The sequence below is a fragment of the Pochonia chlamydosporia genome, chromosome 1 (genome assembly GCF_001653235.2).
Source record: "Pochonia chlamydosporia 170 chromosome 1, whole genome shotgun sequence".
Taxonomy (NCBI): Eukaryota; Fungi; Ascomycota; class Sordariomycetes; order Hypocreales; family Clavicipitaceae; genus Pochonia; species Pochonia chlamydosporia.
Window position 1 is genome coordinate 1,398,403 of NC_035790.1, and position 1,024,869 is coordinate 2,423,271.

General features: G+C 50.5%; 349 protein-coding genes and 6 non-coding genes across 355 annotated transcripts in view; 179 read left to right on the forward strand and 176 right to left on the reverse strand.

The window, feature by feature from the left end:
• The window catches only part of VFPPC_00331 (aldo/keto reductase), a gene marked incomplete at both ends in the record, with an annotated part of 1,123 nt that extends 618 nt beyond the window's left edge, over window positions 1–505 (forward strand). The window contains 2 exons of the mRNA XM_018280371.1: window positions 1–78; window positions 140–505. The exon at window positions 1–78 is cut by the window's left edge and continues 494 nt beyond it. Of these exons, the coding sequence (XP_018148405.1) occupies window positions 1–78; window positions 140–505 (444 nt within the window). The remainder of the gene's footprint in view (window positions 79–139) is intronic.
• Window positions 506–1,263: 758 nt separating this feature from the next.
• VFPPC_00332 (dynein intermediate chain) lies at window positions 1,264–3,403 on the reverse strand (the record flags this gene model as incomplete). The annotated part of the gene is made up of 2 exons (XM_018280372.1): window positions 1,264–3,216; window positions 3,284–3,403. 2 exons carry the CDS (start codon window positions 3,401–3,403, stop codon window positions 1,264–1,266), a joined length of 2,073 nt encoding a protein of 690 aa, XP_018148406.1.
• Window positions 3,404–5,337: 1,934 nt separating this feature from the next.
• Window positions 5,338–8,080, forward strand: VFPPC_00333 (oligosaccharyl transferase stt3 subunit; the record flags this gene model as incomplete). Its single annotated transcript, XM_018280373.1, has 5 exons — window positions 5,338–5,674; window positions 5,782–5,805; window positions 5,865–6,539; window positions 6,603–7,752; window positions 7,810–8,080. 5 exons carry the CDS (start codon window positions 5,338–5,340, stop codon window positions 8,078–8,080), a joined length of 2,457 nt encoding a protein of 818 aa, XP_018148408.1.
• A 492-nt stretch (window positions 8,081–8,572) lies between these two features.
• VFPPC_12753 (ankyrin repeat-containing domain-containing protein) lies at window positions 8,573–11,551 on the forward strand (the record flags this gene model as incomplete). Its single annotated transcript, XM_018290530.2, has 3 exons — window positions 8,573–9,940; window positions 9,994–11,404; window positions 11,451–11,551. 3 exons carry the CDS (start codon window positions 8,573–8,575, stop codon window positions 11,549–11,551), a joined length of 2,880 nt encoding a protein of 959 aa, XP_018148409.2.
• Window positions 11,552–12,425: 874 nt separating this feature from the next.
• On the reverse strand, window positions 12,426–16,192 carry VFPPC_00334 (CAMK/RAD53 protein kinase; the record flags this gene model as incomplete). Its single annotated transcript, XM_018280374.1, has 2 exons — window positions 12,426–14,990; window positions 15,047–16,192. 2 exons carry the CDS (start codon window positions 16,190–16,192, stop codon window positions 12,426–12,428), a joined length of 3,711 nt encoding a protein of 1,236 aa, XP_018148410.1.
• Window positions 16,193–18,103: 1,911 nt separating this feature from the next.
• On the reverse strand, window positions 18,104–22,910 carry VFPPC_00335 (PH domain-containing protein; the record flags this gene model as incomplete). Its single annotated transcript, XM_018280375.1, has 5 exons — window positions 18,104–19,843; window positions 19,931–20,935; window positions 21,001–21,158; window positions 21,290–21,700; window positions 22,895–22,910. 5 exons carry the CDS (start codon window positions 22,908–22,910, stop codon window positions 18,104–18,106), a joined length of 3,330 nt encoding a protein of 1,109 aa, XP_018148411.1.
• Window positions 22,911–23,224: 314 nt separating this feature from the next.
• Window positions 23,225–23,596, forward strand: VFPPC_17410 (hypothetical protein; the record flags this gene model as incomplete). The annotated part of the gene is made up of 1 exon (XM_022429121.1): window positions 23,225–23,596. One exon carries the CDS (start codon window positions 23,225–23,227, stop codon window positions 23,594–23,596), a length of 372 nt encoding a protein of 123 aa, XP_022285862.1.
• An 8,544-nt stretch (window positions 23,597–32,140) lies between these two features.
• Window positions 32,141–33,440, forward strand: VFPPC_00337 (rRNA-processing protein UTP23; the record flags this gene model as incomplete). The annotated part of the gene is made up of 3 exons (XM_018280376.1): window positions 32,141–32,571; window positions 32,628–33,307; window positions 33,388–33,440. 3 exons carry the CDS (start codon window positions 32,141–32,143, stop codon window positions 33,438–33,440), a joined length of 1,164 nt encoding a protein of 387 aa, XP_018148412.1.
• Window positions 33,441–33,889: 449 nt separating this feature from the next.
• VFPPC_00338 (rRNA-processing protein UTP23) lies at window positions 33,890–34,921 on the forward strand (the record flags this gene model as incomplete). Its single annotated transcript, XM_018280377.1, has 3 exons — window positions 33,890–33,977; window positions 34,037–34,126; window positions 34,188–34,921. The coding sequence occupies 3 exons, from the start codon at window positions 33,890–33,892 to the stop codon at window positions 34,919–34,921; spliced, it is 912 nt and encodes a 303-aa protein (XP_018148413.1).
• Window positions 34,922–36,355: 1,434 nt separating this feature from the next.
• VFPPC_00339 (hypothetical protein) lies at window positions 36,356–39,967 on the forward strand (the record flags this gene model as incomplete). The annotated part of the gene is made up of 2 exons (XM_018280378.1): window positions 36,356–38,566; window positions 38,624–39,967. 2 exons carry the CDS (start codon window positions 36,356–36,358, stop codon window positions 39,965–39,967), a joined length of 3,555 nt encoding a protein of 1,184 aa, XP_018148414.1.
• Window positions 39,968–42,212: 2,245 nt separating this feature from the next.
• Window positions 42,213–43,681, forward strand: VFPPC_00340 (hypothetical protein; the record flags this gene model as incomplete). Its single annotated transcript, XM_018280379.1, has 3 exons — window positions 42,213–42,621; window positions 42,765–43,439; window positions 43,491–43,681. The coding sequence occupies 3 exons, from the start codon at window positions 42,213–42,215 to the stop codon at window positions 43,679–43,681; spliced, it is 1,275 nt and encodes a 424-aa protein (XP_018148415.1).
• Window positions 43,682–44,181: 500 nt separating this feature from the next.
• VFPPC_12754 (hypothetical protein) lies at window positions 44,182–44,938 on the reverse strand (the record flags this gene model as incomplete). Its single annotated transcript, XM_018290531.1, has 4 exons — window positions 44,182–44,333; window positions 44,407–44,690; window positions 44,743–44,788; window positions 44,845–44,938. 4 exons carry the CDS (start codon window positions 44,936–44,938, stop codon window positions 44,182–44,184), a joined length of 576 nt encoding a protein of 191 aa, XP_018148416.1.
• A 673-nt stretch (window positions 44,939–45,611) lies between these two features.
• Window positions 45,612–46,655, forward strand: VFPPC_00341 (beta subunit of citrate lyase; the record flags this gene model as incomplete). Its single annotated transcript, XM_018280380.1, has 2 exons — window positions 45,612–45,663; window positions 45,739–46,655. 2 exons carry the CDS (start codon window positions 45,612–45,614, stop codon window positions 46,653–46,655), a joined length of 969 nt encoding a protein of 322 aa, XP_018148417.1.
• A 99-nt stretch (window positions 46,656–46,754) lies between these two features.
• Window positions 46,755–49,051, reverse strand: VFPPC_00342 (hypothetical protein; the record flags this gene model as incomplete). Its single annotated transcript, XM_018280381.1, has 3 exons — window positions 46,755–48,247; window positions 48,319–48,379; window positions 48,434–49,051. 3 exons carry the CDS (start codon window positions 49,049–49,051, stop codon window positions 46,755–46,757), a joined length of 2,172 nt encoding a protein of 723 aa, XP_018148418.1.
• Window positions 49,052–49,212: 161 nt separating this feature from the next.
• On the forward strand, window positions 49,213–49,545 carry VFPPC_17409 (hypothetical protein; the record flags this gene model as incomplete). Its single annotated transcript, XM_018292857.2, has 1 exon — window positions 49,213–49,545. One exon carries the CDS (start codon window positions 49,213–49,215, stop codon window positions 49,543–49,545), a length of 333 nt encoding a protein of 110 aa, XP_018148419.2.
• A 3,611-nt stretch (window positions 49,546–53,156) lies between these two features.
• On the forward strand, window positions 53,157–54,117 carry VFPPC_15105 (O-methyltransferase, family 3; the record flags this gene model as incomplete). Its single annotated transcript, XM_018292858.1, has 5 exons — window positions 53,157–53,176; window positions 53,281–53,353; window positions 53,507–53,613; window positions 53,702–53,943; window positions 54,005–54,117. The coding sequence occupies 5 exons, from the start codon at window positions 53,157–53,159 to the stop codon at window positions 54,115–54,117; spliced, it is 555 nt and encodes a 184-aa protein (XP_018148420.1).
• Window positions 54,118–54,871: 754 nt separating this feature from the next.
• VFPPC_12755 (ChaC-like protein) lies at window positions 54,872–55,420 on the reverse strand (the record flags this gene model as incomplete). Its single annotated transcript, XM_018290532.1, has 1 exon — window positions 54,872–55,420. The coding sequence occupies one exon, from the start codon at window positions 55,418–55,420 to the stop codon at window positions 54,872–54,874; it is 549 nt and encodes a 182-aa protein (XP_018148421.1).
• A 1,182-nt stretch (window positions 55,421–56,602) lies between these two features.
• VFPPC_15106 (hypothetical protein) lies at window positions 56,603–56,866 on the reverse strand (the record flags this gene model as incomplete). Its single annotated transcript, XM_018292859.1, has 1 exon — window positions 56,603–56,866. One exon carries the CDS (start codon window positions 56,864–56,866, stop codon window positions 56,603–56,605), a length of 264 nt encoding a protein of 87 aa, XP_018148422.1.
• A 24-nt stretch (window positions 56,867–56,890) lies between these two features.
• VFPPC_00345 (EF-hand protein) lies at window positions 56,891–58,048 on the forward strand (the record flags this gene model as incomplete). Its single annotated transcript, XM_018280382.1, has 4 exons — window positions 56,891–56,931; window positions 57,068–57,086; window positions 57,158–57,458; window positions 57,585–58,048. 4 exons carry the CDS (start codon window positions 56,891–56,893, stop codon window positions 58,046–58,048), a joined length of 825 nt encoding a protein of 274 aa, XP_018148423.1.
• Window positions 58,049–58,368: 320 nt separating this feature from the next.
• VFPPC_12756 (beta-lactamase superfamily domain-containing protein) lies at window positions 58,369–59,748 on the reverse strand (the record flags this gene model as incomplete). The annotated part of the gene is made up of 1 exon (XM_018290533.1): window positions 58,369–59,748. One exon carries the CDS (start codon window positions 59,746–59,748, stop codon window positions 58,369–58,371), a length of 1,380 nt encoding a protein of 459 aa, XP_018148424.1.
• Window positions 59,749–60,318: 570 nt separating this feature from the next.
• On the forward strand, window positions 60,319–60,528 carry VFPPC_15107 (hypothetical protein; the record flags this gene model as incomplete). The annotated part of the gene is made up of 1 exon (XM_018292860.2): window positions 60,319–60,528. One exon carries the CDS (start codon window positions 60,319–60,321, stop codon window positions 60,526–60,528), a length of 210 nt encoding a protein of 69 aa, XP_018148425.2.
• A 4,928-nt stretch (window positions 60,529–65,456) lies between these two features.
• VFPPC_00347 (transcription factor) lies at window positions 65,457–67,215 on the forward strand (the record flags this gene model as incomplete). Its single annotated transcript, XM_018280384.1, has 4 exons — window positions 65,457–65,570; window positions 65,777–66,178; window positions 66,271–66,723; window positions 66,787–67,215. 4 exons carry the CDS (start codon window positions 65,457–65,459, stop codon window positions 67,213–67,215), a joined length of 1,398 nt encoding a protein of 465 aa, XP_018148427.1.
• Window positions 67,216–67,980: 765 nt separating this feature from the next.
• VFPPC_12757 (mRNA splicing factor RNA helicase) lies at window positions 67,981–68,975 on the reverse strand (the record flags this gene model as incomplete). The annotated part of the gene is made up of 3 exons (XM_018290534.1): window positions 67,981–68,261; window positions 68,334–68,608; window positions 68,659–68,975. The coding sequence occupies 3 exons, from the start codon at window positions 68,973–68,975 to the stop codon at window positions 67,981–67,983; spliced, it is 873 nt and encodes a 290-aa protein (XP_018148428.1).
• Window positions 68,976–70,441: 1,466 nt separating this feature from the next.
• On the reverse strand, window positions 70,442–73,369 carry VFPPC_00348 (pre-mRNA splicing factor ATP-dependent RNA helicase prp16; the record flags this gene model as incomplete). Its single annotated transcript, XM_018280385.1, has 1 exon — window positions 70,442–73,369. The coding sequence occupies one exon, from the start codon at window positions 73,367–73,369 to the stop codon at window positions 70,442–70,444; it is 2,928 nt and encodes a 975-aa protein (XP_018148430.1).
• Window positions 73,370–73,629: 260 nt separating this feature from the next.
• VFPPC_00349 (rRNA processing protein Pwp1) lies at window positions 73,630–75,304 on the forward strand (the record flags this gene model as incomplete). Its single annotated transcript, XM_018280386.1, has 2 exons — window positions 73,630–73,871; window positions 73,927–75,304. The coding sequence occupies 2 exons, from the start codon at window positions 73,630–73,632 to the stop codon at window positions 75,302–75,304; spliced, it is 1,620 nt and encodes a 539-aa protein (XP_018148431.1).
• Window positions 75,305–79,874: 4,570 nt separating this feature from the next.
• On the forward strand, window positions 79,875–80,729 carry VFPPC_12758 (hypothetical protein; the record flags this gene model as incomplete). The annotated part of the gene is made up of 1 exon (XM_018290535.1): window positions 79,875–80,729. One exon carries the CDS (start codon window positions 79,875–79,877, stop codon window positions 80,727–80,729), a length of 855 nt encoding a protein of 284 aa, XP_018148432.1.
• Window positions 80,730–82,323: 1,594 nt separating this feature from the next.
• VFPPC_17249 lies at window positions 82,324–82,396 on the reverse strand. Its single transcript has one exon. It is a non-coding gene; the product is annotated as a tRNA-Arg (tRNA).
• A 1,556-nt stretch (window positions 82,397–83,952) lies between these two features.
• VFPPC_00351 (terpene synthase family, metal binding domain-containing protein) lies at window positions 83,953–84,948 on the forward strand (the record flags this gene model as incomplete). Its single annotated transcript, XM_018280388.1, has 1 exon — window positions 83,953–84,948. The coding sequence occupies one exon, from the start codon at window positions 83,953–83,955 to the stop codon at window positions 84,946–84,948; it is 996 nt and encodes a 331-aa protein (XP_018148434.1).
• Window positions 84,949–86,803: 1,855 nt separating this feature from the next.
• VFPPC_00352 (cystathionine beta-lyase) lies at window positions 86,804–88,154 on the reverse strand (the record flags this gene model as incomplete). Its single annotated transcript, XM_018280389.1, has 2 exons — window positions 86,804–87,826; window positions 87,945–88,154. The coding sequence occupies 2 exons, from the start codon at window positions 88,152–88,154 to the stop codon at window positions 86,804–86,806; spliced, it is 1,233 nt and encodes a 410-aa protein (XP_018148435.1).
• An 811-nt stretch (window positions 88,155–88,965) lies between these two features.
• On the reverse strand, window positions 88,966–89,989 carry VFPPC_12759 (hypothetical protein; the record flags this gene model as incomplete). The annotated part of the gene is made up of 4 exons (XM_022428847.1): window positions 88,966–89,307; window positions 89,388–89,528; window positions 89,604–89,632; window positions 89,803–89,989. 4 exons carry the CDS (start codon window positions 89,987–89,989, stop codon window positions 88,966–88,968), a joined length of 699 nt encoding a protein of 232 aa, XP_022284662.1.
• A 1,776-nt stretch (window positions 89,990–91,765) lies between these two features.
• VFPPC_00353 (peptidoglycan binding protein) lies at window positions 91,766–93,740 on the reverse strand (the record flags this gene model as incomplete). The annotated part of the gene is made up of 2 exons (XM_018280390.1): window positions 91,766–92,715; window positions 92,780–93,740. 2 exons carry the CDS (start codon window positions 93,738–93,740, stop codon window positions 91,766–91,768), a joined length of 1,911 nt encoding a protein of 636 aa, XP_018148437.1.
• A 1,774-nt stretch (window positions 93,741–95,514) lies between these two features.
• VFPPC_17408 (hypothetical protein) lies at window positions 95,515–95,901 on the forward strand (the record flags this gene model as incomplete). The annotated part of the gene is made up of 1 exon (XM_022429120.1): window positions 95,515–95,901. The coding sequence occupies one exon, from the start codon at window positions 95,515–95,517 to the stop codon at window positions 95,899–95,901; it is 387 nt and encodes a 128-aa protein (XP_022285863.1).
• A 2,301-nt stretch (window positions 95,902–98,202) lies between these two features.
• On the forward strand, window positions 98,203–99,181 carry VFPPC_00356 (2-heptaprenyl-1,4-naphthoquinone methyltransferase; the record flags this gene model as incomplete). The annotated part of the gene is made up of 4 exons (XM_018280393.1): window positions 98,203–98,553; window positions 98,605–98,615; window positions 98,661–98,746; window positions 98,796–99,181. 4 exons carry the CDS (start codon window positions 98,203–98,205, stop codon window positions 99,179–99,181), a joined length of 834 nt encoding a protein of 277 aa, XP_018148440.1.
• A 112-nt stretch (window positions 99,182–99,293) lies between these two features.
• VFPPC_12760 (U6 snRNA-associated protein LSm6) lies at window positions 99,294–99,697 on the reverse strand (the record flags this gene model as incomplete). Its single annotated transcript, XM_018290537.1, has 3 exons — window positions 99,294–99,319; window positions 99,374–99,487; window positions 99,577–99,697. The coding sequence occupies 3 exons, from the start codon at window positions 99,695–99,697 to the stop codon at window positions 99,294–99,296; spliced, it is 261 nt and encodes an 86-aa protein (XP_018148441.1).
• A 538-nt stretch (window positions 99,698–100,235) lies between these two features.
• VFPPC_12761 (ubiquitin supergroup) lies at window positions 100,236–101,729 on the forward strand (the record flags this gene model as incomplete). The annotated part of the gene is made up of 1 exon (XM_018290538.1): window positions 100,236–101,729. The coding sequence occupies one exon, from the start codon at window positions 100,236–100,238 to the stop codon at window positions 101,727–101,729; it is 1,494 nt and encodes a 497-aa protein (XP_018148442.1).
• A 142-nt stretch (window positions 101,730–101,871) lies between these two features.
• On the reverse strand, window positions 101,872–102,720 carry VFPPC_12762 (nucleoside-diphosphate-sugar epimerase; the record flags this gene model as incomplete). Its single annotated transcript, XM_018290539.1, has 3 exons — window positions 101,872–102,156; window positions 102,242–102,452; window positions 102,503–102,720. The coding sequence occupies 3 exons, from the start codon at window positions 102,718–102,720 to the stop codon at window positions 101,872–101,874; spliced, it is 714 nt and encodes a 237-aa protein (XP_018148443.1).
• A 495-nt stretch (window positions 102,721–103,215) lies between these two features.
• Window positions 103,216–106,836, reverse strand: VFPPC_00357 (oligopeptide transporter protein; the record flags this gene model as incomplete). Its single annotated transcript, XM_022428168.1, has 6 exons — window positions 103,216–105,630; window positions 105,701–106,005; window positions 106,063–106,203; window positions 106,273–106,450; window positions 106,530–106,741; window positions 106,794–106,836. The coding sequence occupies 6 exons, from the start codon at window positions 106,834–106,836 to the stop codon at window positions 103,216–103,218; spliced, it is 3,294 nt and encodes a 1,097-aa protein (XP_022284663.1).
• A 1,936-nt stretch (window positions 106,837–108,772) lies between these two features.
• VFPPC_00359 (NAD-dependent histone deacetylase SIR2) lies at window positions 108,773–110,572 on the reverse strand (the record flags this gene model as incomplete). The annotated part of the gene is made up of 1 exon (XM_018280395.1): window positions 108,773–110,572. The coding sequence occupies one exon, from the start codon at window positions 110,570–110,572 to the stop codon at window positions 108,773–108,775; it is 1,800 nt and encodes a 599-aa protein (XP_018148446.1).
• Window positions 110,573–112,900: 2,328 nt separating this feature from the next.
• VFPPC_15110 (rhomboid family protein) lies at window positions 112,901–114,517 on the reverse strand (the record flags this gene model as incomplete). The annotated part of the gene is made up of 1 exon (XM_018292863.1): window positions 112,901–114,517. One exon carries the CDS (start codon window positions 114,515–114,517, stop codon window positions 112,901–112,903), a length of 1,617 nt encoding a protein of 538 aa, XP_018148447.1.
• A 493-nt stretch (window positions 114,518–115,010) lies between these two features.
• VFPPC_15111 (secondary alcohol dehydrogenase protein) lies at window positions 115,011–115,646 on the forward strand (the record flags this gene model as incomplete). Its single annotated transcript, XM_018292864.1, has 1 exon — window positions 115,011–115,646. One exon carries the CDS (start codon window positions 115,011–115,013, stop codon window positions 115,644–115,646), a length of 636 nt encoding a protein of 211 aa, XP_018148448.1.
• Window positions 115,647–116,211: 565 nt separating this feature from the next.
• Window positions 116,212–117,441, reverse strand: VFPPC_12763 (signal peptide-containing protein; the record flags this gene model as incomplete). The annotated part of the gene is made up of 1 exon (XM_018290540.1): window positions 116,212–117,441. One exon carries the CDS (start codon window positions 117,439–117,441, stop codon window positions 116,212–116,214), a length of 1,230 nt encoding a protein of 409 aa, XP_018148449.1.
• A 4,438-nt stretch (window positions 117,442–121,879) lies between these two features.
• On the reverse strand, window positions 121,880–123,127 carry VFPPC_15112 (hypothetical protein; the record flags this gene model as incomplete). The annotated part of the gene is made up of 1 exon (XM_018292865.1): window positions 121,880–123,127. The coding sequence occupies one exon, from the start codon at window positions 123,125–123,127 to the stop codon at window positions 121,880–121,882; it is 1,248 nt and encodes a 415-aa protein (XP_018148450.1).
• A 2,141-nt stretch (window positions 123,128–125,268) lies between these two features.
• Window positions 125,269–125,751, reverse strand: VFPPC_15113 (hypothetical protein; the record flags this gene model as incomplete). Its single annotated transcript, XM_018292866.1, has 2 exons — window positions 125,269–125,566; window positions 125,666–125,751. 2 exons carry the CDS (start codon window positions 125,749–125,751, stop codon window positions 125,269–125,271), a joined length of 384 nt encoding a protein of 127 aa, XP_018148451.1.
• A 918-nt stretch (window positions 125,752–126,669) lies between these two features.
• VFPPC_00365 (hypothetical protein) lies at window positions 126,670–128,215 on the forward strand (the record flags this gene model as incomplete). Its single annotated transcript, XM_018280396.1, has 3 exons — window positions 126,670–126,994; window positions 127,045–127,391; window positions 127,439–128,215. The coding sequence occupies 3 exons, from the start codon at window positions 126,670–126,672 to the stop codon at window positions 128,213–128,215; spliced, it is 1,449 nt and encodes a 482-aa protein (XP_018148453.1).
• A 1,231-nt stretch (window positions 128,216–129,446) lies between these two features.
• Window positions 129,447–130,309, reverse strand: VFPPC_12764 (hypothetical protein; the record flags this gene model as incomplete). The annotated part of the gene is made up of 3 exons (XM_018290541.1): window positions 129,447–129,614; window positions 129,790–130,203; window positions 130,268–130,309. The coding sequence occupies 3 exons, from the start codon at window positions 130,307–130,309 to the stop codon at window positions 129,447–129,449; spliced, it is 624 nt and encodes a 207-aa protein (XP_018148454.1).
• Window positions 130,310–132,412: 2,103 nt separating this feature from the next.
• VFPPC_00366 (inosine-uridine preferring nucleoside hydrolase) lies at window positions 132,413–133,982 on the forward strand (the record flags this gene model as incomplete). The annotated part of the gene is made up of 4 exons (XM_018280397.1): window positions 132,413–132,449; window positions 132,514–132,616; window positions 132,677–132,846; window positions 132,994–133,982. The coding sequence occupies 4 exons, from the start codon at window positions 132,413–132,415 to the stop codon at window positions 133,980–133,982; spliced, it is 1,299 nt and encodes a 432-aa protein (XP_018148455.1).
• Window positions 133,983–136,292: 2,310 nt separating this feature from the next.
• VFPPC_00367 (cyclin-K) lies at window positions 136,293–137,661 on the reverse strand (the record flags this gene model as incomplete). Its single annotated transcript, XM_018280398.1, has 2 exons — window positions 136,293–137,099; window positions 137,194–137,661. 2 exons carry the CDS (start codon window positions 137,659–137,661, stop codon window positions 136,293–136,295), a joined length of 1,275 nt encoding a protein of 424 aa, XP_018148456.1.
• Window positions 137,662–138,465: 804 nt separating this feature from the next.
• VFPPC_12765 (hypothetical protein) lies at window positions 138,466–140,124 on the forward strand (the record flags this gene model as incomplete). Its single annotated transcript, XM_018290542.1, has 1 exon — window positions 138,466–140,124. The coding sequence occupies one exon, from the start codon at window positions 138,466–138,468 to the stop codon at window positions 140,122–140,124; it is 1,659 nt and encodes a 552-aa protein (XP_018148457.1).
• Window positions 140,125–140,253: 129 nt separating this feature from the next.
• VFPPC_12766 (pre-mRNA splicing factor) lies at window positions 140,254–141,810 on the reverse strand (the record flags this gene model as incomplete). The annotated part of the gene is made up of 1 exon (XM_018290543.1): window positions 140,254–141,810. One exon carries the CDS (start codon window positions 141,808–141,810, stop codon window positions 140,254–140,256), a length of 1,557 nt encoding a protein of 518 aa, XP_018148458.1.
• A 2,027-nt stretch (window positions 141,811–143,837) lies between these two features.
• On the forward strand, window positions 143,838–145,379 carry VFPPC_00368 (serine/threonine-protein kinase psk1; the record flags this gene model as incomplete). Its single annotated transcript, XM_018280399.1, has 1 exon — window positions 143,838–145,379. One exon carries the CDS (start codon window positions 143,838–143,840, stop codon window positions 145,377–145,379), a length of 1,542 nt encoding a protein of 513 aa, XP_018148459.1.
• A 2,987-nt stretch (window positions 145,380–148,366) lies between these two features.
• VFPPC_00369 (hypothetical protein) lies at window positions 148,367–149,693 on the forward strand (the record flags this gene model as incomplete). The annotated part of the gene is made up of 3 exons (XM_018280400.1): window positions 148,367–148,412; window positions 148,504–149,279; window positions 149,340–149,693. The coding sequence occupies 3 exons, from the start codon at window positions 148,367–148,369 to the stop codon at window positions 149,691–149,693; spliced, it is 1,176 nt and encodes a 391-aa protein (XP_018148460.1).
• A 795-nt stretch (window positions 149,694–150,488) lies between these two features.
• On the forward strand, window positions 150,489–151,304 carry VFPPC_15115 (ATP synthase H chain; the record flags this gene model as incomplete). The annotated part of the gene is made up of 3 exons (XM_018292868.1): window positions 150,489–150,515; window positions 150,620–150,713; window positions 151,033–151,304. The coding sequence occupies 3 exons, from the start codon at window positions 150,489–150,491 to the stop codon at window positions 151,302–151,304; spliced, it is 393 nt and encodes a 130-aa protein (XP_018148461.1).
• A 1,383-nt stretch (window positions 151,305–152,687) lies between these two features.
• VFPPC_00371 (cAMP-dependent protein kinase) lies at window positions 152,688–155,500 on the reverse strand (the record flags this gene model as incomplete). The annotated part of the gene is made up of 2 exons (XM_018280401.1): window positions 152,688–154,140; window positions 154,242–155,500. The coding sequence occupies 2 exons, from the start codon at window positions 155,498–155,500 to the stop codon at window positions 152,688–152,690; spliced, it is 2,712 nt and encodes a 903-aa protein (XP_018148462.1).
• A 171-nt stretch (window positions 155,501–155,671) lies between these two features.
• On the forward strand, window positions 155,672–156,028 carry VFPPC_17407 (hypothetical protein; the record flags this gene model as incomplete). Its single annotated transcript, XM_022429119.1, has 1 exon — window positions 155,672–156,028. One exon carries the CDS (start codon window positions 155,672–155,674, stop codon window positions 156,026–156,028), a length of 357 nt encoding a protein of 118 aa, XP_022285864.1.
• A 1,328-nt stretch (window positions 156,029–157,356) lies between these two features.
• VFPPC_17406 (hypothetical protein) lies at window positions 157,357–157,707 on the forward strand (the record flags this gene model as incomplete). The annotated part of the gene is made up of 1 exon (XM_022429118.1): window positions 157,357–157,707. One exon carries the CDS (start codon window positions 157,357–157,359, stop codon window positions 157,705–157,707), a length of 351 nt encoding a protein of 116 aa, XP_022285865.1.
• Window positions 157,708–160,410: 2,703 nt separating this feature from the next.
• VFPPC_15116 (hypothetical protein) lies at window positions 160,411–160,728 on the reverse strand (the record flags this gene model as incomplete). Its single annotated transcript, XM_018292869.1, has 1 exon — window positions 160,411–160,728. The coding sequence occupies one exon, from the start codon at window positions 160,726–160,728 to the stop codon at window positions 160,411–160,413; it is 318 nt and encodes a 105-aa protein (XP_018148463.1).
• Window positions 160,729–161,776: 1,048 nt separating this feature from the next.
• VFPPC_17236 lies at window positions 161,777–161,876 on the forward strand. Its single transcript has one exon. It is a non-coding gene; the product is annotated as a tRNA-Arg (tRNA).
• An 18-nt stretch (window positions 161,877–161,894) lies between these two features.
• VFPPC_17237 lies at window positions 161,895–161,993 on the forward strand. The gene has a single exon. It is a non-coding gene; the product is annotated as a tRNA-Arg (tRNA).
• Window positions 161,994–162,715: 722 nt separating this feature from the next.
• Window positions 162,716–162,812, reverse strand: VFPPC_17248. The gene has a single exon. It is a non-coding gene; the product is annotated as a tRNA-Arg (tRNA).
• A 648-nt stretch (window positions 162,813–163,460) lies between these two features.
• VFPPC_15117 (hypothetical protein) lies at window positions 163,461–163,819 on the reverse strand (the record flags this gene model as incomplete). The annotated part of the gene is made up of 2 exons (XM_018292870.1): window positions 163,461–163,588; window positions 163,684–163,819. 2 exons carry the CDS (start codon window positions 163,817–163,819, stop codon window positions 163,461–163,463), a joined length of 264 nt encoding a protein of 87 aa, XP_018148464.1.
• An 852-nt stretch (window positions 163,820–164,671) lies between these two features.
• On the forward strand, window positions 164,672–165,643 carry VFPPC_00373 (SUZ domain-containing protein; the record flags this gene model as incomplete). Its single annotated transcript, XM_018280402.1, has 2 exons — window positions 164,672–164,856; window positions 164,944–165,643. 2 exons carry the CDS (start codon window positions 164,672–164,674, stop codon window positions 165,641–165,643), a joined length of 885 nt encoding a protein of 294 aa, XP_018148465.1.
• Window positions 165,644–165,731: 88 nt separating this feature from the next.
• On the reverse strand, window positions 165,732–167,489 carry VFPPC_00374 (cytosolic Fe-S cluster assembly factor NAR1; the record flags this gene model as incomplete). The annotated part of the gene is made up of 1 exon (XM_018280403.1): window positions 165,732–167,489. One exon carries the CDS (start codon window positions 167,487–167,489, stop codon window positions 165,732–165,734), a length of 1,758 nt encoding a protein of 585 aa, XP_018148466.1.
• Window positions 167,490–168,182: 693 nt separating this feature from the next.
• Window positions 168,183–169,351, reverse strand: VFPPC_12767 (C2H2 finger domain-containing protein (Gli3); the record flags this gene model as incomplete). Its single annotated transcript, XM_018290544.1, has 2 exons — window positions 168,183–168,763; window positions 168,838–169,351. The coding sequence occupies 2 exons, from the start codon at window positions 169,349–169,351 to the stop codon at window positions 168,183–168,185; spliced, it is 1,095 nt and encodes a 364-aa protein (XP_018148467.1).
• Window positions 169,352–171,032: 1,681 nt separating this feature from the next.
• Window positions 171,033–172,757, forward strand: VFPPC_12768 (proline rich protein 5MeD; the record flags this gene model as incomplete). The annotated part of the gene is made up of 1 exon (XM_018290545.1): window positions 171,033–172,757. One exon carries the CDS (start codon window positions 171,033–171,035, stop codon window positions 172,755–172,757), a length of 1,725 nt encoding a protein of 574 aa, XP_018148468.1.
• A 328-nt stretch (window positions 172,758–173,085) lies between these two features.
• Window positions 173,086–174,442, reverse strand: VFPPC_12769 (phospho-2-dehydro-3-deoxyheptonate aldolase; the record flags this gene model as incomplete). The annotated part of the gene is made up of 4 exons (XM_018290546.1): window positions 173,086–173,246; window positions 173,311–174,213; window positions 174,304–174,361; window positions 174,437–174,442. 4 exons carry the CDS (start codon window positions 174,440–174,442, stop codon window positions 173,086–173,088), a joined length of 1,128 nt encoding a protein of 375 aa, XP_018148469.1.
• Window positions 174,443–175,735: 1,293 nt separating this feature from the next.
• VFPPC_00375 (C6 zinc finger domain-containing protein) lies at window positions 175,736–178,734 on the reverse strand (the record flags this gene model as incomplete). Its single annotated transcript, XM_018280404.1, has 9 exons — window positions 175,736–175,822; window positions 175,945–176,876; window positions 176,934–177,038; window positions 177,094–177,121; window positions 177,181–177,186; window positions 177,261–177,288; window positions 177,359–178,420; window positions 178,558–178,611; window positions 178,673–178,734. 9 exons carry the CDS (start codon window positions 178,732–178,734, stop codon window positions 175,736–175,738), a joined length of 2,364 nt encoding a protein of 787 aa, XP_018148470.1.
• Window positions 178,735–179,283: 549 nt separating this feature from the next.
• VFPPC_00376 (peptidyl-prolyl cis-trans isomerase cypE) lies at window positions 179,284–181,290 on the reverse strand (the record flags this gene model as incomplete). The annotated part of the gene is made up of 3 exons (XM_018280405.1): window positions 179,284–179,421; window positions 179,491–181,151; window positions 181,209–181,290. 3 exons carry the CDS (start codon window positions 181,288–181,290, stop codon window positions 179,284–179,286), a joined length of 1,881 nt encoding a protein of 626 aa, XP_018148471.1.
• A 722-nt stretch (window positions 181,291–182,012) lies between these two features.
• VFPPC_00377 (FAR-17a/AIG1-like protein) lies at window positions 182,013–182,784 on the forward strand (the record flags this gene model as incomplete). Its single annotated transcript, XM_022428169.1, has 2 exons — window positions 182,013–182,542; window positions 182,610–182,784. The coding sequence occupies 2 exons, from the start codon at window positions 182,013–182,015 to the stop codon at window positions 182,782–182,784; spliced, it is 705 nt and encodes a 234-aa protein (XP_022284664.1).
• A 224-nt stretch (window positions 182,785–183,008) lies between these two features.
• On the reverse strand, window positions 183,009–184,333 carry VFPPC_00378 (FMN dependent dehydrogenase; the record flags this gene model as incomplete). Its single annotated transcript, XM_018280407.1, has 2 exons — window positions 183,009–183,946; window positions 184,036–184,333. The coding sequence occupies 2 exons, from the start codon at window positions 184,331–184,333 to the stop codon at window positions 183,009–183,011; spliced, it is 1,236 nt and encodes a 411-aa protein (XP_018148473.1).
• Window positions 184,334–185,139: 806 nt separating this feature from the next.
• VFPPC_15118 (DNA replication complex GINS protein sld5) lies at window positions 185,140–185,910 on the forward strand (the record flags this gene model as incomplete). Its single annotated transcript, XM_018292871.1, has 3 exons — window positions 185,140–185,264; window positions 185,322–185,502; window positions 185,551–185,910. The coding sequence occupies 3 exons, from the start codon at window positions 185,140–185,142 to the stop codon at window positions 185,908–185,910; spliced, it is 666 nt and encodes a 221-aa protein (XP_018148474.1).
• A 318-nt stretch (window positions 185,911–186,228) lies between these two features.
• On the reverse strand, window positions 186,229–187,977 carry VFPPC_15119 (U3 small nucleolar RNA-associated protein; the record flags this gene model as incomplete). Its single annotated transcript, XM_018292872.1, has 1 exon — window positions 186,229–187,977. One exon carries the CDS (start codon window positions 187,975–187,977, stop codon window positions 186,229–186,231), a length of 1,749 nt encoding a protein of 582 aa, XP_018148475.1.
• Window positions 187,978–188,394: 417 nt separating this feature from the next.
• VFPPC_00379 (IdgA domain-containing protein) lies at window positions 188,395–190,981 on the reverse strand (the record flags this gene model as incomplete). The annotated part of the gene is made up of 4 exons (XM_018280408.1): window positions 188,395–189,373; window positions 189,432–189,710; window positions 189,765–190,441; window positions 190,502–190,981. The coding sequence occupies 4 exons, from the start codon at window positions 190,979–190,981 to the stop codon at window positions 188,395–188,397; spliced, it is 2,415 nt and encodes an 804-aa protein (XP_018148476.1).
• Window positions 190,982–192,362: 1,381 nt separating this feature from the next.
• VFPPC_00380 (oxidoreductase,short chain dehydrogenase) lies at window positions 192,363–193,556 on the forward strand (the record flags this gene model as incomplete). The annotated part of the gene is made up of 2 exons (XM_018280409.1): window positions 192,363–192,756; window positions 192,817–193,556. The coding sequence occupies 2 exons, from the start codon at window positions 192,363–192,365 to the stop codon at window positions 193,554–193,556; spliced, it is 1,134 nt and encodes a 377-aa protein (XP_018148477.1).
• A 2,805-nt stretch (window positions 193,557–196,361) lies between these two features.
• On the forward strand, window positions 196,362–198,571 carry VFPPC_00381 (FAD binding domain-containing protein; the record flags this gene model as incomplete). Its single annotated transcript, XM_018280410.1, has 4 exons — window positions 196,362–196,654; window positions 196,747–197,123; window positions 197,188–198,228; window positions 198,279–198,571. 4 exons carry the CDS (start codon window positions 196,362–196,364, stop codon window positions 198,569–198,571), a joined length of 2,004 nt encoding a protein of 667 aa, XP_018148478.1.
• A 267-nt stretch (window positions 198,572–198,838) lies between these two features.
• On the reverse strand, window positions 198,839–200,443 carry VFPPC_12770 (F-box domain-containing protein; the record flags this gene model as incomplete). The annotated part of the gene is made up of 1 exon (XM_018290547.1): window positions 198,839–200,443. The coding sequence occupies one exon, from the start codon at window positions 200,441–200,443 to the stop codon at window positions 198,839–198,841; it is 1,605 nt and encodes a 534-aa protein (XP_018148479.1).
• A 1,201-nt stretch (window positions 200,444–201,644) lies between these two features.
• Window positions 201,645–203,446, reverse strand: VFPPC_00383 (methylmalonate-semialdehyde dehydrogenase, mitochondrial precursor; the record flags this gene model as incomplete). Its single annotated transcript, XM_018280411.1, has 2 exons — window positions 201,645–202,699; window positions 202,774–203,446. 2 exons carry the CDS (start codon window positions 203,444–203,446, stop codon window positions 201,645–201,647), a joined length of 1,728 nt encoding a protein of 575 aa, XP_018148480.1.
• A 163-nt stretch (window positions 203,447–203,609) lies between these two features.
• Window positions 203,610–204,167, forward strand: VFPPC_15120 (hypothetical protein; the record flags this gene model as incomplete). The annotated part of the gene is made up of 1 exon (XM_018292873.1): window positions 203,610–204,167. The coding sequence occupies one exon, from the start codon at window positions 203,610–203,612 to the stop codon at window positions 204,165–204,167; it is 558 nt and encodes a 185-aa protein (XP_018148481.1).
• Window positions 204,168–205,053: 886 nt separating this feature from the next.
• VFPPC_00384 (calnexin precursor) lies at window positions 205,054–207,021 on the reverse strand (the record flags this gene model as incomplete). The annotated part of the gene is made up of 3 exons (XM_018280412.1): window positions 205,054–205,557; window positions 205,621–206,697; window positions 206,905–207,021. 3 exons carry the CDS (start codon window positions 207,019–207,021, stop codon window positions 205,054–205,056), a joined length of 1,698 nt encoding a protein of 565 aa, XP_018148482.1.
• A 13,197-nt stretch (window positions 207,022–220,218) lies between these two features.
• Window positions 220,219–220,941, reverse strand: VFPPC_00386 (hypothetical protein; the record flags this gene model as incomplete). The annotated part of the gene is made up of 2 exons (XM_018280413.1): window positions 220,219–220,632; window positions 220,786–220,941. The coding sequence occupies 2 exons, from the start codon at window positions 220,939–220,941 to the stop codon at window positions 220,219–220,221; spliced, it is 570 nt and encodes a 189-aa protein (XP_018148483.1).
• Window positions 220,942–224,105: 3,164 nt separating this feature from the next.
• On the forward strand, window positions 224,106–224,997 carry VFPPC_12771 (methylthioribulose-1-phosphate dehydratase; the record flags this gene model as incomplete). Its single annotated transcript, XM_018290548.1, has 3 exons — window positions 224,106–224,272; window positions 224,332–224,847; window positions 224,904–224,997. The coding sequence occupies 3 exons, from the start codon at window positions 224,106–224,108 to the stop codon at window positions 224,995–224,997; spliced, it is 777 nt and encodes a 258-aa protein (XP_018148485.1).
• Window positions 224,998–225,178: 181 nt separating this feature from the next.
• VFPPC_00389 (Sec20 domain-containing protein) lies at window positions 225,179–226,421 on the reverse strand (the record flags this gene model as incomplete). The annotated part of the gene is made up of 2 exons (XM_018280415.1): window positions 225,179–226,073; window positions 226,126–226,421. 2 exons carry the CDS (start codon window positions 226,419–226,421, stop codon window positions 225,179–225,181), a joined length of 1,191 nt encoding a protein of 396 aa, XP_018148486.1.
• A 1,300-nt stretch (window positions 226,422–227,721) lies between these two features.
• Window positions 227,722–228,070, forward strand: VFPPC_15121 (mitochondrial ribosomal protein L44; the record flags this gene model as incomplete). Its single annotated transcript, XM_018292874.1, has 2 exons — window positions 227,722–227,902; window positions 227,958–228,070. 2 exons carry the CDS (start codon window positions 227,722–227,724, stop codon window positions 228,068–228,070), a joined length of 294 nt encoding a protein of 97 aa, XP_018148487.1.
• Window positions 228,071–228,302: 232 nt separating this feature from the next.
• Window positions 228,303–229,570, reverse strand: VFPPC_00390 (inorganic pyrophosphatase; the record flags this gene model as incomplete). Its single annotated transcript, XM_018280416.1, has 5 exons — window positions 228,303–228,441; window positions 228,498–228,608; window positions 228,667–229,010; window positions 229,069–229,188; window positions 229,358–229,570. The coding sequence occupies 5 exons, from the start codon at window positions 229,568–229,570 to the stop codon at window positions 228,303–228,305; spliced, it is 927 nt and encodes a 308-aa protein (XP_018148488.1).
• Window positions 229,571–229,796: 226 nt separating this feature from the next.
• Window positions 229,797–230,129, forward strand: VFPPC_15122 (hypothetical protein; the record flags this gene model as incomplete). The annotated part of the gene is made up of 1 exon (XM_018292875.1): window positions 229,797–230,129. The coding sequence occupies one exon, from the start codon at window positions 229,797–229,799 to the stop codon at window positions 230,127–230,129; it is 333 nt and encodes a 110-aa protein (XP_018148489.1).
• Window positions 230,130–231,372: 1,243 nt separating this feature from the next.
• On the reverse strand, window positions 231,373–232,416 carry VFPPC_00392 (sphingolipid long chain base-responsive protein PIL1; the record flags this gene model as incomplete). The annotated part of the gene is made up of 3 exons (XM_018280417.1): window positions 231,373–231,717; window positions 231,791–231,940; window positions 232,051–232,416. 3 exons carry the CDS (start codon window positions 232,414–232,416, stop codon window positions 231,373–231,375), a joined length of 861 nt encoding a protein of 286 aa, XP_018148490.1.
• A 1,644-nt stretch (window positions 232,417–234,060) lies between these two features.
• On the reverse strand, window positions 234,061–234,426 carry VFPPC_17405 (hypothetical protein; the record flags this gene model as incomplete). The annotated part of the gene is made up of 1 exon (XM_022429117.1): window positions 234,061–234,426. One exon carries the CDS (start codon window positions 234,424–234,426, stop codon window positions 234,061–234,063), a length of 366 nt encoding a protein of 121 aa, XP_022285866.1.
• A 600-nt stretch (window positions 234,427–235,026) lies between these two features.
• Window positions 235,027–236,607, reverse strand: VFPPC_00393 (oligosaccharyltransferase alpha subunit; the record flags this gene model as incomplete). The annotated part of the gene is made up of 3 exons (XM_018280418.1): window positions 235,027–235,303; window positions 235,360–236,205; window positions 236,279–236,607. The coding sequence occupies 3 exons, from the start codon at window positions 236,605–236,607 to the stop codon at window positions 235,027–235,029; spliced, it is 1,452 nt and encodes a 483-aa protein (XP_018148491.1).
• A 2,220-nt stretch (window positions 236,608–238,827) lies between these two features.
• Window positions 238,828–240,511, forward strand: VFPPC_15123 (hexokinase; the record flags this gene model as incomplete). Its single annotated transcript, XM_018292876.1, has 5 exons — window positions 238,828–238,972; window positions 239,032–239,057; window positions 239,107–239,517; window positions 239,573–240,027; window positions 240,088–240,511. The coding sequence occupies 5 exons, from the start codon at window positions 238,828–238,830 to the stop codon at window positions 240,509–240,511; spliced, it is 1,461 nt and encodes a 486-aa protein (XP_018148493.1).
• Window positions 240,512–240,739: 228 nt separating this feature from the next.
• VFPPC_00395 (arginine n-methyltransferase) lies at window positions 240,740–242,121 on the reverse strand (the record flags this gene model as incomplete). The annotated part of the gene is made up of 2 exons (XM_018280420.1): window positions 240,740–240,774; window positions 240,834–242,121. The coding sequence occupies 2 exons, from the start codon at window positions 242,119–242,121 to the stop codon at window positions 240,740–240,742; spliced, it is 1,323 nt and encodes a 440-aa protein (XP_018148494.1).
• Window positions 242,122–242,950: 829 nt separating this feature from the next.
• Window positions 242,951–245,459, forward strand: VFPPC_12772 (vacuolar transporter chaperone 4; the record flags this gene model as incomplete). Its single annotated transcript, XM_022428848.1, has 4 exons — window positions 242,951–243,475; window positions 243,529–244,943; window positions 244,984–245,122; window positions 245,178–245,459. 4 exons carry the CDS (start codon window positions 242,951–242,953, stop codon window positions 245,457–245,459), a joined length of 2,361 nt encoding a protein of 786 aa, XP_022284665.1.
• Window positions 245,460–245,754: 295 nt separating this feature from the next.
• VFPPC_00396 (DNA replication licensing factor mcm4) lies at window positions 245,755–248,939 on the reverse strand (the record flags this gene model as incomplete). Its single annotated transcript, XM_018280421.1, has 3 exons — window positions 245,755–247,613; window positions 247,667–248,533; window positions 248,606–248,939. 3 exons carry the CDS (start codon window positions 248,937–248,939, stop codon window positions 245,755–245,757), a joined length of 3,060 nt encoding a protein of 1,019 aa, XP_018148496.1.
• An 807-nt stretch (window positions 248,940–249,746) lies between these two features.
• Window positions 249,747–250,459, forward strand: VFPPC_15124 (coatomer zeta subunit; the record flags this gene model as incomplete). The annotated part of the gene is made up of 3 exons (XM_018292877.1): window positions 249,747–249,858; window positions 249,929–250,166; window positions 250,219–250,459. The coding sequence occupies 3 exons, from the start codon at window positions 249,747–249,749 to the stop codon at window positions 250,457–250,459; spliced, it is 591 nt and encodes a 196-aa protein (XP_018148497.1).
• A 292-nt stretch (window positions 250,460–250,751) lies between these two features.
• VFPPC_00398 (translation factor, SUA5 type) lies at window positions 250,752–252,068 on the reverse strand (the record flags this gene model as incomplete). The annotated part of the gene is made up of 1 exon (XM_018280422.1): window positions 250,752–252,068. One exon carries the CDS (start codon window positions 252,066–252,068, stop codon window positions 250,752–250,754), a length of 1,317 nt encoding a protein of 438 aa, XP_018148498.1.
• Window positions 252,069–252,649: 581 nt separating this feature from the next.
• VFPPC_15125 (calcium-transporting ATPase 1) lies at window positions 252,650–257,091 on the reverse strand (the record flags this gene model as incomplete). The annotated part of the gene is made up of 4 exons (XM_018292878.2): window positions 252,650–253,824; window positions 253,891–255,594; window positions 255,641–256,120; window positions 256,251–257,091. 4 exons carry the CDS (start codon window positions 257,089–257,091, stop codon window positions 252,650–252,652), a joined length of 4,200 nt encoding a protein of 1,399 aa, XP_018148499.2.
• A 3,232-nt stretch (window positions 257,092–260,323) lies between these two features.
• Window positions 260,324–262,243, forward strand: VFPPC_00400 (MCD1/ SCC1/Rad21 protein; the record flags this gene model as incomplete). The annotated part of the gene is made up of 2 exons (XM_018280423.1): window positions 260,324–260,587; window positions 260,660–262,243. The coding sequence occupies 2 exons, from the start codon at window positions 260,324–260,326 to the stop codon at window positions 262,241–262,243; spliced, it is 1,848 nt and encodes a 615-aa protein (XP_018148500.1).
• Window positions 262,244–263,013: 770 nt separating this feature from the next.
• On the forward strand, window positions 263,014–263,427 carry VFPPC_00401 (Tubulin binding cofactor A; the record flags this gene model as incomplete). The annotated part of the gene is made up of 2 exons (XM_018280424.1): window positions 263,014–263,193; window positions 263,260–263,427. The coding sequence occupies 2 exons, from the start codon at window positions 263,014–263,016 to the stop codon at window positions 263,425–263,427; spliced, it is 348 nt and encodes a 115-aa protein (XP_018148501.1).
• A 186-nt stretch (window positions 263,428–263,613) lies between these two features.
• Window positions 263,614–264,672, reverse strand: VFPPC_00402 (Tho complex subunit 7/Mft1p; the record flags this gene model as incomplete). Its single annotated transcript, XM_018280425.1, has 1 exon — window positions 263,614–264,672. One exon carries the CDS (start codon window positions 264,670–264,672, stop codon window positions 263,614–263,616), a length of 1,059 nt encoding a protein of 352 aa, XP_018148502.1.
• A 423-nt stretch (window positions 264,673–265,095) lies between these two features.
• Window positions 265,096–266,685, forward strand: VFPPC_00403 (zinc finger domain-containing protein; the record flags this gene model as incomplete). Its single annotated transcript, XM_022428170.1, has 6 exons — window positions 265,096–265,144; window positions 265,206–265,280; window positions 265,332–265,772; window positions 265,841–265,943; window positions 265,989–266,044; window positions 266,150–266,685. 6 exons carry the CDS (start codon window positions 265,096–265,098, stop codon window positions 266,683–266,685), a joined length of 1,260 nt encoding a protein of 419 aa, XP_022284666.1.
• A 1,380-nt stretch (window positions 266,686–268,065) lies between these two features.
• VFPPC_00404 (tetratricopeptide-like helical) lies at window positions 268,066–269,834 on the forward strand (the record flags this gene model as incomplete). Its single annotated transcript, XM_018280427.1, has 6 exons — window positions 268,066–268,736; window positions 268,826–269,039; window positions 269,112–269,145; window positions 269,209–269,267; window positions 269,646–269,710; window positions 269,792–269,834. The coding sequence occupies 6 exons, from the start codon at window positions 268,066–268,068 to the stop codon at window positions 269,832–269,834; spliced, it is 1,086 nt and encodes a 361-aa protein (XP_018148504.1).
• A 1,744-nt stretch (window positions 269,835–271,578) lies between these two features.
• Window positions 271,579–273,514, reverse strand: VFPPC_00405 (basic-leucine zipper domain-containing/DNA binding domain-containing protein; the record flags this gene model as incomplete). Its single annotated transcript, XM_018280428.1, has 2 exons — window positions 271,579–272,662; window positions 272,730–273,514. 2 exons carry the CDS (start codon window positions 273,512–273,514, stop codon window positions 271,579–271,581), a joined length of 1,869 nt encoding a protein of 622 aa, XP_018148505.1.
• A 6,744-nt stretch (window positions 273,515–280,258) lies between these two features.
• On the reverse strand, window positions 280,259–282,089 carry VFPPC_00408 (maintenance of ploidy protein mob2; the record flags this gene model as incomplete). Its single annotated transcript, XM_018280431.1, has 4 exons — window positions 280,259–280,805; window positions 280,865–280,976; window positions 281,036–281,394; window positions 282,067–282,089. 4 exons carry the CDS (start codon window positions 282,087–282,089, stop codon window positions 280,259–280,261), a joined length of 1,041 nt encoding a protein of 346 aa, XP_018148508.1.
• A 2,908-nt stretch (window positions 282,090–284,997) lies between these two features.
• VFPPC_15126 (hypothetical protein) lies at window positions 284,998–285,435 on the reverse strand (the record flags this gene model as incomplete). The annotated part of the gene is made up of 2 exons (XM_018292879.1): window positions 284,998–285,192; window positions 285,253–285,435. 2 exons carry the CDS (start codon window positions 285,433–285,435, stop codon window positions 284,998–285,000), a joined length of 378 nt encoding a protein of 125 aa, XP_018148510.1.
• Window positions 285,436–286,637: 1,202 nt separating this feature from the next.
• VFPPC_00410 (Leo1-like protein) lies at window positions 286,638–287,940 on the forward strand (the record flags this gene model as incomplete). Its single annotated transcript, XM_018280433.1, has 2 exons — window positions 286,638–286,895; window positions 286,960–287,940. 2 exons carry the CDS (start codon window positions 286,638–286,640, stop codon window positions 287,938–287,940), a joined length of 1,239 nt encoding a protein of 412 aa, XP_018148511.1.
• An 844-nt stretch (window positions 287,941–288,784) lies between these two features.
• Window positions 288,785–290,594, forward strand: VFPPC_00411 (patatin-like serine hydrolase; the record flags this gene model as incomplete). Its single annotated transcript, XM_018280434.1, has 3 exons — window positions 288,785–288,942; window positions 289,018–289,837; window positions 289,923–290,594. 3 exons carry the CDS (start codon window positions 288,785–288,787, stop codon window positions 290,592–290,594), a joined length of 1,650 nt encoding a protein of 549 aa, XP_018148512.1.
• A 1,137-nt stretch (window positions 290,595–291,731) lies between these two features.
• VFPPC_15127 (hypothetical protein) lies at window positions 291,732–292,037 on the reverse strand (the record flags this gene model as incomplete). Its single annotated transcript, XM_018292880.2, has 1 exon — window positions 291,732–292,037. The coding sequence occupies one exon, from the start codon at window positions 292,035–292,037 to the stop codon at window positions 291,732–291,734; it is 306 nt and encodes a 101-aa protein (XP_018148513.2).
• Window positions 292,038–293,695: 1,658 nt separating this feature from the next.
• On the forward strand, window positions 293,696–296,630 carry VFPPC_12773 (fungal specific transcription factor; the record flags this gene model as incomplete). Its single annotated transcript, XM_022428849.1, has 4 exons — window positions 293,696–293,797; window positions 294,108–294,344; window positions 294,478–295,142; window positions 295,205–296,630. 4 exons carry the CDS (start codon window positions 293,696–293,698, stop codon window positions 296,628–296,630), a joined length of 2,430 nt encoding a protein of 809 aa, XP_022284667.1.
• Window positions 296,631–297,874: 1,244 nt separating this feature from the next.
• VFPPC_15128 (hypothetical protein) lies at window positions 297,875–298,081 on the forward strand (the record flags this gene model as incomplete). The annotated part of the gene is made up of 1 exon (XM_018292881.1): window positions 297,875–298,081. The coding sequence occupies one exon, from the start codon at window positions 297,875–297,877 to the stop codon at window positions 298,079–298,081; it is 207 nt and encodes a 68-aa protein (XP_018148515.1).
• A 2,803-nt stretch (window positions 298,082–300,884) lies between these two features.
• On the forward strand, window positions 300,885–301,475 carry VFPPC_12774 (hypothetical protein; the record flags this gene model as incomplete). Its single annotated transcript, XM_018290551.1, has 1 exon — window positions 300,885–301,475. One exon carries the CDS (start codon window positions 300,885–300,887, stop codon window positions 301,473–301,475), a length of 591 nt encoding a protein of 196 aa, XP_018148516.1.
• Window positions 301,476–302,774: 1,299 nt separating this feature from the next.
• VFPPC_15129 (extracellular matrix protein precursor) lies at window positions 302,775–303,546 on the reverse strand (the record flags this gene model as incomplete). The annotated part of the gene is made up of 3 exons (XM_018292882.1): window positions 302,775–302,899; window positions 302,984–303,286; window positions 303,351–303,546. The coding sequence occupies 3 exons, from the start codon at window positions 303,544–303,546 to the stop codon at window positions 302,775–302,777; spliced, it is 624 nt and encodes a 207-aa protein (XP_018148517.1).
• A 23-nt stretch (window positions 303,547–303,569) lies between these two features.
• Window positions 303,570–304,238, forward strand: VFPPC_15130 (hypothetical protein; the record flags this gene model as incomplete). Its single annotated transcript, XM_018292883.1, has 1 exon — window positions 303,570–304,238. The coding sequence occupies one exon, from the start codon at window positions 303,570–303,572 to the stop codon at window positions 304,236–304,238; it is 669 nt and encodes a 222-aa protein (XP_018148518.1).
• Window positions 304,239–307,046: 2,808 nt separating this feature from the next.
• On the reverse strand, window positions 307,047–309,336 carry VFPPC_00414 (UTP--glucose-1-phosphate uridylyltransferase; the record flags this gene model as incomplete). Its single annotated transcript, XM_018280435.1, has 4 exons — window positions 307,047–308,337; window positions 308,407–308,483; window positions 308,562–308,657; window positions 309,223–309,336. 4 exons carry the CDS (start codon window positions 309,334–309,336, stop codon window positions 307,047–307,049), a joined length of 1,578 nt encoding a protein of 525 aa, XP_018148519.1.
• Window positions 309,337–309,950: 614 nt separating this feature from the next.
• VFPPC_17404 (hypothetical protein) lies at window positions 309,951–310,205 on the reverse strand (the record flags this gene model as incomplete). The annotated part of the gene is made up of 1 exon (XM_022429116.1): window positions 309,951–310,205. The coding sequence occupies one exon, from the start codon at window positions 310,203–310,205 to the stop codon at window positions 309,951–309,953; it is 255 nt and encodes an 84-aa protein (XP_022285867.1).
• Window positions 310,206–312,793: 2,588 nt separating this feature from the next.
• Window positions 312,794–313,531, forward strand: VFPPC_00415 (hypothetical protein; the record flags this gene model as incomplete). The annotated part of the gene is made up of 2 exons (XM_018280436.1): window positions 312,794–313,321; window positions 313,388–313,531. 2 exons carry the CDS (start codon window positions 312,794–312,796, stop codon window positions 313,529–313,531), a joined length of 672 nt encoding a protein of 223 aa, XP_018148520.1.
• Window positions 313,532–313,812: 281 nt separating this feature from the next.
• VFPPC_12775 (dihydropteroate synthase) lies at window positions 313,813–314,752 on the reverse strand (the record flags this gene model as incomplete). The annotated part of the gene is made up of 2 exons (XM_018290552.1): window positions 313,813–314,037; window positions 314,090–314,752. 2 exons carry the CDS (start codon window positions 314,750–314,752, stop codon window positions 313,813–313,815), a joined length of 888 nt encoding a protein of 295 aa, XP_018148521.1.
• A 2,072-nt stretch (window positions 314,753–316,824) lies between these two features.
• On the reverse strand, window positions 316,825–317,364 carry VFPPC_17403 (hypothetical protein; the record flags this gene model as incomplete). Its single annotated transcript, XM_022429115.1, has 1 exon — window positions 316,825–317,364. The coding sequence occupies one exon, from the start codon at window positions 317,362–317,364 to the stop codon at window positions 316,825–316,827; it is 540 nt and encodes a 179-aa protein (XP_022285868.1).
• A 1,475-nt stretch (window positions 317,365–318,839) lies between these two features.
• On the reverse strand, window positions 318,840–319,745 carry VFPPC_00416 (oxidoreductase; the record flags this gene model as incomplete). The annotated part of the gene is made up of 1 exon (XM_018280437.1): window positions 318,840–319,745. One exon carries the CDS (start codon window positions 319,743–319,745, stop codon window positions 318,840–318,842), a length of 906 nt encoding a protein of 301 aa, XP_018148522.1.
• A 6,156-nt stretch (window positions 319,746–325,901) lies between these two features.
• VFPPC_17402 (hypothetical protein) lies at window positions 325,902–326,330 on the reverse strand (the record flags this gene model as incomplete). Its single annotated transcript, XM_022429114.1, has 1 exon — window positions 325,902–326,330. The coding sequence occupies one exon, from the start codon at window positions 326,328–326,330 to the stop codon at window positions 325,902–325,904; it is 429 nt and encodes a 142-aa protein (XP_022285869.1).
• A 1,680-nt stretch (window positions 326,331–328,010) lies between these two features.
• VFPPC_00419 (G-protein coupled receptor) lies at window positions 328,011–329,757 on the forward strand (the record flags this gene model as incomplete). The annotated part of the gene is made up of 4 exons (XM_022428171.1): window positions 328,011–328,086; window positions 328,142–328,383; window positions 328,451–329,221; window positions 329,350–329,757. 4 exons carry the CDS (start codon window positions 328,011–328,013, stop codon window positions 329,755–329,757), a joined length of 1,497 nt encoding a protein of 498 aa, XP_022284668.1.
• Window positions 329,758–331,329: 1,572 nt separating this feature from the next.
• On the forward strand, window positions 331,330–332,835 carry VFPPC_00420 (glycoside hydrolase family 5 protein; the record flags this gene model as incomplete). Its single annotated transcript, XM_018280441.1, has 1 exon — window positions 331,330–332,835. The coding sequence occupies one exon, from the start codon at window positions 331,330–331,332 to the stop codon at window positions 332,833–332,835; it is 1,506 nt and encodes a 501-aa protein (XP_018148527.1).
• Window positions 332,836–333,519: 684 nt separating this feature from the next.
• Window positions 333,520–333,759, reverse strand: VFPPC_15132 (hypothetical protein; the record flags this gene model as incomplete). Its single annotated transcript, XM_018292885.1, has 1 exon — window positions 333,520–333,759. The coding sequence occupies one exon, from the start codon at window positions 333,757–333,759 to the stop codon at window positions 333,520–333,522; it is 240 nt and encodes a 79-aa protein (XP_018148528.1).
• Window positions 333,760–334,329: 570 nt separating this feature from the next.
• Window positions 334,330–337,017, forward strand: VFPPC_00421 (pyridine nucleotide-disulfide oxidoreductase family protein; the record flags this gene model as incomplete). The annotated part of the gene is made up of 4 exons (XM_018280442.1): window positions 334,330–334,410; window positions 334,485–334,694; window positions 334,762–335,540; window positions 335,598–337,017. 4 exons carry the CDS (start codon window positions 334,330–334,332, stop codon window positions 337,015–337,017), a joined length of 2,490 nt encoding a protein of 829 aa, XP_018148529.1.
• Window positions 337,018–340,450: 3,433 nt separating this feature from the next.
• Window positions 340,451–342,143, forward strand: VFPPC_00422 (ammonium transporter MEP3; the record flags this gene model as incomplete). Its single annotated transcript, XM_018280443.1, has 3 exons — window positions 340,451–340,520; window positions 340,596–341,519; window positions 341,584–342,143. The coding sequence occupies 3 exons, from the start codon at window positions 340,451–340,453 to the stop codon at window positions 342,141–342,143; spliced, it is 1,554 nt and encodes a 517-aa protein (XP_018148531.1).
• A 1,190-nt stretch (window positions 342,144–343,333) lies between these two features.
• VFPPC_00423 (3-phytase A) lies at window positions 343,334–345,479 on the reverse strand (the record flags this gene model as incomplete). Its single annotated transcript, XM_018280444.1, has 6 exons — window positions 343,334–343,897; window positions 343,957–344,162; window positions 344,222–344,367; window positions 344,427–344,488; window positions 344,544–344,611; window positions 344,675–345,479. 6 exons carry the CDS (start codon window positions 345,477–345,479, stop codon window positions 343,334–343,336), a joined length of 1,851 nt encoding a protein of 616 aa, XP_018148532.1.
• Window positions 345,480–347,550: 2,071 nt separating this feature from the next.
• VFPPC_12776 (TfdA family oxidoreductase) lies at window positions 347,551–348,970 on the reverse strand (the record flags this gene model as incomplete). The annotated part of the gene is made up of 5 exons (XM_018290553.1): window positions 347,551–347,995; window positions 348,078–348,247; window positions 348,310–348,377; window positions 348,439–348,669; window positions 348,739–348,970. The coding sequence occupies 5 exons, from the start codon at window positions 348,968–348,970 to the stop codon at window positions 347,551–347,553; spliced, it is 1,146 nt and encodes a 381-aa protein (XP_018148533.1).
• Window positions 348,971–350,019: 1,049 nt separating this feature from the next.
• On the forward strand, window positions 350,020–350,373 carry VFPPC_17401 (hypothetical protein; the record flags this gene model as incomplete). Its single annotated transcript, XM_022429113.1, has 1 exon — window positions 350,020–350,373. One exon carries the CDS (start codon window positions 350,020–350,022, stop codon window positions 350,371–350,373), a length of 354 nt encoding a protein of 117 aa, XP_022285870.1.
• A 948-nt stretch (window positions 350,374–351,321) lies between these two features.
• Window positions 351,322–353,938, reverse strand: VFPPC_00424 (Zn(2)-C6 fungal-type DNA-binding domain-containing protein; the record flags this gene model as incomplete). Its single annotated transcript, XM_018280445.1, has 6 exons — window positions 351,322–351,440; window positions 351,516–351,671; window positions 351,774–351,816; window positions 351,963–352,832; window positions 352,938–353,605; window positions 353,728–353,938. 6 exons carry the CDS (start codon window positions 353,936–353,938, stop codon window positions 351,322–351,324), a joined length of 2,067 nt encoding a protein of 688 aa, XP_018148534.1.
• A 6,426-nt stretch (window positions 353,939–360,364) lies between these two features.
• On the forward strand, window positions 360,365–362,095 carry VFPPC_00426 (tyrosine-protein kinase, active site protein; the record flags this gene model as incomplete). Its single annotated transcript, XM_018280446.1, has 1 exon — window positions 360,365–362,095. The coding sequence occupies one exon, from the start codon at window positions 360,365–360,367 to the stop codon at window positions 362,093–362,095; it is 1,731 nt and encodes a 576-aa protein (XP_018148536.1).
• A 385-nt stretch (window positions 362,096–362,480) lies between these two features.
• Window positions 362,481–363,890, reverse strand: VFPPC_15135 (SWIM zinc finger family protein; the record flags this gene model as incomplete). The annotated part of the gene is made up of 1 exon (XM_018292888.1): window positions 362,481–363,890. The coding sequence occupies one exon, from the start codon at window positions 363,888–363,890 to the stop codon at window positions 362,481–362,483; it is 1,410 nt and encodes a 469-aa protein (XP_018148537.1).
• Window positions 363,891–363,937: 47 nt separating this feature from the next.
• VFPPC_15136 (hypothetical protein) lies at window positions 363,938–364,252 on the forward strand (the record flags this gene model as incomplete). Its single annotated transcript, XM_018292889.1, has 1 exon — window positions 363,938–364,252. One exon carries the CDS (start codon window positions 363,938–363,940, stop codon window positions 364,250–364,252), a length of 315 nt encoding a protein of 104 aa, XP_018148538.1.
• Window positions 364,253–367,858: 3,606 nt separating this feature from the next.
• Window positions 367,859–368,801, reverse strand: VFPPC_12777 (pre-mRNA branch site protein p14; the record flags this gene model as incomplete). Its single annotated transcript, XM_018290554.1, has 6 exons — window positions 367,859–368,016; window positions 368,083–368,172; window positions 368,269–368,396; window positions 368,479–368,535; window positions 368,599–368,622; window positions 368,761–368,801. The coding sequence occupies 6 exons, from the start codon at window positions 368,799–368,801 to the stop codon at window positions 367,859–367,861; spliced, it is 498 nt and encodes a 165-aa protein (XP_018148539.1).
• Window positions 368,802–369,463: 662 nt separating this feature from the next.
• On the reverse strand, window positions 369,464–369,622 carry VFPPC_15137 (hypothetical protein; the record flags this gene model as incomplete). The annotated part of the gene is made up of 1 exon (XM_018292890.1): window positions 369,464–369,622. The coding sequence occupies one exon, from the start codon at window positions 369,620–369,622 to the stop codon at window positions 369,464–369,466; it is 159 nt and encodes a 52-aa protein (XP_018148540.1).
• Window positions 369,623–370,252: 630 nt separating this feature from the next.
• VFPPC_00427 (methyl-CpG-binding domain-containing protein 4) lies at window positions 370,253–371,785 on the forward strand (the record flags this gene model as incomplete). The annotated part of the gene is made up of 1 exon (XM_018280447.1): window positions 370,253–371,785. One exon carries the CDS (start codon window positions 370,253–370,255, stop codon window positions 371,783–371,785), a length of 1,533 nt encoding a protein of 510 aa, XP_018148541.1.
• A 392-nt stretch (window positions 371,786–372,177) lies between these two features.
• Window positions 372,178–372,582, forward strand: VFPPC_00428 (hypothetical protein; the record flags this gene model as incomplete). Its single annotated transcript, XM_018280448.2, has 1 exon — window positions 372,178–372,582. One exon carries the CDS (start codon window positions 372,178–372,180, stop codon window positions 372,580–372,582), a length of 405 nt encoding a protein of 134 aa, XP_018148542.2.
• Window positions 372,583–374,250: 1,668 nt separating this feature from the next.
• Window positions 374,251–375,463, forward strand: VFPPC_12778 (COPII-coated vesicle protein SurF4/Erv29; the record flags this gene model as incomplete). The annotated part of the gene is made up of 4 exons (XM_018290555.1): window positions 374,251–374,408; window positions 374,525–374,637; window positions 374,740–375,233; window positions 375,326–375,463. The coding sequence occupies 4 exons, from the start codon at window positions 374,251–374,253 to the stop codon at window positions 375,461–375,463; spliced, it is 903 nt and encodes a 300-aa protein (XP_018148543.1).
• Window positions 375,464–376,589: 1,126 nt separating this feature from the next.
• On the forward strand, window positions 376,590–378,428 carry VFPPC_00429 (prion-inhibition and propagation domain-containing protein; the record flags this gene model as incomplete). The annotated part of the gene is made up of 3 exons (XM_018280449.1): window positions 376,590–377,106; window positions 377,162–377,200; window positions 377,266–378,428. The coding sequence occupies 3 exons, from the start codon at window positions 376,590–376,592 to the stop codon at window positions 378,426–378,428; spliced, it is 1,719 nt and encodes a 572-aa protein (XP_018148544.1).
• A 307-nt stretch (window positions 378,429–378,735) lies between these two features.
• Window positions 378,736–379,974, reverse strand: VFPPC_00430 (mannosyl transferase; the record flags this gene model as incomplete). The annotated part of the gene is made up of 1 exon (XM_018280450.1): window positions 378,736–379,974. One exon carries the CDS (start codon window positions 379,972–379,974, stop codon window positions 378,736–378,738), a length of 1,239 nt encoding a protein of 412 aa, XP_018148545.1.
• Window positions 379,975–381,464: 1,490 nt separating this feature from the next.
• VFPPC_12779 (hypothetical protein) lies at window positions 381,465–382,740 on the forward strand (the record flags this gene model as incomplete). Its single annotated transcript, XM_018290556.1, has 5 exons — window positions 381,465–381,635; window positions 381,719–381,823; window positions 381,881–382,102; window positions 382,168–382,310; window positions 382,380–382,740. 5 exons carry the CDS (start codon window positions 381,465–381,467, stop codon window positions 382,738–382,740), a joined length of 1,002 nt encoding a protein of 333 aa, XP_018148546.1.
• A 1,018-nt stretch (window positions 382,741–383,758) lies between these two features.
• On the forward strand, window positions 383,759–385,658 carry VFPPC_12780 (GABA permease; the record flags this gene model as incomplete). The annotated part of the gene is made up of 5 exons (XM_018290557.1): window positions 383,759–383,899; window positions 384,000–384,645; window positions 384,722–384,741; window positions 384,807–385,142; window positions 385,191–385,658. 5 exons carry the CDS (start codon window positions 383,759–383,761, stop codon window positions 385,656–385,658), a joined length of 1,611 nt encoding a protein of 536 aa, XP_018148547.1.
• A 1,058-nt stretch (window positions 385,659–386,716) lies between these two features.
• VFPPC_00431 (protein-tyrosine phosphatase) lies at window positions 386,717–388,852 on the reverse strand (the record flags this gene model as incomplete). The annotated part of the gene is made up of 3 exons (XM_018280451.1): window positions 386,717–388,242; window positions 388,320–388,631; window positions 388,795–388,852. The coding sequence occupies 3 exons, from the start codon at window positions 388,850–388,852 to the stop codon at window positions 386,717–386,719; spliced, it is 1,896 nt and encodes a 631-aa protein (XP_018148548.1).
• A 938-nt stretch (window positions 388,853–389,790) lies between these two features.
• VFPPC_00432 (hypothetical protein) lies at window positions 389,791–390,171 on the forward strand (the record flags this gene model as incomplete). The annotated part of the gene is made up of 1 exon (XM_018280452.1): window positions 389,791–390,171. One exon carries the CDS (start codon window positions 389,791–389,793, stop codon window positions 390,169–390,171), a length of 381 nt encoding a protein of 126 aa, XP_018148549.1.
• A 927-nt stretch (window positions 390,172–391,098) lies between these two features.
• Window positions 391,099–393,279, reverse strand: VFPPC_15138 (phosphorus acquisition-controlling protein; the record flags this gene model as incomplete). Its single annotated transcript, XM_018292891.1, has 2 exons — window positions 391,099–392,568; window positions 392,701–393,279. The coding sequence occupies 2 exons, from the start codon at window positions 393,277–393,279 to the stop codon at window positions 391,099–391,101; spliced, it is 2,049 nt and encodes a 682-aa protein (XP_018148550.1).
• A 6,538-nt stretch (window positions 393,280–399,817) lies between these two features.
• VFPPC_15139 (pre-mRNA splicing factor CLF1) lies at window positions 399,818–402,019 on the reverse strand (the record flags this gene model as incomplete). The annotated part of the gene is made up of 1 exon (XM_018292892.1): window positions 399,818–402,019. One exon carries the CDS (start codon window positions 402,017–402,019, stop codon window positions 399,818–399,820), a length of 2,202 nt encoding a protein of 733 aa, XP_018148551.1.
• Window positions 402,020–406,732: 4,713 nt separating this feature from the next.
• Window positions 406,733–406,909, forward strand: VFPPC_17400 (hypothetical protein; the record flags this gene model as incomplete). Its single annotated transcript, XM_022429112.1, has 1 exon — window positions 406,733–406,909. The coding sequence occupies one exon, from the start codon at window positions 406,733–406,735 to the stop codon at window positions 406,907–406,909; it is 177 nt and encodes a 58-aa protein (XP_022285871.1).
• A 1,735-nt stretch (window positions 406,910–408,644) lies between these two features.
• Window positions 408,645–410,896, reverse strand: VFPPC_00437 (mRNA export factor mex67; the record flags this gene model as incomplete). Its single annotated transcript, XM_018280455.1, has 3 exons — window positions 408,645–408,686; window positions 408,743–410,197; window positions 410,384–410,896. The coding sequence occupies 3 exons, from the start codon at window positions 410,894–410,896 to the stop codon at window positions 408,645–408,647; spliced, it is 2,010 nt and encodes a 669-aa protein (XP_018148554.1).
• A 1,081-nt stretch (window positions 410,897–411,977) lies between these two features.
• Window positions 411,978–415,208, forward strand: VFPPC_00438 (ATP-dependent DNA helicase MPH1; the record flags this gene model as incomplete). Its single annotated transcript, XM_018280456.1, has 1 exon — window positions 411,978–415,208. One exon carries the CDS (start codon window positions 411,978–411,980, stop codon window positions 415,206–415,208), a length of 3,231 nt encoding a protein of 1,076 aa, XP_018148555.1.
• Window positions 415,209–416,245: 1,037 nt separating this feature from the next.
• Window positions 416,246–417,023, forward strand: VFPPC_15140 (hypothetical protein; the record flags this gene model as incomplete). The annotated part of the gene is made up of 2 exons (XM_018292893.1): window positions 416,246–416,317; window positions 416,499–417,023. 2 exons carry the CDS (start codon window positions 416,246–416,248, stop codon window positions 417,021–417,023), a joined length of 597 nt encoding a protein of 198 aa, XP_018148556.1.
• A 337-nt stretch (window positions 417,024–417,360) lies between these two features.
• VFPPC_00441 (ankyrin repeat protein) lies at window positions 417,361–423,258 on the reverse strand (the record flags this gene model as incomplete). The annotated part of the gene is made up of 6 exons (XM_018280457.1): window positions 417,361–418,595; window positions 418,661–418,908; window positions 418,986–419,759; window positions 419,814–420,928; window positions 420,994–422,517; window positions 422,581–423,258. 6 exons carry the CDS (start codon window positions 423,256–423,258, stop codon window positions 417,361–417,363), a joined length of 5,574 nt encoding a protein of 1,857 aa, XP_018148557.1.
• A 59-nt stretch (window positions 423,259–423,317) lies between these two features.
• Window positions 423,318–423,911, forward strand: VFPPC_15141 (hypothetical protein; the record flags this gene model as incomplete). Its single annotated transcript, XM_018292894.1, has 2 exons — window positions 423,318–423,490; window positions 423,626–423,911. The coding sequence occupies 2 exons, from the start codon at window positions 423,318–423,320 to the stop codon at window positions 423,909–423,911; spliced, it is 459 nt and encodes a 152-aa protein (XP_018148558.1).
• A 1,341-nt stretch (window positions 423,912–425,252) lies between these two features.
• VFPPC_15142 (hypothetical protein) lies at window positions 425,253–426,152 on the reverse strand (the record flags this gene model as incomplete). The annotated part of the gene is made up of 2 exons (XM_018292895.1): window positions 425,253–425,887; window positions 425,963–426,152. The coding sequence occupies 2 exons, from the start codon at window positions 426,150–426,152 to the stop codon at window positions 425,253–425,255; spliced, it is 825 nt and encodes a 274-aa protein (XP_018148559.1).
• A 1,827-nt stretch (window positions 426,153–427,979) lies between these two features.
• VFPPC_00444 (RecQ family ATP-dependent DNA helicase) lies at window positions 427,980–432,602 on the forward strand (the record flags this gene model as incomplete). Its single annotated transcript, XM_018280458.1, has 1 exon — window positions 427,980–432,602. One exon carries the CDS (start codon window positions 427,980–427,982, stop codon window positions 432,600–432,602), a length of 4,623 nt encoding a protein of 1,540 aa, XP_018148560.1.
• A 1,068-nt stretch (window positions 432,603–433,670) lies between these two features.
• VFPPC_17399 (Karyogamy protein, KAR9) lies at window positions 433,671–435,188 on the reverse strand (the record flags this gene model as incomplete). Its single annotated transcript, XM_022429111.1, has 1 exon — window positions 433,671–435,188. The coding sequence occupies one exon, from the start codon at window positions 435,186–435,188 to the stop codon at window positions 433,671–433,673; it is 1,518 nt and encodes a 505-aa protein (XP_022285872.1).
• Window positions 435,189–435,304: 116 nt separating this feature from the next.
• On the reverse strand, window positions 435,305–436,897 carry VFPPC_17398 (Karyogamy protein, KAR9; the record flags this gene model as incomplete). Its single annotated transcript, XM_018280459.2, has 1 exon — window positions 435,305–436,897. The coding sequence occupies one exon, from the start codon at window positions 436,895–436,897 to the stop codon at window positions 435,305–435,307; it is 1,593 nt and encodes a 530-aa protein (XP_018148561.2).
• A 965-nt stretch (window positions 436,898–437,862) lies between these two features.
• On the reverse strand, window positions 437,863–438,260 carry VFPPC_15143 (hypothetical protein; the record flags this gene model as incomplete). Its single annotated transcript, XM_018292896.1, has 2 exons — window positions 437,863–438,153; window positions 438,246–438,260. 2 exons carry the CDS (start codon window positions 438,258–438,260, stop codon window positions 437,863–437,865), a joined length of 306 nt encoding a protein of 101 aa, XP_018148562.1.
• Window positions 438,261–440,237: 1,977 nt separating this feature from the next.
• On the forward strand, window positions 440,238–440,420 carry VFPPC_15144 (hypothetical protein; the record flags this gene model as incomplete). Its single annotated transcript, XM_018292897.1, has 1 exon — window positions 440,238–440,420. One exon carries the CDS (start codon window positions 440,238–440,240, stop codon window positions 440,418–440,420), a length of 183 nt encoding a protein of 60 aa, XP_018148563.1.
• Window positions 440,421–442,236: 1,816 nt separating this feature from the next.
• On the forward strand, window positions 442,237–443,832 carry VFPPC_12781 (hypothetical protein; the record flags this gene model as incomplete). Its single annotated transcript, XM_018290558.1, has 1 exon — window positions 442,237–443,832. One exon carries the CDS (start codon window positions 442,237–442,239, stop codon window positions 443,830–443,832), a length of 1,596 nt encoding a protein of 531 aa, XP_018148564.1.
• A 772-nt stretch (window positions 443,833–444,604) lies between these two features.
• Window positions 444,605–445,578, reverse strand: VFPPC_17397 (Methyltransferase type 11; the record flags this gene model as incomplete). Its single annotated transcript, XM_022429110.1, has 4 exons — window positions 444,605–444,777; window positions 444,879–445,310; window positions 445,360–445,467; window positions 445,515–445,578. 4 exons carry the CDS (start codon window positions 445,576–445,578, stop codon window positions 444,605–444,607), a joined length of 777 nt encoding a protein of 258 aa, XP_022285873.1.
• A 468-nt stretch (window positions 445,579–446,046) lies between these two features.
• VFPPC_00446 (HSP20-like chaperone) lies at window positions 446,047–447,144 on the reverse strand (the record flags this gene model as incomplete). Its single annotated transcript, XM_018280460.1, has 1 exon — window positions 446,047–447,144. The coding sequence occupies one exon, from the start codon at window positions 447,142–447,144 to the stop codon at window positions 446,047–446,049; it is 1,098 nt and encodes a 365-aa protein (XP_018148566.1).
• A 1,360-nt stretch (window positions 447,145–448,504) lies between these two features.
• Window positions 448,505–448,780, reverse strand: VFPPC_15146 (hypothetical protein; the record flags this gene model as incomplete). Its single annotated transcript, XM_018292899.1, has 1 exon — window positions 448,505–448,780. The coding sequence occupies one exon, from the start codon at window positions 448,778–448,780 to the stop codon at window positions 448,505–448,507; it is 276 nt and encodes a 91-aa protein (XP_018148568.1).
• Window positions 448,781–449,921: 1,141 nt separating this feature from the next.
• On the reverse strand, window positions 449,922–450,296 carry VFPPC_17396 (hypothetical protein; the record flags this gene model as incomplete). Its single annotated transcript, XM_022429109.1, has 1 exon — window positions 449,922–450,296. The coding sequence occupies one exon, from the start codon at window positions 450,294–450,296 to the stop codon at window positions 449,922–449,924; it is 375 nt and encodes a 124-aa protein (XP_022285874.1).
• Window positions 450,297–451,142: 846 nt separating this feature from the next.
• Window positions 451,143–452,337, reverse strand: VFPPC_00447 (lipase 2; the record flags this gene model as incomplete). The annotated part of the gene is made up of 3 exons (XM_018280461.1): window positions 451,143–451,426; window positions 451,499–451,766; window positions 451,828–452,337. The coding sequence occupies 3 exons, from the start codon at window positions 452,335–452,337 to the stop codon at window positions 451,143–451,145; spliced, it is 1,062 nt and encodes a 353-aa protein (XP_018148569.1).
• A 1,821-nt stretch (window positions 452,338–454,158) lies between these two features.
• VFPPC_00448 (HIT/MYND zinc finger-like protein) lies at window positions 454,159–456,669 on the forward strand (the record flags this gene model as incomplete). Its single annotated transcript, XM_018280462.2, has 2 exons — window positions 454,159–455,003; window positions 455,061–456,669. 2 exons carry the CDS (start codon window positions 454,159–454,161, stop codon window positions 456,667–456,669), a joined length of 2,454 nt encoding a protein of 817 aa, XP_018148570.2.
• A 560-nt stretch (window positions 456,670–457,229) lies between these two features.
• VFPPC_15147 (cytochrome C oxidase copper chaperone (COX17) domain-containing protein) lies at window positions 457,230–457,563 on the forward strand (the record flags this gene model as incomplete). The annotated part of the gene is made up of 3 exons (XM_018292900.1): window positions 457,230–457,254; window positions 457,316–457,371; window positions 457,423–457,563. 3 exons carry the CDS (start codon window positions 457,230–457,232, stop codon window positions 457,561–457,563), a joined length of 222 nt encoding a protein of 73 aa, XP_018148571.1.
• Window positions 457,564–457,806: 243 nt separating this feature from the next.
• VFPPC_15148 (T-complex protein 1 subunit delta) lies at window positions 457,807–460,469 on the reverse strand (the record flags this gene model as incomplete). Its single annotated transcript, XM_018292901.1, has 6 exons — window positions 457,807–458,020; window positions 458,069–458,181; window positions 458,745–459,542; window positions 459,602–460,257; window positions 460,311–460,362; window positions 460,419–460,469. The coding sequence occupies 6 exons, from the start codon at window positions 460,467–460,469 to the stop codon at window positions 457,807–457,809; spliced, it is 1,884 nt and encodes a 627-aa protein (XP_018148572.1).
• A 534-nt stretch (window positions 460,470–461,003) lies between these two features.
• VFPPC_00449 (26S protease regulatory subunit 7) lies at window positions 461,004–462,501 on the forward strand (the record flags this gene model as incomplete). The annotated part of the gene is made up of 4 exons (XM_018280463.1): window positions 461,004–461,006; window positions 461,064–461,155; window positions 461,215–461,329; window positions 461,389–462,501. The coding sequence occupies 4 exons, from the start codon at window positions 461,004–461,006 to the stop codon at window positions 462,499–462,501; spliced, it is 1,323 nt and encodes a 440-aa protein (XP_018148573.1).
• Window positions 462,502–463,085: 584 nt separating this feature from the next.
• VFPPC_00450 (hypothetical protein) lies at window positions 463,086–463,838 on the reverse strand (the record flags this gene model as incomplete). The annotated part of the gene is made up of 1 exon (XM_018280464.1): window positions 463,086–463,838. One exon carries the CDS (start codon window positions 463,836–463,838, stop codon window positions 463,086–463,088), a length of 753 nt encoding a protein of 250 aa, XP_018148574.1.
• Window positions 463,839–464,683: 845 nt separating this feature from the next.
• VFPPC_00451 (cytochrome c1) lies at window positions 464,684–466,040 on the reverse strand (the record flags this gene model as incomplete). Its single annotated transcript, XM_022428172.1, has 4 exons — window positions 464,684–465,356; window positions 465,439–465,501; window positions 465,644–465,801; window positions 465,966–466,040. The coding sequence occupies 4 exons, from the start codon at window positions 466,038–466,040 to the stop codon at window positions 464,684–464,686; spliced, it is 969 nt and encodes a 322-aa protein (XP_022284669.1).
• Window positions 466,041–466,618: 578 nt separating this feature from the next.
• VFPPC_00452 (ran GTPase activating protein 1) lies at window positions 466,619–467,970 on the forward strand (the record flags this gene model as incomplete). Its single annotated transcript, XM_018280466.1, has 2 exons — window positions 466,619–466,810; window positions 466,897–467,970. 2 exons carry the CDS (start codon window positions 466,619–466,621, stop codon window positions 467,968–467,970), a joined length of 1,266 nt encoding a protein of 421 aa, XP_018148576.1.
• Window positions 467,971–468,715: 745 nt separating this feature from the next.
• VFPPC_00453 (hypothetical protein) lies at window positions 468,716–469,558 on the reverse strand (the record flags this gene model as incomplete). The annotated part of the gene is made up of 1 exon (XM_018280467.1): window positions 468,716–469,558. The coding sequence occupies one exon, from the start codon at window positions 469,556–469,558 to the stop codon at window positions 468,716–468,718; it is 843 nt and encodes a 280-aa protein (XP_018148577.1).
• A 207-nt stretch (window positions 469,559–469,765) lies between these two features.
• VFPPC_15149 (hypothetical protein) lies at window positions 469,766–470,314 on the forward strand (the record flags this gene model as incomplete). Its single annotated transcript, XM_018292902.2, has 2 exons — window positions 469,766–469,902; window positions 469,975–470,314. 2 exons carry the CDS (start codon window positions 469,766–469,768, stop codon window positions 470,312–470,314), a joined length of 477 nt encoding a protein of 158 aa, XP_018148578.2.
• Window positions 470,315–471,950: 1,636 nt separating this feature from the next.
• VFPPC_00454 (proteasome subunit alpha 3) lies at window positions 471,951–473,003 on the forward strand (the record flags this gene model as incomplete). Its single annotated transcript, XM_018280468.1, has 3 exons — window positions 471,951–471,953; window positions 472,034–472,258; window positions 472,353–473,003. 3 exons carry the CDS (start codon window positions 471,951–471,953, stop codon window positions 473,001–473,003), a joined length of 879 nt encoding a protein of 292 aa, XP_018148579.1.
• Window positions 473,004–473,297: 294 nt separating this feature from the next.
• Window positions 473,298–476,445, reverse strand: VFPPC_00455 (DNA polymerase V; the record flags this gene model as incomplete). The annotated part of the gene is made up of 2 exons (XM_018280469.1): window positions 473,298–475,369; window positions 475,422–476,445. 2 exons carry the CDS (start codon window positions 476,443–476,445, stop codon window positions 473,298–473,300), a joined length of 3,096 nt encoding a protein of 1,031 aa, XP_018148580.1.
• Window positions 476,446–483,144: 6,699 nt separating this feature from the next.
• Window positions 483,145–485,022, forward strand: VFPPC_00458 (M-phase inducer phosphatase; the record flags this gene model as incomplete). Its single annotated transcript, XM_018280471.1, has 4 exons — window positions 483,145–483,401; window positions 483,474–483,541; window positions 483,599–483,821; window positions 483,888–485,022. 4 exons carry the CDS (start codon window positions 483,145–483,147, stop codon window positions 485,020–485,022), a joined length of 1,683 nt encoding a protein of 560 aa, XP_018148582.1.
• Window positions 485,023–486,354: 1,332 nt separating this feature from the next.
• VFPPC_00459 (CWFJ domain-containing protein) lies at window positions 486,355–488,050 on the reverse strand (the record flags this gene model as incomplete). The annotated part of the gene is made up of 2 exons (XM_018280472.1): window positions 486,355–487,969; window positions 488,034–488,050. The coding sequence occupies 2 exons, from the start codon at window positions 488,048–488,050 to the stop codon at window positions 486,355–486,357; spliced, it is 1,632 nt and encodes a 543-aa protein (XP_018148583.1).
• Window positions 488,051–488,386: 336 nt separating this feature from the next.
• On the forward strand, window positions 488,387–496,341 carry VFPPC_00460 (U3 small nucleolar RNA-associated protein 20; the record flags this gene model as incomplete). The annotated part of the gene is made up of 2 exons (XM_022428173.1): window positions 488,387–489,768; window positions 489,819–496,341. 2 exons carry the CDS (start codon window positions 488,387–488,389, stop codon window positions 496,339–496,341), a joined length of 7,905 nt encoding a protein of 2,634 aa, XP_022284670.1.
• Window positions 496,342–496,604: 263 nt separating this feature from the next.
• VFPPC_12783 (Zinc finger, DNL-type) lies at window positions 496,605–497,141 on the reverse strand (the record flags this gene model as incomplete). Its single annotated transcript, XM_018290560.1, has 1 exon — window positions 496,605–497,141. The coding sequence occupies one exon, from the start codon at window positions 497,139–497,141 to the stop codon at window positions 496,605–496,607; it is 537 nt and encodes a 178-aa protein (XP_018148585.1).
• Window positions 497,142–497,763: 622 nt separating this feature from the next.
• On the forward strand, window positions 497,764–498,467 carry VFPPC_15150 (SCP-like extracellular; the record flags this gene model as incomplete). The annotated part of the gene is made up of 3 exons (XM_022428955.1): window positions 497,764–498,151; window positions 498,211–498,319; window positions 498,386–498,467. The coding sequence occupies 3 exons, from the start codon at window positions 497,764–497,766 to the stop codon at window positions 498,465–498,467; spliced, it is 579 nt and encodes a 192-aa protein (XP_022284671.1).
• An 857-nt stretch (window positions 498,468–499,324) lies between these two features.
• VFPPC_00461 (aryl-alcohol dehydrogenase) lies at window positions 499,325–500,473 on the forward strand (the record flags this gene model as incomplete). Its single annotated transcript, XM_018280474.1, has 1 exon — window positions 499,325–500,473. The coding sequence occupies one exon, from the start codon at window positions 499,325–499,327 to the stop codon at window positions 500,471–500,473; it is 1,149 nt and encodes a 382-aa protein (XP_018148587.1).
• Window positions 500,474–502,538: 2,065 nt separating this feature from the next.
• On the forward strand, window positions 502,539–503,313 carry VFPPC_17395 (hypothetical protein; the record flags this gene model as incomplete). Its single annotated transcript, XM_022429108.1, has 3 exons — window positions 502,539–502,645; window positions 502,725–502,883; window positions 503,103–503,313. 3 exons carry the CDS (start codon window positions 502,539–502,541, stop codon window positions 503,311–503,313), a joined length of 477 nt encoding a protein of 158 aa, XP_022285875.1.
• Window positions 503,314–504,192: 879 nt separating this feature from the next.
• Window positions 504,193–505,374, reverse strand: VFPPC_00464 (hypothetical protein; the record flags this gene model as incomplete). Its single annotated transcript, XM_018280476.1, has 1 exon — window positions 504,193–505,374. One exon carries the CDS (start codon window positions 505,372–505,374, stop codon window positions 504,193–504,195), a length of 1,182 nt encoding a protein of 393 aa, XP_018148590.1.
• A 776-nt stretch (window positions 505,375–506,150) lies between these two features.
• VFPPC_00465 (kinetochore sim4 complex subunit FTA2 domain-containing protein) lies at window positions 506,151–507,474 on the reverse strand (the record flags this gene model as incomplete). The annotated part of the gene is made up of 2 exons (XM_018280477.1): window positions 506,151–507,212; window positions 507,289–507,474. The coding sequence occupies 2 exons, from the start codon at window positions 507,472–507,474 to the stop codon at window positions 506,151–506,153; spliced, it is 1,248 nt and encodes a 415-aa protein (XP_018148591.1).
• A 746-nt stretch (window positions 507,475–508,220) lies between these two features.
• Window positions 508,221–510,058, forward strand: VFPPC_00466 (RSC complex subunit Sfh1; the record flags this gene model as incomplete). The annotated part of the gene is made up of 2 exons (XM_018280478.1): window positions 508,221–509,885; window positions 509,963–510,058. 2 exons carry the CDS (start codon window positions 508,221–508,223, stop codon window positions 510,056–510,058), a joined length of 1,761 nt encoding a protein of 586 aa, XP_018148592.1.
• Window positions 510,059–511,682: 1,624 nt separating this feature from the next.
• Window positions 511,683–513,384, forward strand: VFPPC_12784 (exoglucanase 1 precursor; the record flags this gene model as incomplete). Its single annotated transcript, XM_018290561.1, has 3 exons — window positions 511,683–512,288; window positions 512,384–512,950; window positions 513,028–513,384. The coding sequence occupies 3 exons, from the start codon at window positions 511,683–511,685 to the stop codon at window positions 513,382–513,384; spliced, it is 1,530 nt and encodes a 509-aa protein (XP_018148593.1).
• A 532-nt stretch (window positions 513,385–513,916) lies between these two features.
• Window positions 513,917–516,229, reverse strand: VFPPC_00467 (Zn(II)2Cys6 cluster transcripitional activator; the record flags this gene model as incomplete). The annotated part of the gene is made up of 5 exons (XM_018280479.1): window positions 513,917–515,522; window positions 515,592–515,825; window positions 515,887–515,987; window positions 516,060–516,079; window positions 516,160–516,229. The coding sequence occupies 5 exons, from the start codon at window positions 516,227–516,229 to the stop codon at window positions 513,917–513,919; spliced, it is 2,031 nt and encodes a 676-aa protein (XP_018148594.1).
• A 2,026-nt stretch (window positions 516,230–518,255) lies between these two features.
• On the forward strand, window positions 518,256–518,642 carry VFPPC_15152 (hypothetical protein; the record flags this gene model as incomplete). The annotated part of the gene is made up of 1 exon (XM_018292905.1): window positions 518,256–518,642. The coding sequence occupies one exon, from the start codon at window positions 518,256–518,258 to the stop codon at window positions 518,640–518,642; it is 387 nt and encodes a 128-aa protein (XP_018148595.1).
• Window positions 518,643–520,438: 1,796 nt separating this feature from the next.
• Window positions 520,439–523,357, forward strand: VFPPC_00468 (fungal specific transcription factor domain-containing protein; the record flags this gene model as incomplete). Its single annotated transcript, XM_018280480.1, has 4 exons — window positions 520,439–520,612; window positions 520,694–521,207; window positions 521,277–522,018; window positions 522,076–523,357. 4 exons carry the CDS (start codon window positions 520,439–520,441, stop codon window positions 523,355–523,357), a joined length of 2,712 nt encoding a protein of 903 aa, XP_018148596.1.
• Window positions 523,358–523,805: 448 nt separating this feature from the next.
• Window positions 523,806–526,018, reverse strand: VFPPC_00469 (histidine kinase group protein; the record flags this gene model as incomplete). The annotated part of the gene is made up of 2 exons (XM_018280481.1): window positions 523,806–525,693; window positions 525,813–526,018. 2 exons carry the CDS (start codon window positions 526,016–526,018, stop codon window positions 523,806–523,808), a joined length of 2,094 nt encoding a protein of 697 aa, XP_018148597.1.
• A 1,084-nt stretch (window positions 526,019–527,102) lies between these two features.
• On the reverse strand, window positions 527,103–528,106 carry VFPPC_12785 (cytosolic Cu/Zn superoxide dismutase; the record flags this gene model as incomplete). The annotated part of the gene is made up of 2 exons (XM_018290562.1): window positions 527,103–527,767; window positions 527,851–528,106. 2 exons carry the CDS (start codon window positions 528,104–528,106, stop codon window positions 527,103–527,105), a joined length of 921 nt encoding a protein of 306 aa, XP_018148598.1.
• A 1,963-nt stretch (window positions 528,107–530,069) lies between these two features.
• On the forward strand, window positions 530,070–530,496 carry VFPPC_12786 (hypothetical protein; the record flags this gene model as incomplete). Its single annotated transcript, XM_018290563.1, has 3 exons — window positions 530,070–530,107; window positions 530,200–530,356; window positions 530,422–530,496. The coding sequence occupies 3 exons, from the start codon at window positions 530,070–530,072 to the stop codon at window positions 530,494–530,496; spliced, it is 270 nt and encodes an 89-aa protein (XP_018148599.1).
• Window positions 530,497–530,916: 420 nt separating this feature from the next.
• Window positions 530,917–532,677, forward strand: VFPPC_00470 (HET-domain-containing protein; the record flags this gene model as incomplete). The annotated part of the gene is made up of 1 exon (XM_018280482.1): window positions 530,917–532,677. One exon carries the CDS (start codon window positions 530,917–530,919, stop codon window positions 532,675–532,677), a length of 1,761 nt encoding a protein of 586 aa, XP_018148600.1.
• Window positions 532,678–532,753: 76 nt separating this feature from the next.
• Window positions 532,754–533,383, reverse strand: VFPPC_12787 (ATP-dependent RNA helicase DHX8; the record flags this gene model as incomplete). The annotated part of the gene is made up of 1 exon (XM_018290564.1): window positions 532,754–533,383. One exon carries the CDS (start codon window positions 533,381–533,383, stop codon window positions 532,754–532,756), a length of 630 nt encoding a protein of 209 aa, XP_018148601.1.
• Window positions 533,384–534,176: 793 nt separating this feature from the next.
• VFPPC_15153 (hypothetical protein) lies at window positions 534,177–534,371 on the forward strand (the record flags this gene model as incomplete). Its single annotated transcript, XM_018292906.1, has 1 exon — window positions 534,177–534,371. One exon carries the CDS (start codon window positions 534,177–534,179, stop codon window positions 534,369–534,371), a length of 195 nt encoding a protein of 64 aa, XP_018148602.1.
• A 1,041-nt stretch (window positions 534,372–535,412) lies between these two features.
• Window positions 535,413–538,112, forward strand: VFPPC_00471 (guanine nucleotide exchange factor Vps9; the record flags this gene model as incomplete). Its single annotated transcript, XM_022428174.1, has 5 exons — window positions 535,413–536,901; window positions 536,963–537,040; window positions 537,108–537,280; window positions 537,351–538,000; window positions 538,070–538,112. 5 exons carry the CDS (start codon window positions 535,413–535,415, stop codon window positions 538,110–538,112), a joined length of 2,433 nt encoding a protein of 810 aa, XP_022284672.1.
• Window positions 538,113–538,927: 815 nt separating this feature from the next.
• On the forward strand, window positions 538,928–539,086 carry VFPPC_15154 (hypothetical protein; the record flags this gene model as incomplete). The annotated part of the gene is made up of 1 exon (XM_018292907.1): window positions 538,928–539,086. One exon carries the CDS (start codon window positions 538,928–538,930, stop codon window positions 539,084–539,086), a length of 159 nt encoding a protein of 52 aa, XP_018148604.1.
• Window positions 539,087–539,298: 212 nt separating this feature from the next.
• On the reverse strand, window positions 539,299–541,638 carry VFPPC_00472 (hypothetical protein; the record flags this gene model as incomplete). Its single annotated transcript, XM_018280484.1, has 2 exons — window positions 539,299–539,675; window positions 539,742–541,638. The coding sequence occupies 2 exons, from the start codon at window positions 541,636–541,638 to the stop codon at window positions 539,299–539,301; spliced, it is 2,274 nt and encodes a 757-aa protein (XP_018148605.1).
• A 1,285-nt stretch (window positions 541,639–542,923) lies between these two features.
• On the forward strand, window positions 542,924–543,505 carry VFPPC_00473 (hypothetical protein; the record flags this gene model as incomplete). Its single annotated transcript, XM_018280485.1, has 1 exon — window positions 542,924–543,505. One exon carries the CDS (start codon window positions 542,924–542,926, stop codon window positions 543,503–543,505), a length of 582 nt encoding a protein of 193 aa, XP_018148606.1.
• A 2,929-nt stretch (window positions 543,506–546,434) lies between these two features.
• Window positions 546,435–549,941, reverse strand: VFPPC_00474 (C2H2 finger domain-containing protein; the record flags this gene model as incomplete). Its single annotated transcript, XM_018280486.1, has 1 exon — window positions 546,435–549,941. The coding sequence occupies one exon, from the start codon at window positions 549,939–549,941 to the stop codon at window positions 546,435–546,437; it is 3,507 nt and encodes a 1,168-aa protein (XP_018148607.1).
• Window positions 549,942–553,259: 3,318 nt separating this feature from the next.
• VFPPC_00475 (hypothetical protein) lies at window positions 553,260–553,829 on the forward strand (the record flags this gene model as incomplete). Its single annotated transcript, XM_022428175.1, has 3 exons — window positions 553,260–553,277; window positions 553,342–553,403; window positions 553,496–553,829. The coding sequence occupies 3 exons, from the start codon at window positions 553,260–553,262 to the stop codon at window positions 553,827–553,829; spliced, it is 414 nt and encodes a 137-aa protein (XP_022284673.1).
• An 820-nt stretch (window positions 553,830–554,649) lies between these two features.
• Window positions 554,650–556,006, reverse strand: VFPPC_12788 (fungal Zn binuclear cluster domain-containing protein; the record flags this gene model as incomplete). The annotated part of the gene is made up of 4 exons (XM_018290565.1): window positions 554,650–555,275; window positions 555,341–555,643; window positions 555,706–555,910; window positions 555,971–556,006. 4 exons carry the CDS (start codon window positions 556,004–556,006, stop codon window positions 554,650–554,652), a joined length of 1,170 nt encoding a protein of 389 aa, XP_018148609.1.
• Window positions 556,007–557,950: 1,944 nt separating this feature from the next.
• VFPPC_17394 (hypothetical protein) lies at window positions 557,951–558,440 on the reverse strand (the record flags this gene model as incomplete). The annotated part of the gene is made up of 3 exons (XM_022429107.1): window positions 557,951–558,255; window positions 558,310–558,365; window positions 558,406–558,440. 3 exons carry the CDS (start codon window positions 558,438–558,440, stop codon window positions 557,951–557,953), a joined length of 396 nt encoding a protein of 131 aa, XP_022285876.1.
• Window positions 558,441–565,508: 7,068 nt separating this feature from the next.
• VFPPC_00478 (carboxylesterase-mitochondrial 37S ribosomal protein YmS2) lies at window positions 565,509–566,877 on the forward strand (the record flags this gene model as incomplete). The annotated part of the gene is made up of 3 exons (XM_018280489.1): window positions 565,509–565,729; window positions 565,804–566,624; window positions 566,711–566,877. The coding sequence occupies 3 exons, from the start codon at window positions 565,509–565,511 to the stop codon at window positions 566,875–566,877; spliced, it is 1,209 nt and encodes a 402-aa protein (XP_018148611.1).
• Window positions 566,878–568,786: 1,909 nt separating this feature from the next.
• On the forward strand, window positions 568,787–569,400 carry VFPPC_15155 (CFEM domain-containing protein; the record flags this gene model as incomplete). Its single annotated transcript, XM_018292908.1, has 2 exons — window positions 568,787–568,873; window positions 568,960–569,400. 2 exons carry the CDS (start codon window positions 568,787–568,789, stop codon window positions 569,398–569,400), a joined length of 528 nt encoding a protein of 175 aa, XP_018148612.1.
• Window positions 569,401–570,170: 770 nt separating this feature from the next.
• On the forward strand, window positions 570,171–571,109 carry VFPPC_00481 (Ribulose-phosphate 3-epimerase; the record flags this gene model as incomplete). Its single annotated transcript, XM_018280490.1, has 4 exons — window positions 570,171–570,286; window positions 570,344–570,470; window positions 570,543–570,788; window positions 570,843–571,109. The coding sequence occupies 4 exons, from the start codon at window positions 570,171–570,173 to the stop codon at window positions 571,107–571,109; spliced, it is 756 nt and encodes a 251-aa protein (XP_018148613.1).
• Window positions 571,110–572,216: 1,107 nt separating this feature from the next.
• Window positions 572,217–574,244, forward strand: VFPPC_00482 (oxidoreductase; the record flags this gene model as incomplete). The annotated part of the gene is made up of 2 exons (XM_018280491.1): window positions 572,217–572,277; window positions 572,356–574,244. The coding sequence occupies 2 exons, from the start codon at window positions 572,217–572,219 to the stop codon at window positions 574,242–574,244; spliced, it is 1,950 nt and encodes a 649-aa protein (XP_018148614.1).
• Window positions 574,245–574,578: 334 nt separating this feature from the next.
• Window positions 574,579–575,766, reverse strand: VFPPC_12789 (hypothetical protein; the record flags this gene model as incomplete). The annotated part of the gene is made up of 1 exon (XM_018290566.1): window positions 574,579–575,766. The coding sequence occupies one exon, from the start codon at window positions 575,764–575,766 to the stop codon at window positions 574,579–574,581; it is 1,188 nt and encodes a 395-aa protein (XP_018148615.1).
• Window positions 575,767–576,883: 1,117 nt separating this feature from the next.
• Window positions 576,884–577,192, forward strand: VFPPC_17393 (hypothetical protein; the record flags this gene model as incomplete). Its single annotated transcript, XM_022429106.1, has 1 exon — window positions 576,884–577,192. The coding sequence occupies one exon, from the start codon at window positions 576,884–576,886 to the stop codon at window positions 577,190–577,192; it is 309 nt and encodes a 102-aa protein (XP_022285877.1).
• A 1,326-nt stretch (window positions 577,193–578,518) lies between these two features.
• VFPPC_00483 (RNAPII degradation factor Def1) lies at window positions 578,519–581,586 on the forward strand (the record flags this gene model as incomplete). Its single annotated transcript, XM_018280492.1, has 3 exons — window positions 578,519–578,819; window positions 579,067–580,206; window positions 580,271–581,586. 3 exons carry the CDS (start codon window positions 578,519–578,521, stop codon window positions 581,584–581,586), a joined length of 2,757 nt encoding a protein of 918 aa, XP_018148616.1.
• A 1,635-nt stretch (window positions 581,587–583,221) lies between these two features.
• VFPPC_00484 (drug resistance protein) lies at window positions 583,222–584,997 on the forward strand (the record flags this gene model as incomplete). Its single annotated transcript, XM_018280493.1, has 4 exons — window positions 583,222–583,329; window positions 583,386–583,649; window positions 583,700–583,790; window positions 583,838–584,997. 4 exons carry the CDS (start codon window positions 583,222–583,224, stop codon window positions 584,995–584,997), a joined length of 1,623 nt encoding a protein of 540 aa, XP_018148617.1.
• Window positions 584,998–585,221: 224 nt separating this feature from the next.
• Window positions 585,222–589,689, reverse strand: VFPPC_12790 (phospholipid-translocating P-type ATPase, flippase; the record flags this gene model as incomplete). The annotated part of the gene is made up of 3 exons (XM_018290567.1): window positions 585,222–585,675; window positions 585,730–589,157; window positions 589,285–589,689. The coding sequence occupies 3 exons, from the start codon at window positions 589,687–589,689 to the stop codon at window positions 585,222–585,224; spliced, it is 4,287 nt and encodes a 1,428-aa protein (XP_018148618.1).
• Window positions 589,690–591,556: 1,867 nt separating this feature from the next.
• Window positions 591,557–592,600, reverse strand: VFPPC_12791 (transcription initiation protein; the record flags this gene model as incomplete). The annotated part of the gene is made up of 1 exon (XM_018290568.1): window positions 591,557–592,600. One exon carries the CDS (start codon window positions 592,598–592,600, stop codon window positions 591,557–591,559), a length of 1,044 nt encoding a protein of 347 aa, XP_018148619.1.
• Window positions 592,601–593,845: 1,245 nt separating this feature from the next.
• Window positions 593,846–595,155, forward strand: VFPPC_00485 (anthranilate phosphoribosyltransferase; the record flags this gene model as incomplete). Its single annotated transcript, XM_022428176.1, has 2 exons — window positions 593,846–594,181; window positions 594,247–595,155. 2 exons carry the CDS (start codon window positions 593,846–593,848, stop codon window positions 595,153–595,155), a joined length of 1,245 nt encoding a protein of 414 aa, XP_022284674.1.
• Window positions 595,156–595,356: 201 nt separating this feature from the next.
• On the reverse strand, window positions 595,357–596,178 carry VFPPC_12792 (hypothetical protein; the record flags this gene model as incomplete). The annotated part of the gene is made up of 1 exon (XM_018290569.1): window positions 595,357–596,178. The coding sequence occupies one exon, from the start codon at window positions 596,176–596,178 to the stop codon at window positions 595,357–595,359; it is 822 nt and encodes a 273-aa protein (XP_018148621.1).
• Window positions 596,179–597,494: 1,316 nt separating this feature from the next.
• On the forward strand, window positions 597,495–599,115 carry VFPPC_00486 (CAIB/BAIF family enzyme; the record flags this gene model as incomplete). Its single annotated transcript, XM_018280495.1, has 5 exons — window positions 597,495–597,647; window positions 597,748–597,779; window positions 597,848–597,974; window positions 598,047–598,551; window positions 598,610–599,115. The coding sequence occupies 5 exons, from the start codon at window positions 597,495–597,497 to the stop codon at window positions 599,113–599,115; spliced, it is 1,323 nt and encodes a 440-aa protein (XP_018148622.1).
• Window positions 599,116–601,104: 1,989 nt separating this feature from the next.
• On the reverse strand, window positions 601,105–602,013 carry VFPPC_15156 (hypothetical protein; the record flags this gene model as incomplete). The annotated part of the gene is made up of 1 exon (XM_018292909.1): window positions 601,105–602,013. The coding sequence occupies one exon, from the start codon at window positions 602,011–602,013 to the stop codon at window positions 601,105–601,107; it is 909 nt and encodes a 302-aa protein (XP_018148623.1).
• A 3,960-nt stretch (window positions 602,014–605,973) lies between these two features.
• On the reverse strand, window positions 605,974–607,876 carry VFPPC_00488 (asparagine synthetase domain-containing protein 1; the record flags this gene model as incomplete). The annotated part of the gene is made up of 4 exons (XM_018280496.1): window positions 605,974–606,045; window positions 606,165–606,713; window positions 606,776–607,180; window positions 607,253–607,876. The coding sequence occupies 4 exons, from the start codon at window positions 607,874–607,876 to the stop codon at window positions 605,974–605,976; spliced, it is 1,650 nt and encodes a 549-aa protein (XP_018148624.1).
• A 999-nt stretch (window positions 607,877–608,875) lies between these two features.
• On the forward strand, window positions 608,876–609,680 carry VFPPC_00489 (carbohydrate esterase family 3 protein; the record flags this gene model as incomplete). The annotated part of the gene is made up of 2 exons (XM_018280497.1): window positions 608,876–608,939; window positions 608,995–609,680. The coding sequence occupies 2 exons, from the start codon at window positions 608,876–608,878 to the stop codon at window positions 609,678–609,680; spliced, it is 750 nt and encodes a 249-aa protein (XP_018148625.1).
• Window positions 609,681–610,035: 355 nt separating this feature from the next.
• On the forward strand, window positions 610,036–610,107 carry VFPPC_17238. The gene has a single exon. It is a non-coding gene; the product is annotated as a tRNA-Glu (tRNA).
• A 137-nt stretch (window positions 610,108–610,244) lies between these two features.
• On the forward strand, window positions 610,245–610,316 carry VFPPC_17239. The gene has a single exon. It is a non-coding gene; the product is annotated as a tRNA-Glu (tRNA).
• A 1,030-nt stretch (window positions 610,317–611,346) lies between these two features.
• Window positions 611,347–613,695, reverse strand: VFPPC_00490 (zinc finger transcription factor ace1; the record flags this gene model as incomplete). Its single annotated transcript, XM_018280498.1, has 3 exons — window positions 611,347–612,589; window positions 612,641–612,867; window positions 612,931–613,695. 3 exons carry the CDS (start codon window positions 613,693–613,695, stop codon window positions 611,347–611,349), a joined length of 2,235 nt encoding a protein of 744 aa, XP_018148626.1.
• A 3,949-nt stretch (window positions 613,696–617,644) lies between these two features.
• Window positions 617,645–619,297, forward strand: VFPPC_00491 (methyltransferase; the record flags this gene model as incomplete). Its single annotated transcript, XM_018280499.1, has 3 exons — window positions 617,645–618,492; window positions 618,977–619,007; window positions 619,064–619,297. 3 exons carry the CDS (start codon window positions 617,645–617,647, stop codon window positions 619,295–619,297), a joined length of 1,113 nt encoding a protein of 370 aa, XP_018148627.1.
• A 418-nt stretch (window positions 619,298–619,715) lies between these two features.
• Window positions 619,716–621,075, reverse strand: VFPPC_12793 (polysaccharide export protein; the record flags this gene model as incomplete). Its single annotated transcript, XM_018290570.1, has 3 exons — window positions 619,716–620,128; window positions 620,197–620,425; window positions 620,482–621,075. 3 exons carry the CDS (start codon window positions 621,073–621,075, stop codon window positions 619,716–619,718), a joined length of 1,236 nt encoding a protein of 411 aa, XP_018148628.1.
• An 862-nt stretch (window positions 621,076–621,937) lies between these two features.
• On the reverse strand, window positions 621,938–624,374 carry VFPPC_12794 (dolichyl-phosphate-mannose--protein mannosyltransferase 4; the record flags this gene model as incomplete). The annotated part of the gene is made up of 3 exons (XM_018290571.1): window positions 621,938–622,341; window positions 622,406–624,041; window positions 624,117–624,374. 3 exons carry the CDS (start codon window positions 624,372–624,374, stop codon window positions 621,938–621,940), a joined length of 2,298 nt encoding a protein of 765 aa, XP_018148629.1.
• Window positions 624,375–626,413: 2,039 nt separating this feature from the next.
• VFPPC_00492 (endoribonuclease l-PSP domain-containing protein) lies at window positions 626,414–627,008 on the forward strand (the record flags this gene model as incomplete). The annotated part of the gene is made up of 4 exons (XM_018280500.1): window positions 626,414–626,456; window positions 626,543–626,556; window positions 626,631–626,834; window positions 626,892–627,008. The coding sequence occupies 4 exons, from the start codon at window positions 626,414–626,416 to the stop codon at window positions 627,006–627,008; spliced, it is 378 nt and encodes a 125-aa protein (XP_018148631.1).
• A 254-nt stretch (window positions 627,009–627,262) lies between these two features.
• VFPPC_00493 (ARP2/3 actin-organizing complex subunit Sop2) lies at window positions 627,263–628,478 on the reverse strand (the record flags this gene model as incomplete). The annotated part of the gene is made up of 3 exons (XM_018280501.1): window positions 627,263–627,303; window positions 627,373–628,197; window positions 628,256–628,478. The coding sequence occupies 3 exons, from the start codon at window positions 628,476–628,478 to the stop codon at window positions 627,263–627,265; spliced, it is 1,089 nt and encodes a 362-aa protein (XP_018148632.1).
• Window positions 628,479–628,848: 370 nt separating this feature from the next.
• Window positions 628,849–629,553, forward strand: VFPPC_00494 (nucleotide-binding, alpha-beta plait; the record flags this gene model as incomplete). The annotated part of the gene is made up of 3 exons (XM_018280502.1): window positions 628,849–628,931; window positions 628,981–629,197; window positions 629,260–629,553. 3 exons carry the CDS (start codon window positions 628,849–628,851, stop codon window positions 629,551–629,553), a joined length of 594 nt encoding a protein of 197 aa, XP_018148633.1.
• Window positions 629,554–629,628: 75 nt separating this feature from the next.
• Window positions 629,629–630,293, reverse strand: VFPPC_12795 (autophagy-related protein 10; the record flags this gene model as incomplete). The annotated part of the gene is made up of 3 exons (XM_018290572.1): window positions 629,629–629,793; window positions 629,853–630,071; window positions 630,126–630,293. The coding sequence occupies 3 exons, from the start codon at window positions 630,291–630,293 to the stop codon at window positions 629,629–629,631; spliced, it is 552 nt and encodes a 183-aa protein (XP_018148634.1).
• An 826-nt stretch (window positions 630,294–631,119) lies between these two features.
• Window positions 631,120–633,358, forward strand: VFPPC_00495 (mannosyl-oligosaccharide 1,2-alpha-mannosidase; the record flags this gene model as incomplete). Its single annotated transcript, XM_022428177.1, has 3 exons — window positions 631,120–631,675; window positions 631,752–633,091; window positions 633,164–633,358. 3 exons carry the CDS (start codon window positions 631,120–631,122, stop codon window positions 633,356–633,358), a joined length of 2,091 nt encoding a protein of 696 aa, XP_022284675.1.
• Window positions 633,359–634,116: 758 nt separating this feature from the next.
• Window positions 634,117–634,533, forward strand: VFPPC_00496 (hypothetical protein; the record flags this gene model as incomplete). The annotated part of the gene is made up of 2 exons (XM_018280504.2): window positions 634,117–634,329; window positions 634,372–634,533. 2 exons carry the CDS (start codon window positions 634,117–634,119, stop codon window positions 634,531–634,533), a joined length of 375 nt encoding a protein of 124 aa, XP_018148636.2.
• Window positions 634,534–635,781: 1,248 nt separating this feature from the next.
• Window positions 635,782–637,889, forward strand: VFPPC_00498 (general amino-acid permease GAP1; the record flags this gene model as incomplete). The annotated part of the gene is made up of 4 exons (XM_018280505.1): window positions 635,782–636,124; window positions 636,252–636,459; window positions 636,532–636,741; window positions 636,827–637,889. The coding sequence occupies 4 exons, from the start codon at window positions 635,782–635,784 to the stop codon at window positions 637,887–637,889; spliced, it is 1,824 nt and encodes a 607-aa protein (XP_018148637.1).
• Window positions 637,890–638,737: 848 nt separating this feature from the next.
• On the reverse strand, window positions 638,738–640,472 carry VFPPC_00499 (NTF2-like protein; the record flags this gene model as incomplete). Its single annotated transcript, XM_018280506.1, has 2 exons — window positions 638,738–640,066; window positions 640,170–640,472. The coding sequence occupies 2 exons, from the start codon at window positions 640,470–640,472 to the stop codon at window positions 638,738–638,740; spliced, it is 1,632 nt and encodes a 543-aa protein (XP_018148638.1).
• A 3,263-nt stretch (window positions 640,473–643,735) lies between these two features.
• On the forward strand, window positions 643,736–648,350 carry VFPPC_00500 (vacuolar protein sorting/targeting protein 10; the record flags this gene model as incomplete). Its single annotated transcript, XM_018280507.1, has 2 exons — window positions 643,736–647,604; window positions 647,708–648,350. The coding sequence occupies 2 exons, from the start codon at window positions 643,736–643,738 to the stop codon at window positions 648,348–648,350; spliced, it is 4,512 nt and encodes a 1,503-aa protein (XP_018148639.1).
• Window positions 648,351–650,297: 1,947 nt separating this feature from the next.
• VFPPC_00501 (proteinrelated to Gim complex component GIM4) lies at window positions 650,298–654,242 on the reverse strand (the record flags this gene model as incomplete). The annotated part of the gene is made up of 2 exons (XM_018280508.1): window positions 650,298–651,746; window positions 653,496–654,242. The coding sequence occupies 2 exons, from the start codon at window positions 654,240–654,242 to the stop codon at window positions 650,298–650,300; spliced, it is 2,196 nt and encodes a 731-aa protein (XP_018148640.1).
• Window positions 654,243–658,398: 4,156 nt separating this feature from the next.
• VFPPC_00504 (fungal zn(2)-Cys(6) binuclear cluster domain-containing protein) lies at window positions 658,399–660,949 on the reverse strand (the record flags this gene model as incomplete). Its single annotated transcript, XM_018280511.1, has 3 exons — window positions 658,399–659,210; window positions 659,281–659,711; window positions 659,778–660,949. 3 exons carry the CDS (start codon window positions 660,947–660,949, stop codon window positions 658,399–658,401), a joined length of 2,415 nt encoding a protein of 804 aa, XP_018148643.1.
• A 568-nt stretch (window positions 660,950–661,517) lies between these two features.
• On the reverse strand, window positions 661,518–663,537 carry VFPPC_12796 (glycolate oxidase, subunit GlcD; the record flags this gene model as incomplete). Its single annotated transcript, XM_018290573.1, has 7 exons — window positions 661,518–661,554; window positions 661,601–661,674; window positions 661,739–661,768; window positions 661,827–662,008; window positions 662,059–662,288; window positions 662,360–663,186; window positions 663,244–663,537. 7 exons carry the CDS (start codon window positions 663,535–663,537, stop codon window positions 661,518–661,520), a joined length of 1,674 nt encoding a protein of 557 aa, XP_018148644.1.
• Window positions 663,538–664,144: 607 nt separating this feature from the next.
• Window positions 664,145–665,871, forward strand: VFPPC_12797 (MFS transporter; the record flags this gene model as incomplete). The annotated part of the gene is made up of 4 exons (XM_018290574.1): window positions 664,145–664,303; window positions 664,404–665,326; window positions 665,409–665,606; window positions 665,670–665,871. 4 exons carry the CDS (start codon window positions 664,145–664,147, stop codon window positions 665,869–665,871), a joined length of 1,482 nt encoding a protein of 493 aa, XP_018148645.1.
• Window positions 665,872–666,462: 591 nt separating this feature from the next.
• Window positions 666,463–669,757, forward strand: VFPPC_00505 (mediator of RNA polymerase II transcription subunit 16; the record flags this gene model as incomplete). The annotated part of the gene is made up of 8 exons (XM_018280512.1): window positions 666,463–666,629; window positions 666,694–667,048; window positions 667,112–667,367; window positions 667,427–668,080; window positions 668,148–668,267; window positions 668,327–668,440; window positions 668,500–668,781; window positions 668,844–669,757. 8 exons carry the CDS (start codon window positions 666,463–666,465, stop codon window positions 669,755–669,757), a joined length of 2,862 nt encoding a protein of 953 aa, XP_018148646.1.
• A 4,008-nt stretch (window positions 669,758–673,765) lies between these two features.
• On the forward strand, window positions 673,766–677,569 carry VFPPC_00507 (intracellular protein transport-like protein; the record flags this gene model as incomplete). Its single annotated transcript, XM_018280514.1, has 2 exons — window positions 673,766–674,436; window positions 674,728–677,569. 2 exons carry the CDS (start codon window positions 673,766–673,768, stop codon window positions 677,567–677,569), a joined length of 3,513 nt encoding a protein of 1,170 aa, XP_018148648.1.
• A 918-nt stretch (window positions 677,570–678,487) lies between these two features.
• Window positions 678,488–680,710, forward strand: VFPPC_00508 (DNA polymerase POL4; the record flags this gene model as incomplete). The annotated part of the gene is made up of 1 exon (XM_018280515.1): window positions 678,488–680,710. The coding sequence occupies one exon, from the start codon at window positions 678,488–678,490 to the stop codon at window positions 680,708–680,710; it is 2,223 nt and encodes a 740-aa protein (XP_018148649.1).
• A 977-nt stretch (window positions 680,711–681,687) lies between these two features.
• On the forward strand, window positions 681,688–682,688 carry VFPPC_15158 (peroxisomal membrane protein (PmpP24); the record flags this gene model as incomplete). The annotated part of the gene is made up of 4 exons (XM_018292911.1): window positions 681,688–681,714; window positions 681,830–681,945; window positions 682,014–682,040; window positions 682,115–682,688. The coding sequence occupies 4 exons, from the start codon at window positions 681,688–681,690 to the stop codon at window positions 682,686–682,688; spliced, it is 744 nt and encodes a 247-aa protein (XP_018148650.1).
• A 705-nt stretch (window positions 682,689–683,393) lies between these two features.
• VFPPC_00510 (COP9 signalosome complex subunit 4) lies at window positions 683,394–684,716 on the forward strand (the record flags this gene model as incomplete). Its single annotated transcript, XM_018280516.1, has 2 exons — window positions 683,394–684,623; window positions 684,687–684,716. 2 exons carry the CDS (start codon window positions 683,394–683,396, stop codon window positions 684,714–684,716), a joined length of 1,260 nt encoding a protein of 419 aa, XP_018148651.1.
• Window positions 684,717–684,886: 170 nt separating this feature from the next.
• On the reverse strand, window positions 684,887–685,903 carry VFPPC_15159 (GDSL-like lipase/Acylhydrolase; the record flags this gene model as incomplete). Its single annotated transcript, XM_018292912.1, has 4 exons — window positions 684,887–685,193; window positions 685,268–685,456; window positions 685,513–685,558; window positions 685,693–685,903. 4 exons carry the CDS (start codon window positions 685,901–685,903, stop codon window positions 684,887–684,889), a joined length of 753 nt encoding a protein of 250 aa, XP_018148652.1.
• A 740-nt stretch (window positions 685,904–686,643) lies between these two features.
• VFPPC_00511 (bifunctional purine biosynthesis protein ADE16) lies at window positions 686,644–688,570 on the forward strand (the record flags this gene model as incomplete). Its single annotated transcript, XM_018280517.1, has 3 exons — window positions 686,644–686,792; window positions 686,873–688,355; window positions 688,415–688,570. 3 exons carry the CDS (start codon window positions 686,644–686,646, stop codon window positions 688,568–688,570), a joined length of 1,788 nt encoding a protein of 595 aa, XP_018148653.1.
• Window positions 688,571–688,989: 419 nt separating this feature from the next.
• Window positions 688,990–693,553, reverse strand: VFPPC_00512 (cell cycle checkpoint protein RAD17; the record flags this gene model as incomplete). The annotated part of the gene is made up of 4 exons (XM_018280518.1): window positions 688,990–691,586; window positions 692,305–692,328; window positions 692,387–693,019; window positions 693,082–693,553. The coding sequence occupies 4 exons, from the start codon at window positions 693,551–693,553 to the stop codon at window positions 688,990–688,992; spliced, it is 3,726 nt and encodes a 1,241-aa protein (XP_018148654.1).
• Window positions 693,554–694,773: 1,220 nt separating this feature from the next.
• Window positions 694,774–695,352, reverse strand: VFPPC_17392 (hypothetical protein; the record flags this gene model as incomplete). The annotated part of the gene is made up of 2 exons (XM_022429105.1): window positions 694,774–695,191; window positions 695,234–695,352. The coding sequence occupies 2 exons, from the start codon at window positions 695,350–695,352 to the stop codon at window positions 694,774–694,776; spliced, it is 537 nt and encodes a 178-aa protein (XP_022285878.1).
• A 502-nt stretch (window positions 695,353–695,854) lies between these two features.
• On the forward strand, window positions 695,855–699,391 carry VFPPC_00514 (SNF2 family helicase; the record flags this gene model as incomplete). The annotated part of the gene is made up of 3 exons (XM_018280519.1): window positions 695,855–698,569; window positions 698,629–698,720; window positions 698,773–699,391. The coding sequence occupies 3 exons, from the start codon at window positions 695,855–695,857 to the stop codon at window positions 699,389–699,391; spliced, it is 3,426 nt and encodes a 1,141-aa protein (XP_018148657.1).
• A 601-nt stretch (window positions 699,392–699,992) lies between these two features.
• On the forward strand, window positions 699,993–700,526 carry VFPPC_00515 (hypothetical protein; the record flags this gene model as incomplete). The annotated part of the gene is made up of 1 exon (XM_018280520.1): window positions 699,993–700,526. The coding sequence occupies one exon, from the start codon at window positions 699,993–699,995 to the stop codon at window positions 700,524–700,526; it is 534 nt and encodes a 177-aa protein (XP_018148658.1).
• A 1,469-nt stretch (window positions 700,527–701,995) lies between these two features.
• VFPPC_00516 (F-box domain-containing protein) lies at window positions 701,996–704,236 on the forward strand (the record flags this gene model as incomplete). The annotated part of the gene is made up of 2 exons (XM_018280521.1): window positions 701,996–702,603; window positions 702,664–704,236. The coding sequence occupies 2 exons, from the start codon at window positions 701,996–701,998 to the stop codon at window positions 704,234–704,236; spliced, it is 2,181 nt and encodes a 726-aa protein (XP_018148659.1).
• Window positions 704,237–705,149: 913 nt separating this feature from the next.
• Window positions 705,150–706,082, forward strand: VFPPC_00517 (S-adenosyl-L-methionine-dependent methyltransferase; the record flags this gene model as incomplete). The annotated part of the gene is made up of 3 exons (XM_018280522.1): window positions 705,150–705,278; window positions 705,328–705,348; window positions 705,399–706,082. The coding sequence occupies 3 exons, from the start codon at window positions 705,150–705,152 to the stop codon at window positions 706,080–706,082; spliced, it is 834 nt and encodes a 277-aa protein (XP_018148660.1).
• Window positions 706,083–707,065: 983 nt separating this feature from the next.
• VFPPC_00518 (hypothetical protein) lies at window positions 707,066–707,488 on the reverse strand (the record flags this gene model as incomplete). Its single annotated transcript, XM_018280523.1, has 1 exon — window positions 707,066–707,488. One exon carries the CDS (start codon window positions 707,486–707,488, stop codon window positions 707,066–707,068), a length of 423 nt encoding a protein of 140 aa, XP_018148661.1.
• A 2,535-nt stretch (window positions 707,489–710,023) lies between these two features.
• On the reverse strand, window positions 710,024–713,021 carry VFPPC_12798 (choriogenin hminor; the record flags this gene model as incomplete). The annotated part of the gene is made up of 2 exons (XM_018290575.1): window positions 710,024–712,201; window positions 712,269–713,021. 2 exons carry the CDS (start codon window positions 713,019–713,021, stop codon window positions 710,024–710,026), a joined length of 2,931 nt encoding a protein of 976 aa, XP_018148662.1.
• A 5,898-nt stretch (window positions 713,022–718,919) lies between these two features.
• Window positions 718,920–721,109, forward strand: VFPPC_17391 (hypothetical protein; the record flags this gene model as incomplete). Its single annotated transcript, XM_022429104.1, has 6 exons — window positions 718,920–719,612; window positions 719,683–719,797; window positions 719,865–720,199; window positions 720,255–720,597; window positions 720,667–720,876; window positions 720,940–721,109. 6 exons carry the CDS (start codon window positions 718,920–718,922, stop codon window positions 721,107–721,109), a joined length of 1,866 nt encoding a protein of 621 aa, XP_022285879.1.
• Window positions 721,110–721,223: 114 nt separating this feature from the next.
• Window positions 721,224–723,109, reverse strand: VFPPC_12799 (retrograde regulation protein; the record flags this gene model as incomplete). Its single annotated transcript, XM_018290576.1, has 3 exons — window positions 721,224–721,410; window positions 721,478–722,950; window positions 723,006–723,109. The coding sequence occupies 3 exons, from the start codon at window positions 723,107–723,109 to the stop codon at window positions 721,224–721,226; spliced, it is 1,764 nt and encodes a 587-aa protein (XP_018148665.1).
• Window positions 723,110–725,788: 2,679 nt separating this feature from the next.
• On the reverse strand, window positions 725,789–726,355 carry VFPPC_15162 (hypothetical protein; the record flags this gene model as incomplete). The annotated part of the gene is made up of 2 exons (XM_018292915.1): window positions 725,789–726,129; window positions 726,175–726,355. The coding sequence occupies 2 exons, from the start codon at window positions 726,353–726,355 to the stop codon at window positions 725,789–725,791; spliced, it is 522 nt and encodes a 173-aa protein (XP_018148666.1).
• A 2,780-nt stretch (window positions 726,356–729,135) lies between these two features.
• Window positions 729,136–731,100, forward strand: VFPPC_12800 (hypothetical protein; the record flags this gene model as incomplete). Its single annotated transcript, XM_018290577.1, has 1 exon — window positions 729,136–731,100. One exon carries the CDS (start codon window positions 729,136–729,138, stop codon window positions 731,098–731,100), a length of 1,965 nt encoding a protein of 654 aa, XP_018148668.1.
• A 925-nt stretch (window positions 731,101–732,025) lies between these two features.
• VFPPC_12801 (hypothetical protein) lies at window positions 732,026–733,012 on the reverse strand (the record flags this gene model as incomplete). Its single annotated transcript, XM_018290578.1, has 1 exon — window positions 732,026–733,012. One exon carries the CDS (start codon window positions 733,010–733,012, stop codon window positions 732,026–732,028), a length of 987 nt encoding a protein of 328 aa, XP_018148669.1.
• A 3,032-nt stretch (window positions 733,013–736,044) lies between these two features.
• VFPPC_00523 (opioid growth factor receptor repeat domain-containing protein) lies at window positions 736,045–738,290 on the reverse strand (the record flags this gene model as incomplete). Its single annotated transcript, XM_018280527.1, has 3 exons — window positions 736,045–737,124; window positions 737,188–737,682; window positions 737,778–738,290. 3 exons carry the CDS (start codon window positions 738,288–738,290, stop codon window positions 736,045–736,047), a joined length of 2,088 nt encoding a protein of 695 aa, XP_018148670.1.
• Window positions 738,291–739,736: 1,446 nt separating this feature from the next.
• On the reverse strand, window positions 739,737–741,287 carry VFPPC_00524 (calpactin I heavy chain, calcium ion binding protein; the record flags this gene model as incomplete). The annotated part of the gene is made up of 3 exons (XM_018280528.1): window positions 739,737–740,027; window positions 740,099–741,147; window positions 741,254–741,287. The coding sequence occupies 3 exons, from the start codon at window positions 741,285–741,287 to the stop codon at window positions 739,737–739,739; spliced, it is 1,374 nt and encodes a 457-aa protein (XP_018148671.1).
• Window positions 741,288–742,618: 1,331 nt separating this feature from the next.
• Window positions 742,619–742,891, reverse strand: VFPPC_17390 (hypothetical protein; the record flags this gene model as incomplete). The annotated part of the gene is made up of 1 exon (XM_022429103.1): window positions 742,619–742,891. One exon carries the CDS (start codon window positions 742,889–742,891, stop codon window positions 742,619–742,621), a length of 273 nt encoding a protein of 90 aa, XP_022285880.1.
• Window positions 742,892–743,503: 612 nt separating this feature from the next.
• Window positions 743,504–744,328, forward strand: VFPPC_12802 (hypothetical protein; the record flags this gene model as incomplete). Its single annotated transcript, XM_018290579.2, has 1 exon — window positions 743,504–744,328. One exon carries the CDS (start codon window positions 743,504–743,506, stop codon window positions 744,326–744,328), a length of 825 nt encoding a protein of 274 aa, XP_018148673.2.
• A 3,255-nt stretch (window positions 744,329–747,583) lies between these two features.
• VFPPC_12803 (short-chain protein) lies at window positions 747,584–748,815 on the forward strand (the record flags this gene model as incomplete). The annotated part of the gene is made up of 4 exons (XM_018290580.1): window positions 747,584–747,907; window positions 747,969–748,102; window positions 748,182–748,364; window positions 748,422–748,815. 4 exons carry the CDS (start codon window positions 747,584–747,586, stop codon window positions 748,813–748,815), a joined length of 1,035 nt encoding a protein of 344 aa, XP_018148674.1.
• A 3,448-nt stretch (window positions 748,816–752,263) lies between these two features.
• On the forward strand, window positions 752,264–754,891 carry VFPPC_00529 (hypothetical protein; the record flags this gene model as incomplete). The annotated part of the gene is made up of 3 exons (XM_018280530.1): window positions 752,264–752,541; window positions 752,903–753,175; window positions 753,292–754,891. The coding sequence occupies 3 exons, from the start codon at window positions 752,264–752,266 to the stop codon at window positions 754,889–754,891; spliced, it is 2,151 nt and encodes a 716-aa protein (XP_018148676.1).
• Window positions 754,892–755,319: 428 nt separating this feature from the next.
• On the reverse strand, window positions 755,320–756,345 carry VFPPC_00530 (alpha/beta hydrolase fold domain-containing protein; the record flags this gene model as incomplete). The annotated part of the gene is made up of 1 exon (XM_018280531.1): window positions 755,320–756,345. One exon carries the CDS (start codon window positions 756,343–756,345, stop codon window positions 755,320–755,322), a length of 1,026 nt encoding a protein of 341 aa, XP_018148677.1.
• Window positions 756,346–758,731: 2,386 nt separating this feature from the next.
• VFPPC_15164 (hypothetical protein) lies at window positions 758,732–758,914 on the forward strand (the record flags this gene model as incomplete). The annotated part of the gene is made up of 1 exon (XM_018292917.1): window positions 758,732–758,914. One exon carries the CDS (start codon window positions 758,732–758,734, stop codon window positions 758,912–758,914), a length of 183 nt encoding a protein of 60 aa, XP_018148678.1.
• Window positions 758,915–760,485: 1,571 nt separating this feature from the next.
• VFPPC_12804 (hypothetical protein) lies at window positions 760,486–761,884 on the forward strand (the record flags this gene model as incomplete). Its single annotated transcript, XM_018290581.1, has 5 exons — window positions 760,486–760,650; window positions 760,721–760,825; window positions 760,906–761,279; window positions 761,342–761,409; window positions 761,469–761,884. The coding sequence occupies 5 exons, from the start codon at window positions 760,486–760,488 to the stop codon at window positions 761,882–761,884; spliced, it is 1,128 nt and encodes a 375-aa protein (XP_018148679.1).
• Window positions 761,885–762,565: 681 nt separating this feature from the next.
• Window positions 762,566–763,816, reverse strand: VFPPC_00531 (major facilitator superfamily domain-containing protein; the record flags this gene model as incomplete). Its single annotated transcript, XM_018280532.1, has 1 exon — window positions 762,566–763,816. The coding sequence occupies one exon, from the start codon at window positions 763,814–763,816 to the stop codon at window positions 762,566–762,568; it is 1,251 nt and encodes a 416-aa protein (XP_018148680.1).
• An 880-nt stretch (window positions 763,817–764,696) lies between these two features.
• Window positions 764,697–766,048, forward strand: VFPPC_12805 (actin-binding WH2; the record flags this gene model as incomplete). The annotated part of the gene is made up of 2 exons (XM_018290582.1): window positions 764,697–764,831; window positions 764,882–766,048. The coding sequence occupies 2 exons, from the start codon at window positions 764,697–764,699 to the stop codon at window positions 766,046–766,048; spliced, it is 1,302 nt and encodes a 433-aa protein (XP_018148681.1).
• Window positions 766,049–766,351: 303 nt separating this feature from the next.
• VFPPC_00532 (ribosomal protein L37) lies at window positions 766,352–767,176 on the reverse strand (the record flags this gene model as incomplete). The annotated part of the gene is made up of 2 exons (XM_018280533.1): window positions 766,352–766,608; window positions 766,669–767,176. 2 exons carry the CDS (start codon window positions 767,174–767,176, stop codon window positions 766,352–766,354), a joined length of 765 nt encoding a protein of 254 aa, XP_018148682.1.
• A 262-nt stretch (window positions 767,177–767,438) lies between these two features.
• Window positions 767,439–767,887, reverse strand: VFPPC_12806 (hypothetical protein; the record flags this gene model as incomplete). The annotated part of the gene is made up of 2 exons (XM_018290583.1): window positions 767,439–767,599; window positions 767,662–767,887. 2 exons carry the CDS (start codon window positions 767,885–767,887, stop codon window positions 767,439–767,441), a joined length of 387 nt encoding a protein of 128 aa, XP_018148683.1.
• A 464-nt stretch (window positions 767,888–768,351) lies between these two features.
• Window positions 768,352–770,017, forward strand: VFPPC_00533 (RNA recognition motif domain-containing protein; the record flags this gene model as incomplete). Its single annotated transcript, XM_018280534.1, has 3 exons — window positions 768,352–768,948; window positions 769,002–769,609; window positions 769,675–770,017. The coding sequence occupies 3 exons, from the start codon at window positions 768,352–768,354 to the stop codon at window positions 770,015–770,017; spliced, it is 1,548 nt and encodes a 515-aa protein (XP_018148684.1).
• Window positions 770,018–771,065: 1,048 nt separating this feature from the next.
• On the reverse strand, window positions 771,066–772,343 carry VFPPC_00534 (hypothetical protein; the record flags this gene model as incomplete). The annotated part of the gene is made up of 2 exons (XM_018280535.1): window positions 771,066–772,210; window positions 772,283–772,343. 2 exons carry the CDS (start codon window positions 772,341–772,343, stop codon window positions 771,066–771,068), a joined length of 1,206 nt encoding a protein of 401 aa, XP_018148685.1.
• Window positions 772,344–774,329: 1,986 nt separating this feature from the next.
• VFPPC_00536 (sugar transporter STL1) lies at window positions 774,330–775,257 on the reverse strand (the record flags this gene model as incomplete). Its single annotated transcript, XM_018280537.1, has 2 exons — window positions 774,330–774,625; window positions 774,699–775,257. The coding sequence occupies 2 exons, from the start codon at window positions 775,255–775,257 to the stop codon at window positions 774,330–774,332; spliced, it is 855 nt and encodes a 284-aa protein (XP_018148687.1).
• A 42-nt stretch (window positions 775,258–775,299) lies between these two features.
• On the reverse strand, window positions 775,300–776,226 carry VFPPC_15165 (sugar transporter STL1; the record flags this gene model as incomplete). The annotated part of the gene is made up of 6 exons (XM_018292918.1): window positions 775,300–775,500; window positions 775,560–775,606; window positions 775,671–775,860; window positions 775,918–775,936; window positions 775,994–776,113; window positions 776,162–776,226. The coding sequence occupies 6 exons, from the start codon at window positions 776,224–776,226 to the stop codon at window positions 775,300–775,302; spliced, it is 642 nt and encodes a 213-aa protein (XP_018148688.1).
• A 936-nt stretch (window positions 776,227–777,162) lies between these two features.
• VFPPC_00537 (florfenicol exporter) lies at window positions 777,163–778,872 on the reverse strand (the record flags this gene model as incomplete). Its single annotated transcript, XM_018280538.1, has 2 exons — window positions 777,163–778,056; window positions 778,123–778,872. The coding sequence occupies 2 exons, from the start codon at window positions 778,870–778,872 to the stop codon at window positions 777,163–777,165; spliced, it is 1,644 nt and encodes a 547-aa protein (XP_018148689.1).
• Window positions 778,873–780,141: 1,269 nt separating this feature from the next.
• Window positions 780,142–780,771, forward strand: VFPPC_12807 (hydrolase protein; the record flags this gene model as incomplete). Its single annotated transcript, XM_018290584.1, has 1 exon — window positions 780,142–780,771. The coding sequence occupies one exon, from the start codon at window positions 780,142–780,144 to the stop codon at window positions 780,769–780,771; it is 630 nt and encodes a 209-aa protein (XP_018148690.1).
• Window positions 780,772–781,951: 1,180 nt separating this feature from the next.
• On the forward strand, window positions 781,952–783,665 carry VFPPC_00539 (cytochrome P450; the record flags this gene model as incomplete). Its single annotated transcript, XM_018280539.1, has 3 exons — window positions 781,952–782,200; window positions 782,266–782,463; window positions 782,529–783,665. The coding sequence occupies 3 exons, from the start codon at window positions 781,952–781,954 to the stop codon at window positions 783,663–783,665; spliced, it is 1,584 nt and encodes a 527-aa protein (XP_018148691.1).
• Window positions 783,666–784,460: 795 nt separating this feature from the next.
• VFPPC_00540 (START-like domain-containing protein) lies at window positions 784,461–785,525 on the forward strand (the record flags this gene model as incomplete). The annotated part of the gene is made up of 1 exon (XM_022428178.1): window positions 784,461–785,525. The coding sequence occupies one exon, from the start codon at window positions 784,461–784,463 to the stop codon at window positions 785,523–785,525; it is 1,065 nt and encodes a 354-aa protein (XP_022284676.1).
• Window positions 785,526–785,815: 290 nt separating this feature from the next.
• Window positions 785,816–786,856, forward strand: VFPPC_12808 (laminin domain II domain-containing protein; the record flags this gene model as incomplete). Its single annotated transcript, XM_018290585.1, has 1 exon — window positions 785,816–786,856. One exon carries the CDS (start codon window positions 785,816–785,818, stop codon window positions 786,854–786,856), a length of 1,041 nt encoding a protein of 346 aa, XP_018148693.1.
• A 381-nt stretch (window positions 786,857–787,237) lies between these two features.
• Window positions 787,238–788,752, reverse strand: VFPPC_00541 (transcription initiation factor TFIID subunit 7; the record flags this gene model as incomplete). Its single annotated transcript, XM_018280541.1, has 1 exon — window positions 787,238–788,752. One exon carries the CDS (start codon window positions 788,750–788,752, stop codon window positions 787,238–787,240), a length of 1,515 nt encoding a protein of 504 aa, XP_018148694.1.
• A 738-nt stretch (window positions 788,753–789,490) lies between these two features.
• Window positions 789,491–791,305, reverse strand: VFPPC_00542 (hypothetical protein; the record flags this gene model as incomplete). The annotated part of the gene is made up of 1 exon (XM_018280542.1): window positions 789,491–791,305. One exon carries the CDS (start codon window positions 791,303–791,305, stop codon window positions 789,491–789,493), a length of 1,815 nt encoding a protein of 604 aa, XP_018148695.1.
• A 1,150-nt stretch (window positions 791,306–792,455) lies between these two features.
• On the forward strand, window positions 792,456–792,671 carry VFPPC_15166 (hypothetical protein; the record flags this gene model as incomplete). Its single annotated transcript, XM_018292919.1, has 1 exon — window positions 792,456–792,671. The coding sequence occupies one exon, from the start codon at window positions 792,456–792,458 to the stop codon at window positions 792,669–792,671; it is 216 nt and encodes a 71-aa protein (XP_018148696.1).
• A 1,286-nt stretch (window positions 792,672–793,957) lies between these two features.
• On the reverse strand, window positions 793,958–794,182 carry VFPPC_15167 (hypothetical protein; the record flags this gene model as incomplete). Its single annotated transcript, XM_018292920.1, has 1 exon — window positions 793,958–794,182. The coding sequence occupies one exon, from the start codon at window positions 794,180–794,182 to the stop codon at window positions 793,958–793,960; it is 225 nt and encodes a 74-aa protein (XP_018148697.1).
• Window positions 794,183–794,552: 370 nt separating this feature from the next.
• VFPPC_12809 (hypothetical protein) lies at window positions 794,553–796,658 on the forward strand (the record flags this gene model as incomplete). The annotated part of the gene is made up of 1 exon (XM_018290586.1): window positions 794,553–796,658. One exon carries the CDS (start codon window positions 794,553–794,555, stop codon window positions 796,656–796,658), a length of 2,106 nt encoding a protein of 701 aa, XP_018148698.1.
• Window positions 796,659–797,343: 685 nt separating this feature from the next.
• Window positions 797,344–798,876, forward strand: VFPPC_12810 (fungal specific transcription factor domain-containing protein; the record flags this gene model as incomplete). Its single annotated transcript, XM_018290587.1, has 1 exon — window positions 797,344–798,876. One exon carries the CDS (start codon window positions 797,344–797,346, stop codon window positions 798,874–798,876), a length of 1,533 nt encoding a protein of 510 aa, XP_018148699.1.
• Window positions 798,877–799,032: 156 nt separating this feature from the next.
• On the reverse strand, window positions 799,033–800,176 carry VFPPC_00543 (2OG-Fe(II) oxygenase superfamily domain-containing protein; the record flags this gene model as incomplete). Its single annotated transcript, XM_018280543.1, has 2 exons — window positions 799,033–799,431; window positions 799,484–800,176. The coding sequence occupies 2 exons, from the start codon at window positions 800,174–800,176 to the stop codon at window positions 799,033–799,035; spliced, it is 1,092 nt and encodes a 363-aa protein (XP_018148700.1).
• A 735-nt stretch (window positions 800,177–800,911) lies between these two features.
• Window positions 800,912–802,675, forward strand: VFPPC_00544 (membrane transporter; the record flags this gene model as incomplete). Its single annotated transcript, XM_018280544.1, has 3 exons — window positions 800,912–801,169; window positions 801,243–801,628; window positions 801,697–802,675. 3 exons carry the CDS (start codon window positions 800,912–800,914, stop codon window positions 802,673–802,675), a joined length of 1,623 nt encoding a protein of 540 aa, XP_018148701.1.
• A 754-nt stretch (window positions 802,676–803,429) lies between these two features.
• VFPPC_00545 (kinesin family protein) lies at window positions 803,430–806,404 on the reverse strand (the record flags this gene model as incomplete). Its single annotated transcript, XM_022428179.1, has 2 exons — window positions 803,430–805,540; window positions 805,606–806,404. The coding sequence occupies 2 exons, from the start codon at window positions 806,402–806,404 to the stop codon at window positions 803,430–803,432; spliced, it is 2,910 nt and encodes a 969-aa protein (XP_022284677.1).
• Window positions 806,405–812,827: 6,423 nt separating this feature from the next.
• On the reverse strand, window positions 812,828–813,919 carry VFPPC_12811 (serine-threonine protein kinase 19; the record flags this gene model as incomplete). The annotated part of the gene is made up of 1 exon (XM_018290588.1): window positions 812,828–813,919. One exon carries the CDS (start codon window positions 813,917–813,919, stop codon window positions 812,828–812,830), a length of 1,092 nt encoding a protein of 363 aa, XP_018148703.1.
• Window positions 813,920–814,396: 477 nt separating this feature from the next.
• Window positions 814,397–817,925, reverse strand: VFPPC_00548 (sulfate transporter family protein; the record flags this gene model as incomplete). Its single annotated transcript, XM_018280546.1, has 5 exons — window positions 814,397–816,033; window positions 816,125–816,671; window positions 816,727–816,869; window positions 816,938–817,645; window positions 817,709–817,925. 5 exons carry the CDS (start codon window positions 817,923–817,925, stop codon window positions 814,397–814,399), a joined length of 3,252 nt encoding a protein of 1,083 aa, XP_018148704.1.
• Window positions 817,926–822,485: 4,560 nt separating this feature from the next.
• Window positions 822,486–824,393, forward strand: VFPPC_00552 (cytochrome P450; the record flags this gene model as incomplete). The annotated part of the gene is made up of 3 exons (XM_018280548.1): window positions 822,486–822,971; window positions 823,052–823,601; window positions 823,651–824,393. 3 exons carry the CDS (start codon window positions 822,486–822,488, stop codon window positions 824,391–824,393), a joined length of 1,779 nt encoding a protein of 592 aa, XP_018148707.1.
• A 766-nt stretch (window positions 824,394–825,159) lies between these two features.
• On the reverse strand, window positions 825,160–826,026 carry VFPPC_12812 (hypothetical protein; the record flags this gene model as incomplete). Its single annotated transcript, XM_018290589.1, has 1 exon — window positions 825,160–826,026. The coding sequence occupies one exon, from the start codon at window positions 826,024–826,026 to the stop codon at window positions 825,160–825,162; it is 867 nt and encodes a 288-aa protein (XP_018148708.1).
• Window positions 826,027–827,298: 1,272 nt separating this feature from the next.
• On the reverse strand, window positions 827,299–828,061 carry VFPPC_00553 (DNA replication complex GINS protein PSF1; the record flags this gene model as incomplete). The annotated part of the gene is made up of 3 exons (XM_018280549.1): window positions 827,299–827,392; window positions 827,447–827,976; window positions 828,035–828,061. The coding sequence occupies 3 exons, from the start codon at window positions 828,059–828,061 to the stop codon at window positions 827,299–827,301; spliced, it is 651 nt and encodes a 216-aa protein (XP_018148709.1).
• Window positions 828,062–829,591: 1,530 nt separating this feature from the next.
• Window positions 829,592–831,132, forward strand: VFPPC_15169 (26S proteasome complex ubiquitin receptor, subunit Rpn13; the record flags this gene model as incomplete). Its single annotated transcript, XM_018292922.1, has 4 exons — window positions 829,592–829,642; window positions 829,716–829,788; window positions 829,842–830,343; window positions 830,580–831,132. 4 exons carry the CDS (start codon window positions 829,592–829,594, stop codon window positions 831,130–831,132), a joined length of 1,179 nt encoding a protein of 392 aa, XP_018148710.1.
• Window positions 831,133–831,602: 470 nt separating this feature from the next.
• VFPPC_00554 (RNA recognition motif family protein) lies at window positions 831,603–832,826 on the forward strand (the record flags this gene model as incomplete). Its single annotated transcript, XM_018280550.1, has 2 exons — window positions 831,603–831,863; window positions 831,957–832,826. 2 exons carry the CDS (start codon window positions 831,603–831,605, stop codon window positions 832,824–832,826), a joined length of 1,131 nt encoding a protein of 376 aa, XP_018148711.1.
• A 164-nt stretch (window positions 832,827–832,990) lies between these two features.
• On the reverse strand, window positions 832,991–833,930 carry VFPPC_00555 (hypothetical protein; the record flags this gene model as incomplete). The annotated part of the gene is made up of 2 exons (XM_018280551.1): window positions 832,991–833,073; window positions 833,126–833,930. 2 exons carry the CDS (start codon window positions 833,928–833,930, stop codon window positions 832,991–832,993), a joined length of 888 nt encoding a protein of 295 aa, XP_018148712.1.
• A 1,401-nt stretch (window positions 833,931–835,331) lies between these two features.
• On the forward strand, window positions 835,332–837,911 carry VFPPC_00556 (major facilitator superfamily transporter; the record flags this gene model as incomplete). Its single annotated transcript, XM_018280552.1, has 1 exon — window positions 835,332–837,911. One exon carries the CDS (start codon window positions 835,332–835,334, stop codon window positions 837,909–837,911), a length of 2,580 nt encoding a protein of 859 aa, XP_018148713.1.
• A 1,072-nt stretch (window positions 837,912–838,983) lies between these two features.
• Window positions 838,984–839,774, reverse strand: VFPPC_15170 (emp24/gp25L/p24 family protein; the record flags this gene model as incomplete). Its single annotated transcript, XM_018292923.1, has 3 exons — window positions 838,984–839,189; window positions 839,253–839,460; window positions 839,571–839,774. The coding sequence occupies 3 exons, from the start codon at window positions 839,772–839,774 to the stop codon at window positions 838,984–838,986; spliced, it is 618 nt and encodes a 205-aa protein (XP_018148714.1).
• Window positions 839,775–841,886: 2,112 nt separating this feature from the next.
• VFPPC_12813 (ADP-ribosylation factor GTPase of the ras superfamily) lies at window positions 841,887–842,710 on the forward strand (the record flags this gene model as incomplete). The annotated part of the gene is made up of 4 exons (XM_018290590.1): window positions 841,887–842,034; window positions 842,179–842,423; window positions 842,491–842,556; window positions 842,618–842,710. The coding sequence occupies 4 exons, from the start codon at window positions 841,887–841,889 to the stop codon at window positions 842,708–842,710; spliced, it is 552 nt and encodes a 183-aa protein (XP_018148715.1).
• Window positions 842,711–843,837: 1,127 nt separating this feature from the next.
• VFPPC_12814 (AAA domain (Cdc48 subfamily) domain-containing protein) lies at window positions 843,838–846,207 on the reverse strand (the record flags this gene model as incomplete). Its single annotated transcript, XM_018290591.1, has 1 exon — window positions 843,838–846,207. The coding sequence occupies one exon, from the start codon at window positions 846,205–846,207 to the stop codon at window positions 843,838–843,840; it is 2,370 nt and encodes a 789-aa protein (XP_018148716.1).
• A 470-nt stretch (window positions 846,208–846,677) lies between these two features.
• On the forward strand, window positions 846,678–847,782 carry VFPPC_12815 (ribosomal protein L6.e.B, cytosolic; the record flags this gene model as incomplete). The annotated part of the gene is made up of 3 exons (XM_018290592.1): window positions 846,678–846,791; window positions 847,198–847,533; window positions 847,630–847,782. The coding sequence occupies 3 exons, from the start codon at window positions 846,678–846,680 to the stop codon at window positions 847,780–847,782; spliced, it is 603 nt and encodes a 200-aa protein (XP_018148717.1).
• Window positions 847,783–848,407: 625 nt separating this feature from the next.
• VFPPC_00559 (dipeptidyl peptidase III) lies at window positions 848,408–850,652 on the reverse strand (the record flags this gene model as incomplete). Its single annotated transcript, XM_018280553.1, has 3 exons — window positions 848,408–849,180; window positions 849,241–850,466; window positions 850,528–850,652. 3 exons carry the CDS (start codon window positions 850,650–850,652, stop codon window positions 848,408–848,410), a joined length of 2,124 nt encoding a protein of 707 aa, XP_018148718.1.
• Window positions 850,653–852,066: 1,414 nt separating this feature from the next.
• VFPPC_15171 (hypothetical protein) lies at window positions 852,067–852,500 on the forward strand (the record flags this gene model as incomplete). Its single annotated transcript, XM_018292924.1, has 2 exons — window positions 852,067–852,139; window positions 852,217–852,500. The coding sequence occupies 2 exons, from the start codon at window positions 852,067–852,069 to the stop codon at window positions 852,498–852,500; spliced, it is 357 nt and encodes a 118-aa protein (XP_018148719.1).
• A 3,139-nt stretch (window positions 852,501–855,639) lies between these two features.
• VFPPC_00561 (glucokinase) lies at window positions 855,640–856,355 on the forward strand (the record flags this gene model as incomplete). The annotated part of the gene is made up of 2 exons (XM_018280555.1): window positions 855,640–855,861; window positions 855,921–856,355. The coding sequence occupies 2 exons, from the start codon at window positions 855,640–855,642 to the stop codon at window positions 856,353–856,355; spliced, it is 657 nt and encodes a 218-aa protein (XP_018148721.1).
• Window positions 856,356–858,133: 1,778 nt separating this feature from the next.
• On the reverse strand, window positions 858,134–859,683 carry VFPPC_00562 (branched-chain alpha-keto acid lipoamide acyltransferase; the record flags this gene model as incomplete). Its single annotated transcript, XM_018280556.1, has 2 exons — window positions 858,134–859,404; window positions 859,509–859,683. 2 exons carry the CDS (start codon window positions 859,681–859,683, stop codon window positions 858,134–858,136), a joined length of 1,446 nt encoding a protein of 481 aa, XP_018148722.1.
• Window positions 859,684–860,338: 655 nt separating this feature from the next.
• On the forward strand, window positions 860,339–861,464 carry VFPPC_12816 (mitochondrial ATPase complex subunit ATP10; the record flags this gene model as incomplete). The annotated part of the gene is made up of 2 exons (XM_018290593.1): window positions 860,339–860,715; window positions 860,789–861,464. The coding sequence occupies 2 exons, from the start codon at window positions 860,339–860,341 to the stop codon at window positions 861,462–861,464; spliced, it is 1,053 nt and encodes a 350-aa protein (XP_018148723.1).
• A 247-nt stretch (window positions 861,465–861,711) lies between these two features.
• On the reverse strand, window positions 861,712–862,539 carry VFPPC_00563 (vesicle transport v-snare protein; the record flags this gene model as incomplete). The annotated part of the gene is made up of 3 exons (XM_018280557.1): window positions 861,712–862,215; window positions 862,247–862,384; window positions 862,471–862,539. 3 exons carry the CDS (start codon window positions 862,537–862,539, stop codon window positions 861,712–861,714), a joined length of 711 nt encoding a protein of 236 aa, XP_018148724.1.
• A 454-nt stretch (window positions 862,540–862,993) lies between these two features.
• VFPPC_15172 (60S ribosomal protein L35) lies at window positions 862,994–863,836 on the forward strand (the record flags this gene model as incomplete). Its single annotated transcript, XM_022428956.1, has 4 exons — window positions 862,994–862,996; window positions 863,296–863,435; window positions 863,527–863,752; window positions 863,831–863,836. The coding sequence occupies 4 exons, from the start codon at window positions 862,994–862,996 to the stop codon at window positions 863,834–863,836; spliced, it is 375 nt and encodes a 124-aa protein (XP_022284678.1).
• A 916-nt stretch (window positions 863,837–864,752) lies between these two features.
• VFPPC_00564 (metalloregulatory protein) lies at window positions 864,753–867,093 on the reverse strand (the record flags this gene model as incomplete). The annotated part of the gene is made up of 3 exons (XM_018280558.1): window positions 864,753–865,144; window positions 865,199–865,345; window positions 865,425–867,093. The coding sequence occupies 3 exons, from the start codon at window positions 867,091–867,093 to the stop codon at window positions 864,753–864,755; spliced, it is 2,208 nt and encodes a 735-aa protein (XP_018148726.1).
• Window positions 867,094–869,229: 2,136 nt separating this feature from the next.
• VFPPC_12817 (hypothetical protein) lies at window positions 869,230–869,630 on the forward strand (the record flags this gene model as incomplete). The annotated part of the gene is made up of 2 exons (XM_018290594.1): window positions 869,230–869,415; window positions 869,475–869,630. The coding sequence occupies 2 exons, from the start codon at window positions 869,230–869,232 to the stop codon at window positions 869,628–869,630; spliced, it is 342 nt and encodes a 113-aa protein (XP_018148727.1).
• Window positions 869,631–869,935: 305 nt separating this feature from the next.
• VFPPC_00565 (pre-mRNA-processing ATP-dependent RNA helicase PRP5) lies at window positions 869,936–873,709 on the reverse strand (the record flags this gene model as incomplete). The annotated part of the gene is made up of 1 exon (XM_018280559.1): window positions 869,936–873,709. The coding sequence occupies one exon, from the start codon at window positions 873,707–873,709 to the stop codon at window positions 869,936–869,938; it is 3,774 nt and encodes a 1,257-aa protein (XP_018148728.1).
• Window positions 873,710–874,262: 553 nt separating this feature from the next.
• On the forward strand, window positions 874,263–875,150 carry VFPPC_15174 (HCNGP-like protein; the record flags this gene model as incomplete). Its single annotated transcript, XM_018292927.1, has 3 exons — window positions 874,263–874,334; window positions 874,383–874,440; window positions 874,489–875,150. 3 exons carry the CDS (start codon window positions 874,263–874,265, stop codon window positions 875,148–875,150), a joined length of 792 nt encoding a protein of 263 aa, XP_018148730.1.
• A 602-nt stretch (window positions 875,151–875,752) lies between these two features.
• VFPPC_00566 (hypothetical protein) lies at window positions 875,753–877,117 on the reverse strand (the record flags this gene model as incomplete). The annotated part of the gene is made up of 2 exons (XM_018280560.1): window positions 875,753–876,638; window positions 876,972–877,117. The coding sequence occupies 2 exons, from the start codon at window positions 877,115–877,117 to the stop codon at window positions 875,753–875,755; spliced, it is 1,032 nt and encodes a 343-aa protein (XP_018148731.1).
• A 4,331-nt stretch (window positions 877,118–881,448) lies between these two features.
• On the reverse strand, window positions 881,449–881,934 carry VFPPC_15176 (hypothetical protein; the record flags this gene model as incomplete). The annotated part of the gene is made up of 1 exon (XM_018292929.1): window positions 881,449–881,934. One exon carries the CDS (start codon window positions 881,932–881,934, stop codon window positions 881,449–881,451), a length of 486 nt encoding a protein of 161 aa, XP_018148733.1.
• A 406-nt stretch (window positions 881,935–882,340) lies between these two features.
• Window positions 882,341–882,664, forward strand: VFPPC_15177 (hypothetical protein; the record flags this gene model as incomplete). The annotated part of the gene is made up of 1 exon (XM_018292930.1): window positions 882,341–882,664. The coding sequence occupies one exon, from the start codon at window positions 882,341–882,343 to the stop codon at window positions 882,662–882,664; it is 324 nt and encodes a 107-aa protein (XP_018148734.1).
• Window positions 882,665–883,311: 647 nt separating this feature from the next.
• Window positions 883,312–885,238, reverse strand: VFPPC_12818 (mitochondrial cytochrome b2; the record flags this gene model as incomplete). The annotated part of the gene is made up of 4 exons (XM_022428850.1): window positions 883,312–883,398; window positions 883,514–883,587; window positions 883,860–885,143; window positions 885,211–885,238. The coding sequence occupies 4 exons, from the start codon at window positions 885,236–885,238 to the stop codon at window positions 883,312–883,314; spliced, it is 1,473 nt and encodes a 490-aa protein (XP_022284679.1).
• Window positions 885,239–886,080: 842 nt separating this feature from the next.
• Window positions 886,081–886,845, forward strand: VFPPC_12819 (chaperone; the record flags this gene model as incomplete). The annotated part of the gene is made up of 1 exon (XM_018290596.1): window positions 886,081–886,845. The coding sequence occupies one exon, from the start codon at window positions 886,081–886,083 to the stop codon at window positions 886,843–886,845; it is 765 nt and encodes a 254-aa protein (XP_018148736.1).
• A 480-nt stretch (window positions 886,846–887,325) lies between these two features.
• Window positions 887,326–889,928, reverse strand: VFPPC_12820 (pH-response regulator protein palF/RIM8; the record flags this gene model as incomplete). Its single annotated transcript, XM_018290597.1, has 2 exons — window positions 887,326–889,194; window positions 889,275–889,928. The coding sequence occupies 2 exons, from the start codon at window positions 889,926–889,928 to the stop codon at window positions 887,326–887,328; spliced, it is 2,523 nt and encodes an 840-aa protein (XP_018148737.1).
• A 2,714-nt stretch (window positions 889,929–892,642) lies between these two features.
• On the reverse strand, window positions 892,643–894,524 carry VFPPC_00567 (cell division control protein Cdc6; the record flags this gene model as incomplete). The annotated part of the gene is made up of 2 exons (XM_018280561.1): window positions 892,643–894,417; window positions 894,476–894,524. 2 exons carry the CDS (start codon window positions 894,522–894,524, stop codon window positions 892,643–892,645), a joined length of 1,824 nt encoding a protein of 607 aa, XP_018148738.1.
• Window positions 894,525–895,775: 1,251 nt separating this feature from the next.
• Window positions 895,776–896,213, reverse strand: VFPPC_12821 (hypothetical protein; the record flags this gene model as incomplete). Its single annotated transcript, XM_018290598.1, has 1 exon — window positions 895,776–896,213. One exon carries the CDS (start codon window positions 896,211–896,213, stop codon window positions 895,776–895,778), a length of 438 nt encoding a protein of 145 aa, XP_018148739.1.
• A 1,692-nt stretch (window positions 896,214–897,905) lies between these two features.
• Window positions 897,906–899,651, forward strand: VFPPC_00568 (peptidase m61 domain-containing protein; the record flags this gene model as incomplete). Its single annotated transcript, XM_018280562.1, has 1 exon — window positions 897,906–899,651. One exon carries the CDS (start codon window positions 897,906–897,908, stop codon window positions 899,649–899,651), a length of 1,746 nt encoding a protein of 581 aa, XP_018148740.1.
• Window positions 899,652–900,499: 848 nt separating this feature from the next.
• On the forward strand, window positions 900,500–901,207 carry VFPPC_12822 (translocator protein; the record flags this gene model as incomplete). Its single annotated transcript, XM_018290599.1, has 3 exons — window positions 900,500–900,611; window positions 900,666–900,759; window positions 900,853–901,207. The coding sequence occupies 3 exons, from the start codon at window positions 900,500–900,502 to the stop codon at window positions 901,205–901,207; spliced, it is 561 nt and encodes a 186-aa protein (XP_018148741.1).
• A 324-nt stretch (window positions 901,208–901,531) lies between these two features.
• VFPPC_00569 (amino acid transporter arg-13) lies at window positions 901,532–902,604 on the reverse strand (the record flags this gene model as incomplete). The annotated part of the gene is made up of 2 exons (XM_018280563.1): window positions 901,532–902,422; window positions 902,494–902,604. 2 exons carry the CDS (start codon window positions 902,602–902,604, stop codon window positions 901,532–901,534), a joined length of 1,002 nt encoding a protein of 333 aa, XP_018148742.1.
• Window positions 902,605–904,769: 2,165 nt separating this feature from the next.
• On the reverse strand, window positions 904,770–905,500 carry VFPPC_15178 (Shr3 amino acid permease chaperone; the record flags this gene model as incomplete). The annotated part of the gene is made up of 2 exons (XM_018292931.1): window positions 904,770–905,332; window positions 905,413–905,500. 2 exons carry the CDS (start codon window positions 905,498–905,500, stop codon window positions 904,770–904,772), a joined length of 651 nt encoding a protein of 216 aa, XP_018148743.1.
• Window positions 905,501–907,257: 1,757 nt separating this feature from the next.
• On the reverse strand, window positions 907,258–908,052 carry VFPPC_00570 (GCN5-related N-acetyltransferase (GNAT) domain-containing protein; the record flags this gene model as incomplete). The annotated part of the gene is made up of 2 exons (XM_018280564.1): window positions 907,258–907,595; window positions 907,800–908,052. The coding sequence occupies 2 exons, from the start codon at window positions 908,050–908,052 to the stop codon at window positions 907,258–907,260; spliced, it is 591 nt and encodes a 196-aa protein (XP_018148744.1).
• Window positions 908,053–908,851: 799 nt separating this feature from the next.
• On the reverse strand, window positions 908,852–909,688 carry VFPPC_12823 (extracellular membrane protein, CFEM domain-containing protein; the record flags this gene model as incomplete). The annotated part of the gene is made up of 5 exons (XM_018290600.1): window positions 908,852–908,926; window positions 908,981–909,223; window positions 909,295–909,332; window positions 909,386–909,563; window positions 909,623–909,688. The coding sequence occupies 5 exons, from the start codon at window positions 909,686–909,688 to the stop codon at window positions 908,852–908,854; spliced, it is 600 nt and encodes a 199-aa protein (XP_018148745.1).
• A 1,383-nt stretch (window positions 909,689–911,071) lies between these two features.
• Window positions 911,072–911,630, reverse strand: VFPPC_00571 (CFEM domain-containing protein; the record flags this gene model as incomplete). Its single annotated transcript, XM_018280565.1, has 2 exons — window positions 911,072–911,331; window positions 911,396–911,630. 2 exons carry the CDS (start codon window positions 911,628–911,630, stop codon window positions 911,072–911,074), a joined length of 495 nt encoding a protein of 164 aa, XP_018148746.1.
• Window positions 911,631–912,387: 757 nt separating this feature from the next.
• VFPPC_12824 (siderophore iron transporter) lies at window positions 912,388–914,256 on the forward strand (the record flags this gene model as incomplete). Its single annotated transcript, XM_018290601.1, has 3 exons — window positions 912,388–912,587; window positions 912,660–912,947; window positions 913,002–914,256. 3 exons carry the CDS (start codon window positions 912,388–912,390, stop codon window positions 914,254–914,256), a joined length of 1,743 nt encoding a protein of 580 aa, XP_018148747.1.
• Window positions 914,257–914,365: 109 nt separating this feature from the next.
• VFPPC_00572 (Ca2+ transporter) lies at window positions 914,366–915,490 on the reverse strand (the record flags this gene model as incomplete). Its single annotated transcript, XM_018280566.1, has 2 exons — window positions 914,366–915,244; window positions 915,320–915,490. The coding sequence occupies 2 exons, from the start codon at window positions 915,488–915,490 to the stop codon at window positions 914,366–914,368; spliced, it is 1,050 nt and encodes a 349-aa protein (XP_018148748.1).
• Window positions 915,491–916,724: 1,234 nt separating this feature from the next.
• VFPPC_00573 (hypothetical protein) lies at window positions 916,725–918,061 on the reverse strand (the record flags this gene model as incomplete). The annotated part of the gene is made up of 3 exons (XM_018280567.1): window positions 916,725–917,217; window positions 917,337–917,498; window positions 917,613–918,061. The coding sequence occupies 3 exons, from the start codon at window positions 918,059–918,061 to the stop codon at window positions 916,725–916,727; spliced, it is 1,104 nt and encodes a 367-aa protein (XP_018148749.1).
• A 1,815-nt stretch (window positions 918,062–919,876) lies between these two features.
• VFPPC_12825 (carbonyl reductase) lies at window positions 919,877–920,611 on the forward strand (the record flags this gene model as incomplete). The annotated part of the gene is made up of 1 exon (XM_018290602.1): window positions 919,877–920,611. One exon carries the CDS (start codon window positions 919,877–919,879, stop codon window positions 920,609–920,611), a length of 735 nt encoding a protein of 244 aa, XP_018148750.1.
• A 628-nt stretch (window positions 920,612–921,239) lies between these two features.
• On the forward strand, window positions 921,240–922,599 carry VFPPC_00574 (C6 finger domain-containing protein; the record flags this gene model as incomplete). Its single annotated transcript, XM_018280568.1, has 4 exons — window positions 921,240–921,833; window positions 921,913–922,041; window positions 922,100–922,215; window positions 922,284–922,599. 4 exons carry the CDS (start codon window positions 921,240–921,242, stop codon window positions 922,597–922,599), a joined length of 1,155 nt encoding a protein of 384 aa, XP_018148751.1.
• A 4,808-nt stretch (window positions 922,600–927,407) lies between these two features.
• VFPPC_00578 (hypothetical protein) lies at window positions 927,408–929,024 on the forward strand (the record flags this gene model as incomplete). The annotated part of the gene is made up of 4 exons (XM_018280571.1): window positions 927,408–927,854; window positions 927,922–928,441; window positions 928,503–928,884; window positions 928,952–929,024. 4 exons carry the CDS (start codon window positions 927,408–927,410, stop codon window positions 929,022–929,024), a joined length of 1,422 nt encoding a protein of 473 aa, XP_018148754.1.
• Window positions 929,025–929,603: 579 nt separating this feature from the next.
• Window positions 929,604–933,068, reverse strand: VFPPC_00579 (DNA damage repair protein Mus42; the record flags this gene model as incomplete). The annotated part of the gene is made up of 2 exons (XM_018280572.1): window positions 929,604–932,772; window positions 932,824–933,068. The coding sequence occupies 2 exons, from the start codon at window positions 933,066–933,068 to the stop codon at window positions 929,604–929,606; spliced, it is 3,414 nt and encodes a 1,137-aa protein (XP_018148755.1).
• A 496-nt stretch (window positions 933,069–933,564) lies between these two features.
• VFPPC_00580 (RED-like protein) lies at window positions 933,565–935,206 on the forward strand (the record flags this gene model as incomplete). Its single annotated transcript, XM_018280573.1, has 2 exons — window positions 933,565–933,710; window positions 933,763–935,206. 2 exons carry the CDS (start codon window positions 933,565–933,567, stop codon window positions 935,204–935,206), a joined length of 1,590 nt encoding a protein of 529 aa, XP_018148756.1.
• A 1,012-nt stretch (window positions 935,207–936,218) lies between these two features.
• Window positions 936,219–937,695, forward strand: VFPPC_00581 (nucleoside hydrolase; the record flags this gene model as incomplete). Its single annotated transcript, XM_018280574.1, has 4 exons — window positions 936,219–936,278; window positions 936,472–936,536; window positions 936,619–937,266; window positions 937,329–937,695. 4 exons carry the CDS (start codon window positions 936,219–936,221, stop codon window positions 937,693–937,695), a joined length of 1,140 nt encoding a protein of 379 aa, XP_018148757.1.
• Window positions 937,696–937,875: 180 nt separating this feature from the next.
• VFPPC_00582 (mitochondrial thiamine pyrophosphate carrier 1) lies at window positions 937,876–938,889 on the reverse strand (the record flags this gene model as incomplete). The annotated part of the gene is made up of 2 exons (XM_018280575.1): window positions 937,876–938,749; window positions 938,804–938,889. The coding sequence occupies 2 exons, from the start codon at window positions 938,887–938,889 to the stop codon at window positions 937,876–937,878; spliced, it is 960 nt and encodes a 319-aa protein (XP_018148758.1).
• Window positions 938,890–941,418: 2,529 nt separating this feature from the next.
• On the forward strand, window positions 941,419–942,531 carry VFPPC_12826 (hypothetical protein; the record flags this gene model as incomplete). The annotated part of the gene is made up of 1 exon (XM_018290603.1): window positions 941,419–942,531. The coding sequence occupies one exon, from the start codon at window positions 941,419–941,421 to the stop codon at window positions 942,529–942,531; it is 1,113 nt and encodes a 370-aa protein (XP_018148760.1).
• A 521-nt stretch (window positions 942,532–943,052) lies between these two features.
• On the reverse strand, window positions 943,053–944,573 carry VFPPC_12827 (C6 finger domain-containing protein; the record flags this gene model as incomplete). The annotated part of the gene is made up of 2 exons (XM_018290604.1): window positions 943,053–944,410; window positions 944,504–944,573. The coding sequence occupies 2 exons, from the start codon at window positions 944,571–944,573 to the stop codon at window positions 943,053–943,055; spliced, it is 1,428 nt and encodes a 475-aa protein (XP_018148761.1).
• Window positions 944,574–946,308: 1,735 nt separating this feature from the next.
• Window positions 946,309–946,661, forward strand: VFPPC_15179 (hypothetical protein; the record flags this gene model as incomplete). The annotated part of the gene is made up of 2 exons (XM_018292932.1): window positions 946,309–946,406; window positions 946,487–946,661. The coding sequence occupies 2 exons, from the start codon at window positions 946,309–946,311 to the stop codon at window positions 946,659–946,661; spliced, it is 273 nt and encodes a 90-aa protein (XP_018148762.1).
• A 723-nt stretch (window positions 946,662–947,384) lies between these two features.
• Window positions 947,385–949,073, forward strand: VFPPC_12828 (membrane bound o-acyl transferase family domain-containing protein; the record flags this gene model as incomplete). Its single annotated transcript, XM_018290605.1, has 2 exons — window positions 947,385–948,003; window positions 948,082–949,073. The coding sequence occupies 2 exons, from the start codon at window positions 947,385–947,387 to the stop codon at window positions 949,071–949,073; spliced, it is 1,611 nt and encodes a 536-aa protein (XP_018148763.1).
• Window positions 949,074–949,190: 117 nt separating this feature from the next.
• VFPPC_00584 (telomerase reverse transcriptase) lies at window positions 949,191–953,046 on the reverse strand (the record flags this gene model as incomplete). The annotated part of the gene is made up of 10 exons (XM_018280577.1): window positions 949,191–949,299; window positions 949,350–949,458; window positions 949,506–949,673; window positions 949,721–949,789; window positions 949,836–950,679; window positions 950,735–951,196; window positions 951,250–951,986; window positions 952,035–952,190; window positions 952,258–952,561; window positions 952,633–953,046. 10 exons carry the CDS (start codon window positions 953,044–953,046, stop codon window positions 949,191–949,193), a joined length of 3,372 nt encoding a protein of 1,123 aa, XP_018148764.1.
• Window positions 953,047–955,488: 2,442 nt separating this feature from the next.
• VFPPC_17389 (hypothetical protein) lies at window positions 955,489–955,802 on the forward strand (the record flags this gene model as incomplete). The annotated part of the gene is made up of 2 exons (XM_022429102.1): window positions 955,489–955,548; window positions 955,593–955,802. 2 exons carry the CDS (start codon window positions 955,489–955,491, stop codon window positions 955,800–955,802), a joined length of 270 nt encoding a protein of 89 aa, XP_022285881.1.
• A 1,658-nt stretch (window positions 955,803–957,460) lies between these two features.
• Window positions 957,461–963,324, forward strand: VFPPC_00586 (Rho guanyl nucleotide exchange factor; the record flags this gene model as incomplete). The annotated part of the gene is made up of 2 exons (XM_018280578.1): window positions 957,461–963,139; window positions 963,208–963,324. The coding sequence occupies 2 exons, from the start codon at window positions 957,461–957,463 to the stop codon at window positions 963,322–963,324; spliced, it is 5,796 nt and encodes a 1,931-aa protein (XP_018148765.1).
• Window positions 963,325–964,872: 1,548 nt separating this feature from the next.
• Window positions 964,873–966,801, forward strand: VFPPC_00587 (sucrose transport protein; the record flags this gene model as incomplete). Its single annotated transcript, XM_018280579.1, has 6 exons — window positions 964,873–964,961; window positions 965,026–965,051; window positions 965,119–965,430; window positions 965,490–965,561; window positions 965,617–966,301; window positions 966,369–966,801. 6 exons carry the CDS (start codon window positions 964,873–964,875, stop codon window positions 966,799–966,801), a joined length of 1,617 nt encoding a protein of 538 aa, XP_018148766.1.
• A 171-nt stretch (window positions 966,802–966,972) lies between these two features.
• Window positions 966,973–967,440, reverse strand: VFPPC_12829 (endoplasmic reticulum, protein Pkr1; the record flags this gene model as incomplete). The annotated part of the gene is made up of 1 exon (XM_018290606.1): window positions 966,973–967,440. The coding sequence occupies one exon, from the start codon at window positions 967,438–967,440 to the stop codon at window positions 966,973–966,975; it is 468 nt and encodes a 155-aa protein (XP_018148767.1).
• Window positions 967,441–968,040: 600 nt separating this feature from the next.
• Window positions 968,041–968,253, forward strand: VFPPC_15180 (hypothetical protein; the record flags this gene model as incomplete). The annotated part of the gene is made up of 1 exon (XM_018292933.1): window positions 968,041–968,253. The coding sequence occupies one exon, from the start codon at window positions 968,041–968,043 to the stop codon at window positions 968,251–968,253; it is 213 nt and encodes a 70-aa protein (XP_018148768.1).
• Window positions 968,254–976,137: 7,884 nt separating this feature from the next.
• VFPPC_00591 (transcription factor c2h2 protein) lies at window positions 976,138–977,308 on the forward strand (the record flags this gene model as incomplete). Its single annotated transcript, XM_022428180.1, has 4 exons — window positions 976,138–976,252; window positions 976,309–976,747; window positions 976,800–976,865; window positions 976,921–977,308. 4 exons carry the CDS (start codon window positions 976,138–976,140, stop codon window positions 977,306–977,308), a joined length of 1,008 nt encoding a protein of 335 aa, XP_022284680.1.
• A 5,687-nt stretch (window positions 977,309–982,995) lies between these two features.
• On the reverse strand, window positions 982,996–983,580 carry VFPPC_17388 (hypothetical protein; the record flags this gene model as incomplete). The annotated part of the gene is made up of 1 exon (XM_022429101.1): window positions 982,996–983,580. One exon carries the CDS (start codon window positions 983,578–983,580, stop codon window positions 982,996–982,998), a length of 585 nt encoding a protein of 194 aa, XP_022285882.1.
• Window positions 983,581–986,803: 3,223 nt separating this feature from the next.
• Window positions 986,804–989,416, forward strand: VFPPC_00596 (anaphase-promoting complex subunit 2; the record flags this gene model as incomplete). The annotated part of the gene is made up of 1 exon (XM_022428181.1): window positions 986,804–989,416. The coding sequence occupies one exon, from the start codon at window positions 986,804–986,806 to the stop codon at window positions 989,414–989,416; it is 2,613 nt and encodes an 870-aa protein (XP_022284681.1).
• A 1,535-nt stretch (window positions 989,417–990,951) lies between these two features.
• Window positions 990,952–992,106, reverse strand: VFPPC_00597 (hypothetical protein; the record flags this gene model as incomplete). The annotated part of the gene is made up of 1 exon (XM_018280586.1): window positions 990,952–992,106. One exon carries the CDS (start codon window positions 992,104–992,106, stop codon window positions 990,952–990,954), a length of 1,155 nt encoding a protein of 384 aa, XP_018148775.1.
• A 2,149-nt stretch (window positions 992,107–994,255) lies between these two features.
• On the forward strand, window positions 994,256–995,967 carry VFPPC_00598 (arylsulfotransferase protein; the record flags this gene model as incomplete). Its single annotated transcript, XM_018280587.1, has 2 exons — window positions 994,256–994,687; window positions 994,768–995,967. 2 exons carry the CDS (start codon window positions 994,256–994,258, stop codon window positions 995,965–995,967), a joined length of 1,632 nt encoding a protein of 543 aa, XP_018148776.1.
• Window positions 995,968–996,326: 359 nt separating this feature from the next.
• VFPPC_00599 (glycosyltransferase family 20) lies at window positions 996,327–998,313 on the reverse strand (the record flags this gene model as incomplete). Its single annotated transcript, XM_018280588.2, has 3 exons — window positions 996,327–997,892; window positions 997,954–998,226; window positions 998,296–998,313. The coding sequence occupies 3 exons, from the start codon at window positions 998,311–998,313 to the stop codon at window positions 996,327–996,329; spliced, it is 1,857 nt and encodes a 618-aa protein (XP_018148777.2).
• A 1,061-nt stretch (window positions 998,314–999,374) lies between these two features.
• VFPPC_00600 (hypothetical protein) lies at window positions 999,375–1,001,432 on the forward strand (the record flags this gene model as incomplete). Its single annotated transcript, XM_018280589.1, has 1 exon — window positions 999,375–1,001,432. One exon carries the CDS (start codon window positions 999,375–999,377, stop codon window positions 1,001,430–1,001,432), a length of 2,058 nt encoding a protein of 685 aa, XP_018148778.1.
• A 732-nt stretch (window positions 1,001,433–1,002,164) lies between these two features.
• On the reverse strand, window positions 1,002,165–1,018,556 carry VFPPC_00601 (involucrin repeat protein; the record flags this gene model as incomplete). Its single annotated transcript, XM_022428182.1, has 2 exons — window positions 1,002,165–1,011,839; window positions 1,011,906–1,018,556. 2 exons carry the CDS (start codon window positions 1,018,554–1,018,556, stop codon window positions 1,002,165–1,002,167), a joined length of 16,326 nt encoding a protein of 5,441 aa, XP_022284682.1.
• Window positions 1,018,557–1,018,623: 67 nt separating this feature from the next.
• Window positions 1,018,624–1,019,370, forward strand: VFPPC_17387 (hypothetical protein; the record flags this gene model as incomplete). Its single annotated transcript, XM_022429100.1, has 2 exons — window positions 1,018,624–1,019,061; window positions 1,019,128–1,019,370. 2 exons carry the CDS (start codon window positions 1,018,624–1,018,626, stop codon window positions 1,019,368–1,019,370), a joined length of 681 nt encoding a protein of 226 aa, XP_022285883.1.
• Window positions 1,019,371–1,020,255: 885 nt separating this feature from the next.
• VFPPC_12830 (cytochrome P450 78A3) lies at window positions 1,020,256–1,021,987 on the reverse strand (the record flags this gene model as incomplete). Its single annotated transcript, XM_018290607.1, has 2 exons — window positions 1,020,256–1,021,615; window positions 1,021,716–1,021,987. The coding sequence occupies 2 exons, from the start codon at window positions 1,021,985–1,021,987 to the stop codon at window positions 1,020,256–1,020,258; spliced, it is 1,632 nt and encodes a 543-aa protein (XP_018148780.1).
• A 1,868-nt stretch (window positions 1,021,988–1,023,855) lies between these two features.
• The window catches only part of VFPPC_12831 (ring-finger domain-containing protein), a gene marked incomplete at both ends in the record, with an annotated part of 2,303 nt that continues 1,289 nt past the window's right edge, over window positions 1,023,856–1,024,869 (reverse strand). Inside the window, 2 exons of the mRNA XM_018290608.1 lie at window positions 1,023,856–1,024,549; window positions 1,024,609–1,024,849. Coding sequence (XP_018148781.1) covers window positions 1,023,856–1,024,549; window positions 1,024,609–1,024,849 — 935 coding nt within the window. The remainder of the gene's footprint in view (window positions 1,024,550–1,024,608; window positions 1,024,850–1,024,869) is intronic.

The window sequence follows — 1,024,869 nt, forward strand, 5'->3', positions numbered from 1 at the left end:
ATTCTTACCAATGGCGTAGCTGAAGCCTGTGCTCAGCACGATATTCCCATCTTGGCTTACTCACCCATGGGTAGAGGTGTACGTTTCCCAGCGATGTCACTCTTACCATAACGTAATCCATAGCTAACATGCCATGCAGATGCTCACTGGCAGGTTCAAAAGCATTGCGGATATCCAGGATCGTGGTATCATGTCAAAATTCCCGCGGTTCCAGCCCGGCGCATTTGAGCACAACCTTCAGCTCGTCAATCAAGTCGAAGAGATTGCAAAGGAAAAAGGTTGCACGCCCGGTCAGTTGGCTATTGCCTGGGTTCGCAAGCATAGCAATCGCCCTGGACTGCCTACCATCATTCCGATTCCAGGTGCTACGGCCGCTTCGCGGGTAAGGGAGAACGCAAAGGTTGTAGATATTACTGAGGAGGAATTCGCCAAGATTACCGATCTGGTAAAGAACTTTGAGACGGCTGGAAAGAGATATCCTGATTTTGTCCCCACAAACACCTAGATGGCAGTATGGCGGGAGGGACGAGGTGAGCTACTAGCTGTTAGAAACTATTTGTGTTCATGGTGAATCATAGCGTGTATTTTTTGTTTTCTTGGGAAAAATAGAAATCAGGAAAGTTTTATCCACAGACAGGCCGAAAATGGCCTTCAGAATTGCAGAATTCAATAAAATTGAATGCATCATGTCGGGCAAACAAAAGTTGAGTCGATTCAAGGAGACATACCAAAAGCAAGGCTGGTTCATGTGATTGCCATTGCGACACATGTTGTGCGGAAGCGATCAAGACATTGTCATCCAATTCACCCTTTGGCACGAGTAGTCAGATAGAGAGTTACCTACGAAGGAGTCGAAAAATCTCTGATGCTGTTGTCAGCTAAGGGATCAAATGAACCAGGAGTGGAGGCAATCCAAAATATTTCGCCAAGCGAGTCCCCACGTGACCAGTTCAATGAAGCACATATGGCAACGACAAGTACGAAATTACGCAGTCGCAAATTTGATGCCAGCTTATCAAAGACGTTCAATGTATTTTTCTATTGCTCCTGGACGAGCTTATTACGTTGTACATGCCGAGGTTGTGTCAGATATACTGGCGTGATGTGAGGAGCTTCACAGTTACATACTCCAAACCAAAGCACACATCCTCTTACATGGTATTTTATTACACCACTCGTACTATGGGGTATACAACATAAGCAGTTCCTATCAACCCTTGCAACAGGCGAAATATTCCCAATCAGACAGCTTCCACGGCTTGTCTACACCATCATCGCCCCATTCAATCCCACTGCTTCGACCCGATTAACCAATTTCTTCACGTTCGTCCATTCCTCGTTCTTTAAGCCTTCCTTACCACCCAACCCACTGCCGACTTCAAAAACTGTCAATGAACCGTCGATACCACCGGTAGCCAAGCGCTTGCCATCATTTGGTTCCCATGCCAACTTGTTCAGACTCTTGGAGAGCATTGTTCTTCCGTCCTGACGCTGGCTGGGCGAGATTCGCGATATCGGCTCTTCGGTTTCCATCGCAATGTCCCAGAGCTCTAACCATCCAGCTCCGTCAACTAGCGCAAAGACGCTCGGTTTAACTGGAGACCACTTGGCATCATAGACGACGTCCTCCCGAACAAAATCAATGAGTGGTGTGACGCTGCCGTCACCAGCGCCAATAGTTGATGTAGCAGCCGGCGCGCGGACTTTCCAGAGTTTTACGCTCCAGTCAAGCGAGGATGAGATTACCAAATCACCCAAGTCGATAGGACCGCGAGACGGATGAAAGTCAACAGACATGACGGGTGCCGTGTGACCTTTGTAGCTGATCTTCTTATCCACGCCTGCCTTGGCACCGGCTCGGTCATATCTGTGGCAGGGGAAGATGGTGCCTTCTTCACTCCCAACGAGGAAGAATGTCGGGTCGGTTTGAGGGAAAGAAACACAAGTCGGGCTCACATCCTCCACGGCCACTTTAGCCTGGCTTGGATTTTTCAGTTCAAGAAGCTCTTGGGGTTGTGCAAAGACGTCCATACTCCATCCACAAACAACCCCGTCCGTGGAGCAAGAAATAATATTGTTCGCATTCTGAGTTCCAACTATGTCGACAGAGTAGATCGGGTGGGCGTGGCCGTATCCAGTTAATGGCGTCTTTTGTACAGGGGCTGCTTTTGCTCTGGTATCCCAGAGAAGTACTTGGCCGCTGTAGGAGCCGCCAATAATTAAATTGGGGTGATACGGGGAGAACTTGGCGGTCAAGATATCAGATTGTGCAGTGAAAACATATTCTGGGCGATCGTGCATATGTGTGTTCCAAACCTGAACCAGACCATCGGGTTCGTGGGGGGCTGTGGGATTCTTGGTGTATGATGCGAGCAGCAGCTCGCTAAATTTCGGCGAGAAATCAATACCACTGATCATCCTTTTTTTGGACCATCGATCGTCGAAGAACTGAGCGACTTCCTTTATCCTATGCGAGCCACGACCACCAGTGTTACCGCTTTCTTCGTCGTCCTCCTCCTCATCTTTGCCCTGCAAAGCATAGTCTGTCAAAATGTCATAGGTTTCCTGGTCGATGGCTCGCTCAATAACTTTGGTGGATTGCTCAAGAAAGTCGACAAACTCTTCAGATCTGGTTACCGCATCCAGCTCTTCCGCTGTTAAGTCTCTGGCTGGATAGTTGGTGGACGAAGCATGCTGTGCCGCGACACTGCCATCAGCAAGCGATTCTTTGGCCGCTCGCAGCTCATCCTCAACCTCCTCTCGTATCTTTTGTCGCAATTCTTCTTCCCTGTCTCTTTCTCTCCTACTTTGCCTCTTGCTTGGTGAATTTGTAGTTCCTGTCAAATCATCACCATCTGATGCAGTCGACAGCGCTCGATTTCTCGCTGGTGAGGGCCATTCATCTGAGGTCTGAACACCTTTGCTGTAGGAAAAGATCTCCTTGACGGGCGAAGGTGGGCATTCATACACCGTCGTTAGAGGCGCTGTACTTAGTTGTGGAGGAGGGGGGGCGGCAACCGAAGGGGCAGCGGACTCGGATGCCTCATTGCTGAGTTCTCCTGCGCTGAGCACACTGTTTGGTCTACTGCCGCGTGGACCAGGGGACGCCGCGCCACCTGTTGTTGTTGAGCCGGGTCGACTCTCACCAACTAGGCTATTGATGAGGGATTCGATATCGCGGCGGTTCTCTGCTCTACTCGGGGTTGGCGATATTAACTATAGAAAATGGTGTTGTCAGTTGCGGGTCGCAAATGAGGTGTGCATATGGGGGGACTAGACCAACATCACCACCGCTCAGGCTCTGGCGACCAGCACTCGCTTGGCTATTTCGAAGTTCTCTCTGTCTCTTGAGCTCTGCAAGCTTGGCCTTCTTCGCTAGGATTTCATCTCGACGTTGTTGCATCTTGATTTCTCGTATGTCCCATTGCGGGACGCGCTTCTCAGGGGAGCTGCAGGAAGTTGCTGGTACGGATCAACGAGCTAGCTGGGAAGCAAAAGCAAGTCAAATGGATCAAAGAGAATGCACACTCGCCCTTGGATGCACAACAGGCGAAGAAAGAATAGTTGAGTTCAGCTAGGCTCCGAGAAATGTCGATGTTTGCCAACCAGTTGCATTAGTCCCTGATGCTTCGCGCTCCCAAGTTGACGTCGCATCAAAAAATCATGGAGCTAATAGTGGCTTGTTGAGTGCCCAGTCTGGTTGGATGACCCCTGTAAGTGTTTGAGGTGTGGTGAGGTAACTCCAGTGCTGCAATCTGAGCACAGAAGTTGTCAACTGGTACATGTACCAGTCAGAACGGACCAGACTGCCGCAGGCGCCAAGACGCGTTCAGAGGCACCAGCTAGATGCACCAGACAACACTGCGTTGGTAGCCGCACGTGATCGCCCAGATTATGGGCCTTGCATGTGGCCCGTCGGTTGGAGGTACCAGAGAGCCACACCCAGCCGGCCGCCAACCGACGAGCTCAATGTCCCCTGTGGGCTTGTAGCCAGTGGCCTGTGGCGGGCCGCTGCCGCCTGTCCTGGCAAAACTGCGACTTTTCCCGAGCAACTTTCAAATCTTCTTCATCTCGCAGCCGACGCAACAATTCCCTCGAACCTCCACGACAGGGCCCCATTGACATCCATTGTCGGCCCCCGAGTTACGTCCTCACCTCCGGATCGCTTCTCGTACCTGTCGCGCACCTTGCGACCGTAATTTCCAATGGCCTCGACTGGCGTTAATGTTCGTTTCTCCCGCCCTCCGTCAGTCTCCTTTTGTGCCCTCGACCATGGTCGTCCATGGTTGTCCAGCCATCGTCTTCCACGCCCCGCGACTCGCAATTGGAACCGCACGTTTTCGAATTTTAACGGTCTGAGATACTGATTGGATTGATGATAGGTTCTCCGGTGGTCCGCGCTTGCCGTGGGCGTTTTCTATGGATTTTCTCACCAGAGAACGATTACTACCACGCAGCGGGCAGAGCATGCCAAGCACGAGTGGGAGAGCAAGCAGAAGCTGATAGATCAGGCCAAGGCGGAATACGCAAAGAAGAACAGCCCTGCTCCTACCACAGCCTCCAAGGACGATGGTATGTTGCTTCCAAATATCCATTCCGTCTCTCCACGTCACGCCGTCCACGGCCAGAAAGGCGGCATCCATATTGTACAGCAAGCTAACAAAATATGCACAGCTACTACCGACGTCAATGACCCCAAGTTCGATCTCGAGAAGTTCTTGTTGAAGGTGTCCAAGGATAGCCCTTGAAGCGACGAATTGAGAGACGGGGCAGGAAGTGGAAGAGGGGATGGATAGTGGACAACAAAAAGACCGGGCGGATGAATGGATCTGCTATTTGTAAAGGACTGAGAGTCTGCCAATGCCTCTGTAGGGTCCAAAATTATGGCAGAATCGCTGTATGATGGAGACTGCGCGAGGCGCTACTGCATAGAGGTTTCCTTACGTTCCTGTTTACTTAAGTGTACAGGTGTAAAAATACACACAATTTAGACGGCAACATGACAATTTTCTATATGGAAGTCATTCGTCTCGATCCCGGGAGTAGTGACGCGCCTATCATGGATTTTTTTGTTGACACCTTTTATCAAACAAGAATATCATACCATGGCCAGGTTCTATCTAGGCTTATGGGGAAAAAAAGTTTTGTTGCTTGCGCAGGCTCCTCACCTAGTTCGCCATTGCATTAAATCTACAGCCACCTGCAAAGCTATCCGTACTATTTTGATAAGCACCTGAGCTTGACAGCAACTGTACTACCTCTGAACAGGATTACTCTGTATGCTCTGTCAATGAAGGTGCTTCATCTCAGTCCATAGCCAACGGCTGCATCGGGAAAATGTCGGTCCAATGGCAACGTGCGACGCTCATTGTCAAGGACGCCCCACACCGTCCACGCTCAGTGGACCAAGCCCACTACGTGCCACAAGCTCCAAGCTGTCCTCAGCTCAGGGTGTGGAGGTTTCGTGGTCATAGTCGTCGCATCAAGATCAAAGTATCTCCTCTCCATCAACCTTCAGGGCAGCCATCGCCAGTAGTCGTCGCCAACATGACGACCGAAGCCCCGACACGCCCCGAGGGCGTCAATACAAAAAGCACAAGGACGCTCTTGAGAGTGGTCATTCTTCTCTTTATTGCCGGCGCTGCCATCTCCAGTCGTTTGTTCTCCGTGATTCGTAAGTCTTGTCCGCTTCGAATGGTTAGAGGGCACGGGTCTGGCGTCACTCCCAGAGCGACAGCTACCCCAATGGACTGCATATGGATGCTAACAAGTTGAAATCAGGATTTGAAAGTATTATTCACGAATGTTTGTCATCTCACCCACATACAGTCGTGGCCACAGTGTTGGGAGCTAACAGAGTCCAGTCGACCCCTGGTTCAACTTCCGAGCGACCAAGTATCTCGTTGCGAACGGATTTTACAAGTTTTGGGACTGGTTCGATGACCGAACATGGCATCCTCTTGGACGAGTTACTGGAGGTACTCTGTACCCGGGTCTCATGGTTACCAGCGGGGCAATCTACCACGCCCTCAAGGCACTGACCATTCCCATCGATATTCGCAACATTTGTGTTCTTCTCGCTCCTGCGTTCTCCGGCCTTACCGCCTATGCTGCATACCTACTCACCAATGAGATGACCACGTCGCCGTCTGCCGGTCTTCTTGCTGCTGTGTTCATGGGAATTTCTCCAGGCTACATCTCTCGATCTGTTGCCGGAAGTTACGACAACGAGGCCATCGCCATTTTCCTTCTCGTCTTTACTTTTTACCTCTGGATCAAAGCCTTGAAGTTGGGTTCCATGCTGTGGGGTGCGCTGTGCGCTCTGTTCTACGGCTACATGGTGGCATCATGGGGCGGTTATGCCTTTATTACCTGTCTCCTGCCCCTCCATGCCTTCGTCCTTATCTGCATGGGTCGATACAGTACTCGGCTCTACGTGAGCTACACCACATGGTATGCTTTGGGGACCATTGCTAGCATGCAAATTCCGTTTGTTGGTTTCCTTCCGGTGAAGACGAGCGAACACATGCCCGCGTTAGGTACGAGCATCTAGTATTCACCACTGCCATTTTGTTGTTATTATGTCCTAATTCCTGCTGCAGGTATCTTCGGGTTCCTTCAGTTGATTGCGTTCATCGAGTATGTACGATCTGCTATTCCGAGTCGCCAGTTCCAGACCTTCCTCGTCACCATCCTTGTCGCTACTTTTGGTGTTGGGTTGATTGGCCTTGTGGGTCTTACTTCTCTCGGCTACATTGCTCCATGGAGTGGCCGTTTCTACTCACTTTGGGATACCGGATATGCCAAGATTCACATTCCTATCATCGCCTCCGTCTCTGAGCATCAGCCCACTGCCTGGCCTGCGTTCTTTTTCGATCTCAACTTCCTCATCTGGCTCTTCCCCGCTGGTGTCTACATGTGCTTCCAAGACCTGCGAGATGAGCACGTCTTCATCGTCGTCTACGCCCTGTTTGGCAGCTACTTTGCAGGTGTCATGGTTCGACTGATGCTCACACTGACGCCCATTGTCTGTGTTGCCGCAGCCATAGCCTTGTCTAGCATGCTCGACACCTATTTGTCCGCCAAGTCCCCCGACCCCAAGGAGGTCGAGCTTGCCGCCGAAGCAGCATCTAAGAAGCCACCCAAGCCTTCCACCGGCCTTAGAGGCAGTGAGAAGCCGACCATTGGTATTTTCCACGTGTCATCCAAGTTTGTCGTCGTTGCGTCTGTTGTTGTCTACCTCGTCATGTTCGTTACTCACTGCACTTGGGTGACTTCCAACGCATATTCGTCCCCCTCGGTTGTATTGGCCAGTCGAATGCCCGACGGAAGTCAGCACATCATTGATGATTACCGAGAGGCATATCAGTGGCTACGACAGAACACCAAGAAGGATGCCAAGATCATGTCCTGGTGGGATTACGGCTACCAGATTGGTGGCATGGCTGACCGACCTACCTTGGTTGACAACAACACCTGGAATAATACTCATATTGCCACTGTTGGCAAGGCCATGAGCTCCAGAGAGGAAGTCAGTTATCCTATTATGCGGCAGCATGAGGTCGACTATGTTCTAGTTGTCTTTGGTGCTCTCCTGGGTTACTCTGGTGACGATATCAACAAATTCCTCTGGATGGTTCGTATTGCCGAGGGTATCTGGCCGGATGAGGTCAAGGAACGTGATTTCTTTACCGCTCGTGGCGAGTATCGCGTTGACGGAGAAGCCACCGAGACCATGAAGAACAGCCTGATGTAAGTTATGGAGAGTGGAAGCGTGAGACGAGCTCAAGAACTAACATGTCAAACCAGGTACAAGATGTCCTACTACAACTATCACTCTCTGTTTCCCCCCGGCCAAGTCTCTGACCGTGTTCGTGGTGTGCGGCTACCTGACCAGGGCCCAGTGCTCCACACACTTGAGGAAGCGTTCACCAGTGAAAACTGGATCATCCGAATCTACAAGGTCAAGGATCTTGATAATGTTGGTCGCGATCATGCCGCTGTTGCAGCTTTTGAAAAGGGGCAGAAGAAGAAGAAGGCTAGCAAAAAGAGAGGCGCCCGTGTTTTGCGTGTAGACTAAGTTGGGTGTTGCATGGTGACGCTATATATAGAGCATTTGGGAATGGGGAGGCAAAATTAAAAGAAATAGCCGCATAGATCTCTGGGAGATGTAACGGCACCTTGCAATGTATATCAATGTATGAATTGAACAGAAATAAACAAGACAATTTTCGAGCACATTCCCCATGAAAGTGACTTCACAGACTCCTAGTGTGCTGGTCGCAGCGCCAGTCACAGTGTAAGTCTCCGGCAGTTGCCGAATTTACACAGCTGCAATTACCCATGACAGCTGGCGGCCAGCTGCACAGCAAAGTTTCCTGCCGACATCGAATTCATCATTGCCTGTCGTCTTCACCTTTTCATCCCATTTCAAACTTCCTGCTTATTTCTCACTCTTGTCCGTTGGATTACCTCCGTAGCCATGACACGGGATTACAATTCCTCATGTTTTGTGCTCACAACGTCCACATCACTAGTACCATTGCACAATATCTGAAATCGCTCTGCTACAATGGGTAATAGGTGGAAAAGATGGTATGCATCGGCTTCAGTTGAGCCCGAGATTGACTTGCTATCAACGGCGTTTGGCGTCCCGTCTCGAAGAGAGCTTGAGCGTGCCTCGCAAACACTTACACCGAGACGTGTGTTTCGATGTGACTCTGATTCCGATGAATCGAGCGACGACGCTCAGTCTGAGGCGTCAGACAAAAGTTCCGATCAATCGCCATCCGATGGTAGGGTCAGAAAGTCCAACACTAGCGAGGATGATCAGTCGCTCAAGGCGACACCCAGCCCTGCGTCGAGAAAGCGACAGCAGACCCATGGCAACGGTTCAACTTCAAAAAGCCAAAGAAGCACCTTGTCTAAGAAGATTAAACGTTCTCGCAACAGCAATCGAAAGATCGACGACCAACAACGGCAATCTCCTAGCAAGGTCTCGCGGGCGAAGTCGGTGCCTCCTTCAAAGTCCTCTAGGACATCCATCGGATCACAGCCAGATCCAAAATCTTCTCCTCCTCATGTGGTCAATGGACACGAACCAAGTGCTCATCATACTACTTTGAATAGTGCATCCTATCCGCTGTTTTCATTAGCCCAGCCGCAGATACCGATGCTTACAGCACAATATGCGCCTGCATACGTCTTTCCTCCAAACCCAGATCCTGCGATTGTCACGGCAAAGTGTCAAGATGCGTTGCGACCTCTGAGAAGGCCAAAATTTCAGAGGCTTCATAGCCTTCAAGGAGACTTGACCCGGCTTCAACAAGAGCTGACAGAAGATCCCAGAAACATAAACCTTCAAAAGGAGGTACAACAGACTCAGTGCGAACTCAATGATTTATTGAACTCGATCGTGGCACAAAAAGTACAAACCTCGGGAAAGGCGTCGCCGACTAGTAAAACTCTACCGAAAGATACAAGCAACGGCTCAGATTTAGCTGCCAACAAAGAGAACGAGGCGCCGCTCAAGAGTCAGCAATACGCAGAGGCGCGGCCACCATCTGTACCTAAGGATAACAAAGATCGCTCTTTACTTATAGCTCATCGTCGGGGTAATAGTCTTTCTTGCACCATACGCCATCATCTATGCTCAGGATGTGGTACCGTGCGGTCACATACATTTCATGAGAAGCATCCCATTCGGGAAACACACAAGCCAGTCCTAAATTTTTGCTCAGCATGCCGGGAATCAAGAGTCGAGAAGGGTGTAATGGACAAGTACCACTTCTGCTTCGGTTGCGGAAAAGTCCGATCAAAATCCTTTCAGAAGAAACATGAGTGTGAGTCAGGTCAGCCTCTTCTTCCAAACTACTGCGCACAGTGTGCTTCTGATGTTAGAAAGAAGGAGGTAATGAATGATATGTCTGTCCTGGGAATAGTAAGTTCTAGTCGCCTTACGTGGAGGAGTCAGTCGCACTCACAATAAATCAGGCTACATCAGATATAGTTCTACGAGCAGAGCAGACAGGCGTCAAGGAGAGCAAAAGTCCGGCTCCCACGACTGACGGAAATCAGCAGAACTTGGCAAGCAGCAAGCCACGTCTTCAGGGCAAAGCTTCCGTCACCCTATCTTGTTCAGGCAATGCAGCAAGGCTACGACTTGACAATGCTTCACTCTCAAAGAGTGTATCTGCTCCAGTCAGTCCAGCTGAATCGTCTCCATTTTATCCTGGGCGTAAATTAGGCTCAGCCCATCGTCGTGCTCAGAGAGTGCCAACACCGCATTGCAATGAGGAGCCTCGTGAAGGGAGCAATGCTTCCGCCATCCAAGGAGAGTATCGGGCTCCATACGTCGAGGAGGCAAACTCGCCTACAGAACAGAAAATGTCTGCCTCATGCTGCAGCAGTATGGCAAGTTTGGGGAATCGTAGAATGAAAACATGGCACGATGACAATGGGAGTTACCTCGAAGTGATGGACTGCAATGACGCGTCTTGCCAAACTCCAGATGTCGGCTATAAGCGAACCATGGTCCTACAATCGACCAACTCTTCAGGTGGGAAGACAGTACGATGCTGCCCTCCTTCTACCAACCATGATCAACAAGCTCGAATGGCGAGGAGTAACAAGTCCCAACGCAAAGCAAAGGACCCTCCCAGCGCAGCTTCTTCTCGTGAGCAATCTGGATTTTCAAAAGGTGTATTCGGAAAACACACCAAGTTGGAAACCCATGATCAGGCCCAGACATATCGTCGGCGGTCACCCTTAGCAGATTTTGAACATTCTGATGCAGCATTCGCCAATGAAATCGGACAGCGGCCAGAATCTGACGCTGAAGCTGCTGAACCACTCGAGGCACTTCCATTCCGATCATCTCGAGGAGCATTTGGACGCAACCATAGCCCGACGCAAGCTCGCTTCAGCGTTTTCAACTACAGTCAAACGGACTCTGACGGATCGGAATCAAAGAACGCCAACCTACCCGGGGTCTGGCCTACTCCAGGGCCATCAACGGAAGCAGTCGATTGCCACGACACTGACGAATACTCCCACTTGGCAAAACCAAATTCTGCCGCGTCATCATTCTCTTCAGACTCGAATTGCGGCCAAACTACAAATAACTTCAAAGCAGACGCCCCCAATGAGGGAACGTACTCCCGTTCCGTCTTTACGGATTACTCCCGTTCCACCAACAACCCATATTACAAGCCCCGACACCGTCCTGGATACAACGGCACCAACAGCGACTTTTGCAGCACATGGGACTGGAAGAGCAAAGTGCGGCAAGGAACCAAGAGCCCAAGAGCTTACCGCCACCAATTCGACGATCGTATGCCGGAACCAATTGTCGAAGAGCCAGTTTCACCAGCTTCCTCGCCAGTTCAACGAACGAAACTACTTGGTGAGTGTATGATACTATTCGTTTGGAACGCATCTAACTAGAGCAGAATTCTACATTACAGACCCAGAGTCCTCCTGTGAATCAGATACCGAATACCCTGGCTCATCAGCGGGGAGACTGATCTCCAATCTCGCGGTTCATTTCTGATGCCGTAGACGAGTCGGCATAATACTAGTGCTGCATGAGTATATTCCCGCCTTAAGGATAATCAGTGTGTATATGACTGTATGAATACTTTACTAGTTTTAGATACTTGCATTTTGAGTTTAGTAATGATGTGGCAATTGAGCACTTGGTGAATAATGCATCTTTACAAAACCACCATACCGAACCGTGGGCAAAACGTACACCTTAAAACTTACATGAATATTTGGACTTCGAGTATAGTGAGCAGTTCGAATTTAACCCGAAAATGCCTTGATTCCCAGAGCAGTAAAGGAAACAAGGATGGCTATACTTGCATACGCAACTACAGTAGGGGTCAAATATTTAAACTGTAAGAGGTATCTCATATTGCAGTGTATTTAAAATGTGCGTTGATAGCTGTACCTTGAGTATAAGTTGCAATTAGACTTGAACCCGAAAATGGTCTTGATTCACAGAGCAACAAAGGGGAAATGGATGGCAATGGGCATACGCAATTACAGTAAAGTCAAAAGTATTAAATCACTGCTAAGCATCATAAGGCAACATTTGGTACACCCAACGCCAGGATTGTTCAATGTGGCATGATGAGCGCTTAAGGCGTTCAAATACTTATGGCTCATGACTGGTAAACTCGTAAACGTATCTCATATTGCAGTCTATGATAACACATATTAAGATGTATGTACATACCCAGATACTTGGAGCAAATACTTTTACTACAGACGTACCATGCGTAGATACTTCTATTCATCCAGATCGCTTATCATAACCTATTTACCATCATATCTTGATACATCCCACAATGCCATACATAACCAGCATGCACAAACCACAGTGGTGCAGCTCATATAAAATTCATACCAATTTTCTCATCTTACCGGCCCGCGTGGCCCATCGTCTTATCCAGACTCAAGCTCGCATTAGGCGCCAGATACGCTCTTGTCGAGGTTCCCGCCGCACCATTTGCAGGCGACCCCTTTCGCGAAATGAGCTGTTTTGCGGCCAAAAACTCAACAGCCTCAACTCTCTTCTGCTCAAAGAGACGACTGCGCTCGCGCTCACGTTCCACCTGGCGCAATCGCTGATCCGCGTTCGCTTCGTCAGACCGGCGCTTCTTCTCCATCGTGTCACGGATTCGTCTCTCCGTCCGTTGACATATGCTGTCTAGCTTCGCCGCTGTTTGGGAACTAGCCAGTTCCAATTGTTGTCTATCTGCCGGTCGTGGATGTCGGGATGCTCCCCAGAAACACCGGAATGTAAGTCTAGTTTGATTTTTGGGATCTTGTCCGCCCCAGATCATAAGGGAGTCGCCGTCGTAAACCTTGGCCCAGTACTGAGACGGTCCTGTAGGATTCTTCGAGTCCGATGATGCCAGGTTGTATCCGTTGATTTTGATACCCAGAGTGGCCTTGGTAGATATCCAAAAGTGATACTGAGCGTCTTCTGGAGACTCCCCTCTACACCAGGGCTGGTCTCCCTTTGAGGAATGCTTGGACGGGTCGTAACCGTCTCTCCAGAGCATAAGTTTAAATGCATATTTTGGTATCCTCGGTTCTTGCTTGTCCTTGAAGCTTTCTGTATTCTCGGGTCCTCTACCAAACGATACCAGCGAGTCGGTGATGGGGAATGAAATCCCCTGAACGCAAGATGATGCATCGGTATCCACTAATGCGACCGCTCTATTCGCAGACATGTCTTCCTGGACTGGCACTACGATTTTGGTATCAGGAGGGCAGGTGTCCGGCATTGACGATGAATCGACTGGCGCCGCGGTAGGTGGGAACTCCACCGTATCTTCAACCATCTTGCTGTCGTCTCGCCTCAGTCCTATGGGTGGACTTTTGTTTGAATGGCCGTTTCTGCCTTCTGGTTCCGGACTGGGAGCAAAATACTTCATTGCCAGATCCCAAAGCGGCGTCTTGCCCGGCCCGAAAATCTCGCCTCCTTCCGTTGCCGCTTGCCTAAAGGCGTCGTGCTGGCGCTGTGTCATTTCGGGATACCGCGTATGCCATGTCTTTTTGTCTTGTTGCCACCACACCATCTTGCTAACGGGGTAGTCGATTTGCCTACCAGAATCAAGTCTCGTTACTTGGGGCATTCGGGCGAGAAGTCGAAATTCCTCTAGCACTTCACGGGAAGGTTCCTCAAGGTTTCCTTCCGACTTCAATCTCTTGATGATGGGTTTGCCAGGTGGCGTGTTCTCGTCGTACTCCTCGCTGGTATCATGGGAGGGTGGCTTTCTTTTACTTGAATTGGGGTCCATGGAGAAGGACAGCGGCTGTGAGGTCCCAAGATCCTGAACAACCGAGGGATTGCCTCCGAGGCTCTGTGATGCCACGTTTTCCACCAAGCTTTGAAGCTGATCTGCTGACTGATTCGGGTATATGGATGTCATGTTGTGTTGGTACACATGGCGATTTCTTCCCTTGACGGTGTCCGAGTCCCCAGAGTCATAGGCTTCATCCTCGTGTGAGTTGAGAATTTCTGTAGAACCCATGCTGTGCTCGGCAGGCAGATTAAGGTAGTTTTCGGGAATGACACCAGATGACCCTATGGCCGATACACCAACCTCTCCAAACAAACGTGGATGTTGCGTGCCGTAGTCCATATGACTATTCTCTTTGTCAGATACATCACTCATAGAATCGCTGACTCTGTCATCGTCATACGCCGCAGGCTGCTGTAGTTGCGACGGATAATCTTCATCATCCGTAATTTCATCGTACGACTGAGAAGCCTGTATCGTGGATCCAAATCCCGCCAGCCAAGGATGACTTTCGAGCTCAGGGATAGTTGCGCGATTCTCGGGTCGCCTTTGCAGCATTCGCTGAATAAAATCAACCCCAGGCTCAGATATAGAAACCCTTTGGAGCGGCATCGTGTCCAAGTTTGTCGTCATGATCTTGTGCAACAATTCCGAGTAGCTGATTCCGGATTTGACGGGGTAAGGCGGTGCCCCAGTAAGCGAATAAAACAATACACCTCCTAGAGACCATATGTCTACGGCGTGGTTATATCTTTGTCCAGGCATACGTCGCATTCTCTTCCCGCGGTTTCTGACTCCATTGTCGTCATATTCGGCATACTCCGTGTACACTTCAGGGGCACAGTACAAAAGAGTGCCACAAAACGTGCGCAGGAATGTCTCCGCCGTATCAACCATTTTAGACAGTCCAAAATCGGTAAGCTTGACCACAAGCGGTTCCAGAGACTGAATGAGGATATTGTCCGGCTTAACGTCGCGATGGGTGATGTTGTTTGCATGTAAGTAGCCCAATGCACTCAGCAACTGCTTCGACATGGTTTGTGTCATTTCCACTGTGAACGCGCCGTCGTCGGAAATGGTCTTGCCGAGATCACCAAGCGGCACGTACTCCATGATAATGATGAGAAGCCGGTCCTCCCAGTCAAAATTTTCAATATAACGCACAATATTTGGCTAAACGATAGCTGTTAGTTTCATGCGCCAAGCTTATTTAAGGATGGCAAACTTACATGCTGCACTCGCTGCATAATTTTCATCTCATTTTCAACCTTTTGATCCAGGACTCCGTTCTTGATAAAACGACGCTTCTCAAGCTCCTTTGCGGCATAGGGAAGTCCGTCATATTTCGACGTCACCTTATACACCACGGCAAAAGCTCCCTTACCAATCATGCCTATGCGGTTATATTTCCCAGAACCCTTCCACTCATTCCGAACCAAACCATGCGAGTCTTTCCGTTTAGAAGGCGATGGGTGAGGAGACGGGGTTGCATCGAATCCCACTCTCTTCGCCTGTGGCCCTCCGGGAACCTTGAACAGGTCGACCGGGCCGGTAATGGTAGGATTAGGATTAGGACCAGGACCAGGACCAAGATTAGGAGTCTCGCCGCTCGCAGGGTGCAAACCATGACGAATAAAGTACTCATTGACCTTTGCGATATAGGCACGGTCATAGCCGTCATCGCGGCGAGGAATCCTCACACGAAACGTCAGGTCCCGAGTCTCATTATGCAAGACAATCCGGATATTGGTTCCGGAACCCAGCACCCACTTGTTCGTGGGCTGCACCGACTGCTCCTTCGGGTGCCGTGTGAGAAGTTGCCTGTCGACAAAGGTACCATTGGTGGACTGGTCCTCAACCATGACATTTCCATACTCATTGACATATATCCGGAAATGGATATTACTAATGCGCCGAAACGGATCATTGGTAAAGACAATATCGCACCTAGCGCTATTCCTTCCAAAAGCAAAGCCGGCAGACGGGCTCTTGACTTGGGACGAAAGCCTCAGGATGATGGCATAGTTGCCATGGCTGACGGGATGCGACTCGAAGCGGCTCGCATGGTCCTCTGATTCATAGTCGGGCTCAACGTCATCCGCTTCGTCCTTGCCGATAATATACTGCGAATTCTCCTGAGCTAGCCTTTGAACCTCTTGTCGTGCGGCGTCGGAATGCGGATACAGTACGCAGATGATGTCGGATATGTCTTCGTCAGAGAAGCCAGAGTTCTGCTTCCCTACCCGTCGCGGATCGAGAATGTTTTGGGTCGCTAGAGGGGCGGAAGCAACGCCTGTTAGCCAAATTATGCCTTTCATCTGGACTTTCAGAAGCTGGTATCGAGTAAGACCAGGCCATACCTTGTGTTTGCTCATCGCCGTCCATTGGGAGCGACCCGGCTCAAGAGCGACCGCAGGAATAACGTCTAATGATTGAGGAATCCGAACAATGTCGAGTTGTGCAAGCCACAGGTGACGTAGTATGAAGATGAGGTGAAAGGACAGAAGTGGCGGCCACAAGTGCAACCTGGTGTTCACGTCGTGTGTCGGGAGGCAGTTGCGAGGATGTAATACGGCGCTCGTTGTAGCAAAAAACCAAGGTCGTACAAGGCACAGACGATCTGCGCGCCAAGGGAGGAGGATGTACTGTCGTCGAGAAGGACAGGAAGAACAGAGCCCAGCATGGCCAGACAAGTGTTTTCTGAAATGAAGGAGCAACTAGGGTGGGAGAAGAAAAAAAAGAAAAGAAACAGAAATTGATAAATCAATAGGCCTGCATGAGAAAGTGTCGAAGCAGGGATTGTCAATGCCGGATGTTACCAATGCAGTCGAGGTATGATGGGCTGTGTGGGCAAGACGAGGTGGGCTGGTCGACCGGAGGAGTCTGGTTTGGTCGAAGAGTTTGGTGTCTGGCTGTTGGTTGGCGGGGGATTGTCTGGCGCAGTGGTCCGCCAGGCGTCTGGGGAGGCAGCCACCAGTCGATTACGGTTCACAGGAGCGGACAGGGCAGCTACGCGGGGCAACCAGGCTTGACATGTCCAGCATTGAACGTCTGGTAACTACCAGCACAGTTGACCAGACCAGACCTTCATGCCCCAGCCAGACAGTTGGCATCACCCTATCCAGCCAAAGTATCAACAAGAAACTCAATAGCCCCAGCACTATGAAACACACCAGCCAAAGAACATGCTATTACTGCATGCATGAAAAAACGCTCTTTGCACAACGAGTCCACCACCAGACATACAAAAACACTTACAGAGTACAGAGTATACATGCTACACACCCCAGTCCTACACCAGAATCGGGTCACACTCCCCACGCTTATTATTAGTGGCACGAGGGCACAAGGCACTTGGCTTGGTCCATCTGATCGATGTCCCAGAACTTGACATTTGAGCCAACTTCGTAGCTTGGACATCCCCACAAGAAGCCCGTCTCATCTGATCTGGACATGAAAAAACAAGTCCGCCCTGGCCAATCGCTAGGCGAGACTCATCCATCCCATTTCCGTAACCCAGGACCAACATCCAGCCTCGTCAAATATCCGACGACAAGCATTGGATTACTGTATTCCAATCCCGGCGCTTCTACCAAACCAGCATAGCCAAGAAAGCTCTCTAGCGATTTCCATCACATTGATTAACCATGCCCGGTGCCACCAACATTCACATCACACACCCAACATGGTTCATTTTCATCCGACATATCGTTCTGATCAACTTCTATTCCAAGTAGACTCTGTAAAAAACGAGATAAGAAAACACGAGTAATGACTGCCAGCTTTGGTCCTTCAAATCCTGGCGTGAGTATTCGGGGTCCTTGTCCCCATGAACATGAACAAAACAAAATTCCCGTAGAAATGTGACACAGATGATATGAGAATGCCCGTCGGTCACGTCAGTCTAAACAAAGCTTTGTAGCAAGCTTTCAGCCAAGTAACCTCTCCCGAACAAAGAATAAACAGAGAATAATAAAGAGTAACATGAAAAAAAAAGGAAAAGGCAGCATCAATCCAGACCCGATAAACTGCCCAAGCCGTGGTATACGCCCCTATTTTTGTCCCAAAGCAACAAGTTGCATCATGTCAATGCGAAATCGTGCCAATCTCCCAATTCATAAAACAAACAAAGAAAAAACGCCTGCATGATGGTATGCATCCAATGGCCCATTTGATCCTCGCCTATTGGTTCTATCTCATATACTGGATGTCGTGGTGAGCCTCCTCTGCTGCTTACAAATCCTGGGTATCTCTTCTTTATTTCAATGTTGGTGACGGTCACCAGCCTAAAAGGCTTGACCCTGGTATGGGGTATGGCTTGGCGCCTGGCCGGGGCCGTACTGTCCTTGTGGTGGAATGCCTGGCGATGGAGGGCCTAAGGGTCGAGAGAAGCTCGCTCCCTGGCCTCCATGAGGCGGAGGAGGCGGGCCAGGTCCTCCACGCATGGCGCCAGGGTACGGGGGTTGAGGGCTGGGGGTTCTTGGGCCCATGGCTCCTGGTCCGGCTCCAAGATTGGCGCCATACTGAGGCGAGTTTGCTGCGGCTCGGTGTTGAACATACTGTTCTGGTGTCAGCGCTCTTGATTCTGAACTTGATCCCGATACCGATCGCGGTCCCGATGTCGTATAGGTACCCGCGGGCTGCCAGGCCATTGTTCTTGGGCCCGAGTCCGCGGATTCCTGCCTCCCGTGACCTGATCTAGGTGCTTGGGCATACGACCTCGGCTCCGACGAGGAGTAACCTTGTGGTTGACCACGCATAAAAGACGATTCGGCAGGTCCCGATACTTGTTTTCGCGGTACCGCGGACGCAGCATAATTAAGAGTAGGGCCAAAATTTACCTCTGGAATGTCAAACCCCGAATTGTTTTGCAAGGGAGGCTCTCCGCCTCCAACAGTCTTCATCACGCCGGCACGAGGTCGATTCTCATCATGGTTGCCGTTTGGACCACCGAATCCAGGGCCTTGTTTATGAGGGGGCGGTGCTGGCCGTCGGTCATAGCCGGGGGGAGGGCCGCCACGGTATGCTTCGGAGGTATAGTGATCAATAATATGGTCGGGCGTAATACTGTTAGTCTGTCGCGGGACTGGCTTTCGGTGAGGATGACCCGGAGGAGGGCCGCCTCGTCCTCCGGGGCCTCCAGGTGGTGGAGGTCCGCCTGGTCCAGGTCGAAAGTTACCATGCTGGCCTGGAGGGCCGTTTGGAGGACCCTGACCTGGAGGAGGACGACCACGACCGTATGGTCCTGGGGGCCCTCCAGGTCCAGGGGGAGACCGGACTTGGTCTGGTCGGAAGCCTTGCTGCTGAGGGTTAGGTGACCGTGGTGGTCCGCCCTGTCCTGGAGGGTACGGGGATCGACGCCCTTCCGAGGTCCCAGGACGAGAGTTGGGGTTCTGACCATATGGACCAGGAGGTCCCATGGGAGGGCCGTTGGGTCGCTGGTTTGGAACATCAAGGGCAGGAGGTGGCAGATTGTTTGCCTGTGGTCGTTCCTGGTTACCTGGATTTGGGCCTTCACCAAAGTTGCCATAATTAGTATAAGTTCCCAGTGAGTGGTCGTGCGAATAAACCGCGGGTCCAGGAAACACACCATCCTCACCATCTCTACTGCGGGGTGGACGACCGCTTTGCGCATCGTGTCCCATGCCGCCGGCGGTAGCCATTTGGGCAAGTGTCGAGTTCGACAGACGGCTATTAGCGCGTCGAAGCTCAGGACTATGGTACGCCTTGCTGGTTGGTCTTGCCTGTGGTCCGTGGTTGAAGGCGGGTGGCCTTGAAACCGGCTCAGGAGTCTGCAGGCTTCTCATTGCTTCCAAGTTGTGCATGGGCGGTGGTGGCGATGCGCCAAGCTCTTCGTCAGAGCTTGCGAGCTCGCTAGGCATCATTTGGCCAGGCGGTCCTCCGCGAAGCGGGAGTTGCTGTCGATTTGGTGAGGCACCAGGTCCGCCATAGGGGTTCTGCTGCGAGCCGCTCAGGTTCGGATCTGACACGTTGCGCATGTGATGAGGCTCACGGCCCGGTTGCAGCTGTTGTTCCTAGGTTAGTAATATGTCGGAGAGGATGCAGCGAGAACCAGATCACACTCAGGGGGTTAGGGGCGGGCAGTGGCATACCGAGTTCCCATCGTCCGCAAATCCCACCTTGGGTCTATTTCCACTACCAAAACTTAGTCTCGCGCTTGAACGACTTGCGCTGCGAGAATGAGACCTCGTCCCATCCTCCAAAGCATTCATCCGTGTTCCTGTGGCCTCCTTCAAACGTTTGCGCCATTCCCTCTCCGCCCATGATGTACTACTTTCATCAAGAATGAGGGTGGAAACGTCAAGGATCTCAAGATATCCGTAGCGCTTGTGCTTGGGCATGGCGAACATGAGCGACCGTGGGTCCAGAACACTTGCTACCAGTCTTCCAGGTCGGCCGTACAAACCAAAGGCATCCCATGTGGGAAATAGGAAACGAAGCAGCATCTCAAATCCACTGACGGCGGGGTGAACCTCGGGCATGATGAAAATGAAGCCCTCGGTAGCTGACGGCGGATCAGCATGGACGGTAACATGGCCCTCAATCTTGAGTAATGTGGAAGCGTCAATCAGAGACTTTGCCTGGGGATAAATGGCATAGGCTGAGAATGCGTCGGTAATAGTGGCGATTGGCTGAGCCTTCTTCTGCTTCTTGCCATCCTTCCTGGTATCATAAAATTTGATGTCACCCTTCAGAGTAGGGATGTGAGACCGGTCATAAGGCGATCTCTTCTTGAGTTCCTTTTGCTGCTTCTGAAACTCCTTCTCATCCGGAGGCGAAATCACACACCAGCAACGGCGCCACGGCACGCCGGCACCGAAACGGACTCTGACCCATTGTTCCGACTTCATGCGTGATCTCTCCATGATGACGTTGATGTTGTTTAATGATTTGCCCTTGCCTGCAATTAAGGCGCCGGTGTAAGCTTCCTGCAGTGTCGAGTGCTCGAACATGGCGAGACGAATTCCAGCTGTCCATTGAATCAGAGAGTGGTGTGAATTGAAGTGGAGAAGATATCGGTTCCTGCCAGCAGTAGATATGCTCAAAATATTCTGTAAAGGTTGCTCGTCGTTGGAGCGAGTAGGTAGCGATTCAATCTATACGGCAGAACTTTGGGTTAGAAAGTCAAAAGTGGCTGCTCACACGACAGAAACCGACTCACCATCTTGATTGAAGCATCTGTAAGGTTGATAAACTTTGGCAGAACCTCGCCATCCTCGCCGGCGGCATCGAGTTCGGCCGCATCCCACAACGACAAGACTGTGCCAACAAGCTGGGCAAAGCACTCGGTCCATGTTCTGTCCGCATTTGGTTTGCCTTCTGTATAACATGAAAATAACTGGTCAGTCAACTGCTGTTTGATCTTGGCGCCAAGATGGGCCTGGCCAAGTGCACACGAATACAACGGGCGGGGGAAAGCAGACGAGCGAAGAAGGAGAGAAGTTTCGTACGTGTGTTCTGGTCATCTAGTTTGAGAAAGTAGCCCTCTTGGTAGAGTTTGTTGGAGTGGCTATTGAGCAGAGTGAAAATAGGTTGCAGCTCGGGAATAGTATCTTCGTTTATATCCATGAGGGGCGGTTGGTAGGTCTGAACCATGGACAGAGGTCTGGATGAACTGCGCTGACGCTGTTGGGGAGGAGTGCTACTGCTGTTTGGAGAGCCGTCTAGCGGAGTGCCATAGTCCGGCCGTGATGGCGGTGTTGTAGGTCGGCGCACAGCGATGATGTTGTTATCCAGTTGAGGAAACGGGTCGGAGACGTGATGCTGCTTCTTCTTGAGGTTCACAGAGAGCTCGTTGGGCGGCGACGATGATGGTGATGGAGTCTTTGCGCCAGCAGAGAACTGGGACATGAAAGAGAGAACTGTAGCGATGGACGTCGTCGATTGACGTAGTTGTCAGCACAGGGTGACCGGACGGATGACAAGAGTCGAGTCAAGTGTCAAAGAGTGTGGTGTGGTGTGGTGTGGTGCGGTATGGTATGGTATCAAATGGTATCAAATGGTATGGTGGAGGTGGTCGGGTGTGGTGGCACATGCACACATGCGAAAGAGGGAGCGAACGAGCAAGGATGACGCCCAGACAGGCAAAAAGAGGGCAGAAGGAGGGCGAGTGCCAGGTACAAGTACCAGCACGGTGCAGAAGCGGGAGAGTCACAGCCCCAGAGGTACTAACGGACCTGGGGCTGGTCAGGGTCCGACCAGACGTGGACTGGAGTGACTGATTGACTGGCGTTGATGGCATGGGATGGCATGGGATGGCATGGGATGTGCAGGAGGGGCCTGGCATTCGGCATCATTGCATTGGCCGCACTTTGGAAGCAGCTAGTGGCTGATGTCAAACCCAGTTCAGGGCAGTGACTGACGACGGCGCAAGCAGACAGGCTTCCTTGGAACATGCAGGCTGGCCAGCATGAACCTAGAATCCCTAGGTGGTGAGCCATTGGAGTGAGCCAGCCCAAGTGTAATTGATGGTTTGGCCTGGACCAAATCAAACTTGATGCCAAAAAAAGTCAAGTGGTAGTAGCTGACTGCATGTGAACATTGGCGGTCGCAGTGGCAGTCATGGTTGAAGCATGACAACTTGACCCTTCATCACCACACAGGCGCCAAGCCAGACCAACGAGAAGGCTCATCGAGTCTCCTTCTCGCCATCATGCGCAAGACACTGGAGCGCAGTGACCATGGATCAAACCAATGGAGCCGGACAGGGGTCAAGTTGCGTAGCGGAAGTCGTCGGTCCAAATTGATGTCCACAATATTGCCCGCTGCTGGGTGCCACTTGGCAACGCGACGGCGACCATTGACCCGACCCAACATTGAAATCAACATTGGACATGGAGGGTTCTCCAAGCATGCTCGGTAGAGTTTGGCGCAATAACAGAGCAGCATTGCTGGCTTCTGCATGCACAAGTGGGCTTGGGTTGGTTGCGTGGACTGGCTGGGCTGGGGGAATTGCAGGCTGTGTGAACTGTGGGTACATGTCTGGTAGCGACTGGAATGGATGGAGTGACCGGAGTGACTGGAGTGACATAGAGAGAGAATGTATTCATACGAACCTCGATTTCGACCCATGGTGACGGAGTTCTGCCCCAACCCAGGCCCTGTCGCAACTCACAATGACGAAAAACAATAATAATGTTCCAAGGGAGGGAGGCTAGCCGTGTTTTGTTAATTTGCTGCACAAATAAATGAAGGGAAAAAATGCAACCCGCCGGACCCTTCGGGCAGTGCACAGTAAAAGCAGGGTAGACGTACGGAGGATAGTCCGGGATGCGCAAGCTGCCAATGAAAATCAACAGACTGCCGTTCCAATAATTGAACGAAGACGCCGCTGTGAATTTAAAAGTTCGCGGGATGTTGCCTCTTGAAAAAAGGGTCTCGTCGATATGCTGCGGTTGCCGTCAGTGGCTGCACTGCGCTTCGCTTGGCTTCGCCTTGGAAAGTCGGTGCCAGTCTGGTTTTCGCCGATGAACGACGCAGCAAGTGCCAGTGCTCGGTGTGGTGGCAGTCTAGGCCACGCCGGGGGGGTTCGAACGTCCCAGTGCCAGATGTCGGGTCGGGTCAAGTCTGGCCACAAGCTGGTCAAAGTCGGACCGTGGGGGCTTGGCTCGCCGTCTTTGTCGCAGATGTCAGCGCACTTTGGTCGCGGCCGGTCTCAGGTCCCGGCTGAGTCGTCGGTCGTCACAACAGAGGAACAAAAGTTCGTAACGGTCCAAAAGCTAGATAGGGGAGGGGATGAAGTCAAAACAAAAAAATAAAATAAAATAAGAGGCGAGCTCCAGATGCAGGGCGGTAGGCTTTTCTTGTAGTCGTATCACGGCCAAGTCCACCAAGTACACCGCCAAGAGGGTCCAAAACCAAGATCCAGAGTCAAAAAAGTAATCCGCTCACTTTTGGCACCATAAGCCGTCGTCAAGCAAAGATCCAAGGTAACAACGAGTCGAGTCGGGTCGGAGAGGGTGGTGTGCGCGGAACAGTCGGAGGCCACTGGAGCAGCTTAGCTTGCAGGCATTTGATGACAGCCGGAGCGAGCCAAGACTTTTTTTTTCAATGTTTCTCCAGCCAAATGTCCAGTCGGATGCCCAACCACCACTTTCTCAGTTGTAAGTAATTGCCGCGAAAAGGAAGGACAAGAAGTGGGAAAGGAAACGAAGACCAAGGAGAATGAGAAGGGGGGAGAAAAATACCTAAGCGCAGACGACGTTTGGAATTATATCCTCGGTCACAGATCTCGGTTGCTTGAGTCGGCCTTTTTGTTTTACCTTTCCTTTTTTACCCTGTCTGCACAGCTATGGGGGTAAAACCCAAGTCTCGTATTGCAAAATAAAACCAAATCAGATGGTCCCAGGTACCAAAATTAGACCAAAGACTGGCAAATCTCGCTTTGTCTTTCTTTTTTGCGGCGCCGCCTGAACCTGCACGAGAGACAACCAAACAACAACAAAAAAAAAATGTCTGGGCAAGAGAATTAGACTCGGTGCTGCCGGGTCCCAAATGCGGATTCTTACTATGAGCTTTGAGCGTTGTCTAGTCTCACCTTGACCACAAAGAGCAAAGAGTCAAAGGGCCAGACCAGACCAGACACAAGACAAGCGAAATCGTCAAGCCCAAAAATCGTCGACGTCAAATCCACCTGCCCTTGACGCTGTGTCCGGGGTTGCGATGGTGCTGCCGACCAACCCAGGTTGCCCAGGCCCAAAATGTCAATCAAGCCAACGACGTAATTGGGGGCCCGCTGAGCAGGGTTTGGCCGAGCCGGATGTGGGATTGGATTTGTTCCACGCGATTTCAATTGTCGATCATCTGAGTTGGATCTGGCATTCGGACAAGATGGCCCGTGGTCTTGGTCGCGGAGATCGAATTGGTGAAAGAACTTGACCAGAACAAAAAAATCCGTTGCAGCTTATTCTTTCTGGGCTAGTTGATTCGATTCAAGTCTGCTGCTTTGTCCAATGTGGCTGAGAATAATTGCACCGGACAAAGGAAAAAAGTATGAGTCGACGTCACCCAGAACGACGTTTGGGAGGCTCGGCGGCAAACTTTAAAATCGGAGCTGGTGCGTGTAAATCGTCAAATCGTCGAGCTCTGGGCAGCAATGACTAGCGTAGGGGCCTAAGAGTCGTCAAGAGGTCGTCATGTACTTTGATCTGCAAAGACCTATTAGAGTAAAGTACGGAAGTAGATGGGAGCGAAATGTCGGAGATGACGATGGTATTCCAGTACCTAGGCAGGTGTGCAACGGCAAGAGCGACTGTTCGACTCAACGGTGGAGATGAGCTTGATTTTGTATAGAGTCAAGCCTGGTGGTACGGAAGGCGGTTAATATCAAGTCGCCAAGCAAAAAAAATAAATGTGCGCAAAACCAACGGAACGATACGAGCTTTTAGAACCAGACACGATTTGATGTGTACAAATGTACATCCGTTTTTGTGTGGTGGTGGCGATTAAGCTCGTACTTGCAGCGGCAGAATGACAACCATTTGATGAGGGAGAAAGACTTTAGAAGAAGACATGGACTAGATGCCGCCTCCACGGGGGTCACAGGTGTCCACGACGGCGGCAAGCGCTGTCTAAAATAAAAATAAAATACCAGACCAGATCAGACTTGACATGCACCCGATTCTTCACATCTTCCCATGTCGTCCGAGCCTATCCCCCACAAGGTGACAAGGTGAGGCCCAAGGACCACTTCGTGTCTGAGGCGTCTCATGATCCTCCGACGATACGGGTCACGGCGCTCAGTCAGGGCGAGTCTGATCAAATGCATCAAACGCATCGAATACACCCAAGAACCCAGGTCCAACACACCCAGACCCAGACCCTGCCGTGCATCGCTTGTCTCGCTGTCCTCAATTCACACCTGACCACACCAGGCCGTATCACACCAGACGTTTTTTAGCCTTCCATTTTGATTCCACACTACTCGAGTCCGCTTGCCCAACCGATCCAGACCAGATGTCCAATGCGCCAGTCCGTCCATGTCCAAATGCAGTCGGCGGCTTGGCTTCTAGTAAGCTTCCCATTTGCGACTAAGACTAAGCCACGCCAGCATGTTGGCCCTTGGTCGCAAAAAGAGCAGCTCTCATCGTGTCACTGCATGCCAATGGCCCTTTTAACCCCCCTTCATTCGAGGCAAAAGTCACATACCCGCACGATGCTCGGCGCCAATAGTGCATGATACAAGGTGAACCAAGACATGGATGGGGGCAGGGCCACTTTGTGACGGTGAACTAATGGCCTACCAGACTACATGTGCACTTTTGACGAAAATGGTGCAAAACCAAGCACTTGAGTCGAGTTCCACCAGCTGTAGTTCCAGCAAGTCTCGACTGCGGCATGGAACAAGCTGCCCAGCCACCAGCAGTTCGAACAAGTTCCTGTCAGCACGGCACGCATGTCATCAGCGGAGTACGGAGTATGGAGAACCAGACTGGACAGACTTGACATGTTAGAGTAAGAGGTCTGGTTGCCGGCGACTCCGTATGATATGGACACTTCCGGGACTGTACGGAGTATGCCCAGTATGTGAGAAAGCAAATTACACCATGAGATGACACGAAATATGACCCAATATGAGCCCGCTCAAATACAGTAGCCGTCATCACCCCTTGCCACACGGCTATTCCCATATTGAATCCTCCAACAGCTTCCAATTGGGTCAAGTTCAATCATAGACTTCCATCGCCAGCTGAGTGACGACACTGGAGACTCTTCCATTTTGAGCATCTTGTCTGTTCAGCGCTTGGGAGATACGACACAAAGAGAATTATAATGTCATCAACCTACAGCATCTTGCGAACCAGTGGACAAAGTGTAACCTTGGCCAAACGACTTGACCCGCATGGATCAATGCAGGTGCTAGCGCTCTCCAACTCCAAAAGCCCCAGCAATGGATAGGCTAATATCCAATACTATTACTCAACAAGCGTATCTCGGAAACAACACCGTGTCGAGATGGGGATTCAGTCTCACTCACGCCGCTCCAGTCGACTTTGGTCACTGTGATGTGACAAACCGGCATGGCCAAGAGAGGCGCACCATTCTTCCGTGCTGGGATCAAACAGCCATACTACCCGCTCTAGTTGCAATTTTAGCGTAAGACGAGAAGGCGATACGCTGCCGATTCAGCTTGGCAGCGGTGCAAGACGCAAGGATCGATGGGCCCAGCAAGAGCGCCTTTGATCTCCTTGCGATCTCCTTGTGTCTTTCTTGTCGCATCCTCCGCCGTAAAAGGGCAGCAAACATTGAAATTGCGGATACGAGAGACAGGGGCCCTGGAACATTTCGGCGGAGCAAAGTCACAGAGCTTGCGTGGCACTTGGCACCAGGCTGGACTCCATTGTAGGACAGAGACAGCAAAATCCCAAAAAGTCGCGAGCAGATGGCTGGAAAGGGGTTAGCATTACGCTGCGGCGGACTTGTCACTGAGACAGATGACGAAAGTCAAGCTTGCACTGCCCAAACGCCATGGCTATGAAAGCACCATTACCGGTGGCATGCATCTTCAGTAAGCGCCAAGTCCAGAAAACCTGCCCGAGTTGACGGAGTACATGAATGCAGTGCTTTCGTTGCGCTCTGTCAAACTTGGAAAACTTCCAACCCGTTTCTCGGTACTTGCATTTTCGGAGGCGAATCATTTTCGAGATGACGGTTCGGTTACAGTTACAGGGCTAGGTTCCAGCGCATGTTTCTGACATGATCCTGTCACAGATGGCTGGGGCCCTTGAAAAACGGTTTGACATGAAATGCCAATGTCTGGTTTCATTTGCTGCTGCGTGAAGAGGCGGGCGGCTGGTGCCGTGCTAGGCGATGCTTCGATTGGCTGAGATGTGACCACTGGCTGAGAGGATTGCTCGGGGGGCGGTCAATTTTTGCTCGGGGGGCTCTTCGCCCCACCACATACCCGTTTTGGGCTAGCGGCTACATTCCCACACCCCACAGTACATTTTCAGTACAAATGTATGGGAGCATTTCTTATCACCAAAAATCTCACCAAGAAATCATCAAAATTAAACAAGGCTGCAGGTCTTCCTTCCTTCCTTCCTTCCCTCTGCTATTCCTCTCTTCTTAACACCACAGCCAGCATTGCGATGGATGACAAAGGCAGCCGCCCTCCCCTTAACCCGCCCCCAAATTTGCCCGCGTTGCCGGGCTATAGCAGCTTAGATAACCTATATTAAGTAGTACTAGGATTTAGCCGGCAAAACGGCATTAGGTTTGTTAAGAAGTCTATGAGCAATAAGGTCATAATAAACGGGATTAAACAAGCTACCTGTGGCTTCTTTAAATGTAACCGCGGCCCTTAGAGGTTGCACTAAGGCGCGGGAATTTAACACATTCGCTTAAGAAAAACCAACTACACCTACCAACTTAAGGTGATAGCCTCTAATAAATTAGGTTATTAGGAATAGTTATATACAGAGGAAGGTTATTATAATCATGATAAATTAAGTGATGCCTTAGGGCACCCTATGCATTATAGATTTTCCCGGCAAGAAAAGGAGCAAATTGCACGCCTTTCTAAGCATTAATCCCTGCCGGCCCGCGGTATTGCTAAGATTATTTAAGCGGAAAAGAAAGAAGAGCTCTTTTTTACTCTAAAAGACATCTATAATTAACGTCAAAGAGCTTGCAAGGAAGAATTAGGTGGCTATATAGCTACTTAATAGTTCCTTAAAGTCCTTAAAGAAAGATGCCTCCCTTATTAGATTAAGGTTAATAAGTAGGGCCAATTTAAAAGTGCTGTCTAGACCTACCCATATTGCGTTACAAAATGGAGGACTTTTTTAGAATTTATCGCGATGGATAATACATATAAGACTAACCGTTAGGGGCTCTATCTATTAAATATAGTAACCGTTACTAATCATAAAATAACGGCAAATATTGCCTTTGGCCTCTTAAGCAGCAAAAAGGAAGAAGGATATTGCTAGATGCTAGCGTTATTAGATGAGATTTGCTGTAAGCTCTAAATCCCTGCCCCTGAAGTTATCCTCACAGACTTTAAAAAAGCATTAAAAAACGCTCTAGATTTTATTTGGCCAGCGATATAGCAGCAGATGTGTGTATAGCATATCCAAGCAAATGTAAGGGCTAACTTCCACAAGAAGTAGATTATAGCTATTAATAATAATAATGCTGCTGCTATAAATACTAACCCTTAGGCATTTAATAATAGCCTGGAAGGAGCTATTCTTGCATTTAACTCCCTTCTCTACGCAAATAAGGTTAAGGACTTTTAGAGCAGTTAGACCAAGATGGTTAATATATATTATTTATAGTAACCGGCAATCTTATGATACCTAGAGGAGATATATCTTGGTTTTAAATAGTAGTAGGCTTATTGCTTTATTAAGGAATATTGTAATTACAGCGAGTTATTAAATAGCATCACGGAATTATCACATAGCACTCTAAAGAGCACACTAAATATAGGGAGCAGCAATTTCTATCCTCTTATTAATTTAATTAACTAGATGCTAGCAATACAGGATTGCAATTATCGTGTAAAGATAGTAGATTGCGAGGTTAAGTAATGGGAATTAGCTAATACAACCTAGTGGCTTAGTGAGCTTCCCTTATAAATTTCCTATTAAGCTATCGATCTTGTGATTGATTAATATAAGCTTCTTAAAGCTTATAATTTGGGATTGCAGCCTCTAAGTCTCTGTTCTAGCTGCTTTATAGAGTAATTTGGGCTCCCTTGTGCTCATAAGCTTCTTGCAATGCAGCAGGCTAGTTAAAGATTAAAAAAGGAAGATATTGCAAGCTATTAGTAGCTTTAAAAGCCCTTAGTAAGTTATTAATATTATTCCCTATGTTTTTTAATTAAAGATATAACTAAGAACAATACTTAGGATTCCAAATAACCATATCTTTGCGTATAAGACCCTACTTTTATTAACTAACGCAGGCAGTAACAGGCAGCAATAAATAGAATTAACTCTTAATACTAAGAATTAGGTTAAAATAGTACTTAATAGCTATCTTAAAATACTTAAATAAGCCGCTTACGGCCGCCCCTAGCAAGCATACAAAGGGAATTAATGCAAGCTAAGTAAGACATTGCTACAGCAACACAGCAACAGCAGAGACTCTAAGTGCAGTTAATACCCCAATTAAATTACGCTGCAATAAGCAGCCAAATAGAAACAACAGATAGACGGGTTATAGGGCAAGCAGTAGCTTCCCTATCGCAGGATATAGAGGAATTTATCCCCTAAACGCAGGAGCTGGCGTTGCAGCGATGGAATCTGCGTTAGGCCCCCCCTTATAACCCCAAGCAGCAGCGGAAGAATTAACGGGCCGGGAAGTGTATATATTAAAGGAAAATAGCGGAAATCGCGTTTTTAAGCGAATTAAGGCCCGGGCGGGCTGCAGCCGTTGAGAAATTCATGTATCTTATTGACCACTTTTTTGATTAATTAAGGCTGTTAAGTTGCTATGCATTTGTACCTAAAATGTACTGTGGGGTGTGGGAATGTGGCCGCTAGCCCAAAACGGGTGTGTGGTGGGGAAACCCGCCCCCCAAGCAAAAATTGACCGCCCCCCTAGCAATCCTCCTGGCTGAGGGTGGTGAAGCACCAAAAGGGAATATTGACGTCATCCCTTCTTTCAGAATTCAGATGTCCTGCGGGTGCAACGACCATGGCGCTTGGAATGGAAACAAATCATGCTGAATCGAGTGGACTGATCGCCGTTGCGTTTGTACTCATTCACTTGGGGGGTTTGCGAAATGTTGCACATGCAATCATATGTGTCGGTTGACAAGAGCTGCAGTAGAAATCTCCACATTCTGACGGAGAAGCTTGCACATCATCTGCCTAGGGTAATTCCATCTTGTGACTGCCGATTTGGCTGGAGACATGTAATTGTTTATTTTTAATTTGCCGTCTAATCCATGCTATAAAATATTGAGTTATACCAATGTCAAGATAAAGAATTGTATGTTGTTTTCAGATATGAAGATTGCATGTGGCCGCCTAGCGGAGTAGCGAGAAGGAATCATGGGAATGTGCGTTTGAGAGGTCAAAGCGGAGAATAGGCACTAAAATCTGGGGTCAATTGTATGTGCGTACTTGCAAGACTGCCGAATATGTCTCAGAAATACAAAAAGAGATGCGCTGCTATTCTCCATGGCTTGTCATGCCCAGTAGACGCCCGTATTCGCAAGAGCCTACTTAAAGTTGCTATAACGTAGGGATGCCAGTCAACAGCACAACTTAGCGCCCAATATATCGCATTCCAGGTACAGAACGCATGACAGGCGTGAATTGCTCCAGTTGAGCAGAAGTATTGTAGTTCATTCGGTGTTCATAACGCTTTGTCAATATCGTTATAGTGTCATCAAGGTGATGAGCTCCCCAGTGGGATTGTCAGAATATTGCACGGTTGGGCATACATCTCGATCCAGAGTATAAATGTGTGTAGAAACATAGACTCACCGTAATATTGGGGTTTATCCCGCGGCCTACCTTCAATACGCAGAAAATTTGGGGGGTGGGGGAATGAATGGGAAAGAACAAAGAATATGACCAGTGGCATAGGGTAGGTGGGCCATGAGTGTAACTCCGGAGTGTACCAAAATAAAGACAGGCCATTAACTTGCCCAAAGCATATGCTAGTGACGGCCGGCGAAAGCTCAATGTTTCTAGCCGAAATTCAAAGTATGGCGTCCTAGCACAGCTTAAGTGCTTGCTGCCGCGCTGAGGTGGTCATGTAAAGGTCCCTGCAAGGCACACGGAGGCTGCGACTAATGTGATGAACCATCAAAGTCTCCTGCTACGGATGTCCAATATACAGGCTCGTTGCCCGTACGCAAGTACAATGATGCAATCGTCTGCTATTATAGCCAAAGTATTTCATATCGTGTCATTGGCTGGTCAGATAAAGATGACTACCAGGCTTGCAGAGTGAGGACTGGTAGCTTGGTAAGCTCCGCCAGAGTGCGGATAAACACAGAAGCTTCACAGTAGCCTGACATTACACGAGTTTGGCTGACAGCACTCAACTAGTCATAGAGAATGCGTTGCAGCTTACTTTGAATGGTACGTTCTGTTGCTCATTTACCAAATAGTTGGAAGATGGATGTCGTCTTGAGCAGCATGCTGACAAGAGAACCCAATCAACCAATCACGTCGTCACGTGCGACCTCCAGCATCCGGTGTCAACTTCCAACTCCAACGCAAGGACCAGTCTCTGGATGTGCCAACACCTCGACTTCGACCGAGCGAAATTGCCGTAGGGCCGCGGTCAGCGACCCAACTGGGTCAACGCTGGTACTTTCATACTAAGTAGTTGGAATGCGCACGTCACACTTTCCAACGCCTGTGGCCATTTCGAGATCTCTATCGCGACAGCTCCAGCTCCAGCTCCCCGACCCGCTATGGCGGGGCCGTTGTGAGAGACGATACTCAACAGATTCAACTCCAGATGGTTCCGGCCGACATAATCAACTATCCAAATTGCCATTTCGATTTGAAACTGGCATTGGTTTGTTCGCCAAGCGACCACCGCGGCCGTTCCCTCCGCCGTTTACGTCGCCTCCGTCTGCGTCCTTCTCCGACCCGCTAAGTACCCATCACAGAAGTCGCGATCGTCGGGGAGCATTCGTGAATGGCGAAATTATCAAGGGCTTGACGAATGGAGATGATGCGGTGTATGCGAGCGATTTCTTCATCTGCGCCAACGATGGAGTCGGGGCCTGGGCGATGCGACCACGCGGCCATGCTGGGTAAGTGCTTGCCAAGGGTAACATGTGCTGGCAAAAGCTAACATGCAGCCCTGCAGCTTGTGGTCGCGATTAATTCTGCATTTTTGGGTAGCAGCAGTTGAGGAAGACGTCCTCCGATCCTTATCCACCGATAAACCACATATGCCTGATCCTGTGTCCATGCTCCAGTCAGCCTATGAAAAGACTCTGGATGCAACGGTTCCCCTCGACTGGCAAGGGACGACTACAGCTTGCGGTGCTCAACTGCACTACCGGCCCTCGAGCGACGATTCGACGAAAAATCCCTCGCCCTTGTTGCTAGTCACAAATCTTGGGGACTGTCAAGTCATGGTGCTTCGCCCAAGAAGCAAAGAGGTCATCTTCAAGACCAAAGAACAGTGGCACTGGTTTGATTGTCCCAGACAACTTGGGACGAACAGTCCTGACACACCAAAAGACAACGCCGTCGTGGATACAATAGACTTAGAAGTCGGAGACGTGGTACTGGCGATGAGCGATGGCGTTATTGATAATCTATGGGAGCATGAAATCGTTGAATCGGTGGTGAAGAGTATCAACAGCTGGGAGTCAGCAAAGGGAGGAACAGTACAGGAAGACAGGAAGGGAGGTCGAAATGGTGGCATTCAAGCTGCAGCAGATGACCTCGTTGCGGCGGCGAGGGTCATTGCCATGGATCCATTTGCGGAGAGCCCATTCATGGAGCAAGCGATTGAAGAAGGCCTGGCCAGTGAAGGAGGTATGTGATTTCGTCAACATTTCCATGCGCATTCAAGAACGCCCTTACCGAAACAAATGCTTACCTTAATTTTGCTGCAGGAAAGTTGGATGATATTAGTGTGGTTGCTGCGTTGTGTATTGAGAATAAGTAAAGAAGGGTGCGAGACTATGTTTATCATGTAAAGAACTATTGAGTCATTGGGGACATCATTGGCGTTTATTCTACCTGCAGGCTAGAGACTTGCCTTGGGTTATACATTTGAGTTTTCCTGGGACTAATTTTACCAACTCTTCAATCATTCATCTCCTACGCAACCACATGTCGTCCCAATCGTACCTGTCGTGTTACTGATATTCGCCCTGCCAGTCTGGACATGGTTAGTGGGGCTGTCAACTAACTCAGTTCTGCGCTTGGCCACATTGGGTCAGTGACTTCCGCTTATCGCACGTGCGGCAACTGAGGTGCATTTGCGATAAGAAATTTATTTCGTAGAGCTCATCAACAGCCTTGCACCGTACGAAAAGTTTCGTCACGAGTTTGTGATTCTGTCGCAACGAACCACAGTCCCATATCAGGTCGTCTCTGATATATTCATTGAAAATGAGGGGAAAACGCTCAAAGCAGTATCGCAAGCTCATGGAGCGTTACTGCATGACTTTTGGATTTCGCGAGCCTTACCAAGTGCTAGGTTGGTTGACTTCCCTCGCTGCTTCGTGCCAAATTTCCAGTCGCTAACATTGCAGGCAGTGGACGCCGAAATGGTCCAAGATTCATGCCGGTTTAAAATGGAATTGGAACCAGCACTACAAAGAACAGCTCACGGCAAAGTCAAGCCCAGTATGCATAATTCCTGTGCACCAGCTACGCCGGCTGTTCCCTCATTCTGACTAGATTATAGTGATTACACAATGCGAAATTCGAAAACTATACGCACGAAAAGACGAACCCGGCATTAGCGAGGCCATTGAAGTCGCCAAATCTTGCGAGAGACGACGTTGCGGTCACCACCCGGAAGATTACCCCGAGCCTCTGAGCACGCTTGAGTGTTTCCAATCTGTCGTGGATCCCAAAGATACAGGGGAGAACAAACACCGATATGTCGTGGCGAGTCAGAGCCAGGAGTTGCGACGCATGCTGCGTGGGGTTCGCGGCGTGCCACTGATATACATCAAGAGGAGTGTCATGATTCTTGAGCCAATGTCTGACGAGAGTGTTCGACTTCGAGCGCGGGAAGAACGAAGCAAGTTCAGAGCGGGATTAAAACCAACCATTGGGAAAAGAAAGAGAGACGACAAGGATGATGAGGACGAGGATGAGGATGGTGTTGGTAAATCCGATGGCGAGGACACAAACTTGGAGACAAGTCGCAACACTGAGGAGAAACAGCCGGCGAAGAAGAAGTCGAAACGCCCGGGTCCCAAGGGGCCAAATCCTTTATCGGTGAAGAAAAAATCCAAGAAGCCGACGCTAGGGACTAAGAAACCGAAGAAGGTGGCCCAAAAGGACGAATCCGCTGAACCAGCTGCCAAGCGAAAGAGGAAGAGAAAGGCAAAGCCTAGTACTGCTGCCTCGGGTGGTGATGGTGCGGAGAGGAGTGCTCCTCAGGCAGTTTCTAATGGCGACGAAGCCTGATGCTGATGATTGGACGAGGAGACAAAGAATAAGACGGGAGGAAGGGATTGCTTGCATCATAAAGGCACGGGTTATGGCGTTTATTTGGAGTTGGAATGGATGAGGGCGGATGTTGTGAGGAACATCAGACATGTCAACTAAAAGTCGGAGCATTGCAGGCGCAAGTAATAATTAGCATAGTGTATTGTCCCGTTCACTTATGTTCATGATATATGGACGGTCATCTTTATACACACTATCACCCAGTCTCGACATGGCCAAGTGTATGGCGTACGTTCCAGGTGTGTTGCGCTCCAGGATTGTGGTTGTCAGGCTCATGGTTGTCATGTCTGGTGCGTTGAAGTGAGTAGACCAGTGGTTGATGCCTAAAAGAAAACTAGTAAAACACCTGTCTGATGCTGGCAAGAGAGAGATACTATCCCAGGTGCTAATCATGGAGGGTTTCATCCCTTGGATGGTAAGGGGGGCGGGACATATTGGACATTATCCCCGCGCACCTACAGGATAGAAGTCCAAACGGAAGAGGGGACGAAGAGGGGACGATAGACGGAGGCGCACTTGGATGTGCGGTCAGATGTTGGAGAGTCTTATTTGGGCAAGTTGATGAGTGTTGGCAGTTCATGATTGGACTCTCGGCTATGGCAATGGATGCCACTATTTCCTCTTTTATATCTTTCCCTATGCATCGTTTTTGGCGTACTGTTGGCAGAGCTGAGGGACTTCAGACATTGAGTTCAAAACTGTCGAGGACCTGATGGCAATTGACCAAATGACACTGTGGCGCCACAGTGGTCAACTTTGACCCCAATTTCCGGCACCCGCTGCCATGGGCGGCCCCACCTGTTGATCACTTCATTCATGTTCAGGACGGAGTCAATAGAATTGGAGGCTACGCCAGACGTTGATGCTATGTACGGAGTAATGAGTACCTCTCTGCTGGGGCAAAATATGAATTGACCAAATACTCTACATGAAGACGGTGAGGGTAAGTAGCTGTCGAGCCCCCGGAATGGGATGAAATGGGTAATCAAATTTATTGGGCTTTTCTCTTGGCCATTGACTCCAGTCCCATGTTCAATGTCATTTGATGTTGGGTCAAGGGGCCCCTCCAAAACTTTTTGACATCAAATGGCAAGCATGAGAGCACTGGTTACTCCACAACGGACTTGGCTCCTATTTCCCTCCCTATTTTTTTACACTACGTCCAGTCCATGCTGGCTGTCCATGTCTACTGCATATGCATGCATCACCAGGGTTGGACTGATCTCACCCCAACTCCGCCACCGCCTACATACCAAAAAAACGTCACACGCCCAACGTTTATCACGTCCCATCCAGCCCCTGAGGAGCTTCAAGTCGTGGATGTGGACGTGGTAAAGAGACGAACAAGAGCCGGCTTCTTTATTCTAGTTTCGTTTCTTCGAGACCTCAACAATGGCTGGCAGCAAGAATGCCAACCCTGAGGACGCGGCCACCACCAAACCAGCGTCGCGATCGCCAGTCCCTGTCCAGACGCAGCCCGAGACGGACGATTTTGGCCTACCCATTCGACACTACGTATCTCCGACCGAGAGTGCGACAATATCGAAAGACGATGTGACGGTAAATGATACGACAAAAGATTCGAAAGAAACGGATAAAGTGAGAACAATGACGGAATCCAAGTCGTCCGAGCCTGCCCCAGATTCCAAGCACAGACGACCAACACTATCTGCTGAATCAAAACCTGGCGATGGTAAACCGGACAATGATAGCGACAGTGATGAGGCAACCTTTGTGGATGCTCAGAGCGCCATTCCTTCAGGCTCATCTGCTGCATCCCCGTCCAAGCCACAAGACTTGACGCCTAGGTCGCAAACTCCGAAGACCGAGTCGACGAAAGAGGACGAGAAAAAGAACCATGTCCCGCATCCAATATCTACGACCAGCCCGGGGGAGCTGCCTGCAAGTGACGTGCAAACCCCAAAGCCAGAGCCCGGAAATGCCACTCCCGTGGTAAACGGCACGAAGACCTCCGTTCCAGATGGAAAACAACAGACACAAGAGGCTGCAAATTCAGACACAACTGAAAAGAAGCCCAAGGTTGCACACAGTCGAGATGTTAGCGCCGCTAGCATTGGCAGTGGCCCTCACGCCGGGCTGTCCGAGTTCTCCCATCAGCAACTTTCTACACAGCAAGAAGCTAAATCAGAAGACGATGATGGTGGTTGGCAGACCATGCCAGCATTTGCGCCGTATGACATGTACGATGATGACAACCGCTTGGTAGCTCGAGAACATAATGAGGAAGAAGACGAGAAATACGGATACAGCGGGCTTGGAGGAGCCGGGAAGGGGTATACCAGAGTTTTAATGGACGAAGACGCCGAATCTGCTACTAGCATGGACGACAACACGCAATATTTGTTCCAGGAGTCAAAGAAGGGCACTGGTGTCGCGGACGATGAAGGTCGTGATGCCGTGGCCCAAATGCAAGCTACCAAGGACCTATTGACCGAAGGCCAGAGAATAGCTTACGTTGGAGTCGTTCGCCTCGAAATTGTCAAGATGGTTAAGGAGACGGAGACTTTGGAGGTTACCAAGAAGACTAAAAAGGTGGTCAACATGAGTGCTGAATCCGACAAGATGTGGGGTCAGAAGATGATGATTCGCCTCTACTCCCACATGGACATCAGCGAAGCAGAGCAAGTCATGATTGAGCAACTGGCAGAGCATGGTGTCATGCCCAAGGACCTGACGCCAGCTCTTCATGCCAACTCTCGAGTCCACAATCCCATGGCAGAAAGTCGTTCGTCAGTGGACAACAGCAACAGCATCCGATCTACGTCTGTGTCTCCTGCACTCACATCCCCGGATGATGAAAAACCAGCCGAGATGCCACCGCCTTATGAAAGCATCGACCATAGCGAGGTTCCCGATGCCCAGACGCCATCGCAGCTCCCGACGACAGAAAAGATTGATATCGATTTACGTTGGACTGTTCTCTGCGACCTATTTCTTATTTTGATTGCTGATTCAATATACGACGCTCGTTCACGAGTTCTTTTGGAGCGTGTCGCCGAGAGTTTAGAGATCCCGTGGATCGATATTTGCAAGTTCGAAAAGAGAGTCACTGATGCACTGGAAATGCAACAAGCAGCAGAGAAAGAAAACTGGAATGAAGACGAGCACATGGAGTCTCGAAGGAAAATGGCTCAAAAGAGAAGATACATGATGATGGGCCTCGCAACTGTTGGAGGTGGCTTGGTCATTGGACTGTCTGCGGGATTACTGGCACCTGTTATCGGAGCCGGTCTTGCTGCCGGTTTCACCACGATTGGTGTCACTGGTACCAGCAGTTTTCTCGCCGGAGCAGGCGGTGCTGCCATTATTACTTCGTCAGCTGCTGCTTCGGGTAGTCTCATCGGCGGCCGGGCTGCCAATCGACGAACCGGAGCAGTCAAGACGTTTGAATACCGACCGCTGCACAACAACAAGCGTGTCAACCTAATTGTAACAGTGTCGGGATGGCTGACTGGCAAAGTGGATGACGTTCGTTTGCCATTCAGTACGGTGGACCCTATCATGGGAGACATATATTCCGTTTTGTGGGAGCCGGAAATGCTTCGAAGCATGGGTGACACCATTAATATTCTGGCTACAGAGGTATGTTGTTATTGCTTGTGCTGTGACTGAGACGTATACTAACGAACATTTTTACAGGCTCTCACTCAAGGTCTGCAGCAAATTCTGGGCAGTACCATCCTGATCAGTTTGATGGCCGCTTTGCAGCTCCCTATTGTCCTGACAAAATTGTCGTACTTGATTGACAATCCGTGGGCCGTCTCCCTGGACAGAGCCACCGCCGCGGGTTTGATTTTGGCCGACTCACTCATGGACCGCAGTCTTGGCACAAGACCGATCACTCTTGTTGGATACTCTATTGGTGCCAGAGTTATCTTCTCCTGCCTGCAGGAACTTGCCAAGCGCGGCGCGTTTGGACTGATACAAAATGTCTACCTCTTTGGTGCACCCATTGTTGTCAAAAAGGACGAATTTCTCCGTGCAAGGACGGTTGTATCAGGGCGATTTGTCAGTGGCTATAATCGCAATGACTGGATTCTTGGATACCTTTTCCGATTGACAAATGGAGGCATTCGAAGAGTTGCCGGACTGGCTCCTGTTGAAGTACCGTTTGTAGAAAATCTGGACGTGACGGAGGAGGTACCGGGACACATGCAGTATCGAACGGCTATGCCTACCCTTTTGATAAAATGCGGTTGGATGGTAGAGAGCGAAGAGTTCACCGAGATAGAGGACCCTGATCCTGAAAATCACGAGGAAAGACAACGAGAGCTTATCAACGAAATAGAAGAAGCTCGCAAGGAACTAGAGAGGGAAGGCAAGGCGAAGAAGAGCGCTGGTTTCAGTATTTTCGGCCGCCGGAAGAAGGCCGAACGTCAGGAGTGGGAAGTGTATGAGGAATCAGCTGCGAAAGCGGCCAAGGACAGCAAGGGTGGTGGCGCCAAGACAGAAGACAAGGCAGGAAGCAATCATGGTGTTCTGTTCGACGTCGATGCTATCCGAGCGGAACTGGCAAAGGAGTCTCATGAAGATGCAGACGTGGAAATGGCCCTGCAGGTCAAGGAGATAGAGTCGACTCTGCCACCGATGAAACTCGATATTTCTCCCACTACTCCTTCAGCCCTGTCCCCTCCAGCTGGTGCCAGGGGCTCTCTGAGGGAGACGAAAAGCGCTGATGTTCTCCCCATCGGTGGAATGGGGTTTGGGGCCACCAACGGATCGCGAGAGCCCTCTCCGTATCATACAGATGCGCACGAAGAGGAAATCCAAATGACATTTGAATCGTCGTTTGACGACCCTCCACACAGACAGACACAACCACAGACGCATTATACGCCACCAGCCACCAGCGAGAGCACCCTCACCCGTCCGGAAGTTAAGAGCTCACAAACGCTGCCTAACATGACAATTTCAGACCCGTGGGCAGACCCGGACGATGAGGACTTTGGGAAAGAAAAAGAAATTTCGATGACTTTTGCATAAGACGGGGGCGACAGAAGTCGACCTTGAGGGAGTTTTTATAATTTTGTTGCTGGAGGAATTCACTGAATCGGCTTGCTTGATCGTCTAGGCGTTTGCATGGACATGGATAGATATAACCGTTCACAATTGGTGCGAGTTTATATTCCCATGATTTTGCTTCTTTCTGTCTATTCTCTTGGGCTGCATCAAAGAATGGCAGGCATATGCACATACACATTATATATTGTGGGATCATGACGTTGTTTGGATGGAATAATATTAGGGAGGAATGGGACTGTAAACTTATTGAAGCATGATTCTGATGAGATGAGATGAGACTAGGAGATAATATTGACGAGGTGGACACATAAATTATTGCTACTCAACGCTGAACCTCATGTGTGAATACAATACAGGGATTCTGGATGGGCAATAGCAACACGCTGTCACAATCGATACGCAAATCGTCCGCTTTCATCTTTTGGTGCGAACGCATGTACGCGCGGCATATGTGTGACCAAAACGCTCTGACACAATGACCCAACCAGCGTGGATAGTTCGCAGTAATTAATCGGTCTGATCTCGCATGTCATGAAACTTGGCGGCTCTGTGAGATTTATTTTTGGCACCATGCTGACAGTCCGAGGTGGTGGGATGTGGAGGGCATGGCGTCGAGCGGTCGGAGTGCTGGCCTTGTAGGTAGTGATCTTCCATGTGTGAGAAACATAACGCGAAATGGCGGTGGTAAGCGGAAGGTGCCATGGGCTTGACTTTTTTTTTTGGAAGGTACTTTCCTTAACCGAGGATTGTATGGAGTGGTCTGGTGCTTTAGAATTCTGTAGATGAGACAGAGCTTCTTTTTTGGCTGAGCAAATCTGAGGTTTACTTGGGGATTATTGCAGATGATTGGTTTATGGGGAATTGAATGCCTTGGATGTGGGATGGGATTGACTGGTAGTTCACTACCTAGGTAGTAAATGTCTGCGATGCGTTTTTCTTGACGGCTGTTAATCTTCTTTGCAAAGTCTACCAGAGCGTAACAGAGCCTCACTTTTCTCTTCTTCCTGTTTCACAACATGCAGCCGCTTAATAAGTTGAGTTGCACTAGACAGTATCATTCTGCAGGTGCTTCGCCCAAGACAAAGTGGAAAGACAATAATCCCTGTCATCAATTTGGTGGGATGCTGTCTGGATGCTGTCTGGCCCGTCAGCCGCAGTGGAGACCATTGCGACAAGTCATCCAATCTGGCTCCATGGACGAGGCTATCGCCAGTCTCATAGGGCAGAAGGCCGACAGCACTGCCTTATGGGCTTACATGTCACCCATCTACTTCCACGATCACCAGTTTTGGGGGACAAAACGGACAGAGACCGAGCGAGAAAATGTGAGTGCTTGTCTTGCCGCTGTCACATAGCTGTTGACTTGTTGGCCACAGGTGAGGGGCATCACATTCCTCAGATGCCTCAAGGGCAAAGCTTCTAGACACATTGACCTGCTCACCGATGGTGGTGGACGGTCATTTCTTCGCCGCTCAGCCTGTCCTCCACCAATAGCATAATGCAGAGCCGTATATTTCGTACTGTCGCAAAGGCATTCTTGTCCGCTGAGAGTTATTATTACTAGTTCCTTCAGCTCGATGGAGTTTGGCAGGCTGGCGTTTCGCTGGCGTTGACAAGGATTGAGGCTGGGCACGCGCACTTGGGCATATTCAGGGTCTGGCCACCGCTCGCCTTGCTCGGACCCCAGGAAGGCTTGCATTGATCCGATTTTGGCATCCCTCTTCTTGGACGAGACCGGCATTCTTGCAACCCAACTGAGTTGTTGGAAGGACTGTGTTGCAATGACCGCCACAAGGTCTGGTTCATGGGGCCGTTATTGGACGCCCGATGAACAAGGGGTTGATTGTCCCGTCTTACTCTCAAGAGCCGCCCACCCTTGGCTTGGGGAATTTCTCATTCGCCTCTTTCTTTGGAGTTTTGATTCTGCACCTTGTGAAGCACAGGGTTGGATTTTTCCTGCCGAGTGGTTGCTTGTGCGATATTTTCTTGTTGCGTTGTGGGAATCTAGGCAGCATCTTTGAACTGTGAACTTCAAGAAAAGTGAATGCTGTATTGCTTCACCTGTTTTGCTGCGTCTTATAACGCAGTTTCGACCAGTGACACCAGACGACAAAGCCTGAGAGAGTGTCACTTGCAACGTACAGACCGGTTTTCGAGTTCGATTTACGAGGCGCCTTTTCCTTGCTAAACCGAGGAAGCTTTAAAGATGGATGTGTTGCCGAACAGTGGCAGATTACCTGAGGAAGAGGACAGCGGCAACGAGATTCGAGGCGATTCATCCCAGAATCCAGGAATAGGTCGAGAGACTATAACGACTCAAAGCACAAAGTCAGCGCCAGCTCCGGCAGCTACACCGCCGGCGCAAACCAACACCGATCCCGTTGTTTCCTTCAAGGGTCCTTTTTGGGACAACAGCAACCCTACAGACCGTGTGCTGCCAGAAAGTCATGAGAAACAGGAATGGCAATGGACGGTTGACAACACCAATCCTGCTGAGGTCAATTGGATCGCGTGGCTTTCCAGTCCGGCACTAAACACTCCCAGTTCAACTACTATAGAAAAGATAAATGTGGAAGGCCCAGTAGGCCGGAGGCTATCTATGCCCCCATCTAAAGGTACGTCTTCTATTTTTTTCAGTTTCAAAGAAGTCCAATTGAAGCTCTTTCACTTGACGAGTCTGTCTGGTTCTTACACCATCATCATCATGCGCCGGAATATTCAGAATAGAGAATGCAAAACTAACCTCTGTGGCGCGTAGACCAGACCGTCATCGTTCATTACGGAGACTTCCTAGATACCCTCAAAAGTTCAGGGGATGGCAGTGGCAGTACGGGGGCTACCGATTTTATGCGGCTCCAGGTAGGATGGAAAAGACGCAATGGGGAAGAGGGCGTCTCAAACTCTGGCGTTTTCTTCCTGAAGTACTCTGGCCCGGATACTCCGCTCCCCAAAGACAACACCACGGGCTACGAGGGGTCGGGCACGGTCAACGCCATAGTCGCCAGCACAAGCACAACTGCCATTGACTCGGGAGCCACGGAGCAGCCGTCACCTGCATCTCCTGCAGGCTCATCTGAATCTCATGGCAGTGGTTTGGCAGCCGGGGCCATCGCAGGTATAGCTGTGGGCGGTGCTGTTGCCGTTATTTTGATAGCCGGCCTGGTATGGTTCTTGCTTCGCCGACGCCGGAGCCAGAGGGAGCAGCCATACGATGACCAGTACAAGACGGCCCCGTTCATGGAGGACAAGAATCTGGCTACGGCGCAAGTGGTCGACTCACGTCGATCCGGGCATTCTGAAGAAAGCGGTCGACCGGATTATCTAGCCCACGGTGCCACAAGCAACCCAGCTGCAGGTCCATACGGCGGCCAGAACGAACAGTATCACTCAGCGCATAGTCACACCGGAAGCTTCGCCAATCTTCACGACACAGGTATGTCTAACAGTCGAACCATGGCCTTCCGTAATACTGACGCCACCTCAGCTCCTGCTACGCGGGGAATCCAAAACGACAATCAAAATACAGATGCAGAGTACCCGCCACATCCCAACATCACGTTGCCTATACCTTCGCGAATCCGACACCTGGTGGAACCACAACATACAGACGCCGATCTCCGCCGGCTCCTGGCAGAAGAAGATCTCCTAGACGAGGAAATTGCCAGAGGGACCTGAGTCCAAAGACTGTATCATACGCGGTGGAGATGTGAAGTGTGACGATTCTCACAGCTAAGGTGTAGCGGACTTGTGGTCAACTATACAACACAGAGAAGAAGTCATTTGTTCGATTTCAGGGAATGCAGCAGTTTAGGTGCTGTCAGGATGGGCTAGCCGGAGTTTAGGATTTGGGACACAGTACGGAACGTTTATACGGTGAGGCAAGTTGAGCATGAGCGTGCGTTTGCCGCAATGATACCACTCGTTTGTAGATGTATGTATATTGTAATTAAGAGAGAATCGATGCCGTATCAATTGTGGATGTGTAGTGCATTGAATACGTAGAACATGCTTGCGAAAGTATTACTAAACCGACACTTTTTGTGACCAGCATGTTTCCAGCAAAAGACCCAGCACGAGTCTCCACGAAACAAAGTATTCATCACTACCTACAAATACACAGAATGCCAACCTCAGTCAGCATCCTCAAACCCCATCAATCCAGGCTCCCAGCCAACCTAACGGAACCATCTCCCAACCATATTCGACGCAATACTGCCCGCCAGATTCGTCGACCCCAACGCACTGCCCGCCAAATTAGAAGCCTGGCTAAACTTGTCGCACCTCGAAAACGCAAGCGTATTCATAATCGTCAAGACCAGCGCAATAACTAAACGTGTCAGTCTCCCTCACTATCCGCCATCTTCCGGAAAACACAGCTTCAGAGGGGTGAGGAAACATACCAACAAGAGGCAGCCACAAAAACTGCAACCGCACAATCGCCAACACCGCCAGCAATATCCACAGCAAAGGCTGCACATACAGCGACAGCCAGAAGAACCGACTATCCGTCGCGTTGATCACCTTTGCGCCCGGCTCGCTCGACTCAAAGACCCATTTTGACTCGCCGCTCTGGGGGTCGACTTCGTTCCACCACCTGAGCCCGACGAGCCGCCGGCCCGCTATGTTCTTGAGGTAGTAGAAATCAGCGGCGAGGAGGAGGATCGTGATAATGAAAATCATGACCCTGCATCGATTAGCTGCAGAAAATGGCAGTGGGAAGAAGGGGGAAAACGTACATGCTGGCCGTGACCCAAAGGCCGAAAAAGTAGACCAAAACACTCGCTACAGACGTTAGTTACACCCCGCATAACGAGCGAAGCGAGGACCAAAAAACATACATATTCGGAAGGCGAGAAAGGTGAGGAGCGTGATGGGGTGGGAGCTGAGGCGCCAGCTTAGTGTGCCGGGGAGTTGTTGCGCTTCTGTGTCCATTGCGAGGGATGGGGAGGGATGGCGCGTCTGATGGGCCGTGGAGGTTGATGAGTGTGATGCGGCGGTGAGTGGAAGATGGTGAGGTGCGTTGTCTGTTGTTGCTTGCGTTACGTGCGCATCCCTGGAGTTGGTTGCTGGTGTTGAGGGTCAAGTGGTTCTGGTTGATGGTCGTGGCCAGGCGACATGTGGCATTTGGACTTGGCCTTGGACCAGGCACGAGTTGAAGGAGGTTACGCAAAGCTCCAGCCCAGTTGTGGGGACCGAGATTGGGAGTGGCCACTGACCAGTCAGGGACAACACACCAGCAACTGCTCTGTTAAGGTGCAAGCTTGAGGTACAGGGAGCAAAGGAGATGAGTTGATCCGGCCCGCAATGGACTCGGTTGACTCTCAGGTACGGAGTACATGGGCGAGGTGCATGCACGCCTCCAGATACAGAGCGCGCTCCAAGACCATCATCACTTTACGCTGCCATTGAATCGTCTGCAAACCCACTCCCATTTGTGCCCTGCTTCATCCGCCTTAAACACCAATTGGCTTCTATAATCTCCATGCTATACTGAAGAGCAAACATAATAATCCGCACATCTCCGCAGTTACACCATCTGCATACTCACTTACATCAAGTAACCGTCGGCTACTTACAAGTTACACCATCCATCCACCACCTCATCATGGCAGCCGCGGCGAGGTCAACGTCCATCCTCCGCCGCTCTCTTCTCTATGGTAAGGCTGGCTATCCCTCACATAACTCCTTTCATGTGCCTTTGCTAATTGAAATATGAATTGTTATATTAATAGTCCCCTCCTCGTCACAGAAAATGCTCACAAAGTCCCTGGGCCTAACCTCGGACAACATTACATATGACCTGGAGGACTCGGTCACGCCATCTCTCAAGCCAGAGGCTCGAAAACAACTCAAGTCGCACATTTCCTCCCTGAAAACCCGCCCGTCATCAATCTCAGAACTTGCTGTTCGAGTCAATGCCGTCTCCACCTCCTTCGCGCTCGATGACCTAACGTCTCTGGCCTCTGAACAACTCGTTGATGCAGTTGTCGTGCCCAAAGTCGAGTCGGCGGCTGATTTGACATTTGTCTCTGATGTTCTGCGACATGTATCCCCAGAAAGACATGCAGACAACTCAGCCAACCCCGTCAAGATCATAGCTCTGATAGAATCTGCCAGAGCCGTCATGGACCTGTCTAGCATCTGCCGAGCATCTCCCTTTTTGAGCGGTCTAATATTTGCCGCCGAGGATTTTGCTCTCGACTTGTCCATTACAAGGACTCCGTCTCTCACCGAGTTTCTCTACGCCCGCTCTGCAATAGTCACGGCCGCCAGGGCCGCTGGCTTACCGAGTGCCATAGACTTGGTCTGCACCTCATACCGTGGCGAGCAAGGCATTAAGAGGCTTCAAGAGGAATGCGAGGGAGGAAAATCAATGGGATTCAACGGCAAACAATGTATCCACCCCAACCAAGTCGACATTGTCCAAAACTTGTTTGCCCCAACCAATGAAGAGGTTGAATGGGCCGTTCGGGTAGTCATTGCTGACGAAAAGGCCGCAGCCTTGGGTAGAGGAGCCTGGACACTAGACGGTAAGATGATTGATGCTCCGGTCTCTGGCAAAGCTCGAGCCGTCGTTGCAAAGGCTGAGCAGTGCGGATTTGACGTCCCTGAGCTGAGGCGGAAATGGAACCACCAGGAACCTGAATGATAAATCACGTACGCCATTCAAGAAAGTTGAGGCACCAATGCTTTGCCCAAATCTATCATATCATGTTGTCCTTACGCGAATGCAGGCTCAACCGCCGTTTTAAACCAAGTAATGCGGACTCCAGAAAGATGCCATGCCCAAATCATCAATTTCATCGCCATTGACAGTCCAGTCGTGATTTTCTACCATCCAAGAAGGTATGTGTGCTTCGCTCGACTCTGGAAACCCCGTTGATCCCGCTCTTGACAAGGACACTCGCCCTTGAGTTGAGGACGCAGCTTCTTGCGCCTCTCCGCCGGGCATTGTACCTCCAAAATCCACCAACGGCCTATCGTCCAAGTATCCTGGGCGGATTTTTTCATTGCCAGTGTTACAGTAGTTTTGTGTACTGTTATCCTGCAAAGTAAACCCCTCACCGATACAGCCCTGCGCTTTGTCGAAACGACCCTTGGTGTCTGGGTATATATGCGGGCTGTTGTCCTGCCCGAATCTTGACCAATGATCCGGAGGCAAAGAGTCTTTTGAGAGCTGCTCTCTCGGTAGTTTGCCGCAGTCGTGAGGAAGAGGACTCTGCTGACTCTGTACTGGTTCGGGGCTTTCGAATCCATGTAAATCAGGAGGTTGATCCATGTCGAACTGCGCCTTGGTCCTGAAGGCAGTGTTGCGGCCAGGCTGACCACGGGCCAGTCCACTGAGCGGCGGTACTACTACTTTCTCTGCATGATCTCTGTTCATCGGATTGACGGTGGTTGTCCGAAGGGGTTGCGCTGAATCCTCCTCAAAATCGCGTTTGGGGTTCAGCTGGTCATCCGCACACACACAGTATCGGGCTGTGTGATCAAAGTCAGACTTGACTTGAAGAACTGGACGCTGATTCATGGACGATTGTAGTCGCAGCGTTTCATGTAATGTATCTACATCTTTTGGGTCTTCGAAGTCCAACCTGAGTGATTCATTGACCACGGAGTTGTCATCATGGAATTCATGATACTTGCGTTGCGCCGGGTTGCTCCCGTAATTTGATTGGATGAGAGAAGTCTGGCAACCTGCGGGAAAACGAAACCTTGGGCTATTGGAATCGCTGTAAAGCCCGGCCTGCGAGATATAATTGGTATCTATGTTCCTCACAGGCTCTGTGCCAGAGTAAGATTGGCCAAGACGTGGTTCTCCGATTACTGAAGGTGAACGGTCTTTTCTTGAGCATGAACAAGGTTGTGCGCCAGGTCTGTGCTGACTTTTGTGCCTAACTGAACTGGTCAACTCCCGCTTTCTTGGGATTCCAACCTTTGGAGACGTTGTTCCCTCTAAATCGGCTGCAGAGTTACCATCCGGCTCCCTTGCTGTGAACATTCTCCCCACGTTAGACATCCTGGAAATGTGACCCAAGACACCGGGACAACCACTGCTACTCGGTTCTGTATCTGAAGCCATGACCTCGTTCGTAGTTTCGGCAGTTGGCTGACCCATAATCGAACCGGCTTGTGCATGGGCTGTTCTTTTAGAAGCTCCATCAATATCTGAATCGTCAAACATTCTCTTGGTTTTAGAGTTTCTGCATCCCAACTCAAAGTTGTGAAACGACAGATCCCCCACTCAAAGAATTAAAGTCAGCCAGGATCAAGTTCAACCATCGTGTCTCAGAAATCAGACGCCAAGAACATACATGCAATATCACTCCCGTCCCCAGCATTAGGCAGCCGGTTATCCGCCACATGAGGTTTCATCTATTGGCAATTAGACGCCAAAGTAAACGCTCAATGCTCCCAAGTTGAGCTTACGATGACACGTTCCGTCCTTACTGCAGCTGAGGCGAAGTTCTTCATTATTTCCTTTCCAGAGCGCAGTTTGTGCCGTTGGCGAGCTTTGTGATTCTCTCGGGGGTTGCGCGTACGATTGTCACTGTCACACCTGCTCTCAGAAGTCGATGGCTTGGCGTCATATCGATTCTCTCGAGTTTTGCGACGCGGTTGGCGTTGGAACTCGTGATGGGACCCATTTGACACACACTCCTCGCCCTCCATGGCAGAATTGAAACTGTATCTTGGTTTTGCAGATCGGAATGCCGGACCCATTGGTAGACTGTCCGGATCTGACTCGTTGTATGCGGCTGTGTCGCTTAAACTCATGTGATGTTGATTAACTGGCGATACGCCGGTAGCCTGGTGCTGAGCAGTTCCGTCCAGTAACTGGTCTACAAGACCATCATGTCCAGGACCACTACCACGACAATGAGGTGGAATATTTTCGAGCCAGGTTTCCACACATCCAGGTTTTACTATGCTGAACCTGGATGGCTGATGGCTTCTTCGCAGACGATGACCACCACCACCATTTGAACACTTCTGCTGCTCATTTGTAACATCGTCTACTGAAACTTGACGACAATGCTTCAACATGCCGAAAGATCAGGCCACCAGCTCGTTTATCTGTTGCTTTTAGAACGGGCTGGGGAATATCAACTGGATAAGTGTTGGGAGAAGCCAATGACTCAAAATTCTTTCCGTCCCGACGCCTGCGCCATCAACGCGATTCAAAAAGCACAAAGTCGTGCTCACAAATGACGAGTCGAAAAGATGTAGGCAGTAGCGAACTATACTTAACTGTAGAGAACTTCAAGCGCAAGTTGGAATGTCATGTTTGCCTTCCCCCAGCGCATCAGCGAGTCACTTGTTTTGATACTCATACCGCAGGAGCAACTGTCGACTTCCAAGGTTTGAAGAAATGCAGCATTATCGCCTGGAACTCTTCTGAGATCTACTTTGACTTGAATCGGGGAAGTTTCATTGTTGGGAGCAAAACCCTTGAAACACAACTATCCCTACAGAGGTGTTTTGGCAACCGTAATCGATCCCAATGCATTATCTCGTATATTCTGCATAAAGAGAAATGATCTAGCAAGACTTACCTAGCGAGGATGGTAGAAATATCTTCGCTTGGACTTGGAGTAGGATAAAAAGCACGTACGACGGTTGTACTTGCTTTTCACACTTGGGCGTTGGCCACCACAGAAAGGCCCAAATGTGCAATTGTAATTACAATACAGTACCGGTACGTCGCACTCCCCATAAACAAAGCTGATGGTCTCACCTGGTCAAGGCACTACAGCTTTTCGCCTCTTCTAGAACGCACTAATGCAAACCCAAGTCACACAACCCAGCAGACGGGTCTTGGGCTGTGAGACATGAGCTTGAGCTCCATGCCTGCCCCTTGGACCCCCAGGACGTTTGTAACAGGTATTTTTGTATTTTTTGGGTAACTGCCGATTTTGACTGGGGGTTCTTTGGTTGGTCGCATGAATATGATTGATGCTCTCAGTCAAGCGCCATATGTGCTGCTCCGCGCTGGATGTGGTTTGAGGCATGTAGCGTCATAGTATGACAACAACCAGACGCTACACAAAACAAAAGTGACACCTGTCAAATCGCGCTAGTGCTCCCTTTACCTTCAACTTACAGACTGCCTGGGTAGTCAGCCGTTTCGTGAGCCAGAGGTGATGCTGTCTTGCTGGGTGCTTGGTGCTGGCTGTGAAGCTGCAGAATCTGTGCAAAGTACAGAGCCGAGTCGCCAAACCCAGCACTTCCAATATCAATTATGGCCGTCAATGCGTATCAGTTCTGACTCCTGAGTTTCCGCCAATATCAAGCAGGTGACGTCGTGTGAGATTAATGGTTCATACAATTATGGAATGCACATTTGCTAACCTTAGCTTGCGGTTGGATGGTGGGCCTCATCTTGGTGCTCCCCAGGCCTGTAGGAGCCGAACAAATACCAGACAGACTGGAACAATGCTCAAGAGTTCAAGACCCTGTCTGGCAACACATTCTTCTGTGCAATGCCTCAATAGGTAATTACAGTGTCGAGCCCTTGTGTTGAATGCTGCTCCTTACAGCACTGCAATGCCATATCTATTGGGGCGACCGGCACGCAGATGGGTTCCGCTCAATTTTCCCACAAAAGATACCGAATGTCGCCCATGCACAGAGTACGTAGGTATGCACGAAGTATGTTCCTAGCGCAATCCAATGCCAAGGAACGGGGCCTCTTGCGTCGCATTCGTGTCCCCTGATCATGCCTGGGATGGTTGTGTACCTCGTGGTTGTGTCCAAAGTGAGGTTTGCTGGTGGCGTGCTCCAAGTGGGAACCAGCAGGCTTGGACAGTGACATGTCGGCGTCAGGTCCTCAATAACCGTTGGATATGTGTCTCATGTTATTCTTGCTCCGAGAGAGATGATTTAAGCAGGGGCCAGTCGCAACCTCCCGACCATGCAACCTTTCAGCGCCTCCAGATTTGAGGGGGAAGATTCTTGGCAACTCCTCCATTGATGTCCCAGAACTGAGGTTCTACAACATCAGACCCAGGGAAACAAAAATGGAAGCCTTTCGGACTTGGCGACGATTGCCTGCTTGACCCGACCCCTGACTGACAGGGGCCACCATGGTTCTGCACTCCATTGCTCCATTGCTCCATTATGGGTTTCGTTTTAGCTTTGTGCGATCTGTGGTGTGACTCCTGTTTGGACAAGAATAATATCAATAATCCTTGTCGACACCAAAGGACCCTGCGTGCTGTGCTCTGGTTGGCTTGCATTGGTATCCATTGCAACAACTTGGCTCCTGCTGGCATACAAACTCGACCTGTCTTCTTGCTGGTGACGGGCATTGAATATTTTGGGATGGTTTTCGTCCGTATTGTTCATAAACTCTTATCTTCAACATGCCACCAAAATTCGCGAAGGACATCCTCCCAGTTTAACTGCAATTCCCTGTTTCTTCTTCTTGTTTGGTGTATCAATCCTATTTTGCGGATCTTGGAGTGGTCATTGGCGGTTTTCCACCCGTTGTCTTGTCTCTCGTCAACGTCCGTTCCGCTGATTTCCTGTCCTGTTGGGGCTGCCCTTCAATGAGTGCATTTTGACCCAGTCTCCTGTCTGCTGGCTTGTGGCCTCGGCGTCTGCTGTCCCAGTGTCAAGTTGTCAACAAACATACCAGGCAGTATCACTTGACCGTTGGGCTAGTTAGTCATTTCACCGACCAGACCTACCGTTGTCCCAAGTGCCGTCGTTGAACGATTAGACAAAGCAAAGCAAAGCAAAGCAAAGCCGCATCACACCACCAGCCGCCCACGTGCGCTTGACTAGCAGGGTCAGACTTGACTGGAAGGAACCAGTTGACCAGACTTGACATTGAAGGCGCCAGACCAGGACCAGACCAGACCAGACCAGTTGAGACCAACCGGTTGACAAAGACCCAGAAATCGAACATTGAACCTCCACTAGCTTCAGACCCCACGTTGACCAGAACCTTGCATTCCAACGGCGCAAAGCCAAGCCCTGAGATACGGAGTAAAGAGCCGGCAATCTGCTCCGCCACTAGTCCCTCAAGTCGACTGCAGCCCAAGTTTCAGCAATCATTGACCCTGCAAAGCAAGTGGCCGTGCTGACAGTTCTAGAAAGGCCGGCGGAAGTACATTCCTGTAGGCGCTCACTCACGCACTCTCTCACTGATCACTGCAAACAAAAGGCTCATCCTCACCAGACCTCACCAGACCTCACCAGACCGTTGGACCAGACCATCTCTTGACTCGTCCTCTTTGTGAACCGCATCCAGTCAGACAACTTGGGGCTTCCCCCTTAGTGCAACAGTTTGTCCCGCTTGATTCACCGGCGATCTCCAGGACAGGCGAGATCAGCAAAACCAAGCGAATCAACACACTGGCTACTGTACCTATCTTTTCCTTGCTCCTGGTACAGTACGGTACTGTACAGTACTGTAACCCATTGCGATTAGGCAAGTATACACCATCCGTCCCAAGAGAGTGGACTTATGGGGAAGCTTACCAAATTTCTCTCGCAGGATACCTACCACGTAATTACGGTGGCCAACATTTGAACCCTCTGCGAGAAGGACCACCGAGCACCATCTGCTGGCCAAGTTGCCAAATATATACTCATCGACAGATAAACTTTGAAGGCCACGTCCCTGAGTCCGGTTGTCACCTGGAAATACGGCCCGTTTTCATTCACAAGGTAAGTTGCGCTTGCAAGCCAGGATGTGCAACTCCCCGCGACACTTAGCGCAATATTCCGGATTGCTAGACCCTGTCCACTCTATGGCAAACGCCTCCTATTAGCCATGGGACGCTGTGCGGCGGGGGAGGCAGCCAACTTTGGTTCATAGCTCAGGTGCTTGCACGGAGTACATTGCGTGAAGATGGTCTGTAGGGGTCCGTATCTCTGACTAGTCGTCGCATGTTTCCATTGCCAATGGAGGTTAATGCAACTTGCGACCCTTACCCGTGGCAAACGCGTACCCTTCCTCCCCTGCCTTGAGTTCGCATCAGTCCCAAGCCTCTCCCAATATCAATCCCTACATCTGCAGCCTGGCTCTTGTGTCTGTCTATTCCAGAACCATCAAGCGACGACTTCTCGCATCGCAAGACCCCAAGATCTGACATCGACACATAGAACCGAGACGAGAAATTTTAGCGCCAACGAACCAGCAATGTCGAAGCTCTTTATAGGGTGAGCACTGATCGCATATTCCCCTCTTGGCCGCCATAGCGACCCCACAGCACTGCGCTGCATCTCTGTCGCAAGAAGCTAGGAACTGACTGACAATGTGAAAGCGGCCTGGCATGGCATACCGAAGAGACCACTCTTCGCCAGAAGTTTGAGGAATTTGGTGCCGTTGAGGAAGCGGTATGTTGTTCACTTCTCCTTTTGTTTTGTCGTGTCTCAATGTCTTTGACCATTGTGCGAATCGCTTTCGCTATGTCCGCCACTCAGCAATTACCCCGACTGATTTATTGTGCGTGAACTATGTTCTAATGTTTGAATCTGCTCCTCGCAAAGGTGGTGGTCAAGGATCGAGATACTGGCCGTAGCCGTGGCTTTGGTTTTGTGCGGTACACCCAAGAGAACGATGCCCAGAATGCTATAGCTGCCATGAACAATGTCGAGTACGCATCCCTTTTCGTTTTGTTTTGATGTCGCAGACCGAGTGCTTGATTGGTCGCGTGGCAAGGCGTCTCTTCTAACTTGATTCAGGTTTGACGGTCGAACGATTCGCGTAGACAAAGCATCTGATAACGGCCCTCGCGGAGGGTATGGTGGTGGTCGAGGAGGAGGCCAGGGATTTGGAGGTAGGGGAGGCTATGCAGCGCCGATGCCGTATGGTCTTCCACAACAGCCTCCTGGCTATCCAGTTGCTGCTCCTCAGATGTATGCGCCAGTGGCATATGGCAGGCCGTATCCCCAACCTCAGCCAGCATATGGAATGCCTCCCCAGGGTAAGTTGATTGAGACTCGGGCTCATTGCGTCATTAACACCTACTGACGGCGTGAATGCAGGATATGGTGTTCCGCCATATGGATATGCGGACCCTTCCCAGCAGCAAGGAGCTCCGATGCCCCAGCAGCATCAGCCTCCCGCTCCACCTCCTCAGGGCGGAAGGGGATACTAAAAGTCTCGCTGTGACGATGTCGCTTGGAGTCGATGGCGTTGGCCCGAGAGAAGGGGGTAATGGGCAGCTGAGAGGAATTTCATACCTGCGAATTCGTCTGGTGCGACTGCTATACAAAAGGTTGTTTTGGGTGTGATGTAGGGGCTATGATTAGGGGCCAGGAAGTGCGATGGCCTGGAGAAACCGGGGGCACACGCTTCTTCTCGTGTGTTTCGATATCTGGATTGGCCGGCCATCCAGGCTTTTGGTTAGCTTTCTGCACTCTTGTGGCGGTCCAGGTAAGGGTCGCACTATTCACTTCGTCACCTTGTTTTAGTGCATCTCTTCGTCTTGTTTCGATAGGAACCTTGTCGTTCCCTGCTTATACTTGACCATGCGAGTGGAATTGGAAGGAAGGTTCGCACTGAGAAAGAAACGATGGCAATGCGAAAATGGTCTATAACTACCTGCCAAATGCGACATAAACAGAAATGACGGCCAACAAAATTGATGATGATGATGAACAAAACAATGTTGAGATACGGGTTGCATCCATCGAATTGAGGAAAAGGGGCGGAGAGAAGTCATTTGTTTGAGGAAGAGATTCTTTCTTCAGTATCTGGTCGAGGTAGTCGAGAGATAGGGTCAAAAAGATTTGCTCCGTTGGGCTGTTTATACGAAAGTATGCTCTTCTATGTGTATATGCGTCTATCCCAAGCCGGCGGGTTGCGTGTGCCCTTATTGCAAACAGCGACAGATATTCTAGAGCCGGTTTTCATCCTGATCCGACTTGCGGCGAAACTCCATTGACCAAGGTATCAAGAGCTCGAACTCGTTGCGCCAAGTCACTCACATGGTGATCTCCGCTGTCTGGGGACAACTCGTTGAGGGCAGTGTCAAGTCCGTAGAGGTAATCTTTGTTCAGACCGCTTGGCCCTTGGCTATTGAGGATATGTTGCGCCAGCTTTTGGGGATCCTGAGGACCGACAAACTGCTCATTGTCGGGAGTGCCGATATAGACCAAGGTTTTCATGGGAGCAGATCCGTCAGCGGGATGAAAGGGTGTAAAGTGAATCGAGTAGCCATTAATTTCTCGAATATCCAGATACTCCTTGACTTCAGACACCTTTTCAGGCTTGATTCGATATGCCACACCCCAGACCTTTTCTGGTGCAGAGTCATGGTGGTCGGTAAGCTTCTCCCAGTAGGAGCGTTCGATCAGAGTAACCACACGACCTGGAGCCTCTGGAGTCCCACGGTGATCTTCACTAAATAGACCAAATTCTAGGTCAGAGGGGGAAAGAGGCAAATGAGGTCTCGACATGAGGGAAGACCAAAGGTGAATGAGGCGGGAGAACGAACCTTGCCTGGATGGTTGAGGAGAAAGACGTAAGCCAAAGACTATCGTGTCTAGCTCTAGCCGAGCTGTGCGGCGTGGGGAGTTTTGCTACATACCTGCCAAAACCTCCTGACATAACCATTAACCCATCCTGGAACTCTTCTGTCTAGTGTCGCACAAAGAATAGGTTGTTAGCCAAGGTTAGTGAATTACAACGGGACAAGACGGCGTTGTAACGGAGGATGGAGGGGCGCAAGACGTACCAAAATGTGGCGGCGGTTTCCATATGAGGCTCCTTTGAAGGGAAAGAATAATTAGACAGCCTGTACATTCCAAAATGGGACGGGAACTATGGATAGAGAGCGAGTAAATAGATACTCGCAGTCATGGCCGACTGAGCTCACCCGTAACCGTAGAGCCAAAACTCGGAAGGAGTATCGTCCGTGGTGTTGGCTGTGGCGGGCATGATCTTGTTCAATGTTTCGGAAGACTACAGCAAAGTAGAAAATCTCGATGGACAGGCAAGGTTTGTCATTGTAACATCAAATTTGATGGAGCGGGTGACGTGACAAGACATGACAAGACAAGACAAGGCAAGGCTCCATTACGAAGTTGTGGCGGATCAATGCAAGGTCTCGGGCTTCTGTTAGTCAGGGCAGGCGGCAGTTCGGAAGGCGCCCGCGGGCAGGGCATTATGTCTGGTCTGCTGTGCAGGTCGTTGGTTCTACGGCGGGGAAGTGACGTCGGGCCTGGTCTGGTCTGGTCCATTCTGTTCTTTCATCCCAGTGCCTGCCATGCCATGTATTGGGGTCTCAAGTCTGGTTTATGCGACCCGACCAGTTTGGACTATCTGCTTTGATCGAAGACAGTATTTGAGGTGCCGCCCAACTCCAACGCCTGCCTGCAAGGTGGTATCGTCCACCACTACCCTCCTGCATCGGAAGCCGGTTGAGGGAATCAATTGATGGCTGAACATGAAGACGAACATTGAAACGTCCATGTCTGGTGGCTGCAGTCCCTTAGGCCCTGCCATGCCACCAGACTGGGGCAGTTGCGAGAACTCGCCCCACTGTTCACTGCTTGCACAGCACTTGACCCCTCCTCCGTGTCGCACTTGACCTCTAGACTGTCTGGCTGTGTTAAACCAGTTGACCTTGGACAGCTTTCTCAACCAGACCTACTACGAGACGAGGCGCCTTGTCTTGCTGGTGGATTGGTAGACTTGAGCAAGCCAACACAGAACACGGAATGAAGACTTGAACCGCAACCCTGCAGTCCAGAGCAAACATCCCAAAACCTCCAACCTGAATCAGCGCTGGCATCTGTCTCCCCAGTCTTCCATCTGATCTTACGCGACCCCGGGTGCAGTATAAGATAGCGCGACACCTCAATTTTCCACCCACCTCCTGCCCTACCCATATTGTCGCCCATTGATGAGCTTGAGCCGACGGCACCATGGCATACAACAAGCCCTACGATCCCGACGCCTTGCCCAGGTATGCGTTCTACCCCTCAAAGTCGTTTCGTGAATAACCCCACTCCGAGACTACACTACGATATCAAGAACAACCGTTCAATGTTGCAGACGTGGGTATACCCCTTTACTAACCTGTGCTTCTACTCTGTGTAAAGGTTTGCCGAACCTGAGCAAGTAAGTCGTTGGACCGTTCCGCAAGCTGATAGAATCCGTCTCGTTCGTTAACCGCTATATCTGTCCTCCAGAAACCCGGCTCTGCGCCGCCGCCCCAGACCTACCAGCAAAACCGTTACGAGAAGAAACCTCCTCCCCCAGCCCCGAGAGACAATTACCCTCCACCGCATCCTCAGCCAACTCACAGCCAAACCTTTCATAGTGGTGGTGGAGGAGGAGGAGGAGGAGGATCGGGGGCACCTCGCCCTGCTCCTCAGCCTCAAAGTCGCCCTCCACCACAGCAGCAGCATCACCCGCCGCCCTCGCCTGCCCCGGATGCCACTGGTGCTGACCCGACGCTGCTGCCTCTCTTCCGGGCCGTAGACAAAGATGGTGAGTTTGTTTGGCGCAAGGAAGAGTCGTGACGATCCATCTCTTTCCACCCACGAGTTGCCGCGATATACCACCTAGAGTCAGAAGTAGCCTCGCGTCTTAAAGTGACGCTAATACGCGATTTAGGAACCGGTCAGCTTTCCGAAAAGGAACTATCCGCAGCTCTTGTCAACGGCGACTGGACCTCTTTTGACATTCAAACCGTGCGAATGATGATTCGCATGTTTGACTCCGATCGCAACGGCACCATCAACTTCGACGAGTTCTGTGGCCTGTGGTCCTTTCTCGCCTCGTGGCGCACTCTATTCGACCGCTTCGACGTCGATCGCAGCGGAAACATTTCCCTTCAAGAGTTCACAGACGCTCTCATCGCATTCCGGTACCGCCTCAGTCCCCAATTTGTCGAATTGCTCTTCCGCACCTACGACAAGCGCAACGAGGGTGTCATGAGCTTCGACCTCTTTGTACAGAGCTGCATATCTCTGAAACGCATGACAGACGTTTTCAAAAAGTATGACGACGATCGGGATGGATTCATCACGTTGAGCTTTGAGGACTTTTTGAGTGAAATCTTGAAGCAGCTCAAGTAGGCGTTCTGAGGAGAATTTGGCAGGCAAATTTATCATGAAAATGCAATGAATATCTAGACCGGTGGACTTGGTGGCGGGTTGGTTGCTTTGGTTTTCGGGTTGGATGATACCCTCACAAAGGTGAGATGAAATTCTTTCTAGTACTCGGATGAGTAGGAGGGAAATAGATGCCATTATTCCATGGCAATAGTATTATATTTTCATGGTTAATATCAGCACTGATGGCTTGTGAATATAGGAAATGTAAGCGTTGCGTGGTGTATGTTACAAATAAATATAGAGGATACAAAGAAAAGTCGTCGCAGAAGACTTGACGTGTCTTACACCATTGCTATTCCCGACCAGAGCTTACTTATTCGAAATGACGATATCCGTTCTCCGGTGCCTCCCCCATTAAGTATATGAAAGATGCTCAAGCGGTGACCGCAACGCACCGACTGTGCCGGAGACGGAGGTTCAACTGCCCACACTCCCTCGCTCGTAAGAGCAACCTCTTCACCAATCTTGAGTGCCATGACTTCGGTCGGTCTGTCAATCTTCCCCGAATGTGTAGAGTCGGCTTTGCGAGAATCGGCGAGGTTGTCCGTCGTCCGGTTGACAATTTCCCGCACCTCATCTATATTGTACTTCGTTCTCCGGGTTAATCTCTTCGTCAGACCGCGCGTACGCTTCTCCCCATCGTACATGCTGATCCATGCTCTTGCGCCGAGCTTGGCTACAATGTCTTGACCATCATGAAGACCGTTGACATTTCCACCAAGCCACCAGGGTTGAGAGACGGTATCGAAGCAGTGCAGGAGTGCCGTCAGCGGCAGTGCTGCTTCAGATACGAGATGTGACGTTGCGTATGTCTCGATTGCACTGTAGGACGTACCGTGGGGAGAGAATATTATAGACACGCTGCGGTCCCTGGCGTGAGGGGAGAGCGAGGCCGTAGATCGTTTTGTCCTCAACGAGGGAGGAACTGGGCTGGCTGGCGGTGTGAGTGGTGCGAAAGCAGGAAGAGGCGGCAAGATGGGCGAGTTGACGGTTTCATGGGTGGAAAGATTGACGAGGCTCGCCATCCGTGAGGCGAAGCCTGACAAGGGCGTGGACGAAGATGTTGCTGTAGCGGTTGTTGGCCTTCGACAAATTGTTGCTGTAGAGGGTGCTGGTCGATATGTTATGCCGATTGCTGCTTGATTGCCTTTTCTCTCCTTTGTCTGAGATATAAAAGAGACGGTAACTTGGCCTTCATCCCCTCCAAGCACTCTGGGGGATATTGGTACCCTGATGGCGGTGTCTCGTCCGGTTTTCCGAGGGTCCTGCCATCTCCCAACAGCCAAAACTTTGCCTTCATCGAAATATCTCCAGCTTTTGACGAGCTTTGCGGCGGCAGGCTCTGCTAGTATGAGCGTCTTGGTGCCATGAGGTGCTAGTTGCCGAAGCGTGGCCTCGTTGCAATGGTCACGGCGACTGCTGCTTATAATAACTAGGTCTGGTTCAGGTAGCTCACGTAATGTTGAGACATGTGCTCTTTGCGTGTAGCTGGTGGATGAAAATTTCGCATGTCCATTATTTGAAGGTCCTTCGAGCGAAGGGTCTAGGAGGACTCGGAAGGGCTCGACTTCCTGTGCGCCGTCCGTTGAATCATCCTCGATGGGCTCAAAAGTAAGCAGAAAGGAGGCACCCCCATTGAGTTGCTTAATGGTGAGAGCCATACTCAAATAAAGACGTAAACATGTCAAGATGTCCGAAACAGACCAACCGAGGGTGACAAGATTCACAGTAATACGCCGGCCCGTGAGCCTGTTTTATGAGTCAAAAAGGCAATACTAGTGTACTTTAATTTGTCAACAACGGTGTTTTTGGAGAAACATTAGTAAAAGATTCATCATGTTGTCGCATACTTGGCTTCTCTTCGATGCAACTCCTAATTCTGTTGTTCGGGGCCAAGTAGATTGGTTTGTTGGCATGAAAATACCAGTCTGCACTCAGTCACTTCTGACAGGAGCACATGGGCCGGAAATTATCATAAATCCAGACCGTTCGAGCGTCTTTCCACCCCCTCGGGGACCATTGTTGATGGGCATTTGGCACACCATTCGGATCACGCCCTACGATGTCGTGCACGATGGTCAACACCACGGACGCTTGTGTTGGTGATCCGGGCAAGGTCCGAACTAGAGTCCCACTTGTTCGGACTTGGAGGAATTTCAATCTCAGAGACGAAGTGAGTTTGATAAGAATGAGTGCCCTCTCACGGGCCTCTCGCAGGGGCGTGGCCGTAAATGCGGCTGTTGAATTCCAATTGTGTTGCCGCTACAGCAACAAGATGGACATTCCAGTGCAGCATGGCGGAACTCCAGTCTTCAATGTTCTACATACCAGCCAGACCTCCCCAAGTCCACGCTTGGGTCGCCCCAGTCACCCAACGAGATATTGCAGTCAACAGAAGATTTGCGACGAAGGAGTACGTGCCCAATTCTATGCATCTTTGAGCATGTTGGAATCATTGCTCAATCAAGATGAAGTTTCACAAGTCGGGCGGTCGTGGCACTTTAGAAGAAGCGTCTGGTGCTTCGAGGACCGGTTCATGTGTGACATGGACCATGGTCAACGACTTCAATGACAATCGACAAAAAAGGATCTTCAACACGAATTCGATGCAGACATGCCGCAAGGCATGACTACCAATAAGCGTCTCCCACGCTTGAAAGTTGGTTGTGTATAGATGCATCGTTTCAATCTCAATCGGATGAGCAGTCTGCGTTGAAGAACATGCTACAATGTACCTGTTTGGTGTCATCAATTGAAGGAAGGAATTCCGCATGACTTGCCGCAGAGGAAGGATACCAAGCTCATTATCCCCTCCCCCTTGGGCTGGAGGGGCAGGTAGGTGTCAGTTGTTAGACCAAGAAGGCAAGACCCCCATTTACAAGCACTACCCTCGTCCTTTCCTCCACCTTGAACGTTGCACATGCGGGGTCACCGCCTGGCAGTTCTGATAAAGCTACCAGCTTGGCTTATCGATGCAATAGTGAGACAGATCCCTTCGTGATTACCCCGAGAGCTCACTCGAATGAGGCAGCACATGTCACCATGCGCTCAGATGCCCTTTTTTTGGTGCCATCATCGCTGCTCGTAACGGTTTCTCAATTACAGGATCTTTCGGGCCATTCTTCATCAGACAGCCGCTAATGTTATCAGTCCTCCGACCGACGTCAATGCGACCTTCGGCAGTGGTGGAAGGGATGCCCAGAAACAGAAGCAGTGATTCCAGGGTGATGCAAAAGCGGACTGGCGGGCAATGAAGTGATGTCAGCGATGCAGGACAGTGCGACGGGGAGACAACTCGAGCCAGCCAGCAGCCCCTTGCACCACCCATCCCAACGCCCTGGTACGCCGCAATGAAGGGCCATTGGCGATTGGGTCGTGCCCAGACAAGCCATCCCTCCTTCACAGTGATCCAGGGGTACAAGAAAAGGTAATCGCCATTAGGTTGACGACAATGGAGAGACTGACTTGGGAAGAATGCGCCAAATGGATGGCGAACAAGGACAGACGAGAAAAAAATTTGCGCCTGGTAACTGACAGAGTCATGGTCACTAATTCTACCGGCTCTGAAAGCTTGGCTAGATGAACCTGTGGCGAGCTATCCAACACCAGACGAATACCGGGCCTTCAACAAGCCAGCCCGGAAATGCCCTAGCCGGAGAGGTTTGGAGTTTTGTCCGGTTCTTGGTGGCGGTTACTGTTGTCGGACCCGCCGGTTGGTGACTTGGTTAAGCCTGAAAAGGCATCCCATGAGTTAGTTAAGTACTCGGGGCTCCAGTTCGCCTTGTTGTGACACCAGAGGCCGGCAGGCTGGAGGCTGGAGCTCCAATGTTCTCTGATTTGATTCCGCCAGTCTTGTTCCCGGATCTTTGCTGCGTTGAGCTGCCAATGTTGGCACCCGCACCACATGCAAGTTGCTCAACTACCAGACAGCAAAGAAAGTGAGGAAGGCACCCCTGCACGGACGAAGCTAACCAGGGTCAAACTATGTCCACATGAGCACTTCTGTCGACACTCTGCAAAGCCAGAGCATGGCCAGCAAACTTTTTTGCGAAACTTGCTCTTTGATATGAAGACTCACCCATGTCAGCTCAACCTGCCAACCAACACTCCTGTACCCCATACTCTGTAGTGGAAGCTTACAGACGGGCGAGGAAGTCAGAACCAGAACACGCAGCGGCTCGCGCACGTGGGCCACAGGCATAACCACTTTTTGATACCTCTCTAGAGATTTTTTTTCTTCTCCCCTCCCAACTCCAATGGTCTCACCGCCGAGCTCCGGACTCCGGCTTGTGGCTATTTACACACACGAAAAATTATTTCCCAAGGTGAAGCTTTGCCCTTCTCTGCATAGCATAGATGTCGTTGGTAGTATTCCCAGCAGCCCCTGCCCCACCAGGATCCACCAATTGTCGCCACCACCCAGTCGCAGTTCCAGCATTACTGCATGTCCCGCGGCATAGACTGCGAGGTGGCAGGGTACTTCATGCAACTGCTCTCGTCATTTGCCCACATGGCACATCGGGGTACGGAGCACAAGGGTCAGAAGGGCTCGATGCTGATGGAGTAAAGCAAGCAGACCCATAGAATATGAATGGAGCTTAATAGGAGCTTGCGGGAAGCTGGTGGTGAGCTCCTTGCCAGAAGCTAGGGCGAGCTCTTGTGGGAAGGAGCTCCTCTCATTTGGCAGGGTATCTTTTTCCAACCACTGAATTTATCCATGCAGTTCAGCAGCCACTTATTGCCGAGGGTTGAGAAAATGCAGCAGGTTGTCAAGAGACCGACGGCCAAGGTGCAATGTGTATTGCGCCAGTGGCCCGAGAATTGGCAGGGCCAAAAAACAAAAAGGCAGTCAGTTCACTTGTTCGCTTTCGGCGGCTCCAGGCGAACTAGCCGTGAAATTCGACATTCAGACCCCGCCACCATCAGGACGTTCGAGTCAGTGAGCCCGATTGTTGCGCTGGAGACATGTGCATACCTATCTAAGTACATGCCTAGGAGCCTTGGAAGGTAGGTAGCTCCAGAGTAGACTGTAGCGGATCAAGAGGAGTTGGGACTTGTTCACTCATGACACCAATTTGCTGACTTTGGTGTTCCGGGCGCCTGAAGTGTTTGCGCCAGACGCCTCGCGGGCGCCATGACCACCAACCAACCAGACATTCTCCATAAGAGCACTTGAGTGTCAATGGTCTACTGAAGGGACTTTGGGTGGCCATGAGTTTGTGTGACGCTTGGCGGTGGGGAGACTTCGAAGGCGAAGAAGAACAGGCAATGGCCAAAAAAGAAATTGAAAAAAAAAAAATTGAAAAACTGAAGCTAGGTACTTAGCGGAGACAAAAGATGTTGATGAGTCTTGGTCTTTGTCTGGCTGGCTGAGGCTCCCACACCCATCCCAAAGCCCACTCACTTGGGCCGTTGCACTGGTCCTTGCCATTTGATGGAGGGTCTTCGCAGATGGAGCTCTGGTATCTTGGAGCTTCCCATTGGCCACCCGGCTACAACATCTGGGCTCAACACCTCGGATCTGGATGGATCCTGAAGAGGTCAGCGAGTCAATCGCACCGACCAACAAGGGAGTCTGGTCTGGTAGTGGTTGGCGGCTCCCATTTCATTGTCGAGGCACACTCCAGAGTAAGTACCAGGTGGCCGTCACTGTTTGGTACTTGCTGCACAGTGCACACCAGACCAACCCGATAAAAGTGCAGGCAGGATCCGGAGCCTCTAGCGCCTCGCCCATTGAGCTCTGGCAGCTCGTAGGCGCTGCACTGGTCATATGCTCATTGACAACAGCCCAAGACGCAGATCTGAGACGAGAGGCGACACTCGTCACTTGCTCGCTCACTCAAATCAGCTATCCAGGACATGTAGAATTGATCCGGGGTCCCACTCCTTCTCTATTGTACCAGACAGTACGGTGAAGTATCCAAGTACCAGACCAGACCAGACCAGACCAGAGCAGTCTGGCCTGTCGATATTGTCCAGTCTTGCAGCAGACATCAGCTTGCCCTGCCATATGACCTGCTCCTTCGACTTTGACACTTTCCTCTTGCTCCCACTCCAGCTTCAGCTCCAGCTCCAGCTCTTGCTCTTGCTTCACACAACTGGGAATTTTTTTTTTGCTAGCTCCTCTTGTTCGCCTTTCCTCCATCTCCCAAACCATGTAAGAGGAACCAGTCCAGAAAGCATCGCATCTAAAAGAGATCATCTCCATCGCTCAAGCAGGGACCCAGTGTCCCGGGCAATTCCATTCATCGCCCATCGCCCATCGCCTGCATCTCGTTTCTTCATTCAACCTCACCGGCCGTCCCCTCCCCACCTATTCTCAGCTACGGTTTCTCCTCCTCGCCTCCCAGTCCCTGCTCAGGTGGTTCCTTATTTCTTACTCGTCGTTCCCTTTGCTCCCAGTCTCGACCTCCAGCCTTGCTTTACTTGGTAATTGTTGCAAATCACTTGATTAAGCGCTTTTGGTGGCGGCTGGAGCTCCCTCGTCTTCTTCCCAGCTACCGAAACCTGCGACCTACAACCCGCAACACCCTTATCACTTTCCTTTGTCAGATCACCAATTCAACGTCTCAAAGTTGGATCTGCGTATCTCGCCACCGACACCAGTTTAAACAGTTCTTGCGACGCCAAACGATCTTGCAGCTGCAAATACTTCAGCCCTGCGATACTGCCCTTTGAAGCTATCACTGCTGTCGACCCTCGCTGAACTCATTGGTTCAGCATCTTGTCTCCCTGGAAAACTCCAATTCTCGACACCGCTCAACCGCGCAAGCTGACACCATTTATCGCGGAATAAATCGCCTCTTTATTCTTACCTTCAACATACGTTCAATTCACTTGTCTCCAAGATTTTACCTTACTCTAGGAGATCTACGTTCCGGCAGCCACACCCCAACTAAAGTTACAAGCTGCCAGACCTCGACACTTAGAGTTGACCGATGTGAAAGCTTACTGCGCCATTCATAAGCTCTCGCAATTTTCTCTTCTTCCCTTTCCTTTCCAGTTCTTCTAATTTCTTCTTTCACCAAAGGCGATATTCACTCTCGTCATCTTTACCACAAGTATAGAACTCAGTCTACCAATTACCTGGTCTTGCCAACTGCTCGGCTTGGTCCCGCCTCCTGGTCCACGGCCTCACGGCAAACCACCTGTTGCTGTTGACCACAACTTCTGCGACAACTAGCTATTTGTTACTGCAGGAGCTATACCTTGCTGATTTTTTCTATCGTCTGGCGATGCCAAAGCTGGGCATAGCTTCGCCCTTGTCAATTGATACTCGCTAGAGCTCAGTGGATTGAGCTTCAATCTCATCAACCTTTTTTCCCCCACGGCGACTTGCCTCGGGCGCATGCATGGTGGGGTCAACAAGATGCCGCCACGAACATCGTTAACATCATCCTTTTCAATCACGGACGCCAACAATGAGGTCGTCTGCCCGCTCCGCAATCAAGATGGTTCGAGCTGTCGCAAGAGATGCATCGGCGTAAGTTCTTGCCGTATAGTGTTTTGATTCCGTCAGAGTGCCCTATTACGATGGTCCCGAGCATCCCGCAGCTGTCGTCGCCCACCTCACCCAAGCAAGCAGTTCCAAACACATTCAATCAACAACTTTGCTTCTCGGCCTCAAAGCTACGCAATTTCTCGACAGATTAAGACTTCCATTCTAACATGTCTCATTTTTTTCTTTAGGAGAAACGGTACCGCTCAATGCAGGAGCACATCCGCCGAGCTCACCCTGAGCACTATATTCCCAAGCTTCCTGCAACCGAAGAAAGCTTCCTTCTCATGATCAATTCACCGCCCTCCGAACGTCGACCTGATCAAGGTCCTACCTCAACTCCGCAGAGTTTGTTTCCCGCTACCCATCCAAACTTCCAGCTAGCCAGTCGCAAGTTGCTAACACCTGGCGTGCGCAAAGGCGCTCATGACCGACGAAATTACTATCGGGATGGCTCCAGCAATCCTGGCACGCCTCGCCACAGCGATGAATATACGACAAGTGGTGTAGGCCCTATGCTTGGGACTGCAAGTGCTGCTGCGGCTCTTGCCGAGCTCCACGGCATCAAGTCGGAGAGGGAGATTGATATGGACGTATGTCGAACTGCCCGCTGCTGACTGAGCTTTATCGAAATGCTACTTGCAACATTGTGACTGACTTTATGGCTCTCGTTTTACCGCATTAGGGTTATTATTCCGACTCCGATGGCCGCCGCATTCCGCGGACGTCAATTGAGTTACCACCTCTCCATCTGTCCAACAACGACATCACAAGCGATCCGTATGGCTCCAGCATAAATCGGCAGCGCGAGATACTGCCATCGTTACTTGCCAATTCCCCTCCCGGTCGATCATCTACGCTTCCCCCCCTCCAGAGACCGCTGGGGCCCAATCGTCCCCGAAAGCAATCCATAACGAAACGTGGGCGTGAGCCCGGTCATAAAAAGAAGAATTCGCGCGGGTCTACTGCGGATTGGCTCCGACGCTTCCAAAACGAGGATCGATTTCGGCCAGCCAATGACCGCAAAGCCTTATCAGCAGAGCCCTCGGCGGACTTTGGTAAACGATGGGAAGACCTCATAGACGCTGCAGACCAAGCTGCGTCTGCGGCCGGTGACTTGGATGAGGAAAGAACTCCGGTAAGCAACTGCAATTTGCGAGTCCTCATTGTATTTTGGTGAAGCTTGCTGACGATAGAACAGGTGCCGCAGTCCCCGGTCTCTATTCATCGAGCCTCTCTACCACCTTTCTCACAGCACCAGTTTCAACCTGGGAGCTACCAAGCATCTCCATTACAGCAAGCCTTGACACCACCGTCATATAATCAAGACAGTATCGACCCATTCCCGTCCGTTGAGAGTGGCGAGAGTGGAGAGAATTTCCACATTGGATCTCGCGGCCTGTCAGACTCTTCGCCAACGTATTCCTCGTCGCAAAACACACAGATCTACTGTGCGGCTTGTCAAAGTGTATCCCTGCTGAAGAGCTCCTACGCCTGTACTGAATGCATTTGTGGTTTATGCCAGACATGTGTTGAGGTGCTCATGGCAGAACACGGAGCCCGGAGGAAATGCCCACGCTGTGCTACCATCGGCGGCCGGTTCAAGCCCTTCCAGCTCGACATCAGATGAATGTTCTCTCTGTGACGGTTAAGATTCTTCCTTCCTCTTTAATGCGTGCTTCAAAAACTTGTTAAGATGGGCCATATATTTGCACTGATGCCTCGGCGTATAATGGGGGGATCATTACTACTATTACGATACAGGTTGTTCGCGCGACGTATTATTGCTACTCTTGGGCATCTATCATTCATTTTGCTTTCTTCCATCTTTCTTTTTCCTTCCCTTCCTTTTCTTTCTATTGACACGGCCACGGTTGATCGATGGCTGCCTACTCCGGCATTGCTTTTGCCTCGGATTATGACGTTCGATGTTTTGCCGAGGTTCTCGATACAGTTGGTGGTGCTCATTCTCACAGGGCTTTCTCGTTTCGTGTTTGTTCTTTTTCAATCGACGTCGGCGTTCAATAATGGGATACTACGGGCCGTTGGATATCGGTTACCGGATTGGGTGGATTATTTGTCTAATGTCTGACGAAAGTGTTGGATGACTTGTCAAGTTTTGGGAAACGAATTCATTGGTTTTACGAAAAGATGATGCACCTTTTTTATTTTTGGTTATCCTAGGTACCTGCGTACTCGAATACATTTCACATTGGCATGAAAGAGAAGTAACAAGTGGCCGTGACTGATGCTCCAAATGTGTATAATGGTGTAACTATCCCCCAGATCCTATCACTTCTAGAGTGAGCTTGCTCTCGTTGCGCCCCGCGTAAAGATGAAATGGTATACAGTATATCCAAATACAACGCCAAAAGTACAAGTACAAACGACAGAACTAAAACCTCCTTCCACCTTTTTCTTTCTCCTGCTTGAGTAACATGTCTCTAGCGGCGGCCCTCTGGTTCCGACTACCACCCAGCTTGGGACCCCTGAGCACATCGCCAGTCTGTTGCTGCTGCTGCTGTTTCGCTTGTTGCACAGGTCTTTTCTTCTGCCGCCGCGCCGCCACTTCATCGAGGTACCGCTGGCGAAACTCATCTGCCATGCGATCGTCGGCGGAGCGACCGTCCCCGCTGGTCATGGTGTTATTTTGCACAGGGAAATCGTACACGTCCACTATCAACAATTGTCAGTACTCGTACACTCACACACAAACACCTTCCAACCTGCAACAAGGGATATACATACATTTATTCTCGTGTAGAAACGCCTCGACGAGTTGATCCCGCTTGACGTCATCGCTCCCACGACGGTTCCTCCCCCTCTTTGGTCTCGGATTCTCCGTCTCCAGCTTGCGCTTGCGCTGGTCGCGCATGTCTACCGGCACGTCCACCTCGACCAGTTTGCCGTGTTTCGTGGGCTGGTCGGGCGTGTGGCTTGCGTCTGCGGGTTTTGCGAGCGTGTCCGCGCGGGTCTCAGGGGTGGGGAGCGTGCGCGACAGACGGGATTCTATGTATTCGTTCCTGAATGATTAGTTTATGAGGGTGGTGAGGAAGAAGGGGGGGGAACGTACATGTGTTTGTCGTTGAGGGTTGATATGAGGCCCGTTTGGTGCATGAAGCGATCGGGGATGCCTTTTACGGGCTTGTCGTGGTCGTTGTCGGGGGGTTTGGCGAGGGTGAGGGTTTGGTCGGTGGTGATGGGGATGCCTTGGTGACGGGCTTTGCGGCGGACGCGCATGGCGGCGGTGATAGATGATTCCGCGTTGGGTTCGGGGGATGGTGTTTTGGAGGTGGTGGGTTGGGGGGGGGAGTCGGTGCGCTGGCGGTAGGGTTTGCGCTTTTTGGAGGGTTTGAATTTTATGGTTGTGGTTGGGGCGTCGTGTTGCATTTTGGTGGTGTTGTCTGGTGGTGAGGTTGATGGTTGGTGAGGGAGGAATGGATGGTGAGGTTGAAGTTGGTTCTGTGTCTGGTTCTGGGTTTGAAGTGGTCGCGACGGGAGGTTATCGATAACGTTGTGGGACAGCGGGTTGTCAAGCACGGCCTATGACGGCATGTCCATGTATGCATGTGTACTCCGTACATGGATGTCTTGACATTTACAAGCTTTGCGTCTACTTTAGCGGCGCATTTTATAAATAAATCAGATGCAGTGAGTTGGCAACTTACAGTGGGGGGTCAGAAGTATTTAAGCAGTAAAAGGTATCGCATATCGCGTTGTGTGCTGAGGCACATTGAGCTGTATTAGTGTATACTTAGATATATTCAAATACATTGGACCACAGACTGGTATGTCGTCTTATGTGGTCAATATGCCTGTGTAACTAGACACACGTAGCCGATGAAAAGGGAAGAGTCTCCCCCAGCCTACCTACCTATTGCGATTTATATGTTCAGAGTACCATCCGGGAGCAATCAGATTTTATTGGTAGTGGCTGTTTTAAGGCTGCAGCTGTCTCGCCAAATTGCCCTCTTCGTCTCATGGTTGGCTTGATGGTCACATTTCGCAAAGAGTGCTACAAGCACAAGATTGGTACGAATGTCTATTTAACTACAATTCACCACTACCAAAACAACAGAGCGTACACCCTCTTCACACTAGAAATCCATAGATCATCTTACAAAGATATTGCGTCAAGAGTGAGCTATCTTTGCCATACTTTGTCAATGACACAAGAACTACAGGGTAGTCAGTTTGTCTCCACAATCACCACCCCAACTTCCAGATTCAACAACGCAACTCACTTCCATCAATGTCCCGTATCCAACACACATACACCATGGCAAGACGAGTATGTATCACACAAAACCCACCCACTCATCCTATTCACAGTCCACGCAGGTATATTTCGTCGCACACGGCGGCACGGTGCAAGGTAGGTCCTCAACCCTCAGCCATCAGTGACCATCCGCTGACGTCAGAGAAGGCGTCGGATTCAGGTATTCTGTTGCCTCACTCACCAGCGACTAATCTACTAATCATAGCGCAGATATTTCGCCAGAAACAGAGCTGAAGAGTATGGCATCACGGGCTGGTGCAGAAACACTCCTGACAACAAGGTCTGCCACAGACCTCGCTAGTTATCTTACACTTCATTTCTGACATCAGCATAGGTAGAAGGGGAAGCACAGGGCGAGGAAGAGCCCCTTTCTAAATTTCTCAAACAAGTCGATGAAGGACCGCGGCATGCCAAGGTTGTACAGCTCACACAGGAGGATAGAGATGTTGTAGAAGGGGAGAAAAGTTTCTCTATACGTCATTAACGTTAATATGTATTTTGGTATCATCCAAGAGTCGCCCTGCTTTAATACGAATCTATACTGCTGCTAAATATAAATAAACACGTGAAACCGAGTTCAAAACCCCCTGCCTCTTCGTTTAATGACAGGCTTCTTGACGGCTCCCTGTGTGACAATCTTCTTCCCATCCGTAGGAAGCTTCTTCTTAACCACTGCCTTCTCTTCCTCTGCCTGCTTGCGTTCTTCGTCTCTCCGCTTATCCTCTGCCATTTTCGCCTCGATTTCCATCTTGCGATTGAACTCGGTTTCTGTGATGCGTTTGTTCCGAATAGAATACCCCTTTTCTTTGACCGAGTAGAACACGCCTCCTAGGTCCGCGAGCCAGTGGGGATCAACTGCCGTGACGGTAGACACGTAGACCTTCGAAGTGAGAATGAGTTCGTGGTAGACCACGTAATCGGGAGGATGGCCGGCGTAAAGTGCGCTTGTAGGATGAAGTTGAACAGCTAGATTAGTCCGGAGATTGATGTATTCGCCGGAACCCTTGTACTTCGCCGCCTGGTGATAGTAGCCTGAGCAGATGCATTTTCGGATAATGTCCCAATCCATACCGCAGCTGTTCATCTCCATTCCCTGGGACTTGATAATGTCCACAATTTGCTCCCTGACTTCTTTGGCGCGGCGCAGCGACTTGGAATGAAGAAAGTGTTTGATGCACCAGCCGTCTGAGAAGCCGTGAGCCTTCCAAGCCTGGTATACTTGCAGATATGTCAAGTGATCTGACTCGTGTACCCAGAACTTTTCTCGTTGAGCGTCTGCCTCGTCTTGCCGCTCCTTTGGTCTATAGAACACGTTGGGGACGGAAAGCATGGAGACAATGGTTATCATTTCTTCGCTGCAGCCATATTGCTCTGCAGTAATGAGAAGCTTAGCCAGGGATGGGTCCATGGGGAAGGCACTCATTTTGCGTCCCAATTCCGTAAGCTCCCCTAAATTGTCTAGAGCACCTAGTGCCCAGAGGTCGAACATGGACGTGGAAATCGTATCTTGGGGAGGGGGGTCTATGAAATCAAAGTCGAGCAGATCCTTTACACCCAGCGACTTTAGCATTAGAACCGTGTTGGACAGGTTCGTACGCTGGACCTCGGGAATCGTTTGGAGGTAGAGCTCCTCCTTGAAGGCTTTCTCAGTGTAAAGGCGGAATGCTTTTCCTGGTCCTGTTCTGCCCGCACGACCGGAGCGCTGTGAAGCATTGGCTTGGGAGATTGGCGTGATCTGAAGCGTATCCATACCCATTTTGGGATTATACACCTTCATTTTCGAATATCCTGCGTCGACTACATACTTGATACCGTCGACCGTCAAACTCGTCTCGGCAATATTCGTGGCCACAATGCATTTTCGTACCCCTGGGGGAGCCCGGTCGAAAATCTTGGCTTGCAGGTCTGCCGGCATTTGACTGTAAATGGGAAGAATGCTCAGTTTTGGCGCATCATTCAGTGCATCCAACCGCTTCTGAACCAGTTCACATGTAATTTCAATATCTTCCTGTCCAGTCATAAACACCAAAATGTCTCCTGGATCCATGGAAACGTGTATAGCCAATACTTGCTGGACTGCCTGGTCCACGTAATCCTCAACTGGTGACCGATGAAACATGGTGTCGACAGGAAATGTTCGTCCCGGAATCGTAAATTCTGGAGCACCGCCAAAGAAATCGGAAAATCTTTTCGCATTCATCGTTGCTGAAGTCACGATGAGTTTGAGATCTCGACGCCGTTGAAGAATCTTCTTGAACAACCCCAGCAGAATATCAGTATTTAGAGCCCGTTCGTGCGCCTCATCCATAATGATGCAAGAGTATCTGTCCAGATCGGGCTCATTGAGAGACTCCCTGAGCAAGATACCTTCCGTCAGATATTTGATGACCGTCTCTTTGCTTGTGTGATCTTCAAAACGAATAGCATAACCACATGTAGTGCCCAGCTCAACATCCATCTCTTCGGCAACGCGCTTCGCCACGCTCATGGCAGCGACACGTCTGGGCTGGGTGCAGCCGATCATGCCTGTCCGTCCGTAGCCATCCTCGTACAGAAATTGTGTCAACTGAGTCGTCTTTCCCGAACCCGTCTCTCCGATAACAATGGTGACTTGATTTTCTCTGATTACTCGAAGCAGCTCTTCTCGGACCGCAAAGGCTGGCAGGTACTGCCGCTGTTCTTGAAGCGTTTTGGTTCTGCTGAAGTCACTGGCACCTTTGGATTTATTCAAGTGCTCGCTGAACTTGTTGCTCTTGGATTCCCCCTTCTCGGCATCTTCTTCGCCAGGCCCAGGTAATGCGCTATCTTCATCGTTATCTTTTGCGCCCATGATGTTGCCCAATGTTGTGCCGGTGATACTCGTTGCTTGTTGAGCCTGTTTTTGGCGCTCGCTCTGCTGCCGGGCCTCTCGAACAACCTTGCTACCTTTGCGACTGAACACCGCCATGTCGCTTTGATAATCTCTTACGGCTGGAACTGGCTCAAGCTGCTTCGTAAAGATGGTTCGTCCGTCAAGAAAAGGTGGTCGAAGATCATGCACCAGTAAATGTACTCGGGTTGCCTCGTCGTCGTCAAAGTCTGATGCCATATCTCTTCGCTGGGCGACGCCAGAGACCAGCATTCTGTTTGTTTCCCAGGCATCATTTTCTTTGCGGCGTTGTTCTTGTCTGGCGTCGTAGCGGCTCGCCATCTTCTCTGCCTTGGCTGACTCTTGTTGTTGGCTCTCCCAGGCGGAAATCTCATACGACGCAAAAGGATTGTGAGTATCATCGCCAAATGCGTGTCCGCCCAGCTCGTCGCCTCCGTACCAGTCTCGATCCAATGCTAACATATCTTCTTCGTCAGGCCCTTGGTTATCCGATTCTCTGGTAGGCGTTGCGGCGTAACTCGATTGAGCTCGAGGTGTTGAGCCCCGAGATCCATCTTGAAACTTGTGAGGCGGTCGCGATGAGTCCAATCGCCTCCTTTTCGGGTTGTAGCCATCGTAATCTCGGTCCCCAGCCATGGTTTCAACCGTATGCCGCCTTGCGCAGCTAATTGTTGTGTCAAGGCTAAAGATCTTTGCCTGACGCGACTTGTAGAGTGACAACCTAGCCGCGGAGTTTTCCCGGCGAACTGGCAGAGCCATGCCAGACTGGACAAGCTTTCTTATCGATAAACCCCACTACCAAAATTTTTGGACTGCATGCATTTCCAGGCCAGAATTTTGTTTCTGGGTCTGACTTCCCACGCCAAGCTGGGAAGCAAGATTTTCGGTCGGTCAAGATGTCTATGATCACGGCCGCTCAATGGGTTCCTCGGGGCTTTGCGGCCCCGTTTCCCCAAAAATACACTTTGGACGAGAGCGAATATGAACGAATAGCTGAACTCGCAAAACTACAGCTGGACGACGCTGAAGAGGACTTGAAGGGGGCGCAAGAAGAGGATGGTTCTGAAGAGGAAGAGGTGAAAGAGGGTAATGGAGAGAGCATGGAGGTCGAAGGCGAAAAGCCAGCCGCTGAAGTAAAGTTCGTTGACCGACTACGAAGCACCAGGAGGATCGAGTTCACTAACCTCGCGCAGATACGACGATGACGACCTGAAAGAGTACGACCTAGAACATTATGATGATGACGACGATGAAAACGAAACGCATGCAGATGGAACGGGAATGGGAATGTTTGGAAACCTCAAAGCACTGGCCTATCACGACTCAAACAAGGACGACCCGTACATTACGCTGAATGACGGTGAGGATGACGACGAAGAGAAAGAAGACCTCCAAATTCTCTCTACGGATAATCTGATTCTTTCCGCCAAGGTGGAAGACGAGCTTGCTCACCTCGAAGTTTATGTGTTTGAAGATGATGGCGACAACCTTTATGTGCACCACGACATCATGTTGCCCGCCATTCCTCTCGCACTCGAGTGGCTCGACATGCCGGTTGGCGATTCCAGCGGTGACAAGAATGGAAAGGGCAACTACGTGGCCGTGGGAACTATGGACCCGGATATTGAAATTTGGGACCTTGACACCATCGACTGCATGTACCCCAACGCCATTCTTGGACAGGGTGCCAATAAGGAGTCTGGCGAAAAGAAAAAGAAGAGCAAGAAGTCCAAGAAGGCCAAGGCCAACGACGCCTACCATGTAGATGCAGTGCTTTCACTCGCCGCCAACAGACAACACCGCAATCTGCTAGCATCTGCATCTGCGGACAAGACAGTCAAGCTTTGGGACCTGAACACGACCCAATGCGCCAAGTCTTACTCTTATCATACCGACAAGGTCTGCTCGCTGGCCTGGCACAACACCGAAGCCACTGTCTTGCTAAGCGGTAGCTACGACCGGACCATCGTGGCAGCTGATATGCGGGCTCCTGACGCCAAAGCACCTCGATGGGGTGTAGAAAGCGACGTCGAGAACGTGCGCTGGGATCCTCACGACTCAAATTACTTCTTCGTCTCCACCGAGAACGGCTGCATCCACTACCACGATATTCGAAATGCACCGTCAAATCCTTCGGCTACCAAATCAGTCTGGACACTGCAAGCTCACGACGAGTCCGTCTCCTCATTCGATATCAACACTGTTATTCCCGGCTTCATGGCTACAGGATCCACCGACAGAACAGTCAAGTTGTGGAACATTCAACCCACCGGCCCCTCAATGGTTGTGTCTCGCAATCTTGACGTTGGCAAAGTCTTTGCCACTACGTTCGGCCCAGATCCCGAGGTTGGATTCCGCTTGGCTGTTGCGGGTAGCAATGGAAACATGCAAGTATGGGATACTAGTACCAACGCCGCGGTCCGGCAGGTATTTGCGCAAAAGGTTCCCGCCCCGAAGGAGGACGCTGCCGAGGACCGTCTCATTGGCGTGGAGGAGGACGAGAGTAGTTCATCTGAGGAAGATGGCGAGGGAGAGGGACAGGAGGATGGAGACTCCATGGATGAGGACTAATGGGAATGCAGCATGTGGAAGGAATTCTCCTGAAATTAATTTGATAGTCTGTTGAATCGGCTGTTGTATGCCCCGTGAGCTGGGTGAGTGGCGCATTGCAATTGGTGATATCCTACATAGCTCATGCCATATTTGTGATAGAATAGCGAGACTGGAAAAAAAAAGTATTGACTGGTTCACAATCACAAATGGTCTCGCCCACTACGGAGCAATGGGGAACAAATCACGTTATGTCTTTGTCCTGTGAGCAGATATGAGACACGGTACAATAAGAATAAGCGATGCTTGATATTGATCGTGCAAGGTTAAGGATTGTTAAGAAGCACATTGGTTGTACAACCTGTCGAACTAGGGTCCAAACGTCTCAGTATCCATTTCTCCAGAGTGGAACTCGTCTATACTTTGATCAACAAGGTTTCCTTGAGACAAACCTGTCATTTCCCGTCTCCCAGATACAGACTGCCTTCTCCAGTTGGCAAGGACATTTAAATGCACACCATCAATCTACATGAGATAGATATTCATGCACTGAATATGGCACGTTTACGCTACAGCTCATTTGCTCACAATAGCCTCGCATAAATGGGATCGACAATTTACAATCTATGCAGAACCACGGGTGAATTTGCACTGATGTCGTTCCTGTGCCTCAGCCGAACGCTACTTTAGTAGGGCCAAGCCTTGCGAGTTCCCGCCAAGGTCGATCTGACGCAGCGGGGGATGCAAGCACTTGCGACGAGATGAAACACCACGGGTGGATCAAAATCAGTTCAATCATGTACCTAAATGTAGGGACGAAACGTGCGACGAATCGCGCGCCATGGGTTAAAAAAGGGAGGAGATGGCTAAATGTGAAAACAAAGAGGCTGTTTTGTTGCTTTCTTTTTCAGCATGGAGTACTGTATTAATATTTTGTTTTGAAATAGTAGCTGTGTTTGATGAGACTATTTTTGAATGTGGCTTGTTTGTAGTGTTAGTTTCGATGCACGACGATGCAAAAGTCTCCGATGACAAACATGTCTTGAGACTGGAGGGTTGGAGACTGAAATTTGATGCTGTGGAAAGACGTGTGGGAATCTGGCGGTTGCGAGGGCATCATGTCGAGGACTGGTATGGAAGCCTTGTACTCCATATTACGTAGAGTGATGAGAAAATGCAGAGTTTCTGAGTAAATGAGGCAACTTCGTCTCTCGGGTGCAGGGAGCTTGCTCTGGCGATCTCTTATGCACAAAGCGACGAGTCAGTAATACCAGACATTTGAGTGGTTTGTGATGGATGCAGGGAGCTTGTCTGGGCTGATGTTGCCGTCAGCGAGCCGACTCAAACAGTCTGGTACTCCGCGCAGATGTATCTTGCAGGACTACTGTACTTTCAGTGTTGCATTGGAAACAAATTGAGTCGAAAATAAAAACAGCAGAATATATCAGGAGGAATCCGCCATGGGATGACGCGTGTGGACTCGAGCGGCTTGTGTCAGGATGCCCACGATAGCCGCCATGAAAGAGCAAACAGGCCTGGCGTGAGCAGAATATTGGAATATTGGAACATTGAACATTGGAGCTCTGTGCTGTCACACCACATCAAGTCTGGTTCAATGAGGCAAGCGTCAAGGCCCAACTTCCGCCTCGAGAGACCTGGCCATTGATTGATCAAACTGGTGCGCGGGCAGGCGCAGCCCAACGGAGGCGCACGCAGGGACTGCCTTGCGGTGATTGGCAGGAGCGGCCTCGAGGCAGGACGCTTGTGCAGGCACCGCGCCGCCACACAAAACTCTGAAACTGGTGATGGCACCAATGTTGACCTGTGATCGGCGCACCATGGCCAATAGCTGCACGTCCTCCAACCCCTGCCGCACCCAATTGGTGGCATGGCACATGGCTGCTGTTGTCTGGTGGCAGTTTGGCTGGTTCAGGTCAGTCAATTCTCATTTGGAAGGGTTGACCAGCACTGACAGTTTGTATTCTTCCCCGGCTTAGTTGCCCTCTGACACAGAGCCTGGTCGACTGGGAATTCTGAGCCTGCAGGATTCGACCTGGTTAAACTGCTCGGGGAAGCTGAGCCATCTCCCCTGAGAGGGGCGCATCACTGTCAATGTTGAGAACAATGGAGGGATGGATGTCCGTCGTCGAACGAACCACACGCGAGCGCCGGCACGACATGCCGCAAATGCTGTCGGTTACAACTTACGAGTCACACAACGCCAGCGCACAGGATACAAAGCGTACGTGGCCCGAGGGTTAGCTGGAGGCAGCGCTGGAGCCGTAAACTGTACTGTGTTACAGTACAGTGCTGTACTCATGCATCAGCAAGTTCTTCAACTTTGGGCCAAATCAAGACGCCACGCGGTAGGTGGACTTCCTTCAGGCGAGTAATCGACCAAGTTTCTTTGGCAAAAGTTTGGGGCTGCCCAACGAACGGACTTGGGGCCAGGCATCAAATTCAGTCGGGAGCGAACCACCGGAGAGAGAAGCCCACAAAATGCGGATTATAGCGGCCGCACGTACAAAACCCGGACCAGACAGAACCTGATGGTGGTGCTCAAGTCTGGTATTGGGAGGGATTGCGCTATTGTTCTCAAACCCTTTCACATACTCCGTACAATGAAAGGGAGACGATGGAAAAAGCATTGATGGCCAAATGCTAAAACGACATGGACCTAAGAGTCTTTTCCTCCTCAAGCTCCCCTGCTTTCCTTGCTTTGCCATGGATGGCCTGCCCCTGGCTAGCAAAGCATTTTACGATTTCTATTGGCCAACCGCCAAGCTGGCTCCGCTGCTGTGACCCACACGTCGTCCTTCGGGCGCGTCGACGCAGGTGGACGTTGTGGAACCAGCATCTGAAATCTTCGCTTGGATGGGTCCAACCAACCAGGACAAGGGCCTGTTTCCAGGATCAATTGTTCTGGGGCCGCCGGACCAGCCAGCGGGAGAAACTAGAGTGACTTGTGTGAGAGCGTTCTTGTGGAAAAGGAACGACTGAGAGTTTGGAGCGGAAGAGGAGCCGAATGGGAACAAATGGGAAGGAGGGGGTGGGGACAGGGACCCGACCCGTGGATCCATGATCGAGTCTGGTTTTTTTAGTCGTTTTTGCTCTGCCCGTTTTGGTGCCTGGCCTGGCCTTGTCGAGTCGAACGAACGTGGGCGTCAAAAAAAGCGTTGGGCAAATAGCAAGTTGACTTGGAGCAGACTGGAGCAGACTGGACCTTTGTTTGCCTCCCTCCTGTGAGTCCTGTCCGTCCCCTTCCCCCTCCGCGTGCAAACGGTCGTGAGCTTCGACCCTCCGTCGCCTTTGCATCACCTTCCGTCGACAGGTTCGTTTTATCAACCATTTCGCTTCTTCTCCTTTGTGCGCCGTTTTTAGATTCGTCCGTCTCTCTCCCTGACGTGATTGATTCATCTCGCGCCATTTCTTCGTTCCTTTCACAGCTCTGAAACCCACGTTGATTCTTGGGTCACTCGATTTCACTCTCTACCGCCAAGCGCGAAAATCTATTAACATCATCAACCTGCCGCAAACTCATCACAAGTCGACGTTGAACGTTCCTTTCGCATCAGCAGAAAACTGCCAGTATCGTTTGCAATCTTGTCGCCACTCCCTCTCGACAAGCAGACGAACTTGAGCTTACTCTCTCTCACCTGAACCTGAGTTTCACTTTCATCTCATTATTTTCTCACACCTTGGCACTTGCGATTTTTCACAACATTGAGACTGGACTCTTCAGTGTGTGCCACATCGTTGCCCATTTGTGCTCAAGTACGACAAGAAAATCGCTTTTTCTTGCCCATCACAGCACTCCTGCCTGCCAATCGGCATTGACGAGCAGAGTACACCGCAACTGTCTTTTTCACATTCTCTTGGCGACGCTTGAGTCAGCATCAAATCGTCGCGTGCTTCACTTGGAGATTCTCACGCCACCGAGCACCAACTGACAACACCAAGATCACTCTTTCCGTTTCGTGATTCAGCTGCTCGTCCGACAATTTCTTCAAGCGATTCGATCCTCTTTCTTTATATTGGGATTCGGCCGGGTTTTATATCTCGGCGCTATTCACTTTAACCCACCAGATTTTGGGATTTGTCCATTGATTCAAGAGTGCAGCTCACTGCAAACGCGCATCAGCCACCTTCCTTCTTCAGTCGGTGGATGCACCTGCGAGCACTTTGAGCGCTCACACTCACCATCAACCACACCCCCAGTCAACTCTTCACACGATAGGCTGCACCTTCTGCACCTTCTGCTCCTGACCGGCGCTAGTCACCGCCTCTGTCTATACACGCAACCCTTTGTAACGTTCCCCAACCATACCGGACTCACTTGGGCAACTGAAAGTGCGTCACTGGTCCTTCTTCATTCGTGGCAGTCGCACTTTCACAAGGTAGGTCGGTTACAGATCCAAGTCACACGCTGTCTTGCACACGCAGCTGTCGGCTCTTGCATCGTGACACCCCCACGCCATTTGCAAACCAGCTTGTACTCTAGAACTAGGGTCTAGTATACATCTGGCATACCCTTCCCGCACCTCATACAGGAACTCTTCCACCTTCACTGTTTGCTCGACAACCTCCAAATATGTCGCTGTCGAGGGCATTTACAACTCGCCGGCTGCGAGGCGGCAGTGACCTCGCTGACAGCGCCAAGATGCCTCAGCGAAGCAACACCACCAAGATTCCCTATAATATCCGCGACAAAATTTCAGCACCAGTGCAGTTGATTCACACCACCAACATGCTCTCATACAATGCCCCTGATATTCCTCGCCCGTCTCGAAGCAACTCAACTACGAGCAAGTCAGCATCGGACACTGAGTCCCAGTCCACGGCGGATTCCACTCCTCCAACTAGCCCTGATGTGTCCTCATCGCCGGAGCCGAACCATTTGTCTTGCTACTTCAAGACTGCTGGATCAACGACGACCACTTCGCCTGTCGAGGCAGAGCCTCCCGTGATTCCCAAGCGCTCTCCATCACATACCAAGAAGAACTCATACGACGCCATTGCTCGCCACAGATCTGTCTCGCGCATGTCCCGAGACTCAGATAACTCAGTTTCTACCAAAGCCGGCCAAACGTTCTCTCGTTCTCCGTCAACATCCACGAGAGCTTCATCCGCTTCGCATGCATCATCGCCGCTTTCTCAGAAGCAGGCGAACCCGCCACCCCCGCCAGCCGCATCGACTGGCCTTAGCCAGCTTCAAAACAAGGAATCTCATCCCTTTGGACAGGAGCTGGCTCAGGTCACCGAACTCGCAGAAGAGTACAGCACCAACAATCGCCTTGACACCATTGACGAGGAGCAGCAGTATCTGGACAACCGAGGACTCAAGAAGTTCAGCCCAGATGACTATCTAAGCGCCATTCATGGTCTCTCTGCCATGTTCTTCCCCGAACGAAATCACGCCACGTCAGCGGCACCGCTGTGGATTTAAACTAACCAGCAAGCAACCCCAAATGTCACCGGCCCCAACGGCATCGGTGCCACGTTTTGTGATTTTCGACTCGTCTTTCGCTGTACATATTTAAGGCACTCATTTTAGTATATGGACGAACCTGCCGGCACGCTTCGCTCTACGCGCTATTTCTCTCGGTTATGTTAAGTGGTGGATCTTGGAGGAGAATGAATGGAATTTCGGGTTACAGATACCAGCCTTTCAAGGACTGGGCTCCTTTGGCAAAGAGGCAAAATTTTACTTGGTAGATGGCGTTTTATAAAGAGATCGGACATGGTTGACGATTTGTATGTTGCGATGTGGATATATCTTGAGCCAATTGTTGAAAGTTGGCAGTACATAGCCCTGGAGAGCATTTACGATGCGTCTCTGCACACTCATTCAGGACACTAATAAATGGAATTTCCATTTTTCTCTTCAAAACCTCGCTCTATGACGTCGATTGTGATGGTCTTACAAGTGAACTCATGGCCTGCCTAATTGGATTTGAATACCCGTGTAGTTTGCATAAAGTTGATCAACACATTCTGCAACAACTAAAGGGACCACATGCCTTGTTGGGGCGATGCGCCCCGCGATCGTCACCATCAACTCATCTGACCCCTGCACAACCTCGAGCTCGAGGCGAGGTTGTGACGAGAGACGGAGTACAGGATTGAGCATGGTAACCCCAAGACAGATCCAGATCACATGTGTGGGGACACATCTGCCTTCCATATCATGCGTTAGGAGCAGCAATGGTGGCATATCCTGATACAAAGCGAAGCAGGGTACACCGACTATCTAGGCATGTACTTGTCCTCAGTTCTACCTGTGATCGCCAACATCTTCGGCTTGTCAGAGGATTCTCACTTCACTCGCAGTCTCACGTGTGATTTCACTGTGGCTGAATGCTGGCCCCCATGACGATTTTGTTGCTGGCTGAGGTCTGCATGAAACGGCCCGACGGCGTCCTTGACCTGTGCAGTGCGGATTTCGGTTTCGGGCCGTAGGTTGGGAGGATTTGGCTTTCATCCTTTGGTGAGATGTTAGCGATGGGCTTGGGCGGTGTATGCTGTTGCTGTGGCGGTTGAATGGGGGTAGGGTTGCATGGGGTGTTTGGTATGTTGCAGTCAAGTTGGAAGAGATGGCTTGGCGGGTGTGACTGGTGTTGAGGTGGGGATTTGGTGTCTCCTGCTTATGTGGGAAGGTCGGGTTGTTCTGGATGGATCCTTGGAATGTATGGGATTGTGGGTTTGACGTGTACGCGATGGATGATATTGGTAGAGGTAGTGGATTGTTAAGTGCTTAGGTAGGAAGGGATAGTGAATTTCTCGACGAATTGTCCTGGAGTGACTATGGGCGATAGAAACCAGTGTCTTTTTCCAGAGTTGAATGGTATACTAGCGGATCCTGGGCAAAGCATGCACCATATCCTTGGAACACTATAGTGAGGACGAAAACCTCCAGGGCTAGACATGCGGTCAAAACTATAGACAAAATCTTGGCAAAATAAAAGACAGGCAACTCAATGAGTTATTTTGAAAGGCCAAAAAAAAAAAACATTGCTGTTTAGTAAAGTTGCCATCAAAATAACCCCCGGCGGGACTCGAACCCGCAATCCCAAGATTAGAAGTCTTGTGCCTTAGCCATTAGGCCACGGGGGCGACTTGGTCGAGAAATTTCCCCGTAATGGGAAATAAGTATGGTTCCACACTCTGAGTCTTGTAAATTTGCGAGTTTTTCACGGAAAAAATGCGACAATGACTGCTTTATATACTAAATGGCGTTGATTTTGTAGACTTGGATTAGTCATGCTATGAGTATGAGCAATACTGCTGTTTTGAAAGTCTGATAGACTTTGGGTTATTGGCAGCCTTTTCGTGTTTTTGGCGCTCTGTCAGTTTTGTGCATGCTATGACTTATTGACAGATATTTCTGGCTGACGAATTTGACTAACTGCCGCGATTTGTTTGTGTGGTCTTCTAGACGCTGGTGTCGTGGAGGTGATGCTAGCGAAGTGCATCGCAAAGGTCAACTGCACCGTCCGGATGCGCCGCTCAGCCATACTTGAAGTAACATGCTACTACTATCGCTCGGAAATTAATGCGATACAGTTGGGGTACCAGGCTGGTGCATGGTATATAGTAGTAGCTGTGAGCAGTGTCGTTTTTGGCCGTTGAATGTATGTGCGTGTCATCAGGGTTGTGATTCCATGACAAGGCAAGCACACGAGGGCTTGTATGTGAGAAGCCAATTCAATGGATGTGCTTGGCGCTCTTTCCGAAGTTTCAAGAGATGAGGAAAGGAATGTCGAGTCTTGAACAAGGACTAGCGGTATTTGAGAAACCAGAGTATTGTGAACTGCCTAGCTCATGTCCGATTCGACGTTGTGATGTAACAGTGTATAACTGACAACCGCATAATACTGTGCACCGACGACGTATCAAGCTGCCGCGGATAGGGCGTACTTTGACGAGGGATGAGGGACGTGTTTGAAAATTACTTGCAGAAGAGCTTTTTTTTTACGAGGCTCTCGTTACGTATCACAGCTCATGATACGTTTCCAACTCGAGGCCTTCTCTTTCCGCAGCCCTAGTATTGATTCTCCTTTGGGTTTCAAGTATTATCATCTTCTACATTGAAACGGTCATATAGGTCTATGAATACAACTCAATTTAACAGCCCTTCTCAGTTCAGCAGGGGCATCTAATTAATAGGACATCCGTCGCGGGTTTCTTCTGTCCGGATGCCTTCTTTCCTCACAGGCAAGCCCTCTTCACCGTTCATATCGCCATGTCTCAACAACTAAAGTACCGAAGGATAATGGCCATAAACCTTTAAACAGGTAAATCTTTTTGTGGTAGATGGTGATTCTTAATCCAAGAACTCGGACCAGTGACACCCTAGCGGGTCACAGACTTAACTACCGATATCTTAAATATTGGTACATTGAAGAGCAGAATTGGGACTTGCCTTTTGAGAAGATTTGAACATCCATCCCAAACCCTACCGAAATCCTTTGTCCCATTGAATTATATATCACCCGCGTGCAAATTGCAGCCAAACTCTCGAAGCAGCGTTCATGCAAGGCTCCGAACTCGAGACGAGAGTCCACCCCACAGCAAACCAGAACACCATTTCTCCCGTCAGACCGCAACATCACATTGATACCACATACCTTGATCTTAGCCGCCAGCAAACTATGCCTAACTCAATCACCATGGCTCCCAACGACATTATCGCCTCTCTGAAAGGCCGAACCCTTCACATCCCCAACCTCCAGTCCGTCTTTCAGCAACACTCCTGGCCCTCCTCACCCGCCAACCCATCCTACGCACACATCGCACCCCTCGTCGACACCACGCTCCGCCAACTATCATCCTCCAACGCCTCCATCGGAAAAAGACTCAACGATAATCTCGCCCTATTCACCAGTCTATGGTACCCCACCGCCCAAAAGGAGCAGTTGGAAGCACTCGCCCTGTTCACAGTGTGGCTAATATGCTGGGACGACGAGATCGATTCAGACGAGGGCTCCCAATCAGATAACTTTGAAAAGGCCCAGCAATGGCGCCAACAAACGCTGGCGACTTTCAAAGCGGTCCTGAATCTCAGCCAGGAAGATACACTCCCCAGGGAACAAGATGCAGTGAACAGCGTCCTGATCGACTTTAGGAACCGAATATCCGGGGAGTTCTCACAATCCCAGAGGAAGCATGTGTTTCAGCATGTAGATTATTACATTTCTTGCTGCGCTAGAGAGCAAGAGTTTCGACTTGGGCGCCAAATACCCGACTTTGAGACGTACATGTCGTTCCGGGAGGGGACAGTCGCCTGCGCAATGTTGTGCTCCTTTGTTGACTTTGCGCAGCAGATACATCTTCCGGGGGAGGTGGCCGCGTCTCCTGAGAGAAAAGTTCTTGAGAGGCAGGTTGCCATTTTGTCGGGTCTGGTCAACGACTTGTTGTCGTTTAAGAAGGAGTTGAGGGAGGAGTGTGTGATTAACGCTGTGGCATCGTTGATTACGAGTGGCTCTGGCAGGACGCTGGATGATGTTGTTGTCGAGATTGTTCGGAAGATGGAGGATGCGGTTGAGGTTTTTGACGAGGCAGCTGGGAAGTTGTTGTGTCGTGTCGATGGCGCAGCGCGGGATCTTACACGAGATTATATCAATGGGTGTAGAAAGATTGTGACGGGGTCATTGGAGTTTACGTAGGTGCCCCCTTTTTTATATTCGCTGACGATCATATCAAGGTAATGATGATACCCGTGCCAGAAATGCTAATCGTTTTTGTATTTAGGCTGCGCTCTCCACGGTACAACCTCTCGAAACTCCTGCGCGATGATGGTTCCCTGGCGATAGTACTTTGAATCACCAGCCCACTGTCTATCTACATCCCGCCTTGTGAAACCCAACGTGGAAAAGAAAATACAAGTTCAACCACTGTGCTCAACCGAGACATGAATTACATACTGTGTCTGTGCCTCGCGGAATAGCTTCGTCTTTGGACTCCAAAGCAACACCCGAATATCAAACTCCCCAGCGCCGCGTGATGTGAATGTTTACAAGAAAACAACGAAGCAAAAAAAGGCACACCTCCGCAAAACCAACTACCGCCCGCCCAACGGCTCAACACTCTTGATCAAATCGCTAATCGTAACAACCTTGTATCCATTCTTCTTCAGCTCCGGCAAAATCATCCTCAGCATAGGCGCCGTCCACTCCCTCCTATCGTGACAAATAATAATCGCACCAGGGTGCACCATGCTCAAAATATGCTTCGCATTCCTCTTGGGGTACGGAATCTGCGGATCGTGAGGGTACACGCTGCCCAGCGTGATTCTGTACCCCCTATTCCCCAGCATATCGCGCATCTTGTAATTGAAGAACCCAGACCCCGGGCGGTAGTAGTTGTTCGGCAGGATCTTCTTCTCGGCCGTGTACGCCGCCACCAGCTTCGCCTTCACCTCCTTGACCTGCCGCTCCAGCTCGTCCATGCTAAGCTTGCTGGCGGGCTCGTCGTGCATGCCGTGGTTGCTGAGCTCGTGGCCCTCGCGGATCAGGGACCGCAGCGTCTCCTCCCGGTTGTCGACCTGCGAGCCTATGACGAAGAAGGTCGCGTGGGCGCCGTACTCCTTGAGCACGTCCATGATCTCGCCGGTGTATGCGGAGGGCGCGTCGTCGAGGGACAGGGCGACGACCTTCTCGCCCGTCGTGACTTCGAAGAGGACGTCGGGGTATTTTTGGCGCAGGTAGCCTATCAGCGCTTTGGGCGGCTTGTATATGCAGTAGATGGAGTAGATGGGGAAGATGAGCAAGAGGCCGAGGACGGCGAGGAGCGTGAGTGTGGCCATTCGGTTGCGGCGCACTTGGCGCCGGAGCTTGGTGGGCAGGCGGAAGAGGGCGAGGCGCGGCATCAGGACATTGGGTGCGAGGGTTTTGCGGATGGGGGAGTTGCAGTGTTGTCGTGATGGGGTTTCGAGATCGAGGTCGAGGTGGGTGGATTGTGGTGTCCTGGTGCGCGGCGCGACTCTGGGTGACTTGAGAGAGATTTTACCTGGCGAGCATTACTTGTGGTGGTGATGTCGGCGCGAATGTCGATGTGGTTTGATTCTTGATGATGAGTTGGGTTGTAGAAAAGTACGTCGATTCTTGGATTTGATTGAAGCGTCGTTGGTTCTTTAACCCCTGGCTGCCACTTTTTTTTTTGGGACACAGCTCCCTGCCAGGAGAGTGAAATGAAGATGCAAGCCAAGGTGATCTTATTGGGTGGCAACGGCTCGAGCAAGGGGCGGGAAGCAAGTGGCGGGTCCGTCGTTGGAGGTTGCTTCTCATGCATAAGAGTTAAATGCGAGGTATGGGACTGAATGGTTGGTTCAATAGGACCAATTTTAAATTTCGTTTACATTTAAAGTCTTGTTAGATTATTCATGTTAATTTAATGATATACTCTATCCTATCGTGGTCCATGTCCTCATCCGCTACAACAGAACGCAGCGGTGTATCCAATAACAACCCCAGCCAACTTAAAGTTCAACATCCTCGTCAGGGCATCACGGCAATTGACGGCCTACTTCTTCAGACTCTCAAAAGCCTGCTCAATATCGCTCTTTAGATCCTCAAATCCCTCCACTCCAATACTCACCCGCAGCAATCTCTGATCAACGTACGGATCCGTCATGGCCCGCCACTCAATCAGACTCTCAATGCCACCCAAACTAGTAGCATGGTGGAACAACTGCAGCTTACTAGGCAGCTTCTTCGCAAGATCCATATCCTTCATGACAATAGCGAAAACAGGACCATAGCCAACAGGCATCTGTTTCTGAAGCCAGCTTCCCTCCTCTGTAGCTTCCGGCTGCAAACTAGCATGGTGAAGCCTCTCCACAAGCTGTCCCACAACCGTGGACTCATCGCCCAGCTGGCTCTCTAGCCATTTGACGAGATCCCCTGCCGTCTTGCTCTGTCTCATGACGCGCAGTTCCAGCGTCCGAAGGGATCGGAGCCCCAGCCAGCCTTCCATGCTACCCATCACGGACCCGAGGACCAGTCGCTCTTCGCGGAGTTCCCTGGCCCATTTGTTCCCCGGGCGAACGGCCAGCACGCCACACAGCATATCGGAGTGGCCGCCGATGTACTTTGTCCCGCTGTGCATGATGATGTCGGCACCGAAATCGAATGGGTTCTGCAGCGGCGGCGGCGCAAATGTAGCGTCAACGGTGAGGAACGCACCCGCCTTGTGAGCCTTGTCCGCGTAGAACTGGAGATTGCGGGCTTCACCCGTGGGATTCAGCGGTGTTTCGACGTGGACGATATCACCGGGTCCCAGTTCTGACGGGTCGCAGTCCAGGGGGAGCTTTTGAAGGCCAGTCAGGCGAGAGACTACCTTGATGACGCCATGGCAGCCGTGGTATCCGTCTCCAATGGCGATACGCTTGGGATTCAGCCGGATGAGCATCGCGTGGAAGGCTGCCAGGCCGGAAGCATACGTGATCGAGGGGCCGCCGAGGATGCTCGAGAGGACAGCCTCGAGGCGAGTGGTGTTGGGGTTGGAGTCTCGTGAGTAAATGTGAGAATCAAGCGGAGCGTTGGGCTGTGACGTATTGTCAGTACAAACACACAACATATATATTTCACCAGAGTGAACAGGATTCGATTCTGTAGAGAGAGGAAACACGATCTCAAGGTCAGAACATCATGAAAAGACTCACATCGGGGTTATTCCAGTCGCCCAACTTGGTCGGATCCGACGAATGCTTCAACTGGCTCGGGTCATCACTATATCGAAACGTGGTGCTGACATGCATAGCCGGCGCTACGGCCCTATGCGCAGAAATCGCATCATCTGCATGGACAGTCCGCGACGATAGTGATAGACCGGCCATTTTGTCTGTCGGCACGCGATTTGGTGCTGATGCCATGGTTGGGCTTTTGGTTGGGGTTCACGCCGATGATCGGATCAGAGGTTCGGATCATCCAGTGCTCAGAATAGCTGGACTGAGTGCTCTGATACTGGAAAGCCAGGGGGGAGAGCTGTTGACTATTGAATATATAACAACTCTGGGGTGTGAGAGATGATAGAGGATGAATTGCTATCAGGACTAGTCACACCGGTTGATCATATCAATTTCATTGATGCTTGGTGAGTGGTGATGTGGTGGGGAAATTGTCCCCATTGTCGGCGGGGCATCGTGTATATGGTTTGCAGCGGAGGGCGCAAATGGCAAATGGTCCATTATGAAACCGATGTTGCGACGCCCTTTGGCTGAAGAGCTTTTTCAAAAGTTACAAATGGAGATGTGAACCGATGAAGCATGTAATAATGCTTTTGTTGTTTGATTGTAAACAATTCATACAGACGCCGCATATCCCACATCCCTCCCACTACCTGCTCTTCACCTCCAAAACTAAATGGTGTAAATCGCCATCCTTCTCACGTCAAGTAGTTGGTCTTGGTGATAGGTGGATAAATTATCATTGATATTATCATTAAGTCATTGCATTATGATAAATGCCAGTCCCCATCCATGCTTATTTTACAATGCCCCCGCGAACTCGCTATAACATCCTGTCCCCATGATCACCATGCACGCCTCAGCGAGTGTAGCTCTACTATAGCACCCAAAACGCCGTTAATCCCATTTCTCAAGCAAAATTTTGCCAATTGACATGTGACTTTGTCATAATCCATGAATGGCTCACGTGGCAACAACCGTTCAAACTGGGCTGTCATCAGTTCCGTGACTCCTCAGATGCCTTGGGAACATCCATGGTTCCAAGTTCCGAGCCTTGGCCACTTTGGCCGCGCTTGCGCCCTGGCATCAAGAATCGAGATACTGTGGCTTGGCCACTTGAATCTTGGGAATCCGTCAGCTTGGCAAAGAAGCCTCGCTTTCGGGGTTGCTGCTTGTGGTCGTCTAAGCCGACGTCTTCAAATCCTTCCTCAGCGGTTGGCGGCTCGCGCTCGAATTTGCGATCAATTGCAGATCTAGGGAGGCGTCGAAATCGAGCAGAATCGAGACTCTGTCGCCCAAGGCCGTCGTGGGAAATAATAGGCGACTTTGCCGTGATATCCTGTGGCGGAAGATGCATGAGTACACACTGTTCCAGGGAGAGAAGCTACAGCATCTGTCTGTGCAATAGAGTAAACTAACAAATGATCTTCGATATGAGTCGAATGATTCGCGGGAAATGGGAAAGTGTTCGATGTCACCGACACTGCTTCCAGTTTCCGTTGACGCTCTTGAAGACAAATACTTGCGAGGCCATTGGGCCTTGTCTTCTGTGGGTGATGGCTGTTGGTGCGAGCAAGGCAGGGGTTAGTCTTCAACATCCATGACAATCTATAGAGAAAAGACGGTAACACATACCGGAAGATACACGCCACTATCGTTCACAACTATCATTCCCAAAGGGACAAGAAGTCAATTTAAATGGTCTTGTGACAAAAGGCAAAGCGCCAAGAAGTGGTGTGGTATGCGCAATGTTGGCTACTTGTTGAGGCTTGTCGCAGGCGGGTGTGGCGGGTAGAAAGGACTGTGCTAGGCAGGTTGAGATCAGGTCACGCACCACTCATCTTGTATTCGCCAGTATCATGGCTCTTGTTACTTCGAATGCTGAGGGCCGACGATGCTTTGGACCCGACGGTATCGACACGCTCGAAACCGGGATGCGAAACTTCTCGCTCAGGTTGTATGCTCTCGTCCTGGGCGAGGCCGCCGCCGGTGCGCCGTGCAAAAGGGTTGCGGATGGGCATGGTGCTATAATGCTGACACGGCGAGAACGGACTGGACTTGACGGAATCTAGATTCTATAGATTTGATCCTGGGAATAACGACGAAAGCCACCAGATAGGTGTAGGCGGAGGGGAAAGTCGAAGGCGCCGGGAGATGTACAATTTGGCAAGAATGAAGACTATAAACAATGGAAACTCGGCTACTGTATTGTAAAAAGTCAAACACACGGACTGGATTGCTCACGGTGTCGGCATGGGTGATGGAGACGGGAAATGGAGATTTTAAGATGGGGGTGTCTCGGACGGACATTGAAGACCAGCATCACTTCCGGATGCTTTGCTAGACCAGACTAGACTAGACCAGACATGGCATTGACTTTCTGGGGCGATATAGCCTGCAGCAGCCAACAGAATTCCTGACGAGAAGCCACCGAACCAGACCAGACTTGGTCTGACTTGAGCATTTTGGTTGAAGCCCATCAGCAGTGACCAGGCCAGTTGACGGTCTGCCCTGAATCGCCCCAGTGCCAGGTGAGTCCAGTCGATGTCTCCAGTCCGGCCTGGTTGTAGTGGCTGTAGTGGTGGGGGTCCTGGTCACTCGGACTTGCCATGGCCGAGGCCGATTTACGCCCAACGCAACATCTGATGCCACTTGATCCCACCCGCTCTGCCTCTCCCAAATCCGCGGCTGGTGGGTGCGGAAGATTCTGATCAAGAGAGCACTTTTTGCCTGGCCACGGGACAACTCTCAGCAACCATACGCACCAATTCTAGCATTCAGATTCCGATTGCTGCACCCATTTGGCACTGTTTGGCACTATCCAACACCAGTTGGGGCTGTGAAATGGCCGCCTTTGCCCTCTACGGAAAGGATGTGCCATCAGACGGAGCCGACGTAGGATGGGGAATCCCGGCCCAGCAATGTCCACTATATCCATTTTCCAAGGCTTCAAATCGACATCATGCCACGCTACGAAGAATCATGATCTCTGTGGCGATCCGGCGGGAACAAAGGTGGAGGGGGGCCTGAGGCTTTCTGTCGTCCACTCAACTCAGCAGACACTTGCGTCCTGGTCCAGGACTCCAGGCCAGGTAATCAACTAAACGAAGACCGCGAAGTTCGACAGTCATGCATCGTCGTGTCATGATGGGATCATGGATACAGAGTACATGTAACCGTTAAACCCATTGTACCGGTAAATGGTCAGATGTATTTGATCAGTGGCGGCCGCTTTAACATTGAACACAAAACGTCTTCGGAACCAACACTTACCGGCATCCTTTAGTGTTCCTTTGTACCAGGCCGTTTCGAGGACGGACCCTTGCCAATTTTCGGACAAACAACTTGTGGGCCACATTCATCTTGCCGATGATGTCGATGACGAGATGAAAGCAAGAACCTCCTGCATGGCAATTGCCCACTATTCGGCTCTATCAATTGGTCCTCCATGCCTTTCTCTCCTCAGGCGGACAGGGTACATTGGCGGTATGGCCTTCCTTTCTCGGTCGTCAGCGTTCGCGCACTTGCCAAGTGCAAAGCAATCAATGCCCACTGGCGTCTGCACAATTGGCACCTATGACGACATAGGCAATATGTCACACAGTACAGGTCTCATTTTACTGGCATATTCTGTACAGTGCGCATTGAATCGTCAGGCACAGGCACGAAATTTGCATATCCAACAAAGTCAGGACTCAGGAGCTGAAGCAACCAAAGTTGCAAAATAAACTTGCATTTCAGTACAAACAAGAATTGCGAACAGTGGTCGGTTGGCGTGGCAATGCCAACTACGACAGCTAATCAAAAGAATACAGTGAAGCATTCGTCCCTCGCACATATACAGCAGCTCGATCTTCACCTCGAGGATCAATGACCGGAGAATCAGTTATGACTCCTCCAATAGACGTCCAGTTGTCCCAAGCGGACCCGTTGAATCGTTTGATATACACTGCATTGTTGGTACCTTGAGCCGCAAGAGTGATGCGGCTGCCGCCCCAAGCAACAGCGGAAGGGCTTGACATGATGACTCCTCCAAGACTATTCCAACCTGTCGCCGAAGGTATCCAGGCACTACCGTTCCATTTCTTCTGATAAACTGCGTTATTCGTGCCGCGTACGAAAAGGTCAAGTCTATTTGCGGCCCCTGAAACAGGAACGATGTCGTCCATGACAGTCCCACCAAGACTGGTCCATCCGGTAACCGAAGGCTGCCAGATGGAACCGTTCCAAGTCTTTTGATAGACACCATTGTTGGTGCCTCTGACAAAGATGTCAATTCGGTTGGGGGCCCAGCAGACAGCCTTTGGCGCTCCAACAATTGTGCCACCGAGATTCGTCCAGCCAGTCAGACTCGGCAACCAGGCGCTGCCATTCCAAGACTTGGTATACACGGCGTTGTTCATACCGCGGACAAACAAATCGAGGCGATTCGCGCCCCAAGACACGGCACAGATATCTCCAATTATGCCACCGCCGAGAGACTCCCAGCCTCTCCAAGCATTACCGTCCCACCACTTGTGGTAGCAAGCATTGTTGGTGCCAAGGGCAAAGAGATCAATCCGATTAGCGCCCCAGGACACTGCGGTTACATTACCGTAGATGGTGCCCCCGAGGCTTTCATATCCGGTTTCACTCGGTCCCCAAGTAGTGCCGCCACCGTTTTGCCATTTGTGGTAGACAGCATTGTTGGTGCCCCTGACGAATACGTCAGTCCTACCTGGAGCCCAGGAAACGACAGCAGGAACCCCTACAACGATTCAATCAGATAACGCTCAATGATGGAACACGAGAAGGAGCCGGCTCGAACGCACCGTAATATAAACCACCGAGATTTCGCCACACCGGGTACAGATTACGAATACCCTGTTTATCGTCATCCGCCAACGCTCTCTTGAGAAAGTTGGGAGACACAAATGGATACATGACTGCTCCTCCTACACTGCTGTGAGCCAATCCTAGAATGTGGCCCATCTCATGTAGAGCCACGGTCTCAATATCGAATGAATTAGCCACCGCGCCATCAACCCACCTGTGTTCCTGATCGTCAAAATGCAACGGCAAAGGAAGACCGTTCACGACGACTGAGAACCCAGGAGGGAAGTCTGCATGCGCAACCACGCCCCCAACCATTGAATGGTCAGGGTCGTTGGCGGGCCTGAATTCTACAAACACCTCCGGGCTTTGGTTCGCTGCAACTTCAGTAAAGGTTAAGCCCACTCCAACATTTGCCCATGTGTTTAGGGCACGCCGGATTGCGTTCTTGCAAACGTCGACGTTGAGCTGAGAAGACTGAGCCCCAAAGCAATACTTGATGTTGCGATCCGTCCAGGGACCGAGAACGGTAAAGTCAACTGACTGGACCAAATCGGGGAATCCACAACGGTCCTGGGACATGGCCTCTCTAGTTTCTGGGCCAAAGACGCCGTCAACGGAGAGGTTTGAAAACTCTTGGAATGCCTTGAGGGCGGAGGCAGTTTCCTCGGCGACTTTTCCCTTGGGAGACGCATCTGCGTCTGTTGGCATGTAGCCATAGTGCTTGAGGTAGTTGTGTACTGCGGTTACGTCAACTGCGTCGCCAATTGCAAATGTCGGCGTGTCCTTGATCTTGGATCGGTCCACGGGAACCTTGACCGCGTCACTTGGATGAGGATACGTCCCCCTTGATTCAACAGTCACAGGAACTTCTGGTATATGTGTATCCATGAGTCCCTGCATGTCAGAGGACGTATCCATGGCGCCAGGCATATCCGTCTTGTCTGAATCCACAGTCATGATTGGGAAGAGCAAGCAGATATGGGCGACAAAAGCAAAAAAGGATATGGTCAAATTCAGTAGTGAGGACGGAAGTAGCAACTCAATTGAGCTGATATGAGTGACAACTGGCTCAATTCAGTCCATCTCCAACTGATATTTATACTTTTGTCGCCTCTATTCTATCCTGTATAAAAGCAACTGTAGACTAATGCCAAGTACATCGCATTCGCGGCCCTCCTCCTCCATCGTGTTTGTTCGTCAGCCGCGCAATTATCCGCCACAATATTGATGCACATTTGTTTTGTCTTGGAACGCCTATAAGCATGTGGCCATGCCTCTCACCGGTGTTTGGACCTCATTGGAGAGCGGCAGACGCATATAAAATGCGCCACCATCGCCCTGTTGATGTTGGGGGGGTTAGGCAGATCTTCATATTCGGTCATGAGCTCACGAAGTAGGCAACAAGCCGTCTAAATACAGGGTTTGTGGTGCGTCTGCTATCACGGGGCAATCGCTATAATTGGACATGCTTGGCTGCTATGCTAGATCATTGTTATCCAAACGTGTAAATTACTCGCCTATGCCATCAACCCGCATCAAACAAAAAGCAAGAGTTACATTCCGGCAAACCTAAAAAATATGCATAAGCGGCACGGCACTTGCCTTCACCTGCCGGTCGAGTGTTTGCTCTTTTCAGCCTTAAAAACGGAGAGATCTAGACTCGTGTTTGATAAGTGGTTGCCAGCCACACGGCAGCATCAGCTGATGCACGCCAAGGGGTGGTTGCCGAATCAAGTACCAGACCACTTGAGCTGGGCGAGTAGGCTTCTGTATGAGTCCAATAATTTGGACGAGAAAGGCAATGGGCTGTGTGGTGTGTCAATATTGGGGCCGCTGGGTTGGGGTGTAAGTGCGATATCCTGGCGTAGCGGGAATGAAGATGTGCCAGGTTGATGTTGGTAATGGATGAACATATCCATTGGTGCGATATGAATCATTGAGGGGGGCCAGCAGTAACCAGTTAGCTAAGCTATTGCATGTTGTGTACAATTTAATGATATATGATGACGCCATTTGTTACTGTGCACTTGACTGTGGTTAATTGTGCTACCATGAACTGAGTACTCACTGACTCTGGCTGCCTCATTGTGAGGAGTTGTAAATGTCGGGCCTGCGGCGTGTTCTTCATAATTCAACATATGACGGTGATTGGACTATGAGACTAGGATGTCGGTACCTCCGTTTCCTCTGGTGAAATTCTAGACGGCATTATACACTCTAAAATGTATGCTACCACGCGGAAGCAACCACGTAGGCCTCAGAAGATTGTCGTCTTCCGGTGTATACCATATGGAATCAGAGCCTGGTATGTTTAAAAAAGTGACGATTTGCAATATATGACGATACGTGTCTGTGAACAAGTGCTTCTTCCGATGTTATTAGTGAAGAGAGCCATGCCAAACTCGGTGGCTTACACACAAGGTCCGTTCGGATTACGGTCCAGGTTTTGGACGGTTTTACTACGGAAGTTTCAAAACTCAGTGAAAGCACCTACTTTTTCTCCCAAGCCCGAGTGGCTCCAGTTGACTGGGATATTGGCCATCATTGCCTGTGAAGTGGAATTGCTGGCTCTGGTAGTGATATCGGTCTTGTATCTCTGTTATGAAGGACCAGCGATGGCACCAAATGGACACAACCGGATCTACATCATCTTAAGGTTTAGTTCACTACTGGTCTCTTGGTCAACAGACTTTGATATCGGGTATCTCCAGAAAGACATTTGTACCCATGCATGCAGAGTCTTCCGTGCTGGAAGTCGTCTACTGCAGGTGCGGCGACTAGTATTTGCAGTGAATGCTTTGTGGTTGAGTCTATTCCTGAGATGTCAGTGCCGCTGTTGATTAGACGAGACTGGTTCTTTGCTCTCGCCTCGATTACTGTTCTGTCGACAATGCCGTCTGCAACTGTTTCGGCAACAAATACTTTGTCCATCGACGAAGTTGCCGGCTACCTGGGTGCTTTGCCGAAAACACAGGTCGACACGGCTGCACCAGGAAATGGCACGACTGATACTACTGTTTCTATTTGTACGCAAATTGTGAGGCTGGAATATTGTTCGGTGGATCCAAGATGGCCCTGGCTGTTGGTGTTGTCGGTGTGTTTGCTGTGCTGTGAATAGAAATGGATTGCAGAGGAGCGATTCAGACAGCGGGGAGGGAAAAACATTGTGTGACGAATAAAAGAAAGGGGCTGGAATATTTCGCACATTTTCAATGCTGGGATACCCAAGCTTGACAAGTCTGCCAAGTGACGCAAATTGTCCGATTTCGACATGGCGGTGATGCGATGTTACATGAGAACCGACACATGCAGACAAAAATTTGCTCGTACGTCAAAATAGCCGTCGTGTTACACAGACCCCCATTTCTTGGCCACAAACTTCATTCTGGAATATTTCGATTCCGAGTCATGTTTCTGTTTCTGTCTCTGTCTCTGTTTCTGGCTGTGACAAGTCGGTTCGGTGTTTTCGCCTAACCCGTCCATCCACTTTGTGCCCAACCTCCAGTCTGGTCAACTGGTCCATGTCCCTTTCGTTGGCTTCAAGCGGCTCGTTGGTTACTTCCCGAGCAAAGTAACATTGAACCCTCAACTCAGGACCTGTCCTTTCTTTCTCTCCCTAGGCACACCTGTGACCCCAGCCTCGTACTCAAGTACGGAACAAAAAGTGCCAAGTTCGCACAAACAAACGTGTTCGGTGGAACAAGAACCACGGATTGCTCCTTGGCTCTTGCTGCTTTTCTTACTGTCCATCACATCACGTCGAACTGCGCCTGGGCCAGTATTCCTTCTATCCCCATCTATTGCCTGCCGGCTTTTCTTTTCAGTCCCATCTGCTGCCGTGCTGCTCTGTACTGTGCAACATCATTCGGGATAGGAAATGTCTCTCCCCTCTGGGAGCCTCTCCGGATGTGATCTCAGATCCGACGTCGTCACCTGCGTCTGAATCAGACAGACTCTTGACGGATGGTGCCCAAGGATGACTTCCTTCTTTGTGGAATGGGAGTTATGGCAACAGATGACATTTGTAAGTTGATTTCATCACGCACTGCTTGCATGGCGGCGGTGGCGTTTCGCAGATGTCTGATTGATAGGTTCTGCAGGTCCTCGGGTGTTGCATTGTCATTGTCTTTCTCATCGGGCTGGTAAAGCTGTGGCACAACAATCGAAAATTAAAGACGTACGAAATCATTGACGAAGAACGACGCGCACGAATAGAAGTCATGAAACATTGCGGGATCCGCCATTTGAGCTATTCAAATGTGCCGTTTGGCGTGCGGGCAATAGAAAGAGGCGTAGAGGTGGAAGGCATATGGGTAGCTGGCTCTAGGTCAGCGGATACTAGCCAAATTGCTTCTTCTGCGACTTTAGCGGCGGTGGACGATTCAAATCAGAGGGGCCTAGGGGAAGGTGTTGTATATTACTCGTTGGAAGACTCTCGCGATAAGAACGGAGAGTCATCAAGTTCGGCCGCCACTCACTCGCCCACACCATGTCAAAAACACAACGAGCCTCGTCTGATAGGATGCTCTAATATTGGTGTCGAGAGCACAAGCAAGCAGCATTCCCCGACGAAAAAGGACAGCGGGGCGTACAGACCTCGTAGTTCCGGCCGACCGTCATTGCAAAACTCGGAGCGAAGCTTTACACTATCGCCGCAACAGCTCGCTAGGCATAGACCACGATCAAGGGCGGTGTCGCTGGACTCTAGTACCGTCAATAACGGGCTGAACACCGGCCAAGTCTATGGTTCTGCTCAGGTGTATGCGAATAGGACACACCGCAGGCTGAATTCTGGGTTTGAGGTTCACCCGGCTGGGACGTTTGGAATTCGGTATGAGCTTCCACCTGCGAGACCCAGAACCCAGTCCGGTGCGAAACGCGAGAGCATAGAGCTGCAGACAAAATCAACTCATACAAAACTACAAAAACAAAGAAGATGATTTTTGCTTGCAATAGTGTATATTATGGGCTGAAATTTTGGGACTTCCGATCTCGGCCAGGGTACATATCATTGAATGTAGATAGATTGTGGTGCACGAAATATACCTTTTATATGACACAATTGACCAGGTGGATACTCGTCATGGGACAGAGTGAGCTTAGCTTTTGGATCTTCCATTGAAGCAGCTCCATTGATTCGGATGGCATGTCACAGTATAGCCGGTGTCAAATCTAAGTCAAGCCATGGGGGTCTAGTCTCGTAGTTCGATCGGGTTCTCGGGGATAAAGCCATCTTTCGTGCTAAAACCATCTTGCAAACAACCAAGATCCCATTGGCCCCAGACAACCACCACTGTTATAAATGTCCAACCGTATTTCCTTCTCTCGTTACAAACCCATCATAATATACACTTAAGCTCTGTAAACTCTGTCCCAGTACACTCACAGGCAAATTCAACTAATAGAATCTATCTGAAGAATGTCGTCTCAACAAGTCGCCCACGCCGCCACAACCGGCTTTGACAACGCCTCTGCATATGACGTCCATCGCCCGTCGTACCCACCCCAAGCAGTCCAGTCATTATTGGAAAACCTGGGCGTGGCTAATAAACCGCATGCGAGAATAGTTGATCTTGCGGCTGGTACAGGCAAGTTCACCGAGTTACTGGCTGCCCGGGAGGAACAGTACGAGATTGTGGCCGTGGAACCAGTGGCCAAGATGCGAGGGAGTCTCGAGGGTAAACATCTGAAGGGTGTGGAGGTGCGTGATGGCCTGGCTACGGGTATGGAAGTCGGTGATGGGTGGGCAGATGCTGTCATCGCGGCTCAGGTTTGTTGCCTTCACTTGCAGACTGATATGTATGCTAATGTGTCTGGGTAGTCGTTCCACTGGTGAGCTTGCCATTCTGAACGGCAGAGGATATTCTAACATTATAGGTTTGCAAACGAGGAGGCATTAAAGGAGATTCATCGGGTTTTAAAACCAGGCGCCAAGTTTGGCATCATCTGGAACATTGAGGACTGTAAGTTTTCTTGCCCACGTACGCTGGATCTCATTAACAGATTTGTTAGACAATCAACCGCCGCACTGGACGGCGTCTACGGCATGGGAAAACAAAATGAAACAACTTATCCTTGCGCTGCCGCCAGATGGTACCGACCGGTTCCGTGACGATAAGTGGCGACAGGTGTTTGAGCGTCAGGCCGAGGATGCTGCGCCGTGGTTTGAGGTGCCGATTCAGGAGGACAAGATTCCGTTTACAGAGCGGCGTACGAAGGAGTTGCTGTGGGATCGGATCCATACGCTCAGTCAGGTTGCTGTGCTGGGGGGTGCGGATAAGGATGTCTTTAAGAAGAGGTTTGATGCGATTCTGAGAGAGGGGGATCAGGTGTGGAATGAGGAGGGGGAGGTTGAGTTTCATGGGTTTACGACGTATGGGTGGACTAGGAGGTTGTAGATTGTGTTTAGAAGGTGAAATATTTCTGTGAAATAGGCTCAGGCAAATCCGCTGATAAGAACACATCAACGAGAGAGTTGTGGTGGTATCAAAGTTTATTCGTATTTTTGCTTTATGAATCTGCCGAAATGTACATTACTGTAACAGAGTTAGCCACTTCCTTCGAATTCAACACCATATGCGCTCACTCACCATTATTTCCTCGCACAAACGCATCGCCATAGTCCCTGCGCTTCTTGCCGTTGACATACTCCTCCGTCTTTTCCAGCGCAATGTTCATGTATCCGTCTACGGATTGCAGTTCGCCTGGCCGCGGGTGAGGTTAGTCATAGGATGCTTGGCCACTATACGTGGTGGCATATGCAGGCAGCTGGGTATGCGGTCCTGTATCTCACCCTTGTAGACGACGCCAGAGTTGAGCTTCACGATGACGGGATTGCCGATGATGTCGCTCAGGAAGCTGGACGGGTCCTTACCCTCGCCTTGTGAGATGTTGCCGTTCTCTGCTGATGACATTGTGTGCGAGGGTGCAGCCGATGAGGGGTGCTGGGTTGGGTTTGACGGGCAAAGATGCTGGTGATGATGAGATTTTGGTGTGTGGTTTCCCATCTGAGGCTCGTTTGATGTCAGGGAGATTCAAAATGTTGGTGTCTGGTAAGAAGTGGGGTTGCTGGTGCCCGTCTCGCACTGTGGCAGCGAGCTGCCGCACGGCAGCCTGGAGTTGCGTCTGTTAGCGCTGCACAACCGCCAACAGTCGCTGTAACAACAAACAAGGCAACCAATCCACGCCTAAACAAACAAAGAGCGCCCCGCCGTTTGTGACATCGCAGTGAACATTGATGTCTGTCTGCATGCATGTGTGCATGTGTGGTCTGGTCCGCAAGATACTCGACTCACTCGTCACACCACGCATCAACTGCGAAGGCTATTTAAGCTGCAGCATCGCCTGTACCGCGTTGGTTATGCGTAGCGCAGAGGCGCGCACAGGCTCCAAGCCTTTTCACTAATTTAACTCAACTACAAGTCCACCACTTCCCCCCTACCTACATTCATCATGAGTGGAGAGGAGACTTCTCCTCCGCGCCCCAGGGCCAAGAAGCTCCCCTTCAAGCCGACAGCTTTGCGCAAATCTGCGTCGCAAAAAGTCGAGACACCCGCCGATGCTACCAACACCGACGACGATGGCCTTGAATTGTTTCGCAGGTCAAAGGAGATGGAGCCCATTATGGCTGCCGACCGTGAGAGACGGATGAAGAAGAAGCAGAAACAGGAGGAGGAGCGACGAAAGTCGGCCGAATCTGCGAAAAGGCAACTTGAGGATGAGGACCAGACGGGAGTCGAGGTGGACGAGGTACGGCACGACTCTCCTCAGGACGCTCGGAGTGGCACACCTGTTATTGGTGAGCCTAAGGATGGAAATTCAACGAGGTTTGTATCCAGAGTTGAAGGCGAGGTTTGCTTGTTCACTTTGGCTGACGGGTTGCAAAGCGAGTTGGTTACGCCGCCGGCATCAAAACGCACACGCTTGGATACGCCACCCTCTAGACGCAATGTCGAGAATATAGATATTGTGCCAGACGATTCACCATCTACCCGACTATTGCGATCACATACCAAGACAACTACAACAGGCAGCGTACACCATCCCATAATTGGAGCACCAAACGCAGAACCAATCAGTCTTCTTGACTCGGATGACGATGACGACGACTGTGTGCAAATAACATCAATACACACTCGGCAACGGGACGATAGTGTCGAAGTCCTCGAGACCAGCTTTGCCGCTCAAGACGATGACGACGAATTCGCCGAGTACATCCGCAAGGCAGAGGAGCAGCGTGCGCGAGATAAAGCCATGCTCAGCGTTGGCCCAGACGGAGCAGCCGCCAAAGACCCCATTGACGTTCTGGTGACATCTGTGGTGCCGGGCACGAAGCCCTGCTGTTTCAAGTTTTTGTTCGACAAGCAACTGCGCGTTGCTCGCAACACGTGGCTCTCACTTCAGCATCACAAGGGTCTCCTGAAGGAAGTACAAAAGGAAGACGACATTATTCTCACATGGCGGAGGCAAAAGGTATACGCATTTTCCACATTGCTCTCCCTGGGGATTCGACCGCAGGGCAATGGGAGGGCCGTCGTTGACGGAAACAGCTCAAACGGCCTTGCTGGGGACAGGACAAGAGTCCACATGGAGGCGTGGACGCTGGAGTTATTCCAGGAAATGGAGCGCGAGGGGGAGCAGAGGCGCAAGAGGGAAGCTGGCGAATTACCAGACGACGAAACGTCGCCCCAGGATGAAGGGGAGCCACCTCCTCCAGAAGTCAAGATTCGCGTCATCCTCAAGGCCCGAGACCTAGAAGACGTGAGATTAACGGTACGGCCGGAGACAACGGTCGAGACGCTCGTCACCGGATTCCGCAGCCAGCGGTCCATCGGGTCCGATAAAGATGTCGGACTGTGGTTTGACGGCGACAGGCTAGAAGAGCATGTCACCATGGACGAGGCGGAGATTGATGACATGGACACGTTTGAAGTGCACATAAAATAGGGCTTGGCTTACACAGTCACACGAGAAGAAATAATGGATATTCATGCACGGCGTTTTTAAAATAGCGGTTAGCAAAAAGGAGATACCCAATGCACAATACACATATACCAACCATCCAACCCTCGCAAACTGTAAATGTACTTCACGCATTCAACTCCCCACGTGCCCTTTGTCCAATATGGATGATCTCCTCGTTCAGAAATGTATCCTTTTCAAACCCCTTCACAGCCAAGTCTAGCATCGTGGCCGCCATGTCCCTCACTTCTAGATTCGGCACGCCGGCCACAGCCTTGAGAAGCATCTGCGTCGTGCTCATCAGGATGCCTTCCCGTCCGGGACCGCTTATCAATCCTGGTTTGAGGACGCAGCTCTCAAACACGCCGTTTGACTGCTTTGCCGTTTCGAGGACTTTGGTTTCCACCTCTCCCTGGGGACGTTAGCTGCTTCCATGCCTCGTGATTATAAGTCAACTTGATAATAGAGTCAATGTGATGATGACAAAACAAACATACCCGCAGCAGACACATGTCGCCCATAATCCAAGGCTTCTTGCTCTGATCCCGCTCGGCATTCGCGCCACTCGCGTACACAAACCGGACTGGCTGGCCACTCCTCTGCACAGCGGACAGTGTATCAAGTCCAGTGACGGTGTAGTCGTAGCATATCCTACGGACGTCATCCCACTTCAGGGCCTTGGCCTTAGAAGGCGTCACGGCCATGAGCCTGCATCATCAGCACGTACGTCGCTGTTTTTAACAGAATGGAAACCATACCAGATGATCGCATCTGCTGTCTGGAACTCCGTCTTTATCTCATCGGTGTATTTGGAAAAGTCCTCGCACACCAGGGCCCTGAACTTGGAGTTGGGCTCTGGGGCGGGTGTAGAGCGACGTCCCAGGGCGACGATGGATGTGATTGATGGGTGGTGGATGGCTTGGCGGAGGACTTCGGTGCCGACGAAGCCTGTTGCGCCTGTGACGATGATTTTCATGATTGACTTTGCTGGATGTGTTGGTGGATGTGTCTGTTAGGTTGGAAGGAGTTTGGGTTGAATTGAAGTTGAGGGTTTGACTTTGGTTGGCGCGGTGTCTTGTAGCTTGGGGATTTACTCATCGTGGTTTAGGCCGTGTCGGTCCTCGGGACTTAGTGGAATGCGAGACTGAACCACCGTCTCTGAAAGGGGTGGTATAGTGCGCTGTTGGGTGAGATTTTGAGAAATGTGTGAGTTGATTAGTTGTCAAGCTATTGATGGATTCGGCAACTTTTGCCGTGTGCGTGGTTCACTGTTGGCTTACATCCCCTTTCAATGGTGTAGATATACCTTGGTTGTGCGCTATGGAAAATAACATACTCGCATACATATAAACGGAAGCAATTATTTGGACATATTTCATGGGTACAACACTGATGCATAATATCGGGGAAATTGTTGCTTCCTGAGTTCATCCAGCAACTCTCGCAGCATCACACCCACCCGACACCTCGCTCAGAAATCCATGGGATACTCCTCCGGCGGAATACCAAAATAGCCAACCGGCGGAATTGGCAAAAGCGTCGCATTCTGATTATACGACTTGAAATCAACGCCAGCCGTGGCCACCGTGTTCCCCCACCACTTCAACGTGACGTGAGCGCCGAAACTCAACGCCAAGGTCTGCACAATCGCAGATATCGCCACGCCAACGTCAAACCCGGACTCGAGGATGTAATTGTACTTTTCCCACCAGGCATTGTAGCGCCTCTTGATCCAGTACATGAACACAAAGGAAATGTATATGCCGTTGGTGGCGTATGAGAGGTTGTTGCCTCCCGTCCAGTTCAAGGCCCCGTGCCAGGTGACGGCCGGGTCAAACATGTTGAGCATGCCCAGCGGGTAGAACAGGTAGCGGTTCCAAGTTGCGAATCTGGCTTCAGACCACCGACGACGAGCAGAGTCTCGGATCGCGGGACCGAAGCGCTGGACGACGCCCCATGCGATTCCGATCAGAGAGCCCATCAAGAAACACCACGGCAGAATGGGGTACAGCTTGAACATGTTCTTCACGCCAAAGGCGCCGTACTCGACCGCACTGGCAAAGACGAGCACGGCATCCGTGCAGACAAAGTGATTTGCGTTGTTCCACGTACAGAGCGTGCCGTTGTCAAAGTTGTCCACCATCCAGTTGAGCATGCCGATGAAGATGAAGGTGTTTAGACAGGCAGCGAGCATTTGGCCCCGGAACACAGCCCGAGGCGGGAGCTTGGCGTAGTGCGCAATCTTTTGGTCGGATATGTAGGTATCCGCTTGGGCATTGAAGTTTGAGCCAAACGCCGTGACGATGATCTGAGCGGAGGCGTTGCCAGCGAACCAAACGCCCGCGAGGAGCTGGAAGAGCACGTTGAAGCCCATGTTGACATTGGCGCTGGCCATCAGGAGAGCAGACGGGATGAGAAACACGCCGCTTAGTCCAATCACTGTGAGAACAATCCACCACGGCGTGTGTGTCGGCCAGACCTTGAGGGCGGCAATGCCAAAGCCCATTGATACGAGGAGAATGGCAAAGAACCACCAGTCCGGAACCTCCTTGTACTGCCCCATCATGCGGCTGTGAGAATCGGTGTTGCCTTCCCATATGGATGTCCTGTAGCGTATGGATCGCCACATCTCACGCCCCGACTTCTTCAGCATATCCCAGTACTTGATGGAGACGTAGAACAGCGTTAGGGGGTACCAGGCAAACCAGGCGCCTTGCCCAAAGACGTTGGCGCCGGAAAAGTACGGCGGGCCGTACTTCTTGTACTCGTCCATGTTGATGCCTCCGTTGCCGTCCGAAATAATGGTCACGTTGTAGATCTCGCCCTTATTGTTGAACGCTTCGTTGCTGTTGATGGGCGTGTATGCCGCCCAGTAGTAATTTCCCCAGTACATGCCGATGATGATGAGACCGGATAGTACTCGAGCGCCATATTGCTGAATCGCACTCCACCACGGTGTAATGAGGAAACCCGTACCAGCGACGTTCCAGTCAAACGTGGCCACTGGGTTGAACCCCATGCCGCCGTAGAAGCCGGTGATCATTCCCAGGGCAAAGTTCTCAGGGGCAATCCACGTCAACCAGTTGAAGGAGCGGAGGGCCGTAAAGAGCGTGTTGGGGATCCAAAAGTACAAAAACATGGCACCAAACGTCAAGAAGAAAAACTTGTACCGCGTAAGGCCCCAGCCATTGATGACCTCGTTCTTCTTCTCTGGCTTGATGAGCGCGCGGTTAAGTGCAAGAATTGGGAGGATCTTGGGCCAGATGGCCGTGACGGGGAAGACAACAAATCGTCGAAGTAAACCTGCGAAGCCAAAGCCAAAGAACTGTACAGCCAGAGCAAGCACGATTTCGTAGCCGAAAGATACCCAGCTCTGATCCAGATACTGAGGGAGCTTCTGCACCAGATACACGTAGTACGTGCCACCCACATTGTTGGCCACAGTAAAGATTATAGTGGCAAACATTTGTTCCTTGTACGACCATGGTCCGGGATTCAGAGAGTGTCGAGTTCCTCGTACAGTAAAGCCCCAGTCCGGTAGGGTTTTGGCCAGAAACAGACCGCAAGGGGCGACCAGAAGCTGGAGAACGTTGGAACCGATCGAGATGGCTGGCTGACGAGGACTGAAGAATGTGTTGAGGGAGGTTGCGCCGGCCATGAATACAAGGCCAAGGAAGTACGCCCGGAATGTCTCCACGGGAATAGTAGGATCGTCGAAAGGATCTGTGACGGATCTGACTTCTGGATATGGGGAATGGTACTTGATCATGGAAGCTTCTGTACGAACTTCAAATGACCAGTCTGCATCGTCCATGTCCGCAACCTTGGAACCCTGCACCAGGTGTTTGATACGGGCCATGGTCTCACTGGGAAAGTTGGGATCATCCTGCCATGCGGCGTTAGTCAACCCAGGGAAAAAGAGACACGGAATCAAGTGTAAATGAGAGCTGACCAACTTTGTGAAAAGCAATGGCGCCAACCAGTACATCAACAGCCTCCTCTTCGGTCATGGCAAGAATTCGCTCCAGAATTGCATTCACATCCCCTTCAGGGGCTGCGTTGGTATCCTGAGTCAGCTCAGCATAATGCTCTGATATCTTTTCTCGCATGGCAGGTGAAATGGTTTGGCCCTCTCGAACAGCTTCCACTATGTTCTCGACTTGAGCAACTTCATCCTGGCCATCACCCTCAGTAGCGCGACTCTTTTCAACTTGTACAGTTGGGTCGGTGGCAGGCATTGGGCCGTCCGTTGTTTGATGCTCTACAATCAATTAGAACAAAACCATGAAATCAGGCATGGTACTCCTTCTCAGCTCACCCTTCATTGGAATATGTTTAGCTGAAACTTCAAGTTCCGCATACGCGGCATCCTGAGTTCCCTCTAGGAGAACGACCGGATAATATAGCTTCGCCTCGCCATAATAACCAGGACGCTTCAGATGCCTTCCCCTCACGACTCCTAGGTCCCCTTTGCGTCAATCCATGTAGGTCTGCCATACAAGATGCCGCTACCGAATATCCAACTTACTTGATGTGGAAGCTTGTGCGGAGCAAGTCCGCCGTTGGTCGTTAAGGATCAGCAAAGAACCCTGTACTAGTGTTGAGGATACGGCGGGTAGGTAAAATATTCGACCTTCCCGTCGACGCAGGATGCCTTCGCCATGGTTAAGCCCGGAAACCCGAAAGGCGCCAGAGAGTCTTTCTGTCTGATTCTCCGTCAAGTATCCATGGAATTGATCCGAAATTGACGGAGTCTTGAAAAACAGAGAAGCAAACTTGACTTACACCCGTGGCATCCCCGCACGCCACTTCACTAGGTGCAAGCAAAGTTCCAGGTTGGGGGTTGCTGGTTTGATCTGCCATCCCCGCGCAATTGAGGTGATCCTTCGTGTCTTTGTGGCGCTGGATAGCCAATTGGGAAATAGTTGGTCTTCTGCGATGTTGTCTGATATCGCCTAGGCCGTCCTGAGTTGCTGCATTTGTCCGAGAAAACACAGCTTGTTGGTTCGTTAGCAGGCGAAAAGCAGGGCACGATGCATCACGAGATACCGTGGGGGTCCGAGGTTGGCACAATGTTATCTTTTGATGTCATGAGAAGTGATTGGTGCGCTTGGCGACTTGTTTGCAGCGTTCAATTCATGCCGGCTGGTGGTCTTGCAACCATATGAGAAGGCATGTATTTGATGATTTCTTTTGAAGCTTGTCATGCCGTAAGACAGCCGAAAGAGGAGAGCCTGTACATGTAAGCCCCTCAACAGCATAACAAAAGCCCAGTAGTCTCATTCTCAGAGCATTGAATGGTCGTCGTAAAGATCATTCCGCCACATTATGCTCTGAAGCTTCGCCTCACTCAAATTGGTGTTGGTAAATGCTCCCGATGAGGGGGACCTGACCTGTGGCCGGATTTCGGCAGCTGTTTTCCGGTCAATGTAACCAGCCATCTCCCAGACAATCAGTCATACAATCTTGTCGTCGTTGACAATGCAGTTAGGTGGAACAAAGTCGTTATGCATAAAGCTCATATCCTGATCAATGTTGGCTGAGAAGAGGATGTGTGCCTGTTCAAGGTTCAAACGGTCAAGGATGTCGGGGTCCTGGACAAGATACCCATGATTTTGACGGCCGTGGGAAGTCTTGGTAGCCTACATGATGTGAAGTATCCTCCGTCTTTGTAATTTAAAAGAAATCTTTTGGTGCTGTGATAATTATGGGAATGCAGCTGAGACCCAAGCCAGGTATTCGCTCCTGAACCAAGACGGCACGGCCATTCACCTAGGCAACTGTAAGTAAAATAGATTGGCTGTAAAGAAGTTTATGATAGTCATGTACCTTTCCGCAGAAGTAAATGTCCTGCCCCTTGATTCCCTTCGACCCTCTCCTGGCAACGGAGAGTGCCTGGACTTCATTGGCATCGGGGTACGGGTGGTCGGTCTTGGCATCCTGGCGATATAGGTGACTGATTTGGTAATAACACTGCCGGCAGTAAAGTCGTCATGATATTTGGAAACGTTGTGAGGGTTTGATATGTATGGATTTATAATGGTATTCGCGGTGCGGGCAGAAGATGTATGCATGACCGCGAAATGTGCAGGATCTTGAGCTGATAACAAATAATGGCGGGGACGAAGCAGTATTCACCAAGTCATTGAGTAAACTGGCACTGGATTGATGAACGAGAAAGAGAGTCACAGCCGTCGAGCCGGGTCATTTGGACTTTTCACCTGATTGTTGATGTTGCTCCGCACAGCCAAGGCAACAGCGTCAAGTGTAATGAACTTCGAACCGACCAATCAGGTGGCACGTCACTTACCACAAGACTCATCACCTTTTAGCCCATTAACATAAACGATTTATTACACTCTCTCAGGTATTATATATGCTTGAGTATTGCAATCACGGCCGTAAATCCGAACCTGCTCGGGCTCATCCCCCATTTAGTCTGAAGGAGCAACTGTTGCATACTCAGCATCTCGGACTCGCACACCAGTTCTACAGTTGCCCGCCCCAATCCTTCCACCGCAATCCACGCAAGATATGAATAAATCACTAATATTTTTGACACTTTCATGCAAAAGAAGAACATAGAAGAGACAAGACAGAGACCTATGTACACAGCGGCACCACACTAACCAGTTACGAAGCCGAGATTCCTGGAGTCTTGAGTTGCAGAACAAATGGAGATGCTACTATTCGTTATGGCTATTGTGGCAAAGGGAGGTCAAATTCACATCAGCCCAACAAAGTAGGCATTAAAGACTCTTGTTGTAGTCTACATATACGTTCAAGCACAGAGTACTTGAAAACATGAGAGCAGTGCTACTTGAGCAGTGCCACCTAATCGCCAAGCACCTAGGTATGTACAGTAACCATCATGACAACTCCTTCATCTATGCGACGAGGCACCCCACGCCAATCAACGCCAAACACCAGGACAAACTTCCAAATGGTCTAAGATATTGCCTCCCGGCTCAGTAGTATATATTCACAAAAACGCCAGTTCCAATAATAATGCTTTGACGGTGCCACCATTACGCCACGTCGATTAGGTTGCGCATGTTATTAGGGACAGACTTGGGCGAGATAGTTTCGCGAGGGGCGTGTTCTGGCATCGTAGGTGTTGTAGGAGACTTGGAATTGGTGTCTGATGCATTAATCCTCGCGGGAGTCTTGTTGTCAAGACTAGGAGATGGCAAAGACACGACCAAATTGGGTTCTTCTTTGAGAGGTTGGCGATCTGGGAGCGGTGAACGCTTTCCAAGTTTCTTGCCTGAGCCAGCGTCCGATACATTCTTGGAGGCTTTGAAGGTCTGCAGTACAATGTTCGCAGGAGGTGGTTGTATATTTGCGGGTTGCTTTGGCTTCCTGCCACGAGGTTTGGTAGGTTTTCCTGCCTTGGTGAGTGTTGGTCTGGGGGCTCCAAAGGGGAGTTTGCTCTGTTTGGCCTTTGGCAGAGGCTTTCTCCCCGAAGGAGGTGGTGGACTTGCGCGTGGTGTCGGGATTGCTTGAACATCCTCGACGGGCGATGATTTGCCATCCAGCTGGACCTCAAATTTGGATGGCGGTGTTGTGAGTCGCTCCCGCTCTTGTTCCTTGGATACAAGATAGTCTTCCCCAATTTCGCAATCCCACGGCGGCAGAGCCACCAATCTAGCAATATTGTCGCATTTTGACTTGACAACGAGATCCCAACAGTCCTTGAAATCGGGCACTTTTGGCTCTGAATCGATATTAATCCAAGCGGTGAGTCCGTCTTTGCGCCCTCGCGCAACTTGGCACAGTTGCTTCACAAGCCGTCGCGTCCCTGGTACCTTGAGCGTCGTGCCGACCACCAAGACTGCATCGGGTCGAGCCCTCAAATCCGCTCGCATAACATTGCCAATGGCATCCTCGTCGGGGTTGAATTCATTGTACAGCACAAAACGTGGCCTAAGGCGTCCAATTCCATGGCTTCGCTTACCCGCATGTGCCGTTCGCACCTCATCGAGATTCTTGCAAGACTCACAAAGTGGTGCCTCTGGTCCGTCGAAAAGCTCGCCCTTGAACGGCTGGATATCACCACACTTGGTGCACACCATCTTGTCGAGGCTTCCATGCAGCTGAATAGTCGTCGGCCACGGAGCCTTTGGTTCCAGAGGAATTTGAGTCTGTAGAGGCTTTATCGAGGTATCAATGCAGTCAATATTCTGGGAGTACAGTCGTAATAGGCGTCCTTCTTGGGCCAGTGAGGCCAGCAGGTGGTGAAACGGCGTAGGTTGCGCATTCTTGCTCATTTCGCTCATTTCGCGTACCATGGTGTGAAATGACGAGGTGGACGACTCATGCTTGTAAACAGATGCGTCAAAAAGGTGTTTTCCCGAAGCCTTGAGCTTGTGTTGATTGCGTTGGGTTGCAAAGAGACCGGTCGCGGAGCGAAAGTCGGGAATGCCAGCCGACACAGAAATACCCGCACCAGCCACCACGACAATCTTCTTCTTCTTGCGCAGCGCGCCGAGCAGGCGTTCCATGTGGAAATTGTCCTCGTGGCTAAACTCTTCATTGGGCTTCATCAAGTCGAGATACGTGGTGATACGCTCGCGCGGGGGTGTAATCCGCCTCTTTTTGGCTGGTCGCGGACTGTCGTCGCTATCGACCGGATCGCCCAACTTGATGGGCGATTGTGTCCCGGATGCCGCTGTGGAGGATGGTGACGGGTAGCGAACGCCAGCGTCTGGTCGCATGTCGGGCGAACCGGGCAAAGAGGGCGTTTGTGAGAGATTCGACAAGGGCGAGGAAGGCAAGGAGGCTGATGCCGCTGTCACGGTTGACAGCGGACTTGAAGTGTTTTCCATGGCTGTCAAAGGCGGAGAGCGACGACGCGTGAAAGTTGAGGTTTTGACGAAGGAGCAGTGGGGGAAAAGGGCGAAAGGAAACCCAAGAAACGCGGACACAACAAAGTGACCCGGGGTTAGTCAATCATTGCGCGTGCAATAAGGTTCAAGCGAGTTTGGAGCAAAAAATCCTGTCGACGGGTCGGGTTGTCTCTATGCTTGGTAGACGAAATGAGGTGCACCAAAGGTCCAGGTCGTGTGCATGCGGCACGTCTGGCGCAGGCGGCAGCACTCGGGTGCAAAGAAGCAGATGTGCAAACTCGTCAAGTTCACTAAAATCTACTGCCTGTCAACTCGATGTCGTGAATGAGAGGATCAATCCAGAATGTCAAGTCTGGGGGTTGTTGGAGGAAGTTGAAACTGTCAAGTCGTCCACCGTCAAACCCGACCACACCAGACAAGTCCAGACAACACAAGCGGAGTCAGTCGGAAACGGGAGAAGTGGGCGTGGCGTGGGCGGCGGATGGATGATGATGGGGGGGAACCGAGTTGACCCAATACTGGCCAGACTACTCCGTACAGTCTGGTCTGTTTGAGTCTGATGGTTTATTTACCTACGTATTTAGCGGCACTCGATCTGCACAAGCCAAAAAATAGAGCCGCAACAGGCACTACCAGATGAAGCAAAGGAATGGACATGCATGTGTATTGTTTTTGCATTGTTCCGCAGCACAGGGCCAACTCTACTACTTGGATACATGCACTTCGTACCTCCTCGACTTGACCTGCCTTGAAGGCAGGCCATGCAGCTTTGGCTGGCGGCTGAGATCAAACATTGAATGCAACGTAGAAACGGAAGATGGGATTGACAGGAGGGGGCCAGCGTCCGCGTGAAAAATTGCCAAACCAGACATGACATGACATGACATGCAGAAAGGGGAACTCCACACACCCGAAAACAAACATTCAACCAGACACACAACATCCACATGCATCCAGTTCCCTCTAGAGTCAAAACTGAACATTGAAGTCGGAGTGAAGTGGGTTGTCAGGTCTCTTTGGAAGTTGATACGTGTGCGTGACTGGTAACTCACAGTTGACCAACAAAACGGAGGCTACTCGCAAATACCACAGAGTCCTTCCTCAGCATTGGCTTTTTCACGCATTGCAGACATAACAACCAGTCTCCGTGCCAGACCAGAATTTTCCAGTCATCTCTCCATCCCAAACACTGTTTGAGCAGCAACGCAATGCCATGGCGCTGGTTCCGCCACCAGCATAATAGCCGACACAACACAGTCCAGTCCTGCTGATACATGTCAACAGTCTGGCATCTCAGCCCACCGGATCAAACATCGGCAACCTGCTGCACACAGCTCGCAGCAATTGTGCGCCATTACCAGTCTATTCCCACCAGTTCCATAGCAAGTTCAATTAACCATACTCAAACACCCGGCAGGTGCGTCAACGCCATCAAAGTAGCCCAGATCACAGCCTCTGCAAGTACCTCAATTCCTAATCAATCGCCCGCAATCGAAATACCCACTGACACATGCCGTGCATCCCCGACGAGCACCAAAATAGCGTTCCCTACGTGTACGGAATACACATGGCACCAGTTGACATCCCAAACGAAGCCCACAACCGCCCTGTGGATCCCCCGTTCCCCAGGAGACGCACCTCAACCACTTGGCCCCACTAATTTCCACAAGTTGCATTGAGGCGTCGTCTGATTCGTCAGCCCCACATCTTGTCATGAAATGCTGATTTTATGTTTTACGGTTCCGCCAGCATGCAGAAAAGAATGGCATTTGGGCATTTCTTTAACTTAGCATAGTACTGAACTGCCTTATCGTAGATGAAGTATTTGGCTCATAGACTTGCGTCTCGTGCGAATTGTTGACATGATTGTTGCGGCGATAGAGCTAGAAGTAGGACATGCGATGAAATAGCAAGCAACCGTTTGTTGGCGTAATGTAGGACCATATGCCAAACCTAGCCCTGATATCAATCCACTCAGCCATTGACTCTACCCCATCATATGTAGGGAATTTCAGCAAATTTGACAGTTTCCAATACTTTGTCAATATTTTGGTATAGATACACGCATATTCACAGGAAGACTCAATCGCTTTGACTCATAGGCCAGGTGTTCCCAGCTAATAGTTGGCCAACTACGCAGTGACTCAAATCTCCATTCTGGCCACGTCTACCAACACCGTCAACCTTACGTGCTTCCCAGCCACCGTGCTGTATTACTATACATACATAAAGGAGATGAGCAAGTTCTATGCAATGCCAAATCTATAGTACAATAATCGTTTCCATTTCCATCTCCTCATCATCTAATCACCTCCTCTCAACTCCCTTCATCACACCATCCCCTTTCCCATCAGGCCCCCAAACATCAATAACCTCCAATCCCTCACTGCCCTTGCCACTCCCACCTCTCCTCCTCCTCGTCCTATTCAGCATCTCTATCCCCCCAATCCCCGCCGCCATCCCCGACAAATGCGACGCAATATCCACCTTCAGTTTCTTCGTCCTCCCAAAGGCCGCCATCTGCAGCGCCGCAATCATGGCCAGGAACACAATCCCATGGACCCCGTCCTTGGGGAGCCCGAAAATCTTGAAACCGTCGTTCCTATGCTCCCAGAAATACGCAGAACATAGACCCAGCGTCGCGCCAGAGGCCCCCAACGACGTTACCGTCAACCACCCTCGCAGGGTATACGTGACCAGGCTGCCCAGAAACCCTACCGCCCCGCAGCCCAGATACAGCGTGAGGAAATCCGCACGGCCAAGCTCCTCGTGGAGAGCGGTACCGATGAACCACAGCGGAACCATGTTGACGAGCATGTGGCTCAGCTTTGTGTGTGAGAACACGGCCGTAAAGAGGGTGGGTGGCTTCACTGTGGCCACGACAAAGATCATGTACTTGTTGAAGACGGACCACAGTGGCGGGACACGCCAGCCCAGAAAAACGAGTGCGTTTAGAGCAATCAACGTGCCTACCGTGGCGTGGGCGGTGGAAATATCGTTGAAGAGTCGGTATCGCGGCATCGGTTCCTCGTAGACCATGGCAACGGCGGCCATGAAGCCCAGCACCAATGTCACAACCGTCAGGGACGGCAGGATGCGCTCCCAGGCCCTCATCTCCGGCGGCGCGTCCAGGTCGGACTGTGCCTTGTCGTAGTACTCTGCCACCTTGGGGTTCGTAATCGCCCGAGTGCCATCTTCTCTTGTCGCCAGAGGACCCGACACGCCAGCTTGCTCTTCCGCTTCCCTGGCCAACCGCTCGTCCTCTGCAATCTTGTCCTTCGCCTTTTGCTTTGCAATGTTGCGCGCTCGAATCTGGTCAAACGAACTATGTCCATAGACAGGATCGGCTTTAGCAGCCGCATCTGCAGCGTTGGGTTCTCCTTCGCCAGACGCGCCTGCCCTTTCTTGCGCCTCCCGCTCCTCCACATCTCGATCCATCTGGTTCAGCTCATCTTCCGCCCTCAGCCCAGCATTCATGACCTCATCTACGGGAACCTCCTGTCGCAGATAATCCAGTCCTTTTGCTATGTGTGCTTCCGAGAACTGTGCAGTATGGATGGCATACGCCGGGTCGTCCAAAGTCCCTGCCACACGTCGCCCATGTAAGATACGCAAAAGGCGATTCCCCGCCGCAGCCGTAAATCCAGCCCCGAATATTCTACGGATTTCTTCCTCGGACAGCTCCTTGGCGCTGAAGTGTAGACCCGCTTGGTCGCGATATTCCCGAGGGATGTCTTCGTAGTTTCTGATGATTTTCGACGAGGAGAATATCGTTCGTCGGCCGTGCATCCGGTCGAAGGGGTTTGCGTGGGGTCGTATCCTCGGTTGCGACCATAGATCTACACATGAGCGGCTGCTTGGCCGTGAAAACGCACAGTTGGATAGGCATCGTGCTCCCATCGATGCATCCGTTCTGTGAGCCATCTTGACTGTCGACAGAATGCCTCTCCCTGTGGCTCTCAAGAGCGCACATGGCGCAGGCGCAATCGTGAAAATATTCATCCTACGGGACGAATAAACAACAGGAAGCGCCTGCTGCGCGCGTCGTGCCCAACAAGCGGCTCTGTCAACGATGTGATCTGAGGTTGTCCAGAGGCCGAGTCCTGGAGTCAAGTTGCCCCCAAAAATAATCAGTCAACTTGCCCAGGGTCCCGGTGCCACCCACCACATGGGCAGCTCCAGTCTGTATTGACCAGACGTTTCCCATCATACCAGACCAGTTGACCCCACCACGTCTGCACCCAGCTGCCTGGCCATTGCCCCTCCAACATTTGTCCAAGAAAAGTCACATTATTCCGCCAGCTATCAGTCTCATCTGTAATCTTGTCGCAACATTTCCAACTAACACGATATTCCGTCAACGATCCGCGCAAATCTGCACAACGTACACCCTTCATCTCCAGCTTATCTCGCCGCCATGTCCGCCGACACCCGGCCCATATCCCCCGGCCGCTTCGCCGCCGCCCTCAAAGACCTCTCCATCTCCATGCTGCACCTCAAAGTCCTCGAGATTCGCAACTCCATCGCCCACCTCCAATACTCCAACGACCAGCTAAAGCCGTTCGCCGAAGGTTCAGCTACACCCTTCAGTGGTGCAGACGCAGACGCGGACGCAGGCACCCATAGTCCAGATCAAGACTGCATCGACGCCATCAAAGAAAACGAAGTGGTGATTGACCGCATGGCCGAGCGGATAGCTCTCATTCGCGCAGAGGTAGAAGAGCGAGGGATGAGCTGGACAGAGTTTCAGAGCAAAGAGGAGGCAGAGGCGGCGGCGGCGGAAAGGGCAAAGGCGGAGAGACAGATAAATGGGCATGGGGGAGGGGAAGGGCAAAGAACTCACTCCGCCTGGACGGACGGCACTTTTCAAACGGGTACGATACTGGGTGGACAGGTTCACATGGACAGGCAGCCCGCTCCTCCAGCAGCCGGAAGAGGGAATAATGGTGGGGGGACGTTGAATGACGAGGAGCTTAGGAGAGCAATGGAGGAGAGAATGAGAGATTTGGCTGACGATGATGACGATGGTGACGACCATGGTATGCACCTGTGAGTTTGGTGGCGACGAACAAGCGTTGGGAGATGCATTATTACTGGCGTTATCAGGCAAGGCAAAACGGGTTTACGTTACGTGATTCGACGGATGCAGAACAGCAGTCGCGGCACATGTTGATACGCATGGCAAAAGAAGTTCAAGCACTGCCCGTCCGAATGAAGAAAACTGAAATAGTTCGTGATGCGGTCAATGAAATTTTTGATTGTCAACTAGGCGTTGCTAGGTGATAGCTAAGCAGTCCACGACTGTTATAGGTCAATGTGCAGAGTTGCACCATGGGCTGACTGTTGTTAAAATGTACAAATGTATAAAACTGGTCCGTTTTGTCAAAGGGAGAAAAATGAGATAAAAGGCTAAAAAAGGACAAGGCCCAACAGACGCCAATGTGAGGAAAACCCCGATGCTATCCAGAATAATGAAGGTAAAACTCCTCGCAAATGTCGCTCCCTAATGCATTGAACCCAAGTCGAAACAAAAATTCCGTGAAAACTCCTGGTTTTGTGCAGTACAAGTGCTCCTTGCCATCAACAAACTCGCACATGTCGAGCAAGAAACGAACTTGCTAGTCCGTGTCGTCTCCTACAGGAGAATCTACCCAGGCAGTGTTCTTACTTCTGGTAGACTTTTGTCGCCTGGACCGTTTCGACAGAGCGCGAGAGTTGCCACTACCGTCTGTGCTGGGAATTGTTTCCAGCCTTGGCCTCTGAGCAACATGACCCAGAGTGCTGCTGGCGTGGCTGGCAGTCTTTGATATTTGTGGTGATGGAACAGTGTCTTCGTCATCCTCGGATTCGATTCCAGGTGGCACAGCCACGGGCATTCGACGACGACTGCGGCGCCGCTCAAAGGGGTTGTCGATAGAATCATCAGACTCGTTGAATGACAGGCTGCGACTGCGAGTATGCCCTATTGAAAGGTTGCTGCGGGTGGAAAAGAGAGATTCGATAAGCTCAACTTCAGTCGGATTGCTCTCCTTTCTCATTCTCTCCTTGACCATCTTCTCGTGCACTTTTCGCCCCAGATTGCCTTCGTCCCCGATCAAGGTCCTCCCGCTCGATTTGCTTCCAGAGCTGACAGCCCGGGAGACGGGGATCTTGCCCTCCATGATCTTGGCGGGTGGCGGAGGTTGTAACATCCATTTGCGCGCATCTCTGTGGGGAGGCTTGCTGCTCACCACAGGTGGGTGATAGTCGTTAACTGGTGGATTTTTGGGAGAGAGATAAAAGTCGCGGCGTTCCTGTTCCGTCACTTCCTTCTCGATTCCCAAGGTAGATTCGATTAGCCGTCCCGCAGAGTCGCGTGCTTTGGAAAAGGCATCCATCAGCTTATGACCCGATCCGGATCCCATACCGGCCCATTGGCCCCAAAGTTCCTCATCTTCGCGCTGGTATCCTCGCCGACGGTTCCAATCCTCTGACAAAGTGTCGTCATGCGGCATCACAGTCATACTATCGCTAAATTGTGTTCTGCTGTCGGCAATGTTTGTGTGTTCGGACATGCTAAATGCGACACTCTCCCGTCCTGAACTAGTCAGTCCTCGTTGACTCGAATTCTTGCTCATGGACTTTTTTGGTAAACTCGGTCCCATGCTGATCTCTTCCTGCCAGTATGGATTTGTGTTAAATGGTGAGGGGTGTCGATACAGGCCAGGCTGTTCCGTCTCCAACTTGGCCTTTTCCTCCCTTTCCTTTTTCGCCTGCGCCTTGGTCTTTTGTCGATGGCGGACTTTGGCGCATGGTGTGCAGGCGAGAAAGTAAAAGACGGCCGACTGGAAGGCGACGGGCAAGGACATGACTTTGATCTAATGGGTGTTTCCTTTCATCAAGCCGGGGTTCCAATTGAGGCGTGGTGGTATGTGTACATGAGAGGCCTTGCGATATGTATCGAAGAATGGATATCGGTTTCGAGGTCGAGGTCGAGGTCGAGGTAAAGGTCGAGGCGATGTAATTGCGGCACAGTTGATGGAATTGACGGTTCGTAATATGAAAGTATGGTGTTGAAAGGCGGGACGACCGGCTACGTTACCGGGGGAGATGGGTGAAAATAACAAGATCGAAGGGAGGGGAGGCGTTATTACGGGAGGAGCGTTGAGGCGGCGTTCTTGGCTTTCAGCTTGGCTGGAATGGACAATCGAGTGTCCGAATATCGATGGGGAGGGGCGAGAGTCTGGAGGCGTTTTTGATGAGTAAAGGGGGCGAGAGAGGCTTTCGAGGCCCAACTCTTGTTGGACCGATCAGGAAAATGGCGCTGGAAATGTCGGTACAAACGGAAACGGTGAAGTTTAATAAAAAGGAGAGCGACGATATTTATTTTTCCTTCTTTTCTTTCTTTTCTGCTAGGCAGCGGGTTTACAAACAAAATGGGACAGAGGAAAGATGAAGAGATGGAATGAGAGACAAAATGGGAAAATAGACGCAAGGAAGGAAAAGAGGCGCAGGTTTGTTTCGGATGGAGACGGGCGGCAGGAACCAGACATGGACCAGACACATTAGCAAGAGGCACGGAGTCAGCACCAATGTAGACAGCACAGCACGCAGCAGGGCCGGGCAGGGCAGACCAGTGCAGTTTGGGGCATCGAACTTTAGAATCTTGGTGCAGTCTGGTCTGGTCTGGTTTCGTGGCGGTTGACCATTGACCCCCTCCCGTCTCTAATGATCCGGTCAGTATATGTACTACTTAAGTGAAATACCAGACTTGACTTTTAGGAGTCTGGTCTGGTGTCTACTCTAAGTTTACATGCGGTCTGGTCTAGTCCGCTCTGAGTGAGGGACATCCGGGGTGACTTGGACCTGACCAGAGTTGGCCATACCCAACCAACTTGCAACATTGAAGCACCACCGCATCCTAGGGCCACGCACTCGTCACGGCGAGAGCCCAACTAGGGAATCGACGCTCAAATGGTGGGTGAGATCAAATGGCGCTTTGAGATACGTGCAGTAGTCAACTGCAGCATTAGCATTGGAGACCAGCGATGTTTCAACCCGGCCATCCGACCAGGGGCAAGGGGGTGGGTGTTCAGCAATTTGGTGGAAACGGGTTGCAGTGCTCACTGGAGGACCAAGAGGACTAATAATAATAAGGAACTAAGGACGTGGACCTGGACCTGGGCTGGGCTGGGGTTGGTGGATTTGGATGCATGTGCAGTTGCGCCGTGATTGATTCCTGTGGGTGAGTTCAATGTTGCCCACACAAATATCCAAGTGCTCCGTGCTTGCATCCTTGTTGGTTCCTGGTTCCATCAAATGGCATCAGACAGACTGACCATGTAACGACGGAGTGACGGCGTGAGAGGCGCAATTGCATGCACTGTGAGTCTGTGAGAATGGGGAGATGCTGCAGGTGGAGGAGGAACGACGACATTATGTTGAAGGCATCTGCAGGCAGTAGGGGGTTGTCAGCGTCTTCAATGTTGCTTGGCATCCAGGGAGCGAGTTGGGCCAAGTCTATTTTCGAGGTCATGGTTGGTCTGGTGCTACAAGACGCAAACACAATAGGAGACAGGAATAAATGAGAAAAAGGGGAAGAAAGTGAAACAATCTGTTCAATCAAGACCGTGGTTCTTTTACAATCAGAAACCAAAACTTCCAGAGTTGGTGGTACAGTACCTTTTTGCTTCATGTGATGTCTGGAGATGCCCCAATTCGGTGTGCCAGCCGTGTGACAAGATCATGTCTGGTCCATGTCTGGTTGAAAACGTTTGGGAACTTGACCGTGGAAAGCAGCATTCTTGCTTCCAAACATTAAAACTACGTCCGAGTGCCCGCATCGGTCCGACCAGAAACTTCAAGTTGCATTCTGAAGTTGACAGCAGCACAGTCTGGTCTGGTCTGGTCAACTGGTGCCTGGCATCTCAATCCCATTGAACACCATTTGAACATTGAACTACACTGCTGCAACACGGCATGGCGCAGCACGGACAGAGCAGAGCAGAGCAGCACACATGCAAGCACATGCTCATGTGAGTTGAGGGGAAATATGTCGTGTGCTCAACATTGAATGCTCTCGATCCAAGTGCAGTGTACTGTACTTGAGTAGCACAGGCAATGCATGCATGAAATTTAATGGCGCCAAGGACAAGGAACATCTGTCAAGGTTAATGGCCCTGCCTGACGAGTGTAGCACAATGCCAGGAACAGCCATGTCTGCCATTGCAATGTACGGAGTATGTCTGGTGCATGGGTTGATTTCGTGACACACGTCAACTACTCCGTACCAACTCAGAACTTAGCAGATGGCTGCCCGGCCTCCTGAGGACTTCAGGATAGATTGGCTGGATGCTTTTTGCCTCTTCTTCCCCGCCATGCACCTTTGACCAGCCTGCCATGGCGTACAAGAGAAATCGCAATTCGTAACAATGTCAAAATATATTAATACCTAATTCCCTTTCGCATCAAATTCTCTCTCCCTTTGCTTCGTGGCTTCTCCGGCATCAATCAGGACACGACGCAACACGGGCTCCAGCAAAGCCACCAGGCGTCTGGTGGGAGGCAGCTGTCACCAGTTGACGGTCTGGTTACCTGTATACGACGAGGCACATCAGCCACAACGGCAACTGGTCCATGTCCGAGGCGAAGCAACATTAGCGCAGCCAGTCAAGCTACGGTGGAGAGAGGCAAGATGACGAGATCGGAATTGAGGCGTTTCTCCATTTCTTCTTGTATCATCCATGCGGGATCTACCAAGATGACTTGACCACCTGTTGACCTCTCTGTGTCAAGGTCAACAAAAAGAAGGCACTGGGAGTCTACACATGAGCAAATAGTCTGGTCTTGAACGGCCTAGAAGATGCATGTCATTCATGTTACTGTCAAGGTTCATCCGGCGACTAGCATGCCCAAGCCTTCAGAGTCTACAATGGCCACACTTGCAAACAACCCAACACTTGAACTGCCAACTTCATCCCTGCCCGGTGCATTTACCGCCTCCCAGCAGCCCAGATGGTTGATATCAAAACAACCAGACGTTAGAACACCACATGGAACGTGTATCTTCGCCCGCCACCAGTTAAGACCCGTGCTGCCACGTCCTTCCCGCCTTCTACACCAGTAGCATTGGCCAAGGGCGTCCATGTGCAGCCGGCAACATTGAACCTTTAAACGTTGAATCAAATACTTGACGGCCGGGTCATTCGACCACCATCCAATCCGATGACCTGCCCGGAAAATGAGGGAAGCCATTTTCTCCCCAATAATCCGGACCGGCCTCAATTCGTCTGTCCCGGCCAACGGAGCCGAACACGTTGATCAATGTGTGGCCCAGATGTGGCCGAGACGCGCATCGTGAGTCCTGTCAACTTGGTGTCCATTGGCAAGTCAAAACCTGCCCCTTCGTTCGTGCCCATCTGCCAGTCAGAGACTTTGTGTACTCAATCCGTGGTCCGGTTGACGCAAATCGCCATGAGGGCCTCTCCAATACCTCAATACGTGTCGTGCTGGGCTACTCCAATTAGCCGCATTATCCGTTTGAGATGATGTCTGCTTCAACACAACAAATTCTGCAAAACAACTTTGAGCCCTAGATATGGTTTTATTGTACATACATAGCAACCACATTGTGGAGCAAATTCAAAGCCAACCGCACCAGTGATTCCAATGTGCTCACGGGCGTCTGGCAACACGGCTTCACGTTTGTCACTATCCAGTAGCCACAGGTGATTCAATTTGATGCCGCTTGCCTGGCTCTCAAGAATTGCTACATACACACAAAAGAACCTCCTGCCCACCGCGTCCCCGATTCTATGGCATGTGCCACAAGGAAACGAAAAACCTCAGCTGCATCACCATGATTTCTGTACACCCCTGTCCTTCTTTACTACTTTTTGGCTGGGCATTTCCATCCTGGGCAGACTCTGAACGTCGCCTTGCCAACGTCCAATTGGCAATACACGTATCGTAAAGCTGTCAAGTCTCAAGCAAAATTCCTGTCGAACAAGGACTCCGCCCTCAAGATCACTGTTTCCTCCGAAGGGCTGTGTCCTTTGCACACAAAAAGAAAATGGCTGAGCGTTTTGCGATTCATCGTGTTTGGGGTTCCGCTGAAATCAACCTGGTTCAAACTAAGCAATTAAAACAGGTCAAGGAGAAAAGACAGTGACTTTTGTGTCAACATTTTGGGTAATAATACAACAATCAGCCTGCAGCAAATGATGCCTCGGCTCAAAGGCAAAGAGAAGATCTGCAAATGGAGGCTGGAGTGCGTTGTCTCTCAGCTAGCCCTGAAACCAAGACATCCTAGACATCCCATTCTTCCTCCACTTCTTCGGTGGCATCGTCATTCAGAGCGGAGAATGCGCCAAAGGTCTGAGAAGAGCCGCTCTTGGATGCCGTCTTTGGCACTGGAGCAGCCTGCTTAGGTTGAGTGGCAAGTTGCTTAGGTGTCTCATCCCCAGAATCGCCGCTCTTCTTGGCCTTCTTTGAAGACTTGGAGGGAACGGTGCTCCACTCGTCAGCCTCGTCCTTCAACATTTCCAACTGTTCCTCCTCGGACGGGAGAGAAGACATCCATGATTCCTCTGACTTTGCTGAAGGCTGTTTCTTGACGTGAGCCGCAGGTTCGTCCAGGGTATCAAGGGGTTGGTGGAGTGACTTGTTATCCGTCTCCAATGGTCTGGCAGTAGTTCCATTGGGGGCACCTCTGGCCCAGGAGTTGGTGCCGTTGGTAGGCTTAAATTGAGAGCCATCTTTGGCGGGTCGGCCCTCAGCAATGCGTGCAGTTCGCCGCTGCTTCTCCTCCAAGGTCTTTCGCTCCTTCTCTGCCTCTTCTCGTGCTTCCTTGGCAGCTTCGGCCTTCTTCCTGTTTTGCCGTTGTTTCTTGGTTTCCGTCTTCTGAGGCGCCTTGGCGGACTTTGGCTTCTCCATTTTCTTGTCCATGTCGGTGATTCTCAAAACGGAAGGGCCGGCGGCGGCGGGCTCAAGCATATCGCTGACACCAGAGGCATCCGTGGGCCGGGTCTCGGGGGACTCGACTGGAGACTCGACTGGAGACTCGACGGGCGACTGGTCATCATCAGCCTCAGCACCAGTATCGGACGGCTTCTCGTCAGCGAATCTATTATTCAGCTGGTTTGCCTTGGATTGCTTGACCGATTTCTCCTTCTGCTTTCCCCCTTCGGTCTTGCTACTGAATTTCTTGCCCTCCTTCGCCTTAGCTAGCTGCTTGGCGAACTCGCGGTTATCGGCGCCGTCGTCGGATGTGTCATCTACAGAAGGCCTTGGCCAAGGGGTAGGCTCCGCTGCTTGGACTCGAGCTTTGGCTTTCGAGGCTTCCTGGGCCTCAGAGGTGAAGCTCTCTAGGCGTTGCTTTTTCTTTCTGTCTTCTTTCCGTGGCTCGTTTTGTTGGGTTCTTGCGCCGCGAGGTGGATTTGCCGCAGCTCTTCTGTTGGCCTTTTGGGTGGAAACTTGATAGACTACATAACCGAGGCCAAAAAGCGCCGCATAGGCCGTGGCAGTGTACACATAGCTCATATTTGCGTCCGCCATGGCGTAGGAAAGTGTATCTAAGAATGTCAGGATGAAATTTGCGAATAGACGCGGAAGGGAACTCACTTCACGGGGTTGGAAAAAACAAGCTGACGGTGCAGATCCGGGTCGTCAATGACCAGGGATCAATCAACGAGAGCAGGGCAGGGCAAACCAGTGTTGGATACAACGGGCCGCAGGACGTCGAGTCAGTCCGGATGGCGGTTGTCGCAACAATTGTTTGGGATCGGGCACCGTGGCAATCTCACGATGAACCGTATCGGAAGGGTGTAGTGTCAAAACTAGAGCGGTTGTTTGTATGTTGGGCGACGACTCCTCGTGCTCTGCAGCGGGATGGAGGAAAGGAGATCAGGGGTGGCGGGGTGAGAATATCCACGTTTCGATACCAAGCGAGATTCCCTTTTGATGAATAGGAGGAAGGGAAGAAAAGATGAGGCCCAAGGAGCGGGACCAGGAAAATGAAGGTAAATGGAGAGGACAATGTAATGACTTGAGGGAGAGAAGTGATGAGGTGTTTGGTTTCTAGTTGGGAAAATGGCCAGATTGATCAAGTCAAGCGTGTGGAGGATTTCAGGTCAGTGGTACTCGGTACTTGGCACTTTGACTCTAGGTGATTTGGCTGAAGTGTACCTGGCACTGGGACTTTGGAGACCAGCGCACAGTGAATGCTGCAGCAAGTACCGCGCCGTACATGCACCAGCACTAGACTGGAAACCAGACATGGACCAGACACCACATGTACTCCGTAGACACAAGTTGACCAGACCACCACGAAATCGAGTTCTGGCAACGTTGCCAGATTGATGCAGGCTCCACGCCAAATCCTCAGGGAGGAGCTGCAACTGGCTGAAGACAGTTGATGGAGACTTGGAACACCTGGCCCTTGGCGGGATGGCGGGTACTGGGGAACCAAGGCCCCACTCGTGACATCGGCCAATCATCCGGCCGAATTTGAGGCAGCCAACAAGACTAAGCATGATCAGCTCTGAAGAAGTGCATACATGTGCAAATGCAGGACTTCTCATCTCTTGTCCCTTTGACGGGCTCATCTCTAGAGTTTTGGCACCGCATTCGGGCGAAGCTCCGGCTTCTGACATATAAGTTACTTTTCCTACGTCTTGCGGGCTTGGGCTCAAGAAACTTTCACAATGGCACTAGAAGCCACGGTGTGGCCTTCTGGTTTAAAAGTTGTCTGGTGTGAAGGGCCATGAACTCTGTCAGTTAAACCAGCCCTCCATGTATCACAAGTCTCAACGCTATTTCGTACATGAATCATACTGACCTTTTTAGACAGCATCGACTGTTGTAGGCACCACCGACCCAGTGCAAATCATCCAAGTTCCGGCTCCATGACCACCATCGCCAAGGATAAGATGTACCATACACAGGGGTTAGCCCGCAGGAGCTCATGCTTTCCTCGCCTTAGGTGAAGGTAAATCCTGCTTGTGTTTTCAATGCCAATCACCTCAGCTCACAAGACGGCACGTACCCGAAAGACAGTAGCCCAAGTGCGGCAGTAGCAACGTTGTGTGAGTCACCTCATGTAGTAAACTCAGACCATAGGAGAGCGACGCAGAACTACGGAGCAAACAAACCACGCCAACTCTCGGAGCTGTAAAGAAATTGAAACAGCAACTTCCTTTTTTAAATAAAACTAGGGCTAAGGAGAGATTTCGCAGCGTCCTTCTCTGCATATGACGTGATTTATTCGCATTACCCAGCACCCTCCACGCCCGCAAAGATAATTTCTTTGGTTCTAGCCGTCATCAGCCGCCCTCGGAGTATCCCTCTTGCAATCTGATTCTTTCTCTGTCGCCGGTATGTTTGACAGTGGCTGGTACCGGGTTATCTTTGGATCCATTATGACGCCAAATTAGCATCGCCAAATTCGCATCGCCAAGTTGGAGCCCTCAAGCTTTCAACCAGTCGACCCAAGCTCTTGCAGCCAGTTGACAAGCCTCGCAAAGAAAACTCGATAAAGGGATATAACCCCTATTCCCAGCGTCTACTCATGCATGGAGTGCTGTCGCTAGATATGTGGCACGCAGTCGACCCAGTCAGCACAACCCGTTCATGGTGGTCGGCTGACCTGCGTTGTCGCCTTATCGTCTCAGGAGGGTTTATGTCGTGATTGTGTAACCTCATCGACGGACAGTCCGCCTACTAGTACCGGAACGATTTTCCACCTGGAAGTGTGAAGATTTTGCAAGCTCTGTTTTGCCGAAGTTTGCCAGAAACCCGAAACTTGAGATGACCGTCTCCAACAACAAACGTGGCTGCCCCTGCGAACTAAGGGTATCACAGATTGCGCGTGTCCTGCAGACTTGAGAGAATATGGATATCCAATCGGATGTCTGTAACCGCTCTACAATGTTTGCTTTCCTTCCAATAGGCATTGCTGCGATATTGGCTATGCTGCCTCCGGCATCCGTCAAGACACTATGCGTATGTGCTTTTCATGTGGTTTCCACGGTTGTGAAACACCAATATGCTGATGAAGCTACATTCAGTTTTTTTTTTTTTCAAAGAGCGTCGAGCCCACATGCATACTCCCGGTAGCTTGTGGATAACAAGCTGCCCGCCATAGCCGGAAGGTGTTTGCTGCTGTCAAGACATGCAGCCATCAACGACTTCCAAGCGTCTGCCACACGGCGATGCCGGTCTATCTTGCACACTGCACAGTAATGGGACCTCTTGTCTGCAAAGCTTTCGGAAAGCCGTTTTTCTCAGTATACCATGTATTCGTGTAGTGACTGGTTACAAATGCAACGGCTCCTAACGAGGAGTAGATGAGGTTAATGCGATATTTTCCAAACAGTCAGCCGGCGCTTGTTTCTGGTACCGTTAACTTGGAAGGCTCATCTAGTAATTCTCCCCCCCCCCCCCCCCCCCCCCCCCTTTTCTCTCAACAACTTATTCGAAACGGCGAACATTGCAACTCTCGAGGCTGGAGTGCTGGCCGCGTCCTGCCCAGTCCAGTCCGCGGGTATGTCGTCGGATTGCCACATGGCCAGAAACAAGGCTGTGGCAATGCACGCGCAAACTACCAGATTCACGGATGTCCGACCCATTGCATATGTTCCAGAAGCGTTGCAAATCTTGTTTTCTTTGGTGGGCTACCATTTGTTCTTCGAGAGGTGGTCAAAGTAAACCGCCTTCTCGGCGCGTCCGTTATCACACGGTTTACACGTACACCCGCAAGTTCAGAGTGTTTGCCATCCAATGACACAAGGTTGATTGCATGAGCCCCTATTCAATGAAGGGCTCGTGCTCATGAGGCGTGCTTCGTCATGGAGCAAGTTTCGAGGCTCGTCGATGGCAAGCTTGCGAGGAGGATTATAATAAGGTGTCTGGGGGGAGAAGCAAAACCGCATCAGCTGCGATTCTCAAAAGTATGGACTCTTGAGCATAAATTTCTGCAAGACAATCCTCAGTTTGCGAACCACTTGAAGAAAAGCTGTCAAATCTCGAAATTCTCTATTCGGCGAAGACAGTTTTCGTCACTGGTAGTGTGATGGGCCGGCAATCGGGAAGTAGTACAGATGGATCAAACCCGAGATTCACGTACTTGGAACTTGACTGTCAATAGTCAGTATGACGAAGGTGGTGATGGTATGTGTCTCCTCATATACCCGTGTTTGACGACCACAACTGACGATTCTACAGACGACAGAAATTTACATCCCGGTTCATCCCCCCAAGATCCAATACTTCCGAATGGCGGTTATTTGGGCGGCCCTGGCATCCCTCTCAGCCCAGAACCTGGGCGCGCCTTGCCAGAGAGTCAGAATAGAGACGAAAAGGAGCGACATTCAGCATCGGCGAGCAGCAATGATATAGACAGGGACGGCCTGGTCGGTCCTCTCAGCCCACTCTTTTCATGTGTTTCCAGGGGAGTCGGACTATTGACGAGGAAGACATATGTCCGGAGGTACCACCACAGTCGCCACCGAAACTGATTGAAAGTTGTGAGAATGGAGGAGATATATCGCTGAATTTGAATTGTGATTCTTTATCAACGACCGAAAGCGAATCCTGTTCAGAGGGGGGCGACATATCTCTACAATATCTCTCGCGGTCTCTGACACCGGCCAACAAGAGCCAGGCAGACGAGGAGACTGCGAGGCCATTACCAAACTTTGACTTTGCCCCTGCTACAAGAACTGTCTGTATTGTCGTTGTTTGCGGTGGTGTGTTGCTCTCACTTGGGTGCGTTGCCTCCGGCACCTATATCCTGGCCGCGGAACCTAGGAGGAAGTATGCTGCAATTTCCATTTCCCCGGTTTCGTCCGACTTCCTACAAATTTTGAGCGTTATTGTTTCGGGGCCTGGAACTGGGGGATGCGGTGGACTCGTCATGTGTCGATGCGCTGGGCACTACACCTTGAGCGCCGCCTGAAATTCAACACAACCTTTTGGCCCTTTCCACGCTTGAAGAGGAGCAGGGCACACATATGGTACATCAGCATCCTTCACGAAGCCACGGACGTCCTCTGCTTTGCATGTTTTCATGTATTTGTATGGGGTATCACCCAGGGAAATGTCGCCAGGGATACAACTGCCACCTTGAGATTCGGGGGCATGGCGATGCTACTGCTTGGATTATTGGTTAGTGTGATAACTGCTATCAACGCCTGTTCCGTGCTGTCTACCAAGTCCTCGATACCTACTTGGAGTTCAAATCCTCTGAATACGACGTTGGCGGCAATTCACAAAGGCGCCGTCACCCGATGCCCAGGGCGAACGATGCAGTCTGTGCAGCAACGACACAGCAGGTTAACGCGGCCGGAATATCCAAAAGAAGAGCAGCGGACCATGACTCAATCCCGACCCGCCATTCTCTATCTCGTTGTCATCTGCTGGGTGCATTCTGTGGTCGCGACGATTGCGACCATCGGTGTTGGCGTTCAGCCAAGGTCGCCACTGTCGAATGCATGTTTGAGTTGCTTTGTGATTCCGCCGCTCCCGGGTGAAGCTTACGCATTTCTTCTCCCCTCTCTATTCGTCACTGCGATTCGAAGTGTGCAACTAGTTGCACTGCGCTGTGCAGAGGCAGTTGTAGATATCGCAGGGGATGAAGCAGTCTGAAGAAGAGCCTACAGCGAAGCACCAGGAGTTGCACCAGGAACACAGCTTTGCCGAAATCCCGTCAAAGCAGCACTCTCAAATGTTCCTCTGGTTGTCTTGCTGGTGGCTAAAACAATGCTACAATGGCTATTAGGTAAATGTGTGAACATGACCTGGCTTGGCAAAACGGGCCAACATGGGGCAAATCTACCAGCCGTACTCGTGCAAGTGGCACAAGAGTCCAAGACAATAGCAATCAAGCAATCAAACCCACCGGACCATAATAGACAGGACAGGACAGGACAGTACAGTACAGTACAGTAAAGTACAGTAAAATACAAAACGAAATTAGTCACATATTTAGATATGCCGGCCCGGTCATGGAGAGTGTAGACGATGCCCTTGACTGTCAAATGCACTACATATACATATGTACGCCTATTTTGACCCTCCCACAGTCAGATGCCTTGAATCTTCACTGTCTAATGTTCTGAGAATGGGGATTTCGCAGCTGTCAAGTTTCAACACCCAAATCAAGGCACATGCACCCGAAGCTCGCTAATTTAACAAGACAAGCAATGCCCAAAGAAGATGCTACTATTCATAACTTGTTTCATCGTTTATACACATACAACTAACGTCTAAGAGGGGGGGGGTGACGATTCCAATGAAGAATAATTTACATACTGCACAGTACAGCACAGTACACAGTCCAAAGCAGTGTCGCTTCCGCCGCCAACTAGTTGACCTCTCACCGCCTCCTGAGTCCTTATCTCTAGGTACTTAAGTAGAGCACATTCTTCCTCGTCATGGATGGGGATGTGATAACTCATCCCTTTTTGCTTCGTCCTAGGATCAGTTTAAACCTCACGCATTTTTATGATACCAGACATCTTGTAGACTTTGTACACGAACCAAGGGCCGAGGGGCAAGGACCAGCATTTGTTGTGGAGGATGGGAACGACGTCGACATCGACGTAAAGACCAAAAGCACCACCTCCTAATAGAGCAAACTTTGCGCCCCAAATGTCTCTTTTTTTCTTCCATCTTGATTAAATCTTATTAAAACGTTGTGTCTCTACGATACTACGAAAAATGGAGCTAGTAAAAGAACAATGCTCGCTGTACCTCCATAAACCTGCCCACTACACATCTACCAGGTATTAAACAACCTCCCCCCCCCCTTCTTTTTCACCCCCGTTTTCTTTCACAAAAAAAGAGTCAAGTCCCAGCCGTCCATCACATTCGTTGCTCATTTTTTACACGGCCGTCCAAACTTGCCAGAAGTCACAATGACGTTCCAACCCCCAAAGGCAAACTGCTGGCCAGCAACAGCACCGGTAAGAGCACACGAATCCGCAATCCGCTGGGCACCATCGGCAATGTCAAGAAACGCCCGTAATCTCACCTCGCCCGTATTCTGTGACAGTTAGCTTCCATGTCGGTGGACTCTTCGCACCTCGAAAAAGGAACAGAGTTTTCAGGTGGGAAAAAACAACCAAAAGGGATCAACCTCATGCTCCAGGCTCCATGGACTGGACTAGCAGAGACGAGCATCTGAAGTCAACTATCATCTACATCCCGAATCGACTCACATCATTACAGAGCATGATTTTGTTTTCATCGTGGCAAGTTATCGCTCCACACCTTAGCCCAAGCATGCTCGGTGTGCCTCTCCAGGGTCTAATTTTGGGGATCATGGATCGGATGATGCTCAAATCTGCCCACGCAAATTTGTTAGGCCCCGGTCCGCACCTAATGTTTGTCCAGTTCGGATCTCGCTTGGCGAGACTCTCGGAGACATCTGCGCTGGATTCGTCGACGATCGTCTCCATGTCCTCCAGATCCCATCTGGGGTTCAGCTGGGTTGCCTGGCGACGAACCTCGCCGATGGTGCCCGTCAGGTTCATAAGCTGGCCGGGGAACACTTCAACTTCCCAGTTGATATCGGCCACCTCGTAGCCTGGGATGAGACCGTCGGGTTCTGCCGCGGCCGGAACTGCCATTGCCTGTGAATATTTGCGTCAGCACGGGGTTTGGGTTTTGTGTCATTTTATGATCTGAAGCTCCTACCTGGCTCAAGAGAATGGACAGGACCGCGAGATACTTGTACATCCTGATGACCACTGGGAAAGGGTTCTGCAGTGGCGATGGTTGGCGTGGTTTTTGTCTTGGAGCAGTGGCCGTGCGTAACGAAACGACGAACGTGGACTTCCATCGCGACACTCGTGCTATTTAACTTCAAATGTTGTCACGTCTTTGTGGTGCCCTCGACATCAAGTTGAAGGGAAGTCATACTTGGGCAGCCGTCGGAGCCCCGGGGAACAATGCTTAGGGGAGGGTTGGCAGAGTTGTCTATCTGATTCCATTGTTCTTGAGGAAAATCGAGCAGAACAATATTAAGAATAGCGAGCTTATGTCATACAAACCAGCCCTTGCCTTCTATCTACCTACCTAGGTACCTATATTTAGGATGCTGGATATTACGAAGTATAGTACCACAGCCGCAGTACCCGTCACGCATGTAGAATTTAGACGGTCGATTCCGTAAGGTAGCTCGCTTGCACGCAGACAGAGCTTTCAGGCACCTGGGTATGTAGAGGCTGGAACGGAAGAGAGGAGCACCCAAGAGGAGTCAAGCAGCTCGTCCTTCGCATGTAGCTACACCATCTGACGGCCATATACCAGACATGGACCGCTCCGTGGCCAAGATTGAGCTCCAGACAGGTAATTGAGTCCAACATGGCCAACGAAAGCCACCGACGAATGCACCTAGATAAATACTTAAGCATTGTATCTCTAGAAAGGGACTGCCATGCTGCCTGTGGGCGCAATCTGAAAGCATCTCAAGTGAAGATGAGGTGAACTGAACATTCTCCGTCACATCACTTCAATGTTTGCCCGTTCCGCCTTCCATGCATAACATGTACCAGAGCAATCATCAGCGTGCATGTGGCCAATGTGCGAATATTGTTTCATCAGCCCGCCTTGACCTTGAACTTGCTTGTCCCATGTCATCGAAAACGAGACCTATCACCATCGGCACATGCACCACATGTAAAGTATCCAAGATCCAGGTGCGTAATTGCCTACCTAGTACCTACTAGGTACCTAGGTAGGTAATCGAGTCAGGCCGTACATGCACATACATGTCACCGGTATGTGTATGTATGCACTCAAGCATATTTACCCCGGATTTTCTGCCCCTGACGACAGCCGGTGGCTGAACTTTGTTCGAAGTTGTCTCGTCGTCTCCTTTTTACACCAGACATGCATGTGCAGCCACTTCACTCAAATGGGCACACGGCACATCACATCCGGTAGCACAAGATCAGATGCCTTCGCCCGACTTGGGAGGGGCCTGCTGCGTTTGCGCAGCCTCAACCAAGGTGAGGTCACCACGCGTTACAGGGCCGCCCGCATCTCTTTACCATTTGATAGCACAAACTTGGACCAAGACATTCGACAGGCTCACCAATTGACCTTTATTGCCACTTCTTTGACCCATTTTCTCCAATAATGTTTCAATGATTGTCTCCCTTGACGACATGGAGGACCGCCATGGCCATGGCCATGTCCAAAACAAGCATCATAAGCGCCACGGAGGCGGCCGACCGGCCACTACCGAAGCAACGTGGCAGGCATTCAATGCCTAGGTACTTTAGCCATTTCGGTGTGCCCAAAATAATCGACAAAAAAGGGCCACTTTTCCGTCACCTTGGAAGTCTGGTTTGCAAAACCCCATGTACAGTACGGAGTACCAGACCCCACCAAGGTCAAGGTTGGTGTCTGGTACATGACAAGCACCAAATGAGGGGCATTTGACGACACTGCGAAATTGCTGCATGAGTGAGTCCATGTCTCCTTCGGCTCTGCATTCAATCTTCATCCTATCAGCCTCATTCTCATTGGATTGCTGTCAACGAGCCTACGCCTACGCCTACGCCTACGCCTACGCCTACGCCACCGAGCTCTGTCCCAATTCTGCTTCCTAGCCGCCGGCTCGCATCGCAAAGGGACATCGAAAGCAGACCTCAATCAGTTGAAGTCTCAGCCTTGCTCACTCACTGAGTCACTGTATTTAATATTTTCAGCTTCTCACACTCCTTCGCATAAGAGCAACTCAAGTTACATCGTCGATTCTCATACACTCAATCCGACATTCAAAATTGTCAGCCCAATACGTTATATTCTACCGTTACAAATCAGCAAACCAAGATGGCGCCGCACAAGATCATCATCGACACAGATCCCGGTTAGAACTCGCATCCATAAGCACATCACTCACCATCAGTCAATGGCTAATCAACCACGTGTAGGCGTCGACGATGTCATGGCCATGCTGTTGGCGCTGAGTGCTTCTCCAGAAGAGCTCGAAGTCGCCATGTTGTCCGTCACCTATGGAAATGTTCCCCTGCAAAGGTGAGACGAAATTTTGTATCTACGCATACTTGCAAGTACAGACCGACTGACGGATGCCAGCTGCCTCCGCAACGTTGTCGCCATGTTCCACGTACTAGAAAAGGAGATGGAGTGGCGCAAATCCACCGGTAGAGTCGAGGGATTTGAGACAATGAAGAAGAGCAAGCCCATCGTGGCCGTTGGACCTGAACACTCACTCGAAGACGAATGCCTGATGGCTGATTATTTCCGTGAGTCTCCCACTCATCACGTTTAGCAAATAAAACCCGAAACTCAAAAGTTGCCTCTCTTCCTCCCTTCTATTCATGGTTAAAACAAAAACATATAAACAAAAAACCTCCAACTCAGCTAACATCAACAAACCCTCAACACCACAGACGGTCAAGATGGATTGCACAACGTTCACGAAGCACATCCTCACCTCAGCCCCGCCGAAACATGGAAATCTCTCTTCCAAGAAGACGCAACAGCGCAAGCCCACGCCCAATCACCCTTCTTCACACCCTCCAAGGAGCCAGCCCACAAGGAGATGCTGCGAATCCTCAAAGAAAACCCCATCGACACCGTCTCAATCTGCGCCGTCGGGCCCCTGACCAACGTTGCCCTCGCCGCCGCCGAAGACCCCGAGACCTTTCTCCGCGTCAAGGAGCTGGTCGTCATGGGCGGCGCCGTAAACGTCGAGGGCAACATCACCCCCGTCGCGGAATTCAACTGCTACGCCGACACCGTCGCAGCGGCTCGCGTCTACGCCCTGACATCGTACAACCCGGCCTCGACCATGCCGCCGCTGCCTGAGAAGCTGTCCACCCTGCCGGCGTACCCGGAGAAGCTCTCCCGCCAGCTCAGGCTGACGCTTGCCCCCCTCGACATCACCACCCCGCATCTCATCACCAAGAACTTCTTCGCGGACCGCATCCAGCCGCACCTCGACGCCGGCAGCCCCCTCGCCACGTGGACGTCGCACTTCATCAAGGGCGCCTTCAGCCAGATTGAGAGAATGGAGGGCAATGGGGGCGAGCCGGGCCTCTCTCTGCACGACCCCCTCACCATATGGTACATGCTCACGCACGACGATCCCAAGTGGAAGTTCCCCGCCAAGCTGGAGGACATCCGCGTCGAGACTTCAGGACAGTGGACTCGAGGCATGCACGTTGTTGACAATAGACTGCGAAGCAAGCCCGCCGAGCTTGCCGCGTTGGCATCCCTAGATCCACGCGAGGACCCCAACGTCGTCAACAATGACGAAGCTCCAGGCGATACCTTTGGCTGGCTGAGTGTTCTTAAAGGCAACAGGGTAAACCGGCTCGTCGAGTCTCCTGGTGAGGACATGTTCAAAGACGTCTGGATGAAGCGCGTATTTGCGTAAAATTTTACATGCCGAAAATTTTATATAGACACACAGCTTCAAAAATATATTTGCCCAATGCTGCATCAAGAATCTCCTGCCAAAGCACTCTCCCTCATGGACGCTTCAAAATGTCTCCAAATCCCCACCAAATTCGAAGAGTTAATTTAAAAAAGAAAAGAAAAATGAATTCCCAACCCTGTTCTGTTGACTCCCAAAAACGCCAATCCATGCCAATATTTTTCAGCCGTAAAAGAACCCAATCCAGATCAGGCCCTCATGCTCCTCAACAACTGCCAGTCTCAGATGTGTTTAATGCCGCCTATTTCTGAACCCTTCACCTCCGTCCAGTTAATACTCTCGTCAAGCTTCTCGTCTATCAAGCCCACCGAGCAGACATTATCGCCTCGCACGAGATACAAGCCAAGCGGGTGCACTTCAGACGGCTCGTGATCGTCCGTTTCGTGAATAACTCGTTCTTCAGTTCCGCTTAAAACCTAACCACAGAATTAGGTCCCATGCCGCGACTATGGCTTTCAATCTCCGCGTGGGACGAAAAAGAAAGAAAGTAACGCACCAAATTGGTTGACTGGTCGCAGGCTGCAAGCGTTCCGACCAGAATTCGCGAGTCGGCTGTGACTACGAGGACCTTTTCTGCAGTGTTTGCCCGGAGTCAGTAAATACCACTACAACTGTCAGAATAGCTACGGGGGACAAGCGTACTGTTCAGATATCCTCCGAGGGTGGCCATGGTTGCGGAATTTTCACCCTTTTGTCGCAACGTGCAAGGCGTGAAAAGTGCCGACTTGGTCGATGCTTGTGGTGGTGGTGGGGGAAGGTGTAGCTGCTGAGGTGCCAGGCTGCAGGCTGAGAGGTTCAAATGTTCTGAGAAACTCCAGTCGGATGTTGCTCTGTGCTAGCTGTTGGCTGCGCTAAACCGCGTTTGGCGGGGTTTTCAAATCACCACCCAAATTTCAGACACAAGATGGAGGAGCGTGAGAGAGGGAGAGCAAAACGACGGCGAGGATATTATAGTTACACCAGATGCAAAATGGACTACTAGCTGAAAGGAGGAGACGTCATCGTCTGTTCACACTTTATATTCCGGCATGATAGGCTCTTGCCGCAGAGCATGCATTTGCGAGGTGGGAAGCTTGGCAGACTGGGTAGATACACACCACAGAGCTCGTCAACAATGAAAACATCAAACTTCAAAGCTTCAGATCACGGGTGGTCCGCACTGTAGCTTGATTCACTGTTTTATCTATCTCGCTTTCTACCTCACGACGACAAGCGAGGCTGTCTCCTACGAGTTGTATTCCATCCAGACCATTGACAACCAGAATCCTTCCACGCCCTCAAATCTTCTCTCAAACGCAAAATAATCACACCGACATAGCTCTTGGACAATTTCTACCACATACACGGCATCAAACATTTTCTTCTTCACCACGCTGGACAAGCCAGCGCAAGCAATGAAAAAAAGTTCGCGTCACCTGGAGGCAGTGTAATACCAGGGACACTGTGAGCGGAATCATGTGCAAGCACAGAGGAAACCGCTCCAAGGCCAAAAATAAGAATAATCTAGATTGGTCTCAATAGAGACCTTTCAGAGATTAAACTGAAAAGAACAGATACTACACTTGATCTAAGCCAAAAGGCAAAGAGAGCTAAAGAAGAAAGGAAAGAAAAAATTCAAAAAGTGAGTCGGGTGGGCGAGAATTATATACCTGCTGTTGTGGGCGGTGTGGTTTAGCGAGCGGCAGAAAATTGGCCAATCAGTGGTGAGGTTTTTGTCTGGCTGCGGCTGTGGGTGCTGCCTGCCGCCTTTGCTGTTTGTCTGTCGCCCTGCTTGGTGGTGATGGGACGACGGCAGTGTTATTGACCCACTGTGTCGAAAAGCTACCCTGTGACTGCACGCAAGAATTGAATTTCTTCATGTTCACTTTTAAATCACCTTTGCTCACCGCCCCTTTTTTCTGGTCTGTGTGCAAGGTCTCGTCGTCTTGGTGTCTTTGATTCACGCAGCTTTCAGCAAACGAATACAATCTGCCTCTGGAGGATCCAAGCCCGTAATTAATCGTATAACAATATGTTTAGTGACTTCGCCGTGACTACCCAAGAGCATTCAACAGTCCAAGGCGTCCTCACCATCCGTGACGCCGTCTCATGCCAAGTTCATACATACAGAAGAAGGAGACTAAAACTGTATAGCTCCTGTTGGTATCGCCCATGGTCAAAGCCAACAAAGTCTAGAAAATTCTTTTCGCCCATAACGCCGCCAAAGGAACACTTGCACCTAATCGCACAAATTCTGAAAGGCATCCCACCCTAGTCCTCCACCAACTCGCCCTCATCTTCTGACACCTTGGCGCGCTTCTCGGCCCTCTCGCGGTCGGCTGCTGAGTCGGGCTCGGCGTCTTTCCTCTTGATCGGCGACCGCGTCATGCTGGCATCTCTCCTATCTGCCCCATTCATTCTCGGCGCCGGGCTCCTGCTCCGGCTGGCCCTGTCCAACTCCATTGGCGTCCCATTCGAGGACAGGGTATCGGGTTGGCTCAGCAGCGTGTCGGCACGCCGTCGTGTATTTTCCAGGTCGAATGCGGGTGATGGCAGCGACGGGTTCTGCTTTCTAAGCGGATTCTCCGTGTAGAACTGGCGCATCACTTCGATTGCGTTGACACAGCGTTCCTCATCCCCATTCAAGTATCTCCACCATGGCTCGCCATTTATGTCATCAATTTGCTGGTGAGTATGGACACTGGCAAAGAAAATGGCGCTAATGGCCACATCCCGTGCCTCGATCAGCAGGGGAATTGCTGTCAGGCAGGCGTCGTTGCAAAAAGCCCAAGCGGCCTGCCTCAGGTTCTTATTGTGAACAATATCGAGTTGACCGAGGAGTTCAAAGAGGTGTCGATATGGATTATCGATCATGAGATCAAAAGTTAATTGTTCCAGCATAATCTCCTCATACGTCAGGATGCTGTCTCGCCATCTCCAATATTCCTTACTTTGCTCATCGATAATAAGCTTTGCATTCTTTTGAGCCACCTTGGCAACGGCGATGATAATGTCCTTCGTTTTTCGGCAGTTTTCTTCGACCTTGTTTGCAAGGAAAAGCGCCGTGGCCGCAATATTCTGCGCAAGGCTCAGTCAGCACCTTGATCTTCCTCTTGACGGGTTGCTTGTCTCGAAGGCATAAGTTCGCGAGGGGTAAAAAAAATTTACTCACATAGTGGTGTATTCCTCCCTTCTCTTGCACCATGCTGAAGCGCATGAAGAATCTGTGAAAGAACACACCGGCAACCCACAAGGTAATCTGAGGCAAGTCAAGCATCACACCCGCTTGGTAGATAAAATTGACGCCCTTTGCCCGCCGAAGTCTTTCCTCTGATGGCGGTATTCCATCGATGATACTAGGTGTGCTTTGAACCTCCTCTGACGTAAATGACCATTGATTCGCCACTGCACTCAAGCCGTTGTGCCCAGACTGCGCAGGCGACTGTTCGCCGGACTGCGACTGACCTTGAGGCCGCGGCGGAGACGTTCGCGCACTATGCTGAGGAGGCGTGGGAGCGGCAGGCGGGACTTCTCGTCGAGGGACAGGAGATCGTGATGGTCCATCGGGTCGAGAGGCGCCAGGGATGGTAGGCGGTTGGTAGCCCTCGCGAGGCGGACGATACCGATCTATACTGGCCATTTCCGGCAAATTTTATGTCGGTTTGGCAATCGAGGTGAGAAGGCGACCTGGGAAAACCATGGAGAACGCGGAGTGTTCTCTCTGGTTTTTGAGGCGGGATTGTGAGAGCAAATGTGTTGACGTTGAGAGTGTGTAAAGCCGTTGGTGGAGATACCAGGAGGACCTTGACTCTGGGAAATGCGTGATGCAAGCATCGGCAGCCAGTCCGGTGAAACAGAGTTGGCGCCACCGAGCTATCTTATCAGTGTAGTCAGCTGATCCACCCCGCCAAAGATGCAACTACCACCAACCCTGAACCTCGACCTTTGATGTCAACGTTGGCCTTCAATGTCCCAGTTTCCTTTGAATAAAAGCATCCTTTCAAAAGCATCATTTGCCACGGACTGGCGACGATCAACTGGCTCACTCTAGCGAAACAGTGTGTGGAAACGTAGACAACAAACCTCGACATTCATTAAGGAGCCGTGTCGTATCTACACCACCTCCAACGGTTCGCCCCATGTAGACACTGAGTCCCAGCCGGCCCAACCAAGTGACTTTACCACACGGTTGCCAAATAGGATCAACTCTTTAATTCACAATCAGCATAGCTCGTAAAGCTCCACTGTAACTAACACAATCACAAACACGAATCTGCAAACTCTGATTTGATATCATGACTTTCGGCATGGAGAGAGTTGGGACATTGACGGGAATCGTATTCAGCATACAGATACGAGCGGCAGCATCAAACCTCCACCATGAAACATCTCAACTCAAACTTTCCCAAACCATTCATCCCATACAATTGTGAATAATAAAATAATGCGGCTACTAGAAGCTCTTCCCCGAGAACTCATACAGTACATTTTAACCCTCCTCCCAACCAAAGCCATCAAGTCCCTCCGCCTCACCAACAAGGCTCTGAAAGAAGCATCATCACCATACCTCTTCCCCACCCTCTACCTCTCCTGCCATCCTCTCGACCTCCAGGTCTTCCAGCTTGTCGTAGACAATCCTCTTCTCGCCACCAACGTCCGCGAACTAGTCATCGACGACACATGTCTAGCCCCATCCCTTGGAAAATGGGACAATTACCGTGCCATGGCCATGCGCGAGCAGCGCTTTTGGCCTCAGCGACGAAAGCCCTACTTCCCCAACGATGAAGCATTTGACGCAAAAGAACGGCAATGGCCGCAGGAGCCCAAAAGAGAGTTTTACGAACTATTCATCAACACCATGAAGCCGCACCATGAGAACCTGGCCAGGGGGGCAGATATTGCAGCATTGCAAGACGCCTTGCCAAAACTAACTTCAGTGAGGAGTCTGGTGCTGACGAACCGCACGGCGGATGAGGCCCCAGACTCGGGCGCGCAGAGCCGTGACTCTTCCAGCCCGACGGTGAAGCAGTGGAGGCAAATGGGCAGAGAGCACAAGGAGCGGCCGCCGTTTGCTCCCAGGTGTGACTGGTTCAATGGATGGAAACAAGGGCGCATGGATGATTCCTGGGCAAGAGGGGAAAATCTAAGCGATGAGCTGCAAGCAATGATTGATGATTCAGGACGGCCATACACCGAACAAGAGGAGCTACAGCAGGAGAAATTGGAAAATCGCAGCGCGCACGAGGAGGACAGCGACGAGGCGAGTGATAATCCAGCGGACAACTGGTGGCCATTCACTCGATGTCTCGCCAGAGAAACACGCGGCATACACATTGCCCTCATTGCGTTACAACACGAACCGCTCCAACAGCGCCTCTGCGAATTCCGCGTCGACGCCTCCAGAGACATCATCCGCGACCCCCCACAGCCAGATTACTATCAAACGGGCCTCGCAACCGCCATATTCGATCCATACTCCAGCCCCTTCCCAGACCGCCTCGCCTCAACGCTAGGATCGTGCAGCAGCCTCGAAAAGCTGGCCCTCTCCATCAGCAACGGCTACGGCGACACGCAAGGGGCGGAAGTCCTGCAAAGCGGAACCATAGGCAGGGTGCTCACGTCAATGAAGAACCTGCACGACATGTCGGTGGAGTTTGCGCTGGCCCCGTCTTGGCTCGCAGTTCCCAGTGACTTCGTGTACCCCCGTCTGCGGAAGTTGAGGATCGTCGAGTCGCAGGTCTGGCCGCGGAAGTTGATGGAGTTTATTCGTCGGCATGCTGCAACGCTGGAGGAGGTGTATGTGGAGCGGTGTACGGCGTTCCATGAGGACGTGAGGAATGTGTGGGACGAGGATGGAGATGAGGATGAGGATGGTGAGGTTGGGGATTTGGCATCCTTTGTGCGTGGTGTTATTGAGTTTGCGGGGCGGGAGGAGAACTGTTTGGTGCCGGGGAAGGTTGTGCTGGACTCTGTGATGGGGTATCTTGCTGAGAATAAGGTGGCTATCGATGAAGGTGGGATGGTTGATCGGTGGGCGAAAGGGAGGTATTCTTGGACGTTTGGAGTTGATGATGGGCTTGTTGTGGAAAAGGTCGTGGAATAAATGACATATACTGAGGTAGATCAACGAGTTCAGGATACCATAAGGTCTTGCAATAAGGTCGAGGGTATCGCAATGTTTCATCTATGAGTCTTTGAAGATGTATTGTACATTTTTCATTCTCTCAGTATCCTACAACGGTTCACTATCGTTTCGGCCCCAGAGCTTTACCGTCCGATCGTGACCACCGCTTACAATCCATCTGCCGTCTCTGCTGTAATCTACACTTGCAACCGGAGCGGTGTGCCCGCTCAGAGTTTGCACCAAAGTCCAGTCGTCTGCTGAGAAGATTTTGACGTTCTTGTCGAAGCCGCTGGACACGAAGAAGGTCCCCGATTTCTTTGGGATTTGCGCCCCCTTTTCATCTGTACCAGGTGGAATCCCATTTAGGGGGTCGTCGATGCCCTTGAACCACCGCATGTCCGAGACGGCACTGGAGTGGGCGCCAATACCACCCGTTTTATCGACCTTGCGGACATCCCAGCATTTAATCCAGCCGTCAGCCGAACCCGACAAGACTCGATGACCGTCAGCACCCCAGTCCAGCGCATGAATAGGTTTAATGTGGCCATCTAAACGGCCGTCCAGAATCATGACTGTTCTTCCGGAGCGCAGGTCCCATATACGACCGATGCTGTCCAGGCCAGCTGTAGCCAGCAGAGAGCCGTCCGTGTTGAAGCTCAGGGCGTAGACACCTCTTGAGTGACCTTCTTGCAGAAGCACTTCGGCAGTGCTTTCGACGTCCCACAGCCTCCACGAGGTGTCTTCCGACGCTGAGGCGAGATAGCGACCAGACGGGTGAAACTCCACACGACAGACGCGCTGAGAGTGGCCCTGTAAGGTCGATAAGGGCGTATCCTGATTCAGAGACCATAGCTGCACCAGTCCCTCGGCTCCGCCAGACGCCAGGTTGACGGAATCTGGTGAGACTCCTTTTTCTTCAAGTGTGGCCCCGGGAAACCACGATAATCCGCTGATTTTGTTCGTATGGCCACGAAAGCTCATCTTTTCGGTCAAGTTTGGAATCTCCATCAACTTGACCTGGCCGCCCCAGTTGCCCACGGCCACCAGTTCCCCATTGGGTGATATTCTCGTCATGCTGATGTGTCTCTCCCCCACGGTCTGACTGCCCTGCAGCTCAAATGCTTGTAGTCTCTCCTTGATCTGCTTTCGGAACTTGACCTGGGTTCTCAGAGGTATGGTAGCCTCCTTCTTTTGGTAGGCGACTCTTTGTTTGGCTCGGGGTAGGGAGTATTCAGCGATGTCTATTCTTGCTTTGAGTAGTTGTTCGCCTCCCCTCGAGTAGAATTCCTCCTCTTGCTCTTCGGCTTCTTCCTCTGCCGGGGCGTCCTCCATGGCGACATCACCATTTTCTAGACCAGCAAGTTCGGCTTGAATGGTCATAAGCTCTCGTAAACGGTCACGTCGATCGCCAGGTCCCTCTCCAAAGAAGGTGATGGGCTCCCCCATTTCTCTGAGCTTTGCTCGGACGCGGCCATCGTCCGTAGGCACTGCAATGGTAGCTGCAAGCCGTTTTCTGTTGAACTGGTTGAGGATGGCTGAGGTCTTCTCGGGCGGCGCGCCAGGCGCCATTGGCATGTCGTAGTCTGTATCATCTTTCAGGTCCTCCAGCGCAATGCCAGCAGGCGAATCGGCCTCTTCGACATATGCCTGACGCGACGGATGCATCGTGAAGATGTCTCGTTGCGAGGGACACTCGGCCCGGTTGGAGGTCTATCGGGGTAGAGATGGACTAGTAGCGGTATGCGACAGCTTCGATGAATGTATAGGCGGTAATTGAGTCCGGCTTGGAGGGACTATCGAGTTCTTGAGGGAATCTCTTTGGGGTGGAGCTTTGAGATTGTGCGATATTGGAGTCGTTGCGACCAGACTGAATCAAAAATTCAAGGTTGATCACTTCAGGCAGCTCGAGGTTGGAGTGGGGCGCCTCTGTGCCTGTCGAGTTACTGAAGTACCTAGGTACTAAGTACTTGGGTTAAGTCGGGTTAGGCGCAATGCGACATGGACGCAGCGACATAGCTGGATGCTCAACTTGGGACTTGGGTTGAGTGAACTCGGATTGGGGGGGGGGAGGGAATACAGAGAGGTACAGACGAGGAACAAGGGGAAAACTGCACAACTCCGTATTGATGCCTCACATATTTGCTCTCCCTGGTGGCTGGAATTGGTGTTTGCGTTTGTCCGACTTGAAGGCTCACGGTTCTATGGTGAAGCAACAGGGAGGCATCGGCTTGTCGATTGTGAGCAGCAACATTGAATGCATACCTAGGAAGCTACGGCCATGCGGAAAGAGTCTTGAGCAAGCGCACTTTGTTCTTTGCAGGAACCAAACTCCTTGTTGGCCAGACTCGATGTAGTACAAGGCATCCAAGTGCCCATTGCTCGATGTCAGCCCATCATACATGGTTCGCTTGAGTTGCAAGCTGGCATTCTGCTGATGCACAGGTGGTCAAGGATGGGTCAGCGTCACACAAGGATTGCTTATATTGTGGCTCAGACCACGATTGAAGAACAATGGACTATTGTTTTCGGTCCGTTTAAATACATACTCGTGTAAGGAGGAACAAGCATATCGCCATGCCGATGGATGAGAGCGCCCGTTTGTATTGGAATGATAAACTCTAGGTCAGAATAAGCCTGTCGGATGGTCGCTCGTGGGCCAAGGGGCATCCTGGTGAAGAACCCACGACAAGCCTTGACAAAATCAAATCAAATGTCAGGCATTCATTCAGTGTTAGGTCTGATTAGCACCTCACAGATCTGGATTACGCGAGCAAGAATCTGGAGAACAGCAACCGAGCCACTGACAGGACACGCTTACACTGGCCGCCCCACTGGCCAACCGCTGAACCTGGCCATCCGTTTGAGCTAAGTCATGGCGGGGAAGTGGGAAATAGAGGGCAAAAAAAAAAAAAAAAGAAAAAAAAAAGGACGGGAAAGAGGAAAGAAGGGGAAGAGCTTTTGGGACGGACAGCGGACACAGGTGTGCTGCAAGTATTCCAAAGACGCCAGCCTTTTGCCGGTAATTTTTATTTTTATTTTCTTGATTTCCTTTATTGAATTACGCTCGCTTGTTTGCTGGCCACAGAACAGTGGCCCGGCGACTTCAATGTTGCTTGAATTCCTTCCGCCTCATTGCGCCGAGCTGGACCTGGCTGATGCAGAGTTCTGACTAGTTCCAGTTCTGGTGCCACATGCATAATTAAACAGTCTGGTTTGGTCTGGTTTGGTCTGGTCTGGTGCATAATGCAAATCCGCCTTCTCTGTCAACTCTTTCCAATAAAATGCTTCCGCTCAGCCGCCTCCCTTTTTTTTTCGCCTTTCCACCTCGCCCTTTACACCACTTGGTGAACAACACACACAAAGACCACCAACTCTACCATACCAAGACACCTTCCCAGCTACTGCCCAATGCATATACAAAAGCCTTTCCATATGCGAACCTCATTCTTCAAGTACCAGATGCGCGTTGTGAGCCACTACGAGATCCAGCTTCCATTCATCGCGGAGGAACGCGCAGATCCAGAGCGACGCCGGGGCACGACCTGAGCTCGCTCGACTACGTGATCTGAAAATCTGCGGCACGACACGATACGACACCATTCTATTCGATACGATACCCCGAGGCTTTCTTTTTCCTTCTGGACGGGCTCTTGGTCATTAGACGATAAACGAAACTAAAACCTCTTCACAACATGATAAGCCCAGCGAATCCGGCCCGCACCATTGTGCGCGGCTTTACTGGAACTCCTGTGACTTCTGGAGACGAAGATTCCGACTACGGCAATTCTGAAACTCCCACTTTGGGCTCTCGCCGAGGACGAGCTCGAATTGACGACGTGGTCAGTGCCAACTGCAGCCCCATTTTGAAGGCTGTACCATCACCCGGCGTCTCTGGTATTGCGAAGCTGCGAATGCAAATGGATCACCTTAGTCTCGACGCCTCTTCCCGATCAAGCTCTGTGGCTCGCAATGGAGGCCGTCCCGAATTCAGGTCCGGAATCACCACGGAACTGAACAGCCGTGCCCAAAGCCGAGACGGAGCACGCAGCGAGGCAGGCAGCGACAGTTCAGAGTACGGCTCCACCAGCTACGAAGTTAATTTGGAAAGCGATTTTGTCAGCGAGAGTGTTTGCGAACGAGCTGGATTTATTGAAGGTGGCCTGAACCCGAAGCGCAAGATGACCCAAGAAGAGTTTGAGCCTCTCCGTTGCTTGGGCAAAGGGACATACGGTACTGTCCTCCTCGTCAAGCAACGTGCGACAGGGAGATTGTATGCGCAGAAGCAGCTCAAGAAGGCGTCGCTGGTCGTGCATAAGAAGCTGATTGAGCAGACCAAGACGGAGCGACAAGTTCTCGAATCCGTGAATCGACACCCCTTTGTTGTGAAGCTCTTTTATGCCTTTCAGGACCTTGAAAAACTCTATCTGATTCTGGAGTACGGACAAGGCGGGGAACTCTTTACCCACCTCAATACCGAAAAGATGTTTTCTGAGACCGTGGCTGCTTTTTACATGGCAGAGATGTTACTTGCCATCTCCCACCTTCACAACGACCTCGGAGTGGTATATCGTGACCTCAAACCAGAGAACTGCCTTTTGGATGCCGATGGCCATTTGCTCCTCACAGACTTTGGTCTGTCCAAGGTGGCTGTGGAGAAATCGGAGGACACCTGCAACTCCATACTCGGAACGGTTGAGTACATGGCCCCTGAGGTCATCCTTGGCAAGCGATACGGCAAAGCCGTGGACTGGTGGTCCTTTGGTGCTCTGGGTTATGACCTCATGACGGGCAACCCGCCATTCCGTGGCCAGAATCATGCCAAAATCCAAGACAACATAGTCAAGCAAAAGCTCGTCCTGCCCTATTTTCTCAGCCCTGATGCAAAGGATTTGCTTACACGCCTGCTGAGAAAGGATCCTCATAAGAGGCTTGGGTATTGTATGCCCAAGGATCTTCATACGCTCAAGAAGCACCGCTTCTTCCGCAAGATTGACTGGAAGAAACTCGAGGCACGAGAACTAGAGCCACCTATTCAGCCTATGATTACCGACCCCGAGCTTGCTGAGAACTTTGCTCCCGAGTTCACAGACCTGGCTCTTAGCCCGTTGGTGACGTCAAAGGATGCATGGCCAACGACCGGATCGGCTAAAGACGATGTGTTTGGAGGCTTCAGCTTCGTGGCCTCGTCAAGTCTTCTTGAAAGCAGCATGTTTGCCGTGGCCAACGGTGCGTAAATAAGCTGCGGAATGAAGTGCTTCCAAATCGTTTGGGAAAATCGCGATGAGAAGAATGCAATGTATCTGCTTCTGGGCCTGGGGCGATTGTAATCATTTGAGAGCGGAAATAAGAGCAAGTTCCAAGTTTGGACATCCATCGGGCTTGTCAGGGGGTGTAGGTCGCCGGAACTGAATTCTCCAAACAAGCTTAAATAAGCGATGGGTTCTAAGTTGGGATCATATTGGCATTCGTATGTCCTGACAAGTTTGTGGTACAAGTTTTGCCTTGGATGTTGGACTGACGACCTGTTTCGATTTTTTCTTGTCTTTGTTCTTTTGATGGGGGAACCTTGGAACGGCTTTTCTTGTACATGTTATATCTTGGTTTGAGACTATCCTTGCGACTGTATTGGTCTAGCAACATACCGTCATATTTAGAGCGCAAGGCGTCTATAGATATGGGATAGAGCGTTAAGTCTCTAGACAGGCTGGATACATTGAGTTAGCTTTAGACGATGGCGAAGGAATAACTAGCCAATCTATTCTGGTTTGCCGAATCGCTTATTCTTGCTCCCTTCCGATCAAGTTTGGACGGCCCTCCACGTACGCACATCCCGAACAAGCGATTGCAGATCGTTCCCAGTTCAAGGAAGTTGGGATGTCGGTGCATTCATGGCATGATAGTTTTGTTGTATTGTTTCATGGCTTGGATGTCGTTTCAAGGAGATAGAAAAAGCCAAGCGTACTTGTGTCTATCCCACTTTCTAAGCACAATGGATGTAGGCAACGATGAGTCAAAAGATTCTGTTGTTTAGGCACGTTGACATAGCTTCGTGTTTACGTCTTGTTTCACACACCCTTTGAACCTGGTTTGCGCTGGTTTCGCGGCAGGTTTTGTTCACGGGGCTGAGACTGGTGTTGAGCATCTCCAGACGACTTGCTAGTTCGGCTGCGTGGGAAGAATGGACGGAGTAGAGCAGACACATATTTATGAGCACGTTTGAACAGAGTGGGCTTTTACTCCGTGGAGACGAATAACCACTGATATGTCATCTATTTGTCAGAGGACCTTGGATACAAAACTGTGCGAAAGCATTTTCGCGAAATACCCCTGTCGGAAATGGGGAGGGCAGATGGCAGAGTACGGAGAAGAAGAGGAGATGGTTACGTGGATGGTGGGTTTTGCATCTGTGCAGATGCGTGAAGTGGGAATGGAAGATACCTGCCTGTGTGGATAGATTATATTGGTGTTTCTGATTCACGTAGAGTACGGAGTAGTTTAGTTGGCCGTCTTTCATTGGGTTTGATAGGTTTTGCCAAGACTTCTTCATGGACGGAAATCCACACCTCCCCATTGGTATTCTGCTTCTTTTCCTGTGTTTGAACAGAATCTTGGATAAGAGATGGAGGCCTCCTGGTTTCAATGTAGACTTGGGGAAATAGCCAATATTTTATAACTCCGATAATCAGTGCCCATTTGCAGTCTTGGATACATGGAAAGCAGAACTCACTGGTATGGATGTCGTCATATTATCAAGCAGGGTGCTGGGCATGAGATATCTGCTCTGAAAACACCGGCTGCGCATCCTGGGGACAACGCTCCCTGATTGAGATACCCAGTCGAGACCAAGGCGAGATGGATCTGTGTTGTAGACGCCAAGCGTTGACATGACCAGTATATGGCAGGTCGATGATTGGGTACTTTTTTAAAACCACAGCCACCATCTTGACTCGATGGTGACGAGACTCTTGCTACCTTCAGATTGCATTGAGACAGCTCTCAAACAAAATATCTAGGCCAGCGGGTGATTGTGATCCTCAATCACACCGGGAGTTGAGCCGTCCGGGTTCATATTGCTCCATTCTCAGGTCAAGAAATATATTGATCTTCTAGGCAGAATTTAATCGATGAGGCTGAACAAATCTACACGCTAAGAAATAGAGTTAATCCAAGCACGGACATGTAACTGCCTTGGCGCACTCACCCAAAGCGAAGGACCCGAAGCTGCGATTACAGAAGTTCTCAACCAACAAACCTTATAGTATCGCCAGAAAGCAATGCGCAGATGTTGTTACTCTGCGTCCAAGTCAAAGTCGACAAGGTTGTCTCCGTCCACGATTCTGAAAAAAAAAAAAAAAAAAAAAAAAAAAAAAAAAAAAAAAAAAAAAAACGACCGCCGCAAACTTGGGTTGAGTAACACATGTTGCAAACTTGGACGAGAGTACAATAAGTGAGGTTTTGCAAGAAAGCAAAGTTGCTAGGTTCACGAAACCTCTTGCCTCGTACACAGAGTCCCCGAGAAGTGGCATTGGCCAATTATGCTATTGGGGAGGTATTATTTGTGCTGTAACGGCCACGAATTTGCCAAGATTCGGTCGTCCCCATGCCTGTCTTGGCGTTACCGAGCGGGATGCTGTGAGACAGTGCAGAATAGATAGTTTCATACTCTCTCTTCGGAGCACTTTGCCAATCCGTCGCAGGCCCCAAATGGCTGACTCGACTGCAACACCGCCGGTTCCTGATCGCAATGGCTTGGCAAACCACGATTAGGGCGCCTTAGCGGTCGTCCTGGCTGCTGTTTCGGGCCCCCAGTCCAAATACCGGCTGGAGGGTTACGTCAACACAGCAATGTTGATGATACACTAGTCATGGGGATAAACTCTGGGCTGGCTTCTCCAGAAGGCCTCTCTTTTCGAGTTTCATCCTCACTTGGGTGTGGGGTCGCGCAAATCGCAAGCATGCACGGAGTACTCCGTATGTATGGGGGAGTGTCGACTTTGCTACTGGGATATACTTCGTACTCCGTACAGATATATCAGTGTCGGCCCCCAACCCGGTCCTGAGGACGACGTGTGCAGATGAACAGCTTGAACGCTTCCCACTGGGTTCAAGGAGTCGTGAAGACCAACTATTGCTCTCTCCTATATCAACAGTAATCCAATTGTGCCGGTCACGTTTTTGGGCTACTTACTACCCATTGTTAGTTAAGTGCAAGCAAGCCAACATGCAGTGGTCAACGAAAACCGCCATTGCTGCCATTGTTGCAACTTGTAAGTGGCATCCTACCTTCGCTTCTGTCAGCAGATCATGCTTTAGCAAAGCCATACTGATACTGACTCGATAATGTCGTTACCCCAACAGACGCATCAACAACAGAAGCTGCCCTGGCAGCTTTCTGTCCCAACAATGGCGAAATGTGCTTCCAATGGGGCATTCCACCGGCCACCAACAACGCGAAGTCCGGAAATCTTTACTTCCAACTTCGTGCCCCCGCTTCACATGCATGGTTTGCATTGGGGACCGGATCTAATATGCGTGGATCAAGCATGTTTGTCGTCCATCATAACGGAAAGAACGTGACTCTCAGTACCAGAAAAGGCGAGGGTCACCGCATGCCTCAGTATCAGTCTCGTTCGGATGTTCGGCTCCTCCCCGGATCGGGAGTTATCAATGGCAACCTTGTTGCCAACGTGTTATGCACAAGATGTTCGGATATCAACATCAGTGACTCGTCACCCTGGTTGTCCGCTCGGAAAATTGGACCGCCGATAGACTCGTCGAGCCCTTCAGCACCAATCTCGATCCATGATATGTACACAAGCTTCCTCGTCAACCTGAACCAAGCCTCCATTGCTGCCGATTCAAACCCATTTCTCACGCCAGCCACGAATGGTGGCACCAAGCCCAGCTCCAGCGGTCCCAGCGGCGTCGTTTCAACGGTGGATAACTCAAAGACTCTCCTGTATGCACATGGCATCATCATGGCTGTTGCTTTCCTCGTCGGATATCCAGTGGGAGCAGCGTTAATGCCGCTGCTTGGTAAATGGGTAATACATGCCGGTTGGCAGATGCTCGCGCTGGCTGCAACATGGGCTGGGTTTGCTATCGGGTATATTGTTTCTACCCGAAGCAACAGGGTAAGCTTTGGCAGGTACTGTCGAACCGGTATAAACCAGGATGCTGATGCTCGACTCTAGTTCTTGGCAGACTCCCACATGGTGATCGGACTCTTGGTCATTATTCTGATGATGGCACAACCAGCTCTTGGCTGGCTGCACCATAGGCATTTCCTTAAGCACCGCCAGCGCGGTGTTATCAGCCACGTCCACATATGGCATGGCCGCGGCCTTATGCTGGTGGGTATTATCAACGGTGGTATTGGTCTCCAATTTGCCCGGGCACCATCAAGGTTTGTCATTGCCTATGGCGTAGTTGCGGCAATAACCTCGATCCTGTATCTTTGCGGTGTCACATTTGGCATCTTCAAGCGGAGGAAGGAGCAAGACAAGCGGCTTGAATCATCTTCCTCCATGGCGCTTCCAAAGATGTAGCAGTGGCAATATCAATCATATGGTGAGGTTAAAAGCCATATTCTAGCAAATATTCGTCAGTTGATGGTTGCCTAAGCAAATAGACTTGCGGTGCCAATATGAAAGGCAACATGATGTGTCGTCGAATGTTAGTTCGCAGTGGGAGAGGATTCACCAGGACTTGGAGAAAATAAAAAGAATTAGTCGTGCCCAGTAATTTTTGGCCAATGTGAAATTTTAGCAAACCAATAACTTCACTGAAGGATGAATCTTCTAGCCGCCGAAACAGTACCTTGAAGTGAATTGTGTTGTGCGTTGTATCATGGTGATGAGCAGTCTCCCGCTCTGCTGCTGCCGACTGTGGAGCCGACTATCATCGCAGCAGAAGGCTTCCCGGCTTTCTCCTCATGCTGTTCTTCTCCACTTGCAATACGCTTGACATGACAATTATGAAAAGAGCAACAAAATACGAGGCATTAGTTGTGACAAACAGGCTACAGAGTTCTTTTGACCGGGTAAATAGTTGGGTAGTCAAGGAAAGCAGCTCAATTGGTCATGGCCAACCTATGGCCGCAGCATTGCTATGTTGATCACGTGACATATACAATACTGGGGTCCCTTCCGCGCCTTAAACGGAGCAACGCACACTAGTTGGAGGAGGTTGAGGAGGCCAATGAGATCCAGCCTGAGGCAGAAACTTGCAGTGCTGGCCGACTCAACCGGGGGAAATCGACATCACGATTTTCACAAAACCCTCAGTCCATACTCTCCCCCCATCGTCAGGGTCCCCAATTGAGCAACACCCACACATTCAAAATGCTCAGCCAACTGTCCAGGGCCACGGTAAGTCAATTTCCATCCATCTATCAGTGCTCTCGATGACTGCAGTGCCTGCACCACCGAGCTGGCGTTAACTGTTCGCAACCCGAAACTGACTGATTAAAAAGCGCGCCACCTCGGCTGTCCGCGCCGTCGCTCGAGTTGCCAGAGGCAATGCTGTCCAGGTTCGAGGCTTCATTGCCCCAACCGTCTCTCGAAAAGGTAAGGAACACGTTATACCCTTTCTTCAATAGTTTTCGCCCCAAATCTCGAGCATGTCGACATGCATTGGTCCTTTGGACGAAGGAGGAGGTTGTCGCGGCTATGCATCTCGGCATCATCTGCAGACCCGAAGAGCGCCATCCTAACCCGAGACATCGAACTCGAACACACCCACCAAAGACATCAGCACCGTCGATAATACAAACATCGCATCCCGACAAACTTGGCCGCCCTCTTTGTCCCGAATCCTTCATATCCCAATCCCGCACACATGGAACCAAACGCCCCAAGAACAGTTGACTAACACTGCCCTTCACAGCCGACTTCGTCCAGGACCTCTACCTGAAGGAGCTCAAGGCCTACAAGACCCCAGCCGTCAAGGAGTCCGACTCCGAAGGCCATGTCCAGGCCTTCTCCATGCCCAAGACCCCCGCCTCCCCCGAGGAGTCCGACCTCGCCAGCAACCTGAAGGAGTACGAGAGCATGGCTGTCGAGATTGAAGGCCAGGATGCCACCCAGACCAGCCAGGGCGGTGCTGCCGCTCTCCCCGACTGGCTCGAGGCCGAGGAAGACGACGAGGCCGCTCACTAAATCCAACGAAACATCCTCGGAAACTGATAATAGATCTCAATTATTTGAAACTTTGGTGCGGTAGAAGGCGAAGGACGTGGTGAAGGGTGCGACGTGTCCAAAGTGCCCCCCCCAGACGCAAGGACATGTTCAGAGAGCGGTTTCTTTTGTGTACAAAGCTGGCGGTCATTTCGTCTCATTGCAATCTCGAGGCATGGCTGGTCACAAAGGGACAAAGATGTCAGGTGGTGATTGATGGATGGGGTCGATAATCCTATTGTACATTTTCCTCTTAAACTAGCCTCAATTGGGTGTAGGACTTGATCGTTTTGCACATGCAAAAGAAGCAAAGAAATCAAAATCCACCTGTGTACCAATACTCTACTGGTCTGGACAACTATCTCGCTCTGCCTGTTGACGGTGTTGACTTAAATGAGGGGGGGGAAGACAAGTGATTCGTCACATACCGCCATTACACGGCAATGAGGCAATAACCAATCTTCTCAATGTCAGTTATGAGCAGATCAGCCTTCACTCGACAAGATGAGAACGTAGCTCAGGATGTGGATAATCCAGCTTCATTCAACGAGCATCCAAGTCACAAGTACGCAGTACAGCCATCATAACACCAACCCTTGCTACACTCTTCTTGTATTTAACTTTTGTAGTGGCTACCCATCATATTCAGATGTACGCGCCTACACAACATATGCATTAATGCGACCCTTTACTGTGCCTAAAGTGTGCCCTCGGTGCCTCTCTTATAAGAGCATCGAGCACCATCGTGACCATCCTTTGCCAAATCAATCCATTGCCAGCGTGCACCTAGCCCTCCTCAAAAATCATGTGCACATATCGACATTAAAAAGCAGCTTCCCTTCTCTCTTTTTTGTCTCATCTTAACATAACATATTTAGTGCGTCGGGGAATAAAGCAGAAACAGACCCCTACTGTCCCCGATGTGTGTTTTCACGGACTTTCAACTGTGGCTGAGTGCCAGCATTTACATGAGAGAACATTGAAGGGCAAAAACCCGCCCGAGCTCCAGCAAACCTCCCAACTCACAACCATAAAACGCCGAATATCTTCCAGCTAGGTGAGGTCCCATGAGACGATGCCAATGCCAAAGAAGAAATCAGAAGAAATTATAAAAAGAGAAGATATAAAAAACATATGGTTAAAGTGACTTTAGAAAAAGGAAGAGGTAAAAACCAGAGAGCCAAACCCTCCCAGTATGCAGTATGACCGAATGAACCATTTCATGCCGAAATAAAATAAAATAAAGAGCCGGAAAGACGGGTGACAACAAAAAGAAGGCACATGTAACGTATTGGTTAATTTCAAGACAGCGCTGGTTTCTTGCGTTTGTTTCTTCTCGACATTTTGCAGGCTGCGTGAATCTGTTTACACATCAAAGTGAGCACCACCCACCATGTGTTCGTCTGTGGTGGACGTTTTCACAATGCCGCTCATACGATTCGCTTTCCTGGTATCAATATCGTCCAAATTATCCCAATCGTCCTCATCATGCTGTACTTGGGCGTCATCCATTTCTTCGTCGTCATTTCTGAATCGATCTCTCATGTGATCGTCCAAAGCACTTTCGTCGACAAAGGTGAACCCCTGGAAGTTGGCTTGAACAGAAGGAGACAAAGGTGTAGATGCGGCATAGCCTCGAGCCAATGCGGCAGCGCGTTCGTTGAGGGAACCGTTTTGTTCCAGAGCAGTGGTGAACTCGGGGTCGAAATATGAGACGTCAGTCTCAGACTTCAACTTTGGCTTAAACGGGGGCGTGATTAGCTTCTTTGCGAGAATATCCCAATCAATATCGGCAAAGAAGGGGTGGCGTTTTAGCTCCTCCGCATCGTCCGTTGCGCCGAGTCGGTGCTTTGGATTTCTATTAAGCAATCCTTTAACGAAGTTGCGCCCTTCTTGCGACAGGGTGTCGCGAGGGAATCGGACCTTGCCGAAGGCAATATTCTTGTACATTTGTTGGGTGTCTTCTGCATAGAAAGGACTCCAACCGCAGCACATCTCAAAGACCAGAACGCCCAAAGACCAGAAGTCTACCATCTTGGTATAGCCAGACTCATCCAAGAGAACCTCGGGGGCGAGGTACTCGGTGGTTCCGCAAAAGGTATTTGTAGTATCATTCTTGGTCAAATTAGCCTTGGATAAGCCAAAATCGCACAACGCAATGTGGCCATTGGCGTCGAGGAGGATGTTTTCCGGTTTGAGATCGCGATAAACGATATCGTTGTTGTGCAGATGCTGAATCGCCAGAATCAGCTCGGCAATGTAGAACTTGGCTCTTCTTTCATCGAATCGGCCTTCTTTCTGCAAATGCCAAAACAGCTCTCCTCCAGACATGTAATCGGTGACCAGGTAAAGTTCGGAAGGCGTTTGAAACGAGAACTTGAGACCAACAATAAAGGGCGAATCGGTGGTGGCCGTGCGGACAAGAATATTGCGTTCCCCAACAGTGTGCGCCACCTCCTTCTTCTGCACAATCACCTTCTTTTGTAACACCTTCATTGCATAGATTCGTTGAGTGTCTCGCTTTCGCACCTGGTAGACCTGCCCAAAAGTGCCCTTGCCAATGAGCTTCAAGATTTCGAAATCGCTAGGTCCGAAATGTTTTTTCTCGGACCTCTGATAAAAGGCTTCAACGTATAGTTCGCCAGTCGGCGCATTTTCGGCAACCGTATCGGCGTGTCCGCGCAAGGTGAACCATCCTCTCACAGGGCTGTCGCCGTCTTTTCGAGCTTGAAAATCGACGTGCCCGAGAAACTCCTCACCAGTGGCGGAATGATCGTAAACGGAAATGTCGACTAACATATCGGTATCAACAACATCACTTGTGGAAGAAAAATTAGTACATCGAAAAGGAAATTCGCTCAGGGACTAGAGCCACTACGCAGTATGAAGTGTGTGTCTCAGGGGAAGCCAAAAACGTACAAAACTGCTTCAGCATCCCATTTTGGATTGCTAGATGGCGTTCGCAAGGTTCGATTACGGAACGTATTATAATCGTGGATGCTCGTATTACTGCTTTGACGACTTCGCATAGGGATCGCCATGGGCGGGCGGCCAGAGTCGCTGCCCTGGCGTTGTATAGGGATGCCACCAAGGCCGGATGGCGTTGCGCTGAGCGTTTCCTCCTCTTCAACGGGTCTCGGACCGCCCGAGATAAGTTCGCTTCGTTGAAACACTGCGACAACATAGGGATCTCGGCACTTTCGCAATCCACGTGCTTCGGCGATTTTAATGGTTAGCTTGCCCTTTTGCGCAGGAGGCTGGACGCCGGCAGTTCGTGGAGTTTGAGTTCCGCTGCCTGATTCTGCTCCATCGTTGCTAGTTCTGCCTGGAGTGTCTCTGCCGTCAGAGTGGGAGTGAGCGGCAGAGAGGGCTCTCGTGGGAGTCGGCGGACCGCTCTTGAAGATGACACCACGAGTTAGTTCTTTGAGTCCCTCGAGCGAAAACCACTTGCTTGGGGCAGAGGTTTGGGAAAGATTGGGGGAAGTTTTAGAAGTTGACGATGACGAAGATGACGATTGGGGTGGAATTTGTGAAGTGGCAGGAGAAACAAGCTCAGCCCCTACCGTCTCTGGTTGAGTTGAGACTGGAGGTGCCAGAGAGCCTATACCATCGCGACCCTCATGTATTCTTGACGATCTCTTAGAGGTCGTCCTGGCGGTCGCTCCGTTTTCGAAGTTTCTGCCTTTACAAGAAGAGGTTTCGGAATATGATGGCTGTGAAGAAGGGGGAGTTGGATATGAATGGGAAATCACGGTTGGTGGTATGATGTGACTCGAAGTGGAATCAAGCTTGTCCAAACGCATGGGGAGATGGCAATCTGATATCCTTCGGCTGCAGCGCAACGACTTCTTGGAAGAAGACTGACACCGTGGTCGCTTCTCCGAAGATGCAGGACAATCATTCTGGACCGGCAATTGTGACGGCTGATCCAAGAATAAAGGCGGTGACCCAGAGCTGGGAGACACCAGAGGAACAGAGGAAGCACAAGCAGAAGACTCGTTTGCAGAAGGGTCTTGACGAACCTGGCTGAAGTAGCTCATGATTCCCGGCAGACGTTTGTCGTGGAGGTCTGGTTGAGGGGTCGCTACGCCAGACCGTGGTGTGTCAGAGCCGATGTGATCCGCTCCATCTTCATCGGTAGCAGCGGTCCTAGTAGATGATGGGTCAACTCCTGGCATTGTCGATTCGGGCACGCACAACACGGCGTGTGGAAGTGCGGTGCCAATTGTGAAAGAAGCAAAAAAAAAAATCCCAATATAAGACAGAATGCGTAATTGCCCAGTAACAAAAGGGCGCGGAGGAGGAAGAGCCTTGGTGAGGAGAGAGAGATGCGGTGGGAACACTAGTTCATGACGGCTGCCAAGAGCCTTGAATGTTTCTTCTTCACTGAGGGGCGCCAAACAATGAAACCCACGATGCGGACCGGAGAAGACGAGAGAGTGGCTGCGAGGAAAACACGGAACTACCCAGAGCAGTCCAACCCAGAAAAGGCCAGTGCAAAAAGGTGGCAATTGCTGCGTTCCGTTTGCAAAGAACAGAAACAAGGTCTCAATAATGGGAAAGAAAGGGAAGAGGAAAAAAATGCACACGGAGGGGAGCGTGTGTGGAAGCAATTCCGAGAGCGGATGTGCAATCAAGTCATGGTTGCTAGCTCAATTGTGAAGGAAAGGCAAGGCAAGGCAAGGGCAAAAGGGATGACGAGATGAATGAATTTTTGCGCCGGAGCGACCAGCATCGACCATGCTATGCTGTCTGGTGCTGGAGCTCTGGAGTCGGCGAGGGGAGGGTGAGAGTGAGGGTCAATGGGAGACTGGAGGGCGAGGGTCTGGTGCAAAAAAAAAAAAAGAGTGGAGATGTCGAGGCTTGATTTGAGCTCCAAGAGGCAAAAGGCCGTGTGGCTGTCCAACCGGTGAACATTGAATCATCATGGCCCACGACATGGAGGGTGTGGCGCGGAACTTGGCAGTCCTTGGGTCATTGAGTCCAGTCATGGTCCAGGTCGCCGTTGACGGAGGCTCCAGTGAGCAGACCAGTGCGTCGTGCAAGTGCCAGGTGCCAGCCTGCTCTAGCGTCTAGAGGTCAACTGGTACTTGACAAATGTACTCAAGTGCTCCGTACCGTCAAGTCAGGTCAAGTCAAGTCAAGTCAAGTCAGTTACCTAGTACCTAGGTAGTTGGCTTGGCTTGGCTCCAGCCCGTCCTATGCCTGTGTACCTAGGCATGTTCTGCTTGCCTGGAACTGAAATCAACTGAATCAATGATGCTTCAAGTCTCTGGATGCACAAACTAGCCCAGCGGGTCATTTGTCATTGTAGCAGAGACCTCACCGCCCAGCACTTGACCATCCCATTTCAACTTGAGACGGTTGGTGATGAAGCAATGCGTCTCGGAGCCGTGACTGCCGCGACTTGACAGCTATTCCTCGTTTTGCTTTGCTTCCATGCTTTGCTCACTGGAGCCCGTTTCCAAGTCTCAGTTTGCAGGGTGCCCTTGTTGAACCCAAATGGCGCCATGTTGTATCACGAGCGAGTCAGACAATTCTGGGCATTCAACAAGTCCATGCAGTTGAGTACCAGACTATACTGTACAGTAATAGTACAGTACTGTCACCAACAACAGGAACGCTTGCAGCAGCCAACTTTGGAACGCTGCAATGCATCTGACATTTGCCCCCCAATGCAATGCCCCGTTTACGCCACGACGGGAAGCTCACTCATGATCAGCTGTGCTTGACTCTGGCCATCCCATGCAACGGCCATACCGACAGCCAGGTTTGGATGTATGGAGAGAGTACGGAGTACCAGCCAGCATGTACTGTATCTGCGCTGTCCAGTCTGGCAATTTCATAGTCTGTCCAACAAGCTGCGCCATCTGCCAGTTGGCTAATGAGCAACTTCGGCATCAGGCATAATAGCCGGCCGGCATCCTTACCTGAACGCAGCGCACGGAGCATTCAGGCAGGTAAAGCCGGGCGGGACAGGCCTTATCACCCAAGGTGTGAATAAGTGTTCAGGCGGCCTAATTTCGTCGGAAGGATGCGGCGCTGCCGAAGGGTGGATGCGGATGGGATGAGATGGGCTGGCATGGCCATGGCCATGGGATGGGGTCCAAGGCGATGTGGTACCAGACCAGACTGGACTGGACTCATCATGGCGATCGATCCGGCGGGTCCCACGCCAACAATCCACCACATGGTAGTGTACTCCGTACTTTGGTCTGGTATATGTTCCAAGTTTGTAATAACACTCGTCAATGCAAGGCGTGTCCAGGAAATTCATCGTCCGATGCTCATCAATGATATTTTTCAGCTTGAGGAGTGGATGCAGAAACAAAGTCGGCATGATTTTTGTTTGTCGAGGATGGTTGATCAAGGCCGTGTGTCTTGAGTGTAACCGCCTGGTTTGGCACTCCGTACTTGAAGGTCAAGCGAGTTCCATGGAGATGTCTGGTGCTGATCGGAGGACCGATTCGAAACATTGATGCTGTTGGTTGTGACGCTGCCGACGCAAACAAGAGCAACCAGTGCCAGAAAGCAAATACTAGATGGACTTGCAACTTGACTTCATGTCTCATCCAACTGGATGTATGGGACAAAAGGTCAACCGGTTGAATGCATCTTGTTCTGACTCGCGGTCCAGACGGATCGTTTGGTTTGGCCTTGTCATGTCCAAGTTGGCCTGGTGCGAAGACATGGAATATTTGAATTGAGAGTACGGCCTCTCAACCAACCACCACTCGGTAGCAGCAAAGGCTGCCAAAAGCCAAGAACCCACTGGCTCTGGCTCTGACTGGATGACAACGTCTGGTGCATGTACTGCATGTACTGTACTCCGTAGGTAGTTAATTAATTACTTTATCAAAGGGCCACATCAGGCTCAGCTCCGAAGTCCCGGGCGTGCGATGGCAAAGTCGACACGAATGCCAAGTTCCGCCTCGCTCTCTCTTCCCGTGCTAGAAGCATCCACTGGAATGACAAAGCAAGTTGATGGCACTTGCCATACGAGCATGGAGCACACTTTGATTCAACAAATGATTCGTTTTGGATTCGAGGGCAAAATACAGCAAAAAAAACTATCGCAGGCAGAGAGTGTGCATGTCCGGCTTGGTAATGTAATAAAATAACATAGCAAATAGAGGGAAAGAAAAAGCTGCAACGTACTTTGACATCATAGCCTGGGTAGCTCGCCTCAGAAGGTCGAACCCCCCAGCGGAGCTGCCATGGCCACCGTGGGCATGAGCATGAGTGTGGACATGGGCGCTCTCGGTGCCCGACATGGCTGAAATCGTGTCCCAAACTACGGTCGAGAGGCCCGAAACAAGCGAAGAGTGATTAATACAGAGACCAGAGACCGCAGAGAAGAGACTCGACGGTGAGCGCGAGATGGAAGAGAGACAGGATGTGGTGAGGCGTCACGGATGATACGCCACGGGTCGAGGTCGGTGACAGGAGGGATTTTCCAGTCGATGAAACGGTTGTATGGGTAGGTATGGATGGTTTTGTAAGAAGTAGTGTCAGGTTTGGTCGTTGGAGGTGCAGCGGAGAAGGTCTGGTTACGTTTGATCGAAGGTATGAGATTTTGATGGATGGCATGGGAAGCAAGCATTCTAGTTTGGGGGCGATGCGACTGGAGGCGAAATGGCTGCACGCAGTGAGTGAGTGAGTGAGTGGAGGATGCCACGCCTACTTGCTACCTCCAGTCGACATGGCATGAACAGCACTTGAGTGCCATTCTTCACAGCTGAAGTGAGGGGCAAAAATCAATTTGATCATTTTCGGAGCAGAGCCTCGTCAATCCCAATGCCTCGACTGGCACCGTTGGACGCTTGAGCTTCTAATTCACGCCAGACCACGCCAGACCACGCCAGACTGGAAGGGCCATCCATGGACCAGCCGTGGACCAGATCCAAAGGACTTGACCAAGGAATACGAACCGCAAAAGGACTCTCTCTCTGTCCTTGTTCATCCCATTCCACATGGCGATGGATGGATCTCATGATGGAGCTCCGGCCAGGCGCCGCCTCCAATAGAGCTGCATGGATTGCTCCATCCTCCCCATCCCAATCCAATCCAACCAGTTGACGTATGGAGTTTGTGAATGACTCCTCAACTCTTTTGCCGCCTCCTTGCGTTATCTCTCGCGTTGCGGGGATGGGCCAGCTGGGGCAGGAGCACTTGACCAGACTCGTAGCAGCTTCCATTTGTTGATGTGCTCTGGATCGTCTGGCTGCATGTGTCCTTGCAGGTTCAAATGTTTCTGGTGTTCAGCAGCCCCGATCCAGTCCATCGACCCGCCAGGCAGTTATTATCAACCGGAGGCAGCATTAGACAACTTCATGTTCCATCAAATTTCCCAGCTTCCTATTCCCGCCTTCATTCTCCATTATTTCACCCATTACAAGAAGCACTACCCGTGATTTGGGCGCAGTCAACGGGGCCAAGTCCGGTTTCCTTAGGCCCGAGCTTTGCCTATTAATATCATTGACCAGTCCAGAGACGTCAAAGCGAGCCTAGCTCTTTTGTAATTGTCAGAGTCAAAGACACTGGCATACATGTATGTCAAGTTCTACACTGCCTCAACACATCTCCCAGACTTGTGAAGCTCTCGTGATTGCAGCATCCAATGCATCATTTAGCTTCACCTCTTTCTGAAACCGGCCAAGAAAATAAGAATGACCAGCCCAAGGAAAAATTGACGATTACACTGCAGACTCGTTGTTGACATGGTCCAACGCGTCACTTCAGCAAAGCAAATATATTTGACAAAGCAGCCACCAAACGAAGGTTCTTTTGCCTACGATCAAGAATGACTGGAGCCAATGCCTGGGTCAGGACGCAGCGCATGCCATGTGGTTGGCCCTAGTTGCAACTCGGATGGTCAGAGAGCACAAGGCTGATTTGATTTGATTGTGCAGCATTGTCACCAAGACCATCAAACGGGATTTGTGTCCTGGTCTTACTGACCTTGAAGGCTTGACTGCCTGATTCACCCTCCAAGGGAAATATGCAAAGATCCAGGGATTTCTAATACGCTCTCCTTGTACTCCATACCAGGCTCTGGAATAGACACCCAACCAGGACGCACAGCTAGCTACAGTAGCTTACTTCGCCTCATCCTTGGTTTTTGATGTTGTCTGGGCCGAGAGGGAATCAAAGCTCGACCTTCAGCCTCGAACAGATAGCGTCTTTTCAATGCCCGCCAGCCTATTAATATCAATATTGCTCCGCCCCGTCCACTGCTAGCCGTCGCATTTCCCCGGTCGAAAATTGCATCTGGGAGCAAGCAATGACTGGCATGGGCATGGCATGACATGGCCATCACAGACATGGATCCGGTCCAAGCCGGAGGTGTCAGCCATATCTGCTCAAATGCTGTTTCCGAGCGGCTCAAGTCTCTAAGACTCGTCATCTTTGCCGTGTCCCACTTGTACTCACTAGGAGCCTCAATTGAGACAATCCTGCGAGGTTACACACAACTTGCCTGCTTACTCTGCATTGTCCTCAGCCCAGCCTGAGAAGCCAAGCTTCCATGGCACTTTGGCTTCTTTATCGTTCAACGAGAAGCGCTGCGTACTGTCTGGTACGATTTTCGCATCAGCCAGTTCCCCAAAGAGCCAGAGCAGATCCGACCTGACCAGACCAGACCAATTCTCAACCCCGCCTTTTCAATGTTCGCCATTGACGCTTCATCCACCTGAACCCCACCAAGACATTGCACTTGGGCTGCGAGAGCTTTCGAGGCGTCTGCTGAGAATCCACCAGACTCGATCATCTTTGCCCCGCCATTTATTACAGTATATGGGAGGTGCTTGAAGATCGCGAACAGAGTGGGTGGGTTGATGGGCGGTGCAATCAATTGCACAGGTGATAGCCTGTGCGTCCTGTCATGCCGCAAACACCACCTCACAACGCTTCCGGTTGCCAACCAGACCGCCGTAGGGCTCAGGCAGCCGTATCATGACTTGAACAATGGCTGATCAATTCGACGAATATTTGACGGCTCCGGCACTTCAGTCCTCCCAACCCATGTGAGAATCTATCCGGAGCTTCGACATGCCAGAGTAGGCGGAGACATCTCCTTCGCATAGCATCACGCTCACGCTCACACTCACACCCGAGACGAGCAAGAGTCGGCTCAGCATACCCAGTCTGATCAACCCCGAGGCAAGACAACTTTGTTGATACGACTCAGCAGCTTCGCTTCAGGTACCTTGTACCAAGTGCACACAGCCAAGTTCCAAGATTGTCAGTGCCGAGTAGCCATCACGAGGGGACTGTTTCGGCACTGTAACATGCAGCCAAAGCAACACTGCTGAGACACTTGATATTCGTATCACTTTACTCGGCATATCACTGTTCGTCGCAATCACCCCGTCGACTTTTTAGGTTTTAGTTCCGCCCCAGCTGTTGCAGGTGCAACTTAGTACGAAATAAGTCCACCTGCACACGTGATCAAAGGCCGTGTAGCTCAATGGCAGAGCGTCTGACTACGACTGATGCCCTGTGGCGTTACGATCTGTAATCAGAAGGTCGCAGGTTCGACCCCTGTCTCGGTCACTTTGAATCTTTTATACAGGCCGTGTAGCTCAATGGCAGAGCGTCTGACTACGATTAGTATCTTGGGATACTTGATATGTGATCAGAAGGTCGCAGGTTCGACCCCTGTCTCGGTCAATTTTTTGCTATAGACATATCTTTTTTTGGATGTTGAAAGATTTGCAATCTTTTGTCGCCCCGAATGCCGTTGTGAGACGTTGCACTAAGGCGTGTAGGTATCCGCCAGTGGTTGCCGCATTTGGAGTTGCCAACCTTAAACCCAGCCCAGCCTTGAAGAAAGAAACCGGAAGCCATTGATGAGCGTACTGGAGAAACAAAAAGTAATAAGGTCGCGGAAATTGAAATCCACTCCATGATGGAGACTAAGATGTTCCAAGCAGTTGTCATCCGTGGGCCGAATATCGTCTCGCCTCCGGCAATGGGATTCTTAACTACCTAGGTAAGTTAGACCTATAACACGGCGAAAACGGCCTGGCTACTCCCGTTCTCTTCAAATGTTCCTGCGCCCACCCTGCAAAATATCGAGTAACAATCTAAGAGGTGTATGGTATCAGTTTTAATCAACTCACACTGCATACGAAACTAGACGGAGCTGCAATATATCCCTGTCAAGGGTAGCTCAGGTTGTCCAAAATTATATAGGGTAAGTTTGAGTCCACATTTTTCATGGAGAATCATAAGACGAAGTGAATAATTGGAATTCACCCAGCAATAAAACACGATTCTGTACTCCGTAGCAATAATGTAGGTTCAAAAAGAAAACGTCACAAGTAACGTGCTCTATCACTTGAATGAAAAAAAAATGTGAGTAGACTGACTCTATTAGAGAACCAAAAAATTGACCGAGACAGGGGTCGAACCTGCGACCTTCTGATTACTGAATATGACCTGATGATCACGTCGTAGTCAGACGCTCTGCCATTGAGCTACACGGCCTGTGATACAAATCTGGGTGCTATTATTCATTATGAACCCTTTGCATCCCATCGTTTGAGTTTCCGCCCCAAACCTTGGCCTTTGCTGTTCCCTCTCTACCCTTGAATTTGGGTTTGTACACCTGGGGGTACTGTGGTGCAAATTTCATGAGTTTGGGCATTACTAGCCTCTGGTGTGGCTGGCAGCGCAGAAGGCTGTTGGTGATATGTTCCCAGACCATGGACCTTCAAGCAAAATGGTTGATGAATATTTCCCCATTATTTGGGCTTTTCGCCAGTATAGACGGAAAAGATTGCGTAAGCCCAGCCGGGTGGCAATGGAGAGGTGCAATCCCAGAAGAATCAGAAGCAGCAGTTGTGTGCCGGTTCCTTCGAAATACCTCCATCCATCACGGTGATGTACATCGAACAGGTTGCACCGGAGGTTGGACAACATACTGCAATGCAATCAACATTGTACTTCTCACGCCTCACCGAGATACAATGCCCGTACCTTATACAAGATCGACCGCCAGTGGCGAAACGGCTGCGCGAACAAGACATATCACTTGTTTCAAACCCTTCCCTCCATATGAACGACAGACGCCAGAGATATCATGATATCTAACATTTGAAAACAAAACCCTTTAAGCAAATACTATCATGCTCGTTACTGGCTACCCTCCTTGACGGCCTTGATCCTCGCCAACCACCTCTTCTCCATCTCCAGCGTTACGCCTTGCGGATAGAGCTGTGGATCGATGCCCTGCCGAGCCACCAGCGGATCAGGATACCTTTCTGTGAGTATGGTCAGTAAGCTGGGTTTCTTTGTTGGACACATATGTACTTGTGTGAGGGACGTTTGTGGCCTGACTAGAGCGGGTGAGACTAACTCGGGTTGAACGACTGGTCTGACAGCCTGGCCATGACCTTTTCGTATTCCTCTTTTCTTCTGGAACTGCTACCTGCTGGGGTGACGGGCTCGGAGACCTCGTAGTGCGGTTGTGAGGAGTTGGGTGCGCCGGCCATGATTCCTGCTCTGCCGCTGGTGATGGGGTGGGTGGTTCTTGAGTAGCCTCTGGTGGGAGGGGTGTGGTGTGGTAGTAGTGATGTATTTACAAGACAGTGTATGTGTCTAAGATTTCTGGAAGAGAGGATGTCCTTGATGGAAGAAATCACAGCTTGAACTGTTGTATGAAAAGCATGGAGTTGACGAGAGGTCAAGTGCCTTGCCACACAGCCCAGCTTACAGGCCGTTCGGTTGTGGCCTCTCTGACCCCGCTGAGCCAGCACTGGCCAAACAGCTGCAGGACTTTGCTGCCATGGGGACCTGCAAACATTGAACCATGCACCTGTGTCTGGTCAACTGGTCCCTTGTGTGTGTCTGGTGTCCGTCGTTGATGCCCACTATTGCCCTAACGCCGAGCACCTAAGTGTCTACTGGGGCAGTTGCAGGGCATCACTACTAGCATTTGACCTGCAAACATGCACATGCATGTGGCGGGCAGCGGCACGAAAAAAAAAGTCCAGTGAAGCCCGACGTCACGCCTGCACCACAGAGTTCAACCAGACTGCATGTGGAAACTCACAACGACATGGACCCTGCCAGTCTTGTCTGGTTTAACCAAGACTCCTCACCTCGCGGGTTCCAACGACAAAGTCTCATCCCCACCAGACTGTGCTGCTCTGACAATTTTCCAACGTAGAACCAAAGCTTCTGCTGCAGTAACCTCCAACTAAATGCGTCCACGTTGAGAGAACGTCTCCGTCATCTGATTGTTCCCGCCGAACCTATTTTTGCTGCAAAACAGCGCCAGGCTCCAATTCGCATCTACCACACCAACAAAGCGCTTCTGGTCCTACACAGGGTGCCGGTCCAAGATGAAGAAGTCCAACGTCCCTGATGCCTGGGACGATGATTGGGAAACTCAAGCCGACAGAGCTGCCGCTGAAGATGACGAGAACCCCAGTCAAGGCGGGGTTTCTCTCCAGCCCGCGCCGCCGTTGACCAAGGCCGAGCGCATCGTGCAGCATGAGGCTGCAAACCGGAAGATGTGGGAGTCTGCGTATGTCAACGGAGTGCGGTGCCATTTCATTCTAAAAATGAGGCAAAACTAAATCACCAAAGAAGTCGTGCTAACATCATCTTGTAGAGATGCAACCCCCCAAACATTCCACTATCTCGAAGCCAACAGCAGCGTTCCCCTCACATCCACATTCAAACCCCAAGTCAAGGTTCTTAGCCGGAAGCCCATCATTGCCAAACGCGACCCCGTAACAGGCATGTCTCAGCTGTCAATGGATGACGACGAAACCGAAAGGGATGGCAAGCAAACCCAGCCCACTGCTGAAGAGATACGGGCCAAGCAGAAGCGAGACTTGGAGGAGAAGCAGAGACGATATGACGAGGCTCGAGCCAAGATCTTTGGAGAGTCAAATCCTTCAAGTAGGGGTTCGTCACCGGGCACGGTAACGCCGCCCCGGAGCGATAGCAGACATGCCGGAAGGAACCGTGGACGAGGCGGAGGGGGAGGAGGAGGACAGCGTAACAACAGTGGCAATAATAATGAAGGCGGGAGACAACCGGACCCAAGGAGAACGAATAACCAACCTTCTTCGGGGCGGGAACTTTACGACCCGAATTTCTCACCAAAGCCGGATTCAATGGCCCAGCGTCGAGGAGGGGGAGATGGCGATGGAGCCTCCGTCTCGGGACGAGGGACACCACTGAGAGATGACCAATATCAATTTCAGGCACCGCAGCAACAACAAGCTATTCGAATGCCTAGAGGACCAGATGGTACTGGCCGGGGAGGATTTGGATTCGCACGACGAGGCGGGAAAGAAAGTTGATGACGTGAGAGGAAGTTCACTTGGCGGCAAAAATAATGAACTAAGCATTCTATTTTCGAACCGTCTCTTGTCTTTGACAAAAGGACGACTACCACCCGCCACCAACCTTACCAGCCAACTGAACCACCCTTTCGGCTTCAGTCCCCTTTCCGACGTCGCTTATGACCTCGCGATACGTCGTGAATGCAAGTCTATCTATGCTAATGCCCGTTACCTCACACCAGTACGCCAGGGTATCATGTATATACGAGCGAGAGATGCCACCCACCACATCTTCGCTGCTTCGAACCGCACCATTATCGCCACGACCATTGGCCCCTGCCGGCCCGTCCACCTCTTCACCTGAAAAATATGCCTCATCGACTTCGGCCAACCACTCCTTTTGCTCTTGAGGGCCAGGCTTACCCGAAATTTGCTTCCTCTCAAGGACAACCGGATCATCAACCTTGATCTGGCCACCGCCGTTGGTGCAGCCTCCAGGACACGCCATTACCTCGACATAGCCATACTCAAGGGACGCCGACTTGCCAGTTGGTCGTCGAGCGCTGCCAAAGGGCTTGCCGCCAGGCATGCGGGAGGGTCGTGCGGGCTTCAACCTTCGCACCAAGTTTTGAATATTCCTGAATCCATAATAGCGAGCTGCTTTGAATACCGGCTCGCCATTCACGGCCACCACGAACTCAACCACATCTGCATTACGACCCCGTGTCGTTTGAATTTCAGCGCCAGGAATTTGCGCAGCCTTGCACTGCAGGATATAATAGAGGAGTCCGCCCGAGGAACCTGCCGTACGAGGTACCCTTGGGCCGGCTCGAGGAGGAAACAGGAAATTATGTAGTCGTTGGTCGGGGAAAGGCACCGCAGACTGTCGAAGATGGTCTGCGGCGTCGTCGCCGCCTTCGCCTGAAATGTTAAAGAAATCGAGTCCTCTTGATTCAGCAAGCATTAGAATCTCCTTGCTCGTGATAACGCAGTCCACGTCCCTGACACCACGTCCCGGTAACCCTGATCCCGCCCACACCTCGTCCGTGAGCTCCTCCCTGCTAGCCTCCAATTTCTTATCAAAGCAAGGCATGACCGCCAGATGCCAGATCCTACTCGGCGCAATGCCCAGCTTCCTACTCAGCGTAGTCTTCAAAATGGTCCCCATCAACGCCTGCGGCGACTTCACCCTCGACAAGTGCCGCAGAACATGAGGATGCGTCTTCTCCGCATAGCACACCCACCCGGGACAAGCAGACGACAACACCGGCTGCGACGGTGCATCAACACCCCCATCTCCTCTTAGAACCTCATCCGCGCCCAGCACCAGCGCCGCCTCCCTCGCAACATTCGTATCAACAACCCACGTAAACCCATTCCCCCACGCACCACCCCCAGCCAGCTCCTTCCTCAACAACCTCTCCAGCATACGCCCCGCCTGCGCCTCAGACAAGCCCTTCCCACACGCGGCCGCCAGGTTCGCCCTCGTCTGCGGACTCACACTCGCCACAAAGAGCTTCGCCTCCTCGTTCTCCAGGCCATCCACCCGAACCCCCCCCGCGCCGTCGGGCACGATCCTCAGCGCTGGCGCGGCGTCAAGCGTAGATAGAACCTCCGCGTGGCTCTGCAGACTGACCAGCACTGCCTCCGCGGACGTGACGCACCCGGAGCAGGCGAGACAATCCGTCAGCGATATCTGCGCGGGCTCTGCCCCGCCCGTACTTGATGATTGTTGTCCATCGAGAATGACTTCTGTCTCGGACGATTGTGGTGCTGCGGCGGGAAGCGTCTCGATGGGCTTTATGCACGCTACGCCAGGGGAAATAAAGTCGTTCAAGTCGTCGACGGAGAGGATGGCGCTCATGGTTGCGGTTGCGTCATGAGCGCAGAAATGTGGGTGGCGAAAAGATCTCTTCTTGAGTGTTGTACCGTTCGTCTTTGAAGGGAGGAAATTTGGATTTGGTGACTTTGACGAGGAAGTAGTAGATGATGAGAGAAAAAGAGTCAAAGTGGTGAAATGGTGGTTCGTTTATCAAGTGTCGGTTGTGCTGTTCAGTCGCAGCAATAAAATGTCGAGGATTAGAAATGGGTGGTGGTTAGTTTGGGACCCCACTATGTTCTGGGGACTGTGCCAGGCTCCATGCGACATCGGATCGGAGTCTGCGAGTGGCGCTTTGCTTGCATGTGTTTGGACAACGGGCCTGGATTGATAAGTGGCTCTTGTACGGCACAGAGTATGCGCCTTGTGAAATGGCCTTCTCTGTGCTGGTTTCTTTTAGATCGCTACGAGGAGATGCACTTGACATGTTTCAACAATTCCGCACCCGTGTATAGCTGAGATGACGCTTTGCTCTAGTTGGCTACTTTTGAAATCCCATTGAAACGCTGATCTAGTACATTCCTAAAGTTACAAGTCCCCCAACTCCACAACTCCTTTCTCTAACCAATACATCTCTCCTCCTTCTCATACCAAATGCCCATATCATTTCATTAAACTCTAGAAGAAGCGGGAAAAGAAACGCCATGCCCTTGATGACTTGGCAGCTCTCTATGCAGCCTATGCCTCAGCAGTTTGGGCCTTCTTGGCGGGCATAGCCTCTCCATTGCCGTTGGTTTGCTCGCTTTCCTTGGACTCCACGACACCCGAAACTTGTACATCGGCTGTTCCGTCGAGGATAGCGTTGCGTCGGTCGTGCCAGTCTACTTCGCTCTTAATTACCTGCGACAGGAGCACCTCCTTCTCCAGCCACTCCTTGTAGTAGACCTCTTCCCACTCTTTGCATTCCTTCTTGAGCGCCTCGCCAACTTCGTCTGCCCATTTCGACTCCCAGTAGCATTTTCGATATAGCTTGTCCACTGAGTAGGAGAGCTCGTCTGGCGAAAACAGCTCGTTGGGAAGAGCGGTAAAGAAGTCCGAGTTGACAGAATCTCCGTTAACACCATCACCTGTGTCGTCGTCTCCGTTGCCGCCGTGCGACTGCGGCGTTTTGATGATGATCTTGAGCTTGTTAGACTTGCCAGCAGTGCCAGACTGCATCGACTTTGGCACTGGGTCTGATGGTCGCAGGGCTTCGGTTTCGTGAACAGTTCGCATGTGCTTCGCCAAGGCATCGGACCTTGTAAAGGAACGGTCGCACTCTGCATCACATCATTAGCATGATATATCAATTAAAAGAAAATAAGTCTTTGATCGCAGCGCGTAGTCAACATACCCGGCAAGTAACAATAAAAGGGCTTTTCCCTCGTGTGGCTTCGCATATGTGCCTTGAGCGCATATCCACTAGCATGAGGAAGGCCCTTTCTGCTGCACGTCTTCCATTCGCACGTGTATTTCTTTTGACGATTTTCAATGTGTGAGTTGTGGATGTGCTCAACCAGCTTGTCCATGTCGCCTTGGTCGCCAGCTGGGCAACCGTCCCAGTCGCAAACAGTCACCTGGTCCTGGAAGTCATCCTCCTCTAGTCGTGCATTCACGGGCGAGCTGGGGATATCGCCAGAGGTATCCGAGGATACATCAGACATGCCCTCGAGGGTATCGGGCACGGGGACGGCCTCATGTTCCACCTCGGGGACCACGGCTGACGAAGTGTTGGATTGCGCGTCGACCTTTTGTCGCTTGGACGGGCGTAGAGAGCCCTCGTCCTCTTCGTGGGCATCCTCCTCGTACGCCTCGGAGCCGGAGCCCATTGATGACAGTGGCGAGTCTGGGGAGTATCGTCGTGCCATGGCTGCGCGTCGCGAATGACCTCGCGAGAACTCGGAATAGGGTGTGGCCAGGGGTGGTAGGAGGTTTGCCGAAAATGGTGTTGCAATGACTGTACTTGAAATCGCGCGGCGGCCTTGGATGGTGTTGATGGGCAAGGGATTGAGTTGTTGAGGCCACGAGGCTGATGGATGGACGTGAACAGAGGACGGTCATTGTAACCCGAAATTTGGCTGCAAGGAGAACAAAAGGTTGTGCACAGTGTGGATACTACCGAGCTTTGCCTTTGGGGTCTTACGGGACGTCACACATGGGACATGGGACACACAGTGTGAAATACACCGAGACTCCACCTCACCATGTCTATCTTGCAAACCTTGAAGTTAAGTCAAGTCCCCGTGCTTTGAAGTAACACAACTCGAGACCAACAGTTCGTACCACACAGCAGAGCTAGAAAACAGAAAACAGCACCATAAATCCACAGTCTGCGCCGGTCCAACTCAAACTACCACAATCCCACTTGTAATACCGCCCCGTATGCGACGGTGGCGGTCTCCAATCGCGCAGTCATCTCAAGGCATCGCTTACACCACCTCGTCATACGTGATTCCCTGATAGATTACTACAGCCTCGTAATGACCAAATTCAAAAACCATCATACCTGAAAGCATAGGGCTAGAATGTTCTACGACTGAGTTGCGAAACGTTTCATCACGTCACGGAGCTAGGTTCGTCGAGCTTGTTACCTGGCCAAATGAGTATCTCTACAACATGCACGACCGTCACATTTGACAGCATATCCACATCAACAGCTGAGTGTAGTGATTTGTCAGTCTATCAAGTATGCATGAATTGATGCGTATGAGAATCTGATGTAGAAAGACGAGTGAAATAGTTAGTTGCACAAATCACAGTCATGTCTCAGGTAGACTTTATTGCGTGATAATGGACAGAGTAACAAAGATGTCAGTTTGGGTTGCACGATTAGGTGATTAGGATCGAATGTTGCATTCTCAACACAAATTAATGTACTTATGCTAGATTTTCGTCACAATATGACACCATTTAGGCAGCAATGGAGACAAAGTAGCCCGAATCATCCATTGAGTTATGACAAGTTGATATAGCACAAGTTTTCGGCTCTTGAAGCATAATTGGGATTGCATCCGCTTCGTATTACCTTGATACTCTGTATAATCCTATATGTACCAATTTATGACCAGGCACTTTTGCTTTGCACCTCGGCGAATCTTATGTGACAAAACTTCACAGTCCCACCAGTCTCAGCAAGGATTCAAAGGGTCGTCAAACACCAGAATCCTCTCGGCCAAATACCACTCTCACGAACCACAAAGCTCACAGTATCCCCCGATAGCCATGGAGAAGAAAAGAGTCTCAGTCAAAACAGCGGGACTAGTGCTGAAAAACACCGGCCTGCAATCGACTCAAAGAAGAGGAACAAATATATTCAGCTGCTACTATCCCCTGTCCAGGTGGTATCGTAATTCATTCATATGGTTCCTAACTGACTGCATTAGAAGCCTTAGGACAACCCAGGAAACGAAACAGTAGTACAGAATTGGCAAAGAGCACAATGCTGACACGATGTGAACTTGTTGTATAAATACTAGACGTCTTGCCTTTTGTTGAATATCTCAAGGTTGAAACCATTGTCAACACCAAACTCACCAGACATTCAGCATCATGTTTCCCCAACTTGTTCTTGTGGTCCTCGCAGGCTTCTCATTTGCCAATCCTGTCGAGAATGGTCCCCATTTGCAAGTTCGAGAAGACGCCTCGGCGAATCACTTTGATATCTGCAAGCTTCTCGGCTGTCACCGGCCAACTGCCACGACTACGGTGACTTGGACTGTGACTGCTACATCTGTGTCTACGGCCACGGCCACCATTACTACTACGGCAAGCTGCTCGTTGTCTTCTACTTTTACTACCTCGACGACTCCAATGAGCACCACTGTTTCCACAACTTCATCCGTTCCTCCTGGGACCACGAGTTCAACTACCATAACAACTTTGACTGACACCACAACATCAACCGACACGACATCAACTGACACTACAACGGCTGATATTACTACAACTGGCACCACAACAATGACCGATACTACGACTTCAACTATCACTACCTCAACTGACACAACTTCGACTGACACCACAACATCAACTTACACGACAACACCAACTGACACTACAACATCGATCGATACTACGACTTCAACCGGCACTACAACGACAGACACTGCTACAACTTCGTCTGACACTACAACATCAACCTCCACGACAACCACTGACGTTACTAAATCGACCGATACTACCACTTCAACCGACACAACAACATCTACTGATACTAAGACTTCAACTGACACCACCAGTACAACAGACACCACAAGCTCTATTCCAACAACCACCCGTACAACTCTCACTACGACTCCCACCACTACCACCCGAAGCACAACTCTTACTACATCTCCTACATCTCCCACCACAAAACGCACAACCACATCCCCCACCTCCCAGTCTCCTACCACAAAGCGTACGACTTCATCCACCTCCAAGTCTCCCACCACATCTTCCACCACCCGCCGCACAACTACCACAACTCCCAGCACCAAACCCACAACCACAACCACACACACCACCTCCATCTCAACCCGCGCCACCCCTCCCGCCCCCTCAGTCTCCCCCCTAGAGTGCTCCATAGACGCCTACTTTATCCAGGACCGCTCCCTCCTACAAGTCAACCTCAAGACCGGCGCCAAAACCATCCTCTCCAGCACCGTCGGCGGCACGGGCCCCAAAGTCAACGCAGTAGGCTACAACCCCCTCGACAACTACATCTACGGCCTGCAGGACAAATCCATAGTGCGCGTCGGCCGCAACGGCACCCTCCAGGCCGTCAGCAGGGCCGACATCGCCGCCTACGTGGGCGACATTGACGCCGCCGGGCAGTTCTACTACAGCGCCGGCGGCCGCGCCTGGGGCCAAGTCGACCTCAAGCCCGGGAGCAGCACGTACGGCCAGACGATAGCGAAGGGTGTGTCCGACTCGAGTGCGCTGCCAGCGGGGGTGGCCGTCGCAGACTGGGTGTTTACTCCCGCGGCGCCGGGGTATCTCTACAGCGTGGGGATTGATAGGAACAGCGTGATTTACGTGCTTCGGTGGCAGGTGAGCTCGCGGAAGTGGGAGGTGAACTTTAAGGGGGTGCCGAGTTTCGATATCAAGGGCAGTGGGTTTGGGGCCGTCGTGGCGACGAGTGATGGTGTTTTGTACGCCTCGCACAATGGGAGTGGTGCGATTTTGAGGATCCCGTTGAGTGATCCGCGGGTGGCGACGAAGTCGGCTTTGGGGCCAAAGGCGAGTACGAATGATGGGTGTAGGTGTGCTTTGCGGCCCGATGTAGCTGCGTAGAGAGAGGATGATGAGAATGTAAAGGCGGTGATTTGATGTGGGGTTTGCTTCTTCACGGAGGATGCTTGTTTTAGATGTTGATAGTTGATTCATCTATGGTCGTTTCCTTGTCCTTTTGCAACAATGTTTACTGTCCAACTGTAGACATCTTCCACGCGCGGTGGGAATCATTCCTCCACTAAACCATGAGATACGAGACAAAAAGACAAGAACATTTTGAAGGGAACCCAGAAAAGGGGCAGATATTCCCTATGAGGCGCAGTCAGGGTACTTTTAGAGCCTTGTTTAAAAACACACGAGATGAACTTTTGGGTCACTTTGGGGGTATCTAGGCGTGTCCGTTGGCACCGAGAACCTGGCGTCTCTGCTTGACGGCGTCGGCGAGCAGGTCGAGGACAGACTCGGTGTCTTTCCAGTTGATACAGGCATCTGTGATGCTGACACCGTATTTGAGGCCAGATTTGCCCTCAGGGGGTACCTTTTGGTTACCTTTACAAAGCGTTAGCAAAGTTCTCTTCTTTTACAACATGCAACTTGTCCTGTAAAAACATACCCTCGTTGTGGTTGCTCTCAATCATCACACCCATGATACCCGTCTCACCCTTGGCAATCTGCTCAGCAATATTCGCAGCAACCTTGGGCTGATTCCTGTGGTCCTTGAGCGAGTTGCCGTGGCTGCAATCCACCATGAGTCTCTGACGAACGCCCTTCTTCTCCAGCGCAGCCTTGGCCTCAGCAATGCTAGCAGCATCATAGTTGGTGCCCTTGGTACCGCCTCGCAGGATGACAAAGCAATCCTCATTACCAGTCGTGCCGACAATAGCAACAACGCCAGGCTTCGTAACAGACAAGAAGTGGTGGGCGTGCTTGACAGCACCAATTGCGTCAATAGCAACGCCAAGCGAGCCGTCAGTGCCGTTCTTGAAACCCACGGGGAAACTCAAACCACTGGCCAGCTCACGGTGAAGCTGGCTCTCGGTGGTTCTAGCGCCAATGGCTCCCACGGAGAGCAAGTCGGCGAGGAACTGGGGGGAAATAGTGTCCAGCATCTCGCTGGCAATGGGCATGCCCTTGGCGGTCAAGTCGACAAAGAGCTTGCGAGCCAGCCGCAGACCCTTGTTGATCTGGAAGCTGCCGTCAATCTCGGGGTCGTTGATGAGGCCCTTCCAGCCGACGGTGGTACGCGGCTTCTCGAGGTAGGATCGCATGACGATGAGGAGCTCATCCTTGTGCTTCTCGCTAGCCTGGAGCAAGAGGTCGCAGTAGGCGAGGGCGGCTTCGGGATCATGGATGGAGCAAGGGCCCACGACGACGAGGAGACGTTTTCTCTCGTCTGTGTCTTGCACGACGGCGGCTACCTCGTCTCTTGACTTGATGACGGTCTGTTTTGACTCGGGGGTTTGGGGGATCTCGTGCTGGAGCAGATCGGGCGGCGTGAGAGGGTTGTAGCCGCGAACTTGTTATGCGAGGTTAGCATTGCACAGCACAACGATGCGTAAGGATGCAAATTCGCCAATTACAACAAAAACAGGGAACAAGCACATACTTCTCCAATCTTCAGAGTCGGCCTTGTTGCCGACATTTTTGTTTTCAATGTAGAACTGCTAAAATACCAATTTCTGGTGAGTCACCCCCACCATAAGACGTCAAGAAGGAAGAGGAGGGGCAGGACGACTTACCGACATTGTGGAGGAACAGAAGCTTGCTCAAGGATTTCGTACAGAGGCAAACAATGATAGATTAGAGAAAAAATGTCAATTGGGCCAGCCGAATTGTATAACCCGACTAAAGACCGTTTTGAATGATGGAATAGAGGAGTGATGTGTCGACACAAAACGTCAAGTCGAAGAATGGCGTGTTTAAAAAAAATAAATCTGGGCCGCCATGAGATGCTCCCAATGAAGGCCGGAGTCGGCGTGAGCTTTGAGTGCAGGATGAGTCTGAGGCTGGCACGGGCTGGTCCCTCCATGTGCTCTAAAAGACCAAGCATTGCCAGGGCTGTCGGTCCAGCAGGGCACCCCGGACTGCCTGTGGCACCACCAGTTCAATGTTCTTGTTTGCTCTGGCTTGTGTTCAGAGGCCCCTGTGAGGAAGGTGGTCAATTGCCCTTCTGCCATTGGCTCGCAGCACTTCCGCTGGTCTCTCGGCTTCCCGACCGCACTTCATGCAGATGCAATTGACAACGCATCTGTTCCGTTTGAGCATCAGAGAGAGGTATGACGAGATTTCTGACATAAGACACGATTTACCAGCTGAGCTAATTGTTTTGACTCTCTAGCTATTATACTCCTAGCCTTGACATTCCTATCCCAAAAGATCCATGGCCAAACGACATACACGCAGCCTGCGCCATGTTTGCACCATGAGCCAGCTACAGCCCATGCAAATGTCGATTACTCGCGTCCTCTTCAAACAATAGAAAAAAGTTGATCAGTGAACCGCTAGTCGATCCATTGAACCTCCACCGATGTCCCGCTCATCCAGCAAAACTTGCGTCATTGCCCCCCTGCCGATCCACATGGCGGCCCGCCAAATCTAACATACAAGATTGAACCAGTCGAGTCAAGTCAAGTCGCTGGCAAACTAAATCTATCAGCAAGGCCCGTCCCTGCATTTGACATTGACATCTCTTGTACATTGCGCCCTTGGATGACATGACAGATCCCGTCTGCCGAGATCCATCTCAACGACAGGTACGCTGGCAACAAAACCGGCAGACAAAATGTTAACCACCCCCATACAAGACATTGAAGAGAAAGAGCACAAGTCCGACCAAGACTAAACACCTACCAAAGTGCTCAAGTTTCTGATCTCCCCAGGGCTGCCAGGCATCCCACATATTACCCTTCACAGTAATGATACAAAAGTTGTCCAGCGCAAAAGAACAAGTAAGAAAAAGAAACATGTACAGTTATCATATATGGTGCTCTACAAGATTTCCATTCTAGGTCATATACTATCGTGTCAAATAAACGAGTTCATGCGATAAATTCGTTGCTTATGAGCTCTTCCCAGCTGCTGCCGGTAGTCCAGACTTGCTCAAGGAGTAACCGAGCCGAGCGTATCTACAGGCCTTTGTCAGTATCGCCCTTTTCATCTTGGCCATATGCGTAGGAGGATGAGGCAAACAACTAGACAAAAACAAAAAACAAAAGAAAAAAAGATAGAGAAAAGCGTTCTCACGTACCTGCTTCAAACCACTTCTCTCTGCACCAACTAGTCGACCGACAATTCTGGCTAGATGTCTGTCACCAGGCGCTTCACAGCCTGCTGTAAACATTGGGAATAAGCAGCGCGTTTCAGCAGCTCCTCCAACCCGGATGTGATCCAGACATTTCAGAATCTTTTCCACATGCCCCTGGATATCGGGATCACCCCTATCCTTCCCGAGAACTCTTCGCCGTAGGTGTATCAACCCAGCCCAGTGAAAAGCCTCGTTCATGGCAGCCATTTCCGCTAGATCCGTCATGTAAATATTGCCGGCACACACATGGGCGCACGGCCTAGAAGATTGCCTTAAACTTTCCATCAGCTGCTGCTCTAAAGACAGTGCCTGCTCAGCAATGGCAGAGTTAGGAGTCCAGCCATGTAACAGCCGGCCGTCCAGTCTGAACCGTTCGCCTTGACATTGCTTTGCTAGCTCTGCCACTTGGCCGAGTAGACGAGCGCATTTCACTGATATCCCCATCATACAATCAATTTCGTCCAAGTCTTCAGCACATTTGGATGCCTCTGTCAAAGCAAAGTAGGCTTGTGGCTTGCACGTCAACTCGACCCGTGGTCCTGCCACGAGATTCCCCATGACGTCCATGTACGCCAGCCAGCTCTGGAGAAACCCAAATCCATCTGTGGTAACATCGTCAGAAGTAAGGTCTAAAGGCTTAACGTGAAGACTCCTCGCATGGGCAATATGCTCCCGCCACGAAACGCCGTGGCCAAACGCTCCAGGAGACATAATCTCCAACGCAACGAGAATGACCGCCATAGCCAGCGTAACATCTGATACAGTAGACGAGTTATCCAGTACGGGCTCTCTTAACGCCGGGAAGATCGACTGTGCCCACTCTGCCATACGCATTTGAGGCAGGTCTGTACCCAACAGTTGCGAGCGATGACAGGCTTCGCCACATTAGCCTGCCTGTTCTTATAACAGGAAAGAAGTAAGAAGAACCATACCCGAGTAAGCAAGTATAAGACTCATCAGTGGCCGGCTTTTAAGGGCTAGAACTGCAAGATGCGTTCGAAGCGGATTTGCTCCTGCGTCATGGTATGGTACCAAGACTACATCCGCACCGTCAGTTGTGTGACGTGACAAGGGGAAGGGGCAATCGCCTACCTTGGGACGTATGGTCCAAAAAGTGATGCTTTATGGCGCGGTTAGTGTTACACGACACAATGCAGAGGTTGCCAAGTGGTGGCTTACAAAGTACTAGAGTGCCTCAAAAGGTTAGCTATTGCATTTCCTGAGAGTCACGTTATGCCATGTCTTGCTTGCGGACTCACCACCAGGTTCATATTGCTTTCTTTCAGTCTGTGTGCGAGTTTGCGATTAACTTTTGGCCTCGGAGTGGTGTTTGGGGAGTTTCAGGCGATTCGCTTACATGTCTGGTAATGGCTCGAGAGCCCACGGAATCACTACCGGAACCACGTTCGTATAGTAGGATTGATTTAGGCCACTGATTCCTTTAACCTTCTGTCGAAGCATGGCTTCTTCGCCAAAGTCTACGATCCCATGGGTAGAGTTGTACGCTGCTGGTGAAAGCAGAACTACATTATTGGCATCATCACTTTTGAGCAAATCTTCATCTGCTGCCCCAGTATCGTATCCATAAAGAGCTCCATCTCCGCAAGGATACACATCAGAGTTGCTCAGAGTCTCTTGAAGACCGTGTGCGACAGGTTCTTCCCACAGACATCCAGACTGAGTTGGCGAGTTCTCAGACTCACCGTTACCAGAAACCCACGAATCAGGAGACCCGAGAGACGGAAATTCCGCCCAGCCTGGCCGGTTCATAATGTCATCGCTGTTGGATGAAGGGGCAGGGGTAAGTGGGCCGTCGAATACACTTGGGTACGTGAACCAGGAGGTTGATGAGCCAGTTCCCTGTGTAGATCTGGCACAAGACATCAGTTGAGACTGTCCAATATCCAGCTTCGTGACCTCGGTAAACGACTTGGTTTTCTTGTGGCTCCCGCCACCCAAAGCGGGCGAATTTAGCAGTGAGCTTCTGCGGGTAGAGCTTATCGATGTAGTACCTTGTGAGTTTGCAAGTCGCCTCTTTGCGATACATCCTTCGGATGACTTAGTGCTACTCAGAAGGTGCTGGGACTCATCGATGAAGACCAGAGTCCGGCTACTTGACTTCGTTTTCTTGGCGGTGGCGTTGGTTGTCGTTGCATTGTTGTCACTCACAGCTGCTGGGGCAAGTTGATCTACTTTGCTCTCGTCTGGGACTTCTGAATCGTCTATTTGCTGATTCCACGTTACAGAAGCATCTTGGAATCGGTCACTTTCGGTTGGAAATTCATGGAACCACTGCATCGGCTTGCTGCTGGACGTAGGACTGCTGTGGCCGCCGTCGTCGGCAACGGGTCGTTTAGCGCGACGGCCCTCCCAGTTAAGGCGAACGCTGTAATCACAGACATTGCCGTTTTTAAGACAGCTTTTTGATTAAAAGATTACGTTAGCTTCAGTGTAATACCAAATGTGCTGAGCCAGGAGACTTGAAGAATTCGAGGTGGAAACTAGTCAGACCTCCACGTGCTGAGATGTAGTTCCGCATGCGTCCAAATAACTCACTTTTTGCAGGCGGGATGCTCTTCGCCACATTTAACTTTCCTTGCCTTACACTGCCTGAGATAAAAGTTAATGGTTCCGCGTCTCTTATACAAGAAAACATAGTGTTGATACGTACCAACAACCTTTGCGGCTTCTTCGTTTCGGTTCTGGAGCGCCTGGTTGTTTGTGACGCGGCATGGTTTGATGTGCCTGTCATGCCTGAGGGAAAATTGAACCGGAGAGGGCTCCAGTTGAGAAATATGAGGCAGTTACCACAATAATAGCAAGGTCTGATGATCATCCGCTGACGTATCGAAAAACAGGAACGGCAAGCGCGGCTGGATGACGAATTATGCCTACTGCTATGGCGTGGAGAACGGTGTGATGGGGATTGCTATGCATACCAACCAAGTGACAAGTAAAAGAATACATAGAGCTTCACAAGAACGAGGGCCCGAGAGGGAGTAATAGCTTCATATACGCAATACCCTCAACAAGGCACGGTGATCCAAATAGGGAATACCGATCGGATGGACATGGCGGGCGCACTATGCGTGACCCGCAGTCAGCCGTATGCACGTTTCAAAGTCTCGTCAATTTAGTTTACTTTTTGCCCCTGGGATTTGGGAGATTTTCGATGGATCGAAGGCTGCAGGTCACGATTTGCGTTTGCGGGATCTCGCGATCGGGTCGGTCAATTGAGATGCGCCAAATTGGCAGCGGGACAATGCTTCGTGGTATTTGCTTCTATGTGATATCGATATTGAGTATTTTGATGTCTTCTTCTGGTTTTTCTTTATACGTCCTGACATTCTCGATGTTCTGAATAACGTCGAAGCCCTGAGTGGCTCGTCCAAATATGGTATGTTTGCCATCCAGCCAGGGCTGTCAATTGTCAGTTCAAACTGACAAGGGTCTTAGTCTGGGGTGGTGGAGGGTAGCGTGACCACTTACCGTCTTCTCTGTAGTGATGAAGAATTGGCTTCCATTAGTGTTGGGCCCGGCATTTGCCATGCTCACAGTAAAAGGCTTGTCGTGTTTTAGGCTGCTAAATTCGTCCTCAAACTCCTTGCCCCAAATACTTTCGCCGCCCGTGCCGTCGCCTAGTGGATCGCCACCCTGGATCATGAATTTCTTGATCACTCGGTGAAATATTGTGTTGTTGTAATAGCCGTTCTTCGCGTGGGTGACGAAATTTTCGACCGTCTTCGGTGCCGCATCAGGAAAGAGGCGTATGTGGATGTCACCATAATTGGTATGGAGGACTGCAGCACTCCCTGTCGCCGTGGCCTTAGCATTGCCCTCCTTCTTGTTCCCCAACATGGTTGGTCGCTCATTTTGAATGTCTCGGCTGGCTTTTGTTATATCCTGTTCGTTGGTGAACATGTAGAAGCGAACCTTCCCGACCCCGGTGGCGACGAGGATCGGGTCTCGGGCCTCCGCTTCCTGCAGCAGAGGGTTGCTTGACGCCCCCATCTCGACCGAAACAATGCCCTTCTTTTGCGGCTGACCCTGGTACATGCCGAGGTTGACAGCTCGAAAGTTTTCATCCTTGCCATACACTTTGACGACCTGGTTCGTGTACGTGTTCAGGACCTTGATGCCCAGCATAGACCCATACACAATGAAGTTGCCCGATTCGTCAAATATAATGTTGGACTTGTGTCTTAGCGTTTGTGAGTCCACTTCTCGCTCTTGCGCGAGTCTTCGGCCAAATTCAACAGTGTCTAATTTTTGAGACGCTGACCCAACTTGCTGCATTTCTTCAATAGCCTGTAGAGATTCATCGTAGGTGCGTTGAAGCTTGCCGGAGCCGAAGTCGAATATGCGTATCTTGCGATCTGGGAACGACAGTGTCGCAAAGGTGTTGCCGTTTGGCGAAATCGTGAGACAGGTTGGGACTGATTTCCATTTTTTAAATTCGAACAAGTTTGTTGCACTCTTGTATTCGAACACATTGTCTGGCTTTTCGTAGTTCCCACTCGGCCGCCAATATTCAATCATGCCGTTCTCGTCAGCTGATACGACGCAGTCAAAGGCATCGTTGAACGTCATCAAGTGGACTGGGCTTCGGTGTAGACCCTTGATTGTATGTATGGGCTGATCGTTCTCGCCACGGCCGTCGTAAACGTGAATTAAAGGCTTTGCTTCCTCTGTGATCGCCAGGAGAGGGAAAGATGCGCCTTTCTGATGCACCCAGCAGACACATTTGGGCACGTAGCTCAGTGACAGCATAGCCAACAGGTCAAAGGTAACAACGTCAAAGATTTTGACCGTCTCATCAGCACCAGCGGTTGCAAAGCTCCGGCCGTCCTTGCTCACCGACACAGATTTGATTTCGCCATTGTGCGCCTTGAATTCCTTGACAAACTCAATGCCTTGGCCGATCTTCTTCCAAAATTTCACCACGCCATCAATGGAAGCGGTAATGAGAAATTCGGTCAACGGTGTCCATGTGACGAAGAGCAACTGCTCCTTATGCATCAGCGACTTGGAATATCGAGCAGAGATCGGCAGGGCGGAGATGTAAAGCTTCTCGTAAGGTAGGACGCGACGCTTCTTCTTGGGCGCTTCGGATGGGAGCTGAGGCCCCATGTCATCGTCCGACGAGGAGTCTGTGACAGCGATTAGCTACACGATTGAGGTTCCCAGCGGTCAGCAAACCGGCTCACCAGATCCATCTGCTTCAGCGAAGTCTGCATGGCTGCGCTTTTGGGAGCGATTATCATCGTCGGCAGCGGTGGAATCGGGCATTTCCACTTCGCAACAGCTTTGCAAAAGGGAAGAGATAAGGGAGAGAGTGGGCGGTGACGGGTTTCGCGGTGTAGATAAGTTCAATGCCGGGGTTGATTGCTGCACATGCATGTAATATCCTGGAGGCAACCAAACCTGCCCATACATGGATGGATAAATTTCAGCCTTGCGCTTGCACCTGCCTCGATAAGAGCTCTTGCCAAATGCACAACGCTGTGGGGGCCAACCCCACCAAGGAACATGCACAAAGTGAGTGCTGGTTGGTGGCAAGCCATGCTGTCCGGACTTGAGACCGGGCAGTAGAGATACCTACCTGGAGGTACCAAGCTTGACTGGCCACTGCCCAAACATTTGCAATGAGGCGCCTTTTGACTTTTGGCTTTTCATTGACGTGGTGACCATTTACAATATATTATTTATTACCATATTATTTAACTACATTTATTCTTATTTGATATTTCCAGAATTGTGGCCAATTTAGAACAAACAGCTTTACACTTCCTATCACCGCCCTGGGTCGTTATGGTGCTATTAGTCGGGTTTGTTCCGTCACCCAAGAACTGGGTTCAGCAACCTCGGAAAGCATCCGCACCAGCGTACTACATCATCAAACCCCGAGTCCTCGGCATGTTTGTCTCGTGCTCACGCCTCATCTTTCATCAGTACATGTCTCTCTTTTGAATTCAACTCAGTAGCATCGTTCCATTTCAACTAAAGCAACCATGGGTCGGCATCACCTTCAGCGTTTCGCATCCCCATCACCCTCCCTTTCCCTACTCATCCACCTTGCTGGCGTCGCGTCTCTAGGCAAAAGCTTCCACTTCCTTTTGAGCTGGGACACTCCCTTGGCCGAGTCGCACGGATGGTATTTCCAGTTTCTGACCATTATTGGTCTGGCACTCTCGCTGTCAGTATTCGCACTGGCTTCCGTTGCTGACATAACGGGGAATACGGCATTGTTCGAGCTTAAGAATCTGATTTCAATTGTTGCTACGCCCCTTGAGGTCCTCATTTCGACGCTGTATTGGGGAATCTGTGCCATCGACACATCTCTTATAGTTCAGCCTGGGTTTGAACTGTCCACCTGGGTCGATATTGGATTTCACCTGGCGCCTGCTGTTTTGTTGACGCTGGACCTGGTTTTGTTTAGTCCGCCGTGGACAATCTCTGGGTACGGCATGATGTCATTGAGCACTGCATTTGCATTTTCGTACTGGTACTGGGTTGAGGTGTGCTTTAGCAAGAACGGCTGGTAAGAACGCGACAATCAAAGTTTTACGTCATTTCATGCAGGACTTGGACGCTGACCAACTCCCCAGGTACCCATATCCTATGTTCGAGCTGCTCACCACTGGCCAGCGGGCGTTGCTCTTCACTGTCTCTGCTGGACTTGTGACGGTTTTCTCAAGCATCTTGAAATGGGTCTACGGCGTGGTTAATGGAAATGAACAGGCTCGACGAGAGGCTCACAAGCCTCTGAAGAAGGTTCAGTGAAAAGGACCTTTACCAGCGTACGGTGTCCAAGGTGCTATGTGCTTTGGTATAAGGGCTTGGCAACACCAACGATGAATTCAAAGCGAGCATAAGATATGTGTATAATCGTACTTTTTTTGGGGGCAATATGCTTGCATACCAGTTGGATAGATTCTGTACATACACTGTGAACTCTTAGATATCTACCTATTTACATATTTACTGCATCATGCCCCTCAGCCAACTCACAAGTTGGCTTTGACATCACCAGGATAAGAAACCTTCTTCAACAACGACCTCTTAATATCTCCAATAGTTTTCGCCCCCGAAAAGCCCATGGTGAGATCAAAATCCGCCAAAATACCAGCAATAACCGCCTCTGCACCCGCAGCACCATCAATCCCCAGCCCATACACCACCGGCCTCCCCAAAAACACCCCCTTCGCACCCAGCGCAACAGCCTTGAGCACATCCGCGCCCGTCCGAATCCCCGAGTCAATCATAACCGTAATCTTGTCGCCCACAGCGTCCGCAATATCCGGCAGAACATCCAACGATCCCACCGCGCCATCCAGCTGTCTGCCCCCATGCGTACTGACAATCACCCCGTCCATGCCATGTTGCACAGCCAACTTGGCGTCCTCGACGCTCAACACGCCCTTCAAAACAATGGGTCCGTCCCAGTACTTCTTCAGAATCTTCAAATCTTCCCAGCTGCGACTTACGCCGGGAAACACCTCGCTGCACCAGTACATGCCCGCCTGCACCTTGCTCTCCTCGGGGGTCTCGCCATCCGTGCGCTCAGCAAACTTTCGACGGAAGACGGGGTCGTTGAAGCCCACCTCGTCGCCTTCTCCGACGATGAAGGGCACAGACGCCGGGTCCAGATCGTAGGGCCTCCATGCGAGCGTCCAGGTGTCGAGGGTGACGACGAGGACTTTGAAGCCGTTGGTCTTGGCGCGGCTGAGGATGGAGGCGGTGATTTCTTCGTCGAGCGGCCAGTAGAGCTGGAACCATTTGGGGCCCTGGGGTACCTTTTCGACGAGTTCCTCGATGTTTGTGGAGGCTGCTGTGCTGAGGGTGAATGGGACGCGGAGGTTGGCGCAGGCGGTTGCTGTTCCGATTTCTTTGTCGTCGTGGTACCATGACTGGACTCCAATGGGGGCCATGAGGACGGGTGTATCTGAGATGTTTAGCTGCGGCTACATATTTGAGGTCTCATGAGGGAAATTTAATAGAGAGTGTATTAATGAAATGAAATGATTTACGTACCGTATCTCTCGCCAAACAGAGTAGTACTCAGGTCTCGAGGTGTGGTAGGCGTCAACACTCTGGGCACAATCTTCCATTGCCGAAAGGCCAATCTATCAGCATCCATTGTGGAAGCTTCTCCGGCGCCACCTTTGATGTATTCCCACCCCTTCTTGGGCATGATCTTTTTGGCTTGCTCCTCGAGGCTGTTGGGATTGGTGGTTACCACGGGTGGCGTGCCCAGCAGGATGCCCTTCTCCAGGATGGACTTGAGGTACTGGGCGTAAGGGACGGGTTCATCATCGCCATTTCCAGACATTTTGTGATATATTTTGTATTACTCCCGTTGACTGCTTTTGTGTATTTTGTCATGCAATCGTCTGCTAAATCGGCGTGAGAGGAGGAGATGTGAGAATGGTGAAGTAGCTGTTTACCAGGTTCGGTGTTTTAAACCTCGGCACAAACGGACTTCAACCCAAGTCCGGGGTATCAATAAGTCGACAAGGTTGCTCGATGAGATTCCACATTTTCGCACACAGTGCCATGGTAGTGCTTCTGCTATATGATATAATTTGAGTAAAGACTTGCAAACTTGCCTCGTCTTCAATTATTGCGGTCACATCAACTCCCCGTTCCCATTGAAAGGGAAGAAGCAAGGTACAGGCCATGCCACTGGACCTCCATACCATGTCTTCATTCAGGTCTCTGATGTGGGGAGCCTCGACTCGACCCCAGGCAGTCTCCCCACTTGACAGAACATTTGAACCACATGAAAGCGTTGACAGCAGCTCATGGATTTCCGCAAATAGTGAATATATTCAAATAAAACCTCAAATTGAAACTTCAATGGTAATAGTAAAGCATTGGATGCGATTGCCACTTATTATACCCCTTTACTCTCCGTTCATCCCACCAATACCACCCATGCCAGCCATTCTCCATACAATCCATTGATGTCCAAACCACCAACTGCCCCTCCACCCTCAAAAGCTCACGACAACCAGACTCCTTCACCCCACCATCAAAAAATCTCACAAAACCACAACCCACTCCAGACAATCGACTCACTCAATTCCCCTATATAAACCCACATGCCATAGCAGTATAAACTTCCTCACAAACACCATGGATATCGACGATATCCTCCGCGAAGTCGACCCCACCTCACACTCCATCCATCCCAGCACACGCGATCTTCAACTCCTGACGCGTCGATGGGTAGCAGAACGCTCAGCCCCCGAACTACTAGAGTAAATCCATCCCCAGCCCCCTCTACAACAATATCCTCACCATTCTAACCAGAGTAGCTGGCCATCAGACGGATTCCTAGAACGCATCAATGACCGCATCAAGGCGCAGATCGAAAAAGTGGAAGACATGACAGGCGACATGGACCCCAAAACCAACTTTGCCCTCATTGTAATACAAACCGAACTGGAGCGGTATAAATTCCTCGTCAGAAGTTATCTACGAGTGCGAATGTCAAAGGTACTTACATCACTCAATTTTCAATGACACACAAAGCTGACCAGACAGATTGACAAACACACGCTGCACTACTTATCTACACAAGAGCTACGGGACAGACTGTCGCCCACGGAACTAGCCTACGCAACGAGACACCAGGCCCTGCTGCATAATCACTACTTGTCGTCGTTTTTGGGCAGTTTCCCCCAGCAGCTGCAGAACTTGAATGACACGGCGGGGAATATCAGCATGGTGGATGCGCCTGATTTGGATACGGCGGTGTTTATTCGCATGTTGGCGGGTAGGGATGTTCATGGGGATGGGACGGATGCGGATGTTACGTTGGCGGCGGAGGAGGGCGATGTCTTGATTTTGAGGTGGTCGAGTGCGAAGGCTCTCGTGGAAGACGGGGATGCGGAACTTGTGTGAGATGGGGTGACGAAACGTGTTGAAAGAAGGGAGATACTGCCTCGGAAATTTGGAGGCGTACTTTGAAGGACTTGATCTCAAAAGCATAAAGAGGGTGCTGTACGCTACGCTGGCTGTACGACAGAACTGCGTTTGGCCGAGTTCCAGGATTCATGGCCGCCAGGACGATACGGATTCAGCGGCATGGGGTGCAAGTGGCATTAGACGATACGATTGAACGCAATAGACGGCAAATGAATCATCTTGGACAAAATCGCCCTGGGCAACGCAACTCAAAGCACACATCATATGACAGAAATATACCAGTTCAATTCAGCCCTAACTCCTAATATGCCATAGTCTAATCTTTCCAGAGTCATTGCCCACAGCCAACAAATCGCTCTCCCTTCCAAACGCCACGCAGGTTATACGCCCCAGCGGCGTCTGCTCGGTTGGCCAATTTCGATATATCGTGCAGCTCGGCAGATGCACTAGCCTCAACGCATCCTTCTTCTCTCGACTGCCAAAAGCAAGCAGCTGGCCGTCTGGGGAGAATGTCAACACAGTAACAGGCGTGATGAGCTGCTCAAAGGTTCTGGTTGGTGTTGGCCGTTCCTTGACGACGAGTTCGTCACCCGTTTGCGACGCAATAAGCACGCTTCTGTCGTAGATGTTTGTGATGCCGCTGTTGGAACCGACGGCTACCCACCGGTCCTCTCCCAGGGCGGCAGGACCGCCATGGCCACCAAGACCGATGACAATGCCGCCCACGCAACCGTCGTCGTACCAAAGCCCGACGAAGGATTTCGTATCCATGCTGTATTCGCCAACTTGACCGTCTCGGCCGAGAATCGTCATGCCATTGCCTGTGCTCCACCATGCAAAGTCCGCAATGCCGTGGCGACTGGAAAGTCTCGCCGCTGCTATCCATTGCATAGATGCTACGCTGAGAATGTTGATGATACCGCCCCCTTTTCTTGTCGATGCGATAATGGCCATGTATCTGCCGCACGGACTAAGCTTGAAGCGCTCCATGGTCTTGTGCTCCAAGCGGTGGCCAGTGATTTGCGTCGTCTTTTGGACAATGCCAGACGGGAGGTCCCAGTGGTGAAAGTATTTTCTGCGACCACCAAAGAAGATCTTGTCTCCTTGCGGGTACAGGAACTCGGCTCTTCGCACGTCCACTTGCTTAGCTTGGACTGATGTGAGTTGAGGGTTTGGTGTGGGCTGAGCTTCCGGCGCGATATGGTGCAGGTATAAGATGGATGCTGTGCTGGCAGATAAGAGGACGGGATATTCCGGGTGGAACGACAGGCATTCGACTGATGATTTGTGTTTGTCAGAAATGTCTCTTGTTCTTTGAATGTCGATAACTTCTGGCCGGAGCCTGCGCTTCTTCGAGCTTCCCAATCCCGCCAATTGTTTGACGTCTCGCAAGAATTCCTCCAAAGGCTGTGCAGAAACGTCTGAGTCCGAGTCGCCGTCTGAGTCACTCGACGAGCGTGAAGCTGCCGAAGAGCGTCGCCGCCTCTTAGATGGTCGCCCGTCCGTCTGCTTTGACCACGCTGGCGCAGGGTTTAGCCGCAAGAATTGTTGGCGCAGTCGTCTGGAGTATTCCGAGCCGGTGACAAGGTCGTCTGCCTCGGTCATCCGCAGCTTTCGTAACCTGTTGGTTCCAGCCAAAGAAACAACCAATCTATCGTCATCGCTGTCTTCCCATGCCGGTGCGTCGCCCTGTTCCGCCTTTGGTGCAGTTACCAACGACTTGGACGCACCGCTTGCGCCAGTATCCAGCACGAACAGGTCCGCGTCGTCTACGTCTTCTAGACCGCCCGCACCAGCGTCGCCCATCTGAAAATCTGTGTCCGCATCATTTTCGTCGTCGAGAATGCCGTTCTTGAAGAGGTTTTCTCGAAACCCAGCCTTGTTTCCCAGTACCAGTCGCTCAAGCTCTTCTTCGTCGGAATCTTTGTCGAAAATTGCAACAGTCTTCTTGGCTGAGGGCAAATTGTCAGACCCGGCATCCGAAGAGAGCTCACTTTCGGAGCTCTCTTGATCTGAAGCCCATTCATCCGCCTTGTTCGCCATTTTTGCTGTGATGTGTATGGCGGTGGGTGATAACGTAGTTGCCAGTGCTAGCAAAATTTGGCGTGGGATGGAATTTTTTTGACTGCAAGTCTTCAGCCTTGTAACCCGAGTCCCACCAAAATATGGGGCCACCTACCAGATAGCCAATGGAGACTAACTACCCCGCGAGGCTGAAGGTTGCTGAAAAGCTCCAAGCCACAACATCCTCAATACTTTCAACCTCACAGAATATGCTGTTACATTCGCTAAGTACTAGGTATGCTAACGTGTTAGCGTATTCTAACAGACTGCTTCTTAGAAGGCATAGAAGATAAAATATAACTTCTAATTTGTAGAGGCTGCCGGATGCAAAACTTCCTGAAAATATCCTGCCCTTCTTATCACCAACACACCAATTCTCCTTCAATACCACGCAGGTCATCTGAATGAAATCGCCTTCGTGATTTTATCCTCCAAAACCCCCAATTTCGGGCTTACTGATTGCGTGCTCTTCAATGTCAACACCGCTCCCTTCTGAGCCACGTCAATCAGCTTTTCCACACTGCCACCCCGCGCTAATCCCGAAACCAAAACACCCAAAAACGTGTCTCCAACACCATTCACTGACACAATGTTGTCAACTTTCTCTGCAGGCGGAAATAGCCGCATGTAGATTCCTCCCACTGTAGGATGATTTGGCGGCGCCCTTGCCAAAATGTATTCTTCCGCGTCTCTGTCTCGAAGACGGGGATCATCGCGGCCGAGGATTGTCGTCAACAAGACGCCATTTGAGCCAAGTTTTGTAAGTAAAGTAGGTATATATGGTAGCAGATTTACACACTGCACGGGGACTCCAGCATCCGTCAACTTTGCCGATGTAAGTCGTACGAATCGCTCTCGTGCTCCCCTCATGCCGAACGCATCGATGACCTCGAACCATTCTGGGGAGTCGAGATATCCATTTTCTTTGGCTACTTCGTACATGGCTGCCAGTTCATAAGTGTTGGGGGACGCCATGTCGACGCTGGCGTGTGGAAAGATGTCAAGTTTGGGTATGCCACTTTGTGGAGTGAAGAGTCCCTTCGACTTGGCAACTGATACCGGCTCGAACGCAACCTTGGTATTGTGATTTTTTCCAATGTGTATCCATTCTCTGATGCTCGTGGCGCTCCAGTTGCCGTCAACAACAAGCCACTTCGGTGATGTTGCTTTCAAGACTGAACGCCATTCATCTGGGAAAGAGTGTTGAGTGAAAATGTCCATATCGGCCATGGCCATGACCAGATTTCGGTTTGCGTCATTAACGGCTACGTATTGTGCCGTTCTGCTGCCAGGGTATTCTGCGCTGTTTAGCTTTTGAACATATCTGGTATCCAGACCAGATTGTTGTAGTGAAGACAGGACTGTCGAGCCGGCTCTACGAGTTCCCATTAGAGTTCGTTGCCTTGAAGACGACCATGAATTATTGTACTCACATATCATCGCCCACCATGCTACAGAAGCTTACTTTGGTGTGGCTGCTTGCCAAATGGGCAGCCAAGGCTACATTATGGCCAACGCCACCAATGGATTGGGTGATGGAGGCAGGATTGGAAGTATGTTGCTGTGGTGAAGCGTCTCCAGACTTGGAGCTGGCATAGTCACAGCTTAGATCGACAGCTACGCCGCCGGCGACCAGGACATCGGACTTGCTGCTAGTTGAATTTTGTGTTTTATTAGATGCAGGCTTCGAAGGAGGCATAAATCTATTATCACTATCTACAATTAGAACCATGTCTTCCCCGAAGTCAGCCACAAATTCTACTTACGAACTTGCTGCTGGCCGAGGCTCGCTAGCCAGCAAACGAGACAACTCGATGGCAACATTTGTGGCTCGGGTAATGTTTGCTGTAGCTAAGTTTTTGTTCGCGGAAACAACTTTATCACCACACAGTTCCCTGAGCCTCTGTAAAATATATGGCGTGTTCGCATTTCCGGTAAACCCCTTCTCATTGGCCTCCGACACAGCCGTCTCGATTGCTGCGTGCATCTCATCTGAGGGCACAGCAAACCTTTCTGGAATAGGATTAGCAAACATGAGACCCGATTCGATTCCAAGGCGCTCTTGGGCCAGAATCATTGCCGCCGCTTCCTTTTCGGTATTGACGACAGACGGGCTCTTGACGCCGCTGTCTCTCGCCCAGAAAGCTGGGAAGTCGATTTTGCCCTCCCGGCCGTCTGCAAAGGTGGAAACAACACATCCCTGGGTTTCAAGGTATTCCAAAGTTCGGGGAATATCCAAGAATCCCTTGCAGCCGCTGCTAATGACAGCAACACGAGTTCGTCCCAGCTCAGTGAGATCCGCGGACACATCCATGGAATTTTCACCGCCCCTGTGAACTCCGCCAAGGCCACCAGTGCCAAATACTCTGATGCCAGCTAGCTTTGCCAATAACATGGTTCCCGAGATAGTCGTGCCGCCGTTCATTCTGGTGCCGGCAACGCCCTGGACGACAAGTTAGGAAAACGCAAACGCAAGCAAAGCAAGGTGGTATGCATCACTGACCATGCCGACCAGATATGAGATATCCCGACGTGAAACCTTGGAAGCCTTCCCACTTTCAACCATTCGGATCATTTCCTGTCCCGTGACACCTACAGTTGGCACACCGTCCACAATTGCAATAATTGCAGGTATGCCACCAAGACTCCGGACAAGGTCTTCATGCTCAAGGGGAAGATCTTTCGATAAAGCCCCGTGAGTGTAAATGGTAGATTCCAGCGCCACAAGAGGCTTATTTTTGGCCACAGCGTCGGCAACTTCATCTGAGATGCGAAGCCAATCTGTCAAGGCCGGCAGGCCATTTGATGAAGAGCTACTTGTGAAACCCCGTCTACCCCTGGCGTCCGCGACACCGTTGAATCTCCCAGAACGTGTGGCATGAGAACAGACAGGCTTTGATAGATGAGCTGGGCTCGTCTGATTCAGCCTGTGCTTACATAGGCCCATCGTCGGCCGGGCAGCCCGCATCAGTGTACTCGCCATGATCAGAACCAACCTTACGGGCTGTTGTTGGCAGAAGGGCGAGGTTGAATCAAGAGGGGGTCGGTGCAGCTACTTGAAGTTTCAATATAGCTCCACCACCAGAACTGGACGGCTTGTTTGGCAACAATAGATGTCAAATGCGGGGAAGGATGAATTGGAATTGAAGGTGAAGCAAATTTATATGGCCATGACGGGTCTGGTGAAGCTCAAGGTGGAGCTTGAAGGTCCGCAGGTCAAGTCGGCGTCGTTGTCGTTGTCGGAGGCGACCGTTAGCGTGGTTCTGGCAGCTGCACTGCGGTCACCGAGCTCCACCGCTGACATGGACCAGACTGCAGGTGGACATGACCAGCTCAACTTGGCATCCATGAAGCATTTTGCTCTTCATGTGAGGTCGAGCAGCTGGGCTAGTAATTGACATCATCAATTGCATCTAAAGGTGGTTCAAGTGTGGCATCTGTCTAAGCCCGCAAGTAATCTCATATAGTACAGCGCATCATTATACGCCACAATATGCATATCACACGCGCTAGCGTCCATGTCGCGCACAATGGCAAAGGCTGATGAGTTCCCACGCAACGTCCTAGATGCTCAATGATTATGAGACATGGAGGGACGTGGCTTCGTTGCCTTTGAAGTAGCAGACCAGACTTGACACCGCTGACCTTGGCTTATGAGCTCAATGTTCCCAGATGTTCGGTTCCAGTTCCCCAGGGCACGCGTCACCTCCGCATCAAATTCAAGTTTGCATTGTCAATGTCCCGAATGGCCCTGTTGATGCTGCCCCTATTCCGGAGCCGAGTCAATGCTCTGGAGCACATTACCTCCCGTTTACTCAACTTTGCGCTCGGGGTTCTATTGTATGCACCAGCCTAAGATAGATATCCAGATATTTTGATATTTTGTTATTATCATTTTATGATGTTTTGCAAGTCTCTTTGGCTCCATGTCAGGTTGCCCACACTCACTGTCTTCCAGACTGGTTCGGTAGAGTGCGGCGTTGACTTCCCACTTCCCCGCACAGCTCTCTGCCAGAAACGGTAAGGACCTCGGCTCCATGTACAAGGTAAGAGCTACCGCACCACCGGCTGCAAGCACTTCTTGTGAAGATGCACAGTCCGGAGATTGATGTGGTGTGAAGCAATCACTAGTTCGCCCATGGCCACCCCTTAATAAAGAGCTTGCCTGCGCTCTGCCTACTTGAACCTCGCACCAGCACTCATCATTGTTCCATCAGCAACCCCATTGCCTCGAAAAGCTGGTCTCCTTGAAAGAATACTTCAAGTGCGACTGCACCAATTGGTTGCTCCGTCTCGGCCCCTGGCCGGAACTTTAATTCAACCACATATCGCGACGAAACCGTGATTTTCCTCATAACCTCACCATGCCGATGCACCAGGGCTTCCTCCCCCGCGAAGGCTTTTGCCTCGATGTCGTCCTCAAAGTTTTCCGTAGAACTGCCGGCAACCCGGCTCTCCTCCTTCCACTGGTTCTCCTGGCAAGGTTCTCCAAGAGAGGACAAGACTGGGCCATCTTGCATCCAAAAGCCGCCCGCCGACTGAGAATTTTATTCTATTTTGCCGTGATTCGGCGACTGAGTGCCTGGTACTCAGATAAGATGCGTAATAATTGGGTCGATGACAAGTATGTCTGGTCAAGGGAGATTGTGCTAGTTACTGGTGGCGCTGCTGGCATTGGAGCAAGCATGGTGCGATTCTTTGCCGAGAAGGGAATTACTGTCGTGGTACTGGATGTCCAGCCCATGACTATCAAGACCAGTATGTTGCGACCAAGCATGTTTTTGCCTAGTACCACGAATATGACTAACATTCAAGTAGCTTCAAGAGTGCACTACTATCAATGCGATTTACGATCGCCCGATGCCGTGATTGCGACAGCTGACCGAATTCGAGCTGAAGTCGGCCATCCTTCGGTCCTTATTCACAATGCCGGTGTTGCTAGAGGCAAAACTATTATGGACTCTGAGCCAGCAGACGTCCGATTCACATTCGACGTCAACACTTTGTGTCACTACTGGGTCACAAAAGCCTTCTTGCCAAACATGATTTCGCGAAACCACGGCATGATTGCGACCGTCTCTTCTATTGCCGCATGGACTGCACTTCCCGACATGGTGGACTACGGTGCGTCCAAGGCTGCCGCCCTAGCGTTCCACGAAGGTCTCTCTGGGGAGCTCAAATTCCGCTACAACGCACCCAAGGTACGAACTATCACGGTTCATCCCGGACATACGCAAACTGCATTGTTTGCCGGGTTCAACCAGGGTAGCTCATTTGCACTTCCCATGCTACACCCCGACTCCATTGCCGAGGCTGTGGTGAAGCAGGTCCTTACCGGGCGCAGCGGAACGGTCGTTCTGCCCGAGACTGGCTCCATGCTGTCGTGGCTCCGAGCGCTACCCGACTGGCACGGCATTCGTGTAAGATCCAAGGCTCAGGGGAGCATGAAAAACTGGTCGGGGAGACAGGTGGTGCAGGATGTTGGTGCTCTGTACCAACGTGCAGACAGCCAACACACTGAACCGAGTGAGAGCACTGTACTAGTATCGGAAGAGTAGGGAGCCAAAAGCATGAGCCAAGTTGGAAAGTTAATATGATGCATTCGGGTTGGTTTTGAGTGCGGTGTTCGTTTTTCAGTCTGGGACCTGGTGTGCGAGATCTAGATAGGTATGTTTGTGGAGAGTCGATCTTGTGCGTCTGGCTGTACGGCTTTACTCAACTGCGTATCTCTGGGTAGTCTCCCACTTGGCAGGAGATATTGGATGATGCTATGTACTGGAGAGCCAAACTCATCCCCACACGGAGGTTTAACCGAGTAACGAGCTAGTAACATGCACCTCGTACGATTCATGTGTAATATCAGGCTGTTTCTTCAATATAATTACAACAGTTTCTCTACCCCGGATATATTTACTCTGCGTTACTCCGTACGGAATATGGCAACATCTATATTCGGAGCATGTTCGGAGCCAACGCTTTCAAATTCAAATGTGCGGTCCGCCATAGTCCAGACCGTTGAGGTGCTTGTGGTCCGATGCATTACGTCACAATTCTTTACCCTGTCCTCGTCTTGTACGATCTCTTTGCTGGCAAATACCAAGGACTACTTTCTGGGGCAGGGTCTGGAACCCGTAACTGACAAATTGAGCTCGTCAGACAGCTGGAGCTGAAAGCCAGGTCCCAGATCCTACCCACCAACGGTCAACTCAGTACGAGAGGGATACCTATTGGTACGATTGCAAAATGCGAGAGCAAGGGGCACCATGGGCAGGAGGCGGGGGCTTTGTGAATGCAAAGGGCTTGCTCTTGCGGCTCTGCTGCAGTGTATATGTGAGATTTGTGGATCAATGACTTCGATTGATGCTGAGAAGGAAGAAGACGGCATGACAATGTTGAACTTTGAAACGTTTTTCTTCATGCAAAGATGTACTTTGGGAACTAATTGGTGGCAGATTGTTTTGGATATGAGTGTGCAGGAGTATTGTGTTCCTAGGTAGATACTTACCTAGGTAGGTGTGCGGCACATGAAACGAATCTCACCGTAGCACGGGTAGAAGAAGCTTCGAAGAAGCCACCTGGGACTTGACTAGTGAGTCTATATGACGGTATGCGTCCGACTCCATACTGTACACACCTAGACTCCTGGGTAGTAGATAAGGTTGTGAACGTCCGTGAGAGGTGTTTCTCGGATGTCAGATGACAGGAAGCCCCATGGGCAATGTTGAATATGATATTTGACAGCTCCATACGGGGAGGGTTGGGGAATACGGGGACTCGTGGGCATCAAATTGGTTGATTACCTAGGTATTCAGGGTGTTCGGACTTTGATGTCTGGTCTTTCACGTCGCACAACAAGAGATGCACCAGACTTGCAATCTTCGGAATCCAGTGGCACCACTTTAGTCTAGCACGATTGCTCCGATTTCTGGTGGCCAATCAAGGACGAGGCTTGCGCAAGCTTCCGCCCAATGGAGCAAGACGGGGGATTGGGAGGATCGAACTTGGGGCAGGGCAAAACGGGCACAGACTGGCGACTTGATGACAGTCGAGGCAATTGGCCATGGACCTGAAATGCATGTGGTCACCAAACATTGACATGGAACCAGTCGATCATACTGACCAGACCGCATCATGCTCCGTGCCTTCCCTGCGTTTGCGTGGATGGCATCTGGCATCTGGCACTTGTTTGCTCCTTCCGCTTGCTCTGGCTTGGAGACCAGTTGACTGACATCTGGCTCAGGCTCAGACTCAGACTCAGACCACTCACAGCTCAGCATGTCGAACCCTTGGCGCTAGCGGCGGGAGCCCCACCGACTTTGTCCGCCAGATCAGCCCATTTTTGCTTCATAAATTCCTCAACCTCACTCAGCACGCCATCTGGTCATGCCACTTTTTGCTGCAAACCTGGTGCCAGATCATGTCCGCTCACTCCGCTCTTTTCAGCCTCAGCGCTGTGGCCCATAATGTCTCTCATCTCCGACGAGGGGTTTGACTTTTTTTTTCTCGCATCGACTTGGATGTGTCAAGTGGTCAAGTCTGGTCTGTTGCTGCTGGCCGAATCTTGCCGCATTCGCCTGCTTCCGCGACTCGCGGGGGTCTGACCGATGGGCCGTTTGCCAATTCATGATGACCATGACCAGGACCACGCCATGTACCTAGGCCCTGGGCTGGGCTTATTACCTCTCGTGGCGGTCATGGATGGTATTAGGAATCCAAGGACCAGACATTGACGACAGATTGGCATCATGCTTTCCAGCCATGTCAAAGCCGGCATTGCCACCTTCTCGTAAACTGGTTGAGAATACTTTTATTTTCTTGACACCCACTTGACCACCTCCATCCATTCCTGGACTCACGATTGCTCTCCCCTTCTGCTTTGCTTCGCCCCTTCCGTCTGGGAAGGCTGCCAAGATTACCGATTCAAGTCTCGAATCTTGTCTATTCCTCTTCCATTCTAAACTTGCCTGAAGCATCTGCTCATGTTGTAGTCGTTTTCCACCACTGAACATTCTACTGGCCCACCCCCATCTTTCAGACTTTGTGGGTTTCGGACTGAAAAAACATACTATTCGCTCCAACTTGACATCTCACAAGTGATATATTAAAGAGGCGCGCTCCGCAGAAAGTTCCCGCAGGTGTCTTACCGGGGGAACAGAGCTTTGATTATCCCCATCATCTCCCGAACGCCTGCAATTCGGCTTTCACCCCGACTGGATGAACACTTGCGATCCTATTCAGGTCTCGCGATTCCTCCCGAAACAGTGACGGACTTTGCCGTGCCAGGACCATCTCGAAATATCCCATTCTAAACTGTCAATTCTCTCTTTTGGTACCAAGTGGCAGCTACGTTTAACGGCGAAGGCATGGCCCCAGGGATAGTATCCAGCCCGCAGCGTCCGGCAGCCGAAACTCCAACAACAGAGATGGATGTCGAGACAGCAGTGGAACGACAAATGGAGCCCGTGGACGAGGATGCTGAGGATGCCACCATCGCCGATCTCTCTCAGTTACGAAGCTTTCCCGAACCGCCGTCCGAATGTCAAGTGTGTGTTGTTGGTGCTGGCCCAGCCGGCCTCATGATGGCGGCGACTCTGACAAGATACGGAATCAATGTTGAAGTCGTCGATGATAGAGCCGATCAAACACCTGTAGGAAGGTAAGCCGCGAACGACACCCATTCAGTGAAAGGCTGAAGACATAGAAAAGAATACTGTAGGATGGTCAGCTCATACGTTTTCATCACCACAGGGCAGATGGTTTACAACCCAAGACGATTGAGACGTTCAGACAGCTACGTCTAGCTGACCCTTTGCTGCAACGAGGCGTCCGCGTCTATGATATATCGTTCTGGAGAAGCACACAAGACGAGCCTCTCCACAGATTAGGTCGAGAAATCCACTACCCACCCGTCATTGATGTTTTGGATCCCTACATCTTGCTAGTTCACCAGGGCATCGTAGAGAGTCTCTTCATCGAAGACCTGGCCAAGAGGGGCAAATCCGTCCGCAGAAACGCATCATTTGAGTCGTACGAGAATATTGCCAAGACGGGACAGCTTCAAATAAACTGTCGCACAAATGTCACTCAGGACAAGAAGACCTATATCACGCAATACCTTGTTGGATGTATGTCAGACGTCGACCAGTCCACCTCGTCTGGCGCGGCAGGATTATGCTAACACGGCCACAGGTGATGGAGCGCACTCGAAAGTTCGTAAGAGTATTCCCGACGTAGCAGCCATCGGCATGTCGCAAGCATCCATCTGGGGAGTCTTGGACGGTGAGCTCATCACCGACTTTCCCGATATCTGGTCCAAAACGCTGGTGTACTCAGAGGAGCACGGGTCCATCCTCATCATCCCTCGCGAGAGAAACATGACGAGGTTCTACATCGAGCTCAAGACTTGGGTCACAGAGGACCGTCGACAACTGGGTCAGCAATTCGTCATGGAACAGGCGCGAAAGATCATGGCCCCCTTCTCCGTCGACTGGAAGTACATTGAGTGGTTTGGACGATATCAAGTCGGACAGCGTGTAGCTAGTCGCTTCTGCGATGCGCACACCAAGGTCTTTCTCGCCGGTGACGCCAGCCATACGCACTCGCCCAAGGCTGCGCAAGGCATGAACACATCCATGCACGACGCCTGGAACCTCTCCTGGAAAATGAACCTCGCTCTCCGCGGGCTCGCTAAACCCGTCTTACTAGAAAGCTACGAAGACGAAAGACGAAAGATTGCCCTCGACCTCGTTAACTTTGACTACGAACACGCCAACCAAATAGCAGGTGGTGACGCTGTGGCTTTGGCAAAGAACTTCAAGGCAAACGTCCGATTCATATCAGGAATCGGCGCCGAATACTCCAACAGTCCCATTAACCGCGCCGAGCCCGACAACTTCGCCCTCCCAAGCGGCGACGCCCGTCCCGGATGTCTCCTCCCCCCAGCAAGAGTCACTCGCTACATCGACTCCAACCCCGTAGACATCCAGCTCGACATCCCCATGCTTGGCCAATTCAGAATCTTCCTCCTCATGTGGGACGTCCAGCAAGCGGCCCCATTCCTATCAACATTCTGCCGCTCCATCGCCGAATCCTCCTCCTTCGTAAGCCAACTCTCCGCCGCGGCCAGCAAATCCTACGCACAGCAGGCCCGAAAAGGATCCCCCGAAGACATTTACATCCGTCCGGAGCGATATACTGCAGTCAGCCACCTCTTCACCTTTGCCGTAATCAGTAAGTTTCCTCCTCTACTATAAACTCACACCTATTAACCAATTTTCTAGCTACTATGCCCAAGGCGGAAATGGAAATCTCTGACCTCCCTGCCATGCTGCAAGATAGTCGCTGGACATTGTACCTCGACAATATCCCCGAGCAGGATACTCGGGGTTCTTTGTGCACGGATAAGTGGCTCGGTAGCCTGGAACCAGGGGAGGTGGCTATTGTGAATGTGCGTCCGGACGGCTACGTCGGTTCCATTGGCAGATGGGACACGAGCAATGACGACTCAGGGGACAGGGCGGCCGAGTGGCTGGATGATTACTATCGCGGGTTTTTGCAGGTTCCCCAGCAGTAAGCATCTGCTTTGACGGTGCGCCGGTACGGGTGGTAGTAATAAGTGCGAGCGGAAAGTAGCATGTCTATGCAACCCGGCTCCTGTAAACTGGCTCTGTACTTCAATTTTCTGCAAGTCGTTCTGGACTTTTTTAGTTTTTCAGGCATCGCAAGGCGTTTATAGGTTATGAAGACGATACAACTTCTTATTATCAATATACAGAATTCCCCTTTCCAGTCCCTTTCCAAGTCTAATGCCAAACTCCAAACTCCCCATACTCAATCATGTTTAAAACATAAGAATCGTCACATCCCCGCCCTCATCCTCACCCACAACCCATCTCTCATCACCAACAATGCACCCCTTCCCTAGTAGCTCTCCCCACAATCCATCCTCAAACTGAACCTCTTCGCCATCCGGACCCTGTAACTTCTTTCCACTTCCCGACCCATCCTCCCTCTCTGTATCCCTCGTCACGCACAACTGCGGCCGCACATGAACCGACAACGTCTCCATCATGAAGCAGTGTCTCGCCGTGATCCTCACTCCCGCCTCCGCATCATACACCTCCGACACAGTCAGGTAGGGAAAGTCATCGTGACGCCAGCACGGCGCCCTCCCCGGCCAGGTATCCTTCCGGCCACGCGAGCAAAAGCTCATTCCGTACTCTGGGGATCCATTCGGGCCGCCACACTCGTCTACCCATCTCGGTCCATCGCCTATGAGGGGTATCCCCGTGGAGAGAATGTGGTGTTGACGAGGTGGTGTAGGCGTGCTGTGCGGTCCTGCACACCACCGATGTTGCTCCTCGATGAAAAATACGTGGCCGGTGGTAGAGTTCGTCGCCTCATCAAAGGTTGTATCGTCGAGGGCAAGACTCCGCACGCTGGGAGTGTCGGACTGTCGTACTCCCCAGGTAGATAGTTCGTTGTTGATCATGCGTCTGATGATTCTGGGGCCAGAGGAGGTTACTGGTGCGTGTTTACCGCCCGGGTCGAGGGACGGTTTGTAGGGATTCGGCTGCCCTATTTCCCAGATGATGAGGCGCTCGAGGGGGGCGTCTTCACCCCATGGCGAGCGGGTGGGCTGCCAGATGTAGACGACGTAATGTGTTGCGTTGTGTGTTGAGAAGAAGCGGTCTTGGTGGGTGAGCGGGAGGCCTAAGTAATGAATTTTCCATTCTGATCGAAAGGATATTCGGAGTGTTCGATGGTGTATATGTGATTGAGGTGAATATATGTCAAACGCTGTTGCAAAGTGCCGATGTGCTGCTTCCGTCTCATTTAAATCATGATACCCAGCCTGTTCACACCACTCAAAGATTAATATCCCATGCGACAACCTCACTCTCCGTATAATCTTAGTCATCGTATCAAAAGGCACGACCAGTTCAGTATCACTCGTAAGATCTCTCGCCTTATAGACGATGCGCTCCTCCACCATCGCCGGATACACAAGCACTCCCTCCCCGGCCTCAAACGTCCACACCGGATCCCAATAATCAAACGCAGCAGTCTTGTCATCCAACCTGAGGAATCTATTCCACGGCGTCACACCACGCAGTCTGTGTGAGCCCTTGGCCACCCTCACTTTCTTCACCCTCCAAGGCGTGGCATTCCCAAGGTGATGGTACCGCCGGACCAGAGTGGCAAACACAGCTGCCCAGTCCCCCCGCTCGAGAGCCTCGTCATTACCGCTCTGCAGGTATCCTCGAAGGGTGCGTCCTTCTCGCGACCGCGGAAAATGCAACAAGAGGAGACTGATGCTCAAGTCCGGTCTTGTTAGTGCGGAGTAAACGTCCCGTGAGATGCGGCGCGCAGTGAGCGTCTCCAGCGCAGACAGATGAGACACGATTTCGAAGAACACCGTGTAGGGGAGGTGAGCGAGGTTCATGGCTGGAGGGGCGCATAGTAGGCTTCTTAACGACCTTGATGATCTGGCGTATGTTGGACGCGAGCTCAAGGTGTGACGTTTAAGTCTGGTGTATAACCGATTGGGGACGGCGATCCACGACATGGTTCCTGTTGATGGTGTTTGGCGTGGCCGCGACTGCCAACTTTGCGTGCTATCTTACCTGACAGTAGATGAATGAAAACAGCAGGAGCAATATCCCTTTTATTCAAGAATATTTGCTCTTTATTTAATGTATTCTATTTCGGAAACCATTGGGCAGCGTGACATTCTCTGTACGGCCGTCTCGCGTCAGCCACATCAGGCACTGACTAGTATTCTCCGAGTCGTGGGCTTTTTTATAAATATCCCGGACGTGGCTTCGTTAGAAAATGGCTTCAATTCCCCCATCATATTGTGCGTGTGCATGTGCTTGTGCTCGAGCCCGTCACCGCATCAAGTGACGTGTTTGCTCGCAAAAACTGATGGCTTTCTATTTCCGGCTTGCGCTTCTCCATGTGGCTCACGAAGCTTTCTTTTGTGGTCAATACAATGCGCCATTCAAAAAGTAAGCCAGCACCCAATCTGTCACATGGCTGACCTCGCAACCAGATGACATACGCACAAGTGTATAAAAGTCCCTTTGGATAAGATATCCGAATCCCGACTCGAGGCGTCATGTCCGCAACATTACACCAATGCGGAACACTTTGCGTCGCCTCAAACGACAGCCTAATCACTGGTGTCGGTTTGTTTCGCGTAATGCCCATGTGAATGCTCTGTCAATTGTGGTCGCCATTTGTATGAGCTGTGCACACTAGACCTCTGGCAACAGGTTCTAATGGTGGTTGTATTTCCGGCTATTAGCAGTTTCAGCTGCCTATTGTCACGTTTGCGCTGATGCTCGTAACGTCACTTTAACGAACCACACAACTTGGGCTGGCAATCATGACTGCAACATGAGTCCAAAATAAGAAGCAAATATAATCCCTCATGCATTAAGGACCATTGGAATACAGCAATGTTCACATACCACAAGCGCAATTGATACCCATTATTCTCTGCGTCCATTCAAGGCATAAGCCATACCACGCACTCATCAAAGCTATTTTAACAATCACAAGCCATAAACAATACCCATCTTCAATCTCCCATCGTTCCCAAATTTTCATCCCTTTCCCATTTTCCCTTCCCAACTACTCCACTATTGCAAAGTAGGCATATGAACAGCCGCCTTCTTAGCAACTGCATCCTGGCTCTGCCACAACGCCGTAACAGTCTTCAGCTGCGTGTAAAAGTTGATGCCCGGCTTTCCGTAGAACGTATTGGCACCGCCGCCAGCAATGCTCTTCTTGTTACCAGTGAAGGAGAACATGGGCAGAGGCACAGGGATGGGCACATTGATACCAACCTGACCGGACTCAATGTTTCGGCGGAAAGTCTCTGCCGTAGGACCAGATCGAGTGAAGATGGCGACACCATTGCCGTACTCGTTCTTGTTGATCAAGTCAATAGCATCGTCAATGGTATCCACATTCAGACAGACCAGGACGGGGCCGAAAATCTCCTCCTTGTAGCAAGTCATGTCGGGAGTGACGTTGGCGATGATGGTAGGCCCAACAAAGTTGCCATTCGGGTACTTGGAGTTCTTGTAGTTGCGTCCGTCGAGCAGAATCGTGGCACCCTCCTTCTCAGCACTGTCAATGAGGCTCAGGATGCGCTCCTTGCTGTGGGGAGAAATGACAGGGCCAAGGTCGGCACCCTCCTCAAAGCCTCCGTCGACCTTGAGCTTCTTGGCGCTCTCAGCAACTTCAGTCAGCCACTCCTTGGTCTCGCCGACCATGACGAGAGTGCTCAGGGCCATGCAGCGCTGACCAGCGGCACCAAAGGCAGCGCCGACGACGCTGTTGATGAAGTGGTTCTTGTTGCAGTCGGGCAAGACGGCGGCGTGGTTCTTGGCGCCCAGGTTGGCCTGGACACGCTTGCCGTTGGCAGAGCCCCGGCTGAAGATGTACTCGCCGGCCTTGTTGCCACCGACAAAGCTGATGGCCTTGATGGCAGGCTCATCAAGGATGAAGTCGACGGTCTTGTGGGCGCCGTGAATGACATTGACGACACCCTCGGGGAAACCAGCCTTCTGGACGAGCTCAGCGAGGATCATGGCCGCACCGGGGTCACGCTCAGAGGGCTTCAGGATAAGAGTGTTTCCAGTAATGGTAGCAATAGGGATGCACCAAAGGGGAATCATGGCAGGAAAGTCTATACACAAGCAAAACATGTCAGCCACTGTATTCCACACATACATAAAATCAACCTTGTTCGTCGCAACTTACTGAAGGGGCAAATGGCAGCCACAACGCCCAATGGCTCACGATAAGTTCGAGTCTCCATATCCTTGGCCACCTCAAGCACCTCACCCTTGAGCAGCTCCGGCGCAGCAATAGCCGCCTCAGCAACCTGCAGACCACGCAGAACATCACCCTTTGCGTCGGCAAAAGTCTTGCCCTGCTCCAGAGTAATGCTGGCAGCCAGTCTGTCCCAGTTCTCGCGGATCAACTGCACGAATCGAAACATGATTTGCTGGCGAGCCAAAACAGTGGTGTTCTTCCACGACTTGAAAGCCTTCTCGGCGCTAGCCACAGCAGCCTTCATCTCCTGGTCGGTCATCTGAGGAACGCGGGTGACGAGGTTATTCGTAGCCGGGTCCGGCAAGTCAATAAACTTGTCAGTCGTCGAGTTGACAAACTTGTTGTCGATGAAGTAAGGCGTGTCCTCAACGGCCTGGATCTTCTCGTGGGTGTTGGGGAAGCTGGTTGCCGTCGAGGCCAGAGCAGCAGCAGGCTTGAGCTGCTGAGCAGTGGCATGTATCCTCCTCGCGGCCACGACCGACGAAGACGAGCCGTTGGAAGACATCTTGGAGGCGGCGATGGTAGATCGGGGGACGGCCGAGGTCACTGGGGACCGGGTGGCGCTGGCAGAGACGCTTCGCGAAATGAGCCGCCGCATGGTTTTGATGACGTAGAGGAGAGGGACAACAAAATAGAAACGGAATCAAGCCGCTGCTGACGATGAACAGCAGGCTAGGTGTAAAGAAAAAAAAAGAAGGGGAACGTACAGCGGTGGTCGTGAATCGTCACAAAAAAAAAAACAGACAATCCGTCTCGCAGCGATGTTCTCGTGCCGCCTTCTTAAGAGCGGCTACGTGCGGATGTGGAGAGGGGGGGCGTTGAAGACTTATGCCGGGGGTGGACACGCACCTCCCAAAATGCCCCGGGTCTCGAGGGTTCGAGGTTTGGTTATGGTGGGACCGGCCGTTTTCCAGAGTTCCAAGTTACTAATTAGTATTGCAATAGCCCCAAGTATTACGGAGTCGAGTCTGGGTGCTTTTTCAAGACAAAGGATACAAGCATCCAACGACGTGGTTTTTGACAGGCGACAGGCTAATAAAGCCGTCCCCAGGTGGCACGGTGGCACACCCCAGCATTTGGAGAAACAAGACACATCGCCCACTTTTTGCCCCATGAGGAGGCTGGGAAGGCGTCCAGGCATTGGATGGCCACCGGGGGGGTCAATGGGTTCATCAATTCCATTGCATGCAATCCGGGTCTCACTGATCAATCACGATAGGACTTGGACGGCCGTTCCTACATCCGTGCCGCCGAATCCCGTCATTGCCGACCATTTGATGCCCGCGGCCTCCGACCCACGGAGCCAGCTCAACCGGTGAACTGGTGCAATTCAGTACAGTACAGTACCAAAAGTAGTTCATTAATTTGTCTCTGATGCTCCTCGCTCCGTATACCGGCCATTAGATTTGTCTACAACCGGGTTCAACCTCCTCCATCCACATCGTCGTTTAAGCGAACTGGGGTAAAGGCCGCCCGCCGCACACGAAGCTGTATAGAGTATGCAAATGCGATATCTGGGGGTGGCTGGCTACAGTCTTCGACCACATGTTGATTAACTTCCCACGACGAAACGAATGCACTATTATCATTTTGCAACGACATACGGAGTACACCAACATTCAAGTTATCAACCCTTTCGAGTACAGACCACTCATTAACTCACCGTCAAACCTGTCTCCTTGGACCTTGTTCCCCACACTCGTACCTGGTTTCGGTAAGCTTTCCGATTTAGCCACGCCCGCAACGCTCAAGCTAGATTTCACTTCACAAGCCTCCAAGTATTCTCTGTAAATGTGGGCTTTAAAACGTTAAATCAGATTCATGTCGCCTATTTGTTGTACATGGCAGGGCCCGTCCAAGGCCAGGAACGGCCCCATCTAAATACACGCACGCCATGTCGTTGAACTCGTCCATCACTCCCACGTTTCGTGATAACGTAACCGAGAAGACCGACAAGAATGGGAAGACAAAACTATCTCTGAGCAAAACAACGAATAGCAATGAGCAAGTTTCCTTTAATTTTTTTCTCGAACCCCCTTTTGGTGTAGGCTTCAGTCCTGTCGCATCTTGTTCTCATAATCGTTGCTTCACCAAGACGCCAGAGTTTCTCCATCTGCTTTCTCCACAATCGTCCCGCAACCCTTTCCCACACCTCATTTATTTCCCCCCTTCTCATTCCTTCAACAACTGCAGGAAACAATCACATTACGACTGGCTGCGAGTGGCTCGCTTGTTGGCCTCGCCCTTGGCCTTTTCCGCACCAGTAGCAGTAGCCTGAGCAACCTTGTCCTTGGCCTCCTTAGCCTTGCCCTTGGCGGCCGCGGCAGTGTCCTTGACAGCAGGCGAAGATCCGCCCAGGCCAACGAGACCGACAATGAGTGCGACCAAAGTCACGACAATGGCGCCAATGCCACCAGCAACCTCAGGAACAAACTTAATGGCTTCAATAGGGTCATTCTTGGCAATGGTGAGGAAGAGGTCGAGCTTCTCCTTGACGTAGTGGACAGGGTCATCGAGGAACTTGAGGTCAGAGGGAGACTTGGGCTTGTCCTCCTCCTTGGGCTTGTCGGCGTCAGCCAAAGCCTTCTCAACGGGGTGCTTGAGCGCGAAAGAATCGGCAGCCAGCTTCTCGGCGTCCTGGATGGAGTGACCAATGTAGATGTTGTCGAAGAGGATATCGCTTTGCATGGTCCAGATCTCGAATCCAATCTATTGTCAACTGTGTCAGCAAGGTTTGTCCATAGAACTCCGTCTCAAACTGGCGTTACTTACAGCGCCCATGGGCTCAAAGTTGGCGGGGGTCTTGTCCTCGAAAAAGGCAGGGTTCTTAATCTTGCGAGGAGCCCAAGGTCCCTTGTAGGCAGGGTTGTCAATGAAGGGGGCAGACCACTTGCCCTTGTAATCGGGGTTCTTCTTCATGGGCTTGGTCCAGGGGCCACAGCCAGAGACATCGGCACACTTGGGGTTGGGAACAGTAGGAGCGACCCAGTCGCCATCCTCCTCATCATCCCAATCCTCAGGCTTCTGGGCCTCGGGATCGGCAACGGTCGTGGGTTCGTTCTCGAGCCAGTCATCGGGAATGGTGGCCTCCTCGTCGACAATCTCGAAAGGAGCGTCCTCATCCCAGTCCTCAGGCTTCTTAGCCTCAGGGTCGGGAATACGGGCCTCATCAACCCAGGTCTCGGGCTTGGAGTCCTTGGGGTCATCAATCTCGGCCGGGGGGTTGACAGAGGGGGTGAAGTCCTCGAGGAGAGAGCCGGTCTTGACCTCCTCACCATTCTGCTTGATAGCATAGGTGTTGTTGGGGTGCACAATCAGGGTGTACAACTCAGTCGTCTTCAAGATCTTGGCAGTGGGGGGAGAAGACAGGTGCTTCTCCTCGTACTCGCCAGTCTTGGGGTTCTTGTGGTTGAAGATGAAGTGGACCTTGTTTGTGTGGCCGCACTTGTCAGGACCGAACATGATGACGTAGGGAGTAGTGTTGCTGAACTCCTCCTGGTGAAGAGCCTTGTTGTCGCGAAGCAGCTTCATATAGGCACCGCCACACTCAAGACCCTTTTGAAGCTTGACTTCATACTGGACGACAAGAGTCTTGCCCTTGTTGTCAATCTTCTTGGGGAACTTGGCAGAAATGGCGTGGTGAGCAGCAGGGTTCTTGACAACAAGACCCTTATCACCAGCCATGCCCTTGTACTGGTAAGGCTCCTCGACAGACCATTCTCCAACAAAGGCCCATTCTTCCTCATCCTTGCCAGAGCCCTTCATGTCCTTCTTGGCATGAGAAGGCTTCCATCGCTTCTCCCAGTCATCGGTGAACTGCTCGAGGAAGGGAGCTTTGAGGGTGGTGGGCTAAAGAGGACAAGAAATGGGAGATTAGCTTCTGATACAATCAAATCAAACAGGATGGCCCGGCCGCGGCTTGGCCAAGTGTCCGACCACATGAGCTGTAGGCAAGTGCCGAGGCAGGCAGGCATCTGTCGACAGCTATGCGCGTAGCGACAGGACTCGGAGCGAGAGGGGAGCAAACGATGAAGGGCTGGAAGTGTTGATGCTTACAGTAAAGGTAGGGAGTTCCGGGACGACAGGAGAAGAGGATTCCTCAGGCTTGTCGGCGTGGGCAGTGCCAGCCAAAATGGCGGCAGAGACAGCCGCCGCAGCAGCGTTGAACTTCATGGTGCAGTATCGACAAACCGGAAAACAAGAGGCCAAGAGGTTACGGGGCGCACAGCGCAAGTTGGCTCAGAAGATATACGAGGGATGCCAATTGGTGCCAAAGCCAGGGCTTGAGAAGTGGCTGCTTTCCCAATGGTGAGGTTGAAGAATCGGGAGAGAGGTGAATCGGGTGGAAGTTGAGAGGCTCGTGGAGAAGTTTAAGGACGGCAGAGCTAGCTCAGAAGTGGTTGAGGACACGTCGACTGGTAGAAGCTGCTGGACGAGCAATGACTGGAGGGGACAAGGGCCAAGCAACAAGGGTCTGGTCCGACCAGTTGACCAGACATGGAACATTTGAAGGCTAAGGGAAGGGAACCAGGGACTGACCCCGAATTTTTTTTGGGGCAGCGACATCGAGCAAGTGAGCTTTGAGCTTGGGAAGCAGTGCGGGGGTGCCACAAGTGCCTGGCACCAGACTCCAAGGTCATGGACACTTGGAGCCTGACCAGACCAGATCACACCAGTCGACATTTAAAATAAAAGGCAAAAAATCACCAGACATCTTTGATCTGCGAGAGCCTTGAAGCTTGGCATCCATGACCATTCGAAAAGCTAGTTTGATGCGGCAAAGGACAATACGGGCATGTCAAGTACCTCTGACCAGTCTGGTCAGGTTGCACCAGACTTTCCAAATATCCAATTGATCGCCAAAGCCTCCAGATGTCGCCACGATGCCGGCTAAGTCACAGCTTGGACATAAAAGACAGTAATTACTCCGTACTTTGCTGGCTTGACTCAATCCTCGTTACTCCTGGTGCCGCACCAATTACCTGATATTCTCAGCTCGACTCATCAACTAATAGAATTGCTCAATTAATATTTTACAATTGACATGGACTAGCGCTGCCAAACAACGTGGCCAACTCAACCTACCTAGGTACCTACCTAGGTAGGTAGCACAGATATCCTCAGCCTTCGCTTCCATGTCTCTCCAAGTCCCGTCGCTAATTGTTCACCCAAGCGCTAATTGGCCGAACCCCACCAGACCAGCCTTTTGGCGCCATCGACTTCACGGCAACACCACAAAATGACATACGCCCATCCGGAGTGGTAGAACCAACATAGCTACGTGTCATCTAAACGGTTACATCTCAATCCGACCACAACAGTACCACTCACTGACTGCATCACCAACCTCCCGAGTGTGAATCACAAACAACATCTAACTCTGGCTGCTGTGCTCACACAGTTCCCAGCCATCCCGTGCCAGAACAATGCGCCAGCCCGTCAATGAGTGACCAAGACCTAACAAACAACGTCGACCACGGGTCACTCTGGGGTCCCTTTATGTTGCCAACCCTTTGTAGCCACCGGTATTACAGTTCAAAGTAATTAGACACTAGATACGGCATTGGATTCTCCATCTCACCCAGTTTAGAACTGCCAACAAAGGGCCGAGTCCTGGTGCATTCTCGGCCAACACGTGGTCAGTGTTCTTCGTCAATTTGGAAGCCGTTTACGGAGTAGAGGCCACCTTTTGCCAGGTTCCACTTTGGGTCCAACTTCATCCCAGGCCAGTCCAATATGGTGGAATTAATGCTTGAGTGAAAAGGACACGTTAGACGGTATTCGTTGCCTTTATTGGGGCACCTTGAAATTGAGTCTTTTTTCCCGCTTTGCGAATCGTTGACAAATAGCCCACACATAGGTAACCAATATCGTTTCCACCCTCTGTTTGCTGTGTCGGCTAAAGAGCAAACAGTGCAACAATCTATTCACAGTACAATAGTAAATAATCCGCCTAACATGCAGATAAGCGACGCCTTGCAGATACACGGCATTCTAAATCGTACCAGATACTACGGACTCTAGCCGCTGCAGGGGAAACCCGCTGCAAGAAACACGATATCCTGATTTGGTTGAACCTAATCTGAGCTACCCTACAACCAAGTGCTCGGCATCAGGATACTTAACCTACACCTGTTCTGACATTGCATTTTTGTCTTGCTTGTGTTCTTGATTCCAGCGTCATATTTGACAACCGTATATCACATGGCCTAGACTCATATTCTGTGTATTCTGGCACCTACTATAGTTCACTTGAGACGTCTGGTATTCCAGTCTAGAATTTCACATCTCGTGACAGTTCTATCCGGGCAATACACGTGCTGCAGATCTGCGCTACGACAAAATGGTGGTGCTTCCCGATCCTAAGTTACAGCATCCAACTTGCCAATTGATGAAGTATCCGTCTTACAACATGCAATGGATGATATCCGTAGCTAGCTCTTATCTTTGGCTCACAATTTTCATAATTGCCAACCGCCCGCACATAAACAATCACTGCACGAATACCACCGTACCATCGCATGCTAACGAGCGTACATCTGCAAACTTCACGGCATTACCTCCGCATTTGTCGACTTGCAGGTTAAGAGATTAGTTATCAGGCTATTCTATAGTATAGTAATAATTTATATTAGGAATATTCTAAGAATATATTAGAATACGATTATATATAGTAATAGCTTTTAGCATTTAATAGAATATAGCTTACCTATGCCTCGCAGTAGCGTAATATAGCAAATAAGCTAAAAATAGCTTTATATTAGAAGATATAATATAACTATAGTAAAACACAGTATTTTGTTAGCCCAAAACAAACACACCTAAGAGCTCAGAGTAGCCTGCAAAGTACCGCACTTACACGCAGCTTATTAGCAATTTAGTCTAGATTATTACTTCCCTTTAGTCTAAATAGTTAGAATCCTTCTAATTGCCTAGATTAAATAGTATTTAATCTTTAATTACTTTAGTCTTTCTAAAAGACTTTAGCAATATTATTTAGTAGTATACCTCTATAAGGTATAGCTAGTAGCAAAGAAAGGTACTCTTAGTTAATAAGGGATTTAGTAAATAAGCATTAAATGCACTAAGTAAATAGCTCTAGTTAAGAAAATTGCGGTTAAGTCTGTTAATTAAATTTCTAGCTAAAGGGGGAAGAACCTCCCTTTTATCTGTGTGCTAGCTATAAGATTAAATAAAAACACTAAGTCTGTCAGGGAGGGTGTTCAAATAAGCAGAGTAAGGGACAAGGGAAGTAATCTTGTATTCGTAGCGAAATAGCAGATATCTGGCAGTCAGAATGGTAACGGTCTTAATCTCTAACCTCCTTTAAAACCCCAAAGATCTCTTCTCCCCTTCCTTTTATACTAGGAGCAGGGTAGCGGTGTGGTGTCTGCTTCTTGCAGTTAGCCCCTCTTGGGGATAGCTTCTGACAGAGTTACCCTCCTTTTGTTGTGACCGTGCTTGGTCACAGCTATATCGCTGGTAACTCGCAGCTATAAATAGCTTCTAGCCCTAGGATGCCTGATTAGCTGCTAACAGGTGCCTGAGCAGCTGCAAGCTGATAGCTGCTAGGGCAGCTATTAACTCCACAGCTATCAGCTGTTAATCCTAATCCCCCAGATATATAAGCAGGACCTCCCCCCCTTCCTTCCTTCCTTTCCTTCTTTCCTCCTTTATCCCCTCTTATCCTTGTAAGTACTTCCCGTGGTAGCAGCTCGCTAGCGCCCTTACTGCAAGTTAGCCGCATAGCAGTGCTAATCCCCTTAATTTTTAATAGAATTCCCACATTTTACAATTTCCTGTCCTAAAATTTCGTTAATTTAGTAGGTACTCTTTGCAGTCCTAGTAGCGTGTTTGCTGCTAACCAGCTGCTAGATTACTATGCCTTATCGCCAGACTGGCTACAAGACTATGCCTAGGAGCACCCCAGCTGCAACAGGGATGCCTCCTACCCTAATTAAGGAATGTACTTCTTATAGGTAGGTTTTTTGTCCTTCTTGCTGCGTGTATAGTGCTAACTAGCAGCTAGCTTAGAGGTAGGATGCTGCTAGCAGTATGCTTACAGGATAGCTAACTAGAAGTTCCATCCCGCTAATATTACTACTAATAGCACGCCTAAATATAAGGCGAAAAATCTGGGCGTCCTAGCTATATGTGCGCCGGCAGAGAGCTATAAGTTAGCCGCTAGGTTACCGCTTGCTCCTGCTAACTGCTTGGTAGCTAACACCACTAAATGTGCCTATTATTTCAAAAATAATAAGCTATATATTCCTATGAGTACCTACGCTACTATAGCTTGTTTGCCGCTAACTAGTAGCTAGCTTGGTTCCCGTGCCTGCTATGCCTATAAGGCTACCTTTGTAGCTAAGAATGCTATTAATAAAGAAGAGAATTAGTACTATAGCAATGCTAACTTCCTTGCTGCTCACAAGGAGCTAGTTTGCGCCTTAGCTAAGGAGAAAAATAAGGATAAGGAGGGACAGGCCTGCTGTGCCTAGATTAAAGCAGCAGCCGCCCGCAAGGCGGTCGTTAATAAACGCGCTATAATCTTGCAGCTATGCGAGGTAACCTAGGTGTAGGCTTCCCTAGAAATTGCAAATTGCCTCCGCTACATGTGTAAAAATAGCACTCTAGTAAGTCTAATAATATAGGTCTATAACTGCAGCCTTGCTGCTAACTTATAGCTAGTTCTCTGAATATTATGAGCTCCTTCCAGCTTGCGTGGTACCGCTCTTAGTGCCAATTAAGCTAGATAAGCTAATATACTAGTTAGAGGTGGAGGATGCTAAGGGGGAGCTTAAGTAGCTAGATAGCAGCTAGGTAGTAGCTAGGAGGGCTATTTTAACAATTATATCTTTAATATTTTGCCCTAGGAATTAAATTTTTATTTTTGGCCCTACTTAGCTATTCTATTATAACCTTACTGCTAACTTGCTGTAAACCTATTTGTTATAGTTATTTAAAAGCTCTTAGGTATTAAAGTCTTAGCATAATAGCTAGGAATTTTCTAAGGTATTATATCCTACCTATTTTACTAGGTAGTAGCGCCTTTTCCCGTTATATTTATGGGCAACTATCTATTTAACCTTATACTTAGGCGCAGGCTCTAAGGTGCTATCTTGTAACTGTCTTGCAGCTAGAGCCTCCTTTATATTTCCTTGAAAAGGCTCTAAATTAGAGACGTAGAAGACGTTATGTATTTAGGTGCCCTTAGGCATTTATAGCTAATATGCCATATAGCGGTTCCTAATTAACTAAATAACACGGTAAGGTCCTAGGTACTTAGCTGCAAGCTTCCTACTAGGGCGCTATAGGTTAATGTTTTTAGTAGATAACAGCATATAGTCTCCTTCTTAGAACTTCACAGGGATACACTTACAATTATAATATTTAGCATATTTAGCTTGCATGCTGCTAAGTAGTTACTTAATAGACTAGTAGTAGGTTTGTAGCTCTAGTGCTCTACTTTTAGCCTGCTTATTAATAATATCAAGGGGCTTAATAGCGTGACTTAGTCCCCTAGGGGTAAATCCTTACAGCGCCTCTACTAGAGAGTAGCTATATGCCGTATAATAGCTAGTATTATAAGTAAATTGCGCTATTAGCAGGCAGTCTAGCTAGTCTGTCTGCTTAATACTTCCAAAAGCCCTAATATAGTGCTCTAGGATTTAATTTAGGCGCTTAGTTTAGCTATCCATTTAAGGGTAAAATGCCGTGCTAAGCCGCTACTTAGTTGCTAGGAGGTAGCAGAAAGTCCCCTAAAAGCTACTAGTAAAGGTTATGCCTTAATCCATCATAATCCCCTTAGGCATGCCATAGTCCTTAAAGACTTAGTCTAAGAAAATAGTAGTAAGTCTATCGCTAGTAATCTGCTTAGATACTAGTTTATAAATAGCATACTTAGAGAATTAATCCATAATAACTAAGATAGAGTTATAGACCTTATTCCTATACACGCTTATAGGGGGTAGGCCAGTAATAAAGTCTATTAATATCTCCTAAAAGGGGCAATCTAGCATAGGGAGAGCTATAAGTTTGCCGTACAGGCAGTACAGCCTTAGTTTTAAGACTTAACAGTTTAGGCAGGTGCCCACATAGTCCTTAACCTGCTTCTTTATGCCCTGCTAGTAATACTAAGCTGCAAGCCTATATAAAGTCTTACTTACTCTATAATGCCTAGCAGCTAGGTTATTATAAACTAGCAGTAGTAACTCTTTTTATAGACCTCCTAGAACGTAAATATAGCTCTTATATAGGAGCAGTCTACTTGTATTAACTCCCTAAGGTCCACGCCTCTAGGTTACTGCTTTTAAGTTACTTGCAAGTAACTCTAGTTATTAGGCAATAAAGGCGTCCCTCTATTGCGCCTCTAATAGTGCTTCTAGGATAGTAGGGACTCCCGCAGGCCCCTTACTACCTAGACCATCCATCATAGGGCTTAATTTAGCAGAGACCCTCCTAACAGCTAAAAGTCGCGCTATAGTACTCTAGCAGACTAGCTACTCTATAGCTAGTCCTAACTCTACTAGCTGGGGGCTCTATTGCTTACAAAAGGCAACCTCATATCTCGCAGCATAAGTATCGCTCTCTTCTTCGCTAGTAATAGATTGCAGCTTTAATATCTTGCTAGCGATAGGCTACAGCTTTAATAGGCTGTTACAGCTTTCTTGCTGCTTACAAAAGGCAACCTCACATCTCACAGCATAAGTATTGCTCTCTTCTTCGCTAGCAATATATTGCGGCTTTAATATCTTGCTAGCAATAGGCTATAGCTTTAATAGGCTATTATAGCTTTCTTGCTGCTTGCAAAAGGCAACCTTATATCTCGCAGTATAAGTATTGCTCTCTTCTTCGCTAGCAATATATTACGGCTTTAATATCTTGCTAGCGATAGGCTGTAGCTTTAATAGGCTGTTATAGCTTTCTTGCTGCTTGCAAAAGGCAACCTTACATCTCGCAGCATAAGTATTGCTCTTTTCTTTGCCAGCAATAGACTATAGCTTTAATAGCTACAGGGTGGGCTTCACGTGCTTAGTATTATAGCTTTCTTGCTGCTTATAAAAGGCAACCTTATATCTCGCAGCATAAGTGTTGCTCTTTTCTTCGCTAGCAATAGACCGCAGCTTTAATAGCTGTAGGGTAGGCTATATACTCTAGCTAGCACTATAGCTTTCTTGCTGCTTATTCTCTGCAAACTTTACTAGAAAAAGAGGTAGCTATAAAGCCTTTGCCTATGCTGCTGCCTTGTTATTAAAATAGTCTAGCTGCCTAGATAGACTATCCGCTAGGTTAGCTAGTCCTAAACAATATTATATCGTAAAATTAAAGGGATATAGCTTGTCTAGCGCTATAACCTGCCTGCTTATTAGCTTAGGCTTAGATGCTAGATACTTATGGTTTAAATAGTTTGTAATAATGCGGATTAGGTGCGTAGAGTATGCAAGATAATATCTCCACGTCCTAAATGCCTCCTAGATAGCTAGCAGCTCTATATTAGGGGTAATATAGCGTAGCTTAATAGGTGAGAGCTTTCTTAATATATACGCTACTAGGTGCTAGCAATCTAGCAGTAACTATGCTAGTATAGCCCCTATAGTAAAGCCTAAAGCATTAGTCTCTAGCTATAGTAGTACATCTAGATTAAAGTGCACTAGAATAGGCGCTTCTTAAAACCGTTATTTTAGCTCTTAGAATGCTGCTATTACATTACTATTTAGCTAGAAGTTATCTTTACTATCTCCCTTTAGGAGGTCTATTAGTAGGACAGTTATCTTACTATATCCCTTTATGAATCGTTAATAGAATCCCGCAAATCCTAAGAAGGACCTTACATCTATCACGCTATAAGGTAGCAGCTAGTTAATAATAGCCTAGATGCACTCTAGTTCTATCTTAATTCCCTTATTAGTTACTATAAATCTAAGAAACCCTACCTTTATAACTAAAAAGTCACATTTATTAACATTTGCGTATAGCTTTGCCTTGTAGAGCCTCTCTAGCACTTAGCAAATATGCTGCTTATGCTCTATAATATTACTGCTATACACTAGGATATTATCTAGGTATATAATGCAGATAGTATTAATTAGCTCCTCTAAGGCGTTATTAATGTATTCCTAAAAGGTTGCTAGGGCATTAACCAGGCTAAACAGCATTACAAGATACTTAAAGTGACCATATTGGCACTAAAAGGCGGTCTTCTACTTATCGCTCTCGCGAATACATAGCTGGTAGTAAGCATCTTTAAGGTCTAGTTTGGTGTACACCTTTACGTCCCTTAGCCTATTAAGGATCTTAGTAATTAGTAGCAAGAGCGCCTTATCCTTTCTTATAACCTTGTTAAGGCCCCTATAATCCACACATAGGCGTAGCTAGCCCCCTTTCTTTGGCATAAAGAGGATTAGGGCCCCTACTAGGCTTATTAACCTTCTTATCTAGCCTTATTGCGCTGCGCTAGCTAGGTACTCACAGAGAACTTATAGCTCTTTTTCTGCTAGGCTATAGATAGGTCCCTAAGGTAGTATCTGCCTATCCTCTAGTTTAATAGCATATGTTTAGCCTTTAAGGGAGGGTAGTATAGCAGCTTCCTCCTTAGAGAACACATCTTAGTATTCTGTATAGGCACTAGGTACCTCTTTCTCTGCTTCTTTGCTGCTATTAAGGTGGTTATTAGGTCTAGTGATTTAGTCTGGGTAGAAACCCTATTAAAGCACTAGCACAACTGCTAATTGGTTTGCCTTGCAGCGCACTTGTCGCTTTCCTTATACTATTAAGAGCTAAGGGGCTAGAATTAGGTATCTCTAGTACCCTTATTCCCAACTTATCACTACTAGCTTGTACCCTAAAGCCCAGTCTATTCTAAGAATAAGGTCTTCTCTAGCATTAGCAACATAGCAGCTAAGTTAGCACATTCTTGCATAGCTAGTACTATTAGTAATTCTTATAACTTAGTTAAGAACCCTATAGTGTAATAGCGAGGTTCCCGCTACGCTCTCTAACCTCTACTAGTCAGGCCGCACATTCTTCCAGCTTGTTTCACTTAATAAGCCCGGTTTAATAATAGTATGTATAGCGCCTAGGTTAAACAGCGCGTTTACAGCTATCCAGCTATAATCCCGCCGCAGTATTACTTACATCTGTATCTGCAGGTCTTTAGGTTTGTCTGCGGCAGACCTAGCTTCCTACTTACGTATAGTTAAGATAGGTAATTTATTTGGGTTTCTTGCTACTTAGTTGCTACTCTATCCATAGGTGGAAGTAGTATAGCAACTACTATCGCAAGTTCTGCAATTAGGTTCCTTACAGTTAGGTAAGATGTATCCTAGTTTCTAACATTTATAGCATATTATTTTAGACGCTTATAAGGGTAATATCCCCATTAAGGATGCTGCTTCTTTGCTGCTTGCCTGCTATTTATTTATTGCTATTAGCAATTGCAAGCAATCTTATTTTCGGTCTCTCCGCCCACTACATCCTCCTTTAGCAGGTTTAATTGCAACCTCTGCCTTCTTTCCTTACCCCATAAGATAATTCTAGCTCTTTAGAAACTCCTAGCTAAGTACCTACTTCCTTATAGCGTTATTTAGGCTATTAATAAACATACAGATTTATAACTATTCTAGGATAGGCTTAGGAAGCTTAGCCTCTACCTTGCCCTAGACCTTCTTATATGCCTAGAAGGTCTATTCTTCCTCCTGTCAAAGGCCTATTAGCATCTTTATTGCTTCCAAGCAGCGTAAGTCTTCGTCTATAGTTCCTTTCTTTAACCATTTAACAAAGCTAACCCACAAGTGGTCTTAGTACTAGATAAGTCCGTCCACTACAGTATATCTTATCCATTATCGCTTTACATCTTTAGCAAGGCAGCTGCTAGCATAGGCAACCTTAGTAGCGTTATTAGGAAAGCTATACTAATCTATAGTAAAGGCAGCATTAAGGTCTAAGAGGAAGTATTACAGGCTCTCATAGGTATCCCCCTTATATATAGGTGCCTTTAGCTATGCCTTCGCAATGCTATATTATGGCTATAGCGCTACAAGCTTAGTGTAGGGTTAAGGTAGCAGAGGCGCTTTACTGCTCCTTTATTCCTCCTTAACACCCTTTAGTTGCAATTCTAGCACGGCTAGCTCTGCTTGCTTCCTTGCAAGTTATAGCTTCCTTATAACTCTATTAATAGCCTCTTAAATCGCTATTTTGTCTTCCACTTCCATGGTTGCACTCACTTGCCGGTCTAGGGGAGTATCTTAGGGGAAGTTCTTAGTAGACCTAGAGAGCGCTAAGCTTTCAGCAGTAGTTACTACGTGTTCGCCGCGTGGGGTTAGTTTAGTAGGAGCATTTATATCTATCATCTTACTGCCTTATCCAACAGTCTGCTGCCCTAAAGGGTAGAGAGATTAAATTATCAGGGAGGGTATTTAAATAAGCAGAGTAAGAGACAAGGGAAGTAATCTTATATTTATAGCAAAATAGCAGATATCTGGCAGTTAGAATGGTAACAGTCTTAATCTCTAACCTCCTTTAAAACCCCAAAGATCTCTTCTCCCCTTCCTTTTATACTAGGAGCGGGGTAGCGGTGCGGTGTCTGCTTCTTGCAGTCAGCCCCTCTTGGGGATAGCTTCTGACAAAGTCCCTTTTCCTATCCCCTTGTTAGGCCCCTAAGTGTGAGCAATTCCGCCCACATAGTATAAGCTATATACACTATCAGAGCATTGCTTGTATTGTATTTATTGTATTTTTTGGGGGTTACTTGTATTTTGTATTGTATTTATTTTGTTTTGTATTGTATTTATTTTGTATTGTATTTATTTTGTATTGTATTTATTTTGTATTGTATTTATTTTGTATTGTATTATATTTGTATTTTTTACCTACTGTTAGATTGGGTAGTCAAATAAGCAGAGTGAAGGATAAGAGGAGTAATCTTATATTTATAGCAAAATAGCAGATATCTAGCAGTTAGAATTATAATAGTCTTAATCTCTAACCTCCTTAAATCTAAGAAGCTCTTCTCTTATCCTTTTATACTAGAAGTAGGGTAATAGCGTGGTGCCTGCTACCTGCAGTTACTCTTTCTCTGGGATGGCCCCTAATAATTTTGTATTATATTGTATTTTGTATTGTATTGTATTTTGTATTATATTGTATTTTGTATTGTATTGTATTTTGTATTGTATTGTATTTTGTATTGTATTGTATTGTATTGTATTGTATTGTATTTTGTATTGTATTGTATTGTATTTTGTATTGTATTGTATTTTGTATTGTATTGTATATTGTATTTTGTATTGTATTGTATTTTGTATTGTATTGTATTTTGTATTGTATTGTATTGTATTTTGTATTGTATTGTATTTTTTAGCAATACTCTAATTACTATAGTGCTTATTATACTTTAAACTATTTACAAACTTTAGGCTAATCTTTTATCTATTATATATAATAACTAGCTATTGTTCTCTAAGCTATATAAATACTTCTAATTAAACGTGTTTAGAAACTCGCAAAGTATATCTTACTACTAAGTTACTATGCTACTCTATTATAAATAATAGCTAAACCTAAAATTTAGCGCTACTTATAAAGGTAAAAGTATACTATTAAAATATAAAGGTGAACTAGTTTCTTACTCTTTCTATAATATTATTTCTATATTCCCCTAGGTATCTTATAAGTTTAAGAAACTAAAATATAATTTATATCTCTCCCTTTCTCACAAAATGAAAATAAAGTTTACTGCAATTCTTCTTATACTCTTATTTGCTAGCCTTATTAATTCTGGGCCAAAAAAAAAAGCGCGGCAGACTAAGTCTCTTGAAAGGGTTCGTCCCGGGATTCCTTCTGCTAAACCCCGCCGGGTCAGGCCTCCGAGGACGAGGAAGCGCAAGCGCGCAAATAAAACATATACTTACCTCCCCAGTCGGTGGGGCAGGCCTAGGGCTACTGCTCCTGGTCAGCCGCCTCCTCCTCCTCCTTGGGTTCCTCCTGCTGAACGGCCGCCTATTTCACCACCAACTAAGCCAGTGAATCCGGGGGTTTGTGCTAGCCCCTAAGAGAATACAAAATGCAAAGCAATAAACTAACTAAATTGTGCTCTGCTAGAATTGCGATCCGCCTAATGCAAATTTCCGGTACGGTGTCTGTCGTGTATTTGAGGAGGGAAGGATAAAGAACATTCCTTGTGGTGTTGATTACCCAGTAAGTTAATAGATAAAAGGCTATGTATTCTAAAGGTAAAGAATACTAACTAGTTTATTTTGCTAGTGTACTGATAAAGGCTTGTCTAGAGCCTGTAGTTGGTCTGGAGGATTTGCATCTTGTAATTAGAAGTTTTTCCTTTGCGTTAGACCCTAGAACAGCTATTAGTCTAGACCTTCTAGACACATTTGCACACACACATGAACTGCAGTCTACTTGCACCTAAAGCTAAACTACTAGACTATATACCCTAATATTACACACAGTGTAACAGGCACTATAATAGTAGTAGATAACGCTAGGCAGTAGCAGTAGAGTATATTATATTGAAGACTAAAGCTTCCTCCTTGTATATCTGGATATATAAAGCGCTAGTAATATACTAGTAAAGTAGCAGTAATATGCAGTGGAGAGTAGAGCGTTACTTGTGCGCGCGTGCGCCTTACATATAGACATTCAATAACCCTCTATAGCACGCGTTACTAAACGAGTCACAGTTTGTACTAGTTTTGAACATCTTTTGAGTTCCAAACCATAACGATGGGGTTTATCCATTCTGACTACCGCCTCGGAACATCCAACCGAGATGGCATGGCGTGCCGTGACGCCATCGTGGGTGGAGTGGGTTTCGTCACCGCTGGTAAGGAAATTACATTCCGGCAGAACTGTCTTCAGAGGCTGTCTAGGTAGATGCGAACGTCTTGTGCGGAGTAGTTCTGTATCTTCATTTACACGGACACGGCTGGCAGGTATGGAGCGGTGATGATTACGCCAACTCCCTGAAACGACATTGAAGATGTAAAACAGTCATTATCAACTAATTCGGTTCGGCTGCCACAAGCATAGTTACATCTGTTGACCAAGCTTTCTGGAGATATGACTTGACCTCTTTGCAACGTCAAGTGCCAACCTCAAGCCTGTGAATCGAAAGGGTCGGATGAATTCGTACTGGTTACGTTAGGACGTTAGATGTCACAGTAGTGTCAGTATGCAGGGAACAATTTCTTCGCTTTGGACCATGACATGGGTATATATTCACTCCAATTTAACCCTCCTCCCATCATCCTGCACCAACCAACCATACAGAATATAAAATACAGTTGCTCCCATTACATCCGCATTAATATCGTCCTTCTTTTAAACTCGAAGAGATTCGAAATCAAGAGCAACATCCATTTACAGGGCAAGGAGGGCAGCAAGAGCACCAATGAAAGCGCCAGAAGAACCAACAGTCAAGCCAGCAGCGGCACCGGTCTTGCTGGCAGCGGCACCAGAGCCAGTTTGGGTACCAGTACCCGAACCTGAACCAGTAGTCTGTGTTCCAGAGCCAGAACCAGTATTGGTGGGAGAGGCACCAGTGCCGGTAGCGGTGGCATCGGAGCCGGAGCCGGAGCCAGAACCAGAACCGGAGCCACCGCTGCCTCCGGTAGCCTTGGGCGTTCCCTCGCTGGAGACATAGAAGTGCTTGGCAATGCAATCCTGGACGCACTTGGCGAACGCCTCGGTCTGGGCTTGGGAGCCGTCTCCCTGCTTGCAATCCGCCGCACACTTGGTGGTGTCGTTGGCGTTCTGGTCGTTGGGAGAGGGAACCTGTTGCATTTCTTTGTGAGCGGATGGCCGAGAAAATAGGCGCTTGGCGATCAATTGGGTTCGCAGCACAGCCGCGAGACACGCACGCGAGCGTACGAGTGAAACACCTACGCCAAAAAGCAAATAAACAAAACAGTCGAAGAATCAACTTACAGTGATGCAGTGAGACTGGCACACAACGTCACCCGCGGGGCACTTCGCAAGGCAAATCTCGGAAGAAGACTTAGGAGCACTGGCAGTGGTAGTGGTAGACTGAGCGACAGCAACGGCAGCAAGGGCGCCAGAGACGAGGAAGGTGGTGAAACGCATCTTGACGGGTGAAATTGGACGAAAGTCTAAACGTCGACAGTATTAGGTATGTACCTGGTAGAAGTATTAAAAAGGCGATGCTGACGAGCAACAAGCTAGTGACCAAAGCGAGAGACTTAAATGGAAGACTGGACTGGTGGAAAGCAGAGAGAATAAGTCGAGAAAAGAAGAAACTCGAATTCTGGTCCGCCCTGGGGAAGCGAGGTCCTTTATTATTAGCCAGGGGCAGGCACCGGACGTATCCATCATGGTGTGTGGTCTGAGGCTTGCCCCCAGCTACGGCTGCCATGGTCCATGGACTGTGCCGACAGGAACAGGGGTATCTGGAGCGACCAGATGCTTCGTGCCATTGTCACATTATTAGCATGGGCAATGTTGTGGTGTCTGACCCCGATCCTGGCGCAAGGCCATATCTCAATTTGTGGTGGAGAGGGGGTGAGTAAGGGATGAGTCTGGCCCGTTGGCGCCACTAGCCACAATCCACCACACCAGACTCTCTCCTGGATCTCCTTTCTCGTGTCGGAGGTTGGCTCCAGAGGGCATTGACGAAGTGAAATGAGTAGCTGAAGGGCAAACCTTGGTGTAGATCGGATGCTCTGGCATCTGGGGAAGCGCCAACGAGTCGACCAAGTTTTCTGACAAGGCTCCTGCAAGATTTGTGCATTTAATTACACCACAGCACGCCACGCCATACGCCCATGTACCTTGTCTTGTTAGCCTCGTGAGCTGATCTATTATGAGCTGCCTTGGTCGGCTACTGCGATGGCCCGCAGTTGCATTTTCTTTTGGCGTAATATTACTCCATGCAAACGTTCAATGGGAAAAAGACGGCTGCAATCGATGTGATGGCCTGAAATTGAAGACTGCGGCTTCGGCTGACGCCCCTGACCGTGTTCAAAAACCTTTCCATGAGATATGACATGAGAACTCCGAGTCCAGGCAGGCCGGCTTGTGTGCCGGCCAAAACCTGGCACCGCCCTGCCTTTGCCGCTGGCCTTGCATGGCGAAGGGTTGCTTGGGTTCCCGCACAGAGCTCGTGTTGTCACCTCGTCTGTCCATTTTCTCTTGGTCTTTGGCCACATTGAGTTGGCCGCCCCGTTGTGGAGTATCACCAGCTGCAAGCCTCAGTGCGCTCAACGTTCCACCGCGGGCGACTACCTTGGCCCCATGTCTGGTAGTAGCCAACGAGGGGACTTGAAAATAGCCAACTGCTCCTCCAAAAACGTCGCAGCAGGATGATTGTCGGTGCTAGAAATTGTCGCTGGTATAATAACTCCTGTGTCAAGGTTTGGTGCTACTTTACCATGTAGCTGTTGAATCTGGACCTTCAGGTCTTGTGTGGAGTCAGCGGGTTCAATGTTGTCTTTTGGCAGTGGTGATTGTCTCGTTCCGAGACAAGAACCGATTGATTCAGGCAATCGACCAAACAGAACAGCGTGTCTGAGTCGAGCATGGGGCTCGTGAGGAATTCGGGTTGTGCTCTATCGTCCGAAGTTGTCACGTATTAACTAGAGCATGAGTTGTTGTTGTTTTTGTGTCCTTATGCCAAGTGCAGTTCATTCTTTGGCATGATTCATCTCCCCGGGGATTCAATCGCGAGCATTCCGGAAAGGTCAAGTATCTATTTCCCTTGACAGGCAATTCACTTGTTGACACATGAGCGCTACTTCCAGGAACAACAGAGAACTGACTGTGGAGTAAACCACACCTTGACAGTACACCCGTGCTTTGCCAACCGACGACGGTGCTGCCAGTGAGGAGCAGTCATTCCGGGGACTCTTTCAGGACCGGAAATTAGGTGTCGTGTCTTGTGTTGTACAATCCAGGCACGTCACACAGTAATATGCCTTGGTTCAATTCGCCTATGCAATGTTGCCCAAATACGTTCGATTCAGGTAGAAAAGAAGAAGGAACCATGTGACACCTATCACACCAAGCATGGAGCTCGATAGTACTCCATGTGTGCGGGTAGGATGATATGTGTGTGTGTGCCTCGAAATACGAGCTGGGAGGGCAGATCAATGGGGACGTGAAGTGCAGCTTTGTTCGTGTTTTTCGTGACACGGCCGCCGAGGAGACGCAGATCGATCTCAGGCCGATTCATGGTCTGGTCCCGCCAAGTTTTGCGGCCATTGCCAGTGCGAAATATTTTTGACCCTCATCGTTTATCGCGGCTTGTGGAAGTTGAATTCTGACTGACTTCAACTGACCGCACTGATTGCGAATTACTGCGTCATTTATTCTTCAATGGCTATCCAAAAAGCACACAACCAATTGATTCTTCGACCCAGGCACAGCCGTTTCACTCCTGAGCAAAAGAATCAGGGGCCATGCAACCTTCACGACGAAGGTTCAACGGTCGCGTCTGTAGCGCGTCGTGGCTGAGGCTGGGCACCTCCTCGCTCCAAGCCGGATTTTCAAGAGGACCACATGCAGACATTTGTTCCACAAAACCAGCAGCCATGGTCTGGGCCGATCAAGCTGGTCTGGTGATGGGTCGAGTGAAATGCGTTGGGCCGGACGATGTTCTTGCTTTGGCAGTGTTTTAGCTGAAGACGTGGCGGCTGCTGTAGGTGCGCATGTCTCGAGTTTATTATTCTTTGTCGTTGAACTTTCTGCGCAGTGTCGAGACTATATTAATTGCTTCTCCCTGGTGATGAGGGAGATTAAAGTATGTGACCCACCGCTCCTTCCCATTTGGCAGCCACATCTGCAGAGGTGAGGCCTGGTACGTACCATCAGCTATTCTTGGCCAACCCGCACGGCGCAATCCACCACGAGCATTTGAAGCTGTTGCTCTAGCTGTCTGCCCATACGATGATTCTAACGTATGAGGGGATTTTATAATAGCGGAATTCCATCGCCATCACAGCACAGCAAAGCACTATAACTCTTTGAAATGCCCATGTAGTCATATAAACAGCCAATGGCTCGCGCCGCAGTCTCACCAAGTCAATCGAAAGTCTCAGGTGGACCGACGGACAGAGCCCCACCAAGTGCCGATTTCATCATCGCCAAATCTTCAACCACATGTCACCAGAGAATCCTAATGGTGATAGCCGCCATTGACCGTTTATGACACATCCCACGGCCACCGCCCAAATTATACCCAAGCCTTTGTCGTAGTAGCCAGTATCGAGAAACCATCCCATTCCACCAGCACAATGACCACCGAGCACGATGATAAAAAGCGCCGGCTCGACGAGGGCGACCAGCTCATCACCTCCAACAACCCAGAGCACCCGGCCAACCTCATCCCTTCACTGTGTGCCAAATTCTGGACCCTCGGATGGGTGACTGGTACCGGAGGCGGATGCTCAATCCGCGAAAAGTACATTCCCCCCAAACCACCTCCAAAGCTAAAGGAAAATTCGCTAAAAACCCACACAGAGATCTCGTCTACATCGCCCCCTCCGGCGTCCAAAAAGAACTCATGAAAAACACAGACATATACGTCCTCTCACTCGCCGCCCAAGAACCAACCTTCAAGCAACGCACCTACCTCCGCTCACCACCGTGCTACAAACCATCGCAATGCACGCCCCTCTTCCTCGCGGCCTTTACGCGCCGCAACGCCGGCTGCTGCATCCACACGCACTCCCAATGGGCCGTCCTCGTCACTCTCCTTCTGGAAGCGCAAGGGCCGGGAAACGACAAGGTCTTTGAGATCAACAACATTGAGCAGATCAAGGGCTTCGGGAAGGGCATGACCAGGCAGGGGAACTTGGGGTATCATGATACGCTGAGGATTCCGGTGATTGAGAATACGCCGCATGAGGAGGACTTGACGGAGTATTTGGAGGAGGCGATGGAGAAATATCCGGATACGTATGCCGTGTTGGTGAGGAGGCATGGCGTGTATGTTTGGGGGGATAATGTGCACAAGGCGAAGACGATGTGTGAGAGGTGAGTTTGACTTTGGTAGGTAATTTGGGACGTGATGCTGACTTTTGGGGATTTAGTCTTGATTATTTGTTCCAGTTGGCGGTGGAGATGAAGAAGCTGGGTCTTCCTTGGATTAGTGAGATTGCTCGCGTTGCGCCTGATCGGGCTTGATTTTCACCAGTTGAGTATATAAGTTGTTAAATCGGGGGCATATAGTTGAACCATTTCAAGGCGTATAGAAATTAGACGGGAGGAGCGAAGAAAGGTACGGTGGCACATCTTCAACAGAATCAAGCGAGTATGGGGAAGATTTTAAAAACAGGCTATTTAAATGCTTGATATCAACATCATCTTACAATTCATCACGTATGCCCTCTGAGCCGGTTTCTGACTTGACCTCCGGCTCCTCCCACATCCTCTTTTTAGGATTCCTCGGCTGGTCCTCCGCATCAACATCCCCCTCGCCGCCCAAGTTCCCCAACTCACCCGCCTCTTCAACTACCTTGGCAACCTTTTCAATCATGGAATCCGAGTCGTCCTTCGAGCCCGAGTCCATCTTCCCTCCCACCTGCACAGTCGGCAAATCCTCCTTCGGCAACCCCTCCACCGAAACTTTGCCGTCCTCGCCCACGCCCCCAACCTTGCCAGACTCCCCAGCACCTCTCTGCATCACCGCACTCCCAGCCTTGGACCCCACGCCAAACAACACCCGCAACGGCAGCCAAACCAACCACCACATTGGGCCATACAAAAGCCGCCTGAACAACAGCCACGCCCCCGTCACCATCAACATGTACATAGACGTCTGGAGGTACCACGTATCACTTTTCTGTGAGCGCAGCAACGTCCCCAGTAAATCCCGTGAACTGGCGAGCATACTGTCCAACGAAGAATACGACTCATTGAGCTGTTTCAGCGCAGCAGACGACTCAGTCAGAGTTTGGTGCGCATATTCGCTGCGAAACAGCTCCGTGGCGATGAGATCGTGCGTTCGGCGCAGCGCATTCGTAACATCGTTGCCTGCCCCAACAGTACGTTGCTCGTTTTCGGACAGATGCGATTGTTGATGCTCTTGATAATATCGCTGGGGGCGGTGTATAGGCGCGGGAGCCTCTTCGGTTTGCAAGACGTCTGGCTCAGAGACGGGGAGGGAGTACGATTGTATGATGAGTTGGCGTTCTAGTTTCTGGGCTCGGGCTAGAGATTCTCGTGCTGCTAGTCGTGCTTTTCGAAAGTTTCCCCGGCAACTAATAACCGCATTAATATGTGTTGAAAAAAGAATGGACAAAGAAAAGTTACCTGGCGAGTTCGGAAGCAAGCCGATCGACACTTTCCCTTAGCCCTGTCTTTTCTACTCCTTCCGGTCGAGCAAACTTGACTTCTTCTTGGAGAAGTTCCTGTTCGTCGAGGCCATTTCGTAGAAGCTGGCCGATTTCTTCACTTAGTTCGCCGCTCACGCTGCTTTCTTCATCGGTGCCTTGGGGGACGGAGCCGGGTTGGAAGTCGAGATGGGCGAGCCGGTCGATGAGCTCCCTTAGTTGTGTGGTGGTCTCTTGCAAAGCAGTGAGTCGCTCTTGTAGAGCTGCTATGGACATTGTTGTTGAACTGTCGGCGATGGACCACTCGACTGATATGTACAGGGAACAGTCTGGGTTTGTACGGTTGTAGTGACAGACGAGAGTGCGTTGGTCCTGATTTCAAGACACCATGGCAGCTTTTGGGAAGTGTCTATTGTGGGTCTGTGACGTTGATGATACATTGCTGATTGGCCCATTTTCTAGGAGCTTGAGCTTCAATACATGACCGACGGATCGTTACAGCGTTCCTTCACGCCAAAAATATAGCTACAAAGCGTATTATGAAGCTTTCATTTCGAAAAGGCCGAATGCATTCTTGTGTTCTGGAGCCAAAGGCAAAGAAAATTTGAATTCATAACCAGTGCCCAAACCTAGGCACAGCTGGCTGATGACTCACAACCACCACAAAACACCACCCACAAACTCAATATCAAAACAAAATGTTCACATTCCCAATTTCATAAATCTTCCCATTCAAAAACTACACTCTCGAATACCAATGTAATACCCAGAAAACCACCCATCACCATCCCACCCAACCCAACCCCAAGCTACCCATCCACCCACCAAGTTAGCACGATCCCAAACCCTCAAGAAACAACATACCTAAAAACAAAAAGAGGTGAAGCACCGTCCTCCAAGAAGAATAATCGGAATCGAATCATGGCAGCTAGACCACGCCACGCATCGCACTCAAGTGTCAACACACAATCTACGCAGCAGCTTCCCAGAGGAACCATCTCCAATTCCCCAAAAGGAACAGAGCAGCCCTGACATTTCTGATGCCAACTGCGGGCGTCGATTGACGCCGAGCCCTCACGGGCAGACCCGTCCTCCCCTCTGTTTCCAGAGAGTGACCGCGGTCAAGAGAGAACAGGTTTCCCTATCTCCCTTGTTGTAGAGGCTTCTCCGAATTTCTCACATGCAAGTACTATTTCTGCACTTTTCTCCAAAGGAAAAAAGTGCATAAATTGAGATTCTCTTCAAGATCTTCTAATAGATTAGATGAAATTGAAGAGAATCTCTGTTTGGTAGCATGGAAGCGTGGCGTTTCTTAGAGGACGGTGCTTGAGGGAAGAAAAAGAAAGAGGAAAGTGAGGCTCCATGTGCTTTGGTGGTTTTCTTTCGCTGGTTGTGGGACCCAAGCTTTCTGGCTCTGGTGTGGAAGGTGTCAGCACGTGACGTTAAATTTGGATGCTGCATCCATCTCGCCCAAGGCAGGAGGACCAGACGAACTGTTTTCCAGACGCCAATTGAGTTTTAACCACCACTTCTTCAAGTCCTAGCGGAGACTTCACACGGAGGCGACCTCGTCAAGATGATAACGAAATTTATGACCGAGATTACGGCCAAGTTCAACCCGTTTTCGGCTTGCGCAAAACCCGCTCGACTGTTCCTTACTTTCCTACCTCCTAATGCTCGCGCCAGCGGTACATCGATAACGACGAGCCTGTTGCCTCGAGATTCGGCCGAGCCGAGCTCCTTGAAAGTGAAATTCAGTACGTGGTTTGATTATTACGGAATAATGGGCGGCTGCATTCTGACACTCAACAGAGGACGGCAAAGAGCTAAATTTTGATTGCGGCAAGATCAACATTAAAGGCGTCGTTGAAGAAGTCGACCGACACTCTCGCAAGTTACAAAAGGCGGCCGACTTGACGGATTAGACCATGTGCCATAATCGCCTACTGTTTGCATTTACGGCGTTTTGTATTACAACGGAAGGGATACCGAGCCGTGGGCGAAGAGCAAGTCCACGAGTGTACAATAAATAATTTGCTAAGGAAAAAGAGCTTTTGTATATTTCTGCAGGATGGCTTTTATGCGACCTAACTACTTTTTATCGCCTTCATGACGGTCATAAAATATTTCGCTTTCGCCTCCATACACATTACATGCTTAAGCAGAAGCGCCGCTAATGTAGAACCACTTGTCAACATTGGTGTCAGTAACCTCCTTAGGAGGGAGCTCCTCGTGGGGAGCCACGGGAGGGGCCTGTTGGGTGTAACCAGGAGTGCCGGCTTGTGTAGTGTTGGTACTAAGGCGCAGGTTAGAATAATGCTTCACAAGTATAAGCCGCATTGAGAATCTTACATCTTGATCTTGGCGCCAGGGTTCTCGTCCGAGTTCTCCTTGGGCTTGGTCTGGGCATTGATGAGGACCTTCCAGGCGTTGTGGCATTCCTCAATGATGCCATTGGCGAATCTAAAAGAATGTGTTAGCATGTGGCCAGAAAGTAGACAGTGTTCATTAAAGCCCTTACGCCTTGTTCTTGGATTCGCCGGTGAAAGCGAACTGGTTCTCAGGCTTGCCATCAGGGATTTTGTAGATACGGAACCACTCGTTAGTGGCGCGCATCAGACCAGGCAGGTGGCGCTCAACATCCTCGATGTCGTTGAGCTTGGGGGCCAGAGCGTCCTTGACGTCAATAACGATGACTTTCCAGTCCGTCTCTCCTTCATCGAGGAGAGCCATGATGCCAAGAACCTTGACCTGCTTGACCTGTCCAGTGTAACCAACAAACTCGCTGATATCGCAAACGTCAAGAGGGTCGTTGTCACCAAAGGCCTGGGTGTTGCCGTCCTTGTGGGTGGGGTCTTCCCAAGTCTAAGGAGGTCTAGTATTAGCAAGATATCAAATACTTGGTCAATCGGCAAGGACTTACTTGGGGGAAAGCACCATAGTTCCACAGGTATCCCTTGTGGGGGAAGCAGTTGCGAACAAATCGAACCTTGTCGCCCTTTACGTCCTGCAAGATGGGGTTGAGGTCTTCCTTCTTGGAGATCTAGTGGAATCGCAGTTAGTAGGCCAGTTACAGTCGGTTTTGGGATTGACGAGCCAAAGAAATGAGCCCAAAGAAAGACTGTCGCACGTATGATCTAAAAATTTCATGTGACAGGCAAACGTGTCTCCCAGGCAGAGGTGCAGACCAGACCACTCATCGCTATACATACCTCAAGCTTAGCATTGGTCCATCGTGGAATCTCAACAACCATGTTGAGAATGGTCTTCTCCTCATTGGCATACAGAGGAATGTCGTGGAAAGGGGAGATGATCTTGGAGACAGTCTGACCATTCACATTAGAGTGCTGGTTGATGTAGACCTTGTAGCTCTTGGTGTTGGGAGCGCCATTCTTGTGGACGCCATAAGCGACTCGGGAATCCATTTTGGGCGAGGAAGACGATCGTGAAGACGTTGATGGTGAAGGGAAAGTTGAAGAAGAGAAAGATTGGGCAGGGGACCCAGACAAATGACGAGCAATTTGCGCAGTCCGCTGTGACGAGATTTTGGATGAGGTGATATGGTGGGAGGAAGAAGGAGGGGGAGGCGGGGCACGCAGACCCATAGCAGTGCTAGTATGGAAACTGGTGGACGTGGACGTGGGCGTGGACATGGCAGCTGTGGCGATGGGCCTTGGCCGTGGTGACAGGGTGGGTGTTGCAGATGCAGATGCAGGGCCGGCAGCTTTCGCGTTGATCAAGGTTGTCCTTCTGGCCGTTGAGCCCAAGCTGGCGTTTGTTGCCGATGCTGCTGTGAGCAACGCCCGAGACTGCTGGATCTGCCGTTTGCCCGACGCTCGTGCTCGCCAACCTCTCAATGGAGCCAGCACCGGAGCCGACGTCGCTACAGCCGTCGATATCGGCCTCGCCGCTGTTGCTCTTGAGGCCGTCGACCTTGCTCCAGATCTCGTTTGTGCTGCTGTGTGCGAGGCGCCGCCGTCGTGATTGGCCCAGCTTGATAATTGGGACAGGCTCTGCAGACGCCGGGGGTCTTGGAGCCGGAATCCACGTCGTGAGAGCATCAATTGGGCTTCAATGGGCAAAAAGGGGGCGGGTTTTGAGTAGGACGGGATACGGAAGGGGAGGTGGGAAATCTTTTAATTCTCTTGTGATTCCGTTGGGATGGGCTCGCACGGAGGCGGGAAGGGTGGGAATGATGGTCGGCAAACCGAGGTTATTCTCAATTGATGGCTCTGTTGCGCCAGACGGATCAAATGCCAGGCTTCAGTGGTTGTCAATGGGTTTCGGGAGCTAGTTTTTTTGGCAGCAGTTTTTGGCTCATGTTTGTCCCTCGGACATGGAGCCTTGATGTCGATTTGATTCAGAACGGGTCGGGGAACAACGGGAGGAAGATAGGGGCCACTCCGAGGGTCCATGGGTCATTTAGTGGCTGGATCCTAAGGTGAGCCGAGTTTAGCTCACCTCAAGCTCGCACCTTCAATGTTGGCCATAGCCGTGCCGATTTGATGCCTGCTTCGACCCCAGTGCCTCTTTCTCTATCAATATTCAACGCAGATCCTAAAGACGCATTTGGTACGTATTATATGCCGCAAAGTTTGCGCTAGTTCATCTGGTGCACTTTCCCATCATGACAGCTTATCATACGTCGCAAATGTCGACATAAGCAGTTGAATGCTTGTTTGGAAATGGGTCAACTAGTCACTCATTGGTAGCATCTGTTTGCTGCATGCGACAAGTTGCCACATCTGTTCTGTGAGGGTGTGCCGGCTGACGACCTTAAACAGCGTTGTCCAATCTGCAGACGATGGGTTACATCATCCATGCATCTAGGAGTTGGGCAATTGGGTAGCCTGCCGTCTTGCTGCTGACTGTTGATATACCTCCAATGCCCAGCTCACAGCTCTTCAAACATTTGGCTGTTCACCAAGGAAGCCGTGTCTGAGCTTCACTCAAATACATGAAACAGACTACCGCGGTCCATTGGATGGACGATTTAAGGTACCGATGCCTGCTAATTGTCACACAAAACACAAATGCTTGTCAAGCACAAACGCACATCGAATACCCGATCATATTGCTCGACTCCTAACCCTACCTCAACCTAAATCGGCTACCATTAACATGAGTGAGAAGACCACGAACCAGAACCAGAACCAGAACCCTTATACCAGGAGAACACTTTACCCGACTAATCAAGCAGTAATCATACGAAAGCCATACAAAACTATTACGCAGCCGCCTTGACGTCCATCTCAGTCTCCTTCACGCCAGTATCCGCCTCAACATCCAAAGCCGGCTGCTTCTCCTTCACAGGGGATACCTCAGCAGCGGGAGCATCATACAATTCAGTCTCTGCCCGCCAGTCTCGAAGATCATCTTCGCAGTCGTTAAGGATCTGACGAGCCTGCCCACCATCAGCGTAGGCGGGACGGGTGTCGCCGGGAATAACAGGTGTGTCATCAAGAAGGGCCAGAAGACGACGTCCATGCTTGGCAAGAATAATCTGCTTCTCGGCTCGCTCAATGGTGGCGAGGAACTCGGAATCGTAAGCCTCCTTGAGCTTCTGACGTGTCTATCCGGTTCGTTAGCACATGTTCCGCAACTACAAACGTAGACTGCAGCTGATATTGCCATCCCGCACTTACAATGTTGGTCAGTTGAGCTTCAGCAACCAGATTCTCAGCCTCTGCCCGAACAAGCTCCTGCTCCAGGACAACCAGTCTCGCACTCTCCGGTTCCTTCATCTTGAGCTTCGCAATCTCATCCGCAATCTTGGCCTTGCCGTCGCGGCTAGGCTGGACGTCTTCTCAGTGTTACGAATCGACTTGAGACGGCCGCGAGAGTCATCCAAGGAATGGGCATAGGTGTCTTCCTGCTCCCCAATCTCGCTCAGAACCACACCAACCTTGTCGGAGATGTCACTGATGGCATCATCGCCCGTCTGCTCTCCCCACTCAGACAGCTGGGTTGCAATATTGATGCGCTCGCGGCCCGCCGCCTCGTGAGCGTTAATGAGGTTGTTCTCAGACTTGATTAGCTTGAACAGCTTGCGTGACAGCTCGGGTTGAGCTTGGCCACGGAGCGAGCTGAAGGAGAAGCTTGGTAGCTGGCTTCCGGAGCTGGAGCCCTTGTTGGACTTGCTGCCGGAACGGATTGAGAGCGCGCGATTCCTGCGGGTAGAAGGGCTGTTAGCTATCGACTCGGCTGGGAGGTAGCGGAACTGAGCTGGGCCAAGCTGCATGAAAGAGCCGTCAAAACTGGATCGCGACATGGTGAAGAGGTAGGCAGCTTTGCGGAAGAGCTCATTTAAGTGTCTGGTGCATGTGTCGCATAGCTTGTAGACTGGCTGGAGGGAGCTTGAGAGCCCGCGGCATCGCCGGGTTCACTTACATAGTTGCGGCTTCCGAGTGTCTTTGGAATTAAAGGCAGCTACGATGAGCAGCAGAGGCAAGTAGGTCGTCTGGCTGCTTCCGACTACGATGAGTGATTCTGTTAGCTGTCTTTCCATTGTACGCTTGGAAGCTCACGTATTCAAGTTATTCTCCACTGGAGCTTGGTTGGAGGCACAGCTATAACCATACATACAGTATAAGTATGCGACGAATAGCTTTCGGAGCTCTTGCGTCAACCTGGATCCCAGTAAGCCGTAGCGAATGCAAAAGCAGGGATCACAACAATAGAACTACAATTCTGGGTATACGAAGCAACAAAAAGTAGGAGGGGGAAAAGTCATCCAAGCCCAGCGGAGCAAGCGGCGCAAGCAGGTTTTTAAACAGCTTGCATGTGGGAATGGATATGGATTTGGGGAACCATATGGTGCAACTCTGTGTGCTCAGCTCAAGCTGCTCAGGCAAACATACAAAAGGACTAGCTAGCTGCGAGTGGGCTGGTTTCCATTTTCACACTGGCTGGCGAGACAATTTTCGTTGAAAAGACACATCCAGAATGATGTCTAGTTGCTTCGCTCTGCCTCATTTGGCGCCAAGAAGTGCCGGAAAGCTTGCTGGCTGTGGGATCGAGACATGGGTTTTGCTCGTGGTGACGGAATGCGCCATGATGTCATTCATTGGGATCGGGAGGATGTGAGCTGCGGACTGACTGACTGACTGACTTACAGCCATCGCAACCAGAGTCAAGTCGAGATAAACTGGAACCAGAACCCCGCCCCCGCCGAATGACCAGTGGACATTGTTGGAGCCTAGCAATATTCCGTATCGTTGAATTGAATGTTGACGCCTGTGCCGGATTTGGGGCTGACGAGCGCCACTGATGACCGCTTGCTGGTGAGATCTCGAGATTCGCGGCCCTCCCAAGTGGATTTGCACGGATGTATCCAGTCCCTTGCCATGACGTTTTTTATCCCCGTTTGCCAGTACTCCGTAGACGTCTCATGAAACCCGCCAGCCAAGAAGAGCAAAGCTCGCGCCAAAAGACACAAATTTAATTGCCATTACTGCAGTGCTGTGTACCTGTAAGAATTGCAACACCCACGCAGTTTTTATAAACAAAGAACCCAGAATCGAGCAGAGATGCCTAAGCCCATTTCCCTCCCAAACACAAATCTCTACTTTACGCTCTGTATGCATCCCATCTAAACCGCAAAAACTGCCAAGTATCAGAACCAAAGAAACTCCCACCAGAAACACCTTCATCAATCGTAAAACATTGCTCACTATTCTCCCCTCGTCATGCTCGCAGCTCGTATGGGCCAAGCCAACCGGCTTATCCGGACGCATGAACCACATCGTGGATACTCCATCCTCGGCGCCTACGACAGCACAACCATCCCCCCCATTCCTACCAATCCACCTGAACATCATGATAAAATACTCCAGACTTCAGTACCTCGTCGACGGATGAACCTCATAAACGACGGGCGCCCCGGACGAATATCCATAGTGGCCATACGACCCGCTCACCCGCGGGCTAGTACGGTACGTCTCCCGCATGACGCTCGTGTAGCTCGCCCTCGGCGAATGTGAGTGATGATAATGGTGGTGATGCCTGTGGCGGCGGTACGGCCGAGAGGGGATGATTTCCTCCTTGTAGTAGTATGAGGTGTTGGGCTCGCCCCAGAAACACATGGTTTGTCGATGTTTATGTGACGGCGGCTTGTAAGCTGAGATTTATGCGTGGCCGTTTTCGCGGATAGCTCTATGCCAGGTAATTTGAGCGACTGCAGTATTGAGGGCGATGAGAAAAGGTAAAAGTAGTGTAGATTGTAGACAATCGCTTGAGAGGGAGTCTGGTTCTTTTTAATACGAAACCAAGGAGGACTCATTGTTCGTAATAAACGACGCCACTGGCTTTCATCATGGCTGTGCCATGGTCAGCCTGCTTTTTGGGCCTGGAAGCGGCATCCTGGTACGTTCTGAAACCCCTGCTTTGTGCCTCCGAGTGGTTCGCGCATCAAAAGTCCAAGACTGGTGGGCGGATCTCCATTGTCGCCAGTGCCGTCATTTGTTCGGTGCGTGCGATGCGCTTTTTGGCATCGTCGTGCTGACGGGTGGGTGGTCAGAATGCGGCTGTGCTAGCCTTGTTCTGCAGGGCAGCATAAGGCTGTTTTATGGGCTCAATTATCGTTAGCCCCCGAAGGAAGAGGCTTGGTGGTCGCTGATGAATTGATTGATCGTCTTCAATCTCGATGTTGTTTCAATGGGATTCTTGAACATGAGACAGACATACCTACCTAGGTAGGTAGGCAACAAGCACCCGCTGGTCTACCAAACCACTACGACAGCCACACACCATTCTTGCTTCACCCAATTCGAAATCTATCATGCAAGTTCTTATTTTAGGACGCCCATATGGTACATTTTACAGCTTTGCCGTGACATCTCCTTGTCCGTAATCGTCTATTCCTCCTTCCACGAAAACCTCCTTACTTCTTGGAAAACCCAACTTCCACCTTGCCAATTGCCCAGGCGGCGGCATATACACCCATCATGCTGGCAAACACAATAAAAGGCTTTCGCAGAGTATCAAACGTTGATGTCTCGTATGAGATGATGACATCGCGGTCTCGGAAGTCGTCGACCAAATTCTGTGCCTTGATGGTCACTGATGTGCGGCCCAAGGTGTCAAGATACGTCTTGTGGACGCCGACTGACGTTTCGACAATGGATGATTCGGGCACTCCGGTGTAGTACTTGACGTTGCTACGCTTGTCGTTAGTTACATTTTTCGAATGACCAGCCGAAATGGCATGACTTACCGAGCTCCCTCAGGCAGAACAACTCGAATATGAATTTGTCCATACTCAACACCCTCGGGCTGCTTGGGACCCTCAAGGAAGGGAACCTTGAGAACATAGCCACCAGTGGCAGTCTTGCGGAGAAGGTTCGCAGCATCCGAGTTCCATCCAATGGTGAAGGGATAGTTCCAGCCACCAAAAAGGGGATATCGAGGCTTAAGCTCGAGCAATGCCTCGCGCTTGCCGCTTCTGAACTTGGATGTCGAAACGTTGCCAATGACATCGGTGAAGTAAGGGTCAACAGTGCCCACCTGGAGAGGCACTCGGAGCTCCTTCAGAGCAGTAGAGGCAGGGTTATAGAAGGCAGACTGCGCATACTTGACTCGATTGAAAGGAGATGACAAGTTGGCACCACGATGGTGCAGAGTGTATCGTTCCTCAAACGCAATATTGCCTCCCCAATGGCTGACCTCGATATCACGTTCCAGGGTGGAAACGTGGGTCACGGGCTTGGTAAACTCGAATCGAACTTGAGCAGGCGACGCGGCTCCAGCTGGCTTCTCACCGAAAGGACCGTATGTGAGCTTGGCACCCTGCTTCTGCGGTAACTCGTCCTTGCCTTCTGTAATCTTGGTATAATCGGGCACTGAGGCTGACGCGGCTTTGATCTCGGTCTTTTGTTTTGAGGTGGGATAAGCAGACGGCGCATAGATGGAGAAGTCGTAGACGAGAAATTGCTTGTCGTCCTGCTTGATGGAGGCAGGCAGAGGCTTGTATGCCTTCAGATTGTAGAACGAAATGCCGAGAGTCTGCTGGCCGCCGGCCTTGAGCGGGGTTGGGAGACGTATACGGTAATACTGAACATTGCTAAAAGAATTGATGGCCCAGTCAGCTTTCGTATGATGAAGGGAGCATTAGTATTGCAAAATGGGTGACGGACCTGTTGGGATCATATTCGACTGCCTGTGAAATAAACGGTCCTGCGTTGGCGTCCTTGCGGTCCTTTACTTCAAATCCACCAACTCGAGCAATCTGCTCTGTCGTGAAGGGCAGGTAGTATTCGCTTTGCGGCTCCTTGGACACATTCTCTACTAGTACATTGATCTGCTCCTTGGCGTAGTTCTTCTCCAAAGAAATGATATGGACCAGATTGGCATTCTTGAAGACTTGCGGCGGCTTGAACTGCGATGGCTGTGAATCCCCAGAGGATGCGGCGAAGGCACTGGAAGCGACGGCCAGGAACGCCGATGCGATTGATAATGGCTTCATTGTGACAAATGAATGGAAAGGGCGCTCATTGATTTGCGCACACGCCCGATGTTGCGAATCTGAAGGTCCAAGGAGGATGTCGCTTGGTCGCTTGGAGACACCTTGACGCAAGCTCCTGAGCCAGTTCGCCCAAACGACATACGTTTCCTGAGCTTGCAGCTTGGGGTCCAATCATGGTCGAGAAGTGGGGCACCATAAAATGGTTCCTCTTGCAGCTGAGCTCTGAGTGAAAGATTTGGATGGGTTAGGTTCACGACGAATCAAAGACACCCCAGTTGACAAAAAATGAACATTGCAATAGTCCATTTGACAATAGTAATCCTCAAAAGTGTTTCGGCATTGTGAATTACCGCGAAGTGTGCCGTGGACTGGGGCTGCTCAACAGAGGGATAATATCTTTCCGCATGGAGAAAGAGATGTGTGGAGTGCAAAACGCCAGACACTTCACCACTTATTAGGCACCAGTAGGCAGGTAGTTGTCTCAGACAGTTTTGACGGCATCATCGCATTGACAGCTTATTATTGCACCGAAATTTTTCAATGGTTGTACGGCTGTCGCCAAATGTGGCCCGGAATATGTAGAGAAAATCCAAATCAGAAATCACATCTGAAATCAAGGGCTTCGGAATAAGAAGTGACGAAAAATTGACAGTACAGTAACATTGAAGCTGTTCAGATTGCCAAGTCAACATTGAAGGTCTAGACCGACTGTCTCAGTGTGCCAGTGACTCCGGACGTCCTTCCTCTCTTTGTCCTTGTCTGGTCAATCACCCTGCATGCAGGATGCATCACCATCACCCTACCATGCCAAACGCCTTTGTGGGCATACCTATGTAGGTGGTGTCGCCACCAGTTGGTCGTGCCATATGGTTCATAAGTTTCCTCCTACATCGTGTTGCATGATAAGGCTCCTGAGGGACTGGAGGCAGTGATGAATCGTGGCTGGCGCATTGTTATGGTTTGTCATGATAAGTTGGTGTAAATGTAATAGAATGAGTGATGTCTGAACAATCATCAGTCAGATCGTCAGTCAGGCTGCTGCGGCCCACACCAACAAAAGCGGGCCGCTTCAATTGCATTCGCCGGACGCGGACAAGAACATTGAAGGCCTGGCAGGACACAGTCAGGGCAGCACAGGGCCTGGCCGCTTGAAGGCTGGCGCTTGGTCCATGAGCTAGTTAGTTGACCAGTTGACATCAATCCAGTGGCTGGGTGCATGTGGGCCATCGGCGGCACTGGAAGCGGCCTTCCGGTGGTTCCTTGGCGGGTGTTTGAGTGGCTGACGGCTGTTCCAGCGCCCCTCAACAGCTGTTGTTAGGCCAGGCTAGCTTGTCAGTTTGGCGTCTGGTCACTGGTCTGCCCTGCACCAGATGGCTGCACAGCATGTCTGGCTGCTGCATGTGCTCATTGTTTGAGCTCAACGAATACTTGACCACGCCTTGACCGTCTACTCCATACACCACCTTCTCCAGACCACAACTTCTCTCCTCGTCACATCCGCACCGACACCCCGTAGAAGCTTTTGTATACCCCATCTGGATCTTTGTTCTCTGCACGGATTCACTTTAGGCATTGCACAACCAACGGCACCTTTCCACTGACTGCAGCCTCATCAATCGCAGCCGACGACAAAGCTTCTGTCTCCAGCTAGCCCTCCACCCCGCCATCGTCATACATACATACATCGTTCAAAATGGTTGGTCTTGGGCCGCGTCCGCCGCCATCTAGAAAGGGTATGTTGAAGTAAATCACGTTGGTTTCCCGTTGTATCTATTCGGTTATCTCGTATGATCGCAGACGCTCGATAATTCATGCTAGCAGCACCTCTTCCTTGGGGACCAAGTGGCTCCGAGCTTCTGGGCGGGCGAAATGCGAAAGATCTGTTCCATGTGACGCATTGGTCAACAACCCCTCCAGCAATTCAAGGCCTCGACCGGTTGTGTTACACGGACGAAGAATTATGGCGACACGGGCGTTGTGAACTTAATCTGCGAACTGCGGAGGTGGTATGAAAAGGTCGAAAACTTGGTACTGTACAGGGCATAGCCATGTTCATTTGACAGAACAAGGCGGACCAAGCGGTTCGATGAAGAGGTGTTTTTTTTCCCGCAATGCCAGTTTTTTGGGTCTTATAAACTATCTTTGTTTCCCACATAGACAGCTTTGTGATGCGTGCTTGCTTCCTTTCAACCTAAATTGCTGCTGCACAATCCAAACATAATGGCTGACGCACTTCCTACAGGCTCCAAGGCGGATATTCCCCAGGATCTGCTCAATGAGGTCAAGAGGCTGGAGGACCTCTTCACTGTTGACACGCAGCTGCTCAAGAAGATTACCGACCATTTCATCTCCGAGTTGGCCAAAGGTTCGTTACTCCAGTTTGCTTGACTGCACTTGCAACATGGCTGATAAGCATCCGTGCAGGTCTGAGTGTCGAGGGTGGCAGCATTGTAAGTCAACATATAGCGCCTCCTATGTCAATTACTAACATTTCATTAGCCTATGAACCCAACCTGGGTCATGTCATTTCCCGATGGTAACGAAACTGGTACATTCCTTGCCCTTGACATGGGCGGCACCAACCTCCGCGTGTGCCAAATCACCCTGACCGACCAGAAGTCCGAATTCGACATTCTTCAATCCAAGTACCGTATGCCAGAAGAACTCAAGACTGGCAACTCGGATGAGCTCTGGGAATACATTGCGGACTGCCTGCAGCAGTTCGTGGAGACTCACCACGGCGATTGCGCTGGCATTGATACCCTTCCTCTCGGTTTCACTTTTTCGTATCCCGCTACGCAGAACTACATTGACGAGGGCATTCTCCAGAGATGGACCAAGGGATTTGATATTGCCGGAGTAGAGGGAGAGAATGTCGTTCCCATGTTGAATAATGCCCTCGAAAAGAAGGTCCGTGACTTTCCCAACGGTTTTCTTCTACCAGGCGCTAACTTCTGAATCGTAGGGTGTACCAATCAGACTAACTGCCCTGATCAATGATACGACCGGAACCATGATTGCCTCCGCGTACACCGACCCTAAGATGAAGATTGGATGCATTTTTGGCACGGGCTGTAATGCTGCTTACATGGAGGACGTCGGCTCCATCCCTAAGCTTGCTCACATGAAGCTGCCCCCTGAGACTCCGATGGCTATCAACTGCGAGTGGGGTGCCTTCGACAACGAGCACAAGGTGCTCCCCAGAACTGAGTTTGATAAGATCATTGACCGTGACTCTCCTCGGCCCGGGCAGCAGGCGTTTGAGAAGATGATTGCCGGTCTGTACCTGGGCGAAATCTTCCGACTGGTGCTGGTCGACTTGCACGACAATCGTGACGTGCACGTCTTCGAGGGTCAGGATATCTCTCTGCTCCGCAAGGCCTACTCTTTGGATTCCTCCTTCCTTTCTGCCGTTGAAGAGTATGTAGTCAGCCATCGTGTTTCTTCTCGAGTACGTATGCTAACATGACATCACTCCAGGGATCCCTTTGAGAACTTGCAAGAGACTGCCGATTTGTTCAACGCCAAGCTCGGCATTGTCTGCACACGACCCGAGTTGGAGCTTATTCGACGACTTGCCGAGCTTATTGGCACCCGTGCTGCGCGCCTCTCCGCCTGTGGTGTTTCTGCTATCTGCAAGAAGAAGGATTTCAAGACGTGCCATGTTGGTGCTGACGGATCCGTCTTCAACAAGTACCCTCACTTCAAGGCCCGCGGTGCCCAAGCTCTTCGCGAAATTCTTGACTGGCCAGAGAAGACGGACCCCAAGGAGGAGGATCCCATTGAGATTCTTGCTGCCGAAGACGGCAGTGGTGTAGGTGCAGCTCTGATTGCCGCGCTGACCCTGAAGAGAGTCAAGGCCGGCAACGTTGCTGGTGTTCTGCACCCCGAGCACTTTAAGTAAATGTGCGTGCTGGAATGAGTAAGAAAAAGCATTTAAAAAAGAAACATTTGCCACGTCTTCTAGAAAGAACCAACATTGGTCAAAAGATATCGCCAATCTGAAGACAGATAGACTCCAATACAATGCAGCTGTCGTGCAAAAACCAACTTATTCGCTTCTTGTGAGATACACATGTGGCGATTTATCCAGTCTTTGTATCTTTAATTTTCTGTTTTACATCTATGAGCTCTATCCCATGAATGTACACACAGGCAACCTGTACTCTGCACCACAACAGTTAGCAAAATAATCCAAATATGCAACATCGCAATGGGCAACTTACTATCCAGCGTCCAGTACCGTCTCCGTACACCCTCCCACTCGCCCTTCCCATCCTCCTTCAGTCCCTTCATATCAACATCACTCACCTCCCACTCCACATCCAAACCAGCATCCGCGCCATGCATCTCAACAACCTTTGTATAAACATCATAGCAGACCTGTCTATCTGCGCCCAATCCATTAAAAAAGCTAAATCTCCCTTCCTGATCCATTAGCCCGGGTATATACTCCATAAAAAACATCTTGAGCTGCGAGTAGTCCTCGCCAAATGTGTCAAAGTAAATCGCGTCGTAGACCTCCCCCTGCTCCAGCAACTTGGGCACTATATCCTGCCACTTCCCCGCCCAGACTTTGAATGCGCCGTCCTCGGGGCCGCTCTTCTCCCATGCCTGGCCGAACTTGGAGTCTGGCTGGGCGAGGTGTTCTAGCACGGAGGGGTGTGCTTCGATGATGTGGTGTCGTGATGGGTCTGTCTGGGCGAACATGCTGTCTATGATGCCCATTCCGAATCCGATGTTGAGGATGCGCTTGCCTGCTTGGTTTTCGGGGTCGGGGAGGAGGGCTTTGACGGAGCGGCGCATGATGTCGGTTTCCCAGGACATCATGACGCCGTTTAGGTCGGCGTCGAGGAGTTTGGAGGCGTCGTATGTTAGTTTTGACGAGAGGTATTCTTCGCTTGTGACGGTCTTTTCCGCTGCGTCGGGGGCGATGAAGCGTTGTGTGTCTTGGTCTGGTTGGGCTTGGTCGTCTGTGGTGTCCATGGCGTCTCCGTTTTGGTCGGCTGATGCTTCTTCACCTTTGCTAGGGTTATCTGCTTCATCTTCATTGTCTTCGGCGTCTGATCCTGAGGAAAGCTCTTCGTAGCCATCCATCAGGGAGAAGAGAAGCTCTGCGCGGACGCCTGCGTCTACACACATCTCGTATAAAGCCTTGCGACCTAATCGGTATGCGACGCAGCCAGGGGTCTCATTGTTGCTATCGACATCGTTCCAGATGGCTCCCGAGAAGAAAAGCTCTTGCAGTACTGCTCTTGCTTCCTCGACGCAGCCGTCTTCACCATCTTCGGAATTGTTGGAGTTTGGACCTGCAGGACCACAGGCGCGAATGGCTGCGTGGAGCGGAGTTTCACCAGTTTTGGGGTCCTGCGCACTGGCTTTGCCGCGGACGTCGAGGAGGGTCTTGAGGCCGGAGAGGTCGTGGCCCCAGGCGTGGTATAAGATGTCGCGAGTGTCTTGGGGGCAGTCGGAGGATATCCTCGTGGGCATGGAGTCGTCGATGGAAGAGGACATTGCTGCGGCAGGTTGCTGGGGCGGAATTGCCGCTTGAATTGGGTTGAGGGAGCGGCTGGATTAATGTCGTACACCAATTCGCTCCGGGAGTCCAAGAAAGAAGGGTTCCTCACTGGGAATAGCTTCAATTCCGGTGTAGTCGACAGCGTAAAAAATATTTATTTCTTGGAGGGACTGTTGTTGCCCCGCTATGGGCTAGATTATGCCGAAGGCGGGTCAAAAGAGGGACGAGACCAGCACACGAGCCTCAGCCGAACACAAGCGTTGAATTGAGACCGGAGCCAACAGCCCCCAAGCATCCACCAACCAGCAGACTGGAGACATGGACGGGTTTGTGGCGGCTACACCAGCATGGGCAGTCGCATTAGTGCCATGGTTCATCGCTGAGCTGCTGTGGATCAACCATAGCCGACCCTGGCTCCCACTAGCAGCCTGACCTCTCGGGCCACTTGTCGGTCGGCAGACCTGCTGGAGCTACATGAAGCTACCAGGACTTGCCCCTCTTCTCTGCTGGCACGTTGCCCCGGCCGGAAGCGTGATTCGCCAATGCCTCTTCTGTTTCTGTACTGGTTCCAGCCATCACAAGCATCTTCAACATCAAAACCGTTTCCACATCGTCACATCTGCTGCAGGCAGGTCAACTATTCCGTGCCTGCATTTGTGCGGACGGTCTTGCCATCCAAAATTTTTTATGCCTTGAGGTGAGCTGCTGGCGACTCGTCTATTTACCCCATTCCCGCCCTCTCCGTGCGTTGCCTATCAGCTGTTTTTGCTAGACCGCGGGTGCTCATCAACTTCAACTTCGAGCCATCTGCCTCTGGCGTCGCCCATGCTGATTGTCAAAGACTTCAAGGCAATCGACAACCCGTGGAAAGTATCGACCAAGAGCAAGTTCAAAGCCAAGCCCGGCGTCTTCGTCATGAAGTTCGGCGAGCAGCTCCGGTCGAGCGTCATCCGGGAGTACCAGTGGTATTACATCGATTACAATGGTCTGAAGGCCGAGCTCAAGAATGCCACTGGCCCGGCAAAGACTGGCGATGCCGAAGGAAACGAATGGACCGAGGAGGATGAGATTCGATTTGTTGGGAAGCTCGAGGCAGAGCTGGAGAAGGTCCATACCAAGCAGCAGGTCAAGGCCATGGAAATTTCTCGACGAATTGCCGTCAGTGACCACGAGGTGAAGGATGTCGTCAATCGACTGAATGAACGTGATCTTGGCGAAGGCGGTCCTAGTGAGGAAGAATTTCTGCTGTTGGAGGAGGACTTGAGTGATATCATTGCCGACGTCCACGACCTGGCCAAGTTTGTCCAGCTCAACTATACAGGCTTCTACAAGATCATCAAGAAGCACGATGTAGGTCCGCCGTAAATCACCGATTCGTTGATGATAACTAATCGAAATGATAGAAAATGACGGGGTGGCATCTTCGACCGGTTTTCGACACCCGACTCAAGGCGAAGCCGTTTTACAAGGAGAATTACGACGCCTCCGTCATCAAGTTGTCAAAATTGTACAACCTGGTTCGAACCCGCGGCAATCCCGTCAAGGGTGATAGCGCTGCTGGAGGTGGGCAGGCAAACTTTGTTCGCCAGACAACAAAGTATTGGGTTCACCCTGACAACGTCACCGAGCTGAAGCTCATTATCCTCAAACATTTGCCAGTGCTAGTTTTCAACGCCAGCAAGGAATTCGATCAGCAAGATTCGGCCATTACGTCCATCTACTATGACAACCCGGAGAAGTGGGACCTTTATGAAGGCCGATTGAAGAAGACTGAGGGAGCCGAAGCCATTCGACTGAGATGGTATGGAGGAATGCAAACTGAGACTATTTTTGTCGAACGAAAAACCCATAGAGAAGATTGGACCGGGGAGAAGTCTGTCAAGGCTCGTTTCTCCCTCAAGGAGAAGAACGTGAATGCATACATGCGTGGTGAGCTATTGCCTGCCGCCATTTTTGAGAAGGCGCGCAAAGAGGGCAAGAAGTCAGAGAAGGCTATTGCAGAAGATGAACGATTGGCCGCCGAAATCCAGTATTCTGTCTTGAAGCATGGCTACAAGCCTGTGTGCCGATCGTTTTATAACCGAACCGCCTTTCAGCTTCCGGCAGACGCACGTGTCCGAATTTCTCTGGACACTGAGCTTACAATGGTCCGCGAGGATAATCTTGATGGACGACGACGGAGTGGCGATAATTGGAGACGAATGGATATTGGAGTCGATTGGCCCTTCTCGCAGCTACCGCCTGAGGATGTAGTTCGATTTCCTTACGCCGTTCTCGAGGTGAAGCTCCAGACGCAAATGGGACAAGAGCCCCCGGAGTGGGTGCGACAACTTATCGCCTCACATCTGGTAGAGGCAGTGCCTAAGTTTTCCAAATTCATCCACGGAACGGCTTGTTTATTCCCTGATCGCATCAATCTTTTGCCCTTCTGGATGCCACAGATGGATGTTGACATCCGCAAGCCTGCCTCGCATGATTTTGGTATCCGTAGACCTGGTCTGTCAGGCACGACCAACACATCAGACGATGACGAGGAGGACCTGGACTCTGACGATGAAGAAATGCGGCTGGCCGCCCGTCCTGCTACCTCGAACGGACAGTCCAGCTCGCGGTCTCTTCCCGGTCCGAGCGACGCGGAGGGCCAGACAGTGGACCAAATCGGTGCCAATGACGATTACCCAATCTATGACTCCGATGATGAATACGATCCCAACTATGAGCTGGAAGAGGCGAGACGTGTCGGAGGATATCACTACTATACGACCTTGCTCGCCACCAAGGGCCGAGCGGTGCGGGACGGGACTCTCAACATTCTCAAGTACAATTCCTGCTCCACGAAGTACACAAGTCCCTCGTAGCGCTAGGCTCCAAGCGCTCTTTGGATCCAACGATATTCAACAGAAAAAGTTCAAAGCACCCCCGGGCAAGAAGATCTACGTTCCCGTCCGTGTGGAACCCAAGGTCTTCTTTGCCGCCGAGAGAACATTCCTTGGCTGGGTAAGAAACACTAGTCTCCTGAATTACACTGCACAGATAACTGACCTGAATATAGCTCGAATACTCCATCTACATTGGTACCATTGCTGTCACCCTCCTCAATTTTGGCGACCACCCAACTCGTACTTCTTTCTTTGTTGCGGGCGTATTTACGCTCCTGGCAATTCTCAGTCTGTGCTACTCTGTGGGTATTTACCTGTACAGAAGCAAATCGATTCGAAACCGCAAGGCAGCTAGGTACTATGATAAATGGGGACCAAGTGTGCTTTGTGTATCGTTGTTTGTAGCTGTAGCGTTGAATTTCGGCTTTGAGGGTAGGGAGAGGAAAGTTTGGTGAAAGATGAGAATGTGTATATTGTCATGGGGTAGAACATTACTGTTTGGGAGGGATGGAGAGATCAATGGGAGTTTGTTTAATATTTAGGGTCATTGGATATGTCGAATAGCAATGTACAAGATTTTCTCATATGCGTATCCTCAGTGATGTGTTACAACGAAAATCTCATTAAATCAATGCAGTGATATCTGACAGTTATTAACGCCCAACATGTATCCCAGCCCCTATCCCTTTCCTGAACATTCATACTCATATACTATTGGCATCCCGACGTCAAAATCTACAAGAAACAGGTCTACACAACAGCCGTTACTCGTCGCACGCTCCTCCTGGCACCCTCACCATTCACCATGATCAGATTCTCCGTCTCCAAAGCCCTCATGACCTCATTGAACTCGGCCGTCTCAACAGGTATACTCGCGCCATCAGCCAAGCGCTTCGACACGTCGCTCCAACGGACGCTGTTTCCTCCGGCAGTCATGTCATCCAACAACTTGAGAACAGCCTCTCTCAGTTCTCCGCGACGCTTGCGGTCTGCGGCGCTCGTCCCCTCAGTCAAGAGAGACATGTCAATGCGGCCTTGGGAGTCAGTGGCCGCTGTCTTGAGGGCACTTTGAATCAGACGATTGGCTTCGCGAACGTCTTCCTTGGTTACGGTGTGGGAAAGTCGCATCTTGGCGTGAGCTTCGGAGAGACGGATCATGGATTCGAGCTGACGGGTTGTGGCGGTGATGCGCTTCTCTGCGGCGCGGACGTCCTGACCGAGAGCCCGCATGGCAACGTAGGCTTTGACGAGTTCCTCACCAGCTTCTCGTGAGATGGTGGGTTGGATTTGAGAGCGGGCGTAGGATATGTAGAGCGTGAGGAACTCGACGGGAAGGATGTCGTTGTTCGAGGGGGCGGAGTGAGGCTTGTCTTCGATGTAGAGAGAGAGGAGATGCTTGGCGAGACGCTTGTCCATCTTTTCGTCGACTCGGTCGAGGATAAGATAGACCAGGTCGAAACGGGAGAGGAGGGTAGGGGGGAGGTCAATATTCTGGGGAACTGAGAGGTCGGGGTTGTAGCGACTGCCGATGGGGTTGGCAGAGGCGAGGATGCTTGTTCTGGCGTTGAGAGTGGTGATGATGCCTGCTTTGGCGACGGAGACTGTCTGCTGTTCCATGACTTCGTGGAGAACGGATCGGGTTGCATCTGACATCTTGTCGAACTCGTCGATGCAGCAGACACCACCATCTGACAGGACCAGTGCACCGGACTCGAGCACAAGTTGCTTGGTTTCTGGGTCGCGAGTCACGTATGCCGTGAGACCGACAGCTGAGGAACCTTTACCACTGGTATATACACCACGGGGAGCAATCTTGTGGACATAGGACAGCATCTGCGACTTGGCAGTGGAAGGGTCACCACAGAGCAGCACATTGATGTCGCCTCTGTACTTTGGGCTACCGCCTTTTTGGAACGTCTTGTTGGTACCGCCAAACAGCTGGAGGAGGATACCCTTCTTGACATCGTCCATTTCGTACAGCGAGGGTGCAAGCGAACGGGCCAAAAGGTCATAGATGTCATCGCGGGCAGCAGTCTCTCGAATCTTGGCTTCCTCTTCAGGGGTAATAACACGAGTTTGCTCCAGCTCGTTGCTGCCATTGTCTGCGTCCTCTTCACCTTCAATGCCGAGGGTGGTTGGGTCGGCTCCCATGCGCTTCTTGTCAACTTTTTGGACGTGAAGAACATCAACGTACGTCTTGTAGACGCTCTTGATGGCGCGTTGGCGCGGGTTCACACGCACAGGGCTGACTCGAAAGATGCCCGTCAACTGCACTCGATCACCTGCCTTGCAGAAGTCCACGAGTTCGTTATACACGCAGACTGAAACTGAGTGAGGAGTCTGACCGGCGGGCACGGCGTCTGGGGTTTCTTGCAGCTTAATGACTTGCTTGTCCTCAAAGGAGCATCTGTTGTGGACAATTTGCATGGAGTTCTTTGATTTGCAGATCTGGCGAGGACACTCAGTTGGTTCGCGAATCTTTCCTCGGTCAAGGCCGACATTGACGGAATGGTTGCAAACATTGCAGCGGAAAAAGGCATCCTTCATGTCAGGAATAACGGGTGTCGTTCGGATGACAAGACCCTTGATGGAAATGAGACGATCCATGTCTGTAGGATACGTTAGCATCGATTCAGCTAGTCTGTGAGTGTCGATGACCTACCAGATGGGTTCAGATCTCTCAGGTTGATTGTCCTGTCCAGTCCGAAAGGGCGGACAACGTAGAGATTAGCGGATACTTGGTCCTCCAGCGATGGCTGGTCCTGTGGAGGGCGAGGAGTGGCAGGCTCATCAGGTCTGTCAGAGCTAGGAAAGACAGGCTCAGAACTCTGGGTGCTATTTTGAGTATTTTGACCAGCACTGCTCTGGGATGGTCTGCTCCTGAGGGATTCGGCTCGCGCTAGTTCAACCATTAAGTCATGAACAGATTGATCCATGACAGGCACGATTTCCTGAGGGTACGCCTGGATCTGGTGCCACAATTTGCGTGTAGGAGGGTACAGATTCAGGTCGGATATGTCCAGGTAGAGTCTTGTGGTTCCGAGAAGTAGCATATTCTCCAACGCCTCCCAGTACGGTTTGGACTCGGACTCGGGTGCGGCCGCAACTTCGGCATCTGAAAAGTTATCTCGGTACATTCTGTACTTCTGAGTGAAGTTGCGGAGGAAGTCTTTAAATGCGGCAAAGGTGTCATCAATGGATACAGTGGTACCCCAAATCAGACTCTGGCCCTGGCCGCCCAAAACATCTGCCTCAGATGTATTTGGATCTCGGTTGGTGAAAGATGCAGCATCCGAACCTGGAGTCTGGCCTTCTTGAACAACGCGACCAGTATCATCGAGAATGATACGCCGGGGGGCACGAGGCGTCCGTAATGCATCCGAGTTAATATCTCCACGTCTGTAAGCTGCAGAGCCGCCTCGCTCTGAGCCTACAAATAGGCCACTGCTTTCGCTGCGCAACTCCGACCGATGACCACCAAGTGATCGACCAGGACTTGAACTCGGTTCGTATCGGATTGGTGAGGACTCTGCGAGCTGTTAACAAACTTACGACAAGAAAGGGACTATGATGGACCGAAGGAGAGGAGTAGGATATTTACCTCCTGCAAGAGTACCGCTCGCTCTAGGTGTTCTCTGGGGATCAGCTCCAGGTGTCTGTGACTCTGACATCTGCCGCAGCGGCGAACTGGGCATGGCACCAATTCCATGTGTGCTCTGAGTGTCAGTCATCTGCCTCAAGGGCGACGACACCTCTCCATTTGCAGCATTATCTTGACCAGCGCCAGGAGCTGGCGATGAAGACTGAAAGAAGATTGGGCTCGAGGCAAGCTGTGACGGTGGATTGCGGGGGGTATTCGCTTCAGACTGGCGAGTAGACCGACGGGGGGTACCAGACTGGGAGCTGCGCTGCCGACGTTGTGACGGAGACGACATTATGATGTGCGAGTTAGTTGAGGCAGAGAAAGACGTCAACTCTCTACAACCGCACTGTAGTCGTGGGATTGATGATAATACAACTACAGGAAAGGTGAAGGGAGTTTTGCACAGGTAACGAAAGGGAGGGGCCAAATTTCCAGAACTGAGCGCGTTACGCGTTAAGTGGTTTATGGCGCGTAGAACGCGTCGAGCTGGAGAGCCCTGGCGGTGTGGCTGGTGCCTTGCTACTTTGCCATGTGAGGCGCTCAATTGGCTCATTAGGTCAGCAAGCTGTCTACCCAGGCAGATGCTGAATGAGGAAGCAAGTATTGACATGACATTATTTGGGGCATTTCAAATATTGAATGTAATACAATCTCTTAGAACAACGAGTAAACCATCTTTGCACGTGTATCGGGTTGTAAGTATGCAGTCACAAGCTGTAATGCCTCTGGCACGAGGTGCATACTTTGTTGCAACAACCATGTCATTATACCACCAACTCCTCCGTAGTGGTACTAAATGCGGCCAATTCACGAATTCAACAATATACGGCACTAGTAATAGTCATAGTAGCCCGGTCATACCAATTGCAAGCACAGTTTTAATCTTCGAAATATATTCATTAGACTTCGCATCGCAAGGCCACCAAGTTCGCCCATCTCAGCCAATCACAAAGCAGAAGCGCAACCTACACTGAGCCCCACCACAATTAACCACAGCACCAACATCTCACTATCTCCACGTTACCTCAAACCAGGGCATCCAAAGCGCAACACTCCTCCATACTCAACCATCCGCAGCTCCCCCTCCCCCGCCGTCACCATGTCTCCCGGAATGTCACTCTTCTCAGTCCAAGCCGTCCTCATTCTCGGGACAGAGGACGGCGCCCGAATCCTCGCCAAATACTACTCTCCCCCTCATGCCACCACCACAGGTACGTTTCCAAAGGGGGCAGGCCATCGAAGCCAAAGCAAACTGACAATTGCCCCTCAACACAAAAACAGGCAGCGCAACATCCACCAACCCCTACCCCGATTTGAAAGCCCAAAAGGCCTTCGAAAAGGGCCTCATCGAAAAGACGGCCAAGCAAACCGGCGACATCATCCTCTACGACAACAGAATCGTCCTTTACAAGCTCGAGTCCGACGTCATGATCTACGTGGTGGGCAGTCTTGACGAGAACGAGATTTTGCTGTACAACACAGTCCTCGCGATCCGGGACTCCTTACACCTCGTCTTCAAGTACATTCTCCCTTGTCATCACCCCCTTCCAACGCCAAGCTAACCACGCCAGACAATCCGTCGACAAGCGCACCATCATCGAAAACTACGACCTCGTCTCCCTCGCCATTGACGAAATCGTCGACGACGGCATCATCCTCGAGACAGACCCCACCATCATCGTCCAGCGCGTCAGCAGAGCACCCACGCAGGATGTGCCCATCGGCCGCATCGACCTCAGCGAGCAGGGTGTCAATAATCTAGCGCAACTGGGCAAGTCAAAGCTGGCGGATTGGTTACGGCAGGGCCTGTAAAATTTTCGGCGCTATCCCACTGCATTCTCTGTCTGTTGGACTTGAAACGAACAAAAAATACCATTGATGATGATGGGGGTTATGATGGGTTGCTTTTTAGTTGGCTTGTTTTTTGCGTATTTTAACAAAAGGGTAACGAGTGTTTTCCTTTTTAGCGCCGCATGAAATGGAAAAGGAACGGGTTTGAAACTGTTCAGGGTTGATAGATCTACGAATCGGGGAGAAGTAGAATATAACCAAGTTACAAAAAAAATCAGGAATCATGCCTTGAAATATGCTTTCTTCATGGACTCTATGCTCTAGTTTCGGATGCCGCCTTGCGGAGGCGGTTCATCACAGCGGCCGCTATATCCAGCTCGTCGTCTATGCCGTCTACAAAAATGATATCCGCGCCCCGTCTATCCAGTTCCCGAAGAGCAGAGAACAAGCCCTGAGCTATGCCGCGGGTCTCTCCGCCGAGACTAATATCGAATATTTGCCCGATAGCGTCCCCTTGTCCATTTTGCAAATCCCCCATGTACACGTCAAACGACGTCTCATCATGATAACCGTTCTGCTGGCTGTGCCCATTCTGCCGCGCATACAATTCAAGCTTACTGCATCGCAAACCAGCGGCAGGCTTCCACCTCTTTGTCCTTATCACTCCGACCTTCTTCCTCCCACTCCCGTTCACGGCGTGCGAATCCCCATTCGTGGCCGCCGCAACGGCCTCCGCATCCGCCCTCACGATACCCTCCCTCCCATCCTTGTAGCTCGACTCGTACAGCACGACCCTCGCCTTGGGACTATAATGCTTGTACTTCATCCCCGGTGCCCGCGGCGCCGCCTTACCCTCCTCACTCTGGTCCTTGTACGCCTTGACAACATCCTCCCACCCAGGACAGCTCCTCAACTCGTCGATGCCTACGCCTCCAGGTCTCAAAACAACCGGAGGATCACACAGCCCGTCCACAACCGTACTCTCCACGCCGACTTCGCAAGACCCGCCATCCAGAATCAATTCTATCCGTCCATCCAAATCATCCTTGACGTGTTGCGCCATCGTTGGCGACGGCTTGGTAGACGCATTCGCCGAAGGGGCAGCCAGCGGCACACCAGCAAGTTTAATAAGCGTCAACGCCAGCGGCGAAGAAGGCATCCGCACACCAAACGACTTGAGACCGGCCGTCACTTCCGGCGCCAGCGGTGACGGATCAGGATTCGGCAGAAGAATCGTCAGGGGCCCAGGCCAGAATCTCTTTATCAGAGACTTGTATCTTGCTGGTATGGCGCTTTCGTCCTGAGAACCAAGCAGGCTTCGCAGCATGTGGAGGTCGGACACATGCACGATGAGCGGGTTGTCAGATGGTCTGCCCTTTGCAGAGTAGATGCCCTTGACGGATGCGCTCCTCGTGGCATCCGCGCCGAGACCGTATACCGTCTCCGTAGGGAAAGCGACTGGCGTGTCCTTGGTTCTGAGATATTCCGCAGCTGGGGTCAATGTGGCGACTGCGTCTTTGGCGTCTGGGGATATGTGCCAGTGTTCTAGTCTGGCCAGGGGGTCTTTGGAGTCGTCGAATGATCCTAGAGGGTCGCCGCTGTGAGGGACGGCAACCACCCGCGTGTTCATGGCGGGCGGTGGTGAGAATGTGGCGATGGGTTGGATTCGGGGAATGCTGATGTTGAGGGTTGATGTAAGTCGTCGTGAGATGAGGCGAGCCAACTTGAATGGAGTGGGTGATGAATAGATGGTTCCCAGCTTGAGTGATTTTTTTTTTTAAAGGTGATAGATTGCTGTCGTTATATTACTGTAGGAGTCATATAAGTTATTCGATTGTAACGGAATGCGATGCGATGTGGTGTTGAGAGTTGATGTGTGAAGTATCTGATATTGGAGACCAATTTTTTTTTTTAACCTCCGATGCAGGCAGTGACGTCTGATTTGCAGAGTTGAGTCAGTCGCATTTATGGCCACCAACAGACATTGACTACCTAGGTAGTTAGACCAGGCGCCAAATAAGGCTGGACTCCACCATGGATCAGTCTGTAACAGCCCCACGCAGATTAACCCCAGACATTTCATCGTCAACAAATCTGCGTCAAAATGGCATACCACAAAACCATGCACCCTCAGTCGTGGTGTTCTTGTATATTTTCATCATAATTCCATATACCGTCTATATCTATTCCCAGCTCACGCACCGCACCCAACTACCCCCTCACCAAGTTTCTCGCCTTTCTCCTCTCCTCTTCCGTCAACACCCACTCAACAGCTTCATCATCATTTGCAAGCTCCTCCCACTCATCATCCTCCATATTAGCCACCATGAGCAGCTGTGTAACTTTACCAAACACCTCTCTGACGCCGTAGTCTCCTTTGGAAACAACATTTACAATAGCCGTAAAATCCCTTTCTATGCGGACCACGCCAAACGGGCTCGTCTTCCCAGAATAGCTCAGTATCCTCCTCTCCAAAGTCTTGGACAAGTACCGAGTTGTGATATCTAGTAGCGTGCTGAATGTGTTGGGCGTCATTATCCGTGCAATCGGCTTCATGAGTTGATCCCAGCCGTGTTCGAATCGTCTCCGAACTTGGTCAAGCATATCGTCTTCGCTTTCGTCATTCTGCTGTGCAATTTCGGCCAGTTCCTCTTCATTTAGAGTGTAGTCTGTGTCGCGGAAGGTGTCGTTGATAATGGGGCGTAACCGCAACTTGGCAACCTGGTTGAAAAGTACCTGGATGCCTTCATTGAGGAGTTCTGATGATTTGCTGATGAAGCTGGTCTCCAGAGTGTGTAGTGAGTTGGCAACAAACGCCACATCCTTGTCGAAAGGGAATGAGTCTTTAATCGACGCATCGAGGGTCAGTACACCGGGTTGGTCTTCGGATATGACCACTCGACTGCCAATGATTCTGCTCAAGTATTCGTTGGCCATATCCAGACTGTTGATGAGCACGATGAACTGGATGATTTTGTCCTCTGGTGGGAAGCCCCCCTGCACGAGGGCCTTTGGATAGGATTCGTCTCTCATCTTACGCTGTACCATGCCAATGAAGTCAGAGCTCAAGACTCTGCCAATAGTTGGGATGACAGATGCAATGACATCTCGCTGCGACGTCGCCATGGATTTTTGTATCACCGTGTTGACAATATACATAACATCGTCCACCGCCATGATGATGAATGGGCCATTTCCTTCGATCGACCTGTTCAGTCGTAGTGACAAGCCACCTGGGTACTCATCCAGTTGGAAAGCCTTTTCCACAGACCGGCGAAAGAAGAATGTAGTCATGACATTGTATGGCGTTGTAAGTTTTGCGGAAATCTTGCGGTACAGGTTTGACTTTATCAAAAGCTCTGGCAAAGCCAGTGCCGCATCTTCATCTGTGGCATCCTACGAAGCCGTCAGTCTCAACGCTCGTGCCAACCTGGGCGGCCAACTTACCATGCATTTGCCAGACAAAAACCGTGTATATAGCGACCACCTCCCAAGCATGTGGGCAATTTCGTTCAGTAGCCCATCCACCTCCTTCATGTTGACACCTTCATCCTCACTAGACCGAGGATTATTTCCACCTCCAACAGCAGGTGAATTCACCCTTGGTGTTCCGCCCCTGGGAGGCTGTGGCAGAAAGCTCTGCACCAAAAACGAAAATGGATAACTTTTAACGTCGGTCAACGTCCTGTCAATACTGCGCTCGTCGCTCCATGCGTCCATGATAATGCCACCCTGAACATCCGCTTCCATCTGTAGCCGCTCAATCACCCTAACCATCTTGCCAGCACCGTAGTGCCGCTCCACGAGGCCCCCATGACTATCAACAATCTGTGCGATATGCTCAAAAAGCCTTGTTAATGCATTGGCGTAAAAGAACTTTTCTCTCCTTTCCTGTGCGCCGCCGCTGTCCTTCAGTGTTGCGCGAGCAGTCCCCGCGACTCCTTGACAAACATACCGCCCATATACATCCAATCCGACATCTGTCCGCCCAATCAAGGGGAATAGTTTAAAGAACCGAGTAACCTTTGTGCCATCACCATGGCTGGCCGCTTTTTCAAACTCCCGTAGAAACAGTCCACAAAGAGACTCTCTGGCGGTTTCCAACGTCACCCAGGGAGGATCAGGTACTTCCACACTGGGAACTATACTGGTAGCAAATGGTCCCTTGGCAATTTCCTCTGGTACTTTGCTCGCCCGGTCCAGGTATCCAGCTGCTGCCTCCCAGTCTTGCGGCGCACCCATAGAACCTACCACGCCATTGACGCAGGCTTTGAGCTCAGCGACCTGTTCAACAACGCCAAGCGTGTCTTCCACACGGCTCTTCTCCAGGTCCAGCTCCTTGACTCTGTTGCTAAGCCTGCCTGCGGTCTCGGCTGCAGATGAGAGCATGTCATTGCTGATGGACCTGGCGGCGATGACTTGAGCACCCAAACCAGCACGCAATAAATCCAATCGTCCGAGGTCTCGTGTTAAATCGGCTTGTGTAGCAATCAGAGAGTCGAGGCGATTTGTCAACGCGGATTCTCGGTCGTGTAGGGTTGCCAGCGCAGCGCGAAGTTCGGCCACGTTGGAGACATCGCTGAGGGGCGATGGTGACTCGGGTTTTAGCTTCCCGTCCTTGTCATCGCTACCATTATGGCGATTCAATACGCCGTTTGTGAGAGCGGACATTGGCGACGACAAGATCTGGCCGGGAGGCGCATAGCTCCCGTGGCCGTTGTCGACAAGGTTTTTGTTGGCAGAGGAGCTTGTATGTTGGTTTGTTGAAGCTGCCAACGTCACTCCCACCCAGCTTTCTATGGTGTGCTGTAACCAGACTCCAGTCCGACGGCCCACTTGCAACAGCAGCACCAGGCTCCTCTCACCAAAACGCTGGCACATGCATATACGAAGTACACAATCAAACAGCAAATTATTGCTTTGGGACCTACAACTTTGGCTGGGTGACATTTTCATAGGAGCTTCAGTCCTCTTTGAAACGATTGGTATTTCAAACATCCCTCTATGTACAAAATACATCGAACCCATTTCGCTGTAAATTGCTATGCTATGCTTTATATGTTGGCACTCCAACGCCTCGGGAAATACAATGTCTAAAGAGCAAGCCACCACCCCGTCTTGTATGTCCATTGTCTTCGAAACCTCACACAGCTTGACTATATCCACTGCCCAAACGCCTTTTCCCATACTTCAAGTATTTGCGCAACTCATCCGCCCAGAACACTGAGCTGCAAAGGACAATAAGCCTAAACAGGTCGCCAAGCCCAATTGCTTCTGTCTGGAAGACCTCTTGGAGCCAAGGCATGTATATCACTAGCAGTTGGCAGACAACACTGAGTGACACCGCCCAGTTAAACAAGTTATTTGCGAATAGGCCTATTTCGCCTCGGAAAATAGACTTGGATTCTGACCGGCAGCTGAGTGCGTTAAACATATCAAAGAAAACGAAGCACGTAAAAGTCATGGTTGTGTCTCTTCGTGTTACTTGGCCATCTGCTAGCATCTCGTGGCTATATATCAACATGGTGCCGATCATGATGATAGCAGCGGATGTAAGCACGCGCATAAGAACCGCCTTGGTAAGCACCGCGTCGTTACGTCTTCTTGGTGGTCTGTTCATCACATCGGGATCAACCTTTTCAACACCAAGAGACTGAGCTGGAGGACCGTCCATGATGATATCTAAAACAGTGTTAATATTAACAGCAAAAGGGATATTAATAAGGCAGATACGTACTAATCCACAAGATTTGCATGGCATTGAGCGGTGTCTTGAATCCAAAAAAAGTACACAGGAGGACAAGAGACAAGCTGGCTGCGCTGGTGCTGAGCTGGAAGGTAAGGAAATTCTGAATATTGTTGAAAATTCCCTTGCCTTCCTCGATGGCGCGCAAAATGGTCGAGAAGTCGTCGTCTGTCAGGATCATGTCTGCGGCTTCCTTGGCGACATCAGTTCCGTGACGGCCCATCGAAATGCCAATGTCAGCCTTCTTCAAAGCAGGCGCATCGTTGACTCCATCCCCAGTCATGGCGACAATATCGCCACGCGACTGCAGGGCTCGGATAATCTTCATCTTATGGTCCGGATTAGTTCTGGCGAAGATGGTCGTGTGTTGCATAGCCAGAGCAAGGTCGTCTTCTGACATATTGTCCACCTCGTCTCCTCGAAGCACAGGTCGCACTGTCCCTTGACTGGTCGTATGCTCACTGGCCACGGCTATGTTCATGCCCAATTGCTTCCCAATAGCTAGGGCTGTAGTTTCGGCATCACCAGTAATCATAATTACCTTCACTCCACCTCTCATCAGCCTCCTGATGGCACGGCTAACTCCCGGTCTTGGTGGGTCACTCATGCCGACCAGACCGGCAAACATCAGATCCCTATAGACATCTTCATGGGCCTCTGGAAGTGAACTGCCGTTGTGATCTGAACCAGGTGTACCCGTGCGCGACGGTCCATATCCCGATCTTCCTTTAAATGACCTGGAAACAGGGCCGCTGGCAAAAGCGAGAACACGGAGGCCCTTTGTGGCCATTTTGTGTGCGGCTGCTAGAGCCTCTTGGCGTCTATTTGAGTCGAGGACAATCTCCCTTCCATCTTTATCCAGGTACGTACCACATGCAGCGAGAACCTTCTCAATGGCACCTTTCATATATGCGTGTTCTTTTTCGCCTTTGGAATCGGAGCCTATGGTGACTCCCATCCACTTCCTCTCGGAGCTGAAGGGCGTTTCAGTGACCCGCGGTCCAATGGAGTCACGAACATCGTATTCCTTGAACTTATCAAGCATGTCCAACATTGCGACATCTGTCGGTTGGCCGACCCATCTGGTATTCGTCGCTACCTGTCCGCGCCCCATCGTAGAAGACAAAACAGCAGAAGCGGCAGCGCCACTTTCGGTGTACTTCTGGGCAAGGCGCGCATTATTGGCGATATTTCCAATGCGCATGATTCTTAAGGCTGTGGGTGCGGCCTTGTCATCCATCGAATCAGCGTCAGAGGTAACGTCGACCGGATCTCCGGCTCCAAAATACCACATTTCAGAAGTTGTCATATGATTCGTAGTCAGCGTGCCTAGATATAGATGATTAGCTGCGTTTATGGGTTTCTCTCCTCCTCAAAGGCAACACTTACCGGTCTTGTCGGTGCAGACCACATTAACAGAGCCCAGAGTCTCCACCTTGGGCATCCTGCGGACAATTGCATTGTGTCTTGCCATTCGATGGACCCCTAGAGCTAGAGTGACCGTTACAATGATTGGGAGGCCTTCCGGGATAGCAGCGACAGCTAGTGAAATAGAAATTGTGAAGATTTCCAACAACTTCTTGCCTTGCAACCAGCCAACGAACGAAATGAGACCAATGACAACAAAAGATGCTTTGCTGAGTTGGGTGCCAAGGTCGTCCATTGACAGCTGGAGCGGCGAGCGAGGGCTTTCAGTACCAGAAACGCTAGTCGCAATGGTTCCGAAATGCGTACTGCCGCCAGTCGCGAACACAACGCCCTGCCCATGACCAGATGTAACTAAAGTTCCCATGTATGCAATATTGTGTGTTTCACTACCAGTATCACCACTGTGATTCTCCCCAGACCCAATTGTCGGCGGTTGAGGGAGCTGAAGATGGTTCAGTCCGTGTGTGTTCACACGGCGTGATCGTGCCTCGGTGGTTATTCGAACAGGCTCCGTCTCTCCCGTCAGGTTGGATGCATCTATCGTCAAATCGGCGGCTTTGGTCACACGAATGTCGGCAGGGATCCGGTCGCCAGTTGTGAACAAAACCAAGTCGCCAACCACTAGCTGTCCGGCCATTACTTTGGTCGATACTGCATCCATGGTTTCCTCAATCGGTGTCTTGGACCCGACACTACCAGTCGAGTCAGGGTCATCAGATGGTGGCGGCCAGACAGGAGATTTGGGAATGGTAGCTGATGGTTTGCTGGTTCCCCCACGAACCAGGTGAGCATGGTTTGGCACCAAATGATTCAGAGCCTCAATCGATTTTTCTGATCGGTATTCTTGAATGAATCCAACCGTCACTACGATTGTCACAGCGACTGTGATGCTCACTGCGTCATCCAAGTTGCCCAGCAGTACAGACATGCCGGCCGACACAAGAAGCAGAAGTATTAGAGGTTCTTGGAATTGCTTCACGAATCGCAACCAAAGCGGTTCTGGTTCTTCGTGAGGTATCTCGTTCGGCCCATAATCGCCCAGTCGGGTCAGGGCATCCGTCGCGGTGAGCCCATGTGTCAATGACGTTCTTAGCCGCGCTGCCGCTTCGCTCGGGGTCATGTACGAGAATTCGTCTGCGACGCCCTTGACGAGAGTTAGCCACATAACAGTCCCGGAATTGAGGTGTCAGGAGCTACATACCCTGGCGTGTGACGACGTAGTTCGCGCATGATGTGGACGAACTGGCTTACCGTTTTCTGGCGGATCGAATGTCGACATCTCTGTAATGGTAGGGATGTCCGAGGTTGGGAGCAGAGGCTCCTTACCTGAGCCGTCGCGTGCCATCCATGGTATCTGCATTGTCACGCTCGAAGAGTCGGTGTTCTCAGTGTGGATAGAGCATGGAGATGTCTAGATGGATGGCAAACGGATCCTCGCCGTCATGGGGAATGATTTCTGGCAAACGCCCACGTCCCTCGCATACACAACCACGCAATGCGTGAACTCGTTGACACCAAGGCAAAGATGAAAGCAAACCAACGCTGCGAGGGCAGTGGAATAGAGAGAATTGAAAAAACTCGCCCTTGGTGATGGATAGACGAGGGCAAAGAAATTCGCAATGAGTGTTGTCTGTGGACTATCGCGTACCGAAGGGTGGATTTCCAGTCCAGGAACTTGAAATCGTTCTGTCCAGGGGCGTTTTCCCACTGAGAACAGATCTGGATGTAACTTCGGAGAGTGGATCCCGCTGCCGTCAGCCAATGCTTCGTGACCCAATCATAACCCGCGTTCTGCATCATTTCATGGTCGCGTCCCCTGCGCGGGTTTGCATGCACTTGATGGCGCATGCACAAAATGATAGGGATAACGGTATGTAGTCCCCAAAAACAGGTGGCTTGTTGCAAAGAACAAGAATTTGAATCTGATATAGTAAAAAGCTGTGGTCCAAGATCATATTCCACGCATGTACGACAGGGACAAACCCAGAACCTCAGATGTCCTCCTAGTATACTTTGTAGCCATAACTAGTGGTTATTTGGTGCTTAAGAGTTTGTCCTTTTTTGCTTGGCTCCCACAAGGCATATATTAATAGAACTTGCGAGTTCGCCGCGGATTGGCAAGCCTGTCCAACACGATATTAATTCCAATGGCAGCTGCAGAACATGCTGAAGATGTTGCACATCCATGTACCTTTGTACCCTGGCTCCTCGCCTGGTGCTGAATGCATCCGAGTTCCCAGATGGGTTAGCCGATCCACTTTTATTGTTGTCCCCGTAGTGATGATGCGGAAGGAGCGTTCTTCCGTGGTCTGCAGAGGGACGTTGCTTCCCCCCAACCACCTGGTTATTTCCACTGGTACCAGTCCACTCCTGCCCAGCAGGAACCGTCACGACCTTCACATCGACGCTCATTTATCGCACCGTTCGCCATCGCCCTTGGTCGCGGACACGCACACTCAGCTCGTGTGATTATCTCGCTTTGCTCTACTGTTTTGCGCGGCAATATTTTGCACATTGGAATCTGCCGACACGAGTTATATTTCTTGTTTACCCGCACAACGCGACGTCGCCGGTAGTGTTTACACGAAGCTTTCTCGACACCGCCACCTCCGCTCCCCCTTCACCATCTCAGCGGGCTCGCGTAAAAACACCAGCTGCTTGCTCGCTTCGAGCCATTCGAGTAGTCCTGTCGCGTCGCGAAAAGCGCCATCATGTTCTACTCGGAGACGCTCCTCCAGAAGAGCGGGCCTCTGGCTCGCGTCTGGCTGTCCGCCAACTTGGAGCGCAAGTTGTCCAAAAACCACATCCTGCAATCCAATGTTACAGACAGTGTTGAGGCTATTATCACACCGAATCAGGCGCCCATGGCTCTGCGCTTGAGCGGTCAGCTTTTGCTCGGTGTCGTGAGAATATATCAACGAAAGACGCGTTATTTGCTAGATGACTGCAATGAAGCGATGATGAAGATCAAGATGGTACGTCCTTTGCTTTTGAACATGAATATGGTGCATGCTTGTGAAGAGCGCTAACTAACATCGCGACGATAGGCGTTCCGGTCCAGTGGAAACAATGACATGGCGGCTAATTTGCAAATGCCAAACCGCGAGGCCTTGCTTTTGCCTGACCGAATTACACCCTATGACAACCTCGAACTGCCTCCGCCCCCTGATGCATCATGGCTTTTGTCGCAAGTCGACGACATCACTGCCACCCCAGTTGGTCGTAAAGGCCGCCCGAGCAACAACAGAGATATCAATCTGCAAGAGGATATTGAAGTCAGTCAGTTTTTGCATGGCACCGACAATGCAGATGATACCTTTGCACCTATTGGCGATTTGGAACTGGACCTCGATTTCGGCCTTAACATGGACGACGGAAGCCAAAGTATTGAACAGGGTCGAGATGCCCCGGCACCTCGGGACGTTGAAGACGATATGCTGAGTGACCTGGATGTCATGACGCACAATAAAGATGCGACTGATTTTGGTGAACCACCTGTCCGAATTGCCGACGGAGAGGGAGATATCGCGATGGGAGACGATTTCGGTTTCAACATTGACGACCAGTCCGCCCTGCCGGGCATGGCTTCGAATGCAAATCTGCACCGTGGGAGAATATCGGAGTCCCCGCTATCCGACATTGACGAGAGGCTAGCACAAGAGATTGAGACGGAATACTCACGTCACAATCATACCGATCTCTACGAGCCAACAGAGGATACAGAACACACCATTGTTCGCAGACCCGCTCAACGCGCAAAGAAGCAGAAGATCATGATGCCTGATGAGGAGATTGCCCTGTCAAGTAGTCATATCAAACAGCAACAGGCCGACCGACAGAACATTATTAAGCCTGCTTCTTTCCTTCCTCGGGATCCTTTCCTCCTAGCTTTGATGGACATGCAAAAAACTGGCGGATTTGTCTCGTCAATCATGACTGAGGGTCGCAGCTCAGCTTGGGCCCCAGAGCTTCGAGGCATGCTCACACTGGATGCTGTGCGAGGCATGAGCGAACTCAAGAGAAAACGAGACAGCGGCATTGCTGATGTGGATAGCGACGTTGGTGCCGCCAAGTCACCTCGCCTGGAGCTCGGAGATGACACTGACTTTGGCTTTGACGGTCATGGCATGGGCAACCAAAGCGTGGCAGCCGACGGCACTATTCTGGAAATTCCTGCCATGGGCGACGATGATGGTCACTTCGAACGCGAAGGTAGCCCAATGCACCCATTTGACGAGACGACGGCTCCCCTTGTTCATCCGCAAGACAGCGGCCCAGTTTCCGTCGGCACCAAACATGCCGTGCACATCCTTCGGGATTTGTTTGGAGCTGAAGCTGCCACGAACGCTGAGAAGAGAAAGAAGAGCTCTGTTGTCTTCCAGAACCTGCTCCCTGAGAAGCAGACCACCAAGGCGGAGGCCACCAAGATGTTCTTCGAGTGCCTTGTCCTTGCCACCAAAGATGCGATCAAAGTTGAACAAGGCCCTGAGTTGGGAGCACCCATCAGGGTCCGTGGAAAGAGAGGGCTATGGGGAGATTGGGCTGAACGAGAAGCTGGAGGCGAGATATCGAACCAGAACGAGCCTGAGCCCGCGGCATTCAGCGCAACCGCAGTTGCCGTGGAGGCATAGAAACACAACCTGGCTGTTGTATGACACATCATTCTTGATTGAATCCTCTCATGACACGAAACAAAAAATAATTATGGTGTGGTATGTTGTCTGTGTGGACTACTAGGTTGGCTAGGATATTTTCACTGTGCGCTCGTGTATTATACTGGATTCGCACATTCTTGGGCATTGGCTTGTTGGACTACTCAGAAGGCGTTGCAGGCGTTGTTAGGAAGATACCATTGGTCGCGACAAGGTACAGCTGATCAGGGATGTTTACGAAGGGAGAGCAAAATGGTTTGAGCTTGTTGAGCGAAATGGACTCGATAGAGAGGCTGGATTTGAGCTACTGTATGCTGCGTTTGGTGTGCGAAAGTGCTGGTTACGGGATGGCATTGATTCTAATTAGGTAGCTATTATTACAATTAAGTCAATAAGAAATTCATACTCCATGCTGTTTGCTTCCATGCGGATCATTATATATCCCTAGAGCTGGATTTTGTGAGGAAGACTTGTTCCAATACGCGTCAAACCAAGGTCGCCCATTTGAACGCGAGCATCAAAAATCCCACCCGAGTGACGCTCCTTGCTGCCCCGCCATTTTCACCCCACGTCGACAGTTCCATCATTAGGCACTTGAATAACATTCTCTCCGACAACAGGCACCAGCATTTCAACCCTTGCAATATCAACACCCAAGCCGCTTATAAATAATCTCAATCCAAGCATCTCTCCTCAAGACACATCACCACAATCCTCACTTCCTCAGAAACACTCTTCTCCAACACACCATGCCTCCTCCATCGCAGCTCGCCATCGCAACCGGCGCCGTCACGAGGCTGCTCAGAGAAGAAGCCTCCTACCACAAGGAGCTAGCTGACCAGGAGGCACAAGTCAAGAAGCTAGAGGAGAGTATTCAGAATGGAGGGGGCGACGACGACGGCAACGCCGAGTTTATGCTGAAGCAGAATGTATGTTCCCGGTTTGGAGTCAGTGGTAGAAGGTACTCTTGTGTGCAGGAACTAATGCTGGCGCAGAAAACGGCCGTTGAGCAGACGAAAGCTGTCTTTGGGCCGTTGAAGGACAGGATTGCTGCTGCGGTGACCAAGTTGGAGGATCAGATTGCTTTGGCTGAGGAGGCGGGTGGTTCGGAGCACTTGGAGAGTGCGAAGAGTGTGCTTGCGCAGGCTAAGAGTAAGGCTTGATGCTGAGGATGTACGGCTTGGAGTGGTAAAGGGGTGCTTTGGTGGAATAATTGGGAGTTTATCGTTGCTGCGTAGAAGATCACGAGAGGATATTACGATGTCCTAATTTGGTAGCTTGTGGTATCAAAGTTTCTATGGTATAAAATTACATGCCCCAGGGCAAAACGATTCGATAGGCCCGGCGTTTTACTCGTCAACTTCCATTCCATCCTCGCCATCTTCATTGTCCTGTCCTGTCCTTTCAGTCTCGTCTTGGTCCTCCATATCTACATCTCCAGCACCTTGGTCACTTTGATGTGAAGGCGTTGCTACACCTGGGACCTGTAGATGTTGTGTTGAGACTTGCGGTGCTGATGACGTTGAATCGGCCGGCGTTGCAGCGGCCTTGGATCCCATCTTCTCAGGCGCAGGCGTACCATCCAGAGGTGTGCGGTCCCTACTTGAAGCCGCACGGTTTATAACTCCATCCTCGTTCTCAACGTCCACATCGCCCTTCGGCTGCGTTTCGCCATCTGGGCGAGGTGTCGCGCCGCCGCTAGGTATTGGCCTAGGCGTCGTGCCCTCCCTCTCCCCGTCTGCCTCATCCTCTCCTTCTTCATTCATACCCTCTCGTCGATCGACTTCTTCCTTCTCGTCGCGAATCTGCCGTCTCAGCATCATACCCTCTTCCATGATTCTGTTGAACTGTTCTCGGCGCTCGTTCCACGTCTCTTTATATGTTTCACTCTCTCGTTCCAGCTCCTTGCACTCTTCTTCCAGCTTAGCCAAATTGGCAAGCTGATCTTCCCGGGGCCGTAATAGTCTATTGGATGTAATCTTCTCTGCCAGTTCGTCGAATTTCTTGCGCTGTGCCAGCGTTGCTCGCATCGAGTCTAGCTGCTCCCGTAATTGTCCATTGTTTGCCCGGACTGATTGACATTCTGCTAAAATGCGCTCCTGGTCGGCCGCGTATCGCTCCCGCTCGCGTTGGTTGGCATCGTGAAGGAACTGGAGACGCGCAATGCTGCTGTCAAAAGCGGCAAAGTCGAGAGTGAGATCTTCTTTTAAGCTGTCATTGGCTGGAAGCTTTGCGGCATCGGCACCGTTTTGTGTTGATACATTGTATTGACTGGCTGTGGAGACGACGGAAGAGATGGTGGACAGGCGCTTGGTGATTCGTTTGAATGGCTTTTCTTCAACATTGAGAAGACGGGATTTGTGAAGCTCGGCTTCGCTTTTGTCGTCGAGCAAATTCCAGGACGCCATGGTAAGGAGTTGTGGCCACAGGGAATGCGACTATCGCGTCATATAATTAGGTGTGACTTGCCAACAAGTAGCCCTTCTCAGAGCTATGCCTTGACCGTAGAGGAAAAGAGGGAGAGTGTGTCGCGAACTTGGTAATCTACGGCTCAATGGCTGTTGATGGAACGTCTGGTAAAGAGTGTTGCACAGCCTTGTCACAACTTCCAGTGTTCATTGGTCACTGGAGCAGATGCTATGGCTCCTCTTGGTGCCAGGACTAAATTTGGCTGACTAACCCACCAGAGAGCTGCACGGCACGTGTGCAGCCGCCACATGCCGTCATTCTTTCAAAAACATCCACCGGGCGCTTAACCCTTTTCTTTGTCATACAAACGCTCTCTAGCCTTCTCACATTCACATCTTTTGGTGGCTGATCAAGTTTTACCAATGTCTGAAGAAGAAAGGGATCTTCTGGCCCGTATCGGTCAACTTGCAGGTACCGTGACTCTCTGTTTGCTCCATCGCGCTTCGGCCCACCACTGACCACTTACTTGTAGGGCAAATCAACAGACACAGAAGCCAACAGGCTGGAGTTGGAGCCGCCCCGAGTCGCCAACCAAACAGTTATCGACGTCCGTTCACGAAAGGTGCGACGCGTCATTATATTGCTGACTTTTCGATAGGTGGAAACGCATACCACCCAGCCAGCGCTTACAATGGTTCGGCGTATCGAGTTGGGCGGCCGCACAACAGCCATCGACATCGCACTCTTCACCTCAACCAGTCTCGGCCGGCGTCAGACTCTAACACACCCAGCCCAGGTTCAACACCTGGAAGTACCGGTTGGGTGTCCAGAAATGACCGCCACCGACAGTTAATCAACGCCAACGTATACGAGAAAGAAACCCAAAATCGCGCTAAAGCCATGGAAGAGACGAGGCAGAAGAAGTTTCAGGGTCGAAAACAGCGAGAGAAAACGCAGCTGAAAGACTTTTTGCGGCACCAAGCCAGTGCTACTGACGCGACTACTAATTCTACTCCTGGTACAGGAAGAAACGAGATTATAATTGAAGGCATTCGTTTCCACGTGGCTGACGGCGGCAAGAAACTTGTGAAATCTGCAGGTAAGTGGCAGGCGATGGATTTGCGCATACGTGGATTCGAAGAGACTGATCAGCTGCTGTTTCTACAGATCAATATTCCGCCACTCCCAAGACGGCCGTTGTCGCCGGGGTCAGATTCCAGCGGACAAAGAGCGGCAACATGGTGGCCAACAGGATCGTCCAAGACCAACGGTATGTCGCAAGCGCTGCAACAGGCGCAACGCTAACGTTGGATAGTCGATCCGGGGTTCAAAAGAAGGTTTCCCAACCTTGCAAAGCATTTTCAACGACGGGTAATAGAATATTTTCCAACTGGATCGGACCAGCACTCGCAACCAAACGAGACAAGGCCACTGTACCCGGGACTGGGGTTGTACTAACGATGAAATGTTTTCTAGGTTCCTGCCCCAAAGGGCCAACTTGCCGATATCAACATGATCCAACCAGGGTGGCTGTATGCAAGGACTTGCTCAAGGATGGCAAGTGTCCCAACGGCGAGTCGTGCGACCTTTCCCATGATCTTACCCCCGAACGCGTCCCGAATTGCTTGCACTATGCAAAGGGCCACTGTACAAAACCCGACTGTCCGTATACGCACTCCAGAGCAGCCCCCGGTGCTCTGGTCTGCGAGTCTTTTGGATTCTACGGTTACTGTGACAGAGGAGCCGCCTGCACTGAACGCCATGTTTTCGAATGTCCTGACTTTAGCAACACGGGTGTCTGCAAAAACAAAGGATGTAAACTCCTCCATCGTGAAAGGGCAAGCGTCCTACGAAACCAAGCCAAGGCTGACGAGGCCATGGACGATGATGTATCCAGCGACGAAGAGCCAGTCGATTCAGACGACGTTGACTCGGATGAGGTTGCGGAACTCATTGAAGCAGAATCGGACGACTCTGACTTTGAGAACCAAAAGGACTTTATCCCTCTCTAGATTTGTTTGTTGTTGTCAATTTCTTTCTTTTTGCTTTTTAAGTACACGAATACCCTTTTTGCACCAAGCTGGGATGCCAGTCTCACCAAGGCGATACGGTGATGCGTCTAGATGTGGCATCACATGTCGTAATTGACAGAAGACACAAGGCAACTAGCATATGTAAAGAACTAGACTATCGCTGGGACGACGGTTAGCATTGTCGCTTTCAGTCGTGCCGTAATGGATCAGTCTTGAAGAGACGTTACGAAAAAGGAATACGATAGATGATAGATTCGTCAATGCGAAATTATGTTATAATAGAACCTTTGCAGTGACAACGATGTGATGTATCGTGACGTAATGAAGTGTGAGAGCTTGTGACCTCGGTATCGTACTGCATCATTACTTCACACCAGAAGTGACAAGTGCTTTGAAAGCTACTTTGCCAAGGCTGACTATTACAAATCACATAGACGTACGAATCACAGTGGTGTAGGAAATTTGACAATTTCGAGCTGGCCTGCCAACACTACATCCAAATATGAAAATATTAGCACACAGCGTCAAGCACTGGACCCTGTCCAGCTCAAGTCTCTCCCTCATCCACAGCCTTCCCGACACATGCAGTCTGATCCAATAGCAGCTGGAGCCCCCGGCGCTTCGAGTGGCACAGCTATCAATTGATTCTATTTTCGTCTCGGCAAGTTTGCTGACATTAACAGAGAGAGGCCAAGTCAATCGTGAAGTCTGGATGCACAAACGCAACCCAAAGCCCAATCAAGATGGGCCGCTAAGCCATGCTTCTTGTGTCATTGGTGGTGAACCCCAGAGGCGCTGCCGACCTTTTAGAGCTCTGAATTAGACGCTGGCGCCTGCTGGGGTTGAAATTGAATGTTTCAAGTTTTCCATGTGCCCATTCCGTCGAAACGAAAGTCTACTTCTTCAGTCGGCGCAAAGTGAAACACCGACAGATCTTTATCGACGTCGATGGCATCAACAAACAGTGAGGAAACAATGAAATTGTAACTTGCGACTGGCACAAAGAAGGCCCAATCGCCCAGTTTGGCGTTGATGCAGCATTCTTTGCATCGAAGTGAGCATTCTGCAGCGTCAAGTACCGCCACGGCTCAGCCCCTCGACGTGAAAAGGGTCAATCGATTGACCAAACTTGTGAATCTGCGGCTGCGGGGCTGAACAGCTTACGAACCGTCTTGTCCATCCGCGAGTCCGAATAGCGTCGCACAACGGCGATAAAGTGGAATAAATGCGCAGCTTACCTCTTTGCTCTGCTTGATGAAAACACCGAGGACTGCAACTTTTATCAATTACATGATTGTCACTACGCTGGGCGTACAGGGGCACGCAGTATAATTACGGAAAACGCAGAGAACGTCAACCATGGGTCTGTTTAAGAAGAAGGACGAGCTGGACAACGCTGCCACCACCGCGTCAAGGAACGATACCGTGCGCAAGTTGAACGGCGCAGAGTTCACGTTCGTTCGAACAGACACGGCCACCCAGGAGGTCATACAGGCCCCCGAGGACGGACAAGACCAAAATCTACTGTCGCCGAAACCGTCGGTGCGGTCGCCCAGACGAAGCCTCGATGTCTTCCGGTCGAGTCGATCGCGCAGCACGTCCGTGTCCTCGCAGACCAGTCACTCTTCCAGACGACGGCTCTCCGAGCGGTTACACCTGAGCAAGCAGGCAGAGTCGTCGGAGTACGTTCCCGAGAACTTGCCCGCCATTATTACGGGTGCCGACCCCAAGGACGATTCGCAGTGGGAGAAGCGGGCGACCATTCTGGCGGGACACAATGAACTCGCGCGTAGTAGGCCGCAGTCACCTGTGCCGTCGGAGGCCATGTCCCAGATGAGTCTGGCGCCTGAGGGAAGCGGGCGGAAAAGGAGTCCCAGCGCTTCGAGGGCCATTGATGATGATATCCAGGAGGCGATTCGGCTGCACGAGGAGGGGGATCTGGAGCAGTCGACAAAGATATTTGGACGGTTGGCTGATCTCCAGGGGGCGAATAATCCGCTCAGCCAGGTTATGTATGGGCTGGCGTTACGGTGAGCCTCTGATCTTGAGGAGGGCGTCAAGTTTTGGAGGTTGTTATTTACACAGGTTTGCTGATTCATATTTGCGGCTCTCGCTACAGGCACGGATGGGGATGTCAACCAGATCCAGGCAGGGCTGTCAAGTATCTTACCGCGGCGGCGTCAAATTCAGCAGCAGTAGAGCAACTCGCGCTGCAGGCGGGTGTAACGAAGGGCGGTGCCGCCAAGGGAGAGTTGGTGCTGGCTATTTTCGAGCTTGCCAACTGTTTCCGCAACGGATGGGGCGTTGATAGGGATGACTTTGCGGCGAAGCAGGTTAGTTTTTGTCTTCAAGCTGTGGTCATTACACTCCTCATCTTGGAAAGATAAGAGCTAACTCTTGCATAGTACTATGAGACGGCAGCGAACCTTGGCGATACTGGTACGTTCTACCTCAGAAACCGCCAACAAAGCCATGTATAAGGTGCTAACCCGAACCCTGCAGACGCCATGAACGAAGTAGCCCGGTGTTACTTGGAAGGAATCGGCTGCAAAAAAGACAAGGTAAGCATCATCTCATCTCACCCTATCATCCCATCCCCCAAAAAGGGCAGTGCAATACTACTCCAATACCAATAATGCGTACGCCTCAATCTACGACAACATCTGTGGCTTTGCGCGGCACCGCACCACACAATCTGCACGTCTCACCAGGTCCCCTATTTCCCGACCTCGCTGCCCAACATGTCACGCAGACAAAGTTGGGCATGAACCCTTATTTTCATTCCTGCCCACTCATCTCGTCCAAAACACTACTCGCATCACTAGTTGCTACTGCCGCCTACAGTTTTCGCAAATCGGCATCTTCCCCGCAAAAGTCACCCATCACCAGTCATTCCCACATGCTGTGCACGAGGCTAATTCTACCTTTTTTTTAAACAGTACACTGCCGCCCGGTACTATCGGCTAGCTGAAAAGGGAGGCAATAAGACTCTCGGCAATTCTTGGTAAGCACTCTCTTTGCTGATAACTTTCCACTCCTCGTATTCAGGCGTGCATGGATGGTGCTGACCCGTCAACGTGGACAGGATATGGAAGGACAAGTACAATCCGCCAGAGGAAAAGAAGTAGACTCACGTACCGTACACACAGCTCATCTTACCGGTTCTTCAGTCAGGATACAGTGTACCATATTCCCTCTCTTGTAGCTAGTTAGCGTACATTATTAGCCGCAATACCCATCATACAATCATTCATCAAATTATTCTATAACAAGTACAAAGTACAGAGTATTCTAACCGAGATTCATCATATCCCACGTCATTTCAGCCACGAGTGCTCCATATCAATGTCGAACCAAGTTTCCGGCAACAAGAAAAAGCAAACATGAACAGCCAAGGCTGAACCCCGAATTGCGGTGTGCAACAACAGTTCTTCTCCCGCAGCCCCCAGCTCAGCCATCTCATCTTCGTTCAGTCATTTGAACAAGGTCACCCACCACAGGCTCAGACACTGTCTAAGACAATGTCTCACTCCAAATAGCCCACTAGATCCGGGCCCGTAGACATCCACGCCCACGACCTCGTTTCACGCCCACACATCCCATTTGAGCAGCTTCTTCCCAACGCAGAATCTACAAATCAGACGTCATCTTTTTGGCCGTGTGCAACTTGGCCTCATGCGGACAGACAAAGAGGTGGCACTGCGCTTGACTTCTCCATACGGAGGACAACTTGCTCACTTACATTTCTGTCAAACTTGTACCCTTGACTTTCAAGGCAACTGTATGCGGCTGTGACCTTGTCATGGTGTGCAGCTTGCAGCAACTCGCTTGTCTCGATCGTCACGTTGCTGGCAGAGATGCCGCTCACTGGTTGATCCTGCAGGTTGCCTGGCCTGCTTCGTCCTCATGCATCGCGACGCAAGGCACATTTCCCAGGTAGGCACTACATCACAGGACACGACAAGTACAGAGTAGTAAAGGCCCCATAATGCAATGTGCATACAGAGACAAAAGTGTACAGTACTTAAGCATTGGTGAGCAGTTTGTTAGTTGTTTGTCATCATTGATGTCTGTCGTAAGAGTCTGCATCTCAAACAGCTTCCGCTATCATGTCGTTCATTATCCACAAAGAAAAATAAAGTCCGTCATCTGGGGAGACACTCGCTGTGCATCTCGCTTGCTCCAACGCCCATCCCTCCCAATCTTTCCCGTCTCTCAGAGCTGGTCAAGCCGGCTTGGCACGCCCGTTTCCTCAGGACATTTCATGTTCCCGTACCGTTCAATCTCTCCCTAATAACCCGCCTTCCATAGTCTCATGGCCCTTCCTTCCCAATATACAATAATGGTAGACTGGAGTCTGTCGATAATATCCATAGAACACAATCAATAGCCCAGTATTTCGCAAGTCACCAGACCGAAACCACACACAGGCAAGGGGAAAAGGAAGCCTGAAAGAACCACCCAGCCCAAAGACGATCAAAATCATTCAAACAAAAAAAATGTCAATGCTCGCTCGCTTGCTTATAAAAACACTAACCCATAAAAGTCAAGAGGAAAGCGACGTCAAAGAAATTCCAAATAGAAACAGTCCATCATCAAGAATTCACGAGGACGGAGTTGGCAGAAAATAGCACTTTCGTTGCGTGAGCAAATGGTCTGATTTGGTTGAGTTTTGTCGGCGAGAGCGACATTCAGGCGTAAAAGTATCTTCGTCAAACGTGAAATAAAAAGTAGAGGCAAAAGAAAAAGAAAAGAGATGAGAAATAGATGATAAGCAAAAGAGAAAAAGAAATAAATTCAATCATTAAAAGCGGCGTGGTCGTCATATTCGTCATCGTGAGATTCATTTTTCTGTATCGTTTCATGTCGTAATCATTGTGATTCGTTGCATTGCTGCTCATTCTGTGCGTTGTTGCATTCCGCAACCATTTTGGCAAAATTTCGAACCACATCGCCGGGAATCTGGTCCCAGAGAAGCGAACGAGTATACACATCAGCGGCACCGCCTTGCTTGTTGGCTGCTCGCATGGCTGTTAGCGCGTCTGCGAGGTTCTTGCGTCCTTGACTTGTAGATCTTTCCGGTGCATTTTGCAAAAATTCTTGATTGTTCACCCCGTCGTACTGGGCTGCCGAAAGAGAAAAGATTTGCTCATTCATCTGATCCTGAGTAGGCTGAGTCAAAGAATCGCCGAGTTCTTCGAGCATCGATGGAGCAGTGCCGTCCATACTGATGTCGCCCATGCCTGAGTTTGAGATCCGGGTGTGAACCCAGTTCGCACTGGATGGCTGAGGAGCGAGTGCTTGCATTCCCGCTGACGCCGAATTGATACCCGCATCCTTGAGGACATTGTCAAGGAGAGTAGCTGACGCAGCCCGGACATCTTCAGATACGCGTGGAATAGCTGGCACCGATCGGCTGGACATGACAAATGCGCCAACAAGGAAGAGCATAAACAGCAAACCTCCCTGTGAGCCAGACTTCTCGCCGTCGCCGACATTGACGGAGCTTTCATTCTTCTTGACGGGCACAAGCGAGGTTTGCGGTCTGACCTGCTGCGGTTCTGTGGAATAGTCATTGAGGAAGTTGGGGTTGTCCCAGGCTCCAGGCATTCCCATTCCTTCCATGCCCCCAAAGCTATCAGAGAAGCCATCGTTGGCCCCAGGACCTGAACCGGTCATGGGTTGGCTTTCGAGTCTTTGGACATGTTCCGTGAGAACATTAACTTTCTTTCGCAGTTCGCCGGTCTCGAGGGTGTGCGCGCGAATCATGTCATCCTTCTCAAGACGCAATGCCTCGACGAAGCCCATCAGATTTTGCTTCTCCTGTAGTAGCACTTCAAATTTGTCCTTTAGAGCAGAAATTTCTTCCTCCATATCAGTCATGAGTACTGTGTACTGTTTTTTCTCGTCTTCCAGTCGTTCAGTATGCTGCTTCTTGCGTTGTCTTGAGTCAAGGCTATCCCGTGGTATGTTAGCACATAGAAAGCAGACCGAAAAGTAAAATCATAGTATGGGCTACTTACGCTGCTTGGCGGTTTCTGAGCAAGCGCTTTTGCTGCTTCAGCTCCTTGATCTCTTGTTCATCGGTCGACTGAGAAATAAGCGAATCAATATTGCTCAGGTTGCGCTCAGCCGGGATGTCGAAGCGGGCATTCTTCTTGCGGATACCATCTCCTCGCCTCAGTTCGTTGTGTGACCGAATCATCGGGCTTCCCGGTTGCATCTTCTTGTTCACGGCTTGGGCAGGCATCATCCACTCCTTCTGGGGAGAAGTTGGCATCGACTGATCGCCATGGTGAAGAGAGGCGAACATGTTGCCGGGGTTATGGAACGGGTTCTGGTTTGGTACTGGCCTCTGAAAGACAGAGTTGCTAGCATCAAATGCTGTAGGCACATTTGCGAACTGCTGCATCGAGTTATCAGAGCCCGAGCCGTTACCCATGCCCCATTGGTTGCCATGTTGGGAGAAAACCTGACCCTGTGATTGCATGAAAGGGTTGGGGCCGTTCATGTTATTTCCGCCGTTCTGGTCCGGGAAGGGGTTTGATGGCACCGACTGCATGTCTACAGACTGCCAGTCTTCTGTCTTGGGGGAGAAGAGTGTGCTGCTGACGGCAAATGACTCCCTTCGGCTGTTGGCCATGGGTGGTGATAGATCCAGACCAGAGTCAACACCGTGTTCAAGGCCGCTGTCATCTAATATACCACCTTTGTCGTCTTCTTCAAAATACTTCTGTTGGGCATGGTGTGCATCCACCGTCAGAGGCGTAGGTCTGTAAAATTGCTGCATAGAAAATTGTGTAGCCATGGCAGCGGGCGAGTTGGTTCAGGCTGTTATAAACAGAAGCTCCCAATAGTCGATAATTGGGTAAGAAGAAGAAGAAGGAAGAAGAAGAAGCGGACTGTAGGAGTGAGCCACAAAACGGAGTCCGGAAGTCCAAGACTGGGAAATCTCTTAGCCTGAAAAGCTCAAGGTTAGTCCACCGCGTCGGGCGTTCTAGGGGAATAAGAAACGTGAGACTGGAAATTGGTAGTTCGGGCAAGAGGGAAATGAAAGCGAAATTTGTCCATCACGGCGGGTTCGTGGTTGACGAGGATGGTGGTAGGATGTGGGTAGGAGGGAGCGTATTCGCAGTCATATCAACCCAAACGCACCAGTGCCGCGGGACCCATGTTGCTTCCAGTCCCTGGCTGCGCGGGTTCGATGTCGACATGACAAGCATATTGGAGAGTCGCAATTTCCAAGCAGAAACTCACACAGAATAATCGTGTATTGCGGTTTGTCGAGATTTCGCAAAGCCGTGAGGTAGACGACAAGGAACCTGGTTGCAGATCCGGTATCTCCCTTTGGGTGGCGGGGGATTTCAGCGTCTAAGTTTGGAGAGGAAGAGCAGCGGGAGAAGTGAAGATGCGGAGAAAGCAAAACGATATGCTTGCTGTCTGCAGGGGAAGGGAAGAAAACGAAGGAGGAAGAAAAGGGCGACAAGGGGAAACAGAGTTTTGTCGTGAAAGGCGGATGAATATCTTGGCTATGAACAATAGAGAGGCATTAGAAAGTGGGAGGGAGGAGGCAGATAGGTTATGTACTTTGTGTGGGCTTGAACGATGGGCTGGGTGGAAATGGCATTGGATGGCATGGGGGGGTGGTCTCCGTTGCGGCCGTGGAGGAGAAGGAAGGGTGTGTGTATGTCAGTCTGCGCCAGTCTGTTGTCTATGAGTCTGGTCACCTTGGTACTTTATCTGGTGTGTGAGCGCTGCTCTGAGGGGAGGAGGAGTGCAAGTGGGCAAGAGCGAGTGGGCTCAAGCAAGATTCCCTCTTGCTTGCCAGTGGGAAGCACCAGAGAGAGAGAGCTCTGGTGGGACTCCAAGACTGGAGTAGGGCTGTGGGAGGTCAACGGTACGTACCTCTTTTGCGCTGATGAGACTTGGCATTGGAACGAGACCAAGGCTTGACTTTGGCTGGAAACCGAAACGAGACTGGACGTGACTGGACCGTGAGTGGCCTACTAGAGCAAGAGCAAGACCCAAGCAAGACCCAAGCAAGACCTAAGAGAGTTTGCACCAGCCTAGCACTGGGCTTGGTCTGGTCTGGTTCTGGTCTGGTGGGAGCATCCGCCCGCCGCCATGTGCGGGACGGCCAGAGAGTCAACTTTTAGGCCAGCCCCAGAAGTCCAGAAGTCCGACTGATGACAAGCTGAGTGAGACCCAGACCCAAACCAGACCCAGAGAGAGGGACAGCCAGGCTACTTCGGTACTTTCGTCACCAGCCTTAGTACAGGCAAAACTCGTGTACCAGAAGAGCAGCGTACCAGACCGCACCTGACAGCTTGGGCAGGAAACATCAACACTCCCAGACGTCGTGCTACAGACAATACTCAACATCAGAAAGAGACACCAACGTTTTTTTTTTTTTTTTTTTTGCACTCCTTCGACGTTGTTCCCCAGGTCGCAATACAATACTCTAATTTCTGCCGGCAAAGCGCCAGCCGTCGCTCTCCATCGCTTTGCCATAATGCCATGGCCACAAAGTCGTCAACTCAAACTTTCAACGTGAACCAGTTGACCATGACGGCCCTGCACGTCTTTCATACGTCCGTCCCCCACGGTACTGTACATGTGCATGATCATCACAACATAAACAAGGAGCCACCTTGAACTATAAAGAGCACAAGAAAAATTATCCAAACGGATCTCTGCTGCCCGTGGTCCGCGGTGGTCCACCGCTCATCCGCCATTGTCAGGGACCAAAGACATTGCTCAGATCCTAGGTCCGCTGACAAGCCTCGCGGGGGTGAGAGCCCAGATCGAACCTCGTGCTCAGAGCTTGGGCATCCATACTAGTGTGTTATGTTTTATTTTTTCCTTTCTGAATGCTCCCTCGCTAGGATGCCGTTTCAACCACTGCTGCCCGGCTGTTGAAGACGACGCAAGCGGAAGTCAGCAATCTTTCGCTAAGTATGGCCCTGCCCTTTTGACAGGGATCATGGGTGGCAGAGGATCGCGAGATAGTGCGCAAGTACCAAGCGCATGGCTTGCACACCTTCACCAGGACTTGGGTGTGCAACCTCTTACCATATTGATTTGTGGCCAAAGAGACATGGCCAAGGGCAAGGCAGCCAGTACCAGATGCGGAACGACCAACCTGTGGGAGTATGGTATCAACACGACGTTCCCCCATCCATCCTGTATAGACTGATCATGCTGGGACAATCCAAATCCACCAAGATGTCAAATGTGTGTGTAAGTGTACATGTGAATCAATGCTGTCATTGAGACAGATCTTCTCCTTCCCCCATCCAGGTCCATCAAACAGGTGTTGCTGTTGGTCAAGCACATTGTAAGCCAGCTCAGGACTCTGTACATTGGCTTACAGGCTCTCTCACTCTCTTTTTTTTTTTTTGTATGCTCGTCCTAGCGCCTCCTCTGCTCCACCCACTTTTCGCCTCGTTTGAGGCGTTTCTGGAGCAGATATCGCAAAGTTTGCTCGACGTTGGGTTTTTGACGCCCCATTATCTCAAAGACTCAGAAGTAAAGGTGTCATATCGGCTAGCACATCTTCCATGTGTCGATGATGGCTGAGAAGGAGCCTTGTGTGGTTGTTTGTAACGTTCAAGACTCAACCGCAGGTACTCTGTACATTGGACGTCGTCCAGGTATTTTGAAAATCCTTGGCACACTCGGGCCATATGTGACTATCCATCCACCGAGGTAGTCAGTGCAGTCGAACATTCAGCAAGGCAATAAGGAGTACAGCGGGCGATCTTGTTCCAGCGCAAAATACTGGTGCGCAACAGAGTGGTGTGTGCGCTTTGAACCCATCACTTCGCCCTCGCCGAATCATGGCCGAGAGACCAGTAAAATCGCGAGGCAACAGCAATACGACAAAGACGTGAGCCACCAAGGACCAGATCGGAGCCAGAGCAAGCGTCAATAATACTCTGTACAAAAGAGACCATCTGTATGAGCACGGCGTCTGACAGGGTAAAGGGAGGAGGTTGGGCAGAAACGGCCCGCTACCTTACTCTCGATTCTCGACTGAAGCTGCTAAATTCGTCTCTGTCTGACTGAGGCTTGCCTCGCTGAGCCACACACAACGCAGACTGGACTATCAACACTGAACGCCGTACGGAGTACCGAACACCCCGTACGCGTGTCGAGGGCCTGATGCTCAAGTGACGGGTGATGATGCTTCGGTCCTCCTTAACGGGCTGGCTTCCTATTTGCTCCTTCAGTGGCACAAGGTCGCGCTTGGTCATGAATGAGGGTCTCATTGTTTCCATATCATGCCCCCAAGGCCACAATCGTCATTCTCGCTGGGTGGCCGCTGCCTCCGGGTCGGCCCATCATGGCCCTCCATGACTTTGGCGCTGGAGCAGTGGCCGTCACAGGAGCAGAAATGCCAAATCTCGATAGGGCAACCGTCTCAACTGGAGGATGCATGGCGCCCATCAGGCGAGAGGGAGACATGGACGGACATGGAGGGAGGCCAGAGGCGGTTTGTCGTCCACCCTCTGGGCAAGTGGACTGGAGCCATGGAGCAAGAGAGGAGTCCTTGCCTCTTCTGGCTTGGTTCTCCCGCACCTGCAACACCACAAAGAAAAGAGCGAAAAGCAAGCGCGACCGACCATTGATCCCACAAGTACCCTCCCCGCAGCCCCGCGCGGTGGCAGTACAAAATGTCTCAACACCCACAACCATCACCATCACCACCCACCACCTGACCCAACTGCATCCTCCTTCAGAGCAAAATGCGACGTGATCGTCCGATTAGTCTCTTCGCATGGCATCACTCATGGACTGTCAAGACACCCAGACGAGCTCTCTCTACGTGCAATCGCAACCCTACCTTTACTCCATACACTGACTGCCATTCTGCTTTCATGGCCCCCTTTTGACACTTTTTGACACCCTCAAAATCCTCTCCCTGTTGCCCGTTTCTGCCGTGGTCAATCTGGCGCCCGTTCAACGCCTCTCCACCACCACCTGGAGACCACTCAGAGACACACTCTCCGTCTTTCGCCTCAGTCGGTCGGTGGCTGGGGGCCGGATATCTTGTGGCCGACTCATTCTGCAAGTCGTGATCCAACCACAATAGTCTTCTTCATATCAGCAGCTCCACTGTGCTTCATGGCCGCATGTTGGCCGGCCATGGTGCCCCATATCCCAAACCGCTTTGTTTAGTCGGTGTGTTTCCTGTTCTAGTCTGTGACCACTCGTTCTCTATCGTCGATCGAGCTCTCACTTTCAGGTCTTTCGTTAGCACGTTAGGCACCGAGCCTCCCTCCCTTACGATGGGTGATGCAAATACCCTGCTACCAGTCGTTGCTCGTGGTCACGTCGTGACGGAGCAGAACGGACGACGGCTCGCCGTTCGGAAGCTGTCCCGGCTTGGAGGTACGGGCATGACCGATAAAGCGCCGTCCTCTTCTGGCAAAGAGCTAATATTGCTCATGTCGCCATGCCAGCCAATGGGCCATGTGCCCGACCAATGTCCTGCATCTGGAACCTACTTGGATGTTGGCACATCCGTCTCAGAGAAAGCTCTCGGGTGCCTGTCCTGGCCCCGTCGCCTCTGCCCACCTCTTTGAGATGATTACCAGCATGTCTCGGCCTTGGTTTCCAATGTACGTAAGTTGGCCGAACGCAACTGAACAGCCAAGTTGGTTTGCAGGATTACGAAGAGCTGCCTGTTGTGACGAGAGAGGCCAGAAGAGCTCTGCGGCTGCTGCGGCACGTATTGAGCGTTTAGGCCGATCCGACCTGGCCAAAACCTTTGGACTCTCCATCCCTCGTCCATTCATTCAACTCGGAAGTTTACTTGAAGGCCTTGACCAACCCCTCCACGAGTTGAGTCCAGGTCGCACAGCTATGTTTAGACTACTACTATTAAACTCCCAACCACCCACCACGACAGAAGATAACCGAGCCTTTGCAAGTCTCCATAGACCGATGGCGATTTCAACATGCTCTGATGCGGGAATGGCCCGTGCCTCTGAGGTGCTTGCAAACCTCTTTTAGAAAACCGCGCCCAGCCAAGCATAACGCCATCGGAACATCAGAGCCAACAACATCAAGATGAAACAAATAAAGCCCAGGATCATGGGCCAGAAACATCTCCACGAAAGGTCGCCGTTAAGATGCCACTATACCGGCCATAATACCATATTGCCCATATTTGGAACAAGTATTCCCATACCAAATGACTCATTAAGTTAAGCCTCTGTCCAAAACGGCGGTCACATTTCCCCATTCCATCAAGATCCATCCCACATCTTGCGGTCAACGAAACAAAATCAACCAACCCTGAACTCCGACCCATGTTCCCAGCTAAATGCACAAATCCACGTTCTATATCAAGACAAAAAAGAAACCCGCAGCGCAATAAAGAAGTTTTAGAAAAGAAAAGGAAAAAAAATTCAACCCCAGAAACCGGGCGTGCAGCATTACCCAGCCACGCAGCTTGTCTCAAACTCCATACTCTACGTTCTTTGTTTTCCAGGATCCCCCAGACTCGTAGCATCAGATCTTTTACGACGGAAGCATATCACCTTGTTTTAAGTAGAGCGGTCAATAAGACAAATATGCATGGAACTCTAAACGCGACCTAGCCTCGCCGAGTAATCTGTTTTTCTTTCAATCCAAAGTCCACGGAGTACGCTCCCGTCACTGACAGGCCATTTTATGCAATGGCAATGCAAACCATCGCAGCACAGCGTGTGGAGAGCGACACAGGAAACGCATCACATGGGGCGTGGGAATGTCGTACTTTGGTTATATCAGGCCACGGTGCATAGATGGCATAGGCGAGTGTATAGCCCCTGCGTCTGGATCCGTGCCTCTTTTTGAAGTTCTGAAAGAGTCATACGATGGGTTTGCATTGGGCATTTTTGGGCACCGGACGAGATTTGCTTGGTTGGCATGATTACACAGCATATGTAGATGGGTGTTGTTTCAGAGCGAGGGTGTGGGATGTTGGATGTTGGAAATATTCTCGCCTGTAGGGTATGGAGTATGTGGTGGTAGGATCGGGCGATCGTGCATATATGCCTGGTAAGAAGCGAGTCCCGTCAGTTGATAGGACAGTTTAGATGAGCGACGGTGTCAATGTCAAATGTGCTAGGGTAGGTCGTAGTTCGACTTGAAAGACGCTCAATCTTCCTGCAGCCGTCACGCAAGCTTCATCCTATCGTTCACAAGATAGACACAAAGTTGATGGCTACATTGCCATTACAAACGGCATCTTTCTACCCATACTTGGTCATCGTCAATGCATTTCCTCCACCATGCCGCCACCTTGATTCTCATTCTATCCATCCTCCCCATGCACAGTTTTTGCTACGCCCGACAATGCTGAGAATCGAACACCATCTCGCAACTCCTCTGGCCTGCAGCGGACAACCCCCCCGCACTCGAAGAAAACGTCATATAATATTGTCATGTTTATCCATTCGCCCATGCATACGAAGCAATGCTGTTCCTGCGACAGCAGCTTGTGTTGTATAAATAACCCAAAACAAATGTGACACGCCGAAAGAAAGATGCAGAGACAAGCCTACTGAGTCGCACCAGCAAGCTGTAGGAGTCGCTCACCAGCACGCAGATTGGCATATTCGTAGGCTTTCGACTCAGGTGGGAAAGTCCCGTTGGCAGCCCACAGGTCAATCAAGGCCTGCATCGGCTCCAGTTCCTGCGGCTTCAGCATGTCGAGGGCTGTCGCCGTCAAAATAAAGTGGGAGAAGCAGCTGTTAAGTTGCTTTTCGAGGTTGAGGTGATAGAAAGGTTCGGTGAAGTGTGCCCAATAAAGATGGGCGTAGACACGGAACATTTGGCGGAAAACCATCTGGCAGACGTCAAGAAACTTCTCAGGAAAGCCCGAACGTTTCCCGATGTATTCAGCCTCCCCAGGATTCGAAAGCTGAGAGAGAGGTGTCGTGGTAATGCTGGGATTGTGGGCGTACGACACGCCTGACGGGTCAGTGGGAAAGATGGCGGTATCGTCAATCTTTCCGGAGATCCAGCGTTGCATCAGGGTCATGTACTCATACGCAGGGAGTTCGACAGGCTCTCGTCTGTTATTGAGCCATGTGAAAGAGTGATTTCTAAGATCAACCGTGAGTAATGTGTGCTTCTTATGGGTCTTCCTTATGGGTACACTCACGCGCCAGCAGACATGCGAGGGCAACTCGTGGGGTTGCAAATGCTTGTACCGTCGTCCTCTTTCTCATGTACCACACGGACAAAGTTCCATAAGTTTCTGTAGTGCTCGACAACTATCACGGGGAGTCAGCTGGCAGTGAAACAATACGACTAAGTAGCAGATATTTCCTACCTTGGTGGGCGATCCATTCCCCTTGTTCAACTGTCTTTGGTCGAGCACTTAATGTCATGAAGTTCCCTTTGACAATGTGCTTGACATATTGGGCGTTGAGCCACAGCGGCAACGGCCGGGGAAGGTGATAGTTGTTAATTATATCTTCGACGGTAGACATTACGCCGCTGGACTCGTCCATGCCGATTGTTTGTGCAAGAGACGGGGAATTCGGCAGAGGTGGAACTTTGGGGGCGAGATTTGTCGATGACTGGCTTCCCTGAGAAGCAGTGTCAGATGGCAAAGGTTGACCGCCGGTCGAGGGGGATGGGCTCTTTTGGCCGGACGGTTTCGCCGAGCCGCCTCGAAATCGAGCGTTGCTAAGTTTCCATAGTTAGTAATTGAAGCTTGGCGGCGGCTGTTAACTGGCGCAAGGATGCTTCGGAGCATAATGAACGCATGGAACTTCCATTGCGAACAAGATTATGCAGTATTCGCAGCTCAAGTTTCAGGATCAACCCCACGATTGAAGCTGTAACGTCCCTGCTCCGCCAAAGGCAGAAGTTCCATTCGATGCCCCGGGTGACATTTGCGGTAGCAGAGATGAATGGCCGCTCTCGCCAACGTAGTTCGACAGCACAATCCCTGCAAACAAGCAGTGTCCCAATCCTGTCGATACATTTTTGGATGAGAGCAATCGGCCGATGTGTATTAGCTTGGGGGCAGACAGACTCAACTGTGCTGTCGCCTTGGAAGGAAAGCTAGACTACCTTCATTGCCTCTTGTACCCTCAAATTGGAAGTGATAAAGTGTGGTAAAACTTAACCCACCCAGCCTCGACCACTTCCCATTGTTGAACAGATGAAAATGGGTTTGTTGCGGACGCCTGGAGCAACGAGAGTCACTTGGCCCTCAACCCCTCGGCTTACCGCTGGATGATCCAGCTCGTGGTCAGGGGTCCGATTCTCGGTACATGACAAAGAGGCTGCCACGGAGGAGACATGGAGGCACACGGTCCGAGCCAAGGAGAATAAATGACCAGAAGTACTTACATCCCAGAGAAGAGGTTGGACATGATGAATCAAAAGGCGGGGTGAAGGAGTTGGAGGGTTGCGATGCAAAAGAGTTGCTTGAGGGGGCCGAAAGCTCCCGTCACGGGATCGTATGCGAGGCGGCGGACAAGGCTGCAATTGCAAAGAAAAGAAGAAAACAACGGTCGGCGTGAGACAAAGAAGCGAATGTCACCCAAGAAACGCGGCGTAGACAAGCGGCGCGAGAACGGGGACTTGGACGGGGTCAGAGCAATGCGAAGAGATTCTATCAGGAGTAGTCTGGTGTGAGAAAGAGGGGGACAGCCAAGTTGACGGGGTCCAGTTCGAGACGGTGACGGCCAAATGTGGGGAGCGACGATGTGGTTGGTCCATCTATGAAGTGCAGATTCCAACATCCATTCATCTCATCCTACTTATTATCCTTGCGCTGAACCAGACAGACGCCTCCTCCAATTCCGGCCAGGCTTCACAAACCAGACCTCACAGACCTCACACGAACCACCGCGGTTTTGTCACCGGCAATCTTTTGATGCCAAAACGGAACAGCCATCCACTAGGTCCCTGCATCTTACAACACCAAACGGTTGTCTCGAAGGCTCCATTTTGATCCTGCCTAGCATCAATTGTACCGACTACATATGCACTCTGCAGGCCACTGCAGCGCGGAAAGCCGCTATTGGGTAATCGGACAAAGAGGACCCTACATCCTGCATCAATACAAAGTCATCTCCAGAACGACTCTCCTCGCCCTGAAGCGGAAATTCCGAATGGCGTTGTTCCTCCATCAAGTATTCTGCCTCCGTGATGTCCCTGCCGTACCATGAGTCGGAGATAGTTACAATCCTTGTACAATCCTCCTTTCTGTTGCTACTTAATCTCATAAACTCTCTCCTTGACAGGGTCCTTTACTGTGGCCTCATTGGACAGATCTTCTTGGGTATTGCTTGGGGAGCTCCTGGTGGACAATGGCTCGAGCTGAATGTTGAGAAAGCCATTGTTCAGTTTGGCTACCTCGGCCTTTTGCTGCTGGTGTATGAAGGTATGTTGAGGCCTTTCTCCATCTTTCCGTGTATACAATGGGCTCACACATTTCAGGAGGACTGTCGACTTCTTTAAAATCCCTGAAGGCCAATATCTGGCTTTCGATTGCCGTGGCGATAACAGGGATCAGTGTGCCCCTTGGGCTCTCCTTTGTTTTGCAAGAGCTGACCAACGCCACGCCAATCCAATGCTTTGCCGCGGGTGCTTCCCTTTGCTCAACGAGCTTGGGAACGACATTCACGGTCCTTGGAACTAGTGGGCTGATGAAATCCAGGCTTGGTGTGGTCCTGACAAGTGCAGCAATGATGGATGATGTTGTGGGCTTGGTTCTGGTTCAAGTCATATCCAACCTCGGCCAAACTGACGGATCAATTACCGCAACAACTATCGTCAGACCACTTCTCGTCTCTGTTGCATTTGTCGCTGTGTCGCCGTTGATATGCGTTGCTGTTGCTAAACCAATCACCAAGTGGTTTAACGGAGTGCGACGACACCATCCGGCCGGATTGGTACAGAAGACTTTGAGAACCACTGAAGCAGCCTTTTTAATCCACACTTTAATCCTGCTTGGCTATGTAACGGCTGCGAGCTATGCGGGAACATCAATGTTATTTGCTGCATATATTGCTGGAGCTTCAAGCAGCTGGTGGGACTCCGAGGTTGAGCATGTCACTGACTCTTTTGACAACAAGAGCGCCCCCGATGCAACTGTAGGGGACAACAACACTTCTGTACTACAGGAGAATGAGACTCTACCTGATGTTTCGCCATCAGGGCCTGTCTCTTCTGGCATGCAAATTTATGATCGATATTATTCGCCGGCTGTCAACCGGATCTTGAAGCCCTTGTTCTTCGTAAGGTGACATCCGCACGCCTTTTTATTGTTCCCAGTCTAACACTTCCACAGGCTTCGATAGGATTTTCCATTCCTATCAGTAAGATGTTTCGTGCCGACATAGTTTGGAAGGGTTTAGTTTACTCACTGTTGATGGCCATTGCCAAATTGGTTTGTGGGATTTGGCTTCTTCGGCTGTCCATGCGGCTTCCTTTCACTCCAAAGACGAGACGGCTGTTTCGTAACCTGATGACCTCAGGGGCAAAGCTCATGTGTGCAGGCAAACCAGAAGAGAAGGCCGTTGAGTTGTCTACCAGGACGCGAGAAGACGCGGCACGGAACACGACATCAGAACCTATGGTGCCTCCAGCCCACATAGCCAGCGAGCCGCTCCCTGACACATCACGGGCTGAGGAAGTGACCACATCAGATCACCGGCAGCTTACAGTGCCGGTTCCTTCGAAACCACGCTCTGTATACCCGGCATCTATTATTGGCTGTGCCATGGTTGCTCGTGGTGAAATTGGCTTTCTGATATCTTCAATCGCGGAGAGCAATGGGGTGTTTTCGACTGGTCATGACCACAGCGAAGCTTCCGACATGTTTTTGATTGTTACTTGGGCTATTGTTCTCTGTACTATCCTAGGACCATTAGCCGTTGGAGTGCTTGTGCAAAGAGTGAAGAAGTTACAACGAGGTGCACAGAAGCAACGAGTCGCTGTGCACAGAGATGTTCTGGGAGTTTGGGGAGTATCTTGAATAAGTCACATTCTTCAGCGAAATTTTGAAAAGAGTTTGACGAAGGAGGAAGGTCTCCGTGCACAAGAGAATACCTTAATCGCTGTTGGCGTGATCATAGTCGCATTTCGTTGCACTGGATCTCATGGCGGTTGCAACGGCGTGACTTATGATCGATTATCGCTATCAAAGATCGCTGCGGCTAGCTTGAATGTTCTAATGCAGGAGATCCCCGTGGTGCTTCTCAAGAACCTTTTCAGAACGACTGCATCGTATGGGGGGCTAATTCATCCATCCACTACTCTCTTCCTCCGAAATCACTTCGGCTGTGCATTCTCGGCATCGGTAGCTGATCCATGGCCACTGGATGGAGGCAGTACATTAGGCTGCAGCTCCGTGGGAGCGTCGTCTGCATTGGAGAGAAACAATGGCTTCGGTTCCGCCTCTGTTGGTGTTCTTGGTCGATTGACTAAATCAGCGCCGGAGGTTGGAACGGGGTCAGGATGAGGTGTCTAAGATTTTGTCAGTCAACATCGTCATGCTGGTGGCCACGAAGTTGGCATTCCTCGCACCTCGCACGATTTCTCATGGATATCGGCGGTCAGTTTGAGCCAGCTGGTGGGCTGATGGGAGGAGGCATCTTTGCATAGCTCTATCTCAGGCTGACCCGTATCAAGTTGATGGGATGGGGTTTTTGGTGATGAGGTGATGGAATCACCTCCTTCCATAGTCGCAGCAGAATCACTTGATTTCATCTTGGCGCCCAGCTGAGGTGCTTTATGGAGGTGATGGAAAAGAGAAACTGAGCAGCAATCCTGTGTATTGTGCCAGGGGAAAATCTAGCAAGCACTACGAAGGAATGGTCTGGAAGTTATATACTGGACCTCGAGACCTGTGAATATGACTGAAGGCAGCTGCGAATGTGTGAAGGGTTATCACGTGGCCTTCTATTGACAACAAGTCTTGTTTGAGAAAAGCACTACCTAGTACTTAAGTACTTAGGTAGTTTTTCTCTGAAAACGACCCGCCAAGTCACAAGAGTATAATCTGGCGTGGCAGCATGGCCGATTTTGATGTTCACAGTACCTAGGTAGTCAATGGGCAGAGGAGGACTCTACGAGTCTTGGGTCTAAAGGTGAAGATGCGTCTATAACACTAGCACCTGAAAGTGCGGGAGAGGAGCCGACCAGACATTCTCAGGAAGTGGCTGAATGATTACTTGTGCAAATCAAGCCGGTAGAGCATGATACACGATGCAAAAGGCTATGGTCTGTTTGTCTGTGGTAACAATTGCATCCATGGCTTCGGGACTACACGATACCAGAGCTGAGATAATACAAGCAAAGGTGTCCAAGGAGAGGCCTGGTTGGACTTGCACGAGTCTCAATGAACTCCCGAATTAGCATAACTAGGAACTTTAGAAATCAATAGCACTAAGTAGGAGAGGCTACTAACGATGCTATCTACTGCAAAGACCGATGGGTGTACGTAGGTTTGGTTCCATAGAATCCATGCCATCGTGGTCTTCGATTCTTTGCGTGTTTGAACAGATGTAAGTTATACCGCACAACAGCAGTACTACACAGTGCCACTACATCAGGGCACACGTATATATCCAAGTAGTGAATACAAGAAGTTTACATCTAGAATTTTATGCCTATTGAATTATTTCTTAACTGAAACCACTACTTGTAGTCCGTTATGAGAAGCCTGGGTCGTAGGTTGTCGCAGACTCGCAGTTAGCCAATGGGTGGTCCGTGCGCCACATCAGGATGCAGCACACACTAGAGGCTGGCAGCCAGTTTTCTGAGAAGGGTCAAGTTCGTGCACCAAACTCGATCTCTTTTCGAACCATCGTCTGCGACAAGCCTTACAACTTGCGCCCAACATTGTTCGTCAGCCATCGACTACGAACCAGGGAGTAAACTTGCAGCGCATATTTGGGGGCTCAACCACAATGTCAGATTCCGAAGACCCTCTCGATCCTCTCGATGAGACCGCAGGCGACGACCTCTTCGGCGACGAGGGCGATGAAGAGCCGAGAGCGCCACGGGTTTTGGACGACGATGACCTAGCGTCAGATCCTGACGAGGATCCTGATGCCAGGCGCAGAGAATATGACGACGATGATGGCCAGCCACATGAAACGCGTGATAGAGTTGTCATGGCTGTGCAGACGTACCGTCATCAGATACCAAACCCCAAAGACGGAACAGTAAGGGAGCTCAAAACTTCATGCGGCGCTGCCAATTGTATCCTTAGCTAATCGCGCAATCCAGCTCCGTGTCATGAGAGTCCCCAAGTTCATCAAATTCATGCCCGAAGAATATGTTGCGGATACCTTCCAGCCATCCGACTTTGACCTCGCGAATGCGAAGTCTGACCGACCGAAACACGTCTCGCGCGTCCGCAAAGATGCTAGCACGGGAGATTTACAGGGCAACACGAACATTTATCGGTGGAGCGATGGTTCACTGACCATCTCTGTGGGTGGCGAGCACTACGAAATACAAAAGAAGGCTCTCGGACCTGGCTTGGACCAACCCTACAATGAGATTAACGATGGACACAACTACGCAGCCGCAGCCGAACTTGGAAGTAATCTCCTGATGACTGTCGGTCATTTGACGGAGCAGTTCAACGTCCGGCCCAACAAGGCAGTTGGAGACGACGCGCTATCAGTACTGGCAGAGCGGATGGCGCAAGCTAGTAAGGCGGCAAACGATAGCGACATGATTATCCGCACCACTCGAGATCCCGAATTACAAAAGAAACAAGCTGAGATGGCAGAGAAGGAAAGGATGAAGGCCCAGCGCCGACGCGAAAACGCCGCATTGAAGATGGACGGTGGGCTGGGACGCTCGGGGCGAGGCGGACTGTCGATTGGCGATCTGGAAGGCGGGCGTGGCTTTGGATCCGGACGCAAAAGAGGCCAACCTGGGGCTGCAAAACCCAAGAGACGTCGACCAGAGTATGACTCTGATGACGATCTTCCACAGGGGGTTGGACGGCGCGAAGACTACGACATGGATGATGGCTTCCTGGTCGGCAGTGATGAGGAAGAAATGGACAGTGAGGCAGAAGATGACGATGAAGAGCTGCTGGACGACGACGAGGATGAGCGGCGACCTCGAAATAAGAGACAGAGAACGGCAGATGCAGATGAGGATGAGGACGCAGAGGGAGATGAAATTGAGCCAGCTGAGCCGTCAGGGAGAGCTCGACGGCGAAACGTCATAGATGAGGATGAGGACGAGTAAGGACGAGTAAAGGATTGATTGGGTTGAGATTCAAAGGTGGAATGACAATTTGTCGTGGGTTTAATTATTATGTATCATGTATTATCATTTAAAAGGCGTTGAAGAAATGGGTCGAGATAGCTCACAAGAGAAACATAGTTTCCGTCCTGGGAAATGATAAGTCGACACTCGGCTGGAACTGTTGATATGCTCTCCGGTCCTCGATAAAGAGTTGACTGGTAGCATTGAACCATGTTGGCAATTCAATTCCAACGTTGGAAGTGGGGATGCCAGTCCATTTAGCGCCTCTGCCGCAGCTGCGCGCAGCATCAGTTACTTCATCAATCATCCATTGATAGACAGTCCCGAGACTCCGCCAAACTTGAATCCACCAAATCTCATCCCTGGCATCATCACATGCCTAAAGTTGATCCCCAGCCAAACCGCATTCAAGGCAAGGCTACCACGACACAACACTGCACTGCGCTGCAGTCGCAGGCTCGACATGTGCAGCCTGGCATGATCCCGACAAATCAACAACCATCAAAGATATCAACTGCTCGCAATCCCTCACACACCTCAAGGATGCAGCGAAAGCTCCCGCCGGCCGCTGCTATCTGAGACAATATACAAAGCCTTCTAGTGACCCACCCATTGGTTCCAGTGTCACCGTCAACTGCATGGCCTGTGATTTCGTCACCCTCGGCACATCATGGGGGCCGTCCTAGCTGTCTGGAGGGTCATTGTGGATGTTGCCACGTTCTGGCTCAAGGTGGGTTTTGGTCTGAGTCGTTTCGTTTCTTCCTTTCGTCCCCCCCGTTTCCTTCTTGCTTGACCAAGTTGTAATGGATCAGGTTGGCTTACCATGGCTCTTCTGCTGACGCCGGTGCAGAAGCTCGTGAGTTGGTACACCAGCAAGCATCCCGTGGACTTGTGGTTGGAACTGCTGCGCAATGCAGAGAGCTTTGAGGACTGGGAGGAGGCGGCCCTCCATTTGGATAGTCTGCTTGGCCTAGATTTATGGTAAGAAAGGGGAATCTGCGGTTGGATGGAACATGTGCCAAGATTGGCAGTGCTAACCAATGCCTTTTGGTGCAGGAGGAACAACCCGACCTCGAAATACTATGACTGGCGCCTCATTACCGAACGGGTACATTCACTCGCCATCGCTCGAGAGGAGAATCACTTCCAGCAATTGGTGAACCTTCTCCGATCCGGACTCGTGCGAAACTTGGGGAATATCGCAGTACCCAAGCTATACAATCGATCATTCTCGGGGACCAAGTATCTCATTGAGGAGTACATATCCCAAGTTGCAGAGACTGTGGAGGATATTAGCACACTGCCGACGACATTCATATCTAATTCGCAAGGTGGAGGGAGTGTCTTGACGAATCAGATGAAACTCGACTTCATTCACGACACCAGACAAGCATTCGGACGAAGCACTCTCGTCCTACAAGGCGGCTCAATCTTTGGATTATGCCATCTGGGCGTTGCCAAGGCACTATTTTTGCGCGGCCTCCTCCCTCGTATCATTACTGGAACTGGAACTGGTGCGCTGATTGCCGCATTAGTTGCAATCCACACTGAGGAGGAACTACCTAATATTTTGACGGGTGACGGAATTGACGTTTCAGCGTTTGCATCCAAGGGAAGAACAGAGAATGGCATGATTCCTCGTGAGCAGACGTTCAAATCGAGATGGGCGACATTGATGCGGCGGCTTCGAAGGTTTTCCCGCGAAGGATACTTTCTGGATGTCACAGTACTAGAGGACTGTGTGAGGGCCAATGTTGGCGATCTAACGTTTGAAGAAGCGTACAATCGAAGCAAGAGGGTGCTCAACATTACTGTTGCGACAGAATCTCAAGGCGGCGTGCCAACTCTGCTGAATTACATCACAGCACCAAACGTCGTGAGTCGAAACCCTCAACAACACCACCACCCCAGACCTCACCATACGGACAAACTTTAACAATCTACTAACCACATCATTCCAGTTAATCTGGACCGCAGCAGTAGCATCAAACGCCTCATCCCCCTCCCTCTACGGCTCCCGCAAAGTCCAAATCCTCGCCAAAGACGTCCACGGCACCATCGTCCCCTGGGCCGCCGCCAACACCACCAACTTCCACCACTGGACACATGCCTCCTACACAGACCGCGACTCGCCCCTCCAACGCATCGCCGAGCTCTTCAACGTAAACCACTTCATCGTCAGCCAAGCCCGACCCTACCTCATCCCCTTCTTGCAATCCGACATGCACGGCCCATCCCTCCTCGAATCCCGCAGCAAAACCACACAACTGTCCGCCTTTCTCGTCCGCATGGTCGGTCTCGAAATTCGCCACCGCCTACGACAATTCGATACCCTGCGACTACTGCCATCTAGTATACGGCGGTTTTTGGTGGACGAGCGAATACCAGCCGCGTCCATGACGCTCGTTCCTGAAGTTACGGCAGGGGATTTCGTGCGGCTACTGGAGACCCCTACGAGGGATACCTTGAATTATTGGATATTAAGGGGTGAGCGGAGCGTGTGGCCCGCCGTGGCGGCGCTGAGGATTCGCTGTGCTGTTGAGAATGAGCTGGATAGGTCGTATCAGATGGTGAGGAAGCTCAAAGCCGGGGATCTGAGGAGAAAAGGGAGTATAGCTGGTGTGGATGCGTAACATGGATGTCTTTTTTGATAGATTCAATCTGTCACATTTTTACTTTTGTAAGTTGTGCATATGGGAGGCGTATTTGGTGGGCATTTCCTTTTGTCGATATCTTACTCTGTTGGAGTATACACCATGAAAGTTTACAGAACGTGCAAGGTACAGAGGGCAAATTCAACATGTGTTGTCACCAGAATAGCAAAGGAACTATTCTTGGCATGTGCTGCTCCATAAGCAGACTAGAAATATTGACACTAGTGTTACAAATTGCGGGAACAGCCGGCCGCATCTTGGGAACTCTTCTGGACGCCATCGTCAATCCGAGGATCATGTCTCAGCGGGCACAGTTCATACATACATACTCCGTATACACGCTGTGACAGTGGATGCACGTCGTCGCCCAACTAGCCTCAAGAAAACAAACGTGTCATAAATCAAGGCGCATAATCTGCGATTTCCAACGGTCGTCACGCATAGTTATCTTGTGACAACCCAAGGCGCTCGCATATGTGACATGTCGTACAATGCACTCGCTGTGCCAATGCTCACCGCCCAGACATACTCTCCCCGTCCAACAGACACACACACGGACGTCTTGAATGCTTGCACACATGTGTGCAGAGTAGTATGCGTAGCAAGATCTGGAACTTTGACTCAGAAAAATGTATGCCGGGCAATGCTCCGTAATTGCAGCCGCATCCGCATCATGATGGTGTGAGGGGGGACCAATGCACAAGAACCGGATGGGCTCTGCCTCGGGAATGAGTCCATAATCATGGATAAATTGGAATTTGCCTGCGTGGCGGTCATGCCTATTATAGGAATAAGAAACGAGGTATATAGGCGCCAGGAAACTATGATCAAGTAAACATGTTTTGGTTGCAATGTTGCCTCGGACGAACTGGTGCCGAGGATAATTTCGGAGTTGGAGTTGGTAATGATCATCAACCAAGTCCTCGTTTGCACTTGCAGGGAACCTTGAAACATTGCAATCATCCAACATAGAATTTGAACTGGTTGTGGAGATTTTTTCTCTCATATGTCCTGGATTCGCGAGTTTAGTTGGTCAAACATTTGCTCTGCCTGCGTGTGCTTTAGAAGATATGCGCCTTATACCTGTGATGTGTACCTGAAAGCCTTGTAACTAGTTCAATAATCCTTTGAGCCAAAATTCTTGTAGCTGCTAAGGCATTGGATAATAATGCGACAAATCATCTTTTTGTCAATACACGAGTCACCAAACCTTTGCACAGACACGCCCCTTCTGTGAGCAGGAATGATCCCTAGTAGAGGTCGTGTTGGCATGATATTCAACTGCATTGGAGCAAACTTTCGTGTACTCTCTCTGTTGCCTTGAGAAAAGAAGAGCCGCTTTATCCTTCGTGTTTGCAAGGGAGTCGAAGGTCTGTTTAATGTGTTGACTTGACAGCCCCACAGAACATCAATTGATATCATCCTGGATGTGGCTCCAGAGTGACAGGGACGCAAAGCCGCTGGCTGCCCTTAGCGCAACGGTTTTGAGATCCACCAAGTTGGCGGGTTCAGGGTCTGAGGTCAATGGCTTGATCGTCGTCGAGTCGACAGGGGGATGGCCATCGGTAGGGATTTTCCCGCCTTTCACCACGCTAGACGCCGTTGTCTGGATGACGAAACAACAAGGCGGGATGGACATTGCAAAGAGCCTGTCCGAATTCCCATCCATGGGGGCTTTCGGGCGTCGCGTGGCTTCATCAGAGCGGTGGACGGACCAGAGCGTTCAAAACCCACATTGTTGTGTTGGCTCCAAGGCACTGTTGGTCCGTTCATGTCGAATGGTCGGTCATGTCGCTCAGCATTTCCATTTCCACTTGGCACCAACTTCGCAAGACCTAACAGACCTAGCACAAGGTCCCGAACTTCTGGACTGATGGAGGGCTGAAGACGGTGCCATGGAGCCGGCGCTTCAAGTCCAAAAACGAATTAAGTGAGGGGGGGAAATGAGAGAACAACAAACGGCCATGCATAGTGGCGTACCCCCAAGCAACAAGCAAGGTAGCATGACTGCTACTTTGCCTCAGATTGCCCATCACCATCCAGATACACATTGGGGGCGAGAAAGTTTCTAGGATTGGAGGGCGGTTGCGGCACCGGGTCAATAGATGGTTGGGGGACCAGATGTGCGACCAGGGTCTGCGGTTGGGGTGGTTCCGGGTATTTGGGTGGTTCAGCTTCCTCAAATAAGCCATGGTAATCTCAAGTAATAGTAATCAGACATCCGTCGTGAGACGTCTTGCGCTCCGCACAGAGCTGACAACGCCAGTGGTGTTGGCTACAGAAGCAAAGACGGTTGCCCGGAGATGTCATGGACAACTGGGCAGCGTGCTGCGTGTTCCTTGGCCTGAACTCTGACCGAGCGTTGAAATTACAATCTAAACAGGAAATAGACCTAACATCACAAGGGTCAGCGCGGCCTCACAAGTAAACTACAACTCGACCCAAGTGAAAGTCACCTGAGCAGCTTCAGTCGTCAATTCGCATGTGTCTGTCCACAGGATGGTGCATTACTCCAAGCCCAGTTGTTGAGTCTGGATGACAGGACGTGGTCATGGTCTGAAGGTAGTTCGACGACATGGGCATTTCGACAAGGAAATTCCACACTCCACCCGGGCCCCAGCTCCGTCCAAGGTAACACATCGTTCTGATTGGGCGCCACTGGCAAGGTCCGTGGCCACCAGGTCTTGATTGTGAGGTGCAATGGTCAGGACCCAGTGAGATCCGCGATACGTCCGGCGAGCCACTGAGATGGCTGTGACGCTGCAGCACTAGCTGGAAGCCCCAGCGACGTCTTGGACGGGAGCGGAAAGAAGCTTAGAGTGTGAGAGAAAGGTCCCGTCATGGTCTAAAATGCGATGCCGGCCAAATGAACCAAGACTTGATTTGACCCCAGGATAGAAATAAACGGGCTGGGGAGCTACAACGGCCACTCCGCCCACACGAGTGACGGAGCAAGCGTGGAACCAACATCCTCTACCCCGACAGCATCTGAACTCAGAACAGACGTATTCGGACTTGAGGCCTTTGAATCGCAAAATCCTCTCTGGAAGCTTGTTCAGAGGGAAAGCGACATCAGAGTCATGGCTACCGCCGTGTCCACAAGCGCCCCTGTAGATGATTCGAACCGTGAAGCCGGCTACAACCGATCTGCCTGCACCGAGTGTCAGCGACGAAAGCAAAAGGTAAGTGTGTAATGTATCCCTGTGCGAGATTTGACGCCCTCAACTGCAAGAACTATTCATCTGGCGAGCCGATGCAACAAGTTTGCCGGAGTTGAGAATTGGCGTCAGTGCTGTTTCGAGAGACCAGAATTCCTGCTACATGCCTCGTGCTTTCTGGGAAGAGGTCGCGGTATTTCGGTGGCGAAGCAAGTGCTGGCTCAACTGGAATTCTCGTCACTAAACATCGTCGAGAAAACACCGATCGGTTCAGGATTTCATCGGTGGTTAAGTCCTCAGCTCGTATACGCCATAGACTAACGCGGCATTGCAGTGTAACCGTGAATGGCCCTGCGACCGGTGCCAGCGACGCAAGATAGCCGACGAGTGTCGGTACAACTACTCCAACCCGACTTTGGAGACACCCGCCCACGACTTGACAGAGAAACTAAAGCGGACGCATGACGATTATTCGAACCGAGGCAGTGATGAACCCGAGGAGGAAGACGGTGCGGGTTTTGATGCGTTAGCGACTCGTCTGTACGCCACGCTAGGAATCGATCATGGAGTGGTATGTTGCACATAACGGCCGGTGTCGACTCTGTCGCCAGCCGTCTCTGATCTTTCAGCCTTACCAACAATGAAGTCTGGGTATACGTTCGGGAGTCGCATTTGCTAAGGTTGTAAATTGCGGTGTTGTACAGTCCGAGAAGCCAGCTCCCAAACAAGACTACGTCGATGCCGATTCGTCCCCTCAGATGCAGCGGGTTCTCAAGCTCCTTCCGCAGCGACAATCCATGGGTAGGTCCTTCCATATCTGCTACCATCAATATGCTGACCATCTGTCGGGTACTTTCTTCCCGTCGACAGATATACTCATGCAGAACTTCCTCGGTGACATCAACTATCACTATTACATCATATATCCCCCTGTATTCTTGCAGGACTACCACATCTGGTGGGATAGGCGGTCACAAAATCGACCTCTGTCGCTCCAGTACACATGTCTGCTTGCCATTATCTGCTCGTGCGCGCTACAGCATGTGGAGAGTGCGGAGGAAAAGGCTCTCGAGAGGGAGCTAGGAGATACAATGGACGTGGTGTCTGACCAACTCCATGGAGCCATGCGAGAGCTCGCCAGCGTCATTCCCGTTGGCCACTACCACTACCTCAATGTTCAACGTCTTTTGCACTCCTGTTATTGGTACAAAGCTGAAGCCAAGTTTCTCGAGGCCTGGCACGTTCTTAGCGCCGCCATTTTGGAGGCTCATGAATTGGGATATCACAAGGAGCCGTCCCCCGGAACTGTAACGGAGTTTGACCTAGAAATGCGCAGGAGATTATGGTGCATCTTGGATACATGGGACTGGTACGGTCACAACTTTCCTATACATCTTTCACCAAAATTCGTTTTAATCGTCTGAATCATAGGCAAATATCTTCTGGCCTGTCGCGGCCCAAGATCATCGACCGAACGGACTGCAACGCAGAGTTGCCCAAACTAACACTCGAAGGTCATGTTATCTCGCCTTTGCAACATATGAAGATGCAATCTGGTTTGACTCGCCAGTTAGCTTCGCGATTCAGTGCCCCAAAGAACATCATCTCCCCAGAGGAAGTTCAAGAGTACAAGGAAATTATTGAAAAATGGGTGGAGAGCTTTCCTCCCGAGTACGATTTTGAGAACCCGGACACCAGTAAGGACCAAAGCTGCGCATGGCTGTTTGCCCATCGATTTTACATCTACACCATGGCATGTCTCTTGATCCTGAATCCAATCCGGCATTACATGGTCAAGCAGTACACCTGGGAATCTCCTGTCGACGAACTCAACATCCGTAGTATAGGTATCTGGTATAGTTTGAAGCTCATGAAGACTCTTCGCCGATGGGTTGACGTGATCTATAACCGAGACGGCCGCCTGCACTTTATCATCTTCTCAATATTTGATACCGCTGCCATACTGTGCACCGCTGTTCTCAAGGATACGGAGCGCACCATAGGTAATCGGTCTGATGTTCTATCATCTATCGGAGATGCTGTCGATATGCTCAGGAAATTGAACACGATTTCAAAAACATCCAAGACCTCTTACGACATCCTCGAGAGGCTTGTTCGGAGGCTACCAGAGGCAGTACCTAGGAGGGATCTGGAGCGCCAAGTGAAGCGGACCAAGGTTCAAGCCCGACCATCACCACGCGCACCTACTCAAGAAGCCGTGTCATCGGCTTCCCAAGTTCCCGCACCAACGGCGGTATTGCCTTCGTCTCACCCTCCAGGTCCAGCTCCCGCACCGCCTCCTGCAAGGAGGACAGCACTTGCAGCAGCTCCAACAAATGTACCGCCACCACTTGCAGAAGGCATACCGGCCGCGCCCATTCCAGCAGCCCCTTTGCCTAACCCCATGGCAGCTCGAATGCCAGCACCTGCCATGGCTCCTCACCATGTGGACTATAACAACGGTAATATCTCAGAGTATGGACATCAAGTGTTGCCCCAGAACATCAACTACATGACAGTCAATCATCAGGGGCCACTGATGCCGTCGAGTACGAACCAGTTTGCCGAAGAAGTACATGCGCCTCACGGATGGTCAGGCAGCTCGGAGAACACACCTCCAAACATGAATGAGCATGTGATGCCCCCTTTTCCTACGTTGAATGACCCCGTGGGCTTAGACGGCGGCGTTTATCAACAACAAATTGTTGATCCTGGTCCAGAATTCAACATTGAAAATCTGACTGCTGCTCAGATGGGAGAACTTGCGCCTCTTTGGACCTGGCATTCTGAAAACTTGGACTTTGCAAACATGCCACCGCCAACGCCAGGACCAAACGGATACTCAAGGCCAATGTAAAGTCACCGAAATCATGATTCATAGACAGGCAACAAATGTGTTGTGAACTGTTATGTTACCGGTTGAAATTATTGGTTTGGATACCCAATTAAATGTTTTCTGGATCATTGCTGCACGATTTGCGTTGGGAGCATGCGTCAAGGGTTGGAACACTCGGTTAATTCTGCGTCACCAAATGACAATAATTTGTAGGTTGGAACCGCAACTCAGCAACGCAAGCAGGCAGACTATCAACTGCAACCATTGCGTCAGGGAACAGATATGGCCGTGGAAAGATCATGGAGCTTTTCTTTGGGGGAAGGGGGTGGAGGCGTTCCCTTCTTCGACTTGGCAAGCTTGGGAAGCTAGAGCTTGAGTCGGAGAGCTTGATAGTTAGCTAGGGTAGGGGGGTTAATGCTTTAAGCACGCATTCATTTGCCTCTGACCAGCCACCACACTATCTGCATGTGAGGTTGCCAGGTTATCTGGGTTACTGTGCTGTTGTTCCTGGTCGGTGAGCCCGAAATCATACCAATCATGAAAGGTCATGGCATAAAATCCATGGATTTTACACTTGGCGAAGGTCAAGTACAGCAATCATGATAACCAACAGACGGCAACACGACGACTTGGGCTGGCTTACGCATCATGACAAGTAGTCATTCCCCCAAGCAAAGTGGAAACTGGAAACCGGGGAAAGCAATTGTACTCCGCTTCGGACGCTCCGAAACTGTTCTCATGACGACCGCCATGGATGGAGGAACACCAACATGACACTATTCCGGAGAAGAGTGGCTCCAAAGTGTTCTGGAGCAGAAGGATGAGCACAGTCCTGTTCTCATGCCGCCATGTCTTGGAAATATGCCTTGCGGAGTTCTACAAAATGGGCAAGACGTGAGCGATTTTACGAAGCTGATTCCGATTCAAACTAGTCTGGTGAGCAAGGGAGTCGGGGATCGAGAACCCCAACAGCCGTGCCGTGTTATCCCTCCCAAAACCGGGTGGTGATGGAGGTCTGTCGTCCAATGCCGCGACAGCTGCTCCGTACTGGGTTGGCATTGATCGTCGGCCCCCGGACCAAGTCCTGCAGGTCTGCAATGCATGGGCAGTGATTAACAGACCCCCTTGATCAGCTGGACCCGATGTGGTAGGTTTCGAGAAACGGCAGAAGAAGTGGACGCAAAGAAGCTGGGCGCAGACCAACGGGTTTGTGGGGGGTGCGCAGGGTCTGCTAGTGGTCAATGCCTTGAAGAGGTTTGGGGTTGATGCTGGCGCTAAACATCATGGAGCTTCTGGTGGGATGCCAATATTTCGGTCGCGTCTTCTCGGAGCCATCAGCCGCTGTTCAAGGAAAGCAAATGTATCGGCTGTTCTGTTCAAAGTACCTTGGTAGCTCAATGGGCCCCGTTAAGTCTTCGTCCTCCCGGGAACTTGGCGTGCGGAGCTCCAAAGCGGGTGACCAAGGGGTTTGAGCTCCGTCATGATGCTTCGCCGTGAGGTGGCTTTCTAGACGACGTACCCATCGCGGAGGGTTGTCGAGATCCTATTCCTGGTCAGTTTCCTCTCGTCTCTGGCCGCTGGCCTGAAAAGTGGTGCATAGATTGGCTTCTTTTCCAAGGTCGCTCGCCAGCCACTTTTTGCTGTAGCACCGTGGCGTCTGACAGGTTGCTTCTCCAGAAGGGGAGGAGGGGGTCCCAAAAAAGGAGTATTCCAAGCTCCAACGGATTCTTGGCCCCCTGAGCAACGGTCCAGGACTAGTTGGTCAAAGTGAGCTATTATTGTCATCTGCTAATCGCTGCACATGCCTTGGAAACCAGTCACAAAGATGGATTATGCGACTTTTTTTGGCTTCTGCGTCAGTCCCTGCGCAGACTGTTTTGGTATACCGATTGAGCCCCTCGTGAGCATTGCATACGACTGCATGTCAACGTTAGTTGGTCCATGCTAATACTTGTCGTTCCCTGGCATACTTCCAGCCGGTACGTATCGTGACAATGGTGACCCTGTTACAGCACCTGGTTGAGCCAGACAAGATAAAAGCGCGCTGGGTAGGTATGCGACATTCCTACAACCAATGATGTGCCCAGTTGATGAGAAAAAGACAATTAATTTAGTTCCAACTTGGACCTGGGGGGGTGCTCCAGGAGCCCATGACGTGCATCAAGTTTTCGGCTAGGTGCCAAGACCCCGATATTCTTCTGCCTGGATGACAAGCCCTCGTTCGTTTCATTGGTCTCGGGGCTCGAGAATTGAACGGCATCTTGGCTGTAACGCGGGACTTGGGAGCCTTTACTCTTGATTGTTCGGTGAGTAAGGTCTAGGCTATTAAAAGCAAAGCGAACTTGCATGTCGGTATTGCATGTAGCTTGCCAAGTTTCAAGACGCACCATCCAGGACAGCGGGGTGGTGTTGCGCACTGGCTGACGTCTGGAACGGTCTGTAAGGCTGTTTGGTCCAGAAAGGGATCATGTCCAAATGGCTGCTCTACGTCACATCCGCCTATCGGCAAAACAGAAGCGAGCGAGGAAGCGAGCCAGAGAGCTGATGGTAGAAGCATTCCAGAACTTGGCAACAAGGAGGCAGGATGGTTGCATCTTTGTCCGTGCTCAATGCCCAAGCAAGCAATCGGGACTCGGGACTCTCCTATCAGCCTGGATCCATGACTTTGACCAACACGTAAACTGTAAGTTGCCCAATGCTCCCAATGTTCCAAGCCACACACACAAGCCAGGATGGGAAGCCTGCACCCAGCCAACTGACAGCTCTTGGTGGCGCCCTTTCTTCTGTGATGCTGTGCTCTCAGGTTTGAGATGCCACTCTGTCATGCCCCCAAATGTGTGCCAGCTCAGCGCCCAACACACCCAATCACGACAAGAACCAACACTTCCACATGTCAGGACCTTGAGAATCGGGGATCCTTTCCAGTGGGAACTCTCACTCACTCACCAGACAACCCTGGCGTAGATACCCCCCTGCGAATAGGTGGGAGTCGGCTTGGGGAGTCCTTGACGCACAGCCACAACTGGTTGGCTGTTTGGTTGTCGTGAAGTCCAGGTTGGGGAGTTTGGTGCTGTAGACGGGTCAAGATTCCCGCCGGTAGTGGAACCCCAATACTTCGGAATCGAACTCCCATTCTCTCCGAAATTCAAGAGACTCTAACAAGAATCTCCTCTCCTGCAAGTGCCAAGTTGACACTTCCAGTAAATATCATCATGTTGACAACGAATTTGCAAACAGAAACGTCTGGTGGGTCTATGATAATATGGAGCCAGAACCAAAAGCTGCATCGGCCAGCAACTCAAACAAAGTGAGGCGAGCACACTAGCCAACACTCAGTTTGGGCCACCGTGGTTCTTCACAAAGTGCTAGCATCCTGGAAAGCTCAAGTTGAACGATCAACTGGCCAGGGGCCCTGGAGGGAGCTTGACACGGCATCCTGACTGCTACCCACCAGTCCTTACTGGCATCTCCCGCTGGGCCAGATGCTCGTTGGCTCGATGCTGGTGCCGGCGACGGAGTCCGGTCCTCGTGACACATGCCTTCCTGATGTATCTCTGTTTAGCTTCACGTTCCTTGTGTTGTAGTTCGAGATTTTGGCCCAAGCTGTGGCCGGGGCACACCGATGATGACTCCTCACTCGTTGGCTGCTGCGTAAAACTCGGGCTTCAGGGCCGTTTGGTGGTGCACAACATCGGTACTGCATCGGCCGGCCCAAGCATACTGGGGAATCCCCGCTCCTCGAAGTGTGAAGGCTTGCCTGCCGGTGCTTTGTCATATCGTGGTGTCTGAATTGATGTTGTCTTAGGGTCTTGGTCCTGCGCATCCTGCAGCCATGCTCCTCCGTACATGCGTCGTGCTTGAGGTTCAAGGACTCTGGTCCCTTACTTCACTTGGGTCTGGCTGCACCTTCCCCAACCTATAAAGCCAACACTGCCCACCAACTTCCTTCCTTCTCAATTGTTCACCGCAAGACACTTTTCTCCTTGTAAAGAGTTTTAGTTCTGCCCGAGTATTATCATTTTTTAGTATTTCCAAGATACTACTTGGAGCCCTTTGGCCCTGAGAGCGGCCAATTCTTCCCACTTTCTCCGGTTCTTGTATCGAGTTGCTTCCAAAGTCGGCTACCATCGGTGGCTTACACGAACCACAACAGCGCAAGCAATCCTACTTGAATGAGACGACAGCGTAGCCTGTGGTGGTCCTTAGCACTCTATTACGAGATTACGAATCGAAATATTCCTCAGCATTCCCACGGCAGCGTTCCAGATTGTGAGCATGCCCTTCGACTCCTCTCGCTCTGCAAAGCTACCTCAACGACCGAATTCAAAAACGGCCGAGCACGGCACCAAGCCTGCAAAATGCAAGAGTGTCACAAATAAGCAGGGGCAGACCTCCGACTCTACTGTCATCGACCTAAGTTCCCTTACTCTCATGGATACTCATCCATATTCCTCTTCGTCTCGCCATGAGGACGCTGGGGACTGGGTTGTCGTCCAAACCGACAGCGCCCCACCGTCGAATTACAGTGACGATATTCACAGCTATGGACCGGGTCAGGAGCTGTCGGCGACAAACGTCCAGCTCTTCGATACTTTAAATAATTGTCCACCTAGCGTTTGCGAGGCAGCCGAGAACGGCGAGGGACGTCGTTGTCACCGTCGTTGCCCCAAGTGCCGCGGCGGTAGTGTCAAGACCCATGTGTCCACGGCTACGCGCAACTCCTACCTTGTTGAGAATGCCCGACATCTTGACCCATGGGCCCCTGTTAGCACCGACTTTTATGAGTCTGATGTTTTTGCTGTTGGTGCGTGGGCAATGGAAGGGGATGCAGAGACCACGACCTACCACTACGCAACGACTTTCTAAGTCCAACGGCCATTGTTATGAGATATGACTGTCATGGCTACCCGGATATACCACACCCTTCTTCAATACTTGTTCCTTGATTGGGCGCTGAGCTTTTGTACTCCCCCATTTTTCCTTACTCTCCGTTCAGAACTACATATTGAGCAATCAATGTCGTCTCTTTCCCGTACTGGCTACGGCCATGGCCGGTTACAAACCCCCCTGTACCCACTACCACTGCCCCCAAACCTGCTTTCCGTATCATTGTCAATTTTCCTTGTTATCACCCTTCTCCTTTGTCACTTAGATACCCCGTGCAGGCTTGCAAAACATTTAATACCCCGTGATAAAAAAAAAAGCTGGGTTGGAAATAAGAAAGCAAGGAGGCATCTATAGACTTGGGAAAAGGGACCTGTTCGAATTGGATTGTGTGTACCAAGATTCTGTTTCCAATATCTTTTGTTCTTGATTACTATCCAAGATTCAACACAGTACTGTTCAGTGTAATTTATTCTTTTTCTCTTTAGTTTTTCTTTAGGGTTAATAATGACCAAAAGAGCCTCATCTGTCAGTGGCAAACTCCAAATCAGGCATGATGTGCATCATGAACACGTCACACCAATGGCGGCTTTATGCATCACGGCCTAATACATAACCACGTGAAGGCGCACAAGATACCCCAATGGATCATGTACCTAAACACCAGGGTACCATGTTCATGCAGACGTCATAATGTGGAGAGATTCAAATCCGTCAACGACACGCAAAAGAAATACGAGCCCAAAGCCGTAGAGACGAATGGGCGACTCCAGTTGACTTTCTTTTCCTTTTCGTATCCTTGCCCAGGGGATCCGGACTCCACATGGTTCGGCGGATAAGAGATGCAGATCGATCTGCAATGGATTTAACTTTTGATGGGACAAATATGGAGTACACGATGTAGAAAACAGATCATTTGACCCCCCGTTTCGAAAAGATGGAAAAGTTGAAACAAAGGTTCACCATTTCACGGCTTGGCAAGCGTCTGGGATATACAATTGGCCCACTTGTTATCGATTATATTATCCATTACTGGTACTGTAACAAACCTAGAGTTCCCAGGTATACCCAGCACAAACCGATACCAAAGAGAGCAAAAATGTACGCATAAAATGAAATGACAATGTATGCTCAATGGCTCCCCCTCCTGCTTTCAAATGAATGGCAGCACAAGGTCGCTAGCTGGGGAATTATTAAGTACTAAAAGTTTCGCCGCGTCGAATCACATAATCCATCCGTTCAGAAATACCAAAAACCCATCTCGTTTACTCGTAAAGGAACTTATCCGAGGTAAGCAAGGGCAGCGACGGCACCGGCGACGAAAGCCATGGGAGTAGCGCGGGCACCACCGTTGGGAACAGTGGTGGAAGCTGCGGTGGTGGACCTGGTGGAAGTGGACGACTGGGCTAAATTAGGGTGAAAACAAGTCATGTTAGCGGACAATTCATCAAATTGACTCTTGGGGGGGTTGGATTTGGGCAGCTGCTTACAAGTAGTGCTGGAGGGAGCACTGGTGGTAGAAGCAGCACTGGTGGTCTTGCTCAAGGTAGTGCTGCTGTCGGTGGTGCTGCTAGCAGTGCTGCTGGCGGTGGTGGAAGAAGCCTCGGTGGAGGAAGCAGTCTCCGAAGCGGTGCTGCTAGCATCAGTAGTGCTGGCGGTCGCGCCAGTACCGCTGTAGGTGAATTGCTTGGAGTAGTTGTCAAGACCGTTGCCATTGTTCTTAATATAAAAGGCATAGGTGCCCGAGGGAAGACCAGATGGTGTCCAGGTGAAGGATTCGCCAGTAGCGCCGGCTAGTTGATTGTGTTAGTCGATGGGCACCTCAGTAGAAAATGGATCCAACTAAGGAGAACGTACTGGTAATGGTCTTGACATCCTTCAGATTACCGGAGCTACCTGTCTTGAGAACGATGGTGCATCCGCCCTGGCAGTTGTTGAACTTGAAGGTGAAGTTCTCGCCTTCGGTGATCTGGAACTTGTCGTTGAGGAACGAAGGGCGGTCGGCGGCAGCGACAAGGGCGGCAAGAGCCGAGAGGACAAGAGTGTACTGCATTTTGAGTAAACGCTGAATAGAGTATGCGAACGATTGTCAAGAAGAGTGCAAACTGTGAAGAGAGTGTGGTTAGCAAAAAAAATGTTTTGCCTGTGTCGATGGCTTTCGCCCCTTTTGTATTACGCCAAGTTCGGTTCTACTTGAGGCGTGCCTGCGCAATTTGGAGACCCGTCCGCCCAGAATTAAACGAAAGTCCACATGGAGTCTGGTCAAGTCCATGTCGGACTGGCAATTTGACCCGAGGAAGAAGGGCTAGACGAGGCCAGAGACCTCAGCAGTTGCAGTCTACGCGCGAACAGCGAGTGGCAAGAGCTACCCACGAGTCCGACGCCGCCTTCAACCAGGGTGTGGGTTTAAGGCTGAGACAATCAATTGATGGAGTGTCAGCTGAGGACAGGAGATCTGCAGCAGCTCTGCTCCATCATTGTAGAGGCAGAGGACTGGATTCAATCAATGTCCTCTTTGCTTCAGGGGAAAGCACCAACAGCAATAGCCTGAACACTCGCTCGGCATCGCTGACACTCGCGACATTGGCCGCCACGGCACACTACCCCAGACGAACCGGCTGCCAATTCTCGCTCGTCTGGTCGACGGGTGCGATGGTGTCTCAACCGTGGCAAAAACAACAAACAACAGGAAACGGGGTGAAGATCCACGGATTTCGACAGCACTTACAAGATGCGACGGTGTGAATGCTCAGGGTGGACAAGGCCAAACGATTGTACAAGCCGTCGACGAAATATTATTACGGAGGATCAAGAGAAGAAGAAGGGGGAAACAGGATCAACTACGGGCAGATGAGGCGCACCCCAGATTGAAATAGATTTCACAGCTGGACTGGACTTGCTCGACCTGGGGCAAGCCGATGGATTGTGGATGAGGCGGCAAATTATCCACCCCATGTCCAAAGCTCAAGTGGTCGATGTACCTCGTCGTGGCCGTGGTTCATTACATTCCAGGTCCAGGAACCACCAACAGCAAGCAAGCCATTCAGCCTAGCTCGGAACCCGTTCGCTAGGTCGCTTGGCCTGAGGTGTGCTGCCTTGGAGGCATTTGATGGACACTCACGGCACAAGCGGAGGCTTGAAGGACCCCTTGTGGCCAAGCCTGGTGAGTGTCCACACCTCCATTTTAAAAAGGGCCAGAAACATCTCCGTGCCTGGCGCAGAACCTTGGCCATGGGCGCTGACGATGTCGACGGGATGGCCAGTGTGTCTTCCTTTGGTCGATGGCAAGAACACATGAGAGAACAAATACCGTCAAGGAATGGCCATGTTAGTCATTGACAACACAGTTCACCAATTCAATAACATTGAGTGACATGTCGGAATTTGGCATTTCTCCAGCTTTACCAGCTTTACCAGCTGTAAGCCTCGCCCCTGGTCCAATGAAACGCTTGGGCCAACTGTGGCGATAGCCAGGCTGTTACAATTTGGCATTGGGCAATCCAATCGCGGAAGCAAGAACCTCCAAAATGCCTCTGAAAACATCAATATCAGCAAGACAAAGCGGTGTCACTCACATTTAAGCCGCCAGCTTCATACAATATCCTGGCGCAAGCTTTTTCGTTGACGTCAAGACCCAAATTGCTCAGTCCATGGCTCCGCCTTGTGATGCACTGTCATATGAGTCGCACCATCAATAACCAGAAACAACCTGACTCCAGCAAACAGTGACCCGATGGCTCCAAACAGTAAGATGGAAATGGAGGGATGTGCAAGCTGTAGCACCCCTTATTATTATGACACAATTGCACGCGAACCAACTTTGGTCTTTTGGTCTTGGGGGTTCGCCGTAAACTTGCATCACGAAACATGGCGGCGGCAGCATTTGATGAGCGAACCCAGGGGTCAGCATCGTCACGCCAGTGAGAAATCGGCTGTCGCCTACCTGTGTCAATGTGACAACAGGCAAAAGATGCAGTTGGCCAGCCTCGGGTCCAACGTTGGGTGCCACCAATTTCAAAGGTCTTTACTGGATAATCATCACCGCGCCATGCCCAAAGAAGCAACTGCACCTGCTTCACCGGAAACTTGGGCCTGGTACCTCATGGTCAATCCGTCAGGCAATGCTCTGTTGCCACATGCGCTGTTTGGCAGTTGACCGTGACGACCCAGGGCGCTAGGGACTCGCATTGCAGAACTTGTCGCAGTCCTCAACCCTGAAGATTTTTTTTATTTTTATTTTTTTGCCTTGGCCTACAGTTGTGTCTCAGAACCTCGCGATTTTGTAGACAACCAGTGTTAGCGCGCACCCGCGTCGCGTACTTGGACTTGGATGGAGCTGCGCCTCCTTTCAACGAGACTTCCCTCCCGCAACGGATTGTCCCATCAACCCACATGTGCACCTCGACGCCACACCCTCTCAGCATATGGACTGAGCCGAGAACAATCCATCCAATCTCTCTGGGGCTGTGCTCTTTGTTCCACGCTTAACTTGACTGGTGGATGTTCCAGATTGTGCACCTTGGTGACGACGCCGACCTCCAAGTCAGCGACTTTTCAACTAGCGCAACAGCTGAAAACAAGAGTGATGACCATGTTGCCACGTCAATTCTACATTGGTCAATTTGTTTTTCCAAAATTGTCAACTGCCGAGCTCGTATCGAGATGCGGCTCTGTCCGCCAAATGATCAATTGGATGCTACGATGGAATTTTTCTACCCACCAGACTCACTGTCAAGGTATCACTATGTCCCTATTTGCTAAATGGGGGGGAAACACCAGGTTGCGACTCCCTGCCGGATTGTCCGTCCTGTCCAAGCATCGCATGCAGTCTCGTGTCTCGGCTTGCTAATTTGCACCATCGGCCGTCAAAAGGGTGACTGACTGTGCGAACTGATCCGCATTTAGATATTAGTTCGTCCATCGACAACCTTTTTGCGACAAAGACTCAGATGGCATGCGGCTGTGTCCCTCACAAACAGTTCGTAGCCTTCCGTGCCAAGATACAGGTCCCCGCCTCGAACCAAGTTTGGGAGTTATGGAAGCGCTTCATCTTCATTCCTCGCTCGGAAAATCCCACATAATTGCGTCACAGAGAGTCACTAAAAACACGCTAATCAAGTCGGAGCTCAGCAGCAACAGCAGGGTCTTGACAAAGAAACAAAAAAGAAAGAGTTCCCATTATTTTGAATTACACTACGTATTGAGAGCGCGTTTGTTTTTGCGACTAAAATGCCCCGGTTCCCACCACTCCATTCAAAGAAAATAGCAACGAGCTTCCGTACTCAAATCACGTCCGTATTGCGGTCGGGAAATGATCATCTAATGTATGTGTAGTATTGTGTGCTGTGTGGTGCCAGTCGTGCCCATCCCACTGGTCGATAATCCGTGCTAGAAGATAAAAGAAGAAACTGTAAATAAAACCCGCTGCCGGTCCAGGCTTCGTCGTCGTCGCAACTCGTCAATGTTCGCGAGACGAGACGCACCAAATTTTGATGTTATGAATTATGATATATGTGAAATACCAGCCCCCTCTCCTGTCATTTTCGGAGTAGTTTAGTGCTCCAGCAGACGCAAGCTACCCTGAACAACGACGTTTTCGAGGATGGAACCAGGAGGGATGTCGATAGTGCTGCCCTCGGTGGCGACAATAATGACAGTTCCCTTAAGGGTGACACCGCGACCCAGGTTGACGGCGCCAGTAATGGTAAGATGGTCGAGCTCGAGGACCTTGGGGATGGAAGGAATGTGCTTCTGGAAATCAGAAACCTTCTTGAAGTCACCTCCAAGCTTGATGAGAGGAGCGTCGCCGAATCGAGCAGCACTCATCTGCAGCTGGCCGTGCTTGAGGGTGTACAGGTCGGATTTGACCAGCATGAGGTCGGAGCAGGTCTTGACTGGCAAGAAGCGTCTGCGGGGAACATTGACACCGTGAGCGTTGTTGAAGTGTCTGATGGCAGCACCAACAGCAGTCTCGAGTTGCAGAATGGAAATATCAGACTCTCCCTTCTTGTCTCCGGGGATTGTCTTGCCATTGGGGATAATCTCCATCTCCAATTCATCATTCTCAACTACGCGCTTGATAGCGTTGAGGTTGAGCCAGATGTTGTTGGTGTTGAAGTACTTGAACTTCTTGATAGACTTGAACTCGTTGACGTGCTCTTTGGGAACCTGCGCAATTTCGAGCAGGCGAACAGAGCCTTCGTAGTCAATAATGGTACCACCTTTGACGTCTGCTTTGGTCTTGTTGGTCAACTCCATAATGTACTCGGCCTTGGTCTCAACCATGTGCTGAAGAATGCGCAGATCAACGACGGCGCCCAGATTGTCAACATTAGAGAGGAAGATGATCTCAATGCCACGCTCCAATAGCTTGTCAAGGACACCAGAGTTATACAGAGACTCGAAGACGTCACCGTGTCCGGGAGGGTACCACTCGGAGATGGGAGACTTGAAGTCCTTGGGGACTGGCAGGAGCGAGTCCTTGTAAATTCGGGGGTATCGGGACTGGTTGAAGGTGAGGATATCGACATTGTGGCCTTCGTATTTCTTGATAATGGCAGCAGTATCATCGTTGGTGTTGAACGAGTTCATGAGGAGGAAGGGAACATTGACGTCGTAGGTGCGGTTAAGGAACTCAATTTGTCGCACTGAAAGATCGAGGAAAGACATGCCGTCACGGACCTCAATCACAGACTTGGGGCCGACGCAACCCATGGAGGTACCCAAACCACCATTGAGTTTCAGCACTGCAAGCTTGTTGAGGAAGTTGACAGATTCTGAGTTGGCAAGGTCTTCATAGTCGACAACCTGACCCTGTGCTGGGGGAGCAATACGGTCCCAGTCGCTAAGAAATATGTGTTAGCTCTACGATTCCCGTGGCGTCGGCTCGCTGCGATCTAATTGGGGAACATACACGGCATTGCCTTTAGCTTTGTCGTTTAGATAGCGACGGAATAGCGAGAAGAAGTTGTCCATCTCGGTCTCAAACAGCTAGACATCACAAAGGCAGTCAGCCTAGGCTCCCCAACATTTGCGGGTCTCACCCGCTCTCAGGGGTTGGAGTAATACCTTCTTGTCATTAGGGTCCTCGACAGTCTCGGCGAGGTTGGTGAGGGCATTGCGCATCTGAGCTGCCGCGACATTGGTAGAGGTGTTTTCGAAAGCCTGTGAGCATTCAATTAGTAGGCTGCAGCCAGTGCTGAGTGGTGTATCTGGCATGGCTGGGGAAGTAGGCGGTGCAGCTGGCGGGGGCGCAAGACAATGAGGCTATCACAGGGAGATGTTGAGGACCGTCAACTTCAAAGACTCCAAAAGACAGGCAGCAGAAGAGCTAGGCGCCCACTGCTTCTATGCCAGACCTTGAAAGTTCGAAAGAAAACGCAGATGCCCCATCACGGAGACTCATCTCTCATCAAGGTGCCAGATCAGGAACTGTGCCCCAAGCTCATCACCCTGTCCAAGCTCCCTGTCCAAGCTCCTTGATGAAGCTCCGTGTTCAAACATGGCCCTCAGAAATAACACAGCCACGTTTGTATCATATCAGGGCACCGCAAGCTCGCGCCCAACAGCTGTAGTGAATGATTTGTGTCTTGCCAGCAAGCAAGTCAACAAAGAGCCAAACAAGGAGGCCAGCAACAAATGTGCTGTTTCATAGCCCGCGACCAGGGGTGTGCAAGCTAATTAAAGCATTTGGGAAGCTGCAGGAGCTTAGAAAGAAGCATTTACTCACCATGTGGCTACGAGTCTTGCCATGATGACGCTTCTCAAAGCCGTTGTCGTCGCCGCTGTTCTGGCCGGCAGGCTTCAGGTGCGAGGGGAGAGCGCTCTTTACGACGCCAGCCATTGTGTACAAGTCTCGTAAATTCGTGTAACAAGTTGAACTCGATACTTTCGTGGAGTATGAAAGGAAAGCTATCGAACCGAAAGCTCAGTCAAAGCGATTCGGGACGAGAGTGAATTGGAGAAACAAGAGGAATGAAGAAAACAAGTTGAGGTTGAGAGACGTCTGGTCAATAATAATGAAGCCAGGAAGGCGGGGCAGGGGGCAGGTCTGGTGGCAGTCTGCAAGTGGTGGGGGGGACTAGCTCGCTTTGAGGAATTGAGCTCCCCAGCCAATTCTGCATGCACCAGACATTGCACGCAATCTGGCGATGGAGCTGCTTCAACCAGACCAGATGTTCAATGTTGGGCTGGCAAATTTGTGGCCCCTGCAACCAGTTGGGTGCCCACTAACAGGCTTTTTTAGAAACTACTTCCTTGGTGTGGAGGGGCGACGGCGGCAACGAGTAGGAGTGGACAGACTTGGCTGGACATGGCTGGGAGCTCACAATGACAACCAACATTGAAGCAGCTCTACAGAGGCAATCTTCAACACCTTCCTTTCAAAGAGGGGCAAACATGTTGACGTCAGGAAGACGGCCTGAATAGCACAATGATGTGCATCAGCGGACGATCTTGTCAAGATTCGCGGCACACCAGCATGAAGCAGAGGAGAAGACCTTTCAACCATTTTGATAGAACGAAAGGGGGCGGTATTATCATCGTTGTGTCCAGGTGGTGTCCGTGTCCGTGTCCATGTTTATCAGGTCCATGCTTCGACATCGGGCAGATATCGACTCGACAAGGGATGCGAAAAATAAAAATCCCCTCGTGCAAGTAATTAATAGTACAGCACGGGATTTTTAGCTTGGAGATCAACACATGCTGCTCCATCAAGCCCCCTTGCCAATGTACTGTATGTGCTCCGTACTCCGTAGATGGGATTATCTATTTCCATCACTTCTCACCTTGCGGCATCGCAATTTCTTCCCGCTGGCTGGCAAATCTCATCAAAACCGCTCAGCTTCTGTCTAATCGTCCATCCCCACCACGGTGCTACAGCCACGGGGCGAAACAAGCGAAAGCACCTTCGAAATGTGGGCACGTCGAGCAATAAACGGGTCGAACAAGGCAGTGACCCCGGTGATATCGCGCAGCTAAGCCTTCTAGGTTGGTCCAATTATTGTGCGCAATCTGTGCATCTGCGTCAACTGGTCTGTTTGTGCTTCGGATGATTGCATTGCAGGTAGGTGTTGGTTGAGGTGGTGAGCTGCCAATGTCATGGTGAACTGCACGCCATCGCATCTAGTGCTGGTCAAAACGACATGACCAGACATGGACCATCAGGGACTTTGACCAACATCTGGAAGGATTGTGGCAGAAGAGAGTGTGGCTGCATATCGCGGACACGCCGCTGCAAAGGGCGAAAATTTTGGCATGGCAAGAAAAAAAATCAACGATTGATATGAGCCATCTCAAACGCTAGAACCCAACAACTTGGAATACGATGTGAATGGATTGCTGATTATCGGGTTAGCTCGCAGATGCCGTTGAAGTTTTTTTCTTCCCACCCGCCGTTTCCAACGTTCCTTCCTTTTCCCGCCTCTACCTGTACCTACTTCGGCTCGGGTTCGGCGACAATTCCTGCCACCACTTGACCATGGCCATCTCTGCAACCTGCCAAGTCGCATCAATATTTTTGATGTTTGTCCTCGCTCAACTCAACTGGTTGATCGAATATTTCGCACTGCACCCAATGACACAGTCCAGCTACGCTTCAAATCCTGAATATCGGCCAGCGTCAGGCATGTCAGCTGCCGCATCATAGCACCTCAATAAGTGTCAGTAGGTTCATGCTGTTCGACCGCCAATATTCGATATTATTGCTGGTTTTGATTGCTATTTTTGTGCCGCATGTAATGCAAATCCGGCCCGTCTTGTCCCAAACGCATTTCGGTGCTGCTCGTTTCGCCAAAGAGAACCAAGGCACCTGAGATGAGAGCAATATCAATAATTTCGCGTCACCACGCAGCCTTGCCGCATCTGGAGAGCTCAGGGGCTACCACCGAGCAATAAAATTGGCAACTCGCAAACCGGCCGACTTTGGACATTGGCTGAGATTTGTCTTGGCTCAGATACGCAGGAGAGTACATAACTACAAGTTCGAGTACGCTGGCTAATCTTGCTGCAAATGGCCCCTCGATCAAGACGAGTTGCAAAGACCCAATGGTACGGATAAAGATGTTGTGCAAACCCAAGGCAAGCGACAAATCATCATTTCTACAATGACATCTGCACCGTCTCATCCTTGCACCTCGAATTCTAGAAGGCCGGCCTCACCGGAAGCCCATCCGTGACACGTGGGGACGGCATTGGTCACTTCAATGTTTGACATGGCCGAATGTCTCCGGTTTGACCGGGTCTACCAGCCTGGGCAGAAACCTGGACTGGAACCTGGGTTCGCCACTGTAATAAACACCCTGAGAATCAAAACATTGCTTCTCAATGAACCGTGATGTGGTGTTGTTGTTGTTGTTGTTGGCGGCGGCTTCTTTCAGATATTGGCCACAGGCGGCAAGTAGTCACAAAGAAACTGCTTTCATTGCGTATCCATCCATCACAGACACTGTTTCAACCAAAACCAGGCAACATGGTCACACGCAAACCACGAGACGGTCTGCGATCAAAAATCCAAACTGAAGCACGCTCATTCCATGTTTCAGCATTGCAGTAACGCTGGACATAACTCACTTCCTATTGTTGCTACTCCGCGAGGGCAAAGTAAATCGTATCGGCACAAAGCCAAGTGACTCTGTTCCAGGACCAGCGGCGGCCAATCCATGCCTTAGTCAGCCGCGGTCCAACCCAAGAACAACGTTGCATCCACCTTCTTGTGCCTTCTCCCTCCGCAAGTTCACCAAACACTGGATTCCCGGCCGCCATGGACACCAAATTCGGCACACAATTCGTTCCATGACCTGTGAGGAAAAGGCATCTCCGCCTATCGTCCACTGCTCGTGGCTGGTCCATGACTCAATTTGGCACAACCGACAACCGATAACTCAGATGCCAGCCGCCGTGCCGTTGTTCACATTCCGGCATCACAGTGCTCGTGGCCATTCACTACCATTCCGTGTGGAGTCTGGGGCACTTGGCGTTTCCGTAAGAACCGGACCTGACTCCAGACTGTGAAGCTTGAACCTTTTATTTCTTTCTTCTTTCTTTCTTCTTCGCATTTTGATTGTTGTCTTTTGCAAGTCCTTTCACACGAGAAACACTTCCTGTTGTCCATCCAGTGTCTTTGCCGAACCCCCTTCATAAGCCCTCCCGGAGCATCAACGTCATCTTCATCGTCGCCGGCCGGCATCAGTATCCACTTTCACCGACATCGTCCTTCTTCATCTTGCGGCGGACGATAACGATCCCCAAACTTTTTGGACTTTTCTGGCACATCTTGAATACAAACTCTTCCGTCTCCGATAATGGGCTCCCTCGATGTCGTTCCCTATTGGCAGGTCAACTGTCCTCCACACGAATGGACCGTTGAATGCCCTCCGTTCCTCGCCAGCCTCAACGAAAAGGACCGTCGTATCGTTGGCACGCCAGATTCCGCCTTCCAAGTTCTCACTTGGGAAGAGGTCTGCACAATCATTCAGGAGAACCGCCTGGAAGCCTTTCAGAGAATCCCTTCTGAGCTGAGACGCTACAAGGCCTTCACTTTCAAACTAGCCAAGCAATACGGCAGCATTGCTAGCTTCATCCTCCAAGAACGATTACGCTGGGAAGCTCCTATCCAGGCCAGGGGAAGGCCGTTCCAGTATGCAGACGATATCAAGATTCTCTGGAACGACTGGCCCTATGGACTGGACAAGAAGGTCGTCCACCTCGTTGTCTGGACCAAATTCGAGTTGAAGGCCAATCAAGTGAATGGGGACTTGACAGAAGAGGCTAGAGCAGAGATTGACGCGTTTGTGACCAAGACGTTCCGATCAAGGGTTCCAGCCGAAAACGTAAGTGTCCGACTTGAACGCACTCTCTAGTTGAAGAGCGTGAGTATGAATGCTAATAATTCGCAGGTCATGTGGTTCAAGAATTGGGCGGCGCTAAAGTCGATTCACGCCGTTGAACACTTCCACGTTATGATGTACGATCCTGATCCCGAGTTTATTCGCGAAGTGACCAACGGCGACGTGCCTCAGTGCGCAAAAGCAGACTTGTAATTTCGAATAGCGTCACACTTCTCTTCATTGCATTGTTTTCCTTTTGGAGTTTACTCGGCACGGTATGATTTGAAATGACACGTAGAGTGATAGAATGGTATTAGACCAAGATTAGATAGACTAGAGCATTTGATAGCGAATTAGAGCAAGTGAGCCAGATAGATATCCGTGGCATTTAGACACTTGTATCCAGTACGAGTTTAAAGTAGACGGCGTCATTACACACGCTTACCTGCGTATTTTGAACAAATTCAATATATTTTTACGTCTCTTTAGTTCCACTACGCAACCTCCTTAGTGAGAATCACATCATTCGTGTTTATTCTCAACTCCACGCACGGCGCATCCGCAAACACAACAGCAATAGGCTTCTCAACCGCAATCTTGAGCAGCCACCCCTCCCCATCCAGAGGCTCCTGATGCTTCTTTGCCAAGTGCGTCGTGATTTGCAAAGCCAAATCCGCCAGCAACGCCTCGATTGTCTCAAACGACGAGTTTGTCATTGCCTATCACCAGGTTAGCTCCAATCCGACTTCAAGCATTCTGACCTCCTCATACCTTGACAACCACATCCTCCAGGAGACAATAACTATCAAGCACCTCATCAAACCTCTCCACCTCAACATTCGTCACAACCGTCTGCTTCGCACACCTCTCATTAGGATTCAGCCCAATGAGAATCGGGATCCGCAAGTCATGAATCCTCAACCTCATGCCACGCATCGTCATCGCCCCATTGCTAAACACCGCTGTGCCCGTCAGACTCACCCCGTCGCCCTGCAGCGTAGCCTTTGGTAATCGAACAGACACGTCCAGACTCTTTATGAACTGGAGCTGCAGAAACGGCGGGCCCTTGTCGTCGTCTACGGGAGATCCGAACGTGTCCAGGCCGGTGAGGTCGATCCATATGTTCTCCAGGACGTCCGGCAGTGTGAGGATTTGGTCGTGGGCGTCGAGGCGTGTGAGTGTTGAGAGGACGGCTTTCGTGAGGAGCCCGTAGTGCACCGTGTCGGAGGCGAGGGCGTCGGCGGTGGAGGTCGAGCCGAAGGACTTGAGCATGCGGACGGTGACGGAGATGGAGATGGGTTGGGGGCGGTTTGTTCGGCCCCATGCGTCGCTGGGGCCGGTGATGGTGGATTGGATGTTTTTGATGTGTACTGTTGCGGGGGGGTCGCCGGATGCGAGGAGGAGGGCGTGCGTGGTTTTGATGGGTGTGGGCATGGTGGTGATGATGGTTTGGTGTTGAGGATGAAGGTGAAGGTGAGTGGGAGGGGGAGAGGAGGAGGGTGGGATGGGATTCGAGAAGGCTTTATAAGATGGCTTTTGGATGTGTTGTTGTTGAGATGATGTGTGACTTGTGGTGTTGTTTGTGAAGATGACTCTGAGGTGTAAAACTTGAGTTTTGATAGTGGGGCATGTGGTGATGTCGTCAAAGCATGGCAATCAAGAAAAGCAAATCTGGCAATTGTATATCAAGTCATCCGTGAAGTATGACAATAAAAGTTCAAGTGCTTTATTTTGCTCTAGTTGTCGTACATGTCAAGACGGAACGATTCACCAAAATTCATGAGGTGTCAATGTTGACTACCCTACACCATTTTCGACTCTCGACTGCAAATAACTGGATGAACTTCTTGTGCAAGGAAATGTTGAATAATATTGAGGTTATTCGAGGAATATGAAGCTTCAGGATAAGGAAATCTGCAAATACACTTGAATTGGTTTGGAGGCATGCCAGGAAAACTATCGTAATACGAACTTTCTATGATATTCTGGTGATGGTTGAAAACCTTGTGTTACAGCATCGTACCACATTTTGGTTTAACCTGGAGCAAACAACGGCCAATCTCACGGTGCCAGAAACAACCCAGCCAGATAGCAAGATTACTTTTTGATATCAAGTGTTAACGTTACGAGTGAATCTCATCAACTGTGGTACTCCTACGTAGCAAACATCAACACTGACACATTGCAGCAAGAAGTCAAGTTATACATGAGCACCAAGCGGAAGATATCATGCCGTGCAACTACTAGCAAGCAAGTGAAGAACATCAATGTCATGAACTCTGGGTACTACAAAGTTAGTCACATACCCGACAGTCGACCAGCGGTGAAAACCAGCTCCTACCCAACACCGCTAGTAGCCTATTTGTTATCTCATGCTCATCCAACTCAATTACATCCTGCAGGATCCCCATAGACATGCATTCACAACCAACTCCAACCCATCTCCGGAACTGCGGAGCCCCGGTGCATCGCAATTCTGACCCCAACTAAATAGAGGCTGATCGGCATGGACGCAATATCAAGCCCCGAAGTTGAATCCCGATTGAGACACACAGAACATGGCATGGGGCGGAGACCGAAATTATCTTGCTATGCCGGTTGTGATGGGTTCCGCTTTGGCCTGGCGATGGGAGATGAGGTGGCTTCAGTGCGGAGATGTTGGGCTGGCAAGCTGGAAGTCTTTACAATGAGTGAATTGGAATGTGAGGGATGAAGCAGTTTGTCAAGGACTTGTGCTTTGTGGTGGCAGTTTCCGTCGCTGGGATGGGGTGTCCGACTGAAACACATTTGCTGGTGGATGCATTGATAAAGTGTCTTCAAAGTTGCAAAGACATAAAGCGTGAGTGATACTGTAGTGTAGGTGGTTGATAGAAAGCAGTTTATCGTGTTGCGGTGATGATTAGTATTTATGCCGATATACCCAATGGTGATATCTGTTCTGCATTATAAATCTCCCGACCTGACGCGCACCTCGTTTCAAGACACTCAAAGTCGGCACATTCCATCCATTATACATGAATCCTCAAACACGACGCAGTTAGCACACCAAACTGGCTATTCCTCAGGAAGCAAAGGCGACACTAACAGACTCAAGAGTCGGCACCTAAGCATTAGCGCACGCCTTACAGTTTGGAGAAACTCAGATTCCCATAGTTGCGAATAGTCGAAACCGCCTCAAACAGCAAAATCTCACCAATGCTGCCCGGATGTATATGATGGTAGTTGCAAGCACGTCTCACCGTTCACGTCACAATACAAACACCAAACCAACATCATCAAGATCACGGTACGCCACGGCTCCTCTTCCCCGATGACAATTCCACAAACTCAATGTCCCCATTGCCAACTTACCATCCCACGACTCAACCAACTTCACCCCCAGAAAACAAAGTGGAGTAACAACCCATTTCCCCTCGGACATGATTCCCAAGAGAGCCATTCCCGCCGTCATTGCCAAAAAACCACGCTCCACATCCCGCGGCCTGGAAAAGGTTGTCCACGCTAATTCACCCCCTTGTCCCCTTGTCCCGTAGCTTGACGAAAGAACTTGACCCTGCTTGTCCTGTCTGCGTCTGGTTCCCTGCAAAGACGGTCTCGCAAACTGCGCCAATTACGTGCTTCCAGAACCCACCGTCCCCAAACCGATGGGAGATCTGCACAAAATTCGACATATTTTGATTGACTTGTTGGAGTGATGAGCAAAACCACATGGTGACCCCCAAGTTTTCTTTCATTGCCGAGGGAAGTGAGATCGGCGGTGTTTTGCAAAACCACGGACCTCCATGGAGGGGAAGAGTGAGGAAGGCGGATGATTGGGAATACCGGGTCTCGAATTTTTGTAACATGACACCGGATAAAGAACTTTTTTGGCAAGGGGGCCGTTGGACGCTGTGCGATAGAGAATACAACGTGGTAAAACGGGAGACGGGAGCACCAAGACGGTGTAGGGCCGAAATGGCTTCTAGGTTGACGAGGGAATACAAAGGCCAAGGCCAAGGCCAAGCCAAGGGGTTGCTGTGTTGGTTGTTTCCCGCCGGCCGCACCATCGAGGCAGGGTTCTTCTGCTCGTTCTGTTCTTTGCGTCTTCTTTTGTGCGCACAGGCCGGTTCGTGTTCATTGCAGCCATGATCCAACCTGCTGGGATGGAGTGCTGAGGCTTGAGGTCAATGTTGGCCGATGGTTAAAGTCCGACTTGGCCTCCATGGCTCCTATATTGTCGTCATGCCAGTTATAATACAGGGCAATATCTGCTGAATTCTCCATTTTGTTGGGTTTATCTGCAACTGGTGGCAAGGTTGTCTGTAGTTTTTTCTTTTTTGATCGTCCGTCGTGAACACACCCCCTCCTTTTTTCCATGCCCCATTCTGTTTTGTCTCCAAAAACCTCAATGATCGATACCTGACCCAGCCAAGCGGGTGCATTTGCCCACATCCCTCATCAACGTGGGTACACCGTCTGTGTCTGTGCAGACATGGAGGGTTCGGTAATTTCGACCATCATTGATCACTCGCGCCCGCTGCTATCTGTCGGCCGATTGCCATTGTCCTGGGACTCCTCCTCTCTGAGGCAGGTCCAACGAAACGGCCAAGAAAATCGTCTGTGTGTCCGGATAAATTACATCGTGCCGCTAATATCACAACCCGCCAGTATATTAACGGGAACATCATAATATAAAGGATATTAAGCATTCCACCAATTCTTCTGCAAGCCAGATTATGCTCTGCACAGCATTGTACACCACCCACCATGCACAATAATACCGAGTCTCTCCCGCGATATAGCCGTCCAGCATGCATTCCCCCAAATGCTGTGATGCAACATTCGGATGGGCAACCGTAGCACAGACACCATTTTATCCTTATCCCTGCTGTTCTAGAGCCCTATTTGCGCTGGGTGGCTGAATGGTGAAGGGCCTGGGTTCCCTGGTCCAGTGGGAACTGGTCCGGCGTGCCATTTGGAAACACCAAGAGGGCTGGATTGTTTCGATTGTTTCAGATGTTGCTTTCTAAGGGATTAGTAGGGCTCAGGCAAAGATGCTTTGGGTCGCGGATAATGGCGGTGGCTGGCTTGGCTGGGAACGCACAAGGGGTTGTTGTGCTGGCAAGGATGAGAGATTGCCAAGAGAGCGCACGTTTTCTACGCATTGGGCTGGTTTGTGAGATGGTGACTTGATTGCTGATCTCTTGGGTGCAACTGCAACATCCCGACTTTGAACATTCAGTGTGCATGTCCTCCTGGAAGACGATTCTTCCGGTCATTGCCACTTGTCATGGCTTTGGGCTCGTCCAGAATTGCAATTGCCGAGCCCGTCGACTTTAGCCGTTGCATGCAGGAACAAAACGCCACTCATCTTTTAACAATACGGATTCAACCAAGACATACATACATACAGTACAATCTAATCACACCCCATTTCATCCTGGGCCAAGCAACAAGACAAGCTCAATATCCGTTTTAGCACGACCGCTTTGACTTCAATATCCACCAGACTCTTTATTAACCTATCCTAGTTTTTGCTAGCCTACTGGAGCAAGTACGATCCGGCAATGGCAATTCCACCATCTCCGCCCTGTTCCTTGACAGCTCTTTGCAGGTTCTTGGACAAGCTTTCCAACGCGCTACCGTCCACGCCTTCTTCCTTGCAGGCTTGCAGAATGCCTTGAAGTGCCGTGCCCTGCATGCCAAGAGGGTTTCCGAGACTATCGTTCCAAGTCTGTTCGTCCATCGACTTGGCCAGGAGTTCCATGTAAGGCACGATGGCTGATACAAATGGAATCATCACCTTGGACACTCCTGGCGTGACTTTGGTTTCTTCTCTGTTTCCTGAGAGGTTCTTCTGTCTCTTGAGGAGGGCCATGCCGATGAACGCACCAGAGAACATGCCGTACATGGTGGCCAGCGCGGCGAGGTCCAGCCTGGACGCTGAGCCCGAGTCAGGGGACTCGTAGTGCGCAGCACCTAGCGGCGCGAGGAGAGACTTGACGTCGGTGAAGACCTCTTCGCTTTCGCCGCTGTAGACAAGCAGAGAGTGTGGCGTGCCGACAAGGTCCGGAGTTGCCATGACGGCTCCGTCAAAGTATCGCTTTGCTTGACGTTGCTTGAACCACTGCTCTGCCGCCGTCGCTTGCTGGGGCGACCCGTTGGTGAGATTGACAATCGTCTTTCCCTCAAACGAGGAAACATTGTCGAGGGCCTTGTATATGGTGTCGTAGTCGAGCACGCAGATGATGATAACACCTTCACTTCGGGCAATCGCCGCTTCCGCGTCGTGCTCAAACTCGGCCCCGAGCTCGACCAGCTGGTTCACCTGCTCGCGATCCCTTGTTCGATTCCAGATCGTGATGGGATGCCCGGCCTTGTGTAGTGTTTGGCCTAGTGCCCGGCCCATGTTGCCGATGCCAATAAAGGAGATGCGCTGGAGAGCCATTGTTCAACTGCGTGTGTGTATTTGGCGTAGTTTGTGATTGTGGTGGTGAACGCTCAACTTAGGAGCTGTTGCTGTGATGCTTGTTGATTCTCGCTTTCTAGCCATGATCCTCTTATTTATCTCTTTTGTTTCTGCGCAAGCCATACTCAAGCTGTGAAGTGTTGTCGTGCTGCATCAACTTTTACAGAGGGATCAGAGTTTGTAAGCGATAGAGGTTGAAACTCGAGATGGACGATTACCAATTCTTGGCGCCTTCCACTCGTTCATTGTTGCGTTGCTGGCTGCTGATAAAATTCACGGAGCAGAATAGAGAAATCCATGAGTCATACCGTGACCACGACAGAATTATAGAACAAAACTCATACATAACTCAACCATCATAACGAGTTGCAATATCAAAGTCCGCATTGCGGAGTTATTGAAGCACCTGGAGTGGGGAGCCAAGACTGTGTTGCTTAGAAATCTTACCTTGACATCTTTTCGAAAGCATAATTCAGAAAAGTTGATTGCGATTCTGTTCAATTTTATTGCCTCAGCAATTCCCAAGTTGAATACCTTGACAATTTGTCCAAGAACTGTGGGCATTACCCGCGGAGAGGTAGCATAAAAGGGAATTGTATTGGCTGAGGCACAAATGTTGAAGCAAGCTGTCAGTGACAACCGCTTATACGCCAAAATAAGCTTCTTCTACAGTGCCGACGGCAACGCACGCTAGCCTCGAAAACAACAAATAACAGGCTACAAGGCCTCACTCGAGACAGCAGGCGGTGGGTCTTCGAAGCGGACGAGCTGCCATTTTGCCCTGGATGGTGGAAGTGTTAAAGCCAGTTCGTTGACCTTCAATGAGACGGAATGGCAGCACGAATTCGGCAACCAACTCAAGTCAGCAACTGCGCAGGAACGGGACTGCTTCCTGTAGGACGCTGTCACATCTCTCTATGGCAGTGGCCCATGTCCGCCCTGAGTCATGAAGTTTTCGGCCAGAGTCCCAAAGCAATGGGTCACCCGCGAAAGTTGCATATTAGTCCGAGGTTGCATTCGCGGGCACTTGACGTCCGACGAAAGGAAGGTTCAGAACGCAAAAAGATGCTGTCCTATTGGCATGGGACATGTTCAACGTGTAAAGTGCCATCTTGTTGTTCTTTGCAAGATGAGGCTGGGCTCCCAGTTTCCGAGGCTCTCTGAGCATGGGTTCTGTTCGGAGAGAAAGTCAATATCGGGGCAAGATAATCGCGCGGGCGCACGCCACTCACTGGCTATCCCAGTGATTGAACCACGGTCATGGCGGATGGCTTTCATTTGATCCTTGCCTTTTGAGCGGCGATGAGATGCAGGCTCAGCCAAACCATTCTGTCCATAAAGGATTGTCATCTGCGCACGACAACGCGGCAGCCGCGTGAGTTGGAGAGCAAAAATGAGACTTGCAGTTCCGCAAAAACACCCGAAAAGGTCTTGTTCCTGCAGCACCGACCCCCTCACCGGATACATGATTGTCAGAAGCTATCGGCGGATGTAAAGCCTCACAGTCAGCACCAACGTGCTGACGAACAAGGGTCAGTTCACGCCAGACCCTACCGATGATGACTTAGTACGGTGTTGTATGAACCGGGGGCCGATTCGAACTACTGAGATCCACCATCCCCTTTTGGATAGTCAGTCGAGGGTTTGGTTAGCCAACTCGAAAGACCAGTGAGACAATGATGCACGCCCCAAGAGCCCTCTCTGCCACCTATCTCGGCCGGAACGATACCGAAATATTCGCTTTGAAACGCAAACTTGAGACTTGGCACAATCCGAAACCATCTGTTCTTTGATTCCGAATGCCTTTGTTACGTCGCCACTCTGGAGGAAAAGCCACTCCAAAAATGTCACACAGATTGATCGGATGCAGAATTGCCTCCTCGTCACCAGTCCACAGCTTTGAGCCGCTGACCCAGTTTATGCCGTGCGCCTGAAGCCCAGTTGCGGAAGCCACTATAGAAGAGATGGAGGCGTTCGCATACAACAGCCTTTGACCGCTCTCGCAAGGTTTGCTGGCGCGTCTGAGGAAGCGGTTTATGCCGTTCGAACTCACATGCCATGGGCTCATTGCCAACGTTGATCTTGGATGACCAGCGCACCATCCCGTAGTCAACAAGCCAACATGCAGTTGAAGGTTGGTGAGAGCGGGGAACTTTTCGGACCATTTGTTCTTGATAGTGTGGGAGATTCGTAATCCAGCTTTCGGGATAGCAGCTTTCAAGTCCGCTTGCTGATAAACAAGCTGTAGAGAGTACTTGGGACTTTCGCATTTCCGCATCCCTTACCATCCTGTGTGCAGGGCTGGCGGTTCGACTCTCTCATGAGGCAGCGTATGTTCAAAGAGCTGCACTATTCAAGCAGTAACGATTCTCAATGTAGTAGCAACTGCGATTAGAGTTACACCAATCCGGCACAATAGCAATACCCACAGGCCAAAACTGGTCTTAAAATGTAACCGGCGGTCAAGGGAAATAGTTGTTTGAAATTTACCTGACCCAAATTGCGATATCGTCCCATGTAGCAAAAACCTGGGGTAGACCGCAGCCAGGCACCACACTCAAGGCGCATCTCTGGGGAAGTGGACTTCAGAACATGTGTTATTGGACATGCAGACAACATCTTGTATTGTCTCATAAACTCCAAAGCGTATGTATGTATGTCGTTTGACCGCCAGGGTTGTGATTTGGATGTTGATGAAAGTGGAGCAGTGGCTTGCCAACCCCGGATGATTGCTGCTTTCTTAGCCTGGCCGCTGACGCGCACCGAGGCAATTGAACAGGAACGACGGGAAATGCAGATAATTTGTGAAGCATGTGCGCCTCTCTTGATCAAAGTGCTCGAATTCAATGTAGTTGGGCCCTCGTGAGACACTGCGAGGTGATGATGTTGGCTGTCAAGAAGATAGCCACCAATGCAGCCAGCTTTTGAGTACGGAGAGTCTCGAAGTTTGGGACCGATGAACGGCACCAACAAACGACGTGATATTGGCTGTTCTCACTAGTTGCCTGTCTTAGTTGCCACACTCAACTCCGTATGGGAGGCTATCGCGTGTCAGACGGGCTGTCAGGCGTCGCTGGTGTCGGAGGATTGTCATGTGGCATGGTCCAACCTTGCTCAAAGAAGAATCACGTCCGGCAACTATTATAGCAGAGCATCAGTGGTGGTCGCACGCAACGCTACCCCCGGATTGATGGTTAAGTGACTTGCCCGTTGTTGGAGGACAATCTGGTGCACACCAGATGTTGCCCAAATGTGATCCCCGCAAACTGACAACTCACTTTGTATTGTGGTGTGGCCGGAAATAATATAATCACAACAACAAACGCGGCAGCCTCTTTGTGATGGACCATTGAAGCGGCCGCAAGACCGAATACCCAGACGACCGATCAACATTAAAATTGCTTAGTTGTGCAGCACAGTCTCGCCTGGGATTAGCTACAGAGCTGATTGCGCTTGAGCCAATGAATGTCGCGCAATACTCACCCCGCACAGGCCCATGATTTGGCACAGAACAAATCAATTGCTCTGGATGCAAGACAAGAGGGCGTGCAATGTCGAATTCTATCAGACTCGACAGGAACCATGTGTAAAAATTCAAACGAGATGCAAACGCCTTCAGTCATTTCGAATCAAGCGGGGATCTCTTGGGGCGCTTGCCTTATTCATGCTATAGGCCGATCGTTCTTCCCGGAACCCAGTCTGCCCAGCAAAGGCTGTCAGTGGAAGGGAAGGCACGATGCAGCCCGACCAGTCAGCAAGCGAGTCTCCTTTCTTGACTTCTGACAGGCTCGGGCTGGCAGCCGGCGCACAATGTGGCGACTTGCAATGCTCGTTTCTGTGAACCTGACTGGTTACGATGCCAGATTTTATCTCATGAGAACGGCACCATTCATCACTCACCCGTCAGAAATCAGCTGTGGGAGCAATATCGTCTGCCTTTGCCATCTACGAATGATGTTGGCGGAATGGCCCGAGCCTAGCAAACAAGTCTGGTACGTGCGTCAAATGTCGACTTGTCGCTTAACCCTGATTGAAGAGCCAATACTCAACATTCTTGTCTGGTCCATGTTGATAGACTAATTCGGTGTTTTACTACCAGCCAATGTTCCCATTTGGGGAACGTCGAGCCTCTACAGGTCAATGCAAGTTCTCGCCGCCATGGTTTGCATGACTTTGTGAGACGTGCACATATGGCATGGAGTATGGGGCATGCAGGTGAGGGTTGCGCAGCTTGTTGTTACGAACCAGGTCGGAAGCTCATCTAAAACTTACTCGCGACCCAACAGGCACTCGTGTACTTCGTGCCTTGCAGATTATTCTCTGCCCATCATTGCGTCCGTCTCGGAACCCTAGCGCCACCCCTGCCAGTTGACCCCATGGACACCGGCTCTGGTGTGGGTTTGTCGACTCCGGGTGGTGACTAAATTGCCCAAACGATGCCACTGGCTTAACTTACGGAGTACTTCCTCGTGTATTTCTCGAAACTGCTGCAACTCTATTGTAGAATAACTTCAAAAATTCTGGGATATCACGAATCAAAATAGCTTCAGGCTGCAGCGAAAATCATAGCCCTCATTGTCCAGTTATGGGCATCTCTTCGACACAACACTCACCTAGGGTCAGCGGTAACGACGTTGGATGTCCCCAATTCCTAAGACTTGGGGATTCGGGCACAGCAGCCACCTTCAAAAGATTGCCCTCTACAGTGAATATGGGGCTTGATCATGACGTTCATGTCTCAGAACCTCAGACATAAGATGTGGTAGGTGCACCTTGGACTGTCCTCAGCGCCACGGAGTGGGTGATACGAAGCAAGATCTTCGGCATGCCAGCGAACTATATTTGTCGGAGAAGGGAACAATAAAAGCAAGTATAGCCTGTTTACCCCATAAATGGCTGAGATCGAGATAAACCAACCATCTACTCCCGCCCGAAGTTGACCGTCGCTCAGCTCGTGAGTTACCTTCTTGGCTGGTGGCTCTATACGATGAGTGAGAGGCTGTCATCGTCTGTCATGCTTCTACTATTGTCGTGGTGGGCTATAGAAGCCCATGGCTGACCAACGGGCTCGCGGCTTCGCTGGGACTGATGATGGGGTCAAGTGTAAACCTCTGGTACGAGATTTGGAACAGAAGATGGTGACTGGCCAGTCGTGGGTATGTATCTATTGGATGGAGACCAACCAACTGCATTTTGTGGTCGCACCGACACAAGCCTCAGCAAAATCTTATGCGACCCCATGTTTGACACTTTCGTTGGATCTTTTGGAGGCACATTATTGCCAATTGACGACGTCCGTCGCGCACAAGCGAAAGAGTGACAACTTTCATACTAGTTGACAAGTTGGACAAGGAGTGGCATCGATTCGGATTCATATTCACACCAGAAAGTTTCAGACATGATCCGGCCGTACCAGCTCGGCTGCTTGTCCCAGAGTTGGAAGTGATGGACGACGCCCAAGACATAGCGGACGGGAGTATGCCAGTGTTGCCTGTTCCTCGGAGCTAAGAAGGCAGCCGCCATTTGAGACGATTCATTGACGTCCATAAAAATGATTTCGTTCTTGAGTCAACATAAGAGAGCAAGCCAGGCTGTGTTTGGACAACTCAAAAAACCTGTCATCAGTTCGCAACAGGCAAGTGCATGAAAAAGACATGGAGCTTCAAGTGCCACCATCAGAACCGTGCTCCAGAGTCTTCTGCATTCTGCAGCCAACCAACCTCATGGTCACTGCGACATGGATGCCATTTCCATCAATTGATGTCTTGCCGAGCAATCCCAAGCTGGACACTTCGCACTCCTTTACCCACTCTCCAAAAAAGGGTTTGCCTGCATCTCGTACAGCACCAATTGTCTGCACGAGTACAGCTCATGCACCATCAGGAGTCTCCATTCAAAGGCCAAGAGACGTGCTGGAACCAGACCAAACCAGGCTGTGCGAAGGTTACACAACGCCCTGTGCACCTTGACGAATGCCATGCGCATTGTGCATGCAATAAAGCGGCTGCGGCACCCTTGACCCCTGTGGCGGCGTCCAGGTTTGGCCAAGATGTGGCCCCGCCGCCTCTCTTCTTCTCGTCCACCTGTCCATCTTCTCCAAGCTGCCTCCGAAGCGGGCAAAAACATTGCCAGTGCTCAAAGTTCATGATGGCCAAATGCGAACCATGTTGCCGTTGCCTGTATCACGAGACCCGCTTCCACGAGCCTGCCTGGTCGATTTCCTGCTCTGGGCTCTCCATGGCACTGATGGCAGATCAACTGGTTGCAACTGAGGTTCATTGGCAAGTTACTGTCAAAGGTGTCCTTCCCGTTACCAATGGTCCGAATTGCTGCTCCCCTTCTCTTTGTTCGATTCTTCTGCACTGGCCTTGTGTGTCCTGGGTTCTGCTGCCGGGCCCCTTCCCATCTAGGAGCCTCATGGCAGAGAAAGGCACGCCCTTTCCTTTCGTTTCGTGGACTAATTAATTGCCAGGTCTTGGTGCTCGATTTCTGTGCAATCAACATGCCTTGACATACTGCCAGAAGCATATTCCTCAACTCCCACGTTGATAGACGCCTCGGCATCTACCAGATGGCGTTGCGCCGCATCGTCACTCCTGAGCAAACTGGCCTCGTCATGGCAGTCTTGAACAGCGATTGGAGGCTCCAACCATGGTGGTATTGAGGACTTCCACTCTTGCTATCCTGTCAGGAGTCATCGCAGTGGTTCAACTGGGGAATTGCTTGCCCAGAAGTCATGTTGACCCACCTGACCCTGTTCCAATCGCCTCTGTCTGTTTCGGCTCTAGCAAAGGTCTGCCCCAATCCAAGTCATCCATCCACCAAATCGTTAGCTTGCCGGGTCTTGCCATATTGCCACGCGACCCTTGACTGCCAACCGCGTGCCTGGCACTCAATCTAATTCGCATCAGCGACTATGGATTCTCTGTTCATAGTTTACTCCTCAGCCGTCCACCTCGAATCGACAGAGAATCGAGCGAAAGATATCCAGGGGCCAGGAGACGGGGGGCGGGGTGGCAATCGTCCCCTCGTCGCCTCCGTCCAAAAGAATATTCGCATCACCCCATACCCATAGCCTCCATCACATCCACAACTGCTTCCAGGCACGCAAATGGCCCCTGCAGGATCCCATGAAGAGTTGAACCCAGGGGGGAGTTACTCAAGATGTCCAAGTGCGTACTCTGGAGCGGGCTAAGCTAAACCAACCCAATGGCTCCAGTTATCCAAGGATCCAGTCAACCAGCCAGTCAAGCAGTCCACCCACCACCTGCAGACTCGCCGATGCAGACAATCTTCCCGCCCTGGCTTTGGCCCCAAACACATGACAACCTTGAGAGAGGCTTGCAAGCTCGCTCACCAGAGCCTACTAGCCCGGACCACTAGCTCAACGGACCTCCTTGAACACCATTTTGAGCCCCCAGCTCCGACGCCCAGTCAGAGAAAAATTTAAGAGTCTAGGCTAGTAAAGCCATGGGGGTGGGCGACGGAGAACGAGGGACCAGGATCTTTCATGATATCCGCCCACTCACACCAGTTGGCTCTTGACGACTCAGAAGATACACGCCCACCCACTTGGACGTTGACCACCTCGAATTGATCCAAACTCACCCCCAGAGACGAAGTACAGTAGAAATCCAAAGTACTTTATGGTCCTGTCTCGCCCTTCCCACAGCATGTTCGTTGCTTACTTCCCCGGACCCGAATTTTTTTACATTTATTTCTACTTTTATTCCTACACTCCTTGATCAATTATTATTCCTACTCGACATCGCACATCCTCTCACATTGTCCAAAGTTCCATCAACATCCAACCCGAGGCCATGCCTCTAAGCACCGGGTTGTAACCACGCCCTCTCCTGTGCTTCCGAATTCGGTCACGTATCTTTTAGTCCCGGACCATTCTGGCTGTGCTTTTTGCATCTATTTAACAATTACTTGGTTTTTACCCTTTTATCGCCTCGTCAAAGGAAGAACTGTCGGAAATTACTCCGGGATAATTGAATCGAGATTCGTCGACACCTCGTGGCCGGATAGTGGGACAGCCTGCGGAGAACATATAGCACGCATGCCGCTATTACTATAATACGATTAGACGACGAAGCATATACTGCGTTGGAAAAACGACAACGATAATCTTGCTCATCGCATTGGAATATTTTTCAAAAGCTGCCGTCTTCGCGCTGGACATTTCACGAACCACACTTGCTTAAAGAATCCCGGGGACACAACTCAGAATCCTTGAAGATGGTTAATTTAACGGGAGTCAACCTCTGCCCCCCGCCATTTATCGACTCGAATCTTTACCTACACAGTCAAGGATGTATGAAAATCGGCCCACGAGCTTTTGTTGTACCGGACCTGCTAACATGCTATAGACGTCGATGGCCGGTTATGTCAAAGGATTGCAGAAGACTTAAAATGTTGCCTTCCATGCCCTATGACCGACTGGATATACCCAGATAGCTTCGATACCATGACGGTGGTGGCCAACTGGATAGCAGCAGTGAGCACGATATGCTGCGTGTATCTCCTTGCGTCTTGGGCAGCCCTTCCTGTGGACAAGACAAACAGACATTATTTGAGTGTCTGCTTCACTTTTGGCGTCCTACTAATGAATGTGAGTCTCCACGTCTCCCATTGCCTCGTGCTTCGCATTTTGCGTCAGAATCTGACCAAAGATTTAGCTTGGATTCGTGGTCCCTCTGGCTGCTCAACCGGATCAGTGCTACGATAAGATCACTCCACATAGCATGTCAAGTAGCAAGGTGTGCGGTGCGTCTGGCAGCCTTCTCATTCTAGGAGGTTGGTGTGGCGTCATGTGGGCATTCTTGCGATCACTGTCGCTGCATCTCCAAATTTGTTGGCAGGTTCTGGTGGGACGAAGCTTCATGATCTTTGCCCAGGCTGCCGGTTGGGGTGTTCCCTTACTCGGCATCACCTTGGCTCTCGTCTTTAGTGGTGTCTCTTTTCGATTCGGTCAAACGTGTCACATCAACCACAAGAACAGTCTCGCGGATTTGTGGATTCCTCTCCTCATATTCGCGGGGGCAACCGTGATCCTTACCTTTGCGACATTTGGTTACTGCGTCAAAGTCTACCTGGCCTCCTTATACGACAACTCTGCCTCGACTGAGGGATCAAGTCTCCCTGCGTACACCAATAGCGTCAGAACAGTGTCCCCTCGCCAAGCTTACCGTCGTGTGAAACGTGTTATCGCTTTGCAGTGGCGCGGTATTGCCATTGTCTTGATCATCATTGCTGATGTCATATTCTTTTCGGTCATCTTCGTGTTCCAAGACAACGTCGTGCAATCAGTGACCAATGACCCTCGCGTGGCTCAAGATTGGGTAACGTGCTTGATTGGCGCTGGGGGTGACAAGAACAAGTGTCTCAACTATGCGGGTTCCATTGTGGTCAACGAAGCCACTGTAACGGCTGTGTTACTTTTACTAGGGGTTCGTTGGTTTCTCTTTCTTAGCCCCGTACCCATTTGTTATGCCCGTGTTGGAACAAAAACTCGGGCACACAAACCATGGATTGTGACGAGAGACTCTTGTATTTTTGGCTAACTTGAGTTTTGTAGTTGAACGGTATTTGGCTCTTATTCTTATTGGGCCGCATCTCCATGTTCACGGCCTGGTACGATTTGTTCAAATCATTCCTACCAGGCAGTCGCCGACAGAAAGAGTTTGTATCTGTGGATGCTCGTTATGAGGCTAAGAAAGATGCACGCAATTCACGTTCGTACGAAATGCTCTCCAGGGATTCTAGCGCTGTGGTAACACCACTTTCTCCAGTGAAATCGCCGCCACCGGGGCGACGAACCCCCGACTACTTTGGGCAGACGGCACGATATCACGCTCCTGCGAGATCGTTCTCGAGCCCGCGACCGCCGCAGACAGCTTCCTGGGACCCCCAGCAAACCTTTGCGCAACCCGAGCGCCCAGAATATCATCAGGATATGAACCCGCTAGGCATGAACAGAATTTAATTGTCATACTGCCCGGCCTATTATCGCATTTGCTTCCCCGCGGAAGCGCGCCGTCGAGCGTTAACGATGAAATTTATGAAAACGGCACACACGCAACGCCGTCACGGAGACAGACGATTCGATCGCATTGTTTGTTCGCATGAATTGCACGATCCCGGAATTTCACCCGGAGAGCACCCAAGCTGGTGCCTAATTACCAAGGCTTTGAAGCGCAATGTTGCGTGTAAGCTCTTGATGTCCCCTCTTGCACTTTGCCCAAGAGGGGAAATGGCTCAACGTGGCCATGAAAATAAAAATGTTCTTTACCGAACTGCTTGAAACGGAAAGCGTGGCGTCACGGTCGTTACACTTTATTTTTCTTACTCTTAATGGAGGTGTTGTACTGTATTGTACTGTAAAGGGCCGTGTGTTATGTAGGTGCCTGGGAAATGGGGCCAGATGAAGATTTGGTCGTACCAATATCGTCGCATACGTGCCAAGACCAATAATGAACACGTCGGGGGAATGCTATCTGGTCCAGGGCAATATATGTGAGGGTATGGGCGAGAAGCTGCGGCCAGCAAAAGGAGAGAACACAGCCAAGGCCATATGAACACCAAACCGGATGTGTAACTACATTTCACATCAATTCGTGTTGAGGCCGTCTCCCAGTTCTTGTATATAGAATCGAACAAATTAAGTCAAATAAGATAAATCAATCAACTCGGCCCTCTTTGGCTCCACGTCGTTGTGTGTGCCTCTATCCTTTTGTCGAATTTAGTTTTGCTGCCAGTATGGAAGGTGTCCTCTATGAGAGAATCAAGAACGCGCAAGCAACAAGTCAGACTGGTTCATTCTCCAAACCAGGTTTGATAACGGAAGCCTGTTCATGCTCAATCAATCCCCTGTTTCAAAGTGGGCTGTGTCGTAACTATTCCACACAATAAATTGAGTGGAAAGAACAGATAACCCACAGCCATACAAATCTTACATCAGACAAGCCAGCAGGGCTGAAAGCTGATTCCATATTCGTCGACTCCAAGCGACGACATAGTGTCGGGTTGTTCAGCAGCTTCTATTTGCCGGGCGCTCCGGATGGCACAATGGCTGGCTCCAGGCCACCATTTTCTGGGCTGGTCCCAAAGCATAAGAAATATTTGGATGGCTTGAGAATACATATATGTCTTCATCGGTGTGTTCGGCACGAGCGCTGCCTTTCATCCATTGTTTCCCGCAAGATTTTAGTCGGAACGCTCAGCTAATATCTTTATCGTGCATAGCTTGATGTGTATTTCCCCAGGAAAGCTGGTGAGCGTCGCGCTAGGGATTGATCGACACCAGCACGGGAGTGCCGGATCCGAAACCCTCAGGTATTGAAGAGGAATGGTCTTGACGACAATTTGAGATTTGATAGACCAGATCCTTCAACCTGTTCAACTTGTCGTCCATTGGCAATCGTCTCCCCTTCTATTTTTTTCATCAGTTTCCCATCATTATTCTGAGGCCAGCCGGTGGTGCTACACCGTTACAGTGTGTCGCGTGCCCAACTGCCGTGTTGGAGATTGATGCGACACACCAAGCATTCTCACCAGAATGGGCGGGGCGATCAGGCTACCTGGGCCGTTTGCCGGCGAGGGCTCTTGGGCGGGAAATCGTCACTCGGGGGAGGAATCTATCGAGAGGTTGAGGGAATCAGAGCTGCCGTTGTTCTCGCTCCCCATAACAAGAGCGGCGGCAAGGGGAGAAGGACAAGTTGGTGAAGGGGTTGACGACGCAGTTGTGTGGATGAAAGCGAAGCGAAAACTCAGGAGTACATGGGCGACATGGTCAACACTACGTCGATTTATGTTGCGAAGAAGGCGGATTTTGGCGTTGCTTGTTGTATTACTGCTCGCAGGCTTCTTTGCAGGATACTTGTACAACACGGAGACGGCCATCAATGCGATCTGGATCCCAGACAAGGACTCAATATCATTTGGTAAGAAGCCGTTGCCGCCGCCGCTGGAACGGACACAAATTACAAACTACACACTGCCGCTTCGCACCAAGGGTCGAAATATCGTCGATGTAGAGGGGAGGCGATTCAAACTGGCTTCGATAAACTGGTACGGCGCAAGCGACGAGTTATTCGTCCCGGGAGGGCTTGACATACAGCACCGCAAAGTTATTGCGCAGACCATCAAGAAACTGGGCTTCAATAGCGTACGACTGCCCTATGCAGATGAGTTGGTGACCAAGAATCCCGTCCTCGACGCCAAGCTGGTCAAGGCGAATCCAGACCTCGCAGGACTACGGGCACTGGACGTCCTGGAAGCTGTTACAACGACACTTACAGAAGAAGGGATCGCCGTTATTGTGAACAATCACATCACGAGGGCGACATGGTGCTGTGGCGCGAACCCATGCGACGCGGCCTGGGCAAACGACTACCTCCTGGGAATATGTAAAGTCACACAGACAGAAGACGACTGGATACGAAACTGGGAAACAGTCATGGCAAGATTCACCAACAACTCGCTCGTCATTGGCGCCGACCTGCGCAACGAAGTCCGCGGCCTCTGGGGCACGATGCCATGGTCCAAGTGGGCGAGGGCAGCTGAACGCTGTGGAAACCGCCTCCTGGCCCTGAACCCGAACTGGCTGATCGTCGTCGAGGGGACAGAGTCGTCCAACGACCTGCGCGGCGTGCGAGGCCGGCCCGTGAAGCTCGACGTCGCGAACCGGCTGGTGTACTCGGCGCATGTGTACGCCTGGTCTGGCTGGGGCAGTTTCGGGGGCCGCTTCTCCAAGAGGAGCTACGGGTCGTTTAGGGAGAGCATGCGCGAGCACTGGGGGTATTTGCTGGAAGGGGACTCGGCGCCCGTCTGGGTTGGCGAGGTTGGCGCGCCGAGGGTGCCGGCGAGTGTGGGCGATGTGAGGTATTGGAGGAACTTGTGGCGGTATCTGGGGGAGGTGGATGCGGATTTTGGGTATTGGGCTTTGAATCCGAGGAAGGCGGCGGGGAATGTGAGTGAGAGTTATGCGGTGGTTGGGGATGATTGGGTGACGGCGGTGTTGGATTATAGGATGATGAGTATGGTGGAGGCGATGAGGAGGTGAGAGGTGAAATGAGGTGAGGTGAGGTGAGGTGAGGTGAGAGAGTGAGAGGAGATGAGGTGAGGAGTGAGAAGTGGTGATGGTGATGGTGGAGGATGGATATGGTACATGGTGTGGCGTTGGGTTATGTTTGTGGAATGCTTGGTTTTGGCGGATAAAAGCATTTGATATGGCATGAATGATGAGATTTGACATGATTTGGATGTGTTGAACGGACCTGTCTTGAGTAGATGTTTGTAAATGTCGAGACCGCAACTCGGATAAGACGTTGTTTTAGATGGATCAGACTCAAAAAGTCGTGGATCCTTGCATATGAGGTCATAGTAAAACTCCAAATATATACATATGTATGTATAGATGCGTGAGACATGGGAACGTTACATTTGAATATTCTTGCCAACACATCAGATGAAGCGCTTTATTCATATTGTGGTGAATGGTGCCGCAGAATCAATATGAACCGTGCGTCTTTGCATCAATACGCTGTGAATGTGTTGATCCTCAGACACATATACACACACAGACACATACACACACACACAGAGAGAGAGAGAGAGACAGAAACAAAGACACGTGGTGCGCAGACTCAAGCCCGTCCTTGCCTGACCAAAGTGGTAAAGGCTGGTGTGATGTAATGCTGTGCATGTCTTTCCATGTCTTCCAAAGTTCAATGTTCCTTCACGTAAGTCAAGTCAAACCAGACATGCTTCCGTGCCGCCCGCTGTCTGTCAACCTCCCGCGCCCGCAAACCCGACAATGCAACCCTACAGGGTGTGAATCTGAATCTTCCATTGCCCGTGATTCATTGATGGATGCCATTTTGAATTTTGATGCCAGCCAGCTTGAGTATAGATAGCCAGCTTGTTGCTGTGGTGGAGGCGACGCCACTGAGTTTAGCTCACAGACTGTCGATTCCTCCTGCTTCATCGCCTTCTAGCTACAGCATACAGCAGAATAGAAAAAGTAAAAATACAAAAAAAGAACCCCCGATCGATTCTTCCTCTCACAGGTTAGGTCACGTCCCTGTCCTCAATGGCGTCGTCAATCGGGCCATGTCTCAATAAAAGTGCGGGCAAATGGACAAGGGACATCTCGAGGCCCCACAATTGCCGCCCGCCACCCGCAAAGTGTCATGTCACACACAAGTGACAAGAGGTCCATGTGACGACACCAGTAAACCACCTGTTGGACATTTCACAACCAAACCATTTCATGGCCAGCTAGCAGAAAGGCTGAGCTGAGCTGAGCTGTTATCGTCGTCTCCCGGTTTCAGATCTCGAGCCGCATTCGCCAAACTGTCTTGAACGAGGCAAACAGCAAACCTATCTCCCTGCCCGCATCTGGTCCCTCCTCTCACCTCCTCCGTCAGGCACAAATACACCCATCCCGCCTTTCGGCCCTCGTCGAAAATAGTTGCCCCCCCCCCTTGGTCGTCTCCAGCGCATACATGTGCTGTTTCTTTTGTGGCCCAGCAGCGGCGACTGCTAGACTTCCTCCATGGACAGTCCAGAGGAGAAGCGCCGCTTGTTCCGACCTGCTACGGTAGGGACGTGCCATGCGCAGACGGCTACCGAGCGGGTGCGTATGTCCTTTTGTTTTTGGCGAGACAAATGCTTCGATACACAAGTCAGAGCTGATTCTGGTTGACCTAGTTTGGCGATGATGCCAGACGCGCGATTATCGACCGCGAGCGCACCGCCCTTGGACTACATCCTGCGGGTGTAGAATGGCCTATTAACTGGCCTGCTTCCGATAGCGATGAAGACGATGACCATCATGTTCCTGCCACGTCCATTTACAAGCTGGTGCCTACCATGCAGACTTACAGAAACAACTTGACTGCTTTGTCTCAGAAATATAATGTTGGCTTACTCCTCCACCAAAAGCTATTCAGGACCTCTTCAAAGTGCTGATCCATGTCGTATGTAGTTGTACTTTGCTGCCTACCGTGGCAGAGTCTTCGTCTATGTGCCTCGAAGTGTTCCGAAACAGACGATACCAACGCACCCTGATCTCCAACTTGTCACATCGCCTAGCCGAGTGGCATATCTTATTGGGGGCTATCTCGACCCGTCGTCTCCCCACTCGATCAACCACATGATTGTTGGATCACTTGGCCAGGAGGAAATTGTGGCTACGTGCTACGACGACGGCGATGTTATTGCATTTTACACAAAAGATATTGCCGAGTGCATCCACGCAAAGTCAGAGTTGTCCGGTCCTGCATCGCCGAAACTTCGCCGGACATCAGCATGCTCTCTAAACGCAGGGAATGCGCCGAAACCGTTCTTCCATGAAAACGTGGGCATCTCCGCTTGGGGATTGGCAGTGCATCAAAAGTCTCGTCTCATTGCTGTCAGCTCGAATCGTTTCGAGGTTACCGTATTCGCGCCGGCCCTGGCGACCAACGAGTCGAGGTCGGCTCGGAACTGCGACTGTGATGCGTGTTGCGATGGCGTGGAGTCGCATGTACGTCGTCGTGCGCGTAACTGGCGAATTGTTGTGTCCTTGGGCCCTCTGTCAGATAACATTCCGAATATAAGCTTCGTCGACGACAAGTACGGCAACGCGGACAAGATTAGCGCTATTGACATCAAGGGTGCCATGTGGCTGGCCGATATTTGGAAACCATCGCAAGCTGCTATCAGAGTGATGCCGTCAACTAGCCCGCTGTTGAAGAGCGAGGAGTTTTGGCCAGCATCATCTCGGTATGTTTTTTCTACTCTGACGGGGTTGTCAACATGCTAACAATGCTTGCTCGATAGTGGATGGGGAATCCTTGCGCTTCCGAATAGCAGTTTTATGGTGGTCCATTCCGAAGAAGAACTGCTAGGTTCCGCACTCAAAGACCTAGAGATGGTGCCCAAATTGCAAGCTGGTCCCCATCCAATGGTCAACTTGGGCAAAACGATTAGGGAGCTTCCCGACAATCCGTGCACACAACCTCCAGTACGAGCTCCCCTGGTACGCCTCGGCAACCAAGAACCCGCGGATGTTGAATTAGCAGCCGACATTGGAGACGAAGAGTTTGTCTTCGACCACATGAGTGACGATGACGGCTCTGACTTTGGCGAGTCGGAACCCGGCGAGGGGGCGGAAGCAGACGATGATCAAGATATGGAGACGAATTCCGAGGACGAGCTGGAGGCTGATGAGGACCTGGAAGCCGAAGAGGACGACGAGGACGATGTCGACATGTTTTACAATATAATCAATGCCGGTGGAACAGCCCAGAGCGACATTCCACCAACTTTGGCAAGCCAGGCGGAGGAGGCGCCTCAGGATACGCAAAATGTCGTCGAGCAAGCAATTGGGCACCCAGCTACATCTAATGCACAATATCCCGAGGCTTCTGTAGCTCTTCAGGAACTCTTTACAGATCTATTCACGTCTCCGTTTCAGTCCGAATCCGAGAGCCAAGATCTGATCAACGACTATACCGCTTCTCCGACTTCGCCCACGCGATGCCTAAAACTACAACCAGACAGTCCTCCTACCTTGCTGGACATGGTTTATATGCCACATAGCGGACAAGTGCTCGAGGCTCCGCGACACACACTCCATCTCGCTCGGTTCCTCAAGAGAGCAACCGAGTATAACGAAAACACGGCCGGCTACGTCGCTGGCTTGGGCAGATTTGCAGAACGGTACCACATGCTCCGAATGTACGAAAAGGACATTGAAATGCGGACGCTGGATAAACCTCGCCAGAGAGGGCTACCGGAACTAGGCATTCTCTGTCCGTACGCTCTGACCATGGGACTAACACCCGGCCGAGCCATGCGGCCGCATTTCCGCGCGACGAGCCGACTCAACATGGTGGTTCATATCCCGGAACTGTTCCTGGTGATTGTCGGATCGCCTATTGGGAGAGTGCTACTTCTCACTCCCACTCGTCTTGCGAGCCCTATTGAGAAACTACCGGGCGTACTTCACCACGGGCTACGGATAGAATGGGTTCTACCGAGACAATCGGACGAGGACGTTTTTAGGCTCATCAAACGTCCGCTGCATGGAATGGCCGTAGGACCAGTACAAGCAGCCGGTGTGCTGGGCGGCGGAGATGAAGCCCAACGGGCGGCTGTCCCGCGGAGGTACCGACTGATGCTGCATTACAGAAATCACGACATTTTGACCTATGAGATTAGCCGGGAAGAACAGACGGGGAAGTTGTGCATATTCTAGGGTGTTATGGGACGAAGTTGCATATCCAGGAGTGTCATGGGAGAAGGACGTCACATATTCCAGGAGGTCATGGGAGAAGGACGCGTGCATATTGTAGGAGTGCTACGGAGAAGATGGGTTTCTTTCTGTGACTTTTTGCGAATTGGGATTTTGCTCCTTTGGCGTTGGTGGTCTATATGCCGGTAAGCATACAGAGGTGCATTGGCTGGATATCAACATGTAATAGGTTGCAGTACGGACACTGTCGTGAGTTGCCTAGGGAATGGAGAAATTGCCCACTACTCTATTCTTGGTGTTTTCGACACTTGACAGCACACATCACAGCTAGTGACAGGCTAATACCACTGGCCACGAACTAACACAGCTCACCACTCCCACATACAAGCTACAGCAACGGAACTCGGACGGTTCCCCGGATTTCAAATTACCTCCAAGATAAGCATACCTTCGGCACTGTCTGTCGCCCATCCGATCCAGGCAACAAATCTATTTTGCAGTTCAAGATGCAGTCCCAAAGATGTTGTCGTTGCTGCATTCACAATGTTGGCCGTGGCTAGGAGATAAGCCGTGGTAAAGTCGTGGGGCCTCCTACGTGATAAGATCGGGGGCTAAAACTCCACATGGGGAGTTTGGATGGGAATGAGGGATGTTATTGGGCGATAAGGACGTCAAGGTTTCGATATTGGACTCCCTGCATGGTGTTTGGCGCAAGTGTAGAGCATGGGGGGAGTCGACGCCGGACGGGAGCTGAGGAGTGAGACGACATTTTCTCGGGACGGGCTTTCGGGGGGTTGGAATTGATGCTTTCGATGTTGGTGGATTTGACATTCGTGTTGCTGTGAGCTGAATGGATGGTGAGGACGAATGATGATGCTTGTCATCTGGTTCTTCAAGTCGGCGGGCTGCGTCTTCAACATTGTCGACCAACGAAATGGGGAATAATCTGCGGTTAGACGGTCTGAGACGGACAATGGCTCTGCTGCCGCCGGTGTATGCCCGTCAATGGCATGGCCGAGCACGGAGTTCTGGTATTTCTCAGCGTCACGAGCCAACATTGAACCCGCGTCCATCACGTCACTAGGACCAACACCAACCGGAGTGTCGGCCACAAGGACCGGACTAGATACTTATCAGCGACCGTCGCAGTCGTTAGATTGCACAATCCCAGGATGTATAGATACAGAGATAGCCGATTGACTCAGGTAGCCTGTTGGCGTAGTTTGTAAAATTATTTAAATCACCACGTCGTTCTCTTGGCTCAATCAACTTGGCATGCGTAGCCGACGACGTCGAAACGAGCGTCCGATTTATCCAGCCATCACGTCTGCTCCGAAAAAAAGGTCATCCTCCGGCGTGCCAGGCGATTGGCCAGGGTACATGAGATAGCGATAAAAACCTGGGGCAGACCGCATGTCAGGGACTCGCCACAAGGCTGGGCCAAGCATTGGCAGGCGGGAAAACATTGAAGAGATGAGAGGGCTCCAAAGGGGCTCCTCGATGACCAAAGAGGGCCAGTAATGGATTTTGATGCCAATTGTCAGAGATTTGAAGGACGGCGAGTGACTTGATTGGTTGGGCACCCTGAGTCAGCAGCAAGTACCGAAGGAGCCGGCCAATCAGGACTCGTGGGGCGATGCTTATCAGCGACTTTTGGGTTCAGTCAGATTTGGAGGCTGACTTTGGACGCCCCCGGTGTGGCAGTAGGGATTGGAAATGCTTCACATGTGAGATTGGGAGAGCTTTGGTCGATGGGGAGAAACAATCGTTGCCGTTTCCCGAGACATGGGAACGATGGAGATGAAGGTGTCGCATTGCGTGACTTGTGTGAGTTTGTATTCGACAGAATTGCCATTTCGTCGGCGCAATAACTCCAATTTGAAGTTGTTGTTGAAATATTGTCAGGCGGTCGACACAAATTTCTTGATATCTGCGAGGTCCACGCCCCGATAGATAAGGACGGAGACCCTGTTTTTGGGTCCATGTCTCGTGTGGCTCTTGTCTAATTTTGGTCGTGAGCATGACGACTTGTGTGAAAGAGTAGAGGCGGCGCGGACGTTTCCGGGATCGTAATCGCAGGTACAGGTTGGTGGGTGGCTTGTGATTCTGTGCGTGCATCTTTGATGTTTGCTTCATGTTCAATGTTCGTTTATGTTTGTCTCAACAGACAGGTCTCATTATGGACGTTGGGCTGACGGTCAATGGCTACGGCCAACACGAGAATAATAGCAAAGTTGAAGAATACGATTTTTAAGGCCCGACATTTCTTCAGCTCACTGTGTTACAGCAGCGTAATCTACGGCCCGATGCAGATGGTAAGCTGATGATGCGGCAATGCTGTGACGTTGTGATGTGATGCTGTGACGCCTCGCCAAATGAGAGTTGACTGTGTCACCGTTTCTCAACACGTTGCTAAAACGAATTGCTCACGCGCAACGACCATCCCGTATACGTCCGTTTAATAACCAACAATTGACGGTACAGTAACAGTAACAGCAACAGAAGAGCAACATCTCCGATCGCTGCAGAAGCCTTTCTCCCCATTCCCCGGAATTCCACGCGTGAGCAACAACCGCTCTCTGCCAAAATTTCTCCACCAACATCGAACAGACCACGCCCCCCCCCGTTTTCGGCACCCCATGATAAGGGCATCTACTCTTCTGAAATGCACACTTTTTTTCGTCTCTCCCGATAGCCCGAGGCTAATTGGGTATCGAAAAAACCAGGGCCGGCTCCATTATTCGCTGCGCCCGCACCCCCCAAGGCACCGAAGAGGCGTCGCCGTGCCTTTGCATCCTCCATTCATCCAACCTCAATACTCGACACACCCTCCCCGGGGGACAGGGATCTGCGCCGCCGACTCGGGTAACCTCGAGGCCCTTATCTATACCTCTGCTTTCACGGGCGCCCTGCCCTTTCAGCCATGTACACTCCGTCCCCGGACCGGGTATCTTGCTATCAGAACGAGACGAGACAGTGGCATGGCGAGAGACAAGCGCAGGAAGAAGAAACGAGGGAGTAAAAAAAAAAAAGCTGGGGCCGGGAGGTAATCATTTTGCCTGGGATGCTGTAATAGATAGTAATTGGTCTGGGCTGATACATGCTGGCCGCTACCGGGTTTGAGGGTCGTATATAGATGGAGATGGTCCCCTTCACTTCCCGTTTGGCGTCGTTTGTACTTGGTATTGTTATTTTCTTCTCCCTTTGGCCCTTTGGTTATACTGGTAGTGCCGTTTGGTTTGGCGTGCCAAGTATATTCACCGACTTGTGGTTTGATACTCGACACTCTGGTAACTGGTTGGTATTTGGCCGGAAAGGGGAACGACGAAATCGACACTTGAAGCATCATTTCAAGTCGAACTAATAAAACTATCGGCCATCAAACTCCTGGCCATTGAGAAAATCGCCACATTCACAACATCTCTCACATTTCAACATGTCGTACGCCCACCTCGGGCCACCGGCCGTCTTTAACGGCACCAACGATGAGATTGGCGGTGATTCCAGTATGTTCAAACTCATCCATCTCAGCCCACAGCCTACATTTTCCCGCCCAAGTGGCATCTAACCTAACGAAACAGGATCCGAAAACCTCAACCAATGGTACCAATCCGGCGACCAAGCCTTCATCATCATCTCCTCATGCCTCGTCCTCCTCATGGTCCCCGGCATCGCCTTCCTCTACTCCGGCCTCGCGCGAAGAAAGTCCGCCCTCTCCATGCTCTGGGTCGTCATGATGTCCTTTAGCGTCATCGTATTCCAGTGGTACTTCTGGGGCTACTCGCTCGCATTTGGCCAGACCTCCAACAACGGCTTCATCGGCGATCTCAAGCACTTTGGGCTCATCAACGTCTGGGCCACGCCCTCTGTCGGATCGCCTCTCATCCCCGCCCTCCTCTTCTCCTTCTACGAGATGATGTTTTGCGCCGTCACGGCCGCCCTCACCGTCGGGGCGGTCGCCGAGCGAGGTCGTGTGATTCCCGGCATGGTCTTCACCTTCTTCTGGGCGACGCTGGTGTACTGCCCTCTTGCGTACTGGGTCTGGAACGCCAACGGCTGGGGTTTCAAGAATGGCGTGCTGGACTACGCGGGCGGTGTTCCTGTCGAGATTGGCTCGGGTGTGTCTGCGCTGGCGTATTCTTGGGTCTTGGGCCGTCGCAACGAGAAGATGATGATGAACTTTCGCCCGCATAACATCTCGCTGATTACGCTGGGCACCATGTTTCTCTGGTTTGGGTGGCTCGGATTCAACGGCGGCTCTGCGTTTGGTGCTAACCTGCGTGCCGTCATGGCCTGCTGGAACTCGTGTCTGACGGCCATGTTCGCCGCCATGACCTGGTGTCTGCTTGACTTTAGGCTGGCCAAGAAGTGGTCCATGGTGGGTTGGTGCTCCGGCACAATCTCTGGTCTTGTTGCTGCTACGCCTGCTTCTGGATTCATCGATCCCTGGGCGAGTATTGCCCTGGGTGTTGTTGCGGGTGTGTGCTGCAACTTTGGCACAAAGGGTATGTTCTGCTCTCTTTGGTAACAAAGACATTATGCAAGATATAAGACTAACACCCCCTTCAGTCAAGTTCCTTGTCCGTATCGACGACTCCCTCGACGTCTTTGCCGAACACGGCATCGGCGGCATGGTCGGCCTCATCTTCAACGCCTTCTTCGCAACCGGCAAAGTCATTGGCCTCGATGGCGTCAACACCGGTGCCAAGGGCGGCTTCATCGACGGCAACTACAAGCTCCTCGGGTGGCAGATCGCTGCTATTGTCGCCGCCTCCGCATATGCCTTTGTCATGTCCGCCATCATCGCCAAGATCATCGACGTCATTCCCGGCCTCAAGCTTCGCGCCTCAGAGGAGGCAGAGCTGCTGGGCATGGACGACGACCAGCACGGTGAATTCTCATACGACTACGTCGAGGTCCGTCGTGATTTCTTGGCCTGGAGCCCTCCCAGCGGGGAGCCCGCTCACGACGGTGAAATGATTGAGCCGCAGCATGGTATCCAGGAGCATGCCAGCATGGTTCGACCGATGAGTGTGTCTGATGGTCCTGTGGAGAAGAAGTCGTCCACTTCGTCTGTGCAGGATGAGAGGGAAACTCGGACGCCGTCGGTGACTGAAAAGCAGGATTAGGCTGCTTTGGTTGGCGGGTCCATATTGTCTTTTTCTTTTCTGTGTGTTTGTTAGCCGGCGTCGGAGTCAGGGTTGATATTTCACCTTGCTGTAACATACCAGCATTATTCATAGATGGGCACAGGCATAAGCGGTCTGCATACATTAGCTTCCAGTGATGTAACACATCTTCAATTTAACACGTCCACAATTTTAATTCGAGCGTACCTTCATATGTGACATGGAGTGAATCATGATCGTTTTCGTTCACGTTCACGTTGTACTGGCCCAAATAAATGACTTGTTTCTGTTCCTGAGTCTCAACGTTGCACACATGCTGCCCACTACCCAATGGACTCTTTAACCTAGACCGCAAAATAACAATCACCTACGGCGAAGTTAGTGTCTAGAGTCGTTTTGTCAAACAAACCTGCTTCATGAGATCCCGTTTCTCCCATGAGTAATCTGAGGGCCAACACCATGAACGTCTAATTCATGAGAACATGGGCGAATTAATGACAGAGAAAAAGATCAGGCGGGAAAGCAACCACGAATGCCTCCACTCTTATATGAGCTAATATCTTTGAGCAGAATAAGCCTCATGTACCGTGAAGATGGTATACCCAAGTTAGTGAAAACGGAAGAATGCACCAAGAACCGCCGACGCAAGACGTTGAAACAACCATTAAGTGCATTCTAGCCACCCTCTCCCTGCTACTATGCCGTTTGCTAACCAATTCAACTTCAGGTTACCTACACATATACCTAATATATGCAGTCTGCGAAAATTGAGAAGGCAGCTGTACATCGTTTAGCACTGCTCTTGAGCCATGTTCTAAGCTCCTAACTCCATCAACTCGAGCCTCACACTGAAGTGTGGGTCTAGAAGGATGAAAAAAAGCCAGCGCTATCACAACTGCTAGGTGATTAGCGTGTCAATGTGGGTTTCCGAGTCTTGTATTCGGCCATCGCTTGGCCGTACGATTCGATATAGTGAGCTCACGGTGCCCGCTTGATATACCAACGGTGGCAGCGGGACGACTGCTTTCTGCCTCAAGCTCTCTTAGGTTCCTACTAATCTCCTTTGAAAGTCGGCCATGATCATGGGCCGTTCGGCAAACCAAATACAACAGCATTATAGATTACGCGTAAAATAAAGTAGATAGTACATATATAGCAGACTATCCGTCTGAAATAATCTCCATCCTGCATTATGGAGGCGCACCATCTGTTACATCTCCGTATTTCACAGCAGGATATTCTCCGAAACAAGCATGGTCAAAGTTGGCCTTCGCCGCCATGCCATCTTGGACTTTAATGAAGGTATCCAATTCGCACCACCCATCCCTCCTAGACGCATCACACTCGGGAAAGCTCTTTCCCAATGGCAAGGTACGCTGATTCAAAACAAAGTGAATATACTTGGTCTGGCCACCACGCAGATAACCGTCTCGATTCGGCGACAAGGGTTTCGGAGTTTGGATGATTTCCATGTCGAGTCGTGCTCCGAAAGGCGTCACGTGTGAGATGGTAAAGTTGTGCTCGCCGGGATATCTATCTGCGGGAAGCTCCTCAGCAAACTGCCTCAGGCCAAAGGCTGTCAAAATTGACACTATGTTGGTGTCATGGGAGAAGTCGAAGTAGAGGCTTTGATTCAATGGGAAAGTTTCGGTGTTGTTGTCCAGCGTAACATTGATCTGTGAGCCCGAATAACCAAGAGTGTGGTTCTTCAGCCTCGCCATGATTTCCTGCTGGTAGCCAAGGCCAATGGCTCGCTAGCTATTTGTCAGTAAAGCATGCGCAAACGTATTTCCAATAATATGATGATACGTACCCCTGCTGGACTGTGGAATCCACTAATGGAGGTAAAGTACAAATCTATAGAGTAACCAAATGAACGCCACTCTTTGTAGGTAAAGAGATCGCAGAATCTGCTGAACCCGTACGCTACAGTCTCATATGGACACATGGTCTGAGCAGCATACACGTCTTCGATTGTCCATTCAAACCCTTCAGTCATGGATTGGAATCGTTTTTGAGCTACATAATCCTGCGTCAGCAAGTTGAAAATAAATTTATGGACAATGACAAAATCTTACCGTCTTGTAAATATTCCTTTATCCAGGTGCGTCGAGCTGAGTCCCCTGGACCCTTCGTATATGCATTTGGGCAGTTCAATGATCCGGCCAAGGAGTTGTTGAAGCCGTGTTCCTCTATAATGACTTCAATAGTGGCGTTATTGGTCCTGAACACCGTCAGTGCGAACACGAGCAACGCTCATGTGAATAGAAAGACAAGACGCACCACTCTAGACCGAAAAATCCGGCCATCCAATTTTCAGCAGACTTCAGCATCCTGTCTTGCGTCTAGCTCAGTTAGCGCGCCATTTCCTAACTTCAAGGGCACAACTCAGATACTTACAGTCGTGCGAACAATGATTTTGCTATTGGGGTTATACAACGCTCCATACATGTAATTGTGCAACACACCTGCAGAGTGAACAGTCATTAGCTTGGAACCGGATCCTGGCGGTCTGTATATAAACCTCTTACCAGATTCAAAGAGTTCCTCGCGACCCTTTGGCACGAGAATTTCGGCTCCAAGCTCGTACTTCCAGTCGTGGAGAAAGGCTAGCTTGCCCTTCGGCTTGAATGTTGCTGAAACATTAGCCACCTTCTCGCCAAAGCGGGCAACCTCTGATCCTGACGTGGGATATCGAGACCCATGACGTGAGAGCATCTGGACTTGAAGAATGTTTGCGCCAGCGGGTAGAGGAAACTCGTCTACTCCAAATCCAGGAGAGGGCGTATATGGTGATAAAAATCCCATCATCTTGAAGATGCTCTCGTTTCCTGAGCCCCCTTCTACAGGCATATCCGTCTGCAGTGGTTCTGGAGGCACATATGTGGCTGTAGGGTCAAAAACTCTCGTTTGGCCCATGAACGGAGATTTGCCTGTAGGAGTCGGCCCTGCCCAGAGTTCGGGTGACGTTTGGAAATATTGAGGGACGTCTTTTGGCCGGCAAGAACAAGCGTCGTCGCTTCCTTTGAACGCCGCGGGTAAAAATAAAAAGGCGTTGGCCCCAACTAGAAGGACTAAGAGGAAAGCAAGGACAAATGTAGCCATCCGGAAGCGGTTTTCGGATCTGGATGGCCGAGCAAGAAATTCATCTTGTCGAGCCACGACCCGACTCTCATGGCCTTGGTCCGCATTCCCGCTTTCATCACCCTCAGCACCAGCACCAGCAACACCATCACCAACACCAGGCTCGGATCCGCCACCGTCGTCCTCTTGATAAACAGGTTGGTAACCTGCTGAGTCACCCCGTTTGTGCTTGGGCCGTAACGAGGAGGCCATCCTCCCAGGACCGCAGTGACAGCTGCACGGGCCGTTCCGGAGCTTGAGGCAGGCTTGGTCTGAGTTAAAGGGGTGAGATAGTCGTCACTCTGGCGTGCGTAGGGCAGTGACGAGGAGCCTTCAAAGGCAAACCGTAGTCGCTCCGACTAAGATGTCTGGGCGGAATGCTAACCCGAAAAGCGCGAACCAGAGCACTCTGTACGGCGAGAGGCAGCCTTTGTGCCACCAGACAAATATTGTCCGTCCAGGCCCAGCGACGAAGCTCAACGGTCGCGAGTCCGTTATCAGCACTAAAGGGACGAGATGTCAATTGTGGAGTCGGACACACCCAGTTAGTCGGCTGCGCATCATTGCCTCTAGCGCGAACAAATATCAGCTAGCTGGGATGCCGTTGCATTCATTTGTAGTGCAGGTCTAGGCTTGCTTGACTGATCAGTGACCAGACTGGAAAATGGAAACTCGACGTCTCGCCCCTTGTCATGGTCCATAGACATGCAGGAGATGAAGGTAGGAAATCAGATTCGCACTGTCAATTTCACACTGTACACAGCCGGGGTGGGTTGTGGTCCGAGCGTCGAGGTTGGTCCTCGTCTCCTTCCATGTCCTTGAATGTTGGTCTTGGCATTCCGACTACTTGGCACCACGGCAGCCACCTTCATGTTGCATATCAACGACAACTCCAGTCTCTCCCCAACGCCACAACTAACCACTGGCGACAAGTTCGCCTTGGATGTTAAGGACACGTTTTGTGTAACCCTCAACTTCCTGGATAACACCGTATTGGTTACCAAAATCGGTGCAAGGTTCTTGTCTCATTGGATTTCATGTCTCACCGCCATTATCCGCCATCCAGAATCGTGGGTGTCGTTGGCGACTGGGGTGGAAAGGGATGGGCAAAAAGTCCAAAACGCAAAAAAGCAATTATCGTGATGGGTGCCCGCGGCAAGACACCCGACTCCGGCTATTCTCACCTGAAATATCCCCGTATTTCTTTCAGCTGCGAGGCCTAGGGGCTTCTCTACAGCTAAGTAAGAAAGAGGCTGGTAATGCTCCCTCTTGCTTTCGCAGCCCAGTTTCCCAGCGGCGGTGGGCATCAAGACTTACTGACCACTACAAAAGGCAGTAAACCGAATGTCAAGAGACATCTCAGTGGGAAAAATCTTCGATTTCATCGACACATCCCGAATGTCTGGTCTGAGGCAACCTCGTAACACGGAGTTGCGGGATTGGTGACGCATCTTCTACGTCTGGTCAAGGTAGCAGCCCAAAAACAGTGGCCTCCAGCACCAATTGGTTTTCATCGCTACAGCCACTAATTCAATGGATCCAGGATATTCCAGTCAAGATGCTGTCTTTATCCTGCTTCGGGGCCTTTGCATACACTATAACAGGATTGTCTTAGTCTACACATCCAAGACATGGATAATACCACAAGCAACCCTCCACACCGAGATAGTCAGAGCGGTTGTTGGGTGTTGAAACTGGCTCGACACAGTCAACAAGACCCAACAAACCCGGTATTCATTTAATTCCGTGGCTTTACACTGGGACCTACTCTAAACAAAAAAAGACGATGGGTATGTCTGAGACTGCAGTTTAGTTGGTACCCACTGCGGTTCCTGGAGTGAGGCAACTGACAACAGTACAGCAAATTTGTATAAACACACTCTATTTTTATTCCCTCTGTGATCTATCATAGTCACCCGTTGCCAGGTTAATTGGCTCTAAACCTGCTCTTCAACCCCGCTAGCACTCAAGTTCATGATGTATGTATGGGGTGTACGTGATGTGTGGCTCTGATTTCCCTGGTGGCACTGAAAAGACAAAAAGAAAGTACAAACTTTTGGTTACACCCAATACGCCGCCGCAAAAACACACTCGGCAAGACGCGCTTATGCAGCTTTTTACGCCAGTTTTATGCAAGTCCATAACCAAGATAACTTTGAAACCAAAGGTTGCAGCATCAAACTCACCCCTCATATCTTCAGGTTAGCGCGGAATGAAAGGCCTCAGACTTCGGATGGCCATATTTGGACAAGACATAGTTGGCGTTTTCCAAAATGTCTTTACTTCAGTTTGTTTGCGACCGCAGAGGAAAGAAGCCATCTGGCATCGGCTCAAGATGCCACACGCGGTTTAGATTCGGATTAAAGGCCTTGTGCCATTCGTCTTTGAGCTCGTCCGGGATGCTCCATCCAATTTCATCATCGCGAAGTCGCATTCGGACAAGGTGCCGCTTCTCTGTCGTTGAGCTGCCGTCGACGAAACCTTCCCGCCGGTGGAGGATAGCCAAGTTATTGATGAAGTGAATATCCCCAGCCTGAGTACTAATTTCAAGCTGAGTTGCCTTTGCAATCGCCTCGATGGCGTCCAGAGCCTCGATTTGCGCACCGTTCACCTTGGGGAGACGATCAGGTCGAATGTGGCTTGCGCTGCCCAGTAGGGCGGCTCTTCCAAAGTTGGTGATTACCCTGCCTTCGTGATTGAACATAACAGGGCGGCATTGAAATTGCGGCCTATCAGCACTCAGCATACATTATTTGCAAAAAGATCCCTGTCGAAATCTCAAAGGGGGACCCTAGTTGCTTCAGCACTCACAATGCGAATGGCCAGTCGGACCGCGCGAGTATGCGAACCAAGTCAGGACGCGTGGTTGCAAGTGCGTTGTAAACCGTGTAAGAAGAAGCAATAATACACTTTCCACCCGATGCCGCTGTGCTTCTCGTAAGCCAGCTTACAATATCACCAGCCTCTTCATTATGAAACGTCTGGAGCCGAAATTAGTCGACAAGGCAATATTGAAGAAGCAATTCGGGCTCAACAAGCTTACAATCGGGGCAGTGGAGTGGCGATGGTGTGTGGCCTTCATCCTGGTTGAGTTGTCCGCGATAATGTGAACTTGTGGCAAAATGTTAGCACCGTTGCTAACAACTGCTTAGTCGGGCAGGCTTGACTCTACCCAGCATGTTCCCCTTCTTGTCCTGCCGCCCTTGACGGTTGGCAATGTAACATTGGATTCCCAGGTAGATGGTGGTCAAATCTTCAACTGAATAGCGCTGGGGATTTAACCCACGGATCAACCCGAAACCCTTGCCACAGTAGATATCTCGGCGCAACTCGAAAAGCTTCAACCCAAGGGCGGGGAGTTGGAAGTTTTGAGTTGAAACCAAATCACCATCCAGACCGAGTTCTGCTCTCCACAGTCAGTCTTTACGGTTGCACAAGAGTAGAATATATGGCAGCTCTTCCCGAAGCTTACCCTTGAACTCTTGGAGGGCGCCATCGATTTCGTTCAAGTCGGACTCCGTGAGGCGGAGCACATATTCTGAATCGCATGTGAATTGTCCTCCGGACCATGCCAAAGGAGATTCGAGCACACGAGGGAATCCGGTTGGAAGACCAGAAACCTCTGTTAATGGGACTGGGAATGTCAGATTTTGGACGTGGGCAATCCGCGATCCAACAACTGGTCCATTCCCCTCGAGAGCCATTGGTGGTTAGATGGGCGAAATCTAAAAACAACGTCAGCAATTGGCGGATCTCCCACTGGAAGTTTGTATCATACCCGTCTGAGAAAAAGCCGTGGCCGAACAGTTGTCAGATTTGTGTCGACTCTGTTTGCAATAAAGCAGAAGAAAGAGGAAAGAGCACTGGATATGAGTTTGCAGAGTTCTTGATGAAGTCGAATTCAGCAACCGGTAGAAGTGCCGAACCAGACGTCTATATATACATGCTTTTACGTGTATATGGATGAACAGGTGTACAGGCCCGGCAGAGATGGATGATTCAGGGTTGTCTAGACCTTTTTCCTGGGTTTACTCACTTTCACTGTTGTTTCTTCTAGCTTACGAGGTCGATACTCACTTGACGGTTATACGCATAAGTATGGAAGGCCGCAGGTACTTCTACTGTGGCAACGGGTGACTACCGACGGGCCGCTTCGCACCATCACGATGTCTCCAGCCTTTGATCCACCCCCTTAAAATAACAATCCAATGACAGGTTCTCTTTGACGTTGCAAAAAGAGCTAGTTGACACGGAGGTCATTATGAAGGGGGAATAATCTTGGAAAGGGGACATTGAAAATCCGTTGGCGCGAATGTCAAGTCAAACTCGGCTTCCTCTGTCGGTATGAGATCGTCCATTGTGTCCAGCTAAAAACTGAATCACCATCCTTTCGTCAAAAGATTCAGTGGCGTCCTTCCGACGAGCTGGAATTGAACATATCGCCCTATTGCCCTCACCCAACAAACAGTTGACTTACATGCCAAGTGGATCTCATGGGTATGTTGGGGGGTGTATCCAAATCTGTCCAGCCAGGGGCAAGCAGATTGTCTTGGCTTAGAGGCCCCAGAACACGGGACGCCACAGACCACTGCATCATGGTGGAGTGTCTTGCTTGGGCCGACCCCTGGGGACGGGCACCAGCAAGGAAGAGACAAATGGACCAAGCCCAATTGCGAAATCCCAGGAGCGACTTGGGACAACGGCCTGGCGTAACAATTCAAGCATAAGGCTAAATTTGAAGCGGTGATGCTGTATGATTGTTGGTGTCAGCCAACATCACGCCTTCTGTCTGGCCATAGCTGCTTCAACATCAATTGATCCCAGGCTGTCAGTGTCAACCCTGACCCAAGCCTTCTTTTTGCTGCTGGTCGATGTTGGAGCCGCAAATTTTTTTCTCCTGACGACGACGATGATGACAACACTCAAGGCTGTGACGCAAGCAACAATAAGCCCGCGGGCGCAATTCTCTGTGTTTCTGTGGATCTGCTCACCGTTTCTTTTCCGTTCAAGCCCCCTTTTTCTTCACCAGCTGGCTTTCACGATGGAGCATATGATGTCGTCTCCGGCAAACCGGAGCAACCCCAGGGCTACACACATAACGATGTAATCCGTAGATGAGACGAGAAGCGAGGCTCTGTCACACGACGTGTTACGAGATTCGCGAGCGATATACGGATACATGTAGTGTCTCTGTGACCCCCCAACCCAGCTACTAAAAGAAGATGCCAGAAGGTTTTTCATGATTACTCGAGTGTACCAAGGACACAGTAAAGCAGATCGGCAACACGCCCTCCGTTTGGCCTTCCGTTGAGCAGGGTCCTGTTTGGCAATGTCTGTCTAACAATTTCCAGTCCATTGGAACATAACAGGGTCTGGGCTTCCCAGAGATTAGGTCAGGTGGCCACAAACACGGATACTGGCATCCGACATGTTGCGGGCGGGCGGGCGGGAGGACAGACAAAAAGGAAGCCGATCATGAAAATTTGACTTGAGAGAAGGAGGAGAGAAGGAGGAGAGAAGAGATAAGAAGGCCGTCTTCTTTTGGGTTGCTACCGTAAATTAGTTCTTCAGCAATGCAATGCGATACAATCTCTAGCTGGGTTCCTCCACCCCGGTCCTGGTCCTCCTCTTTGAGGTCAAACATTCAGGTAACATCAGCTTTTGTGTCGCCCACACTCTCAAACAATTCTAAGTCTCTCCATTTGGCTTTCCTGTCCAGCACGTAGATGATATGCATGCATCTTCGTAGCTCACGTTCCCTATCATCCTCATTCAAAATGGCCACCTCAGAGACAACATAGAGTATGGCTTGGCAGCAGGCAGGAAACGAAAAGAAACGAGAGATATCAATTTACGCCAACGCATCTTGTTCTTCCGTTCCGGGATTCCTGCATTGTCTCTTGTCTGCAAGTATCATCCTTTAGCGCCTCGCTCGTTTCATGAAATTGCAATGTCCTTGCGGAGAAGAAGCAGAACATTATTCGCTCGCTCGCTCGCTCGGTGGTCGTCTACTCTCATGCTGCCTCACCGCTTCCATGCCGAACGCAGGAAAAGGTTATGCGATAGACCGGGGATGCCAGTTCTCTTCGAACAGCTGGCTCACAAAAAAGTAATCATCTTCCCAAGCACCTTGCTCCCGCAGCTCGTCCCATTCTCGTTCTGCATGCATCAACCCTATGCATTAGCGCCGCCCCAGCAATCCGGTTCACAGGCATCCACTGCCTTGGGGTCTGTAAGGGTGGGACTCACTGTGTTCCCTGGCAAACCTCCTGGTCGCATGCACAAACTGAATCTTGTCGTCATTTAGATCTGCCAGCGTCCGCAGATCCTGGTCCTTGCAATCCTCCGAGAATGGATACCAACCCTTGTTACAATAGTGGAAATGAGCGAGAAGGATGTTTGCTCCTACAATAAATCAACGAAGGGTCGACTTTTGTCAGCTCTTGCACACGATCCATTCATACAACAAAGTGGCGTCTAGAAAAGAGAGAAGATTTCACGACTTACCAAGATGGTACTCCTTAACTTTGTCCTCACGAGCAAATCGGCGCTGAAGACTACATGTTAGCAAAAAGCCAGTCCGAGCAACCACAGTCTGAGGGTGTCACCACATTGTCCCCAGAGCCCTACAGAAAGAAGAAACCCTTCGTGGCGTGGAGAGGGACGTTTCTCTTGCCTTCCACTTTCTTCGCTTACCTTGATTCTGTGCTTTCTAGCGTACGCTGCATCATGTGCGGTAATGAGGGCTGCGTTGTGTAACAACATAAAGGTCACAAGGTACGTTACAAACCATGTGCTTTGCTTGTTCTTTAGAACCATTTTTTGCAACTTGTCCAGTAATTCGCGTCTGAGTTTTGTCTGGATGTGATGAATCAAGACCAGGTCCAGTTGTGCACCGAGGACCGGCGGAACAGGAATCTTCCCACTATTGGGGTTCGTGCTGTCTAGAATGTTGTTCGGCATGCCAAGTTTTTCGTCACCGACAATGAAGTCCGAGGTAGTCGAAAGTCGAATGGCTACCCATAGTCTAAAGGTCCAGTCAAAGAGCTGTCTCCAGTCTTCTGGGATCGAGGCATCCTGGTACATTCGAAACGCCTGAATATATGTCTTTCTCAACAACCCACTGGAGCGCTCAGCTACGTATTGTAGGGTATCACCCATAGCATCCCGGATATGTGTCATGTAGGCTGACTTGCCATCATCCAGGTCCATCAACGCATATGGTGGGATTTTTACAGATCTTTTGCTACCCTCGAAGTCCCATGTACGTTCCAGTTTATCACCGTCTTGTGGCACAAACTTCCGCACTCGCAGCTCAATGCTCTTTGTAGAATAGCCGGCTGAGATACGGATGAACTTGACATCTGATGACGCCCATTTTTGGATTGGGTCAGATATGTTATTCGTCCACCGCCGTGTCCATTCGTATCCGGGGACTTGACCAGGCTTGAAAAGCCTGATGTCGGTGATTTTATACCTCAGACATGGAAAACGTCCCGCTTTAGTATTGGATACCTTTTTGCAAGTAAGGCAGGCCCCTCCCGGTTCCTCTGGGTTATGCTCACACTGAGACGAGTGCCAATGTTAGTAAATTTGCCACGTGTACACTCCATCGCCAAGAACACCGAGTTCTCACGTTAGGAGATACACCATCACAAAATAGGCACTCACCCGTATTCGTTGCATTCTGCAACGGATGCACGATCCTATTTTTCTAGTTTGTGCCGTCTGTTCTCGCAGATTGGGGTCCCGAAATGGACCCCGCTTTCCGCCACGCTGATTCGGTAGTAGGATGTCGAAGTTTGATGGCTGAACTTGCACACTTGAGTTGGTCCACGACCCGAGAAGGTCGGGTTCGAGGAGATTTCCTTGTGACATGATTGCACCTGGGTATCCAGAGCTAGGACTCAAGTCGGTTTGTTGCATCGTTTGCCCCACTGATGCATTCAATGTGTTATACTCGTAACTAGCGTGCGTTTGGCTGTTTTGTATCAAACTGTCTTGTCCAAAAATAGGCGAGTTATCGAGGCCTGGATCCTGCTTGACAGTTTCGTCATGAAAAACTCCGCTGAACGTACTGTCATGAGCGCAAATGTAGCTTTGGCTGGCGAACTCTGGTGTGGTGTGTAATTTGGATACTCCCGCAAATGACGTGTCTGTTTGGGCACACTGAGTCGAACCATCGCCAAAGACGGAATGACCGAATGGCTTTGTATCAACCAGGGGAAATGGGATGGTCTCCGGCAGGACTCGACTCTCTACCATTGGCCGCGTTTCTGCAGAATATGGCCGGCTAGGCTCATATATTTCTGGTTGCTCCCCGGGCAAAGAGAAGTAACCTGTCGTCACATCGGTCAGCTTGATGATTTTGCATTTAGCGCATCAACAATTGACAAATTGGAAAAGAAAAGAGAGCCATGAGCAAGGTGAAACACAGTGACGAGATACTCTTTCATCTTACCTTCCGATTGATCCTCCCTTCCGCAGCCGCTACAGATTAGTTCTGCCATGCGTCGGGGAAACTGGGCCAAGCTTTGTGTAGCGGGAATAACTGGTTGGGCCCATTTCGCCAATACAGATTGCCCGTCGTTGGTGCTTGCTTCGTACAGGTTGAGTGCCAAGGCTTTCTCAGAGTTGTCTTGATACTCAGAGGGACAGTACCTCAACGGCATTGTGCTAGGGTGGGGGTCAAGCTTTCGTCGTTTTGTTGGTTGGTGCTCCGAGTGGGAGGTATAGCGACTTTCTAGGCCGGAAGCTTGACTGTATGACAAGGTATTTTGATCAAATGGAAGCTGGTAATCGAAGGGCAACTGTTGAAAAGGGTCCACAGCGAACAGGAGTGTCGGCTGGTGTGCAAGAGATGACACCGCAATGCCGGCATGAGGCTGAGAACGCTTGTGAATTATGGACCGTGGGAGCTCCTATCTCTTGAGTTAATGAATTGTCCTTGTGTACGACAGACAATATTCAAGATAAGTCGTAAAAGCACAATACGATCACAAGGATGAACGCTATGGTACTTGGCATCTCACCGAGTGGAGTACGCTCAGCCGGCCAGACGAGGAACGGGAATTGCCAAAGGACCATTAGGTAACGCATTGAACAATGCGAGGATGATCGAAGGGGAGAATGGGCAGTGATATATCTTATGCGGGTTGCCGTGAACCCGGGCGAGGGCAAGTAGGGGACTCTTACCATAGTACCAGTTGTTGACCGTGACGGGGTGTGTTGGACAAGACTAGTAATTGTCGTGCAAGAATGAGCTAAGACTCAGGTACTAGCACGTGGAAAGGAAAGTATCGTCTTTACCAAAGAGACAAGAAGTGTCGAGGCGGCGCGGCGAAGCCGCAAAAACCTTGGGAGCTGATCAAACGTTGAGCTGCAACTCGCCCAGGGAGGGGGTTCGATTTGCTAAGGCTCCACAAAGACCATCGTCATGAAAGATTGAGTACTAGTATCTGACTGTGCATCCGCGCGGGGGGTGTAGCGCAGGCAGCACCTAGAGGTATCCGCGGTGTCTGGGCAATGACAAGGCAAGAGGATTCAAACTCGGATTCGCCTTTAATGGGCAACAAGAAGAAGGTGGCCGGGGTGTCCAAGGCGGAGAATGGGGATGTAAATTACGGAGTCGAGCTAACGTTGGTTCCAAGTCCGGAGGAGGAGGAGGTCAAAGTCAAAGTCGGCAGTAGTGTCGTCGGGTTGGCTGCTGATTCTACAAGTATTGGCGCGTCGTGTTCGATGTTCCATCGACCATGGTGCTTACGGCCAAAGGTACAACCAAACCGGTGCCAAAAGGCTGACTTTGGCCGGTGCGGCTGGGGATGCGGAAACTGTTGCCAATTGCTGATTCTTGCTTCCTTGGCTTGATGTCTTCCAGGTGCGCCCGTGTCTTCATCAGGCAAGGATGGCGGATAGCGCGGGCCAATATGTGAGGCGTGCTGCCGATGTGCATGGACAAATGAGGCTGTCGTTGTTCCAGTGGCTGCGGGCAATCTTGTCCGGCAGGTCAAAAAGATGGCGATAGTCAAGTCTTGGAGAGAGCAGAATGGCTCGGTGAGGAGGGCAAAGTCATTCCGCCGTGCTGAATTGTATTTGAGCAGACTGAGGGGTACCACTCAAACCAGGACAGGGTTGAATATCCTTTTGGTTCAGACTTGGCAAGGCGCCTTGTTGATGAGAGCAGAGACACAACGTGGGCTACCCGATCGGACCACTGCCTGTGACCGACCAACAGGTTGGGCAAGATGCTGCAAGGGGGTGTGGGCGTGGCAGAAATTGTCAGCGAGATCCATCACATAACACAATGCGACTTCGTGCTCCATACTCCGTAGTCTGTTCAGAGTGCGCCTAAGGGGGAAAAGCGGCGTGGGCTTCCCCAAAGCTTCATCTTCGAGGGACATGTGGGAGGGATATGTGCGCGGTATTATGGGAATTATGTATCAGTCCGCAACCCTTTTCCCCGTCCTCGACGGTCACGCCACTTGCGCATATCGGCTGGCACTGTAGACGAAGGTGCTTGGTGGCTTATTGAACAACACCGCAACCCTGGCTCAGCATCTTTGCCTGATTTGGGATTTTTACTTCTTGGTTGTTTGCTGCCGACGAGTTTCTTTTTCCCCTGTTGGTAGCTTCCATGCATCGCGAACGAAACTTTTCCGTCCAAGACATTGCTCGTCTGGAGGTGTGTGTCCGTCCGGTATGGCAACTCTGCTGTCTCCTGTTGATTTTGGGCATCGAGGAAGCGTCTATCGGGGCTGCCAACAACCGAAGTGCCTCTGGTATTACCGCGTATCAGCCCAGGCTGCTGCAGCTAGCGGCTGGCAGAAGACGATGGATGGCACATGGCCGGCGCCTTGTTCCGCCTGGTTCAAGTGAACTATCTGTGTGTGTTCCGAAGGTTTGGTTAGAGATTCCCATGACTTGTTGTGACGTGGTTGCCGCATAACTATCGGAAAATATCCAATTGTGGCAGCCACAGTCTGGTTTCGGACAAATTAGACCCTAGCTGAGAGATTCAATCGCAGATTGCTTATTGCCAATCATGAAATTGACAGGGTCTTCTGTCACGCCTGAGGGAATGGATGAGAAAAAAGCACAAGGTGTCTGGTACACGGCCTGTACTCCATTGCCTTGTGCTCAAGTATGTGCGGTATATCGCGTCACACCTCGAACTCTCACTGGCCAGACATGTGATGTGACGGTTGCAAGACAAAGACCCTTTCCCGCCTCGAATGGGGCGGGACCGGTGAGTGGGAGGGCCAATGCCAACCTTCCGTCAATTTGAACGGTTGCTGGGCGAGACATGAGAATCAGGATTGTCGTTTCCTGACGCCCGCCTGCGGGTGACCAGGGTGATCATGGGTGTCTGGTGCCCCGCCGCCAACAACATTGTGTAACACTACCTGCCACCATCATCAGCAACTTCTCCATTTGCATTGAGAGTGTTGCATGGAGCTCAAGCTGTGGTGAAGCCAGCCTCGGGACAAACAGCAGCACTTTTTCGATTGTTGAATCGGCGCTGTTGGCTGGTGAATGAATGTATGCTTGCTTTTGGGAAACTCAGCCTGGCGTTCCCATTGACACAGGGACTAGTATCAGTGTTGCTGAAATGATTCACAGCGGCTGATGAAGTTTCGAACCGGGCTGCTTTACACCCTCAAGAAGAGATGTGCAAGCTCAGCCTGAGCAACGATAAACTGACTGCGATGTCGTCTGTCAAGTTGAGACGAAGTTGAAGAGAGTTTGGGGCATCATGAAGCCATGGTGGAGCCATGCAGTCTGGCTTAACCTTAACAGCCGCAAGCGCGACCGGTAAAGTGGGCAACTGCCTGCCATCTCGTGGCCGACTCGATGAACCAGGCGGCAGGAGCCAAGGCAAGCGGGAAGGACTGGCTGGCTGGAGAGTCTCCATTGCCATTGCCGCACTCCATTTGGACCACATTCTCCACGATTTGCGACGTGCCTTGTGTGCCTGGCCAATGGCATGCCGGTATTGTTTGCCAACGTCCAACGGCACCACACCACGGCACAGCCCGTCACTTCATCCTCCATCTGTTCAAACAAAGTGGGTCCTAGACGTCGACAAGCCAACATCGCCTCGGATGATTCACGACCGTTGTGCTCCATCCTCCTTGCTCCCGTACTCTACCCACATAGTCAATACCTTATACTTCTCTCTCGGTCTGGCTGCCGTCGCATGCTTGAATGCCGATTTCTGTATGGGGGCCAGCGGACACGCACACACACCTCGCTATGGTATGCAATCATGTTCGAGATCCTGGCACAGATTTACCTGCACGGACAGAAACCACGACCCTGTCGGGTTGCTCATCGTTTAGCTGCATTCTGGTGCGCATGGCCAGATCGCCTTGATGTCTGACTCTCGCATCTTTCCATGTAAGCCCATGTCACGGTCCGTGTCATGACTCGTCATTCTAACAAAAATACTGATGAACTGCGGTTCGCCGTGTCGCAGCAGTTCGGTCATGGCTCCCGGGCACCGTTACCAACAGGGCAAACCAACTCCGGCATGCATCTACCTACGACCAATAGCCTATGCTTGTCTATTGCGCGCTGCAAAGCTCAAAGACGCATGCGTATATTACATATGTTGGGATTCTACGTACGGTACGCTTTGACCCCTCTACGAATGGGTTGAGCGAAGTCCTTCCACGACATTTGGCTATGGTGACAGAAACAACTCCATGGCTTCCACTCAAACTACGAGCAACATCAACACGACCGGTGAGCAGTTCTCTGCAAACGATCCAGTGGCATTGACCAGCCATGATTTGATGCTACCACCACTTTATATCGGTGAAATTGTGGATGCTTCCTTTTGTTGTCGGCGCCTTTCCCTCTAGGACCTTGCTCCGGCCAGTTTCAATCCAAACAGGCGAGCAGTGGCGCAATCCCCTCTGCTGATCAAATTGACTCTGCATTTCACAGCATCGACAATTCTTCTGCTCAACGTGATTTGTCGTTGAGTCTGAAAGTATCGCGAGTGGCAAAGGTACATCGGAATTGGTCTAGTGGTACTCATCATCGCCAAACTGAAGTGCTGCTCAAGTCGTGCAACCGATGCTACACCCTTTCGTATATTATTGGTTCTCGTTAGGTGAAGCACAGAGCGGTGTTGAGATTGAGGCTTGCGACGATATTTCTTTTTGCCGATATCTGGCCTGTCAGTGTGCTCAGGTGTGTGCGCATATCTGCCCATCCATTCCTAGCCCACCACTTTGGTTCGTACTATCTGTGCGTTTGATTGCCTTTTTTTTGTTTTCCAGACCGTGTTTCACAATAGTTCCCTTCAAAACAGTAAGCCATCTACTAGAAACACGTTAGCAATGGCCTCAAAAGCCAACCTTCCAAGTTCGTCTCTTGTGGCACGGTTGCCACAATTCAACGGTCTAAAGTAGCTGCTAAGCTGCTCGGCGCTCCTGGCGAATGCAAGTTTTGCAAATTACTTGGGACCTTGACCAGTGAAGTCACTTTGTATACTTTCGTTTTCTGTAAGGGTGTAATGTATTAGTCGACTGCTTTGTCCATCTATCGCTAAATACATCGACACTTCCTTGGCTATCATGACTCTCATTCTCCATTTTTACCTCATCACCCGTTTCTAAAGTGCGGCCATGCTTGTCCCAAATCTCCGAGTGCTCATGCTGCCCACCATATTCGTTTGGAATCCTCCAGAGCTAGAAGTCAAAATGTGAGATATCATCATGGTGTCACTCCAGCATTTGATTGGTTTGTAGTCCCACGACCGCAATGCCTCCATGCCAACAACCCATCTATCTATTCGGGGCCACACCGATAGCTTGCGGTAGACTTTCCGGTATCACCAAACATTAGAAATCACAGACCGGAGCTGTACACAACGTGTTTTTCATCGGTCAGCGCCACATTTGGTCCAACGCCTCAATACCTGAACTGCAAACAGTTGAAGGAACAAGGCTGCCTTTTTTGTACACTCCTGTCCGTTTCACTCGGTGAAAGCGAGCTGCAAATTACCAGGCTCTCATGCAAAAGATGCAATGCTTCGGGAGAAGGGAAGCCATCTGGAATATGCGATTGGCTCCAATACAAGTACAGCAGCGTCATCCGCGCTTTCTTTGTCATGAGGTTGGGGGCAAAGTCAGATGCGTAAGCTTTATTGATTCCGTTTCCCACAACAAAAACGTTTCTCCATGGATGTCCTGCATTTCAAAGATGCAGAATTACTCATATGTTCCAATTGGGCACGCCAGTGGCACCCCGACCTCTAAAGGGCAACATTGCTTCCAAAGTGGTAATGGCGACATGATGACGACAGACAAGGCAACCTCACGATAACTTGGACAACTCGCGATGCCAGAGAAAGTAGCCTTCCCATCGATGCTATCACTGCCTGATTTAGCCAGCGGTTGAAATTCCATGTGGGTAAAGATCTAACGCAATGGGTGCGTTGGATTGGGTGAGCAACACAGCCGGTGATTCAGGCAGAGCTGCTGTCATCTCATATTTATGCCACCAGCCGAAGCTCGACCAACTGCACCACACACCTCTGGCGTTCATTTTCAGCTGGGTTCCGACATTCCTCAACAGGCGTTGATGATATTCAGATTATATTCACATCTTGCTCCCAGCAAGTCCATGGTTCAATCATGTGATCTATCACGTCTGTCGAATCAAGGCTATAGCAGGGTAGCTCCTGCCCCATCTCTTACATGGACTTGTCCAGCTCATGTTTCGAGTCACGTTTTGTGCAACCAATGCCAGCAGGAGTCAGCCTTGTCTTCATAGTTTGTGTCCCAATAAAATCCGAGCAGAGCTGCTTTGATAGGACCATCTGATTTCTTTCGATTCTGAACACTTCATGTTGCATCTGCGAGGCGCAACCAGAGCGTGACAACAAGTAGCCTTGGAACAATTTTGACAATTCTTGGTCTTTACTCAAGGGCGGCTTGGATCTTTCAAATTCTAAGAGAACCATTTTGGGTACGAGCCCCAGTCAACTTGTGATATGTTTTGTTTTCCCTTCGGCTGGTCAATCATCCAAATCCTCTGACAGCTAACTCCAACTTTTGACTTTTAGATCATCAACAGTCAAATTCAACATGGATCTAAGCCAGCAGTCCATACATGATGTCATCCATCCCACAGCAGCGTTCTCTACATTCGACGGGGTTAATCATGTTGTTGGGGCGACCCCAACTTTAGACACACAATCATCATGGGACGACTCACTTCTGAACCCCAAAAACCGCTTCGACAGCCTCTGCCCGCCGAAGAATCCCCTGTGGCGTATCGATGGATGTACAGCCTTTGGAACACAGATATATGCTGTGCCACTATTCGTGGACAAAATTTCCCCCTTTCGGGTAGATGTCTTTATTCCGGAGCCTGCAACACTGCCAGCGGACGTTCGTGATGCACTTGACCTCGACGTGACGTTTTACACCCGAGATCGTGCCCGCATCTCCAGATTAGGCATCACAAGCCATGTCCTACGCTGTCTGCAGTACTGGAGCTCGACTCAGAAGGATCCGATGGGGATTTACGACAACTTGCCGTTCGGCTCACGAATTGTGTTTCAGAACTTGCCAAAAGCAGTGTCAAAGGCTCTCATTTCCGTTGTTCCCACGCATTACCTTGAAAGACAGCTTCTCTCCGTATCATCTTTGACGAAGAACTGGGGCGAGGATATCGACATACCGCCTACTGTTGATATTAATGATGTTGTGTATCTGTCTCAGTTACACGACAGTGTATGCCTTGTGGACATAGGCGGCAAAACATGGATATTCAAAGCCTTGACGAGTTACACCAAGTATCTCTACCACGAGCTCAGACAGCTGCTCAAAATGCCGTCACACCCAAACGTTATTTCCCGACCAGTTCATCTTGTCACCAAAAAATGTAGTTTCGGAAACAAGACCGCGGTCATAGGCTTCACTTTGGAGTATCACGTTTACGGAAGCTTGCGGGACCTGATTCCATTCATGCAGCTCCACGGCCAAGTGTCACTCGCCGATAAGACCAAGTGGTCTCTGCAACTAGCCTCTGCCTTGTTGCACCTCCACCATGTTGCTCATTTCTTTTACCCGGATCTCAGGTTGGACAATATTGTCCTGTCTGAATCTTCTGATGCTATCATGGTGGATTTTGAGCAGCGTGGCGTTTGGTGCGAGTTTGCGGCCCCGGAAGTCAACGCAATTGAATACATTCGACTCCTTGCAATTGATGAGGAAATTGATCCGGATATCCGTGACAAGTACGCAGATATTCTGTCGGAGATGCTCCCTGGATGGGAGAGGATGGGTCAAGGAGAGGAATACATTTGGCCGTCAAAGGGTTATAATGTTCCATGGGCGTGCCTTACACGCACCGAGGAGGAAGCATGCGAGGTTTACATGCTTGGTAGGGTTCTTTGGTGCATCTTCGAGGCCAGTAGTGCTCCTCAACGAGCAGCTGTCTGGCTATCATACCCATGGGAACCACTTGTAGAGTTCCCAGGTTACACGACGACCCCAAAGCCCATCAGAGAGCTCATTGACGCTTGTACTCGTGGGAGACAGGTTGGTCTAAGCAAGCATATTGTCAGAAAACAGAAAAAGCTTGTGATGCGTGAGTTGGAGAACACAGACGAGTCCACCGCTGAGCAGGTACAGCAGATTGCGAGCGACTGGTGGACTAAGGAGATTGAATTTTCAGAGAAGTGGCTGAAGCAGAGGGCGGATGGCATGAAGAGTGGTAACTGGAATGAGAATTATTACAATCGCCCCAGTTTACAGCAAGTTCATGATGCCCTCAATGCTTTTAAGCAGCAAAATGGATATTCGTTCTAGAACGGCAGCGGGAGCAGGAGTATGTGGGGTTTCAGGTGAGGATTTAAAGATATGTTACGACTAGATAGACTGTTTATTGGAATTTGGCAATCTGTTTTTATAAATGACTAAAGAAAAAAACTCCTCAAAGACGCCTAAAACAGCGGGGGCATCACCCATATATACATATGTGCCAAAAATAGGGGGCACGTTTACAAGAAAAATGATATGTGAGGTGTCAAGTAAAGGTACATAAATCTCGGTGGTCAACGCAATAACGCTTCGCGGCTATCAGAAGTTCCCATTCTCTCAGCATAGCGCCATATGCGGATACCTGTGAGGTTGGCTCGGGCGGTGTCAAGAGCTTTTGTAAGTGACAAAGCGACTTTCACAACACGAACTTAAATCATTTCATTCGCTTGGAGCGATGTTCATCTCCCTGGTCGGAAATGGAACGTTTGGAACCAGCACCACCTGCCGATGATGTTCGCAGTCGTCCAAGTAAGCTGCGAAATCTTGTGATATAGGTAGTTGGAGCCCCCTGAAGACCAATCTGCTCCAGGATTGCCCCCAATCTGTCAACAAGATGGCTAGCTGCCTCGGGCAGTAAGTCTAGCTCAGCTATGACAAACCCATCGCCGCCTCGGTCACCTATCAACCGCATGTAAAGATTACAATCCCCCTGGCTGCGTCCAGAGCCCGTATCGCTATTCCGGGCGACAACAGAGGAGAGAATATGTACCAAAGTATGAGCCGCACTGAGAGCTTCATTTGGCTGGAGGGGTTGATCGCGGTTGTAAATTGAGGACCGTATCAGACCAACGATTCCGAGGAGGTGTCTTGCTGCCCAGATCGCATTTGTGGCAGGTGTCTGATCGTTCATGTCGCAAGAGTTCACGCTGTTAGCAGGGGATGGTGAGCAGGTTGAAGATAAAAAGGAATCCAGTTGGCGTAAGACGTGGTCTACGCGCTGCGAGAGTTTGCGGAACAAATCATTTATGTAATCCGTGGGGCTTAAAAGCGATAGAAAGTATTGGAAGAAATGGTGGTTATCTAGGAGCATTCGAAAGATGGTATAATCCATGTCATCCCGTCGTATAATGTGGTCGCCCACAGTCGGATGCGTAAAGATGTCTCGACGAAACTCTTCTGGTGTGGTTTTGTACACTGAAGCGAGAAGCTCTCGGGCCTCGAGTACACGGTGATGATCAATCTCTTCGTCGTCATCTGCGTAGGGATCTGGATTCACCACTGGACAGTGCAGCGCATTTGCAAGGATGTCTAGGTGGAAATCAGATATGTTGCAGAATGGGTCCCCCATTTCTTCAGCATATCCGTGCCTCGTCATATTCAAGGCTTTAGACTCATCATGGTTGTACAACGTCTGCTTCAGCAGCTGGTCAAGAAGCCAAAGCAAGTGGCTACAGGGATCTTTGTCTTCTTGGCCACATGAGCATGAGAGACGAGACGAACCGCTGGTGCTTTCCGAGGATCTAATTCGGACGGACCTCGTAACCAATTCTGTCATTTGAAACGCATAAGTATTCCCAATTCGTCGACATCGCTGTAGTGCAATTTTGGGTGGCTCATTGAAAACATCCCGAACTGTGGCTCTGCCCATATCGGGGAGTTGGTCGAGATTGTATAGGAGGCGAGTGGGAGATCGGACAACCCCGGGCAGGCTATCCTCTTCAAAATCTGAATTATCGTTGTAGTCGCTGTCGTCATCTGTTGAGGATGACTCTTGGCGGTCTTGGGTGCCGGAAGAAGAAAGTCCTGATGCAACTATCGCTCTTGAACGTGTCACTGGTGGCATTTCCTTGAGTGAGAGTCTGGTTCGACCTTTTGTATCTTGATCGTCGGATGGAGTCAACGGATGATCAAAGGCGATTCGGATCGTGTGTGGATAATGAGAAGAGTATAAGCATGCTTCTCCTCGTCTTCTTCTTCCTTCACATCCTTCTCTTTGAGCCCAGGAGGTTGATGACGGGGTGCTGGTTCATTATATACGATAATTTGATCCAGGGGGTGCTGGGTGCCATGGCTTTACAAGCAACACTGAAAAGGTGCTCATCTTGGTCGCAATATTGGTGTCAAGCTGCCAGATGTTGGGTTGGGTCCTGGGGCGTGTTTGCAGCAAAGCAAGACATACTAGCAGGGGAGTGTGACATAAGTTGACTTGTCCAGGGTGGTAATGATCAGTCGGAGGATGTTGGAAATCCACAGACAAGAGAACCAGTTCCATGTCAGTTTAACGAACGGGGTGTTCGTGAAAACTGGCAGGTGCATCGGGCCTGGGCGGGAGTTGGTTGATGAGAGGAAGGCGCAACGCACACAGTAGAGCCGTTGGTGGTGGCATCTGCACTTGACCCAAGCTGCGACCAGGCTTTGCCGCCCCAACTTTACTTTACTTATGGTCAATATGATAGCTTGATCTTGTGGCTTGAAACCGTTGCCCTGAGACGAGGTCACAACTCGAATTGATACCCAACACAGACATAACGAGGATGCCAGGAGGGCCGTATCCTGCAGTACCAAGTGCCAAAAGGAAAAGAGGATCCATCGCCCAGGTGTACTGTGGCTGTGGCGAAACAAACCCCAGCCAGAGCCTTCGAGTCCAACCAAATTTCAGGTAAAGCCAAATCCATTGTTGCCTTACCTTCCACGGGCTCGGATTTGGATTAACTGTCGATTAAATTTCTAAAGAAAGCCCTTTTGGGGGTTCCGATGCGGTTCAGAGTACACAGCCTCGTGAGCCAGACTCTAATGATGCAATCCTCTCCAGCTGGAGTGGTGATGCATTGACCCAACGGCCAGTTTTTGGGCCGGGCGACGGCAAGACATGGGCATGGGCATGGGCATGGGATGGACTCCTTGCTAAGCGTTGAATGGCTAGCATCGAATCAGAAATCGGACCTCAGTTGGGATTTCTTGAATAGAGTCCTAGTCTGCCTAGCCTCGAAAGTCACGACCAAGCATTGTAGTCAAAGCAGATACGGTGGCATCTGGTAGCCGCCCGGAGCTTTTACACCATCACCATCACCATCACCTCCGCAATGTTCGGTTGTATGCGATACATGGCGACTGATAGTTAATTGCAACTGCTCCATGGGCTTCAGCGAAGCGACCAACAGCCTAGTTAACCGTCCTTTGTGTTGGTTGGCTGTTGCCTGCAGTAGACACAAAACATCCAGGCCTGTGTACTCGGCGATGGCCGATATCATGGTATCCTCCACATAGCTTTCGACTGGCAATCGTCTGATGCAACAGCTGGATCAGGTCTTCCTGAAAGGTAAGACAGTGGCCCCAAGCGCAATCGAGCAGGCGTCCTAGACTAACAGTTTGTTGGTGCCTGGGTTCTGATCTGATGTTACGGAGTACAGAGGTGAAGTAATTTGGGGCTTTGTGCTACTTGACTTCAGCCTTGCAGAACGAATGTCCCTTGCCCAGAGGTATGACATGTTTCTCAGAAAATCAGAATAAACTAAACTGCGTATCGCGTCACTAATATCACAACCCGTGCAACGTAGTGAATACCTATGTTGCAATGTGTTCTCACTCTGAGCTCTGTTGGTAAAACGTGGCTCACTAGTTGCCAATGCCAACAGGTTTCTATTCGATATGAACATTGCACAGCATGGTCAGGGCAATAAAGGTCGGTGACACAGACAAAACCGATTGGGTTTGTTTTTTGACAGCCGCGCGATACGTTATTTAATCCGATAGCACATCGTGAAATTACGAAAGAATCAGTACGTTCCTATAGTCGACGGCCTTGTGTTGGATGGAATTTTCTGTTGGCCGTTGACACATGAACGAACCTGCGTTGGTATCTACAAACCTTTTCCGTTCTCCGCGAAACAACTGGGTTCATTCAAGTTGCATTGACCAATTCGGGCAATTTGGTACCAACAACCAACCTGTCTGCTTTGTCGATGCCGACAACGTGCATCCCCCATGCGTGGTGATGGTGATACCTGAGCGTCCATGTCAGCCGACGGCTAGCGCAAGGGCATCTTGAGATAGCCGCAGGTTATCACCGATACGGCAGATTCATGCGCGAAATTGAGTGAGAAGACAGTATTGTATCTTTCCTCTTTCCTTAGCATTGCGTTGCTCCTGTTATTCCTTCCTTTTCCTGCAGAGAAGTGCTGTTGCAGCAGCCGCATACTTATCTGTTGCTGCAATACACTCGCATACGAATAGTTGCAAGCCAGGACGACAGTCGTTTGCAACTTACATGCTCAATCCAGATGGCAATTACAAGCATCTATCTACTATTTAGCCTGTTACTGTAGTCTGCATTCACCCATTTCCAAGGTTTTGGTTGAGCCAGGTCATCTTCTCACTTGGAAAGAGTCAAATCCCAATCATTCTGAACCAGCTCCGTAGTCCATCATGCATCCGCCTGGCACAACTCGTCCCACGCTGCGGCCCTACGACCCATTCCACAACCAACATTGAAGCCCACACAGGCATGCACCAGACTCGAGACTGGAGCAATTGAGCTAGCTTGAGCACTGCCCCAGGGCGAACATTCGACACACCATGTCGACTTCAGTCAGCCAGGTCGCTCATCACAAGGCCAGGCATTCTCACGCCAAACTCACCACTTCCAGTTTCTTTCCTTTTTTGCAAGCCCATCTTCCCATCTCATCATATACTTCATCTTCCTATTTTTAATGCATTTATTCAGCCACGCAAGGCATTCTCCTTCCAGTCCACCCGTACACTGATGTACCTTGGTGGCCAAAATGAGCCTTGCCGTGCACGGCATGGAAATTTTACAAAACTGGCAATCGCCTGGAAAAGCATACCATGCTCCATTGTGGCAACAAATGCCATTCGCACGCTGCATTATGTTCACCGCTTGGTAGGTCGGAAGCTGGTGCCTGTTGTCAATCATCCACATCTCGCCCTGGGCCCCATCTGCATGTACCTGTGGCTAGGCTGCCGATGCTCTGTGTAAGTGAGATGTGGCTGTTTTTGCCACTGGGCGCTCAAGAGGTGGTAGATGCGTATGTTGTGACTCTTGTGTGATCGCTTGACCTTTGGAAAGCTACAATGTGTTCTTGGTTAAATGGGTTTCTTGAGTTGTACGAGTCCTCACACAACGCCTACTGCATGCAACTCGACTCAATATCCACAGGCACGGCATCGGAGTGCAGCGATTGTGCATAGACACATCTTACAGGGCCACGGTAACGACGATCTTGCGAGGCAATGGTCAGTCGTGTTTATAAAAAGGCCTCCTGACATGCGCAGTTCATTCACACCGAAGGTGTCCCGTTGAACTACAACAGCAGCGGTTTGGGACATCAACAACCGTCCTAGGTAATAATCGTATTAAGAGCGAGGGAACAATTTCAAGAGAAACTTGCACATCACCTAGGTGAAATGAAAACTGTCCGCTATTAAAGCCAGTAAAAACCAGTCGTTTCGCCGCCTTTGCCAGAGTGTCTAAAATGCCCTCTGCAAGAGAATACAATTCGTAGTGACCTTGTCATATCGTCACTTCCGCTTGAACGAAACCTTAATTTCCCTGTTCACCGTTTCCGAATTTCCCTTTCCAATCAACAAAAAGAGTTAAAATACATTGCAAGGAGTGATGAATTGATAAGAAGGCAATCCCGCCGCGACCCCACGAATAAAAAAACAATAAAGAGTAGATAAAGAGTCAGCTGGGTTGATTCGAGTCTTGATTATGCCGTTCAGTTCCCCCACATCGTGGTCGTTAAAAAGTAGGAGGAGACTGTCGTCGTTAAAGAGGCACGCGAGCAGCAATCACGCACATGATCTAAGAGCAGTTGGTGCCCCATCGACAAAGCGGACTGCTCGCGCGCCGGCATGCCCCTTGACAATGGTTGTGGCTGGTGGCGTGCCCTTTCGAAGGATCGTCTTAGGATCCGGCGAAGCAGACTTTGGAGGTGACAAAGACCGGCCTGAAGACTTTGAAGGTCTCTTGTCTTGCAGGCTGTCTACAGGCCGGTCGGATTGTCAATCTATACCGTGCTGTTTCTTCAGCTGAGCTAAAGATTCCCGACGGGCTTCCAGGTCCTCTTTTGATTTGGCCATCTTCTCTGGCTGATGATACAGAACTGTTTGATAATGGTTAGCATGTGCGGGGGCTAAAGAGATGAAAGTTTCCGGGAGATGGAGGTAACGCCGTATATCGATATCGACTTGTCACGTACCGACAAGATAACGATTTTGGAAGTTGAAGCCGTTGAGCTTGTCGCAGGCTTGCTTCGCATCCATTACGTCCTCATAGACCACGAAGGCCGTTCCCTTGGTGCTGCTGGAGATACCCTGACGAACTTGGCTGCAGAGAAAATCGTTAGTAACCGATTGACGCTGGCGGCTGTATCGAAACATCGTAGGAATATTGAGATCGGGCTGCATACCGGATGGGTCCGAATTTTCCAAATAGGTCGAAAAGCTCCTCTGGAGTTACGCTGTAGCTATATCCATCACTGTCAGTTCGGTGGTTCGATTAGCGGCTTCGGTCGATCGGAACAAGTTACCTCAAATTCTTGACGAACAGAGCTCTGCAAAGATGGTTAGCCATGTCGAACGCGACGGCGACAGAGGGGACATGTCCGGAGTCACGATTGAAAAGGCCTTGATGCCCAGAAAAACGGTTTCCAGGCGACAAATGCATCTCCACGCGCAAAAACAGCACTCACCTGTTGACTTCGGGTGCGAGTTTCCCGCCGCGACTACTCATCCTTTGGATGGATTTGCTGAAATTGAACGAAGACTCGAAAAGGGTCGGAGGCGGCTCCGTTGAGGCTCGAGGATGATGGAAGGATGGATTGGGATCAGACCTGAGCGGAGGCGCAAGGTGGACAACGGTGACTAGCCTCAGCCAGTCAATGATCTGGGTCACGTGAGGTGATGGTTTGTGCTCTGGGCGAAGTGGTTCGGCGTGGCAGTGTGGGAATCGCAAAGAGGCATCGAATTGATGGCAAGACGAGGAGCGTGTCGGCCAACGCTAGTGGTCACTTTCCTTTCAAAAGTGGGGATGGATTTCGCATCGGACCTGACCAGAGCTTATCCCACGCAACCATTCAGTTCGGCTCAATGAATCAGTGAAATGCTTTGTTTGCGCCGCACGAGAACAGAGAAAGCTGTACGGAGTAGGATGACCACTGTTGGTCGTTTGCATGGGAAGGCACCCACTGATAGCAATGCGGCTTTTTATGCAAACCTTGGGAGCTTGGAGGCAAGCTGGGGGGAAGCTTCCGCCGTGATACCACATGCAGCCTCACACGCAATGAATACATCACTGTTTCTCCGGCGCTTTATCTCGTCGGCTCATCCGCAGCTTGCGCGGAGATAAGACCTACACCTGGCACATTTTCGGAAGACAAACCAAGTGAGTAGGTTTCAAAGACATGGGATACTTGACGTCTTTGAAGCCTGAGGCATATTATTTACAATGATCGAGAGCACACATGCGCCTGCTGTCTTGAAAAAGGCAATGACATACCCATGCATAATAGCGGCCGTGGGCAGGGCACGGTAACCGAGTAGCTCCGTGACCATGCCAGATTACTATCAAACACAACAATAAACCCTTGCTCGCATTGGCATCAGGTGAAGTCCATCAACCACCCCCTTTCGGTCTTGAATTAGCCTCGTTACGCTCCAAATTTATCATCCTACTAAAGTAAACCTGGTATTGATGTCGGCGCCGAGGCTTGGCAGAGTCGTATTTTGCGAGATCTGCGATTGTCGATTGCCTCCAACTCTGGCCCCACTTCGACATGGCACTTCGGCGGTCTGGTGCGTTAATGTTGGTGAACTTTAATACAGTACATAAACTATGGGACGCACGGTACTAGCCAAGACAAGAACATTCAATTCTGCGCATTTCCACCCAAAAGCACGGTGTTTTGGAGGACTATATGTACTGTTAACACTGTACCTGCCAGCACTGGTTCACGAGCCATTCAGCTGTTGCTGAAGAGTTAGGACACATGCAGAATCAAAACCATGGTCAACTGGGCTCAGAAAATCATTTTCGGTTTTCAGTCCACACGATAAGATCATCCCACAGTTCCACAAACTCAGCATGCGTGCAATTTTGTCACCTTCTCAGCCCTTCCTGCTCTTTTCTGTCCGCAGAATCGTTCCCACCATCCCTGCTCCCACTGCCCAAAACAGTGGTACCAAATGTCACTCTCTTTCGGGTCTGCAGTTTTATCAACTTTTGACATCCGGGAGGAGGAGAGGGAATATCTCTCGCAATTGGTTGAATCACCTGATACTCCTTGCGATGAAACGAGACGACTTGTTGACAGTAGTATTCTGGCCAACTCTGAAGACTTTCACTATTTGATTGACTGTGCTACATCCATCCAGCAAGCAAATCGTCTTCCTCATGACAACTTGGGGGGCAATGATATCCTTACATTTGTGTGGTATATCCTGGCTGGTGAAGGTATCGATCATAATGCAGACCTAAACCCGTGGGCGGAGACAGATCGCCTGATACTTCTTGCCAAGGAACTGGCTACAGACCCGGATATTCAAGGTCCATTTTCTTGCAATATTTCGAACGACATACGTCCGCCAAAAAGGTCTCGCCTTCGATCCAGATCAACCAAATATACCACCACAGTCTCACACTTTTGGTCAACCGAACCAAGCACACAGGCCGAGCCCCCAAACAGCAGCTCAAGCCATGGATATAGCCACTTGCAGAAGACCAATCTTGCCAATGGGCTTTCGGAAGCAGGAGTAACCAACATCAAACAGAACAGAGAAGTAATACACCAAAGAAGAGTCGCACAAAGCACCAAGACTATTCGCCCACAATGTCGGTTAGCACCCAGCAAAACTGGTACACTATGTCCTACTGCTCGAATATCCCCATACTTTGCAACAGGAGCTGTCGTCAAAAAATCCCCCAAGCGGCCACCAGCAGGTGTCGTCTCAAGCGTTCGTTTCCCACCACTATCCTCGCCGACATTTGGGCTTGTTCAGGAAAGACTCGCACACGAGCCATTCTGGCTATTAATAGCGGTAACATTCTTGATCAAGACAAGTGGTCAAGCGGCTATACCGGTTTTTTATAAAGTCAAGGAAAGGTTTCCTTCGCCTGAAGAGCTAAAGGACCCGGACAATTCCGAAGAAATACTAAGCATGATTCGCCATCTTGGTTTGGCTATTCACCGGCTGGCCTTTATTCACAAGTTTGCCGAAGCTTACAGTAGCAACCCACCAACAGCAGAGAAATTGTACAGGGTTAGAAACTACGATAAGAGAGATACACAACACCTAGGCGTTAATACCAGGAGCAACGGCGAGTCTATTCGGACGGCTGTGCCTTCCAATGACGACGAAGCGCATCCAGAAGCATGGGAAATTGGACATATGACTAAAGGAAAATACACACTGGATAGTTGGAGGATATTTTGTCGAGACGAGTTCTTGGGACGAGCCCAGGACTGGAATGGTAAGGGACAAAAGCCAGAGTTTCAGCCCGAATGGATGCGAGTTAGGCCGCTTGATAAAGAGCTCCGAGCATATTTGCGATGGATGTGGATGCGAGAAGGTTGGGAATGGGACCCCGAAACTGGCGAGCGACGAGCGCTACGGCCGGAATTGCAAGCAGCTGTAAATGAAGGAAGGGTTGAGTATGACAACAGTGGAGGACTTCGAATTTTGAACACACCGGCGCAGGATATGGATGACAGGAAATAGATACGGGGGGCCAGTCATTTTATTTTAGGACACAAGAAGGCTCTGCCTAACTGGGTTAGCCAGCCACTTACGAGTAACAGTCGTGGCCTATTTGTTGAATAGCCCTCGCATATGATAGCTTCCATGTTGGATCTTGGTGTAGTTACTGTATATTACGCCGATATTGAACATGCATAAGCTTGGTTAGGGTTAGGGAATTGGTTGAAATCTTCTTGAGGGTATCTCAGAATCGTGACAAGCGCATTCCTAGCCACTTTACTCGACAGAGTGAATGTCTGAAGTTGGCTTAGGACCTGATTTCGAGAGCACGTGAACGACATGAAGACAACCACAAATGCGTGGCATAACATTGAGCACCAAAGCAAATTCACTCCACAATTAGCAACTCGTTGATGGGCATTTTATTGCCACCAGGACAGAGCCGTTATGCAAACCCGCCAAGAATGCTTGAAGTGTATGCACTATGCAGAATCTGCAAGTATCTCCAATTCAACGTACTTGACAGCAAGGCACGCCTGAGTAAGGATTTGGTCTATGGGTTCTCGGAGTTTCCGGACGTAACATTCGTCAGTTCGTCAGCCAAAGTCGTATTAATAGAAGTTGCAGCGCTATGTGCAGCCGCCCCAAGTAGACCAGACTGCAACTACTTGGAGCGGCATGTCAGCAATGGAATTCCTCCGGTTCAGTCGTGGCGGTTGCGCGCCAACAGAAGGCGGGGGAAGTACAGTAGCTCGGCTACGCTGGGAAGTTGGAACTGGGAACCTTGCTTATGTGCGGATACACGTAGGGCCAGGTGAGAAAAAGCACCGAGAGGCCAGGCTAGGCTGGCATCCTTTATCCTCCCTTCAAGTTGGAGGAGTGTCCTAGGTGAGACATTCAATGTTGTGGTGCGAGGGAAGTGTTTGGTTGGAAAGCGTCAATCAGGTCCATGTCGAGACTTGAGTGTGGCGTTATGTATCAACAGCAATGAGGATTCAGCAGGCATCAACAGCAAATGGCAAGTCGACTTGGTAGTTTTCTATTGTATTGATGCTCGAATATTGTATTGTATTGGCAGTGGGATGAGGACAGCACGGCTTGGTACTTGAGTAGAGAGAATAAGCTCTGGTGGCGGGCATTGTCAATTCTGCTGCGATGGATGTGCTTGGATTACTGTCCACTACCTAGGTACTTAGGCTTGTCGACGACGTGCTGGCCCTAGTTACACAATGTACCCAGCGCTCGAGGAAGGCAGGAAGACTAGACAGGTCCGGTTGAATCCTGACATGGGAGTCGTTGGGATCCTACTTACAAGGAGCCAGAACTTTGGGGCAAATAGCTTGTAGTGACATGGAGCCCAAGCCCAGCGCCATCAACATTGTTGCGGCTGTCTGCCGGTGCCACAGTCCTACACGAGAGGGCAAGGGGTCAAGGAGCATCATAAAGCATCATTGCCAAACTTGATGCTGTGCGGCGAATGCATTGACAAGGACACAGTTACTGTACGGCTTTGAGTTTGCTCAAACATTTGATACCAGACTTCAAATGTTCAATGTTGATGTGCAGCTCCACAGTTGAGCAGCATGGAGTCTGGCCAATGGAGTGGACACCTCGGCACATTGATCAGTGGCACTGGGCTGCCCTTGGCAGTACCTGGACGTCACGGGATTCCAAGGCTAAAGGACACAGTTGTAACTTTGATCCCTTCAGTTGGCTGTCGCTGGTCTGGTGGGCTTGAGTGTGCTCAAGTGCTACTTGCAGGGGTCTGGTCTGAGGTCATAGCTCCGTCCTCCTGCCGAGCGGGCCCCATTACTCTGTTCAATACCACTTGGCAACGGCACCTGCTTTTCTGAGGACAGGCTCGAGTAAGGCCAGGTATCGATTGTTCCATGTCCATCAACCTGGTCACTTTAGTTATGGTCAGATCGATTTAGAGACTTGTCCATTCGACTCTATCCACCCGAACGGCCTCAACCGGACACTTGACCAATTCCCAACCCCTCCATCTTCGATTCCAGCTCCCTTTTAACCTTCAACTCATCTCGTCATTTGTCGCTGAAGCCCAACACTGCCTGCCATTCGTGTCCATCTGCGGCTCTCTGCCAGCTCTCAGTCAGCTCTCCTGGGTCTCACTCAGCTTCTCTCTCTCCCGCCGCCACGACATTGCTTCCACCAGTTGACCAGTTGACCAGTTGAGACCAGCCCAAGGCGCCTCCTCCCTCCTCCACGTCGCCCCACGCCAATAACCACGTCTACCACTTCTTCCCATCCAGCCTTCTCCGGTTCAATTCTTTCGTAACCTTCTCAACAGACACGTTTGTCGTCAGCCGGACTGGTCTGCAACTGTCGCGAGCTACATCCTCGTACACCACGATTGGCAGAAGCAAGATCTTTCGCAGACACTTCACCCATTTGCGCCCTCACGTATCCAACCACGTCTCGCTTCGCACCTGGGTAGCTGTCAAAACCACAAACGCTCCTTCATCATGCAGCGCGGTCCTTCTGGTTATGGCCTCAGTGGCCCTCCGCAGTATGGCGGTCCTTCCAATGCTGAGGAGTCCAATGGCAACATCCTCGACCAGATTCGCCCTTATACCAGCAAGGTTGAGGACTTCCTAGACAGTGCCAGCGAGCCCATCAAACCGTAAGTGGCCACCTGTTCCAACTCACCCCAAGGCGAGTCGAGCTACCTGCGCAGCCAACTCCCTCGACCGCATGCCATGACACATTTTGCTAACTTCAGCGCTTGCTCTCCTACAGCTACCTACCTGCCATTGGCCGATTCCTGATTGTTGTTACCTTCCTGGAGGATGCGCTGCGAATCGTGATGCAGTGGAGCGACCAGCTCTTGTACCTGCATGACTACCGACACAGTAAGTGCATACATACATACATGACCATCTGGCCAGAGCCAACCCAATTGGCAATGGAAAAGACTACTTCGGCGAGTGCAATAGTCATCTAACACGGCACAGTCCCCTCGGGCATCACCCACATTTTCCTCATTGTCAACGTCATCGCCATGGTAGCTTGCTCCACCCTTGTCATCGCCAGAAAGCATTCGGACTACGCCGTCGCTGGACTCATGGGCGTCGTCGTTACCCAGGCTCTCGGTTACGGCTTGATTTTCGACCTCAACTTCTTCCTTCGAAATCTGTCCGTCATTGGTGGTCTTCTCATGGTTCTCTCCGACTCTTGGGTGCGCAAGACCAAGGCTTTCGCCGGACTTCCCACACTCGATGAGAAGGATCGCAAGATGTACTTCCAACTGGCCGGCCGTGTTCTGCTCATTTTCCTCTTCATCGGATTCGTCTTTACTGGCCAATGGTCCATCTGGCGCGTAATGGTCTCTCTGCTGGGAGCTGGCGCTTGCGTCATGGTTGTTGTCGGTTTCAAGGCCAAGTTCAGCGCCACCCTTTTGGTTGTCATTCTGAGCATCTTCAACCTGTTTGTTAACAACTTCTGGACTGTGAGTTTATGCCATTTGTCTTTACCAAGCGTGCTTTCAACTGTTTGTTATTTGCATTTTTTGGACGTCTTTGCTAACGCACGTATCACTAGCTCCACGAACACCACCCACACAAGGACTTTGCCAAGTACGACTTCTTCCAGATCCTGTCCATTGTTGGTGGTCTCCTTCTGCTGGTCAACAGTGGCCCCGGCCAGTTCAGTATCGACGAGAAAAAGAAGGTCTACTAAACGACCTGCACGGAACGAGAAACTTGGAAAGAGGGCCGCCATGGATGAAAATGATTTGCGGTCTTCATGTTGCACGATTTGGCTTTTCCTGCGAGGGGATTGCAGCTTTTTACGGGGCGCTTTGTTGGTTTCAAGGACAATGCATTGAAAAAGAAAAAGTCCCTCGCCGTCACCACCACGAGCAGGACTGTCATGAAATACTCCCAATTGTTTGCGATATATAGAAGAAACGTAGGCGGTAGTTGTGTGTTGTAGTGAAGTACGCATGCTTAGGCACAAGATCAAAATCTCATTTAAATTTCAAACATGTCTGAGCGCCTGGTCCGTTGAGTATTGGCTCCCACAAGTGTCCGGTCGATTGGTTGTTGTTGATCAAGTGGAGGGACTCGGTTATGTTTTATTGCGCCCCATATCCAGTCCTCCGTAGTCCGTACTCCGTATGTGCCTGGCGGTTCTTGACTGAAGCTGTACTAACTTATAAAGCGGGCCGAGCCTTGGCGTCTAGATGGGATGGGGGGGTCCATGTCTGTCTGCTTCATCCGGACTCCAAGGCTCCTCAGGGCAGAAACTCTAAAAATGAAGTAGTCAATTCCAGTTGGCCAACTTGGCTGTTGAGCACAATATATCCGGTTTTGAGTGCCGCATAATGCAACGATGATGGACAGCTTAATACCAGGCTTTTATGACATCATCACGTGACGTCGTCATACAACGCAAGATGGTGGAAACAGGAGGGACATGGAGTACTGGTCGAGTGCAGTGTGACAGGACTATGAAGCTCCGCTCTCTCTTTGATCTACTTTGCGGTGTAGAAACATTCTTTGCATATTCTTATATGAGCCATTCCTTTGTACATGGCTAGCTCCCTAATCAATTGGTCAAATTAGCAAGCTGCTCGTTTTCTCGGTAAGCTAGTGGGGTGTTTCGTTGCAACCACTTAATATTCCACACTATTATATAGTAGCACCCAAGGCACACCGTCAGATTTTCGACATCCCATCCAACATTTTATAAATTGCACCACTTTAAACTCTTCTAACCATTCAATTGGACTCCTACTCTATCCTCTAGCAAAAAATCATTACATTAAACACACTCCCACCAGCAGAGTCACAGTCTCCCAACAATGGCCGCCGAACTGATCGGCACCACCATTGGTGTCGTCGGCTTCATAGGCCAGCTCTTCGACGGCTGCGTCAAAGCCTACGGGTACTTTACAACCGCGTCGCACCTCGACACAGACAGCCAGCGGCTCATGTGCAAAGTACGCATCGAGGAGATGCGCCTCGTCGTCTGGGGAAGGGAATGGGGAGTCGCCGAGGGGAAGCTAGAGGCCCATCTGGAGGGTGGGAAGAATGAGGGGTTGAGGGAGCTGGCGACGCAGATCTTGGAGGAGTTGCATGGGACGGTGACGGATTTCAGAAAGTTGCAGGAGCGGTATGGGCTGAGGGAAGATACTGGCAATGGAAACGGGAATGGGAACGGGAGTGCGGTTGGCGTGGAGAGTAAAGGGGGGAAGAAGATTTCACCGGGGCCGTCGCCGACGCCGTCGAGAAAGGGGTCCAAGGATGATGGGAAGGCGGTCAAGACGGAGAGGAGTTGGAGGAAGGAATGGAGTTTGAGGACGAAATGGGTTATTGCGGGTGAGATATGCGGGATACATACTTGCGTTTGGATGTGGTGCTGACGTTTGTGTAGACAAGGACAAGTTTACAAACTTGTTGAAGGACTTGAAGGGTATGTCATAAACAACCTCACCCTCGTCCTTGAAAATTAAAACAAGGCAGAAGCTGACAGTTTAGACTTCAACGACGGCCTCGAGCGTCTCTTCCCGCCATCACAACTACCCTCCTTCCAACGCACATGGACGCACCGCCTCCTCGAATCCGCCCAAAGAGACCTCACGCAGCTCTCGCTGCTAGAAACAGCCTCAAGTGACACATACCCGCAGCTCAAAACATCAGCAAACCTCAAATCCCTACGCATCAACCTCGACAGCAAGCCGCAATCCGCATTCAAGCCCACCTTTGCCCTCAAAGTCCCATTCAGCGCCCTCACTCTCTCCTCACCGACACCAGCACCCGCCAAAATAAACGGCGGCAAACGAAGCCAGGGCCATCACAACACAGCAGGAGACGTCCTCCTCGAATGGGTAGATTACGACCGCGAAGCCATTGAAGAGCGTGTCGCCCACGTCCGGCGGATGGACGACCTCGCTCGCATGATGCACTCCTCGTCCTCGTGCCACCCGGACCTTCACTCCATCGACTGCGTAGGCTACACCGACGACTCTGCAAACAGCCGCTACGGTCTCGTGTATAAGGCCCCCGCGGGTAGCTATTCCACCCTCCACGCCCTCATCTCCTCGCCGGACCTGAAGACGCCGGACCTCGACGACAGGATACGCCTGGCACACACGCTCGCCGTGGCCCTCTGGTCCCTCCACTCCCTGGACTGGCTGCACAAGTCTCTCTGCAGCTCAAACATCACCTTCTTCCCGTCCGCCTTCTCCAACTCTGCGACGTCGCCTACCGCTACCGCGGCGCTCATACCAGACATTTCAAACCCCTATCTCGTTGGGTTTGATGCCTCTCGACCAGACCTCGATACCGCGCTCTCCATGGTCCCCAAGAATCCGTCCATCGAGAATCTCCACAGACATCCTTCCTCGCTACGCGGCATGAGCCACTGCAAAGCCTTTGACATTTACTCCCTCGGCCTGGTCCTACTGGAGATTGGGCTGTGGAAAGTCCTCCAGACGTATTACAAGCCGCACTACTCGGCGGAGCGATGGAGAGACAAGGTTGTCTTGGCGGTTCTCGTCCAGGGGCTAGGGAGCAAAGTTGGCAAAAAGTTCAAGAACACTGTGGAGATGTGTCTCACGGCTGGGGAGGACGTGTCCGGCGGGGAGGCGGGCAAGATTATGGAGAAGGTGGTGTCTACGTTGGAGAGTATTCGGGTGTAGGTGTTGGGACTCGTACATACCATGATGAATTAACGGGATAGGTTGCATTAGATACATATTAGCATAAGCGTATGGGGCATTAAACATAGGATAGTGACGAGATATAAAGATCAAATGAATGAACAGAATACACATATACGGGTTCTATTTTTATTGACAGGGCGAATTGATCACCATACATTAGCTGCACGAGGCACTTGAAACCCGTAAACACAAGGGTTTCGTTGGTGTTTTAATCGCATATTCCGCGCATGTATTGACTGACACATTAAAGTGATGTGAACCTAGCCGCTAGCAACGGTAATTATTACCAAGGATACTGCCGCACTTCATCCTCGCAATCTATATCTAAGCCATTTTCTATTTGTTCTTGATGCTTCTTGTCCAAATACTCCAGTAGAATATCCCCATACTTCTCTCTCCCTTTGTAAATGGAAACATTGTCATCCCAGCTGCGAACTGCACTTGCCAATCTCCCCGGAACATATTCCTCCTGTACGATTTCAGTGACCGGATGAAAATAGGTTCGAATTGTAAAGCAAATAGCCCCCGTCTTAGGTAGGCGACGCAGAGTCTGCCTCTCAGACCGAAACCAGTGATTTTCAATGATGGTATCCTTTTCGGCAGTGCTCCAGCTTACCGTAGGATTATCCTCTGCGCCAATACTATGACTCCATGCAAGCGAATCATCGACTTGGATAAAGTAGTTATTGCGACTATACAATACATCAGGCTTTAACCGCTGAAAGAACTTGATCATCCCCTTCTCGAGCTTCTCTTTAAACGAAGGCACGTTCCCAGAGGTATGGATGTCAGATAGCGACATGCCAAATTTGTCAGATAGTCTCCAGAATCCCGGCAGGAGAATACACCCTGCGAGAAGGCGATATGTACCGGAACCGACGGGTTGTTCTAACATTAGTGCCAGATCATCTTGGATTAGGCGTGCGCATATCGCCATTGGGTTTTCTCGAAGCGGGCGCTCTAGAATATTAAAGGATTCGCCGGACCAGGGATTGTCGATGCCGACTGACGTTCGTTTGAAGAGAGTTGGATATCGGGCTGGCAGGTAGCTGACCAGTTCTTCGAGTAACTCTATGGCGGCGGGAAAGGCGGCGGGATCTGTCTTTATGCATTTCTCGCCACGTTCTTGGATCCTGGCTGCCTTATCGGCGTGGTATTTTGGGAAGTGGTTGTCAAGCTCGATCCATTCATCTGGTTCAATGGTACGCAGGCCCATGGTGATGTTGTATTTTGGTCCGTATCGGAAAGCTCTGTATGGCAGCGGCTTGGTTTGATGAATCGACCACTGGGGGTAGGGACGAGGGCTTCGGATCTTGTAGCATATTGGGCTGACAATTTTCTCAGCTAGTCCTGTCTTTGTGTTCTTTTCAATAGAGGCATGGGATTTGGATGTTTCCCCTTGACTGATGGACTGCTTTGAACGGTGTTGACCAGCAAAGTACATCAATGCTAGGCAAGCAATGGTAAATAGCACGGAGAGTCCGAATCCGCCAAATAGGTCGAGAAACACTGCGGTCAACATCTCGACTGTAGCTTGTTGGATAGTACACCAGCTACTAGTGCTGCGTTGGGCATAGGCTCAATGACAAATAGCCGTAGTTGCGCTGATGATAAGTTAAGGATGAGACCCAAGTACGGATCTGACCTCTTTCGAGGCCCCTTACCCCTTTGTGTCACCAAGCTGGCATGTGGAAGAGAGTTAACATGCCATGTATCCTGGAGTTTATGTGGCTGACGAAATACGCGTTGCGCTTTGTTCGCTGACGAGGGTAATGGAACGAACGGCACGGAGGAACTTTCATTGATTGTCTTACAAACCATCAGCAATTGCTACTGCGATCGAATTGCTCATGACTGCTCGGTAGTGATGGTGATGTTGACATGTCTGAGTTGGCCGGCTATCAAAGCCACCAAAGCCACTGGATGTCACCAAATTTCACCGGCAGCCAAAGAGCTTCATTACCTACCAGGCTTTAGTAATTAATGATTCTGCCACTGCTTGCATCGGTCTCGATTAACGGTATTATATTGCCTAGCAAATGGTTCGTCCGGTGGCTTTCGTTATTAATTTGGCAAGCTGAGAGAATACTAGCGCCGCTGTCTCTTGAGGAGCCGAGTCCGGGAGACGTAGGAATCTCGATGCAAAAATGCATTTTACAACATGGCTTACCAAATTGCTCTTTCAAGGAGTATCTTGTGGCGGAAGAAAAAGACCAACGTCTGCAAAGTTTACGCGAATCTTGTCCGGCTTCCGTTTGAAGCCCGAGTCTTGATGGGTCGATGATGACGGGCCCTATTAAAGATGTAGGCAGATGCAATGCATACCTGGATTCTTTTTTGATACTTCCAGCTGCTTTCCAGCTGCTGCTTAGACTTGGTTATACTTGCAGATTAGTAAGAAAGACGAAACGCAGTCTTGCTCCCTTCCGCGTCAAGCACCCCAGAGTCCCAACACTCCAACCCTGACGCCATGTCTCTATCTAGTCCGTGGGTGATTCATGTGAGATAGAAGCGGCCTATAAAATATTCGGACAGCCCCGGTGTCAGATGACTGAGACAAAATAGTTTGTACCTCTGCTCTGACTTCAAATCGCTGTCTTCAGTCTATGGTCGTGTTCTAGACTGCCTTAGGGCTAAAACTCCATGATGTTGGCTACTTGCCGGTTAGACCTCATCCGGTCATGAAGGCATCTGAACCTCCTCTACGGTTGACTTGACTGCTCTGACTAATCGGCTTGTTCTAAGAACATTCGCTGTGTCAAACCGTTCCAACTGTCTACCTTGTTCGACAACAGCCCAAAGTTCGAAATGTCACGGATCCCATTGGACTTGTGCCATTTGGGCCCCTTATATCCCGTCTTACATCTTCTTTTTCCCTTTTCCTTTGCCTTTACCGCTCGTTTGTCACAGATTCCTCTCGCTCCTTCCTTTTCTGTTTCTTTGAACAAAAGTCTCACCAGCTACCTCACTCTTTACTAACCTATTAAAATCGTACCAACAACTTTGTCGACCATGCCACAGCCTCACGAGCCTATCACGGCCATCAACAAGTCGCCACTGTTACAAGTGTTGACATGGCTCCTTCTCAGTATAACTCTCTTTGCTGCCTTTGCTCGAATCGGGACCAAGTTGGTCATGGTCAGCAAGTTGAAGTTGGACGACCACTTGGCCATATTAGCAACTGTTAGTATCGCCCATTTCCCGATGTGGTGATAATCTTTCAGTCACGACACTTGACTAACTGGTGAAATTAATACCATCTGCAGCTCGCTGCTGTTGGCCAGTCTATTGCTGTTTTTGTTGGATGCAGAAAGGGCCATGGGGCACACTTCGACACATTAACCAGTGCGCAAATCTCTGTCGCCCTCAAAGTAAGCAAACCTCACTAGATGTTTTACTAGGCACGGAAGCTTATTACACAGCTGCAGTCTGAATATGCTGCGAATATTCTCTTCATCGCAGGTCTCGTACTCGCAAAGCTATCACTCGCATCTTCCGCAACCACCTTTGGCCTTGGCAACCATCGCCGTGCCATCTTGCGTACTTCGATCGGCGTCATCATCTGGGGAGCTGTAGCCCTTTTGGTAGTCATGTTTCAGTGTCAACTACCAGCACCATGGAACCATATAAACAAGTCATGCATTAACCGAGTGAGTGGGCTTATCCTCCCCGGCGAAAATACAGCTGGACGCAACCGGCTAATGGTTTACCTCAGGCGGCATTCTGGACTTACTTCTCAGTCACTAATATTATCACCGATATTGCACTCGTCGCAATCATGGTCGATGTTTTCAGGCATATGCAAGCCTCCCGGGCTCGGAAAGTCGTAGTTATTGGTGTATTCGGGAGTCGCGTCTTGTAAGCACCAAGCTCGCAAACTACGTCAAAGACAGAGCTAGGCATTTGCTAACACATCTTACACCTCAGCATGATTCCAGTTATCATCTGCCAGATTGCGTACTCCTTCAAGTCCATGAACTCTGGTGATCCAACCTTTGACATGTGGCAGTATACAGTGATTATGCAGGTCATGCAAACACTAAGCATCGTCACCATATGTGTACCGGCCTTCAAACCTTTCCTCGAGAGCCTGGAGTCTGGGCAGATGAGCGCGGACGACCTCCGTCGGCAAGGAAAGAAAGGCGCCAACGGCTATAGCAGCGACGTAGTCGATTATCTCTCCGGTAGGAGTAATAACACCGGCCCTGGTGTTTCCAACCACTCTGCGGTTTCTGCAAGTAACGAGGTACCAACTACAGTAACAACCTCACTGTCAAATAAAGCGTAGAAGTTGGCGGAGGGACATGAACAACTTGAAGCGAGCCGCTTTCGTTGAGATGTCAAGTACATGAGCAGAGTCGCAACGTGCTCGTAGGGTCTGATGCAGGGAATTCGACCTCGGTATGTTTGTTTATCACACAACTTATAGTACTTCTTGCTTATGGAACAAGCAGAGAGGTTATTTTGTACTATTAGAGCTCTTATTTAATTACTTTTTCTCCTACTTTTAGCTCAAGTTTAGTACTATTCTTGTCGCCTTTACCTCTCATTGATGAATATAAAAATGGAGTACTCTCTCAAGCTGCATCCTAATCCTCCACCAGACTCTCCATTAACTATCGAAATAGAAGTCACTGTCCGCCATGGAAGTCCTTGCGTGTTTTTGTTCCGTCGCCTCCTTTCTTCCTCTTGGTCTCTCTTGTATCCTTTCACACTAGCCTCTCCGTGCGTGAAAATGAAATTAGTAAGGCTGATGGCGTCGTGAATGTTTACCCTGACATTGATGCCAGACATTCTAACCGCCAATAATGATGAGCACATGTACGTCACTAAGTTTTCATGACACTGGTTGACTCTTCTCGCCCGACATGGAATATAATACCCTCATCTCGAACCCAACACTAGTCCGCATTTTGTAATTGTAGCAACGGTCGGACTCGGCTCGCTTATATCATCTTGCCTATTTCATTGTCTGTCTCACAATCCCTGCGGTCTCAACTGGCAGTGTTCCTGATGCCTGACCTTGATGTGTTCAGTTGCGATAAATTAGAAAATGTCATGGCGCGATGAAACCACCACGGACTATTGCGCTGTCATGATCTGGTCTTCCTGTTCTCATGCTCCTGTTCTCATATTCCTGTCTTCGCCTCTTCTTTTATTTGGTGTTATTTTCTGCTGATTCTCGTTTCTCTTACAACAAACCCCTCGTTCATTACATGTTTTATTCTTCATTCGTTTGACACCTTCTCCGTGACTGTTTCTCCAGAACTGAGCGACTTAATCGGCGCTCTCCCTCTCTCTGCGCAATGACTGTCGAAAATGACAGCCCAAAAGGTGACGTCGAGACCGTAATTGAGGTCTACGAACTTCATGCATCTGCCTCGAGTGGGCGTGCGAGACGAGACCACGATCAATTAGCTCGGTTAGGCAAAAAATCTGTTCTCAAGGTAAGTCACATTCACTTTACATTCTCTCCCGTATTGATTGCCAAGTGTTATCCTGTCAGTCTGTTTGTTATCATCGACTAACCCTTCCTTGTCGATGTAGCGTCACTTTAGTTTCATGTCCATCCTAGGCTTCAGCTGCACCGTCCTCATCACCTGGGAAGTCACCCTCATCGTCTACCCCCAGAGCCTTCTCAACGGCGGCCCAGCCGGCGTCGTGTACAGTTTCCTAGTCGTCTGGCTAGGCAACGCCTGCCTCTTCTCTACCCTCTCGGAGCTCGCATCCCTCGCCCCTACATCAGGAGGCCAATACCACTGGGTATCGATGCTGGCTCCCCGGTCCTGCGCCAAGTTCCTCAGCTACGTGACCGGTTGGCTGGCGTTGACGGGATGGCAGGGCATAACATCTTCTGTTGGATACCTCATGGGGACGACGATCCAAGGGTTAATCGCTCTGACAGTCCCGTCGTACAGTCCGCAGCCATGGCAGGGAACTTTGCTGCTTTGCGCCTCCGTCTTGCTCTGCGTTCTCGTCAACGGAGGAGGAAGCTCGATACTTCCCAAGATTGAGGGGATGATTCTGGTTCTTCACATTCTGGGCTTCTGTGCCTTTCTTATTACCTTGCTTACTCTTGCGAACCACAATGACGTTTCGCCTATTTTTACTACTTTTTACAATGGAGGTGGCTGGCCGAGTCAGGGACTGTCGTTTATGGTTGGTTTGATGGGTAATGTCTATGCAATCGTCGGTACGTCGTCAGGGTCAGCAATATTATATTATATGCTCATCGGTCATGAAAACGCTAACATGCTAAATCCTTCAAGGTGTCGACTCATCTTTCCACGTAAGTAACAACTTAACCTTATACAATCCCATCTCTCTTTTACACTATCTAATCAGTAGTTACAGATGTCAGAAGAGGTCAAAAACCCTTCAATAACAGTACCACGCTCAGTCATGACCAGCATAGCTATAAATGGCGTGGCAGGTTTCGCAATGGTGATTGCCATACTCTTGGCCATTGATATCAACAACATAGAAGCCGCGATAACGTCTCGCACTGGCTTCCCGTTCATGGACCTGCTCCTCAAGGTGACGGGATCTATGTCTGGGACCGCTCTTCTAATAACCATCATAATTATAATGTGCGCTTTCTGCTCTATCGGCGTCTTTGCCTCGTCATCTCGGGTCATGTGGTCCTTTGCCCGAGATCGTGGTCTGCCGTTCTGGCGCCATTTATCAAAGGTAATTTAATCAATAAACTGTCTGTTTCTTTCCTAACAGAATACACAGGTCGATCCTCGCACCTCCGTTCCATTGTGGGCCATTGCCGTCACAACCGTCATCTCATGCCTCCTCGCCCTCATCAACATCGGATCTACCATTGCTTTCAACGTTGTCGTCTGCCTCTCCGTCTCAGGCGTCTATTCCTCCTACCTCATCGTCACCGTTTTACTCCTCTATCGCCGTTGCACAGGCGCCCTCGAAATATCTAATCCCCATGTCTCGGATTCGTCTGGCAAGGAGCTTGTTTGGGGCCCATGGCATATCCCCGGCGTCTATGGCATCATCAACAACGTTTTCGCAATTGCTTATTTAATAATCATCTTGATTGTTAGCTGCTTCCCTCCGGTGATTCCGGTCCAGGCATCAACTATGAACTACAGCAGTATAATAACAGGGAGCGTCACCATTTTCAGTGTCGTGTACTACTTGGGGTGGGCGCGGAAAGTGTACCAGGGACCTATTGTTGAGATTTGATTTGACATGAAAAGAGGATCTACTTTTCTCTTCGGGTCCTCTACTATCTACCAGTACTTGACTTTTGCGCGGCCTTTCTCGCCAACATGTGGCAATGTATCATCTATCCAAGTTCGCTACTTGTACCAACTAGACTCACAATTCAATATGTAATTTGATCGCATACTTTTGTTTCTGCTTCTGCTTCTTCATCCACATACATACATGTCTAAAGATCAAGCCTGTTGGCTGGCTCTGGGCAGAACTCGTTGGAGGTCTGGGATTTTGCCAACGGAAAGTTACACTCACTACTCATCACATCACATCACGTCATAAACCGGCATCAGATCAAATAAATTTAACCAATGAAATTCATGCCATGCGTGTTATATATGCACCACTCGCTCCTTTCCACCACTCCCTCCAAATCCCCGAACCTAAGCGTGAAAACTACCCAATGATAAAATAAAACAAAAAACGAAGCAGAACCAGAACCAGAACCAGTTCAACCAATTCGACAAGAGGACTTTCAAAAACAGTACCAAGCAATCATAAAATGCCAAAAGGGCAAAACAGCAAAGTAAAACAGACATCCTTGTCGTCCCTCCTACAGCGCCATCGCATCTCAATAACAGAATAAATGCAAACAATCATGGAATCCCTCGTTTCCAGATTTCACGCCTGATTGTGGATGGCTCGACTTCACCCTTTGCCTTCACCCTCCATCACCGTCCGCTTGGCATCTGCTCTTTTCTTACATGGAGGTCAAGTTGACGACTCCAAAGTCCAACTCCCCCCGTTGAAGAAGAAAATGCCCTCGCTCTGAACATGCGTGCACAGATACGAAGCTTGCTGAATGAGATAAACTTGTTCTCTTTCCCCTGTCTTCTGGTAGGAACGCCTAAGGACATGCATGTATGCGGTATGGTAAAACGAATCGCTCGCCAAAAAGGACGTAATTTTGTCATCATCGTTATAAATAAATAGCAGGACCGTAAAAAAAAAAGTGGCTTCTCCGTGGGTATTAAAACATGTACTCAAAATCATCGATGCTGAATCCGTTGGGTTTGGTTAGTCTCCTATGACGACCCTGAGACTTTGCGTGCCGTAGACGCAGCCGATGCCGATACGGACATGCTGGAGCTGCCCACACGGCCGCTTGTCTTTCGGATTCCAGCTGAGTCCTTGGCTCGCAGGGGAGACTCAGATCCACCTCGCTTACTACCACGAACCTTGGTCATGATGCTAGGTGTACTAGCAACACGATCCACGGTCTTTGGTCGGCCGGAACCAATGTTCTCCGCATCTTGCGAGGCGTCGTTATCGATGAGATAGATGGTAGACGTCGTCTGGCTAACTGCGCGGACCCTCTCACCTCGGCTAGGTGACGCGGATGCCTTGCGATGGCTACGCATTCGAAGGTGTAGCTCTTCGTCTGAGTCGGTGCCTTGTGAATGGCGATGCATGGCCATTATTTCCGTCTCGTGCTCGACGCCTTTCTCTTCCTCGATGCTCGTTCTATGAGCTGCACCTGATCGCTGATAGGGATGGTGACGATCGACAGCTCGTGTCGTCTTGCGAGGTTGCCCTGGAGTGGGAGCCGGCAGGTAGTCTTCTTGTACTCCGTTCTTTCGGTCCTGGTCGACTTCGCTGAGGGGAGTGCGATTCGATGGGCTACGGTTCGGGGGGGTGGACATTTGTCCATTGCGCAAATTCGTCTTTTGCATAGCTCTGATGGGTGTGCTCGGAGGAGGGTTTGCGGCAGCCATCTCTCTCCTCAGACGACGCTCAACACGTTCCTCAACCCACCACTCTCGGAATGTGCCCTGGTTCAGATGGAGCCAGTGCTGCTGAGGACCTACAACCATACCGGGTCGCATGAAGCGCATAAATGAAATAATCTCATCGGCAGTGAAGCCGTGTCTGTAAATCAAGTATGCGCCAATGAGGCAACCAGTTCGGCCGAGTCCAGCCTTGCAGTGCACTGCAATGCCCTTTTTCTTGACGGTAATGGTCTCGTGCGCTAGCCGGATAAACTTGCGGACAGTCGTGAGGGGAGGGCACGTTCCATCGTCAAAGATCATATCAAGGTGCTGAATACCAAGCGCCTCAAAGTATGACGGAGAGTACAAGTGAGAGTTCAGTCGAACCACCAGACCAATGTTCTTCTCGGAGAAGTGTTTCAACACATTCTTGAAAGGCTGTGGCAGTGTTGGGTGAGCATCGACGGCATCCAAATCTCTGGGCAGCAACGGCCAGAGCTCAGAATCCTCTGTAAGCTTGGCGATGGGCGTGTGTTGAGGAGAAGCAAATGCCAGGAAGTGAGGAGTAATCCAGTTGAAGTCACCGTGCTCCACACGCTCAAACTTTTCGTACATTTCAAGGTCAAAGTTGTCCAGATCGATGCATTTCTCCTCCTTGGCTTTCCACACTCCATACACAACATCTTGCACGGTAATACCATAATCTGCTTGGCTGTAACCAGCATCGCGGAAGGGCATCAAAGGCGGGTCAACCTGGGCAATGGGAGCCAGGGCCAAATGCGGCGGCCAATTTTGAATGAGAACCATGTAGCAAGCAAGCATACAGGCAGCATTTGCACGACCTAGGTTGAAGCCGTTAGTGCATAGTTCCGCTTTTCTCATCGCATCACACAAACCAGCCACCGGTGGGAAAACTCACTTCTTGGGTCAGCAGCGCTCCAGAAAACCACAGGCCGGTCCTTGTTCTCCTTGGCGCCTAGGATATCGTGGAATCGAATGGCAAATCGGTACAAGTGACCAATGTGAAGAGGGCCAAAGTCATGATGAAAGGCATTGTACAAAAGGGAATCATCAACCGTAAAGTAACACGGCGCCTGACGACCATTGCTCAATGAGGAGGCAGAGTCCAATGTTCTATGCGATCGTTTCCTCGATGCGACTGGCGATTCGGAACCGGGGAAGAGGGTATCGGCCGTGGGAGGATGGACATAGGCACCGAGATAAAGGCGGTCTGAGACGGTGAAGGAAAGTCATTAGCAAAAAATCCGAAGGACATGCCATTGGGCATTGATGCAGCGCACAGCCAACAGGCAATAACTGCCAAGAAAAAAAAACCGAAGCAAGGCTGAGGAAGAAGAGACAAGGTTTCCTGTGTTGTTTTGACGGCGACATACCTGGAATATACTCAATGATCTGCCCCATGTTCTGCGCGTGCCTGGAAGAAGGAGCCATTGGTTCCAGGTTCACGCTCCAGCGATATTCTGCTTGTCTTCAAGAGCCAAACAAGTAAAAATTGTCTCGTGATGCAAGCGGCAGCAGTGTGGGTGGCCAAAGGGCAAGGATGCCAAATAATCAATGCCAGCGACTGTAGGTCAGTGTGATGATGCGCTCAACGTTGATGTCCCAAAGACCAGACGGAAGACGCAGATGAAACAAGATCACTCGTCAAGGTTTTGAGCAGTTGATTCGATCAAACCAGTATCGTCACAGTCGTACCACAATGTGAAAAGCATGCACTCTGTCGTTCAAAGGGATAAGTCTGCAAATAAACTGGCCGTTGAAGGATTCAAAGCAGAGAGTGAACCAAGGAGGAGATAATTGGACTTGGGGGGAGAGAGTGGGAAGAGGGAAAGAAGAGGAGGGATTCCAAACAAAGTGGTGACAGCTCACGATGTTTTTGTAAAGAAGAGACTAGAGACAACAAGGGCTCCTCTGAAAGGCGGGCTGGACTATGTAAGATACAAGAGACGTCCGCCAAGGGCAGTGTGTTGTGGTGCAGTCTGGTGCAGTCTGGTGCAGTGCGGTGCAGAACAGAGCGGTGCAGGTGGTGCAGGGCTCGAGGTCAAGGCGGTTGTTGTTGTGAGACCCTCCATGTCTGGTCTGTTGTCTGTGGCCTGTCCGCTTTTTTGCTTGCCAGCGGCTCTGCTCCGGTTCGTTGTTTGGAATAACAAGCCCTGACATCCAACTGGCCTTGTTGTGGGCCAGCTGTTGCCACGGAAACGACCAACGGTCCATGTCGAGTTCAGTTTGCCCAGAGCCACATGCCAAGGTGGGTGTGGCTCATGCATGAAACTGGGTGGGTCTCTGAACAAGCTGCATTCCGTCTTCAAGCTCACTCTCAGGGCCTCTCAGCCTCTCAATCCCTCGAATCTCATGCTCTCTTTCCGCCCATGGCATGTCCACCCACCACCAATGCCTGCTTGCCCCTCTCCATCCATCCACCCAACCCTGCGACATCCATCCCAAGAAGAACAAAAAAGTTCTTGACCTCATCTGCATTCCTTGTTCTTAACACTCTTTACTCCGTACATCCAAGTCGCGTTATCACCTGCGCTTTCATTGCCCTACCCTCCGTCAAAGTCTTACCCTGTGACGCCGGTGCCGGGGCGACCACCTCCGTAACCATGGCTTCAGCAACGACGCAGTTCCCTTGCGCAATGTTTGTCTCGTCCCGCCCTCACATGACCAAAAATAGCATCTTCGCCACAAAAACAGACCTACCCTATTCTCTCACTGCTCCGACGTCAACCAAAGATAACCTCGAAGAGTAAAATCCATATGCTGACTTTCTCACCACAGAGCCCTTCGCGTTCCCCTCCCCACAGCAAGACTCGCCTCGGCTGCCCTCCAGGCTCTCCGTGTCGATCCAGAACTGTCCCCCCTCGTTCAGAGACAACTATCTGTGCCGTCCAATGAGGATACCATTCTGAAAGTAGACTACCAAGCGACAACGAATCGCATGCTTCGCGTTGCTGTTAATTCCTTCATGGATAGTCTGAAACTTGTGCTGGAGGTGATGGAGCAACTGGATGTAGATATGTTGCCACAAACAGAAAGCAAAGAACCGTCATGAACCTGCGCCCTTTGCCAGGGGAAAACAGAAGTCCCAATGAAAACAGAACAACACCTGACGACGGAAAGAGGAGCCAGCACAAACTGATGCTAGGCAAAAATTTAGACAAGAGGCATTTCCATCGATGGAGAGGGTCATGAGGGCATTGGTGACACCATTCATCTTTATTTATAGCGCATCATCTCGTGTCTCATCTGACTAGCGCAATCTTGCAGAGAACCAACTAACAGTTCTGTGCTTGGGTCTTCCATCGTCTTCAACAGCCTTCTATAGCAAAAACATGACCCCAGGATAGGTCATGGGCTGAACAAGCCAGAATAAACAAAACGCCACCAAGATAGACTAACAATTCGTTGCGTTGAACAATCCCGCGTAAAAGCTGCTGGTATGCTGAAAGGCAAGAAAAACGTGTAAATACAGGATAGCCACCCTTCCCATCGAATGCAACCATGTGATATCATCCTCCTCTTGGCCCTGCCCCCTTTTAACACCTAGTGAAGAAAAAGCTGACCGTGATACCCACGCAATATGCACACAAAATTAGATCCAACTGAAAAGACTTCTTCAAACTCAGGATGCATTCGTCGGGAATAATAAACAGCGCCGACGGCTCCAGTCTTGCCGTTCAAGTCGCAGGTGCTCTTAGCTTTTCCAGCTGACTTTTCAGCTCCTGTAGTTCTAGTTTCAGATCACCATTCTCCTGTTGAAGATGCTTCATGTGCACAATGGCATTCTCCACCACACTGGCTTTGCTATTCGGCATGTTGGCCTGCGACTTGCTGTCTTTCTTCTCGGCCTCCTCATCTTCCAACTTTTGTTGATCCGGCAAAAGACTTGCCATGATTTGGAGGGCGGAATTGATGCGATTTCTCCGCCCCTGCTCCGCAATCTTGTGGGATGTCCGTTTTGATGTGAGATTTGTCGACAACTCGGTGGGGTATGAGACACCGGGTACAGTATTCCCTTCCAAAATGTTCTGGTAGTTAGATTTGGTCATGAGCAAACGTGAAGCCGTGTCCTCCATGGATAGACCAGGTGTTCCAGGCAGAAGGGGTTTAATGTTGGGGGATATCCGAGGCAACAAAGCAGGTGAGGCGTGAACCGAACCGGTCGATCGTTTTCTGCTATTTCTAGAAGCCAGCTGAGGTGTCTTGCGCGCACTGGGCCCGGACGACCCAGGTCGTAACTGAGGACTTTGACTCGCTGATACTGTGCCTGGGGTTCGGATAATTGGAGACTGGAGAGGCTGCTGCGAAGCACTCCTTGAAGAGTTCGGTTCGAGGCGAGGAGATGGTGACATGAGGGATGTATTGATTGGCGCAAGGGGTCGGTTTGATATTGACTCCGGTAGCTCAAGCGATTCAATGTTTTCCGTAACAGTGTGCTGTTCCTGTCCTGCCAGTTCCTGGTTGATCGCGAGCGGCTTCTTAGCTTTGGAAGCAGGCAGTTTCATTAACGAAGCTGGTGTGGCCGGATGCGGCTGTTGTTGTTGTTGTTGCTTCTCCTTTTGTTCCTCGGCGAGGGAGCGAGGCGTGGGCTGCTGTGAGTTGCCGTTCTGAGCTTGAATGTAGGGAGATTTGCTAGTCGATCGCCGAGCAGGAACAGGAGGGGGAGGCATTTCAGTCAGGTTTTCGGGTGATACAGAAGCATTTTCTTCCGAACCCTCAGTTGATGTGGCTGGCAGAGGGAGTAGCCCCTGGTCGGCTGACTGCATACCTCTCTCATCCACCTCGTTCAGCACTTGTGACACAATGGCTGGGCTGGGTCCCGTTTTCCGTCGTTGCGGCTTCACAATAGGAGAATTCTTCACACCTTTACCTCGTGCCTTGACTGCATTATTCTTTCTAGCCTTCTTGGACAAATTTGTACTTGACCCTGCAGTTGGAGCAATAGCAGGTGCTTCCAAATCCATTTCGACAGGCGAGTTATTAGATTGCGTGCTATGGTCGTAAACAGATGATGAGTCGTTTTGGGCGTGCAAAGCAGGCGAAGTTAAGGGACTGAAATAAGCTCCGGGAACTGTGAAGGCATTTTCCATGTTGAAGTGAGGATCCAAAGGCGTCACAGCCGGAGAAACAAGCGGAGTAAAGGCCATCTGCACATCCATGTTAGCTTCCATCACAGGGTAGTTGGCAAGATTCTGCTGGAATCCCTAGGCGCCATTCATATATAGCAGTACTTGGGCGTTTCCGCTTGAAGGACAAAGAAGGTGGGCTAAAATACTCACATCTTGTTGTTCCGCAATTCTTTGATGATACCCACGGTCATAGGCAGTTCGCTGAGGCATTTGCTCTGCCTGGGAGTAAAACTGCCCACTACCAGGCGGCATCTCCATGCTTTGCGGAGTAGGAGGAACCGAGTGGCTTTGACTGGCAAAAAAAGTCGCCCGCTGCTCTTGAAGTTGACGCTGTTGCTGGTGAAACTTTTGCTGCTGGAGATACTGGATCTGAGCGTCAATGCTTGAAATGGTGTCGCTTGGGGCAGAAGTCGCAAGCAATTGAGTTTGCATAGCGGCAGTCGTCACCATGGCGGGTGTATGATTTTGCAGCAGGCCGTCACTGCGGGGGATGATATGAGAAGAGGAATCAGCATCGCCCATGATGGCGTCGGTTTGTTGCCGGTGCTGATGTTGGTGATGGTGTTGATTCATCATCGACTGAGAGGAACCATCCTGAAATCCGTGGAAGTCAAACTGCATGCCGTCGCCCATATTTCCCATGCCGCTCATGTCAAGGAACTGGTTGAATTCATCTTCGGTTGTGGAAGCCATATGCTGGTCCTGACCATCCCAGGTTGCTGAAGCCATCATTGGCAAGTCGCGGTCCAAGGACGACCGGCTGCAAGGTGAATGAGACGAATTGCAGTGTAGTTTTCAAGAAGAACGTCCGAAATGCCCAGGAGAACGAGTCCGGCGATGGATTTTGAACTTTAAGTCTTTTGGTCGCTCCTGGTTTGTATTTCGCTACCAAGTTGCTTGCGTGTATTTCCGGGACCCGCAGTGCAATCTGCAAGGTCAACCGATTGACAATGGTGCAAATTGCGGCCTGCGTTGACGTATTGAGAACGGAGGAGAATTGGAGCAGCGAAATCGCTAATCATGAGCTGCTGAATATGTCGCTGAGAGAAGGTATAGTCACTCTAAGGGTCTAAGGGTGGTACGGTGAAGGTCGTGGCAAGTTGTGGTCGTGCGAGACCAGGCCCTTTTTCTTTATCGTGGCCGGTTGGATCAGATTGACGGATTTTGGAGGGGCGCCGATTACTGCGCACCTGAGCAACGGTTGGTGTGTGCTTCAGTTCTGTGCTTCGGTGGCTGCTGCGTCGAAGGAACTGTGCTGTGTGGTCGATGCGCGAAATGAGGCCAAGATAAGTCAGGCTGCAGAATCTCTGTCGACAAGAGCGTACAGAGAGCGATTGTCGCTCCAGCGAAAGAAAGCTCGTCAGCGACGATGGCCGGAGGGTGGAGGAGGAAAATGCCGTCGGCGACGGTTGACGCTTTTGGAGGTTGGTGGTGGTGGTCACTGGCCAGGCTTCCCTCAAGTCAGGTCTGGTCCTTATTACTTGACACCAACAAGTCGCTCAAGTGCTCTCCTCTGGTCCTTGTCGTTCAGCCGAGTCAAGTCGTGGAGAAAGCCGCCGCTCAACCATTGCAGCGAACTACGGGGCGCAAGACCCCATAACCAACTCCGTCAAGTCCACGAGCCTGGCACCAGACTGCCTGGCACCTCGACGCATGCTCAGGTGGCCACCTCACTGGGGTCAGCCACCGATAGCCACCACACCTTGAACCAGGGCCGCCAAGACCAAGACTTTCAACGACGAACAATCCAGACGAAATGGGGCGCCGGGGGTTATCGGCGAACAAGGTACACAGTCCGGAAAGCCTGAGAGTTTGCAACCAAGACACTGGGAACACCACCTGGTGCAGTGTCCGAAGTGAAATGGTTGACACCATGTCGCATGGAGCTCACTGACGAGCATGGCTGAACAAATGTCGCGCCGCGGCATCGACCTTCCCCAACTGATTGACACCGTACTTCGTGTACTCCGTACATAAATGGCCATCCAAGAACATCCCGCCCGCCTTGGGAAAGTCAAGTGTTGCCTCTGCCGTGTCGGCGTCGGCCCAGTGTCACCGAGGCGGACGCAGCACTTCATGTTTGGCAATCATTCCTGACAGCTTCAAGCCGGTGTGGCAGCTCCGGCGCTGCAAGTGACACGCTTAATTTCCCAGCCAAAAAAAAAGATTGCTGTCGCATGGTGTTTGTAACCGGTTGGTATCTTAGAGTGCCTCCATGACCAGCACAACTAGTCCTGCTACCAGCTGGCTATTGTGAGCAGGAACTTGCGTAAGTTCTGCGATGATGCGCCTTGAAGTTGCTAAAGTGGGAAGATGTGGGATCTTTGAACCTCCAGGCCGGTTGAGGTGGGTGGATGGTGGGGTCGAGTTTGTGGACAACGCCAGGGTCTGGAGAGAAGGGCCAAGGGATCAAAGAATCTGAGCATCTGAATGGCTTGTTGGATTGACTTTGCATGGCACCCATGAGATGAGCTCTCATCAGCATGGCAAGGACCCGTCCAACCGTCTTGAGGCGCCACTGAACCGAATGTCCCATCCTAGACACCATCTGGCGGAACAGAAGTCCCAGCAATAATACATAGTCGTTGAGGGGCAAACCATCTCAGAGAACGACAGGGTCGTTGTCACCCTTCGTAGTAATTATTGTCTTATCAGTCCGCGTTGCTTGAAGCAGATTTGGTGAAGTGATCCAGCATGCTGCCATTAGGAGGCTATCACACCCTCAGAGTCCCAGGCTAATATCATATGGTCATCCACACACCCTGCTTGCCTACCAGCACATATGTACAAGAATGTGCAAGACAGCATCTGGTTTAACCCATTTTTAGGTCGGAAAGTGAAATATATGGTCGTTCTCTGTCTGTAATGAGGATTATTAGCCCTGCGATACAATTGTACAGGCCGAAAAAAAAAATTGCCGCTTGCGCCAGTTGCCAAAAGTTCAAAGACCCTTTCTGATGGGGCGCTTGCTTGAGTCGTCAAGTTGTACTTGACCCATTGTGGTCGCGACCAATTGGACTAGTCCTCAAACTAACAACCTCATAACATCTGAAAAGACTAGCGCCTCCGATCGGCTCAATGGCTTGAAGCGTGTTGGTACCTTCAATGTGAGCACCGCACTTCAGATGTTGCGGTACCAAGTGGAAATTATCCACCGACTTACCATAATAGTTTGTGGTGGACCCTGAAAAGAGCCCAAGCACGTCAACCAAGTGATGTCAACCAATTCCCTCGTTGACTGAGATTTCTCTCTCTCAGTTCCCGATCTCTCCATGTCTCTTTTGGCTGTCCGAACACTTGCTGCAACTTTATTCCCTCCTGTGCCTGGTTGGCCCCTGTGCCACTGCCGACCAGAGCTTTAACGTTCCTGTTAGTTCATAGTCATTCCACCGACCGGAGACAACTGATCCTCGTGTGGTTGTAAAATGTACTCTGTAGTCTTGGCCTTAAATTCCAAAGGTTGCTGCCGTCAAATATCTCCCTAGTTATCTCGCAAAGCTGGCCGCGATTCTGCTGACCATTGCTGATTGGAAATCTGTAGCAAAAATAGACACTTTGATCAATTCTGAGACATCAGCCGGAAAATAGCGGTCGCCTATGGAGTACGGGCTGCACTGGTCCAGTTTTGGCAACCCGGTTTGTCTCCGAAGCTACGGGACGGTTAGGGATGTTTCCACGGTCCGTCATAGTTGAGTCCAACGGGCCACTTTCGGCAAACCAACTCAGTGTACATCAGATAACGGTGACAATGACCTGCTTTCAACCTGCTGAATAATTTAGCCATTCACGAGTATCAGCGAACCGGCATACATTGGAAGTCAGCCTACGGCGTACCAGAAGCATGCTTACGCATCATACCTGACCCGAAGTTGTTGCTACCCCAGATATCACCAGCGAGAGCAAGCTTGGTGACTCGTGATCATCCCGTCAAAGATTTTGGCTGAGTTTCCTAAATGGCGGCTCAGTTTAGGAGAAGCATGTTCTGGAGTAGTGGCCAGTCGTGTCTGGAAAGACTTTGGGTACGGTTCGCCAGCATCGGCAATGATAGAACCTGCTGTGACTGGCAATGCCCTCTCTGGCGCTTTGCCTGGTTGGCTCATCCGGTAGTGAAGTGCAAACTCGGACCCGTAAAGCGATTGTTGCAATTGCGCATCCTGGCCCTTGCAGTACCAAATTTAGATGGTTCTGGTTAGCTTCTTCAGCGGTCCAACTTCGACATAGGCTAGCCTTTGCTTTACCCTTCATGTTTTCAATTTCAATGAAACTCTGCCACTCCACAACAATTCCGAACAATATCTCTCGGGTATAAGAACTGCGGTCCCTGCAAAAGGATGGATCTCGACTTTCAGGCAAAACAAATCGCGTGGCTACCTGGCGGATCTAGGTTAAAAAACATCACCAGTGATGGCGATTGGCTCATAACGTACCCACCTCCGGGTCGACAATGAACGGACAACTCCTCCTCCGCCATACCGAGTAGCATTGTAGCTGGGGCGATGTTCGTTGGCGTGGTGAAACTGTGTGAAATCACATGGAGCGTAGAGCACTCTGCGAGAAGTTGGTTCCGGTACAAGACGAAAAGCAACGACTGCATTGTCTCCCACTTGTACCAATTTCGAACTTCGGTGAGTTCAAGAGCCAAATGAAGACTGTCGCTGTGTCGTCCAGCTGCTCAGCAGCCTCATCCGGGTTCATGTCAAGCTGGTGGCCTGGTGGCGGGTCATGCAGACATCCAACGTGGTGCATCATGCATCAGCTCATCTGCCCTGCCAAAACTTGGCCAATCCCATTGCATGAAGGGCAATATAGCTGCCACACCCTGCATATTTCGGACCCTGGCCGTTGATCGAGGCGGTCTGCCACATCTCTCTCGACATCCTTTGTAGAAGTTGAGTTAGATCGAGGACGGCCGTTGTCGGCAACAGGTCTGTGGAGAGATGCATTGAGGTTGTAATTAATACATTGGACTGCCAATGGCGCATGTCATTGTCAAAGTAATGCTGAGATGGTATCCGCATCAAAAAATGTCTTCTGGTAGTTTGCCGGCCGGGTTGGAATTAATCTGATTGTAATTTCATGAGAAACGCAGAGTCTGAATCACGTGATGGACCGATATTCCGGAGTTTGGCACGATCAAGGAGAAAAGGAAAGAGTACCCAAGTACAATAATATAGCAGGGCAGGAACTAGGATCAATGTTATGCCTGCAAGTGGACAGCAAAGTCCTCTAAACGTCTGGTTGGACTTGCAAAGGTTTGATTGTGAAACTTCCACCTTCTCAGCCTTTACTCACCCCAAAGCAGTCAGAATTGACTATCTATCTCACACAATTCTCAAGGGACCAAATAAGCCCTCATTTTCCTGTATCAATTAACAGAGTGCATAGAGCATGAACTGTCCCGATGCAGGCACGACTACAAGTCTTCTCTATTCACGCATATCTACCCCGAATTCCCACCTAGTGGCATTATTTTGCACTTTTCTTCTCAAAGCCCAACAGCCTGCGGCCCTTCAAGGGTCTGTGGCATAATAAGATAACCTCGCACAGGCAACTCAGCATGATATAGAGAGTACAAGGGCAAGTGTTTGAAAGATGTCGTCACACAACATGATCAACGGGTCTACAAAACCCCGCAAACCCGTCCCTACACCATCTTTTGAGCCAAATTTGCTTTGTATCTTTCTGGCCCATGTTAACCAACGTGTCAATTACGGGATTATTTTATCTCTAGCCCAGTGAAATATCCAACAAAGTCGACATTACCAGAGGCAACCCCGGCAAGCGAACCCAAACCAACAGTCTGCGCCGGATGATATATACCTCTAACTGCCTGCTTGCCTAAGATCCTAGGTACTTTGTAGGTATTCACCAACACAACAAAGCATACCCTGTACAACGGACATGCAATGTAAGTTACTGTACGCATCACCACTTACCAACCAAACCCATATCCCCTCCCACCTCAAAATACAAACCCAACACTCCGCCAAGAACAAAGTAAACCCAAAATTCCCACATCCAGTAACCAGTCAAAGACCCTTGACACCAACCAACACTCACCCAGTCGGACCACATCCTCGTACTGCAGGCTCAAGCTGCCGAATATGCAGGCCACGGCCGCATTTGGCCACCGACCTGATGCACTAACCCTTGCCTGATCCATGGGGGTGCAGAAGGCGACAAGGGAAAGAGACAAACCTCTCGAACATTCGGGGGTAGAGCTTCTCGTGGTACTGAGTACATGGAACCAACGACCGTGATCACTTTCCAACTTTGTATTATAGGCGAACTAGTTATTGGTTACAATTGGCCTTTATCGATTTGAATATTGATTGAGGAGATGTAGCAATGGTAATCATATCGTGCCGGTTGGGGTCGTCTTCAGACTATGGACTGTTGACACCAATATTCGCCTTTGGACTCAAGGGAAATCAACATTATCATGTTCACCAACGTCAATGGGCACAGGGAGAGGGAGCTATATGCGGTCGCCGTAGTTACAACTCATATATCAACACTCGTACGATGCGTAGTTTCATGCATTTATTGTGTAGCTAGCTACATATTAGCAGAATCGCCTGCCGCTATATACGTACAAAGATGGGTCGCGCCATGTGTCGTGGTAATTAGTCTTATTTCACGCCTCTCCGCCACCCCCGTATGTCTAGCGAGCCTTGTCCCTCCTCTTTTCAACGAATTACAAGCGACAATCGGGGATAGCACTGGTATCATAACGAATGATGCGACAAGACGAGAGGGCAGGGGAAAAAAAAAAGAGAAAGCCTATGCCTGGCTAGAGTCTAGGATGCAGGAAAGAACAGAACGCGCAATCGCAAGATATGATCCGAAATATGTCCAAACACAGAGATGTCGACGCCAGGTCATGCCTTGTGCTGAGCAAATACCACCACCGTCGAGTCATTGAGACTCAAAAGTGAGGGACATTTGGAGATAAACGAGATGAAGAGAGAGACGAGAAAGATGTTCGGAGAATGAGTGCTGACTTTCTTAGATTCTATGCCTCGTTGTGGCATAAGGCAAGTCGTACTCCCATGATTTGAAGGTTCCGCAAAGACCGAAAGGACGACGAAGATCTTCAAAGATCGGGGGAAGTCATGATTCATACAACAGGAAGCCGCGCGGCCAGCATTGCGAGCATGGTGTGGTACGAAACAAATGAATGGGCGTACCTTCACCAGGTCATGAAAATGTATGTAAAAGAAGGCGAGTCGTCAAAACTTCGATCGCGAGGGGCAGCATGCCTTGCTTAAACCCGAGATTGATCCCCAAGGTTGAGCCAGCTCATATCAGACGTGGATGCCATTGCCAACTGCGGCTGCTTGCTCACGCCTGAAGGGGGCGTCGACCCCGAAGCGCCGCCAGGAGCTTCTGAACCCCTATACGAGGCTGGCCCGTATGCGCTGCTCGGGGCGCGATTGGCACCCCACGGCTTATTGGCCTCCTTGGGATCCCATATCTCATTGATACTTTCCGGGATGCCGCTAGAATACCCTGAGGATACTGGAGAAACAGGTCTCTCAATCGTCCCTGACATGCCTTCTGTGAAAGGCATCTTGCTCGTATATTGGGCAACCACCGGACTGCCAGAATTAACACTGTTCACAGCAGGTCGCCCTTCAAAATTCAGTGGAGGTACCGTTGCAGAGTCTTGTGTAACTCTAGGGTTGTTGGTTGCTTCTGAGTAACGAGAACTCTGTTCAGATGTCATGGTGTTTCGTTTTCCATTGCCAAACCCAAGGATTTGGAGGGCACTACCACCAGACCAATATCGATTCCACCCGGAGCTTCGACGCATACCGTCACTGGCTTCCATGGGACCGTTCCGGGGACGCGGCTCTGCTACCGATGGGGCAAATGCTACGCCACGCTCATCATGAGCCTGTAAAGCGGGATGCACCATACTCTGAGGAATAGGCTTGCTGATTGTGCTTTTGAATTGCTTGTGCAAAGAGCTTACAGAGCTGCGAGCAGTATCATTGCTTGGTTTCCTGGTCAATCCAGACTTCTCTTTATTCATCCGTCCCATGAGAATGGCAACAGAGGAATATGATTCAGCCGATGCCTGTGGCCGGTGTCCTCTGAGATGTCCTGCGGCAGAGAACGTGCTCTTGTTGAAGGTTGACATGTCTTTTTCTTCTGATGGGGTATGGCTTGGCCGGCCTGCCTCCGTGTGGCCAAGTTGCTTCTTGCGCCGCCGAAGGAGAAGCAGAATGAGACCAAGCAGTGCAAGGAAGCCCGCAATGGAACCCAACGTAATACCGAGAATGGCATTGGAACTTGGTCCTGAGTCCTCTGGCTTGTCGGGCGGTGGAGGCAAAGTTCCCGCTGCGGTGGAAGTAACCGCAGCCGAAGACGTGGTAGAAGTTGATGTGAATATCGTAGAGGTGGAGGCTGCTGAAGAGGTTGTAGAGGTGGTCGAGAGAACTTTTTGTTCGCTGCTGAAGAAGGAAGTAGCGTTGATCCAGCCATTGTTTGTTGCGTCAAAAATGGCAATAGGGCTGTCATCGTTGCCGCCGGAAAAGATGACCGTGCCATTGGGCCCTTCAGCCATGGCAAAATTTTCCCTTGTTTCCTTCGGTGCTAAAGTTGAGTTGTACTGTGGCCAATTGTCTGCAGTCTGTTGACGCTTGTCCTCTGATGAGATACCGAGATGGCGGGATGTGATAATTTTTGAATTTGTCATTGGCTTTCCACTTGCATCCTGCAAGACGACCCGAGAAACTTTGTTGGGTGATTGGCTCATGTCGAACAATATCAGGCTCTTCAACTGATCCTGCCCGGAGACGACTATTCCTTGTATTGACTGTGTGTCCTTTTGAATAGGCTCAGCCAAACTTATGTCGGTGTATCGCCAGTTACCTCCAACACTATACCAGTACACCTTGGTGCTGTCAGCACCGTGGCCGCCTCCAACCATAACAACATCGGCAACGGTGGCCTTGGTAAGAATCGGTCGAAGGCTGGCCGGGGGTTTATTTGGTGCCTGGACCGCCGGGGGTTGGCTGACTGTGTAGGGTTCTGAAGCCTGGATGATAAAGGTGTCTGCCGACGGGCCGGACTTTCCATCTTGGTTGCCGCCGAATACCATGATTGTGTCAGTTGCTTCGATATATGTGGTTGAGTGCCATTGTCGGTGTTTGGTGACCATATTTGTCGGTGTGATTGTCGTCCACTTTCCAGTCGAATACGTATATTTTTGTAAGCCAGGATAGGCGTCGGAGTCTGCCTGGCCACCGACCACGAAGAAGGCGGGATCAATATTTTTCGGTTTGGCACTGCCAACACAAGTTGCACCAGTTACCTTTACGCCAGTGTCGAGTGTCTTCCATTTCGCACCGTCCTCGAGACGAATGGACATGAAGCCTTCAGGTGAGTATGAGTATAGTGTGCCATCATATACGACGGTGCACGAATTTTTCAACGACTTTGGGGGTTTGGGGGCCGGCATTTTTGCTGTTGTCCTTGCTTGGAGGGAACAGGCAACGCCAACTCAAAATTTCACCTTGTCAAATGGGATCCTTTCATAGCATGACGACAGTGAAGCCAGCACAGCACAATCAACTGATCCAATGTCCACAAAATGCGCGCCAAAAGCTGGGCTGCGGTTACCCGTCTAGTCCACGACGCGTTAAAAGGCAGAACTACTGGTAGTCGTTCCAAGCCCAGTTTCGGGATGAATCAGCGATACCGTGACACAGGTCGCTACGGCCGAAGAAAGAAAGTTGATCTCGCAAGGGGATGTGCGAGTAGAATAGAAGTCGATTCAGCGCCTTGCGCTATGAAGTCGTATTCAGACCAAGGACCCAACCAAGAGATGAACTGAAAATGTAGGCCAGTAGATTCGGGTTCCTGTAGAGGTCGTATTCGTTGCGAGTTTGCGTCGTCTAGACGGCGAGTTGCCAGCAAGTTTCGATATTCGTCGAGCGTTGATGCAGAAGAAGGAGAGAGAGAAAATAACCAGATGGCTGGATTCCGGGCGGGAGTGCTGCTTGGCTGTAAGAAGTTGACTGCCACGAGAATATCAAGTCAAGGAGTCGGCACACGGCTGCAATTCAAATGCATCAACGACAAACAAGGAAACGGCATACGAAGGAACGAAAGGTGAAAATGAAAGTCAGGCGGCAACAAGACCAGCTGCACGACGTGTCAGAAGAAAGGAACAGACAGTGATAGGGGGTGAGGAGTGTGAAGGTGAGGACTGGATGGAGGTGAAAATGGCAGGATGGACAATAGCTGGGGCAAGCTGGGATGGGGACAAGACCAGGTCACATCAGACCAGCAGAGACACACGACTGACGAGACACGACAGGAACGAGCGGCCAGGAGAGACATCCAGTCAGTCAGTCACCCACTCCATGGTCTGTGGTCTGTGGTCTGTGGCCCGTAGTCTGCTGTCAATCGGCACCAGATTGGACGGATGCTTCTGACCCTAGCAAAAGACGATGGACTAACCAGACGGCTGGAGACTGGTCTGGTCAAGGTCAACGGTGCTATAACGGGCAGAGGCTAGTGGACATGGAGTGGTCGGCCAGCTTCCCAACCCAGGCACAGGCACAGGCACAACACAGGCCCAGGCACAGGCACAGGCAAACAGTTCCAGTCAGCCAGTTACAGGGCCAGGGCTGCGGTACTAGGGCCACGCAGACTGACATGGACCGACTGGACTTGACACCACCCGGGGACCGGGGGGCTTTGATGTCTGGCTGGCTCGAGAAGGCGGGCATCAGTGGTCGTCGACGGTGACGGGGATTTGATCCAATATTTCGGGCCCCACCCGAGTTGTCCAGGTCTAGAGGCCTTCAATGTTCTTCATGCATCCTGAGCTCTTGGGTTGAGTCGTCCGTCGATGTGCTTAATTGCCCATTTGGTGCATATGAATGACCATCAATAATCTATCCTCCCTCTGTTACAGTACATGATACTACCCGATGAATTCTTTTGTTACGCAGCTCCCCCAACTCTGTATGCAGGGTCCCATTGAAAGTCGTTGCGGACGAGGCCACAGACGCCAGACTGCCAGACTTTTCCTAGCCACCGGAACCTCAAACAAGAACCACAGACACGAACTCACCATCCACTAGACTCTCATGCACGGCAGGCCTTGATTCTCAATGCAATGTCAATACGCTGTGTGGTCCGGTGCGGGGAGTACGACATCTCAACATTAGACATTGCACAAGACGGAACTAGACCGCCTTGAGCAAACATGTCAACTGCTGGTTGACGAAACGAGTGAGCTATCGCAGCAGAAACCGCCAGTCTTGAGGAGATCATGTTTCTCACCTCAGTCGCCAGGACGGCCCACTGGGAGCTGATCGAAGTGGAAACCCAGCGAGACGTGCGGCAAGTACCTTTCATCTGCCCATAGAGATATCAACTTGCACCACGAACCATCCAACATCAATAGCCTTCCGTCACTTCCATTCAGCATCTCACCAAACATCAACTACTATTTGCCGTTTTGTATTTGAGCTGGGGAGCTCTCTCCAAAAGTGTCGCCCAGAGGGCCAATCAACACGAATGTGCGACGTTCCATTCTGGGCGCGAGCCAGCGCCGAGCCCCAGGCGATGAAAGTCCCACATGACGACACGGTACCCAGCATTCCGACAGCTTATCGAACAATGGTATCGTATTCTTTTGGCTCGGTGTACATACCTGTTCCTGGTTGAACTTCCATTGGTGTTGTTCCTGCGGCTGGCTTGCTCCGGTGGCTGGGGTCCCCTCTCCTTTCCCATCCAACATCCTTCTCCCACTTGTCCCATTCCCAACCCCTGCTTCCTAGGACTGGGGCTCCCTGCTTGAGCTTTTGCCTTTTTCTGCATGCTGGAAGTAAGAAAAGGGGTCAGACAGCCAGACATTCACACCAATGAGAGTCTTGCGACTTGAGAGGTTGGAGTTGGGTGTCTGCAACTCGTGCGACTGAGTGCCTTGCGTACTGTCACCTGCAAGCACAGAACGTCACACCACTCCGTTCAGAATGTGTTGAAAGAGTTGGTACTGTCACACTCTTCCACCACCTAGGCATGCTGGATACCGTTGGCAAAACTGCCGGTTCAACCTTGGTGTTTGAGTGCTTTCCTCGGCAGATTGTTGCACCAACGGAGCAAACAACATGTTATGATACTTCTTTCGTGACAATGTCTCATTCAGCAAAGTTTTCAAATTATGCGCAGCCTGTATTTCGACAACTGGTCCATGGTACTCTGCCAGTACTATTGATTGAGCTTGCCGTCCTCCCCGCTCAGCGTTTTTATCTTATTACAATTCTCTTTTTTGTTTTTCTCTTTCCTTTTTAGGTTGGTCCATGCACTGTTCCCGAGGCACGGTGATCGATGTCTGTCATAGGGCTTTAGACATGTACACCAGGTCCACAGCAACCCGATACAAAGTGCTGTCTCTGTGCTGCATGCGGACGGACGATGGTCTGTGTCAAAAACGACAAACCGCCTCCCTTTGAAGCATGGCCCGTTCGACCTGTCAGTCTGTGGCACAATGGCTTCCAGTTGTGGTTGCGCAGCCCGCACCGTCAATTCATCAACGAACTCTTATATTTACCTGTCATATGGAGAAAACTGGCCACATACGGGGTAGACTGCCCAGGGCCATTTGGAACATCATCATCACATTACGCAATATCTTGCACAGCCATTCCTGGTCCCAGTGGGAGAGTTACAGTTTACTTCTTTGTCACATCATGCATCTCACGTATTGTGGTCTCGGTTCAGGCACGATCATGCCAAAAAGGATACATAGGTAGGGCCAACAGGTCAGAATAACTAACTAGCAAGGTGGCGCGAATGTCTTGTCTCGATGTCGTCCAAACACGCACCGGAAAAGCAACGATAGCTGCATGACAACACGCGATGCATGACAGACCGTTGACACGAGGTCCACGATGTTCCAAAGAGAACAAAGACGGTGACTGGTATCCGGTTGCGATGGGAGCACAGAAGAGGGTACCAACGCACAATGCACTTCACAATACCCAGCCACACAACCGCACTCTCAGACATCTCGATCTCGGTGCCCAAAAAAATGGGCCAATCTAGGACATAACAAAATCTGTTGAACCTCCTACTGTACTGTATCGGCCGACCTGAGAAACAGAGGGAGATTGTGATGGCTGACTGTGTCGTCATGGTGGTGGTCCGATAAATGAGCATTTGGAACTGGCTTGCAACCAAGAAGTGAGACGCAGCTTCCAGACGCAGATGAGCCAACCAAGAGGCTCGACGACCATCAATGAGCATCCAGATGTTGACTGATTGACGGGGAGTCTTGCGCCGGTGCATCGAATCCCTGGCCGAACGTTGAACCCTGGCACTATGTCCCACTGAAAGTTCCACTTGCCCTGCCGCCTGCACACAGGCTGAAACGCGCTAACTGATGATGCGCCTGGGCGACCGGGGCCGGCACTGACTGGGGTCTGCTCAATGTCAATGTTCATGTCATTGTCATGAACTTGGCGTCGAGTCCAGCCGAGTCGAGTTGAAGTGTCTGGTTCAATACTGGCAATCAACACTTTGTGCTGTTGTCTACAATTGTCGCCTTTTTGGCAAACGGTGGACATTCATTTGACAACAACATCACGACAATAAACCACGACGGTGTGTTGACGCGCATGCGACACTACGTAATATCAGCGAGACATAAATCTCACCCAACCAGCAAACACATACAGGTCAGACGGGTAGTTTCTGGAGCCCAACGGCATCTCACCTCGTGTTTCTCATTGTTATCAATGTTGCCTCCCATGTCTTTCTCCGTGGTCGACGGTTCAAAAACAAGAGGAATTGACACTGTTGGTGGGCTTCTCACCCATGTAAGCCCAGATATCGTGTGATGAAGGACAGGGCATAGCAAACTCATTATAACAAGGACTGGTTTCGATGCATCCTGTCCAGCACTGTCCAATGCTGGACTATTTATTCTGCCCAAAAAGCCACGGAAACAAATTGACCAGCCCAGCATCCTAGCGGCGAACTGGCGACATGGAAACCACTCACTGATCATCAACCAGGCAAGCCTGGCCCAGGCTGCGCTTGTCGATGCGGAGGTACTGTATGTATTGTAACCCACGAGGGTCTATCAATAGCTTGCTTCAGGTGCGTGCCTTTATTGCTACCCTTTGAGTGGTTGAGAGAAAAGGCTCCCATCCTCATGTCCCCGTTGACTTTGGGTGAGATCATCCATCTCTCCTTCATAATAATGAGCCAAGTCCAGTCTGGTATTGTAAGTGTGTGCAATAGTAAGTCCGTAATGGTGGTTCTTTGTTCACTTTGGGGTAAAGAACTGCCCGGGAAGCAAAGTGCGAGAAAACAACCCGCAGGTGCTTGATGCCTATGGACGCTACCGGCTCATTTCTTTTGTTTCTTAGTTGATGTCAATTTTTCTTTCTTTTGTATAGAGTACTGATAAGTACAGTACAGTACCCCGCAGCAACAATTCATCAATAGTTTGCCGCACAAACATCGAGGCAACAACCGTCATGAGACGACGAGTGTCTGTCGTGCATGGATGTTCCCAGAAAATGCTTCGTCGCGGGGAAAACAATTTGTGAGGGCGAGGAAGATCTCTTGTTGCAGAATATGCGTAAGAACCACCCCAGCGGACAAGTGACTGAATCAGGCAAGCCAATTATTCGAACCATGTAATAAGTATCAACGGAACCCGACTCTCCTTCTCACTGCAACCGGCCGTGTAAGATGCCAAGCCCGTGACCGTCTATGCAACTCATTCTTGACACTGCAGTATTACGTTGGGGGCGAGCTAAGTATTGTAATGGATGCTCTCTGTCCCTTTGCTCGAGCTTCCATATGCAGTCGCAAACGGTTTTTCAACATGAATCGGTTCGCATCAGACCCCAATAAACCCCCGCTTCGTGGCTCATGGCCTTGGCGCCGAATTGCCAGCCACCACGACAGATTCAGGTCACCCTCTGGCCCTGGCTCTCCTTCATTTCGATTTCCCCAAGACCAGACCTGAACTGACCTGACCTGCCCTTTCGCCCTTGCCAAGAGCCATCTATCCATAACACTGTTGTTGCTTCTTCCATTTGATGTTCTGCTCGAAAACACAAAGAGCAGGTGAATCATAACATCTCATTCAAGGGAGGACGGCCCCAAGCCAAGAGCCGTCGTGTCTGAAACTTTCTCACGGCACTAAATGAACTTGCTCGCCTTCCCAGGTCGCTAGCCAAGTCCTGACTAGGTGGTTAGATTTGTGAATGGACTTGGAAGCTAGTCGGTCTGTCATCACGCACCCTATACGCGCGCGGTTCTGTGTCCTCGTAACTGTGTGATTGGACATTTTGATTGGTTGTAGCTTGGCACACTAGATGGTGAGATAGTCCGTACAATTTGATAGTGAGATATGGCAAGTATACTGGGAATTGTTATAATTGGTATTAATGGGCGCCTACTGCGGCGTTGGCGATAATTCCGAGGCTTGTATTGTGATCAGTGATAGATACTGGCACACGAGGGAAGGTGGTGATATTTTTCAGTTGTACTTCTGGTGCATCACAACCACTTGGTGTTCAAGATGCCTTGCTACCATGGATATTAAATTATTTACAATTCACATTCACATTGATGCATATAAATACAGAGACCCATACTACGCAATATATTGATCACTCTGACGAAAAGGACACCAATATTCATTCCAATTTAGTTGACAACATCTCCAATCGACAAACTACCCTACACCAGTTTTACTCAAACCAGGCATCATTCTGCACTATTCGGCACAGCTCATCACTCATCTGTAGACTTTTGCCCGTCAATGATATTGATTGAATCTTATCGCGGGCCACCAGTAACTAGTCATACAGTCGTCATTGCGACGCAGCAAACAACAGAAGCCACTTCACGCCAATGCTAACCCAACCATGCCAAACTCCCCGATAAATCATGTTGTCAGACAAAATAATTGCATCCCCTAACCATTCTATGCAGTCATATCATGCTTCCACCCCCCCTCATCCCCATTTCCGCCTATTTGATATTCACGGAGCACATGCCTTGTTTGTGAATAAGTTGTTTGTTTTGATACACGGTACCGCCGTCGTTTACTGAGGTGGCGCGGCGAACGCGTCCGGTGGTAACTGAGCCTGTAGCTGGTTAGCAAGTTGTTACTGCGATTGCAGGTTAAGACGGATAGATGTACCTTTTTCTCGTTGAATATCACCAGGGCCTTGTCAAACTCCCACCCAACTTGGGACAGACACATTTCCGAATACTGAGGGACCATGCCTGTTTGTTTGCACAATTCAGCAATCATTGCCTGATGCTGATTGTTGGTGTTGTCGTTGCTCCCCGCCGGAGGTTGATTTGGTGCGACAAAGACGTTTGGCAGCGGACTGAATGCTCTCAGTGACAACAAATCACTGACAACTCGAATAGGTCCCTTGCCGGGCTGACCAGGGCCAAGGACAAAGGTCCGCGAAAAGCTTCGCTTGCCGACCGCTGCCGTCTTTTGATCGTATTCTTCGAATTCTCCATGCACTGAAATGATCAACCCATCCACGCCCAACCTGTTCTGGCCAGTTGGGTCGGCAAGACCCGGCAGTGGATGGCAGTCCATGATGTACTTGCTGAGCTCGTCCTTGATATTGGGGTGTTTGGTCGGCGGCAAACCTTTCCACAAGTCGTGGATGACGCTGGCTCCCTTAAAGAGCCGCTGAACTCTGGCATTTTGATGCGTGATCTTGACCAGGTTCCGAGAGAACTTGATGTAGGAGCTCCATGGCATTGGAGCGGGGGCATCTGTGTCCCTAACCGACTGTGTGTCGATCGCTAGTGAGAATTGACTGCCATCGTCATATAGCCTGGATGCCAGCCCTTGCCGATCGTTGTCGTAAGCAGTGAAGAATTCTAGGAGAAAGTTCTCACCAATGCCATTCACATCGCGGAAGTCTGGACCGCTCTGCGGGATAGGCTTCGGCTTTGATGCCGCTTCTTGTTCCGCTATTTGTTGAGCCGTGCGAAGTTGTACGCCGTTGACGTCCTGGAGTTTAGGAAACCACTGCAGTAGTGTCGGTTTGTAGTTGGAGTCCGCCGTTTCGATAGGATTTCCTGTCATGTATATAGTTTCCAGGGCCTTGAATTTACCCTTCCACTTTTCAAGTGCCGCCATGTTGGCTATTTGATTTCCGCTCATATCGAGATTCTTCAATTGCGGGAATGTTGTCGCCACTGATTCAACTTGAGAAACGTCATCAATGCTATTGTTCGCGAGACTGATGCTTTCAATCGCTTCGCGTTTCTCCGTCGCTGTCTTGAATAACCCATCACAGATTGCCATGAGACCCTTGAACGTTTTGAGAGCGCGATCTCGGTTCTCGAACATGCCCATCGTGACGAGTTCGGCATCTGATGCAAGTGCGTCGAGTTTCAAGAGCTTATTTGCACCCAAATACCGCTGGCTTAGAATAGCCTGTAGCTTGGCTCTAAGCTCTTGGGTCTCCTTGGACTCTGTTGCTTTATTCTGATATGCTAAATCCTCCGTGGACTCAACAATCTCCAGTTGCGCGCCGGCAAACGTGAAGGTGTTGAGTTTCAAGATTTCGTCTGCATCCTCTTTCGCGGCACCAACAAAGACGTAATCCCCAACCATGTGTGACTGCTTTCTGTTAGCCGGTAACTCTACAAGATGATAGCTTTTGGAACTGGGGCCGGGTTAAGCGAGTGCTTAGTTGGGACCTGTGTCTCAACGAAGATTTAATCGTGTTGAAGCCGTCCGTGCGCAAGCATTCCAGCTTCTCTCTAATTGATGGCGCCCTGTGTCTTGCGTTAATGGCCGACATACCTTTTTTATCATAATTTGTCGTGCTTGTTTTCCTGTGGTGAATGATGATGCTTTTCTTTCTATGAAGGCCAACAGATCACTAAGTCCACCGTCTTGATTACTCGCTGCTTTACTCTGCTTCAAACCATGGACACGGAGAAAGTGCAAATTGGCTCCCTTGCCTTTCGCCCTAGTAGTGCGCCCCGAGCTGGCCGCAGAAACCCTGGAAGCAAGGCTAGAACCATCATTTCCTTTCAGATGCTTCAAAACGGTCTGGGCGGCTGTTGAAATGCCTCGAGGGTTTTTTCCCGGGCCAGACTTTGTTGGTCGTGCTCTGGGGCCTTTCGTTTCGGTTGTGGCTGACTTTGTAGGTCGTTTGCCGACAGCGTCCATGTCAAGGTCGCCATCCATGTCGGTTCTGGTGACACCTGCTCTCTTCTTCTGTACACCTCCTCTTGTAGTTGTTTTTGCTCCAGTGGTAGCGCCTCTGTTTGCGCGTTGAGCGACGCCGGCGCGAGGACCTCGTGGAGCCATTTTGTAGAGTTGTGAGGGGCAAACGAGAGGCAACGCGTGATTGTTTTTCGGCGTGAAGGCTTGTAGCAACCTTGGAAGCAGCTGGTGTCAAGAACGATCCTAAAGGATTTGATCACCTCTGAAAAGGCGCACGCGCGATTCGACAACCAGGTGACCGGGTTTTTATGTTGTTGTTTGTTTGTGGGTTGTTATGTTTTTATCGAACACTGTCAAGGTTTGAAGTGTTGGAAATCACCGATGAAAGGCCCTAGATCAATAGAGATGGAATAAAGCAGAGAAGCAGTGGCGCTCAGAGACAAAGGAGACTTCGTGTCGACAAAGAAACGAACTGGCTTGTGGCAGCTCGTGGAAGCAAAGTTGTTGTTCGGGTCGCAAACCGTATCGACCACTGCAAAGGAGGGTTGAATGCTGTTATGAATGCCTCGAACTCAACGATGTGACACCAAACTATGGGCCGTGCATGCGTTGCGGTTTGCGACTGGCGAGTTGGTTTGGAGAGAAGAAATTGAAGGAGTAGGGAACAAGCTCTGATGGAGTTGGAGAAGGTTTGGTTTGCAGAGTGACGTCCGATCGCGCCCCACTTTTCCTGTTCAATGACAACCAGGCATCAGCAGGCACCAAAGCAAGCCTGAATCAGCCTTATCATGCAAGCATGAAGTGTTGTGGCATTGGGGTGGGAGACTCATGACACTGCCCTGACCAGAGTCTTCAATTAATGATTGCATGAATTACACAAGGCATTGAAGTTGCTCCATGTGAACTGTTTTTGGGGTTTAATTGTCAGTATCCGAAGTCACGTTGACCACGTGGCGGCAACTTAACACCTGAAAGACAGTCACGTGATATGGTTCCTCTTTCGCGTGGCACTCGTGCCTCCGGATCCGACAAAGCAGACGCGTGTGTGATTTGGGTCCAATAACTACCTGGTCACTCGTCATCGTTGGCGCTGAGATACACGAAATCTGCGCGTGAATGTATCTTACTGATGTATCTTGGCTGAGATGCGCCTCAGAAAAGGAAAGCTCTCGCAATAAGCCAAATCCAAAAGGTGTAAAAGTGGCTCTGATTGGTGTCACCAACAATGGACGGTGATGAGTTTGGGGATGATTTTGCAGATGAGGACTTCCTTGAGGCATTGGATCAGGTTTCCTCATCTAATAAAACTCAGATTGTTTCACAGCAGTCGCCCACTGACACCTCGTTCTCAAAACAGCCTTGGAAAGACCCCAGAGCCCTAGCAGCCGCAACGCAAGAGCTTGACGACCTGCCCTCAGATGCCTTTTCGTCCCCCGAACCGGAGCAGGCGACTTCTATACCAGCAGCTCCAACATCCAGAGATGCGGCACGTGGGCCTAGGCTTCAAAACGGCCTGACTAGGACATCATCGGGAAGCTTTCGCCAGACGACACTTTGGGGGACAGAGATTCGTGAAGATGCGCCTTTCCAAACACAAAATCCAAACCAGAGAGTCTTTCGAGCAGATCTTCCGCGCGAGGAACAAACTCATCACGACATAGACAAGAAAGCGATGGAAACTTGGGTGTACCCAACAAATCTGGGGGCGATTCGAGATTACCAGTTCAGCATTGTCAAGAACAGTCTGTTCAACAATACTCTAGTTGCGCTGCCTACAGGCCTGGGCAAAACATTCATTGCCGCAACAGTCATGCTCAATTTCTATCGATGGACAAAATCGTCCCAAATTGTTTTCGTGGCCCCTACGAAGCCCTTAGTTGCCCAGCAAATAGACGCCTGTTACAACATTGTTGGCATCCCGCGCTCTCACACGACCTTGCTGACAGGTGACATCCAGCCAGCTCTACGTGTAGACGAGTGGGAGAAGAGGCGGGTATTTTTTATGACGCCGCAGACACTACTGAACGATCTCTCCCATGGATACGCAGACCCGAAAAATATTTCCCTTCTGGTGATTGACGAGGCACATCGGGCTGTTGGCGAATATGCGTATGCTAAAGTTACAAAACTTATACGGAGATTTTCCAAGAGTTTTCGTGTCTTGGCGCTTACTGCAACACCAGGCTCAAAAGTTGAAACAGTGCAGGAAGTCATCGACAACCTAGGCATTTCTCATTGTGAAATTCGAACGGAAGAGTCAATTGATATCAGGCAATATGTTCACCAGAGAAATATCGACCAGATGGTTCTTGACCCCTCGGATGAGATGAATCTTGTCAGCGAGCTGTTTACGGAAGCTCTGAAACCGCTGGTTGACAAACTCAGCTCCCAAAATATTTACTATGGTCGAAATCCGATGGCAATGACGACGTATGGATTAATACAAGCACAGAAAGAGTGGTTTACAACCCGGGGGCGTCATGCAAACCAGGGTGTACAACATATGATGAGGGCAATCTTCAGTGTGCTGACCGGTCTGGCACACTCGGTCAAACTGCTCAACTTTCACGGAATCAAGCCGTTTTTCGACAACATGACCGATTTTAGAAGTGAACAAGAGGGAAAGGGCGAGAAGGGATCGAAATATAAACGCCAAATCATCGAACACGCGAGTTTTCAGAAAATGATGGACCATATATCGCGTTGGCTGAAGACAGATGGCTTCGTGGGCCACCCGAAGCTGACTGCGCTAGCAGACACCGTATTGAATCATTTCATGGACCATGGTGAAGGCTCTGCCACTCGAGTGATTGTGTTCAGTGAGTATCGCGATTCAGCAGAGGACATTGTGCGTGAGCTCAATAAGCACCGACCGCTTCTCAAGGCTAGCGTCTTTGTGGGACAAGCGGACGGCAAGCGAGGAGAAGGAATGAAGCAGGCGCAACAGATTCAGACAATTGAAAGATTCAGAAAGGGTGAATTTAACATTCTGGTAGCTACATCCATCGGTGAAGAAGGTCTGGACATTGGCCAAGTTGACCTTATTGTTTGCTACGACTCGTCTGCCTCCCCGATTCGTATGTTGCAGAGAATGGGCCGAACCGGGCGAAAAAGGGCAGGAAAGATTGTCCTTTTGCTGATGAGAGGAAAAGAAGAGGATCAATTTGCGAAATCTAAAGATAACTACGAGAAGATGCAGAAACTTATCTGCGAAGGAAGTCGATTCAACTTTCGGTTTGACCTGTCGACCAGGATTGTCCCCCGAGAAATTCGACCAGAGGTGGATAAGCGGTTTGTCGAGATACCTGTGGAAAATACGCAGAACCAGTCTCTCCCTGAACCAAAGAAGCGTCGCGCTGCTGCCAAGAAGAAGCCGGCCAAGAAATTCCACATGCCCGATGGGGTGGAGACTGGATTTCAGAAACTGACTTACTACATGAAACCTGGCTCAAAAACAGAACAGTCGACACCAAAGCGGAATCCTGAGTTGGATGATCTTGAAGATATACCTGATCTGAGTGGCGTTATTCTTACTGGTGAACAGCTTAAAGAGCTTGACCGGTCTTACCGCGACTTGCCTTTCAACCATAATGTGGTTGAGGAGACGGATATGCCAAGTATGACTGCGCATCCTGTTCTCCAACGGCAGCTGCGGCCAGTAGCGAAGTTGAAGCATGGAACTCACACTCGACGCTTTGTTAAGCTCTTGGCAAAAATGGGCACTGAACCGGATAGCCTGGTGCGGAAATGTCGGTCTGGGGATGCTAGCAGATTTAAGGAGATTCCGGTCAGTTCATTTGTTGACACCGATGGTGAATCAGAGGCGGATAACGCGTCTGATTCAAACACAAGGAAGCGATCTACCGGTCACAGTGAGAGAACAGGCGCTGGTGATATGGAGCTACCAAAAGGCAAGCGAAGAAAGATAACACCGACTTCTGGAATGGCGGCATCACAACCAGAAGATGACAACGGGGAAGCTCAAGGAGCAAGAGGGGGAGTCCGTAAGAAGGCAAAGAAACCAAGGGGTAAACACAAGAAAAGAAAGACGAAACAAAGAGGGGGCATCAACAGCGATGAACTCGGTGACGATTGCGAACGGGATAGTGATCTCATGGAGAGTAGCGGGCTCGACGATGGTGCAGACCTCTTGGACTTTGTTGTGGCAGACAACCAAGCAACGTCAAGCATGCTCGATTCCCAGGCTACATCACCAACAACAGCTTCCCCTCAGAGCACACCAAAGGCAGCAGCACATAAGCCATTCTACGTTCCTACGAACTTCTCAGCAACACAGGAGAGTGAGGACATGCCCGACTTGGACACACTTGCGGGTCGAAAATCAGGCAAAGGGGCTGATCCAGTGGATGTATCCGACTCAGACCTTGAGGATCTGGCCATGCAACGTCCAGCTCGCGGGAGGCGACAAGTCATCGATAGTGACAGCGACGAGTAACTTTCGGGGAGAGAAGGAGCTGCATTTTTGGCGATGAAATAACGAGCCACACGGTGCAAGGCGCAATGGAATCGGGTAGAAAGGAAATGTATATTATTGCTGAGCTATATAACGACAACATGAGTTGCAAAAACGCAACGTATAACAACAACTTGAAGTTGATATCGCCGGGTGCCGAATCTCGTGACACGCCGAAACCTGAATTCAAAGCAATGTTAGCGCTTAAATTCCCACAAATCTGCCCCTAAGGACCATTGACAGAAGCCGAATAACAAGACTTGAAAACAATAAATCTCTTCAGAAACCCAATGTATAAGCACCACTCCCCCCACCGCACCAACCAGTCCAACAACGAGGATCCTCGCAAACCCCAGCACGCCTGCCCACACACTTGGCGGTGCGCAGGAACAGACGCACCAGTTTGGCAAGTGGCAGCGGGATCAAAACTCGTCGGCGGAAAGCGTAGTTGGTGTCGAAGCCAAGGGGTTGTCCGGCCTTCAAGGAAAATAAGTGAAGGCTTTCTGTACCCGGGAGGTGTCTCAGACGGCTCTTCCTATTATTATGGAGGGTTTGAAAACGAATAACTCATCATGGAGATTTGGATATGCTGGTGTTGTTGTGTAGCGGGTGTACTTACGATTTTGACGTTGGTGGAGGAGAAAGGAAGGAGAGTTAAAAAAAAAAAATAGCACTGCAGTTTTGGTACTGTGGGGGATTGGAAGCTCGAAAAGTGGAGAATTGAGGTTCAAGGCAGCCGTCCAATCAGAGGGTGTGCTTTTTAGCCCGCCTTTGACGTAAGGCACTAAACTGCCTGGACTGTTCGGCTGGCTCAACTGGTTTTGGAGTGGCATCACCCCCAGCTAGCTCCATGTCCCTCCAACGAACGACTCCTCACTCTGTCTCTCCAACACCCGGACCCCTCTTCGCCACGACACAATACATCGATTCGATTTAGCCTGGGTTGCTGGAGTTTGTTTTCTGGCAGTGTGCTCGTATCTTCGCTGCTAGGAGACATATCGACCGACACGAAAGCAATCATGGTTTGCGCCGGCGCAAGGGCCGTTTCGGTCCTCAAGTTCGTAGGGACTGTTTCCTTGGGACTGCTGACGGTATGTGGTCTGCACTGGCTGTGGCTTTGATGCGATGGAATGGGCGGTGATGCGCTCCTTGAGGCATTTGTGTCATCGGGAGCGTCATCTCACCCAGCAAATCTCGCTGCATGTCGAGAACCATTCTGCCAAAACCTCGCCTCAATCTATCAGACTTACAACCTGACTAACCTCATCACAGGGCGTTTCCTACACCGTCTCCAACATCACCCTCCCCAATCTCCTACGCCTTCCGTCATCGTCATCCGCCTCACAGGCCATCAACTCCCTCACCACGAGTCTCAAGACGCCCCTCCTCACACTTACATCCCTCGCCTCGGCACCTCTATTCCTCGCCTTCATCCTATCGCCTCGTCGCTCTCGCCACCCATACCTCCTGTATACATCTGCCCTCGCAGTTCTCTCGACCGTTGTCCCACGTCTCTTGCCACAGGCTGCACCTCGTCCTGCCCAGCAGCAACATGTCCGGAAACCTTCCCCGCGTGCTAGGATGGAAGCCAGCTACGAGGTCTTGGGCGATGTGCATAGTGAACCGGCCAGCGAGGAGGACATCGAGGATATCAACGGGGAGGAAGTGAGGGCCGAGGTGGAGAGTCTTGCCAAGGGGTACTTTGCGCGCACTGGCCTTGCTGCTCTTGGATTTGCCATGGCTGTTGTTGGCCTTTGGGGGGATGGAGCGCCCAAGGCGGCTGTTTATGTCGCCTGAGCAATGTTAGAGTTTGCTGACTGTGGAGTTTTGAGTGTCAATTTATTATTTCGGTTTCGTTCGTCTTGGTAAGGCAGTGTACGTGAACCTTGAAGTGGAGGCTTAATTTCGTAAACGGATTCGATGATTTGGAGTTTGAGGAAGTTTTGCGGATTTCTCATCATTATGGAGCTACTCCCATCTGCAATAAAGTATCAAGTTAATAGCAATAAAATACGCATATCACGACAAAGTTGGTTGAAACCGTGAAATGAGGCCATTGTATTTTCAGAAAACTGTCACTTTGTGTTGTTTGTATCTCGTCTGTATCTCGTTCAGTTCGTAATAAAATCCACTCTTACTCATCATCGCTGTCCTCGTCACTATCTTCAGTCTCCTTCACTTTCCGCCATGCACTACTCAACCGACTCTCAAGTTCTCTCGTGGCGAAATCACTCTTCTCATCTTCCTTTCCATCATCTGACGTAACTTCATCATCCTCATGCTTTCGCGACTCAACGCTAAAGTAGCGGGAGCCAGTGTGCTTCTCGCCCAGACGTCTAGCAACGTCGTTCGCCTCATTCAGACTTACTAGTCGGCGCTTACCAGCGTATTTCTTCATTGTAGTAACCATCAAATCCCAAGCTACTTGCCTGAGCTGGCCCTTGGACAGGTTCTTCTGCAATTTGCCTTCACCAATACCCATGGCAGGCAGAATGAGCGCGAGATCCTTGGCAGAGTAGTCGCCACTGAGGCCGAGGTCTGCAATGCTGGTTTTGAGCTGATCGGCGACCTTCTGTTTGAAGACGGCTTCGTCGCCGTAGGTCTCGGTGGACTTGTTAACAATTTTGGAGATACGTTCGTTGCGATTCATTTCGGGCCGTTCGGGCCACGCCAAGACGTGGGCGATGAGACCGTCGTGTGCGAGTTCTGCGGGCGTGCGGCCGACTGCGTTTTCTCGGTAGAGTTGTCGTGGATTGAACTCTAGCAGGATCTTGACCAGTGAAAGCATGTCCTGCTTGGTAGCGGTGTGAAGACAGGTCTCGCCGGCTCCATTGAGCATGTCGAGCTCTTCACCTTTGGAGTACTCGAGGAGTAGCTTGAGCATATCGGCGACATCCTTCTCGTCCGTGTAGGCTCCTCTTGAGGCGTATCTTCCGTAGAGGTGGTAGTAATTGTGCGATGGTGGTTCACTTTCACCGTTCGCCGGCAGACCAGAAGCCTGGCAGATCCAGGTATGCAGCGGCGTGGTGCCATTTTCAGTAATGTTCTTACGTTGCTGGAAAAGATAGCTCCTTAGCTCGGCGTCAAAGAGATCCAACATGGGCTTCAACTGAGATGCCTTGGGAAGCTTCGACAGACACGCGTGGAGAATATTCTCGCCCTTCAAGTTTCTGGTGGATTGATCCACTCCACCATCGATCAGGATCTTGACAAAGTCTGTTCGACCAAGTCTGCAGGCAACCATCAAGGGTGTTTCTCCCTCGGAAGTCTTCTTTTCGAGATATTCAGGGCAGTTTGTCACAAGGTACTCAACAAGTTCCGCTGATTCCTTGGACTTGCCCAAAACTGCACAGTGAATGACCAGGTCATCTGATTGTTATAGTTAGTCACGGTAAGTTCCAACTGTTGTTTTAGTATAATAGGAGAAAACATACTGTCGGCGCCCAACCACTTCGAAATAGCTCGATCAAAGCCACCGGGACTATCCTTCAAATGTTTGAATCTGGAATCTTCGCGAGCAGCCTTGGATTTACCAAACTCTGCGTAGAGCCTGTGGGGTTTGTCACTGAGGAAGAACTCGACACCTTCGAGTGATCCCTCTAAAGCGGCGTGCAACAGGGGCGGCGTCTTCATGCCACTGGTCCTGCTCACCACGCCCCGGCCGGCGTTTGCCCAATCCTTTCTGTACAGGTATTTATCGTTAGCGCTATCGGATAGATATAGGAAATACGCCAAAGAGAGGGGCAGGCTGAGTCTTACCTCTTTTTGCCATAAACGGTCAGGCCTTGGTAGAACCTTGGCTTCTCTTTGACCTCAACACCACTCTTCTTCACGAGATGATCGAGGGGCACGCCTGCACCGGTTCGCTTGATAACGAGAGACAGCATTTGGACCTTTCCATGTTCCACAGCCCATCTGAAGTCTCCTTCAGGGAATGTGAACCTAGAACTCGCCTCTTCGTCATCGCTTGGTGCCTTCTCTTCGCTAAAATGCTGTGCCATATCCAACAAAGCCTTTAATCCAACCACATCATCGTTTTCCATGACATGTTGGAAGAGAGTACGATTGCACCACTTTGTCTCCGAAGGCTTGCCGTCCTTCACTGTAAATGTTGATACATTCTCGCACAGATGCTGTACTGGAGTACTGTGCGATTTGACTTGCATGGACACTTGACCAATGTTGTCAATAGTGAAGTTCTTGTCGACGACTTGAGACACAATATCTGGATCGCTATCTGATTCGCCGGACTCATCCTCCTCGCTGTAGTATTCGTCTTCATCAACTGGTTGCTCTTGCTTCATCTTGTAGCGGACTTCATCTTTGTCCGCGGGTGACCATTGAGCCTTCACAACCTCCAAAATAGCCCTGGCAACGTCATAGTGACCGCGCAGGAAAGCGATGGAAAATGGCGAATTAGAGACATTATCTGTGATGGCGGCCTTCAAGGGAGCTTGGTCGTTTTCTGCACCCCATGCTTGCAGAGTCAATTCCTTAATCCGATCCACGTTTCCTGCCCAAGCAGCTTCCATGCTAGGGCCACCGTCAGCATCATAGAAATAGAATCGTGGCGGGTAGAAAACTTACAGCTCAATATATCCTTTATGTCTCGGGTCGGTCATATCCTTGTCGGTTCTGAAAACAATGTCATACTTATAGTCATTGTTCTTGCTCTCCTCTTCATCCTCGCTGCTGGAATTTTTACGCTTCTCGCATTCAATTTTAGGGTGCAGTTCTGCAAATGTCCTGGCTCCCTTGGTGACCATGAACTTTTCCAGAGATTTGAACCCATTCAAGGTGTCTTGTACAGCCTCTAGCTTTTCTGCTGCTCCCCTGACGCTTTCGAGTTCTTTTAGACGTCTTTCGTAGCACTCCATACTGATATCAAAGTTCTTCTTCTTCTGTCGCACATCTCGAGAAACCAGCCAATGTCTGTAAGTGCCGGGCTCAAGCTTTTCTAGGTAGGCATCGAGTCCGGGTTGTATCTCTGGCTTCGTAACAGTAGACTCTTCACCCTCGTACTCAGACAGGATCTCAATCATGTCGCGGACGAGATCCAGAACTGACGTTCCCTTTGTGTATCTCCATCGCCAATCATCAGTGAAGGCAATATTTGTATCGTGGGTCATAGCATTAATATCAGCCCCATTCTCCAATAGTCTCATTGCTCCCTCTGTATTTCCATGCCGAATGGCGGTGCACAATGGAGATTCGTAAGATTTCTTGTAGGATTGTTTGGAGCGCTCAAGGTCACCAAGGTTCCCGGACACATCTGGCGCAATCTTGGCAGCTTTCAACCACGTATCAAAATCGACTTCGGGCAATGCTCCGGCATTTAAGAGCTTAAGAATTAAGATTGGGTCACCGTGCTGGAGGGCGCCATGGAGAGGTGAAGTGGTTTGGGGATTCCAGCTGTAGCCGCCGAAGACGAGGTGATTGATTGCTGTCTTCACCCCCATTTTGTCATTTTCCAAGAGGGCCTCCACGAGCTCAGTGTCCCCATGTTCTATGTATCGGTAGAAAACTGTGCATCCCCGAGCATCGGCCTGAGACGAAGTCGCACCAAGTTTGAGGAGCAACCGAGCCATCGAGATAGCTTGGTCTTTGGGAAGGCTGAGAGCCAATGTCAGAGTCAAAATCGCTGCCGCATCGAAATCATTGTTCTTGAGGAACTTGACAGGTAGGATAGAGTCGGCGCCATACTGGAACGAGTTATTAGTCAAAGTAGCGGGATATGGACCTGCTAGATAGGTGTGTCTGCACTTACGTCGCACAGTAGCTTGACAGACTCTTCATGTCCTTCAACAATGGCGATGTGTAGCGGGGAGCAAGGTGTGTCCCAAGCAAGCACATCAATTTGATAGTAGTCTGGTTCATCCTCGGATTCTTCTGGAACCAGATCACCTGTAGCTTCACCATCCTTCTTCTTTGAAACGTTGACGAAAGACCCTGTGGCAAGAGACTGCACGTCCAGCTCCGTCTTTTCGCCATCAACAAGCTCACCGTCAGACTCTGCTTCCGAACAATCCTTCATTTCATCGTCATCGTCATCGTCATTCTCATCCTGCTCTGGTTCTTCTTTGCTTGCTGATGCCTGGCTTGCAGTATCGTCGGATTTCTTGATTCCATCCATCTTATCTCCAAGAGCAGCCTTTCGGCGCCTCGCTTGCTTCTCCTCCTCGACCTCCTCATTTTCAATGCTCTTTTCCATAAGAATTTTAATCATTTCGGTATTACCGCGGGCGGCTGCCAAGTGCAGTGCCGTTTTACCATCGGCAAGACGGGCTGTCAGACGGGCGCCATGATCAACCAGACACTTGACAACTTCAGGAGTCGAAGTCATCACTGCGAGATGCAACGGAGTTCGGCCAGTGTAATCGCGTTTGTTAGGATCGGCCTCTTCCTGAGAAAGCCAGTTGAGTACATCGTCGACATCACCGTCAACAATTGACTGGCAAAGTCGAGCAGTATTGCCGACATATGCCATGTCCGTCCAATCTTGCTCTGTCAATGGGTTGAAAGAGCCAATTTGTTGACGGCCAGGATCATCAATGAGAAATGAAACCTTTCCAGAAATGTAAATTTCTGCTTCTTTCTCAGCAACCTCAATTTCCTCTGGAGTTACTGGTTTGGGACAAGAGCCACAACAGTCTTCAATGACATCTTGCACTCGTCCAAAGAAAGCAGGATGGCGATGAAGGTATACTTCGCGCTCCTTGGGCTGGTTCCATTCAGCATTCAACAGCAAGTCTCTAGTATAGCAGAGCTTCTCAATTCGCTTCGCGTTGAACTTTTCGCCATACGGAACCGTAAAAGTGTGATAGTTGCTGACATCTTCTTCCGACAGCCAGTCCGCTACCTCATCTTCATGAGAATCCTTGATATTGCCGCGCATGGGCATAAACGTTCGGTATCGAGTTGGTCTACCACGCTCAGTGCGTCGCTTGTTCAGATAAGTCTCCCGAGCATAGTTTGTGGGCAATCTTTCCAGAACAAGAAGTCGAGCCAAGCCGAGGGTTCGTTGGAAACTTCTCTCGAAAATGGTGGGATCGACCCTGGTTCGGTCGAGGTCTGGCCAATATACCTCAAAGTTCCGGTGCGAATATTTGGATAGACGGTTCTCATAAGAGGGACTACGGCGAGACAAGTCAATGTGGTTGATTTGAGTAATGAAGCTTCCCAGTGCCCTGGGAGTCACGTAGACTTGCTTGCCGGTATAGGCACCACCGGCAGCGTCGATATCAAAGCCGGTAAGAATCTCACTGACGGACTTGTAAACGCGAAGGACAATCTGCGAACTCATTAGCACCGGGAGCGAGGGTGCAAAGGACGTTTGAATAAAGCATATACATACCTGAATGTGGCGGACGGGGTATTGGCTTGCAATGGTAATGGCGTACTTTGTACGGACAACAGTGACTTCGTTGAGCAAAGCATCTTTGACAGCTCGCTCGATTTGTTTGATCTTCTCAATGGCTTGGTCATGGGTCAAACCGTACAGAAACAGATCAACGTCAGATGCCGGGCAGAACTTTTCGTGATAATACTCGCGCAACTTGCGCTTGGAGACGTTGAATTCCTTGGGGACCGGCAATAAACAGTTGACAACTGAGGATCCAGCGGCCACCACATTGTTCCAATCGATTTCAACCAGTGACGACTCTGAGAAGACGTTGAAATTGTTTTGGAATTCTGTCAAGTCGGCGACAGTAGCTGGCGAGCCATGTGGTCTTCGTTTGTCCTCTGGGAGGGGCATGATATATCTGGACTTTTCTTCTTCCGATTCTGCCGACAAGTCTCTTGCTCGGGTAGTGATCTTGGCGGTGTCCTCGGTAAAGAGAGGGACAACATTGAGATACGGATCGTTGAGAATTGGGTTCTGACGATCTTGTGCATAAACCTCTCGCAAACGAGCTTCATACTTGCGATAGGGATCCATTATGTCAACCATGGGCTTGTCAGGATGCTCAGCAATGTACCTGGCCAGGTCCACGTGGGTGGCAGGCAATTGAGGCAAATCGGAGGCCGCCATGATTGATTTGTTTGCAGGGTCGGGCAGAAACGTAAAGTATTTAGAGAAATTGGGATGTGATGATAGTGACAAGGACGAAGAAAGTTTGTTGTGGAAATGGTATTTCGGAGAGAGAGACAATTGGGCTGGTGTGGAGAGATGTAGAAGGTGATTTGCGACTTCTCGGCAGCCGCAGTGGTGATAGCAATAAGGAGGATGACAGAGATACAGTGCAGTTGATAAAACTTCAATGGCAAGTGTTTGCAGTTGGCAATGCAGACAATGTGGTGACAGTGGTGATGGGATTGGAGATGACTTTATAGATTGATGCAAAAGCATGTCTTTGAGAAACGGTACTAAATAATTAATTACTGGCCCTTGCACCCAGCTGGCCGAGGAGGGGAGCTGAAAGCCGCACACCGTATTTGGGAATCAACGTTCCACTCTGGCCCACGATAGTTTGTCATAGCTTGAGGCGTTCTTGGATTCCTCCGACCTTCGCTTCAGGAATCAGGATGGTCAATCTCAATCCCATCAGACTTGACCAATACGCGACAACCGCGTCGAAGATTGACCAGTGCTGCCTGGAGATGGACAGGACTAGGAGCGAAATTCACACGAGCTCCCGTGATCTCTGCCTGGTCTCCCCATCTTGTCGCTTGCCGAGGACATGACATGGACACGAAACGGAAAGCCTCAGGTGGGGAGGAATATTCAAAAGGGTGTCTGGACTGTCTCGGATACTTTCTGCAACTGCAACTGCCATGCTGATGGTTGAAGCCGATTATCAAAGCGCCCAGGGCCAGCGTTGACAAGGATTCCGACCCCCAATTCAAGTCCGGAGCCACCTTTGCGCATCGTGAATTCTCACAGAGGCGTAGTTGGTGCCTGGACTGCCTGCGGTTGATTGGATTTCAGACCGCCATCTCCAACATTCCGCCTTGAGAATCAGGGGTCCAGTATATTCAGGTCGAACTCGTGCGGGCCACAGCACGAGCTTCACTGGAGCCAAGCAAAAGCCACCGCCTGTGACTGGCTCAACGGCCCAAACCAAGCGAAGGTGGCGTGAGCCCCTCGCTCTAATTAACCTCAAGTCTGCCCACTGCCCCGCAGCTGCAGCCTGGCACTTGCCAGAAGTCTAATGTCAATCGAGTATCTATCGTGCACGCTCTTTCCTCGTCAGCAAGAAAATGGCAAAGCATGGACGAGAAAGGTGGAAGGCAGAATCTGCGACTGCGACTTCACCAATTGACGCCAGCAAATCAGGATGCTCTCACTTGACTTGTATCAATAACCGTGGGCCCAACGCATCCATCTGCTGCTTGTGCGGTTGCTGCGCGGTTGAGAAGGAAAGGTGACAAGGAGGCAAGCCAGCCAGCCAAATGAACGCAAATTTGTGAACCGACGCACTGTACTGTAAATATATTGGACTAAATCTGTCATCCAAGAACATACTGTACTATATCTCGACCAATGATAGACCATTTGTCCGGCTTCACTTTTGCTGCGAAATGTCCTTGCACTCAGACCGCCGCTAAACTCCAACTGGCAAGGGTTTTTACAAAAATGTGACCACTCAAGTGCTCTCGAATACTTTTCAGTTCATTGGCTGTCGCGATGTCTCTGGTTAAGCAGCAGAAGAAACCCAACTCGAAGCAACATGTGCTCGCCATTTGATCCCATGTTTTTTGATGTCCTACATGCATGCCGAAATCAAGCATATTTTCAAGCTTCGAACCAGCCCTTGGCATTGGCAGAGTTTGCGCATTCGTCCGGTTTTGCATCTTTCACCGGGCAGCCAATAATGCTTGGATTCTAAACGAATTACCATATGTATTAAGCATGAGTGCCATTCAGGCTCGTCTATATCTATAATGCATCGTACTCGAAATGAAGGATATCTCGCTATGCCAATGAAAACCCAAAATTATACCTTCGTAAGCCATGAATGCTGAGCAACTATAAAATGTGCTGCACTCTGATTTCCCACGTCAATTCTGTTATATCGTCATCCTTTATGCGGGTGACTGCTCCTTCTTGGCCTTTTGCGCCGGAGAAAACAAGTAGAGCAATGTCACAATCAACTTTCCACCTCCCGAGACTGCAATGGCGGTAGCTGATCCCACTTCCCGGTATATGGCGGCTCCAACAAGGGAACCTACCACGAGAGCCAGAAGGAATGCCACTCGCCGAGTCCGTGGCCTATTCTTCAACACGAAGAGATTCTGGTCAATCATGAGATCCACCCACGCCGCCGTAGCCATGGCTGTGCTGATCTCTGTCATTGATAGACTCCTAGATTGGACAACCTGACTTCCCGCAGCAAATGCTAGTAATCCAACAACCGCCAAAGCTTCTGACCCCTGGGACTTGATCCCATGCCGGTACTGAATCGCCGCCGCTCCAAGGACGCAGCTCGATTGGACCAGGTTACACAGTATCAACCACCACCTCTTTCGGGACCCGATGATGTGACTGAGCTGACCGGTCAGCCAACCAGCTCCTAGGAAGAGGCCCAATGCCATGCCAATGTTGGCTGTGAAGAACATTTCGCCGTTCAGTTCGGGGAGAATGAGGGCCAAACAAAGAAACACTGTGTTTCCTGTTTGGTTAGATGCGAAGCAGTGATAGTCGGGGAAGGTTGTGGCATCTATTATGATACCCTTTGCATTAGCAAGTGTCCTGAACAGCGTTTAAAAGAATTAATGGTATACTACAGACATACCTTGTATTCCGGTGCAGAATGTGAGAATAACAAGCTGGAGTTCTGTGAACATGGAGGCTCGAACCTCTTGACGGAGGTAGTGGCCAAGCGATTTCTTTCCCACTCCCGACTGGGAGCCATCACTTTCATACTCAGTCACGGAGTGGGGTGTGTCCTGAGTAGGACCTGTGGTCTTCTCGTGTGAAGTCATCGTTGTCAGCAAAGAGTGGAATATTCTGCTATCATTACGATGGGCTCAGTTGGTGACGCGGTTGTAGAGCCTTTAGTTACAATGGAGAGCACGATAGGCAGTATCTGATCGGGAGGAAGGGGTGCCAGAACATTTAAGAACTAATCGCCTCCTCAAAACAAGAAAATTTGCGTCCCAAAGAGGCAGTCGAAGGCTACGGCCCGGAGCCGACAGCCGTAACGGCCGAATAATCGGGGCAGAAACCCAGTATTACGGCCCAAGAAACGCAGGGCTGGCTCCGGGGAGGACTCCAATTTTCCTGACAAGAAAGGGTTAAGTGGCGATAGTTTGTTGTGGGCCAGTTGTTGACGGGGAGTTGCGGAAGAGTCTTCCGATATTGACGTGACGAGGTGTCTTACGAAGGTAATCATTTCTGAGGCTGGCTAGAGTGTATAGCTACTTATTATATCCCCAAGACACCCAGACTGGCAGTGTAAAGTTGGCTACAAGCAAATCAACTCGCATTTATTTTCATTTATTTGTTTCACAACTTTGCTCGGCGCCGGTTTCCTGGAAATGTATTTTGTATGACGCAGATTTTGTCGCCTGCATGCATGCAAAACGACCATGCGGAGCCGCAAAAGAGCCAATCATAGATGTTAAGGCCGCCCAGTTCGGATGGAGACCCACTCGGCTCGGAAACAACACGGCCGGCTCGCCTCCGGACAACTTGGGTCCACCGATACCGCCGACAGCCGTTTCGTTTCTGTCGACTCTGGGATGTCTTTGAGACAGGTGAAGATCAGAAGCGGTGGTCTATGCTTGGGCTCGGGCTTAATGGTGACGATCATATTTGGCAACTGTAAGACATGTTGTACGTTCCTTTTTCGGTAACTATAACAGCCCAAAGGACTCCGTAATGTTAAATTAGATTTGTAATTGTGAAATCGGAGGCATCTAAATCGAAGCCTTTGTTCAATCAATGAATACAGAATACCAAAAAGGTTCACTTTCACTGGCTTCGTGCAGCCAACGGATAGATGTGGTCGGTCGATTGGTTGCGGCCGCTCTTGACGAACCGACAGCTACCACTTCAGATCACGTGATCACGCATCCGCTGACTAAGACGACGCGGTACGCGTCTGTTCACGGCCATCACGGTCAGACATGAGGTATTGAGATAACCTGCTTGACAACAGTAGGTGACAACACAACAACTTTTGGTCATCACGAACGAATTGATTTCCGCCTTCAAATGTTGGTCACTATTTCTCAACATTGCCGGTTGGACAGTAGATCGTCGGCTTCATGACTCGAAACAACCTTGCCGACCAACTCTCCTGGCTCTTAAGTAACGTCGCGTTATCCAAACCACCTTTGCCAAACTTTCCGTGTGCAATTGATGCTTCCTCGCTCGACTTCTCGCAGCCGTCTTCCGCTCAGAGTGGTACAAACTTACAGCCTATATCGTCTTCGACCCCGAGTGCACAGACGAATACCCGCCCACGAACTCTCGCGTCAAAACATGCCATCAATCTAACTGGGTGGGGGGAGGATTTCGTGGATTCACCCCAAGTGATATTGGTGGACGACAGCATGGTTCGACTGACTTCAACTACGAAGTCCAAGCGGCCAACTCTGGTCTCTCAACCGCAGCAACACCTTCCAACACCATCTGCCACTGTTGAGTCACGGGCTGCAGTTCGCCATTTAACAAATAGAAGCGATGCTGGTGAGCAAAATCGTTATTCACTCCGCTTTCACCTTGCTAATTCATTGGTAGTCTCGAGTACGCCAAAAAGTAGGCGGATGGCCTCGCCTTCAAAGGAAGGTACCACTCGATCGATCATGTCGCCAAACCCAAGCTTAGACTTCACCGATTTCGACGCAGATGATCTGGAATGTATGGACCTCACAAAAGATCTCACTGGTGTAACAGCCTCGACAGAAAGAAGTGATGATGTCCAGATGTGGGATACCGAGAGTGCATTATGGTCGCCACCACCCCGTAGCGGCAAGAAACGGAAGAGTAACGACATTAGTCGAGCTCAGGGCGTGCAAAAGGAGACCTTTCCTGATGTATACGATATCCTCGGCACCGAACCCCCTGCCTCAACTCCCGGATCGCGGTCAGCACTACGGCGTGCCGGATTGACAAGCACTTCAAAATCACGTCGCAAACGAGACATACAGGAAACGTCTGAGGATGTCTTAGGCGACCTGGGCAGCGACTCCCTTCAAGACTTGATGGTGGGAATGTCCTCACCTTCTCGCCATGTGTCTGATAGACGGGATCAGGGGTTGAATCTGAGAACGCCAAAGAAGAAGCCTCCATCACAAGAAACGGACAGCAATAAGAAAAGGAAGGCGAACCCATACGAGGAGATTTTACCACAGGACAAATTTGAGACAAATGGAGCATCCATGGAAGCGGTGGATGATCATGACTGTATTCCGGATTCGGACGAGGAATTTCTCACACCACCTTCACATAATGCATCTGTCGTTTGGCAGGAAAAGAAGTCTAGTTTAAGTGCTCGGAAAGATCCCGGACCCAACCCGATTTCCCGAAATCAAGACAGTGCTGTTGTGAGTGCTATGAACTCGCCATTCCTTCAGTCCCATAATCGGAACGGAGCAGACTCCACAGGCATTGCCTCGAGCTTTAGCACGGACAGCACCAAAAGCGATGCATTGGATTTCACCCCTGAGCAAACTATTCCTTCAAGCCAAGTACCGAAGGTTCTCGAATATTTATCTACAAACTCAGAAGCTCTGGCTGAACGGCGCGAAACCATCTTGCAAGCAATCCAGCGCAATGGCAGTGACTTTCTGAAAGCCATCAACGAGAGGTGGCCAAAGGAGAGACGCAGTCAAATTAAAATCGAAAAGGAACGGCTTCTGAGGCAGCAGAAAGCAACTCAAGAACTAGCGGACGCTTTGCAGTCATACAAAGAGTTATGGGACAAAAGAGAAGCTCTGGCCCAACGGGTGGCGCAATCGTATGCTGACGGCATTGATACTGACGATGACGAGATTCGACTTGACGAACTGACAGATGTTGTACAAGAACGTGAGGAAGGTCTCGCGAAACTTGTGATTGCAGCTGGATTCGACGAATCTACCTTGCCCATGCTTACGCCGCCGCCTTCTTCGACACCAAAACGGGGGAACAATGTGGTACTTGGCACACAGCCGTTGGGTGCAGGAGAAGTCCGCATGCCGCGTAGCTCGCGAGACTCTCCGGCACAGGCTTTGTCTTCGCAAGTCGTCCATCAGACTCAACTGCCTGGCGGGTCCCAGCTGTTGACGCGACAAACAGCACCACAATCAGTGCACAAGAATTCCAACAGAACTTTGATATCAAGGGATGACGAAGCCCTCACAGAAGAACTATTCCCTAGAGAGACGCTGCCGCCAACAGAAGGTGCCAGGACACGTCGAGTTCGCATTGCCTCACCTGCAATGCCGGAAATGGAAGACGACATGTTCTCCGACTTTGACGAGTCTGACTTGCGACCAGCGGCCATAACACGAACAAAGAATCCATCAACACACTCAACTCGTCCTCCTAATCCCGGCCACGCACATGATAATTTCAGCGATTTCAGCGACGATGATGACATGTTGGCGTTTGCTCAAGACTACGAGACTCACCAGTCGTTTGAGACCAAAGCCCCAGGGTCTCGCCACGTCTTCTCCGAAACTTCGGGAAACATAATGCCTCCTCCGAAACAAAAAGCACAAAACAAACGGCCGCTCGCACCTGCCCTACCAGAGCTCAGGATTCCACCGGAATTGATGAAGCACTCGTGGTCACCAGAAGTACAGAAAATGCTCAAAGACCGGTTCCGAATGAAGGGGTTCCGGCACAATCAGCTAGAGGCTATCAATGCGACCTTGGGAGGTGAAGATGCATTTGTTCTGATGCCAACTGGAGGCGGGAAATCCTTGTGCTACCAGTTGCCAGCAATTGTCAGAACCGGAAAAACAAGAGGGGTAACCATCGTCGTGTCCCCTTTGCTGAGTCTGATGCAAGACCAGGTTGACCACATGAAGGCCCTTGGCATACAGGCTGTTGCCTTCAATGGAGAATGCTCTGCAGAGTACAAGAGACAAGTTATGAGCGCCTTTAACGAACGGAGCCCGGAACACTTCATTGAGCTACTATATGTCACGCCTGAGATGGTGAGCAAGAATGCTGCTTTTAATAATGCGATGCAAACCCTGCATCGTAGAGGCAAATTTGCTCGGCTGGTCATCGATGAAGCTCATTGTGTCAGCCAATGGGGCCACGACTTTAGACCAGACTACAAAACTCTTGGTCAAGTCCGAACGAAGTTCTCAAATGTTCCTGTGATGGCTCTGACGGCCACGGCGACGCAAAATGTGATTGTGGACATCAAACACAACTTAGGCATGGTCAATTGCCAAGTGTTCTCGCAAAGTTTTAATCGTCCAAACCTGTACTATGAAGTTCGGACAAAAACGTCTAATTCGAACGCTACCGAGAGCATTGCTTCATTGATAAAGGCGAAGTATCGCAACGTCACTGGAATTGTGTACACAATTTCAAGAAAGCAGGCCGAGGATGTTGCCCAAAAACTCTCTGGCCACGGAATTGCCGCCCGCCACTATCATGCAGGTATTGACCCTCAAGAGAAAGTCGAAGTTCAAACATCCTGGCAAAAAGGGGATGTCAAGGTGGTTGTTGCCACCATCGCTTTTGGTATGGGCATAGACAAACCTGATGTCAGATTTGTTATGCATCATGGCTTGCCCAAGAGCTTGGAAGGTTACTACCAAGAAACGGGCCGGGCTGGTAGAGATGGGAAACCCTCCGACTGCATTCTGTTTTATGGAAAAGCGGACATAAGAGTCCTGAAAAAGCTAATTGCAGACGGTGACGGCAATGACGAACAGAAAGAACGCCAAATGGTTATGCTTAACCGTGTCACAGCCTTCTGTGATAATAAATCGGATTGTCGACGCACTGAGGTCCTTCGCTATTTTGGAGAAGACTTTGTGCCAAGCCAATGCCAAAAGGCGTGCGATAATTGCCAGGCTGGGTTAATCTTTGAACAGCAAGACTTTTCAACATTTGCTATAGCTGCTATTCGGGTTGTGCAAGTGCAGCAGCGTCTGACAGCTAATCAGTGTGCAGACATCCTGCTTGGCAAGAAATATCCGAACCACGAGGAGAGGCTTTCAGACGAGCACTATGGTATGGCCAAAGGATTGAAAAAGCATGAAGTGGTTCGGGTGATTGACAAGTTGTCGGCTGAGAAAGCCTTTCACGAAAACAATGTCGTTGGAAACTATGGCGTAGCCATTCAATATTTGAAAATGGGATCTACCGCCCGCCTATTTCTCACTGGCCAACGGAAGCTCATGCTCACGATCCAAGTTGATGAAGAAGCAGGCACACGGACGAAGCCAAAGGCTAAAAAGTCGACCAAAAAGAAGTCCAAGGAACAAGATACCTCGGCGATGCAGTCAACGTATGTCTCATCACCAGTGGAGAGACGCAAAAGGAGGACAAGAGCCGCAGAGAGCGATGAAGAAGAAAATTTCCCAACCACTTCCCATGGCTATGCCAATGATGGATTTGTTGTCTCAGACGACGACATGCAGCAAGAGGATAATGAAGAGGATGAAGACGCGTTTGAACCTCTTCCCAAGCACCGTCCCGCAAAGCCACCATCCAAAGCCGCGGGAAAGAAGAAGGCCGCGCCGCCAGGACCTCCGATCACTTCTGACAAGCGAATGGAAGATCTGCCAGAAATCCACCAAGATCTAGTTAACACGTTTGTCAGGGAAGCTCGAAAAGTGGAAGAACACATCCGCAATAAGAAAGAACTCAGGCGACCCTTATTCACTGAGAGAGACTTTCGAGAAATGGCCATCAACTGGACAATGTCTCTGGACAGAATGAGTAGAATTCCCGGCATCGACGCGAGCAAAGTCCGAGAGCATGGATCAAAATTACTTCCAATCCTGAAACGACATCACGATCTATATCAAGAAGTTATGGGAGCCGATGACCCCGACGGCAACGATGACGACCAAGAAGTAGTCGATTTGATAAGCTCAGATCTAGAGTTCGACGAGGAAGAGCTGGACCAGGCAGGAGAAGGCGTCGACTCGCACTACTTTCAACCCAAGTCACGACCCGAAGTAGAAGCCTTTCACAGTAGACTCCAGGGTCTAAGCAGTCAGCAGCAAAGTCAACAGAAGCCCAAATCGTCATACACGCGCGGTTCCGGTGGTGGCAGGAAATTCTCCGGCGGCAAAAAGTGGCCTCGGAAAGCTTCCGGTGGTGGTGTTCCCAAACGCAAGGGGAATAATTTCGGCGGCCGAAAGGCCAGTGGTTCCTCTTCAACGTCACGATCAACTGCTGGCAGCAGTTCGAAACGAGATGGGAAAATCGTCAAGAAGAGTGGTGGGGGTATCGGTCTGATGCCATTGTAGTGCTAGTTGGTCGTTATTGCTGTGGCGGTATAAACACTTGATGATGCACGAATATGAAGTATATGCATGGATGACGTATAGAGGATGTACATAAAGACTTGCTAGTGGCTTGGTAGCCTGCCTGGGCGCTTGCCGTGGCATTCGGCGTTTCAGTGGGACAAGAACCGACCTTGGTGGTCGGGTATATATATACAATAACAATTGAATCAGATTAGCACTTACATCACATCACCATTACCAAATGATACCAAGGGGACATGTAGACCCCTTTGCTTCGTGAACGCTTGTAAACACACATCATTCAGCAGAGAGATTGAGGAAATTCAAATTATGTGTTATATTATCCAGCATTATTTCCCTATTGGAAAACAACGATTCATCTCGAATGCAACTCGCATAAGGTAAAGCAAAGAGGGAATGGGGTATGTATGTAGATAACGTCCCGTCACGCTTCGCCATGGAAACAACTCCATCGAACTGCATCATGCCCGTCGTATGATCCCATCCTTGCAACGTTGATCTCGTAGTCGTAGCAAAACTAGCTCAGAAAGAAAAGCTCAAGGCGAGTAGAGTAGCAATGCAAATGAGGTGCCTGAGAGGAAGTACAAAATTATGTGGCCGAGTGAGACAAGAAGAGCTAGTTGACGCTAGCAAAAGTTGAGGCAATGACTGCCTGCATAAGTGAATGATGATAACTCCAAAGCAAGGTACGCTTGCTTAGCTTTAGGAATGAAAATGTCGGGAAAGGTAGTGGCAGATTGCAAGTAAAAAGAGTGATCACAGCAAAGTTATTTGCTTGTACGTCTCAGATGAAAGATATTCTCTCCATCGAGATCCCTGATCCACCTGTCTTTGTTTTCGTCCAGTGCGCCACGCTATAAAATCTTCGATTAAGCTTGAGCAAAATGTCCACGACGGTCATAAGTTCTTTGACCAGACTGGTCACCCAGCCTGCCAACAGTATACAGGATCTATCGCTGGCTGAAATGTATGCTAATAGATTGTCGATAAAATACCACCATTCAGAGCATGCTAAAAGTACAAAATAGTCCACGCTCACAGATGGTTTCAGTGTCGCCAACGTGGCTTCGAATCCTTGGGATCTGCACTGATCTTCTTGGCCGCGGATCGGCTAGCAGTGGATAACTGAGGGCTGGCACGACCGGTACTGCCATCTCCGCGTTTAAAATGCGGTAAAAGACTCGTTCGACGATGACTTGAAGCCAAAGAGCTTGCCGGGCGGGACAGCTGACTCTCTTCAACGGCACTTTCGGAGCCAGTAGGCTGCATCGAGACTCGACGATTTGAAGAGAGGGCTGACATGGAGGTTTGCGAAGTTAGGCGAGGTTTGGACAGAGTCTGTTGAGAGTATGGACCAGGTGATGTAAGTCGCTCTCGAAACGATAGCCTTGAATGGCCTGTTCTGGAAGGGGTGTCATCCACCTTTGGCGACTCCGAAGCGGCCCTAGAAAATGCTCCCCTCAGAGTAGGGAGTTTTGATGCAGAGGATGGTGTTAGCGCAGATACTGATCGTTGTGTCTGCGGTGTAGTTTTTGTATATGGACTTGGTGTAGTCAAGCTAAGAGGTTTGAAGTGATGCCCGGTATCAATATCTGTCGTGTTGGTAGAGGCATTCCAAGGAGGCCTTAGACCAGTAGCGGGACCTGGACGCCCAGGGGTCCTTGTGTTGGTGGCAGGGGTAGCAGCAGATGAGCTCGCGATGGTTGACAACCTGGAACCCGTTTTCCTGTTGAGGTAAGACGCGGGAGCAGGCAAGGAGGAATGTCTTCTTCCTGCGGACTGAGAAACATTGTTGGGACCAGGGGAGCGACCCTTGCTTTTGGGGAGAGGAGTGTGCGGTTCGAAACCAAGGGTCGTCATAATGACCGAAGATGGCGGGGAGCTTCCTGGAGTGTCTCGTCCGCTGCCGACGGTAGACCTATCATTGGAAAGCATGCTTGAAACAGAATCCCGGAGTTGTTGACTCTTTCTGTCTGCCTGAATGTCGTCAACGATGGCATCCATGTCTCGCATTTGTACTTTCAAGGATTCCCACCGAGTCTGCATGTCATTGTGGAGGCGGAGAATTTCCCCATTTACTGTCAAACGATCTTTGACACCTTTGTCGATTATTGACAGGACTCGCTCGATGGCAGGGCCGTAGTGCGTCTTCTTTGCTTCGTAGCTCTCAATCTTTTTCAGCATGGTTGGCGGGCTTTGTAAATGTACTTCAGTGTCAATGGCCTCGCCAAGCTTGAGCAAAGATCGCTGGACAGACTCGTGCATCTTTTGTGCTTGACGGCCGGCTCCACGGAAGACAATAACCCAGCGGTCCTCGCCCAACTCCTTGCGCAATGATTCTGCATCCTTCTCTAGCTTCTTGTAGCTACCATCCAGACCAGTACGGCGCATTTCGAGTTCCTCGCATGCTGTAGGAAAAGACTTCTCAGCTCTAGCCTCAAATACCGATAGACGCATGGGTAGAAAGTCCAGGGAAGCTCGCAAAGGCTGCATTCTAGCGAACAGAGCTAATAGACTGGAGTCATCCTGAGAAAGGCTGGGTGTGCCTGGGGAGCTAGGGCTCATGGGTACCGAGGGCAGACTGAAGCGGTTTGGAGCTTGCAGACGGACACCAGGCGGCGGTGTATCCTCGACAATGGTTTCGAGGTCACCAATGTCGACGTTATCGCCTCCAGCAGCAGCTACCACGCTCTTGTGGCGACCTCTTCCATTTCGAAAACCAGCCTGCTCAACTCGTCCATTTCGCCCTGGATATCTCCCAACACGTTGTTCCATAACTCCTCCCACTCCATGGCAATTTCGACCTGCACCCGCACGCTTTGGAGCGTGGCACGAATGTGTTCCCATTCATCAAGGATCATTTCCATTTGAGTAACCGCCATTTTTAGGTCTTCTGAAGGAACATGAGAAATATCACTTCGTTTTTGCAATTCCTCGATGGCTCCAACGTAGGCATTGATCAAGTCCTCAAAACGAGTAATGGCGTTTTCGACCTCCTCCAGACCTTCTCGCCCTCCAGCAGCTGCCCATTCGACATCGTCTTCACTGTCAAGGCCACCAATGACTTCTTGTGCCTTGGATATCCAGCTTCGTATTTGTTCGGAGGCATTGATAAGAGCTTTTGTAGCTACATGAGCGGTTCGAATAGCGGATACTTTGCTGGACAAGGATTCAGCATCAGGGAGTTGCAGCGAAGTCAGTTGAGCGAGTTGGTTGGCAAACGAGGCACGGGACAATGTGTATATTGAGCCGGGTCGGTTGTGTCCAGGCGTAAAGTACGAACCCAGGCCGGGTACATAGTCATTCGAGGACGCGACGGCGGGAGGTGGTGTGACAGCAAGCGGTAGCGTGTCCTTCGGAGGAGGAGGAGGGGGAACAGCAGCAGGAGCATTGGTTTCTGGGGGAGATGGAGGGCGAGTCGTTCGTTCGATATGTTCGCGTCGTGTATCAAGAGTGACCTTGGTGCCATTGCCATTTGTGTGGTCGGGCAAGCGGTACTTTTGGGTGTCCATGGCTAGAGGTTCTGGCGTTCTGATCTCGGGCAACTGAGGCGTGTCAGCGGCGACAATTGGCTCGGCCGTCGAATTGAGCAGGGCCGACGTGGAGGCGCCTGCGCCTTTCCAAGGCCGACCGCGCCTTGCAATGATCGAACTTATGGAGTTGGCTTGGTGTTTTTCGTCGAGTTGGCGTAGTTGCTGCTCGTCGAGACGACCAATATGGTCGTTTTGCAGTGTGGGAGCTGCTGGTGATTGTTTGGATGTGCCAAAGCCAAGGGCCTTTAGTCTTGCCGCAAGACCGGGCGAGGTTTTACGAATAGCGGAAGGTGGAGGTTGATGGTGAGACTGTGCAGAAGCAGGCGCGTGGGTGTAGGCGGCAGAATTGTTGTTGTTGGGGTTTGTGGTTGTGCCACCGGTGAAGCTTCCACTGCTGGAGGTCCGAATGGTGTTGTTTGTGGTACTGCGGCTCAACGCGGGCGTGTCCAAGGGAATGGGGATGGCGTTTGGTTCGTCGGCGCTGGTGGTACTTGTAGCGGAGGTGCTTGTGGCAGCGAATTGGCCACGTGGGACAGGGAGGTCAGAGATGTCGTTGGGGACTTCGGCAAAGCTCAAGACATCGCAGACCGCATCTTCGTCTTGTTGTTTGTCAGGGTCAGGATGTTGATCTTGGATTTGTTGATTGTGTAGAGAAAGAACGGTTTCGTCGGCAATAATGTTGGTGCTGGGTACAGTCGCAGCATGGGCTATAACACCACCACCAGCTTGGTCGGAGGTCATGTTAGGGGCGGCTCAGGAAGACCAGTTGGCTCCAGAAGACCGCGGGAGAGCTTGGGAATGTCAAGGTTCTCCCGAGGAGCCAAAGGGACAGGCACAGGCACAGTTCCCCCGTGGCACCCCAGGCAGCATCCAGTTCAGGGTACAGCAGAGGCACGTTGGGTGGAGTCTGGCAGGAACTGCAGTGTGCGTCGACGCCCAATGGGTGCGAAATGATGTCAAGTAGTGACGGGACCTGTTGATTGCTGTCGCCGAATCAATTAGTGGGCATGGGAAGGGATCCCAGTCAGGAGACGGTTGGTTCAAGGTGTGTTGGTTGGCTGCTTTGGCCAAATACAGCAGCGGGTTGGTGAAACCGGGAGTCGAATGGCGATGGACCGGAATAAGCTGGTTGAAGCTCAAGCACACAATCTACCAATAGATTTCCAATGCCAGAAAACGACCTCACTTGTTGGACTGGCTCTTGCTGAAGGTCTCTGCCGGGAGTGGATGCGGATGTCGTGGTAGAACCATGAGAACAAAAAGTGGGGTGAGGGGATGATCGTTTTGGTGTCAAGTTGAGTCTGTGTCAGCAGAAATGGTTGGGCTGACAGCTTGTTCAACAGCTCAGCTCCGTACGCAACAGGTCATCCAACGGCCCAGAAAGGAGGGCTGGGATCCACGAAGCGATTTGGTCTGATGTGATCTTGGTCCAATAAGTCCCCAGCGTCGTGCAGCAAACGGTATGGTGTCTGTGGTATGTCGTCTGCAAGGCGTGCAGGTGAGATTGCGGGAACATGCAGGAGTAGCTCCAGACGTGCAGCGGGTAACTTGGGATCCCGAGATGCCTGTTTATGGCTTTGCCGCAAGGCGTCGCCAGGTGCTGCTCGTTATATTGCTGTATGATGTAGTTTGTTTTGCTTTGCATCTGTGGTGCTTGTTGAGCTCAGCGGTGTTCAGGGGCATGAATGAGCGTTAATATTCAGATGTCAAGTTGCCCAGGGGAAAGGGGGGATATGTTGAGTGAGCTTCAGCCGATTTCGCAGCCCGTCTTGAGGTGTTGTATACTGTTGAGCCAATGGATTTGATGCTTCCAATCCAGCTCCTGCCAATATCAGTCGAGTTTTCCAGTTAAGAACGTCCCTGGTGACAGCTCTTTCCCTGCCGACAGCCGTCAAGTGGACGTGCGAGCACCGGCACCGCTGACAAGCACCGGGGAGCCCGGGGACAGGAAGGGGGAAGGAAGTCGGGCAAGCCAAAGTGGAAGGAACAAGGGGAAACTGGCAAAGTCGCGAAAATGAAGAGAAGAATATACCTGTTTGAAATAAAGAAATGAAGGAGACGACAAACAGAGAGAAAAGGAGTGGAAGGCGAAAGGCGAGTCCATACAAGTAAATTACTGTTTGGGCCCTGGCTTAGAAGACTAAGGACAGGGAGGTGTCGTGGCCGGGGTTATGAACGAGTGGGCGTCGGAAGAAAGTCAGTTATTAGAGCTCATGGTATATCGGATAGTTCTGAAAAGACTTGAGCACGCGTCACATGAACTGAATGCGATACGAGGTAAGGAGTGCTCTGTCCTTGAGAAGGGGAAAGAACAAAATACTTCGAAACGTCTCCGGAAAACAATAGCAGGGCAAGGGCAGAAGGGCAAGCTTGTTGTGGCCCGAATTATGAAGCTGAAACATGAGATAGCACGGAGTACGCTGCTACGGTTCCGACGCAGATCATAGTCTGGACTCTGGGGTCATTTAGTTCACGTGGCTCAAAGCTGTGCTGGCGCGAATAGTGCCTCCCTGTTTCCTTAAGTACAATTGTGTAGAAGATGGAATCCGTAAGTGCAACCTTGAGCCTGAGCTGGGCACCAGGCGGGAACGCGAGCGCGCCTAGTGTGACAGAATGATATTAAATGGGCTTTCGCGTTATACGTGTTCGTGCTTGGTTGCTATAGTTTTAGTTGACCCGTAGTTATCGTACGGAGTAAGCATGCATAGTGATATTTAATACATTACACTCAATGTCAGGTTTGTCAGCTTCTGCTTGGGAGCACCTGGATCAAATATGTTCTTCTTCGGTGCAGGTCCCAGCTAGCTGGCAATTACTATTACGGCATCAATGGAGCCATGTTTCCAGCTTGAAATTTATGTCGTATGCACGGAGTACAGTACCTACTAAGTATTGATATATTCGTTGCTGTGCTCTACCTCTACAACACCATCTCACTTGCGGTACTCGGATACTCGTGTTGTACTGTCTTGACTCTCACTTTTGAGCAAAGATCAGGAACTGGTGGGTGGGCGGAAGTGAACCCTGACACCGGCGCCATCTAGATCAATTCATGCCGTCCATGTCCCGTCGCCTTTCGACTGCCTGGTGCGCCACTTTTACATTGATGGCTTGCCCAGTTCCCCAACTTCCAAGGTTGTTTCTTGTAAGGGGTACCGGTACCAGCAAGGTATCTTGGTAAAGTATGTCGCCAGTGTCTATCCCGGGGAACATCAGGAGCATCAGACTTGTATTAAATTCTGTGCAATAATGACCATTGCTCCTGAATGCCTTTGGGATTTTCTCTTCCACGAAATAATACACCGTATTCGCCATCACAGACGTGCTTCAATGTCTTATCCCTCATCAACTCACCTGGCCCATCCCTGGGAAATGAAATGGGGCTTTTTTTTCGCACTCGCCCCCAATCAAACAGGGATTGGGATTGGGGGACAAGGATTGTCGCCTTGTCACCTTTTTTGTGTATGGATCCCATTTCCCAAGTTCTAAAATTGCACTTTCGATCCCGAAAGTTGGAGATATCCGAAAAACACGGTCAAGGCTTTCTATCATTTCTTCAAATGGCAGGGATAGCAATAGTCCTTGCTTTGAGTGAGCAACTGGCTCAAGCTGTTAGTTGGTCTGGCAACTGTGTACCGGCATCTTTCTAAAGTTTCTTGTGAACGTTGGTGTCAACGTTTTCCTCGGCATCATACAATAGTGTTATGCAAGAATTATTCACGTAACCTTGATCAAACAAGAACCCACACAGAGCCCAGCCGGTAATGCTCCATCCCTTGCCGCGGATATCATTCAATTTCCTGGGTCTGTGCCTTTTTGCTTCCCGATTCGTGCCACGAAAAGCCTTTCGCTTCTTATTGCACGCGTCCACTTGCCATTGTCTCACCGGGAGTTTTCATCCGATCCAACAGCTTTGCCAACAGTGCCTGACTGAAGTGAGTACTGTAGCCCACTGAACTAACAAAAAAAGCAACTGAATATGCACGTCATCTGTCACTGCGTTGGACTGCAGGTGTGGAATGTGAGTGGCGCCAGGGTCTTCTAAGGGGAGGCTGTAGGATAGCTTCCCACCTTTGGACCCATGGACTCAACAAAGAAATGTGACCTCAATTGCACTATTTTGCTCAGTAGTGTGAACAACCAGGAGCTCAAGTATCCCTCGTTTCCGCGAGAAGATCAGATATCCTCAAACACTCGTGACGTGCAAACCATGGCCAGCCACACAAACACACAAGCTGACATCGCGAACGATTTCTCGTCGTAGTAGAGAAAGACTGATAGGTAAGAGGAGTCGAATGTTCTGCGAGAGTCAATTCAGAAGGGATTTCATGTTACGAACAAACCTCTTCACCGTCCCAAAGCCCTATCGTCGAGGTCTTTACTTGGAAAAGGAGCCTGTTGCCTCGTCAGCCCTCCAGGTTAGACGCGATCGTCATCTGTCACAGCAACTGTCACAACAGGAAGTACCAGACTCACTAAATTGACTTCAAATCCCGCACATTGCCGAGTAACCCTCACTCAATGTGACTGCTGACTCTGTCAGTGGACATTTCGAGCATTCCAAAGACAGCTTTGTGGTGACGAAATTGCGCATGGTCATGGCTCTCCGTGACACACACCCCTCCGGTTGCCCTGGGATATGACACAAACAGTCCCATCCAATCCAGCAACAGGACAAGTACCCTCACGACTGGCTTGATTCAGAACAAATGGCTGGCTCAATAATTTGCACTTTACCGTAAACACATACCAACGTGAGTAGGCTTGTAGACCTTGGATGGTCCTCAAGGGCGGTCTCAAGGATATTGTGCATAGTGTAGAAAGGAAAGGGAGGCTTGGCCCAGTTAAAGAGTCAAGCTTGTCCACTCTCGATTTGATTTGATTTGATCGATATTTCCACGCCACCAATCAACCAGACTTCAGAAGTGAGCCAAAGCGTCCTCCGTCGCTACTGCCTTTTTTGGCTTCGTGTTTGTCCAGCAACAGCAACGGTCCAAAAAACAACAAGCCAAGCAAACAGACTGCACATATTTTCTTCATTTTCGTAAAGTGGTCTGCATCCGTCTCTTTTCTCTAAAATCCAGCGGCCCACAGATTATAATAAGAGAGACTTGCGAACGACAACCAAAATCCGCTTCATCTACAGCTTACAGACCGAGACCTTGTCAGTGTGATTGGCGACGTTGACGCAGTGTGACGGTTGCCACGAATCCTCGACACCGAACCAACAGTGACATTACTACAACACAACCGACATTAAGAATCTGGGGAAACCGGCCACCATTACCGAGTGCAACAATTTCTGGTATTTACAGACAAAAATCTGTCCCAGTTACGTTGGTGACAAGACGACTGCTAAATACATCAAAGCAGCAACAACCGCCTGCTTCTGCATCACCATTACCGTTGTCTAGACCAGGTGTGCAGCTTGTCCATCGAACAATTCTCACGGTAGTGCTCTGTATCCAATCTCCAATTTCTACCCCGGTCCTGGTCCGTTTCACACACCAAACAGCTCCCCGCCTTTGTCACGACACTGGACACACCAAAACCGCGTCAGGACGCAATTTCGAGCTCCAGACATCGGCTGGTCCTCACCCATTTATCAGCCAACCACCAGACGCCTTCATCACGCTTACAGTTGTTCGGTCCCCCAGCGGTCGAACCCCTGACCACCACCACCCACTCTGGCCTTCCTCGGATCTTCCGCAATCTTCACCTCCCAGCCCTACATTGCTCTGTCGACTCATTGTTTGCTTTCCCGGCGAAGGTCGAGGACGCAACGTCTTGTTCACCCGCTTGTTCCAGCACCACCGCGAGCGCCTGTCTCGACTGTCGCCTGGGGCTCATTGCGCCGCTTGGTCGAGCCGCATCCAGAGCTTCAGCCGGTTCATGCACTAGATCAACCTCAAGGCCGCCAGCGGTCCAACTCATCCACTCCCCAGTCCCGCCCGGACCAAGATCACAGCTTCAGTCACTCCCGAGACGCCAGTTCCGGTCGATCTCTGCTTCCGAAATCCCTCTCTGATAGTTTATACGACCCTCTGCTGCGCGCAGTCGACGAAACCTGGACTCCCGGCATGGCTACTGTTAATGAGCATCAGATGCACCGGTCCGCCTCTCCCGAGTCTTCTCCGACACTGGCCATTGGAGCCTGCCCCGAGTTGTCACGATGCGTATCAACTGCTTCGTCTTTATCGCATGGCTCAGCCACCGATGCAAGCTCCCGTGATTCTCTAGGTGGCGAATTGTTTTCTCGTCAGTCATCTGGGTCCTACCGGTCATCGCGTCAGTCAGATGTGTCCAATATCTCGAGACAATCAACCCACAGTGTGGATAGCAAAGGCCGAAGAAGGGGTTATATGCGACCGCAGGCGACGGATTTCGCTGCCAGCGCCAGATCAAGAGACAGTGTGATGTGTCTGGGAAGCATTGCTCACTTGCAATATTATTTCGCCAGAACTGGCCTCTTGGACGGTAAGGGTGGTCAGCTTGCCCGCAAGAAACCAAATCAGCGTGCCACTCTGGACTTGTCGCTCCTTGAAAGCACGACCACCGGCCCAAGTATACTCAGCTCAGATGTGGACTCGTCCTATGCCTTCATGGGGAGCAGCCCAGAGCATGGAATCCATGGCATGGAAGCAAATGCTACTGTCGACTTCCCAACAGAAGGGGACGATGGCGAGGACTACTTCGAGGACAGCTTTGCTGAATCGGATCCAGGCATGTTACCCCCAACTGTGAGCACATATCACCAAAAAGAGAACCCGATTCCGAAGCCTCCCACGATAGATGAGTTGAAGGCGGAGCTGGAAACGTCCCTACGAGATACCCAAAAGGCGCTGGAAGAAGTGCAAGCCCGCAAGACTGGCTCGTTTCGAGAAGACCCGGAGGTGCCGCAACTGGCCAATATGCCCGAGGAAAACACACAAGGCTGGTACGAATTGCAAGGCATGCACATCCTTGACGTGGTGACATTAGCGATCCGGGCTGCCAAGATGTATTACACAGCACACGAGATGCCTGATCGCCTGGATGCCATCAAATCTGAAAAACAGATCCGAACTGACCTTTTAGCTGTGATGGAAGTTCTCAAGCAAATGGCTACCAGAAACTTCAAGGGCGGGTTGAGAGACGAGGAAGTTAAGACCATGGTCGGCTGGGTCGAGAGTGTCTTCGACATACTCATCAAAGAGCACGAAATCGAACTTGCTGAGCGAGCGGAACGCAAGAGCTGGATATGGCTGAACGGTGACTGGTCTGGACGTGAGGTGGAACGAGAGCTGGCGTTTCTCAAGTCTTTGGATTCCGAGGGTGAACCTTTGCCTGAGTGGACACCCTTATCACAGGCATCTGAATGTCCAACGCCATTCCTCCGCAGCCTGCAGAACGGACTGAAGCTTGTCAAGCTGCATAATGCTGCTGTCAAAAAGTCCAGAAGACGTTTTGGCGCCATACCGACCTTCCACAACGACACACAGAAACCATACCGATGTGCCGACAATCTCCGCTATTGGGTCAAGGCAGCCGAACTCCGCTTCGAGGTGCTGTTGAAGGTTGATGTCTTGGGAGTTGTTTATGACAATGGACCCGAGGTATGGCACGACTTTGAGGCAGCCATTATCAAGTGGTGCAAGCATGTTCGTGAGGAGCTTGCAAGTGAGCTGGCACAATAGGGACCTCCGAGTGTTGCTTAATTTCAAGCCAAGCACTAGAACAACAGCAGCGCATTATGACTAATGTCGACATACCCGGAGTTAATATCTCAATGGTTTCTTTTTGTCACTTCGGTTGGTTTTGGATTTATTGGAATTGAGATATGTCCGGGTTCATTACGGTATGCTCCTTTGTAAAAGCGGGAGTGAAAGCCTGACGGGAAAGCCATGCTATTTGCACACTACACCTTTTTACCACAGCCGATTACGGTTTTTTCTTTCTCTCGTTACAGAGCATTTTGCATTCTTCGACACACTTAACATCTTATCCATTTATCCCGGATCGCTTCTCCGTGGGTGGGCGAGGAAGAGTTCACTACAGCATAGCACAGCACAGCGTTGCATTGCATTGCAGAGCGCAGCACAAACAAGCAGATCGTTTTGCGGCCCATTTTTTCACATTACATACGAGATCATCACACAAGGCAACACCTCGTACACCCCTTTGTTCAATCTAATCTTCTAGCATATACCCCCATTGCATAGGCTCAGGCGCGAACACACACACACACACACACACACACACACACACACTATTGCAGATAAAAGAGGTTGCGCGGTGGGATGAAATCGAGCCTCGCGTTACCTCGCTACTCTTTGTTTTTTAAGACTTCAGCAATGAGGGCAATGTAGCAGCATTGTTCCGTTATTTGTAGATAGAAGATTTAACTAATTGGAAATTGAAGTTTTCACTCATCAAGACGTCTCTCTATGGCTTGTGTATGTCACTGAATCAAGCTTTCTTGACCAACACCCCCCAAGTCCTAGGCAACAGGCTATAGATTTCGTCATCTTGAACAAGATCATTGGGGTTCTCCCATTCCCCGGCCGCGAGGATAACCGGCTTGATATCCCGATTGAGACGGCAGCCACCAACGAGTGCGCACCAAGTGCGATTCCAGCAGGCTACATACCACCACCATTAACACAAGACGAACTGAAGAGTCGGGGCAATCGGCCGCCAGTGGGCTTCAGAAACGATGCAAAAGCACCCAAAAGGGACGTACCTTGTATAACACGCGTCCAGAAATCTTTACTCCGTCCATGCTCCCAAAACACAAACCTACCCCCCGGCTTCAACAACCTCCACACCTCCCTCATCACGCGCCGCGGATCATCCACCGAGCACAAAACCTGTATACAGAGCACCGTGTCCATGGATCCCTCCGTAATCCCATGCTCCTCGAGTACATCGCTATCCTCAATCCCACACGTCACGAGGGTATACTTATCCTGGAGGTCATACTTGGCCAGTCTGGCGGAAATATCTGCCGCAAACTGCGGGTTCGGCTCCACGCCGTAGATGGCGGTGATGTTCTGCGCTGGGAGGCGGTGAATCTGGTTTCCTATGCCGGGGCCGATGTCGAGGGTGACGCCGGCGGTGGAGAGGAGGAGCTGTGGTACGGCTGTGGTGTCTTCGTATTGGATCCATGGTTCTTCTGGGGGTGTGTTAGAATTGTTGGGTGGTGGAGGGGGAAGAGGACTTACGACATGTTCGGAGGAGGGTGGCGATGCCTAGATTTTGTATTTCGGAGATTTGTGTAAGTGCGGTGATTCCAGTGGTGGAGAGGAGGTGTTTGAGGGCGGCGAGGTGGACTATTTTCGTTAGTGAGGAGGGATTGTAAGGGGAGGGTGAGGTTTACGTTTGATGGAGAGGGGGATGATTCGGAGGGGTTGGAGGATGGTGTTGAGGCGGTCTTTCCACATGGTTGATATGGAGGATGTGGGAGGGAGGTATGAAGGGGGATGTGTGATATGGAGTATGTGGGAGGGATGAGGAATTGTGTGGGAGCTACGGTAGGATTTATATATTCTGGTGGCTCACGTGCAGGGGTGGTGAGATGTTGGCTGTGTGACTTGTATTAGGAAGGAGAATGAGTGATGCTAGTGCTGGTGCTGGTGATGGGGTATTGGTGCGTTTGAAGCATCTGATACACACTTCGGCCAATACCGCATTTTGGGAGTACTCCTTTGCACACAGGGCTATCTATGATTTATTGTTTTTATATGGCACAAGATGTTTAACATGGGCACATATATCACATGTTGACTACTTCAATGAATACCAGGTCCAGACCAATTTTTTTATATTTATTCTTTTTCATATGTTTTTCAGTATCAAAACACATCTACCACGCAAATACATCCAAATCCAACCAAAACACAATCTCACCCCTACTGAACATCAACCTTTCGGATCTCAGTCCACTCCCTCTCCACCTTGGGCACAACCACGACCAAAACACCATCCTCCATCCTCGCCGTGATACCCAGCCCATCCACGTCATCCTTCTCCGACACCCCCACAGGCGGCAACTTCACATCCCTCTCGAACATGCCGACGCGCCTCTCGCCCGACACGAGGCTCTGGATAAAGGCCTCGTCGCCGGGTCTGTGAGCCACACCCGCAACGTTGAGCGTGTTGCTGTCCGGGTTCCAGTTCACGCCGACGTCTTCCTTCTTGACGCCGGGGAGAGCAACGTGCACGACGTACGAGGTCTCTGTGTTGAAGACGTCAACGGGTGGTGAGAATGCGTCGGTGTCGTTGGCGGCGTTACCACGATACTGCTCCGCCTGGTCGCGGATGTTCTGGAAGAAAGGGTGATTCATGAATCCTCGCATCATGGCTGGGAAATCGAATGAATTTCCGCGGCATTGTCTTCCCCATGGGCCGGGGCCGTGGTGACCTCGTCCTCCGCGTCGGAAAGCACCTCCGCGGAAACCACGCCCGCCTCGACGACCGGCTCCGTAGGGGGGAGGCGGGTATTCAGCTTCTTCGGGGGCGACTTCTTCTGGGTCGGGCATGTCTGCGTCCATGGTTTCGGGGGATTCGCCCTTTTCGTTGTCCTTCTCGGCGCCGGATCGCTGGCCCTCTTCGTCGGTGCCCTCGTCGCAGTGTCGGTGGTGGCGGCCGCGACGGCGGCATCCGTGATGGCGGGATCGTCGACCGTGAGAGTGGTCAGGGCCGTGCCACTCGCCCCAGTCGAAGTCAGCGTCCCAAGGACCGCGACCTACTCCTGGGGGAGGAGGAGGATGTGGTGGTCCGCTGTGAGGACCATGTGGTGGGTGATGAGGGTGAGGTGGTCCATGATGGAATGGTCCAGCAAAGGGGAAGCCGCCTGAAAAGGCCGGGAATGCAGGCTGCGGGTTGTGATGATCTACGCCATTCCCTGGGCGGTTTTGGTTTTGAATAAAAGCCGGGATAAAGTCCCAGAAGTTTTGGGGTTGAGGATGAGGTTGAGAAGGTTGCGGGTGTTCTTGGTCCTGAGGCATTGTTACTGGTATTGAAGTGATTTTGTCGATGTTAAATATAGTAGGAAGGGGACGAAAGTTAAAGAGACTGATTCTCTGAAGAAACAAAAACTTCAAGAGCACATCTCCGGCCATGCAACATGTTTATATACTCATCGCCACATGTCCGCCACTCATCCAGGCACAAATCCACGTAACCGCCCTGCAAGGCAGTCAAAAGTCAACGCAACCGCCTCACCAGACTGTAATAGAATGCTCCAGATGCCAATAGATCCAGTCACCAAGGTACGTCGATAAGGGTTGTGCATCACCCAGTTCCAGCAGGCAAATTGGTCGCCGCGCGTCCACACGCGGCCTGGTGTAAGTCGGGTGTGACAGCCATCCCCGAGCTCCGATGTCCGACATGTTCAAATTTATTCGCCGCGCGGGTTCTCAGAAATGAGAATTGCGGCAAGGCATGGCTTGAACTAGTGCGGGTTAGCTGCCGATATTCCTGATTGATGCATGTTGATTTCTTGGTTGGGGATTTTGGAAGAGTGGTTTTCTTTCGCCACTGGGGATGGAGTCAACTTTGGTAGGACTCCGGACTCCAGAGTAAAAGGCACATGCAGCCACGTAAGAAGGTTAATGGTGTGAGGTTGGGGAATTGAGTCACATTGAATTTGGTGACGCCACTTTTCTGGAGCCGCGTGGCTAATTTCGCAGTGGCACTTGACAGACATGTGCTTGTCTTTTTTTACTGTAACAAGACTCTGTCTGATTGAATTTCATGTGTTGTCAATGTCTGATGTTGTTTGCTGTTGACGAGTGTTTCGGGGATGGAGCATTTGTTCGCCTCCGAGCGGGGACTTTTACGGGCAGCAGCCGGACGTGCATGTCCGGTTTGAGAGTGTGGTCCCACATATCGGGACGCCATACGGTTGTGTATTGTATCCTGTTAGCGTGTACATCACTTTACTTGGCAGGGCAAATTGTGGGGCTTTCTCCATTGAAGACTTGGGTCTGGTCTGATTGATAGCATGGATAGGATGCTGTTAGAGTGCCTGCAGGCAGAATCAGCCGCACAGCACAGGCATCATCGTCGAGTTTTGTGCAGCTGACTCTTGTTTCATTGATTCACGAGATTGTCAAGGTCCAAAGTCCTTGATTAGATAGTAAATACAGACTGGCTAACGTTTACAAACGTCTCGATCGCCGTCAAGCCAAAAGTCCATCTCGCCACGTCATGGTCACACAAAACAAATAAATGTCAAGTCTGCTCCGTACTAAGTAGTGAATCGGGCAACTTGAATCAGCTTCAATTGATACGGTGATTGCTGGCCAATTTTAGTAGGCTGACCATGGCTGATCTTGATTGAGGTGTCCAATTATCGTGCAAATGTCACGTTTGCGACAGCTTACTTTCTACCCACCTGCATTGACCCCTATTCCTTCCATGTCGTCTCTGACCGGCTGACTGTCTTGACTCTTGATCCCCATTCATATGATCGCACAGAACCCGGCTCAAACGCAAACAATTCCACCATTGCAAATTTGCACCATTGTTGGAAACACGCCTTAGAAAATCAAAAAGATTTGCCAATTTTCTACCGGTCAATGGATGATGCGGCCAGTACTGGTTTCCAAAACCATTGGGCATCCGTCCTCTTGGAAACATGGTCACATTGTGTCGGAAGTAATAACTTGCGCGACGTCGTTAAGCGCATCAACAAGCCAGACAACATTGAACACAAAAACATTTGCAAATGGTGAGCTTGGTTACGCTTAATGCCAGCACCCACCCACTAGAAATGCTGAATGTCATTTTGATGTGATGATTTCACCCCTACTCCATACGCCAGAGAAGGATCTGCACCGCCATCTATCAGCGTCGCAATTTATGTCCAGAGTGAAGTATATAGTTTCAAATCCCATTGGAGAACCGTGTCCATCATTCAATCGCCCTCACGTGGGTAGACGGAGGAGGCGCCGAGTTTGCCCCTTGAACCCAACGCCCCGAGTACGCCACTGACCGTCCTCTGGATTGTGAAAACAAAAGGCTCCATGCTGCGTAAATGGCGCCGTACTAATTACAAGGACGTCAGGAACTTGGCTCACCTATTATATTGCGACACGAGTTGCCCGTCGGGGTCTGATGCCAAAGTGAAGCCGGCGATGTTCCCGACAGGCGAGGTTGGGGGCCACGACACAAACTATTGGCGACACTTGTGTAGGAGTTAGTCCATGAATGACAAGATAAGGCGAAAAAGAAAAGAAAGAAAGACGGTACGGTAAAAAGAAAAAACACAGACACTGAATACTACCCTCCTTCCCACGCAGATTATCAACACAGACCATAGGTCCAGACCACAGTAGCTGGCCTTGTAGCTTCATCACAACGTTGAAACCACCAAGAACCACGAACCAACATCCCCAACTCTCGCACCTCGCTCCCATCACAGTATCCTAATCCCAACTCACCGAACACTTCCATAATCATCACACGCCGCAAACTATTCTCACGTGATGTAGATACAGGGTCAACACGGCGTGTTCCACAACATTCTTCTCAGGGGCATCCTGCGAGAATCATGGTAGTTTAGCAACAAAGCAACGGCCCGAGAGCGGCGGAACGCGAGATAACCGAGCCTGCCGCAGCCCAATCTGCAAAGCCCTTGAAACTATCACATAATCACCAGTCATGTCTTGCCGATGCCGAGTTCATCTTGGCCCCAGATCACTCCAGACCCCATCCTATCTCTGCCTATCCATCAATAATGGCAGGGTCAAGCAAAGACAAAAGGTGGCCTATGACGAATTCATGACACCTTCGTGCAACAAAATCTACGACAGTCAACTGAGCTAGCTAGTGCCAGTGGACAGCCCACCAGGCCAGGCTCAAGCAACCCAGTGCCAGACCAGACCGGGACATGGATGGACATGGATGGTCCAGATGGTCCAGATGGTCCTCGAATGAAGAGCCTCGAATCATACGCCTCGGAGCACAAGTCCGTGTCGCGTCTCGACCAACCAGCTTCCAAGGGCCGACCTCTTGTGTAAAGACACTGACAGCCGCTTTTCATAGAGCTCCCATACAACAGACGGGTTGTGATTGGTTCAAGGTCAGGCGATTTCCTCCGGCCATTCAAACCCGCTGATTCGCTAGCGTATCGAAGCAGCGTCATATGTGGCATTCGATCCTCCGCTTGTTCATCTGAAATGGGAATCAAAGAAAATCTGCATTGCCATAAACGATGAGATCGTCCATATATTTAACGGTCTGAGGGTAAGGTGACATGTTTTTTTTTTTTTGTTGGTGTTCCCTGGGTTTTTTTTTTGCTAAGACCAACCGTGTTGACAGTTTCGCAAAAGTCGGGTCCATGTAGGCGAAACCTACCTACCCAAACTCTGTTTGAAATCTACACCCGTCCTACCAACCCTTCACACCTCGAGACCATCCCTCAAGACCGTCTAAATCATGTATCGCGACGACCAGGCCTCCAAGGTACTTGCCTCCTTCCCTTCGAAGCGGTGCCCCTGATGGTAACCTTCTTGACTCGCAGACTCCCGAAGCCAGCAACCCCCTTCCTCGGCCGGGCCATTCCAAAGAAAACGTTTGCATCCACGCGGATGATGAATATCACAATCACATCAGGCATCTGGCGGAGCTGGAGGCCGAGTACAATCGGCTCATGACGCTGTATGACTTTCTCCAGAATGAGGACTGGCAAGAAGCGCTGGTGTTGATGAACCGGCTGAGGGCTGGCGAATCTACCGAGGCGTTGTCCCAGGAGATTCGGAACAGGACGTCATAGCCTTCTTGGGCGTGGTTTACTGTTACTGTACGAGAGAAAAATAGGATTTACACGGCTGTGCTTTTGATGCGAGACATGATTTTTCTTTTCCGAGATTTATTTAGCGATGGTTCCCGTACGAGATGCATATTGGGGTACATATATACACGAAAGCGACGTACTCTAATTTATACACTATTCTGGCTTTCATGTATGTTTTCAAGGCTGCTTTTGTGAGAATAAAGGCTATTCTTTCATCAAAAGCCATTGCAGTCCCGTCTCTGCGTCTCTGTTCTGCTTCTTGGTGGCTTCCAGCTCGGTGAATAGTACCCAAAACGCATGCGGAACCCCGGGATACACATCAATCTTTGTATGAACACCCGCGTCTTTAAAAACTTGCTCCATGATTAGACCACAGTCTCTCGTGGGGTCAAGCCCACAAACTTGGAAATAAGTCTTGGGCAGACCCGTGTGATCCGAGAAAGATATCGGCAATAGGAGCGGGCTGGTCAAATCGGCTTTGTAGGTCTCTATCATGTTAACAAACATCAGCTTCTATGGCCCAAATTTCAGAGTTGTACTACAACGTGAGAAGAACGCACTCCGTACAAAGTCCACAGACTCGGCGTACAGCACCGGCGCCCGCGAATTCTGCTCCATACTGAAGAATGCCTCTCGATATTTCTCAGGGACAGTCTCCCTCGTAGCACCTGCCGGCATGGCCGCATAGATTCCTGAAAGAGGCGGTGACATGTTGGAGTCCTTGCAAAGATGTGCCACAACTAACGCCATGTCTGCGCCGGAGGACTCTCCGGCTATGACGAGCCCCTTTGCAGGGTTGATGCCCAAAGACTCGGCGTTGCCCGCCGTCTGAACTGCGTGTTAGCGTTGCATTTTCCTCTAATGTATAACGAGTCATGGTAGATGTTACCCAGTTCGTGGCATCAAACGCATCCTCAATCGCCGCTGGAAACACATGCTCTGGTGCGTGTCTATAGTCCACATTCACGGCGATGCCGCCCAGTTTTGTGAACCACTCACACAAGTGTGCCTCGGTTTCTAAATCGCCAACCATGTAGCCTCCGCCGTGGAAGACTATCATGCCGGGACAACAGTCTGCGGGTACGTCACGGGGCGTATATATACGAGCGGTTGTTGTACGGCCATCTCGAAGAGGTATTTTAATGTCTTTTTCTGTGTACGGGAGATGAGAAGGTTCGGTCTTTTTCTGGGCTTGACGAGATTGGGCTATAGCGGCTCGTATTTCATGAATGTTAGTTTCGTGGGTGAATGCCCCGAGGAGGGGGTTGCCAGATTCGAGTATCTGATTATCGTTAGAAGTGTGTGTTAGAGGAAAGTTTGGTAGATTGTACGGTCGACTTGCCGGTTTGAATTCGGCAGAAGGTTCTCCGAGGGCACGAATTTCTTCTATAGAAAGCATTTTGGTGCTTATTGGTCGTGTGAGGGAGGCCGCAGTTTAGGATCGACGAGTGAGGAGAAGCGCTGTTTGTACGGAGCATGAATATCCATCCGTCTGGCTGTCTGCTCATACATTCATATTTGGTTGGTAATGTATCCGAACTGCAACTTCAACGAGAAGACGAATCTTGCGATTGGAAAGTTGAATTAATGCTCAAGATATTCACACGATTTTCGGTGAGTTTCAATTGAGGTTTCGACGTCGATCAGCATGCCCCGCAATGAGACTGTGAATTTGTCTGCAAGTGTTATGAGCAAGTTATCACTACAACTTATGACTTTAAGTAAACAATACAGCTTTTTCAAATGACGGCATAACTATTAATATTGTTAGAAAAACCTTCATCTTTGGATACTAGCTTCTAGTATTGTCTGTTACGACTTGCATCCCCCAATTCTACCCTTGCGACTCAAGAATTCCGCTTGCAGCACAAGCTGTGAACTTGGGGAGTTAGGCTGACACTCATTACAAAACTCCATGAGACGTAGGTCCAGACTACTTGAATTCCGTCTCTCATTGCCATGTACTCCTTTATATCAAAGCGTTCCGATGGACCGACCGGCTACTATAAAGCCTCCCTCACTGATTGTAATAGCGATACATGATCGGTGTCAGACTACTTACAACCGGTCCAATTGTGCAAGTACTCGAGCCGTATCCTGCAGCATCTCGTTAAAGCTTCCAATATTGTTGGCTGAGATGGGCGGCAATTCCCAGCATATGAGTGGCTGCATGGCCATGAGTTACCTGCATGCTCTGCTCTTGCAGCCTAACCATCCTCAACTTCTACAAACTGGACTGTACCACACAATATGGAAGGAGCAACTGTGAGTTCTTCATTGAATCTCCTGCCGACTTCCACAGATACCTGCTTTCAACATGGTCTTCCCAGCCCGTGCCGATAATCAAGAGAGTTGTTCTCTACATCAGGATCTTGCCAACGCCATATGCTTGTTGGCCTCTGTGACCGCAGTAGCCTCACATCATGAACCTGAGAGACCAACCGACCTCGCCTACGACAATGATATTGCGGAAGAAGAGACCCCTGGCGAGAGCATAGCCGAGTGCGACAAGTTCGAGGCACCAGACAAGGCCACATCGGATCTCACGCTGAAGGACGCACTTGTTGACAGATTATCTGAGCTTCTTGCTCGCTACAAGAGTCCATCGGCGGCGAACAGTCTGTCTGCCAAGCATGTGTCTGGTGTTATCATGCTGGAACATAAAGAGAAGAATACGACTGTTTTCGTTTGCGCCAAGAATGAGGGGCTGGATGCTGAAGACAAGCGGTTTTTGGCCAAATGGAAGATGTTGATGGAAAACATGGCCCAATCGAGTATGTCTTGGCGAGTTCATGGATCTGTTTTTACTTCACAACTGACCACCGCCCATTAGGCCAGTCTATGGAAGATGATGGGCCAGAGCAAATGTTGAATTTGGTGCTCCATCACCAGAAGCAGCGTATTCGATGCTATATCTCGACCATGGCTAAAGCTGTGAAGGCGAACCAGGCAGGTTCAGACGTTCGTGAAGCTTCTATACCTACCCGTTCGACCGCAAACGAGTGTGCTGGCACAGCTACAAACACTATTCAGTCACCACAACAAACTGACTGCCAACCTGTGGAATGGGTTGACAATTATGGCTACAAGTACTCCGTCTCCGACATTCGTGGTTCACCTCGACACACAAGCGACTACATATGCTACTCCGAACTGGTCGGATGCCAGCAATCTACGCCAACTAGCCGATGATATATTCCACGTTGCGCAGAAATTGGCCATGGTAAATTCGGACTCAATGATAGATGAGAACCTCGATGGTGTAGTACTACTCATGAAGAGCACATTGTGCCTCTGGAAATTCAGGCACGGCAAGACAGAGCTCGCTCATCGTGTCCATCGTTTCTTCAGGAACAACAAGGCGCGAGCAAAGTTATTCCAACACTCGATACTCTTTTTGTGTCGAATATACTACGCTGTGGAGATCTGTGTAGAAGCAGCGCGAATGCTACCGAACCTACAGTCAATACTCTTCATACCTGTGCCGTATCACAGGCAGGAGGGAGAGGCACCAGGAGACGTTGAAACAGTCTCATCACAGGTCGTCACGCACTCTCTAGAGAGATTGAATGTTCCTACAGCTGGTATCCCAGCCCGGTATCTCAACCAGCTTTGTACGAAGCTTTATGCCATCCGTGCGGAGAGGAAGCAAACTCATGTCATCCATGCTGAGATCCAGGCATTATATCACATGCACGCTGTGTTTCCCGATGACAGTGAGGACTACATCGTCCACAAGTATGTCGGCTGCAGCAGGCGGTGTTGCTTCTTGTGCAGCGTGTTAATAAGACGTACCGTCCCGGAAATGCGACTTCGCGGCTCCCACAACGCTGTTCTACACCGCTGGGAACCACATCGATTTTACCCTTCCAGCTTCCGGGACAAGTTTGAGAACGGAATCAAGGATCTGATTCAATGCCTGACGGCAGTTCTTCGACGCATATTCGCAACGGACTCATATCGACAGGAACCAAACCAGGCTCAGTCGTCCCATGGCCTCCCGTCTACAACCGCCATTCTCGACCGAGAGCGTACCAAGATGGTGCCTTCGCGTCTTGAAACAAAGTTAGTGATCCATTTTGTAGAAGTTAGTCGGATGTTTCTAATCCAGCAAAATTATAGGCGCATCATGATGCAAATGCAGAGTGCGGTAGATGATGAAGTCTCCTACACCGTGGCTGGACAAAAGCCTGGCCGTGCCATTATGATGGGAGGACGGTACCAATTAGAGGAAAAATCACTGACTGAAGCTGAGCAAATTCGCGACAATTTTGTCAGGGGAAAAGACGGGTTTGAGCCTCCGACCGTGATTCCTCAAGCTGAACCATACCGCCCAAAAACATGTACAATCTGTAAGCGGAAAATGGCATTGTCCCGCTGCTCAGCCTGTCGCAAGAGCTACTGCTCGAGAGCTTGCCAAAAGAGAGATTGGAGATGGCACGTATTCAAGTGCAGGGTGAGAAACCGGCCAAACAGCATCGACGCTTTGAGATGGTTTATTCAGAAGCATGGACTGAAGAACAACAAAAGTGCGTTCTCGCCCAAGATGGTACAGAGCCTCTTTGCTGACGATGAGCTATGTTACACATTTGGGTTCTGTTTATGCTGGACTGAGCCCTCTGTTCGTCGTCTGATGATGATTTACAAGCTTGCCATGCAAGCACATCGACCTAGACAACTACAATTCTGGTTGGACGAGGGTTCACTGCACCAACATATGCATGAACAGCTTGCCACCATCAGCCCTACTGGTCAAAGCCTAGAAATGAAGGATGCGATTGCTTGGTATTTGGACGAAGCAACATGTCGCCACTTTCAGCAAATGCCTAAACTCGGGTGTTATCTTCACCAGAGTGTTGCCGTACACCTCACCAAAGCCCTCTTCAACCTTCCTGAGGACCACGGGGAATGGGCAGAACTGCCACCAAAGCAGGCGATGGTTGCTCACTTGTACGTTAAACTAGTGAAGCTATTCGATAACATACCGAATCCATTGGACCAGGACTGTATGTATTTCGGATTCTGCCACTGCCAGAACGATCAACAGAGAACAGCCCTACGCCAAGCGTACCTAGATTTGGGTGGCAAAAGAGCCGTCACTCTAAGCTCCATCGCAGAACACTCAGGCTCTGCAGCACTCACAGAGTTCATGTCAGAAAATGGTGTAGACATGTCTGATCTCATACGTCAGGGTATCCATCCTCACCCTCCAGCGCCGGAGCATGTAGGTGTCTACCGCTTCATATCTGAAGTGCACCACGCACTTTCCGGCACGTGGTGTTCCTGCTTTCAACAAAACCCTCCAGTGAATAGGTGTTCCTGCTTGCGAAGTGAACCACAGCTCTCCGCAGAATCGGAGTACACGTACGGCTTTCACGGTACGGTGCCATGGGAGCGCTGGCAGCTTCTCAACTTCTATTTGGCAGCACTCTCAGTTCCGTCGTTTTGCCCACAGGATTTGCAGGCGGCTCTGGACGATCAGGGAAATGCGGCACTAGAGAGATATCTGGATACTTTGATGCCGGATTTTAGAAGAAACCTCTACCGCAAGTACCGCACAAGCCTGTGCTTCCCGGGACTGGGAATGAGACTGCTTGATAGACACACCCGACTTCCAATTCATATCGTCGACTATTCGGTTTGCCATGATGTTTCTCGACCTGACGGGCTTTGTAATGCCATGTATCTGCCGGCTTTGGATTTGAGGATAGAAGTGACGTACAGCGATTAGGGAGCGAGCCCTGCTCTCTAGTATATTCTACTTTTGTACTGTGTTTTACAGGGATAAGTCGTGGAGCACAACTCTTTCGACCGAGTGGTGATGTTTGATGAGGGTTATATACGCGAGGTATGGCACAAGGCACAGTGGGAGGCGATGAGTCTCGTGCCCAGATAGTCTGCTTTGCTCAGATAAGATGTCATTTCCAAGATATGAATATTTAACGACTGGTGAATACTGTGATAGCATTGCGCCATGTACAATGAAAGGAATTAGCAGGAAATGTTCAATCACGAAAGATTGTGCATCTCTCAAGTCTCGAAAGAGATCGGGGTTGAGAATTGGCTCCGTCGATTGGCTGTTGTGGCGAAAATGCACCTCACTCCTGTACCTGCGCAAGTTTCCAGCACCATGATTGGCCACTTGACACCAGTGCCAGCTTAGAAATGCACCACCGGCACTCCATAAACCATCTGAACTAGCATCACCTGTTGCCATTCCGTCATCAGCCAAAAAAAAAGGTTACACCCACCAGACTTCTTGTTGCTCTCCCATCAACACCACAGAGCATCATGGACGCCAAGACCATTTCCTTCCGTATGCCAATTGCCATTCCTAGCAGGACCACGAACGCCATTCAATACTGACAACAAGATAGCATCATCGGCGCAAGCCGCTCCCGCCGCTGCATCCGACAACACCCAGAAACCAAAGGTATGTCACCGCCAACCAAGTCAATGGCCATAGTAGCTAATTCCTTGACAGCCGTGCTGCGTGTGCAAGGACGAAAAGTCGAAGCGAGACGAATGCATGCTCTTCTCGAAAGCGTCAGACCCGGCCGCCGATTGCAAGTCGTTTGTCGAGCAGTACAAGAGCTGTATGCTTGGTTTTGGGTATAAGGTGTAAATTTCTAGATGGTTTGCTTTTAACTTTGGCTGTAAAGGTCGTGTATATTATTTTGTGCATTAGACGGGTTATGAAAAATACAAGGCATTGGATACCCTCCTCTTCAGACAACAATCGATTATATATACTACTCTCGATGCTTAATATCGTCCGATTTGTGAATTATTTAAAGCTACAGCTTGCTATGCTACAAAGAGCTCAATATCAAGGAATACGTCCCAAAATTGAATGACACCTTTCATATTACTCCTTGCCCTGATGGACCCTCGCATTAAAAGCCTTCAACGAGGCTTTTGCGTCCCTATATCTTCCTTTATACCCTTCCAGCATCATCTCTTCAACTTCCTCCATCGTAGAATGGACATCCTTCACAATCTCAAGCATCTTGTTCTCAATCTGCTTTCTCTTCTCCACAAGCTCAATAACCATCTTCAATTGTCTGGCCAACTTCGCTGCACTTGACGGGTGTTAGATACCGACAGGAAAGTGATGGACATGTGCCTACTTTTGTCGACGTCTTTCTTCCTGGTATGCCGATGCGCGCTTCTTTACCGCTTCCAATGCCTTTTCTGCTTCGGTGGCAATGGCCTTCGCGCGTTGTGCTCGCTCCTGCTTGAGCTGGAAGCATCGTTAGCCTAACGTTGTAGTCCTGATTATTAGTGTGAGATCAGAACCTGCCTGATAGATGCGCTGTGGTGCTTTCATGGCGATAATGCTCGGGTCAGAGTCATCCCCAGAGTCTTTTCGTCTGTTTCTACGAGGCATGACAGGCTGGCTTGTGTAGTGATCGGCTGGATTGAGCACAAGTGGTCAAGAACCGGCACAAAGAAGCAGTGGTTCAAAAGATTTGGATGGATTGAACGTGCAAGCATGAATAATTCACGATCAATGTCAGAAACTTGGGGCCCGGGTTTGAAATGTAGGTGCGAACAGGCACCAAAAAGGAAGGCACGACCCAGTCCTCTTGCCATACTGAGAGGAATGCCATCTAACCCCCAGTTCTTCACTTCACTGCAGTCAGCAAGGTAGCAATGCAAGGGCAACGATTCTCATTATTTGGTATCATGATCCCCTTTTTATTCTATTCCTTTTGGTGGTAGATATTATCATACATCAACCTGCTCAAGGCTCCCACCCTATCGCGTCAAGGCAATGTCGTCTATTCTCAGAATCATCTTCACCGTCTCGGCAGCCAGCTCAATAGCACTTGTGCTCACCAAAAGTGGCTGCAAAACATTCTCCTTGGAGATGTTTGTGTTGACACCACCAGACTTGATGCTGACTCCTGCATTCTTCTCTCCCATTTCATGTCGATGTCTGAGATCCGTGACAACCTTGATGCTGTTCAGGCCAGCATTCTCGGCTAGAGTAGTAGGAACAACCTCCATGGCATCAGCAAATGCCTTCCAGCAGATTGCCTCGGTGCCTGTCAAGCTGCGGGCTTGTTTGGAAAGCTGTGCGGCAATCTCAATTTCGGCAGCACCGCCACCAGCAATGAGGGCCTTCTTCTTGACCAAGCAGCGCATGACGCAGAGAGCATCGTGCAAACTTCGCTCAGCTTCCTCCAAAATCAACGAGTTGGCTCCCCTGACCACGATGGAGACGGTCTTTCCAGTAGCCTTGGCACCAGTGACCTTGACCATGCGTGAGCCTGCAGATTCAGCTTCTTCAACCAGCTCAGCATATCCCAATTTGTCCTCGGTAAAGGAGTCAATGTCTGCAATGGGCTTGCAGCCAGTCGACTTGCAGATAAACTCCACTTCATCCCGCTCAATATCTTTAATGGCCAGAATTCCAAGCTTAGCAAGAAAATGCAGAGACAGGTCGTTGACGGCGTCGCGCAAGATTGATTTCTGAATAAGGAGAACATTGCATTTGGCCTTCTTGATCTTCTTGGCCATGTTCAGGAGATACAACCGCTCCTCCTTGACAATCTTGTCCATTTGTCGGTAGTCGTTGACTTGAATCGTATTTTCCATCTAAGACGAAAGTTAGTGCATGCATCGACATATTTGGTCACGTGGTAGATAAGTCTTACGTCTGGCTTAGGAGGGCTGAGCTGGAACTGAATCAAACCGATGCGTGCCTTCTCCATTCGAATAGGGCCACCGGCGTTCTTCAGAACTGGCTGGTTCAATACCAGGCCAGGAACCAGTTCGCTGTCCTCGATTGTGCCTCCAACCTTCTTGACAATTCGAATGTTTCTCAGATCAACGTTGTCAGCGGTCTTGACATCGATCACTTTGGTTACGGCGTTGACAGCCATAGGGCCAAGGAGGTTCGAATATTGTGAAACAATCTTGGATGAGAGAGACGTGTTGGCGGCCTGCAAGAGGGCAGAAGTGTCGCTAAGCGTGATCGGTTGGGACATGTCGTGAAGGACTTCGACAGCGGCAGCGGATGCTCTTTGGAAGGACTCTGAGATGACGGAGGGGTGGATGCCCTTGGACAGGAGTCGGTCTGCAGCACCAAGCAAGCTACCACAGATGACAACGACAGAGGTCGTACCATCACCAGCTTCGACATCCTGAGCACCAGCCAGGTTCACAAGCATCTTGGCAGTCGGGTGCATAACCGACATGCTCTTCAGCATGGTGTGTCCATCGTTTGTAATGATCGTCTCTCCTTTTCCGCTTCGAATCATCTTGTCCATGCCTCGAGGGCCCAGGGAAGTTCGGATAGCATCAGCAACAGCTTCAAAGTTGTTAGCAAACTCGAGTTACAGGGTCTGCTGCGGGTGTTCGCACCTCTGGCGGCGACAATGTTGGAAGACCGCACAGCCATAGGCTTCTCCTTGTCCTGAGAGCTTGTTAGCGGGGTGGTGATGCACAGCTTAGGGAACCAGCTTTTCGTACTCTGAAGGTAGCATTCTGAGACTGCCCGGCGGAAACTGCGGGTGCTGACATGGTTGCGACAAATTTGAACCGCCCGGCTCTCCTCGAATTCTAATGTTGGAGTCGAGGCAGGATGTTGCTGAATGGTCGAATTGCGGGATGCTGGCAGCCTGAACGAGATATCCCACCTTCTTCTGCCACCTTCTGCCCTACTCCGCCATGAGCGGTCTCCAGAAATTTTGGCGTCGGGTCACAGATTATCCATGCTCCGGCGTGCGCATTGTCCGGCGCTGGCAAAACGGTGCTGCAAAGGCGAGGAGACCCAAGAGGGTTTAGCGCACCTATCCTCACAATTGTGGCTCGTGCACGGAGCTCAAGACACCCTACTCAGATTACGGAATGCTTCGATTGCCTTCAACATCATTGCCGTTTACCAAGCATACCCAACGACACACACGACACCCTTCTCTTCCATCAAGCGCTGCGTCAACAACCAGAGCCGACTACGCAACCCGTTTCCTTTTTCTGCGCATAATACTGCTTTCAAACTATACACCCCAATTTACAAAGGCTCGTTGACAACGCGCCCCGTAGGCGGATTCCATCATGGTAAGCTTGCCCAAGGCTCAAATTGCTGCGCTGTCAACAGCGGCTAACCAGGGATAGCCTTCCGCGACCGGTCAAAACTGGGAGAAGTATCAGAAAACCTTTGCCGATGATGAGGTAGAAGAGAAGAAGATTACACCTCTGACCGATGAGTACGAAGTGGTCCTTCCGAGACGAGCGATTCGGTCAGTCCAGCTAACAATTTCGCCAGGGATATCCAAGTTTTAAAGACCTACGGCGCCGCACCATATGGTGCAGCGATCAAAAAGCTCGAGAAACAGATCAAGGACAAACAACAAAGTGTAGACGAGAAAATTGGCGTCAAAGTACGAATCAGCGCTGCTTCCCTTGGCTCACTGCCACCCACATATCTAACTTCAAACAGGAGTCCGACACTGGTCTTGCCCCCCCGCATCTGTGGGATGTTGCCGCCGATCGCCAACGGATGTCCGAAGAGCAGCCATTCCAAGTTGCACGATGTACCAAGATTATCGAAGATGAGAAAGGCGACGAGTCAAAGAAGAAGTACGTTATCAACGTCAAGCAAATCGCCAAGTTTGTTGTCCAGCTAGGAGACCGCGTGAGCCCGACAGATATTGAGGAAGGAATGCGCGTTGGCGTCGACCGCAACAAGTATCAGATTATGTTGCCATTACCACCCAAGATCGATGCAAGCGTCACTATGATGACGGTCGAGGAGAAGCCTGACGTTACTTACGGCGATGTTGGAGGTTGCAAAGAACAGGTTGAGAAGCTACGAGAAGTTGTGGAAATGCCTCTGTTATCCCCAGAACGCTTTGTCAATTTGGGAATTGATCCTCCCAAGGGTGCTCTTCTCTACGGACCTCCTGGTACTGGCAAAACACTCTGTGCTCGTGCTGTAGCCAACAGAACAGATGCCACATTCATCCGAGTTATTGGTAGCGAACTGGTCCAAAAGTACGTTGGTGAGGGTGCTAGAATGGTGCGTGAGCTGTTCGAGATGGCACGAACGAAGAAGGCCTGCATCATCTTCTTTGATGAAATTGATGCAGTTGGTGGTGCCCGATTCGACGATGGAGCCGGAGGTGACAACGAGGTGCAAAGAACTATGCTGGAACTTATCACCCAGCTGGATGGTTTCGACGCTCGCGGTAACATCAAGGTCATGTTCGCCACCAACAGACCGTCCACACTGGATCCCGCCCTGATGCGACCTGGCCGTATCGACCGAAAGATTGAGTTCTCCCTGCCTGACCTCGAGGGACGAGCAAACATTCTTCGCATCCACGCCAAGAGTATGTCTGTTGAGAGAGATATCCGGTGGGAGCTCATTTCCCGTCTTTGCCCCAACGCTACTGGTGCAGAGCTGAGGAGTGTGTGCACTGAGGCAGGCATGTTTGCTATCCGAGCGAGGAGAAAGGTTGCTTCCGAGAAGGACTTCTTGAGCGCTGTGGACAAGGTGATCAAGGGCAACCTCAAGTTCAACTCTACAGCTACCTACATGCAATATAACTAGAGGGGTGGGGTTTTGTGTACTTATTTTCAAGAGCTAGAATCCTTGATGTATGACTATGGGAGATAAGACAGAAGGTTAGGCTTCTAGACGCCTCGTTTATGTCTCTGTAGCACAACGTTAATAGAAGCCGGCGTTTACGGTGCAATCATGCTGTCAGTGAGGGATTACAGTTGTCATGTACAATGATGAGAGGCAACCATTGTAGAGATATATACATTTGCATCTACCAAGGTGCCTAGTCTGGAGTTAAGCTCCGGTGACAAGAAAAGGGGAAGAAATACTATCTACAATCCATACAGAACGCTATGCTCTGCAAAATATCTACTGGGCATGTAGTATACTTACAAGATGAAGATGCCATCACCACAAATCCATATAAAAGTGACATTATCACAAAATCCTGCTTCCAAAAAACCAACCATCCGCGCTGTCACGATATGTTTCCTCTAGCAAACGTGCAAATCCTCGTGTCAATGACTAGATGTGTGTGAAAATGAAGTAAGCCCGGTTGCAGATACCAGCTCCCTTTCAAGAGATTGCCGGGCCAAATTAAGTCGTCAATCATTAGTTTTCTTGCATAAGTCTCAGGCACCAGACATGCCAGATAGGCATCCCAAGCAGACAACCTCGCCCTCCCTGCCCTTCTCGACACAGCACCTGCTGCATACAACAGAGCGGTGTCCTGACGCAGCCCACCCTTTGATATCCTTTGCTGCGTTCTCACAGCGCCTATGCACTGACCATGCATCATTCATTTCGTGTTCTCGACGCTCGTGGCGTTCGTCTCGTGGTTCAGACTCCATGTCGTCCGCATCCTCCATGTGAAATGATCGTGAGAGCACCTCTTGCTCCGAAAGCACGGACATTCCGTCGTCTGCATTCCAACCGTGACACTGTCGAATGCACACAAAACATGCTCTCTCTCCGCACCCCTGACACTCTGCAAAGGAATCCAGATCAGACTTCTTGGTCGGTCTCCGGTGGCATATGTAGCAGGGTGTCAGGAGCGCAGTGCTAGGTGCCACGGGCAGTCTATTTCCCAGCCCTGGTTGGTCCTGCAGCACTTTCTGTTGTGATGGTCGTCTCCGATGTGCTGGTACGAAGTTGCTGGGGGTGTGGTGAAGGGGAGAGTCGTCGTCGGGCGTGATGCGAGCCCTTTTCGAGCTGAGAGGGAGGATTTTGCGGGCGGCAGCAAAGTCTGAAGACGGATCTATCAAGTAGAAATCAGGCTGTTGCTTGTCCGACCTGTATAGCCGGTAGACGTTGGTATCATGGTCGTCGTCCCATCTTCGTTTTCGTGCTGACTGGAAATCGTCGCCGTCGCCGACATACGGCATCTTCACGCCGATAGCCGGGGAAAAAGAGGCTCTTCGTACAATGGATAGGAGCCAACGTGATACTAAGTTATGTGTAGAGTTTGGTGCATATGTTCTTAAGCTGTTAGGATCTGGAATAGCAAGCTGTTGCTAGTTGCAGGTCGTGGATGGGACGAAATGAAGAGTTGTTTATTTGTCGGGTCAATGGCCAGAGAGGTACCACAGCCAAGTTGAGCGTCGTGCAGACCTGTTTTGGGCAGGTCGCAGATTTGCCATCCACTCTGCCATCCTGTCTGGTCGGCTTATGTTTCGTCCGTACTGGAGCCAAGGATCCAGTCCAGTCAGCTGTCTGGTGTGATCGGCACCCAAGCACTCAACCAGGCAGCCTGAGGTTCCATCAATACAGTGGCTTGTTAGGGAAGTTAGTGCAGTCAATCGCCGAAGGACCGCCAGCCGCTCCTTCCCGCAGCAGATTCAGGCAGCTTCTCAGTGGGTCTCAGCTGCCTGGTGTTCAAGACTGCTGGAGCATTCAATGTTGCATGTGGTGAGGTGCATAAACATCTGAAGGAATCGTTTGGATGTCTCCTCGTCAGAAAAATAACCAGTGCTTCCTCGTCAAAAAGAAAAAAGTCTTGTGAGCACTCCGGTAGCAATTACCATCCCATCTTGCGCGCATGACAAAAGGGCTTGTAGCTACGACAAAAGTAAAGGTATTGAATTTGGGTTCATCTGATTTACACTTCTACCATCCAGCTTTCCTGATTTTTAAACAACCATCTCTCCGTTCTACCCGCCTCCGCCAACAAAGGAAGCATCTCTAAGGGGGGGAGACTAGTATACACATTAGGCACAGCTTGCCTTTTCGCTTAACGGCGAACCTTGGAGTCCGCAGGGGGGTCGTAGGCGAGCTTTCTCGACTTCAGCCATGCCCACTTGTATCGCTTAACCCAGACACTGACGGCCCACAGAGCCGATGTGACAATCAAAACCTTCAAACCCATCTTCTTGCGGTCGTCCATCTCAGGCTCGGCGGCCCAGTTGAGGAATTCGACAACATCCTTGGCCATCTGAGAAGTGGAGGCAGGAGTGCCATCCTCGTACTCAACAAGACCGTCGTAGAGAACACGAGCCATACCAATACCAGTTCCAGGGAAGTAAGGGTTGAAGTTCATGCCAGGGGCAACCTGAGCACCAGCAGGAGGCTCCTCGGGATAACCAGTCAACAAGCTAAAGATGTAGTCGCAGCCACCGTGACGGCCCTTGACAATCAAGCTCAGGTCGGGAGGAAGAGCACCATTGTTGGCGAAACGGGCAGCCTCCTCATTCTTGTAGGGGTCGGGGATGTAGTCGGCCAGCTTTCCGGGTCGCATCTGGATTTCACCCTGCTCGTCGGGCTCACCAGGGTACTCGTTCTCCTCAGCCAGAGCCTTGGCTTCATCGACAGTCAAGACGGAGCCAACCAATGTTCGGTAGGGGATACGGCTGAGAGAGTGGCAACTGGCGCAAACTTCCCTGTAGACCTGGAAACCTCGGCGGAGACTAAGGGTCGAATGTCAGCATCGGGGTGCCGGGAGCATATACAAGCCTCGCGGATGGCAAGACCGACAAAAGAAAAACTTACGCCTGGTGATCGAAAGTCTTGAGCCACTGTTGGTGGACCCAGGGGTATTGAGTAGCGTGAAGGCTGTTGAGATGAATTAGTGAACTGGTCGTCAACCATGGAACCCATATAGCCGAGCAAGGCAATTTATGCCGCACGTGGTAGACACAGTCAACACCACGGCCAAAAAAAAGTTCCAGTCAGATATTCCTCAATTGAAACGTACCCTTCCTCGGCGGGGCTGGCAGCGAAGGCCACAGGTCCGTAGAGGTGATAGTACCAGGCAATGGAACCGGCAGCGATAGTGGTCGAGGCGATGGCAGCGAAGTTCAACCGCGCAGGGGAAGCTTCCCCGGCGGCACCCGAGCTCGTGGAGGCAGCGCGCTATAGGACAAAAATACAATCAGCATCGATATTCTTGAGCCAGGATTCGTTTGCAATTCGATTGATGTAGTTCCATTATGTTGGGGTGGGTGGTGGTTGATTCCCTCGGCAAAACACGAAAACGGGGAGAGAGGCGAGGCCGAATTTCAGCAGGACCGTCATACCTTGGACACATTGTTCACGCCATTTCGGAGCCCATTGAGGGTGCGCGTCGAGCGCAAGCAAGACCTTGCCAGCATAATTGGCAAGCTATACCGTAGCCGTGGAGGGAGCCGTTGTGAGGATGTGACGGCGATGGTCGAATCGATCTCGAGGGTCAGAGGTTCGAAAAGGCTCAGCAGGAGAGGTCATACCCATCGAGAAAATCCAGCGTTCCGAAATGGGCCGACGCTGATTGGCCAAAGTCACGTGCAGCTCTAACCATCACAGGTGTCCTGGGTCAGGCCACACCTTCTGGTGAGCAGCTGTTAACAGCTGGCAGTGGGTCTAGCCACAGCTTTGCCAGCTGGCTAGAACTTCCGCATCGACCGCCTCTTTTAGCCCAGTCTCCAGCCACAATTACGCTTGCTGCCCCTGGCAATGTCGTTCACGCAGATGTGGAAGGTTGCACCAGGTTGCCACTGCCAGAGCAGAGCAACATTCTTTGCGTTGCCCCGCCCCCACCATGTAATTTGCCTGGTGTCAGGTAATAAGAAAAGCAAATCCTCCAGCAACCACACCGTCGCCAGTTGGATACACACGCAAACGGCATTCCTTCTTTTGACTGCTCGTCATTTGCTGTGTTTAATATATTTCTGCCGCACTGCATTATACAAATATGGCTGCCGCTGGTAAGCTATTCACTATTGAGGGCAAGGGCCTCAAGCTCGACACCGCCGCCGATCTCGAGCCTCACATCAAGGACCTCCGCGCGAACGATGTGGAGGAGGTCAGACTGCTGGGCAACACCCTGGGTGTCGAAGCATGCAAAGCCCTAGCGGAGGTTCTAGCTACGAAGAAGAGCTTGAAGGTATAATGATCTGTACTTCCGTCAGATGTCATTGAGAAATCGTGGACCAAGATTTCGTAAGAGCTAACACTACCACCCTCATCCAGGTTGCCAACCTTGCCGATATTTTCACAGGAAGACTTCTGTCCGAAATTCCCGAGGCTCTCTCGTCGCTCCTCACTTCTATTCTTAACCACCCGAACCTCCATACCGTCAACTTGAACGATAATGCCTTTGGCCTCAACACGCAAGCGCCCCTCGTTGCCTTTCTCTCCGCCCACGTGCCTTTGCAGCACCTATACCTGAACAACAATGGTCTTGGCCCCCATGCCGGTATTCTCGTTGCCGATGCCCTTTCAGAACTCCACGCTAAAAAGGAAGCTGCTCGAAAGGAGGGCAAGCAAGTTCCGGATTTGGAGACAGTTATCTGCGGCCGCAACCGTTTGGAGAACGGCAGCATGACCGCATGGGCAAAGACTTATAAACTCCACAACAAGATCAAGCAAATTAAGATGGTCCAGAATGGCATCAGACAAGAGGGTATTTCTCATCTCATCAGTGAGGGTCTAGTCCATGCTACGGAGCTGCAGATTTTGGACCTGCAGGACAATACTTTCACCCTCATTGGTGCCAAAGCCCTGGCCAACATCGTCACAAATTGGACCGTTGTCCGCGAGCTTGGCATTGGCGATTCGCTCTTGAGCGCTAAGGGAGGTGTACTTTTTGCGAATGCTTTGGCCAAGGGCAAAAACCAAAAGGTCGAAATCCTGCGCCTACAGTACAACGATATTACTGCCCCAGGTGTCAAGGCGTTTGCTGCCGCCGCCAAAGAGGCTCTACCGGTCTTGAAGCGCATCGAGCTGAATGGCAACAAGTTCTCCGAAGACGATGAGTCCATCCTCGCATTGCAGGAACTTCTCGACGAGCGCAAGGAGAAGGTTGCCGGAGATGTCATCAACGAGGATGAATGGGGCGTGGACAGCTTGAGCGACCTTGAAGAACTCAGCGAGGAGGAGGAGGAGGAAGAGGAAGAGGAAGAGGAAGAGGAGGGTGTCACTGTCGAGGAGCGTGCTGAGAAATTGGTCAAGGAGGCCGAGGAAGCTCAGGAGGAACCTGTGGTCCAGCTTCAAGACAAGGATGTCGATGCCCTTGCCAAGAAGCTGGAGAAGGCAGAGATTTAGATTGGAATGCTGTCATGCCCGTAATGTTAGATGACCCATTTGCATACACTTAAGACTATAGGGTTAGAGCGTGCAATACATATCGATACCACTTTATACATGCTCTGTGATGAATAATGTGATTTTCCGTGAGCATTTCGTGGTTTCTGATTGCACAGCGTATAGACATCTCAACGTATATCCAAATGTGGACTTCCACTTCTCTGGTAACGTTTCTGAAAAAAAGATAAGAGAGTATTGTAATAGTAGACGTATATTGAAATATCTGAACTGCACTGCAAGGGCTCACGTCACATTTAGACTTCAACAGCTGACCAAGTATGGATGGTAAGAGTGGAAAATCATCAGGCATTTGAGCTTTTGAAGGGACACGTACACGTACCTGAACTGGCTGTGGTTGAAACCAGGTTCTCTAAGACGTCAGTTAGCCACCACATCAACGCTTACGGAGCAAAGGGATGGGGAGAGAAGATGAAGAGTGGAAATGAGTAGTCAAGAAAAACAATAAGGTATCTCCCAATCCATGCCCAGACTAAAATCCCTTGGTATAAATGTGACAGCCAAAACCATGGTTAATGACATTAAGGCCAAACAAACCACCTGCGTACATGTCTGTTTCCTGTTTCATGCTTCAACTCTGTCGAAAATAAAAAGAAAGTCTCAACTCTGCCACACAAGCTATCTATGACTAGCTACTTCTCTGAGAGCGCTATTGTGTACGATTAGGTTGCCCTCGTCAGCATAATTACATGACATCCATAGCATCCACCTGCATCGATCCACTCCTGAATTGCTCAAATGCACCATACTGCGATGCCATTTCCAGCTGCTGTTGCTGCTGGTTGTACTCGGGTCCTTTGTAAACAGGGTCGGTAGATCTTGAATATCTGTTGCTACCCAGGGCAGTGCCGTAATGGTTATAAACATCTCTGGGTTTGGTGTCAACGGACTGTCGTTCATACTCTCTTCGCATGAGTTCTTCATACCCGGAAATCATGTATGGCTCGCTGTCGGCAGCCACATTCTGAGTCCATTTGCTGTCGTCGGTCTGGACGACGGTCCCATCAAGGCTCATTGTAGGAGTCTGCTGCCTCTCAAATCGCATCCGAGCAAGCTGTTCCTCTTGATCCACGCTAGTGCTGCTCCAGGCAAGAGCAGGAATATCTTCAGCCCTACTTGGAGGGCAAATGCTCCATAGCTCAAGAAGACGGAGCTTCTGCGGATCATCCGCGATTCGGAAGAGTTGAACTTGGGATGGTGTCAAAACGTTAGGGTCTATCCCATAGTTACGCAAAATCATCTCCATAGGAGAGAGTTCGCTCTGCGGTGGTTCCGATGACGGTCTCTGGGTTTTGTATTGGCTATCATTCTCCAATTGCTGAGGCGCAGGTTTCACCGTGTGGGCAGAGTGGTGGTAATGCTGTGAAATCGAATACACAATAGGTTGTTGGGTGACAGTGGTTGGGACTGCTTGTTCCTGTCTTGGAATTTCTTTCGGAACAGAGGCGTGAAGTTCAGGGTTAAATGTCAAATTACGGGAAAAGAGGGTAGCAAGATCATCTTGAACCTGCTGGGCATTTGCCTGCATGCCTGGTTGAACGGAGACCATAATCTGGAAGCGAATCAGTATCTAGCGACAACGCCTCACGCTTACACGCAGCTTCACGGAATCCGATACCTACCTCGGTTGTTTGATTCGCAAGTCGGCGACTGATTCGTAATTTTTATATCTCGCTGATTGTGAGTTTTGAAGTTAGTAAGTTATCTGCGGCACTTCTGCTTGACGAGTCGTTTTATGTCCAGTCGAGCGATATTTTTTTTTTCTTCTTCTTTTCTCAAGCGACACCCTTGGTTGGGTCGATATGCGGTTGGGTATCAAGACGTGAACGGCGGAGTGCGAGCGATGCTCAGATCTGTTCAAGCGGCCAGCTGGCACGAGAGTAAGAAAAAATACCAGAAATCTATTTCAGCTACGCTAAAGTGATGAAAGATGGAAACGCACAGGAAAGCGAATAATGTTAAGGTTGAGGAAAGGAGGAAAGTGAGCAGGTGTAAACGAAGTTGTTGCCTGCATGCGCGTGAAGCCTGGGTTGCTTCTTCTCGAAATTGGGCAGTACGATCAATTGATGCGCTAAAGCCCCTTGTCAGACTGGAATCAGTTGGCGTCTCGTGTCTCCAGTTCTGTCTGGTCTGTCTCGGGGCAGGATTCAGCGCAGGACCTGGAGCGGTCAATCTGGTCTGGTGGACTTGGGCGGTGCGGCACAGTGGGCCAGGACCAGGGTTCAGAAGGGGGACGGGGACGAGGTTTGGCTGCTCAAATTTTTGGCTCGAGCAGAAACGCTGAAGCAATATTGGTGTCGCAAGATACGTTTTTGAGTATGAAGGAAGCAAGGCTTGTGAAACCAATACTGGACGGCAGAAATAATGTTAAAAGGGCCAAACATGGTCCATCCATCCATGGAAGGAAGATGGAATTTGTTGAGAAGGTTGTGACCCTCAAATGGGACCAGTTGACATGGACCTGCAGGCAGCTCAGGAGGCATTGGGTGGTTACAGGGAGCGCCGGTCATGGGGTAGCGAATGGTGTAGAGCACAGGGCGGTGGTTAGCGGTGGTTGGCGGGGGACGGTCAACTAGCTCTTGCCTCTTGACTCTGGACATGGAGGGGTCAAGTCCATGTCTGGCCCAAAATGGAGGGGCAATTTGTGACGCAACACCCTCAAAGTTCCCCTTTGGCTCGGCCGTCATCGACTCAAGTTCGTCACGGGGCCATTTCTCTGCCATCGCATTGGACGACTGAGGAATGAAATATGACCGACGCGTTGAGGCCTTTGATTCCGAAACTCAAAATGAGATACAGACTCCGATCTAACATTTATCGTGTGGTATCGTACAGTATTGTATCGTCATGAACATGAAGCCAAATGGGTATGTCTGGTGTGGTTCAGTCCGTACATGGATGCATGCAGAGTGCTACCAGTTGACATACTAGGTACCTAGTACTTTATGTCTGGTACCATCACTATCCCATGCCCAATGCTCGGCCTGTGCTTTGGCGGCAATCAGAGCGGCATAACCAGGAATGAAATTATCCCTTGCAATGGTGTGGCTCCAAGACCGAGGATCATCACCCGCCAACCTGGACACGGGATTGTTTTGTCTGTACAGTACAGGCATTTTCGTAATATTGGTAGCAACATGGGACGATGCCCGAAGTGAGCCAAGCACCAATAAAGCATTGTAACTTTTGCAAATGGCAGTCTACTTTAGCTTCGTTCATCCTTTCACCGCCTTGGGATTCCCTTTTCCCAACAATAAAAGTTAGAGATGAAGCCTGAGCTAGAGCCAGCTACTGAAGGCATCTATTTCTCCTCATGTGATTGTGTATCCAGTATGAGTACATACTCACCCCAGCCCGGTCCATCCGACCATTTTGTCACAGTTTATCCATGCATGTAAAGTATCCAGGGTTTAGGGATGAGCAGGCGCCCAAATTCATGCACACGGTCATAACGAATAGCCATTCTTCAAGATGCCCATTTTCAAAGCATGGTTCAACCCCTAGGAGCCACCGTGGTGAAGATGCGTAAAATACCTTGACATGTCCATCCGTCATTGTGTGCCATCACATCCAGGCCCTTGGGACAAGTCATCATGCATCTGTCCTGTTGGTGCAGCTGTCCCCGGATCCGATGTGGGACTACATCTGTGCCACACCCGTGGCAGCCACAGCTAAGCTCGACCTCACCTGTGGCTGACACCTTGAATCAAAGTTGGCGCCTCAGGCAGACGCAGCTTGCCAGCCTCGCGCCAGGAACTGCCATACGCAGCTCTCGGGCTGCCTGGTGATGCTTTGGTGCTTGGAGCTCCATGATCATATCCGCCATCGACTCCTCCAAGCTGTCCCCAATTAGCACAACACATCTCTCTACCTGACGAAACCATCTCTCGGATAGGCCTTGCGGAGAACAAATTACCAACATGGTGAGACTTGTTACCATTTACCTTTTGTACACCTGGCCAGTACGGTTAAGAAAGCTAGCTAACCAACCCTCGAATTGCAGACATCGATAGGAACGGGCTACGACCTTCTCAACTCCATCTTCTCACCAGATGGTCGTAACTTCCAGGTAGAATATGCAGTCAAAGCCGTCGAGAACGGAGGCACCTCCATCGGCATTCGATGCAAGGATGGTGTCGTCTTGGCAGTTGAGAAGGTGGTGACATCAAAGCTGCTAAAGCCAGGTGCAAACAAGCGCATTGCTACTGTTGACAGCCACATTGGAGTCGTAAGTAACCCTTGAAGCAGTCACACTTCCATCCACCTCTACGTCACGTAGCTCTCTTCCCCAAGCTGGAAGCTAATCAAGCACCATCCTGCAGGTCTACTCAGGAATGGTCCCCGACGGCAGACACTTCATCGACCGTGCCCGCGACGAATCCCAAAGCTGGCGCCAAAACTTCAAAACTCCGATCCCCACCTCCGACCTTGCCTCTAGAATGGGCGGCTACCTCCAGGCATACACCATGTACGGCTCCGTCCGACCATTCGGCATCAGCGCCATCGTCGGCGGCGTCGACACTTCGGAGGAAACCCCCGTTGACGGAGAAGTTGGCTCTGGTCCCAAGTGCGGCGCTGGCGGCAAGGTCCCCGGCAAGCATGGCGGCCCCTTTCTATACATGATTGAGCCCAGCGGTCTGTATTGGGGCTACTATGGCGCTGCTACTGGCAAGGGTCGTCAGGCGGCCAAGGCGGAGCTTGAGAAGCTGGACCTGCAGTCGGGCAATATGACCATGGAGGAGGCTGTCAAGCAGGCCGCGCGTATTATCTACATTGCGCAGAAGGATAACAAGGACAAGGATTTTGAGTTGGAAATGACTTGGATTAGCGGCGTGGATGGCCCGACCAAGGGTCGTCATGTTGAGGTTCCGAAGGAGTTGAGAGAGGAGGCTGAGAGATTAGCAAAGGCAGAAGATGACTCGGATGACGATGACGAGAACGACAAGAAGGACGATGATAAGATGGAGGAATAGAAAGGTGTTGTGCAGAGTAGCAAGGGAGTTTTTGGTGACGCACGAGAAAGCACTTGTACTATCACATGGCAGATTCATAGAATAATGCTTTACATGGTTGGGAAATGAACAAAAAGCAATGGACCATTATTCTTTTTCCATTTGATCAGCTAACAACAGTCAATGTGACTTTATCTGTTGAGTATTTTGTCTAAATACCTGAGCACCCATATAGTGTTCATCATGCCTTAACTTTTAGCAACCGAGAACTCCAAACCTCCCAAACATTTTGCTCTATCTACAGTATATACATCCTCACAGCCGTTGCGAAGCATGATTCTGACACCAATTATTCCAATCCGCAAAAAACGAATTCTGCAACTTAACACCCCCCAACACCCACTCACTCTGCGTCGAGGCATACACACCCGCCACCTCCCGAATCGCCTCCTTATCCGCGGCAAACATACTCGACACCACGATCAAACTAGCCGCGCTCGCAGCCTTGGCATACGCATGAGAATTATCCTTGCCTGCTTCGGCGTGCACTTCCACCAGTAGGCCTAGCATGTCGTCGTGTACCTCCCCGGTGTCCTCTTTGCTGGCCCTCGCTTTCTTGATACCCTTTTGATAGGTGAGGATGATTTCACACGCCCTGTTGGCGAGGGGCTTTGTGGATGTGGTTCGCATGAGGTTCAGGAGTGGGATGAGGAGATTGTATGTTAGGTTGTTGAGGGGCTCGTTCTTGACGTATATGTCTAGGAGGTCGAGGATGCGGTGTTTGAAGTTGACGACGGATTGTTTGGCGTCCTTTTTGGCCTTTTTGGAGTCTGACTGGGAGGATTTGATGCGTGGTGCGATGGCGGCGGAGAGGTGTTCGTCTAGTGCGAACATTTCAGAGTCGGACATGTCGCCTTCGGATGAGGACGAGGCGGCGTCGACATCTTTGTCGAGGCGGTGGGATTTGAGAATCTTGCCGAGAATGTCGTCTAGTTCTTCGGGGTTGTTCCATTCGCCTTTGCTCTTTTTGGGGGAGTCGTCTTCATCTTCGGCGTCTTGTTCATCGTCTGAGTTGGGGTTGGAGTTTTCACTGCCGTCTTCGTCGCCGTTGAGTCCAACGAATTCCATGTCGGAGTCAATTTCAAAGTCTGAAGCGTCCTCGACGTCTTCGACATCGTCAGCCTCAGCATCTTCTTCATCTGAGCCCTCGTCTTCGTCGGCATCCATTGCGTCGTCATCAGTGTTGAATAGCTCCTTTTGGCCCTTTGTGCTCTCCCCTGAGGCCAGAGGTCCTGTGAGGAGTTCCAGTCCCTCGGCGGATACTTGGCTTGTAAACGCCTCGAAGACTTGCTGGGAGACTTGCCTCATGAGAGAGGATGGTCGAGCAACCATTGACAGGAGAATTTCAACCAATAATTCTGAGCTTCCCTCTGTCGGTTCAGCCTTTTTGCTGGATTTTGATGGCTGAAGTCGATCATAGAATTGAGATAGGTCGTCTAACACTTCCATAGCGTCTGGATCTTCGTTGTATAGCTGGAAAATAGAGATTGCATGAAGCATTGCGAGGCCCTGAGCAACATCCTTCTCGCTTTGCGTCTTTGACTTCCTTTTTAGAAGTTTGCTCATGCGTGACAGCGCATCTTGCATCACCTCCTTGATCTCAGGGGACATGTTTTTCGCGCTAGAGTCTATTGAAGCTACAGCCTCGCAAAATACGGCAAAGTCCTTGCTGGAACGCGCAAGCTTGGCGAGTGATGATTCGAGGCGGGAGCGGCACATTTCTCGAATTTGGTCGGTCAGAGCGTCCTGTGGGATGCCCTTTGGCACAGTATACGCCAACTCAGCAAGCTCTTGCAGGACTGGTCCAAATGACCCTTGAGTCACTTCTGCTGCGTCATCTTCTTTGGACGGTGCGGATGCAAATGCATTCAGGACCTTTGCGAGGTAGTCGGCATAAGTTCGAACAATGGTCTGGGCATCGGCAGCCTCCTTTTGCTTCAACCCTTTGATAGGGTGTCTAATAACAGCCAGGACGGCTTCCGCATTTTCTTCGTTGATGCTGTGCAAAAGTCTGTCCACGGTCTTGGTGCTTGTCCGCTGATCGAAACTGTAGCTACCATTTTTGCCAAGAAGGTTGGCCAAAATAAGGGGCAGAGACGATGGATGAGCTGCCACCACAGCTTCAATTGACTTCAGGGCTTTTATGGCGGCTCGATGTAGGTAACGGTCCTCTTTCGAAGCTTGGTTCACCAAACATGTCATGAAATTCCGGCTAAAGAGGGCCTCCAGTTTCGATGGCACCTCGACGAATCCCTCGAGCATTTTCTGGAAGACCATGAATCCCTTGAACTTTTGTCCATCTGTGGCTTGTTTGGAAAAGAGTCCATCTTCTCGCAGTTAGTAACGTCATATGTTAGAACGGTTTGGAAAGTTACACACCATCAACAACCCGGTTCCAAAACTGTTCAAAATCTTCATCGGTTTTGTCTGGCCCTGCATTGAGGAATCGCGCCAAGATAAGATCCCACACAAAGTGCAATTGAGCACTCCAAGACGCCTGCTTACCACCACTCTGGCCTTTTTCTCCCACATCCTTCCCTGATTCCTTGAAACTCTCTTTCAGAACTGCCGTCAGATCGGGAAGTGACTTGCTGCACAACGGGCTCTTCCAGGGCAGAGGCTTCACGCTGGGGTACTTATTCAGTACAATAATCCATGCAGCAACTCCCTCTGCAGTCTTTGCCAATCCAGCTTCTGCAAGCTTGGAGAGCGTTGCCTCCGCGTTTGCTTTATCCATCTGCTCAAGGGCCTGGACAAGCACCCATCCGCACTGGGGCCGCAGCCAACTCTTCTTATTGCTCAACTTCAGCAGCAAGTTGAATACAGACTTCCATCTTGAAACATCCTTGAACAGTGTTTTGGACTTAACAAAGCACTCGAGTCCGAATAGCTGGCCAAAATAATGGTCTCGCTCCTCCTGCCCGGGGATATTGCCCACGGCTTGAGTCTTGTCAACCAGAAGGCCAAGAACCTTGTCAAATGACAATCCAATGTATTTCGTCTTGGATAGGTTTTCTTTGCCAAATAGTTGATCCAGCATCTCTGTGATCACCAGGCTGAATCCAATACGAGAAGCATTGCGACCACTCGCAAGACCTCGAAACAACCGTCGATCAAGATGTCGTTGGAGGACAGCTTCGGAAGACCCTTCGCCGCCGAAGAGACTCGAAATGATACAATCGGCCGCCTGGAATCTATCGTTTTCGTCTTCGCTTCCCAGCATCTCATAAAGATCTGCTTCTCGCTTTCGATCGTCGCCAGTGGGCATTTCGACAAACCGCTTTTTTTCCAGGTCCGGTTGGGAGGCAAAATTGATAGACTTCATGTCCTTTTTGGCCTTCTTGGAGCCTTCTGGCCCATTGCTGGCACCATCTTTGCCTCCTCTCTTTCTTTTACCAGCCATATCTGTTTTGGGACGGCGGCGCAACAATTCGCAATTTATCTGTTGCGGCAACACCAACCTCGCAGCTATCAGTGGAAATTCCCAAAATAATTCAATTCTGCTGAAGTTCACCGCTTTCTACTTTTGGTCCCACTTCGATGATATCCCCGCCTCTTCTTGTGTGGTGCTACCCTATATCGAGGGAACTCATTTCAGTAAATGCCCATCGCGAGGCTTTGATGTTTTGGACTTGATACAAAGTGGCAAACAATGCGCAAAATGCATAAACGTCTCGAAACTGTGTATGTTTGAGGCGGCGTCACCAGATCGCATTGTTTTAGAGGGAATGAGGCTTCGTTTTGCGCCGTTCATCTCATGTCATGGCATGTCAACGTGTTGGCAGCCCACTAGAGTCACAGCTCCCCGCACACCTATAGGAGCATCCCCATCAAATTGAAAGTATGTTGCGCTGGGCACATCACAGCTCATGCTTCACATTTCCGGCCATCCAGCTTGGATGATATGAGGCATTTCCCCACAAGAGAAAATCATCACCGACCAGGCTGGTCACCCCGTAAGCCGTTGTTATCGCCCTGCAGAGAGATGCAGAAAGACGCAGCAAAAGAATCCGCAGCAGAGCCCTGTCGACCTGAAACATAAGCGTTGCCGATGTCGTCGACGAACTACAGCAGCCAAGTCGCCGAAGGAACCATCTTCAAGAACTTACGGGGGGGCTGTGACGGTGCAAAGTGGGTCCACACCGGCCGAAGGCAAAAAGACTGAGCCTCGCTTTCTCCGCAAGCTGCCCGGAGCTCAACACGTGATTACGCGGTTGTCGAAGCGTTGCTGGGCGGGGTACAGACGCGCTTTTTTTTTGTCCACTGCACATTTGTTTACTTTTACTGACGCGACGCGTAAATACGACATTGTTCTGGATGGGGGCCAGATCTGAGTCTGAATTCTGGCGAGCTCTGAACAAGAGACAACCACTCGCTTCCTGGTGCCTCTCATACCAATTTCATGTATGAGGCGTTAAACAGTCAATTAGCCTTCTCCCTTCGTCTTTTCCAACCCCCGCGCTCTCTCTCAAATCCACGTCAGACGACCGATTGTGATGCGGCAAGCGGCTCGACACTCCATGCTCAGACACAGCCCAGCAGGGCGTAATGGCGTCTCGCTACTGGCGCCATTCTCAAGTTTGATGCGGCGGGGTTCTGACGGTCTAGGCAGCTCTTTTGGGAAAATTGGAAGGATCTGGGACCAGCTGAGCAGTGGACTCTGGTGCAATTGAGCCGCTGCATCAAGTGATTGGACAATTGTGGTGATATCCCTTGTTCGTCGACACCGAGCTTTACTTTTTAGAGGGTCGGTGGGCGCCAGCAAACCCGTCGAGCCAACTTGAGCCCAAAAAAAGGGCATCACAAAAGACGGCAATTGGCTTTCCCGGGTTACACGGACGTTATCAGCCTTGTGACCCTGTGCTGTTCGCGAGAAGTCTGGTGTGCTGCGAACATGGAGTGCGGAGTAACTACCGTGGACAAAAAGTAAACAAAAGGACTTTGGCGGAATCCGATGATCAGAGCAAAAGCCAAATTTTAAAAATGGCTCAGGCCTTTGTCGTCGACATTGCAAACTTTGGCAGTCCGGATGCCATCATAGATTCATGGGAATATGAACCATCCTGACAAGCTCAAGCATGGAAGATACGATCCATGGGCATTGACAAGATCTGGGCATGCAACCATTTCGCCGTGGAGCAAAAATGTTGAAATGCAACTCGACATACTCCGAACATACGGAGTACATAAAAATGGGTGTTCGTGCATCCTTGCTCTTGTGATGACGATCACTCCGACTTTTCCGCCAGTGCAGCAGCGGTGACCACCGCCAAACCCGACGGGCCAAGACGTTGATGCAAGTGTATGACGTTGAATGTAATGCCAACCGTCGAAACTCACCGTCGAAGAGATCGAAACCGGGGCAGGGCAATCGACGATGCATCTTGTTCTGTTCTTGAAAGATCCCTGGACCGCGACGTCATTTTCATGAACTGACACTGCCCCCCAGACATCACCGTTGTCGGGAAAGGCTCTCCTGAAAGAACGCTGATGCACATCCGGTTTTTTCTTTTTGTTTTCCGAACTTCTTTCTGAAGCAAGTTAGTTTGACGGCAATGTTTGGAGTCCAAGCTTACTCCTGCTCCGTAGTGCAGCGACATGGCTTGACGCTCGTTTGACTTGTTGGCATTGGTTGTTCCCCCCCCGGTTCGACGTGCATTGTGCAGCGAAGAATCTCGTTTCTAAATGGACCAAAGCAACATCGTGCAGACGACGAGAAGCTACCGTGCATGAATGCGTCAGCCGTCTTTGTGCTAAAAGCTAAATGCATTCATCACGGCGCTTGGGACGCTTCCATTTTGGTTCATATGTGGGACCGTGCTTTGTTTACAATTCTGCTAACGGCTTTTGCCATTTGATCAAGGGACATGGAGTGAGGAAGCAACATTGAACAGGCCAACATCTTCTTCTCGTCCTGTCTTGTCTGTCTCTTTCACCCGCTGCCCCTGCCTGAACGGACAGAGGAATAAAGGCGAGGCACATCAAACGCACAGAGGTGCTGCAGTAGAGCGGGAAGATATTGCGGTGCTGCAAAGGCAATATATTCTGGAGCTATCCTACGCTTGGCCTATCAACTGATGCTGCAGAGATTGGATGCAGGTCTGGTGTGAGTCGTGCAGTTGCAGTGCCGCGCGTGGAGTACATACACATACATTCGCATACATAGAGGCACGTACAGAAATATGCTGTGCGTCAGAATATCGTCAAGGTGACTGAGTATCCATGCTACAAAGAATCTTGACTCACCTGCTTCTGACCCAAGATCCATCCCTCCATTCCGAAATCGAGGGATGTGGGTGCAAATGTCGCGTGCACGATGTTTTTTATCAAACAGAACCATCCCCATGCCTGGGACATGTCTGGTTCGGCGAACCCCTTCAGAAACCACTGAGACGCTGAACCAGAGTTCCCGAGTCACAATGTGGGCATGGTTTGGGATGACTGGGCCAAAGAGGAAAAAAAAAAAAAAAAAAAAAAAAATTAAAAGAGCCGCGATTTGATTTCGCCAATGCTGGGCCGTGATGCAAGGGAGTCATTGAAAACGGGTCTGTCTGCCCTTGATTGTTTAAAGGGCACAATGTCTGGTCGCAGCCCAACATTAGTTACTGTCCGAGTTTTATCATCTGTTACAGTTCAAGGGCGAAGGTAATAATATCTCTTGTTGCCGAGATTTTTGAACAATCTGATTCGGAGGAGCCCCAGCAAGGCGCAAAAAAAAAAGAGCATCAATTCTTATTTCGTGAGACCCGTCGGCAATCTTGCGTGTCTTTGTCAAGCAGCCAACAACGGCAGAGCACAGACAGACATGGAGCGAAATAAGCTTAGTCCATCACCATCTGGTATGCTGTTGCAGTGCCGAGCTTGATCACAAATAGCTTCCAAGATACCTCACGATGGGAAACCCACGCGGGAATAAGCAGTTTGGAATCCTGTGTAATGAACTTGACCGAGGTGACCCGGTTGATGTGCTCACCTCCCGAGTCAAGAGCATACGTATGTTAGTTTTGCCGAAGCCTGGACTTTGGCGATGATGATTTCACTTCGTGACAGGCCCCCAAGGTATGTACCACAGACCCTGCTAAGCGCTGGTGATGAGCAGCATGCCCTGGCTTTTACAAGGGCGAAAAAAAAAAAACTTGGCTCAACCGTCACAGCTCGATGTGACGAGGGAGGCATATGAGGAACAGAAACACATTGGTTTGGTGTTTCGGTCCCTTCACTTCCCCACCCTTTGCTGAGCAACCAAGCCTTTTTACCTGGGCGACCTGGTCATTCTCATTCTCAACTGGGTCCATTGTCGGCGATGCAGGCAAGCAGGCATGGCATGGCAGGTAAGCTCTGACGGGGGGGACGTGGGACTTGACCTGTGTTTTTTTTGTTCTCTCTCTCTTTGCTGCCCGCAAGCCTTGAATTGTTGCTCGTGGCCGTTCAACGTGGAGCATGTTCGCATTAGCAGGGCGATGCTTGCTGATGCACAGGCGTGTTAGGCGTGGGCCATCCATGCCCATGTCTACAAGTGGTCAACTCCCCTGCCATGTCCATGTCCATGTCCATGTCCGTTTCTGTGAATGTCCGCAGGTACCAGTTGCTAGACAACTAGACTCGAAGCAGCTTGAGGTCCAGTCTCGTCAGCGTATTGAGAGTCTGGTGCAAAGTGGCCGAGGCGGGCAACTTGCTGGGTTGAGGTTCGCATACGAGCCAATGGGTGAGCCATCAGATAGACATGGAGTCCAGGGACAAAATCGTGAACCAAAACCGAGTTATTTGATGCTGGGCCAAGCAAAAGTCACAACGACAAATAAATAGACGGGAAATCTTGCCGCGGCGTTCCCGAACCTTTCATAAAGTTTGCAACGCCAATAAAACGTTAAAACGCAGCCGCATCGCCCAACAGTACGAGTATGGACCACGGGCAAGCTTCAAATTGATCAAGTGCGATCTGGCGCTTCAACTTGTGGCGTGTGTGCCCCATCAACTTATCGTCCAGGGAGTGTGACGCTATTCGCGCCGGCGCAGCTGAATTACAGTGGGGAGGTTCACCGGGTGGGGGGGGAGGTGGTTGCTCTGGACATCTGGATATTTTGACTGGATCATAGCTCCAAGTGCCCAGCAACGAGCTAACCCGGCTAATGCAGTGCATTCGACGTTTCTGGGCGCTTCAAATGGCTTTCTGGGGCTGTTGTGCCCTTTGACTTGTTCTGCTCGGACTGGCTGGGTGTAAGATTGGCATAGTGGCAGGGTTGTTGGCACCAGCGGCTGCAGCTCCCTGTAAAATGTAACTGTGAGGCTGTCTTCAGCAGCTGCAGCAACCAGACACCAAACGGTTGTCGTTTAGTGTGGTCAAGGTCTGGTGTCTTGGGGCGGCTCGTATGCGGCGTGGAATTGCAGCTGGCAAGAGGTCAGAAGTTACGAAGGATACAAAATAAAAAGAAGATTACGTGTGTCCGCGTAGCCCGGTGAGGACACAATAGTTGAATTGTCGTCTACAATAACTGCCATGGCCCTCGGCTACTACATGTACCCGTACCTTATCAAATATCTCGTCAGCTTTTAAATGTGCTCGTCATTGTGTCAACTGTCAAGTCTGATCTGGTCTGGTCTGGTGTGGTCCAACACCAACCGCACACCAACCAGACCAAACCAGAACTGCTGACAGAGGCTAGTCAAACCGAACTGCTGCCGCCGGCTGGCACCCCTCCCTGTTTTCCCCCATGCCATGCTCTCGTCACTCAAATCAAGTCTCGTCTCGTTCTGGGTTGGTGCTCACTCCCCCCAGTTTGAATCTAGCACTCGGTAATAGCAAGCTGGTGAGATCAACTGGCGCCTGGCCAGACTCGTCATGTCTGGACAGGTCAATTCTGGTCCATGTCCAGTCTTGGTTTGGTCTCATCGTTTCCCCCTCAGTGCGTTCCCTTGAATGTCCCGACCGACTTGTCCCTCAACCTCCGTTCAAGTCAAATCTGGTCAAGCCAAGTCTGGTCTGGTCTGCTTCCCTCCACACACCCCCAGTCACCCCTAACAACGTCCCAACTCCATCCCAGCCTGTATCGGGACCTATTAGCTGGTTGCACGGTCCATTCAAAAGGCGTTGCTCCCTCATCCACTTCTTTGCTTCTTGTCCCATCCAATTGCCTCGCCCGGCAACGCGACCTACAAGCCGGAAAAATTTAGAAGGAAAGGTCGTCGCTCTTCACTGAGCGCCGCTTTTCTTTGTGTGTTGTGTGTGAAGCGTTGAAGCATCAAGCGTCAAGCGTCAAGCATCAAGCTCGAGATAGAAACAAAAGGATCAAACTGCCACCACCAGTTGATCAATTTCGTTTTCTCGCTTCTGCTCGACCCGGCTGAACCAGACCAGACAAGACCAGACCAGATCGGACCCCTCCAGGCAACGAACGGTCCTCTTCAGCACGAGTCGTTTCCGCTTCTGTTTGCAGGTGAAAGACGCCGAAAAAGAAAAAGGGCACAAGTACTCCAGTGGTCCTTGGTCCTTCACCTTGTGCATTCATTCACCCAGCAACGAACGACTTCCCGTTGCACATCCACACAAACGAAAAGCGGCCATTCCGTTTCTTTAACACCTCGGCTGCCTTTGCTCACGGCAACCAATAGGGAACCAAACTGTGACGACATTTCCCTTCAGAAGACGAATTCCCTTGCAGACGAATTCACGACCTGTCGTCCCTTCTTGAGACCAATGCCATTGATACGACTATAACGAGCCACGAACCCCTCGTCGATCCCGAGAAAGCTGCAACCATTCGAGCTTGGCTGCCTTCTTGGTTGAAATAAACGTTACGACTGGGGAACATACGGTCAATTGGACATTGGACAAGATTGCTCTTGGGACCCTGAACGGCAAATTCGAACCATCGATAGCTCCAAAAGCATCACTTACACTCTGGCACCTCGTTAACGGTCTTTTGTGACCCCAGGAGTGTGCCTTCTTCCATTGTCGTGCTACAGCATTCGCTTGTTGTGGTATATATATACTGTACCCTCTCTCCTTTCACTGTCAATGCAACCTGAGCTCGACGACTTGACCCTGCCGTCCATAGACTCGTTCTGACGAGTCTTTGGTCAGCCCTCTGCCCTTTGCTTCAAAATGGAAGCATCCTCTCCCTTGGCGGCAATGCACCGCCCAATGCCTGCTCCGGCTTGGGGTAACCGAGATCTTTTCCGTCCTCGGCCACATTCGCATTATTCGAGCTCGTCAAACAGCCTCGCCTCGGTGAGCTTGCGGGAGAAATTGCACAAGAATACTGCAGATTACTTTTCTGTCAAAGAAGTCCGTGGATCATCTCCTGCTGCTAGCCTTGCGGCCGACCTGTCACAAAACTTCCGGCTTGACAATGATGCTAGGTGAGTTGACGGTTGCCTTCAGTTACAAATAGTCATGGTGTGTGAATAGGTGCTGACCAAATGTCGTCTTAGTCCACAATTCCCTACCCCTCGACGAGCATTGTTCACTGCCAACATGATGGGCGGTATGGAGAGTCGTCGTAAGTTTTCATACCTTGACTTGTATATCAGGCGTGCAGCTCTGACAGTCTCACCAGACTATGTGACTACACCTCCTCTGCCTTCGTCGTCGCCTGCGCCGGTTGTCGAACACATGGAACTGTCTCCTCTCCCACACAAGACACCATTCTGTGCACATATTGAGATAGGGTCTCCAACGCCTGGGTCGACACCGTCAGATGACCAAGACATGGTCCTCGACTCACCAGCTCCGATTTCCCGTCAGGTGTCGTCGGAGTCGACCAAGTCCTTTTTGGCTGAGTGAGTCCAAATTCCTACCCTTGTTCTACGTATGTTCTGAGAGCTTGTACTCATTATTTGCCATAGTCGTAGGATAGCAGCCCCGCGTAGACCGTCATTGAGCCGTATGAAAGGACTCAGTTCCAGCTCCTTGCCCCCGAGAGCGCAAAGCGACACCCACAACCCTCTACCTCCCTTTCGCTTTGGCGCTGACTCTGCCATGAGCTCAAATCTCTCCCTAGGGGAATGCTTTGAATCCGCCTCCCCACCTCAGGAACGGAAGGCAATGCCGGAAAACAGCCCCTGTGGACCAGCTCTGTTTCCTCGCCCTCGACCATTGTTTGCCGGTCTTGGTGGTGCCGGCGGCGCTCGCTTTGGATCACCGATTAATGGTCACGCCAGACGGCAGTCGAATCCATTCCTGAGAAATCGCAAGCAATTTCGTCGATCCTTGAGCATGTTTGAGCACCCTGCAGACATCATGAAGCCCAAGTCTGACACTGAGGATGGCCCTACTTCCTCGTTGAAATCTGTAATGGATATTGAAGAAGTTCATGAACCTGTGCTTCCTCATTTCTTGCCTGATGATCCCACTGACTGCATTCCTCGAATTGCCAGGGAGACCTTACTCGAGGTTTTGGATGGCAAATACGCTGACAATTTTGACCAAAAGATGGTCATTGACTGTCGCTTTGAGTACGAGTACGATGGTGGACATATTGAAGGTGCCGTCAACCACAATGACAAGGAGCTTCTAGCTACCCAATTGTTCCAAACGCCAATCGACGGCCGCACTCTACTCATATTCCACTGCGAGTATTCAGCACATCGTGCACCATTGATGGCTCGCCACGTTCGATCTCATGATCGAACCGTCAATGCAGAGCATTACCCCAAGCTGACGTACCCCGAGGTATACATTCTCGATGGTGGATACAGCGGATTCTTCGCCGAGCACCGTGGTAGATGCTACCCTCCCGAATACGTCGAGATGTCTGATGAGAAGCATCAGCGCACATGCGAAAGAGAGATGGGCCGCTTGAAGGCGAGAAAGGGACTAGGACGCTCTCAAACGTTCGCTTTCGGGCAGCGAGAGCCATGTATCAACGACTCACCCACGGCACAAAGCCGACCAAGCTCCCGCAACACAACACTCGCAATGCTTGCACCGTCACCAATCCTCGGAGACCGATCCCACACTCGTCGGATGGCCTCTTACTGAACCCTTGGCTGCATTACTACCACTGCCTGCTGCGCAGACATAGTACCACACACCCATACACCGGACCGTGCATACGTTAATCATGCCTGGGAATAATATTATCAGACCCCCAGCCCGCCACTGTGCCAGGAGCTTCACAGCGGTGGTTGAACATACTTGCTCCCACACTACATCATACCATCCCACACTACATCATACCATCCCACACTTCATCAAAGCACAGATTCATCGAGATGCTATCTTGCGTATCATGCCGCGTCGAAGCGATGCTGGCCCCCTGCATACCTTGCCGTCGTCAATCGGCATGCAATAACCTGACGAGATTATACTACGCCTACGGAATCAATTCATTTATTATGGCGTATGTCATCAAGAATACCCCTTTTTTCCTTTTTGTTATTCGCGCGAATGTTTGGCGCGACTATACCTCTCAGATGACGGAATGTTCTATATTTTTCTTTATGTTCATACTCCCAAACGGAGAAGACTCACACACCCTCAAACTGGTGTAATGGGCTGTGAAGCACAATGCAGAAAATTGTTGCTTTGTTTGTGTTATTGTAGGACTAGCTATACATACCGAGGTTGCCCATGTTGAAAAGAAGCTACAGAGGTTGCTGCTGGTTGTACATTAGACTCGTCCGGAGCTGGAAATTTCCTGTATTTCCTTTCCGGCTTAGCCTATATCAGATTGAGGGACATATCATTTCAAAGAAGTACTGCTGTGCTGCTGTCTGTGCTAGCGATCACGATCGATATGATGTGTTCGGGGTGATGAGACCACGACATGCAGACATGTCATGTCTCGACATTGTGACTATTTTGGGACGTATAGGCGTGCACTCGACATGCCATCGTTTTGATCCAAGAACAACATTCACGGCTGGCTATATTGTAGGTCTCCGATCTTGTATTCCAGTGACGTTGTATTCTAATTTTGATGTCTTGGGCCCGTTCCCAGTCTGGACTTAACGCCGGAGTCCAAGACACGAAAATGTCGAGACACGAGAACCCACAGTCCTACCAAGCCGTCTAGAGCATCCTGAACATTCCTCGCACTTTTTCCTATGGAACCGCTTTACCCGCCGATAATGCAACTACGAAATTTCTTTTTTACTCTAAAACGCCGATGTCATGTTGTGTTTTCCCAGCTATGTGAAGAAATGAGCAATTGTTTTTGGCTTTTGTGCCGGAAATGATGAGCAGAAGGTAGCCCGGGGAGTGTGCTAGGATTGAAAAAAAAAGGCAAAGCAATGGGGTGAGGATTGAAATTGTTGTAGCGAAGTTGTTGTATGCAAAGTAGCGACAGTACGAGCTGTTTTACAGCATCACCTATTCCAGCGTAAAGTCCCATTCTTTGAACGCCTCCCTAAAGGCTTCCACGTCGGCAGTCTCTTCCTCGACAGTCTGCTCGCAGTCCTGCCAGATGAAGCGGTCCTCTAGCCCCAGCAATTTCGCAATGACGCGCCGCCCGAACTGGAGATCGAAGCGCATGTCCGACGCGAGAGGCATAACGAGGGACTTGCCCTTAATTTTGTCCTCGCCGTTATCGGCCCACAGCCAGACGCGGAAGTAATCTCCAAAGGTGGGCTGTTCTTCGAGACTAAGTTCCCTGGTGGTGAAGGAGGGGTATTTCTGGTTTTCGGCTTCCACGCGGAACGCCGCTTCTGCGATGTCGTTGCGGATCATTTCTGCGGGTAAGGGGATGAGTTGCCATATTAGGTGGATGTTGCGGTCGCGGGAGATTTCCCAGGTCACGACGCCGAGTTTGTAGGATGTTTTTGAAGCTATCATTGCTTGGATGGATTCGCGGAAGCGCGTCATTTCGTTGTAGGAGCGTACGGCGTCGGAGGATGGGTCTGCGGTTGCTCCCATGCTGGGGATGGTGGGTGCGTGTGGGAGCGGGATGATGATCAAGTGGCCTGAGAAGCTGAGGCCTGCGTCGGAGAAGGTGGTTGGAGTTGGGAGGGGGCCCTTGGCGGTTGTGACGTAGGATTCGTCGCCGACGCTGCAGCACATGTGGGCTGAGATGTTGGGGTTGGAGAGGCAGAAGTAGCATTTGTCCGGGCCGGGGGGAGGTGATGCCCGGCGGCGTTTGTTGTGTCGGCCGTGTCTGTTGTTGTCGTGGTGTCCGAAGCGACTGTAGCTGCTGTCGTCGTTTCGAGCTCGTTTTTTGTGCGAGGTGAATGGCGAGGCTGTTACGCCGGGAGGCACGCTGGCGTCGGATTTGTTGAGTGTGAAGGCATACATTGCTTTTGCTTTGGCTTCGTTGCCGTATGGGGCCATGGAAATGAACCTCGTGATGGTGGGGGGCTCTGTTTCTGAGCTGGATGGGTGAACGAAGGGTTCGCGCTCGTAGAAGAATGCGCTTGGTGATGATGATATGTGGTAGCGCGGTTTGAGGGCCGCGCATAGCTCTGCGATGCCTTGTGTGCTCTGGACGGCTGCCTGCTGAGACGCTTCTAGAGTGATCTTGGATCCGTTCCAGACGTTGGCAGGCCACATTGACGTTAATAATATGTCGGCGCTGTTGGCGCCTCTCAATCCCTTTGCATCATCGTCGGTGTGGAACGGTAGATGCTGCTCTTTCGACTGCCCACCCACTACATTTGTGTCCAAAAGACCGCCGAGCGCGACTATACGAAGGCCATCTGAGGTCTTGGTAATGCTGCGCTTACCCAGGAAATGTAGATTATGGCAAATTTCTTCCTCGGCTTCCACTTTCGTCGCGATTCGTGGCGGGAGCGAATGCGTCCCGATGGTAAAGTAGGTAGGCAGGGGCACTTCTAATGTGCCGTCTAGTAAGGCGGATACTGTCGCGTCATCGGTTGATGGGGTAAAGACGTCGCCGGTAAGGATTGCTAGCGAGAAGCTATTCTTCGCGTGAAGAGTGGCCAGCTTCTTGAGCGCCGGCTCAAGTTGGCCATTGAGGCTGCCAAGTACGATACTGTGTGGTTTATGAGTTAGTCCCTGGCAAATAAGCAAGGAAGTATCGTTATAAGCTGACTCACATCTTTGGGGCAGCCATTATGCTTTCTCGCCGGGCAAACTTGCGAGGGTGAGGTTGTCATGCGCACCCTTTGTAAGGTGATGATGCAGGTTGTTGGTTGGAGTGAGGTTGGAGCTGCGGTGGAGCACCTCTAATGCGATAATGAGTTTGCGCAGGGCATGTGATTGGCCATGTGCAGCTTCGGTGGAGCCACGAGATGCTTATCGGTTTTCCCGCATATCAACCGATCAAAAAAATTGTAGAATCAGTGACTGGCGGGGACCTTTTTCTTGATGGGAAAGATTCCGCCTTTGTAGCGTTCGTTTTTGTTACATCTCCTGATTTTGCTGCAATTTTGCAACAAATACCGCCAACATGCCGTCCAGGTCGTCTGGGCGCATTGAAAAAGTGCGGAAAAATAAATTCTCAACACCACATCAAAAAAATCACAGATGGGAGTCGTTCTCTACCAAAATCTCAAAGTTTAATTCGCTGCAACCACTGCGAAAAGTTCGACGACATGACCTCGATAACGAAGACTTGTCGACAACGACGTCGTACTTTCAAACTGGGTTACAGAAATGGGGCGAATTGAATATATCAAAAAGCTTTAGCTTCTTCAAACGAGATGTGTTGCCGCTGTCGGAAAGCCTACCGCAGATTTTGCATTTCGAGGACAAGATCATGGAACGTCTTGCTCACTATATTTCTCTGAACGATAAGGACGCTTTAGAGCCTCTACTAGATCTGATGACGGCGTTTGCGCATGATCTGGGTGTGCGATTTGAGAAGCATTATCTGCAAAGCATAAACTTGTTGCTGGATATTGCGGGCAAGACGCAGCCTGTGGACGTTATTGAGTGGACCTTTGGTGCCATGGCATTCTTGTTCAAGTATCTCTCGAAACTGCTCGTTCCCAACTTACGACCAACATTCGACCTCATGGCGCCGTTGCTCGGACGATCTCGACACCCACAGCACATTGCCCGTTTCGCCGCCGAAGCAATGAGTTTTCTTGTCAAGAAGGCGGCTGCTCCATCTCACAGAGAAGTGGCCCTGAAGGCTCTCGTTGAGCATGTAAGGGATGATCTTGTGAGCGTGGCTGAAGATCGCCAATTTACGCTGTACAATGACGGTTTGATGACCATGTTTGCTGAGGCCATCAAGGGGACCGACTTGACGATTCATTCTACCGGTGGTGCTATTGTGTCTGCTCTAGTTGACGCAATACCCGAGAATGAGTGTGATCTCGCTCGAGAAAACATTTGGTCAGATGTCATTTGTGGAGTCTTGACTAGCGTTGTGCATCACGGCACTGCGGACACCATGGGCGAATTTATGGAGGAGATCCTAGCAAACCTTCGACACAAAAAGGAGTCCATGGAAGGCAGCAAAGTACAGTGGAAGACGGTGCCGTATATCAAAATCCTTGGTGTTTTGGCGGGAGTCAGAAGAGGCAATCGTGTTACTAATTGGGATGGGATTCTTGGAGAATTCATGGACATTCTGAGTATGACGGGTAAGGGTGCTGTGGATATCAGACAGGATCAGGTTGACATCCTCTGGAATTCCGTCGTTGTAAAAATCGCAATCATTTGGCACCATGCGCCCATGGATGCTTTGATACCCCATATCTCGACTCTCACCCAGACACTCACGAAGGAGCCATTTATGAGATGGTTTATTCCTTTCTGCGCATATTTTTGCGACCTGGATACTAGTCGATTTGGCAGCCTCTTTCGATCTGAATTCCAAAAGTGAGTAACACATGGATGATGCTGGCTGAACTAAGCTGACAACTTTGTAGATTTATTGCTGCCCATTGGTCTCAAGGGCAGAACGAGGATGTTCTTTGCGTACTGCTTCCCAAGATGATCAAAAGTCGAGCTTTCCCTCCTTTGGGTGAAAAGGATTGCTGCAGATTACCTCAAGCCTGGCAAGATCAAATAGTGTCAAAGTTTGAACGCCTAGAAATATCTCCGTTCCCTGAACGTGGACCCTATAACAAAGATCCTCAGGTATGGCGGGATCGATGCCTGCCAAAGTACGCTGGTTTGCTGCAGCTTCTTGAGCTCACAGCCGTCCATCCTTCTACCAATGCCCGAATTGCCGAGTTATTATCGAGAAAGTTGAAATTAGCTCTCCGGCCGTCGTCATCCCTGGCATCTGATGAGGTGCATTTCATTGTTAGCCAGGGATTTCACGCATATTTACGAATGAGCAAGGCGGCAGGGTCGATTGACACATCTTTGAGCCCTTTACTTCGGGCGGCAGTGCCGCGATTTGCACGCTCTGTCGGATTTCTGGAGGCGTACTTGCAATATGAGAAGGTCCAAAAAGATGCACCTGCAGCCGCCGAGAAGAACGAAGAGACGGGTGGTGACAGCCCAACATTGGAGGATGACCCTGTCGTTGTATCTCTGGTGGAAAACCTCAGCTCGCCTTCACACGAAATTAGACTAGCTTCACTGGAGCTACTGAAACAGACGAGCGAAAACGATGCAACGAGAGAATGTGTGGACATCATGCTGCAGATCGAACAAACGCCATTGAGTCATGAGCACACCAGAGCCATCGCAATGTACCTGCGCAAAATGGGCCTACACTACAACACCATTGACACTACAAGCTGGCTACGCAACGGCATCCCAAGATACATGTTTGGCTTGTTGACTGTGAAACTCTCACCAGTTTGGGACGAGGCGGCGGAGAACCTGAAATATCTTACTCAGTCCAAAATCGGAGAGGAAGCTGTTTCTACTATCGCATTTCAATGGATTGACCATCCGTCCATGAGGTGGACGCCGCCGAGTTCTGACAACGCAGGCGGTGACAGGAGATCCTACACAGATTTTGAATGCACTGCCCTCGGGAGTCTTGAGCGGTCAGCCAACGCAATCCAAGACTTTACGGAGAATGCAGATGATGCGCTCCTCAAGGATTTTGACGAGAAACAACATTTGGTTGACTCCACGCCGCCCACGGCGAGGTCGAGAGCTCTCAAAGTTCTCAACGCCGCTCCAGCTGTTGCTGAGAAACGGTCCCGTCAGCTTGTACCTCACTTCCTCTGTTGGGCAATTGAAGAAGATGAAGTTGATGGTAGCGAGGCCGCACGATCCCAAGCAGCGACCTGGTCCTTGGCTGACCGCAAGGCTATTCTGGGCATTTTGGCCCAGTTTATCAATCCAAAGGTACTCTACCAACATGAAAGAGTTTACGAAGCACTTCTGTTGCTTATGGAGAATGGCGATGGCGAAGTGCAGAAACTGGCTCTTAAAGCCATCTTAGCCTGGAAACAAGAAGGTGTCAAGTCGTACCAAGAGAACTTGGAGTACCTTCTGGACGATGCGCGATTCAAGAACGAGCTGGCAGTCTTCCTTCAAGGGGAAAATATCATCAAACCGGAACACCGGCTTGAGCTAATGCCCGTTCTTCTCCGTCTTCTCTACGGCCGAACCATTGCTAAGAAGGGCGCTGCGAGTGGAAGGAACGGGCTTCAAGCAACTCGACTTGCTGTGCTGCGAAATCTATCAGTTGAAGACATGGGATCTTTCCTCGATATTGCAGCAGGGAAGTTAAAAGATGCCCAAGTGGTGGTGGCCAAGGCCCAGCGAAAGAAGCTGTTCAGTGCACCGATCATTACATCGCGAAAGCAAGTTGGTTTCTTAAACATGATTTCAGCTCTTATTGCTGAACTGGGAACCAACGTCGAGCCATACATGAACACTCTTGTCAATGCAGTCCTGTACTGTCTTGTTTATTCTTCAAGGCAACTAAGCGGCACGCCGGGGGATGGTGATGACAAGGACGAAGATCACGAGGAAAAAACCAGTGATCTCTCGCTTCTCAAATCAGCGAGGTCTATAGGCATCAAGTGTCTGACAGCATTGTTCCAGAATGCGCAAAACTTTCAATGGGACCCATATCAAGAGCTGATCATCGAGGAGGTGGTGGCTCCAAGACTCGACAACCTCCCCGTTGAGACGACGCAAGGCGTATCAGGCATGCTTCACCTACTTTCCACTTGGTCCGCTCTGCCAAGAGCAGCAATGTTCCTCGGGCCACACGGCGATGTTCTTCCTCATGGTGTGCTACCAAAAATCATCGACTGCATATCCAAAGAAAAGACCAAGGACGAAGTGAAGCTTTTTGTCCTTGCACTTTTGCAGAATCTGGTCAAGCTCGCCCTGGCGCCAGCTCAAGAGTCTGACTTTAATGAAGTTATCAAAGCCGAACTCCTAGAAGCCAACGCCACTGAGATCCTGTCAAAAATTACAACTGTCTTGCATACAAGTGGCATCAGTAACGACCTTCTGGAGGCTTGTGTTGAGACCGTCCTGGCTCTTGCCCCCGTGCTGCAAGACTTGGACAATACACAGACGGTTATCCGAATGTGTAGTTTCCTCTTGCAACAACCGCCTCGTCGAGTGAACCCCAAGGCGAAGGGACGAATTCTGCTCATTGTCGAGCGATTTGTAGCATTGCCAGATGCTGGCAAGGACCAGGTGTTGTTGTCAGACGTCTACAATACTCTTTCGTCCCTGTTCAGCTACTTCAAAGACAGGGAAAATCGACAATCCCTCTCGAGGGCTATGATGGCGATTTCGAACCAGGATCCTGAAATTTCTGAAATCGCTAGTTTCTGCAATGAGCTGAACACTTTCAAGGAACGGAGGATCGATGAGCCAGACTATGATCGTCGTCTGGCCGCCTTCAATGCAATTTCCATGAATCGTGATGTTTCTTGGACTCCGAAACAATGGCTTCCAATTGTTCACAATCTCATCTTTTTTATCCGTATGGATGAAGAGTTCGGAGTGTTATCGTCGAACTCTGCAGATGGCATGCGTCGCTATGTCAAGGATGTCGCAGACACCCAATCGGAAGATGTGAAGTCCGCCTTTGACAGTCAGATGGGCTCGGTTCTCCTACCTGCGTTGTACTCTGGTTCAAGAGAGCAATCGGACACTGTACGAAGAGAATACTTGCGTGTCATGGGCTACATCATCACCGTCATGCCAGACTGGGACCCTGTTGCCGATTTGAGTGGGCTTTTGACAGAACGCAGCGAAGAATCATCGGAGCCGTCTTTCTTCTTCAACATTCTAAGTCCTGCTACTGCAAGGCAGCTGGAGGCTCTCCGAACACTCGAGGCAGCCAATGCGGAACACCAAATGAGCAGCCAGAATCTTGGGCAATTTTTCATTCCGTTACTGGAGCATTTCATCTACGGCCGAGAAGATGGTAGTGATGATCACGGCCTTGGTGCACAGGCTACCACTACTATTGGGAATCTGGCGCTGTCTTTGAGCTGGAATCATTATCGAACGACGCTCTATCGGTACATTAGCTACATCGAATCCAGATCAGAGATGCAGAAGCAAACCGTTCGACTCTTGGGAAAGTTTGTGGATGCGCTTGTGCTTTCCTCGGAGAACAACAGAACTGACGGCATGGACGTTGATGAAATTGAGACAAAACCTGATGTCTTGAGACTGCAAGCCACTGCGCCAAAGATGGATCAACTGTCTGTTGACGTTCTCGATTATATTCTCCCACCCATCATTAAGCACCTTCACGAGAAAGACGAGTCTGAAGTCAGTTACCGTGTTCCCGTTGGCGTGGTAATTGTGAAATTATTGAAGCTGCTACCACCGGAGAAAATGAACCAGAAGCTGGCAGGAGTTCTCACGGATATATGCCACATTCTCCGAAGTAAAGCCTGGGAGTCGCGTGAGATGGCACGAGACACCTTGGTCAAGATCGCAGTTGTTCTGGGACCGTCTTTCTTTGGGTTTATTCTCAAAGAACTTCGCGGAGCTCTTACAAGGGGCTATCAACTGCACGTTCTGTCATATACGATGCATTCTATCTTGGTCGCCACAGTGCCTACTTTTGCGGCTGGCGACCTGGACCACTGTCTGCCTTCAGTGGTTACCGTAATCATGGACGATATTTTCGGCGTTATTGGCCAAGAAAAGGATGCTGAAGGCTACACGACGCAAATGAAGGAAATCAAGAGCAGCAAGAGTCAAGATTCTATGGAGCTGGCGGCTAAGAATGCGTCTGTTAGTCACCTCATTGATCTTGTCAAGCCACTACAGGCCCTTTTAATGGAAAAGGTTGACTTGAAGATGGTGCGCAAGATCGACGCTTTAATGGGCCGTATTGGCTCTGGGCTTCTCCAGAACCCCGGCGCTGAATCTCGTGATACACTGGTGTTCTGCTATGAGATCATTCAACACACCTATCAAGCGCGGAAACCGGAGGCGGAGAAGAAAATGGATCCAAGAGTGAGAAAATATCTGGTCCAGAAAGGAGCAAAGAAGAGTGGTGAGCGTGGCAGCATAGCCAAGCACACATACAAGCTGGTGCGGTTCGCGTTTGACATTTTGCGCTCCATGTTCAAGAAGTATGACGATCTCAGAACCCCAGAAAATGTTGCAGGGTTTCTCCCAATAATAGGAGATGCTATTATTGACGGGGAGGACGAGGTCAAGATTTCTGCATTCCGTCTTCTCGCAGTGCTCGTCAAGGTCCCTTTCAACTCGGAGGATGGCACGGGCATTTACCGAGTTGCAGTCAAGGAAGCTTTCAAAAGCATATCCCAATCCACCGCTACTACGACAGATATATCACAGGCCGCCCTCAAACTCTTGGCTGTGTTGATGCGTGATCGCAAGGATGTCGTTGTCAAAGATGCCGCAGTTGACATGCTTCTTGGCAAGCTGAAGGAAGACTTTACAGAGCCTCTTTACCGGCATGTGACCTTTAACTTTTTGCGATCTGTCATGGATCGCAGAATCGAGACTGCTGCGGTTTACGATATTTTGGACCATGTTGGCACGGTCATGATTACGAATGACGACAAAGATACCAGAGATTTGGCTCGTGGGGCCTTCTTCCAGTTCATCAGGGAATATCCTCAGAAGAAGGCTCGCTGGGCTAAACAACTCAACTTTATCGTGGCCAACTTGAAGTATGATCGAGAAGGCGGTCGCTTGTCCGTTATGGAAATCGTTCACCTTCTACTCATGAAGTCTTCGGACGACTTCGTCCAGGAGATTGTTGGCACCTGCTTCCTGCCGCTCTTTTTCGTTCTCGCCAACGATGACAGCGAGAAATGTCGCCTTGCGGCCGGTGAGCTGATGAAAGAGATATTCCAAAAAGCTGACAAAGAGCGAACTCAGCAATTCCTTGGGCTTCTCCGGACCTGGCTGGACAAGGAGGACAACGCAGCAGTGCAAAAGCTGGGTCTGCAAATCTTTGGGTACTATTACCAGTCACATGAAGATGCTCAAAACAATAAGAAGGATTGCAGACTAGTGTTGAACAAGTCTACAGCCATCCTGAAGGCAGAAGACATCAGGGATACTGATAACCAGCTCATCGAGACAACGCTTGGAGTCACCCAGCTGCTCGGCTCGACGATGAGTGAGGAGACGCTATCGGCCAAACGAGAGGAATTATGGAGCAACGTGGCTCGCTATCTTCGTCATCCAGAACCATCCGTGAAATTGGCAGCGGTGCGATCGGTTAACTCATATCTGGCAGATTTTGCCAAACAGCGGACCAAAGCATTTGCGGGAGAGGCCATTGATGGACCGTATGGCCTCACTCTGGATCTGGAGGACATGTACAACTTCACACGCCTCGCACTCGGCTCACTGAACAGCAACGCAATTGACGAAACACTCTCCGCTGAGTTGGTGCAAGTCATTATCTTTCTAGGAACCTGTCTTCCTGTTTCCGCAACCCCCGAAGAAGACCTGGACGAAGAAGCTGAGGAGCACGACGAAGACACGGCGGCCGAAGGAAAACGTGAAGGCGTGGACTACCTCTTTTGGCGCCTATCGCATATTCTTCGAAGAGAAATTCCTCCCAGATGTTTGGCTATCAATTCCAAGGTCGCGGCAATGGAAATCCTCGAGACAGTCTGTCGCCGCATCCTCAATACCTCAAGCCGACCTTCTCTCAAGACGGTTCTCGTGCCTCTGCAACAATTGACGGACCCGTCTATTCCTGCTCCCTTTAGCAATGACGAAGTTTTCAAGACGAAGCTTGAAGGCATCAAGACCAGAGCACAAATAATGATGGATTCTCTTCAGAAGAAATTTGGTACTGCAGAATACAGCAAGGTGCTGATGGAAATTAGAGAAGAGGTAAAGGCAAGGAGACAGCAGAGAACGAGCAAGAGGAAGATTGAAGCGATTACGCAACCGGAGAAGTATGGCCGAGACAAGAGAAAGAAGTTCGAGAAGAACAAGGAGAGGAGGAAAGTGCGGTCAAAAGAACAAAAGGCGGCGAGACAATCTTTCAAGGGGTGGTAGTTTTTGCGAGCATTTGCATGGCGTTTTTACGGGGATTTTCTTGTGCATTACACGGTGTCGGCTACACGCCCTGACTAGATGTCACTTTACATGATATATAGAGTGTAGATATCAGGATCATATCACATTAACCTTGTATTTACTTCTACATCCCTTTTATCTGTGAGCAGGGTATCCTCAAACGCCAACGCCAGTCCATGCAACCCCATCTATTTGTACAATATACAACAGTCCTCCTCCCCACGACACCCCATGAGAAATCCTTACTCCTTCGCATTTTCCGTCTGGGCACTCGCCTCCTCCGGCCAAAATTCAATATCCCCATCCTCACCAAGACTACCCCTCTTGACAAGCTTCCCCTTTTCTCGCATCAAGTCCTCCACAGTAATTTTCCTATCCCCAAAGATATTCAAGTGATCGCTAATGACATGCCGATTTCGACAGCTAGGACACGTAATCAGCACAGAGCCCGTGTGATAGCCCTGCTTCGATACATTATGATGGCTGCGGTGGCTGCACGGCACGCAGGTGAATGATAGCTGGTAGTACGCGGGATTGATCTCTGGTCGTTCCCCTTCGCTTGTGGGCGGTTCGCTGGACTCGGTGGCCTGCGCCTCGGCCTCGGGTTTCAAGTAGACTGGTTTTTTGGGCGGGCGAGGAATGGAGTGTGCTGCTCGTATGGCGATGGGCGTGGTCTTTGCGGATCGGAAGGTGTGTTGTTGAAAGGGGATTGCGCGGAGTCTCTGGGGGCGCAGCTGGCGCAGAAGGGGGGAGATGGAAGTTGTTGCTCTGGATGCCATGGTTGATTACTATGACGGGGAGGGGTGGTGTGGTGGTTGGAAGATGAGGTGGTGGATGAGTGAGGTTGAAATTTTTGGAGAGCTATGCAGGAGGTTTGGGATCGAGAGTTCGAGAAACTAGGGACGTCATAATTTGTGGTTGGCTCCAGCGAGAGGCTTGTGGCGGAAGCTGTGGGGCCGGCAGGGTGCATTGTGGCGGCTCCTTCAACTTCAGATTCCCGCAGTCTTCATTGGCCGTACAAGATTGATACAAGTATATTCTGTTTATTTTTTGTTAAAATTTATGAAAAGAGGGATTTCTTTCCCTTCTGTTTGATGCCGAAATCTTGGTGGTAGTTTGGGCACTCGGTTGGGTTACTTGACCTTGATCCTGGTGGAGCTCCTTCCTCACCTGCTCCAATCCGTGTAAGTCGTTCTTGCCAAAGATTCTCGGAAGACGGCAAAAGAATCCATTGCACCTGCCATCTTGTAAATGATGCTGAAAAAGCTCGCTATTTGTTAGAAATGCGGAAATTCCTTTGGTTTGAATGTACAAATCCAATTCTCAGCAACTCCTCTACTGCTGTGACGCAAATTACACCATCAGAAACGTTTCACTCCCGACCAAGTGTCCGCAGAAGCCATGAAGAACTTCTCTGGCTTAGTCGTCTCCTGCCTCTTACTTAACAGCAGATCCGTTATAGCAAGCAGTGATGATCCAACTGCTGCATTGGCAATTGTGAACCAAGCTCGTCAAGCCAAAGGCGTGCAACCTCTCACCTGGGACCCCAACTTGAAAACCTACGCTCAACTTTGGGCAGATGAGATGGGAAGTGGGAGGCAGCCGTTTGAACACGCCCCGGCTTCATATCGCCCCAGCCAGGGAGAAAACTTGTATGAACAGTCGGCCGGTCAGTGCGATGCAGCTTACGACAACCCCCTTCAGACGGCAATGCGTGCGTGGCTGTCGCAAGAGAGTTTGTATACTGGTCAGCCGATAACTACTGGGCACGAGCCATGGCTGCATTGGTGTGCGTTTACCGTCTTTTCATTGCCATGTCGTTGCAGGAAATGCTCACTGTCTGAATAGCTCAGTGTATGTGGTCTTCTACCACACGAATTGGTTGTGCTCGTGCGTACAGCATCTCTGAGCCGTACAAGTTCTTCGACGTCTGCCGATTCGCTCCCGAAGGAAACATGTGAGTGCTTTGCAAGTCGATTCTCCCCCGTCCCAGCTTCTACTGACTGGACCTAGTGTTGGACAGAAACCGTTTTAGAGCCGTTTTGAAGGAGAATGCCAGTTTGGACCAGGACGAGGAATGCGGTCCCGCCAAAGGCCAAATCTGATCAATGGAGAGAATTTTTAGCTGTCAATGCCCTTTTGTTAGATTTGACGTTGGAGCTAGCCTCGACTTTTGTTGGTGGACACAAGTCTGCCGTGAACCAAGGTGGTGGCAAGCCTCAATTTGTTTGAAAGTATGTTGCTATTTCGATTCGCTACATTATAAGTACAGTGAGCTGGTCGGGTAAAGAGAAGCTGCCGTTCGTTAGGCCGGCATCTGATTTGTGGAAATAGAGCCGATTTAGCAGGACTAGTCCATGGAGAGCACTTGGTGCTTCAAGGCGTGATTGACTCGTCAGGTCCAATTGATCTCTTGTAATTGTAACATTAGCTGAAGTATGACTCACTTTTTTTTTTTTTTAAGTTTCATTGGGTACTCATTGAATGGAGGGATTAAACTGAACCAACTGGCAGGTCCATGGAGCTTAATATAAGAAATGCCGTGGGTAATTACCCATAACTCGGCGTTTAGGACTGGTTCTCCGCAGTGGCTGGCGATGGATTATCTGACGACTACATGGCACCGGTTGACGAAATGGCAAATAGCTTTACCCCTCCCTCGACTTACAACAACCGGACAGCTTCGAGATGCCTCTTGCGACAACCCCTCCCCACCATGGGCAAGCTGAGAGAGCATAACTGGCGGAGATATGGACATAAGGGCATATGTCCGTACATGATGGCGCTTCAAGATGCAGTCTGTGAAATATAAATAAAGCCAGTGCCTGTACTTGGCCATGGAGCCAATTGCGAATACACCCATTCATTCACCAGCAGCACGTTGTAAGGCTACACTCTAGAACCCCGGCTCAGCTCCAGAATCTCGACGACTTAGACGAGCATAATTCGAACAACGGCAACAATGGCGAATTTCTTCTCAAACGCTCCCGAGCCTGCCACAGAGCTAGGTCGCTACCGCGTCCTGGCACCATCAGCCGCAATTCGAGTCTCTCCATTGGCCCTCGGCGCCATGTCCATTGGCGACGCCTGGAGCAGCGCAATGGGATCGATGAACAAGGAACAATCGTTCAAGCTGCTGGACGCCTTTGTCGCGGCAGGCGGGAACTTCATCGACACAGCCAACGGGTATCAGAACGAGCAGTCAGAAACCTGGCTAGGCGAATGGGTAACAGAACGAGGAATCCGCGACCAACTCGTCCTCGCAACCAAGTACACATCTGACTATCGAAGCCATGCCGAGGGCAAAGGCAAAGTGCCGAACTGCACGGGCAACCACCGCAAGAGTCTTCACATCAGTGTGCGGGATTCGCTGAAGAAGCTGCAAACAGACTACATTGACCTCCTGTACGTGCACTGGTGGGACTTTACAACCAGCATCAAGGAGGTCATGGACTCTCTGCACTTTCTCGTCCAGCAAGGCAAGGTGCTGTATCTCGGCGCCTCAGACATGCCCGCGTGGGTAGTCAGCGCGGCCAACACCTACGCCATTGATAACAGCAAGACGCCCTTTAGCGTATACCAGGGCCGGTGGAGCGTCATGCAGCGCGATTTCGAGCGTGACATTATCCCCATGGCGCGAATGTTCGGCATGGCTCTCGTCCCGTGGAATGTCGTCGGCGGGGGCAAGTTCCAGACCAAGAAGGCCATCGAGGAGAGGAAGAAGAACGGAGAGGGTCTCCGGGCGTTTGCTACGACGAGCGAGCAGAGCGAGAGCGAGGAGAAGATTAGCGCGGCGCTGGAGAAAGTCGCTGGGGAGGTGGGCGTTGAGTCCATCACGGCGGTTGCGCTGGCGTATGTGCTGCACAAGGCGGCGAATGTGGTGCCGCTGGTGGGAGGGCGCAAGGTCGAGCATCTGGAGGATAATATTAAGGCTTTGAGTATTCGGTTGAGCGAGGAGCAGATTACGTATTTGGAGAGCGTGGTCGAGTTTGATGTTGGGTTTCCGCATGACTTTCTGGGGACGGACCCGAATGTCACGGGGAGGAGTATGCGGTTGGATAGGAATGCGTTGCTCAAGTTTCCTATGGCGCAGAAACCGAGCAGTGTTTAGGTTGTGTTGTGAGGAGGCGGGTGTATGTTGATAGGAAGTTTTAGAATAAGAATAGACTGGCTGATGGTGCTTTGTGTTGTCATCGTGGCTGAATTGCGTTGCTTGTGACAGGAACTGCATGTTCATGGGCAACTAGAAGAGTCTTGTTCGCCACACCCTGTAAAAGATTAGTGTTGGCAACCTTCGAAACGGAAAACTTGGGTATTCCAGCCAGCTTGTTAAACCAGACCCTCAATATGAATTGGTACCTATCAAGGCGTCTCTAAAGCAGCCCGTTGTTGGTGTGGTTCATTATGGTGTGGTGGGCGTACAAAGTCAAATCAAAAAAACTTTGTCTCAACTGCATGCATGCACAGAGCACGAGGCATGTGGCGAACGAACTTGAATGTGTCCGGTCTCAGTGCCGGTGTAAGTAAAACCCTGCCAAGTATCGAATGGATCGCATTCTAGTTGTATGGGGGACCATTGTATCGAAGCCTGGCGGCTGGCGTCTGGCGTCTGGCGTCTGGCGTCTGACATCACCATGCATCACGATTCAGCTGTCTGGTGGCATCTGGCAGCCCCCGGCAGAGTACCACAAGCTGACTTGATATGTGACTTGACATTTTTCGTCGTTGAAGACTGCACCAGACTGACGTATTTTTCGCCACAGTTGCCGCCTTTGCGAACCACCTTGGTAGGTAGTGACCCCGACGACAAGACGAAATGCTGCTTGTGACCCTGGAGGCAATGGAGGGTCCCAGGGAACAAGCACACCAGCCAGGGACCTCTGGCTTGTCGTTGGCTTGTCGTTGGCTTGAGGAGGTGGATGAGGGCGGAAATACAAAATAATCCCATCGCCTGGTGCCAATCATTGACCGCTTGGCTGGACCAAGGCAAGGGATGAAGACGAGATGGACCAAACCAGACCTCCAGACCTCTTGCACCCCCTCCTTTACCCCTGTCTGGTGCCTTTCTGGTGCCGTTCCTTGATGACCATCTTGAGTCAACTGGTGCAGCGAGGGAGTATCCAACCTGCATGAACATGAACATTCCTCTTCCTTGTAGATGTCGGCTGCTGTTTCCGTGAACTTTCCATGGCCCGCCAATTTTTGATGCTTTTATTGGCGCTGTCCTGCGTGCGAGTGCGAGAGCCCAAGGCACCATCCAACCTAAATCATCTCTTATTATTGGCTTTTGTTATCCCTTGTCAGGTCACACCTGGGACAACAAATCGGGGATCTGGTTGTGCCGGTGTTGACATCAAATGCTCTCAAGTGCTGCCGGTAGAGAGTACTTCGTACACGAGTACGGAATCCCTGCATGTCTTACTTCAGTACCTAGGTACCTGGCCGCTCAACCGCCCGCCGCCCGGACTTTACTCTGACAGTGAAGGTTCCCATTGCGACGCCCGCGCCACACCAACCGGACAATTTATGCATGTGTTCTCTGAAATTTCCACATCCGTGGAGGCGAAGAAGCGAAGAAGCAAAAAAGCCTCGCTTGCTTCGGCCAAAGGTGGTAACTTGACGCCCGTACATGTAGGCAATCTGGTCCATGTCATTCTCCCAGAAACATTGATGCTGAACGCTATCAATTGATGTCTGGTGATACTGAACATTGAAGCACACAGCCCTCTGTCACCGCCACACCATCACCCATCCCTTCCAGTCCACGTTGCAGAAAAATAAGAGACTACCTAGGTACTTAAGTAGTCGATGCGGCTCGTCTCCTGCCTTGTGCTGCGTATCAAGGTATAAATCCTCAACTCATATTCATTCTCCGGCCATGTCCACTCGAATAGATGCCAGCAAGTTTTCAAACATGTGAGCACACTTATTTTCAATTGCGATTTTCTTCTTCTGCAATCTTTTTTTTTTTTTTTTTTTTTTGCCCACAGGCCGGCTGTGTCGTGTCTACATGCACTTGAATAGCTGGTCTATGACACCTACGCACTCCCAAAGCGGTGTCATGCCTCATGGTTATCGACACTAACACGCGAATCTTTGTCACGTTGGTTTCGGGCTTTGCAGTCCCGGAATTTTTTTTCAAAACATCACGAAACTCAACAATACCCACCGTATTTATGCCTCTCAGTCCTGAGGTCATTGTAGCACTGGTTGCATTGTTTATTGCCCTGCCGCCGGCCGTCGCCGTCGTGTGGCAGTGCCGCAGAGCAAGACAACATCGACAGCGGTACCGTTGTTCCACACATGGTTCGTATAATATATATACCGGGACTAAATTTGAGATTTGAAAGCTAATAGACCAGCAAAGAGGAAGAAGGGTTTCATCCTCCCTTGCAACATCACGAGCTTTTGCAATTGCCACAACTAGACCGTCGGCCGACCACGAGTCCACAACAAGGGCATGTTCGGGAGGCATTGTACATTGTTGCCTATCAAGCCAGGGAATATAACTCGGATATTGTGCAGTAACTTAAAAGCTTCAGTTAGATCTCTTGTAGAACTACTGTTACATATTCAGGGTTCGACAATATACAAGTCGACTTTGTTGGCTGGTGCGGCGAGCCGAGGCTGGTGGTTGTTGGTGTAAGTGTAGGTGTAAGTGGTGGCATCGATTGATTCCTCTCAATTTGGATGGTTTCTCCATCACGATTCACTGTCTTGCACATTTCATGATTGCGAAGAGATCCCTTCTTCTCCTTCTTTTTGGGCCTGTCGAATTTCTTTGTTTGGAACAAGCGTCGTGTATTTGAAAAAGGTTTACAGCGTGCAAGCCATGATATTTTGAGTAAAGAGGAGCTTTACCTACATGTGTTCATCCCATCTCTGAGGCATCCCCGAGCATCTCATTGGTTAGTTAGAAATACTCTTCGGCGACTGGTCAATAGAGACTGAGGTGGAGACACAGAACGCATGCATTCTCTTGTTGTAATGTGCTGGCGTTGCAGTGGATGAAGTGATAGAGGCGAAGGCAAGGATCCGTGAACATTGGAAGGCGGCACTGGACTCCCTGAAGAAGCTTCTCCCGTCGACTTGAGCACTTTCCCCCTCCGCTTTCGGCACATATATCTGGATTCTGGAGTCCCTCAATAGGTCCCCAGTCTTGTTGCACGGGTGAGGTTTGGTGCAGGTTGGGTTGTGCGCATTATAAAAAAATATGTAGGGACATTTATTTACATGCTTGTAGCTGAAACTAAATGACTCTTCTACATCGAATTTACAATGTTTCCAAGTTCAATTTGGTTCTCGACTTTGTTGCCTGAGAATTCTGCGCCAGAGAGCTACTTATGTGGTGGAGGTTGTTGCCCTGGTTTTATGGAAAGTTAGTTCTATAATGGCGGCGTAATATAGAGATCTATGGTGCTTACACAGGAGTTAAACGGAACCGCAAAATGTAATTAAAAGCTAGGGCAACCTAATAGTCTTTCCCTGGCTAAGAATTTCTTTAGAAATACCTAAACCCCTAGCATCTTTCACTCGTGACGGGTAAGAATGCCAGCGCAAATTAGGATTAGCCAAGTTGTAAGCTTTAGCTCTACATGTTAATGGGGCATATGGGGGGGGGGTTCTCAGCTTTAAGCCATCAAAGCACTGAGAAACAAACGCCACCCGTTTGGAATAACAGCACACAGTGCCCTTTTAGGTACCATAATCAAAGGAGTAATATTCAACGTAAACGACTTGTAAGTTTAAAATGAACCAAAACAAAGGAGCTATACTACTTAAGTGAGTGGCTGCTTTAAGCAGGGAGAACATCAGAAAACTCTACCGATATTAAACCCAGCCACCACTTGAAGGATTTGCGTTGGCAACATCTGAAAAGCTTGGCCCTTCTGCCAGGGCTCCCGTAGCGTCCTGGTTGACATCAGGGAACGACTCGTTGAGGGCGTAATTGTATCCTAAATCCGCCTGCGTCGCCACGGGAAGCCAATTCGAAAACTCGGCAGGATTGCCTGGAGGAGGATTGCTGTAACTGGGAAGAGCAGCAGACATAGGTTTCGTCATGCTGATGTGTCTGGAATATCGATGGTAATATGCCAGTCCTCCTAGCTCCACGCCCAGATCACACCACTGCCACTCGTTGATCTTGACCATCTTATCCTCAGTCGTAATGCTGCGGTCGTGGTCAGGTGCCATCGCCAGCATACAGAGCCACCACAGAGCGAGTTCTGTCGTCAACATATTTACACCGCGCTTGGTCCATGGGATAGGCATGATGGATGCCTTGAGTTCTCTGCCCGTCGTTCCACTTGTGCTGCCTGTGCCCGCTGCCTGCCCTTCTCCCACAGCAGCATAGCTGAAGCAGCATGCAACCAGCTCTTCATTAGTCTGTATATACCCATAACGAGTTCCTGCCTTTTCACATATATTTCCAAGCTGTATAATAGGGAATGTTGGCTCTTTCTTGGAGGGCAGTGGTGTATTGGGGTTGAGGTTGACCAAGACTTTCTGGCACTTCCATTTCGAGCTGGCCCTTGCGAGGCCAACAACCAGAGCCGGTTGATGGTGATTGTCGAGTTCGATGATGTGATCCACAACCAGAGAACCGGATAGATGTAACTTCGCAATAAAGGAATTATCAGGAGTCGAGCATTGGGTCCTGAGATTGCTGTCTTGGTGGAGCGTGAGGAATTCCATGGCGAAGCCAAGAGTCTGTCGCAACACCCTATCGTGCCAACCAATTAAGCCTCGGACGTCTTTGTCTGATCTAATAACCACCCTATTGAGTTCTGCGGGCACAGGAGGTGTTTGGTGTGCTGTGAAATAAGAGTTAAGGACATGTCCGTAGCTATCGTTCAGATTCTCCAGCGTAAACTCCTTCCAGAGAGTAATATTGCTTAGCTTTGGCCACTCGCTATTAGAAGTGTTTCTTCCAGGTTTTGTTTGCGAGGCTATTAATGGCTTATTTTGAGTGAGAATTTGTCGCAGCGTGAAAGTGGTTTGCTGGCCAGCCATGTTCACAAGCATGGACGTCATCCACGCACTTACGGCTCGCTTGAAAACCTGGGACTTTGTCAGAAAGTCGACGAAACTTTGCGTCCCTACTTTATCGGACGCAAAGATGAGGCTGGCGAGGAATTGCGGCTCTGCTACTCCGTACCCCGCTTGGGAATACAAATTTGTTGTTGGTTTTGCAGGCACATCAGATTGTGTGATCGTGTAACACATCAGATTGTGTGTTGAGCCAACCACGTTTCAGCTTCTTTGTGTGTTTATGCCTAATGCAAGAGCGTTATCATCCTTTAGGCAGGTTGTATACGTTATATATCGTGAAGCTTCTGTTCATGAGCATATTTCAGCCCAATGTATGACAAGAAGGCGTCGATGAGGTGTTGGTCAAATCAAGAGCATTTGCCTGCGGCCACAGCTTTGGCGAGCCAAGTGCCATTGCCTGGGTCTAAAGACTGCCCATTTATGACGCATCGCATTTCTCTGTACACAAGTTGGTACGGAATTGAATATCTCAAATTCGAACGTCTGCTGCTCCTAAATTTAGTCCATTCGCCTTCCTCCTGGGGTACGCCGAGGTGGACGGGGTACGGACAATGTCAATTCGGTCCCGAAACCCGCGTAACCATACCAAGGGAAAATGAAATATCTGCATATTACAAGAAGTAAATGGCTACTATAAGTCTCCTGTCTTGCTCACATAGTACGCGCGAATCAGATTCGCCGAGTTGTGCAAAAATACATGAAGCATAACTTCGGCCGCCGATCTACACGCAGGGCCATCATCTATGGTGCGGAAACATGACACCAGACTTGAACTCCCAAGCAAGAGTGTTGGTGAACCATGTATCAATCTTTAAGACGGCTGCCACCTGTTGGCTGCAATTCAAGTACCACCTTCGCGGCTTGGCATCTAGGCGGACAGCTCGCCTCTTCGAATTGACCCGGCCAGATTTCAGCTTTTGGCCACCAGCCTCTAGTCGTTGTCGTTGTCGTTGTCGTGGTCCTCTCTTTGTCATGTTCGACGGTGCGTTCACGCCCGACTCTGTGGTCGCAGAAAACGCCCTCCAATTGCATTTCATCGGGTTGACAAAGGAATAAATACCGTCTCGGGAGGGCGTGCTTCTCAGGTTGTATCTATTTCTGTTCAAGTTGCCGCCCGGAAATGCAAACACAGAAAGTGGAGTTTTCTGGTCCTCGTGCTCCTCATTCCAAAGATCTACCATGTCATCAAACAACCAGTAGTCGTTGATACTGTACAAAAACGTTTCATATTCCATGGCAGATTTGGCGGCAGCGGTGAGATATGGATTTAGCTCGGGGTTTGTGATGAAGTGCGGAATTGTGATTGCCGTGCTGAAATCGCAGATCCTGCCGCTAATGAGTTGCCGATCGGCCATGTCGATACCGATAATGCCAAGTTGATGTAACTGAGTAATGTTTCGGAGGATTCTACGCAAGTCTTTATTTTGCATTGTCTCCGCAGGCGTACCGAACTCCTTAACGATGCCCCGGATGGGTCGCAGTTTGCCACTCTTGCCTGGATATCGCGAGCGTACCTTGTAGCACCCAGGTCCGTCGGTATTTCCGTCGAACTCGAGGAAGATATATGGGTCATCTTTGAACTTGTCTCTCATGATCCGCTCGTGTTCCTCATCGAGAAGTAGATAGCCAAAGCAATCAACAGCTAGTTCTTCATGGCCCGCTTCTTGAAGGCGGCCGAAGCTACGGCATTCGCAGCTAAATGGGTCTGCGTAGTTGTAAACAGCAGACATGGCGGCGTGGTTGTCTTGATCGAAATCGTCATTCAGGCGTGCCCATTCAAATGCATGGTCAAATCTGAACTATCGACACACATGGAGGGATACGTTAGCACTCTTCCGTTTTTCTTTTGGCATGTTGAACAAGAACCTCGCTTACAAGTTTCAACGCGTAGATGCGGCCTAAGATTTGAACTTTGAACACAAACGAGTGTCGGCCTTCTCCCAAGTACTCGAGGAAGTCAATCTTTTGGGGTCCTTGGAAGTCAAAGGGCTTTAGTTTTGGTCCTTCGCACGGTGGCAGAGGTATCAAGTCGGCGGCAGAGTCTGGCCAATCTGGAAACATTTTAATGGTTGTGAAATTTAAAACGCCAGGAAGATTCTAAAATTAATAAATGCGTATTAGTCGGAAAATTAAAAGACAAGGTAAGGTTGGTGCTGGGAACGTTGATCTCCCAGCAGTATTCCTCACCAAAAAAGCTGCATGATATTGACAGTTGAGAGCATGTAAATATAACATTACAAAAAGTAATCAATAACAAACTACGGAGTAATCCCTCTTATTAATAGTACTGTCGGGTTTCAACTTTTCTTTGTATGCGATGCAGCGATTTCCTAATCAAGGATGGTTTGACATGGGAACGGAAGAGCAATGGAATATGGTTAGTCAGCAAATCATTGATGGAGCTGCCTTGAATGACCGATGTGGCTGATACCAAAGTCGTGCTTGTGTCCTTCATGGGTGTGGCTTGTGCCCGCACCGCCACTCTTTCCACCAAACGGAATATGCCGAATTTTTTGGCAGGGCCAACGACGCGCGATGGACAAAGCGACAGATGCACAAGTCGCGACTGTGAAAGCTGCAACCAACCATCAAACCACCACCAATTCATGCACGCGAACCCCATCTCGAGTTCGATATCCATCAGTATCATCCCGTAACGGCCGTTAGATACACCACTGTCAGGTCCGCACTTGTCCATTCAATTGCAGACTCGGGGTTTACCCCTTCTGCGCGTTGCGACCACTTTGCCTCCGTTGTGCTCCCTTGCGCCAGCATGACCTGACCAGGACGGTCTCCTTTTGCACATCATGGACCGTTCGAAACCCCAAGCTTTTCAATCATCCTACGCGCCTCGCCTCCGCGCCTACAACAACTCTCTCCTGACGCCTGTGCTGCCGAGTGCCCCTACAGGACCCCTCTCGAGAACAACGAAACGAGGCACCACAATCATCAACTACGCCGAGGATGGCTACGACGACTTGGAAGACGATAGTGACGACACCCGCCGTCGGCCGACCGGCTTGAGAAGTCTGCGCAAGGAAGATTCTGCATCCAGACAAGATCTGGCTGAGAAGGCTGGCAAGGACACCAAGGAGCCTGTTGAAGTTCAGGGCATCTGGCGAGACTGGATGGGCAAGAACCGAGCACTCAAAAGCGATCAACAAAATGCCGCGCAAGCAAGCCTCCCCCTCACACTGATTCCTATACGAATCGATCTCGATATTCCAGCATTCGTCCCTGCTGCGGCGTTTCCTATTCCAAACACCGCCGCCGTTGACAGCTCGCTGCCCCAGTATCGACCGGGGGAGATGACAGTTCCGTACAAGCTTCGAGATATCTTTTGCTGGAACTTGCATGAAACACTTATTACTACGGATCAGTTCGCTCAGACTCTTGCCCAGGACTTGGATTTGCCTAATCGGGGCGTTGTGGTTGCGGAGATTAGCAAGCAAATTAGAACCCAGCTAGAAGAGTATGCTGGCGTTGCGCTTCATCCCCTGTTTCACACGGAGCAATATGCGTCGGCACCCGCGCCGGCTGCCACGGCTGGTGCCAACGGAACTGCAGTTGGAACACCAAGACCGAATTTGATGATGAAATCAAGGGAAGACTCGCCCGCCTCGATGGCGAGAGGGATTTCGCGACCTGATACTCCTGCCCGAGTTGGTGGCGGCCCAGCGACTCCGTCACAAGCTCCAGCACCGAACGTCACGGCAGAGGCTACACCAATCTTACCGGACTCTGACGACTACAACCCAGATGACACCTACCGATGTATCATCAATCTCAGTCTCAATCTCTCGTCCATGCTGTATACGGACAAATTTGAGTGGTCACTGCTGCACCCCCCGGGCACAGCTGAAGCGTTTGCAAAGACTACTTGTGCTGATCTAGGGTTAACTGGTGAATGGATACCGGCCATGACCCACGCCATTTATGAAGCTGTTCTACGACTGAAGAAGGAGGCCTGCGAAGCAGGTGGCCTGGTTACTGGATGGGGCGGAATACAGCAAGATTTACCCAACGACGCGGCTCTCGGCACTGAAGCTGGTTGGCGATATGATCCCGACCACCTGGCGGATGACTGGGAGCCCAAGGTGGAAATCTTGAGTAAAGAGGAGATCGAAAAGAGAGAAGGCGAACGCGAACGAGAAGCCCGTCGCTTGCGTCGTGAGACAGCGCGATTCAGCTCCACGGCTGGCATGCTGGGCGGCACGCCCTTCGGCGCCCCTGCGGAAATCGAGGAGGAGAGAATGGGCAGAGGCGAACGATCAAAGAAGAAGCGGCGATTCAGAAGTCTTAGTCCCCTCAACCGCAGCGGCACGCCTGGGGGCCGTGGAACCCCTGATGTTGGAGGGTACGGCGGTGGAGGTGCATTGACGGACGTTGAGAGACACACATGGAGATGTACACACTGTCGAGTATGGGGAACAAGTGTCTGGGCAGTGCGCGACGGTCCTGCCGGTCCCAAGGTAAGCTCACAGTGCACAAATACACATTTTGGAACCTTTCCGTTTAGGAATCTTGGTAATGCTAACGATATTGGCAGTCTCTATGCGCAAACTGCGGGTACTCGTACGAGCGCGATCGCAAACTCCCACGCCAAACCAAAAACCTGCACCTGCAAGACCTTCGAGCGGCCTAGGAGTCCTCCATCACGCAGAGTGGCAAGGACAAGGCCAATTCCGAGCCAAGATCTCAGAAAGAATGCACAGGATCACCTCTCAAGATGCAGCGTACTCCGCAGAGCGCGTCACTCTTGTACTCCGGCTCCAGCCGAGGACGCTCGCTTCCCAACGCCAAAGATTGGATACAGATGCTGCCTCTTGCGCGGGGAGACGGCAGCCTTGGCCGTTTGATTGCCCGAGCCGTGAATTCTGGTATACAAGAGGGACGTTCGGCATGGCTATAATTTTTTTTGGGGCAAATCACCTGATTTTAAAAATTAGTTAGGGGAAGGGGCGTACAGGGAAAGATCTTTATGTTTTTTATTTTTTGAGAATTTTCATTTCATCTGCCTCGCTGTTGTTGCTGAGATGGGGGCAGGGACGAGGGACGGGTGAGCTTTGTTGAATTTTGAGTCTCCTTTTGTGAAGAAGCTGGGAGACTCTGTCGGGGTGAATGGTTAGACCCCTGTGTAGACTAGGATGGGCGTATTGATATTGCCGAGGAATCAATGAGCATTAAGGGATTACTTGTTTGTGACTGATGCATGTGTGCTTGCCACCATTCAAGATATCAATTCCACCCTCAACCACACACAACCACACAATATGCATTACGCACCCTGAAATACAAACACCAACCTCTACCCATCAAGTATGAAACATCCTCAAGGGAAAGACAGGGTATTGCCCATCCCCGCATACAGAGTCGCATTCAACCTCCATCACAACCAGCCAGCGGAAGAACTGCACACCGGCCCGAAGGCACACTCCCATTCCCATTCCCATTCCCATTTCACAGCCCTCAACATCCAAGAATCAGCATAACTCTTTCAACGTAGTGGAAGTGAATCCGGGCCGACTTATTCATCCACACTAACCTCACATCTCCAAATAAAAAACCCCAAGAAACAAGAGCGTAAAGCTGTAACATAGAAACCGGGTATTAACGAGTTTCCCTTTTCGGCAAGCGCAACCCTGTTTCCCAAACGTCCTGTGGTCGACGTTATGCGCCCGGCTGTTTTGGAGAAATAGGCTAAAAACACCAACGGGAACGGGAGCAGGTCCCCTGGGTGGGAATAAGTCCCGTGGGAGAGAGATCGGGTTTGTGTCGTATTTTGGGGGCGCTTTGCGGAGAGAGAATCCGGGGAAAGGGGCCGTGGTGTGTGATTGGGGGAGTGGTTGTGGAATGTCGGGTTGGGGTTCCGGATAGGCTTGGGGAGGAAATGAAAGGGGTTGTGGGATGGGATGATGGTGGTTAGATTGGTAGATTGGGGGAGTTGAATGGGTTGGATTTGTTTGTGAGGCTGGATGGTGATGTGGTGGTGGATGTTGATGATTTACCGGTTGAGATGGGTTTCCGATTTCGTGTGAGAGACAGACGAGATCTGGTTTGCGTGGGATGGCGGGCCGGGTGCCGTTTTACTTTATCAATGTTGAAGCTCATGATTAATTATCGTGACAAACTAGATGTTCTGTTATACTTCAATGAGAGATGTGTAACTATTCCAACATGACCATCTATATAAACAACCCAACAACCCAACTTCAACAACAACCACAAACTAACCAAACCAACAACAAACACCCCAAAACACCATCACCATGTCTCTCCTCGTCACAGCCCTCTCCCTCATCGCCGCCACCAAGGCCCAACAAGCCTGCACCCTCACCACCGAAACCCACCCCCCCCTCTCCTGGTCCAAATGCACCTCCTCCGGCTGCACCACCACGCAGGGCTCCGTCGTCGTCGACGCCAACTGGCGCTGGACGCACCTCACAAACTCCACGACGAACTGCTACAGCGGCAACGAATGGGACACCTCCATCTGCACCTCCGGCGAGGCCTGCGCCCAGAACTGCTGCCTCGACGGCGCCGACTACGCGGGCACGTACGGCGTCACCACGTCCGGGAACCAGCTGAGCATCAAGTTTGTCACCAACGGGCCCTACAGCAAGAACATCGGCAGCCGGCTGTACCTGATGCAGGACGAGACCAAGTACCAGATGTTTACGCTGCTGGGCAACGAGTTCACGTTTGATGTGGACGTGTCCAAGATTAGCTGTGGGTTGAACGGGGCGCTGTACTTTGTGTCGATGGACCAGGATGGCGGACTGGCCAAGTATAAGGGGAACAAGGCGGGTGCCAAGTATGGCACGGGGTACTGCGATAGTCAGTGTCCTCGGGATGTCAAGTTTATCAACGGTGTGGTAAGTTGGTGAAAACACCATGGTCACTTACACAACTCCAACTACTCCATCCACAGACATCACCACTATTTCCACTTTCCACTGACCGGATTCAGGCCAACTCTGAAGGATGGACACCCTCCAAAAACGACGCCAACGCAGGCATAGGCAACCTCGGCACCTGCTGCGCAGAAATGGACATCTGGGAAGCAAACGACATCTCAACCGCCTTCACCCCCCATCCCTGCACCAACAGCGCACAGCACTCCTGCTCCGGCGACAACTGCGGCGGCACGTACTCGTCTGACCGATACGCAGGCGACTGTGACCCCGACGGCTGTGACTTCAACAGCTACCGCCAGGGAAACACCACCTTTTACGGCCCCGGCTCCGGATTCACCCTCGACACCACCAAGAAGGTCTCTGTCGTCACGCAGTTCATCAAGGGCTCCGACGGCAAACTCTCCGAGATTAAGAGATTCTACGTCCAAAACGGAAAAGTCATCCCCAACTCGCAGAGCGACATCTCCGGCGTTTCAGGCAACTCCGTCACACAGGGATACTGCAACGCCCAGAAGAAGGCCTTTGGCGATACCGACTCGTTCAACGCCAAGGGTGGTTTGGCCAAGATGGGAGATGCGCTTGCCGCACCTATGGTTCTCGTCATGAGTCTCTGGGACGATGTAAGTGTTTTGTTTAAAAAGAAATGGTGTCTGAAAGAAAGAAAAGGAAACAGAATGTGACTGACTGACTCTAAAAGCACTACGCCAATATGCTCTGGCTCGATTCAACTTATCCTACCACTTCCACTGGACCCGGTGCCAAGCGCGGCAGCTGTTCCACCTCGTCTGGTGCTCCCTCCGACATTGAGAACTCCGTCCCCGACTCTACCGTCGTCTTCTCCAACATCAAGTTCGGTCCCATCAACTCCACCTTCACCTCCGGAGGCTCTGGTGGCGATGGTGGTTCCGGTGGTGACGGAGGTAATGGTGGTGATAATGGTGGCACTGCTGCTCATTATGCTCAGTGCGGCGGAATTGGCTTTACTGGTCCTACCAAGTGCGCCTCCGGCTTTACCTGCACCAAGCTGAATGATTACTACTCCCAGTGCCTCTGAGCGAATTCATGCAAACATCAAGAACAATGATGGACAACGAAAAGCAGATTAAATTGAAGAAGACGGGGGAATGCGTGGACCGTTCTCGGCGGCATGTTGCTGTTGCTGTGCTTGGCATCATGCTGTTGTTGGCGTTTACAATGTGCATTTGCTTGTTGGTGGGCATTGTACATATCATTTTGCCTATTCTGAGTACATATTCTTAGTTTTCATTTCCCAAATACCTAGGTATATAGCAATCAAAGTACATAGCAGTCGTAAACACGTTCCCAACCTATCAACTTACACATAAGCATAATATTTTGTTTATCACAACGAACACGCTTAAAGCCCTACCCACACTAAAAGTTGGTAGGCCTGGTACCTGCTCTTCGGAGAAATTTAATATAAAACAGAAGAAAGAAAAAAAATTGTAGGACATACAAGTGTGGGTATTGTATCCTTTTTCTTCCCTCGCAGTAAAACGCCGTGGTGGACCCATCAACGCCTTCATAAACATGTACAGCGTGAAAACTCAACTCAACCGCAACTGCTACCCGCGTGGCCCTCCATGCATCATTTGGGCGGCATCCACCCCAATCCATCTCATACCAGCCGGCGCCTGCTGCCCTTGCACTTGAACTGCTCCAGGAGGACTAATGGACTGTACGTTATTTTGATATGGATTGTGGCCCGGCATCTGCCGAAGACCTCCTAATCTGTCCACCGTCTCGCTGGACAATTGCTCAAAACTTCGCTTCAGCATCAGGGCATCCTCCCATCTGACGCCATAGAGCTCCAATGTCTTGGGAATGCGTTCTAAACACCAAATAGTTCTATCGAGATTGCTTTCCACGGGAATTCCAGGTCTCACGATGCGGCGAGGAATAGGTGGAGGGGGCGGAGACCCAGGGGGAACTGCCGGCGGAGGAACATGCTGTCCTGAGAGAAGTAAATCCTGCGCGTCTCGTAGGACCGCTAGGAACTGATTGGCCATGAAGTAGACCTTGAGAGCGTCGTGGTATGTATAAAATGCACTGTTTAAGCCGCCGTATGCAATATCGTACATGTTGTTGAGATACTCCAGAGAGTACTCAAATATCAGGATACGAATGTAGTCGGTAATTTGAGGACCTCGAGCTGATGGCGCAATGCAGTATACATAGCTGTAGCGCAATTCTTGCTCGAACATTTGTCGAATGCCAGGTGGCAGCGTGTCTGGAAGAGACTGCTGCCACTCTCTCATTTCTAAGCACATCTGCCAGAGAAACCCAGTAGGATTCGGCAAAGGTGTCGGCTCTGATTGATAGAGTACTTGATACCAGTATGACTGTGCTCGGCGGAGCTGACAAAGCAACAACGCGGGATCTGCTGACTGCGGCCCAGAAATGGGCCCAGGTGTTGCCTTCTTGTCGCCCAGATCCGATGACTGAGGGAACTCTACGTTGATGGATTCGTCTGCAAATGAGAAGCTACGGGCATGAGCCATACTGATGGTACTGATTTCAAAGTAAGCACGCGGCCACGAATATAGCGGGAGCGGAACGACCAACCGATCAAGAGCATAGGTGCAGTAGAATATCTTGCGGCGCATATCGAGAGCCAACCGGTCAGACGCCGATGACGTAGGGGGGTCCTGGTGCAAGCCCAGGTCAACCACGGCACGGGATGTGAATCCTATCAAATGCCAAGTATCAAAGTGAACTGGGTCCAGCATGGAATACAGGGTTAGCAAAAGCAGCGACTGGATCTGTGTGACATATCCTGGCCCCAGAGCCCCGTCAGCATAAGACAATGCCTTGCAAACATGCTCAACACCGTTGTTGTAGTTTTTATCTCTGGCATTGCAACTCTGAGCTGTTGAGCCTATGGCGAGAACCAAATATAGCAGCCAGTAATCAGAGTCCTTGATCACGCGGCCATCTTGGTGATACACGTCATCCAATATTGTCAACAGGGCAGTCTCAGAGAAACAGGGAAACAGAGAGTAAATATTCGCCATGAAATACTGGACTGTTGCGTTGGCAACCTGTCTGGAAGGCAACATAGCTTGTGTTGACTCAGGCAGCGCGTCTTTTGTCGTAGCCGCCAAGACAAGCCTTGCAAAGGTGATATTGCCCTGAGATGGCTCAAAGTCTCTGGTTGTGGCATCAACCGACCTGTATGTTCGTTTTCTGTTAGAAATCGTCATGGAACTAATAGCTTGCGCCAATTGATAAAGCTCTTACAAGATGCCAAAGTCCGACACTAGAGAGTTAACGTCAGAGTTCTCCCGGTTGCGAGCTGCCTTGCGATGGATTGCAGCTCGGATAGCTGCCAGTGAGTCTCTCCTTTCTGCCTCGGTCATAGTGGCGTTAGTTGCGCCATCGACTTCATACTGTGCGACAGATGCCTTTCGGCGCTTCGCATACTCCAGGCGTCGGTCGAGCTTCTCAATGCGGAGTTCAAGGGCAGCAACATAGCTGTTCAGAGGGAGGTCAGTTAGCTCAAAAGATCGACCTGCTTGGGATGCCCTTGACATACCTTCGTTCCTTGCCCCTAGCGAATTGGTCGTTGGCCGCCGAGCATTCGTTTTCACGGCCGGCCTTTTCACAAGCGGTGCAAGCTGGTAACTTGCCATCACACTGGGACAACATCGAGGTTAGCTACAACGATGTTCCATCTAACAGCGGGTTGGGTATGGATGGATGGTCTACCTTGACCTTGGCGGCGCGACCTGAGTGACCAACAGTTAGTAACTAGGACCGAATCCGACGAGATATAACACAAGGGTTTGAGGATCGCTACTCAACTCACATCGTGAGCACGCCGACACTGGCCGTGAGACCCTCAGCAAGGGATTTCGCGAGAAGCTAGTGCGGGGCATGGCGCATTGCTTTCACAATGACTGAGGTGCGAGCGCCGATGGAATCCTCAGCCGGCCCAGAAAATGGCCAGGATAGCTGTGCTTTTGCGGTTCTGAAAAGGTATAGGATATTTGGGTGATAAGGATGGGTGCCTGGCGAAGCTCGCAAGGTCCTGGCTCTGGCTGTGTCGCAAACGAGATGTTGGTGAGCTAAGCTGCCTACCACTGATCAAGCGAGCATCAAATGTGAATTAGATTGATTGATGGAATGTGCCACAACCCCCCAGGCCAGGTCTCTATTGAGGAAATGGACAGCCACAAACAGACAACCGAATGAGGCGGCGCAAGGGGCGGGGCAGGTCGTGGCTCCAGTCTCCAGTCTCCTCGTAAATGAGAGTCTGGTGCTGCTTTTCCTTCCGAGCGGCCGTGCCAGCAGACAAGAGAAGAGCCAATGTGATGACTCCGTCGTGGTTGGATTGACACCAGACAGAAAGAGGTGAACACCAGGGTAAGATCCCAGCACCAGCCTGGCTAGCGCCGTCGTTTGGATGGAGGACGATGCAGGGATTGCGTGACACGCAACAGATGCAGGAGAGGTTTGATGAGATGTGTATGAGAAGTATGTAACTTCGTGCTTCTCTCTGGGATGGCACAGTCCAACGGAATATGCAACCTAGGCATCAATGATGATTGAAAATATTTTGTCTGGTGAGCTGCATCCGATGTCCGGTGGCCAATGCAACGCCCACTCCTTTGAGTTGGAGTAATTCCTCTATGCTACTCGGCAAGCAACTAGCACAGGGACCAAGCTTTGTTTCTGTGGAAGGAGAGTGGGTGGGTGGGACACGAATGTGCAATACTGTACCAGAATTAAAAGGTGAATTGATGTCGATGCTGGGTGCGTATATGAATGAGTAGTGTTTCCTGCAACAAGGCTGGTTTTAACCCCAAGACCAGCCGACCACGAGAGAAGAAAGAAAACAAGGCTGAGGCCTCGAGGGCGGAATGGGAAACGGTGCAGACCGGTCAACTGTTGGAAGAGGACAAATTAGTAACAACATTCGAGGGACAAGGAAGGATAGAGCGAGCAGTCTGGTGACGGAAGCTCTTGTTGCGGTCTCTTATTGACCATGGGAATCCCATGTTTCCAAACAGCGAGGCAGAGGTGGGAGGGCGCCACCATTGGCGGGGTTCAAATGTCAAGTTTCTGAACTGTCCACGAATTTGGCCCATGAAATCCTACAGTCGTCATTGGATAGAAGGTAGTCCTGTCTTGGTGTAATTGAAATTGCCAGACGTCGTGAACGGAACAACCCATACTCGGGGACATCACAAGCTTGGAGGTGGGAGGTTGGAGCTTGGTGCTTGCACTTGACAGATCGCATGTCAGCACCTTCCGTCTTTCACATATCAATTGATTACCCGAACCATCGGAGTTAGCTCCATGTGCGTATGCTACAGGAACATGGACCAGACGGCAGGAGCGAAGGAACCAGACAATAGGTACATGTAACAATGTTTGATGTCAGGATACAGGTTGGTCGATAGCAGTTGTTAGTTTGCGGCTCGATACTTGTAGGACGGCAGACGGCGTAGAAGAAGAACAAAAACAGCACCACAATACGTGAAACGATTTGAAACGCGCAACTAGAGCCCCAGCCATTATTAACCTTCCAATTCTAATATCTGTGCTGTCAACTTCTGCACTTTGCATGCACGTGTGCCTTGCTTCCCCATGTCTTCAGCAAGACCAGACCACCCAAAATGTCGGAGGGTCCATGGCTCCCTGGACGCCGGGGCTTCGGGAGCCAAGGCCGGAACGGATGTCCATGTTTGCATCTCATCACTGAGAGTGAGCCTCTGGCCAATGTTGATGGCCAGCGTCTTGCTTCTTGTCAAGAACGACATACATTTCCGACACGCTTCTACCATCAGCGCTTACGAATGGGCTCCGGTTATCGCCTAGCCGCGGCTAGCCAATTTCTATTCAGCCTTCAATGTCCATTTCGCTTTCTAACAAGACTGACCAAACACACACCGGGTACCAATGACCCGCGAACTGCGGAGCTTCGTCTTCAATCATCACAGAACGGCGATAAGACTGTTGTGCGATTGGTTGCCAGACCAGTTGATGACGAGCTTGCCACTTAATAGGGTTTATGGCTTACGCTCATCACCTCCACCAGCACAGAGAAGCTTCACTTGCGGCTTCAAGGCCGCCCATTGGACTTTGTATCCATGCAGCTTGACTCGTCCAGCAAAATGGGAGGACAGGACAAGCAAACCAAGTTCAAGAATGGACAGCCCAATTTGGCTGAGACTGGAGGTGGAGAAATGCATTTCAATACTTGTGGCTGTCACCTTTGGTGTCGTGGACTTTGACTACATTGTTAGTATTGCAATGACAGAATCCAGGCTTTCCACGTGGCAATGATTTACAATTCCTTCGAACTGAAACGAATGGTTTGAAGCAGCAATGTTTGTTGAGGGGTTGATTGACAACTGCCGATGTCCACAGTTGCTGTTAAAGGCGGTGCTTCGTTCCTGAGGGTAGGGGGGGATCACCGGTTGCCCCAAAGCTGGAAAGTAATTAAAGCCCTGACACCCGCGGATTTGGAGCAACAGTTGTGTCAGATGTGTGTAGTGAGCTGTGAGGTGCAATGCAGGAGTTCCAGCATGCAGAGATCCTTGACCTAAGACACACGTAAAGGAATGGAATCACTGACCACCGTTGAACAATCCTGGATCTTGTGGATCTACGAGCAAGCTAGTGCTCCCGAGGATTGCTTCCTAGCGTGCTCTTATTGCGTTCATCAGTGATCAGTTGGATGGATTTGTGTGTTGCCGACCCTCTTTGAGCTTCTCGGCATCCAAATATGCATCTTTTCCATCTTGGACAGGGTCTCTGTGACCCTGTCCTGGCAATGGCGGTCTGGTGTCGCTGCGCTGTTCCGAAGGTTGCGCTTGGATTTTCTACCCCAGCCAAGCGATGCGACGTCGGAACGTCACCTGTGCCTTAATTGAGCAAATTTGTTGCTGCTGGGAATAATATGTGTGTTTGTCGAGTGGGAAAACGAAAGCCAGGCTTGCCATTTAGTAACAGTGCCATCAGCAATGTTAAGGACTTGAACCATGATAAACCACGAGCTTCAGCATCAATTCAGATGTGGAGAGAGGGATGCTGCTGCTTACCTTGCAAAAGTGCGGCGGCTCGTCTTCGTCCACCCACTTTCTGATATTCCCTCCATTGTAGTCAGTCAGCCAGCCAAGCCCTACACTTCCGTTCCCTTGCTCTCGAGTCTCGAGCTTCGGTCGTCAGAATGTCAAAGCCTGGCTGCCCGTTTGGGTTGTAGAGACTGGTGGAAGTGTGGACTTGGAGCCTTGGGTGCATGGGTCCAGGCTCCTCACCCGCACATGTGCACTGTCGCATTCCGTGCCAATCAGCAATTGCCCTGCCTGCCATCCGCCACCAGTTGCTCTTTCCCAAGCCGGCTCCTCCCCCCCCCCCCCTCTTCCCAGCGTCTCCAGGTCTTTTGTCCCTCAGAGGGGCTCTCATGCTGACAAGGACCTGGTCATCCAGATGCATGAAGACCCTCCATGTCCACGTCCACATCCACGTCTGGTCTGGTCTTTTCTGTACCACCACCAAGCTCCACGTCCATTGACTGACTACGGTGCACACACTTCACATCATCCTGAGTCGCAACCCCTCGGCCACTCTTTTACTTCCTCTCACGACCTTCGCCCGTCCGTCGATCCATCCAGAACATATAGTGGTCATTGACTACGGCTATAGTACTTTAGTTACTTGTTAGTTCGCCGCCATAGTTTTCCACTGTCTGGGAAACCCGAGTCTAAACCTTGTCGCTCCCCGCAACCGTAACTATTCGACTCGTGTGCCACCGCTCGCGCCTCACTCGAATTGCGACAAGGAGTTGACATTGACATCAACAAAATATTACCTGACTGCAGTGAAACTTGGGTTGTAGCTCGGTGTTTTCCGCCACGCTCTGCCCGATCAGTTTCCGTCTGTCTATCTTGAAGACCCACGACCTACGTTACTCGACTGGACCAGTCGCACAGGGTTTATTGCGTAACCCATCGTGACAGTCACGGGCGTTCACATACGGCTCACTAGAGCTTTTTTTTTTTCTTTGCGAAAGTACGTCTAGTTATCAACGTACATGCTCTCGAGACAAGCAGCCTCCAAACAGCTTGAAGGATTCTGTGATGGATCCAGCAAGCATCTTCAGGCAAGGCCTCGGTTCTGTCCCGTCTCGTTCAAACCAACCATATACAGCACAATATCAGAGAGCCAAAGGACCGAATGACGACCTTTCCGACGATGATGGCTCAGCTCAACGCGTTGCTCACACACTAACAGCCTGCTGCCGCTGCCGTCAGGTATTGCCCACCTAGCACCCTGGCGTGTCAAAGGCCACAATGGACCCAATAAGTTACGGTCAGACTAACAATTTTCAATAGCGTAAAACACGCTGCGATCCTTCTTTGCCCCGATGTTTGCCTTGTGAGAGGTCTGGGTCAATATGTGAATATTTGGATACCGCCAAAGGGAAGAAGATTAACCGCTACTATGTCATCAAGCTTCAAGACAAGGTGAGGGCACTCGAGGCTGAGCTGGCCCAGTATACCGACGACGGAAATGACTATCCTAAAACTACCGAAGACATTGTTCGTCCTGGTGGCATGATTCGCCTCAAAGCAAGTGACGAAACGTCCAGATATCTGGGGCCAAGCAGCGGCATTGCTATGACTAGGCTGTTGATGGAGGAGGCCAAGCGGTACACGGCGTCCAACCGTATATCTGATCTTATACCCGAGGTTAGAGCTAGAGGCCAAGCCCGGATGCAATCCATTCAGATGACAGGGCCTCCCAGCGGGAGGAAGAAGAGCTATCCCATGCTGAGTGAGCGTCCTGCTGATGGTCTACCATCTCGAACAACCATGGATAGGCTTATTGAGTTGTTCATTCAAAAATGTACGTTGTATACTTTCGGGTCCCTGAAACAAATCAATGTCTCAAAGGGTATACTGACTCGTCTTTTAGCGCAAGTATTTTGGCCCGTCCTCCACGAGAAAATTTTCGAGAAGGATGTGGAAGCAGTCTACAATGGAGACGAAGACCCATACAAAAACTTTGTTGTTCGAATGGTTATTGCTATCGCCCTACAAAAGTTTGATTCACAATATGCAGGATTGGCGGACAGCTACTATTTAGCTGCTATGAAATATGCCGAAGCCGTCATTCGGCCCAAGGATCTCAACACCTTGCAGTGCTTAGTCCTAATCGGCCATTATTCGCTTCTGACGCCCACGAGAACACCAGTGTATTACGTTATCGGCCTTGCAACGCGAATCTGTCAACAGGAGGGCTTAACAGATGAGCAGACAATCACCGCAGGATATAATATTAATGCTCAAACAATCGACTTACGTCGACGCCTGGTATGGATTATAGCAGTTATGGACTTTGGTTTATCTTATCATATGGGAAGACCCAGTGGATTTGCAACAGGGAACGACAAGCTGGACGTGTCTATTTTCTCCACAGCTGATGACGAGCACATCACGGTGAATGGAATCAGTGCTGGCGCTCCCAGTCCACGAAAAACTTTCGCTGCCCACTTCTACAAATCAAGGGAACTACAAACAGAAATCCGAAGAACTCTGTATGAGCAGAAGCGGCCAGAACCGAACAACGATTCGCATCCGTGGTACGGCGCCATAGAAAGGAAGCTGAAGACTTGGGTGGATGGTGCGCCTGACCAGCCGCAATGGAGCCCTTCCTGGTATGTGATTGAATGGCGAGATGCTTTGAAACAGTTCTGTACTAACGGATAAACCAGGTTCGCAAATTTTTATCATCACACTCGCGTAGTTCTCTACCGCCCCTCACCACAGGTTCCCGTGCCATCCGCTAGGGCAGCTGCGCTCTGCTTTGACAGCTCTGCGTTTGTTATCAATCTGACAGAAAAGCAAATGAGCAGTGCATTCTTCAGCATCACTTGGGTGCTGCTGCTAATGCTCACATCATGTTTAAATGCTCTGCTATGGTCGACGTCGTACCCCGAGGTTCGTCAATCACACCCTCGACAGGAGGTAGAGGAGCTCGTAACTAGGGCGCTGGCATGCCTCGACAAGTGCGCTGAGAGATGGCCTGGCACCGGCTACACATCTCAGCTATACAGCATCATATCCAAGACTTGTTTGCAAAGCTACGACAGAGTACCTGACAGCCAACAGCCAGTGTTCTCGTTTGCCAGTCCGTCATCTGTCACTGAGCCACAATCGTCGCCTGAGAGTTATGCACCGACTGCGACTTCTCAGCAACTTCCTTACTTGAATCCCCCTCAATTCGGGTTTGTGTTTGATTCATCTCCGGAATCAATGAATACGTACACGTTTGATCCAAATTACCCACCGCCCCAGCCGACCTTTAGATCTAACTCGATCTTTCGTAACCCGGCAACTGATGGCAGTGGGAGGAGGTTCTCTTACTTCCCACCCGAAGGAGCACCTGAAGATGTTGCGCAATCTGCTGCACCTTCTTCCGTGGACCCGTCAAAGCAGATTCCCACGCCGCCTGAGTCGATACCAACAGGTACCCTATCGGCTGCTACTCCTAGCACGACCTTGTCACCGCAAAACCTTCCGCTACAGACATCTGGTCTATCTGATGCTGCGTCCGCACCCCGTGTGGTGCCTATGAATGACCCCGTGTCGCCGCCTCAAGGCGGGCAGGCAACGCAAGTAACGCCGAATTTCACCACAGCCCGACCATCCGTGCCTCAACGACCCTTACCAGTTGCCACGTCTTCTGCAGACTGGTTCTCTCCTCCAGCCCCCTTCATTTCGCCATACAACTTTGGGCCCATGACCAGCAACTTTTTCAACGATGCAATGCCCAACAATTTTGCCGAGACACCAACGGGTAGCCTCGGCGGATTGCAGAACATACCTACCGGTTTTGATGGCGCAGGACAATACGGCTTTCTTCCTGGGAGACAAGGTAGTCTGACGCACTCTCAACAGTTGGAACTGATGAATGCCTTGGAAACAGAAGGCGTGGGTGATATTGATGCCTTTTTGAGCGCCGGAAACAACATGGCTGATGTCAGATGGTACTAGTCGTATGAACTATGAGGGTTTCATCAGGCGAAGCGTGGTGTGAATGGACAGTATTCATCTCTCGGATTGTTTGCTATTGGTCTACGCGATGATGATTGGTCTGGCGTTATAGACCTTTCCTTCTTCTTTTTCTTATGGATATGCGATTTTTGGGAATGCAATGGGCGTCTGTTGGACAGAAGGGGGTATTGATATATATACCCATCATAGCGTAAAGAATCAAGCACGATGTATAACAATTCATTGACCTTACAAAAGCGGAGTGTGTGTTACGTTTTGACCAATGTTACATTCCAAGCGAGATCGCTGTGCTGAAACCTTTCAAGGACGTGGTCACTGTTATCGTAGAAGTCGAGAAAGTAGAGGCCCTGGGGATGAGCATGTTAGATCTATAACGCTACGAACGCTTTAAAAGGCCCCAAACATCATCGGCTTTCTGAGCCGACTTTTACTCATTGATGTGCAACTTCTCCACGTCTGCCTCCACGCCGTTAAGTCTGACGCCCGATTTCTTTGGCCGCCTCTTTCTCTTTGCTGTGCTAGGTACTATTGGGGCATGGAGTGTCCATTTTACGATGGCAGCCGATCTCTCCGTAAGGAAAGGATACTCCTTTGAGTCTTCATCAGTGTTCCAATCCGGAGAGGGGTCGTGTTTGAAAGACGATCTAGGTCGTTGCAATGGGGCGAGTCCGCCAGGTGGGTTATTGGTGTCCTCTTGAGATGGCTTCTCTAGGAGTTTACTGTTCTCATCTTCGGGTGTCGAGATGGCTGCTTGACTGTCCTTTAAGAGAGATGCAGCGGCTGAGGAAAGTGACTCATGTGCGTTCTTCTCATTCACTGATGGCGGTGTGCAGAGAGTTTCCCAGGTTGAGACGAGGGACAGCCGTTTAGTTCGTCGAAGGACTTTCACCCAGTCGGATCGAGCTGGGGATCTGCAAGCCTTAAATATGGGAAACCCGTCACAGAGTCGCACGAGGCGAGCAACCATGTAGGCATGGCGCTGAAGCTCCTTGGTTGATGTTTGCACCAGGCAGTGACAGAGGAGTAGGGCGTGAAGAGCTTCAGTTAGAAGGGGATGGTATGTGACTAATTCGCTTGTGTTTGGTTCCGGGAGACGTTGACCGGTACTGTTGATTTCGCTCACCTCCTCAAGAGGGTAAGCGGGAAGGTCTGGTGGCGGCACAGCCGCGAAAAGAACGGATAGGGGGTATACGCTGTGGTTTTTGAGAGGTTTGTTGGATTCGTGTGACCTGGTAGGTTTACGAACACCCTTTGATACCTGATTCATGCGGTAGTTAAACTCAGTGATAACTGCTATTGGCAGATTGGGTGAGTAGTCGAAGTGTGAGAGAAAGGTTGTATAGTCCTTTAATGCTCGCTTGGCCAGATTTTTTACGAGCCTGCGGGACTCAAGTTGCTCTTTTGGTATTTCTTGTACGTCTTTCGGTCCGGTGGAGGTTTGGACAGGATACCCAATCTCAGGCGCAACTGTTTGGTCTGGTGGTGAGGGGTCTATGCTGTTGTCAACATGTCGACAAGCCATGATGATGTAGACAGACGCGCGTTGAAAGAGTAGTTGCGCTACAAGGCCACGGGGCTGATCTTGATCTGAAGTAGAAATATCGTGATTCCTTGTGCTATTGCGGGTAGTAGACTGTTCATAACCATTCCCTAGCGAACCCGAGCCACGAGGCTGGCCGTGATATCTCGACAGATTGAGTGCTTCCGTGAGATCAGCCACCGCTCCTTCAAAATCCTCTCGAAACACCTTGACTGCTGCTCGGGTGCGAAGTGCCTCTGCTTGACCATGATTCGACTCGATGAGATCCGTCAAGGGCTGCAAGCTTGTCGTCTCTACCAATTTCTTAGAGGGAATCTTTTCGTGGAAGAAGTGGACGTATTTCGCGTGAAGATCCTGGCGATTCTGCTGCAGAACTAAATCACCAACTTCTTCCAGAGCAGAGCTACTCTGCATCGTCAAGACACTGCAAGCTACTTCGTCCAGTCGATATGCGTCTGCAAGTCTTTGGCAGGCCACCTCTCGCATCTTCCGTCGTCTCTCCTTGCTCAGTTTCGAGCCACGCCCGAGGGAATGAAAGTTTGGAGTTGCCCCGTTCACGTTGACGAGGGTTGACGGAGACAGGCCATTAGCTGCCCCTACAGCAAGGGCGGTTGCTTTGTCGACGCCTTCGCGAATTTTGAAAACATCAGATACAACTGCAAGGTCAAGTGGGCGTGGCTGAAGAGTTTCGCGATTTATGTCCGCGACTATTTTCAGCACCTCGATGGGTAGTTGGAGCCATGGCCCATGAAAGCATGATATGTGATGCCAATGTCTGAATTTTGTTAGCGGAGACTGGAAATGGGGAGGTAATGCGTGCTCAGTGTCACAACCATTGACCATTGGGATAATGGCGATATGAGGCTGCGGACAGGGCAGAGGAATACGACTCACTTGTTGCGGCATATTTGGAGGGCGGATGAAGCGGGCGTTGCGGATGTTTGTTTTTGTTTCTTGGAGCTGTTCTTGGTAGAAGGTGCGGGAGACGGAGGAAGTTTATCAGTCGGAATGCTGCTCTCTCTAGATGGCGAGCTCGAATCATCGTCACTCGCCAATTCGACATCCCCTCGGAGCGTCTCTCTCCGCGAGGTTTTCGTCATTCTAAGAATGACAAATACTGAGAGGTATAGCCTATTTGCGGCTCTCAACTGGCAGGTGGCGATTCGTGTGACATTGAGGTGATGCTTGTTGGCTTATTTGACGCTTGAGCATAAAAGTTGGTGAAGGAAATAGCAATACCAGAAAACTAAATGGTGAGAGATATAAAGAACACCAAATATTTCCACCTCTGCAAAACTTTTGAGGTAATAATCGAGAATTTGGTTGAGCTTGTGGCGCGAGGATGGAACCGACGTCGAGAGAGAAGGTGCAAAAGGTGGGATGCAAATCACGTGCGGCTTTGTTTGCTGCTTGCTTGGTGGGTGAAGCTATCACGATTCCACGACCAACCAGGTCTTCCAAGCCTGTTTTGGTGCTTACCAAGCAGATGCATGAATCGTCTATTCTACATAAGTTGTGTTTTCAATACTAATACACATCAATCTGGTACTTCCGTATTGTGCCCGTTTGTTCTTTGCCTATTTATGGATGGCTATTGTTGTGCATGGGAGCTGTCTCTTGTCTTTCACCTTCAAACGAGTCGTGGTGCGTGAGAGACGGAATGTGGTCCTAGCTCACTTGCGAAACTGTCGCCACGATGTGCACCGAAACAGTTTCTCAGAAATCTAGGGGTATGAGGAACTGTGCGAGGGTTTGGTTCCAAGGAATAATGTATCAGCAATGTGACACTCCGTCATTAAGTGAAACTAGAGCCGATTCGTCGCCGTAAATATAAACAGCCAAACTTGAGGAGTTCAACACTTTCCTCGCGCTTCATACAATAGGTAAGAATAGGCTTGTGCAAGCATTGTGACGTTGCTCAACTCGGAGAAGACGACGAGGTGACCAAGCTCGATCTCATTGTCAACTTACTCAGCAAATCTGATGCCAAGGGAACAATAGCCAATACTTATTTCGCAGTACAATTAGAAAAAGTAGGACCAAACTGCCAGAGCCTTGGATTTAGGAACCCGGAAATGGAATCATCATTACCTGTCTAATTGGACACCAACGCTCATTATCTCAACATAATTGGTATACTCTATTGTACAATGAACAGCCATCCACCACATATTACGTGATTAATTAATGAGAAAACATCATGAGTGCCGCGCCGCTCATCCACCACAGTAATGACCCAGGCATAGTCGCAGCAGCCCCTGCCACCACGACTGTCGTGGTAGGGACGAAAACTCCCGTGTTTGTGGGTGTAGCAGTGGTAGAAGTCGTAGTGATGGTAGAAGTGCTAGAAGAAGACGTGGACGTCGTAGAGGTTGAGGACGTGCTAGACTTTGTGGATGTCGTGGTAGTAGTTGCAGTTGTACTGGTAACTTGGGTGTTGCACGGGCAATTCCCGGCTGCTGAAGTTGAGGAAGCTTTGCTGCAAGGCTTTGTAGATTGAGAATCAGCCTGGCCACCGGGTGGAGTAAGAGTCACAGGTTTGAGGACAGGCTGATTCTTGAGAAAGTCGCCGCAGGTAAGGCGAGTTTTGTTGGCGAGGTGGATGACAAAAGATCGGTTTCCAATGAATGCCCCGTCTTCCCGCTTCAATGACGAAAACTTGTCCACGTACTCAGCAACGAATGGATCGCTATTGATTGTGCCATATTTTCCAGATAAATCTCCGGTTTGGCATGATGGGAGATTGCCAGCATCGCAAGGCGGATCCTCACCACGGTTCATGGGGTCCAGATGCCCACCTGCTGCGGAGCAGTTCCCATCAGCGACTTGGTTGACATGTATGTGGTAGGCTATTTGCGTATTGCCGTGTCAGAAATATGTATGTCTAATACAAATCGCAATCGTAAACTTGATCTTTTGGATGTATACTAACGAAAGGGACCACCGGTCTTTGGCAAGTTCTCGAATCGAATCGTGAATCTAACTCCAACGCCATCCGGGGGCGTGGCGGCGCTGATAAAACCCCTCACACTTCCTTTCAGTTCTGGTGCTGCGAAGAAAGGAGTCTCAGGAAGAGTAGCCGTATAGACTACATTGATGGGATTGCCACTGATCACTGCGGCAGGGTCGTCGGCGGTTGCATGATTCACTGTTACGCCAAGCGCAACAACAATCGCCTTCATCCGCATTTTTTCTTAAATGTTGAAATTAATACGCAGAGTACGATATTGAACGGCTTCCGCGTGAATGATGCACCTGATTGGAATCCGGAGGGATGACTTGGAGCGTCACAGACAATACTCGACCACCGCCTGTTTATATATCGTGGGACTCGACAGCTTGGTGTGGTACAGAGCACCGAGACACAGAGTCTGGAGCCTCCAAGAAAAGAAATGGCTAGCTAGTGGCGGATTCTAGTCTCGTAACATGTACGAATCGGAGAGTTGTAATTGGGTCGGTAGTATAAGTCGCTTTGGTGACAATTTGCGCCGCCAGGAGGTCAGACGGTCTGCAATACAAAGACGACCAAACCAAGACTTGTCTGCGAGCCCCGAAATAAGCAATCACTGGAAACGCCAAACAAAGATGGACATTGTGCCTGAAAGAAAGCCACACTAGTCAGGTACGGGTGCTCATTTCTTTATATAAACCGGGCTTTATGTTCAGTTGCGCACAGTCCACAAAGTCCATTTAATCACTCTTCTGATAATGGATGGCCGAAACTAATGGGATAAGTCGACTACATGTGACGAGAGGGAAGAAGAATGGGGAACTGTTTGTAGTGCTCGCAAACCAGTGGCTTAAAGAACTAGCAAACAGTTACGACATTCCAAAACGAGGAGACTCGAGTGGCGCTTCTCTGTTTGCCTACGGCTATAGGTGATCCGGAAAGTGACGAGATGCAAATGTGTAGCATCATATTGATGGTTGTACGACTGATTGGTCGAGCTGGCCGGTAATCCGCCCTCGCTGCGGATAAACGGCAATCGAATTCGGGTTCAAGAGTCCTCGCTCTCGGCAATCGGAGCGTTGTATCAGGCTCACCATCCTAGTGAGACGTTCCCTGTTGTCGATGGGCATGTTGGTTTACAGCCCTAGGGACGCCTATTGGGAGTGTTCGGAAAACCGGCCCAGTGGCAACCACTGCAATTGCAGTTGCGGCGAGTCTCATTCTGGGCGAAACAAAAAAGGTCATCCGTTACGTCTGCCAGATACGGAAATCTCCTAGTGATGTGCCCGACTGAGTGTTTTGTTTCGTGTTTCAAGATCCGCACGGATCCTCTCAGCCCGATGCCTGGGCGTCGACCCATGCAACCGAAAAGAACCCTTGATGGCGCTGGGAATGGAGTAGACAAAGCTGGCCATGGTTCCCTTTTTCCGTTGCTCTGAAAATTGTACTGAGTATGGATCACTTAGTTCTAGAGGACACGACCTGAGGGTATCCTGAGAGCAGAATGAGGTACAACGACCATGATGCTTCGCTGTGTAGAAATGTCCCGCTGGCCCCTAGTTGCGATACATTCCAGGGAACAAGCAATCTCTAAGGGCGTAAAGTCATGTTTGGTCATGGGGGCTGTGTACAACCGTGTTGCGATGATGGAGCTGAGCTTCCTTGCTGGAAGTCAAATCGAGTCTACCACACATGGCCATATGCTACCGCATAGCCAGTTTGTGTAGGACGGGTCCCGTAGGTTTTGTGGGTGACCATAAAGGCGAACAGGAAATGCAAACCTTTGCGGTTGCCCTAATTTGACGAGATGAAGCCCAGTATTGGCGCGAGGCACAACAAAATTGATAGATCTGAGAGGTATCGGAGAAGCTGATGTCAAATTCCGTCTGGAAAAGGCGACTAGCCGCCATGAGGTTCACATGTGGCGCAAGCACTTTATGTGGCTTGAACAAACGTGGTGCTTGTGGCTGCATACTAAGCCCACTCTTCACGGCTTAGCGTCAGCCTAACCACTCAGGCAAGAAGCAGGAGCCGCCGGATTGCGCAGCAGCTGAGATCATTGATCACTCACAACGCAACTCCAACAAAGCCGACATCATCAATCGATCTCTCAGCAACAGCAATCCATCATCAACACCGCCTCGACGGTCACTCACTTCACGTCAGTCGAATAAACGCGCTCGCGCCACCATCCCGCCACCATGAAGCCCGTCGTCAGTGCCATGCACGCTTGGTCGTGGTATGTCCTCCCTGTCAACCGACCCGGCCGCAGCCTTTGTGACAAGCTTTAGCCCATCAGCAGTTTACTAACGCCTAGCTTCTGTTTCGCAGCACCGTCATCTCCGTTTTCGCCATAATTATTCTCAGTGTTCTTGCTGGCCTGTACCGAAGCGGACACGAAGAGTTTGTGGGCGGCGAAGAGGACCCTACGCCAGAGGAAGGCAAGGCCGTCGCTGGAACAATCTTCACAGCCGTCATTGTCTATGCGGTATGGCACACCCGATTTTTGGTGATTCGCACACTATCCGGGACGTTTACTGACCGCTGCATTAGGCTTTCCTTGTGTTCTGTGGTTTCCAAGGACTACTGCACGTCCGAGAGAACCGAAGGGGTGCAATTGCCCTATAGATCTTTCATATCGATCATGTTCATCAATAAATAGGCGCCGGCGTTGTATGGAAACTGTTTGAACGGGAAATATTATTTGTTTCATCTGTATTTACTGCATCCCACGATCGGGGATTCGCGGACTCGGACGGAGCTGTCGTAATCCGGGAGCCAGCGAACGTTGGCTTTGTGTATCAAATAAATGAGCGATTATAAACTGCAAGACTTGAATTTCGTAAACTGGTTTCTATCATCTTTTTTCTCGCCCGTAATTCTTGTGCCTGCCCATGATAAATATGGCGTTGACATGCAGAGGTCGCTTGTGCTTTTGCCATGGTTGAATTGACAAGTACTAAAATAGTCCCAAGACATAAACGCACTCACAGAGCTTCAGCTTTGCATTAAACATCGTCACAACCAGCAACAGCTACCAATGTAGTCATGAGACTACTGCACACACCTTCATTTGAATTATGCGTCTTTACAGATGACCAAATTCCGCCATACGCCATTCTATCACACACCTGGGCGGATGAAGAAATCACCTACGACGACTTATCACGCAGGCACAGCGCTCGCGAGAAGCAAGGATGGGACAAGATAGAAAAAGGTTGCGCGCTAGCAAAATCGCTAGACCTGGAGTTCATATGGATCGATACCTGCTGCATCGATAAATCCAGCAGCGCAGAGCTTTCCGAGGCCATTAACTCCATGTTCAGATGGTACGAGAATGCTCGCCTGTGCATCGCCTTCCTCTCCGACTGGGACGCCACAACAGACACGCTGGATTCCAAAGTGTTTCGATCTAGTCGCTGGTTCACAAGAGGATGGACACTACAGGAGCTCATTGCTCCCCCAGAAGTCATATTCTACGATCGACATTGGGAGAAACAGTTCACGAGGGATTCGCTCAAAGATCTCATCCATGACATCACAGGGATACCAAAGAGCATACTTGAAGCCGCGACCGACGGCGATCGACAATGTCGCCAGCAGCTGGATGAAATTTCTGTAGCGCAGAGAATGAGTTGGGCCGCGAAACGAAGCACCACACGAACAGAGGATGTTGCGTACTGCCTCCTTGGTATTTTTGACATCAACATGCCGCTTCTGTACGGTGAGGGCGCGACCAAAGCATTCAGACGCCTTCAAGATGAGATTATAAAATCTACAGACGATGAGTCCATCTACGCATGGAGCTACCCAAGGGAGGGACTGGAAAAGCGCATGTTTTGGGGTTTGTTGGCGAACAGCCCAGCTGCGTTTGACAACTATAACGACTTGATTCCCAGACGGTCGAGATATCTCACACGCAGCTCAAATCGGACGGTGACCGTATCGAACAGAGGCCTACTTCTGGATCTTTTCGTAACCCCATTCCCCAAGGACATGTCGCGCACAATATTCCTCGCCTTCTTGGACTGCGACATGCGACGAGAGGAGTCAAGTTCGTCCCTTAGCCCAGTGATTATACTACAACGAACCGCGTGGGACAACAGCTCAGACATGGTTCGCATCCGGCGGGACATTCTGGGTTTCTCCATGATGAACAATGTAGTTCTCCCAGACGAACTGGCCGCCCTATTATCTACCGGGTCCGGAACAGCATCTACACTCCAGCAACCAGAGCTGCGACAAATCTTCATCCCGCACAATTACACGGCCACCCGTCCACCAGGCGGTCTCACATTCCACCCGGAGATTCACCACCCGCTCAACAATATCAGCCTCAACGTCGTATCCCGGTCCCCAACGTGGCAGTACTTTATCGGCATGAAGGGCGGCTCTGTGGTGCGCTCGTACGAAATCAACTTTGACCAGAATCCCATTCCTGCGGTGCACGAGCTGAAGGAACCGAGAGTCCTCGGCACGATAGAGATCGAGATTGAAAAGGGGGACAAGAAGAAGAAGTGTCGGAGTACGTGTCTGGTGGTTGGGCTAGAGGCCCTGCCTGATAATCCGTTTGGCACGCCTGCGTGCTATTTTGTTCCGTGGTGCGGGTTCGAGGAGCAGGGTAAGGTTGCGCGTGCGGAATTTGAGAGGGTGTTGGATAAGACGCTGAGGAGGGGGGTGTTTGTCTTGGATCAGGATGTTGTGGTTGCGACTTTTGGACTGGAGATCTTGTATTCGAGGTTGGTGTTTACGTTGAGGTTGGAGACGAGGGATATGAAGGATATGAAGGGGTTTACGTGGTCGAAGTGATGGGGAAAGCGATTTATGATGGCTTGAAGTACATGTTCACGTATCTAGATATACAAAATTATACAGAGGTACCGTTCTAACCAGACACATCCATCCTCAGTCTCCCCTTGATAGAATCTGATACTTCAAAAACTATCTCCTCAGGAACATAACCCATCTCCACCAACTCTTCCCTCGTAACATCCTCCTTCTCATCCAGCACACCCTTCAACCCCCTCGCCTTATCAGTAACGTCCTCGATTTCTGCAATCCACTCCTCCGCCCACGTCTTACTCAACGACCCCGGAATGCCAATCTGTATGCTCCTATACGGCAACGCCTGCAATCTCTCGTCTCGCTCCGGATCCCACTGGATCCTAACCTCGCTCGCCTTATCACGCGCATGCCCGTTCCCCGAGCCAACAGGAGCGTTGTGCGTAGACAGCACACCTTTCTCAAGTAGAGCTATAAAATGTTCGTGTTTCATCTTCAATGCCAATATGCGCTCTTGGCCGGGATCTTTGTAGGAATATCCCGCACGGTACATCATCCAACTCCAGCTTGGTTTAACCCACGTCATTCGACTGGGACGAAATTCAGGAGAGGCATTGAGCTTTTGGTGCTTGACAGCGGCGTCGGCAATGGATTGCTTGTATGCTTGGTAGACGGTGATGGTTTGTTGTGTGTATGAGGCGCGGATTTGTCGATATGGAGTGTGTGCAGCCATTTTGTGGGTGTGATCTGGGAAAATGTAGTGCAAAAGTATATTGTAAAGCTATGTTATAGATTGGTTTGTAAAATGAAGTAAATGGCTAGTTGAAAGAATGGAATTATTTTATACTACATTTTACATGTTTCATTGAGGGAGCTTGGAAGACTTGTGAGTTTTGAGTTGTGACTAACACGGCGCGAAAACGCCTTGGACAGCCATGGAGGCTGAGTTGCAAGAGGGGCCTCTCCTAGTTATTGAATGATCCACAGTGTTTTCATTCTCTGGTAGTAGAGGGTGAAAGAATGCCAAGAAGTGGCTGTGAGTTTCTTGTGAAATCAATTGTATTCAGTTGCAAAGCTTTTGGTCTTCCGTGTTTTTGGTCCAAGTGGCCCATGATCTCGCGGTTGAGTTGGTTGCATAAAGTATACGATCTGATCCACTCACTGGTAGGAAATGGCCGAAACCTGCATCGAAAGTACAAGAATTAAAGTCATAGGATTTTACGACGAAAATCTGGCCATTTAAGACAGCTCGACTTCCACAAATATCAAGAGCAAGTTGTGGATTCAATGCTGTACCTAGGTAGTTGACATAAGCTGCGGAGTGACATGCAAGAACGCAGTGGCAATTCGCGACCTGCATTCAATGTGGTGTCGAAGCTGCCTACTTATATTTAAGTATCCGCGTGAGAGCATGCATGGCACCACGGTCACAACCTAGACTCGATGCATCTCTTGAAAAGAGGGTGAACAACGATGGCATGGCCCGATCATGTTCAGTGACACCTCAAGTGGGAGGCTACATGTAGATGCACTTGAGTACTGACATTTGCAAGTGTGATACGTCGGTACTCAGTAATAAGTATACCAGACACTTTCATGTTACAGCTGATGTGATGAGCCGTGTCAGAGAGTGTGACCCCAGGATGAGGATGGACAATGTCGATAATGCAGCCAGCCGATTGAATCGATGGCAGTCCGCAGAACAAAGTTGTCATGGCTAGAAGATGGGGTACTCTGCGACTGGGGTTGGTGTGTTGATATGTCAGTCCTATTTGGTTGCATGTGCATAAGCCAGCAGGGGAATCGTCAAACTGATCGACCGCATTGTACTGCACTGCTACTCGATAGGTTTGATGCTTTTCACGACTGAATGTGCAGCATCGAGGCAGTGGGGATTGATGAGAGGTGGACTCTGAAGAGGGGCGACATTTGGGAGGATGGACATGGACATGGACATGGCCATAAACATGGAGGGGTCAACAACTTGGCGGGGTCAGTCAGGTGCATGGATCTGATACCAAGTATAAGTACCTTGGTACATACATGTATTGATACCCAGTGCCTCTCATGTCAAAGTCTGGTATTTGCTTGGCTGCAGCTGGGCTTGACCGCGACTGAATGGTTAAGCTGAAGCTCACAATGCAAAGTTGTTGTATGGGATCGAAGAAAAGGATGCACGTAAATTCTGAGCATGCAAATAAACCAGATGGTAAAGCATTTGATGGCAAAACGACAGGCGGGTGTGGCTGTGTGAGGCACAATTTGACCCGTGCCAGTGTCTGGTCAGACTTGACCCCGTATGAGGCGCTGCACGAACCAAATAGCAGGGTACTGGCCCACTAAAGTCCACTGGGAGCCCATTGATGTCCGTCTAGTCCCCTGAAATAGGGCCTGCAACGGTCATGCCGACCTCATAAGTACAGGATGACATCGGACCCCGACTCGACGACTCCATTCGACCAGACGTCAGCCACCAGCTTGGAGCTCCAGGTCTTGAGTTCAACATCCACAACCAAACAGTACCATCGACATCATCCTGTCCCTCAGCCTCATTCACCAACACGGCAAATGGACCTTACCTACACCACGACCTAGTTTGTAGTCCTTTGCCAGATGTCTTCGTAGCCTCTTTGCGGTCCGATACCGACTCTAACGATACACATCGTCATCCCGACCTTTGCACCCCCAATCTCCATCCAGGAGCTCACCGACCCCGACGTTTCTTGACTGTATAATACCACCACCACGATACAACGCCGTGCATGTCGCCGCCGGAGGAGCCCGCGGGCCCAGAGGTTGTCAACCCACCTAACGACAAGGATACATCACATGCCAACGAAGATGTAAATCCCACCATGTCGCCCGAACCCTCTGCCTCTGTTGTTGAGACGGCTACTGGGAAGGATATACCGAAGGAGGACCAGCAAATACCTGTATCAGATAGAGCAGAACCAGTTGAGAATGACACCTCTGCGGAGGCTTCATCCGAACTTGCAACCCAAACCAAGCGCACGGAGCAACCTTCAACCCCTGCTATCGAGAAGCATATCCCAGCGCCGTTGAAACTGGCTGAGCCTGAGGGCCCCGATGCCATGACCTCGTCTGTGGCCACCATAAAGGCTCCGGCCACATCATCGTCACAAAAAAAAGACAACGATTCACAATATCTTGCAGCCGAACCGTCGCCCTATGTCGATCCCACGCCTGCAACCCCCATGACCTCGCAGCCTCCATCACGGAGCCCCTCCACCGCTGCAAGATCTCACCGATCCGACGAACCGTCACCCTCAAGATCCGATGGGGCAGATGAGGAAAAGAGATACACAAGCGAGGACGAGCAAGATGGCGGTTCACGCTCCGAGATCCAGAGCATCATGGAGCAGTTCAGCGAAGCAGGTGGTGGACCTGACGCAGAGGAAGTAATGAGCCCACGGCTAGAGATTGCGTCTCCCATTCTGGCCGGGCCAGTTCAGCACCCCCCTCGAAAGTCAAGCTTAGAACCACTCTCGCAGTCGATATCAAACCAGCTCCAGGATTTCAACGCCTTGCGAGTATCTACGTCGTCTCCCTCCAGCGTAAGGTCCAAGGAAAGGGCTGTCGATGATCATGGGCCGCCAGTCCCGCCCAAGGACGGTGCTTTTGGAACTCCTCCTCGAACGAGAGACGACAGGCGGCCATCTAGCATAACGTCGCCAACCTCTCCGCAACTATCCATGCACCGTCCTCCTCCCCCTGACCCCGAACCGGAACCAGCCCTTCCTTTTGACTTTCACAGATTTCTAGAACAGCTGAGAAACAAAAAGGCAGACCCGGTTGCAAGGTATCTCAAGTCATTTTTGTCTGAATTTGGCAAGAAGCAGTGGATGGTTCATGAGCAAGTCAAGATTACAAGCGACTTTTTGGCCTTCATTGCCAATAAGATGATGTTATGTGACGTCTGGAGGGACGTGTCCGACGCCGAGTTCGACAACGCTCGCGAGGGAATGGAGAAGTTGGTCATGAATCGATTATATGCACAGACGTTTTCCCCAGCCATTGCTCCACCAAAGCCTATTCCAGGCGCCAAGCCGAGAAGACGAGGAGGAGATGTGCCTTTAGGCCCTGGCCGCCGTGGACAACATCAAGAAGACGTTGAACGTGATGAGATCCTGACTCAGAAGATCAACATCTATGGATGGGTGAAATTGGAGCATCTGGATATTCCGCCAGTGGGAGACAGTGGTCGCCGGTTCTTAAAACTCGCTCAGCAAGGTTGGTTTCATTTGGCCAGCGAGTGAGTGATAACAACGCTTATACTGACATCTTCTTTTAGAGCTTTTGAAAATCAAGTCATATAGAGCGCCACGTGACAAGATAATCTGCGTCCTGAACTGCTCCAAGGTAATATTCGGTGAGTAGCCTCTCCAAAATACACATGTCATGCTCTCCCCAGTTCTTTCATATGCTAATTCTGGCAGGTCTCTTGAAACACAACAAGTCCGACTCATCAGCAGATTCATTCATGCCACTGTTGATTTACGTCGTATTACAATGCAATCCTGAGCATCTGGTTTCCAACGTACAATACATTTTGCGATTCAGAAACCAGGAGAAGCTTGGTGGTGAAGCTGGCTACTACCTGTCATCTCTGGTATGCCTGCACTGACCGGATCAGTCCATTTTGTTCTTCCTTTTTCTAGCAGCTAATAAATTCCACACAGATGGGAGCCATCCAGTTCATTGAAAACATGGATCGATCATCACTCACAATATCCGACGACGAATTCGAAAGAAACGTCGAAGCAGCTGTATCAGCCATTGCCGAAAAACACCAGGCTGCCTCCCCCATTTCACCCCAGCAGCAGCAACAACCTACATTCAACGAGAAAGCCGGCTTCTACCCCAGTGGATCGAGCGGTCGACCATCCATCGATGGGGTGGAGGGCTCAACCCCACGGCGCTCAACCTCCTCTTATGAAGGCGACGCCCAAGACGGTGCAGCAATCAGCGGCTTGCTTCGAACCATTCAAAAACCGCTCAGTACAATTGGTCGAATCTTCTCCGACGAGAATGGCTCTTCGTCTTCCGCTCCCGGAAGTGTTCCCCGTTCCCCCGGCTTGACAGATCGCCAATCCCCTCGACCAACTCATCGAGATCAGCACGCTGCCTTGCAAGAGCAACAGCAGCAACTGCTTGCCAAGCATGCTCTCCCCGCAGAAGAAGCCGCTGCTAGACAAGCAAGTGCCGAAGCAGCAGAAGCCCAGCGGCTACACCGTGCTGAGCATGCAAATGTTGTGGAGACGCTGGCGGGCATGTTTCCCGACCTCGACAAAGATGTTATTAGCGATGTTGTTTACCAGAAGCAAGGAAGGTAAGTGGCCCTATACCACACTCCCTTTCATTTTCTAGAGCATGTGCTGACCGCGGTTTGATTTAATAGGGTTGGTTTGGCAGTCGATGCATGTTTGGCGCTATCTTCATAGAACTTGGGGATCTGGGTCTACGGACTTTCCGATCATTGTGCTTGAATGCTAGTTTAGCAGAAACATTTGTATCCAGATAATACAACGTTGATTGAAAGCAAGCCCTGTTGCAAACTAATTTCCAATAGCACCCTTACTACTACAGAAGCTGGCCCTATCCAGAATCTCTTCCCCGGACGTTACTCCCTATGCTGATCATATCATACATACCAGGTGTGCTATGGCAGTGCAAGCACCGCTCAGTGCCCAATGTAGATTCTGGTTGTGAACCCTGGCCCTTCCAGCCATTTAAGTTCCCTCATCAATAAACACAGGCCAGCCCCAAGTCAATCGGGTCAAAGGAGGGGTGCCTACAGTTACGATATGAATATCCTACTGATGGTTAATGGCTCATTGATGATGTAACTTTCGTGAGTAGCTGGTAGTACTGGGGTGCGCAGGTGGTCAACGCTTCTGAGTGTGTAAATCGACGTTACATTCCCATATGCTTCTGAGAAATTATTATTACTGACAAAGGGGAGATTTTCTTTGTGTCTGGATGCCTGTACATAACGTAGAGGAGCAAATAACTGTACAACCTTCCTTCATTCGACGTGAGTTCGTCTCGGTATTTGATACACACATTACTGGTTCTGCGATGACCCACAGACACAGCATATACCATTGTCTACATCAGTCGTCTAATGATTTGACAACAAAGCACCCATATTGGTCATCACAATACGCAAGGAAGTGTTGCCCGTTATTTGCAAAAATGAAAAAGAGATTTACAAGATCTATCATCTTTGTACAAAGCCCGAACCAAGCTCCAGAAAATGCAAATGCATCGGCTCGCTATACATGCCGCTCTGTTCTCAATGTACTTTCCACAATTTAGATATTTCCATGGTTATACACAGCTTCGCTGCAGGGTGATGACGTTCAAGGATAGGTTAAGGAATGGAAAGAGGTCGGTGGCGGTGGGTGGTGAATGAAAAGCAAAATGAGAGAGATTAAAAGAATGAAATAGAAGAGCGAAGGGAATGCAATACTGCAATACCCTGACAAAACGAAATATCATCAAGCCGAGCCAGTCAACATGAAAGTGCGATCACAGTACTAGAGGACGGCGTCAGCTGCTTCCCATCCACGCTGGCGCCTTGGTTTCCACGATTCCTCCCGAATATGACATACACTAGAACCCTCCCTAATAACCCCGTCCTCCATTGCCGTAGGCGTAGGATGGTCCATATGCTCCACGATACTCTCGATCAACATTTGGTACAGCTGGTTGTCGGTCAGCTACGCCTATAGGCGCAGCTCCATCCAGAAGGCTCTGGGAGTCATGCGGCGTAGTCGGTGTCAGTGGCCTGTACATGTGTCCTCCGGAAGGCGCAACTGGCGGTCTCAAATCACCGCCCCCTTGGTAGTATCGTTCCGCTGAGTCAGCCCGGCTGTGGCCTTTCTCGTTCAAATCGGCCGAGGCGGAAAACATAGATTTTTCGGGTACTGGTGCTCGATCAAGGAGTAAAGAGTTGCGTGCATCAAGCGGGGTGAGGTTGTCCATGTCACGTTTGAGTTGTTCTGTTACGGAAGACGGTTTGGTTAGCAAGTTCTGAAATAAAGTTTCTCTGGATCAATCCAACATACCCGCTTCCTTTCTTCTCTTACGATGGGGGTTCACTTTGCAGCAAGCGTTGATTCCATTCCAAGCAATGAGAATTGCGAGTACTACCGTCAGCGTGGCTTGAACTGCGATGAGTACCACGCCTGCGACTGTCTGCGTTGTCTGTTTGATTCCAAACTCTTGAACGAAAACCAAAATGCAGGCAATAGACAAAACTCGCACAACTTGAATGATGATGTTGATGACATTGCCGGAACGGCGTTCAAACGGTCGGGCCCAGAGCAGCAGACAAAGCATGAGGCCTTCGATGATCAGTTGGGCAATAGTCTGAGGCATACCATGACCATTTCCGGCAGCAATCGCGACGCCCTTGGCAAACATGTAAAATATGACCGGGACGAACAACCACCAGTACTGCCTCTTGTAAGATTCATAGAACAGAGAGTACCTGACCCAGATCTTCTTGTCTTCATACATGGCCGCTGCGTCACCATCTTTTTGCTTCAGTGTGTGAACCACTGACCAAATCTTCCAGGAGAAGAAGGCCAAAATACCGGTGAAAACAGCAAGGGTGACAGCTGCCAGGACTTTGGCAACGGTCGAGTCGCCGGTTGTGAATTGAAAGACGCAGTACAGTACCCAGATGCCGTAAAGCAGAAGAATCAGGGATGTGATGGTTCGCGCAATGGAACCCCAATAGTGCTTTCGAAAACCTTTCAAGCCTTCTGGAAAGTTGCCAAATAGGGCCCAAGCTTCAAGAATAACTTTGACAAGGAGAATACCAACGACAATCACGCCGATTATAATTGCCACAATTAGCAACGCGCTCATAAAAATGTTCGACTTGGGAACGAGCAGCTTCTCGGCAAAAGCCTGGATGCCCTGTACTTTGTGTTGAAAGTCCTCTCCGCCATCATTGCCAGCAGTGTCGGTCGAGTTGATAGAAGTATCAATGGCTCTTTCAGCCAAATCCACAAAGGCATCAATTGACCGCTTGAAATTGAATAGTCCTTTGTTTGGACTCGAGGTCGAACCATCTGGGAATACCAGCGTAGCATTTTGAAGATATCGGTAGTTGTCTTGCGTCAAATTTCCACCTGTTTTTGACCGGAAGTCATCAATCGCGGTCTGCATCCCCGACCATGGAATGACACCCGCCGAGAATGCAAAGTTTTTGGCAAAATTTCGATAAATGGGAGGATAGTTGACCGACAACATGCTATTCATTGCCATTCCTTGAAACCATCCAATTGTCTCGCCGAAGCTGGGACTGATGGTTCCCATACCTCCACCAGACCCGCCTCCAAGAGCAGCGCTGCCGCCAGACAGAGCAGCGCCAGCAGCCGAAACGCCGGTCAGGACCAAAGCTGCACCGGCGACACCAGCAGCAATGTAGGATATCACGGGAATATCAGTTGTTTTGCCATTGGATACATCAGACTGAATGCAGGCAACCTTCTTTCCACCGTCCGCACTGACCAATTGCAAAGTCGCGACAGCAGAGATATCGGGTATTTGAAAGGCTATACCAGGCACCATATTGGCAAACTCTGCAGGAATCTGCTGGCTTCCACGGGCTGCGAATTTGCCCACGGGTACAGGGCACAATTGTTGGACAAATGTGCCCTTGTCGCAAGGGTTGAAGCTTTTGGAGTACACTGTGTTTCCGTAAGCAGTAACATTGAGGATTGCGGTTACATTTTGTTCTTTGCTGCTTGAGCCTGCCACGTCGAAGCTCACGGTCTTGTTTTCGTTGTTGTAACTGATGTCAATCTTGTCAACTTTCACGGAGGAGTCGGAACCGCAATCGCTGAAACCACTCGTCTTGAGGATTTGTCCTGCATTTACTGTCGTTGCCATGAAGCCCAACAGCATCACCCCTCTGGTCCATGAGCCCCATGCTGAGTTAGAGCGGGCCATTTCGTCCGCCTAATAGTCGCAATGTCGATAAATGATTCGGACCAAAGCTTCGTAATTCAACCGTGAAAATGATTGTGGTTCGTCTTGGATATCAATCGTCTCAATTTCGGTCAGAGCTTCATTGAGTAAAAGCTGTAAGGAAAAAGTACATATTCCCGGGAACCCAAATAGACAAAGACGTTTAGGGATCGGTTTCACGTATAGTTTCTTAGCCAGAGGTATTTCTTCTTAGATCAGGGTTGCGGATGTTGATGGCAAATGACCGTATTAGGGAGAGTGAACAAGTCAAAATATCGAACAAAGATCCTTTCAGGTCGTGGTAATTCGAAGTGAAATCATAAAAAGTGCGTCCAGCGGCGATGAAGATTGAAAGCGGCCAAGGATCAACCTGGATAGAATTGAAATATGTGAAAGAGTAAACAAAAGAAAGTGAAATCACACGGAGGTATGAGCCCTCGGGCTTATTCACAGCTTCGCCAGGCACAAGTTAGGTTGTTAAAGAGAGAAGGTTCGCTCGAAGGTCGCGAGAAAATACGGCCGGTATCTGTGGTCGGGATGATGGCCGCAATGGCGATGTTGGTAGGTGGCGGTAACTCGAACAAGGGGCGGACCTGAAACGCATACAAGTCAAGTGGTGTTGAGGAGGTGATGTTGCCAAAGCAAAAAGCGAGATCGAGAGCTGGGGAGGAGCGAGGTGTTGTGTTGTGTCTTTTTGCACCAAGCTTTCTCCTTAACGAATGATAGAGCTAAATAGCAGATTTTTAAAAACGAATGCAAAAAAAAAAAAAAAAGCACGCAGTACAGGAAGCAATGGGTAGTTGGAGAGAGTAAGAAGGCTGATGAGGAGGGAAAGGTTGTGGACCAAGCACGGAGTATGGCTGTTTTACTCCGTACATGTACACGAGCATTGAAATGGAAGGCGCGAACCACTTGCACTTGATCAGGAGCAAGGTTTGCTTGGGCCAGCAGAAAACCGACTACAGACCTCCCTCACCTTTCCATGTTCCATTTGCACAATACATGTATACGAAGTACTCAAGTACATCCAAGCAGGGAGTGCAATGGGGCACAGTAAGCGTGCCAAGTCTGTCTACTTGTAACTTGGACGGGTATGGGCACAGACATGGGCAGGGGGGACCTTCTAATCAAGATGCCGGGGCTGATCCAAGGCCAACCTAGTCATCTGCAATAGATGTGAGTTCATCAATTCAAATTCAAGAAATGTGTTCCCATTCACTCAACACAAAGTCACTTGACTAAAAATGAACTAACTGACGAAGGAGATATGAAACGCCGAATGGGCATCAGAAGCTGGGTCGCTGAGTCCTCAACCTCAGTGATTCCCTCCTTTCTCCCTCCTTGCTCCAATGGTCCACCAACGAGTCCACCAGAAGGCCCCAAACGCCGGGAAGGCTGCAGCAAAGACCCGAAGACGTCGAGGCTACTTTTGACAAGCCAATCAAAACGAGTAACAGGGGGTTGCAACGACTGGTTCATGGATGGCCAGACATGCGACATGCAGACGCCAGGTTGGCGGCAAAACTTGGTCTTCAAGGTTGCTAGGCTGGCAAGAAGCCATGAAAGTCATATCCGGTCTTGCCCAGCCATAGTATCTGGGCATTTGACCACCAGCTCAGCTCCCTGGGCTCGGCGGTGCCTCGACTTCTCACCAGCCCTCCGCTCAGTTGACTGCCAACTCACTACCGGAATTAGTTCTGGTGCTACCGGCCGGTGCTGCGGACCCAACATTTTGCAGAAGTCAGGGCACGGTTGGAAAGCCGGGGCCTGGAGCTTCAGGGGCTGCCATCATCCCAGAATTTTGACAGTCATGTCTCGCCTCGTTGTGGCACTTGATAAAACCTGTTGATATCGGTTACCATCCCCTCCACATGGCTCCAGGGGCATCTCCCAGCATCGATTATTATTGCATGTCTGGGTGTCCAAAACAGGGCACAAACAAGCATCCATAATAAAGTACGGAGTGCTTTACCACTTGACTCCGTGCAATACTGTCCTGTTTGGTACTCCAGGCGCCTGTTGGGTACCAGACTGCACTGCCCTTCCTTATTCCTTTGTTTTTGTCAGATCTGCTGGCTGCCTCACAATGTTCCAAGCAGCGACATCCTGCCCGCCCCTGTGGCTCTGCGGCTCTTTTGGAAACAAGCCACATCAGGGTTCCAATTAAGCCGTCCAATTGAGACCCTTCTTTCTGGTTCTCCATTGGCTGCAAGGTCGATCTGGGTGTGACACTTGAAACCACACCAGACCCAAACAATAGCAACAAAGCCCACCTTCCAACAATGAGCATTTCGTGAGAGCATCCACTGGCTGCCAGACGCATCATGCTGGTCAGGCAGCTGCAGAACTGACTCTCAGTATCCACCACCGCAGCGGCAAACGAGACTGATTGCCAGCCACATGTCTGGACACTAATGCTACGCGATACGCTGAGGTCCTAGACTTCTATTTTCGACCTCTCAGCCAACCTCATTTGGGCTCTGGATCATCACCGTCTTATTCTTTGGTGTTGATTCGCCCCATGTGCTTGAACCCTCATCCCAAATCTCGCTGGGAGCAGAACATAGGATCTTTAGTACGGAGTAGACAACCAAGACTTTTCCTGGGCCAGGCTTCAGCTGAAGTGTATGGCGTCTATTAGATTCCCCTCCGATTTCCATCAGAACGTCTTCGAGAAGTGGCCTGGATCCTCACAGTGTTCGAAGTTCAGATACCGATATGTTCCACAGCATACTTGACCTGTCTCGGTTGACGGGGTTCAAAAGTGACGACGTCGTCTGTACAACGTACCTAGGTACGTATGCTGGGCGTACTCTGGCAATTCGTGGTGTATTGATGACACCACTTTCTGCATCATTCATAGCACAGCCTCTGTGCCAAACATGTCTCGTTCGTTTATGCACCACCATGCAGGAACATCTCTTCCAAATAATACTTCCAACAAGCCATAAGGTCTCTCAAGGGATGCCATGTGAATCCAGCACACTCATCGTTAGGCACCTTTTAGAGACTGTCCTTGAGTACATGGCTCTGCAAGCCTACCCACTGCGATGCAGATCGCATGGATACTTGGGCCTAATAATGTCGGTTACTGGTTCTGATCTATTCCAGGCATTGTCACTTTCACCGTTCTTTCGCCTTGGCCCACTCATCCTTGCTGGTGCCTTGATTTCTGAGCCAAACCAGCCACACCGTCCCCATCCCAGCGGGTGCTCCAACGACATGATATAGCATTGTCAGGCTCCAGCACATGCTGCAAGGTGACACGGGAACAACACAGTAGTAAGTACTTTGATACGAGCACTGCTTTTGTTTCTTGTTTTTCGGTTCATCCCATCCGTCGATCACAACGTCTTTTTCAACTCAATCGCATCTCAGTCAGTAGCTGCTTTGGATAGCGCCCAGTTAGTGTACATAAACAGTGTGGATAACCGGCTGATTTGCTCATTTCAGACAGCGACCCCAGCCAGAGTCTAGTACACGATCCCACGCCATAATTTATGAAGACTCGCAACAACGTCAAACCGTGCCGTTAGCGAGTCCTTCGTCCTTGTCTTATTTAACAATGTATCATTTGTCCCAAATCTTCGTGGAGCCTTTGTTAGAAAACAGGAACCCGCCACGGTAACACAGCGCAGCATCTCGAACTCTGTTCCCTGCTAGCGAGCCTGGTCCAGTACAGGGAGAGCTGGCAAGCTGCATCACTGGCTGCTAAACTTACGCTTGTATCTTATCTCATCTCATTCATTCCAGCTTGTTTTTGATAACCAGCCGTCTCATTTTGGGTCCCTGCCAAGTATGCAAAGTGGTCCCACTGGGCATTCTCCAAAGTTCAAGCTCTCTTTCCCCTTACCTGACTAGACAGCGACGACCACCGACCTCGTGTTTGCGCAGGAGGGATATCCCAGCATTTCAAGACATAAAGTGCTCACAAAAACCGGTTTACATGACCACAGCCACAAGCCATCTCACGCTTACACCCCAGATCTCCATAATACATCGACTAATAATAGGAGCCTTAAAGTTCTATACATCCAAGTACAGTGGGAGGTTGGAGTATTTACCCGAGTAAAAGTTATTACATATCACATTGTGAACGATGTTGTATTGACATCCATCAGTATACACTTGGACGTAGGCAACCCACAAGTTTGCAGTGGTTGGGGACACAACTACGATCGTTCAAGCATCGCCAAGTTGTTTAGGTGGAACAAAAATTTTCGTCTTTCTTTATTGAATTGGTTAAAAAAAATATAAGAGGTCTCGCAGTTTTGCGGTGGCCTTCATGGTCCGTGACCAAAACAAAACGAAATATACATCTATTGCCACCACGGCGAAGGACGGAAATGAACACGCCAAACAGGCAGAGTCCACAAATATCTATGCAAGGACCTTCTTTCCAGTCAATCCCGCCCAAGATAAAATGCTTATCTCGTTCGGGACACCCAGCGTCTGCAAAATTCATAACCAGACGCTAAAATGGCGCATGACAGTGTGTCGTATAAGCCCGTTACATGCGTAAGCGTCTTGAATTTCAAACCCAATCAACAATGCGTGCTCCCCTGCTCCCCACGGAAAATAAGAAGAAAAAAAAAGCCACACATTTGTCTCGTTACCGAATATGAAATCTCGCTCGTTGCAACAAAAAAGAAAATTGTATGTGCAAATATAGTTGACCAACCCTTAGGCGGCCGGATAACGAAGAGAAGAGCGTAAAATCTGGGCATTCAACATTCCTAGTGGGCGCCGTTCGTCGCTTCCAGAAGTTCTATAATCCCCTAGAGAAAAAGGCGGCGCTCGTCCCACTGCTGCTGTTGCCCTTGTTGATTATGCTGTGGTTGTTCTTGGTTGTTCGTTGAAGCATTCAGGTGCGGCGAGTGGGAATACGTCGACAGCGATTCGTGACCACTAAACGGGCTTCCATTCACGCTGGAGGGATCCATCATTGGATCAAAACCAATCTGGCCACCAAGTTGACCTCCCATTTGCACATCTCCAACATTTTGTAGTCCGAGAGCATTCATACCTAGTTGCGGGAATGGCTCTACATCATTGTCCGACATGGCCATAAAGTTATTGTTCGATGGCAAGTAATCTCCAGCTTGGTTGCCCTGCATGCTTTGCAGCCTTTGGTTGGTATCATATCCCTGGTTCATCTGCCCAACACCCATGTTTGACTGAAGACTCTGTCCAATATTGTCAAACTGCTGCGGATAGAGTTGTTGTTGAAATTGACCAGGAGGCATGACAGGATACATGAAAGAGCTTGGCGACTGATAACCCAAAGTTTGATGGTTGTAATTATTTCGAAGCTGCTGTTGTCCTGGGTGCTGCTGCATATGCTGTGCACCAGGAAACTGTACCGAAGGTGTAGTTTGGTTCATGGGCAGAGGTATGGTTTGTCGTGGTGGGGGATCTTGTACTGGGCTGATGATGGTATCGGCAGCCAATTCCTTTGCTTTGGCAGCCACCAGTCGCAATACGGGAAGAGATATTTGCTCCATATGCTTCGCCAAGTGGACTGTGAGCTTCTTCCATGTTGGGAAAGTTTTCCCACAGAATCGGCATGGTTCATCTTGAGGTCGAGCCGTAGTCTCAATGTGACACTGCTCAACCTTTTGCCACGTCGCATCCATCCCTCCGGCACGCTTCATTGCAGCCTTCGTCTTTACCTTGGGCTCCAAAAACTTGTGTTCGCGCACCAGATGCTGAAGGAAGTTGTCCCTGCGGTAACAGGTATGCCGACAGTCATCAACATCGCAAGTCCACCACTCTAGGTGCCGATGACCTTCATTTTCGTGTCGAACCCAATCAGCTTTGCGCTTGAAGATTTTTGGATCTCGGCATTTGTCCCAAGTGCAGGTAAATGGTTGCACATCCTCGTGAACGTGCTTAGTCCAGTCGGATGGCTTCTGGAACTTTTTCCTCTGATAGCAAAGCTGACACTCAAACTCTGCTGGTAGATACTGAGTCGGAGGCATGGGGATATCCTGCGGGAAGCTGTCTTGGATGATCGCGCCCTCTGTAGGCATGCCCTCGTCATCCTCTATACCAGCCGACAGAGGATCTAACCCTTTTGGATCGCCTTTTTGATCAAGAATGTTTGCAGACCCGCCAAGTGCCATGCACAGCGAGCCACAGGGACAGTTGGCGCCCAATCCGAGGTGCTTGACTTTGGCGTTGAGTAAATGCTTGTATCTGATAATTTGTTGATGAGCGATACGGTCAACCAAGTACCCGTAAGCATCTTCCAGCCCTGGGTTCAGGGTCATGACATGTTGCTGGAAGCCAGCAAAGTTCGGCGTAATATCATCAATGATATTCGGGTTCGCTCTCATATCGTTATCCTCGTAGAGATCATCCTCGTCGTCGTCATCGTCGTCGTCAGCAGCGTGAGCTTGGTTAACTCTACTAACAGGAGCTACTGGAGGGCCACCAGACTTGCGCCACATATCAACAAGGCTAGACGTACTTTCCATGGCAGCTGCACTTCCGGTAGGCTTGGGGATTTCAGATTTACTCCGTGGTCTTCGGAGCGAATTCTTTACGCTCAAACTACCAAGAGACGCCCTAGGGGAGGCAATCGGAGATGGTCCGCTAATAGAGCCGCTTCGAGCATGGCCGGTCCACATGGACGCAAAATTTTGGCCCATGGATGCCAGTGTTGTGTTAATGCTAGGTGTTGGTTTCTTGCCACTTCCCGTCGACCCCAATGGCGGTGACAAGTGTGGTGTGCTTTCCCGTTTAATCTGTTGTCCGGCTTCCTCTTCGTATGGTGCGTCTGCTTGGCTGCCAGAGCGACCGCGAGAGCGACTTCTTGATCGTTTTCGCAATTGGTTCGTGCTGGTGCGTCTTACCAGGCCCCGAAGATCCCGGAGGAAATTGCCAGGCCGGCTAGTCTTCTCTCCGCTACCACGGCTGATAGACAGCTTTTTCAGAAAGTTTCCGCTGGTTACACCTTCGACATCAATTACGCTTGGGAAACTTCGTCGACGAGTGCCCCAGGTCGCGGACCTCGAAATGATGGAATCATTGTCGCGACACAGCCTCTCAAATCTTGCCATGGCGGCCTGTGAGGATTCTGGTTGGTATCTTCCGTGATCGCCCATTTGAATTTCATGAAGCGTAGGAGAGTCTCCAAAGCCTCGAGACGACAAAAGGATTTCCCGATCAGCATCAGACATCTCGCCTCCAGGGCCACCGATATAGGGCACCCCAGGCACCAAACGATTCTCGGTAAGCCGTCCGAAAGGAATTTCATTGTCGTCAGACCTCATGTGATCTATGGCTTGTATCTCCTCGGCAGATTTCTCCAACGGAGCAGATACATCATCAAGATTATCAGACAACCATCGCCCGACATCTTGATTTCGTTCGTCAGTTTTCCTTTGAGAAGCAATTTGGTTGATACTAGGTATTTCATCAGACGGGCGATTTCTAGGATCAAGCCCTGCTCGTCTTGACGCCGCCTGCTCCTGGTCCCAGCGATCCAAAGAATCCCGGTGTCCAGACATCAAATCTTGGTCACGGGCGGTAGTGATCAGGTCGCCCGCAGAGTGAATGCCTCCACGAACCGTTCTAGGGCTGTCTTCCAGGGTACGCTCAATAGTGTGGATAGGAGCATCATCGTCCTTGTCCCAGACCGAAACAGTCACTCTTGGGCTCTGGGGATGCATGGTCACGAGCGCGGGCGCAAGGCCGTCCTCGCTCGTCCTATTACTACTACTGTGGCTAGGAGTAATTGTGGATGAGTCAACAAGGACACTAGGCTTTAAGGGCCGCTGAAGTTGTTGCGGCGAGATTGAATTCGGGATTGTTCCGGAAGTGATAGTTGTACCGAGGTCCTTGCGATCACTTCTCGGTGACGTTGTGTGAATAGAGGCGGTATGTGTAGGCGTCAAAGGGTAAGACGAGCCATCTGCCGATTCATGGTGTGATTCAGTTATTGGGAGGTTATCCACAGAGAAGTCAGTCTGGTCCCATGTGGCCTCATCCAGAAAGGATGGCGTCGCGGGGTCTATATTGTTGAAGTCGGCACCAAAGAATGGGTCGTCTTCGAGATCGCTAAAGTCACTAGATTGATAGTGGCTCAGAGTCGCATTCGAACCAGCAGGAGTCTCGATATGCTCGACAGGAGATGAGGTTTCGTCTTGGCCGAGCGACAAATTGAAGGGATCTGCTGCTTGAGACAAAGGTTGTTGGCTGGCAGCTGAAGATTGAGTACTGCGGGGTTCAGAGCCTTGACTTCGCAAAGATCCAGGCGCCTCAACAGAGCTTGAAGCCATTATGACGCCAGTAGAAGGGGGAGCGGCCCCGATGAGCGACGATAGAAGATATATATCAGATGCAAGGCAGCAAAAAGTAGACCTGATGAGTCCAACTGCGGGTTGATGGATGTCTGTGTGGATGAAGTCACTGGCAGGGGTTCATATTCCTGGCTGTGCCAACGGTAATCGCTCAAGGCTACTGGAAGATGGTCAGCAAGGGGTGTTTCCAGTACTGGCCGGGATTTCCCAAGTAATATGCGCGCAAAGAGCGAGAGAAGGCAATATGTGCTCGAAAAGCAGACAGAGGTGTGTTCGAAGAGGGACCTGGTCTGCCAGGCAGAAAAGAGGTGCGAGGGCTGAAGTTGAGAAGCGCGGCGAAGGTGGCAGGCCTCGCGCGTGGGATGGAGACGGTGCGGAGCGGCTCAGCAGGCGCTTATTGCTCGTACTAGGAAAGGTGTCACCGTGCCCCTGCTAGTCCGCCAGCTAGATGCTTTGTTTGCCAGTATCGACAGAAGAGGAGCAAGTGTATTGCATTTGCAGAAACAGACTGGACCCCAGGAACTCGGGTAAGGCAGCATATGTGTGGTTGCAGAAGGGTCATTTCAAAGTGTGGCTGCGCGACGCAACAACGGTCCGCCAGGTGGGCAGCAACAAGGCAGCCTTTTGACTTCAACCCAAAATCTTCCGAGGGAGCATTGGAAGTCAATTAGAGTAATTGACAGCTGGGCGGCGAAACGAAACTTGAAAGCGAGACACCTCCAGAGTGGCATTCTCTTCGTCTTTGGAACAGTAGACTTAAGCAGCCCTTTTCCCTAGGTCTCTGTTGCCTTTCATCTTTTCATTGATCATGCTCGTCGCCAATATCAGGTCCATCATTGACAAGGGGAATGAGCGAGTGCCAGCTGGGCAAACTGGGTTCCCTCCCATGGTGGCATTCAGAACGCCAGACACACCAGTAGATCCTGAGTGGCACCGCCATGGTGGGGTATTCCCTTGACCACAAGGTGGGCAACCATTGACTTAGCTTGTGCCTGTCTTGAACATTGGCAGAACCCAAAATGGAAGAAGGTCGAATCTGCTCCATGGTATGTATGGAGCATGGAAACTGAATCTTTGTGTGTCCGTTCAGCCTTAGAGTAGGGACGTTGCACTGCCTAAGACTCCACCGTCCTCGTCAAACCAATGGCTGACAACTGATGTCACTCATTCCATGTTCTTTGGAGACGGTCATCCATTGCTTCTACCATTCTGCAATACCAGCTCTGTCAACAGCCACCAGAAGTCTCAGAGACGGGGGGGTCGACGAGACAGGGCATTCTTGCAACCTCTCGGTCCAACAAGCAATGGTGGCGGCAGGTAATTGGCCTTGGTGAATCGAAGGCTCCTAGAACGGTCTGTTGGTGTGCTGGGGGTGTCTTCCACAAACGGCTGCCCAAATCTACTTTCAAGGGTACGGTGATTGTCCACTTCTGCCGCGATGTCTCAAGAGTGCTCCGCATCTTGATTCTTCCTCATGCATATGGAGCAGTTGTGCTGGCGTTGCCGATTCAAAGCCGGCCGGGGGTAAACTGGGGCTGGAGCTGGTGTCCCAAGTGGCTCCCTCACTCAACATTTCGAAGCCATGGGGCTGAATCTGGCACCAGTCCGCCTCGCCTTCCATCAGAAAGCCTCGCAGGGAGAAGCCACTTCAGTTGGACAGGAGACATGCACCAGCCTCCTTTGATTGCACAGTAACTAGGGCGTGGTCCTCAGAGGGAGTGTTTGGTCGTTTCCCGCGCCTAGAATGCATAGGCCATCGGTCGGTCTGGCTGATGCTCGAGCAAAACTCCCCCGGTCTCAAGTTGATAGCTTCAGGTATGCCCCATTTATCATCAGGTTTCTCCACGACCGTAAGGCGTTTTTGATACCATCTTGCAGGACAGATGCTTGTAATGCCTCACGCCATCTCCAACTCATACTGATACGTGAACAAAGTTCGCCGAGATCATTTCCCAAAAAAAACATAAGCGCTTGAATCCTATTCTTCCGTCGTATATCTCGAGAGTTTGCTATGCTGTACAATGACAATTTTTCAGGTCTGAACATCCAATCACTGGTTATTCCGCCGTCTTCTTGACAAAGCGTGTCGCAAGGATCCTTCGTATGAAGGCACTTTTGAGTGAGCTACGAGAATCAACTGCCAAGTGGCCGTCTCTAAAAATCGACCTCGGGTAAACCTGATCCGCTTTGCTCATATTGGCTTGGCTCATTGCGGTCATGATCACTGTAACACTTCGTGTGCATGGCAGGTTTCATGTGTTTAAGGCGATAGGATTCCCTTTCCTGGGTCCGTAGCAAAAATGTCTGGCGATCGCAGAATTGCCGTTCTCCGCGGTGGCGCCACCGTCGAAAATTGTCACTGTTGAACTGGTTGATTTTGATGGCACCCTTGCCATTTATCGCGTTGCGGCTGAATCGAAAGCGAGAGAACTCCCCACCATCCTTGAAAGTTGCACTGCCCACATCGGTAATGACTTGCACTTCAACTCATCAAAACCCAAGCATTGAAATGGTCTTTGATGTTCGGCCCCCAAATCTGTGAAGAACAGAGGTGTGCGATTTGTTTGGCGAGGGTTTAGTGCATCTGCAACCTTTCGGTCTTGAAAACACCACGACTGGTCGACACACCCACACAATACCCAAGTCTGCATTCAAGCTCCCACGCGTCCAGCCCTAACGGCGCGTGCCGAACAATGATGGCTCAGGCGTTTTCATCTCAGGCGTCCTCGAGGCGCGGCACAATCGATGACTTTGGCGTTTTGGTGGTGGTTGTAAGTTTGCTTTCAAATCCGCTGGCTGCCTCCAGGGTATGCCCTTTCGTGCAAAGCATGTGCCACCTCAGCGTTCACTCGAACATCTGCCGAGGGCAGGGGAGTGATGCTGGGAAGTTGTAATTCTAAACCGAATCATGAAACTGCACGTAGCAACTAACGGAACCTTTACGATGAGAATTGAACGATAATATCTCTTTTCAGACTTGCAATGCTGGCAGACAAGATGATTTCGTCTGTCCACGTGATGAGATGTGAGCTGAGGCAGGTGCGGTTGACATCTGAAGTCCAAAACACGCTAAACCTAAAATGGCCACGACAGTTCTCACGTCATAACCTTCAAAACGGACCTCATCCGAGATATGCTCCAACACACCTGGTACACCTACGACTTCAAAGTTGCGAGATGTTGATCAACTCCTGCAGCTGTTGTACTCCCTTGACCTGGCGTGCCTGTGAATGAACTCACTGCTTGAACGACACATGCAGGAACGAGGATAGCCCCGGGTCGAACCAGCGATAAACCATGTTCCAGGTAAGGCTGGCCTGTCAGCAGCTCCCTTCTCACCGCGAACACCCAAGGCTGATTTCCCTTCGAACTCATGCAGCCACACCCCGAAGAGCACCTGCATCTACGCCTTCACAGAGCGCGATCTGTCGTTCTGACGTCGCAGGAGTGAGTCATGCTGCACCCTCCCCGAACTACATGGCAATGGCAGACAAAACATGTACAGCACTGATTGGGCATGAATGCTATCATAGACTTGTTGAAGTTCGCGCAGCACAACGTACCTTTGAAGGTGCGTACATGCGCACTGCACTCGGACAGTTCTCTTTTGCCCTTGTTATTGTGAAGATTTTCACCGAGGAGTTTTATGCCATTGGCGCTCTCTTTGCCGTCTATGGCGCTGCCGTGTTGCTTGTAGCAATGTATCGTCGGTACCAGGGGAACAGACAATTTTTCAGTGCCGAATCCCCCGATGGTACCGTCAAGAAGAAATTTAAGACAAGTGGTGATACAGTGTTGCTTATGACGGGTCTGAGTTTAGGGGCATACATCACGCTCGTTGTGTTGACCTGGCGGCTGGTTTCGTGAGTGACAATAGGTGCTGGGGTTGTTTTCTTTCTTCCTAGGTATCTAGGTAGACATGAAATTTGGAGTTCAATTTATGTTATACTTTTATGCAGGGTTTGGGTTCTGAGCAGAAGTTGATGTCGAGGGAAGATCTTCTCGTCCGTACAATGTATATTTTCCAGCATAGCTATTCTGTATCGTAATGAATGACCGAACGCCGTTTAAAGTATTCTACTCGAAACACTTCTAAAGATCAAAACCCCATTCCCTTTGTCCCAATAAAACGTAATATGTACTTTAGAGGCCGTTCATCCGTTGGTAACACAGCAAAGTTGTTTAGCCGGCGTCCCACCCTCCCCACAGTGCTAAATGCTCACTCTACCTTTTTCTCTGGCTAAATGTCCTCCCACAATGTTTGCCTATATATAAAATCATGTTTTGATGCCCTAATTTCTTCGATTCCCAGAATTAGCGTCTTATGCAAAACTACATCGCGTCCGTGACACCATCATTCTGCGTCACGGCAGCGTCAACTGGCTGCACTAATGAAAAAAAAAAAATGACGAACTTTTCATTCGAAATAATGCAAAGTTTTGACCGTTACACTGGGCCAAAGCAGGTTGACCCATCCCATCTCCAAGAGGAAGTCGCCTTTGGCCGATATAGCATGTTTTATCGCAGTACCATCAATAGGTTTATACATGGCCAACCATGCTCTGTCCCTGGCAACATGCGTTTTGATTACTGGAGGAGTAGAAAATCCGCGTGCCATAAAGCGTATCGCGAATTTCGTGCCGCTTGTTCAGCTTTAGAGCTAATATCGGACTCCACCAAATCAAACTCAGGTGGAGTAGTATATACCAGATGGAGCTTGTGTGACCCCTGGTGCTGCTCTTTGATCCTCCATTATCATTGCTTGAGTTCCATCCGTTGTGCCATATTGCCAATCCGCAGCAGAACCCTGAGTCGCAAGAAGCTGTTGTGACTGCCATGGGTTTACGCCTGATGCGAATGGTGCACCAGTTACCATCTGTGGTGGGTTGCTCGCGATTGGGTTTCCACCAGCCATGTTCGTTGGAAAAGGGGGATACACGTCCGAAAAGTTGGACTGTCGACGCTCGTATGGTTGCGGCTGGGCTATTGGCATGAATGATGCCTGCGGATGGCTGCCGGTGCTTTCGCCGCTGTATGACAGCGATCTCATTGGCGTTGGAAACTCTCCCCATGCCATTTCATCGTGCGACCCAGCTTCGGACGTTCCAGATGTCCAAGTAACTGAGGCAGTGGATGTCTGCGTGTACGGAGAAAATTGGCCACTCATGGGCGATTCCGTTGGATACGCGTGCCATGGGACTGGTGCCATGTCTTCGGGTTTCGAAACGTTTGTCGAGCCTGTTGGTACCCAACCTGACGTAGGCTGGTTTGAGAAGGTATATTGGTTGCTGGCGGGTATACCATTGGGGGAGACTGCGTATGGAAAGAGCGTTAGTGAGGAAAATCAGTGACTCTCTCAAAAACGACTGGGTGCCTACCGCTAGCATCAGATGAGAAATAGTCGGTGTTTGGACCATGGCTGCCGGTCATGTTAATGCCGCTTCCCATCACCGCCGAGGGAGTGCCCGCTGGGCTGCCAGTGCCAACGGCTGGAGAGGACGAAGCAGATGATGCAGTTGGGCCGCCTGTTTGGCGCGACGGGGCTTTGGGGCGTGTGTCTGTTCCCGGCTGTTGATCAACAGGATAAAAGCTGCACTCTTTTTTCAATCGAATACAGTTCACGCATCGATTGGGAACATCAGGAGATGCAATGCAACGTATTTTTCTTCGCCGACAGTGGCCTTCAAATAGGATATCAGCAAACAGGCAAGTTCAATTTCCCAGATGTCGAACGAAGACTTACTACAGGCAATGGAGGTTCTGTGATATCCAAGCTTGTTTCGCTTCTTCTCGCCCGTAGACGAATGTTGAGAATCGTCTGATGCCTGCTTCTGTAATTGTGCCGTATCTGGGGTGCTAAAGGATCTCTTCAGCAGCGCATTTGGGCTTTTGGGTCGCTCTGGGGAACCCATTTTTGTCTTGTAGCTTTCTTTTCGAGGCTGCAGAGGCTGCACTACGTGTCAGTCACCATCACGAAAACAGTCTTGTGGAAAGTAGAGGGTACTCACTTGATCTGCTGAAGGCTCCGTGAGATGATGTGCCATTGCTCGGCGGACAGGGCTTCGGTGCTTATCTTCCACGAAACCGAGGTGTTGTATGAGATGAAAGTGGTTAAGAAGTGGCCATGGAAAGGATTTGTATCGGGATATACACGAGATGTCGTAGCTAGCGTGCTTTGATTCGTTTAACCGTCCGCAAATGATCCCCGATCCACTCAGGTTATTCTTCTGTATTGGTTTCTCGCGTCGATGGCTCCAGAGATACAAATTTAGGAATATTCAAAGGCCCCGGGCTGATCCGTTTGGAGACTGTTGCGATAATTCAATGCGATTCGTGCGGCCGACGATTAGAATTATGCAGAATGGTCGTCTATATGCCTGCAAATGAGCGAATTCCGCCGAAAGCAAACGAAATAGCCGCTGTAGAATACGTTGTTACAATATGTGCAATGCCGATTAAATTGCCGCGACACCTCTATGGATAAGAGCGGTCCCCAATATGGAGTTCTGTCGTTGTCAGAGAAAGTTGAAGAAAGAGATTGATAGAATCGACGGCCGTAGTCCCGTATATCGGACAGCCAATGGCTTGGTATATCCGCCACAATCTGGACCTGGGAGAGAATAATTGATCAAGTCGCTAGGTGGCCCTGATACAACGTCCGTACGAACTGAAAGGGTTGTATGCAGCTTTCAGAGCATCGAGCCCTAACAGACCTGATATTAAGTGACAGAAGGGAAGGTGGTGACCTCTTTGTGTCGGGCTCAGAGGAGAGAGAATGGCAGGATGTCTCTCATTGGGCCTCGTCTGACTGTGTTTCCTTTTCTTTTCCTGTGGACTTTGGAGACGCGGCGTGGATTGCCAGGGTGGCAACGAAATCCTCAAACCGAAGCAGCCTGTCACTCCGAGTCAGGCTTCTCTACCAGTACGGTTTCTATTCCATCAGTGTTTGGGGGCCAGGCTCGGTCGAAGAAGGGACCATGGGAAGTGTAATAATTCAGGGTCCAATTCAAATCAGAGGAAGTGGTAGGTAAATCAGAGCCAATACATGGGCTAGCTAATAAGGCGCTCCCTTTCCTGAGTGTGTAGGGAAACAAGTAGGACCGTCGCAGATTGGCCACAGTCGAAGAAATATGTTGCTCGTTTGCTTGCTCTGTCAGTCGGATAGGTGCCTCAGCTCACTTTGGCCAGATCTAACGGGCTTGCGAGTGGCGGCAAGTATTGACTCTCTGATGGAACTCTGATGGGCGGGGGCGAGAGATATTTTAAGATGAAGTAGCAAATGGCCCCTGAGAAAGAAAGGCATCATATGAGGTTGCCTACCAGGTGACCGGCGATAACAATCAGCCCGACGTCAAAATGGACAAAGTGTCTAGTCTTTCTACATGCTTGTCTTCGGCATGCAGGTCCATACCGCGTCCACAATTCGACAATCAAAGCCTTCATAAGACCTGGAACTTCCGTATATCTCACTTCTAACCTAGGAATAACTGGCGTATCTTGGTGGGGAACGTTGAGGTACTTCCGATCAGCGTTGGTGGAGCCCCTGGCAGACGCAACTCTGTTCCCATATCTAGTGTGCTCCGTTCAATGTTGGAGTTCATGACAATTGATGTAAGAGTGTGAGGCTGGCGTGTGTTGGTTGCATGAGCACGAGCATGAGCATGAGGGCCCCCGGACAAGAGCGACGCTGAGCAAGGATGGCACCACGGTGCTGCGTAACCTGCGAATGTGCTTCACAGAAAGTTTGACACATTGGCTTCCTGGTTCATCCGTTGGTGGCCAATCTCTCATCTCATCGTCAATCCCTCGCTCCCCCCCTGACGCTCACGTTAGTGGGGAGATGGCGCCAACACAGAGTTGAGAAGCTCTCCACTAGCCTGAAAGGGACTGGAAGATGGTTGGGGGCTGGAGACACAAAGCGATGGCAACAAAACATCACCGAACGAACTGTTGCATCTGGCAGCGGCACATCGGCGCAATCTGCATCATTACCATGAATGTAGCCTTGATATAGCCCATGATACTCCGTGCTTCCGCATTGGCCCGTATGCCATCGAATAATATCTCGACGGACCCGGTTGGGACAGCCTACGCGGATGTAGGTCCGATAGATTCGCACCGGGTGTCCTCCGTACTCCGTAGTGCTCTGTATTGGCATTGTGATCACAGGCAGTGATATGCGTGTGGGGATGAAGATGTGCAGAATTGTGCTCGTTCCACTTTCTTCCCCCACAGGCTGTTTGTAGACTGTCTGTTGGCCAAATCGAGGTTGTGAAAAGGCTGCTCGTCGTCCCTTCAAGATCGAATAAACCAGGTTCAAGGGCCAGTTAACTGTGTGGATCCTGGCGGGAGTCCAAGGACGGCGCCTCGGAAGCACCCTGGGGCCCCTGCCATCTCTCCCATCTTTTTTAATCATTGGCTAACCATATGAGGAGTAGTTGGCGACCCACAGCCGGCCCGGGCTTTTTGTCGTTTCATCACAAGTTTAGTCGATATTTTGCTGAGGCATAATCTGCTACCGAGGGCTTCACACTGCTGTAATGTTGTCGCCGGTCAGTCCATGTGTCGGAGAGAAGGTCCGGGATTGACTCTGGCCTCCTGCGGCGTGAGATTCATGTCGCATTTTGCCGCCACAGGCTGCTTCGTCGCAGCAATTCCAGCAGCACGGGTTTTAGGCTAGTATCTGAGCCTTCATGGCCAAGGTCTTAATCTGCAGCATGCATGTAGGTAGGTTCTTAGCGCCAGAAAATGTGGTCTATATGGTCCCAGAAGACTAACCCTGCTTAGGGTAGCACCGAAATGCTTGGCCCAACGCCTGCTCATGTCAAGAGGGTTGCCACACGAGGCAACTGGACCGCGAAGACAGGATGGAAGAAGATGGGGCAGTGGCTCGACTGTTGCCCATAGTGGCAGGTCGCTTTGCAATGGCTCGCCTGTCGCTTACAGTGTAGTCGCAAAAAGTACCGACTGGACAATTCAAGTTCCATTTTGCCATGGTAATCGCCTAGATGTCCAGGGTTTGCTGCTGTGCCAAACGGGCAGTGGCTGCTCCAGGAATGCCTGACAAACCAGAGGCCTAGTCCCAGCAAGATCTCAATCGTTCTGTCCGCACATGGTTGCACCTCAGATTGTACCCATGGCCTACCCATTCCACGATTTTCCCCTTCTTGGGGGGTGGAGAGTCAGGCATGGAAAGTGGCTGTGACAGAATCTGGGCTGCTGGTTACCATGTAGCTCAGCATGAGGCGACGAAAGTTCGTGGAGATGTTCTCTCAAGGTTGGGACGAGATCGCAATGCCAGGTTTTGCGGACCTGAGAAAAATCCTAAGGTTGCCCCGGCATGGAGTGACGTTTGGCTGGGGCTACCTTCGGTGTGAGCTTGCAAGACGCTGCCATCAAGCGGCACTTCGCAAATCAGAAATGTCTTTCAGTCCACAATCGAGGTGGTCTCGGATTCCTGGTATGCTCGTTCTGAAGTAGGCTCAAATAATGCCCTGGAGTCTCCTATAGATTGGCTTCGTGGACAAAGTGGCATCGGATGATGGAATTGGTGCAGCATTACTCACAGCTCCCGGGAATACACGAGTCAACAATGCCCCTTTGCAACAAGAGATTTTCAAGTTTTTTGCGCGGCGGAGTCTCCATGGCTGATGAAGCAAGCACAAGCAGGACAGACACACTTGGCATGCTCCAGATCGCCACAAACACCTGCTCGTCCTCGGCCGAGATCTGACAGGCAGGGCGGCGCGGCCACAGGATTGTGATTGTGCCTCGAAAGCCTTGCCATGACTGTTTCGGCTTCGATTGGCAGTGATGTTCGGCGTCCAGTGAGTGTGCCAAATATGCACAAGCAAGGCCATGGCGTCGCTTGGCTCCCTCCTATTCGAACGACGTCCACAGTCCACAACAAGGAATCAAACAGTTCTTGCACAAGAGCAGACCAGATGAGACCAGACGAGACGAGACAATATGCCAGTTGTGCCAGATGTCGTCCATGGTGCAGTCAGTCAGTCGAGGGCGAAGCAAAGCCAAGGCCTGCGTCGAGGGTTGGGCGTTCGGGAGAACCGGGGGACGCATCCGCCCTGCGCTAACGCTAATGTTGGCGTGGTTGTTCTTGCGAATCTGATGGTCAGAGTAGCCTTGAAGGTGGGGAGGGCAACCGACAAACGACCAGACACACCAGACTTGACCAAACCAGACCAGTCGACTTGGACGTTGAGCCCACCAAACCCAAAATTGAGCCCCATCCAAACATTCATCATTACATCCATCCTGTCAACCTGTTTGCCAGGTCCAGGTCCAGGTCCAGTTCCAGTTCCAGTTGCAGTTCCAGTCTGGTCCTTTCTTTCGATAGGGGTCGAGTCCATCCTTCACTCCACGCCTGGCTGACTGACTGGGTACCACCAACCAGGTGCTCTCAGGTGTGTGCTTTACTCTGGATGAAGCATGTACAGTATCAATGGATGTATGGATCAATGGATGTACGTATGCACCAGGCTCTCCTGTATCATACGTACCCAGACTCCATTCCTCTCTGCTCCATACTTACAACCAAATATTGAATTGGATCCGACACAGCTACATACAGTACATACATACATACATACATACATACGTACGTACATCGTACACCCGGCCGGTGCTGGACTAAGAAAGATTCCCTGCCTAGCTGCTCTTTTGCAAGAACCCACTGCGCCAACTGCATCGCTTCTCTGGAGCCACGACAAACTTTCAACGACGATTCTTACTCGTTGATTCGTATGTATGATTCAGGTGCAAGGTTTTCTCCCCAGTACAACCAAAATACGCGCCTTGAAGGTAGCTGAGACGATCGGACACCAATTGTGTGCTGCTTCGATTTGGCCGGCTCTCGAAGCTTCAAATCCCGCCAACTGCCATGCCATGGCATGGAACCAGCATGACACCATAACACCCTGCAAGAACAACTAGGGGGTTCCTACAACATGTGCTGTGGATCAATTGTGAATCACCAACACACGTCCGTTCTTGTTAAGCACATTGACAAGAGCAATGGAAAAGGCACCAGAGGGCTTGCGTACACTCCTTTTGCCGTTTGGCCGTCGACTTGTCCTGTCCTCTTCAAGCAAGTGAGCCAGCGATGTCTCTGACGAGACCATGCCCAGCTGAAGGAGTGAACATTGCCTTGCCTGCCTCACTTGTGCTGTCAATGCCTTACCTGTGCAAGCTACGCGATGTCGCTGAGTTCGAAGCAACCAAAAAAGCGCTCACACCGGTCGATCCACTCCAACGACCCCAAAATGCAGCCTTTCATGTATGTGGACGCATCTCCGAGGATGGATCCAACCAGGCGAGCGACCTGCATGCCTCAAGTATGCCAGACCTTGTCGGATTCCTGACGGGTGTCCACTTGGACCAGCACATTCAGTCCAGTTTAACTATATCAAGGGTTCATTATATACCCACTTTGCTTTGTTGACGAAGAACACGACAGCTACGGCGTTGTATTGTATACGTGCTCGACCCGGTCTATGATGCCAGGCAAACATCATCGTACCTGTGCATGATGCACTTGGCTTTTCCAGGGCGAAAATGTCACTCGTTCTTTACTCGAGGCGACCTGCAGAGTAGTCCACAGATGTGGCGCGGTTGGCTCTCCCCTTACTCCTGCTGGTGGTGGTCCAGGTTTGTAGCAACAAGATCCAGCCAAACCACTAGGATGTCAGTTTTATTCTCCGAGAGTGAGGTCGCCTTGCCTCTACTCCGTACAGTTCCAATCGTACCTCCTCGCGCTTGTGCAGTGGTCAGACATGGTATCAAACCCGTGCAAGACGACATGTGTAGAGAATGGAGCACATGTTTTGCAGCTACTGCCAGTTGGCTGCTCAAGAAACCACACCTACATAAGGTACGGAGCGGCCCAGGACCTACTCAAGCCTAGTCGACCTGGTTGGTTCAGTACTAGGAATATGTTGGAGCCTTCTGGATCCTTGGCATGTCCCTGAGAGCACGGCGAAAAAGCATCTGGGAGCCAAGCTTTTTGGGTCGTTGCCAGATCATTCTGTGCGCGAACAATCCCTATCGCGCTTGGAGTCTTGCTGGCGGGTCGCAGGGCTGTTGGCTCGCCAGGTTTGACAACGGTCAGGAAGCAACCTGCTTGAGTGAGAAACGTTAGTCAACTCTAGAGCTAGTGGCTTCGCCAACTTTAGAATATCCGACTGCAAATCCCTGGGGCCTGGAACGCATTGCAACGTCTCCTCCCCAGAGGCTCGACTTCTCAATTGAACACAGGGTGACCCCTGTCGCTACTCCGTTGCGCTTTCTCTGACTCGCATGTTCACAAAGGACATAATTTCTCTTGATACATTGATGACCGAGATCCAAAGGCTCAAAAAAAGGTCGATGGAAACCATGATCGCCTCTCTCTTGTATTTAACGGGCCGTTTTCGATATCTTGGCCGTGCGAATGCCGTAAAGTTCATATATCTGTCTGGCGCCACAACGGGAGACGGCGGGCAACGCGGATGGTTCCCCCAGTTCGCAAGCGTCAACGCAAGGAGCACATTACTCCATACGATGCAGAGGCAGTATGGAGAACACTTCGTACTTCGACGTGCTCACCATAATACAAGGTCCCTTCCAGATGATGTCTGCTTGACAGGTCTCGCGCTAATTTAAAACAAAAAACCGTCAAGACCATATTTGGCGACATGCAGAAGGTCCACTCTGGCCGTACTCCGCCCCGATGCCCTGGAGACATCCAACGTGGCCGCACAGCACGCTCATGGCCACAACCATATGCCTTCTCTGGTCTCTCTCCCTACCCGGAGGAGCATCTCTGTATCCATTCCACCTAGTCAGCAACCCACATTATGTGCAAGGCCAGCCGGTAATTAGTTCCGCGTTGCGAGATCAACCAACCAGCCTGGCTCCTCCTTACCGAAGTCGATACTCTGCCATGAGCCCACGAAACTACCTAGGTAGGTAGTCAGCTATGCACCTGAACGCCTGGCTCCCTCGAACACTTCGAACTAGTGGATGGCGGCCCTTTTGGACCCTGGCAGTATCAAAATCCGGGCTTCTACTGCCTAGACAAATTAGGATCTGCTCCGGGCCGTGGGAGAGAAACTGTGTGAGTGTCCACAAGAGGATGCGGACACAATGCTCTTGAGTAATGTGTTGGCATGTTGCAGTTAAGTAACTTCACGAGCTCAGGCTAAATTTATTCTATTCCACTGACCCAACAGACAGCTACTTCAAACCACTGCATTGCCACTACAAGTCTTTGCTTGGCCGTCTACTTGACTCTGTCGCTACACACTCTGCCATGGTTCGTACAACATGTAGATATGCAATACAACAGATCCCTGGGAATGGCTTCGCTTTTGTTCCTATCTTTGGGGTAGTACTATGGGCTTGGTACCGCTTAACACGACTTTATGGATCTGCCCGCAAAAGTGGCAACCATGTCGGGGCTTTTCAGCACCGGGGACAAGTCGTTATATTGTCTGCAGTGGGTTGATCCGACAGGCTGGCAGTGAATCTGCACTCAGCCGTTGAGAACCTGGGCTATAACTGTGACTGGCCAGGATCAGCAGCAGGATGGTGCCACGAAGGGCTGTTGCTTTTGGAGCATAGAATCAATGTCTCACCTGGTCCCCGCGCGGCACTTTCGATGTAAAAAGAAGAAAAGTTTGTCCCATTGGAGCCGATCAGCGCCATAATTTCGGAGTATCACAAGAACACCCATTGAGGAATGATCAAGATGGAGTAACGAGACCTTTTGAATGCCAAGATTCTTTCATTTCATTCCACGGCAAACATTTTGTTACTCGGATCTGGTAAGATATACGTCACATCAGTAAATATTCGCCAAGTTGCATAACATAATCACGGAACATACAGTCTGTGAGAGACTACATTATAAGACGTGTGTCGATGGGTACCTTTTTGCAGCCATACGCTACCATCGTTGACAGCTATACATACAGCTGCGAATTAGATACGGAAATTGGGGCACGCCAGCGCAGCTCTATGAGGTAAAACGCAAAACTGGGGAATAGCTAGTCTATTGTATGTTTAAATTGCGTCTCATGAAGTTATATGAAACTTCCGCGCAGAGTAGACACACCCCGTGCAACGATCTGCGTGCCATGGTTTCGGAAGCTCCTCCGGCATTGATGAAAGGATTCAGTCAAGACTTGATAGTATACTCTCGTATTGTGCATGTGTGCACTCCATGAACTTTCCCAGACAGTGCCACCAAACCTTTCCTGCCCAGAGTAGTGGCTTGTCCGAAAAGAAATTATGCGAAAACAGTACCCTGGCCAACCCTTGGGCTTCCGCTATTTCCACCTGGCAGGAGAAAATTGATATCCGTGAGAGGCACCGGGCCCAAGGGGTTGGGACAGACAATCGCGTAGTATTCTCGCTCAGCGACGCACGTCGGGTCACACAGTAGAGAATCTATGCATACTCCTTTGATCTGGTGACCATAAGCGACTGACTTGAACAGAAACTCGTCATCAGCCTCTTCAGTGCCGAGACGGCCAGCCAGGGCGCTGCAGAGTGTTGCAAGAGAGCTCAACGGGCGACAAGCAAGACTACAGCTAGGACATGGGTGCTCCGATGCTGTTAGCGTGCCCGTAGGTGGTATATTCTTGCTGATGCTTTCACTCGTAAGTTGAATACCCCAACCCCAGTCACGGCATTTCTTGGGGATATGGGGTAGGTGTTCGGATAAGGGGTCAAATGTGATATGCGCAATTCTCAAACAGTGTTTAATTGCTGCTGGCTTTGGAAAAGAAACTATACCGGTTTTGCCTGGACGAATGGCCATGAGTGTGATGACATGTACTTGAGTCGAGGAAACCACAGTGCCATCAGTGGTGCAGTATCCCATGATGCTGTCTGATATGTATGTGTAGGTCATTTCCAGAGTGCAGCCGAGCCGTATGAGAGCCAAGGCTCAAAAACAATTGGTATTCCTAGACTTGGCCGAGAAATAAACTCCCTGGACCCAGTAGCTGATCAATTTGGAATAGGCAAATGCTGGCAGAGGTGGTCGCACGTCAGCTTGGTCCACCACTCATTCGTCCTGTCGGATGATGCAGCGTTTCTGTTTCCAAATACAAGACTAACATGATTGATTGATTGAGGCTCTTTGTTGTAGGGTAGCAGGATTGGACAGCTTTCTGGGTCCCTTGCTGGAAATTTTGCCCGCACGGTATTGATGCATGGAACTTGATAGACATAGCACAGTATGAGGAAACCCCACATCCAGAACTCCAACCTCGATGTCATAAACCACATCACAAGTTCACAACACGGGGACCCGGACACAGCAGCTTATGAGCGAGCTCAGCTAAGCTTACACTGCCGATTGAGGGCCTCTAAAAGAGTACAAGGACGCAACGGTAGTCCTTTCGAGGTCAGATTCGTCGAAAGGCATCCACACTGTCCTCCAGAATACATCAACGTCGTAACAAAAGCCCTTAGCCCGGCCCCGAGCAAACGCCAGTTCCTGCAGGCGCAATAACGGGTAAAAGCCACAAAAGACAACCCGCCATGAGCGATCTACAGCGAGCATGGGCTAAACAAAAGCTTGGTCTCATGCCGGAACCGTTTATGGAGCTGGATGAGGAGGAGGAAGAAGAAGGCCAGGCTGGGGACCAAGTGCCCGAGCTGCCGGAACACATGGATGACGACTCCTCATCAGCTTCGTCGGTATCATCAACCGGTACTATCATTCCTACACCAAGCCAAAAATTATTTGCTCGTCCGCAAGGGTATGATTTAATATCTTATTTAATTCTGTCTATCACACCCCCACGTCACGAATCGGAAGGCTGATTCTGGACAGGGTCGCTCGGGGCAGAACACTCGAGCCAATACCATGGACGACGTACTTTGAGCGGGAGCTGTACATGCAGACCAGTGAAGGTCAAAACTTGACCTTCCACGCCTATCTCACGTCACCAGTTGAAAAAGGCCCTTTGTTCGTCTTGCATCATGGAGCCGGCTCGTCGGCACTTTCGTTCGCGGTGGTAAGTTCCGAAATTCGGAAGCGTCTTCCCTCAGCGGGCATACTTGCCATTGATTGCCGGGGACATGGATCTACAATCTCACCAGACGGCTCAGAGCTGGATCTTCACCTTGCAACTCTATCTGCGGACTTATTTTTCATGGTTCAATCGACCAAGGAGCAAATGGGATGGGAGCAATTGCCACCAGTGATGCTGGTCGGACACTCGTTGGGAGGTGCAGTTGTGACGGATTTGGCCTTTACCGGCAAGTTGGGAACCTCCCTACTCGGCTATGCTGTGCTTGATGTTGTGGAAGGGTCAGCCATGGACGCCTTGCAGAGTATGCAAACATATCTCTCAACGCGGCCCGTTGGTTTTGCAAGCGTTGAGACGGCCATTGACTGGCACATACGTTCACGCACTGTGCGAAACTCGGTATCAGCCAGAACATCGGTGCCTGCACTTTTAAGGCAGGATGAATCTGTGGATTCCTCAAGGCCGTGGAGATGGAGAACCAACCTGGCGGCTACCCAACCGTTCTGGGAAGACTGGTTCGTAGGACTGAGCAAAAAGTTCCTGGGTGCAAAGGGAGGAAAGCTGCTGTTGTTAGCGGGGACCGACCGCTTGGATACAGAGTTGACAATCGGTCAGATGCAAGGTAGGCTTTGGAATATGTGCTCATACTGCAGTCACTGTCACTTTTGTCAAGTAACCGGGCAAAGAAATGCTGACATATTGGTCAAGGTAAATACGCGCTGCAAGTGTTTCCAGAAGCCGGCCACTTCATTCACGAGGATATTCCTGAGCAAACTGCTATTTCGTTGGCAGACTTTTACAGACGGAATGACAGGAGTGCGCTTGTGCTACCGCCCAAAGTATCGGATCTACTGAAACAGGGTAAAAAGGTATAAGATCTATAAGAAATGCCATTGAAATATAGACGTCAAGACTGGCTCTCGTCATCCCTGGACACATTCTCTGGCATTTGGAGCCATCGCTGGTGCAACTTCCTTTGACATGTTTTGTTTTAACGATGAAGACTTAATGACGGCTTCTCCTTGTTACGATATACAATGTACTTGAACAGGGCCTCGCAGGACGAGAAATTATGGAATTGAATCATCAGCATATTTGTCACGCAAATAGATAACAACTAATATGGGAGTTTCTCCGCAGCCATTGGGTTTGTGTAGCGGTTTTCCAAGGCCAGGATACTCGTGCGACTTTTCCTTCACCGGCCTTTTGAATGTGACTATTCTTGGGGAGGTTGCGTTGAATCGTGGCATGACATCTCTGGACTGTGGCATCGCCACACTCGCATCGTAACTTCGCTGACGCGTTGTTCTAAGCTCATGGGTCTGTGCCATTGCAATTACTCATTAGAAGTAGTAGATGAAACGCCTGATATGCGAGTGAGTGTACCAATTGACATCTCAGAGCTGAAAGATGTTGACCAATGCGGTTGTTATTGCGTACCCGGAGACGACATGTACGCGTCAAAACACACTCTCTCCAAAAGTAGACGTGTAAAATGCAGATTCGCGGTAGAGAATCGGCACCGCTATGCGCGTCTATCGGTCTGTGACGGTGATTGAAGTTGTTCTTCCACAAAATCGAGCAATGCGTATTGATGGACTATGCGCTTGGCCGACTGCTCGAAGACTAGTAATGGACTTGCCTGCAAACCCGACTGGAGCCGTCAAGGTTCAATGTTTTCAAATATCTAGGATGTACGTATATCACATCCGTCAAACGCCATAGATATTGATGACTTTGAATGAAACTTGAGGCGGTGAATTTCACACGACTGGCCTTTTCAAGCGGCTAGAACCTCCATAAAGGACACGGACATATTCGACGTTGCATTGGAGCGGCAATGCAAAGCAATGTTGGTTGATCTCCTTGTGATTTGACACACGATTCTGGTTAATAGACTTAAGGAATCGCATGTCCAGGTTTGGTTTTAGACTAACAACTGATCGCTCGACAAGCGCGACACGAATGCGATGGACTCTGGACGGAGAGTGGCTCGTGACCGAGAGACGATGGTAACTAACCCACATTCTCCCTGCACGCTTGAAATGAGGTCGATCCAATGCTCGATGGCTCCAGGTTGATCCCCAACCACACCACGCAATGGTCATCTCAAGGCACCAGCCAATGCAGGCGGAGAAGCTGGTTGTGCCCTCTCCGTGGCTGGTTTCTGGGGTAAAGTAGCCTGGGAAATGGTCCGTGGCCAAGAGTATTTGTCTTTGTCCTTGTATACGTTAGCATATCCCATCATGCTGATGATACACAAGGCGATGTGCGATACCTCTTTTGCTGGTCAAATACTTTTGACTTCCTACTGGTGCCAACTCGGGGCTTCCCCATTTACCCCTGTTCAAATGGATGTTCGGACTGTGGACTTTGTGCATTAATTGACATCTGGATGCATGGCCTCGAACCCGCCCGCGTGGTTGCAGTGGCTGGGTTTGTATGGGCTTGCCCAATCGAGGAACCAGACTGAATGAGTTTAGTCCTCCGTGCTCCATGTCATCGAGGCGGTGGCACCAGACATGGACGTCCTAGTCCAGGTCCGACTTCTGGACTGTGCAATCTGACGTGGAGGCGCAACTAGCAACATTGAACATTGAACTCCAGTCCCTCCTCGGACCATCCATATCCATGTCTCTAGTCTCATTTCAACCTTGGACCTTCTCCCGCCAAACCTTCTAATTTCTTCATCACACACACCGCAAATCTACATACCATCCGTCCCTTCGACATTGCCTGCACCCCGTTTATCCTCTTTGCAGAGATCTCTAAATTCCAGTCACAATGAAGTCCTCATTCGTCACCTTGGCCGTCGCCGTCGGCTTCGCTGCCGCACAGCTCCCCCAGCTCGATAAGATCCCCAAATGCGCCGTATGAAACCCCTTTCCGCATAAAACTCTAAACTCTCTCGAAATGCGTCCACCCGTAGAAATTGCTAACGGCCAATTGCCTCACAGTACTCCTGCGTCTCGTCCTACATCTCCGGAACAAACATTGCCGGCTGCAAGCCCGCCGACATTGCCTGCGTCTGCAAGAACAAGGACTTTATCGGCGGCATTTCCTGCTGCCTCCAGAAGGACTGTGGCAAGGATGATATCGCAGCTACCATTAGCTTCGCTAATCAGATTTGCGCTGCCAGCGGTGTCGACACTCCCAAGCAGCTTGTTTGCAGCACCGGCTCGGGCGCCTCTGGATCTACCGCAACCAAGACCGACAACTCTAGCACCGGTACTGGCGCTGGTGCCACTGCTACCGAGCAGACTACGAATGCACCCACTGGCAGTGGAACTGCCGCCACGACTGCTGCTTCCTCGACCAAGACTGGCGGTGCGGCTCCTGCCTATGGCAATGCGGGTGGTATTCTTGGTGCTGCGTTGGCCATTGCTGCTGCTCTCTAAATTTGATTCCTGTGAGCGAGTACGGAGTGAGATTGTTTAGATACTGTTTAGACACCGCGGTGCTTGCGGGCTGGTACTTCCCAGTGCTGAAGTGCCTAATGTAAAGCAGGGAAATAATTGTGGTACGACGGCGATAGCTTTGAACGCATAGCTTGTGGACGAGCGTTGGTGTATATAGTAATTTTTGTCAGCAAACTGGGCAAATTTGATTCAAGAATGTTACTTGATTCACATAGTCTGTGAAGTACTGCGTGCCTTCTGTCGTGATTCTTGCGAAGCGACCAATGCCATTGACTTTTACATTGCGAATTGAATTTACTTTTCTGATATGAGCTTTCTTGTCAAATCTGCTCCCACCTTGCAAACCCGGCTCTGGATGCATCAAAACAAGCATTCTAACTGGAAGGATTGTTGACAGTCCCGAAGTCGGCCATTGCTTCCTCTATCCACAAGACCCCGACCCAGCAACAGCTCTGAATCTCGCCCACTGTTGTGGAGGTTGATGACCTAGTTTGCTGGACATGGAGTCTGGAGCAGACATGGACTGGAAAATCAGGGTCTCGCACAGCCCAAATCCCCGCCATGTTGAGTTACCTTGTCGGGTTACCCGCTTCTCCCACCTTGACATCAATCAAGAACATTTGAACCCCACTGACATCAGAGACCTAAGCCAGAGCTTCTTATCTGCGACAAGACAGCTCTCTCCCACCTTGTCCCAAATTTCCAACCGTCAGCCCTCCAATTCTGTACGACTCTAACCAAGATACACCATGGCACCACCGGCAATTATTGCGCCTTCAATTCTGTCCGCTGACTTTGCTCAGCTGGGCCAGGATTGTGCTCGTACCATGGAGCAAGGCGCCGACTGGCTGCACGTCGACATCATGTAGGCGGACCAGATGCAACAGAGTGACCTCGTTCAAGGATACTAATTCAGCTGTAGGGATGGCCACTTTGTCCCCAACATTACCTTTGGAGCTCCCGTTGTTGCCAAGATTAGATCACATGTCGACAAACCGACCGTTGCTCATGGCAGAGGCACGTTTGACTGCCATATGATGATTGCAGAGGTAAGTACCAACAGGACCAGCCAGCAAACTCTTGCAATTGGGCATATCTGATGTCGTCATTTCGTCTTCTAGCCCAAAAAATGGGTTAAAGAGTTCAAAAAGGCCGGTTGCGACTTGTACTGCTTCCACTACGAAGCGGCATTTTCGACTGCAGCCGAAAGCCCCGAGGAGACATCAGATAAAAAGACGAGCCCCAAAGAGCTTATTCGGTATATCCATGATAATGGACTGCTTGCTGGAATTGCCATCAAGCCAGATACATCCGTAGATGTACTATGGGATATCCTGGACGCCACTGATCCCAAAGAGAAGCCAGACGTAAGCTATGCGTACTCATGAGGTACAGTTGAATGCTAACTGCTTGAAAACTAGATGGTTCTCGTCATGACGGTGCACCCCGGCTTCGGCGGCCAGAAGTTTATGGCGAGCGAACTTCCGAAAGTGCAAGCTCTGCGAGCGAAATATCCCGAGTTGAACATTGAAGTGGACGGTGGACTAGGCCCTGGGACGATTGACCAGGCAGCTGATGCTGGTGCCAATGTTATTGTTGCTGGTAGTGCGGTTTTCGGCGCCAAGGATCCGTCGGAGGTTATTTCGTTGCTGCGAAAGTCGGTAGATTCGAGGGCCGGTAGACTGTGAGTGATGTGGTGGGTTTTGGGGATTTTGAATAGGGAGTATATACGGATAGACGGTGGAAGATCATTTAGACGATGGGGATGTCGCTTGAAGCTGGTTCATAGGTGGCTATGGTGATTTATGTTCAATACTCTCTCGGTGCCATTTTTACTCTATTTTGAGTGAATGTGACTATTCATTACGGATGAACTTTCTTGTTATTTGTGTATGGTGTTGCGTTTGCAATGTCGTTCGACAAAGATGGATATCATGGCGAAGTTTACGATATGCCATCTCTACACCACCACTAGTGGTTGGCTGAGGAATGATAGCCTCACGAAATGTCACGGGTCTATGGATGCATAGCCGCCAATGACTTACATCCTCTCAGCGCCTGTAGCACGCTAGGATATATTTATCGCAAAGACAGCGCTGTGAGATGATCTCTTTGAGAGGTTCAGGCATGAAACACCGGGTTACAAAGAAAAGATCAATCGGAGAGCAAGGCGTCATTAGATCAATCCAAACTAACCAATCCACCGCTGGCGTTTACATGCATTGATGGCAGAATGCAGGTCATGGACGCGGGCGTCAGGGGAATCGACTCTGACTGGCGACTGATGCCCATTCATAGAAGGTTTGCTGGCTCGGCGTCTGTTGCAAATCGTCTGAGCGCTTCCATGCAATGCAAAGCTGTGCAAGAGATGTGTTATGCTAGATCAATGTATGATTGGATGCGATTCGCGATGAAGGATGTTGGGCTGACTGGATGGTGTTTGTTGCGCCGATGATTGGTCTTGAATCCAGATTGTCTTTGCTCCAGAGATGCTTGAGAGTCCCAGAGCCACTTCGGTGACTGACACAGGGCAATTGACTGTTACAGTGGGCATTGGACAGGTGCATGTGGTTTGGTGCCAAACTCTGGTGACATTTGATGGACTGGGTGGTGCCATGGCCCAGAAAATTTCCCAGACTGACAGCATTGGCCCACCTCTTTTCTTGGTGCGCAAATCTTGAAGAAACGCAAGACGCTTTATTCAAAAGTCCTGGCCCTGCCGCCTGCTGCTAAATGCCAATCTACCTCATCTGAACGAATTGCAGGCAGTCAATTGACTTCAACACACCTTCACCATGAAACGAAAGGCAGAAAGCCCCAATGGCCAAGAAGCCAGCACCAAAAAATCGAAACCTTGTACGTCCACCATTCCGCCGCCGGAGCAAGCACCAAAACCTACGAACACGTAACTGACCTAACTTCCTCGCCAAACAGCTCTCTCATCCGAGGAGGCGCAAAAAAGATTCCGAAGCGGCCTATTCGACAAGTCAGCCTTGGACTCTTACACCGAGGAATATGCCACCTCGGCACCATACAAGCACGCCGTGATCCATGAGCTGGTCGACGACAAGCTCCTGCGGTCTGTTCGAGACGAAGTCCGCAACAACGTGCAGTTCACGCCCAAGGAAACAGATATTTACAAGATTCACCAATCTGGAGATTTGGCCAACTTGGACGGCCTTGACGACGAGTCCCTGTCCAAGCTGCCGTCCTTGCTCGCCCTACGAGATGCGATTTACTCAGAGACGTTTAGAGATTATGTTTCGGGCATTACTGGCTGTGGTCCGCTGAGCGGGAGGAAGACTGACATGGCTATCAATGTCTACACCCCCGGCTGTTTCCTGCTCTGCCATGACGATGTAATTGGTAGCCGCAGAGTCAGCTATATCCTGTACTTGACAGATCCCGATAAGCCGTGGAAGCCGGAATGGGGTGGTGCTCTGCGCTTGTTCCCGGTCCAGGAGATTGAGAGCAAAGACGGGGAGGTGGCCAAGACACCGCTGCCGGACTGTGTCAAGGTGATTCCCCCGGCGTGGAACCAGCTTAGTTTCTTCGCCGTCCAGCCCGGCGAGAGTTTCCACGATGTCGAGGAGGTGTACCACGCCCAGACCAAGGAGCAGCTGGACGAGGACAATGGACGAGTGCGCATGGCCATCAGCGGCTGGTTCCATATCCCCCAGGTCGGAGAGGACGGGTACATCGAAGGCGAGGAGGAAAAGAACGCCAAGAACAGCAGTCTGATGCAGCTGCAGGGCAATCCGGCGCAGTACGACGCACCCCAGGCCAAACCCGTCAAGGTCGAGAACCTCAACTCTAGCGGGGATGAGTTTGAAGAGGCAGATTTGGAATTCCTCCTCAAGTACATCGCGCCCACGTACCTGACGCCTGATACGCTGGACCAAATTTCGGAACACTTCAGCGAGAACTCAAGCATCACACTCTCAGACATCTTGTCCCGGAAGTTTGCCCAGCGACTAAAGGACTACATTGAAGAGCAGGAGAAGCAATCCCTCCCACAAGACAGCGAGACTATTGAAAAGTCCACCCCCTGGCAGGTGTCCAAACCCCCTCACAAGCACCGCTACCTGTACCAACGGCCCAGCCAGCCAGACCAGCTGCGCACATCCCAGGAAGAATCCCCCATCACCGAACTCCTCGACATCCTCCTCCCCAGCAGACAATTCAGGCACTGGCTCCAGGTCGCCACGGGATTAACCATTGAGAGCCACGACCTCATGGCGCGTCGTTTCCGCCGCGGCGGTGACTACACCCTCGCCACGGGATACCAGGGTGAACCTCGACTCGAGATTGGTCTGGGCATGACTCCCACTCCCGGCTGGGGAGACGAGGTCGAACAGAAAGACAAGGACAAGGACAGCCAGGTAAATGGTAAAGGAAAGGGCAAGGCCAAAGCATCTGGAGAGAAGTCCAAAAAGGATGAAGACGATGTCGGCGGTGTAGAGGTCTACATGGCTGGGGATGACGATGAAGATGAGGATGAAGATGCCGCCGTTTACAAGTCGTCAAATGACGACGACAACATCCTCTTTTTCCAGGCTGCGGCGTGGAATAAGATGACCGTTGTGCTGAGGGATAGCGGCGCGCTCAAGTTTGTCAAGTATGTGAGCAGGAGGGCCAAGGGAGATAGGTGGGATATCTCAGGTACTTTTGATATACAAGAGCTTGAGGGTGATGATGAGGAGGAAGATGGTGAGCAAGAAGAAGGCAATGGCGAGGGTGGTTCTGGGCCTGCTGTAGATAAGTCAGATGATGAAGATGCGTTTACGGCATTCGCGGAGCCGGAGGAAAGCGATTCTGACTGATGGGCTGATTGGAACAGAGGACAGTTTGAGTTAGAATGGTCATAGATTGGGTATATTGGAGCGCTAATTCTCCGGATATCTGTTACAGGATTCTCTATTTTACAAAGATTGTGAATTCCACCTTGATGCGTCTGTAGCTGTGATCCCGTTTGTACCCATGTGGATTGCGCCTGGACTTTGTCTCAGGTTTCGCAGAAGTTGGGTTTGTGGTGACACTGGTATGGCAGTGGATGTGTTGACGCAGACTAGTGGTGTACGCCCACACTCACTGCCTGTAGCCATCAGGCAAGGGGTATTGATTTTTGCAAGCATAATGTCTGTCAGGAGTGCCTGCTCAAGTTGGGTTCAAAGACTCAATTGACAGACTTGATAATTCTGACCTGAGAAGCTCAGTGACAGTGTTTGCTTCTCGCATCCTCCCCGACTGCATTAAATGGTTTACAGTGTCATGGCCGAGGAAAGCGATCCACGGTAAGATGCTCATGCCCGTGGTCTTGGCCAAGTTGAGCTTTTCGGGGGTAAACTTCGCCACCAACTTCTTCAACTTCTTCTTGTCGTTGAACAGACGTAGGGCTGGAGCGTGATCAGGATGTGTCGGATGATATAAGTGCAGGTGTGCCTTTTCAACATCAAAGGCTCGTGGTAGTAGCTCTGCCGTGGCCATGTGTGCGTCGAACAATTCCTCCGATGGGGCAGTTCGGGTGTATGCCTCGACGGTCGAAAGCCAAGATACTGACCGCCAAGGAAGGATGAGGAGTTGTGGGAGGAGAAGGTTATTGTGGAACAGCTGTTCGGCGTGTAATATGGTTGTAATGGCTGCATCTAGATTTCCGTGTTGCGGCCGACTCTTGATATGAACCAGCTGGGCTAGTAGAAATGAGGCACGTTTAATCCGCAGATCGTTCTCCCAGGATAAGCTGGTATCGTTGACGGTCCGACTCATCCATTCCCACGCAACGCTCTCGAGGCCTTCTGCAATAAGTAACGGCGTTAATGCTCGAATGAAGGGCTGATTATCGAGAAATTTGAGACCTGCCTCGGCGCTGGATGATTTGAGCCACCGCAAAACTCGCAATGCTGTCTGTGAGGAGGCGAAATCTGCGGAGGTCGAGAGTAGTTCTCGCTTGGCTACCATGCAGCCCGTGGCAGCCTTCAAGGTCATCATCCCTTTGGCAACGGCGTGATCGAAAACATCCATTGGGTCTCGCTTGGATGTGGGAAGCAAAGTTGGTGAAGAAGGCGAGCTAGCTTGTTTGTTGTAGCTGAAGAGTGGATTGGATAGAATTGATCTCAGATGTTGGGTTGCTGCTGAATGGCGTATCTGAAGGTCAGTTTCTGTGACTTTGGCCAGAGTGGCGGCGCGCCCGGAGCCGATGCGTCCATATTCGCGGTCTAGATGCTGACGAAAGGACGCTTTGAGGCCTTCGAGCAGCTTCTGGGATTGCTGTTTGGAGAGTCCGGTCGGTTCATGGTAGCCGGCGAACAGATTCCGCAGAGCTTGGGTGGATTTTGTCGAAAACATTGTGACTTTCAATGTTGTGTTGACGTGCAAAGGAAACGGCAGCCGGCTCTGCCCCTGGCAGGCTCGTGTTTGGAAGGGCTGCCAGCAGCTCTATTGTTGATACGATGTCGATGTCGGACTGGAGATGATCTGGGCAAAGCATCAATCAGCCCACTTTCGATAATCATTGCGGTCGATTTCCATCTTTGTCACGTGATTGAATAGGTGAAATTCGTTCTGGCAGGTGAGGAGCTTATGTGGGACACTATCATGCACAGGGCTGACGTCTCGTGCGATCAGTGATTCCTTGCCTCAGGATAGAGCAGAATGACCCAGCAAGTTCAGATGTTACGTTGGCTAGCAATACGAAATTATTATCATGGCGCTCTGCTTGCTGCAGGGACAGCCGCAAACTCACCGAACGTGTACTATGAAAATCGCCCGGACCAGGTTGGATGGGGGTGGTGACCAAAGGTGGAAGTTGGCAAGCTCTGACGTAGTTGGGTTGTAGTGGTCGAATATCATGTGAATGGGTGCTGTTGAGGCTCCGGCAATCAACTTTTCTTTTCTCTTACACCAGACAAGATGGAGTAATTAAAGATATCTTGGTGCAACTATTCTGAGGTGGTTGTCGGTCCCGGCGCTTCATACCAAGAGGACGGGAAACCTCGGACTGCGATTGAGTCTTGGTCGTCTTGCACATCGTCTCATGAGTCGGGGCAGCCGAATTCGCAATTGTTTGCCTCGTCATCGAGGAATTGCTTGAGCAGGGGATAGTACAATCCTGCCAATTGCGACCCCCAACGCCCAAATCGAGCTCCAATTCACGATTGACGTGGTAACGAACTCGACAGATAATCGCTAGCTATCATGCATGATGGGGCAATCTCGAAATTTCATGCGCCGAAATAGTATTCTGCCTGTGACTACTCCGGACATATATAGCTGGGATGTTTTGACATGGAATGGAGCGTACAACAAGAGCCAGGCCATGACAGGTGATCCATTGGGCACTGAGGCCTATTCCTCGTCTACTTCAGTACTTAGTACGGAACACCTCGCCACCATGCGCAAGGACCGGAATAGCGGCTGAGTGCCTGGTGATGCACTTCAAGGTTCTTTCTTCGTCCATCAATTCATGTCCAGGACACATCTGAAACCCTCCCCTTTGTGGCCAAATCGCAAGGGGATACGTGCACCTGGACCGAAAGGAAAAAAAAGACCATCGGTCGCCCCACTGGGCGAGCATCATTTGGGAGCACAGATATCATTTGAGCAAGCAAGTCGCCAGGCAAAGCAAGGGAGGGAAGGGCCAACTTTGGACGACAGCGAGCATGGGACATGGAGCATTGTGGAGAGATACATAGTAGTCAAGGCTCGGAAGCCGAGATGGAGAATACACAGACACATGGATGGATACTTGATTGCGTCGAGGGCAAGTCTGTAATTACTTGAGTACACTTGGCCGTGAGATGTGTGATGTGATGCTTACGTACAGTCTTACGTGCATGTTCGTAGCAGGTCTGGTTAGTATTTGGTTGTAACACGAGAGAATTGGGCTGATGTGAATATTGAAGCACCATTCACGTAAAGTATGTCCATAAATCAAACAGTCCATACCAGACATGCACAGCTCCGACGCCCTGGCTGTGTTTCCGCGCATCAACATTGAACCTGGTAGCTTGGACATGGAGGAATTGGATTGACCTGGTGTTGGCCAATTGGACTTGACGCCTATTTGGCGCCTGTTTGGCTTTTATGCTTGTTGCTGTACAAGCTGAATAACTTGTTCCATGCCAGAAAACGAAGAAAAATTAGTCGAAAGAAGAATTGCTCCGAAACAATAGAGTATTAGTCTTCGCTTCAAGGTTCCATGCTGCCAGGCACCCAGACTGGACGGAAAGACACGGTTGGGTCGAGATGTCCTGCTCCGTGCCCTCTGGGGCCATTTGGTGGACATCTGGACGCACTGCAGTAGTGAGGCTTGAGGTGTTTGGTACATGGATCAAGTTGTTGACTTCAAATCAATGCTTGAGGATTGAGGCGCAGGACGACGTCGGCGTTGATTGTTTGGTGGGCTCCTATCTGGTCCGGTCCGATCTAGTCCGTGGCCAAACGCCCAGTCTGGACATATCAAATGATCCATTGAAGCACTTGGGGTTTGGTGGTTCAGCGTTTGAAAGGTTCTGTTGATGGGTCGCTGGTTCGCTCAGTGGTGTGGTCCACTGTGAGATGCTGTACTCGAGCCCTAGAAACATGCATGTGAACTTGAGGTGACTCGAGCCTGGCTGGGCGGTCTCAACCACACCAGACTGACTGACTCTACTGGCCACCGCTGCGCAGCTGCTCCCTTGCTCGGTGGCACCAGCCCGGCCCAGCCCAGCCCAGACTGGGACACACTTTGACTGGACTGGTCTGGTCCCAAAGTCAAAATCCTCCTTCGTTAACCTGCACCAGACTCTCTGGCTCCATTTTGGCCTCTGCTGCTTCTGGGGAAAACCTCGTGCCTCCCTTTACCACTTCCACCATTCTCAATTCCTCCTCTGCCACAACGCTCATCGTTTCGCAACACATTGCCGTGCCCTCATCCACGGGACTATCTCTCTATATCGGATTTGGCCCTTAGCAGCCTTTCCATCCCACTTTTGTTGTTTTTATCTTTTCTTCTCTCTCTGCAGAGGGCCACCTGACTCGGCCGCTGCATCACCACCACGTCTCATTCCACATCTCTCACCAGTCTCCCTCCGTAAACCACAAACCACAAACCATCTCCATGTCCGAAGTCGCATCGCGGTCGTCGGCCACGCGTGGCAGAGGCTCGGCCCGCGGCGGTAGAGGAGGTTTCGCCGGTCGAGGCGGCCGCTCTAGAACAAATGGCGACAAGTCGGACCACAAGGACGAAAACCTCGGTGCTTTCGAAGACGAAGGCGAGTTCGCTGAGCTTCGCAAACAATATGGCGATAAAACATCTGTAATCCGCGAGATGTTCCCCGATTGGTCTGAAGCCGATGTTCTCTTTGCCCTTCAAGAGACAAACGGCGACGAAAATGAAGCTGTCGCACGAATTGCAGAAGGTGTGTGTTCCCTGTTTGCAAGGCTGAATTTTTTCACAACTACCCAAGGCTTGCCATGCCCACATGCAATTACTACACTCAATTCAAGTTTGTGATGTGTCAAGCACACGACTGTCAAAATCTTCTCAGCTATCTCCCCTTTGATTCGCCGCCACTCTGTTCCGCCTCGTATTTTCCTCCCCAACCTGCTCAAGCTCTGTGACAGGTTGCGGTGTGTAGGCCAAGCTGACTGACTCTCTCTGCACAGGTACCATCTCTCAGTGGGGTGAGGTCTCAAAGCCCAAGAAGACTGCCCGCACAAAGGCCAAGGACACTACGACCGCTGCTACCAACGAGTCAGCTGCATCAGCATCTCGAGCCACCCGTGGTGGACGAGCTGTTTCCGAGGGTGGACGTGGCCGAGGACGAGGTTCCGAGCGAGGTGGTCGAGGCGGCGCTGCTCGAGGCAGATCATCTCAACCCAGTACCAATGGCACGCGTACCAAGGAAACTCAGCAGCTGTCTGTCCCGACTGAGGAATCTTCTGCTTGGGATAATACCAAACCAAAAGACGACCAGGCCGAGTCCAAGATTGCCGCTGCCGATAAGTCTGCTCCCATTGAACCTGCTCAGCCAGCAGCCCCCGCGGCCAAGACGTGGGCGAGTATGCTGCGCCAGTCGACCGCCCCCAAGATCGCGCCTGTTGCTTCCAAGGAGGCACCTGCGCCGAAACCTGCTGATGTTGAAGCTCAAATTGTCCCCGAACCCGTCCCTGCTGAACCCGAAACCATTGAACCGGTAGAGGAAGAAACCACCCCCGTGGCTCAACGTGCCGTTCCCGTTCAACCCGCCGCTACCATTGAACGAGAAGTTGCTCTCCCACCTACTAAAGATGAGCTCACCGAGACGAATCTCGAACAGGTTGTTGACGACTCCAATCCACCCGCAACTGGCACAGCTGCAAGCACCGCTGCTGACTCTTGGGACCCCCGACAGAGCCCTGTTAGTGCTACCGCTACACCGATCTCGGCTGCTCACCAGCAGCACCAGGCTCAGCGTTCTGCTGCAAGCGGATATGCCGCGTCTGCGATAAAGGCAACTGCTGAGCGGACCACCCGTGGCCCCAGCCTCCAACGACGAGTTTTGGATCAGGAAGAGGCTGTCCGTATGCCGGGCAACCGCGAGGTGGACCGAGCTGCTGTTAAGTTCGGAGCTTTCAGCCTGAATGACGGTGAAGAGGATGTCGATGGTGAGCGCGAAGAACCAGAGACTCGCGCTCAACCTCCCGCCGACTCTCCCGTTGCTCACCCTCGTGCCTCCCTGCCACCTGTCTCCCAACCTGTCGCCATCCCAGAAACCTTCACTCAGAAGGCAGCCGGTACTGTTCCCTCAGTGGTCGCCGGAGCTGGTAAGATGAATGCCCCCACACAGTTGACAGAATGAACAAAACTAACACGAGAGATAATATCTAGTTCCCACTGCTCCTGCTGCTGCACAAGCTCCTGCTACCGCGACACAACAGTTCTCTCGATACGGACCTCAGGACACCGCTGCCGCCACACAGAAACCTCTCGATCCTTTCAACGCTGCCCAATCCACGCCTGTCTCTCAACCACCATTCGATAGCTATGCCGCCCAGACCACTCAGCCTCAAGCTCAGCAGCCTGGTGCTGCATTTACTTCCGCCCCGACCGATTACTCCAACTACTACACTGCCAACCAGCAGGACAGAAATCCTTACAACGTTTACGGACAGCAGTACGGCGCCCAACAGGCTGCCCACGGACAGCATGACGGTGTCTCTCAGCAACGTCCTTTTGCCGGTTACAACGCTACTGATAACCTCAGCCAATACCCGCAGAGTGGCTCTCTGCACACGCAACCCCGATTTGGCGGTTCCAGCGACAGCCAGAACAGCGGCCATTCAACCCCCAACCCTGCGGCTCAGGCCCAGCAGCAGGGACAGCAAGGTCAGCAGACTCAACAGGCTCAGCAAGGTCAGCAGTCCCAGCAGCCTCAGCAGGGAACTCCGGGCTCGCAGCCTCAGTCTCACGGACAGTACCCGGGATACAACCATCCTTACTACAGCAACCCTTACTACCACCAGTACTATTCAGGTTACGGACAGGGTGGTTTTGGCCCATATGCTGGCAAGGGTGGCATGTATGGTCAGCCCTACGGGATGTCTCCCAATGCGCCATATGACCACGCTTCATCCCCGAGCACATTCGGTGGCCCCTCTTCGCTTCACCGCGACAGCAGCCTAGGTTCTGGACTCGGCGAGTATGGCCGCGCTGCATCTGGTCAGGCCGGTAGCCAGCCTGGCCTCGGTGGCAGCAGCTTTGGAGGTGCCCATGATAGCTTTGCCCGCGGCACCTCTTCTTTCCAGTCTCAGAGCCAGTCTTTCAACAGCCAGAACCAACCCCCCGCCTCTGGCTCTACTGATGACCTGAAGCCTTTCGGTGATGCCAAGACGACCGCCTCTGGCCCTTCTCCATCCCTTGGAGGTGGACCGCGACCTGGATCTGCTACCAACAACGCACCTAGTGGCCAGACCGGCCTCCCACCACCTCAGAACTCTCAGATGGGCGGAGGTTATGGGGGTTACCCGAGTCACCTTCAGGGACACAACCTCCACGGCAGCGCCTATGGTATGGGCGGCGGCGCCGGAGCCAGCCAGCACGGCAACACTCCGTATGGCTCTTACAACCAGGGGTTTGGTGGTAGCGGCGGCTACTACGGCGGTGGTCAGCAACAGCGTGGCGGCTGGGGCGGAAACTACCACTAGTGGGGTAGGTTTCGCGATCGCGATGGAAAGCGGCGAGGTAAATATCACCTCGACCGTTCCGAGCGAGGATTACGAGATAGGGAGAGTGAGGAACGCATGATGAGGGACTATGACCTGGATTCACCAAACCCTTGAGATGGTAGTCCTTATGTTTTATATTGAAGCATGGGAGGGGAAACATGATCACCAATGATATGTGCCGCAACGCACAAGGTGTTTAATGGGATTTTACCGGAAGAGAGGCAAAGGAAACAGCAAATGGGCCGGACGGGTTTGTGAATTATTTTGGCCCATGGCGCACGTGTACGATTGCAAAGAAAACCTGTTTACTGCGTTTTTTTCTTCTCTTCTCTTCTTGTTTTTTATCGAGAATATCCTAAAAAAGAATCGAGGTGGGAGTGTTATCGGCAAAGAAGAGAAAAAATGGAAACGGATACCATGGACAAAATTATTTTCGGCACACTCGCGCGGATTAATCAAATGCTGAGTGATAATTCTTTGGACTTTTTTCCGACCGCATGTGCTCTACTTTCTTTCTTTCACTTTTCTTTGGCTCTCTTTTTTCTTTCAAGAGATCTGTTACTGCTCTCATTTCAGGTGACGGGACGAAAAGGTCTGACGTTGGCTCGTGAGGTTTTCCAAGGAAAGGGGATGAACCAGGGCAGATTGTATTTGAAGTAGGAAGGGAAGGGAATGTGCATTTGAGGAGTTCATGGTCGTCTCTGCAGTTGAGTTGAGATGAATCTGGAGATAGCCAATCAGAAATATGTACATTGCCAATGGCGTTGAATGTGTAGAGTGTTGTCAGGTGGTCAAGAGTGGCCTTGTAGTCGAAGTGCCATGTTGACGCTCCTTGGTTGTGTCGCAAACCCGGCTAGAGCTTACTTCACGTTGATGAGAGTCTGGTATGATGAAAATTTAAGACAATTTACACTCTTGGGACGCCAAGCATAAATTCATAGGCAGTTTTTTACTCTAAGTTGCAGGTTGGTGACGCTGCAACGAATCAAACCTCGCATCAATTAGTCCCCAGATGCCGACCTCATCTGCGGAACATCATCCAGACAGGCAGCGATCCGTCCCAATAACTGTCCATCTGGTTCTGTAAATTAAAAATACTTCCGATATCCGCGTTTCCGCATTCTCTTGACCCTATCACAGCAGCTTCCGCAGTGTGGGCAACATCAGTGAGACCCCCACAAAGACTAAATGTGGGCGGTGAAACTGAATCCGATTGGTGGGGAGGAGTACATCTCAAGCTTCGCCGTGGGGAACCCAACTGCAGGAAGATGAGTTCGCTGTTGGATTGGGAAAGCCGAGTTTGGATGCCGTTGGGTTTCTGGCTCTTTAAATTGATGTTGGCTTGCGGAGTAGCCTGTTGTGTGGGAGGAAGCAGTTGCCGTTTACAACTAATATGAGTGACTTTGATCATGTTGACCGATCTTTGGTTGGAAGAGTATATGATCTAGTTGACTGACTGTCAAGGTTATAGATTCTCTTCGATCCTCAACCATATTTAACTACAGTTTCTACAAGTTATCCAACTCTCCCGCGTCCAACTGATGAGCACAACTCCAGTCCGGTGAGATGGCTTCCTCGCCACCAGCCAACCCTGCGTCTTCGCAAGACACAAACATGGATTCAACGCACAACGCCCAAGATGAAACTCAAGCTGAGTTACCCATGTCCAAAGCACGGTGTATCGCTCTCGTTGCTACCGTCACGGGAGCCGCCTTTGTCAATGTAAGCCATCCCCCTCCTACAACATGAAGATTCGTTGCCAACTCTGCCACAAACAGGTCCTCAATATTCAAAGCGTCGTGATTATTCTCCCCACCATAGGCAACCATCTCGACATTCCGGAAAGTCGTCAACAATGGATCGTATCTTCCTACTCCCTTGCGTTTGGGTGCTTCCTCCTGCTATGGGGTCGCATAGGGGACATTTATGGGAAACGGCTCATCTTCATCCTCGGGTCTGTGTGGGTGACGTGTGTTACTGCCGCGAATCCGTTTATCCCGAACGAGATTGGGTTTAATTTGTTTCGGGGGTTTCAAGGACTGGTAACTCTGACTGTTTTATGAGTTTGAATCGTGGAAACTGACTCTTGTAGGGAGCGGCGGCGACGGTCCCAACGGCAATTGGGATACTGGGCGTGACGTTTCCACCGGGAAAAGCGAAAAACTACGCCTTCAGCACCTATGGTACGCCAACTTCCAACCACTTCATCATGAGTGTCTAACAGTATCAGGAGCTGGTGCCCCCCTCGGCAGCGTCTGTGGTAACCTCCTCTCCGGCCTCATCGCCGAATACGCCAACTGGAAATGGGTATTCGGCGCACTCGCCATCCTCTCCGCCATCATCACCACAGCCAGCATATTCCTCATCCCGCCGCCTCCTCCGTCCGTCAAACTCGCAGACACGGACGCAAAAGCCCCTCCCCAAAAGGTAGATTGGCTAGGCGCAACGCTCATCACCATCGCCCTCATAGCACTCAACTTCTCCCTCACAGAAGGCAACGTCGTCGGCTGGTCCACGCCCTGGGTGCCCGTCCTCGTCGTCACGGCCGTCCTGCTCATTGCCCTCTTCACCACATGGCAGATGTACCTCGAGCGCCGTCACGGACGCAACCTCTCCCGCGCGCCGCTCATCAAGGTCTCCGTGTTCAGAAACGCACGCTTCTCGGCCGCCATGCTCATCATGGGCCTCTTCTTCACCGCCTTCAACAACTACCTCATCTTTACGACCTACTTCTTCCAGGACTTCCAGGGCCTGTCTCCGCTGTCCACCATGCTGCGATACATACCGACTGGTGTGACGGGCGTGATCGTCGCCCTCATTGTCGCACAGCTGCTCAGCCGTATACCCACGCTGTTTATCCTCGTCTGCGGCACCCTCGCCACATCTGTTGCGTGTTTGTTGTACGCCGTGCCCATTGCGCCCACGACGTCGTACTGGGCGTACGGGTTTCCAGCCATGGTGCTCGCCGTCATGGGCGCCGATACCGTGTGGCCGTGCTTGACGCTGTTTACGTCGCAGGCCCTGCCGCGGGAGGACCAGGCTATTGGCGGGGCGTTGATCAATGCCGTCGGACAGTTTGGCCGCTCGATCGGTCTGGCTGTTGGGACGGCGATACAGACTGCCGCTATGGCTAGGGAGAGAGGTGTTCCTGTGATGGAGGCGGGTCCGACGAGGCCGTGGGATGGGGCTTCGCTTACGGGGTTAAGGGCCGCGAACTGGGCGAATTTTGGGTTTGGTGTTGCCGCCTTGGTGGTGGTGTTGTTGGCGTTTAGGAATATGGACATTATAGGCAAGACGAGGCCTGCTAGGGTGGCCGAGACTGAATCTAGTGGTGGTGTGTTTGGTGGAAAGAGTCATGATGTTGAGCAGAGGGCTACGGAGAAAAAGTAGTATAGCCATGTTGCTACCTCTCAATTTAGACTTGGACTTTAAGAGCATACATATGACCTGCCAGTGTTATGATGATATATATTTCTGTATCTCTATATGATATTCCCACACATGTCCTACTCATGAATGGTATCGTGTCTGAAAACCAAATACAGTCAGGGGTATCGATGCACTCTATTTGGGCGCAAAAAGAATACAAAACAAAGAGGAAATGAAAACGCCAATTACCCATCCATTCTAGCCTCAACATTGAACACATCCTCCGCTTCTACATCTTCCATTGTCTCCTCATCATTGGCCAACCTCCTTAAACGCTCGCGGACCTTGGGGTCCTGTTCCATCTCCTGCCAGACTTCAAGATCCCACTCCTCGACATTGTCGCTCAGACGGTGCATCTTCCATGGTGGCCAGTGCCACACGCCCGCTACCAACATGTTGCGCTTGATGGATTTGCCCACAAGTTCCATGAGTCCCAGGAACGCGAGGACGATGAAAGCAGTCGCCCACCAGACGGCATCATTACCGAATGCTCTTGTAAAGGTGTGCCGGATTGCATAAGGACCCTCCGGGGCTGGTGCGTAAACACCGTCCAGGAAGGAGAGCCAGGCAAACCAACCCCATGTTGTGATGAAAAAGGAGCCCATTACAATCCGGGATTTGTAGTGCGTTTCAAAAATGCTATCAGACTTGTTAGCACCGACTTTCTCCTGTAACCTTGGGTATAAAACTTACAATAGCTTCCAGTTGATCCACAGCACACCTACAGTAAACGCAAGAGTGCCCAGAGCGTAGAGGCCCTCATCACGAGCCGAGGGGGAGATCCAACCATAACCTGCCCATACTCCGTACCAAGCAATGACGCCTTCAACGGCAGCCAAAAACATCCAGCGCACATATTTCCATGTGTTCAGTCCCGTGTTGCGTTGGCCATAGACGTAAAGCTCCGGAACAGCCAGAAGTGTCTCGGCGCTAAGATCCTGTTCCCAAATACCCATGCAAATCGTGCACAGGCTTGTGAATAGCGTGTTGAACACAGTCAAACTTGTGGCCTGGTAGAGTGACGTGCCGGTGTATCCGTTGTATCTTTGATATTGCGCAGTTGGTAGGTAGAAGAACATTTCCTTCCAAAACGTGTAGAGGATGAACTTTGCGGTACGAACATAGTTCCATCGACCATGGACGAGGAGCAGCCGCTGCAGGTAGCGGAATTGGGCAATTGCATAGTCTGCAACACGCGCAGCCTGGAGTCCCTCTTTTCCTGATATACCAATGCCAACATGGCTTGCCTGAATCATGGCCAAGTCATTGGCTCCATCACCAATGGCCAAGGTCAAACCACGATGTTTGTTGCTCTTAAACTTGCCTAACGAGGATCGAACCGTCTTGACTAGGAGAGCTTTTTGTGCTGGAGACGCACGACAGCAAATAACCGAATCGACAAGTAGCATGATGGCAAAAAACTGCTTCGAAAGCGCGTCAGACTTTTCAACCGCTGCCAGTGTTTGACCATCAATAACAACAACACTGTGGATTGATCCTGTGTGTAGCTCCTCGGCCAACGCGACGAGTTGGGATTCTAGCGATTCCTTGGTTACGTCCAGCACGTAAAGGTCAGACCCGGGTCGGCATATGCGAGCGGAATGCGCAATGTTGATGGCTGTCTCACGCTTGTCGCCGGTCAGCATCCAAATTTTAATGTTGGCCCGTCGCAATCTGTCAATGGTTTCTGGAACACCTTGTTGGAGTTTGTCTTCGATTGCGGTGGCACCAACCAGCTCAAACGACCGCTCAATCATATCGCCCGCCGCCTCAATAAGGTCTTGTCGATTCACTAAGCTGGTACACGCGTCGTCATAACACTTCTTCCACGAACGATAGTCATGATCGGAGACAAACTTTTGAGCGTAGAGCAACGTTCTCAGTCCCTCCGTCGCAAAGTCGTCCAAGTGCTTGAAGCATTTGGTGAACACTTCGGATTCGTCATGGATTGCCGAGTCTTCAAGAAAACGCAGGTGCTCCGGCACCGGCTGCGGTGGTTGATAGCTCGACGGGCTCAAAAGTGTCGTTCGAGATACATCCAAGGAGACGCCGCGCGGAGCGGGAGACCCGCCACGTGGACGATCGCCAGACAGTCGCATAAGTTTTTTTACTTCAAACGACTTTGTTCTCTTCAAATAAGATCGAGGCTGATCAACACTGCGGCCTCGATGCAGACCAGAGATACGTCGCACAGTCAGGCTTGGCCGACCACCAAAGCTATTCCGCGATTCGTATTGCTGGCTTCGACGATACATCTCGTGCTCTAGGTCTGCGCTTTGCCTCACTTCGTTGGCCTTTTGCATGGCTAACGAAGCTAGTTTTAGCCTGGGCAAAATCGCAGAGTCGGCGCCTTTGCAGATTATGCATACACGCCCATCTGGATATCGAACAACGATGGACATGCGTTTTCGTGCACTACTGAATTCGATGACGTCCAGGATCTCAAATGTCATCCTTTCGCTACCTCCGTTTGGTTGAGGTACTTGCAAGGTGATTGATTTGACCGTTCGGTGGATGACTTGGTACCCTAGCTCTTGCGCAGCTCGAACCAGAGCTAGCTCGTCCGGCGAGGACGCTTGAAAATCCATCTTGCCGTCTTTCACTTCTGGTAAGCAGGTATGGCACAAAGAAACTGCTAGAAGATACTCTCTAGCCTTCCTTGAAAATGCAGAATGAGGCCGAATCCTCAGATACTCAATAAGATCCGACGTATTGACATCCGGCTGGATATGATCTGGACGGCCAGTGGAGCGCCATTGCGAGGACGATCGCCGGCCACCAAACGATAGTCTGGATGGAGACATTGGTGTCTCTAGATCGTCTATCTGCTCCTCGCGAATGACGGGAGAGGTAATTTCCGACTTCTGCATCGATGGTTTTCGAGTAAAGTAGCCAATTTCTTCGGAGTGTACCATTGTCTTCTGAATATCGTCGCCTCCATCGTCGTCCTCATTATCATCATCGACTACTTGTAAGTCCATTTCGTGTAGCCAAACTGTCCCGGCGACGCTCAGTTTTCGAAACTTCATTATGTTATCCGTCAATGTTCCAGTTTTGTCCGAAAATATATAGCCGACTTGACCCAGATTCTCCAAGATTGTGTTGGTATTGCAACGAGCCGGAGTATCAGACTCTTCGTGGTACATGTCAATATCAGAATTGAGTAGTAACAACTGGCCAAGCTTGACAATCTCTAAACTGATGTAAAGCGCAAGTGGCACGACATTGTTAAACATGATGATGAATGCGATGATAATTTGGTAAAAGGGGACGGTGGCCATGTCCAGATACCAAGCATGCTGCTCGTAGTCGCTCTTCCATTTAACATAGCCCATTGAGACACCGACAGAAAGAATAATCACATAGGTGGCTAGTGTAATGACGACCATGTTGACTACCTTTTCAAGGTAGGGCTTTTTCGCTCTCGGATGTCGGTTCGAGTTCATGCGCAGCTTGCATTCCTCTCCGGTGTTGATCACAATGCCTGTAGCCGACGTCGTGTTTCTCATGACACTACCTCGATAAATGACCTCGTTGAGAGTCAATGGCGCAGCCTTTCCATCAACAGTAACTCTTCCATCAAAGTTGAACAGTTCGGGATTGGGGTCCTCGACGACAAACTCGGCGTTGCATTTTGCGATTCCTCCAATAGTACCACAAGCTTTCAAAGCGTGGCAAACCTGTTTAGTTTTGAGATTCGTCTCCCCATCAAGAGCCATGGTATCAATATATGCGAGGTCATTTTCTCCGTCACTATGCAACAATACCAAATCGGCTGGGATAGGCTCATCACGGGAAAGCCTCACAACATCACCAACTTTGATATTGCTCCACCTGGTAGGGACCCAACGAACGCCTTGGAACTCGTCAATCGGAGCCGGCCAGGGCTCGGCTGTTGTCTTGACATGGAATGGATTCAGACGCTGGAGTAGATTCGGTGGCTTGAGCTTCCCTGTGTAATGGTCTTCTCGGCCAAGGACAGTCGCAAAATTGGCATTTTCCACCTTGTCCAATCGGTGTCTCCTGAAATCGTCGTACCCCTCCTTGGCGATTGTTAAGAGGACAAAGAAAAGCAATGGCAAAATTGTGGTATACGAGCCGGTCGTTGACAATCCGGGTATCTATTGTTGAGGCGCATAATAAGGTTAGCAAGACAAAGCCAAATGTTGCGCCCAGCGCCGCTTCGAACAATGGCTGGGGCAGAGAGGCGCCGAGAGACAGGAGACAGGTAGGTAGCTAGCTCCTCACCATTTGCGGGATGCCGACACAAAGAAAATAAAAGTTGCCAACGCGAGTAAATTGGAAAAACAGCTGCTTCGGAATGAAATCCCACACCGTGTACCGTGAGGTGCGGACATTGTTGGAGATGTAAGAATGGCCTCGTCTCGTGTCGACCAATGGCTCCGTGTGCTCGAGGGCCAGAGGGATGTGCCTTCCGTCTTGGGAGGCTGCCAGGTGCTTGCGTCGCAGGATCAATTCGACCACAGTCGATTGATACAACTTGGTAGCTGCATCTTGGAGCTTGCTCTGAAGCTGCTGTAATGTAGGGGCTCGAATGCTTGCTGCTGCGGCTGCTTTGTGTCGAAGCGATGTCGAGTTGTGCGCATTCTGGACCGGGCGCTTTTCCGTCGTGCTGCACTCGCTGTCGGCCATTCTGCGACGAGGAGCAATTCGAGACGAAAAGTTGCCTCTGTTCTCTTCTGAGTCCCAAGAACGAAAGACAAGGGCTCTGTGAGAAGAGATTGAGGATTGAAGAAAGAAGGACACCAACAAAGTTGACGGCGCGACTACAAGCTCCTGGCCGGGCTATTTTGGTGCTTGACGCATTCGTCACGCCTCACGAACAGAAATACCCAGCACCAGCCCACAACCCACTACTGCGTACCGCGATCAAATAGTTTAGTGGTCTCGTATCGAAAAATGGAGTAACTCCTCCGGACGGGGTTTGCTCCAATGCTGTGGGAACCTTGTCCAAGACAAGGTTTCGAATCTAGCGACGGAACCGTGGACCGCTTGGATCGAGTGGACAATGCACCGCAATGCTACCTTATGCCCTGAATCTATTTCTAGACATGCGAACGAGAAGAGAGCGAGTGAAAGAACGAATGACTACCCGCCAAATTATTTGGCTGGGGCTTTCCGATGTTTTTGAGTGGAAGGGAAAACAACAAAGGCAACGTGTGGACAATCAAGTTATCCCTCAAATTGAGCCGTCTCCAAACCACTCGACTCCATACTCAGTGTTTACCCCTTTGCCACCTGCATCACAGATCGACAGCAACGCGCAATGGATCCCCACGCCAGGCGGAGCGACCTTCGGATAGGTGCAGAAGAACCACTACTGCACCCATCAGTGACACTTTCCAAGGCACAGCGATCTTGACTCGGCGTGCTCTGGGTCAGGTGGTAGTCCTTTGTGTGTATTCTGGCCGACTGGGGAGATGATGGTGGCCTCTCTCTTGTCAGCATGCAGCCGTGGTTGGACGAAACCATGACCTGCCCACCTGCCCCTACGGGCGGCGTCTGCCGACCATCATTGTGCACCAATCCGCAAGCGGCTGGCTTGTCAATCCGGCCCAGAATGCGCCATCACGTCGAATTGGGGAAAGGAGCAAGACATTCCAGGGCTGGCAGACGAGTCAAGCCACGTGGGGGCGGCAATGACGGGCTGGGGCTGGGAAGCAAATTGAGGCACTTCAAATGGTGGATTTGGATGAAAGGCGTCTTGGCTGTCAACCTGGTTCATCTCGTCTCGAATACCAAAACCAGTCTTAGCTTCTGATCCGCTGAAAGACGGCAAAGATGGTGTCAGCAAGTTTCACGGGTGATGTAGCTACTATTTTGACATTTGCTTGTCGATGAGGATGACAATACTGTCTGTGACTTGGTCAAGAAGGCGGGAATCTGCGGCCACTCTTTGTAGCCTCAACTTAGGCGTCACGACTGGGCCTTGACAGCTCCATCACATGCTACCCGTCCAACTAGCCGGGATTTTGTCCCAGTATCTCCCCAAAGCATAACTCCATACCAGAGTCAATTTGCAAGAGGACGGTAAAGCGCCTACCTACCTGGGTACCTAGGTAGGTACCTAGGTTTAGCAATATCATGTCTGCAAAATGTCAGTCTCCTTAGCCCACAAAGGTCAGCTGCTTGGAACGAGATTCATCAGAGCAAATGGAGACTTCACCATCACACGCTCAGATGAGGTTTCAATCTTTTATTATTCGCTCAGAGCTATTCCTGATATCTCATTCTAGGCTCTGCCAATTTTCCGGCCAGTGTAACTAACTAAAACAGTTGCCTGATAGTGTGGTTTGGAGAAATCATATTCTTCCCTTTAACGCCATTGCCAAATTTGAGGTAACCGCGCGTCTAAGGTAAAAAAAGACATAACAAAAACATTGAACGCAGCCTGTGAATTCAAGATCATCCGGTAACGAAATCATTGTCGCAAGAAAAGGACGTTCACGCCATACTGACGGCATATTCCATATAACACCTCACACCTCTTGCCCGCTGTTTATGCCTGCACCTGAGGGATGTTGTCCATATTGCCACCATCCTCAAGCCATTCCTTCTTAATGAGCTGTTCCCGTGCCGCAAATAAGTGTTTGTAAGCCGTCTTTACGGTGCCGTCGCTCACACCCGCTTGCTTCGCAATAGGAAGCGACGAGCGAGGTTCGCCGACGAGATGACAGGCCATGTAGATACAGGCAGCAGCCACTGAAAGGGGAGATCGGCCGGCGAGTGCAGATATGTCATTTGCCTTTTCGGCCAGATCTCGGGAAATCTTGGAAATCTTCTGCTGGTTTTTGAAGCCGAGTTGAGACACGTATCTGCTGCAAAGATCTTCTGCGCCAACAGAGGTATTCTCGTAATTGGTGACGGTGTTCAAACCGGTTGCGCCTTCGCCCTCAGTATCCTGCAACTTCTGCAAAAACTTTTGCAACTGTTTAAACACCCTCCCAACTTCTTTCTTGCTGACACTCGTGAGATTGAAGATTTCACGAAATGTTCGCGGTACATTGTTCTGTCGACAGGCAATGAAGATACACCCAGCAATGACGGCTTCCTGGGGCTTGCCCTTCATGAACTTGTGCTTGTCAACAAGCTTGAAAATGTGCTTGGCGGCATTGGAGACGTTTTGGCCCATGTTGATAGCTTCGCAGAGCGAAACGATCTCCTTGTACGCCTGCATCAAGCCCTTTTGTGCCTTGTCTTGATTGGCATTATTCTGTGTGCGAGAGAGAGCCTTGTGGGCCTTTGACTCGGAGAATGCAACAGTCGTGGCAAGCTGTTCGCCTTCCACGAACTCATCCTGTGGTCCACCAACACGGCTGGGATCGTCGCCACCATGATCGTCATTGGCAAAAGTACGCCATTCCGACCGAGTGTCAATAATGCGTGTGCCAACGACTACACCACAACTTTGGCATACCATATCGCCGCTGGAGAACTCTTCGATGAGGTTAGGTGGGATCTCTTTGCAGTCGGGACAACACAGAATGTTGTTCAAGTCTTCTTGATACCCCCCACCACTCGGGTCTCCTACCGGAGGAAACATTTTGGCTTCGTAGGGTTTGGCAGTGTAGATGTTGCTCACTTCGTTGAAAACTTTACGGGATCGTTTAGCCGCCTTGCGTCTCGTCCAAAGTTGTTGCCTCTTCTTGACTACTGTTTTGCGAGCTAAGGAGTTCAGGTCGTCCCCAGGTGTACCGAGGAAAAGACGGTCGTGAACAAGCTGGACGAGAAGTGGCGAATGCACCTTGACGGTCGGGGACGAAAACGCGCGTTCGATTTACCGACGCTCCTCAAAAGAGTGAGGGCCAGGTGAAGTGCCGTGTGACTTTGAGTCGCACAGCCCAAGCACGAAGGAAGTGCTGCCTTATTCCTCTCGTGGGGTGTGAATGGCAATGAGTGAATGCAGATGTGCGTTTGAATCTAACTAATCGAGTGCGATGCACAGAAATGCCCCGACAAAGGAGTGAATCCCAACTCTCGACTCTGGGAAAACGTGAAGGGGTTTTTTTTTTTTTTTGGTTTTCTTTTTATTCTTTACGCTGTATAATTGTCCGCCGCGCGCCTGACGACGAAGGAAAAGGATCAGTACACAGTTGAAGCACGCAAAAGACGTCTAGGGAAAAGTCAAACTTCTGCCAGCCGACCGTTCTGAACCAGTAAAGGCGTCTGAGGCTGCGAGAAGCTCAGATCAACGAAAAGTCGGCTCGAAGTGGTCGTCGCTATCGATTCCGACCAACTGCAAGGGTTTTTAGGGTTGTTTGCAGGTTGAAAGCGAGTGTTGACCGACTTCTTGAGGCAAGAGAGTGACAGGAAGGGAGGTTGATGAGGAGAAGTTGGGAGCGCAAAAGCCAAGGCAGACGGCGTGACTATGTGGTCGCTGGAGCCGGGTGGTGGAACATGGGTGAACCTTCCAGTCTGAGACTCTGTGTTGGGCTGAGTAATGACCAGTCATTGCCGGCGATCGGAAAATAGATTCTGCCGGCCAAGTGCCTCACATCTTGTTCTTAGAGTTGACAATGAGCGCCATCCCACACATGGATCCGAGATCGGCCAATGACTGTTGTTGCACAACGGCTTCCCCCACTGAAAAATGCCAAATAGCACGACAATGTTACCATCAATTGGGCTGAGTCAGGCTGGGGTTCAATTGGATATATCAGTCATCCGAACGGCAATGCGACAGCGACGTGTTCATCTACTCTGTCAAGTTGTCGAGAGTTTCCGCTAATATTCTGCGGGGATTAATTCCTACCGAGACACAAAAGCAAGCATCAGTCAGAGGTTAACAATGGCGTCCACATCCACGCCATCTGGCTCTGGCCAAGCAGCTCTGCCTCCGGTCGACTTGAAGCCATTGTTGACCAAGCTCTGGCCCGTCAATAATGATGTGACGGCAGATGACATCGCTGAGGCCATCTCTCATTTTTTCACAAACCAAGTGACAGAGGCGCAGACAGCTGCGCTGCTGATGGCCCTCCATTTCACCAAGTTGGACTTCCGAGCAGATGTTCTCCAAAAGACGGCGAGTGTCATGTTGCAAGCCGCCGAGGAAATCCCTGTAAAAGAACTCAATGCTGTACTTGCAGAAAGAGGCAGAAAAGAAGGAGCCTACAATGGCGGATTGGTGCGTCTCAAAATCGTCAAATCACAAACTAGAGGACAACAAACAGTCCGCTAACTAAGACATAGTGCGATATCGTTGGCACTGGAGGTGACTCTCACAACACCTTCAACGTCAGCACAACGGCATCAATCCTAGCCTCTTCACTTCTCATGGTGTCCAAGCACGGAAACAGAGCCAGCACATCAAAATCGGGCAGTGCCGACATGATCAACAGCATGAAGCCCAAGGCACCCGTCATCAATGCAGTCAAGCCCGACTCCTTAGTCCAAGTCTACTCCGCGACAAACTACAGCTTTCTCTTTGCGCCAGTTTTCCACACTGGTATGCGCTACGTTGCCCCAATTCGGAAACAGCTTCCCTTCAGAACCGTCTTCAATAACTTGGGACCCTTGGCCAATCCTGTGGAGGCTGTCTTGGAAGCTCGCGTGATTGGTGTTGGAAGACGGGATCTCGGTCCCGCCTTCGCTGAAGCCTTGAGAGCGGCTGGTTGCCGGAAGGCCTTGATTGTCTGTGGAGAAGAGGAACTTGATGAAATTAGCTGTGCCGGTGGCACACTTTGCTGGATGTTGCGGGAGCAGTCACCGGGAGGCGTGGTTGACATTACCCATTTTACGGTCACCCCGGAGGATTTTGGGGCCAAGCGTCATCCGCTCAGCGAAGTATCACCGGGTAAAGAACCGGCTGAGAATGCCGAGATTTTGCAAACGATACTCCGCGGAGAATTTCCCCTGGATGATCCCCTCATTGACTTCATTGCCATCAACACGGCAGCTCTTTTCGTCGTAGCAGGCGTTTGTGAAGCTGACTCGAGTGACATGGGACATGGCGATGACGGAAAGGTCATCCTGGAGCGCGGCCACGCCGGTCAGCGCTGGAAAGAGGGATACAGGAGGGCCAAGTGGGCAATCAAGAGCGGCGAGGCTTGGAAGCAGTGGCAAGCATTTGTCGATGTTACCAATAAGATTGGTTCATGAATGGGGGATTTGGTGCTTCACACTTCTCATTGCGTCTTGGGCAAAAAGCTAAGTTCAGTGATAATTTACACTATGTATAGGATTCATACTCGTACATAAAAGATTCAGGTCCTTGTACAACAAAAAAAAATACCACAACGCCATCCTCTAACGGTGGATAGTGTTCGGCTCCAGGCGGTATCTTGATAGAAATACAAAAGCTCAGGTTGAGCGATGCTCAACAGATACTTTCTCGTTTTCGGCGGCAACATCCTCGTCGCTTTCACAACCATCATCTGTGCCAACTCCGTTAGGTGTACTTGTTTCTACTTCCTCTGCCCCGGAGAGCTCTTCAATCTCCTGCTGTGACACGACACCATTGTCACCGTTCTCCCACTCCGCCTGGGCCTCCCATTTCTCATTGTTCACTCTTTCTTCTTCGTCAGCCACCTCCTCCGTCATACTGAGCGGCCTACTGCACGCCATCAACGGTTCAGACGCCCTCCTCGTCGATGGAGGGAGTCTTGATAGCCTCGTCAAGCTCGGATGCCGCCTCAATGATCTTGAATGGTCCCTGCGAATCTGCGCCTCGAATTCTTTCCAGTCTTGTATCAAGTTACTCTTCTTGTCTGCCTTGTCTGCAATCTGGACTTCGTCATCCAAAGTCTTGTCTGTTTCGCGCTGGTTGTCTTCATTCTGTGTTTCCACTTCAGCATGCGTCTCGTGTAAGGCGGCGCGGCTAGCCAGCGACTTCCGGATCATGTATTGTCTTTGGTACTCATGCTCGAGGTCTAAACTGTCGCTAATAGATAGGGCTGATTTGACTTTCAGTATCCTACTGCTTGAGTTGGAAGCACTGCGCTGGAATATTCGATATGCCGGCCGCCGCCTAACTTTCATTATTATGATGATAGTGGTGGCAATTATTCCGGAAATTGCAATAACAGCAATAATAATAGTCATGACGATCCAGAATATCTCGGAATCGCTGGACCGTCTTTCGAGCGGCATCCGTTTCGACGGTGTTAGTGTTGAAGGCGCCATGGTGACTATTGCTACTGCCGGCGACTACATGCGACAAAGGATGGTAAGTGGACAGCATGTCCAGGAACTTTATCATCAGACGGGAAATAAGAAAGTCTTAATGGATTTGTCACATTGATCGACTCGTCTAGGCGCTAATCGCTCGACTCTAATTTGTTTTCTATAATTGGTGAATCAAACACAACCAACATGAGGATTGAACGCAAGCAAAACTAGAGTGGTAGCTGGTGTGGTACTGGTACCCCTGGAAACGCGTTTACTATGTGGTTTTAGCCAAGATTATTGGCTCTTTGTTCTTCCAAAAAGACAGATCCGGACGACTCCTGTGGAACCGACCTGTTGGTCATGTCAAGCAACATACTGGGCCGCAACATGTCTTGCATTCTAACATCAAACAATGACTAAACGGCGCTTGAGAAACAACAAGATGATGTGAGCACGCTGACGGCCCAACAAGGGGGTTGAATGCACATCAGTTGTCATAATTTGGTTGCAGAGACGATCACAGGCAAGTGTGTCTTGCTTACTGTGGTCTTGTCAGCGCCATGGCCATGCGGTGATTATAAATAAATTGGTTTGCTGATGATCAAGACATCCGGAGACGAAGTTGTAAGATGACAAAATCACCAGTAAAAAATTCCAATTTGCTAGAGACTAAGTCGGGATAAATAGGCAGTTCGGCTGTTGTTCTTGTGAGATCGAAGACGATTTTGCGTCTGAAATCGATGATTGGCTGTAGTATTGCCGCGACGCTGTGCTCCGTAACGAGCCCCGGATTCTGGCTCAACCGTGGAGAGCCGGAGCCCGCGGACTAGCACTATTACGGATAGTCATGGTGCCTGAAACTGGGGAAGGTACGATGGAAGCGGCAACTGGGGGGAGAAATTGAGAAGCTGCAAGTCAATGCGGCTGCACCTTCTCAACATTGAATAGTGGTTGTGAGCGCTGCAGGCACATGTGCTGGCCACGAGCTCCATGATTGAAAAGGCCAATCCGCTAGCGCTCCTTGTGATCGGTTGACGTTTGCAACATTCAATTGCATGTGGTCTTTGGTCCAGTGTATTCAATGCCTTGCAGTGAATGTTGCTGGCCCCAGCCTCCAGTGTTGAAGACGGCCGCGCTGTGCCGAGCTCCACTGACCTTTTCTCCCCGATTCCGCTCCGTTCATGACCGACCCGAGCTCGACCCTGCCTGTGTGCAACGGAAACATTGAACTCTAACTCACTTCACTTGCTCCTGTAAACCCACCACTTTCTTCCAGTCCGTCTCAACACACCACCACCTTGGCACCGGCAGCGTTTATGTCCGTGTTGACAATGTCGGCCATTTCAAGGTGCATTCGCCCCGTTTCAGCAGTTCGCACTTCTACATTCTTGAACAATGGCTTCCGTCGGTATTCAAGTGCAGCAAAGACCCCGCTACCTCTTGAAGGGTACCGCGTCCTGGACATGACCCGTGTATTGGCTGGTGTAAGTGAAATTGCATGTGTGGCTTTGACCGCCAACAGACCAGCCTCTCAACACATTTCTCCTCATTACATACATTTTTTGCTAACGAGGCTAAACTCAGCCTTACTGCACACAAATTCTGGGTGATCTTGGGTACGTTCAATACAGCTTATCCCAGTTTTGCCTTGAGGATGGTCGTGCTAACCAGCCTCTCAACCTAGTGCCGAGGTCATCAAAATTGAGCATCCCGTAAGAGGAGATGACACAAGAGCATGGGGACCGCCATATGCCGCATACAAGCCTGGGTCAGAAGTTGATGGCCCTGGAGAGGCTGCTTATTTCCTTGGAGTACGTTAAATCACCTCAAGTTATCATGCTCTCGTGTAAAAACGTTTCAGCTTTTGACATCCTTGGCTTTAGGCAAATCGAAACAAAAAGTCTCTTGGTCTCTCTTTCCAGCATAAAGAAGGCGTCGATATATTGCACAAGCTGGTATCTAAATGCGATATTCTTGTCGAGAATTATCTTCCTGGCACATTGAAGAAGTATTCCATGGATTACGAGACTGTGCGCAAACTCAACCCAAGCCTCATCTATGCCTCCATTACTGGCTATGGACAAACAGGTCCATATTCAAGCCGTGCCGGATACGATGTCATGGTTGAAGCCGAATTCGGTCTTATGCACATCACTGGCCAACGAGATGGTCCCCCAGTCAAGGTTGGCGTAGCCGTGACTGATCTTACCACAGGCTTGTACACAAGCAACAGTATCATGGCAGCACTTCTGGGTAGAGCAAAGACGGGCAAGGGTCAGCACATCGATGTTGCCTTGAGCGATTGCCAAACAGCTACGCTGGCCAACATTGCTAGCAGTTGCCTAATTAGCGGCAAGAAGGACACTGGCAGATGGGGCACTGCGCATCGTGAGTACTTCACACCTTGAAACACATTCCTCCACGGCAATCCGCTGACATCATCCAGCCTCAATCGTGCCATATAGGTCATTCAAGACCAAGGACGGAGACATCCTCTTCGGCGGCGGCAACGATCGCCTCTTTGGTGTCTTGTGCGATGGCCTGGGCAAACCAGAGTGGAAGGACGACACCAAGTTCAAGACAAACGCCGACAGAGTTGCCAATCGTCAGCAGTTGGAGGCTGAGATTGAGTCCATATCACAGCAAAAGACTACCGAAGAGTGGCTGCAAGTCTTCGAGGGCAGCGGCATGCCGTACGCCGCCGTCAACGACATACAAACCACGCTGAACCACGCCCACACAAAGGCTCGCAACATGGTTGTCGAAATGGAACACGAAGTTTGTGGCCCAATTAAAATGGTCAATACTCCCGTCAAATTCTCCGAAACCCAACCCACTATCCGCTCAGTGCCGCCTATGCTTGGCCAGCACACCGACGAAGTTCTGGGGGAGTATCTTGGTCTGAGCAAGTCTGATATTTCAAATCTGAAAGAACAAGGGGTCGTACGATAGATTAAATAGCCTAAAAGCATATTAGATATGACTTATATAAATGTAATGTCCAAAGTTTTACTCCTATCATTGCGTTGAGTTGAGGCTGTCTTCGTCCTTTCTCATCACGTGACCGTCAATACCATGTCCAGCGATGGATGCTGTCGCTCACTGGCCGACTGGGACTTTACTCCGTCGTATCAAATATATTATTCCTTTTTTCCCGTTTCCAGCGAATGTCCAATTGATTCTACTCCCTCAAAATCAGACATTGGCTTTCTGGCATTAAGCAAATCTTATGCATGCGGACTCGTCTTTTTTTCATCCTGAAACGCGCCAGATGATGGAGTTGGCGCATGAGATGCAGACAGACCAGAGCTGCATCGCTGTGAGAACCACAGATAGCGACCAGCCTTCATCAACGAGTGCAACGACTGAATCAAATGGGACTCCATCGAAAACACGTAATACCTTGGAGACGCACGCCGTCGGCGGCAGATACACACCTCAATTCAATTCTGCGTCATCTTTCATCCTAAGCCGGATTCGGGCCAAGGCGTGTCCGGAGTTAAGCCAAAGAGCCTCACAAAGCACGGGGACCGACCTCTATGTAGAGGGACAAATAAAGGAATCAGAACCATGGACGATGGCTTTGCCCAAGGACACTGCTCAGCCTTTAAATGGCATTTCCTTAGCCACGCACCATGAACGAATAGCTTTCATCTCTTCTGGACTAAAACGCAAACGCAGCCCCAAAGCTCAGATTCCCGACTTTACTCAAAGTACAATTTCATGCCCTGCATCAATGATCAGTGCTGGCTCGATGAGTGCAGCCGCATTACCTGAGCAACCGGTTGCTGAACGCAAGGTATCAAGTAGTGTATTGAAGAGCTCACAAGCCTCGTCTGGCCACTCAAGCTATGCAGACATAAATCATGTCCGGGAGAAGCGACTTTCGACTATAGCATCAGGTATTTCGCCTGCAAAATCAGAGTTGGTGGGATTTTTTGGCGGCTCAGCGTCGGATGCAGCAGTAAGTGTCGCCAATTTAATGAGTCAAAGTACAAACCATTTGCTAATGCCTTCTCCTTTCAGCGTACAAAATACTTTCTGGGAAAGAAACGAACAGATCTGCTCAATATTCTTTCATTCTGCGATCAACTTCGCCCCCAGCTACTAGCTGATATTCTGGTGTCCGTGTCGAAAAAGCACCCAGAATTGCCAATTTTCGACTCCCCAAACTGGGAGACATCACTCTCCCGTTCTTTAGATGCTCGAATCGCGGCGGCCGTTCGGCTTGCTCGTCCGGTTGGAAGACCAAGACATGGTCACACTGTGCTTAATCCGAAAGCAAGACAACGGCAAAAGAACGCAAAGAACGCATTGAGGCGCCTTATATTGGCGCAGCATCAAGTGGGCACACCAGACGAGGAAGAGGATGTGGAGGAAGACGTGCTCCCTCCCACATGGCCCAAAGCTGGAGAAGGCTTGTACGCAAAGCTTCCTCCAGAAACTGAAGACAGGACGTTTCTCGCGGACGACAATGATGACGAATCATTCAGCCAGTTTATGGTGGATAATTTTGGAAAGCCAATAATTGTATCAACATGTGCATAAAATGTGTATATTAGGCAAAGCGATTTTTTTGGACACGTGCATTCATCAACGTGCACCAACTAATATGGAGGCTCATATACCGTCCATAATGCTGTTCAACTCACTGTTACCAGGTTGTGTTTTAAACGAAAACTCAATTTACAATTCTATAACAGCAGCACATAACTAGTCACACGATACCAGAAAAATAAGTTGATCCCAGGCCGGTCTATTATAAACTATGGAGGCTGTGGTATTGCCCCGAAAAGAAAAATAACTATTTACATCGTTGCAGACATGATAACCGACGCCAAGACATTATCGGATGCAAACGCTAGATCGTTTTATGTAACCACACGCACTCTCGGCGTTACAGACCTCCCCAAGCGCGATAAGCTGTTCCAGACGATTGACTTATTTGCAGTTGCAGTCGAAGGTGGAGAGAATGGTCTTGATGAGACCGCCAACAAGGCAGAGCAGACCCTCAACGACAACGTTGACGACGACCTTGAGGCTGTTGACAACCAAGATGACATTGGGCAGAATGCAGAAACCAACGAGGCCAGTGATACGACCACCGAGCTCGCCAACAACGTCAATGTACTGAGGGCAGCCCTTGGTGCAGTAGGCAACGCAGTCGTAGTTGCACTTGGTGAGACCAAGCTTGCAGGTGAGACCCTTGACAAGCTTCAGGAGGCCAAGACCCAGGCTGGCTTGGACATCAGCCTCGATGACAGCAAGGCCAAGGAGATCGGTGTTGAAGGCAACGACGGCATCGACAACGCTCTCGAGGTAGAGACCAGTCAGGGCACCGCAAACATTCTTCAGGTCAGCGCTGATGTTGGCCTTGAGGTCAATCTCAACATCGGCCTTGAGCTCGAGCTCAATATCGGCGACGGCGGCAAAGACAACGGTGAGCAGGCTGGCCTGGCAGTATTCGTGCTTGGGGTTGTACTTGACGATCTTGGTGGGAGACTTGGCGCAGAAGGCACCGAGCTTGACATCGGCGGAGGCGTAGATGCTGATGTCAGGCTTGGGCCAGGCACCCTCGAGCTTCTTGCCAACACAGGCCTTGGTCTTGAGGTCAAGCTTCTGGCCAGGAGCACAGGCGCAAGCCTTGGTCCATGGGCAGTAGCTCATGTTGTGAGGGCACTTGTAGCCAGCATTGGCCTTCTTGGCCTTGAGGATGCTGATGTCGAGGTCGACATCGACATCAACGTGGACAAGACCGCCAACCTGGACTTCGGCTTCAACGTCAGCATTGACGCCGACGGTGGCAGAGGCAAGACCGGCCAAGCCGGCGAGGGCAGTGATGAAACGCATATTTGTAAATGTGAAAAGGATAACACTACAAAAACAAGCAGAGATCGACTAAAGGTCAGATGAGCGAATGTCAAAAAGAACGAATGACGAAGGCCGAAGGCGTTCGAGGGTATCAGAGAGTGCTGTTTAGTAGAGACTGGAGAGATGAGAAGAATTTTCGAAATACCGAGGATCTCACACGGACTTATATAACATTCACAGGCCATGCCTCTTGGTGAATCCGACCACCCCTTTCTGTTCTCCTATCCCATCCATCATGGCCCAGGTTCTTCTACTCCGCACGGCTTTGGTGCAAGGTTACGCCGGCCCGCCGAGGGTCATCCACTTTCTCTCTCTCTTCCTGGGCAACTGTTTAGGCATAACGGACAGTCACCCCAGTTTGCTAGACATGGGAAAATCAGAGTCGTGAACAAAAAGGGTCTCTTGACTGACATCTCATAATGGTCGAGAAAGGCCCATGCGGATGTCCCCAGTCCAATTTGGTTGGGATGACTGTGCACATCCGCCACCACCGGCGGTCACCGTCTTGAACAACCCCAATTGATCCAAAGCAAGGATCATATCTGTGGAGCTTAGCCGGGCTGCCACTTTTACGATGTGATCGTACAGACAAGGTAGCGGAATGACAAGAGTAATGGGCCATGGAGTGTCTACGCAAACAAGAAGCAAACATTCAGTTTGACGGCTCCACAGGATCCAGGATAATGTATGCCGGGCAGAGTATTAGCTGGAGGCCCGTGAACGGCGCCAACGACCCTCATCACCGATCCGATTGGGCTTATTGCTCATGACGGACGGGACTTTTTGAACCAGGGATTCAACTCCAAAGTGTCTGGTAGGGCGGAAGCTCTGAGTGGTAGTCTGGTTCCTATAATTACTGTAGTTCCGATTCCACACACCCGGTAACAACTTACACGTTCTCAGCTGCCCACATTCACAAAATGACGGTGATATTAAACATTACCGGCAGTTCTGTTGATGGATGCAAGAATGCGTCTGTAGTCACAGGTTTCCCAGGCCCAGATTCTCAAGCATCATGTCGTACACCTTGACGACTGCAATGCCAAGATGAAGCATGCCTGTATGCGCTTGGCAAGGATTGGTCACTGCTCATATGCCGTGATGAAAATAGCTACATATTTGTGTTGCCGAAGAAGCTGAATGGCGGGAATCCTCAGTTTTGGGACCACGCAATGCTGACCGGAGCTCCGTCTTGATCCAATGCTGGCCCTCACTCTGCGACGGGATCCACGAGAGTCTCGAAGCCCACAGTTGAAAGCTGATTTCATAACCGGCGGACGCTTCTGACATATCGCTAACAGAGCACACAAAGTACCGGCTACTATTGTGTTGGCAAACCCGCGTCTTGGTTATCTCCGCATCACCGTGAACGGCCAAACTAGAGGTTTCAGGTACCAGCTCTCAGTTGATCCCAAGGAGGCTAGCATTTACGGAGGTTAAAGTCAACGGTCAACCTGCGTTGTAGGGCAAACTAGTCCACCATCTCACAGAGAAAGAGATGCAGCAGCAACGGCAGCCACATGACCCATGTCCTAGGGCAAACCGCAAGACCGGAACCCTCACAACCGGGTGAGGAGCCTCGAAGCCCCCCGCATGGGATGAATGACTTGGTTCGGCTCTTTACCCCATCGAGAGAGCACTACATATCCGATGGCGTTGCCAGCAGTTTGTGTAATTTTAAAAAGTTGTTTGGGAGAAGCAAGTTCTCTTCATGCCTGCCCAATGCGACAACAACAAAATACTGAAATCAATAGGGGTTCGACAGAGACAATACCCACAGGACAGCAGGCTATTAGTCTTTTTACGGTATTGTTTAGCAATGTCTCACCGTAATAGGTTTACTTGCCGTACAATGGTAGTACGGTAGTACACTGTTCATGGGTCAAGATATTATGGGATGGATTTTTGCCAACTAATACTTGGCGGAAGACAACACGCCAGGTTGGAAATGGTTCAGGTCGGCTTGGCTGTGCTTGGCTTGGCTTTTTCTGCCACCACCATCGATCCTCACCCACTAGGATCAACAGCCACGTACCCCAGAGCTGGTAGAATTCCATGCTGGGATGCGGTGCTGGGTGCCGCCCGCCAGTGCCGCTGCAAGGGGTTGAGATTTCGCCGCAGCCACGGCTGATGGGCTGATCATGGATTGGGCACACGGCAAGCCTGTGTAGAAAACTGATGAAGCCCGACAACTGGAGGCGCTGGATCAAAGTCAGGATAGCCAGGAACTGGCGTCATGCTTACCCACATTGGGCTGTGGACAGGGAACTTCACAATCTCGTGAGTGGCAGTTCTGTCTCAAATGATTCGGGCATTTCATTCCCGGATCATCGGGCATGTGACTGGACTGTTACTGTGACTACATGCACAATTTCCTGTCGATGCAATTGCCCAGGCTAGCGTGTCAGGGTTCTGAGGTGGTCTTACTCTCATAACGTGGTGATGAAACCATTCCGTTCACACGGCGTAGAAAGGTCTAAGATGATTCAGAGTGGTTCATCAGCGACGATCCGAATGACTACCACTACTCCGTACAATTACAACCAAATTCAATTCCTTCATATTACACACTTTACAGTTCCTCTCCTCCCTTGACAACTAAAGACGAACAAAATTAGAGCACCGCACGCGAAGTCGGCAAGACACTCCACGGCCAAAGCTGAATGAATGCCCACCGCAATACTCCACTCACCCAAGGTCTTACAAATAATTCCCAGCCCAAGCATTGTCATCAAGAAGGGGCAAGGAGACAAGAAAAACCACATGGCCGATTTTGCCGGCGCACAAACCCATGTGGCTTGAAGCTGAGTCTGTTTTCCCAGAGCCAAATGGTAAAAACTTGGCTGGCTGCAACCCAAGTGAGACAAGATGGAATACTCGAGATTGGCACGCCGTCCATCGAGTGGGCTGTAGGCCTTGAAGATCCGGCATGGACGACCGAGGCTTTGACGTCTAACGGGTTTATGCTCAAGTGGGTGGTTTAACAGACCAGGAAGACTCTTCACATGCATCGCGTTACAGGATGGAATTAAGGATGCTGAGTAAATATGATCCCGTGGTTGCCACCAAACAAAGATAGAAGTTGCAGTCCTCTGAAGAGTAACTGTTCTAGCCAGAAGGGTTCCAAGAATCGAGTTTGTGCTCAGACCTTGCATCGCCCGCACGGTCTTTTTTCATCTGGGTAGATGCAGCCACCAGACACGAGCCGATGAGCCCCCTTTTCCAACTTTGCTTTTTGCGAAGACTCAGACGGAGACGACTTTTGTTGAGCGGCCGGAATTTCCTGTGCGACCTTGGGAAAGGGACGTTACAATGTGGATATCTTGGGTGAATGCTTTGTGCTGGGTGTTACGGAGTACTTTCCTCATGAGTTGGCTAGATGAACATGTCTCGCGTACTGACTCGTTGCGAATATGGATCTTCCAGAAAACTTTGTGCCTGCCCAGTTCCCGTAGTTCTCTCGAACTACTCCGTAATTGCTGCCTTGTTTATTTACCAAATGCTCATGAGATGAGACATACTTCTACAACATTGCTGCTGGTGGTGGTGTGTATATTGCGCCGTAGGTGCATACTCTGTTCAACGTACTCCGAGTGGGATGTAGTAGATCAAGTATTCAGTTTCGGCTCAGACTTGCCTTTACGACGTCATTGCCATTGTAGTAAAGAAACGGTCATGGTTTTCATAAACAATAGGGTTATGCCACAGCAAAACACTCAACATTGTTCAAGTGAAAAATGAGCCATCTCTCAAACAAACTACAACAGCTCAGAAGTATCTGTTTGCTGTCATCACTGCCGAGCACCCTCATCTTATCAAATCTGACTAGTTCCAGGCTAGACTGCACACATGCAATTTCAGCGGCACTTGCCGAGGGTCATTCATCAATATGCATGTATGTATGTATGTATGAACTCCAAATTATTAGCATTCGCAGCATCACGGCGAAATGAGAGTCGTGCCCTTGACCTTGCCACTCTCCATCTTGGCCGTTCTAGCTCCAAATTGTATCTGTGCGCCTGCATTAGCTTCAATACTCTTTAGGTTGCCCTATGATCGACATGGCGAGTAAGGATTGTCTCTGCTTGGCATGGTGATTCGACCACGAGGTGAAGAGTCCAGACACTTACAGCACGCTTCTTCTCTCGCGCGACGGCGCTCATCCCTAGTTCTTCGGCAAGGAAGCGTAGCACTCGCTTGCCCGGCTCAGGTGTCTCGCCCCGGTTGTCGCTGGTGTCGATGTTGGCAAAGTCGCATTTCTCTGCGACTGGTAGCTCAATGGCCCATTTTACAAAGTCCTCGTCGAGGTAGGGGAAGCGCACTTCTCGCTCCCAAGTGGCCATGGCTCTGTCATCGCGTCCGAGGTTTCTCTTCCCAAGACGGCTTACGTCGAGCTTGAGCTCTTCAATGAGGCCGACGTACCCTTGGCGGTTGAATGCTGTTTCATGCCGAATGTAGCCGCCAAAGAGTTCGTCCGCACCTAGACCAGAGAGGAGGACCCGAGCAGTGGTTGTATATGATTCTGGTTGGGATTCTAGGCTGGTCTGTGCGAGACCACTGCCTCTTGCGGCAAAATAAAGAGCGTAGGCTATGGATAGGTCCATTTCCGTGTTATGAGGGTATATTAGTTCAATGACTTCTGATCGGTGTTCTGTGGTCAGCGAGAACTGTACATTCACCTGCAAGAGCATCGTCAGCACAAGGAAACGGGCAGGATGGATGGGAAAGCACATGCAGTAACGAGGCGCCATTTTCTCATGGGACAAGCCTCGAGTAGTTCGGCAAATGATTTCCTCCCGGTTATGCGATCTGGGCACAGCTCATACAACTCATTTTGAGAAGTGCCCTTGTTCTGGGCGGCGATTCTGGGGTTCTCAAAGGCCACATTAAGCAAGTCGATAGGCTGGTCTGGTGGCAAAAGATCACTTGCAAGTCGGGCCAAGACAGTGCAGTCCAAGCCTCCGGAGAACAATACTGCAATTCTGGCATCCGTTGGTGACGCTTTTGGAGGTATGGGCACCTGCAACACTCGCAATTGCAGAGACTCAGTTAGGTGATTACGCAAATGCGCAATGACATCAGCCTGCCTGGTGAGGCGATCAGATTCTACTGGAATTGAAGTATTGAAGGCGCCAATTCCCGATATCTGAAAAACCGGTACGTAAGTATTGGGAATATGAGGCTAATTAGGGTCCCTCTGCCATAAGAGAATACTTACTAGTGAGTCGTCCTCAACCCAATCAAGACGAGCAGGAACAAGATGTTCTGGCGCGATTCCATTGCCACCGACATGTAATGTGTATATTCCATCTGCTTCGACTTCGCTCCAGCCAGTGGTGGAGGCATCAGATATGCTTGCCAAGAGAAATGGTTCACCAGGCTTGACCAGCAAGGATCGCCGTCCTAGACGGTCTCGTCCATAGTACAGACGCCTCGCCGGTTTATCAAAGAAAATAAAAGCAAATGGGCCTTCTATCGCTCTCAGGGTGTCGAGCACGCCCCTTCCATCGTCCTCCACAGATTGGCGACTGGCCAAGCTCAACAAAGACAGGATAGCTTCACCGTCGTTGCCTTGGACCTTTTGACCGTCGATCTTCCAGGCTTCTCCGTTCCAGCAAAGCACAGAGCCGGTAGTATCGTCCACTAGCGGTTGCTTTGCAATATAGTCACCCCGCAAAGAAAGTACTGTCGACGTGAATGACAGTGATATAGCATCCTTATCGCCAACTCTTGTTGTGACCGTCCCTAGATGATCAGGGCCACGGTTCCGCAAACGGCGTTCCAGGGCCGAAGAGATGGGGCATTGTGCAGCTGAGGAAATAGCAGCATGGATGCCACACATCTTCTATCCTGCAGCCCTATGCAAGATCAGACGACTTTTCGGGGGTATTTTGCTCCCCTTTTGGTTTGCTGAGGTTGGAAGGTCTCTGTGGCAGTTCGAAGATTGATGATTGATGCTGGACCCACTTTGGACCAGGACAAAGTCACCGGTGCTTACAAGCCCCATAGTAAAGTGACCAAAGCTTGTCTGCGCCACTGAAATGACCTTGATGCTTGATTTGATTCCGTCGTGCTTCTATTTTAACACTTGAGGTTGAAATATGTTTAGACTTGTAGACGTCATCCTTCGTCAAGTATCTTGTTTAAAGTCTTGAAATCTTCATTTCAGTCATTTTGTTTAGAGTCACCGTAGGCTTGCTACCTAGTACCTAGTACCTACACTGGAATTCCAAATTCCAAGCAACACAAGTTCGCCCTCAATGTGACATTGCAATGACATCAAAACTGAGAAACAATGCTGTTCAATATGCAGTCATATCCAGCCGTATTACATCATCCCGAAATAATGGACACATGGTTCCCGTCATCCAACGACCAGCATCAACTGTGCAATGCCTCAACGTCACCCCTTGCTTATTGTCGATCCTAGGCTGACCAACGCATACTAAACCTGACGTGCGAAACTCTCAGCTTACATGCCCACAAGAAACCCATGTTTTGCGGGTATAACTAATGGAGAATAAGCATTCGGACAACGTCAAGAGCGGAGCTAAAAGTGAGTCCCGAGTGGCAGGGAAACAACCAGGCTCACCAAGTCAGCGCGTACTTGGTGAAGTTACATTCCTCTTTGGAATGAATAACTAGGCTTGGATTGGCTAGCATTTGCCCGTAATCGTTCTGAGGTCCTTCTTTTACTCAAGTGTTGAAGGAATTACTATATTTGGTGCAGTGCTAGGCTAGCCTGTGTATAAATGCCCTTCATCGTCGTTACACCTTCTAACTCCATCATCAAATTTGCTAAACCTCCAACCAAGAAATCATTCATCTGAGCCCATAAATCATGGCACCACTAGTCCAGTCACTCAGCCAGTTGGCCGTTGCCAGCTTGGCCCTCATCACAACCAGTATGTGACCATCTTCCTACATCAGAAAACACACAACACCACTAACAATCTCCAGCTCAAGCATCACCAGCCTCAATCCCCGAGCGAGACTCAAAAGTCCCTCTACGTATCATGCCCCTCGGCGCATCCATCACCTACGGCGAGCAATCATCCACGGGCAATGGCTACCGCAATGACCTTCACAACCTCCTCACAGACAGCGGCTACACCGTCAACATGGTCGGGTCTCGCAAGCACGGTTCCATGAAGGACAACGATGTCGAGGGCTGGCCGGGCTTCCGCATCAAACAGGTTCAATCCAAGGCCCAAGCCTCTGTGCCCAGCCGTCTCCCCAACGTCTTCACCGTCAATGCCGGCACAAACGATTGCGCTCAGAACAAACAGGATGGTGCCGGACAACGAACGGACGACCTCCTCGAGTATTTGTGGAAAGCCTCCCCTGATTCTACAATCATCCTGTCGACACTCCTCATCAATCTTAATTCCACTATCGAGGCTCGCGCTGAGAAAGTTAACAACCAGATTCGAGAGGTCGCCAAGCAAAAGGCGTCACAGAAGAAGCGAATCGTTCTGGTGGATATGCATGCCGACGATGGTCCTCAAAAGGGTGACATGGCACCTGATGGGACGCATCCAAGGGACGCGGGATACAACAAGATGGCCAAGATTTGGTTCCGTGGGATCCAAGAAGCTGCCAGCAAGGGGTTCCTCAAGAAGCCCAAGCCACTTCCTGGTAATTAGGGGTGCGAGGAAGCTCGCGAGTGTGAATTTCCATCTGCAACTGAAATACCTGAGCCTGAGGGTTCGACAAGTGCTGCAGTGACAATGGAGACGGGAATTGCTGATGGTCACGGTGAAAATTCTGTGGGTGATGTATCACGCCCTTCCGCGATATATATGCTGGGTATTGGCGTGTATTCCTTACTGGCAAATATTGTTTAAAATCTATGTACCGTTAGACGTACCTATGTGGTCAATGAAAGGATGATGAGAGCACATCTCACTCCATAATTTGGCATGCTGTAGCTCATCTCGACCGAGGCAAGGTGTCAAGCCTGCATATATCTAAATAAGAACAAAGCTCATCAATCAAATATCCGGTATGGTGTAGTGGCTAACATCGCTCGCTCTCACCGAGCAGCCCAGGGTTCGATTCCCTGTACCGGAGTTGGATTTCTTTTTGCCTTTTCTCACCCCATCCTTATCATGACTCGGTGATTATTTTTTTTTTCAAATGCCGCTCCCACTCCACAAGACTTATCAACATCTTCAGCTCCTCCACCCCTTCATCAATCAATCAAATCATCCGGTATGGTGTAGTGGCTAACATCGCTCGCTCTCACCGAGCAGCCCAGGGTTCGATTCCCTGTACCGGAGGTTGAATGTCTTCTCTTATGGGAGACCGTCTATTTTTTTTTTATGCAAGTTCAATCTATCACACTGTACATGATGTGGATGTTCTTGGTCGTGACCAAGGTTGGCCATTGCAATGTTGTATCTAGGGTAGGTACTGGCCACGGAATTTCCTCTTTTTTTTTTTTTTGTGAATGTTGGAGCATTTTTTTTGTTTCCACTGCATGCACTGCACCGATCCTCGCCTGTCCTGTTCGCAGAATTGCGTGACGTATCTAGTAGTGAATTATTCAGGCATCACGACCTTATCTGCTTCAGAGAGTTACGGTGGGCTAGTGGTAACAGATGCGTTGTTTGTTGTATTCTGCAGAGGCTGGAGGAGCCCTGTCCTTTTACTATTTAACCCGATGATGGCGCTCATCCTTACAGTCTTAGATCCTCATCATGACGAAGTACATCACCCTCGAAAGTATCAACAACAACATGTAGGTGAGGGCAGCATATGGGTTGCTATCATATGCAGCAGTTGCTCCGCCAGAGGAAAAGCAACTGATTTCACTCCGCCAGGGTAGTTGGGACTTAGTCAGTCCTGTGCTCGGCTTGGGGCCATAGCAAATAAGGGATAATTCATGTAGTCAGGCTGGCATAAATCACTCACACACGGGGCACAGACATTGTTTGAGGTGGACAATCTTTCTATTCCAGTCTTATCGGAAGAGGCGAAATTCTATATCGCTGAAAATCCATTCCCGCGCTTGCCTTCATCAAAAATTAATACCCCAAGCGAATCATAATCTTCCAACGTATAGGTGTCGTTGTACACCTGTATCTCAGAATATTCAACTGCGCTCTAGCGAGCACAACCTAGAAAACAGTACAAAAGGTACAAAAAGTGGTCTTAGTACATGAGCGGACTATTGCCGCTAACCCAATTTCGTTCCATCTTCATAACTTCGTAAGCTGAGAGCTGATCACCATCCCCCAAAAGAATCAGTCTCTTTAGATGTGGGTTGTGGCCGTTTGGCCAGTAACCCTCTATATGTTGCCCGTTTACTCATTCCCGGAAGGGCTGGAGATCCAAGTTTGCCCAGTCTACCTGGTTAAAGAAATCGGGCTGAGATGCCTGGGAGAACCCAAGATTTGCACTAGGAACCTCTGCAAACAAGGGTTGCTGGAAGTTATTATTGTTGCCCTTGTTTGTGGATGCGGCGGGGAAGAGCTGAAAGTCTGAGCCATCTCCATTGTATGCTTCATCAAATCCCTCGTCAACCTCGCGAAGAGAATTTGGTGTAAAGAGCATAGCATTTTCCTGCCCAGAAGGAGAAAAGTGGGGCGGAACCTGCAGCTGCGGAGCTGTGCAGGGTTGAGGGGCCTGGTAGACAGGCATTTGCTGAGGCATTAACTTATTGTAGAGCTGCTCAGGCGCGTGCAACTGCGCAGGAAGCTGTACGTGTGCAGCGTAGATATCCTCGTCGTTGAGGATGAATGTTGAGCCATTCTGATACGGCGGGTACTGCTCGTATGAAGTGGCAGACGATGGAGAAGTGTGTTCCAAAGTCAAGTCCATGCCGTCCAAGGTTTCAGGCTGGAGACTGTAGGCAGCAAACCAGTCGCTGTCAGGGTGGTAGCTCGCGAAGGCCAAGGCATCCTGATCCTGAGGAGGGGTAGGAACGCTGTAGGTAGGAGTGCTGGACGGAGTAGAGACACTGCCGAGAGGAGGTGTCTGTTGAACGGAGCTTGCAGGCTTCCCAGGAAGCTTCTTTCCGTTGGTCTTTGTGCGGACATACTGCCAGCCGTGGGCTTTCTCCATGTGCTGCTTGCAGTTTGACTCACGTTTGGATTTGTATGGGCAAGGCTTATACATGCACTCGTACATAGCAGGGGCATCGGAGTGCTTGTCGTTGACGTGACGGTCCATCTCCTTCTCCGTGGGCCAACCAAACTCGTGGTACTTGCAAGTTGGGATCGGGCATTTCCATGGTCGGGAATGCGTCTTCTCGTGTTTGGTGAGGTCGCAAGGTCGCTTAAACTCCTTGTTGCAGCCTGGCTCGCGACACTTCTTGGGAGCCAGTTCCTCAGCGGTAGCATTCTTCTTTCTTCGGGCCATGGAGCGCATGATCTCCTCCTCGTCCTCACGCTGCTCGGACAGAGAGCGCTTAAAAGTGATGGGGCCCTCTCCCATATCTACTGGCTTGCCAGTGGCAATAGAAATGGCAGAGCCATCCTTTCTTACCCGGATAAGTTCAGCGGGGCGGCCATTCTCGGCGATGCCACCGTAGAGTCTGATCTCATCATCTCTTGGGTTGTTGTTAGCAGGATGATTTAGCGGCACGAAGCGCGGTACATACATGTCGACGTCCATGTCGTCGCCAGAGCCACCCTTTTCTTTGGCGGCGGCGAGCTGTCTGCCGTACTGGTAAACTTGTTCCTTCAAGTCGATGAAGTATCCGTTAGTGTAAGGGCGGTCGCCAGGTCGAATTTGTTCGCGGTCGGTAAGATATTCGACAGTTGCTTGAATGCATCGAATCGAAGTAAGGCAGAAGTCCAAATACAAGGCTGCAGTCTTGGCCGTCTCCTTTAAAAGCAATGTCCGATAAGCATCACCCCAAACGCCGTCATCAGTTAAAAGCTGACTTACCGGTGCCATAAAAATCAGAGTCTTTTCGAGGTCTCGAAGGCAAATGATCTCCTTGGATCGAATCTTTCGGGGCACATCGAGCACAATGGGCTCAAAGTCTTTGAGTGTTGGCTTCTCAAGAAGCGGACGCAGAGTGTGTTCATGAATACGGTTGAATGCTTTCCGGCTCAAGGCGGGGAGCATTTCTTTTGTGGAAGCGGCACCAGAGCCAGTCAGTGCTGACCCTGTGCTAAGGGTTTTGGTGTCCTTCTTCTTCTTCTGAGATGTCTTGCCGGCCTCGCACTTCTCGTTTGTAGAGGCAATAGAAGACCCGAGGCCGCTGTCTGAAGCTTGCTGCTTGGATCGACGCACTGAGCGAGGGCGCAAGACCCGACGCTCAGGCTCGGGGTTGGCCATAGTTGGGTCAACGACAGGAAGGTCGAGGAAGCCTCGAGGAACAGGAAGACTGGTATCACGAAGAGTATTCTTCTTTGGTTTGGGTGAAAGCGAGAGGCTTTCGGTTTTTGCGAGAGCCTCGTCAATGTCGCTTAGAGTGAGGGCAACACGTCGACGGTTGGCATCGACGACGTCGTCCAAATGAGTCCGAGCTCGTGATAGTTGAGGTGGAACAAAGGTGTCGTCCGAGTTGGAAGAGACAGGAGAAGTGGGAGAATGGAAGGTGGCACCCTTGCGGAGGGTCATGGTTGTTTTAAGTGCCAGGCCACTCTCGTTGTCTCTTCCGGAACGAGTCACCGGAGTCCTTCGACGAGGGTTGGCGAAGGACATGATGAAGGCTTGATGGAGGTGGGGTAGATTGATGAGATACTCCTGCCACTGGTGTCCTTGAAGGGCTGTGTTGGCAGCAAGAGAGGTTAGCCTTTGTGTCCCGCAAGTAAAGCAAGGCGAGGCTGGATGGAAAAGGCAATCTTGTTGGTGTGAGTCACAAGCGTCGTGCCAAAGACGGGATGGATCGATCGAGGAGAGGATGCAAACCACGAAGGACCATATATTTTTCCACGGGTTGTGGACAAGTGGAAAGTGACAGAAGGAGGAAAAAGAGGATAGGATAAATGGCAACAAAGTCCTTACCCAATTCGCTCGTCAAAATGGCGACGGCTATTCGACACGCCTGGCGACTCTGGCAATCGGCCACAAACGGATGGTCCAGAGAAGCCCAAAGAATAGCCCTTGATGGTGGTGAACGGCGAATCCAGGCACGCGACGACTATGCTCCTTGACGCGGACCAAGGACACTCAAATATGATTGCTCTCGAATGAAGATCGCACGTAGATGACAGCTGTGCCGATACTCGAGGAAATAGGTGCTGGGAATGAGGCAAAAAGATCAAGAAAGGTTGGTGGCACTTGGCGAAAGGCCTGGGGCGTAAAACGGATATATGTGTCAGAGGCGAAGCACGAGCCGGCGGGAACGGACGAAGGGGAGGGAGAGGGCAGCCGCTGGAGATGATGGCAAAGGGCCCGCTAATGGACGAAAACACACGATAATGGCCACCGGATAATGGCGGGCGTTTGACAAGAAACGAGACAGAATGGACAACAGACGGGAGGGAGAGAGAATGGACGTTGAGAATGCGAGCCTTTTTGGTGATGAAGCGCGACCGAGCGAACGAGGGTGCTGCTTAGAAAAGCAGTGGGCCAGGCGTCCTCAGCCCAGAGACGCTGCTGCCTAAAGCCATTGACCCAAACGGTACTAGCGCCTTCCGCAAGCTGATGGGTGGGGCTGTGCGGAGGACCATAATCCCTGTCACAAAGTTCCCAGCGATAGGGTGAGAGATGGGGTAGTACTTTGGATGGTAACAAAACTGAGCCAGCGGAAGTGAAGATGATGGGTGGCAAACATCAAATTTGCGGACGCAGAGCCGCATCATCACACCAACCGACAAGAAATCCCCCAGACCAAACGGTTTTGACAAATAGCCTCCGAAGTACCCATCTTATCACAAGGCACGTTGCTAGTCCGCCACGGACCATTTCGAACCTGGCCCCGTCTGTTCCGCCTCTCTTGGGTTCGTCCACCCACCGACGCCAGTCTTGCAGTCAATCCCCCAGCTTCCTGGGGACACAATGGTGGCTTCCCATGCTCGCCAGAAGGCAGACGAATTCCGGATACCATCCTTCGTCAAAGGGACAAAATAGATCAAAACTTTCACACCGAGTTGACCCATATGACGACTGGCATTGCGTCTCCATGCCACATCAATGTTCCACCTCAAAACCAACCCCTGGGCTTGAAAGGGTGTGACGGGAGCAATTGGGAACTTTGCAAATGACAGACCGCTGCACTCGACAGACCGCAAACACAGACGTCCTCTTGATGACGAATGACTTCCACTTTGGCTCTCCGCCGTGTCCGTCCTGACCCTTCCATCGCCGTAAGCCTGTCGCAATGCCTTACAAGTCATGCGAGGCCGTGGGTGGGTTGGCCCGAATGCCGGTTCGCTAGTTACCAGGACCGTTGGCTCCAACAGCGCCAACTGCTTGTCCAAGAAGCCAAAAACGCATGGGTCAATGCAACGCTCAGGGCACCGTGACGCTGGACCTCCAAAGTCTTAGCTGCGTGTCTCGCACTCCACCAGCCAAGGCCGGATCCTTACCACCAATCGTCACTGACTGAGTGACTGGTGGTTGGACTTGGATATTGTGCCTGTCAAGATCGTGGCAGGACAGAGCGTTCTGTGGGTGCTTGGTGGTCCATCGTCCATACATCCTCGCACACAGGAGCAAAATGCCTCTCTTACTCAGTGCAGTCTCCCATCCTCAGAACGCCAATGCGACTGAGCCACTCTACGATCGATGAAACTACTGCATCACGAAGTGCGGCCCCTGGCGGCTGAAAGAAGGGGCAGAGAGCCATTGATGCTTAGTCCAGCTGCTTCGCCACGAAATAACTGAAAGCAAAAGAGCGCTCTTTGTGATGTTTTTGGCTTGGAAATAGGGACTACTCTTCTGCACAAGGCGTTTCCAGAGACAAAAACACCAAACCGGTCCCGCATTTCATCCCGAGTTCATGGCATCGCCTCAACGGCATCCATGGCACTGGTGTTGGCACGAAACCCTGTTGTCCTTGGCCGTTTGGTCACTTGATGGCTCTCTGTCTCTTTGGGTCTCATGCAAGTGGTGGCGTCGAAAGAGCCACAGAGCACCACCTGTGACATGCGCTTGCATCTATTGTCAGGACATGCTGGCTTATTCCACTTTACATTGTTTGGGCTCGGCGACCGCATCCAACCAAGAGACAGACCAATCTGCTCCCAGTCAAGGTCTGATGCCAGGTTTCTCCCCTCCGTGAGCATAGGGCTGTCCAGTCAGAATCTGGCAAGAATTCAAGAACCACTCAAATGCTAGTTGACAGCCAGTCAAGAGGAACGCTGCCGAGACAGTTGAGTCACACCTCTGGCTGTCCTGGCTGTCCACCGCCAAAAGATCCAGCGTCCAGTCCTTGATGCAGTGCCGTGATCTCTGTTTTGTCTTTTCGTGTCCGGCGGTTTCCTATTTCGGCCGTTACATGGACTACTGCTCTGTTGCCGCGGAGCTCATCCCGCTTCAAAGCCAGGGCAAGGGTTGACAATTTTCGTCTCTTTTCCCTTTGGACACGTATTTTGTTTCAAGTATTGTCGGTTGCGCGATTTGACTTTGGCGTTCATTGTAGCCAATTGGGATGAGTTTAATCGGGCAGCCTGTGCCAAGGAATTTCTCAACCCCATCTGAGCGATACGATGGCGCAAGGCATCAGGATTCTGTCAGGTCCCAGTCCTAGCAGAGCTGGCACCAAGCCTTCAAACGATTTTGTCCTGACAGGGTCCAGTCCTGCGTGTGGAACCAACCAGTGGTCCTAGAGGGTGTCCTTCTGTCTTTCATATTCGGTTGCCTTGCATACATACTTGACGAAGGGGCACTACCGCAAGGTGCGGCTGTTTGTCTCCGATCGATAGCCTCCTAATACGATCCCCTTACAGTACCTTAGGCTTCTGTTTAACAGACAGACCTAACCCACTAGGTTTCAGGCAGTGATGTATTTGTTTTGAGAGAGACACTACTGTACTGTACCGGTACAGTACATTACGGAGTACTATAATAAGCAGCTTGGCAGCTTCCTAAAAGTGTCATGTTTTGATCTGCTAGATGCATTCCAGGGTCTCCGAAGACCAAAATGGGGAACATGACGAATTCATCTGCAAGGCAACCAAATTAAACCAAACAATAGCCAAATGTTCGTCTGGTGCCTACCGTACTATTTTGATGTTCTTATATTTTGCTGAATGAAGGTGAGAAACGTGTATATCATCATGCGCGTATTTTCTGGCTGGCCTTTGAGGCACTGCTTTCTGCCCCGTGCTGGACTATTGGAATGACACGCATTTGCGCTACTTAAGGTTTGGCTGCAATTCATTTCAGCCGGCTGTGATTATACAGTACCGTGAAAGCGTATTGAATCGTAAATGGTTTCCTTGGTCGACTTGCTTGTTGAGTTCCCAAGGCGCAGCCGCAGAAATGATCCCAGGCGCCGCTAACGCTTTTGCCGTAGGAGTCATCGGGAGTAAAACCGAGGAAAGATGCATCTCACCACATTCAAACTAATTCAAGACGGCTACGATGTATAAGACTACTACTGACCTGTGACACGGCTTACTCCCACAAGATGCTCTTACATCGTCCGTACTTGCGAACACACAAAGGGCAATCCTCTCAAAGATAGCACGTAAATAGCGCAACAATGTCGTCAGAACAACTTTCACAGTTTGAACAAGCTCAAAGCGCATATCAGACCCGGGCAGAAGACTACGACAACTCATGGCACCCGCAATACACTGCCCGATTCATGAGTCTCGTCGACATCAAAGCAGGGGATCGTTTATTAATCTTGGCCTGCGGCACGGGTCTAGAAGCGGTTATTGCATGCCCGCTCGTCGGTGATGAAGGGAAAGTGGTAGGTGTTGATGCCACAAAAGAAATGCTCGATGTGTGTCGCAGGAAGCAGGCGAAGGATGAAATTCTATCTCGTCGACTCTCTCTCATCCAGTATGACATTGCAAATCTCGAATCTTGTGAGGACATTGAAAAAGGCTCATTTGATGTTATTATTTGTTCGAATGCCTTCATTTTGTTCGATGACCCGGCGGGCATTGTTTCTCGGTGGACTGAGTATTTACGATGTGGAGGGCGACTTGTCCTGGATATTCCGCATGAGAATAACCCCCGACAGGGTCTGTTCATGAAGAATGTTGTAGAACGGATGGGCATAGAATATCCGGCTAGTCGGTCTTGGATCGAATCCGCTGATTCATTCCGCCATATACTTGAGGCACAGGGTCTGGAGATACTCCGTGTGGAGGCGCTGGACAAAAAGCCCGGCAAGGGACATGTCTACCTTGGTAAAGAGGAAATGGACGAGATGTTTGACTACATCACGCAGATGCAGTTTGCCGGATACTTGGCCGGCGAAGAGTTTCGAAATAAAGCAAGAGAGCCGTTTGAAAAGGAGTGGGATGCGGCCGCAATGAGGGAAGGTAGCGGCAAAGTGAGAGTTAGCTATGTTCTCTACGTGTATATCGCTCGAAAGCCGTAAGTTCTCAGATGAGAGGACAAGTCTTTTGGATGAAGCCATTGTGTGAAGTTTATTCGGTCATGATGCAGCTTGTTGCAGTTGAGCTGACGCTGAACGTTCAAAGAGCACAGTCGCCTTACAGAAACACATCGCGGTGCTACACCAAACAAAAGCATACACATAATTAGACTCACTCTTTAGAGCTACCAAACAACGGCAGCACATCAACAAAGGCTTGCAAAAAGTCACCTCGCTCTTTAGCAAAGTAGACGCGAACTCATCAATAAATGTTACAAAATGTGTGCTCGGCCAAGCTCCCGACGACAGCAACGACACAGTGATGAACCAGACGGCAGCAACAATCACAGACAGAATGTCCAAGTGCCAATACAACAAGAAACACATAAAGTCTCCCCCAATCACCAGAAATAAAACCCATCAACCTTCCAGTATTCCCAGCAAGCCAACCCCATCTTACACCTCAAACCAACACACGAGTAGCCCCAGAAGAACCATCCACCATGGGAAAAACGTACAGACACGCTCATCTTCAAGACCCTTCCACTCTGGATACTGATGACCGTAAAGTATACGGCTACGGTGGCCCTCACAGGGAAGCACCAACCTCAGCACCTCGATCGACACACACCACCGCCAAAACCAAGACCCCGAGGCAGAACGACCCGAAAAGTAATTCGAATGGTTCACGGGGAAATTGAGTTACCGGATGACGCTACGATCGCTGAGATCCCAGAAATGACTATCAAATGCGCAGCAATGATTAACGATTTCAAGGTTGAAGGGACGGAGGATGTTACATAGGAGAATGAGCCATGATAGGCGAGAAACCTCCTCGGATGAAGCTTTTGGGGGACTATTATGCGTTTTGGGTGGAAGGATCGCGGGCTTCAGATCAAGTTGAGCAAGATTTAGGCTTGTTTTTGCTTGTTGGTTTAGGTTGAGGGATATGAGGGAACTTAATTGGGTTTGGATGGGTAGTGCTCTATTATTAGATTTTGGACAAGGTTAGCTGTGTTTGGGAACTGCTTCTGAGTTGGATGTTGACGCGGGCACCTTTTTATGTTAGTGGAAGTATTTAGTGAAGGTCAACAGCGATAATTAGGGATATCGAATACATTATCAACCTTATTTCATAATGTCTCAGACTCAGCTTCAGTTGGTGTTTATATAAACCCCTGTAGAAATGCCAGTGAAGTTTCAATGCATCAGCCCCAATTACTCATACATGCGCCCACCCATTGTGAGCCAAAACCTGCATCTCGTTAATCAAACAAAACACACCCGGTTCACTATTCCCACTCTTTTCCCTTTCCCAGCGCTTAACCCTCGACCGCACCACCATCCCCTCAAACGTAACCGACGTCCAACGCTTTAATCGGTTCCTCCAAATTCCCATGAAGATATCCCACGCGGATACCCACGAGCCAGCGGGATGTGTGGCAGTATACGCAGCGGGGTTGTAGCCAACCCTCACGCGGGGGTTGAGATAGACGCCAAGGGTCCGGGAGAGGGGATTATCGGCGTGTATGAGGCAGCACTCGGAGCCTTCGAGGTGGTAGCTTGCGAGGGAGTCTGGCACCCCCCTGAAGCGGAGCTTGGTTGAAGAGACAAAGGGCTCAGCGGGCATGACGACTGTAGCAGCGTTAGGTTTGTTTGCAGCTCATATCTCGGCTGGGAAAGAGGGCGTCATCCAGACGTACCAATGCCGTTCCAGCAACTAGTGACGGGCACGGCGTCCGTGTTGCTCACCAGGGCGTTTCTCGATGTCCTGGCTTTGAAATACGGCCATGTCTGCATAACATGTCCATGGCCTTCAATGTCCCGTAACGCAAACGTATCATAATACAGAGGGGGTTTGGAAAAATCCAACGAGCAAGCCGCTGCATATTCACCCCCATTCGTCTCCATCAACGTCAAAACATCGTCGACCTAGCAAAACCATAAATCAGTAACAGCATCATCCATCTTTCACACGAATCTCATACCGTAAACACCACATCATTCAGAAACAGCACCTTGTCAAACGTAACACCCTGCTTATGAAGATCCAGCAAATCCTTAATCGTCTTGTTCCTCAATCTCGACAGGTACGGAATGCGCCGCAACTCCTTCTTATGCCTCGGCGTGTCTATCCAACCGTCGCCCTTGTTCGCGCTGTCCAGTTCATCCTGGTGCGTCACATCCGACACCTCAACGCGGTGCGGGACACCTCTCTTTTCCAGGTCCCGATCTAGCTCCTTCAGCACGGTTTTGCTATCGTCCCAGCTGCCGCTTTCGAATATACTGACAAAGACGTTCTTGGGGCCAAACGTCTCTGTCAGTCCAATGACCGCGTCGTTCCAATGGCTCTTTAGGATCTCGCCATTGTTGAAATGCATGCTCGCAATGTAGATTCGCTCGTGGGGTCGCGACGGGCCGGGACGTTTTGACCGGCGTTGGCCATGGCTGTGGCTGAGGTTGTGATGAATGCGCAGTACGTCGAGGAAGTTGAAGAGGAGGAAGAGGAAGAAGGCTACTCTCGTGATACGCAGGCGGAGGATGCGACGGATGTAGAGCCAGTTAGCTGGATTGAAGACCATGATTGCTCTTCCTGTGCGGCGTCGCGGTCGGATTGGGGAAGCACCATGACCAAGCTGTGATGTGTTGTCCGTTTGCTAGTAATGCTAGGAGCTGCAATCGTAAAATATCATTGCGCCGAGACCATAAAAGCCTCAGTTGAGGTCGAGAAATGGTCAAGATTTTGAATTTTGAGAGTTTGTAATGCGCGGATCTCAAGGGTTGAGGTGGTCGAGACATGGCTTCTGGCATGTGTTCACACTTGGATGTCGCCAGACGCCATTCCACATGCCAAGACTCTGCCTTTCCAGGGGCAAACTACTCCGTCAGGAGTCGCGTAAATGGGGTTCAATGTTTAGTGGGCCCTGAGCTTTTGCGGCTGCCATAAGACACCAGTTGACCAGGCCAGATTACACGTCAAGTCGTTGTATTGACTCCGTACCATTAATTGATCAATTGATATCAAATGTATGTATACATGTATGTATACATGTATGTAGTATAATATGTTCATCACCATCGCAAATCGACGATATGTCTATCACTACAATTAATTGGTAGAAAGGAGCGATATTATGGCAACATCTAGTCACTACAACTTGATTCCGTGAGCCATGCGGTTGGTTTCGAAAACCCGAAAATTTGATTCATAATATCCACACCTGGACATGTTTCAATGACTTTTAGATTTTACTATCACCGTCCATTCCGCCAAATTCTACGCCCACATACCTTCTGTTGCACCCATTTATTCTGTAGTCGTCACAATTACATTGACCAATGTATCCACGCACATTACTCCCCCCAGAAACATATGTATCTAGTCTATGTTTCCATTTTTGTTGCAATTCAGTATTTGAGTCGTAATACGTTTCCGGCTTTGGCTTATTTTGCAAAGTGCAGATCGTATCCGAGCCACTTCCTTCGGACAACCTGCTCAACTGACAGGCCAGGATAGCCGTATGTCAGTGGGAGGAAGAACCACCAGCCGGCAAGGACGACAGCCAGCACGACGCCACTGGCGATCCAGGCTCCCATCATGCTCTGGCCGGCAAATCTCTCGCGGGCCGTAAGGTGCTTCTTGGGGCTCTTTCTAGGCTTTGGCTCATCCGCTGGTTCCGCATTGAACACGAACTCGACGAGGGCACCAGCGACTAAGCACGAGGCAAGATGGGCTGGCAAATAGTGGTGCAAGAACAGCTGACGACCCATTACGTAGAAGGGGAAATAATGCGTAGCCCATGCGACCCAGAAGAAACCAGTAGAATTGTACAAGCGGGAGCGGGTACCTGACATCAATTGTTAACAGAATGCATCAAGACCCCATTCGCATACATAAAGGCGACAACTTACGGTGATCCAAAGCATCGATGCCTCGGCGAAGAGAAATCTGGTCTGCGAGAATAATACCCAAATAGACAGCCAACAAACTGCTCGCGAGCCACCAACCAATGGGGTTACCGACAAAGTAGATTTGCTGACGGGTGTCATTCTGAGTCCAGAAGCTGACACCACGCAACAGGAACGGCCACTGATACGGGTGGCTGGCATAAGGGTGGCTACTGGTCAGCTTGCTGTTGTGGTAGAACATGGATCTCTGCAGCTCGAACCACTTGCGCAAGAAGGGAAGCGTCTTGACTTGGCGCTCGGGCTTCTGTCGGCGGGCATCGTCAGCGGGGAGAGTGGCAATGTCCTCGACCAGCCAGATGTTGGAGCTAGGAGCTATCTGCTTGTTGCCGTTGATTTCCTGCTGACGGGAACCCCAGTCGGGAAGCGGCTTGGCGTGAGTCCACATGGCAACTTTGCTGGGGAAGTGAATGAGTTTGAAATAGCTGGCGATGGTCTTGAACTCCTGCTCATCCTTGCCGTTTTCAATTCGGATCTCGAACAGGGTGTCGTTGATTCGAGAGCCATAAGCATCTTCTTGAGACACACAGGTGAACTCCTGGTTGGTAGGGTAGTAAGGAGAAGCTACATCGTGCGACAGGAGAATGGTGTCGGTACCAACGTGCCTCAATCGAACCGCCTCGTTGTTTCGGACAATTCGGCCCATTTGCTTGTCGTCACTAGAGGGAAGAATCTGCCAATGGTTGTTGGTGTCATTATGAGGGTAGCCAGTGACCTGTTGACCCTGACTAGAAACACGACCATCATCATAGCGTAGAGGGTAGCGGTCGGTATGACTGTGCAGGTAGGCCTTGGTCTCCTTGTGCTTGATCGTGATGGTGTCGTAGTAGTGAATGTCAACAGCGTTTGCCAACATGACGTTGTCACTCAATGTCTCTTGGAATTCGGGTGACATGAAGTCATCACCAGGACCAGATCTAGACAAGACAGCAAAGTGGACTTGGAACCAGAACAAGTAAAATAGGAATGGAAGAATAATTAGGCCCACAGCTCGAGCAGCAAAGTGCTGTCCAAAGCGAGGAAGGCTGATGGCGCCACCAGGGCGCTTGATATCGAGCAGATCCCATAGATCAATGATGACGGCGGCACCGATGGTTACGAAGGCAAAGAGACCGACGTACTTGGTGGACATGTCGCAGGACAGGGCAAAGCCAGTGAGGATAAGCCACTTCCACCACTTGCGGCTAAACGGTTCGTGGCGGAGCTTGTAAAACTTGATGTAGAAGAGAAGACTGCACGCCATTGCCAAAACCAGAGTGGCATCGAGGAGAATCAGTCTGGTCTGGCCAATGTGCGCGTTGTCAAAGAGGACTAGCCCGGCGGCAATGATGCAAGCAGGAACGCTGTAACCAGATTCCCACATGATGAGATACGTAACAGACACAGTCAAGGCCCCCAAGATGGCGGGAAGTGCTCGGAAAGCCACATAAGGAACCTTGTTGTCAATATAGGAATCGCCAATGTTCTCGAAGTGGAAGTGACCATCGTAACCGACCAACCAGCCCATGAAGGCGAACAGAAGCTTGGCAAAGGGAGGATGGACATCGAAGAAGTAGGTTCGTTCAAGATAGTATGAGGCGAACTATGTTGCGACTGTTAGCGAAAAAAAAAAAAAAAAGAAGTACGCCTGATTCGCCTCGGTATTCAAGTCACCTACCTTGCCAAAGTGGACTTCGTCAAACACCACCTCATTGGGATGGCTAATTCCCCAGAATCTAGTGACGAATGCCAGAATGGTTGTCAAGGAGAAGGCGGCCCAGTGATCTCGTTCGCAGGTAGACGTATTCTTCTTCATCGCAGCCTTCGCAAGCTTGTCAAGCTCTACCTCAGGGGCGGCGGAGTCGTTCGAGTCCGTCCTTTTGGGGCCAACATTTCTTTGCCGTAAGCTGCCTTGCGGCGTTTGGCTACGGGCCATAATTCTATAAATGCAAAATAGCAAACGGTTAGCGGCGACCGTCAATTTGATTAGATAAGATGGATGCAATTTCTGCACTCGTGAATTGCCATCGCACTGGTGTCACGACGGATGATAGGAGCAGGAAGCAGGGACCATAGGCACTCACAAATCGGGGAGGCTACGACGCCAAGATCTGGATCAAACAAAGGATTGAGACACAAAGAGAAATAAAAGAAGAGAAATAAAAGAAGAGAACCGCCAAATCAAGACACGTAAATATGTGTATTGAAGGCTTGGGTACGATATGCTAAAAAGGTTGGCCTCCCTTTATGCTTGAAAACGAATGATTGAAGCTGGACCAAAAGACGACAACGACAACATTTGAATGCACAACGTGTCAAGGTCCAACAAGCCGCCCTGAACTGGGACCACAAGACGCCAGGCGCCAGCCAAACATGTGCAAGCTCCTGGACTAGACTGTTCCCAGGCGCACCGAAGCCAAAACTCCTAATGCCATGAGCCAGAGCTGGAGAAGGGGGAGGAGGTGATTGGTTCAAATGCGCGATGGTGGACCCGCAGGCCAGGAGCTTTGCAGGCCAAGCTCAAATGTGTCTTTCGCTCAATCAATATTCAGTCCATTGTCCATACTGGCACCGTGTCCTGGGATGCCAAACACGAGCCACACGCTAAGAAATTGACCTTGCCCCTGCATAACATTCCATTGCCCTGATCGTATTGCAAGCGTGGAACGAACTCCTGGTTGAGTGGTGAGCTAATAAGTGGGAGTTGCCACAAATCGGATGCCAGAGTCTCTGTCAGCCATTGCAGAAAGCATGCTCATATATCACAGTATTTCGACAGTCAGAGGTTGCCATGTTCTCGTCCCTGAAGATTGTAGAGTAAAATCCGCTGACCTGGCCACTTCGAAGCGAAGCAAACTTGATGAACCACCTTGGGTGAAGAGCAGTCTGGTACAATTGGCACCTTGAGGCTGCCCAAGTGGCGATATGTCACTTTGCCAACGATTTTTCAATCTCAACGACTCTGGCGTGAGCTCAATGAGCCACTCGGTACGATGATACAATAACTAAAAAGTCAATTGACCGTTCAAACACGGTGTCCAAACTTCCATTGCTTCAAGTGCACCGTCGGCACAAGATGCATTCATGCGTCAAAGCATTGAGGTGGGCGTCAATACTGCACGTCCCTTGAGTGTTACTGCCGGAGATACATATCACTTCTTTTCAATGCCAAAGATGGACAATCCATTCCTCGTTCCATGTGTAACTCAAGACCACCCGTCATTCCTACTGATCACCTGTTCCGTACTTAAGTAGTAAATTATTTCTTTTTATGCAGCCGTATCTGAGTGTCCCCGGATTCCCTTCCCTCATGCCCTTCATTCACCACAATTGGACTCTCCGACTCTCCGGGGCGCTCCGAGCAAACCCCCATGGCCATCTCCTAACCCATCCTCGGAATGTCGCGAACGCAACACCGATCCCGTCACACCAAGTAAACGCAACGTACATTGTACGTAACAAATTACCTACAAAGACATTCAACCTGCCCCAAGCCGCACACAAGTGGGCCACGCTCACACCAATTGATCGCCATTTGTGCCGCCAGAACCCGCCAGCCCAGGCCAACTCCCCTCAAGTGCTGTGATCTGTTGCCCCGCGGCGGGGTGGAAGACGAATCTCAATCAATCATTCCCCAAGCTCCAAAGATCCAGAGCACAACCCACGCCGGCTGCCGGAGAGAGCAGGAGCTTCGAAATCGTTTATCTGCAAACCCAATCCCCCATTCTGGCACCCGTTGCACTTCTCCATCACACATTCTGTAGGATAACCAAACATCTGGCCCCCTTTCTTCACCCAGAAAAGTACCACTTACTTACGCACAACTCTGCGTTTCTCTAAACAGGTATGTCGTCGATTGCTTCTCGGCTTGCTCCGCGATCCTCAATCCGAGGCATCATCGTAGCTTCTCGACCATCGACAGCTAGAGTACCAAAATTCACACCAATTCCAGTCTACTTTCGTACCAAATCCACAATGGCGGACCAGCAGATCATTTTCACCAAGGACGCTCCTTTCCGTAAGTTTTTGCTCGACAGAGTGCTCACCCTTTCGGTCTTCCGATGTGCGTTCGATATGCTGATACGCTTGTTCTGTAACTTCTAGCCGTCGGCCCTTACGTGAGTACAGCTGTCGCCGGAAATGTTAGCCCGCGGTTGGACTGAATGCTAATGGCGCTATTCAAACAATGCAGTCCCAGGCCATCAAGACCCCGACGGCCATCTACTGCTCTGGCCAGATCCCCCTCACCGCTGAGGGCACCATGGTCGAGGGCTCCATCGCCGACAAGACCAAGCAGTGCTGCCAGAACCTGGAGGCTGTTCTGAAGGAGGCTGGTTCCTCTATCCCCAAGGTTGTCAAGTGCAACATTTTCCTCTCCGATATGGCCCACTTCGCTGTATGTGCTTCTGTTTATCCGAATTTACTGATGACTTGAAGCTGACCATGATTCTAGGAGATGAACTCTGTTTACGAGAAGTGGTTTGCCCACAAGCCCGCTCGCAGCTGCGTCGCTGTCAAGACCCTCCCCAAGAACGTCGACGTTGAGATTGAAGCCATTGCTCTCCCTTGAGCCTGAATTGAAGAAATAAAGGTCTAGCTAGGTTTAGCCGGAGCAAATCAAACTCGTAAAACTGTACAATACGTGTCTCGTGTCGTGAATTGTCCACTGTATTCAACATGCCCAGCACTGAGATGCACGTCTCTTCACATGGTGCATTGGCCCTAAGAATCGTGTTTAGCTTAAAGACATTGAACTTAAAACCAAGCTCAATATTGCTGTCGGTAACTATCTAGAGGACAGAGCTCAATTCTATATGCGTCTATTTAGGCGTTCCAAATTACGATACGTCCATCCACACCGCTTGCTGTAGCACAGTTAGCAATTTGAACCCAAAAAAAATTGATAAGTGAAAGACCGCATAGAATCGACTTACAGCTAAACTTGGTGACACGACCACCAGCAGACTCAAACGGGCGGATAGTAGTAACGGTGTTTTGGTGAACAGTCTTCAATTGTGTGTCATCCTTGGTTTTACCCCTGAGATCCATCTGTCTGAACATATTCAGCGCGGATTCTTCGCGCTGTGCTCCGGCATCACGGCCCTTCACCTCAACAGGACCAGCTAGCTGCCAGCCCGACTCGCCGCCTTTGAAGCGGAAGGCTTCGCAATCATATCCGGCGGCAATAATCTCGTCCTCACTCTTCCAGATCAAACTCTTGAACGGCAAAAGCTGGGTGGAAACGGTCAGGATGGCACGAGGAGGCTGCTCAGGAGCAGAGGGATAGACAACAGTGACACTGCTATCGTGAGCGGCAAAAGCAAGGCTATTTCCGCTTGGGGAGAACGCCACGGAATGCACCCAGCCAGCAGAATTGTTCAGAAACTCTCCGCAGACAGTATTGAACGGAAGCCTCTCACCCCAACCACTGGGCTCGGGCTTGGTGTCGACTCCCTTGATGAAGCTAGAGAAGACTCTTGCGTGGGCATCGGTCGAACCGGCGGCAAGCAACACAGAGTTGGGGTGCCATGCAACGCTCGTGATGGTGCTGCGAATGGGCTTCTTCAGGTGCTTCGACACCCACCAGTCGTTTTCCTCCTCAAAGTAGCAGATGGCAATGACACGATCACCGGACCCGACGGCAAACTTCGTTTCGGAAGGAGACCATCGAACAAAAGTGGCGGCTCGGCTGATTCGGAGAAGCACAAGAGTAGGCTTGTATCCTGTAGGGGACGGTTCCCATACCAAGGCATTTCGGTCTGCACTGCATTAGCTCAAAGATGCACACCGCAAGGTATTGAGAGCTGGAGCGTATACCCTGCGAACAAGTGACGATACGGCCGCTGCTAGGCGCAATGTCCACACTGGTGACAGTCTTATCGTGGCCCTTCAGCTCATCTTTGAGCTTGAATGCATTGCCAACTCGTCCATATAATTCAACGTAGGAGTCCCGTGCAACGGCGAGGGTGCTATGGTCCGCAGAGAATGAGTGATCCGCAATGGGGTTATGGAACAAGTGATGAACTTCGGGAGCTGCCATGGTGACTGATTAGAGCTTAGGCGATAGGAGTAGCTCTCTACTATCGGAGTTGGAAGAGGGAGGTCGTGAGATGGAAATGAATGATGATTGTGACGATGATGATGGCGGGGTGTCATGAGCAGACTTACGTAGGACGAGGGTACGTACCTTCGCGGAGGGTGGAGCTCGGGCCACCCAGCTGCTCGCATGCCACCACAACATCGCCAGGCAGGACGGAAAATCTCCATTCAGAAATCAAACCCAGCCTTTCAGGACGGCACAACGCGCGACGCACGGCGAACCCGAATCCCTAACCGCTATCCGACAGTATACATAACAATAGAAATTGTATTAATCTATTCTATCGAGAATCTATAGCCATTGAGTCGCCATGGCCACAGCAGTTCCGACCCGCGGCTTGGTGCCGAATGCGTCCCTCCCAGCCAAAGTTCAACCGATTCCGCCCAACCAGACGTGAGAGACAACCCCCAATTCCACTCAGAACGCTATCTAAACTTCCCAGTCTATATGTAACGAACCTAGCGTCGTCAAAAATCCAAAAAGCCGACCTTCGAACTGCCCTTTACATGCTCTTTTCGACATATGGTCCTGTTCTGGACGTGGTAGCCTTGAAAACTATGTCCATGCGAGGGCAAGCACATATTGTCTACCGGGATGTACAAACAGCCACGCAGGCCATGAGATCCCTAGAGGGTCAAGAGTTCTTGGGCAAACAACTTGTGAGAGCTTGCGAACACTTTGTAGGAACGGGTAGTTTTACTGACAAGCACACGCATTATAGAAAATCCAATATGCAAAGTCAAAGTCGCACTTTGTTTCCAAGTTGGACGGAACTTTCAAGATGCCCAACGCGTCGGGCGCCGCTGTAGTCGAGCAGACACAGCTTCAGCAGAGTATCTTCAACGCACCACTGCCTGGATCAGCTCCTACCAAACCACCTGCGGCCGTGGACCATGTCATGAATGACGCAGGGACGCCCGAGAGCCGTGGCCAAAAGCGAGGACGAGACGAGGAAGATGAAGACGAGGATAGTGAAGGCGATGTAGCAATGGAGGAAGACAGTGACGACGAATGAGCGCCGGACAAATCTGACGAACATATTTGCATGTCGACAACAGACCATGCGGCTGAAGATACCCACCACATGATTTCATTGAATTGCCATCTCCTTGGGTACCCAAAGTCCCACACAACCTCCAACTAAGCCGAGCCAAACCATCAAGTAGTCCTTTCTGGAACACTTGAAGTTCGATATGGCATCTCCGAGCAAGCATGGATGTACAAAGAATGTTGGGACTCCGGTGATGGGATGGTGCTACAACGAACGACTTAGATGAGACAAACTGGTTATTAAAAATAGTGGCAGAAACTTACATCTGCGGAGATGCCGCCGATTCCTCCCAGTCCTCGGAGACCCTCCTTGTACTCATCCGGAACAAGGCGACGGAATACGGTGTCAATATTGAAGGCAGGCTCATGTGGAGGGAGGCCATGGAGACTAAACCATAGGCATGGAACCCTGTATGTGGGATGAAGGTGAATTTCATATGTCACATATCCCATGTCGTGGGACGCGGGCCTAACGACGGTGGCCTAGGACTAAAGTAAGGATTTGATATAAATAGTTCAAATATGTACTCTGCGTACCTCGTCTGATTCGTCCTCGATCATTTTGTCGTCTGCTTCTGGAACATCATCACTTGCTGTAGAAGGGGATATTGCAAAACTGTCCAAATCGAGATCGAGATCATCTTGCGCCTCTAGCGGACGAAGGATCTGAACATACGTAGTATATTCTCCATCAGTCGAAAACATAGTGTCCAGAGCCCTACAGACCCGGAGTTTCCATCGCTTTCTTAGGGGACCCAAAGTCGCATGGCAGTATTGGCTATCAAGGTGATGACAAGCTTCTGCAAACTCGTCTGGGTTTAGAGATGGATAATTTTCGATGTCCATAACCAGGATGGTGGGCTGATCGTTGGCCTCTCTTGTGGTTTGAGTGAGTTTCGAGTTTCCGCCTAAGTGTTGTGGCCCACGCAATGACGGGCGTGTGCCAGGGGAGAAACGATATGTGGTTGATTGGAATCACTTGATTTTCTCTCAGGGTCGGTGCCACTCTTTTTCTAGACATGAAGGTTTGAAAATAAAAGGCATGTTGCGAATTCGAAGTCATATAAATCTGTCAACAGACTGGAAAGGCCGTGCCTGCAAGGTGGGATTTGATAGCGGACTGGAGCTGGGTGTGGAGTCTGGTCTGGTGCCTCAATGGCCTCTGTGCGTGGTCTGGTCTGGCGGGTTGGCGCTAGACATGCACCGAGGGCAACCACTTGCAGACGTCAGGAGACAGGCAGGCACCAGATCCGGCCACCAACTTTAGGAAGCTGCTTCTTGGCTTCGGCATACATGTCCTCTTCAAGCGCATCACGTCGACCTTGCGTCTGATTATTCTGAACGATTATACAACAAGAAATATTGCTGTTACTCCAGGCAATATTCTCTATTGCACGCAAGCTGTATCATTCGAAAACAGCATAAACATTTCAAAACGCGACACTAAAGCTTGCCTTCGGTCCTGATACTCTCATCGAGAGTGTCGAAAGGTGGCTTCTCGTATCCACCACGACATGAGGCAGCCGGCCCAATGATCCGCGATCCGTTCGATATCCACCGTAAGAACGTCTTTAAAGCCACTGCTTTTCAAGCTGTCCAGAATATCAGAACCACGGCAGCGCAGGTCGGCGCAACGGCCCTCGACATGTCGTTCAACATCCCGAAGAATGTCCCCAACTTTGTAGCACCCCATCGAGACTTGGAGGACAGAGCATGGGCGACACTGTCACGAGGCAAGAGGAGTGCTGGCGCCGGCGGTTTCATGGATGGCGTGCAGAGCAAGGTGTCTCATTATTTCGAAGACGATTCGCTGCCGATGTACAAAGACAAGCCGTACGGATACGGAAGGAAACGCTGGTGGAGAAGAAAACGAGTGTTAAGCACAATTGCGCTTGCGCTGTTGACCTTTCTCTGGCTGACGGGGTTCATCGGTGGCAATGACAAGAAGCGGTCGTCGACGTCGAAATCTACATGGGCATGGCTGGGCATGTCCAAGGCTAACAAGGTGGCCAATTGGGACGAGAGACGGAAGAGCGTTGTTGAAGCGTTCGAGTTGAGTTGGGATACATACTCGCGCTATGCTTGGGGTACGGTTTCTTGGAGCTTTTGATCATTGGCCTACATTTTACGTTGCACAGGTGCTAATTGTAATTTGTTTATTAGGCTATGACGAGTATCACCCAATTTCGAAGACGGGCAAGAACATGGCGCCCAAGGGACTGGGTTGGATTATAATTGATTCCTTGGACACAATGATGTTGATGAACTTGACATCTCGAGTGGAGCATGCACGAGAATGGCTGTCAAAATCTTTGACTTGGGACCAGGACCAGGATGTCAATACGTTCGAAACAACGATTCGCATGCTTGGTGGTCTCTTATCAGCTCATTACCTATCTAACGAGTATCCCAACCTCGCACCTGTAAAGGACGACGACCCAGGGAAGCCAGGCGAGGATCTCTACCTGGAGAAGGCTAAGGATCTAGCTGACCGACTAATGTCCGCATTCGAGTCTGAGTCCGGCGTACCTTACGCCAGCGTGAATCTTGGAAAAATGCAAGGCCTACCCTCCCATGCGGACGGCGGTGCTTCTTCCACGGCCGAAGCAACCACGGTACAACTCGAGTTCAAATACCTTGCAAAGCTGACTGGTGAAACAAATTTCTGGGAGAAGGTTGAGAAGGTGATGGAAGTTGTAGACAATAACAATCCCAAGGGTGGGTTGGTTCCCATCTACCTCTATGCCACGACTGGGGAGTTCCGAGGCTCGAATATCCGCTTGGGAAGCCGAGGTGATTCGTACTATGAGTACCTGATCAAGCAGTACCTCCAGACGAATAAGCAGGAACCGGTGTACGAACAAATGTGGGATGAAGCGCTTGAAGGTGTTCGCAAGCATCTCATTACTTACACTGAACCGACTGGCTACACCATCATTGGAGAACGGCCTAGCGGATTAGACGGCTATCTTTCGCCAAAGATGGACCACCTTGTATGCTTTATGCCTGGCACGATTGCATTGGGGGCTACCGGCGGTCTTACCGAAGCTGAAGCGCGCAAACTCCCATCTTGGAACAAGAAGAAGGATACCGAAATGAAACTCGCCCGGGAGCTGATGCAAACATGCTGGGGCATGTATAAAGTCATGGCAACTGGATTGGCAGCAGAGATTACATACTTCAGGATTGCGGATCCTCCCCTACCAGAGTCTGCACCACACCATCCCCCAGAGACATTTGACTCTGACCCTCACGCTTCTTGGCGAGATGACTTCCAAGTCCAACCGAACGATGTCCACAACCTGCAGCGACCAGAAACGGTCGAGAGTCTCTTCTATATGTGGAGAATAACTGGTGACATCAAGTATCGTGAATGGGGATGGGAAATGTTTGAATCGTTTGTCAACTATACGGCTGTTGAGAATGAAGGTGGCTTTACGAGCTTAAGCAATGCAAACACGGTTCCCCCTGTAACCAGGGACAATATGGAAAGCTTCTGGCTGGTACGTCTGCCATGTTGTGTACCCTCCACACGTGGTGTAACTTGAAGCAAGCTGCTAATCACATGTGTTCAGGCCGAAACCTTGAAATACCTATACCTCCTCTTCTCACCCAACGATTTACTGCCTTTGGACAAGGTTGTCATCAACACTGAGGCGCATCCTTTCCCTCGATTCGACCTGGGCAAGCTCTTCTCGACGGGTTGGAAGCGTAAACCGCGGGATGCACATGGAAATATTATTGGGGATAGTAAGACTGTATCTGCATAAGCCTCGAGAGGAGGTTAAATGGCGTCTGTTTGCATATGGGCGGTGATATTATCTAGTTTGAAGTAGAAGAAAATACCATTTCTGCCATGTATAAGGTGCATGATTCTTTGGCTGCTGGAGTGTGAAGTTGTTTTGTAGCCGCTGTGCGTTAGATTATCCAGTACAGTCAAACCACGACTTAGTCAACCTTCGACGGAACTCAACATTCTTGGAATGAGGCATGCCGGCATTCTACGTTCTAGCAAAAAGGAGCGACGTCTCTCCCAATCTCTTACGTGGATTGACTAGGAGGGAGGTGTCAGCGACAGCCGAAGGCCCAGCCACGGCGTATTTCACCCACGCGGCATACGATTCATTGTCACAGCGCTGGTTGGAAGTGGCTGAACGGAGTGACGCCACCAGGTTGATCTTGATCGACACGAACGTCTCTAGAAATATCCGACCACAAAGGTATTATTAGGGGTTAGAAGTTTCAATTGTTGGTCTGCGATTGCCGGAGCGAATTGAAGAAAGGGGTCGCCAAGATGGACCATCCGCACGATGGAGGTTGGGGTGGTTTGTGGTGCCTGAAGAAGGGACTGGATGACTCCAAGTTTTGAGAGGTATCCTGTTTTGTCCAGTCCACGGCCAAACTATCAATTGATTGCTTGGGGAAACACTGCCTTCTTTAGCTGGGAATATGACAGGTGGCTGATTTCAGAGCCTGGTTCAATGGTGGCAGTTAACTAGAACTTGGTCTAGATGAGCCGACAAAGTTCATGCGCTCTGGTCCAACACTTTTAGTTTGCAACTTGACAGGGTTTGGCTGCCAAGACGGACATGGAACCAGACTCTTCATGGAGCTCGACCAGACAGACTGGACCCCATTCTCAGCGGATACACAGATTGACGGAGTAAACAGCTCATGTATGGAGGGATTGGTGAATGGGATCCGATCCTGGGGAATGACCCGCACTGTCGCGTGTATTGACGCTCAATACGGTTGATACCCCGGCTGTGCGTTGAATTGACAGACGGGGCATTTTGAGTTGGAGAGGATGAATCACGAGCGGCAAGTTGAGTCAATGAGCTGTGATCGATGTCCATGTTGGTTCGGTGGCGCCATTGGAAAGAGGGGAGATGGAGACATGGACAACGGTCAGGCACAAGCATTCATCAATTCATTGCTTGGATGATGGGGCTACAATGAACAGGGCATTTGAAGATGTACCAAACACTGGAAGTACATTATTTAGAGTACTGTACTTCAAATAAGAATAAAGTAAAATAACGCCTCGGTGCAGTAGGATTAAGCAGATGGTTGAGACACCGTGTGCCCTACGAGTTGCATTCGGAACTGACCCGTTTCCGCAAGTTCGCCGTGGCATTCCGGACTCAGACTTGACGGCGCCAGTTGGGAAGCAACGACCTGGTGCCAATAGAGAGACTGGACTAATCCTCGTTTTATTGCCAACAGCCTGGAGGAGCCCCCTCAAAGTGCATGTGGCGTCCGCAAAACCAAAACCGACCATTGTCTGGATGTGGAGGAGCCAGCGCCTCCCGTTTACCGAAGCAAGACGATGCATGAGTTATCAGCAATTTGAGCGTATCAAGCAAGCATCAAGCGAGGAACTCGCTCCGCCCAGAGACTTGTCAGGCTGCGAGAGGCTTGATCCACCACACCCAAAAAACCCACAACCCGACCATTAAGTGCCATTTCTTATCTTTTTGGGAGGATTGCAAGCTGACGCTAGAGCCAATTCCATCATTGTCAGCAGATTGATGGATGAAGTGTGGGTGCATGTGCAGGTGTGGCCTGCCTGGTCTCTCTGGCCCATTTGTCACTGGCCGGAGACAAGATCAAATTGACTGGAACCATCGAACCAACCGTTCAATGTTGTTGACCTGTTGCCCGCCCTGTTCAACACCAGACCACATCCAACTGCCAACTACCAACTACCAACTACCAACTACCAACCGCCACTCGCAAACCAGACCTGACATGAATGACGACGCTGATATTCGCGCATTGACTTTTCTCTCAAGTACAGTACAGTAATACATATTGGGTACATTTCCCCTTGGAGACTTTTCCGCCGTTATTATTCCTCGACACATCACCGTTTCTGGCTGTGGGCGACATGTGCAGTTGGCCGAGTCGACATTAACCTCAACCGAATATCGTTAAACTACCTCTCCCCAACCTGGCTATGGTGGACAGAACTAGCCTCCAACCGCAATAAGTCGCCGTTCCGGCAAACATATCCAAAATCATCTTATCGACTACACGATTCAACAGCAAGCATTCATCGTTTTCACCCACCGATCACCGTCGACGTCGCCGCCTCGGCTGGGCAGGCTGGTGCCGTCATCCTCTGCGAACCTCATCCATCTCCGCCCCAAACGGCGCGTAAAACGCACAGGCCCAGACTGACCATTTGAGGATGGCACCACCTCGAGATATCGAGCTCAACACCGTGCAAAACCTCAAAATCAAAGAAGAGTCCCTCACGCACGGCAGCTCCTACAGCATGCGTGAGCCAGACTACCTCGACGACCGGCCGCCGGCCCGCTTCCACCGATTCCTCGACGGCTTCAAGCGCGACACAAACCTTTCCTTCTTCCCGAGCGACCACCTCAGCCAGGTGAACAGCCAGTCTACCCAACGCCGATATGGAGCGCATTACTACGATCTGCGTCTGGCGGCGCTGGAATCCGCAAATACCGGATTGGCGAGGAAGCTCAAGGGGAGACACTTGCAGATGATTGCGATAGGTGGCTCCATAGGTACGCTGTCCGCCCCAAGCCACAAAATGCAACGGTTGATGCAGCAAACGGCCATGTTTCTTTTTTGGCAAAAAGCTTGAATTGATCTATTTTTTCCCTGTTTTCTAACTTTGGTGGCGTCATACAGGTACCGGACTTTTCGTCGCTTCAGGCAAGGCTTTGGAGTCTGGCGGCCCTGCCTCGCTGCTTATTGCGTTTAGCATTGTTGGAATTATGTTGTATTGCACATGTCAGGCTCTGGGTGAATTAGCGGTTCTGTTTCCCATTGCTGGATCTTTTTCCTCGTGGGCGACGCGGTTTCTGGATCCGTCGTGGGGATTTGCAATGGGTTGGAAGTGAGTATTTCCGTGCTCGCAACATGACCATTGGAAGGCTTATGCTAATGGCGTCCTTTTTGCTTTTCACAGCTACGCATTGCAATGGCTTACGATTTTGCCACTCGAAATCATTGCCGCATCGTTGACAATCAGCTACTGGGGCGAGACGATACCCAAGGCCGTTTTTGTTGCCGTTTTTCTCTTTGTAATCCTATTGATTAATCTCTTTGGCGTCAAGGGCTATGGCGAAGCCGAGTTTACCTTTTCGATCATCAAAGTCATTGCCGTTATCGGCTTCATGTAGGTTTTTGCCCCTCGTTGGCTCTATTCATTCTTCGGAATATGCGCCATTGCCCTGCACACTCCGACTAACACATCACAATAGTCTTCTCGGCATCGTCCTCAACTGCGGCGGAACACCAGACAGAGGCTACATTGGCGGAGAATTCTGGCAAAACCCAGGCGCATTCAACAATGGCTTCAAGGGCCTCTGCAGTGTCTTTGTCACCGCAGCATTTGCTTTCACAGGCACCGAACTCGTCGGACTCGCAGCCGCCGAAACCGCCAACCCTCGAAAATCCCTCCCCACAGCCATCAAACAAGTCTTTTGGCGGATAACGCTCTTCTACATCGTGGCCCTGACGCTCGTGGGCCTTCTAGTGCCGTACGACGACCCCCGCCTCATAGGTGGCACCAGCAAAGCCGATGCCAAAGCGTCCCCCTTTGTCATTGCCATTGAAGAAGCCGGCATTGAAGTCCTACCCTCCGTAATGAACGCCGTCATCCTCATCGCCGTTCTCTCCGTCGGCAACTCCGCCGTCTTTGGTTCCTCACGAACCCTCGCCGCCCTCGCCAACCTCCGACAAGCGCCCCAAATCCTCGGCTATGTCGACAAACGGGGCCGACCCCTCGTAGCCATCCTTATCGCCGCACTCGTCGGCCTCCTCGCCTTCCTCGCCGATCTCAAAGAGCAAGGCACCGTGCTGGACTGGCTCCTCGCCATTTCCGGCCTCTCCACCGTCTTCACATGGACCTCCATCTGCTTCTGCCACATCCGCTTCCGCCGCGCGTGGGCCGCCCGCGGCCGCAGCCTCAACGACATGGCCTACAATTCGCAAGTCGGCGTCATAGGCTCCTACGTCGGCTTCATCCTCAACGTCCTCGTCCTCATTGCCCAGTTCTGGGTCGGCGCCTTCCCCATCGGCTGGGAGAACATGTCCGCCAGCGCTGTCACACAAAATTTCTTCCTCAAATTCATGGGCGTCCCCATCATCTTCTTCTTCTACATCTTCCACAAGCTATTCTTCAGAACTAGATTTGTGAAGGTTCCCGATATGGATATCGATACTGGCCGGCGAGACTTTAATCTACCCATTCTGTTTGCGCAGGAGAAGGAGGAGAGGGAAGGGTGGCCCAGGTGGAAACGGTTTTACAAGTTTATGTGTTGATGTGTGCGGATGATTTAGCCGTATTTTGATGGATGGATGTGCATTATTTGGAAATTAGCGATATTTTTGTGCATTTGGTTGGGGGCGTTTGGATATTATGATTGGGTTATTAATGTGTATAGTGGTGCATGGGTCATGGATATAGTTAATATGAGATGTATAAACACTTGGGTGACAGTATATGCTGTAGCACTGATTGTTTGTGTAACTGATGTCTTGATTTGCTTCCGTGGCAGTATTTCGCGGGAGGTAATAAATCTAGTACACCATGCTATCCGCCGAGAAATACCAAACAACTGGCTGATGCAGACATGTTGGTCTCGGCACACTCTTGGATCCTCGAACATGAGACACTAGTTGCAACACACATTACTTCGCAATCAAGAAATAAGTTACAACAATGTCTTCAGTCTTACAATACAGCTAGGTACATCTTATGTCGGACATACGCCCCCGTCCCATAAACCAGGAGCATCACATGTCCTAAACAGCAGATACAGATAGACAACAGTAAAGAAACTAGTGTATGACAAGACAGGTTAACAAGACAAAAAGACATATACTGGCTCAATTTCTGGGGCTGAGTGCATGTCCAACGCAGGAAGGGGATAGATAAGCTTAAAGTACGAAAAAAGAAAAAGAAAAGAAAAAATTCAGTGGAGTAGTAAAGGAAAAGGCTCTCTCATGAATCATGAGCCGTTTAGGCGTATAAGTCGTCAATGGCAGCACAAACTCTCCGTACAACCTTGGCACAAGAGGTACGAGGCCCCCTTGAATCCCGATCCTATGCCTGCAATCTTTGGCTGTTTTAGTCAATCAAAATCTTCTTTTAGTTTGGTTTGGGTATCTCAAAAGTCCCAGAAGCTCTTTTGAGCGGCGCCGGGATTAGCCTTTCGTGACGCAGGCTTGGGAGTATCATCGTCGCCACCGCCTCCGTAGAGCCAGTCACGGTTAGTACCCTTTCGACCTCCCATACCGTCGCCCGCAATGTTGATCTTGTTGTCCTCCAAGAAGCGGGCTTCGCCTCGCTGATTTTCCTTTTGCGTGGTGGGTGATTTATCATAGGAGGACCAGTTGGCATCCATCATCTTAACAGCCTTCATGCGACCCTCTGGGAGTTGGTGATTTCGAGAAGAGTCAGGCGCAGGAGACTCGTCAGTCATGGCAAAGTGAGGATCAAAGTCATTGCCACGACCCTTCAAGTTGGTAATGTTGCCAAGAGCTCGCTTGGGTTCAGGTGTGGCTCCCTCCTGGTCAAACAGCTTGTTCTTGTACAAGCCTAGACCGTCATTGTGCATTGAACCTCGCGGACGAGCATTTGCGCGCTCTTGATGCGGCAGTTTCTCACCATCGTCCTGGAGTTCGAAATGGGTTTCTGCATCACGACGAGCCTTTCCAACCTGCTGAGAGTCGTCCTCCATGTTGCTCGCCTCAGTGTCCCAGTGACGAACGTCCTGTGCTCGGTACTGCTTGGTAGGCTGAGACTTGTGGGGGGTGGTAAAGTCTTGGAAATCCCACTGGCTGTCATGCTTCGATCGCGGTCTATCCTCGAACGAGACACCAGGCTCGGGTCTGTCCTGAGGATCGGATCCATCAGCAAAGTCGAAGTGGCTGTACTTGCGGGGATTCGGCTTGATGTAGCTGGTTTTGGTGGTCTTGGGCGTGTCCTCCTCCTCCTCAATATGCTCCTGGCCTTCAAAGATACGCATGGGCTGAACATTCTTGCCCTGGCCGGCCTTGCTAGGCGAAGCTGATCGGTGGCGGTTGTGGGATCCTTCGTAATGCTCACCACTGGGATCGTCGCCTAAAACATCAGCAAAAGACCGTTGTCCTTTGCGGTGACCTGCATAAGGTGACACCACAGATTCGGATGAAGCAGCCTCAAGTTCCTCCCTGTTGCCAAAGAGCTGCAGAGATGCATGGGGGTCGCGCATAGCATTGTTGGAGTTGACGCGGTTTCGAATGACTACATCGTTGTGGCTCTCGGCCCTTGCAGGTGCCGCACCGGCCGACTTGAGGCAAGACTGAATCAAGGTAAGTTGCTCTCTGCTATCCCTGATGGGCCAATTGCGTCCAGTCTTTCCAACGATTTCCATCTGCTTGAGCAGAGACCCCTGATCCCATTGTTGGCGAATCTGGAGAATCTTGCCTTCTTCGTTGAGCGTTACGAAGTGAATCTAGGAGTCGCAAAGTGTTAGTCCAGCAATTGACAAGATGGAGCTCGCCCAAAGTGACTTTTCTTCATGGTGTCGGTCCTGAAGCAAGCAGCAGTCTACTTACAATTGACAGATAGGCAACGCGATCAGATAAGAAGTTGTCGTCCAAGCCGGGAAGGTAAGCGCCACCACTAGTCTGGAACTCTAGGGCCGTATCGACTTCGGCAGCAATCACAGTCTGTCCATCGACAAGGTTCAGGAATTCTTGCTTCTTGACCTTGACCTGTTTCTGGAGGGTGTTGAGGTGTTTGATGATCTCGGTTGCGCCATAGATGGACGTGGTGGTGGTGACATAGTGTAGTGAGGCTTTCTCATCCAGCAGAGAAGAGCTGGGAGAAGCCAAGAATTTCTTATACACGGAGGCCATGGTGTATTTCAATCGACAGACGCGTAGGTTCAAGACGAGAGATTAGGCTCAAGACTGATACTGTGATGAAGCGCCGACCTTTTGTTTTTGTTTTCTTCGTTTGTTATTAGACCTGGCGAGGGGCAAAAGGCGTGGTACAGCGGGGCAGAAGATGCTGGTCTCTTGTTGTCTTGCTGCTGGTCGATGTACAGCTTCACCAAAGGAGGGACGTCGAAAGGAAGGGAATGGGTTGGCAAGAACTGGCCACGGGAGAGCAAATTATCAAAAGAGAGCGAGAATGGGTGAAGGAAAAGAAAGGATGAAATAGAGAGGCAATCCAAGTCAGGTCGATGAGGAACCGCAGCTGGGGGGCGCTTCAGGACCAGACTGGACTGGACCGGGGTTGGCGTCTGCTTGTTTTGACCCTTGGGAGAGAAGGCAGAAAGTGAAGGCCGAGGAGTCGAGGGCAAGGAGGGGCTTCGTGAACGGTGCAACCAACAGCAATTGTCGGTCACTTTGGCTCTCTGGGAATACTGCAACTAGGCCCAAGTTGATGGTGATGGAAAATGAAAGGATGGGCGTAAAGCAGTAAGGAGACAGGGGCTCAGCAAGGGCGGCAGGGAAGAAGGCAGGGGATGATGGGAGGGGAGCGCACTTGAGAACAAGGCGACTGCAGGGACAAGCCACGAGCTAGCCTAGGATCAGAAGCTTCCACTACAACTTCTAGAGGATGGCCATTGCTGTCTGGTGCTTGGCGTCCATGTCTACGAATTGGAAAAGGGGTGATTTGGCTGCGTTGCTGTTTGTTTGACAGGAGTCTGGTCAATTTGGTGTGCTCATGTGTGCATGTGGCTGTTGTGATTGCCGATGCCCTGCTCCTGCTCCTGCACCTGACAAACGCCATGATATTTAATCGTTTGCTTTTTCTCGGTTCGGAGCAATGGCCGTGTTTTGCTGAGCTGAGACGGAGCGGTCATCTTGACATTTCGTCTCAATTCGACTTGGTCAATACTGTTCGCGTTGCCACGGCGTCAGTCGCGTCGATACGCGTTTTGTGTGTATTGTATTGCAGGTGTCCTCAAAGAAAGGACCAAAAAGCGGGGGCATGGAAGTTCCCAGTCAACCAGTGAACTCGACATGCATGATGCTTCAATTTCCAGTCTGGTCTGGTCTGGTTTGTTTCTCCACCACTCCTTGTGTCTAATGCAGGTACTGTGAGTCGCAGCTGGTGCAAGTCTCACTTTTTGCGGCGCATGGAGCATGAATTGGCGCGTGAATGCAATCATTGGGTACGAAGGAGAGAAATCATCAATTGATGAGTGCAGATGCCCACACTCGATGTCTGTTGGACTCGCTGCCAGTGCTGGAGACGCGTACCATGCAAGTACCTAGGTATACAATTTCTGGTGTAGCTGTTATTGCATTCAATGTTACTGGCTCAAGCAATACAGTACAGGCCAGATCGTATCGTATTTACGGAGCACTACACTGCAGAATACGCCCAGTGCCTCTTCTCAACTTTGCCGACAAGAAGGTCGATGACTCCATGACTACACAGATACACTCACACCAACCACAATCATCAAGCCTTAAACTAGCAACAAGCTTCCTCCTCCATAACAACATTCCCATGAAAATACTTTCCTACGTCCAGTGTTTGTTTACCATGATCCACTACTTCGGCCCTGCATTCGCAGAAACAGGACCGATCCTGCGATCCCCCTCCTCACCAAAGTAACAGCATATATACTGATCGGCCAGCCGCACCCAAGGTTTCATGTGAACCTCTTGAATCTGCAAAGACATCTCGCATCTGAGACGGGTAGATCGTTTCGATAGTGCTCCGTCTACGTACATCTATTAATTGACCGGGTTATCCCAGCGTGCCTCATTCTGTTTCCCTGTTGCACGAGAACGGTGGCCCATTCGATACACATCTTGCTCCAACTCTGGCCAAGTGGCTTTCTTTTCAGGGGTTTTGTTTCCTCTCGTTCTGTGAGACCTCTATCAACATTCTCAAGATGGAAACCTTGCCGGCCCTTTCTGGCAAGACTTGCCAATGGCTCTGGGGTCCGTGGTCCACTGTGTTTCATCAGGGGTTATTGGTGCAAGCTCCCCTTGCCTGGAGCTTCGAACAGCCGGCTGAAAGAACTTTGGAGGAGATTACTGATTGAGAAACAAAACTACGCATATAATTGAGCGATTTACTAATAGGAAGCTTGCTGCTCAGTTGCGGTGCTATTGTGGTGGATGTTATGATGCTGGCCCGCGCTTCAACTGAGTGTCAAGGAGCAATATGTTCCTCAAGTCATAATTTAGAAAAGCCATGTAAGAACACTGCTGAGCGAAAGAACCCTCTTGAAAGAACGAGCGCCAATTCAATGTTTGCGACCCCAATGCTCGTGAACCTCTTACGCAAGAATCTTCCATCTTCCGCGCAATTTTGCTACGTCAAATCAACTTGGTCGTCTGTATTCGGATACCTACGCTTGGACAGCAACTCGACTTGTGAAGTCATGAATTCACAAGCAGAACATCGACTCCCGCGCTTGGGTCCATTTAAATGGGCCGATAAACCAGTTTTGGCAAACCGATAGCTTACAACGCAACATTGAAAGGTTGAGAACTCAAGCTCCAAGAAGCTGTGTGACTGATGCAAGCTGCTGCAGTATGTCAGCTCAAGGCCCCAAGGTCAGGGTTAGGGTCAACCACAAGGCATCAATCCCGTGGCATAACGTGTTCGTGTTACCTCATCCACCTAATAGCCTTAAAACAATGAGAACGCAGATAGATTCGAAGTGTCCAGACATGCGTCCTCCCTGTGCAACTCCGAACTGATGCAAGCGGAAGCTATTTTTGTTCGGCCACTCGGTACTTGAAAATGTTCAGACCTCATTGACTTCAGCTTTGACCAATGGCTGGCCGCGCCTGGGACCTGTCACAAACCACAGACAGAAGCTCCCCCCAGCTCATCTGGCCCACCTAACGCCATCCTTCTTTGATCAGTGTCTCGCTCTTAGGCTCCAGCCGCAGCCTGCGCCACATTTGAGTTTCAGCACTGGACTTGCTGACGTTATAGCTTCAGCTGCTTGCGAGGCAACGACACATGTCCAAATGACCCATGAACAACTTGGATCTAAACCACTTCACCATACAAACTCCCGCGACATCGGACAGGTTCACCAACATCCTGTTCCCGAATCCACCACCTATGAGCGTTGATATCCTACCTTCTTTACTCCTCACCAATTTATGATACTGGCAGCAACCACGCCTTCACCACGATGAGGCCTGGTGGCAAGGCAGCAGCCGCATGGCGCATCCTGTTGTTGTCCCTCTTCTGGACGACGGCCTTTGCCAAGGATGAACCGTCAATAAAGGTCAATAAGTTCCAGAATCCACCCTTGAACTTGAACTACTTTGAAGACAGCGATGTTGTTGTCTTCGAGGACAAGGTGGAAGGAAATGTCTACCGATCAGCAGACGCCGGCGTCTCTTGGAAGCGAGTCGATGCTATCCCCGATGGCGCAACTTACGAGCTCATCATGCACCCGTTCGACAGGAAGCGAGCCTACGTTATTACGCCTAGCAAGACTCAATTCCGAACTGAAGATCGAGGCGAAACGTGGACCAAATTCAACACCAAGGCTCTGCCAAGCAAATATCAATCGGAAATTCTAAGTTTCAACGCTGGAGATCCCGACCGAATCATTTTCAATGCAATGGACTGCGATAGGTTATTCTGTGACGAACAGTCGATGTACACGACCGACGGTTTCAAGACTACCAAGGCTCTTCGTGTCAACACCGCAGGTTGCTGGTGGGCGAAGTCCACTGCCGAATTTGTCACTGGCGATGCAGAAAAGGACAAATCGCGAGTACTCTGCATTGTTCGAGACTCTTTATCCTTCTTTAGGCAAGAACAGAAAATTGTCATCTCCGACAGCTTTTTCGCGGTTGAGGACAAACATATCCAAGAATTCGAGCCCAACATCGACATGAACAAAGGCGTTGCCGGATCTCTGAGCTTGGCAGCGGTGAAGAAATATATAGTCGTCGCTACCTCGTCCCCGCGCAGTGACGAGATGGCTCTATTTGTAACCGATGACACATTAAAGTGGCACCGCGCCATGTTCCCAAAGGACGATAAACACGATCATTCTCACAGGATCAACCAAGGCGCATACACTGTGCTGGAAAGCACAAACTACAGCATTCAGATTGACGTCATGACATCTCATCCATCACGCCCCATGGGTGTTTTGTTTACCAGCAACTCCAACGGCACATACTTCACCGAAAATATCCCCTACACCAACCGCAACCCAAAGGGCAACGTTGACTTTGAAAAGATCTCTGGGATTCAGGGTATCTTTCTTGTGAATACGGTCAAGAATGGCCCTCAAGTCGATAAGGAAAGGAAGAAAAAGATTGTGGTCACCGACATCACGTTCGACGATGGCCGTACCTTTTCGCCAATCAAATCCGGTGACGACAGGCTGCATCTCCATTCCGTTACAGAGCTTGATAATATGGGCCGCGTTTTCTCCAGCCCTGCCCCAGGCTTGGTTATGGGCAATGGCAATACTGGTGAAGCCCTCGGAAAATTCGCCGATGCCAATCTGTATGTCTCTGACAATGCCGGATCAACCTGGAAGAAAGCTTTGGATGGGCCGCACAAGTGGGAATTTGGCGACTCAGGTTCCATCTTACTAGCCATCAAGGACTCGGGCAAAACAGATATCAAAGAGTTCTCATATTCACTCGACCACGGAGATAACTGGAAAAGCGTGCCTCTGCCAGACGATCTAAGCATTAAGCCAGACCTATTGACGACCACACAAGATTCTACCAGTCTCAAGTTCTTGCTCTTGGGCGAAAGGGATCGCACCTATCACATGATTGCTATCGACTTTGATGGGCTCAAGGAACGGAAGTGTGAGGACAAGGACATGGAAGACTGGCACGCCAGGGTTGACAAGGACGGCAAACCTACCTGCCTCATGGGTCACAAGCAGACATATTCCCGTCGCAAGAAGTCGGCTGATTGCTTCATCAAGAAAACATTTGAGGACCCTGTACCCAAGATGGAGAATTGCGAATGCACTGATGCCGACTTCGAGTGCGACTATAACTTCCAGAGAGACAATGACAAGTGCGTGCAGGCTGGCCCTATCCCCTCATCTGAGGAAGAATGCAAGAAGAATCCAGAAGGCACCTTTAAAGGCTCATCGGGATGGAGACTCATCCCAGGCAACACGTGTAAAAGAAAGAGCGGCAAGCAAAAAGATGACAAGGTTGAACGCAAGTGTTCAGAGAGTGATACAAAACCCTCACAGCCTCCGGCCACGGGCGAAATTGCTACCAAGCAGAACGTCTTTGACTTTAGCCACAACGGATTTCAAAAACTGTACCTCGAAAAGGGCGAAGCCAGCTCCTCCACTGATGAGACAGTCATTGTGTGGCCAACATCAGATGGCAGTCAAATCTGGATATCACAGGACCATGGCAAGAAATGGGAAGAGGAACTCAAGGGAGAGAAAATTACTGGCATATTTCCTCACGATTACTTTAACGATGTTGTATACTTTACCACCAAGTCCGAAAAGATCATCTATACCATCGATCGTGGTCAAAACTTCCATACCTTCAAGGCGCCGACTAAACCAGCCGCAGGCACCATGCCAGTCGCATTCCACCCAGACAAGAAGGACTGGCTACTGTGGATGGGAGAAGCCTGCGACAAGGTTGGAGGACAGAAGAGTTGCTTTACCGAAGTATCACTTTCAAAAGACCGGGGTGACAACTGGAAGACTCTGCAACGCTACATCCAGTCTTGCGAGTTCACTGGCAGTGCTGCGTATAATTTCAGAGACGAGAAACAGATCCTTTGTCTAGTCAACACGGAGGAACGATCGGAATCGAACCTCACTATCATTACCAGTGACAATTTTTTCGACGACGAACCCGTCAAATTTGGTGGGCAAGTGATTGGTTTTGGGACAAAGTCAGAATTCATCGTTGCCAAGGTTATGGACCCCAAAACCGGTGCTGCGCGCGCCGTTGCGAGCATTGATGGCAAAAAATTTGAGGATGCACATTATCCGCACAACTTTCACGGTGGTCACAATGACGACTTTACTTTGCTAGATAGCTCTACTCATGCTGTCAATCTTTTTGTCCGTTCAGAAGCTGGGGCTCAGCGGCATTTTGGCTCTATTATCAAGAGTAATTCCAACGGAACATCATACGTCCTCAGCGCAGCGAATGTCAATAGCGACGAAAAGAATTTTGTCGACTTTGAGAAGATTTCCGGAATAGAAGGCGTGTCCTTGATCAACGTGGTCACCAATACGGACAAGAAGGAGAAAACAAAGATATTGCAGACCAAGATTTCTCACAACGATGGATCACAATGGAAATACTTGCCGCCGCCTGCAAAGGACGCCGACGGCAAGTCTTACTCCTGCAGCAGCTCCAGAGGGGACAGTAAATGCGCACTTCACTTGCACCACTACACGGAGCGTGACAACAAGGGCCGGACATTTTCTGCTGAAACAGCCGTGGGATTCCTTTTCGGCGTCGGCAATGTTGGGTCCAGCCTCGGTGACGTCAAGGACGCCGATACCTTCTTGAGTACCAATGGGGGTATCAGTTGGACGAATGTCAAAAAGGGCCGTTGGACCTGGCAGTATGGTGATCAAGGATCCATCATTGTTCTTGTGCAGCGAGCCAGTGCCAAGAATAAGGTCAAGACCAAGATTGTATCCTACTCGGTTGATGAAGGCAAGACTTGGAAAGACAAGGAGTTCTCCGAGAGTGAAGTGACTGTTGAGGACATTACCACACTCAGATCGGGGACCTCTCGAAACTTCCTTCTATGGTGCCGAGATGACAAGGACAGGATGATGACGGTGAATCTCGATTTCACTGGACTCGCCGACAAGCCTTGCAAGTACAACAAGGACTCTCCAGCCGAATCTGACTACATTCTCTGGACACCACAACATCCACTGCAAACGGACAACTGCCTATTCGGTCACGAGTCTAAATATCTCCGCAAGAAAACCGATCGCAAGTGCTACACGAACCAGGACCTCAAGCGCCTGGTGGAGGCCCAGAACTGCCCTTGCAAACGAGAGGACTTTGAGTGGTATGTAATGACAACAATTCTTTTCTCTTTTTGTCCCTTCCCTTTTTTTTTTGGCCCTCCCATGTGCCGGCCTGGATCAGTTTGGACTAACCCAAATCTACAGCGCTTACAACTTTGAATTGGAAGATTCAGAGGCACAACAGTGCAAATTAGTCAAGGGCTATGAACCCCTGTCAGGCAAAGAGTGGTGTTCCAAGAATCCAAACGCAACTTCATACTTTGACCCAACAGGATACCGTCGCATCCCACTCTCTACATGTGTTGGTGGCAGGGAACTGGACAAGGCGTCGGAGGAGCATCCGTGCGAAGGTCACGAGGACGAGTTCGAGAAGAAGCACCGAACCTCTGGGGTAGCCATCTTCTTTGCAGTGGTTATACCGTTTGCATTGGCTGGGGCCATTGGTTTCTATGTATACCGCAACTGGGATGGAAAATTTGGCCAAATTCGGCTGGGCGACACGTCGTCAACCTTTGACAGCGACCGACCTTGGGTAAAGTATCCCGTCATTGCGGTTTCGGCCATTGTGGCAGTCGTGGCAACGCTCCCTCTTCTCGTTGGTGGTTTGTGGCGATCTGCAACGGGCTCATATGACCGAGTCAGGGGCGGCAGCGGGCGAGGCTGGTTCTCAGGTGGGAACCGACGATTCACGACCAGAGACAGCTTCGCACGTGGCCGCGGCGACTATGCCATTGTTGACGAGGACGAAGGAGAACTGTTAGGCGAAGACAGTGATGAAGAGGTTTGAAGGGGGAGATATAATGGGACCAAAAAGAAAAGAAGGGACAGGCAAGGCATGAGTGACAAGGGCAAGGGGGCAAGGCAGGGAAGGGGGAAAAACGTCGTTGACCTCATCAAGCGGCAAGTGTGTATCAACAGTAAGAAGCCAGCTGTGGCTTTCGCACCGACGTGTCTATTTAGCGTGGTTTCTTTGTATCTTGGACAAACAAATGTGTATGCGATCTAGATGTACGGAGTATTGACATGGAATTTGGCAGGAGCATCTATCCATAATCATACCATTCATGCTAGTGACTCAGTGATGATGATCAAAATATAGCTGCCGCAGTGTCGTATACCTGTAGAATTGTTAGGTATAGCATGAAATGAACATACCTGGCGACTGTCAAGTGGCTTCCAGCCAAGTCATCAAGCGATCAATGCGCCCAACATTGCAAATACAAATCCCAGTGCCTATCCCAGCGCAATAGTTTATGCCATGCCCGCCACGAGCAATGGGTACGCCACAGACGATCGCCGCTCGGACCTCAAGCCGCTTAGGAAAGGAAAAAAAAACAAAGAAAATCGTATGCATCTCAGCCCCAACGATGTATTCAAGAAAAGAAATGTTGGCAAGATGGTTCTCGTGGCATAGCGTACCAACTGCGTCTTGTTCTGGTTGGAGCGGGGTCAACTGGGAGTTGGCTGGCTGGTTAGGTGCATGTGGCGTCAACTGGTATTCTGTGCGGGAGGGCTGGACCGAGCACAAAGCCAAAAGCCACCATATAACACCAGACATCATCAGGCCAGGCTGGTTCGGTTGCCGCCAAGGACCGCAGCCATCGCTGCCTTTGTGAACGCATCATGGTTTGGGCTTTGCTTGCAGGAAGGCTGCTGCTGTGCTCTGTGTAATATGCTGTCAACTACTCAGTGCTCCGTCTATCAGACCAGAACATCGGACACTTGGTCGTGAAATATTGGTGGTCTGATCCCCCGACTGTTTGTCTTGTCAAAACGTCGTGCATCAAGCCCCAGAGCGTCCGAGAGCAACTGATGAAACAATACCCGTCACAACCGACTCCAATACTTCTACGTTGTGGCACTCGACACGTCCAATTCAGGGCAAACGTCTGGTCTAGTACCTTGCCCAGTTCTCACTTCTCAGTCCCAGTCAAGTCCCAGTCAAGTCCCAGTTCTAGGTTGTGAAGTTGTATGGGGCGTAAAATTAAATCGTGTGTCTACCTGACTAATTCTACAGTGTCAAGGGCAAGGTCTCCCATCCGAGCTCCTTGCTCCTGCATGCAAGTACCGTAGATACTTTCTTTCAATTCGCTCACAGTCCAACAGTCAAGTCAAACAAAAGCCTGCCTCTCCATTGCCAATCCATCGCCATGCAATGCCATGCCATGCCATGCTTCCTCTCGATCAATAACATGAACCGCGGCCGCCCAGCCCCCCCGCTCCTAAAGACAAAAGCAAAAGGATTTGCTTTGGTTGGTAAAGAGAGTGCCGACTCCGTAAAACTCCTCCCGCTAACAGTTGTGGTGTCAGTGGCGTGGCTGGCTGGCCACTGCAACCAGACGAGGCACCCTCTTGTCCCAAATGACCAACAGTCGTCATCTGATTAACATAGCCGCCTCGATGCTGGGTATACCAAAAGCAAAAATAAAAATGAAAATCAAATGAAAAAAAAAAAAAAAAAAACAGAGCCAAAATAACGAAAAGGGTATAATTGTAGCGAGAGCGAGAGCAGTAAGAAGAAAAAAACTATGATTTCATGAGATCGATTCCAAGGTGTAATAATCGCGGGGTTGTGATTTGTGTGGTTGGTTGTAATGTGACGTGCGTGAGCTTGTGTAAATTATTGATAAAAATCATGTGTTTGACAAGGCGACGTGGACAGATTGAGTTACAGGAACTTGCGGCCAAAGGCAGACGCCATCCCGTACCGTGTCCCACGAGTCCATGGCAAGAGCTATGTCCGCCGAACACGGTTCCAGAATCGCTTCATAACACCATTGTCATTTGCCAACAAGTCCTCTTGATCCATGGCAGCAAACTGGCGCTCGATGCTCTCCTTCGAATGACCTTCTCTGGTGGCTGAGACTGGCGATACTGGCACTGGCTCGTCTCTGGTCTGTGACTTGCGTCCGTGGGAACTCTTCTGCCAACCGTAGATTTGTTCCTCGTTAGCTCGAAGATCCGGTCGGGTCAAGGTCATTCGCAGAGTCATCTCCCGAGATGCTGCCGGCGCTTGGGCGTAATCCACCTTGCTTGCATTGACGTCCTTGTCCTGGCTCACATGGATTGGCTTAATGGGTGCTGGCTTTTCCATTGCCTCTGGCGTCCTGGGCGAGTCAGGTTCCGCAGTTGAGGCTTCGTCGCTGTAAATTGACGATTTGCCGTCTTCCAAAAAGTTGTCTGGCCTGCCCAAAGTGCTGGTTGACTTTACTTGTTGCGAAGCTTCCCTCTTATGCCCTGTGTTCTCGTTGCTTTGCACTTCCTCAATTGATGGAAATCCAAACTCAACAGCTTCGTCGAACTTGTGCGGGGATGCCAGGTACACCCGAAGCTTCATCCTTGCGTCTGGGTCCTGGTAATGAGCCGCAGCAGGGTCAATCAAGACGGATGCATCTGGGACTGGATGCTTGTTAGGCGAAATGAGCGACAATGCCCGTGATCGTCGTCGAACATGGCCATGTACAGGTGAGCCTGGAACCGAGGCAATCGGGGACGCCATCAACGGCGGGCTGGCAGTGGTATCCTTTGTCGTTGGTCGGCTCAGTGTAGTTGAAGTCCGGCTGCTAAAGGGGAGCTTAGAAATCGACAGGTGTCGCCTGAATGATGGTCGGTATCTGCTTTGAGCGGGCACGTCTTCGCCTCGCAAATTGGAATGGTAGTCATCCAGGCATAATCTCAAATCCAGGTCCTCGCTCTCCTCCAACCAGCGAAACGACTCATACATGGAATCGGCGGTGGACTTCAGATCAGAGCCAACAGGCGTCGCTTCGCTCGTAAAAGAAACCATCTTGCCGGATTTCGGCTTTGGGCTTGCAGAGCCTGTTGACAGACTGTCAAATTGTGATTGTCGTTTTCCAATTCGAATGATGGATTCCTCAGTTGCATCCAGTATCACACTCTGGCTCGATTTGTGTCTTCTTAACTGGCCGTGACTGAGATGGCGATTCCTCCTGAGCCGATTCTCGTGATGGGCGTAGATCCGCAACGGGTTGCTCTGACACCGACGATGAAGGGCGTTCTCAAGTTCGTCCCGGCCGAAACCAAGTTTAAGGGTTGGTCGCCTATTTTCCTCGTTGCCCGACAATGACGCAGAAATACCATCAGGTCCTTCTTGGCCAAACTCATCTACTAGTTGATAATCCAGATTGCGAATGATGCGGAGGCGCTCGAGTGTGGAGAAGTACTATACGTCGATGCAAGATTGAATTAGTTCAGAGCCAAAGGAAGAAAGACAGCTGGCTGGTTTGGATGGAGTATAGAAAGAAGGAGGGAAGAAAGAAATGGTAAGGGCTCATGAAAAGGGAAGGGAGAGGCTAGATATGTATATGGCGAGATATTGGGTTGAGATTGACATGCCCCAGAGACAAGTTGTGCTGGAAGGGGAATGGCATGTCTCAACGCAGGAACGAGAGAGCGGTGGCGCACCCCATGGCTAACCAAATTGTCAGGGAAGGGTACTCAAGTACGCTGCAGTGACATCGCCAGGTCCGGCAAACCCAAAAGGTAATATTTGCAAGTGCTTGGTAGGGAGTACTTTGTACTGCCGTATTGCACCAGCAACACAGTCCGGTTACTCCATGTGCATGGATGGCCAAATTCTCCATACAAGGAGGACGAAGTAGGAGTACAGTACGGAGTACACCCAGGAGTACTCAGTACTCCGTGGAAACCCAAACAAGGGATGCGACCGCGGTACCCATACCCACCAGCCACAACCGACAAACTAACGGATAGCACAGAGTTCAAGTCTGCTCGTTTGTTCGAGCCGCCCGTCACACCAGGCAACTAGAACTTAGAGTCAATGTCCAATGTGAATTGTCAATCCAACAGGCTCTGCTCGCCCATCCGCCCTCGCAGGAACAAGTCTTGCGTTGAGGGTGAGGAGGTACCTTGCTGTCGTGGCTCGAATCGGCTCAAACTAGAACGCTGCAACTACTTCCGCTAGCGGTCCACAGATTGCACCAATTGTCCCAATTTGTGGTATGACCTCGCCTGCATATGAACCTGTGATGGGGTGGATAGAGGGTGGTGATGATGCAGGGACAAAAGCAAGCAAGGGCCACTTGTGACCTCACTGGCGAATAGAATTCACCTCTCAAAGAACCATCGCGCGGGGAGCCATCGAACCGCCAAGGGAGGCGAGCCTTTGGACGCAGGCCACAGGTGCAAAAGTGGCAATAGTATGGGGATGTGTTGCTCATCATCCCTGGTCATCTTCCAGTCTCATGGCTCACCGCCGTGGGCCAGGCCGTGCATTGCATTTGCAGGGGCAGATGGAATAATATTGGAGCCAGGGGGATGCGTCAATGGCAGGGAGTTGGACAGACAGGAAATTCGTGAAATGGAAATGCCAAATGTGAACATGGGCTCGGGCCAAGGAAATCGGGAATAGTTGAGAGACAGAAATGAAATAACAACATTGAGCGAGGAAAATTGAGACTGTTCGAACCAGACGAAGAGCGCCGGAGCTGGACGAGCGTGTAGAAACATGCATCCACCACTGGAGTCCATCAGTTGACGACAACTGGGACATGCATCTCAGGTCCGGGCGCATGGCGTTCTCCTCGCAGCCGAATGTAGCCAAAAAGCTAAACACCTGGCGGCCGCGGGGACGGGGAGCAGAAGCAAGAAAGAAAAGAAAAAGGTAGAGTTCCGCTTTCTGCACACGGGATTGGCATCTCGTGGCAAACTTTTTCAACGAAGCCTTGACCTTTTTTATTCTGCTCGTTCTGCTCCAAGCCTCCTCCCCATGCAACAATTCGCGTCTTCGCTGAGCTATCCAAAAGGGACCACTGCAGGCAGTTACATTGAAACATGCCGCCTTGTGTCTGAATCTCCCAGAGACCAGCTGCTGTGTCCCCATCTGGTCGAATCGCCAATTCCTGTCTCGCTCATGGCTGCATTGTGCTTTTTTGTTTTTGAAGTAACGTACCTTTCGTTGAATGGTGAGTGGTAATGCCTCAAATTCGTCTTTTGTCGGAGCAAACGACAGCGGAAGCGCATCCGAGGATGGCGATCTCCCGTCCAATGAGGTTCGCGAGGGTTTGAGAGATTGAATGGGACTACTGCTTCGATTCGTGCTTCGTGATGGAGGATTTGGGGATGATGATGGTGTAGCTTGCTCGAGGGATTCGTTGTCAAAAATTCTCAAGCCATTCTGACTCCGTCGTGAGTTGGCATGGTGTTCTTGCTCTGCATCGTCGCTACCATTCGCAAAACTCTCTCGTGTACGTAGTCGACGAAAGCGCCGGCGAGCGTTCGGTAGAATGTATTGTCGGTTTTGGCTTGCTGTGGAGCTGCTAGAGCTGGCGGTGGTCGTTACTGTCCTGACCGAGGCTGGCAATGTTGAAAGACTATTGGAAGAGCCAAGTCTCGTGCCTTGACTAAGATATCTCACGCTGGTTGAGCTAGCGATAGACTCTGCCATTTCAATACTTGAAAGTGCTTGGGTGGCCATGACGGTTGCAACGCCTGGTGTTGGATCCGACAGCAAGAAGCTGGGGCTGTAATACCCGGCATGAGCGTACTCGACGGGTGAAAGCGAAAGGCAACTGCTCGTTGGAGATTCAAGGTTGAGAAAGGTTTTCATCTCCTGATGACAGACAGGAGAAATTGGACAAGTCAAATGGAGACTGCCTTCGTCGTCCGCTGCCCATCCCTGGTTGTCGACGCGAGCCATGGCTAGCCCAGCAACGAAGCTACCGCCCAAAACGTAAGAATCTAATTAACTGGATAGCCGCCGCACCACTTGAGGCCCCTTTGGTGTACTCCGTAAAGCCGGGTGAATTTCGATGTAACCCGCTTCTTGGGAAATGGGCCAGACTTGTCTCTAGGGCCCAGGTTACTGGTCCCCTGGTCCGTTGAGTAACTTTAAAATATAGACCTTCGCAACCGCAGGGCGAGTGCTCCGTAGGTAGACGAAGAAGAGACGATTTGGGGTAGGAGCAAGAGGGAAAGTTAAAGTTTTTCAAAGAGAAGATTACTCCCGAATAACCACAACAAAACCGGGCCTGCGCCTATTATACGAACGCTTCGTAGTGGTTAGATGTTTTCCGATTCTATTACGGCAGGCAGGGGAAGGCGAAGTCGCTTGAGGCGCCCTGACACTCACTTTCTCCTACTTGGGATGGAGACAGCTCTTTTCGAAGCCGTACAAATGTGAGCAAGAACTGGTCGACGAAAAAAATCTGAACCAGATTGACAAGCTCACCACCCATGTCGTTGGGGATTCTGTGGGAAAGACGGCTGTTGGACAGCCAAAAGTTGGTCGTGCGGGTGATGATATCTTCATGTATTTCTATCATTTCAAAGTCGTCACAACCCATCGAGTATCCAAGTACCTTGGTACCTTGGTACCCAAAATGGCAGCACGGGGCATGTTGCACAACCACAAGCACAGGCACAGGCACAGGCACAAAACCAGAATAGCACAAGACCGAGCACAAACGTGATGATCATGCTACGGTTGGGCCGTCCAGGAGGGCACAAGTATTTGTGTGCATAAAATTAAACGAGGCGGAGGGNGAAAGAGCGTTTTCCCAAGGAGTCAATACTTGCCCAAGTACGGAGTACCTGGTACTCTGCACTTCGTGGAAGTGGCAGTAAGTCTGTGGAAGCCGGGAGCACTTGGTCGTACCTGCTTTTTCTTCGGGATGAAACCTTATGTCTTCTGCGCCAGCGCCATCTCTCGTGTATCCTCTGCCTGGGGGCCCATGTCCGAACTTACCATTGAGATGATCCAGTCCAGCCCAACATGACCAACCTGATGGACCTGCTCGACAAGCGCTGGCCAAAACGAGAAAAGGAAAAAAAATTGTGCTCAGCTAAATCAGCCAGCCCAAGGGTGACATTGGCTGCAACGGGCGTTCACTCTTCCAGGGACCCAAGACGAATTGCCGTTGGGTTGACAAGGAATATGCTCCAGAACAAGCGCCAGCCAGATGATCGTCATGGTCAGCACTTGTGGCACCGGCAAGATACATGAATGAACCGTCAATCAATCACCGAATGCTGCCTCAGCCGGGGAAAGCGGCGCCACTGGTCACTGGAGGCATGGGCCAGGGGGCCGAAAAGTTTGGGCTGTGATCACCTCGTGGTCCTGGAGCTCTGTTGCCGGCGAAATGTCCGACTCCCAATGCTCATCATTCGCGCTGTTTCCGTCAATGGCAAGCTGTGGTTTGCCATAAATTGGCCTGTGAGGTGTATCGACGGTCTGGGCTGCAGGCCGCAAGTATGAGCCACTTTCCGGGTGCAATGAAACCATATGTGCCAGCTGGTGGACAAGGTATCTCTGTGTGGAGTGACCGCAGAGCTTGAGCATGACCATGGAGTCGCGAGCCTTCAGGAATATTCCAGTCACAGTCACACATCAGAAGGCTGAGAAACACAATCTCGCTTGTTCGACGTTGTGATACGATATCAACCTCCATAGCACATCACTTGTTGTGCGTGGGCAGGCCTCATGGGGAAAAGCCAGATCATTAGTGAAACTTATGGACAGTTCGCCTTCACCGGAGTAAGCTCCCAAGTGGCTGACAGGGAATATGCCCAGTGAAGCTCTACGGGATTTGGGGAGTCACCTAAAAATATCAATGATTGTATTGGCGTCATGAGATGGTGTCTTGCCAAAGGCTTAGTTAGTGCTCTCTCCTGAGTTCCCGGACCCAAGTTGGGAAAGAAACATGCTGATCACTTCCCCAAATGAAAGCTTTAACGGCGCATATCACGAACCTGGTCCCGTCAGCATTCAAAACGGCGAGCGGCAATGTCCAGCCGGAATGACATGATGTTAGCCAATACAGGACTAAGAAAGCATGCATCATTCCTCCAAACATTCATTCGCATCACGCCTGGTGCTTCACAAATGCAGCCATTGACTCGCCCCCTCAATTGCCGAATTGATTGAGACAGACAAATGACCGGCCTTGACACGTAAACGGCAGCTGAGCTCGCACAGAAATCGCCATCTCTCACAGAGTGAGATTCACGAGGTGCCACAAGACACCCTGGCAGCGATGTCTTCGTCTACGTGAAGGACCAATTCGTCTGCTCAACTAACAGCACCATTAACATTCGTTGGTCTCATCTGGCGTATAATGAGTAATGACGCCATCCTAGTAAGGGTTCCTGGGGCCAATACTGCACGCACAATTTGGGCCAAGTAATGAGGAATAAACAAATGCCGGAATGTCCATCCAGCATAAGCAGCATCCTAAGTGTGTTTCTGTGTCCCTGTTGATAATGTCGTCAAACCGTTTGCGAATTCCAGGCTCGCTTACAGTTGTGGTTTAGCCCCGTGAGCCTATTGTTCTTTTCAAGGAACGTGCATCTTTTTGAGGTCATTCGTTCAATGGCTTACAGGGAGCAATTACGATTACACCTTACAGTGATCTCGAGCTGGCTCATGCTCACATCAACGAATCTTGATGGCTTTGGTCGTACATGCCATCATCGAGTCTATGCGACTGTGGGTGTCAGTCAAAGCAAAGGATCAAATGTCACATTGACTGTGGGCTAATGGCAAACCATACCAGCTCGAAGTTCTCGACTCAGCCGGCAATGCAGCAGATCCAACAGCAAACTTCAAAACGCCATTTCGATCTTCTCTCAAACATAAATTTCCACTTCCCATGCACTGCAGAACTATTTTGTTCCACATGACATAAACCCCACATCGTGGCAATCTTGTTCTCTGATAACGCCCACACTGCCTGTCAACCAGAATCCGCGGGATGGCGATGCACTGGCCAGGTTGAAGCCCGGGCTGTTGAAGGATGAGAGACCAAAATTGGGAAGTGATCCGCAAGTTCAGGGGTTCGTGGCATTCCCAACTCGTTCACAGCTGCCCGTTGTTTGTGTCGTGTGGCGCCATGTGCCGTCCAGCATAATATATGGCTTGATTATTCACAAACCTCAACACTTCTTGCACGTGGTGGCTTTGCAGATGAGAGATGGATGAGCCAAACAAACAACAACCACGACGACAAGGCACAGCCGTTTCGCATGAGAGGGACAACATGATCAGGGGTGGGAGCTTCTGTCAGCTTGTCAGCAGTGGAAGAAATGGGCCACCATCCGCAATAATCCATCCAAAGCAGCTTGCCGTTCTTGTTATGGCATCAACACTGGCAGGAAGTTCATTAACATGCTTGACTATACCACATGCCGCGCTATCATCCAGGCAAAAATTTATCAACCAACAGGCACAAAACTACTCCGTACTCTGCAGTAAACTGCAGAGTTGTCACATTCAAGTTTTATCCACCATGTCATCTAAACAATCTTACTCTCGGGGCTAGCTGTAAAGGGCACTGAAAGGGTGTTTTCTGGAAGTCTCCGTAAGACATTATCTCCACAACTTCATCTCCGTTGAAGCAAAGGTTCATGAGAAAAGTTATCCCGGAAGAGTCTCAGCGCAGTCAAGGCATTTTGAAAGGAGGTTCGTGGGAACAGTGATTGGCCTGACCCCTGCCGACTCTCCTCTCGGACCAACACCACGCCAAGAAGTGTATAGGCCAGGTGTCTCAACACTTGGATAGGAGTTTACCTCTCATATTTGCAACAACCAACAAGACATGCTCAACTAAGTCAAACTGATGTCATGTTTCTGTTCGGTCCTGACTCGGTAGACGTCAAGGAACACTCTGGCCGCGACCAAGGCATGCAGCTAATAAACAAACTACTCTGGAACATCAACAACGCTTGGACGGCCAGCCGTTTGTGCTCATGCTAGAAATATGCATATTCAGAACACGGGCACCAACAAAAATTTCGACCAGTCAACTCTGTGTCTCTCGACTAATATATCCGATCAACTACGTAGTTCGCTTTCTTCATTAAGAGAAACGCAATGCGCCATGACGGCCCAACGAGCCATCCCACCATGCAACAGGATCAGAAATTGGTTCAAAGTTGGGTGGAAAGTCCCAACTGCACACATCAGTAAAGTCGTAGCCAAAATCAAAGTCTTCCAGATCGAATGTAGGTCTCAGGCTAGTCGCTGGATTTGGCAGACCATTTCCTGCGTCGGCAGTGGCGGCGGCCAGTGTGCCATCTGGGGGTGCAGATGCCTGCCCGGCATTGGAGGAAGCTTGCAAAGAGGAACGCAGAACAGTGCCTAGAAACTTGGCATACCGAACAGCCATGTGAATATCGTCAGGGGCGGAGGTGTGAATAGCGGAGATGACCGCACGGAGGAGGCGGATGTTGGGATGGCCATCGGCCACGTTTTCGTTTGCCGTCAATGTTTCCTTCACAGAAGCAGGCACGTAAAAATGAGCATATGCATGCATGTGATGAGAGTACAGCATCTGTTTTCGGCGGGGTGTGTGGACAATGAAAGGAATGTCCGAGCTTACCTTGAGAAGGTGAAGGCTGGAGGCAACGATGAACAACCAGAACCGCACAGGAACATATGTCAAAAGGTTCAAGGGGCCGAGGGTCTCAACCACTACGTCTAGCAGGTTGCTGCTTGCTTTGTTAGCCTTTGAAGCAAGTTGTCTCAGGGTTTCGATGTCGGCAGTTGATGATGTTTCCTCTCGATTCTTCACGCGGCTCGACAGAAGTGCCTGCGATGCAGGGCCAAAGCTGTACATGACGACGTAATGATACTCGATGTCAACACATGCCTTTATGAAGGAATTTGTGTCTGTTTTATTTTTATACACAATTAGCTATATGCACTTGTGTTGCTTCTTCTCGCCATGCGGAATTCATACCATCTTGCTGGTGCTGGTTTTGGCGCCGCCATCGATCGAGGGATCTGTTCAGATACTCCATATCTGGGATCATGTTCTGACCATGAACACCGAGGCCAGATTTCCTAAGAGAGTTTAGCAAATCCCTACCCTTCTTTGCCTCTATAGACAACTCGAAATAACTCTCCCACAGCGTGCTATGCGGCATGGCGCTCGCAAACGGCGCAAACAGCCAGTCTCGAACAAGCCGTCTCGACTTTTCTGGAAGTAGGGGTTCGAGGCCCAGCCTCGTAGCCAGACTTTCATCCGTAAGGTAGATAAAGACGCATACGAGCACTCTCCACTCTTGCCTGCGTTTGTCGGATTCCGACTGTGGGATCGACGAGTTGGAGTTGTCCGGGTCGAAACACCCCCTTTCATGACCGAGTGCAATGGCATTCGATAGCAAGGTCCTGCGGAGCATCAGCTAGCCTTATTCCAATGGTTGTACACAATCGCCATGCAAGGTCGGAGCGTACCAGGACATGTTATTGCTCCGATATGCTGGAGACAAAATGTTGAGCTTTTCCAGTGCGGACGCCATGCCGTACCGCTGCTGCGCATTCTGCACGTCTATATGCTCCCTCTCGCTGGTTGAATCCACCAATTCGCCCTCTGCGTCTGTGAAATCCTCTGGAAAATTAATCGCCTTTACGTGCCAATCGATCAATAGCAACATGCTCGCTATTGCGCCCATTGACCTCGTACTCATGGATCCCCACATGACGGATTGCAAATACTTTTGCAATATCCTCCACGACTGCCAGTGAAGTCGTTCCGAGCGTATTTGAGCATGAGCTCCTGAAAATACGGCATACCTCGAGGAAATCGTAATAAGACATATACTAAGAAGAGGTTCCTCCACTATCAACCTATGATAGTTGCGAGGGTTCTTGTAGTATCTCGGAATAATAGGCTTCAGCGGCCACAGCTTCTCAAAAAAGAAGTCCAGATATTTGACAGCTTCCGGTTTTGACAATAAGTCCTTCTTGATCAGTATGAAGCTATTCCAAATCTTTTGTTCGTTGCTTGGCTCTCCATCCTGTTGCGTTGAATCCCCTTTCAACGAGCTTGACAATCCAACTAATCGAGGCGTAGTTCCAGAAGAAGCATTCAGATCACTCGCCTCTTGGGTACTCGTCGCCGCAAACGTCAACAGATCAAGCGCATCCGCAGCGTTGTGCAGTTGCGCCGAAACCACTCTCGTCCTGGCATCTAGTACAGGAGACCGAGTCGGAGACTCCAAACCCTGACTTCGCCCAGGCGAACCCTCTACGCGCTCAGTCGCTCCTAACCCCCTAATCTGTGAAGCGTTCAATTGACGAAGATTATATGCAGGAGAAGTTACCGACGGGTTGTCATGGGTGCTCTCCGGGGAAGGGCCCTGCCTCGCCTGCGACAGCGAAGGAAGCAAGCGTAGCGAATTCCTCTTCGCCTGGCGACTTTGTCGGAATTCGCATGGTCTTTTTTCAACGGCGCAGCGCTTACACGGTTGAATTCTGCCGTCGAGAGGCTCGCATCGGGATTTGCGCTTTCGGCATCTTTCGCAGGAGAGGAATGCGCGGCGGTGTTTGGATGCTGGTGGTGAGGAGGGTTCGTTTAGGGGCATGAATGACAGGGTTTCCTGGGGGGAATCGTCTTGACGGGTCATGATGGACGGGTTTTTGGCAAGATTTGCGGCATTGAGGTGAGTATGTTTGGTTTTTCTGGTTTCATGCAGTGTTTTTGGCATGAAGTTCACAATATGGACGTCGGATAAGTTGATGCAGCCAAGAATCAATCCCCACTGCGCCATAGACGCCACAACGTGGAGGGTGCATAGGCAGCGGAATTGGGATCTCGGTTTACATAGGTTTACGGTCTACGGTATGCTGGGGGGATGAATTCCGTCACTGAGGTTTATACAGTACAGTCCGTGGCAGAATGTTCTTGCACACTCCTGTGTATACACTAACACGTTGCCGTTGTCGTGTGTAATTGTATATGCGTTCGGTGCCTTTAGCTGGTCGAATGCTCCAGACTCATGCTATTCTCCTTACATGCTTGGAACTAGTCACCGCAGGTTCTAGATTCAATAATGCTCTCTCTAATAACAGCTCCAGAGAGGCTTATTGTATATCCAAAGTCGCATCATCCCCCCCATCCCCATCAGCTCGGTGACAGGCCACCTTCTCTTAAAATAAACCGCACACCCCTATTCTCGCTATAATTCCTCATATCTATTCGTCAAACACCTTGCCCGGGTTTAGCAGCCAACTGCAATTCATTAGCGTAGTTCACATCCAGATACAGCAACACTCACTGAGGATCTAGAGAATCCTTCAAGGCTTTCATGACTCCTAGTGTTGCGCCATCAAGCTCCTTTGCTAGGCAGTGCTAATGAGTCTCTGTTAACGGTTTTGTCACACACCAACGTCTATTTGGGGATTCTGGACCATACCTTCTTTCCAAGTCCAATACCGTGTTCACCCTTTAATCTCGATTAGAGTCAAAATCTCCCAAAATTCTCGAGTTTAAATATTACTCACCGAAACTGTTCCTTCTAATGCAATAGCATCCTCCACCATCAAGTTGACACAGTTCGTAACTGCCTTCTTCTGCTCAGGGATATTGGGGTTGTACATGATCATCTGATGAAAGTTACCGTCCCCTACATGTCCCAGGATACTGTTGAATAGTCCAAGTTTGCCCGCTCTCTCTTTAGATATCTCTGCTTTTTGTTGGCGCTGTTCGATTCATATGAATATTTTGGCCACTCACCGATCAATTCGGCCATTCTTGACAGCGGAACGGCCACATCTGTGGACCAGACTTCAGTTCCCTCAGGCCTCACTGCCAAAGATGCCCATAGTGCTTGCTTTCTGGCAGACCACAGTGCGTCCATTTGCTCAGTGGTACTGGCAAACTCGAATGAGTTGCAGTCAAAGGATTTAGCAACCTTTTGCACAGATTTTATATTGTCCTTTACAGTGGCTTCCGTTCCTGAGAATCTGCATACATTGTCAGCGGCAAGGGTGTCTCAGTTGTAAAAGTTTGGGCTTCTTTTCCTGTCCGCACTCACTTGATGAATAATGTTGGCTGTTCTCTCCATATTCTGCCTCCTGCACCTCCATTTTTGTTGATAATTTGCATCTGTACTTCATCCATAAGCTCAACAGCTGCCACGGGTATGCCAGATCGAATCATGGTAGATGCGGCATTTGCAGCCTGTCTGATGCTCTGAAATGTGACAGTGGCAACGCTATAGCTGGGCGGTACAGTTGCCAGCTTCACGGTAATCTCGGTAATGATGCCCAACGTGCCTTCGGACCCAGCAAAGATGCCGTTTAGATTGTAGCCAGCGGATGTTTTGCGGGGCCGATTACGAGTCTTAATAACTGAGCCATCTGCGAGAACTACTGTCAAGTTGACAACATAGTCTTTCATTGTGCCGTACCTCGTAGCGTTAGTGCCGCTGCAGTTTGTCGAGACCATACCCCCAACGAGAGCTGTCGGGCTAGGGTCTAGCGGCAGGAATAGTCCAGAATCCTTTATGTCGTTGTTAAGATTAGTCCAGTTTACGCCTGGTTGAACTACGACGTCCATGTCTTCCGGATGAAAGGCAACAATCTTGTCCATAGTAGATAGATCAATGCATATGCCAGAATAGGGAGAGCTAAAGTTGCCTTCGACACTGGACCCAGCACCATAGGGAACCATGGGCACCCTGTATTTGGTGCATATTCTAGCAATTTCTGATACTTGCTCTGTCGATTGGGGTCGGATAATGGCAACAGGTCGAACTTCCGTGTTGGACGTGGACCACTCAGAGTAGCTATGTTCATCTAGATCAAAGTCGTCTACGCTGACGGCTTCTTCGCCAAGGATTGTTCGTATTTCGTCAACCGCCTGTGTATGGTAAACACCTAGACATCGAGTTCCTATGTGATTTGTTTACTTGCGTACCTTGAGCATAGTTCTCTTATCTGCATATTTGCGTGGAGAGGAGCCATGGCTGTGGTTTACATCTCGCCATCGCGGGCTGGTACGGGACTCGACATGGGGCCAGCCAGACTCGAAGACAGAAGCGCCAGCAATACCTCCAACTACCAGTCCGGCTGTAAGATATAAAAAGGTTCTTTGAGAAGCATGTTTGGCGGTAGAGGATGTGGAAGCCAACCGGATTGTTCCACGCTGCGGAATTGGCACCCTGAGACCACAAGCTGCCCTTTGCCTGAGCAACTGTGCAGCCAACTTCATGGTTATTTCCCTGCACCAAGAAGCTAGGCCGGGTAAAGCGGTACAAGTCTTGAGAAACGTTCCAATAGTTATGATGTGGCTTGGTAGCCGAGGGGAGAGCAGAAGCGAGAACTAAAATAGCCAGTCGATTGCTCGCATGATTCAACCCGCTCCGGCTTGTTGGAGTTCAATATTCATCCCGCAACTCTCACAGCCAGTAGGCATTCCGCGGAAGTGGCTGACTTGCCGTTCCTTCACAGGTGCAGGGTTCGGATATGTTGCAATGGGAATAGCGTCGGAAATATGTGGGTCATTGTCGACGGATATATTTCTTTAGGAAACGGCTAACCGAAGAGGTCCAATCCAACTCCTCCCCAGAGATTTTCAAAGGTCTGCCGATATCGTTTCAAACATTCGTTTTTAATGCTATTTTGCGGGGAATCCGGGGTATGGTGTGCTTGATGCGATTGTCCTTGTGAAGGGCTGAGCCGTGAAGCAATTTATAAGAGGCGTGGTTCGCTCCCGCATTCCGCACCCACATGGTATCAAATAGCAACCAGCTTTGGGCTTCACTCGAAGACACATCAAACTCTACGTCAACCCCCTTCCGCATCAACTTTCTGCTGTCATGGCCCCAGTTCAAAAGGACAATGCCAATGCTGAGGATGACGTGGGCAACGTGAAAGCAAAGGAGGCTACGCCTTCAGAAGCCCCATCTTTTGCTGAGATTGATGACAAGACCAACCGACGACTTCTTCGAAAGATCGATTGGAAGCTGATGCCTGTTGTAGGTTTCCCCCCTTCGGCTTGAGTTAGGTAGCCATGTGGCAAAGAAAGAATCATACCATTATCACCACGAGAACCAGACATTCTAACTAGGTACGCAGCTCTGTGCCACGTACGCGTTGCAGTACTATGACAAAGCCATTCTCAGCCAGGCTGCCATCTTTGGCCTACGAAAGGACCTCAGCCTTCAAGATGGCTTGAAATACTCTTGGGCTACTCTGATTTTTTATTTTGGATATATTGCTGGAACATACCCACTCTCGTTCATGGCACAAAAATACCCCCCTCGTTTCGTTTGTACGGGCATTTGCGTCCTCTGGGCAGTCGTTGTTCTCACCACTCCTGCATGTAGCTCCTACCAAGGTCTGCTGGTCAACCGCTTCTTCTTGGGGCTCATTGAGTCGGGCGTCTCCCCTATCTTCATGCTTGTCGTTGGCCTCTGGTATACCCATTCGGAACAAGTATTGCGATCCAGTTACTGGTATTCGTTCAGCGGTGGCTCCCTGTTAGTATCGCCTCTCATCAACTACGGTCTAGGCCACATATCCGGAGGATCACTACACTCATGGCAGTACATGTATCTCATTGCCGGAGCAATTACTTTTCTATGGGGAATCATTCTCTGGTGGGTGTTTCCAGACACACCTCACAACGCCAAGGGCTTTACAGAGGAAGAGCGAAAATTGTTGGAGGAACGAGTTCGCGCCAACAATGCTGGAGCCGAAAACAAGCACTTCAAGGCTTACCAGCTGAGAGAAGCTCTGACGGATTACCATCTCTGGGGCATCATCATCTTGTCCACAGTGTCTTGCACTGGCTCAGGTGTTGTCACTGCCTTTGGCTCCATCATCTTCAACGGCATGGGCTTCGACATTTTCACATCGCTGCTGCTGAATCTGCCTATTGGCGCCTTGGCCTTTATCTGTATCCTTGGCTCAGGTTACTTGGGTCGCACGTTGCCTAACGCTCGGTTCTACATTATCGCGGCCGCATGTTTCCCAGTCATCATTGGCTGTTGTCTTCTGTAAGTACCAGGCACCTTTGTATCGTCAATAGACAATATCCGTACCAAGCTTCCGCTGCTGACCACGCCTGAAACGGAATAGTTGGCAACTGCCCGATTCTAACCGGGGGGGTCGCATTGCCGGCTTCTACCTGATTAATTTCTTTTCATCCGCATGGGTTCAGTGCATTGGTCTAGGCACATCAAATGTAGCCGGCCATACCAAAAAGGCTGTATACGCTGCAGGCACCTTTATTGGCTTCTCGTTGGGTAACATTATCGGTCCGCTGATTTTTGACGCGTAAGTTGTCGAAATGCTTGTTTTTGACACTTGTTGTGAAACTTTGCCTGACATGTGTTGCAGTAAATGGGCCCCGCGTTACGACCAAAGCTTCATCGGAGTCCTGATCTGCTTTTCTGTTTGTTTCGTTGTTGCCCTGTGTCTGCGGTTCGCGCTGGCAAGAGAGAATCGGGAGCGAGAACGCACCTATGGTTCTCCGGAAATTTCCCACGGTTTGCAGGATTTGACAGACCGTGAGAACAAGTCCTTCAGATATAACTTGTAAACAATCCGAGAGGGCAGGCTAGAGCTGCTGTATGGATCAGGAGAAGGGCTCTGCATGGATTAAGGTTCAAAGGATAGCGATAACAGAGAATGCATTAATGATCACCGTAAAACTACGAACATGCGCCTCAGAAATCTGACGTAGTAGTCGTGGCAATATTCAGATAAGCGTGAAGTGTAAGTGATGCATAAAGTATGTCGTCTGAATGGAGTGTCTTGTACTATGTACTGTTGTCACATTGCGTGTGACCATTGATGATGCCGACATTTTGCCGTGGGGCAACCGGATGAATCCAGCCGCCAAACCATACTCACTCTATCAGTGGCGCGTCTCTCAGTGAGCCATAGCCATCGCATCTCATCTGCCAATCATCAGCCATTTTGTCGACCTTCAATAACCTCACATCTTTGCGCGCCCAGGCTGTGTCATCAAGGTTTGTTGATCCAGACCTTCCGAATAGCTTGGGCGATTGTTTTATTATTTTTTCTTCTTGTCCTTGTTTTCTTTCATGTTGTTGGCGTCGATGCACCCTTTGTTTCTCAACCTGCCTGACATTTGAGATACTCAGCCCATTGCAGACAAACCGCCCAAATGACAGCCGAGAAGATGCCTCTCATTCTGGACAATGCTATGCCTGTGGATCTCAACAACGTCGACGACTTGTTTGGAGACGATGTGCCCCTCTCCCTTCCGGTTCGATCTCATAGCAAGCAGCTACAACAACGGCTAGATGAGCTCAGGAACCGAGGCGCCTGCCAGTATGAAACTCACCCACCAAGTCATGCCCTCTCAGGAAGATCACCGCAACTGACCATTGAGTAGAGCTGTAGCATGGTCAAGACTAGGCACAATCGCTTCATTGACTCCGGATGGACAGACCCTCGAGCTTCGCTTCTTAAGATGCCATCCCGACACAGGGATCTGGGAACTCAGTGAGCCGACGACGTCTGACTTGGTCAAAGGCACACCAGCCATCCCCTTGGTTCATTTAGAATGGAGCTCAACTACCAGTCCGGATTTGGCCGTCATAGATGCAGCGGGCAGAGTCTCCCTGGTGAGCTTTGCGATTTCGTTGAACCACCCATTCGTAACCAGGAAATGGGAGACAGACACGGTCGATGACCTTCATGGAATTGCTGGCTGTTATTGGCTACCAGTTGCACCATCTAATCAACAGGTAATTTTGTTTCTACGTAGATGGTGTGATATTACTACTGTCGAAATATGCTGACTTCTCAAGAAACCCTTCAATATCATGTACGGTCCTGCAAACAAGACTGGGAATGTGTATCAATACGAAAGCTCCTTCGTACATGCCATAGGACCAAACCATCCACATTCTGCAAAGAGTGCTCTTTTCTGCGTAACTATGGGCGGCATGCTGAAGATGTACTGGTCGCAGAACAATAATCGCATGGAGGAGACAACTATGGAGCTTGAAAGCATAAATACATCTGACGAGTTGGTCACGCATGCAGCATTTGCTGCTGACAAAAGTAAGGAGATTCTCAATTTCTTGGAAAGTCAGCTTGGATGGCCACTAATGGTAATGTAGAGCATCTTATCGCTGCTGTTGCAACGTCTTCTCGGCAGCTGAAGATCCTCAAAGTGGAAATCCAGTGGGGTGGACCTGGTTCGTCGTCGGAAAAGAATACCATGCCCCAGAACGCCAGGTTAAATCCGGCACTTGTGGAAACACATGTTGCGTCCGCAAGTTGGCTATATGCTGGCCCTAACGAGACCAATTATGACGCTTCCATGTCGGAATTATCTTTCCTACACGTATTGCCGGCGGTGCTGGACAACTCGGGTTCCAGTACCGTACCGCCGTTAATCATGACTGTAAGGTCAAGAAATGCGGGTGACGGGTCATGTCAATCCGCTCAGAGTATCTTGGATAGATGGGAGGCGGTAGAATCCAAGCAGGGTCTTGATTCTGCTTTTGAACAGTTGGGAAATCGAAGGAATAGCGTTTCTTCAGACTTGCCAAACACTATTAAGCTGCGGAAATTGGAATCAGTCATGGTCAGTAAGACCGTTATTGGAATTCAAGACATACAGTATGGCAAGGTCATTATTTTGACAATGTCGGACGGGTCGGTTGAATATCGAGATCGGTTTACGTTTGAAGAAATTTACACGAATCAAGACGTAAGCAAGGTCATGAATCTACGACAAGTTGGATGGGTGTTTTCCGATGATGGACCCTGTAAGTCAAATTTATATACCTCTTCTCCCTTTCCCATACGTCAGGGAACCGCGCTCACATCAAATAGGCCACCAAGCTGCTTTCTCCCCAACATGCTGCTCTATGATACAGATTGGAGACGATGGCAAGGTGCGGTGGAACAAGCTTCACTACCCTCTGGGCGACATTGGCAACTCTGCACAAGACCGTATGTCCTATCAATGACAATTGTTCCGTGTGATTTAACCACTCTAATGTGAGACCTAGCCCATTATCCCGCTACCATTGCGGCAATGTCCATCACAGCAGCCTCATCAATGTGGCATCAAACTAGCTATGATGATCTACTAGCAGTTGCGCATCCGCTGGCATCCAAGAAGCGTAAGCATTTGTCAAATCTAAACGAAAGCAATCGATGCCATGTACTGACAAACAAGAAGGATTCACGCCAGATTGGATCAGTGAGCTGATCAGAATTATGAAAATCCAAATCGACTATTCTGAAGAGACGCACCACGACTCTCTTATGAGGAATTCGCCGCTGCAGTCTTGCCTCAGCATAATGAGCAGCTTGGGATTCCAGGGAGAGACCCATCGGCGATCTTTCCAGAGCAAATTCGCCATAATCAACCTGAATATGCGAAATGTTGTAATTCTCATCACCCTTGCGAGCAACACGCCAATGAACATCAGGGAGAAAATGAGTCCCCTGGACGAACACGGTAAGCCTACTACATGAGATGCTGTTGCTGATTCTTACACAAGCTAATGGTATAACAAACAGAGGTGGTAGATGCTCTCGCTGGCTGCGCAAAATGGTCCGTTGATTTACTCTGCTGGCTAGTAGACTGTCTCTTTGAACTGATGAACGACGACCACTTCAAACAACGACTAAACCCCCAACGCCTTGGAGAGTTGAACCAATATCTGCACGAGAGGAACGACGTATCACTCCACCTGCTACTTTCATCTTCGAGCCGCAGCTTCGTCTCAGCAGTATGCCGCAGGATATCCCTCCTCGAGGCCATAAGCAACAAGGCCATCGACTTCTACAAACGCCAAGCAGCAGGAGATCAAACTGGCGGCGGCAAACCACCCAACCCGCAACTACAACAAGCCTACCAAAAGATGCAGCAAGTCACCTCAACAAGCCTCATCAAAGTCACAGAGTTCGAAAAGCTCCTCAACATACTGGCATCAGACATCAGACAAACCTACACGACATACCTGCCCCGTGTGGTGAAAAACCAACCCAACGCGCCGCAAGGAAAACAACTCGACGTTGCTGTTAAGAACACGCAAATTCATTTCGAGGTGGCGATGCTGCTCTCCGGATCGCTGCCCCCGTCTTTCCTGCCCGTTATAAACAAGTTCTTCGGCAAGGATCTGCCTGCTTTTCGAAAGCTCACCGATCCGGCGAAGCTCTTCTTTGCTGACTTTGAGCTTTTGGGGCTGCAGGACGATAAGAGTAGTTTGGCTGCGAGGCGGGCAAAGGGCGTGTATGTGGACATCTTCAAGCGCACTGAGCTGCGGAGTGGGCGGGGAGAAAATAGATGGAGGCGATGTACGAGGTGTACTGCTGTGATGGAGGATGTGTTTGGGAGTAGGCCGGGCTTTACGTTTGTGCTTGCTCAGCAGCGCAAGTGTTCGTGCAGTGGGTATTGGGCCTTGCTTCCTAAGGGGAAGTTGGTTTTGTAGGGCTATGTATTGGGATATTGGCGTTTTGGAGCTACGTGCCGTGGGCTGTAATTAAGAGGTGAAGAGGAGGTTCAAAAATTTTGTATTGGTGGAATAGGCATATGTGTAAGTTGTGCAGTTTGGCGCGATTATGTCAACCCTTGGAGTTCAAATCGTGACGTTCAAACAAACAGACAGAAGGCAACGAGGTAGTATTTTGTCTTGGGCAATGTTTGCAGTGCTGCATCAGAGACATACATGAGACGTGGCAATATGTGCAGTCGGCTAAGTACATCGAGGGAGAGTGACACAATCGATCGAGGCTACAGCCTTGGATCATACATCGCAAACCCAACTCTCGGCTTGACGCGCCGGAACAACCCACGCCGATAGAGTCAAGGCATTTGCATACAGAGTACAGCTCGGGCAAATAATCGCTATTACCTTAGGTCACGAAGCCAATAGAGATTAACGTACCCGAATACGGCCACTGAGATTCTAGTGATGACATTGAGGCTGGCTGACTGTTACACGAACATGGCCAAGATCCACGCAATGATTGGACGCGGTCCCTGTACCAGCAAAGTTGCAATAGTTTGTCATTCCAGCGAATGTCTGCGGCTACATACGGGAAAACGTAGTCGTTGCCTGTGGGACTCAGCTGGTGCGAAGTCACTCACTCTACTCGATCAAATCTATATAGCGCTTCAAAATCAAGAAGGGAGCCCCAAGTTAATTTTACCCAAGGCATTGCGAGGACATCAGTGGAGTAGACCAGACATCTAAGATTACCACAGTGGACCGCCATCGAGTCAATTTTGGGCCACTTTGTCTGGGGGAATGAGGTTGAGAAACATGCGTAATGGACAGAAATGCATGTTACGGGTTGTGCTTTGGGGCAAACGAACGCGAATTTTCTTTTGTTTAGCTGGGAAGCGCATGAGTTGCTTTTGCGTCACGGGTCCCGAGCGGGCAAAGCTGTCAATGCATGTAGCCATGTGTTCGTCGATTAAGCAAGTGCCGACATGTGACTAGAAACGTTAGAACGGAACATGGCTCGAGGGAAGAAGCAAAGAAAATGCTCCGATGTGCGAAAGGAAAAGAAAGGAAAGGAAAGGAAAGGAAGTGTATGCAAGGAGGTCGGTTCGGCGCATGAGGATATACAGCGGGATGGTTTGGAAGAGGGGCCAAAAAGCAATAAAGGGTGTCAAAGAAGATTTGATGTTTGGGTTTCCCTTTTGGACCGGTTCAACCCAGAAGTTGCTTATGGCGAGACTTGACTGACCTTGAAGTTGTTATGGTGACCACCTGGTGTTCTTCCCACTCCAACTAAGAATCTCGAGCGGTCTGGTCGTAGCCTATGAGTTTGTTGATTGCCACATTGCAAATCTCCAACTGAACGAATGGCAGAAGCAAAGCTCGTTTGCCCGCAGTTGGCGTTAACCTGCATGAACATCCGACTAGCCATACAAATTACATGTTTCGTATGACACGATAAACAACTACACCTCATGACCTTTGCCACAAAGCACCACGAGTTCATGAATTCCAATGAAGTCGTCGTTGTTGATATAGGGTGGGCTGCTGACTGGACACGGCGCTTACTGACTGGCTGTTGAAGATCTGAGTGCTGATTGATTCAATGTTGCTCCATACAACCTGACCAATGGGTAAGTTGAATCTTACCCGGACCTTTCTCCTTGCCCGAGAATGCTGCAGGCGCTTAGGAAAGTTGCAATTGCAATTCAAGACCTCCTCTTCCAATACCTTGCTGGTCATCCACAAGTTCAGGTCAGCCCCTGACCCAGGTGCTCGATCGACCAGTCTGGACGTGGCGATTCTCCTAGGCCCCCTTGTTCCCCTGTGCCGTCAACTCACCCACGCTGTATTACCGAGCGCCAGGAGCGGTGTAGCCAGGGTATCTTTTGGTTGTGCATGGAGCAGGAGCTTACGAGATCCTTGGCCGGAATAGTTGCATGTCCCCAGTTGATATCTCAACTCATTCGGCTATTACGTCCTGGGGGAGAGATAGCGAGATGACTGCAGGATATGGGATGATGTGTGGTTTTTCAACCCTGTTGGGTCAGCTGTGCCACCGCTGAACAGTCCACCCAAGTTCGTATTGTGCTGGGAACTCACACCACCGAATTCTCTGGGGCTGGTAATACAGCCACTGGGCGCCTCTATTGCTCCAAGAACTTCAGCCATGATCTCGAGCTGTCAGTGGTAGCTCGAAACGAATTGATGAAAATTCTTTCGTCTTAGTGATTCTTTCGTTTGGGTTCAGCGGCTTCCGGCCCGCAGCGTTTTGTGTTGGCCCCTGGTTTGTTTGGTTTCTGCGGGTAGAGCTCAAACGAAACTCGGAGTTGTCGCAGGTGGTTTAGCGATTGGCAGCTTTGGGCGAATCACGAAGGCTGGCCGAGAAGACGGAGCTGATACCCTTCTTGTGGCGACAAGTCTCATATGCAATGATGTACAACCGGAGTATACATTGCCCAAGCCCCAGGTCAACTCGACGTTGACTTGTGCGAGGGACGATTATACCGGGTCCGAAGCGCCTTTGTCAAGTGGTCGTTCATGGCTCATGGCATCCTTGTGCGTCGGCACATGAAAGATGCATACAGAGATTACCATGAAGATTCCTCAGTTAGGAATACCACGCATTGAGCAAACGAATATGTCCAAGTCACCGCTGGTGCCGCCACGATGTCCCCCTCCCAACGCCATGTTCAGTCGAGAGCAGCATTTTGATTGTGACCTTCTGGACACAAGTGGCGGAGGTTCCATCAGTTCCTGGCACTAGTCCAGGAACCAGTTCTCTAGTCGATTTTCCATCGAGGTCAGCAGCTGTTGGACCTGGTTTGGGGGTATAAACCCAGAAATAATGGTGGGGATTGTGGTGGTGTGGCTGACATTACGAGCCAACGAGCGTTTGAACCTGTCGACAAACCGCCGAGAAACGACGATGGCGTCGGTCGCCAGCCACCTAATCCGTCAAATCCGTTCAAGGCTCGGTCTTCTTCTCTTGTGGACGGACCGGGGTTATTGGCACAGGTGCATGGCTTCTCAAGCTCTTGGCTAAAGTGGTTTTTTTTGGAGGTTCGTCTGGGGGCACATCAACCTTACCCACGTTGGCTTCTTTAATTATCGATTCGACCACACAGACCAGACATTTTTATCCACCATGGACAATTGGCTCAAGCATCGAGAGAAGGGGAGGGTCCAATGGCGATTCCAGGTGGAACTGGTAATATCTGGCCAATTTTGGGTTGCACGGGAGTAACATTGGCTGGAAGCAAGTGCATGTACGGAGTAAGGTACCTAGGTACCTAGGTATGTCCATCACGGCGTCTGGAGTACGGAGCACGGAGTATGCAGGTACGCATTGCTTGCTTCCTTCCTCGCTGCTTATCGATTGGCACACGCCGTCAAGTCAATCGTTTGATGTCCGTCCTGCACGCGCCGACCCAATCACCAGCCAGCCGTGTCCAGTCCTTTTGCTTCTTGGCCGCCAAGCCATTGAGCATAATGTCCCAAATGTCCCAAACCTGTTCGCATGTGCTTTATCATGACATATTATGAGTTGTCGACAGGAAAAGGAACCTGCCTGTCATCAAAAGCGCTCCGTCAATGAACCCCTGCCTCCTGCAAATTAGCCTCCCTACCACTCGACCCCTTTTTGGCCAGGAACCTGTCGTTGGCGATGCCACCCTCCCGGCCGGGTACCTTCCGCTAAACCTCTTTGGGGTCCGCACGCGCTCGTGTCCCTGTTCATCCTCGACCACCTTGACCATCTTTGCCCATCTCTTTCTCGCTCTGTCTCTTCCTGTCTTTGGTACCCCCCCCAGTAACAAACAGACGAAGCTCACTTCCTCACCGTCAATGGTTCTGATGTCCGCCGCCCAGGACCGTGCCTCTTTTCCCTTTCTCGTTTCTCAATTTGCCGATACTACATCCCTTTCATGGCCAATTTAATGACCTGGTGATAAGACATTGTTGCTTGGTCTGGTCACACGCCCGAGTCCTAAAATGGCACAATTAGCTTCGGCTCATGGTTCTGAGTCGGTGTCGGCGGACATTGACATGGAGTCGAGGTCGTCGTTCATTGCGCCAACTTCTGATACACCATCTGCCTCAAAGTCTTCTGACCTGCTCCGACACGACGTTGACTCCTCATCAAGCCACCAGCTCCAGGACCGACAACACCTCCAGCACCTCCAGCACTCGCAGCAGCACCATCAGCACCATCAGCACGACTCCTTGGACAAGATCCGCCGTCAAACATCATCTGACACAGACACGGACACTGACACCCATCAGCATCATCAGCATCATCCTCGTCCCCCTCTACCCACTGGACATAGCCTGGCCAATAGTCTCAGCTCCTTGGCTTCCTTCTCGACTCCTGTTGCGACTTCACAGCCAGCAGTTGCCTCAACTACGTTTGACTCAACTATTATTCCTCACTTCCCCCCTCCTCCCTTCCGGACCCCTATCAAACGGAAGCCTTTGTCCTCATCGGCTTCTTCTTTGGCTGCGTCATTGTCTCTACGAGACTCTGTTATCGCTGCGGTTCCCGCTCCCTTGAACTCAGAAGTTCTCCCTAAACCCGGCCAAAGATTTGCCAGGCCACCATCTGTTGATAGTCCAACGTTTTACGACTATCCACAGTCCCTCAGGACCTCAGTGCCTTCTTGCTCGTAAGTTTCATCTATATGCCCGGCCCCTCCCTTGGTTTTACTATTGGGGATATCTCCCTGTTCTTGCGGCCATCTGTTGCTTCCTGCATACGTTTTGGCTTGGCATTTGTCTCGTCTATAGGGACGGTGTTTTCCTAAATTTAACGAGGGCCTCATTCGCGTCCTGTCAATGCCGAGCGGCTACTTTTCCTAGGCTCAGCCAACGCGGGCCGCGCGTGTATTTTTCTCCCGCTCGGGTTCGACATGAGAGTTCCAGAAGGGCGCCTAACTAACTGGAATCTTAAATCTCAGATCTCCCGTCACCGCCAACCTGGGTCACGCCCACGGGGAAGCTTCCGAGGCGCGCAGCATTCCAGCAGGCGAGCCGCTTTACGAAGATAGATCCGAACTATCGGATGTGCTATCTGTCTACGACGAGTCAGATTCACAAGGCTCCAAAAAGTCGTCATCTCCAGATGAGAACAACATCGGCGGTTCTAACCCTGGACACGTAATAGATGACAATAGCTCCGACGACATAGAGTCTATTGCCCGCAGCTTTAGCCCTGGACACGTAATAGACGACAATAGTTCCGACGACATAGAGTCCCTTTACGGAGACCGTTCAGACTATACTCCGACTCCGCCCATGTTTGCTCCCAAACCAACTCCTCCACACCTCAAACTCGACACAGTCGAATCATCAGCTTCCCAAAGTGAACTAGAATTACAACAACAACAACCTGGATCTCCAGAGTCGGCAAAGTTAGCTGCATCTCCGCAGCTGAACAAGCCGCTACCTAAATCGCCCAGCCAGGCGTCGCCTTTTGCAACACTGTTTGGCTGGTCCAATCCGTCACCGTCCGTGACGGACTTTTCGTCCATACCCTCACCATTGTCCCCCAGCAAAAACGCAAATGAGGCGCTTGGTGCTTCGGGAAATAACAGATCGAACTCATCATCTAGCAATTCCAATGGTGCAACATCGAATCCAATCGGATATTGCGAATCATACTTATCAACACCACCCCCTGGGACGGCCGCGTCGTCTCTCCAAATCGATGAGATGGAGGACGAACTGAAGGCCATCAGCTCTGAGCTGGCCGCGTCCATCCGGCGTGAGATGGATCTTGAAGACCTCGTCGACAGGCTTCAAGAACAAATGAATAACCCACAAGCACCAAGCAAGCGATCAAGCGACTATTTTTCAGATTCGGGTTACAGCTCTGCCAAAGTCAGCGAATATGATCATAGCAGAGAAGAAATCGAAAAGATCCAAAGGAGATCAGAGCAGGAGAAGGCATCCATTCGTCTAGAACTAAGCACCAAATTACAGGATGAGAGGTCAAGGAGGAAAGCTCTTGACCAACAGATCAAGGATTTATCTGAGAAGGCTTCGCAAATGGACCTCGCCCACATGAATAACCTGGATGCCAATGATCGAGTCAAGGATTTAGAGAAGGCGTGCGAAGACTTGAGACGACGGCTTAACGAGGAACGCGATTCCAAGACCAATTTCGAGGACTTGCTCTCTGGTCTTAAGAGCGAATTGCAAGAAGCCTGTAATGAAAGGGACAATCTTCGAGATGAAGTTGTACCCCAACTACGAGCCAGAGTGGAGGGGTTGGAAGCCGAAGCAGCTTCTTACGCTAACCTTACATATGAATCCACAAAGATGCAACATCAACTACAATCCCTGAAGCAGGAAAACACGTCGCTTCGTAACTCACTCGGCCCAGATGACATTGCGTTGGCTAGGTCAAACACGGTGGCAGCCAGCTCTTTCAAGGCCAGAGGTCCAAGTGGTTTTGGTGGCTTGTCTAGGTCAGAGAGCGTTAAGCACCCTCAGTCAGAATCAAGGGAAGCCCTGGCGGAGCGATTAAAGGACGTGGAAGCCCAACGAGATGCCTTGCACAGTGCATTGAAGAATCTCCTTGAGAGGCAAGAATTCCAGACCCGCGAAAATGAAAAGAAAATCAAGATTCTGGAGGCCGAGCGCCAACGGCTGATGCTAGAACCGCGGAAAGCAGGATTCGATAAAGAAATCTCCAGCTTGCGCACCGAGATCAATGTCCTGCGACGTCGTGCCGAAGATGCACTCGAACAAAAGTGGCAAGTGGAGAAGGGCTTGGGCGGTCTAAAGATGGACCTTGATAGAGCCGAGGAAGAGATTGCTTCCCTTCGCTCTTTGCTTCAAGAAAAGGATATTCTAATCCCTCCTTCACTGGCTCGATCCAGCGCCGCCAGTGGCACACTAAGTACTCCTGTTACCTCAGAATCTCTCCAGAAGGCCTATCAAGACCTGCGAAGCTCCTACTCCGAATCATTGGAGCGCATTAAGAAGCTGGAGCTTAACACAGGCGACGCCGCGTCCGACGAGAGGACTAAGCTTGCGATTGAGCGCCTGGAGCAGTCTCTTTCAGCAGCTGTTTCAGAGCGGGATGCCGCGCGACGACATTTGGATGGCCTAAAGACCCAAGTCAACGGATTGGCGGCTGGAGAATCTGAAAGCCTTAACAGGGAGAAGGCCTTATCCGAGGAACTGGGCGAGTCTGCTTTGCGTGTCGAACAGCTTGCTTCCCAAGTCCAGCAACAACTGGCTACTAACGCTGAGTTGCGACAGCGACTTACTGACACGGTTGCTCGAGGTGAATCCGACCGAAAACTGAACTCAGAACGGATTACCGAGCTGCAGGCACGCCTCCATGCCCTCGAGGAGCAGCTTGTCACGGCGCAGACCGCCTCCGAGGACCGAGTCGGTCGACACGAAGAGGAACTTAGCCAGCTTCGAGAAGCCCACAATGAGCAGCTTCGTCGCATCAACAGTGGTGCTGGCGTAGGCGTTACCGCCCGTAAGGGATCACTTTTGAACCCTGCGGCGTCAGCTGTCTTTGGGCGCTCTAGCCAAGTCATTCCGGCCAGGAGCTTTGAGGAGGAAGTTGAAATCAAGAATCTCCGAGCCCGCGTCGCAGAGCTCGAGAAGGCTCTTGCCGACGCTGAGAGCGAGATTCAGCAGGTCGTTTCTAAGATGAACGAAGCGCAGATTGAGGTCATGAACCTCCAGGAAGAGCGCGAGACAGCTGCTCGAGAGACGCGAAGACTCCAGAAGGCTCTGGAGGCGGCCAAATTGACACCACTGAGCGGACGAGCTTAACTTCAGTTGGCTTCAACAGAGCACAGATGTGGTGATACGAAGCCAAGAGTCCAAACAAAAGGTGCTTCAAAGGTGATTAGTGGTTGAAAACAAATGTGTCATGAAAGGGATTAATTGTGCTGCATAAGCGATTGGAGTTTTTTGTTGTTTGCTTTGCTTGCATCCATACGGAGGTAGGCTCTATCATTGTATGGGAATCGAACTCAGCCTCACATCAACATTGTTGATAATCTGTCCATAAAAACAGGGCAAGCTCGGATTGTCATCATACATATTCAGATTCAAAGTATGGATTATATACATGGTGCTGCGGAGCAATACACGGGCAGACACCCGAGGCGGAAACTTGTCGAAGTTGCAATGGACATGGCCGGCTGGACGACCATTTGCATCGTATTATATTCTGGAACACTATAATGTTTTATTAGTAAAATCTAACTCTTAAGTATGGTGGGAAAATGGGGAGGTTGTAGTGTATTATTAGAGTTGTGGGTTAAATGAAGGATTTTTTCACCAAGAAAAGGAGTCTAGAACTATACAGATTGAAGTGACTGTAGCCTGCCTGGTGGCCGTTGTGTATTGAGTTTAATGCCTGGTTTGTTGTCATTCCCATCTCGACGATTGTCCTGGGTGTGGCTGCCTACGGGCGACTAGACGCTCCACATCGGAGTGCAGGCGACATTCACGCTCCATCGCCTTCCCAGAAAGCCTCGCCGTTCTTGTTGCGCACAACTACAACCAAAACTGTCAGTGAATATGAAAATCAATGATGCATTTGTCTCAGATGTCATATTCCCGCCGACTTGACACGCTATGACCTGGTTGTAATCTTAACCAGACAACAAAAGTCGATCCAGGACTCACACTCCACATCCAGACGGGTTTCTCCCTGCAGATGTCCTCGAAAGACATCAAACCATGACGCTGGAACAGCCTTCTCTTAGCGAGAAAATCGACTATTTTAACCGGTTGAAATCATTTGAAGACAATGGCGAAGATGCATTTGACGTGCGCGAAGAACAAGACCGTCTGCAGCTTGCCCGATTCTTCCACACCAGAATGTCGCCCGCGCCTCAAGTCCATCAAAAGGCAGCAGACATAGATAATCAACCCGCAGCGAAGCACCTTGAAGATCTAACGCGATCAACTGCATCCAAACCAATAACTATAAAGGCGACTCCTCAGAATCTCACTCGCACGCGCCTCAACAACCTCCTCGACCAGGACCAAGACGACACCGTAGTGCCGGACTCGAACCGTCCCTTGACGGGGAGGAATACGCCGTTGCTTAGACGCCTGGGAAGCACTGATTCACCTTCGAACCTGATGTCTAAGAAACGGAAACGCGATTCTATTCAACTCCGTCCAGAAGGAGAGCAGATTCTCAAGGGCCTTTCATTTTACTATATACCAAATAATGATATTGCACCCGCTAGAAGACTACGTATCAATAAAGCTCGTGAGTTCGGAGCTTTGTGGACGCGGGAGATAGCGAGTGCGACGCATGTCATTGTTGATAAGGGGATTCACTACAAGGACGTGGAAAAGGTTGTGGCCGGGAAGGACGTGTGTGTTGTGAGTGAAGAGTATCCTGTGGATTGTATTCGCTTTAGGGCGTTGCTGGATGGGAGGCAGAAGAAGTATATGCTCCAGGGGCAGCCTGATGTGACCGTGCAGGAGGAGACGGCGAAGGAGGTGACAAGTTCGGAGGAGTCGACAACGTCATTGAAGATTAAGCCTCAGCATAGGGATTCGAGGAGGTGGGATTTCGTGCCGCAGCTGGGGACGCCCTTGAGGAGTGTGGAGGGGACGCCAGCTGTGGAAGATTCGCAACCGGGGGATGCTGGGCGGGAGAGTGAGAAGAAGGGGTTGGATGTGGATGATGAGTTGTCGGGATACATTTTGATGATGCAGGAATTTAAGGACCTTCCGCTCGATAATGACGATGACGATGGTCGATCTGTGGCGGATCATACAGAGGTTCCGTCAGATGAGGAAGAGCGAATCTCGTCTGGGGATGAGAAGAAGACCAGGTCGGGTAAGAAACGGGTTGGTCAGAAAGACATGAGGTTTGAGGATCGGTTCGCCTGCAATCAGGCTGGGGCGCAAGATGCGTATCAGAACAATCCGAATGCTAGGACGATTGAGGTTCTACAGAGCATGGCTAATTACTATGATCGAATCAACGATCACTGGAGAACAACGGGATACCGCAAGGCGATTACGACTTTGAAAAGGCAATCTTCCAAGATTACCACAGAGGAGGAAGCATTTAGGCTGCCGCATATTGGACGAAGAATTGCCCAGAAAATTGAGGAGATAGTCACGACAAATAAACTCCAGAGACTGGAGTATGCACAGGATGAACCGATGGATGGCTCTCTCCAGATATTCCTACAGATATACGGTGTGGGCACGAAGCTCGCTCAACAGTGGCTTGCTCACGGTTATCGAACACTTGAAGATGTCAAGACAAAGGCCAAGCTCAACCCTAGCCAACGAGTCGGGGTAGAGCACTTTGACGATCTTAACACCAGAATTCCTCGCCGTGAGGTAGAGGCTCTGGGGGCGGTTGTGAGAAAGACAGCGGCAAGGATTGATCCGCAGGCCGAGTTGATAATTGGCGGGAGCTACCGCAGAGGGTCTGACAGTTCAAATGACATCGACTTTATCGTGACCAAGTTGGGCACAGACTCGGTGGCACAACTGCGGCCGTTCTTAAATGAATTGGTTCGTACGTTGGAGAAGGAGGACTTCCTCACGGCACGCCTGGCATCGTTTCATACTGGCGGTGATGGCAGCAAATGGCACGGTTGCTGCGTCCTCCCGAAAACGAAGGGCATCAACGACACGGACTACCGGCCGATTTGGCGACGCATTGACTTTTTGCTTGTGCCGGAGTCGGAGATGGGTGGTGCGCTGATTTATTTTACGGGTAATGATATTTTTAATCGCAGCATACGGCTGCTGGCGTCGAAGAAGGGCATGCGCCTCAATCAGAGGGGGTTGTTCAAAGATGTGGTTCGGGGTCCGAATAGGGTTCGGGTTACGGACGGGGAATTGGTGGAGGGGAGGGATGAGAGGAGGATATTTGAGATACTGGGCGTGAAATGGCGAGAACCGCATGAACGGTGGTGCTGATGATTGATGATGATGATGATGATGATGATGATATTTGAACTGGAATTGCATGGGTCATCAGGAGCAGTTTTGGGTTTAGATGGGCAATGGACATTGAATGTCTCGGTGGACGGCGCTGACCGCGAGCAACTTGACAGCTTCGTTTTAGACAATCAAGAAGGAACGGCCAAGTAGACTTGCATCCTGCCAATTTGAGAACGTGTCAACTAAGCACCCGGGGAAGTTGCCAATTTGGATTGATGCCCCGCCTGGAGAAGTGTTGGCTGTTGTGTCAATTTCGCGGTGAATTTCTACTCTTGCAAAATAATGCCTGTTGTATTGTCTTCTGATCCATTTGCCCGTAAATTCACATGTGAAAGGCCAATACCACTGTACAGCAGCCAAGACATATCGGTCAGCAGCGCATTTGCATGTCAAAAGATGGGGACTAAGACTAGTGCGTCATATGGCCTGGCTGTTCCGTCGCGGGGCGGTCGCTGATACGGCTGGTCTGGCTTAATGTCCATGGATTTGCCAGTCCCCAGACGGCATTGGTGCACATTGGATTGGATGCGAACCGCTCAAGTGGACGGGACCCGCTGATGACATGGACCGGACTGGACTGGACTCGACGGCTCCAGATCAGGACACCAGACAGCAATTGACCACAAGCTAAACCCGCATTCCGAGGCTCTATCCCGGACCAGTTGACGCTTTTCTGCATCCATGTCCACCAGACATATCAACACCGGCGCCGCATTCACCTCTTGCATCCAAATCGACCTCTCTTCATCACTCCCGAGCTGCAACCACTCCGACATACCCCGACCGAGCACCATTTCTTCTGCGGTTTCTCAATGCGCATACCCAAGATTTGAATCAACCAATCTGCCTCTCTAGTCTCGCCTTTTAGCAGAAACCAGGCCGCTCTCGCGTGCGGCTTTGCCTCTACGAACCGGCCGAACATTCCCCATACCCACTCTTTGCCGAGGCACATCATGGCGACGACCGTCGAAGCTCTCAAGGTACGAGATGCGATGCTCTATGCTATCACAGCGATGCGGCGACGTCTATATCATTTTCCTGGACACTGTGAAAAGTTTGCGCGCTGACTCTTGGGGTTGTTCTGCTCTCATGTAGGTTGCGCTGGAGCGCATCGTACTGGACCCGAGATATCATGATCTTCTCTCGTTGCTCAAGACTGCCCGCAATGGCGCCGTCTACGGAACCAAGGTTCGGTTTCCGCATGCACTGGTGTAAGTACATGCTGTATTTATCATAGCTGTGCGAGAATGGCCGTAACTGACAAAGGTGATGCCTTTAGGATGATCTTCCTTTTCCGATCTGGAACGTACGTACATTCGCCGGCCCATATCGAGACCACATAGCCGAGGCGATATGCTAACGAATTTTGTCCCCAAACAGATTCCGACAAAAGATTGCCTTAGTATTGAGAGCTACCAAAAAGCACGCCACTAACCTGGCCCGATTTGCGACGATATACAAACTGACTCTGCTCGCGTTGAAACACTGGGGGCCGAACCCCGGCAAGGAAGGCATGTGCCACTTTATATTTTGCACTTGGAAGAAGTCCAAAACTAACCTTGAGTGTGCCAATACAGGTCCCTACGACACCTTCATCGGAGGCCTTTTGGGCGGCTACATTGTATTCGGCCAAAGGTCGAAGCGCAACGGCAAGATCTCCTCGGTCAGCCAGCAAATCGTCATCTACATCTTTGCACGAGTCGCGCTGGCGCTGGCCCGCATCGCCGTCAAGCCCGGACACGGATTCCCCGTCGTCTCGAAAGAGCCTCTACATTCTCAAATCAGCTACTACGCCTGGCCGGCCTTTGCCTCCCTCTCCTGGGGCATGGTCATGCTGCTGTTCAAGACGCACCCCGAGGATCTGCAATCCAGCTTGCGAAGCAGCATGACGTACATTTACAAGGACTGTGACGAATGGGATGGCCTGAGGACGTTGCTGTGGCATAACAAATAGATAGAGTATATATTATTTTTCCTGTCGGCTCTGGTTTAGATCGGGATTGTATGACGAGTTTGTTACGGGGTCAGTGTTTACGACATTGTGGGATCTAGGAGAAGGCGTTATGCAAAGACTTTAGGTTACTTTGTTACGTTTAGGATTTTGTGGCATAGCATGGGGTCATTTTATAAATGAAATCTACGTATGTGTAAATAAAGGTTGCGGCTGATTGTGGATGCATGCAGGTTTCTGGTATTTTCATGTCTTCTTCATCTACATCACCTACTCGGTATGTGAAGCGCATTCTCGTCTACTTGTAAAAGGCCAGTAGAGCGATGATTTCCGTACTTGTATATCCCATGTTCTTCGATTTTGAGCTGTAATCAGAGCTCAGTTTGTGACCAAAAGTCATAACCAAGTCCAAATAGCCGTTTGTAAATCAAGGCCACAGACTGATTTAAAACTTTGTATAAGTCGGAATTTAATTCGAGGTGGTTTGTGCTTCATTGGCATCAATGACATCTGGTTCGACCTGCAGCCTGGAGCGGTGGTGTCACTGCCCCGCTAAAGCTCCGTGTCCCGCTCACCAAAGAAAGCCCCGCCAACCTCAGAGCTCCATATTCAAACCTCCGTCAACATTGCAACTCTGTCACCCTTCAGCTCTCGAATTTCCTCAACACAGCTTGCACGGAACGGGTAATTCGATATAGAGAAACTGCCATGGCTCCCAACGCAAAAGTCGTCGGGGCCCTAAGCCAAGCCGAGTCTTCATCCGGCGAAAAAGGCCCCGTCTACGAAGCTCTCCTCGCCGACATCAAGAACCTCTCCTCGCCAACCAGCGCCATCGACGACCTCAATGCCATAGTCGACTCCTTCTTCGGCCAGGCTCTCGGCGTCGTTTCCACAAGATCAGTCCTTGGTGCCTTCATCTCAACTCTCACGGCCCTCAAGAACGAAGAAATGTGGATAGAAGTCGGCACCCGCACGCTCTCCGTCCTCTCCTCACAGCCATCCTCGTTTTTCGACGCCCAAGCTACATTGTGCGACCTCGTCGCCACCGCGCACGAAAACAATGAAGACTTCCTCGAAGCGGCCAAGGCACTTGCCGAAATCCCACTAGACAGCTCTCAGCGCAAAGTGACCGATGAAGAAAAGGCGAAAGTGTGGATTCGCATCGTGCGAAACTACCTCGAGGTAGACGACTCCACGGCCGCAGAGACGTACATCAACAAACTCAAGAATATAATGCACACTGTTTCAGACGCAGACCTGAATCTGCACTTTAGGCTGTCACAAGCCCGTATCCAGGACGCAAAGAGAGACTTCTTGGGTGCGTCCCAGCGCTACCACGAGATAAGCTTCTCGCCTGCCATTGCGGAGGAGGAGCGGCTGCACACGCTCGGCATGGCGATTAAGTGTGCTATTCTTGCGCCTGCTGGACCCATGAGAAGTCGTATGCTCGGACGGCTGTACAAGGACGAACGGGCCGTGCAGTTGGACGAGTTTGGAATCCTGGAAAAGATGTTCTTGGATAGGTTGTTATCGCAGGCGGAGGTTGATAAGTTTGCTGAGGGATTGCAGCCGCACCAGCTGGCTACGACGTCTGATGGGTCGACTGTTCTTGCCAAGGCTGTTGTTGAGCACAACTTGCTTGGGGCTTCGAGGCTGTTCAACAATATCCAGTTTGAGGCGCTGGGTTCCCTGCTGGGGTTGGATGCGGACAAGGCTGAAGAAACGACGGCTCGTATGATTGAACAAGGACGACTGGTCGGGCGGATGGACCAACTGGATGGTATTGTGTGGTTTGAAGGTGGGGAAGCATCGGGGGAGAAGGGCAGCGGAAGGGCAGAGGTTATTGCCGGCAAGGAGATGCGAAGATGGGATGCCAATGTGGAGAGTCTGGCGGAAGAAGTTGAGAATGTGACGAATTCGTTGCAGAAGGAATTCCCCGTAAGTTTTGCAACATTTTTTCTGTCTTTACGACCACTGAGTTTACTGACGTGATGAAAACAGGACTTTGTAGCGGCGAATCTGGTTGTGTGAACGACACAAAGATAAACTAGCATGCGGTTTACATACCTTTTTTTTATTTGGCATTTTTGGCGTTTTAGGCAGGCATAAGAGCATGTTATGGGGAGGGGTATCCTAGATTTTTATTTCATTTCCTTTATCCTATAAATCTATTTGAAAGTGCCTGCAAAACAAGAGCCGAGCTACCATAAATCCTTCTTACGAACCACGACGTATCCCTCACTTAATCTGCTAGGATTACCATTTTCTTCCTCAAACACGGTACTATCGTTTGTCCTGGTTAGTCCCTTAGAGGAACCAGACGCTGCTGCCTGCCGTGCAGCTGTTCTTTTCGCTGATGCGAGTGCAGCCAAGAAGCCAGTTGCTATGTGATTGCCCATCCAGTCGTAGCCGTCGGCTGTTAGATGAAGTCCATCGTCCCAGTATCTGTCCTTGTCTTCTTCTGATAGAGAGTGGAAGGGGATCTTGGCGTGAAGGTCAAATGAGTAACTACACGGTGGGAGTTAGTTACACCTTTCACGCAGTCGTGCGCCACGTACAGCAGCTCGGAAAGGCGCTCTTACAAGTTACGCTCCTTGTGCTCCAGTATCAATGAGTTGATCTCAGATCTATTCTCTAAAATCCACGCAGGCCTCGACTCGCTCTCTGGAATGGTCAAGGCAAGGACTTTGCTGCCTTTGACGAGAGGTACGTCCCAGTTTGACTGGAAGGATTCGTACATGGCTTTGGGTTGTATAGTGTAAGCGAGGTCGCTATTGAATGTAAGCCATGGCACTGGACATTAATATGTGATGAGACATAGACGAACTTTGTGCCTCCTAGTATTATGACCCAGTCGTAGTTGCGCTTGTTGCCTATTGAAAGGTGAGTTGAAGTCGGGTGGATGACAGTCAATGATTGCATATGCAGCTTCACGTGGAGCTGAACCTGTCCTTTCTACTTGCACCGACGCTGCCAAGGAACAGCACGGTGCAAATGCTACACTCACATTCGACTTCTAGCCTCTGTTGAAATCTCTGGAAGGTGGCAACATCTCCTGCAACTCCACTCGTGTGCACCTCGAGCTTGGTGTCTGGAAGGGATTCTTGGACTCTGGCGGCGAAGGCGATGGAGTATGGATGGGACTCCATGCCGAAGCTGTGCCAGCCGGAGGTGAGGGAGTCGCCAAAGCAGAGGATGCTCAGCGTTTTGGACGTCATAGTGCCGACTGGTTGTGTAGCTGGGGCGTGTGCCTGCGTTTGATGTAATGATATTGGCAAGGTATTACGAGGTGTGATAAGTCAAGTGTTGATGAGTTGGAGTGCGAGTGTGTTGTTGGTAGGCAGTAGCTGAACATTGAAGCTGGAGCTGGACCTTAAGCGCTGAGTGACATGGCATTGACACTTATCAGTCATGCTGCATGTGCCAGCATTGCAAGAGCTTGTGCCTGTGGTATGACAGACAAGGGGATTAGAGCGCGCATTTCAATAAATTCGCAGGATGTTTTTTTATTTCGGATAAGTCTGTGCAAAAATACTTGTAGATAATTGTAGTAAAGAAAACAGGATATGTTTGGGAAATCTGAGCTTTGGAACAGAGGATTGAGCAGCAGATGTCTGGTCAAGTCAACCAGACGGTACTGTAGTCATTGGCGTGGGTCCATCATTGAGGCTGCACTGGTTCAATGTTAGTTCCCTCTGCTCCTCAAGTGCTCCCGAACTGCCCCGCGCACCACCTGCCACAGATACCAGTTGACATGGACAACACAACCCCACCACTGCTGCCCTCCGCTGCCGTCCATGTCCGATAATCTATCGTAAAGTCTTGTGCCATTGCTACCCCGCCAAACTTTTTTTCCTCATTGCGCCACTTACAATCGGCATTGCAATCGTTTACGAAAGAGGCTCACTTGGTGTCATCCCTATTTCCTGTCTTTTGTAAAAGTCGACATACAGTCACCATGTCTGGAAATCAAAAGATTGCTATTCTCTCCGTCTACGACAAGACGGGGCTCTTGGATCTGGCCAAGGGCCTGATTCAGCAGAATGTCAGAATTCTTGCTTCCGGAGGCACCTCTCGCATGATCCGCGATGCTGGCATGCCTGTCGAGTATGAAACCCCCCACAGGAGGAGTTCATTGAATATTTAAAGTCACGTCATCAAATGGGATTTTGACAATTGGAAAACAGGGATGTCAGTGCCATCACCAAGGCTCCCGAGATGCTGGGCGGCCGAGTCAAGACCCTCCACCCTGCTGTCCACGGCGGCATTCTTGCCCGCAACCTCGACTCCGACGAGAAGGATCTGGCTGAGCAGGGCATCGCCAAGGTCGACTATGTTGTCTGCAACCTTTACCCCTTCAAGGACACTGTTGCCAAGGTCAATGTCAGCATCCCCGAGGCCGTTGAGGAAATTGACATTGGCGGCGTGACTCTTATCCGCGCTGCCGCCAAGAACCACGGTCGTGTCACGATCCTCAGCGATCCCCAAGACTACGCCGGCTTCCTGAAGGAGCTTGAGCAGGGCGAAATCACCGAGGCGAGCCGAAACCGATATGCCCTCAAGGCCTTTGAACACACTGCCGATTACGATACCGCCATTTCAGGCTTCTTCCGCAAGGAGTACGCTGCCAACGGCGAGCAATACATGGCCCTTCGATATGGTGCCAACCCTCACCAGAAGCCCGCCGCTGCTTACAGCGTCTCCGAGAAACTCCCCTTCAAGGTTCTCTGCGGCTCTCCTGGGTACATCAACCTTCTCGACTCACTGAATGCCTGGCCGTTGGTCAAGGAGCTCAAGCAGGCCCTTGGCAAGCCAGCTGCCGCCAGTTTCAAGCACGTCTCCCCCGCCGGTGCCGCCATTGGTCTTCCCCTGACCGCTGAGGAACGCAAGGTGTACTTTGTCAACGATATCGAGGGTATTGAGACCTCTGCCCTTGCGCAAGCCTACGCCCGTGCCCGTGGTGCCGATCGCATGAGCAGCTTCGGTGATGTCATCGCTCTCAGCGACGTTGTCGACGTCCCCACCGCCAGCATCATCTCTAAGGAGGTCTCGGATGGAGTCATTGCTCCTGGCTATGAGGACGCCGCGCTCGAGATCCTGAAGAAGAAGAAGGGTGGCAAATACCTCGTTCTCCAGATCGACCCAGACTACAACCCTGGTCCCACTGAGACCCGAACTGTCTACGGCGTCACCCTCCAGCAGCACCGAAACGACGTCGAAATCTCCCCCAAGTCCTTCGACACCATCGTCACCCCCAAGGACGGTGCCCCTCTCTCCGAGGATGCCGCCCGCGACCTGACCGTTGCCACCATCACCCTCAAGTATACCCAGAGTAACTCTGTGTGCTACGCCTTTAATGGCCAGGTCATTGGCCTCGGTGCCGGCCAGCAGTCCCGCATTCACTGCACCCGTCTTGCTGGCGACAAGGCCGACAACTGGTGGATGCGCTTCCACGAGCGTGTCCTCAACATCAAGTGGAAGAAGGGCACAAAGCGACCCGACAAGAGCAACGCCATTGACCTGCTCGTCAGCGGCGAACTTCCCAAGTCCGGCGCCGAACGAGAAGCCTTCGAGGGTGTCTTTGAAGAAGTCCCTCCCGCGTTCACCGACGACGAGAGAGAAGCATGGATGAAGCAGCTCAAGAATGTCTGCGTATCCAGCGACGCCTTTGTATGTTTTTCTCCCACCCGGATATACCATGATCTTCTCGAAAACTGACCAAGCACTAGTTCCCCTTCATTGACAACGTCTTCCGCGCCTCCCGCTCAGGAGTCAACTATATCGCCGCCCCGAGCGGCAGCCAAAACGACAATGCCGTTTTCGAAACCGCCGAAAAGCTAGGCATCACCTTTGTCCAGCAGAACATTCGTCTCTTCCACCACTAAGGATACGAGACAAAAATACCAACTTGATTTCTTTTGTAGGAGCCGGTTTCAAAAAATGGGAGGTTAATATCAAAATTGGGAGAAATAGGAGGGAATGCAATGGACGGATCGTCTGCGTCATCTGATCCTTTTGAAGGATTTTCCATGTAAATACCATAGACTTGGTGAAATGCTCGCCTCAACGTGACGCTCTACCATATTCGCTAACTGTCATCATATCTTTCAAGTTGGGTGTATTCCATGTGTATCTCCTACAACTATGCACCAACGAGGTAAAGCAACAAAACGTTCCCAGCAAATTACTCACAAGCACTTGTCCATAAATTGTAGCCCATGCTCATCATGCACGCCTGTATCCGCCTTTCAGTATGATGTGTATATAATACAGTGAAACCAAACGCCTTCCTTAACATACTCCTTTAATCTTCAATATCGTCATCACTGAGCACCAACTTCTGTGCCAACATCCCAGACATGGCACCAGCTTTGATTCCCGCGCTCTTCTTACGTGGACTAGCTTCTTCAGAGGGTTTGTCCGTGGCCCAAGCCTCGCCCGATGCTCCGTCATCGTCTACCTCGGACTCTTCCTCCGCCACAGCAGTTACGCCACTAAATGACACCACTTTTTCGAGGTCTTTTAGTCGAATACCTGTCCTGCGGGTTCGTGCTATGTGGGCCATGTACGGCAGTCGATCAAGGAGCAGTTCTCGCTGAGCTGCACTGCCTAATGACAGTAGGGGCGATGGTTCGGAGGTCTCGTCTTTCTGTTCGATTGGTTTTGCCGCCGCCGCACGAGCCTGTTGTTGGCGTTGCATCCAGGAAGAAGACTCTCCGGAGGATTGGGTTCTTAGAAAGGCGCTTGCACCGTCGGTGAGGCTCTTTGTAGGCAATTGTGATTCGCCTCGGAGGATCTTTGATGACCACATGTCGACGATACCTTCGATTTCCTCCTTGGCCCTCCATAGTTTCAGACTCGTCGGGTAGAACATTTTGAACGCGTCGCTGCCTTTTGCCATTGTAGTTGTCTTGCGCTTAACTGGGTTTGGCAATGAAAAGAGCAAGCCTCTGACGGCAACTTGGAATGTCATTTCGTCTTGGCGGAGGAGGTGACTGCTTGAATCTGCACCGCTGAATCTACCAAAACCGCCTCTACCACCGAAGAATACGTCTCGAGAAGGGCAGAGGAGGTCGCTTTCTGAAAGATACTCTATACAGTCGTTGACGTAATCCATGGGCGTTGATAAGTCCATTGGCCCAGTGCTCTCGCATGAGGGAAGGTAATTTTCATGCAAAGCAGAAATAAATGTGTGCGTATCTGTGCCGATTTCGTCGATAAGAGCATCAACGGATACTTGTGACCTCTTGGGGCGAGCATTTTCTGATAAGAATGACGGAAGCTTTTCGACTGTATCGTTTGGCGGCGCAGATTCATCTCGTTTGTTATATACCACTTTACCAACGGCATGAAATATGCCGAGGCTTGCTTCGCGCTGCGATATTAATTCCAAACTTTCTGATTCACCCTTGGTCAAGCTGATTGAGTCTTTTGCACTCTTCTTTAGCTTGGTGAATACGACCTTGGCCCCCCAGTCTGAATCTTGGTCTCCTTTGAGGCACAGAAACTCCAGAGAGGAGACGGCGTTACGAATGTCCCCAATTTCACCCAGCTTCTTAAGCACTTGAGGCCCAGGAGTCCTTCTGCGGCCGGACTTTCTTGCCTCCTTGAGGACGACGAGCTCCAGAGCTTTAGCAAGAATTGACGGCGCAATGGCGTTAAATTCTATCACGCCAACACCCGGATGACGAAGAATTTCTGGCCCTAATAATCGATGGGCTGTAAGACTGTCTGCCGATGCAGATGTTGTGGTCAACAGGGTCTCGGAAATGACTAAAACAATAGGACTAATCTGCTCCTTCTGCTGGGAAATCTTGCCAAATTTGGCCAGTGTCGGTGTATGCGCAGCTAGGTACTGTAGAATCGCACTCTTGAAAGAACTCAGAGCTGATGACGACCTCGAAAACGTATTGGGGAACTCTTCTATGAGAATTATTCGCTTCGCTCTGCTTGAACCTGAACCATTGGAGCTAGTTGGGACCATGCTCGAAGACGATTCTTCCACATCTAGAGTTCCAAACTTGCCGCCACGGCCAAGGAATTCCCCGAACTGTGCAGATGCTGAGACAAATCCTGTTCCTGAAGTCGTCGTTGGATTTTTCCATTCGAGAAGCTCACAGCCCATATCGCTCGCCAAGAGCCGCATTGTGGTTGTTTTGCCGGAGCCCGCTGCTCCTTTGAGAACTAAAACCCGTTGTCGCATGCGACCTGACATGACATCCTCTAACCACCTTCGGACATCTGAAACCTTCTTCTTGTGTACTGCCAATTCGTCCAGATTTCGTGGTCCGAATCGTTCTGACCATGGTCGTAAATCGTCGTCAACACCGGCTGGATTGGCAGGTTTCGGTGGCTTCAGGAATCTCAGACCAGTATTAGACGACTCGCTGGACCCAGTTTCGCCGCCATTTCTCAATCTCTTACGAGCATGTTGACCAACCAAGCTCGAAGAGCTGGCCTTGAACTCTGATATCTCGTCATCTTCGGATATTGGATCGCTAATGGGATCATCGATAGGAGACGGCCGCTTTTCGCCACCGGTTCCAGGTTTGGTAGATCGTTGGGCTTGTTTGGAGAAGAGTGCCTTTAGATCAGCTGTCTTGCCCTTTTCTTCGAGCCGTCCGTTGTCTTTGGACTTGTTTGGGCTGGTGCCGTTGCCATTTTTCTGCGAGCTCCCTCGCCTTGTCTTCTGGGGAGATAAACTTGCAGCTGATCGAGCTGCGGCACCCTTTCCCTTGAGAGGGCTTGGAGAAGCTGTCGGGACTCGGACTTTGGAAGGAGAGCTCGGCGAAGACAGGAGGAAATTAGAGAGCGTGTTGGCTCGCGGCTGCTCGTCTTCGTCGTCTGACGCCTCAACTGGGTTCTGCCTGCGGCGTTTCGCGGGCGGGGCCATCAAAGCGACTGCATATGAAGCATTAGCATATCCGGAGTTCCATGCGGGCTGGGTTCGCAGAATTGGGCTCGGTCGGTCGATGGGTCGGTCAAGAAAGCTGTCAATCGTGGTATTGTCGATGATGGAGGATTAGTGTCAGAGGCGTTGCGCTGCCTAGCTCGTGTTTGGTGGCTTATTTACGGTGTGTGAGATGCCAGTCAACCTGGACCTGGACCATACTTGACATGGACTGACCAGACATGGACGTAATTGGGTCCACTGGAGGTGCAGCTGATGGTTGAAGCTTCAGCTGACAAGGAGCTGTCACAGTGTTGATGTCAAAAACTGACGGGCCTGGGTCGCTACCAGGTCTCTGGAGTCTGGACCCCCCCACACATGCATGCACCCAACGTCGGAACTTTGGCTCAAAAATTCACATGCATCGACACCAGCACATCAGAGTCGCTGAAATCGAGTATTCCCAAAGGCGTCAAGATTTTTCAGACGGGCTTCGCCGTAATTATGCAGAATATTCAACTGTTCCCGATTCAATTTATACGGGAGCATATACATGCAAGAATGTGACAGAATTTCCCACTCAAATCCAACCATACTCATACAAGATCGCGGTCTTCCTCCATATTCTGTCGCCAAGATGTATTCCTTAGAAGGACCAGCCATGGAAATTATCCACAAAGGTTGCAGCTGCCCTGAGATAAAATGCATTGTCATCTCCCCAAAGCCTACCCATATCCCTCATCGCGCGAATAGCTACGACGACTGTTAGCCACATTCTTCCTGAATTATTGAGTAGAGTGAAGTGACCTACCCTTGACATAGTGTGCCTCATTCGAAAAAGCGGAATTTAACGCTTTGTCTTCCACATACTTCCAATCACGGCCCTTCAGATCTTTGTCCATATTTTCGAGGTTTGGACACGGTCGTCCCTTCAGTATAACCACCGCAACGACTAAAAGCCACCACTGCCTAACCAGGCTAATGTGATACCGAGCCGGGAAGACGGGCAAAAGGACTCGCAAGGCGTAGCTGGTCGTCAGAACATGTACGATAAAAAAGTGGTAATTATGAGATTTGGGGTCCACAGAGGTAACAAATAGAGCGACGGCAGCCTTCTGTGATGACTCAAAATCTTTCACTGGGTCGGAAATCTCCCAGGCGTTCCAGTACTCCAAGATCAGATCCTCGTGATCTGTCACCATGGTCTCAAAATCGTCGTAGGCAACGGATTTTGAGAGACTGTTGAATCTTTTATCGTCGGAGAGCTGGACCAGGAGATCTAGTACAGAGTTGGTGCCTTTGGGCGATGGTTTGGTATAAGACGCATCTGCGCTGTACTTGTAAAGAAAGTTATGCTGAACCGAGGCCAGAGTCAGAGCTTCCATTGCGACTTCTTTGCTATCCATTTCATATGCATAGCCAAGCTGAATAAGGGGATGACCAACTAAAATCAAAGTTAGCGATCATAAGTAGGGAAATTTGCAATATTGGCTGTGGTTAACGTACGGCCACAGATCAGTCCATGAACCAAAGGCTTCTCGGACGAGAACAGGAAGTATTCAACGACCTTCTTCCAGTCATAGGCATACTCCATGGCGAGTTTATCTTCGTAAAAGTCAACAAATGCCCTTTGATAGTCCCCATCGCCGAGGTAATCGACCCAGTCATTGTCGATGAGCTCGGCAGGGGACGGCGTCCAAGCCTCCAATTCTTTGACCTGTTCCTCATAGATATCATGCAGCTGATTCGGGGTAGCGCCGAGTATATATGCAGAGCTTAGAATATGGGCATTATGATTGTCAAAACGATTTTGGCTATAGACGACGGAGTAGTTGACGTGGTTGGCCTTGAGTAGGTGCTTGAGTGAACGAGCCCTGCGATCCGGGTTTGTTTCTACATGGTGGACTTCGACGGGAGGCAGATCGATGGCTTTGGTCTTTCCATCACCGCCAAGCACATATGATAGGATTCCAGACATATTGCAAAATTTAGCAGGATCGCATGGTTCCCCAGCAGTAATGTGTTGGGTTGAAGAAGAGAGTTGATGTTGTATAATCGTGAAAGCGTTGAGGCTATTGAGTGGGGATTGTTTGGGTGGGGACCCTTTGAGTACCAGTTTGAGTCGTCATCGGACCAGACATTTTGGCTCCTTCTTCACACCAGACCTTATGGACCAGACATCTTCGCATAACGCTTAACCCCCATCCATTCCCAAGGCGAATCGCTCTCTCAGTGGTGTGTGCCTCTCGCCACAGACGCTTTCGCCGACTGGACGTCCCGGGTGACGGAGTGACAGTTATCTCCAATGTGGAGGTCCGAGCCGACATGACCGCTCTGATGAAGGATGGTCGCGTTTCCGCCTACGCAGAGTTGCTGTCAAACATCAGACAGGTCTCCATTGCCGCCTCTCTGCCGTCGCCTCCAAATGCAAGAACCACGGCAAAGATTCTCGATGATGGTCGGAAATTGTGCATCGAGCACGATGGCATGATGGAGCTCATGGATCTACCAGGAAAGGTGTCACACACCGGACCTTTGGCTGTATCCCAATCCGCCTCGAGTGAGCTGGCTTGGCGATTGCCATTGTCCACAACTGCAACACAAGTGCATCAATTCTCACCTGAGACACAATCTATTCCCTGGTCTGCATCAGACCTCGAGCGTGGATCTGCAGTTTGTTGCAGAAGTTGCAGCTCCATTCTCATTCAGAAAGATGTTATTCAATCATGGAAGGACCTGCCTAGCGAAAATTGGGCTGAGATGATGGAGTTTTGGCACTGCCATAAGCCCCATGATCACAGTGAACATCAAAATGAGAGCTTGGCAAATAAAGGATATGGTGCTAATAGCGCCATTACAGCCCAGCCAGGAATTGGCTTTGTTGACATTACATCATTCATGTTTGACGAAGCCAATTGCCAGAACTTACTTGTAAGTAGATCTTCAGCCAATGCTTTTATTCTCTTCTGTTATTGTCCCATGCTTCGTTCACACGGGGAAATAGAAGGTGGCCAGATCCGCCGTTCAAGGCTGCTCTGTGATATGGTCACCGATACACTTCCCCAATATCATTTTTGTTTCTGCCAGTTGCTCCCAGGAATGACTTACGCCAATGAAACCTCTTCATTTGAGGATGGGTTCACGTGGCCTGGGTTAAATGGCGAGCCTCATAGTACCGTCAATTAATTAGAGTCATGGTTACTTGAAGGGTATAGAGAGGTACATTTTGCTGCGAATATTGATGGCTCTATCAAGACACATGGAAAGCCGTATGCTGACATCTTGCCAGTTTTCAATGACGACTCTAGATAAAGCCACGAGTAGCAGCTCCGAGGCCGTAGCAGATTCCATGCCGCCGAAATTCCTGCACATATTCTGCGGTAAATGCACCGCAGATATTGGGTTGTTCAGCTCGAGGATTGGCTCAATAACCCTATTCAAGTGGCAGGTCACATGTATCACTATTGTGCCAACCAGCAAAGCTCCAAGCGGTCCTGAGTGTCTCGCAGCCACTCTTGTTGCAAATATCTCCAGATCAGGGTGCTCAAAGTCTGTTATATCACCGCATGCCTCTGCCGCGGAACAGGCACATCTAGAGCCCTTGTACTTGTGGGTTCTAAATCCGAATGTTGTCTATACATCTACCTCTATTCCGGGCAAGAGAATTGCAATGAAAGTTCTATACAAGGATATCTCCGTAGAAGAGAGTAACAGACTTTTAGACTCGATAGTCTCAGATGTGCAAGACTTGAATCTTCCCTTGGCCACCATACACATGTCACGCGAAACCCTGCAGCTGAGTAATCGTCTGCTTCCTGGGAAGGAGAGATTCTTTAAGGATTGGCAGGTTGGATTATTGGATCGTTGGGATGAAGATAGATAACAGGAAATGATTATAACCAAATTTTCATAGACCACTGCTGTTCTTGCTGTTGAATTCCTTCCGAGGCCGTCATGCTCATATGTACTGTACGATTAGCACTATCCTCTCCCCACTTTGTTGGCGGACCCTGCACAGTGCGGTTACTTTATGGGCTGTGGGTAACAGGCAACAATAGGCTGCCAGTTTGGTTTCTAAACCTTTCCTCATCATCCGAAGGTCTCACTGAGACCATTATGACTTGCCGCCTTGAACCACGACTTAATCGCGTAATCTCTCTGGATTCGCTCAAGTGACGACCTGTGCATTTCGATTCTTATATTTCCGATAGCCATGATTTCAGCTCTATGATATATTCGGGAACACGGCGTTTGACACATTCCGATCAATGTGAACAAGATGCATCCCCAACGGGGTGACTACATCCTCGCTGGATGCCTAGGAGTTTCCTTCGATGAATCCAACATTACAAGAGACGCATGGGATGCCATAGGTCCAAAGACATGGAAATCCTTTTGCCGAAAACACCCCTTGGACCGCTGTTCTGACAGTCCAACTCAACATGAAGACGACTCCGTATCAGCCGACGTTCAAGAGCATCTTATTCGGCTTCAAAGATTTCATTTAGCCTTTATTCTTTTCAAAGAACGCTGGGCAGACCTCGAATTTTGTGTGAATGAAGATGGATCACACGGTATTCTACGAGTGTATTTGCTACCTGACGACGCTTACCGAGGTGTGATCGACAGAACCAATATAGGCCTTAGAAAGGCTCGGCACCGTCTTCTTCATTTGCTAGATTATTCGAAAAGCGCTTGGAAGGCAAAATCTGCCGCATTTGCCGATATTTTGAATCCTCTGAGAGACGAACGCGCATCTGGGGATGGAAAGGAATCATTACTGGAGGTGTTCAACAACATCCCATCACCTAGCCCCGAAATTGGCCAAGTCAGCGACGTATACTCTCAGGATGCAATGAATGATGTTTTGGGAAGCAGTGTACCGGGACTCATCACAGAATTATACCCTTACCAACGGCGGTCCATTGCTGTAATGGTGCAGAAAGAAGCAGAGCCTGGCAAGGTTGCTGACCCCCGATTGGTTGCCATGAATGGCCAAGATGGCACACAATGGTATGCTGATCCAGTGGTTGGAACTATTCTGAAAGAACCGCGATATTACGATGGTATACCTGGGGGAATCTTGGCGGAAGAAATGGGTGCTGGCAAAACCATCATTTGCCTGGCCCTTATTCTTGCAACCAAAAATCTGCCAACACGCCCTCCAGAACTCTACAGAGGCAGTCATCTCCCGAAACGGCGCAAGATGGTGTCGCTTGCCGACATGGCAGCGTCTTGCGCTACGCGCAACGCCGTTCCGTGGAAATCCTATTTTGAGACTTGGAGGCGCCAGATCGGGTATGAATTTGATAGATGCGAAGCCGCCCTTAAACGAAACCGAGGATATTACTTTCGTCCTCCGCCAAAACTGCGCCGTACAGGTCGACATCCTGTACGTGACTTGACGCCTACCAAGATCTATCTAAGTGACGCAACTGTTGTGATTGTTCCGAACAACTTGCTTTCCCAATGGAAGCAGGAAATAGCAAAGCACACTACCGGGTTGCGGGTCTCAATTGTTGCAAAGAATGAAAAGGTCCCATGCCTAATAGATTTACTGGATCTTGATATTCTGCTATTTTCTCAATCGCGATTTGAGCAGCTGGTAAAGCAAAATGGGGGATATGACGATGCGGCTCTCTCTGTTGTTCATTTCAAGCGATGTATTGTTGATGAAGGTCACAAACTGGGCAACTCCAAAATCGGCCGAAAAAGCAATTTACTGATTGGCCTTGACGGCATGAACTTTTCTTCAAGATGGATTGTTACTGGAACGCCTTCCCATGGTCTTTTCGGGGTGGATAACCGAACGACGACTGGTGGATTGACTTCGGTCACAGAGAAGCAGACCCTAGAGACATCTGTCGAGATGGAGAAAAAAGATCTTGAGCGCCTCGGCTCTATAACCTCCTTGTACCTGAAATCGAGACCCTGGGCAAACACAGCGACGGAAAACGAAGATACTCGCTCTGATTGGGGGACATATCTGCTCCTACCGCGACACAACAGAAACAGCCACGGTCGGTGGGACTGTTTAAAGGCGACCCTGAATTCATTAATCATCAGGCATAGACTTTCTGAAGTTGGGGATCTGCTGCCGCCCGTGAATGAGAAGATAATTGTGCTGGAAGGCTCATTTCAAGATCGGCTGTCATTGAATTTGTTTGCGATGATGATCATCTTCAATTCCGTACAGTCGCAGCGAACTGACCTGGACTATTTCTTTCATCCACGGCAACGCAAAAGTCTATTGGAAATCGTATACAACTTAAAGCAGTCGAGCTTCTTTGGAGGATCCTTCTTTACTTCGGGAGAGATTGAAAAGTCCGTCGAGACTGCTGAAAAGTTTTTGGAAGAAGGGAAGGTGTTGATCAGTGATGAAGATAGATGTCACTTGCAACAAGCTATCAAGTTAGGTAAAATTGCTATGGATGACAAGCTCAGGAATCTCAGTAACCGCTATCACGAAATGCCGGTTTGGGTCCATGGACCACTGGGAAATGCAGGCTATGCCTGGTCTCTGGATGGCGAGGGGGGCGACACCATATGCACTTCGGCGAGTATGCTTCTTTCTCTGCAAAGATTGCTTGCCAAGAATGCCCATGACCCAGAGTCGCTGAATTCTTTACTGAATGGTGGCCTCATCCAGGAAGGATTAGTTGAGAGGGGCAAAATTTTGGCAGCACAAACATCTGACAAAGCTTCTGACGGTAAAGAGAAAAAGAAATCGACTACCTTGGCGGGAAATACTAAGCTTGGTGAGGATATTCGACGACGCAAGGTTCGATCCCAGGCAGTGGCAGTGACCCCAATCGAAGCATTTCCGACAACGGCACTGCCGCCAGCCTTACAGCATACCAACTTAGTATCAACTGTATCGGCCAAGCTGTCGTACTTGATCGATAGCGTGGTACAGCACCAGGCCGACGAGAAAATCATAATATTCTATGAGAACGAGAACGTTGCGTTTTATCTAGCAAGTGTACTGGATGTGGTATGTACTCAACATATGTGCCTGTCTCGATTGAAACGTTGCGTTCTAACAAGCTCCAGCTTCAAATTCAGCATTTGATTTATGCCAAGACTTTGACGACGGAGCGAAAATCACAATACGTGAATACCTTCCATCACAACCCTGTGTTTAGGTAAGCTGCTACATACGGCTTGTTGCTGTTCTTGCTAACGGTGGCTTTGAAGAGTTCTACTTATGGACCTCTCTCAAGCTGCATTTGGATTAGACATGCGCGCCGCCTCACGCATCTACTTTATCAATCCAGTTCTCAATCCGCAAGTCGAAGCACAAGCAATTGGAAGAGTCCGCCGCATTAGCCAGCAAAAGCCTGTGTCTGTGGAGACTCTGGTTTTGAAAGACAGCATCGATGAAGTGATTTTGGAGCGAAAGCAACATATGACGCAAGCTGAGCATCGCCAAATGAAGTCTATCCTCGACGTACGGCCGATATATAACTGGATCAAGAATGCAGAGGTGCAGGATTTGTCACCTTCAAATCTCGATACTGCCTCTCAGATGGTGCCATTACTGGTGCCGCAGCCTGTGTTTGGTGGAGGTTTTGGGATAGAACACCATCCTGACCATGGCCTTGTTATTGGGGAGTCGCCGATGAAAACAAAAACAAACATAGTTGACTTTGAACAGCGTACTCTGTCAATTACTCCCATCAAGCGCAAATACGGCGTCGAGCCAGGGCCTGAGCCAACGCAAGGTGAGACCGAAAAAGTGTTAGACAGACATGAACTTCCGACACATGCAGTTCGTCGAGTCCGGTTCGCATCTGCCTCAGATGCAGAGGGCTGAGAAAGCTGCACTAGCAACGCGGGTATTTAGTTTAAGAATCACGAGAAGTGTTGAGCCTATCTCTACATGTATTTTAGCTTCATTTGTGACACATCTGGGAGTTGAACAATGCTGTTGTGTTCCCTCGGCAGTGCAAATAGAATGAATGACTGGATATTGGTGGTAAACACTGGTTGGGCGCTAATGCAAACTACTCAGGTTCTCACGCACGCTCCAGTAAGGCAAGGACAACAACAAATTTCATCAGACACAACTTCAAGGCTAATTAGCTGTTGATTTGGACGAAACAGTATCAGTGTTACTGATGCCTGTGATTCTCCGCCCGGCCACGTGGTGGACAGCTTATTGTTGACGGCACCATACAGACGCAAATAACGTCAACCGCGCAGCTCCCAGGCGACGATTGCAATTTGTTTGACCATCCGGTTGAAGTTTCTATTGTAAAGTTGCACCATCATACTCAGCCCAAGTGGTGTGGTAGTTAGGCACTGGGACTATCCGCACGCTCATACCACCATATCTTATCAATATTTGCAAGTTTGCAGACTCATAATTGCTTAACCAATACCAAATTCGACACAGTGGCCGGAAATTTCTGAAAATGGGTTGCGAACAGGTTTTAGGCGGGAGAACCCTACGAGGAATCTTTGCAGACGATTTTGCCTGCACCAGTAAGGAAGTCTGGTACCAGCACTATACACCAGCTGATCATTGTCGACGGGAGGGAGAGGGAGCCAGAAACAATATTCGAGAACGAAAACGGCTAAACCAAGTTGCCAATGGGTTTCTGGGTCGACAAGAGAGTATCAGTGCGTTTGCTCAAGCCGCCCTTGGTTTCGTGGTTCATCGAGAGGCCGTTGCCACAAGCACGTTTCTCCCTTTATCAACGGTAGAACTGCCCTGCATGGCGATGTTGAGTGACCTTGTCTTGTTCGACCCTTCGATTGATGTGCTTAGTGCACACACCATTCGATATAGCTATTTCGATACCACCACATTTTGTGCTTGCCAACTGGTTGGGTTTTTGATATGTGCGCATACATCCATTACCAATATGAACGACGTGGGGCTGATGAGGCAATCTTGCCAGGAGCATTGGCAATGTGCATTCCTGGTCCCATCGCCCGTGCGTTAGGCTGGTCCAGCCATGATCCACTGGTGATGGTCAAGGGGTTCAAGAAGAAGCAGTATCAAAAGGGGACTGGTATGGATGGGGATCAATTGGCAATTATCGGAGGCGGTACGGGAGTACCATACATGCGGAATTCGGCGGCAAACCATTTTCCCCACCTGCATGTCGAAAAGACAGACCTGCCGTGGCCAGTAACCACAGGGTTCCCAGTCTGGTTCCTGGTTTTGAGCTGGCGCCAAGATGTAAAGCTAACGGAGATGAGTCGTTTGTCTTGCAAATCACCATGGGTGACCTGCAGCCAGCCCGGTAAAGACGGTCACCGAAATCAACACCAAATGTCCATCAAGATGATCAGCGGATATCAGAATACTAGGGAACCCGAGCCGGTCCACTAATCGAGCAGATGGATCAAACAGACGAGCATGTCCCCTTTCCCGCCTGGCTCGGATGCTCAACAAAAACCCATGACACCTCGTTATGCCATACGACTAAATGCAATGCACAGCCAACTCAATCCTACCGCACAATACACAGTCAGGCTCGTGCTCGGGGAATATTTGCTGGGCTGCGGTGCAGGGGTCAATGGTTCACTTAATTTTCGAAGCTCATCTCATTCACAACGGAAAAGATCCAACAATCAACAAATCCAGCTCGAGCCAGACCTGGCTTGACAACTAGCTCGAATTAGTGCTATGTCTCTCGTCCGAACCCACCCTTCGTCTTGGCGGGCTCTGCACAATGACAGCACAATTTCCTTTTTCTGTCAAAGTATGTTGGTGGGTTTGATTAATGCCCACAGTTTTAGGTCCCCTGAACGGCCGTTTGAGCCCCCGTCGTTGAGAATTCGGCCGGGACTGGACCACCAGGTGCAATGTTGCACCAGCAGACTGCCAGCGATTGCAGGTTGCATACGTCAAGTTGCCAAGGGGCTTTGATGTGATCGTGGAGGAGAAACCCATAATGCCCATAATGCCCAGGATGCCCAGGATGCCCAGGATGCCCAGGATGTCCACGGCATATCCCCAGTCAAAATGGTATGCCGAGTCTCAGCAAAAGACCCAATTGACCTGTCGCTCTTCATCTAGAACAGGGGTTGTCTCGTTTTTGTTGCAGGCACCAGCAGTAGTGGGCGAAGGCGTCCAAGCCATGGAGCACGTTGCCCTCAGCTGGAATTCGGTTTTAATATTATAGCTCATCAATATCTGTGCCGCTTTCCCTTTGGGTCCGATCTCGTTTCGTTTCGTTTCGTTTCCGAATCTTTAACCGCTCTCTCATTTCGACACCAATCCTAGAGCTTTATTTTCTCAATTTCTTCTTTGCTTCTGTTAGGAACAAACGGATGAACGGCCACTCCACTAAGCGAGTACTGAAATAGAGCTTCCAGAAGCCACCTCAATTTAAACAGACCAACAACACGATTCCGGAGAACCATCATGTCAAATTAAGAACTTTTTTCAAATACCAAGAGCAGAATGAGCCCGACTATGACAATGCGGCCCGTGCATCCTGCCGCCTTCGAGAGGATGCCAGACTTATACTCAATCCCCGAAGACGCCAACGCCGCCATCGACAACAACAGACAGCCACGATCTCTTACCCGACCTTCGACCGCAGGGGCAGCGGATGCCTCCCCATATCCTATGTATCCTGGACTACAAACACCAAACATGGACCGCACAAGATCAATGGAAGCAACCCCGACGTTGAACCGACCTCGAAAGCTCTCTGGAACGGCAGACCACTCACTTCCAGGCGTTCGATCACAGGGGCCCGTGGGCTTGAGGACAAGAAGTCCGTCATGGGGAGGCGGACTCAGCTACGATCAAGTCGATCCACTAAGCTGGAGGTCAAACACTTTGCAATCCCAGACACACATGTCTCTTAGAAAGCAAAAAAGCAGAGCTGGGCTGGGTAACTTGTTTAACTCGTTGCCTGGAGAGGTTTTAGATGTCATTCTCGAAAAGCTACAGGAACTTCACCTTAACAAGGAGAGTGAAAGCTGCGCTACATGCTGGATGAGAGATGTTTGCAACATTGCGGTTTGCTCACAAAAGTGGTCGAAAGCTGCACGGCTGGCACTGTAAGATACTAGATCTCGGCAGACCTTTGCCTTTGAAGGGGAAAGCTAACCATGAGACAGATATCAAGACATTCAATTAGTCGGACCGGATTCCGTTGCTCATAAGAAGAGATTCAAGATATCACAAGGTAGTCGTATGTTGCTGTTGCGCCGCACTCTGAGAGCAAACTCAGAACTTGCATCGATAGTTCGCACACTCAAGGTTCCAGCGCCTGAAGCCCTGGTCGGTCTATCCAATGCCAAGTGCTCGGCCGTCGTTGAGCAATATGAGAACAATGTTGCGGCACTGATTATGGCATGCCCTAATCTAGAGAGGCTGTCGGGACCCATGTTTGCATACGACCATTCTTTCAAGAGAATGTTTCATGCTCTATCCACGAGAACAAACTTGAGAGATATGAACTGGCTTATTGAATCGACTGGTTTAACAATACACCAGGCGAACACAACTTCGGCGTCGAAGAACTGCACTCCGGTGACCAACAGCGAACTCCAAGCCCATCAGGAGATTGCCTTCCTAGAGCAACATCGATGCTGGACAAAATTAACCAGTCTATCCGTGCAGTGTTTGCCGAATGCGACGCTCGCACCCGAGACGTTGCTTGCTAGAACTCTTACAGTTCTCCCCTCCCTTCAACACTTACACCTTTGCAACTTGCCACCGAATGCGTTCAACGACTCCAATCTCTTATCCCTTCCCTCTCTGACAAGTCTGACTCTCTCCAATATCCGCGGTATTTCGTCAAAAGGGCTTTCATCCTTTGCCACGCGCCCAAACAGCCAATCTCTTCGACGGCTTGTTCTACGTCACACACCACTGACCTCCTTGCCCACCCTGGCTCGTATCTTCTCCAACTTGCCGTCTCTATCGAATTTTTCACTAGTACAATCGTTCCCTCCATTGATGCCAGAGTCGGATTCGTTTATTCTTTGGATGATGCCCTATTTGGCGTCAACTACTTTGAAGAAGCTGCATTGGGATATTACTAGCCACCCCGATAGTGTTAATGCAGCCGATGATATCCTCGCAAGAAGCATTGAAGCTGGCGGATTTCCATTGTTAAAAACACTACGAACACCAAACGACCCGGATGGTGTATTTCAACAACTATGTCGGCCCGTGGAGAGAATTGACCTTGCGACTGATCGATTCCGAAGCATGTCTGTTTCTGAATTCGGAAGCGTGCCCAGCTCGCCAACAAAACACCTCGCAAAATCGCCCACGACGAGCTCCTTGCCTTCCATCATGCCCGCCAGCCCCTACACCAACCTGGTCATCGCACGCTTGGCAGCGCAGGCACGACTGGATCGGTCAAGAGACTCTCACGTTTTTCAAGTGAATGTCACTGACGAAGGGGGTGATCTTGTGGAAACTTTTGGACTGGCAGGCTATATTGGCACGGTGGGCAGCGAAATCGACTACTACCTCTTCCCCGATGAGGGATCAACAGACGAAAAAGGCGGTCTTGTTGATTTGCCAGATCTATGTGCAGATTCCGGCGAATCTATTATTGCCGGTAGCAAAGGGTGCAGCGGAAGCTGGAACTGGAGAGAAGGCGTCCTCGCTGATAAGAGAGAAAAGGAGACATGGTGGCACACCGAAAGAGGACGGTGGCAGAGAGTCGGGCTTTGATTTTACACAGAATGACAACTACGAACTTTTCTAATGAAGGATTTTACAAAAGGCAACAGTATTATACCCTTTGCAGTCATTTTCTTTTCAATTTCTTTCTTGTTTTAGTCCTCTCGATATCCCATTTGTAATTATTTAGAGTTTGGAAAAATGAGGAGTCGGGGAGTTGATACGTGGTGTTGCTCCTACGTGGTCAGTATTGGAAATGGGGGTTTTCTGGACGCTGTGGATGATGATGCGAATGCGAATATCGGGGTATAACTAAGTCACTGTTCTGCATGCCTAGACAATACCTTTAAGTGAGTGATGAAGTTTGTGAATCGGGTTGACGGTTCTTATCAAGACTGTTATGACAAAGGACCGCTCTATCTGTAGAACTTCTTTGTGCGTTAGGAAGTTTACAAGAATCGCGTACAAGTTTCACATAAAACTTGATGTTAAGCAACACACTCGTGAAAGAGGTAACAAGTCGATAAGGCAAAGTAGCGTTGAGTCGGGCAAAGTCCAATTGACTCCTAACTGACAAACTTAGTCGTAGTCAACTTGAAGCCATCGCATAGCCTTGCGTCGGCATTCTATTTTGGGGTCGCATCACAATTAGCCAACATGATTAGCTTCATGTGTGATTGATAGTAAACATACTACAGTCAAGTGCTAGCTACTTAGTGTCGATGTAAGCTTGGGTTGGGTAGCATTGAAGCCTTTCAGCCGCAACGTTGTGGCCTAGCCTAGTGAAACCGGACAAATCTAGTCTCTCGAACAACTATATTATGCTCGAGTTGGCCATCTTCAGCATTTGTTGCTCTTTTCAGGTTTCTCGTCTTTTTCAAACATTTCAATTGCTGTTCGTTGATTCACAGTACAAATATCCACAAGTTCTACGTACTGCATTGTTCTGAACCAGTTTGCAACAATGGCCGTTCAAACTAAGCCCGCAGCAGAGAAACCGCACGAGGTGTTCGATCTAGACGCAGGCTGGAAGCTTCTACAGGAATACAGCAGAATACCAGTTCAAGATATGTACAATCACGCCGAGAATATTGTAAGTGACTCCTCTCCATCACCAACACCCGAAGCTAATATGATGTTAGATGGAAAAGGCACTGCAAGTTGTAAGCACAAAGTCCATTTCATTCCATCAATAACGTACTAACACACCCAGGCACCATATCCATGCATCAGACGCTTCCGATTCCTTGACCTCGTCATGGTCACTACAGATGTATACCCCCTCATCATCAAGCGCCTGAAGCAAGGCGAAACGTTCCTAGATCTAGCATGCTGCCTTGGCCAAGAAATCCGCCAACTCGTCCATGACGGTGCACCGTCTGAAAATACCTACGGCTCAGACCTCTACGATGGCTTCTTCCCACTCAGCTATGAGCTCTTCCAGGATAAGAGTAGCCTGAAAACAACGTTTGTAGCAGCGGACATCTTTGACGATGCTTCGCCACTGATGGGCCTGGCTGGTAAAATGAACATTATTTATGTGGGGGACTTTTTTCACCTGTTCAATCTTGAAGATCAGGAGAAGATTGCAGAGCGGATTGTTCAGTTACTGGTTGCGATGCCTGGGTCGTTGGTTGTAGGACGGCATTCGGGAGATGGGATTGCAGGTGAGTATTCACGGGTTAGGGATGGGAGTGGGCGAAAGCACTTTCAGCATAATCCACACAGTTGGAAAGAGTTGTGGGATCGAGTTGGTGAAAGGACGGGGAGTTCGTGGCTTGTGAATGTTGAGTTGGTGACCGAGTTCAAGTTTCGTTCGGTGGATGAGGAAGTGTCGAACGAGTTTCAGAGGCTGCAAGGTGCAAAGGGGTTGATGTACACTATTGAGAGGAGGTGATTTGGTTCAACTACTTGTGAATAATTTGAAGAAAGAAAGACTCTATTGACGGCTATAAAACGGTAGTCTAAAACGTGTGTTGCTGTTTTGAGATGTGACGAAATCATCGGTTTCCACAACAGCCAGCACGTTGTGCTTGTGGTAAGTGTCAGAGATAATGGCGTTATGGCATGCTTCTCCGAGTACTCACAGACCCCTTAGATTGATCTCTACCTCTTGGACTCCTATCATCCTTGCGATGACCCCGATTCTGCACGTTCTCATGGTCATTCTCCGTTCGGTGCAGTTCACATTTCCCCATTGGAAGAGGGTGGCTTCGTCGAACCTGTACCTTTTGAATCCGATGTCCTCTGCTCTTCAATAAGCTAGATATACGGGTTTTTCTTGGCCCTGCCGCCTGGATTGCCCTGCCAGTACCACAAAGTACGATCGGCATCTCTTTCGAAAACACAGGACTGCGCATCTCAGTTTTGTCCGAGGCCAGGGTGATACATTTTTCGCACTTATAGGGCTTGATCTCTACAGTACACATACTTGTCTTAGGTAGTATACTCAAGAGCTCGTTTATCGGAATACTGTGAGTTGGCGGCTTTCTGTGAGGGTGAGGAAGACGATGTTAAAGTTAAAGTTGATGGAGTTGGTGTCAGTGGTTTAGTCTGAGGTAGAATATCACCTCTCTGATGATGAGATTGCACTAGGTATTTATACTACTTTGAAGTCGCTACTTCACGGCCGCCTTATTTGGCGTTTCCAACTGTTCATTCTTACAAGGTGTTCCAAAGTGTATGTACAACTTGTCCAAAGAATGCTGCTTCTTTCATCACCTTTTCTCTGTGGAGATAGTTTAACCATATCATCAGTGAACGAACACAAGACAGCAGAGAATCGATTGGTAAACATGATATCCCGAAACATATAGTGCTGTTCAACATAGACTCCATGACCTTTCATCCACCAGCAGTCTGTCATTCAGCCGAGTACACTCAGACCTTGATGCATCTCCCATTGACTCTAGGTCTGAGACGGCCGAAATCAAATGTTGGACGACGCCCAGAAATCTCCCGAGTCCCCTCATTCTCCCCACGACACTCCTTCTCCTTTTCCTGCATCTCTTCCCCTTCAAGAAACTGGTTCCCTTCGTAAAGCTCATTCTCCCCGTGAAACTCGCTCTTCAGACGCCGGTCTTCCTCCTCACGGCGCTCGTCTTCCCTCGCAACTCGCTCGATGTGCTGCATATCGTTCTCCAGCTTACATTCGGGACACAAATCCGTAAGAAGCGGCAGGAAATTTTCGTAAATTACGGCTGTAGGCGGATGATTGGCCGCTTCCAGTAGATCGCGAATATAGGCGTATGGCTTTTGCCGCGTCTGAATCCCTTCACCCACTACGCAGAGTGCCGGCGGCATGGCTTTCCAGAATTCTTCTCCGCATTTCCCGCAGGCGCAGCGCCTGAGCCATTCGTAACACATGTCGAGTCTGTTGGATTGGGAGGCTCACGGGACGCTGACGGGAAGCGCAAGTGTGTGATTTCAAGCTTGCAAGTTTCCGTAGGGTCAAGTATCGGGCTATGGATGGAAAAGAATGGAGGATTTATATATTCACAAAGGCGTTGCGGACTAGCGGCAGGTTTTATTTCAGCAAGTGTCCATATTTACAAACGTTGAATAATGCTCAGCTTGTTCACGAAGAGATTCTGCTTCTTTCACAATCTCTTCCCTTTTATAAAAGTACCACAAAAGTGTTCTATTCAAAGGTTGCTATTGAGTTCTCAAAATCTACGACCTGCTAACCAAGGCCAGCTATCTCCTATTTCTTCCCGAACCAGTAATATTTTGCCTATGCTGCGAGCATGCCGTACACATCCCGTATACAACACCCTGAGTTGTATCGCCAACCCTGTGATGCAGCTCTTGGAAATTCATAGCTCCACTGGCACGAATCCTGTCAAAAACCGCTCTGCTAGCCTCACACTCAGGAGCATATATTGCCATAATCGCTATGCCCCAGGTACAAAGTTTGAAGCGCTCCAGCTTCTCTTCATTGTGGCCGCAGTAGTTGCATATATATTTTATAAAGACTTCCGTACACATTTTGGTTTGGCTGTGTTTGTACTGTTTTCTTGGAGTTGTGATGGAGGTGGTTCGTGGCTGGGATCAATGAAGAAGAGTTGCGGGCGTTGACGAGTCTTGAAGATTTTGTTTGCTTCGGTTGTTTGGTAAAATGGAATTTGGAAACTCTGGACATTATATAGATGTCGTGACCTGTTCGGTGTGATATGTTTGTGTTGGTATACTGGTTCACTGCAACATCAGGTCAATCGGCGCGTGATAGTGAGCCAAGTGAATAAGACCAGCGGCCCGAATCTGTGAACCAGAGTATAATGTTGAACAGGAATATATACACATAACCCTCAACAGACAGCTGCTGAATAGTTAGTTTTTCCTGGGCCGGCCACTGTCCACAAGGGGCGAACTCCTAGGTTGGCAACCTTTCATGTGTATAGGTTCCGACGTATTCATCTGAATAACTACCCAACGGCCATGTCAAATTTCTGTTCATAAAAGGCACCTTTATTCCGAGCAACAACAGTGAATAAATACCACCTATTTACACCTTGTTTGCTCGTACCATCATCACGAGATCTATTTCGTCTCAAGCGCCCTGAATGTCCAACAAATGTCCAACAAACATAAACGCTTGAATCAAAGCAACTCCACCCGTCTAAACTATCGCATCAACTTCCGTATGTACGAACTCACTGAATGTATCGCCACAACAAGATGCGAATAGCCCCCCTTTTACAAACGGTTTAATCCTTCAACCTCGTCACGGGATCAATTTCATCTCACCCACCCCGAGACCACAGACAAACACCCGATAGAACCAAAGGTATGGCTTCAGAGATAGTTAATATAAAGAGAACCATAATCCCCAAGATATCTCGTCTCTCGTAGACTACACCCAAGGCATACAGTATCCAGCAAAACTCAAATCTTTTACCCCCCATCCCCTGACCAACGGCCACCATGTGTACCTACACTAAGCACAAGACAGTGTACGACCGCTGTACCTTGCCGAGAAAGCATACCATCGTCAAGGAAACCTACAAGAAATGCTCTAAATGTCGACACGGCGGCTCGTACTGCCCAAACCCGACCCGTGATCGAAGCGAACCAACTGCCATGTGCACACGCAGAGGTCCCTGTAAGCTATGCGAGGATGAGGGAGTCGACGTAGGACATAAGATTTATGAGAGGGTATGTTGACATGTAATGGACGTGGAACTGTTCAGCCGCTTACATGGCACAGTATGAATCTTCGCGGTACTGACATGACACCCTGCGGTTGGTGTTACGAAGTGATTGGATCAACACATGGCTGAATACCCACGGTGAATATGCACACCGATAGTCAGATGATCCAAGAAGGCGGTCTTGTTTTACCTAAATAATCGTCGCGCGGTGGGTGTGGTGAATCGTGGTTGTGGATCGACTTTGGCGGCATTGTTAATGAGAATCATCAAGCTGGGAAGGGTGAATATGGCGCAGGATAAGGGAATGTTGGGTGATTGAGGGCCCGAAGTGGATAAAATACCTTCGTTGCAAATTAACGAGCAAGCGAGAAGACGGGATTTGATTTAGTTGCTTTAAATAAATGAACTGCACACGCAGTGTTACTATATTTTTGGCCTTGACTACGGCTGTGTCGTCTATTATCTCATGAAAAATGACTTTGTCAATGCAATACTTATTATATGTTGAACTCCGCCGCCATATGCAAGAAAGGCAAAAAAGAACTTGCTCGTCGCAAAACAGATAAAAGGAAAAGCACTGCAGAGAAGAAAATAAACCCAAGAGCCTAGTTCCAGTACAACTTGTAATACCGTATCCAAAAGGCCATCGTGGACTGAATAAGCGTTGGTCGGCACAAATGAATCGCGATTAGAAAAATCGGCCCTTCTTCTTTGCGGCCGGCTTCTTCTTAGTAGTCTCGCCGAGGATATCGTCAAACGTAGCTCCTGCTGTGGTGGCTGGCTTGGGTTGAGGAGCAGGGCTCGCTGATCGACCAGCCATACCAGCAAGATTGCCAGCAGACGCACTTCTAAGTCCCATATGGCTGCTGGACGGCCGAGGTCCGATCGAGCTGCTTCGATTATGGGTTCCGAATACATTCGGAGGTTCCATTGGCACTGGTTCCAGGCCCATTGCGATACTCGATCGGGAGAATTGGCGATTTCGTTGAGCTGGAGATAGATTTCGAGGACGCAGCGCGGGTTGAGCACCACCAGGTGGTGGTGATGGGGTGCTGGGTCCTCCAACAGGTGGCGCATTCAACGCAGGTTCATCCCCCGGGAAGATGGGTGCTGGCGGTTGCAATGGAGACATGGGAGGCTCTTCAGGTGGAGGAGCATCGGCCCCGTCCAGTCCTTCCCATTGCTTTGCGGCAAGCCAGCAGTGACTCCGATGGTATGTGGCTTCGACGCTGAACATGACAGCATCTGCGGACAGCTCAACGATACCACCACCGCCGGTGACTTCATACCACATTTTGCGAACTTGTCTGTCCTCGACCCATGGAAGATTGCCCATTGGGGGCTCACACAGGAAGTATTCGACCCCTTCCGTATGCTTCACACCTGGGGCATCTACGACCAGCATGGGTAAAGACTGAAGCACCACATAAAGGAACAGCCAGTACCCAATGCGCTGGTCCACCAAATCCTGGGTAACCTTGCCCTTACCCTCCCGGATTTCGAACTCTTTGAACTGGTCCAGGAATGGCAGTTTGATGCGGTTTGTATCGTAGTTATACGCCTTATTTAAGATGAGGATCAGCTCGTGTTCCTTTATCTTCTTTTCCATTCGATTTTGATCCTTTTGAGACATGTTGTCGAACGTCTCGTGGATGGCTTTCATGGAAGGGAGCTGTGGAAGATCAAACGGAATCGGCGGTAAGACTGGAGGCTTGGAGCGATCGAATTCGGAGAGAATGTTTCGAAGCGCTGATATCGTCATCTTACCCGGCTCCTCGGAAATAGCCGGGGTCTCATCCATAACTCGGGACGTTAAATTGTTCCGATCAACAAGTAGATCATACAGAGCACACATATCAGAATATAGCATTTTGAGGACGCGTCTGTTTAGGCCACTTTCAGCAAAGGGGTTCTTCTTGTTGCTAGCCTTGGGTGGCCAGTTTCCAAACGTCGACTTGTAGTAGCTGAGGAGGAATTGCCGCATTCTGCTGAAGGAGTTTCTCCATATTTTGAATCGAACTTGCTTCAGCTCGGGAATCGAGGTTGAGTTGGCGATGCCAGCGAAAAGCGATGGGAATTCAAACTGCTCCAAATGTTCGTTCACATTGTGTTGTCTGTTGATAAGGTCCAAGTGCGCCCGCTCTAATCGCTGACGAGTGAGGGGAGAGACCTGCTCAAACAGAGGTAGTCGCAAATCAATAATTGCGGAGTACTTGCCTGCAGCGTGAGCGAACGCCTCATTGTACAATTCAACACATCGCATACGCTCGCCTAGAATGAGTGCTTCAATAGTCTTCTCACGGCTGTGGCGGCAATCCGAAAGCCCTAGTTGCTCCAAGTAGAAGCCGAAGCTGAGCTCTACGGCCTCGCCAAAGGTGCTACCGTCTGGACTGGAAAATCCAAATTCTTGCAACAGACCAGCGAGTTCGAAAAATGCGTGGAACGTGGTAGGGTGCGTCTTGGTTGCAACCAGGGGTTGCCCTGTGAGGAATGCGAAGAGGTTTCTTATGGCAATCAATCGATCAAGCTCTGCTTGGGCTCCCTCTCCAGGCGCAGACAAGTGAGCGGAAGCTGTGGGTGGTGCAGCAGGAAGATAAAGCCGAAGGGCGTAAGGATCTTCACCAATGTGATGTCCAACTGGTGGCGACATGATACGATTGGCATCAAATACGCTTAGGTTGTCACGCCCTCCGAAACTCGATATTCGGTCGTTTGCTGGTGCATTTTGCTCCGCATAGATGAGCTCGTTAAAGACGTATGAGGTACCAACAACAAACTCCGGAACCTTGAAAGACGGGCCGGAGCCGCTTGCTCGAGGATATAAAAATACGTAGACGTTTCCATTCTCATTCCACAGTTCAGGCACCTACGGGGAGGTTAGGAATATGCTCAAAGGGAGCGAAGTTTGGGATAAATAGTTTTGCTTGAAATACCTTTTCGCCATTTCTCAAAAATGAAGGATTATATTCTGCATGGGTCTCTTCGGAGAGGACCCAGGCTTCGGATTTGGCACCACTGTTTGCTTCCGAGTTGGAACGAGATCGTCCTCCGCCTGGAAGCCAGCTTCGGCGCAATTTGCCCCTTGTTGGACTTTGGCTGCCATCGTGAGAAGAAGCAGAACGAGAATTTGGGGCTAGTGTCCCGGACCCGGAGGGAGCTAAAGACGTCTGAGCAGAAATACTCCTGCGCCCCCTAGGCTCAGGAATAGGTGACGTTTGTTGGGGATGGACATTGCCTTGTTGAGGCTCAGATAATTTGGGTTGAAACAGAGAACTGCTTCGTGGTCGGGATTTACGGTTATCTTTTTGCAGCTTGGACTGTTTGGAAGTCTCGTTTTCACTGTCGGTGCCGCTAGTTCTGCGTGCTTCGGGCTGCTTCACGGGTTGTTGCTTCGTCAATGTTGCACGATGTATTTCTGGGGAAGGTGGAATCGGGGCTAGAATTTCCGGGGTTTGATGGGTAGAGAATGAGAATTCAAATTCGGGAATCTCTGGTGGTTCGGATTGCGGAATAGGAGGAACGCCTCGAATTTCGGCCCGGGGTGGTGAGTCTTGTAGATGAAAGGCAGCCATGTTGTTCTCCATCACTTCCAGGCTGGCGGGTTTGGTTCTTGGGCTGCTAGCTTCGTCGTCGGCTTCCGATGCAACGTAGGGCGGCGGCGGCGGCGGTGTCTGTGGCGGCGACATTTTGACAGCCAGGGGCTTCCGATGGATGGCTTGCGGGTGCGTATCTACAGCGTCAGGTGTGAGTACTGGAATAAGTGACGATACACGGGCACCCCAAGTATGTGATTTCTGAAGTTGAAAATCTGGAGAAAGTTGCTCTGGCGAAGCTGATGTTGCTCGTCGTTCCACGGACGATTCAGTGGCGGTGGGCGATGAGGTTGTGGCTGTTGCTGGCTTGGGCTCTGTCAGGTCCCGGACCGCCACAGGTCTGCCCCTGGGTAGGTGTCGAGTTCCCTTGTGCCAGAGCGTTTTCCTATGGGATTTTTCGGAATCGTGGCTTGGATTGGAATTGGATCGGAAGGATGGAAAAGAGAGAGAAGAAGGGAGCATGGTTGCTCGAAAAGACTTACTAGTGGTCATACTGGGCAACATATATGACCGTCCGGCCCGCGGGTAAGTCTGACATGCAGCAAGCTGAAATGAAGAGGAATCAGGAAGCTGTCAAGTCGCCAGCGGGCTGACGAGATCAGAAAAACCAGAACGACAAAGCCGGATGGGCTCGTCCAGCTTAACAGGTAAAACGTGGAGTTGATCGGCAGGTTTAACTGGGATTTTGGGTACTGGGAATTTCGCGTCAGACACGGAATGATTCGCCCTGCAACAATGCAACAAGCCGACACAACACAGCCCAGCATGGCGTGCGTGCCCAGGGACAGACACGGACGCAGATGTAGGGCCAAGCCAAAGGAGAGCAAAAGCAAAAAGCTGCCAGAAGCACACACATACCTCGTCGGGTCTGGTACCTTGGTGTACCTTCGTACCGGTGAGGTCTGGTGAGTGGATTATCTTGTGCCGGAACACGGCAGTACGGATAGAGCGGGGATTACGAATGAGCGTGTTACGCAAACTGCCACGCTTTCGTAAGGTACAAAACTGTAAATAAATGTACTGTACTATTGGTGGTACGTACGCAAAATATTAGACTCGAAGCTTTCGGAATGACGGGTTGCGGCGTTACGGGTACGGGGGCGATGGAGAAGGTCGTTAAGGGTCAAGGGACCAAAGTCTGAGCAATCAAGCCAAGCACAGCAGAGCCGAGTAGAGCAGCCAGCAAAGCAAAGCAAAGCAAGCAAGACCAAGACCAAAGACCAAGATGGCCACGACCAAGAGGGCCCTTGTGGTCTGGTGGAGACTTTCAAACTTGGCCGATGACGTTTGGGCAACGAAAGGGGCTATTGAGGGAGAGTTTGGAATGTCTCATCCTAATCACTGACCACAAGTAGGGCGACCGTGACGCCCGCTCGACTCGAAAGGTTGATTGATGGTCTCCAAGGACAAACTCGAGCGAATGGGAGGATGAGTTCAATGTTCCAGACGGGCCAAAGTGCAGGTGGCTTTTTGTGGTTTGCAAAGGTCAACTGGTGTCTGCGTGCGTGCAGGCGATGCAGGAGAAGGCTCAAGCTGTGATGCCAAGTTGTGTGACTAACTGAACACAGGGAACAAAAACATAAAAAAGAATCAAAATTTTTTTGCCAAGAGTCATTAAGATGACATCTAATGTTGGAGTCAAGGAGCCAAGCTTCAAGAGCCAAGCAAGATGTGCATAAACCAAGTTGAATGATGAATGCCTGGTTGGGTACTTTATGGATTACTCTTGAGGCAAAAGCAATGCAGACTGTTCTGGTCATGGCACACAGGCAGGACAGTGTACACCCAGGTATACACCCTGGTATTGACGTACCAGCTGATGCTCCCAAGTCAAGTCCCTGCTTCCCGCCCCATTGAATCTCACTCAATATGCAGTGGCTAATATTTTAGAGATGTGGGACGCTGGGTGTCCTGCAAGGTCCTGTCAAGTAAAGTTATGTGCATGCAGATGGATGCTGTATTCTAATAATAATGACATGTGAGCCGTCTGTGTTACCATTCGAGTCATTTTGTTGGGCGAGCAGGTCTCATGAACTTGGTCTGGAACACACACACAACCTCCAGAATGAACAGCAAAGCATTTGTTGCACAAGGTGGAAAGCACAGGGTACATAGAGTACATGCATGTACAGCCACTGACCATCGCAGAAAGCACTTGACCTGTTGACTTGAGCAGTTTATTTTAGTATGATGTGAGTGCCAGCGGGTAACGGCAGCTTCGCTCCTGCCTCGTCTTGGATGACCAGAAGTTGTTAAGGTGAATGAAGGAACCTTAGAAGGAAGGCAAAGTCAGGAACCGGCCATTTTGGTTGCATTCGCCCAGACCAAGTTTTTACGATTTCTTTTTCGCCACTTCGTTTCCTTTTTGTGCATCAATTTTCAGGTTACAGAGCACTGGGTGCCAGTATCGACCATCCAGACAAGGAAGGGTCTCACTCAGTAGTCGGTTTTCGGCAATGATAGACACCACTGCCAGGGACCGGCTCAATACGAACACATTGCATCACCTGAGGGTCATAGGCGCAATGAATGCAACATTGAACGCACTGAGGCAAAGAACAATGCAGACAAACGAGGAGCAGTGACTGGGCGTCGAGTCTTGTCACACCATCATCTTGCTAACTTGGCGTGCTAATTCAGGACGATTCCGATGGAGCACAGTTCATGGAGAGTCCATGAGTTTGCGTGCCATGGTTTTGGGCTCCGCAGGTGCGCCATTGAGACAGTCGCCGCTTTGGAGCCGTTCAGCATCTGCCACCTTTCAGCCTCACTTCTCCCATCATTGATGCGTCGTCGTCAGATCCATCCGTTAAGGGGTCCTACCCATCATCCATGCACGTCGAAGCGACGCATATGCGCTAAGAACTTGCGTCCACGGTGTATCTGCGAATCCAGAATGCTTGGGGCCAAAGAAAGAACAAGACAGAAAATTACCCAGATCAAACAACACCAACCAACGGTCTGACTTTGTCGCTCAGAATCCAAGCATGTCGGCATACCAACATTGTATGAGCAATGTGGATCGGGCTCAGCCATCAAACGTGGCCTGCCCCACCAACTACCCAGGAACACACCGAAAGCGCCTCAAGCATTCTCAGCAGAGCACCAGACGTTTCCCACTCGAATCTGAAAGTCGACAGTCTGAATAGCTTTGAGAAACTCCCTCCAAGCTATTTTCTCACATAACGCCGTTTCACAATCTCACCTCGACTTTGACGTTGCACGTTGAGATATATCAGTCCTATTTAGCTTCGCCACCTTACATCATCCTCCCAGTTCTGAAAATACAATGCCCACTGTCGGGTCTTGGCTTGTTTTTCTACGGATGAAGGGCACTCCTGGGTCCACTATCGACGGAGGCTGAGCACTTGTCGCGTTGTTGATCTCGACGGACTCATCTGACATCAATTTACTCCATACAAACTGTTGATTAGGAGCCAAGCCACTTCTTCCTCATCAAGCGGGTACAGGCAACAGAGTACAAGGAAAACACGTACTGAACAGGCAAGCTCCCCTCTAAACTTGGGCCGGTGGTTCCGCTAGTCCCGTCTACATCTTTTTTTGGCAAAAGTGAGGTGTCCCGAAAGAGCGCTTCTATTTTCGCGCTCCCAATGAAGTCTTAAACAATGGCGTTGGCCGGGCATTTTGGCTTTTGTTGCCTGGCCATGATATGGCTGCAAGAGGCCAGATGGGAACGCGGTCCACGCTTGGGTCTCTCAACATGAAGCCAAGAACACATGGTTCACAACTGTCAATCATCGGAGACTTCCCGATCGCCCATCCCACATTCCAATCATTCTGCGACAAAGGGTTTATGTCGGATCTTTCCAGGCACGGTAGGTTTCTGAGCGTCTGAAAGGCACAGGAAGCGAAACGGAGAACCAATTACACTACACACCACCTCACAACGGGTGTGCCAACGTTTCGCGGGCGTGAACTCTAAACATGTTTTTGGCAAGCTTCCAGAACTCCGGAGTCGAGGCACCCAACATACACCTTCGGCCACGTGATACCAAGTTGCCTAATTGGGTCGGCGTGTCGCAAGCGATGCTCATGCACGAAATATCTAGGGTGGACGGCAAAAGCAATACCACTCCGCACCTTGGAAATAAATAAACACGACACCCGTATCAACAAGGCCCGAGGCTATCTGGCAAATTGAATTTGTTTTGGCGCGGATTGCAGCCGCAGCCAGCGTAGACTATCCATCCGTAACAGGGGCCTAGCTGACCCCATTGTCAAGGCCGGGGGAGTCGATGGCTTGATAGGTCATTTATCCAGACATTGAAATTGCCCAGAATTTGCTGTATTAGTGTAAATTCTGGAGCTTATTGATGAATAACCCTCCATCATTGCACTCCATCTGCCAGAATAGCCTAGGCAGTGTCCTGTTCCTGTTGAGGCACGGGTCCCTTGTAGTAAAAGCCATCCCAGCCAAATTCCCAAGCCCACCTCGTAAATTAGCCCTGGAGTCTAGGACTATTCATGACACTGGACCGCGGATCTCCGTCACCGGCACTTGCTTCATCCAGAATCACATCCCTAGCAGCCCAATTTCTCTACAGGCCTCCCATCCCACATCTTATCCCCAAGATCGTGGTACCGAGCACTCGGTTGCGCCAGATCTACCCTAGTCAAAATGACCATACAAATCAGCCCCGAAAACCAGGGACCAAAACAAAACCTTCAGTGACAAGTCCCCCAGGGTGTGGTTCAAAACAAGAAAAAAACGCCACTAGCTCAAGACCAACAAAATTTGCACATGTTATCAATACCAAGGGAACACACAAACCCGGTTCCATGCCATTTTTTTCACCAACGACCACCCCAGCTCTACTAGCCTCGAAAAGGATATAGTGCCTCAAACTAAAGTGTTTTTTTCTGGCAGCCTTTTGGTCCAACGCTTCGGGGTCCCGAATTTTGGGTTCCCTTTTTCTCTTGGGTGTTCGTTCGGCTCCTTTTGTGTCTCAGCCCACTTGGCTTGGGCGTACCCTGTTTAAACGCGATGTCACAGGGGTTCGAGACGGTTTGTTGATTCCGGGGTTTTCTTGGGTCTGCGTAGTGGTATATGTTGCGAATGGTCCGCTTCCGTGGTGTTTATGTTTTCCTTTCCTTGTAGAAAAGTTTTGCTTGTTTTTCGCTTGGGCCATTTTCCTGGTTCGACACACTTTGTGTCTTATTACGCCGTGTTCAGTAGAGGTTGATGCTCTTGAACTGTTCATCGTCACTGGTGATTTGTTTGTTCAGAGAGTGTGACACTTGTTGTTCTTCACTTATTACTCCAATACGACCCAGCATTCGACTTTGCTCAAACCTCGACTCGTCGTCTTCCGAGCTGTCCACCTTACAATCGATAGCCTCTGCCTTTTCAGGCACAGCACCGACGTACATTGCCACCGTCAGAACCCCGTCCGACGACTCACAGCCTGATCATTACCTTGCCTCTTTCCTCTCTGCTTGTGCAGGTTCGACCGAAAATTCAATATTGGAAGCACAACTCTCCAGAAAAGGTAAAAAAGCCTCAATCATTTTCCCACAATGGCCCTCGCAAAGCATTGCATTCTCCTCCCCAAACTCCCATGGAGTGCTCTTCAGGGTGTCACCTGACTGCACCAACGACGTTGAATCGACGGGTCCAGGCTGTCGTTGTCAAAATCGGTGAGGGACAAGGTTGTCATTGGTCCAAGGTGGTGGGCCGGATAGTCGGATTGACCAATCAAAGCCCTGATTCTCACCGAAAATGCGCAAGTGGTGATGGTGTAAGTCGATGGTCCACGACAGAGCCTCCTTGAACGCCAAATTATAATCTCTCTCTCTTGTGTCAGGCAGAGTTCCTGAACCGACAAATCTTACACAGAATAACCTGGGATCAATTGGGCATCTTCACCTTATTGCCATCTGACAGGAACTTCCCCCCCCTTCGTGTTCAATTCGTCCTAGAAGCTAGCCAAGGTCCCACTGCATCTCGTGACTTACACGGGGATATCAAACATGGATGCAAGCACAAGCAGGGCGTATTCCCGAGTTGGGAAAGGAAACCCCCGTCTTTCCTCATCCCCGGTCGTGAAAGAGGTGCCTCTCGAAGAGATATTTGACTGGGACCTCTACTGCGAGTCCACCGGGGAGCTAGAACCTTCCCGCTTCCCCGGCTATCAGACCCCGGGGGATTTGTCCAAGCTCATAACCCAATTCACTCCCACATCTTTTGATCTTGATAACTTTGCCATCGATGACCTTCGAACAGAGTTTTACAGAATGAAAGCTCCGTTCCGGTCTGATGATGACACGGCCACCACTTCCGACTACTCGGGACACTCCCCCCCAGAGCTGATCCAAGGCGGAGGGAGCACTTCTCCTTCGGACCACTCTGGATCTGTCTTTCTCGATCACGCTGAAGAGCGTCCCCACCCTTCTGATGTTACCCTTCAAGAAGTCCAAGCCCAGGATGACGAGTGGACGTATCCCCAGACTGACCTGGCCAAGGCTGTCCGTCGCGGATATCCATCTCATATCCACCTTCAGCAAGACTATGCTGGCCTCCAGACAAGCACGTCCGCTGGAACAAAGCGTCGACGCTCCAGCAAAGACGTCGAGAAGAGACCCAGACAGTTGGTCGACCCTGTACAGACGGCAGACGTCCGGAAGAGTGGGGCGTGTGTGCCATGCCGAGTAACCAAGACCAGGGTGAGACACTTATCATGTAACTCCACACGCAGAATCTCTTGAGCCTTGACTGACCACTCTTCTGCTTTAGTGTCATGACAGCGGCGTTTGTCCCACGTGCAGAAAGGCGTTCCCAAACCATTCTCATCTGGTATGCACTCGCATGACTCCTGCAATGGCCTGGCCAGTGATGGGCAAGGTTCCAGGTGCGTGATTCTTCCTTCTTGGGTAGTCCACCGAGTTTGACATCTGTTGACTAACATGACCACGTAGACTTCTGGTCCAGCGTTGCTGCAGAGGAGCAGTATCTGTGCTCTGGGCCGCGATTTTACACCGGGAGCCCTAGAGATATTTCCATCTTCTTCAGCAAGGACACCACTTCGTCATCCTTGCATGCCACAGTTCAGGCTTACAGGTCCACCAACAACCACGACGAGGTTGGCAGCCCAAGGACGATTGCCTTCCCACGGGAGAAGGTACCAAGTCACCCGAAGCTGCAGCGATGGGTAGAAGACCAGATCAAGCGTGAGCATGGCCCACAATTCAGCCAGGTCTTGCAGAGCTTCTTGTTGGCCTACTCCGGAGAAGGTCTTAGAAAGCTCCCCAAGGTACGTGACGAATGATTCAGTTTTGTCGGCTTCAAGGTAGCTAATGTTCAGGCAGTATGATTTGGTCAGAAAAGTCCACAAGATGAACTGTTTCTTCAGAATCTGGAAGATGCCATCGTTTTGGTGCAGGGACCCATCTAAGAAGATCGTCATCCTTCCAGTTTCGGTCCAGGCTCAGCTGCGCAGCATTGCAAGGAAGGCACTGGACCTGTTGGAGTATGATGTCTTGAAGATGTTGGATGAATGCCTTAGCCAACAAGGCTCACCCAAGGCGGAGGAGAGAGTGGCTATCTGGGTGAGCATGTGGCAGCTTATGCTCATGTACCGTGAGCTCTTGGCGGCGTACAAGATCCATTTGAGCAACATGATGCAGGACCCAAGCTCGCCAGACGAATTCAGTGAGTGATTTTCCGTCAAGGGACATTGGGAGGGTTGGTTATTTGAAGCTAATCAACTTCAAAAAACAGTCAGCTCTCAGACACACCAGTATCAGCGCTTGATTGACAACTTTTACCCTTTGCTTGCCATCTTTTACCATTACCAGTTTCGCACAAAGAAGAGCATCGAGCTTTCATTCGACTGGCTAGACGGTATCTCCTCTTCATATGTCCCACGGGAAGATAAAGACCTCATTCGGCGCCTCGGACATCAGTTGGTCGCGTCGAGAAAGGACTTGCGTAAGTGCCTCTCCCGGATCTATGCTCCTTTGTCATTGAGCCACGCCACTAACAGTCTCATAGACAGCTATATCCAGTCCACAAAAGACATTGACCAAGTAGACAATATGCTCTGGACTTTCGTTGTGGAGCACGAAATCAAGAAGCTCAATGCGCGGAAGAGAAACACAAAGGGATCAACATCCAAATCAAAAAAGTCGCATCATTTTGATGATGAGTACGACGACGAGTGAGAGATGGGAATTGGGCTTCTTCAACCAGCCCTCATATGACTGATGATGACGAAGAAGAAGATGATGATTCAAGGAGGGAATATGATGATTAATGAAACTTTTGTCAGGGACGTATCATGAGAAGGTGGAAAATTGAATGCTGGGTTTAAAATTTCCCTTGTCTCCTTTTGTCTTGGTGGTGCTTTTGATTATACTAGCGAGCTCCTCAAAATTGACGCATTTCATGGTCTCGGCCGACAAGTTCAAAGTTAATTCCACCTTGCTTCTGTCTGATTTGGTTTTGGAAAGCGCAGTGTCAAGTCTGTTGGGGTAATTAGTATTGCGATACCAAATCACGGGAAGAACTCTGAGCCCTGGCAACGACTTACCGGACGACTGAAAGGAGCTGGCTGGGGTGTTCTGGCATCACTGGAAAGAGTGTTGCAAGAATGTTGGCCACCGCGCCAATATAGAGTGCCCAGAAAGTAGCATCTGGATGATGACTCTCAACCACCCCCTTAAGCCCTCGCCATAGACTTTCGTCAGAAGGGCCAATATCGTTGCCCCATCTAGCACAAGTCGTCAACGCCAACAAGGCACGAGCAAGATGTGTAAGTCCGGGGCAGTCTAGGTCACGGACAACGGCGTGATGAAGAGCCCAAGAGCTATTACTACTTGAGCTGTGACCAAGGCGAGCCCAAATATGGCGAATGAACAAGGCACCTAGCCCAGGGGTAAGAATAGTCGGAGTAGCACTGAATCCATCCTGAGACTTTGGTATGGACGCAGTCAACAAGTCCAAAATGGCATCAAAGATTGGTTTTTCGACGTCGGTGACTTTTGCCAAAACTTCGAGGGGATTGCTTTCTCTGATTTCCTTGGGCATCTTCATAAGAAGAGCACCCTGCCTGTTGGAGCCACCGCAAAAGGTCACACGGCGGATGTTGGGCACGACGGCAAGGAAAGATTCGATAACGGTGGCAATAGCTGGAAACTGCTGACGTCGCCTTTTTGACATGCCATAGATCTTTCCATCATGACTTTCGTTGACTTGGCGCATTTTGGTTGGTTGCTTGAACTGAGAGCCGGGGACTGAATATGTATGGGTTGAGGGTATTGGGTAGGGTGAGATTGGGTCGTTGTGCATCAACATGCTTCCGTATCCGCGAAATCCACCACCACACATATACACATCGACAGATGCATCTTCTCCCCTATCATACGCTTGCTTGATGGCTTGGAGGGCTGGAAATCTCGAGCATAGGTTAGAATATATGCGTGTAATCCCGTCCTGCAGCGTGCTTATCTCTTTAGCCTGAATCTCAGCCCGTTGTTGTTCGAGGACTTTTGTGAGTTTTGCGGCGCCGTACGGAAGGCTCTCCCCGGCCATTGCTGCATTGATTTCGTAATTGTCCTTGCTGGTATCAACCCACGTCATTTGTACGCTGCCACCGCCAAGGTCGAGGAACAATGCGCCATTGGGGACTGAAACCAGGCCGCTTCGTGATCCCATCACGGCACCAAAGAGGGTTTCGACAGCGGGATCGAGGATTTGCACGCCGAGACCATCGGTTGCTGCCGCAATAGCTTCGAGCATCTGACCTCCATTCGCGGCACGACGCATCGCTTCCGTAGCGAGTATCATGATATGTGACTGGGGCACACCATGCATGACAGCGACACGGCGGAATCCCGATAGGGCAGACGCAACGGCCTCAATAGTTTCAGACGGGAATACTGGCCCACAGTCTGATGGTGTCAGAGCATCGAACAAAGATATTGCTGCTCGACTGGAGTAGAGGGGCTCCAGGAGCCTCGTGGTGGGAGGTTTTAGCGAGGTAACTGAAAACCGTATGCCATTGCTGCAACATTTCTTTAGAATAACTTCATTGCCGAGTGTCTAGATGGCAAGCAAACCTTCCCATGTCAATAATGGCGTAGAGGTGGTTGTCGTCGTCGGGATGCCATAGCGGGAGCTTATCGTGAAGTGTCTCCAAGGTTATGACGTCTGATGGAGGCATTGTGGGGGTCGTCAGTGGGCTGTCAAGCTGGCTGTGGTCGTGAAACAAGATTGAAGATGGCCTTGAACTGCTACAAGGAGAATGAATGAGTGGGTCGGCCAAGTGCCGTGGTAGTTGGATATCAAAGCATGGGTTTCGTCAGAAATGATGTTGGATGGTGAGGAGTCGTTATTACTTGGGAGAAATTTTGGAAGTCGCAATTGAGAAGTGGGGTGAAGGCTCTTGTGCAGGAAGGAGGTCAAGTCTGGTCTTGGTCTGGTCACATTGGGAGCCAACGCACGGCTAATAAGGATCAATATCTTGTCTATCTTGCTCTATGAAAATGAAATAAATAGATACATGGGAGGAAAAAATAATAATGCAGTAACGTATGCGATGAAGGGGAATTTTTTAAAAAAAATTTTGAACACTTTGAGCCAATGTGAGTATACCTCAGCCCACGGCGGGAAAGTGCCTGGTGCGAAATGCGCATGTGCAGAGGAGGTGCATTGCAGTTAGGGTTCAATGTTCCGAGTCGTCCACATTTAGCATTAGCATTTAGGCGTGCGGCGTTATTTGAGCTAGACAATGCGAAACACCATCGACATTGGTAAGCCCGTGATCAAAGCTGTTCGCATATCACTACACATGTTTCTGCTCCACAGCAAAGCATTGATCGTGGGAGTTGTCTAGCAACGGGGAAGATCACAAACAAAACAACACGGCTGTGGATAAAAACGACGCGATACCGCGTTGAAACACCTTGTTTTCTTTGTTCTTCTGGGCCTACCAGCAGCAGCAGGTTTGCGTCTGTGCTCTTTTTGCCTTTGACCCACGATGGAGCCCAACTTGCTTATTTTTACGGAGTACTGTAAGGATTATTTTATGTGTGTTTTATTTATTTTTTTGCCCAAGCCGCCCAGGCTGTGGGCGACAGCTGAATAAGACATGGAGAGACAAGATTGGAAGTGGCACCAGCCAAGGAGTCTCACACTCGCATCGCAAAAGTCCGACCGATGACCTGGTGGCAAAAGAAAGTTGCCCAACCTCTTTATACTGTGCGGGCTAGCTGAGACAGGCGAACAATATCGACGCCAACCGTTTGGGCGTTGAGGAACAACTCATCAGATGCCATTGGGCAGGAATGTTTATTGCCAGGCTGTAAGAAACAAGAAGCTAGTCTGCACCAAGATCAGCACCCGGCAGTGCATGCATCGTTCTCTTTTTCCTCTTCTCGTCTCGGATGGGCGGTTAGAGAGACCAGCAAGAGGATAGACATTCCCGTCTGGGTGGCTTGTCACACTCACACTAGGTCGGGCATTGACCGGAGCTGCATGAAGCGCGTTTACAGCTAAATAAGGAGCCTGGAGTACGTAGAAGGCATCAGATGGATCGTCCCAGGCGCAAGCATAGACGGAGAAGATCAATGATGGCAGCGCATCGCCATGGGGCGTATAGTATTTGATTGGGTCAACAGGTGAGCCATGATGCATCAGCACGTCTAGTCCTCCGTGAGTTCCTGCGTGGTCCCCTCTGCGTGTCTCAGTGGGCAGACATCAAGCAGACTGGACGATCGGAGCCAGGTCAGGGTATCTTGTCAAGTTTGGCATGGACGAGCCGTGCCGAATGCTAGTTATCTGCCCGTCTACTTCGTACTCCGTAGGCGTCGCCTGGGTTGTTGAGTACCTAGGTAGTATTGAGTCGTAGCCCATTGTCACACCCCAACAGTTCGAGAACCAGACGTCCAGGTTGAGTGGCAATTGTAACCCAATATTACAGGCCCAAATCTGTGAAAAAAATGGTGGCTAATAAAAGGCTTGCTATCGATTGAACGGAAAGTCAGCCGCCATTTGAACATTGAAGCGAATCACCCGTTCTTGGACATGTCGACAGGATCCAGTCCCCCAAGCCAGCCTGCAACCCCGCTGTACTGTACGTCTTGCTTCTCCGCGATACGCTTCAGCATGCAAGTGACTCGTTTTAACGATTGGCTCTCCAATGAGGGTTCGCAAGCCTGGGTTTGTCGTCCCTGTGTAACCAATATCACGACTGGTCATGGCATGGTTTCGGGAAGATGGCGAAAGGGGGGCCGGAGGCGGGGTACAGGTCCAAGATGTCGTAGTCGTAAGTGCCTTGTCGATTCCAGACGAGTGACAATGCTGGTCTCCAACAATGTGGATGTCGTTGTTCTCATGGTGAGACAGAATGACAATGCAGCCATATGGTTGGCGTCTAAGGCAGTGGATTTTGTCTTCTCTTTTCGGGCGAGCTTCTCACTATGTGGTGGTGTGCTTGGACTGGAATGCTTGGTATGGACCGGGCGATGTGGCATTCCATAGGCTTTGGATTACGAAGGTAAAGAGCTACAATTACCATGGATGGGTCGTGAAGGAATTCATCTTGATCCAAACGGGCTTCGTTGGCAAGCTTCTCTGATATTTTTAACGTCACCAGGGTATCATAAATCACTATAGATTACTCCGTACTGCAGACACATTCTTGAAGAGACTGAAGGCTAAAAAAAAGATGGTAGCAAATCTGACCAAAAACAAGCCCAGGAAGCCAAATTTTGCCAAGTCAACAGCCTTTGTCACCTGGTACAAGAAACCTGTCACTGATGGCGTCTGGTGCATTGGACTCGAGCAAACCATAATCTATCGCAATTGACACCCCGGAAAACGGAGTGCACAGCAGCTCTATTCATTTGCACGCGGTTCGTGGCACACATTGCAATACTTGGCAGTGGGTTTGGTTTATACAATCTGCCAGATCATGCTTGATGCACGGAGAAGCGTCCGAGTTCGTCGCACTTTGAAATGGCCCTGTGCAATGTTGCAACCCATCAAGCCTGCGAGAAGCATAGCCCACAGACCCAGAAAAACGTGGGCATGCCTCTCGTCTCATGGACCAGGGTGTACGATGTGATAGAATGTGCGGCCCGTCAGTAGATGGAGGCGGAGGAGGAAGTTGTACCCATGCAACCCCAGATGATGCTTCTCCAAGCCAAACGACTGAAAAAGCAGAGTCGGGCATGCACGAGGCTTTACGCGAATGGCTGATCCGATAAGTCTATTGTAGACATTTGCCAAAGTCGCATGAATCCATGTCATGTATGGAGTACATGGACACGGAGGCAATAGGATTGAATGCTCCAGGTGGATGAACGAAGACGCCGTTGTGCATGAAAGCATGCCGTGAGTTCATGCTCAAGAGTGTGGGATTGAGGTGAAGTCGGATGGGACCCACTATTGCACGCAATGCTGTCATATAATTGGCTATAGCTCAGCTTTCAATGAGTCTCGATTGACTTTCGGGTTTCCCCGCTCTCGACGCGGTCAGACGCGTCTCACGCGACTTTTCGCGTTGATCGACAATCCCAGCCAAACGAGAGATTTTCCACCGAATCCGCGATTAGCGATTGTGAGAGACAGCGTCGATTGCCTCAGAATCTCTGTGAAGTCATGAAGTCATGGCCGAATGACACTGCCTGGGCGCATCGAGATGCTTCAATAGAGCGATGCGTCTGCTCGTCAAGGGGTCAGCAACGCCCACATTCTCGTCAAAGTCGGTTCTGCATATCACCACAAGACTTCCGGTACGAACTGGCCATTTCTGACTTGGACTGCACCAGAGCACAAACTTTGGCTGTTGCGCCAGGCTAACGCATGTAGGAAAGGAAAACGGCTGGCTGGCTTGCTTCCACACTTCCACCAATTCCGCCGGGGAAAAAGGAAACGGTCTGGTCACTTTCCACACTGTTCAACTTTCCAACGGCCAATCCCTGTCCGTGTTGGCCACTTCTGTGAGCATCACCAGCCTCCCAGTTTTTCTTATTCTTGCGCCAAACGTTGTCTGCTTTTTTTTCCTGTTTAGCTACTCCGTACCCGAGCTAGCGTCTTGCACTCGGAGAGCCTCCCGAGCCCTTGCATCTTTGCCTGGGTTCTATTGAAGCGTTTACATTGCCGTGCCGAATCAGATATCCAGGAACCAAAAGGCTGTCAGTCGCTCAGAGCTGGGACTGAGAGTCCAGAAGGAACGCCGGGGTTCGGGCAAAACTGGTCTCCAGAGAGGTCTCAATGCACGATACCGCCTTCGCTGTCATCCGCCCACCGCTATTTTGGCCACCCAGCAAAGTACCGCGTTGTCTCAAGTATCGATAGGCTTGACAGGCGAGCCCTCTTGTCCGTGCTCAACCATCGCATTTTCCACGACGCTGGCGCCAGTACGGAGTACGGAGTAAAGTGTCACTAGTAGCATCACTCTGTCCTCCTTACTCGGACGTCGTGTTGTCGTGTTGTCTTTCTTCTCTTCTCAGACATTGCAACTCACTGGTAGTAGGCTGGTGCAGGATACAGTTTATGCTTGGTCTTCCTCTGGTACAGTCCATTGATGGCACGTAAGTTCGTCTCTTGGTTGACCTGAGGCGGCAGAAACCACCTCTCACCATTCTGCCACCCAACTCTAAAAACGAAACACCAAAGGTTGTGGACTGGGCTTGAAATATCTCTCTTGCAGCGATTTGCATGTCGATGGCCGCTTCGTGCTTTCCAATAGTGCTTCGTACTCCCAGGATACTTGGCCGGGCCTCTTGATTAGCTTCCGGTGTGCACCCTGGTGTCTTCCCACCGCCATCACCGCCTGGCCCTTGTCAGACACAAGTCGACGAGACTTGAACAGTCGAGGGTGGGACTCGAGTGGGGGCCGGCTTCTGTCAAGGCCCGCCATCGTGCATCTGCTGCTCGACTTTTGCTGGGCTTCAGTCGACGCAGAAGCACCTGTGGAGGTGCCTTTGGATGGGACCAGACCATCTTGACCATCTTGACCCTCCCCCGTAAGCTGTCTGGTGGAGAAACGCAAGAGAGAGAGACTTGGCGCTGGACGTGGTCATCCGTTCACTCCTCTTCTCGACAGAACAGAACGGGCAGACGCCAACTGGGCACATGCACCGACTTCAGCTTGAGCACTGTGTGGCCCCTGTCCAGATTGGTGCAGGTTGCAACTTGACAGGGTCTGCACACCTCCCACGACTCCCACGCCTCTCTTGTTCCGCCTGGTCTGGTCTTTGGTCCGTGTCGAGCGAGTCTCTAGGCTCTATGGAGTACGGAGCACCTTTTCTGCCTTTTCTGCAGTCCCTGTGCGTCGAGGTGCGTCTGCTCGCCAGGGCCTGCCTGCGTCCGTCCACTGTCCACTTGGCCAGTCCTTCCATCCTGTGGTCCAATGTTCCTCCTGGTTCCCCCAAGAGCGATCAGGTCTGTCGCTCTCAACTCCACCGCCATACATACAAACCAGTCCTCCACACTTGCGAACCCTGGGACTGACTCCTCTCCTTCATCTTCATCATTCCAGTCCCTCTTTTGCGGTCACCGTCCCATCCGTGCGCCGAATACGCCAGTGGGCAGAGCTGCTCCCGATTGCCAGTTTCTGTCTTGCAATACCGCCGCTCCCATCTCCGGACGACGAATTTGTTAGCTACTGGACTCTCGCGACGCGCTATGCTTTGGCAGCGACATCACCTTTCCTTGATCTAATAAGCCTGGGTGTAGCTGAAGGCGCGGATTTCACCAACCTCTTCGCCTCGCTCCTCCCAATTTACCGTCCTCGCGCACGACACTTTCGCGACGACACGCCCATTTTTCCTTTATCTCAGAACTACCTATGAATCAGTAATACCTGTTCCTGCGATTATTCGTCGAAGCCCACCCACTTGGTCGGTCGCGTGGTTTGACCCTGCGACTGAGACTCTACATTCCGGTTGCGACAAAGACTCAAAACGGATCGCGCTTCTCTAGCTTTGCGACAAACAAAAGTCGGCCTGCCCGACCATAGCGATTCAGAACCGAGACCCAAAACAATACTAAACTAAGGAAGAAGCCAAGACACTGCGGTTGGATTTAGAACCTTTGGCGCGGTTTCTTTTTTTGCGACTTCTGCGCCGGGTTTCTTCTGTTTTGCCCCTTACTTTAAAAAAGGACCCCCGTGCATCCCTCCCGCGACCCAAAGGGTTCACGCAAGAGCGTCATCGCATACCACACCAACCACCCCTCATCATGGCTCCCTTTGAACCCTCCAGGGCTGCTTGCCCAAGGCATCTTCTCCAGTCGTCGACACCCAAAACTCCAGAACCCTTTGCTGAAAGCCAAGCGCAACCTCCATCACCACCGCGACCAAGATTTCGTTTAAGGAGACGGACTACATCATCACAGCTGAACGCGCCGACGCAACAGTTCCTCGCATCAGTGGCGGCCGCCGACGTTCCCATCCCTAGCATCGAGGAGCCCCAAGTTTATGACGACGAAGACATGCTCAGCATTGCTTACCCAGTGATCCCGCATCTGGACCGCATCGACGATGTCTCCTTGGGAGAGCATTCGAGCAAAGCCAGAACCTTTTCGCCGCCCAAGACTCCAGCGCCGGATCTGGCGCCATCTCTATCACCGAAGCAATTCCCGGACTGGTCGATTGATGCGACCTTTAGCAGTCTCGAGTCCAGCCCCGAGTATGAAAGCAGTCGACCTTCCACCGCGCGATCAACCCAGACGAGCTCGTCTCTATTCAGTCGTTTCTCGCTACCATCAGAGGATTTGAGCCAATGTGCCAGCCCTGAGAGCGAGCAGTCAGATCGGTTCGGCAGCTTCCTTTCGCCCGATGATGCCGACAGAACGTTCAAGCCAATGTTGACAACAACCCGGTCCGCTAAATCAAGAAAAGCGCCGTGGACAAAGGCAATGAGCCAACACCTGTGGTCTACATATACGATGTATCTGCAGGACCCCAAGGTCACACCGTTCCGACCTGGCAAGAGCGGAATTCCTCCCCCTGGCGTTTGTATTCGCGTAGCCAGAGAAGCTAAGAGAAGCTGGAAAGGCTCTCGGCCGTTGGGCAAACCAGGAAATAAAAGTGGCAGCTCAACACCAACGGCGGAAGCCTCTGGCACTTATATGCAGTGGCCTCATACATGCGCAGCAACCAGAGGTCACCTGAGAGAACTCTGCAAAGCACACAGTGGGCCGGCCTCGCGCAATTTTCAAAATCTTTGCAATAGCCCGGCGCCGTTCGGCAAAAGCGTAAACCGGTTTTGGAACCGTCGATCAGCGCCAGCTCGCTCTCCATCTGTATTCTCTGGATCAGATATGGCCATGTCCTTGACTGTTTGCACGTCAGATTCTATGCAACTTGAAGGACCTCTCGCCCAGCTGACCAGCTCGCAACCTGAGACAACATCTCAAGAAGCTGCACCGGCATCAACGTCGACAGAGCAATCAATGTTTGCCTTTGGCGGTATCTTGGGGCGGCCCGGGCCCCGACTTGGGTCCCCCTTCATGGCTAGAAGCTATGGGCCTAGCTCATCAACGGGGCTAGAAGACACCTTCAATGTCAGGCCGGAAGCCCAAAGACAAGCTCGCACGGTTGGCACACGACGCGGCCTTGGGTCGCCAGTGAGGCTCGACCAGAGCCGGCCCAGCACGCAAAAGCGCCGATCTAGACAGTCTGTTTTGGAACCCCCACGGCGCATCAAACGCCCCAGTCTGGGCTCCGACTTCTGGACTGACCCATCGAGCAACGAAAACGAGGGATCCAGCGCTCCATTCATCGAATTCAGCTCTACGGATTCCAAGCACCACGATAGCCTCTTTGTGCCTCGCACAAATCTACAGGAACTCTTTGAGACGTCACATCCAGATCCATCCTTGGCTGGATCCGCGAGCTTCCCCCCCGCCGCGGGTCTGGCGCCCTCGCAAACGGTCCCCGCCAGACTGGGTTCCCCATTCTCAGCCAAGGTCATGAGCCACTCATTCCCGAATCGCCATTCTAGCGTTTCGGCAATCGATGTGGGTGCCGTCTTCCGTCCTTTTGCTACTGTACACCAAGCTGGGGGTGAGCGGCCGAGCACCACGGCTTCCGCATCTTCTGCCAAGACGCCTCTCGCCAACCGTCTTGCCTATATTGACGAACGCCTCAAAGGGTTTCGCCGCAGAGACAGAAACGGCCGACGGTCACAATCACCATTCTAAACGTACTGTCCCCTTTGTACATCCGGGCATAAACATTAATGACGACACTTATGAAACTACTTGCATTACCCCAACACCTATACATGTACCTATCTCCCAACCTACTCAAGTATCCATGAGGTACTGTGCACCCCCTGTCCGCCTTGGGGGCAACAATCCACGAAATGTATCCAACAAGGGATGACAGCAGTTTACTTGGGACAACTTATGTAACGATTTTAACGACTGAAACGACAAACCGATAGAGGGCCAGCAGACCTCACAGACTTGATGGCCATGATTTGTTGCTGAAATTCATTCAATATTCTTGCCTTTCTTCTTTTGAATTCGATAACGAGGTTGTCGCGTTCAACCCGTTCCTTTTCGCGCACTGCCTGTTATGTCGGGTGCCTTTGAATGGATTTGGTATACGCATACGCATTGTTCAAAGATCTGCGGACAAAACAGGGGTAAATTACACTTTTTACTATTTTTGGATTACGTTTATTCGTTTATTCACATTTTTTCACCCATTCATTTGATGGAGGATCATGGCTGAGATGGACTTGATGATATTACGATGTATATACTTGCTATTATTGGGACGGGAAAGCATGAAGGAGATGAGATGAGGCTGATGAGAAAAGTTGTCCATATAACGCTGGGCTGAGCATCAAGCTCGAGTGACTGGGTCATGAATGATGAAATACATGGCTTGTCATTCTCACGTACTTTTACCCCTGATGTGAGACTTGTTGGTGAATCGTTAAACAATAATGTGTCATGTGAATTGAGGTATTCACATACTCCGATTTATAAATGGCAATGATACATGGATGAATAAAGCGTCATAAACATTCCTCATTAGACATTAAACTCTGACAACTCAACGGGTATAATCGTCTTCCTCCCGAGTTTGCCCCCTACACATCCTATGTACCACGAATCACCCATCCCTCAACCCACTAGAAATAGACCTCACATGCCTCAACTTGCTCTCCTCACGGGCAAACAACGGCCGCGGCATGAGCTCCCCATCCCTCAACGACACCCCCAACCCCATCATCATCTCCGCCCTCCCCGCGCCCTCATCATACGGGCACCGTCTCTCGCCCACCGCCGCACGATGCGAATGAAACGAACACTCCCTAAACCCAAACAACCGCTCATCATTACGCAACTTGTTCGCAGGAATCCTCAACTGCGGGTTCTTAAACCGGATATCCAGCCCCGCGGCCTTCATGTTCCTCACATGCGTGGCATAATCCTCTGCAAAGTCCGGCAACGAGGCGAACAGCGCTCGAAAATTACTGGATTTCGTGTCCACGGTGAGAGAGAAGGCGACCATGGCAACGGCCCATCTGCGCATGCGCACCGAGGCAAGGGACTCGCACTGCGTGTACAGGTAGACGATGAGGCTGGGGGGCACGTCCCAGTTTCGATTGAGGTACAGGTCCTGGAGGGCGTCCATGGCCAGATCTTGTAGTTTGTAGAGGTCCAGGTGCGAGGCGAAGAGGTGCAGGCGGATGATGGCCCAGTGGATGGGGTCGCTGGTGTCGAGGGCCGTGGCGACGGAGTGGTCGAGGTAGCGCCGGAATGTGCTCGGTGAGTGAACCCATTGCACGAAGAGGGCGAACATGGTGGATGATTCGGAGGGGAGCCAGAGGGAGATGGGTTTGGGGGCGTCGTCTTGCAGGCGTTTGGAGAAGAAGGGGGATGTGTTGCAGAGGAGTTGGCGGTTGACGCTGAAGGGGTGCTTTTTGGCGCCGACGAGGATGGTTGTCATTTGGGTTTGTGTTTGCTGTTCGGTGTTGGAGGAGGAGGGTGGTGGTGGGAGAGACTTCTCGAGACTTGATGATGATGATGATGATTTTGATGTGTGGTGTTGGTGTTGGCGATATCGTGGTGACCGCAGGCGACTGATGGGTACCATTGCATATGGTGGTTGTCTGTCAATGACAAACGGAAATGAGTTGAATTTCTGATGGATATTGTTTTGGTTTCTTTTTCTTTCTGGTCGTGTATAAAAATGGCCGTGGGAAGAGAGAAATATAAGAGGAGGAATGTCACTGAGTCCTCTCACAGACAGCCAAGCAACCGAAATAGACCAGGGTATAATCCGGAGCCAAAAGTGTCCGTCCGTTCGCAGATAAGCAAGCCAAGACGGCAAAAACGCACAGAAGTCGGCAGATTGCTCACGGCAACTCAATTAAATGAAATCAAAGAGCCAATTTGAATACCGTAAGGTTACAACGAGGGACTGGGGAACAGAGACAAAGAGGGGCGGCAGTCTGTCCAAGAGGGTCGATGGACCAGTCGGCATGGACGGTGGACAGATAATCTGTGCGAAATGTAATATCTACCGTTAATCCGGGCCGGATACGATGCAGAAGGGGGGGTGGGAACCAGAAAAAAAGAGTGAAAGAGTGTAAAGGAGGTAAGGGGAAACCAAACAGTTTTAAGAAATGAGCCCATCATGGATCTCAAAACACCACGCCGTGATCTACAACACATCATTGATCTCAGGGCCGTCCGTCCATCCATCCCATCCACCATTGATCCCAGTCTGCAAGCGATGCAACCAACACCACGACATGACCATGTGGTGCGAAAAATCAAAGCAGATTCCGAACGTAGCCTAAATCCCCTCATTCCAGAATCCCCCATAACATGTTATTTCGTGCCCTGCAGAGAATAGAAACAAGTAGTGCCATCTGTAAGAGGATAGTCTCTCCTGTCAGGACGGATCAAGATGCTGTTTTGGTGCTAGTTTGACACAGACACGTTTATCGCACGCCTCCAAAAATAAGGATGCCGGAAAATCGTCGACGACGTGCCAATCACAGATACCTGAGTAGGCAAGCCGTCCCTTTTTTTGCCATCTTCTTGTTCCGTCTCTGTCCCCCCAGAGGAAACTAACACAAGTGCAGAGAGTCCCGCTGGCAGCATCAACATCATGGGTGGTGCTGGCCGAGCGTTTCATGAACCCACGAGCAACCCCTGTTATTTCATCCTCATCGCAGAACACCCCGGTCGAAATCTTTTGGCTTTGCGTCACGAGGGGCCATAAGCTGAGATGGTGCACACGGGAAATTTGGTGCGAGATGAACCAGACCAGACATTTCGGTAGTCGCCTCGATTGTAGGATCATCGTTTTTTGAAGCCCAAGCGATGGGGGACGTGCTTGCTCGCGTAAATCGAATTAAACATCATTTGTCTGCTGACGCCGATGGTCATGTCTTTCACTTTTCGTAGTCGAGAGTACGGAGTAAGCGTCTGCGATCTGACCTAACCCCTGCCGGGTTGAAACGAACTCGTTGTTTATGCAAAAGACGGGCATCGTAAACCAAACGAAAAGAGATGCCACTTTCAAAACATGCTGGCAGTACCAACACCAACACCAAAATTAGTGGCCAGGCTCCTCAAACAGGCTAACAAAGAAAAACGGGAAGCTGGGCGTCGTCGGTCAGCCGTGGATGCTGGCGCGAAAAAATAATAGTCTTGTTCGTTATGTCTTACCTGTTCCTGAATCCTGACTCCGACTCTGACTCGGGGTCAAGCGAGACGCACGACTGCGGAGACCAAGCCGGCCATCTGCGTCTGTTGAAAGTTGATGCGATTCTGGGACCTGGAGATCTGCTCCGTTCCTGCGTGACATGGATGCAAGTGACGACTGACGCATGCTCTCATCCCCATCGTGGCATAAAGATGCCAAAATCAATGCAGGCTGACGAGAGTGGCAACAAAGCCAGCATCGGTCACCGACTCATATCGCTCACCAGACGGCGACACACCATTTTCTGTCGGGCCAGAAGCTCAGGCCAGGCCAGCAAATCATCGTAATCAGCACAATCCGGCTCAATCCAGGCCCAGGCAGGGTATTTCCTTGCCCAACATACAAATCATGTGTAGAGGTTGAAACGCCCGTCTGATGCTCGCGAACCACTTCACCGCCCGGACGAACTAGACACTACTACCTGCCAAACACAGGTCGCTCCTTCCGTAATGATGAAAGACGCATCTTGTCGAGTTATCATGTTATAGCCATTCTCTTGCCCATGCCCCCAAACACCAGCGCCTTGAAGCCAAGCACCTCATGCAATCCAATCTACAACCAACCTCCACTTTCCCACCTCTCAAATGTCATCATCGTCCATCATCTTGCAGTGGATGCCCCTCTTAAGCAAGCCCGCATGTATCAAAGCGTTGCAGCGAACCACCGTCCTCACCGCTGGGGTCAGTTTCAAACACTGCAAATCACATGGTTGCGGTGCTTTAGCCGCATAATCCCTCTGCTTGGCCCTGTCATGTCCTCGTGCTTGCTTGCTGCTGTGCCTTGCATGAAAGCTTGGCTTGGTGAACTGATTACTTGGAGCCACTACTTTTTGTTACTTTACTTTATTACTTGCTTTGCACGATCCGTCCCGTTGACCTGGTACATACTTGATGATCGAGTGGGACTGAGTGTTGTTGCTGGCGAATTTCTGCCTACCCAGTGCTGGCCAGGCAAACCGGATCTACTATTATTAAATATGTATAATTGATGCATTGCTGTTGCTCAAATGGTAACTGCATGTGGTCTGCGGCTAACTCATGTATCTGAAATGATTATCCACCTAATGTTCCAACCCCGCTTCACCATGCTTATTAGCTAGTCACGACATCATGCCTCGTCTGCCGACAGACTGTAGTATGCCCTGATTTCAATACTCCATGCGCCTTGGCTTATTCCGTATTCGACCGTACCATAATTTGGTGCCACCCAGCTGCTTTCCTTTTTGATGCAAGTAGGGTGCCTGGATTCCCTATACCTCAAAATGATGTCAACCTCCCCTGTGTACGATTCATTCCACTCTTGAGGAAGAAAAGCAATGATCATAAGGTATCGTCTTTTGCGCCCTTTGCTCCCAATAAACGCCGCAAGTCAAATTCGCCCACGGATATTAACCAGCCTCCCCAAACGGCCTATGATTTAACACCTCCCTCCATCCCTGCTTTCTTCCTCGGTAGGCTAGCGGGAATATCGCCGTCCTCTTCTTCGGAGTCCGAGTCTTCAGTATCAGTGCTGTCGTCAAGCCTCATCGGCTGGTCAAAGGCTCCGCCGGCCACAACAGTAGTCCTTTCGCTGACCGCATCAGGACTTGTCGAGCCAGCAGCCACAGGCCGCGGCTGAGGGCGTGCGTATGCTTGTGTTTGTGGTTGAGTTTTCGACGGTACATCAACAGTGGGATCTGTGTGCTCTGCTGTCGCTGCGGACGGACCTAGGCCGCCCATATCTGCCAGCATTACCCTCTTTCGAGGTGAGTCTGCTGCAGATTTTGAGGCATTTGATCTTTCAACGTTCACCGAACTACCCCCTTGGTCAAGTCGGGCTCTTTTCGGTTCTGAACCAAGTCCTGTTTGACCAGTCAATGGTTCTTGCCGCCGGCGACGCTTTTCTCCCGCACCAACGGTGAGAAGTCGCTCACGCTGCGCTTCAATTTCGGCCTTGGAGCGTCTTTCTCGCAACTTAACCCCATATTTTCTGCGTGTCGTGCTTTGCTTTGTATTGAAACTGTTTTTGAGTTTTGCTACCTCTTCATCACGCTGAGGCTGCGGTAATTCCATCGCCTTTTGTATCAGTCCCCCATAGTGTGCTTCTGCTGTTGCCATTTCTTCTTCGAGGCTTCTTCTGTCTTGAGGCGCGAGGTGCGCATATGCATCAGGTATCTTCCCCGTTGATCCTGGAGTAGCGTTGGCAGCCGTAAATGCACCACTCTCTTGTGAGGGTTGCGAAGCCTGTGGTTGACTCTCGTTCTCGTGCGCCGTTGTTGCCTTCTGCGGCGCAAAGCCAGAAGCTTTCTGACGTTCATACTCTTCATAAAAACCTTTGAGCGCCAGCTTAATTTCCTTGGCGTTCAACTCGGTGTAATTGCCACACACATTTGACCTTGTATGGTATGGTAAACCGCCTGGTGATGTAAACTCGATTCCGCAGTGAGGGCAGAGAACAACACCAACTCGATCATATGTCTTGAAATTGAAGCATGCCTTTTTGAGCTTATGCTAGAGTTAAATTTGTCAGCTCTAGCGTTGCCTTTCATTGCGGATGAAAAGGAGGGAACCTACGTAACGAAGCGCATGCTGACCTGAGACCGGGCGAGAGCACGCATTACAACACAAAAATTGGTGGGAGCTTCTGGTCGGTTCCGTTGTCGCTGTCGAGGCACCCGTTGCTGGCGCAGTCTGCGAGAACGACTGCTGGGGAGGAGGATCGTGCTGTGATGGATATTGAGCCAGCTCGTGCTGCAAATGCGGAATGACATGCTCGGTGCCGTCTCTTTTCTCCTCAACAATGTCCTTCACATCGTAGCCAAGACGTTCTGCTGTCGCCAGGGCGTTGACAAGTGAACGAGCCCGAATAGTTTCTAGGCGCTTGGCCAAGGCTAGATCCAAGAAGGAACTGCTGGCTTTGTACAGAATTTGATTTGCAAGTTCATCAATATCGGAAGCTGTTAGATGTGCCACGAGTTGATGCTTTGATGTCTGAACAACCCGTGAACCAAATTCAGTCATGGTTTGATTTATCGTTGCCGGTTGGGCTCTGTGAATTGAAGTTTTCATCTACAGAGGAAATTGATTAGCTTTGGTCTCGCCACGGCAGAGTTGGTGGCAAATACAGGCTTGGCTAATCCTAGACGCTGGAGGGATTGACTCACCAAGAAGGAGTAGTGATATTCCGAACCTTGCAAGCAAATCTGATGACAGTCTCTTACTGCCTGTCTCACTGTTTGAGGATCAATTTGTTTGATCAAACTCGTCAACTGCAGATAGAGTGCCGAGGTAGATGTTTGTGGCCCATCAACCTTGGGAGACGGATACACAGCGTCATTTCTAGGGGCATGTTGATCGTGTGAATGCGGCGGTGCTTGAGAACGCAGTTGCTGACTCGCCAAAACGTGCGGTGGTTGCATAGGAGTTGGAAAGGATGGTGCGTTTGGGCGTTGGTTTGGAGCAGGGTTGACGTATTGGGAATTGGTAGTGCTTGGCGACTGCTGCGGATATGCCTGTTGATTTGGTGGCAAATGTTGCGTTGCTTTCTGGTCGGAAGGCGAGTTCCGTCTGCTTGTTGTAGGTGAAGGTAGGGAGCTTGTTCGGGACATGGAGTGAGTCGGCAACACAGCTGGTGATGCTGAGCCGTTCACTCTTTGACCAGCGCTGTTGAGCATCATGACGGCCCAAAGGGATGACACGCCACATGTGTAAGACGCCTGATGCGTCGATTATTTGGTTTCGGCTGTTTTAGTGTTAGATAAACATAACCAAGGAAGCCACAGCTAGTAGTACGTGAGACAGTTACCAGACGGTGCAATGCAATGAGAGAAAGAGACGGAAAGGAGACTTGGGATGAAAGCCAAAGATGAGAAATGGGAAAAGTTGTGCAAACGGGGTATAATATGAGTGCAGATACAGATAAACAGGTATTAATAGTATTTAGGGTGAGTGAGAGTAGAAGAGGCTGGCCTCATGTTTTGTGAGAATTAGGTCTGGTCGACAACTGGGAAGACCAGACTCAATTAAACCTACCTAGGTACCTAGGTAGGTGAGGTCAACTTACAGAGTGAGTACGGAGCACAAAAGGAGATGATGGGTCTGGTCAGATCCATCGGACCAGACCAGCGCGATTGTCGTCAAAGCACCAGAGCCCCGAGTTGAGCTGTGTTGACTATGTTGTGCCACGTTCGAGTCGTGCACCGCCACGGTCGAAGCAAAGAATTTTCGATTTTCGATTTTCGATTTTCGATTTCCGAGCTCCAAACCAGACTGCTCGTTTGAGACAACTCGATACAGTTTCTGTGTCAAACGCACAGAACAAAAGGATGTTTCTCGCTCGAAGCTCGCCAAAGAAAGAGACGAGCTTTTTGCACGGGAATAAATGGCCTGTGCTCTAAGTAATATTATTAGCGGGGTTAGCACAGATGCCTATTTCTGCCTAGTAATTCAGGCACTAGTGTGTTTAAGTAGGAGCGGGGCAGAAAGGGATTGAGCAGTTCAAAGGTTGGGCAGTTGGGCACCATTGTGGCCCCTAAGTATTGTGGAGCGCTAATAATAAACATCGAAAGGCATCATGGAGCAGGCCACGCTGATTGTGCCAGCGCTAACAGACATCAGCTTGGGCTAGCGGCTAGGCCCCAGTTATCAAACCCCCCAAAGAGCACTACAACAAGCACTAACATGACCACATTGAACTCATGATGTCTGGTCTGATGTGTCACAGCCTACCTTCACGTATTATCTCATTGCAGCTAACATTTTGTGCTTCAAACTGTAGTCTTTATTTGATGTGCTACAACCTCTGAGTACCTCTGATTTAGGAACTCAGCAGACCATTCAATATTATATACTCCGTACCAGACTCCGGAGTCGCTGGCACGCCGTATCGACATTCACCTTGCAGCCCCTCCAAAGTCCAGATCCACACATGCAGGCACACAAACTTAATGAGCAAGGCGCAGTGACAGCTAATAAATATGGATATAGCCTGCTAATTGCAATTTGCCTAGCATGACACGCCAGTGCTCCAAAACGCCCCCCTGTCCAACAAACAAATTAATGATATTCCCGTGTCAGCCCGTGATATTCCCAAATCACCAATCCCAGCTTTGCTCCCATTCTCATCATGCACGGTGCTCTCCAATGCATGCTAGCATCAGTCTCTTGTAATCGCCTGAAATATCCTTGTCAATACGATCCGCCAAACTGCGGCGATATCGTTGTTGATATGCAGCCTTGACGTTCGAGAGCGTGGTGTGGTCCCAGTGGAAACGCACAACACGGAGAACAAGCAGCTGGTCCTTGGTTCCCATGCCGCGCATGGAGTCTTCCAGGAGGTCGGCGGCGTGCATGTACTTGTCCACGGCGTGGCGAAGCTGAAAGAGAAGTGCATCTTTCATGTGTCCGGAGAATTCCTGTGCGTTGTCAGCAACGTGATTTGCACGGTTGTCGTCTTTAATGTACACATGACGGGACGTCAACTTACGGACTGAATGACCTTGTCCAAGTCACGGTTAAATTTTTGCTTATAAGTATGCGCAATGGCTCGAATCTGATTATCGTTGTTGCTCGTCAGGATTTGGCAGACGAGGATTTCATCCGTTCCCATTCTACCCTCGGTGGCCTTGTAGAGGTTCATTACATCGTCGTCGACCTTCCGGGGGTTGACGGGTTCAGCATCCTCGGCTCTGTTCGCAGCAAGTACCATGAGGAAGTGCCTCTCCGTCTTCATGCTCAAATCACCTTTGACATCAGCTTCCAATGACCTGCCGATATGCTGGCGGTAAGCGCCCTTGATGGCCTTGATGTCGGCATTGGATCGACCAAGGAGGATATCATTCAGGACAGATTCCTTGGTCCCAGCACCCTTCATGGCATCGTCCAGTTTGTGTACATCGGCAAGCAATGGACCGTATGCTAGCTGTACCAGACCGTCTTCGAAATACCCACTTGTTTCGCTCTTCAAGTCTCGGATGAGGTTCCGCTTGAATGTTCTGTCAAATGTTGTTCGAATCAGATCGATCTGCAGCGGGTCTTTGTTAGATAGGACTCGGATCAAGGCTCTCTCGTCCGTGCCGAAGCCCTTCATCGCAGCCCGCAAAGCCTGCGCGTCTGGGTTTGCATCCCATTGAATGATCTGCGGGGCACCATATCCCAATGACGGAGGCGTCGCTGTCACAGGGGGACCGTACTGCTGGGGAGGCGGAGCGCCATAGGGAGGAGCACCATGCTGAGGAGGGGGAGCACCGTAATGACCTTGAGGAGGCGGCGCTGGCGAGTGATGGCCGTATGGTGATGGCGCTGGCGGAGGGGCACCATATTGCTGGGGCGGAGGTGGTTGTCCGTATGGCTGCTGGTGAGCAGGAGGAGGATACTGGCCAGGCGGAGGCGGCTGTTGATAATATCCTCCCTGCTGCTGAGGAGGAGGATACTGGCCGTACTGTCCCTGGGTTGGAGGGTATTGCCCTTGCGGCGGCGGATATTGCCCTTGCGGAGGAGGATACTGGCCGTAGCCTTGCTGTGGTGGCGGTGGTTCTGTTCAAAGAAAAAGACTTGGTCAGCGTGAATCGCCAGGTTGGCAAAGCGCGGTCGTTTGGTCACTGCTATTTGTTGACTCGACTCGAGATTGGGTCTTACTCACGGCCGTAGGGCTGGCTGTATCCGTGATACGACATTCTGGCTAGCTAAGCTGATGCTGATCTGTGAGATAAAACAATGTTCGAGGGTCTAGGAATAGGAAGTGTCTGCTTGCACAAGCCGGGGGATGCAACCAGGCGCAAGAGACCAGTTGACGTGATGAGCGGCGCTCTAGGTGGATGGAGGAGATGCAAAAGCTACAAGATCTGGTGGTGAGAGGGATCAGATTGGGAGTCGAGCATTAATGTATTGGCAGCCCACCCAAAATTCTTGTCAAGGCCACCAGACCAGACCAGACTTATTAAGTAAGAATGCGTCTTGTCAGCTTTCCCACTTTGTCGCAAGCTGCGGGCTGCAGGTTGTGGGCAGGCATCATCTATTTTTCATTACTTTAGGCATATACCGGCTCCATAGGATGGACTCCGATGGAGCAGCCAAGCGCTCTGCTGTTTCTGGTTCATGTACTCCGTAAGTATGCACCTAGATACCTAGATACGTATGTAATCATCAGCCGACAACGACCGTTAGGCGTACAGAGCACGGGCCTAGGTCTTCAGCTCCACGGCCAACAGCGACTTTGAATGGATCGAGCTTGTTGATGGCTTGGACTGGCGTGGAGGAGGCGAGAAGCCATGGTGGCTGTGCCCGAGGTACAGAGGAGACCAGAGGAACTTGAAAGGCATCAACGTCATGATCCACGATGTTTGCTGCGGGAAAAGAGCCTTGAACCCCGCAGCTAGCCTTGGCCACCTTGGCTGCTTAGCCAGTCTTGAGCCTCACTGGTGACGTTTTCCACAAGCAAACAATTTCAGAGACGCCACACCTCCCCTGCTGGCTTGGTTGATTGGTGTCATTGAGCCCAGGTTGACGCATCAATTGATCTGGTGTTGCCATTCTTTGTCAATGGCTTCAAGTTTGCTCCAACACTCAGTGACGCTAGCACGTAGCTAAGAGATCACATCACGATGAGTGCTTAGATCAAAACACTACCCAGCTTAATTATTTCAACGAGCAATCAAACGTATGTTATCGAGCGACTACGGAGAATCGTTGTGTAATTCGTAATCCTTCATATGTGCATGCATTAACCGTTCATGTGAGCAAAGGAAACAGACGAATTCATGCAACCCAGCTGCACTGCCACAAGGCCTCCAAGCCAGTGGCGCGTGCTCCTGAACGGCAGCAACACCATGATGCTTCAAATGTTTCCCTTTCCCTGTTGCAAGATTCGCCATTTCTTGGAGCAGCCATCGGAAGGAAGCTGTTATTTGAAGCAGTCACATTGATAACACGCCTCGCGGATTCAGTTGGCGACACGAGGAAGCCATCATCTCTTGCCGTTGGGCTCAAAAGCAGCCTTGAACCAAGTCTAACCAGTACTGGGTGGCAAGCATTGTGGCAAAGGGAGGAGGAAACATCCGAGGACAAACTGTGTCTTCTCGAATATCGTTTTCCGGTTTCGAGTTCGGCTGGCTGCAGTTGGTGGCGGGTGTGAGCCGTTTCTGGACGATTTACGGAATAATTTAATCTGATAAATGTCGTGGTGATGGGCTCGAGTCCACTTTCGATTTGCAACTTGGGAATAAATCGATGGCTGGCTTTGTTCCGGAAGGCGCGCCTCGGCGGCTGCTGCCGAACCCATCAACGACGCGTTGGTGAAACATGACAGGCGTGACTGGCCTGACGAGTTGCTGGCACTAGGGCCTCGATGCACCGTCAATCACCGTTCAGCAGCCATTGGACCCTTAGAGGATCAATTGATCAGCACAGCACTTAAGAGTTCTTGACTTCGACTGGCTGCAGCTGAAGCAGCACAGAGCCACCCTGGCACCGGCCGCCATTATTGCCCCACATTACACCTACCCCTGGCACTAAAACTTTCCGTTCCTGCCTTTTTCAGCGCAATCACCAACCACCATATTTTCACCAGCCACCTTCAATTCTCGAGCGTTTGTGCCACCAGCCCACAATCATGAACCGTCCGATGAGAGATCAAAACTGCTGCGCATCCGCAGCTGTATCCTTCTTCTCTTTTCTATGCTAATCAGCGACAGTGATGATCATATCCGGATTTTATTGTATATTTTTGTTCCGTTGATCGCACTCGCATTCCTCCATCATCGAGCCCAAACATCATCGCATCACCATCTTCTGCCATCGTCATTTACACGACCCTCACACACAAGCACCTGAAACACCAACACAAAAATAACAACGGCCGCTGCACTCTTGAGAGGAGCCACGTCTCATCAAGATGCGTGGATCCGTTTCGCTTATTGCTGTGCTTTCAGCACTTGCCACTGTGGGATCTGCACTACCTCAGCCGGACATACTGCCTCGAGCGGCTGGTACCGGTGCAGCAAAGCCAAAATACTCCGTTATACCTCTCGAGCCCGGCGATGATGATCCAAATAGCGGAGATGGTAGTGGCGGCAATGGTGGCAACGGTGGCAACGGAGGGAACACCTCCCATGGTGGAGATGTCACAAAGACGGTGGTGAAGACGGAGGAAGCTGTCACTCACACAGTCACAAAAACAGGGCAGCCTGTTACTGTTACATACCCGGCTCCCACGACCATCTCGATCATCCCCATCGGAGGGAATCAGAATGTTACAGTCACTGTTACCGCAGAAGTTACACCTTCGGCTGGTGCTTCTACGACAACAATAATGAGCAGTGTGATCAGCTCTCCACTGCCAGGTACAACATCCGTCACGAATAGCCCAACACCTATTTCGAATACGACATACTCAATACCTTCGGTGACCTCCCCGGCGCCAATCTCGTCAACCACCTCCACCTCTTTGGGGTCTAACCACACAATCACCACATCCAGTTCACAAACAGAGACCTCACAGACGGAATCACCTACGACTGTTATTTCTGGGACTAGTACAGAACCGTCAACGGTGGTTTCTGTGCCTACCACGACTCATGCAACTTTAGTCCCAACGACTTTCAGCACAGTTTTAACAACGACATCATCCAGCTCAACCAAGAGCTATGATGACGGGAAGTGGCACACGACGTACCCGCCTTGGAATGGCACCGTGCTTCATCGATATCGACGTGTTTGAGAATATTATTGGCCATTCACGAACCCACATACACGAATTCGCTTCTTCACAAGCTGAATTATTTACGCATATAAGGAGTAATGAGACTGGGAAATGCAGACATGTGAAGGACGAGTCTACAAAGGGCATATAGAATACGGAGGATAGCATCCAGGATTTCATTTAATGTTCATAGCGACAAATTGGCATTGGGAGTTTGGGAAACACTACAGCATTCGCATGCATGTGGTCATTTTGAGCTTACGAGATACCTACAGACGGTGTCGGCAGTAAACTGTAATAATGTCTAGATAGATGTAAATAACATAAATCTATTAAAATTATAAGAATTTCTCACTTGGATTTTCTGCAAGTGAACAGCATAATAATAGCGGAGCAGTTAGACTGTCGTCCTCATTCCCTGTGCAGCGACAATACTAACATCACGTATTATACACAGTTGACACAGATGACAATATCGCCGCACGGAACAATGCCATACCACACAGCTTCTAAGTGAACTTATAAAAATCTTCGAAATATCATGCATTCAGGCCCGTCAACATAACACATGCCCTTGTACATCAAACAACTACCAGTGGCCTTGACTCAATAGTAAGTCATGGCATCTACAACCCCAACAGAAGAGCTAACACAGCACTAGGCTACTCAAAATGTGGAATCCAAATACAGACTTCCCCAACGCGAATAGCACCATCATCACGGTGCAGACATCCCCTTCTGCTGAGAAAGAGACGGCGATTATTGTGACGCTCTTGGTGGCTTGTGTGTTGTCACTTATTCTGGCGGGTGTGTCTGCAGCGCTTATTATGCGCAGATTACGGGATAAGAAGGGGGATATGGGTGGGAGTGCAGGGCCTGAAGGGAAGGGAGGTGTAGCTTAAGTCGAGGCTTGATGGGAGTGATGTTGGCTGTGGGTGGTTATCGGGATACTGGACTCGAATGGGCAGACTACATTGAGTGTTTACGGGAGAAGCTGCCTCAGATACCCAAGATATGAGAATTTTGGGCTCTGAGGCGAAAATTATGAACCTGGAGGTCTATCTACTACTCGTTTCGCAATAGTAAGGATTGTTCTGTGTTGATTGTGAGAAGCTTCAAAGCCTGTGTCCCCTTCTCTCTTGCAGCCATGAACACCCTACGGGGATGATTTGCGAGGTCTTTACAAAAGAGACCAACTTCCATGAACTCGTTCGCCATTCGTCAGAAGATGCGCATGTGCCCTTGCCAATGCAGTGAAGATTGTCAGGGCCGCTTTTCATCATTCCCGTGAACGCTATAAGGACGGTCGAGCGCGATGACTGAACCTGCGGTCTACAAAACTAGCTTTAATATGTACTTTATTTGAAAAGCTCGAGGTGTCTACGTCCTGTTTCCTTGTGCCGGTACACCCAAATTAAATGAGTCCTACGGATTTCCACAACGATGTGAAGCAGAGCGCGCTGGAGCCAGGTGTCGATAGAAGGTTCCTCAATTTTCTGTTACAGAACATCCTTCACTTCTGTACATTCTTAATTTTTAAAATATTGACAAGTGTGCGGCGCAGAGTGGCGTTTTACGTTGACTTGGACCAGGTGGTGGATGATGCCGCGCATTGCTGGCCGTGTTTGGAACATGCCTATCCTACGAGATCGTATCGTGAACTGTGGAGATATTATCTTTAGAGTTATATATTGAGTCTGGTCAAAGATTCTACTTGAGCATGCAAACAAATATAGGACCAGATATCTGCCATGGTAAAATCCCAACAGGGTCACATTGAACACTCTGTCTGCAATTGGCAAACCTCCCAGTTTGAGTAGGATAAACCTAAGCCTAGTTATGAAACGCTTGTGAACAAGGCAAACTCCTAGAAATGTGTTCATGTCTTCTAATCCACCCCATGTTATCCTTCACCGCCGTCACAACCCAATACCACTTACACCACCTCTGATTCACCGCCTTCATCGCACAACCCTCAACAAATCGAAATCTCAGCGCCACAACAAGAACCAAGAAAGTATCCTCTCTCCCACAAGCAATTTAATTAGGAGAGGAGGTCGTTTACCGGAAATGTTTTGCACATCTCGATCTCCGATACGCTCGGAACACCAGACCTGCAGCCCAACCCAGCCCTACTCTAATCGTCAGGCACATCACTCTGCATATCATCAGGCACAAGCCCCAATAAATGGGTTTTTCTGTGATCCCTGTTCCATCCCAACATGATCTGAGTGGATTCGCGGGTCGATCCCGCCAATGTGGTGTATACACGTCCAAGTGGTGGCTTTGGCTGGGCAGCAATTCACCCACAAGCTTGAATTAGAGGATATAAGATACATCCGACCACGCCGCGTTGTAAACTTTTGGTATATATTTTCATTCTTGAAGACCAACTTACAATTATTAATCGTAACCCCAATTTTAATTTAATTGGATTCGTCTCTTCAATTTCACGATCAATGTTCTGGGTGGTGGCAACTACCCTACACACAACATGATTCCCAAATTTCAAACAACCATCTTGCAGCTAGCTCTGTTTCTTATCATATCTACTTTTTCATTCCGTACCTACGCTCATACAAACATCGTACCTCACAGTATATCAAGACGAGCCGAAGCAGCAGGCTCATCATGCTCTGCAGAGGGCCAATGGAACTGCATGACAAACTCATTCCAGCGTTGCGCCAGCGGTCAATGGAGTGTCGTCATGAATTGCGCCGCAGGGACGATATGTTCTCCGGCTGGGTTGACCATTGAGTTTAGAATTCAGCATGATGGCACGGTAGATGGTTCCGGAGGAAGAAATACTGGCGGTGCTGTTGGGAGGCCTGCGTTTGGCTTCATGGATTTGGCAAAGGTGGGCGGCATACTTCTTTGGGTGTTGTTATGAGCCATCAATCTATATGGGTGAAATGCACGGACAAGGGCTTTGAAGATTCGTTGGACACGTCAGAGCTCAGAGCAAATGGCTCCAAGGCAGTTAGGTTTTGGCGGAATATGGTTTCATTGGATAGATACCATGACATGACTGATGATGGTGCGGAGTTTGTGGTACGGGATTGACGTTAGATCCGTCCATGACACGCCGCCTTTGTGTCTGGCCGCTCAACCATTCCCGCAAACTTAGTATCGCAAGGCAAACTCCGCCATTTGTTCTCACGGAATGAGCACAAACCTCTTTCTCTGCTTACAGTCGCTTCTTTCGTTCCAAACGCCGATTTATTCCAACAACTGCAATACACTGGTCAATTAGTAGATGACTCGAACCACATAATGACACCACCAGGCTCAATTCTCGTGACAGGCGCCAACGGCGGCCTTGGATCTGCTATTGTCGCTCATATAGTAAAAGACGCGCATTTGGCAAAATATACCGGATTATACTCTGTCAGGATTGCCGATTCGGCGACTCAGCTGAGTGCTGCTCTGGCCAAGGCGCCCGATACTCATCACCATGAGACACTGGAGGTGGATCTTGCTTCAATAGCCAGTGTAAAAAGCCTCGCCATGGATATCAATAATCGTGTTTCCAAAGGAGAGTTAGCCCCAATACGGGCCCTGATTCTCAATGCTGGATACCAAGATCACCTTGCTCTGGTTAGTGCATGAAGAGTCTGACTATGGCATGCCTAGAGACTAAGTCGCACATTTCATGCAGACCATGACAGACGATGGTTTTGAAACCACATGGCAGGTGAACTACCTGGCCAATTTTATCCTCACCCTTCTATTGCTAGAGAGTATCGATAAGAAGAACGGCACGATTCTCTTTGTTGCAAGTTGGGCTCATGAGTACGTTTCATACCGTTCCCACCCAAAACATATGCCCCAAACATATGCCCCAAACATCAGACTCTGACATCAGATCCAGCGTCGATGACGCCAGAAATGAGACAGGAGGCTTCGCCCCATACAAAGATCCAAAGTGGCGGGACATGTTTCCCAGCCCAGAGCTTTTAGCTAGCGGCAATTGGAGCACGCCTGCAGATGAATCCGGTCCCTATCCAGGTCAACGTCGATATGGAGCTAGTAAGTTGTGTGCTGTGATGCATATGTAAGCACATCCTTCTCAGTCGATTTCGATATTCAAGATGCTGATTACGATGCAAAGGCATGAACTGGCCGAGCGAATCGCTAGAGACCAGTCCCTATCAGGCATTTCTGTTGTTGGCCTTGATCCTGGCGGCATGGGGACAGGTCTTACTCGGAAGAGCAGTCTTAAGATGAGGCTGATGATGAAGGCTATTCCGCTTTTCGCCGCATACACGGTAGGTTCTGATCCTAACGGTACACTGCGTCCTACATGGAAGAGCGCCGCAGATGTTATCCGAGCTTGCTTTGAGATAGATCTCCCCAAAGATAAAGCACTCTATCTCAATGGGACAGACCAGATCGAGACAGCAAAGGATTCCAAGGACTCTTTGAAGAGAAAGCAGTTGTGGGAATACGGAGTCAAAGTGACCGGTATCGGACCCAACGACACAGCTCTACATGAACTGTCATAAGTGAGTTGTCTTTGATGGTGTTCTTGCGGTGGCTCAACTGGGTAGTCTGTATACAATACGGAGTACAAATCTTGCAATCTTCACTAAACGCAAGTCTATCAGGCGGCCGTATTCGCTGCTGGGGAGAGCTTTGTTGTTGCGTTCGTCCTTGGTTCTTCGCTGGTGCTGGGATATACCTCTAGATCATGACTTTCAACAGCCGTGAGATGCTCTCGCGACCTGGAATTAGGTAGAGGCCATGGCCCCAAGTCGTGTAGCCGAGTGCGCCGTTTCATAGATGCCCTGTTTCTCTCGGATCGCAGACTTGAGAAACAGGCGAGAATGAACACCCCGCCACATTGAACCAGGCCAAACGCAATGGGCAAGACGACAATATTATCAATACAAAAAGGGAAGTCCTTGCTGCTGCTGCCCATGGCGATAGCGAGTGGCGCTCCCCTCAGAACAGTAGCCAGTATAACAAATACGAGGTGTGCAGCAGGACCAGGGCACTTGTACATTGCCATCGGGGACAACATTAAGAACCATTGGAACGCAATGATGCTTCCAAATGAGGATGGTGATTTGTATGCTCCAAGACTTTTTGGTGTATGAGCTGCCGGAACGATTATGGCCGTCGCAAAAACTGCGTGAAAGACAGCGCCCCAAAACACTGTTGTTTTGAGGCCAGGAACCCGAGGAAGAAAGCTGAGTCCAATAATGAACAGTCCTGTCACTGTTGGAGGCATGAGTCCCATCACCCACCATCCTGGCAACAACTTGCCCTCTTTGTCAAAGTTGGTGGTACCAATGTAAATTAAGAGTGCCTGCAAACAAAGGGCAAGCATATCGGTACCAAGAATCTTGGCCCAATGCCACATTCCCAATTTGGTAGGATGACCCGGGTCATGGCCAAAGTAGTAGAGGGCGGGCCATGTTCGGTGGTCACGGCTTCGAACAAAGGAATAAATGGCCAAGTAACCTGGCTGGATGCATCTGAGGCAATTCCACTGCACAGCATGAAGAAATCGCCTTCCTCGGCCTGACCAAGAAGTATCAAGTGCTGGTGGATGTTCCGGCTCGAGAGAATACGGGGGCGGTTCATTTAAAGGCTCCTGCTCAACTGGATCATCGTGTAGTTGTTGTAAAGCTGCCTGCTCCTCATGGTGGTGCGATTTTGGCTTTGTGAAGATGTCTGGGATCTCTGCCAACCACCAAGGAACCAACATCAACACCAATGCGGCCAGAAATGCAAACCACTCCAAAGCATTTGCAGAGCAATTCTTCGAACTCTCCATCAGAAGGGTCGTGGACTGATTCCCTCCCACATGAAAGCCGTCAAGCCAAATGAGAGTATGTGGGGTTGGCCTGCGTGATTGTACAAGCACCTGAAACAGCCGCTGGTACTCCTGGACCTGACGATCGAAGCACTGATGATTGGTGGGCGTCGGTTAGTGTTGACAAAGTCAATTCAAAGCGACTGCCAACCTCCAACCTCGGAAGCTTGTGCAACCTGGGTGTGACCTGGGTATGAACGAGACAAAGCCAGAGATGATGATGGAAAATATAATTTCGAATGCAGTCTGCTAGGCGAGAGTGTTCTGTTTTATCCGGATAGAATGCACTTTCTGAGACAAGGCCATCCGTAAGACACGGACGAATTCACATCACGGTGCTTCGCCCAGCGGTCCAATTGGTGCCAAACTAAACGGCTGGTGCTGTGTGCCCCTAGGGAGCCTAGGTGCAGGTGACCAAGTCCGATACGGAGGCCAGGCTCCAGGTCCATCGAAACCAAGGGGTCTGGTAGAATCTTCTCAACTGTTGGCACACAATAACCAGCCCAAGCCGGCCACATCCTGACCGCTCGTCGTCTTGGGTGGTAAATATGCCTGCGTAGCGCTCCTCAGGATTTGAAAATCTAGTAAATGTCATAGCCAGTTCCTTTGGAGCATATTTGGGACTCTGCCATTGCCGTGAAGACAGGGTTCTCAACAGTTCACCAAACATCTGTCGCTCAGCCAAAGCTCCTGAAACCAACATGGAATCAGCCGCCAGCCATGGCGAGAGAAGGTGTTTGGCGAGTAGGAGGTATGTGGTTGGCGGAGAGTGTTTTGGTCTGACAGGGACAAGACTCGACAGCCCATAGTTTGTTTTGCGCCTCTCGTCTGATACTGTCTGGTGTGTCTGTCACGCGAAAGGTGTCTGGTCTCGTCTAGTCTGTTCTGGAGGCAAATATGCAGGCTGGTGGAGAGATTTGGCGAAGGCGTTCGTCAGGTACACCTGCAAGGGCCGATCCCAATCCGTCTCACATCCAACACAGGACGATTTGGAAAACAGGCCACTTGCAACAAATCATCTGTGCGACTGAGGACAAGGGAAATGGCGCCTCAAGCAAGGGCAGTTACCAACAAATTGGTCTGTCTTTGGGAGAGTTGAGTGTTGGCATATGATTCGAACCGCTCGTGGCTCGCCAGACTGTGGATGCCAACGCAGGGCGACTGGCTCTGATTGACGAAGATCGCGACAAGGCAATTACCGGGGTGCAAGCCCCTTTCCTAATAATTAAAATCACAGTACTGACATGCCGTTGGGACATTGGCGAAAATGAAATTATTCTTAAATTGGGATGAAGTCGCCTCAGGATCGCGGTCACGGTTGGAACTTTTTCCATTACTCGCATTGTTCGACAACAACTGGTCGAGCATTAAGCTTGGCATTTTTTCGGGAAGGCACGACGAATGGTCAAGGAAGGAGCTCCCCAGCTGTCGCCCTCTCATACTCAGACATCGATATTCGGATCTGTTTGCAGGCGGCTATCAAACCGATACTGGGACAAGACTCCAACTCCCTTTGTCTGACACGCGGATCAGGGCACCCAAAAGCAGCGAGATATTGACACCAGAACCACGGACCCCAAGGGCTCTCAACCACGGCATTCAGACGACCGTTGGAACTGTCAAAGACCACGTGCAGTGGACATTTATGCTGGTCCCTGCCACCTTGGAACATTCGAAATAGAAAAGGCCGGTAAAGTACGCCACCTATCATTCCGAGAAAATCGGTGCTTTGTCCATGAACTGATCAATATTCTTACGCAGGACACAAAGCGAATCCCAAGCTTGAGATAATGGGAGTGGTTTAGGAGTTCACGCTCGCAACCACACAACCATATCCACTTTCGTCCAGGTCCAAGGTCAAAACATTCTAAAGTTGGACATACCCTTGCCACTGGCTCCTCAGTGCGGCATCTTCACCCGCTAATCTTCCTCAAGCCTCGCTGAGACGAGGTTAAGCGACAGAGTGGCACCTGGGAGTCCTCTCACCAACGTTGGGCGCAACCTCGCAAACAGGTCTGGTTCAGCCAGCAGTCGCTATCACACAGCCAACTGTGTCCGTTCCAACCTCCACTTCCACCTCCTGTGTCTCACATTCCCAGGACCCTGCCAAGTTTTTTGGCTTAGATTCCGCCATGTGGGACCGCCTGCGAACCACATCCTCACCACCTGCCGTCACAGCCCCAGAAGAGGCTATTCAGGGACGTCATCGTGGTGGCGGCGTACATAAGCATTCCCCAGCGCAAAAACGCATGCGTCCTGTCAGACCAAGCAAGGTACATCGTCTTGATCTTGACAGCGACACCTTTCTTGAACCTCTCAACGCCTTGGGAATTTCTGGCAATAATAACGGCCCGAATCGATACGCCATCCAGGGAGGCAAGGTTGTACCACGGCATCATAACATTGACATGTAAGTGCGCAAGTTCTTAAAAAGTATTTCGGACGTTTTTGTCTCGCATCGACCACCTAGGTGTGGCGCGCCCACTCTTTGTTGCGGGGTGGGCTATTTTCAGTATTGAGCTGAGCATTTAGTGACCACCCCCCAAGGCTGACTTTTGTCCCGCGCCACTTCTTTTGCTATTGTTGTCTTGTTCAAGTGAACGAGCATTCAATGTTGACAAATGCTTGGCTGTTCGGCTAGCCTGTGGAATAGTGAGGATCTATGTCCATGCGGCAGAGGCTGTCGTTGGCTTGGCTCCGATTGCTTTGGGACCACATGGCTGCGTACTCAACTCCATTCACATCTGACTTATGATATTGCTTCGGCCTAGACTTTTGCCATCGCAGAACAGCTTGGGATCTTTGCATCCGGATATTGTTCCTCCTCGACGAAGCTCTCGACGGAAACAACGACATCGGCAATCAGCGCGGCTCCAAATCAACTCTGCTTGGCGTCCCGCTTCCTCAGTTTACGACAACAGCGACGACGAAGCCGCAACAAAGATACCTCAGTACAAACTGGAGTCCTCAACCAGCTTCGGCGGCTTGGCCGCTGATCAGATCTCGCCACCCAGCTCACCGGAAGTTGCTGCCTCGAAGGAGCGGTATGTTCTTCATTTTATCTCTACATGGTAGTCCCGCGAAGCCGTGGCCATACTGATGCCTCGCCATCATGAGAGAGAAACATTGGTCTCCTGTTACAATACTGACTGGGGATTAGGTTTACTGCGGGGGATGTATCGCCTATTGACGATGAGTTCGATCACGTCCACCAGGCATTACTTCGTGAGAGCCGACGTGATACGGAGAATGTAGCACATCAGGAACAAAGAACTAGCATACCAAAGCCAAATCGGCACGGCCATCGATCTGAAGCGGTTGCAGTGACCCAACCACTCGAGCCTCGGACGGCGAGTGGAAGAGCATGGAATGAGCAAGTTCACACCGGACGACTCGTGGATTACCGTGATGGTGATGCTTCGCGTCCCACTCGACGCCCAGTCCCGCCCTTGGGCTTAAATACTCCTGTTGGGTCACCTGAAGACATACATGGGAGCATTTCCCCTCCTGCTGATGGACAGGGAATGCGCCTGCCTGTAAAGACAAAACCGGGACCGGTCGAAAGCCGTCCACCTTGGAGTGGCGCCAGCGGACGGTCCGCGATCGTTGAACCAGTCCGTGACGATTTCAGTGTCGGCCCGTTGACTATTCCGCGAAGGAGCAGCAAACGCCCAGGTGGTAAAGGGAGGCTATCGACGACTATTTCCGGAACCGAAACCTCTGGGTCTGGTAGTGCGGGTAAGGCGATGCGGAAGTTTCTTCCTTTGGCCACGAAGCATAAAACAAGAAAATCTACCTCGAGCCCTAATCAGCTGTCGACTGAGGGACAGTTTCGCGGTGCTGGGGAGTCATATCCAAGCCCACCTAGTACTGAATTCCCGCCGACTGACACCAAGTCTCGTGAGACTCCGCCTCCCAAATGGCATAACCAAGCCCTGGCGTCGCACCCCCCAGACAGGCTTCCCTCCTCGATCAATGCCATTAAGAGGAAGCCACCACCTCCATCCGCCCAAGTCAGCCAAGCTTCCGCCTATCTAACGCCGAATGCCAAATCTTCAGACGATACAGGGAATCTGGCTGCCCCCGTCTCGCCATCTCCCGCTCGCACTGACGACGCATGGGTGCAACCCCCTTCGCGTTTCAGCATCACCACCTACGCAACCTCTAATCCTGGCACACCCCGACAATCCGCCGAAGAGAACATACCACCTCTGCCTAATATGCCGCCAGTCGCCAGTGTCATGGATCGTGGTCGGCCTTTAGACAGTAGCCGAACTGGACCGTCGAGCTCTGAGGAGCCAATACCAATTACGATGTCTAGCCCGTACACGGCCGTGGAACCACCGCAGGGCCAACATCAGAGGGCAGTGAGTGATATGAAATCGGCTGACCGCCGTGCCTCTACACTCTCAATATCTAAGCCGCTTCCGCCCGCGCCACCGGAATTGTCGACGCCTAATGATCGCGTATCGCATTTAAGGGCTCAAATCAATGCTCTGACTCACCGCCGCATCAACATCGAAAAGAGCATCAAGCAGATGACGCTCCTGATGCCGGAAGACAACTGGACGGCAAGTCAGGACGTCCTTCGTAAACGAGAGGAAGAAAAACAGAAAGTGGCTGGACTAAAGACCGAACTAGCAGAAGTTATGGGCGAGGAACATGATTTGGGTCTGAAATTATACCGTGCATATAAACGTCAAGATATGGACGCTACATATGAGCCGGCAGAATTCTGGGTACGAAGAGTGGCAGGATGAGGGCTAGGATTGTTTCGTACCTGGGTGCTTTCTTTTATTCAGCATGCGCCAGCATTTGAGTTGAGCCCGGAGTTGGATTTGTGGTGCAGGATGCGGCAAAACTTCATTGTACCAAGTTTTATGTATTGATGGCAACCTGTTGCTAATGAGTAAATGAATATTGATCGCAAGATATGTCGTTCTGTCCCCATCTGTGCCAATTTGACTATTCAGAGACGCGCCAGTCACGATTATGTACGGAGAGCGGAGAAAATCGTACGGAATGAAATGCTATGCTAGGGAAGTATATATGGCGACACGTATTTACATAATGATAGTGATTAACATGTACAGAATAAGAAAAATAAAATGCCGTCAGGTATTACAGTGTCTATGCAGACATCAACATTTCCTCTTCTCTCATCATGCTATCCAAACGAAAGAACTCTTTATTTCTTCAAGAACGCCAACAGGACCTTGTGGAAGCTGTCAGGGTCAGAAAGCTGGGGAGCGTGACCCAACTCGGGGAACTGGTACAGCTCGCCGTTTTGCAGCTGCTTGGCAACCTCGGGACCAAGAATGTCAAAGTGGCCGAGCTTAGCGGCAACGGCGGGAGGCGACCACTGAGCTCCAATGGCAGTCTTGTCCTTGTCGCCGACGATGAGAAGCGTACGGGGCTTGATGTCACCGAAGTAGTGGGCGACGGGAGAGGTGAGAACCATGTCGACGATCTGAGCCTGGTTCTTCACATATGCGTTGCGCTTGGGGCCGTTGTAGATGTTGACAAGCATGTTGACCCAGGTGTCGTAGGCGGGCTTCCACTGTCCGACGTAGTAGACCTCCTGCTCGTAACCCTTGATAGACTGGTAGGTGGAGGCGGCCTCGGTGACGATGGACTGGTCGATGCTGATGTAGGGAACGCCCTTTTGAACATAGTCCTCCAGACCGACAGGGTCGACCATGACCATCTTCTCAATGGTCTCGGGGTATTGGAGACCAAAGCGAGCAGTCATCATTCCGCCCATGGAATGGCCAATGACGGTGACGTTTCCAACACCAGCGGTATTGAGCAGACCACGCGTGTTCCAGGCAAACTGGTTAAGGCTGAACTGGTACGCATCGGGCTTGGAACTCTTGCAGAAACCAATCTGATCGGGAGCAATGACGCGGTAGCCTCTGGCGGCCAGCACGCGGATGGTATCCTGCCAAGTCGGGCCACAGAAGTTCTTGCCATGGAACATCACAGCCGTCTTGCCGTTAGCCTTGCAAGTCGGCTTGACGTCCATGAAGGCCATTTGGAGGTCCTGACCCTGGCTCTTGAACTTGAACAGCTTGACCGGCCACGGGTAGGTGAAGTTGGAACCATTGAGCTCCTCAGGGAACGGGCCATTATCAATGGTGCCTGCAGCCTGAGCAGTAGCTGAGCTGGCGAACAGCGCGGCCGTAGCCAATCCTGACAGAAGTGAGAACTTCATGGTGCAAATCTGCGATCTGGAAGAGAAGACGCGTTTCGTATAAGTCGAGATGCAAGCTCAATTGACCCGGGTCTCTGCGTGACGAAGATGAAGAAGAGACTCTGGGTTGGAGGAGGGCACGGATGTGTAAATAAAGAAGCCGAGTCTTGCGAGAAACCAACGTCGACGACTGTGGATGTAATACGCCACGCCGCTTTGTGGCAGAAGCTTACAAACAGATACCAGGCTTGTGCCGAATTTGACAAGTCAGAGACGTGGACGAACGTGTGGATTCAATATGGGAAACTTTGACGTTTTCTGTCTGATGTGGGTGGCGCTGTCATTCAGTCAAGCTAGGATGGGGGCAGTCGTTGTGGCAGTACGAAGAACGAAATATCCAGGAACAGCGCCAAAATGCCAGCTAACCAAATCCGCGGGCCTAAATTGGCGCAGTCTATTTGTGCTCCCCTTGCGTCTGCTTGTTAGTCTTTTCAATAAGTGGGCTTGGCCTTTCTGCAACTAACAGCTTGGTGGAAATATCGTCCGTCTTGACCCAACAACCACGAGATACCCTTGGTAATTTCTGGAGGACACAGCCGCCCATGGCCCCATCCCATGCACAGAAGACGCGAACAGTTGACGGGGAAGCAGAATTGAGAGCTTCTACCACGTGTATGATACCTTGTCTTTCCATTGATTCGTGCGCGGGGAGGGGAATAAATGGCAAACCGGCCGTCATGTAATTTCCGGTTGCATGTCCCCATGGCCCCGTCCCCCACCAGTAGAGGTGTTGCTGGTTCATGTTGGATGGGGGCAGGCGGAGACCACCCGTCGGACAATCAAAGAGAGATGGAGGGTGTTGATGCAAGTGGCCGGCCAGGCAGGAGTCGGTGACTGGTCAACACGAATAAATTGAGACTGATGAACGTAGTCAGGGTCTTCCAGAATTCCTCAACGCATAGAATTGAGAGAAGGATCTGATGATCGTATTAATGTCCGTGCTCGTAGAGTTCACGTGGCCCGTGTTGATCTGCATTTGTCGGGAAGGAAGGAACGGCCCCTGATTGTACCTGCATTTCTATCTTTATCAGTTGAGGATATCTGTCTGGCCTGGCTGTAGAAGCAGATCTGTAGACACCCAGTGAACCATTGGCGTAAATCTTTTTCTTTTCTTCACCCCAGCGCCAGGCCATTTGTGTCTCCATGCTGGCAACATGCTATCGGCAACAAACCTTTAACGATTGTCTCGTCACCATACCTAGGTACACAAGAAGCGAGTTGCCAATGTGCATTTCCAGAGTCACCACCCGGCAAGCGAATAAAGGAGATATAATATCATGGCCAACAAATAGCCTGAACATGGCATCCGGGGAGATATTTTCATGCTCTTGCTCGTGGTGTATTTCAAGTTCTATGTCGACGTTGCATTCAAGAGGTCCGTATTTCTGCCTTCTCTGTCTGTCCATTTCTTGAGGCATATTATTAAACTTTGACCTCGATATATGGCTCTAGTGATGTGACTCGATCATAACCAATTAACTGGTTTAGCAACAACACCTGAGCTTCGCGCAGATTCGGTCCTGTTGCTATTACGTGCATCAAGGTCTTCGAGATGGCTCATCAGAGACAAGTGGGAAGGCACGATGAAAAGAATCACTTCGAACGACTGGTTATACTAGGGCAGGCAAATGGCCCTTCATTCAAATAACGCTGACATTTATCATGGTCTGCTTTACCCGAGCCATTCAACGGCCTCCCATACTCCCCGGTGGCGTTGACAGGACCACTTTGGTGCGTTTGCCAAGGCCTCACCTGCCCGCGAACCTGGATGCACTTATCGAGAAGAAAAGGCCGAACAGAGGCATCAGAAACTTCAATGCAAGAAAAAGAAGAATAGGATCACCGACGGGCTGGGCCTGCCAAAGCATCTCCATTGCGACATCGCTGAACTGATCGTCCACGTAAAATACCGGACTTCTCTGAATCGGCGCTCTGGTACCATTGCAGAAGGTCTTGACTCTTGACTGGCCAGCTGCCTCTCTGGGATGATGGAACAATCAACCCTGTCTATTGCTGTGAGAGAAACTGCGTGACCAGGGATGCTGGCCGCAGACCCACGGTGCCGTTGCGCTCGGCTGGGGATTTTTTTTTTGGGGGGAGGGACCCCTGAGCAAAATGACCCAGTTCGCTACCGACGGATGGGAAAGAGGAGTCTCCAACAAGATCCTGCTGAAGGTGATAAGACCGGATGTGTTGTTGTTGGTACATGGCCTCTCTGGCGTGGCTCTGATCCCACCAACGTGTTGTCCAATTGACTACTCACCGAAACGCGTCCACCGTTTCAAGTTGCCTCAGTCACAGATCTCGCGCAAGTCTGCTAAGATCAGAAAGTAATCAGATCAAATTGATGCTTTCGTGCTTTTTGTCTCCGCCGGATCGAGTTCCATGCCGATCTTTCGATGGACTCCACGCAGTGAGGCAGAAGATCTGGAACAAAGAACACAGAAATGGTGGTTTACGTCCTACCCATTACAGCTCCTTGACCTGGAACAATTCTTGTTCTCCGTTGAACCAAACTCTCTCGTGTTGACAAGGGTCAAGTTTTTGAGCTGTTGGCAAAAGGTAGGGTGGGGGGCGCCGAAAAGCTCGCTTCGGGCAAGTTCCCTCATGTAACAACACCACATCAGCCCTAGTTGATAATAGTGCAAGCTAATCCAAGGTGAAGGAGCTAGTATTTGTCTTGGTCTGACTCTTCCATGCAGGCAAAGTCAGCGAATAACAGAGAGTTGGTGTGTAAAACGCTTGTCAAGAGTACCAAAGGAGGTCGGTATCTTCATGCCACATGGACGATGCAACCCCCCGCAATTTAGCTGTATTGTGAAAGATGTTGACAACGCTGGATTTCTCTCTGATGCTACAGTCTAATGAAGTAGTACTTGGTGGAAGCCCTTCATTATGTCTGGTGTTTCGACTTCGCCTTAGCCAGGGACAAACCAAGTGAGCTGTCCGTAAAGGTCAACAATGTCCCACTATATTCCGCATTTCAACAAAAGCGCCACCGAGCAGGGAATTGACAAGGGCTCAAGAGTTGCAAAGTGAGCTGCTCGTTGTATCAAGTGGGGACACGATATCATATTTTCCGGTCTTGTTGCGCTGACATTTAGTTAAACAGACTAGCCAAGCACCCGGAGGAAGAGGCAAAGACATCTGTCTTGACACGCCAGAATGGCAATGACTCTGATCGCGTTTGAGGCTGTTCGGCATTGGTTTGAGTATCACAACGGAACGATGTCATTCCAAAGCCACATATTGGCTCAATGCACCAGCTTCCTGTGCGCCATCCGTCATTGCCACTCCCAGCGCCAACCACAAGTGGCCGCACATCCGGCGGATTCACATCCGGCGGGCTTGAGCACGCCCAAATAGGTGGAAACGACTCGGTCCGTCGCCCGATCAGTCAATGGTGCAATACTCATGGGTCTGAGGCCAATTGGAGGGTATTTTGTCCGGCCAAGCCGGCTAAAGATGGCTTGGTGCTAGACGCCACGATGTAGGGCGTGAGTCCGCCCCGGACATTGCCAGAATGCCCATGATGAAAGAATGAGACCACAGGAGGAGGCAAGTCAGCCACACCTAATCTGCAATCCTGCAACAACAGGCAGTATGCCATGCAGGCTAGCTTGCAGGTGGAACAACCTTATGGTGGTTTGCTACTTGAGTTCTTTGCAGATTGTCAAACCCACTTGAGAAGTCGAACCACTTAAGAAGTTGAATGCCACACCAACTTGCCAGCTACACAAGCAGAAAAGGACCGCCTCTCGTTGCATCCACCCTCCTCTCTCAATGCAGAAATACAGATCCTTTCTCCTTGAAAATCACCGGAGCGCCTGGTAGCATATAACTCTCCTGCAGGCGAGAGAGGGTGAATTACCTGGCACCACTTGAAACAACTGAGGTTGAGTTGCCAATAAGGGTATTCAACCCTATAAGTAGGACAGCCTTTGCAGCAATTTTCACGACCAAAAGGAATCAGCATTGGATGTTTCTTTATCTCCTTCGCCTCCAGGGACATTGAGGAATTCTATACTCCTCTAGCCTTGTAACGGATGCACTCCCGCTACTCCTGGATTCTATCTTACCGAATCTGAGCCATCGTCGAAAATGGCGCCTGGCAACCACTCTGGCGAAAGTCATGCTAGCCAGGTCACCGTACCTTGCATCATCTTCTTCGTACTGACACCTATATTCTTGATAATAAGAATATGGAGTCGATTAAAGAGGGGTTCTGGCTTAGGGATGGATGATTACACGATTCTGATATCATTTGTAAGTCAACTACTGTGCTGCTTATCCAAAATGGCCAATCCATTGACGGCTTGCTAATTCTTGTCCCTAGGCGTGCACTCTTGCTGTTCAGATTCTGATGATGATTGCTGTTGATTATGGCTTTGGCAGACATCTTCTGTCTCTCTCTAAAGATGATAGGCTTATGGCTCTGAAGGTAAAACAATCTCCCTGGTTTGCCACGAAGCAGGCAGCCAACATCTTCTGCCTTTTTACTAACGCTTCTGTTTACAACAGCTATTTTACGTCGCTCAAATTTTCTACAAAATAACCATCAACCTCACAAAAGCTTCGATTGTTCTTCTCTACCTTCGTATCTTCGTCCAACGATGGTTCCGTATCTGTTGCTACATCCTTTTGGGCCTTTTCGTTGCCTACATGATTGCGACGGTTGCTGCCTCGATCTGGCAATGCAACCCTATTTCAGGAGCATGGGACAAGAGCACGAATCCGACCTGCATCAGCTTGACGAAGAACTGGTATGCCAATGCCGGCTATTCCATCGCTACAGATGTATTGATTCTGTGTTTGCCAATGCAACCTATCTGGGCAAGCAAGCTGCCCATCAATCAAAAGAGGGCTCTCATGCTGGTTTTCGCCTTGGGAGGCTTGTGAGTACCCAATACTGGCCCCTATTAACTCTCATAACTCTCATAGCTAATCATATCTCTAGTGTCACTATCACCTCTATTATGAGAGCTACGACTTTGAGCTTCTCCACAAAGAGTCCCGATCCTACCTGTAAGTTCTCTGCTGGTTCCGTCCAAGTAGCGGTTTTAGAGTCTAACGCAGCTGTGTAGATGACATCACATCCACCCTTTGGACAATGATTGAAGAAAACGTCGCCATCATTTGCGCATGTCTCCCGATGTGCCGCATCGTCCTGGCCTGGCTCTTCCCCAAGGCCTTCTCATCGCCCTCGACCGCCGCCAGCGGAGGTGACGGTTCCAATGGCCCAGCCTACACCATTGGGTCAGCACCAAAGCGTCTGTCTCGCTCACAAAGCGATGATGACTGGCAGCCGTATTCCGGGCCTGCTAAGCGGGACGGTCACAACCGCAGTATTGTCCGCCATCACCCCGAAGACAGCAACAGCGAAGAATTTATCTTGCAGTCAGTAAATAAACCCTCTGCCTTTGAGATGGACGGAGGGGCGATCCGAAAAACCACACACTACGAAATTTCATATGAGCGCGATTCCTACAACAAGGTGTAAATAGAACTGGGTGTCTAACGATGTAATGAATTGCAAGGGGTAGTCATAGGGAGGGGGTCTTGTGTATTTTCGACATGTTGTACATCTAGGGATAGATACCTCCGTTACGGCGCAAGGGGAAACGAAAAGCAATATTATTATGTTTTGATTTTCAGCAGTTCAATTGCAAAGGCATGTGCAAGACTCATACCCATTCTCATCCAATTCTTAGGGCTGTGCATGATAGCACTGCCATTCACTTGAAATCTTGTACATTGTCTGTGTCATCATGTGAAATCAATTTTACGCCTCCCGTCAAAAGTTCGCTGCACCGGGAAGATCACTTCTTAGCCGTTGGCTGGTGAGGCGATGGAAAAATAATCCAAGTTATGTACTTGCCTAATCTGGCAGCGAGGTTTAGTTGCTATTTTTTGTTCCCTACGATTGTCCGGGATCGACAAGGCTGCTACCAGGGTCTGAAGTCGCACGGCCGATGGGAGCCGGAGTCGTATTACTTGCAGATGTGCGTTGGGTACTTTCCCTTACGGGATAAGTGGGTTCAAGGATCTAATTTTTTGATCTTGTGTTCTTTCATTGGTTTGTATGTATATGTGTAGCAGATATAATTGTGTTTTATGAATACAAATTTTTGATGGATATTGTACAATGCACATGTAAAGCGTCTTTACACAAAAGAGACGACTAGCTCATACCCTCCATAAACTCCACACGGTCGAGCAACATCTGTCTATAGCCCATGTACTCCTTTAATCCTTCCCACTCTGGCCCAGTCTCTTCACCATGTCGCCACGGCTCTTTATATCCCCACGCACAAGCCACCTTGTCCAGCGCAGCGCGCTCATCTTCCCGTAGCCACCTGTATCGCAGAGGCGTTCCAGGCGCCCACGTCACACGCTTCATTTGGTCCTTGTTGCTCAGCTTGGCAATAACACCAAGCGAACCCACTATGAAGAAGTATCCCGAAATACCGGCGACACCAATGCCCGTGGCGGTACTAATGTCCATTGTGTTCTGCCAGTATGCAGCGTAGGCGGTCGACAAGCCGAAGATACCAAAGGGCAGAGTTGCAAGACCGATTGCCGGGGCGGTACCGTGGCGTATTAACTTCTGGCGCTTGAATGCAGGCACGGTGTACGCCGCCTCGATGATTCCCAGTGAGGCATCTAGGTTTTTCGCGTCAATGGCTGTTTGTAGCGCGGTGGCAGCGACGCCTTCTTCGATGGCTCGTGAAGCAGCATTGGGTTTCTGCGGGATGTATTGAATTTGGCCGTCTTTCACGACGGGCTTTGGTTTTGAGGAGTAGAGCTCCAGGACTGATGGGAGGGATTCGGGTCGTCCTAGTTGTGATTGGATTTCAACGTAGGTTTCGAGAAACTCGGGTGTCATTTCGACGTTTGGATGTGTGATGATGGTGTATGCTGAGTAGGATATTCTATTGACGGCTTCTTGGATCTTGGTTTCAATTGGTATCCTCGCGCCGGTTCGCTCCGCCCCGAGAGTGACCAGCTTTGATGCAGAGGCTTTGGATTGTGCTTCTGCTCGTTTTAGCTGAGGATGGAGAGCGATTGCCGCACGGAGGCAGGATTCCAGTGCGGCATTGGTCAATTGAGCGGCTGGGATGCCGTCGACAGAGAGGAACTTCTTCTTGCTGTCTTCTGCTAATCGAGCGAGGTCGGCGGGCTCGGTGACTTGCGCCGGTGTGTTGATAGCTTGAGTTTGTTTGACGGCTGGAATCTGCTCATGTTCGCTGCTGACATTGCTTGCCACCGTTGAGGACCATCTCGGCGTGGATAATGTCCTGCCTAGTCGTTGGGAGATGTTTGTGGTTTGGGAGGACAATCGAAGGCTGATGGGTGATTGGGCTGCCTGGGTCCGCGTGAAGGCGCAGGACTCGCACACAAAGCCCAGATGCCTGGGAGGCACACGTCTCATGATGACTGAGGTCGCCTGGCGATGGGCAATGGTGCGTTGGGGATTGCGACGAGGAGGTGCTGTCGGTCGTTGATGAAGCTTACCCAAGGAGTGAGGATGTAAAATTCGCGGATGCTGGTGCAGGGGCCACTGGTTCTATTCTGGGCGCTCCACTTCCAGCAGAGTCACAGCAATTGGCTGTGTGAATTGCCATGCTGGTTGGAGGTTGGACATCTCTTTGAGACAGACGATTCACGGGCCGCCTGGATCTATGCGATCAGACATTGAGAAATCAACTATACATGCATCTGATTTACAAGGTCGGTCAATGCTGAGGTTATGTCTGGTTCTTTGCTCCGTCTTGGTAAGTATTTGTCTGCCTCCCCACAGTGACCCTTTGTTCTGGAAGGACTGGTGAGTGCTCAAATGGAAGAGGGGCTGGGCATTGCAGTCTACAAGTGGTCAAGTGGTCAAGTGGCAATGGCAGTGGCTCAGGCGCAGTCTTGGTCGGCTTGGTACGTACTCCAGCCTCTGCCACCAATCCCATGTCCGCCCAACCAGACTTGACCAGACTTGACCACAGATGACGAAACCTCTGGCGAGTTACTTTAGCTGCCTCAACGGCTTTGAAGACGCCGCGCCATCTCACCTTACTTCACCTCAACATCCTCGACGCTTCTGCAACCCTCCCTCGACATTTCTCGTCATCATCGACCGCCCATAGCTTTCCTACGACTAGCCGGACTCTGCACCGACTAGGTTGGACGCAGCAGATTGCTGGACGCAAAGGTGGCTGCCCAATCTCGTTCGACCTTGCACTGCACCTGAGTGCTTCTGCAACGACTGTCCACCACAACGATATCCGATACTCTTATATTCATACATCACCTCAGCGTCAAACATGCCAGCACCACCGCCTCCTCCTCCGCCGCCGCCTCCCCCAGGTGCTGGAGGCCCCCCTCCCCCTCCACCACCACCACCTGGAGGAGCTCCCGGTGGACCACCATCACGGCCGCCTGCTGGTGGATCGGGCAGAGTATGTCGCCTTTTACCGTATGACTTGAATCTTGGCTAATCACCTGTTAGAATGCTTTACTCTCTGATATACAAAAAGGAAGGTCGCTGAAAAAAGCTGTCACCAATGATCGATCCGCACCCGTCGTCGGAAAGACAGCATCATCCGGAGGCCCTCCTGTTGGAGGTGCTCCAGCAGTTCCTGGAGGACTTGCGCCGCCAGTTCCAGGAAACCGAGCGAGAAGTAATAGCGATCAAGGCTCCGGCCAAGCGGCGGCAAGTTCAGCGGGCATGGAGTCGGCCGCACCCCAACTTGGTGGCCTCTTTGCTGGAGGAATGCCGAAGCTGAAAAAGCGAGGCGGTATAGACACAGGCGCAAATTCAGATGCCTCTTATCTGTCGGATCCTGGAGAGTCAAGATTAGCGGCCCCTAAACCTCCTGGTGCTCCCAAACCACCAGGCGGTGCTGCGCCAACAATCCCTGGACGTGGTCCTCCCGTTCCTCCGCCTGGAGGAGCGAGCAACCTTCGAAAAACCACACCTTTAGGAGGATCAAAGCCTCCTCCTCCACCGATTGGCAAAAAGCCACCGCCTCTGCCAACATCTCGAAAGCCGTCCTCAAAAGCAATTCCTCCAGCGGCTCCTGCGCCGGCACCACCACCCCCTCCCCCTCCGTCAAGTGCAGCTCCGACACCATCTGCTCCTCCTCCTCCTCCTCCTCCTCCTCCATCATCATCTGCTCCTGTGCCCGCAGCGCCGCCTCCACCTCCTCCGGCCTCAGCTCCTCCTCCTCCTCGCCCTTCAGCGTCTCCGACTCCAAGAATTTCAGCACCACCACCGCCTCCTCCACCGCCCCCAGCGAACTCAGCACCTGCACCAACTCACTCACCGAGTGCTGCTCCTCCTCCGCCACCACCAAATGTGGCTCCATCACCGCCTGCATCACAATCACCGCCGCCTTCATTGAGCTCAAGAAGCCGAGGAACATCTTTAATCCAATCTATGCTTGACCCAAGCTCATATACTTTATCAGCGAACGGTGCTAGCTTGCCCAGCCCTAGTCGGAAGCCGTCACACTCACCAACCCCTAGTACAGGGGGGAGATTCACCGTTAATGATTCGAGGTGGCAATTCAAGGACGAAACATTATTGCCGAAGCCCAGGGACTTTCACGGTGGCCCAAAGAAATATAGGGCAGGCAGAGGTAGCAGTGTGCCACTAGACTTGAACGCCTTGTAGGATGTGTAGAAGTTGGACATGGCGGAAGGACAAATATTCTCGGTGTAAATTAGCATGCTGGTACTCTAGGGAATGTATGAAGAATTTTGAAGCGTGCAGGCCAGCACATGGCTGTTCTTGCCCCCGTGGAGTATGCAACTGTACAAACGAGTACGACGGAAACCACTTCTATATGGGGATTGGATGACCTCTACAAGAATACAAGAAGATTTTTCTATATCGACCACAGCATGCTTAATATAGTACAAGTGGCTTGTCCCCCGTCGTGAATATTGTACAAATCCAATTTGATACGCAGTCCCATTACATGGACTTCAAGTAATTTGCCTCCTTAATCTTGGCCTTTCTCTCCTTGCGCATAGCCTTCCGCAGCTCTTCTCTCTTCTCAGCCGCCGCGACATTATCAAAAACACTTCCACCCTCTTCACCCGGCAGATTGATCGACTGGTGCTGAATAGGAACTTTGGGAACCAACGCGGCCAGGTTTCCTTCGGCGAGAAGCTTCGCCTCCAGGGCCTTCTGGCGCTTAGCTGCCAACTTTCGCTGCTTCTTGGATTTGGCTGTTCAAACGAATTAGTTCATTATTTCAATGGCGTGATATGCAATATAGTTGGACGTACAGAATTCATCTCCGGCGTTCTCATCAGCTGCATCGGCCGTCTTCATCACGTCGAGACATGACCAAAGCCATTCTGGGTATTCTTCGTCCTTTTTGGCGACGGGGTCCTGTCCTCCTTTGTTGTAGTTGAGTCCTGTGAGGACTGTACCCTCGGGGCAGATGGATCGTGGTATGGATGATTCTTTGGCTGGAGCACCTGCGTCGGCGAGTGGCGTGGAGAGCTTCGGCTCTGCGGAGCGTATTTGTGCGGAGGCGGAGAATTGGCGGATGAGAGGTAGTCTTTGCCTTGTGGCAGCGGTGCGGATGCACCTTGTGCAGAACATGGTGCTGTGTTTTGGAGGTTTCGCGAGAGGTAAGGAGACGAGGCTTGAGGTTTGGTGGTTGTCAAAATTTAGGATGGGCAGGTAGCTAGGTGCGTGGGGATTGGGCCAATGGGGTGGCTTTGGCGGGACGCCTTGCGTAGCCTCGTTGGTTTTGGGGCCGGGCTTGGTATTTGGCCGAAGGTGCATTGCGGAACATGTAAATAGGTTCAAATTGGCACAGATGAGCTTGATTTCTAATGGTATTCCATTGATCCCTGATATATACACGCACTCGTACAGGATCCAAGTGCTGCTTCTAGTCAATGCTTGGAGGTTGTCCTCACTGCCTCACTTGGATAGAACCACCACAGTTTTGCGGTGGCATAACTTCCACATTTCTATTCCCGTTATTGCCCATTAATTTCCCCGGGACATATCTCCTGAGCCTACTGTTCCATCCTCAAACCTTCTAGGAAGAAAACCGAGCGCCGCCGTTGATCTTGGCAATCTTGTCCGCGGTGTGAACCTTGGCAGCCATATCCAGTTCCTGATCCTTCTGCTCGACATAGTTTTGTTGCAGGAACTTGGTTCCCTTGACTTTGTTCGTAGCAAGCATTTGCAAGTATTTCTCTTTACGCCCATCTAGTCAGTACCTGCGTTCCAAGGTCCGAGTCTGATCAAATGCCGCTTACCTCGCAATTCACCGCAGTTTTCCAAGTGGTTAACGCCCTCGCGCATGTAGCATTTGCCCAATTCCTCTCCAACGAGTCGGGTCTTCATGGCGCCGACCCATTGTTCTCTGATGATGGCGTCTTCGGCGGCCTTGAAGGCCTTGGTGTCATCGTAGTCAACACCGTTGAATGTCGGTGCGACGGCAGGTTTTTGGCTCTTGAAGAGCGCGGATTCGGGAGTCGGCATATTGGCAGGAGTAATTGAGTCTCGAATTAATGAGACAGAGGCCGTCGATATGTGAAGCTTTGTCGTGGGACGGCGGCAAGACGATCCTGTCTGGAGCTCACAGGCAGATCGAGGCGAGCAACAGGCTTGAATTCGGCCGTACCTATCTGTATTATTGTGGCCTTGATTTCCAGGCTCCCATTTTCGAATGTTGGTGGAGTCTGGTGTATGTAGGAAAATTCACCGCCTTTGGAGCCCCACATTTTGGCTGGCGAAAAAAAAAAGTTCGAGTTCTGCAAGGCCCAACCTCCGGCAGCCAGCAGAAAAAAAAAGTTGAAATCCTTATCTAGACTGCCCACCCTCCCATTTTCTTTTCTCCCCATCACGCACTTTTGGGATTTCGCATTTCTTGCATTTCGTTTCCCATTCTTCCCATTATTTGCATTTACGTCTTTTGGTTCCATTATATTTAAAACATCAATACGATGGCCAAGTCAAAGACCAAGGAGAGCAAGAAGGCTGACGCCGCTCTCACCTCTGTCAAGAATGGTGGAGTTACCAAGCCTTCTCAGTCTTCCAAGTCCAAGTCCAAGGACGTTGCCAAGGCTGCCGCAAAGAAGGTAGTCAAGGAGAAGGACGCTCCTGAAAAGAAGAAGAAGAAGAAGGTTGTCGAGCCCGAATCTTCTGACTCTGACTCTTCTGAGAGTGAGAGCGAGTCCGATGCTTCTGACAGCTCTGACTCTGAGTCTGAGGCCGAGAAGAAGCCTACTAAGAAGGCTGCGGTCAACGGCAAGGCTAAGAAGGTTGAGTCCGAGTCCGAGTCCGACTCTGACTCTGAAGACTCTGCCTCTGATTCTGACAGCGAGTCTGACGAGGAGGCCGCCAAGCCCAAGGTGAACGGAAAGGCCAAGGCTGCTGCTGCCGCTGACTCTGATTCGGAATCTGATTCTGACAGCGAGTCTGACGACGGGGGTGCTGAGCTCAAGGTCAACGGCAAGGCCAAGGCTGAGGCCGCTGACTCCTCCGACTCATCTGACTCTTCGGACTCTGAAGAGGAAAGCGATGACAAGGCCGCCGCCAAGGTTAGTAGATCCTCTAGCCTGATTTGGTATGATTTCGGACTAACTGGCCATAGAAGGAGGCCGACTCTTCTGACTCCGAGGATGACTCTGAGGACGATTCTGATGATAGCGACGACGACTCCGAGGAGTCTGATGAGGCCAAGACCAAGACCGAGGATGCCCCCGCTTCCAAGAAGCGCAAGGCTGATGACGAGATCGACGCTACCCCCAAGAAAGCCAAGACTGATGCTCAGGGTGCCCCCACTCTGTTTGCTGGCAACTTGAGCTGGAACATCAACGATGAGTCTTTGGCCGAGGCTTTCAAGGACTTTGAGGGCCTCGTTGGTGGCCGTGTTGTCACTGACAGAGATGGCGGCCGCAGCCGTGGTTTTGGATATGTTGACTTCGAAACTCCCGAGGCTGCCACCAAAGCTTACGAGGCCATGCAGGGCTTTGAGCTGGACGGCCGTCCTCTTAACCTCGACTATGCCAATGCTCGTCCTGCTGAGTCCAACCCTCGCGAACGTGCCGCTGACCGCGCCAAGAAGCACGGTGACTCTGTCAGCCCTGAGAGCGAGACTCTGTTCGTCGGCAACCTGCCTTTTGACACTGACCAGGAGACCGTTCGCGAGTTCTTTGGTGAGGTCGCTGAGGTCGCGAGTGTTCGACTGCCCACTGACCCGTAAGTTTTGATATATCTACTCCATGTCTATTAGTTTTGAACAAAAGCTAACCAAAGTATCATAGTGACTCTGGTAACTTGAAGGGCTTCGGCTATGTTACCTTCAACTCTGTCGAGGACGCCAGAAATGTTTTCCAGCAGATGAACGGCGCTTCCCTGGGCAACGGCAGAATGTCTCGCAGTGTGCGTCTTGACTACGCTAGCAGCCGTCCCCAACAGGGCGGTGGTGGCTTCGGCGGTGGTCGTGGAGGAGGCCGTGGAGGACGTGGTGGTGGCGGTCGAGGTGGTGGCCGTGGCCGTGGAGGTGGTGGTTTCGGTGGTGGTCGTGGAGGCGGTCGTGGCGGCTTCGGCACTGGTGCCAACCGAACTCCTTCGAGCTTCTCCGGCACGAAGATGACCTTTGACTAAAAAAGCAAATACTGAGGGCTACCAGCGGGCTTTCCAATAAGTGGGCTTTTGTGGGCTGTCGTTTTCAAAACAAGTTGGCGGCTGCGTCTTTCTGACGAGCCTGTGGGCTTTGAGAGGTCGCTCTCTTTCCTTTTTGGAAATGAAGCGGCGATAGACCTGGGGGCATGTACACTTGAACCGTGGGCTCGTGGCTGCCGCATGTTCTTTCCAATCTGGAAGAATATCTGTGCGCTAGATGGCATATACTCTGGCTTTTTGATGGCGGGCAATTCGAGAACTTGCGTCGTTTACAACGACATGCATACCAATGGGATTCTGAGGGACTTTGACGGCTTACTTGTTCAGAGGGCACTTCCTATGACGTTGCTACACAGCAGCTGAGAGGGACTGATCATCTTTGGGTTCGCACGAAAGACTTCTGAGGGACCTGGGGGCTCCTGCAACTGCAAACTTGAAGCTTGTGAGTGACGTGATGTCGCATCATCCATGCCAGTACAATACCACCTTTACATTGTGTGTCTCTTTCCTCATTTGTTTGTTTCCCATTTTTGTTGTACTTTATTAGGTGAGTATTTACGCCGAGTAGCTTGCACCACTTCTTAGATTTTGGCGTTAGGGCTAGGAAAAGTAATACACTTGTTATCATCCATACTTGCTCTCATCTGAAGTGATTGGCCACATGTTATTATTGATGACTCGTTCGAGATAAGTTGTCACTTGGAGCTAGAAAGGATATCATCAGATTAGTTAAAATTATCTGATGTTATGTACAGTCCATGAAATCAAAGTGGTAAATCCCCAACACCAACATGCAGTTGCAGCTAAAAAGAGTTCGCTAATAGTCAAGCCGAGCTTTATTTCATCCCCAGCAAATGGCTCGATTTCCGTGTCTTCGTATCCAAAAAATCATTAAATCCCAATCAGTGCCTTGATGCCATTCAATTCCTTGTATGTAAACTCCCCGGTATATTGTGGCCCGACAAACTCTTTAGAGAGTAAATGGCCATGAGTGTGACCAGTGTATTTCAGCAAGTGTCGCTAGTACGTCTTACGCCTGGGCGACGATGCTCTTGCTAACAGCGCCAGCTCCCCATCTCAACCGCCTTAGCCCGCCAGAGCTTCGCATGACTTCACGTCCAGTGTGAGTTGTTTCGTTGGCAGCACTTAAACTGGCGGATAAGGCATCTTGTGCTTCTTGGCGACCTACTTCACGTCCAATAACGTAACCGGCTCCAAAGCCAACCACGGAGACGAGGACCACTACGCCAGCACTGACGACCCATGTTAAGAGAGTGGGCGAGATGAGAGCAGCTTCCTCAGAGGTTGCTATAACCTTCTTCTTTTTACTTGCCCTTGGGCTTCGACCGGCAGATCCAGATCGCTTTGTCTTATCGGCCTGTGCAGTTGCTCGCGTGGGCGACCTTGCAGGAGATGTTCTCTTTCGCGGTGAGCCCGCAGCGATTGGTCGTGGTTGCATAGATTCATGTGCCAACTCAGACTCGGGTACGAATCGAAGCTCCATGGGTTGATCACTTGGGCCTACACCGTTGCGGGAGGCACGCCATGCTTCCGCCTCCTCCTTTGATTTCGGTAATCCTCGGGCCGCAGCCGCGCAAGATAACAGCGTTGTCAGAGATGCGCGCAAAGCAGCATCGTTGTCCTCACGGACCGAAGGAGACATGAAAGACGGGCCAGCCCCCCTGTTCACACGAGACTGTGAGCGTTGGGAGAAAGATGGACGAGTGAATCCGCTATGGGGATGAGGCGGCATGCTAGAAGTAGCAGAGTGGCTTCGTTGCGGAACGTTTCCAGGCGGATGTGAGAATGCATTTGGCTGTGGGCGGAACACGGGTCTATCAGAAAGACGACCAAGGGCAGTTGCGTCGTCGCCGTCAGAGTCTGAGTCTGCATCCGAGCCTTGGCCAGCATCTTCGGTCGGTGGTCGGGAGTTCTCCATCGAACTGGTAAGCATGCGATCATCGTCGCTCTCGCTCTCGTCATATTCCTCTTGGCTGCTTGTGCCTGCAGCGGCGTGTATGGCTGTTTGCTGATGAGGCAACGATCGCGCGGATGCTTGTAAGCGACGACGGCGATTATATGGACCTCCAACGCGCAGACCAGTGGTGACGATTTCATCCCCGATGCTAGATAAGGATGAGGAAGACGGTTGTGAGGCAACTTCGACCCATGATTCTACGACCGTTAGATGGGCAGATAGACTGGGAGATGATGGTGATGGTGGCGGTGACGGTGACGGTGACATACCTTCAAAGCGACGAGGGTGCGACAAACCCGGGCTGGATCTGGAGGGGCCGGGTTGTGACATGTTGCTGGCGGGTTGACTTGGATTCCCTTCCATTTTCACAAAATGGACTTTTTTGTTTGCTACGGCGAGTCAAGAGGATGAACGGCGATGGCATGTACGGAAAGCGCAGGAAGTGAAGGCTGAGTGTTGACAAAGCTATCCGTCGTCTGGTGATGCGATAACGAAACGATGACGGCACCCCAACGTTGAGCGTTGAGCGGTCGGCGAGCCCCGCCTTCTCAAGCTGTCGCGAGGTGGCTCTCGGTTTGGGTTCGTGGGTTGCCTTGCCAGGCGGTTTGCGAGAGAGACAAAGAGACCGGTGAGAAATAAAAGTAGGGTATCTTGGGATATGTGAAGATGCACTCGGACGAAAAGGAAAATGGAGGAAAAAATTGAAGAGTAGGCACAGTATGCGCGGAGCGATAAGGAAGGAGACGTTGAGATGGTGCGAAGTCGGGAGGAGGCAGTCGTTCGTTCTGAAGGGTGAACTGGTCGTGCTGTATGTTCAATGTTGCAGCAAGCAACTATCGGTACTGTACTTCTGGCGAAGGAGTATGTACTTACGAGCCAGGATGTGATTGCGCCATGTCAAAGTCAAGGTCAAGCGGATGCCCAGGTACCTAGGTACTCTGTTCTGGGCGCATGTACCCTGGGCTCTTGCTTTATTTTGCGCCTGTTGGGGGGTTGGGCAATGCCTTCCAGTTCATGTCCTTGTGCTCTGTGCTCAAGCTGCCCCCGTCTCCGTCTGTGGCTTCTGAGACCAAACAACTTTGTACTCAACTTGCACATTCGAATCAAGATGCTGGCATCTACGCAAGTGCCAATAACAGCATCTTTCCCCCTCTTTGATCTGTTGGCCTTTTCTCCACGTCTTTTGTCTGCAACGCTTACTCGGCGTTTGGGCCACGAGAGCCACTACGGTTTGCGTGCTGACGGGGCTGATGAGCAAGTATTGGTACTTGGAATGATGGCGTACCGTGTGGGTGCATCACGAGATGCCGGAGATGAACTGTCCATGGAGTCGTGGGACACGCCGCCAAAACACAACGACCACGAACCATAGGATTCGAAATATTCGCACGGTACTAACATCGGGCTAATTTGTACTCAGCATGCGCACCGGTCGGTCTCCTGTACCCGTCGACCCGTCGAGCCAAACGTCAACGGCGGTGAAGAGTCGTCCACTTGCGCCCCATGTACATGTACATTATGCACTTGGCTGGCTGTCGTGCGACATGCGGATCGTGACCTCCGGGGCGGGGTTATGCCTAAACCAGCGACCATTTGATCAATGCGTGTTCAATCCGCATGCAACATCTGGAACATTGTGAGCACTCACAGTCCATTGGCTGAGTTGCAAGTCAGATTGACGACATGGGTTGCGCTGCGCTGTCTCTGGAGGCTTGTTTGTACCACCTGTCAACGGGTGGCTGTCCTCGTGGTGCCATAGATGCCACCAGAATGTCTTGTCCGTGTGATGAGTGCGTCGTACATAACCTGTTCAGCTGCTGCATTTATTGAATATGATGCTTCTTCAGCCTGTCATATGGCTTTGATAGGTGCAGTTTGTGACTGCGAGGCAAAGAAGCGTTATTGTTCAGTCATTTTGACTTGATGCCAATGCTGTCTTCCCTGGCTCCAAGTTGACCGCTTCAATACTGTATTGCACGATGGCAGATGCATGCCAATCTGGACTGAATCTTGGGTCGCTGCCATCACTCGAACAGGCTTCCGCTTACACACCTCTTCGGAGAAAGTAAGAACCAAGAGAAACCACCAATATTACCAACCGAGACTCGCGTTCCTGCAGCAGTGCAACTGCAACCATAAATCACAGTCTATTCTCCAAGAAAGTGAGATGGATGTATACACAACCCCAGCATGACCAAACAATAAGCACAACATCCTTGACCGATACAACCGAAACAATGTCGTATTAAATACTCCGCACGAAAATGTAAGTAATCTAAGATACAAAAGCTCCTTCTTGTCAACCAAATGGTCATGTCACTTCCGATGTGCAATTTCCACATGGCTATTTCCCCTCCTACTCTCCTCCGTGACCCTGGCCCCAATACTTTCACCACCGACTTCGCCCATGCTCGCCTTCCAGTGCAGCTCAATCTTATCTCCGGTAAACAACTTGTCAATCTGCTCCAGCGAGAGATTTCTTGTCTCAGGATAGAAGAAATAGATCATCAGGAGGAAGGCAAAGTTGAAGACGCAAAAGTATACGTATGTCTGGTAGCCGAGGCTCTTGATACTAACGGAGGTAATTTCCACGACTAAAAAGGTGAATATCCCTACGATGTGTTAGTTTCAGTTTACAATACACCACACATCGATGAGATAGAAGGGAAGGAAAAGAAAACCCACAATTCGACGCCGTAGCCAAGGCCGCCGCCCGAGATCGAATAGCCAAAGGCGCATACTCTGCGGGCAACAGCCACGGAATCGCCAACAAGCCAACCGAAAAGAAGAAATTAAACAGAAACAACATAACAGTAGCTACGATCCCCGCGCTCGCCGAGCCATTCGACACCGTCCCCGCCAAAATAGCCATGCAGGCACCCTGACCAAATGCCGCGAAGAGCATCAACTTCCGCCTCCCCAGCCTATCAATCAGCCAAATCGGCACCAAGGACGACAGCCAGTACGCAATGCCGTTGAAGCCAGCTAGCAGCAACGACAGATTATGCGACAGGCCCACGCTTTGCTGAAAAATCACCGGCGCGTAATACGTAATCAGGTTTATACCCGAAATCTGCTGCATGAATTGCCCGCCTATGCCAAGCATAGTCCTGTAAAAGAACTTTTGTTCGCCGTTTTTGAAGAGGGACCGGAAGCTGTTGCCGCTTGCGGCTCGTCTCTCTTCGGCGATGGCGTCTTGAATCTCGGTGAGGTGGCAGGTGATGATGTCGTCGTCGGGACTCATCTTGTGGGCGTCGACTTCGACAGACCAGAGGACTTGACGGGCTTAGTCGTGGCGGTCGTGAGCGACGAGCCAGCGGGGTGATTCGGGGAGGAAGAGTATGCCTATGACGGTGATGATGGCGAAGAGGCATTGTAAGGCGAGGGGGAAGCGGAACTGTGCGTCGTTGGGGACGTAGGACATGCCGCAGTCCACCCAGTATGCTATCATGACGCCGAATACGGTGATGGAGAGCTCGATGCAGAGCTGGGAATGGCTAGTTTTAGTTTTGTGTCAGGTTTGTAGATGGAGTGAGGGAGGCTTACTCCTTTGCCACGTTTGCTGGCGACCATGAGTTCGGAGTGGCAGACAGCTGTTGATGGCAGTTCGTTAGTATTGGTGATATTTCGAATGAGTGAGTTGAGGTGGTTGCGTACGGATGGTGCTTGTATTGAGACCATTGCCCAGACCGGCTACGATTCTACCGGCAATCATGTGTGGAATTGTACTAGCACATGCCTGTAAGGCACCTCCGATGCTGAGAATCACACAGCCTAGCATGATTGTTCGTCGTCGGCCGAGACGTTCGGCGAAGACGAAGGCGATTAAGGCGCCGAAGAAGCATCCCTGGTGTGTTAGTTGTTAATACGTTGTCTAGACAAGGTAGTGCTGGTCGGAGCTCACGATTTCATAAATGGCAACTCTGATAGACTGTATTAGTGTGAGCTTGTCTTTGAAGAGATCAAATCAATGGACGTACACCGTGCCCTGGAGGGATGCGCTTCCATGTCCTGATTCTGTTGTGTCCATCTCGGGAAACGTGCGGGTGAATGCATCGCCTGCCAACAGGCCACTCATTACTCCTTGGTCGTAGCCAAACCTGCCCGAGAGTTAGTAGCATGTCATTGAAGCTATCTGATCTTCGTACAGTAAGAAGCCGGCACCGGCCGTGGCCGTGATGGCCCAATTCAAGGGTCGCCCGATGAGGCCCATGTTCCAAGTGACAGCTCGATGCAATGGCGTTTGGGAAGCAATAATACAGTCAATTGAGACATGGGAAGTATGTCTATAGTGTTAGGTCTCGAGAACGGGCTCCCTTGACCTTTTAAACCAGAGCAGTTCTTGGAGTCTTGGCTCTATTGACCGTGTAAGCCATGATGCCTGCTTCGGCACAAGAACCCCGCGCAATTGCCGAAGAGGACTATTGACTATTAACCAAGTAAGTTGATGCTCGTGCTTGTGGGGTGAATGACATCCGTCTTGGTATTTTCTTGGGGCAATGCTGAGGGCGCTAACAGTTTCCCATCTGGTGGACGGGCTGGGTGCTGTGACGAAGAGAAGAAATAGTAAAAGAAACAGCAGGGGCTGCCATTTTGTTTGAGGGTGATACTTGTTTGACCTGGATTACATTCTGTCTTTGCTTCTCGGCGTACGTGGTTGTGTGTAAAGGTCGAAATTGTAAAGATCGTGAGAATGATGGTCCCAGTTGCGATGGAACATGTCTCATAGACTGGTAAATAACAATCTTGTCAAGCTCAAAAGGATTGCATGTCAGAGGAAATGCAATTCAATATTGGAATTAAATTCACACCACAGAGTTGGCTGCGTCATATACCGTTCGCCATGTTCCTATTTGTTGTAATCTGCCAAACGCCAGAAATGGAAGCCCCAAGCGCCGACTTACACCGGCAATCTATCCATCCCAATCGTCAACACTCGCACACCAGGCCATAATGGCAGCAATAAGCGCATTCTCTACCCAGCTCATGTTTTGAAATGTCAAATTAAGATAAATTAATCAAATTTCTGGGGTATATCCAATTCTGTCGCCGCCACCACTCCAAACCTCCATCTTGCTTCACAGCTCCATCAACATGACGCATGCTAATTAACATCCATGCAAACACCTTCAACCCCCGACGCAGCTACTCAGATATTAGATCCATCCGCCTTCTCAAACCGTCGATATCTCTCCTCCCTCCACTTAGGCCCCCATCTCCGAACAACAAATATCGACGGGCTCGCAGCCAAAACCACCAGCGCCAAAAACAAATACGTAAACCCATACCCCCAAGCATCAATAATGTACTGCACCACCGCCGTGCCAACCGCGCTGATGCCCGCCCTCGTCAAGTTAAACGACGACGAAACCCGTCCCGCATTCATCGGGTACAAATCCACCAACAAGGTGGTGAGAATCGAAATCGGTCCCGCGAGCCCCATCCCCGCGAGGAACAGGATAATCAGCGGCGCCGCAAGACTCACACCCGAGTCGACTACCCAGCCCCATACTGCAGTGGTGATGAAGGCGAGCAGAGTCCACGGCCACATGAGACCCAGTCGGGCTCTCTCGATGGGGAACTTTCTCAGTTCGTCGCCTCGCTTGCGATCCGCGGAGACGCCTACGCTCTTTGCGACGCGGGCGTAGTTCCAGTTGAGTAGTCTGCCGACCAGGGCGGCGCCAACCACCGACCCAATCGCGTAGGGGATGTAGCAGAGTCCGACCTGGAGGTCATTGAAGTTGTAGCGCCGCCGGATGACGTCTTGGAGTGGGACGAGCATCGCGTAGTTGGCCATGACGAAGAGCGACATGAACAGCATGAGGAGGCCGACGTCCTTTTCGAAGATGATTCTGATGGCGGCAAAGATGTTGGGAATGGGTATTCGAAAGGGTAGTTTCTTGGGCTCGGGGATTTCCACTTCCGATCCGGGAGTTGCTGACTCGATATCGCGTCTCTTGCGGCGCCATTGGATATATGATGTGAGTGATGTGTTGAGCCGTGGCGGAGGGATCGATCCATTGCCAACAATGTTACGTGCAGTCTGTTACAGTCAGCTATCCCATACACAACTCAGCATCTCATCCCCTCGACATGCATGATTGCTCACCTCTGGCACAAACGGCACGAAAATCGCAACAAACACCCCGGCCGCAATAGTCAAGAACCAAAATGTAGACCTCCACCCCAAGTACTGCGTCAGAATGCCGCCCAACACTGGCGCCAGGGCCGGCGCAAACATGACGCTCGACTGCACCGCCGTGATGTATCCTCCCCTCTCTGCAGCCGTAGTCAAGTCAGCGACCACGGCACTGCCAATGGCCACGGTGGCACTGCTACCGGTGCTTTGCAGAGCTCGTAGGACCATCAGCGCCGCATAATTGTGCTGTAGTGCCAAGCCGATATTGGCACCCAGGTAGATGGCGAAGGTGAGGGCGTAGACGGGCCGTCTGCCAATCTGGTCACTTAGATCGCCGAAGAAGAGAGGCGCAATAGCCTGCATTATTTGGTAGACAGTCACTGTGAGATTGATCTCGCCGAGGGAGCGGTGGTATGCGTCGGCGATGGGGGTGATAGCGGGCAGGTAGATGAAGGATGAGAAGGGGGAGAAGATTGTGCTGAAGACGGTCATAAGAATGACGAATACTTTGATCCTGGATGAGAAGACGGAGTGTATGGGGCGCTCGTTTGATTGCTGAGGCTCGAGGACTTGACCTGGTTGGGGTTCATGGTGAGTGTCGTTGCTTTGAGCGTTGTCCTTTTCAGTGGGAGGTTGTTGCGGAGAGTATGAACCTGCTGCATCATCATTTTGCCCATCGTTTGTCCCCGGGGATTCCTTCTCTGGAGTTGTGTCAGTCATGATGTTTTGTTTGCCTTGATATACAGGGACGGAGGTGGTGTTATTGGTTGGCGCAAGGCATCTTTTATATGCTGACGAGATGTCAAGTAGCGAGACCGCCGGATTCCGTGGTTTCTCAACGCATCAACAATATTTTCAAGGGTATCACAAGTGAAATGAATAAGTTGAATCACAGCATGGAGTTTCTAAATCTAAAGTCCGAAGTTTGAACACCAAGTAGATTGGAAACAGAAATAGGATGGATCAAATTGGTAGCAAGTCTCGATTGCGGTGGTATGTGATGTCACGGTCCGGACGGGAGACCCACTTTCGCCGTGCCGAGAGTCGGTGCCGACAGCGCTCCGGCGTTTACTCTAATGCAAAAGGTGCTGCAAGTTGTTTGTGTTGCGAACTCACACTTTTCATTGCCAACTAGATTGAAGCAGTCTACATGACTTATGGCAGGTAGCTCTATTACGGGGTGCGAGGGCAGATGATTCACTGGCTGCCACAACTATTCTTACCATCCCGTGGTCCAAACTTGGTTACCAAGCACTCAAAACAAGAAATGTGTCGCTCCTTAACTACACTGCGCCATCTCCCATCTAACCAGAACTTCTAGTATAGCCAAATTGAAGCCAATGAACCCAAATCAGGTACAAGAATATGCCAAGACGGAGTGATGCCCAAAGAATCTGTCATTTACGGAGCCGAGCTGGCGTTTCGGCTGAGTCCCGACTTTTGGGCGGCGCCCCACCCGCTGCTACGCCGGCCAGATTTCATCGTATTGCATGTCTGGTCACTTCCAAGTTTAATATAGGAAGAAGTACATATATTTGAGCCGTAACCGTCTCAAGGATCCGCATACCCAACCATGTTTTGGAATACAAGATGTTGAAGACGTGTTTTCTCAAACTCTTCACAGTGTTCCCAGGCCATCTTGGATATGAGCTTGCCGACGTCGGCACCGACACTCTCGTAGCATCACCACCACCATCCTGCAAGTGACCGACTTGGAACACGCTAATCATTTCAAACGTGGGGTCTGCAGCATCATTTGTTCGTCTTGACATTTCTTAAGGCCGTTGCAATTGACTTTTATCAATTGAATTTTCTTAATTCCGAAAGGTGGAGTTTTCAACACTGTCCCATTGTGGTGAATCCCAGCTCTAATATAAAACCACCCGTATCGAAATAACATTTGTGAAGCCAATATCACCTACAACGAGACATACTTTCCTTACACCACTCACAAATCGCCTCACTCTTCCACTTACACTCATACTCAAAATGACACCGCCAATCAACACCGCCGCAGCCCATCCCCCAGCCAAAACAGCCCTCCTCCTCCTCGACTACCACAACCACATCGTCGACATGATTAAACCCCCCGAAACAAAAACCAAAGTCATAAACGCGGCAAGTTCTCTCCTCAAAGCCGCTCGCGAAAGCTCAGCCACCATTGTCCACTGTGTCATCGACATGGACGCCCAGCCCGTCGAGACGAGCAAGATCAGAGAGCGCTGGGAATCAACTTACAAACCCATGATTGCGTCGACTCCGGAAAAGCTTGCAATTACAGCCGATCTTGCTCCTGCTACAAGTAGCTCTGAGAAGGAATTCACGGTGGGCAAGGTTCCCGGGTGTGTTTCCGCCATGAAGACGCCTGGGTTTGTGAACACGCTGCGAGAGAAGCACGGTGTTGAGAGTTTGGTTATTTGTGGACTTATTTCGAGTGGTGCGGTTGTGAGTACGGCGCGGGAGGCGGCTGATTTGGGGTTTGTGACGACGGTGGTGGAGGATGGGTGTTGGGATTATGATGCTGCGTGCCATGAGGCTATTATGAGGAATGTTTTGCAGATGACGGCGTATACGACTGATTTGAAGGGAGGGTTGGAGTTATTGGGGGCTGGTAGTTAGACTGAGGCAATTTGTGGTACGATATTCGTCCATCATGGGGGATGAGTGTAAATGTAAAAGTTGTAGGAAGATTTGGCGATACATAATCCAGAACTATGAGAATACTTGGCAATGGGCCTGCGCTGATAAGGAAATCTCCAAGAGATCGTCCCAGAATTGTCAATATTTTAAGGTCAACTTACTATATCGTTGTCCTCTGATTCCAATAGCATTTGAGACTGCAGAATGAACCGATGTAAAATCGAGTGCATGCTATATACACCGAGCCACACGTAATTGCGGCCCAACTCCATCTGCATGGGCTTGGTGTCTCACGGCTGACTCTGTTGCAGTTAGGCTTGCTTTAGCCATATTGTTTTTCGTATTCACTTTCTCGGATATTATTTGCGTCCTCTTGCTAAGAATGACATTTAGGTCAAAGTGTTGCGAATATTTGGTGATGCACGATCGTGTGGACATGTGGTTGTGATGCGACTGTTGACGAAGCCCCTCGGATTCTTATTCGCATTCCACGTTTCCAGCCACTGTCAGAGACAAAGTGGTACGGCAGTGGTACGATCTGTCTTGGGGGCCAGATGCAGAACCTTGAAAGTCCAAAAAAAAAAAAAACATCTAAACCTCCCCAGTGCCATAAAAGTGTCATCCGACAGTCCATTCACGGCGGTGAATTGCAAATAAGGACATGCTCCAACAAGCTGAGAAGTGCATGCAGGACATTCCCTCATGGATGGTCATTGCATGTGCGGCTCATTTCTCGCCATCATCTCAATGCCCAGCCAAAAGTGCACCAGAAAAGACATACCACTTTTGCGCAATCCGAATACGAGACACCCTGCGCCGTGGTAATCGAAAGAGCTGATTGGACGGTCCCTGATTTTTTCGGCAGCGACCCACATACGCACTGCACAATGTGGGTCCCCCTGAGCCTGTGAAAGAACCAGGCTAGTAAACTTCCTCCAAATTATTTGCCCTTTATCAACCGTATCAAGACGCCACCCGCCTTTTCTTTCTTCATTACTCGGCCTTCATTTTTGGGTTTGTTTCTTGCTTCATTAATCCAGCAAAAGGGGCACCGAGCATAGATTGCGTCCCTCTATTAAATTCCCTTGTGTTTTATTCGTCTTATCATCGCCGAAACGAGTCGAGACACGCAGACGAAATCGCGGTGTTCCCATTCATCATGGGAGTCCTTCAGCAGGTTGCGAGCCACCCGCTCGCGCAGCAATTCCAGACTCTGGGGTTGGGATCGCAGATTGCCATTGCCATTGGCGGGTTTGTCGCTCTATCTGTCGCCTTAAATGTCGCCAGCCAGATCCTCTTCAAGAATCCCAACGAGCCCCCGCTGGTATTCCACTGGTTCCCCTTTATCGGCAGTACGGTGACATACGGCATGGATCCCCCCAAGTTCTTCAAGGAGAACCGCGCCAAGGTATGTGTGTTTGAGTCTTCTGTATTCTCACTGTTTGAACTGTACGTCTAATCAATGTGCTTCAGTTTGGAGATGTCTTCACCTTTGTACTCCTCGGCAAAAGGACCACCGTCGCTGTTGGCCCCGCCGGAAACGACTTCATTCTCAACGGCAAGCTCAAGGACGTCAATGCCGAAGAGATCTATACTGTTTTGACTACTCCCGTCTTTGGCCGGGATGTCGTGTACGACTGCCCAAATGCTAAGCTGATGGAGCAGAAGAAGGTAGGCAGCAGCACCAATTCTATACTCGCCACCTTTCAAGTTCTTGACTAACAATTATCTTGCAGTTCATGAAGATTGCTCTGACGACCGAAGCCTTCCGATCTTACGTTCCCATCATCGCTGACGAGGTTCAATCCTACTTCAAGCGAGACCCCGAATTCAAGGGCAAGTCTGGCATTGTCGATATCCCCAAGAAAATGGCCGAAATCACCATCTTCACCGCCTCCCACGCTCTCCAGGGCAGTGCCATCCGAAACAAATTCGACGAGTCCCTGGCTGCTCTGTACCACGATTTGGATATGGGCTTCACTCCCATCAACTTCATGTTGCACTGGGCTCCCCTTCCCTGGAATCGCAAGCGTGACCACGCTCAGCGCACTGTTGCCAAGATCTACATGGACACCATCAAGGAGCGTCGTGCCCAGGGTGATGCTGACAAGGAACTCGACATTATGAAGCATCTTATGAACTCGACATACAAGAACGGAACTCCTGTGCCCGACCATGAGGTTGCCCACATGATGATTGCTCTGCTCATGGCTGGTCAGCACTCGTCCTCATCCACCAGCTCGTGGATTATGCTTCGTCTCGCCCAGAACCCGCAAATCGTTGAAGAACTCTACCAGGAACAGATCAAGGCTCTGGGTGCAGACCTGCCTCCTCTGGCGTATGAAGACCTTGCCAAGCTGCCCCTCAACCAGGCCATTGTCAAGGAAACCCTCCGTCTTCACGCTCCCATTCACTCCATCATGCGAGCCGTCAAGCAGCCGATGCCTGTTCCTGGCACTAAGTATGTCATTCCTACGACTCACACGCTCCTTGCCGCTCCCGGTGTCAGCGCCAGCGACCCTACCTACTTCCCTAACCCTGAGGCCTGGGACCCTCACCGTTGGGAGAGTGACTCTGCCAACGCTCCTACCATTGTCCGCAACGTTGTCGAGGAAGAGGAGAAGGTCGACTACGGCTACGGTTTGGTCAGCAAGGGTGCCGCGTCACCGTACCTTCCCTTCGGTGCCGGTCGCCACCGATGCATTGGCGAGCATTTCGCCAACGTGCAGCTTCAGACAATTGTTGCCGAAGTCGTTCGCCTATTCAAGCTGAGCAACGTTGACGGCGGCAACAGCCTTATTGGCACCGACTACGCTTCCCTGTTTTCACGACCCTTAGAACCCGCGAAGATTCGCTGGGAACGACGAGATTAGACGTACTACTGGTGATTGCATGCATGCAAAATGAAAGCATGGGGATAAAAAGACGGGTAGCGGCTGTTTTGTGCGGGTATTTGTTTGTATTGTACATACCGGGCTGCCCGCTGGAGTTATTGTAGTCATTAGACGGACGAGTCTACGTGGAAGCGCCCACGTGGTTGCATGAGACCCTATTAATATTTAATGCAATTAGAGTTTACAAACATGAAAGCCTAGATTACTGAGCAAGAGTGTGTATTTCGTGGGGTGCACGCAAAAGAAATATTGGTCTGGACGGCCAATACGCTCGTGGCCTTGCAGTCGTGTATATGCAGTCGTATCCGAGTTGACGTTGAATGTGGCGCTGTATGGGGAAAGGGAAGGCGTCATGAGTCAATGATTAATTGACTTGACCCTTTTACTTTAAGTGGTGCGCAAAACTGCAGCGCGCTTTCCGGCTGAAACGGCAACTAGAAACGCGACGCTGGCAGCCACCTTACCTAGGTCCTTAAGTACTCGACATTGAAACGTTGGCATTCCCGATGTTTAAGAACTTGCGCCTTCCTTCAATGTTTGCCTGGAGCTCCTTCTCAAGCAAGTAGTTGTTGCTGTTCGGTAACAGTCAGAAGGCCGGGCGTTTGTTTGGTCCGTCCAGTTCCAGTCCTGTTGACAGATTAGCCTGCAAGCTTCGACTTGGAATCAACACAACACAGCACACACACTCTTTACTTTTTGCACACTCATCATATATCCATCTCATCAGAGCATCATTGAAAAACTTGCACTACTTAACCACATACTTTTAGCGCAATGGAATGCAAAACGCCGAGATTGTCTGCGGATACAGACGGTGATCTTAAGGCAGATCATGGTCGGTTTGTTCGCCGATGGGGCCTTGATCCATCAAAGCTTCCATCATCATCTGCACCCTCAAGTGAACTTATCCCACTACTTACGACCGTATGGACAGAGGCCATCTATTTCATCAGCAAGGTGCACCTGGAGGAGTCTTCAAACAAAACGTCACCATGGCAATCCAAGGGCGTCAAAACATTTCCCCACTCCAATACCCCAGTGAAGATGTATGAGCGTGTCATAACGACAAAGGAGCTGGCCAAGGTTATCCACGACCACAAGCTTGATGACGTGAAAGAGAGCGACATGGAGCCGGAAACTTGGAGTCTGCGGCGTAGCGTCCACGCCAATGCAGCATCAGCAGGAACTGCCGATTGGAATGAATGGGTTCGATGCTTCAAGAAAAATCACGCCGAGGCGGAGAAGGAATACACTGCGACTGTCTTGAATACTACACTAATGAAGAATTGGAATTGCAAAGGTATCAAGATTCAAGTTGCCGGTCGGACTTGGGTCGACTGGACCATGAAGTGGGAGGAGTCTGTTCATAAGCTTCCCTTCCCGCTGAAGAAACGCGTCTTTCCCGTTCTGCAGCTGACGGCCATGACTGACGACAAGCGCGAGTTTCTCGTTGTCCAAATTGCTGTGAAGGACAAGGACGCGACACCTCGAAATCGTGGTGCCGTCTTGGGGGCGTATACGAGCGTGGAGAGATTTCGTCAAACAGAGGGTGAGGTTGAATGGATCATGGGCACGGTTTCGGATGCGGCTGGCATTCTGCCTCGATGGGTGCAAAAAAGAGCGGTGCCGGCTCAAATTGCAAAGGACGTTGAAATGTTTTTGACTTGGATGACAGAGGAGAGAAAGAGAATTGTTGGGACTGATAAGGACACGTCGACAGCTGCCAATGATTCCAGGACAACTTCAAGAACGACGTCTCGAGTAAACTCTTCTCAGACAACCGCAACCACCACGACGAGCGGCGTAGTGCCTGCGCCGAAACCAAGTGCGAATGAGTGAGTGATTGGGGTGGTGTGAGGTGTAACAGCAGCGGCTTTTGTGGTATTCATTTTGCGTTGGTACTTGTACAGCATGTACATTATTGATATCCCCCAAGCGAACATGAAGTTTTATGCAATTGCAACTGTGGCCTTTCATGAAATTGTGCGAGTGATGACAAGCGAATATCTAGAACGAGGAAGGTGCTCGTGGATTTGACTGTCTCGTCTGCTCTTGCCAGACGAAATGCGGTACCCAAAAATTGACCAATATCGCAGCAAGCCATCTTCATTGCGCTGTCAACTCACAAAATGGCAAGTCAACTACTACGAAAGTCTGATATAGTATCAGTTGCCGGTATAGCATCAATTGTTCCGTCCAAAATGGTCAAGAAACGTCGTCTCTCTGCTCCGGCAGGACCATCCCCTTCACCTCCAGGCGCAGCTGTTTCTAGCTCCGAAACAACTACAACAGACACTCCATCTCCTCCAACGTCCTCAAGTACATCTATCGATGCAAAACTATTCGAACGGGCCGAGAAGCTCGCACGCATGACTATGGAGCTCAAAATCCACAAGGTCATGATGCAAACAAACGATCTAGCTCGCGGGTACCAAGAACTAACTCGCAAGATGGAATCCAACGAATCTTTCCACAAACAGCACCAAGAACGCATGGAGAAGATTCGAAGCGACATTCTATCTACCAAGGAGAATTTACAAAAGCATCTGCAGTCTACGGCAGGAGATGGACTCGACTTAAGGGAGTATCAGAAGGAGGTCGTTGCGGTCAAGAGTTCCATGAGCGACGTTAGAACCCTTGTGGACGAACTGGTTGACAAGGTCGATCAGCTGCCGACTTTGGCGGAAGCGAAAGCCGTTTTGGCGGGCGTGACTGCCCAGAGGGAGGCGTGTGAAGCAGCTGCCGCGGTTTGTGAGGACCACACGGCGCTACGAACCGGTCAGTTTACACTCGATTTTTATGATGTGGTGTTAACTAGTCTAGAATTCTGTCACAAGTCCATACAGACGCGCATTCAGGAGACTATCAAGTCTACGCGTCGGTGGCACCACGATCACAAGTCGACGACGCTGGATGACGGGAAGTTCACGGCGAATTATCTGAAGAAGCAATCTAAGCGGGATCCGCGTATGGCTGTGTATATACAAAAGGCGTTGCATAGGCGGATTAGGCGGCGGGGAAGGGCGTCTACGCCGGAGCCGCGGTCGCTGGAGGAGTTTTGTAGGGATGTTAGTTGGGAGGATGTTACGAGGACGGTGGAGGATGTACTTGTGAGGCGGGTGGAGGCTACGGTGCGGTCGTTGAGTCAGAGTTCAAGAGAGTTGCCGTGATGGTTGGGGTTGTGCGACGTGGGCTGTTGAGTGTTGTATCAATAGAAGGCTTCTAAGGCGTGTCATGCAAATTAATGACCGTCTTTACTGTGGTGTTGTAGCAGTAGCTAGACTGTGTCGTGTTATGGAACGCAGCAGCCTCGGGCAATGACTGCAATATCGAGAGCGAGCTGTGCTGTGAAGTCATCTGTCAATCACGGAGCTAAGTTCGTCATGCAAACATCGTCAAGGGTGCTCATGAATAAAAGAATCTGATAATATAGGCTGCCTATGGGAGATACCTATGATGTATGAAGCAATCCCTCCGGTCCCAACGCCAGTGCCGTCCTGAATGCCACCAACGCCAGAAAGAAAAAGCCAAGCGACCGTCACCCACTGCCCTTAATCAACCTCAATACCGATCGAGCCCTTCTTCAACTCAAGCTCCGACTTCAACTGCTTGATCTGAGTCTCCAATCTGATTCGGAGAATCTTGTTCTGTGTCTTTTCGAGGTCCGCAATCCGTCTGGCAAGCTGCTTCTCCATATCGTGAATGATATCCCTTACACCTTGCTCTTCGTCTCGCTGAGCACGCTGATCTTCATCCAGATCATCGTCATCATCGTCGTCATCATCATCATCGTCATCTTCATCCTCTTCTGACTCGCCATTCTCAATGCTTTCCTGAATACCTGGTGCGGGCGTCTCAACCTGCATGGTCATGGGAGTGGTCATGTCCACACCTGTGCCGGGCGTCTCAGCCATCAAGTCGTCTGCAAACGCAGCTTCCAAATCAGCCTCGAGATCGTTGTCATCGCCAAAGATCTCGCCGTCCTGCGTGTTGCCAAAGTAGCCCATTGAATCGTCTATTTCGCCCTCGGCGTCTTCGTCTGCGCCCAGGTCCACGTCCTCGTCCTGGCGGTCGTCTACCCATTCCCATTTCGTGGAGCCGGCCTTAGCATCCTCCATGAGCAGTCGTTCGACTTCGGCTTCCTTGTCTTCAATTTCCTTGCGGCTGATGGTCTTTGCAAATCGGCGGTTGACGCAATCGTGCATGGGGGGTGTGATGCCATGCGGCCATTTGAAGTTGGTGTCGATCATGGTCGGGAGAGGTGCTCGCTTGGCTTCTTCGTCGTTCTTCACTGGCTGGAAGACCAGCAGCATTTGGCATATGTCTGCGGCTTTCATGAAGGACTTGCGATCCCAGGTCTTCATGGCTTCGGTGATGGTTGGTAGGTCTACCATGACGGCTGCAAACGGTTGACCCTTGACAGTGACTACGGCGCGTCGTGATTCTTCGTCAAAGAACTTCATGATAATGTCTGCGCCGCCTTGGCCTCGAGGGATGCCCATCTTGCCATTCTCCATACACCAGCGCACGTAGTCGCAGTGCTCACCGGGTAACATTCTCAAGACGAACTGCTCCTCGATCGCTGGATCAAGCTCGCGATCACTCGCTTCGGAATCGTACCCGTCGCCCGGGGGGTGGACCGGCGGACGTCCTCGCGGCTTCAACACTACCTGGGTGTGAGCCGACTTGACGCCTGGCCGAATCTTTATCTTGGTGGCCTGGCTAGCGGCCGTTTGCGACAACGGCAAGTCCTCGTCATCGTCGTGCGGTCGTTTCCTGCTCTCGACGAGCTTCTGGCTCGGCTTGGTCTGGCGACCGGCTTTCGTTTTCGCGGGGACTTGGTCGGTGGCGGGTGTTGGAGGTTGCGAGGAGGTGAGTTTCAGCTTCACCTTGCGAGGGCCATCGCTTGGAGTCGCGGACGCGGGAAAAGCAGACGGCGCAGTTGCTGACGTTGCAGAAGCTGCTGCGGCTGCGTCACCTACAAATGACGCAGATCGACTGACGTTGATCTTTAACTTAGGCTTTGGTGTGTCTGTGGTCGCACCGCCCGGATCTGGGGTAGCCATGGTGCGGGCTGAGGTGATGAATTGACGATGAGGACGTGAGGTGAAGTTGGCGGTTTGATGTTTGAGGACTGGTACTAAGTTAGGTATGGGCTGGAAATGCTCCTGCGGCTCAGTGTGGGTCCTGCAAGCGGCAAGTCACTCACTGGCCACCGCAACCTTCCCGCGCCACAACTGACATCGACATGTTTAAATGCACCTTCAACTTCAAAGGACGATTTTATGGGGTCATGGTGCTTATTTCACGTCTCTGACGGGAGATCTGCTCCCTAGGTATATGATGCTATGGTGGAGTTATCGCCGCGTTTGTATAAAAATCTGCTGCCGTTCCTCCCAACATGTACATTTCTCAGCAAGTTGAACAGCACCTGATGGCTGGTTTTGACATTTTCAGTCTCCAAATTGGTTGTTCACATGTTGTGTACCAAGCCGTTCAATCCGGAACCAGTTGCATAGATTCTAGGCATCCTATCCTACATACCAACGAATACCAACGAGTGTCCCATATAAAATAAATCAAGAAAGAAACGAATCTGAGGTATCATTTTGCTAAAGATGCCATGCTAACCCACTAAACGCCAACCAATGCCGCAGTGCTGTGTGCGCCAATAATGAAATGAAAATAGCTGTCGTCGCACTGATCAAGGTGTTTGATATCCGATGAGCACGCATAGCTGGAAGCCTGCCAGTTCAGCTATAAGCCTGCTTCAGGTAAGCTTTTCTCCTTTCTCCGTCACAAACTCAGTCCCATGTGAGTCCACCCCATCCGTACCCTCCATCCACATTCAGCCAGTCTTCGCGGTCCATGGCTCGCTCCCAGCCCATCATGACTGCCAGCAACCGACAGCCCATGGCACTGACAGCACATACAACCTTGTCACTTGCTCCAGACAGGACCGCCATATCCATCATGTACGCCCGCCCAACCAAATTCCGGAGCCTCAGCATCTCTTCGGTGGGTGCCTCTGCTGTAGCTTCCTCAGCGGCGTTGTGCTTCGGCTTTCCGCCAAAGTTCCAAAACATGGGGGCAAAGAAGCCACCTTCCCATCCAAATGCCTCTTCCTCGAAAGCGTGGAGGTATTGTGGATTCTTCTGGGATCCTTGGATAAGATCCTTGGTAGCAAGTCGAATATGCTCTTGAGCCAGATGGGCATCGGCGAATTCTGATTCTTCATGAACCATTGGGTCATCTGAGGCAATAATTCGAACCGCGTGATACTGCTCGGGCTTCACATTGCTTTTGTTGTAATGAGTCTCCACAAGGTTGTGTGCATAGCTGGCAAACACCTCGGCAGGAATATAAGTGTCTCGATATTGGTATTCATAGGGATGCCTGTCCCCGTGTCGGATGTGAAGCCCAATTACGGGGGAGTCCACGGGGTCCTTCTCATTAGATTTAGCTTGAGCTTTGAGATATTGGATCCGTTTCTCAACATAGGCTTGGTCGTCCGCGGAGAGTTTAAAAAGCGCTTTGTATCCGGTGTGCGCGAGTTCGAAGAGATCCCTCGCCCCAAGATCAGAGCCACGCTGTCGTTGATGCTTGGCAAGGAGTGCGGGAAACACGTCCTTGGTTGTTACACTTGAAATCACTAAATGTCGCGTTTGTGCCGGACATGGCAACATCTGATGCCGAGGCGGTGGCCGGCAATCAGGAACTGGTGGCGCCTGAAAAAGGTCGGTGTAAGCACCATATGCCCAGCGAGAATCATCAATGAAAAATGCTCTTCCTTGTTCTTTAGCCAAAGCATACAGCGTCCACAAAGTCATGACTGCCTCGCCAAGCCCAGCATTTGGGCTTTCCAACACATAAGTCAGTGACTTCCCGCAAAAGGGTTTGCCAGACATGGATTCAAAGCTCAACCCAGAAAAATGTCCAGAATGTTTGGGCGGTTGGCCCTTGGGAATGATTGAAAGCAGTCCGGTTTTCTCGGCCTCATGAACGTCGACAAAGTAGTCGTCTGGTCGGTCGTATGATAACGAGATCTTGTCAGACAGTGGCGTCTTGTGGTGAAGATCTCTTGCTCGAGCCGATACTTCCCGACAAAGGCCATTCATGCTTGAATACTCCTTTATTGACAACGGGAACTCATAGTTTCGTGGAATAGAAACGGTCCATTTCGATCGTTTTTTGGAATCCTGAACGACAATTGGGGTGGGAAAGTCTGGAAAACTATCCTGTCCCACCATCTCATACTGGGGGTCGGTGAAATACGGCAACGCAATCTGTATTACATTGCGATGTCGAAAAGCAAAAGCAAACAAGTAGAAGCCTACCAGTAGCGTAACAAAGTAGAAAAATCCCCTGATAACTCGGCTGGGTCGATGCTTGAATAACAACTCGGATGTAGACCTCTTCCTTCTTGGTACGAGAGCAGGGAGGCTAGGTGAAGGGGGCGGTGAGAAAAGAAGGTGATTAAAATTCAACCTGGAAGAGGTCGAAGAAAGTGTGGCAGCACTGCGATCATTATATGAGGCGGTACGGCGTAAATTAATGCGCGGCGGCGCAACCATGACCTTGCCGTGTGTAGGCTGTGATACTTCGATTCGAGGCGCCATTATGTTGGCAATGATGGTGATCAGAGCTTTGCGCTCAAATGCCAATGAAATTCATACGTTGTAAGGTTCAGAGTGCAAGCACATGGAAAAAATTGAGTCTTGGAAAAAAAAAAAAAGGCAAAAAAAGTAAATGAGTGAAAATTCTGGAAATAGGCAGGAAATCGTAATAGAAAGGAATGTTATTGCCAGAATGCTGTGGCGTTGATGATGAGTGAAAGAAACGGTGTAGTCAAAGGTCGGGTGATCGGAGGAATGATAAAGCTGCTGCAGACCAACGGGCCAGACCACCCGTCTGGAAAGAAGGGGACGAGATGATCGGGTTTAGAAAGCCCCCCGCGTCATCAGGAAACGTGTGTTGAAAGGCGCTCTCCACTGTTGATGGCAAAATCAAGCAGGTTGGCGATGATCTTCATGGATTGTCTGGTCCGGGTCTGGCCAGGTTCAGAATGTTCTCCACGAAAAAGTTGAGCTAGGACGACAACCCTCGGAGAAGACGGTAGGCTGGGTGTTACCGCTCGACGGTGTATTGAAAAGAATTGAAAAGGGCAAGAAAAAAGGATGAGAGAAAATAGGCCAAATATCTTCCTTTTGGTACTCCGTAGATGGAGTCGAAATACGAGTAGCTGACACTCGCCCAGTTCGCAGGGCGAGTCTCTCAGCTCAACGTCTCTCTGAGGACACGACGAAAGTATTGGGCGAGAAGCGTCTCGAGTCGCGCCGATCAATGCCAGCAAAAATCCACGAATATGCCGATCCACCTGAAGAGTTTGTTCCTTTTGTCGCTTCTAAAGAAGCGTGGCTGGCTGTAGGAAAAGGGAGAATCTCCTTTTGAGAACCTCCTTTTGCACGGGGTATGGCCTGCCCAGTGGTGAAGAGGATATATTTCCCTGTCGCTGATGCCGAGGGCCAGCTCTGCTACTTCTGAACGGACAAGACGGAGTTATAAATTACCCAGGAGTTATCAAAAAGAGGAGCAAGAAAAATAGGCTGACCCTTGACGAGGCGCCTGCTGAGCAAGGCTCGGGTTGCTTTGGTCAACAAAGTTGGTCCAAGCAGGGAGCCAAAATGAAGCGGGTGCAAGAAGCATGAATGAGATCGAGGAGTTCAAGACGACCCACAGGGGTCAGGAAAAAAAGAGGCGCATGTAAATATGCAGGTTGAGCACCATGGAAATCATGCCGTTTGTGATGGGCTTACTGTCAACTTACTATTATTGTGTATTACCGTCCACCAGACTGCACCTATGTATCAAGCTGCGTTGCATAAACGACACGGCCCGAAGAGGAAGCCCAGAATGCCTCAAGGCTTCACCAACAAGATCGCTGGTGCCGCCAACTTAGATCACGTCCACGAATCACCATCATGATCGACGCCCAACAGATGGTTTCGGGTCGGAGGCGGCTTGTCATCGCTGGCAGTTGCCATGCCCCAACATTGTCACACGACGTGATTCTGTTATACATGTTGCGGGCAAACCATCACAATAGATACGCTGGTGCAACTCATCATGTCAGTCAGTGCTGAAGAGTCAAGAGAGACAGGACGAACAGACAAAGCGCGATCACTTGACCATACGAGCATCCGCATCCGCTTCAGAAATGGCGATGGGCAAGGCAAATATGTACCCCGGCCTGAGAAAAAAAACAAGGGTCAAGTGCAAAGACATGGATGGACCACACCGATGTCGAACAGACAATGGGGCCAGATGCACAAGAGAACTGTCCTGCAAACCTGGCATGAATGATTTGATGGATTGTCTCTCTCTCTCTGTCGTCATGGCCTGTCATGGGCTGGTCATGGCCTCCCATCTCGGGTCCAGAAGTTGGGGCCAGGAACCAGGGTTCTCTTCAGGGGTGCTCCTTCCCCTCCAACCGGACCGCCCTGCGACTTGGGAAAGTGCGAAGATGAAACGCAGCGCCTGTAATGATTTGAAGTACAATCTCGCAAAGTACCTCCAGACCAGGAATTTCGACTGGGGGATACAATGATGTAATGTACCCAGGGTCCCTGGCTCTTGCACAGTCTCCCTGGCTTGACCCCGCTTGAGGTGTTTCACAATGTGTACTGGGTCCTGGCTCTAGGCCGCAAGAACATTTCCTCAACCGCTCAGTCTCTCGTGAGTGAGATCTTTGAGCTTTGCTCACCAGGCACAATTTTAGAATATGTTGTCCCGACATGTGATGAATAGGAGAAAACAAGCGGCTGCGCTCTCACACTCAGCGCCAGTTTTACGAATCTATTCATCAGATTCCACTTGTCGCAGCGCCACACCTTGGCAAAGAAGCCGCAGGCAGCTTCACAGTATCCTGATGCCTCGACCAGAATGAAACGGAAAGATGTCATGAAATCGGCGAGTCGAGGCAACGGTGGGAATCAGGTACTGTAATGCGCTTGCTGTATTCTGGCTTCTACGGCGTATCTCAAAGTTTTCTATTTCCAGTGCGGTTGAATGACATTTGACCTCATGACCTGCAGGTACACCACAGCCTTCGCATGGGTTGGGTACACACCAGATGAGGTTGTAAGTGACAGTTCTCCGTACATAACTACAAATTCCGCTCTAGTCTAATTGTCAGGACCTCGTTTTGTGACATTTCTCCGTATAAATACAATCATTCTGCGAAATCTTGTATGAGACATTGTATCAAAGAGCTAAAATACACTCACTTTAGCCGGCTGCTTTATCAGTTGCCAGCAGCTGCTCCGGTAATATAGCTTGCTCGGTTTACTCGAACCTTCAGCGACACATTTCATTCTCTCGGAAAACCCAGTAGTAGCTGATCTATACATACAATGAGCTATCTGCTCCAACGCCGCCAGGCTGACTCTTCTTCCCTTGCTTAGGAATGATAGAGCCAAACCCTGTGTGGCCAACATCTACACCACCATATTCATTACCTACTACTCGATCCTGATGACACGTCATTCATCTGCCATAAATCACGATGTTTGACTTCAGTCTCTCACAACCGTCTACAAGTGCCATTGCGAGCCAAAGCAACCTGCAGCTAGCTCTCAGCCGCACTAGGAGCCGTCAGCATGAGGCTAAATTGGGAACCAACGGCGAAAATGTGGGTTGACCATAACGCTGTGGATGCCTCTCCCGCGGTCGTTGATATCCTTTCCTGTCGAAACATCGATCTGTTCAAATGAAACTTCTGCGTCCGATTTTCATTATTACCCTTTAATGGAGCTCACGAACTCGTCGCTCATCTAGTTGAAGGCATAGCATTGCTGCACAGCCATAATGACCGACTGTCTTGAGGGAACAGGTCATCAGGATCAAGAGTCCAGTATCTATCCCCATGGCACAATCACCACACCCGTAGAGCCGGAGAATGCTTTGGTTAGCGACGATGAATATTCACAAAGACTTCAAGAACTAGCGGATTTGCCCAAAGTCCGCACCAACATCCAGGGCCTGTCCGGTGTTATGTTCGCATTGACACTTCCGATGCCCATGGAATTCAGTATTTTGCACAGCGTCATAAGCATGTCCGCGGCGATGCCGTCTGAGCTTTTCGATTTGCATTGTGAAGGCCGTGTTCTGAGGCCAGGTATTCATAGATTGCGGGACGAAACCACACTGCGGATTGTCTTGAGGAATCCAAACATGTTCACGCCATTCAGCAAAATTGCCACCCTAGATATCAAGACTCGCACGCACGGCGACTTCCTTCTGGACCTAGAGCGCCCTTATGACAGTTTAGTTGCGCATGTCAAGGCACAAATACAGGGGCTGATAAATAGACCAGCTGAGCAATTCCAATTGTACTTTGGAAACAAGCCCATCGAAAGCGGATACTATCTTTGGTGTTATGGTGTCTGGGACAAAGCGCCTGTGGTCCTCGAGATTCTCAACCGCCAGCTCCCACGGCCTCCTCGATACCAAGCGTTAGTCGACTTTGTCAAGACTCTTCTTTCTCCTCCAGAGGCCCCTCGTGGCGCTTTGCCAGCACGATCAGTGAAAGACGGAAATGCGGATGAGAAGCACGGATCAAGATCAGCAGAAGAGGCCTCATATAATGGTTTACATGCTGAGCAGCCTGAGGCATTACAGAAGCGAACAAACTCACAGCAACAAGCTCGTTCAACTGAAAGGCAACCTAACGAAAAGCACCCAGGCAACGATCCTGACGAGACGACTCCGAAGGTGTCAGCAGAAGCAAGTAGCCAGCCATGTCCTACGGGCAAGTTGGAATCTCAAGCACATTCACTTCACATGGCCACGCCCACCTACAGTAATGTCTCTGTAGAGACAGCCGTGGAACCGATTTCTTCTTGGGGTGTTGAACCTGTTCCAAAGACGCAACGGCGAGCCATGCAAGCAACCCAAGATGCGTCAACATCAACAGTACCAACAGGGTTGCCATTGTCTTCCCCCTCAGCTCTGGCGGCAGATGATCCTCACGATGACAATCTCTATTCGGATGCGGCTGACCCAAGCACCGCACAGATGATGCCTATTGAGCACACTCATTATGCGGGTGGTGGGCTTGGAGCACGCGTGGCTGAGACTATTGACGGACAACAAAGGGTGCCACAATTAGATTCATCTCATCCAGCTGTTCCTGATGTTTTACAAGATTACGAACAAATCCAGGAGACAATACCCAGACTGACAATTGAAGAAGAAGCTGCAGGAAACAAAATAACTAGTGCTACCATCAATTTCTGGGTCAGAGAGATTTCTTGCGCTGATACCGCGAATCTGGCTGTGATTGCTGGCATCGTTGACCTAAATCCCTATGCAGGGGCAACAAGGAGAAGCCACAAGATTACCTGCAAGCCCGCAAAGGGTATGATTGGTGCCGAGATTATGCTCGCGGCGGTAAAGACTGGGCTTGAGACGGTCAAGTCAATCCAATTCGAATTAGAAGATGTGATATCATTGAAAGACTTTCAGTCCACATTCTGCAGTGAGGGAAGGCGAACCACTGCCGGCCGGCATGGTACAAACGATATCATCCGTTTCGATGTGCAGGGTCTGGATGGAGATGCAAACCGTCTATGTGCGGTGCTTGCTGAGACAGATACCTTGTCATCGTCTGCTCGATGGGTCACACTCTATATTACCAAGCTCCCGCCGCCTCGAATCCCTACTCCTCCACCTCCACCAGTAGTTAAAAGGAAACCACGAGTACGACCAACGCAAGAACCGGTTGCGTCTATAACAGCGACAAATCCTCCGGAGTGTGTTACGGCAGAGCAGGAATACGTGGGCAGCCCATCAAAACCACCAGCCAAACTTGATACGGCTACCACTATCGATCCAGCGACAGTGAAACAGAAGAGGCGGTCCAAGATTTCGGGGTTTGCTAAGTCGTTGTTGAAATCGAAGAAGCGGGAGTAAAGGTGAAAGAAACCTCCTCCAGAAAGGTGATCATAGGATTTCGACGACTGATCAACCTGAGTGATAAAACTCTGCTGTCAAGTCAACTCTACAAATGATAACTACAGATCATGGCATTTACAATGATATCTACTTTTCACATTACCCGCCGACTGACTAACTTTGTTTGCACATCATATCCGTAGCAGACATTTTGGCGCTTAATGACAGACACTAGGCGGATCAGTGGCGGCGCCAACCGTGAACCCCCTCAACTTTCCCCGCATATAGACTCACCCGCTATTGAAGACTTCGGGGCATAATACTCCGTAATCGGCAACTGAGCGGAATTCCGTATAGAAGGACGGCCATGAAGCCCTTGGGCCGTGACAGAAGATCAACGTCCCTTACATATCTAGGCACTTGGCAGTTGGACACATAACGCCCGATTCCGACAGCTTTGAAATCGCAGCAACTCCATGCCGAAGTCCATACATCAGCAAAGATCTCGAGATGGCTGTCGAACTTGTAGGAGGAGGTAAGAACTGTTAACAGTATCTACCCGCCGCGTACATGTCCTAACGCTCAAACTAGGAAAAAGAAGTGCGACAACACGAGCATTCCATGTAGCAACTGTGTCAGACTGCGCTTACATTGTCAACAAAATGTCGAATTGGTATGGGAGGACGACGCAAGACGGGCTGGAATGGCTCGAAGAGGCCCTGCGAGGATGAAATCGGTCGCATCCGGCCAGCGGTACAAGTCGAAGCATACTTCTCCCACGAGCACAGGGATTCACATCAATACTGGGTCATCTACAACCGAGCAGCAACTTGTAAATGTTGAGGCCGCATACTCGGCACCACCTGGTTCGCTTCGAAGCGTGCGTATATCTCAATGGCCATTCAGCTTGGATTCAACAGAGTCGATGCTGCTTGACCACTACATTCAGAGATTCTCAAGAACGTACCCAGCGTTTTCCGGGCCGACAAACCCGTTCTTAAGGGTCATTCTTCCGCTGTCTCTACAGAGCAGAGTTGTCTTAGACTCGCTACTAGCCTTGGGTGGCGTTCAAAGCTGGTCAAACGGGCGATTTACATTCGAGCACGCAATGCTCAAGTTGCGACAAAAGGCGCTGGAAGGATGTCGCTGCCTGATCAGCGAGCTCTATACACCTGTCTTGGAGACTAATGGCGAAATCGCACAATCCAAACAACTAGCATTAACCAAGTTAGTGGAACCTCAAGGCAAGGAGCCGAAGATTTTGTACCTACTAGCAAGTTGCGTCCTGATATTACTGTACGAAAAGCTCGCGGGAGAACAAGTGGAAAACGGAACCACACACCTACAATTCCTATCACATGTTCTTCCCGCAAATATCCTATCGCAGGTAATAAGCACCGCCGCCCAAGCTGAGATGCCGTCCACCTCAGAAGGGGAAGCATTTCAATTCATCGCGAATCTCTTCTTATACAACGACTTTGTCCGGTCTACTTCTCTCCGAACCCTAAGCTTCTCCGACTTTTATCTCTGCACAGCATTCCAGGAGCATGGGTTTTCGATCAACGAAAGCGACTTCCAAGGATTGCAAAGCCAGTACGGGGGAAGGTTTACATTTCCGGGACTAATTTCACGTTTATCAGCGGGCGATTCAAGTGTTACAGATGCAGATATTGCAGGATGGGATGGAGATCTCGGCTGGCTTCCGAGCTTCTCCCTTATGCCACCTTTACTGCAGGAAATGTACGAACGGCTCCCCATCACAGACGGGAGTATAGTTTTCGATTCAAGTTTCCGCCATTTGGGAAGCCTTCTAAGCCCATATGAATGGAAAGAAGAGCGAATTATTTCAGAAGTATACCGCATCACGGGCATCATATACCGACGACAGTGCCTTGCGCGACTCGCAGGGCAATCAGACACGGAGATACGAGGTCCAAATGGTGGAAATGGACGGCATGTGCAAACGGGCAATTTGCCTTCGTGGGCCGTACAGCTAATTCACACGTTGCCGGATAAATCGTCGCTCGAGAATACGCTGCTGTGGCCGATTGGCATCATTGGAAAGGAGCTTGGCGCGGATCATGAGATAGAGAGGGGTGTTATCTTAAGACGACTGGAGGCGTTGGAGGAAAGGTTTCATATGAAGCACTTTGGGAAGGTGAAGGAGCACTTGAAAGTGTATTGGGAGAACAGCGAAGGGCGAGAGTATGAAGACGGGGCAATTTTGTTTGGATAGTTCAGACGGTGGCTGACAGTCGCATTGCGTGTTAGCATGGTGTAATATTAGAAATTGAATAAGGCGGAAAAGAAATTTCCCTTGAACAGTTTCAAGAATAACAGAACAACGTATGTGTATTACTAAATAACCAAAGTGGCAATCTCATCCGTCTGATTACTGCTCAAGTGGCCTCATCTCATACAACGTCTGCTTAATATACTTGATCTGCTCTTCCGCCCACGCCTCCACCTCCTTGACATTAACCGTCTCGACAAGACACATGCCCGGCTTACCCTCTGCATCAGAAGCCTTCACATTCTCTTCATACCTCTTGCGAAGAGCATCAGCCGTCAGACGCGCCCTCTGCGCCAACACATCCAAACGGTACGTCGTCCACTGGTAGTACAGCTCAGTAAGGTGAGACTTGTTCCGAATATTAGCATTGGTAGTATCGTCCACGACCCGCGGATCCCTAGGTCTAAAGGACGTGACGATGGTAACACGCTCTGGCATATTGGTAACAGGCGCAGCAGTATGCTTAATATACCTCCCCTGAAGAAGAACAGCACTCCCCTACACATAGTCAGTAACGAAAATCAAGAATCCACGGTCTGCGTCAACTCACCATCTGCGGCGCCTTGACCTTAATAGTCGTCCCATCCCCTTTCATCAGCTCCGTCTCCCCGCCGCTCATGTGCCTCGCATCCGAGAGCATAACCACACACACCCACGGATGCGAATCCTTATGCCACTCAATAATAGGCTTGGTCTGATCCGTCACCGCCTGCTTCTTCACCTTGTTCTCTTCAAACGCCCTGATTGCATCTTCCGTAGCAACAGGTGGTTCGACGGGTGTGTTTCTAACGGCCTCGAGACCGCCCGGCCCAAGCTGCACGTTTGTGTGGCTGATTTCATAGTCCATCGCGGGAACTAGGTCCACGCCAGCGATTTTGCTGATGATGCCCAGTACTTCGGGCGAGTGCCAGAATTTATGGATGAAGGGCGCGTAGCGGGGTGCCATGCCGCGGATTTGAACGGATCCAGGGCGCGTGTGGTGCATACAGTTGTCGAGGACGTCGTTGCTAAAGAGTTCGCGGCGGTGTTGGAGGACGCCTTCGGGGGAGAGGAGGGGGAAGGGGTCTGTTGTTGCGATGGGGGAAAGAGCTGTGGGTGAGAGCTTGAGGTCTTGCATGGTGAGAATTGAGGAGGGAGGGGAGAAGTTGAGGTGTTTGGAGGGGATGAATTCGGATGTGGTGTTGTCATCTTGGATAGATGGCTGGTTTGAAGGGGGAAGAGGGGATATGACGGTGGTGGCCATTGTGTTTGTTTGTGTAGATTGGGAGATTTAGAATTGGTTGCTGAAAGTTAAATGTATTGTGAAAGAGATTCTGGTGGTTTATATATACTGTGTTTTATATTGTGTAAGAGTATGATGTTTATCGCCAAGGGCTTCGAATTACCAAATCGGGTAATTGGAGGCGCCGGACGTCGAATAGCAAGAGAGCTAGCTGATGGCTCCCTCGGAGAACAATCGGAGCCAGCCACAACAACTTAGTATGATTTCAGGCGCCCATATTGCTGTCGGAGGAGGCAATAGCTCAATGCCGAGTCATGGCGTCCCCTTCGTTGCAAATATGCCTCCTCCCACTGGTTTTCCTCGTGTCTCAATGCTCCTTGCCGACATGCATGTAGTCTGGAGTGCAGCACTAGCGGAGAGAATGGAAGGAACCCTGCATGCACCATGATCAAGGCTAAACCCAAAAGAGACTATTCTAGCCGCTGTCAAGTTCAACCGTTCGAGACTCTCTCAACTCTCCTCCACCACCACACAATCACACCTCTTGAAATTCGACATGATCCGGGGGAAATTTCTCGGCATTCCGCCGTGTACTATTGAATATCGACGCGCAGTTAATTTGTCACGGCAATTGCCCTCATATCCGAAACGTACTCATCCAAGTTGGTCAGATCATCTATAAAGAGAGCAGAAAACCTTCCAACCCCATGAATACCTCCAACAACATCCATCATTCCATGAACAACCACAAATAAAATGGACAAAGTATCCGTCTCCCACCAAGAAGAAAACTCTCATCCCAATCTCACACTCAGCACCACACAAAGCCACGATGCAAAAGCAGTCGGCCACCAAGACTACCATGGCATCGACACACGCGTCCGCTCCATGGGCGCAGACGAAGTCTACGAGAAGAAGATTTCTATAATGAACGAGGCCCTCATCGATCTCGGCATGGGCAGCTTCCAATGGAAAGTATTTGCCATGACTGGATTCGGGTGGTTCGTAGACAATGTCAGTCACAGAAATCTTTCTCTCCTATCAACCAGTACCAGTACCAGTACACATTATACTAACAAAACGCCAGCTATGGATGCAAGCCATCACCATCATCACCCCCCCTGTGCGCACAGAATTTGCCGTCAAGAGAATCGCCTTTCTTAGTGTCGCCAAATACGCCGGCCTCGTTGTCGGATCTAGTGTCTGGCCCATGACGGCTGATTTCATCGGTCGCCGTCTCGCTTTCAACATTACGCTACTCATCTCCGCCGTGGCAGGACTTGTTGGTGCAGGAAGTCCCAACTTTGTAGCTATTGCCACGTTCTGCGCCTTTATCGGACTTGGAACCGGTGGGAATCAGCCCGTGGATAGTGCCATCTTTTTGGAGTTTGTACCCGCTACGCATCAGTATCTCCTGACGATGCAGTCGTCTTTTTGGTCTGTTGGACAGGCGGTTGCCGCGCTTATCGGATGGTTAGTTTCTCCTCCTTGCACAACTTTTCAACGTCTGATGAAGAGCAACCACATCTAATGCTTCATAGGCCTCTCATTGCAAACTACTCTTGCTCATCGACAACTCTCCCCGGACAATGCAACTACCACGACAACCTAGGCTGGCGCTACGCATACTGGACATTCGGCGGCCTCACCCTCATCATGTTTCTCCTCCGTCTGCTCTTCCGAGTTCCCGAAACGCCCAAATTCCTCCTCGGCAAAGGTCTCGACCAGCAGGCCGTCAACGTAGTCGCCGACATAGCCAAGCGCAACAAGACAGAAACATGGCTCACAATAACGCACTTTGAAGCCATTGACGCACAGCTCGCCGCCCAAAGAGCCACTGATGACCCCGAACCGCCCTCCACCACCACGCAATCCATCGTCAGACGAACCATTGATAAATTTGCCCCTCGCAAGATCCAAGCCCTCTTTTCAACGCCCCGTCTCGCTCTCTCCATGTCTCTCCTCCTATTCCTCTGGTGCTCCATCGGCATGGCCTACCCGCTCTACAACTCCTTCATCCCAATCTACCTCGCCAACAAGGGCGTCTCAACAGGCACGTCCTCCATCAACGAAACATACCGCAACTACGCCATCCAAGCTGTTTGTGGAATCCCCGCCTCCATCCTCGGCGGCTTCACCGTCGACATGAAGCGCGTTGGCCGCAAAGGCACAGGAACACTCGCCTGTTTGGGCACAGGCGTCTTTCTCTTCCTCTTCACGAGGGCGGACTCGAAAAGCGCCGTCCTGGGATTCAGCTGCGCCATTGCGTTTTTTCAGAACCTCGTGTATGGTTTGCTGTATAGTTATACGCCTGAGCTGTTTCCTGCGCCCATTCGCGGCACCGCAAACGGGTTGGTGGCTGTGTTTAATAGATTGAGCGGGTTGATGGCGCCTATTATTGCGGCGTATGTTGGTATTGATACCGACTTGCCGGTTTGGATATCCGCCGCCTTGTTTATGGTTGCTGGTTTAGTGTTTTTGGTATTGCCATATGAGATGAGAGGTGTGGCAGCTTCTTGAACTCTGGTGTGGGTTAAATGTGCCAATATGTCTGTATATTCTGTTACGTTAACGTTTATGAATGTAATGCTGCCTTCTCTTGCCTTCTGTGTATGCCCGTGCAAGAGTAATTGGAGACTGTCTTATTACTTCTCCTTCTTAAAAGTTGACATAAATGCAAACACCCGAGTACACACGCCACATTTCACTTTGCAATAATGGCACATCAAATCAACGTCGCAATCCTCTTTTGTCCCCATTAGGCTCGTGACTACTCCGTATCCTGCATAGTGACATATAATACATAAAAAGCCAACAATATAAGCTATACGCTAATAATGGTCTTCAACGAATGCCGTTAGAACAAAACAAAGATGATGAATCCTCCACTCGTCTACTGTCATGGTATTCCTCAAAAAGAAACATAATGCCACGTCCAAGTGTCGCCCAGAAACAAAAGCAATAACCGACAACGGGAAACTGTATAGTCAAGCACAATAATTTCGTTTTTCGAGACTGGTTGGGCGACTTCATCCCAACTTTCCACCAGAGAAACCCTTCATTGCGGCGGCGGGATATAATAGAGAATAATGGGCAAACAGAATCAAGTGAGAAAAAGAAAAAAAAAGTTTGCCAATCGTAGGGTATAAACGAACGCAAAGCAACTCCATAGACCCCGCCTAGATCCCAAACTCCAAACACAGTGACAAGTCATACCTCCACAGTATAATTCACAAAGCAGACCGCATCCCCAAAGGTTTGTTGCTCATCGGCCTTACGCAGACTCGACGGCGGTCATCTCTGATGAGACCAAGGGAATCGGGCTCTGTCGCAACGGTTCCAAAGTGTGCGGCGGCTCTGCAAGTGAGTCCAGCTTCTGACCATTTGCTAACCGCACGCTGCCACGCGATCCACGAATGATTTGCCCCGTCTCCACGCGGTCCTGGATCATCTCTTCGAGCATTCTATTCATCTCATCGACGCTCTTGGTCCGCCGCCTTGGTGCCTGGTTTAGCGTAGGGCTAGTCGGCGTCGTCTTTGTTTGATCAGGAGCCGGCGGTGACCGTGACTCAGCAGAAGCGTCAGCCGTATCCCGAGAGCGCGCTGCACTTCTCAGAGCAGCGAGCATGCGATCCTTGTCGTCGAGCCGAGCACGGAGATCAGCAATCTCGGCATCCTTCTCCTTCAAAGCAGCGGCGACACTGTGGTCTTCGCCCACCATAATACTCTTACTAGGCGCTGAGAATCCAACAGACGTGCGTGACGAGCTGGCCCGCCTCGCTTGGAGAAGTCTCTTCTCAAGCGTAGCAATGTACCGGTTCTTATCGGCTAAGTCTGCCTGGAGCGCCCTGTTCTGAGCCGTGAGGGAGGCCGTACCATCTCCAAACTCGCCAATGCTGTCTTCGTCGGCTTCGATAGGTTCTCCTTCGGGCTCACCGGACAATCTTTGTCCACCGCTAGACCGACGACCGATGGTCGACGATGCAGACGTCATGGAAGCAGTGCGCTCTAGCAGAGGCTTTGATCCAATCGAAGTGGCCACAGAGGATCGGATAGACCCAGAGAGAGACAGCTGTGAATACCGTGCATATTGGCCGAGCGAACTCAATGAGCCATTGGAATTGACACCAATAGACTTGGAGCTGAGGATCAGTCGGTTGAGATGGTCGATTCGTTCCTTGAGCGCCGTCCTAGCAAGTTGCATCTCCAACATCTGTTCCTCATGTCTCTCGACAGCTTCCATTTCCCTGGCCTTCTCGGCTTCCTCATCCCTCTCTTTCTCTGTATCACTACTCTTGCTGCCCCTCTTCCCCTTCTGCGAATCGAGCTGCTTCCGCAACTCGACTATCTCCATGCGGTACCGCTCTAACAGCACTCTTGCGCCGCCGTCCCCTCCAGCACCAAGCGCTTCTTCAGCCCTCTTGGCGTGGCTCACAATGCTGTTCTTGGCTCGGGACGCAAACTTGAGGGTATTGATGGTTTCGGTAGTGTGGGTATTTGCGGCTGCTGCGCTTCCAGCGGCACCTATCTGAATTGTGCACAGAATGCTTACAAGTGAATTTCCAGATAAGGCTCCTTGAAGAAGGCGTGTGAGTTTGCTATCGCGATAAGGCAGATGCTTTCCTTCTTTTTCGTTTCCTTTCCCGCCCTCTTTGTCTTTCCACTCAGATAATTTTGATATGACGGTTCCCAATGTGAGGAGACTCTTGTTGATATGGGCACCCTCTTGCCTTCGCTCCTTAGATTCGGCCGCCTTTTCGGAGCCAGCCAAATCAATCAAACTCAGGGTAGAAACACGTACGCCGCCGGGGAGGATACCTGAACGTTTGCCTTCCGCTCCACCGGCAGCGCCGCCTGGCATCCGTTCGCGGCTTTCGACAACAATCTGAACAACGGCATGACTTCGTGAACTGCGCGCATTAAACTGCGTGCTAGCAGTACGTCTCGCCTGATCACCTCGTGCAATGACTCGCAACAATTGCGTAGGGCTCTGAACGATTTCTTCCTTCAAAGGCGTGGCATAGACGCCTCTCTTGCTGTCTTCGCGAAGCTTAATCTCATCCTGCTGTGGAGCACCACCGACACCACTCCCTGTAGGCATACTCAACAAGTCGTGAATTCTTTCGTTATAGATTTCGAGGTAGCTAACGCGCAGCAAGAACTCTCGAGATGGTGTTTCACGAATATAGGAAAAGATGTCGGTAATTGCCAAGGGGATCACACCCGGTGATGAGGCTGTTCCTTGCATGGAAAACGTCTTACCCGTACCGGTCATACCGTAAGCAAAGACAGTTCCGTGGTAGCCTTCCATTACTCTCCGGACGAGTCGCTTTGCGATATGGTCATACACGCGCGCATTGTTGTCGTGCGTTGTAAAGACATTGTCTGTGTAATCGTCAGCGCATATTCACCTCACAAGACTCCGACCTAAAGTTTTATCGTCAACATACCATAAATATAATCGCCCCCTTCCTTTCCTTTGTAGGCAATGAGAGACTTGCGGCCATCTACCATCCATTCTCCTTCAGGATTCGACTGGCCACCAGCATTATTGTCTGGGCGAACTCGCACGCTAACAACCACGTTGCCTTTGCCGTCAGATTTGGACGATCGTTTATCTGAGGCTGAACCGGAAACTGCGCCTGCCCCATCAAGTTTCGACGCTGACCCTTCTCCAGGCTCATCATAAGTTGTCGCAGACGTTGAGTAGGAATCTTGTGCGGAAGAGCTTCGACTTTGCGGCGGTGAGGAAATGCTCATCAAACCATCTGACATGCGAGCATTGCTAATAGATTTACCCTCGCCGCTTCCATTCAACAAGCTTGGTGTAGACGGAGAGTACGTAAGATGGGAAAGTTCTTTGGGCGTTTTCGATTTTCTGGATCGCGATTTTTCGTTCGCCAACGGACTAGGTGGCAAACTGCTCGACCTGCTATCGCCTCTCGGAGGATGTGGAAATGAACTGATGCTGACGGTTTTCCTAAGCGTCTTTCCCGCTGCATTTACCGCACTCGCACCGGAGAGCCCTTTCAGTTGAGGCAATGTGGTGATTGGTGCCGGAGTTGGAGGAGCCAGAACACTTGATGGTGCTCTGAGACCACTTCTGGGTGTGGACGGCGCCGATTTCGCTGGAGCTGGTGATGAGATATTTCCTGTGCTCTTCCGAGTTTTGGTTACTGGCAAAGCAGGCAATGCCATATTTGGCGGGCCATTTGAGGGCCGTGATGGCCTGGGCAAGGCCGTCGCCATTCTGAGTAGGTATGCGGGTAGATGGTCGGGTGAGGAGTGTTGAGTCTGATGATCGGACGAGCTAGCCGGTTCACCCAGAGGACCAGTATATAAGATATCAACCTGCGATCTGGTTTGAGCCCATCCACACAGTCTAACTACCTGAGGTCACTACGTAGATGGTCGATTCGGTGGTGTGGAATGCTAGAGGGCGGGCTGAAACACCGTGGGACGCAATAAGACGGCCACTGGATGGCATGGATTGCCAGTCTGGGGAGAAATAAGTCCGTGGCAAATGGGGTCGAATGCATAAATGCGTGTTGCTGTGAAAGAAATTTGTCACCCTGGTGTTCAAAATGGTCAGTCTCCAGTAGTTGCAGTGACGAGCGGGTCAGGGTGCGTGTCAAGGCATGCATAAGAAATGCCAGAATGTAACGGGCCCAACGGCAAGTACGATACTAAAAAAAGGGGAGACAATTCAAGCAAACAACGGGAAAGGGTTTGAAGGGTCCATGGGAAGGGTTGATGCGTTCACAAACATACCGAAAACTCTGTTCCTGGGGAACGGACAGAGCGATAATCTCCAAAACAATTCGAGTGTGTCTTGGTCCAGCAAGATGCCAGGCAAAATGCGCTGCGAGTAATACGCAGTGAACACACAAGAGCTGGAATAATGGTCTAGAGCAGAGACAGAAAAACGAAAACCAACGGCGTGATGCGGCCTTGACTGCACGAAATCACTTGTCGAGTGTCAATCGTAAAGCTAGCGATGCAGGTCTGGCAGCGTCGTTTCTTTTGTTCGTCTCGGTCTGAGCTCATCGGTGGAATAGCAGTCCGCGGGGGGGTTGGATATTGTCCTGATGTGTTTCGACCCTCAACAGCTTTCCCTTTTCTAAGCTTTTTTTCTTTTTTTGCTTTTTGCTTTCCAAACTGCGGGCCGTGGCAACGCACAGGGCCTGTTGTCGCAGTTCGTCGTCGTAAATGGGCGAGATGGTTTGGGTAGCGACGGCGAGAAGGTTGAAGTTGAGAAGCAGCTAGCTGGTGGAGGGAATGAATGAATGGAGGCTACCAGACCAGACAAGACTGGGAACGAACCTGGCACTAGCCACGGTCAGGCTGGTAGGCAATACTTCTAGTTGAAGAGGATGGCAACAGGAAGAGCCTAGTCTGCTCTCATCTCTCCAGTCCCGGTAATACTTGACATTGGGGGTTTCTGCTCCGCTCGAGGAAGAAGGGCAGGGGTGTGAATGGGTGTGAATGGTGATGGGTGTGAAAGCAAGGTTCAAGTCCCCAAAGATTGACGGTCCGTTGCGCCGAGTGGATCGTGCTTTTTGGTCTGGTCAAGTGGTTTTGGTTGCCCTTGAGACCTTGGGAGCTGGTCAGGATATTTTGGCGGTGGAAAAGGTGACAAAAAAAAGGGCCAAATGGTTCGACAACCAAGACAAGGTTCTGAGAAAGGTTCCACAGCAGCAAAGGGGGGGTCTTGTCCAAGTTGAGTCGATCAAATAGATGAACCAACAATGGCTCTCAGATGGTCCTGGCACTGGGAGCGAAAGACAAGACAAGACAAATAAGAATAAAAATTTAAAAAGGGGGAGGGAATTACGATATCATTAAGGAATGTCAACTCCTATGTATTTGGTTGAGGGAGAGGAAGAAAAGGAGAGGGCGAGCAATCAATGGCTATCGACTGGCGTCTTCTGAAGCCTGTCCGTACATAATTACCATGTTCAAATGTTGGGCCCGTTGGACAGTTTATCCCCCTGCCTTTTGCCGCCTCCAAGGTGGACGTTGGACGCCACTCTCTGTGGACTTGCACATGTATCACCAGACAGACACCAGACAGACACGGTCGAGTCGGCACCACGCAACGAAACGATGGGCCACTCCGAAGTGGGAACGAGATGCGACAAAGCACCGCCTTCAACGGACCAGACTCGATATGTATCGTTCGGAGTAGTCTTCACCCAAACCATTCCAACCTGTTTTTCGGTTGTTCGCGAGCCAAAAAGTGCCACTACTGACGCAGTGTGACACTGGCAGCCAGACCAAGTCAGGTACCCGAGCCCCAGGAGGAATCGACGACTCTACTTGGGCAGCGGGCAAATTGTGCAATTACCGCAATTACGATAATCAAGCCGCAGTTCGGCGCCCAGGCACAAGCATCCTAGGCTCTGGGGTAGCTGGTTGGACGAGGAGGCAAGGGTGTCCAAGGGCTTCTGGGACCAGTTGACGCTTGTTTGTGGGTGGGTGGGTGGTTGCGAGGTGTCAAGTCTCGCTCAAGTCAAAGGTGGGTGACTCTGGACAGTCCGGGTCTCTAGGTGAGGCCGAATACCTGGGAGCATCTTTGGCCACATCACACATCGACATCACAGAGGAGAGCTCAACGGGGTACATGGAGCGGGCATCTGGGCATCTGGAAGCTGCTGGCGGAAGCTGCTCATTGGAGCAAACCTATCTGTCGACATCAACACGCACCAGACCCTTGCAGCTTGGACTTGTTCCCGATGCCTTTCCTCCTCTCTTCCTGTCGCTCTTGCTGTTGCTCTTGAGCATCAACCACACCAGATGATTTGGAAAACAAAGACACTCCAAAATCAAATCCGCTACAGGTTGCCCTGTACCAAATTGCCGGTGACACACTCGTATAAGGTACTCCAGTCATCTCGAAGAATACTGTCAAGCTAACCACGCATCCAGGCGTCACTGGTGCAGACTCGTTCTTCAACTGAAGCTCCTCCGGGTCACGCACCACTCAAATGCCCAGAGGCGTGGAACCTGCAGTGACAGTTCATAGGCCCTGTACAGGCCCTCCTCCGGTTGTCGATAATATCAATGAACGAGTGATGTCCCGATGGCCACCATGTTCAGCAGGATGGCAATGCTGACAGGCTGATGATGCCCTGAACGCCCCTTCAATACTACTCCGTAAATGGTCACCAAGTGGCTCCAACTGCAGCCCCCCAAAACGCCACGCCCGGAGCCGCAACGCGCGCCGCACTGGGTGTAGTCCATGTTTTCAAGGGCCCATGGCAAATGGAGAACGATATGCGTCCTCAAGCTACCCTTCTAAAGCCAGCGTCCGAAGTGGCATGAAGCTCATGAGGTCCAAGCGGGAACGGTAAAAGTTAAATCCCAAGTGCTGACGTTGATATCACGCCCAGGTTGAGCTACGCACATCGGAGTACGCGCCTATGCCAGCCCAGATATCCAATCACTGCTTCTTGAGCTGCAATCTGGATCAAGCAGTTGCTCCCGAATTCCCTACAAGGTGCTCTGCGACAATTGAAGCCATCACGAGTTGATACCCCCTGTGTTGGCGCAGGGCTTCACTGCTGATCCGTGACAGTTATCTGGTGGCGTCTGCTGTGCTACAGCACGGATTTCCTCAGCCATGTGCCTGCCTGCCTTCCAATGTTCTGTCTTCTCGTCGCGAGCTACTTCTTGTCCTTGGATGTCTTACCCTGTGCATGGATGGGCGAGACACGACCGTGCGGATTTCTCCGCATTACAGAGCAATTGAGTTCCTTGCAGTCTCAAATGCCTGTTGCACGATACCAGACGTATTCTCAAGTCGATATGATGGGCCTCGGAAGAGTGTATACTCCGTAGGGAGTACGTACTGCGAACTTGCGCTCTTTGGTTCCCTTCCTTGTCAAGGTTCCTCCTTCCCAAGGAACCCATGTGTATTAGTTCGTCTGCAAAACGTGCTCCTTGCCTGTGCACAAAATGGCGTATTGTGTGAAGTGAGGAAAGAGCAAGGCGTCACTCCTGCCCCAGGAAGGCGTCTGGTCCCCTTTGTCCCACTGGTTTGAACTGCCGCAACATCACGCCTCCCGCCATTTCATGTGTTCCGTGATGCATGTCCTCTCCTCCACTCGCTTGCGTCTCCCGGCATCATCTTGATACAGCTGGAATTCGACTTCAGCCCGCCTTGCACCCTGCACTGGACCACGTACTCGGCCAATCCTCAAACCGCCAGCGCCCCGACCCGAATCAACATGCATCTCTGCAGCGTCATTTCGTGGGCTCTTAGCCTTGGTTGGCTGTTTCCTTACCCCTTTTTCTTTTCTCTGGTCAAAGTTGACATGATCCGCCCCTCCCGCCAAAACCAACAAGATGGGACAATTTCGATAGATCACACGTCCCAGGGAACCGGGCAGGGGTATCACTCCATATCAGGCTTAGACTCTGGCTGGTCGCTCGGCCATTCACCACCACATGTCCAAGCCCAGGGACGACAAATAAATTGACCTGGAAATTTTCTTTCCTTGTATGGAGTAGCACCAAGGTACGGCTCCAGATGCTCAGGCTTGGCTTGCCCTTCTCAAATGCCACCACTTTGATCTTCTCTGGCCACTTACATCTGGGTATCACAGGTGTCCATGAGCTCGCGTTTTTGTGGCATTTGACAAGTCAAGCAACGCAATGCAGACGAACTCAAAGCGCCAGCCTTGAGCAAAAGTCTCATTCCTTCAAGTGATTGCCGAACCATCTGTCTATTTCGACTCACTTGCATAAAAGTACCTCAGCGTGCATACGACAGTCGGCATTCGGCCATGTGCAATGAACTGCACCATGCGTCCTCTCTCAAGTCTCAAGGCTTGACAGTGGGCAGGGGTCATAGTGACGGCCGGCAGCCGAGGAACTGACTTTGCCAAACTTGTTAGGTGGTCTGTCACTGGTACCGGCGGACTGGGGCCACCATGCTCATGGTGTTGTATCCGCGTTATTAGCGCTGCAGCATTGAGTACAAACTTCGTCGTCACTAATCGTCAAGCATAACAGAAGGACCGGTGCGACGGATATGACTATTGGTTCGGTAGTGCTCCGTTGGTGTGTGCTCGTCCGCATGAGGGAACGCAGGCACCATGAGTTCGGTCATGAAGCTCCATCGTCAATGCTCGTCTCGTTGAACCTGATGGCTTTCACCAGCGCATAGCACAAGAGTCGTCGTTCGTCTCGTGTCATACAGGTCTGACATTGCGATTCTGCCAGACGACTTCATACATGGTTAGGTTGTTAATTGTGCCAAGTTTCGCTAATCGTGTACTAGTGTATGATCTTAATATTGACTGTGTAACCTTCCACATCAACCTAGTTAACATTGCTCTGTGCAACAGCGTTTCGACTCCAATGGCAGTTTCGCGTGTTGCCATAAAGTACTCGAGTCTGACATATGTTGTATGTATTCTAGCTCGCTAGGGTAGGTATCTTTGTCCAACTGCCCAACTTCCTCAGCGTCATCACTGTTTTGTGAGGATGCGCGCACATCTGTTACCCCAGCTGGTTAGGATGTGTACAGTAAACTTACTTACAGTGAGCCACAGTTCCTGAATTCAATCTATAAATATAAAACATGCTTGCAGCGCAGCGCCAAAGTATCATCAGTGTGCGTAGATAAACCCACTGGGACCGTGGTCATCCTATTGCGCGGCTAGTCCGAAGCTGTTTCAGCCCTTTCCATCTCATCAGCAGGCTTGTTTCGCAGTCGGCGTCTATCAGCTCGCTGATAGGTGCATGAACATCTACGGTTCCGAATCAGTGTAGAAAGGAGTGGCCCGATGTTCGGTTCAAGGCAATATACTTGGTAGCGGTGTGAATTATTACTTGGGGTTGCTTTTGACAAATATCTGAGACAGGATTCATCGCACAACACCAGCATGCCAAGCTCGTACATGCATCTTCCTTGTTTACAATATTCTGGCCATTGTTAACACTATAAAAGCCCATGGAACATCACGCGCATGAAAACTTATGCAGCCCACGCTGGGCTGCCAAGGAAGAAACGTCCGATCGTTCAAGTGGCCTGGGGATTCGCACGACAAGTTTGATCGCCAAACATTACCTGTTTGAGCATCACAAGAACGGACACCAAGCCGTCTCGTTTCGCGAATCGGATTGCCTCTTAATCGGGGAGGGATCAATGTTTACGCAATGTTGCGATGGCCATGTTTCGTTCGGGTTATGCAGTCGTCGGTTTGTCATGGGAGCAGGATGGATATAATGTACTGTACAATCTATGTGTATCTGGCCAAGTGATTCACAAGTTGTTTGGAATCCCTATCTGGAAAGAGACCTGTGCCGACTCAATTTTAACTCATCTAGTTCCATTGATTTCCAAATTGAATACTACCTTGTTGGTATGAAGCACAAATCACGTTGCAACGATCGTCAAGTTTTAATATAGACATAGTACCTACACGGCACTTCTTGACAGTACCTAATATACAGCGTGCCATCAATATACAATATCGAAAAAGAATTCCATCTATCCCCTTTCCATCCATGGAGACCATCCAAAACAGACCAGATGCTCCGGACCCAACTCCTACCCACCATCAGCATCACCACCATGCCCATTAAACGCCGTAGAAACCAACCGCCCCATCCCTCACATCCATGAACCAAGAAACAACATCCCATTAAACACTCAAAACACAATCATGCCAACGCCCTCACACCCTTCCCAACACTCCCCGTCTCAAAGACCTCTACAACACCCAATCCAACCGCCTGCCCAAGCACCCACTCCCACTCCACGCCCCAAAACTCCTTCCACCTCGTCCCGTACAGCCCATTCCCCTCAAACCTCTCCCTCAACCACGACTCCGGGCCCTCCCCCCATTTCGTCTTGCCCATCGCCTCGCGCAGCCAGTCCACCGCCCCATCCGCCAGCTTGAGATACCGCCCGTGGCCAGGCACCGCGATCCTGAACCCATCCAGCCCTTCGCCGCGGCGAGTCAACGCCGGCGCGCCGCCTCCCCCTCCCGCTAGGTGGATTGCATTTTGTCCGCCAACGGCTGAAACAGTTCCCGAGGCAAACCTCGAAACGTGCTGGATGGACGTCAGCGTCGTGCGGTCCTCCGGCCGTACGTGTAGTGTGCTCCCCGGCGTGGCCGTCGAGCTGGTTAGGAATCCTGCCCTCACAAGCTCATCTACCTGACTGGACGACAGTGTTGCCGAATCACCCACCGTCTGTGCCGTGGTGCTCCCCCGTAAAACATCGAGAAACTTGACCCTTGCCCCGTCTGATATCTCCTTCTTGTCAACTGCCCTAGCTAGCATACCCTCCAGGTCGGACATTTCGATAAGTGCCTCCCCCATACCGCCTCTCCTTTCGACACGGACTTTACGAAGAATTCCCTTGCCGACTAGTTCGACGATTTCACGCTCAATTTTCCCAGGTGAACTCGTCAACACCCCGTTTATATGGCCCATTGTCACGATGGGCGGTATTGATATCCTGTAGTTTAAAATGTCCGCTGTCCGCGTGGATGTGAATCCTGTGGCTGGCACAGTCGTAAACATGTGTGACCGGATGTACCGCATCGCTTGAGGCACATCCCGGAGTGTGAGTTCTTCATGTGCTGTGAGGATAGGCGTGGCGCCTAAGTCGCTAAACTTCTCGGGGAAGAGGGCTTCATCTTGGGATTTGGGCGTCTTCTTCCTTCGGGGGGATTGTGATGATTGTTGGGCGGGTTTTGATTTTGTTATTCGTGGTTTGCCGAGGATGGAGCGGAGGTTTTGTGGCATTTTGGTTGTTTGTATGAGTTGTGATGTTGGAGTGAGGTGGGACTGAGATTGAAGGTTAGATACCAAGTACCTAGGTAGGTAGGTAGACGTAGGTGAGTGGCGAATTTGATAGCAACAGCGAGTGGTGTACTCCGCAGCCCTGTATAAGACTAAAATGAATGAGGAGATGATTTATACAAGTTTGACAATTGTATGTTTGGCTTTTCGTAAATATTGGCTACCTAGGAGGTTCATGATAAGATGTTGTTGCCTGCTACCCTAGATTTTGGATTCCGAGGCGATGACTAAGCATTCAACAGGTTTGTCCACATCACAACGCGATCGACTCACAGCAAATATCGGAAAGAGAAATGTCAAATTAGACAATAAGTGGCTCAATTTACATGCGATGCGCATCGCCATGCAAATTTTCTCAAAAACGCCAAACAGATGGTATCCAAATGAAATACTGCCGCCCTCCCATAGTCAAAGAGATGCTCAACCAGCCGTTGTCAAAATATATGACGTGATAGAACTCATTCTCTCGCTCGTCAATTTCAATGATAACCTCAGAAACTCCCTAGCAATCTCCGGTTCATCCTTTTGCAATTTCTTCCAGGCTTCACAGTCCATCTGCCATACCACGCAGTCCCTCTCCACAAGGGCCGTCGCCGTTCGTTTCGTCTCTGAGAAGAAGGGTAATTCGCCGCACGTAGTGCCCGCAACTATGCTTTCGCAAAGCCAGCCCTGTGGTAGGTCGTACTCTGCACGGACGATGCCTCGCTCTACGAGGTAGAAGCCGTCTGCTTGCTCACCGCGGCGGAACAGGACGGTACCTGCGGCGTACTCCCTGCGCTTGAAATACGATGTCGCCTGGAACCAAAAGTCTTCATTTTTACCACTGAGACCTTGAAAGATTTGAAGCATCAGGCGGAGGGGTTCGTTGAAGCTTTGCCACTTGGACGGATGGGGGATGTCAACGCTTGTGAGGGCTTCACGGGCGGCTTCCACAAGGTGAGTCTGTCGGGGGGAGTTGAACGGCGGGTCAAAGGATGAGAAGGATGACGTGTTTGCTGCGGTTGGAACGTCGAGACTTGCCGTGGCAACTCGCTTGGTTGAGTTGAGTTCCTCCTGCCTGGCGTACAGGGTCTTAAGGAGCTCGTTTTCGCAGCTTTCGAGGGCTGAGTTCAGATTCGGGAGCATGTTAACCTCGATCTGGTCGTTGTCCAGGCCCACGGCTCGGAGATTTCGCCCAAGTTGGCTTTCTGCATCGACTCCACTGAGGACAAAGAAGACGCCTTTCTTGTCAAGGAGGCGGCTGATTGTGTTGAAAGCTTCGCCTGCAGAGTAGTCCAGACCGGTGACGTGCCACAAGTCCAATATGAGAAACTTGATGGGCTTCTTGGCGAATGCGTGGTCATCTAACAGCCCCCGAATCTTTTCTTCGACGCTGACAATAGTTCCAAAGAAGAGATAACCGGTTAGCTTCATGATGAAGATTTGCTGGCCAACTTGGTTCAAGTAGTGGTGTTGTGAAGGGTTGCGACGGACTGTCGAGCTGACAATTCCTCCGTCATATGATCCACGAACGGCCGAAACGCGTGAGGTCTGAATGATCAACGAGACAAACGCAAGCAAGATTCCAACTCCAATGCCAACCACAAAGTCGTGCATTCCCATAACCAAGACAATGACAATGACGGTCAAGAATTCGGCAAGCTTGAGTTTCTTCCGGGGCAGCCATACTGCTTCCAAGAGAAGCTCAAAGCCCAAGTCGAAAATGAGCGTGCCTACCATCATAACTGGGATGAACCCGATTAGTGACGGACCAATCATCATGACGCCAAATGTTGTTGCGGCCAAGATGTAGCCTGCTAATCGCTTGTCTCCGCCGGATCGGACAAAAAAGACAGTGTTTGCATAGACGAGATAATTTTGGATGCTGCCCACGCATCCTGACAAGATGTTGGAGTAGCCGTGTAACTTCAGCTCTTTGTCGAGGTCCGCGTTGTCCTCGCCCGTGTTCAGAGCCAGGGCAGGCACATTGATGGGAACATGGAGGATACCGAAGAATGTCAATGCCATCATCGCCGGTACGACTTCGAGAATAGCGTCCCAGTGTACCAAGTTGAACTCTATTTTACTACGTTAGCTTCGAAACAAGACGGGTAAACGATTCAAGAAGAAAGAATTTGTTAGAAGGCATGCTTGTCGGATAAGGCTTACGATATAGTGTGTAAAAGTACCACCAAGGTTCTCCCGGTGGTGGCCCTTCGAAAATCCAACCTTTGTCACGCAGAGTATCCGTCTCGAGCGCGTCAATGGACACGACGAAGATGTAGAATACCAAAGGAATGGCCAGAATGAAAAGAGGCAGGAAGTACTTGGATCGAATCTTGGACTGTCCGTAAAATAGAGCAATTGCCAACACAAGCGGGAATATCCATAAAAGGAGCGTATCCGGCTGGGTCAGTTTTTTCAAAGTATCCAAATTATACTCGAGGTTTCCATCTAGACGTGCAGAAACCTCGAAGCCGGTGGCGATCAAAAACCAACCAACACCGCCAATGCAGCCTATTAGGATATGTCTGGGAATGAAGCCAACCATGTAGCCAAACTTGAACTTGCCCATGAGATAAAAGACCAGGCCAGTCATGACAGAACTCAGCGCATAGGCAACAATGGTGGTGGCTATGACAGCATCCGGATTGTCCTCACCTACATTGTCCATGATCTTCTGAGCCATGTTGTGGAAGAATGGAACCACTTCGATCTGAAGTACGTTAGATAAAGACGGAAGAAATGAAAGCCTCAAGGGTTGGAATTACAAGTTCAGACCCAACAGCTCCCCTAAATATACTGCCTGATGAAAACGTGATTTGTGCTACAATTGTGCTGACGTAGTATATGGAAATACCAGCCGAGCCCAGATGCGAGAATAATTGTTTGCCAAGAGGAAACAAGATCATACCTGACCCAGAGTAAGTCAGCGATTAAGATGGCAAGAGTCTGGTTGAAAATCAGTGTCTGGTGGCTTACCGTACGACAAGGCATCCAAAATATTCAGTAAAAGTCCAACGGCCACAGCAGGAAGGCACGAGACAGGTTCCGCAATCACCGTATGCCACAATGCCTTGCGATCCCATCGATGTGGGTTTACGGCCACCTTGACAGCATGGGCAACATGGTTCTCCAGCTTTTGGCTATTCTCGACAAACCCGCTGTACCATTTCCTTGGCTGGATGTCTTTTTGCCCCTCAAGGTCGCCGGTATTGTCGCTCTCATCTGACACATGTCCTAGAAGTGGTGTCTGTTCAGTCACGGCTGTTGTTTGCTCGCTCAGCTGAGGCTGGACATGCTCATCCTCAGAGTGTTGCCGCCGTCGTTTCGGCTCGATAGGCCGTGTCTCGGCCGATAGAGGAGCATCAGGAACCACAGACTGCGGCGGCGATTTTCTTAACAGATTGGACAGTACTGAAGGTCCAGATTCTTCGACAGCGGTATCGGGGTCTCTTTCCTCCGGAGAAACAGGCTCTGATACTTCCAAGATGGTCCCAGAAGCCGCAGCATCGTCTTCGTTTCGATCTTGTCCATCTTGGCTCTGTGAAAAGAGGTCCTGTACTGAGCCTCTGTTCCGCTGCAAGAATGAGGGTCGTCGGGGGGTTGCGCCATCGGACAGCAAGTAGCTAGCCAGTTCGGCAGTGTCTTCGCGAACGGTTCGGGCATTTTGCTCGCTATCGACGGGAGCTGTCTCGAGTTAGAGAAATGGGTCGCATATTGGAAGCAGGGGTGGGGGGAATTTTTCAATACCCAGCTGTCCCCGAACCGAAGCATGAATGTAGGACCGAATTGGTTCTCGATACGTCTTTGGCGTTCCTACTGACGCTGACAGATGCTGGGCGGCGTCATCGTGGGTGTTTGCAGCATCTGCCCCGTCATCATGGGAGGGTTGCTGGCGGTTTGGCTGCGACGAGAAGCTGGAGGACCTGCTTCTCCAAGGAGAGAAGCTGAGAATTGAAGAAGACATCAATGGCTAGATGCCGGGGCAAGCACAAGCAGCTCCCCCACGTGTGCCGTCGATGCGGATCAGCTACCGGCGTCGCATGGGCGTGGCTGGATATTGCGATGGTCAATGGCGTCAAAGGTCGCAGCACACGCAGGTAGCTCTATGCTACGCACGAAGCACAACAAGAAGATGAAGAAACGAATCCTTGATAATTAAAGGAGGAGAAAAAGTCGACGATCAGGCCAATTCGAGCTGGAACGGTTCCAAGAGTCTAGTGGGAAGCCATAGCTCCACCTCAGCGACGCCTTTATCTCTATGTGGATCTTCAAACCGGAATCCTTGGCACCAGACCAGATGGAAGCTGCACAATGTTTGGACGGGGCGGCAAACTGTGGATATGAACGCCGAGATACAGGGAATTCGCAATGTGACGGTGCTCATTGGCATCGATGGTGACAGCGGCGTTGGGTAGGGGAAATATTGACAGTTCAATCAGGAAGAGAGTCTGGTGCGTGCCGATATCGAAAACGAAGAAGACGAAGAAGAAAGCCACCGACGCCGCCATCCATCAAGTGGGACGAACCAGTTCACATGCAGTTCTTTATCCAATGTCTCAGTTTTCAGGTACAAAGGGCTGACGAGAAAAAGCAATGAAGGGGTACGGTATTATTTATACACATGGACGACTTTCAAGACCCCCATGGCAGATATTCCCATTTGCGTGCAAACTCCTGTCGAATCTGCTGGCAATGGTCTTCGCGCAAGGTTCTCGCAACGACCTGTTCTCCCCATCAACAGACAACTTGCATCCTGACGAAACATGGGCGCGATCCCCTTGTGTAACTCGCCGTACTGCATGCAGGAGTACTCCATATTGGATATGCTGAAAAAAATAGTTTAACGGTCCGGTCAGGCTGGATTTGTCACGTGTCGTATCAACTGTTGGGCTTTGTCTACGGTAGCAATCCGAACCAACTGTCTCTATCAGGAACCGAGTCCAGTTTGATCAATGGGCGAAAACCAAGAGTCCGTCGCCATAATCAGATCAGAGAGTAAACATAAAATGGCGGAATGGGCCCATTCTCTCCTTCACTCTCGCTGTGGAGCTTGCGGTCTGCATTTTCATGTGGACGACCTCTTCTATAGCTGTGAGAAGCACCAGACCCTCAATTCTTCAGTCATTTGCTCAAGTCATCGTGCTAATCTCATCCCTGTAGTTGTTCGTCGAGAAGGCTCTGTAGTAACCGGACACGGGCCATCAGAGTTCCCCTTTCACCGGTACCATGTCCTTTGTGATGACGTATGGCTTTGCTACCACCCAGGTTGTCATCAACATCATGCAGAAACCGTTGTGGCACATGCCGATTGCCTGAAACTCTTCTACCGGAAAACCGGCTCGTGTGGGATTAATGACAAGCTGCATTGGCTTTGGGTAGCGGCGACATGGACAAATCCATGGCATGAAACACTGGAGCTTCATGTCCGGCCGCAACTTGATTTCGATCGTAGAGTAGCTGACCTGGGCCTGACGAAGCAGCTGATCAGATTACCGGAAGAGCTTAATGTCATGATTCGGGACTTTTCATTGCCGGAGGATTCACAGCTGGGCTTCGCACTACTCCACGATTATGAGCTGCGTACCGCTTCTTCTCCCTCCTTGATGAAAGCTGCTGCATGCCGGGAGCCACTTGCTCAAATCAATAACTGGAGCCGTGGCGAAATCCCGGACATTCAAACAGCCATAAATAAGCCCTTTGTACGGCTGTCATTTGATTGGCGAGGTCTTCGGGGCATTGAAAGAATGGAACAACTTCCTCTTCCGGCAAACGTACGGTCTGACTATGCCACTTATATCGTGGACGAGATTGAGCGCCTGTCTAATGTCATGGTACACTTTCAAGTATGCCATCACTTCTCTGATGCAGAAGAGAGAGCACACGTGTTTTCCCTTTCTATTTTCTTGTTTTCAACTTTTCTGACCAGCTGTCAGCTTGATCTTGCCATCTAAGAAGGCATGACACGAGGATTCCGAGTCTGGGATACCTCTTGCCCACCACCTCGCGCTTACAATGTTGGCCATAATGATTCGTTTATATGCCATCTGGGGACGGTAGGGACGGAGGCGGGTAACCTCACCGGAATAACTTTTTTTGTCTCGTATGGGTCATTCTATGCTGTACATGCCCACACGAGTGCTCAACCGTCCGCGGAGTACACATTTTTGAATCTTCAACCTTACAAGCGAGACAAAGTTGCATGGGTCTATGTTCCAATCCGGAAGGGAATCGAAGAGTTTGCATTTACTCAGGCGAGAGACCTTGGACCCGGCCACTCTAAGAAACAGCATGTCTTGGTAAGATTGAGACAAGAAAACTCAACCTGAATGTAGCATGCTGAAATGTTGGAGACTAACGGAACGCAGTTGCGTATGGAAGACAACGGAGACGTCGTAGTTGGGCAGAATGTAGGTAAGCCACTGAGATTTTTATCTACCAAACGACCTCGAACGCTCATATATAAGAAAAACGATGTGACGCCAATCTACTTCTGTGATGCTATTTCTGACGAACATCCAAAAAGGGAGTTGATCATTCCACACTACATAGCGTCACACGATCGACGACGGGGCTTGAGCTACTTTTCGTCAGCTTGTTTGAAAGGAGCCACTGCCATTCGAGTGTTCCATGTTCCCACGACAAATATCTGCAGAGGACTCTTAGTAGAATTTGGGGGAGGGGCTAGGCGTGCTCTAGGACAATGCAGATTAGGTGTTGATCCAGCGCAAGACTTTGTGGGGATGAAGAAGCTCTGCTTTGTCCACACCAACTATCAAGAACTAGGTTCGACAAGCGCAACAGATGTTGTCATTGTGGAATGCCATGACGATGCAGATCATACTCACCAAGACATTGGCTGGACTTGTTGTGATATGAGGGGTTGTGTGAAGGTCGGGTTTAGCGGGATATCGAACGAAATGAGGATAGAGAATAGTGGTGCATAGTGCTAGACATTTTACCACGGTTAGGGAGGGACTATTTTCGGCGCTTTCGAGTGTCAATGAAGCACTTGTTAAGATGATGGTTTACTCTGGCATGAACGATCGTTCACAGATGGTCGAATCCTCATTGCGGATTGTGCTGACATGCGAGAAGTCTCTGTCCTGATTGGCTACATGTTACATGTCAAGCAGTGTCGGGACTCGGGATGCTGATGCTCCATCATTGTCCTCCTGCATGCAAAATCTTGCATGTGCAGATGGCACCCATCCACGTCCATCTGGTCGTTCGGCCTACGTATCCGAGCTGAGACAGGGGCCTATCTGCCTCTTCCCAATCATGACGATTGCCGAATACCTCGAGCGGGTAATGAATGCCTGTGCAGCAACGAATGCTACTTGACCACGGATACCGTCGCAGTGGCACTTGATGCCCAGCTTGGCCAGTGTCTGTTGGCACATGCAAACGAAGAGAATTGACGACAGAAGATGACAAAGACAAGTATCCAAATAGCCAGGCAGAAGAAAAAGGTCACTCGCAGGGGCTGCCCTCAGGCTTGCTTGACCACGCCCGGAGTGGGAGCCAATTGGACGACCCGTGATTGAAAGCAAGCACAGGGTGATCATGAGGATTGTCGCCAACCAGCATGATGCCTCTTTTTTCAAATTAACAGGCTTAGCAGTGACTCTTGGCCAACCAGCTCTCGTCTCAGCCCTACGGAGAAAGCTTGCTCCTCTCGTCAGCACTTGGCGCTGACGTTCGACAACGCCTCACCAGGACAAGGACAGACCAGAATAGATGAAATCCAACAGAGCCCATGTCGGACAGCCGGGTGATGTCAATAAAATTGGAAAGCAACTGGCTCGACCCTGGGATTAATGCTACATTGCCTCATGATACAGCAGATGTTTTTAGCACGGACGAGTTTTTACACAGGCGATCAATTCTTGGTCAAGGCAATGGGAGCTTCTCGGCAATTTCCTTTTTCTGAGCAAACCGGACAAAACAACCAGACCAGACTTTCTGAGTTTCAAGTTTCAACCGGCTGGTCCCCCAACCCCTACGCCACATCACATCCGCTTGTGCTTACATTTGGATTCTGGGCTCTGGACAATTGGCCGGCTCCATGTCTGTCTGACTGGCTTGAGATGGCTCAACCACAACCCTGGGTATCCATGGTATCCACGCCAGCAAATTCCCCGACCAACAAGTGAGACTTTCTTGTCAGCACTTGGACGACTCAATTGAACTCGCTGAGCTCGCTCACAATTCCCACATTGCCGGGTTTGGCCAAGAAAGGTCCACGTCAACCGCGTCTGGTGCATTGCACCGCCTTCCTGGGTCATTTGCCAAACAATATCAACGCCCCGATGCATGTCCGTCAGACTTTAGCTCAACCCCAGTGGGCACACCTCTCTAATCAACTCAACTCCACTGGCTGCATCTGCATCCCCCCGTGTACCGGGCTTGCTTTGGACATGTTACGCGTAGGGGTATATTTAAACCCTCTATAGCATAAAACAATGTCCGCCTCCCCAACCTTGAAACTGTAAAATCGTCCACCATAACAATCTGACGGCGCATCATGGCACTTTCTCAGTCTCTAAGTGTAGCTACACAGGCGTTCAACTATTTGGGTACCTACACAACCGTGGCTATCCTCATTGTCGTCTTTCTATACGTTCTTCGACAACTTGCTTTACCCAAACCACTCCCTGGGATCCCCTATGACCATGAATCAGCCAAGAGTATTCTCGGTGATCTTCCGGGGTTTGCTGGTTCTCCCAACAATAGAGAATGGGCAATGAATCACGGCATCAAGCTCAAGTCTCCCATATTTCAGGTCTTTGTCAAACCCTTCCAGAAACCATTCGTCTTTGTTACCGACTTTTATGAAATGGTCGACATTTCCATGCGCCGGTTAAAAGAGTTTGACAGGAGTGAGGCGGCTATCAGCATGTTTGAGGGGATTGTGCCAGAGCAGCAGATTACGTTGCAGTCTCACGATCCTCGGTTCAAGAGGAACAAGGAGCTTGTGCGAGATTTGATGAGTCCAACCTTCCTGCACAAGGTATATATATCCTCTCTGTGTCTTGTGACTGAGCTCATGCATGTTTGTGTCCAATCTGATGCTGACAAGCGGAAAACTAGGTCTCTGCACCGCACATTTATGATGCTGTTCTACGATTGACAGATCTCTGGGAGAAAAAGGCTGCGTTTTGCAACGGAAAAGTATTTGATGCCGGAGGCGATATCCACCATGCAGCCCTGGACATGATTCTCATAATGTCGTTTGGGCTAGACCTCAAGAGAACTCATCTTGTCAAGAAACTCAACCACCTCCAGCCCAAGGATACTCCGTCCAATAACAACAGGACCAAGAATTCTAGGCTCGAATTTGAAGATGTTCCTCTGAACCCTGAGCTTAGTGCTCTAGCCTATCTCTCCGACAGCACTCACAATGCCCTCCGGTCACCATTCCCTAAACTGTTTCACTTCTACAACCGCCACTTCTCTTCGGACATGAAGAAGGCACAAGGTCTAGCTGACCAAATGCGTCATCGGGAAATCGCAGCGAGCATTCAGCGCCGAGACAAGGGACAGGCTGAATGGTGTGCCCTTGATCATATGATTGCACGAGAGTCCGCAATTGCAGAAAAGGAAGGACGGAAACCAAACTTTTACTCCCAAGCTATGACAAGTGAGGCAAGTTTATTACGACTACACGCCTATCTACATAGTTGGGATAGGATATACTAACGCACTGCAACAGGTGCTGGGCTACCTCATCGGCGGCCACGAAACAACCTCATCCACCGTCCGCTGGAGCATGAAATATCTCACCGACGACCAGAGAGCCCAATCCATCCTCCGCGACGGCCTCAAAGCCGCCTACCCAGCCGCCGTCTCTGAAAACCGCCCCCCGCATCTATCAGAAATTCTCACCACCCACATCCCCTACCTCGACGCCGTCATCGAGGAAAACCTCCGCTGCAGCAAGGTGCTCCCCCTAACCACCCGCGACGCCATGGTCGACACACAGGTCCTCGGCGTGCCCATCCCCAAGGGCACAACCATCGCCCTAATCGGCAACGGACCGGGCCTGACAATCCCCAGCACCAAGATCCCCTTTGACGAGACCAAGTATTCCCGAAGTGCCACGGCAAAGGGGTACATGCAAAAGTATGGACGCTTCGACGATGTGGGTATTGAGACGTACTACCCCGAGAGGTGGCTGAAGACGACGACGGACGAAAAGGGCGTTGAGACGGTGGAATTTGATGCGAATGCTGGTCCGATTTTTGCGTTTGGACTCGGCCCGAGGGGTTGCTTTGGAAGGAGGTTGGCGTATTTGGAGATGCGGATCTTCTTTACGCTCGTGTTTTGGAAGTACAAGTTTGGTGAGCTTCCGACCGAGTTTGCGGCTCACGATGAGGTGGTGAATCTGACGAGGACGCCGGTTAATGTGTTTGTTCGGTTGGAAAAGGCTTAGCGTTAATGGGATTGCTTAGGTATATAATATTATGGAATTGGTTTATATTGAATGTCGGTAAATGAGATCTAACTGTGTAGAGTGAATCTGAATCAAGGTATCTTTTAGAAGAATCGAACTACTGAGACTATGAACCGGCTACAAAAGTTTCTTCTGAGTTATACCATTTGACTAGAATTATTATAGATATAGGTGCCACGAGACATCATGGTCATGGAAGCACATCAGACCTACAGTCTGTGGTCAAAGGTATGTGGACATATCCAAGTATACACTAACACAGCTCAATATGCTTCAACACACTACGCGATATGCGATACCTTTCCTTGTTGAAGTACTTCTGAACCCCCCACTGTAAGCATGGTTCAATACATAAATTAAGGCATGTACGTCACCGTAGTTTACTCTTAGCATCAGACAAACTTTGATGGTATCAGCCGTCTATTCACATCTCGTTACATTCCACTGTGGGTTCTAGTAAGCAATGCGTCTTGATACAGACACAGTCCTGTATAGAGCATATCTACCCATGGTCAGACAGGTCTACGCTACTTCTCCGACAGAAACAAAGTAATATTTATCTAACCGTGTATGCCCGCATTATACACACCCAAATACCAAAATGAATATCTGCCGCTCACTGGTAATATCCCACACGAGTACCATTATCTATATTATAAACAAACCAAATAGCCCGTCACAGGCTCCTATATCCCAATCAGTCTATCCCAAAACGCCAAAACAATGCCATTTTCCCAAACGTAGTCTACACGCCCTGCCAAGCCCTCTGAATAGCACCCCAATACTGCATCGGAAACTTTCTCATATGTCCAACATGCCCACTTCCGCTAAACATCTCCGTGTCAGCCTTTCTCCCCAACTCTCTCGACTCAGCAACATGCGTCTCAATGTCCTCCCACCCAATAAGATCATCCTCCTTGCTATACATGTACAGCCTTTTCGCATCCGGAACCTCAAACTGCTCATTATTCACAGCCCTGACGCTCCACGCCCCAGCGCTCTCGCGCCCAATCGTCCACGCATAAAACGAATTTACGCACAGAAACATAGCCCAGATGGACTGCGTCATGCCAAACGGCCAGGGGAACCAGGCGGCCGTCCCGAGAGCCATGGCGCGCGACCACCGCCCTATATTCGACCAGGATAGATCGGTGCTGCCGGGCGTGGAGTCCAGGATGAGAAGCTGGTGAGGCATAGGCTTGCCAAACACTTCTTGGTAGGAGTTGAGCGTGGCGGCGTAGTTGACGGCGCCGGTATTGGACATGGTGTGGATGAGGATGCGCTCGTTTTCGAGGTTCGTGTTCTTCTTGGCGAGGGCGGTGAGGACGGGAATCATGTAGTCGGATCGTTGTTGGAGGTCGGAGAACATGGCTTTGGAGATGGGTGACAGAACGACGATCTGCGTCGCGTGTGGGAAGAGCTCGCGGAAGCCGTCGGCGTATTTGGCGACGTGTTTGGGCAGGCCGTCGCCCCAGCCGTAGAGGAGGACAATTGTGGGATCCGAGTCTTGACGCTTCTTTTGCTCTTCGGTTTCGACGGCTTCACCTGGTCGGGTGAAGACTTGGTCGGAGAGGGAGGTGAAGCCTGGGAAGGGGGGGCTTTTCGACGACATTGTTGCTTGGCTGAGATGAGCAGAGATGAGATGCTGTCAACGGCGATGTCGGATTTTGTGCGGGAAAACAAGAGTATATTATCGACTGTTTCAATTAGAGTCGGTAGCTCTCAGCTTGTCTTCGTGCAGTCTAGTCTGGCAACGTTCCGGAAACATGAACCGGCCCTGGTTCTGGTTCCAATCGACTTATATACTCATCGTGCCCGGCACCATCGGTCACCAGTGGAGAAGGCGTAAGGCTTAGACAACATGAAAAAGCACATAACAAAATGACATAACTCCCTGGTCCTTGGCCATCCCCAATCTCAACAATTTTTAAACCCCCTAGGTTTGCGCAATGTATTTGTACAGAAATAGTTTGAATCAGCGCCAACCAATGTGTAGCTCAATTGGGAAGTGGGTTGTCAGAGAATTTAAGGTGAGTGGACACTTTTTGCTGCCGGTGGGTCAGGGTAAATGCGTCAAAAATGCGAACATGCCGAGGCACGGAGAATAGGGTGTAATCATCCGCTGTATGGAGGACGATTTAGGTAAAAGGCCCGGCGAGGCCTCATCCACGCCGTGCAATTTCCACTATCCCGGTGGTGTGCGGACCAAGGTGTACCGTGTCCGGACTTTTGGAAAGGCCGTTTTGTTGGCTTCGTTGAGGTACTCATCGTTGACTGGCGACAGATTAGACTTCTAAGCAAGTTATGTTGATGGCGAAGCCTTCTAGGCCACCTCGATGACGAATCCAACATGCTTGTACCACGAGCTGATAGCCGCTTGACCGTAGGCGACGATAGGTGCATTCAAAAGCACGTGGCCCTCAAGTTGCTGCTGTGCCAAATACTCATTGTCGTAGTTGTCGCCAAGGGCCTTGATATTTTCGTCAGGATAATTTGACTTGAGCATTGCCGCACGCTCCGAACTGTGCATCTCTTCCAATTATGCCGTGCCAAAGACGTCCAAATAAACTCCGACCCAAGTCAAGTATTGACGTGCTCTCCATTCGTGTACTCATAACTGTACTTGCCTAATCGACGCGAGACTACGCTTCGAGCTGAACTTGAGGCCATTCAAATATACTGGCGAACGTCTGGCGAACGTCTTAAAGGACTTGGCCAGTGTGTCGCAGTGGCAACTGTCATGTTTGCTCTGATGATATGCTCTGTCGGCTTTGCTCATTTCATGAACCGTTCTTGTTCATTCCATATGATTTCGTGACTTGACTCTGAATGAACCGCGGCGCAGCATTATGTTTGCTCTCAATCAACCGCCAGAACAGACACATCAACTCAACTTTTGAAGGTATCCCTGGGCAATCAGCCGCTCGACATCGCCTTGCCGAACGTAAAACTGGCTGTTCTTCGTCAAAGTAATGGCACTGCAATGACCATTAGCTCATTATCCATTCACCACAGCACGACATATCACGTACCCATATTCCGTCTGGATTTCACCAGCATCCTTAAGCACCCGCACATCGATGAACAAATCCCGCGGTGGTTCCAAACTGCCAGTTAGATCAATGTCAGTCCATTGACCCTTGTAAGCAGCCAGCAAATCACTGTACTGCCGCACGTATTCCTCTTCCTGGGGACTGAGACTGCTCGTCGAAGAATCTCCAGCTGGAGGCGCGCCGTTTGTCGCGCTGCTCGAATCGCGTACTTGCTGGCCAGAAAGATCAACAACGTCCGAGCCGTTCCAAACTAGTTCTTCCAGCTTGTCCGTTCGCGTTCTATGGTATGCCAGTAGACACCGCTTGTTGCGCCGCATTGATAGATGGTTCACGAGGAGGGTGCAAGCAACAGCCTGGTCCGCGGCAGGGTCGAAGGAGCCGTGAAACGGTTCAAGGAGATCCTTGACATCTTTGTCGAGATCTCTGACTTCTCGTGTTACTGAACGAACAAGCTCCGCCTGATATGGTGGTAGATGAGCGAGGTTCTGCGTCCTTTTGGCGTGTTGCACCTGCGGTGAGATCAGCGAGAGGATTCGCTATAATTTCAGGTTTGTAGGGTTATCGTACCAGCTTCATTCCCAAGTCTCCGTACATTTTGGGGACAATAGTTTATGCCCTCAACTAAGAAGTAGTTTGTACAGCTTGCTTCTTACAGAGGTGCTTCGGAGGTATAAAATTGGACGCGACACAATTGGGAGACGCGTTGGAAGAGGTTTGCATGGATCAATTGATGTCTGTTACATATGTACAGTGGTACCCCGCCAGAGTGCCATGCTGGCTCCTCTGATGGTGGTGCTCTCAGCTGTTGCCCCGCCATGCATTTCCGTCCTGTCGTAACATTTGAACACTGTGCTTCAGCTCATAGGAACATTGAAGATGGGCAATGCCATCTTGGCCCTCATGGCAGATCTCCGCAAACATGTGTCAACAATCTTTTACAACAACATTGACAATTCGAGGAGACTGCATTGGGAATGCACCCAGACTCTCGCATGGATGAATTCTTTTTTTTATTTTTATAGTTTTTCCCCCAAAAAACACTCTTGGCTTGGCCACTTCATCGGCGCATTTTGAGTACGGTTAGGATTGGATGACGAAAGACGCAAGGGCTAGAAACCAGCCAACATTACGACTTGGAGAATGACATGAGCAGTCAATATGCATTCTACGGCATTTGGCACTGACGCAGACTCTATACGGCGCCATGAACCACAACATTCACTTTAACCAGGCCGCTTTGAAAGCACAGTCTCTGGCACTTCGTTCCTGCGTCCACAGGAAGCTCAATATCTAGGCTTGGTTAGTATCTACAGGGCCGGCGGGTGCCTGGTGATTGCTGTCGAATTGGGAGGCTACGACGCCTTGATTGAGCTGCATCATTTGGAAACTGGACCGCATCGACGGATACACAGCGGGAGCCTGTCAACTTGATTCCCAGTTAGCGATTGAGCAGGATATGAAGCTTTCAAATCGACTAGTTTCAGGGACGGTAATCAGAGATGCATAAATGCTTGTTGTTTCGTCAATCGGCGGGTCTTGAGTCCGCCTCCGAAACACGGACCAATTTTTCTCATCATAGAAAGTCCTGGCAACTTGCCATGGGGAGGGAAGTTTGGGCGTCGAGCGTACACTCGAAATGAGGCAAAACTTACATTGATGAATCAGGGCTTTGTACACAGAGCGCAAAACAAACGCTCAAAGCTCGACGACTTAGGATATCACCATGTGCCCACCAACTGGTGCACTGGGAATGCTGCCATCGCTCTGTTGGAAGTGAAGGCAAATGTAAAAGGTTGACTTGAGAGCAAGGAATAGAAATTTATTCTTTTGGCATGCCCCAGCCAAATGAATGGCAGTGGATCCAAGCTGGGCAAAATTAGAGCTGCACGGAGAAAGCGTCGGGCCGCGAAACACCGTCAACTGGTCACCTCTCCAGAGTGACCCGCCACCAGAGCTCGACGTAAGAGCTCTTGCAGCCTACTCCGTTCAGTGCCAACCAGACCTGCCTGCGTTGCATGGATTACAAGCTCCATTTCCAACCCAGTTAACCATCATACAACCTCACTTGCCACCACAACTTCTTTGACACTGGCCCAGCTGGACACTTTGCCAGAGTGAGACAAGATGCCTATTGCGCCTATCATCACATTCAAGGCCGGCCAGTGCGAGGTCGATGTACGTTGCTCGTTGCTTAGGACACCTCTAGTTTGATTCAACGGGTCATTTCGCTAACAGCTCAACTTCACAGGAGTCTTCTTCCCGGCCCCTCAAGGTCAAGCCCCAGCCTCAACCCGGTTACCTCTATCTATATTCGGAAGATGGTAAGCTCGCCTCCGCGTTTCGCTCCTTGAATGATGATTCTGACGACTGCAAGACTTGATACATTTCTGCTGGCGCAAACGGGACCAGTCTCTGGATGAACCAGAACTTGATTTGGTCATGGTGCCGACTGACGGCAGCTTTGTTCCTTATGAATACAACACGACATCCGAACCAACTGCCAAGACCAATGGTCGCATTTTCGTTCTCAAATTCGCGTCCTCTTCCCAACGCTATCTCTTCTGGATGCAGTCGAAACCGCAAAGTCGTGACGGAAACCCCAGTTGGTTCAGCCCAAGAGACCGCAAGATTGGCGATGTTGTGCACAGGCTTCTCCAAGGAGAGGAAGTCAATGTCATGAGCGAACTTTCTTCTGTGCGGAATGTTGACGACCGAGACGATGACGATGACGAAACCATGGAAGACGTCGAAGGCAGCCGCGGTCAGCACGCTCATCGTGGCAGTGGAAGCGGTGGTGCTGGCCCTGATGCCACTGGAGGAGATGTCAGAGAAGAAGGTGAAGAATCAAGAGAAGGAGGTGCTGATGGCGCTAGAGCGTAGGTGATCCCCTGTTGCACGGCAATTTCTCCTGGAAGAAAGAACAGCCTCTCGGCTACTACCTACTGCTTTTTTTGTTGGGGAGGGTTGATAGGGTTGACAATCATGTCTGTCCCAGTGACTGTATTATTATTAGAGTTTCACATCTCGCAGCAGATGAAAGCTAAAGAAATGACACATGAACATGCATTGGTTGATTGGGCTATCTCGTGATCCTAAGCTGACCAGCCTATAGGGCTTCTTCGTCAGCACCCGATGCCGCAGCCGCCGTGAGGAATTTCCTGGAGTCATTGAGAGGCCAGCAAGGCCTTTCAGGAGGACAGCAGCAACAACAGCACGCAGATGTGCCCTACCCGTATCTCAACCATCTTTTACCCACGTCGATCACAGTACCGATGATTGACGGCGCATCACCTGAGTTTATTGACTCTCTGTTGAGCTTCCTGCCCCCGTCTGTCATTGTCCTGGCCGCAAGCTCAGTAGCCGCAGAAGAAAGCCAAAAGGAGCCCTCTGCGGATGCCATTGAGGCAGCCAAGGCGTCATTGTCTCTTGAGGACAAACGAAGCTTGTTGAAGAAAGTTCTTCGAAGCCCGCAGTTCAACCAGGCTCTTGGGACTCTGACCATGGCCCTGAGGGATGGTGGACTTCCCGGAGTTGCAGATGCCCTGGGCATCAGAGTTGAAAACGGCGGTTACATGCAGGGTGGTGGAATGCCTCTGGGAGGAGGACAAGCTGTCAAGTCATTTGTCGACGGCGTAAAAAAGACTGTTAAGGAGCGCAGGCAGTGAATAATGCAGGTTTAGATTTGGTAACCAAAAGCTATCAATCTATTAGACGTTTCATGTAGAGTACGTAGCGCATAGAATACTGCAGTTAGTTTACATCAGCTTTCGATAAATTATGGCGAAATAACTGCTACTACCGGATACTTGTAGAAGTTGGACACGTTTTGGTAACTTGGTGAAGCTATTAATTAATGTGATATATTTTCTGTCAATAAACTGAACTGATGAGATCAATGGAAGACCATGCCTGCCCAATCAATCGGAATGTGTTATGGCTTGAAGCTGTGATTGACTGCCTGCTGTGCTTTACACATGCATTGCAAGTGCCCCACGTTTGCTTGACTCGAATCGTGGGTCTGACGTACAGGCAGCTACTGGGGAAACATGGCACCACGACCTCGGCGCAAAACAAAGGGAACGAACTTTCTCACAACTCCTCGAGCGTTGTCAATTGCGTCGGTAGCACAGAAAAAATGGACCTGTCATTCCCGACAGATATTCAAGAATTCGATGCCGACGACCGGATATCGTTTTCCAGACTAGACAACAAGTTTATTGCCGTTCATGATGACGGCACAGAATTCGAGTTTGACGCGGACCTGAAGAAATGGGTGCCTGCGGACGAGGAGCCACTTCATGATGAGGAGCACGACTACGGACAGGATTTGTCGGCGCAAGCGCTGCATGGTGGTCCGAAGAAGAAGAGGCAGCTTGATGCAGAGAATGGATCAGAGGTAAGGTCTTCCCGATGCCATCCAGCGGTGGCATCAGCTGCCCAGACGACGAGTGCAGAAAGACAATGGAAGCTGACACTGTCCTGTTACCAGGGAAGCAATCAAACACCACCAGCGCGGCCGAACAAGAAGCAAAAAGCACCTCCTCGACCGCGAGAAAACACGGCCGTCTACGTCACCGGTCTGCCCCTCGACGCTACCGTATCCGAAGTCCACGACTTGTTCTCGCGCAAAGCAGGTGTCATAGCTGAAGAGATTGACAGCGGCGCACCGAGGATCAAACTCTACTCGGATGAGTCAGGGAACTTCAAGGGCGACGCATTGATAGTATTCTTCAAACCGCAGAGCGTGGAGATGGCAATCATGCTATTAGACGACACGGACTTTCGCATGACGTCCAGTGGCACGCGCGAGGGCAGGATGAGAGTACAAGTCGCAGATTCAAGCTACAAAAAAGTCCAATACGAAAAAGACGGGACAGGGACATCGACACCGAACAACGGCGGCGAGCAGGAGAAGCGGCCACAAAGAAGCAACCACGACCGCCAAAAGATTATCAAGAAGACGCAAAAGCTGGATGCGAAGCTAGCAGACTGGGATGACGATGATCCGTACCCCGCGGCGACGCAGGCTACTTCCAAGAGGGACAAGACTGTTATTCTGCGGCACATGTTTACGCTGGAGGAGTTGGAGGAGGATCCTGCTGCGTTGCTGGAGATCAAGGAGGATATCCGAGATGAGTGTGCCAAGTTGGGGGCGGTGACGAGTGTGGTTTTGTACGATGAGGAGGTTGATGGGATAGTCTCTGTGAGGTTCAAAGACATAGAGTCGGCGGCGGCGTGTATTCAGCTTATGCATGGGAGGAACTTTGATGGGCGGGTGGTGGAGGCATCGATTAAGACGGGCAAGGAGAAGTTTAAGAAGTCCGATAAAGATGCGAGCCAAGATGTTGATTCGGATTAGGGGACATTTGGTGTATTTGTACTAGTACTAGAGGCTTGAAATGAAGCAGATACCCTGGGATGTAACAATGTAACAATGCTATGGTTCCATAAATCGTTGACAATACCTGGCTCCTGTGATACGCCGTGGACCAAGATCAAGAGCAAGAGCTATGTGAAGGCAAGCTAAGTGAGTGAGGCGTCTTCCTCGGATGTGTACCAAATCGCGGCTTCGATGATCCTATATACGATTTGCAGCTCGTGTTCATCTATACCACGTTAGATTCCAGTCAATCAGTCTAGTGGAAAATCAACACTTACTTCTCGGAGCATAAATCATGACAAAATTAGCAGCAACAGGCATCTGCAGAAACCATCCCTTTCTCGCCAGCGGATGCATCTGGCCCCATCCCTTATCCAACACCTCCCCAATATCATCCGGATGCAAACACATGTGCATGGAGTGATCCGAATCATGAACGTGGACAATCTCGCCCTGACAATTCGTCCGCAGCGCATGCTTGGCAAACAGCGCCAGCCCATGCTTTTCCACGCAGGACCTCTCCGTCCCAAACTTCAAGGGACTCCTATTCCCAAGCTTCACCATGGCCCTCCGCAATGCCTGGTAGCTGTGTCTCGAGCCGTGCTGGTCCAACTGTCTCTGGGGAGCTATGCCCGCGACTCTGGGCCGCGGACCAGATCGGTAGGGCAGAATTTGCGACCGCAAGAGTCCCGTCTGCGAGGTATGGCTGACGCTGAGATTGGTAGGTGGTGTGAATGGGTTACGTAGAGCCCAGAGACGCCACCACGATATTTGGAGATAGCCGTAGAAGGTGGACGGGGTGCCGCCGGGCCCGAGACTGAGAAAGTTTTCGTAGTCATTGTGGATGAGGACGAGGAGCGGAGCGAGGAGGATGAGGAGCTCGGTGAGCGGAGAGCCGAGATAGTGGATTGATAGGAGGAGAGTGGCGGAGAGGGTGAAGATGTTGGGGCCGGTGAGGGTGATTGATACTGATTTCTGATGGAGTTGGCATGATGAAGATGGATGGGGAGGTTGAAGCGTTATGACGTCTTCTTCGACGGGTAACGAGGGTAGAGTAGATGTTGACGAAAGTGTAACAGACATGATGAAGACATCTACGGGATTGAAGATTTGCTTTGAATTGATCCCAACTCTATGCGGTGAGGCCCCAATGGACGAGAATACGCAAACTGGCATTCCTTTATAGAAAACCACACGATGTCATCACGAACATGGGACGCAGGGAGGACTTATATGCCACCTGCAACACAATATTGTAACCCGGCAGCTCCAACAGCCACTTACCCAATCTGACGCATCCTTCAACATCAATTCGATCCAACGAACAAGGCCCAACTCATGATAGGTCCCCCATCCGAGAGGGGTTTTTCAAATGCTGTTCCCATGACTTGGTGTGGCAGCTGCATGTTGTAGCCACCGGGCCATCGGACTGTATGACCTGTTTCGTCGCACAAGAGAAGCCAAGAGAGAAAAGGCTGCGAATGGGTATCGAGGTCTGACGTTCCAAAGGCGGTCTGATCAGCAGGTTATATACTGCACTAGGTGAATTGTAGCGCCGTAAGTCCTGTCAGCCAGTGAGACTGGGGTTTCTAAGTTGACAGGGCTGTTTCGTTTCTGGTGGATTGTCAGCCATGGCGTTGGGCTGATGGGAGCTTTGTAGCTTGCATCTTGCTTTGGGCGCAGGTTCAGTCAGCATTTGCTGCGCTAGTGATTATGCTTTTTGGGTGCGTGTGAGGTCATGGCCCGGGTTGTTTTGACAAAGGGACACGATGTCGATCTTGGGAGGCATGTTGAAATTAGACAAGTCGCTTTTTTTAGCCAGGACGGCTAGGGGGAATGTATCTTGCTGCTGGGAGGATACGTGCGAGGACATTGGGCATCTATACGGACTGGCGTGGAGTCGCTGGTTGCTGTCAAGTTCCGCTTGCACAGACGTAATGCTGTCTGGATTCACCGCAAAACTGCTTCAGATCTCTGGTTGAGAGACAACCTTAATTCATGGTCCCGTATTGGGCGCTAAACCACTCGTGTGCATTGGACTAACTGATGCATTGGTTCACATCGGATGTGTACCTCGGTGGTTCGTCGCCCCGTTGCTCGGCAACCATGCGCCATCCCCTGCAAACACTGACCACCCAATCCGTGTCTGCCACCAGACTCGGTCTTGATTGTGCCCGTAGTGAGACTTCGTATCTCCTGTAGAAATTTCTCTTATACCTAGATTGGCATTTTTATGCTGCTCTTCATCCAACATTGGAACGCAACCCTCTTTAAAGAACGCCAAGTTACATGCATTCCAGCGTTCACACGTGGATGATACACCCGTTTATCCAACTTTACCTTGCCGCATACCTCGCGTGCTGTCAGTAGGGGCATTCCAAGCAGACAAAGGGTTCACAAAGGTAAGTTGCATCTTCCCCACCAAGAATATATCATCTTCGGTGTCATTAACAACATGCAGCCTACACAGGCCACCCGCCCGCCATGGGCCTCTTCTCAAATCCCCTTCGCTCCCGCGAACCGCGGCTACCACGTTACCAGAACATACCGTCACCCACCAAAGAACGCTATTCTGACGACGAATACGACTCCTCAGACGACGACTTGGATGCATCCTACCCAACGGGGTCCTCATCACCCTACAGTTCACGGAGTGTGTCTGATTCAGCACCCAGTGGCTCATACTTGCTGCCAAAGCGAACACCACTACAGCAGCCTCGCAGAAACAGATGTTCACAAGTCTATCCCTACAGGCTACCGACAAAAGTAACCCGATGGGTGCTCATTGGCGTAATTGGCACCATTGTTCTCATGGTGCTGAGTCTCGTGAGGGCAAGCCAGGTTGAGAATTGGAAGGTCGCCAATGGGAAAGCAAAGACATCAGCACCACCGCCGCCAATGTGGGAGAAGTTCCCATTTTTGGAGAGATATTACGGCGGTATTCGGACGTTGAAACCCTTTAATGAGAGTCGGCCTACGTATCCTATCACAAACCAGCCTGTGGCGTTGTCGACGCCTGATGATGAATCGCACGGGGAAAAGGTTACTCGGGATATCATGCAGAAGGAACTGCCTCCCAGTTCGTCATGGGAGATGTATCCTAGTGCGAAGAAGGAGTCTGGTGTTCAGGAATGTTTTATCGACGCCGATGGGAAAGTTCGCGTGCCTCCGTTGAGATATTACAATGGTCGGACGTATGGCTTTCCCGAACACGTTTCCGGCTCATACGAGATTCTTAAGCTTCCGGAGGAAATTTGCTTCGAGAGATATGGCAGGTATGGACCATACGGATTTGGATATTCTCAAGGGATGGGCGGCCTGAGCACTGGTGAGCACGGTGAAAATGAGGGCTTCGAGTCTGTTTGGGAAAAGACGCCGCGTGTCGATTACCGATCAGTTGACTGGGCTGATGTGCAGCGTCGGTGTTACAATGCCAATGTTGGACGGTACAAGGCTTTGCCGCCGATGACTCCCTCATCTCACGGGTTTTATATTGGCCAGTCCTCCAGCTCTGAGAGTATCTTGGCTCGTCGGGCTGAAGGGAACAGCACTGCAAAGGTGACCAACACTGTCGAGCAGGCTGGCAAGCCAACTCCCACATATATCTCTACAAAGGGTTCCAAGAAGCCAGTCAGTGCTGGAACTACAGCCAGAACTGCAGTCGTGATTCGATGCTGGGACTCGTTTCTCTTCCGCGAGGATGACATTGCCAATATCCGCTCCATCATCGCGGAGTTGTCCATGGCGTCTGGCGGTAGATACGACGTCCATCTCCTTGTTCAGGTGAGGGAAGACGGCAAGCATCCCATCTGGGCTGACCACGAAGCCTACCAGAAGAGGATAAACGAAACGATCCCCAAGGAGTTCCAGGGTATGGTTACGCTGTGGACAGAAACCCAAATGCTGGCTTTGTACCAGGGCATGTACGATCTGTGGACTCGCGGACCAGATTTGCCAGTCCATGGCGTCTACAGAGGTCTATCCATGGCCATGCAGCATTTTGCCTACGTCCATCCGGAATATGACTACTTTTGGCAGTGGGAGATGGATATCCGGTACACAGGTCACTACTACGACCTGGTCACCAAGCTCGAGGAATGGGCCAAGGCCCAACCCAGAAAGGGCCTCTGGGAACGAAACTCGCGTTTCTATTTCCCCAGCGTACATGGCACATGGGAGGACTTTTCGCAAATGTCCCGTGTGCAGAGTGAAATGGGCACCGTGGGCGCCGACACCGTCTGGAAGGAGATGCCCGGCAGCGAAAAGGCGCCGGAAACCGGGGCATCCAAAAACTCCAAGATGATCTGGGGACCTGTTCGGCCGACCGAGGAGCAAGACTGGTTCGAGACGGACGATGATCCCATCCCACCTACGACGTACGAGGCAGACAAGTACAAATGGGGTGTTGGCGAAGAAGCAGACTTGATCACCCTGAATCCCATCTTCGACCCCGAAGGCACGACATGGATTCTAAAGGACGACATCACCGGCTACAACCGTACACAGCCGCTTCCTCCCCGTCGCGCCGCCCTCATCACCACATCACGCATGTCGCGCCGCCTGTTGATGAAGATGCACCGCATGACAGCATTCAAGAAGCAATTTGCGTTTCCTGAGATGTGGCCCGCAACCGTGGCTCTCCAACACGGCTACAAGGCCGTCTACGCACCTCACCCAATGTACGTCGACCGCAAATGGCCCGTAGAGTACATGGCGCAGACGTACAATGGCGGTCGGGACGGCACCAGCGGCGGTTCGAGAACGAGCGTCTTTGGCGAGAGGGAGCATAATCTCAAGGGTTTGAGCTGGTTCTACAACTCTGGCTTCGCGCCCAACCTGTACAAGAGGTGGGTCGGGCTGAAGGTGAATAACGACGGGGGCGAGGACTTTGAGAAGAATCACGACGAGAGCAAGAAGGGTTCGGGAGTGGGCAATATGCCCGGCGGAGAGGGGAGGATGTGTGTCCCGCCAATGTTATTACATCCTGTTAAGGATACTGAGTTGCCGGTGGAGGCGCCGCCGGGAGAGGAGGAAGAGAAGGTGGAATCGGATCCTGCGGCGTGATTTGCGTATATATGTCATGTTTGATTTGTGTGTTTCTAGATTGGATGGTGTATGGGCGTTACGGGTTCTTCGGTTCTTCCTTGGTAATGAATGTGGTTGATGGATGAGTGATGAGTATCTACTGTTAGGATGTGTCATGTATATATGCAATACACTCAGCCATTACGTTCAGATTATCATAGATATTATGAGGGTATTTGATGAACATAATCACCGGGTATAGGTAAATAGTCACATGTCATCTCGACCTTCATTTACGGCACATTGCATGATTGAATAACTTCCTTGAAGAACAGTTGGTTGTGAAGTTGTACTGTACACGAGTGGTTCAATAATAGAGTTCGGCTCGTCAGACTATACTTGGTTGGGGGTATTACGTCTCAACAAATGAACTGCATAACGATACGTGAGTTGGATACTTACCACAGGTAGAGCTGCACACGTTAACATATAAACTTAGAAGCAATATCTAAATCGAGTTGCCTATTATAAGTATAGATGCTTTTCTTAGCACGAAACCTGATGGCGATACGGGAAGTTGGTTGCTTAGCACAAGTATAGCTATAGATCTTAACATCTAAACTTCACAGCAATAATAGGTGAACCCGGTTCCTTATTACAACTGTAGCAGCCCATTTTATTAACACATAAGGTTAACAGCAATACGTGAATTTAGTCACGTATTCCAAGAACTAGGTGTAGATCTCAACACATGGACTTAACAGTGACACATGAATTTAGTTGCCCATTACAAGTGTAGCTACACATCTTAGCACATAAACTTGACGGCGGTATGTGAATTGGTTGCTCATTACAGTAGCTCCACATCTATTACCGCCTAAATTTTACATCGTGGCTCCTCGCCTCAAAATCTTTGTGGAATGCTCATCCCTCTCGTCATTCAAGTGTTCCCAAGACCATTCCCGTTTGCGCCTATATGCTGCTCGCGAAAACCAAATAACCACGGTTGACAACCATCCCTCCCCCGTTAAAAGCTAAACAAGACTATGCTAGCTTTGCCATAATCAGATGTATGTTTTTTTAAGATGGGATTGCTCAGACTCGCAATCTCTTATACGACCCGTTTGACCTCGAAGAAGCGGCGCAACCACCAGACCTGGAATAGGGACTCGCCAACGACGACACCAAGGACAAACAGATTCCACCACTTGACACGGGCGTTGGTGCTCTCGGCGGTGTTACGGTGGGTTCGCTCACGGATGACAATGTATTGTTGCTCGTCCTTGACTTGGTTGAGAATATCTGAGAGTTTGATGACTGTGGGCAGGATTGTTAGCGGGTATGCACACCAAGAGTTGTAATGAAGTCATTTGTTCGCACCTTCGGCTTCGATAGGGTCAGAGGGCATGTCGTGTTCGCTGACATAGACGACGCCGTGCACATTGAAGGAAACCTCCTTCGTATTGGCGCCCCAGTGTTGGTTGCCGAAGCAGTAGGTGTATTTGCCGTCGGCGTGAGCAGTGAAGGAGTGGTCGCCCGTAGAGACACTTCTCTCGTTAACTTCGTAGCCGCCGCTGGGGTTCAGAATCTACACGAGAGTCGTTGTCAGTAAAAACAGCATGTTGATATCTCGTCATGATACCCCCTTTGCAGATTTGGTGGGGACATGATGTGCAATACGATCGGCCAAGTTCATACCCAAAAATCGACATCGAGGTTGCCAGCGCTTCCAAATTCCCGGTCGCCAGTCTGGTAGGTAACGGTCATCTTGTCGTCGCGGTGCAGGTTCTCGTGGAAGCACTCGATGCCGTGGGCAGGCAACACAATGTTGTGTGCGCTGGCAACCTGGAAGGCCACCGTTGCCACAGCGAGCAGCGACCTCGCAGCTGAAGGCAGATGCATTGTTGAGGTCGTGTGATGGGAGAAACTGTAAATTGACAGATATGACTTGGCGCTCGTCTGCCTGCGGGGCGATGCGGTCGCGATGGGAAAATGGAAGCAGGCAGGATATTTGAAGCTGGGAGCTGGGCAGATTCGCGAAAGTGACACCTTTTCGTTGGCGTCTGGCAGGAATTGGAGGTCGCTCTTTCTGGGACAGGGGTTGGCCAGGTACAAAGTCGAGGTACCCACGTACCAGCACTGACAGTGAGCCTGAGAGCTTAACACATGCTGGAAGTGTGAAGCGAACAAGTCAAGCAGGGAGAAATGGAAAATGTGGAGCCCTAGAGCCAGACTCTGAGTGGTTGGCCCGAATAGCCAGAGACTCGAGATACCCACCCCCTGGCTGGGGATCCTGAGTTCCGCCCGGCTCAGGAGACCGCTAAAGTTCAGGAGACAATGGTCACCATGGATTACCAGAAGGCAGGCACCACCGGATGATGCGGGACCTGTCAGGTACTTGCACTTTAAAGCCAGTTCCACCAAAATGGCATTTCATTGTTCAGATTCCAATGTCTCCTGCGTGTACCTCTAGGTGATTGGATTTCTGTCCTTGAGAAAACTCTTAGGCGGGCTCAGTGTGTGTAGGACTCGTCCACTGTGGAAGAACCTCAAGCTGTCAAGTCTGTGCTGGTGGCATCAATTGATCATGCAGCCACCAGCAACTTTGCAAGAGCAACAGGGACCAACAGGAATCTCGGGTCAGAACCTTTAGGGCAGTGCACAGCCCTGAAGAAAATGTGAAGTCATTTCAATCCTGTCCCCTGACACACCATGGATTGTAAATACGATGATGATCTGGTCTAAAAATATTTACACGGTAATGTTTAGGTCACGGGCTTTTCTGGGTCCAGAGGTCCATGAGTATCGTCAAGATTCGATGTTTGGTTGCTGGAGAAAAGGAGGCCAGTATGGATAGTCCAGTTGGTTGTGATCAACATTTGCGGTGACTTGATGCTCACAGAAGCACATGGAGGCTTCTTTAAGTACAAACTAGAACTGCTGGCAGGATTGGATTGGCGCCAACACGGACTTGACTTGACATTGGAGACAAGTCTGCACCAGACTTTAGTTAGACCAGACGTTGAAGACATGAGACCAAAGCCGAGAAACGGACCACTACAGAATGCCCGGAGCTTGGATTTCTCTTCCTACTAGGCTGAAGTACTTGTACCCAGACAACCAGACCAAACTGGACACCCACCAGCCAGCCAAACCAGCCCACTTGGGACCACTTTGCTTGCTTGCACCATCTTGACTTGACCAGATTGACCCGTGCCTCTCCAGTCTCAACCTCTGGTCGGTCTCTCGCACTCTCTCGCACTCTCTCTCTCTCTCTGTCTTCGCCGCTAACAACTTACCGCCACCTTCTGCCCCTTCACCGACCTGGCCAAAAATCATCCAGCCCGCGATAACTCTCTTTCTCCTTACCCACTCCTGCACGCCCACTCTCCCAACCATCCCGCGATCCATCGACCAAGGAGTAAGTCGTCTCTGTCTGCGCCCTCGATTATGCCCGTCATATGCATTTCCCTGTGCACTCGAGTCCATCAGAAATGATTTGAGCTTTGTTTGCCTCCGTCGCTGTCTTGCACAGCCCTCTGTCGACTGTCGACTGGACCGGCCGAAGTCTGCCTCGAGGCTCAAGTCAATCCTGTCACGCCTCGGTGCCGCACACACTGTGAACCCACCCACTTAACCACTCGTTGAAATGCGGCAGCCTATCCCTGGACATGTGTCCTCTGCTCGCGCACGAGTATATCAAGTCTAGTCGCATCCCCAGGACCTATTTGTTGTTTATCGACAAGTCGTTTAATTGACGTTGAATTTTGCATCGACATTTGTTTTGTCATTGCATCATTTTTTTTTTTTTTACCTTTCTCCCCTCCATCCTCCTTGCCTGCCAGCCTTGAGCCCACAACAAAAACCCCTCCCTCCTTGACTGGCTTACTTACGCGTGGCAACTAGGACACATATCTCTCGCCGGTCGATCTCTCTTCTCTTTTTTCCCTACCTCTCATCCCACCACCGTTCAAAGTTTACGATACACAGGCCTCGTCGCCTCAAATCGCAATCATGGGTCTCGCCTTTTCCAAGATCTTCGACAAGTTGTGGGGGAAGAAGGAGATGAGAATTCTGATGGTCGGTCTCGATGCTGCCGGTAAAACCACCATTCTGTACAAGCTCAAGCTTGGTGAAATCGTCACCACCATTCCTACCATTGGTATGAATCCCCGACCTTTTTTGGACCGCCCAGCCAATTATTTCTGAGCGTGGTGCTCTTTGCTCAACGCCAACTTGCTACCGCCTTGCGTTCCCGCAGGCACGCTTGCCCACACAGCTATACTAATATACTGGTTCCCGCCAGGTTTCAACGTCGAGACTGTCGAGTACAAGAACATCCAGTTCACCGTGTGGGATGTCGGTGGTCAGGACAAGATCCGTCCTCTGTGGAGACATTACTTCCAGAACACCCAGGGCATCATCTTCGTCGTCGACAGCAACGATCGTGATCGTGTCGTCGAGGCCCGTGAGGAACTCCAGCGCATGCTCAACGAAGATGAGCTGCGAGAGGCTATCCTTTTGGTCTTTGCCAACAAGCAGGATCTTCCTGTAAGTTTCGCTGCTCTATCCCCCTCATCTACGTCACATGTCAGATTGGTCTAACCAAGTCGTCTAGAACGCCATGAACGCTGCCGAGATTACCGACAAGCTCGGCCTCCACAGCTTGCGGCAACGCGCCTGGGTACGTCCACAAAAGATGCCCAAACTCGCAAAGCTAACTCACTAATTTTTGTGCCCAACAGTACATCCAGTCCACTTGCGCCACCTCTGGTGATGGTCTGTACGAGGGTCTCGAGTGGCTCGCTACCACCCTCCGCAAGGCCGGCCACCAGTAAACATCATCCACGAGAAGCCTTTGATCAACTCCCGCTTTCTCATTCGTACCCCCTCATATCACGTACTCTCTGCAATACCGGACTTCCTTATAGTGAGGTTTCGGTTGTAATTTGAAAAGCTATCGATCAACCAATCGAATCAAAATTTTAGTCTATTATTCATCGTTCGTTCCTGTCCGACTTGCGCATTGTCTCTCTCCAAGGTGTTGTCGTGAGGCACAGATACATGTTGAGCCTTCAACAAAATGCAGTTCCATGGATAGGCACGTGCTCCAAGGACAAAGACTTTTTTGGTTGAGTACAGCTTGGATCATCGGGCAATCGAGACAAGGGCAAGCAGTTGGCCTTGTTCAGTCAAGCGATCGCTGTATCGGGTTCTCCAGAACTCCATTACTCTTTCCCGACTAAACCCCAATGGAACAGACATTGCGAGTATGGTACAGAGAGGACACGACATGAGGAGACGGGTGTTTGAGCAGAGGTAAAGAACGTGGTTTACGCTGTTATGTTTTCGTCCTGTTTGACTTGCTCTTTGTCTCTCGTCGTCTTCTCTCTTCATTGCGCTAGATTGGGCGGCGTTGGGTTTGTTGTACAGGCCTCCCGGCTGGAGAATAACCGTAGCGGAGTGACCAAGCGATGGTGTGATGGATGGATGGATGAAGGAATGGAGAAAAGGAGGTTCTTTTAAAAAATGGTTCTTATTTTTTAACCTGTGGTTCATCATGTTCTCGGGGTCGGTCTGTTTCTTTGGCTTTTGTGTGTTTTGACTCTCCGCTTCCTGGTATGGCTTAGTTTTTTGGCCGGGTAATTGGAAGGGTATGACAGACAGAGGATGAGTAGGAACAGAGCGAATGGGGTGGTAGACATTTGAAGAATGGAAGAGTGTTTTTTATCCTTAAACTACGATGCACGGCAGTTACGAGGGAAGTGTGAGTGAAGTGTTTCAAAATTAAGTCTACTGCGTTTTCATGTGGCACACGCGGGTATCAAATCATTGAGAGGAGTGTGTCTAAGTACAGGTAGTATGACAGGCATACTGCTCTCAAGGCCAATATGTCCAAAATAATCCAAAAACTCCGTGCTTCCAAATGACATACAATACATTACATTGCATTACATCAAGAGCTTCAACTAGTAGGCTCAGAAGCATGAATTACTTCCAGTCCACTGTTGTCCTCTTTAATCTTGACCTCAGCAGCCTGCCCCATCTTCAACTGCCCACGGATAATCTTATCTGCCAGTCCGTTCCCAATTTCATTGGTAATAAGTCTGTTTAGCGGCCGGGCACCAAATTTAGGATCGTACCCACGCTCAGCGAGCCAGTCCTTTACGGCATCTGGAACAGTAAGCTTGATGCGCTTATCGTCCAGACGTTGCTGAAGCTCATTGAGACGGATGTCGACAATGTCCCTGATGGCAGATTGCGCGAGTCGCTTGAAGATGATGAAGGAGTCGATGCGGTTGAGGAATTCGGGGGGGTAGGCTTGAGCAACAACGTCCATGACGGCTTTGCGGACAGACGGGTCGATTTCTCCGTCTGGGCTTTCTTTATAGGGGTGGAGTTGGTTCTGGCCGACGAGGATGTCGGCGCCGAGGTTGGAGGTCAGTACGATGATTGTGTTTTTGAAATCGACCTTGTGGCCCTGCGCGTCGGTGAGGTACCCCTCGTCGAGGACCTGGAGGAGAAGGGCGGATATGTCACGGTGAGCTTTCTCAAACTCGTCAAAAAGTAAGACGGCGTAGGGCTTGCGACGGACAGCTTCGGTGAGTTGGCCGGCGTCATCGTAGCCCACGTAACCGGAGGGAGCACCGATGAGGCGCGAAATTGTGTGTTTTTCTTGGAATTCAGACATGTCGAAGCGGACGACTGCTGATTCTGTGGAGAACAGGAAGCCGGCGAGCTTCTTGCACAGTTCTGTCTTGCCGACACCCGTGGGGCCGAGGAAGAAGAAGGATGCGAGTGGTTTGTTCTCGCCGCTGAGACCGGCGCGTTGCAGGCGAACGGCATCGGAGACGGCCTTGATGGCGTCGTCTTGTCCCTTGACTGCTTCGCTGAGCGTGTCTTCCATGTGGACTAGCTTCTCGATGTGGCCGGAGGTGAGCTTTGAGACGGGAATACCTGTGATGCGCGAGACGACGTTGGCGATGTCGTCGGACGTGACGGAGTCGTGAATCAGTGCGTCTTCGGACTGTTGTTGTTGGCTCTCCTCGTCTGAGGGCAGCTTCTGTTCGAGATTTGGAATAACGCCGAAGCGGAGTTCGGAGGCGCGAGCGAAATTTCCCTCTCTTTGTGCTTGCTCGAGGTCAAATCTAGCCTTTTCAAGATCCTCTTGGACTTTTTTGACTGATTCGATCTCGCTGCGCTCCTTTTCCCAACGGGTGTTGAGTTGGGATATTTCGTCTTGGTAGCCTTTTAGATCCTTTTCAAGCTTCTCCCGGCGCTCTTGGCTCGCGACGTCCTTTTCTTTGCGTAGGCTTTCTAATTCAATTTGGATAGTCATGATCTTGTGGTCGAGACGCATGATGTCTTCGGGCTTTGATTCATGCTGCAGTTTCAGATGGCTGGCAGCTTCGTCCATCAGGTCAATTGCCTTGTCTGGTAAGAAACGATCCGTGACATATCGATTGGACAGCGTTGCAGCAGCAACCAGTGCTCCGTCGGTGATGCGAACACCGTGATGTACTTCATATTTATCCTTGATGCCGCGAAGAATACTAATTGTATCCTCGACCGAAGGTTCGCTGACAATGATAGGTTGAAACCGTCGTGCCAAGGCTACGTCCTTTTCAATTTGTCGATACTCATTGAGTGTTGTGGCGCCGCAGCATTGTAGTTCACCGCGAGCCAACGCCGGCTTCAACAAATTGGATGCATCAATGGAGCCTTCAGCCTTGCCAAGTCCAAGCAAGATATGCAGCTCATCAATGAAAAGAATGACCTGTCCCTCTGCCTTTTGCACTTCGTCAAGCACCTTCTTCAATCGCTCTTCAAAGTCGCCTCTGAACTTGGCACCAGCTATCAGAGAGCCCAGGTCCAAGCTAATGACCCGCTTGTTCTTTATACTTTCTGGTACGTCACCCCGAATGATCCGAAGTGCGAGACCTTCGAGAATCGCAGTCTTGCCCGTACCAGCATTTCCAATCAAGACGGGATTGTTCTTTGTTCGTCGAGAAAGAATTTGAATCGTTCGCTGAATTTCCGCATCTCGTCCAATGACCGGATCAAGTTTGCCGTCTCTTGCTCGAGCTGTGAGGTCGACTCCAAACTGTTCTAAGGCTGGCTTTTCCTCTTCGCCGCCCATATTCATGCGATGAGTTCCCCCAGGAGGATGCGGCCGTCCGTTTGCATAGCATCGTGTTGCAATCGTTGGGAGTATTTTGAGCGGCGTTGCGCGAGCAGATTGGGTTGCAGCCAGTCGCAGAGCCGGTCGTGAAGATCGTGCTGTGGCGCCAGCTACTCGCTGGGCCGAAGCTATTAATTGTCGTCTTGCTTGCATATTAATTGCATATACTCTAGTCCGAATTGATCGAGCTTAAGTGCCGCCCAAGTGATCAAAGGGAGCGATGGTAAAAGGTGCAAGAGGTGCATCCATTGAGGTCGAAGCTTCGACACTCAAAAGTATGCAGAAACCTTGCGCTGAAAAGCTCCGGTTCTGAGAACTACAAGTCACTGCGAGCAGCTTCTCGCAAGTTCGGCTCTGGCCGGCGCATTCCCATGCCCCACAAAAGTGCCGTCACCACTTATCTTATCATCACGTGTGTCCAGCCCCATGTCCCACAAAGTTGGGCACTGGAAAAGTTGGTCAAGCAGAGCGTCCGTAAGCGGTTAGCGTCTGAGGGTTCACATTTTGCCTCCCACAAACTCGCTAGCGGCTTTCACAAAGAATTCTAACATTTTGGGCGAGCATCACCAAACGTGTCTTCCTTTCCTCTCCACAGCCCAACAAGACACATCCCGAGAGTCACCATGTCGGCGAAGCCCACGACCAAGAAGTTCGGGAAGTCGACCCGGGAGGTTCCCGCTCCCGCGGCCAAGGCCCAGAAGTGGTATCCTGCCGACGATGAGAACGAGGCCAAGCAGGTGAGTTTGTGGTGATGGTGACGCCGGTGATATGATTGCGACAGACAAATTCATGGTAGCCCTCTATTCATTGAGGGAAGAGCAAGTATGGACGAAGGGGATCGCGCGACAAGGACAACAGCGACTCGAGGATGCAACAATGGCCGATATGTCGTCGGCGGCAAGCAACAGCACATGTCAACAACCAACCCTGTGATATCGTCACTCGGCAACATAAATGCACGAACAAACAACATCCCATATTCGAATTACTCGAATGCCATTGCATTAGAAAACCGACCCTCGATTCCACCACAATTGGACATCAAAAACCAGGGCAAAGGGGCTACCATGAATTTTGATATGCGCACATGCAATTCAATAATACAAGCACGAGCAAGATAACTAACCAAGCGTCAACTCACAGGTCCGCAAGGCCATCCGTTCTTGGACTCCCCGCAAGACTCTCCAGCCCGGTACCGTCCTGATCCTCCTCGCCGGCCGCTTCCGTGGCAAGCGTGTTATCCTCCTCAAGGCCCTCGACCAAGGTGTCCTCCTCGTCACTGGCCCCTTCAAGATCAACGGTGTTCCTCTGCGACGAGTCAACTCCCGATACGTCATCGCCACTTCCCAGAAGATCGATGTCTCTGGCCTTGACGCCAAGAAGGTCGAGGAGATTGCTCAGCCCAAGTACTTCACCGCCGAGAAGGCCAAGGAGAAGGCTGGTGAGGAGGCTTTCTTCAAGCAGGGAGAGAAGGCTCAGGTACGTTTTTAAAAGGAGGGGGTTGGACTGCAAAAAATATTGCGAGCCCTCTCCGATCCGTTGACAAGTTACAAGCGACTAACACGCACACTACAGAAGAAGCAGATCAACAGCAGCCGTGCTGCCGACCAGAAGGCTATCGACAAGCCCCTGATCGCCAACATCAAGAAGGTCGACATGCTCGCCAGCTACCTCGGCAGCTCTTTCAGCTTGCGAAAGGGTGACAAGCCCCACGAGATGGCCTGGTAAACTACAAAACTATTTTTGTCTTTTTGAAAACCAAAAAAGGATGAGAATTTGTTTTTTGTCAGTTCACTAGTTTCAGAAGCGAGGGACTTGGAGGTAGAAGGGGCGTGTGTGGAAGTGCTAGCGCGGTGTGGTACCGAAAAGGAACGGGGTCGTTTTTAACGGTGCGGCAACGGGTTGTAGAAACGGGAAACGGGTTCTCCGAACACATAGGGCTGGTTTGGCCAATTGCATTTGGAAGTTGACAGGCATCGGTCACATCTTGGCGTCTGTAATCAGGTTTTACAGTCAAAAAATCAAACGAGCATAAATGAAGAGTTCTACCAGGACACCTGGTGAGCCGTGATGATGATCCAAAACACACAAATCCGAGGAATCAACTGTCCCAGTATCCGTATTAGAAGATGTCGTGTTCAGTGATGTGTGACTTCATCTCTCGCCCCAGTCGATAGAGAGCTCTCAAAGGCCAAAGATGGCGATTTATTTGGATTTTGCAATTTGTTTCATTCATCACTTCCTTATATGCCATTTTCATTCTAATCTACAATGTAGCACAATTATGCCATATTACTTTTTACCACCACTATTCGACATGCCACAACTTTCCATTCCACATGCTATGCATCCCTTACAAATCTCTGTCAACCCAGCTCTGGATGATGCCGACAAGACTGGGATCGTAGTGCTTGATAGAGACCTTGCCAGTAGATTCATCCAGGGTCGTGTTGGCCTGCACAAACACCTTACGAGGCTGCTTATTTTCAAGGACAACATTTCGAACCTTTGTGCCCCAGAAGTCAAGGTCAACCTTTGTCATCTCATTATAGAATTTGGTACCAGTCTCAACATCAGCAGTAGACTTGTAAACATGAAGTTTCTGCAGGTAGTCGGCGACGGCTTTGCGACCAGTGGTGAGAATCTTGGATCGATCGAGATGAATAGTCAGATCAGAGAGGTCTTCCTTGGTATAGTGCAGCTTGCAGAAATCGTCTCCGGCCTCGAGGAAACACTTGAGAATAGAGAAGCGAGCTTGGCTGTGAGCCTGTCCCCACTTCTGGCTCTTAGGGTCCCATAACTCCGTAGATGCAAGACCAGCGCGAGCCATAGACAGATACGAAGCATACAAGACATCGCCGGCCTCGCCATCCATATTCAAGCTACCATCTCCGAAGCCAAAGATTTTTAGAACAGGGAACTCGCAGCTAAGGTGCATAGCAACCAGTTCCGCCCGGCACTCCTCATATGAGGCGGCAAGACTGCCAAAGACAGAGCCCCAGGTTTGGCCAGGCTTATACCATGTCGTAATGGGTTTCTGGGTGACCGGACTAACGGGGGGGTTCTCCTTGTCAAAGTTGAATACTCCTGGTGAGGTTTCTTGGAGAAGTTTACCGCAGCCGTGACCTTTGCGAAATGAGTTAGTTGACAAAACGTTCCCGGGAGCATAGTGATTGCACTACTTACCAGTCAACTCGTGAAGACCGACTTGAGCCTCGAAGGCGGCGTCACGGTACTTCCTATAGAGTTCCAAGTCCTCATCACGGATGAAAGGGATTTTCTCATTCGGCGCTTTGGCACTGAGAACGTTACCGAGCGATACATTCTTGAACCCCTCGGTCTGACGAATGTCGTCATAGTTGGGAATATTGATACCAGCAGGGATACCGGATCCAGCAAAAGTCATAACCTCCAATGATGTAAAATCAGGAGACAGGAACTTGTCCTTTTCAAAGTCTTTGCCCCAAGGAAGGAGAGGAATGAGAGTAGGAGCAGCAGCAACGAGTTCGCCAAAAGCACGAGTACGCTCCAGGTTGACCATGGATGCGAAACCCTCCCACTCGCCACGCACACCAGCAGGATCACGGTAAGTCTCCACGAACCCAATATTACACTCAACCATAGGGCCCTTGTCCTTGATCCAGTCTCTCTGGGAGTCCTTGTAGGCTTCAAGAGAGCCGGTCTCAAATGACTTATTGTAATTGAGGTGCATACTTTTTTGAGTATCATTGTCAGCATTGTCGGCTGCCTCCTTCATGTAGGCAGCAATGCTCTTCATCTCACTGGCATAGTCGCCATATACGAGTCTAATCTTCTTTCCCTGCAAGGCACCGTCCTCAACAGTGAATTCTGTGTCTTTACCAATATCACCGCCCTCGGCAGGAACACTGGTGACGGCGGACGCGATGAGGATCTCAAATGATCCGTCGGCATTTTTGCGTAGTCTATTGTTCTCGGGCAGCAACCCTTTCTTCTCCATCCACGCGGAAACGTTCTCAATGTCGTCCTTTGTGATGCTGGGAGAGTCAGGATAATAGGTGGTCATGTGGCCGGCATCGATGAAGCCGAGATGTAGCAAACCAGGCTTGTCGTGGCTGAAGATGCCGCCATTGGTCGCCTTGTAAAACTCGGTCGCCTCGGAGGAGGTTGCAGCTAAAGCAGCGACAGTTTTCTCGCTACATCTGGGCAGAAACTTTGAGTCGCCAAAGCTCTTATAATTTCCATTATTACCAAGAAACATGGCCGCATACTCCAAGAAGCTGGTAAGTTCGGTCTCATCAACACCAGCCTTCTTGCCCAGAGCGTCCCAATCGCCATTGCAGCTCTTGTGCAAAGTGAGAATCAGGTCATAGATGGGCTCAGACTCGGGAGAGATTTGTCGAAGGACAATTCTGGTGCCGGCAAAGCAAGCTCTATTACGGCAGTCAATAAGAGTCAACGCTTGAGACGAGGTCACCATGTAAGTACACTTACTTGCTTATAAAATGAGCATAGCGCTTTTGCTTGTCATTGAGAGCCTCAAAATGGTTCTCGATTTCCAGTCTGACGACGGATGGCGGTTGGTCGGCGAGAAAGTGCTTGAGATCTGTGGAAGCCATGGTGGCCATGGTGGACGAAAATTGTCGAGAAGCGAGTGAGCTGAGGCAAAAGGGAGCAGTACGACGCACGGGAGGTGGTCGACTAGATATTGAGGTCCTAAAAACGGCTGGTCTCACGGAAGAAGATAACCTTCGAAGGACTGCGGCCGGAGTGAGGGACATGAAGAAATCGAGAATGGCTGAGACGCGCAGCCAGACACCAGACCTTATAAAGACCAGCTGTGCAGCTTCCCCTCCAATATTTTCCCCTCTTACGACTGCAGACTGGATATGGACCGTTGACCTCAATGAGTGTGATTCGGCTTGCTATTGGCGATTGGCGGTGCAAAGCTTGGTCTGGTCTGGTCGCTTTCTCGCGGCACCAAAAGTGCCTGAGTGGCTCCTTCGCCTGCCTCGGAGCGTGAGTCTACTAAGGCCACAACGGTTCAGCGCAGGCCAAATGGAGGCTGAAGGCGCCTCTGATAGGCTCTTGCCCGTTGTCATTGTGCACGAAAGCCTCTGAAGGCGGGGGAAGCGCAGGCGACCTCGCCATTTCGCTCTGGCTAGCACTTTCCTGGGTGGCCGACATGCCTATTGCGGCTAGTTCAACAGGCACCATTTCAGGGTCCCAACCAGTTGATGAGAGGGGGCATATGATGTCCGGTCCGTTTGATCTGACAATTGGGATGGAAAAGGTTTTCTGTAATGGCTATTGACATGATAGACACAATATTTATTTGTGCTTGTCACATATATGGTATAGATCAATATCTCTACATATCAATTGTTACCGGCCAGAAGTAAATTTTCGTCGTCAGGGCGAGCCTGACAGTCAAAAGCTGGAAGGAGCACACGACATCTCCTTCCTCTTTCCCCCAGGGACATGTTGTAAACACGGTTGAAGTACCCTGTGGCGGGACCGTTCACTTCAACATCAATTTCCTCACCGTCGAACTTTTGTATCTTTGTCGAATTTAGCCTCTCTTTGATTGTTAATATCTGCATACTCTACCAATTTGCCAAACAAATTTCTATACAGGACTGTGTCGACAGCCATCGTGATCCATAGGCAGCACCACACTTATGGTTCTTCTAGGGTAGCCCGCAATCAATGTCCGTTTCTGTCGTCAAGGAGCAAGCCTTCACCAATGTACGAGTCTAATAATCCCCCTTGGTCGTGTGAAGGCTCCTCGGATATATCTTTGAAGCTTTGGAGCCAATGGCAAGATTATGGAGGTTGATACAACTACCGCCAATAAAATTCCAAGGCACAGGGAATATTTGACGTGAGAGAACACGAATAGCTCTGGGCCGTTTCCCAAGTCCCCGTGGGTAGAACATCTCCAAGAAGCCTTCGCACAACAAATGGGCTAGAAATAGGGAAATATACGGCCATCGAATCAGCGCAGCCATTTGGACTTAGCCACGACGTGGAATGTTAAGCCAACAACAACGACTTGGAGTTCCTAAGGGTTGGTCATTGGCACTCTACGGACCTCCAGCCCAGGGCTGATCGGGGCGTGACGTATGGAATATTTGGCTGTCAAAGGCCACCCACGACCATCCAATGTAGCAATTCTCTAAGTCGTTACCATTCATGGATCTGATACACCTGGCCCCTGCCTGTTTACCGAAGTGCGAGCTCTCCCAGCTAATTCCACGTGGCTCCGGCCCGGGTGGGTTCAGTTGTGTGACGCCGGGTCGACCACAGGTGTGCAGTTTTCTGGTACATACCTAGCTGGTGCAAGATCGTTGTTGGCCTCGTACTGGCTTCATTCCCGAGAAATTTTCAGTCTCGATCAAGCGGTTTTGTTTCAAAAGAACGTCTTGTCACCCCGAGGTTTGTTTCCGGACAAATGGTTCAACTGACAGTGCGTAGCCTGAACGGACCCTCATGGCAACCATCCACAAGATTCATAACCCAGTGTCTTATTAAGAACTCTTGAGAAGTGTCGGAAACAGACGGCTGATGGACGGATGGTGTCACAAAGAATTACTCGGTCAGAGGCTGTACGAGAATAATGCCCAGGTACGGATTTACCTGGCAATTTTGAACACAACTTACCAATGAGCTATGGTCTTCTACATGCTTTTCTGGAGTCTTTACATTATTCACATTGTTCAACATCTGCAGTGCTACGGCGACAGGATGGGTTTTAAGACGAAAAGATGCCATTTGCACTATCTTTGGCATCTCCTCTCTGTTTCTTGGACTCGCTTGTAACACGCCAACTAATGCAAGCTAACAGGTTGGTAGGCAGCGGTCCTTCCCGTGCCTTTCAGCTCCGAACTAGCGGCCGCAAGCCTGAACAGTGAAGCAGACGCTACGAAAACCGACATCAAGCAACTCGTCATGATGAGATATGTTCTAAGCGTGTTTCGACTGGCCGTGGCGTCAACATGGCGATATTACAAGCCACCTGGGACAAATACCCAACATACCCCCACGCCGCTCAATCAATTTTTCACGCTCAAACAGGGCTGGGGCTTGCATGTAGGCCGTCCATGGCCCCACGCGGCAGATTCGGCGTTTGCTGATCAAGTTGAGTTGCCGATGGCAAATGTGAAGTCAGCTATGTCACACTACTTGTCTGGTCTCCTGCTGGCTTCAAGAGGTGGTCTTCCTGGCGGTGTAGATAGTGAGTGTGGTAAGCGGATTCGCAGCCGGCCATATTGAAGAGCCGGCTCGTCTAATAAATGCTCCTGTTGGCTCATTTGGGATCGAGCACAGCTAATCAACTTTCTTGTCGTGTCCAAGTCTGACGCACGGGTTCGCAGATGGTCAATAGCCGATGTACCAATACCTGCCTTGGTATGCCCTGTTGCCTAACCCAGTATTCACCGGCGGCGCAAACCTGCAAGATCGATTGCGCCACTACTGCTTTGGTTTTTTACAATGCGTTACTTCGCTTGTCGCTGGTCACAACACACCGTCCACAATTCTCCAGCAAGACTAGCCACCCGCAGCGGCGTGTCACTGAGCTTGTGGAGTGAAGAAAGGAGGATGTCTTCTAGTGTCAGAGCGCTTTCAATCGAGAAAACGGAGAGAAACAGTCGCGAGGCATCTCCTGCATGGGTTAAAGTGTCTTTCCCAACAGCCAAGACAGCTCGCAAGGATGCAGGATTGATGGAACAGTGACCGAGGTCAGCTGCCACGTACCGGAAGAGCTCCCGGCAGCCCAGTTCGGCGGGTCAAGTTTCGCGTAATGGCTGGAGGCAACAGTCGAGTCCAGGCTGTGTTGGCAATCTGGAAGTGTCGGCCGGGAACAATTTGCCAAACATGAGTCTCGGAACCAAATCATGGAGAGAGACATCCTGCGAGTCCTGTCAACCCGGCTTCGGGGAGAGGCCGCGTGCTGGACATCAGACAAGACATGGCAAAACGTTGTCAGTGGAACCACAGGGCTTCCGCAGTCCAGTCTGGTCCAACTACGAACCAGACATTATCTCCACGCCCAAACTGACCTGACCCGCTATGTTGCGTGGTTTGGGTTCGTTCTGCTGCGAACGTGGAAGTTGTTAGGCTCGTGCTGATATGCAGACCCAAGTTGTCATCCGTGCAAGGCGGGCCAGAACTATACCGCGCTGGGGCTGAGAAAAGGAAACACCCAATATCGGCACAACAAGCAGCTTTGGGCAATTGATGCAGCTTCGACCAGCAGCCATGACCATTTTGGTCCATAGCCTCGGCCACTTTTGAAGCTGTTCTATGCATGTCTACTGAAGGATGTATCGCGACATTTGCTTTCAATTGCCAAAACTCGGGGTTGCGCATCATCCTGGAAGCCTTACTGCCCCCCGTAATGAACAACTGCGCGTTGGTCCTTGGATCCATGTCGAGGAGATGAAGAAAAAGCAAGACCCGATGCACCGGCTGGCCCCTGCCCCATGCACCAGGCAAGGATGCCCACGGCCGACGACGACATGACCAGACCCATGTGGTTTAAACTGTCAAAACTAGTCAGGCAATTGGTTGCAAAATGCTACCAATAGCCACCAGATGCCAAAGCAGACAATGCCATGGCATGGCACGACCGCAAAAAGAGACCTTTAGCCAGACGACGACCAGGTCGAACTTGGACGTCCATCCACACATCCACACAACCTCAGCCCCGGTTGATTCTCAGTGGCCCTAGCTCCAGAATCGAAAATTATCTTTTTAACTAGGGCCAGGCCTGTCTTGTCCGGTTTGGAGAGTACGTCTGGTGTGACACGCCCACGGGCCCCCCACTCCCCTCCCTGATGATGGATGCCCTGGACTCGGTACTCCATATTCGCTCGTCATGGTCATGGTCGGGTTTGGTCTGGTGCTCAGTGCGCCGCTGAGCAAGTTCTGAAGGTATTTAACAGTGTAGTGTCTGGTCGAAGTCACGGAGGCGATTGCGGCGCGCATTCTCCAGTCTAGTCTGTCCTGCCCCATCAATTTTCTCCCTGTCCGGCGACGGCCATCGAAAGCCGGCACTACGACAAGTTTCTTACCTCTTCCCTCCCCCCGTTCTCTCAAATCCCGGGCTTGTTTGTTAGTTCTTAATCAATTTACTGGGGACAACGGGAATCTTCCAACCTGTTTGCCCCTCTGCTTTAAAGCAAGCCCTTGCCTACTTCCGAAGTATTCGAGGTTCTTATTGATTTCTCTTCTTCTTGCCTCCCCACTACGATACGAGGTCAACCATAGTCCGTTTTTGGTCGTGACCATTTCCCACTTGAGCGCGACCTTCAGTTTCTTGAACTTTTCCTATATCTTCTCCAACATCAAGCAACCAACCTTTCTATCGTGCTGCCATAATCGGCTGTACATTCCAAGCTTGACTTTGTCTTCAATACAACTCTTGCGGGAAGCTCTGTCGTCGAACACGCCTGGCCCGACGCTGCCCACTCTCCGGGAATCAAAACTACGTCTTTTCGACTGTGTCACCGTTCTTGCGTGACACCCACGTCATTATTGCAACTCTGAATCGGTCAATTCTCCCCTAACATCAGCAGCGGAATGTTGTCATACGATAGCGCGATGCCCAACGGGCAAGACCAGGCGGCCACTGTGCCATTGCCCTCATCCTCCGTCAAGCCCGTTACGGCCACTGCTGCTGGCACTGTGGTGGCTAATGGCCAGACTCATCACCAGCGGCAACACCACCTTTGGTTGGTTACTGGCCCTGCAGGAAGCGGCAAGACGACTGTAGCTGAGCACCTGGCGACTGCGCTCCAACTTCCGTACATTGAGGGTGACCTTGTAAGTTGGAAAAGTGCCAGAAGAGTGGCTGACGTATGTTGACTAACTCTGTCGTACAGTATCATCCCAAGGCCAATATCGACAAGATGAGCGCTGGCATTCCTCTTACCGATTCCGATCGCTGGGATTGGCTTACTGAACTACGGAAGCAGTCCAACAGCCGCATCCACGATGGTGCCGAGGGAGTCGTTGTTGCCTGTTCCGCTCTCAAGCTTAAATATAGAGACGTAATTCGAGTGGCTGCGTACTGGGACCGCACACTCGTAATCCACTTCATCTTTCTCTATGCACCCGCTGAGCTGATCTTGGAACGTGTCGCTGCTCGCAAGGGTCATTATATGGGGGCCAACATGGTCAAAAGCCAGTTCGACATTTTGGAACGCCCAAGGGAGGATGAAGTTGACGTCATCACAGTTGATGCTAGCGGCGACGTTGAAGATGTTAAAGAAGACGCTCTGGAGAAGGTCAGGGCATTACTGGCTGCGGAAGGGTAAACGAACAAGTCAACTTCTTTTTACCGGCCAATGGCTTCTCATGCGCTTGTTCCCCTCCCCCCGGTTCTTTTTCTTTCTGATATCACAATGGAGCTGACAGGAGCTGCTTCAACGTGAGGGGAGAGTCGTTGGTTACGCATAGGCATGGGCTCTTCGAGTGATTTCATGCAGCGTCTGATTTACATGCAAGTCTGTTTTTTTTTTGGATATTGTTTTAATTGCATTTTGCGGCGTTTGTAAGCCGTCGGACTTTCTCCTTCAAGATATCACCGCTGAGCAACGGATGTGCGAGGTTCGTTCAGCCAAAAAGAAGGTTAAAGCGATAGATATATACATCAGGATAAGAGCTACAGTCTGCAAAGACTACCAGACCACCACACCTCAGGCAACGTCATTTGTCGACATTTCTTGGTTGGTCGCCATCACCATTGGGTCATACGTTTGTGTGGTTTCGGGGGGGGAGGAATGGGAAAGGGAAAGGGGAAGGGAAATAAAAAGGTCAACGGGACCAGACCAGACCATACCAAGTGGGAAAACACTGGTACTGGCACAGCTTGGCGGCAGCGTGTTTGGAGATATGCACACGAAGCAATAAGCGTGGTAATACGTATTTCAAAACAGGATATGCAGAGGAGAGGATATCAATCAATCTTGGCAGCGAATCAATCACGGGCTTGAAAGGACCGGACGGTGTTTGAGCTACTCACCAATGCTATTTCGTCTGTGCATGTGAACTGAGACAGACACATGCGCAACTGCATCAAAGACTGACCGACCTTGACGCCTTCTTCAACACCAAGGGTTGTCTGGTAGTCAAGGCGGTTTAGTCTGGTTAGTCAAGGAAGCCAATGCGTAAACATTAAAGGGCGCATACAGTCGCATACAGTCAGCCGTCCAGATATGCAGCTCATATTAGGCCGTGACGACATTGCCCAATGCTGGCTGCATGCAGCACGCATCCAAATCCGGGGGATGCGGCAATTGATGTCATTGCCCTGGGTATTGGATGATATGACACTTATTCAGTATGTCCCTTTGTTCGGTTGCAATGCATGCATGTGCATGTTGGCTGTGGGGCGGTTGGTCCCGTGTCGGGCTGCATTGTCATGCTGCCTTACCCTGCAGGCGCGTCGTGATTGAGAAACACGGGCACGGGGGTGGTCACGTTGCGTGGGAAGCTGTGCGTGAATGCAAGTAATTGAAAATTGAATTGAAGGGGGACCGGAGTGTGCATTGGGTGTGGATTTATTGACGAGTTGACCTTGACGTAGTTGGAGGAGGGGAGGGAGGGGGAAACGTTGATGACTTGGATGAATACCTAATTAGTTGACCGGTGGCTTAGGATGGAAATGATGGTGAATTAGACCATTTCATTTCTGCCAAGGATTTGCAATGGTGTGGATGGGAGCGAGGTTATGTGCTGTAATATTGCTGGATAGTCTGGATATGCGCGTTGATCAGATGGCCATAACCTGACGGGGAGAGGCGTACAGCGAATGACTTCGAAATTAGTTGACATTATATTGTTGAGAGAGTGTGGTATCAACAACGGTAGACAGACTGCCAAACGACCAATTCTTAGTCCATACTCCGCATTTAATACAAGCCGCCATCTCGTGACACTCCAACATAATCACTTTCGGCAGAAACCAAAGGGCGTATTCACGCTGCGGCTCGCCAGATGAACCATGATTCACACCCATGCCGCTGCCCAACTTGAACTTGAACCTTTTTGCAGTCTTATTCTATTCATTCATTCTACAACGCCCACAGCGCATCTACCGTAAATGCATAACCATAATATCCGGCTCCTCAACCACCCTCCTCACCACATCCGCCGCCCTCGCCATAGTCGCCCCGTCCACGACCCTATGATCAGCGCTCCAGCTAAAATTGCACACATGCTTCTTGACGACATTATCATTCTCATCAAACGCAGGCACCGTCCTCATGCGGCCAATGCCCAGAATAGAAACCTCCTTCTCCACAATCACGGGGCTCAAATACGTGCCGCCGATGTTCCCAATGTTGGACACGGTAATCGTGCCGCCGGACATGTCTGCCGGCGCCAGTTTGCCCTGCTGAGCCAGCTTCTGCAATCGCACCAACTCCGTGGCAATGGAGATGATGTTGCGGGAGCCGACATCCTTGATGACAGGGACGAGGAGACCCTGCGGCGTGTCCATGGCCACGCCGATGTTGTGCTGGGACCGCATGATGAGGGACGGTTTGCTGCCGGCGTCGGCGTCCACCTCCACACGGGCATTGAGAATGGGGAACTGGTACAGGGCCATGGAGACGGCCTTGATGATGAAGGGTAGGTAGGAGAGTTTGTCGGGCTGGCCGTCTTGCACGACGGACGTGGAGAGGACCTTGTTGAGGCGGGTGCGGAGGGCGACGAGATCTGAAAAGTCAATCTCGTCGGCGTAGAGGAAGTGCGGGATGTTGAGGGATCGCGTCATGCTCTTGAACATCATTTGCTGGGTTTGGCTGAGCGGTGCTCTGGTTTCTGTCTGAACCCCCGGCGTGCCGGTTGGCAAAGGAGCAGACGGCGTTGATGTGCTACCGCCTTCTTCTCTGTTCTTGACGAACTTGTAAATGTCCTCCTTGAGGACTCTGCCGTCCTTCCCGGTGCCGTCAATCTCAATGATGTCAATGTTGAGTTCCTTGGAGAGGTGTCGCACCGCAGGGGTCGCCAACGCCGCCATCTTGCCCTTGGGCTTTGGTGCGGACGGCGCATCGCTAGCCGGTGCGGCACTGCTTTGAGATTCGGATGGCGAGGGTGTGGATGGTGTTGATGCCTGTGGTTGTTCTTGGCTGGGCGCTGGAGTCTCTGGCTCTACCTCCCCCTCAATGTCGATATCGACAAACGGCTTGCCGACCTTGGCCATTTCTCCGGCGTCGTAGTACAACTTCTTGACCGTGCCTGTGAAACGGCTTGTGATTTCTACGGACGCCTTGTCGCTTTGCACCTCGCATAGCGGTGAGAACTCTTCGACGCGGGCGCCGGGCTCGACGAACCATTGAATGACTTCACACTCGACAATGCCTTGTCAATGATAAGATGTTAGCCGTGGCGTTCTATCGCGTAATATTGCTTCCATGTCGTGGTGCCCCGCCCTTGGAACAACACCACACATAAGAGGAACGCACCTTCACCAATATCCGCCAGCAGCACAGGCTTCACGGCGTATAATCTCCTTGACTCCGTGAACCACCGGGGTGTCGATGCTCCTGCCATTGTGCCCCTCCCCATGGCCATGTTGCCAATGGTCTTGGAAGTCTGCAACTGCCTCCGCAGCACTCTCGAGCCGCGTTGTAGAAACATGGTGTCTTGTCGGCTTGCCTTGCCTGGCAATTGGAATTTTCCTGGGGCAAAGTGCTGTTAAAATCCGGCAATTCCGAAGAGCTTGAGTAAAAGAATCAACGGGGCACAGAGGTTGGTAAGAGACGAAACGGAAAAGTGAAAACAGACGACTACAGATAAAAAGACGGCTTTGTGTAGGACGTTGTTGAATAGGCCGAGTATAGCATGGCTTAAGTCGGCATTGGCGGGTCCATGGTTGAGCCGCCGCGAATAGCCGAGTCTGGGGGAGATTTGCGCTCAGATTTTGATGGATTGATGACATATGGACTGGGGACTGGTCAGTGGTCAGTGCCTTTCGGTTGCAGCTGCCACTACCCACTGCCCACTGCCCACTGAGTCCAGGAACCAATCCATTCGATTTGGTCAGCAGTGCACCAATGGACCAGATGTCTGGTGCTGGTTTGACAAGGCAAGGCCGGGCCACGGAGACTTGGCCGAGTGGCACGCTCCAGGTCATCTTTGGGGAGCTAAACTGCCACACTCTAGCCTGACCGCCTGCCTGCAATGGCCAAACGACTGACGACCTGGCCAAAAATTTACGGAGCACTGAACGGTGCATCGTCATAACGACTTGAGCACATTCCGGGACTACCACACCCCGTCCAGATCTTGCGACATGTCGTCGCGCAGAATAGGTCTGGCCATCGCCAGCTTCACCTCACGGCAACCTCCCCCATCACCCCTAGCAGCATGCATCTATTGCCAATGGCGGCGCAACTTCACCGTCTCTGCTCTCCGAGCGCGATCAGAACCTCCTGCCTCCGGAACATCAATGGACCCTAAGAGCAATGTTGCTGGCGCTCCCATCGAGGCACCCCGGAGTTATGGCAAGCGAGTAGACGAGGGCTTCACACCCAAACCCCTCCCCCGGCCGATTGGTATGCCGCTACCCCCAAGGGCCGGCGAGAATACGGGCATCGACAACCGAAGCCTGAAGCAGCGAAAGGAGGATTTTGGGGACTACGAAAAACACATCGCAAGAAGAAAGGAACTGTACGACACACCACGATCCCCAAATTTGCAAAACTGTGCTTTTCAGCAGCAACTAAATGCTAATTCTCTCTAGAACTGCCAAAATGTCCCGCCCATACTTCCGCGACTGGGGCAATCTCCAATTCCACCAAGGCAAATCCTTCATTGCACCACCCCGACTCTTCAAAGCAGAACTATCTCTCTTCTTTCCAAACTTATACGGCGAGACGCTGGTCAAAACCGACACGGCGCCCCGCGACACCACTCCCTTGCTCACGGGGAAAGCCACCGTCGTTTCCATATATAGCAGTCAATGGGCTGAGCAGCAAGCCGCCACATTTGCGTCCAGGGAGTCGAACCCAGCTTTACACGAGGTCCTCGACAAGAATGGGGATCTTGCGCAAATGGTCAACATCAACTACGAGGACAACAAGGGCAAGGCGTGGCTGGTGAAGCTGTTCCGTGGATCGTTGAGAAAGCGATTCGTGGAGAAGGACTGGGACAAGTATTTCCTTGTTCAGCGGGGCATCACGGATGATATCAGAGAGTCCATCGGCTTGCTGAACAGCAAAGTCGGCTACACGTATCTCGTCGACCACCACTGCCGCATTCGCTGGGCAGGCAGTGGACCTAGCCATCCTGAGGAGAATGCAAGCTTGGCAAAGGGTCTTGCTCGGCTAGTCGAGGAGATTAAGCGGGATGCTGGTCGGCCCGCCACGGCGAGGGAACAGCTCCCCGGTAAACCTCACCTTGAAAAGCAGAGCGCATAGAGATGATTCAAAACCCAGGCGACTTTTGAGAATACTTCATCCGTCAACTCGAGGAATAATGTTTTGTACCATAAATTAAGGCCATGGGGTTCCTTCATCCCCCCTTTACTGTACAACTAGACAAATAGATAGACCAACGCGCTGATACCCCCATATCCATAAAAAAAACGCCGGCCAACATGCGAGTGATGACATGACTCTGCCCCAGCTGTTCCGTCCCCAAAGCCGTCATGCCTTGCTACCAAAATCATGACAAGAAAAAGAAGACGAGAAAGCAAAATGCAATAAAACACCCCATAATAATACCATCTCTCCTCTTTCTAGCTGATATCCTCGTAATCAGCGAGTTCATACCAGGCACCTTGCCCGCAGCCGTGGTAATCCGCCGATTAATGCTCGCCAACGTCTCCCGCTGTATGTTGAAGGTATCCTGCACAGCGTACGCCTGGCTCAGCACACTATCCGTCATCTCGTGGCTCCTGTCGATGCGACCCCTCTCCTGGAGCATGTACTCTGCCTCCGCCGACTCGGGGTTATTCGCGCGGAAATTGTCAATGTCGGACCTCACATTGGTGAGGAGGTTGGCCCGGTCGCGAGCCTGTTGGAGCGTGCTGCGCAGTCGGTTGAGGTCGCGTCTGTGGGCGGCGAGCTTCTCCCGCAGAAGGGAGAGGTTGTTCTGCTTGAGGGCGGATGAGGTGAGTGTTGTTTCGGAGTCGAGGAGCCGTGCTAGTTGGGAGATTGTTGTGTCGCGCTGGTTTTGAGGTCTGGTTAATTTGTAGCACTCGCAGCTTGGTGGGATAACTTGCCTTTTCCAGTAGTTCTTCGATTTTTGCTTCCGTTTGCCGTTCATCATCTGTCGGTTTAGGTGGGATGCTGGCGGCCGATGAGAACTGCGAATATGTATGGAACAGGTTCTCGGTCTGTTGTTGTTAGCCAGGGGGTTCGATCTTGTGATAGACCGCATGCCGAGAGATGGAGAGCATTGAATTGCCCAGTCACAACGTACCTGAGTTTCTAATGATCTCGCTTGCTGTCGAAGTTGGGCCCAGCCCGCACTGGCTGAAGGTGCAGCCATTTTGAGTCCGTTGGTCAGTGACGTTGTCGTCGTAAAGATGCAGGCTTGGGAAGAAGCACAAGCAACCGACTTGTCCTTGTCTCAACGCCAGCTCCGTCGTCACACTGTCCCCAGAGCCGGACCGGACTCTAGTCCCTCTAGGGAAACTGGCAGAAATCGACACTCTCACCGCCTACTGGTGGTGTCCACTTCCGGGCCACGAGACACCTCACGTGATCTTCATGGATATGGGTCGTTTGGTAAAAATGCAGCCAATTAAAATTCCGTATTCTCTAGTCAGCGCACACAACCACCCAAACCCTAGGGCAATTTTTCCACCTTCTCGGCAAACTTCGACTAAATTCTCAGAGAGCCATTCGATCCATCGCGACAAGGACGGTCACGGTCGAGGCTGACTTCTACTTACGCACTCCGTCGACACACTTCGCACATCACCCCATCGAAGACCATCAAGATGGTGAGTCCAACGCTTTGCTTCTGCTTGAGACGACGGAATTCCCCATGGTAGCATTTATTTCTGGACGAGCACGCAATCGCCAACGATTTCGATATCGAATCCTGAACATCCAATGTTGGAATGGAAAATATTCATCCACCCCAAACCTGCAATCGTTCGACCAGCATGATGCAAAATTTCCAGAAGGACACATCGTCTCAACGCCCTCGCCAAAATTACCGTCAAATGCTGCCTGGGGAATTTCTGTCTCATGGAATCGGAAAACTGCAATAGGACCCTCAAATACTGACCATTTCTAGTCGTCGGGCAAGGTTAAGACCGTCCAGCTTTGGGACAAGAGCAAGGATGATTTGATGAAGCAGCTCGGCGAGCTCAAGACTGAGCTCGGCCAGCTGCGCATCCAGAAGGTCGCTTCTTCCGGCAGCAAGCTGAACAAGATGTGAGCAACCATCCCCCCTCCAACAATCGATATCAATACCACGAGCAAAGACCATTCGACAATGACAAAATGCTGACAAAATTTCCAACAGCCACGATCTGCGCAAGTCCATCGCCCGCGTTCTGACCGTCATCAACGCCAAGCAACGCTCCCAGCTCCGCCTCTTCTACAAGAACAAGAAGTACGCCCCTCTCGACCTCCGTGCCAAGCAGACCCGTGCCATCCGCCGCCGACTATCACCCGAGGACAAGGCCCGCGTCCTGGAGAAGACCAAGAAGCGCAGCACTCACTTCCCTCAGCGCAAGTTTGCCATCAAGGTACGCCCATATCACCGTCTTTTAAACCTCTACTCCCAAGGGACACATGTGACACACTGTACTAACATATGTACTCAGGCCTAAGTGCTCAAATCGGTACTAGGAGTTGATGGGGAGGGGAAAATGAATTGTTATGGGTAAATCTGGGTAGTTTTTCCATATTTCGGAGGCGTGGCGTCCTTTTTTCCTTCACAAGAAGAACAAAACGGCCTTCCGGAAACAAAAATTTGCATCGCATATGGCTCAAACAAGGCAAAGGAGGGGGTTATGGAACATGTCTTCGGTCTGACTTTGTGTAACTTATTTCCCGGTTTGGGGCCTCGTTCTGGGACATAAAATACCTTTACGGAATGTCGTCCATGATTGGGGTTTTAAGCTAGATCAGCTGCCCTAAAAAGAACAACAAAAAATTCAAAACGAGGTCATGATCATGATTGCTTTTCAACGTCTGGTAGTGCTTTGTGGTCGTTTTTGGATGTACGTTTGTAGCGTAAAACTCCCCAATGCTGCTCTTGTCAACAACGACTGGTCGTTTTCGCCACAGTCTGATAAATGAAGCTATTCCAGTAGTGGCACAACCGCCATCACAAAGAGCACAGACAGAACAAGATCTGGCTGGGTATATCGGGCATTCATTATGAGCTACCGTTCTTCTATCTCATTCCCCGTATAATCATGTAACCAGCAGGCTAATCTTTAGATATCCAAACATGACCACGCAACCGACTCCGATTTGCCCCCATGCCTGCCTTCCGTTTTACAAAAAAAAAAAGAAGAAAAAAAGAAAAAGAAAAGAAAACTATACGCGTCAATATGCAACTTTTCATGACATCCATCATCTGCTTCTGATTCGAAAACCAAACAAAACCGCTAAACGCCATTTGTATGTCCATTTGCGTTCAAGTTAAGCCCACCATACCCTTCCGTCATGAACAGTGCCGTCTATCATCGTGAAAATGTACAACATCAACACCCACCCATGGTTTCGCAATACAAGCCATTAAGAATGAAGTATGACCGTATGGAGGGGTTCTTCAATCGTGTCCATGGTATCGACATCATCGAAGTCTAGCAATAGCTCCGACTTCATCTGACCATCCTTGCCTTTGGACTTGATCTTCTTCAGTTTCGATATTTTGTTCGCCCTGATTTTACTCTTGGCTTCGCTGAGAATGGCATCAACCTCAGCAGGCCTATCTTTGTGGTTTGTACCCATATGACGACGCAATTGGTCAAGCCTGTGGAAGTCCTTGCCACAGAGCTGACACTCGTGCATGCCTTTTACGTTATGGGTCCGTCGGTGTTTAGACAAATTTGAGGATTCGCTAAAACGCTTGCCACAAATCTCACACTCTAAAGGTTTGTCACCAGTGTGTGTCCTCTCATGCATAGCTATCAACATGGTCAGCATCGACATAAAAGAGAAATAAAAAAGAGACGGCTTACTAAGAGCACTTTGTTGTTTAAAGGCACAGCCGCAGCCTGGATACTTGCACACCCATGGCGTTTCGCCTGTGTGAATCCTCATGTGCTGCTCAAGAGCCTGCTTAGCCGACAGAGCAGCTCCGCAGATGTCACAGTGAACCGGTTTGTCTAGTCAGAGTGTCAGAGTTAGTAAATGGCCTATTTCAAGGACCAAAAGCTGGCCCAAACCAGAGAAGATATCACCTACATCCAGTGTGGACTTGCATGTGTCGCTCAACTTTGCTTCGTTGAGTGAAGCAAGTGTCTCGTGTACAATTAGCCCACCCACATCTAAAACCGCCATTGACCTTCTTTAATTGCTTCAGGTGGTCCTGCTTGCAATGCTTCTGTAACTGCTCATCATTTTCAAAGCGTTGACCACATATGGCATCTCCGCGTCCTACGAGCCACCGGCATAAAAACTGGTCTTCTTGTGCCATCACTTGCGGCTTTGTCTCACTAACGGGACTCATAGTATGGGCTGTGGATGTAGCCTCCGTGAAAGAGTGCTCAGACTCAAGAGGAGATGGCGTGGGCAATGAGACTGGAGTGGCTGATAACGACGGTCTTATAGACATGTTTGTCAGCGACGGCATAGAGGGAGAGCCGTGATTTGAGTTTGGCGTTGTGTTGTAATTGAAATAGGGACCATATAATCCTTGATTCCGGTGAGAATTCGAGCCAGCCGGGTGGCCATGGGCATGACCAGAGCCAGGAAATCCGTATTGATTTCCCTGCATCATCAACGTCGACCTGTGCTCCTGAAATATGTGTTGAGCATACTCAGTGGGATCTTGTACTTCGAAACCACATTCATGGGACTGCAGTTGAGGCAGAAACGGGTCTGTATTGGCCAAGTCATTCGGGTTGAATTTTGGCAATGTACATTTCGTGATCAACTGACTTGGCTCATTGGCAACACACGATCCGTTACTGGTAAATCCATGAGATGGATCATGATACTGCACAATATGATTTGCGAGAGCGTACTCAAAGGCCATTTGATACGGTTGGTTGGGAAAAGTTGTTTGACCATTGTGATTGGCAAGAATAGAGTCCATGGAGAGGCTGCCACATGGTAAGCTATGAGGCAAGCCTAAAAAGCTCATTAATGCATCTCCAGCTTGTGCCTCCTGCTGCGGCTGCTGAAAGAACGCATTTTGAAGCATCTGGGGATTATTATTCTCACCAATTGAGGTGAGGGCAACGGCAGCTGCCTTGTCGCGGCATGTGATTGCAGGCACGGTCCGTGGCTGTTGCTGATTGATTGATGGATCCACGACGCAGTTCTCATCAGTGCAAGGCTCGCTTGCCACTTGGCAGTCTTCGTCGATACAAAGTTGTGGGCTACCACAAGTATCGTCGTCACAACAAACAGCGTGGCTAGTTTCGCCACACTGGCTGGGGCAACTTCCATCACAAGCAGAACTGCAAGACATGGAAACACAATCATCATCTTTGCAGACGCTAGGCATGCCACCGGGGTACAAATTGCAATCAGCCAAAGAATTATCACTGAAGATGTGATCCCATTCGTATTGCGGGTGATCCAGGCCTGATGGAATGTCCACTTGGCTTTGCGTTCTGCCATGCTCTGTGCGATTGGATCTGATTCGACCTCGGCTGAGAGCTGACGACGAAGTAGCTGGTGGCGTTTGTGCAAAGTTTCGTTGAGCTTTGCTTTGAGCTCGGTGTGCTTGCGTAAAGTGCAAGCAGGAATCGTCGTGGATGCATTGCTCGTAAGGGCCTAGCGTGAGAGCATGCTCGGATGGTAACAGCGTGCTGAAATCGAGGTCAATATTGGCCACGTCGTCAGTCGACGGGTGAGTTGCCGAGCCCATCAGACTACTATAGGCATCGTGCGAGCTGTCCATCATTGTAGGATAGCCTAGATCGACATAAGAAGCCTGCGCGCCTAAGTGTTGGTGAGGCAGAAGGGCAGGACGTAAATGCCGATGCGCCGATGTTCAAAGCTCCACCGATGTTTCCCTTGAAAGAGTAGAGGGACAATGTCAATGACTGAGGCAGCGTATTCCGTAAAGACGATGGTAGAAGAGAAGCGATGTGACCGCAGAAGGGAGGGGCAGAAGCCTCTCCGGACAGAAGATACAGCCGGAGGGACAGGAAACAAGGCTAGGACCCCGGATTCCGGGGACTGCAGAGACGGTTCCAATCGATGGAAAGTAAAAGATGCCGTCAGTGGAAAAAAGAGAAAATGGCTGGTTCGGAAGGGAGCCGAAACTCAAGAACAAAAGGCTAGTTTGATGAGGCGTGGAACAGAAACAGGTCCGTTGTTGAGGCGAGTCGACGGTGTCTGGAGGCTGTGAGAGAAGGAAGTGAAGCTGAGACCAGCGAAAAAGTATGAACAGCACTAAGAAAGGTTGGGAGAAAGAGGGGATCCTGGACTCGGACGCTATGGTAATGAGAATGGCTATGAGCTGGCTACGAGCTCGACGAAGCCGACAACGAAGTTGCTTTGTTGGTCAACGGACCAGGTTTCTTGGCCTACTGGCTAGCGACGCACGAGGCCAAGTCGATTCGGGAAAGAGAAAAGACGACTTTGAGAGGGTATGAGAAACGAGAATGAGTAGAGCATGATTGTCTCACTGGCCCATGCATGCAGTTGAGTCTGATCTAGCTGTCGCGCATTTGCACCTCTGCGCCTGTGGGCAGAACGCAGAACCGGCAGGATGTGGTTATTGCCCAGTATCCGTATCCTGGTCATGGTGAGCAGGTGAGAACCCGGATGGTCAGATTTGGAGGAGCGCACTTGCCATTGTGAAAAAAAAAGAGGGTCTAAGACTCTGACTCCACGTCTTGGGGCCTTTGGAAAGGAAGGTGGGGCTTGGCTTCTTGCTCGTGCCTGCACTCGGCCACAACCCGCGAGCACGTTATCTGGTGGATCGTGACTGGGCGAGCATGAGCAGAGGAGATATATTGCAGAAGCCAACAGACAAATGAAGTTGCCAAAGGGCACAGGTACACCACTGAATTGGTTTGTCATAATCTGAGCTGACCTTGTGTGCTTCCATGTCCCGCCTGAGGGTTGGTTAACTTGTCAATTTGCGAATCTAGCGAGTCCGCGCATGAGTAGCACTTGTCCATATTCACTGGCAATTCACACCATATCGAGGTGACCCTTGTCGATTGACAAATCATCACTTGCCACTACAGACCTGCAGCACCACATCTCGAGAAAAACCAAATAGATAAGTCCGGAGCTCTCATCCTCGAAGCCGCCTTGTGCGGCCAGGACCTCCGACTTACGGCATCGGCCCCACATGACCTGTCGATCTTGCGCCGTGCCGGTTGAGGCTTCATTGGCCGGGTCTCCTTGGTGGGCGAATATCCGAAAGGACGATGCGAACGGTAGTTCAATGTGGTTTCATAGAGTAGCTGAGTTAAAGCAGCATGGAACAGTAACACTTTGCTGTATTCGCTATTCTTCCTATCCATGGTGATTTCCCCCATTTCGTAAGCAACCCCGATGGCAATTCAGATGGTATCTCGAAGCGTATTGTTGTCAATTGTGTGGTATAAATTCATCCAGGCCATACAAGACAGCTTAGTATATATGACAATGATCTCCAGTAATGAGTGAATGCCAAGTAGTTCTTCCACTAGTCTAAGTCCTTCAACCGTAGCTATCATTGTTTGATCTCATGCCCTCACCGAGATCACCTACCAAAAGCAGTCCAACATAACATTCATACAAACTTGCTGAATCACCGCATCAACCACACCAAGAATCTCATAACATAATCAATATAGCACCCCTTAATCCAGCAGTACTTGCTGAAAGTATAGTAGTGAATAACACCTCATCCTTGCCCAAGCCTACCTTGGTAGTCAACCTACACCAGACCTGACCAAAAGCTCAAGTGGGGCGAGAGGGGCAGCTCAACCACCACCGCCTCATCAACCTCATCTCATCTCATCTCACCTCCATCCTCATCCCATCTCCAACTCCAACCCATCAACCCTCCATCCATACGCACAATCGCAACCCCAAAATGGGCAACATCTGCGGCAAAGAAGAGCAAGACCCCTCCCCGCCCGGCCGCGTCCTCGGCTCCGCCCCCCCCGCAAAACGCAAGTCCACCATCCCCCCCAAAGTCGGAGGCCCAGCCCGAACCCTCGGCGGCGAAACCACAACTGACGTAGGCGATGCGCGGAGGAAAGCCGCCGAAGCAGCAGAGGTTTGCCTCCTTAACCCAATAAACAGACCTGGAAAAGGTAAAACTAACACAATATCTAGGCTAGAGCAAAAGCATCCAGCAAGGGAGGCAAGCTGCAAACACAATTATCCGCGCAGAAGAGACAGTCGCGAAGCGATACACTCAAGCAAGCTAGTGCTGACGAGCAGCGGCGGAGAGAAATTGCGAATAATAATGAGGCCACGTCTTATAATTAGGGTCTTGTACGGCGGTGCATGAGCATGTGATATACGGATGTAGATGGGGTGTAGATACGTGTACATAGTTTCTGAGCGTTTGGCGTTTACTCAACGAGCTAGACGGGGCTAGTTTTGAGCGATTCCATGATTTGATAAATTTTCAAGATTTGAACGCTGAATTTGGTTTTTACTCTACTGAGTTCTTGGTATTTACTTGCCCGATAAAACTCCTGGCTCCGTTCAGACTGTACATATTGTTTCCCCAAACATTACAATATACTTATTTTGTCCACTTAAACCACACAATATAGCCAACCTGAACCTTAACTGACTGTATAACGACCACTAGCTGGTGCTCTGCTATCCGCATCAGCTGCAGCAATGGTTCCCTCTCTCAGCAATCTAGTCATTTCTTGGAGCGCCGAACCAACAGCTAGTTCCGTGTCACCCTCAATGAGAATATACAGCTTGGGATCCGCATTGGGAGGGACCTCCTTGCCAGCAGGGTAGAAACTACCCTTGGTCGTGATGGATGTTCCTGTGGAATCCAGAATCTTGGCCACATTGGTTCTGTTGGTGACGGCCCATCTCGCCTTTTGCGGGAAATCGTTGATTTCGAGAGTGGCGTGGTATGCGCCGGCGTCAGGACCCTTATTGTCAATGGGCTGACCAGAACGTAGTTGGCCGGCTTTGCCGAGACGGCTGTTGATGGCGCTGACTGCGGAACTGACCTTGTCGAGGGCATCTTTGGTCTTGTCAGCGCCGCCGGTCGGTGTGTCGCTGCCCTTTTGACCCTCTGCCGCCGCCTTGGCGTTATCTCGCGCTTGGACGCCTGATGCGGCTGCTCGGATGGCATCGAGAGCCTTTTCGGCCTTCTTGTTCTCTTCCTCCTTGTCTTCTTTCTCCTCTTCCTCTTCGCCCTCGGCCTTATGGGTTCTGCGTTCTCTTAGACGAGCGGCTTCACGTTCTTGGTCGAGACGATCGAGACCCTTGCCACCAAAGCCAGACGAGTCCTTGGCCTTGCCGGACTTGACCTTTTCGCGATGTGCCTTTCTCATCTCATTAAGACGCTCGGGCACAGGCTGCTCACTCTGCTCTAGAGCCTTGGCAATGCCAGGAGCGCAGTTTTCCTGATCGGGTGTGACAAACGTGACTGCGACGCCCGTATTCCCTGCACGGCCTGTTCGACCTGCACGGTGAACATAATCTTCGAGATGGTTAGGTGCATCGTAGTTGATGACTAGCTTCAACTGCTTGACGTCGAGACCTCGAGCAGCTACTGATGTGGCCACAAGCAGCGGCACAACACCCTTTTTGAAATCTGAAATCGTCGAGTCGCGGTCCACTTGGTCCTTGCCTCCGTGAATCGACATGCAAGGGTAGCCCTTGATCATCAACTCCTTGAGCAGGTCGTCCGCCTTTTCTTGTCGGTCGACGAAAATTAATGCGCGGGCGTCTTCATCGCGATCATACAATTCACCAAGAAGCTCCAAGACGCGGAAGAATTTGGTGCTCTCCTCACGGACCTCGACAATCTGCTCAATTTCCTTGGCGACAACACTCCGACCACCCACTGTAATCTCAACAGGGCTCTTCAGAACCTTCTTGGTCAGGGAGTCAATGATCCGAGGCATCGTTGCAGAGAACAGAATCGTTTGCTTGTCAGGTCGCATGCTAGCAAAGATCTTCATAACCTGAGGTTCGAAGCCCATGTCAAACATTCGATCAGCCTCATCCAGCACGACATATGTTACTCTCCTCAGGTTCGTAACCCGGCCCTGATTAGCGGCAAGCAAATCAATCATTCGACCGGGAGTGCAGACGATGATCTCAGCGCCACGCTTCAACTCGGCAATCTGATCACGAATTGGCGCACCGCCATACGCACAGACGGCGCGCAACCCCATGCTCTTCAAAAATGGCTTGCAATCCCTGTGAATCTGAGTCGCCAACTCACGAGTAGGCGTCATGATCAAGCCAACTGGTCCATCAGTGTCTTTGATCGGCGGCTGGTCCATGATGTGGCGGAACATAGGGAGGAGAAACGCCACGGTCTTGCCAGAGCCCGTCTTGGCTACACCAACGACATCCCGCCCAGACATGAGCGTAGGGATGGCCTGCATCTGAATGGTAGTCGGCTTCTCGTAACCCAGGTTGTCAATGACATCCAACGTCTGCCGCGTGAGGCCGCACTGAGCCCATTTCTGGACTGGCTTGGGTACGTCTTTGCCGTTGACCTTGATACCGTCGAGTTCCAGGCGCAAATCAGCCAGCTCTTCCTCGGTAAGGGCACTCAACTCGGCGGGCTCGACCCAGAAATTTTTGCGAACAGGTACCAAGTCAATCTTGCTATAATCCACAGTTGGGATATCCTTCTTTTTACGTTTGTTTGCAATAGCAAGGATGTCGCCATCACCTTTCCGCTCTGCATCAAAGTTGTACTCATCGTCGCTGAAATAGGCTTCGGGTTCCTGAGCCTTTTTCGCAGCAAGGGTAGACTTGACGGGCTTCTTTGTTTCAGTCTGCTTCAGGTCGGCCATGAACGCATCCAGAGGATCCACGTCCTCTTCTTCATCCACATCCATGCTCTGCTCCGGCGCCGCTTCCGGCGCCGGCTCTGGCTGTGGCTCTGGCTTTGGCTCAGCTGCTGGGGCAACATCAACACCGTTGCTCTCAGGAACGCCATTTGTCTCTTGATCAACTTGCATACGGTCTTCCTTGGAATCTTCCTCCATGGGCTCACCTGGCTGGGGCTCAGTTTGATTTTCCGTCTGCAGTCGCCTCTCGTGGGCAGCACGTGCCGCAGCAGCAGCCTCTTCCTCATTCTCAGCGAAATTGTCTCCATCTGAGTCGTCGTCCTCATCCTGATCAGCGTAAGGGGTATCGTCCGTTTCCATTGGTAGAGCAGGTAGCTTTGTCAGCGTCCGCTTCGTGGTATCCTCTTCGTCGAGATCGAGCTTGCGCTTCGTAGGGAGCTTGTCCGCGTCCGCCTGGGACTTTCCGAAACCGAAGGCACTCGTTTTCACTCTGTTGGCGGGTAAAGCAGAGGCTTTTAGACAATCAATGTTAACAACCGGGTTTAATCCATTGGCCACAGTGGAGTGTTGGCGGCACTCACCAATTGTTTTCTGTTTGACTGGCGCAGCCATCTTTTCTTGTTGGACATCAAGTGAGCCCAACACAGATTTGGAAGTATCATGCGTTCTCGATGCAGCAGATTTCTTGGCAATGGTCTTGGGGTCAAACTTGCCAGCATAAGGAACAGCAGGAGATGCACTGCCAGAGTCATTCAGCGTCGCCGGCGATGCGACTGACGAAACACCAGGCGAGCCAGCAGAGGGAGAATGCCCCAGGGCCTTCATATCCATTTCAGCCAGCAAGCTTCTAGTCTGGCTAGGATTCACTTCTTTCTGCTTCTGACTCTCGCTCTCTTTCTTCTTCTTCCAGGCCTCTAATTTTGCGAGTCGCTCGGCCTTCTTGTCAGCATCAGACGGAGGCGCCGCCGCCTTGGTCTTCTTAGTTTGATCGGACCCAGCTTTGCCGCTGTCAGTAAGAGGAGTCTTTCGATTTCGGCTGTCAGCGCGGCTGCTGCGGGGGTGAGAGTCGGCGGTGCCCTCACGGCGTCCGCGACCACCGTCACGGGAATCAGGTCGCCTCCTATGATCTCTGTCATCGTCACGGCTGCGGTTTCGTCGGCGTGCAGGGGACCGAGGCCTGTCATTATACCGGTCACGCGACCTGCGTCTTTCTCTGTCGCGGTGGTCTCTCGTTCCTCCACGGTAATGGTCGTCATCGCGTCGATCTACAGACCGTTCTCTGCGGCGGTATGAGTCGCGATCACGGTCGCGGTCGCGGTCGCGGCCACCACGATCGCGGTATCGGTTCTGCTTGTTGAGAATAAGGTCAGAATACAGGCCAGTCGATCCATGATCATCACGTCTTCTCACATCTGGACTGCGCGATCTGGAGCGTCGGCGATAGTCCCTGCCGTCATCTCGACGGTCCCTATCCCGCCGATCATCATCTTTTCGGTGGCGACGTGAGCTGATTTGACTGCCTGCAGGACTTGGTGAGCGCGAGTCTCTGGGCCGAGCCATGGTGGCCTCGCAAGCTCAGGAGGAAATCTAGGTTGGTGAGTAGTACTTTGGTTTGTTTCTTGTATTTGACTTTCTGGAGGGTGGTTCCAAGGCCAGGTCTGGCGCAAATCTCCACAACTGATTATGGCCACGGCGGACCTGAATGAATGGAAGTCCTTCTTGATGGATACGTATGCCTGTAAAACAATGCGCGTAGCCGACGGGGTGATTGAAGCAGCTAGGGGGCATCGATCGCCGCAGAAGGGATGGTTGCACGAGGTCGGGAGATGGCGAAAGATGATGGAGAGGAGTTGATACTTGGGTGGGTGCATGTGTCGAGACTTTTTGTCTTATGGTAATGACAGGCAGCTGTGACCATGCGGCTGAGTGGCTGTTGGCTGGCACCGTAGTTTTGCCGTACCAATGGTGAGCTTGCCTGGGGTAGTGAGAGTGAAACTTGTGCGAGACCCAAGACTCACATGTGCTCTCCTCATGCTTCTCATCTATATACTTAAGCTAACCGAGGAAATTCTCACTTAATTCATCATTTCTCTGTTCAATTCGAATTTTAAACATGGCAGGACTGGTTGGTTACGCCAGCAGCGACGAAGAGGACGAACATTCTCACCATTCTCCTCCGCCAACAGTAAGTTCACCTTTGTCCACCTCAGATCCGGATTCTAACAACAAGAAGACATTCCCAAACGAACAACCAAAAACAACACAAACTGCAAAAGAAATCTCAAATCAAGGTAAAACTCCTCTCCTCTCATTACTCACCCACAATCTAACAAATCAAGAATCCGCCTCAAACAACAAACCAACTCCAGCACCGCCAACTCAATCATCAACATCTCACGAACATCCACCATCTGAGCCTCAGGAACAACATCCAGCACCATCAACCCAACCAACAATCGGTCCCGCGCTCGGTCCATCCCTCCCAGAATCATCCACTCTCCCTGGCCTCCCCGAGCCCTCGGAGCCCTCATCGCCATACACAGCAACCCGCACCTTAACCCACGACCTCACCCTCCCGTCTATACCAAACCTCGACATCCCGCCCTCCCCACCAGGCTCTCCTCCCCCGCAAACAACTGCCAAATTCCAACAATTCCTCACGCTCAAACGCCAAGGCACACACTTCAACAGCAAGCTCGAGCAGTCTGCTGCGCTGCGCAACCCTTCGCTCTGCGACAAACTCCTCTCATTTGTGGATCTATCTGGGGCGGCGCAGTACGAAACCACGGTGTCGTTGGATTTGTATGACCCTAGTGGGTTTCCGGAGTGGGCGTATAGAGATAAGTTGAGGAAGGCGAGGGAGGGTGTTGTCAAGGAGAAGGAGAAGGAGGATAAGGCTGCTGGGAGGACTATTGAATTTGTGGGTGGCGTTGTGAGTTCGAATTCACCTGCCAGTACGGGAGGGTTGTCACGAGAGAAGAGGAAAAGTGGCCGGAAATAGGATTTTTTGTCGGGTTCAGAGTTATGGCGTTGGATTGATAGATGTGTGGTAAGGGATTTAGATGTTATGGATATTGGCTTGGGAGGCGGGAAATGGATAGCTGGAACAGGCATAAAAACACAAATGGTCAACAGTGGCATGATACCCAATATGGCATTCAATATTATATTCAGTTTAGGCCATCAGCGGCCGGCTAAGTGTAACAGGCGCATCGAGGTATCATCAATCAGAATGCGCCTCCTGCCTCATTCAAACGGGAAAATGTCCAAACAACCAACCTCCTTCATGCCTAATCGTCCTTCACGCTGTCCCATGTCGACCTGCGAACAACAAAACACAACACGTTCAGCCTCCGACAACACCTGAATTCATACAAAGAGTATATGCCGCGGGGGGTAAACGAAGAACGCGTGGCTTCCTCTTGAACCACAAAACAGCCTCAAGGCAAGGCTACCAAAAGAGATATATAAACCAGCACCACTCACACAATGGTAAGCGGACGGCAACAGAAACATGCAATTAGGTGACACCAGTTTTTTCCTCAATGACATAAAAATCTCGCAAATAGAAACGCATTTATAGGAACGGCCGTCATCTTTTGTTTAAGAGCTGCATGTAGCCTTGAAGTCGCTGAGACCAGCGGCCTTGAATGTCTCAGCCAGGCTGAGCTCGACAGTCTGGTTGGCGCTGGCGAGGGCATCTCTGAGCCAGGTGATCTCTCCGCTGCCTTGCTTGACATCAGTGGCGAGAAGTTCGACGGCGATCTTGCCAGTCTCGCAGTAGGGCTTCTTGGAAGCGGCGGAGATGATGATGGTCTGGTCGAGGATTGCGGAGACGGGAACGACGTTGGCACCGGGCCGCATGATGAAGTTCTGGATGGTGAGGTTTCCGAGGAGCTGGTTGTCAGCGTAGTTGTTGAAGGTGGCGTTGCCGAGGTCGATGGTGTAGTATGAAGGGTTGGTGATGGTAGCGGTGGCATTGAAGTTGGGGATGCCAGACTCAGCAGTACCAATCTTGATCTTCATGTCGGTCAGGGTGGTGCCGTTGAGCTTGTTCAGGCCCTTGAAGGTGACGACCTTGTGGAAGTCGACGTCGTACTTCTTTGAGAGACCGGCGGGCTGGACCTTGGTCTTGCCGTCGATGGCAACGCGCAGAGTCTCGTTCTGGAAGAAGTACTTGTTGAACTGAGCAAATGCCTCCATGTCGCTGATTTCAACAGTCTGGCTAATGTTGACAGTCTGGAACTTGTTGGCGTTGGTCTTGGGGAAGTTGAGCTGAACAAAAGGCTTGGCGTCGGGAATATCGCGGAGAGTAAGGTTGCCAACGAAGGGGTCAATGTCAGCCTTGACAGTGCCATCGGTGCTAATGGTAGAGTTGATTTCCATGAGGAACTTGTTGGGCTCAGAGTTGAGGATGTTGACACTCTGGATACGGAGGTCGGCATCATTGATCTTAGCCTGAGCGATGTTCTTGACACCAACAAAGATGCTATTTTACCCTGTTAGCAATGTTCGTCTCGGCTAGAAAGCAAAAACAAAAAGTCATTCCACATGTGTGAGTCAAGAACAAATTAAAGACAATGTCGCAAAGCCCCATATCGAATCATGCTTCTGCGCCGTGCAGACCAAGTCGCACAAAAAGGCGCGAGCACTTCTTCAGTGGATAGCCATGGACAAGGCTTTTAAGGCCAATATGTCCTGCATTACAGGCAAACTCATGTGTCACACGTCCCGAAATGGTGGAGATATCAAAAAGTATTTGATATCAAACACCACAGCATATGACCGGATGGAAACACAACTCAGAGTCAACAGCACTTACACAATGCAAATGACAGCGGCAGAAATGCAAAGGAAGATGATCAGATGAAGCCACCAGAATCGCTTGCAGTGGTTCTTGAGAGCGGCCTTCTTGCCACCACGGACGGCGCCATTCTCGGTCTGGGTGACCTCGTGCTTGTCGGACATTTTCGCGGTTAAGTGAGACGCCGGTAGGACTCGTCGAAAATTAAGGGTATATATCTACTGGAGATGGTAGAATGAAAAAAAAAAAGAATGAAAAAAAAAGGAACTCTCGATGGTATCGTTTATCACAACTCTAGGTAGAGCTCGAACCGACCAACGACGACAAGAAGGGTACTATGACGGGAAACCAGGGGGAGGGGAAGAAATTCCAATCTAGAAAATGGATATCGAGAGTATTTAAGTCAGATTGGTCCATTGGCAAGACAAAGTTACAATGAGCCCGAGGGAGTGACTGGATGGGGGATGGGGAATTAGAATTGTGGACGGGGATGAGGACAAGGATGAGGGTGTGTGTTTTGATTGTCGGAGGGGGGTGAAGCAGAGAAGGACGGCCGAGAGAGTTGAAGTGTCTGGTCTGGTCGACTTGACATTTGGGGACTGACATGGACGCGGAGGAAAATGCCATGACATGACTTGCCAGACAGACAGTGCAGCTTGGTGGCCATCGGAGGTATCCAAGGCGTTTCTGAGGGGCAGCAGGCACTGTCGGTGGCTCTGAGGCCTCTGTCAGTGCTAGACCAGACACTAGCCACCAGACCAGACAGCGTCAACTCCTCCGTCGAGTCTGGTCAATCTGTCTGGTCTGTTCAGTAGCATGCCCAGGTCGGCCCATCTCTGCTGGGGTCACGCCCCCCGGTGGCGAGTGGGGAAAGACGCTAGAGAATGGGTGTGTGGGTTCATCATGAAATCGTGCCTTCTTCCATCCTCGTCCAGTTCTCTTCGGGCCACTGACTGAAAGACAGATTTCCTGCCTTTCCCTTCTCTCCAGCATGCATGCAACTGCAATGAGTTGGTGTGAACCCCGGACGAAGAACCCAAGACGGGCACAACAATGGGGCCTGCGAAAGACCGCTTGGAGTCGTTCGTGGCCAAGGATTGGACAGGCGAGGGACAACAGACGCGGCCCAAGATGCGATTCGGTACAGACATGCGCTTTTGCGGTGGGCTTACCGAGAACCTTGCCAAGACGATAATATATTTCATGTGCAAATGAATCCATGGCCCGTCTGCGCTTGTTCGCTGGACGGATCGCTGTATCAACCAAAATCAACAGTACTGTCACTTGCTCCTGGTTAAGGTAGAGGCTGGACTGTACTATCGCCAAAGCCCTAGATATCGAAACAACAGCTCGCCCCGGTTTTGGTTCTTCTTTTCTTGGGACAGGCAACTTACAAACTCTGCCGAATCAAAGTTGAGAGCGCTCTAGACTTGAGAATGGTTCGTGTTCGCATCGTCACGATACCATCCCAAGTTTAGCACGCATCTCGGCAGACATTCATGACGAGATCATTGGGTGATAGACCTTGCGCCCATCTGCAAGCCCTTTCTTATCCCGTTGCCTATTGTCCGTACCTGTCGCTCGATTGCGCCCGCTGGCTTTGCCTCACCTACCAAACCAAAAAAGCCTGTGAAAGCCCATCTTGCCCCAACTGGAACCAGCCTCAAGCCGCGTCGGGTTTGGTTGTCAAGCTCCTGAAGCAGAGGTCATGATGGTCATCTCTCCCCTTCCAATCTGCCCAGCGCTCGCTAGTCTGCAAAGCCATGCTTGTCATGATCTCCGCTTCCCTGCATCATGGAGCCAGCGGTGGAGCCGAGCCGGGGGGCGTCGACCTTGTAGAACACACCTTGCCTGAGCTGGCAATGGGCCGAGCGACAGACTCGACGCCATCCCCAGACTTCACGGCCAGGAGCCCCGCAGAATCTCCCACGACGATGTTTGGGCTTCTCCAGCGAGCAGAGAGGGATGGTCGAGGCGTCCGACAGCCTCAAAGATGCCCGCCACTCAGTCCCTGATACGGATATGACGACCGGGGTGGCAGGAGGCAAATGGAGACCACCACGGAAAACTCATCTGCACCCACTTGGAGCAGAGAGGAAAAAAAGAGTGTCGGCTGGGGCTGTCTGGGCCGCCACTCACTGGCTGGCCGTGCCCAGGTTGCTGGATTGACGTCGACCAGCTCAGCTCACACCACTCCCATTTGATTTGATCGCATTCCCCCTCCCCAGTTGGACTGTTCTTTATTTGACTTGCGTGCTAGGGGTCGGAGGAAGAGGCTTGCATTGATGCCCGCTAGCTCGTACGTCCCTCGGCTGCTTGTGAAGTAAAGTTTGGACAGCAAGCACGTGAAGGCGATTGCCATGTCTCTAAATGTGTTAAAAAATAGACTTGGCGTGGCAAGCAACTGCATGTTATGGTGTCAAGGCCCATTTTCCAAGCGAGGCAAGGTGAGAGAAGCCATGGTGAGCCTTCGGCGCAGTATAGCTGGAAACAGCGAGGCCGAAAAAAATTAGGACAGGACCTAGAAAAAAGAAAAGCACCATTTTTGGTTTGCGCGAGCGAAGAGCGATTCAATGGCCGGACTGAAATTTTGTTGATGCTTTTGCGTGTCCCCACGTTGGAGCGGAAATTTGTTTGTATACCAAGTGACCTGGGTACCTTCGAGTCAACAGTGGCCCGTTCTGGATCTGGGTGTATTCGGTGATTTTTTTCTTCTTCTTGCCCTACCCAGCGCCTGGAGAAGTCAATGGGGAAACCCAGACGAATGAGGGGCTCCCCATACTAGCAAATGACCAGAGCATCAGAAAGCGTATTTGTAGCGGCGAGGTCGTTTTGCCTCACGCCGGCGCCTCCGAAGCAGCGAAATAGTCTGGTAGCATACCTAGTAGTTATTGAGGTTGGGGATTGCAGCAGCTCAACTCAAAATCGGGCCAGAGGTCAGCAGGCTGTCGCGCCAAGCTCAGGACCAGACTGTCAACGCTGGCGCCGTCGACCCGAAGAGAACAGTGGCTGGGCCATTGGTCAAGGGACCAGACTCGACGCTTCGGCGAATAGAAGAGATTTGGGGGTGGAGTCTTTGTGAGAGCAACGTGGTGTGTCAATGTGTGCCTGTGTTGGATCAAATTGGGTTGCAGGCGTTCATGTTTGTGTTGGATGTGTGTGCCACAGAGGCGAAAAGAAGACTTGAGGAACTTTGGAAGTTTGAGGCGCGGCGTTTGGCTGTGCCAGACGGCGACTCAGGATCAGCTCACACGAAGGACATTTGAGGCATGCACGCAAGCCACAAATGCTCGCCTCGCCAGAACCAGGGCACAAGTCGCTCGGGCACAAAAAGTAAACGAGTGTGGTGTTTTGGATTGATCAGTGACGAGGAATGACGATGAACGGCTGAACGTGAATGGTCCCTGATGAGATTGACGACCAGTCCTGGAGGAGACTACGGAGGAGAGACAAAATGATGATGGTCCTGGCTTGAGTCTTCGGCACCAGCGATGCCCCGTTTTCATGCATGGGCCATGGGGGCCTTCCGGTGCTTGACCGCGAAGCTTTGATTACATTACGGGGCACCACGGCCCTGGGTTCCCTTTGCGGACAATTGTGGACGATGAGAACCACAAATCCCATCGCAAGGCCAGCTTCAACGGCACACATGCAACACGACATTGTTGTGACCCATGTTGGTGCTCATTCATGCTGTTGCATGCCATTCTGTGCGAAGAGAGACTGGAGACCAGACTGCTGCCATACGCATCGCCAGTTCCAGGAAAGAGCATACCAGTACACCTGCCATGCTCTGCTCGGTTACCACACCAGAAATCACCAGTTGACCATGCCTTTCAAGATCCCAGCACAAGAACCATGCCATGACACGACACGACCCTGACCCCTGGCAGCGTGGATCGCAGATTGTCGTGCCACCACGGACGGCCCTCATATTACTAGCCTCGCCAGTATTACTGTCGCCAGCCAACCCAGCTCATCTTGCTCTCCTCTCTCTGGTCAGTCTAGCCTGTGGGCGTGTTTTTCTTACCCGTTCCCATTCCCCAAACGGTGTCCACATGCGAAGAAAATGTCGACATGGACAGACAGACAACCCAGACAGGGACAGGCATCGTCCCCGCGAGCCAAGTTGCCAAGCCACGACGCCTCCATCTAAAAATTGCCCGTCATGGGTGTTGGCTGGTGGTAAACTTGCAGATTTGTGCCTGGAATAACCCGATTGATGCTTGACATCTCTGAACACGCGAGTTCCAACCTCGGAGTACCATAATATATTTCCTTGGCTGTTTCGAGGTCCGTGTCCCATTTGATTGATGGGGAATATCACCGTCAATGGAGCAGCCATCCCTGTCTATTGCAGTTTCCACAAGCTGTTGCTCGTGTACAATGTTGACGAGAGATCAATAATGCTTCCAGTCTCCATCGAGCTCCAATTCCTCTGCCAGCTAAACATCAGCTGCCAATGACTGCCAAACACTTCATCTATATCCACAGATTAGTGGGCAGACAAAGCAATGGCGATCAGACCAACAAAATAGTTGACTGACACTTGCAGTTGCTCCGAAGCTAAACCAGGCACATCTTCCGTCAACCCATCATTGATCCTGCACACAACTCTCAGCAAGGATCTATTCCTTATCTCAACACTGGCGAGACATTCTAGACGAAGGAACAAAATTTGTGCCGTTTCGAGCACCCACTTTTCAGGTACCTCAAACGACTGCCAAATGCAAGGCCACCACTCACAACTGAGCTTTCTCCCATCTCGAGCAACTGAGGCGTGGCTTTTTCTCATCAAGTCATGATCTGCAGCAATTCTTCGACCCCCTGATGAGACCTTTGTCTCTACACCATGATCCGCATTTGGGGCCAACGACCCAACTACCGTCATCTGGTCGACGTCTGCTCGACGTCCGCTCGTTCGCAGTCTCGGAGAAGGACGGGTGCTTATTCGACAGAGTACGCGGCCTTGATCACTCATCTGTCCTGTAATTGCTTCATCGTAAACATGTCTCGGCGAGAGACTCTCTCTCGCCACACACGCCCGTGACCTCCGCTGGAGTCAGCTTTTCAATCAATGGTGCAACCTTTGTCGGCCAGTCTACCGAACAGTTTGGTCGCACCGCATCTCAGAGTCAAGTTCGTGTCTGGTAATGGCCCGATAGAATTTTTTTTTTTCGCACCACACAGACCGGAAATACAACGTTGAGCCAAGATGCTAGCATTCTTAGCATCTGTCACAAGCTTGCGCCGAGCCTTAAAAACTGCCAGCGCTTTGCACCATGGTGAACTCGAGGCAAAGCCAACAAGATCTTGTCGCTGACGGACACTAGGTGCTGCCGGTTGCGCCGTGAGGATTGCGCTATCTATTTCTCTTGAACCATTTCATGTGCCTTGCGAGCGGGGTGTTGGAGGGAGAAGACATGCATCCTGGCTTTTGGCGTCGGCCCACCCGGTCGAATGAGGATATTAGCTGCATCGGCTGCAACACCTTGCAGAAACTCGCATTGACAAGCGCCGCTGGCCAAGGGTCAGGTCTGGTCATGTCAGGTCAGCCTTGGTTGTTGCCCTGGTCCATGGTCAGTTCACTTGATACTCTATTTTCTTGGCTTGTGAAGCTGTTCAGAAGATTGAATTTGAGCTCAGACCACGATGAGCCAACGACTTTAGAAGATGGCGTTGGCTGTGGTCTTGGCTATAACGCCTGGTGAACGGGATAGTAGGTACATGCAGTTTACTTGGCGGGCCTGGTCTGGTTTTGTTTCTTCAAACATTAGTTGCTGACTGATTTATTGACTTCTAGAGACAACCAACCATTCAGTCCTGCTCGGAAATACTGCCTATTAACCCACCGTCTGTCTTCAATGGGAAGCCACAGTGACATACTGTTAATCCAGCCATCAGAAGTCTTTGTGCAACCCACGCTCGTAATGTTGGTAGTACCGGTGGCTTCAAACCAGTCCTAATCTCGCCGTAATAATTGCACCTATTAATTCCACTTTGATCGGCAATTCACGCAAACGTCATATGGTGGCGCTCCTTTCCCTTCAGATGCTGCAAATCCTGCCTTGTGTATTACGCTCATCTTGCCATCAACTCCCGAAACTGATATTTCTCCGGGTTCCACACCTTGGAGGTCGATTGCCAGTCTGCAGGGTCCTATGTTTCGTCTTTTCCAAAAAGCTTGTGGTTGTACTGTATGTCTTCTAATCACGCCTTTCTTGTTTGACTACATGGTTCCACTCCTTCACTTTCACAGGCCGCCGAGGCTGCATCTAAGATATCGAAATACCAACTCTACTTGCGAAACTTCATCTACCCCCCTAAGAATCAAAATGATTCGTCCATTTCAATCAACTTACAGTTTCGACTTCGTCCACAATCCCCGCTTGTCCAGCCCAGGTTCCCCATCATAGATATCTCTCTCCACACTACGACTGTTGATCTAGACGCGGGGAACAAACCCGTTGTTAGCATATTATCGCCATGGGGCCGTCTCGGATGTGACGCTGTAGCCGGAATTTGCCATCCCGGGTTGTAGAATAATGAGGAGCACTTACGAATTTGGGTCCTAGCTCCGATATCTTCTTGACTCCCAGTAGCCGCATGCAGGTGGCAGTCTCAGCCGCGAGAACTATGTTTCACAAGCCCTGGTTAGTTATTTGTAGACAAGATCCGGGCTTGGGGAAGATCAAAGTGGAAAGATAAAGATGTTGGTTGTGGCTGTTTTTCAAACATCTTGCACATGAAAACGCCGAGCAACAAAACAACCCGGGGAGAAGCGGAATGAAACACGAGAAATCAATGCAGGACAAGGAAGAGGGGGGAGGAACTTCTTCCTGAGAAAGCTGCATCTTGGTAAAGAAAACGTATTGACCGGAAAAGCATATGTCAAAATCCACTTACTCTCAAGTGTTCTTTCCACGCCTGCCTGACCTCCTGCTCCCAAACCGAAGAGCGCCGCCCGCCCAAGACCGACTCCTTTCGCGCCAAGACACAACGCTTTGACAATATCCGTCCCTCTCTTGATACCGCCGTCGACCCAAACCTCAATCTTGCTGAATACCTCCGGGCAATACTTGCGAATCTCTAGCAATGTGTGAACAGCAGGTGGGGCCGTATCCATTGCCCTCCCACCATGGTTGGACAAGATGATAGCTTTGACTTGAGGAGCATATTGGGCCGCCAGATAGGCATCCTCGTGGGTTTGTATTCCCTTGAGAACAATGGGCAGGTCAGTTTGCTGTGCTAACCAAGGCAGCGTCGTCTTCCAAGTCAAGTCGCTTGCGGTTCCAAAGAATAACTGTTGGCCAACACCGCCGCCACCGGGTCGCTGAGCGTCACCACTGTTGGAAACTGCAGCTTGGACATTATTGCCTCTGTCAAAGTTGGATTTTTCATCCAACTCACGCTTTCCTGGAACTGGTGCATCTAGTGTTAGGCACACGAACTTGATGCGGTCCTTCATGGCATTGATTCGTTTCAACATTGCCACGCTCTTCTCCCGCTGGTTTTGAACATAAAGTTGCCAGCCAAACATCTGTTCTGGAGGCGAGCCCTCCACAATTTGTTCCGGGGTCATGGACGCATTGTTTGAAATGACTTGCAATGCATTGAAACGAGCAGCAGCTTTGGCGATGCCATGCTCGCCATCGGGATGTGCCAATCGTGCCATGGCAGCTGGTGCCACAAAGAACGGAACACCAACGTTGTGACCAAGTAGCGATGTTGACAGATCGCAATCTGTACAGTCGACAAACATGCGTGGCCGCAGTAGGATATCGCGGTACACGGTGTTGTTGAACGTCTTGGAAACCAAGTCATCACTGGCCGAAAAATAGTACGCCCATGCCTTCTTGGGAATCCTCTTTGTTGCCTCTACTTCGATCTCATCCAGGTTTAGCAGTGACTCTAGCGGTGGGCGGTAGTCGTCTGAAGGTACTTCTGCTGCTGTAGGCTCCGGCTTGGAAAGAGTTTCCGGGTTGACCTGGCCGAGCTTGGCCTCTGGTTTGAGGTTTTCCTCAAGAGTGCCAGGTGGATGAACTGGATCGTAGTCTTCAGTTGCATCTTGGCCGGCGAGCTTGAGGATAATTTTGGAGCCGCCAGGATGAGAGGTAAGGAAGTCAGTGACATCGTAGACATTGCCGTACAGAATAACCCAACAGCTGTCTGGGGTATTGTGATTCGCGACTGTGGTGAATTAGCAAGCTGTATCTCGAGGCGAAACTCATTTGCCGAGAAAGAGGAATCAACCTACCCTCCGCGGCGTCGAACAACTTTGCCATCTTTGCTGTATCCAAGTCGGTCGCTCAATTCGTCTCACACTATGCAAAAATAAAACGATAGAAATCAAGCAATCGCGAAGTTATATATCACGGTATTGCATTTAAATTGAGGTTTAAAAAGGAGACCAGGTTTGACTCTCCTCCATGTTCAACCAGACGGTTAATGAAGCAAGCGGAGTCGGAGACAGAGAGCGCCTTCTGACTTGTCAGCGTCAAATAATGTTGCCAGTTGACGGGACATTTGCCGCCGAGGCCTGCCAAACACGGCAATATTGGAGCCCACCCCCACATCTGTAGCAATTGCAGCGAGTGAACGTGCATTATCTGGGTGCGGTTGTCTTGAATTGATTTTGATGGGTGGAAAAACCGTTGGCCAAGTAAAGAGTTCGGTGAATGGACGTGATATAATTCAAATGCCGATGAACAACTCTTTTACTCGATCCATTGTACTGCACATCATTTTTGTATTTATTTCCGCATGGGAGGGAATTGGTAATTTCGTCGGTCGTTCATAATCCCGGCGCTGGCTGACCACTGAATTGTGCGGCATCGGACTGGTTTAGCCGTCCCCAGCCGCTAGTGGGTAAAAAAGCACACCTGGAAAATCCTCGGCGAATTCGCCGGGCGGCTCCATCGTCGGGCCTCCGAGCTCCATGTCCAGGCCGTGAATTTACTTGCGCCGGTGACTTCATTGCTTTGTCACTTATTTTGCCATCTTGGGACCTTGGATATAGACCACTTCATCTGCACAAACACCACGCAGCGCAGTCTTGTATTTTGTTTTCATTCCTTTCTGAAACCTGTTGTGCATAATCTAGATTGATACAAGACCTTCATTCATCATGCGGCCGACATCCACAAGACAGATGGTTCGCATCTGCAAACAATGTCGCAACCATCCTCAAAAAGCTTCACTTTCTCTCGTCGCCATAACCGCAACGCCAACACCCCAAATACAACGCACGAAAGCCCCATCCGTACTCTCCGCCCAACCTCTCCGAGCATTCACAACCCGCTCCTCACACTCTTCCACATCAACATCCACCGCCGAAGCGACCAGCCCATCTCCCACTCAAACCCTCTACTCCTTCTTCCCCGAAACCCTCCCAGACGGACCCCCTCCAACGGGCCACTTCCCAATCGACCTGCGCTCCCTTCGCCGCGAATTCCTCCGCCTCCAGTCTCGGTACCACCCGGACCTGCAGCCGTCGTCGTCCAAGGTCCGCGCCGAAGCCACCAGCGCCGCCATCAACGAAGCCTACAAGACGCTCTCGAACCCGCTCCTCCGCGCGCAGTACCTCCTCTCCCTGCAGGGCGTGGACGTCGCCAACGACGAGACCCTCAAGGTCGAGGAGCCGGACCTGCTGATGGTTGTTCTGGAGGCACACGAGATGATTGAGGAGGCGGGCAGCGCAGCGGACCTGGAGGCCCTGACGGCGGAGAACGAGGAGAGGATCAGGGCGAGCGAGGAGGTGCTGGAGGCGGCGTTTCGGGAGCACGATATTCAGACGGCGAAGAGGGAGGCTGTGCGGCTGAGGTATTGGGTTAATGTGCGGGAAGCGGTTAGCGATTGGGAGGAGGGGAGACCTGCTGTTTTGAGGCACTAGTGGGATTGATGATGTACATTATGGGGATATAGATGCCGTGCTGGAGATATACACTAGAGAAATATCACGACTTTTTATGCTTGGAATATTGGCGTTGGGCGACGGGGTACGGTGGATGTGTTTGATCAAGTTTGTGATGGTCGCGTGATAGATTCTACGGGTGCGGTGCACGAGACGGATTTGGGAATTTATCTCTTCAACCTCTTGCTCCGGATAAAAGTAATCAAAATACAAGTGGCGTCATACGTGCCATATTCCAATGCCAGACCAGGCACGCAACGCCGTACCTCGTATTCCCTTCCCAACTCCCATGCTCGTCATCAAACAATGGAAACTCCATGATTCATCCATCTTGTACAATTGAATCCAAATTTCGTATGCTCATCCCGATCCCGGTCCCTCTATAGCCGTGGATGTTGAAATAGACCTTAACTCCATATGTACATGCGGCACCCTTTAGATTTTATATACCAATATTGATTACTTGTGATACGCAGGTAGTTGTTCGGCATGTGCACCACCGGCCCTAGATGAACCTGCGCCCACGCCATATCCAGGATACTCGTCTGCGTCGTCGAGGTTGGGGGCTGTGGCTTCATTGGCGGCATCTGCCGATGAGCTACCCCTGGGTCGGTCCATATCTTCCGGGAACTCTGGGGGCGCACTGGCTTCGTCCATCAATCTGCGACGCTCCAGTTCTTGTTTATCCTCCGTTGGACGACCTTCAGTAACTTCGTCCTCCGTGGGCGCAGAGGGTACAACCGGCGCGGCGGCCGGTATACGCGGGGTATCTTCTGCGTCATAGATATCTTCGTCTTCTTGTCCAGGTGTCGAGGGACCGGCTGGCGGTTGGCTTGGTAGGAGCTGTGTTTCAGCTTGTCGTATTCTTTCCTTCTCAGTCATGTTGGTCTGGTCGGGTACTTCAGGTGGAGGGATGTAGGAGGGAGCGGCCTGGGGGTGGTGGCCGTTTGTCTGGGGATATTCTCGTGATGACCCTCCTGCAGGCCATGGCTGAGATGTCGCATCAGCAGGGTGTGGCGGCGGGTTGGTGTAGTCAAGCTGGCCGTTGGGTGGTGATAACTGAGACTGGCCGTTGGCGAGTATTGAGTTGGGGGGATGATGAGGACTATTGTGAGATGGAACTTCGGGCCGGATGATTTCATCTTCATCGCCCTCAGCAATCCTAATGGTCCGTTGTTTTGTGACTGGCTTGGCAGACTGCCTTGCTTTCGAGCTGTCTATAGTTCCGACCACTGTTTCAAAAGATAGTGATATGATGCCCTTTTCTCGACGTACTTGAGAGGTATCTGCGATGTTGGAACCCCTTTGAGGGCCAAATGAGCTTTGGTTTGACTCTGTGTTGTTGCCACTTGATGTACCAAACCTCGATTTTGAGGATCCAACCCCAAGTTGAGTAGACAATCTGCCGCCCAAGTCCACTATGACTTCAACTTGGTATTTGAAGCTTATCATGTCGCCTGGAACGCCTCTTATCGTCGGGAATGCATCATCGGGGAGCCTCACGGATATCGTAACAGAAGCCTGCAGTGTTGCAGGATCGATAATGAGCGGTGCAGCATTCTGATCCAAATCCTTGCGAAACACGCTCGTGGAGCCACTTGACGACAAGGTTAACCCTCCCAATCCGGTCCGTGACTTTGGATACGGGTCGTCTTTGTGCAGCCTTTTCGCTGAATTGATGCCTTGGGCTACCAGGGCAGCCGGTGGATTTGTATCAATCTTTCCCTGTCGAAAGAGAGTGGCAATCACACCAGTCATGCTCTTGACTCTCTTTATATGTTGTACGGTAACTCGTACGGACACCGTATCACCGGGGAGGCAGCCACCTTTGAGCAACTCAACTGTTGCCGTGATGGTCTTGTCATCCACAACTTGTTGTTTGGCTGCCGAGGTAAGTGTAGAACCAACGTGTGACAGTTGAGTGAACTCGGCTCTGCTAGCTGTGCTGACGCTCCGTCCACTCTCACCGCTGATTTCGCTGTGCATGTCGCTCGGAGCAGATCCTGCACGAGTTTCCATCGGCGTAGTTTGCGCGTTGTCACCACGAGTAGAGTCTTCAGTGATGACTGATGAGTCTGCTTCGGAAGCAACGTCATTAATCTCATGTGAAGCAGACCCGGATGGTTTATCATGGATTGCCGACTTTTTCCTCCGCGTACGTTTCGAAATTGGCTCCAAGAAAATGGTTCTTGACCGTGGTGGCGCAAGCAACCCGACGTCTATTTGCTGGACAAGAGTAACCTTTCTCTCGCATGTTGATGTAGGAGCAATGCTGGTTGGCCTGGTTAATGTGGCAGTAACGCTGTATGAAATAGTCCCCCGCTCAAACTAATACACGACAAATTAGTTTCATAATGTCAAGATATAAAGAGTAATGCGCAAACGCAAGGTATTAAGGAATAACTCACGTCAATACTGCTAGGTAGTCCCTTATCCGGGAAAACCAAGTCGAACCCAAATTCATACTTGCCGGGCTCTATCCTCCCCTCACCACTGAGGACCTGTTCATCTTGAAACAAACTAATTAATCCATTACCCTGGTATTGTGGCCGCCGTGAACTGCCCGGCGGAGGCAGGGTAGTGACGCTCTGCGCCTTGGCCACGGACGTGGGATCCTTCAGAACTCGCACATAGCCATGCAAAGAGACGACAAGATGAGTGATGCGTAAGGGCTTGACCACAACGAGAACAACTGCGCCGCGCACGGAATCTCCCGCAGCATATTTCTTATGTGGCTCGTCAGGGCGGATGTGAAAGTCAACGACGTTGCGGTTTCTGCTGCGAAGGGGGAGTGGCAACTGCAAGGGCAAGCTGAATCGCGATAGGAGGCTCGGGCGCGAAGGAGTGGATGACGAAGCGGACTTGAGCGAGGTCGACGAAGCCACGGGAGATGTGGCAGCAACGGGGTCGCGGGAAGCGTCGGTAGATGCTCCAGGACTTGCAGCAGAAGCAGTCATTCCTTCTGCAGCAGGCGTCGTGACGGTTATCGAGGGCGAAGGCGACGATGAAGTCGACAGACGGCCGACGGCTCCGTCCCGTGCATGTGAGGGATCTGGCGGCATTGGGCGAGCACTTTGGAGGGCTGCGGGCCAAGCCCAAGACCAAAAGACAAGGCTCGCAGACGCAGCTCTTCAGGCAGGCGAATCTCCCGGTGATGGAATCGAATGGTCGGGGACCGGGAACCGTTCGAGGCCAGCGCGTGTCGACGCCTCGTGGCCGTGGTGCTTTGAGGTCAAAGTCAGGTCCGGTCCGGTCTGGTCTGGTGTTTGTCGGGGTCGAAGATGGGATCGCCCAGATGTCGAGTTGCAGCCAGACAGATCAAGATCAGGCCGGGCTTCTAGGGTTCTAGAGGAGCTTGGCAGAGGGGCTGGGGCGGCGCGGACTGGGGGGTGCTAACGGGGGAGCTTGGGGGGGCTTTGGGGGGTCGGAAGTCCTGTGGCGCCCGGGACTCGGGGGGACTTGGTCCTAGCTTAGGTGACGACTGGCGGCACTGGATATCAGCAGCCAAGCTGGGCTTGCATGAACCAGACTGCATGTGCACATGTGGCCTGGTGACTCTGGTCTGGTATAAAATCCGTAGACGACTTCCAGTCAGAAAAGTTGAATGAAGTCAAAGTTGGGCCATTCTCATGGCAACTTTGAAAAAGGGCAGTCGGCCATGCTGCAATCCATGCATTTATTTGATCAATGGATTGACCACGCCAAAAGCGCTCACCCCTCAAGTGCATTCATGTTTGCTCTCCATACATGTATGCCCCATTGGACTGGACCAGACCAGACCAGACCAGACGCAATTTAGCTGTTGGCCCTAGCATCGCTCGTCGCGCATGCGAGCAGTACATAGTCTCACTCAAGCGCCCGGCCACAACGGTGATGGTGGTGGCAACATCCATGTCACCACATTGTTTCCGCCTGTTCCAACACTTTGAATGGTCGGGACAAAGATCAAAACGGATCAGATGGATCAGAATGGATCAACTTCTCGCACCCCCGGCGGAGGGACAAATGGGAAGTCAACACCACCAAAAAGAGGGAGCACACTCGGGGAAATGCAAGAAGCTTGATACGAGCTTGAGCCGAGTATCCAAGCAGAAGCAAGGCTGGACGCAACCAACAGCCAACTCCAAAACTACGGCATGCCCCAGACCGACTCAACACGTGTAAATTTTTGTTCTCACTATTTATCTTGCTCAAACCTCGCATTATTGTAATGCTCAATGGCTAGGGTTGGGATCAGATTCAGGTGAGCGGACGTGCGCACTTGTGCTCGTGCTCGAGCTCATGCTCATGCCCTCCTCTCCTTATCATCCAGTCATGTTGGCTTCTACCTAATGCACTCCGTATACCTTGTCTTATCCAGGTCCAGTACTTACATGTATTTTCTTTGTTCTATTTTCGGCTCTCAATTCGCCTGCTTTGCTTTCGCCGAAAGTCCTACCGGCCACAAACAAAGCGAGAAACAGACGGTAGCACAGAACCAAATCATCGCTCAGGCGTCAATTGCACAAAATGCCGGCAGACCAGGGAAATAAATTATATCAAATCCAGCCACAGACCAGACTGCATGCTCCGTCTTCTACCTTGCCAAGATCCCCTCTTCAATTGCAGGTCGCCGTCCCGGTATCCCGCCAACACGCGAAAGATGTCGGAACATTTGAATCTATTCTAGAAAGCTGGGCAAACTGGGTCCTCGACCGCGAATCTGCATCAACCGTCACGGCCCATCGAGCAAAAACGCAACCACACATCAAGCCACGGCTCATCCAATCCTAAGAATAAATCGCACCCCGGACCAGCCTTTGGCTCTTGTCAAGAAACACATCCAATCTTCGTGGTTGGGCCGTTGGCAAAATGCCAAGAGTCGTGGGGGAGGCCCAAAGATGGGGTCTCATGCCAAGAAAAAGCTTGGTTCTCTTGTTCCTGCCAATGCTCCAGCCACAAAATGCGACGTTGAAACGGTTGTCACGTCGGTTTCTCTACGGAGTACAAGGTGAGGGATATTTATACTTTCGCGTGGCCAGACCGGCTATTCGAGACCGGTGGTGGAAAGTCAAATCTAAACATTCAGCAGAAACAAGAAATGGTCGAACGAGGTCAATTTCAACGTCTGACGCGTACAGTTAATTTTACCTGCCTATCGCGGCAGTGAGGCTTGCTTCAGAGATGCCAGTCAGGTCAGGTCTGGTCTGCATAACCCGGACATGGATGGTCTCTCCCCACTCACATTGTCCATCAAAGTCCTGCAAATCCCTTCTTATGGTTCATTACCGGGCTTCAAGACAATTTCTCGTGTACCCAATATTCGCTTGGATTTGGAAGGCCTTCCTACAATTAAGCAACCGAGATCGTGAAATCTAACACCATCGCGTAATGAAGTCAAGTTGCCTTTGTTGCGGAGCGAGACGGTTCTGCTTCACCACGAAAAGACTTTCATCTTCATCCAAGGACACGGGCATTTTTGTGTGTCTTCCGCCTTTCCAGATTATTCACTCATGCATATTCTACGAAAGAGATCATGGAACTTCCAAAAAATGCTTCATTGTTTGCGTTGGATATCCATCATAGTCCACCATGCCACTGTACAAAAACGCCAACCTGCGTAGTCAAATGCCTTGCATCATAATCTCGTCTATGCCATATAATGTTGTTTCCTCTGCGCCAGTGCCTCCCTGCCATGTGTATAGTACAAACGCAATGCCAAACGCCCAAAACCACAATGATTATGCAGAAATATGCCATTCATCATGAGTACAACAGACTCCGTCCCTTTACAATTTTAATCCAATGCTTCCCCGGTCAGGATACTCCGCAAAATGCCAGCGCCTGGTCCGTCAGCAATTGACTCAATTTCCTTCTCACCTGCACAACTGGCGACTCGCTTCTCGTCCCCACTACCAACAGTTGACTTTCGCCCACGCTTGCTAGGAGTTTGCGCCATAGTGAAGCTGCCATTCTTGCCATCCACTGCACTAATGAGGCCAAGGGTCTCCAGGCTGCCAACAACCTCCCTGAATTCCGAGCTGGAGAGCGGATGTAACAATGAGTCCCGGGTGCACAGCTGACAGTATGTGTCGAACAGAGCCTTGATGGTTGGTGCTAGAGATTGAGACTTTGATGGTGTGGCTGGTGTATTGCTTGTCTTGACCAGTGCTCGACTTCTATTTTCATATGCTACCAGAGCACAGAGGGCGACTTTTTGTTGCAGATTCAGCGTCTTTAATCTCTGCGTTGTGCCATTGCTAAAGGCAGCAGCGGTGACCTTATTGAGGTGTCCTATCGATGCTCGGGGTGCCGTCTCTGCCGTCAAACTTTTAAGGGACCCCGCCATGATCTGCAGAACGTTCCTTGCTGACCCAGCTCCGGCAACTCCATTCACGTTCTCGCCCAAAGGTCGCTTAGAAGGCGTCATTTGAAGGAGCTTTTCTCGAGCCTCTTCTTCATGCTTCGACCTGGTCTCGGTCTCGATCAAGTCCAACGCACGCCGGCAAATCTCAAACGCCCTTCGAAGATCTCCAGTCTGACTTGAGACTTTTCGTGAACACAACTCAATGGCTGCTGGGTGAATGAAAGGAACGTAGCCCTCTTTGCCTCCTTGGGGCATGAGAGATTTGAGTCTCGTGGTGATGATGTTTTTGACTTGAGCGGCCGTGTATGGTAAGAATGAGAGCAAATCTGGCTTCAGATTCTTCGACTTGAGTCGCGGCAGGAAGCGGTCGGTCAGATCCAGAGCGTTGGCGATTCCAATTAGTGAGAGGCGCGATGATTTTTGAAGGGACCACTCGAACACCCGGTAGAGGCTCTCCAGGCCCATAGTCAAGATATGGTCGATTTCGTCCAGAGTGATCAAATAGGCAGTAGACGACTTGGTTTTGGGGCAAAATGCCTGTTGGAGTGCTGAAATTGCTTCACTCTCTGCTACGTTACCATCCTCTCCGAGCTGCGTAAGCAGGGTTGTGTACAAATCCTTGGAAGACTTGATGCTCATGCAGTTGATGTATGCCGTCTTGATTCCATCTCGCTGCAAATACTCTCTCGTCATCTCCGTAATCATAGCGCTCTTGCCGGTTCCAGGTGCTCCACTGACATACAGACAGCCGCCGGGCGTTGATGAGGTGCAGCGATTCATAAACTTGGCCAGCTCTTCTCGCTCAGATTCCCTGCCGATAAGCTGACCGGGCTCTGCTCCGCGCGCAAACAGCTGTCGTGCGGAGTGGTAGACAGTCTGGATGGTAGACGGCGACAATGGTGAGTTTGGTGTCAATCGCTTGAAAAGCTTTCCGGCCGACATGACCGCATGGCGAGGTGTGGTGGGATAGCCTGACAATACATCTCGATGTCGTGGTGTGGATGGTGTGACGGGATTCTTCTTGAGAGATGCTTGTGATTCCGATCGTTGTCTCTTTCTTGGAGCATCCTCCACAGGCTCGACCTCAATCTTGATGGTGTCATGGGCATCTGGGGTGCTTTGGGGATCTTGGTTCTCTTCGTCGTCTTTGTAGAGAGTATATGCGTCGAGGTGACGAGATCTTTTTGTAGGAGTTTCGACAACGACTGTGTTTGGTTAGCCAATGACAAGACATTGTTCGACGGCCGCCCTTGCCAGACTTACTGGTATCTCCATCGTTACGAGTCCTCTTTCCCAGAGCAGAGCGAGGCATTGTTCTGGAAGAGTGCTTTCCAAATGATGGCTATTGCGATGCAGTTGGCGAACAGTGTTCTTTCCAAAATGTTGAAAGCTTGAGGAAATTGAAGATGGGAAGTTGGAGGGGAGCGCAGACCATTGGTGGTAGCCAGGGCAATTAAGAACCATGGAGGTCTGAGCCGCCCTGCCCTTGTGCTGCCGCGCCACAGGGCGGCGTGAAGCTGAAGAAAACGCGTTTGGTCGCGTATCACGCGTACGACCGCGCCAAATCCATTAAACTCGGGCACGTGACGCGCCGTTTTACCGTTGACGACACTTACTGTTCAGAATTGAGAAAGCACACGATCTGCAAGTTGAGGCTATCAAGTGCACGACGTTTGGCTTCACGTTTCTTTTCCTTTTTTTCCTTCAATGAACAAATATGCATGCGCCAACGCGTGTAAATTTAGCTCATTTGAACCAGCGCACGGCAAGCTCCAAGCTCCTGTGAACAACCCCATCTCGTGAACATTTCGTGAACAAGCTCTATGCCCGCGACGCAATGAATCAACTTATTTCTGACGCCATTCACTGTCGAATGAACCGCAAGGACATATTTTATTGTCTATGTGCTCGGCGAGTTCAGTCGCTTATTCCTTTTCGAAGTGTAAGAGGTGCGGCCAAGTCATCTCTGTGTCTGACAACGAGAACAAGGGACGTCACCCCATGTGCACCATCGACAGAACATTACAAGACTTTACTGGCCGTGTGACAAGATTCACAGTTTCAAGGGTGTAGTCGCTAACCCTCCAAACATTCAAGAGTGCGGCGTGTAATAGAATTCAGTTGATTGTCATACTACCATTCGAACCAAAACAATTTCGATTAGATCCTTGGCGTGTTTGACTTTTCTGGACAAAAAGTCGACCGGCATTGGCTGACTAGGCTGTGGTAACTCTGACGAGTTCATGGGCATCGCGGATTACATGATAAACGCAAGATTGGCAGCGTTACAATACCAGGTATGTTCGATGCCACTACCACCAAGTCTAATCCTCTATCATTAACGAGGTCGATATGTGTGAGGGAGAATGCCAACTACAGACAAACTGAACTGGACCTCTCTACGAACATAGCATGACTGACAACACGGTCTTATAGTTAAACCAGATCAACCTAAGGGAAAGTGCAACTAGCCCATGGTTCACCAAATGGATTGTGAAAGGAACGGAGGCGAAAAAATTAATGTCCAGCATTTATTAATTCTAATTATTTCTCTTGTCCATATCTAAACGACGCCTGGTGCATCGAAAGAGCTCGTCACTCTGGCAGGCTCTGCTGAGGCAGTGTCGCTGGCAGCGGCAGCCTTTGCCTTGCCGTTCTTAGCGGCCTTGGCTTTCTTAGCCTTCTTAGCCTTCTTGGCCTTCTTTGCCTTCTTTGCCTTCTTGGCTTTCTTGGCTTTCTTCGCCTTCTTCGCCTTCTTCGCCTTCTTGGCAGCTCGGGCCACTAGTTCGTCGTCTTCGGCACGGGGGTCGACATCACGTCCCTCGAGGGTGATGCTGTTTTCTTCAAATCTAGCCTCAACGGCGTTTCCGAATGTTGAGCCGTGGAAATCTCTGGCAGCAACGTCGATGTCGCGTTTCTCTTCTTCGGATTTGACCAAGGCCTGGGGCGCGGCCAGCGCGCCGGTGAGGAGGGCGAAGACGAATGCGGACGAAATCTTCATTGTGATGTGTGTAGTAGGATGACCTTGGTTGAAAGGGCGAGTAGAATGACGCTCTGTAAAGTTTGTCTGATGCTTGATGAAGAAGTTGATGCAAGCTGTTGGGTTGTGGTTATGAAGAGTTCCGTGAATTTCTTGGCCGGACTTGGAGGGCTCTTTTATACGTATACCTCGTCCCTGATGTTCGACCTTGTGCTTCAGGACATCATTCAGAACACCACACCATGTCCCGGACGACCGCCCCGTAGCCCGTCCCGACTCTTCTTCTGTGACAGGATGGAGGTCGGGTCACAACTAACCGAAACAAGATCAGCTTGTTTTGGGCGGTCTATGCAAATGGGGATGTCTTGTTCCCCATGTATCAGTCATCTATCATCTGGGCACAATCAAGGTAAGGCAGTGTCTGCGCCTTACAGGGCTAGAACCGTTCGGGATCGCCTTGCCGGTAGTTTGGCACGTCGAAGCTTAGCCAGTCTGAAGTTTGGTTTCATCTGCCATTTCCAACCTTGGGATTTGTGCCGGCCATGCGAGCCATGCGAAAGCTACCCAGCCTCGCGACCCCTGATGTACCATCTTACCGTCTTGTTCGGGGGGGGGGGGGGGGGGGGGGGGGGCGGCGGTTGCGACGACGGGGAGGCCGTTATGGGGTGCTGATTTTTGCTTCCTCAAGAGGATGCGGATCGCTCGAGTCAAACGAGTCGTTTACTGGCACTATTGAGAGTGAAACCGTAGAGGGGGCAAGGCTGTGCCTGGCAAAACTGTTCAACATGGCGGATCACCCCTCTCCGTAAATCTGTGATGTGAGTTTCGGCTCCTGTCTGAGTACCCACGACTTGAAACGTGGCTAGCAATCGGATGATCCCACTCACAACAAAATACCCTTTGGTGTGTTGGAAAAGCCAGGCTTGTTCCAAAAGAATGCCACTACAGTTTTTTTTTTTTGAAATTGGTATATGGCTCGCTCATTGGTGGATGTGCTTTTGTGCCTGACATCTGCATGGTCGTTCGTGGTGCTTGACTTGTCTCATGTCGAGGCAGGATTTGGCACCTCGGATACATTCCGTAAAGCCAAGACAAGAAGTCTAATTGTAGATGGGGCTGTTATAAGTATGGTTGTTTATTTATCAGACAAAACTGTGTTTCATTTTATGTTGAGAGGTGCCACGTGAGAAGGTTAGATGGATGGAGGTTTGCCAACTCGATTCCTCGATTGACATGGACACATTCAAACCTGTGCAACGTCGCTCGCTCTTACCGGCTCGCTATTTACGGCTGGAAAATTAAGTACATGAGTCAATTGCAAAGTGATACAGAATAGCATTTGATGATTCTCAATCCGCTTGTTGACGCGTCATGTGAGAGGGGTTGCTGACGCCAGTGGATGAGGATTTTGGAGATAGTCGCGGATGATGTAGCCGGTCCGTACAATTTCACCAACACAACGTGATGAGCAATGACATTGCTACGCGTTGCATGATGCGGCAACTTCCCAATTGAGAATAAAGCGACCGTGATTCAACGAAAAGATCTGAGGTCTCATCAAGTTGCGTAAGGTCATACTAAGCATGCAATGTGAGGCGCTAGATTCTCAGCACCAATTCCGAGCGTATTTAACCCTCGAAGGATGCTGAAGATCAAGCCTGCAAAGCCAATGCTGCAATAAATTGAATTCATCACAAGTCAGATACTTCCACCATGGGCGAATTATTTATTGACCCCGTCTTGGATATTCCATCACTACAACTACGTCTGTCGCCGCAGTACCACTCTCATGATGATGACAGTAACCCTACTAGCATTCATGTCTTTATGACAATCACAACTCGACCTGGTCGGTTTACATCGACGACGCCATTTCTAACGCTTCCTCTTAATCGCGGGCCTACAGAAACAGCCCGCTATGATGGAAATGCTATATCCGCATCCACCAGCTTGGGCCAGGCTCTCCCACTGCGGTATGAAGATGAAAAAGACGGGGCCGACAAGATCCGCAAATGGTACCTTGACAGCACTGTATTAGAAACAGACATCATAGTTGAATTTGTGTCCTTCCCTCGAAAGACGGACAAGTATACCCCGACTGGACCCCGTATCGACCTCCGCACCGACGTCAACGGCGGCTTGATAGGCATGGGCGAAGGCTTCATCCCGGTTGTACCTGAAGAATCTGCAAACAAAACAGACAACACTTCCAAAGAGTGGAATGTTGGAATCGAATGGGACTTGCAGTGTTCTCCTCCAGGGACAAGATGCGCATGGTCCTTTGGCGATGGACCTCGTCAGAAGCACCGAGGCTCTCTCGACGAAACCATCACGCACGCCATCTTCGCAGTAGGGCAACTCAAGCGGTATCCAGAATGGACATCAGAATTACATCCCCAGACAAAGCAGCGCGAGTTCGCCATGTACTGGTTCGGACAGCCCTTCCTCGACATGACGACCCTCCCGCCCTCCACAGAAGTCATCTTCAACGCCATCGCCTCCTTCTTCTCATCCACCAAACCCTTCCGAGTGTTCCTACGACAAGTCCACACCATATACGGAGGCACAGGCGCCACAGACAGCTACCTCCTGGAATACAGCCTCCCTGCCAAGGATGAAATAACAGACGACAGCATGGCGGAGCTGCTCGCCCACGAAACAATACATGAGTACACGGTGCTGGAGCCTGCCAAGTCCCTTCCAGACGGTCAGGAAGAGCCCGAGGAGACATGGTACACGGAGGGTATTGCCAACTACTACGCCATTATTGCGACTTTTGGGGGTGGCGCCATGTCGCGCAGACAGCTCCTCAAGTCTCTTAACGGTTACGCACAGGCTTACTATACGAGTCCGACACTTCATATGGACTATGGTGATGCTCTTAGACGGTCGTGGGAGAATGTGCACATCACGCGTCTCAGTTATGTGCGTGGCTTTATGTACCTAGTTGCGGAGAAGGCTCGCATCGAGGCTGCTACCAAGGGTAGTAAGTCACTCGATGATGTTGCACTGCAGTTGTATAGACGTCAGTTGTCTAACAAGTCGCATTCTATTTCTGACTACCGTGCCGTGGTGGCGGATATATATGGCAAGGAAGAGGAGGCCAAGAATTACAGCGCCATGTATCGTGGGGATCTGATAGTCCCGCCGTCTGACTGCTTCGCCGACCTTGGACTCAAATTAGTTCGAAGGGATGCGGAAAAGTTTGAATTAGGCTTTGATTCACGACCCATGGCGCAGGATCACGTCATTAGAAATCTTGTAAAGGGGACGAGAGCACATCAGGCGGGTGTGTTGGAGGGGGATGAGGTGATGGAGTCGTGGATGGCATGGGGAGCTGCTGATCACTTAGATAACATGATGAGGATTAAGGTCAAGAGGGGGAATGAGGTCAAGGAGATTACGTGGTGGCCTCGAAGTTTTGAAAAGGTCGAGAGTTATGTGTGGGTTGAGGCGTGATGCTTTCTCATGGTGTTGGAAGCGATGGACGTCAATGTGAATGTTTTCAAATAACCAAATTCAGCATGGCTTACAGGCATGATACTTGATGAGCAATTGTGGACCATACTCATGCGAATTTTGCCTTGTATGAACTGGTGATGTCAAGTTGGACGAGGAACTTTCGCCTTGGCATCGACAGTTCGCTATCTGAAACGCCTTGGTATTTCAAATACCACACGCAGCCCCTGATCTACAATTTCTGACAATGAGCCATCTGGGGAAATGTTGCGTTGGCAGAAACCGGATGTATGTTGTCCGTTTGTGTTGGGTTAATTGGTTTGATGCGTTTTATTAAACAGTAGGAATAGAGCATGCTGCGTTGCGAGATAGAGAGCCAATTCACTGCCAGTTTCAGTTTCATGTTGCTTTACATTTTGCATTGAAATATACCTAGATGGTTTGGCAAATGTGTAATTCTGAGCATGTTCTGTTCCGCGCAGCCTTTTCATTGTGAGACTTAGATACAAGATGCATACTATATCCACATGTCCACAACGGCACAATCAAATTCCTAACACCTTATCAGCCAGTACCAATAACCGCCCAACTTTCCCCAAATTAACCAAATGCAATTCATAAAGATATGTCACATTGAACTGAGACAGCCGGTAGCAGAAAATGTATTTGTTCATGTCATGTCCCATCTTGGCATCGGATCCACTCAAGCTCCAGCCCACCACCCAAATGACGTAGAGAAAGACACGAGCACAGACAGCCCAATCCAACTCCAACCTCAACTCCAACCTCAACCTCATCAACACCTCATCCAAAACAATTCAATCCACGGCCTGTCGACATCGCCCATCATGACAACCTACATCCCCTCCCTAACAATCCCCTCCGCTGTCCTCCAGCACCCCGCCGCATCCGTCCTGCTCCCCATAGCCCTAGGAACAGCTGTCGGCTTCGGAACGCGCCGTACGTATCTTCACCCTTGTCCACCTTCATCAGTAATTAACCAACTCTATATAGCAGCCGAGACGCAAAAGACATACTTGGCGTTGAAGCAGCCTCCCCTGCGCCCACCACCCTGGGTGTTTGGTCCGGTCTGGACAGTTCTCTATGGGTAAGTACTATGCGTGGCGTATGCGATACATCCCCGGATCTCACGTCAGATTCGACGCGATAGTTCTGTGTGCATCTCTTCTAACTCCCGCAGCTTAATGGGCTATGCGTCTCACCGCATCGCCACAATCGGCCTGTCGTCCGTGTCGCCTGCTGTCGTGGAGACTGCGCAATCGAGTTTAACCCTGTATACAATCCAGCTGGGTCTTAATCTCGCGTGGATGCCCCTCTTCTTCGTGGCCAAGCGCCCTGTTGAGGCGAGCGTGAATATCGTCACACTCCTCGGATTGAATGGGTATTTGGCATATGTTTGGGGCTCCATTGATGAAGTCGCTGGGTGGTGCCAGGTTCCCTATCTGGGATGGCTGGGCTTTGCGACATATCTGTGTGTTGGCGCGGGGCATTTGAATGATTGGGATTTACAGGAGAAGGAGGTGAAGAAGGAGTAGGGGTGAACTTGGATACCATGAGATTGTGAAATGGGAAGCTTGATATGCCGGATATGATGGAGTTGTGTCACTTGTAATGCTAATTTGAGTAGGTCAAGGTTCTTCGTCCAAGGTAATTTTATGTAATTCCTCTATGTCTATACTCAAATGTGCCCCCGTATAGTCGTGTTGTAAACCAAATCCAGTGATAATATCCCTCAACGCCATGCAGATGACCGTCATAAGTGAAGTAAAGAAGAAAAATAAGAGCATCCAAAGTGTGCATTGTCATGGAGGATACAGGCCATAACAAGAGAAAATGTGCAATAGTGCAAGTCCACCTCGCTATTGCAAGGGGAAGTGTCTCTTCAAGCCATCGTAAACCATGAAGATGAAGGCTGAGCTAGGCGCTGAACGTAGGCAGGTAATGCCGCATCCACGATACAGGCCACGCAACCCATATTGTTGCCAAACCGCAACACCCTCATTCCAGAACGTACGCTTCTCTGCGAGCGTACCCACAGCCACAGTCTGCATGCGAGACTTGATAGTGTCGGCAGGGAAGAAGAGAAAGTTGTAGGAAACGCCAGCAGAAGCACCAGCGACAGCTTGCTGCCAAAGGGGCAACGGTTGGGACATGATTCTCTCCACCTCAGCTCGAGACTTGGCCGCCCTCGTCTTCGCGCCGTAGAACAATGAAGTGACAGTTTCCTTGGCACCAAACCAGGCGGCGCTTCCTCCACCTTCTCTGATCAGCGTGCCCATCTGGCCATGCCAGAATCCCCTCAACCCTTCATGACGAAACACATCGCGCACAACGGCGAGTGGTCGCATGGCTGGCGCTGCTCCACCCTCCACATGCTGAGGCACTTGGACCTTGCACTTGACGAGCTCAATCGGGGTCAGGACAAACGAGGCACAGACACCAGAGAATGCACCAGTAACCCATAGAGCTGGAACAGACAAACCCTTCTCTCGTGAAGCAAGACCGGAGGCGAAGAGCGCCTCGCGTCCAACCTTTTCAAAGAGGAAGAGGCTGCTCGTCTCGGCGGCGGCTCCGACTAGCGGAGCACTGATGCCTCGGTAGAGGCCCAGGAATCCATCTGCCTTGAATGATTGTTTAAAGCAGTCGAGAGGGCCGGTGTATCGAAGAGGAAGATGGTCGGGTTGGCTTTGCAATCGTACTTTAATCGTGTCGAAAGGGTACTCGATGTATTTGCCGACAATGCCTGCAATCTGGCAGAGCGGAAGAGTCAGCAGGGTCCAATGCATACAAAACCACAACAGATTAAAAATCGACTACTTACCGATCCATAGGCAATACCCTCGAATGCTTCTATGAGCGCCGAGCTGCCCCGAAGCGCAAGCTCCGAGGGCATGGCCGGGGAGGGTTGGACAGTGATTTCCGCGTGGTTCATGTCGAAGGGAAAATCGGCGGTGGGCTGGCGAAGTTGCTGTTGACAAACGAGACTGGACTGGACGGATTGGGACGAGTGACGCAGGGCCGTTGCAGGGTTTGATCGGACAGTCAGACCAGACACCAGACTTGAGAGGCAAGGAAAAGTGGCGGAAATTCCTCGCTACGTCTGCTCCGGGAAGGAGACAGCTCTCGCGAGGAGGAAATCAGCCCTTCAAATATGAGAGTCGGGCTATCCAATGTATAACTTTTTGGGTCCTTTGGAGGGCAAAATACAAAAAAAAAAATTGGAGGGGGACCCAAGAATTATTCGGCCTTGATGGACCAGAGTCACGCAGCGATCTTGACGTGGGGCCGTTTGCTGGATCAAGGTACATGTACTCTGTACCAGGCCCTGTCCGACACCGGGTTCAAAGTTGCATGTGTGCAAGGACACTGGCAGGGATGAGCCACACGCCTAGAACAGAGAGGAGAATGCAGTTGACTGTAAGAGGATCCACGAGCGATGGACGGTAGTTCCACGTCGAGAGAGAAGAAAATATGACGTGAAATGGGAGAGAGGGGAGGGATCAAGGGCGAGCAGCTGGTTTATATGATGATGGGACAAAGAGTGGCCGGAATTGCGATAACTGGGCCGTGTCATGAGCGGTCTGACCGTCTCGGTTCCAGATGCAACTTTCCGTCCAGCATACATGATGGGCCATTGTGCAAACCCATGTGGTACTGCACTGGCTGACTGTCCAACATTATTTGCCTGTGAGGTGGCGGACATTCTGGAGGAAGCGCATCTGCGGCACCCGTTGGAAGCACAACATTGAACGGGCGAGAAAAAGGTGTATCGGGCGTTATCGGTCTGATTGCCGTTGGAGGTCTCAACTCAAGTGATGCAAGTCTCAGCATTGAACCAGACGGCTACTTGCAGCCCAATGCCTTGTGTGCGGTACCTAATGGTTCCACTTGACTTTCAATGTTGGCAAACACCAGACCGCACAAGCCATCGTCATCCCCATCGACTGTCTACAGCCGGCATCGAGTACAAGAAACCTCGAAAATGGTACAATCTCGATTTTCCTACTCACATTCTAGACACCAGGTAGCTAATTCCCTCTTCCAATCCACAGAGCGAAGTGTTGGTACAACCATGTTAGCAGCACTCGAAACAAAGCGCGATACGACCAGACTCTTGTTGCCCACAACGGCTTACTGTCTCCAGCAATTTTCCAAGCTTTAGCATATATCTGGCACTCCCCGCACCATGGTTTGCAATTATAACGATAAGACTACTCAAGTCTGGTACGTGAATTTCCGTATTGCCGGTGCACAGGCCGAAATGTCTAGGTTTCAATGCCCATGTTACCATTGTCCATTCCAACCACCAACGAATAAAGAAACATGCCTCTGGCACCTGCGCGGCCTGGCCGGAAACACGGTGCAAAAGAAGGGATTGCGTGATATGTTTTGGTCCTTCTCCGTCTTTCTCCTGGTTACATTCTAGCACATTTACCCTCATGCAAATGACTTGTGAAAAAATGATGCTTGCTGCTAGGTGGCTTGGACATGGTTCCCAAGTCATACCTCGGTGCTGGGGACTGAAATACTCCACAGTTTACCCTGTTTACACTGGTCGTATGGGGTACGGGACCGACTATTTCCATCTGATAAGATGGATGCTCTGATTAAATTACCTCACAAAGAGTGCCAGTGCCCACCCACCGTATACACACAGGATGGAGCGTGCAATAGGCGAATGGCTGTGGTGGCCGATCCAGGGATATTTCGGCATGGACTTGGCCCTAATCCATCTCCACTGATATAAACAGCATACTACGGCTTGACTTGCCTCATTTTGCACCAGACTGCAGATCAACGTGTTCAGGTTTGTGCTATTATGGAGCCCGTCCCGGGACATGTCAATGCTACGTGCTCTGACGTTGGTAGTCTTCGGTCCGTCTAGGAACTCAAGCAGCTTTGATTCAACTATCCAATGAGCCTGCTTAACCACACCAGTCTTGATTCACGCGCCAGCGGCCATACGTATCCACGCCTCGTCCTCCCGGACAATGTTTAGTCGATGGAGTCACAAAAATAGACGTCCCCTCAATACTATACACCTGGACCGTTACTCAGCTCGGTTCCATCTCCCAGAAAGCCCCTCACTTGAGTTCTTTACTGCTTCTTCTTGGTAGCAGCCTTGCCAGTGGGTGCATCCTTCTTCGCGGCCGAAGCAGCTTCGTCGTCCACATCTCTCTTCTCAGCATACCACTGGCCCGCCTGAAGAACCAAAACACCAATGAGGACCAGAGCCAAAATGGTATTGCTGGCAGAAAGCACTCTCAGACTGTCCTCGCGCCCCAAGATAATCTCGCCCTCGAACCTAGACTTGGCATTCTTGAATTCGTCGCTGTCAAAGTAGCCAGAGCTCATGGTGCGCAGACCCTTGACAATATTGGTAATGTACACCGCAACACCAATGGTATAGAGGATCAGAGACGCGCCATCAAACAAAAAGTTGGCCTCACTAGGTTTGAACAGCTTGATGAAGAGTCCGAGAAAGCCAACACTGACGATGATGTTGAGCATACGTCCAATCAGAGGAGGCGACTGATGGATGAACTTCAAGTGTGTCTCAATCTGATCATAGTAACTCGCGGGAACGGGCTCCTTGCTCCAGAGGAGTGGGAAGTCGTACGGGAAGGAGGCGAAGAGGATTCCGAGGAAAAAGCAAGTCGCTGCAACAAGAACCTCGTTAGCGCACTGTACATCAAAATGTGTATGAATCGCGCCACGATGCGCTCGCGGACAAACATACGCCCAATAATCATAAAGGTCGAGAAGGAATTGGAGCCACGATAGTTGGAAGACTTGGTGGTCTTGGACCAGTCAATGTAGGAACCCATTGTGAGCTGTGAACGGGTAGAAAGGTCGAAGTAGTGACAGCTTTTGGAGGAACGCGAGATGTTGGCCTTGTGCGCGCGCGAGATGGAATTGCCAGAAGTCAGGTGTCTGGTTGTGGCCAAGGTGTTCTGTTGCTGATGAGGCGCTCAAATTTTGTCGCCAGCTGAACGAAAGCAGCTGCGATGTGGAGGCGCAAACCAGAGTGTGGGGAAAGCTGGAGCAGGCAGCTTCCATTCGTGCAAGAAGGTGTGGCTTACCTTGTGTGGAGCAACTCTGGTCTGTTAGTGATCATGTGTGAGAATCGCCAAACTACTAACGTGCTGATATATATCTCAATTGAGACGGAGTTCCTTCCTTCTGAAGGTGATGTTGGCACAGATACGTTCTTGTCCAATGACCAGAGAAGCATAGTATCCAATGAAACAGCGTGGTCTTGATTTTTTTTTTTTTTCAACTTTCGTTTACTTTCTTCTTTCATCTAGTTTGTAAATCTTCTTTGGCTGGTATTCCCCATCGTATGTCAACTTATAGTGCTCTCCCCGTATCAACACAGGGATCTGCCAAGATAACGCTCTGTCCCCAATAACACGGTCATGTAACTGACGATAAACATGTCGAGTAGTACTCTAAACAAATTATCTATAGTAAATGGCCTGGGACCCAGCAAGGGAATACGAGAATTTAGGCATTACTGCCAGTCTATTGTCACATCACAAGCTCTGCAAAGTTCGACGAAACTCGTCATACCCTACACATCACTGATCAACTGTGTGGTGCTGGCCGTCTTTGGACTACAGCCAGCTACGATCTTTCTAATGACGACATACATGAGCTGGCATTGTGTCGCTGTCGTGCGTGGTGAAATATAGGGTTTTTTTTTTTTTTTTTTTTGTTCCCTCCTTAGAAGTTAGAATTATTGCCCACAGAAAACAAGTGGGAGTCAATGGCTAGCATGAGCCTATTTTAGCACGCCTCACAATTTGCAACCACATATGTACCAGCTATCGTGCTACAGCTCTGTAAGGTTTCTGTTGAAACCGTTATACTTTGACTCGTTTCAAGGAGATTGGGACGCAGCTTCTCAGGCAGTCAGAACTAGAGCATAGCCCAAAACAGGATTCTGCCTGGAAGAATTTTGCTGTAGTTACCATAGTTGTGCTTGTGGATAGCCTGAAGGTTGTAATGTATTGTAATGTATTGCACTTACAGTGTTTAACAGTACACGGTGTGTCCTTGTGTCCTGTATGTACATACAGCACGAGTTTGCTAGTGTTGGATAAAGAGAATCGTACAGTTAGCACTCCAAATTGCTGGTAAACTCACGGCCACTTTCTTTGACAGCCCCAAACCCCGGATACACGATGAGGCAAGGCCCACAGGACTTAACTCACTGGTGTAATGGTTAGTGGCGTCAAAGGGTTCCAAGCTCGGCTTTGCCACACAATTAAGCGAACAAAATATTGCCACTTTGCACAAGAAACCAGCAACTAGATTGGTCGCGAACTTGAAACCCCTGACAGTGCATGAGGCAATTAATCGTTGCCAAGAAACCTTGTCACTATGGGTCAGGACCAGACGAAGACGGGCTGAAATCGCAGCATTGCTTCCTTTATCAGATGATCAGATAAACGCACCAAAACGCCAGTCTAGTACGCTAAACCTAGACTAAAAATCCGCCGCCCACTCCAAATGTCCACTCCATCCCTCCTCATCCAACACCCGTCCATACATCATCCATCCATCATCCACACTCGCATTTTTAGACTGCAGCCACAGGAACGGGCAGGACCTCCTTGGAAAATTCAGGGTATCCCCCCTGTCGCCATTCTTCAAACGTTACGCCTCCAGCCACAGAGGGCATCTTCACCATCAACGGCACTTCGATGTCCTTCTCGGTACCAAGGACCTCGGCCTTGTGCACAATCTTCTCGGGCAGCAACTCGAACCCCATCTTCTTGTACAGATTGACCGTCGATGGAGACGATTCAAAGTACAGAGGCAATCCTGCCAACTCGCCCATTTGCATACCCCACTGGACCAACAATTGTCCCGCCTTGCGTCCTTGATGCTTCGGGTCCACCGCAATAACGTGGCAGTCTAGATTCTCGTCAGTTCCACATCCAACAGCAAGCCACGAGGTAGGACCACTTACAGATATACGGACGCCCTCCAAAGAGCCTCTCTCTCATTTCCCACAGCGGGTTCAGCACCTTCTCGGCTCGTTCCCGGTGTTCACCCTCCAGCCATGGAACTCCATGGTTCTTGCGCTCTTCGGAGATCGCTCCCGAAGATAGACGTCACCCAGACCCATGCCGATGATTTCGCCAGTATCCGTGTCGACACACTTGAGCGTGTACTGATTATCGCTGGCATGCCAGTATTGCAGGGTGCCGGCTGCATGACCCTTTCTGAACTCCTCATCGGTAATCTGTGAGCCAGGGAACAGAATCTTGAGCAAGATTTGACCCATCAGGTCGTGCTCAAACGCGGAAAAGTACACATCATAGATGCGACGAATATCTGGAATAAGTGCGGGGAGAATAACTTGACCCATGTTGGACAATTTCGTGTTGCCAAAGCAGTATCAAGTTTGTGGTGGTAAAAAAGTTTCAGGGAAAAGATCGACAAGAGCCAACTGGCATGTAACGGCTGGAATATATACCATTATTTCGCCCTGATCCCAAGGCTTACACAAAGATTTAAATAGTCAACTAACAACAGCTCCACTGCCTGCCACAACTTGGCTGGAAGCGAGCATGGCCATGGTTCGTGCACTAGGGTGTGACAACCGTTGTTCTAACGTGGTGTGGGCAACCGGGTCCAACATCATCGGATGGCGTTGACAACTAAGACGGGGAATTCATGACGCCGGAAACACGAGTTGCCTTTGGTAGTCACGGCTGAAAAACCTGTTGACACCACCTTATTGATTCCGTGAGCTTGACCGCACAGGGGCTATATTCCGACGGCCATGGGCCTCATTTTAGCGCCTTCCCTTTTGGACTGTTTAAAGGCTGTTATCGCCGAGGGCGGTGCCACATGCAAAATCCAAGCTAGAAAGATTCTTTCCTTAGTGAGGGCAAACGTGTGACTGTGCAAGGCATTCAGAATTCAGCATTCGGCAAACACTTCCAATATTATTATATGTGATTAATGGTAACTACATAGTCTATTACTGAACGACACCATTCACGGCTTTTGTTCGGTTTCGAGACACTTTGAATGGAAGTCTGGCTTTCCCGGTCTCCATTGGAGTCTCTCCCGCGAACAACAAGGTCATGGAAACTAAGAAGCTAATGACCCGAGTCTGCACACTGAAATCTTCTACTATTTTACATTTTCAGTTGTCTGATTTAAAGGAGCTGGACAGCCATGGCTCCAACACCGACGGCGGCCAACATGGCCGGGGCAAGCTGCAAGTTCATGGCCTATTTCACCAATCAATTAGCTTACGCTTTTTTCCGAGTAAAAGGAAAACTCACAGCGGCGGTGACCACGCCAGAGGAAGTCGGCTGAGTTCCAGTCTGGTTGGTGGCATGGGACGGCTGCTGGGTAATGGTAGCAATGGTGGACGCTCCCTTCGAGGTCGTGCTTTGAGCAGGAGGCGCCGCGGTCGATGAAGTCTTCACGCCATTCTCAGTGCTGGACTGGACACTAGTATCAACCGGAGCTTTGCTGGTCGTGGAGGGAGTAGTAACTATGGGAGCCTGGCTGGAAGTCGAGGTCTGTGTAGCAGCAAATTGTTAGTGAGCCGAGCTCTCAAGATCTACATGTTTCTCTCTATGGATGGACGTACCGCAGGACGGGCAGGAGGATCAATGGGGACGCCGAGATCTGCAACCCTCGTTAGTATGTGCGATTGGCTCGGTTCGCACCGATTGACAAACCTTTGCAGAGACCAACACCAAAGTTGATGGTCTCATCATAGTTGGAACCACACTTTGCTGCAGCACACTGGGCAAAGTAGTTCTGGAGATCCTTGCCCTTGCAGAAGCAAAGGTACATGTTGGCCTCCTTGCAAGACAGAGGAGGGTGCTCGGTAACCACAGTCTGGAAGCAGTTGACCTGTTTGCAAAAAGTCAGCATGTCATGACGACGAAATCACTCATTGACTGAAAACATACAGCGCAGAGGGACTGGGCCGAGGCAGTAGCCAGCAAGCCGGCGGCAGCAACGAAAGCGGTCTTCATTTTTGCTTGTAAAAGTGGTTGCTTCTCGTGAACGAAAGTGTTGGTGTTACCGAAAGGGAGAAAAACGAACGAAAGTTGAAACTTCAAAAGAAGATTTTGGATCGGAGTCTTGACAAGCAGCAAAACCGGGACACAAGAATAATGACTCAGACGCCGTTAACCGAATAGATATACTCTCAGCCTCAGCCAAGCATTACCGGCAGGTCCTTGAAATACCGTTTACGCTAATACTTGCCTGTTTTACGAGTCTGGCTCCAAAGAATGGATACCAACGAGTCGGAAGAACCTGTTTTCTCTGGCCAAGTGGAGTCTTGGAGACGGATCTATTGAATTGGGGTCCTCAGCCCTGGATACCTGAGCTTCAGAGTTATCAGATCATCAGATAACCATCGCTGTGCAGTTTATCTTGCCGCTATTCCGCGTCCTGTGTCACCTTCGGATCGGGAGAGCCGGATGGACACCAAGGCGCCTAGACCTGCCAGGTCCACACGCCACGAGATGTCCGGAAATTGGTATCCATCAAGGCTGTATGAGTCCAAAGTCAAGAACACAAACCTTGTCCAAGTGCTTGGGTGATTGGAAAAAAATTCTCTCACCTGGCGGCATGGCGGCCGAGGTGTTGGTGTTGGTGGGAAAGAGGCATGATGTTTGCATGGCCCCATCTTATCAGATCATCTAGAGCAGGACTCCGACATGGACCCCTGCTTTTTAGCTGCCCCATCAGGCAATAGCCTATATTTTAGCCTGCGAGGCTCCACATGTTCATGACTCTGGGGCCACACGGGGCCTGGTTGGGCGTTCAGCTGATGATGGGTGGTTCCCGAAGGAATAGTTGAACCAACTTCCTGTTGGTCCTGCTTTTATCAACGGCTTGATATCCGATGAGCGCAACAGCCGAGTATTTCGGTGATAGTGTTGGGAAGAACTCGGTGTATCGGTATTTATGAATCGAAGTCTCGGGTTGCAGAACAGTTGGCCTTGGCTGATATCATGGGCTTACATGGGAGATACTTCAGAAACTGCGACTCTGCATTACTTTCCCGCTCGAATCGACCCACCGTGTCAAATTTACACTTTTAGCCTATCGCCGAGTTTACCGACACTCAAACCCCGTTTTCACCCGTGCTTCCCTCTGGTACCTTGGCCCTACAAATGCCAGTCGAGGAATGAGTTGATGGGAGCTGTGACGAATTGCGGAAGTTCCCACATTACAATTGAAAAACTCAACATGTACACCCTTGACCTAAGACTATGTACAAACTCCACCTGGACTTGAATTCCATTTTGTCACCCAACTCCTTACTCGACCCACGGAATCGGCGACATTCCGCAGTCTCGCTTCCTCCATACGATACAGTACCCCCGGACTCTTCAGTTTGTAATTTACAGAGCAGCCAAAACTCCGGCCACAATGAGGCCGAGAACCCTTCCTGGAGCGTCGGTAGCCGCCGCTCCAGGCGAAGATGTGCTCGTAGCTTGACCAGCTGCTGAAGTTCCAGTAGAAGCAGCAGAAGTGGTGCTACCCGTTACAGCTCCAGTGCTGGAGCCAGAGGCAGTGGGAGCAGTGGTCTTTGAAGCACCTCCAGCCTTGGCCTGAGCAGTGGCGGCAGCACAGAACTTGGCACCAGCAGGAAGGACTTTGCCTACGTTTTTCATCCCATTGTCAGCTCGGTCGAGATACAACCCGCAGTCAAGATGTCAACATACCAACGGCCTCATCTGGGCCACATGCCTGCAGAACGCAGTTCACACCAGCGTTGTAGATGGCCTCATAGTTCTTCTGGACGCACATGCAAACGGCATCGTCCAACGAGCAGTTTGTAGCCTGTTTGGTAGCCTGGTCGAGACACTTGAGGGAGCACTCGGGGAAGTAGTCCTGTCTCTTTTGGGCAACGGCGCTGCCAGTTAAGGCGCAAGCCAAGAGGAAGAAGGTAGACTTCATAATGAATTGGGGATGTTGTGTGAGAGAGAAGGGGTAAAAAGCGAGAAACTCAACACGTTGTCTGCTGAAAGTTGTTTGTGGTTGGAGCGATACGTTGATCCTTTCTTGACAGAACAGGAACCAGATCTGGGATGCGTTGTCAGTATGAGTTTTAAAACGGAAAATCGTACAGAATCACAAGCATAACAACATTTTTCTGCTTGACAGGCAGATCCACCGCCTCGTATCTTTGGGAACGCTTGGCGACCCTCTCGAGCAACTTGGCCAAACGTACATGGATCGGCGCCACACCGGCGGACTTTTCATGTCGGTGAACGGGGCCTGCGCAGTGTGCCATGACACTATTGGGATAATGACAAGCGTGAGACAAGGGGGTCGCGCTGTTTTCCTGATTGATAAGATTTTTCCTTTGGTCGCATGGGTCACTGTGCAGCCGTGCCGCCCACCACGTCTGATCAGTCTGCTGCCCATGGTGGAACTCATTTGACCTCGGTAGTGGATAGAATGATGTTGTGAAGCAGGATCGGAGGGACGCAGGCTGTATATTTCCCATTCATTTGTTCTGCATCGCGTAGGATCGGATGGACCTTTAGATCGGCGGTTCTTCCAGTTTCGGAGACGTACATGAGCCACTGGCACGTTGAAGAGCTACCCTTGCCGCTGTTCGTTTTGAGCATTCTCACGCTTTGAGCACTCAGTCACTTGCAAACCATCACACGATCACCAGTCTTGGAGTCAACAGTGCGCACAAGTCAACATGGGCGTTCTGTCTCGATTTACAGCCTCCTCGGAGACTGCCCAAGAGACAAAACACGAAAAGTCTGTCCTAGGCCCCGAAGTGCCATGTGACTCGACGGAGAAAAACTCCTCTGACGACGGAAAGCAAGTTGGCGTCAAGAAAGTTGAAGGTGCGGCGGCCGTTTGGACGAAATGGCACCTCGTCGCTGCTTTTGCCAAGTAAGTAAATCCCTTCACGACTGTATAATCTTCCAACGACAAGCATCATGGCAATTAACATGTCTTGGTTAGCATCTGGCTCATCTACTTTATCCTGTCGATAATGGAAGTCGTTTTCCGCACTCTAGACCCCTTCGTCACCAGTACCTTTCAGAAACATTCCCTCACAGCAGCAATGGGCATTATTTCCAGCATTGTCGGCGGTCTGTCAAAGCTAGCAATCGCGAAGATTCTAGACACGGTCGGCCGACCGCAGGGCATGGCGCTCGCTCTGACGTTTTGGGTCATGGGGATGGTTATGATGGCAGCGTGTAAGAATGTCGAGACGTATGCTGCGGCACAGGTATTTGCGCAAACTGGGTATGTAACTGTTTGCTGAGAAACTTCGCGAAATGCATGCTTACAGTATGACAGGTCGCAGGGCGTCAGTTATTGTTTGACAATCTTCATCGCCGATACAACGACGCTTCTAAATCGACCGCTTATGCTGGCGTTTGCGACGTCCCCATACATCGTCACCACGTGGATTGGAGGACCTATGGCAACGAGCGTCATCAAAGGTCCTGGATGGGAATGGGGATTCGGCATGTGGGCAATCATCACGCCTGTTGTGGTGTTGCCGCTCGTCTTCATCTTTGCATGGAACCAAAAGAAGGCTGAGAAGCAGGGACTTGCACCGACAAACTCTATCCGGAATCTCAGTTTCGGTGCCGTCAAGAGATTTGCTGTTGAGGTAGATCTAATTGGTCTGCTTCTCTTGGCTGGTGGCATGGCACTCTTCCTCCTGCCATTTGCACTATATCAGTATCAAGATGATGGCTGGAAGAGCGCCCTTGTCATCGCCATGATCGTTGTCGGCGGCGTCCTCATCGTCGTTTTCATCCTCTGGGAAAAGTTTGGCGCCCCAGTGACTTTCATCCCTCTTGGTCTCCTTGCAGATCGCACCGTCTTCTTCGCCGGCCTCATGTTCCTCTTTGTTTTCGCTAACTCCCTTATTTGGGGAAGTTTCTTCACCTCCATGCTACTCGTTGTGTGGAATACTGGTGTAACCAAAGCAACTTATATCTCTAACATTTACAGAGTGGGATCGTGCTTCTCCGGCCTCGTCATCGGCTACTTTATCCATCTTACCGGACGATTCAAGTGGGTTGGCACTTTATTTGCACTCCCCCTTATGCTCCTCGGTGTAGGTCTCATGATATACTTCCGTCAAGCGAGCCAGAGCATCGGGTTCGTCATCATGACCCAGATCTTTGTTGCCTTTGCAGGCGGGCCGCTTGTCATTGCAGGAGAGATGGCCATGATGGCACCGTCAGATCACCAACATGTTGCTGTTATCATTGCCATTCTCGACTTGTTTTCTGGTGTCGGAAACGCTATTGGGCGGGCTATTTCATCGGCAATTTGGGCCGGCACATTTAAAGACGCGCTGAGGAAGCGACTGCCCGCTGATGCACCAGTGGACAGCATCTATGGCAGTCTTCCTATCCAGATGAGCTATGAGCCGGGCTCGGATGAGAGGAATGCTATTTCTGAGGCGTACTCCGAGTCACAGCGGTATATGCTGATTACGAGTACCTGTTTTGTGGTGGTTGCTTGGGCGTGTACTTGGGCTTGGAGAGATATCAAGTTGAAGGATAAGAAGCAGACGAAGGGATATGTGGTGTGAAGGCCAACTAGAGAAACAATGAAAATGTACAAGTATAAGTAAGAAGTAATAAGGTGAGGCTAGCTAAGGTAGTCTATGAAGATACAATAATGTCGAATTATGCAATTAACTACACATCTACGCCATGAAAGACTGTAAACTCCAATACTATAAACGCAACATATGCCATGAGCATAACCACTCCGATGGCTTTCCCTCCACGGGCTCCAAACCACACTGTCAATGTAAACGCCAGTGTAGATACCCACAGAACCATCAATTCCCACATCGTCACATCTCCCCTATCCAGCTCTCCCTTTGAAGTCACCAATACTATGCCACAGCACAAGGACAGCAAAAATATATTGCTCCCAGCGCAATTGGCAACTAAGATCCCCGTATGTCCTCTGTACCCGCTCACAATGGAAATAAGCTTCTCGGGCAGAGTAGTGGCTATAGAGAGAATGACGATGCCGAATGAAATGTCAGATATGTTCAATTGAGTGGTTATATTCACCGCAGAGTGTGACAGAATGTAAGCTGATAAAGACAGTGCCGCGACGCCAATAACGAGTTGGACGGAATGGTGGGTGATTGGACGTCGAGTAGGCCTTGAGGTACCGTTGCTCAGAAGAGCCTCTCGTTCCGCATCTTCATCGTCATCAAACTCCGAGTCTGAATCCGAGTCTGAGCCTTCTGGGGCTATCAACGCGCCTTTGATAATTGCCACACCAATTGAAGCAAAGTACACAATGAACGCGACGATCAAGACGCCGCCACAAACTATCCAGACAAGCCTATGGGGCAAGTAAACCACCGGAACAACAAGCGTGGTGACCACCAGAGTCAGTAGCGAGTAGATCCTCGAACTCCGATCAAACTCAATGCCCCTCGAGCAAAGTAGGCCCAGGGAAAAAGCGCCGAGGATATTGGATATCGCTGCCCCGATCACATTTCCCATGGCAAGCGAGGATCGGCCCTGACCGAGGGCGGACACCACCACGGCGAGCTAAGCTGTTAGTTCAGGTCAAGTGAAATGCCGAGGTTGGAAATAGGATAGCTGGACTTGTTGGATGGAACTTACCTCTTCCCATTCTGCGCCGGCGGTCACCAACGCGATGAGGCCTTCGGACACGCCTATGAGGGACGCTAGTTTGGCGGTGTGGGAGATGAATTTGTCGGTGGCGAACTCGAGGACGAAAAGGGTTGATACGAATACGCTTATGTTGTATGGGAGGTTGGTGTCCTGCGCCATTGTGTTTTGGTCTTGATGAGTGGTTTTGGAGATGGGGAAGTTGAGGAGAGTTTGTGAAAGTTGGGCGACGCCACAACTGCTGGGGTTGACGGATGGAGCTGGTCAAGGTAGTATTGGATACGAGTTTAGGAGGTGGCCAAAAGGGTGTTATGTGATTTGTTGGATGTTTTTGGCGTGCATTAGATTAGGACTACGACTAGTTACATATTTCGAGATGTTTTTCGCGGGTTGGGCTTGTGGCGTTTCAAGGTGACGTGGCTATCATTTATAAAGGTAGGGTCGAAATGGGAACAGCTGCTTTCTGAATGGACAATTTGAAGTCAATACAATTTCGTCAATAAATGACCCCGGAATAGTTGAGATGAATATTTATTTTCATTTACAATCTAAGGTGAGACATCGTGTATCTTGGCTTGTGGGCGGCGGCGTCAGTTCCAACGGAGTCGGAATGCGATATACTTTCCGTGGGTGCTGATGTCGAGGAGAAATCTCTCGAGATGAGCCTCTGGTATATAGATTGGGTCTAAGAGCAGATGGCTGCACTGTTATTAGTACGTGGCTAGCTTGACCATGCCAGTACATGCAGATACTTGACCAAGAATCCTGTCTCACTTTGCTTTCCACAGCAAACTTGGAATTGGAGAACTAAATGGCGTGATAGCCACTAGATAAGTAGCATCGATCCATACGTACCTGTTACAAAATCTGTCAACGTCATTGTTTATCTGCCTTTCATCTCGTGGGAACTTGTAAAACCCTAGGACAATGCAGAATCACACAACACACCATGTACAAAGATGCCTCCAGTTCAATCAATATTGAGTTACTACAAAACTCCACAGACCTCCATGATATACAATTCTCGCCAGCTTACTGTCTAAGGAAGAAACACCCCGGGGGACAAAAAACTTATGAAACTTCAGGTACATCTCGCCTACAGCTCAATCCTTTTAGAACCATAAGAATAGCACGCAACTGGTCAACAAGATTGGCCGAATAGCAAATCCAGGGATTAGTTAGCTATTGTGAAACAGGGTAAATCAGCCTCCAGTAGTTGTTGGAAAAGTCGACCAAATGAAAAATCGAATCAAAACTCTCCTGTACGCATCACTGTGAACAACACGGGGAGATTCTCGACAACCAACGACTTTTCTCCCCGTTTAAACCGCGCCCAAAGCAGCCAAAAAAAAAAAAAAAGTCAAGAACAAAACGAGAGAAGAAGGTAGTTTCCGTCTCATTCTCCTCCTTTACCCCAAACAAGCGGCTGCGGGAACTGAATGTCAGGCATGGCAGCACGAGCATGAATGGACAAGTTGCCCGTGAAAGCAAAGGCATGTGCAGTGCGATTCCAGCAGACACCTAGAGGAACATCCTCGCAGAACTTATAAAGGACCTTGTCAGGCATGTGGCAAAAGGTTCGTTCTGGGAGGGAAACCAAGCTGGGCCCTACGGACGTGTCGCTTTCACAGAGATGCTTGGCAGAGTGGCCGTCGAAATGAGACCGAATGGAGCGTGTATCCCGGCCAGGTGTCTTGACTTTGTGCTTGTCCTTTTTCTTTTTCTTTTTAAGCGCTTCCTCTGCCAGTTTCTTCATCTTCTTTATATGTTTCTCCCTTTCCTTCTCCCCCTTCTCCTTGACTTTATGGTCATTCTTGGTGATGCCGTTGAAGCCCCAGGGCCCCGAATGCCGGAAGAAGGAGAGGGCAGTATTGTCCTTCTTGCAATAACTTAAGGTGGCAGACACATGTTAGGGGAAAGTTGCTCTCAGAAAGAAACGAACAAAAGGTAAGAAAAGAAAGGAAAGTCAGGCAAAGCAAGGAAGGTGTTGGGGCGGCGCAAAACATACTACTGATCATCTTTCCCATTGCCAGTAAAACCCTCACCAAATTCGGGCCAGTGAATTTGAATGGCAGTAGCAAAATCATCCTTGTAGCCACTCTTGCCCACCCAAGCGCAAAGAAGCTTGGTTGTGCCATTCTGGACCTGGGCGTCTATATCGGAGTAGTACCTGTCATCTGTGGTCAGTATACCTGGGAACCCACGTCCGCAAAGATGCAACAGGACGACGCCAAGGCATGAAATCATGAAATCATCAAGACGAAGCACAAAGTGCGAAACGTACCATTGCTGCTTGCAAGTCTTGGCCCAGTTTCCGGTCCAGCCATACATATCACCACCGGGATATCTAACGGTAGCGGCAGCGATACAAATTGGGTTTCTTTGGCCGATTAACAATGCGTACGACGGTTGTTCATGGACGTCTTTGATAATTCGCACGCAGTGATCCGTGCCGTCTTTGCACATATAGTGTGTCTTGCTTTTCCCTATCAGACGTCTTTGGTTGTCAAAGACTTTTATCTGCGGAACCTCGCCACCAGCGCCCACGAGGGGCTCATGGCCTTCGTTGGAGCCAGCCCCGTCAAGACCAATCTTGAAGCTGAAGTGGACTTCGTGGTCTTTTGGCAGTGTCACCAACCCTAGCCCGACGGAGATTACACCTAAGAGGCTAGTGCTCACGACCATGTCCTCCAAAATGGTGCTTAGAGACACCAATGAGGAAACGCCAACCATGATTGCGACTTGAGAGCTGGATTTTGATCTACAAGTAGCTTTTCGGAAGGAGAGAGAGTACTCCTTACAGGAGAACAAGGTTGGATGACTTTGTCGTAAACAGACCAGACAAGGTAGGATGGAAAGGAGAAACCAATTTCATTGGGATAGGGAAGAGCAGTGGGCTTTTACAGGAAAGAGGCTCGAGCCTCACGTACTATGATCACGCTCACCGATTCAAATAAACTACGTTGGCCTGAAAATGGCGTTCCATGGCTTAAGCTTATTTACTTCATGTGCGGACAGAATCGGGGAACGTGCCTGGTGTTGAGGGTACTAGCAGGGACACATGTGAAGTCGACGAGGCCCTTTTGTTTTGACGGCAAAATAGAGAAGGTCCTTCGATTTTATATTTCTTTGGTATGGTACGCACGCATTATTCTACATCTGTATAGGTGGATGTCGGCGGCCCAAACTTAAAAGTAAGGCATACCCCCTTGAATCGGGTCAATAATACACGATACAACGGATTGAAAGTATCTCAAGGGTCTCCCACGTCTTAATTTGGTTTCATCCGGTCCCCGAGCTACTTCCATAGGTACTTAAGTCAAATAGTCTGGTGCCTTTTAGCCACCTGGTCTGACAAACTTTATTACACCAATGTGTCGCAAAAATCCTTGGCAGCACGCTGCCCGCACTTTCTCGTGGCATCACTGGTTTCATAGACCATATGTAAGCGACTGCTAGCCCGATCGGAGCTAGAAACGTACCTCGACCTTTTTCGTACGAATCTACAAGCAGAGCTCGGTGCATGGCTCCGAACAGATGGAAGTACGAAGTGACCAGAAGGGACGGCTCTACGCTGCGTACAAACTTTTCACTAAATCTCTGTGTTAATAAGTTCTTGTCCTTGCAGATATTGACTTCTTGCCTGATGATAACTTCGGTAATTTCCACGGATGCTGTTGGATACAAGACGTCTCACCACATCTGCATGGTGGTCCTTCCGCTGGACTGTTTGACGGGACTATTCCGTTTGATATCACAAACAGCAAAATTCTAGATTTCAGGACCTATTTAGAAAAGCTGTTATTAGTTTAGAAGGCATATAATTCCCCTCTCTAGCCCTTAGGAATTAGGAATAGGATCATCATCACTACGAGCTCCCTATCCCCTACTACTACCACCTTCTGTGAACCCCAACGGACACCTGCAATCAAGGTTTGTGGATATATGCCGGCGTGTCTTGATTTGTTTGGTCCTATTCCCCTCCCTCAATATCAAAAAGGTCATTCGGAGCCAAGCACGCAATACGATGCCAGTTTAGGATGTTGTCTGCCCAGCAAGTGCGCGCAACTTGGATGATCTGCCCACTTGCAATAGCGGAGCTAATAAAGTTACCGAAGCCCCAGATAAAGATTAATAATTAGAGAGCTGTAATCACTGCAAGTAAGTAGAATCAATTCTGTTTCAATGGTCGGCAGCTAGCTTGGTGCATTGTGTCATGCCGGCCAAGTTGGCCGACAGACTCCACACTGACACCGAGTCTCGGTAACGTTGGCCGCTGAATGCCATCAATTTCATGTAAATGGAAAAATTATGAGAAGGGGTTTCCTTTAAATGGCCTCATCGTATTATTCGCAATTAAAATTCTCCTAAAGAGCACTGTCGGCAAAAGTTGCCGTGAGAGTAATAAAGGCTGATTGAGTATCCTCCAGCCAACAACGATGTATAAAAGCTTCCTAGTATCACAAAGTAGAGAATAATCAGAATCCAAACCACACAACTTATTAAACATTAATCATCTAGTCAAGATTGATACCAACTTCACAAACCATGTCTTCTCAACCTCTCGCTCTCGTCACCGGCTCAACACAAGGCATCGGACTAGCCGTAGCCCAAATCCTCGCCCGCAAGCACTCCTACCACGTCCTCCTGGGCGTGAGAAACGTCCAAAACGGCGAAAAATTTGCGTCTGAACTCCGAGAAGCCGGACACCAAGCATCTGTTGTGGAACTCAATCTCAGTTCTGAGCAATCTGTGCTGAATGCCGTTGCAACCATCCAACACGACTACGGCTACCTCGACGTCCTTGTGAATAACGCCGCCATCTTGTTTGACCGCGATGAGTCCCTAAGTAAATGGGACTTGTACACTACAACATTCACAACCAACGTCATTGGACCCGGCGTCCTGACCGAAGGTCTTGTCCCTCTCCTGCGCAAAGCCAAGTGTGGACCGCCGCGAATCGTTTTTGTGAGCAGCATCATGGGAAGTATGCACATGTCGTTGGACAAAACTACAATGTGGTATAATATCGACTATAAGGTGTATGATGCTAGCAAGGCGGCTGTCAATATGCTTGGTATCAACTTTTCTCGCGTGTTGGATGATGTGGGTGGCAAGGTCAACGTAGCGTGTCCTGGGTATATCAATACGAATTTGACTTGGTTTGATGAGAAGGGAGAGAGTACGGAGGCTGGTGCTACGAGGATTGTTGAGCTGGCTACGGTTGGGGAAGATGGACCGACGGCGACGTTTTCGAATAGACAGGGTGTTTTGCCGTGGTGAAGTGGATGAAAGGAGGACGGATGCTTTAGATTTGTTCACGTAGATAGAAATGAATATGAAATGAGTAGAGGCTGCATCTATAAAGAAGGTTGATAGTCTGATATAATATGGATGGCTGTGATGGCCGGAGTTAAGAAGCACGTCCGTTGATGATGACAAATGTGAAGATCGTTTCAACGAACCCACAACTACGTCTTGAATTTTTGGCCAAATTGGCTCCTTGTGTTCAAACTTGAACGACTTTCTAAAGAATATTATTAGACAAAGTAATATTTGGCCAAATTGAATCATGACTGGTCTCGTCGACAAACAGAGCCCAATTGCTGCCCTTATCCACGGTTGTCCCGTATGTCAGAAAGTATTTACACGAGGTAATGTAACACTTCCTTAACAATATCGAGCAAGGAACTTACACTAGCTATCCAAAGAGCCGGCATTCAATCGCCACGTCAAATATTGCCGTTCCGCTCAGAAGCGTCGCAAAGGTAGACCAAAAGCCTGCACTGCCTGCAACTCCTCAAAAACAAAGTGCAATTTTGCTACACCACGATGCGCACGTTGCGAAAAGAAGGACCAAGTTTGTATTTATGACATTAAAGATTCATCAAATACAAACACTGCGGCTGCCATGGTGCAGAATAAGCGCTCTCACAGTTCTATCACACCGCCAACTTCCGATGAAGATACTATGAGAATTGATCATCTGGATTGGTACGGAGCCGAAAACCTTGGAAACGTTTGGCATGGGGGCTTTCCGAGCTTTCATTTCCCAAACGACCAAACCCCCTTAGATTCAAACGATGTCGGACTGGGTTCTTTTGAAGACTTCATCGGTGGTGTTGTAGATTGGACTGATGGCATTGAATTCACAAACGATCAACACAACTCATCAGCAAAACCATCAAACACAAAACTCGGTTCAGCAGACTATATCATTGCCAAAACTCGAGCCACAAGAGCTCTCACACCAGTGAGCCAGGAGAACCTTGCATCACGACACGCCGCGAACCTCATCTCCCGCATCGTCAGTGCATTTCCTCAAATGATGCTGCGGCGGCATACATTTCCGCCGTTCATACATCCATACTGGCATAAAGCTAGTGTGCCGGAGAATCTCGCCAACTGCATGAGCATTGCACAGCTGTTTGTTTCCAGGACGACAGATACGCGGCCCTTTCTGTGGACGACTATCGAAGCGGAACAGAAGCGTTGTTTGGATGAAGTATGTCGCCGTTGGTTCTTCTCCGCTGTTCTTAACATTGTAGGATATTGTTGAGGGCAGATTATGCTAACTGCACCAGAAACATCTATTCAGTAAAGCAGAGCTCCAGCAGGCAGTTCAAGCAACAACGATTTACATCGTCATGGCCATTATTGACCAAGACGAAGATACCCCAGCACGAGGGGCTCGACTGATGAAGACTTTTCTTGTAAGACAGCCAGATATCAGTAGTTAGATGTATACGACGGCAATGTTAACATCAGCAGGAGTTAAAGCTGCAGCTGCAGCTCCTCATCGGCGGGGACCTCATCATCTCGGAAACAGAGGCAGCAAATCCCAGTCCAACGTGGGAGGAATGGATTTTTGCAGAATCTCGACGCAGGTTTGTTGACCCCTGGAAAGATACATTCGCCGGTTTCATGAGGCACTCGCTGATGTCATAGGAAATAGGATCGGATGCCTCTGGTTCGCCATCACGCGCGTATTCGCTCTCAAAACTGATCGAGCGCATTGCTCCAGCATGGATGACTTTCACAACTTGCCTCTACTATCCGGGAAATCAATATGGGAAGCACGAACGCACGACGAGTGGGAGAGTGAAAAGTATCTGGAGGAAGTGAGTTATCCGATACCGACGTTTGGCGAGCTGCTTCGTGCACAGCAGAGGGCTGGAGATGCCATGTATGCGCGCAAGTTGGACAATTGGGAAGCTGGTGCGGATAAGCTGGGAATGATGATGAATATTGCTGTTGAGCTTGCTGGGTAGTCGATGGATGAGCTGCAGATACAGTCAATGGTTCATGGTTCATGCAGGTGCAAAGGATCCTTGTCGAAGTTGAAAAGGGTTCATTGCAACCCAATTTCAAGCCGGTTCCGTTTTGAGGGATGACTAAGCCACATTCCCCCCTAATCCACACAAGATTAGCACAATGGTTACTCATTTCATCTCGTTATCAGGCACAACGGAGGACAAGACGAGACAGACCGATTGACGATTTTTTTCTGGAACCAGATTGTCGATCATTCCTTGTGCAGTAATTCGGACCAATTGCTCCAGTAAAAGCACCAAACTACGCCAAACACTGTGTATATTCCACATCGCGTGTGTCACTCAGCCACTCAGTCATTCACCATGATAATCCTCCGCCTGCTCCTCTTCCTCGCATCCCTGGCCCTCACAACAGCCCAACAAAATTCAACTGTCCAAGTCTACAAAGAATCCAAAACATATACCTACTTCGGATGCTACAATGAAACCACCGACATTGCGGGCTCGGGCCACACGCGCGCCCTGGCTGATGGCGCAAATGAAGTAAAAAAAGGCGAGATGACGGTCCCCATGTGTCTTGACTTTTGCTACAACGGTGAGAACGGGACTCATTATCGATATGCTGGGCTCGAGTGGTCTAGGTATGTAGCGTGTCTGTTGCCATTGAAGCAGTGATTGTGATGGTTGAGATGCTGACCTTTGTAGGGAGTGCTGGTGCTCACAGTCTATATCTGGTATTTCGAAAAAGCTAGATGATGGGGAATGTAATTTTCCTTGTGAGGGAAACAAGACGCAAGCTTGTGGAGGGTCTCTTAAGTTGACGGTGTATAAGATGTCTAATGCTGGCGTTGTGGCGATTCCTGTGATGTTGGTTTCTTTTGTTTCACTCGTGGCTGCGTTTGTGTCCTTATGAGAGTGAGCTCTTGAGACAGCGGAATGGCAGTTTCACCATCTTTGAACTTTATCTCACTTTGCAACGTTTCGTAAGCCTTGATCCTATAAGGAGTGTCGTGATAGATGGCGGCTCACTTAAAGACACTCGGAATGACATTTGTAAGCTTGGTCACATTGTGATGGGTTTCCAAATTGTGCTGGGCTTCCAACTGGTTACACTTGTATTCAAACTTCGCGTTGGATCAAGCACACCTCCTGCACGAAGTATATTATTAGATTGTCTCAGAAACAACTCAGCCTGGCTTGACACCAGCATAGTGTGGCTCATTGTGGCTTGCTCACTTCATACAACAGAATGCATACATTGGCTGCATCCAAAGCGATGCATCAACCTCCATCGACGAGACAGCTACGTGCATTTCGACCACGGGAAATTAAAACCTCGTCCCTGCTGCGCGAGGTTTGGCCCTCCATTCTGGCCGTTGGCAGAGCACACATAGTAAAGAGTCAATCTGTCTGATCATGTCCACTTCAACCCGTCCGCTTCTTCGTGGGTCAGTCAGCCTTGACGATGCCTTAGAGGAAGATGATGACATTCTGAGACGGCCTCAGTATCCGAAACAAAAACAGCGATTCTGGAGTTCATTGGCGGCACGCAAAGCTGAAATTGAATCGATGATATGTCACCAATTGCGGGTTGATTGGTGTCATTTATGTACCATGGAGACGTGGAGATCAGGCAGCTTTAATGTTGTTAATCCCGTGCTGGTGCGCCGTAACGAGACCGTCTTCCTTCGTGTGCCACTTCCATATAAGACCGGCGAAGCGAATGCCCCAGGGAATTCAGACGAGAAACTGCGGACGGAAGTTGCAACGTACATTTGGCTCCAAGAACATTGCCCCGACGTTCCAATTCCAACTCTTTATGGATTTGGTTTCCCTGACGGGTCTACTGTAAGTGCATCTCTCATTGTAAATATATGGGCAGATGTACATTTGAATCTAACATGTCCAGTTCACCAATCCAAGTAACACTCCCTTCACCACCAAGTTACTATGGCAGCTACGTCGGTGGATACTCAAACTTGTTGGAAGGCCAGTTCCATCGAGGTATGTACGGCGCACAAGGCGCAACCCGCTGGAAGACGGGTATCTTATCCTCAGCCAGGCTAAGGGGACGATGCTTTCCTTGTCCTGGGAGAAGCATCGGCAAGATAAAGTATATCGAGAGAGGCTATTCCGTCACCTCGCAAACATCACCTTATTAATAAACAGCACACCTTTATCACGCATCGCCTCACGAACAATGCAAACGGATGGCTGCATCACACTTTCAAACAGACCGCTTGACCTACATTTTCAGATGCTAGAAAATGAGGGCATTCCGTCAGGGATCCCACGTCAGAGGACTTACACAGCTGTCGAGGCTTATATTTCGGATCTCATATCTCTCCAAGACAACAAGATACTACATCAGCCAAACACAATCCACGACTTGGATGACGGGAAAAGCCAGCTTTCGGCTTTAGCAGCCTTGAGAGCCATTAGGCACATATTCATTCGTCCCGAGTACCGTGATGGGCCATTTCATCTAACCCTTACAGACCTTCACCAGTCGAACATCTTTGTTGATGAGCAGTGGAATATCCAGACTATAATTGACCTCGAATGGGCACATACAAGACCGATTGAAATGCAAGTGCCGTCGTACTGGCTCACCTCAAGAGCGGCTGATGGGTTCTATGACGTGGATGCCATTGCTGGGTACGAGACGATTCTTGACGAGTACCTCGGTATTTATGCGGAAGAAGAGCAGCGGCGTAATGGTGAAGTTGTCCAGGCACCCATCCAGCGGCACGTCTGGAAGAGTGGTAGCTTCTGGTATTTCCATGCAGTCTCTATACCAAAGGGCATGTATAACTTGTTTAATCGACATATTCAGCCTCTTTTTAACGCGGAGCACTCGGAGACGAGCGTATTTGACGAGGTGTTTTTCTGGTACTGGGGTGTACATGCACAAAAGACGATTCAGACGAAACTAGCGGACAAGGAGGATTATGTCGACAGAGTGAGGAGAGCGTTTGGGTGTTCCATGGAGACAACGTACAGAGTGGACGGGCATTGATAGCACAGGTGGAGAGTTCTCATCCTTCGACGTCCATGATGTTGTAGATTGATGATATACAATGTATTCTAAAACGAGACATGCCAAGCAACTAAGTGTTAGCATTGCACTAATGCGACTTTTGTGAGAGAGTCTTGTTGTAAACCCCACTCTTGGCTTGAAGGTTATTTCGAGTCTACCAAACTGCCGGATCCGGCATATATGCCATAGTTACAGAATGAGACGTAAAGCATTGGCTCCTTGGGAGTTTACTACTTAGATCCGGTTAATCTCGATAAAGGTCTACAAGACGCTTGTGGTAAAGTACATCTTGTCTAAGGAGAGGGGGCGGAATGACGCATTGCCGGAGAATTACGGCCAGCCAGTGGTTCTTGTGAGCAGGTGGCGTTCGCTGCTGGAGGCGAGGAGCACTTGCACGCATAAGTTATGCTTTGCGGTAAGGGTGCCGACTCTACTTTTTTGTGATGTCGCTTTCGCTCTGTTGGTTACCCTCTGCTTTGGTTGTCTGTAGATGACCGGTTGTAGACAAGCCCGAACAGAGCAGAAACCGTGATTGTTGAAGGGAACATGCTGCATAGCCTCAAGAATCCGGTTGAGGTTATTTCGACGGCCAAATAAAAAAAGACGACAGCGGCTCAGGGACGGTACAGGATGAAGCCAAAGAGCCAAAGTGGCAAGGGGGTTGCGTCGATGGCGTTAGGAGTGAACACCCGTCGATCAATGCGAGGCAGAGACAGCCAAACACGAGGTTTTGAACCGCGCTTTTCATGCAGAATCAAGGACCCCGAATGTCACTCACGTCACATCGTACAGTGCCAAGCCGGTGTGCGACACGGAGGACTGAGCTGCGTGTGGCATTTAGACACGCGATAACGGGCAGAAAAGAGGAGAAGGCGTGGGAATGAGGGGAGAAGGTGGAAGAGACCAAGAGACGAAAGACAAAAGGAGACGAAAGGAGAGATCCGCGTTCCACCCTGCAATTTGCTATCAAAATCCTGATTGCAGGACTTTGACGTGACATCAAGAAAGTGGGTCATTGTGGGTCGTCGAGCAAAACGGTCCAGATATGTGGTCTAGAATCATGTTGGAAGAGTCAAGCTGTCTGGTCGCAGAAAAAAAAAGAAAATGTCACAAAAAAAAGAGATGGCAGATTAAAAGTTTCTTTGGCGCTAGCCGGATTAGGCTTGGCCAGGGGTTGCAACGTGCGCGGGCCGTCATCTCCTCTTGGTTGCTCCTGCTGCTGCTGGCGGGCTTTCACCGTGTTCAGCCAGACTCGGTCAACTGTTGGCGGTTGGTTGTTGGCTGTCCATACGGAGAACAAATCCGCTCTCCTCTGCTTGCAATAATTACGGTCAATCCAGTCCTGTTATGCTGTGGTGGGAGCCAGATTTCCGTTCCCACCAGACCTGACCAGACCTGACCAGACCTGACCACACTCGACCACACTCGGCTCGACTCGACTCGACTCTGTCACTGTCATCTCCTGCACCCAGTCAGACTTGATCCCAGCACAGACGCTCGCTGCATAACCTACTGTGAGGTATTATTACAGAAGGCCAGTGTTGTAACCTGCAAATCACCACCTGACTGTGGCTGGACACACGAGGCACCAGACTTTCTTTTCTTTCTTTGCTTTGCTTTACTGCGCTTCTTCTTCTGCCGTTGCTGCGACCTCGACCACCACTTTCACTGCGTCTCGACTTGACTTGATCCCTATGGCCACATTCACTCGTTCCTCCTCACGATAGAAACCCTAGGGGTTGAGGACCAGCCATAGCCTCGAACGATGGGCTCCCTTCCATTTTTCAAGAGACGATTCGGCTGTCCCAGTGTCATCATTATCGCCGGCCTCCTCTCCATCCTCCTCATCGCCACACTCGTCTCGAGACCAACCTATCTCGACCGTCTACCACATGTCTTGCCGTCAATAGAGGAACACCTGCCTAGCTTTGGCGACAGGAAGAGCAATGGCGCCCAAAATAATAAGGCGGGCAAGAAGGGGAACTTAGCACCCGTCTCGAAAAAGAATAGGGGATGGAAGTTCAACTCGACCCGCGACGCCAACAGCTTCTCCCTCGACTCGGAGCAGTGTAACATGGCCTTTCCTGGTCTGTTTGACGAAATTTGGCGTGGCGTCGAAGCCCAGAAAGCGGCCGGGAATATTACTCCCGAGCAGCTCAACATCTCTGATCGCGATAGGGGAGCGCTGCGGGGAATGATTGTGAACCAGCAGGTAGGGTCTCCTAATTTTTCAACATGTACCACTCATAGACATTCACAAGGCTAATCAAACATGGCAGCTCTACGTCCTCCAAGAGACCGTCTTGGAAAACGAATACGACACCTCGCGCGCTGTCGCCATATTACACGCCATCCACAGGGCCATAGTAACATCCCCTGAACCGCTGCCCAACATCGAGTTTGCCCTGACTGTGGCCGACGTTGTGCCTGACCCTGACGAACATAATTACCCCATTTGGGGACTCACACGCAAAGCTGAAGATAAGGAGATCTGGCTAATGGGAGATTTTGGCTACTGGAGTTGGCCGTTGGACCTGGTAGGAGCGTACCACGACGTACGACGAGAGATTACCGAGTCAGAGCTACCGTTTGAAAAGAAGACGAAACAGGCTGTATGGAGAGGAGCTGTGGCCACCAACGGCCACCGCGAGGAGCTAATCAAAGTTACGGAGAAGAAGGACTGGGCGGATGTGCGAGCCATTGTTTGGGCAGGTATGAGTGACCTCGTGTCAGAGGATCAGGCGAAGGCGTTGTCCATGCCCGAGCACTGCAAATACCAATTTGTTATCCATACAGAAGGTAAGTGCCCAGTGGCTGCAATGAGGTGCTGCAAAAGGACAAAACTAACGGTGAACAACAGGACACAGCTATTCAGGTCGGGGAAAGTATCTCCAAAACTGCAACTCAGTTGTAATAATGCATAAAAGAAAGTGGATCGAGCCGCACCACGGGCTCCTAGTAGCCGAAGGCGACAAACAAAATTTCGTCGAAGTGGCCGAGGACTTTTCAGACCTGGAAACAAAGGTTACCGCCTTGCTCGCCGATCCAGCGAGAGCAAAGAAGATTGCCCAGAACGGCGTCGACACATTCAGGGATCGTTATTTGACACCAGCATCGCAGGCGTGCTACTGGCGCGAGCTGCTCCGGGGCTGGGCGTCTGTGAGCTTTGAACCAAAGTTCTGGAAGCTCGATCCGAAGACGGGCACGAAGAAGCTTAGGGGCGTGCCATTCGAGACTTTTGTGTAAGTTGTGCACCTTCATTCGGAAAATCGTTGCAGTTACATGTTGCTAACAAGTGTCAATCTACAGAGTACAATCCATAATGGTGCAGCCGGCGCCGGCAAAGTGTAAATGGTTGGGAAGGTTTTTGGGCCAGTGTTAATGATTGATTCATACATATGTAGGGCGTGGAGCTCTCTTAGCAGGTGTTATTTGTGTTATGATGTACAGCTACTATACATATTCATATAGACTCGTATAATTTGCTGAAAGATACCCGAATAATCAACCACCTCGCCTCTCGCCTCCCTGCGCGTCACGTTGGAGGCGGTTAGTGACAGCAGAACCTAAATGGGCTGGGCAAAATGTTCAGTGATGTCATATCTGTAGTGACTGAGACACGAGACCTCTGCTCAGAGTACAGTCAGCTCAACGAGATGGGCACTTTCCTTAACATGGGAATTAAAAGTACATTGTCAGGACTCGCCTGACCAGCACATTTCTGATAGACATCTCGTCTAGAAACGTGGTACCATCAAGTCAGCGACAGGGTACTCGCCCCTATATAAGCTTTCAAATCTTCTGTTTAAACATCTTTGCGTAAGAACTGTCTGCAAGTCTCAAGTCCTTGTGCAACATGGCAAGTAACACAGAAACAAAGAACGGCATCACAAGACGCCCATTTCATTCGCCAACTACACTTCTATACAAAAATTCATAATGGTATCATAAACGTCATTACTCAAATATCCAACGGCCCCAACCCCCGCTCCCTAACAGCACTTTGCACAGCACTCTTGACTTGTTTCGCCGCATCCCGCCACGACTCCTGTCCCGCCCCTGGTCCCCCGTCCTGCTCTACAAGGACATCCAGCCACCGAAGAAGGGCGACTGTCTTTTCAAGATCCTTCTCCTCCTTGACCACTTCGACCAAGTACTTCTCAAACACATCGACATCGCCACCGTGCGGTCCCTCCTCCTGAGTTTCAGTGTGCCACGCATCAAGCATATCCTTCACTTCTCTCATCGACGAGACACCCGAGTTGGCAAATGTTACCTTTTTGGGAGGCGCGGGGAACCATATCTTCCTTTGGCCACCTGTTAGGGCATTCTCTGCGTCCGGGGTGCGATGTCTCCGGCTTGGTGCATCGAGACCGGATCGGAGGGCCATTCTTCGCCGGCGGTGATCTGCAATGACTTCCTTGCGAACATCTTCTGGTAGCTCTGCGAGGAATTCGGCATCCAGTTCTTCGATTTCCTCAATAGCAGGACTTGCGCTGCCCTTCTTGAGTGTTTGGAAGTTTGTTTGCACGACTCCGGCTTGAGCGTCCCGCTGACGCTGTGCCTTGCCAAACATGCCTCGAATTCCACCTCCACCGCGTTTGGTGGGCGTGGTTTGCTTTCTTGGCTGGACAAGATGGTCTCTTCTTGGTGATTGGGGTTGTGCGGGTCGTTGTCCATAAGACGCGAGGACTTCGGCTTTCATATCGTCGGGCAAGGCGTTGAAGACTTCAGCATCGATCTGTGAGGGCAGCACATCCACTGGGAGGGGACTCTCTGATCTCGCGGTATTTCGAGCGGGACTTTGTCGTGATCGTTGGCCCATTAGTCTGCTCCGGATGTCGGTTGGCAACTCGGCCATGACAGCGGGATCCGGATTGCTGGGGAGGATGAACTGAGTTCCGGATACGTTCAACGGGGTGTTTGCTTTGGCATCTTCCTGTGCAGCCTTGGAGAGAGCCATGGCAGGATGAACCTTTGGCTTGCGAGGCGTCAATGGATCGTCCGTGATGGGGTCCGCGTCTATGCCCCGACTAGGGGACGGTTTCGGTTTTTGAGGGCTTTCAATGTCGTCAATGACTTCAGTACGTGATGACTTCTTCGCCGAGGATGGACCTCCGAACGGACCAAAGCTCAGAGTCCGTTGACTGCTCTCCGTGGGACGTGCCTGTGCTTTTATCGGGACCAGTTTCGTCATCTGCACACCTAACCCGCGGAGATCTCCTGGACTGAACTTGAATGACCTCAAGATAGTGACTGCCTCTTTGCCGATTGTTTCGTAGTTGTGTGTCGGGACACCAAAAGTCGCACTCTTGTTGAATGTGTCGCATCTGCCGTGGCCGAGATGCTTGGCTGGATCCAACGGAGCGTCAAGTGATCTCCTCATGATCTTCATGGTGAGATGCGTACCCCTGACTTGCTCATTGATAAGACGTTTTTCCAACTCTTTGCACAAGTTGAACACAAACTCTTCTGCTTCAGGCTGGCTGATGAACCGAATTCCCCAGTTTACTTCGGCGGATACAGACTTTCTTGGCGGTTGCTCGCCTACGTCTGTTCGGTCGATGCCTCGCGCATAGTCCGCCAGCTTCTCGCTGGTCTTGGGTCCAAGAGCAGCCGTCAGGCGCTCTTTCGATACGTTGCGAATGTCTTTGACGAACTTGATGCCCAATTCCTCGAGTTTCCCACCTATACTATGGGAAACACCTGGTAGTTGCTCGACTGTTAATTCGCCCACAACGTCCAGCACTGCCTCTGGCTTAAGCTGATACTGCCCTGCTGGCTTGGCCCGCCTCAAGGCAACTTTCGCCTGTAGAATGTTACCTCCGATACCCACGGAAACATCGCATCCCGTTTTAGCCTTGATACTTTGCCGAAGGCTAGAGGCGATCTCATCCGCTTTCTCCTGCTCTCGCCATACGTTGCCTTCGTCGACACCAATACCCTGGGAGCCGGACGCAGAGTGAACGACAGCAGTGGCATCTATCAAAGCTTCATCAACACTAACGCTTTGTACTACTCCTCCAATGGATATGATTGATTCGTAAAATAGCCGGCTAGCTTCTTCGTAGGCTGGGAAGTCGTAGGGCAATACCTTTAGATCGGGACACAGCTCTGTGGCACGTTTCATCCACATTCCATTCTTGACGCCAAACTTGCGAGCTGGGTAATTGCAGCTTGCAATCTCAGATCCCGGACCACTGCTATGTGCCACAACGGTGGGCTTGTCGACAAATTCTGGGTTGCGCTTCAGCGACACTGCGCAGAAAAAGCTGTCAAAGTCGATGTGCATAATGTAGCCCCTCGCGCCAGGTTTCTTTTTGAAGTTCTTTTGCGTCAGTCCTTTCTCAGCAGCTAGCCTCTGCATCGACGACTTGAGACTTGCTTTCCACGTTGACAGGTGATGTAATCTGCTTTCCGAGTAAAATTGCTTGAGAAACTCTGGGTTGGCCGTTGATGACTTGCGTAGACGAGGATCTGACAATAACCAAGCATTGTGCTCCTCTGATGTCATTTCTTTTGCTGGCTCGGCAGCGGGAGAAGGACTGACAGGATCAATCAAGGTAGCCGGTCGCCTAGGTGGCTTCATGGAGTGATCCGGGGTGTCATATGCGGTAGGGATGTCTGCAGATTTGCTCATGTCGCTCATGCTAGGGCTGACTTCGGAATGCTTTAGCAACAGTTCATTTGTTTCGACTGGTGTCTGTTCCTCATCTGCGGTATTTGATTCTGCTGGTTTTGATGGGGTTTGTATCTTTTCTGCCAGCTGGGTCCAGCCTTGGCTGGGGAGGGGCGCAGAAGGCTTGAACTGGGAGGTGTAGAAGCTATTATCCGTTTGTTCCTTATATCCCCTTCTGGCTGTCGGACTTGCCTGCGTCATGCCATTCTCTCCATCGAATTTGAGAACCTTTTGCTTCTGGCCTTCGTCCAGCACGCGGTAATTGCCCCATGGCATCAGTTTGCCAGCAGCCACGGAGTCCACAATCCACGCAGGCTTAACTATTCGATATCTGCCAAATTCAACACTTTTCTTTGGCGGCAAGGTGGATGCGATGATGTGAGTAGCCATAGTCTTTGAGTCCAAATACTGCAGAAAGCCGCCGCCATGCTGTACGATTTCGCGATGAAGGCTGTACCTGAGTCAGCGTAAGTCGACATAGTAGGAGATTGGATACGCATACACATGCAACGGGGGTTGAGTATAGCCGGTGACGTGAGCTACAATTCCCTTGAATATCTGAGGCTTGTCGGACGCGGCGCGCATGTCGGCGTCGAGATTCTGAAGCTTGATCTTCTTCTGGCGGAAGTAATCCCCGAATCCCCCAAACTCGCTCCCCTCATATTCGTCGCCATCCTCGCCCTCAAATTTGTGACCCTCTATCCTCTTACGGACCAGAGAGGAGTTCTTGTCCAGAACGCTGCCCATTTTGGTTGTGATGAATGTTTCAGCCGTGCTCCAAAACTTAGTCCAGCGAGAACAGTAAGTCGGGCAAGTTGGCCTCGGTCATGGTCCGGATGTTCATGCTTTCGTCATGAAGATGCCTGCGATGACTGCAGTGAGGTGATGCGACCGAGATAAATGGGTGGCGAAAAGGGGTTAACCTGTGACTTTATCCAAAAAATGTTGCTTTCAATGTCCAAGGGTCGGCGTGATCGGAAGTGAGTTCACGAAGACGATTTGCATGGGTGAGACCGTGTAAAGTGGAGAATCGGCCATCGCGCCTTTCACACGTCATCCCGTGACTGGTCGCAATAAGAGCACTGAAAAAGAGAGAGACAAAGACCATTCAGCCAGTCATCCGGTGGATTCTTCATTCGCCACAGGCTTCAGCCTCGATTGGCGAGGCTGGAAATGCTTCCTTCACTGACATCCAAGTGAAATTGCAGCACCTCCAGCTGGCTGGTTGCCGGCCACTGCCACCATGAATAATGAACAGTTCCGCAAGTTAATACTTCCAAATTCGAAGCCATCACCAGACTCCAAGAATGGCCCGTCTCCTCCTACCTCAACGGCTAGCCGTGGCGCAACACTCGGATCCCGCCAACGATCGAGCATACCCATGACGCCGTAAGTCCAAGTATCCAAAGGATGCTTTTGTCCTATGCTAAATGAGGTACAGGCGGTCCGTCGCGAGTCATCAGAACGATTTTGCCCGGCAACTTGCAGAACGGAACCAATCAGACCGAGCGCAGAAAAGGTTCAAAACGTCGGCGCCGAAAGGGGTCAAGCTGGCGGAAGGGTATGTCGACCGCGCGCAAAACCGAGAGACTACGGAAAACGATGATCGAGAAGCGAGATTAAAAGCCCTCGAAGAGTCGCTCAAGAAAGAGGAGATTGACAAGGAAACCTATGAGCAGCTACGGTTTCAGATCGCTGGAGGCGACTTGGAAAGCACACATTTAGTCAAGGGACTCGACTTTAAACTTCTCGAGAGAATACGGAGAGGAGAAGATGTGTATAGCGGCAAGCCATCAGATTTGACGAAATCACCGACAGGAGACGACGAAGACGTAGACGATGCCTTTGACGAGCTCGAGACACAAGAAGTCCATGCCATTGAAAGGGAACAGGCTGCAAAGAAAAAGGGACAGTTATCTACGGTTGTCACGGGCAAGAAAAGAACAAGAGACCAAATTTTGGCCGATATGAAGGCAGCCAGAGCCGCAGCAAAGGCGCAAGCCGAGCCTGCCCTGGGTGACCGATTCCGCAAGATTGGCACGACGCAAAAACTCGGCACTCGCATTGAGAGAGATAGCAAAGGTCGAGAGGTACTGATTATTGTTGACGCTGATGGTCATGAAAAGCGCAAAGTTAGAAAACCACAGCCAGGCGAAGAGGAGCAGCCAAGGAGTGATTTGCCCATGCCCGATAAAGATGCAATGCCACTGGGCATGGAAGTACCCGAGCAATACAGGAAGACAGAAGAGCCAGATGCTGAAGATGATGGAGAGGTCAACATTTTTGATGACGTTGGGGATGACTACGACCCATTGGCTGGCATGGACGAGTCGGGGTCAGATTCGGACTCGGAGCCCACGAAGAAAACAACGACTGACAATGACGTTTCACAAGACAAGTCAGAGACAAAGTCAACATCAATGCCGCCGCCTCCAAGACCGCAAACAAGTACCAGAAACTATTTTCAAGATTCCAAGACACGACTCATATCGGAAGAGGCAGGGGACCGCGCGCCATCCATGTCAGACCCAGCGATCATGGCGGCCATCAAAAAGGCCGCAGCATTACGTCCAATTGAGACAGAAGACGATGATGACGAATCTCGTGAGGAGAAGAAGGCGGCTGAAGAGCGGAGAAAGAAGTTATTACAAATGTCTCAACGAGACGACGATGACCTTGATATGGGCTTCGGAACCAGCAAATATGAAGACGAAGAGGACTTTGAAGATCACAAACTAAGTTCCTGGGGCGACAATAACGATGACGGAGAAGGGGGCAGTAGCCGAAATGCGCGAGGTGGTCGCAAAAAAGGGTCAAAGAAGCGTAAGGGCGATGGGAAAGAGGCTGAAGACTTTCTTCGGATGATGGGCTCCCGGAAGGCGTGATGATGATCTGTCATGGAGTAGAGTAGACACTATATTAACTAGTGGATAAATGGAAACTATGGTTTGTGTAACCGTAAGCGGAACTGTCGTTGCAATAAATGTACGATGCAATAAATGTACCATGAAGGACAAGGCGTATGCAAGCCACTCTGGGGTTTCCGCCTTGGCCGGGGTCGGGTTATGGGGGGAACCATTCTGTTCAAGAAGGCTCGATTTAGTTCAAGTTGGGGAAGAATACACGAGTAAGGGAATTGGTCATGATCATCATCGGGGAAAACAACCTGCAAGAACATGACAAGTGGTGGGGGGGAGCCAAGAGAGAGGATATGGCAACACTCGCATTCTGACACTCCGTAATCCGGACTCCGACTTGCACCAGTTGACATCAAATCAAATCTTCCAGTCAACCGTCGCCTGTATTTGCAACCAGTTGACAACAGTCGGCAACGGCCCCTGAATCAAGTAAGCCGCTTGCCAAGGCGCTTAGCACCTGTTGCCTGGCGTTGCCGGACTTCCAACTTTTACCGGAGGGGCAATCCACGCGCCGCCAAAGAACATTGAATGGCAGACTCTGGTCAAGTCAAGTCAAGTTCCATTGAAACTCGGCGGGGGCCCCGCCATTTTCCCCTCGTTCAAAAATTCGGGGATTGACAATTTGTTGGCATTTCTAAACTATTTTGTGGAGAACATTGAAGCTGTGACGAGTTTACGACTATCGCATCGGTCTGCTTCGGAGACCTGGAGCCGGATCAAACCATTTCACGGCAAACTCCTGATGCGCTCGTAGACAGTGAAGTCCACCTCGTCCAAGAATTTAAATACGGGCCATTGATCCCTCCTTCGTTCTTCATTCTGTAGACGTAGACTACATGTTGCAAGGCATTCGTCTGTGCTGTCTCCTGCGTTATCTGCACCACTGCGTTGACTTTCAAACTTTCAATTGGTGAGACTCGGTGCACTGCTGAGTTTTTAGACGACGACAACAAGATCAAACGACCTCGAAATCCGCAATATGACTGTCTCTGCGGCATCTCGCGTCCCCGTGTGGTTGGACTGCGACCCAGGCCACGATGTACGTATTGCGTTGCCTTTTCTCAATTCTGTTTAGAGTTGCGATTTCTGCTTTTGGACTTGTTTTTTGACTTTCACTCTTCTCTTTCGCATTTGCAAGCCACTGCCTAATTGGCATACGCCTTTCAAGAGCCCGCGCATATCAATTCTCTATACAATGCCTTCACACATGGAATACTGACATTAATTTGCAGGACGCCTTTGCCATGCTCCTGGCAGCCTACCACCCTCGCATCAACCTCCTCGGCATCTCCTCAGTGTTCGGAAACGCATCAATAAGGCAAGTCACAACACACCCACTCAACACACCCAGCAATGGTTTCTAACCACCTCAAAATCAGTCACACAACCTGGAATGCCGCCTCCGTCCTCACAGCCATCGGCAAAGAAAAAGACGTCCCCCTCTACCGCGGCGCCGTCAAAGCCCTAGAACGCCCTCCCGCGCACGCCCCCGAAGTCCACGGCGAATCCGGCCTCGAAGGCACATTCCTCCTCCCCAAGCCAGAATGCGAGCCCGTCGACAAGGACGCCGTCGAGGCCATGTATGAAGCTCTCATGGCTCAGCCCAAGGACACGGCATGGCTCGTCGCCACCGGCTCACTCACCAATGTTGGCGCTCTGCTCCGCACGCACCCCGAGGTCACGGCGCACATCAAGGGCATCAGCATCATGGGCGGCTCCTTTGGCGAAGGGTTCTCAGACGCGCCCCTCAGCCATGTCGATGACAAGGATCGCATCGGCAACATTGGCCACTGGGCGGAGTTCAACATCCTCATTGACCCCGAGGCCGCGGCGGAGGTGTTCCACAACAAGGAAGTGGCTAGGAAGACGACTCTTGTGCCGCTGGATCTGAGTCATCAGGTGTTGGCTACGAATGACGTGCGAAACATGTTGTTGTACGGGCTGGACGGCAAGCAGGACGGCAAGGGTAAAACAACGTTGCGAGAAATGCTCGTGGAGTTGCTGTATTTCTTTGCCTCGACATATGCGTACGTTTTTTTACTCCCATCAATACTTCTGAAACATTGGATGGCAGACTAACAAACAGCAGCAACGTATTCGGCATCACGGACGGTCCTCCACTGCACGATCCCATCGCTGTGGCCGCAGTTCTAATCGGCACCGCCGACGAGATCCCCTTCTCAGAATGGCACGAGAAGAAGAGCACACACCCCAAGCACAACGAACGCTTCAATGTCACCGTCGTCACAGAAGGCACCTTTGAGGAAGCCAAAGCTGGTACCACACAGACGGGCCGCACCATCGCCAAGGTGCTTCCCGCTGGAGAAGAAGGCGTCAGAATACCCCGAAGCGTAGACGTCCCGCGGTTCTGGCGTGAGATTGAAGCGTGTGTCTCACGCGCCGACGAAGTGAACAAGAAGAAGGGCAAGACATTCTGGGAAGAGTACAGACCATGAGATGGAACTCGTTTTTGAGGTAAAAAGCCCGCTTGTCTATACGGTGCTTCTTGGGTATAGTATTTAAAACTGAAATGTATGCCGTATGCTTGCTATTCTATATGATGAAGATGAAATTCTGAGGATAAACGGTAAGAACAGAGCGGATATCAGGGATTGTTACACAATATAGTTAGAGTTTTACAATTGAGCCTCTCGACTCGAGTTTAGACCCATGATCATCTTGAGACTCCGCTCATATGTCCACACTGTGACGGCACTAGCTGGCGCAGACTTTATCAGACTGATAGGGAGACCCTTGTATAATCCACGGATTCCTTCTGTCCTCGCAATGGTGGATATGGCTCGCAAGGCACCCGAATACTCGGGTATATCGTTGTAGACGTATCGGGCCCTCATCGGCCCTTGTACTTGTATTCGTTTCCGAACAAGATCCAGCGGAAACACGGCCGTCTTGGCAATAACACTGCCCACTACACCTGCAGTCGCATCTTCACCACCCCACGGCATATTGAAGCCAGATAGCTGCAGTCGCAGTCCCTCGTATGTGACGAAGAATATGCCCATAAATGGCACAATCTGGCCCAGGGCGGGGCCAATTCCCCGAAAGAAGCCGCGGTACCCTTCATCCCGTTTAATATCCCAGATGGCGCCTTTCAGGGAACTGTATATCCTGTGACGTCCCTGGGCGGCGAACCTCGTCCGCAGCAAGTCGAGAGGATATGTGACCGACGTAGCTAGCGCTCCTGACGAGGCGCCCGCGATGAAACTCTCCGCCGCGTCGGGTAGCCTCGTCGGTAGCGCTGTTTGTAAGAACAGCGTCGTAGTGCGATATGTGGTAAATTGTATGGAGGCATAGCAGACGTATAATAGCTCGGCGGGGACGTTGCCCTTCCAGAGCGCGGTGACGCCCTCGTGTCGGAGGATGTGTTTTAGTGTTGCAATGGTGCCGTGGTATGCGGGCGCTGTGCGAAGAGGAGCGAGAGGGTCGGAGAGGGAATATGGCTGGAGTTGAAGCCGGATTTTGACAACGTCTAGCGGTGCGACGATGAATCTGTGACGTTTTGATTAGCGGTGAGGTGTCGCCGGGCATGTGCATGTTTCATACCGAGATACAAGGCCGGCAATGGCACCAGCAGAAACAACCTGAAGTCTCGTCCCTTCATCCTTGAGACGTGTCCCTCGAGTAGACATGCGGCCTTCTGGAGGCGCTGCCTCGCTCTCGCATGCCAACGTCGCCAGCTTGTCTGCTGGAGCTGCTTGAACGAGCTCCCGCCTGCTCCGGTACCAACCTTGAAAGGACTCTCGTCCTGCTGGCTTTGAAATACCGAAGATGTGACGGTATACGGAAGCGCGGCGGAGTGTCCGGACGTCAGCGCAGGTTCTCCGTGTATCGGCGGGTTGGTTGCGATGAAGTCGCTATCTCGGGGTAATTTTTTGTTGGGGAGGATGCAGGTCGAAATAATATGGGTGATTGTTTTTTGTTATGCGCCGATTCGGAAGGATAGAGGAACTGGAATGTGGATATGCTCTTTGGGTGTGTTGATGAGTCGTTTCGGGGTGTGTTTTGTTGTTTGTCTGGGATGGATTATTTTGACGTATCGATGATATCGATAATGTCTGTCAGCCAGGTCTGGTGCAATCAAGGAATGCAGCGACTTGCGGCTGGGCGCCGATTGGCTGCAGTCTGACGTGTGTCCATTGTTGAACGTCAAGCTTTGGGGCGGCAGGAGACGGCATGCGGCGGTTTGCAGCGGCGTGGGAACTACAGTGCCGGCCAGACTGGTTGTGCCTTTGCCAAATCATTGTTCAACGGACCGAACAAAATTTTGACGATTTGACGATCAACAGGGACGTCATTGTGTGGCTGTTGAATGTGACAAAATGCCAATGTTGTAATATTATAGAGTCAATGTTGACTGAATGATGCGCGCGGTTGGTCCGACAAGGCCCAAGGCTAAGTTATGCAGGACATCGGACGCATTTCGGTGGTCATCTGGTGTCTCGTGTTTGATGCTTTGAGACTGCAGAAAGTGCAGAAAGTGCAGCAAACAATCTTCATTGTCACCCAGACCACGATACTACTTGACAACAAGGTTCATGTGCCTGAACATGGCTCTAATGAAAGCCTAAAGCAGGGTCTAGAAATTAACTTTCACATGCAACTCAAGACAACATTGAAACATTGAGCCCCAGCCGCCACTCACTGACCATCAAGCCTTGGGCAGCATTTTGGCTCACTGTCCACACCACATGTGCGTCGAGAACATTGAAGGCATTGCCACTCAACTGCAACTTCAGAATGGCTTCATCTTGCCTACACATACCACCGCCAGTGCCACCAGAGATGCATTATGTCGCAAGCCGATCCATCGACATTACACCAGACGCTTGCAGTGCTGTGCAGTCACATTGTGGTTCCACTTGCTGCTTGTCATCAAACACCACACACCAGTTGGCTGCACTGCGCTACACTGCATTCTCCATCCTCATTTCATCAATTGATGTCTTGCCCATCTCAATCACCTGAGCTCACCATCATCCACCGTAACCGTGGTCATGGCCTGCGAAACCCCCACGTAATAAGTCTGGTCCTCATTATTAGCCAAGATGACCAGAAGGCGATCAGCTGGTGCCAAATACCTCTACGCCAGTTGGTCCAGACAAAAGTCACTCACTCACTCTCCAGCCGGCACGGAGCCTGTCCGCAAGCCTCCGTGAGCCCAGAGCCGAACAAAGTCCAGTCCCATGTCCCATGTCCCATCCATGTCCCAGTTCCCAAACGGCAAAGCTTCCTTTGCTCCGAAAAGCCATCCTCCACAGCAATTGAAGACACGGTGTGTGTCATTGGGCCATCGAGCCAGCCCCAGAGCGGCTGTAACGTGCAAAAAACGGGGTCATGGCTGAAAGGATGAATGCGGGACCAGAAGAATTGAGCACTTGAGCAGTCAAGGTCTAATACAATACCGTCCGGCACAAATACACTTGGCACTCTGTCTGGTACAATACAGGATTGGACAATAGAAACAAGAGACCACATGCGCTTGAACCTGCATGTTTGATCATTAACTTTTCCTACTGAGTGTCCACAAGGTTCAAGACCAATCGAAGCAAGGTTCAAGAGGTTCAAGGTGTTCAAGGTGTTCAAGGTGACCAAGGTTGCATGGAGAATCTTGCTTGCAGGAGCAATCATACCAGGCTGTATCTAGCTCGCCCGGTGTGTCCCACGTAAAGGACGGCCTTGACCCGCGTCACTTGACGGAGACTTGCTACTTGACTATTTGACATACAACCCAAGCTCCTCCTCTTTTCATCTTTCCACTCATACTTCTTTTCTTTTGAACTCTTCCTTCTTCCTGTCTTGTTGTCTCTTTTCCCTCACATGCACACCTTGGCACCATCGACAGCGACGCGAGCGTTGGTTCGGACCTTCCGTTGGTAGCCTACAACCCCAGTCGTCCGACTTGCCTTGGAGGGGCAAGGCTCAATCTCGATTTCGACGTCACCTTACCCTTTGAGCTTGTGATACGATAAAAATACCAGCAGAGCTTCAAATTCAGGCAACGCACATGTGAAGAATTGACTGGGCCACCAATTTCAACGACAATACACCAAATCCTTTCTGTCGTCAATCTTAGAAAAAAAAGGGTCCCCCATCCCTCGACCTTGACGCATCTCCTCCGAACCACCATCTCTCGACCTTACACCACACATCACAACACCATGGCCGTGGTCATTTCTCCCCCGGACCAAGAAACCCTCCTCGCACCCATTCTGCCTGCTCTCCCCGCCGCCGCAGCATCAACCCAACCCGCCATCCAAGTCCTCCCTCTCCTCTCCCCCATCCTGCGCCAAAGAGTCCAGCTTCTCTCCGCATCCAGCACAGAGCCATGGCTCCGACTCCTCTGCTACGACACCAGCAAAGCCGCCAAACTAGCTGAAATCGCCCGCGGCCCTGCCCTCGAGCCGCACCCCGTCTCCGGCGAAGTAGAAGTCGACTGGGGCTACGACGCTGAAACCCGCTACCGAAGACTCGACGAGGAGACGCTCCAGGCCCTCGTCGCCCTGCCAGAGCTCGGCCTCGCATTCCAACTAGTATACTGCGTCAATGACAAGGAAGGCGGCGGCGACGGCTGGCGCATCGGCGAAGTGACCATTGCGGAGAAGCCCTCTCCATTTCTTCAATTTGCCGGCGCATCGACCATTGCCGAAGCAGAAAGACAGCACAGGGACAAGGGCAAGGACACGCTCAAGGTGAATGGTGCGACGGCATCGTCTACACAAGACGACGAAGACGACGACGACTACTGGGCGCGGTACGACGCAACGCCCGCCCGAACACCGGCCAACAACCGCAGTCCCGCGCCAAACACATCTGGCGCTCCGGTCCAGAGACCAAGTGAGTTCCGGTCAACGGCCGAAGATGACTACTTTGCGCAGTACGACGATGTCCAGCCCGCCATGGATAACCACGATCCCGACGAGGAAGCGCAGGCGGCGCAGCTCATGCCCCCTCTTGGTTTTCAGAAAAGCTCGACTATCGCAGACGTCAATGAGAACGGGGGCATTCAGACAGATGTATCCAATGCAGAGATTGCGCTGCAGCATCCGCGCCCCGACTCAAGCGCCTCGTCCAATGGCTCGTATACCGTTGCCAAACTAGAGGAGACGGCCGGGAAGCAGGAGCAGAATGAGTTTGGGGTGAAGCAGCACGTTTCGCGTAGCATACGGAGCTTGTACATGCTTTCCAAGGCCAGCGGTATTGACAGAGAGGAGTTTGACAGGCTGGTGAAGACGGAGCTGGATCTGCTGGCTATGATGGATGAAGGTGAATGAAGGAGTACACTACGCCAGCCAGTTGATTGGTGACATTTGTTAAGAAGCTGAGCTGTGGTTGGACGGATTCGCATGTTGTGAGTTTCTCATTTGGGAGAATTATTCATGTATGGCGTTTACGCTGGTAGATTGCATGGAAACGGTGCATTTGCATACGGAGTTTTTTGGACGGGACAGTCATTAGCGTTACACTGACTACAACTGAACAACAATTTCAACAACAATAGCAACAAGTGCATCACGGGCTAGTTTTTGATCAGTTTTGTTTTGTTGCAATGCAACAAGCTCACTCGGAATTGGTATTATAGTAAAGACGGTCAGTTTAGACATCGCCAAACTCCTCTCTCCAAGCCCAATTAAAACGCCGTTCTTCACACAACCACAACACATGGACTCATAATATCCCAATTTCGTTTGAAGGATCAGCGCCTATACCCAAAACACATACGCCATTGTCGCCACCCTAGATGCCAGTCGTTCCCTGTCTGCAAAAATCTCCGTCACACACGCCCAGTCCGGTGTCAGCTGATAATGAGATTATCGAGTGCGACTCTTGCTGATTCAATGAGTCTCGTGCAGTTTCTGTGCTCCGGCGGGATTGGTGCATTGCAGTGAAGATAGTACTTGGAGTGGTTCGGCACTTTCCCCTCAGCGACCAGGTCCTCCATCATCTTGTGTCGCAGCTTGGTCGACCTATCCAGCTCGTTGATGACATCCTTCAAGCCGTATACAGCTTGGTGGCCGGTTGGCGACGCTCCAGTTTTGCCGCCTAGTCCGTATACGTCAAGTTTGAGGACTGACCGGACCGTTGTTCGCCAGACCTCCGGATCGAGATTCCTGTTGTCGTATGCCTTTAATACCGAGCACGCCCCTTGGTCGTCCATGACAAAGCCCCAGAAGCCTCCAAAGTCCCTAAAGGAAAAGTATATATCCTTGTCATTGTCACTGGCCGCGTCGGCATCGCGATCAATCATTTCCATTATTCTGGCATATGCATTGCACGCAGAGGGGACCAAAGCCCCCAGGCACGTCATGTTTTGGAAGGACTGTACCGGCTGAGGCTGGAGGGGGTCCTTGTGGAAATATTGGAAGCATTGTGGACAGCCGAGGACGTCGTGGGCAATCTTGGTGGCACTTCGAGCGACTCTCATGGCGGATGGAACGTCAGAGGGCAGGCGGGTCAGCGAATCTAGAGCGAGATAGAGCGATGACAGGCATCCGCAGGAAGAGTTCGGCAGGGCCTTTGAACTTTGGACTTCATGTGCCGGTTCGGGAGACTCTACACTGCTAGACATGCCACTTGAAATGGAAGGCGGCGTCTCATCTGGTCGTGGAATGTGACCTGCGACGTATTGATGTAAAGAGTCGTTGATGTCCTTGGATATGGTTGACCCGATAGGTTCAGGTTCGTTGAAGTTGATGCCCTGTAAGAGATCGGGGCCCCCAAAGTCTAGTTGGTAGGAATGATTGGGAAAGCCGGCATCGCCAGAATCCAAAAACGGCTGATATGGCTGCTGGGGGAGCGAGTACAAGTGAGCAGTGTCATTGTCGCCAAAGTTGTTTGGGAGCAAATCCAGGTAGGTGACACCATTCTCATCGCCAAGCTGGGGTAGAAAATCAAGCCCGGTGTTGTTGGTGGTCAAGGGTTCTTCATGGTGCAAGGACGAAGAAGAACATGTCCCTTCACCTGGCGTATGCGAGACAGATGGCCGTGTAGTATCTATAGATGAAGATGCATCATCTTGTATGGGTTCTTCTGCTGCACGACGCTTTCGGGGGCGTCCCATAGGTTTCTGGGGCGAATAGACGCATGTAATACCCTCCCTCTTACATCTCTCGCATCCACTGGGATCCTTGGAACAAGCCAACTTGCGGGCGCCTGTGTTGTGTGAGCATGGCAAAGTCTCCGAGATATGTCTCCGAAACGACCCTGACATACAAAAGTAGGTTCAGGGTCAATAGGGCAACTCACGGCATTCATCACAGGCGCGATGCTTGGGCGCATCAGCAGCCTTGGAGTCTTGAGGTAAATTTGTCGCCATGGCTATGTGAAGCACGGAGTGTTTTTTGGGAGACAGAATGGACGTGGAGCGGAGTATGGAGTACATATACGGCCACAGCAGATAGATGTATGAAAATGGCTGATCGGAGCCAATGAAGCGAATCCGCACAGAGCCAGTGGTGGGTGGCACTGGCGATGCAGTGGCGTGTGGAGACGATTCAATGTCTTGTCGGTTTTGAAGGAAGGGAGCCACTGGCGGGTGATTTGACGGCACCGGACTTGCGACTCCACAGACTTTGACTGGGCAGATGGAGTTCACTGAGGTCAGCCAGAGTTGACTGGGGACGTGAGTGCCTGGTCGACGGTGGCCAGCTGCACAAGGCCTAGTGAGCCGAGCAACACAACGCAACCAGGTCAGATTCGAGAGCCGGTCAGTCAGCGCTTCACAAGCGTGGGCGGCTTCCCCAGCTGCAAGGGACGGTTGGTAGGATGAAGGAAGTCTTTGGAAAATGCGGGAGGAGAGGGCTGCGAGCTTGAAGGGCAGAGACCGGCTCGAGAGCTGCTGATGCTGGGCAAAGTGGGTTAGATATATATATGGATCGTGTTGGTCGATACGTCTGTGAATGATGATCCTGGGCGAGCTTGGTAAGCGTCGTGACCAACAGTCATTGATGAGAAGCGCTAGTCAACGCTTGATCCAACAAAACACCAACAGTCTGGTCTTGGTCTCGGTCTCGTTCCAGGGTCCGACTCATTGAAGCAGCTCAACTCCACAGACACCTTGTCTACTTTGTGTGGGCAGACATTCAGCAGCGATATGCTCTCAAGTACTCCGTACTCCGTAGGCAGACACATTCTCCATATACCAAGGTACCCACCCAGTCCTGGTCACTGGCAGGGCCTGGCTCAGCCCTGTGATCTGCAGGTTGGCTGGCTGGCTGCTGCCAATTTGACTTGTCATGAGCAGCACCAGACAGTCTGGTCGTCAGGCTGGTGCTTCAGTTGCGCCCCCAAGAACACACCAGGCCAACGTTGAGACCCTTCGATGTTCTGGTGTTGTCAAGCCGGTCCAATCGTCGTCATCATACCTGACAAAATAAAGTTGATGGGTGGGGAGGCGAATGGCGAGCAAGTTTTGACTGGTCCGAGGCCCGACAGTTGCAGGCATGCCCTTTTGTAGCCAAGAGTTCATTTGTCCACCAGCTTGCGTGTCAAGTATTTCGCTTCTCCGAACATGGGCGCTCTTCGCAACTTGATGGACGCCACGATTGACACCTAAGAGGGGGCGGGGCTGGCCGGTTGTCCTCACCCGCCGCATGTTTGACCAGCATAGCCTGTCTTGCTCCAGCCACTGTTCAAACATGCCACGAAATGGGATGGGATGGCGCAGGGCATCTCCTCCAGCTCTCTGCCGGGTGCTGTTCAAGAGTGAAGGCTAGAACCTGCGCTGAAAAGTATTTGGCATGTTGTTGAACCGATATAGTAGAAAAATCGTCATTTCCCTTACCTACGTAGGCATGTAGGTACCCAGGTAGGTAGACATTTCACGATGTTGTAGTACGCATTTGCTTTCGAAGAACACGCTCGGTCCGCAGAATGCAACCCGTCAAGCACGCACGGAATCTGCTCCTTCGACAACCAATGCCACAGCAAAGGCGATGTGAATAATCAATTCCCACCAAAGACAAAATCAAGACCCTTGTCTGTTCCCACACACGGACAACAAAGGCTGACTTCAAACTATTTGCTGCTGGCGGGTAACAGATCCAAGTGCCATGGTCAGGTCTGGGCAAACGGGAGCGATCCGTGCCACGTGCGAGCTTGTAATGCAAATTGTTGATGTAGGTAGGGGGTTGCTCAAACAAATATTAAGGCGAATCTGCTACTCTGTAAGGATCTCAGCTGTTAGTTGCTGTATATTAACTTGAAACATTGACATTACACAAGCATCAGCATGGCGTCCATACCGAAGAAAACCCAAGTTGAGTTGTGGTCGAGGCGTGACCTTTGTCTAATGCGTGACCTTGATGCAGCCGTGACACCAGATTGGAGGGTCTGGTCTGGTGCGCTGAGACTCAACTACAGGGAACAAAAATGTGGCTTTGAGTCTAGATATCGATGGTTTTGAAGCTGAAAAAACAACCCTCTCCTTTGAATGTCTGGGAGATTTTAGAGACAGCCGGAAGCACATACTGGCACAAAGTCAAGAAAGAGGCTTGGTAACCTCAAGTGCTTGAACTGACATCCATGTCTGAACGGCAGGAGCGACTAACGTTCGGCACATCGGCGCTAACACAGGCTCTGTGCAAGTCAGGGTTCGAACAAGACATGGAAGCTGAAGTAACTGTCTGTCAGGTAGCGTCTGGTGGCCCACTTCAACTCGCTGCCCGTTTTCCACTACGCAAACATGTCAACTGGTGCTGGTCTGGTCTGTTGCACCTCCAAAGCCCGAGGGGACCTGATTTGACTTGACGTAACATGAGAACCATCCACATGCCACCAGACCTGATGTTCAGATGTCTTTGAATAACCTGCAATGTCTGAATCGGCCAGGACGCACAGAAAAAAATGTCCACCATGTCGTCCACTGACAACGCATGAATCCCCGACATCCAATCAAAGGGTTCGCAAAAGAGAAAAGGAAAAAGAAAAAAAAATCAAAGAGATCCATGACCCTCTCACTCTTCTTTTGGCAACCACATCCACCTCAAAATCTACAAACAGTCGGTCACGCACCCACCACGCAAACAACCACGCGGGCCGTATCATCATGGAACAAAGCTTCTCCCATCTGACTCCATGTCTACCTTAAAAACCCTTCATATATGTCGCGTGCAGCCCCTCCTGAGCCATGAAGCTCGACAACTTTCCACCTCTCCCAAACATGGGCCGCCTTGATGATGTCGTGCGCGCAGCGTACCGCACCGCCTTTTTAGACGCCTTGAACGATGGCCGTGCCAAACCGCTCCTGATCCCTTATAGTATCCTGGCGGCTTCCATTCTTCCTGCTTTATGGCTTGCTATCCCGCATACCTCGAGACCATGGGTCTATCAGACAAGATGGCTGGTCATGGCCTTTGTGATTTGCTTCAACGGCCATATTATGAGGACAGCATCGAGTACTAATTTTGCCTGGGCTTATGCGACGGGTCTGATGGCGAGCTGGGGGACAATCATGGCAATGAATTTGTTGATTTGGACGAGGCCGCAGTTTGATGCGGCGAGGGCTATCAAGGTGAAGATAGCGAAGAAGAAAGCGATGAACGGGAACAGTGGCAATGGGACTGCAGGTGAGAATGGAGTACGGCTGCGGAATGGACACGCAAATACGGCCTCACATAAGGAAAATGGGACAAAGGATGACATCAAGGAGGAAGATCAGTACATTTGGCAAAAGTTCCCAGAGGAGGGAACTTTCTCGGAGCGGCTAGGTTGGGCTTTCGACCTATCGTGCAGTTTTCGGGGTGCAGGTACGTCATGACACACCAAACACTAAATACCATCGATATTTACGTCCATCCAAACAAGGAGCGCGGCTAACCATCTAGGCTGGAATCACTCCATCGCATCAATCCCACGTCCCACTATCCCATCACCAATCCAGCCCTCCTCTCCTGTCGCCATCGCTACTATCCCTCACAAGTCCACCAGCGGCTACGCTTTAACCCTCAGCGAAAGCGAACTCCTGCGCAGCCGTATCACTCGTGTCCTGTATAGCTACCTGATCCTCGATTTGCTCTCCGTTATAATGATGAGAGATCCGTACTTCATCCTCGGCCCGGACAACCACTATACCGTCCCCTCGCACCTCAACTTACCAACCCCCCTCCTCCTATTATATAGAGAATGCTTGCCCCTGGCGGGAATATGGGCCGCTCTATGTGGAGCATTCGGCCTTAACGACATTGCCCAGTACTTCTTCCTGCGACAATATTCTCCCTCCCGCGCCGCCTTATGGCACTACCCATCGACGTTTGGCTCCTTCTCCATGATATTGGACCGCGGGCTAGCAGGATGGTGGGGTGCCTCGTGGCATCAAACATTCAGACTAGGACTCCTCGGCCCGTCTACATATCTCCTGCGAAAGGGATACATGAAACGAGGGTCAGCAACTGCCAATGCTGTCGGGTTATTCGTGTCCTTCCTCCAGTCCGGACTCATGCACGCCGCGGGGAGTCTGACCTCAATTCCAGACACCAAGCTCTGGCGGTCGATACTATTCTTCTTACTGCAAGCTGTTGGCATCATTCTTCAACAGCAGCTGGCGTTGTATCTATCAAAGTACATGGGGACTCCGAGCAAATACATGCGACGGGCAGGCAACCTGTTGTTCTGTCTAGTGTGGCTGTATATTACTGCACCGCTTTTCATCGATGACCTATCGTCTACGGGACTATGGATGTTTGAGCCGGTCCCCATATCACCGCTGCGATACTTTGGTTTCGGGTTCCCAGGAGACCACTGGTGGCGCTGGGATCGCGAAGCTTGGCCAAAGCTGTACGCTGTTCGGCACTGGTGGGAAATTGGCATTGCATTATAGACGGGATAGATTGTGCTGGCCATGAGATTATTGCATTCAGCGAATAGAAATATAACTAGAGTTTCATAGACCGGATAGATATACCTCCCATCACACTTACAATGAATACTCCCAAACTCACTGCATAGCAGATAGCCTCTTATCCTGTTTCTCCAACCACACAATAACAGGTCCATAATTAGCCTGTTTCGTACCAAGGACCTCCCAAAAAGCCCCATACGCAGCACTACACCTCATTAGCCCCCCTCATACAAGCAAATGCTGCGAAAAACTCACCAATTCACTTGTCCCTTTCGAATACAGCACGAATACTCTGGGTAGCGCAACCTCCTCGACTTGCTGGACAGAATCGAAAACGCAACGTCTGCAACTTTGGCAATAGTCCCTAATTACATGAGTATCATGTTCCAAAAGTGATTCCGCAAGACATACGTGTAATTAGACCCGTGCAGGGGCGCTGCGTCTTTGGCAAACACCGTATATACGCCCACATTTTGCGCGCGGTCTCGACGAACGCGCTGCGCAGAGAGTCCAGCACCGTCCGTGGGGCATTGTGCAAGGTGTCAAAGAACATGAGGTGGGATTGAATCTTGAAGGCGTCTGTCTGAATTAGCGGGTGCGAATACAGCCGTGTCAAGAGGCCTTACTAAGGATTTTCCTTTGGAAATTCTGTCCAGCAGAGCGGCCGTACTCTACTGTTAGGGAATGAGATGTAGCTATACATGTTAGCATGAATCTTCCAAAGAAGTACGTTTCGCTTACGGAGGTTAGTCTCTCCATCCTTGGTGATATCCAGCGTCTGGTCGTTGATGCGCGTCCCGCAGTATGGAAATGAGGGTTGTGTGGTTTTACCAACTGGTTGGCCGTCGATCCGCATGTCGAAATTGACCAGCGTCTTTGGCGGGCTGACTTGCACGCCATATTCAGGGAGGCCCCGGTGCATTGTCTCAACGAAACGTACTGCCTTGCTCTTATCCAGCGTGATGAGGAGAAAGTCGTCGATGAGTCTCATGAGAAGACAGTCTGGAGTGCGCAAAAAGTCCAGATGGTTGCTTTCAAGGTCCGCGTAAAAGTAATTACATAGGAACGAGGACAGCACTGAACCCTGTGGTATGCCACGCTTCTGCCGATAATATTTCTTGCCGATTTTGACCAGGTTTCTTTCAATGTGGTCATTGAGGAGGCAGAGGAGGGAATTCACATCATGGTTCCGCTGAGCAACGCCGTCGACAAACACTGTATGCTTCCTTTTGGTGGCTAGACCGTTATGCAGGCGTTCTGTGAAGGGTTGTCCGGCTTGGGCAAGGGCCGATGCATGCCATCGTCTAATAGGCTTTGTAGCAGTCTTTTCTGGAGCCAGCATGGCTCGCTCCCCGGGTTGTACTTCTGCATGTTTGGTGATGGTGTATTGTGGTTGGGTTGGGACGGATTTCATGAGTTGCACAATGGCGTCTTGGGGAATGGTGTCGAATGCGGACTGGACGTCCAGTTTGGCAAAGTAGAATCGGTGTGGTTTACTGGGGAGAGAGGTTTTGAACTTTTTGAGTCGGGCGTACATGTCGCTTACGGAGAAAAGCGTTGAGCCTAGCTTTTGCGGATTTGTGATCTTGAGAGTTGAGTTAGTTGTGGTGTTTTCGCATTTTCAGGAAATGAGATTATACCTTCTCAAACTTGAGTGCCGTGTGAATTGGTCCGAGGACGGAGTTGATGCTTGGCTTCAGCGCTTTGGCACTCGTTCTGCTAACCTGTCTTCTGCGCAGATTCATAATCGGTCGTAATTTGCTTCCCTTGGGAAGTAATCGTATTTGACTAAACCCCAGACGCCTACCATCCAAGATACCGTTGGCTTCAGTGAGTTTCAGCTCCTGAAACATATCTACCTTTAAAAGTGACAACGCCGGCTCTGCTATGCGTCGCCATATCTCGTGGCGGAAGTAAAATATCTGATATCGGTGCGAGTTGGACTCTGTTACATAAAAGTTTGCGCGAATAAAGGGTATCAGTAAAGAATCGAATATATAATACAAGAGTTCGTGAAATATTTCATTCTGTTTGTTTCTATCAGTTTGGCTGGCCTTTGGGGCCGACGAACCAGGCAGCTGGAGCCATGGAATATCCGCAATCTGGAATCGGTTAGTGAGAGGACTCTTTCTGCATGTACCAGGATGAGACTCACCTTCATCCCTTGGCATATTTCGTGCAACGTCATGGCCTCGAATCGCCGAAGTTTAATGAAGTGGTCGACCTTGCGGAGAACTATCGCCTTGTTGTGGCACATGGTCTCACCTTTGCCCCAGAATTCATTGGGCACGAGGTTGGACAAGACTGCTTGACAGAGGGCCGATACTTGGGAGGTTGAAGTCGCCAGATCAACCAGTGAATTGCATTGCAAGACATCCCGACGTGGTTGAGGATACCTTGTTTTGCCCGGCGTGTTGTTGGTGTTGGAGGCGACCTCGGTTGACGTCTGTCCAGTCGCCTGCATCCTCTCCGAGTTGCGCGTCAGGGATCGACCACCCACGGAATGAGACGCTGTCTGTGGCCGTCTATTGTCAATTTTCAAAGGACAGTAATGCCTAAGCAGCTCGCCGTATGAGCACTGCCCATGGAGAACTTGGAGTCGCTGAACGAGGCTCCAAGCTGCTCCCCGAAGACGTTTCGGTAGCTTTGGTGTCCCATCCTTTGAGCAATTTTTGCCATCTGCAACAAAGGATTTGATCTCGTCTTCCCGCAATGTGTAATCCTGAAACCTTTGCGCTGTTTCTGAAAGATTCACATGGGATGTGAAGACGTTGTGTAGCCCAAACTGTCTTGGAAATATGTACATGGCGACCTTCATGGTGTTTGCATCTCTTATCCGAGTGCGTTCTTCCGTCCCGTCATCTTTACTGCCAGGACATCGATTCAAGACATCTGCTCTAACTTAGCAAGGATCTTTAGGGGAGGACAGTGCTTGCATACGGATATGTTTGAAGCCGGACTGCACCCTGCCGCGCGCTGTGAGAGCTGGCTTGGCATAGAAGATGCGACTTCTCACTAGAGAAATATCCGACAATTTGCGAGGTACGCTGGAATTACTCGAGTTGCCACCCAAATCAATGTCTGATAGAGGAACGCCTAGGCATGGTCAGCACCAACCTTGCTGTTTGCGGGCATCCAGTCAAGGTGTGATATTCCAGCTTACCACTTATTTGGTAGTAGTTCCCAATACCTGCCTCGACTGTGACAAAAATAGAGCGCTCGACAAGCAAATCGATCATGATCTTTTGCCCCGAGCGACCCAGTAAAGCTAGGACGTGTGGCCATGGCTCCTGTTTCAAAGCTGCAGCATGATGGTTCGGGTACAGGCTGTACACATCTGGAATAGAGGTACCATTGGGATCTCCTTCTCTAGCTTTTTTGCGAAATCCGTCACACAGGAGATGCTTTGGCCATGCACCTGGCTTTTTTTCTCTGTTGAACAATGACCATATAGCAAAGTCTACTAGCTGTAGCAGCAAGTCAGTTTTGTGCCCCCTAAAGAAAAAACTCTAAAATAAAATAGTCACAAGACACAAACCTCTGATTGCGTGTTCTCTGAGTCCGATATTCCTCCCGAAATGGTCACATGAGACTCATCTCCCTTTTGCGAGAAAGACAGCCACTGTTCGTATGTGGCATGGTTGCTCTGCAATATGGGATCAGAGCCACAAATTAGTGTTGAGTCGAGAAACTTGGAAATGGTTGTTTCCAACTCGGTGACGGAGTTTCCTTTGCCAAGATTATTGATCTTCTTTCGACGCAATCTAGAACCACTCGGCAGCTTGAGCAAAGCATATTCTCGTAATGTCAAGACAGTGGTGTATGCGTGTTGCAGGAGGTCTCTCCTGACTAATCCATGAGCTCCAACAGGATCCAGCACATCCAAGTTTGACGCGTCTTGTTCATGTTCATGTTCATGTTCATGGCGCTTCCGTTTGCGGCCAACAGCCATGATTCCATGAACTGGGCATGAGGGTGGAATCGCGGCTTGCAGTGTTGACAAGATATCACAACTTACACGCGTCTGGTTTGCATGGAGTTCAATGTTGGTTGTTGTTGTTGGCGGGAGACGCCACAAGATGGCGTCGAATTGATGGAGACTGGAGTTCAACAGTGGAGCTGCTCACTCAACTGCTGCCAACGTCTGGTCAATTCATTGTGGCTGCTATTGTCCTGTGCTTGAATGGCGGGTGTGGCGTTGCAGCCGGACTGCTCTTGAAGTTGCCTGTGCAGTCAAGGTACCAGACTGTACTCAAGTTGCTGTAATTGACCACCCAAAGTTACGTGCGTTGATCCAATCTCGGACGTTGCGGTTGTCAATCTTCAAAGCTGATAAACATCATCCGAGAAATGATGATAAACACAGTCACACGAAAGCTGCGGCCAACTGCTTTGATCTAAAAATACTGCGCTTCATGCTCAGGGGCCATTTCCGGCACAGCTTTGGGCAATCAGCGACTCTCCAACCCGGCTCGAGATGATTGATTAATCTAAACCTGTGGTTTCGTTTCGGTTCTGTGCATTGATGGTGTTTGTCATTGGCGTTCTGCTTGTGATGCCGCAAATTAACTTACCATTCACCAACGTTGCCTATCTCACTGGTAACAGCATGCATCTACCCATAACCTATACTTGGTTAGAAAATTATTAAAATTTAATATACACGCAACTCTGACTGAACAAATCTATCTATTGTCGTTTCGTTGCCACAATTTCGCAAGCCGTTGGGATCTCATCATACATCGTCGCCACACGACACGCGCTGGTCAATTGCGACAGAAATATCAAGATGCGCCTGGTTCAAGATTACCATGTCGCACAATGCCTCACGGTCCTAGTAATTAATGAAGGGCTCCATAACACCAGGACTGTTAAGATACAATCGAAAAAGATTCGTCATTTCGTCAGAGCGCTGTTAAAAACACCTCCTGACCAAGACTAGTCAAGTCAATAATTCCAGGACCTTGTTTACTAGTGAGCTCTAGAGTCTAGAGTCCAGAGTCCAGAGTCCAGAGTCCAGAGTCCAGAGTCCAGAGTCCAGAGTCTAGAGTCTTTGTTCCAAGGCGTTCAACTCCGCAGAAGTGGGCAGTGACGATTACGGCGCGATGACGATGGATGCGTCTTTTCGTCTTGATTGCTCCCTTTATTAAACACGGTTCAACAGCCCTCGAACATAATGTGTGTGGAGACTAGAGCCTCCCTTGTCAAACATTGGGACCTTTTCTTTGTGCCACACCCGCTGGTTGGGGTCATGGTAGCTAAGTAAAACGACGGCCTGAAACTACTCCAGATGGTATACTCCGTACCTTACATCAATGCTGCAGGCTCCGTAAGCAGTTTTGCCCTTGTACGTTGCGAACTCCATGCTGTACCTGCGCCGGGACTGTGAGGAGTTCATGGCTGGTGCGACTCTTGGCGCACTTAATTTCCCCTTTGCTTCTCAGACGCGACACGAATGTGTCTTTGGTGTGGTAGTAAGACGTCAATGAACCACCGCATTGGGGTGGCCCAGAACAAAACGATGAAATGATGCTCCAGAGCTGAGATCCTTCGGCTTCGGTTGATGATTTGAGTAGCCCGAATGAGGTGTGTGAACCATCCAAGGGAAGCAACTCGGTACTGGTACCGAGAGGGCCATAATGGTTCGATCGGCGACTCTATCGTTGCTTGGCTAGCCTACTTGGAAGTAATGACTCGTCATTTTGATGTTGGTATCAAGCCCAATGCCTCCGGAGTTCCTGGTCGTGGTTCCTGTGTGCTTCGATGCATATTATGTGGCATCCTTGTTTGAGTCTCCATCCATGTATAGAAACAACGTGGCCAGGAAGTCGAAGCAGCAAAAACAATGGGTTGACCATGCCGATCAAAGGCGAAACCCCAGCTTCGGAGGGAATGCTGACTATTGTGTGCGTGGAACCATGGCCAAAAACAGGTTGAGACTGTCTGTTTGTTGGTGTCCACGCGGGTTGCTCATATTTTTGGCATAGTCCTGACTGTTTGGGTAATGTTGGAGAGAGGGGGGGAAAAAAAACATAAAGACCAACAAATCATCCGAATACCACCTATCCCCCTGCCAAAGTGTCAATCAATCTGGCAGCTGCAAGCCAGCAACCTCATCGGACCAATACTTGGCTCCGTAGGCCACCATTTCTCCAAGGCACAAAACGCATAAATAGTTCAGCACTTGGCACCAATGCAAATCCGGATATGTGTGTGCGACTCCAGAGTTTGTGGCAGGCCTCGTACAAGTATGGATGCATTGTAGGACGTAGCGTTTGATCTGGCATCGCCAAGTTGGGGTGTTGAGGCAACAGACAGCCGACGGCGACAGGGTTGGGAGATACGAGATGGACAAGATGCATGAAAATAAAGCCGCAGACAAGGGTGTGAGGAAATGGTTGAAAGCCTCCCTTATGTGAGGCGGTACGAGGTAAAAGCTCAGATAGCTCGTCGGGCCTGATTTGGTCTGGTCTGGAGCAAGTCTGTTCGGCAAACCAGGCGGGATGTGGTGATGCATCCGAGGATGAAGATGGATGGGCAGCCATTCATGTTCGGACAGTTGTTGAGGATGAGAAGCCGTGGGCTATCCGACTTGGCGAGAATGCAAGCTGGGGCAAATGCAAGGTGAAATGTGAAATGCAAGAACAAGTCAGTGGAGTAATCAGCAGCTGCCTCATGAATTTGCCAACTGTTGGCACCTATCAATGATGCTCAAGTGCTGCCTGTGGCCATTTGACGGCACCTGGGAACGAACCAGACATTGAAACCCTTGCGGTGTGAACATGCACATGCATGCATTGCCTCAGGTCAGGTACAGGTCAAGTCTGGCATTTTGGTGTCTCGTGTCTGGTGTCTCAACAGAGTACAGTCAGAAATAAAGGGCAGCACTGGAGAGAGACGAGACACGGAAAGGCAGACACGCAGAAATACAGAAAAACAGAAAAAGCGAGACAGAGAGGCAGAGCATGCAAGATTTTTGCTCAATGCTGCAATTTTACGAAAGCGCACAACCACGGCGACCGAGGAATTGCTTGTGCGATGCCTGTGTCATTGAGACCCCAGTCAATCAGTCAGTCAGTCAGTCACTCCCAAAATTCAAACTGTCAGGTCAGAGTCTACCGTCTGGTGCTCTTTTGCTTTCATCCGCGAATCAATGATATGATGCCGCTGCCCCTGGTCTGCCGTGTCATGGCTTGTGATCCAACATGACATGAATCCACCAGACCACACCGACTTGCCCATCCCCGGCCCTATTACCAGCCCAGATATTGTCTGGTGCATTTGATGCCATGAACTGTGCTGTTTGACCGTTACTCTTCGCAGCACGAGCCCAATCAAGATTATGAATTTGGTGGTCGTGTCCAGTGCTCAAGTGCTAGCAAGGGTAGTCCGGTCATTAGTCTTTTCCTGTACCACCACATGGAACAATTTTGTTTGATTATGGCAGATTGATTGACTGCTCAAGTGATTGACCGGGAAGATGGTGTATGGGGTGTCGAGTCTGATGCTTCGCGAAAACTTCAATTGATCTCACGGAGCGTGGCGAGATCTATAGATCAAATTTGATGTGAACGAACCTCAACCCTCAACCATCAATCCCCAGATGCTGTAATGTGTTGTGTTGTCATGTATCAAGTAAAATATCTAACCCCCCTCCAGGCTCGTTCGGGACCGCAAACTGACGCATCACTGATCAGTGCATGGATGTGCTCCGTACTCCGTATGTATTCCAATGTTATGGTCAATTCTGTATGGTCTGTCCATATCTCTGCCCTGCTGGTCCCTGTCAGTCCCTGTCTACTCCGTAAAGTCAAGCAAGGTTCTGGTCCCTTCCATTCATTCATCATGTCTGGTCAACCAGACTGGTTCAAGTTGATGGAGCCACCATCTCCAATCAGCCCAGTGCCATCTTGAGCCCTCTAGCTTCAGAATCCACCCTCGCCTATCGTTCTTCTCCAAAGCCATCAACTGGTCCGCCTTCCGTCTTCCGCCTGCTCGTACCCACCAGTTGACCACTCATGGATCAGAATGCCCTGGCCCGAGCCCAGCCCACCCCAGCCAGCCCAGCCAGCCCAGCCTAAACTTCCAGTCCCAGAACTCGAGACGGGACTTGTTTCGTTTCCATCCCATCCATTCATTCATCCATCCATCCATCCACCCAACACATTCACTCATTCACTCATTCATTCACTCACTCCTCCAGTCTCTTTTTCCTCCCCCCTCCTCGACTCGCCTGTGCCAACGTAGCGTCCATGTATCAATGCCCGCTGCTGCGTGGCCCTCTCTCCGTCAACCTTGTCCCGACCAGTCACGAAGCCTGACCAGCCTGACCGGATGCACAGGTCCTGGCCACTTCCTTGGCCAACATGGACCCGGCCCCGGATGCTGGCCAGCTTCGAGACGATGCTGTCGATGCTTTCGATGCTTTCGATGCTTCCCGCCCTACCGCCTTGGGCCACCAGAATCTCGAGCACAATCTTGACTTCATCAATCACCACGATCACCACGACTATCACGACCACCACGGCCACCACAGACGCCAGAGCCACTCCCACACGATTTCCATTTCCATTCAATCCCAACCAGAGTCTCTCCCCTACACCGACTCTGACTTAGGACACAATTTCGACGACGGCATCTCGTACGACGACGGCCTCGCTGTCGGCTCAGCCCAGGCGAACATCCCTGATTCATACTCTACAATTCACTATCACGACCCTTCCATCTCGAGCAGGAGCAATCATCATGCCCCTCCGCCTCAAATAGATCCCGACGACTTTTACAAAAACTATCGTCGCCTTGACGCCAGCACTGGTCCCGATATTCTACCTATGGCAACGACCTCGTTTCCTCGCCCTTCGCTACGATCCAACGGTGATGGCACAACTCCCAAGCACCCCGCTGTTTCTGTTGCCCGCAGCCTACCAAGGGCAAACCTTCGTTCCGTCTCGAGCCCTTTAGACACTAGAACATCTACAACTAGAACTTCTCCTGGAAATATGCCAGCTGGCAAGCCGAGTGTGAAGGATTTGAAGAAGCGATTTGATCAAAATGCCACCATGGCCGCTCCTACCATCCCGCCGACTATTTCGCGAGCAGCTCTTGTTTCAAAACCTGTTCGACCTAGGAACGACGAATTGGAGCACGGCAACCCCCATGCCGCCACTAATCCAGGGACGCGACAGTCGCAGGGCAGTGGTGTTGTTGGATCATCGTCGATACCACTACGGCATTCTAAGTTTATAGCCGACGATCATGCTTCCACCAGCCCGCAATCATTTGCCAGCCGTATTGGCAAGCCGCGAAGCCATGGGGAAGGGGAGGTGACGTCGCCGCCGCAAATTCACCACCAGTTGCCTGGTGCTGCTCCTGCCGGCGGTCAGTCCCAGGGCCTCTTGTTTGGCGAGGTTCTCCCTGACCAAGTTGACCCTTCCTCTGTGGGTTTTGGCATTGATGTGGTTCGCCCGCGAAGGACCTCCGAGTCCAGCATCCAGAACCCTCCCACACATCATCGTACCTTCTCTGGGCCGAGTGCAGCAGGTGGTGCAACCTCACCAACCTCTTGGTACCGCGACCCTTCTTCACAGATTGACGAAGCCCCCGATGCATCTGCATCTCGCCATCGACCTCGGCCACACTCTCGCGCTCGCAGTGACGACGGTTCCTCGTCACCTTCATCGCGAGCCACCCGAAATGCAAGAACTAAACCTTCCACACAGTCGTCCAAATTACCCGTCTCCGTCCGCAAGTTCAATAACACGAGCAACTCCACGAGTCCGTCCTCTACTCGCTCAAGTTCGCCGTCCACACTGAAGAGGTATCAAGCAAACGGCAGGCCAGCTAGCAGAACAAGTCCTGTTGCTACCCGTGCCAAGACACCAACGCAAACTCGCAAGCCTCCCCCTCAAGGACTCGTCACACCAAGTAGCAGTAATACAAGATTACAAGCATTCATTGCCGCTCCAGCACCAAAACTGTCGCCGACTTTGCGCAGCTCTCGGCCACGACAACCTGTCTCTTTAGCTACCACAACCAGCTCCAGGATGAAAGAAAGCGATAAAGCAAAGCTGGCTAGGCCGGGGGAATCATCATCAAGGCGACGAAAAATCTCAGTTGGCCCCATCGACTTTGAACAGAGGAGAGAACATATAAGGCTCGCTTATACAAAGTCGATTCGGGCGAGCGAAGCTTTGGAAGCTCGGCACCAGGCTGAGGCTGCAAAGCGACGGCGTGAACTAGAAGCTACCGCGGACATCCAGCAAACGATAGACGCTACGTCTCCCGACGTGACCAAGTCGGAGGATCCTGTTGACAAGGCGCCCGTTGCAGCTTTGGACACCTCGGAACCTCCTCAAGATAGCAATTTGGCCGTCACAGATTCACTCGAGTCTGCAGAATCTGCAAAGCCTCTGGCAACACCTCCGCTGACAATTTCGACCAAAACACAGACAGTTGCACCTTCGCTAGATTCACCCACACTAGGACTGCCTGGAAGTTTTCCCGATCAAACACCACCAATGATTAGGGATGGACCACCACTCTCAGCTATATCGGCTACTTCAGACACTACCGAGTTCGATGTCGAACCGCAAACAAATCCACCCGTAGCAGCAAATCCAGCCTTAGATGTCCCAATCACTGTGGTCAAGCCACCAAGCCCGCAGAGGAAGCCAGACCCACCTCGTCCACGCACTGAATACCAGTATCCATTCGAGGATGAAACTGGCTCTCCAGTAAATGTGTCACCCCAAAAGGACCGTACAGAGGTACCTACACACGATTTCCACCACAGCCCAGCAGTTCCCGGCTCGTTTGTCAATGATGAACCGGAATCAACCGGCCTCGGCATCGGCTCGTTTCAGTCACAGGTTACTTCAACTACTCTAGTGCTTCCGTCACAACCTCTGGTGACCTCGGGATCTGATGACACTCAGACAGTACCATTTCCAAGGCTAGAGGCAGACTATGACTCTGATTGCCAGACCGATTCAGAACGCCTCCAACGACAGAGTAACCAGGTTCAAATCCATCGGGAGGATGATGCGGTCACGGATACCTGTACTGAGGAGACGGACGACCGTGAACGACCAGACATGCAACCCGGGAGTGTTCATGACGACCCCATGCGCTCATATAGGACGTCGACTTGTGCGTCATCAGAAGCTGACACCTATGATGACAGGCGCTATTCGAGCTATGAGCAGCAGCAACACTTGGACACACCAGCCTCTAACAACTACCTTATGCCAAACTCCAGATACCATGATGATAGGTTCAGCAGGCAGTCAGCGTGGACGGATTTTTCCGTAGACAGCACCGATCACTCAGATCCAAATAGGTCCCCTGCAGTACCGAGCAGTCGTGAATCACCAGCTTTTGGTCATGTAACAATCTTCAGCTCCAAGACTGAGTCGTCCTCTATTGATGCACGTCACAATAGTCAATTAGGGATTCGCGATTCACAGGATTCAAGGAGGTCCTCAGCACAGTACAGCTCTCACCACCTACCAGAGATCGACACTGGAGACGGCTTCTCGGTGCCTTACTTGCCTCACCAACCAAGCGACCACGTCTCTTATGTTCCATCGCCGATACATGAGCCGCCTCCAATTCCGACCTCGTTGCCAGGCTCAGACCTCAACTCCCGAACGTCCAGCGCTTTTTACGACCAGGCCCAATACGAGAGCACGCTGCTTAATTCCGATCGTGGGAGTGATGAGTACATGTCGCATGCAGGGACAACTCGGTCTGTAGACTCGACATCACTGGCGACTACAGATCAGTATGCGAGCACACAGACTCCAGCCGACAGTGATACCAAGTCACTTGCACAGGACGGCGAGGAGCTTAGTGACAAGGAACGGCATCGACTTGGCCAAAGAAGGAACGTAATCAAGGAGCTTGTGGATACCGAGGCCGTCTTTGTACGGGACATGAATATTGTGGAAGAAATCTACAAGGGCACTGCGGAGGCCTGCCCCAAGCTTGACAGTAAAACGGTTAAGCTCATCTTCCGAAACAGCGATGAGATTATTGCGTTTCATACCTCATTCCTCGCAGAGCTCAAGGACGCGGTCGCAGACGTGTATGTACCCAAAGGTCCGAGGACGATGCCACGAGATGACTCTAGCCTATCAGCACCAAGCTTCACAGCATCCGGGGAGCCCAATGATGCCAAGGACCGCTCAACGTCTCTTGGTCCAGTGTTCAAGAGCAACATAGAGCAGATGAAGTTGGCACATGAAGGGTTTCTTCGTGCGAGTGATCAAGCAGCCAAGAGGCTCATTCAAATACAGCAAGACCCCACGGTCCAGGTGTGGCTGAATGAGTGCAATGAAGTAGCCAAAGACTTGACGGCGGCCTGGGACTTGGATTCGCTTTTGATCAAGCCCATGCAGAGGATCACGAAGTATCCCAACCTCATCATTACGCTTCTCCAGCATACACCTCAAGACCATCCCGATCGCGAGTCGTTATTGGAAGCCAAGGACATTTTGGAAACCGCAATCATTGAAATCAACAAAACGAAGAAGAATTTTGAACTCGTCGGACAGATTGTGGGAAGAAAAAGAAAAGAATCTGATGTCAAGGCCGGTTTCGCTCGAGCGTTTGGCAAGCGGGTTGACAAGCTGCAGGCATCCAACAACCGTCCTGCCGAAGACGCAGAGTATGCTAAACTGAACGAAAAATTTGGCGATGACTATCTTCGGCTCCAGGTCGTCCTTCGAGACGTCGAGTTTTACACACGGCAGGTGTCTGCCTATGTCCATGAGTTTCTTCAGTATATGTCTTCGATTGAGTTGGTCATGCGGCTTCAGCCTGGCAACTATCCCGAACTCGAAAGCAAATGGGTTCAATTCAACATATCCGTCCGAGACCTGGAAAAGGTCGCCCTGGAAGACCATTTGACACAAGTCCGCAAGCGCGTGATTGAACCTTTTGAGCATGTTATCAAGGCATATGGCAATCCTTCATTAGCCATGAAGAAACGGCAGAAGCGCAGAGTCGATTATGAACGATTTGAACAGTTGAGGCGAAGCGGGAAAAGCCCTGATCCGAAGCTAAAGGAACTTGTCGAACAGTACGAAGCCCTGAATGATACTCTGAAGAAGGAGCTTCCCCAGTTGTCAGCTCTGACAGAAAAGGTCGGCAACATTTGTCTGGGGAATTTCGTCAACATCCAAGCAAATTGGTATGCAATCTGGAAAGAAAAGATGAAAACTGTCTTGCCCGACTATGATGACATGCCCGACCTCCATGAAGTGGTGTCCACTTTCCAGCAAGACTTTCCTTATGCTCATGATCAGATGGCACAGATTGGCATCCTCAACCCAGCGACATGGGGTAGAACGTCTTTGTCAACATCTGTGAGTGTGGACGACACCTCGCTACGAACAAGAGGCAGGCCCTCGGATGTGGAATCCCGAAGTCGCGGCCAGTCCATCAATGGTGATGGAGCACCCACGCTGCCTACTCCAGACTTTGGCGGGCGACGTAGTGGCTCATTCACAATGTCACCAAGCCATAGCACTCCTGGTTTTGCGAATGGCAATGTGCCCAGCCCTCATCAGTATTATTATCGTGATTACTACGCCGGTATTCACCACATGGCTTCGCCCAAGTCGCCAGACGCTGCCAGTTCGTCTCGATCAGGTGCTGGTGCTGGCGCTGGTGCTGGCATGGTATCGACAAGACCTAGCACCGGGCGCAGTTATGAGTCCGGCGTGCCTCGACAAAGCTTAGATTCAGCGGCCATGCAGCAAAATCGTGACTCCACCGCAACATTTAACTCGAGCACTATGCCTCAGGAAACGCAGCGAGAGCCGCAGCGGTTCTCCAATATATTTCACTCGGCCCTGCCAATGTCAGATGGGCCGGATGAGTGCAGCAGCAGTCAACGAGCATCGAGAGCGTCATCTCGTGAACGCAGCCAGACATCGGACGGCTATAATGTGTTGTGGCTTGCCGCATCACTCTTTGAATTCAATATCTCTACAACCAAGCACGAGGCTGGGTATCCCTACCTGACATATCAAGCCGGAGAGGTAAGTACACAATCTGCAAATGTTATGGCCAGTTGAAATCCTTAATGAACTAACGTGATCGGCTGCAGATATTTGATGTCATAGCCGAAAAGGGTGAACTGTGGCTTGCCAAGAACCAGGACGACCCGACAGATCAAGTCGGCTGGATCTGGTCCAAACACTTTGCCAAACTGGCCGATTCATAGAGGAATGTATATTCAAACCAAAGCTCAGCATTGATCAATGGCGTTTTATTATTGCAGGGATGTCAACTTTTTCATTGGACCCTGGTGCATTTGGAAGGACAGGACGGACACAATGTAACAGACAAATATTTCCTTTTTTCTCTTGTTACCATTTTACGGAAAAAGCATGGCGTTACATTTACTTTGACTTTTTTCTGTATTCTTGATACGAAAGACTTTGGTTTTTGGTATTTTTTTTTTATCTCTTTCTACACTCTGCTTCGCCAAGCAAGGCAATGCTACCCAGCCGGACGATTACAGTAATAAGAGAGTCGCTACGGCGTCTCTTCTCTTCTTACAGGCTATTGTCTTTGCGTCAATCTTGTTACTCACATAGGCGAAGTCATAATTGTCTTTTATTTATTCCCCCTTCTCATGCAGCAGCCATTGTTGTGCATTGCTTCTCAATGGTGGGCTTTTTTTTTTGGTTTTGGTTTTGTTTTCTTTTTGAGACGGCTGCGAAGGGACACGGACGATGAGAAGGACATGGGAGCCTGGCGTTTGACGAGGATATCAAAACTTAGGGTTGGGACACACTACAGCCGTTAAGTCGCTTGTTTCGTACAAATGGAAGGGTTGGTAAGACAAAGGCGAGGAGGAAGAAGAAGACGAATAAAGGCAGGTTGGAACAGAAGAGGCGCAGAATCAGAAAGATGATATAAAGATACCAACACAGCACCAACAAGATGGCTTGTACGAATACAATCGAATACGACATGAGCTCATTCTCCGTTTTGCTAAAATGTGACATGCCTGCAGAGTGACGAGACGACAGTTGCGAGGCGTGATTGAGGTGGTTTGCGCAAATGAAGCTCGTAAATTTGACGAGATGATAATTATTTTCCTAGATGCTGGACAGTGAACGGTCAAGTTGTGCATTGCTTGAGACATTGATCCACTGTCTGTGGGCATCATTTAGGTAGCGAGATCAAAGCAACAAAAACTGCATGTGGATCCCGAACATTCAAAGTTGGAAGTCAGACCAGACGTCAGACGTCAGATGTCAGATTCCAGTTCGAAGTCAATGTCACTCACCCCTCCATCACTCTGTCACTCCATCACTCCGCCACATCCCGCTCAGACATTGCGTCAAAGCTCATCAACTCCAAACACAACAAAAAAAAAAGGACGGTTGGCCGCTTGCATGTCAATTTCGATCAATTGCATGCTTCACCCTTTTAGTTTCTTTCTTCCCTTTTTTTCTTCGCCTTATTGCTCTGTTGCACAGATGACGCGCCGGCAATCTTGTCCAACACCACCGCGACTTTGATGAGAGGCGCGTAAAGTGCAGCTGATTGTGTGGCTTATCTGTGCTGTGCGACTTGGCCAGCTCCCACCTCCTGACTGACCATTTATTTTTATTATCAATACACGACAAAGACAGCCCATCGATTCCGAAGCATCCAAACCTCGGAGCACCGTCTTCAGCATCATCCAATGGCTGATTAAACTCGGTCGCGACCCATTCAGCATATGCAGTCATCTACTTGACGGCCGATCGACTCCAATATGGCTAGCTTGGTAGGACAGCCGTCCATCAAGGGCAGCTCCGAGGTGATGCGCATGGTGTTGCTGAACTTCTGCACTATTGGAATTACGTGAGTTTCGAAATCGTACATGGACTAACCGGCCCGACGACCATGTTGACTGACGTGCTTGCAGCTTCACATGGGGCATCGAAATGACTTGTCAGTGGCGTTTCCGAACTCGACTACATCCAAGTTCTGAACCATTCTAACCTTCAGTTTTTGACAGATTGCACGCCGTACCTCCTCAATCTGGGCTTGACCAAATCCAATACATCTCTGATATGGATCGCTGGCCCCCTCTCCGGCCTCGTCGTTCAGCCCATCATCGGTGTCATAGCCGACGAGAATACATCGAAATGGGGACGTAGGCGGCCATTCATGGTCATAGGCGCCTTGATTGTAGCGGCTTGTCTGCTTGTGCTGGGGTTCACAAAGGAGATTGTGGGGTTTGTGCTGCAGGATGAGAAGGCGGCCAAGGGGCCGACGATTGCGCTGGCAGTTTTGTCCATCTATGCGCTGGACTTTGCCATTAATGCTGGTACGCCCCTCGGATGCTGTACCCAGGCTGTGAAGCTGGTTTCTAACAACAGATTCTAGTAATGAGCTGCTCGAGGAGTCTGATCGTGGACGTGCTGGAGCTGGAGCAGCAGCAAGCCGGAGCAGCATGGGGTATGCTTCCTGAACTTCCTAGCATCCCAACGACAATTACTGATGTTCCAAACAGCAAGTAGAATGAATGCGGTAGGCCACATTATCGGATACGGCGCCGGCGCCATCGACCTCGTCCAAATCCTAGGCACAAGCCTTGGACAAACTCAATTCCAACAGCTCACCGTCATTGCCGCCGCTGCAATCTTAGCCTCAACAGCTGTAACATGCTGGGCCGTCAACGAAAGTGTACTCGTGTCCGGTAAAAACACCAAACGGCAAAGCAGCTTCGGTGTCCTCCGTCAGATATACTCGACGGTGCGCCACCTCCCGCCTCGCATTGAAGCCATCTGCTGGGCGCAATTCTGGTCCTGGATCGGCTGGTTCCCCTTCTTATTCTACAGCACTACCTGGATAGGTGAGACCTACTTTCGGTACGACGTTCCCCCCGATGCGAAGCAGTCAAAGGATGTTCTTGGTGAGATGGGCCGCATTGGAAGCACTTCTCTCGTCTTGTACTCCTTCATAACTTGCTCCGGGGCATTTATCCTCCCGCTGTTTGTCAGGTCCCCCGACGAGGAGGCGTACACAGCTCGACCACCACCAGCTGTGGCTGGGTTCCTGAAGCGGTTTAAGGAGCTGAAACCCGACTTGTTATCTACCTGGATCTTTGGGCATCTCATGTTTGCGGCGTCCATGTCTCTGGCACCGTTTGCCATGAGTTTCCGCTTCGCAACTGCGCTGGTCTGTCTTTGTGGAATGTACGTCTACCCTTTTAACCGTTGACCTTGATCCTTTCCCGTCTCGTTGACTAACCCGCAAATATAGACCCTGGACAATCGCCATGTGGGCACCCACTGCGCTCCTCGGCATCGAAGTCAATAAATTGAGCGGCCGGCCTAGTTACAGACGCCTTTCGGACGAACCGGAAATGGAACTACCGAGACTAAATGGTAGTGATGGCCCATCGCTGTTGGGTGATGGCCCTGAGACCTCTGCCTCGGTGCCGTCATCGTCTGGCGAGTTGTCAGGGATATATTTTGGCATTCTCAACATTTACACCACTATTCCTCAATTTTTGGGTACATTGATAGCAACGGTTGTGTTTGCAATCTTGGAGCCAGGCAAGAGCAGGGAGGTAGGTGACGGGGAGCAAATACCGAAGCAGAGTGGTCCGAATGCCATTGCCGTGTGTTTATTCATAGGGGCTATGTGTTCTATTGTGGCGAGCTTTGCGACAAGACGGCTCAAGAACATGTAGTCTGTGTTATTTTGGGAAGATGTTTGTTTTTAAGGGTAAAAGTCGGGCGGTGTGATAGAATATGGGACGGAGTTGGCCTTGTATTTTCCTCCATTTGTACCACTGATCTTGTATAATATACTCATCGTTTCGACATGTTGGTATTTCCTCGCCATGCACTCCGTAGTGTGTTCACTTCTCGCTCCCCGATACCTTCTCCCACTCATCCTCAGTACTGACACTAGACTGCGTCTCTCCGCCCGGCGAAACCTCCAAATTCCTAGTCTGTCCAACCGCACTGCTCTCTCCTCTCTTTTTCAACTTTCGTCGGCCTTCTCTCGCCGTAGCTTCAACCTCGGTGTCGCTGTCGTCCCCGTCCTTGTTCTTGTCCTTGGTGTCCTCGCTGGCCTTGTTCCGCTCCGCCTCCTCCTGCTGCCTCTTCTGCGCGATGGCCACCTCCCCCGCGAACCAGTTGATCGAGTACCATAGCCCCGCGCAGAGAATAGACAGGACGACAAAGTGTATGCTGGTCGTGGCGACGAGGAGTCCCAGGAGGACGACCTGGAGCGCGGCAAACGTGGCGTTTGTGGCTTTGAGGATGGTGGGTGTTGGGCCGGGCACGAAGATGGACTCCCAGAGGTCGGTGATGAAGGAGGCCATGGTTGTTGTTTTTTGTTTTGTTTTTTGATGTTTTTATGTCGCGGGTTCTTGGTGATTTGGTTGCGGTCTTGAAGGCGCTTGCGCTGGATGCGACGGTGGTTCTTCTCTTTTTTTTTGGTAATGTTTGCGCCCAATGGAAACAGAGGGTTGGATCTCGTGACGGTGACGTCGCTTTTCTTTGCCCGTGACCGCCGTGATGACCTGGTGAAAGAAGAAGAGGGTTTTTGTTTTTCTTTTGCCGTCAAAAGACCTCGAGTCTCGCAAAGGAGTTTGTTTTGATTGACAAAGTGTCCTTCGTAGTTGAACACGTATTACGGTTAAATTGTCATGGTGGTCGTCGGCGCGTCACGTTGTGTGGCTGCCTGAAGCTTGCGTGGAGAAAAAAAGACATGGCTTCAATGTTTAGTTTCGGAACGTCAACGGTACCTGACACTAAATCACGAACTGAATCCACCAAAGGGTCAGTTCAAATATAAAGCTCAACCGAAAACTTAAAAGTTTCACTTCCGTCGTACAAAATCACCACACCACAAGTTGTCAGAAACTTTTGGTCGGACATGTCTCCAGGGTAGGTCGGATAGGGACGGCCTTGTTTCTCGTATGCACGGATGTGGACAGTGCAGAAACATGGCATTGTCATCATCACAAATCCGCTGCCTTGTCCGATCCGCCTCGCGTCAGTGCGAACGGAGTCAGAACCCGGCCGCATCACCTCATCTGTCGATTATTGCTGACATGGCGTTTTCTTGGCCTCCCTCAAATGAGAAGTCCAATCTCGGGCGCTGCATTCTAGACCCTGTCACAAGCATCTGACCTCGGGATGCTGCCCTCATCAACTTGGCCAATACCGAGCCATAACGATGCACGACCTGCAAGTATGCTCAAGTTTCTCTGGCGCTCCTTTAACTCATAAATCTTCCTGCCCAGTCTTACAATTGGATCTAGAAGTAGAGCTGGTCGAGAAACGGCGCAATCAGTCATTAGACTAGGCCGCTGGACCATCTCTATATATTTCGTTGCGTATAGTTGAACGAGAGTCTGATTCGTGTGAAGACAGCGTCCGCTGAATGCCGCTCCGGATGATACTGAGTTTCTCGGGGCGCTCGCCTCCAGCCGTTCCCGCAAGGCACGAACGGACAGGGCAGTCGGATCCTAGTACCAGGTGCAACGTGCAAAGGAGTCAGATTTCTCGGTATTGGATTAGTTTTGTTCTTGTTTTGTTAGAGGACCAAGCTTGACTGTAACTAAAATCTGTTCGCTACCGAGGGTCCCCCGACAATCCTTCGTTTTACGGATTCCTCGGCTGTTTCTGTTCAAGGACTCCCGGAAGACACATTGGCGAAGGGTGTCTGATACCGTGATAGCCACATCCAACAGCTAGATGGTGTATGTGAAGAATGCGTACCTGCTTCGTGCCACCCCTATCCCCTCCCAGGTTGCACTGAATCCTTCCATGCGAACGGCTTAGATGCATGGACAAAGCTTAGTGTCTTCCCTGTATGTAGTCGTGAATTGTTTTATTTTTGGTGCGATTGATTGTGATGCCTATCCCAGTCTCATTCAAGCATTTTATTGGGCTGGTCAAAACCTCCTTGAAATACAGACGGCTGAGCAACTAACCCTTTTGTAACTCGTGCCACAAAGAGAGATATTCTAAGCATGCCTAATATTCGGCTCCGAGGGATCGTGTAACCCGGCGAGAGTTATGACAGACTAATATTGTATTCGCCAACTTCCACACCCCCATGTTAGTTTAGTTTGCGCAACCGTGTCCGAAAATACCTACCCAGCCGTTTAGCCTAGACTAAGTGTCTGAAGCTAGCACTCGAATTTGACAAACCTGAGCAAGCCAGCTCACCAAGTTCAATCGTAGGAGCCATTCCACTCAATCGAGAGAGTTTGGACCGCCTTCTGTCCCCAAATACATCACCCCGCGAACTCGTCCGACATCCGAGCTCCTTCTGGTGTGTGGAGTCGGACCGACAGAGCCATTCAAGCTGGTGAAAACCCGGTAAAACCATATTTACCTTCCTTTTACATCCTGCCTTTTCCGGTTCCAGTTTGTAACTGCAGACAATCCAACGGCTTAAACGTGTCATTGGAACAGCTGAAGGAGTCCAGGTTACATCCGTTAGTAAAACTGCCGAACCGCAACGAATATGCCCTATGTTGGTTTACGCGAGCCGTCCAGGAGCCATAGAATAGGCGAGGACAAGGCTTAGAGAAGAAGGACTATGTTATGTTGATAGTTTAGGGGATATGCGGAGAAAACTTTTGTATAATATACTACCTCGAAACCAGGAAGGTGGAACGATATGGCTTCGATCGTGTCCATTGGCGCGATTCTAGCCATCTTAAACTCATTTGACTAAGCCATAAGCTTGACGCTCTTAATGAAATAACATGAAGAGCTTGACATTGCAGTCTATGCCCTCGAAGGCAACGTTACTAAGTAAGATGTTGCTTAGGAAGTGAGGCGATAGTTTCGTTGTTTAAAAAACAGACGGTTCAAAGCTCGTTGCGTAAAACAAAAGAACCAAACAAGGGATGCAGACACTCAATAGCAGAATTTTCCAGACCTATAATTGAACCTTGCAGAACAGATTTCCACAAATTAGGCTATCTGTTGGTGGTCGATATCGGATTTCCTCGTTCTGGATCACTCTAGCGGAGGAAGGCAATCCACTTGTGCTAAGGTGCGTCAGCTCAGTTATCTCAACCCCCTGATGCAGAACAAGGACCCGAATCGCATAAGCTATGGCAAATAGCAATCCCATTTCGAGGAAATGGGCCATTGCACAGATTTCGTTTATCTTGATCTTGGAAACCCTTGCGATCGGCTATCCCGTTCGGCGACATCCGGAACGCACTTTCATTGCTCCCTTTGGCGCACCATCCTAGACAACGGGATTATATGTTGAAATCGAGCTGATCTGACAGAGATTCGACTTGCCACACAAATTAAAGTACATCGACCTAGCGTAAGACGATTCAGTAAACATCCCATAGTCGGCCTATCCTACCTGTGGACGGGGTCAAGTATCTTGACCGGAGGGTAGGACAATTGGCGACCCTGTCTTGGGGTGTGAAATTATATAGTATCAGGTTTTCAACACTCCGGAGACATCAAAGCCCCAAAGTCTCTCCAGAAATCCTTTCCTGTCTAAATTCGGCGTTCAAACTAACCGACCATGCCCGTCCCATGCAGCGCAAAGTGCATATACACAGACAGCTTGCAGAATCCCAATCATCCTGCACAGCCTGCCCCTTTGGTTGTGTTGCATATCGGGTTGACCGAAAACAGCAGGGCTCTGAGAAACATGGTTCGTAGTCGTGAGGCCTTACTATACGATTTTGCATAGACTGCCATTCCACAGTGCCATGAGTACACCTATTGTGGATGTCGAATTCAAGCCGAGAGGATGAAGTTACGGGGACAGCTCCGCTGGAACCTCGTGAGAGGTGTTCTAAAACCAGTTGGTTTGTGCAGTTTGTCCCGAGGAGAGCCGTGAGAATCCAGAAAGGTGATGGGCTTCTTAGAGAGGGTGTGTGCTCAGCGCCCATAGTGGTTGCGTAAGTAAAAGCCAGCATTGGACCGACGTGTTCAACCCAGTCTCTTTCTAACCCAATAGCCCTGCAAAAGAGGTTCTAGTTTCATGTTCCCAGATTCTACGCCTGCAATTAATGTTAGCACTATTATCATTAATCTGTATTCAAGACAAATTTGCTTCCTGAGATACTCCCAAAAAGTCTCAAGTGAGTTGTGAAGCAGAGTGGGCCTTGACATCCTTCACTACGCAAGCATAATAAGCTCAGCATGGTGCTTTGTAATGAACATCTGACTGATCTTTGGGTAATTTGAAGCACAAGTACAGTTGACTGCTCTACCCGAACACTCCAGCATATCATTTGCCGGGATTCCCTCCGTCATAAGCTGTGAGGACGCGAGGGAAGTGGATTTGGGGCCACTGCATTTCTAATTGGTGCTAATTTGCACCGAGATGCTGGTCCTTTCAACTCAAGGAATGGCTGCAATCCTCAAAACATGTTTCGAAATCCAACCAGACCTTGAATGCCAGCTGTATTCGAAAAAAAAAAAAAAAAACATCTTCGGGCAGTTTGCGGTACACAGTATGTAACCGCGGTGCAACCTCGACGGGTGTCTGGTTTGTGAGGATGAATATGATGTACCCGACATGAAGGGCCGCATCCTGTTATGAAGCCCTGGGTCACAGATTCTGCTTCAGCTAATAAAATCTCGAACAGCAACACGGATGATGTATGCAACATCTGACAAACCAAACCTCGAAGCATCGAGCACAGGCAAAGGACCATGACGACCGAATGTCTAAACATAGTTTAGCCAGATGCAACTGCCCTGAAACCCTCCTTACACCCAAGGTAACAACGGCCAACTAGGCAGCGACATTTCGCCACAAAGGATCGCCAGATATGCAGGTTGGCTTCATGCATCATGATGAACCCTTTGCCACATGGGAGAAGGGTTTAAGCCAACAAGTCTCTGGCCTGGCATGAACGTCAGCGTGCCGAGAAGATCGTTACTTCAAAGAAGTGCAAGCCTGGGGAGGATTAAATGAAACTTTTGGTGTACTTTCTTCTTATGCTGCTATTTTTCAATTCGTCAAGTTCACATCTCACCGTTACCTTCATATCTCTCTTTCAATTTTGCAGCGGACAAGCGCAGTTATGAATGAGAGCCTCGGTATCCTGGAGAGAAATATGGGTACTAGAGGAATATCAGCATACAGAGCCAAAGTCGCCAGACTGTACTGTAGAGCGGAACAGTTTCTCCAGAGCCAATTGGGGGAGAACTGATACCCACGATACCTAGCACAGGGCCGTTCCTCTGGACAGACGGGAAGAACGAAAGCTGCATAGACTGCAACTCTGTCGCTGGGGGCCAGATCCACACTTGCATGGCCCAACAGGGTTGGATGACAGACATGGTTCCAGGATGGGAGGGACGGCTGGCCACTGTCATGGGAGAGGGAGGGGTGTCAAGGGGGTGTGGTGAGATGGGATTGAATTTGTTTGATTCTTCAGCGACAGCCGGATGCGCTTTGTCCTGACGTTGGTCGACGTTCCGATTGGGACCAGTGTCCGCAGCCACACCACTGTGTGAAATGGAAGACTGGTTGATCCACACACAATGACCTTTTGCTTTAGAGTCCTACATCTGTGGCAAGTTGCCTGCCATTGGGTGAAATAGACGCCGTTCCGATGAAGGCATCTGGGCCTCAAAGTGCTTCTAAACGTGCTGTATTGGCTTGCACCCATGGCTAAGTAACCATAAGGCAAAGGCGGCAGCAAGTTGACCGTCTTTAACCCTCTTGGCCTGCTGCAGCGTGTGGTTGGCTTGCACACCTTTTTTTCCGTGGTTGGTCGGGATCACGGCTCGGAGATAGGAAACCTAGCGCGCTAAGCCCAGTGAACTCTTAACAAAGAAGAAGCATTCACGCCCGTTCTGTTCATGTGTAGTAGGTATAATTGCGAAATGGTGTAGATTGGACGGATTGTTGATCAATGATGTTGCAAGATAAAATTGAACTTCAGGATTTACGTTCCATTTGATGGATGATGGCTGGAAGTCTCCTGCCCCTCGTGCTTTCCTCAACAACTGTTGCGAGCTTGTAAGGAAGGTGTTAGCTTGGAGCAAAACGAAACGACATGATCAAGAACAGCTACAACAAGAGCAACAACAAAATTACCCACCACTACTACAGCCATTGAGAAAATCGCCCTGCTTCATGCGTTGGCCCCTTGCTGACAAACTGGACACCTTTCTTCACACGCTCGAGCAAGATGCGGCAGGTGAGATGCCACGCCTCCAAGTCGTGGTAATACTATATTAAGACCACCAGGAAGCATTTCTGATGCCCGATGCTCATAATCCATATTCGCCCGAACCTTTCGGCTCCGGTTTTGCCGCGTTTCTCACATGCACTTTGGTACCATTTTATTCACGTTGTGGCTTAGACCGAGTGGAAGACAGATACTGCTCCTACTGCCAGTGTCCTGAGCACGAGCCGTGAATTGGTAGTTGACGTTGGCTAGACCTGACCTTTGCATTTGAGTTTCACGCCTCGACGCCATCCCGCTTTGCCCTTACGGCCCTGTGGAGGACCGAAAAGCTTCCTGCCACTCCGGCCGGCATAAGCACGAGAGGTGGATGGTAGATGCTCCATCGCCCCCAGCTTGCCCTCTTCTGGTGGAAACGGTACGATGCTTTTGCACTCAACGCTTGTAGGCAAGCAAATTTCTCCTCCATACACCTAATAAGCGCTCCGAATCGAGTCTGTAAGTTGCTCGCCCCCTCTTTTCATGGATGTTCCGCACTGAACAAGTCAGCTCAGTTCCCACTATTTACGTGAACTGACTCTTGCCCTTCTCAACGGTACAGTAGGTGTTCTGGAGATACTATCACTCCAAAGATGACATGCGGCTACTTATCTGAGCTGTTGAAAATCTATCCAGATCGGTTAAATCTGCTGTGGAAGAAGGGCTTCCTCTGCAGTAATGTACAGCTGCGTGCTGAGATCACAATCAGCAATCGAACCGGAAACAAGGTGCCTTCTAGGCGTCATGGCTTTAGAAAACCATACACATCAGTCCAGACGGTCGACCCCCCTTGGCGCCCAGTCCACACTGCAATTGGCCCCATTTGCCAGTACGGTCATGTCCGCTTCCCATGATGCTGGCATGGGAGGCAGGCGGTCATCGTCCACCACCGCCAAGTCCCACAGAGTACCCAAGCGTAAGGCAGCAAGGATCCCAATCCTACTTCTGGGATGCTGCCATGGAGAGGCTCGCCTTGGAAAGCACTAAGAGGAGTTTGCAGCAAGCAATTTGACGTTGTTGGCTAGCCAAGGCCTGAAGATATAATCTAATGCTAGCCAGAGCTGTTAGCCATCCGAAAGGTGAACTACCGGTTCTGTTCAGTTTGGACAAGACACACATGATATCCCGAGTTGCTGAAGTAATCACACAGTGGACGATGGCGTTACAACAATTCAAACAGCAGAGAGTGACTGCAACTTAAGCAGACTGCAAGGCGAGCTGACGGATTCTGAGCGGCTCAGCCTGAAATCGACAGCAAGGTTAGCTTGCACTTGGGTGCTGGGATGGCAGGCTTGGAGGGCTACAACGCCTGATTTTGATGTCAAATTCTTCGGCTCTCGTCTCACGAACCTGGGCCAGCACCTTAGCGTCACTTCACTTCTGCACACACCCATCCACCTCGGGCAATTCGTTGTACCTCAACTCCGTGCTTGTGTGTTGGTGGTTCATTGGGAGAATAGACGGCTTCGATTTGCCCCTAGTCCAACCGGACACCTCCGTGTAAACCCTGTCTGGCTTCGACAGACACGCATGCATGGATTTGGCCGCCTCTCTTGTTCACTGGAACGTCCAAAGATGGGTCCCCCCATTCTGGAGCCTAGAGCATCATATCGATCCCTTCCCTTCCCCGCTACGCCACACGCCAGACTCCCCCTAGGCCAGGGCAAGTTGGGGCTTTGCAGTCTGGTTGACAGGCTGCTGGTTGTTATTGGCATGGTATCGGGCTGTCTGGTGGGTGAAAGAGACGTCTGGCGCGACAACGCACAGGCCAGACAACTGAGCAGCCATTCTTCTCACTCGTCCACACCCACACACCTCAAAGACACCAGCACAACCAGATGTGCGTATTTTACTAACTTGCAAGGAGCCGCTGCCTCATCATGCGCACACCCCAGTAGAGGAGAAATCCACAGAGAATTCGCTCTGTTTCCAAAGAATCCCACGCCCCCAAAGAGCGAGATGCCGCCGATTCTGTGGGTAACCTCACCACCGAGAGCACAGGTAGGGTCTGTCTGCCCGTACCTTGCTTGGTGTCCTGAACCATGCTGGCCATGCTGCGACTAGTTGTGCCTGCCATGTTCCCATGCCCTGAACTTGAGTACGGGGGGTCTTTTGCTGTAGCATCTGAGTGTCTCCCGGCGGCAGTTTGCTTCCTATACCTTACCGTCCCCTCCTTCACCACGGCCCCGGCGTCTTGCACCAAGACTAAGATATGAACTCCACTTGATGTCGGTACCGCCTCTTTCTATAATACAAGCCGATGCCCTTGCTTGGGTTTCCAGCATCTCGTGAATCATTCCCCAAAGGATATCTTCATTCTCCTTGCCACCTCTTACCTGCAAGCAAACCTCTCTCCTCTTAGACATCGAGTTCTAGAGGTGGGAACTTGGTCACCATCCTACTTACTCTCTGCACGCATCCTGAACAACGATTCTTAGATTTTCAAAAGCACCTGTAAGTCTTACTGGGGCCGACCTCTTCTCGAAGCTTGGATGATTTCTTGGGCGATGGAATAACAACAGGTAATACTTACAACTGACACGGAGCAGGACAACTGCGCATAACATACCTTCGCCACTCCTCGTTTCTGAGAAGCCTCCATCCACAGCGGCTTTTTGAATGCTAGTTCTAGTATTACCACCTCACTGCTTCCAATTCTCACACAGTTTTCTTTTGCGGCTGCTCTCTTTGGAGGTCTGTGTCAAGAGCAGAGACTGCCTTCGTTGAAATCTTCCCTCCGCCAACCCCGCTAGTATCCCTTATTCAGAGGGATACAGTCAAGGAACACCAAATCGGCATCAATTAGGCTTCTGTTCATAGACAGAGTCAGCATGAGGTATGCGTTTCCCCCTCAGTGGCCAAGATCCCAGCTTAACAAAGCAAAATAGTGCGGTTGCTATCCAGTTCGACGCTTCCTTTGCCATGGGGCCTAGATCAGCATTTACTTGGCCTGGTGAGGAACCTCTTGGCCACTAACTAGAAAACCCCTTTACTAAATAGAACATCTAGGGTCACTTGATGCAGGATCCTCAGGGCAAAGTGTTCTCGGAACGGACCTCAGTTCGCTCGTCAGCGGCTCCGAAGCAAGCTTGACTCCTCCCAGCGAAACCAGATCATTGGCATCTAGCCCACCACGCGGATCCATGACCCCTGAAGAACAGGAGATGAAGCGACACAGAGATAGAGCCCGCAGAGAGGTCAAGATGACGACAAGGATGCGACGTACCGATAGTGCCTCGTACACTACCTCGCCGCCGCCCATCGCATTGAACGATGTTTCCAGTGCTATTCCTCTGCCACTTTATTCAACGGCGCCCTCAGTGTCTATCCTCGCGGACCCTTCTCCAGCCTTACACAACCAGACGTATCTTTCGACATATAATCATGCCCTACAGGATGCATCGCACACTTCACAGTTGTTCACTTCCTCTCCTTACCAACAGTCAATGTAAGTTGAACTTGTGGTTTCAGAGCTGAGTGTGGGCTAATACAGCTGCCAGATCATCGCCATACAGCATGTCAATGGACTACCCTGGCACCATCTACTCTTCTTCAGGCGACTTTAGGTACGTAGGATCGATCCGCGTGTCATCTCTCGTTGCGAAAAATCATCGCTCACAGGAATCACATAGCACTCGTGGCACCTCTCTTTCCGTCTCGCAGGATACAAGCCTCCTTTACTCCGTACCCACGGCTCCGCAAGTTACCCATACCAACAACGGCCAAGAAGGTAGTCACGTCAGAGTTGTGCAGAGTCGACCAAAACCTCGATGCTGGGAGCACGGCTGCAATGGCAGACAATTCTCCACCTTTAGCAACCTACTTCGACATCAGCGAGAGAAATCGGGCCAAGCGGCCAAAGCATCATGCCCAAACTGTGGAGCTGAATTCACACGAACTACGGCAAGAAATGGACACTTGTTGCACGATAAGTGTAAGCAGCGAAGAGGCAACAACTAAAGCAACGAAATTCATCGGAGACGCCCATCAATACGGATTCCACGACTAAGCTTGCTGGCTTGGGACCCGTATTTTACCTCTTGTGGCCAAAATACGACCTTGGGGACGAAGTGTCTTGAACCGGGCTTACACACTTGACGCCAAGACGGGCTCAAATTTTAAACCAACACGAAACCTGTACGACTACACCACCCATTCTGTTCACGTCTAATTTTTTTTTTGTTGCAAAGTTCTTCTCGATCTTGGTTAGGGTTGTACGTTTGGCGCATCTGGAAGCTAGGGTTTGATTGGTCTTTGGCTTGGGTTATCGGTGAAACCTGCAGCTATGGGCACGGGAGGCCAAGAGATCGGGCTCCTGCCTGAACGGCTGAGGGATTTTACAAAGTGGTTGTTTTGATTTTGGGATATATCCACGTTGATGATAAGGGTCTTGATGAAAAATGTCAACAGGCGTTATTGGAGTTACAGGCCGGGCATATTTTGGGAAATCAGAGGAGAACACAGGCAGCACGCAGACAGTGAATTACTATTGATCAATTGCGAATATCACAGCCATTATATTGAATACAGCACAGCACAGCACATCACAGCACACTGCACTACACTACAGTTCACCAGAGTTTAGTACAATGCATCGGGATACACCCCTGATGCAAACTCCACGTGCGTAACATGGCACGACGGGCTGGATCGCGCGCGCAAGTCAGATTTGGAATGTTGCCATCGAGGTCGGTTCGGTCGAGATGCGCCCAACCAACCACATGCCGTCTGGGATGATCTGACGGGACAAGTGTGAGAGGGAGGGGGTTGTCGGGACCGTGCAGATTCTCCTCGTGGAGACGGCAACACATGTATTGTACAATAATATGGTGTGGCATTGGGAACCAGACTTGACATTTCAAGAGAGAGGCTCATGACGTCTGACAGATTTAGTTAGTTGGATGCAGGTGGTGCGGTAGCGTCTCCAGCGGCCAGAGTACGACTTGGTGGGTTCAGTCTGGTGTTTGTTTGGGTATATGGACTGGATGGACCGGAGACCAGACGGGATGGGATGGGATGTGATGGGAACGCTGGGAGAGGGAGAGGGGAATGGATAGGCCAAGCGACCCCCAAACACTTGGGGAACATTTGGACTCGGAAAGACGCCGAAATGGAGTCTTCTCCCAGTTGAGGGCCAAGCAAGGGCCAGTTGCCTAGTAAGGCCACGCGGGGGCGAAAAGAACGTCCAGTTCGATCGTGTGTTGTCAAGTCTGGCTCGCTACTGAGTACGTCAGCTCTGTCAAGTCCCTGATGATAGGTGGTGTGGTCGTCTGGTGGTGTGGCGGGAAGGCCAGCGATCAGATGCTGATGATTGTGCAGATGTTGTGTAACTTGCATTATGATCCAAGTTTGAGGGATATGGGCAGGTTGTGAACTCGGCGCCAGACTTGACTTGACACAAGTCTATCCAGATGTTCTCTTCTAAGTACTGCACTATGCTGTACTGTACGTAGTGTTTGGGCTATTGCTTATGCCAAGCCGTCTGTTTATCAATTCTCACCAGACTGCCCGGACAAACCTCCGTTGCCTTAAAACCATCATGACGACAAGAAGTTGGCTCGAGCTCGCAACGGCCTTGGAATCAGATCAGAATGAAGAAGGCGGCCAAAGGCTCTGCACGGGGAGCCGGATGCCAGAGGTCTGGTGATCGCAGCACACTGCATGGAGCACAATTAGCTCTTGCACATGCGACAAATGTTGTCCAGGCCTAGGGTACAAACCAACCTTGTGCCTGTTATGACCCTGAGAATATTGCCTATTCATAAAGTAGGTATGTACTTGACTCCATAAAGCAAAGAAGGTGGAGGGCAGCACACGTCGTCGAAACTCTACCTGGTCCTGCCATCAACCCTTGCTAGGCATTTGGTGCTGGGCTCTTGGAGGCGTCAACATCAATGTCAACATCAACGTCAACATCAACGTCAACATCAATGTCCATGCCAATGCCAATGGGTGGTGTGGCTCACAGATCATCAATCTTGCCCAAGACAGCGATCCAAAGCTCGGTGCGAACTCAACTGGGAACAGGACAAGGAGCAATACCCAGGCTAGGGAAAATGATGTGCGTGACAGTTGAACGTTGACATCGAGCCAATCCAGACGGAGACGGAACCAGACAGGGACCAGACAGGGACTCAACAGACATGGATGGCGACCGCGAGACCCAGACGTGGGGGGAGCAAGGGGGGTTCCAGTTTTGTGTTGTGAGTTGACTAAGTCGTCTAGCCCGAGTTGGCGATAGTGGGAGCACAAAGTGGCAGCACCCACCGAGGACGTGCCTGCCCACCCACCTGTTTCAATGTTCACCTGCCCACTTGCACCTGCCTGGCCTTGCCTGCCTGCCCAACTGCAAAGCTTCGAGTCAAGTCGACTTGACGCTGGTTGACTTTTTGAATTTTTGAATTCTGATCTGGTGCTCTGATGGCCAGGTCAGAGCCTGGCTTGGTTCAATGTTGGCTTGGCTGTCTGCAAGTGCCCAATCGACTGGTCTCAAATGCCCGTTTCTTTTTCTCTTGCTTGTCAGGTCTGGCTATTCCATGTCTGGTCTGTATCGACTCGTATCAGAATTGACGCCAAATCATCAAGAGTCTAACAATATCGCCAGCCAGACTTGACGCCGTCCTTGCACCCCCGCCCTCGCCTAAATTGTTCGATGTGTGCAGCACGTACAGTACAGTACTCACATACCAGAATGTACCTACCTAGGTACCTTAGGTAGGTACCAAGGTATGTATGGCATGCTCTTCCTTGCCCTCTCGACACCTCGATATAGACAAGGATATCGTTTGAACTTATTGTTCTGTGCGAAGCATTGACCAGTTCTCCAGTCTACAGTAACATACCACACTGCACTGCTACTATGCCCGACAATCGTCGAACACTATTGCCGACAGAAAGGGGGGTTTCTGGGGTTTCCAGCTCAAAGTCCTGCCCGTCAGGCTTTAGCGTCTGGAGCTTAGAAAACACGCCAGACACCAAGGGAGATCATCAGATCAAACTTTTGATCGTAAGCTAGGATATTTCCTCACACTGCCGCTCCCCGCTCCCGCCGCAAGAACATACATACATACTCTATGACAGTCTGTCTTCTTTTAGCCGGGGCAAGACATCCCCCGAAGTCAACGTTGCCTCTGTGGCTTTCCCTTAGTCCAGTTTGAGGCGGTAGGGTCACTAATCGCTTGGGACTGGACGTCTTGTTGACCGATTTTCGATGCTTTCAAAGTTTCTGGAAAACGCCCACAAAGCCAAACACGGCAATGCTGTGCAACCCTAGGCCACCAAGGCATCTACTTGGGGGACACAAGACGTGAAACCAGGGGACTTTTGAAAGGTGGCATTCTTTTTTTCCACTTCCAGCCTCCATGCTTGCCGCCTCGGCACCGGTTTGGCTACACAATGCAAGACATGGCCACAGCCTCGTTCCCTTTTCACGCTCGTGCGCAAGACAATGTCGAAGAAAATGTTGCCTATTTTTGGCTTGTCGTTGGACAGAATACCAATAAGTCAACGGAAAGGTGTGACGGCGTCATACAGCAACGCACAGCGTGAAGTGCTCTGCTGGGAATACCACGGGGAACAAAGAAGTACTACTAGTCAGGATGTACATGAACTTTGCCCCAGCAAATTCACCATACCTAGGAAGATGTGATCCAAATTCCGCAAATCTAGACATGTCAGTAAATCATTAGTGCCCTACTGCTAAGTCTACAAAGTGGCGGGCCGTCGAGGCGATTTGCAGCTTGTTCCCCGGACGCAGATAATACCGGATGCCAGGCCCGGTGGACCTCTTAACCCGGACGATAATGGGGCGCTAGAGATTGAAGAACATGTGTCTTGAATCATGCAAAACAAGTCAGACAAAACATGCCATCAACTGTCACCGCGCTGTGTGCACACAGATCCGAGCAAAAAACCCCCGTGAATCGATGGAGCTTCGTCAGGGCATTTTGCAACCCGGCGAAACGGAACCGAAACACGTCTCCAGTACCAGCTTGAGACCCCAACGAAGAAACCAGAAAGAGGCACTTGAAAATTTGGATACTACGCCCTTCTGCGTCCCTTAGCCCAGTTAGGCTTTAGTCCTGAGATGCAATGTATATCTTGGCCTGCGACGGTGGACTGCCCATGTTTTTGTGTTGCGATGGCCTGCAACAAAATGCTACTTGCTGTGACTGTTCCAAGCCTTTGCCCATGAACCTGCGTGAGTCGCCTGAAGAACTGCCTTCCGGCCGGCAAATGGAAACAGGCTAGACGGACTTAGCCTGGATGAATACAGACAAATTAATCTATGTCTCAACCACTCCGGCGCACAAATCAGCAACCGAGGAGGTGCCCTAGGACAGCTTGAGGCTACTGTACGATACGATGCGCAATTAGCCTGGCCCCCAAATTTGTCCTGAGATCGATGACCGGCGGGAGTTTGGCCAAGACTCAAGCTTGAGCTACTCGGTAAGTGAAGAAGAGTGAGTGATTTTGGTGGTTGGCACCCGTTTTGGGAAATTCGTCAATTTAAAGTGCCACTAGATCTTACACCCTGACGATAGTGGCAGCACTAACACCACCTTTCGGGGCCTGGACGATGGTCAAGTTTGCACTAGGAACTGGAAACTTTGGAGCGCCGAGCAAGCGAACGATGACGCTGTCTCAGCCATTTTGGGACGGGTTGGGGGCCGTTGTTTAGTAGCCATGGCTTGATGTGGACCAGAGCTAGTTGGGCCTGGTGCATGGTGATTTACCATTCACCGTTCAATCAACACAGAAGATGGTCGATGGTGGAGTCTCGTCTGCCCGATTATTTGGGTGATGATCATTGGGGACGCCCCCCAAAGCGGAAAAATCACCCTACCTTGCATATTTTAGCTGCTCGCCTTTGGGGGTTTGGGACTAATTATGGGCGAACTGCGACAGATCAACAAGCGAAACAAGATTTGATTCAGATACAATGGTGGTAAATACACCACAAATAGAGTGGCGAGTTTGATGGGGATCTCTATGGTGTAATATGCCGTTGCCACGATGAATATCGGCCAAAGGTGCCCGCCCGCTTTCAAAACTGGGTGTAAACCAACCGCAGAATCAAGATTCTTTGACTTCCACATGAACTGGAGGCTGAACAGCACATTGCTCCCTGTTGGATGCGGACCAGGCCGGCTGCACATGGGCTGACCGCTCACTTCAACAATACAGTCAGGTTCGGGTTCGACTCGTCGCCTGGCATGATGGAGGCGGCTCGCTCGCTTAGAGGGAGAGTATCATCACTTGGTGCCGCCGCCAGGGGTCCTGGCTGGAGGCCCTTCTGTGGACTGTTCAAGTTGCACTGTAGAAGGAATCAGGGTCTAGCTGTAGGACTCATGTTGAATGTGCAAGTTTGAGACTCACATCAATTAATCTGTGGCGAACGGTCACGGCACATCCGGCTTTGATTCATCCACATTTGACTACGCTAACAAACAAACTGTTTTTAGAAAGTCAAGTATATCCTACATTACTATGAAATTCCAGGAGTTACCCCAAAACCACACCTGCCTGCAAGTGGCATCATTGTGCCCCAGCCGTGCTCACAACGAACACCCAACATTGAACCTCCAAACCACCACCTAGGCTCAGTGGAGACGGAAATAATAACCAACTGTCTCACACCGCAGCAAACTATGTAGCTGCTGCAGAAATTCTCTTTGGAGGATAATTCATCACAATTCACCCGAGCATTTTACGCTGCGTCACGCCCTCTGACCACATTCGCCCTCCAGCCAAACCAACGGAGTCCAAGTACAATATTCCAAATTTTGGAAATGGCACAAACCACGAACCAAAGACCATTTTGTCTTCTTGCCCAACCTTTTCCCACGTGGGTGTCAACCAACCCTGTTTATTTTTCTCCATCAAAAGCCGGATCCTTCGTTGCTCTGTGCCGACCGAATCCTTTGCGGCGACTGCTTTCCGTCTCTGCCCTGTATTGTCGATTAACACATGTGTGTGGACGGGGGGGTATTCTATGTCCCTTTTGAGTCCTGAAACATGGAGCCGTGTGTCTTGGAGCATCAGACGAAACGTGATCGGCTGGTTGCATGCAAGACGCAAGGCAAGTGAGCGCTGGTGCCATGTTTCCTGCTCGATCACTAATAAATTGTGCTGGGGTGTACCATCACTTGCAGGCTGTGACACTGTCTGACTTTGCATTTTCGTGACAAGGGCGTGAGGAGAATGCTTGCTCTTCAGAGGGAGACAGTAATATTGTTGCAGACGCTGAAAAACGCAAGGTAAACTTTCGACCAACTTCATTTACATAAAGACTCCGAATTATCATATTTTCGAGCCAACTGCAGAAGATGAAACTCGCAAGAATCCATCTCACCTTGACGTTACAAATGGATTGCATGGCATCGCAGGTAACGAACCGAGTATGGTTCGGAAGCGGCTCTTGGTGGAAACACCACCGCGCTTTGATAATCGTCATTTCGCCCAACTCCGTCGTTCCCTGTACATGTGCCGAGAATAGCCAAAAGCTGCGGTCAGCGTTGGGCCAAGGGAGGTGGAAATTACGTCAGAGTCAATGGCAAAACGTCCAGCGTGATCGTGATAGGACCTCCCAGCGTCACCGGAGAGTTTCGTGTATCTAGAGTTGCGGTGACTGACCATCCTTTGGAAGATGCAGCTGCACAGAGTCACGATGGTTGGGAGCTCATGATGACCTGAGCCGTGGTCATTCTTTGCCATTTAAGTGTTGGGTGATGAGGATCGCGGTTAGGCGATCGCATGGCCTGCTGACAACTGTTGTGTTTCGCATTCAAGGAAGAGTATTACGGCAGACTTCTGGAACGTAATGTCATTGTTCCTTTTGAGTCTTTGCTGTTGGGCTGGTCAGCTGGTGAAACCAGAAAGTGAACAACAAGAAGAAAGAGAAGGAGTGTCACACTCCCACCATATGTGCCGTGTTATACTGCCCGAGTGGTGTGGTGTTTCCAACACACAGCCATCTACAGGGGCTCAAATAACGTCCGTGTAAGGCCACAGCCTTCTACGTTTCTGCTTGCTTGCATGCAGCTATTTTAGTAGGTGTAGATTCCTGGGAGTTACAGATTGGTGAATTTGCCTCCATGTGGCCGCAAATCTCAGCCTATGCAGCCGGTCGCCAGCCATTTGTGTCACATCACAGAGAGCTTGACTGAGGTAAAAGCTGTACCGTATTGTCAGTTTCTCTCTGGGCTTTGCCTCCCGCACCTTGGGTTTCTGGAGTTGGTGCTAGTGAGTTTCTCGTTCAATGTCTGTGCACCCGTGAACTGGACCTTGATTCTTCAGTGGACTCCATAGCATGAACTCAATTTCCGGATGCCCCTGTAATACGGCACTCGGTTCTCGCCACGGGCCAGTCGTTACCGAGATCGTGGGACGCTTCTGTGCGACGGGACGGGGCTCTTCAGAGGATCCGATTGACTCAACATTCCGAAACATAATTGCGAAGGCTGAGAAAGATGTCGGGCAGATGATGGTGTGCACTGGAGGTTTTGATGCTTGGATATAAGTTAGATTTTGGTTGTGCAGCCAAAGTCACAGCATGAAAGATTTGCACCAAGCTTTGACCAGCCAGTGTTATGCAGCTCTATTTTGCACAATTGGCTTCGATGCAAATTCTCTATGCAGCTCATTGACAACACCTACTACCCTCGGAACTGGACTTCAGAACCCACCCGGACAGACCAATTCATCCGGCCGGTGCAACGTGATGGTCTCGTCCCAAGCTACGGCGAGTACCTCGGGGCTGGCTTCCCCGAACTGTAGGCCAGAGATGGTTCCGTTGAAGGCCCTCCAGATTCCCAATTCCCACCTAAATGAAAAGCCGCGGTGGGACAAAACGGGGCTTGCCGAGATGAGAGGCATCTCAAGTGGTAAAAAGTGGTTCAATGGCGGTCTCTGTTCCCCTCCCCCCGAAGCCACACCGGAACAACGGTATGTTTTGGTTTCCATCGTCATCGGACCTCCCGTGACCGGGGTCCCTATTTGCCTCGCTCGGTGGACTGAACAGGCACACTCTCGCCGGTTTAACGGCTGCAGTTGGTGGCTTTACGGCCCTGTGCGTTGGTATCTTTCCAATACAGGCATGACGGCTGTCTAGGTCCTGGCTTTAGCAGAATGTAGGCTCCCCGGTTTGGTATAGCATCGCTCAAAGGGTGCATGTGCATGGTTGCACCTGTGGGTTTCACTTGTCGCACTGGTCTGTATTCACTATGTCCACTGCCCATTTCCACTCTACCAGGGAGGACGGTTTGACAGGACGGAGGCGACTGGGTAGAAGTTGCAAGCTTATGCGCTGCAAGGTCACTGGACTTGCGCAGACACTTGTCAAGCGAGCGAGCCAAAGGGGAGACTCTCGCCGAGGGGTTGTTGCCATCGTGGACTTGATTGCCACCCCAAGGTATGCGCAAGTCAGTATGCATAGCATGGCGAAGGCCACATACAAGGCAATACACCGACTGTGTGCCTTTCCCCAACAGCTACCAACGTCGCTGTCACCTTTCCAGTGGCATGGTAACATTTCGGCGATGCATACTCCATACATAGCCCATGGGACTCAGCATGCAGTCTGGGGGGATGCACACGTGCGAGAGTGTGCGTCTGTCACCTCGAGAGCAACCTCACACATGGGGTATCCCAGACGATCGACGACAGGGTTGGAGGTCTCCCCGAACTTCAGAGTTAGACTTGGCGAATTGGTTCTCGGGACGCTAGATGGCCCGGTAGCATCAATTCGGAGTGGTTCAACTGTCCTGTAAACCATTCTGATCCGTGGAGCCAGTGTCGACAAGAGAGGTGTGGTGAAGCAACAGGTGCTGGAGATGGAGCCGATAAAATAACAATAATACCGTACGTCAACTTGCGCAAGGGGTAATACACGTCGTGCAGGTCCATGGTTGACAGCAACAAGGTTCACCCCCGTCAGTTGCTCAAGCTAAGAGCTTCAGTTGGTGCTCATGAAGAAAGTTGCAAAGAAGGGTTGGGTTGGGGTGGAAGATGAATGGGCAGGGGAAGGAGGGGGTGTGACTTTAAGAAAAGGCGGTCCATTTTGCCCGAAAAAACCGTGGCACCAGAAGTTGCCAGGCACAGAAGGCACAGCAGGCGCCAGACGCGCTAAGCGCTGCACCTATCGCTTAGGCTTAGCTAAACCCGTTTGGCTCTTGATCTGTCCCACTTCTCTTTGTCAGCGCGTTTCCAAAAACAACCCCCCCCCCTACCATTCCACAACAACACAGCAACAGCGTATCACGTCTCGTGCTGAACGAAGATTGCATATTACTATCGCCAACACACCTCAAGTGTGCTCTGGGCACTGCCACTATCTAATTTCATCACCGCTGGGTTGGGTTCTTGAAGCGCCAACAACAACCGAGAGACAAGCGCCGGCAGGCCAGGATCGCGTCTTTCCTTCTCTCTCTTCACACCAAGCAATGACATCGGGAGGGTTGACAGACGCTCAGTGTTGACCGCCCCTTGAGATGACGCCGCAACCATGACGGCATCACGAGTTCGAACCCGCAAGAACAAGGTCTTGCGCTCAGTTTTCCAAACTGACGTCTCACAGCCCACTCCTCTCCTTCTGTCGACGGCACCAGGAGAAGCTTTTGGTGGACCACTCCCATCAACTTCCTCCACCAACACAACCAAGTCAGCCAGCAGCAGCACCACCCGTCATGCTGCCACCATCTCCTCACTCCAACCGGCCAGTGATCAAGTCCGCTGGGACAGAGCGTGGCATACCGTGACGTCAAGGATCCAGCTTCCAACTTCAGTGGCAGTGGAAGACTCATTTGGTACCATGGCCCCCCAATCCCAGGATGCCGATACATCATTCTACGAGAGCCTAGCGCTGGTTTTGGACGCGCCCGCTGCTCTTTCCCGTGCCACCCATACGGAAGACATTCTTGTCTGGCATACCCAACAGGTCCGCCAGCACTTTGTCCACCATGTCCTACCATTGTTGGCTGCATGTGCGGTGCAGGGTGATCATGCACAAGTCTTGCTAAGCAGCGTGCAGACTCTGGAGGCGGCCCATCGTCAGTATCTTTATGGGCTGACGCTGATCGTACGAGGCATTGCGGATGACACTTCCAGGTCTCTGGCCGAGTTCAAGTTCAAGCGAGATTTGCATGCTATTATTGGCAACCCGTGGGCGAAGGGCCTGACGGACGCCTTGAGAAGTGTCTTGAGCCGTTTACTTGCGGTCATCCTCGGATCAAATCGGGATAACTTGTCATCAGAGGCTGGGGCTGGGGCTGGAAAACTGCGAGAGCAGCGAGTTGACGCGGCGAGGGATGAGCTCCTGGGCTTGTTAGACTCGATGCATAACGTGGGCTTGTCAGGAGACAAGTTTCAGGTGCTGTTTGCAGAGGGTATGAACGAATGTATGAATAATTTCATACGGAAGACATATGCTGCAGTATGGACGGCTCTAGATGCAGATGGCAATGTGAACCCGTCTGCTTCATCTGGATGCATGGAACATTTATGCGACTGGGTCGAGAATCAATATGGCCGTCTTGCAGTGGAGGTCTTCAGTCGACTCGGGGGCCAGGTTGCCTGGACAGATGTCGAGCGATGGCGTGAAATCGCCATTGGAAGACTGGCTTCGCTGCGAATCACGGAGTTGTTTGATATCGTGCTCCATTGGCCTGAAAGTAAAGGAGGTCTAGAAGACCTTCGGGCTGCTGTTGCTACACCACAACGGAGATTGCAACTCACTGATACCTTCTCAGCCACGTTGCAAAAACGTTTATTACACCCGGGCAGGTCCACGCTTGACATTTTGCAGACGTATATTTCCATGATTCGGACATTTCATCAACTTGATTCATCCAAAGTTTTACTAGACCGAGTGGTTCATGCGTTGCAACTATATCTCTGTCAGCGAGACGATGCTATTCGCATCGTGGTCACTGGCTTACTTTCAAACCCAAGCACCATAAACACCGATGAAGCCAAACGACGACTGGTGGAGCTAGCTGTTTTGCTAAACGAAGCCTCCCAGCAACAGCGAGCTCATATCGAAGACGAGGAGCTCGACTGGGATGACATGACTTGGGTCCCTGATCCCGTGGACGCTGGCCCGAACTACAAACGACCTAAAAATGAAGACGTGATTGGCACTCTCATCAACGCTCTGGGATCCCAGGAGATCTTTATCAAAGAGTTCCAAATGATTATCGCCGAGCGGTTACTCTCGAATCAATCAGGCTTTCAGCAGGAAATCAAGGTTTTGTCCCTCCTCAAGAAAAGATTTGGGGAGAATGCTCTTCAGAACTGCGACGTCATGGTCAAGGATATTTACGATTCGAAGCGAGTAGACGCACTTCTTCGCAAAAACCTTCGCAACACAGACAGTTACCAACCAAGTCCTATCAACTACCACTCCAAGATTCTGTCGCGCCTCTTCTGGCCAAGTCTCCCCAAAGACCCCTTTACGGTTCCTGCACCTGTTGCAGCGATCCAGAGTCGATACGAGGCGGGTTTCGAGCAACTCAAGACATCTCGAAAGCTCACGTGGCTCAATCACATTGGCACTGCAACAGTGCAGCTCGAGCTTGAAGACCGATCTGTTCAGCAAGAGTGCAAAACGTATGAAGCTGCCGTCATCTACGCTTTCCAGGGCGATGCCACGGCCGACAATCCTCAACGAACATTTAATGAGTTATGGGAAAAATTAATGATTGATGAGGACTTGCTTGAATCTGCGCTACGATTCTGGATTTCGAAACGCGTGCTACGCGATCTCGGAAATCAGACATACGCCGTTCTAGAAAAGCTTGACCAGGATGATTCAACAAAACCTGGTGGCGACACGGCTGCTATTGATGAGATTGTTGAGTCTGGCCACCCACCGCCCCGTAAGCCCAAGATGGATCCAAAGGAGCAAGAGCGCCGGACGGTTTATTGGCAATTCATTGTAGGCATGTTGACGAATTCGAGCCCTGCGATGCCGCTGGGCCAAATTGCCATGATGATGAAGATGCTTATTGCGGATGGATGTTCATGGAGTAATGAGGAGTTGCAGGAGTTTCTGGGAGAGAAAATCGGAGATGGTGAATTGGAGCTTTCAGGGGGAAAGTATAGGCTTGTGAAGAAGTGAGCCATCGTGGAGTGCCCTTTACATGTTGCGTTTGGATTATGGAGTTCCTTATAAAGGGGACTAGCATTGCAAGAATTGCATGGCGAAATATGGGAAGCCTCGTTGAGGTTTTTGTATCATTTGCATTAGCGGCACGGGTTCTACCACTTGTATATAACTACAACTGAGAACCGCTTGGCTCGAATAAAGAGCGTGGAATAATGAGACAAAAAATCATCTCTCGTGCTTATGTCCACTCCAGAACATAACTCACTTTCCTTGAACAGCGAATCTTGCCTCTACTGTTCAAAACGGATTGCTGACGAGCAGACAAGGGTGCCCATGGCTGGCAACTGACATGGTGTTTTATATTGGTGTTTGCTGTGTGAATAGTTTGGAGCGGTCGATTATCATATGACACTGTACAGAGTGGTTGGTCACATCAGAGACATACAAATCTCAGCAACTGAAGGAAAACCCGCAGCTAGAGTTTCAGCAAGCTTTGAATTGGCATCGCTCATCCTGGCCTGTTGATGAATTGACACGATGGTGGATGAGGCGATGACCACAGAGCAGGTTGACTTAGCAGCATGCCGCCGTAGGACTGATATTCATATTACAGACACAGAGTTCGTTACAACTGCGAATTTGAGTTGTGTACTTGGATTCAAACGTACCAACGAGGAAATATTGTGGGATATCACCGGGTTGTCCTCAAGGCTAGTGAAAGATGCCACTGCAGAACGGTCGATGCGAGTTGCCGTCCTCAGGTATGGGTTTTGAGCCGCGGGAAGCCGACTAACCCAATCTTCAGAAAACTAAAACGACCGTTCAGAGACATTCAGTATGTAAGACTATCGATTCTCTGAAACACGCTACGTTGTGCATGCGACACCGACGTTCATTCGAGTTCATGAGGACCTTGCTCCAAGGCCAGGGAGACTATGAGCCCACAATTTTATGGCCAAGACGACTTGGCTGGGGGCTCTATAATTCAGTTGGCACTAAAGAGACTTATCATTAAAAGCCTCGGAAGGCATGCTTGCACACTAACCAAGGCGAAAGCATGGTTGTCTCAGGATTGTCAACGAAACTGCCGCGCGTCTATCGAACTGATGCTCCAAGTCACACAACTGTAACAGTTGATACGTGCATGAGAACTAATGTGCTAACAAGTTATTATCTGTTGCAACGAAGGTAAACTTGGACAGGTTATGCAATGTGTCTGTTTGGGTGGTTGTCGAGGCTTCTCACAATTCTGCCACAAGGCATCATCACATATCATGCTCACACTAGCAACAAGCAAAATAAGAGCAAAACAACTTGTAACAATTTTGTGTCTATCTCTTTATCGAAATGATACATATTTTATGCAACAAGATGGACTCAGATGGCCAGTCGCCAAATTCGACCACTCGCTACGCATCCGCAACGACAAAGCTCACCACGGCCAGCAGGACACAGCAGCAACAAACCCCTTGGTAGATCTCCAGGATGCTACCTCTCTATAAACAAGAAAACAAAAGAGCATTTACTGACCGCTTCAGGTGAACAAACTAATTGCTGGTGGCCGCAGGCCAGCCTGGGATGCCCTGGAACCAGCGAGAGCGGTACACTTCCTGAGCATATCGCTGAGCCTTCTGGAGCTTTCCACCGGACAGCCAGTTGATCTGGTGCGAAGTAACATCCTTCCACTTAGCCTGGATGTAAATGGCGTTACCACTGCCATCCAAACTAAGACACTTGATGTCAGAACGAGGCAGCGACTGGCCATTGCTCCCAACACGCTTATCAACAGGCTGGAATCCTTGCAAGTGCTTCTTCACCACAGCGTCTCCGTGTTCAAACTTCTTAGAGGGGATGTCAAAGACATGGACGTCCACATCAGTGGAGATGAGGAGCTTGCGCTGGTTAGGCACGGGCGTGAGATCGTGACCACCGTCCCACCAGCCGCTGTACTGGGTGTTGGCCCATTCCGTGGTGAGCTTGATAGGAGCGCTGACTTTAAACTCGTGGACGGGCTTGGCCTGGAATCTTCCATTATTGTATGCGTATGCGTTCAGAGTGCTGGCGGAAGGCTGCTTGCCGTTTGGTGCCAGATCGCTGCCCGAAGCCCAGAGCATGTTGCTCTGTTTATCCCAGACAAGGCCGTGGACACCGGGGATCCGGTCAAGTTTCTCAACTGGGTTTCCGAAGGCTTGTAAGCCTCGTCCAATATCAAAGACCTGGATGTTTCCATCCAAGCGGTCTGAGGTTGTCGCAATGGCGATCTTGTTGTTCGGCACGAGCTCGAGGCTGTGGGTGTTACCCAAGTCTCCTCGGTTGACGCAGGTGCCAAACTTGATCTTCTTGTCCTGAGCATTTCCAGGCAAGTAGTTGATCATGAGAGCTGCACCATTGAAGATGGTGAGGATGCTCTTGCCTCCGTTTGCCCATTTGACCTCTGGCACAGCGTAGTTTCTCTTGATGCAGGCCAGAAGGTCTCCGGGGATACCCTGATTCTGAGCGTCATTGGAAGTCCACCTCCATGATTCTTTGCCATTAGTGTCATGGACTACAACTGCTGCCAGAGCAGAGCCGGTGCCATAGAGGCCTGAAATGATCTTGGGTGGTGCCTTGGCGGCAGCCATCTCCTCATCACGAGCTCCGACGGGGCTGCCATGGACGGAGTGTATGACACCAAGGGCGAACACGGTGTTTGAGATTCTCATCTTGACGGTCAGCGACTTATACTGAAGCGTCAAAGAAAGGAAGTATTGTATATAATAGTGTAGAGGCTGTGTGTATCAAGATGGACTTGAAGTTCCTGATGATCTTATGATTTTCTTCATCTTGGAGATATCTTGAACTGTTTATATAGACATCAAACGCATTGGATATGAGTATTAACAGGATCTATTGCTCTCCTTCAAACTATCATGGCCATTAGGATCTGGGTTGTAAGTAGCATCAGGATTGGGATCAGAACTGTTCACGCTTTGAAGCTCGTCAGGATCAAGACTGGCATCATGCCAACTACCAGGGCTGCAGTAAACCCACAGTAGCACCTTCAGTATCTCCAGAATCACCAAAACCATTAGGAATAACACCGATAGTTTGAGAACCACTAGGGTCAATATCGTGACCACCAGGATCTTGAGGATGAGGGCCATGACCCTCGATCCCCCTTGTTACATGGGTAGCCTCATTAAACCCTAGCAGTAGGGGTAGCAGTGGCGGTGACAACATCGGTGTATCAACAGCATTAGTACGCTCAGATTATACAATGTGTTGGTGAATGGAAAGGAAACGAGGCTCATAGAACCAGGCATAATTGTGGTTGTGGATATTTGGCAAGTATAACATGCCCGGTTTAAGTGAACTTTCTTCAGCATATTCTTTCAGTGTATAAACATAAACTAATTTAAGTTACCAACATGGCGTATCGCATTAGCGCATTGTACATTATCGACATTTGAACATCGTGCCCAGTACCGTGTTGAAAACGCCTGTCATACATCTTGTACAAGACAATATACGGTATAATATACGGGATCAATCTCTATTCCAACACCAGATATAGACCCTGGTAACTAGATTCAAATTGAAAAAGTGCTACCGCGGAAACACCGTATTGGAACGCGCGATTGGATTAAATTACGCCGAGTAGATTCTAGATGGTGGCTCGATACCAGCACCAGCCACCTCAACTACGCGCTGGCTGCTCATCACGGACCAACATGTAACCGAAATGACCGTCCCAAAGGTATGGGATCTTCTCATTGTTGGAAAGTAGCATTTCCACTGCAGATTTCGTTCAATACATGGTAACTTGTCCGGTGTGGCCTTTGAGATTATCCGCGGCATGCGCAAGACTCAAGATATCTGTGTCTATTGCTGCGCCAACTTTAGGTAGATTCGGAGACAAGTCAGTAATGTTACCAGCAGGATAGACACTAACAAATGCGCGTAGGCTCTGATGTTAAACGTTCCCTTCTTTTCGCTACATACTCCATAAAGGGACGGTACATTCGGCAGTTGGTCATCCTATCGGGTTGTTACACGGCGTCTTGTACTCCTTTGGAATCCGTACTATGGATATTGAGATGAGTCAATGGTAACATTTGACATAATACACAGACCACCAGGTTATATTACAGGTCATAAATAGCAATTGATACGACACAATGCAGATTTTTCATCCTGCGTGCCCCAGTGGGAACACGGCCCTTCCCCAGACCAATGTGCCATCCACGAGGATAATTATTACTACCTTTGGCATAATGTCAGTCAAATATAATGAGATCATTATCTCTGTAAAGCAGGTGAAATTCTCCATATGAAATTGGAACGAAGGCACGCACGGTTAGTGGCACGCAGCGAGGCAGCGCCTGATGGACCTTGCGAGCCAAACCCATCCAACGGAGCCCGCTTCATTATCACAAAGAGACAGTTTGGAATGAGGCTCAGCCTAATTCGTATTGTAAAAGGCCGCATACTAACGTGGCAAGCAATGGTTTGACGGTCATAGGATACGGAGTGTCCGATTTTGATGGCCAGCGGTTACGAAGTTCCGGTTGTATTCACTCCAAAAAGTCCAATTGGCTATGAAGCAACATGGGCACAACCAACAGAGTGAAACATCCGTGAGCACGAAAAAAGGGGGCCACCGACGAGTCTGGTCTCTTTGTAGGTTCCAATGGTCTCATTGACTCTGCCCGTAGCCATTAGTCTTGATTCCGGCGGCACCAAGCATACTTCGTACTCGACTATGTTTACAAATGTCATCCCATCAGCCATAACAACTGTCTTTGTCTTTGAGCTGGGCTAAAACAGTCTTTACACAATAATGCTGCTTCCAAGACGAGTCCCCGAAACAAGATGACTACCATGCGGGTGCTGCTCTGCCGGTGGTCGATATTCGTAAGCGTCTGCTTCGTTCTCTTCCTTCACGGCAGCGCTTCAGTCTACGGACAACGACCATACTTCAAGTTATCCAGCTGGTATGACTGGGGAAAACACGGCTTCAGTCCGTTTTCGCTTTGCCAGACTTGCCACCAAGAAGCAAGCAGGCCAAACGTTGTTCAGAAACATGACCAATGTAGCGAAAACTTGCTTTTCGTCGAGTCTCGTCGCAGATCGGATGCCTGTGGCCTGATGGTTTTCGACAATGATGGCCATCTTGTTTGGATGCCATCACAGTCAGAGTTTCATAATTCTAGGGATTTCCAAGTACACAACGTGAATCAACAGAACTTCATTACCTTTCTGAGCGGCAACGGGGTAGCTGGTAGTGTAGATGCATATACGATGGTAAGTTAACCCTTGTTCACCAACATTCGCTCGAAACTTGTATTGGAAATCTTGGCTAAGGGCATCATATGGTCGTAAAGCTGGATAGCTCTTATACAATCCACAAATCGTTCAGGGCTGTCGGCATCGTCGCTGGTCATCTATCCGGACTGCACTTTACCAAGGCTGGGACTGCACTAGTTACAGTCAGCCAAGTGCCAATAGATGGCCAAGGCCATGGAAAAGGAGACAAGTTTGATACTATATTTCAGGAGATTAGCTTGGAGTATAACCAACTCTTGTTTGAATGGCGCGCCTCACAACACTACATGGCCAGTCTCACAGCAAAGGCAAACTCGTTTCCTATCCAAAGCGTTGACAAGGATGTCGAAGGAAACTATGTAATATCTACTCGCAACACCATCATCTGCTTGAGTGGAAAAAACGGCCGACCAATCTGGAAACTTGGCGGTAACGCATATGAGTTCCAAGATCTATCCGGAGTGGCAACTTTATTCTCAGACAGCCACCGCGCAAGTTGGCATGATAACACGACATTATTGATCACAAACAATCATCCTACGAATACAAACCACAAGGCTCTACCTGCCGCAATGCTGGTTCAGCTCGACGTGCAGAACAAGACTGCCACTCTCATTAAAGCCTTTGATGCTCCCAAAAGGCTACCTTCTTCCCTTGACACATTTCAATTCTTAGACGGCACCATCCTAGCTACCGGGGAGCATCAATCCACAGCAATTGAGTTCTCCAATAGCGCAGAAACTCTCTGCGAAACACACTTTCCCACCGCCAGATTCCAGCCAAGCTGGATGGCAAACTATCGAATCTCAAAGCACCAATGGTCAGGGCATCCGAATACAACCCCAGAACTTGAAGTCCGCCCAGAAGAGAAAGCCGTCTATGTAAGCTGGAACGGAGCCACCGAAGCCGACGCCTGGGTCCTGCAAAGCGGCCCAAGACAGGACGGCGATCTATTCATCGACCACTTGATGGTGGTTAAAGAGGGCTATGAGACAAGGATCCAGCTGCCTCGACATACCGAGGAATACCTGCGCGTTGTTGCCCTGGATAGAAAGCGGAAGTTTCTGTCCAAGTCTGCGGCAGTTTCGAAGCACGTTAAACATAAAGGATGTCCCCATTCAAGTAGGGCATCTCTGATGGGCATGAGAAACTCGGGACAGGGGCACAACATGTTGATAGCCTTTGCTCTTTTGGCGAGCATCGTGCTGTACTTTCGCAGATTTGCGTTTTGGCGGATATTTGACGTTAGGAAGACATAGACAGACCGATATTTTGTAATGTAAATTATTCTTTTTCAACTTCGATTTGATGTGTCCTTGACCAGTAAAATCGAGTTCCTGAAATGATGTGATTAAAGGGTGGTAAGAATTTGCTCAGAATGGTTAAGGTCAAGGCATGGAGGATCGTGCCATGGGTATATTAGCCTACAGCCTCTTCAACGTGCATTATGCTACCTTCAACCATATGCGGAATGTGTTGGAATAGAATGTGGCCCTCAACAGCAACAACGTGTTGTTCCATTTCAAGAGCGGATGTAAGAAAAAGAAAGACTTGGTAATTCAACTTTATACTGTTCTATACTTTTGAAACGCCTAGCTCCCTCATCTTTTGTATCAGCCTACTCGCTCACAACTGGAAGTCCACCCACCGCCTGATACCTTTGGGCCGGAGAACCAGCAGCCCCTTTCAAACAGCGTAGCATAGTTGAAACCCAATACCCAACATCATACTCGGTGACTCGTCTGTACAGTGCTGCGTGCATCGTTTGTCGCTCCTCCTCCGACATATTCAGCGCCTCGTAGATCTGATCCGCGACACCAACCGTATCCCAAGGGTTGATGTGAATCGCCTCCTCCAGGCTACTCGCCGTTCCGCTAAACTCAGAGATGATTGTCGGGCCATGCGCATTCTGTTGACAAACCACGAACTCCAAGCTCGTCGTGCTCATCCCGTCGCGAACACTCGTGAACAGTGCAACGTCCCCGGAACGCAGCAGAGCAAAGTATTCGTCAATGGTGAGGCTCTGAGAGTGTAGCTGAATTGGCATGTTTTCAAGCGAGCCGTACTTGCGGTTGATGTCTGAGACTAGCTCGTTGACACTGCTGGCGTACTTCGAGTCCTCGGTATCATCTTCTTCCATTGTGGTTTGGCTAATCACTTGGAGGAGAACGACTCGATTTTGGAAGTCCGGATACAGGTCAAGGAAACGGTCAAATGCGAGTAATTTCTTGTCCACGCCTCCAAGTCTGTCCTTGGGGTCGTATGCCACGATAATCGACTTGCCTTTGTGCTGTTTTCTTAGTGATGAACACTTTTCTGTAACTGAGGCGGTCCACGCAAGTGAATGAATGTTGGAAACGTTTATTCCTACAGGTATCACCTCAATCTGAACTCGTCTCGATGCCACCTTAACAGCGTTGGGTGAGGCTTCTGCGCCAAGAATCCGAGCGCAAGAATTTGCAAAATGTTGCGCATATTGAAATGACTGAAAGGCAATAAGATCAGAGCCAAGCATGCCTTCAAGAATATCCCGTCGTCTGCTTAGACAACGAACCAACTCGCTAGAAGGGAAGGGCGTGTGGAGGTAAAAGGCAATGCTGATGTCTGGATACCGCTCGCGAAGGAACTGCGGCAACAGCATCAAGTAGTAGTCATGGATTAGTACAGTGTCTCCAGGTTGGTACGCTTCAAGTACTTTCTCCGCGAAGAGCCGGTTCATTCGAAAATAGTCCGCCCACCTCGTTCCCTCCTTGTATGCTTCCGTGGGCGGGTGCTGCTTGTAGTGAAGCAAGGCACAAAGGTCGTGCTCGGCATATCGTCTCCACTTCGATTGGTCCTGGAGTTTTATTCCTTCCTCCGTAATGTCGGTTTCGTCTGCAAGCCAGACAGGGACGATGTTGAGTTCGTCTTCGCACAGCTGGCGCTCAAGCCGTAGCTGGTCATCGTACGCTACGCTGACTTGGCCCGACTTGCCTGTTTGAACATTTGCGTTGCCTCCCAGGGCAATAGAGGTTGATGACGGTACTACAGGCGGTTCATCGTCGGGTTTTGTATCGTCATTGCTGTCAGAACCGTGCCGAATCTCACCGGTCCATGCCACAACGGTGTGGTTGCGAGGACTGTCTGAAGAGAGGTAATGCAGAGCATCCAATAATGCAGAGCGATGATAGCAGCGGTGCAATTCCTAACGTGATTCCTACGTCAGCTTCGGCTTGGAATAGATTTGTTATAGTTTGTTTACCCACCCAGTCTGAACCTTGGCGATATTCCAAAACGTGAGGGACGGTGAAAGTGACAGATATTATATTCCCGTCAGCTGGCAAAGGTTTAGTTGTGCCACGAACTGCTTTTCGACTGGACGCAGCCTTTGGGCTTTGACGGGTATTCCTGTCAAAATAGTCTTCATCATACGTCCCTATGGCTACGCCAGGTGTTACGGGTACTTGCACAACCGATTGGCGTTCATGGGGAGGTAGATGAGTTTCGCTTCGGATTGGGCCATTTGGTCTTGGTAGAGACTATATGGATGGTAAAGTTAGTTGACGTGTTTCAATTGCAACAATTGATGTATTGCTGGTATGACGAACCATACTGATCTCAGTCATGCCAGACACACCGTTACATGGGGTCCTTTGAACAATTGGCTCACCAAGAACCAGATGGTGACTTTCCTCTAATAAGGTGGAAGTTTTAGTATAAGTGAATCAAACTGGGCTTCCCGAACGATGCTGGTCGTGGAATGGTATATAGAGTCACCTTGGTGGCGGCATGTTGCCATGTTTTGATGGGTGCTCCCGTCAGGGCCATGGCCACCGTGATGTCATTGTCCATTGCCAAAGGACTGTCGCCGTTTCTATTTGAAGTTGCAGAATAGTGGCTTGTACGGCGGAACACGTCGTCCAACCTGAGTTGCCCATAGGCCGTTGCTTAGCTGGCTGACGTGGAGATGACCATGTCGATTCGATCTGTCACCGGACCATTTTCTCCGACGTGGCAAGTAGGCGTAGGGTTGCAAAGTCAATAATCGCTTTGCTCATTGCATTTCATCTCTGAAGTACAAGGGTTCTCGAATGGCGGGCAAACAAAAGCCATTCGTACACTCCATGTGCACACATAAGGAGCTTCAACCAAGGCGATTCAAATGACAGACCAGAGGGTCAACGTGGTTTCCATGAAATAGACACTAGGAGAAGCGTTCAATTGTCGAATACGTCACATTGTAACAGGTTGTAAAATAGGTACCATCTTGGATAGGCGATTGAGTGTCAAACATTTTCTTTCCTAAATTTTCTGCGTTGCAAAGAAATAGTTGGTATTCAGATCGTTGAACCAAGGGTTGATGCTGTCCTGGAAGAATAACGAACAGCTTCACCTCGGTCAGTGACCCACCACTGTGCCCACCAAGGAGATCAAGGAGAGTGGGACTGGCCTTGCTGAGCCTTCGAACCGGAATATCAATTTTGCCGGCTGCCGAACTTCACTCGTCAGCCGGTGTTCCAATTGACATTGACAAGACAGCTCGAGGCTCGTAAAGCAAAACCATACCACACCCCCGTGACAGCTTCATACCCCCCCAACGACATCGCGACGACCCAATGCGAACTGACGTTTGAGATGCAGCCATAGGGAGTCGATATTTCGACAAATTTTTGGCCAGTCTTGCCTAATGCCTGTGCGGTCGCCGGCATTTCGCCGGCGCACCGGGCCACGATGCACTGGCAAGGCGTCCAATGTTGGCATCTGGGTCACCGATGCCGTGCTCCTGCAGGCCATTGAACAGTACCAGCTAGCTGTAGCGAAATCATGTCGCCGAATAAGCTCGCACGCGGGACCCCTTGAAAGCCGCCGTCGAGCCGCAAAACGACACATGACCGGCGCGTTACCAACGACTCATCCCTTTCCATCCATCTGGCAGTTTGACGTCCCACCCACTACAGTGCAATGGGAAGCGCCCACTACCCAAGAATACCGACGTAATAAGCGAGACCAAATCAGCGTGTCCAGTATGGTCAACCGTTTTGTCGGGTGGCTGGAGAGCTCTCTCTCAGCTACAGGCCCCTCCATATCACTTCCCAAAGCAGAGTCTTTGACCGGGACTGTTTTCACGGAAGCTCTAGCAGTCAACTCAGTTGCCGAAACTGTCGTCGTTCCGAACTCAATTTTGGAGGAACCGGACCCGTTAGCGTACCTCCCTGAAGAAATCATCGCATTTCGATCGAGTATATGCAATTTTAAGATGGTCGACGTCGGTACTCTAAACAATTTAACAAAAACATGTCGACAGTCATTTCGCCGGAGAATTATGCGAGGAGACATGTCTGTCAATACCATGCTGGCCGCCTTAGACCCCCTGGACTCAGCCGCGGAAGCCCGTCTTCCCTCAACGGAGACAGCAAACAAGATACGCGCCACGATTCGACGCTCAATTCTATACGCCCTGGTGGATGCCCAGAAGCAGAGTCCTGGGTCCGTTGCCCATGACCTTTGGCTAGCCTTCCTCGGTAGGATCTGTGCTGACGGCGGCAGCGAAAATCATCATGTTCAGCTTTTCTGGAGCATCATGAACGTTCTGCCGTCCTCTGTCAAAGAGCTCATACCAATGGGGCAAATACATAACCTGACTAGCACATTTGTTGCTGCTCAAGCCAACCGACCGAGTCGCTTTGCCAATTGGTCTCTTCGAGCCGCCAGATTCGGTCGATCGCTTGCCTCGCTGAACACAGAGCAACGACGTGAGCTTGACGATAGTATGAGGATGTTTCTCCTTGAGCAGGATTGTGCTCCGGAGACAATCAAACGGATGCGATTCGCATGGCTAGCAATTACGGCTCACGACGCCAATGTAACCACCGGCGAATTCATCCGGAATTTTTATGCTTGCATTGGTAAATTCACCCAGTTGCAGGGCCAGCAGCTGTGGCGGATCTTGATGTCCAGATTAAGCGCCATTGGTGCACTGGATGACGAGGCGACCAAACAGCTTGCGGAGTCGCCATACATTTCCATGGACCAGCGATGGACCGCTTTAGTGACATATATTATGGCGTTTGGGAATAAGGATGTCGGATTACGAGAGATGTGCGACGTTCTGAGTCGCATCAGACACTTTGATACCGTTGTGCGAAGCTTGACAGCCAATCCTTCTCGCAATTCCGAAAGACACATCCTGCCAGCACTTGCTTCTGCATGCGACAACCACCGGCAAGCCCTCGAAATATTCGACTCGATCCCAAGACGCCAACCGCATTTCAGACGCCCAAACTGGAGTTGGACCTTATGGGCCAAGTATATGGAGCAAATGATCAAGGATCCCAAAATCCGGCCCATACGTGTCTGGCACGTCCTCAACTGCGACCACTGGTACAACTCCAACAACCGCGCCACACCTGAGGAAACAAGAGCGAAGACGCAACTTTTAGAAAAAATGGCCCTGTGGTTCTTGGAAGCACCGCACCTCAACAGCCGCCAAATTTTACGCAACATCGGGAAATGCATCTCCCACCAAGGAACCCTGACAAACGGAGTCTCATCACCGATGCTTGCCCACTTGGCACACCATCTTTCTCGGGATCTAGAGGTTGGAGGAACAGGAAACACAGCTCGCATGGAGTGGCTGTTGACCATGGTATCTCAGTACCATGGGGTAGACGAAGCAAAGAGAGCTGCTGAGGCGCTAAATGGGTGGCGAGCACAAACTGGATGGGAAGGTCCAGACAAGCTTTAGATTCCAAGAGACTTGTAAAGATACCAAATGGGCCTTGCTGGCCGAGCGTATATAACTTTTAGCATTTGGGCTGTAGTATTAAATGTATTGCATCCATAGAATGACCAAGTACAAAACCATTGTGAACTATTGATGATATGTATCCATCCGACTTTAAGAACTTTTAACTCTAACTAGTTCTACACATGCAGTGTCGCCGTATCTCTTGTCATGGTTCATTCACATTCACATTCACAAATTGCCATGTTAATGAAACAAGAACCAAAACATGTATTCGGCCCAAAGGCATACCAAAGGAAAACAATCGTTGCTAAACTACACATGAATACAACCGTACCAGCGACAAAATCCGCTAAGCTAAATCCAAAAACAAAGCAGAATCATAGACAGGATAGGATGAAAGCCGTAGCCACGGATTAAATCAAAGTAAAGTAAGACACAGGGGAAATAAAAAATGTCACAGGATATCGTAAACCAAGAAAAAAAGCCATTCCTGTATCGCTTTTAAAACCATCATGTCCCCTTCCGTGCCGGCACCTGTATTGTCGTCATTCCCCTTTACAAAAAGAAAGATGCAAAATAAAACAGAGAAATAAAACGGCCGATAATTGCCCCTATATGCTTCTTGCAAATACGATTGATTCCCTCCCTCTAAACATGCTTTCCCATAATGTGAAAAAGGATTTCGTGTCACTTGAGCTAGTTGCCCACAGGGTGATGGCCCCTTTTAGCTCAAGGCTCGGCTTGGCCAACAGATTCCATCGCCAGGCTGATGTGGCTGGGTGCGCCTAGAGATGCGCCGCCGGCTTCGCTGGAAGGAGTGTAATGGCGTCTGCTTCTGTCATCGCGGGCAATGAGTACTTGTGCCGGGCAGACAACAATCTTGTCTTCTCCACTTCCATCATCATCCCCTCGCTTGACGACAAGGGGAAAGAGAACAATTCGAACGACAGCACCTTGCGCTTCGAGTTCCTCGTTGGTCTTGTTAGCGTTGCCGCTTCGTTCGTTCATCATGGCGGCGTCAAACGACACGGTAGCTGCTAATTCACCATCCGCGTCATATTCAGGCTGCAGTGGCGGCAGCATCATGTATTCAGCTCGCTGGGTACGCATTTCCACAGACAGGTCTACTGCTTCGTGCATCACTCTGCGCAACTGTGACTGAATTTGTCCCTCAAGGTTGGAAGGCGGGGGAAGTATCTTGCAGAGAGTCTGGAAGACGGCTTGGACCACGGCTTCTGTGTCCAAATCGCGCTGGTCCCTGAAGCTGCTTCTCTTGGAAAGAAGGGTCAGCGTGACAGCTCGCCACTGGCGGACGGCCTTTGGAGGCCCAACATCCGTCAAAAGCTTCTCAAGTGATTTGAGCTTTTGGCGTTGTTCTCGGTCCATGCCGAACAGGTACCTAGTGAAAACAAATTCCCAAATCATATTCATGGTCATGGACATAAAGATGTCCCGGCGCTTGACACGGTCTCGAAGATAGGTGTCGACATCGGTTCCATCCAAGATAGCATTGTCCAGACGATCAATTGTCTTCTCGTCGTTGATTTCGCTGGTGAGGCGGCAGGCGCGCATGTCGGAAAACTTGGAGAAGCGCAATACCCATTGCTGTACATGCGAGCAGAGCTGCTGACACCGGTGGTCAAAGTAGTCTTCGTCTTTGATGTTGAGGAATTCGGAATCACCAGCTTTGGACTCGAGGATCTTGCGCTGCATCTCGCGGATTTGTTGTTTGGCGGCTTCTAGCTGGGCGCGGAGGTCTGCAATCTCAGCGTCCTTGTCTTGCAACGATTGTGTAAATGTGGTATGTGCGCCTCGAGCCTCGTTCAACTCGCGGGTCATGTCGGTAAAGCGGCCATTGTCCTTGCTGGCCAGCTCCGCATTGGCGCTTGTGAGGCCTTCGTTGACCTCTGTCAGACGGGCGACCTCGTTGTGCAAGAATTGCAGCGATTGTTTGAGCGATTCGATTTCGGAGTCACGCTCAGAGAGGACGCTGGCGGCTTTTTGGCTCAGATTTTGTTCGGCATGGGTACGTGCCTCGGTCAACATACGATTCTCGGCGATGAGCTGCTCAACCTTGGATTCGAGTTCGAGTACTTGCATGCTTTGGCGACGGCGCATGCTATGAGGACGAGTGGGCGATCGCGGCGAGCCGATGCGACCCTCGCCATAGCCATCGTAGACGTCAGCCATGCCCTTTTCCTCGCCCTTGGAGCGGACACGACTTTCGTTGGCGACAGGCGGCGGCAGCACCTGAGTGTCAGATGCCGTAGGTGTGGGTGTTGTAGAGCTGGAGCTTCTTTGTTGACGAAGAGCTCGCAGGTCGCCGCTCATGCGCTTGTCGATGCGCCGAAGTGGGGGGGTTGGGGTGGACCGCTTGATGCCTTGGAGTCCGGTGATGCCTGGGCTTTCAGGCCGCAACTTGAGCGGCTCTGGTGTCCGCTGGCGGGAGAGGCTGGTGTTGGACACTGATCGGCGCGCCACTGGATCGGCCCGTGGAGGGGCATTTCGGCCATCATGGCTCTCATGAGAAGCTTTTGTTGATGATGCTGATCCTGATGCATAATTGTACGTATTGTCGCTGACGCTGCGCCGCTCTGGCGTATCCTGAGACAGAGCTGCGTTGGCTGCAAGTCCTGCTCCCGCGGTTGCAGCGGCAATGCCTCCCCTAGAAGCAACCTCACCGTAGCCCTTCGTAGCCTTTCTGCTTATCTTCTTTTCCGGCTCCGGCGTAGCGGCCGAAGCCTCTGGCTCCTGTAAGACTGGAGTTGCAAATGGCGAGCGTCGGGTCCTCTTCTCCCCAGACACGTCAGGTGTCTGCATCTTGTCATCCCCGTAGTCGTCTGTGTGAACACCGCTATCTCTTTGCTGTTCGTCCTGGATTCCTGAACTACGGCGGCGTCGTGGGTGAGGCGATTCAGCTGCAAAGCCGCTGTCGCGATTCATCTCAGGCGTGGGCCAGTTGTACTCGGCTGCGATTGCTTCCGCTTCGGGGACTTCTTGAACAGCGGGCAGACCTCTCGTCGGGGACCGTCTAAAGTCGGATTCGGAACTCAGGCTTCGAATCATCGGCTCGGGTTCAGATCTCTCTTTGAGCAGTCCACCAACTGGCTCGCCAACATCGGTTGATCGGCGTAGCAGACCGACGGGCTCCTTCGTCATCATCGGAGCAGCCTCACCACGTCCCAGAATCGGGCTCTCTGCAAACTCATCGTCGAGGGGCACTCCATGCTGAGCCGTTTCCGCCCACCCTCCATCAGATTCTGTAAAGCTTCCGCTCATCGGAGTGGGCAAACCGTGTTTCGTTTCCTTAGCGCTCGTCGCTCCCAGCAATTCCACACCTTTGTTCTCCTCCTTCTCTTCGTGCTTCTCCTCACTGTCTGCTGCACCACCCCAAAAGTCCTCGTGCAATTCCGCATCCTTTCCATCATCCAAGGCTTTCTTGTCTGCTCCCTCCCATAATGCCGGGTCATCAAACATATCATCTTGCTGCGGCTGTCTCTTGTCCAAAATCTTCTTTTGCCTCCCCTTGCCCTTCTTCTTCTTGCCACCTCCAAACTTTTCAGCTAGTAAGGCTACACCGCCAGCGACTGCACCTGCGGTTGCTAGTGCTTCAGTCGTTGATGCTTCTGATTTACTCTTGCGTCCATCATCATCCTTGACAGAATCACCAGGGCCTCGATCCGACCGAGTTTCTCCCATGTGACGGTCATGCTCAGCAGAATCAGCTTCCGCCTGCCGGCTTTCATCCATGGGCGTAACATTCTTGTCGATCAGAATGTCCTCGAACGGCTCAGCGGGAGATTCAGCGGCCTTCTTGTTCCTTTGTTTCTTAGATTTCGGGATAGAGAGGTTATCGGGCCATTCGTCGTTGGCAGCGTCTTCTACGTGCACCTCTGCAATAGAAGGGTCCTGCTCACCTCCGCCAATTTCGTTTTGAGGAGAGTCCAGCGCAACAATTTGGCTCGATTTGCGTTTCTTATCCTTTTTGGACTTCCTGCTCATGGGTGCCGCCGAAGCGGCTTCAGCGTTCGCCTCCGCCATAATATCCTTCATAGAAGGCTCTGGCATCGAGACAGGACCATTTCCATCATCGGCGTTCTGCACGGCTGAAGTATCCAGACTAGTGTCAATGTCTCTTTCTTCAGGTTTGCCTTCTTCTTGTCTCCAATCAACGTTCTCTGCGGAGGTTGTATCGTCTACCTCCATGGCGGAAAGGCCACGCTCCCCAGCCGGGCCGGTCTCTGCCTCTGATGTCATAGTTAAGGGCTCATCCAGAGCAGCGAGCGGTATAGACTTGGACTTTTTGCCTCTGTCTTTCTTTTTCTTGGTCGGCACAGCCCACTCATCTTCTACGTCAACAGACTGGGGAGCTCCCACTACCTCAGGGAGAGCGGTCATAGCAGGGTCCTCCTGAACAAGGTTCACCTCTTCAGCTGCAAAAGGCTTATCCGTGGTGGGTTCTTCAGAGATGTCAGGAGGCGCTGTGGGTGTCATAGAGCCACTTCCACTTTTGTTCTTCTTGCCTTTCTTCTTCTTCACCGTAAGGCCCCAACCCTCTGTATCATCGTTGTCCATTGAGTGTGGTGGCTGCTCCGGGTCAAGGGCTCTGGGAAATTCATCGGGAACAGCAACATCTGCTCGAGACACCTCGTCTCCTGGGATTGTATCGCGAGGATCCTCTTCGGTAATCGCGGTCGGTACTGTTTCCTGTTGCTGGTCCGGTGATATGCTAGGCTCATTGGCTGGAGTAATTGTGCCACGCTCTGACTTGTCTTTCTTGCCCTTCTTGCCTTTCTTCTTGGATGGCAAAGCCCATTCTTCCTCCATATCAACAACAGATGAAGGTTCAGCGACTTTCGTGTCCCATTCAGCATGCTCCGTCTCAATAGGAACTGTTTCTTTCTCGGTATCGAGGCTCTCCTGTGCTGCTCCAGCTGGCTGAGATTCTTCAGGGGTCAGGATCCCGCTTCTAGATTGGCCCTTCTTCCCCTTCTTGCCCTTCTTCTTTGAGGGTAACGCCCACTCGTCAACAAGATCGTTCTTGGCCGGAGGTTCTGTCTCTGTTACTGCAGTGTCACCTTCGCCCGGTTCGGACGGAATAGCGGGTTCAGCAGGTTCTCCTGGGTCCTCTAGCGCCACTTGCAGAATTGTAGACTCGGGGGGGTTTGTTGTGTCGGCTGGAGTGATTGTTCCGCTGTTTGGTTTGCTCTTTTTGCCCTTCTTCCCCTTCTTCTTTGAAGGCATTGCCCATTCATCTTCTTCAACAGTCTCTGCAACATTGAGTGGTTCATCTACGGCGGCTTCTGGTGTATCCTGAGTTGCTGTTTGGACTGGCTCAGCAGCTGGTGTTGCCTCAGGGGTACGATATTCATCAACAGACGAGTCCTTCGCCTTGTTTTTTGCCTTTTTTCCTTTCTTCGATTTGGCCGACGTGGTGAAGCCGAACTCGTCGTCTTTAGGCGTTGCGACAACGGCAGTGTCTGATTCAGCTGGAATAATTGGCGCTACGTCTTCCATTTCGTCGGCCCATGAGCTGCCACCTTCAAACTGTATCGGTTCTTCTCTGGGAATTTGACGGTCTTCTGCCTCAAGGTTCTTAGTTGAGTCTTTTGTAGACGCCGCCGCCGCCGCGGCGGTCAGTACAGAAGTGGCCAGTGCAGCCTTGGCAGCCTTCTTCTTGTCTTTTTTGGACTTTTTAGCCCCCAGCCATTCATCAGGCTCAGTGCTGGTTTCCTTCGCAAGGGGGGCATGTTTTGAAGGCTCAAAATTGGTGGTTGACACAGCCTCCGACAACTCAACAGCAGTGCTGTCTCTTAAATCTGTATCTGGAGTTTCGCCGTACGATTGATCCACTAGGCCCAGCTGCTTCTTTCTCTTCTTTTCTTTCTTAGACAACTTTCTCTCCATGGCGCTGTCATAGATATTGCCTTCCGGGTTACTCTCATCCTGGTTGGAAGGGGAAGCATGCTGTGCCATGGATATCGGTAAATCAGAGGGCAATTCCACCGTAGCTGGAGCATCTTTTACCACAACAGGTTCGGTCGAAAATTCAGTCGGTTCAGCTCCCTCAGAAGTCGCCATCATCATTTCTGAGTCTCTATCAGTCATGCGGGGTTCGACAAACTCCCCTGGGGGCTGATCTGACTCAAATGCAGCTTTGGCTCCTTCAGAGGTAGACTTTTTCTCGACAGGTTGCGCAGAGACGTCTGGATTGGGTTCATCCCAGGGCATGAAGTCAACTTTGCTTTTCTTGTTTTGCTTGCCCTTCCTCTTTTTGCCAGAATCTGGTATTGACCATTCATCATCCACAAGCTCATCCTTACCCACTGGCACTTGACGATCGCCGCTTGGCTGAGCAGATGGATCCAGGACAGTGGTGTCGTGTTGTGGGGTTATAGGAGCAGAACTCTCGGCAATCTCCGGCTCAGATTGTGGTGATTGATCCTCTGTCATTGTGATATCCTTGGATTCTTGGGACTCCTGCTGCACATCCGCGGATTTTTGGTGGGACTCAAAGGTAACATCACAAGGTGCTGCATCACTCCTTTCGGTGTCGCCAGTATTCTGCGCTGTAGTTGCAAGCTCCAAGGGGTCAACTTGTTCGGCCTCTGGTCGTGCAGCAGCATCATAGATGTCGTTGGCGTCCTGAATGGGGGTGCTTTGCGGAGGGGGATAATCATACTGAGAGCCCTGCTTGGCCTTCTTGTTCTTCTTCTTCTTGTCTTTCTTTGACATCGTATCAGTCCAAGAGTCATCGCCCACTTCCTCCGCCTTTGTTGTCTTGACATCGTCTGAGACGAATGTCTCCTCAACAGCCTTTGAGCTCACATCAGCCTCCATTCCCAAATCCTTCGCTTTCTGCTTCTGCTTCTTCTTCTCCTTTCTCGACGTTCCAGCAGCCCATTCATCATTGTCATCAGCCTTACCAGCCTCCTCTTGATCCTTGACCGTCCCATCGTCGTTGGTTGACTCCGGCTCCAAAGACCGCTCAGATTCGAAAGTTGTTGCAGCCTTCAGGTCGGTTACAGGTTTAGCACTATCCATTGACGACGATTCCTGGATTGGCTCCGCGGCGAGGTCCGTCTCGGGGATGGGTTCGGGTTCCTGTGCTTTCTCAAATTCCGTATCTTTAGTTTTCTTCTTCTTCTTGTCCTTTTTAGGCTTCAGGCTGAACCCACCCCACAAGTCTTCAGGAATGGCTTCCGTTTCCTCGATTTGGCCGGCCCTGGGCGTTTTTGCAAGCGTTTCGGTTGCGCCTACAGGACTGTCCATCGTGCCCGTGAGGCAAAGTGCTTCAGCAGAGGCATCACCAGCAGCGACTGCTGGCTCTGGTGACGGTTCTCCTACAGATTGCTGAGCGGCGGCCTCCATGGTTGCTTGCTTTTTCTTCATCTTTCTATCCTTCTTGGAGAGTTTCGCAGGTACAAAGGTGTCATCACCTGAAACCAGGGACTCGGGAAGGCCCCCTTCAGCAATTCCCGCACTCTTAGAAGTATCGGGGAGGACAGCATCATCCAAAGGCTTGTCGACGCCAGAGTTGTCTTCCGATGCAGGTTGTTCATGACCAACGATTACGTCAGTCCGTGCTTTGTCTGCTGCGTTCACTTCGGGCTCAGCTAGCAGGTTTTCCGACAAGGAAGTCTCATTGCTTATGGCTGACTGCTGAGGAGGTTGTGCCGCAGAATCTGCCTCAACACCAGAGCCTGATTCTCCATATTCAAAAGCGAGAGAGTTCTTCTTTTTCTTGCTCTTTTTTCCCTTCTTCGGGACCTCAAATTCAAGTTCATGGTCGACTGCGGTTGCAGTCACGTCTGGAGTATCTTCTCGGGGATTTGACGACTCAGTTGGAGGTTCAGTGGACGCCAAACCCTCTGGGACTGGCTCCGCAGTCAAACTCTGGCGCTTCTTCTTCTTGCCCTTTTTGCCTATAGCTTGCGGCCACTCTTCTTCATTTTCTGCTAGGATTGGGGCGGCAGGCTCCGGCTCAACTGCAGGCTGGGTCTCTTCGATGGCGGCAGGTTCCTCCGTTATTAAAGCAGGCTCCGCTGTGTCCACCTGGGTTTCAGTCGCCGGCTCTGGGTTTGAAATTGAGGCCGATTTACTACCCTTTTTCTTCTTCTTGGACTTCTTGTTGCTAGCAGGAGTAGCCCATTCATCCTCAGCTTGTGCTTCCTGTGGTATCTCTGCAGCCTTGGTGTCTTCCATTTCGCGTGGGACCTCAGTGGCAATTTCACTGACCGGCTCCTCTTGAGATTCATTGATGTGCTCCTTGTCAACAAGAGTAGATACAGGATCAGGTGTAATGTCTCCGCCAGGTTTCTCTTCCAAAAGATCCCAAACATTGGCTTGGCCTGTCTTGGTTTTTTTGCCCTTCTTTTTAGTAGAAACCGTCTCAGTCCAGGAGTCTTCCATAGCTACATCTCCGAGTGTCTTGCCCTCTAGCTGAGTTGGCTCAACGCTCGTAGTGTCATCCAGCGTAAGCTCAAGAGGCGCGTCACCTTGCGAGAAGAGCGGTTCAGGGACCTGGGCGTCCAGAGATCGAGACTGCTCTGCTGGTTGTAATTCGTCGGCCTTATCGATCGTCAAAGGCTCTGGAGTGACAGAGGAACCTAAGACTAGGGCATCCGAAGCGACATCTGGACTTTCAGAAGTAGTCACAGGAGCGGTGTCCTCCCACTGAACAGACTTTCTCTTATCTTTCTTCTTTTTCTTTCCTTTCGTAACGGGAGCAAAGTCGTCTTCAGTGGCCTCAGTCGTTGCTTGGGGATAAAGAGATACCTCAGTTGCTGGAGAATTTCCATCCGGTGTTGAATCAACCACAGGCTCGATGGATTCAATTTGTTCGGCGAGAACTGAATGTTCTTCTGGCGGAGTGTCTGCTGGCGAAGCTTCGTCTAAATAGAGAACCTTCTTCTGTTTGTCATCCGTGCTGACTGGTTCAAAATCTGCATCTCCTGCCTCGACAGGATCTCGCGTGGTAAGAATTGGTTCTCTGGTTCCAGAGGTGTTCTCAGTCGATGAAGGCTCATCTGTGAAAGTTTGATCAGGGAGGATGGTCGTGGATCGCTGATCATTGGTTGTAGCCGTAAGTTCAAGCGTCTTATCCAACGGCAAATCTTCATCAAGCTGCTTGCTCTTCTTCTTCTTGTTTTTCTTCTTACCCTTTGAGGCAGGCTCAAAGTCTGGTTCGGTAGTATCCTGGAACGTAGTCCCGGATTCTTCTTTGGAAATATCTTCACTCGTAGAAATCACCTGCTCAACGACGGGAGGTTCTTCAGTGACGGGAGTTTTCTCCGCGACGCCAGCTTCAGCTCCTTCAGCCATCAAGGATTCCTCAGCGACAACGCCCTCAAGTGATGAAGGTCGCTCTTCTAGAGTTGCGGAAGTATCAAGCCCCTTGTCGACTGGCAAAGAATCATCAATTTGTGCGCTCTTGCTTTTCTTCTTCTTTTTCTTGCCCCTTGACACTGGGGAAAACTCGTCCTCTCCAGCCTCGGCAGGCTCCGTGGTTTGCTGGTTAGCTTGAGTCGACTCCTCTGCGGTTTCCAATTTTGACTGCTCATCCACGATGACTGATGTTTCGGCCTCTTGATCCACTAGTGGACTGTCATCTGCCTGCCTGCCCTTCTTCTTTTTCTTCTTGCTCTTTGATACAGGTGCGAATTCTGCCTCACTGGCTTCCACAGCCTCTACAACTTCCTGGGAGGTTGGCACGGAGTCCCCAGTTGCCGGGTTTTCTATGTCAATTGAGTGATCATGTGTCGTCTCTGTTGTGGGCTGCAACTCTGAAGACGCAGTGGGTTCTGAAGTCGCCTCGACCGGTAAAGGTTCCTCAACCTGCTTGTTCTTCTTCTTCTTTTTCTTACCCTTAGAAGAAACAGAAGTAAACTCAGGCTCGGGTTCGGGTTCGGCTGGTTCAGTGACTTGATCAAGTGCTAGAGGATCCTTGGCAGTATACTCCGTGACTGGTCCCATGACTGACTCTGCGGCTGGCTCCGTGGCTAGGTCTGGTTCCGTCTTGGAATTCTCAGATTGCTCGATACTGAGAGCTGGCTCAGGTTGTAGCTCCCATTCCACAGGCAAAGGTTCGTCCACCTGAAGACCCTGCTTTTTCTTCTTCTTCTTGTCTTTCTTAGAGGATGGTGCAGACCACAACTCTTCAGGGTCGGGAACGGTAGGTTGCTCAGTGGGGAGTGCGTCCACTTCCAGTGCTGTTTCAGCAGCATTGTTCTCTGCAAAGGCTGCAGGCTCGGTAGAGCCGGCCGTATAAGTAGAAGCGACGGGCTCAGCAGAGGCAGTTGGTTCAGCAAAGACGACCGGTTCAGTAGAGGCAACCAGCTCGGTTGAAGTCTCAACAGGCGTATCCTTATCGAGAGTGAGGTCTTGTACCTCAATAGCTTCGGGCTGCGAACTAGTTTCAGCAGGAGGCATTACATCGCTTTCACCTGCTGTGGCTAAGCCAGGACCAACATCACGAGAATCTTTCGTGGATGTGAGATCGATGGCCGGTTCAACGTCCCAAGAAGAAGCATCTTTAGATTTCTTTTTCTTCTTCTTGTTCTTCTTGCTAGGAGCTTCCCAGGCGTCATCGGCTACTGCACGATCGACAGAAGTATCCTCAGCAGGCTCCATAACCGTTTCAGAGATCTCGTCTCGTCCGACGTCTTTGGTCGCTTCGTGAGCAATTGTGTCAATAGGCTCCATATGTGGTTTTACCCGTGTGTCGTCGGTGACGGCTATTTGGTCTGCAGTTTCTGGCGGAGCTATATCGGTCGAAGTGTCAATAGCAGCAAGGTTCCCGGTCTCCGTCGCTTCAGGAGCGTCAGTGCCCGCAATTAGAGTCGTCTCGTCCACAGTTGGCTGCACAGATGGTGTGTCTCCAAGATCATCCTGCAAGGAAAGGGACTTTTTCTTATTCTTCTTCCCTTTCTTTCCCTTCTTCGGTTGCTCGAAATCGACCTGCGGGCTAGCAGGCTCGCCAACATTTTCGACATTGCTCGGCTCCTCGGTCAACAACGGCGCGACCACTGCGGTCGTAGCTGCAGCAGAGCCTACAACAGCCGCCTCGGCGAGGGACAGGTCCTTGCTCTTGCGGGACTTCTTGGCCTTTCTCTTTTCCTTGGCGGACATGCCCTTCCATTCCTCTGATTCAGCATCATCATCGACAAGGGTTGGATCAGGATTTTCGGCGACAGCTGGTTGAGGAACTTTTGGTGTTGACTCTACAACAGCTTCCTCGACAATGGCAGGTTCGGAAGGAGGAACATCATCGAACCAGTCCTGAGCTTCCTCAAAAGTGTCCGAGTGAGGTCCTTCCAGCGCGTCGGAAAAGTGCTCATCAGCAGACGTTAAGTCCTCTGCAATGTCGGCCAGTGAGCTCTCCACTGCAAGGTGTTTGGTTGGGGTAGACTCAGGTGGACTGGCCATGCCGGTCTCACTCTTGGTGGATTTATTCGATTTGGTAGAAGAGGGCGCTGAATTGAGCAAGTATGAACTTCTATCTTTAGACATGGAATCAACAGGAGCAGGGTCTTCGTCGGCAATTGTCGTCTTCTCTGGAGTTTGCTCGTCGGCAGGCACAAATGGTAGCTCGGGTCGTCTAATAGCCTTGGGAGTGGTTTCTTGAGAGCCAGCAATATCTTCAATGGGAACTGACGAGGCTAAGCTTGTATCAATCCGGAGACCAACATCAGCCAGGTTGTCGAGGCCGATGCCCCTGCTTGATACATCTTCGTCGGTATACAGGTTGGCGTACCCAGGAGCAGGGGATTCTCGAGATGGTGGCTCGCTTGGTTCGCTAGGTGGGAGTTCAGGTAGATCCATTTGCGGCACATTATCAACAGAGCCTTGCCGAGAGTGCTCAAGAAGGTAGAGAGGCTTAATTTCCTTACTGCTATCCCAAGAAATCCGGGCTGAGCGTCGGGAGGATTCGGGGGTCGTGACCGGCGAGCCGCTTGGAGGTGACCGGTACGCGCTAGGCGAGCTGGGAGGACCACTGTGTCTCTGGCCGAGACGGAGAGAAATTGGGATTGCTGTGCTGCTGGGGGACTTCATAGGCGTATCTTGTGTACTTCGACGACGGCGGTGAGTCAAAAAGTCACGCTTCAGGGTGCGTTCCTCAGGCGGTGTGTCTGGGCGGCTATCCGGAAGGGCAGGCAGGTCTTCGGGGGGGGTCTTCGGACTGCCTGGTTCGCTTGGAGGCAAAGGAAGCAGGTCCCCGTATTGAGGATCAATTGCGGGTTTGATTGCACGAGGAGCAATCTCTGGGTCAAAGTCTTCTAACCCTCCCGACTTCTTGGGTTTGTCATCTTCGAGAGAGTCAGGGTCTTTCTCAAAGGAGGCCTGGGCGGCATTGGAGCGAGAGGCACTGGCAACAGCAGCAGCAACAGTCGCTAAGCCGACACCCGCGCCAAGGGTGCCGGCATTATCTAAAAAAGACTCCTTGTCCAATTTCTTGGAATCATCTTTGCTGTCTTTGCTGCCCGTCTTGAAGATGCTAGCGAGTAGGCCACTTGATCTCTTTTCACTCTTCTCGGTCTCCTTATCCTTGCTACGACGAGGCGATCCAGGTAGGGAAACGCTCGATTTGGCTGCATCATCGTCCTCATAGAGAGATGATCTCTTGCTTTTGCGTGATGATCCGGGAGCAGAAGCAACTGACTTGGCGTCGTCATCGTCGTACAATGATGAACGCTTGCTTCGTCTCTCCCGCCGACGCTCGTCGCCCCTAGCCTCGGAGACTACAGAGCTGACATCGCGATCGTCCCAAGGATCTCCTTTACGATCTGGGGGATCGTCTCCATAATCGTCGAAGTCTGTGCCACTTCGGCGCTTGGATTTGCCATTATGCTTGCCGGAAGATTCGTTTTCGCCCACTTCGGAACCAGGGGTCGACCGAGAACTGCGTTTGCTACTACTTTCTCGTTCACCAACCTCCGAGCCAGGTGCAGATCGAGAGATAGCCTCAGAACCAACTGAGTCTCTCTTGGACTTGGACTTGGACTTGGATTTCTTGGGCATGTCCCAGTCATCATCCGGGTCCACAACACGAATAGTAGATTTGTCAAACGAATCTGTACGGGACAACTTTGAGGAAGTGTCATCTTCAAAGTCGCGGCTCTTGCGGTCCTTCTTAGACCTCTTCTTCTTGCCAGAGTCCTCCCATTCAGCGTTGTCAGTCTCTCTTGGTTTATTGTCATTCTCTCGAGACAAATCCTTCTCCTCTAAAGACTTGCCGGCAATGTTCTCCTCAGATGGTTCAGGGGCAAGAGGCTCCACAATATCCATGGATTGTCTTTTCGCTTCCTTTTCGAACCTCTTCTTCTCCTTCTTGCTGAGCTTCTTGGGAGCCTCGACCCATTCGTCGGACGGTCCTGTCGGGTCTTCTCTAGTCATGTCGACGGGTTCGGAGAAGAATCCAGGTTCAGACACGCCCTTTTGCTTCGAGGTTATATCTGATACAGCATCGGCAAACGACGAGCCACTCCAACCATCGCCATTGGTATCACTCGTGCGGGGTGGAGAATCTCGGCGGCGGTATTCAGGATCATCAATGACGATATTTGGGTCGAATCCGGTATCCTTGAGGCCAGCTGCGAGGGTGGCTGCAAACTCTATGTCGTCTGCATAACCGCCCGGCATCTTCTCGGCAGTTGGACTCACAGGTTTTGGCCCCGGAATAGGAGGTTCAGACTTGGCATCGTCCATCAAGTCATCAATGTCCCTTTCTGACTTGTCCCGGTAGCCAACACCAACATCCGAGCTTGCCTTCTTCTTGGATCGTGATCCTGGGACGTCTGGTTCATTGGCGGGCTCAGAACTACTCCCTGCGATGGCTGCAGCGAGGATTCCCCACTGACTTGTTTTGCTGAGAACAGGGCGTGACTTGTCACCCGACTCGGTCTTGTCCCGTGTTGCCTCAGCATCACTTCTAGAGTCAGCGCTCTCAACTTCAAAGCTCTTCATCGAGTTCTCGCCCCAGGTGACAGATTTAGCGGTAGATGAGACAGTGGACGCAGCACCAGAAGCAACCTCGCCTCCATCCTCAGCGAAGTCATCCTTTGATGTGGACTTCTTTTTCTTTTTCTTCTTCTTGTCCTTACTCTTACCCCTTTCTTGTGCTTCGTCCTCCTTCTTGTTATCGTTGGCGACGTTCTGATCACTTCCAGTGGAAGCTGACTGCTCACCGACTTCGCTCGAGTCGCGAGACAGGCTGGGAGTGGGTTGACGACTGGGCACCGGAGTTGGATAGACAAGGTTCAGCATCGGTCGCTCCCGTTCACAAGAAGGATCTCGCGATGTAAACAGGTTGAAGGACGTGTCAGTAGATCTGAATTTGTGTAGTTCCTTGGGATAGATCTTGTTGTCGATTTTTACATCTGCATCCGGACCGTCAAAGAGGCTCTGCTTCGAGGTTTTGTCCTCCATCTCCGGGGGCGTAACAATGGAGTAGGTTTCTTTTTGGTCACCACCCTCGTATTTGTTGATCACAGACTGGTTGGGAGACGCGCTGCGGGATCGCTGTTCCTCGGCAGCAATTCTCTCGGCAGTTATCATCTCCCGGTAGTATCTGTCTGCTTCCTCTTGCACAGGGTCTTTTCGTGGCTGGGTGTAATCGCGAGACCCTTCATCCGTATATCCATCCCGGTGGCCCCTTGATCGCGCCATCTCTACCGCTATCGCGGATGCTACTGCTGCGGCAGCAACAGGGGCAGTAGATTGCTTGGCCTCCTCGTAAATGTTTCGTGCCTCGTGTTCTCGTTCCTCATAATCATGTCGTCGTGAGTCTGGGCCGTCGGGGTGACTGCGAGCCCCCCTCTTATAATCCTCCACCATGCGCTCGATTTCAAAGGAGTCCTTCCGGCTCAGCCTGGTATCTGATTGGGCTAGGCGCGGCGGTTCTTCGTCAAAATTTGGTTCACGATCCACTGTCACGACTGTGGGTGTCAATGGGCGAGCAGGAGCCGTGGCAGCAGAAACCAGGGACGATCCGAGGGCGCTCTCAGCAACCTGGAATTGGAAAGGATCCACGGGTTGACGAGTGGTCACAGTAGCAGCCTGATCGTAGCTGGTCTTCTCATCCTTTCGTCGCTCGTCACGATCATCAAATTTTCGGCTGTCTCTTCGAGATGACCGCGATAACTCACTCTTCGAATCGATGTCACGATCGCCACGATCACTTCGCTTAGACCTGCGAGATGACGACTCTTCCTCGGGATAGTGGTCTACCTTTGTCTCACGGCGCTTTCGAGGAGTTTCTTCCTCTTCGTAGCGCGAGTGTCGCTTGTGATCGCGTTCGTCTTGATATTTTGAGGAATATGAGTCTCTCTTTGATTTGCGACTCACTTCTGACTCGGCGTCTCTGTCTCGTCGCTTGGAGTAATCGCCGCGATCTCCATCCCGAGATTCAGTAGCACGTGTGGAGGCCTTCGTGTCCTGGGCGCCATCTTTGCGTTCCAATCTCCGCTCTTCTCTACGAGAATCTCTCTTGGACTTTCGGTCGGAAGCGAGTGCGACTGCTGCGGCTGCTGCGGCAGCAAGACCAGTAAGTTTCGTACCTGCACCAACTCCAGTCTCATCTGAGCGTGTTCGCGAGTGCTTCTGGCTCTCTTCCTCCAACTTCTCAGCTTGGTAAACTTTGGACGACACGGGCGCCTTCGGGCTGGGTTGTTGAAGAGGAATTGGGGCAGGGCGGGATCGATAAGGAAGGTCTTGGCGAGAGGAGATGGCCGAGGAGGCGCCGGCATCGAATCTGCCCGGATCAGCAGTCGGCATGGGGTACACGTTTTTCATGGAATCTTTGTAAATTGGCTCGGTCTCAGCACGGCGCAGCTTGTTGAACTGGTGGTGGTCAGCCGCGGGTTGGTTGTCACCGAAGCCGCAGGGTGTGTTGATCATGCCCCTGAGGGAGTTGTACGGTCCAAACAGTCGAGGGTCCACGACAGAGCTCTTTCTAACATTGGTAGCTGGGAGACTCTCTGCAGGTCTTGACGATGTCCCAGATCGGCCGGCTATAGACGCCGCGCCAGCACCCAAAGCAACACCCGCTGCAGCGCTCATTGCAGGTGCTACACTAGATCTGGTAGGTCTGATCGCGTGTGAGACGACAGAACCATACGCCAGTGCCGATTCGGCGTCACTAAAGCCGCCCTCATCGTCAGAGGCGTCCTCCCAGTCTGAGTCGTCGCTTGAATCCGAGTAGTCACCATGAGGTCGAGACGTAGCAATGCCGCGAGTCTTTGCATCCCGTCTCTTTTTGCGGACCTCGTTGACAGCGGCGGCGGCGGCCATGAGCCCGGTTGCTTTAATTTTGCCCGATGAACGCAGGTCATGCTCATTCTGCTTTTTGGCAAAGTCGGAGAGCTGACGGCCGAGAGCTAGAATCTCCTCGTCCGTTTTGTCCTTCTTGGCGCCGGCATGTCGGCTGGAGCCAGCGGCGGCGGCGATGGCGGCCGTTTCGTACTCATTAGTGCCTCTTCCATCTCTATGTCGGGTCTCATGTGTCGAGTACCCTCCAGATGTAGTGCGCTGCTTGTTGAAGTCACGGCTCTTGCCCTTGGGAATATATCCAGTTCCGTAGGCCATGTCGGAATTGACCGATGACGACGACGAATTGCCAAAGTACAAAACACGGCGCTGCTTAGTTCTGCCACTCCTCCGGCGACGAACCCGGCGCTCTGAGGGTGCTTTGAAAAAGGTGCCGAAGATGCCTCCAAAGCGGCTCTGAACGGGATAATGCCTTGAAATATCCAGGAGGGACGATGCGACAGAGCTCGAAGAGAGCGAGCCAGAGCTATCGGAAGCTGCTCTCTGTCTAACAGTGTGTTCCTGTTCCTGTCCCCATAGTTGCTCCTGGTTTCGATCTCGATATCGGCCTCTATTTCCATCTCTATCTCGGCTTTTATCGCCGTCTGGAGGGTTCGCACCGCGTGCTCCCTTTGTCGCAGTCGCACTGGGTGTCGGGTATTGCTCAGGATAATCTGGATAAGCTGAAAATGACTGCGTTGGTATATTCATGGGTTGAGGCGGGACAAAGGCGAGGTTCTCCCGTGAGTCTCGCTTGTGATCCCGCCTCCGCCTCCTGGAGCTCTCAGGGCTCCGACGGCGGGAGTCTCGCATCATGTTTGCCGCTCGGTCGGCCAGAGAAGGCGGTGATTCATCTGCCTTTTGCCTCTATTTCGTGTGATGTATGGCGTATAATGACGTGCAAAGCAGTAAATGTGTATATGATGTTACATACGAGGCAAAAGCTAGACATAGGGAAAAGGGAAAAAAGCATGTAACCCCAGCACTGGCTTGGTTGTGCAGCAATGTTTTGATTTTGGGCAGAGCTCAGGCTGTGGTTGGCCATGGACCCGGTCATGACCCTTGTCGGTCTGCAAAAGGACGGAATAGCGGTGGCTGGGACAACGTCAAGACTTGGGAGTCGACGAGTCTCTGGTCTGGTCTGGTCTGGTGTGGTGTGGTACAGCCAGGCAGAGGGGAGAGGCTCCAACTGGGACCACCCGAGCCGGCGCTAACTGTCAATGGATCCAATGGTGGGGCACACTGGGCGACATTTCAGCTTTCTTTGATGAAGTGTCGGAAGATGATCGTCAGCCTTTTGCCGCTCATGCAGCGTGGCAACGCATTTGCCAGGTGTTGGTCGACCAAGAAGTGTCTGGTTGTTCTGTGTGGTGGTTGATATCGTGAGTTTGATGGAGTTGCAACATGTGTGTGGCCATTCAACCAAGACAGTTTTGCGGCTCTCGACTGGAATGCACAGATGAGAGACCCTCTTCCACGTCATAGGGCCACCATTGACCTTCCTGCTCCTGTCTGCACTGCGCACTCCGTGTATGTATGTACTTTTGAATCATTCAGCAACAATCTGTGGTCTCTAATTACGGCTCCTCACATTCCTGCTCCATGTGGAACTACGGGCACTAGCATCTGAGTTTGGCGCCTCCTCCGCCCCGAACCACGACCCGAACCACAACGAGGGCCGTCCCAGTCACTGCCTCGCCGTCCTCTCTGCTGCAAAAATCAAAAAGACGCGAGCAAGCCGACCCACCCCCCTTGGGTGCTTCGTCGTTTCGCCTGTCGTCCGATACAGCCACGAAATGCCAGTCCAACGCAAACCTGTTGTCGCCGCATCGTTGCTTGTGGTCAACTGGTCAACTGGTGTCTGCAGACCCCTCACCGTTATGCATGCCAGCATGGCACGTCACATGGTTCTGCACGTGTTGGCCATAATCCCTCAGCAATTTATTGACGTTGCCTACCCTGGAGCATGACCGCCACGACTGTTGCCCCCCAAATGAAAGGCTTGAGTGAGAAGTTCTGAAATATGCTTAGCAGGATAAAACTTTGGTTGATCATGGACTAGTCTCAGTGCATCAGACTGTGCATAATTGCCTGCCAATATTGGCTAGGGTATGAGTTGCTTCTGTTCATTTTTATTGACAGGACCTAAGGTTGGACCGGCTGAGACAAAAATTTGCCTAAAACTTATCCTACCATCACGCATAGATGACAAAGTTGGACTCTCGGACGATGGATGGCTTGAAAAGCTATGAAACGTCGGCTGACGGATCGTTGGCGCATACTCGACACAATGTACCGATTGAACACACAGTGTCTTATGGCCACATTTTATCCAACCCTAATACATCCGCGAACATCACAAAACCGACCACCGGGATCACCAGGCTTCAAACATGTCGACCTCATAATCCATCATGCTCGCGTAAAAACCATACACACATCAAGCAAGGCAGCCAGAAACGCAACAGCATCACGGTCAGAAAGACCAAAGCACAACAAACCCTGCCAACACCCTTCAGAACCCTGGAATAATCCTCGTCTTTATGGGCAGTCCACCCTTCGGCTGTGCTGTAACCCCATGGCGAATCACCAACTTGGACCTGTCCTTCATCTCAGGAGTCACCAAGTCAAACTCAAACCTGCCCACCCATGCGGCCACCAGACACGCAAACTCCGCCCTCGCAAAATTCACACCAATGCAACTTCTTGGCCCATGCAAAAACGACATGAACGCATAGACACTGCTCGCACCACCGAGACTGGCGGTCTTGATATCCGCCGCATCCTTAGCAAGCCACCTCTCTGGCTTGAACTCCCGCGCATCGCTCCCCCAGAGGCTCGGGTTCGTGTTGGTAGCCCACGGCGCCAGCATGACGGTCGTGCCTTTGGGAATGAAGACTCCTTGTATGGTGGTATCCTCGACTGCCTGGCGGGAGGTTCGTGGCACAGAGGGGAACAGGCGGAGGACCTCGTTGCAAAAGGCTTGCAGGTACGGCATCTTGTCAATGTCAGCCGCGGCAATGTCTGTGTCTTCGTCGACTGGTGGGAGTCGCCCACGGACTTCTTGGCGGAGACGGTTCTGGACATCCGGGTAGCACGACAGGGCGTACGTGGCCCAAGTCAGCGCTGATGCAGTTGTGTCGTGGCCAGCTGCGAGGAAGGTCATCAGTTGGTCGACGAGGTTCTCGTCGCTGAAGCGGCCGCTCTCCAGAGCGACGGAGAGGATGTCGACATCTGTGCGTTCCTTGTTTGCCGCGATCTTGTTCTTCTTGTCCCGGATGAGGCCCTTGCAGATGTTACGAATGGTCTCGTTCGACTGTCTGATAGCATAGTTTTTCTGCAGCGGAAGACGGCATAAGAACCAGTTGGGCAGGGCAATCAGCAGCAGCAGGCGAGCCAAGGTCTGACTACTCATGATAATCTTGTATGCCGTGACAAGCGGGTTTGTCGGGTCTTGAATGGCTCCAAACTCAACGCCCAGACCCGCGACACCAAGAATATCCAGAGTACAGCGACTGGACCACTCCACCGCGTCCCACTGCGCGATGCCGTCGCCGTTGGCCAAGGCAGTCATGGCTTGCGTTCCTTCGCGGGCTTTTCTCCAAAACACGGGGTACAGGTCCTTCAAGTGGCGGAACGCAAATGCTGGCGCGAGGTCGCGTCTCTGCACCTTGTGTACTTCTCCCTCGGTGAGAAGTATACCAACACCTAGAAAGGGCGACAGGAATCGCTTCACGATTTGTGGTCGCTGAAAGATATAACTCTTGGCGACAAGTACCTCCGCCAGTGCCTTGCTGGACGAGATGAGAACCCGTTCATCGTTGAACCACCATAAATACCGAAGCAATCCTCCTTCGTGCGGTATGTTTGTGACCCTTTACTCAAACGATCAGCTGGTATCTCTCGACAAACTATGCAAAAGTCTTGCATAAGGTAGAGCTAAAACCAAAAGGAAAAGCGCAACAGCAAACTTACCACTCCCTCAGGGGATCCTCTGTCCCCGGCAGGAACAACTTGCCATGCCCAAACAACCAATGCTTCCCCTTCACCGTCGGCAAATGCCTCAAAGGCGACACATAATTGGGATATATCTGCGTCAACCACACCAGATACAAGAATTCGCCGCCCAACCAAAGACCAGCAAGAGTCTGGGCAAGCACTACCCTCGACCGCACACCATGTGCGAACACCAACACCGCGCAAACCCCCAGGGCTACTGCGAAGAGTACGGGGCCCACGAATCGCATAATGGCTAATCGCTCGTGAAAACGCAGTGCGATTGAATCTGGGAATCGCAAAATCCGGGAGTCACAAGTTGATATGTGCTGCGCCCAGTTGGCAAGCTTGTCTACCGATAGCCATTCAGTGGAGACTGAAAGCTCAAGCCCAGAGGTGGTCGTTTGACGAAGCGGTAATTTGTAGGTCCAGGATACTGTATGATGGTGAGTGCGGTATATCACGAATTGCAAAGGAAACAGATGGGTCCGTAACCACGACTCCGAATCTCGTTTTCAACAATCATGAATTGAGACCGTGAGACCGTGTGAAGAGGCAAGGCCGGCTATTTCTTTTTGTCCATGCTCCCTCCCTGCTGAAAGTTAGAAGCTCGTTATTCATGTCGAGAATCAACTGAGTGTACCGTACAATATCAAGCCATTGGGTGATGTGGTCTGGTCCGGGCTAAGCTGGCAACCATCCACTACATGTACTTGTCCGTGTGCCATACCACCTCGCTCACCTCCAGTATCAGCTCCCCAGCCAACGGCAACCTTGAAGTCGCTACGAATGAAACCCAGGAGATACTCCAGGGTCGGAAATCATTCTCCTCCAAGTGGTTTAAAATGTGAGACAGCCTCTCTCAGTCAGTACAGAAATTAGGAATTGTTGTCCCTGTAATTTCCATAAATTGAGCATGTTGTGTCGAAGTAACCAGACATTTTCTGTCTAACATCTTTGTTTCCGACATTGTCGCATCCTGTAAGTGACTCCCTACCTACCTACCTAGGTAGATACTTAGTACCCCTGCTAAGTTTGAATAGAACCCGCGGGTGGCACTTGGCCGGGGAGGCAGTTCGTGTTGATACGTTGACCCTTATTGATAACGAAAGTACAATACTGCATTAATAACTGCTGCGTACTTATTGTTGCGAGTCGGTCCCAATCCTTACTTACCTAGCCTAGTAGTTGCTGAATTAAAGTACGCACCTTGGTACTCAAGTACCTAGGTACCTACCAGTTGACCTCTACGTACTTCCATGTCCCCGCAACCCGCCAGACCTGACGTGGACTGGAAATCGAAGCCCCGCACTTATTCTCGCGCTAACCACTTGGAGCGGAAAAGCACATCGATTCGAACCAGACCAGACGTGGACCCGTGCCTCCACTCCACATGCTCACATCAGGAATCCGCATCGTTCATCAATGTTCTCTCCGATCGTCATGCCTACTGCAGTCAAGGTTGGAGTTCTCGTTATAGTCTCACCATCACGCCGTTGCCGTCATCAGTTATAGTTTCAGCTATCATATTATTCTTTCGCTGCTAGCTATACTAGCTCTGCAAACATCCGCTGTCACCGCTCCCCATGTCTACTATGGAAATACAAGTGCACAATCTATAACAAAGTGCCGACTGACTGGTTCCTAACCATGATGATCGTAGTACCAACTGCCAAAATTCCAAACGCCATACCATGTCCGTGTGTTTGAGTCCGTGAGTCCAACTATCCGCAATATCTCAAAAGCGCCATGACCCTACCAGTGCAGTCATGTAAATTGCCCAAACCCTAAGAGACCTACATAGCGGGTTGGGCCATGATAAGAAAAGAAAGAAACCGAGGTAAAGTGACCATGAAGAAAAGGGTGGAAGAAAACAAGGAGACCCAAAGAAAAGAAAAAGAAAAACAGGTTCAAGAGAAGGCAGAGAAAGGGTGGAAATTATGCTGGAAATGATATACTCGAATGCATCAATCACACCGCCGTAGCCTCGTAACTTGGTTCACCTGCTGAGTCTGCCCTGTGAGACTGCTCAACCCCAACCGATTTTCTTCTGTCATAGACGGTGTAGTGTATCTAGGGTGAAAAGGGACATGCGTATCTATACACATGACCGCTCGGCTCACCATGGCCGGTTTCTAGATGGGCGAAGTGGTGTCAACTCTGCCTCGGGCGCTGATGAGGCGGCCATAGACACAGTGTTCGGCTGAGTTGCTGACGAAGACCTTGATGTTGTCCCTACACCGGGTATGCTCATGGATGGCCGTCGTTGATTTGGCAATCTTTGAAGCGGATTGGGCATTGCCGGTGGCGGGATAGATGACCCATTGGCAATCACTGTCCCTTGGAGATCGATTCTACGGGCTCTCGTTGCTCTGGATGCAGAAGACTCGGCAACCGCCCCTCGCCTTCCACTCGCAACAGGATTGTGCCCGACTCCTACCAAACTGGATCTTGGCGGCAGTTGGCTACTAAACGGCTCGGAAGATATAAAGGCAGGTGGCGATGGAAGCTCCATCCATGTGTTTTGTTCAAAAATTGAACCTGAATAACTGCCCGCAGGTTGCGATTGCAATTCAGGACCCGGCCCATCAGGTCTTGTGAAGGCTTGTGTCGCTCGTAAATCTGCAATGTGGCTGTCACCAGTGACTCCAGAGCTGCTGCGGCGCTGTCGGGTTCGACGTTGGTCTTGCCCAGAGGCATCGTCTGGAGGCGAGCGTCTTTCCGCTGACCGAGCCGAACGCATGAATAATTCCTGAAGCTCGGATTCCCCAATAGGCCTGCTAACCACCCTAGCGATCATCTCCTCAGAAACGCTGTTCGCCCACATTAGCTCATGCACTTAGCGACGTCGTCCGTACATCCCGTGACCTACCCAGTAGGAAGAGGCAATCCTCGAAGTCTCATCATTTGCATGAACGTTCTTGCAGATCCAAAAGAATGTTTCGGCTCTGACTGCAGCTTGCTCCGGCAATACGGGCAGCTGTCTGAGTCGTCGAGCCACTTCTTGATGCAGTGATCCCCAAAGATGTGCTTACATTGGGGTATTCGGAGAGGAGCTTCGTTGATCCCCTCAGGGCTGGCAACTCCATAGTCGTTATAACAAATTACACAAGCTAAAATCACAAAAATAGTT